At 41.4% G+C, this 1124771-nt stretch overlaps 4 protein-coding genes and 1 pseudogene across 27 annotated transcripts; 4 read left to right on the forward strand and 1 right to left on the reverse strand.

Moving 5' to 3' along the window:
- Positions 1 to 6845: 6845 nt before the first annotated feature.
- On the forward strand, positions 6846 to 141997 carry ARHGEF3 (Rho guanine nucleotide exchange factor 3). Of its 11 annotated transcripts, none has more exons than XM_048490308.1 (13): positions 6846 to 7401; positions 18907 to 19000; positions 32874 to 32940; positions 62621 to 62683; positions 118747 to 118854; positions 123231 to 123401; positions 129940 to 130002; positions 130153 to 130249; positions 132052 to 132182; positions 132779 to 133036; positions 134571 to 134741; positions 136053 to 136239; positions 138618 to 141997. In XM_048490308.1, the coding sequence occupies exons 2-13, from the start codon at positions 18912 to 18914 to the stop codon at positions 138965 to 138967; spliced, it is 1755 nt and encodes a 584-aa protein (XP_048346265.1). In that variant the 5' UTR covers positions 6846 to 7401; positions 18907 to 18911; the 3' UTR covers positions 138968 to 141997. The 11 variants fall into 11 exon arrangements, with proteins under 11 accessions (XP_048346265.1, XP_048346267.1, XP_048346269.1 ...); XM_048490310.1 differs by having other exon boundaries at positions 6846 to 7132; XM_048490311.1 differs by having other exon boundaries at positions 6923 to 7401; positions 132052 to 132128.
- Positions 141998 to 154263: 12266 nt separating this feature from the next.
- TASOR (transcription activation suppressor) lies at positions 154264 to 219428 on the forward strand. Of its 4 annotated transcripts, none has more exons than XM_048488167.1 (24): positions 154264 to 154786; positions 160917 to 161062; positions 161959 to 162051; positions 163125 to 163197; positions 163882 to 163973; positions 167788 to 167946; positions 168532 to 168653; positions 169424 to 169452; positions 175039 to 175144; positions 175381 to 175484; positions 175575 to 175678; positions 179037 to 179109; positions 179193 to 179267; positions 180615 to 181304; positions 183078 to 183469; positions 187589 to 187736; positions 189159 to 189215; positions 198965 to 199920; positions 201172 to 201294; positions 201535 to 201694; positions 203417 to 203525; positions 206502 to 206686; positions 206771 to 206929; positions 218770 to 219428. In XM_048488167.1, exons 1-24 carry the CDS (start codon positions 154405 to 154407, stop codon positions 218775 to 218777), a joined length of 4545 nt encoding a protein of 1514 aa, XP_048344124.1. In that variant the 5' UTR covers positions 154264 to 154404; the 3' UTR covers positions 218778 to 219428. The 4 variants fall into 4 exon arrangements, with proteins under 4 accessions (XP_048344124.1, XP_048344121.1, XP_048344123.1 ...); XM_048488164.1 differs by lacking the exon at positions 218770 to 219428 and adding an exon at positions 207516 to 208594; XM_048488166.1 differs by lacking the exon at positions 218770 to 219428 and adding an exon at positions 207240 to 207659.
- CCDC66 (coiled-coil domain containing 66) lies at positions 212763 to 255178 on the reverse strand. Of its 2 annotated transcripts, none has more exons than XM_048488168.1 (19): positions 255042 to 255178; positions 252145 to 252209; positions 251086 to 251111; positions 249691 to 250117; positions 246974 to 247133; positions 246311 to 246411; positions 244382 to 244509; positions 243634 to 243807; positions 242056 to 242187; positions 240927 to 241168; positions 240598 to 240682; positions 239380 to 239541; positions 238915 to 239062; positions 238030 to 238176; positions 236137 to 236630; positions 233705 to 233745; positions 231641 to 231915; positions 231157 to 231275; positions 212763 to 213121 (listed from the first exon to the last, which is right to left on the reverse strand). In XM_048488168.1, the coding sequence occupies exons 1-19, from the start codon at positions 255050 to 255052 to the stop codon at positions 213035 to 213037; spliced, it is 3024 nt and encodes a 1007-aa protein (XP_048344125.1). In that variant the 5' UTR covers positions 255053 to 255178; the 3' UTR covers positions 212763 to 213034. The 2 variants fall into 2 exon arrangements, with proteins under 2 accessions (XP_048344125.1, XP_048344126.1); XM_048488169.1 differs by having other exon boundaries at positions 231641 to 231834; positions 255042 to 255172.
- Positions 255179 to 314434: 59256 nt separating this feature from the next.
- ERC2 (ELKS/RAB6-interacting/CAST family member 2) lies at positions 314435 to 974655 on the forward strand. 10 transcript variants are annotated; one of them, XM_048488070.1, is made up of 25 exons: positions 314435 to 314636; positions 332449 to 333262; positions 402997 to 403020; positions 403547 to 403963; positions 455556 to 455630; positions 459893 to 459934; positions 462736 to 462891; positions 472499 to 472666; positions 537650 to 537817; positions 564364 to 564501; positions 567484 to 567624; positions 571200 to 571340; positions 576929 to 576964; positions 590297 to 590326; positions 591040 to 591233; positions 600697 to 600708; positions 621161 to 621296; positions 669947 to 670107; positions 761772 to 761919; positions 762006 to 762044; positions 763073 to 763192; positions 786639 to 786773; positions 794697 to 794763; positions 871400 to 871588; positions 971418 to 974655. In XM_048488070.1, exons 2-23 carry the CDS (start codon positions 332606 to 332608, stop codon positions 794721 to 794723), a joined length of 3165 nt encoding a protein of 1054 aa, XP_048344027.1. In that variant the 5' UTR covers positions 314435 to 314636; positions 332449 to 332605; the 3' UTR covers positions 794724 to 794763; positions 871400 to 871588; positions 971418 to 974655. The 10 variants fall into 10 exon arrangements, with proteins under 10 accessions (XP_048344027.1, XP_048344026.1, XP_048344028.1 ...); XM_048488069.1 differs by lacking the exons at positions 459893 to 459934; positions 794697 to 794763 and having other exon boundaries at positions 314436 to 314636; XM_048488071.1 differs by lacking the exons at positions 402997 to 403020; positions 459893 to 459934; positions 794697 to 794763 and having other exon boundaries at positions 314436 to 314636.
- Positions 640398 to 640515, forward strand: LOC125430370 (annotated as a pseudogene).
- Positions 974656 to 1124771: the final 150116 nt, after the last annotated feature.

Genomic DNA, 1124771 nt, shown 5'->3' on the forward strand with positions numbered 1-1124771 from the left:
TTGCCTGCCTTTGGGTGTAACCTTCTGATCACCAGGAAATTTAGCCTGTGTATACTAGCTACTTGAAAGTCATATAGCAATTGGATCATAATACTTCCATTTGTGATGCAATTTGGTCTATTTGGCAGCTGTTATTTCATTTAAAGGAATCCAATTTGCCAAGTATATGTTTAAAAAGTTAAAAGCAGTCGTGACAAACCTCTGATGTTAGCTGTGTTAACAAAATACATGAAGCCAGATCCAAAAGTGCTCCTCTGCTGCCATAAGGGTGTTAATACTGGTGGAATTACACTTTTAGTGGTGGCGGTAAGTAATGATTTTGACAATATTGTAAGTGCTTATGCCCATTTTTCAGGCATAAAAATTTGAATTCACCAGTAATACTGATCTTTCTACTAACTCACCTCCCACTTTAGCCTGCCTCGCAAAGCCAAGAGAGTGTGACTGATCACTCAGTGATCTGGTCAGAGTATGGGATTGAACCTGGGTATTCCCAGCTGTTCTCAGATACTCTTCAATGACTTCACTGCATTGGTTCTGCTCATTGAAAGAGAAACACAGTGTGTGGAAACTAGTAGAAACTATGTGTGATAGGAAACACATTGCACAGTGGAACTAGAAATACACAAAAAGAAAAAAATCCTCTCGCTGTAGGCTATCAAGTCAAATGATATCAAAGTGCCTTATTTCATGTAGTATGTTAAAGAGAGAGGATCTTAAATTTTTCTTTACCCATGTTTTTTCAGCTCCTCCCTAAGCACATTTTTTCTTGTTCAGATCTAATTCCACATTTATAAGGATAAAAATACAGTTGGAAACACACAGAGCCCACCTCCCCCAACCTTCTCTTAACTACCTCTTCCCCAAGGAATTTTTTCTGTAACAATGGGAACTGTTACAGAACTATTGGGCTTTGTTTTGAGCATTTGTGTGTAATATTTAATTCCTCCCTGAAGTCCAATATTGGTCCATTTTAACTAATGGTTCCTTATATGCAAACTACCATTGGGAGATGGCAAATCCATCCCCTTTTTGCACCCTGAATAAGAGCAGTGAATGCATGCTAAATTTGTACGTTGTCCACTGAGTCAGTCTAGCATGCATTTTAATGTGGGTAAATCTCAAGTATATGCAAGATGGAAAAACAACCAAGAATGACAAACTCTAGTTACCTTTTCATGTTGTGCTCAGCATTAATTGTAAAATGATGTTGCTCTGCAGGTCTAGTGTATGCAATGATCCTTAACTTATTTAAGTCAAATAATGACAAGAATTCAGGAATTGTTGGTAAACCAGAGTTTACTTGTATATGGGCAGTAAAGTGTTTTCTCAGTTTTCTTGAGTAAAAATACTTGAAACAAATAAAGTACAGTTCCTGCCTCATACACTAGTGATATGAAAAGGCTGCAGTTCAGAAGAATTAGATGGTATAGTAAAGCAGGCATCAGGCTGTCGAACTGCTTTGCTGGTTAACAGGAGGATTTCTGACCACAACTGATGCATACATGTGTGTGCTTAAGGCCACTGAAGTCAGTTTTACTGTGCTGGATAGTGGCCCCTGGTTGTCTACATGGAAATGGGTAACTATCCAAAACGTGGCAAATAACAGACTTACAAATCCAGAGCAACCATGTATGCCAAGTGGATGCTTTCTCACCTTATTTTTCTATGTATACTGGCTTTCACATGGGTGCTCTAGAAGATGGGAAATTATCCAAATAGTTGAATACCGTGGTAGAATGCTTCTATGTGTTGATCTTCCCTAGCAAATAGATTTTACATGGACTGTGTAGCTAACTTGCTCTCACATAAATTGTAAAAGGTCCTTTTGGTTTCAGCAAGCAAAAGATGCATCTTTCCTTGTTGATGACTTATTTTTTCAATGACAGATTGTGAAATTCTAGAAAGTAGTTTTTCATACTTTTGGATTACTCGTGTGTGTGTACATGCTCTGGTACAATCTTAACTTCTGGGAAGGAAATAACACTTTCCTTGACGTGGGTAAACTTTAGACATAGTATGTAATCTACCAGCACTTATCCTGTGCAAACTCTATTGGAAAGTATGCCCCTGGCTTACACTGGAGATACCTGTGGTAGATGTAGACTACTAAAAACAAAAAGGGGCATAGTACACTAAAATTATTATTCTTAAAGCCCTGCTAATTTCAATGAGAAAGATCACAAGCTTAACTTCCTCCCAGTGAAATTAGTGGGACTTGTGTAAATTGAGTTAAATTGGGGCAGATTTTAATATTTGGAGCTTAGTTACAAAATTGTGAAGAATTTGTGTTTCTCTGCCCCATCTTAAGGCCCACAGCAACCTACTGTAAGAGGGCAAAAAAATATATTACTATACATTTTAAAGGTTAGATTACTATTATTTCAGTGTTGTTATGGAACAAACATTAAACTGGTTGTGTCACTGTTAACATTGGACAAATTGCAAATTCAGTAATTTTAGCATGTTGAAAGCTCTTTGTTTTTGGATAAATGGCATTTTTCATGTTTATGTAAATTTATATAAACTTGTGTCAAAAGCTGATATTTGGAGAAATTTAGTTTTTACTGTTGTCATTATCTAGAAATTAACATCAGAATAAAAGATCATAACTTTTTATCATTTTGTTTTTGATTTTTATGCTTGAGAAGTTATATTTAAAATAGTACAGATTTCTTAGTAGCATAGCACAAGCCACTGATAAAATTGTATGCAAAATAAAATCTACATTCTAGATATGCTGTTTTACAGAAGGTCTTTTCATCTATCACTTCTATAACAGGGTGCCAAAATATAAGCTTGCCCCAATAAACAGATTAGGTCTGTCAATATTCAGTATCTTGAAGGCTGTCTGTGTCACGCTAACCATCACTGATAAGCTTGGTGCAATTTACTTCAATCTGTGAAGTAAGAGTCAAGTATACCTCAGCAATATCTGGAGATGGCATCTGAATTGCAATAGATGAAATGCTCTCCACATACAAGGTGTCCATTAGCCTGGGCTTTGTAGAACTGAACCTTCAGAGAGAAGGTTCCCATCAGCCTGTTCAAAGGTAGCTCTGGATTCAGAAACCTGGATTACTACTGAAGCGCTGCATAGTGTAGTGCAACTGAAATGCTTCTAATTGGCAACTGCTAAAATCTGTGCAATGAAAGGGGAAAACAGTTGTATGGAACTAAAATTAGCATTCTGACACATTGGGGAATTCACTTTTGTGAAGTGACACAAGGTTCATGTACTAAATACCTAAATTCATCTCCCAGAACCAGGATTTCACTTTTACCCAACTAAAGTTTTACATTTTACTAAATATATTTAGTAAAATACATTTTGCTAACATATTTACTAAACATACAATGTGAACTAATTAAAAATCATGGTGAACAGAAACTGTTTGGCCAGGCACCTACAATAAAGCAACATAGGTTCCTGGTGAGTGTTAGGTCTTGGACCAACGATTAATAAGCAGACTCCAGATATTGAATCAGAAGTCTTTATTGGGTTGGCAGCAAGTAGTCAGCCTCAGGAAGCCAGTTCTGGCAATCCTGGCTTTTACAGTAATATTTATCCACCTCTGACTCCTCTAAACTCCCTCCTCCCTTCTTCCCATGGAATACGAGAACAAGGAGGTGTGAAAGATTTTATTTTCAAAGAGAAGTACTCCAAGGCCAAAGTGACAGTTTCCTGGCGAGCTGCACCCACGGCCTCCATTTCTCCCTCATTCCTTCCGGAGTCCCAAGCAGGAGCAACCCAGTTATCTACATTACTAAGCGCATAGAAACAGAACAAAAGGCCCATTAACATATGACAGGTGTGGGTACATCGAAGGTACCCTTGCTTTAGCACAGTGATGGCGAACCTTTGGCACTCCAGATGTTATGGACTACAATTCCCATCAGCCCCTACAATTGGCCATGCTGGCAGGGGCTGATGGGAATTGTAGTCCATAACATCTGGAGTGCCAAAGGTTCGCCACCACGGTTTTAGCATAACCTCCTCTTCTGCTGTCAGGAAGGGGCAGGTGCCACTCCTGACATTGATCCTGAAAGGGAAGGACATTCCAGAAGGGAGGTGCCACTACTAAAAAAGCCCTGCCTCTGGTTGCTGCTCACCTCACCTCTGAAGATAAAGCACAGAGAGCAGGGCTTATCTGGAAGATCTTAACTGGTGAGCTGGACAAATTAGGAGGCACAAAAGGGTGGTAGTAAAGGTAGGGTTGCTAGATCCAGATTGGGAAACTCCTGGGGATCTGGGGATGGAGCTTGGAGAGGACAGGGATCTCAGTGGGGTACAATGCCATAGGGCCCACCCTCCAAACTTCCATTTTCTTTAGGGGAACTAATCTATAATCTGGAGATGAGATGTAATTCTGTGGGATCCCTGCGTCCCATCTGGAGGCTGGCAACCCTAAGCTTAGAGAATTGTGTATGGTGTTTCCTTCAATTATTTTATCTTGTTGTCAGGATTCAAAGAGGTAGAAGAAGTACTGAGAGATTATGACCGGCCAAGAGTCACCCACTGAGGTTCAATGCAGAAAGGAGATTTGAATTAGGGTCTATCCAGTATTGTAGACAATACACCACACTGCCTCTTATTTTCAACACTTCTGTTTTACTAAAACTGTGTTTATTTTATTCAGAGAAATTGTATTCCTGTCCAAAGCACCTAACAGGACAATCTTTTATTTATTTAGTTAGGATATTTTAATCCTGTTCAAGGACACTTACAGTTAAAATAGTGCAACATTTTTAAAAAGCCACTGGGCATAACTAGAGTTAACAACTCTCCATAAAATATAAGCAGACGGTTTAAAAAACTGATAAAAAGAATTTAGATGAAACCTCTAATAATAGCCTTGGTAAAGATGTGTATTTTGGCCTGGAATTTAAAAAAATTAAAGTAGGTGGCAAGTAAGCCTCAAGGCGAAGGGCATTTCAGAGATTAGAAAAACAATTAAAACTAAAACATATATATATATGTACACATACAAAACAGTAATTAAAACAATAGACAGGAAGGCAGGATTGTTCAAGGAATGCCAGATGAAACAGATGTTGGTATCCCTGGTCTGAGATTCCAGGAGATTGCACAGTGGCAAAACACAGGGAAGTTTACCCAGGTATGCATGGGCACTCGGAACAAGAGAAAGTTGGAGCCAGTTTGTAGCTTTAAACTGACATAAGGAGTCTTTATTAGAGCACTCCATTCTAGATAGGAAAGTGAAGAGACAGGTTCTCTGTTGTAATCTAAGAAGCTGGATGGACAGAGCAACTGCCTCTCCTTCCACATGGTGCAAGATGGAGAAGTGTGAGTGCAGGGAGAGAGATGTGGTGTGAGAAGAAGCAGAACAGAAGGAAGTTTCCCGGAGAGCAGCAATCTACACATCAAAGGGATAGTGCCAGAGCAGTAAAGAAAGGATGCCCAGTGTCTTGACCCCTCTATCTCTCCGACTCTCTAGTCAAGTCCCCTTGTGTCATTTGAGTCCCTCACTTCCAACAACAAAAAAAGTCTTCATCTTCTGGTGAACAGTGTAGACTGTAGAGTGATTGTGTGGTGGAGTATATGTTTTGCCCACTTCACGGGGTGAGGCATATATGCATGTGTCTGGGTGCAGTTAGTTTACATTGCTGTTGCAAAAGTAAGGTTAAAAACCATGAAATACAAAATCCACATTCTTTGACAGTGACTATTCTGCATTTGATAAAGATGAGCACTTTCTCTCAAACAGCCAGAAACAGTTGTTGAATCTCAGAAGCATTCACTGTAATGGGGTAGTCTCTTGGGATAATCAGAACTTCTGTTAGATTCTTTCCACTTCCACCCCTAATTAAGAGTAAAGATATAGCTGTTCTGCTGAGGACACATTGTGAAACTAAAAGTCAACTGGCATCCCTTTGCCTTCTGGTGTGTGATAACAGGGCTGAGGGAAAGTGGCTACCTACTTCATGCTACCTTATTTTTGAGTTACCTCAGTCCCTGAAGTGAAAGGGTGAGAAAAATAAGAGTGAGTGCCTTGGCTGAGTGGGTGTGTCAATCTCATCTAGTAAAAAGCACCAATTCAATTCATTGCGTTGAAACTGTACTTCAAAACCACCATAAAACAAAATGGATGGCATAATAACAAAACCACCATAAAACAAAACAGATGGCTCAGACAAAACAGAAACAATATACACTTGGATCAAATCAGACAATGGGGAAACTAATTAAAAGCTTGAGAAAATGATGATGTCTTTAAAGTTTGTGTGTTCACCATTAGGGAAGTCTCAAGACAGAGGGAACTACACCAGAACAGATTCTATTCTGGTGCTCACCCACCATACTTCAGATAATAGGAATACCCAGACAGGCAGCAGCAACAATTTCTCTAACCTCTCACCTGTACAAAAGACAAAAGGCTTGAGCTTTAAACCAAGCAACCTCTTGCTTAAATTCAATATTTTCCAAGTTTTGGCACCGCACATCAGTTGGAAGACTGAATGGTCAGACCCAAACACAGGTGACTACATGACACTGTCTCTATGTAATGTGCTGGCCTTAGTATGAGAAAACTATTAAAGAGGGATTCCTTGTTTTAATTTTGATTTGCCAATTTAACATCCTCTTTTCCTTCTCAAATTATACATGGTGGAATTTTATAACGTACCAGAGCTTTGTGCCAGTTGAACGCTAGCCAGAAAGCCATACATTGTCGTGCCCACTTCAAAGCGCATCTCAAGCAGCTGGTGCCAGTCCCTAAAACAAAATTGCCACTCCAAAATGCCACGTGACTGTTGTTTGCTTTTGTTGCTACCGTCTAATGGGGATACCCACGCTGGGGTATTTCGTAAGAGGCTGCATTCTGCTGAACTCTTTCGTGTTGAAGTCGATACTCTTTTCTTTTTTTTTAAATAAGGGGTGTGGATGTCAAAAAGGAACAACACAGGAGAAAAAGACTTCGTTAAGCAGCTTCGACGAAGAACACCATGGGCTTCCAACGGGCCGACTCCCGCGGAGTGCTTGTGCGAGGCGCGCCTGGAACTCTCCCCGGGGAAAATAACCGGCGGCCCCCGTCGCTGCTCTTTCAAAAATGGGGCGGCGCTGAGAGAGGAGCGAAGCCAACGGGCGGGGTTTGTTCCTGCGCTGGATGAGGTAGTAGCGCCCCCCCTTTATTCTCCTGGGGGGTGCCTGTTTGCTCCGCGTCGCCTCAGCAGGAGGGACTATTTTTTTTTCTTTTGCTGCTCCTCAGCTTCCCCCTCTTGCTGATTTCTCTTTTGCTTTGGTGCTGGTGCAGCAGCGGCTCTCCAGACCAGCTTGCTACGAGGTCGCTGCAAAGAGAGAAAGGGCTTTGCATTGCTTCTCTTTGTGTGCAACGACGGAACTTCCATGCAGGGCCCCCGGAAAGAGCCGGAGAGCTGCAGGTGAGGGGAGAGGTGGCTGACAGGGCCGTCCAGCTATCTGAACCGAGAGGGACGGCTTTGCTTGAGGCTGGGGTGGGGCCGCGGCTGCCTGCCTGTCAAGAGCAAACGGAGTGGGGCTCGCTTCATTCTGGTCTGAGTCGAGGGAAGTTTACAGCGATTGGAAAGCGGCCGCTTTTATTCCCCCCCCCCCCCCCCTAGTCATAGAAAGGAAAACGCTTCTTGAAACTGTCGCCCACAGAGGCGGCATTGTATTCTTCGGAAGGCCCCCAATCGTGGGTCGCTCGGAGGAAAGTTTGCAAAATTGACACCAGCTCTCTGCTCCGGCTGCGAGGGACGTGGGCAGGGCTCCCTCACCGCCTGTTGCAGTATTGGTAGAAAACGGCTCTTCTGAATGATCTCCGAGCCGGCTGGAAGTGAAGTTGCCAAGGCCCGGCGTGGCGGGGGTGGGGGAAAGCTTTGATTCCCTCCCGTAAGGCAGGTGCCCTTTCCCGACTCAGATTCAAAGCCCCCCCCCCCCCCCTCCGGGACTTGGCACCTTGTTTCCAAAAGGGCAGCCGTTAGGCGATTAAAAAGTTCGCTTTTTGTTTTGCTGGCAACGAAATACTGCCCCAATGAATTCGTTTTCTCTTTTAAGATGCACATTTAAGGGCACCTTTACAGCTTTTTCTATTTTGTCCCTGTCATCTGCTTTTTGTTGCGAGGAAAATAAAGCAAAAAATGACTGGAGTGTTTAAGGGCCCTGCTGTGTAGGGCGGCAGCTACAGGGGTAAGAATCACTGCATGAGCCTAAACTGTTGAACTTGGTGGAATTGTCTGCCAGTGATTTTGCCGTTTGTAAGGTGTCGAGTTCAGCATCCAGGATTGCCTTTCACAGTCTCTTTTTGACTATCTGGCTAAATGCATATTATTTTGCTGGTTCTGCTGGCCTTTTTTTGTAACTGACCAGGAACCTGTTGGAATAGCATATGTTTCAAAGCCTGTGGGGTCAGGGAATTATGGCTTAAAGAGTTGTTTTTCATAAAGGCCTTTCAGTTTGAGTTTGTTGTATGTGCTGATACAAAGCCAATGGCATTTTTCCTGTAAAGGTTTGCTTTTCTTTTATCCTTTATGATCTTCTGGTGTGAGTTTCTGCTTCAGAAGGCTTTGCGGGAGTGCTGCCAATTCCTCATGTTGGCATTGTTGTTAAATGTTTGTTCTATATGTTTCATTACTTTTTATGTGTTCTTTTAGTGATCTGAAATTTGTGTGTTTGTGTGTTTAATCTATTGTGATTTCAATGTTTGTTAGTTGCCTTGTAGGTCCCCAGGATGGAGAAGTGAAACAGAAGTATTTTAATTGGAGCCCAATTACATTATCAGAATGTAATATCATTAAAATCATCATCATGGTTCTTCAGTTACTTGTTTCATGCCAGCAGATGAGGTTGTGTGTCATCACTAGTTCTTCTTGTCTTGTGTAGAAGCAGTGTGATGTCATGGTTAGAATGTCAGACTAGGATCTTGAAGGCCAGGTTCAAATTCTCACTCTGGAAACTTGCTGAGTGACCTCAGGGTTTTGTGCACACTTAACCTAATCTGTTTTACAAGGTTGTTTTGGGGATAAAAGTGGAGAAGAAAATGATGTCAGCTGATTAAGGGGTCCCCATGGAATGGAAAACCAGGATATAAATGCATTTTTAAAAATATTCATGTCAGGAACTGTGGTTCCCATGACACATAGAAGGGACACATCTTTGTACATTACATATGTAAATGCTGTGAACATGAGCTACATGCATGAATGTTTGCAAAATTCATGGTGGCCTTGGGGCATCCTTAAAATAAAATAAAAGGAATCCTCAAAAGGTATATGAAGTAATTAAATATCACTGTTGGATGGGTTTTTTTTCCAAGGAAACTCATGTCTTTCTTGGCTTTAAAGTGTGTGGAGTGTGATTGTAAGTATCGTGAAAGCTTTGCTTTGTCTTATCTAAAGTAATTTACTTGCTGAGTTAGCTTATACTGGCACATGATTCCACTTGGAAACAGGTTTAAAGTTTACATACATGCCCACACTGATAGTTCTGTCATCTGTTTGTGATAACACAACTTGTTCTGACTGATAGTAGGTGTGGCAGGTATACTTTTTCAGTGATATTAGGTTGAGGAGCTTCTTGTAATCTGATTAATTAGGTCTGCAATGACATGTACAATATTTTCTAACTGAAATGACAAGTTAACAGACTCAGTTGCCAGCATTCTTATTTGCTGCTACAATTATATGCATATATCCAAGGGAGGGTCTTTAAGCTCTAAGCATGGGAATTCCCTAAGAATTGATAAGACAAATATTTTGCAGCATTTTCCCACAGCCTCTGTCCTGTGTACCAAACCATCAGTATAGTACTCTAGTCTCAGTGAACAACTTAGTAACATTCTTGACAGCACGATTTATGGCCTCACTATAAACTAATGACTAATATTTTTGTTTTGGCTGTGTTTGTTTAGTTCTTTCAAATTTAGTAGCAGAATCAAATGACAGTTACTTCCAGATTCACTTGTGATGGCTTGTTGTGTATCATGAATTCCTATGAACAGAACTGGAAGCTTATATCTATGATCTTGGAAGCTTAAGCATACTGCCTCTGGCCTTATCTGAATGCACAGTTTACCACAGATTTTCCTAGTGGTCAAACCTTTGTTTTGAAATTTTTCCACACACCTCCTTCCCCCTCCTGGTCATTTTGAGAGGGTTTTCCCCATTTTTCTTCAGTTGCATTTATTCTATATGCTATGCTGAAAACCTATTATCCCTGATGGTGATAGAATGTCATCTATGATGCAGGAGAACAACTTATCCCCTATTTTTCTTTTGCACAGGTGCTCTAGTATTTTAAGCAGCAATTCAAACATTTCTCAGCCTCTATTTCTGCTATTGAGAACTACCAACCCAAAATGGAAGCCAAAGCAACTCCTAGAGCAGGCGACATTACCTGAAGGAACAGAAAACGGAGCCCCCGCACCCAAAGATTCACATTTTCCAATCAAATTAAAGCTGCAGTAACCCATGATTGTTACTGAAGCAGTCCCTTGTCAGTTGCCTCCTATAAAAGCAACTTCCCTCGTCAATTTCACTCTCTCCTAACTACAGACACTGTGTATCTTCATCTCAACCATACATCACTAATTCTAGACGAAATTGACAAAGATGACACAATGAACCTTGCTTGTGTCTTTGCCCTAATGTTACAGCGTATCCCAGCTCTCTCCCCCAAAATTCTCCCTGCTTGTTTTATCTCTGTCAGCGCATTCCATTGCAAGTGCTATACAAAATTGACCATGTTGATCCATGATTGTGTGTGTCTCTACCTCAGCATTACATCAAGTCAGAGGCAAAGCTACCAGGGGGCGGTGGGCACGCGTTGCACCAAGTGCACACCTGGGGGTGGCAGAAAATCAACACCCCTGTGGCGTCCCCCCACACTTATCTTAGTGAAACAGTGCAGGCTGGAGAAGCGGCCTGTTCCCTTCAGGCTGAAAACAGCCTAGTGGGAACTAAACTTCCCAGGAGACCTTGCGAGCCCCAAGGTCTCATGGGAAGTGTAGTTCCCACCGGGCCGTTTTCAGCCTGAAGGGAACAGGCCAATTCTTCAGCCTGCACTGTTTCACTAAGGTAAGTGTTTGTGGGGCGGGGCGGGGCAGGGCAGGGCAGGGCAGGGCAGGGGGGGGGGGTCGGAAAACATGTAGTGCACACCTGGTGCAGTATGGCCCAGCTACACCTCTGCATCAAGTAGTTTGATATGACAAAGATAATTTTTTTAAAATTCCATTCAAAAAGAGGATGGGGGTAGGAGAAAATGGCTGATGGAGTGGTTGGGCGATTACCATGGGGGCATGGAAAATTGCCAGGAGATTGCTGGGGCAGAGAAATAAAGACTATTTCAATATACTCCCATGCTCAAGGGAAGCTGACTTGGAAACAGATTTTTAAAAAATCACAGTAAAGGTGCTTGGGAAAACAGTAGAGGAAAAATGAAGAGCAAGTGTTTTCGAAGGGGGGGGGTGTGGAATTAAAAGGGTGGAAATGCAGAATTAAAAGAAACAAAAGTAGCATTTGGTGGCAAGATACATAGTGAACAACTTGTGTGGAAAAGGCTCTGCGTAACAATGAGTTAGGGATCTGTGGGCTATAGCCAATAAGAAAAGAATTTCTTATACTCGAACTGATGTCTTGTAAGAATTTGGTGGAATTTGGTTTCATTGTAAGTCTCTCCTTGTCCCCAGAGCACCCTGTACAGTTTGCACTATTGAAAATGACAGGTAGGGAAAAGATTTGTAGTCATGTACCCATTCAGTTATCTATCCAATACTAAAAGGAAGCAAAATATAAATATATTGCTACTGTCACACTCCTCTGTTATACAAAGAGGGCCTTCTCTTTATACATATTTTTATAGCTTAGTATTTGATGTGAACAGCAGGGGCCTGACTTATGGCATCTTTCTCAAAATGGACTCAAAGTAGATTACAAAGATATGCAAAACCATAAAATAACAATAAAATATACATTAAAACAAGATAAAAAACAGTATGCTGGTTTACACAAAAGTTGTCCCTATGATGCTCTGTCCTACGAAGTGTATGGATAGATAGAAGTCTGGGAACATTCCTAACTTCCTCTTTGAAATGGTTTGACCAAGTAGGAGCTGGTTAGCCCAATGTGGGAGGGAATCTCCCCCTGGAGCCGGTGCACCCCCATGTTGCATTAGTGCCCATTTCGCTAGTGCATTGAGCAAACATGCCAATGGAGGGATAACTTACCTGGGCAGTTGGGCTCTGTGGAGCTCTGCGGTCCCCAACCGGGAAAGCTGCCTACATTGCCCAGGCCTTCTGGCACAAAATGCTGCACCAGCGAAACCGGGGGTGGGACTGAACTTAGTCGGTCTCCAGTGCCTGGTTGGCTTCCAAGCGCTGGCAGAGATGCTGGTGGAGATATGCCACAATTTTTGTGGTGTAACTCTATTCTCCTTTATGGGAAAGTTCTGGGGATTTTTTTTTGTTTTACCTTTTTTAGGCTTCTTGTGCTGTGGGAAAGCCCTTTGGAGGGAGCAGGGCAGCACTGACCTTGCCAACCAGCCCATTCAGTATTGGGCTGTTATAGCCTTCCATGGGCTAAAAGGCCCATGGAAGGCTATAACAGATCTCACATATGCGCTAGAGGATCCTCAAGGGCCCCTACTCAGATGAGTGGAGCTGGTGCAGAGAAGCATTAATGTGAGAGATGATTCTGCTGATATATGAAACCCAGGTGTAGTGGATACAATGCTGGACCAGGATCTTGGAGACTAAGGTTCGAATCCCTGCTCTGCCTTGGAAGCTTGATGGAGCACCTTGGGCCAGTCACAGTCTCTCGCAGTCTAATTTGCTTCACAGGGTTGTTGTGAGATTCAAATGGAGAAGAGGAGAATGATGCAAGTTGCTTTGGGCTACTGCTGGAAAGAAAGGCGCAATATAAATGAAATAATCAGTCTGTGGCATTTTTTATTAACTGAAGCTTCTGATTTGTCTTCCTGAGCAATCCAACGCAGAGCGTTTTAAAATAGTTTCAAGGTTAGTGTAGCAAGCATTGTATCAATGTAGCCAGATAGGTGGAGTCAGGTTGGCATGCAGGCTTTTTGCCAAATGAACATGGAGAAAGCTATCTTTATAGCTTCTTTATAGCTCAATCCACCTGTTTCTTCATTATCAGTTTGGATTTGTTTAAAACCCCAGACTCAGCAAGATATCCCATCAGATGTGTGAAGCAGAGTACCTTCTAGAAGGCCTCAGCTTTACCAATCAGCAGTGCTTCTATCTTTTCAGGGTTCAATTTCAACTCATTCACTTTTAGACACCTGACTATGCCAACCAAGCAACAATAGTCATGTCAGCATCAAGCGTTTTAAACAAGGGAATTTACAGCTGGGTGTCATTGGCACAACACAAAAATCATGAGTTTTCCATGGGCATTATGTACAGTTTAAATAGCACGGGTGACAAAACCCATTGGAACCCCACAGGACAAATCCCACATTTTTAAAGTCAATGGCTCTTAATGGGCGCCTAGCTATTTTAGGCTGCTGTTGCACACAATGCTACTTACTCATATAGAAATGGTCTTGAATACCATGCACCTTCTAGAATTCCTATCTGGATCCATTTTGTATTCTTAGTAGTGGAAATACCACAAAAATGTGGCTGCAAATGAATGGAGGAAATTGTAGACAATTTGGGGAGGCACTGGGGAATTGGAAGGCAATGTATTTTAACTAGATTGATACAAAATGAAATTCATTTAGAAGGGATTTTTTCTGTATTCATCTGTTATGTGTGTGTGATTTCAGGTGATTTTATAAGCAAAATGTTACAGTAGTCTTCATAACAGATTCTCTGAATTCCGAGGGTTGATTTAAAAAAAAAAACAAATAACACATTGATATGCCTTCCCCCGGAACAGAAGGGACTAGAGATTATTTTTTTAAATGAAATTTGGGAATTCAGATATCCTGATACACTAGTATATTGTATCAGTATGATAGTATTCAATGGTATGAAGAGGGGAATGGCTACTATATGGGCGGAAAAGTCTGTACTTCTTTCAGCCATCTGGGCTTTATTGCAAACTTTCCCAAAATTTTGCAGCAAAGCAGATTTAGGAAAGTCAGAGAAAAGCAGGAGAAACCACAGGAGGCACACAAATGTACTGTAATAATATGGGGAAGCTGGAAAATAACCACTTCCCAATAACATCGGACTTGGGAATAACCCCTTTAGAAATAGCCTGGATTCATGGTGTTTTGAGCCTGGAATGTCCTTTAAATTACCGATACTGTCAGCTCCAAAAGCAAACTGATTGTTAAAGGTTGCCCTGAACTCTCCATTGGTCAGGGTAGAAAAAGTACAATATGTATGTTTCGAACAATTAATTTCCAGATCAAAATGTCAGAGTAAGGAAAATGATAAAATGGTTCCAGTGGTACCATTCTACTTAAAATTAAATGTAGATATGCCCATATTCTTCTTCTCCTTGCTCCACTCCATGTACTTTCATACGTATGAATGATTCTGAGCAGCTAGGGGGTACATTGAGTCCATAACAGATAACTGAACTGCTTAGGCAAAAGTTTCAGAACAACATATTAACAAGAAAAGAAAGCGTATGTGTCGAGGCCAAGTGGGTCAGGAAACAGCTGGTCCAGTATAAATAGTGAAAACTGTTAGTATCAGGCTTATCAATGAAATAATTGTTTGAAAAATAGCTGCGTCTAACGGTTTTCTGGAAAATTTGGATAATGGCTTTCCTCGGGTACATAGTAGCCTCTCAGTAGCATTAAGACCCTGGTCTGTTGTGTTTAGGGTTGCTACTCTTTTTTTCTGGCTCCATGCCTATGTCAGATTTTCCTTTTATTTCAGTTAGTGATAATTCTTCACTCTGTTGGAGTGTTATAGGATTTTGTTCTTGGCTCTTTTTCATCTGCTGCCTTTAGCTCTTCTAGTAGGCACTGTTAAAGCCAGCTATTATTTCCATGCTGATCTTCCCTACTGGTATCTTTCACCTCTCCCTTGTTGTAGCTGTCTTCTCCTCTAGCTGCCTCTGTCTTACAGCTGTCAGATTTTGGATATTTTCTCATTTTTGAAACTGAATTTATCTAAAACTGATCTTTTAGGAAGGCCAGGTAAAAGACCATTACAACAATCGTATTAGATGAAGAAGTGATGTTTTGAGTTACGTAAGAGTTAGAAGTGACAAAATGTAGCTGTAGCAGAAATAAAAAGTTTAGAATATTCACCTGAGTGAAAGAACCCCCAAAATTATGAATCTGTTAGGCGGGAGGGATAAAAATAAATAGCTTAAAGGAACAGAAGAAAGTAGGATAACAAATTGATTACCTTCAGACCACTTTCCGCTATACATTCTGTTGCTGCTTTGGTTTTTGTTGCTTTTCCTTTTACTGTTTTTCTTCTATGTATTGCCTCATATTGCTTCTATATTCCTCGTAGAATTCAACTAAAACTTTTTGGGGTGTGTGTGTTAATTTAAGTATCTTCATGCTTTGGCTTCTTGTGAACTTTCTGTCCTCTTATCTATTTAGAGTCTCATTCTTATCATTCCAGTGGTATTGTACTTTTAGTTATACCTAGAATCTAATCTGCAGGCACTTTTTTCCCTCTTGTTTTTCATGTCTGGAATGTTCCATCTTCTGCTGTAAGAATATTTCTGTCAGTATTCTGTCGTGTTTGCACAGTTATTTTCTCTGACATGTAATTGTAAGATATACTTCCTCCATTTGTCTCCTTATTGCTACTGTATTTCTTCCCCCTTATTTGTTTGTTTGATTGTAAACCTGCAGACAGGATCTCTTTCTCCAACTGTGTTTATTACTTTATGTTTTGTTTTGACAGTGCTTCAGGTGCTGATTATAATAGTATTAGTATCAGGGAAAGTTTCCCTTTATTAATTTTTGCATTTCAGGGTGGTGTTTGCAGCACAAGAGAATACTGTATAAAGTACTGGCACCCCAACAATGCAGCCCTGAACACAGTTTCAGCTTTCTAAGCCCATCCACTTCAAGAGACTTGCAAGGATGCAAATTTGCTTAGGGTTGCACTGCTGTTTAATTTATTACTGTGTGTAGTTACATGCTGATTTTAAAAAGTATGTTAGAAAAAATGTCTTTCCAATGTTGTGTGTTATTGTATATTTAAGGCTGCAGAGGTTTTTGTGTCTTCAAAAAATACTGAGGCTGACAGTGTTGAGCCCAGTCTTTGAAAATAAGGAGACCAATCATTGCCTCCTTGAAGCATTGTTTCTGTCTTATCAGCATTATGGCTTGAAAGTAAGTTTAGCCATCATGGTGCCTTATAATTTATATGTTATTTAAAAACTTTGTATTACGGTAGTTTGCTTTTGCAACATTAAAACATTAAAATGATCAAGATTCCACTATTGCAGAATACTATGCTTGCCAATATCAATTCACTGTTAAAGCATTTTCTTTGAATGCTGCTTTTCAACTCTAGTGCTTGTAATCAGGATAGCTTTGACTGTCATACTGCTGCTGACACCAGCTCTCCTGCCAGGCATGAATTCAGAGATATAAACAAAAGGTAAATTGTGTTGGCTTTGTAGCAGGGGAAGGGAGTAACTGACAAAAGGAGGCTTAAAAAGTTGTTCAGTTTACATAGAGATTTACATTTCATAGAGATAACATTCTTGTTTCCCATTTCCTTTCTTTCAGTTCAGATATTCAATGGAAATACACTTTAGTGAAACTTTTCCAGTTGGGAGGAAAATCAGCATTAGTTGTAGGGTCAGTCTGGAAATTTGTTAAGAGTTGTCTTTCGTTAGGATCATTGTTTTATCTGTTTCACTTAGGTCTTTCCCACATGTAGCTGAGAAACTGAGTTGAAAACAAATTGTGAAGGCTAGAATAGTATCACTATACACTTGGCAACACTTAAAATGACACAGCCTCTGGGCTTTTTTATGACATGTTGAAACAAACAGCTAGTAAAATGTTGGGCAACCGAAATGGTAAGAGGTCTGGATTCCATGCTCTTTGAGGAGCGGCTTAGGGAGCTGGGTGTGTTTAGTCTGGAGAAGAGAAGGTTAAGGGGTGACATGATAACCATGTTTCAATATTTGAAGGGATGTCATATTGGTGAAGGAGCAAGCTTGTTTTCTGCTGCTCCAAAGGATAGGACAATGAATAATGGATTTAGGGTGCAGGAAAAGAGATTCCAGCTAAACATCAGGAAGAACTTGCTGGCAGTAAGGGCTGTTCGACAGTGGAATACACTGCCTGATAGTGTGGGGAGTCTCCTTTGGAGGTTTTGTAAACAGAGGCTCAATGGCCATCTGTCAGGAGCACTTTGATTGCAGAGGCGTACCTAGGCAAACTGGAGCCCTGGGCAAAACCTGAGTTTGATGCCCCCCCCCCCATGGGCAGCCACCCTCCCGCACCGTGACCAAACAATGATTTTTTTCCACCAGGTCATTTCAAAGTCACCATCACATTATAGAACATGCCCCAACTCACAAATCTGAACACAGCAATGGGCCATGCCACACAGCAGAAATAATTTTTGGAAAACATTTTCAAAATGCTTTCAAAATGTTTTATTACTGCTATGAGAACATTTTATGGTGTTGTATCCAGCCCCCCCCAACTGGGGGAAACAGCATCACTTTCAATGTTATTTAAAATGGGGACCCCAGATTCTCCCTTTAAGGTGGATTTAAAAGGAGAATCTGGGCTCCCTAGTTTAAACAAGTGATGCTGGAATCCACCCCCAAACAGCATCATTTTCAATGGTGTTTAAACTAGGGCGCCCAGATTCTCCTTTTAAATCCACCTTAAAGGGAGAATCTGGGGTCCCCAGTTTAAACAACATTGAAAGTGATGCTATTTTGGGTTGGATTCTCCCCCACCCTGAAACATCATCCCTTTCAATGTTAAACCTGGGAACCTCAGATTCTCCCTTTAAATCCATGCCAAAGGGGGTGGATTTAATGATGATGATGATGATGATGATGATGATGATGATGATGATGATGATAATAACAACCTTTATTAGGCATTGAGAGAGTAAAAGAAAGAAAGAAAACAAGCATTGGCAGGCAGGGAGTGGATTTAAAAAGAGAATCTGGGGAAGTTTAGGGGGTGCCTGTTGTCAGGGGTGCAATTATTAAGATAGTAGCACCAAAATTTCAGAGTATCTTTGTGAGACCCTACTGATGATACCACCCAGGTTTGGTGAAGTTTGGTTCAGGGGGTCCAAAGTTATGGACCCTCAAAGGTGTATCCCCCATCTCCTATTAGCTCCCATTGGAAACAATGGGGGATGGGGGAACTCCATTTGGGAGTCCATAAGTTTGGACTCCCTGAACCAAACCTCACCAAATCTGGGTCATATCCTCAGAAGAGTCTCCCAAAAAATCCCTGAAATTTTGGCGCTGCTAGCCTAAAATCTGCACCCCCTGTAGGCCAATAACGGAAAAAACACTGAAAATACAAAATCCCCCACAAACGAACCTGCAATTTTGTCGCCCACCACAAGGTGGTGCCCTGGGCAGCTGCCCACTTTGCCCAATGGGAGGAACGCCTCTGTTTGATTGTGTACTCCTGCATGGGGGGGGGGGTGTTGGACTTGATGGCCCTTGTGGTCTCTTCCATCTCTGAATCTGTGAAATCATTTTTTTCAGATTTGTCTGGAGCTAAGGTGTGCAGAAGCACATGCCAGTACTTAGGCAGGCTTTAGGGTCTTGCAGGAAATGTGTGCCAAACTGGCGGGGAATGAAGGAGGGTGGTGGTCAATATTTACAGGGCAAATAATTAAAGATTTCTTTCAATATTGAAACCATTTTTCTCACTTTAACGGAAGAGGCAAATGAATACGGAGTATTTGGCATTAACATTTATTAAAATAGAGACATGTTTATGTTTATTTTTTAAAAAATCTCACTGCAGGTTTGTATTTTCTTTAGGGGAAATGAACACTAGTAGCCCAGGAATCCTCATAAACAACTCTGCAGTGATAACCAATTGTGCTCAAAGAGAGATGGAGGAAAAAATAACTTGGTAAGGCAATTTCTGTATTATATGTTACAGCTTTCATGACAGACATCAGTGCAAATTAAATCAGTAGAAATTGTAGTTTTTGCATGAAAAAGAATATGAAAGCAGAAAGATAAAGGTGTTACTAAACTCAGTTCAAGGTTCTTGACCTTTAAGATCAATAAGCTTTCAAGAGTAAAGGCTCCTTTCATCAGATTCAAACTTCAGCCCATTTTACATGGAACGCTAACTTTGGAACTCTTCATTGCATAGGGGCTGTAGTGAGCTCTCCTTGTGCTTACATGTGAGGAGGCACTCACAGCTTGTCTGCTGAACTCTTCTGGGTCTGCTTTTCTTGTTCTCTTAACTCCGCCCATCAACTCACTCTTAAAGAAAAAGATCTCATCACACCTTGTAGTCTCAAGATTGCTTTGTAAAAGCCTTTACCATTATATCGATATTGCAGTTATAGCACTTATATTAGTACTAGCGGGGCCCGGCAACACGTTGCTGTGGCAATTGTCCTTCTCATCACAGTCCGCAACCCACACAGATGTCCATGCAGGTCCAATGATCCCCAGCATAACCTTTTGGGAGCAGCAGTGGCGTAGTGGCTAAGAGCAGGTGCACTCTGATCTGGAGGAACCGGGTTTGATTCCCAGCTCTGCAGCTTGAGGTGTGGAGGCTTATCTGGGGAATTCAGATTAGCCTGTGCACTCCCCCATACAACAGCTGTGTGACCTTGGGCTAATCACAGCTTTTTGGAGCACTCACCCGCCTCACAGGGTGTTTGTTGTAAAGGGTGAAGGGCAAGGAGGTTGTAAGCCCCTTTGAGTCTGCTACAGGAGAGAAAGGGGGGATATAAATCCAAACTACTACTGCTACTACTACTACTACTACTACTACTACTTCTTCTTCTTCTTCTTCTTCTTCTGCTGCTGCTGCTTCTGCTGCTGCTGCTGCTGCTGCTGGTGGTGGTGGGGTGGTCAAATGGAATCCCTCTTTCCCTTTTCAATTCATATTATTATATGGTTCTGTCTTGGCACAGTATAAAAGGCCAACCCTTTCCATCCCTAGCCAACGGAACTGTGCAGAGTGCATGAATCCCACTGTCCATGAGGCTGGTTGACACGCACAGTCCTGGCTTGGATATGGCAGGTCTAGGGCAAGGAGGCTATCCCAGTCTGGAATTAGAGGGCAGGAATAAGGCTCTTAGATCAAGGCCAGCTTACTGCAGGTTTCTAAGAGACCCACGATGCAAAAGAAGCGGAGCCAGTGGTATTAGTTAGCCCCCACCCCGTGGATTTTCTTAGAAAAAAAAGGCAAACTCCAGCTTGCTTTTAGTAAAAGAGAGCTGTGGCGAATATGGGTGAGGAAGTGGGTAAGTGGTGGTTGGATGTGAGGGAGGGCAGAGTGAGATGTGTGAGGATGAAGTGGATGTGTATGAGAGTATGTGTGTTGTGTGGTAGTATTGGGTGAGGCACAGAGAGTGAAAGTTACCTGCATGTGTGTGTGGGGGGGAACCCCACCTGACGTCTCACATGGCAAAGTGTGTATGTGTTTCACTTCCACTCGTATTACCTAACAGTATTACCTATTTTCTGTTTTCACTGCTCATCTCTGCCCATCTCTGCGAACATTCAAAGGGCATACCAAGGCCTCAGGCCACAGACATGCTGCACGAACATTCTAAGGGTGACAGTTAAACAGAGTCAGCTTCGTGGCCTGGTGCGCCAGGGAAAAGACGTTTTACCAGGCTCAGGTATGGACTTTTGGCGATTTGAAGGTCCGATTACCTGCCCACAACAGGGAAACGCTGTTTCGGCGTTAGGGCAAGACCAACAAACGAATGGTTAGCTTTTTATATATAAGATTCCACTTGCTGAAAGATGCCACCAAGATGAGTAGGAAGCAGGAACGAGCTGGCAACATGGAATGAGAATGACAATGGAATGAGAATGAGGGAGCAAGGAGGGTGACGTGGATGGCAGTATGGGGGAGTAGGAAGGGTGAAGCTGAGGGAGCAATATGAGGGAGTAGGTAGGCTGGCCATGGGTGAAGGGAAGATGTCCATAATCACTGGCAAATCTGCCCATTCTGGCAGTGAAGCAAGTAAAAGTCATGCTAGAAGTGGTGTCACTTGTCACAGAGAGAATGGAAAGTAAAAGTGAGGCTTGAAAAAATACATCCATACAAGAAATCTTGCCACAATGGACATTGGCTGCTTCAGTGGGGCAGACACCTTGTGCATAATCAGCCTTTGACTTTTGAAAGAAGAAGGAAGACATCAGTATTAATTCTGTAAGAAACCTAGCCAAATGGTAATGTTTTACTATTTATGGACTGCTGATTTATTTTATGGGTTTTATTTGCTTTGTTATATTTAATTATTTTAATTTATTATTCAATGTATTTACTGCCCTTCCCTGGAAGGCCCAAGGTGGTCTACAATAACAATAAAACAACACAGAAAACAACATAAATACTTTACAACCAAATGTTTTAACCATATGTTTGTAATATGTTTGTATTAATTGTTTGTAATATGCATTGTGTATTTTCATTTGTTTGATGATGTTATGGCCTATGGGTACAACAATAAATAAATGACTGACTGACTCTTGAAAGTGTATACCCATGGTGGCGAACCTTTGGCACTCCAGATGTTATGGACTACAATTCCCATCAGCCCCTACCAGCATGGCCAATTGGCCATGCTGGCAGGGGCTGATGGGAATTGTAGTCCATAACATCTGGAGTGCCAAAGGTTCGCCACCACTGGTGTATACCATGGGAATCTTATTGACCTTTAAGGATGGAGGAAATTTTTTTCCAGATCTCTTTAAAAGAGTGATTTTTTATAAAGAAATTTTAATTGGATAAAACGACTGATCAATCACAGGCCAATTTCTAATCTTTGTTTTACTGAACATGTGGTAGCAGTGCAACTCAGGGCTCTCTGGATGACTCATCTGTCCTTGATCCTTTTCAGTCTGGCTTTTGGCCTGGCTATGGCACAGGTGTCTAGATCCCATTTTTAAAGGAATGGTTATGTAAGCCAAATAGCCTAATCTGTTAAAATGTGCCACCCACCACTGAAGAGACGTAGGTCAAAATCCAGCAGCATCCCCAAGCAATGAACCTGATCCTTCCAGGGCTTTGCAGTTCCTTCCAGGACAGGTAAATTCCTGCATTTAAGATTTCCTGATAATCTTACTGTACTATAATGCAAAGCTGGAATGTTACCAACAGTCTCATAGCCAGTGGTGAAGCAACAATGGGGACATCTGGGGACAATTGTCCTGGGCGCCCCTTGTTAAGTCACATGGAAGGAATTGCCCCGAAACTCCTCCCCCTTCCCCCCTCGGCCTGCCCTGGCCCAGTCCCAACAGAATGCTTCAGCTGGCAGAGAAGGAGCAGTCTGTCAGGGTGGTGCTGGGCCTCCCCACACCTACCCAAGCCCCACCCCACCCTCAGTGCTTATAAAAGCAGCTCTCCGAGGCCAGGGACGGCAGACTCCCCCGCCCCCCACCCCGCTTCCCATTGGCTGGGCTCCCAGCTGGCAGCTGGCAGTCCTTTCTTCCCTCCCCTCCAGGCAGAGGCGTAGGTAAGGAAAATGGAGCCTGGTTCAAAATCTGAGTTTTGTGCCCCCCCCCCCCCCCCCCCGTGGGTGGCCACTGTGATGCTGGAATCCACCCCCAAACACCATCACTTTCAATGGTGTTTAAACTAGGGAGCCCAGATTCTCCTTTTAAATTCACCTTAAAGGGAGAATCTGGGGTCCCCAGTTATAATAACATTGAAAGTGATGCTATTTTGGGGTGGATTCTCCCCCACTCTGAAACAGCATCACTTTCAATTTTTAGACTGGGGACCTCAGATTCTCCCTTTACATCCATGCTGAAGGGGGTGGATTTAAAAGGAGAATCTGGGGACATTTGGGGGGTGCTGCTGTCAGGAGTGCAATTGTTAAGCTATCAGGGTATCTTTAGGAGACTCTCCTGATGATGCCACCCAGGTTCAGGTGGAGGTCATCAGCTAAAGCCATTTATCTCAGCATGTCTGTAAACAAATTTATTTCAGTTATTACAATAGCATCAGCTGCATGAGGTTTGACATTCTGAGAATTAGTCTCTTACAGGAAATAGGAAAAAAGTTCTGTGAAGTTGAGGTTACATATGGAGAAGATGAGTCACATAGCATAGCAGTTGTACTGCATGCCCAGAAATGAATACAAAACATTATACTCCCAGTGATTAATGGGATAGCAGTCAAGGAAGTAATCTCAGTCTCCTGTATATTCACTCAGAAAAATGAGTTGAATCAAAAGAACAGCTCCAGGAGACAAATAAACATGGAAAGAAACATATGAGCAACGTATTAATGTACACTGACTGCTCAGCCTTGCATGGAAAAAAATTGTTTCTGGAAAACAGATTTGTAGTAATAATTGCAGATTTGTAGTAATACTTCTTATGGGTGCTATCAGAATCTCATGGTTTGAATTGGTTTGCTACATTATTATCAGCACCAATGGGGGAAGGTCATGGTGTTTGGCTTCTCACAGGTATAAAACTGTCCAGGTACGGCTTTTGTGGATAAGATTGCAAGCTGGAAACTAAGGCCCATTCTGCATGGGCGAAATACAGCGGCCCAGGCAAAAACGCCATCCCTGGGCTGCTGTTTGCACAGAAGGCACTACTGCATCGCAGCAGCGCTGTCCTGGCCGCCCGGGAGCAGTGTGAAGGAGCCGCTTTTAACTTTGCTCAATGAGAGAGGTTTTTGCAAAGCAATGTCTTCCTATCAGCGCGGTGCGAGCCACACCGCTGGGAAGACACTGCTTTCCCCGTCGCCTCCACTGACCTTAATGTCCAGCATCGCTCTGGAGGGCTGCAGAGACCCACCCATGCAGACCTGCCCACGCAGAGACCAGCGTGGGCGGGTCCCTGCAGTCCTCCCGAGCGACGCTGGATATTAAGGTCAGTGGAGGGGGCCGACTGAGGTGGCTCCATGCGGAGCTGCCTCTCCGGCTGGGGTGGAAGTGGGGGCCGCTCGCACGCTAGCGTGCGAATGGTCCCCGAGCCTCCACTGGTATAAATTATGCCGGTGGAGGCTCATTTCCACGCATGTGCGGAAAGGGCCTAAGGCACAGAATGCCTGGGGTCCAAATAATCAGGCCTGGTGTTTAAAGGAGTTTTTAAAAAAATCAACACGTTCTAGTGGGCATATCCATACTATGCATAAAGTAGCTATTTGTTTCCTGGCCATACTTTGATCTTCCACAACCTCTTTTGTGCATAGCCATTATGAGAGAGTAAAGCAAAATCAGCAGGATGCTGCAAGTAATTTGAAAGTTGACACATACATTCAGATACTGTATATAACTTAGGTTAAGGAAAAATATACAGAAACCTAACTTGTTAGACTTGTATGTACTTCCCCTCTTGCCTTCCTGTACTAAGAATGATGGCTAAACCATGATACTAGTTATCCATGACTTATAAAAGTATGTGAGTTAACCACTCAAACCAAGATTTCATCCAAGATTTTATTTCCTCCCACTGGCTGTAGTTAAGGCAGTGGATAATAGGCAATCAGGGTCAGGAGGCTGGTAAGCCTAGGGGTGACTGTTCTTATTCAGTTTTGTATGGTGGTGTCTGATGCCCTCTAGTGCACTGAAACGTAATCATGAGGGTTTAACAATTCTGTACAGCAGAGGGCTGTATTTACTAAGATTTGCTATTGCTGTGTTGCTTTTCTTTCTAATTTGTAAGCCAAGACCCAAAAGGTATAATTGTACAAGTATTTTCACCTTTGCCTTTAAAAATATGCCGAAAATATTGTTGTTGGTATATTTTTGTTGGTATATAGTTGTTGGTATATTTTATCAGTTTTTTTATTATGTTGAAGTCTTTAAAGTTGGGATATAAAATGTTTCTGTAAAGTTTGAAATATTTGTTGAATTCTCAGCTTATAGAAAGTTATACCTTGTCTCAACATGTTCAAAGAATTAGGAAAGCACTAGAAACTAGAAAGCTACGTATCTTTGTCTTTTGTTTGATTGAATATTCCTGATGTCAGCATTGTGCTAGAACTTAATGCTAATGAATCCCTCAAGACATTTTTCTATAGAATCCCTTATTTTCCAATAATAAATACGCAGTTTTTTACATTTTGCATGAAACTACGTGAAGCTTCAATTTGTCATTGGTGTACGTTTGGATTGTGTTTCTGTCATCCCTGGTTGGCAGCTTCCAAAGGTGTGTGTATGTGGCAAAAGATGTTATATGAAGATTTATGTATAAAGCTTACTTTTTAAATGAAGAAATAATGTCATGGTCTTTGACGAATGCAGCTTCAAAGAGCTTATGGAAAGGAACTAAGGCTTTTACATGAAGGCACTGTATGCCCTATTTATTCCCAAGTGTACAGTGTATGGGGAATGCGTTGTTCTGTGTTGTGCTGGCTGAAAAAGACTATGAATCTTCCATCTTCCGAAAGTCTACTGAGGTGAAATTCTCCTTGCAGCTTTGCAGAATGATACAGAAATTCTATTCTGAAAATGAAACCAGCATGAAGAGTTACCTCTTACCTCTTGTGTTTAAGATAACATTCTTAGTGCACTTTTATTAAAGTTGTCTATCAGTGCTGATTTCATTTAACTGAATTATGGTGGGTAAATTATCCAAGAGGACTTTTATTAGCATGGTTGAAAAATTCCAGAAAGCTTTCTCTGTGTGCAGATTTAAAATAAAATACAAAAATTCCATTGCAGTCTGTGTTTTCAAGATAAGCAGAATCAAAACAGTTTCCTAATATGCATGCCAACATGTGTTTCTGTCACTCTGTTAGTTATTGATAATAGGAGCTAAGATGAAATGAATATGAAATGATATAGAGGGAGCTGTGCACATTATGCTTGGTTCTTTATTTTTTATCTAGCCTCTATCTCCAAATTCATATTCTTTGTTTATTTTTCTTTATGACTCAGTTTTTAGGAAGCCAAAACATTGTTCTTCCAGCTTCTCAATATATTTTTTCTGAAACTGGGAGAACTTTTAGATCTATAAAATAAAGCCACATAACTTTACTACCCTTTCTAAGCCGCAGTCCAATCCAGTCTTCTTAATCTCAAATTTACATATGTATTCTTGCATCAGCTTTACAGCAAAAATATATTTAGATAAGTGTTCTGTGCAAGAGTTCAGGATACAGCTAAATGAATGGACAAGCAAGAGTGTTATGGCTGATAAAATTGTCATTGTAACATTTTAAAATGTTGTGTGCGTGTTTCTTTAAAATGAGAGGTAAGTTGTGGAAGAAAGGGATGAAGGGGATGAGAGAGCCAGGTGATTGGTTGACAATGGAGAGTGACTGTGAAGCAGCTGTACTAGAACTGAGAGGGAGTCATGGTATGAAAAACTTGGGAGAGAGCCTGTACAGGAGACTGTCAGGGAGTCAGACTGAGCTAAACTGGGACAGAGAGTCAGGCTAAGCTGTACTGAGAAAAGAGAGGCTGTCTGTGCTAAACCTGTAGTGTAGGATTGTGAAAGAAATAGGAAGAAAATTGAAAGACTAGAAAAGGAGTTGATTTCTAATCTTGTCTCAGGCATGGGCCAAAAGCAGCGGTGTGAAAATGGTGTAAAATGGTTTAAAACGGTGTAAAAGGGTTTACACGGTTTTCACACTGTTTCCACACTGCTGTTTTTTGGCCCATACGGAATCCACCTCAGTGATGTAAAGGAGTGAAAGAGTGATTGATGTAAAGTGAACATTGTCTCTGTAGAAGTTGTTGCCTCCGTTTGTTTTATTCATTGTAAATTATTTCTTGAAACCTTTCAGCTAAGGAACATATATAAATAAAATTTTAATCTGTTAAAAGTAACCTGGGATTCCACACTATTTCCTCAGGACCATATAGCTCTTTAAAACTGCTTTAAATCTTGGACACACCATTTCAGGAGAAAGTATAAAGGGGTTTGGAATTTGATTCCTGGTGAAGCAAAATATAGAGAAAGGAATAAACGTTATGTTGGACTTGTTATATTTATTTGTAAAAAAATAAGAGTGGGCATCACAATCACTAATCCTATTTATTTATTTACTTATTTTGTTTCCCCCTTTTCCCTTCAGTGGAGACTCAAAGTGGCTGACATCGTTCTCCTCCCCAATATTTTCCCTCACAACACCCTGTGAGGTAGGCTCGAATGAGAGTGTGGGAGACTGGCCCAGCGTCACCCAGCAAATTTCCATGGCAGAGTAGGATTCAGACTTGGGTCACCTTTATCTTAGGCGGATGCTGTCACCACTGTGCCACACTGACTCTTACTCAATTTGGACGAGACATACAAAACAAAGCACCATGTAATTTCAAATGTGCTTCAGTAGCAATTGCAGTAATTAGCAGCGTCCCATATAAATAGTTTCCACATGTCAGTGTTATGGAGTTTTTGCAAGACCATAAGTTATTACTTCATACAAATACAAGTGTCATTGTGCCTTAAAAATGAGTCTCATGTTTGTTCAGGAAACAAACATTAGCCGACAGATATTTAATACTGGAGGAAAAAACCTGGAATACTTGTTAGGCGTATGAGGAAAACAACTGCTCTTCAGGATAACTTCATACATAACATTTTGGACTTTTGTGCAGATTTTAGAGTACACGTTGTACTTGTGTACAGATTTTAGAGTTCAGACATGGCTACATCAGACATGATTCTAGGGGTTCTATAAGATGATCGGAACTCAGTGCATGTCCCTTTAAATAAATAGCAGGCAGGCTCTCAATTCAGCTCTATACTGATGTGTGAAGGGTGGGGAAGGAGTTTAAGCCTTGCTTTGGCTAAACTCTATCATAACACACACATTGTAGCACATGGAATATCGCAGAGTAGGAAGGGAGACCAAAGGTTCAAGAGATGCAATCATTATAATTAAGGAATGGGGCTGGGGCTGGGATAGGAAAATGTCTGGTATAATCTACCAGTCATGAGAAGATAAGGCAAAGCATGTTTGTACTGCACAATATCATCTGTAGTCCTGAAGGAATCCAATAGTTTTGATGGAGAAAATTTTCAAGTAATCCTTTCTTAAAGGAATTCCTCTGCAATGGCTCGACAAACTATGCAGAATCTGCCAGTGGCAGATCCAGTATTAAACCCTAATCAAATTTGAGATGAGAGTCTTTGAGCTACTTTTGAATAATGGTCACTCAGACCTTTTTTTTCCTCAGCTCTCTTTCTCTCCAAGGGTGCCATCTCCAACTTGGGAAATTCTTGCAAATTTGGGGGGTGGAGTTTGGGGGAGCAATAAGAATAAACAGCAGACAAGAGATACCGTAGTTTCTATTCTTCAAAATTGCCATTTCCTCCAGGAGAATGGATCCCTGAAGTCTGGAAACCAGTTGTGATTCCTGAAGAACTCCAAGTCTTCCTGGAGTTTGGCAGCTCCATTCTCTCCATTCTCTCCTCTGTTTGCTCCTCCAGTGGTTATTTATATCTTATATCTGTTGGGAAATATGCTATTCCTCGCTTGGTTCCTTTTCCTGAAGGATTGCTCAAAGTGAGGGTAATAAGCATACCTCCCTGAGACGGCAGGATAGATAATTTTTGCTTCTTGAAATACCTTTACTGTATTACTACCTGGTTTGTAGGTGGTTTAATTACAATACTATTATCTTTTAATTTGTTTATACTTTTGAATACTTACATGCAATATTAATGAGTTGTGGTTGAAATTTCCTTCCTCAAAGTTTAAGGTAGCTTTTGACTAACCAACTGATTTTGCCCTGTGAGTGTAATATATGCATACTCTGGGATAATGGTTCTTAAGGCAAGAAGATTAGAATAGAAGATTAGTGTAATGTTAAATCAAGCCCCTCCCCCTGGGTTGCGCTGTCTTAAGAATATTTACCTAAGTAATAGTATATGGCCTTGGACTGTAAATCTGTATATCCTCCTTATGCTCTGTTATGGCTGTTTTTCTTCAGCTCTTCAGATCCTTTTGTGGGTGCCACCCATCAGCAAGATCAGCAACAGCCCATGCACATGCATTCTCTGTTGTAGCGCCCCCCCCCCCCCGCTTTGTGGAATGGCCTGCCTGAGGGCACTTTTATAAACAGAATAGGGTTATACTATAATGAAGTGGATCAGGAGAGAGCTTTGTAAAGGGAAAGGGATTGTGGACAATACCATTCCCTATAGGACATATTATCTGTTTTCTGGAGTGTTTGCTTTATTCCTGGAACTTCTGTTTTATCTCCCTTGTGCTGCTGAAGCAAAAATCTGTCTGCAGCTCCTGGTTTTTGTTAACAGCCTTATCATGAGCCTTGGTTGCTGGCTGCTTATCTAAGGATTGATTGCATGGTTGTTTATTCTGTGGATAAAGGGCATTGATGGACGAGCTGCAAGTGGTACCTGCTAGGAGGTGAGAATTTCAATGGCTATTCCTCTTTCTACTAACTTTTATTATGACAAACAAGAACCAATGCCTCACAAGCACAGGGTCGTCACCTCCAACTAAACAACTGAGGATTGATGAAATATATTCATCAAGAGCCCTTGATAGGGTCCCTTTAAGTAATAGATATTCTTTGCTTGTAATTGAAGAAGCAGAATAACTTTTCACACCCCCAGCCAGCTCTGTCTCTCAGGAAGAAACTGCCCAGCTGGAGCAGGAGCCTATACAGGCTAGCCTGGAAAAAATGATGGAAGCATGCTAGCTCTGATAATCAGCAACACACTATCTTGCTAAATAGTGCCTTCTGACGCTAAAACGGTAACTGACATTTACAAACAACTTTTGTTTCTGTTCTCCAAAGTGGACTGCCTTTGGGCTTCATTTGAATTCTGTATGGTAAAACACCAACAAAGATCTACTATTACAATTAGCTGTTTGAATTTGAACACCAAAGTGCCTTTTTCTGATGAAAAGTCTGGGTTTCTTAATAGGAAAAAACACTCTTCTGATCCTTTAAAACAGGCAGTTGGGTGCGGATCCTGATGAATACTCCTTCACAGTTGTAATGAAATACTGCAGCCAAATCAAATCACACTCTATGTTGACCAACATGCTGAACGCTGGGGTTTATGTAAAAGTGTTATCAATTCCCTAAGCAGTCTGCTACATATAAATTCTCAATCAGTTGGCTTAACTGCTATTAGCTGGCTGGCTCCCAAACCGACAACCGGCAGAGTACTTCTTTTTACTCATTCTAACCTTCACCTGATGCTCTTAAAAATGAAATCTTACTTATCAAATTATCCTTATTTGGGTGTTTTGCAAGCTGTGTATTAAATCTCTTATTGATAAAAGAAATGCAAACCTTTCCTTGGCAACTATTATGATTCTAGTTTCTAAGGATTCTAGTTTCCAACTCCAAACCCATACCTGTTGGGTGTAACCATCCCACTGTGGACGTACTCCTTGTAAAGATATTGATGGAATCACTTATAAATTGAATGACTTTGAGAACCTGCTATTTAGCCCTCAAGCAACAGTTAAATCATTCATCTACACTCTTCACTTGTTCCAACTAATCCTCAAGCAACAGTTAAATCATTCATCTACACTCTTCACTTGTTCCAACTAATCAAAAAAGGCACAAACTAATCCAGAGGATTCATGGTATCTCTCATAGTTTTCCTCAGACCAGAACAACAGCGGGGTTTGTCTTCTGATTGTAGTCTTCAGGTTTCGTTCCAGGATAATTCCAAAGGATTTTATACTTTTTAAAGTGTTAATGGTGCCAGTGTCATTAATTACATTTTGGTCTCTATGGCTCTTGCAGAGTGATCATCTATCTCAGATTGTATCTTTTTATCCTATTAGCCAATTTTTGTCTAAGTCTGATTATAATAATGATATGGGTTCAATTTTAGCTAAATGTCGCCATAAATGAAATATCAGTCTGAATAATGAAACTAAAACTTTATTCAATTCCCAGAAATTAACAGAATTAAGAAATTAAGTGCAATCACTCAATTTAGGTATTTTTGATACTTTTACAAATATCATTTCATTGTTGTAACCCTTACCTTACTATATCTTGGCAAGCTAACCTGGGCATTAGAACATGTCATTCACTAAAACTGGGCTCAGAAGGATGCTTGTTTGATTGGCTGATTACTGTGACAGGGAGAAACTGAGAATTAATTACAATAAGACAATAATTATAATTTTTGGAAACAAAAGATGCAAACACAGATGGACTGTCGAAGCCCATGAAATTGAACAATGCCCTTCTTTTAAATATTTTGGCATAGTCTTTCATGCGTCTTTGTCCTACAAGCCACATCTCAATACCAAATTATTGACAGCTTGCTGCTCAGTGGGAGTCATTTTAAAATTATTCTGTTCAAATGGTGGACAGCTCATTGTCCTAGCTATTAAAGCTTTTCAGGGCAAACATAGTTTTTGTGTCAGGCTGAAATGTAGGAATTCTTGCTAAACTTGAAATAATTAAAAACAGCTCCTTAAGGAAAACCTTGGGGCTTCCCCAGGGCACTCCATTGCATTTCTGAGGCTAGAAGTTGGTCTCCACAAGAGTCCATTTGAAATTATTAGAGTACTATAGAAAACTAGATAGCATCAACAATTATTACGGTAAAATATAGTTTCCAATACTTCGGAGAAAGGAACCAATGAGCTAAATTACTGTCCCCAGTTTTGCAGTTCTAGTTGCTGTCTTCCCTAGCTTTAGGACTAAAAAAAATTCCAAAAATGGCTTTTTGAAAACAATGCCCTTCAAGATATTAGTATGGCTTGTCAATCAAAATTTTATTTGTGGTAGTGTCAGTTTAAGACTAATACATTTTTTCTCCCGCTACTTAGCTGATCTCACCAATGCCTCATTAAGAAAAGCATTTTCTAGTGCATGTCTTCAAACCATGTCATCTGAGTTCTTACCAGGCAGATTTAAAAAAAATACCTGTGGAGCAACATCTTTGCCCCTGTGGTTTCAGTCTGGTTGAAGATATTGTCCACTATACTTTAAATTGCTTTTTCTATGTGCCCATCTGCCATAAATTGCTGAACCAATTACTGGCAAATTTTTGTGACTCTAATGAGGAATGCATTAGCTTTTTATTGGCTGATGCTATCCAACTGGCAACTTTTAAAGTGACTACTTTCTTCTTTTTAGCAATTAATATGAGGAAGAAATGAGTACCTATTAATTCTGTAAGAATCCTATCCAAATAATAATGTTTTAATTGATTGCTGAATATATGTTTGTAATATGTTCGTATGAATTATTTGTAATATGTATTGTGTAATATATTTGTTTAATGATATTATGGCATGTGGCTACAAAAGTAAATAAACAACTGAATGTTTTCTGTATGCATTACCCTGCATTGTTTTCTACTGATATAATCCCCTTTTTCTGCATTGTATCTGCATTCTGTATCATATCTTGTTTCAGCTTTCTGTATTCACATTCCTATTGCATTGCTTATTAAATGTCTAATCCTATTGATTGCATCAATTTAGACTGTATAATCCACCTTGAGTGTTAATTAGAAAGGTAAACTATAACTAAATAATGAAATACTTATAGTTTCTTGCCAGAAGATATTGTATTGGCACAAAGCTGAAGCTTAACTTGCTAATAATTTTTAAAGATGGTATTTATAATAACTGTAAGAGATTTCCTGAGGTTTCTGTGTGTCTTCAAGAGGCCTTTTTAAGCTAGCTTACTCCAGTTTAGCAACAGCCTCCAGAATCCATTTAGTTCAGTGCCCAGCAGCTCAGAAAACAGGCAGTGAAGCCTTTCTGTTTTGACTGTCAATTAAAATTAAGCTAAATTGTATCATAGTGAAAAGAGAACTTGTGCAGAAGTTTGCATAGTGAAAACAACGCTGTAAGAAATGTAAGCTCCTGTTTTATCTTGCAGGTCTCAGCAGCCTCAACAGACCAACTTTTCACTGTTTCCTTCTACTAAAGGCTGGAAATTCAGAGGGGTAAGGTTTTTTCCCCAGGCAATTGTTTTGTGATTATCGTTTTTCTTCTAACACACATAATCTAATTTCCACCTACTGCAATGTAATTTGCTGTGCTAATTAAGGTAATGTTCTAAGGTAAGACAGTGTGGTGTGGTGATTAAGAGCAGGTGGATTCTAATCTGGAGAACCAGGTTTGATTCCCCACTCCTCCACTTGAGTGGCAGGGGTTTATCTGGTGAACCAGACATGTTTTTACACTCCTACATTCCTGCTGGGTGACCTTGGGTTAGTCATAGTTAATTCAGAACTCTCTCAGCCCCACCTACCTCACAAGGTGTCTGTTGTGGGGAGAGGAAGAAAACGGAGTTTGTAAGCCACCTTGAGTCTCCTTACAGGAGAGAAAGGTGGGATATAAATCCAAACTCTTCTTTGTCTAATATCTTGCAAACTCAAATCTTTCCCCCTTTAAAGATGCAACTTTAGAAACAATTGCTCAACTTAACTATGTCAGGTCCCAAGTGATGATTGTAAGTAGACCTGCATGATGCTTATTGAACTTCAAAGGCCTGGCCCAATAACAGACTTCAGTGGTGAGAGGTATAGTAAATCAAGTACAGCATTTATTTGGCTGCAGCACCAGTTTCAAGAGGCAGAAGCAAAGGACTCAAAAGGTTTTAAGTTTTATAGCTGTTTGCAGAGTCATGAAGTCAGCAGCATCATTACATTATTATTAGTGCGGTCAAGAAGACCATAATCTCACATATGAAGCCCACTTCTTGCAATGCATGTTCAAAAAGATGCACTTTATTTCCTCCCCTGGGTAGAGATTTAATATTATAATGAAGCCTAGGTCAAGCCAAGGTGTCAACCTGACACCCTGTGACACGTTGTTGATTTCAGAATGTGGAGGATGTTTTGACAAAACAATATATGATCCTCATTCTTCAAATGCATTTCAAAGCTTCCTTGGCATTGTTACAACTGGGAGGAATGTGCTGGGCAACAGAATGTCTTTCAGTTACCCAAGGTAGCCTTGAGTGAGAATATTTGTACCAGCCTCTTCTTACATCCCAGACCTGGCTTTGCAACATTGTTTGTTATGCTAAATGAGCAGGCAATTGTTTGGTTTTATGACTGTGCTCAATGTAGCCATTTGATTTTAACCAGAGCACCTAGCTGATAGAAAAGGAAAGATTGAAGAGAGAATCTAGAGATATTTAACTTAAGTGCTGTTGCATTTATTTCATATGGCTATTTTCCAATGGAGCAAAAAGAAGCGTTTTATTCTATTAGCACCACAAGGAGGAAGCCTGACACTCTAGCCAAGGACAGCTTCCTCTGGGATGCAGTACAATAAAAACAACTAGCAATAGTTTACATTCTAAAAACTACAAACTCATGCATGACTAAGATTTCCACTAACAAAATAAGTTTTTACTCTACTACATTTGTACGTATATAAGAGAGAGGATGTTCATTTATACCAGAGCATCAGAGAAATAGTTTGTGCAAAGTTCCTCTCAATGGTGGCTCAGTGGATCAGGGTCCTCCTTTGCATCGATTCTTTGCCAACTAACTTCTAAATCAAGGGAGGATGAGTGGGAAAAAGTATGGAACAGATCACTCCCACTGTACACTGTTGAACAAAGGAGGGGCAGGCTATAGTAAACCACTCCAGCTTCCAGGCCCTCATGGAATCCCTACCCCTTGCTTACAAGGCCAGGCACTGAGTTGGCTACCGGGATTTGGGATAAAGTTAACAGTACATCCCCCTGTGGGTGACAGATCCGAAAAATGAATTCCGCCCCTTCTCTTGCTCCCTGGCAGTGACGTACCACTAATGGGGACATAGGGTATCCCATATCCCCGGGTGCATGGCGTTTCATCACGTGGGGGGGCACCAGCAACCGGTGGCTGCACTGGCTTGCCAGTCGAGCTGTTCGCTGCGGCCACAGGCTGGTTCCCACCCTGCCACAGGGAGGCTGGGGAGGGCAGGAGCTGGCCTACCACCACAGCGCCCGCCCGAGCTGCCCGCTGCTGAGCCTTGCCCTCCCCTGCCCTTCCTGCTGGCTTCCATAAGTGGGGCGCGGAGGCGGCGTGGGGAGTCGGGCAGGGGGGTTGCAGGGAACTGGTCATGCCCCTGGCACCATTTAGACCCAGTACACTGAGAACCCAGGAGATGGCCTGCTGCCACAGTTCCCGTCCAAGCCGCCCTGCCCTCCCTGCCCATGAGCCTCACCTGCCCTCCCTGCTAAGTCCCATAAGTGGAGCGTGGGGGCAGCGTGGGGAGCTGGGCATGGGGAGCCCGCCATTTTGGCCTGGTAAGTCACTACTCCCTGGCCCCACATCTGCAAAGGTGGCCCTGCTGTTATTGAACATTACTGATGTTCTCACTTTTAAGGTCGAATTTATAAAAGCTTTTCATTTTATGTTGGTGCAATTTCAGTGATGTTCCTTTTCCCATTTGTTACTTGTAAACACAGGGCAGATAATTTAGACTAGAATTAAGAAAGCATCAGGTGGGTTTTGCTTCCACAGTAAAGTAGAATTTATTAAAGTGCTTTGCAGATCTAGAAGATGATTGAGTGGCCACTTTATTTTAATTGAACTTTTATCTGATGTGGTGCCTTGAATATGACATTTCTTCCCCACACCCATTCATCTGATATCTGCATTGCTGAATTACAAATTCAAGGTAAAATGGTTTCATTTACCCAAGCTTTTAGTGGTATCTAAAGCATTTCTCCTTTCTGATTATTTTAGTAAAAGTTTGATGCTGCTGTTTGCACTTATTAGTACAATTCTTGTCACTGGCTGCCTTCTACTTTGTATGGGGTCCTAAATGCTTCTACTAACTGCTGACTTTGTTTAAATGAACAGACCACTGGGATTATTGTTAACCATAATCATCAGACTGATTTTTGCTGGAACAGGAGGGCTTATATTGGCAAGCAAAGATGCCATCAAACTCATTGTATGATGTTTATGCAATAGACGATAAGAGAGTTTTCACAAACACAAGTTAATCAGTGCACCTAAGCATTATATGTAAGAACAGTGTCTAGCTTCAGCGAAATTAAATTCATTATTGTGGATCTTACTATTTAAAAGTATTTTAGTACAAAGTATTGCACAAAACACAGTTTTCCAACATACAGTTTAATCCACAGGTGTCAAACTTGTGTCCCTCCAGATGTTAAGGACTACAATTCCCCTTATCCCCTGCCAGCATGATGCTGGTAGGGGATGATGGGAACTGCAGTCCATAACATCTGGAGTGCCGCGAGTTTGACACCTGTGGTTTAATCCTTCTAAGCCCATTGACTCCCATGGACTTTGAAGGACTTAATGGTGCTTAGGATGGCACAGTTCATTTATTTGCATTAACACCAGAGGTGGGATCCAACCAGTTCTCACCACTTCTCTAGAAGTGGTTACTAATTTTTAGTGAGTGCCGAGAAGGGGTTACTAAAGCAACCTCTCTGCCCAAAGGGGACTGGAGGTGCGTGTGTGTGGCGGTGCCATTGTTTGAATCCCATCACCATCAGAACCTGTTATTAAAAAATTTTGATCCCACCACTGATTAACACCGTTGTCTGGAGTATAATGTTCATTCAGGGCAGCTATTCTGAACAGTGACAATTGACAGGAGGTAAATGTTGGAATTATTGTTTGACCAGCATGTCAATCATAATGCATGTGTTGCAGCAGGTAGCATTTTAGAAGATGTCATCGTTATGAGAATGGAATGATGTCTGCAAGAGACTGGCTTCTGCCTGCAGTTAAATTTTTAAAATATTTTACATCCAGGTTAACCACAGGCAAGCTGTCTCTTATCACCTGTGGTTATTGCTATGGCTATGTAGTACTGATTTTGAACAGTATCTTCCCAGATGGTCATTTCCATCTGTGTACAGGTTTTTTCCTCCCAAGGACCTAATTACATGTTATACTTTCCCAGACTTCTCTTTAGGTCTGGTTGATAGTTAAGATCTGGGAGTCGCATGCTTGAAAGTTAGTTCAAGTTGTACATTGGTTGAAGTTGCATTGGGATTCCTACTGTGCTATTTTCCCTACAATTCTCAACCTGAAATAGTCCCAGAGAGTTGCTGTTGGCTCCATTTGAAAGATTTACCTGCAATACAAGTGCTCTTTATTAGTACATGTCAAGATATCTATTTATATATCTCCTAGGACTGTGTGTGTTTTCTGCTGTTTTGATTATGGCGTGCTTGTATTTTATTATTTTCTTTTAATAAAATCTGTTAATCTTTTACACAAGTTCTCCTGTGGATTTCTTGCAAAAGCACATTTTCATAAACATAGACTACCAAGATTCCAAGCTTGCTCACCTCTTGTTAAGTGGGGTCTGCCCTTCACTAATTCCCCCCCCCTCTGAAAGGAGATCCCATCATTTTTAGTAACATCTGGGCCTATGATAGTGTATTCCCTTTCAAATACTGCAGCAGGAAACCATCCAACTGTTATGGTGCTAGATGCAGCCTCCAAACCCTTGTATCACCCACAGGCAGACCTGTGCAATCAGCCACCTGTCCAAATGGCCCATGCCTTGGCAAGGAGCCCCTCCAATTGAACACAAGGTGATATGGGAATCCCCTGCAGATGTGCACAGAATGCGCACTCCCAAAAACCTTGAGGTAGACTCAGAGGGTGGATGCTCCCAGGCTGTTTCTCTCCTGCTAAATAAAGTAACTGTGAATGTGGCAACAATGTCTTGGTATTTCTGTGACAGCAGAGCGGCAGCTGGGAGGGTGAAAAGGGTGAGGACTTAAGATTGGCAGAGAACTGTGAACATTTAAGGATGTAAAGATAAGAGCCAGCACTTTGAATTGCGCTCAGAAACAAATGGGTAGCTGCTGCAGATCTTTCAGCACTGTCTTGATACGAATCCGTGACAATAACTTGGTTGCAGCATTTTGAACCATCATAGTAACTGTTATGAAAACCCTGCATCCCACTGGTTGGGAAGAACCACTGCTCTAAGCAAGCATGTTTTAAACCAAAAATCTTAGTCACGAGCACCTATTACAACTCGGCAAACATTGTACAGGTGAACTGTTAAGAAAAAAAGAAGCCTAGTAAAAATGTTACAAATGTTTGTGATGAATTTTTGTAAACTGAAAAAAGGAAATTGCAGACTTTTGGGGACTGTTTCAGGTTTCTTCAACCCCAGCCCAGTTTCACTTAACTGAATCTAATCATTTAACTGGAGTTGAAATGCAAACAAATACAAATACAAATACAAAACCTTTAATGGCATATAAAGAGTGGTAAAATACAAATTATGTTAAAACCAATTGACTAAAATTTACACAAAGGTTTCACTCTTGATCCAAGTGCCTTTGTTAAAAACCTGGCAACTGATTCTGTAGTGTGGGGATGTTGGTCACTAAGCAAGTATGAAACTATTTCCTTGTCTGATCTCACTGAAAATTTCTTCAAGATGGCCTCGAGAAAAAGCAACCGATAGATTGCCAAATCTTTACAATGAAGGAGCACGTGTTCAGTTGTGTCGGGTAGGCCCGCTGCACAGGAACAAGTCCTGTTCTCCTGTGGGATGCCATGATATCTGCCTCTTGTTTGGGCAGTCGGTAGCACATTAAGCCGAGCAAGCATAAAATATCTACGGAGATGTGGATTGATTAAATTACTCATATATTTAGCCATAAAACCCGGCAATGGTGGTGAAATGCCATAAAATGTGGGAGAACAAGTTCTGCAGGCTCCAGCTGTGAGAAGCTGCCCTTCAGTGTCAAGAGTACGTTGTTTCAAAACTCCGAAAGCCTGTCTTTCATCCTTCAATAGGAGTTGGTCAAAAGATACACCTATGTTGTTTATTTGATTGATAATTTTGGTGTGCCAGGTGGAGTGGAAGTGGTCGCTTAACAGGAGATATGTCAGACTGCCCGGGAGGGCTCTAAAATGAAGGCGAAGCCGGTATTTAAACAAAGAAAGCCAAACCCGGGAAAAAATCGTCTTGGCTCCGGTTTCTAAACAAATAACTTGATACGTGACTGAGTTTGGAAGACCCAATAAACGACGAAAAAACAAAGATTGAACACTCTCTAATTTCTCAGCAGTTTTTGCTCCCCAGATTGGAGCTCCGTAAAGTAATTGTGGCAGTAGTTTTAACTGAAAAACTTCCATTGCGGCAGGAAAAAATTGACCGCCTCTGGTGTGAAAAAATCTGGATATTGCCAACACTTTGGTTTTACTTGTATTGAGAGTCTGGTGGATATGAGAGGTCCAGGTTAAGGAATGGTGGAAGGTGATTCCTAAATATCTGTATGAATGGACCTGTTCAATCAATGTACCGTTTATTTTCCACGTTCTGAGTTTTTTTGAATTCGAAAAGATCAGCACTTTGGATTTGTTATAATTAATTGACAGGGCACTGTTTGTGCAGTATGTCGCAAAGGCTTGAAGTAGTCTTTGCAGGCCCACCTTGGACTGAGACAGTAACACAGTGTCGTCTGCATAGAGAAGTGCACATGTGGGTCTTTGTCCCAAAATGGGTGTGTGACTTTCAGTCTGAGATAAATGAGGAGCAAGGTCGTTTAAATAAAGATTGAACAGGAGAGGAGCAAGAATACAACCCTGCTTGACTCCCTTGTTAGAAACTATAGGTGAAGTCAGGCGGCCAGCACAATCACAACGAACTTGACAGGTAGTTGAGGAATACAACTGGCGAATAAGAAACAGTAATCTCTGGTCTATTCCCAACACTGTCAATTTTTCCCACAGCTGATTCCTGGGGATAGAGTCAAATGCGCATTTCAAATCTAGGAAAGCCGCAAGGAGTTTCCCACCCTTGGGGTGGCAGTATTTCTCCGCCAAATGATTTAAAACCAGACAATGGTCAAGGGTGGATTTACCTGTGTCATATCCTATCTGTTCCGGGCCTAGCACTGAAGAGGACCAGGCAGTGAGACGTATCATAAGGTACCTTGCGTAAAGCTTACTAGCCACTGAAAGCAAGCTTATCTGGCGATAGTTAGATGGATTTGATGGATCGCCTTTTTTATATAGAGGTACAATGATAGCTTCAGTCCAATACTTAGGGATACAGCCACTGTTATTAATTTTGGTAAACAGGGTAGCCAAAATAGGGGCCCAGAACTCTGGGAATCTTCTAAAGAGTTCAGGTGGCAGGCCATCAGGGCCTGGCGCTTTCCCTTGTTTTAGGTTAGATATAAGGGTGACCACCTCGTCGCAGCTGACAGGAGGCCATTCTGGTAAATGCTTTGCTGCTCCAGTTGCACATGGAATATCCAAAAGTTCTGGATTGCAGAAAATGGCTGTAAAATGTGTCCTCCATGCTTCCACTGAAATCTGAGAACTGATGGCTGTATAGGGCTCGCCGGCACTTGAATTAATTATGCGCCAAAAGCTTTTGCTGTCTCTGGGGTTAAAGGCTTGATGGAGATTGTTCCAAATCTTTGCAAAATGTAATTTCTTTTTGGTCTTTAAAAGATCATGATAGGACTTTCTAACTGCGAGGTACTCTTTTGATAGCGACACTTTTCCTCTAAGTTCACAATGATGAAATAACTTCCGGAGTTGGGACTTGCTGCTCATACATTCTCCGTCAAACTAGGTGGAAGGATTCACTGAATGTGAAAATTTATGATGTGACTGATTACTGGAACCCTGAATGGTTAGATAGGAAACCAGTTCATTATAGATTTGACAAACCTCCTCTGCTGTCCTTGCAGCAGTTAACTGTTGAAGAAAGTTAGCCATCCGATCATCAGAAATAGAATGAGCGACGTTTAGTTCAGTTTCTTGCGTCCAGCGAAGCCGGGCATAACAGGAAGACCCTTCTTCCTGAGCTGATTTGCTTCGAAGGGATTTGTTTATTAGTCTAAGAAGAAGGGGAGAGTGCTCGCTTTCCGTTCGAGCCATAATTGCAAAGTGATCAATGTGGTTTGTTAGTTCAGGCGATATTATTACATAATCAATCACACTCACCCCATGTGCAGATCTAAACGTGAACTTTCCAGGGTAATCAAAGGGAGGAAGACCATTTAAAATTACCCTATTTGCTGATAGGCAAAGGTCTATCAAATGGGGAGCTGCTTGATTTATGGTGTGATCGCTGGACAACCTGCATTGAGATATGGTGTCAGATTGAATTTCATCCAAATTTAAGCCACATCTTTGACTTAGGGCTGAATCATTTTCTCCGATCCTGGTGTTTAGATCACCAACAATGATGACAGGTGTCAGAGGATGTTCTTGCTCAAGCGAAAGTATGTATTGATGGAATCGTGACCAGTTCTCTACAAGAATGCTTGCCTCTTCTGCGGGTGGCAAATAAACATTTACTAGTAAAAATTTCAGATTGAGCTGCGAAATCAATAGGGCTTGGGCCAAAGGCGGGCACGAGTTTAGTGCTACTGCATTGATTTCTGCGTTGAGAGAGACTAGGATACAAGTACCTGCTCTCATCCTCCCTCTGGCTTTTAACCTGAATGCTGGAATTGAGAAGGAGGCATAACCTGCAAGATGAATATCGCTACTGGTCCAAGTCTCTTGTAATGAGATAATATTAAAACTGGCTAGAAATTTCATTAAATCAGAATCACCTATGTGGCGGCACCACCCTGATATGTTCCAGGAAAGTATCGATAGTGCAGGACATTTCTGGCATCAGGCTGTACCGTCCAGTGGTGTGATCTGTGACTGAGAGTACTGTACACATCCATTAGATGAAATTCTGTTAACAATAGAGTTCAAGTCTGGGTGTGTGACTGATATGGGTACTCTGGAAATTGTTCCGGTGTTTTGCGAAGTTGAGCCGTTATTCGGGATGATGTCATAGTGGTGGACTTGAGCTGTTGATTTAATGAAGTTCCTTTGACCAAGTGCAGGTGCAGAGGAGGCTGAAATATCAACTAGATCTTCTTGAAGGCCAATAGAAAGATCACGAAATCCCTCTGTGTTCTTTCCTTCGTTGATCGTGGATTCGTGTTCGATTGGGGGGCCTTGGAACTAATACATATTAGGGTCTCATCTGTTCCATTGTGAGTTATAGTGTCCGAGGTGGTACCAGGACTAGAATCGATAGAACATAGTTGCAATTCTTCCAGTTCAGCTGCCCAAGATTTTCCTCCTAAGCTACGGAAGTCTCTGTAATTGAGTACTCTTTCTGAACGCAGATCAATATCTATTTCTTGATTCAGTGGTTTTAAAGGGCTTTTGAGATTTTCTCTGTTAATGGTTTGGTTTTGTATCGGCTGTTGATGGATGGAGAGATCTAGAAGTTGTGAGTGAGGAGCTGGGTCTATCTGGAGTTGTTTAATAATTTCCGCCACCTGCTTAGTTGGAGGGATTTCATTGATGACTCGCCATCCCCTCAATAAGAGTCTTTAGACAATTCCATTCTGTCAGGATGGAGTTAATCTCATTCGTTCTTTCAGTATTTCTGTTGAGAGTCTCTGGTAGAATACAGGATGAGAAAGTCAAGGGTTCCTTAAGAGAGATTACTTTATTAAATGACTTCTTGTTGCTAGAGATGTCCACCAGTTTATTGATTTTGGTGTTGTAAAAAACCCTGTTTACCCAGATGTCATAGCTTTTAGCAAAGAAAGCTTTGTGCTTGAGTAGATAGGAAGGGGTGTCAGGGGACTCAAAGCTTAGTACCAATCTTGTATATTTATTTCGATATGGAAGTCTTTTAAAGGATTTCAGGTGGGTCTTCTTTGGTTGACAGTTGAGGAGTTTACTGAGGGATATACATATCCTGTGAAAGGTTGACCACCGACCATTGTTAAGAGCAGAGTCCCCTATATCAACCGACACTTGGTGGTGCTGCAGCACAACTGAATCTAATCATTTATCTAGTGTTGCCAGCTCTGAGCTAGGCAATTTCTGGAGATTGGAAGGGTTGGAGGCTGGGAAGGCTGAGGTTGAGGGAGCAAAGAGACTCCAGTGGGGTGTAATGGAATCCACCCTCCAAATCAGCTATTTTCTACAGGCCAGGGGGATAAATCTCTGTAGCCGGAGATCAGTTAAAATTCCAGGCGATCCCCAGGAGGTTGGGAACCCTGCCCTTTCCTCATGATGCTGTTGGCATATTGAAGAAAAAAGACAGTGAAAATGTGCAGGGATTAAAGGGTGAAGCACTATCTTGTCCTCCCCATGATTCCTGTATCTGAATCAGTGCCGTGTAAACTTGGAATATTAAAGTTAAATGAACTTTATCATACCTATTTTGGGTCTACAAACACCAAATCAACCAGCAAAATTTTTTGCATGAAGCATCACAGCAACTGGACCATAAATAATACAGCTGGCTGGAATAATCTGTTTTGCTCAGGCAGTTTTTAAAATGTCTAACACTTTGTTTGAAAATAGTTGTCCTCAAAGATTAAATCGGAAAGGCTGTGTTTTTAGTGACTGAATGTACACCCTTTTGTATTAAGTCCTGTAGTCCACAATGAGTCATGCTTTGTTGTTTTCCTTTTTACTGCACTGGAGTCTGCTCAGGGGATGCAATCTGCATGAGCATTGTTTCTAAAGGGGTTTCCTGTTAGTGTACAGCTGTGTCTGTTCTATCGTCTAATGAACTAGGAGCAACAAGCTTTGGCAAGTTGAAACGTGATCTCTGTAGTAGTTTACAGACCATAATCAAACACAGTAGCTCCCCAGTGATTCATTTTATGGACTTCAGTTATAAGTGTTGATTAAATAATTTTCAAATCCTGAGAAGTTTGCAGAGCATAAATATAGATTAAAATCTGAACACTATTTAGGAACAGAGAAGAGTTTCCAGTTACAACTGAATCTTAATATTCAAGTTTATATAATGCCCAACTTTTCTAAAATCTATAAAGTCATTGTGATTAAAGGGTATTTAATTCATTGTAAAACTACCTCTAACATTGTTTCATATAGAAAAGAGGCTATTTTTTTCCTGAATACATATATATTGTGTGTATTTAGATATGTATCTCAGGGTTCTCTTTTTCAAGGAGAGAACATAAGTGTTTTGAATATAAGTAAAATAAGTTAACATGAGCAGAGGGGGAGGGGAAGGCCAAGGAAGCTGAGGAGGGCCCAGGAACCCCACTGAAGAATCAGAGTTACACTATGCTTTTTTGTGTCATAAGTCTGCTTATTTCTTTCTTTCACATTTTTATCCTGCCCAATTCCCCACAGGGCTCAGGGAGGCATGCAATCAAAATTAATACAGCAAACAATAAAACATGAAACAAATTAAATATACCAGCTAAGTCCCAAATCACAGATCCCACAACTACAAAAACTAAAATACAATGAACTAACATGGAGTCTGCTCCACCTACAGCATAACCCTCCCCAAACGGGCTCACAATGGGCGGCGCCCTTCGGAACTCCTATTGTAGCTGCCACTCCCCACCCCCTGCAGGTGTTTCCAGTGGTGTGGGTGGGAAAGGACTCTCACTCCTTCCCATGGGCAGCAGACAGCAGCTCACTAAGTCGATTCTGCTTGACTGACTGGCTGGCAAACCAACAGGGAGGCTCTGTCCCAGGCAGGGCTGAACAAGCTGCTGCCAGAATGAGGTGTGTTTGTGTGTGTGTTTGTGTGTGTGCGCTCCTGGGCTGAAATCTGTTGAAAGGGACTACAGTTGGCTCTGCCTCCAGGAACGCCCCAGGACTCCCTCCCCACCCAGCATGTGATTTTGCACGTGGTGGATGCCATTGCAGGTCAGACCTCTGGATTTGGGTGTTACAGAATGGTGCAGTTCCCCATCGACCACGTATTCAACTACCCCACTGGCAAGGTGGGCATCCACGTCAGCATGACGCTGCACTGATTCCAATGGATCCGCCTCCTCCCAGATTGGGCTCTTAATATGGTTATTTACGGGTGGTACAGCGGCAGTATGAGTTGTGAGCAGAATCTCACTTCAACCTGTGTCTCTGCTTGACAAAATGGGCGCTCTAAGAAAGTCCACATAGAACTACTTCATGGAGTTCTGGTATGGATAACTTAGAATATGTATGTTAAACATTCTGATCACTAACACACTGTACAAATACTAATTAATATTTTCAGTCTGTATCTGTATAAAGAAACCTGCATTTTATGAAACAAGAGAAAGTCTGGATTGTATAAGGGTAATCATGGCGTTATTCTAAAAAAATAAAGGAAGTCCTTTGTGCAAGCACTGGGTTATTACTGATCCATGTGGTGATGTCACATCACAATGTTTAGTAGGCAGACCATATTTATGGGGTGGTTTGCCATTGCCTTCCTCAGTCTTCTACACTTTACCCCCAGCAAGCTGGGTACACATTTTACTGAACTCGGAAGGATAGAAGGCTGAGCCAACCTTGAGCTGGCTACCTGATTGAACTCAGATTAAACTTGGGTCATGAGCAGAGCTTTGACTGCAGTGCTTCAGGTTACTATTCCGACCTACGGGGAATTATTCTAGTGGTTTAAAATTAAACTTAAAAAAATACAGTCCATCGTTTAATATCAGACTTGAGCTTTCTTACACAAGGAAGGTGGAAAATGCAAGACAAGTAGTGTATTTCTAGCATGCTCCTGACCTACACTTCTGATGTTCATTGGATGCTGCTAAGACCTCTTTGGCTAGACAGCTGTGTCATCTTAGGTGTGGTTGTTGTTAAAAGAAAAATATTCCTGTTGTAAAACTGTCACTTCCTTGCTGTTCTGCATGCAAAAGATAATTAAAATTTACAATCAGCATACAAAAGATAAATTGAGTTGTTACCCACCCTGTGAAACAAAATGTCATGCTGTTACATTACAAATTTCCCATTGTTAATTATAGACTGGGACAGGGTGTTTCTGTTCGGTCCTGTTGCCAGTTCTTTGTTCAGCAACAGATGAACTTGACCTCTGTTCAGTTTCACTCACACTGTAAAATGGAATGACGTTTGGTTGATGCCTTCTTTCCTTGCTTACAGTTTGGGGGGTACTGGATGACCAGATCATTATGTGATTTAGGATTATGCCGCATACAAAGGTTAACTATATCTTGCCTCAATGGAAGATAGAAACTCAATGTTAAATTAAATCTGCATTCACTTTTTGGACCTCTGTGTAGTTGAATGCTCAACTGTGGTCCTAGTGCCTACCAAGTTCTGTCCCCACCCCCTGCTCTCTAGTCTCCGATAGCATTTTAAAATTTTAAGTGCCGCTTTTGTCAAAACCTTTATTCTGTGCACTATTAAGCTTGCTACTTTGACAAAATAGCATTTTTAGTGCATCCATAGACTATCTGCAGCACTTGCCCTTTTCTTATAATTGTGCCTCTGCTGAAAGGCAACTCAAATATAGGTGTAATTTATCACTGTCACATTTATTAAAATAGGCAGAATGTTAAAAGAACTGGAGAAATATTATGGTAATTTACTTCTTTTTTCATGAGGAATGGGTACATATTAGAATTTTTTTAAAAAAATCTAAAACACACCACATCAATGTTTCCTTGGGCATTAGCCTTCTCACAAGTAACTGTTTCTCATGGAAAATGTATTAATGGTGGTCGATTCCGCACAGCATAATTATAACAGGTTACATTCAGTATTTAAAAATTCGAGTCTGTTTTATCCTGGTTTCTCCCTTTGCATGGGTGCCCGTTTCCATGAAGAACTCGAGTTAAGACTGGGAGGAAATACTCCGATTTCTTACTCATGAGCCTGTTTTTTTTTGTTTTTACAATGCAGATGCAGCATGCATGCTCGAACATCCCCAGTGTGCTGAATGCTGATTGGCTCCCCCCCCCCCCGGGCAATGCTTCTGATTGGCAGATCAGCAGCAACTACAGGAAAACCAAGCAGCACTATGTCCCATCCACATTTAAAGGTGTGCAAGAAACCACAGCACGAGACACTCACCCCACCCATATACCAAATAACATTTGACTGGTCTTTGGGGCTGTCACGGGGTGAGAGCATCCTGCCAGGCAGGTGCTTCCCTGCCCTGTGATGCTGGGCTGTCCGAACTGTGGCTTAGCTAGTGGCGCTTGGCGAGAGTGAGCGGGAACAGGGAGAGCGCTTATGCTTTCCCACATGGGCTTGCTTGCCTGGCTTCTGGAAAAACTTCCCGGTCCTTCCCCAGGATCCCGTTGGGAATGTGAGTCCGGAGCTGGAGCGGGGATGGGCTCTCTGGGCTGTTGCTTGGCTAGCGAGCAGTACGTGGTGAGAGCAAGTGGGAATGGGGCGAGTGTTCATGTTTTCTCACATGGGCTCGCTTGCTTGGCTCATGTAAGAGATGTCAAAGGGCAGGGAACGTTTTGGAAAAGGCAGGCTACAACTCAGCAGAAATGAAACTGACATGATGTAAGGTGGGGAGATAAGGTGGAAAAATAAATCGGTTTTGCTCCTGGGCATTCACACAGAAACAGATTCAATGCGGGATTTTGGGAAAAGATCGACATTTCAGTGGTTTTTGAAAAACCCAAGATGAGGGAAATATCACGGCACAAAACTGCTTTGGGATCGGGAACCATGTGAACTTTTTGGCCAAACCAGGATATTTCCCTTGCTCAGCTCAAGATATTTGGACCGTGCAGAATCGGCCAGAGAATTACTCAAATATGTGTCTCAGCTCAGGTATGAATGCAATCCTGTAGAATATGCATTTGGAGCTAGTGTACACTTCCATACATCTGGCTTACTTATACAAATAACTGCTTATGTAAATTGTCTAATTAAGGCAGAGTAGTTATATAGCAGGCAAAGATTGCTCCAGGGCCAGCTGATGAAATTATTGCAAGGTGGACTACCTGCAGTTTCATTTGGGCCATCAGGCCTTGCATTTCTTTACTGCAGTGTTTGCATTTTGCATACATGCTTGCCTTACCTATAGGTAGAGGAACTGCATTAAAATATTCCCCAACTGGGTCTTTTTTACAGACCGCTGCCATTATGGTTTTTTCCTCTAGGGAGAGAATAACATAATAAACCTCAAATTATACACACAAAGATCCCGAGTCTTGTAGAGTATTCTGCTCAAAAGGTTTCACTTTTTACTTCTTGCCCCTCCCTCGACATGCTTAGCTCCTTGAGCAAATCTATTCCACTCCAAACAATCTTCTATTCATTGAATTTAGCACTTAAGAGGTAAGGGGTTGAATCCATATACATAGACTTGCAAAGAAACAATGAGATCAAGATCTTTTTCTCAACTCTGTATATATATTTTATAAAAAGTTTACTGTGAAGAAGAGGCATATTATCTCTGGACGCACAAATACATCGTTTTGAGAACTGTGATTGTATCTTCTAGATAGAAAAATTGCCCAAAATAATCTTACAGAAACCTCTGGAAGAGCATGACATTGTGAATGGATTAATGGAATTCATTTGTCAAAAAAAAAATGCAAACATCGCTTGAATGTACAGCCTCATGCTAATTAATTAAAAACGAACCCTTATTTCATGATGAATAATCTTTGGATTATAATTTATCTTAAGCAAAAAACCCTTTAGATAGATTGTTCCTCAAAAAGCATTTTGTTTTTTAAAAATTCAATTTAAATTATAAAAAATTGATTTAAATTATAAAAAATTGATTTAAATTTTTAAAAATCAGATTTTTTGAATTAAAAAATTATTAATAGCTATGATTCATACTGTAGGTTCATTATGGAATTATGTGATGGAGACATTTGATTTCTGATAATGTGAAGGAGGATTTCCTTCAGGGGTAGGCCATTCCTCAGCAAGCATGCCAAACATGGGATGCCAGTCCACTTGTAAAACAGCGCTCAGGGCCAGCCCCAGGTGCCTCATTCATTTCCCTCACCCCACAGCTACGGCCAAATTTTGCTGTGCCAAAATTTTAACAGGTGGACATTGCTCTTCTTTCTGGCACTCAGTCCTGAGCTACTTTGGCTACAATCCTAAGAACACTGTCATGGGAGTAAGCTCATTTAATAAAATGAGACTTAATTTAAACCAATCTGTTTATGATGGCTTTCTTTATTACTTCCTTAGGAAGTATTTTTTAAAAAATAGTTCCCCTTGTCTATGTGTTCAGTTTTTGTTGAAACATAGACCGACCCTTCCCACGCAGGAATCCTAAGTGTGGTAGGAATTAACTCTCCGTGTATATCAGTTCTTGTTTAAAATACACCCCCTACCCCCTGATTGAAGATTCTAAGAAATGTGGAAAAACTAACCCTCACTAAGGCCCCTTATGCATATGCAGAATGATACACTTTCAATCCACGTTCACAATTGTTTGCAAGTGGATTTTCCCACTCCACACAGTAAAATCCAGCTGCAAAGTGAATTGAAAGTCTATTATTCTGCATGTGCGGGAGGGGCTTAACACTGTCACACCTCTGTGCTTACTCATGAGAAAGTTAATTGCTCTTACAAAGTAGGGGTACTTTCTTTTATGTGTTTGAAATTTGGCAGGCAGGAGTTGGATTGAGGGAAAATTCCTGAGAATTCACTTCCAACTGAATGGGGAGGGGGCTTTTTGTAACCAGGAATACATTCCTCAGTGAAAGCATTGATAGGGTTGTTTTTAATGGTCTGTTTTTATGTATTTATTTACTGGCTTGTCTTGTTATACTGACTTCTTTTATTGACTTGATTCATTTTGGTTTAATTAGAGTCTCCTCTAGCTGATCTGGAGAGGTCGTATAGGCATACAACTTTCTTAAATAAATAGATAAATAATAGAATGAAGAACATTAACACATGTTTGATGATTCCCTGCTTCCATTTTCACTTAACCAAGTGGCACCTCCTCCTCCTCCTCCTCTGTTTCTGTATGCCCTCCTGCCCCAGATGTTAAAATGTGTATAGATGTATTCTGACCCAGCCTAGGGTGTTGAGGAACTGAAAATGCTCTTGTTGGTATATGTTTGAATATGGCACACAAGAGTCTTATATGAATTTATAACACATAAACTTTTATGTCATGGTGAAATGGTCAAGTCCGACTGCCAGGGTGGTTTCAGGTTAAACCTGGCAGGTGACAAGGCAACAGGAATTAGGGAAATTTTCTCACAAGCATGTAATTGTTTTGTTCTACCAACAGGTGTTTATAATTATTGAGAGAGATCAATTGGCAGTTACTTCTAAGATACAGGCATTAGCTTATTGGCACCATTTCGAAAACCTGTGGAGGTAGGAACATACACACAGATTCCAATTTTCCTTCTATAACACTTGATAGGGATCATCCCTTCCCCTTTCTAGGAGCTATTTACCTTCAGGGAAGGACTTCTAATTTGTGGCCCAAGTGGTGAAGGGGCGAAGGGATGGGTGTGCCCATGCATCACAGCAAAACAATGAAAGCAACACACAACCTTGTGGAATGAAAATGGCCACAACTTAATTGGTACAGCAGCTGACAGAGCCTTGGCACAGCATAGGTCAGTGGATCCTTGCAAAAATCGACTTACTTTTTGGTTGATATACTCCACCCTACCCCAGTCCACTTGCTGGGTAGGAGAAAATTCCATAGGATGGCAGATTGCAGGTTTCCTCTGCCACTTGAAGGGGCTTTCTCCACTGACAGAGTTGAACTGGTTTCTACCTAGGTTCTCCTCAGTGAATCCCCACTGCCACCGAGCTCAACATTGTTTTGTCTCAGTCCCCCCCCCCCTCAGAACTGCGACATCCTTGTCGCAGTTATGAACTACACTTTTCTGCCGGAACAAGGTCGATACCGCTTTGAAGCTTCGAAGTGGGGAAGCATCAAAACGACACCTCATCCGTTCAACCAACCACGAGCCACTTTTGTGGCATGCGCAGAACGGGAGAGTTGTGGCAGGCAGAAAGCGCATGTAACTGTAAACTGTAAAAAAAAAAAGAACGCTCCCGTTTCCCACCGTAACACAAGCGCCAATCATGATCGAGGAGCGAAACAGGCACCAAGATGATCCCGCCCACTTAGCTTGGTTCCAGGGGGCCAACTCAGTTGCTGTGGGGACAGGCTGGAATCGCCCTCCACTGAAGGGAACCAAGTCGACCTTAGTTCCCTTCTGTAGCGGGGAAAGCAACAAAATAAGGGTAACTTAACAGCTCCCAAGCTGGGCATATCCCCAGTAAGCCAATGTCCAAAATCCCTTAAGGGGACCCCCAAAAATGAGGGAAATTGGCACAGGCCAATTTCCCCCATGCTGTGACCACCCAAGGCAGTTGTGACAATTCCAGAGAAAAGCATACACATAACATGGTACAAAACCCACTTAACTCAGCACTGCAAGAAGGGGTGGGATGGGCAGGAGAACCATGAGGCTGTCTGAGGCCTGGGCGGCATGTCAGGAGCAATATCCTTACTGGCCAAGTCACAGGAGACAACCCCATCCAGTGAGGTCTGTCAGCCAGGACCCTGCCCTTGAGCCAGGCCAGGACAAGCCTGAGTGGCCCGATATGTGTTTGTGGGGGAATGGAGTAAGGTTACAGAGGGCCGGAGAGGCAGGCAACCCCTGTGCTTGCATCAACACCTCCCTAGCCATTACCCAGCTGTGCCACCTAGCCTCATCAGGGCCACCCCACGTTGCCTCTCTTATTGCCCTAATGGGCCAGCAAAATGGGCCCAAGGTAAGTCTGTGGCCCACCACTTCACTTCGCTCTTTCAGGATCTTCACTGTTCTCCTTCTCTATTCCCCCACTTTCCTTCTCAACTGCCACTTCCTCAGGTCAACAGTAGAACTCTTTTTGAACTCCATCAATCAGGTTTTGCAGGCTGGTATAAGGCATCTGCAGTTAGCTGTCCATCAAAATATGTAATAACTATAAAAAAGAAAAAGAATGCAAAAAACCTTAAAAACTATCATTTTTGTTGATATTTCTAATTACACTGTTGCCAGCTGTGACGGACCTCATACACAGAATTTGTTCTTTTCATTATAAACTTTTGCTTTCCCATTCTGTTATTCAAGGCAGGAAGGTTGAGTTTCTTTTTGGGGGAAAAAAATCAGAATTAGCATGAAAGAAACTTGGAGAAAACAATCTATGTTAAATCTGTGCAGTCTTTTGCAGGGAGATCAGAGGCATGTTGTTTCACTTCCGTCCTAGTTCTTTTCCTAATAGCAATGTTAACCAGCTTTTCTTAGGGCATAGAGGGAAGGGTTCAGAGTAATCTGTTGCTCTTTCTTGAAAAGAGGTGACATCAACTGGTAATGAACCACTCTGCCAGGAACTTTGTGTCTTGTTAGTCCTCTACAGTTTGTTCAGCTGGGTGATGAAGAGAAGACTTGGCAGTAGACTCAGAGTAATCTTGTTGAAAATATGAAAGGGTAATGGGCCTACGGATTCATTTCACACCACATGGGATGAAGTAGTCTGTGTTCTTTCCCATGTACGTAGCAGGCTAAAAAGGCAGAGAGAGCAATCAGTTGTTCACAGAACAACTTGTAAAGCTTCAGATGTTGATTTTTTGTGTTGTCTATTTTATACTAGGCATAGTACCCCTCCTCCTACGCCCATCAATAGGAGATATATCACAATATGATAATTACATCTATCCAGTTGAACTAACTGCCCCAACGCAATCAGGAGTTAGGGTTTAAATGGTCAGATAAACTAGATCAGTGGTTCTCAACTTGGGGGTCGGGACCCCTTTGGGGGTCAAATGACCCTTTCACAAGACTCTCTGCATCAGTGTTGTCCATCTGTAAAATGGATAAATGTTAGGGTTGGGAGTCACCACAAGGAACTGTATTAAAGGGTCACGGCATTAGGAAGGTTGAGAACCACTGAACTAGATGGAAGCGTTAGGGAGATTTTGACCACAGGAAAGCTGGAAGCTATTCAAAGAGCTTCTGAAATCTTACATCCACAGAACAGTCCCATAAACATATATGAAAATTTGATTCAAGATCTGAAGCCCTGTCTCTTTACTAAGGAAAAAAAGAGATTTCTGAAAAACAAACCACTTTCCGTGCCCTGGTTCAATCATTCCTGCACTCTTGCAAAAAAAATGCTTTAACAAATGTGTATAGGCAGGTTGCTGAAGCTGATGAAAGCTGATTAAAAAACAAGAAGCATATTCCACTCTACTTACTGACATTGGCGTACCGCTAATGGGGACATGGGGTATCCCTGGGCATATGCCGTTTCATTACATGAGGGGGCACTGGGCATCCCCCACGTGATGAAATGGCATATGCCTGAGCTGCGTGCTACTGTACTCCTGGGCCACAAACCGTGGTGCCCCACCCTCCATGCAGGCTGGCTCCTGCCCTCCCCAGGCCCTGGGGAGGGCAGAAGCCAGCCAGCGGGGGGCAGGGCTCGGCAGAGGGTGCCCATGGTGTCCACCTGGGCTGCCCATCACAGCACCTCGCCCTTCCAACCTGGGGAGGGCAGAAGCTGACCTGCAGGGAGGCCAGGGTGCTGCACAGGCTGGCCCAGGAGCCGGCCTGCCACCATGACTCCCATCCGAGCAGCCCCCCAAGCCCCTTCCTCCCTGCTGGTTCTCATAAGTGGGGTGCAGGGTGTGTGTGGGGAGCTAGGTGGGGGGGGGCACAATGAGGCAGTCATGCCCCTGGGTGCCATTTAGGCCTGGTACGCCACTGCTTGCTGTAAAAAAGGATTATAAGGCCTTAATTTCATACAGGAAGAAAAAATACATTTAATAATTTAAGAATAATTTAAGAACTTCCCTTTCCATACGAATTCTGGCAAATAGATGGGTCTCTTTTTTCAGACTTTGTATGACTAGCCAGATTATTCACAACTCTCTCCCAAAACTAGAAACTTACCAGAATGGCCTGGCAGGTGACTTCAATCCAGAAGGGCTCCTCCCGTTAATTTTTCAGGACAATTTTTGATCTAACTGGCACAGGGCAGTTTTGGATGTCCTGCAACGAATGGGATTCTCTACTCAAGCCCTCCTAACAGTAAGGTCTGAAAGGGTAAAAAAACTAGTCAAACAGAATTTTCGATCTAGGGAGATAAGCTGATGTCACAAGGTCTCCTGAATTCTTAGCACCGGACCATACTAGATACCAGGTAAATGCACCACCTTACCTTTACTTTCTAGACATCAGTAAACTAAGAAGAATGCTCACTTTAGCTAGATGCAATTCCCTACCCTCTTCTGTAACACAGGGCAGATTCAAGAAAATCCCATTTGAAAAGAAGCTATGCTCCTGTTTTTTTTTGAAGAAATCGATACTTTAGAGTGTATGTTCGTTAGATGCCCTTTTTACAAAAAGCCTCAAGAGGAACTTCTTGATCCAGTGTTGGCCGATTTAGCTGATATGAATGAAAAACGGCAAACTGGAATACATGCTAATGGGTAGGGATTGCACAGTTACAAGCATAATAGCATTGTTCTGTTTAATAATTTGCAAACTTAGAAGGAAACAGTAAGTGGACGGATATTAAGGGGTGTTGCGTCATCCAAACATATTATAATTTTACACAGTACCAAATATAGTTTTTTATCTAGAAAGAAGGAATTTTATATAGCACTTTTAGGAAGTATTCTTTTTGAAGTTATGGTTTTAATCTTTGTATATATTGTATTTTTGCTGATACAGATAAATGACTGTAACGTAGATTATTGTTTATTCGAACTGGTCATTGACTGTAATAAATTGATTGATTGATACTAGGCATAATCGTTATACATTCAGGTTCAGTTGGGAGCATCTCTTTGAAGAAATTGCAGTGCTAAGAAATATTATTTCAGGAACTGGCTAACCTGTTTGACTTCCTTGCATTGTAGCACCCCAGTTTTCCTTAAAGAAAATAATTCTGACCACTGACATTTTAAAAAATCTTTTATTGAAAACAAGCATAGATTCCATTGTTAAAGGGTAATTATACGAGTACATGATGTGTCTTTAGAATACTCCAGGCTACAGTAGTTCTGTACCTGTTAGTGAAACCTACAGGTAATGGATTAAATTTTGCATCTGGAAGATACAGGTTGCTTTTTCAACAGCCTTTTGTTAACTTCTCCTTTTCTATAATTTCTGTGAATGTTATACTAGATGAAAAAATCAAAAGCTTCAGATAGCGGTGCATCTCTCACTTCTGATAGATGGCTTTTTGCCACTTCCTGTCATGCACTATAGCAAAGCAGGGAGGAGCTGTTGCAGAAAGAAACTGAAGGGGAAATGTTGGGCCTCGCTACGATTTATAGATAGATATTTATAAAAGTTACACTTGAATTATGCTCTCTTGATATCTGAGTACAGTGCACACATGCAGCAGTATCTCATGAGGTGGTGCTGCTTTTTTGTACATCAGGTAAGCTGATTTTTTTTGGTGACTCTTTTGTGTAGTGGCTTTTGCTGTGCAGGATTTTTTAAACATTCTGCTTAGGACTGTGTGGTTAAATGCTTTGGTTTCTACAGTCCTCACAGAGATATTAATATACTTTTGAATGACTATTATTTCCTGCATCCTTCTCAAAACTATTCATTTCTGTTGTAGTCATGACAGGGCTGTATCGGGTAGTCCCCTATAGTATACTTGTAATTAGTAGTTCTTTGAATTCTGAATACTGCCTTTGTTTAGATAAGCTCGCTGCTGATGTTAATTTAAAAATTAATTGGATTTATACTTATCTTTTCTCTATATTTAAGGAGTCTCAAAGCGGCTTATGATCATCTTCCTTTCCCCTTCCACAACAGACACTTGTGAAGTAGGTGGGGCTGAGAGAGTTCTGAGAGATCTGTGATTGGCACAAGGTCTCCCAGCAGGCTTCATGTGTCGGAGCCGGGAAACATCCAGTTCACCAGATTTGAGTCCTTGTGGAAGAGTGGGGATTTAAACTCAGTTATCCAGATTAGAATCCACTTTTGGCTGTCTGCATTCTTGTCAAAGACCTGCTGTCTGTCTGTGTTGGCTCTCTTAAGTACCACATTCTCACAATGAGATCTGATATGTCTTCTTAGTCGTTGTCTTCAGACAATTTTTTAAAACGTTGTGGTTGTAGCTTTGGCTGACATCTGTGTGCCATTGGTGCCGTCAGTTCTGTATGCTAGCAGCTACGTTTTGAATATATCTTATTTTATTTGTGTTTCTCTGTTTTATTTTCATGCTATCATTGTAAGCTGTTTTGAGAACACAGGGCCGAAAGTGGGGCTAATATCTTGGTAAATAAAACTAAGGCATTAGGCTTAGGGAAAAGAAGTTTAATTTATTCTAGTCCCCTAGATTCAGGAATGCTATCTGATGGGTACACAGAGATTCTATTCAGATTCTTCATTTTTGAATAAACTTTATAGAAATAAGTTTCCTGGTAATTTATAATAATAGCTTCATTGTAGTAAAAGTATTCTAGGCTCTTGTGTGCATGTATGTGTGATTTATCTTGTTTTTCAGCTAAAATAGGTTTCTAAAGTAGTGTATTCTTGTAATAATATATTTAAATTACTTTATAATACTATAAGAGACTATTACCTAGGGTTGGATCCTAGAAGAATGGAAGAATTTTTATCTACCTCTTGCCTTACCCCCCCCCCCCCTTTTTCTTTTATTGGTCCACTGAGAGGCCGCTTCTCAGCTGGAGACCCATAGAGATACTTGCCTGATTTCTGTTATGCTGTTATGTTGTAAATATGTCAGAGGAATTGTATCTAGGTGATTGAGACGCATTCCTACCTCACTGTAACTGCTCAACACTACAAAACAAAATTGCTAAAAGATATTTATAGCTAGCCTGCTATGTGTTACCACTGCCATCTGGGGCATTATTTCCTTGATCTTTACTTTATGGCTTCACATGCTTTGTAGATAGCTAGGTTTTCCCCTGACACCCTGGTCCCATGGGAAATGGAGCCACATCCACTATCTTGTGGAAGCCAGGTGGTTTTCTCTTACTATCTGCCGCCGACTTTGGGGTGCCTCAGCTCTGGGGACCGTTTGTCACCATTTCTTGTGAATCCAGGAGGGGGGATCTGTTTGGGAATAAAGGGGATGGCAAAAGTCAGGTTTGTCAGAACAGACTTTGCTAAGCTTTGGTGCTCTGATGCTTATCAATAAACGCTAATGATCAACAATCCAGAGTCCGTTTATTGGCTTAAGGTTTGAGACCTAACAAAATAATAAACTTAGTTAAGAGGCTGTCGGGTACGTATGCCAGCTGTGAAGCACTAAACTGTAATTCTTATATAAATGGGAGGTATAGCAATAGATTATTTCACTAGAAGTAAAGACGTTTAGGTTCATTTTCATGGGTATTCTGTGCAGTCCCCATTGGAGGACTGCACTTGTGCAGGCCTGCCTTGGAGAGATTTTCCAGCTTTTTGTCTACTCTGCAGCTCTGAAGAGCACTAGCCCCCCCCTCCCCCTCCCTTTGAGAGGATCGTTGGAGCCACGCCTCTTGGCAGCAAGGCTTGTCAGAACTGAACTGTTCAGCACCAAGGCTCTTCTGATTTGATCCGCTTGGCACCAAGGCTCTTTGGAGCTGAACCATTCGGCAGCAAGGCTTTTTGGAGCCAACTCACTTGGACCTGTACTGCTCAGCGCCAACCACTCAGAACTGAACCACTCAGAACTGAACCACTCAGTGCCAAGTTTCTTCAGAGCCGAGCCACTTGGCACCAAGGCTCTTTGGAGCCAAACTGCTTGGCATCAAGGCTATTCGTAGATGAACTGCTCGATGCCAGGGCTCTTGAAAGTTGATCCATTCAGCACAAAGGTTCTTCGGAGCCAATTCATTTGGTGTCAAGGCTTTTTGAGCCAATCTGTTTGGCTCCAGAGCTCTTTGGAGCCAATCCACTTGGTATCAAGACTCTTCATAGGCTCTGTTTGGCGTCAAGGTTCTTCAGAACTCTAAGAACCTAGGATCAGTTTGAACCAATCTGTTTGACACCAAGGTTCATTGGAACTGATCACTCAACCCTTAGATGTCAGTCTGTTGGGTCAGCCTCTGACTAGCAGAGACTGATCTTTTCACCTTCCTGACCTGTCCTGAGGTCTCGATAAGGGACAATCCACATTTTCAATTTCAGGTGATTGGTGTCTCTTCTCAGAGCACCTGGTTTGGATGACCAAAGCTCTGATATCAGTCCACTCTGCCCCTTTGGGGAACTTCGTGCCTTCATGCCACTCAACAATACTCTTATTGTATTGCTTTTTGCCACATCTCTCTTGATCTTGTCGAGTTGTTCTTGGCCTAGACCTCCTAATGGGCTTTTCTCCACTCAAAAACTGGAGAGCCTGTATAGGAAGGTTGTGGGTTCCTTTCCCACAGCCAAGCTCTATGATTGTGTATACTGTTCCACTCCATAACAGGGTTGCAAACTGATCTCCATCTCAGGAAAGGAGGGGAGGGGAGGGAAATTGACTTAGCTGGTCATAGGTTTTTACTCAAGAGCTCTCTTGGAAACAAACGTGGCTGGTATGTGTCTGTAACATAAAACTTAATACTGAAGCATTATTCAGTAATGGGAAAAGGGAAAAGAATCCCCCCAATGAATTCTGTCTGAGGAATCTATTAGAAATCAGGAAACAGATTTTAACAGCTGTAGCCATCTGCTGTATTCCAGTACCTGCTCTTTTCCTTTCCTTCCAGAATAAGGGAAGGAAGAAGGTTAAATAAAGAATACCAGTTCTCAGACTAGCCTCTCTGAGCATTCCATACACCCATTTCCTGTTAATGTTAGATGGATTTAAGTCATGTGGTCTTCATTGTCCATTTTAATCCAGATAGTTTTTAAACTATCTAGCAGATAGTTTTTTAAGCTAGTTGTCCTTATAGACATATCTCATCATTAAAATACCAAACAAGTATGTTAAATAAGAATTTAAGTTAATGTCAAAAGTTTGAATAACAGAACAATATATTGTTTGTGGTTTATATTATTATGTTATCCAAACTTTTTGAAATTGAATTTTTAGTGTAGAGAAATATCTTTGTTTTGTATTTCCATGGTGAGGTGTATAAGAACCAGAGGCTTAGCTATGGAAAATAGAGCCTGGTGCAAAATCTGAGTTTTGCTGCCCCCCCCCCCCCATGTTCGTTGGTGTTTTTTGTATTTTTAGTGTTTTTTCAGTTTCTGGCCTGCAGGGGGCACAGTTTTTAGGCTAGCAGCAACAAACTTTCAGGGTATCTTTAGGAGACTCTCCTGATGATACCAGCTAGGTTTGGTGAAGTTTGGTTCAGGGGTTCAACGTTGTGGACTTTCAAAGGTGTAGCCCCCATCTCCTATTAGCTCCCATTGGAAACAATGGTGGATGGGGCACCCCCTTTGGGAGTCCATAACTTTGGACCCCCTGAACCAAACCTCACCTAACTTGGGTGGTATCATCAGGAGAGTTCCCTGAAAGTTCCCTGAAATTTTGGTGCTGCTAGCCTAAATACTGCACCCCCTGCAGCCCAAAAACTGAAAACACTAAAAAATACAAAAAACAAACCTGAAATTCTTGCTGCCCCCCCCAGGTCCGCGCCCGGTGCAACGTGCACCCCCGGATCCCCTTGTAGCTCTGCCTCTTATAAGAACAGTTAGCTTAAAACATCTTTTTGTTCCAATTTAAGTGGAGTCATTTGTCATCTTCAGTTGGAAACTAAAGTATGAATTAGACTAGTTAGGGGAGTATAACCTGTTATCAATCATGCACGAACAGAGCATTAAGCAGTGCTTTTTCCCTCATAAGGATGTTTGGCTTCCTCCAGTCTTTGCAGTGTGACTGATAGATGTATACCTCCAAATTAAACACTGATTCAGTTGAAAAGACATGCTGCTCCCCTGTGTTTTGACTGGTTAGCCTGACTTTTAAAAAAATGTTTATTTTTTATCTTTTGCTTGAATATAATTTTGCAAATTTTAGCTAATTGGTAGTTTTTGTTATGATCTTATTGTACTACTTTTGGGCCAATTATGCACAATATGCTTTCTGTGTGATGGGGCACGAATGTCTGTTGCAGCAAGATTTCTTTTATGAACCTATTTCCTGCAGCCCTAGTTTCACTTTCCATTGACTCCATGGCAAGTGACACTACTTTTAGTATGATTTTTAATTTGCTTCACTGCCAGAGTGGGGAGATTTGCCAGTAAGCACACCTTTGTCCCAGAAATCTTTTAACCCACAGCCAGCCTTCCCTCTCTCACCCACGGCCATCACCCCTTAACCTCCTCCTTCTCACCACCTCTTCACCTTCCATGTTGCCAGCTGCATTAAGTTAAGGGCCGTTTCCGCATGGCCATGCTGCGGGGGGGGGGGGTGTCGGCGTAAACGACGCCAACACACACCCCTGGGACCATTTGCACGGATGGTCCCGGTAAGAATTGGGAAGACGGCGCAGCCTGCGCAGAGGCTGCGCCCTCCCCCGAACGCCTTACTGTCCCTCTGGCCGTCCTGCGCGTCGCACAGGCCAGGGGACACGCCCCCTGCCCTGCGTGACAGCTCTGGAGTCGCAGGGCAGGGAGGCGTGTCCCCTGGCCTGTGCGACGCACCAGAAGGACGGAAGGACGGTAAGGCGTTTGGGAAAGGGGGGAAATGGTGCTTTCCAGTCGCTGCCATTCGCATGGCAGCGCTTGGAAGCTGCTGTTTCCGAAAAACCTCGCTCATGTGAACAGTCTCCCAGGGACGCTGTTTTTAGCGTCCCTGAGACGCTGTATTTGGCCCGTGCGGAAAGGGCCAAAGAAAAGAAGTTCACTCACATGGACTTAACTAAAACTCACAGAATGTTGCATTTCATGTTGATAGATCGATATCTCGATATAATAAGAACAGAGAGTGCTTGGAAATAATAAGCCTCTTTGTCCTCTGGTGGCAGTGGCAGCAGCAGGAAAAGTGGGGGGAGATACAATATTGGCTCTAGCAGGGTTCTAGATGTCCCCTTCTAGTGCAAGGAATTGCTTTGCTCTTTCATTGGATGGAGGCTGTTACACTTTGGCCACATAATGAAAAGACAGGAGTCACTTGAAAAAACTATAATGCTAGGAAAGGTGGAAAGCAGCAGAAAAAGAGGAAGACCCAACATGAGATGGATTGACTCTATAAAGAAAACCATGGTTTTCAGTTTGCAAGACCCGAGCAAGGCTGTTAATAATAGGACAATTTGGAGGCTACCAATTCATAGGATTGTCATGAGTTGGAAACAACTTGACACTTAACACACACATACATTTTGTATTTAATCCGGTATTAAATGTGTGAAGTAGCAGGTACACCATTCCAAAACTTTCCTTGTGCTTTGGGTTGTGTTATGGTTCTGTGATTGTTGTAGTGGTAGTAGCAAACTCCAACAAATTTGAGCTTGAGTCTAACACCTCTGATAACAGAATCTTCAATCACTCTCTGCTTGAGAGGGGAGGAGAGCACATGCTAGAAAGAGAACAAGCTACATTTGCACCTGTCATGGGAAAATAAATTTGTCACAATATCTGAATATGACTTTTGTCCTTTAGCTTCCACTTAGGGAGATGTCTATTGAATAGTCAACCAATTACAAATCCATCTAATAGTAGCATTGTCTAGTCCACATTTCACTAGCTTACTTGCAAGAATATTACAGGGCACCTTGTCAAAAGCTTTACTAAAATCAAGTTATGCTACGTCCACAGCATTCTCTTCATCTACCAACCATGTCACTCTACCAAAAAAAAGAGAGATAAGATTAGTCTGGCATGACTTGTTTTTCAGAAACCCATTCTGATTTTTTGTGATCACAGTGTTCCTTTCTAAGTGCTGGCAGACCAGCTGTCTAATGATCTGCTCCAGAATCTTCCCTAGTATTGCTGTCAGGCTGGCTGGTTGGTAATTATTAGGGTCCTCCTTTTTCCCCTTTTTGAAGATGGGGATAACATTAGCCCTCCTCCAGTCCACAGGGACTTCTCCTGTTCTCCAGGAGTTCTCAAAGATTATAGCAAGTGGTTGTGAGATTACGTCTGCCAGTTCTTTTAATATCCTGGGTTGTAGTTCATCAGGCCCTAGATATCTGAATTTATTTAAAGTAGCCAAGTGTTCCTGCACTAGCTCTTTATTTATTTTGTGCTGAATTTCTCCTACTGTATCTGCTGTTTCATTTTCTCCTGGATGAGCACTGTTTCCTTTTTGGGAAAAAACTGAGGCAAAGAAGGTGTTTAGTAGATTACAATCCACTGCTCTTAGCCACTACACTATGCTGGCTCTTCCATATGTACATGGTGTAGTAAAAATGCCATAAATGGTGGATTCTGCATTGTTAGAATTGAGGTGAGAATTCCTGGGTTTGTAAAAACAACCTTACTGACAATGTTACTGTACTGTAGCTGTGAAAAAGGCCCTTATCATGTTGCATTTTTTCTGTGATAAAAATAATTTTTAACTAAATTCTTGTCATCAATGGTAACCTTTCCATTTATGAAGGGTATTTATTCATTCTTCTACTATCAGTGAAGTATAATGGATTCTCCCTCACTGTAAACTAAAAGAATAAAATGTTTTGAAGATACATTGTTGTTTGTAATAAAATTCGTGTGCCAATTTAGAATACTGTGTGGTTCTAAAATTATAATTTGTTGCAAAGAAGGTTATGTTGTAATCACAACTTGTAGCTTGCATTTTCAATCTGTGAAAATGTAAATAGCTATATTTTAACTTGGTTTCCATTCCTTGGTTCTTTGAAAATGCTCCCTCTGTCATGAAATAAAACTAAAATTGCTGCCTTCATTGAGGACAGTGAATGGGTTACAGAGCACTTGGAGTTTCTTGTCCATATTGAAGATGATGAAGAAAATAAAGTGCAGAGTTTTTAATATTTTGTTTTACTCTCCTTTGCTAAAGTGTTTGTTTTCTGTTACAGAAAAAACGCAAGCAAAATGCCCAGGATGAAGATTCAATCAGTGTCTGCAGCTTTGACTCAAGTGTGAGTAATCATTCCATTGTTTAAACAGAATGCATAACCTGTTGTGTTTCTAAAATTAGAAATGCTAAGCGTTTCAGTGACAAACTGCTTATGCCTGGCATAAAATACCTTTTATTTTGCATTAAGAGATATTGCTGACATTGACTGAAAAGGTTCTACTTGTAAAGCATGTTCTATGTCAGGGGTAGGGAACCTGCGGCTCTCCAGATGTTCAGGAACTACAATTTCCATCAGCCCCTACCAGCATGGCCAATTGGCCATGCTGACAGAGGCTGATGGGAATTGTAGTTCCTGAACATCTGGAGAGCCGCAGGTTCCCTACCCCTGTTCTATGTAAAAGAAGGTAGTGTGAGCAGAATAGAACCATTATATGAGTTTCTGTTGACAGATATATTAAGCCTAAAACTCCGCAAGGTACCCAGATCATTCAACAAAGCATTAAACAACGCAGAAACCCTTTCCTGGGCCTCACTTGATTTTGCCCAGTGATAAGAGGGACTAATTCTGAGTGAGATCTTTATCAATTTTGGTACAGCTGTGATAGAGTTTCTGATCCAGTGGCTAGAAACCAGCCACTCAAAATTACTAATTCCAGAGGAAAAATGTATATACTTGTTATAGTGGATTGCTATTTGCTTGTTGTTAAAGCATTTTATTTTGAAGAGTTGATTGATTCCCATAGGTTTCAGCAGCGATAAAACTAGATCAGACCTGCATGAAATGAAAGCAGGGGAGGAGCTGTGGCTCAGTGGAAGACCCTCTGTTTGGCATGCAAAAGGTTCCAGATCCAATCCCTAGCATCTTTAGTTAAAAAGACCAGGCAGTAGGTGATGTGAGCCTCTGGAGAGCCTCTTCTATTTTTCCTGGTACTCACATGTAGACAAAGTGATTCTAACTTAATTACCAAGACAAGGGAGAGCTTAAGTGTATCTCCAAATCCCTGTTAAGAAAGGGGGGTTGTCTTTCAATAGCACGGGTGTTGGAAAGCACCATCCAGACAATTTATGGCCACCCCTAGGATTTTCCAGGCAAGAGATGTTCAGAGGTGATTTGACATTGCCTGCCTCTGTGTAGCAGTCCTGGAAGCCTTTGGTGGGCTTCAGTCCAAGTACTCACCAGGCTGACCCTGCTTAGCTTCTGTGATCTGATGACATTAGGCCAGACTGGGCCATCCAAGTCAGAATAAATAGCTAATTAGTATTATTGCACTAATTATATGTTTTTCACTTATATCAATGGTTGTTACCATACAGAGGTTATGAGTACTTTTGGCTAGTTCCTAAATATTTCTCAGGCCATTCAGTTTTGAGTTTACCCAGTGGCAGGTATGTGTGCAGGGTTGCGAACCTGTAGGGCCTAGAAATTTCCCATAATTACGTCTAATCTCCAGACTACAGTTCCCCTGGAGAAAATAGCTACTTTAGAGGGTAAACTCTATGGCACTGCACCTTGTTAAGACCCCTCCCTTCCCCACATCACATACTTCCCAGTCTGTATTCCAACTCTCCAGGAATTTCGCAGTGTGGTGTTTGCAACCTTTGATGCAAACTAGTAGGTACAGTTCAACCAGATCTTGAGTCTATTTTCATGTAAGCTCCTCAATAGTGATTAGGGTTTTTATTTTATTTCTGTTTATTTTTTTCTAAGATGGTTTGTGGATGCTGTTCTCCTGATACTGGAAAATGTAGATTTCAAAGTTTCATCCCACAGTTCTATGAACCTGAAATGATTAGGTATCATTTGTGTTAATGGGATAAAATTGTCTGAAATCTAAATAGTTAAGCCTACTCAATTGTGAATACAGGATTTAATTAGGACAACTAACTGATTTCTCTGGTGGTGGGGAACTGTTATATTATATGAAGTCCATTATTTTTGCAATACCTAGTGATTATATCTCTCTGTTTTGTACCATTTGGGAAAGCTCATGGGAGGGCAACAAGGGAGGGCTAAATTCTCACCACTGCTGTACACTGCAGTTCAGCCATAAACTGGGGATCTCACAATTGCTTTGAAAAATAAAGGAATTGGTAGATCCTGTCATGTCTGTCTCATCTAGGTGCATTCTGAAGTATTTATAAAACTTGCATTAGAACTATCCTAGACTACTAGAAAACATGTAGTGTATTGCTGAAACTTTGCAGTTGGTCATCTGTTTTTTGCATTTTGCTTTAAAGCTGTTATGTAGTAGTATTTCATAATAGTTAACAAGATCGTTTGCTTATCAACAACTGCCATTTGACATTGTATCTTTCTCTTACTATTAAACATTAGGATAGTTCAAAATTTGTTTCACTAGTTCAATTCAACAATTTCATGCATGTTTTAAGAGTTTTAATGTTCTCAGAAGTAAAAACTAGTGGACTGGTACCACAAATATAAGGTCCTTTGTTACATCAGTCTCAGAAAGAAAGTAAATCAGGATAATGAACAAGTTTAGTCAGGTAAACTATATTTACTTTTAATGATGAAAGATGAGGGATTATTAAACTCTTCAAAGCTTTTTTCATGCAATGAGTAATTCTGTGTTGCAGATGGGTGGGTCCATTTCCAGTTAGCATATGTATCTATCCACACTTCGTGTTTAAAAATAGAATTATAACATATAATGCATCATAGCTGTGCCAGCCAGTCTACTTTTCATAATAGTCTGTCATGAAGAGAGTTTCCTGTCAGTCTTTTGCAGGACGCCCTCAAGCGTGGCTCATGGCCCTTTTAGTTCTGAACAATAAAGATAGTACTAAGATATCAACATTTTTAGTTTAAACAATTGATCTTAGGGTGTGTTTTAGAAAGAACCAGAACTTTTAACTCATTGGGTGAACTTTATGAGGGCTCATGGAAATGGGATATGCATTTGCAAATGGTGGCCCCTAGTTTGAACATGCTGTATGTTTAATCTTGGAAGATGTACTGAATATATTATGGCAGTGATGGCGAACCTTTTTGAGACTGAGTGCCCAAATTGCAACCCAAAACCCACTTACTTATTGCAAAGTGCCAACTCAGCAATTTAACCTGAATACTGAGGTTTTAGTTTAGAAAAAAACGGTTGGCTCTGAGGCATGCGTTACTCGGGAGTAAGCTTGGTGGTAGTCAGTGGCTTTTCTTTGAAGCAACCGTGCAACACTTCAAATGGGTGAATCATGACCCTAGGAGGGTTTACTCAGAAGCAAGCCCCATTGCCAGCAACCGAGCTTACTCCCAGGTAAAGAATCACACTTTAGTTCTTTGGATGAAAATCAGTGGGGTTTAACAGCACTTAACAGGGTTACCTACACTGCTTTCCCAAAACTGGGTCTTAGGTTTAATGCTAATAATCGAGCCCAGCAGCCCAGGCCAGCCTAGATGTTTGTGTGGGGGCACTCTGTTTGCATGTGCCCACAGAGAAGGCTCTGAGTGCCATAGGTTCACCACCACTGTATTATGGTGTCTCTTTTTCTAATAGCGATGAGAATACAAAATATACCCTCTGACAAAAAAAATCCATACCCTCTGCTTTTGAGGCTCAACCAGAGACTTAGTAGGGGGATATGGTGCCCGTGGCAAAATAATGGCCCCCGTGGTAGCTATGCCCCCTATGCCCCACTTACCTGAGCTGGCGGTGGTCCTGGGCAGCCTGGCAGGGCCTGGTGCGGCTGAGGGGTACCCGGCTGCAGCCTCCTCCAGGTCTGGCAGGGTGGGGCTGAGGGGCGCCCTGCGGATTTATAATCTATGCTATTGACTGTGTCATAGTCCCCAACAGTTATGAAGAATACAAATACGAAGAGTATAAATTTTCTATTCCATAATGGTATCCTTAGTTCTTCCCTAGAGTCTCCAGGTCCTATGCTCCCAGAGATACAGGATATTCCATCTTGGATTCGACCAGTGAATTTGGGAAGATATTAAATGCAATAAAATGCCATTTCATTATGAGGCAGACAGGTGATTCTGATAAATGATTGCTGTCCTTAAGCCAGGCTTTGTCTTGTGGCTCATGGAATCATCCCATGATTACATTATATTACATTCCCATCAGTTGTGTCCCTAGCAATACAAACTTGTTCAATAACTTTACCATGCTAATTTAATCTTCTGTCTCATCAGAAAGTATGGAGTAACTCAAGTACCCTGAAACCTAGCTCCCTTCACTAGCAGACAAGGGTATTAATTTTGAGTATAAAAGGACCTCTTTTCAGCTTTAATGTCTGTTCTTCCTTCTTCCAGCTTGATGTGAGGTTCAGATAGCTCAGCTGTCCCTCTACTAAAGTCTGTTGTCGTCTGCACCTTTTGATCAAGATTCTTCTACCTACACACCAATTGTAGACTGTGCTTAAGCTTTGGATCAAACAACGTAGCCTTAATCCTCTTGCTTCTAAATGTTTACCCTAGCCCTCTTGCAGTCTTCTCCCTTCTGCCCTTTTGCGCAGGGCAGATATAACGGGTTTAGGGTGCAATACCAACCGTTGGGAGGAGGGGGAAATTCGCACAGGTCCCATCCCCAAAATTAGTCTACCTTGTTTTATTTCCCTCAACCTGGGATTTTTGAAAATAGCCAAACCAGCAATCCTTTTGCAAACTCCTGGGTTGGAGCCACTCCACCATCAGGGAGAAAGTCTCTCAATCATGTTTGTTCCCCTTGGCAGTGAGTGTGACCAATCTATAACAACACGTTCATTTTTGCCCTTCCATTAAAGGGAGGTCCCTTTTCTTAAAAAAAAATTTTTTTTTTTTGCATGTAGCACACACGCAGCTACACAGGTGCAGCCGTTCATATTGTGGGATGATCGGCATGGCTGCAGGGGTACAGTTCTGTATGCCTGTACATCTATTATGTGTTGCAGGAAATTTAAAAAAGAGACAGAAAACAGCGTCTCTGTGTGAAGGTATGAAAGCAACCCAGATTGTTTCTATGGGCTCCAATTGCTGCCTGAACAGCATGCATGTGAACAGGAAAAAGGAACGTGAGTTTCTTTAAAAAGACTGCAATCCATTATACATTTGCTGTTCAGAATCTACCTCTGTTTCCTTCAGTCATTCTCTCTCTTGACCTGGTTCTCCTATTTCCATTATTCTTCTCTGTTCACTCAATCCCTACTCCAGTGAGTCTCCCTATCACAAGAGTTTAAAAATCTGCATAGTCAATTAAATCTCCAGTGGTCAATCAGAAGCCTAACTAGGCAAAGCCAAGCCTGGCCCCTTCTACTTTTGAAAACCTCTTGGCAGACACCAGGTGTCAGCAGGCACTATGGCTTCCTTGGGCATTATGGCAGGATCTCATAGATCTTGCTTTTACCATCAGGATTTTTCTTCCCTGTCTCTTTGTTAAATCACATAACTAATAGAGATGCAGTATTATCAGTAGTAGTAGTGGCATCATTCTTCCTGTTCATATTTAAATTCTACCTTTCCTTCATCCAAAGTACTTAGTTTACAGTACATGGCTGTTTTTCCCTGCTACTTGGAGGGCAAGTATTCAGCTAAGCTTGTGTGTTTTTTGATGTTGAAAATAAAGCTCTCTGTTCAGACTACATTTCCCAACAATCTGAAATGTCACAGCTGGCATAGTGACTTTATATTTTTTCATGTGTTTCTTCTACGTATCTGGGAGTGGACAGACTTCAGTGTTTACTAGAGACCTTGGGAATTAGTATGGGATGTCATGTGTTCCATAATTTGGCACACGTGGCAGATTTGGGTATACTTTAGCAAATAAAAGTTTGCAAGAGAGAAATTTCTCAGAATAAGTAGCATTTTTTTTCTGCACTGGCCCCAGAAGAATATTCTGTATCTATCAGGTATGTCTTGGGAGAATAAGTGTCTGAGAGTATATGTGAAACAATAATAGGATGTCAAGACAGAATGTGCAGAAAGATTTAGCTGGGTGGAACAGTCCTTATAAGGCAATAGAAGACAATCAGATATCATGATAAGAGAGAGAGATGGAAATATTACCAGCAGGGATTGTAAATTATTTTGGCTGTACCAGTTAGAAGAGCTAGACTAGTGGTCCATCTAGTCCAACACCATCTCACACAGTGACCAACCAATTCCTCTCGAGCTCCAACAACAGGGCATAGTGACTGAGGCCTTCCCCTAACGTTGCCTTCTGACATTAATATTCAGACATTTACTGTCTGTGAACATGGTTCACCATGGCTAGTAGACTTCAATCATATCCCCCCTCAGGCATCTCCTCTCCAAACTAAAGAGTCCTAAACACTGCAGCCTCTCTTCATAAGGAAGGTTCTCCAATCTCTCAATCATCCTTGTTGCCCTTCTCTGCACTTAAGAACATAAGAACAAGCCAGCTGGATCAGACCAGAGTCCATCTAGTCCAGCTCTCTGCTACTCGCAGTGGCCCACCAGGTGCCATTGGGAGCTCACATGCAGGATGTGAAAGCAATGGCCTTCTGCGGCTGTTGCTCCCAAGCACCTGGACTGTTAAGGCATTTGCAATCTCAGATCAAAGAGGATCAAGATTGGTAGCCATAAATCGACTTCTCCTCCATAAATCTGTCCAAGCCCCTTTTAAAGCCCCTTGGACCCCTGTCCAAGCCACTTTTTCTATATCTTCAATATCCTTTTTGAGATGTGGCGACCAGAACTGAACACAGTACTCCAAGTGCAATCGCACCACTGCTTTATATAAGGGCAAGACAATCTTTGCAGTTTTATTATCAATTCCTTTCCTAATTATCCCCAGCATAGAGTTTGCCTTTTTCACAGCTGCCATGCACTGAGTTGACATTCCCATGGAACTATCCACTAAGATGCCCAAATCCCTTTCCTGGTCTGTGACTGATAGCACTGACCCCTGTAGCGTGTATGTGAAGTTTGGATTTTTTGCCCCTATGTACATCACTTTACATTTTGCTACATGGAACTGCATTTGCCATTTCTTAGCCCACTCATCTAATTTATCAAGGTCCGCTTGGAGCTCTTCGCAATCCTTTGTGGTTCTCACCACCCTACATAATTTGGTATCATCCGCAAACTTGGCCACCACGCTGCCCACCCCTACTTCCAGGTCATTTATGAATAGGTCAAAGAGCACTGGTTCCAAAACTGATCCTTGTGGGACACCACCCCCTACATCTCTCCATTGCGAGAACTTCCCATTTACACACACCCTTTGCTTCCTGTTCCTCAACCAGTTTTTAATCCATAGAAGGACTTCCCCTCTTATTCCTTCATTGCTGAGTTTTCTCAATAGTCTTTGGTGAGGAACTTTGTCAAAAGCCTTTTGGAAATCCAAGTAGACAATGTCCACTGGTTCCCCCTTATTCACATGCCTGTTTACACCCTCAAAGAACTCTAGTAAGTTTGTAAGACAGGACTTGCCTCTGCAAAAGCCATGCTGACTCTTCCTCAGCAGGTCTTGCTTTTCTACATGTTTAATAATTTTATCTTTAATGATAGATTCTAATAATTTACCAGGAACAGATGTCAAACTGACTGGCCTGTAATTTCCTGGGTCCCCCCTAGATCCTTTCTTAAAGATTGGTGTGACATTGGCCATCTTCCAGTCTTCAGGGATGGAGGCTGATTTCAGGGATAAGTTGCATATTAAAGTGAGAAGATCAGCAATTTCATGCTTGAGCTCTTTAAGAACTCTTGGGTGAATGCAATCTGGGCCAGGGGATTTGGTAACATTTAGTTTATCAATGGCTGCCAGAACTTCTTCCTTGTCTTCCACTATCTTCACTAGTTCCTTGGATTCACCTCCTAAGAAGCTTGGTTCAAGTGCAGGAATTTTCCTCACCTCCTCTTGGGTGAAGACAGATGCAAAGAATTCATTTAGCTTCTCTGCAATCTCTCTGTCATCTTTTAGCACACCCTTTGTTCCTTTGTCATCTGACGGGCCTACTGCTTCCCTAGCTGGCTTCCTACTTTTGATGTAATTGAAGAACTGTTTGTTGCTGGCCTTGATGTTTGCAGCCATGCGTTCCTCATAATTCTTTTTTGCCTCCCTTACAGCTAACTTGCTTCTCTTTTGCCACCATTTGTGTTCCCTCTGGTATTCCTTCCCAGTCAAGTTGGACTTCCATTTCTAAAAGACATCTTCTTTTTTCTGATAATTTCCTGAACCTCCCTTGTTAACCATGGTGGCTTTCTTTTGGACTGGGCGCTGCCTTTCCTAACCTGCGGAACACATTCCAGCTGAGCTTTTATGACTGTGTTTTTAAATAGCCTCCAAGCATCTTGGATAGTTTTGACTCTCTTGATTTTCCCTTTCAGCTTCCTGCGCACTATCCCCCTCATCTTTGAGAAATTTCCCTTTCTGAAGGCGAATGTAACTACATTAGTAATTGTCACTTTTTCGCATGAAGAGATACTGAATCTGACAGCATTGTGGTCCCTATCGGTTCAACAACACTGATTTCCCGCACCAGGTCCTGAATCCCACATAGAATTAGATCTAGGGTCACCTCTCCCCTGGTTGGTTCCACAACCATCTGCTCTAAGCCACAGTCATTTAGCATATCCAGGAATGCTCTCTCCTTACTATGACCTGAACATGCATTTTTCCAGTTTATGTGGGGATAGTTAAAATCGCTTATTACCACTATGTTTTTGCTTTTGTTGGTCTCTCTAATTTCTTTTTCCATCTCAGAATCCTCTTTTGCTCTTTGGTCAGGGGGACGATAATATATTCCTAATGTTAAACTATCCTTCACCCCTGGTATTGATATCCATAATGCTTCTGTAGGGGAATCAGCTCCCCTTGCATTGTCTATTTTATGTGACCCTATGCTCTCTTTGATGTAGAGGGCAACCCCACCCCAATACGCCCTGTCCTATCCTTCCTGTAGAGCCTGTAACCTGGGATAACAGCATCCCACTGGTTCTCCTCATTCCACCATGTCTCTGTGATGCCCACTATATCAATGTCCTCCTTCAAAACTCTGTACTCCAGCTCCCCCAGTTTAGTTCGAAGGCTTCTACTATTAGCATAGAGACACCTATATACTATGTCTCTGTCCCTAACCTGGGATTTATGTGCTTTGCCCTCTAGCCTTTTGTAGACACTATCACTTATCACATTGCTATGCTCCTTGCTTGTATGTGGTTGATTTAGAAAAATCTCCCTCTCTGTCCGCATCCCCATGTATACTGTATTCCGAACCGAAGTCACCTCAGCTCCTGTCGGCTTTCTCCCAGGAATCAGTTTAAAAGCTGTTCTGCCACCTTTTTAATGTTGAGCGCCAGCAGCCTGGTTCCTCTTTGGTTAAGATGAAGTCTCTTCCTTTTGTACAGGCCTGCCTTGTCCCAAAAGGTTTCCCAGTTCCTGACAAATCTGAAACCTTCTGCTTTACACCCCCATCTCAGCCACGCATTGAAACCCTGTATGTCCGCTTGCCTAGCTCGCCCTGCTCGTGGAACAGGTAGCATTTCTGAGAATGATACCTTGGGGTCCTGGACTTTAACCTGTTTCCTAGCAGCCTAAATTTAGCTTCCAGAACCTCCCGGCTACATTTCCCAATGTCATTAGTGCCAATGTGGACCACAACAGCTGACTCCACCCCAGCACTGTCTAACAGCCTATCTAGACCAGGGGTAGGGAACCTGCGGCTCTCCAGATAGCCTGGGACTGCCGTTATTTCATCAGTTTCCACCAGCATGGCCAATTGGCCATGCTGGTAGGGCTGATGGGAATTGTAGTTCCTGAACATCTGAGAGTCAAGAGAGCTCATTGCTTCATTTAAAAGCCCCTACCAGCATGGCCAATTGGCCATGCTGGTAGGGGCTGATGGGAATTGTAGTTCCTGAACATCTGGAGAGCCGCAGGTTCCCTACCCCTGATCTAGACGAAGCGTAACAGAGTCAATGAAGAAATATGGGAGAAGAGGCTACAGAGAATGAACTTACTGCTGTTTGTGTGATAAAACTATGAAGAAGAAGTAATGGGGGGAGGGAGAAAAGGGGGAAAAGTATTGTTTGAAAATGTATGAAGAAGGAAATTATTATAAACTGTAAAATTCAAATGATACAATAAAAATTAATTTAAAAAAATAGACGACGCGTAACATCCGCAACCTTCGCACTAGGCAGGCAAGTCACCATGCGGTCATCACGCCTCTCACAAACCCAACTCTCTACATTCCTAGTGATCGAATCACCCACTACAAGGAGCCCCCCACCTCCCTGAGGGGTATCCTCAGTGCGAGGATTCTGAAATTGCTGAAATTCTCTTGTCTTTGCTGAAATACCTTGTCAAAAGTTACTGCTATCTGGGTTACTGTTTATTTTTTCAAAGAACTTTAAAAGGTGGGTGAGGCCGGACTTCCCTTTATTCTTCTCAGAGTATTTTTCTGGGACATATGAATGTAGTGTAACCCTGAAAGCACTCTTAGGTCAGAAGCCATTTTTTGAGTCAGTTCCATGACTTCTTAGGCCATACATTGGCCATGCATTGAGATGGCCGTACATTGAATGGGGCTGGGACACTCCTGTTAGCTGTTAAGGAGAAATAGAGCTGGGAGGCATCTACACGATGGTGACACCTCAGTCCAAAACCCTGGATGATCTCTCCCAACAGTTTCATGTAGATGCTAATTACTATAGAGGCAAAATGGAGCCCTGTGTAGACCCCTTAGTATCAATGCTACAGGGACAAGCAGCAGTTCCCCAGCATCAACTTCTGTAATTGGTTGGTCAAGGTGACATGGAACCGTTGAAGCATGGTGCCTCCCACACCTAGCCCAACCAGCCTCTCTAGAGGGATACCATGGTTGATAGTATTGACTGCTGCTGAAAGGTCCAGGAGAATCAACAGGGATGCACTCCTACTGTCAGTCTCCTAGTGAAGGTGATCAGTCAGGGTGACCAGGACCTTTTCCATCCCAAAGCCAGGACTAAATCAAGATTGAAGTGGGTCTGGTTAATTGGACTCATCAAAGACTGCTTGAAGCTGTGTCTCCATCTCGGCCTTGATCAGGCTGTAGTTGTCAGGGATGCCTTTTTCAGGACAGGGTTTACAAGTTCTTTCTTTCAAATCAGTGGAAACTATGCCTTCCTGCAAGAGCCTGGACCCAGTCAACCAATCCAGCCCAGCATGCTATTTAACTATGAGGGGCAAGGGTTAAGAAAAGTTGCTAATGATGATATTAGAGGCAAGGGGGCTGACACACTATGTAAGACTGTTTTGGAAGTATAACAGCTGATCATTTTTGTGACTGGCAGTCTGAAGGTCACTAAACAAATAGTCCTTCACTGAGTACTTCTATGATATAAAGTGTATGTAGGGTTTTCAAGACAAGAGACTAACAGAGGTGGATTGGCATTGCCTTCCTTTGCATAGTGACCTTGGTATTCCTTGGTGGTCTCACACCCAAGTACTAACCAGGGCTGACCCTACTTAGGTTCTGAGATCTGACAAGATCAGACTAGCCTGGGCCATCCAAGTCAGGGCATGACAATTATAGGAGTGATTAATTCCTTGCACCAGCTTTATACATAGGAGCTTAGCTCATTCACTTTATTTGGCGCCAGAAACATTTGAGGTTTAGGGAGGGAACTGACGGCTTCATGGTGTTCATGCATGAGTGTGATGCAGTCATACTGCATTTGCTGTACTCCTCTTTCTCCTACAAACACTATGTTGAACACAGTTTAAAGCCAACATTGGAATGTGTTCAAAAAACAAGGAGATCCCTTTTGAGGTACAGTAATACTATATTTCAGCAATGAGAATTGTCAGGACCTTGTATACAGGCTTTGCAAAAGTCCAATTTTTCTCACATTGCTGCATAAATCCATTTTAGTTGAAAGAAACCTTGTACTGCAGAACTGGAGGATATGTTGAGGGATGCATGTGAAGTGAGAATGGTAAGAATTAAATTTTCAACTATGTACATAAAATCTGAAGTCATTTAAGTCAATTCTGAAGAGTGCCTTCTTTTAAAAATAAAACCTGTGAAATACTTTGTGTATGAGTATTGGCCTCTCCATATATATTGCTTATGGATGCCTTATTTTTTTAGTGGGCATTGAAACAAACTGAATTCCTTTACGATAATTTCTCATATTCATAGATGTGGGGAAAGGTCCTTACTGCTTAAGAAACAAGGAACTCTCTAATTATACATTAGTATACAAGTGTCATGTTTTATAAACCATACAAATAAACTTGAGGGAGCATCTAATTACTTCAGACACTTGGAATTAAGATAAGGTTGCCAGATCCTTCCTGGCAATGGGGGAGGGAGGTGGAGAGGCCTAAACTGGCAATAGGGTGGCGTCACTTCTAATGTGCTTTGGAAGAGATATCAGTGGGGTGTTGGAGATGTGGGACACTGTTTTTAAGGGGAAACTACGTGGTTCCTTCACATGCGGGAAGTAATGTTGCCTGATTAGTGACAGGGAGACAAGCCTTGCCCCTGATGGGTTGACTGGCCTACAAGAATGGTACCAATGTTCTTGTTCTGTGGTCATCACATTTTCACTTCCTCCTGAGGAAGTGAATAATATGCCTTCACAAAATAATTCACCCCCCCACCCCGCCCCCCGCCCCCACAGATTTATCGCTGGCTTCATCTTGAAGAACCCAGCATTTAAAAAAAATATTGCAAGACAAAATATCCTTAAAGTATATTATTAATAATAGGTTTGATTAAATTGATGTAATTACCATAAAATATAAAACACACACTGAAATATAAATATAAGATATAAAATATACATTTATCAGAGATACAAGTATTCTACTATATCTCTAAAAACTTTTGCTTGGTGAGGCTCAATTTGAAAATAGTTGAATACGAAACAACCACCAGAAATTGTCCTTTCAGTGTCTAAGTAGCCAAAATTGTTGCATGGATAGTATACAGGACATTGCCTTGATTTGATATTTGGTTTTGCAGTGTGTTGCAGAGAAAGGCAATGTAGTAGTACTGATTTTTTTCATTGCATGTGTAATGATTTGTGTGTGTGTGTGTGTGTGTGTGAGTGTGAGAGAGAGAGAGACTTTAAACAAAGTTGAGTTGGAAAGAGAAAGAGTGGTGAGAGGGGGATGAGAGAGCAATATGATTGGTTGATTCTAGAGTGTTCATGTGGGAGGGCTGTGTTGGACTGGCAGAAGGTGACAGGCAGGGACATAGGTATAGATTTTTTATGGGGGGAGTTTGGGGGTGGGGCCACACCCCCACCCGCCCCTAGGGCATGGCTACACCTCCCCAAGCCCTGCCCCTGGCCTAGCACTTATAAAAGCAGCTCTTCAAGGTCAGGGACGGCAGACTCCCCTGCCCTGCCCTGCCCTGCCCCCCGCCAGTTGGGCTCCCAGCCAGCAGTTCCTTCTGCCCTCCCCTCTGGGCAGAGGCATAGAGGGAAAATGGAGCCCGGTGCAAAATCTGAGTTTTGCGCTGCCGCCCCCGCCCCCCCCCCCCCGCCCGGCAGCCGCTGTGATGCTGGAATCCACCCCCAAACAGCATCACTTTTAATGGTGTTTAAACTAGAGAGCCCAAATTCTCCTTTAAAATCCACCTTAAAGGGAGAGTCTGGGTCCCTAGTTAAACAACATTGAAAGTGATGCTGTTTTGGAGTGGATTATCCCCCACCCTGAAACAGCATCACTTTCAATGTGGCATAGTGGTTAAGAGCAGGTGCATTCTAATCTGGAGAACCGGATTTGATTCCCTGCTCTGCCACTTGAGTTGTGGAGGCTTATCTGGGGAATTCAGATTAGCCTGTGCACTCCCACACATGCCAGCTGGGTGACCTTGGGCTAGTCCCAGCTTTTCAGAGCTCTCTCAGCCCCACCCACCACACAGGGTGTTTGTTGTGAGGGAGGAAGGGCAAGGAGATTGTAAGCCCCTTTGAGTCTCCTACAGGAGAGAAAGGGGGGATATAAATCCAAACTCTTCTTCTTCTTCTAAACTGAGGACCTCAGATTCTCCCTTTAAATCCATGCCGAAGGGAGTGGATTTAAAAGGAGAATCTGGGGAAATTTGGGGGTGCCTGCTGTCAGGGGTTCAATTGTTAAGCTAGAAGCACCAAACTTTCAGGGTACCTTTGGGAGACTCTCTTTAGGACCCCCTGGACCAAACTTCACAAAACCTGGGTGTTATCAGTAAGAGACTCTCCTGATGATACCTCCCAAGTTTGGTGAAGTTTGGTTCAGGGTGTCCAAAGTTATGGACCTCAAAGGTGTAGCCCCCATCTTCTATTAGCTCCCATTGGAAACAATGGAGGATGGGGGCACCCCCTTTGGGAGTCCATAACTTTTGACCCCCCCAAACCAAACCTCACCAAACCCAGGTAGTATCATCAGAAGAGTCCCCCAAACAATCACTGAAAGTTTGGTGCTGCTAACCCAAACAATGCGCCCCCTGCAGGCCAAAAACAAAAAAACACTTAAAATGTTTTAAAAACCCACAAACGGAGGGGCGGAGCTTCGGACTTGAATGGGGGGGTTGAACCTGAGGAACCCCCCCCCCCTTACCTATGTCCTTGGTGACAGGGTTTCAGAGTGAAAAGACTTAGTCAGAGAGAGTTAAAGCTTTGTCCGAGCATGGCAGAATGTGTTAGGGTTTTTAAGTGAGGAGTCATAGAGTGTCAAAGCTTTGTGAGAGAGTTAGTCAGAAAGTCAGAGGGTATACAAGACAGAGAGTCTGAGAGAACTAGGAGAGAGACAGAGAGAGAATTTATGTTGAGTGAAGTCCTCAAAGTATTTGTTGCCTCAGTTTGATTTTATTTTGTAAACATTTTGGTTGAAACCTTGAAGTCACCTATCTGTTATAAATAAAATCTTTGTTTGAAGAAACATTGGAATCCCAGTCTATTTTCCTTAGGACCATGTAAGCCATCCACTTTGCCTTATAAGCTTGTGTACAGTACCAAAACTGAATAAAAGGTTTTTCTTCATTTATATTCCTGTTGATAGCTAATATATGAGAAAGAATTAAGGGGAGAATACTAGTTGGTACTCATTTTATATTTATTAATATAGAAAAAAGAAAGAGTGGACATTGCTTTTGGTGGCCTTGGGTGTAAAGGTCGCTGCACTTGGTGGCAGCTGTGAGATTGAAAGTTCTGAAGAGACAAACCTACTTTGGTCATCGCAGCATACATAAATGCTGAATGTAAATAAAAATACTTCTAGATTAATTAATATGAATGCAAGAGTCTGATTGTGTGTTTTTGGCATATAAAGGTAAAAAATACATATAGGCCCATTATGCATGGAACATTTACCTCAGGACTTTTCTCTGAGCAGTGGGTTTACAGTGAGCTCTCCTCATGTTTTTCTGTTAACACATGAGGAGGCACACAGTTTTTCTGCAGAGAATTCTCTGGGCCTGGTTCTCTTAACTCTGCTCATCAACTTGTTCTTAGTCACAGATCTAATTACGCTCATTAGTCAAGATTGCTGGCTTAGTCTTTAAACTGAACTTTTATCAATATTACTGGTTCAAAAATGACCCTCCAAAATGAAATAACCCCTACAGAATGAAAAAGCAAAGCAGTTCCCTGGACCACATGCTGTCAAAGAAGGGGACCATCCCCTAGAGCCGATATTCTTTCTCCCCTCCCCTTTCTGCTGCTGCCGCTGCCGGAAGACAGACTTGTTATTTTCAAGCGCTCTCTGTTCTTATTATGTCAAGATATTGAGGTATCAATGCACAGGGTGAGTGAGCTTCTTTTCTTTCACTTGAAGGAGCCAGAAACATGAAAGGGGGGCAAGGGGAAGGAATGGATGGCAGTGGGAGTGAGTGAGAAGGCTGGACCTGGGCAAAGGTAAGATGTCCAGAGCAAAGCCATGTTCACTGGCAAATCTGCCTGGTCTAGCAGCAAAGCAAAATTAAAATCATGCTAGAAGTGGTTTCACTTGTCATGGAGAGAATGAAAAGTGAAAGCGGGGCTTGAAGAAATACATCTGTACAAGAAATCTTGCTGTGCCAGACATGCACCTCAACCATGCTGCAAACATGTTGTGCATAATCAGCCATGTAGAAGTATTTTAAATGGGGCTTTGTGGTGGGACATATCTAAAAAATTTATTTGTCATGTTTATCCTGCTAGAATGCAAATTTCAGTAATTATGGAAAAATTAATATAAAATATAAATATTATTTGTGATGCTTCCAGTATATATTCTTAGTTTCTTATTTGTTTACCTATTCATGTCCTCCTTCCATACTTCCTTGAAGACAGTTAAATGTCAGTTTAACAATGAGGAGTATTCTAGTATTTCTAAAAGTAAAAACAAACAGCTAAAGGTAATATCCATTCTTAGACTTCTAGTTTCTAATATGAAGAGGTCCAAACCCTTGTGGGCTGGATCTCAGAGAAAAGCTTCACATAAACTCGGGAGCCACACAGAGTTATTTTTAGTAAACACAAAATAAATCTTGGGTTGTTGATTTCTGAAATAGTTAGCAGGGCCATGCTCCCTTTCAAAACCCAGATAGGTCAGATCTCACTGGGAGGTTTTGCAGAGTCAGTAACCAAGCAAACATATAAAACTATCTTCATTACTGAAGCAACTTAAAGAAATATGAATGCAGCTGCTGACCTGTACTGTTCTTTGAGTGAATCTTGTTTCCTTAGTTATGGTGAGAAATATCAAAGTGAAAAAGATCTCAGAAAGGCTCCAAGACTGTTCTGTATGCAGAGGCGAGTGTTGAATGCATTATTCAAGTTATGCGGTGATGAGGGAACTGAAATAAATTAATAAAACCAGATTATGTTGATAATATCACAAATTATACAGCAATCTTCAAGTAGAAAGTTTAATCCAAGATTCCCATTAAAGTCAGTAAATTCAGAGGGCAATGCTAAATTTATTAAGGAGCAGCAGTGGCGTAGTGGCTAAGAGCAGGAGCACTCTGATCTGGAGGAACCGGGTTTGATTCCCAGCTCTGCCGCTTGAGTTGTGGAGGCTCATCTGGGGAATTCAGATTAGCCTGTACACTCTCACACACGCCAGCTGGGTGACCTTGGGCTAGTCACAGCTTTTCGGAGCTCTCTCAGCTCCACCTACCTCACAGGGTGTTTGTTGTGAGGGGTGAAGGGCAAGGAGATTGTAAGCCCCTTTGAGTCCTGCAGGAGAGAAAGGGGGGATATAAATCCAAACTCCTCCTCCTCCTCCTCCTCCTCCTCTTCTTCTTCTTCTTCTTCTTCTTCTTCTTCTTCTTCTTCTTCTTCTTCTTCTTTATTCCTATCAGTCAGTCATAAACATTACCTAATTTGTTGTTAAACAAACCTACCTAAATATTTGAAAATAAGTTTATGAGTCAGATGACCCTTGTTATGTGAACATATTTTTCAGTGAATTAGTGTTTCTACCTACTTCAAGCTTATAGTGATCCTTATGTAATTTCATATTACAGTCATCCCTTCCACATAATGGGAGTTAGGGATGCTGTACACACACATACACACACAATGTGCAAAACTGCATAAAACTGCTTCTGCCACCTAGCCATTGTTTTCTCCTGGAGCCTTGGAGCCACTCACATTTTATGATCCTCACTTTTGAGTTCTATTATTTTCACTGCGTGTTACAACAACACATTAATATAACATCATGAATTTGGTGGTCACAGAGTCTTAGAGTGACTCTACAACACAATTATAAAATTATAAACAAGAATTTGAATTCTGCATAATATATCGATATAATCAGTCCAAAAGGTAACAAGTCCTGAGAGCAGAGATTACAAAACTCAATGCATCAACAGCAATCTAGATTACAAAGAACTGCAGATGTGAGGTAGACTATGTGATATAGTCAGATAGGAATCCTGTAAGTGGTCCTGTTTCAGTGAACTTTTTCATCAGTTTCCCAGTCTACAGAAATCCACCATACAGTCAACTATCTGTATATATAATTGAGCTGCATGTTCCCAATGACAAATCATAAAAAGCAAAGGACTCTGGGAAATGTCATCCAGAGTGTTCCCTTTCCTGAGTCAAGATGGGCAGACTGGGCTACAAGTCCCACAATCCGTTGCTTTGCCAAAAGAGTCCTCACCTCCCAGAAGGCCATGGTTGAGGGTCTGAAGAGCAGTCAAGGAAGGCAGAAAGAAAAAGAGAGAACTATGGTGGGGTGACAGAAAAATAGATAAGAGAGAGCTGAGCTAGGGAGAGAAAAACAGAGCTGGAAGAAGTGGACAGAAAGAGAGAGCTAGGTAGAGGGGCAGAAAGAGACAGCTGGAGTAGCAGGGCAGAAAATTAACAAGAGAGCTGGAATGGGGGGCAAAAAACAGAGTTGGAGGAGCAGGGCAAAAAAAGAGAGAGCTGGGGTAGCAGGGCAGAAAAAGAAGATTAAGAGAAAAGGTGGCAGGATGGAGAGTCAGAGAAAAAGGGGGAAACAGAAGAAAAAAGTGCACAGGGGTACCGGCCATGGTGACATGTGGTGTCACATGTCGCTGGGTGCAGCCCATTCCATCATGTGTGGGGCACAAAATCGCCCCCCTTCCCCCCACTTCACCCACTCTCTCCCGGCAGGGGCAGGGCAGCAGGCATTTGCGCCCAGATGACCCAACGCCTCCCGGGCCCTCTTGGCTGCAGCAACCGCAGCCCTCCAGGTGATCAGCAAAGGGCTTGCAAAGGAAACTGTCCTGCGCTGTCCTGCGCTGGCGGGAGCCTTGCCAAGCCCTATCGTAGCCAGAGAACCACCGCCAGAGAACACATGAAATGTCAGGAGAAGCCATTTTCAGTCATAAAATTATAGGTGCATAAAAGCTGCACATTGGGCAGGGGTTGAGGGGAGATTCTTCACTTCAGTCATTCAATATAGCTGTGGTTCTTTACAGTCTTTTAATTCTATGTCTTCTTTCCACCCTACAGCAAAGTTCTCTGATGCTTAAAAGTATCAGTTCATCCTGTACATTAACCACGACATCTGTTGTTCTATGTTGGGGATATGCAGACATTAATACAATTTTTGTAAGTTCTGAATGAAGTAAATCTAGTATTTTTGACTCGTCCAGAAGTATAACTCATAAAATATGCACGTAATATAAACATAGCTTTGTACACCCACGCTCTTCTCTTATCACAAGAATTTGTAAATAAATCTGGACTGTTTCATCATTCAAAGCGCCAGATCACAACCCTGAGAGTTTGTGTGCAGTATTAATTGATTTCAGTGCCAAAGTGATTGTTTAATCTCTCAATGTGGAGATTTCAGACACACTATGTAAGCAAAATTCAGTCATAAAGAGTCTATGAAATAATAATCCAGAAATATGGAACACGGTCAAAATAAAGGAAAACAGATATGTCTGACTCTTCACTGGAGGTCCAGCATCAAGTTCAGAGTATCACTCTAAAGCAGTGGTGGTGAACCTATGGCACGCTTGCCAGAGGTGGCACTCAGAGCCCTCTTTGTGGCCACACGTGCCATTACCCCAGGGCATCAAGGGGACGAGGGGTGCGCAACACACTGGGCACTTGCCCCTGCGAGGGCATGGCAAGTGCGTTCCAGGGGTGTGACGGGGTGTTTTGGGGCATTCCTGGGCAGGGCGGGGGCAGACGGGGGAGCATGGCAGAGGCATAGGGCGTACACATGCCCTGGAGGTAGTTTCCCCTTGCTCCGCCCCTGGCACTCAGTCTCTGAAAGGTTCGCCATCACTGCTGTAAAGCTATCAAATATGCAGGGGCATTGTGGACATTTTTCTTTTAGAGTCTTGAAAGCCAGCTAAAATTCATGCATTGCCAAATATTAAGGGAATTATTTTCACCAGTTAGTACGTATCAGAAGAAAAGAGAATCACCTGCTTCCTGTCCAGCCACATCTTACTGCTTTCTGCCTTTGTATAATTGGCATTTCAGTGTCTAGTACAGTCTATACAAAAATTCTGTCTACTGTGTGCATGAAGGAGTTGTCCATACTGGAATTTAGCTCAGCCTTGGAATTTTTCTCTGTAATTTCTTCATTGTATAGTGCTTTGTCTTTAGCCATAATCCTATTCTACTATGAGGTACTAGAAGCAGGGGTCAACACATTATGTGTCTGGATGAAGTAGACCAATTATCCCCAAAGATTTTTGGGCCACTGCTTACTTGGCTCCATAAACTCATGGCCAGTGCCCCCTACACTATTCTGTAATAAGCATTATTCAGAATAATAGTAAAGTTCACAATAGCAATAATTATTCAAAATTTATTGAACAAAATTGATCAACTTTATCCAGTGATACCAGCTTTGCAAAGTCTGATAGTCATTCTGAAGTATCTTAGATACTATATCTAGTTACTACTTCAGTGTTCAGTAAATTCTTAATGTGATGGATGGGCTTGATGAATTGATACTAGTTTCCCAATATCTGGTTTAAAGTCATTCAGCAGGACTCTTAAATCACCATGTTCAGTAATCCTGAGTCAATTTCTTTGCTTATGCGGGGTGGGGTCTGAATGAGAGAAGTAAGTCATTCTTCAATATAGGTTGTACTAGGCCTTGTGTGACAGACTGATGTGGACTGTTTAATGCAGATCAGGGAGAAAAGCAGCAGCACTTGAGGCTTCTGTGATGAGTCACTGAGTATTGAATACAGCTTGACTGTATTCATGACCCTGACATTCCAGCTGAATTAGTGGCTGAAATGTTTATGCATAATGAAAAATCCCAACTAAGACTGTCTGCCATGGACATCAATCAGATATGTAAGACAGGCTACTGGAAATAAATGCAAAACCAAAAGACTCTGGTCCTGCGGAGGAGCTATCTCTTACCGGGTTTGGAAGACCCATAATGAATGAAGCTGAAGCCAGAAGACTGAAGTAATGACTAGCAGGTCCTGTGTGATCTGGGAGCATGGAATGTTGGGATGCCTGTTATTAATGACTTTCAGTTCTTTGGTCACTCAAACTCGCATCCTTTATGTGCTTATGGATTCCTTGTCTTTGAGTAACAGTAGCTAAAGCTCTGTTTACTGTTGAGAAGGCTGCAGAGTAGACAGAGTAGAATTCTGTTTCCAACTAGTTTATTTATTGAAAAGCAGCAATCATCAATAGGGGGAAGTTCAAGTGGGGCACTTCCCCCTTTCCTTATAGAAGAAAAACCAGTTTAGGGTACATTTTGAGAAAGGAGAATTGTTGAGTTGGGAAAAGACTGAGTACCTTCTTTGTGCACACCCCTCCTTTTCTTTTGATAGTACTCCTGTTAATGCAGTAATACTAAATTACCCATGTTTGAGAGAAGGTTAATCTCTTATACTTCCTTGCAGTTCCTAAGACCGACTGAGAACGTTGTCTGTGAATTAGGTGTGGATTCCAAGGTTGTATAATTAGATATTTGGGTAGCTCAGCCATATTTCTGGATGATTCCTAGAAAGTATTATACAAGTGTTGTAGATAAAACATTAATCATACTCTGCCCTGGAGGTTTTTCAGATAGTTAACATCTTTTCATAAGTTTGTCTGGTTGAGATAGCTATTGGAATAAAGGTTCAAATAGTACAGGTTTGCTTGTGGTCTGCTGGAATTTTGTTCTACTTCAATGAGTTGTATTGGCAAGTATATTACCTTGGTTGGAGGAGTTTCTAGCAGCTTAAGGGCCTCTTCTTTTGGAGGAGGACTCCTTGAGCTCCCACTTTAAGAGGAATTTTGCTAAGTGGAGTGGTGGGATACTTGCCACTAGTTTATTACTTGCCCTTTTCTTTCTTTCTTTCTTTCTTTCTTTCTTTCTTTCTTTCTTTCTTTCTTTCTTTCTTTCTTTCTTTCTTTCTTTCTTTCTTTCTTTCTTTCTTTCTTTCTTTCTTTCTTTCTTTCTTTCTTTCTTTCTTTCTTTCTTTCTTTCTTTCTTTCTTTCTTTCTTTCTTTCTTTCTTTCTTTCTTTCTTTCTTTCTTTCTCTCTCTCTCTCTCTCTCTCTCTCTCTCTCTCTCTCTCTCTCTCTCTCTCTCTCTCTCTCTCTCTCTCTCTCTCTCTCTCTCTCTCTCTGTTTGTTTGTTTGTTTTCTATACCGCCCTATCCCTGGAGGGCTCTGGGCGGTGTACAATAGAAGATTCAACAAGGAAATTATAAGAACATAAGCACTATCTATTCAGTAAACTACTAAAACCCTTTAAAAACAGTGGTTAATACAGTAGATTAAAGTAAAGGCACCCAGCGGAACCCAAATTTAAAAACCTCCCCAAAAGGGGAAACGACGGGTCCCATCAATAAAGAGGGACCCCGATATAAAAAGAGCAAGAGCAGATATGGGCTGAGCTAAACATTGGATTAAATAATTATATCTCAAATTGTCCTTTCTGAGTCCAACCCAGGAACTCTGTTTGGGAGGTTGACTCATGCGTCTGTCTTTCACTTTCTTTCCATTTTGTAGTTTCAGAAGTTAGTTATAATGGTCTATAGTAGAATAGCTAGATTTGGGTCTAGTAGCACCATAGACATCAACAAGAGTTTTGGGGTTTAAACTTTTTAGAGTCAAAACTTCCATCATCAGACTACTGGACTGGAATCCATCTCTTTCTTTTTCATGTAATCTAACATGTGATCACTGAAGACCTTGCACAACTACACATTGTTCTGTTTTTGCAGTGGCTGTATCATTTCGACCTAAATAAATAGGAGATGTGAGAAAGGGCTCAGTATGTTATTCCTGCTAGTTGTTTTATTCTCAAATTATACTTTATAGGTAACACTTTACTGCTGTGATCATATCTAACTGAACTAAAATTCACGAAGTAATATTTGGAAGGAAAAAGCAACACCTTTGGATCAAACTGAAGGTCATATTTTTCCTTATTCTTTTGGACTCTCTCGCTGTTTCCTACTGTCCATTCAGGACCATTTGTCAGATTAAGGAAGGCAAGAACTTGCCGGGGGGGGGGGGGGGTATTTGTGTTGGTTAAACTAATATATTCATCATAACAGATTTAATAAAAATACTCCACCAGAGCACAAAGATGTATTCTTGACCTTTTAAGGTGCTGAATATTTATCAAGTAACAGCAGTGTTAAATATACCAATATAGCCGGGTCTAATATAAATGTTTCATGAAACCCCACATATTATATTTAAAAATGAAATGGCGCATTAATTTAGGGTGAAATTTGGGGATAATAATCTCTCTGTAAAGCCTCATGGTTAATGCTTGAAATGTAATTTGCATTCCCATGTAATGTAATTTGCATTCCCATATAATTTATATCATCTTCAATAGTAAGTTCAATCGAAAGAATTTGTTAGACTCCTGTTCCATCCCTCTAGTCCAACAAAAATAGCCACTTAAAAAGAAACTTATTTTCTCCCTTTTCGAAAGCTTGCAGGGATGGTTGCAAACTCACCTCAAAGGGACGGTAGTACCACAGTCTTAGGGCAGCTGCTGAAACAGCCTCTTGTGGGTTCTTGTTAGCCTTACCTCTCTTGCTACCAATTCCTGCAGAGCAGCATAGTTTTGAGCACCTGTCAGACTGGTATGAGTGGAAGCAGTCTTTCAGGTACTCAAGGAATAGGATGTTTAGGGCACTGTGAATTGGGCGTAGAAATAAATTGGCAGCCAATGTCGTTAAAGAAGTACCAGCTTAATATGATTGTTGTGGAAAGTCCCTGAAAGGACTTCTGCCACAGTGTTTTGGACCAATTAAACTGTCTGAACCATTATCAAGGGTAGCCCATGTAAAGTGCATTACAGTAGTCTAAACAGGAGGTTCCTAAGGTTTTAAGTCAAATTAAAACAGTAGAAACAAGAAGACTGGACATTCAGGACTGTCACTGACAGAATTAGGTGTCATGGTGTTGAACACAAGATGTTCTCCATGGGGACTCAGTTATAACAGCTTGTTTATTGTCCTGATTCTTCTGGACACTTACTATGAAGCACATTACATGTCTCTAGCTGTTCCTACAAACAGGAACAGAGCAGAAATAATACAGCTGTGCATCCCCCATATTACCAGCTCAAAAGGGTGATGCAAGAAGTACATATTACATCTTTGCAATGCCCTATTCAAATTATCACCATGTGGTTTAAAACCAGATTATACCCTTTGAAAAGTTTTAACTTGGGCATCTAAGTAGGGCCTCTCGAAGCCATTAATCCTTTTTTTAAAAAACCCATTTACAAGCTTATATACATTTTACATTTAACTCAGAGTCATAAAAAAGCAACAACATAACCTAGCCACAATACCAAAAACCTCTATAAGACCAAATATTTTACCTTGAAAAACATAATCTGTAACATATTCATATATGCCACACAATTTCCTCGTTAGCGTTTTCCTCTGGCTTAATTGCATTTGAATATGTAACCTACTGTTGCCAAACTTAATGAAATTATCTTGTGCATTTCTTTTCCCTCCCATGTCTGTTTAATTGCTGTTACCTTATTCATCATCAAGATATCCCAAGCTTTGCACACTTGGACTGCAGGCCTGAGAAATAGGTTTTTCTTCCAATAATGCGCAGAAGTCCTGAAAGAGCCATTTTTGAATCATGTTGTAGTTTTTCTTCTAAAATATCCTCTAATATTTTAAATACATTCAGCCAATATCCCTTTGCTATGGGACTCCGCCACTACACATGAAAAGGGAACCTTTGTTCTATTGCATATCCAGCATCCAAGAGTGTAGCTACCCAAAGGGGCACCCAGTTGACCTGCCACTTGAGCAAGTCATGTGGGGGCACATTGAGTGGGCCTCCCCTCTTCTGTGCCCTGCCCCAAACTCCCACCCCATATGGAGTTTGGGAGCAGGGCAAACCTGTTCAATGCTGCGCTCGACTTGACTGGGTCCAGCTTTAAACTGCAGACTTCAGACCTGCAGTTTGAAGCTCGACCCAGCCACCCTGAGCCCAGCATTGAGCTGAGCAGTCAGACTGACTGTCTCCAGCTTTATACTGTTGGCTGTTTCTCCCAAACTTTACCTCCAATGTGCCCCTCACGACCTATCCCAGCGGCACCCGGAGCTCCAGTCCCCTTGTGCCGTCTCTAGTAATGCCACTGCTAGCATCCTTTAGCGGTATTATTCACTATTTTTGCAGTTCTGTCAGATATTAAATATAATTAGTCACTTCTAAAAGCTTAAAATTATTTAACATCACTTAGGAATAAATAACACTGAGAACTCTGTTCTCAAGCACATATATCGTTTGCAGAACGTTAAACATAGCAGAAGACTAACAATTAGGGATGTTAATATGATTTGCTATTAGCACATAAATTTCATCTATTTATTTCACTAGCAGCAGAAAAATATATTCATGATTTCTAGATGCATGACATCTGTGTAATTAAGAAGTAATATTAAAATTTTCCACAATGTATGCACATTGAAATCTGTTGTAATTCCTTCCCAGGGGAAAAAAAAGTGTTGTTGGTGACATTTGCATTTGCTGATATGAATTAGTATCTCAAAATCTTGTGCTTTGATTCACCGGGGAAGGAAAAATGAGTAATCATTTCTCACTTAAGCAGACAAAACAACTAGTTTTGTTGGTGTCACATATAGCTAGTATCCAGCTCTTTAAAACAGTATAGAGAACAGAGAAATTACTCCAGTGTATTATTTAGTAGTAATTTTGATTTTGTTGTGACTTAACAATGAGTTCTAGGAATGTACTGCTGGACACCAGAATAATGTTGAATGCATCTAAACTGAATACTCATGAGAAATGAAAGGTTTTTCTGAAGTTTTCCAGAGTGTTCAACCTGCTCACTGTTTTCTGGATTGGGGCCCTTTGGTTAAGGTATCCCATCAAAATTGGAATGAAAAAATAAAGACCTATCTTCTTTTTCAAAGCTGTTTGTTTTAAATACAAATGATGCCTAATTATTGATTGATAGGGTATAATTGAATCTTTCAGTCTTGCACCACATTTTTTTCAAGATAAAGCTCTAATGAAATACAGACTTAGCAAACTGATGGTCAAGTTCATGATTAAAATCAAATTGACACAATAATCTGTACTTGCCAATAAAGGGGAGAGTATTAGAAGCTACTGTTGTGTTAAAACTTCTACTGGATACCATTGTGGTCAGAAATATTAACATGTTAATAAAAGCAGAACTTTCAACTGGACCAGTTTAAAGGATTACATTTTGAACAATTTATTGTTGCAATGTATATATTTCCAAGTGTGCCTCAAAGATCTTCAACAGTGGCAGTGGTTTCTTCTACATATGTGTGACAACTGAAATATTTTTTAAAAAATAATATTTAAAAATATTTTTTTAAAATACCTTCTTAGGCCAGCTGTTTCTGGAATCTGCCCATTAAGATTCAGTTTGGTTTGTGTGTTTCTTCCTGCACTTCCTGCAGTGACCAGGCAATAATGAATGTGTTACTGTAGATCTATGAGTGAAATGGCAGGCATAATCGCTGCCATGGGGAGAAAACGTGCTTGGGTGACTATGTAAACTGGTGGGTAGTCAGAGAATCAGCCTACAACATGCTAGGCTGCACAAAATGACAGGCAGGTAGGCAGAATCATCTTGAAATGGCAGATGGCAGCAGAAATGAAAGAAAACAAATGGAACGGTGGAGGGGAGGGGGGAAATCGGCCAGCAGGTCGGAAAAATAAAGCCTGCCATGTTCCTGCCTGTTGTGTTTGCATGGGAGCTTCTTGAAGCTGGGTTTTTGGGAAAAAATCGTTAGTTTAGTGATTTTTGAAAAACCTAGGTTGAGAAGAATAGAGTGGGCTGAAGTCATTTTGGGGGAAAGAGCTGCGCGAAGTTCTTCCCCACAATGCTTTTTATAACATGCTCAGCCCATTTATATTTACACTGTGCAAAATCCACCATACATCCAGGTATTGCTATTATTATATGTGTCTTCTCTCTTAGGCTGTTTCTGCACGGGTGGCAAAATAAATCTGATAGGAAAGTAAATCTTGTTTTAAAATAATTTTTTATGTTTTAAAATAATTACATTCCCCCAAATCTCCATTTTTTAAAAAGGGGGAGATGATTTTTTCATAGTTTCAATTTCTGGGAATGTTACATCTGTCCCTTTAAAAAAACAGTGTGTCAATGTTGTCCTCATATAACTTCAATCAGCATAATCACAGGATCTGATGTCAGCTATACTATTGCAGACTCATTCATTTGCTCATCCTTCAAAGTAATATATGACATGCTCTCTGTGTTAGCCATACAAGTCAGCCTCTACTCGAAGAATACAAATCTGATACTAGAAATCACAATATTCAGAAACCAGTGGTTAATCATTTTAATCTTCCTTGGCATTCTGTTAATGATCTAAAATTGATGTTTTCTTCCAAAGGAACTCCTAAATGGGAATTCAGTGTGAAGCTGCTGAATTATATTCATCAATAAGTTCAACCCCCTCCCCGCAGTCTTAACTAAGATTTGAGATTTCTCACTGGCTATAAATTCTAATATCCTGTGTCTTAATGATGTCAATTAGTTTAGCATCCCATTAGCTCTGCTTATTATGTACTAGATTTTATGTCTATCAAAAGTTGGGAGCTGTTCTCACCTACTTTCAGTGAACAGACTAATCGTATGTTAAACTAGCCTTTCTTCATAAGTAACATCTCTCTGTCCTGCCACTTTCTATTCTGAATATAACATAACCATGCTAATGTATGTACATTTCTGTATATCTAACCAATGAACTCTGACTCTTAAAAGCTTATGTTGGAATAAATTTTGATAGAATTTAAGGTGCTACTGGACTGCTGATTTATTTTCAAGTCAGTGAAAACACTTATGGATTAACCAAAGCACATCTTCTAAAACATACCAGAGTCAGAGTGGTTATTGCTTTAATGACGATAAAATTACACTTGGAAGTGTAATTTTACTACAGATCATCCTATGCAGGTTTTGATTAGTAACATGTAGCATGCTTGTGCTTTTCCTTCTGTCTTGCTCCTCTTTTTATAGTTTACTATGGTGTCTAAAGCCTAGAATCTGTAGTTAGAATGAACCAGGAATTGGCTCCGAAACTTGCTTTGAAATCCTCTTCAAATCAGGTGTGAAATAATGACTGAACAGAAAATGACCAATTTCTTCATAGTCAACAAAAATGTCTCTCTCACTGAGTTTCTTTTTATACTTTCGTATCTGAAATGTTGTAAGTAAGAATAGTTGAAGTTCAGAAGTTACTGTTCATCCAAATATCTGTCTTAAATATCCTTACACCATTATTAATCCCCTGTAAGTACTCTGCCACGTTCAAAGCGATATTAAAGGGAGACTTTTCATGGTAAGAATGGTAGAAATCTTGAAAAGTCCACTTGAGGAATCTTGAGTGGTCATAGCTGAATAGGTGAGATATGAGTACAGCATTCTTTGAGGGAGCATTTCTGTTTCATGTCAAGAATAGGGACACCTGAAATCTCCTGACTCTTTGTTGATATTTCTTTCTCCTTTCCTTGTTGTTCACTTTCCTAACTAAAGCCCATTAGCTGCCATGGATCTCACTTACTGTGGGGCGCCAAAATCAGGTCTACTCTGAAATCATTATAGTTAAAACTTCATATATATGAAGTTCAGTATGTTAAATGTATCTTATTAAAAAGATGTGCCTGCTGATATTTTCAGCTCAAATGTTCTATTGCTTTCATGGAAGAGGAAATGGTTCAGGTATAAATACATAGTAATTTTTTTTGTAATTAAATACTATACGTATATCTGTCCATCTGCCACATTTTTATTCCACCCTTCCCTTTGGGAGCTTAAAGTGATGCATGTGGCTTTTTCCTCCTCCATTCTGTCCTCATAAGAACTTGTGAGGCAAGGTTGGAATGAGGTACAGTGACTTGCCCAGTGAGCTTCACTGCATGATGGGAGTTTGAAGCGGAGTTTCTCGTGTCCTATCCCAACCACTACACCACATTGGCTCTCCAGGTATGTTATTTATGAGTTGTGACATAGTTCACCTGTTTCTAGCCTTCAAATCTCTCTCCATCACAATCAAGAGCTCAGCTTGTTTCTTTCCAAATGTCCATTCTCATGTAGAATCTAGTGGAAAACATGGCAACCTGATAATTAATATTTTTAATGAATTCATACTTTTATAATAAAATGTTGTGTGTGTGTGTGTATACTACCTTCCCATTAAATCTGTGAAGTTTTCTAATTCACATCAATGCAGATGAAACCCTGAAAATATGTGGGAAATACCTGGTAGAATCTCAAAAACCAGAAGAAGAGGGTAGAACAATATTTGCTGTGATCATGGGGCTAGGCTTCATTATCTTTCAGTTTTATGAGCTTTAAACTAAAAAACAACAACAACCCTTCAGTTTCTTGGTCTTTTCCCCATAATTATTTTTTTTTTGCAAAATGCATATTTTCTTCCCTTTGGTGTTGACATAAAAATTCCAAACACTTCGAAAATGTGTTATTGGGGTCAATATGTTCCTAATGTTCTTTTGATAGAGAAGCCACAGGAATGCAAACACGTGGAGGAAATAACATCTGAGCTGGCTCGTGGACAGATAACAGCTGCCACTTCCTGGCAGCAATTAGTAATTTGTGGGGGATGAGGAGTAGGATCTGATGGGATTGTGCACTGAAACTGGGTATCTGGCTGCCAAGAGCATCAATGCAAGAGGGTTGAAGAAAGGGTACTAATCCAGCCTTTCTGCGTACAGAAGATAACCCTGGAAAGCAGCCATACTCCTGACTGCAGACAGCTGGTACTAGGCATTATAGGCATGATTACATATGGCTATGGTTAAAACTGAGCAGGAGGAGGGAAAGGATTTAGGTTCTTAGAGACTAGATTGATGAATAGATCTACATCTAGGGATTGCTCAACCAGGGCAGGAAGGTTTTCTCTTTGGCTGTTTCCGCACGGCCGTGGAGGCGCCTCCACGCCGGCAGAATTCTCGCCGACGTGGAGGCGGAGGCCGTTCACATGGAAGCATGCAGGCGGCCTCCAGACATGCCGGTAGACGGAGCTGACGAGGCGGCTCCAAGACGTGAGCCGCCTCTTCCCCCTTCCCCGATCCCACTTCACAGTTGGTCGCCGTCATCTGCCTGCTGGCGTTAGCCCAGCCCGCTTGCAGCTGCGCTCCGACCTCCAGAGGCCGGAGGGACAGCGCATGGTAACTTCCGGGACGCCAGCAGGCCGATAACTGAGGACACGGTGAGTGGAATGGGGAAGGGAACAGTATTCAATTCCGGCGGCGCGCTGTTAGCGCAGCACTTCGCGAAATTTCACGCTGTTGAAGCTGAAAACAACCCTCTTTAAAGGGTTGTATTTGCGGAAAGCGGCAGCCTTGACGCCGCCTCTGGGGTGAGGGAGTGGAGTCAGGTCGCTCCAGGTTGCAACGCAGCAGCGCCGCCTGTGCGAATGGCTCCCTGGGGATCAGCGCTTATCCCGGCCCCCAGGGTGCCATGATAATGGAGCACGTCGCGATGAAAGCTGACCTCTGCCGCGTCGTGAGCCAGTTTCATGAAACTCCTGTATCTTACAATACTATCTTGAATTACTTTTGCATATAGGAAATTCTATTTCTGGATGGGACCTATATTGCATTATACATTTTGTACCATGTCACTCATTTCTTTTGACAGTTCTGGCCAGATTTAATCAAGTGGCAGCTTTGTTAATCAAGTGGAACCAAGGTAGTTTGTTCTTCCTCTGCCTTCTGAGAAGTTTTTGGAGAAGTAGATATTATTATTCTTACTTTGAAAGTAGAACTTGCATTAAGAACATAAGAAGAACATAAGAATTCTGAACTAATGATTCTTGCTTATATTGTAATGGATATCAGACCCTTTGCACATAGTTGAATAGGATGTGGCCCTTCTTCAAGGACAAAGCGAATAAATTCATTACTCCAGCTTATGAATGGCTATGCTGGCAGGACAGTTCATAGGATCAGCTTTAAGGGTCCCAGTGTAGTTTGAATCCCATTACCACTGGATACAAAGCTTATGCATGGTTCTTTCCCACATTTTTCTTCCCACAACAATAATTTCCTAACCCAAAAAAGTGTGTTCCTGTTGTTGTGGACCCTGCATGTTCTAATAGCCATGCTGGTAAATAGGCTACACTGGAGGCTGGAAAGGGACAAAATTGTTCTTTCTGCTTCTTCTGTCATCACAGCTCCACTGACAGGAGAAAGGGGAGAATGTTTTTTTCCCTCATTCACTTTCCCCATTGTAGCTAATAGACTATGCTAATAGACTGAGAATAAACTTTTGAGGATTGGATAGGACTCGTTGGGAGAGGGAATGAAGTAAGGTCAATGGCTGTGGGTCACAGGATCCAACATGCTACCTAGATATTGTGATGCATAAACCATAGTTTTGTGAAGCAATATCTGACATATTTCCAGGAATTCTGGGATTCACCCTGGTTCCATTGCTTGTTCGTTGCAACATATACACACATGTTTTATAAGGGTGTTTACAGAGAACTGTCAGGGAGGTCAAGACAGCTGATATCAGTCCTACCTTTTGAATTCTGAGGCTTGGCTGAGTGGTCAAAAATGTGAGATTGTATTAGCGTTTTTCAAGGTTACTGGGATCTGATAGTAAACTGAGTGGTGCTAATGAACAATGGTAGCTGTGGCAGCTTGACAAGATTGGGATTTGATGTAAAAGACCTCTCAGTTGCAATTTTCATACACTAGCAATATTTGAATTAAAGCTGCTCCTTAAATACACTGCCCTAATTATCTTCCAGGAAACAGAAACTCAAACATAACCTATGTGCCTAGACATGTTGTAGCCTAGAGATCAAAGAAGAATGGATAAATGAAAGATGAAGACAGATTTCTGCAGAGGCTGGGGGGAGAGGTCATAGATCTGTGCAACTTATATACCCTTGCAAGCCATATTCATTTGAAAAATATTGCCATCTGCCTTAAGAAAGAAACAGTGCACAAAGAGTTGACATCAGTTGCTGACCTTTAAGGCACACAGTTCACACAAGCTTGGGTGACCTAGTATGCTTTCCTGTGGAAAATGTATTTCATTCTTCAGAAATTATGAATGCTATGAACATATGTAGGAGTCTGTATATATGACACATCAGTATCATCTCTACCATTCATTGAAGTATCACTTTTTAATGGAGTAAGTGGTTGATAAAGAACCAAGAATGACATGGGATGTCTTTGTGGCTTTCTAAGAGATTCCATAAACTGATTTCTCAGAAGCGATTTTAGCTATCTCTTGATGAGGAGGTGTGATCTTACCTGAAGAACTGGTCAAATGAGTACCCTTTGATCTTTCCTACTAGAAGCATGATGCTTAGTACATTTTTCCACCTTGAGATGTGCCTAAAGATATTGTTTGCTTCTCAGTGTAATTCTAAACAGGTTTCCTTGTAAATAAGTCACTCTGAATTGGTTGAGAGCATAGGCTCTGGGAGGAAGGATTTATATTTGTTAGACAGTGTGGAATGTTCTGGGACAAGCCAAAGCTATATAAAAGAGACAGGCTTCAAATGAACCTAAACCTTAGTTTTGATGCTTAATATACCTAATGTTCAACATGGTCAAATCTGGGTATACTGAAATCCAGAGATTGGAGCTGTGAATGAACAAGACTAGATAGGCCTATCGTCTAGATAGGCTTTTAGACAGTGCTGGGGTGGAGTCAGCAGTTGTGGTCCACATTGGCACCAACGACATTGGGAAATGTAGCCGGGAGGTTCTGGAAGCTAAATTTAGGCTGCTAGGAAACAGGTTGAAGTCCAGGACCTCCAAGGTGGCATTCTCAGAAATGCTACCAGTTCCGCTCCATCGCGAGGGCTGCAGCTAGGCAACTTGCGGAGATACAGGGTCTCCAATGTCGTGGATGAGAGAAAGGTGGTGTACAAGCAGAGGGCTCTAGATTTGGTCAGGAACTGGGGGGGCAACACTTTGGGACAAAGGTAGGCCCTGTGTACAAAGCGGGGATGAGCTTCATCTTAACCAAAGAGAGAACCAGAGCTGCTGGCTACCAACATTAAAAAAAAGGTGGCAGGAACAGCTTTTAAAACTGATGATAACTACAAGGAGAGCCGGACAGAACTGAGGTGACTTCGCGGTTCGAATACAGTATCCTATAAGGGGATGCAGACAGAGAGGGAGGTTTTCTAAATCAACCACATACAAGCGAGGAACATAGCAATGTGCATGTGACAAAGGGATAGTGTCTACAAAAAAGACTTGAGGGTGAAGCACATAAACTCCCAGGTTAAGGACAGGGGGAACCAGAGGTATACAGGTGTCTCTATGCTAATAGTAGAAGCATTCAACCTAAAATGGGGGGAGCTAGAGTACAGAGTTTTTGAAGGAGGGACTTTGATATAGTGGGCATTACAGAGACATGGTGGAATAGAGGAGAACCAGTGGGATGCTGTTATACCACAGGCTACAGGCTCTATAGGAAGCTGATAGGACAGGAGGCGACATTAGGGGGTGGAGTTGCCCTTTACATCAAAGAGAGCATAGGGTCACATAAAATAGACAATGCAATGGGAGCTGGTTCCCCTACAGAATCCACTATGGATATCAATACCAGGTGTGAAGGACAGTTTAATATTAGCCAATATATTATAGGTCCCCCTGACCAAAAGTGCACAAAGAGGATTCTGAGATGGAAAAAAAATTAGAGAGGCCAACAAAAAAAAAAAATGTAGCGGTAATGGGTGTTTTTAACTATCCCCATATAAACTGGAAAAATGCATGTTCAGGTCATAGTAAGGAGAGAGCATTCCTGGAGATATGCTAAATGACTGTGGCTTAGGAGCAGATGGTTGTGGAACCAACCAGGGGAGAGGTGATCCTAGATTCTAATTTCTATGTGGGACCCAAGGACCTGGTGCAGGAAGTCAGTGTTGTTGAGCCGAGAACAGCCACCACAATGCTGTCAGATTCAGTATCTCAGCATGCTTAACAAGTGGAAACTACTAATGTAGTTACATTCACCAGAAAGGAAGAAATTTCTCAAAGATGAGGGGAGGCGCGAGGAAGCTGAGAAAGGGAAAATCAAGAGAGTCAAAACTGTCCAGGATGCTTGGAGGTTATTTAAAAACACAGTAATAAAAGCTCAGCTGGAATGTGTTCCACAGGTTAGAAAAGGCAGCACCCAGTCCAAAAGAAAGCCACCATGGTTAACAGGAGAGGTTGAGGAATTATCAGAAAAGAAAATGTCTTTTTTAGAAAATGGAAGTCCAGTTTGGCTGATGAAGAATATGAGAGGAACACAAATGGTGGCAAAAGAGTACAAGTTAGCTGTAAGGAGGCAAAAAAAGGATTATGAGGAACGATGGCTATAACAACATCAAGACCAGCAACAAAACAGTTCTTCAAGTACATCAAAAGCAGGAAGCCAGCAAGGGAAGGTAGGCCCGTTAGATGACAAAGGAGCAAAGGGTGTGCTAAAGATGGCAGGAGATTGCAGAGAAGCTGAATGAATTCTTTGCATCTGTCTTCACCCAAGAGGAGGTGAGGAACATTCCTGCACCTGAACCAAGCTTCTTAGGAGGCGAATCCGAGGAACTAGCGAAGATAGTAGTAGACAAGGAAGAAATTCTGGCAGCCATTGATAAACTAAATGTTACCAAATCCCCTGGCCCAGATTGCATTCACCCAAGAGTTCTTAAAGAGCTCAAGTATGAAATTGCTGATCTTCTCACTTTAATATGCAACTTATCCCTGAAATCAGGCTCCATCCCTGAAGACTGGAAGATGGCCAATGTCACACCAATCTTTAAGAAAGGATCTAGGGGGGACCCGGGAAATTACAGGCCAGTCAGTTTGACATCTGTTCCTGGTAAATTAGTAGAATCTATCATTAAAGATAAAATTATAAGACATGTAGAAAAGCAAGACCTGCTGAGAAAGAGTCAGCATGGCTTTTGCAGAGGCAAATCCTGTCTTACAAACTTACTAGAGTTCTTTGAGGGTGTAAATAGGCATGTGGACAGGGGTGAACCGGTGGACATTGTCTACTTGGATTTCCAAAAGGCTTTTGACAAAGTTCCTCACCAGAGACTGTTGAGAAAACTCAGCAATGAAGGAATAAGAGGGGAAGTCCTCCTATGGATTAAAAACTGGTTGAGAAACAGGAAACAAAGAGTGGGTGTAAATGGGAAGTTCTCGCAATGGAGAGATGTCGGGAGTGGTGTCCCCCAAGGATCCGTTTTGGGACCAGTGCTCTTTAACCTATTCATAAATGACCTGGAAGTAGGTGGGTAGCGTGGTGGCCAAGTTTGCAGATGATACCAAATTATGTAGGGTGGTGAGAACCACAAAGGATTGCAAAGAGCTCCAAGCGGACCTTGATAAATTAGGGTGAGTGGGCTCAGAAATGGCAAATGCAGTTCAATGTAGCAAAATGTAAAGTGATGCAACATAGGGGCAAAAAAATCCAAACTTCACATACACGCTTACAGGGTCAGTGCTATCAGTCACAGACCAGGAAAGGGATTTAGGCGCCTTAGTTGATAGTTCCATGGGAATGTCAACTCAATGCATGGCAGCTGTGAAAAAGGCAAACTCTATGCTGGGGATCATTAGAAAGGAATTGATAATAAAACTGCAAAGATTGTCATGCCCTTTATATAAAGCAGTGGTATGACCGCGACTTGAGTACTGTGTCCAGTTCTGTCACAGATCTCAAAAAAGGATATTGAGGAGACAGAAAAAAGTGCAGAGAAGGGCAACAAGGATGATTGAGGGACTGGAGCACCTTCCCTATGAGGAGAGGCTGGGCTGCAGCATTTGGGACTCTTTAGTTTGGAGGAGGCGCTGAGGGGAAAATGATTGAAGTCTACAAAATTATGCATGGGGTAGAAAATGTTGACAGAGAGACATTTTTCTCTCTTTCTCACAATACTAGAACCAGGGGGCATTCATTGAAAATGCTGGGGGGAAGAATTAGGACTAATAAAAGGAAACACTTCTTCACGCAACGTGTGATTGGTGTTTGGAATATGCTGTCGTGAGAGGTGGTGATGGCCACTAACCTGGATAGCTTTAAAAGGGGCTTGGACAGATTTATGGAGGAGAAGTCGATTTATGGCTACCAATCTTGATCCTCTTTGATCTGAGATTGCAAATGCCTTAACAGACCAGGTGATCGGGAGCAACAGCCGCAGAAGGCCATTGCGTTCACATCCTACATGTGAGCTCCCAAAGGCACCTGGTGGGCCACTGCGAGTAGCAGAGAGCTGGACTAGATGGACTTTGGTCTGATCCAGCTGGCTTGTTCTTATGTTCTTATGTTCTTAAGACAGATCTTTCTCCATTGTAGAGAAAGATTCAATGTAGATGAAGTAAATATCTATGTAGCCAAAGATGTGGAGAAGATAAAAGATAGGTAAAGTACAGTGGGTTGCAGTCGGGGTAAAGCAACCTGTGTTGCCGTCGGGACGTTCAGATGCCTCCGTGCAGGCAGCGAATGGAGCCCGCAGAGGCAATGCAGATTGCCTTCACATGGAGGCGTGTTTCCCCCCTTCCTCCACTGCATAGCTACAGGGCCAGGCAGGCATGAACCTTCACAGCCCCTGCGTAGCTTCACAGCAGAGAGGTGAGGACTGGGGGGGAAGGGAAGCACGGCCAAGTAACGTGCTTCTCGGGGCAGCCATTCGCTCGCAAGTGGCTGCAACCCGCATTAACACCAAAGAATCACGGATAGCGTGATTCTCAAATAACCCATTTTGGGGGGGGACACAGGGGGGGACTTATGTTGGGTTTTTTTAAATCCCATTGTAACCCCGGGTTTATTGACCCATGCAGAAAGGGCCTCTGTGCTGCTATGTTTATTCACCATGTGTGTAATATTGTTCTGCTGGTACACACTGATCCAAATCTTACATAAAACAGATTATATATCCAAATGTGGTAATTTGTCACTCTTATTATTGTGAAAGCATACTCCTGTCCATAATTAGTGTGACTAGCCAATATGCATGTGCAAGTAGAACGTATATGGCTATTCTCTTATGATGAAAAGGTCACATTCTATAGAGTTTTTAGGAAGGTCTACAGAAAATGCCCCCAACTACCCACCCTCTTTAATGGATCAATCAAAATATCACAGAACTGCACAAATGTTTGAGTTCTCCAGAATACTTAATGAAGCTCTATGTTAAAAACAAGAGGGTGGGAAGGAAAATGTATTTCTAAATTGTGATGTTATGTATATTATACATAGTGAATACATAGTATGTTTACTATGTATTTATTCTAGTGATAAATGCCAGTATGCACCTTTCGTAGCTGCTGCATTATTATGTTATATAAGAGGCAGAGCTACCAGGGGGCAGGAGGGGTGCACATTTCACCAGGCGCACGCCTGAGGGGCGGAATATTGCCTTCCCACACTTACCTTAGTTCAGCCTGAAAGTGCAGGCTGGAAAAGCAGCCTGTTCTTTTGAGACTGAAAATGGTCTGGTGGGAACTACACTTCCCAGGAGACCTTGCAAGCCCCAAGGTCTCCTAGGAAGTGTAGTTCCCACCAGGCCATTTTCAGCCTCAAAAGAACAGGTAATTTTTTCCAGCCTGCACTTTCAGGCTGAAGCAAGCCCCCAGGTTTCCTGGGAAGTATAGTTCCCACCAGGCCATTTTCAGCCTCAAATGAACAGGCCGCTTTTCCAGCCTGCACATTCAGGCTAAACTAAGGTAAGTGTGTGTGTTGGGAGGGGTGTGTGTGGAAAACGCAGAGTGCTCACTGGGCTTAGTATGGCCCAGTACGCCTCTGTGAGATATGTATTTTTGAGAATCAAGAGTGCGCTGTGCATATCAACAATTGTCCTGCTATCAGCTGCAAAGAGTCCTGAATAAAAAAGAATGCCACCTGAACTGTTAAGAAACCCCAGGTTATATGATAAGGTTAAGTATATACTATAATTTTGATGACAAGGAGCCAGCAATCACATATCAGGTTTTTTTGTAAAGAAGAATTATGATTTTTTTAAAAGAAAGGATATTGCCCTTAGTATCAATTTTTGTAAAGGGGAAGACTCTTAAAAATATTACCTGTACTCAGGTGCTTTATTAGCTTCTAAATGAGTTTTCAGTGATTTTTCTGTGCTCAGTGCAAATCAGCACAAGTATCTTACCCATTCTCCTCCCCATTCTGTGTGAGTGGGCGGACTTCAGTAATGAGCAGTGTTTGGTTATACTTGTTCGACACACTCAAGAGGCTGTCTGCTTCCCTGTTCAGTGGAGCTGGAGAATTGCTTTTGATCATGCTGTCAGAAGTCTAGCGCAGTAGGAGAAGAACAGCTTGCTTCCCCAGCTGGTGAAGACTGGATAGGCTGCAGAGGAAAGACTTGGCTTTTCCTTCACATTTTGTGCACCAACAGAATCCACTGTGATCTCCAAGACTGCTACTCCTTCAGCCACAATGGTGGCAAAGGATTATCCATTTTATCTCACTGTCAAGAGAGCAAACTGTGGCTTGGAAGTACAGACTACGAGCATATCAACCAGAGAGACAGAGGTATGGTACTATTTCAGTACAATTTTTCTAAAGAATCTGCATTTGTTGGGGTTGATTGGTTTTCTCTGGGCATGGATAAATGTTCTGTAAACAGGGACTTGCTAATAAATATAACAAAAGCAAAATCTAACCTCAGCTAATCCAACTAATATCAAGAACTCTGAGCTGCATGATTCGATAGCTTAAAGACAAAGCAACCAGGTATCACTTAATTCATTGAAATTTAGTTTCATAGTGATTGTAAACCAAGTGTGCTGTCACTAAGGGAATGCTAATTATGGGAGTCAAGTGGGTTTGAGTGCTGCTTAAAGTAATAAATTAACATATTTCTCATTGCTTCACCACCCTGTTTTTTCCACAAGGATTGGCATGTAAGTAAACAAAGTAGTTGCAAAAGGCCTATTTATTTTTGACTGTAGTGGTAGCTTTACAATTTAATATTGAGGATTGAAGTACTAGCTGATCAAACATCAGCTAGCTAGATCATTGTTAAAGGGTACTGCTTTTCAGTTGCTACAGATTTTTGGGAGCTTTTTATCTATTTGCCAGATGGTTGCTTAACTACTGATGATATAGTATTAAATATTATAATTTGTTCAGCAGGAGTACTCTTCAGTGTGTTTGGATAAGCAGTCAATTTGCATCTCATAAGTTTGGAACTTGAGATATATGAATTGACTGCTTATCCAAACACACTGAAGAGTACTCCTGCATAGTAGGAAAACCTTCCTTGCGCTCCTCTGAGCTAAAAGCGTCATGTTGCAGGGCTTTCAAAAAGCCTTTCTGGCTTTTTTGAACAGCTCTATAGACATATACAGTAACCACCCAGCCCATGATAGTTCAGATTCCTGTGGCTCTTAGTGCCCCTGTTGTCACAAGGTCAATGTATTTGCTCCAGTTGCCATGCATTTCTCACTTTTCACAATCTTAGCGTGACCCGTAGTGCAAGGAAGACTGAAATTTTTTTTGATGGTGGCATTTGGAAGGACGTAGCAGGATGATGGTGGGAAAGTTTCTGAGCAGTGGCAGCAAATACTGAGGTGCTGTAAATCGTAGTTGTGAATGACCACAGACTTTTTGAAGTTAGGAGCATTTTCTTTTTGAGTAGAAGCTACATGTCTCCGGTTCTGTGGTAATGTTTTTAGCTTGCCAAATTGATTGGGATGACTTCAGAGAATCTCTGAGAATCAAAATTGACATGATATGGGTGGTTTGTCATCTGGCATCCTGATTATTTTGTTTGTATTTCAAACCAGCTACTGGGGAATGAAAAATGCACTAGAGCAGTGGCCCAAGTCAAGCAGATCTTTTTGGAATCATTTTCTGGATCTAAATTGCTTTACTCAAAACTTTCTGTGTCACTGGGAAAAACCTTTATAGCACTTGACTGTTCTCCCATAGAACAAATAACAGCTTTGCAGTGAGGCAGTAGGTCAAGGAAGATGCTGAACTGGCCTTCCTTCAGGGCTGCCCTGTCTGGCTGCGGTGCCCAATGATTGTTTTTAAGTGTAAAGTAGGACAACAGAAGATCTCATAATTGATGTCCTCAATAAGGATCCTTAGTCACCTGACATGCTGCTCTACAGAGGTTGGGTCTGACGTCACTTATTTTTAATTTTTTTCATGAAGTACTTAAAAGAAAAAAGATACAGGTAAAGATAAATAAAAACATAAAAATATTCTGACCAGTAAACCTTTTGCAAACAACAAAGACAATGTTTATCTTGTGCTTTGAGAAGCAAGTAAACGGGATAAAGTTTCCTTGCCAGAAATTTTCCTTGCCAGAAATTAATTTCACAAAAGAATCATTTAAAGTTCACCTTCTATTTTCAATATATTTAAGAAAGAAACAACTTTGTTGTTAAAGGCATTCAATTAATTAATGCATCATTAATTAAAAGTTAATATTTTAAAATTTCATTTGTTCAAAAGGAAAATCAACAGTAAGATGTAATATCTTTCACTATTATTAGTATTTGCAGCGCTCCCTTCCGCAGGGATCTTTGTCACATATTTCACGTTTTGCCTCTTTGTATGAGAAATGAACATCAGATATTCAGAGGAGTTCTGAGAAATGATTTTGTTAACAGTTCTGGAAATTTCATAGCGAGATGGTAGTAATGACCAGTGTTTTTAAAATGGGGGAGGATATCTTTGTACAGACTTAGAATCAGTATTGTGGAACTGGCTGTACATATTCCTTTTTGCATCTTGCTGTGGTTCCTGTCCAAATGGTTATGGCATTGTTTGCTGAACTTGTATTGTACGCTGAAACAGCTAGCATTTGCTTCTATTGCTATAATAGGCATTTATACATTTGGTGTGATTGCCATGAGTATATCTGTAGGGGAATGCACACACATCACCTGTCCCATCTCTGACTATGGAACAGTGTGGAGGGAATGGGATTTACAGGATTAAGAATGAATATCCTGGAACACTGGAAGAAACAAGAAAACAATGCAAAATTCCCTACATTAATTAAATTCACCACATGGGAACTACTTGTGGTCCTTCTTTGTTCACCATTTCACTATGTTTTATAGTACTGGGTGATAGGAAGTGCTGACAGAGTTAGGAAAACGGAATAGGCTTTTTGCCTCACAGTGAGGCAACTCTCCTCTCTTGTCCATTACTTATCAATTGGTCAATGAAGACTCAGGGCTACTGTGATAATTAGTTCTAAACCGGAATAGAAACTTTAGTTGTCATTCCCCCTCCTCCCAAATATAGCTGGGATATGAAATAGGAGTCTGAATACCCACTGTAGGTTCTTAATGGTCTCTCCTCTACAAAAATCGCTTGCATCATAAGACTCATAGCGTTACTGCTTCTTCTGAACAAATGTATTTACTATATTTATAACCCACCGTTCTTCCTGAGAGTAGATTACATTATATAAACAATGTTATCAGGCAGCATTAAACAACCAAGGAACAGTGTAATAGAAGTAGAATTACAGAATTAGAACAATGCAAACAACACTACAGAAAGCAGGTGATGCCTACACTAATAATTGTTGTGGACGGCAACCTATTCCATTTTAAAGGTGCCCTCATGGCATGTTCTATTCTACTGTGGCTCTAAACTCTTTTTAACAAATGTCCTTTTGAACATTACTCTTTTGCACATTATGCATAATAAGGGTGGACACTTTCCTGACCTTCTCAGACAAGCTGACTACAAGGTAGGAGCCACCACTGGGAATACCAATTCCAATGTGCATGCTACGATCAAAACTGTAAAACATGTATAGCTGACCCACTATGAAGAGCTGTATTTTGTGCTGCTGCAGTGAGTTTTACAACCTGCTTTGTCTTCAGGAGATTTTATAGCTGGAAAACTGAGACTAAAAAGTAGTAACTTGCTTAAAGTAATCTATTTGCTAAATTGGATTTTGACTCCTGTTTCCTAAGACATAAGAACATAAGAACAAGCCAGCTGGATCAGACCAAAGTCCATCTAGTCCAGCTCTCTGCTACTCGCAGTGGCCCACCAGGTGCCTTTGGGAGCTCACATGTAGGATGTGAACGCAATGGCCTTCTGCGGCTGTTGCTCCCGATCACCTGGTCTGTTAAGGCATTTGCAATCTCAGATCAAAGAGGATCAAGATTGGTAGCCATAAATCGACTTCTCCTCCATAAATCTGTCCAAGCCCCTTTTAAAGCTATCCAGGTTAGTGGCCATCACCACCTCCTGCGGCAGCATATTCCAAACACCAATCACACGTTGCGTGAAGAAGTGTTTCCTTTTATTAGTCCTAATTCTTCCCCCCAGCATTTTCAATGAATGCCCCCTGGTTCTAGTATTGTGAGAAAGAGAGAAAAATTTCTCTCTGTCAACATTTCCTACCCCATGCATAATTTTGTAGACTTCAATCATATCCCCTCAGCCTCCTCTCCAAACTAAAGAGTCCCAAATGCTGCAGCCTCTCCTCATAGGGAAGGTGCTCCAGTCCCTCAATCATCCTTGTTGCCCTTCTCTGCACTTTTTCTGTCTCCTCAATATCCTTTTTGAGATGCGGCGACCAGAACTGGACACAGTACTCCAAGTGCGGTCGCACCACTGTTTTATATAAGGGCATGACAATCTTTGCAGTTTTATTATCAATTCCTTTTCTAATGATCCCCAGCATAGAGTTTGCCTTTTCACAGCTGCCATGCATTGAGTTGACATTCCCACATGGAACTATCAACTAAGACTTAAATCCCTTTCCTGGTCTGTGACTGATAGCACTGACCCCTGTAGCGCAGTATGTGAAGTTTGGATTTTTTGCCCCTATGTGCATCACTTTACATTTTGCTACATTGAACTGCATTTGCCATTTCTGAGCCCACTCACCTAATTTATCAAGGTCCGCTTGGAGCTCTGTGTAATCCTTTGTGGTTCTCACCACCCTACATAATTTGGTATCATCTGCAAACTTGGCCACCACGCTACCCACCCCTACTTCCAGGTCATTTATGAATAGGTTAAAGAGCACTGGTCCCAATACGGATCCTTGGGGGACACCACTCGACATCTCTCCATTGTGAGAACTTCCCATTTACACCCACTCTTTGTTTCCTGTTTCTCAACCAGTTTTTAATCCATAGCAGGACTTCCCCTCTTATTCCTTCATTGCTGAGTTTTCTCAACAGTCTCTGGTGAGGAACTTTGTCAAAAGCCTTTTGGAAATCCAAGTAGACAATGTCCACCGGTCACCCCTGTCCACATGCCTGTTTACACCCTCAAAGAACTCTAGTAAGTTTGTAAGACAGGATTTGCCTCTGCAAAAGCCATGCTGACTCTTTCTCAGCAGGTCTTGCTTTTCTACATGTCTTATAATTTTATCTTTAATGATAGATTCTACTAATTTACAGATGTCAAACTGACTGGCCTGTAATTTCCTGGGTCCCCCCTAGATCCTTTCTTAAAGATTGGTGTGACATTGGCCATCTTCCAGTCTTCAGGGATGGAGCCTGATTTCAGGGATAAGTTGCATATTAAAGTGAGAAGATCAGCAATTTCATGCTTGAGCTCTTTAAGAACTCTTGGGTGAATGCAATCTGGGCCAGGGGATTTGGTAACATTTAGTTTATCAATGGCTGCCAGAACTTCTTCCTTGTCTACCACTATCTTCGCTAGTTCCTCGGATTCGCCTCCTAAGAAGCTTGGTTCAGGTGCAGGAATGTTCCTCACCTCCTCTTGGGTGAAGACAGATGCAAAGAATTCATTCAGCTTCTCTGCAATCTCCCTGCCATCTTTTAGCACACCCTTTGCTCCTTTGTCATCTAACGGGCCTACCGCTTCCCTTGCTGGCTTCCTGCTTTTGATGTACTTGAAGAACTGTTTGTTGCTGGTCTTGATGTTCATAGCCATGCGTTCCTCATAATCCTTTTTTGCCTCCCTTACAGCTAACTTGCTTCTCTTTTGCCACCATTTGTGTTCCCTCATATTCTTCATCAGCCAAACTGGACTTCCATTTTCTAAAAGACATTTTCTTTTTTCTGATAATTTCCTCAACCTCTCTTGTTAACCATGGTTAACACAATATTTCAGTGAGAGTGCCCATCAGCTATTTCTAAATTCTTCAAATAATACAGACTTAGGCCGTTTTTGCAAGGGCGGAAAATGACGGCCTGGAGACGGTAAAAACGCCGTCTCCAGGCTGCCATTCGCACGGGCGGCGCAGCTGCAGCGCAGCCGTGCCGCCCCCGCGCCGCCCGGCTGGCCCGCAGCCGGCGTATTCCGAGAACGCTAAGAAGCGTTCTTTTTGGAATACGCTGCCGTGAAGCCGCTGCCGAGCGAACGACAGCGGCTTCACGGCGCCTCCCCGACCTGGCACTCACCTTGTCCCTGGGCCTCCGCTGCATCGCTGAGGCCTGGGGACACGCCCCCCTGCCCTGCGCCGCTCGAGCAGGCGCGCAGGGCCAGGGGGGCATGTCCCCAGGCCTCGGCGACACGCCGGAGGCCCAGGGACAAGCCGGGTCGTGCGGGTGTAACCCCCATGCCCAGAATGGATTGGCCCAGAATGGGTTGACCCAGTAAGGGGGTGGAGACTCAGAGCAGCAGAAAGGCTGAAAGAGCTCTTTGCAGAAGACAAGGGTACCAGACTCGGACCTTGATTTCTATAAGCCCTTAACACCTTGTTAAGGGTTTCTTTTGTGGTTTTAATGGGTGAGAGTTCTCCTGGAAACCTTCATCATGTTGCAACCTGTTCATCAAGCCCTTGGAGTCTTCAGGAGCCAGCCAACTTGCAAAGAAGAGTTTGGACTTGGCAATATCAGTAGACTGTAAATAGAAGGACTTGAAATGCAACCTGAACAGGACCTTGAATTGTAACGTTAAATGTTGATGTTTTAAAAGTGTTAATTGTAAAGAAAAGTAAACCATTTTGTTGTTTAAAAATTGTTGTTGCAACTCATTCCAAGTACTGCCCCACAGAACCCACAGTTAGAGGTTACACGGGCGCCGGCGCTCCGCGGCGCCGGCTGCCCGCCTCTTCCCGGGACCGTCTGTGCGGACTGTCCCAGCGTCTTCGGGTCGGCGCGAGAAGCGCCGACCCAGCCGTTTCCGCTGCCATGCGGAAACGGCCTTAGCAAAGATAACTTTAAGCAGATATATCTGTCATTTTCACTGAGGACCTGTGAGGATGCTAAAACCCTGAACTGGGAATCTTTGTCTCATTGTCTTTGGCAGCTGTAAATAAGGAGAAAGCTGGAAGCAGTAACCAAGCAGTAAGCAGCAAGAGATTGCAGGAAGCACACAGTGGGAGGCTGGGCAGAGATAGAGCTAGTGAGAGCAAGCAGGCAGGATATATTGAGCTTTTGATTCTTGACCCTTCAGGATACTTTGATGAAAAATAATAGTTTGAACTACTTTGTTAAGCAGCCTGGGAAGCATTAGATCATCTCCAGATAAGGAAGGAAAACACATTTTTTTTCACACTGACTCCATTGCCTGAAAAAATGGAGAAGAGGAAGAAGCAATAATTGTGTGTGCATATTCTGCTGTTTTTACAAAACATGGCTATTAGCAATTAAGTTAATGTTCATATATTTTACTGAGTTCATACATTTGAACCGGTCCTGATTTTTTCTGACATCAGAGCAGTAGCCATCTTTTCATGTTACAAGGGTAGTATCGTACAAGTGGGGGGACCTGCAAGGATTCATAGGGATACCTCATTTTCCTCTGTTTTCCCCACTGTTTCCTCTGTATCTTCCCCATTTCCTCTCCCCACCTTTCCCTGTTCCTTTGTCTTCTTTTCACCAACCCACCCACCCACCCATTCATTTGTCTTCCCCCCATCTTCAGTTGTATTTGTATTTTGTGATGGACAGCAGCATTCTGAAGAGTTGTAGTGCTCATAGAACCCTTGACTGACAGGGTGTTCGAGTGGAATTCTAAGGAGAGCAATTAGAAAAACTGACAGTGGGGAACAGAAAGTGGCAGGAGGGTTGTTAATGCACAGAATTGGAGATAGCAGAGTGAGCTGCAAGCTGTCTGTAAAGGATTCTCCTTTGGAGTGAGAGAAGATACTTTGGTTTAGGATCCAGAAGGTTTCATAACCAGTTATGAAGGGAAAGAGCTTTAGTGTTGAGAAGCAGATGCCTACATGTTTAACAGGAAATAGCTTTAGTGAAGACTAATCCCAAACCAGTTTAAAGAAGAAAAATGGGAAATTGTGTGTATATTCCTGACTCCTCCAACTTAAAAACTACTGTTTGAAGAAACTTATGTTTGTGAAACAAAGCAGTGACTGCCAAGAGAAATCAATCTCAGTACTTAATGAAAGTATCAACACTTGTTGGAGAACCATTTCATATACATCTTGAATTAACAAATATTTCTTGTATATAACTATCACAGTTCCTAATCCCTGTTGTTCTGTTCCCCACTGTTCTCCACTAATCCCCACTTTCAAGTTATGATACTTTATTAACCTGACCTTTAGATTCCCCTGAAAAAGAGCCTTGTGTGCCAAATATTTCAGACTTTTATATAACTTCATTAAGGTTCATTGCATTAGGTACATTACATATTTTTAAAAAACCCTTATAAATGTAAACATTGTAGTGGCCACTGTTTTATTTTCTCCACAGAGGAGACACAAAACAGCCTCATTTTTTCCTTGTCCTCTATTTTATCCTTGCAACAAGCCTGTGAGGTCTGTTAGGCTAAGACAATGTGATTGGTGACCTTTGGTTATCCATCAAGCTTCTGTGGCAGTGTGGATTTGAATTCGTCTCCCACATCTTAATATGAAACTGTACCACACTAGCTTCTCTAGTATGGCTGCCATTGAACAGTAGTAAACAGCTAGGCCTAGATGAGTCATGAATGTTGTGTGATAGCAAGTCAGGTAGTAGTTGCTGCCAGGCCTGGTCCTGATGAGTCTTCCCTTAAAGGCCAAAACAGCCGTTGCAAAGGCCTTGCCTACTTCCCCGTCTTTTACTGACAGAAACCAAGGCTAGAAAGCAGGTAATACTGTTGTGGCTGCCTAGCAGCCTCCACAATGGCCACTGCAGAGGACATTCATGGTACTTGCACTACATCTATTCTTTTGGCGTGTTTTAATTCCTCAATGTATTATTTTAAGATTCACTATTTTCTCAGGATTGTGGAAAGGTCTTTCTTGCCCTTTCATGGCTCCAGCCTCCAGATTTAAGTAATCACAGATGATGATTCTTCCTTATGGCAGCCTGGAAAAAGTCTGGTCCTGTTGTACAGTGGGAACCTGCAAGGATTTGGGGGGAGTACCTTACTTTCCCCTGTATCCCGTTCCATACACTATTTCTGTTCTTGCAGACCCAACCTTTCCCTGCCTCCTTCTCTCTTTCACACCCAGCCACCAACATACTTTGCCCCACTTTAAGCTATTTTTATTGTCTATTTACTTCATTTATACTCCTCTTTTCTTCCCAGTGGAACCCCAAGAACTTATGCTATTCTCCCTTCCATTTTATCCTCACAATAAGTAACGCTGAGAGTGTGTGACTGGTTTGTGGTCACCAACAGAACTTCCAACAGAGTGGTGATTTGAACTTAGTGATTCAGTCCTAGTCTGAAACTCTAATCAGTACACCACACTGACTTTTGTGAGATGGTGACTCTTGAACAGTAACAAGTAGCCAGGACTGGATGAGTCATGCAAGTAGCCTGCTAGTGAGTCATCATCTGGTGGGTTCTGCCAGACCTGGCCCTGAGAAGTCTTCCTTCAAAGACCAAAAAGTCATGGCAGCGGGCTTACCCCCTTCCCTTTTAATGACTGAAATCAGTATTGCTCAAAAGCTAGCAATACTGTTGTAGTTAGCTACAATAGACACTGAGGGCATTTTTTAAAGCTACAGGCAATGCTGTATCTTCTATAGCCAATGCCAAGATATCCCCTGCCTCAAAAAAGCTTCCTTCAAACAATGGGGGTTGGTATCCTGGGACAGCAGTCCATGTTGTTTGAGAAGCTGTGTGAGTTCTTGATTTTTTAATGGGCATGTGAATTGTGACAAATAGACCATTGTGGGTTTGGAGTAACAGGTGAGAGGTTCAGGAGCTGTTCTTTCATCCAAAGTAGCCCAAACTAGGCATGTTGAAATCTTTGATATGGAGACAGTTGCCTGGCAAATTTATCTTGTTTGAACCTCCTTAGTTTACATACAAGTAGAACTCCTGACTGGATCACCTCAGTGTTTCTTGGCAAAATCTGTCTCAACCACACCACCTTGCTGAATAGCTTTATGCCTGCATTATACCTGCTTGGTTGTTGCAGTTTTGACTGCATGTGTCCAGCTCAGGAACTAAATAATATCCTATACATGAAAATAGATAGTTTTTCCTTGTCCATTGAGGCCATTAAACTGATGGACTTAATGAGGGCCACCAAATCACCTGTGCAGTTGAATGCACCCTTGAGATGAGATGCAGGCAGATTCCGTTAGAGCCACCATGATGTAATTGTTAAAAGTTGGACTATGATGGTGGAGCCTGGGTTAAAACCATCACTATCCAACCTTGGGCAGGTACTTTTTCTCTCTTAGCCTAACCTGTCCCATGGGGTTATTTAGAAGATAGAATTGTGCATTCTGTCCTGAACTCCCTGGAGGAAGGATAGGATTTAAAATAAACTCTTTGATCAGATCTCCCTATGGATTAGTTTAAAGGTTCTGGGTGTCAGTGGTGAGCAGACTGGTGTTATAGACTTGGCAAGCCCTGTTTCTTTAGGTTGCTGGTAGGTTGGGAAACCCTACAGCCACCCCAAGTCATCTCCACTCAGCAGTGCTGCCATTTTCCCTTACTCCTGGATGGTATCAAAACTGAACTGATATGAACTGCTGCTACCAGCAAATCAGAGTATTTTCTACTGGATGCATTTGCATATCCAGAATTTCATACTTAGGGTGACATTTAAAAGCTTCACGTAGTTGCCTAATTTCCTGTTTAGTTCATACAAGCTATCACAATTTCAAGCTATGGTCAAAGGATGGTGAACTTACCTGCTACCTCTCCCCATTACTATGTTTTAAGAGCAAGACAGAATAGGCACGCTGTGTTTCAGAGATCAGACTCCCTGTATTCAAAATATAAGGAAGTTTAATAAACAATAATAAAAACTGTATATGGTTTGTTCAAATATCAGATTGAACAAGAATACAAAGAAGGTGAAGACACATTCCTTTCACCCTAGACTCTGTACTTATTTTAGCAATGTTATTGGTATGACAGGCTAGTAAAACCTGAAGTTACAGCCCTTAAACATCCAGCATTCCCTTAGCTCTCAGAATAGGAACTTCTCTTCATTGTCCAGTGCTGCACTACCAAGATGGAGACCCTGGGTAAAGACTTAGTTCTGTGTGGCTTGTGCAAACTTGTACAGCTGCTCATGATGGAAGAAGAGCTTGTTTCCTATGTCCTAGAAATTTATAATCCCTGCTTTGAAAGGATGTTGTTCTAATTTCCCAGGATGTTGTTCTAATTTCCTGCTTCAAGAATAAGAGAAAATTATCTTACTATTTGTGCATTTTTTCAGGTAATAGAAACCTTGAGCCAATCAGCTACATATCTGTATTTCTCTGGCTGCAGGAAAATCATAGCAAAATTTATTTCAGTCAGTTTGATGCATATGGTATTAGTTTTTCCTCGCATTTTGTCAGTATGCTTTTAAAACTTTATGCTGCTTATGATGAATATGGTGGTTTGTGTTTTGAGGTGCTGTGGTCATTAGCTTGTGAATTAATAGGTCTTTGTTATCAAGTTTGCATAAAAAGCACTCCTAATATGACATAAAATGCTTGGGTTTTTTTTATAAGCCTACATCAAGAAGATTAGTTGCCTGACTCATCAGTCAAAAAAAATTTCAAGAGAGCAAGAATTAGTGACTTTGTAATAAAGAAAACAATTAGTGGTGTTCTTCCAAGCACTGAAATATTGTGTGTTGCATGTAAATACCTTTATTTCACTGTAATGATGAACAGGTTTCCATCAGTGAAACGACTGGCATTGAAAAGCTGTAATAAAAAGAAGAAAAGCTCTGGTTCATACTGGAATTAATATTTTCAGTAAAATCTCCTTAGAAGGCATCCATTTACACAGTATACATGACCTTTCATTTAAGACATTGGAAAGTCTGTGCTTTGAAGCATATGATCCATGAACTGATTACACACAATCCCATTATTTCGTATTTTTAAAGAGCAACACATTTTTAGGTCTTCCAATTGTGAAACATGCCGGAAATTTATTGGCTTTGTGTAGTGAATGTTTTTAATACTTTAGGGGGTGATACTTTCCTGATATTTTGAAGTTCTGAATTTTCAGATAGACCATTTTATGCTATTGGATAGGATTTTGAATGTATTGGAAATATTTCATAGAATGTGTAATGTTGTATTAATTTGTGGAGTAGTTCTGCTCTTACCTCTTCAGGTAAGTTCTTTTACCTCTATAGTTAAGACATCAGAAGCTTACACTGTACAAAATTACCATTTCTTAGTGTACCAGAATTTATGACAGTAATTCTTGAAGTTATTTAAATTAAGACAATGCATTTTAAACTGTATTTCAGGTATTGTCCAAACTTCCATGCTTAGAAATTTAAAAAGTTGACTTTATATAATTACAAGGTACTTTTAATAATGATATTTAGCTTTGGTTTTCTGGACCCCTAATATCTGTGATCTTTCCAGTGCATTGTTGCTTTTTAGATTAACCCAGTGTACTAAGTAAACAGCTTGAATTATCAGCACTGTCTGTCACGGTGTTTTAGCCATATCCTCTTGTTAATTATCTAAGGTTATCCTTAGGTCACTATGTGTTTGTCAGGAATCTGAACCCCACCCTTTTCTCTATAGTGAAGGTGCACACTGTCATGAACTGATTCTGGTTTGATCCTGCCATGTCTTTCAGATGGGATGTGGGATCCTCTTTCTCTACTCCCTCCTGTCTGCTTTTGCTTTAATTTAGTTTCCCAGGCAAAGCCTAATCTGCTTATTAGACACCTGCTTGCTGTTCATGTCCCCAGCACTGGGGAGTGTGTGTTGTTTTGACCTACCTAAGTGAAGGCCGTGCTGTCTCTGGACAGTGGGACTGTGGGTGGCCCAACCTTCCCTTGGGAACTGGTATTCAGGGGATGGTGTTGTGTGACGTGGAAGGGCATGATGTGGAGTATAATGGAAAGTGTTTTGGTGCTTAAACTTTAGTTCTGGCAATAGAAGTCTAAACACTTTACCTTGATGGTGTTTCATAATAAAGAAATCATCTGAATACAGATTCTCGTTGTTGAACAGTCCAGGGGTACGACGCACAAAAAGTTTCATTTATACTGAAATAAAGAGGAAAAAACTAAATGCTAACAATAGTGAAAATTGTCACTGCTGCTTTCAGCTTGCCTATGTGTAAGTTATCAGCCCTATGACTATGCACAGAGACTGGAGAAAGGGATGATGAAATGAGATCTAGTTAGCACCCTTCTAATCTGCTTGTTTTAAGATAATGACAGGATATCACATATCCCAGTCTCCCTGACTGGGCTAAAAGGCGAGATATAAATCTTCTAAATAAATAAATCTTAGAATTTTTTCATACTATGGCAAACTGTGATTCAGATAGTTATATAAGCAGCGCCCAATGCACAACAGGCAAAGGATTCACTTGGCAACATTTACAGCTGTACTTGATTTGTGGGAAGTAGCAGATTTTATAAGGTTCCTTTGGAAAAATGCTATTGTTCTGTTTTCATTTTTTCTGGAAAAATAGTTATTCTGTCCTCCAGCCTATCCCCTGCAGTGCTTTTGAAATACAAGCAATATTCAAGAGTTCCAAATAAGCTAAACCAATGAGCTAGTTTTTCAGATTTATGGATGATGGTTAAACTAAACATTTAAGCTCCTGTTACCTTAAATTACCTTTAATCCATATGAGCTTCAGGGTTGTTGTTTTTTTCATGACAGAAATTACTTTTGAGAATATAGAACAGGATTTGCAAATGGCTGAATATTTGTTCAAAAGAAGTCCCACTAAATCCCATTGTATTCACTCCAAAGCAAAAGTGCTTGGACTTAATTTTTTTAAGTCTAAATAACTTCCAGTCTATATAACAAGATTTTTAAGAAATAACCTTGACGACTGTTAAATATTGGTAACATCCTGTGAAAGAATGCAGATGTGTGGTTTGCCTGCAACTAGTTTTTATTAAAGCTGAGTGCTTGGGCAAAGGAGTAGCTAGGGAAAATGGAGCCTGGTGCAACATCTAAGAGCCCCTCCCCCCGCGTGGTCTGCCACTTGGGTTTATTTTGTGAGAACTGTGTTAGCCAGTGCCAGAGTCAGTAGCAAGCTAATGCAAATAATTTTTTTTAGGTTTTCTGCCACCACAAATGTTGACGTATCCTTATAGTACTAACCAAACTAGAAATTTTGGAAATGCATGCATACACTGGTTGAGGTGTTTGAAACAAACAGGTTTGAAACAAACATTTTATTTTAACTGTAAAACTAGTATACATGAAGACCATTTTAGAGTCTTCAGTTATACTATAAATTAATTTGTTTTCCCAGATCATAACCTTGCCAACTCACTCTCCTCAAAGCACAGAATGATGCAAGTTGTTGCTAAGATAAAACAAAGGATGGGAAATGATGTACATTGCCCTGAACTCAGTGGAGTAAGGGCAGAATAAACATGTACTGAACAGATAAAAAGAAATAAAATGCATTTTAATTTCTTTTTGTCTCTTCTGAAAGATTGGATTAAAAATTAATTTTACTATCTATATCGACAGTGATGTATCTACAGAAAATGGAGCCTGGGGCAAGAAGTGATCTGTGACACACCCCCCCCCCCTTCCTTGAGCATCCACGGAGGCAGCAGTGATTCTGGAAGATTCCTTTCACTCCCGGGGCAATCTAATATACTCAGAGAAATTACATTAAATTAGGTTTGCCAACCTCCAAGTGGAGCCCAAATTACAGAGATTTGTTACCCTGGAGAAAATGATTGCTTTGGAACTCTATGGCCAAATCCCCACTGAAAATTAAATTTATATAAAACCAAGTTTCAAAATAAACTGCACCTTTTCATCGAGATTACAACCTCTCCACCACAGCATGTTTCTAGAGAAGATATCTATTACAATCCCCACAACCACACGATTGGCTTTGCGGGTCTATTCTGATTGGCTGTCATGCCATTTTGGGATGGGAACTCCCTGCCGGTGAAAAAACGTGCTCACATTAGGATGTAAGCACGTATGCACAGTATCCCCGCCCATGCACCTTTCTTCTGATTGGCTACTATGCTCTCGCGAGATTTGTACTGCGGAGTCTTTTTACCACGTTGTTTTCGAATTTTAAAACTATTTCCTATTAAACCATTAAAACTATCAGCCACGTTGGCACATTGAACGCATTCTTGCACAGTCCCCATTCTCCCATGCCCCCGTTCTCCCAGGTCCTTGTGCACACCTTTCAACAAACAAACGAAAGCTAAGAAAAAGGCTGCGCATGCATTGCGCACAGCCCGTCACACTCTGATTGGCTGGAAGGCATTTGTGTCACTTTCTACAGTGGGAAATTTGAAACCACATTAGACCCCTGACCTTCCCCACTGATCTGGATTGGAGATTTTTTTAAAAAAAGGTTCACATACAAGCAGGTTTGGGGAAAACACATGATTGGGGGGAGTGCCAGAACTGGGATGAATCCGGTGGTTCAGCTGTGGGGAGTTTGGTGTGAAACCTGGATATTTTGGGTGAGTATCCCAGGATTAATCGGCAATGGGGATATCGCCCATATCAGTGTTTTCCTGCTCAGCTTCCTTCCATTCCCAACCCACACGTGCGCGTGCGCACACACACACACACACACACACACAACTTAATACCTGAATTTTCAGGAATTTCCTAACCCATCTTTCTCCCCAGGAGTAGCCGAAGTGACTTACATCATCAGGTGGGTTAGGCTCAGAGGGATGAGTCCAAGGTCACCCAGTGAACTTCCATGGCACAAGTGGGGTGGGGGGAGTGAGAGAAAGAGGGATGGAGAGAAAGGGTAGCAGAGTGAGAGGAATGGAGAGGATGAGGAAGGAAACCGAATGGGGGAAGGGAGAGAAAGGGGGATAGAGAGAAAAGGCAACAGAATGACGGGAATGGAGGGAATGAGGAGGGAAACAGAGTGGGCAATAATAGTTTAATTAGGTTCTCTGAATTTCCAGTTTTCATCTTTCAAAAGTAAGTCTCGTCCCTTGTGCAGAAGGGGATTAGAGACTGCTTAAACCATCATTAGAACACTATATCAACAATAAGCATGAAACTGAAAAGGGGAGAGAGCTGTGATACCACTGATCATGACAGCACCAGCCCCTGAAAATCCTCCTATCTAAGGCAAGTGCAGAAGAAAATAAACTGTTTCTGCAGGTTTTGGCTTGGCAGTTTTACAATAAAGACCTGTATGACCAACTGTTTTGGCTAGATCATTTCAACATTCTTTTAGCTGGTGGGACTTGCTGACAGATAAGCAACATCTAAAAGGCACCTGCACATGGAGAAGGTGAGCTGAGAATCAACTTCTCCAGGAATAATGGGGCTGTCTTTCATTTCCCTCTGTCATTCAGAGACAAGAGGAAGTTTATTGGGTGGTGGGTGAATTTCACTGTTAGAAAGAAACATTGACCTTCAAGCAACCTCTGAGCTTTAACTGTGCAACTAAGTCATGAGTTGGTAGTTTAAAGTAGCTTTATAAAGCTTGTTTCTAGAGGCACATCTGTCCAAGCAAGATTTATTAACTCAGTGTACCATAGCATATTTTTAAGCAGCACAGTGGGGCTTTAGTGCCTTCAGATTTGCCATGCAATATGATTGATGAGAAGCTGTCTGCCACAGACAGAACTGTGGTACAGCAGCACTGGCATGCTAAATAGGAAACAGCTGATGGCTGAGGCGCCATGAAGAGGAGAAATATAATGAATGCTCAAAGACTTTTCCAGTTTGTTCAGTATTCCAGTGGTGCTGCAGTGGCATACAAATAAACATACCTTTTAAAAAGCCAAGCCAAGTGACTGCTGCTGAAGGAGAAAGAAGCTGAATACACCTTTGGTGACAGATTACAGTGCAACTTTCTTTCTTTGTTTTATCTCCAGTATCCACAAGTAGATGTTGGGCTTTTTAGCATTTTGGTGCTGTGTTCATGGATTTCAGCTTTATTTACAGAAAAATAATACGTGACTGATTTTTTATTTTCCTGTTTGTAGCTGTGTTTGTGGCACAAAACAGCTGAAGTTACTACTCCTCTGACTTTTTTCCCAAGAGCAGTTGCTAACATGAATTTGCTAACATGAGAAGGATTGTAGTATATGGTTATTTTTCCCATTTTTTTTAAAAAGAAAACTGGAGTTATATGGTAGACAATAGAAATGGCTGAAAAAGAGAGGTGAACAAATATGAATTTTGATCAGTTTATTCTTATGACCCGGAAGGTTTGGCTTTTTCTGTCATCATCTTGCCTTTTACATGTGCTGTCTCCAATTCTTTCAGCGTCGGATGGAGATTAGAAGAGCAAGGGTAATAATAAATTCTAAAAAAATACTGCTAGTCTTTCCTATGTCTTGTATCAGTTTTGTTTATACTTTTCATATGTTATCACTCCAGCTGTTCCTGATACTTCAGAGATTAAATAGTATGCAAAATATTACTTGTAAATCTGAGATGAGTTACTCTTTAATGCAAGATACTTACTAAGCTTTAAAAAAAACAACTTCAGTTCATTTAAATACATATTATGTGATGCTGCGATAAATTGGGGATGTGTATGCATGATCAAACATAACTCTTACAAATGTAGCAATGTTTAGCTTGTTAATTTTGCCTTTGGAATTGAATTTATCGATTAAATGCAAAAATGTGTCTTGATTGCCAGAAGGGAAAATGTTTGGGGCTAAAGGTATAACAGATGTTCTCTGTGCCCTTCATTGGCAAGGTCATCATAACAAGTAGAGCTGCTGAACATTTTACATTATCAGAATGGGTAAGATGTATTAAATGTGAATGCAGGGATGTTTGTACAAGTCTGTTTAGAGAGAGAGGGAACTAGGATAAATGTATTGTGCCTAATTAGTTGCCCCCTTCCCCCTGCATTGTGTCATGTTTGTGAGATCTTTTTTGTATCAAGCAAAAGAATATGTCCTTGTTAGCACAGAATTTTTTGCATTGGTTTTCTGCTGTAGCCAAGCCTCTCAAAATGTATAACAGAATCATTGCATTATGAATCTAACATGGAATTATTTACCTCAAATTTAGGAACCCTGCAATAAACGAGTCAGACCTCTTTCTAGAGTTACTTCACTAGCAAGCTTAATTCCTCCAGTCCGAGCAACTCCTTTGAAGCGATTTGGCCAGACACTGCAGGTAAAACCTATTTCTTTTCCATCAATTCCACACAGCAAGACAAATGCAACCTTACTGTTCCTTTTTTCTTGTATTGTATGTAAAGTGTTTCTTTTTGGATGACATTGTAACCTTTAGTGACCCTCATACCAGTTGGATGCTGGTTTAACCATGGAGGTGCTAGTCTGCTCCATAAAGGGCTCTGGCAAAAAAAGGCTGGTAAGCATGGTCGCAGAGAGTGCAACTGCGCCAGCATCCTCAGCAACCACACCATTGCATCCCATACATGTGACAAGGTGCAATGGGGACCCAGTCAAGCACACATCACTGTCAAAGAGTGGGAAAGGAAAAGACCATGGACCATAGCACTGTGTCCACAGTGCACACTCCACTCCTTAAAGGAACAGAACTCTGTTTAACAGTAACTGGGCCCCAGCGGTTGACAGGGGCACCAGCAATATTCCACGGGCAGCAACCCTAAGCAGGTCCACAATTCACATGATTCAAAAGGTGCAGTCACCAGGAAAGGGGCATGGAAAGATGACAAGTCAGCATTCTCAGTCACATGTTCCACTGTTCACCATCTGGGGCATTCCTGACAATCTACCCACGCTGCCAAGGGTGCCCCTGGGCCACCCCCACTAGAGGTGGAGCAGGAAGGGGCTGCTGGGGTGGGCCATTGTGCAGGAGCAGGTAGCCTTACCAAGTGATAAGATCTGAAGGCACACCTGTCCATCCTTGACATCCCTCACAACAGGTGGTAGCTTCTCCAGATGCCAGCTTCTCCAGATGCCTGGTTGTTGCTGCCACAGATGCTGCCAGTCCTTCCATGCACTGGAGAAAGCATTCCTCCACTCTCAACTGGCCTCTAGCTGCTTCTGCTCAGTTGCCACCCATATGAAAGAAAGGGTGGGAGGGATCAGCTGTCCTGACTGTGGACCCCATGCCTAGGGCTCCAGCAAGACTCTGACATCTGTGGTGCCCAGGATCTGAGGCAGTTGCTTGCCTCCCCTACCAATGTTCCCCTTTCTCTGCTTACCCCACTCTCCTCTGAAGACTTCAAGTCTGCTCACTTCATTGGCTTGCTATTGGCTGCAGGGACTCTGTAATGCTGAACATCTGGAGGATGACTATCCAGTTGTTATGGCTTGTCTGTAAGGGATCAAACCCATTGCTGATCTCCATCTGCCTTGGCACAATGGGATGGATGGTTCCAGCACTGGCAGCTGGGGTCTCATCCAAGCATGCTGGGGTGGACAGGGTGCCCATGATTATGCAGACTCCATCCTTCCCTGGCCCCACAGTTGGTTCCTGGAAAACTAGGGCACCAGTCAGTTCAGCAACCTCCATGGGCTCACCGGTTGATGGCTTGATGATGCTGTCCTCCTGAGTGAGTCACTTGTAGAGAGGAATGGCAGGTGTGAGCAAATGATGAGGGGGGCCAGGAGAATACAACCAATGCAGGGGAAGTTTCCCCCACACACCCTGAGATGTATTGTTGCCACAGGGGAGGGAGGTGATTGGTTGTGCCCATAGTTAGCATCTGGTGCTCCTCTGGGCCTTTTGGGCACAGCTGTGCCAGTAGGAAAGTACTCAGGTGTTTGGCTTACATGGGTGCCTGTGGGCTGCACTGATTTTTTCACTCATCTAACTTTTTGCCACTGATAGGATGCATTCCTGAACTCAAAACAGTTAGGGTGCCAACTTCTTCCTGACACCCACCCACCCCAGCCTGCCAGCTTCCATGCTGGAGCAGAGACCTATGCCATCAGTGGTGTAGTTACAGAAAATCACACCAGGGTAAACACTGAAATTGCACCCCTCCCAAACAACCCCAGTGCCCCCCACCCCCCAGCCTGGGCCCCATGCCCCAGCATGACCTTCACAAACCTTCCTCAACAGCCAAGCTGACTACAGTAATTCCTTTTAGTTAAATAGGGTTGCTCACAAGTCATGGTGCCCTCCCTGGACTCTGCAGTGGTGATGCCAAAGTCCAGCGAGTCCAGCGTCCAGTTGGCAATTAGCAGCTTGTCTGATTTAATAGCACATTTGTGAGGCAATATAAAGGTCAAAAAATCCTGTATTGATGCCTGTGCAGTATTTATTTATTTATTTGTGTGTGTGTGTGTGTGTGTGTGTGTGTGTGTGTGTGTATGAATACCCTCCTGGAGCTGATACATATGCTAACTTGGGTGCCCATCCCACTGTCGAAAGGGGCAAATGTGCCAGTGGGAGGGTGACTTAACCTGGCTGGCAGGCACCGCTTGGCTTGGCAGCACCTGACCCAGAAGCCATATTTCCAGCCCAGGCCTGCTAGCGCTGTGCCAGCTTGGTTGGGGGCATTACGAGGGCGGGCCAGAGAGTGGAGCCAACTATAGTTGGCCTCCACTGCCCACCCAGTCTCCATGATATTATTATAGCAAACTGAAAAATATATGCTGAAGAAGTAGTTTGCTGTCTACGAAACAAGTATTGACCGGTGAGCTCATTCCACTTTGAACTCTCTGAGCTTCAGCAACAACATCATTTATAAGACTCACTGTTTCTGTTTGGATTCTTGCAGAGACTTGCTATTTCTGTTTGGATTCTTTAGGTTGTATGGAGTTGAATATAGATGTATATTACCACGTATTTGCATGTCATGCATTAAGATTCATGTTTCATACTTATGTGCTTGTTTTAAGGAGATAAGACTATTTAGTAGCCTGGGTATAGTGATTGTGGGCATTCCTGTTTAGCAGTGACATAACTCACAGCACACCCCTTTTAGGTATAGGCCCTTGTGCAGTCTACATGCCATTGACTAAATGGCCTCCTGGCCCAGCCTTCCAATTCTCTCTTGCTTGCCTACTTCCTTTCTTGTTTCTAGGAGACATTCTTTGAGATAGTGTCGTTATTCTAATTTCTGCTTGGTTTTTCCTCTTTTCAACTTCATGTCTCAACTACCTCCTGCACAAGATAACCTGTTTTTTTTAGCTACTTACTTTTCTTAGAATGTCTGACACCCTTTGCCTACTCCATCCCAGCAGCTTACAGTCCTTCTGGACTGTAAGCACTGATAAGGCTTTGTTTGGAGCCTTTTGCATCTGTGCCACCTTAGAACTTTGTTCTCGAAGCACTTAGAATGCTCTCATTAATGCAGACAATTTTGTGTCATACAGCCCCGTCGAGAGAGGGGCTCTGCCCTCTCCAAAGCCCAAAGAAGAAAAAAAAATAAAACTCAGAATTCCCCATAAGGGAGAACAGAGATACACCACAAAAAATGTGACATATCTCCATGTCTGCCAGCGCATTGGGGCTGGGTGGGCAGTGGAAACCGGCTACACTTTTCCAATGACCAGGGAAATGGTGTAATTTATTACTTAAGCACCCATTTTTGAGAAAGCTGTAATACAATTATCAGCATCTCTGAATAGGGAAAATATCAGAGTTTTCAGGCTGCATTAGCTTCTAGTGTTAGTATACAAAGGCTTTTGAAATTATTTGTTCCAATACCTCTTAGAATAGCTAGAATAATGCCCATCAGAAGACGTAGCGCCAACGGGATGGGGCTCAACACCCCGGGTGGAGCTGCGGCAGAGGCGTGGCCAGGCCGCAGAGGGTGCATGGCGGGGGTGTTCCGGGATGGGGGTGGGCGCTGCCGCAGCAGGGGCACAGCGCGCATGCGCTCCCCGGGCAGAGTTTCCCCTTGCTCCACCTCTGCCCATCTGGTGTTGAAGTTTGATTGCTGTTACACTTATTTGCTTCATTTATACTCTGCCTTTCTCCCGAGTAGGGACACAAACGGGCTTATACCAGTTCTTACCACTTCAGTCTTTGCTTTTATCTGTTAATCTGTATTTTAGTTATTTTTTTCTTTTTTCAGAGCAATGGCACAAGAACATTATCCAAATTGTATAAAATGTAAATTAATTAATTTGTTGGCTATTTTCCTTGTGCAAGCTGGTCAAAGTGAAAAATGTACATATTTTGTGTTTTGATAATATCAACGTGCCAATAGATTTTCTAAGTGATTTTTTAAAATTAATCTTCATTTGTAGTACATTTTTACCCATAAGTTTTTATTGAATAATATCCCAGTATATTATTTTCCTTCAGTCATGAACCGATAACTAAGTAATACTTACAGTTTAGTTCTATATCCACTCACAAGATACAAGTCCTTAAAGAAATAGAAAAGTGATTAAGGGGAATTTATGTTAATTTTCCCATTACTCCTCTTGTGCCAACTTGCTTGTTTGAGTTTAGAAAAGCAGTTTCTAAAAATGGAACTCCGCAAAAAAAACCCCAAACCAATTCCACTCTGTGTGTTTAAAATATATTTACACACTATCACTTAAAAAAAAAAAAGTAAACCAAGGAATAACTACCCAAACTTCTATTTTTCTGTTGTTTAGCGATCTATCAGTTTCCGCACTGACAGTCGGCCTGATCTGCTTGCCTCGCGACCCTGGTCTAGAAATGGTCCTCCTCCTAGCACCAAACGAAGAGACAGTAAACTCTGGAGTGAGACCTTTGATGTTTGTGTCAATCAGATGCTCACATCCAAAGAAATCAAGCGCCAAGAGGTTTGTATGTTGTCATATCCTTTTGGACAGTTTTGTTGGAAATGGAAAACTAGGGCCCCTTCCGCACACGCAAAATAATGCGTTTTCAAACCACTTTCACAACTGTTTGCAAGTGGATTTTGCTATTCCGCACAGCTTCAAAGAGCACTGAAAGCAGTTTGAAAGTGCATTATTCTGCATGTGCGGAAGGAGCCTAAGGAACGCATGCCAAGCAGACTTCTCTTTTTCTGTATAAATCCTAACATTCCTTAATTTATCGGCAATACAGTATAAGGACTAGTTGCCACCACCCTGCTAACCACACTGTGAATTAAATACTAAAATGCACACCTGCTCCAGACAGAGAAAAAGCAATTTCCCCGATGGCCTGAAAAGATGTCAAGTTGCATTTGTAGGTCAAGGAAAAAGGTAGACATTAATCAGCTTTTTTCTCAAGCCAAGTGAGATTAGGACATCTGGCTTGACATCTTCCCTGATTAAAAGCATTCATAATGAACAGCTATGAGACTGAGAAGGAAATTGCATACCTACCAAATTGCATACCATACACTGATTCTTAGCCTAGGGTGGTATCCTGAATCTTTCAATCTCTTGACAAAAAGCTAAAGGAGGACTTAAAGCTCATCTCTAAGTTTTGGTTTCTGATATTCTGCTGCTTGCTCGAGGAACTTCTCCTTCTAGAGTGGGGAAAGGTGATATTTCTCAATTTCACAGCACCTTGGAAGTGTTCCTGGGAGTCCATGTGCCAACAAGGGACAGTATTTGTTTCCTATCTTCAATCACTAACTTTTCCTACCTGTCAGATGCAAGCATTAAGATATAAGTGCCTTGACCTGGATAGCCTGATCTCATCAAATCTCATAAGCTACCATATATACTCGCATATAAGTCGAATTTTTCAGCACATTTTTGTGCTGAAAAGCCCCCCTCGACTTATACGCAAGTCAGGTGTACTTTAAAAAATATTTTAGGGTTTTTACTTTGTCAGCCACCAGGGGTGCAGTTTTTGGCTAGCCTAGTGGCACCAAAATTTCAGGGATTTTTCAAGAGACCCTCCTGACTATACCATCCAAGTTTGGTAAAGTTTGGTTCAGGGGGTCCAAAGTTATGGACCCCTAAAGGGAGTGCCCCCATTATTTCCAATGGGAGCTAATAGTAGAGGGAGCTACATTTTGAAGGTCCATAACTTTGGACCCCTTGAACCAAACTTCACCAAACCTGGGTGGTATCATCAGAATAATCTCTTGCTGATACTCCCAAGCTGACCTGGCCACTGTGATCCATGCAACGGTCACCTCCAGGTTAGACTATTGTAATTCGCTCTACGCTGGCCTACCCTTGCGCCTGATCCGGAAGCTGAAGCTGGTCCAGCATGCAGCAGCGCGCCTACTTACAGGAGGTGCCTACCGTGATCACATTCAGCCTGTATTGCGCCAGCTGCATTGGCTTCCAGTGGAGTTCCGGATCATCCACAAGGTATGGGTATTAACCTTTAAGGCTTTGCGCGGCCTGGGGCCCTCGTACCTTCGGGACCGCCTTACCCCATATGTCCCTACACGGCCTCTGCGCTCAGCAGAGGCCAATTTACTGGTGGTCCCCGGCCCCTCAACGGTACGGCTGGCCTCCACCCGGGCCAGGACCTTTACGGCCCTGGGCCCCAGCCTGGTGGAACACTCTCCCACCATCTGTCCGCCTCAAGGGATCTTGAGAGTTCCGAGAGGGCCTGTAAGACCTAACTGTTCCACTGGCCTTTGGGGAGGCCAGCCACTGATAGTGTCGCCTCCTGCTCCTCCCTATTACCACTCTGGGAGTTACAACATCTATACCGCCCCCTCTCCGGGAGGGGGTTCTATTGTTAGCTTAATGTTGGACGCCATATAGTTTATGGCTTATCACAATGGCTGTAATTTTATGTAATTTTATGCAATTTTATATTTAATAATGTTATTGCCCTATTGTCGAAATGTTTACAGCACCGCCCAGAGCCCTTAGGGGATGGGGCGGTTTTATAAATACAATTATAAATAAATAAATAAATAAATACCAGCCAGGTTTAGTGATGTTTGATTTAGGGGATCCAAAGTTATGGACCCCCCAAATGGGTGCCCCATCCTCCATTGTTTCCAATGGGAGCTAATAGTAGATGGGGCTACATTTTGAGGGTCCATACCTTTGGACCCCCTGAACCGAACTTCACAAAACCTGGGTGGTATCATCAGGAGGGTCTCCTAAAGATACTCTGAAATGTTGGTACTGATAACATAAACATTCCTCCCCTGACCAAAAATCCAGTTTTGAAGGATTTTAACTCTTGTGTTTTAGCTTGGTTGCTGGTTGAGCTAAGTTTTTTGTACTTTTAAAGTTATTGTTGAGACCATATTGTTTTTGTTGACCCTCTTTTCCACTTATAGAGCTAGTTTACTGTTTTTCTTTGAAATAAATATTCAAAAACGTATAACCTACTGATACCTCAACTAATATAATTTTATTGGTATCTATTTTGATTTTTGAATAGAATAGAATAGAATAGAATAGAATCTTTATTGGCCAAGTGTGATTGGACACACAAGGAATTTGTCTCCGGTGCATATGCTCTCAGTGTACATAAAATAAAATACATTTGTCAAGAATCATAAGGTACAGCACATAATGATTGTCATATAGGTCTAGTAAGCAATCAGGAAACAATCAATAGTAATAAAAACATAAAATGTAAAATCATAAAATAAAATGAAATGTCAGCACAGGCTATAGTCATACAGTCATAATTGGGAGGAGATGGGTAATAGGAATGATGAAAAAAGTAGTGCAGTAATTATATAATAAATATATAATAAATAGTTTGACATTATCGAGGGAATTATTTGTTTAACAGAGTGATGGCATTCGGGAAAAAACTGTTCTTATGTCTAGTTGTCTTGGTGTGCAGTGCTCTGTAGCGACGTTTAGAGGGTAAGAGTTGAAACAGTTTATGTCCAGGATGCGAGGGGTCAGTAAATATTTTCACAGCCCTTTTTTTGACCCGTGCAGTATACAGGTCCTCAGTATACAGGTCCTTTGAAATTTACCAGTAGCTGCTGAATTTTCCACCCTCGACTTATATGCGAGTCAATAAGTTTTCCCAGTTTTTTGTGGTAAAATTAAGTGCCTCAACTTATATGCAGGTCGACTTATACACGAGTATATTTGGCATGTAGGGTTGGCCCTGGTTAGCATTTACATGGGCAACCTCCAAGGAATACCATGGTCATGATGCAGACAGGCAATGGCAAGCCAGTTCCAAATGTCTCTTGCCTTGAAAACCCTATTAGAGGTCATTATAAGTCAGCTGTGACTTGACAGTAAAAAAAGAGGCATAGTATGCAGAAGCTTCCAACTATTTCTCATCAGAGGCGTACCTAGGCAAACTGGAGCCCTGGGCAAAACCTGAGTTTGATACCCTCCCCCACCGTGATCAAACAATGATTTTTTCCACCAGGTCGTTTCAAAGTCACCAACACATTATAGAACATCCCCCAACTCACAAATCTGGATTTAAAAAGAGAATCTGGGGAAATGTAGGGGGTGCCTGTTGTCAGGGGTGAAATTATTAAGATAGCAGCACCAGAATTTTAGAGTACCTTTGTGAGACCCTACTGATGATACCACCCAGGTTTGGTGAAGTTTGATTCAGGGGGTCCAAAGTTATGGACCCTCAAAGGTGTAGCCCCCATCTCCTATTAGCTCTCTCTAAACTAAACCTCACCAAACCCGGGTCATATCATCAGGAGAGTCTCCTAAAAAACCCCTGAAATTTTGGTGCTGCTAGCCTAAAATCTGCACCCCCTGCAGGCCAAAAACGGAAAAACACTAAAAATACAAAATCCCACACAAACGAACCCGCAATTTTGTCGCCCACCACAAGGTGGCGCCCTGGGCAGCTGCCTACTTTGCCCAATGGGAGGAACGCCTCTGTTTCTCATATAATGGATATAGTTCCAATTTTCTTACAGAAATTGAAGACGTACTGTAAAGTTCCATAAAATATGAAATAGTACAATTTTATATGCTAAGGAAGTTATATATTATGCATTTTATGCTGTTAAATCAGTAAAAGTAGTTAAGTTGTGTAGAAAAGTGAGTGTAGCATAATATTTCAAATTTCCTCGGGATCTTATTAGATGGCATGCTGGTCAGGACCAGACGCGTATGGGGCCCAGATTGTGCCCGGAGGCAAACCTTCTTCGGGTGCTACCCCATGCATGGCATGGTACCCTGCACCCATGCATTCACCCCCCATGTCCCACTTACCTGAATTGGCATGGGCAGGAGATTCTCTTGTGCCAGGGCTGCTGCATGGGCAGGGAAGAGAAGCCAGCTGCGCGGCAGCCAGAGAAGCTGCGGGACGGGAAGAGAAGCTTGTCCCTGCACCCGTGCCGCCAGAGAAGCCATGGGTGAGGGAAAGAGAAGCCTGCAGGCTTCCCTCCCCGTCTCTGCATGCCGGTGCACCCGCGGTTTCCCTGCTGCTGTGAGTGCAGGGACAGGAAGAGAAGCCCGTCCATGGACCTGCGGCGCCAGAGAAGCTACGGGTGAGGGGAAGAGAAGCTGGCTGGCTTCTCTTCCCATCCCTCGTGCGTGCCGCGGGTGCTGCTAGACAGGGAAGAGGGGCCTCCCTCAGCCCTTCAGAGCCACCCTGCCTGTCAGGGAGGCAGGGGCTCCCAGTCTTGTCCTCCGCAGCCAGGGAAGGCAGAACTGGGAGCCCTGGTGGCTGGCTCAGTTTTGCGCCTCAGGCTGGCTGTGGTCTGAAGCCACCTCCTAGGGACTGGGAGCCGGCTACAGGCCGCATGCCCGGCTTAACTCATTGCCTCCGGCCAAGGGCGCAAACCATTTGGTCACGTGGGGGGGGGGGCTTTTGGCACCCCCACATGACCAGAAGGCATGCGCCCGGGGACTTGGGTCATCCCACGTCCCTAGGGCCATATGCCACTGGTCAGGACAAGTTAGGCTGTAGAGAGGCTGAGATATGCCTCTCATTGGGTTTTGCTGCTGCAGCTAATTCAGAAGAGCTGACTTTGACTTCATGGTCGTTTAGGCTTCAAGCAGTATTTAGTAAGATTGGAGTGCCTCATCTTTCCATAAGACAGGCACTGGATGGGTCAGTTTGCTCCCTGGGAACATAATGCTCATCTCCAAGATCAGCTGCTGGAAGCAGAAAGACTCCTGGGTAGCTGGGCTGGCTGAAGCTCACTTCTTCTGGTGATCTTGACTTCTTTTTTCATTTTATTGAGACATTTTTAATATGGAAAAAAAAACCCTAAAAAAGACCTAAAATATATAAGCTAGGAAAAAAGAAAAAAAAGGAAAATAAAAATAATATATTAAAAAGCTTCTGATTTTTTTCTATGCAGAATACAGTTAAAATTACAAACACTTTATTATCACAAAAAGAAAAAACCCTCTTTTTCTGTTATCTAATTAATATTAATAACAATAATTTCACTCAGAATTAAAATGGAACAAAAAAGGCAGGGAGCCTGAGAAACTGGCAAAATAGTCAACATTTTCTACATTTAAAAATGTTGCTGACATTATACCACGCCTAATGGTTACCCTATTAATTTTCAGAGAGCAGCAGTGGTTAAGAGCAGGTGCACTCTAATCAAGAGAACCGGGTTTGATTCCCTGGTCTGCCACTTGAGATGTGGAGACTTATCTGGGGAACTACATTAGCCTGTGCGCTCCAACACACATCAGCTGGGTGCCCTTGGGCTAGTCACAGTTCTTCCGAGCTCTCTCCACCCCACTCACCTCACAGGGTGTTTATTGTTGGGGGGGGGGAGGGAAAGGAGATTGTAAGCCCCTTTGAGTCTCCTTACAGGAAAGGGGGGGATATAAATCCAAACTCTTCTTCTTAATGAAACTAACTTTGCTATAACATTTACAATCTCTGATAACATGTTTCATATCTGAGCATGTACACAAGGCTAAAGTATAGCATTTTGAAGAATTTCTGACTATGTGGCGGTTTCTATTCTAGACTGTTAGCCCTAGTAGTTGCCTATCTATGCTCACCTGTGATGCCAGTTTTGAACTGTAACTACAAATCTGACCGAGTTTCAATCACCTGGTGATTCTATAGAGATCTTGAAGCAGTGCTTTACTGCTGTGGTTAACTGGCTAAGGGAAAACAAGTTGAAATTAATCCTTATAAGAATGATGTAATTCAGGTTGGGAAGTCTGAAAGGATTCTGCACTTCCTACCTTTGATGGGATCCAGATATACTTTCTGATTCAGTCAAGAGTCTAGTGATTATAGTGGGCAAAGCATTATTACTTTGGAAAAGCAAGCCAATGCTGCTGCTTCACTTGGCTTGGCAGTTGGCTGATCTGGCCTCATGGATCTATGCCATCGTTACCTTGAGGCTAGACTACCTTGAGGCTAGACTACTATAATACTGTATTCTTTACATTAGGAAATCTATCCTGCTATGTATATCATTACCTCTAGTTCAGAAATAGTTATTTGAGAATTGTTGAAGGGGTGTGTTTTGCATTACAGGCAATCTTTGAACTTTCCCAAGGAGAAGAGGACTTGATAGAAGACTTGAAACTAGCAAAAAAGGTATTACTATCTTAAATATGGCTAATTTCATTTACAAGCAGTCTCTCCATATTTGACAAAAGGTCGAATAAATTCTTGAAGTTTAAAATTTGAAGGTTAAAAATGCTTTCCAGTCTGTAATTATATTATGGTTTTACTGTTATTGTGCAGGCTTACCATGACCCCATGCTTAAACTCTCCATAATGACAGAGCAAGAATTAAATCAGATTTTTGGAACCCTGGACTCTTTAATTCCTCTGCATGAAGGTATGATTCTTTTTGTTCTAGATATAATACCGGTAGCTAAAACAAATCAGAATAATTACTACATACAATATTATGCAACTTCCTTGAAAACCAAATATCATAGGGGAAGCAGGGCACATAACTAAATAAATGGGCTACAAAGGAATTGAAGGAAAATCTAGGAACTGAGATGACATGATACTAATCTAATGTTGAACTTTTCTTCAGTATCTATGGGGACTGCATATTTTCTTCATGAATTATATTGTGTCAGAAATATGAAGACTATCTAAACACTTCTAACATCTCCTCTCTGGAAGGCTTCTAGAAGAGGGCATGACAAAAGGGTTGCTCTTTGTAACCCTATATTTCAAAGGCTGCTTCAGAAGCTGGGAATTTTCTCTTGGAACAATCAGAAAGTGGGGTGTGAATATAGACTTCTCGCCAAAGGAGGATATGGCCAATAGCTTGTTTCTCCCAGATCAAGGGAGACACAGTGCTTATTATGTGGAGCTTAAAGGAAATACATGGAGTGCAGAAGGGATTAATGGGTGACAGACAACAGGAAATTCTTCATTGATTCCCTTTAGGTGTGGCATTTGACAGGTTGTTGTGACTGAAAGAAAAGTGTGGCATCTGCATACTGATTCCCAGTATCCGGGATGCATATGTGTTTTGTGTATCTTTGTGTATAATAGACTTTGTTATTCAACTGAAATCTTACTCAGGAGTTGCCTTGTGCTTTCTCCTTAGAACATAAAGAACATAGCCTTTTATTGTTTATTAGTTGTCAGTGTTGTGTCTGTTGCCAACATTTAGTATCAGTACCAACATGTGTCTCAGAACTGGTTTTGGTGCTGCCAAAAGTTATATTTACACTGTTCAAACCATTGTTTCACTTAAATCTTCCTGGCCCAGGCAGAGGCGTATGGGGGGGAAATGGCGCTCGGAGACAACTCCTTCTCTGGACGCATTCCCACCCCATGCATAAGGGCATGGCTTTGGGTGTGGCACCGCCCCTGAGTCCTGCCCCGCAGGCCGGCTTTCAACAGTTTTTAGAAGTTGGCTTTCAAAAGCCGGCCTGCACGGCTAGGGGACAGGGCCACGACCCAAACCATGCTCCCGGGTGTGGGGGGAGACGGGGCCACACCCTGGAGCCATGCATCCACCCGCCATGCAGGAAAGCCAGTTTTTGAAAGCTGGCTTTCCTGCAGGGACATGCCCCTGGGCATGGAGGAGGCGGGGCCAAGGCCCCGGCCTCAATGCAGGACAGCCAGCCTGCGCAGAGGTGGAGGGGGTCATGGTGGCATGCAGCTGGGGCGCATGTCTTTTGGTGACACATGGGGGTGTCCGGCGCCCCCCCCACGTGACCGAAAGGCATGTTCTCGGGGACATGGGTATCCCCTGTCCCTAGGGCAGTACGCCCCTGGGCCTAGGCAGCAAAAAATGTAGAAATTGACATATAGAAAATTTATTTTTCATATAAGAAGCATTTTTGGAGGCATATTTAAATAATTATGTAAAAAAATACCATTATCTGTGAAGGACTAACATGATCAAGGTATTATCAACAAAGCCAATGGAAAGCCTTTGGAGCATGAGGTGGCTCATTGCTTTGTAAAAATGAGGGCCATGTCATCTGGCATGTCAGTTTTTCCTAATGAGGTGATAAAGAATATGTGAATATGGTAGTAAGTTTTCCTAGTAGTCACCTTACAAAGTTGAATAACAGTGAATAAACTCCTAATAATCCTTTACAGTTTATCTTTTAATGATTTTGTATTTTTAAATAATGCTTTTCATGTTTCTTGGGTTTTCATCAGATCTTCTCAGGCGGCTGAAAGAAGTTAGAAAGCCAGATGGATCTACTGACTGTGTTGGTCATATCCTTGTGGGCTGGGTATGGATGTTCGCAATTATTATTATTTTTTCATTCCTGCTCTTTGTCTTTAAGGTGAGAATATTGGTTATCATGGCAACCAGGCAATATGATAACTAGTAAAATATGCAAAAATGGGTAGTGCAAACCCAGCCGTTTAAAATCATCTAGTCAGAGTGGTTTTATCGTACTGCTTGACTGAGGTAAAAGGTGGCATGTTTCACTGGGGCAAAGCATGTTCTGCTGGTGCAAGATTTGTCCTGCTAGTGTAGGAATTTCTTTCATTGATGAAATAGTAGAATAGTAGAGAGAAATGGTAGAATATAATTTTCTGTTTGTTTAAATGAAAATGCATCAGCTAAACTAGCAAATTATGAAAGCCAGGTTTGCATTTTAAAAGTTGTATTGAACAGTACTTCTGGCAGTGATGAAAAGTAATAATTTTTGAGCAAATGTTATTGGTCAGGAGTAGAAAATTTTGATTCATGTTAAGATTTTTTTGTATTGGCTTTGTATTATATTGGCTTTTATTATAAATAATAAAATGATAAATGATAAAATAATAAATAATAATAAATAATAATAAAAAGATTAATTTGTATGAGAAGGCTAGAAATACAGATGAAAATATCAGAATAACTAAATTACTGCAAATATTTTTTTCTCCTCAGTTGCCTTGCTTGAATTCCTACGATAGCTATTGCAGCAACCAAGTAGCAGCCAAAGCTCTGCTAGATAATAAAAAGCAGGATCATCGGGTACAAGACTTTCTCCAGCGTTGCCTAGAATCCCCTTTCAGCCGCAAACTGGACTTATGGAATTTCCTTGACATCCCAAGGAGCCGTCTGGTGAAGTATCCATTGCTTCTCAGAGAGATTTTGAGACATACACCAAACGATCACCTGGACCAGCAGCATCTGGAGGAAGCTGTATGTGTTTATTAAAGATATTATATATAGGACTTTAAAAATCAATGTTTAAAATATTGTCCTTGCCAGTTCAAGGCTCTCATATGTGCCTGAAGTGCTGGAATTTCTAATTTGCTTATGTAAATATGACTATAATTATGAAAACACCCCCACATACTCACACACGCATAATATTACACTTACACTTTAGATGCAGTATATAAACTAAAAATAAAATTCTAACACACGTGGAGATAAACAGAAATAGTTACACTGTCTGAAGTGAAATTTGATAGTTCCCAGAAAGCTATGACTACTGACAAATCTGATGTTACAAAATATGAGGAATATTACCAATTAATCCCTCTCACTGAAACTGACTTCAGCCTTTACATGAAATGGGTATTATATAGACCAGTGGTGGCGAACCTATGGCACTCCAGATGTTCATGGACTACAATTCCCATCAGCTCCTGCCAGCATGGCCAATTGGCCATGCTGGCAGGAGCTGAGGAGGAATCGTAGTCCATGAACATCTGGAGTGCCATAGGTTCGTCACCACTGATGTAGATAGTAACCAAAGTGATTTGAAATTATGATTAAAAGGTTAAAGGGTTCTACTGGGGTGAATTCTGTGGGACGGTGCATTGCATATGAAAGTTCAAATGTCCTCTCCTTATGCAAATGGTGTCTAGCTCATAGGCGTGTGGTTTACATGTAGTGCTAGACTGTAAGAAAAGTAAATCCAAAAAGTATTTCTGATCATGTAAGAACTTTCACAAGCAGAATCAAAAGAGCTGCTAGGGAAACTACTTATTATATACATGAACACAAACAAATAGCATTACTCTAAAATGGGACTATGGTCATCATCTTGGAATGACAAACTATGTGCAAAGTTGCCATTCCTCCATCCTTGCACCTTTGTCACTCTCTCTGTCTGGCTTTTTTCCCCTCAGTTGTGAAGTTAATTGAATGGTGTGAAATATATGGTCTATGTACCTAATATCCCCCTTTTTCTCCCATAAGAGACTCAAAGGGGCTTACAAACTCCTTTCCCTTCCCCCCGCCCCCACAACAAACACCCTGTGAGGTAGGTGGGGCTGAGAGAGCTCAGAAGGACTGTGACTAGCCCAAGGTCACCCAGCTGGCATGTGTTGGAGTGCACAGGCTAATCTGAATTCCCCAGATAAATTTCCACAGCTCAGGTGGCAGAGCGGGGAATCAATCCCTGTTACTCCATATTAGAGCACACCTGCTCTTAACCACTACAGCTAATAAAGTGATTAGCTTTAATGCACCAATATTTTTTTTGCACAGATTGTACTATTTTAATTGGAATTTCTTCTTAATTGGAACTTCTGCTTAGCCAATTTGTTTTCAGCTCTCCAAGTTTAAAATATTTTTAGCCCAGTAAGTATATTTTGGGATAGTAGTAATTGAAGAAAGTACTTGCAATGAAATATTTACACAGTGTTTACTTTTACAACTAAAGGAGGGCTGGACAAAATTTACTCAACGAATTATGACTTGTATTCAATCTTTTCTTTTGTAGATTAATATTGTCCAAGGCATAGTTTCTGAAATCAACAAAAAGACAGGTGAATCAGAATGTCAGTATTACAAAGAAAGACTAATATATCTTGATGAAGCCCAAAAGGATGCCTTGATAGATAATTCACGTGTTGTGTGTTGTCATGGTGAACTAAAGAACAATAGGGGAGCGGTAAGTAGTTAATTAATCTTTTTCAAGCACCAGGTCAAAACATTTTCTTTACCCATATACTTAATTAAGGGATTTTTCTTTCAAAATTGGTTTTACAGCTTGCTTATAGCTTAAGAAGTGTTTTATAAGAGTTATTTTAAGTTGCTAAACGTTTAATGTTTTTACATTCTATTAATGGTGAGTTTAGTTAACTTTTATGGTGTTGTGTTTTATTTTGTATGTTTGTGTTATGCTTTATTTTTTATATTGTTATTCTGTTCATTATGTTTACATTTGATTAATCACTTTCACCCACTGTTGCTTTCTATTAGCTTGAGATTTAAAAGATACTTTAGATTTCTATATTATTTCCATTTTGTGTTTTTGTATGATTTATAGAAAAGAACAGAATTTAATAGATCAATAAAATATGGACATTATACATTTAAACTGTAATGTTGTTTTGTATATATGTTTATAACATTAATAACTACACCATTATGGTGGTTTTGTATGTGTCATGGTGGTATTAGTATTGTTTAATACTAATCCATGGATATCCATGTGAATTTCAGTTTTTAATAGGTTAGTCTGCAATACGATGAGAAATTCAAAAGGCTGAAATGCATATATTATTGCAAAACAAGTGGCAACTAGCATTTTTACCATATCAATTGCAGCAGTGTTTTATGTAAAAGTGGAACAGTAAGCTTCAGCATGCTACAGATTGATGTATCCTGGAGAGCAACCATTTAATTCATGCTGAGGGGATTTTTGTGGCCCATGGGTGTCTTCCCACCAGATTTCGTGTTTTCCAAGTGGTTTGCCAAAAAGGCTTTTGTCTCTTATCAGATAGTAAATGAATAGATGTTTTAGGAAGATCATAGAATCATAGAGTTGGAGAAGACCACAAGGGCCATCAAGTCCAAACACCTACTATGCAGGAACACACAATCAAAGCACTCCTGGCATATGATCATCCAGCCTCTGTTTAAAAACCTCCAAAGGAGACCCCACCACTCATAAGCTTCTCCCAGATTACAGGAGAAAGTTTCTTATAAAGAGCAAAGGGCACTGCAGGCAGCAAGCTTTTATTTGCTTATCTGATCTGGGTTTTTACACCTATGAGCAAGATTTTCCTTTCAGAAAATTCAACTAATTACTTTTTAGCAGTATCTTGGCAATTTCCTCTGTATCTGATTTAATGATCCTTTTATACCCCTCTTTTGCTTCTTAACTTGTAATCTGTTAAAACTATTTTAGTTTTTTAACTATGGAATTTACAAATAAAGATTGTAAAAGCAACAGCTTACTTTTTCCCTTTACTATCAGAAACTACATGTCTTTCTCTTTGAAGAAGTCCTGGTAATCACTCGAACAGTTATACATAACGAGCAACTTTGCTACCAACTGTATCGGCAGCCTATCCCTGTGAAGGACCTTGTGTTGGAAGACCTGCAAGATGGAGAAGTACGGTTGGGTGGATCAATACGTGGGGCGTTTAGCAATAATGAAAGAAGTAAGAGCATGCTAAATTTATTTTGTCATAAACTGAGATTTCAGAATTGTCTCTTTGTGTTTAAACAGCGTTTTTGCTTACAATAGATAATATTCTATAGTAAAAATATGACCTTTCTTTCCAGCAACTCTTGTAGAATTAGCCTACCATAGCTTACAGGTCTCCTGTGAGGATAAAATAGAGAAGGGAGAATCATGTAAACCAACATTTAGGAAATTAAAGGGAGAAACTGACATCCCTGTAACTATTGATTTGTGCATGGACTTCCTAGAACAGGGGTAGGGAACCTGCGGCTCTCCAGATGTTCAGGAACTACAATTCCCATCAGCCTCTGTCAGCATGGCCAATTGGCCATGCTGGTAGGGGCTGATGGGAATTGTAGTTCCTGAACATCTGGAGAGCCGCAGGTTCCCTACCCCTGTCCTAGAAGCACACAGAATTCCTTTGGATCCAAAATTCTTGTGGACCCTTCAGCTGGTAATATTGCTCATATGAGTGCTCATCCCACACCATCCTTCATGCTGTATACTGCACTACCAAGGAGACACCCCCAGTATGTTGGCCTCTCTGAACCTCCGAGTCATTTACTTCAGCCTGAACACATGAAGCCAGTGTGGTGTAGTGGTTAAGAGCAGGTGTATTCTAATCTGGAGAACCGTGTTTGATTCCCACTCCTCCACCTGAGTGGCTGAGGCTTATCTGGTGAACCACATTTGTTTTCACACTCTTACATTCATGCTGGGTGACGAGTCAGAGTTCTTCAGAACACTCTTAGCCCCACCTACTTCACAAGGTGTCAGGCTTGCGCCATTCTCAGCCTGGCAGCTTGCACGTCCACACCAAGGCCACAGATGGCCCAGCCATTATAACTGCTCGAGGCAAAGGAGGCCTCCCCTTGCTCGCATGTAACTAGTCAATAGAGCTTAAACGTTCACTCTTATCTGCCTTCCTCCGGAGTGAACTGCCTATCCTAAACAATGCTTCTGTTCCCACCATCCTTTATAATGCTGATATTATGGGAATGCGAGGGTGGGGGGATTCTGGGTTGAACCATACTGTAACTTACAGGTATATGCCTTTAGTTTTGGCTATCTGATCCCTGGGCTGATGCAGTTCCAATAAAGCTCTTGAAACCTTCTTGAGTATTGTTTGATGACCAGAGTAACAGACCCTAGCACATGGTGTCTCTTGTGGGGAGAGTAAGGGAAAGCCATCTTGAGTCTCCTTACAGGAGAAAAAGGTGGGGTATAAATCCAAACTGCTCTTCTTATACTGTGTCAGACCACTGATCTATCAAGGTTAATATTATTTAGTAGCTCTCCAGGATATTTGGAATCACCTTCTTCTTGATTCATCTTTTTACTGGGGTCTAACTTGAGATCCTTTGCATGCAAAAGCAGATATCACTGCATCCCTCTTCAAATAGATGGCAAATCTTTTCATATGATATATTAGCTGCTGATAGACAGCTGTTCTGTTCTCTTCTGTCCAGCTAACTGGACTTTCTTTTATACTGAGCTGCTGCTTCCGACTTACCTCTTCTGCTTCTGGCCATTCTTTACCCTGAATATTCCTAGATTCAGCAGAGCAGGGGAAGACTTACAATTGTTAGGATAAGGCATTAGCGGCTTGCTGGGGGTCTGTTTAGTGGCTATTAAAAAGAGCAAAAGAGGACTCCAAATGTTCATATAAATATTCACACATTCCCACTGCCACTGACAGCCATTTGTCAATCTAACTTCCATCACTGGTAACAGGAAGTGGCCATCTTTGAGTGGTGACTCAGAGACTCTTGTAGTAGAGAGACATGAATTCAAATCTAAATACCATTATGAAGCTCACTGAAAGATCATGAGCCAGTCACATAAAATTAGGTTAACCTACCTGTTGTAAAGATAAAATGGAGAAGGGAGAATCATGTGTAATGCCCTGAATGTTTCGGAAGACAGAATAAAAATGTGACAAAAATAAATGGGAGGGAGGGATCTAAAAGGAGAACACACTGTATGCAGCAACTGCCAGTTGTCCTCTCTAAATGGGCCAATGGCATAATTTCTTCTGCTGCTGCTCAGAGCAGGGTATTCATTGTTGCATCGTTAAGAGACTCCTACTGACTGTGTTTTTAAAATTATGATAAAGAGGTTAAACACAAACCATGCCTGCTTTTGAAGGACATTATTTTCTCATATTGTGACCCATAATGATAGAAATATTAATTACCGGGGCTGTAATCGTTTTCCAAAAGCACTTTTTATAACATTCAAAAATATAGATCCCCCAATTCTTGTGTAGTACTATGTAAGCCAAGGACTTTAATTTTATAAGAGTGTTGGTTGATATTAAGAGAGTATGTTACTAACACAGCTAATTTCTTTCAGTTAAAAATTTCTTTAGAATCAGCTTCAAAAATGGATCTCAGAACCAGTCCCACTCTTTACAAGCAAATGACACCTTCAACAAACAACAGTGGCTCAACTGCATTCGTCAGGCCAAAGAATCAGTCTTGTGTGCATCAGGTGAAGGTAGAATACTTGATTTTGAAGGACAATTTCTAGCCTCATCAAACAGAAGCAGAGAATCCCTGCAAGAATCAAAGCTTGAGCAAATGGACCAATTGGACAGTGGGTCTGACTGCAGTATGGACACTAGTGAAATCAGCATTAACTGTGACCACATGGAGCAAACAGACTCTTGGGAGAATGACAAAGACTTAGAGAGCAATGTCTGATAAACTATATGCACGTCATCTGAGTCTTACCTGTACAGTATTTGCATTCCACAAGTGGAACAAAAAAGCACTTTTAATATTTTTGTGACAATGTCAGCTCAGTCTGTTACATTTGTACCCTTCAACCATAGTACTGTCATTGCCTTGTGTGTTATTTGGAATGTGTGCCAACTATAATCATGTGATATTCTATAAATGTCTCAGTGGTGGAGAGAGGTACTTGACCAATTATTTCTACATTCCTGCTGATATATACAATCCTTAAAATACTGTTTATAAAAAGACAGTTGTAATATGAATAAAAGTGGTCTATTTTGACCTCTCAGATGGCAGCTGAACAGCTGAAGTGTCTTAGTACAGTTATCAGAGCCAGAAATTTTTCACTCACAAGTTTCGCCAAGTTTAAAAGGCTTCAGATTAAGTAAATCTATAATTGTTTGATGTTGTGCAGCATCAGATGATAACATATATGGATCATAAATGGATCTTCCATGTCACCACAGTGCTTTTCTGCTGAAATAGTTCATGTATTCTATTGACTCAGGGAGAGATGTTCAAGCATTTGTTAACCAGTCCTTTTCCTCCAGGTAAACTAAAGTAGTTTACGGATATTGCATTAACAAAAAACTATATATTAAAAACATACACACCCAAAAAACTTGGATTGATGCTTATAACCTTACTTATCTTCTCTGTAAGATTCATAGGTTTAATAACTGAAGTCTGGCTAGTGACCAATGTATGATTACTATACTAGTGCAAGATAAACAATTGAAAGGATAAAATCAGTGCTGTAGCTTCACATGAAAGTCAAATGTTACAATTATACTTTCAAATAGGAAGGTGGTTATGCATATCCATGATATTCCATTTGTAATAAAGTATTAAAATAGCAAATAAATACCCTCAGAAAAAGACATCCCAGTAATTTCACAATACATTTATTTTTACTTCCTGAAGCCCTGTTTATACATGCATCTAGAAAGTGTGTAAAATGCTCTCCCCCATGATTTTTCATTTTAATTGTTTTGCTGCATCCTATTGTTTCTAGGACAGCTGTTGTGTAATGTCTATGGATATAAGTTTACCAGTCCCTCATTATCCCCAGCATCATAGTTTGTATTCATTATTTGTGATTTCATAGCTGTGGATTTGCTGATACCCATCTGCGGAGGACATAGACAATATCGTCTTGAGAGCTAAGATTGAAAATTAGGGCCATGGAGATTGGGATCCTCAACATGGCTGATTCTGCAGGTACTTCTCAAATGCTAGCACCACAAAATGGCAAGGGGTAGGATTGGGCAGGACTGGCTCTTTGCTTTCAGAAATAGAGGCTGTTTGATTTCTGTTTTCAAAGAAATAGGATGGTTCCTGTGTCTACAGGAGAAGTTGACAAACCAAGACACACAAGTCTGGCTATGATCAGGCTACAAGTACATAGATGTGTTATGCCTGCCTCCATTGAGCACAATTCTTTGCCTAATTGGTCAGCTAGCAAGAGTGAACCAAAGCTTTGGTTTTTTCTCCCCAGTCCCATTCAAGTACTGTGGGATTTTATCTCCCAAGAAATTTCAGCAAGTGGCATGTTGGGGATTTGGGGGATACATTCCTTTTGGGTCAGATTCTTGATGGTGCACACATTTCCCTCCCATCCCAAACTCACTGCACTACAGATCAGAGAAACCTGCAGCTTCTAAACCCTCTTCAAGTGTGACTGTTCCGTTGTCTTTGCTGAGAAAGTGAAAATCTTTTGTGTACGTTCAGCTCACTTGAGCTATGCTTGTCCCTCCGGCCTTCCCCTGCTCACCCAGCAGCAGTTTGTTGCATTCTTGGTTGGCAAAGCGTCTGGAATGTTTCCTTTTTTTTTTTCAGAGGAAAAAATGCAGCAGACAACAAGGAAGTGATGGGCAAGGAAAATTTTGGCTGGGGAAGCTTTGCAGTGGGTGAATCCCCTAGTTGGCACTCAAAACTGCAGGAAAACCCCACTGTGAAGGCGGCGGGCTGCAGGGCAAGCACTACATGCATAATAAGCCAAACTTTAGCATGAATAAAAAGGGACAATTTTTCAATGGCTACCTTAAAAAACATCTATATGAATCTTCATGTTCAATTAAGATTTTAATTGAATTTTCATTTTCAAACAAGAAGAATTACCCTCATATTCCATTTAAAACCCTACCAGAATTGGAAAAGGGGGGGGGGGGTACTGTAAATTCACTTCCCTAAAATTATCCTAGTTATTCAATAGTAAAGCAGTTCTGGCTTGTATATTTAAAATAGTTTTAGGGTTACAGTTAAATCATTAGTCTAAACACAAGCTGTTCGTTCACTCTTGTACTCATAAGACAGGAAGAACAATAACATTGGTAATTCTGGATCAAACCTTCATTTGAAATTAAAGTTTGAACAATAGTAAGTTATTTCATTTGCTATACCTCTCAAATGGGCTTACAATTTAGCATTTGATGCACTGAAATGATCTCATACCACTATTTCTTATTTTCTCTACAGTACAGACTCCAATCTCAGCACAAGCAGTAATATTATGCTGCCAAAATGTACACTCCATATGTTGTACGTGTTTGTGGAAAAACAGGAGAATATATATGTCAATTTTTATTTTGTTATATGTTAAAAGAATCATTGTGTTCAGATAATCAATATAAACAGGTTATTTTACTTCTATTTAAAAATGTTATGGGTTAATTTTACTCACTAGGACATATTTCTGTACGTATAGGTTTTAAACATGATGAATTTTATTTTAGGCTTGTAATTTATTTCAGCTGCTTCATTTTGGAAGCTCTATTCATGAATCATCAGACTGAACAAGAAAGAAACATTTATGTAGAAGCAGGTAGAAAGTTTATTAGGATGTGAACTACTGAAATGGCAAGTACTCACCAAATGTCTGAGAAACTGTGTAGACTCTTCAGTGATTAAGGATAATGTATGTACTGATGAGAGTTTTGTATAATAGCTTTACACAGTTCTCAAAGCATTTCAAATAAATTATGCTGAACTCTATTCTTCCATTTTTCCCCAAAACGTACAAAAAGGCTAGATTCTACCATTTCTATGACAAATGTGTGTCAGTAAAGTTTACATTTTATCCTAGTTAAGTTTAAGATACAGGAGCCAAATATAAAGCTCCTGAAGATCTTGCAATGCATGCCAACTTACTATCCCTAGCATAAAAAAAATCAAAGAACGTTTCTTGCAGATTTCATATATCTGATGCACTTCACGTTAAACTGTACACTGTAGAGTTAATGTACAACTGTAAGTAACAAAGTGAACATTTCTTCCAAGTAATGGTTTGGGACTTCTTAGGGTTTTCCACATGGCTTCTTCCACAAATGCAGAATAATGCACTTTCAATCTGCTTTCACAACTGTTTGCAAGTGGATTTTGCTGTTCTGCACAGTAAAATCCAGCTGCAAAGTGCATTGAAAAGGGATTGAAAGTGCATTATTCTGCATGTGTGGAAGGAGCCCTTGAGTCATTTTTAAAACTTTAACCATAATCTTGAACTACTTCAGAAATTTCAGGGGTGACCCTAAGGGCATGATATGCTGATCAACCAGGATCACTTGTTTCTTTGCAGCTCTCCATCATAAGAACATAAGAAAGAGCTTTGCTGGATCAGACCAGAGTTCATCTAGTCCAGCACTCTGCTACACACAATGGCCCACCAGGTGCCTTTGGGAGCTCACATGCAGGATGTGAAAACAATGGCCTTCTGCGGCTGTTGCTCCTGAGCACCTGGTTTGCTAAGGCATTTGCAATCTGAGATCAAGGAGGATCAAGATTGGTAGCCATAGATCAGGGGTAGGGAACCTGCGGCTCGAGAGCCGCATGCGGCTCTTCTGCCCTTGCACTGCGGCTCCACGAGTCGTGCTGCTGGCTTCATCCTTGCCTGCCCTGCAGGCAGCAGGGCGGGCGCACCAACTGCCCGCGGACAGCTGCGCCACGCCGCAGGCTTCTCCTCTCGCCCGCCCCGTTGGAACGGGGCAGGCGCTTTCCCGGCGGACAGGGAGGCCGAGCCGCCGGCTTCATCCTTGCCCGCCCTGCAGGCAGCAGGGCAGGCACACCAATTGCCCGTGGCCGGCTGGGCAGTGCCGCGGGCTTCCCCTCTCGCCCACCCCATTCGAGCGGGGCGGGTGCTTTCCTGGCGGCCGGCAAGGCCAAGCCGCTGGCCCCATCCTTGCCCGCCCTGCAGGCAGTAGGGCGGGCGCATCCATGCGCTTCTCAGAATGAGTGGAGTAAAAGGTAAAAAAACCCCAATATATACAGTGTTATCTTTATTTTAAATGTCAAAAATTATTTGCGGCTCCAAGTGTTTTCTTTTCCCGTGGAAAATGGGTCCAAATGGCTCTTTGAGTGTTAAAGGTTCCCTACCCCTGCCATAGATCGACTTCTCCTCCATAAATCTGTCCAAGCCCCTTTTAAAGCTATCCAGGTTAGTGGCCATCACCACCTCCTGTGGCAGCATATTCCAATCACACATTGCGTGAAAAAATGTTTCCTTTTATTAGCCCTAATTCTTCCCCCCAGCATTTTCAATGTATGCCCCCTGGTTCTAGTATTGTGAGAAAAATTTCTTTGTCAACATTTTCTACCCCATGCATAATTTGATAGACTTCAATCATATCCCCCCTCAGATGTCTCCTCTCCAAACTAGAGAGTTCCAAATGCTGCAGCCTCTCCTCATAAGGAAGGTGATCCAGTCCCTCAATCATCCTTGTTGCCCTTCTCTGCACTTTTTCTATCACTTCGATATCCTTTTTGAGCTGTGGCGACCAGAATTGAACACAGTACTCCAAGTGCGGTCACACCACTGCTTTATATAAGGGCATGACAATCTTTGCAGTTTTATTATCAACTCCTTTCCTAATTATCCTACTCCTCAATGCATCTACTGGCAAAATCTGGCATGAAAAACCTGTGACATTCATAGCTTCCTGGCCATGAAATGTGCACGCTTCCAGTGACAGGTTGTGGCTTTTCTATTATTTTCTCATTTCTAGTTTCTTCATATTACAGAAAATTGATTTAGCATACACACAAAGGATACTCAGAAGCATAATTTATAGAGACGTTAAAATCAACCTCATTTTATCATGTATGGAGTGTCAGCCTTCTAGTGAATAACCAAGGGCACAAGAATTTACTTTTTAAAAATCAGTTCACAATGCAGATTATAAAAAATGGCTGTGTGTGTGAATTAAACTGGAATAAAAAAAGAACTGTCTCAAATTTTGATGAGCTCCATTATAGGAGAAGTCATTATAGGAAGGATAAGAATTTGGCAATCATACAGGAAATATTTGAAAACCTTGCTGAAGCAGGCATTTGAACATTTCCATCCAGGAGCTGTATTGAAGTTATACCATATGGATGAAGAAGAGACCATATTCTCTTGCATTTTCAACATTTTTACTCGAGAATGGATGTTTCTTATGTCTACACCATTAGATGATAAAGCATGTTACAGTAAGTTAGGCTTGTCAATTAAGCAGACAATAATCCTATATTTTAACTATGCAAATGGATGATTACATTAGCAGTGACAGACTCATAGAATCATAGAGCTGGAAGAGGTTATATAGTCCAACCCACTGCTCAACGCAGAATCAACCTAAAATATCCCTGGAAAGTATTTATCCAGCCACTGGTTGAAGTCTGCCAGTGAGGGGAGGCTCACAATCTCTGTAGGGAACCGATTCATCTGCTGAACAACACTTTAACATTTTTTTCCTAATATTCAGCTGGTGCCTTTCCACCCATAATTTAAACCCATTATTGCGAGTCTATCCTCTGTTGCAGTGGTGGCGAACCTATGGCACGGGTGCCAGAGGTGGCACTCAGAGCCCTCTCTGTGGGCACTCACAGAGTGCCTCCCCCCCCCCCCCCCACACACATCTAGGCTGGCCTGGGCTGCTGAGCTCGATTATTTGCATTAAACCTAAGACCTAGTTTTTGGGGAAGCAGTGTGGGTAACTCTGTTAAGCACTGTTAAACCCCACTGATTTTCATGCAAAGAACTAAAGCACGATGCTTTACCTGGGAGTAAGGTCGGTTGCTGGCAATGGGCCTTGCTTCTGAGTAAACCCTCCTAGGGTCGTGATTCACCCATTGGAAGAGTTGGACGGTTGCTTCAAAGCAAAACCACCGACTACCACCAAGCTTACTCCTGAGTAATGCATGCCTCGGAGCCAACCGTTTTTTCTAAACTAAAACCTCCATATTCAGGTTAAATTGCCGTGTTGGCACTTTGCGATAAATAAGTGGGTTTTGGTTTGCAATTTGGGCACTCGGTCTCGAAAAGGTTCGCCATCACTGCTCTATTGCCAACAGGGACAGTTTCCTGATCTCCTCTGATAGCCTTCCAAATATTTAGAGAGCAAGCATGTCCTCCCTCAACCTCCTCTTCTCCAAACTAAACATTCCCACATCCCTCAGAGCACCTGCTCTATTCTGTCCACATCCTTTTTGAAGTGGGACACAGTACTGGACACAGTATTCCAGGTGCAGCCTGACCAATGCACATACGGAGGACCTATGAACACATATTTGCATGATTAATCCATGCACTCTTCTTACGGTGGCAAATAGGGAGAAAGATAGTGGGAGAAGGTTTCTGTTCTTTCTTTATGGGACCTGTTGGATGTAGATTTTTTAAAAAGCCACACCCAGATAATCCTCAAACATAAAACATACTCTTCAGGGGAAAATAAAGCAACACCCCAAATAGTAGATTATCTGGTCTCTAAGTTTTATTGTAACTATTGTTTTATTGTGTTGTTCACCACCCAGAGCCCTTCGGGGGAGGGGTGGTATATAAAACCTATTATAAATAAAAATAAGAGCCTTCTTCCCTTTCCTGGAAGATCTCTCCTGACACTGGTTATATCTGTAGTTCTAAGCCTGAGCTCCTCAATAACCTAACTACCAGATTTCTTAGTATGTGTGTACACACACAAACACTTCAATCACAGCATTTAAGGATGTCCCCACAGTAGGGCAAGACAGAATTTAATACTGATTGCCATGACTTTCCTCAGAGTGGTAACATTTTGTCACAGCAAAGGCAGATAGCTGGTCACATCAAGAATTCAAAATTCCAAAAGCCTTGGAGACTGTCCTCACAAGAAAGATATCTTCCTCATCCTCCTGCATCACACTGTTACTTGCTCAATCAAAAAGCAGGAGGCCACAGCCAATCAGCTGGCTCCTCCTGTTCCAAGGCCTTTTCTATCTCACTCTGAAGGTAAACAGTAAGTTTGTTTTAACAGAATTGCATTTTAAAATAACCTTTTCCTTGCAATCCATCACAACCCCTAAACATCATCTTGGCCACTTTGCTATCCTTGGAAGTTTTCCATCATGCCACAAGGAGTCAAAGTGCTTTTCTCCATTTTCTCCATTTATTTATTTATTATCGCATTTATATACTGCCCCATCCCCTTAGGGCTCTGGGCGGTGAACAACAAGTGTTACAAACCAGTATAACAATAAAATTAATATAATTAACATCATTAAAATATAAAATTACAGCATTCCGCATACTATCAGTAAAACTATCAGTAAAAACCCTTCCCGGAGAGGGGGACGGTATAGATGTCACAAACTCCCAGAATGTTAAAAGGAGGGACAGAAAGGGCTCACACCATCAGCGGCTGGCCTCCCCGAAGGCCCGGTGGAACAACTCATGTCCCCAGATGGGGGAGGAAGAGAGACTGGCAACAACCAAGGTGGGAGCAACCGCTAAAGACGTTTGTGAATTACCACGAGACGCAGTTGCTGCTCAGAGTAGGGAGAAGCGAAGTCAGCTGATGCTGCCCCAGTAACGGCGGAAGGGGAAGGGGAGCCACGCTTGGAAAGGGCTAGCATCACCGGAAGAAAGGAGGGGTGAATAGAGACTTTAAAGGGGCTCGCCCTCCTTTGTGCCGGGCCATGTGCTCGCCAGCTGACGATTTGACCACACGTCTGTCTTTTGGTTGTCCGCCGGAGGATTGAGTATCCCTCCCCTTCCTGTTCAGACTCCTGTTTAATAAACGTTTCCCTGGCGTTGTGGTCTCTTACCCCTTTGGGAATAAATACAGCTTGTTTTCTATAAAAAAGTAAGATATGCATCTGGAGATCCCTCCTACAAATGTTACTTATTCCTCCAATTAGTCTTTTTAGCTAAGCTCCAATATCTCAATTGAGCTCAGAAAATGACTAGAATAAGGGACTGCAGTTGGGAAGGGCTATGCCAGTGGTGGCGAACCTATGGCACGGGTGCCAGAGGTGGCACTCGGAGCCCTCTCTGTGGGCACACACAGAGTGCCCCCACACACATCTAGGCTGGCCTGGGCCGCTGGGCTCGATTATTAGCATTAAACCTAAGACCTAGTTTTGGGGAAGCAGTGTAGGTAATCCTGATAAACCCCACTGATTAAACCCCACTGATTTTCATGTGAATAACTAAAGCATGATCCTTTACCTGGGAGTAAGCTTGGTTGCTGGCAATGGGGCTTGCTTCTGAGTAAACCCTCCTAGGGTTGTGATTCACCCGTTGGAAGAGTTGCACAGTTGCTTCAAAGCAAAGCCACCTTCTACCAGCAAGCTTACTCCCGAATAACGCACGCTTCAGAGCCAACCATTTTTTCTAAACTAAAACCTCAGTATTCGGGTTAAATTGCCGTGTTGGCACTTTGCGATAAATAAGTGGGTTTTGGGTTGCAATTTGGGCTCTTGGTCTCGAAAAGGTTCGCCATCACTGGGCTATGCCCTCCTCATCCATAACTATGCTGGAAGGAGTCATGCTAAAGAGCACACACTTTCAGCATTATTAGATCTAGTTTGTCCTCAGATCAGCTTTTCAAGGGAAGTTGGAGTCAAATTCTCTTGGAGAAAAACCAATTAATTACAGATTTGAAATTGCTACCCCCCAGATAATTTAAATTTTTTATAATTAAGTAAATATGTTTAGTTGGTATGTTTTTGTTATTTGGCAGATTAGTGTTACAGTCTAATTATCCTATTTAAACATGGCTGAATCCTTACAGACTTCTAAATAGTATCTAGTAATTATTATTTGCTTTGCTCTCAGAAAACCCCAAAGGATCTTAGAAAATCAGATTTCTCTTTTCTGGATGGAAAATGCAAAACAAGAGCACAAGCAGATGCACTTTGTGTAATGACACTGATCATTTCAAATCACAATTCCAAGGCATTCCTTAGTTCATGATGCTTTTGATATTAATAGTGTCTCAGTGTGCTTATTGTGCTGACTACACAATCTTCATCTGCAACTATGCTGTTCCTTTATGCAATCATAAAGGCTCTTTGTGCCACTGCACCTTCGCATTACAACAGCTTACCTAAACAAAAATTTCACTAGAGACAAGATGTAAAGGTAGTTAGAATAATCATGGTAATTTGATTACCAAGTCTTTGTTTTTACTTATGTTGGAGTGAAGAAGTTATTTGGTCTTCCAGATTTGCCTTCCTAGTCCAGTCCCATTCCCATCACCCTCAGCATCCCTTTGTCCAACTGTGTAGCTTTTACCACCACTAGGCAGTCAAAAGTAGGGTATTTCCCTCCCACAGATTAACTATTAGGAACTCTGTTGCGCTGCTGTTGTAAGGTGGTGTCCCACAGTTATATCTATTTGGATGCTTGAAGGGGACAAAGTCAACTACTACCATCTCTGTTCTCTCTTTTCTTTTGGGGTGATAATGTTTAGCACAGTTCACAGAGATAGCATTCAAAATTGTTGTGGAGAAAATTAAAGTTTATACAACAGACTGAGCAAGGAGAAAATAAAAAGACAACAAAATTGCAGTCCTTTCTCCAATATTTGGGGCTCCTCCCCAAACAAATGTGCTCAAGATGGAATCCAGGTATCTAAACGGGAATGGTTAAACCCACATGGTGAATGGCTGCATAAGTCATCTGACAAAAGACAAGTTAGCTGCTTCCTCAAGATCAGGGATTGTATGATTTCCCCTTTGCCTTTCCCTCTTTCTTTTCATATCCCAGAGGAAGATTTGTTCTTTCACTTTGGCAGCCTAGACTCTGTAGTAACATGAGCTGTAGGGGTGTGCATTTGGATATGCCAAACTGAAAAAGCACCATTTCTGTGATGGGACCTACCAACCTCCAGGGGAGGGTTGAATATCAACCAAAGTTACCATTGATCTTCAGATGACAGATCTGTTCCCCTTGAGAAATTAGCTGCTTTGGAGGGTGGATTCTATGGCATTATACTGTGTCCACGTCACTTCCTTCCCCAAATCTCTAGGAATTTCCCAACCTGGAGCTAGCAACCCTAAGAAGAACTGATCTTTGTAGCTGGGGGATCAGTTGTAATTCCAAGAGATCACGAAGCCCCACCTGGAAATCGGCGACCCTAAAAGAAGAGGAGCAAGAAAAGGAGAGAGGCTATGGAGATTTTCAGTAATGGGAAACAGTGAAGGAAGAATAAATGAGATACCTTCCACAAGTCCTTGCTTTCATATTCTAATAGCCAAGTTGGCCAATTCTGAGGGTACTTAAATCTGGTGAATGGAGCAATGAATGGACAAGACATATCTTTTCAGAAATGCCTCAGGTTTGCAGAAAAATCTTTGCTTTTGTCAGTAAAGGGCAGGGAATGGGGATAGAGCCCTTTTCAGGGCTGCTCTGGCTTTTGAGGGAAAACTCATTTGACCAGGCCTGACAGCAACCACTAAGTTATCTGCCACCACTTGAGTTGCATTACTCACCTAGCATGGCTGCTTGCTTCTGTTCAAAAGCAGCCATCAAATGAAAGTCAGCATGGTGTAGCTGTTATAGTTTCATGCTAAGGTCTGGGAGATCCATGTAAAAATCGCTATGTCACAGAAACTCATTAGGACTGCTTTGGTCTTTTGGCAGAGTAATAAATGCAGCAAAGATACACAACCTGGTTAACATGTAGATGAAGCTTTATTCAGGAATTAATGTACTTAATAGTAAAGAGGAGACAGAGTTAGGGTCCTACCTACATCACTAGCTGAGAAAGTGAGCGAGCATAACTTCCAAGATGTTGCCCTAAGAGCAACATCTGAACACAAAGAATGACACAACAGGACTGAAGATACTGACCCCACTGCCTACCTAACTGCCCTATCGCTGTCCACTGTAGGGTCTTCTCTTCGGCTTTGTACCCCAGACATTGCCTATTACAATGTGGTCCCTACCATGGAGGAAGATGGTGTATAAATAAATAAATAAATAGCTGAAGATGGGAGGTATGGGATCAGACCATCTAGTCCAGCACTCTGCTACTTGCAGTGGCCCACCAGGTGCCTTTGGGAGATCACATGCAGGATGTGAAAGCAATGGCCTTCTGCTGCTGCTGCTCCTGAGCACCTGGTCTGCTAAGGTATTTACAATCTGAGATCAAGGAGGATCAAGATTGGTAGCCATAAATCGACTTCTCCTCCATAAATCTGTCCAAGCCCCTTTTAAAGCTATCCAGGTTAGTGGCCATCACCACCTCCTGTGGCAGCATATTCCAAACACCAATCATGCGTGGCGTGAAAAAATGTTTCCTTTTATTAGCCCTAATTCTTCCCCCCATCATTTTCAATGAATGCCCCCTGGTTCTAGTATTGTGAGAAAGAGAGAAAAATGTCTCTCTGTCAACATTTTCTATCCCATGCACAATTTTATAGACTTCAATCATATCCTCCCTCAGACGTCTCCTCTCCAAACTAAAGAGTCCCAAATGCTGCAGCCTCTCCTCATAAGGAAGGTAGGTTAGTGAATGGCTGAGAAGGAGAAAATGAATAGGGAAAAAGAAGAGGATATGGAGGCTGCCAGGATAAGGGAAGGAGAAATAAAGTAGAGAGGGAATACAGAAGAAAGTGATGTGCTCTCCAAATCCTTGAGGGTTCCTTGCCATGGAAGTGGCCTCCATCCAGTGGCTATCACCACAAAATTGTGGCAGTTTTCTAAGGTAGAGGTTGTTGGAGGGGAGGGAAAGATAAAGACAGAGGGATAGATTATTATTATTATTATTATTATATTGATACAAAACAGTTATACACAGCAAACAAGATCAATATGCTGGATTTTGTATTACATCACATGTCGGACACTTCCCAAGCATCTAGGACTGTGTGATGTATCAACGAATAATGCGTGCAGAGCCGAGTAGGGTGGCCTTTTGCAGCTGACATATGGTGATTTTAATTATGATGATGATGATGATGATGATGATGTTTATAGACCGCCCTTTCCCGGAGGGCTCAGGGCGGTGAACACATACATAGAGCATAGCAAGTCCAAATAAAATCCATTAAATTGATTAAGGAAAGCTCTAGAAATAAATATATATAACCTTCCCCATTAAAAGCAGCATTAAAACTAATACAGACTAATACAAACTAATACAAAAGATGGCGCCTACTATCGAATTCTCTCGACCCCAAGAGGGTGGTAGATTAATTTGGTATTATAAAGAGGGGGCTGAGGAGGGGGGCCCCCATCAACGGCTGGTCTCCCCAAAGGCCTGGCGGAACAGCTCAGTCTTGCAGGCCCTGTGGAACTCTGTAAGATCCCGCAGGGCCCGGATAGCTGGTGGGAGAGCGTTCCACCAGGCAGGGGCCAGAGCTGTGAAGGCTCTGGCCCGGGTAGAGGCCAGCCGTATCATTGCGGGGCCAGGGATCACCAGTAAATTGGCCTCCGCCGAGCGCAGAGACCAGTTCGGGACGTATGGGGTAAGACGGTCCCGCAGGTACGGAGGTCCCAGGCTGCGCAAGGCCTTAAAGATTAACACCAACACCTTGAAAGTGATTCGGTATTCAATTGGTAACCAGTGCAAGCGGCAGAGCACAGGTGTAATATGTTCTCGCATGGCACCTCCTGTGAGTATACGAGATAAATGTTGGTTGGCTGTTGGGTGGGAAGGACAGAAGGATGCAGGAAAAGGAGCCAATAGAGGCTTGAAGGGAAAGAATAGTGCGGGAGGGGAAATCAGATGCCCCCACATCCTTTTGAATTTTCACTAAACAGCTAAATCTGAGGATATTTAAATTTGGTAAATGCAGCTGTGAACAGACAAAACAGATCTTTCTACAAAACTGAAAAACATCTAAAATTTGCAAAAAAAATCTGAAATCTGTCATCATCTATATGAATAATAGTGAGATATGCCCCCTATCTGTGTATGTCTAAATCCATGGAATGGGGCCACACCAAGACTAACCAGATATTCCAGCAAGCTTCTGAGAACCCCCAGGTTTGCACAAAAATCTGAAATCACAAAAAACCAACAACGGGGGGAGGGGGGGCAGGAGTTAAATTCCCCAAATATAAAACAGAACTTACCTGTAGAGTTGTTGGAAGCCATTGGTGGGAGCCACTTCAGGCCTAGCTGTGGGAGTTTCAGATGCCAGAAGAGGCTCCAAGCCTCTGGGGGTAGAGGATACTGGGGAACTCTTTGGACCCAGTAATATCTGGGAGGCTCCCCAGCTGAAGCACTCTGGATAGCTTTCTAGACCTGGAGCATTTCCCAGACTCCAGTGGTGCTACAGCTGAGCTCAGAGGCCTGGAACCATGTCTAACTCAGCCACTCCAGGCCAGGAGGGGCTTCCTGACATTGAAGCTGCCATAGCTGATATGGTAAGGAAGGAGGAGAAAGAGATGGGAGGAAATATGGCCACAAAGGGAAGGGGGATAGAAAGATACTGTTTTGACCTTTGAGGGTCAAACCAAGACTGGTCGCTTGCTAGTGTTCAATAGAAGCCACTGTGGTGGTTAAGGAGCAGCAGTGGCGTAGGAGGTTAAGAGCTCGTGTATCTAATCTGGGTTTGATTCCCAACTCTGCCACCTGAGCTGTGGAGGCTTATCTGGGGAATTCAGATTAGCCTGTCCACTCCCACACACGCCAGCTGGGTGACCTTGGGCTAGTCACAGCTTCTCACAGCTCTCTCAGCCCCACCTACCTCACAGGGTGTTTGTTGTGAGGGGGAAAGGGCAAGGAGATTGTAAGCCCCTTTGAGTCTCCTAAAGGAGAGAAAGGGGGGATATAAATCCAAACTCCTCCTCTTCTTCTTCTTCTTCTTCCTCTTCTTCCTCTTCTTCCTCTTCTTCTTAATTCTTCAGAGTAGAGACTGGAGGACCCAGGTTTAAATCACCAGTCTGCCAGGTAAGCTCACTAGCTGATGTTGTGCCAGTCGCATAGTTTCCCTCTAACATATCTTACAGCAGCCAGCAGTACATTGCTGGGCCATAGTTTTCCCTGGTAGAGGCTGTCAAGAGAAGCGGCTAAAGATAAAAGGAACAAATAAATCAAACAAACTATATCAAACTACACAGGGCGGCCATTGAAATTCACAAACACCAAGACAACTTCAACAAGAAAGAAGAGACACCGAAAATTAGCAAAGCTTGGCTACCAGTACTTAAAAAAAGGGGACTGATAACCCCACCCGCAATACAATGCACTCAACCACACCTTTGCATAGCAAGTTCCACCCAAACACTTACTGATTGGTTCCCCACCCTGGGACATGGACAATACAGCCCACTAAACTTTCCCTTCTCACTAGACACAGTGTGCAACAGACTTCCCTCTGTGATACTCCTCTGAAAATGCCAGGCACAGAAGCAGGCAAAACGTTAGGAACAAGATCTACCAGACCACGGCCACACAGCCCGGAAAACCTACCACAACCAAATAACGGTAGGTTGGCTGTTGGGTGGGAAAGACAGAAAAAACAGGAAAAAGAGAGAGGCTAAGGGGGTCCAGGCGCCATTTGTTCCCCCTACGCCATTGCCTGGCTTACTCCATTGCTCCTTTTGGTTTTGTTCTGCTACAGATCTTAAAGTAAGAAAGCCACCACTGTAGAAAGGTAAAGTTTTATACCAGACGTCCAGCAGCTGATCTAATAAGATGACGAGAGCACGTGTACTTGAGCTGCTGCTGGTCCCTTTGCATGGTAGCGAAAACGACGGGTTCGTGTATAGATTCGTATTTAATAACAAAAACGTATCCCTTGACGGATTGAAAAGCAGACGACTACAGACTCTCTATTCACATTAAAATAATGGAAACGAAAAAAATACTTCACTTGCACAAACGCTTTAAACAGTAACTAAAGAGCCTTACGAAAGGCCAAAGCGCACCATTCTCATATTATGCCTTCGACCATTTCAGAAGCACGCGGCCGCCTTGCCTTCCCATATTTATAAGTAGCGCTGGACCCTGATTGGCCAATGGCAGAAGGGCCCAAGCTCCTCCTTTTTCTCGACGCCCCGCCGCCATGTTACAGTGAAAGCGGGGCGAGAAGGAATGGGGCGGAGTGGTTGCTTGTAATGTCGCGGGGGGTTGGAGTCGCTTTGTTGACGCCGTTCGTGGCTGTGAGAAAGGGGAGGTTTATGTGGGGGGCCGTTTGCATTGCGACTCGGTTCAATGGCGGACGCGGCGGCTGCGTGTGGGAATGAGAAGGAGCAGGAGGCGTCTCCTCGGGCGGAAAAAAGCAACCGTGGTATGAGCGGCCTCACGGGTGAGGAAAGCAGAGCCGCAGCGGCCGAACCGGAGGATTCGACACAAAATGGCGGCCGCTGTGGGAGAATCAGAAGCAGTGAGAAGCCGCTGCTTGGGGCTGCCGCTGCTTCTATAGAGGACAGGAACTCCCCTGGCCGTGGCTCCTGCAAGATGACCGTCTTTGCGGCTCACGAGCAGTCGCAGCAGCAGCCGAACGACGGGCTGGGGGTCTCGCTCCCCAAAGCCCCTGAAGACCTGCCGCTGAAGAGGAACTTTCAGATCCCCAGGAAAAGCAAAGAAAGGAAAGGTGGTTCCCTCGTATCATTTCCCTTCCGCCTCCCCCCTCTTCCCCTTCCTTTTCGGACTCCACAGAGCACCGCCTCGCACATCTGCATGCAAAAACGGGTCGGGTGCCGAGGAAACGGCGGCGTTGTTTTGGCCAGAGGATTCATAAGGAGCGATGTTGGTGGAAAATCATGACCGGCTTGGCTTTGACACGGCGGCGTTAGAAGTGGCATGGATGCAAATTGGGGGAAGCGGGAGTGGGTTGAACGCCCCTCCCTCTAATCTCGCCTTCGAGTTCCCCCGCACAGAAAATGGTTGTCTGTGGAGCGGGAGAATATGGTTTGGGTTCCCTTCCTTTATGCAATAAAGAGAAAGTGTCCTTCCACAGGATAGGCTAGCACAGTTTTGTGATGCTTTTGAAAGATGGCTGTTTCGTTGATGTTGAAAACCATTTGTGCCTCCTTCCTGTTTGAGGAGGGAAATGGATCCCTGTCACATGTGCCTTCATGTTCCAGTTCACTAGCTGAGATTGGTTATCTACTAACGTTTCTTCTGGTGATAAATTCACTCGCTTTCTGCGGGCCTTGTTAATGTTCTGTGAGAGGGTTTTTCTTTTTCAGAATTTGTTTAATTCTGAATACTGGTAAAAATAAAAGAATCTTCCACTGTTTTCATCCTTCAAGAAGACTCAGTCTTTCCACCCTATTAAAATTGCTTTGTTCTGTAAGGAAGATAGTGCAGTGTTGCTTTAACTAGTTTTCTCGGCCCTTTCTGAAGTTGCAGTATTATGATACATGAATCAAGTCTTCAGTAGGTGGAGTCCAACATCACCTAGTAAGGGGGGAAGGTCATACCGTAGTAGGATCTCTTGGCTCCATCCCAGTATCATTTGGTTTAGGAATGCTACGTAGACATAGGTCAATGCACCTCCTACTCTTACATGCCTGGCAGGCCTTGCTTCCATTGTAAGCTCAAGGCATAAAATTTGAAACTTGTCCAAGTGCTTACTTGGATGGTTGTTTCCCATAGGATGTACAATAATAGTTGGATGACTATAGAAGATAATTTAACAGTACTGCATTGGTTGTTGCTTGAAGTAGCAAAGTAACTTCCTTTACATCAGAACTTCTATAAATGCACGAGCCCAGATACAATTTTTTAATTACTGAGAAACTTTAGACTGTTTCCATTGTTACAGTGTAATTGAGATTATACAGTTCACTCTCATCTTTGTCAAATGTTCCTTTATCCTCTTCAGTGCCTGACAGCCGGACTTCTATTAAAAGTATTGGGGTCATTTATAGTAAATTTCAACTGTATATTCATACAACTACTGGCAACCTCCAGGATTCTTTGAGAGGTATACTTACTAAATAATGGAACCTCTATAGAATGGTGGAAGTTATATAGGTTCAGCTACTTTGGCTTTATGAAATCATTCAGAAGAAGGTTCCTAGATGAAGATGGTAAAACATTTCTTTTGATACTTCACATCTTGAAAAATAACAGTTCCATTGAAGAATGCTTCAGATGAGAATCCCTCCGTAGCTGTAACTCTGCATTCAGGAAATCAAATTTGTACATAAATACTTTTTTGGAATCCTTATTGCATTCATGTCATATATACAAAGCCTTTATTGGTATCATACAGTGAAACATTTTGAAACCAGAAACGTTTTACAACCAGAATAACATAGTTGCAGCTCAAATAACCATCATTTAATATAAAAATCTCCCTTAGCAGATGCACCACTATTTTGACAAGGAAAGGAAAGCATGGCTTCCAGGTAATCTGATGTCTAGAATGCTGTCCTCCACTAGATTCCAGAAGTGGAACTGTCAGCTGCTGCCTTAGACTGTCCTAAGGATGATCTTCCAATTTATTCCAGTTGTTCCTCTTATCTCTGTAAACAGGGATGCAATGAAACTTGCAACTATTTGCAGACAACCTTGTTTAAGAGATTTTTAAACTAATTTAATCCGGAAAATAGAAGCAATGGTATAGACAAGAGATGGCTGTTTTAGATTTTTGGAATGTACATTCTAATCAACAAAAGATGAAACACAATACTGTGAGCGCTGTACTATCCAGAGAACTGTAGAAAATCTTTGGCTTTAAAAGCGCAACGGTACTATTAGAGGGATTATATAATTGGTTTTTTCCCAGAGATTATTTGTGGTTAGTTGCAACTCCTTGGAGACATTTCTTTCATAATGGCAGTTTGATGGGGAAATGTGATCACTTTCAGATCCACAGACTAAAAAAATGTTCAGATCCTTTGAGGCTGAATGTCAGACTAAAAAAATGTTCAGATCTTTTGAGACTGTTAATACAGTGAATTCGACTTTCAAGATGGGTAGTACTACTTAGTTTTTTGTAAGATATTTATTTATTTATTTATTGTTTAGACTTCTATACCGCCCAATCCCCTAGGGGCTCTCAGTATTTACTCAGTATTCATGCTATTTTTAAACTCTTGTGACTGGTCAGTACTTTTTCTTCAACAAAGTCTTCAAATGAGCATACTTTCAACTGCAAGAATGAATAATATGTTCAAGTATTGTATTCTGTTACAATTTATTCTCCAATTAGTTTGATCAATTTGAGAATATTATTTTTGTGTGTAAAACAATATGCTTCAACAACTTAGTGATGGTGAAGAAAGCTGGAATTGTAAATTAGATATTTCAGGTAGAAAGCTGGATACTATGCCAAACAAGAAACTTAATATTTTTTCCTAATGGAATCCATAATGATTTTTTTGTGGTTACAGCTGACTTTTAGCCAGCAATCTCATAGAGTTTTAAAGGAAAGAGACCTTAAGAGATGATTTGCCATTGCCTGCCTTGTTATTTCTGGGTGGTCTCCCATTCAAATAGTGACCCAGGCCAACCCTACTTAGCTTCTGAGAGCTGACAGGATCAGGCCAGCATGGGCTACCCAAGTCTGGGCCCTATAATGATTGGTTTGTGTGATATTCCATTCTGTGTTTTAGGAGTGGTCTAATGTTCTCTTACATGTGTATATTTATTTATCAGATTTAATATTTGATCTGCACTTGTGCATTTACTGAACAAAGCCCTACACGTTTGCTTGCTAGTCATCTGTATAATGTATTACCTTCCTACTGTCAACGAACAGAGGCCCCTTCCACACACGCAAAATAATGTGTTTTCAAACCACTTTCATAACTGTTTGCAAGTGGATTTTGCTATTCCGCACAGCTTCAAAGAGCACTGAAAGCAGTCTGAAAGTGCATTATTCTGCATGTGCATAATGAACCAGAGTTAGTTTAACTGCAGATGAACGAACTGTATTTGGCCAAATTCTGCTGCAAAACCTGTCTTTCTGCCAGTTTTTTTAGCATGTTAATTTACCATGCTTAAAAAATCAAGGGCCACATTTAACACGCCTTTGTTAAGCCTTTGATCAAATGTGCAAAACAAACTGCAGTCTTAAAGGGCATGAATCAGCGCATATTGTGAAGAACAGCAGCTTATTTTAAAATTTTAGTATGTTTTGCATTACTTTTTTTCTGGCATGGGCTAAGAACTTGTGGCATTTAGCATAGTTTTCTTTATATCACCTGGATTCAAGGAAACAAAACATGTTCACCATATACTGTATCAGATTATCAAACTCGGAAGCATGGTCAGTATTCACACTTGATCACGTTCATAACAATCCTGGTTTGTGCTGTGCAAAAATGATGACATGTTTACTCAGACTGGCAGCAGTTCTGTATGGTCTCAGGCAGCGTTTTTTCAGGTTTTTTAACAGGTGATGGAAGGGTAATGAATGTTGGACTTCATGTAAAGCAGATATTGTGCCACTGAGCTACACCCTCATAAAAACAGAATTCCACAGACAGTGTCTAGGGGCTTTCCTCCATTTTTTGTGACTTGCAAAGAATCTAGAAGTTAGGTTCTTCCTTTGCGCTAGGTTTGTAGAAGGCTGAAGCTTCGTGAGAGTGGCATTTCTTCTGCAGAAGTCCAGCTGGAAATGAGCCAATACGCATTCCCTAGTAGTCTGAGTCCTGGCTTGTGTAGAAGGTTTGGTTGTACTTCAGCTCTTGTCTGGGAAAAAGCAAGAAATAGATTCTTCACACTTGGAAAGATGGGAGAGGCCCTTTCTTTGAAGATGTGCAGGAGTCTTTCTTTCAGGTCCAAAGGGTGGGAATGGGTCTTGTTTAATTTAAAGTTGGGCTTTTGTAGAAGAATTTTAGTGATGCTTCAGACTCATACAAAAATACTTTCTGATGTGATAGCTAATCAATCCCTTTAGTCTTCTAACATATGTATACGACTTGATGGAAGGTCATATGAGACTGCATGGCTGAGATATATTGCATCTGTGCATGCAGCTTAATGAGATGGTAAGAATAGGCAGTGTCACTTCAGACAACAGATGAAGGATTGTATTTTTGAATGGCCCCTCATAAAACGACCTTGCTGTAAGATAAAACTAGCATAATCAGAAGAGCTTGCACCCTCTTACAGTTTTACAGGGGTTAGCACTTTAAATATGGTGCTTCACCTGCATTTTGTAATGACACAGTTCGCTTGACTTGCTCATTTTATTGTGTGCAAAGCAGATGACAGGCAACTTTGACCCCTGAAAAGAGAACTTGTAACAGGTACATTGTTCCCAGGGAAATGTGCCCTGATGAGAACTTGAACACAGGAGAAACCAGATAAACCACAGCAGCTTTTCATTACATCCACTTGAAGTGATAAATAAGCTTCAGTAAAAACTAACATATTGTGATATTAGCTTTTGTTGTTCTCAGTTCATCTTTTTAGATGTGATCGGTAATATTTTGAACCAAGTTGGAGAAGATGCTGAGGGAAGGAGCCTGATTTGGTAGGGTCTCTGCTTTAGGTATAAATGCTGTAGATATTAGCCTTACTCTGTAAAGTAAGCCATAGCCCTCAGTTTAGCTGTTAATAATAAGACATTTGGGAGGACATGGATTCAGAACCAAACAAGAATCGCGACAGAGATGCAGAGTCATGCAGGGTCTCCTATGACTTAGTCAAATTTTCCAGTTGTTAAGCTGTTGGAGCACTCTGGACTGTTAAAGATAAGGCAGAGGCTATCAACAATCTTCTCATCAACCTTGCAAACCTCAGTTCTTGGTAGGACTTATCTTTTATTTTGCTCACTTGGCTGGTATGGGATGTCAGCCCTGAGGGTCTACAGCTAGAAGATTCTTGCCTGAATGTATTAATGGAACATCTGATTTTGAAGATTTTAAGTAGTGTGCGTGGTGTTTAAAGTTGGACATTTGGACGACTTTATTTTGTCTGAAACAGCGAATTTCATAGAGTGCTTCTGTTTGTACAGTTTTAGCATTCTACTTTTAATTCTCATTAAGGGAGCTCTACATGGCTGCAATTTTGGCAGCCATGTAGAGCTCCCTTAATGAGAGTTAAAAGTAGAATGCAATTGTGGCAGTGTCACTTTAGCATCTGCAAATATATAGTCGTATTGTTGCAACTTTATCCAGGAAAGTTGCATGTAATACTGACTTTTAACTTTAAATTTTTATTTATTTATATGTACAATTTACCTTTCTCACTGAGACTGAGGTGGATTACACAGTCAACATAATTGTAGGCAAAGCTTCATTAGACATGATATGTTAATTGTACCCTTTTCCTACAAGTACACTGAGCAACATTTATTTAGAGCAGGGCTGTGGTTCAGTGATAGAGTGTCTTCTTGGCTTTCAAAATGTTCCAGGCTCAATCCCCAGCATTTCCTGCTGAGAGGTGATGTGGAAGACCTCTGCCTAAGTGACTGGAGAGCGGCTGCCAGTCTGAGCTTGGTGAACCAGGGGTCTGAGTCAATTGAAGGCAACTTGATGTGTTCTGAATTTAAGCCTCACCTTTCCTTTTTGGCTCAGATTTGAATCCTTCCTCCAGTCTTCAGCTTGGATCCTTCCTCTTGTTTCTGCTTGCATAGCATTGTTCTCCGCTGGAGAATCCATGCTTCTGGTGCTAGATGCTTTGATTCACATCTTTTGATTAGCAGAAAGCACCTAATGCCAGAGGAATGAGTCCTGCAGCTGAGACTTTTGTTAGTATATTTTGTCTTTTAACGTTTTAAGCTTGAATGTCCAGATGATAGTATTTTTTTCTCTCTATAGCTCTTTTCCAGCCAGTAATTGAGGGATCTCGTGAATTTGACGATGTTGTGAACATTTTGCATTCAGCTTACTTGGACTGTCATTCAAAAGGCAATTTTACTTACAGAAAAGCCAGTTTAGTTCATAGTGAACTGTTGGAAAAGGAGGTAAGTAACCTTGATTCATTTGTAATAAAATAGTCTAAAATGTACATGCAAAATCTGTAGTAGTACTTGGCTTGCATTGATGGATTATTATATCCAGAAATACGTTTGTGCCCTTATTTGAAGAGAAATTTGTAAGATCTTATGTCATTTGGATAAACTGCTTACTCAAGCTGAAGATGCCAAGTCACCTTGATAAATAGGTGATATAGTTTAAAAATACACATTGGGATGTATCCAACTGTGTATTACTAAGATACTTAAACTTCCAAAGAAGAGGCAGTGATTTCTGCTGAATTTCCTCCTTGGACTACAAACACTCACTTTTGCTGGTTGATGTTCTTGAGTGTCTGCTGACCCCCAAGAACAAATCTCAAGGTTCCCAATTGACTGTATAGGAAGGGAAAGTTGAAAATCCCAATCTTCAGGTGGTACACCATACTGAGTACACCATACTGAGGAAGTATTTTACCACCTTGCTAGCAAAATTACAGTTTTCTTGTGATTTGGATTCTTTGCTACAAAATTCAGATTTCTTCTTGTTAAAACAAACCAACTAAGCACTGGATTGGATCTTAAACAGCACAAGCAGAGCCATGCTAGAGGAAGGCCTTGCCTCCTCTTCCTCGCTGCAGCCTTCTGTGCCTCCCCTTGAAATTGTTTTCCAGAAGGTCAGTGGACATGAAGGAACTGTAATGGGGAGCAACTGGGGATTCTGCAGCAGGGAAATGGGCAAAAGTCTCCCTCCCCTACAGATAGGAAATCATGTTGGGTTATGCTGCACCAGCGGAATGGCATGGAAGCCAAGTCTTAGGAGCCAAGGCATGGAATATATAAATGTCATGATTATAAAATGTGTTTGGTTTCATTACATATATTAATAACTTGTTATTTTAAAGTTCATAGAGAAACGGAGGGAATTAAAACGAGATGGCCGATCAGAAAAAGAACTTGCTGAAAGTTATGCATTTCTGAAGGTTGATCGTGCTCTGGTAAGAATGTCATGTTGATGGGTGGAAGAATTAAAGTGTGGTTGCATTGTGCTGACATTGCGCACAAAATTCCATTGTCATAATTCTGCTTGATGGAATTAACAGACTTAGATTTGTGTGAAGTGGAGGACCTGTCAGTCTTGGATTCGCTGCACTAGGGAACTCATGATACCACTCTTTCTCCTTCATTCTGAGCATTGGCTGACTTCTAGACTGCAAAACCTCATGAATATTTCATGAAGAAGCATAGACTTAAGGGTTTAACCAGCACAGGCTTTCATTTTGGAAATGGTGTGATATTAATAGTGCAGACTACAACTTTTTGACAAATATATTCAAGGGAAAATGTGACTTTTTTGGTAAATATTTTAGTATTATTGGACTAAAACAGGATTGTGATATTGTCTGGATACCCTGCTGGAGTCCGTCGAAAATTAGTTAACTTGTTCATCCTGATATCATTTTCACCTAGATATTCAGGCTGTAGTACTAAATACTATAATGTGCTTGATGTGTTCAGTTAATAAGTTCTTGTATTTTAACTGTCCAGTATCTACTTCTAGAAGTTGCTCAACTGAAAGCATAACACCATTCTTCAAGCTGCAGCCAAATAATTGATTTAAGCCAGTTTGTGGAATTCAGCCCTTTATCTCTGCTTTTGTGGGTGTTCCTGGTGGCAGAGATAGTTTTAGTCGGTTTACTCAGGCCTTCCAGCCTGGGAATGCCCTCTTTACTGGCTCAAAGTTATGCTGGTAAAAAGGCAAGCATAGCCCATGGGGCTGGATAGGGCCTTTTCAGTGGGCATATTAAGTTTAATAGTTGAAATTTTATGATTCTTTTACTTGAGTTTTGATCTGGAATCTGGTAGTCTTCCTGAATTGCTTACTTATGTTTTTATACTCTGGTTGTTTTAAATTCAAGAATTCTTAATACTCTGTTTTTATTGTGTTTTATTTTGTAAATTACTTTGGACAGATTACCCTGCGAGGTGGGAATAAATAAATAACTTTGAATACAGTTGTACTCTGGTTTTCATGTCTAGCACAAGGCATTGATACAACTTTTAATTTCAGGTGCAAAACATATGTGAAAATGGCTTGCAGGTGGGCCATTCCAAAATGACTGTTCTTGGCAGTCCTTCTATGGGTAATTATCTCTTTTTGTTTCTGAATTTGGGTTTATTGCTTATGGAATAGTAGAGAGCTGACACATTTCTAGTCAATAATGTCAGATACTGATTGAAAATGAGTCAGCTGTCATCTGAAATTCAGCCTCTTTCCCGCCAACATTGCATAGCTCTTCTTCCCTACACGTAATTATGTTTTTCTGTAGTGTAGCTAATCTTAAGCTCTTATTGCAGCTGCCCTAGTCACCATTATGCGTTTTGAATATCTAACTAAATTACAATAACTGACATAGATGTCTGCAGAAACAGTTGTGTATTTTTAAGTATAGTAAGATTTTAAAGCTCAAGTGGACATTTTGAAATTTAAAGTTGATATTTCTTGCACTGGTATTGCTTTGTTGGCATCTGGTATTTGTTGACATCTGGTTGCACTGGTATTGCTTTGTTGGCATCTGTTCCACAAATAGAAGCGTTTTACATTTTTGAATACTTTTGTAAAAGTAAAGGTTGATTTTTGACATCCGTTTTTGTATTTGTTATGTCTGGGAAGAAAGGTCACTAATTTTAATGGGGATGTATAAAAGGCTAAAATGCTTTTTATGGTATAGGACATCGTAAGATATTTGTTTTTTTGTTTTGCACTGAGTTCTGGTGTCTGAATGCTTCTGTTAAACTTACTGTTAACTTCTTTTCATATACTCCAGGTGTTTATCTTTCTAGGTTTGCTGATTTGTTGCAAGCTAATACTCTAGATCCTAGAGCAACTGGTGATGTAATGATTTTTAAAGTCATAAAGGTACGCTTGTACTTTTTGTTTTCACTCTTAGTGTTTTATTCCATTTTCTTATGTCAAAAATTGTTAATATGCCAGTTTACCCTGACAACAAGATCTATTTCTGTATTAATTTTTTTGAAATGACAGTGTATTAAAACCTAATTTTTTTAAAGAAATTCCTATACATAGCTCATGACAACGATTAGTTTCATAGGCATAGCCCATTGTTCCATTTTGTCTAATGACCAACCAGATGTTTTTGAGAAACCATCAAGCATTGTACAAAAGGCATAGCAGTACCCAAGTAAAGTGGCATTCTGAAGTAGCCAGCCTTTGACCATCCTCTTTTCCATTACTCCTATAATCCCCTTTAAGATTCTAAGAAACTTGCTCTTGGACACGTTTTACTTGATTCTTTATCAGTCAACCTACACACGCATTAAAGACAAAACTGCCATCTGCAGTATGTCATTGAAGATGCTGTTTCCTGGGTTAAGTCTTCGTTTCCAAAATACATGTCAAAGCCTTGCCTCAGGTTAAACACTGAAGTTGGTTCCTTTAGGAGCCACTTTCCATATTTCCTGCACAGATATTACTCTGCATGGGAAAATGTATATACTGTATATACTCGAGTATAAGTCAACTTTTTCAGCATATTTTTAATGCTGAAAAGCCCCCCTCAGCTTATACTCGAGTATATATGGTAATTCCAAGATGGCCGCTGGAGCTGTGGCACACCGAGAAAGGAATCACACCAGCTGTGGCAGAAGCATTTTGCCTGCAGCCAACTTTGAGTATTAAATTCACCATTCCCTTTTGTGTTTTTATGTAAAGCTAGGCTTGTAAATCCTCCAGCTTTGATAAAGCCACAGTGTTTGCAATTAGAGTTGCTTCATTGGCCCTGAATGCCATGTTAGGTATTACTCTGTGCCCTTGAAATCTGTGTTCTGACAGGCATGGCATCCTCTTGGAGAGAGATTCCATTGCACTTGTAGCATTTAAAGACTGCAAAATGCAAGTCAAGATTTGTTACTAGTAAATCATGTCAAGCTGAGTTTTTGTGCAAATTTCTCTCTGTAAAGCAGTACAAATTAAAGCCGAAAAGAGAGGGTCTTACAGTTCTAGGGACAGAAATACCCTCTGTTCTATTTAGCAAGTGTGGTAGGAGTCAAAGAGACACTGTAGATCTTCCTAATAGCTAAATCTTACCTTTGAATAAAATATGTCCCTGAACATGCAAGGATAAAAGCGTACACTGTTCACAAGGTGGTGCTAGCAAACAGTATCTGCTTCCTTTAAAAACTGCCTTGCTTAATGCCATTTAAAAAATTCTAGTGAGCCATTTTTGAGGGAGGCCTTGTGGGTACTCACAGTCTTTGGCATGAAGCAGCCAAGCAGCCTCCCTTCTTGCCTTCATCCTCTGATCATGAAGATTGCTTTTAGTCAACTTTTCTTACAACCAGTGAGATACCTTCATTAATTTTATTGGTATCTATTTTATTTTTGAAATTTACCAGTAGTTTATGCATTTCCCAACCTAGACTTATACTCAAGTCAATAAGTTTCCTAGTTTTTTGTGGTAAAATTAGGTGTATTGTTGAAGGCTTTCACGGCTGGAATCACTGGAGTGCTGTGTGGTTTCCGGGCTGTATGGCCGTGTTCTAGCATCATTCTCTCCTGATGTTTCGCCTGCATCTGTGGCTGGCATCTTCAGAGAATCTGATGTAGGAAAGGAAAGCAAGTGGAGTATATATACTGTGAGGTCAATAGGTGAGGCCATCTGAATAGAAGTAGCTTGGCATGTGAGTAACAATGAAGTCTGTAGCATGTGAGTCACAGTGAAGATAGCAAGGTCAATAGGTGAATGCATCTGAATAGAAGTAACCTGGCCTTTGTTCCCTTTGGTTGCTATTATCTATGGTTGTCCTGTGTTTGTGTGGAGCTGATTAGTCACTGTCTTGATGCTAGTGTTTTTCAACACTGGCAGCCAAATTCTATTCATTTTCATGGTTTCTTCCTTCCTGTTGAAATTGTCCATGTGCTTGTGGATTTCAATGGCTTCTCTGTATAGTCTGACATAGTGGTTGTCCGAGTGGTCCAGAATTTCTGTGTTTTCAAATAATATTCTGTGTCCAGGTTGGTTTATCATGTGTTCTGCTATTGTGGCTTGTTCTTGGTCATGAACAAAGATAAAGAGTCATCTAGAGGGAAAGTGTTCTTACCATACATCAAGGGAACCACTGACTGCATAGGAAAACTGATGAAGAAACATAACTTATAAACAATCTACAGACCCACTAAGAAAATTCAACAAATGCTATGTTCAGCAAAGGATAAGAGGGATCCTCTAGCTACTGCAGGAGTCTACCGCATACCAAGTAGCTGTGGACAAGTCTACATAGGAACCACCAAACGCAGTGCTCAGACAAGAATCAAAGAACATGAACGGCACTGCAGACTATTTCAGCCAGAAAAATCAGCAATAGCAGAACACATGATAAACCAACCTGGACACAGAATATTATTTGAAGATGCCAGCCACAGATGCAGGCGAAACGTCAAGAGAGAATGCTGCTAGAATGCTGCCATGCAGCCCGGAAACCACCCAGCACTCCAAAAGTAGGTGCCTCGACTTATATTCAGGTCGACTTATACTTGAGTATATACGGTAGCTATCATTTGTACTCAACTGTCATATTTTGCTTCATGAGATAGCAGAGCTGTTAAATTCAGGTCACAATGGTATATGTTCTTTTATCTGCAAATCTTAAATATCAGTTCAGATGAATCACATTAGAATGACCCAGTTTTCTATGTGAATACAGTGCAAGGGGCTTTGTGTGGAATTAGATGTAAAAGCACCCCTGGTTTCTATTTAAACATAGAAGTTTACCATTGGAGGAGAGGTGGGAACCACTGTGCATGGGATGATAGATGCTTACCTTTACTATGTAAAAGGGAGTTTTGTATCACCTTAATAATCTTCCTAGTGGCTGAAGTGGTTGCTGATTGGATGAGTAGAGAAATTAAGAGGTCTTCATTACAGCTTATCCTTAAATGTATCACTCATTGGACAGAAGGTGTTACAGCAAAGAGTGTTCTTTTCCAAGTGGAGTATTCAGAAGACTTCCCCTGAGGTCAAATATCTGAGAACAGGGACTTCTCTCTGTTGTCTCCTCTTGTTTTACCAGTGGAGCCAGAATGAAGCTTGAGGGAGGGCAGATTGCAGAGATGTGTGAAGATGACAGGAGGTGTTTGAAAGGTCTGGCAGCAGGGGCTTGATGTGGTACGTTTCCCAAAGCAGGTAGGGAGCAGTGAGGTGCTGTGGGATGCTGAGCAAGAAGTTGGGCTGCTGAAATAACATCACCAAGGCAAAGCCCATGTACACATTTGTTTCTTTCCCCTGTTTGCTCACTTTTTCATGCTTTGAACGTGCCAACTCTCCAGTTCCTGCCAACTCTTCAATCTGTTCCCCCTTCCTTCCAGCTGCTACTGGAAAGTTACTAGTTACCAGACAGATTTTTCTCCCTCATAGTGGCAAAGAGAAAAGGAATGTGAGAAGCTGACAAACATACTGAGGAGAAAAAGAATGATGCAAAGGGCAGGAGAAGCCTTTATGGAGGGCTGGCGTGCAACTCACTTTCAAGAGGCTCAATAACTGACTTTTGGGTCACAATCCACAGGTTGGGGAACACTGTTTTAGAGTGTCTGGATTTAGTCAAGTTTACCAGCATTGCAGCATGTTGGGATAAGATGGTATGTTAAGATGGCATGAGATTTTTTGTCTTGTGTGTTGTCCCTGCTGCTTTTCTGATGATTCTTCTCTGCTGTTTAGGGAAGAATGAAAAGCATATGTGATACTCTGGGAGTAAAACCAATGGATACAACTTCAAAAAGTGCATTAGATCCAACACCAAAGCATGAATGCCATGTTTTAAAGAATTCAAACAAAATTAATTCTCTGCTGTCTTATAGAGCATATGAGCGTTCACAGGTAAGAGTGTTACTTGAACATAGATGCACATAACTTGTCAAGCTATTGAGTCAGCTTTTTAGTTTTTATGTAGTATAAATTAAAAAGCTCTAATATGGCCTTGGAATTTGAATCATTGACTGTTCCTTAACGTGAATGGTGCAGTGAAAATGGAGCACGTTTCTACTTTTTTTGTAGATATTTTTCTTGCTTTTTGAGCATAATATTTAAGCTTTTATCATATGTAATTCTAATACTGCTTGGTGTAGTTCTACTGTCTTTATAGCTTAAAGTAAGGAATTTCTGAATATTAGTGTTAGAAGCAATTGCACTTTTACTGAACACCGGACATCATCGTCCCTTTAGTCTGAATTTTAACTTATGTATTGGTTTCTTTGTATTACCTTTGTGCTTTTTGTTGTATACTGCCCAGAGCCCTTCGGGGATGGGGCGGTATACTAAATGTAGTAGTAGTAGTAATCCAACTGGTGATGTAATACAAAATCCAGCATATTGATCTTGTTTGCTGTGTATAACTGTTTTTGTATCAATATTATAATAACAATAATAACAATAACAACAAGTACAATAATAATTTGTTTCTAGTATTACTTCTATGAATATGGCTTCGATGAGATCAGGCAGAGACCAAGGCATGTATGTCCATATGCTGTTGTTTCATTTTCTTACAAGGATGAGGCAGTTCAAAAGTATTTGCCCCAATTAAGGTAAGGTTAAGAGTATTAGATACATCTTAAAAAGTAGTATTAAGTGTGAAATGCTTCATTCTAAAATTGTCAGTTTACTATTATTTAGTCATGTTCCTGTGTACATCGTACTCTTGATACAGAATTGGAAATGGAAGTGTTCGTTAGCAGTTGTTTATTCATGCTGTTCTCACAACTAATGGTTTGTATTTTTGAATACCACTTTATATACTGCCCTAAGGACTAGTTTTCCTGGTGGGTTTTCCGGGCTGTGTGGCTGTGGTCTGGTGGATCTTGTTCCTAACATTTCGCCTGCATCTGTGGCTGGCATCTTCAGAGGTGTAGTCTGTTACACACTGTGTCCAGAGAGAAGGAAATGTTTGGGGTATATATTGTCCATGTCCCAGGGTGGGGAACCAATCAGTAAGTGTTTTGGTGGAACTTGTTATGCAAAGATGTGGTTGATAGCATTGTATTGCGGGTGGGGCTTATCAGTCCAGGGAGTGATTCACAGTGTGTAACAGACTTCTCTCTGTGATACACCTTTGAAGATGCCAGCCACAGATGCAGGCGAAACGTTAGGAACATGTTCTACCAGACCACGGCCACACAGCCCGGAAAACTCACCACAACCATTTGTGTTTATTGTTTTTTCATGTGTGGGTGTGCGTTCAGCCTTTGTGAAAAATGAGATAAATATTTTAACCAATTTATTAAGATCATAAAATATTAAGCAACATGAGAGAATTACTTCTGACTTTTGATTTTAACTGCATCTGTTTCCCTTGTAGATTGAAGATCTCTAGCATGGATAAGTCAGGTAAGAATACAACAAATAAAATTGTATAGTATGCAAGGACAGAGTCTGAAATTTGAGCTATTCAAGGACAGTGGCTTATTTGAAAATGTGGGGTGTACCTAGAAGCTCAGGATTGCTGAAATGAGAGCCTCCTGTATATGCCAAATTTTGTTGTTGTAGTGTCAAGGCATGTTTTCTTATATAACCACTGACCCATCAAAGAAGCATACCACTGTAAAATGCATAGTGGATCTCATTTAAAGGATAGCAAAATCTGTTCTCATTTGACCAAATAAAGGCTGAGATCCGAAGGATTACTTGTGTCAATGGAATGAGCTTACATTTTTGCTGGGATAGGTAGGCTGCCACCTTCAGAACACTGAAAATGCTGAGTGCTTTATCATTAAACATATAATCCCGTTGATTGCTCTTTAATATGTTTACATTTAAAGAAAATCTTGAATGTTGTATATTTCTACATTATACATAGGAAATAGCATTATATGATGCTGTAGACTTTGTTTCATATTGCATATTTGAACAGTGTCTTTCATTTCAAAGAAGAAACATAGGTTGATTCCGCATGGGCCAAAAACAGCAGTGTGAAAATGGTGTGAACATGGTGTAAAAGGGTTTAAAACGGTGTAAAAGGGTTTATACTGTTTTCACACCGTTTTCACACCGCTGTCTTTGGCCCATGCGGAATCAGCCATAGTTTTATTCTGGTTAAACCAGAGAGTTTTGCTAGAGTGCCAGAATGTCCTTGGTGATGTGCAGATGTCACTTCTGGGTGTTCTGCTGGCAGAAACATTATGTAGCAAACAAGGGGCCCACCCCATTGCCATTTAATCCCCCCACTGATTGCCATGCAGGACAATCTGTCTTTCTCAGAATTCCAAAGGTGTTTGCAGTCTCAGATGTTTGGGCCCCATCAGACTGGGGTGAGAACAAAACTGCCAAAAGACACTCCTCAATTTCCTTCAGTAGAACTGAAAAGAGCAAGCAGCTTGAGCTAATACTTGTATTTAAATTGCCATTATTTTATTCTAAACTTTAAATTTTATTCTAGTGTTACAATTTGCTTTAGATTACCAGAAAGTGGGATGGAAGGCTTTATGCGTGCATAAAGATTGGAAGTCTTCTACCTGTTGGGGCCACACAAATTATACACTCGCATGAATTATTGTTGAAAACTTGTTTTCTGTGGAGCACATAAGGCTCTGAATCTAATAAAGGTAGCCTCCAGGTGGCAGATCCTGCAGAGGGTTTTCTGACAAAGTCTATTGGGAAGTGAACTGCTTTTGAACAACCTGACTGTTCCTTTGATCAACACAGGAAACCTTAACAATAAAGTTACTTTCAGTTAAGTAAGAAGGGAGCATATTCATCATAAGAACATAAGAACAAGCCAGCTGGATCAGACCAGAGTCCATCTAATCCAGCTCTCTGCTACTCGCAGTGGCCCACCAGGTGCCTTTGGGAGCTCACATGCAGGATGTGAAAGCAATGGCCTTCTGCGGCTGTTGCTCCCGAGCACCTGAACTGTTAAAGCACCTTTTGTATCTGAAATGGCACTCTTCTGGATTAGATCAAAACTTGGGAGAAGTGTGTAGAATGCCTAGTTATCTGTTGATTGTACTGTCTGCAAAAGTTACACTTGTTATGCTGCCTCATGTGTGTATTACGTGCCGTCATGTTTCTTCAAACCTATGGCAACTATGAATTAATAATTTCCAAAGTGTCCTATTGTTAGTAGTCTTCATAAGTCTTGCGATCTGAGGGCACTGGCTTCCTTGGTTGAGTGAATTCATCTCATGTTGGGTCTGTCTTTTTTCCTGCTACCTTCACCTTTTTATTATTATTGCCTTTTCTAGTGACTTTTGTCTTCCTATGATGTGACAAAAACATGATAACCACAATTTGGTAATTTTAGTTTCTAGGGATAGTTTAAGTTTGATTTGATCTATAATCCACTTAATTGTCCTTTTGGCTGTCCATGGTATCCATACAACTTTCCTCCATCACTATATTTCAAATAAACCAACTTAGTTCATTGTCCGGCTTTCACATACACAGTATGAGGCATAGTGTAGTATGAAGCATTTTGATCTTCATCACCAGTGGCAGATCCTTACACTTAAGGATCTTTTGTAGCTTCTCCATGGCAGCCCTTCCCAGTATAATTCTTTTTCTCGTTTCTTGGTTATAGCCTCTCTTTTGGTTGATGATTGAGCCAAGGAATACTTTTTTTTTAACCATTTCAATTTCTTCATTGTCAGCCTTATAGTTAGTTAATTCCTCCGTAGTAATTACTTTTGTGTTCTTAATGTTCAGGTGTAATTCTGGTTCAGCACATTCTGCTGTATCCTTCATCAGTAGTTGCTGCAAGTCTTAATCTTATCCGCCATTAATGCAGTGTCATCTGCATACCTCCAACTGTTAATGTTTCTTCCACCAATTTTCACTCCACCTAAATCTAATCCAGCTTCCTTTATGACATGTAATGTATATTGATTGAAGAGGCTGGGGGATAAAATACATTCTTGTCTTTGGTAACTATTCTGTTTCTTCATATTTTGTCCTTACAATAGGCCCTTGTCCAGAGTGTAGGTTGTGCATCAAAACAATCAAATGCTGTGGCACACCCATTTCCTTTAAAACTAACCATAGCTTTTCATGATTCACACAGTCAAAAGTGTTGCTGTAATCTATGAAACACAAACTGAGTGTCTTCTTATACACTTCAGCACCCAATATAAATTTGCAATCTGACCTCTGGTGTTTCTTCCTGTTCTGAATGCAGCTTGAACATCTAGCATTTCTTGTTCCATATATGGTAACAGTCCTTGTTGTGAGATTTTAAACCTCACTTTACTTGTGTGAGATTAGTGTGATGGTTTGATAGTTGCTGCAGTCTTCATTTTTTAAAAGAATTGAAATATTAAGCATTTCCAATCTGCGGGCGATTGTTTTGTTTTCTGCATTTGTAGGCCTATTCTTGTTAAGATTTTGATGGACTTAATTTCTGTGACTTGAAGTAAGTCTGTAGTCTTGCCCACGAGGCCCCAAGGAAGAGACGAGACGTGGAGATTCCATCTGGTGGAGAGCGCCAGCGGCAGGAAGCGCGGGATTCCGTGATCCTGGCAACTCTCCCGTGTGCTAGGCTCTGCCTCCTTTTATTAGGGTTTACAAGAGGGGGGGCAATGTGGGCGGACCGGGAGGCAGGAGAGCGGGAGATCATCATGTGATGCATGATCTCATCGGGCTACTACGTGCAGGAGGAAGCATCCACGTCTGGGTCTAATCCACACCTGGAGGGCAAGAGCCCCCTTTGTCCCTTTGTCTGGGACATCTGGTGACCGTGAGTCAGGCATCTCATGACCTGTGACTCACGGGGGACTGGGGGGTGGGGGAGCTTGTGCGCCCAGAAGGCCGTAGCCGGCACTGGCATGCCAGGCGCTCTTTCTACGGTTCTGCTGGGTTCGCGGGGTCACCCCTACAAAGTCTGATATCCCAATTACTTCAAGTGCAGCTTTGACTTCACTTCCTAAAATTTCAGGGTCTTCTTCAAAAGATTTTTCTTGGAACATAAGAAGGAATCCTGTTGGATCCGACCAGTGGTCCATCTGGTTCAGCATCCTTCCTCACACAGAGGCCAATCAATTTCTCTTGAGATCTAATAATAGTGCATAAAGCAGTGGCTCTCAACCTTCCTAATGTTGCAACCCTTTAATACAGTTCCTCATGTTGTGGTGACCCCCAACCCTAACATTTATCCACTTTACAGATGGAGAACATTGATGCAGAGAATCTTAGGCGACCCCTGTGAAAGGGTCATTCGACCCCCAAAGGAGTCCCGACCCCCAGGTTGAGAACCACTGGCATAGAGGCTGGGCCTTCCCCCGATGTTTCCTTCTACAACTGGTATTCAGTGGTTGACTGCCTCTGATTGTGGAGGTTCCCTTTAGTTACCCTGGCTAGTATCCAGTTCCCCTGTAAATACTTGTGACCATCACAACATCCTCTGGCAGTGATTTCCACTTTTTAATCACTCACAGTATAAAGTATTTCCTTTTGTCCATCCTGAACCTGCTGCCCATCAGCTTCATTGGATGCCCTCAAGTTCTAGTACTTTAGGAGAGGGAGAAAAAGTTCTTTGTTAACTTTCTTTACCCCATGCATACTTTTATAAACTTTTGATATTAATAATTTAGAATCTGTACCACAATCAGCTCCTGATCTTACTTTAGCAGAAAGAATAAATCTTCTATACTTTTCACTAAAGCCCCTGATCCCTTGTGCTCCGTCTTACTCCATGATTACAACCAGTTCAGTTTCTTCATTGGGAGTGAGTGAACTACAGCGGACTGGGTTAGGACATTTTTAGTCAGAAAGTCACAGTGGTAAAGCATTCTATTTCTCATTTTATGATTTGGGGCTTACCTTGATTCATAATTCTCATGTTCTGTGTTCATATTATATGTGTTGAATGCCTTTGGACTTTCCTTTTGCATCTACAACTGAACATCCCTTCAGATTTAATCCTGTTGCATCATTAGGAATAGCACTGCTTATACGTATCATCAGCTCTTCCCCAGTAGCTGATTGAATACTATCTAACCCAGAGATCCTTCTTTTAAGCTTACACCTTTTTCATTTTGTATTGTCTCATCATGTGGTTTTCAAAGTATAAGATGCTCAGAAGTGATTTATCATTGCCACCTTCTTTTGCACAGTGCTAACCAGGGTTAGCTGAAGTGCCACTGCTGTCTATGACTATGCTGTCTATGACAAATCTTATCACCTTCCGCTATTGCTGCTGTGCAGTAGCTGCCTCCTACGCCCCAGTCACCATTGGTACTGTCTGTTCTGCTGGTGTGGCTATTGATTTCTGAAGGGAGTGAATGTATCTTAGTCTAATGTCACAGCTGTGATCATTCTTCCTTGAATGACTCGTGTTAGGAGTTTAGCCTCTTGATATAGACTAAACTCTTTATGGTATTGCTCTCACCTTCGCTTCGAACCCCCTCACCACGTTAAGGTGTGCATTGAGGGGTGGGTGGGTGTCTCTTTTCATTTTGCCATTTATCTGTTCATATTCTTTGCTGCAGACTGTTGCTCCCAGGACTTGTTTTTTGACTTTTCTTGGGTACATCTCTCTTGGTAAAGTCAAGCTGATAGATGTGAAATCTTACATTTGAATAATACATTCACATTTTATGGCTGACACATTCTTGTCTTGCGGTCAATAAGACTGCACTCAAACATTACATTTGGTGTTAGATCTTACATTAACAATCCACTAACTTTCAAAACCACTGATCAATTCATTTTTTTCTGTTTTATCCAAATAATATTTCAGGGGACTCCATCAGTTTTTAATGCTACCAGTTTTAATGCTACCTAGAATAAAGTTGAATTTTACCTGTTATGATAATTACAAAATGATTGATCTATAGTAATGTGTCTGTGTAATATTATAAAAAACCAAGACTTAGGGTATACATTCATCCAATCAGTCATTGTATCCCCCTGTCTATTTGAAAGTAAAGGAATTTTGGAAGAATTTCAAGTACTTTAGGGTAACCATTTTTGTTCTTGATACAGATAAAGCAAGTTACACCTTGTGGAAAGGACAGCTTTTAAACAGAGGGACACTTGTATGCCATGTTGCTTTGAAGTCAGAAACACGTCCTCTGCTTCCCTGCAAACTGTAAGTATTGTAATTTCAGAGCTAAAAACCAGAATGTCAGACCAGATTATGCAGATTACAGAAGATTTAAAAATCCCTATTTTAAATACTAAAGAAACAAATTCATATTTTACTGGCGGTAACTTTTTGTATAGCTTTTTTTCTCTATGCACTGTTGCAAAAACTGTTTTACAGCTTACAGATCTTAATATCTTGAACAAGAAACATCTTAACTGCCTTTGTTGTTTGATCTCTAGTCCTGAAAAACTTGATGTTGATATGGTTATGAGTATTGAACATTTGACAAAGGAGATTCCGCAAAAAGTGTTCTATAAAGAAAGCTATTCGGGAGAAAAGGGAGGTAAGATTTTTTTTATAGCCTGTGTACATGTTCACATATTGTGTCATATCATGGTAAACAGTTTAATGATTGGATTACTTTTCTCCTCAGAATTCAGAGGTAAACTGTACTGTAGTCTTTATGAAGTTGTGGAGAAGACTAGCTCGGGAAGTAATTTAGAAGGTTTGCTTCAAAAGCTTGAGAAAGACAAACTAGTAAGTAGCTGTTCTCCTGGAATATTTCTTATTAAGTTTTTAAATCGCCTTTTTGGAGCAGGTGAAATCCTTCAAATATCTAGGGTTAAACTTCCAATCTAATCTTAAATAGACTACCTGCCGGAAGAAAGCTACCACACAAGCAAAATGTGCTGGAATTCAAAAAAAATTCTTTCTAAAGGGGAACCAGTACATGCCTGCTGCCACCCAGTTTTTTCAGGCTAAAGCTGTTCCAGAATTACTCTATGGCATTCCAGTTTGGATAAATTCCTTTCACAAAGGCATCGAACAGGTCCAAGCCAGCTTTCTTAGACAAATTATTGGCATTCCCAAATGTGTCAGTTACACAACTCTTTGTGCTGAAACAGGCGAACAATTACTTGAGTCCAAAGGATGGCTACTTACAATCCGACATTGGTTGAAAATTCACTTCAGCCTTAATGAAGATAACCTTTCTGCTCAGGGACCCAAAATTCTTAAACTGGTCCAAACCTATTTACAACGAAATAGCCAAAACTGGAATTACGCTGGACACCCTGCAAATGTGTGATGAAAAATATATTTACCAGATAATCAAACAAAGACTAATAGATCATGATAGGCATCTACTGTACCCTCACAAACCCAGAACAGGCTCCCCAGGAATATTCAGAATAGCTTCCCCAGTAGATGCAAGTGCAAAATATCTGACCACACTAAACAACCCAATACATCGCAGAGCATTCTCCCTAGCAAGACTAAATGTCTTCCCTTCTGCAGTCACCCTAGGGAGATTTTTACAAACTCCATATTCTGCCCAATTGTGTTCTTGTGATGCTAATGAACCGGATACACTCGTCCATATTATTCTTCACTGCCCCTTACACACAGAAGTCCGAACATCTATCCTTGGACAACTGCTTGAAAATCAGAACGGTCTCTTGGACAAGGATCAGGTGAAGCTTCTATTGATGGACAGGAAGGAAACAATAACTTCTACGGTGGCTTATTTTCTATCTACCATAATGGCTGACAGATTCCACTACACCTATTCCACCATCAAGCCAAAGACATCAGCTGCTCCCTTGTTGTAAACAATCTTTTAATCTACACATGGATTTTTATATTCTCCTTATATTATTTGTAATATACCATTAAAGGTCTTTGATTTGAACTTTTAAAATCCATATGCAGAATAGAGAACAAACTTACTCAGTAAATATGCTGGAATAAACATGTGACAACGAACAAAATTCTTATATCATGGAGAAAAAAGGAATTAACATGATACTGCACATTCATAAATCAAATAAAAGCTTGCTATGAATGGCAAATTTTTAATCTCTTAAATATTTATTCAACAAGCATAATCAACTGTAACATTTTTGTTTCTGGCCTCTCAGAATTTTGGCAATTTTTACCAAATTCCACAGCATTTTGCAATGCATAGATTGGATTTTTCTTTCTAAGTAACTAAGCAAAACTTATCAGACTCATATTTGCTGAACAGCATGCACAGTATTTTTGCAAAAGACTTGAATCATTGTGTGTTTGTTTCCTTTAATTTTTATTTAAAAATGATAGGATTCCTAATGTAACTTTGAAAGAACTTCAGAGATACTACTGACTGTATTTTTAATGGAATTAGTGACTGTTCTATCAGTGTGTGATTCCATTAAATTTTTTAAAAAATGTATTTAGTACATTTTTTGTTCTGCCGCTCTTCCAGGTATCTCAGACCACACTAGTCCTCTTTCCCTTCTTCATTTTATCCTTTTGGTTGAGGCCAATTGCCTGTCCTATTTCATCTGCTGGATTCCCAACTACCAGCCACCAACATGCATATTTCATTCTGCGTGGCTCCCTTTCTGCTCACCTTTCCCCATGCTCGAACAGTCCTTTAAGTAAGGGTTCTGTGTTGAGGTGGTGTGGGTGGTCTTTCATGTTGTTGCTTCACCATCTTCTGGGTTTTAATGTTAAGATGTTAATTATCTAGTTTAATGGATTTATTACTTAGGTAATTTTTTAAATGTGCATATGCTGCCCTAAGCCCAGTCTTGGTCGGGAAGGACAGGATAATAAAAGAAAATAAATTTTCCTCAAAATTTCTTTGGAATAGGGGAGGCTCAGTTTAGGTGGCTGGTCCAAGACTTCTACAAGCTTCATGGATTTCAGTTCACTTACCACCAATGATGTTTACCCAAGAACATTTTCAACCGTTTCTATTGTTTAAATGTGTCTTGCTTAATCAATGGGGAGCTAGATTTCTAATCATATAAAGCATTATTAAAAAATTGTGATCCCATTCAATGCATGAATCTGCCTTGACTGAATCTATCAAGGTCTTTATTGTCTGCTAGGTCTGGTAGTGGCTCTCTAGGGTCTCAAGTGGAAGTTTGTGACATCACCTGATCTTTTTAACTGGAGATACTGAGAATTGAACCTGGGTCCTTCTGTATTACCAAAGCAGATGCTCTGTTATTGAGCCATTGCCCCTTCTCTGCATTTAATCTTTTAATCTAAATTATTTGCCAAGTAGAGTTGGAATGTAGGATCTTTCAGTGCTTTTCTCAACAGTTAGTCATCTTAGAAGGGTGTAATTGCTTAGGACTACACTGTTAACATCTTCTGTGTATTTTTAAAATGATTGCAGACATGTGCCTCAATTGAGCAGAGCAGTATTGATATGTTGGCAACAGGACACTTTAGTTAAAAATTCCAAATAACAATTTGGTTAGATTTTATTTGGACAACTACACTAGCAAAATGCAGTCTTATTGAGATGAGCCAAGTTGAAATCTCAGGCTTGTATACTCATGGAGCTGAAATTAAAGATTTCCTGGTTTGGAAGGTCTTCAGTGTAACAGTGCAATCCAAAGTAGGGGTGGTAGTGAAATCACTTAGGTGGTAGCGTCAACCCAGTGCCCGCTAAATGCCACTTACTCTGGCATAGGGGCAGTTACAATGGGGAGACATTTGGGTGCCAGTGCAGCCACAACAGCAGCACTCCTTCAGTACAGGAGTCCGTGCCAGTGCCGAAGGAGGTGTTGTTGGGGTTGATTTTTGTCAGCTTTCTGAGCCCTTTTGTCCTAAGAATGCCCCATTTGCTGGCACAAACTGACACCAGCAAAATCAGTGGCATAGCACCTTGTTCTACATAGTCGCTTTCATGGAGGAAAGGGGCAGCATCACTGTTGGCTTTCTGGCAACAATGCAGCAAGCCTCTTAGAAGCTGCTGCAGCTGTGCCATCCCGGCTGTAGTTCTACTACATGCCCCCCTCCTAGATTGCACTACCCATCCTGTGAGTCTAAACCCAAATTACAACTTGCCATCCAGAGCAGAAAACATGTTTTAATAGTCTCAATTCCCTTTTTGCAGGTTATTGTTAAACCACTGGTAGATGGAGGATATCTGTTGCTGCTTTCTCCTTGTCAAATGGCTTCACCATATGGTATGGATTTTTCATTTCTGTATTGGGTTGCTTAGATTGCTTAATGAGCAACCTTATTTTTCATACTGTGTTTTTTTCCCTAGACAATCAAGCAGCAAGACCTCGTACTCTGCAAGCATTATTTCTATTCCAGAATCATAGAGATGTAGCGATATCAAGTAAGGGTTTTCTTTTTTTAGCTGTCTAATGTGCTTAATACTGTACATTCTCCCTGTTGCTTCAGTCTTGGTTAGTTATGCAGTATTAGCAACGGACCAGACCCTATAAGTTCAAATAAAGTTTGCCTTTTAAAATACTTAATGTTCTATTGAATTTTGCAGTACCTGATCAGGTTTCATACACAGTGTCCTTAAAACTGTAGTCTTGATTTTGTAGGTATACCTAATGATGCAGTGTCCTTACAGGAAGCTAAGTGGAAGCGAAGCTGTACTATTGCAGAGTTGTAGAGAAGCCTGTCAGGAGAAAATGATCCACTAATGCTAACGAACAGGGGAAAGAGGCACTGCTTCTTGTAGATTTCTGTAGTGAGAAGGTGATTGTCTACAGGGAAGTATGAAAAGTTGGTGGGCAGCCAATCCAGAAAGGGGTGGATGGGGCCAATCAGCTCTTGGAACTGGTGAGGGCCCACCCTGCTGGTATAAGTGTCATTTATTCTGGTAGGAAGGACAAACAGGGAGGTGGGCAGGCTCTGGGGCCAGAGGTTTGCCAACCCAAGTCTGGCCACCAGTGCTGCTGGGGTGGGCTAGGGGTGTTCTTGTCCAGGAGTCTGAATTGTGCCACCCAAAAGGGTGGCATAAATCTGTTTTGAGCTATGGGGGTTTCTTTGGCAGCTGGGATCTTTCTTCTTCTCACTGCCTCCCTGTGCTGCTTGTATCCTTTTTAGAGATGGTGTTGCGGCACAGCAGCAGAGCTGGCCCTGGCCAGTGCAGCTCTCTGGGTTGGGCTGAGAAGCCAGCCTTCACCTTGTACTAGTAAAACATAACTTGTTTGACATGAATCAGTTTGAAATCTTGAGGCTCTTCATGCTCGTAGAGCTGAAATTTATGACTTCCTGTTTTAAGAGCTCTTCAGTATGTTGCTGTATTCAAGTCAAGGCACCATAACATATGGGCGTTGTTTCTTGAATGAGAAATTGACTTCTTTAGTCAAGCAAGCTGGACATGTGAGAAAAAAAGGAAGGCACTTCTGGAGTTCTGAGTAGGGTGGTAGTTTTGTGATTTGAATAGTATGCTAAACTTTATTCATAAGGGTGGATTGGTTAGTAACAATGAAGACTTGGGCAAATTTTGGATCTCATGTTTAAACTTAGTTGAGCAGCAGGGAATTCCTTCTCAGAACAAGATTTGCTGACTGTTTATTTTCTGTAAATACAGAGATGTTTCTGTGAAATTGCCTTTTAAACCCATGTAGTAGGAATGGATGAATCTTTCAGCGTGTATTTGAAAAATGTGTTGCTTGTTTAAGCAAGTGATCTTTTCTCTTCATTGTCTTTATCTTGAACACAGCTCAAAAAATTGACCTGAAAAATGCAAATACTTCAGTACGGCAGGAAACACATGTGGTTATGCCAGACCTTTCCAGATTTATACAGTCACTGCATTATGCTCTTTTCCACTCTCGTAAAGACCCTAAATCTCACTTAAATGTTGCAGTGGAAAAGTATATCCATGACTACCTGAAACGGTATAGCAAGTTTAAACAGTTCGTTTTGTATGAATATAAACCAACTTTGGATGAAAAAAGATTTTTGCATGCCGGACCAAAAAATAAATCTCATCTTGATAGCGCCTTAAATGCCTACATTTTTGGTTCTGAAGCCTACCAGATTCCTGTTTCCAAAGCCAAAAAAATAATGGATGGGAATCGAAAACCTCAGCAATTTAGCCCTGTTTCGGATTATGAAACCCCGGAAGAAGAATCTGACAGTTCAAAGAGAACAGCTGGAAAAAGAAATGGGTCTAAAGGTGAAATGATAGCTGCTAAAAAAAAGTGTCACTCTGGGGATGATGATGAAGAACGTTTCAAAGAATTGATTAATTTAATTCAGTGTAAGAAAAAAAATGTAGATAGAGAATCTGACACAGAAGATAACAGAAGCAAGAGCAGGTCAAAGCGGAAACTGGAAAGCAGTCTGGAAAGCTCACAGAAACGCTTAAAAAATAACAGTTCTTTTCAGAAAGATTGTGATTATGATGGTAAGTACATCAGTACTATTGTGTTTGATTTTTGGAAACTTCTTAATTTTCTTCCCGTCTGGTTGTCAGCTGTGACAGGAACCTGTTGCTCATGTCATGGCATAGCTTGTAGTTGTGGCACGAGCTTTCCTTTAAAATGTACTCCTTAAATTCATATGTTTATGTCTGAAAGACTTCTGAGTCTGTGCTAAGTGTCTTCTCACAACTGAACCATCAGAAGTATACTACTCTTCTGGGACTGTGACTTGCATGTTGGTTAGGGAGTTATAATTTCTTTTACTTTGTCTGTGTAACTGATTTTATTTGATTAGTCCTTTTTGAGCATAGTGTTTGATTTTTTAAACTGATGATCTTGTCATTTTTACTGCTTTTTCTAGGTATATTTTTCACCTATATCTTGACCCCCTATTTCTTTTGCCTTAAAAACTAAGAAATCAATTAATTACATCTTGAATCTATAACATTCCTGCAAGTTGTTATCCTACGCAGTGGCGTAGGAGGTTAAGAGCTCGTGTATCTAATCTGGAGGGACCGGGTTTGATTCTCAGCTCTGCCGCCTGAGCTGTGAAGGCTTATCTGGGGAATTCAGATTAACCTGTACACTCCCACACACGCCAGCTGGGTGACCTTGGGCTAGTCACAGCTTCTCGGAGCTCTCTCAGCCCCACCTACCTCACAGGGTGTTTGTTGTGAGGGGGGAAGGGCAAGGAGATTATAAGCCCCTTTGAGTCTCCTACAGGAGAGAAAGGGGGATATAAATCCAAACTCCTCCTCCTCCTCCTCCTCCTCTTCTTCTTCTTCTCTGCATCAGTTTTAGCACTTGTGCCACAAAACCGCTAACTTCTATACATTCATGTACGACTACAAATTTGAGTGGGCTGAAGCATAATAGATAGGCTGTAGAACTGGTACTAAAGCAACATGAATGAAAGCTGTCTTTGTAGAAAAGTAAAATTTCCAGAAGTTTTGAGGCTATGGAAAATGTATTTTTTTAATGGGGGGTGGTCAGAAAAAAGTTATAATATATGTAATATTTATTGTCCTGTCAAACCTAAACTAATTTTACTGTTTTATAGCTTACCATTCAAAATTGCAATCACTGGCAAATTTAAGGAATGTAGAAGTTGTAACTACATTAATTTGGTACAAGAAAAATTACAAATATATCCAGTATTTGAGAGAAAACTGCAAGCTGATACACCACATGATATTTTAGCTCATTTACCTTAATTTTTCTGGAGACCTCAGTTTTTAGTGAAACTTCCAGAATTTTCCTATGATGCTTTGTTGCAGCTTCTTCCTCACCTTCATCTGCTTTTTTTTATTCCAGAAAGTGAGGGCAATAAGCTAATTTTTACCTAGGCTGTGGGTATTTGTGTCACTGTGGTTTGAGGAATGGGAAAAAAGTCAACTATAAGTCCAATCAAAAGGACAACAGAAGTATACAGTTGAAAACAATGAGAACCCTGAATGTTCCCCGAATTAAAGATTAGGTATCCTTCTATGTGCAGAAATACATCTTGGATTTAAGAACAAAATACACTTACAACATTGCTACATTGTCTTTGAAAGGTTTTTACCCATTCTAAAAAAGAAAATATACAAGTGTTTGTTTTTTTAGTACTCCCCACCAGCCTTCACCTTGAGGTCTTTATGGTAGTACAGCTTTTATTCCTGGAAGGTATTTTGCCATCCTTTGTACATTTTCTCCAAGCCATAAATATGGATTACAGAAAACCTCTGGTATAATTTCCTTTCCTTTTCTGTTTCTAGGGGAGAGAGCATCTGAATCACTGTCTTCAATTATAGCTGATCTTGGTGGACGTGATACTGATCTGAGACAGCAGAATGTTTCTGATCTTCCTGTTGCTGAAAATATGGTGGCAAAGAATTTTTTATATGAGTTGTCTGATCCTGATTCTCCATTGGCAAGATTTTTAAAACAGGCTTTATCAGGAAATAATACAAGGCAACCTTCTGAGTATGACTCCATTTCAGTACAAGTCAAAGAAGAACCTGACCTCCCTGATTCTGTGTCTGTTGAAAATGTACAGTTTAAGGATACTCAAAGCTCCATCATGCTTGAAACTACTGCACCATGTTTACCTTATTCCGCTGATGTGTCTACTAACGAAGCAGGCATGGACCATATGCTACATTTAAAAGTAAGACCTTTAAAAATGATTGGAGTTTTTAAACTCCTTATTATGTACATTGTGAATGTATTTTAACGTTTACATCTTCTGAACTTAATCACATATGTGTGCTACAATTGTTGAAATGTCTCCAACTTGTCTGAAGGGTAAAGGACAGTGGTTAATATTGCATTTCTAGCTTGTAGCGTAGGTAGGGTCAAGGAGTAAGAATGATATAAGGACTTGGCAAACTTAGCATAAAGAAGTTTAACTTAGCATAAAGAAATAATTTAAACAGTTAAATTCTTTCCTGTCAGTAGCATAATTTTCAAACTTGGGTTGGTCAGATTGTCCATCTGATCTTGGCTAAGGAGCACATGATAATGGAGAACATCACAGCCAGCTTGCATGCAAATGTAGTGACACGGTCTTGAGACTTTACCAGCAATTCTTGATCAGGCACAGTGTCAACTCTTAACCTTTCGACCCGAATGTATGTATGGTACTAAACATATAGATTGATAAGCTCAGCCATCATGCTTGCAGGAGAATACTCTCTGGAGATACGCATCTTGTAGAACATGGGTGGGAGGTTCTCCCTCTGAGCCAGAGAACCTCTGCTGAGTGATTCCCACCATTCAATCAGGAAGGCAGGGTCAAATCTTCTGCTTTTTGTTTCCAGTGGGAGTCACCCTTTGGTCCTCATTTCTTTTCTTGCATCCAGGGGGAGCAGTAACCCAGTTGCCTGTGCAATTTCTAAATTTCTTTTTCCTTTTCTTTGCAATCTGCTTCCCTTCCCTTTCTTCCTTATCTTATTCTTTCCCTTTCTGTCCTCTCTGCTAAGGTGGGTAGGGAAGCAGTGAGTCTTAGAGTTCCTGTTGGAACACGAACTTTGACTGATTTGATAAGGCGCAAATTGCAAATGTGTCCAAGCCATGGACAGTCCTTTAGAGGGTTTTCTATCTGAAGAAGATCTGAAAGCTCCTGAAAGCATGGACCATCCAGGCATGACTCTTGAGCAGATTACATCAACCTTAAATCTCCCCCATTCAGCTCTGCCATTTTACAAGCCAAAAAACCAGGTGAAAAGGCAGAAGTTTGACAGATGGTGGCCACCATTTCTGGCATTCCCACCAAACTCTGGCTTTACGGGAAAACCTGGGAGAAACCTCTACAGGATGAGGAGCTCACCCTGCAACTCCATTTAACTCTGCTGAAGAGAATAATACTGCAACTTTGCAGACTGATCATGTTTATGTGCCCAGTTCCCTGTCAGTATCTCCAGAACTGCTCACTTTCATAAGATCTACTATGAGAGGAGAGTTAGCCACGCTCCTACAACTGTAGGGATCCTCAATGATGGTAACATCTCAGACTGCCCCTCTTACACCCCCTCCCCCTGGAGCCAGTCCTTGGGGAAGCCCATGGAGGTATCCATCCTGGCCCACAAACTCAGCTAGAAATAGGGAGAGGGTTAGGGGATGTGATAATTCCCTAAACAGCGAGGAGGACACCAGAGAAGAGGGTGTGTTCCTCTCAGAAGAGGAGGGGGAGGCAGAAATTCAAGAGCAATCAGTTTATTTCTTTAAAGCAATGGACTATCAGTATCAGTTATCCAAAGCCTTAACTTCTCTATATCTTAAGGATTCCCAAGGAGGGGACGGTAAACCCAGTCCAAATCCTTTTGGGACATGATACTAAAATAAATACATAAGATTTTGCAAATAACAATTGTGAAAAAACCTGAAGTGTTTTTATTGATGTATTGTCAAAGGCTTTCATGGCCGGATTCAACTGGTTCTGGTGGGTTTTCCGGGCTGTGTGGCCGTGGTCTAGTGAATCTTGTTCCTAATGTTTCGCCTTCATCTGTCGCTGGCATCTTCAGAGATGTATCACAGAGGGAAGTCTGTTACACACTGTGGCTAGTGAGAAGGGAAAGTTTAGAGGATGATTGAGGGATTGGAGCACCTTCCTTATGAGGAGAGGCTGCAGTGTTTGGGACTCGTTAATTTGCAGAGGAGACGTCTAAGAGGGGGATATGATTGAATATAAAATTATGCATGAGGTAGAAAATGTCGATAGAGAGAATTTTCTCTCTTTCTCACAATACTAGAAGCAGGGGGCATACATTGAAAATGCTGGGGGGAAGAATTAGAACAAATAAAAAAAAACATTTCTTCACATAACGTGTGATTGGTGTTTGGAATATGCTGCCACAGGAAGTGGTGATGGCCACTAACCTGGATAGCTTTAAAAGGGGCTTGGACAGATGTATGGAGAAGTCGATCTATGACTACCAATCTTGATCCTCCTTGATCTGAGATTGCAAATGCCTTAGCAGACCAGGTGCTTGGGAGCAGCAGCAGGCCATTGTTTCACATCCTGCATGTGAGCTCCCAAAGGCATCTGGTGGGCGAGTAGCAGAGTGCTGGACTAGATGGACCCTTATCTGATCCAGCAGGTTATTTCTAACGTTCTTATGTTAATCTGTAATCATTTTATAGTAATTTTCTTTCAGATTATAGCATACTGTGAACTTCAAATCATTCTTCCATAGTCTCTGCCGCTGCTCCATTTGTGTATTCCTGCCAACATTTCTGCTTCATTTAATCATTCCAGACTTTAAGAACATAAGGAAATATCCCATCTAAATGATGTACCACTTTCCTGTAAACATTAAGTCAGGGTTCTGTAATCCCTCTTCTTCTTCAGAAGTCTGGATGGGATCTCTTTTAATATTCTGATGTGTTTTCTTTCAGTTTCAGTTGTTTTGATGTGTTTTCTTTCAGTTTCACTTTGTATAATGGGCCTGCAAGACTTGATCTCTAATAGATCTGGATTTAAATTGGACAAGACAGTCTCTTGGAAGTTTCTTCTGTTTGGCATATGCAGAATTTATGCAGAAAGCTTATCAATCTCACTCTCCATTATTTCCTCTTTTACTCCCAACTGGTCGAGCTAGCTCTGTAATGAAAAGTTGCTTGATATTTTGACCCTCACACTCAGGTACTGATCTAAATAAAGTGTAGGGAACCTTTCCTCTGTCTATATTCCAGCAGAGCAAGCTGGTCTAGATATTTCTCATTGTCTTCCTCAAGATGTTGTACCTTTTGGTCAATACAGTCTAGCATATTTTCCATCTCCTTAAAGTCTTCAGTTAGCTTTTGATTGTAGTATCAATGGCATCAATCTTACAAGTTTTCTTGTCTACTTCTTTTAAAGTTGCTGAGTTTGCCTCTGTTTTCTTACTCACCTCCTCTAAAGTAGATTGAAGTTCACTTAGCATCTGTGCCAGGTGTGCTATGGTAGATTTTTCTAAAATTGGCGTCACCTCCTTTTCCTTCACTCTGTCACTCCCTCCCTTCTTGGAGCAGCTCCGATTTCACAAGGTAACCAAAGTTCTGAAGTCACTCCTCTTTCTTACATCCTCTATCTGCTCGGTTTATCTTCTCCAACTTTGCTTTTTGTAAATGTTTTGCCACAGTTGCCAATGAAATCGTTTGAATCTCACAAGTTCCAACACAATTTTATTTCTCTTTTATCGTCTCATGGAATAGATTCAGGAATAGATCTATAATAGAGTTTTTCCCCCCATTACTTCTTGCTGGTATCCTTTTACTTTATTTTTAGAGTACTAAAATTATTCATTCATAGTTAAAGCATGGATCTTCATACCATCCCGATTTCACCAAACAGCGAACTGCTTGAACTTCTTGACCACATCAAGTTCTGAGATAGCTCCTTTTAGATCTTCTTAAAGTTGAATAGTCATATAGTGTATGAAATTTGGCTTGGGGTAGCTTAAATTTCTTAAAGATTCCTCAGCAGGGTTTAGCAAAGATGGCAGTCTGTCTCCTGGGGCTTCAACTCTAGGGAAGGGAAAAGCACCCTCTGGCTCTTCTGCCTCCCAAGGAAACCCCTCCTGGAGAAATGTGGGTGATCTTGAATACTCTCCATAATCTGGAGGTGACAAGTTACATCTGGAATACCTCTTGCTGTGTTTCACTATTCTCACAGAGGAGATTCAGCTAGTCCAGAACATAGACCAGAAGTTGTGAGGCTTTATTTTACACCACAATGGCAAAAGAAAAGTAGCTTTGACTTGTGACTGAAGCATAATTGTAAACTGACTACTTTGTGTTTATTTAGGAAACGAGTGCTGCAAGTGTAAGTAGTTTTGATGGTTGCAGCAGCCCATGTCCCAGCACCCCCCTTGAACAGAAATATCACAGGCAACATTCCAACTCACATAACACTGGGGAGACGGCAATGAACTGGAAATTAATTCCTATCACAGGTAAGCAACATAATGTTATAAATAGATCTAGTATACACATTTTCCAGAAGACCTTGTTTTGGTGAAGATAGAGGATTTTGAGAGTGTTTTAATTGCATTTTCCACAATTTATTCTTATTCTGCAGTTATTAGTTTTTGCTGATGGAAGTTTGAACTTTATGTTCACCCAGGTCTGGTTTTATAGAAGCAGGTGCGCACTGATTGTTCAGATTTCATCTGCTAAATTGCTAATGTTGCTGTTATATTCATTGCATCTGACTGAATGTGGATGCACTGAAGTTATGAATAAAGTTGGTGCCATCTCGCAGCAGGGGCACTTCAGTCATAGAGTACGTGTACTGTAGACAAGTTGGGACATTGCATAAGAAATGCAGAGATGTAATAAAGTGTGTAAGAAATCTCTCATCATGGAAGGTGTCTCTTTATGAATCAAGTTTGGCAAAGGTTTTCAGACCATTAAAGGTCAGATGAAACTGCTTCTGAGATTTTATTTCATCCAAGACTTGCCAGTTGACATCCAGGATCCAAGGGATCCCATTCATACTCAGTCTTTACCATTTTAAGATCTCGAAGGAAGATAATATATACATTCTCTTGGCTAGCTCTTATGATTAAGCAGGTCAGTAATTTGAAAATACAATGCAGATATTACCAGTATACTGGGAGTACTTTAAGGATTTTATTTACCGAATCTAAAAAATTAAGAATGAAGCACCTCATTCTTTTATCAGTAGTCTTCTTGAATTTTTCAGTAGTGTTTTTTTTTTGTTAAAGCTCCAGATTTGTGTGTGAGCATTTTAAGAGGGATGTTTGACTGCGGGCTGGGGAAATTCTTTTGAAACTAGATCCTATCAGTTGATTTACTGTGGTTTTGCCAGCAGAAGGTCTCTCATTTATTTTTCTCATTAATTCATTTGATTCTTGCTGGCCTTCTAAAAGTTCTGTTAATGTGAAATATCATTAAAAAGCATTTATATTTAAACCATTTCTTGACTGACTTGATTTTGGTGGTGATTTGTATATTCAGTGTTTACGGATTCTGAGAAAGTTGGTGCTATCTGTGGTCTGCTGGATTTTCTCCTTGAGGAATGTGAAGTCTTTGACAGGACATTGGTGTGGAAGCAGCAGTGGCAGGGTTAGGTAGCTCCAATCTTAGAACATCAACAATGCTTAATGTGGGGCTTCCCAGTCTGCTCTCTTTTGTGATTTAAGTATACTTCGTGAACTTGGAATTCGTCTCTTGAATCAAAGAGACATTCATTAATATCCAAATATACCTGATAATAGTAGCAATTGTTATTTTAATACACTTCATAGAAGGCCATCAATTTTTAAATTGGTGTTAAAACACAAAGAAGTGAGAGGATTTTACATTATACATACTGAGAGAATCTAAACTTGCTAACTGCTGCTCTCCCTCAGGAGGGGCAGGAAGAGTTCCTGAGGAGCAACTGAGAGAACATGGAGATAACCAAACAGGTGAGAAGGAGGGCCTTTATTGCATATGCCACTGCTATCCAGGTAGCTGAGAAGAAATATTCTTCTGACAAGAGTTTGGGCCCTATATAGTAGTTTGCCATATAGTTTTGGGAATTAATCCACTGAAGCAAGTAATTTTAAGGCATGAAATATTTCAGAAATAAAACCCAATTTATATGATCCTGTTGGAGTTGGAGACTGTCTTTGGGCAAGAAAAGGTCTGCCTCCCATTGACTGTGAGAAGAGTATCATTTTCCAGCACCGGTCGCTGGTTGTTAATGATGTGTTCAGCCAGTTTGAGCTGAGAGCCACATTTTAATGTTCTAAGCTTCTTGTAACCCGCCCAGAGCCCTTCGGGGATTGGACGGGATATAAATCCGATAGATGGATAGATGGATAGATAGATAGATAGATAGATAGATAGATAGATAGATAGATAGATAGATAGATAGATAGATAGATAGATAGAAAGAAAGAATTGTGTGTCAGTCTTCAAAGTAAATTCCTTGTTCATAGACTAAATTAGGAAAAGCATTTGTAAACTAGGCAAAATTGCTATTCCAAATGCACCAAAAAAAACCATTACACCAGGCAAATGAAGTGGTTATGTACCTTTGTGGGCATCCACTGTAATTGAAAATGCTGCTGTTAAATACCCAGAACCATTTAATGAAGTATGTGTGTGTACATACACTCCAAATAATGCAGTTCATGTAGTACACGTGACTCATTTTGTGATGATTCATTTAATAGCTTAATTACGGCACAACAAAACTTATTCTGTTCAAACTATAGGTGATCAAGGCTCCTATTTCTAATATAAATTTTAATATTGAACTCCCAACATGTATCTGATGCTGTTTATATGGCATAACTTTCTGTAGTTAGATCCAGTTTGCTTTCAGAGTCTAAGTCATAGCATCTCTTGTAACTTCACAAGAAAATGTGTAGTGGAATGTGAATACAACCCCCCCCCCCCCAATTCTGTGGCCCAGGACAACTTGTAAAGAGTTGACACAATTCACATCTGGACCTGAGTGGTTGCCAAGGTTGTGGCTTTACCTGCAAATCTTAGTACTGATATAACTACATCATAGTCTTCTGTTCTTTTTATGTTTGATAAGGTAAACTGGGGCACTTAGTTGCAAGTAGATTAACTCCTAGAGTGCCAGACCTTTCCCTCTAAGAAATTATCTAGTAGTGGAGTACCCTGCCTTAATGTATCATAAGGATGAGTTACAGACAATAAGCTATGAGAAGTGCAGCAGTGTGGAGAGCCTAGTATTTTTAAGAAATTAATTGAGACTATATTAGTGGCTATAATTGTAAGTTATCATATGACTAATTTCTATGACTCTTTGCAAATGGCAAAATTAGGATTTTCATATTTGCTTTATTTGATATTGTAGGATAGGGTAAAAGCCAGAGTTCTACAATATAATTTGTATGTATAATTGGAAGAATGACAAATTTGCAGTTGCAAACTGTTTATGGGGTGCTTTATCACTGTAAAGGAGCCATGTGGAATAGTGGTTAAGTTCTTGCACTGCCACTCACACGGTCAGGAGTTCGAGCCCCTTATGGATTAGATATCCTGGCAGCTGGCTCATGGTCAACTCAGCCATTCATCCATTCTTTGGTCGGTAAATGAGTACCTAGCACATAGCTAGGGGGTAAAGAATAGCTGGGGAAAGCAATGGCAAAGTACCCCACAAAAACCGCTTGCCTATGAAATCACTGCTTGCAGTGGTACCCGAGGGTCGAACACGACTGAAGGGGAAACTTTACCTTTTATCACTGTAAAGGATGTTTTATCCTTGTAGTAACTTTCAAACCATATATTAACCAGAGCTTGGAAAGACCTTCACAAACCTTACCTGTTATATCCCCAATGGGTTCTTATTTCCATTATACAAATGGGTAGCTGAGCTGAAATCTAGCAGCTTGTCTGAGACTGACTAGTAAAGTGAGAAATCAGTTTCGGCATTAACTCAAATCTTATGTATTTTGTTAGTCTGTGGTTTTAATAAAATATTATCTTATGGAGAATTTTTTCCCCTAAGTATATGCTATTGTGCTTACAAATTGGTCTGTTAAGCTTCATAGTTTTTACTTTTTTAAAGTTTGGGGCTTTTTAAAGATTCGTAGTATAACAGCCGTATTATCCCGTATTTTCTCTACCTATTTCTTCTGACAATTCTACTGAGGTTAGTCTTGCATTGTGGACATTAGACAGTACCAGTAGAAAGTGGATTAAGATTTTTTCACCTTCCTTTAGCATCTGCCTTTTTGGGCATTGAAAAGATGATGCTGAGGGTGGTGGGAACCATGTAGACCAAAAGTCTTGCAAAATGGGTGCTATCTTGAGGACGAAAAAGCAGTCAAAAGTGTTCTTCAATCATTTGAGTTTCCATTGCCAGCAGAAAGATTCTTGTTCACACAAAAAGGAAGGAGACACAGGCCAACTTATCAACTTTAAGTTATAATGGATAATGGTTACTGGAAGTGCCAGCAGTTTAAATTTATTTCTGTTTTTGGTATATGCATTGCAACAAAGAATTTGTGTAGCTAGATGAGTGAATATGTATTCTGTAATCTGTACATCTTCATGTATACATCTTTTAGGATTCTGCAGCAGAAAAAAAGTGTTTTTATTTGGCACATGCATTAATTTGGCATGTCCCATGTATCAAACATAGTTTTATATCCACTAGAACTGAAGAGTGTAGAATGTTGTATGTTTCCACTATAAATTGCGATAGGTCATTTCTTAGTGTTAGAGAATGTTATTTGCATGCAGAAGATCCCAGATTCAATCCCTGTAATTGCCAATTAAAGGATCAATGAGTTGATCTTCGTCTGAGACCCTAGAACCACAACCAGTCAGAGTAGAGTGTGATTCATTATAGGGCAGTTTCATGTGTCAGATTTTGCTCTTACCATATATTGTGTTAGTTATTAAACCAGTGTTCTGGATGTGGCACATGCCAGTGTATGTTCTGGAGATTACCGGTACTTACTGTTTGAGCCTTGAAATAACAGCCAAAGAGTATTTAATGGATGGGCTGTGGGGGAAGGGAGGAGGGACAGGAAGGCTTGGTTTGATCCCTGCCAGCTGGCAGATAAACAAAATACTGAACTGAAACCAAGAAACATCTTTTTCCCAGAGCAAAAAGCCAATCATGGCTCTTCTCTCCTACTTTAGAAGACATCAGAAGGCACCACCATAAAATTAGCAAGGAATAACCTTTCAGAAGTTGCTGCCTCCATTTTAAGAAGATAAATGGCTTGAAACTTCCCAACATCTTCTGTTTGACCCTGCTTCTTTGGCAGCCATTTTGTGATTCTAGTTGGAATAATCTATACTAGTGCTTTATTTTATTATTTATTAACAATTAATTGTTCCCATTATTTCCTTACATTAGAGACACAAGAACTCTTAAGAAAAATATTTTGGATAATGAGACAGTGGCTTGAATCCAACAGAGTATTTCCACTGATGGAAAGATTTATTTAAGTGAAGTGAGAATTTCTAAGCTTCCACTGCAGCCCTAAATCTTCACACATACCCCGCCCAAGTAAACATGGTACTGTGGTTACAGAGTTTCAGACTAGGACCTGGAAGATCCAGGTTCAAATCCCCACTCACAATGGATGCTTGCTGGGTAACATCGCGCCAGTCACTTTCATAGAGTGGTTGTTAATTGTAAAATAGACGTGAGGAGCAGAATGTCAATTTTATTTATTTTATTACCGTATATACTCGCGTATAAGTCGACCCGCATATAAGTCGAGGCACCTAATTTTACCACAAAAAACTGGGAAAACTTATTGACTTGTGTATAAGTCGAGGGTGGGAAATGCAGCAGCTGCTGGTAAATTTCAAAAATAAAAATAGATGCCAATAAAATTACATCAATTGAGGAATCAGTAGGTTAAATGTTTTTGAATATTTATTTCAAAGAAAAACAGTAAACTGGCTCTGTAAGTGGAAAAGAGGGTCAACAAGAACAATATGTTATCAACAATAACTTTAAAAGTACAAAAACCTTAGCTCAACCAGCAACCAAGCTAAAACACAAGAGTTAAAATTCTCCAAAACTGGATTCCTCATCATCATCTGTATGTCCAAATGTAACCCAACTTAGATTTTAAGAGGGATATTATCAGAAATGGAAAATCTAATATTAGCTTCCATTGTAAACAACTAGCGTGGCCCGGCCACGCATTGCTGTGGCTTATTGTGGTGAAATGGAAAAGGAACAGTAGCAGCAAATCAACTGCAGAGGCCAGCTGTATGTGCTTATGCAAACATGCAGCCTGATACTGTGCAATGTCAGTGATGTGTGTGCCCGCATTACTTGGGGGGGGGGAATGGAAAGGCACCCCTCCCACACATCTAGGCTGGCTGGTCATGATCCTTTACCTGGGAGTAAGTTTGGTTGGTGGCAATAGGTGTCGCTTCTGAGGAAACCCTCTGAGGGGTGCGATGCAGCCATTCAAAGTATGTCACGGTTGCTGTACCAAGCTTACTCCTGAGTAATGCATGCCTGGTTTTCTTAACTGTAACCGCAGTATTCAGGGAATCTAGGGTGCCTGGCCCCTCCCTCCTATCCCTTGCATGTCGCTCCTCACTCTCTTCCCTCCCTCACTTCTCTTCCCTTGCATGCCACCCCTCCCCCTCCCTCCCTTCCCTTTCCCTCTGCTAGGGTGGGTGGGTCATATCAAGATGCTGGGCTCCCTGCCTCCCTTCCCTTGCATGCCACCCCTCACTGTCTCCCCTCCCTCCCTCCCTCTCTTCCCTTGCATGCCACCCCTCCCTCCCGCTCCCTCCCTCGTGTGTATGTGTGTGTATGTGTTTCACTTCCACTCAAGTGACTGCCTGTGTTCTGTTTTTACTTCTCATATTTGGCCATCTGAGTGAACATTCTAAGCAGCACGAACATTCTAAGGGTGACAGTTACACACAGGCAGCTTCATGTCCTTCACCAGGGAACGCCAGGAAAAAGGCATTTTACCTGGGCCAGGTGTGAAATTTCAGGTATGTGAACATCTAAAAACACTCTCGCCTGGCTGACTATAGTGGCTGGGAATTTTCAGAGGAATTGGCCCAGCAGTTACTGAGGTATACTGTCATCAACAAAAACACTGTTAGCTTTTTATATATATAGATGGGGCATCCCCTTTGGGGGTCAATAACTTTGGATCCCCTGACCCAAACTTCACCAAACCTGGCTGGTATCATAAAGAGACTCTTCCGATGAGACCAGCCAGGTTTGGTGAAGTTTGGTTTTGAGGGTCCAAAGTTATGGACCCTCAAAAGGGTAGCCCCATCTACTAATAGCTCCCATTGAAAACAATGGGGAATGGGGGCACCTCATTTGGGGGTCCATAACTTTGGACCCCCTGAACCAAACTTTACCAAACTTGGCTGGTATCATCAGGAGTGTCTTCTGAGGGTACCCTGAAATTTTGGTGTCGCTAGCATAAAAACTGCACCCCCTGCTGGCTGGCAAAGTAAAAACACAAAAAAAATTAATGACCCGCATATGAGTCGAGGGGAGCTTTTTCAGCATTAAAAATGTGCTAAAAAATTCGACTTATACATGAGTATATACGGTAAATTAAATACCCTGCCCTTCCTGGTTGTAAGCTGCTCTTGTTCCATGTAAATAACTAACAACATGATTAAAAACAATTTAAATAGAAAATCAGTCATTTTTGAAATCTACATTAGATAGGACAAGTTCTTGAATAGGTTTTGCCACACTTTTATTTCGGTCATTCATCTGAAATGCTCAGTGCTGTGCAGGCTTCACCTCTCCCACATCCTCTTAGCCATTTTGTGTGGAGGGTTCAGCTGTGGGGAACTGTCCCAGGGCCACCTTAGCAAGCTGTTTTGTTGAGGTGGGGATAGGAATCGGCTCTCCCCATTTATTGTAGTCATTTGAATACTATAACACACTGGTATGTCCTCTTTTTTGAGTGTATTATTCATTACTACCCAAGGAGAATGGGTGCTTCAAAACCACTATGGATCTTGAAAAGTTGTTCTGGTAAGTGTGAATTCAAGGTGTCATAATAACAAACTTGCTGATAGTAAATTTGTTGAAAAAGGCAAGTAAGAATGGCTTGCAGACAAGAGTGCAAGATTATTCTTTGTTAAGCCTTAGTCTAATGGGTTTCTAGCAGCGGTGAAGCTCCCAGGGAGTGGGGGAGGTGCGTGACGCACCGGGCGCACGAATTTGGAGTCGCAATGCGAGGCGCAAAATCCCCTCCCCCCTTTCCCCGGGCACTTGCTTGGCCCCGCACACACTTACTTTAGAAAACCGAGCAGGCTGGAGAACAGGCCTTGCTGTTCTGGTGGGAACTGCATTTCCCAGGTAACCCTGGGAAATGCAGTTCCCACCAGAACAGGAAGGCCAGTTCTCCAGCCTGTTCGGTTTCCTAAAGGGAGTGGGAGTGGGGAGGGGGGGCGCTGCTGCGGGGGGGGGGGCACCGAGCAGGCCCTCCACAGTGGCCCTCCTGTGGCACCCCCCCACACTTACTTTAGAAAACCGAGCAGGCTGGAGAACAAACCTTCCTGTTCTGGTGAGAACTACATTTCCCAGGAGATCCTGGGAAATGTAGTTCCCACCAGAACAGGAAGGTCTGTTCTCCAGCCTGCTCGGTTTTCTAAAGGGAGTGGGAGTGGGGGGGGGGGGTGCCGCTGCGGGGGGCGAAAAAGCCAGAGTGTGCACCGGGCGCACTCTGGCCCAGCTACGCCTCTGGCTTCTAATTCTCCCCCTGAAAGAACTTCTTTTACCATAAGGAGTCTTTTTCCAACTATGGAAGAGCCACATAAGTTGGAGGAAGGCCTCAAACATTTGTTGGATACCAGATAGTGTCCATCAGCCTTAAGACAGTCTTCTGCTCTGGGGACAGTGAGTAGAACAGGATTCCTTCCCTCCCACCCTTCCTATAAGTGTAAGAGAGAGAGAAGCTAAGCTCACCTTATCAGAACAATTTTGCATCATTTACAACAGAAGGAAGCTGTCTCCGTTATTCTAGGTTTGTGTGTGTAGGAATGGGATGGGGATGATCAAAAATGCCGTTGCCAGAATTGAGCTCTACCTTTAAAAAGGGTTCCATTCTAAACTCAGTATGCCTGCTGGACCTGCTTTCCTTTTTTTTTTTGGCCTTCCAAAATTACACCAGTGCTATGGAAATTGGAATGCTTCACTTGTCTTTCTGGCCCTCCTGCTCCTAATGTAGAGGATAGGGAGGATGTGACCAGGCCTGGCTACTTCTGTCACACAGATGAAATGGAACCCTATTCTCTATCTGTAGTCAAGCTGTGGATGCTGCCTACAGGTTGTCTGCTTTTCATTTTGTTTTGGTTTCTTTAATGATATGGGAGGGAGATGAGGAACAAGCACTTTTAGCTGTGCCCCAGACATACAGAAATTCACAACTCAGCATCAACCTCCTGACTTACTAAATCGTCTATGAGTTGGTGAAAAGAAAACCTGCATGAATTTTAATATAAATGAACCAATTATGAAAGGTCATATTTTCTTTTTGCTGTACATGTCACAGTAGGAATCATCTTAGTGGAATTTCTGCCCTGTAGTGTTTGAGGTTTTTGTAAGAACTTGTAACTTCAATCACTGCCCTGTGAATTTAGCAAAATTTTAAGTGTTCAAAAAGTAATTAGTGTTACCCTCGGACACTGCAGCTATAATCTGTGATTTTTAATTTTATAGTAAACTTCTTTGGGAAGTGCTGTTCCTATAATACAGTCTGTAAAATATACAGTGTGTGACAGTTGATTTAGAACAGTGGTGGCGAACCTATGGCACTCCAGATGTTCATGGACTACAATTCCCATCAGCCCCTGCCAGCATGGCCAATTGGCCTTGCTGGCAGGGGCTGATGGGAATTGTAGTCCATGAACATCTGGAGTGCCATAGGTTCGCCACCATGGATTTAGAGGCTTACATCTTTAGGTCCTCAAGCAGAATGTTAGTGGTCTACAGTAGTGTTAAGAACAGTTTTCTTGTTCTGTGGAAGACTGGAAATGAAAGAATCAGCTGGGTGAGCGCCTTACCATTTTCTGTGGGTGAACTGTTGTACTCGGGTAAAATGCGGAAAAAAACTAACCATCTCTTTTTTGTCTAGGCATTTCCGTTTATGTGACATGTGCTAATGGCTTAAAGTTTTTAAAGTTGATTTTCTATTGCAGTTTAAGTTCATATGTAAAGAAAGGTAAGGGATAGAAATTGACATAAGATGGTGAGATGATAAAATATAGCGAAGAATGATTGATTTACAAAGATTGTTCTGGTACTGACCTAACGTTTGTTACAGTCTCCTGATTGGAGTAATGCGCAGCATATCTGCATATGGAGTGTGGGTGATCAGGGAGCCAAAAGGGTGCGGGGAAGGGAGAGAGCTTGCAGGTCTGCATCTGCCTTCTCTATAATAATGAACATTAGTTGCTTCGTTTTTTTAAAAAACAACAAAATGTGTTAACATTTTTCTTGGTTGAAAACATTTGAAAAGTTATCTCTGCTGTGATTTTCTCTTAAATACTTAAGTACCACTCAGGATGAGCGCAAGTGGATTTTGAGTGCTTTCATTTGAGATTCAGGTGTTCAGATTGGAATTTTTCCATAGTACAAATATTGTGTACGCATGAAATAACCTGGGGTTTATAGAACCAAGTGACTTGTATGTTTTCTTTGCACTCCAGAATTAACTACTGTTGTCAATTGAGAAGGTTGTCTAGGCACTGCACACCTATTATTAAAACATGTAAAGGAGAAACCTCTTGATCAAGATTTTCTTTAACACAATTGTTAACAGTGTGAATAGGTATGAGTAATTTATAGTTGATATTAGTTCACTTCTCTTGTAATAATAAGGTAGAAATATTATACATAAACGGAAGATCTGTGATAGGACTTCTATGCAGATTAAAATAATGATAGATTTAGAAGTATAGTTTTATATTAAATTTACAGTTCTAAACACAATATGGTACTGAAAACATTTTTATGGACAGCACTTTGAGAATGTTGGGGCTTTCTTTTAGTTTATTTTTTTCCTGAAGTTTTCAGTTAAATCTCAAAGCATGATAATAACATTGTAACTCAGATGAAAAAGAAAATGGTATGAAGAAACTCACACACTACCACCCACAAAACCCCCAGTGGTTTGTGTCAAAGCAATTAAGGCAGCTGTCACAGCTTGGCAAAGCTATTCAGCTCTGCCTGCCATAATGAATACCTTGCTCTTAAGAGCAAATTGTCTTCTAGTTTTCAAGAAAATTCAAATAGACATTGCAGTTCTTTGCACATAAATGTATTTCTTCCTCCAATGTTACTGTTGCATCTTAAAAAAGAGAGAAGTTCTACGTGTTAGGTTGGGTTCAAGCACAAGGCTAATGATGTTAGCTGTACTTTTAAATCAGAACAGTAAACTGCTGTTCTGGCAGTGTAGTTCATTTGGCCTCAGAAAACCTTAAATAAGTTCAGTGTGCTTTTAAAGTTTTTGAAAGAAATTCAGTATTGTAATTCAATAATTTTTATGCCATCTTGTTATTAACTGATTTTTAATGTTTGTACTTCATATTGCTTTTATTGTTTTATACTTTTATATATGTGTAAGCCGCCTCAAGTCCCTTGGGAGATTGGTGGGATATAAATATAAAATACAAACAAACAAACAAACAAACAAACAAATAAATAAATATTCTTCCTGTACAGGTCTAAAGTCTCCTGAAGAGTTACTGGCTTATTCACCACCAAAAGATGCATCTCAAGATGATCCCCGAGTAATAAACAGGCAAAAAATGTCTGATTATCCATTTACTGAAAATTCAGTGTATGACATACAAAAGGAAATTGAAGATGGAGTGTATATAGATCAAGAGGAGAAACTTGAAGATCAACCTGAGTTTGCAACAAACCACTGTCTGACAAATAAGAATTATATAAGTGGAACAATAGAAAAAGCAATATTGGACGAATACAAACACTTCACCAACAAGATTCATGAAATTTTGGAACAGAAGAATATTATGTATGTAAGTGGAGTACCCAAACCTGTCTTCTCAGCCAAGAAAAGGTTTATGAGATTTTCACAATACATATGTTTACAGGCATCTGAAATCGCTGTCCAAGGATATATAGAAGGACTGAGTGAAAAGCTGAACAAGGTTGCTATGTCTTCTTGTGGCATTGTTAGTTCACCATACACTTGCAGTTCTGAACCAACAAATGATTTGATTATGGACACTGCGTTGAATCTGTCTACAGAAGAGTCTGTGGTATCTATACCTGCTGCAAGTGATTTTGATACGGACCTGCCACCAGACCCAGTGGCTAACAATACAATGGAATATTCCAGCATTAATGAACAGATACCTTTGGTGACCCTGGACACTGGAAAAGAGCAGAGTTCGGTGAGAATCACCACAGAGGCAAAAGTGGCAGCTGATGGAAATACATCTAGTTCTGATCCTTTGCAACAACTGGATAAACTTCAAAAGCCTACAGATGATGTAAAAATTACAAGTCAGCCAGCCCTGTCTGACTTGATAAGCAACATAAAACCTGAAGTGTTTGATAGCATTGTCAAAATTATTAAGGTTGTACAAAACAACACTGTGAAATTCTACATTCATGAAGAACAAGAGAGTAACCTTTGTAAAGAACTAAAGGTATGCTTTCCTTGTTTGAAATGTGAATATGTGTTAACTTGAATGATGTGTGCTTCCTTATTAAGATATTTCTGGAGATGTTTTATTTGGCTGAACAAAAATATAAGAAAAGTAGATGTAGCCACAGAATTATGTGAGGGCAATAAGCTTCATCATGGGGCAAGCTGTCTGGGGGCAGCCAAGTGGCCCCTCCCCAGACTTAACGCAACAGCGGCTCCCTCCTCGGGCCCCGTCCTGACTGTGAGCCCCGGTGGCAGCAACGCCCTTCTTGACCTCACCCGGCGACAGGTCGAGGCTGTGGGGTGTAGGCAGCGAGGAGGAAGCCCGAGGGGAGAAAGCAGTGTGACTGGCCGGCTGTGGCCCGGAATTGAGGCCACGGGATGGGGGTAGGAATGCCCCAGAAGGCTTTGGGGGGTATTTAAGGCGTGGTGGGCGGGCGAGGGTCTGGTTGGAGGGAAGGAGCTGGGGATCGTGGAGGTGGAAAGGGAGGCAGAGGAGGAGGATGAGACCCGAGCAAGGGAGAGTGACAAAAGGAGGCAGAAAGCTGGGAAAAGGAAGCAGGGAGGGAAAGAGGTGAGAAGGCGGTAGAAAGCAGGGAAAAGGCAACAGAGAAAAGCTGAAAATGTGGCAGAAAGCTGGGGAAAAGCAGCAGAGAGAGAGCAAGCTGAGAAGGAGGCAGCAGGCTGGGGAAAGGCAACAGTGAGAGGGGAAGAAGACACTGAGGAGAGGGAGAAGGCGGAGGGAGGGTTGACCCTGGGGGAAAACTGCCAACACCCTGTGGCTTAAGTCGCTGACGTTTACTTGGCCCCCTAAGACCGGGGCCGCAGATGGGGACACCAACACCCTGGAAAGTAAAGGTGGGACGGTTTGTCAGGTCCAGCCACAGGCAGAGGGGGAACGCCACAAACCCTAAACAGTTTATGGTGTGTTTGAAAGCAGCCAATAGATCAAACATTTCCCATCTGCACATTTAGTAAGGAATGACAATATGAAGGTTCTTAAAATGTTTAAAATACTGTAAGATTAGAAAAATGCTGGTCTTTAAAAGTCCATATAAACTCACATGCGGAATGCAGTAATTGAAACATTCTGTTGCACAGGTGTATTGTGTTGCTGTTGCACAGGTGTATTGTTTTGCTGTGTGATTCTTAGTCAAATCTTATTCTTGCATCGTTACCTGTTTTTAAATTTCTTGATATGTAAATGAATTCATATGGTTTATTTGGCTTAACCTTTTGGTATTATGTTTAGGAATATCTTATTAAACTAGGCAATACAGAGTGCCATCCTGAACAGTTTTTAAGAATAAGGGCTGACTTGGATAAATTGCTTATAATTATCCAAAATGAAGATATTGCCAGTCAGATTCATAAGGTATGTGAAATTCATAACTGTCATTTTTGTGCAGTTTTTTTTGGCATTGAGATTTACTCTGGTCACATCCAAGTTTGATTATCAGTAAAGATTCTTTACATTCAGATGCTTTTGTGATTTCATTATAGTGTATAAATGCCTGACAATTCAGTAACTGATATACAGTCTGATATACAATTATTATAACTGATATACAATTATTGCACTGTCTGATTTTAACAATGTATTATCTTCAAATAGATACCATGTTTAGTTACCCTGAAGAGGCTATCCTGTGTCAGTTTTGCTGGTGTTGATAGTCTGGATGATGTGAGAAATCATACTTACAATGAATTATTTGTTTCTGGTGGCTTCATTGTCTCTGATGAATCTGTCTTTAATCCAGAACTCATTACAGTTGGTAAGAGATATATATATATATTTACATAGGCAAGTTCAGTGGTGGGGAAATATTTGATTCCTAGTGTACAAGCATAAGTTCATGGTCCTCAGGTAGCCAAATACTGTGTTTTTTGTTTGTCAAAACAATATGTTCAGTGGGTATATATGTAACAATCTTAAGGTTGGATTGAAATGATTGTAGGTTTGTGTGGGTTTAAACTGAGTGCTGAATAGGAAAGAGAGACAGGGAGTGGCCATAAAAAGGCAGGGGAGCCATGATGAATCTGTGAGGATTATAGAAACTGTCAAAGTTAGAGTGTCAGAACTCTCTCTGAGGAAGAATTGGAGTAAGTCAGAAAAGGACAGAAGCTGCATGGATGTGACAAAGGGTGACATAGTTTCATTGTAAGAGTGAAAAGATAAAATTCCAGTCTGAGAGAGCCGTAGAATAGATAGAGAAGATATGAAAATGGTCAGAATGACTTTTTGCTGATTAGAAGTTATTAGAAGTATTTGGTGCCTCAGTTAGATTTTATTTTAATTTTTATAAATAATTTGTTTGGAACCTTGAAGCTACCTACCAGTTATAAATAAAATTTTATTTTGGTTCAATGCAATATTGGAACTCCCACCTGATTTTCTTTAGTACCACAAATGCCATCTGCTTGCCTTACATCTCATACACACTACCAAGGAAATAACAAAATAAAAGGGAAAATAAAATCGTTTTTGGATTCCTGGTGGCAGCCTACAAAATAAAGAAAGAGACAAAGACAGAGAAATGGAGGTGGGGCACCATTCGAGTATATTTTTATTTTGTCCCTGGAATTCTGCACATGGCAGGATTTTTTGTTACTAGAGTATAGTAGTAGTACCAGTATTACCAGACACATCAGTTACAAAGCACCTCAAATTCAAATGCTGCAATAAAAATAAAAAAGCAGTGCTGTTAGGTGTACCATCTGAATTACCCAGTTTAGCCATTATTGGTTTTTTATGATGAGCAGATTGGGCTAAAGTCACTGCGGTGGATCACTGCTGCTTTTATTGTTTGTTTCAACAAGCAAGAGAATAACATTTGTTTTAGTGCTAAGCATAGCTAATACCAATTAAAGTCATCTCACAGTTTGTCATTTGTGGCCTGCTTCAACTTTTGGTTAATGTTTGATCTCAATCAGCATCAATGCAAATGTACCACTATGCTGTTATGAAAGCAAATCATTGCAGGCAGATGGCATTCTGTATCAGAAAGGGGAAGAAGCAGCATATTCCCAGAAACTAGGAATATTACATCTCCATCTCACAATTGATGTAGGTTTTGATATATAGCTTCAAATAAGTGAAAGAAATTGGCATCTTATTATCCAATGCTGAATTTATAAAATAGGAATTTATGGTATAATCATTTAAGAGTTGTCTAGATCTAAATCATTCACTACTTTTCTGAAAAGCTTAGTTTCTTTAGAAATCTTAATACTTTAGAAGTATTAAGGTTCAAGAATAAAAAATTCCTTTTAATAAACCAGTAGTCATATAGAGATGCAAATGTGACCAAGTAATCAATAACGTCAATAATTTTAGATCAGTAAATAAAAAATTGCTCGTGAAAGATGTATGCTGATGAAAATTTTGTTTGTCTGAATCAGACGTATTGCTTAACTTAAGATATAGACAAATAGGCTTAAATTTTTCAAAAATCCTAAAACATGCACATCAACATACATTCTGTCTTGAAAACCAGAGCAACTTACCCATTTTCTAAAGTTTCTTGAAGAGATGAGTACTCCAGATGGAAAGTGGCAATGGAAAGTTCATTGTAAAATACAGAAAAAATTGAAGGAACTTGCAAGGTAGGTGATATTCCGTGCACATGTAAGAACCGGGCAAAAGGCAAGTTAGTAAATACTGTAAAATGTCTGAGTTATGTGTGACTTTTTTGAAGCTGCACCTATTTGTGTTTTTACTAGTTTTCTGAACATTGAAGATGTTTTGCCCTATGCTGCTTACGCCATCAGAGAAATAAGAAAAATAAACATTGAAAATACAAACCATAAATTATGTAATAAAAGTCCATTTGGACTAAACTATTGATAAGACTCTGAATGGTTGTTGTATCTATCTGTCTTTTATGGACAATTGTTTTATTGTATTTTGGAATGCCAATAAAGGCTTGTCTATCTGTCAATTATGTAGTAAATAAAAGGAGATATATTATTCAGACTGAGAAAACCAGTCTTCAGACACTTACAGTATTAAAACACTATTGTTAGATTTGCAGTTTAAATTAAACTTCACGTTGAACTCTTCAGTAGTATACTACTATTGTGTATCGAATATGTAGTTAATATTATTTAAACAGACATCTTGGAAAATTTAAAGTTAGGATTCATAATCTAAGCAGCATCTTTATCTTGGCTTTGTTCATTTTTGAAAAAAATATGATTTTATTATGTGATTGTTTTTACTCGGTCTTTGGCCATCTTCAGGTGCCAAAGAAGTAATAATGAAATAGATTATTTTATAGAAAATTGTCATGCTACAAATACTTGAAAGCATTTTGGGTCAGTAAAGTTTTCTCTGTGTGTGTGTGTCGGTGTTTTAAGCATTCTACCCTTTCCCAAAGATTTCAAGCTATTTTTAAGGTCCCCTAAATTTCCTGTTGTAAAAAAAACATTGTAATGTGGTCCTAGGGAAGAGGGAAATGTGTTCCCTCCCCTGTTGGAGGGATGGTGGTGGTGGAACTTCACATCTCTAGTTTAATTTCACATATGAAAACTTGCTTTGTCATCTTGGCCCCCCTTCTCCATTGTTTTGGCTGAAACTCATGACATCAGAATTCCTCCTTTGCGTTTAAAAAAAGCCTCCTAGGAATACAGGTGTTCTATAAAGTTCCCTTCATCAGTATATATTTGCTGACTTTTTCTGCCTATTATCTCTTTCTAATGAGAGAGTGGTGTTGGAGCAGCTTCAGGGCTTCCTGGATGACGCATCGGCCTTCGACCCCTTCCAGTCCGGCTTCCGTGCTGGGCACAGGACGGAGACTGCTCTTGTCGCCATCACAGATACACTCCGTATGCAGCTTGACCGAGGCCGGATCGGCGCTGCTGGTTTTGTTAGATCTTACCGCGGCGTTTGATATGGTCGATCACGCACCTTTTGACTCCACCGCCTGGCCGTGTCCGAGTGCGGGCACTGTCCTTCAGTGGATTGCCTCGTTTCTCCGGGCCCGGAGCCAGCAAGTGTGGTGCGGGGATGAAGCCTCTCGGAAGTGCCCGCTTTATTGCTGAGTACCCCAGGGGGCACTACTATCCCCATTATTATTTAACATCTATATGCAGCCCCTTGCTCAGCTGGTGCGGAATTTTCGGCTGATCTATCATCAATACGCTGATGACACTCAGCTCATTCAGTTGATGGGGGGAAGGTGGCTGCTGCCCCTGCAGCTCTGCAGCATTGTTTGGGGGCGGTTGCTGGTTAGTTGAAGCAGAACTAGTTAAGACTGAATCCATCAGAGATGGAGATCCTATGGGTGGGCGTGAGGGAAGAGGCTTCGGGATTTCCAACCGCCCGGTGTGGGAGGGGGGCCTCATTGGCGCCCGGCCTCCTCGCTTGCAGTCTGGGGGGTCCACCTGGATTGCGTCTCTTTCAATGGAGACCCAGGTGGCTCCTTACAACCAGGACTGCGTTTTCCATCTTCGTCAGGCCCGGCGGTTGGCCCCTTCCTCTCCCAAGCGGACCTAGCCACCGTGATCCATGCAATGGTCACCTCCAGGCTAGACTATTGTAACTTCGCTCGTGGGCCTTCCCTTGCGTTTGATTACGACTAAAGCTGGTCCAAAATGCAGCTGTGGCCTGCTCACAGGAGGCGCTTTAGAGAAGCATATGCAGCCTGTGTTGCGCCAGCTGCATTGGCTCCCGTTTGAATTCCGAATCATCTTCAAGGTGTGGATTCTGACCTTTAAGGCATTACGCAGTCTGGGACCCTCATTACCTTTCAGGACCGCATCACCCCATATGTCCCTACCGGCCTCTGCGATCCAGCAGAGCCAATTTACTGGTGGTCCCGGCCCCTCAATGATCGGCTGGCCTCCCACACGGGCCAGGACTTTCTGGCGCTTGGCCCGGCCTGGTGGAACACCCTCCCACCAACTGTCCAGCCCTGCGGGACAACAATTGAGTTCCTTGGGGCCTGTAAGACTGTGTTGTTCCACCCGGGCCTTTGGAGTGTCCAGCCGCTGATATGGTGCCCCCACTGCTCCTGCTTTGGCACTGGTACAACAGAGCTCCTCATATTGAGGGCCTGCCGTCCCCTTCTTGGGGTGGGTTTTTAAATTGAGCCTGGACGCCTCTTGTTTAATTTGCTAATTGTTAGCCGCTGTTAGCCGCTGTTTTATGTATTTTAAGATGTTTTATTGACGGAGCCTATGTTTGTATTTTACCGGATTTGCTCCTGCTTATTGTTTATATATTATGTTGTTCACCGCCCGGAGCCCTTTGGGGATCGGGCAGTATAGAAATTGTAATAATAATAATAATAATAATAATAATAATAATAATAATAATAATAATAATAATAATAATAATAATAATAATAATAATAATAATGCTGTGTTACAAGTTTCCAGCTGTACCATTCAAGATTTTTGCTTTCATTTAAAAGTGAGACCCAGGCTGTAATTTGTAGCCTTTCTTTCTGTCTAAGTAGTAGAAGCCTGTTAATGTTAGACAAGATGTTTGTACTACAGTGAGCTTTAGCTTTGATCTCATTTATAGATATTTCCTCCCATTTAAAAAAAAAGTGTAGACTCCTTGCTCTTTTTTTTCAGAATAAATGTAAATACAAATGCAAATGACTTGCTGACACTTCTGAATGCTTATCAAAAGAAGCACATGGTTGAAATTCTGTCATACCATAACTGTGATTCTCAAACTCGAAATGCTCCAGAACTAGACTGTCTCATAAATCTTCAGGCTCAGAATTTACAACAAAGGCACATTGTCTTCCTTACAGGTAAAAATCATTAGGGGTACCCTTTTAAAAACAAAACATATTTTTGTTGGTATATATCAAAGAATCTTTTGTTTCCTTACTCAGAAAAGAATATTCAAGCATTTGGAACTTATGCTGATAATGGAATAGTGGTTACAACAGTTGATAACTTCATGCATAACTTTAAAAGTCTTGTTGGCTACCATAAATCAGTAACTGAAGAAAACAGCTCTCCTCCACCTGTTGATCATGACAGACAATCAGGTACTACATGTTTCATTTAATTTGCTTACATGAAGATAGCTAGAATTAGAGAAAATATAGTGTGTCTGCTTTTTGAAATGAAAAGAATAGGTGATGAGAGAGATCACATTTTAAAACCTGAAAACAGGAAGAGTAGTATGTATGCAGTATCTTAGAATATAGAGGTATCCAAGACGTTTCTATTAGTTGTAGGGGGTTAGTTATAAAGAGATTGGAGATAAGATTTAGAAGTCTTTAGCAGTGAGTGAGGGTGTCAGTAATTGTGTTCAGTAATTTTCATATCAAATACTGACCTCCTGTATAACTTTAGATGCTGTTTTGACATTAACTCCTTTGGAGCTGGAAGTTGGGGTTTCCCAACAGTAAGCATGAACCCATTTCGCAGAAGCTTTTAGCATCGGACTATCTGGACGTTCACACAGAGGGTTAAATGTGTGTTGAGTAAGTGAACAAAAGTGGCAGAAGACCAACCCTTAAGTGATATGCGACTTTCAAACCTGAAGCCTAACACTGTGTGAGTAGTGCGTAGTATTTTTAAACAAGTTTTTTATTTCAATAGAGTAGGATTTCTCTCTTCTTAATGTAGTTCTTGTAGAAAACGATGAGAAGGATGAGGAGGACATGTCTTTGGATTCAGGGGACGAAGCCTCACAGATAGAAGTGTGCAGTGGTGTCTCAAAGCATGATTCCCATTTGGAAGCTTTGCGAACTGAGACCAAAGGATTACGTGGAGCAGACTGCAAGCGGAACTCTCAGCTTAATACACGACTGTCTGCTGAAGGACACATCCTTGTGACAGAAAAGACTTCTAAAATGGATGTACAAGACATACACCTAGCTACTCCAGTTTCTACAACCTGCTCTACTGAAGGAGAAAAAAACAATTCAGCTGAACAAGTTCCTTTCAGTAACTTTCAGATTTACAATAGACAGTTAAGTGTGCCCCATCAGTTCAGTCACTTTAATGTTCTCACTCATCAGACATTTCTAGGAGCAACCTATCCAATACCTGCAAGTCAAAACCAAGAAGGAGGAAATTACTTCCTGACTGCTTACAGCCAGAACATGGACATGAACCAATCTTCATCACCCAGGCCATATTCAAAACAGAATTAAGCAATGCTAAATTTTTTTATAAGTTGTTGTGAATTTTCTGTTACTTTTAAAAAAAGCAATTTAACAGTTTCTATTCCCTGATCAAAACATTTCCTGTCTCTTTTCTCAATTGGTTGTTCTGTCTTATTTAAATCATGATGGCCTGTACCAGTTGAAGCACCTGGAGTCTGAAATAAATATATATTTTTTAACATTTATTGTACTTGAATGAACTTGTTTGTTGATACTTCTGAATTTTTACATTTTGTATTTGACCTGTAATTGAGACTTCTATTTGAAGTCTGTTTTAATGTAAACAATATTGGCCTGAAGCATATGTGAAATGCCAAGACTTTTAATGGCAAAATGTAACAGGATAAGCAACCCATTTTTTTCTTTATCAAAGCTTTGATGTACTCATTTGACAGTTTTGTACCATGAGCTTTGCATAGCTATACAGGCAGTTTTAGTTTATTTAGAAAATATCCCGGATTTTTGGCAGTATACCTCAGTTAGAACAACCGGTGAATGGTACAGTTCCATTTTGAAAATAAAATTATCTAAACAGGGTACAGTAGCAAGTTGCATTTTGTCCTGCCTTCTGTTTCCAGAAAAGATATGCAGCTAAAGGGTTTTGCTTTACCATTGCCACTATACACTCAATGCAATCCTAGACAGTTCCTCCAGCCTAAATCTATCGAAATGAATGGGCTTAGACTGGAGGAACTCTCCTTAAGATTGTACTGTAAATTACCTTTCAGCTAGATCTGAAGTTGTAGAATGCACGACCCATGTAAGATTACTCAAAGCTCTAAATGTTTTTGTATTCATATTGCAGTGTTCAAATTAATCTTTTAAATCAGACAGAAGTAATGTGGTGACTACTTGTGCATTTGTTCTTTATAGTTTTTGTAGCCTCATTGAGATCAGTTTATATAGGTGCAGGTAATCACGTGTGCCTGTATTTGAAACAAGACAGGTTCAGTTGTATTGGAAACCATGTGGTCAGAGATAAGACTGATGGATATGTATTACAGGCTTCTCTGGAACGTTGATAGAATGTTTTTTAATATGAAATTGTGTGTATACCACAAATAGTGTATACAAACTTGGCATAGCAGTTGAAGTCTAGAGAATAGGTGTGCTCCTAATGGTGCTTATCTAAGCAACGGGGTGGGGGTGGGGGTGGGGGTGGGGTTGTGCAACCAAAGTCAATGGAACTTGATTTATTTGCACAAGAAACGGCTAGCATTGAAAAAGATATTCAACGGCTAGCATTCAAAAAGACATTCACAATTTTACTCAACAAATAATATTTACACAATGTACAAACTAGCAACTCAAACTTAATTCCACTTTCATAGATCAGTTGGTCTCACAGACATTTGATAATCAAGTGAATTTCAAACTCATTCACCTTTTTCCAGTACAATGAAATATACAAGAATCTCTTATGTGATATCAGAAACCCTATAAGCTGGTCAGTTTCTGGCATTATACTGGCTTCTAGCATGTTTTCAGAGGCTTGGATCTACGAGGGGTACATTCAGTATAATTCCTGGTTGCTAACATACCAGAACTGCATTCATAGGACTCCCATTCTACTTACTTTCAAAGTTCCTCAATTATCCTCACTTCTGGCTGCTTTCACAATTCTGTAAGTGTGGGACATAAATATCCACCACTGCCCACACTCTAACATAGAATTTCCTAATAAATATAACAGAAATCCAAACAATAAAGCATCTGACTCACAAAATTATTTTCCAGCTTGGACAGCACTTCTCCGTAGCAATCTGTTTTCTGCCATGCAGTGTCCTTGAAGCAGGAGTCAGCTCAAATTATTTCAAGGGGAATGTAGCACACACTACCTGACCCAGGTGTTAGCCATTAAAGTGGTACAGTTACAGATAAAAAGAGTGGTCCAGATGTAAGTTCAGTTGGATGTTGACTTGTGTGTCTCGTTCCTCTGTGGATGCCAAGACATAGAAACACAGAGATTCAGGCTTGTGCTGCTTCTAGACAAAGTATTCAACCAGGGGTGCTTCCATAACCCTGATCTGTGAAAGACCAGCATGCTGGTCTTCACCCTCCTTGATGTTTGCCTGATACTTTGAAACACACTTGATTATGAAATATCTGTGAGACCAACTGATCTTTGGAAAGTGGAACTAAGCTTGAGTTGCTAGCCTGTTTTGTATATTGTGTAAATACTGTTTGTTAAGTAATATTTGTTGAGTAATGTGAATGTATTTAGTCTTTTTGAGTGCTAGCCATTTCTTGTGCAAATAATTCTTGCTCTAGAACTGGCAGCGGAAAAAGCATATGAATCAAAAGTGGCATTGGATTCTTACAGTAAGACATGTTGAACAGGACATAAAAGACTTGCAGGAACTCATTTTTGCTTTTGGATGTACTTTGAAAACTTATGCAGGTAGGTGAATGATTTGTATATTCAGATTGTGGTGATACTAAAATTGCTTTTGTGGTGTATAAATATCAGTTCTCTGTGGCAGACTAAAATTTTGGTTGGCATGCATGCACAGTAAAAGTCTTTGCAAGGGAGCTGAAAGTTAGTGACTTGAACTTCAGAAGGAGAATAGGGCTGAAAAAAGGTCTTTGACTTGTTGACCCAATAAGAGGTGATCCACCTTCCCCAACATGTGTAAACGGTTGCTAGAAAGGTTGGCGTTAGGAGATTTCATTAACTTTCCCTGTATTTAGCCACTAATGTAATGTAATGCTAAGATCCGTTTTTCAAGCAAAAAAACTTTTAAAGAAATTGACAGATAAATGGCATGTTTCAAAAGTGGATGAAATGCTGGTATTGGCAGCACAGGATGGCACTGTAAACAGATGTAGTGGTACAAATACTTTTCTTCTGAACTTCATACCTTTTCTCTGTCTAGGTCAGTGGTGGCGAACCTTTGGCACTCCAGATGTTATGGACTACAATTCCCATCAGCCCCTGCCAGCATGGCCAATTGGAGTGGCTGATGGGAATTGTAGTCCATAACATCTGGAGTGCCAAAGGTTCGCCACCATGGGTCTAGGTAATCATGTGTGTTGTCAACCAGTTGGTTGAATTGGAGTATATACATTGAAGTCAGTGTTTTTTGTGAATCTGATCTTAGTCCCATATGAATTTGATCCAGGTAAACTGATTAAGAAGTTTGTGGTTTGGCATATAAACATGGCCTGGCTTAGATGCAATATTTTCATATGCATCCCTGATAGCTTTGCTTTAGGCATATATGCATTTCAGATGGACTGGTTTTGCATTTTGATTCCTGGTATTTCTAAGTTGGCAGGTCTTTGGGCTCCTTCTACGGTTTTCTTCAGGTTGAATACTCAGGGTATCCCTATTGTTACTCTTTGTGTGACACCCTGTATCAGTAACAAATGGAGATGTCATAGCCTTGAGACAGGGAAAACAGATGAATTTCCATTCAGCTTCTTTCAAAGGGGGATGGGGTGAGGAGTTGCTATATACGTTTGCCAATGAAAAATAAATGCTCAGCTTTCAATTTTTAAATTGAAATTGAAATAATTAAATTGAAATAATTTAAATTGAATAATTTTGGAGTTCCAGCTCATTACAAAATACATAGTAGATAACCAATAAAACCACATCTGCACAATTCTAGCAGGAATGAATCTTCTATCTGGTGGAAGAACTATATTGTACTAGTTACCGAGATACTGTGTTCAGGTGCTCAAAAGTAAATTATTTATAAAACATAAGCACCAATCTGATGCAGGGTGTTGTAATATTTAAAAATTCATAGACTGGAAGCCGATCCTGGGGAAATCAATTTGAAGTTTGAAATCAATCACTATTCTTCCAAGGAAGAAGTATGTTCAGAACAAACTGAAATGTAGTAAAAATTAATGCAGTGTGCCTGGTGGTTTTAGTAATTTTACCTCACAATTTTACTGCGGTTGCAATATAGAACTAGAATTTTTTCAGCAGAATCTGAACAGTGATTTTCACTTTCTAAATAGGTTTGAGCCCTCTTAGGCCCACTTGGTCCAATATCTTAAGCAACTGGCCTGCACCTCACACAAATGCCACCATCCCTATTATGCACCATTCCCTTTGCCACAACACTAAAATCATCTAATTCTCAAAAGAGCTCAAACCACAAGTTTAACTACACACTAATTAACCTTATTGGCTACATCAGGGGTAGGGAACCTGCGGCTCTCCAGATGTTCAGGAACTACAATTCCCATCAGCCCCTACCAGCATGGCCAATTGGCCATGCTGATAGAGGCTGATGGGAATTGTAGTTCCTGAACATCTGGAGAGCCGCGGGTTCCCTACCCCTGGGCTACATAATGCTTGCTTCAATAAAAATGTAGGAAGTGTGAAGTCCCTGTTCTTTAATTCTATTATTAATGTAATCTTTACAAGAATGATGGAATGTATAAAAATGTGAATTTTTCAAAAGTTAGTACTGACCATCACTAGCATAACTTTTAGCAAAGGCTTCCTTTGTGCCATCTAATAAATTAAGTATTTGATCCACAGTCGATTAGCAACTTGAAGTTATTTATACTTTGTGTGTTTTCTAACCTTCAGTTACTTTGGTAATGTTGGGATCTTAGTTTTGATTTTAAAAAATGATTTAAAATACAGCTCTTAGTTCCAGATGATCAAATGGCCTTGCTAGTATGCAGCTGCTGGGATAACTAAACTAATTATTTCATATAAGCAAAACAATAAAGTCAAGCATTAAAAGGCCCAATAATTTATTCCTCATGCCAAGAACACATAAATTAGTTGTACAAATATTCCATGTAAACAAAACCACCCGCTATAGTGCTGTTTTCTTCTACATGAATTCTTGGTTTTGGGAAATGTATCCTAAATATACAAAATGTAGTCAGTTATTCAAGCGTCTGAACAAAATTCTATAGTGTTACACTGATATGGGTTATAATTACAGCAGTAAGTACTATAAAGTGCCAACACAGCAAAACGTTCGTGTATCAATCCTGGAATTTTTAAAATGGTGAAATAAAATTCTCTTCCTGGCTTATAATGCTTGGAATAAGACACGTCTCCAATTCTTTCTGTTTCTGGAGGAGGCCCTGGAAAGAGAGATGTATGAATTTATTTTACAAAAGTGATAGTTTAGGCAGCCATCAGTCTTTATAGAACATACATATCATTGCTAAAGATAAATCTTCATAATAAGGAGCTTTTGTGTCTATGTATAAACATTTCCTACCTGTCAAGGTATTGCATAAAGTAGCTGAATAGGAGAAAAAAGGCAGTTGCACTACTAAAAACACAACAGTATCTCATGAAAATTAGTGATAGTATTCTTATAGTACAGCAAGAAGTCACTACACATGAATGAAAAGTTGCAGCTCAAGCCAATATTGGGTCTATTTGGAAACAGAACTTTGCTTGAATTGAAACATAGGGATGTTCAGCTCCAATATAAAATGGAATTTTTTCCTTCTTTATAATTAAAAGGCAATTCGTTTAAGCTTACCACCTCTTGTCAGTTTTGACTGTGCTGCGTTTGCTGTATTAGAAGTTGGATGCTGTTTCAAACTAAAGAAAAACCACTAACATTCAGATATCTGAAAATTGTGGCTGAATGTCAGTGATTGAGATGCATTCCTACCCCGATGCAACTTGTACAAGATATATATAACTACCTTGGTATAAGATATATGTAACCAGTCTGCTATATGTTATCACTGCTATTCTGGAACATTCTTTCCTTGATGTTTGCTTTTATGGCTTCACACACCATGTAAATAACTAGGCTTTCCCCTGACACTGTAGTCTCATGGGAAACGGGGTTGTTTCCCGTGGGGGGTAGGATGCCAGGTGGCTTTACCTCTGTCTATCGCCGACCTTAGGGCGCCTCTGCTCCAAACTAATTCTTTCTCACATTCCTTGGGAAAAGGGGAGTGGGGAGCAACATTGTAACAAAACGGTTCCCCAGAACAGACTTTGCCAAACTTCGTGCTTCGATGCCAGTCAATAAACGCTGCTGATCAACAACACAGGGTCCATTTATTGCTTCAAGGTTCGAGACTTAACATTTAGTCAGTTCTGGATCCCCCTGCCTACTTCCATTCTTGCAGCTATGGATGGAGCTATGGGCAGGACGATTTCTAACAGTGGTTCGAACAACATTAGTGGGGGCCGAGCTGCAGATAGCTGCCCTGCCAGGGATGTCCACAAGAACCTGGCCAAGCAGGCTCCTGACGATACCCCAAACAGCAAGAGGCTCCTGATGATGGAAGAAACCCAGGTGGAAGAAACCCCATGGAGCTTGTTCCTTTGGAAGTGAACTGGGTGAACCACAGTCCATCAGGCTTGGGGCTATACCGAAACGCCAAATGGCAGAAATCGAAGAGGGAGATTTGCTGGAGATTGCGCACCAGGACCCACTGCAGGTTAGACAGGGCCAAATGAGAGGAACAGCCTACCTACGGCACAGCCAAGAAGAAATCCAACGGGACCTGCATCTCCTCCAGCAGCAACTAGCAGATATGCAAATAGGTCCCCAGCAACCCATTCGGGGTGGATTCAGGCGGCCCACGCTGGGCAAAAAGCTGCAGCAGCTGGAACCAGTGTATAGAAATGCAGTGTCAGTGTACCAGTGCCACAAGTACCTCTGGGGCCAAGACAGAGGAAGAAGAAGGAGTTGAATGCCAACTTTAATGGGGACCCCGAAAACCTCCCCTATTTCTTAGTACAGGTGGGCTCCTACATGTGGATGATGAGGGATGAGTTTAAGACGGATGTTGAACGAGTGTACAAAGTGGGGGCGCTACTGGAAGGGGAGGCTGTAGGCTGGCTAGTGGGACTGTTAGAGGAGAACACCCTAGAATTACAGGACTTTGATTGCTTTATGCTCTCATTGTGGCACCGATATAAGGACCCCTTCCTGGAAGACAAAGCCCTGGCCCATCTCCGACTGTGGTCCTGCTCCATGGCCAACTATGTAGGTGAATTCCGACTGCTGGCTAGCTGCATACGTAATTGATTGCGTATCCACATGTTCAAAGATGGCCTAGATCCCGATGTCTTACAATGGGCGCTGGTGGTGGGCAACCCTGACACCCTAATGGGATGGATCTGCTTGGCTAGAGATGCTGAAGGACGCTTGAAAGAAGTGCAGCACTCTCACCAGCGAGTAACCGGGCCCAATAGAGTTCTGCTACCCAGGGCTGGGGCGAAGAAAGGTAATCCAGGGCGAGCTCCCAAAGAGCAGGAGGAAACTATCTACATGTGGTGACATCAGCTGGGGCTATGTCTCTGCTGCGGAGAAAGTGGGCATCTAATTGCCGCCTGCCCAAAGAAAGCACCGGGACAACCGAGTGCTCCACCAACCAGAGCACCGATCTGCAAGCCTTTGCCGGGGAAGAAGGGGCTGAAATGCAACCCATCCATCAGCAAGGGGATTATACTAATGGCCATAGAGTCCGAAGAGGACAACTCCACAGAATATACCTCAGAGAGCGAGACCGGAATTGAGCCAGCAGGAAACAGCGACCTGGCCTAACTAGCACCAACAGCCAGGTCCAGCAAATGGGTGCTAAAGATTGGGTGAGTGTGGTGTCCACCCTCTTAGTTCTGCCACTGACTTTGTTGAATTGAAGTGGAGGGAATAAAATGACGGTGAGGGGGCCAACTGACTCTGGCTGCTTGAAATGTCTCATGCACCCTACGGTGGCAGAGGATTTGGGGCTCAGGCTCCAAACCCCCCTCCAATTCAAACAGATGGATGGCCACATGATGGGGGGTCCCCCGTGGCTTATCAGACTGTACCAGTGCTGGTGGGGTGAGGGGCTCACTGGGAAAAGTTACAATTCATCATAGTCAGTGTGGGGAAATACCCTATAGTACTAGATATGATATGGCTGACGAAACACGATCCCAACATCAGGAGGCAGGACACACTGGTAAGGTTTTGGGATTCTCCCTGTGAGATCCATATGTAGCCTCATTAGGCGGCGCAGAACCATATATGACCCTAGTGAGCAAAGGGGAGATGCCCTTAGCTGCACTGGCTGAGGATTTGAAGAGTATCTTCCTTCAATACTGGGACTCAAAGCAAGTTTTTGAGGAGGGAGAATGTGACAGATTACCACCCTACCGAAAGACTGATTGTAAGATGGAACTGATCCTGAGGGCCAAGTTACCAAAAGGGCGACTGTATGCAATGAGCCCAAGAGATACAGGCCCTTAAGGAAATTTGGTCCCAGAGTTCATCAGACCCCTTTCCTCTCCTTTGGCGGCCCCGTGCTATTCTGGAAAAAGAAGGATGGATCACTACGACTATGCACTATCAGGGCCTCAATGCGATCTCAATGCGAAACAAATACCCACTGCCCCTATTTAAGGATTTATTAAGGTGTTTGGCCCGGGGAGGATCTTCACTGAACTGGACTTATGGGAAACCTATTACCATGTCCCAACTGTGGAGGGGCAAGGATGGATGACTACATTCAACACCCACTATGGGCAGTTCAAGAATCTGATCATGCCATTTGGACTGAGCGGGGCATCAGTGGTGTTGATGAACCTGATTATTGACAATTATGCATGACTTATTTGTTCCAGGTGATGGTTTACTTGGATGATGTGTTGCTATATACAGAAAATATGGATGAGCATATACAATTGATCTGGGAGGAACTCAAACGCCTTATAGCCAATCAGCTGTGTGTCAAACTGTCAAAATGTGAATTCAACCAGAACAAATTAGATTTCCTGGGGAACTGAGTGTCAGCTGAGGGGTTGGAGATGGATCCCCCAAAAATGAGAGACGTAGTGGCTTGGGAAGCTCCTAGAACTTATAGACCATTACAATCATTTCTGGGTTTTGCAAACTTCTACCGAAATTTTATAGCAGTGATTATGAAAATCACCTTTCCCCTGACGAATCTGCTAAAGACCAAGGGGAAGGGACCAGGGGGTGCAGATTGGGAGCCAAATTTGTTTGGGACAAAGTTTGCCAGAGAACATTCAATCAACTAAAAAAAGCTTTTACCTCCGAACCCATCCTAAGGCATGCAGATCCTGAAAAGCCATTTATAGTCTATGTAGACGACTTGGATGTAGCAATAGGAGCTGCCCTCCTCTTTGGGGGGGGGGAGGGAAAACTCCATGCCCGTGCCTACCTGCCAAAAAAGTTTGTGGTTTTGGAGGTAAATTGGATGGTGGGGAAGTGGGAGCGATCAAAAAAGCATTAGTGACATGGAGACACTGGTTGGAGGGAGCAAAATATCTGAGGTTTGGCTGGATCATAAAAACCTTGTAGCTCTTAAAATGTCAAATAAATTGAACGCCAAACAGTTAAGATGGGCTGATTTCTTGTCAAATTTTAACTTCACGCTCCATTTCTTCCCAGGGAAGAAAGATTTCCTAGCAGATGCCCTGTCCCACCTTCTACAGACTGTAGAACACACAGAACTGTCCCACTCCTCCGTATTTATCCTGACCCACTTGGGTCTGACTAACCACTCGTAGCTATTCATGAGCTGGAGGCCAACCACAACCCCTCCACCCAAGCACCCCTGTCCAAAGACATTAGAAGAGGAATTTAAAGTGATAGGAGATACTGACCTGGAAATCAAGGAACTAGGGGGAGAACTCAAAGAAGGGGGGGCGCTATGGGGCCGGGAGAGAAATTATATGTGCTATAAGGATTATGTAACAAGGTATTAAAAGGGTCTCACAATGTGAAATAGATAGGACACTTTGGGTTCGTGAAAACACTGCATTTGGTCAGGAGGCAAGTTTGGTGGCAAAGTCAGCGCAGGGATGTTGAAGCACATGTAAAGGCCAAAACAGCACCGGGCAGCCTTGGAGGGTAATTTCTATGGATTTCATTACCAATCTTCCCATAAGCAAAGAAAAAATGGTGATTTGGGTGGTGACGGACCTATTCTCGAAACAGACACTTCATACCTTGTGCGGGAGTACCTTCCACCTGACTAGCCCAGATGTTCATTGGACAGATCTACCGATTGTACCCCACCCCCAAAAAATAATTTCTGACCAGGGAAGTTAATTTGTCTCCCCATTTTGGAGGCAGTGCCTAACACTAATGGAGACACTGGTTAGAACAAGGGCTGTTGTCAGCTTATCATGCGGCCACTGACAGTCAGACGGAGAGAACAAATGCAGTATTGGAGCAACACCTTCCATGTTACATTAATTACCATCAAGACAATTGGGTTGAGTTGTTGCCGTTTGTGGAATTTGCATATACTAATGCAGTGAACAATAGCATGGGCAAAAGCCCCTTCCAAGTGGTATATGGTCAAGAAGGTAAACCGTTGCTGTTTGTGGAATTTGCACATACTAATGCAATGCACAGTAGCACATGCAAAAGCCTCTTCCAAGTGGTATATGGTCAAGAAGGTAAACCATTCCCATTGCTAGGGAAGAGGGTGGACAAGCCAGGAGATTTACAAATATGGGTGATGGAGCTTCAGGACTTACGGAAAGCAATCCAGAGTTTGCTGCAAAAAGCCAAAGGAGAATACTAACAGCACACAGATAGGAAACGGAGGAGGGTGGTGTATGAGAAGGAGGACTTTGCCTACCTTTCCACTAAGAACCTGAGGGGTTTACAGGGGAGCCGAAAATTAGGGCATAAATATATTGGGCCCTTGAAAGTGTTATGGGTAATTAACCCTGTAGCGGTTGAACTGGAATTACCCAAGAACTTATATGGTATACACCCTGTGTTCCATTGCAGCTTACTGAAAAAGGCGCCCCCGGCCGATCGTTGGTATCCAAGATTAGCTGTGCCTCCTCCCAAGCGGATTGGAGAAGATATGCATCATGAAGTGGATTCTATCATGGATTCGCAGGATTATAGGGGCCAGTTGCAATACCCGTTATCTTGGACTCACTTTCTACCAGGTTACAATGAGTGGGTCAACGCCAACCAAGTCATGTCCCCAAACTAATAAAGGCATTCCATAAATCGTACCCGAACCAATCAGATATGGGAAGGCCTTAAGGGAGGTGGAATGTCAGGGGGATTGAATCTAGTGATTGAGATGCATTCCTAACACAATGTAACGGCTACAAGATATATGTAACCAGTCTTCTATATATTATCACTGCTATTCTGGAACATTCTTTCCTTGATGTTTGCTTTGTGGCTTCACACACCGTGTAGATAACTAGGCTTTCCCCTGACACTGTAGTCTCATGGAGAACGGGATTGTTTTCGTTGTCCTTTTGGGATAGGATGCCAGGTGGCTTTACCTCTGTCTATTTCCAACATTGGGGCATCTCTGCTCCAAACTAACTCTCACATTCCATAGGGAAAAGGGAGGGGGGAATCAACGTGATAAAACGTAGCAAAAGCCAGGTTCCCCCAGAACTGGCTTTGTCAAGCTGGGTGCTTCAATTCCAATCAATAAACTCTGCTGATCAACAATACAGAGTCTGCTTATTGCTTCATGGTTCGAGAACTAACACTGAAGGTGAAACACCAAAATTAGTGGCTTCACCAAACTACCTCTTATGGCCTAATTCTACCCCAAATAAATGTAGATAAATAGCATTGTTCATTCATTTGCTTGTTTTGGTTCTGTTTGCTTAAAGTGAATATCTAAGAACAAAAGATACATTAGTTGATTAAAGATACAAAGCGTGGAAGAAAAATGGCCTCTATCCCAAGGAAAGTCAAAGTGGGAACTATTCCATTAGATACCTGTCTTTGCCAGTACAGTGTTTGGTCAAGTTAACAACTGTGCACTGATAGAGAGATTATTCAAAATGCACTATGTTTTCTATATGACAAAAGAGACTGCTGCCATCCAAGATTTATTTAACTACTATGGAGATATTAGCACAGACATTTCACAAATACTGGAAAAGAGGAGAAAAATAGCTGTTAATGCTGTTCTGGGAATGCATAACAGTCTATCAACAAAGCAGAATAATGTTTTACATTCAGGCTCAGTACAAACATAAATCGATGTATTAACTATGGTTGTGAAAGGGAGAAAAGCCAGTATGGTAAGCAGGGTTCATACTTGAATGAGGGGTTTTCCAAGGAACATTCTATAGAGGAAGGAAATGGCAAACCAGTTCTGCTTCTGGCTTGCCTTGAAAGCCCATTGCTGGGGTCACCATAAGTTGGTTGTCACTTGGTAGCACATACATCAAAACATTTAGTCCAGTTTAAAAACAATAAAAATATTAAGACGACATGCTCTCTTCTTGTAAATTAGTTATGTACATAATTTGTAAAACCAGGGTTCTGCTTGCATCGAATCACTCAAATCCTGATTTGCTTCCACAAGAGTAGCCAGGGAGTATGGGAGAATGTCACCAGGGACCAAGCCAGGTCAGTATTCATACACCACAAACAACCATAAGAGAATGACTGGCTACTAAACCAGTTTCCCACTCAGGTTTCAGATCTTGATTTGATGGACTCTACCTATATGTTACTTTGCCCTGTGGACAATTATCAACAATAGTTCTGAATTACATTTGTAATGAATCTTCACTTTTCTACTTTTCTTTCACAATACTTTGGCATGAAGTATAACCATGTCTTCAGCCAATGGAAAACTGCTGCTTGTGGAATGGTACATTTTGGATATAATGGACACTCAATGCCTCTTCATTTTTACCTCTTACCACATGAAAACTCACACAGAAGAAACAGCTCAACTGTGGATACAGTCTAAGCTGCTTGTATAGGTCATCACAAAATTCAGTCACAATTTCCTTGAACTATATCACAATATATTATATTAAATAATTTCAGTGAACTGTATAAATCAATCCTAAAGTAATTCAATATAAAACGCATATAAATATAAAACGTAATTAAAATAATTCAATATAAAACGCAATATAAAACATTCTATACAGCAAATAAGTTAATTTCTAAGAAGTAAGATCTGAAGAATTCTTATTACAGGTAGGGTTCATCTATTTTATTTACATTTGAAACCTCTTCATTGAAGAGACTACTTTTAATTATACATCACAATAACAACAATATATGCTTACTAATGATAGTTGTTAATGCAAAGGTACAACTACAAACAATTCTGTTTTACTAAGATGTAAATAGGTCTAAGTATAAGACTGAATAGTCAAACATAGATATTTAGTTGGGAGAACCATCCATAATGTTGGATGTGAAGTTATCATCAATGCTTTAGAATGATCAGGAAACACTTTTGGACAAGCACAGAAGAGAATCTGGAGTGTGGCAACCAAAAAATTTCCTTGTGCTTGCTCTTCAAAGAACAAAGTTTACCATGGCCTACAAGGTTACCTTTTACTCCTAATCAAGCTATGGATTAGTTACCCACCATTTTAGTAATGTACCATCATCTGACTAAGAACAGTGAGTATTCAGTATGCATAGTATACCATATTAAATTCAGATTCAATTTTGTTTCTCAACATTTTCTGAATTAAGTCAGTGATCTACATGGATCAGATGGCAAGCTGTTAATAAGTCTCAGTACAAATGTTCAATCAACTGTCATTTAGTGTACTGCCTTTTAATATAGGACCCTAGTTTAAAGTCCTGTTTCTAGTAGAGCTACACGTGATCTGATTCTTTGTTAAATAGAATATTTTATATGCTTCTATTACATCTAATGAAGTAGAACGTCCTTGGATTTCTAAAAAAAGCTACTGCTGGTTTTACGTGGAAAGAACTTCAACATTTTATTTTGCCTATCATGATACTTCAGGATTTGAGGTTACCAAAATTTTAGCAAACATAAAACAGATATTTTCTTCAGTTCAAGATATTCATTAACTTCTATATTGCTTAATATCACATTTTTATCTCACTCTTCCTTCAAAGATGGTCAGGAGGCAGCATATGTCACTCCATTGCACTTATACCAGCTAAAGAGGGGTAGCAATTTGACACCTTTTACATGAAAATACTTTAACTTCTGCCTATTTTCTGTAAATTTTATAAAGGAGTAGGATCCTTTAGAGTCTCCCTTTACTACTGATAATATGGCAATACACTAGAAAAAGAGAACTTTAAGATACTGAACTAATCTTCAAGATACAAGTGTCTCTGTTCTTCAAGTAGACTAATCCTCAGAGAAGCATATACGCTGTTTTGCTTTGGTTCAGGAGCACAGCCCAACTTCAACTGGCAAACCAACATAAGAGTGGCTATGATACAAAGATAAACCCGCTAACAAGTTGCAATGCAAGACCATGAAAGGACTACAAACCTTTTCGGCAGTTATTACAGCTTGGTTTGAAAGGACAGGAGCAGAAATTCTTTTGCAATGGGATCACTAATAATGGATTATAGGAGAATTTATTTCTAGGCCTACGTTAGTGGATGGGCATGGGACATAAATTCCCCACTTCAACCTAGGTTGATATGATATGTCATACAAAAATGGCAGTCATAATAGAGTTGGGCTTTTCTTAATACAAGTAGCATGCAAGATTTTGGTGCTCAAACTTTCAGTGAAAATAACTGAATTGATGAGTGGCCATCGTTCATTTCTATTCTCCGTCCTTGCTGTGGACAAGGTGCATGTACATTTGTGTCAACATCCATACAAGTTGGAAGACTAGTAATTCATGGGACATGAAGAGGTGGTTACAACAAACTGCAGCAGGGATTCTGCAGGGATTCCAGTATATGAATTAACAATATGAATTAACATATGGGAAGATCAATTTCGTTATTTGACAATGAACCATAAAAGCTCCCACCCCCAAAAGTGGAAATAAGCACAAATAAAAGGTGGCAATGAAACAAAAAGCAAGAGCAGAAAGATTGTTCCTAAAGGTTTCAATGAAGCAATATAATCAAACAACAGGGCAAAGTGGCTCTTAACTGATTTAGTTCAGGAACCCATAGATAAGTCTGCTGCTATTTTTCATGGATTAATATCTGAAGCAATTCATGATGGAGTTCTCCATATCAGGAAAATGATCCCATCACAAAACAAAGTATCCTCATAAATTCAGGCAAAATCCCTGAACCAAAGTCAACTGCAGATGTAATTTTGACTAAAATAGTTTTCCCACAACAAATAAAGATGGGGGAATTTCTATGTGGAACTTGAAAGAATCTTGGAAATGTGAATGTTCTAGCCTTCATAAAGAATAAGGAACAAAGCTTGAAATGGAAATGGTTTGGTACAGTAAACCAGAAACAATAAAAAGTGCATACGTGATGTGTTCAGAGTAACGGTACTTTGCTCACTTGATGTCAATACTGTGAGGGCCTGGAAATTTTCACTAATCAGAAGAGATCAGTCTCCTTCAGCAGAACACGAGGAGCAGGAATATTTTCAAGAAAGTTAATAATAATAATAATAATAATAATAATAATAATAATAATAATAATGATGATGATGATGATGATGATGATGATGATGATGATGATGATAACAACAACAACAACAACAACAATAATAATAAAATAATAATAATAATAATACCTCATGTTCTTCACTTTCCCTGTCAAGGTAGGATTCATGGCAGTTTACAACACAAAATAAAATACATTAATAATCTATAAAAGTACTAGAAATGCTTCAAACAGTGCTTTTTAAAATAAAAAGTAAGCATTCAAAAAGAACAGCAGGCACTACACAAAATTGTAGCAAAATCTTCATTTCCAAGAAAGCCCATTATTTTCTTGTACAGTAAGAGTGATTCCGCACTACTCTTTGCCTCACCAATCAAGGATGTAACCAGCCACTGTTTTTACCAGACCATCTGGCAAAACAGGCTTCTGTCAGGTACCAGTATTGAAATAGTAAACTCCATATTTTGCAAGATTCTCCTTGTGACCCATGACATTCTGTTTGACTTCCAGAATTTACCTTGGCTTCCCCCCGGAACTGTTCAATTAAAATGGGACATATTCAGCGCTGCCTGTTCACTGAATTGTACAGTTTGAAGCAATCTTCATTCAGAACAAAGATGATGCACAATTAATTATCAGTTAAAGAATGATAAATCATAATAAGTATGTGCACAACTACCAAATATCAGTGCTAATTTCTACCAGACTTTAGGCAAATTGTGAAACACTTGAATAACACGTTTCAAGCATGATCTCCCTTTCACAACATACACTAAAAAGTGTTCATTGTTGATCTTCTATGCAATACCTCATTGGGGACTGTGCATGTGCAGGAGATAGTGACGAGACTCTCCCCTTTGGAGTGCTTTGCCAACCACTTCCTGCCTAACTGGTTATGTGCTCTGGAGGGAGTCTCTCTCCTTTCCCTCAGATAGTTCTTCACCATCATTAGCGAAGATTATTGTTCTTTGTCTGGAATTATTATAATTATGACTTATTAGATTTTTAACCTGTTCTCCCCTGTAACAACAGGCTCAGAGCAGCTAACATCAGACATTATTTCCAATAAAAACAGTAAAACCTGACCCCTTAAAATAGTGGTTTGTGAATTTTTCTCTGCAGCGTGTTATTTTACAAGGATGGGTCAAAAGTATTTAAGAAATAGTTCTCCCGTGAGACCAAAATGATGCATACGGATGAGTACTCTTTTGCGTTATTTGCTTAGGTGAAAGGCACAACATGGAAGCTTGTAAGGGCTGTCAAAGCTTACAGTAACCAAGCCTCTCGTTGCTTCATGGGTAAAAGCCCTTACTAGTTCCAATATTCAAGCAGAAAAGCCATCTGCCACAGTGGAACTATTATCTGCAGTGCCCTCAGAACAGGCTCAGCAGTCAGAAAAAGCTTCCTGCCAGCCACTGACTATATTGGTTCCATCTGTTCTGAGGTCAGATTTGACGTGAAGGCATCTGAAATCACCAATTCAGAAGAGGTCTGATTCAGAACCTCCTCCAAAAAAGCAAAGGTCCAAGACCAAGCATAAAGAAATTGTTTGATATCCAAGGAACTGGTTAAACCATTGAAAACACCAGTCACACAGAGTTTGAAGACCTTCCTCTTCCACATACAACATCAATCCTTACATTGCCAATATACTCTATTTTTGAGGGTGAATGGGAGAACACGTAGATCTAAACCTCCAGAATGCTGCAACTATTGATTCCAACTCAATCACCTTGGCCGACTTCTTGCCATCAGTTCCATGGCAGTGCTGTCTCTTCTTTTATCCTTTGCCATATCCACAGGAGTGGGGAGAACCATCTACAATTGCACCCCCATTTGTAATCTACACACCACTGTCTAAGCACTGGAACAGACCACCAATACCAATGTGGTGGGTACCACCAATATAACTTCCAGTTGCAGTTTCCATCTTCGGATCAGAAGAGGAGGAGAAAACCCTTTGAGGTACTAGCTCCAGCTTTTCTTCAGATTCTTCCCCTGATGAGGCTGTTGGGGATCAAGAACTGATCTCTCTAAGTGAAGACAATTTCTATGTGGAACAAATGATAAGGATGGCTTAGCCACAGGAGATACAAATTACAACTATGGATCCAAAGCCAGTAGATAAGAAGCTGGATCTCTATACTCAGACGCACCAGGGACAGTAGCTTTTTCCTTATTGGAATCCAATCTGGCAAAAGGCTATCTGGGAAAAGCCTTCTTCCATTCCAGCCACCTCAAAAAAGGTAGATAACATGTATAAGGTGCAGCAAGATGGCTGCTCCTTCTTGTTTACACGCCCTATGCCTCCAATGCTTACAGCAGGAGAGATGCAGCCGAAATTGAGACAGGATCCACATTCTACACCAACAGACAAGGAGGGAAGGAAGCCTTATGCAGTTAGTAGAAAATTAAATCTTCAAATTGGCAGCTAGCCTTAAATCCTCAAGTAGCCAACTACAAAGCTATTAAAAGGGAGCTTACCAACTCTTCCTATGGGGGAAACCTATTTCCATATTTAGATATGCTGCCAGAAGAAAAGAAATGTCTAGCAAAACTGATGAGAAGACATGAATGGTTACATTCCACAGATCTATCTCCAGAAACCAGGTCTAGATTAAAGGGTCAATTTTACAGGTTGCATCTCTGTATTCTGCTACAACAAATGAATACTTAGCCCAACTAAAGAGGAATGAACAAACTACAAGAACTAGCCCAACTACTGTTCCTCCCTTTAAACCGGGATATCAGCACAAACACCAACACCCTTATCACGACTACCGACAACCATATCAATATGAGGCACAGCAGTATCCTCCACAAAGAAGTTTTTCACATCCCCTTCAATCCATGGGGCAGTGGGTAGTTTTGCGGTGGTGGGGGACAACATAGCCACACCACCTCCAAAGAGGAATGGGGAGATGTGGCAAGAGAGGGGAAAAGACAAAACTCCCCCACAGCCGGAACCTCCCAGTTGTATTTCTATGGGCTATGCCTGCATTTTTGCCTAGAACAACCCCGTCAGTGCAAACTCCTGCAGCAGTGGCAGAATTCATGACCAGGCACTGCTGGCATTGGTGCCCCTGCGGATGGCATAGGGGCCACTTACACCATCTGGACTGGCAATGATGCTGGCAGCAGAGTCACACTAGCTCCACAGCCCTTGGTCATTAACTGGAAAAAAGTCAAAGTTATACCCTGCCCTGCACAGGAAACTTTGTTTACCGAGGTTAGGCATTCAGCTTGGTGATCTTGGTATAGTAAATTTGACTACTGGGATCCCATTTGAGTCCCTCTCTCCTCAGGTTAGTCACAGCGGATGCACCATTGGAGGGATGGGGGCCCCACAGTGGTAGGCTCTCAGTGACATGATTTCCTCATGGAAAGAGATTACATGTTAATCTGTTGGAGATGAGAGCCACACATTACTCTCTTAAATCATTTTTAGTTGCCCTTCATGGTCATGTGTGACAGGTGCAGACAGACATTACAACAGCAATATTTTATATAAACAAGCAGAAGCAACTGCAGTTTGGGATTGGGCTGTTTGAAACCAGGTGTTTTTGCAGGCGGTTTGTTGAATGGGCTCATACAATACCAAAGCAGACTTGCTCAGAAGTCTGGGCAGTGAAATGCATGACTAGTCCCTCGATTAGGAACCCCCCCCCCCAATATTTGCACAGTGAGGCTACCCTAACGCAGAACTGTTTGACACATGCCTCAAAAATAAGGCCCTTTGTTTCTGCTCACAAGTGGAGGTGAATCCTTATCTCTAGGGGATCACTTGAGGGGAGCACACTGTTTGAGCAAGATCTTCCTTTCCTAGCATACACTAGAAACAACTGTTGTCACTAACAAAAAGAAAGAATTGTACTGTAAACAGCTATCAGCTTCATCTTGCCTTCGCAGCTGTACAACTGACATCAGAAATGTGTGATATGTCCACTACCTATAGTCTGATGATCTCTATCTCTTGACATTTACGCTGTATGTGATTCAATCTCGACATTATAATTAAATCTGAACTGTGCATAACTGAGTAAACACAAGATGCATTTACTCACTTAGAAGTGCAATACAGAATCTCATTTCTGTGAACTGTTTGACAATTATGTTTTTATTACCTGTTTCCTTCTCCACCTTCATTCACAGGTTAATTTGTTTTATTGTATGATTTTTGTAAAATTGGAAAGCTTTAAAATGGAACTGTCTCATATTAATTGTGATCTACTTTAGAAAGTCAATAGAAATCCAAACATGAATATTTGCAACAGAAATATGCCACAGTGTCACTATGAATAGAGTAAATACAGGTTTAACAAGGGAGGTTCAGTAGCTGAAGCTTGGAAAGAATTTGGAAAAAAAATTTGGAAAGAAATTAAATGTTTTCACGGGCCTTTTAAATGTAAACTTTTAACTTACAGCTAATATTGCTATAGTTATCTTGAGAGACCTGCCCAAATAAGCTCCATCTAGGTACTCCTAATCTGATTCAATATCCTGTCTCTTCCAGCAGGTTACTCAGTGAGGGAACATGGTGACGAGTTGGCTCCCAGATGTTAGTCGCCTAACCATTTACAGATGGAGCAATCCAACTATTGCCAATGTAAGTTGTATGCATATTTGTTCTTACACATTTCATTTGCTTTCTAGTTGACAAAACAGAAACTGTACTAAGCTGAGGTGCCATTGAAATACTACAGATTGGATCTCATAAAAAGACTATAGAAGGAATTAGTGGAGTAGACTTTTTCCCATCTTGGGGGGTCACCACGCCCCAGGCGCATACTAATGGGTAACGTGGGGGCAGAAAATCAGCCCCTTCCCCCTTCCCCGCAGACAGGGCCGAGAAGACCCCGCCGTGCTGCAGAGGCCCCAGCCACTGCTGTCATCACAGAGAGGCTCGGAGGAGCCAGGCAAGCCAGCAAGGGCTCTCTGTTCCTCCCTCCCTCCTTTTATCTTCGTGGCTGGCCTGGAACAGAACTTGCTGACTCCCCTGGCTGGCTCCTCTGTGTTGTCTGGGTGAAGGGGAGGGTTCCGTGTCTTCCTCGCTTTCATACTTCCTGTATCGTTCTTCCTCTGTAGAGTCAGAGGGACAGCGAGAGAGGAAGTGTGAAAGTGAGGAAGACAGGACCCCTCTCCCTTCCCCCCAGACAGGGCCAACTGAAAAGTCCCTGGCATGCTGCAGAAGCCCCAGCCATCGCTGTCTGAACAGAGAGGCTTGGAGGAGCCAGGCAAGCCAACAAGGTCTGTTCCAGGCCAGAGGGAGGAGGAGAAACGGAGAGGGGAGGTCAAGTAGTTTAGAGTGAGAGAGGAAGTGTGAAAGCGAGACACAGAGTAGGAGAGAGTAAGGGAAGGAGGATGGGCAGTGAAGGAGCTGGGAGGTGGTGCAGCCTGCACGCAGCCCCAGAGAGTTGACAGGGAAAGTATAGAGCCTCTAACTCAGGGAAAGCTGCTGCGAGCCGTCCATCCTGTCACATGAGGATTCTTGTGGTTCAAGAAGCTGTTAGAGCTGCAGGCCCCGCCAGCAGGATCTGCCCGTCTCCAGGGCAGGATTCTTTGCATAGATCCCCGCCCCCCCTAGTCTCACAGATCCCATTCCCAGGATGCAAGAAAGACCGGCCCTGAGGGGGCTATAAAGCAAGGTAGAGCAAAGTGCATCTCTCTTAGATTAATTATGGTAGTTCTCCACAGCTCTCGGCCACCGCAGGTCTTTTACTTTCTCTTTCAAAATTTATTTCCGACAGGTAATTGAAGGAGAAGATGGCACTGGTAGACCCCCAAACTAATTTCCTACCCCTTCCTTATTTCCAGAAGGGCCAAGGGTTTTTATTCTTTCTCCCCTTCAGGATAAAAAATAAGGAGCTGTTGCCTCATTCTGTTGCTTGGAGCGCCCAGCCTCCTAGCTCTTGACACATGGGATATTTATTTTGCCATTGCCAGTCCACTGCTACTCAGTAATTAGTTGAGGTTTCATGAGCTTGCAATGCTGTGACTGGCAGCATTTGCAGAGATCTCAGCAAACATTGGGTAGCCCTTCTTATCTCCTTACCATCTGCTATTTTTTCTACTCTGATCTGGTACTTTTGTCACATTAGGAGGAGCAGTTTACAGGGCAGTTGCTAGATGATGACAGGATGCAATACCTAGCCAACTACAATCAATTAGAAGTAGTAAGAAGCAACCACACAGTGAAGAAGCAAAGACACAGCAATTTTTTTCCCTTAGAATTAAAAATGAGTTCCACAGATGGTAATTTCTCCTATAGCCTGCAAAGAGTCTTATTTAGGGAATATAATCAGTCGTATATTTGCTTTAATAAGCATTTTCACCCTATTTTATTGAAAATTATGGTATGTTGTTGGTTCAGATTATGATAGCAATTTTTATATAATGCTATATATGAAAGAGCAAAACTGTTACACCCTGAGACATGGACAATATATACCCCAAACATTTCCTTCTCTCTGGACACAGTGTGTAACAGACTTCCCTCTGTGATACACCTCTGAAGATGCCAGTCACAGTTGCAGGCGAAACGTTAGGAACAAGATCCACCAGACCACAGCCACAGATCCCGGAAAACCCACCAGAACCAGTTGAATCCAGCCATGAAAGCCTTTGACAATACATAAAACTGTTACACTAGCGCCTTAGAAAAAACCCCAAAGACCTGATTAGGTGAGTGAGGGGTTTTTTTTTACAGTGGATAATACAGCATTTTGCCAGTCAAAGAAACTCAGACGCGGAGGTTAGGAAAGATCTTGGACAACCCCTGCCATTCTGAGTAGACAATACTGAGACAACTCAACCAATGGTCCAAATCATAGCTTACATTTACCCTAAATCAGTGATTTGAATCCTTATGTATCTTACATTCGAAAATCATTCTGCAAAAAACCTAGGTCCTGCCACGATAGAAACACTTGGCCTCCAGCTCTGTCCAGTTCTGCAATGTTGCTGTATCACCTGAGTGCCACGTGCTCAGGTCCAGGGTCTGGGTAGCTGCTTTCATGCTGGCATCAGCACTGGCTACTTTTTTGTGGAAAATTTCAGAAGGTGGCAAGGAGTGGCTGGCTGAACATGGTGGCTCTTTGGCTGGCATTTTTTTGGTCCAAGGAACTGCAGCAAAGCAGCAGCAGGCCGAAGCAGGTCCCAGCAGCAAAGACTCCACATCAGTCCTGGCAGATCTTCGGCAACAGCCAGTCTTCATCAGCAATAGAGGGTCCCTACAGTGGCAGGGTTCAGGGGCAGCTAGCTTGGGGCACAATTGTTTTGCCTGCTGCGCATGCTTGTTGGACTTTGAGATGATCTGGTGCAAAAAACAGGACTTTGGTCACAGTGGGGGAGGGTGGCCTTCAGTTGTGGTGGGGAGGGAGGTTGCCCATATTGGGGGGGCACTCAGATTTTGCCCCGGGCTCCATTTTCCCTAGCTATGCCTCTGGTATTCCATGATGGTCTCCCATCAAAATACTAGGCAATGCCAACCCTGCTTAGCTTTTGATGAAATTGTACTAGCCTGGGGCATCCAGGTCAGGGCATCTATTGTAATTTTATATTTATAAATATGTTTCCAAAATTAAAAATACATCATTGGCAAGAGAGATAGAATGTTGACTCCACACTTAGTCCATAAGATTTAACATTAAATACAGAACATAAAAAGAATAACTGGGTAAAAGGGAAATATGAGAAAACAGCACATGGAAATACTAAGTCAGGAGATGGAATATTCATGAAAGAATAACATAGGAAAACAAGATGCTAAAACAGTCACTATGAATTTAGTTCATGCAGTACCTGTCGAAGATCTGAGAGTCCTTTGAGTATGGCCTGCTGCCTGTCTCTCACCACATTGGGATTAAAAAGTGGATCTCTCACATGGTCGGAGCTAAAAATCTGCCGTGGAGTATAAGACTCTAAAGGTAAATATAGACAAGAGTAACATCAGAGTTAATCAGTTTACACTTTTCTGTATGTTGTACAAGACTGAATTTAATGATTATTCTAAAATTGTGCCGATGGAAAAAGACAATACAACAGTTTCAGAAGAATAGAAGATGTTTAATGCATCTGTAACAAATCAGTGTATTTTTAAATGCTTTATTTTAACCACATTATTACTTCATGAGTTTATCACTAGAATATATTATCAGATAAACAACAGAAGCATATGAAGATACTTCACTTTGTATATTATTGTACAAAATGCAATTTGTTACACTCTAGTGAGCTGGTAAACATTCATTAATCTAGACACTTATCTAAATCCATGTTTTAGTACCATTTGGCTGTTGATATTGCGGATCATGTGTTGAAGGTCTAGTCATGGGTGCATCTGGATCCAGGTAATACACTTCGTTTGTTCGCACGTAGGGAACGAAGTATGCTGACGGTGGCCTTTCAATTTCAGCACTTGGAGCAGGTCTTTCACTTTGATAATGATCTTTATAGATATTTTTCTCTTTCGTATCATTGCTATTATAAGATGAAAAATCAGAAGCCTTTATTGGTCTTTGTGATCTGCTTTTAACTGCTGGAACAGGTGGTGAGTTGGTTCTGTGGACACACCATTATGAGTAAGATTTTAGAAACAGTTTTCTGTATGACATTCTCCCCCCCGCCCCCACCCTTGTTCTTTTGTTTCAGTTTATCATTCTTCCTGTTAATCTTTTTTTCTATGCATTAAGTTTACAATTTTCTTAATGTTTTGATCACAGTTATGTAAAATCAGTTGAATGGGGGCATGGGGAAAGCAAGTACAGAAAATCAGGGGAGGAAAGGAAGCATGAATTTGAGAGGGCAAGACAGTAATGAATACAGTGCTGAAACTTTATTCAAAATATGCAATAAGATCACAACTTGAGCAACTATAAATAGAGAGATTGATTTTTCTTGATAGTTTAGATTTGTTTTTTGCTTGTGTACATTTTTCCTGACTTGTTGAATTGTATCCAGCAAAGTGTGGACACTATTAAATTGAAATGTTCAGGACTGCCATGTCTTTTTACATCTTGGTTTATTCCAGAGGTGTATCTATGGAAAATGTAGCCCGGTGCAAAATCTGAGCTTTCGGTGCCCCCTGTATGGGCAGCCGCCTTCCTTCACCATGGCCAAACTTTTTTTACACCAGGTCATCTCAAAGTCACCCAGGGGGGACGGAGGAGGGGTGCAGATAACGATTTTCCACCCCACGCACGTAACTAAATGGCCGCAGCCCAGGGACATTTGACCCCATATTCCTCCTGGGCAGTATCCCCCGGTTTATTCCGCTCAGTTTCTGAAAAAACTCAGCTTACTTGAGCATTCAGAACTGTGTTCTGCCACAGCCCACTGTATAACATGGTTAGGAACAAGCCACAGGATGGCTTCAGTTAAGCAAATGTTTCCTGAGGGAATGCATTTGGAGCATCATAGTACTTTCTCTTGGCCTAACCTTCCACAGAAGGTTCTTGTAAGGGTAAATGAGATAACATCTATGTATGTTACCTTGAGGGAAAGGAATAAATAAACTAGTAATAGTAAGAATATTCTGTCAGTTTTGATGGGGTGGGAGTGGAAAAATGGGGTTTCAGTCCCACTAAACCATCTCTCACCCACTTATATTTACCCACTTATTTACCATCTCTCACCCACTTATACCAAAATGTATGTGTTTGCTTTACAGAATTCAATGGGAACCACTGAGAACTGCACCTGTCCTTATCTACTTAGCCCTACCACATACCTATATGGATTGGCCCTGGGCCTTGTTTACTGGACACTTGGGTGTAACAGAATGGTGGGATAATGGGGAAGAGGTGGGATACAGCTGTTAACAGGAAATAATAATTAGATTGTCTTCATTTGCACAAAAGTAACTTTGGTTTTCTATGGGATGCTGTACATTGTTTGGTAATGGGGAATTTTCTCCTCTGCCATTGTCATGAACTATCGTTTACACCATCATTTTCAGGGGTGGCATATCTACTCTGGAATGCCCTCTTCCTTGAGGTTTCTTTTAGGTGACACATTTTTTTCACTCAAGCTTTTCACATTATGGGTTCTATCTGCTTCTGTTTCCTGGATAGTTTTTATGTTATGTCCAATGGCTTGTTGTTTATATTGTGATATTGTTTTAACTGTAAGTCGTCTCAAGCAGGACTCTGAAGAGACAGAAATATCCTCCATACATAACAAAGTTTGGCTTTTACATTTTGGGTTTTCAAAAGAATTTTTTCTACCTAAAGACAATCTTCTGTAGGAGTGAAATTTACTGTCATCTGTACATTAAAAACTGATTTTCACCTGTTACGAAGAATACAGATTTTCTGTATTCAGCTACTATCTTTAATAAGGAGATACCTACCTTGGTTCCATTAAATTATTTTCTGATGACGATGGTTCTTCCTAAAATAAGACCAAATAATGAAACTGTAATTTTTCACCTCTCTGTGTTTTATAGTTAACATATTTATTTACCTTGTGGACTTGACTTAAAAAACAACCCACCTACAACTCTGTCATCTGTATGATTCATATGACTGTCAGTGAGAACCAGCAGCAGGTTTCTTAGGCAGGCAGGAGGGGGGAAAGAGTTCTGTGCTATTTTCCCAAATCAAAATGGTCTGTGGAGCTACTAACTGTCGTGTTGGGCTAAACATACCAGTCAGGACAACTGCAGAAACAAGGGCTTAATCCCCTTCTCCTTGTTCTGGAGTTCCAATCTGAACTGGTCCCCACACATCTTCTACAGAAAGAAAAACAAAACACTGAAAGACTGTGTCACGTCTGGCATGCCCAGTCAGTGACTGACTGCTAGTTCAAGAACCTGTAATATTTTGCCTCAGTGGGACCATTTAGACCCAAGGGTGCATTAGAATATCTTCATTGAACAAATCTGTATCATTTTGTACAAAATGTGTGCTGGCACACAAAATCTAGTGCCATTTGGTAGGGTTTTACCCAAATCTGATACCCTGTTCTCACAACAAAGAATGTGTGGAAATGATTCATGTATACACATGCATTCAGAGTCTCTGCCATCTATTTTATGACAGTTAAAATGTATGTATTTGGCTTTTTAATTATAGCTGTTAATGGCTGTTTCCACAATATTTGTATTGATGAAAAACTGGGAGTGGCATCTGAAACTGTAAAAATAAGTAAGTGGCCAGTTAATGGTAAGTTCACATGAAATAAATAAATAGTGCCCAGTAGTTAATGGTAAGTTCACATGAAATAAATAAATAGTGCCCAGTAAGTACTCTTTGGATTGCAGATGGCACAATAAATGCCATGTTCTGTTTGTCATTTTTTGTATGCCATGTCCAGCTCTTCTCCACAAAGCTGATTTTTGTAGCTATGTTGCATTTTTTTCAAATGTGATTCTTTATCCAGACTGTGTTTTTGTTCTTAATTATAGCTCTGTGGGATACAAGGGTATGAATCATACAGGACTGTACTGGACACAAAGGGGATAGACATTTTTACTCCACCACCAAGTTTTGTGAATTAAATACTTTAAGTTGTACTTCTTTGGCATTTTTATTAGATGCTGTGCATTTCCTGGTTCTAAACTTCAGTGCAAGAATGGTTATCCAACCATTTTTTTCTAAAGATACCAATAGTAGCAATGACATCACATAGCCACATGTCACAAACTTCTGCTCCTTAAGATATGTGGCTTTATTAATCATCAGTTTCAGCTGAATCTTTTATATTTAAGAATATAAAGGATGTGCCTTTATTTACCTCTTTAAAAGCTGTGATTCTGTGCATGGATTTCAGCAAATATATACAGTCTATTGAAGTAAGATATTAATTTTCAAATTACTTCACAGAACCTGCTAATTGAGAGTTTCCCTGCTTTTACCCTTTAATAGATTGTTGATTATGGTATCTCTTGATTCTTACAGATTAAGCCAACTTTGCCTATCTAAATCCATCATGTTTGCAATCAAAAGTTACTTAACATTTCTAAACAGAGAGGTGGCATGCAAATATCCCAAACAAATATTGATATCAACCAAAAGATGGACAGCCCAATCCAAATGGGGGAGGGTAAGCGCCAAAGCAGCTGGGAACGGCATGGTGAAGGCAGTACAGTGCAGCCTCCACTCCAAAGGTAAAAGTAAAAACCTTTCTACCGCCCAAATCATCCCTTAGTCGAAACAGGCTTATGTCATATTTTTGTGTGGTTTAAGTCTGTGGCTGCTGAGGATGGCATTCCTGGGCTAGAAGTCCTGTGAAAGCTGACTGATGTTGGCTCCACCCTTGGAAACACCTCTGCCCCACCCTTCAATGGCTCCCTTGTGTTTTTGCTCTCTCCACTGGTGGTGGTGGTGGGGGGGGGGGGGGAACGTGCTGACACAGGCATCCGCCACTCCCACCAGTTGTTTAAAAAAAAACCCTCCCTATCTGGATTGGGCTGTTAGAAATGCAAATCAGTCTCACAAGTGCATTATGAGACTTTGTTACTCTAGGAACTCTGGTTAATTTATCATAGCAAATCTTTTATACAGTGACTGGAGATGTGATAGAAATTTTCAGGAGTACTGAGTTTTTACCTTAATGTGGCTAGGCACATTATATACACGAACTGTACCTAATATATTTTAATTTGTATTTTACTGCATCTGAGGCTTCCATCAGTTGTCACCATGTAACCTGAGTCTCAGAGGAGAAGACTATAAATTAAGCAAGATAAGATAAAATAGATAACTGTTGTGGATGTACTCATATTTGTTAAACGAATATAGACTGAGATGGGGAAATGGCTTTGAAATCTTAAATTATCACCTTTCTTACTGGATTCATCTTATTCTTAACATTGTCTTCATGATGAGGTGAGGGAGATGGATCTGGAGAAATGCTTTTCTTTTGACAAAGATTGCCAGGGCTGTTTCTTTCAACCAGCAGGAGCAGTTCCATTTGACGCCTTGCTTTCTTTTCTTCTCTTTGTTTTTGAAGACACCTTGGATATCTTTCTGATGCTGGAACAAATCTTTTGCAAGGTTTGTTTATGTTCCAGTCCGGCTTTTTCTCATTGCTTTCCAATGATTTGCTTTCCAATGGTTTAGTATGTTTTGGCTTTTGAATAGTTGGCTCATTTAAATTGCTATAGTTGACAATATTTTCTTTCTCTGAAATGTTCTTTTTATCTGTATACTGCAGCTCTTTCTTAGATTTTTTGGTGTTAGAGTCCACTTTATATTCTATAGAAATATCTGGAGACATACAGTTAACTCTTCCACTCTTAGTTTGCCCAATGTACATATTCGTGTTAACGTTATCTAAAAGGTAAATATAATATATGCATGGGTATTCAATGCGCTCCAATGATTTATATTTCAGCATTTTACATTTATACTTATTCAAATATTGACCCAAGTGCTTTTCTTTGGATGACTTTCAGCATAAAAGAGCATTTTTAAAGCTAAACAGATAAGTGAAGATTAATCAATGCTTTCTGTAAACTGAAAATTATGACTAATAAATTGTAGCCTTAATATGAAATATCATTGTACATTTCCATGAAAGTATTTTCCTTATTGTTTTACAAAATGAATGTTCATATTCCCTTCTGAATTTTTGTTTTCCTTTCAAGAAATAATTTTCAATAACAAGTGTTATGAGTATTACTTTTATTAATAGTAATAACATAAAACTGTTTCATATTACTGCTGATTTATCTATTGAGGAACATATTACTGATCTTTTAAAAAGTATTCCTGGTCACCACTAATTCCTTTAAGTCCAAGAATAACTTTTCAGTTCTCTCCCTTCTCTCAGAACTCTCTCACAAAGTCCCCACTCCGACACTCCTGCTGGGTGACCTTGAGCTAGTCACAGTTCTTCAGAGCTCTCTCAACCCTACCTACCTCACAAGGTGTCCGTTGTAGGGAGGGGAAGGGAAAGGAATTGGAAAGCCTCCTTGTCTCCTCACAGGAGAGAAAGGTGTGGTATAAATCCAGCTCTATTTTAGACACTGTCCTATTTCAAACACGCAGTCCTATTTCAGACCCTGTCATAGCTGCACTGAAAACTTCAACATTATCTCTCTTGTAGAATTCAAATGATCCGAAATGATAGCCCATATGCTTGCCATTCTGTTCTGCCTAAAGGATAGTATTGTTAAATTCACAATATATTGCGAAGAGTCAGCATGATTTGCTTTCTTCTCTCCACAAACATCTCACTGGCCAGCAATTTACCATATCCTGCCACCATTTGTTTCTCAACTCCCCGCTCCCGCCCCACCAGACAGCACATTATTCCCACTGCACATAAGGAATAACATAATCAAAGCTATAATAAACTCTAACATCCCACTGTATATTCTGTAGTTTAAAAACAAAAGTTTATGATGTATTCGGAATTTGCTTCGCGTAACTTCTCAAGTAGCACCGCAGACCTTAGGAATAGATGAAGCATAAGTGTGGATGCTTTAGCAAACTAAATATGAGAATCTTGTCCCAAGTTTAACATCCAAAATATTTTTCTAGCAGTAGGAATTATGTTATGATTTAATAGTAAAGCTATTTAATCGAAATATCTCTAGAATAAAGTACCTTTTTAATCTGCAAGAATATGGAAACTCTATCTAATCACTGACCACATTACTTCCTGTGCCATTAAAACCTTAATCAATAGATCAAGAAAATGAACATGGTACTTAATGAACTTGTGTACCTGTCTGCACAGCAGTGTCCTTCCGAGGAGAGAGGACAGTTTTGACCTCTTGATTTACCATTCTCGTGTTCTCTGCAGAACAATGATCATGTAGTTTGATGACATCTGAAAAGCCATTCAGGTCAATACTCTCATTCAATATATCACCTGAAAAAGACAAAAAGCAAATAACATGATCAAATAGTCAGGATACTAGAATTAACATTCTACCTAATTGACATCAGCTTAATTCATTTTTAATTTAAAATGTATGTTTCCATTTTAATGCCTTCTTATGTTGCTGACTATTTTTAATCATTGTATTGTTCTCCAGGGTCGGTATAGCATGAATTTTACACTAGAAGTGTGGGACAAAAACTTTTGTAATATTGTCTGAACCAAGCCATTACAAATTACAAATGCTATGCAAATTGTTAAAAATAAGGAACAGCAGTATAATACATTTTTACTAAAACCAACCAAGCTGTCAAAAGTTCTCCAGAACTCACCAAGGGGGACTGTTCAGTCCAAAGAAAAAAAAAGGATGGGAGAGAAAAAGATATTCCATGATACTAAAGAAAAAGTTATCAGCTGTGCTTTTCCAGCATGTCCTGAAACATTTATCTCCCTTTCCCTAATTGTTTTATTAAACACCCAGACTCAGTAAGCATTCTGGAATACCCAAAAACTTTCTGACAATCGGATTGGCCCTAATAAAAATGTATTACACTGCTCTTATTGTTTGGAACACCAGGTTATTGTGTTTGAAATGTTGGAGGCCAAAGGACGCTTTCTCATGGTGCAAAAAATCCCCTGCGGCCCCCCTCCCCCTGGACAAAAAGTGTCAATGATGCTACTTGAAAAACATTGCTTCATCAACCAACTCTACTCAACACTGGTACTTACTACTACCAAGATTCTTCTGAAGTTTGGAAATATCATGTCCTTTCTGAGCCAACTCTTTAATACGCTGTTCTTGTTTCAATCTCTGGGCTAACTCTTGTGCTCGTTGCATTGACTGATACAGCTCATTTGTTTTAAGGGTCATGATCTCCTATCAGAATGAATGGAAAATATATAAGGACATTAATAAGAGATCAAAGGAAGAAACATCTTTTAAAGATCTCTTAGAGATCTGAATACTTCTTTGACTTGCAGAATGTGGGATTTTTTAAATGCATGTGGCCAGTGACGTAGGTATAGATCTTTTATGGGGTGGGTTCAGTGACTGAGCTGACTTTCCAGCTGTTCCATTCTATGCATTGTTTCAAACAAGCCAGACATATAATGGGAGGGGTCTGAACCCGTGAAACCCCCCTCCCTTACCTACGTCCTTGCATGTGGCTCCATAGTGCATAGCTGCATGCCTACCTCTTTTTGCTTTTGTCTGAGCAGATCATCTTCAAACTGCTTTTTCATCAACTCTTGTTCTCTTGCAAGCCGGCATTCTTCTTCTTGCTCTTCCCTCTTCCTCTGCTCTTCTTCAAGTTGTTTCTTCATTCGTTTTTCTTCTACTTGAGCCATTATGGCTTTCTAGGAGAATGATAAAATGTTTTTAAAAGTAATGAGCAGGTAGAATATGGCCTCTGGAAATGGTTTAATGTGACTATAATCTCTTTTTTGGGGAGGTATGCTGGAGATATGATAACTGGCTTAATATGTTAGTTGTGTATTGTCTCAAAATAAACAGAAATAAAGTTCTAAAGCTAAAATACTCTTTGTGTATTATCTTCTATCAGACTCCTCCCCTCCCCCAACATGCTACCAATGGAGTCACCTGAACTAGATTATTATTACAAAATAAATAAAGTAGCCTCATCTTTTACAGCAGCTGCACTGTAACACTTCCTAATAATTTTTAAAACACATTAGCAAAATCCATTTTCAGACTACACTTGGATTCAGCAGGGATACCATTCAATAGAAAATAATTTATGGTTCCCTCGACCAAAGTGACTTCTAAGAATTTTTAAGCTACATTAGTGGCTGGGAACATCTGTTATCACAACAGGGACTTTTTGACAGAGTGTTTTTATAGGCACAATATATGCAACCTGGCACTCGTGCATTTCAGCTATGTCCCAATAATTTTGCACAAAAGTTCTTTTTCCTAGCTATGAGATTTCAACAAGCCACACAGAGCAGCTGAATACTTGCCCTACTGGCCATACTAGCACTACTTGAGCCACTTGACTCTCTCTTTTCCACCTCCTCCAAATGGCAAAGCAGACATAAATGTATACATGCAAAAGGAAGGGGGGAGCAGTTCTGCAGGAAGTAGGGGTGCATGTGAAAACAATAGCACTGTTTAGCTGAATTCGTACACTCGGAATAAAGGAAACCTCTCAAACTGCAAGATGAATGGTTCAACTTAAAAGGGTAACCTGAACCAGCTACAAGAAAGAAGCCATGATTCAGAAAAAAGAAGCCTTATGTCACAGAGAAAGCTTAACACCATTGCTACATCTCCTATCTTTCCCTGTGCTGTTTTTATCTTTACTGAATGATAGTGCCTTTTCTGGTTTTCCAGACATCAGGAAAAAAGTGAGATATAAAATACCAAGCCTGATCAGACGTTAATGATTATACCTGATGTTCTAACTGCTTCTGCCGCCGTCTTTCTCTTTCCTCAAGTTGAGCAGGATCCAAAAGTGCAGTCATTGAACGAAGGAAACTATGAAAAATAGTATTTAAAAACAGAAAGCATAATCTAAACAAAGACATACGTGTGTGTATTCAGAGCCTTATGTAGGAGTGTAGAGAATCTTTGACAGTTCTGTATATCAGCTTTTATTTCACAGTAATTTCACTTGTGCTCATAATAACTATGGAATGTCAGTGCAGTAAGGTTAAAGAAAATTATGCTGCTGCTATAAAGTGCTGGAAAATAAACAATGAAAACTAAGGGGAACTCTCACCTGCCTTTCTGACTAGATTCTGAAATATTGCTCCCAACTGATTTTCCTGAATTTTCCACCTCTGTAGGTGTGGGATGGCATAAAGCTGTAGGTGTAAAAGTAATTGAGTCTTGAGGCTCCGGTGAAAACTGTAATGTTTCAATCGACTTTTTATATGTTGCATTTAAAGGGTATTGTGAGGAAGCATAAGCATGATTTCTGAAAGAATCAAAATGCATCGTCCATCGGTCATGCTCTTCAGCCTAAGAAAAAGATGAAGCAACAAAATATTAAGAATGTTCATATTTAAAATATATATTCTGCTTTTATATAAATGTAAATATATTAAAGATTAAGATTTGCATATTAGATTTCCTGTATAACTGTTGAGAGCTCATAGAAAGTGCTAAAGAGATTCACAGTGCTAGGTATGCTGTCCCATAATGGGCTGTTGAAGTTTTGGGCTGTATGGCCATGGTCTGGTAGTTTTAGTTCCTAATATCTTGCCCGCATTTATGGCTGGCATCTTCAGAGACATGTCACAGTAAGAAACACATCTGTCCACACAGTGCCATGGAGCGAAATACATCTTACTGTGACATGCCTCTCAAGATGCAGCCATAGATGCGGGCAAAATGTTAGAAGCTAAAACTACCAGACCACGGCCACACAGCCCAGAAAACCTACAACAGCCAGTTGGTTCTGGCCATAAAAGCCTTCCACAATATATTGTCCCATAATTGTTTTTAAAACAGTCGCATGCAACCTTAGGCTAAGCATCTTTGTTCAGTTGCTTGGACTGTACAAAGCACAAGCAGAAAGTGCTTGTGGTCACAGATCTCACCCTCCTCCCCTTTCCTCCAGCAGCCTGGGTGGCTTCTCCAAAGCCACAGTGGGGTTTGGGGAGCTTTGTGAACTTCATATGCACAGGAGGCTGACATGAGAAAGACTGAGGCAATTTCAACTGATTCACTCTCCTCACTGCCACCCCACACATTGCATGGTATTTCGTCCGTGAGTAGTATGCAATACATAGCCAGATGCTTATTGGCCTGATTTAACTCTTCCTCTCCTGAATGAGTCTGGGGTGGCAGGAATGGAAAGCAGGTGATATATGCTTTCTTATCTGTAGACACCAAACCACAATTACCTTTGATAAATCACTTTTTTCTTCTTTTTTACGTAGTTTTGCAGCTTCCTTTTGTTTATCAAGCTCTTCAAGCCACTTTTTCTGTTGTTCACGTTTTACAGCACTGAAAGGATGCTCCACTGGAGCTGCTTCCTAAAAAAAGAAAAATTGTACTTCTGACACTTCAGTCGGATTGTTTTTAACCTGTTTCAACTTTTTAAATAAAAACACTTGAGCTGTCACTTAAAATGTTCTTTCCTGTTTTTCACATTTCCAACATACATTCAAAATATCTTTATGCATTCTAGCTAATTTCTCTGGTGACATATGCCAATACATCACTTTATAGAAATTCTCCTTGAAGCTAGAATTTAACGTGAATTTGAAACATGAAATCACAAATTTTCCCACTGTTCTATTTGTATATTATACCCTAAAACTCGAACCCATCTTCATAGGTTCTTTCACTTATTCTTCCTCAAATTTCAACAATTTATACATTTTAGCAATAACATGCTCATAATTTGTACACAATTCTACTTCAAATTCAGCTTGGCTTGCTCAAACTCATAAGATCTTTTGTCCATTTTAAACAGTTTTGATAACTGTATTTTGTAAACTACCTTGAATATGACTATAGAAAGTTGGTAAATACTTTAAATAAATAAATTTTTAATAGTAATTGTCCATTAAAAAACATTGGCAAGTAAAAGATTATTCTGTAAATTAGACATTGGAATGCACATCATATATGCATGCAATCCTTGAGAATCTGCTGAAATTCAAGCACGTTTTATAAATCACAAATTCCCAATTTCCTATAATCCAAATTTTAAGACAGTAACTTTGATCTGTTAATGTAGTCAAAAGCTCATAAAATATAGTACAGGCAACATAAGCATTGACTAGCCATATATCAAGTTTTTAATATAACATTCTTAGCTTATTTTTAAAAACAGGTTCTTATTATTTTATGCAGCTGTAATAAATTACAGGATTCTTTAATTTTGAGTCCACTACTAGGACATTGTCTTAATACCCACATTAAGTTCCAATTAATAGTCATTAGCATGTATCTGTCTAAATTATCACAAGTTAATTTGAATAGAATGGAGCTCAGATGGGATTCACCTCATCAGTTTCCTGTCAGCATGGCCAATTGGCCATGCTGGTAGGGGCTGATGGGAATTGCAGTTCCTGAACATCTGGAGAGCCGCAGGTTCCCTACCCCTGACCTATACAGTTCTTCAACGTTCTATAAGATATTTTTTGTTCTTTTAAAACAAAAACTACTTTTTTGAAAATATTACTTTTAATGCATGTATACATTTGAAGCTAAACTAGAATGCAAAACATGCTGGAAAGCCCGTTTTTCCAAATACGCTATGACACAAAGACAGTAGACAATCTTTAAATATCCCCAGAATTAACAGAATCAGAGATGGAAGTAGCCAATGTATCTAATCACACCTGTACCCTAAAAAGTGCCCACTGAATCTCTTGGAATATCTTTTAGGCAGACCATCCCAGAAACAGAGAAATGCTTCACCTGAAGTTGCAGGCTTAAATACAAAATATTGCATGCAAGTACTTTCTTACCCCTAACACAAAAGATGATCGAATAGCAGCTGGCAAGTCTGGAGAACTGAAATTAGAGAACTGTCCAGTTTGGCTGCTTGAAATACTGGGTGAAGGTTCACTAGCCTCAGTGGCTGAACTTCTACAAATGAGGATATCGTCTGTTGTAGAACTCAGATCCTCTGAAAATGGCATCTACAAAGGAAGTAATTTGGTAACTTCAAGCAACTTTTTATGGTATATCTGAATGCAGTGTTTTATGTCATGCAATTATTCTTGTTCACTACAAGAAACTAACCACTCTATATTACACATCATACAGTAATTCAAGGAATGTTTGGAGAAAGTGTCCTAAAGATGTCACCATTTATTTAGAATGGGCCTACAAAGTTGTTGCTTGAACAGGCAGTAGAATTTCCAAACTATCTGCCCATTCATTTGAACACCCAACACTCTCTAAAGATAAACAAAAAGAACTGAAAATGCAAACATCCAACTGCCAAACAAAAGTAATATTAGAATTTGAGTAACATAAATAAGCCATTGCCATGTAGTGGTCAGACAGTCAAACTAGGATCAAATTGCCATGCTGCCATGAACGTTTGCTGGGTGATTTGGGGCCAGTCACATACTTTCACAGGGTTGTTGTGAGGATAAAATGGAGGAGAGAAATCTAAGCAGCTCTGGATCCCTAACAGGAAGAAAGTGATGGGGCCCAAATGGGGCAAAATGAGGAAGCTAAAAATACTAAGTAATGTAGTTCTTTTACCTGAATTTGATTAGCCATCTGTCCTTTCTCTGAGCAATTTTTTACTGCATTTGCTTTCTGCCACAGGTGACATTTTGACTCGGAGTCTAAATTTTCTTGGAGTTTCTTCTTTAAAGCTACCTGCTCATCTTTAAGAACAGAAACAGATCAGAGCTATTCCATAAGTACAAATAAGCAGTCATTTGAAGTTTTTAAATTATAGTTATTAGATAAAAACCATTTTTTTGAATTTAAAGTTTAATGGGAGATCTCAAACATATAATAAAAATGACTGTACAGAGGTTTGAAGGAAGGAAGCAAAGAAGGGGAAGGGAGGGGAGAGGATTTTTCCAAAGACTACCATGAGCATATACAGTTATTTATTTTTTGTACATATTATTTTGTCTTTTCTCCTAAGGTGCTCAGAGTTCAATATTAATTAGAACGAATAAAAATTTATATCAATATTTCATTTTACATCACTTTTTAAAATATGCATGCTTTGAATATAATGATGAAAAGTTTAAAAATAGATGTTGGAGGGAGGATCCAATCTCATGTTTCTGCATGAGGACTTCCACATACAGAGCATATCTTATGCAACTCCCCCTCCCACAGCAGCCCCAAATGGCCATTCCAGCTGTCATAGGAAGGAGGAAATATAAACTTTTCAGTATATTTTATTCCCAATTTGTCCCTATCTGTGGATACTTAATTCCAGAGTAATAGAACTTCCACAAAATAACAGAAGCAAAACCTATACCTTTAAGAAACAAATGCTTTCAGTATCAATTCCTAGGCAGCCACAACAGTACTGCCAGCCTTCAAGCCTCAGTTTCTGTCATAAAATGCTGGGGGAGGGGCAGGGCTCTTTCCAGGGTTGTTTGGCTTTTGACCAGGCTTAGCAGCAACCACCAAACAACTTGCTCCCTTATGACTTCTGTGTCCCACCCATCTCTAGCCCACTTTTTAAAAAGGTTTGGAAGGAAATAGTTTTAATTCAAAATAAGCAATCTGACCTTTGTATATTCACATTTTGCATTCTTACACATAACACGAATTTTTTTTTTTACAGGACAGCTCTTGTAAGACTATAAATTAAATGCTGTGAAGATCAACTAATGGGAGGCCCTATTTTTTTCAATGACTGGACTGTCATCATTGTTAAACCACCACCTCTACCGCCACGATGACTGAGTTTGTTTTGTTTTTTAGTGACCCTAAAACATCAATATAATGCTGTAGTGTGTAATTATAATTTGTTTTAATGAAAACTGGGAATTAAACTAAGTTTCTAGTCCCTTCCTCTGTGGAGATATGCCTTTGCCTCTATATCACTATGAGGGAACAGATGGAAAAATTACTCTTTTTTAAAATGAAAACTGAAAATTCAGAGAACACTACAGCATTATATCAATATTTTAGAGGGCCCTTTTTTAAAAAAAGGGAGATATTATGACACCATCAATAATGATATCAGATAACAGCACCCTCCCTTGACAATCCTAATTATTTAAGCCTTCTGCAGAAGAAAACAGACCCCACAATTGTAAAAATTAACAGGAATGACTGATTCCACTAATTGCAGATTGATACCCAAGAAAATTGAGAGTAACTCGTGTAGAAAAGATCTCAATTCTATGTTCATGTGATTATAAAAGCTGACAAACACTGCAGGTATTTAAGAATCAGCTATACTGGATTAACATATATAATGAAGAGAATGACAGACTACTTGACATTTAAATGTCAAATACTTGCCTAGTTTAAATATTGACTGTTTAAGTGTATATTACTAAAAATGGAACTTCATTAGAAGCTTGGTTAACAATAGCTTAATCAAATATTAGTTCTATAAAAAGTTAACCACACTGACAAAATATTTACATAAAATAAAAAGGTTATTTAATAACCAGTTGCAGCATGTAAATGAAGCTAATTACACAGTACCTAGTTCCTTTTTCCATTGGGACTTCTTTGCATCCAACAAGGGTTTATCCCTTTCTCTTTCACCTAGAGTACTAAATATGTCAGCTGGTTTCCATGAGTTCCTGTTGAAGACAATTTGGAGAAAAGTTTTAAGGTTTAAATGGAATTAACTATTAGTATTCTAGCATGTTAAGAATATTAGAATTGGAGCAGATTTAAAGCAGGTTTACATGGTGGTATTCCCTGTAGTTCTGCCTGTCTTGGTGGCTCAGGAATCAGATAACAAGATTTTCCCATAACTTTGTACAGGTGTTCCTTGTCTGTTTCTCCTGAAGTCTACAGAACATCTCTACTGGCTAGCTCCTAAAGGAACAGATAAAACTTTTGACTGAAAAAAGAAATTGCCGCATCAAAGTTGTGTATGTGTTTGCCTGCATAATACCTACCTTGACTCTTTGACAGTGTCTGAGACAAAAAGCAATCAAATACCTGCTGTATAATGCTTGCAAATATCCTGTTCATGAGTTTTTAATGCAACTATCCTTGTATAATTCTTTAACAGTGTATTTTGTATCATATTTAAGGAGTCGTCCATTCATCCTGAAATTTATATTATCTTTCAAAAGCATTAATGTTATAGAAAGTCAAACAAATTTGAACTCTTAATAGAAAAGATTTACATACACGATAATTTTCTGTTCAGCATGTTTCAATAAATCTTTGTTTCTTAAACTGTTTTCACTTGGGACAGATAGAGTTTCACCAGCTTTCTGAAGTAATCCCATTATGTTCTCTTCTTCTGGTACTTGATCAACAGGAGGGTTAAGATCTGAACTGTTTTGAACTGGAAAATAAAAAAGTACTCTTTAAATTCAATGCTTTAGTAGGTTTTCTATTTATAGTCATTTAAAGGAAAAGTTAAGTCATACCAAGGGTCACAAAATTACTGCTTTTACTTTTTAAAAAGAGACTCATAAAACGCCCTTGTGATTTCTGCTTGGCTGAGAAGGATTTGAAGAATTCCCTAGTAGAGTATACTGATTTATTAGAGAAGAAATCAACACATACAAAATTATTGAGAAATTGATCTCTTATACACTGGAACAACAAATATCAAAGTGGAGTTCAACTTTATGCATATTTGAAAGCTTCAGTTCAGTTACTTACCATATATGATTTATACTGTGTGCCTTGCTGTTTGATCTTCACATAAGAAGTCGCCCCTGTGATTTTTGTTGTTTGGTTTTTTACATATTCAGAAAATTTACATCCTCCCTTGCACTTTTTTTTAAAGCACTTTATAAGATTTAGGAGGGCAAGGTATAGTCTGATTTTGTCAGACATCATAAGTTAGGCAGGGTTTGTACTCAGCTGGGAGACCCAAAGACATTGCAGAGAAAGGCAATGGCAAACCACCTCTGCCTCTCACTTACCTTGAAAGCTCCTTGCTGGGGTCCCCGTAAGTCGGCTGTTGCTCAATGGTACAAACACATATTAAGTTCATTCACTCCAACTTAAAAACAATAAAAATACTAATACTACTGTTTCTGGAGCTCTTCTTATAAATTTGATATTGACATGTCTAGGAAGGTCAACATGCCTATTTTGGTGGACCACTTCAAAGTTGCTTTTTAAATGTATTGGCTTAAATTTGGGCATCCAAATTTAAATTCAATGTAGCAGAATCCCATTCAACTGAACATAATAAGTACCCTGCTAGATCAGACCAGTGACCACATAGTCCAGCAGCCTATTTCATGCAGAGGCCAACTGGTTGCCCAGGAGGACCAAGTAAGAGGTATAAAGGCCAGGGACTCTGCCTGATAGTGCCTCGTGAGCACTGATACTCAAAGGCTTCCTGCCTCTGAACATGAAAGTTTCCCATAGTCTGCAACTCTTTAACCTCAGGACTTTTCCTTTTCTTGATTACTCTCACTTTCTTGAGCCATAGATTATCTTGAATTCACTAACAACAGCGTTGAAGCACTGGATCAACCTGCTGTGTTCAAAGTATATCTGATGTTGGTACTCACCTACCCAAATAATTATATATTTCCACAATCACCTAGTGATCATGTTTATATGGAAATATCTACTTTTCTGAGCATCAGTGTTTTATTTATTTATTTAATTTATATTTCAACATTTTAGACCACCCTCCCCTGAAGGGCTCAGGGCAGTGAAGAATGATCTTAAAAACAATAAAATCACAATAAATATACAATATAAAAACAGATATGCATTATAAAACAAACTAGCTCAGATGGCGACATTTATTCACCCCCTTACTGTACCCACAGGAGGCCTAGATGTTATAGGGAACTACCAATCAACCTGGCTGGCCGAACACCTGGCAGAACAGATCCATTTTACAGTCCCTGTGGAAACCTTGTAGGGAGCCTGTTCCACCATGTAGGGGCCAAGGCCGTAAAAGCCCTTGCCCTCATAGAGGCCATCCGGATATCTTTTGGACTAGGGACTTCCAGTAGGTTCTCCTCTGAGGAGCAGAGGGACCTGATGGGGCAGAACAGGGAGATGCAGTCCCTTAGATATGTAGGTCCAAGGCCACTAATGGTCTTGAAGGTCAGAACCAACACTTTGAACATGACCTGGAACTCAATGGGCAGCCAGTGAAGTTGGTACAGGACCGGTGTAATCCAGCCCCGACTAGATGTACCTGAAAGGAGTCGCATGCTGTGGTTGGCATCTTCAGAGGTGTATCACAGAGAAAGGTCTGTTTCACACTGTGTCTAGTGAGAAGGGAAAGTTTAGTGGGGTATGCTGTAGGTGTTTGGGTGGAACTTGCTATGCAAAGGTGCGGTTGAGTGCATTGTGCAGACTTTTTTCTGTGATACACCTCTGAAGATGCCAGCCACAGATGCAGGGAAAACATTAGGAACAAGATCTACCAGACCATGGCAACACAGCCTGGAAATCCCACCACAACCAGTTGAATCTGGCCATGAAAGCCTTCGACAATACAAGGGAGTATGAATTTTGCCCTTCCTTCTGCTGGAGAGGACACCTCTAGACTTAAAAATGAAATCATTTCAGAAAGGAGTACACAGGCTGTAAAAATATGCCAGGGATTGTGCAGTATTTCACATTAGAATATTTAAGGGCACAATATTCTTATGTTCTTATGTTCTTATGTTCTTATTAATTAAACAGGATTAGAACCTAAACTTAAGAGAAACAACTTTATTTTCTTCTAAGCCCAAACAATTGATAGAATACACTGACCAGCAAGCAACAATTCAAGAATAAAAGACTCCCTTTATTTTTCAGATTTAAGAATATCTTATCACTTAATGTTGATGCAAACATTTCATGAAGAGTTAGGCTTGCTTAACAGCTGGTATGAAAATAAGGTAATTCTTGGTGGAAAGTAACCATCTTACTTGTTTTTTCTGCCTTTTTATCCTGAAGCTGCGAGATTCCTTTGGTTCCTCCTTTTACAGCCGTCAAGATCTGTTCAAGTTGCTGTTGTGTTAAACATACCAAACTGTCCCTTAGATCTTCAACAGAAATGGGAGCCTTTTTGGACTTCTTATTGTAGACAGAAGGATTTTTAACAGACACTCTGGTGGTGCAGATATCAGGTGTACTGTCAGTGTGGATTACAAAAGCATGGTCCTTCTGTCTGGACTCTTTAGTTGGAATTATAATTTCATGGTTTCTCCCACCTTTCGTTGCTGAAAGCCTTGATCCAGTTCTGCGTTTTGTTAAACATTCATTCATCTCACAAGTAGTTTGCACTGACTTCAAAATATTCCCGTTCTGTTTTGTTCTCAACGTGTGCTTTAAGATTTTGTTTTTATTACACATCTGTTAAAACAATAACAAATGTACCAGTTGTAATAGTCTGCCAAAAACTGACACTTCTTTTCTAAGCCATGCTATTGAAATAGATTTTTAAGAAGCTGCCCTAATTAAAAAAAAACCTGGACATCTCCTCTTGCTCAAATAATGTTAAGACGGCAGTCTCTTGATACAATGGGGTTGTACAGGTGGACAGAAAGACAATACTATGCTAGAATAAGGCAATGTTTTAATGCTTCCCCCTGGGTACTAAAAGTACACACTTTTATTTGATTTTTGAAATATTAAAAACCATGGGGACATAGGCCCAAAGAATTGCATCACTTTTATTTTAAAGATTTGTGCTCTCCTTTCATCCAGTAATCTTCAAGGTAGCTAACAAGTGATTAAAATTAAAAACACAAATTTTGATAAAAGGACAATGGATACCACCACAGCATGTTTGCCACGGGACGAGGCTAATCACAAAACATTGGAAGGATCCAGGCAAACCTCCTTCTGCAGGAAGCTGCTTCTGTATAAACTAGTTCAGTATGTGTGTTTACCCTGCTGCACAGCAAACTGCTTTTGACATTGAAGGAGCTTTCAGACACAGATTGCGAACTGGTATGGCAGTCTGCTATTCAGAGGAAAAAAGAAACTCTCAGCCCTTAATGGATCTCTATCCATATTTGTAATTATCAGTAACAGCCCAAGTACAAAGCAGTCTTGTTTGGAAAATTACTCTGAGTAGAATTGGAATAAATAGAATCCTTCACTGAAGCATGCTGTTTGAAGTATAAAGTAAAATTCTATCTAAATTTGCAAATATCAACAGAATTGGCCATGAGTTCCATTTTTTTGAACGACAGTAGCATCCAACTAAAAACTGGAAGAAGTCTAGGTACAAATCTTCTACTAGTGACAAATTATATTCAAATTGCTGCTCACATTATGAGGCCCGCTTAATTATGCTGAGACATCAAAAAACTTACCTTTACACTTGATTTGGATTTACCCACTGTGAAAGGAAAAAACATACACCAATGAGAACTAGGATCATTACAACATTTAGCATTACAAATGTTATCAACTGTAATGACATCACTTAGTAGCACTACAAGGAGGCCCTTCAAGTTCACTCTTGCAAAATGATAACTTGTAAAGGTGACAGATACATGTAAATAAATATAATATATCCACCTGCCTGGCTACTGTGTCCAGTTGTGGCAGCCCACTTTTCAAAGTACTCAACAACCTTTTAGCAACATATGTAAGAGCAGCACCTGTAAGATGTGCATTTAAATGTTACTTACCTGCAGCCATGCAAACTGATTTATGTGAACTGCAACATTAGTTAGAAGAACATATTAATTTCAATATATGGTAAAAGCTTTGTTAACATGCATCCTTGAGGAAGGAGGACTGCCAGTATTCCTGTTAACAAAGCTTTTACTCGAGGGCAACAGCATCAAGTGGGTGGTGGTCAAGCCTGGGTCTAGGCTGGGACCCACACACTGCTTCACTGCTGCCTGCTTGGGTCTGGAGCATTCTTGCCACCACCAGGCTGAGAAGTGCCTGCAGGAGTGACTTGCTCACTTGAACTGTGTGGTACTTGTGCGAGAGACACGCTTGAGTTAATTGTACAGGCACTGCTCATCTGCCAATTCCCCTTTCACATCAAATATTTTTCAAGTCACTGTGTTTAGGACTCCAGTTATAGTAGAGATTCTTCGATAACAGTACATACGTGTGTGGCTGAATTATTTATCTTAAGTTTAATTGCTACTATGTATTAAAAACAAATTCAAGACAAAAAGAGCTGTGCAGTTCAGCCCTAATTGTTTACTGTAAACATTTATGCGCTGAACGCATACATGTCTTCAATGCATACATAAGTGTCTTCAACGCATACATAAGAAACTAAACTACAGTAACTCAATTAAGTCAGACATGTTCTAATATAATCAAATGTGTGTTTGTTGAAAATATGTCGATAGACAAGGACTGTAAAAGTTCATAATACCAGTGATCAAATACAAAGATAGTCATACCAGAAGGAGCCAATATCAGCCTAGTTTTTCCATCCAGTATTTCAGTTTCAAGCTTTAATCCATCCCTGTAAAATGATACAAAATGATATGTTGCTATAATCAAAGTAGCCTTGGGCAAAGAACGAAGCATACTTTTTAAATTATAATGAACTTTTACAAATGTAAAACTCCTCACATGTGTAAATATTTGACTTAATAGAGGTTACAGCTCAGCATCTGGTATATAATCCTATTCCCTCTCCCCTCTTAACCTGATATTTTCCATTACCACCACATAATCCTATTATGCATTATGCAGAACTGCTTTTGTGGCACCATCATTGCCGGGAATAGAAAAGATAAAAAAGACTGGGGGATGCAAAGATATTTAGATGTCTAACACACTCTATGTTTCATAAGACAGAAAATTAAAATAACCTCTGGTGAAATCTCATCATTAAATACTAGTTTTTTTAAAAAAATTCCTACTGGGCAATGCTTGGGTTTAGAGTTTAGTATATATAGACTACATTCTAAATAGTTTTTGGAGAGCAGTTGACATACTGAGAGTATTACATGGCCATGTGTAACAATTCATAGTGAATTTGATAGAACCTAAAATCTTCTTCCCAGGCAGCCAATATTTGTCTCACTGGGGAAACATACCTGTACTTGTATCAGTACAAAGCAAATATCAGCTGCCCAGTGCCAGTTTTTAAAAATCAGAAAACAGCACGAGAAAGAGGTTTATCTCCTTCCCCTGCACCATCCTGCCATACTGTCAGGCCCCGGATCTGTGACTCAAGCCAGAAGCTGTAACTTGAAGGTTTAGAAGTCTTTATTGGCAGGCACAGAGGCTAGAGGGAAAAAGCTAGTTCTGCTGGAACAGTCAAACAACCCCAATATACCAATCTTACATCCTCCTTCCCCTCCCTTTCCCTTAGAACTATCCCACACTACAGAGAGCACGAAATACAGGAATGCAGGGTTGACTCAAGGTCAGAGGACTGAGATAGTGCCATCTGGCCCTGGGTGCCTCTACTTGGTTACCTAGGGAAAACAAAAGTATTTTGCCATCAGTTTGTTCATCCCCATCCTCCCTGGAGCTCCCGTCTGACACATAGTTTCACATACTTCCAATCCAAACCACAGGCATCATGCCTAATGACTGAATTTTTTTTAAATGCTGGAAGTTGTAGAAATGCTCCACCTTGTCATGATGTTTTTCAGCAGTTACAGAGAAGTCAACAACTCATGTATAGCATACTGCTTCGGCAGTTAAGCAAACATGAGTGTCCACTGCCACAAAGAAACTGGAGAGGGGGAGGACAGGGAGGAGCTGTAAATTCTGTTAGTGGGATAAAGCTAGTGCCACACTAACCTGAAGATCCCTAGTACAGAGTGTACTCTAAGAACTGTAAGTCGTCATAATTTTGAAAGTTGTTTGTTCATTTCATGTAAGTGATCAAAAGCGGACACTAACATTCACCTTGGAGTTGGGAGATGAACATACTTATCAGGGTGGCAAAAAAAAAGATCATGTTTTAACTATAGCAAGTGTCCCTTCAAAGGAGTGGCTTCTGAACGTGATGAAGACCTATCAATCTCTTAAAACTGAATTTATGATCTATAGGCTGCTTTGTGGGGAAGCATATTCACTAGTCAGCAGTTCATGTGATTATGTTTGATACTGGGGCCAGAGATGGCAAGTCGCCAACCGTTTTCACCCAGTAATCCATCTGGGTGACCTTTGTGTCTAGCAATTACTTGGCCTAGACAATTAGCTTAGTACAATTCCAAATAACTACAACTACTTCTTGCTTCTGGTTGAGATTATTTATCTTTTTGTTGGTACAGGGAAGGGTAGGGCTCAGCCCACATCTAACCAGAGAGGAAGGATAGACTAAAACTGAAAAATACACTGGAAAAAAGCAACACCTCCTAGACTTGATTCAGACAGTATCCACAAAGAGCTGCGGGTTTTTAAAACCATGTTTTTGGTGGTCAAAAATAGCCAACGATATATCTTTTTTCAACTTAGATGCTAAGCTTAAGCATTTACAGAATTTACAGGCTGCACATTAATTTAAAAATAATTATGTTTTTATGGTTATAGCAACCAATTAAGCAAGTACTGTTATTCAGGAATTATCTAAATATATAGAAAAGTTGCCTTAAATCCATGTTTTCAAATAATGTTTTCTCTTCACAATTGAAATCCATATTTAAAACAATTCACTCTGATCTGTATTCTGTTGAATAAACTGGCATCATGCATACATTTTGAATCACAATGTATAAGGGTTACCAAGAGACAAATGGCAGGCAGCCTAACCTGCTCCTATGCCAGGAGGAAGAAGCATGATGGGTTGACCCCAGCTTGTGTAACTAACTTTCCTTAAAGGAAGACATATAATATCACTAACTCCTGCCATCCATCCAACACAGATGTATATATAAGATGTTTGATTTGGCTGCTCTTCACTGCGTTGAGCAGCAGCACGTGCAGTTGGAGAAAACTGGTGGCAAACCCCACAAAGTCAAGACTGCCAAATGAGTCCTTTGGCGTCCTCTTAAAGAATGCGTCGCCCTAATTCACCTGTGGCTTGAGGGCACTTCACAGAACAAACCGAGACCCAAAAGCAAGAGCGCCCAAAGATTGCAAACGCGTTGCCCAGGCAGAACAGTCTTCCACTTTCCCCCCATTAACAGAAGGGGTGGGATTCAAGCTCAGCAGGCTTCTTACGGCAGGAAGACCCTGCCGACTGGGGAGGCTCAGCTGAGGTTTGAGGTCAGGCGATGTCACCTCCTGGAAGAACATCTCAGGTGATAACAATGGGAGACCCCCTACAAAGCACAAAGCCCCGGAGCCAAGGAAAGGAGAAGCCAGCCAGCCAGCCAGCCAGCCAGCGCCTTACCCCAGATTCATGGCTCTTCCTCCGTTCTGCCCACAGAACAAAGAGAGCCCGGCAGGAGAAGAAGGACACCACGGCACAGACCGCGAGGATGCTCAGACTCGACCGAGCCCTGCTTAATGTGTGTACGTCGGTTGCTGCCACCGCACAATGAGAGGACAGCTGATAGGCCTGCCGGGACACCGGCCTTTTCGCCAGTGAGCGCTTCCCACACTGAGCGGGTCCCGCTGCCTGCCCGCGAGGCATTGTGGGAGTTGGAGTCCAGCCCGAAAGCGAGGTGGGAGCCGGAGGAGCAGCAGCCGTCTCGCGGCTGGAGGAACGTTCCAACTCCAACGGCGGCCCAAGTGGGGAGCTGCTGTCTGTCTGTCTTTCTTTTTTGTGCAGGATCAATGATCATGTTATTACACCAGAGGACTCCACCAGATCTCAACCCTGTCGCAAGATTATTGAACCACGGGGGTGCTCAGACTAAAAATCTGAATATATTACTAGCTGTGGCCAAACTTTAAGAAAATACGTCACTACCTGCGCTTAGTAATTTTCGAAATAAGGAAAGGAACTAAATTTAACAGTTATATGGTACTGGTGATATTGTATTAGATTTTTGTGTATGTTTGTTGGGCAATCTACTCAGAAGGCTGGTCCATGCAGCCCTTTAATTACTATACAGAATTAATGTATTGAGCAACTTTATGAAACGTTATTTGAAGGCAGAAAATGGAAGTTATTTTCTTATACTAGGTGTACTCCACATAAATCAAGAACTCCCCACATGCTGGAATAGGCCAAGTGGAATCTGGACAAAGCTTTGTGTGGGGATTGTGCCAGAAGCATAATAATTATCATTCATAAAATGAGAACAGACCCAAAACTTCACTACTAGCAAAACAGGAGACTTAAGACGCCTAGTTGGTGTCATTTAAAGAATAGCCAACAGTTGCAGCATGTTTTCTATTAAATAAGTACAGTACTCAGATATTTGCCACCATGCCACAAATCTAATGGGTCAGTGGTGGAGCTCACTCTGGGAATGTGTAAGGTTTCTTGGCTGACATCTCCAGGTAAAAGGTCTTTGGACAGTTGGTGTGGGAAAATATCAAGCATTGGAGTGAACAGTACTTGGTCCAGCTCTCAACTGGATGTTTATAGTGATTTGCTGAGTACCTTTTTATGGTGCTTTTACTAGAAGAACATTATAGTTGATTGTATGTATCCACCCAGTTCTTCAAAAAGAATGTTTGTTTGCAGAAGCGGGGTGGTGAGTTCTAACAATGTCCCCTCTCCAACTCCCCCCCCCCCTGCCCTGCTTTCCTCGCTATTCTGCTCTTGAATGTGTGTTCACCCCAGTACCAAAATACAGCTGCAACAGAAGAGGCCTGTGCAAAATCTGTGGATGTATGGCTGCACCCCAACATTCTTCTCACTGCAGAGGATTAGCACTAAGGAATATGTTGATCATGGTATCTGCTGAAGGCAGGAAAGGGGCCATGGCTCTATTTCTGAGCAACTGCTTTGTGTGTAGAGGGTCCTGAGTTCAGTCCCTGGCCTCTACAGTTTAAAGGATCAGGTTATAGGAAATGTGAAAGACCTTAAGAGCCAGCATGGTGTATTGGTTAAGAGCTGGTGGTTTCTAATATGGAGAACTGGATTTGATCCCCCACTCCTCCACCTGTGTGGCAGAGGCTTATCTGGTGAACCAGATGTGTTTTCGCACTCCTACATTCCTTCTGGGTGACCTTGGGCTAGTCACAGTTCTTCGGAACTCTCTGATCCCCACCTACCTGACAAGGTGTCTGTTGTGGGTGGAGGAAGGGGAAGGAGTTTGTAAGCCACCTTGAGTCTCCTTACAGGAGAGAAATGTGGGGTATAAATCCAAACTCCTCTTCTTTTGAGTTGACAGTTCAGACATTGATAATCCAATGGTATTTAAGGCAGTTTAAGGCAGCTTCATATGTTCCTGAGATTTATCCCATACCTTCAGTAGTAACTGGATGATGAAGGGTTGCAGTAGAATATGGAACAAGTCCTGTACCCTCTGAGACTACACCCACTACAGCATATTTCTTTATGATTCTCTGCTTAGATACCACAAAACAGACCATAAAAGGAACAAGTTTAATTTCTAAATCACCTGTACAGTACGGATCCACAAACCAGAGAAAATACTAGGAACCACTCAGATACACAGTTGCACGTTGCAGTGGATCTCTAGAGTGCTTATTCCAGAGAATAAACGATATAATGACTGCACTAAAAGCAATTAATGAGACTCTAAGGGGTATGTTCACAGGCTAGTAGCATCTTAAGAGAGTACTGTAGCAGAGTTTGCCACCCCCCCAGTGAGCTCTAATAAGTGTGTTCAAAGTTCACAACTGGATGTATCTTAAAGCTCATCTAGACCTAGTTTCAATAGAAGATTGGGGGAAAGTACCTAGACCTACAGAAAGAATGAAATGTGGCAAATGCAAAAGCCCTGAACAGTCATTACAGCTTCCCTTATATATTTTCTCTTTTTTTCTCTTTTTATTTACATTCTTAAAACATATACAAAATATGTAGCAGTATTACTGAATAAAATTATGTTTCCTCTCACTACATTTTTTTTGGCACAGGTCAATGTTAGACAAAATGTTTCAAACCTTACAATGTTTATGGTCTAGTAGCATTCCTCAGCAATGGGAGAAAGCCAAGATGTCTGAACTCTTGTTTGACCTTGTGGAAATTAACTCCTGTACATGAAACAGAAAGACTTTCCTGAGACTCAACTCTTCTTTTTTCCTCTTCTTAAAAAAGGGTGAAGGTAGATTTTGAATTTTGAGGACTTAACTGTTTAGCCATGCTAACCCATGCTTATATACAGTGGAACCTCGGTTTTCATTGCCTTCGGTTTTCATCAGTTTCGATTTTCATCGATTTTTTCAGTGAAAAATTTGTCTCAGTTTACATTGATTTGCCTCAGTTTTCATCGATTTGCAGTAAGGTGCAGGGGTTTGTGGAGAAAAATCACCTGAACAAAGTTGTTGCAGGCTGTCTGCAACTTGTTTAATGACAATGTCTTGCCCCATTTCAGACAAATCTTAAAGAGGCATCAGAAACAGACCTCTTTGGACAGCTTTCTGGTGTGACATTGGTCCACTGGCTCTGAAGCTGGTCCTAGTGTTATTATTTGTTACTGATTTCAGCATTAAACACTATGTTTATTCACCAAAAATGTGTTTTTGGTATCTTTTTTGGAGTGCCTAGAACGGATTAATTGGATTTACATTGATTCCTATGGAAAAGTTTGCCTCGGTTTTCATCAGTTTCGGTTTTCATCAATGCTTTTCAGACAGATTACCAACGAAAACCGAGGTTCCAATGTATTTTAATTCTGCCATTTTAAAACAATAAACATTAAATAGATACTGGCAAATAACACAATTATTTCTATCTGAGAATCTATTCCAACAGAATATCCTTATGGTGGGGGAAAAAGCCCTTTCAGTATGTTTAGGTAACCATGCTCTGATCCATACTGGCATCCTTAGTCTTGACTGGTAATTCTGTATGAAAAAGGCAAATCCATGACAAGTGGTTGTCTTCTCTGGAACTCCTTTATCCATAGAAAACTTAAACCTCCTCAGAAAAAAATATCTGTTCCTTCTTCTCATTCCACCTGATACTAGGCAGATCAAATGGGGGTGAGAGTGGGATTTATGCTGGGATTATATACAGTGTCCTACCCATAATAACCTTGATACCATGTGCAGCCTGGCCTCATGGAACAGAGCAAGGGTAAGATGGATGCGAGAATTAAGCAAGAGTTTGATATCAAGAGAGTCTGCCTGACACATGACATCTTTCTTCCACCTTCCTAATTAGGAATGTGGTGCTCCTGGGATCCCACATATGCAACGTAAGTGCTCTGACACATAAATTGAAAGCTAGGAAATACCCACTAATACATGCATCTTTTAAATGTTGAGCTTCCAATGCTATACAAATTATATGCTATCTTAAAAATAAATCATCTGGTATAAATGCCCAACATATTTTAATTCTGTTCCTTGTGCTGTTTAGGTGGCTTTTATCTTGGTCCAGTGAACAGTTGATCTCTTGTAATCTTCATTTCAGTCAGCAGGTGGCAGAAAACTCAAGCACTTAAGAAAGAACCATGTTCTGGAAATGTGTGAAGTTTAGCCCTGACAGACTCTGAAGAAACTTCTTTTTCAATTAAAATAATAGAATATTATCTAGATACTGCCATATAGATGTTCTGTGCCTTAAGTAATTCCATATTTTTGCCTGTTATGGATGACAATCAGCTTTGTGTTCAGTGTACATTCCCATTGGGGCAGCATTTCTTGTGCATACATATTTTTGCAAGATTGGAGTTGACCCTGTTCTCACTTGTCTTCTTCCTCGCATTTTGCAAGTGCTCTTTAACTGTGAAGGTCTCCCCCCCTCCCCGTGCCGGGAAAGCAGAGGAAATCCCTATCCACACAGAATCACCCTGGGGATTTTCCCTCTGGCCTCCTCGCCTTCTCTCTCCCACTCCATGGTATTTGGCAAAGCATTCCATCCACCTGTCACTCCACAGTAGCCTCCATAGTGACTGTCATTTTGCACATTTCCCCTGTTAAAATGATAATGATGGTGGTGATGATGATGGTGACGACAACGACAACAATTTTTAATTTTGGGGAACAGCATAAATCTAGCAATGAAACAATATGCATAATTGAAATTGTCAAGATTTTGCCTAATCGAGTGTGCTCCAATGTTCTGGGAGTCATTTGAAGCCCCATTGTCCTTCCATCTTTCTGTATCCTTACTAATCTGGCATGCATTCCTCCAGAGAAGAGTCTCACTTGGAGGAAAATGGCATGCAAATGAACCCCCCCCCCCTTTGGTGGAAGAGTGGTGAAGGTGCTTTCTGACAGTGGGTCTATTGTTTGGCTGCAGACCCATGTTCAGTGTGTGTGTGTGTGGAACAACATTTTAATCATGAGTAGGCTTCCCACTCTTTGGGTGAGGCCAGCATTTCTGGCCACCATGATGGTGATGCCCCCCCCCATGTCATGTATTCAATTTGACCAGTCACATGGGCAAGGTTTAAACAAGGGGCAGCTGGTAACTTATGGCTACTAGCAATGGGGGCATTGTCCAGCTGTGGAGCCACAGGAATAATGGAGAATTATTCCACACAGCGTGCCAAATACAATCCAGAATTTTCCCAAGGGCACAAACCAATCAGGGGACACCATCACAACAAAGAATCCCGAGCATAGGATGATCCTGTCCAGTGAGGATGCTTCAGGATTGCTCTGGCCAATGGAATGACATCCCTGTGAGGGAGTTCACTCTGAGGGCTGGCCATTGATGAAGGCAGGAAACAGACTACAATTTTTTTTTTTGCCTCAATGCAGTCACTTTACTTGCAAGAAATATCCTGTGTGGCATGCTGACTGCCAGTATGGCGACTGACCACAAAATGAGTGTGGTGCATGGAGTCTCATGGAGAGAGTGGGAGACCTTTGACATTCTCACAATTTTAGAGGAACACAAAGTACAGGAGTCTTTGGGGCAATCCCATTGGAATATTGACATTTTTGAGAAAATCTCAGCTGAGATAGCAGTCAGGGGCCACAATCGCCCAGCCATGGAGTTCCAGACTAAGTTGAAGGGTCCTTGCCAGGACCATAAGAAGATAGTGGAGCATTATAACATATCTGGAAACTCTCCAGCAGCATGACCCTACCATAACCAGTTGCACAGAATGTTCTGGGGGAAAGACATCATTGCCCTGATGCGAGTCGCAAACAACCTCAACTTGTGGGATGTTATGGATCTGGAGTTTGTGGTCAGGTCAGGGGAGCTCTTTTCTCAAGAATTCCCCACAAAAAACAAGACTGATGTACCTGTAGCTCACCCAGGTAAAAACTTATGTTGGTGTGCATCCCCCAGGCTGATTTCTTGTGTGCCTGCTCTTGTGGCTGTGATCCCATTAATGAATCTGTTTACTCTTGTGCAAGAGCACCCATTGGCATAGGGAACCCTCCCTCAGAGGTTGACCTTGATGAGATCCACATTCCAGGCAGCCAACTGCAAGGTGAGTCTGGCCCCACATTTGCATCTCGATATTTCAACAATTACAGCATGGAGAATGATTGCATGAGTTTTTAGTCAGCCTAATTCACCAGGCACGGGGGTTGGGGGGAGGCCTCTTGCTTGTCCTGTGTGACACCCTATCTTTTGGGGACTTCATCCTTCCATTCCCTGTCTGGAGAACAGGCCTGGCATACAGCCCAGCTCATTCAGGTGGGGAGGGGAGGTGGTGTTTCATTTAATCTCTTGCTCTCTATTTTACACAGATGAATCTGGTGGACTGGTTGGGACCGGCCATCACACAGGGGAACCGCCATCTGAGGGAACAGACAGGTACGATTCTCACCATTAATCCAGGTGCTGGAATGAAATGAGGGGACCATGCAGGAATGCCTAGCTCAGGTGACCTTCACTTGTCTTTTGGGGTGGGAAACCACGGTAAACCCAGTGGTTGGATTACTCTTGTTTCTTGGGATGCACTAATCTTGTTGATATGGGATGCTGGATGGGGGTCACCCCAGCCTTACATGGGCTTCGCAGGTGAATGGCTTCTTGTGGATGGGGGGAATACTGCTGCTTAGGATAACGTATTTTCAGGTGAAGCAAGCAGTGTTGCTGACAAGAAGTTGGTGGGTCAGCTGGACCCATCAGTGAGAATCACCTACGCAAGGACCAGAAAGAAGCATGTGGCTATAATTGGAGACTTGGCAAAGCACATGGAGCAGCAGACACAAGGAGCTTCTGGCAGCCAAGAAGAGGCATGTTGACATTTTGATTACCTACTGGAAGAGAACAGGAGGAAACATGAGGAGGCCATGTGGACATTTCAGGAGGCAGTGGACCAATAATTTAAGACACCATCAGCACGTCCAATATAATATCTGACTGACGCTGCTAACCCCCCCCGGCCTTGGGATCAGGCGCCACACACACTTTTATAATCTTACTGTTATTGTATATTGTATTGATTGCCGCTAGTTTTATAAATTTTTGTATATTGTTTTAACTTGTTTTAATTTATTTTATTTGGTGTATGTTGTTTTGGCCATTGTATGTTTGGCCCAGTGTACACCTCCCAGAGCCCTTCGGGGGTAGGCAGTTTATAAATTTGATAAATAAATAAATAAATAAATAAAATGCCACAACTATGTATGCCACCATCGATGCCATCAGGTTGCTTGGCTAGGGCCAGCAGTCCCAGCAGGTTGTCCATGAGTCCCCAGAGAATCATGCCTCTGGAAAAAGGCTAGCCCTCTCTGCCATTCATCCTAGCAGATTTCCCCCTATCCAAATGTGCCTGCATGGCTAAACAGAGGCAGTGCATGAACCTCTAATTGGCCAACTTGGTGGGGGGCTCTTTTGCCAATTTTGATCCATGGTGGATAACATGTGTTTGGGGGGGGGGGGGGGGGATGGCCGTCTATGCACAAGGGCATCTGTTTGCTGCAAAGGAAAGTTTGTTCCTTTAACCTCTGTTTTGGGATTCTGTTGTCATCTGTTTGCACCCAGGCTGCACAACAGAGTCATGTTTTGTGCTCAGTTGTATTCCTTTCATCTGCTGGGAGTGTGGGGTATAAAGATCCGCTACATGCAGTCTCTCCGAGTCCTCCATGACCTCCATGGAGCGCTCCATGAAGGCCATCCTCTCCAAGAGTGCTGGCTGCCATGTCTCAGACCCTCTTTGCTAGGAGAGAAGAGGAAGAAGTTAGTTGGCACTGGCAAGCGGGGGTGTGGGAATGCTGATATGAGTAGCAACACCACGGCACTGCCTGAGACAATGGCTGCGGCTCAGGTGTATTCTCTCGTAGAGTGGGCAGGCATGCAGTCTCTCCTCCATGGCCTCAATGGAGCATTCCACCATGGCTGTCCTCTGCAGGAGTGTTGGCTGAGGTGGCTCAGGCCCTGCTGCAAGAAGAGAGGGAGTACTGAGTCAATGCTTGGGTGGGGACTTGTTTCTAGAAAAGTATTTTTAGGATTGCACTGACAGAAATTTATTTTCATTTAGACTGGCAAGCACAGAATTCCAAATGAGCCTTTATTGTGAAGTCGGTACCATACTGAATGGGGGATGCTGTATATCTGCCACTATCTCTAATCATAAAGCTGTAATTAATTTTTGTTGCCAGGCTTTGAGCTTCAGAAACTTATTAGCCTTGAAAGAAATGTGTACATTATGGTGCCAACACTGACAAATAGGAGTACCACTGTGCAGTCTATATATGATTAATATTTAAAGCATGTTGTTATATTAAAGGCTGTATTTTGCACATTTGGTTCTTAAATGTTTTCCTTCAGCAACTCTGCCTGATAACACATTCAAGAATGGAAATATGATAATGAGAATGGAAGAAGTCAGAATTAAATTGTCCATATAATCTCTCCTGATACATCCTCTGCATAAACAGCTGATTAACTGCTGACACGGCTTCCTCCAACAAGCTTCCATTCCCAGAAGATATGACTCAGTATTAGCTCCAGTGGTGTTATGAGTCAAGAAGATACTGCTGACCATCAAATTAGAAAGAAAAAGACCTGTTTGTTAGTTTGAGGATCAGGGTGAATAGTATTGGAAAGATGGGCAATATTCTATTTTAAAAGGGCAAACTACAGGTATATTTTATTTATTTATCGCCCTTCCCAACCAGGGTCCATAAAATACACTTTTCTCACTGTATTTTGCTCTTTAAAGCATTTTTGTTCTTGTTCAGCTGTGATAGTAGAGTGAGATGGATTACAAGAAAACTATCACGCAAGAGTGTGCTGCAGTATGTAACTCCCTTCTTCTACACCTTCTGGTTTTTGTAAACCCCTTCCCCCCCCCCCCAAAAAAAAGAGATACATCTCAGTTTACGCATGAAAGGCCACATAAGTGGAGGGCTTTGCCATAGAGCATGCATTACCATTACAACCATGCTTTCTGTTTGGGGATGCCCTTGAAATGTGTTCAAAAACTTCAGTTAATGCAGAATGCTTCAGTCATGAATTAGCTGCAATGGGTCATAGGGGCCACTATATCACTCCAATCTTGGCCTATCTACATTGGCTCCCAATCTGATTCTGGGCACAATTCAAGGTGGTAATCTTAACCTTTAAGGACCTAAATGCCTTGGAACCAGTATGTTTGCAGGACCATCTTCTCTCTTACAAATCTACCAACCACTATGGTAATCTTCTGAGGCTCTGTTTTGGTTGCCCCAGGTAGGTGGCAACCTGAGAGAGGGCCTTCTCACTAATGGCACCAAAGCTCTAGAACTTTCTTCCCAGGGGGACTCACCTGGCCCATTCAGTTGCTGTCTCCTGCCAGTGGGCAAATACTTCTTTGCTTCATCCAGCATTCTCACAGTGATCCCTCCTTCCTGCCCTATATTTTAACTGTTTTTTTATTATTATGTATTTTACTGTACTGTGTAATTTTAATAGTTTGAATGATGTGTTTTTGGTTGGTTCTAGTGGCTTTTAACGTGTGTATTATTATTTTTAATCTTAGTGGCCTTGGAGAGAGCAGAAAGGGGAGTATAAATTCTCTAAATACATAAATATAGAATAATGAAAGGATTTTATTCACCATTTCATCCGAACCTCCTACTTAATAAAGAAAATCGCAAGCTGGAAATTTCCTGACTTATGGCTGTCCAAACTCTGTGTGAGGACCTTCATTGAGGTCCTCAAACCCACCCCTTGCAATAAATTCCTCTGTCAAATCACTCACCTTTTAGAAATTTCCCCTCATGTTCAACCAAAATCTAACCTCTTGTAACTTAAGCCCATTATAGCTACTGTTACCCTCTGAAACAGCAGAAAAAGCATACTTGCACTCCTCTGTGGACAGCCTTTCTGGTAACCAAATAGCACAATAATTTAAGTCACATAGGTATTCACAGCCCAACTCTTTATTGTTTGCAGTGATCATTATACCTCTGGGGTTATTCATAACAGACATTCCCACACAATGGGTTGTAAACTAACATGACCCAGATTTTATGCTACACTGTGAGTTTGTTTGTGAAAAGTGATGAATTATTTGTGAACATGACTGATGCATAAGAGCCAATACTGCAATATAAAAAAAAGGATTTATTTACTTGCTTAACAGAAAGGGGTTAACACTTGTGTTTATCAGTTTCTGGATGTTCTGATAATAACAAAGCTTCACCACTGTCTGGTGAAGGAAACCTTTTCTTTTTCAACATGTATCTTTGTATTTCTTTGATTCTGTCCCTCCTAGTCTCTTCCCTTCCTCTCTATTCTGCCCTATCTATCTGTCTGTCTGTCTGTTTCTATCTCCTTCTACCACCCACCCACCCACCCACCCACCCATCCACCCACCCACCCACCCATCCATCCATCCATCCATCCATCCATCCATCCATCCATCCATCCATCCATCCATCCATCCATCCATCCATCCATCCATCCATCCATCCATCCATCCATCCATCCATCCATCCATCCATCCATCCATCCATCCATCCATCCATCCATCCATCCATCCATCCATCCATCCATCCATCCATCCATCCATCCATCCATCCATCCATCCATCCATCCTTTATTAGTGATTTCCCCCAGAGGTGGGATCCAACCAGTTCTCACCTCTAGAAGTCGTTACTAATTTTTTCTGAGTGCCGAGAAGGGGTTACTGAAGCAACCTCCCTGGAGGTACGTGTGTGCGGCAACACCACTGTTTGAATCCCACCACCATTGGAACCTGCCATTAAAATGTTTGGATCCCACCACTGATTTCCCCAAAGTCACCCGCTCCCTTTACTATCTTCCCTTTAACTTCCCCCATCCCCACTTCTAAACTGAGCTAACAATTACAGTTAGTTACTTTTCCCTCTTTCCTTTTTTCTTAACTCCCTCCCAAGATTTACCTGTACGTATAGCCTTACCCCCACACCATCTATAACTCTATATTTGTAGTTAAAACTTAAGACTTCCCCTTGTTTATTGTCTTATCTGGCATTATTTTCACAATTAATTAAGGTTTACATTCCATTAAGAAAAACAATTTATTCTGTTGTTTTGTATAACTTCTAGAGTGATTTCATATTTTTCAATAATTTTGTTTTTACAATTCTTTTCTATATATCATAGATATTCTCCCCAAGTCTTAAGGTAATTCTTCCAAGGTAGATCCTTTACACGAGTTGATAGTTTATCCAGTGGCATATATTCTGCTACTTGCAACATCCAATCTTCTAGGATTGAGGGTCGATCCATCCTCCATGTTTTGGCAATTTTCATTCTGGCCGCAGTGGATAAATATAATAACAGATTTTGATTTAGATTTGTAATTCTTTTAATCCCTATGCCTAGTAGTAGGTATGTTTCTGGAGGAAACCTTTTCTTTTTCAGATAATTTCTATTATGGGGAGCTTATATATACTTTCAAGAGCTTATATATACTTTCAGCCCAACAGTCAACCACCATATGACAGATGCCATTTTAGTTCTTTTTTAAGAAAGTCCCATCCTTTGGATGGGAACAAAGACATTTTTCCCCGTTTCCTCCCTCCATGCATCATCAAAAAGTCATCTGGTCATGGGTGGGGGTGCCACAGCTGCGGTACCGCCCCCTGCCACCTGGGGCTCTGGATTGGGCTACCCCTGTTCTTTACAGGATTAGATCAAAGGCAGATGATACCCTTGTTCCTTCCTCCCTTTTTAGGCAAGAAATTTAACATAGCATATAGTGCACAGGTTACCAGCACAGAGTTTCTGTGTTACCTTCTGCTCACATCCAAACTTGTGTAATTTCTAATGGTATTTCCCTTTGCTTCTTCCTGACCTCCCTTCCTGCTTGAATGTTACCTGAACCTACTGACAGTGATTGTTTGGTGCTTGAGCTGAAGTGATTTGTTTGGATGAGTAAATAATAATAATATTGTGCTGTCAAGTTGTGACCAACTCAGGGTGATCCCAGGACCTCAGGATTTTCAAGGTTAGAGAGAAGCAGAAGTGATTGGCCACTGCTTTTCTCTGGTCTCCCACCAAGTACTAAACTTGGCCAACCATGTTTAGCTTCCAAGATTTTATGCAGTCAAGACTGGCTGGGGCTTTTCAGGTTACTTTTTGGAAGAATACAGCTAGAGAAACGTAAGAGAATGGAGTCTTGGGTCTTCACTTCATTTTCATGTTCCAGAGCTGATGCAGTTACTTAACTTGTGTTTGCCTCTTACCCTTTCTGGATGCTTCATTGCTGTGATACTTAGTTGCTGGGGGGCCCTGGTGGTTGCAGATGGGGGAAGGAGCCCATTCTATTTCATTCAGTGGGACTTCATCTTAACTAACTTTTACTGGATGGTGCCAGCTGATTCCTGTCCAGATGCAGTCTGTTGTGATTAAGTCTCATTTAAATAAATGGGACAAGTTAGTTGTGATTAACTTGAGCCCAATTAAATTCAACAGGACTTACACACAACTAACCTTCTCTGAAGCCACGTTGTTCTACTTTCTGGCAAAGCTCTTGCTAATCTCATTAGGGCAATGACTGCATTTTACTTTGTTCTTTGTATGGAACTGGGCTGAAAGTCCTGCTGCCATCCTGGGGTGATGACCTACAGAAGGAGTTGGAGGCCAGTGTTGCCACCCCAGCTTCTTTGTCCTGGCTTAGTACCAAACAAAAACTGAGGAAGTAATAACTTTTGAATGCAGACTCAGCCAGTGTTAGGATGGCTTTTCTCCAGTCAGTTTTGATATCAGAGTACCTAAGGAAATGGCAGTATGTGAACTGGTCTCTGCATCACAGTTATTCCTCCCAGATAGAAGGGCATGAAACTGGTCAAGTCTACACATTTCCAAGATCCGATTCTGCGTATGTAACAGATATTTGTATTTAAATAGCCTATTTTTGAAATACTACTGCCCTGTTTGGAATTTCAGTGGGAAAAATTACCACTTACATTGGATATCTCTTATATTGTGCATCACCTGTTATACCACATTGTCTTGTCTTTAGATTTCCTTCACACATTTCAAATAGGAATCTGTATTCACACCTATGGAACTCTAAGGAAAAAAAATCTGCAATACTTACCATGTATAATTCAAATTCAATGGAGAATTTGCAATCTGAGTTCAGTCCAAGCTCACATATATAAATCTTCATAGGAAGGATGCAAACATCGGTTTAACTAATACTAAATAATTACAATAGCTAAAATAAATATTTCTCCCTCCAAGTGTGGTGAGCAGTTCTTATTACAAGCACAGAGCAAGTACTCTCCTCTCCAAGAAAGAAAAGACAAGAAATTCTTGTTCCAAGTCCCCTTCCTGCTCTTAACTATAGATTTACTTAAAGATCAGATAACTACTCTTCATGTTGTACAATTAGGAAAGACCAAAGAACATAAACCTTTTTGTTTTGAGTATCAGAACTTCCACAGCTACTTGTGAAGACACTGGTGCACCAGCAAACAAAGATGGAGGGAAAGAGACAAGAGCTGTGCTTTTGTAAGAAACTTACCCCAGTCTCTTGACCCCATGTGCCAAGCAAAAGGGTTGTTTGGCACTCATGCCAGGGATTGTCTACTTATGGTGTAAATACTGGAATAAATCTGCTGAATATGTTGTCCTTTTCCTGCTCTTTACATGTTTGTCACAACCACTTGGAAATTTTATAGGTCTCTGAATGTTTTTAGACTTCTTTGTTAAAGATCTTTGAGCAACGTTGCCTTATTTAGGCCTAAGCACTAAATGAGATGCAAAATTTAGCACAACAATCCCATGGATTCCATTTTAAGACGGACTTTTCATTCATTTGCCAGGGCCTCTGAGCCTGCGAAAAAGCAAAACAAAAATTAAAATGTTTCGATTTGTAATGGGATTGTATTCTTTAATATCAAAAGTAAAGCTGGTCATATGGAAGATCTATCTGATGGTTGCACTGACTGATTTAAAAGGGAAACATACTTTCCAAATCTAACCTGCTCCTCAGCCACTTGTAATTTAATGTGCCCCATGATATCATTCCCTCCCTTACTTGAGGAACATAGAAGGAAACATCATTAGATGAGAAATTAAAATTCTCTCCTGAAGAATGGGCTTGTGGAAGCTGAACTGACATGTGATTATGTGAGCAGTGTTCCCAATTTAATAAAGTTTTTTATGATTAAACTTTTATTTCTCTTATATTTAGTTAGGTACATCCATGTTAGATAGATTTCCTTGTTCAAAATTTGTATAGTTTTTTTTATGAATGCTCTCAGGAACTTGCAGATTGGTTGCCTCCCTCCTTCAATGTTCCCTGAAGATAATTTCATCATGTTCACAATATCCCCAGATCTCCAAAGGCACGATGAACTCACAGAAAAGGGTGCTGGATTCTTTATTGTGCTCTAACTGTATCAGAACTCTGTCAGCCCCACTTACTTCACAGTATTTGTTCTGGAGAGAGGAGGGAAGGAATTTGTAAGCCACTTTAAAACTCCTTGCAGTTGAGAAAACTGGGGTATAAATGCAACCCCCCCAATCCCTCTTACCTCCACAGCCCCGCCTGCCTGTCATTTTGTAGAGGAGAATTAGTTCCGTCTGTCTGTCCCCATTGGAGTAGCTGGCATTGTTGACACACTGTATATGGAACAAACCATAGACCCTTTGCATCTGTTTCCTCAAAACATTTCCCTCTATCAGTAGAGTGGGGTAGCCTAGATATGTCCTCCCCAACTTTACAAGCCTGCCTGCCTACCAGTTTGCATTTCTGAAATGTCTTTTGCCCTTTCCTGATCAGGTTGGCACTCTCTGCTATTGTGGACTAACTGCAGCTCAGTTTCTGCCATCTGCCCTGCCTGACAGACCTCAAGCAAAGCCATAATTAATTTAATATATGTAGAATCCCAGATAAGAGAACAGGTGAGGCACCTGGGACCTGTGGTAATATCAATCTAAAAAAACTCATCCAAACTCAGTGATACTGGTAGTCTTAGCCTTGAAGCAACTGGGGTAGCTATCCTGGGCTCTACACTCGAGAGACCCCTGACAACTGTACAGCTTCGTTGGCTGCCACTGCCCACTCCGCTGTCACTATAGAAGCAACTTGAAAGGTGATGGTGAGGTACAGAGATTGGAGGCGATCCGACAGTGGGGTCAATGTGACAATATAGTCAGGGAATGCTGTACAGCTGCCTTCTCTGTCAGCTGGTCAGCACCAACCCCAGCATAAGATATCTACACCTTTTACTGGTTGTGGTGGAATCACATTCAGAAGTGTATCACAGAGGGAAGTCTGTTTCACACTGCGTCTAGTGAGAAGGGAAAGTTTAGTGGGGTATGTTGTCCATGTCCCAGGGTGGGGAACCAATCAGTAAGTGTTTGGGAAGAACTTGCTATGCAAAGGTGTGGTTGAGTGCATTGTATTGTGTGGGTGGGGTTATCAGTTCATTTTTTAAGTAGTGATAGCCAAGATTTGTTAATTTTCAGAGTCTCTTCTTTCTTGTTGAAGTTGTCTTGGTGTTTGTGAATTTCAGTGGCCTCCCTGTGCAGTCTGACATAGTAACCTGTCCAGAATTGTCCAGAATGTCAGTGTTTTCAAATAAAATGTTATGTTCAGTTTTGTTTAATACATGTTCTGCAACTGCAGATTTTTCAGGATGGTTTCAGGAAAAATATTTCTACCATACATCAAGGGAATCACTGATCAAATAGGGAAACTGATGAAAAACATAACCTACAAACCATCTTCAAACCTACCAGAAAAATACAGCAGATGCTATGCTCAGCAAAGGACAAGAGAGACCCCCTCACTTCTGCAGGAGTCTATCGCATACCCTGCAGCTGTGGAAAGGTCTACATAGGAACCACAAAACGCAACATTCAGACCCATATTAAGGAACACGAAAGACACTGTCAGCTTAACCATCCTGAAAAATCTGCAGTTGTAGAACATGTGTTAAACAAAACTGGACATAATATTTTATTTGAGAAAACTGAAATTCTGGACAATTCAGAAGCTTACTATGTCAGACTGCACAGGGAGGCCATTTGAATTCACAAACACCAGGACAACTTCAATAAGAAAGAAGAGACATTAGATTAGCAAAGCCTGGCTCCCAGTACTTAAAAAATGGACTGATAACCCCATCCACAATACAATGCACTCAACCACACCTTTGCATAGAAAGTTCCACCCAAACACTTAATGATTGGTTCTCCACCCTGGGACATGGACAATATACCACTCTAAACTTTCCCTTCTCACTAGTGTGAAACAGATTTTTCTCTGTGATACACCTCTGAAGATGCCAGCCACAGATGCAGGCGAAATGTTAGGAACAAAATCCACCAGACCACGGCCACACAGCCTGGAAAACCCACCAGAACCCGCTGAATCCGGCCTTGAAAGCCTTCGACAATACTACACCTTTTAGTTTGTTAATACATTTCCTTAGTTCGAACTCTGTCACCCAAAATTGGCCCCAATCAATCACATTTACCCAAAGAAAGAGAAAGACCCAAGGGGTGAGGGAAGCAGTTAACACTCCCACAGTCCTCTAGTAGACAAGTTAAAACATGGGATTGCTGCCAGGTGAAGAGAGTGGAAGTGCCCATGCAAAACCTCTAAAGGCAGAAGAAGAAAGGCCTGAGATTAGACCACTCAGGATCTCCACGGTCACAATTCCCATCACCTTTTCCAACTCTAAGTTGTTATTTTTTTTCCTGTTTACCCCCTCCTGATTTCTCCTTCAAAAATTTGGTACCCTTTCCCAAAGAACGGAGAACAATCATCTATCTGTTTTTCTTGGTTTCCAAAGCACATTCTATAATTTGCTCCATAATCTCATCCCCTCCTCCTCCTCCTCGGTTACCACATATGTTTAATCAATCTGTATAATCTGTGATCCCCCCCCCCCTCTGGTTTACTAAACTTTCTCTTTGCCTGCATTCTATCCTCCATTCTTTGAGTCCTCAATCTCCCTGGCACATCAGTTCTGTTTGTTTCCCTTTGTGCTTTCCTCCATCCCACACTGTGTCACCATCCTACCCTGTTTTCTCAGCATCTCACTTCTGTTTCTTTGGCACACGAACAAAAAGCCCTGAATAATGCCTCAGCATATTGTATTAGTTCTGTCATTCCTCCAATTGCTCTCCGATTCAGACTCATTCCCTGCAAAGCTTTTGTGTCAATGTTTCTCTATGATAGAATGATTCACATCTGACTGTATTTGAAGCACATTATGAGACAGCAAAGCTGAAAAGCTATGCACAGGTATTCAAGAGCCAGTTTTCATAAACTCATTGACACTTCCATTTGAACATGTACATTGTTGGAGTGCAGTTTTATAGTTTAACTTACTCTTTGTTTTGACACATTTTAATACTACTTATCTTTCCATGGTAAATTAAGTCCAAGACCTTTGTTCCACATTGAAAGGATGATCTTCGTCAGTGGAATGGCCTTAATTTTCAGTAAAAGGATACTGTGATTTGCTTCAGTTGGTTCAATCTTGCTCTATTTGAACTACTATAGGGTTTCAGCACAACTTCAGGAAGGGATAGTGTGGGCTTGGCTGAGGACGTTATGGAATGGCACCCTGGTGCATGTTTAAGGAGAGGTTGAATGCATCTTAGAGTGCTCTCCATAGGGCTTGAATTGCAAGGAGTTGACTAGTAGCCATATGCATGTAAATATCTCAAGTGTTTCTCCCTCTACTGTGTTCTCTATCTTATGCATTCCTTCTTGCTGTAGTGCTACATTTGTGCTCACCTTGTCTGCTTCCTGAGTAGCTTCCCTTTGAGGGTGGTTTGTTGATGCAGCTGCTGGAAAAGACATTGAGTTTATGCTCTTCTTCTTATTCTTTGTAGTGTTCTTGGGGATTGTATATTCCTGTGGTTTTGATGTCTTTGACTAATGCAAAGATGCAGCATATCCATGCCAAGTTAATATCCTCCAACCTACCCAGAGGCAATCCAGTCCATCACTGTTTGCCAGGACTTATTATATAGATGCAAAGTTCTTGATTACTGTTGTCTGTCCCCTAAACACTTTCCCCAAAGATGTGTGTGGGAACTAAGTTCATTTTTCTGGCCCATGTTCATGTATGTCTTCAGGGATGAAATGTTTCTTGAAGGGAAACACTTGAAAAAAGAACTGATTAAAATCCTGAGCTATTCTAAAACCCAGATGCCACCCAAAGGCAATATAATGTTGCTATTATTGAAGTGGATCCAGTACTAATCTAATTTTCAGTTCTTCCAAAACATGATATGAATTCAAAGAAGATTTATTCCCCCTGCTTGCATCAAAACTCAAGGAATAGGAAAACGTGTTTTATTTTTATTTTCTTAATAGGTTTCCGGGGGGGGGGGGGGGGGGTAATGGAAAAGAACAACCAGCTTTCTGTAATCAAATGCCAGTATGAGCTTTAATTGAATAACTAGCATTTTGATAATAAAGAATCCAGCAATAAACAATACTGCCCATCTGGAAATCTAGGTTATTTGCTGAAATCAACCCCCCCTCAAAATATTGATTGAAAAAGTTCAGATTCAGCATGTAGCCATGTCTGCCCTTTAAGAACCTATCCCTTGACAGTATGTCTTTTGTTGTTGTTGTTGTTGTTATCCTCTGGTGCCAGACCCAAAATTACTGTTTCTTCATGCCCAGAAATACACTTCCCCCTCCCTTTGGATGAGAGGGTCACCTTCTGTATGATGAAGCATCCATGGTTGTTAAATAACGTTAGCTTACTTCTCTGCTGGGACTTGGCTTCAGTCCTTCTGGGCCAAATTAATTTGCATTGATCAAATATAAAACTTTCTACAAAAGCAACCTTGTCGGTTACAATTTCCTCATCAGCAGTACCCCTCTAAGCAGCCAGTATAGTGAGGAGATGACCTCACCTCCTTTTTACATTCTTACAGGCTTGGAGTGCCTTCTTCTTCCAGTGCCCAGAAGACTGGTGCTTTTCCTTACGACTGGGGTTGCCGGCTATGTGTTTGGGAATTCCTGGAGGTTAGGCAGGGTGAAGCCTAAGGAGGGCAGGGTTTGGGGAGAATAGGGACATCAATGGGGCATAATTCCATACAGTCCATCTTCCAACGCAGCCATTTTCTCCAGACGAACTGATCTTTGTCACCTGGAGATCAGTTGTAATCCCAGGAGATCTACAGCCACCATCTGGAGGTTGTGAAAACAGATTCTGTACAAATTAGGCTGTCAGTGACATATATACAAAAATAAAGTCTAAATTTCCATGAGATCCTATCTCTTGATTCTTTTATACATTTCAAAAGCAAAATTAGAATGTACACATCTTCTTTAAATATCAATTTCACAAGATTCTAATTCAATACATACATACTCAATACATAAAAATTGCATATAGTGGTTGCTACAGAACATAATTTAATCATAAGGTTTAAATAGTAACCAACATAAAACCATGCTCCACTGAGTCTCAGTTTAAAGAAGCTCTCAGTTCTGGGCACTTTAAATGGGCTGTGTACTTCCAGATAAGGTATTACTTTATGAGTAAATTTCTATGTGGCCCAATAATCTGTATAAAAATGTACATATAAATCCATAAGTATTTGAAACATATTCCAAAGATGTAAGCCTATGGTTACTGACTAATCAATTAAAGTTACTTACATAATCCATTCAGATTGCAATCACAAACTGTTTTAACTAAAGTCAAAAGAATCCACATTTCAGCATGATTCTCACTTTCATAAAAAAACCAATGAAAATAATAAATAATAAATAAACAAATAAGCATACAGCCATAAAATAATTATCTTCTATTTTTTTTAACCAGGGACAGACTTCTTGCAGCTTGACTGTCTTTTGCGTCTCTATCCTCAATGGAAAGCACACACTTATGTTTCCAATCCCTATTTATCCCATGAAGTACCCATGAAGGTAATCTAAAGTGTTCCAGGTCTACAAAAGAGTCATAGAAAACCAGTGAAGTCTATATTTTGATTAAGTCCACTGGGAAAGACACTGTCTAACTTGAATATGAACCTGGATTCCATCCCAAGAAGCACTTGCTTGATATTTCCTGTTAAGTCTCGAGCATCCAGTGCAGCCAAAACAGTCCCTTGAATTGAATCCAGTTATTTCATGTTCACAAAATGTTCAACCTTAGGGGCTTCCAATACCACATTTTTGATTCTCGAGATGTGTTCTAACACGCCTATGCACAGCTTGCATGCCATTTGCCCCACGTATCATTTACCACATTCATACAGAAGAAGATAAACTACGTGAGGAGAATTAAAATTGGTGAAAGATTTCAATTGTACAATACCAACATAATCAATTCTCATCTCCTTATCTTCCAAGATAAGTTTACAGATGGAGCAATCCCACATTTGTAATGTCCAACAATGTTAACGGTTCTAATCAGAGGCCTCCTTATATCTGCTTTAAGGAGGAAGTTGATTAACAACCTAGTCTTCCTGAACCCAAGGAAAGGTGGTTGTTGGCAGCTGGGAAGGACCTCCTGAATGATGGGTCAATATTTGTGAATGATGAACTGGATTTTCTGACTGATCACAGAATGCTCAAAAAAGCCAACAATTCTGTCATTAGATGTTGATTGCTTACAAATAAGAAGCTGAGATCTGTCTATTTTCTCTGTCTTAAGTCTGACCTTTTTAAAAATCCCCCAGAGGTGAGCTTGGTTGAGGAGTTGGACCCATTCTCATAGCACATGTGTGCAAACAAATACACCTCCCCCATTTCCCCCAAAATAAGACCTACCCTGAAAATAAGCCCTAGTATGATTTTTCGGAATTTTTGGAGGATGCTTAAAATATAAGCCCTACTCCAAAAATAAGCACTAGTTACAGATTCCCCAGCGCAGCTGATCTGGTCATGTGGGGGTGCAAAATCATGGAAAAAAATAAGACATCCCCTGAAAATAAGCCCTAATGCATCTTTTGGAGCAAAAATTAATACAAGACGCTGTCTTATTTTCGGGGAAACACAATAACTGAAAATCCCAGTCAATAACCTCCAGACCTTGTGCTGCACAACACAGCACATACTTCTCAACCTAGTTGTTTTTCCATATGCAGACTGATAAATTATTTCCCAAATGTCAACCCATTTTGATAAGAAAATAAACTTGACAGACTGCTATATTAAAATGACCCTAACATGGGCTACAAGAGCACAACAAAACTGATAATGGACCTAGACAACAACAAAAAATTCTTATGCTTGTAGATGTAGACAAGACACTGGTAGCCAGGACATCTGTTGTGGCATGAGTTTCCATAGGCATCTACAGTTAAATGGAAAAATGCTGGCGGAGGAAACTAGGGCACAGGAGCACCAAGTTGCTCTGAGCCATGTCTGCCTGCTCTGTAGGGCTGCAGTGGCCACCCTCTGGCAGATTTGCTTCTCCATCAGGGTAAGTACAGCATAGGCCAGTGATAGCGAACCTTTTCGAGGCCAAGTGCCCAAATTGCAACCCAAAACCCACTTATTTTTTTAAAGTGCCAACACGGTAATTTAACCCGAATACTGAGGTTTTAGTCCTGTGTGCACCCGCCGCTCTGCCCTGTGCTGCTCCAGCACCTCCACCCCAGCCCTTTGCCTCCACCCCACCTGCTTGAGCAGAGGCCAGCCTGCTGTAGCCTCCAGCAAGTCCAGCATGCACCACTCTGTGCCTCTCTAGCATCTCTGCCTCCTCTGCCTCTGCCCCCCCTCAGGCAGCAGCCACCCGGAGCACAGGCACCAGGCCAGCCAGCCAAGTCCTCCCTGCTTGCCATGAGGCATTGTGCCCAGCAGCCCAGGCCAGCCTAGATGTGTGGGGGGGATGGGGGGATTTTCCACGCCCCCCACATGACAAACTCTGTGTGCGCGTGCCCACAGAGAGGGCTCTGAGTGCCACCTCTGGCACTCATGCCATAGGTTTGCCACTGCTGGCATAGGCGGATTCAGGGTAGGCAAATTCAACCTCCTCTCCTTGGGCTGTTAGTATAAATGTCTGTAGATCCTTGATTTATAGCAACAGTCCCTGGTGTGGTGCCCATGAGCACCATGGCACCCACCTATATCTCTCCTGGTACCCACCAAGTGTTTTTAGAAAATGGGAAGGAACAGCAGGTTTTTAAAATAGTTTTTATGTTGGTTGTTATAATGAAGAGTAAAGTACTTTAAAGTACTTAAAGTACTTTATCTGTACAACCAGGAAAGTAATATTCTGTAAACACAGCAGGGGATGATTGTGTTGCATGGCTTATATGCTTGCTTAATGAACCTAACTGGAACTTCTATCGAAGTCATCAGATTTTCTTAGCTCTAATGTATTTTTGTAATTCAGGTGGAAGTTGGCTTGCTACATCAAATTTGGGTCAGTTTTCAAAAAGCACTCACTGTTGTCTTTACAAGTAATTGTGCAGGTTTAAAATTGGTAGGGTCATGAAAGAAAGGTTCATGTAAAGGGGTAACCATGAGAAAAATAATGTTTTCCTTTTCCTTTTGAATAAGTATGTTATATGTCTGCAATATGAAGACAGGTGCTGCCAGATGAGGTTTTCTTAGTCAGCTCTGTATTTTGTGAGTATGCAAATTTTTTTAAAAAAACAATATGTTCATTTTAAAAGGGAATCCTGTTGATTCTGCATTAAGACCTGCTATAAGGGTTATGCATGACCTCACTCCCTGGCATCCTGTGGTTGCATCCTCCCTGGGCCAGAATTCCAAAGGTGCCTGCATGTTGAAAACGGTTGGGGACTCTTGCTCTCTATAGCATTTGGTGAAGGTACGCAATGCTGTCTGCTGCACTTTGACATATCACCAGCAGAGGGAGATAATCAAGGAGAAAATCTCCAAGAGAGGCAGCTGTTCCTATATTAAGTACCATTTAGAAATCTTCCCCTTTGCCATTAATGCAAATGTGTAGAAGTAATACAAGTTTTCCGATTATATTCTTTTCTTTTATTCATGAAAGCATTGCATAATGCAGAAAGAACACTCACATTCACGAGCTGAAAGAAAATGACTATGAACATGATGTGCTAGGGGAAAAAAGTAATGAAGCCATCAGATTTAACCAGCTGCATAAATATAATACCAAATGACAGCTTTATCGAATGAATGCTGGTAATTATATTTGCATCATTCTCCGATATATTGTGCTGCCGTTTCTTGGTATAAAACCAAACTTATTCAACATTGATATTACAGACTTCAAGAACTTTGGCTGAGGTGCAGCCAATCTATCCATCTATCCTTCCTTCTCCCAGACAAATGAGGGGAATGAGGCATCCACTGCTTCTCCTGGCTATCTGTCTCTAAGCCTGATTGCTTGCTATCTCTCTGCTAGTTGCTGGATTATTTATTTCAAACATATATGAACCAGCCTTCCAAACAGAGCTTGGATCAGCTAATAACACAAATTAGATTCAATTAAAGCTACAATAATTGAAATAAAATGAAGACCCACTCCATAATAGAAGAAATTAAACCCTAACTCCTGTATAATCCTCCCAAATGTACAAAATGTGTCATTAAAGAAAAAATTCTGTGTCCATTCACCACTAAATAACTGTCCTTAAAATAGCCAGATCTTACAGACTTTTATAAAGACCTAGGATTTGGTATGTTTCTTCAGGGAGACCATTCTGTAATTGGGACCAGCTACAGAAAAAGTCCAGTCTCTCACTGAAGCCTACCACGATGTTTGAGAAGAACATATGGGAAAGAAAGGAACAGGAATGAGGAAAGATTCTATGCCTGACCTAGCATGCACACAGGTTTATACCTGGAGTAGTGGCCCCTTAGATACAGGGTTCAGATTCATGCAAGGTTATAGAAATAATAACCTGCATCTTGAATTGAACCAGGAAACCAAGTGAAAGCAAATTCACTTGCCTCAAAATGAGTTATTATATTTTCTAATTAGTTAATATGTGTTCAAATCTACCAGCTCCAGTAAGCAGATGTGCAGCTGCATTTGGCAATGGCTGATGTTTCTGTGCTCATGGGCTGCCCCATGGAGAGCATTTTACAGTAATCCAGCCTTGAAGTATAGTCTTGAGTGGATCACTGTGGCCAGATGAACTCTGTCTAAAAAGGTGATAATTTCTTAGCTGATGGTAGTTGAGGTGTGTGCCCTGAAGCACGCAGGGAAGTAAGCAGAGAACAGGCTGATGACACGGTGATGATGAAAGGGATTGGTAGCTGCCTCAAGGAATTTAATGGGTGGCTCTTTGGATTCAGCCTGGCAGAATTCAGTCCTAGATGCCTTGATGTTTTTCTATGTACATGGATTTAAAAAAGAGACATCACAAGAGCTCTTGCCTGCATGTTGAAGTGACACAGCACACACAGAGAAGTAATATAGCACATACAGATTTTTTGTTTAATTGCTATTTGTAAGAAATAGGTCTTAGAAAAAATGCCAGAAACAATCAGGGGATTGAGAATAAGATAATGTTGATGATACTACTTTAAGAAGAATTACCTGTAACAAATAAGTGGCTTTGTGCTATGAACAAGTTACTAAATGACATCGAGACAGGTGCCATCCTGGGAATAGGTAAGACCAACAGCTTCCTGCACTCAAACAACCTTTGTTGGGGCATTCACCAGTTGGACGTTAGGAAAGCTCCCATGTTCCTATTGTTTCACAGAATGTGTAAAATTATTCAGGAAGATATTTTAAGGGAATTTTGTGCGGTTTTAATGTTTGTGGAATTTGAAAAGTATTTTGACTAATTTTATTGCTGGTTTTGTCATATGTTTTGTATTGTTCTTTTACAGTTTTGCAATCTGCCCCAAGTTCCTGTGAAGAAGGTGAAGTGTAAATGAAGAAAGTAAATAAATAACTGTGATGGAGTTCAATTGAACTACTCATTACCATGTTGACAAACATTCATTTTTAATTGTTAGGAATTGGGGTAAAACTTTCAGGCCCTTTCTGCACATGCAGAATAATGCACTTTCAATCCACTTTCACAACTGTTTGCAAGCAGATTTTGCTATTCTGCACAGTAAAATCCAGCTGCTAAGTGCAGTGAAAGTGGATTGAAAGTGTATTATTCTGCATGCGTAGAAGGGGCCTCAGAGAGGCAGAGTGATAGTAATGCCAGCTTTTGGTTGGGAAATATCTGGAGATTTTGGGGGTGCAGTCTGGAAAGGGCAGGGTTTGGATAGGGGAGGGACCTTAGTAGGATAGACTCTCAGCTATAGAAACCATCCTCCAAAATAGCCATTTCCCTGAAGAAACTGATCTCGGTAATCTGAAGATTAATTGTAACAGCAGGAGGTCTCCTGGTGCTACCTGGAGGTTGGCAGCCCTACAGAGTGAACACTTGCCTGAGTGTTGCAATTCCATTTCAAAAACTATAGGACTAGTGATCTGTGGATCTAAACCCCTTAATATTAGCAATTTGGTCAAGGGAAATCTGAAATCATGACAGACTGCTTTATCTATCAAGTGGGGTTTCAGAAACAGTTTATAAACTGGTATAGAAGCCAGCTATTTAGTGTCAGGGATGACACCTACTGGTAGTTGATTGAGGTATATTCCTAACCCCAGGTGAGGGCCATATAAACTGTAGAAGGTGATTATATCTGGTTGATTGAAATGTATCCCTGTCAATGAAAACTGCTTTTAGATATATGTACTCTGCCTGCTTAATATAACCGTTGTGTTAATGGAACATTCTTTCCTTGATCTATTTCACACACTTGATAGATAATTAGGCTTATCCCTGACACCACTGCCCTCCCAGGTAAAGCGGGATGTTTCTGTTGCTCCATGAGGGCGGGAGGCCAGGTAGTTATCTCTTTCTGTTGCTGACCTTGGGCCACATTTAGACTCTGACATAACTCTTTCTCACATTCTTTGGGAAAACTGGAGGGGGGACCGTCTTGGGATAAAGACGGGTACAAAAGCCAGGTCTGGCAGAGCTGGCTTCTTGCAAGCTGGGTGCTATGTTACTTTTCCAATAAATACTACTGACCAGTGATCTAGAGTCTGTTTATTGTTTTAAGGATTGAGACCTAACATTCAACAACAATAACAATAACAGAAGAGTAAAATATTACACTTGAGCAGTTGAGGCCTAACAGTGCAAGCCAAATATACTTTCCTGTAAGTAAGTTAAACAAATCTGGGTAGGATTTTGAGTAGACTTGCTTAGGATTGCTCTCTAAGTTACCAAAATGTGAAAAAAGGGAATAGTTAACATAAGAAAAATATAATACAAGTATAGGTACTGAGGAATACTAAAACATAAGCTTTTGGATAACAATATTTGGTACCAGGAAGGCTTTCAAAAGTTAGAACCTAAGAACAGAGTATGACAGGCAAATAATTGAAAAAAATCACGTTTCACCAAACAAAATACTAAGAACATAAGAACATAAGTACAAGCCAGCTGGATCAGACCAAAGTCCATCTAGTCCAACTCTCTGCTACTTGCAGTGGCCCACCAGGTGCCTTGGGGAGCTCACATGTAGGATGTGAAAGCAATGGCCTTCTGCGGCTGTTGCTCCCGATCACCTGGTCTGTTGAGGCATTTGCAATCTCAGATCAAGGAGGATCAAGATTGGTAGCCATAAATCGACTTCTCCTCCATAAATCTGTCCAAGCCCCTTTTAAAGCTATCCAGGTTAGTGGCCATCACCACCTCCTGTGGCAGCATATTCCAAACACCAATCACACGTTGCGTGAAGAAGTGTTTCCTTTTATTAGTTCTAATTCTTCCCCTCAGCATTTTCAATGTATGCCCCCTGGTTCTAGTATTGTGAGAAAGAGAGAAAATTTTCTCTCTGTCAACATTTTCTACCCCATGCATAATTTTGTAGACTTCAATCATATCCCCCCTCAGCCGCCTCCTCTCCAAACTAAAGAGTCCCAAACGCTGCAGCCTCTCATCATAGGGAAGGTGCTCCAGTCCCTCAATCATCCTTGTTGCCCTTCTCTGCACTTTTTCTATCTCCTCAATATCCTTTTTGAGATGCGGTGACCAGAACTGGACACAGTACTCCAAGTGCGGTCGCACCACTGCTTTATATAAGGGCATGACAATCTTTGCAGTTTTATTATCAATTCCTTTTCTAATGATCCCCAGCATAGAGTTTGCCTTTTTTACAGCTGCCATGCATTGAGTTGACATTCCCATGGAACTATCAACTAAGACGCCTAAATCCCTTTCCTGGTCTGTGACTGATAGCACTGACCCTGTAGCGTGTATGTGAAGTTTGGATTTTTTGCCCCTATGTGCATCACTTTACATTTTGCTACATTTGAACTGCATTTGCCATTTCTGAGCCCACTCACCTAATTTATCAAGGTCCGCTTGGAGCTCTTCGCAATCCTTTGTGGTTCTCACCACCCTACATAATTTGGTATCATCTGCAAACTTGGCCACCACCGCTACCCACCCCTACTGAGAGCTGTGTGGTTTCCGGGCTGTATGGCCGTGTTCTAGCAGCATTCTCTCCTGATGTTTCGCCTGCATCTGTGGCTGGCATCTTCAGAGGATCTGATGTTGGGAAAGCAAGTGGAGTATATATATCTGTTGGAGTGTCCAGGGTGGGTGGAGAAACACTGTCTGTGAGTAACAAAGAAGGCAACCAGGTCAATAGTTGAGGGCATCTGAATAGAAGTATGAGTAACAATGAAGACTATAGCATGGGAGTAACAATGGAGATAGCAAGGTCACTGGTGGGAGCATCTGAATAGAAGTATCCTGGCCTTTGTTTCTTTTGTCTTAATCCTTAGGTGACTCTCTGAAGGAGGCTGAGAGGACCCAAGCCACACGTTGCCACAGTACAAGGACCAAAGAGCTGCATGCGGCTCCGGAGCCGCAGGTTGCAGACCCCTGCTCTAGTGGAAACTCCTCTCAGTCTGAGATCTCCTTGAGAATACAGGCCCCCTGGCCATTCTTCCTTTGTGGCTCTCACTGCCTTTAGACGCGATCTCCCCTGGCTGAATCTGAGGACTGACACGTTTTGTGTGTCACACAAAGCTTTCAAGTTGCTTTCAAGATCTTTCTGATCTGTTCAGAATCTCCCAATCTGTCTATCTGACAGGCCTTTCCTGCTTTTATATCAGCCAACATACGCTATCTGTGGCTCCTGGCTCCTGCATTTCAGCCAGCCAATCAAGTGGCGCTCTGGTTAACATTTGGTGCTCCTGCTCTGGCTGAACTGCACCTTCTCAAATTAACCCTATAAAAGCCTAATCTGTCACAGCATGTTGGTTCCGTACTTGCAATGATAAAAGTGGATAGAGGCCACAAGTATAAATACACATTTGAAAACATGTGGGGAAATACACCTTTATTGCACTGGTTTATAATGGTTTGGTGGTCTTAAAGGGTAATTCATCTACATTAAGCAGTCTTCAGGAGATGCTGCAAGAATAAGCTGTTACATTTATAAACCAGCTCGACTATCTCCTTTCTTATTTCTCCTTTTCTATTTCCAAGCAGTTCTCCAAGCAAACATTTTGACTTGAGCAAATTGTTGCATTTCCCATCAAAGTGGTCAATTAAACAAACAAAAAATTCTCATGGGTTATGTGTGACACTTCCTCTGACCTGTCAAATAAATTTTATCTTCTGTTAAGTTTTTACTTCTGAATAAAAAGTATTTGACTACAATTTGCAATATAATCCATTTTGTACTGAGGCTTGAATTTATCACAGAAATAATCTTAACAGGAAGAGCTAAAACAATGCTATTTGCAATATGAAATTGCAGATTTCTTTATTTTTAATGCTGCTTCTTTTTAAAAAATCGCTGCTTCTGAATGTCTAAAGATTAAAAACCACTTAATCCTTTTCAGACTGTATGGAAGAGGAGGAATTATGTTGGGTGATAATTGTGTTATTTTTTCCTTTTCTTTTGAAAGTTAGGACAATAATCAGATGTGTAGCTTCCTTGCAGATCAAAAAGCTTTGTTTTTGTTTCCATGAGCGAAATTGTATTTTTCCCTTTTTTCTGTGAGCCTTAGAAGTTAAATTAGATAAGCTTGAATAAAAATATATGTTCATGCTAGCAGTTTAGGATATTCCTTTTCAATGGATAAAGGAGCTTTGCTAGAGGAAAAAGAGATAACTAAGTTGAGTTACTGCTTTCTGAAATGTCGTTGTTAGCCCGAAAGGGGAAATATGTTTGTCTGTCTGACTACTAGATGAGACTGAAATTGTGTTGACATGCATGGCTAGGCATTGTATTGCTAGTTGTGGCTCAAGCCAGACTGCAAGTACTTTCTCTTGCTATGCTTCCCTGACTAATGTACTGCATGAGGCTTTGTGTGTGTGTGTGTACGCTCCTCCTACACACATACATATACACATGCACTCAGAACAGAAGTAATCTGTAGTAATAGGCTTGCTTTGACTTCAAGGAATCTCCTATTTTCTCCCTCTATATGCAATCAGTGACATTTCTTAACTGAAACATTCAGAGCTCTGCAAGATGTGTAGAAACAAATGTGTAGAAACAAAATTGCACAGAGGTGTATATTCTCTACAGCAGGTTTTCTTCCAAGGCATTGTGTTTGGTAATCTTTCACATTCTCTAAATTTTCTCACGCAAACAGAAACATAGGAGTGAACTGGGCTGCATTTATTAAACACTACTTCCTCCCCTAAGTAGATTCCAAACATCTCTAAATGATCATAACTCCCCAATAATAATTCTTGGGGTACAATAATATCTATTTATCTACTTAAAAATCCACTGTGTAGTCAAAAGCTTTTGCAAGTGCTGAAATGTAATTATTTACCTACTGCTTCAGTGAAAAAAATAATAAAATTAGGAACACCTCATCAGTAACACAATTGTGAACGAGAAATATAAAGTCTATTGAGTCCTATGTAGAGCTTTGAGGGGTGGGGTTATTATAAACTGTATGAAGATGATTTATTAAGCTCAAACCAGTCCTTTTGAACATCGTCTAAAGAATTTTAAAGAATGGTTTATGCACAATGGTCCCTCTAAAACTGTAAAGCTGTATCTTTTGCAGACTGCAGTTGACAGATTTCCCACTGTTCTCCCTTTGGTGGCCTCTAACTTAACTCTGGTCCTCTCTTGCTGTTGTCAACACCAGGAACTTGGGAGATAACTCTTGTTTTCAGCTATACTGTGGGAAGGAAAAACAATTTCTACCAGGAAGCATTCCTTTAAAGGGTGAAGTGCTACTACTCTGTCTTTCTGTTCATGTAAAGGTGGAGTATCACTGTCATCTCATTCAGGTGGGGAGGGTATGGGGTAGAGGCAAAAGACAGATGCTCTGGAGCTGTATGTGCCAGCTGCTTGTGGCAGGGCAATTACCAGGTTTGAGACAAAAAAATGGTACACTCTTTGTTGGCAGCCTATCTCAGAGGAAACAAAAAGCACAAGGACTTGGCATCCTGCATTATCTGGAGTTGATTTCTAATAGCATATCTGCTCTGTGAATCCTGCTAGCGAGGGCTATCAAATTACACTCTAGGACAGACAAATATCATGTAATCTTTTGTGCTGCAGGATAGGCTGATTATTTTGTGCTGCAAAATAGGCTGACATCGGCCAGAATTCTGACTATGTTTTGGAAGAACTAAAGGGTTGGAGAGCAAGAACTGGAACAGGGTACTTGATTGGTAGGAACTAGTTCATGGGCCTTTTGAAGTCCAAGCAAACATCTCCAATCTTATTGGCTCTGCCCTTCCACAGCACCCATTTCGGGATTCCGGGGAAACTTATTCCCTGGATTGTGGGAACTGTGTAAAGTAATAGCTATGCAGGTCAGGAGGCTGAAGCAGGAAGGCATCTTCCATCAGTAGAAAGCTGTGCTCTCACAGTCTTTCAGCCTTTCCTCCTTCCCCATAAAACTTCCCTCCAACTTGCATAGCTTTTAGTCGACATGGTTCCCACCTATAATCCCAGAAATAAAATTTCCAGGGTTGAAAATGTCTGCTGGAAGAAGGGGAAAGTCCAGACTGACACCCGCTGGGGCTTTCTGCTGACAAATTATGGGATCCAACCACCTATCAGGTGCATGGTCCTCCAGCCAGTCCCCTTATGTCCCCCTGTTTTCATTGTGATGAGAACATTTGTTTGTGTTCAGTCCTCCATCACCTTTTAAAACCCCTGAGATGGACTGCAAATGCTCTGGCAACCTTCCTGGCAAACATAGCCACTGAATGATGCAGGCGACAGGTTGTTAGCTGAGAAAGAGACTTTTGCACCTACACAAAGGTCTTTTCTCCAATACTTCTGAATTGATGTTGGAGAACTTTCTTCCCCCATCACATGGATTGCCCAGCATCTTCTTAACATTAGGAATACACCTGTAGAAACAACGATAGTTTCTATCTGTACCCAAAGCCAGTGTGGTATAGTATTTAAGAGTATTGAACTAGAATCTGGGAGACACGGGTTTGAATCTCCATTCATGCCATGAAAGCTTGTTGGGTGACCCTGGGCCATCACACATTCTCAGCCTAACCTACGTGGTTGTTGTGAGGATAAAATGGAGGAGAGAACAACAATGTAAGCTGCTTTGGATCACTGACGGGGAGAAAGGCAGAGCAGGGGCGTATCTTCCTGGGGACATGGGGTCACCCATGTCCCCGGGCGCAACTAATCTGGCCATGTGGGAGGCGCAAAATCAGCCCCCCACATGACTGGATGCCTTCCCTCTCATCTGACTTTGGACTCCCTCAGCCCTGTCCACGTCATCATCTTCAATGTCATTGTTAGGGCTGAGGGAGGCTGAAGTCAGACGAAGCTCCCTGCAGGCAGGCAGACCTCCCTGGACTCTGCATGGGGGAGGAGCAGGGCTCTGCAGTGGGTGGTACTCTGCCCTCCCAGGCTCCCTGCAGGCAGGCTTCTGCCCTCCCCAGGCCGTGGGGAGAGCAGGAGCCGGCCGTAGGGATGCGGGGGCAGGGCTGCATGACCTGCAAGGGTGGGGCTATGTGGGGGCAGAAATTGGTGATGTGCAGGGGCGGGGCTCTGTGATGTGCGACCCACAGGGGTGGGAGTCCATGACCTGTGGGGGGGCGCCCGGAGGAGATTTTGTCTCCAGGTGCATTTCTCCCCCATATGCCTCTGAGGCAGAGTATAAATGAATCAAATACATAAATAAACACCTGTGGTTTGAAGCATGCATGGTCTTCTGACCTCCACATTGTCCATGATTTAGTGAGTGCCTGCTTGAGACCCAGCCCTCACGATAGTCATTGTTGGCATATTTAGACAAAGCTGTGATTGCTAAAAAGTAAGACAATGTTACAACTTTATTGGATTGGCCAGAAATCCAAAATATCAAGAAAACTGCTTTAAATGTAGGGATTGTTGAGAATGTCAGGAGGTTCCTTGTTTGATATAGACTGAATGAAGGATTCTTAACACATGTGAATAAAGGCCAAACCACTTTTGTTGTGCAATGCAGTGACATCAAAATAGTTAATTGCAGGTAACTTTGGAAACAGTTTAACGCAAACATACTCCCAAGAATTATTTCAAGCCTTCATTGTTTCCTGCCAGTAATTTGGACTCATTTGTATATTTCACATTGTTAATGTTCCTTCCAGCAATTTTCACTCCACCTTCATCTAAATCTAATCCACTTTTCCTTATGATATATTCTGCATAAAGATTGAAGAGATGTGGAGATAAAATACATCATTGTCCAACACCTTTCCCAATTGGAAACCATCCTGTTTCTCCATACTCTTGTCCAAAATAAAGATCGTACATCAAAACAATCATTGTTGCATATCCATTTCTTCTAAAACCAACTGTAACTTTTCCTGATCCGAACAGTCAAAAGCTTTGCTGTGATCTAAGCAATACAAGCTGATCTTCTTCTAAAACTCTCTTGTGTGCTTCAGTAACCAACATAAAATTTTGCAATATGTTCTCTAGTGCCACTTCTTTAGTACAGCTTGAAAATCTAGCATTTCTCATTCCATATATAGCTATATTATAATAGAGGAGCACAACTTTATTTGTGTGAGAAATTAGTGTGATGGTCTGATAGTTGCTACAGTTTTTAACCGCCCTGAGCCCTTTGGCACCGCCCTGAGCCCTTTGGGGGGTAGGGCGGTTTACCAAATCGAATAAATAAATAAATAATGTCTACTTTTTGGGGTATTGAAGCATAAATTGAGTGTTTCCAGTCTGTGGGCCATTGTTTTGTTTTCGATATTTGTTGGCATATTCTTGTTAAGATTTTGATGGTTTCTGTTTCCATGGCTTGGAATAGCTTAACTAATATTTCATCTACTCTTGATGAATTCTTTCTATTTGCCCTTTTTACTCTATCACAGGCTTCAGGCCAACACTGCAAGTTAGTGCATGGTAATGGTAAAAGCAGTAAACAGCCTGCCTGTGGGAAAGTATACCAAGGGCAGGTAGTGGTGTTTCTATGCAATTAGGTTGTGGCAACTTTTAAAAAGCTAGGCAAGTCTTGAGGTCTTTGGATCGCACTGGTTTATGTAAGGCCCTCAAGCTATGAGGTCCTAGTTCCTGCAGCTGCTTCTGTAGATTCTTATCATAGTTCTTACTGGAAGTTCTTACTATAAAGTTTCCAGCTGTTTCTAGAGCTACCCTTTGTCACTCCCAAGTAACTCTGAGGCAGATTATACATGGGCCAAAAACAGTGGTGTGAAAACGGTGTGAAAATGGTGTAAAATGGTTTAAAACAGTGTAAAAGGGTTTACACCATTTTCACACCATTTTCAAACTGCTGTTTTTGGCCCATGCGGAATCCACCTAGGAGTCACCAGGAGCTCTATGGTCAGAACATCTTGAAAATAGATGACGCCTTGTCTTTCTTTCAAATCTTTCTCCCAGAATGCTACCCCTCCACAGCCCTCCTCCTGGATTGCCAGGCAATGGCAGTCTTTCAGAAGGGATGTGATAAACCTATCTTTGCTTCATTTTGTTACATAACCACCACCCTGCATGCAGCACCCTCTTAAACCTTAATAAACCCCAAGGAATTTCTACACTTGTTCTCTATTCTGTGAGCTTAAAAGCAGAATCTGGTAGGTCCTGGGTCTTCCAAGAAAAATAGCCACTTTTATGACTGTACTTTTCCCCCCTTGTGGACAAACTTACCATCAAATGAGGGCAACAAGTTTCCTAAATGACAAGAAAGCCCAACACAAACATTTCATGGTAATATACTTTAAGACGGGTTGTGGAGAGAATTCCCCCCCAAATGTATATTTCCTTAAGAATGAATGGGTTTGTTTCAGCTTGGTGGCATAACAATAAAGTGTTTTGCAAAGAGTTTGTCTATCCCTTTAAAACAATCCTGCATATTTTATTTTTTGAAATGAGGCACCATGAAGCTTTTCATCTCATTTGAGCACTCACAGAACTATCAACTGAACTTCAGTTCACAACACTCATTATGAAGTACACTAGTTTGTATCATGACAAATCAAACCTTTCTGAGTTATGTTACTTCTTTAACATGTCAGCCAAGTGAACTGCATGTGAAATAATTTCCTATTATATGAACAATTTGCTCTTATTCCATCAATTTAATTTCACTGGAAAATATTGCAGGATTGTTTTCAACTTGTGTAATTAGATAATAAAACACACAACAGCTTTTTAAGAAGACATTTGCATTACATGGATTGCTTACCTAAAAATCAAAGAAAAAATAATTTTGTGAAAAAGGATTCTGCAAGAGTCAGAAAGTGAATTACTGAATAATCAGACTGTGCCCACCTAATTATAAACAGATCTCTAAAAATATTAAGTGTCAGCTAGAAACAGCACTCTAAGACAGCATTGTTAGGAATGATCTAGTTTGTGCTAATTAAAGACCAAATTGTATAGTTTGTCACATATTGTCCATGTATTTATCCCAAACTGTACTAGCAAGATCAGCGCTGGACATCATTGAAGAAGCAACTTACACATATTATTTACACTAGGCAGCAACAGTTTTTTCTAAGGAGAGAATTTGCACATCAAATCATGGTTGGAGATGTACAAATTTTTCTCCAGGCTTTACAAGAATAATTGCAAGCAAGAATAATTGCAAGCGGCTGTGCTCTTGGACTGTAGTATTTATTCAATAACATCTAAAGCTGCTCTTATTGTTTAGGATGAGTTACCACAATTGCCATGTCAGCACATTGTCACAACCTGCTATGTTGCATGACTATCATAAATTGACCTAATTTTTTTTTAACATCAGCACAATGGGATGAGTTGCTGCCACATACTGGCAACAGCCTCATGGTCTGATGCAGTTCAGCACAAAGCTGTCAGGTTGTGGAGAAATGTGAAGGGAGATTAGATAGGATTTGAATTCAGTGGGATGGAAGTAAGATTAGAAAATACAAACCAATCATCCAATGAACAGTATGAAGCCATCTGTGTTGGTTCAAAGTTGTGCACTTAATATTGGGTCATCCCATGGAATTTGATTTGACTCACAGCATAGTGACATCACTTTGCTCCACTTGCCTCATACTACATATCACATTAGAAACAACTCTCTAGGTTTGTTACTCTGAGTGTAAATATGGTTTTGCATTTATTTAGGACTGGAGACCAAAAATTTAAACCAGGCCATAGTAAGTCTGCATGTTGAATAAGAAGAAAATAATTTGTTCTTATTTGGTTCAAACAAGGTTGAACTTGTCAAAAGCTAGCCTCTGTGTTACAAGAAGTAATTTTGTGATAATCTTATATGGGCATGTGTCAATGACTTCTGTGGAACTTAAATCAGAATAAACAAGTGGACTATCTTGATTTTAGGCTACTATCTCCATTTCTACTATAGTTTTGTCAACTCCCCTTTTAAATCAGTTGCTGTAGCACTTAACCCTCTGGTTTTCAATTGATGTAATCATGCCTGGAACTAGTTATCTTCACTGAAGTCTTTATGATAATTCCAGTCCTATTCTAGTCTATGGGCGAAAAATCTATTTGCAATTTTAGCATGGCACCAGTTTAAGTAATCTGTTGGCTTAATGAATAGTCTTATTTCCACTTCATTTTGTATGTGGGATTGTATTGATAATATCTTACATAAAATATTGTAACGAGTATTGATAATATCTTACATAAAAATAAGCAAATAGAAGTTTTTGATGATCATCAAAATTTGTATATATGTCTGCATGTGTGATCTCCATTGTGATCACCAAGAAAAGGTCAGTCTCTTTACAGCATAATTGCTATGAAATGTGTCAGTGTGGGGGATGTTGTTGATAACATGGTGAACATGAACTTGCTGTACCTCAACGTTCAGCTTCATGCTGAGAATTCTGAAGCAGTCAGATTAGACTTCCCCAAAGCTGCTGTTAGACACACTTGGATGTTGATTGCAAGTATTATCTTAAGAGACTAATTTCTTAGATTTGTAGAAAATTGCTGCTCTTTAAAGGCCCTATTTTGTACTTTCATGCTTCTTCTGATGGCTTTGCAACACCTTCGACAGGAGGTGGTGAATAACAGCATTATCCCTTTCAAACAGTTGCTTCATTTTGAAGGGGGGGGGGATGAATGAAAAAACAAAAACACTCCAAACCCAAATGTGCAGAAAAGAGAATCTCATTCTATTACAGAACAAAAGGGTAGATTGTGTCGCAGTTTGCAGCCACTTTGGTTTACATGCACAAAAGATTGATGGTAAAATTACAGTAGGATTTAGCAGAGATTATTTGTTTCTTCCTTACTTTCGAGCTCAGTGCAGTAGAGTTTCTCTGCAAGGAAGTTACCAGTTCTGGTGAAATGAAGAGGGAAGCTCTGTCCTGTCGTGCTCTGTAATAATGTCACGTGTAGTGTGTACAGGGAAGAATATATGGTTGTACTCCCTTTTATGTTTAGTCAATTCTTTTTAGTTCTTATTGATTTAAGAGGAATCATTGGTTACCTGCCCTCTAACCAAAAGGTCTACAACCTTTGACTCTGGAGCCAAATGTAGCTTCATTCAGAACCAAAGATGGCTCTTCAAAAAAGAAATCAAACTTTAAGTTTTCAGTGGTGCAGTGCTTTACAGAAAGAGAAAGAATAGAGATAGACAGCTAGATTTGAGACTAGCAAGATTTTCAGAGTATAATCTTTTGAAAGTCAAAGCTCCATTTATCAGATGTGAATTGGAATGGTGATGTTTGAGTCCTTACATCCCGTCAGAAGGCGGGAGAGGTGTTGCAAAGAAGGAATTCAGCATGCAGAGGAGCAATGTGAATTGCAAATAGATTGATTAGATCAGAGGGGGAAAACTTGAGGGCAGAAAATTAGCACTTGTAGTGAGATAAGAATCTTATGTACTTATTAAAGCAGCAGGGGCAGGTGGGGGTCCATTGTTCTGAACTTGTGAATAAACTAAAGTTTAGCAATCTCATGTTGTAATCTCTTCTTGAAGCTTCTGTATTTAATGAATGCTACTCATAGGTCAGCAGTGGAATGACCTGGAAGATTAAAATGTTCTCCCACTGTTTTTTGCGTGTTGTGATTTGTGATGTCAGACTTATGTCCATTTGTTTTTTCCATTGGGGATGACTTGTTTGTCCAGTGTAGAGAGTGAAAAGGCATTGCTGACTTTTGATTGCATATGTAACATTAGAAGATGAACAAGTGAATGAATCTGATGTGCTGAGCTTTATGTAACCACCAGTGGTGTTCTGTTGTTGTTTTGCTTGGGCTTAACTTGTAACAGGTGACACCTGGTATTATTATGACTTCGTTGATCCGTTTCCTTACTGCATCAGGCAGGTATTGTAATTCCAAAAATGTCTGTTGTAGATCGTGCAGCTGAGAATCGTTTTGTTTGTTTAGAATGGTGACTAGAAGTGTGTGGATATGTTTGGCAATCATCAGGTTTCCAATGTAAGGTGGTTTATACAGTACCATTAAGCATTTGTACAGTGGTGTCTAGAAAATGACCTTGCTGCCAGAGGAGTGAAGTCACAGACAACCATTTCTTTCATAGAATAAAAATTGGCTGTTTATTGGTTATGCTGGCTAAGGAAGCATAGGAGCAGCATAGGAGATGGATTGATGACTGGGCTGTGTGCCTGCTGTCCCCCAGTTATATCCTTTCCCCAAGCCCAAGTATTGGGGGGACCAGAAGCAGCAAGTTAGAGAAGGCCATCTGAGCACTGGCCTCTGAATGGACTCCCTTCGCTTCCTGGGGATGCAAGGCCACAGCAGCTCCTGCCTGGGCATGCAGTTCCAGGATCACTCCACCCCAAGGCCTCCTATGGAGGCTCCCACAAATGGGGAAGCACAGCATGCAGGCTCCCCCCCCCAAGCAGATCAGTCCTCATGTGCAACCCACCAAAAAGCAAGGCACCAGACCCATTTCCACCAAAACTTCCTAAGTTGACAACCAATCACACAACGTGCACCATGGGCCTAATGCTGTGTCACCTCACTGCATCTCTGGTGATGCAGTGAGGTGACACAGCACACCCCCTTAGTCCGCCTGATGGTGTCTCCCTAAGGTTGCTGCCCTTTCCTGCCCTTTCCTGCCAATGATGCTTAATCACCAACCCGACACATGAACCAATTAACTAGCCAGAACATAAAAGAAACTGAAATACATGGGGAATGTTAGTGACCTGATGTCACTGATTTTAGCTGCTCAAGAGCAAGCCATTAGAATAAATATGATCAAAGTCAGAATCGAAAAATCCTCAGATGATGCGAAGTGCAGATTGTGCAAGGAAGATGACAAAACTGTAGATCATGTACTCAGCTGCTGCAAAAAGATCACTCAGACTGAGTACAAACAGAGGCACAACTCAGTGGCCAAGATGATTCACTGGAATTTATGCAGGAATTACAACATTAGGACAGCTAAAAACTAGTGGGAACTTTGTCCAGAGAAAAGTAAAGTAAAGTTTCCCCTTCAGTCGTGTCTGACCCTGGGGTATCACTGCAAGCAGTGGTTTTATAGGCAAGCCGCTTTTGTGGGGTAGTTTGCCATTGCTTTCCCTGGCTATTCTTTATGGCACAAACCAGCCAAGGTTGTCCTAGTGGCAATCAGCAACCTGGGCATTATTCCAAAACACTAGGGTGGCACTATGAGCTAGGTACTCATTTACCGACCAAGAAATGGATGGATGGCTGAGTTGACCATGAGCCAGCTGCCAGGATACCTGACGCACAGGGGGCTCGAACTCCTGACCGTGTGAGTGGCAGTGCAAGCACTTAACCACTACGCCACACGGCTCCTTTGTCCAGAGAAAGTCACAGCAAATGAGAAGGTCAAAGATCTTGTGGGACTTTCAAATCCAAGCAGACAAAGTATTGGCATATAATATACCAGACATCACAATGATCAAGTACAAGAAAGTGACCATCATTGACATAGCAGTACCCGGTGACGGTAGGATGATTGAAAAAGAACATGAGAAAGTCACTAAATACACGAAAATCGAACTTCAGTGACTATGGCACAAACCAGCCAAGGTTGTCCTAGTGGTAATCAGCAACCTGGGCATTATTCCAAAACACTAGGGTGGCACTTGAAACATCTTCAAATTGACAAAACCAACATCTGTCAGATTCAGAAGGCAGTCCTACTGGGATCCACGCGAATACTACACCAATACATTATCACTTCCTGGGTGAGGCTTTAATTGTAATGGAAAGCCAACAACCAGCGAAAGAACTGGCAGCTGTGATATTAAACAAAATTTAACAACAACTTTGAACACTGAAAGTGATACATGAATGTAAACTAGCATTATTCCCATTCCAGGCCAGGTTTCAAGATAATCAAATTGGATACAATCTATTGAACATATTGAACCAAGGGGCATTCACTGAAAATGCTGGGGGGAAGAATTAGGACTAATAAAAGGAAACACTTCTTCACGCAACGTGTGATTGGTGTTTGGAATATGCTGCCACAGGAGGTGGTGATGGCCACTAACCTGGATAGCTTTAAAAGGGGCTTGGACAGATTTATGGAGGAGAAGTCGATTTATGGCTACCAATCTTGATCCTCTTTGATCTGAGATTGCAAATGCCTTAACAGACCAGGTGCTCAGGAGCAACAGCCGCAGAAGACCATTACTTTCACATCCTGCATGTGAGCTCCCAAAGGCACCTGGTGGGCCACTGCGAGTAGCAGAGAGCTGGACTAGATGGATTCTGGTCTGATCCAGCTGGCTTGTTCTTATGTTCTTATTGTCAAAGGCTTTCACGGCCGGAATCACTTGGGTGCTGTGTGGTTTCTGGGCTGTACGGCCGTGTTCTAGCAGCATTCTCTCCTGACGTTTTGCCTGCATCTGTGGCTGGCATCTTCAGAGGATCCTCTGAAGCACCCAAATTGGATACAGTTTCTGAGTCCTGGTACTTGCTCTGCTCTTTTGAATGAAGGTGGATTTAGAGTAATACTGCTTTTGTTTCCTTCTAAAATACCCTCAGGCCTTGTTAGAGGAATTCAGTCAAGTTACTGAATTGTGTCATAATTACAAAAATGTGAAAATTCAGAAATCATATGACACTATTACTGGCTTCCTGACAGCTCAAACTGGTAGAGAACACCTATTCATGGCTTAGCACATATTGAATAATGTGTGGTGGAGGCAGGCACAAATACAGTTCAAGAAAAGTGGGGCAAACCATGATTTCCCAAAGGACTGGAAGGTCATTACTTGTCCATTACATGATGAATACTGTATTATGTCATTTCCTTATTTGTAGAGGATTTTGAAGGGGCATGGCATGAGAAGGAGGATAAAATTCACATTAATTACTTACACAGTGGCTGATTTTCAATTTGGCTGGAATGCTACTTTATAGAGCTTGTTGCTTGGCAGTTAATCTAGAATGTTCCTCCTAGCTTTTGAATTAAAATGAAAAGCATTTTTCTTAAAGGGTATGATTTGGGTCCCATTGGACTCTTGGGCTGTTTACAAATGGCTGAATTGTCAATAGCCAATCATTAGCAGTACAGTGGAGAATATCCAAATACTATACAGAGGTTTGTTGTGGGTTTTCCAGACGATGGCTACACAGCCTGGAAAACCCACAACAACCAGTTGAATCTGGCCATGAAAGCCTTCGACAATACACTATACAGAGGGCTTACAGGAAAAAACAGGGTATACCCTGTAAAGGAATGTTTATCACCCTTTCACTCTTCTGTTCAGTAATGGTAGGTCTTCTTCCAAACCTTGTTATTGTTGTGTTTTTTCCTATTCCTGAATATACTGTATTGTATTACTTTAAAAAAACAGATATAAGAATTTCAAATGGAACAAAATGCTGTTATCTGATTTTCTATGGAAAAGTGTTACTACTAGCCTCATTTTAATATGAATCTGGTTTTCCTATTTGCATAAAATATTATTATGAAAAGTGTTTATCATTGGTTCAATATATAAGGTAAAACTTGTTCTAAAAGCCAATGCATACTTCTCAATATTGAACCTGAGCTCATTTTAGCATCCAGACTTTTTAACTGAGATGTTTTTGAATGAATTAAGCATTTACTTTTTTCACAGTAACAGTTGATGCCTCTACATAGTCTTTGCTTTCTTGTTGGGCTGAATATTTGGAATAATTCAATTCAGAAAGTTAAGAATGACATAAAGGAAGGGAGAGAATTTCTGCTGAGACAACTTTTGCTCTCCCAGACCATTGGCCCCATCCAAAGTATGTGTGTGGGGGAATCCACCACTGGGACTGGCGTGGGGCCATACTGATGAGTTTGCCCTCCCCAGGGCACTTGCCCTGGTGGAGGGGTGAATCTGTCTGTGCATGGGCACTGTGGCTCACCCCAGTTTTTTAAATCGAACAAACAAACAAACAAACAAATAAATTCCACACCAGTGTCCCTGCAACCTGCCACCTTTTTGAGGCCATAAATTACATAAGATTATTACATACAGTGGGGGCTTTCTGATGGTGGGGAGGCTTGTTTGCATTTTTAGCCTCCCCTCACTGCCAGACAGCCACCTTGAAAGCAGTGGGCCAGTGTGGCCGTGGTGCTGCATTCAGGTGCCCTGCTGCTTGGATGGGGCTGCCCGCCTCTCCTTTTCTGAAGACTTCACTGTTACCAGCTGATACTTTGTCAATGTTGCTGACACATGATCTTATCAGTGCAGTTCTAAGAATAGCTACACATTTGATTTCAATGGGTTTAAAAGGGCATAATTCTCCTTAGGAACGCACTGCAATCCACCTGTATAAAAGGCCAAAGAAAACCCCAATGTTTTCATATTATTGTATTGTTTTACTACATGTTCATATGTAAGCCACCTCAAGTCCTCTTGTGAGATTGGCGGGGTAGAAATGTAAGGTATTAAATAAAAAGACCTTGGTAGAATCACTGCAGCAATCCATTTGTCTGTAGGTGCAGCACAATTCCACAGACACAATTTTATAGTTAAAAGTATATTATAAAGAAGAATTCAGAAATGTACAGTACATTTTTTAAAAAGGTAAAAAGCAGAAAATGTATAATAATACACAAGTGAGTGCAATGAATCCTAGCTTTGTGCTCTCAGTAAAGCAGGGTGGTATACAACAAGAACAAAGAGTAGTCAAGGAAGCAGATACAAGCAAATATGACAGGCATTAAGGAGCAACTAAGCAACTTCCTTAGTTCACCTGCTGTGCTGTTTTGAGGGAGGGATTGTCCTCAGTCTGGCAATAGTGCACAACGAGCTGGAAACTGCCGGAACCCAGTAAACAAGCACTGCACTCCATCGTTGCCTTCTTCAGGACCCTAGACAGCAGTCCATTTGCTAATTGCACAATAACCAACTTGCATAGAGATTAAAGTGTTTCTTGCTTTCCTGTAATAGTACTGAAGAGTTTTCATGGCATATAAAGAGAGCTCAGTTTAAAATTTTAGCAACAACTTTGTTTCCTTTCGTATGGGCTTTTTAACACCCTTTGGCTTCTGAAGGCAAACAGTTTTTTAAAGGTTTCACATGCTAACAATAAAACGCTGTTCCAGAGACTCTGGTCAGGTTTAATTTGTATATAGATATACACTTAAAAGGCCCTTGAATTTGCTTAGCTTTCCTATATCAAATCATTAATCTTTTGACAAGAGGTATACTTCAACAATGTTTTTGGCTTGTTCTGGTGATGGTATGCAAGTAAAACGATGACTAGAAAATCTTGCCTTCATTTTGTCAAGTTTATTAATCAATTGTCTTTTCCATTTATAGTTTCAACATAGATTAACTTCCAATACCATCTACTGATTTTAGGTAGATAATTAAACAATAGTGATAATTTGAACCCATTAAAATGAATTATCAAAAGTAAGCAGGTTACAGCCAAGTTCTGTTTTTCATATTTATAGGTTTTCAAAATCTGCTTATGTGCTGTCACCATATGAACTTATATATACTGGAATATTTTCTTAAAATATATAAAAACGAAGTTAGTTCATTCTTGCTATTTTACACCATTAACAGTAAAACAAAATAGGTATCACAAGTTTTCATACCTATATACACCCCATCTTTGAACTATTTCTTCATTTCTTCTTGTCAATGACATTTGTGGCAGCTAGAGCTTCATGAGCAAACTGCAGTCCCAGATGGTTGTTGAGTTCCTACCGCCATAAAAACTGTTGGAGTGGAAACCGTATGAACTTATGTGTACTTGAATATCTTCTTAAAATACATAAAAACAAAGTTAGTTCGTTCTTGCTATTTTGCACCATTAAAAGTTACAAAAATTAGGTATTACAAGTTTCCATATATGCACTCCATTTTTGAACCATTTCTTCACTTCTATATTCAGTTAGACATTCCTGTCATTTTCAGACGCCTATCACATCTAGGCAACATATCTGTTGATATTGTTTTTAATCGACAAAAGGCCACATTAGTCTGTTACTTCTTTGTTTCTTGTCCTACTCCAGATTTTCTGGACTCCTTATGTTTCAGTGCTTAGCTGAGAGACTAGCCCAGCTCCTATTCTGGCCTGAAGAAGTATTCTCCATCATGCTTTAGTCAAGATAATAATAAACTTGTCTTTTTATTTTAATATAAATGTTCCCTACTAACCATCGCTATCACTTCTGAGACTTATGACTCATCTCATGTTGTTTTGTTTTCTGTCCCACAGTTCTGAAGGGGAATCTGCCAAAGAAATTCTTTCTAAAAGTCACTAATTGTGAAATATGCCTTTTTATTTTCATTTGTATATAAAGGTCAAAAATGTTTGGCACATGAGAGGCTGTCTGAAGTGAAAACTTTAAAAGGTTTTGTCTCCTCTGAGGGGAAAATGGTTAGCTACCATATATACTCGCGTTAAAACAAAAGAACCTTGGGTGTGTTTGGTGTTCGCTGGCTCCCGTCCGCACAGCCATGAAGGCATACAGGGGCTTATCATGGCTCTGGGGGATCGGCTGTGCCTGCCTGTGGGGCTAAGCGAGGCTAAGCATCGGAGGCAGGTAAGAACACACCAAAAAAGACGCAAGTCAGTGTGGCGGCAGATATCCTGGCCAATGTGCTCGCTGTCCACAGGACAGCCAGCCATGCGAATGGGCTGGAGCGAGGATGGGTTCATATAACACCTTTCACCCGCCTGTCCGGAAAGGGCCTCTGTTACAAAATTTATTATTGTGGTAAGTTTAAATCTATAACCATGGATGAACAAAAGAAAATGAATATCCAGAAGTAAGCAGTTATTTTGAGCATACGTATATATTGAGAAGAAAGGGAGGGAGGGAGGGAAAAAAGAGAAAGAGAGACTTCAAAAGCCTTGCAGGAGAAGGTTAAATTGACATATCAAGTAAGAAACAAATACCAACTGGATCCAACCTCTTAGCTGATAAGGTACTATTCCTGGAATGTGGCTATACTAATGCACCCAGTTTCTTTTATGAACAGGAGGGTTAATCAGCAAAGAATATAGCAAATGAGATTTTAAAATCCAGTAGGATTGCTGTACTTGAATCTTTGCAGGTAATCATATACACAGAAATTCCAGCAACAATGTATGCAATAGAAAAGCAGAATGCATTGTTACACAACACACACACCCCATAGGAAAGTACTATCATTCTAATTCACATTGTTCTTTGGTATCATAATTAAGTGAATCAAAGCCTGTTGTACTGCTATAGTGTTCTTTCTCTTTCTGTCTAGATCTCTTACAAAAATAGCTTAGCGAGAAGAGTTGAAGAAATTTTATTGTTATGGGTACTATCCATAAGCTGTGTAGACACAATTCATTTTGTACAAGAACATGAGCTGAGCTCTGCTGGATCTGATAAATGAACCATCTAGCTCAGCATCATCTTTCTCATGGCAGTCAACCAGATGCCTGGAAGGCCGAGCCTCCTACAGCTGTTGCCCTCTCTACTGCTGATACTCAGAGATTTACAGTGAAATCCTGAAAATGCCTTTCTGAGAATCCTGTTATGGCTTCTAGCCATAGCTGGACCTGTCCTCCTTGGTTTTGTTCACTTCCTTCTGAAAGCTATGTTAGTTGGTGTCTATCATCGTATCCCATGGCAAAGTAAGTACTTTTGTCTTTCCTCAGTCTTCTAGAGATTAATTTCATTTGGTGTTCTCAAGTTCTAGTATTTTAGAAGAGGAAGGAAATATTCTTTCTATCAATTTTCTCTCACCATGCATAATTTCATAAACTTCTATTGTGTTCTCTTTTAGTTATCCTTTTTAAAAGCTCCAATTCCTTAACCTTTCCTCATATTGTTCTGTTTGATCCTTTGGTTATATTCTACAGTCCTAAGATCTCACATGGACTCACTAAATTGCCTTATGCTGAATCAGACCACGGGTCCATCCAGCTGGGTATTGTCTATACAGACTGGTAGTGGTTCTCCATGGTCTCCGATAGAGGTCTTTCACATCACTTACTGCTTGGTCCTCTTTAACTAGAGATGCCAGGGACCTTCTTCATGTAAAGCAGAGGTTCTTCCACAGAGCAACAGCCCCTGCCTTATCCTGGTCAGTCTCCATCAGTTCTGGTCCTATTTATTTGTGTATTTAAATATTTATATTCTGCTTTTCTCCCAACAAGGAACCAAAAACAGTTCGTGACCCATGTGCCACACAAAAAATTAAACAAAGAACCTACAACAACATCAACAACAACCAAAAATTCAGTACAGCTCCACATCATTCATGTCCACAGTCGGAGTTAAGATAGAGAATTCCTTCTGAAACCCTGAGATTTTCGAGCAATTTCTACACAATCTCAAAAAACTGGCTGACATGTAAAGGGATGTGACTGTTAAATCTTGGGAAGGAAATTTTTCATCAGTGGATGATCTCGTATTGCTGAGATGAACCATGATGTCAAGAAAATCAAATGTTCAAATGTTATATTAACAACTTGCTGGTTCAATCATGTATGGAAATTTGACAGTTGTTACTTTCCCATATTAAAAAAAATATCACCTATATATTGCCACCATTTAAATATGCTGTTCACAAAGAAATTGTTGTTAGAATATACATACTCCTGTTCAAAGTTTTCCATGTACAAACTGGCAATCTCAGGACCATGGGACACCCTATAGTGCTGCCTTTCATTTGCCCGAAAAAAATGTATAGATTAATGCAAAATAATTCCTCGTCTGCAAGTTCTACCCCCCCCCCCAAAAAAAATTCCCTGTCTGCAAGTTCTACCCTTGGTGGATGACATTGCTATCTATTATGCAGACTGTTTTCTAACACCTTTAAAAGCCTCACCTTGTGGGGTATTAGTGTATAAAGATATCACATCTAATGGTACTAAAAATACCTCCAGCTCAATTTTGTCTATGTTTTGCAGCTTATTTATGAAGCCTGTTGAATCTCTGATCTATGATTGTATTATCAGAATAAATGTTTTAAGAATGCCCCAAGTGTTTTGAGAGAGGTTCCAAAAACTGAAAGGCATCCTGAAATTATAGGTCTATCAGGGGTTGAGATGACACTGTTGTGGCTCTTAGGAAAGATGCAGGAGACTCGAGTTCATGCATTTAAATTGTCCAGACAGCGTTCCTCAAGAGGGGAAATATATCCCATAGATCAGGGGTAGGGAACCTGCGGCTCTCCAGATGTTCAGGAACTACAATTCCCATCAGCCCCTACCAGCATGGCCAATTGGCCATGCTGACAGAGGCTGATGGGAATTGTAGTTCCTGAACATCTGGAGAGCCGCAGGTTCCCTACCCCTGCCATAGATATAGCCTTGTGAAGCAAGGTCCTTATCTCTGATTATATTTGTTTTAAAGGGTGTTACATGGTGCATAATGCTCTTAGTTGCTAAGCTGTCTCATTACCTCGAAATCATAATCTTTTCTATTTTGTATAACTATCACACCTCTCTTATCTGATTCCATGATGATAATGTTTTGATCATTTGTATTCTGTGCCTCCCTTTTGCATTTGCTAAGGTTCTGCTATATAGGTATGTTACTTTCCCCCCAATGACTCCAGGTCTCTGAGGATTTTTTTTAAAAACATCGTGCATAGCAAATGGAATAGGACCTGGAGGCATCAATTGAGAGGAAGAGTAAAAAGGAGTTCTGGTAGAATGAGCAGGATTACCACAGTCCCCAAAGAAAGCTTTAAGTCTTACATCCCTAATCAGTTTGAAAACCTCTGCACATGCATCCAATGGGTTATAACGTGTAGTAGTGACAAAAGATAAGCCCCTATCTAATACCTTTTGCTCATGCTCAGAAAGAGTCCAATCCGACAAATTATAAATCAAAGTCTCTGCTGTCTTGACCTGAACTGGTAAGGTGTTTTCTCTTGAAATTGTTACTTCTCTTTTGTAGGTAGGATTCCTTTGATGTTCTGTACTCCTCTGCCCTTGTCTTAAAAGACATTGAGAGCTCTGAACTTACTTAACTTGAATCCACATCTATGCTGATTTAGTTGTCAGTGGAAAAAGAGCTCTGTTGTTGTTCCAGGGTGCTGGGAGAATTCACAAATGAAACAAAGCAGGCCAGAGTTAGACTTTTGTTGAAAAGCTAAGGATAAACCTATTGTTATCATAGTCTTGTTGGTCCTGTAGAAATGTTTTGTGCTTTAATTCCTTCAGTTCTTTAAACTGTAGTAACTCTTCATCCGGGTACTGTAATTTAAGCTCCGGTGTGTTATCCATGGGATTGAAAATGTAAAATAAACTGCTCTCCAGCGCACTTCGTTCTTCTTTCTCCTACCTACCAGTGCAGGCTCCCCTCCCCCTTTCTGATCTGTTAGTTTGCAATTGGTGGGCTATAAGTTCTAGAACTTTCTCTGTTGTCACCACAATTTGCTCATGCTCTACATCCTTCTATCCTGAAAACATCCATTCAGGAACAGGTATCTGGTTTATATCTTCAGCAGCAAAAACCATTGAGAATTCATTTATGTTTTCAATACTTACCTTAATTTCATTGTCATCCAATGGTGCAAACACTTCCAGCTGCTGATGTATTTAAAAATTCTTTACTGTTGGTCTTGATGCCTTTAGCGATATATTCATCAAAAATCCTTTTTTGCATCCCTAATTGTTTGCTTGCACTTTTTTTGTGCAAGTTTGTGTTGGTTTTTGTTTGCCTTGTTTGGGCAAGCCTTCCAGTTTCTGAAGGAAACTTTTCTCACTTTAATAACATTTTTCACCCTGCTTGCTAGCAGTGCTGGTGACCTCTTGGACTTTGTACTACCTTTTCTGACCTGTGATAAACATTTTGAGCCTCTTGTATCACGGTTTTGAGTAACTCCCAGGCGTTTTCTGGAGATTTAATCCTTTTGATTCTTCCTTTCAGCTTCACTTTACCATATTTCTCATTTTTAAGACACTTCCTCTTTTGAAGTAAAAAATGACTGTGGGGGAGTTTTCTAGCACTTCCCCACATAACATATAAATTGTGATGCCACTGTAATCACTATTTCCAGTCAGTTCAACCACATTCACACCTCACACTAGGTTCTGGGCAGCACCACTGAGGATTAAGTCTTCCCTCTGGTTGGTTCCATGACTAGCTGTTCTAGGGCACAGTCATTTAAAGTATCTAGAAAAGTTCCCTCTTTGGCATGACTGGAACACATATTTATCCAGTCAATATATGGTACAGTCTCATTACAACTTATTTGGATGCCTCCCTGAGTGCATTTTCCAACTGAAGATCACCCTGAGCATTTTTGTTAGAGGGCTGATAACATGTCCCCAGTACTAAATCACATTTGCCTGGAATATGGAGTCCAACTAATTGGGAAACAGAAGTCCTGAGCACAGGGTTAACATCCCTATTGCTAGTCAATATTATTACCACAACCACCTTATTAAAATAGATGCAACTTTTATTGATCTTTGACCTCTGCACAAAAACATTCCAAGTCAATATTCTCCTTGAAATCTATTGGATTTCCATGAGGGCTTCCTTGGTACAAACAGAAACAGGAAACATTTACAGAATGCTAGATTATGTTATATGTATTAAGGGAATATTCAGCAAAGTATCTGTTCTGGAACAAGATATTAAAAAGAGCATTAAAGAATAGTTATTTTCATTGTATTTATTTCCAATCTCATGCATGGTGGAACAGACTTATTTATAACAGGAGCAAAAAATATGCATAGTTTAACATAATCCCATTTTATTATACAGAGGCCAACAAAATACATAAAAGCATGCAAAAATGAACAAGATTTATCTTAAATAATTATAAAATACAATTTGCAATATTCCACTGTATTAGGGTGCATATATGCATATACTGTAGGTTTATTATCATTCTCTACTGAAATTTTATTCTTTGGCACTAAAGAAATGTATACCACAAAGTGGGGATAGGCAAGAGGTATATATAGCATATTCAGTGGAGTCCACATGCACACCACAATGTAGTAACTGTGGAAGTTCATCTGTATTGGTAATACACTACACAAGCTGCAAGGAAGACATTCAGAAGCCCATCTCTTTACAGAGATCTCCTTTGCATAATTGCCCCATCATTGTCATTACATTTAAGAGAGCAATAATGATTTATACATTTGAGATGCCATGTGTGTGCCCGCCAGTCATTTCTGACTTGCCGTACTAGGCTGAGAAAGTTCAAAGGAAGATATATGTTTTTTTTCGTAATCTATTTCACATATGCAGCATGGATAGACCTTGCTCTCCAGACAGTGAACAGACAATTGTCACCAGTGCATTATTGAAGCTGGCCTGCTTGATATACCCTTTGGAGCCATGGTCTTCAACTTATGGGATGGAACTTTCAAGTGTTTGTTTTGCCTTTTGGAGCATCACCTGTATGGAATGCAAAGGTGTCATTCCTTCTTTCTCTCTTTTTATGAATGCTGAAAAAAAGCAGCAGGAGAACAAGGAGAAGTCATTTAGTGGTGAACAGGACTCCACTGTGACTCTGACCTTCTCTTCACTATAGTATATGTCCTGATACTTGGCTTTTGATGTGATTCACTATCATGCAGTTCAATGGGTTCTAGATCTTGAGAATTAGCAGAAAAATGTTTTTGAATACTTCGTAATAGTTCCAATGAATATATTTACCTTAATAGCACAAAACAAAATGTAAATCTATAACATTACCATTACTTCTTCGGATTCATCTGTTTTTTTGTTTTTCGTCACAACAGTCAAATTATTATTAGCAATAATTTTGTATTGTCGAAGGCTTAATTTTACTGAGCAGAGGGTTACACACTGTTGAAATCATCCAGTACATTGAAATATTGAACACTTTATTGATGAAATTCAATTCAGCAATATTTTTATTTCCTGGGTAAATTGTCTATAGCTGTACAGAAACCTCGTTAAGAACACAGACCATTGACAGAGAATCTATTAATTAGTGATTCCTCTTAACAATAAATTATGGATCTACTATATGAAAAATTCTAGCCTTACATAGTGTTTCAGCAGGTAGAGTGGCCTCTATGATTTGTATAGACATCTGTAACATCTAGGTTATGTTCATGATTTCCATGCCCCTTATTCTGGAATTGTATTATTAAAATCAGTAGATCAGTTTTGGAATCATTAATTTGAGAACTGACACTACACCAATCCATCTTTTCTTCTTTTTCGTTACTCAGTTATTTGGAAGTAAACATTAAGAATTCTGTTCTTTCATAATTGTAATTAAATGTGAATTGCAACTCATAAGCTGTTTCCGCATGGGTGGAAAACAGCTCCCTAGGGATGGTAAAAACACCGTCCTTGGGGAGCTGAAAAAGCTGCTTTTGAACCTTGCTCGGGGAGTGAGGTTTTTCAAAAGCAGCATCTTCCACTTGCTGCTGTGTGAATGGCAGTGGGTGGAAGGTGCTGTTTTCCCTGTGCCGGCCCCAAACGCCTTCTCTTGGTTTTCGTCGCTCTGTGGAGGCCAGGGGACATGCCTCCTGGCCTCCATCCCTGCAGTCGTCGCTCTGGCCATGAGGGCATGTCCCCTGGCCTCCACAGAGTGACAAAAAGCAGCAGGAGGTAAGGAGGCCTTTGGAGGCTGCACGGCCAGGCGAAGCCTGCTCCGCCAGCTGTGCAGCTAGCAGGGCCATTCGTGTGAATGGCCCCGGAGCTTGCATTAGCATGAACCATGCCGGTGCAGCCCTGCTGCTCTGGCTGTGCAGGAAGGGCCTCAGATCTGTCACAGATGAAAATATTGCTGAGGAGCAGACCCACCTTTCTGTATTGTTGCAGCTTAGAGTCAACCATACCTGAGCTACCAAAACAGAATGTGGAGAAGATGAGATTTAAACCACAAAAGTGGGGATGGAAACAGATCTATATGACTAAGAAAATGAGCAAAGTTTCACACTTTGGATGTTGATAATAATGAGCTGTTATTTCAGCAATACTATTAAAAATGTTTGCCTTTCCATTTCTTGCATGGCCAGCTGTTATTATGGAGATAGGTGATAGAAACACAGAAGAATATTACACTGGGTTTTTATTGTAACTGCTTCTTTGGTTGTAGTCTTTCAGGATTTTTTAAAAGGCACTGACCACCCGTTCCCCTTGGAAGAGATGCTCTGTGCTCTTCCAGTCATCATCATGCCTTTTTTCCCTTAACAGTTCCTGTTCCAACTGCGCTCTCTTTGTGAAAAAGTAAACCAAAAACGTTAGTGATTCATGACTTTATATAATGTGTGCGTCACTTTCACAAAGCATTCAACATATAATTTCTACAAAGTGTGTAGCATGCACCACTGTTTAATGCCTTTTTTAAAGCTGTTGCAATGGAAAGAGGGAAACTGAAGGCAGCTTTGGCATTAAAAGGTATAGATAAAAGTGGCAGAACTAGATAATTAAGAATGATGCTTAAATTCATCATTTCCACTCCCTGGCTCCTTTTTCAATATGAAGCATGCATCTGTGGTTGCTACTTTCAGCTGTGCAATGACTGAGTGCTATTTATATTTGATTTTTTCTTCAGAAGGAAAAAAAAACCCTCCTGCTAAGCAGCTCTAATAGTCTCCCTTTTAACAGAATCTTAAAATGTGAAAGAGACCAGCTGTTTCTGAAAAGTAATTGGCACAGGTAAGAAAAGATGAGAAAAGCGTGTGTGAAACAGAAAACAGTCAACAATTTCATTTACATTTAACTCATTACCAACAAGCAAGTTTTTAACAAAGTTATCTCTTTATCTCAGATGACACTAATAAACTAAAATGGAAACAAAAGTAGATTTTCCTACCACAGAGTTATTGGTTCTAAACAAGAAAAGGCAGCATTCTGAACAAGGTTTCCAATAATAAGACTGAGCATGGCTTCGTCAAAGCTAAGCACCATAGATTTAAAAGTGCTTAATGTGGGTGTAATGTGGGTGATTGGATGGTGACAATGTTTTACAAACAATAATGAATCCTATGGTAATGACATGCAAACACCCATACAAATTATATTTGCCAAATTACAAAAATGAATCTTGGGGTAGAAAAATGTCCTGCAACAACAACAAAAATCTATATTTGTGTCCAAAGTTGTACAGGTCATCATTGTATGAAACAAGGAAGAGGTTGTTTCTCTTCAGAGAATTTAACAATGCTTCCCTGGATCAATATTTTCTTGAAAAACTCATCATAATAGCTTCAGAATATTACAACGTTACAATGTCTTTGGGAAAAAAAGCAACTTCTCCAAAACCAAATCAAAAACTCTGGGGTTTAAAAAACAAATCAAATCAAAATAAAAAACCCTACTCCAATTTTTAAAAAGCAGCAAGAGATTTTATTTTGTAGACATTGTTTACTAATGTGCAGGTCACATTGTGGACTCAGGGGCAAGGAGAGGAGAGAACTCAGGGGGGCAGGGGAAGAAAACGACACTACTATGTGCAGGAGAAAATTAGGCCACAGCTTTTATTTACAGCAGACAGAACACTGGTGCAGCATGGGGGCAGATCCTGCATTGGGCAACATACCTGGCGGCTGGTGTTACACCATCCCTCCACCTTGCCTGCCAGGGGGAAAACCACAGGGTGATAAACCTGGAATCTGTGCGTATGTGATCTGGCAAATTATTCCCTTATCACCTGGTGGTGAGAGGCAGCCTGTACCCCCTGATCTGTATATAGCTACATGGCCCTACGCCAAGAACCCCTAATGGGGGTTACCAAAAGGAGGAGATGTGGTTACAGCAATGACCTTCCCCCAAAGTGGATTCACCTGGATGCTTAAACCATCTCAAGAAGTTATGATGATTTAGGAACCAGCATCTGAAAATGAGCTGCAACCCATAACAACTGAAACCAAAGGAAGGAGGGTGGGAAAGTGGTTGCAAATGAAGGTGAGCCTGTGGCATTGGGCCAGCTAAGTAGCGAGGGGGTGGGCCCAGACAAAGCCCTGAGCTTCCTGACCACATAGCCCCTAGTACCTAGCCTCCTGTGAAATTAAACACTGGTGCCAGCCCAGGGCGACTGAGGACCAGCTGCCCCAAGCTATCCAACCTTGGTGATGTCACACCCATCCCAGCAGTTTTCCCCTTCGCTTGCCTCTACATGATGTCCTAAAACGGAAAGTTGTGAAGCCACTTCTCTATGCATTCTGCCAAAAAAGGCACAAGCAGGGAGGAATTTCAGCATAGGAGTAAACAGATAGTATTAAATATATATATTGAAGATTCTCTGTTTTTCTTTTCTGAAGCTTTACATTGCTATTACCCTCTGATTATTTTATTCTTTATTTTTCATTTGAATTTTTTTGTGTTAATTTTTTTTATAGTTACATAACTCTAATTTTTTCTATAGTCCTAAAACTGCCTTTAGAAGTACCACACCATACAATCTGAAAACAGTGAGATAGTAAAGACAATTGGAATGAAAAAACTGTGGGATGAGGAATAATATAGTATAGCCCAATCTTGTCAGTTCTCCGAAGCAAGTTGGGTTGGTTCTTGAATGGGAGATCACCATGGAAAACTCTGTAGAGAAAGACAATGGCAAACCACAACTGCTTAATCACTTGCTGTGAAAACTTTGTTTACTGTAATTTGACTTGATGACACTTTACACAAACATGAAAAAATCTTTCACTGAAAATCTGGCTTTAAATTTACAAGAATTCTAAATGTCTCCAAATGTTTTTACCAATGGGAAATTATATACCAGCTATAGAATCTAGTTGTAGGAATAAATGTTATTGGTCATTGTGGGTTTTCTGGGCTGTGTGGCTGTGGTCTGGTAATTTTTGCTTCTCATGATGCACTGCATTTTGCTGGCAGCTTCAGAGGTATCTCACAGTAAGATACGTTTCTCTCCATGACCATATCTTACAGTGATTTTCCTCTGAAGATGCCAGTCATAAATGTGGGTGAAATGTTAGGAGCAAAAATTACCTGACCATGGCCTCACAACCTAGAAATCCCACAACAGTCAATTGATTCCAGCCACGAAAGACTTTGACAATAAATGTAAATTCAAATTCATGAGGTGTGAAATCTTTTCCACTGTCATTTTGTCATTTTTCTTGTTCCTAAAGGTTCATCAGGGCTGGAGAGGCACAGTACAAGAACTGATATACACATAACCCAAAAAAAGTTCTGAGCGTAAAGAATTGGTATTAGAAATTATTAATTGAAATTAATTTGACTTTAATATTTCTAGCATTGTTGACCATGGTCAACACACTTAAATATTGTTTTTCTCCACAATGTGGGGGTGGGGAAAAGACTGTATATATAGGTTTGAAATATTGTCATGTCTGCCCTAGTGGAGCACATTTGTGCTCCTGCTCCCTGCAGTTGCTGTAAACTACCCCTTACTGTGGAAATATCTGTTGGAGGCAACACTATCAAAAATTCTTTCAGCCATAACAGTTCTCTGGGGATCACGCGTGTTGCTTTTATATTTTGGTGGGAATTCTCATGTGAATTGAGAATACGTTACAAACAGAAATAAATTATGTTGCATAACATAATTTTTTTTCCTTTTAAGAAGATTTTGAACTCTTAATGCTTGCAGTACAATTATACCTGGCAGGGTAAAACACTTTGTATTATAAATGCACAGCTTCTTTGCTTTGTGAACAAAATTGACTGAAGGGAGATGCTCGGCATTAAAGTTCTTTAAGTAAATATGGCACCATACCAAAATCACAGCATACAGAACTTGCTTTGCTGCTAATGTTATTATTATTGTTACAACTGCACAGAAGGGAGCAGTATTAGCACAACTGTATTGGATCTAGTGTCCTCATCCCAAATGAAGGATAGTTCTTGTGCAAGTGAAAATGTAAACAATTTTCCTGGCTGTTTAGTTGGGGTAAATGAAAACAACTGTATTATTTTATTATTCAAAGTAATCCTGAGCAGAATTATGCCATTTTTTAACATGTGAAAGATACAAGAAGATATTTCTTCTGATACATTTTTTAAAAATTAAATACAATCATGTGAACCAACTGTTGTGTTCTGGTTGAGAACACATACTGCTCTGGCATAGAGGGGTAGGGGTGGGAGGAAAGCGTACTTCACAGGTACCCCTGCCCACTTGCCAGTCGAAAAGGTGATACTGGAGTTGCAGAGATGGGGAGCCCATTCTCTGGCAACAGCCAGGTCTACCTACAAGAAGTTTCCAAGAATGGTTTTTCTGTTCTCACGCTTTCAGCTTGTTTGCCATATCAGCACATTTTCAGCTGTGCAGCAAAGGAAGAATGTGTTGTTAATATGATACAGTAGGCCTGCCGAATGAATATACTCATTTTCAGCCACAAGAAGACTCCTGATGTCCTAGTCTCCCCTGATTATCTCAACCAAGATACTCCAAATCCAAAACCTTTATTAGGCATAAAACCGGTGCCAAGAATTTCAAATACAATAAAAAGATCATTATTGCTCAACTTGCAGTACACAGAGGCCGTTTCCGCACGGCCAAAAGCAGCGACGCGATGACGTCGCAAATTGCGACGCATCCCAAAAAAAGCGTTCACACAGACAGGCGGAGCTGCGGGCGTCCGCAGCCCCGCAGAAATGTGACGGTTCGCACGGAAGCGCTGCGGAAGCGGCGTCTCGCGACGTTGCGCCTGCGCACTTGCGAAGCCGTGCAGGCCCGACGCCATTTGTGACGACAGCTCCGTGGCGGCTGTTCGCACGAGTGCGGCGTCGATGCGTCACATGGGGAAAAAGAGTGGTTTTAAGCGTTTTCTGCATACACCGTCTTCGCGCCGGTTTAGCGTTTTCGCGACGGCGCGACTGCGCACCTCCGCCGCTGCGCGTGCGAACGCTCTCGCTCTGACGCTTCTTTTTCCGTTGCGACGACGTCATTTTTTGCCCGTGCGGAAACGGCCAGAGTAAAAATATAGCAACAGCTTCAGAGATTTCAACATTAGAGTTATTTAGAAGCTTAGCCATTTTTATTTTATCAGAAAGGAGCATAAATCCTGTTGGTAATACAGTTCTCAAATCAGTTCTGATGTTGTTGTATTTTGAACAATGAAGCAGAATATGAGAAAGTGTATCAGTTGTATCAGGACAAAATCGACAGCAACGCTCATTTTGTGGAATACCAGAGAAGCGACCTTGAAGATGTACTGACGGAAAAGAGTTACACCTTGCTCTAGTCATGACCCATCTGCAATTGTAATTAATAAGTTGTTGCAGGTATATAGCAGGGCTAGATTTCTGAGGGATAATCCCAAAGAATATTGGAGAGCAAGAGCTTTGCGCTTTGCTCAGGAGAAATTGGTACTCTTGATCAAGTAATCTAGTCTTTAAGCGATGGTAAATCTCCGGAGCGGTGAGCATTTGTAGGGCCTCCCAAGAGAAGCCCAAGGAAAAGATCTTTTTTTCAATATGTAGCCACCATTTCGAAAGCTGAAGCTCTCTCATTTCTAACTTCTTCTGACCACTTTACAGTGCACTCCATTGTATCATAAACAATCCAGCTGGACACCTCCTAGACTGCCCAAGGGTTGTCCTGACAACCCCAGAGGTGATCATTCCCCCTATAAATATCCTACCCCCCAAAGACCATTTGTCCAGTGCCAGTGACACCTTTCTGTCTTTGTTACTGTGTCCAACGCGTTGCACAACCCCTGGAACCAGACGCTGGTCATTTGTCTCTGAACCCTGGATCTTCTTCACTTCATGATCAGGTTGTATTATCCATATACCCCATATCCTTTTTCTATTCCAAATATATTTTCCAACCTATCTATATCTTAGTAACACTATGTGCACATGTTTGATGAATTGAATCAAATGCTTGTGAACCCTTTATCCCTGCATTAAAGATTGTCAAATTTGCATTATATTCCTCTCTGTGGATTTTCTTCTGAAAGCTGACCTTCATATATATTGGTATTAAAGATTCCTTACCCAGCCTCTCGCAACATTAATAAGCAGTCTGCTGTAAGTTAATATTCCCCACTATACTGAGAGACTATGTCTCCACCTTGGGTAACAGATGTACACTAATTGTTCCATGTGTACATTATTTAGTGTGTCATGTGTGCTTAATGTTTCCTTCCTTGGGGACTCAGCATAAAAATATTTAAAATAAAGAAATACAATAATTTAATTACAATTATACTAAAATATAATGTGCTGCAACTGTTGCGGCCTTGTGAAATTGCTTCCACAAATGTAACTACACTAAGCGCTTTTCCTGATCCTGCACTGCTGGATCAAAACCAATAGTACATATTTTTACATAGGAACATTAAAGATATTTGATTAAAAGGAGATTTTCTAAAGTGACTGAAACAAGCCATATTCACTGTGATTAAGATATGAATAGTCTCTTAATGTTGAAAAAGCTCTTTAAAACAAGAACCTAAATTTAATTATATAGATTGCATGGATATACACAGGTTCAGCATGGGTTATACACAGCATGGATATACACAGCATGGATATACACAGGTTCAGCATGGGTTCACACCCAGTGATTCCTGGCAATGCCACATAATCCTTAGAAATATAATAAATAATAAATAATAATAATAATAATCAGAGGAAGGCAGTGTGGAAAGAAGTATCAATAGTGCCCCTGCCCCTGCCCCCCCCCCCCCATCTGTCATCTCTTCTCAGGATGCTGTATCTGCTGACTGTCTTACTCCAGGTATGACTGACAAGAGGAGGACTGCTACTCCCGACCAGCATGTGGGGCAGAGGTGGAGGGACTGGGGCCCCTTCACTGCTTCAGATATCAAATCAGCAGAGGGCAACTGCTTCGGAGGAACCAGGCACGGATCCACCAAGCGAGGGATAAGACAGGACTGCTCCACCTTCTTTCACCTTGCCCAGTGATGGGGACAGACTGTTTGGCACTTCAGTTCCCCTCTCTTTGGAATCAACCAGATTTTGGATTACTCTGGTTTTTTGTAAACCGGACATTCGGTTTATGTTTCTTTGTGTGAACTATTACACAGTAATAAGCCTATGTAGATATCGTTTATGTTACCCAGTATAAAAGCTTATGTATAATTGTTTAAGTGTTATGCATGTTGAATATTAGAGACATTGGTACATTAATATCATTAGTCAAAAGGTGGTTGTTTGGATTGTTAGCCTCCAGGTAGAGGCTGCATTTTGTGCAGAACGAGTCTTCAGACTACAAATGTGAGATATCACTTCCCGGGGGAAAAATGGCTATTTGGGAAGGTGGACTTTAACGCACCGTAGTTTGCCATTGCGAAGGCTTAGGCAAGAGAAGGGGAACACTTCCTCCGCTTTAAATTAGGGCTTTGCCCACAAATCTGAGTCAAATGTCGTACTAGTAGCACTCCCCGCTCCCCTCCAGGGTGAGGCTGAGAATTGCTGAGCTTGGAGAGAGAGGAGCCAGGGAGATAGCCGGGTGGGCAGGCTTCGCGCCGCCGCTTTGAGTTTTGCTGTGCAAACCGCTTACTCTTGCGAGGAAGCTCGCGGCTGCCCCTGGCGGCGGGTCGCTGAACCCCCATGGAGAGCCGCTTCCTCGGGAATGCTGGGAATGTTGAGTCAGGGATTGGCGAGGCGGCGGGTCTTCAGGCTCGCGGCTGACTGCGAGGCGCTTCAGTCAAGGGGCAGCCAAACGAGGGCTGGGAAGGCGGGCGCCTCTCCCGACTGCAGCAGGTCGCCTGTTCCCCTGTCACCTTGGACCTGTTCGCCTGCCCCTCCTCTTTCTTTACCCGCAATGGGCTGGCCGCGAGATGGGCTGTTGTAAAATCCATGTGGGGAGAGACGCGAGACGGAGGCAATGATTTGAAAGGTGAGGAGCTTAAAGCGCGAATATGGCTATCTGTATGTGACCACTGGAAAAATGATGCCTTGGGAATAGAACCGTTTGGCGATGGACAAGAGACAAGGGGATGGGGAATATGCAGGAGAGGGAAATCTGTCTGTGGAGGGAGCATTCCTTGTCTAAAATTCATTGCAATTACTGTGACCATCTCCTTCCTGATAGGACCAGTGAGTGCCTCTCCCATACGGAATCATTACCCAGATGCTTTCTTGCAATTGACAATAGCCCCGCTATTGCTAGGTGTAAGTGGTCTTAAAAAATCTTCTCGGTCCTTAAGAAATTGCAATGCCTGTGTTCGTAGCAGTTGACATATGTAAATCTTTATATTTTACACAAATGTGAAGCGGCCCCCCCCCCCCCCCCGCATTGGAAGATGGAGCATTTCTACTAGGAACCAAGGTATTATATTAGTATTTACATAATAAACAAATACATAAAGAGGTTATACATATAAGATGCACTGTGATTGATAGATTATTTTAGGCGGCATAAGATTATGGTGGAGTACATAGCTCTCTGAGTATGTATTTATAATGCAAATGGCTATTTTGTAAGTATATATATATTTATACAAAGATGTAAAAATAGTGTGACTGGGGTGGGGGGAGAGATACCTGTTTTTATTAGCATGTGATTGATTTCTAGGCGGCTACCTGCTAAACCTAGAATGGATGGAGGGGAATCTACTCCCTTAGCTGCGAACTGACATTTCTGTTTTGATGGACAAACCAATAGGCCACTTGTATAGACAGGAACAGACTCCTTACAATAAACTCGGCCAATCGGTGCAGCGAGGAGGAGGGCAGATCCTCTTATCAGGGATAGTTTCCTGGTTGGCTTTTTAAATCAGTGGTTTTACTTAACTATTTGTTCGCTATCTCATCCCTTTCCTTTTTGCCCATCTGCAGTAAAATAAAGCATCACTAAAATCAGAAGGGATTTCCCCCTCCTCACTGGCATTCTTTCTCCAGGGAGGATTATATATCTTTTCCAGGGTCCCCTTTGCTCAAGTGAAAGGGGAGGGAAGTCTCGTTTAAAAGAGCATCTTTAGGATCCTTTCCTGTTTCCTGAGTACAAAAAAGGCTCATCAGCCCTCTGAAGAAAGAGAATGGCAATGGCTCAGGAAGCAAAATTTGATGTCTTTTGCTGTTTTCTTTCACAAGGGAATATATAAAACAGGCTTCTCCCAGAACTTTCAGACTTTTCTTTCCAAAGAAGCTGCATGGGGGGAGTCATTAGGTAACCTAAACCCTGAGTCTACTAGCTTCTGGCTAACCTCTGCATGTTACTGAATGGTACAAGAGCACCCCTCCCCCCCAGTATCTTAAATGCTGTTTTACACAGAAAATGGCAGAGATTGTGACAGCCCGTTACACTGCTGCTGCTCTTTGTGCCATCCCAAATTATTAGTTCTGATGTCTTTGCCTTTGGAAAAAATAATGTTGTGAGTGCTCATTGCCCACAGGAACAGATGAATCGAGAACCTTTTAAAAGATATGACATGAGAGATCCATATCATAGTTTTATTTGCTTTGGAAGAGAAGTTGCATTTTCCTCCTGCCCCCCAAATGTTAGCCTTTGATATGTCCTGTTTCAAATATGGACAGAAGCTGACCTCAATAATTTCGGGCTATATTGCTTGTTCCAATCTTGTAAATGTTTGAGCCATTAACATGTTGGATGGATTTTGTGAGTGTGTGGGTAGAGCTCCATGATGTTTTTAAAAATGACTTTTGCACAGCACCTAAAAATCTAGGGTGCTTTTAAAATAGTATGATTGTTATATTGATGGTGGTTTTTGGATCTTCCGGAATCTGGCAAAAATATTGTAATACCCTTAACACCCTTATAAAAAAATTTCACTGCTAAAGAGGCTTGTGTGAATTTTGCCTTCAGGCTAATTGCCATTTATATTATACTAAATGTTGGTGTTTGCAGCAACATTGAGATAGATGGTTCATTTTTTTGTTGAAGAAAAGGCATAATGTGAGCATGAACCCTAATCTCTAACTGAACATTATAAACACAGTTCTTAGGCTTTCTACTACCTTGTTGTTCCTGTTAAAGCCATCCTGACTTGGTTTCATAGTTGACTCTTCTCTCTGCTTCTCTTGCCCTGTCCTGCAGTGACCAGACCACATTTTGTTGTTGTTGCATCTTTCTTTATTTTCATATCCACCCTATCATCTACACCTACAGAGAGCCAGTGTGGTATGGTATAGTCATAGTGCTTAAGAGCAGGTGGACTCTCATCTGGAGAACCATGTTTGATTACCCACTCTTCCATCTGAGTGGCTGACTCTTATCTGGTGAACTGGATTTGTTTCCCGACTCCTACACATGAACCTTGCTGAGCGACATTGGGCTAGTCACAGTTCTCTCAGAACTCTCTCAGTCACACCTACCTCACAAGGTATCTGCTGTGGGGAGAGGAAGGGAAAGGAATTTGTAAGTCCCCTTGAGTCTCTTTGCAGGAGAGAAAAGGAGGTCTAAATCCAAACTCTCCTTTTTCTGAACACATTGTACGTGCTCTGGTACCCTTGCATCTATCCTGCTGTAGGTTCTTTCTTGTTACTTTCCCCCTCTACTGTTTCTTTTCTCTGCAAACTGTAAAGAAGGCATCATTGAACATGATTTTCTTTTACTTTACTAGGGCGCTATACTTCAATACTGCTCTGTTTAGATCTCTGTACTAGTTTCCTGTCATGATATATAGGAATATTAAGCATCTGATCTTTACTTTTAAAACTCTCAGGATACTTCTCCCTCATCTTCCCTGCTTCTTCTGTTCCACTTAAGCTCATCTCTTGTTAACTCTGGAACTACCCATAGCAATCTTATCATGCCCCTCTATTGTCACTGGATTCTTTCATCTTTCCTGAGCTTAGCCCTTACCTAACATCCTTCCTTTAGTTATACAAATCTACTTGTGTCTGATGAAGGGAACTGTGGGTCTTGAAAGCTTATATCCTGAAACTCTTGGTGCTCTGCTAAGTGCTACTGGCCTTGAATCTAACTGTTTCTCAAATGTTGATTGACATGAAGAATACTGTTCAGTCCTAATCACATTTGTTCAGCATCCTGGTCCAGTTTCTTTGCAATAGAATGAAATAGTAAATTTCCAAGCTGAACAGAATATCTGAGAGAGGGATACTTAGTGTGTGAGCAAGATGTCAGACTTGGGCACCTTTACAGTATGTTCTTATGACGTGAGTTAAAAGAAGCAAAGGGTCCAAAAGATCTAAAAGAGTTGTGAATATTTGTGAAACATGCAGAACTGGGTATGAAAAGGTAGTTACAGAACTTGTATTTAAATAATTTTGAATGTGAATGACTATGAACCACAAATATACATTCAATAAAATTTTATCCTAGATTTTATCCTAGGACCTAGAACTTATGATTTTAACAACTGATTACCTGGGATGCCAGATTTGAGTGAAACCTTTTAAAGGTGCTGCCCTTCTAATGGGTATGAACACCAACTACCTCCACATGTGCATTTTCTGTTATGGCTCCCATCTTGTGAAATGGACTGCCCGAAGAAGGCAGGAAGGCTCCCATGCTGCGAAGTAAGTTGTGCTTTGGGATTGTCAAAATTTCCTTTGAGATCTTTTCGGCATTATTACTATTTGATGTATGGTAGAGAGGGTGCTGTCTCTAACATAATGATGTACTCAGCGTTCACTGGTATTAAAACATTTGCTTTAATTATTCCTATTTACCGGGTTCTGTTTTCTGTTTTCGGTCAATCACAACTTATTTTCCGCAATTATGTCTTTGGGACCTGCCTTATTAAAATGTTTAGTATTCCATTTTTAGGGTTCTTTTGTATTCCAGTTGTGCCTGGGTGTTAATTGTTTGGTGAGAGGAAAGTGGGTCCATCTTGTTTTTAGTGTACATGAATTCAGCATGCAATACATAGTCAACACAATGGCTACTGAGATTTATTTTGTGTGCAGTTAACCCAAAACCCAAACACACATTAAAAATTGAAGACAAGATATTATAGTGTCAATGTATATTGTACAAAGAAGGCAGAACTCAGCCCTTGGCGCTGAGTAATAATATGGGGGTTTAGGCTTTTACTGGGTTTATAAGATTGTTTCAGTTTTTCTTTGTGAAATGTTGGAGGGTATGCTGAGATATAGTGGTTAAAAGGTGGAATAGAAAGTTCTATACAGTAAAAAAAAAATCCAAGATATATTTGTGCTTTAGAACCTGTGAGGAGTTCTTACATTTCACAAATGGCACACATGCTTCAATATAGAACACTGAAGTGGATGACATTTACTTTTCTACTTTCCATATTGTCATATCTCTGAAAAAATTGATTGTTTCTTATTTATCCAAAAGTTCTTTTCCCTTTCTAGTTTTATTTATTTCATAGCCTACCTTTCTCATAAAGTAGATTATCAGACCCATTCATCAGGGGGTAGTTGTGGTGGTAGAATCCATGGGAGTGGTGTGGAATGGTCCTGTTGGATTTGCCTCCTTGGGGTGCTTACCCTGGTGGAGGGGTAGATCCCTCGGTAGGTGGTCACAATGGCCCTCCTTGGCAGTGGTAGATGGTGTGGATGTGGTGTCAGTGTTCCTATGCTTCAATTACCAATGTAGCGGAGGTGGTCCTCGGGCATAGTTGGGACAAGAGCCAATGGTAGTTGACTTACTCCTAGTCATTGCTCCCGCAGCTGGAGGTTCAGACTTCCGCCTCTGAAAAGTTGGAATAAGTCCATTAAGCCCAGCGGGGGCTTCCTGGTAGCAGGGAGGCTTTTTTTTGCATTTTAAGCCCCCTCCCCACCGGGAAGCCTCCATGGGAGCACTGGGCTGGTGCGGCCATGGCATCACAGCTGGGGGGCTGGCACATTGGCTGGGACTGCCCATTATGCAAAACAATGCAATAGGACTTAGTTACAGAAATTGAACACAATGTAAAAAAAGTATTGTACAAGATATATAATAAATGATGCAGTAAGATCAAGGTCAAGTTAAATAAATAAACAGTGGAATATACTACAACTCTGTTCCCTTTATATAAGCATTCTCCGGAACCATTCCATTACTGCAGCCCAATTCCGTTTTTAAAAATGCCATTCTATCAGTTCTCTGTTACATTCTGCAGAATGACAAAAGTGTGAGAACTTTCCTGAGCTTCTCAGACACGCCATTCTACGAGGTGGCATGCCACAACAGAGAATGCATGACTATGGTCAGCCATTGTTCTCACCCATTTTCATGGTGATATCTTCAGCTGTTAGGGCCCAGCCTGGTCTGAATGAGAACTCCTGGGAGGAAGACTCAGATAGAGAAGAGGGACCGTGTCGGTTCCAGAATCTCAGGCACTATCTGTAGATGCAGAGACTGAGCAGCCAGAAGTCCCTGCAGAATCAGGTCTTCAGGCTCAGGAAGAGCATTCAGGCTGGGATCCGCAGCTAGGTCCAAGCTCTGAGATTACCCAGCAAGAGCTTAGCTCTGAGACTCTTCAGCCCCTTGATACAGAGCCAGAGGGTACTCTGACAGCTCCCTCACCCCCCTTGTCTCCAGAGCCCCAGAAGTAATGCAGGAGGAGACTGCGTGCTAGTTTACAGCAGAGGAAACACAGCAGCAGGTTGGCAATTATGTGGCAAGCTAGAGTAGATGCAGAGACATTTCAGGAGCCAGACTAGAGTAACCCAGCTGCAAGAGGTTATTGCACAAGGGAATGGGAGGCTGGCTATGAAAGAGAGGTTGCAGCTGAGCTAGCTTGTGGTAGCAACGTTGTGGTTTCTTGTCTGGATTCCTTGCTCTGTGCACATTAAACATCTGAACCTGCTAAGACCTGTGTGTGGACTATCCTTGGTTCCTGAGGGCCTGTCTAGATGACCAAAGCTGTCACAGCGGAGTACAGCAGGAGGGGTCGTCCTGCATATATGTAGATTAATGGCAGTGAAGGGCTTAGTACAGTGATGGCGAACCTGTGGCACGGGTGCCAGAGGTGGCACTCGAAGCCCTCTCTATGGGTACGTACACACAGAGTTCGTAATGTGGAAGGCAGAAAATCACCCCCCCCCCCCCACACACACTCAGACGCATCTAGGCTGGCCTGGGCCACTAAGCACGACATGTGCACACCAAGGTGAGCAGGGAGGACTCGGCTGGTGGGCCTGGTGCCTGTGCTCCAGTTGGCTGCTGCCCGAGGGGGGGTGTAGAGGAGGCAGAGATGCTAGAGAGGTAAAGAGCAGTGCATGCAGGACTTGCTGAAGGCTACAGCAGGCTGGCCCCTGCTCGAGTAGGTGGGGTGGAGGAAGAGGGAGCCAACCCTTTTTTCTAAACTAAAACCTCACCATTCAGGTTAAATTGCCGGGTTGGCACTTTGTGATGAATAAGTGGGGTTTGGGTTGCAATTTGGGCACTCGGTCTTAAAAAGGTTCGCCATCACTGGCTTAGTATGTGGCAGCCAGTACCTTGGCCTGAACCTGGTAACTTATAGGCAATCAATGATTACATCCCCTGGTACTTCTGCTTCCAAGCTTCTCAATGGAATGGCACAGTCTACACCAGTGGTGGTGAACCTATGGCACTCCAGATGTTCATGGACTACAATTCCCAGCAGCCCCTGCCAGCATGGCCAATTGCTGGGAATCGTAGTCCATGAACATCTGGAGTGCCATAGGTTCGCCACCACTGGTGTACACTATCAAAGCTGTTGGTAAATCCAGTAAGAGCAACAAAAAAGGCATGCCCCTCATTACCTTGTCCAGAAAAGGCAGATAGACCACTGCACAACACTGGCTCTCGTTCATTCATCATGCTGAGTCTATATTCTTGTAAATCAAGAAAGAAAAAAATGTCAGTGGAATGAATGAAGAAGGTGTGACTAGTATTTTTAATGCTCAGAAATACCATAGTGAGAAGAAATAGCTTATTCTTCCAAAGGAAAAGTAGATTTGATCTACCATCTATTTCTTCATGAAATGTATTATACTGTTATATACTGTGATTTGCTATGCACTTGGCTGCATTGCTCTTTTAAAGGTGTGTCTTAAAATGCTTGAGCATGGGACAGCATCTTATTACTTCTATCTATAAAAGTCGTGCATAGATTTATATGCTGTCAAGTCACAGATGACTTATGGTGACAACCAGTAGGGTTTTCAAGGCAAGATATGTTCAGAGAGGTAGTTTGCTATTGTCTGCCTCTGTGTTGCAACCCTGGTATTCCTTGGTGGTTTCCTATCCAAACTTGCCTGTTTAGCTTCTGAGTTCTGATAAGATCAGCTAACCTGGGTATGGAAACTATTCAGGTATACTATTCTATATATTTTCCCCAGTTTCTTTCAATCTTGTTTTGTGTATGTTAACACTGTTTTCTTAAACTTGTCTGCTCTTAACCTTATCATAGTTTGATGTCTTTGCAATTTTAGGTTGTTTTAAAGCTTGAAATCACAAGTCTGTATAGTGAGAATCACACGTTTTGTGTTAAAGAATAAATTTCAGGCTCTTGGTTGCTTACAAAATCTGGAATACTGTTGTGTATCTACTTAAATCTAGTAGAATCTACTAGATTTAAAGTTGCCAATAGGCCTGGAGAAAAAAAATGTCCTTCAATGGAGGCTTAATGTGTAGAAATGGACATCTGAAGCTTTTCATGGCATGGAGGTAGATGACATCACATGGTAAATAACATCCTGTGAAGCCTGTATGTGGTGGATGGGAGTCTGTCCTGCCCTTGGAAGGAAAAACAGCCACTCGGCATTTCATCCCTGAGCCTGTGGGAGCGCTCCAGCATTCAGTCACCTTTCAGAGGGAGGGAGGGATGGAAAGTTGGAGGGAAGCCTTACTTCAGGTCTACCTCAGTGAGTGTGCCTCAGTGACAGTTTTGGCTCTGCCTCAGCAAAAGGGAAGAGAATTTGAAGGGTAGCTCTGCCTGGTAGCATGGGAGGGAGGTTTAACTCTTCATGTGGGAGGTGATAGAGTACCCAGTTCTGGGGCCTGTTTCTTGTGATGACCAGGCCTAGTACTTTTTTGTCTGACTCTTGGGATTGGGGAAGCTAGTATGGATGGAATCCTGTGTGTATGAAAGGATCCAACCAGAGGCATAGCTAGGGAAAATGGAGTCCGGTGCAAAATCTGAGTTTTGCGGGGGGGCATGGACTGCTGCTGTGATGCTGGAATCCACCCCCAAACAGCATCACTTTCAATGGCATTTAAACTAGGGAGCCTAGATTCTCCTTTTAAATCTACCTTAAAGGGAAAATCTGGGGTCCCCAGTTAAAACAACATTGAAAGTTGTTCCGCACCCTGAAACAGCATCACTTTCAATGTTTAAACACTAAAAAATACAAAACCCCCACAAATGAACCGAAATTTTTTTGCACCCCCCCAGGCATGTGCCCAGTGCAACGTGCATCCCCTGGCCCCCTGGTAGCTACGCCTCTGGATCCAACCCAGTGGTTAGTTAATGAATGCCTCTGTACTTACAAGCATTAAAGTGGATTCAAACTACACTCTGAAACCACATCTAGCTTAAATTATTGTACCTTAACCAGGTTTCTCCTTTGACTGCTTGGAGTTCTGCGCTGTTGATCTATTCATCAAAACCAAGCTGTAAATACATAAATCTTTTTTGTTATTGCATACAATTTCTACCTCAGTGATCTCTGTGATTTTTTTTGTTCACCTCAGAACTTACTTCATTACTAAATTACTAAATTTCATAATGAAGTAGGTTCTGAGGTGAACAAAAAAATACTCATCCTAGCTGGAAGTCATTTTAATCTATACTATTTTATTACAGTATTTTCCTCTTTTCCTTTTTCTCTCTCTTCTTCTCTCTCCTTTCCTTCTCTTTTCTTTCTTCCTTTCTTTTCTTCACCATTCTCATTATTCTTTTTTCCTATTATACTTAAATTTGTAATATTAAAATTTTAATTTACTTTATTGCAATGAAATATTTTTTAAAAAAATTACTTCATGGCAGCAAACCCAAAGTCTCTACCCTTGTTACAGCGGTGAGAATCAGCCGGTTCACACCATTTCAGGCGAACCAGTTGCTAAAAGAGGCTGGCTGCTCGGAGGCATTGAAAGCCCCATCCTTCCCTCTCCCAGGGGAGGGGGAGCAAGGGGGCTTGCAGAGCCCCAGAGCATCCAGCTGCTCTGAGGCACAGGCACCAGGCCTGCCAGCCGAGTCCTCCCTGTTCACCGTGATGCATGCACATTGTGCTCAGTGACCCAGGCCAGCCTAGGTGTATGTGTGTGTGGGGCGTGTGTGATTTTCCGCACCCCACATGATGAACTCTGTGTGTGCGTGCCCACAGAGAGGGCTCCGAGTGCCACCTCTGGCACCCGTGCCATAGGTTCGCCATCACTGGTTTAGGCTGAACCTGTATTGAGCAGGTGGTTTGACTAGATGGCCTATATGCCCCCTTCTAACTCTATGATTCTAATACACTTACTAGACTTTGAAAATAGGAAACCTGCATGTTTTGGTGCTAAGGTAGATTTGCCTTTGGAGTTACCAAAAAAAATGCAGTGATTATCAAAAAAGCATTCTAGATGTTGGTCTATCTCTCACTTGCATATGGCAGGGAGAATGATTAAGAACATAAGAACAAGCCAGCTGGATCAGACCAGAGTCCATCTAGTCCAGCTCTCTGCTACTCGCAGTGGCCCACCAGGTGCCTTTGGGAGCTCCCATGCAGGATGTGAAAGCAATGGCCTTCTGCGGCTGTTGCTCCCGAGCACCTGTTCTTTCCTGGGTGACGCTTAAAAGGAGAAAATGAGAATGTAAGTTTGTGTGGGGGGATTAATGTGCAGCAGGATTTTCTTCATGTTTATTTGGAAGTGTTCAGGTCTCTCTGCTGCAAATACTGGCTTTTATCAGCTCTAGCTGGTTCACCAGTTATGATTATTCCTTGAAAAATGTGATCAGGCCACACTGATCCATGCTGTTATTGCATCCAGTTAGAATACTGTATCATGCTGTGTGTGGAGCTGCTTCTGAAAATAGTTTGGAAACTTCCACTGGTTCAAAATACAGCAGCCAGCTGCTATCTAGTTGGTTACAGGGATCATATGCTATATGTTCTGAAAGATCTACACTGGCTACCTGTCTGTTTCTGAGCACAATTCAAAAGGCTGGTTCTTGCCTTTAAGGCCCTGAAGCTCCTCTTACAATATCCAGCATGCTAGTTACGATTTTCCTCTCAAGCAAGCCCTACTGTCTGTATCCCTGTCTTCAGAAATGAGGCAGGAGGAGACAGCCTCCCCCACCATTTAGGCTTGCCTGATGCCTACTTTAATTCTGTGGTGGTGCCTTTCCTTTGAGGCTTGCCTGGAGCCAACTATACTTCCTTTTAGACCCCTGAAGAAAACAGATCTTTTTACTTTGATCTTTAACTAGGGGTTTCTCTTATCAACTTTTTAACAGTTTGCTCTGTTTTATGGGTAGTTTTTAATGGCTTGTATTTTTAATTAGTTGGTGATTTATACCGTGGTTTTTTATTGTAAGCTTTCTTGAGCAGGACTCCAAAAGGAGGGGTAGAAATGTTCTAAATTCATGCATAAAAGAAAGTTAATGAGTTTCACTCTGTTCTATTAACCTCATTTACTGCTTTTTTTCTTCAAAGGTGGATGTAAGGTATAGAACAAGAATTTTATTTATTTACTTAAAATATTTATTAGCTGCCTTCCTTCCATCAGAGATCAAGGCGGATTACAAAATAGATAAAATAGATAGAACACACAGAATAGATAAAACACACATAAAAAATATTAAAACCTAGATTTAAAATCACAGCTGAGGGCTGCTATACCTTCATATAGAAAGATAGAACTTCAATATTGAATTAATCCACAGTCACATTTTGGATTGAAAGGAGGTAATAGCCATTTTAGGGAACCAGGAAAAAATGACAAATTTAGAAGGTTTGAGTTTTGAAAAACTGATGGGTGGAGAAGAATCCCTAGGTGATCCCAAGCAGAATGCAGTTAAAACTGCTGTAATACCCCAAAGGATTCCAGAGATACAGGTGGGTCTATCCATGGCAGCCATTTCAATAGTGAGACTTTTTGTCTACAGTGGAGGCACACTGCTTTCACTTTCTCGAAACAACGCAGAACCATATTTTTATCTTTTGGTGAGACAGAGTATAGTAAATTTAACAAATGGTGGTCCTAAAAACTTTCTTCAACTGCCTTTTAAAGGTTGAAAGTGAGGGGCCAGATGAACCTCCTTGGGGAGGTTGTTCCGCAGTTGTGACGTGCTGCTGAAAAGACCCTCTTCTGTGCATCCACCAAACAAGCATCTTTGATTGATGGAACAGTCAGGAGGGTCTCTTCCTGTGATCTTAACTCCTGGAGCATGCAGAGAAGATGGTTCTTCAGTTACCCCAGTCCCAAGCCATGTAGGGTTTTATTCTACAAAAGGCCGTTGATAATTAGAAGTTTAGAGGGTTAATTCTTCTAGATTTTGTCATAAGTATAATACAAATGGGGGACCTACAATTATTAAAATGTAAGCACTGCATCTACAAGGAATTGGATTCTGAGTTTGCACCAAGTGCTGTGTTGGTGTTTACTATATAAACAGTTTGCAAAATCTGAATCAAGTGTACTTTCTGTACTGGAACTTTAGTACAGGCACTTTGGAGTTCAGTGGTGTCCCAGTTGCCAGATATACTTTGAAATGTGAGTTTCACAACCTCTTTCTTTGGCACCATCAAATCTCATGGTGGGACTAATGCATTTGTAACTTAATTCTGAAGTGGCATGATTCTCTACAAGTTCTGTTCAGCTCTGTTAATAATAGCTGTTGTAAAAAATCAGATCCCTCCTTCAGCTAAAGGGTACCATGAAGGCATGGGGACCCAAGACTGGCATAAGAGCAAGACACTGCTCTCCACAGAATGGATACCTCTCAGGGTTTTAGGATCCATCTTGCGTGTCTGGGCAAGAATGTGGTTGACTGCTGAACTTTCCCCCTGGCTCTAATGTGTGCCTGACTGGATGATGGGGCTAGCTAATTCCCATTATGTCACACTGAAGTGATTTAATCAGCTCTCTGAGCAGACCATTACTTACCCAATGCGCACCCATCCCAGCCAGTGGTGGGATCCAAAAATTTTAGTAACAGGTTCCCATGGTGGTGGGATTCAAACTGTGGCGTAGCGCCAGTGGGGCTGGGTGGGGCACGATGGGGGCGTGGCCGGGCATTCCGCGAGCGGGGCATTCCAGTGCAGGGCTGTGGCAACGATGCAGCCGCTGCGCCAGTCCTTGGGCGGGAAACGAATGCACGCAGGCGCAGGCTGCCACGCACGCCGGTGCACCTCCTGCTACACTGCTTCAAGTTCTGCGCTACTGCTAACAGGAGGGGCGTAACTAAGGCAAAAATCACGTGGCAAAATTACCAATTAGTAACCCTCTCTCGGCACACACAAATAATTAGTAACCTACTCTCGGGAACCTGTGAGAACCTGCTGGAAGGGGTTGACCCAATTTATAAGCGAATAAGCATTACTGATATATATAGATGTTTGCATGTTTGTTTTAGTATATAATATATTTAACCACACAGCAACATTCGTGCGTCACATGTTTTTTCCGGTCTTTCTATTGCTAACCTGCTGGATCCCACCTCTGATCCCAACAGTCAATCAGTATTCAGGAGAATAGCCTAGGTATTTTCTTGGGCCCTGACAACTGGTCAAGCCTCTCCAATCTTTGTTGGAATTATGGAAAATCAATCAATTCTTTGTTTTCAGCTTTCTTGCCAGCTTACTTCATACTACCATAGGACCCGCTCTGGGGTATAAATATTGGTCCTTTGGCCATTCATAGTGTTCATGTGTGTCTTGGATCTATGCATGCATCCCCACTTGTGTGTGAGCTCCTTGCTGCTGGAAATTCTGGTCATTTTCCTCTAAAGCACCGCTTTTTCTGAATGCCCCTTCAAGACTGGTGACATCACCCATCCCCCGTGACGAAGGGAGGGGAAACTGCGCCCAGGACATGAACTGACTGCATACCCCCTCCTGCCCTTGCCCCGCCCCATCCGCTCCCGACACAACCCAACATGCCCCTTACATGCCTCCGACCCCGACATGTGACTGCAGTGGCAGCTCGCCCCAGAGGTCCCCATTGCTGCTCCGCCTCTGCCCATCCCTAAAACCTTATCCAATTTTCTCTTAGTCAGCTCTTGTATGCTTTGTGTGTTTATATTAATTGCTTAAAATATATTTCTTGTTTTAATATTTTTATACTTTAATAAAATCCTATTTTAATTATACAGCTGCCTTCTCATTTGAGATTTGTCATCATAGATGATCCTGGTATACATAGGTAGTTACCTCCTCTTGCTTTCTATCTCCTACTAATTCCCTCAATGAAAGTGGAGATTGCCTATCTAGGGTAACACTGCGACCTGACAATTTTCTCCACTCTCCTTTCAGAATCTAGCTTGATGAAGAGTTCTGCAGAAATAATAAAATATTGTCATACTTTTATTTAAATAATAACAAAATTGAATAGCATCCATTTGTTGGATTTTTCTTAAGATCAGCACAGCCGACTGAAACCCTTTTCTTTCTGTGTTGTGATTGAAGTAGCCTTAAGCTGCTAGAGCGGTAATATATGCACTGCAAGTTAAAGTGGATAGCATGTAAAAAGTGTCCACTGACAGCACTTTGAAAAGTGGATGGAGTTCTGAGTCAGAGGGAATTTACTGGATTGTCAGCAGTGCTTCACACAGCCACTGTTCCTTGAAGGGCTCCCAATCCAAAGCCAGACATCCATTCATTTTCTTAATTTTGATGAGAAAACAGTTTGAGATGTTATGGCTGTGAATCATACTACAAATTACACACATCTTCATGTGAAATATATGTTAGCTAAAAATAAATTTTGCTTTAAATTTATCTATAAAATTAAGTATACATTTTGCTTTTCATGCTTTGTATTTTTGCAGTATTAAATATTCCACGACAAATCTTTTAACGAAAACTATTGTTCTTGAGGTCTGTTCTCTTCTATTGTTCTCTGGGAGTTTGTTCGCTTCTGTTAATGCCATCCATGAGCTCTGCTATTGGAGAAGACAGTTCCCCAAAGCAGCACCACTGTACTTGAAGTAGTGCTACGCTTAGCAAGGGAAAAAAGATACTCCATTAAATAAAATTCTATCATCTCTCATTTACTAGTACTTTAACATTTAGTGATTTTTGTGCTGTATTTGTTCTAAATGATCAATAAAGATACAAATATTAAAGAATAACATCACTTACTATAAACACTTACACAATAATTAAAGATGGGTATTAAATAATAGTTGACATCTCCTCTACTAATTATTGAAGAAAACCATATTTGACAGTTAATTGCAGACTGAGGAATTGCAAGTCAGAAGAGGTAGAATAGCATTAGGAGGTAAGGAAAAGCAAGAAGTGGGAGGAAATTGGGGCTGGAGATGTTGAAGTTGTAAGCCTCCTGGAGCTGGTCTCTGGAGAGGTAACATATACATTTTGAGATAAACTATGGATAATATTTGAAGGCCTACCTAATGTTTTCAAAAGGGAACTATTAGCAGCTTTGTGGAACATTGATTCAGAGTAGTGCTGCAATATAGTTTCACTGATTGACAGTCATTAATAGTCCTGGAAAAGAGAAAAGACAGACATGCTAACTCTGGATGTTGGCTTGATGGGAGATGGGGAGAGCTGAAATGATTCATGCTGGTCCTGCCATAATTGCCTGTTTACGAAAGAATCGTTCCCCAGACCGCTGCCAAAAGAAGATGGGTCCTTGACAAGCACCAGGGGAGGCCAAATGGAGCAGTTGGTCTCCTTGCCCAATGTTGTGAAAAGAAGAACAGCCATCAAATGGTGAAAGCCTACATACAGCCAGGTGGCACAGGGGAGGCACCCCCGTCCCTGGGTACTACAGAAGGCAGCTTCTGGATCACAAAGGGGGCCAGCCTCCCCCACTGCAGCCTTAACTCCCCCACCTGTCAAACCAATGACCCCCTGGGAAGAAAAGTGAACAGCCAATCAGAATGCAGGACACCGGGGATGTTTGCATGTGTACAGGTTCACTTGTGGTGTAAATACAAAAAACCTGGGCTCATGTGAAACAAATTGGAGTATTTCCTCCTGATCTTAACTCGATTCCTTTTTGGAAACGGGCACCCATGTGAAGGGAGAAACCGGGATAAAATAGACCTGGTTTTTAAAATACCAAATGTAACCTGGTATAATTATGCTATGCAGAATCGACTTATGTGTCCCGTTTCTGATGCAGTTGAAATGTCAAAACCAACAATTTTGTTCATGAAGAAAAGCTAACACGGGAATATTATTGCAAAAACATTGCATATTAAAAACCTTCAATGCTTTGACACCCTTGAAAAATCAGGGTTCCAGGTTACGAGAAGAAAGCAGTATATCCATACCCTTGTAATCATGTACATGTTTTTTGCAATAAACTTGTGTAGGTTAAGGACAAAGCTTGCTGCCACACAGTAAATTTCTGCCCTCTGTTTATTCTCCCCGGAATGTTGGGGAAAGGGGGCTAATGTCAAGGTTGAACTAGCATTTTATGCAAAGTTTAAACAATACAGTAAAGCCCAATCTATATTAATATTTAGTATTTAAATACTGTAGATAATATAATAAAGGTTTTCCCTGAAAAGTTCAAGTTATGAGGTAAGGTAGAAATTGAAAATAAATGAATCTTAATTTAGCACCAGGAAGTGCTTTTTCCTAAAATAGACTCTACTCTGTTAAGATATTTAGGGCAGATGTTACACTCTGTCTTTATTTACTACCCTGCCTGTAAGAGTATCAAGTTTGTATATACGTACATTTGTTCAAATGAAACTGGAATGTTTCATTTACAGTTCATAGTAAAAATCTGTATGAGATAAATGGAAAAATAATGAAATAAATACTGCATAGCAATCTGTTACTTCTAATGGAAATTAGCTGAAGGGATGGCAATAAAAAGTTAAGCAGAAAATAATAATTTTGCCCTGTAGAAAATACAACCTTAGGCTTCATTCACATCTCACAACACACTGTAATTAAACTGAAATTGGACACAAACACAGCTTGTTGCCATGCTTCCTTACTCCCTTTGATCCTCCCTCCTTTTTTTATGAAGCATTCTGAGACTTCCTGATTTGGTTAAATTCCAATTTGTTATAATGTCCAAATGAGGTGTCTTGGCAAATTGGTGATTATTTCCCCACACAAATCAGGACTCTAATCTTAGTTAAATCCTTCTTAAATCCCACATTTGTGGTGAGTAAAGTGAGGTGTCTGTATTCAGACTTCTTGGCACACTGAAGCCTGGTCAAAGCAGGAAGTTCTCAGTGAAGCTCTACGCATGGAAGGAAGAAGTAGGTGGGAGGATAAGAGAAGTGTAGGAATATGGCATCAATTGGTGTTTATGCCTGATCACAGTTTGAGAGCCAGCATGGTATTTGACCTAGTAGACTCTAATCTGGATAATCAGGTTTGATTCCCCACTCCTCCATATGAGTGGCAGACTCTTATTTGGTAAACTGGAGTTGTTTCCCCATTCCTACATTCCAGCTGGGTAACCTTGGGCTAGTCACAGTTTGTTCAGAACTCTCTCAGGCCCACCTACCTCACAAGGTTTCTGTTGTGGGAAGAGGAAAGGAGTTTTTAAGTCCCTTTGAGTGTCCTTTATCTGGATTCTCTTTTCTGTACATCTTAACTTTATGCTATCTCTATACACCTTGGACGTAACAGATATTGCAGCCTTCCTGCTCCCTAGGCACCTTAGACTGATTGAGCTAAACAGGGGGATTACTGGGTAATAACAGGAGACTGCCTCTAGGGAAATTTCTTAAGGGGACAGACTAAAATTATCTCCCTTAGAAGACTATACAAGGAACTAAACCCATTGTAACTATAGGGACACTGATGCTTAATAAGAAAATAATAATAGCTTCTGTGGGGGCATGACAGTAAGAATAAATAAAATGACGGAAAGCACAAGCAGAAGAAGAATCATTCAAGCAGTGGTATTCTAAGTAAAAATGGAAGCACTAACAAAATCATGCATTAGAAACCTTGAAGAATATTTGAGTCTGGCATTTGAAAAGTATATACCGGTGCCTCTCAAATCTTTCTGTGGAGGGCCATAATTTAATGTGGCATAATTTAATGTGGGATGGGCAGTAGGGCAACCACTATTGAAAATGCCCCTCTGGCTTCTGATTGCTCAATTTCTGAATGTAGAGAGAAGGCCCTGTGAGACAGATAAAGCACTGGGCATGTTCTTAGTGGATTGTCAGTTCAAATGATTACTGCAGTTAACACATGAATAATGTAACTGTATGGACCCTGTATGGACCCTTATTTCTACATTTTTTTTTTCTGCAGCAGTTAAAAAGGGCAAAGCAGAGCTATAAATAATTAAATGATGCTTTCTCCATGGCACTTATGAACTTGCCGACTTGTTCTTTCTAGGCAAAATACTTTCTATATTTAGGCATTCTTTATCTGCTTCTTCTTTTTAAGAAGAGAATTAACTTTTTTTCCAAAGCATGTACCAGAAATGTATTGATCACTCTGCCTTAACACTGTTATATATCAAGCTGTCATTTTTACACATTTTATCTTTACTTTAAATTGAGCACTCAGAGACAATAGAAGTAAGTATGGCATACAGAATCATTTGTATTGCTAAATTAAGATAAAATGCTAAATAAGAAGAAACTGTTTTCACATTTTGGCTCTGCAAAATAATTTTTACTAATGTATAATTATATTTTCATTTTCAGATCTTCCATCTGGCGAAGTCATTTTAAGAAGTTTGTTAGTCTTCTGGCAAAATGCTGTGAAACTGCTTGCCAGCGGTAGCAAGTGGAACTAGAGGTTAAATATCCCACTTAAGTGTGATTAATTTCTTATTAAGTAGTACCTCACATTAAAATAAAAATGTATGGAAGTGCAAGAACAATCACTAACTTGGATGGCAGTCCTGCCAGATCTCCTCGTTTGCCAAGATCTCCTCGTTTGGGCCACAGGCGAACAAGTAGTGGAGGAGGTGGGGGAACAGGTAAGACCTTATCGATGGAGAACATCCAGTCACTTAATGCTGCCTATGCAACATCTGGACCAATGTACCTGAGTGATCATGAAGGCGTGGCAGCAACTACTTTTCCAAAGGGCACAATGACTCTCGGAAGGGCTACAAATCGCGCTGTGTATGGTGGTCGTGTTACAGCCATGGGGAGCAGTCCTAATATTGCTTCTGCTGGTCTTTCCCATTCGGATCTCCTTTCTTACACTGATCAGCATGGGGGGTTGACAACATCTTCACATCATCACCATCATCAACTCCCTTCTATGCTGAGACAAGTAAGGGATAGCACCATGCTTGATCTACAAGCTCAGCTTAAGGACATGCACAGAGAGAATGATCTTCTAAGGAAGGAACTGGACATCAAGGACAGCAAGCTTGGCTCTTCGATGAACAGCATCAAGACCTTCTGGAGTCCTGAGCTCAAAAAAGAAAGAGTCTTGAGGAAAGAAGAAGCAGCCAGAATGTCTGTTTTGAAAGAGCAGATGAGGGTTTCTCATGAGGAGAACCAGGTAAACAATTGCAATTAAAAATGTTAACTAAGAAGCAGGTTCTTGCTTTTCTTACCAACTGGTAATATGCTTTTGACTTTGTAACAGAATAGTTCCTTGTCAATATTGGTGGTACTTGTCTGCTAAATAGAAAAGAAGAGTTTTAATAAGTTGCAAATAAATGTTTGCATACAGCAGTCTTCTGCATTACTGTTGCAGATAATAATTGCTAGGCAATTCCCATTTACTTTTTAGAAGACTTTGCAACAGTAAGTTTAAATATATTCAGCAAATGCCACTAGGTAAACATGCCGTATCTTTGCTGGATTGAGAACATATCAATATTCAGTAGCAAGGTGCAATGTGGGCGAAGGCTTAGTTGCTCAAACTACTGTCAATGTAAGGAGTCAGCTATTATATTTCTGTGTCTAACATGATTCCTGTGACATTTTTAAATACTGTGGCCACCTGTGGAAAGAATTCTTCAAGAAGTTTATGGTAGTTTCTGTCTTCCTTAAAGATGCCCATATATAATTTCGGTTCTGCTTCACTCATCACTTCTTCAGTGTGTACTGATGTGTTTATTTTCACTGTTTTAAACCTCCCTTAACAATATTACAATTTTCATTAACAATGACTGATCATCAGAGCAGCCTAAATGAATGATATCAGGAGAGATGTCCTATAAGTTTGTGCTCCAATGTGGTAGGTAATAATATTATATTATATATAATGAATAGGTATGTGGTAGGTAATAATACTCTATCATGTATAACAAGAACTTGTTGAGTTGAATCTAGAACCAGCTGGCAGCCAGTTAAGTGCTTGTTGCACCATCGTCATATATTGTATTAGAGTCCCAACAAAAGACTTTTCCCATGAGTCCTTTACAGTGTTTCCCGCCACCCAATGCTATGTTTTAATGTTATAATTCCTCACACTTTTTAAAAACCTATTTGGGTATGGAAATGTTTCCATAGGTTGTTTTTGTCAATCCCTTTTCCACTGTTTTTCCCTGAACTATTTCTGAGCCAACTTCCCTTGAGCATGCAATCATATTGAATTGGTGTTCATTTCCTTGTCCCTCCAAACACCCAGTCCTTATCTATTCCCCTGTGGAGTTGCCCAACCTCCACTTCAGTCTCTGGTTGGCCATTTCCTCCCATCCCCTCCCTACCTTCAATTCCCCCATTCCTTTAATTTTTTTCCCCTAAGGATAGTTTAGTAATAGAGTGTATGTAAAAATATATGGGTCAGTGCTATGCTAACCTTCCACTAGGACCCTGAAGAGCTCCTTGTCTTTCCTATGGGTGCTGGAATCCAACTTATTTCATATCAGCTTTAATCTCACATCGCATGTCGCTCTTTTGCCATTTTTGTCTTCTCTCCATTTTCAAAAGGAATTTTAAAATATTTTCCCCTCTGTCACATTGAACTAGTGATGTAATATTTAGGCAGAGATAAGAAACAGGGGCAATGAAATCAGTTTTTGTCAATTTCACATAGAGCTTGTGATGTTAACAGTTCATGCACACATTGAAAGAAATGGGTGATTGAATCAGCTTTGTCAACTTCATCTACTGCTTGCTATGTTAACGTTCAGGCACAGATAGAAGGAAGCCGGGGTGATTGGATCAGCGTTGTCAATTTCATCAAAAGCGTGTAATGTTAACAGTTCAGGCACAGATAGAAAGAAGTTGAGGTGATCATCTTTTGTCAGTTGCACATAGAGCTTGCAAAGTTAACAGTTCAGACACAGATACAAAAAAGCTTGGGTGATTGGATCAGCTTTGTCAGTTTCATATTGAACTAGCAGTGTAATGTTCAGGCAAAAATACACTGTGTTGGCAGTTAGGAGTGAATGAAGTTGACAAGGAACTGCCGCAGTAATAATTGTGCATCACCACAGTGCTAATTAAGTCCCAAAATGTGTTGTTTTGGGTGGGCAAGTTATATGTTTCTGTTCCTTCAAGTAATGATGCCTGTGCCCACAGATTTTTTTTGGCTTCCATTTTGTGTTAATGATTCCAATGGCAGAAATGGAGTCTGAGACATTTTTTGAATTGCCCCTTCAATGTAACTGTTCAGTAATGCTAGAGTGCCTGTGCAAAAGAAAGTAAAAAAAGGGGAGGGTTGTTCTTCTGCATCATGGATGAAATCCCACCACGATTAGGGTAGTAGCATGTGGAATAAATGCAACTGAAGAGACAAGGGGGAAGATGGTGGGGGGAATAGAGGTGTGCAGAATGATTTCACAGAAAATGTTTCCAAGACACAAGGTTTGACCACTGGGAAAATCTGTGATAAGCATGTGGAAAAGACCAATCAGCTGTTGAGTTCTAGTCCACATAATGCTAATGAGAAGACAAGCAAGAAAGAATCCAAGGAAATTCATATGTAGGTAATTGAATCTCACCACTGTATCTATGAACTGGCCCAAAGCTTTCAAAATGCAGTTCCATTCTACTCTGTATTGTCAGGTCTCTGCTAATGGAGAACAGAAGGGTACTATTACTCTGACACCTTGCATAGTGTCCACTTCTGAGTGTCATGCTGTAAGAAAGAATGTAGACAAATTGCAGTAAGTGTAGAGGAGGACAATAAAGATTGTTAGAGATGGGGAAAACAAATCCTATCAGGACAGTATGAAAGAACCGAATATGTTGAGCTTGGTGAAGGGAAGACTGTTCAGTGACATGATGTTTCTTTCCAAATAACAGAAGGGCTTGCACATGGAAGAGGGCAAATATTTATTCTTTGTTATTCCAGAAGGATAAGATTTGAGCTAATGGACTTAAATTACAATAAAGTAGATTTTGGTTGAGGGTTGTAGAAGCAGTTTGATAATGAAACTGATTACCAAGGGCCCCTCCATTATTGAAGGTCTTCAGGCTGAATAACCATCTACCAAGAATGTTTTTGCTTTTTGTTTTCTGCATTGAGGAGGATGTGGACAAGATGGTCTATAAGAGCCTTTCCAACTGTAGGACTATGATTAGCAGCACAAAAAGTCTTCCATAGGGAAAAATGGAGTTGCGCCAGTCTGTCCTCCCCACCAACACTGTGCCTGGGGTGAAAGTCTGGTGGAAGCTGACTTAATGTTACTTCTGCTCTGCAAAAAACCCTCCGGGATGCCCCCAGTTGCTCTGGCCTACAAGTTAGGCTGATGCAATTCTGGAAGGGGGCAGCTGGAAGTGAGCCAGGCACCATGGAGCTTCTTGGCAGCTGCCTGCCTCCCTGTTTGCCCTCCTGCAAGTTCTACCAACACTGGCTGGAGGGCAAATGCATCATCGTGAGCCCATGCTGCCTCCTGTATCCATTCTGCCCACCCCCACAATCTGGATAGAGCTGTAAGTGGTACAAGTTGCTTTTGATTAGGAGACTTTAAGTTAAAGGTGCAAGAGTTAAGCTGGAACAAGAAATTTAACATGGAATATTTTCTCCTTGTGATATATACTTTTGGTAAAGAAATATTATTTTAATTTGCTATGACTTAATTGCATATTAATATTGGATAAATTATGTGCGTGTATATTTCCTCTTTATGTGGAAGAGAGTGGAGAGAATGGAATTCTCTGAAACAATCTGTCTGTGGGAACTTATATTATGGGAGTGCATACTGATATGCTTTAGATAACAAGTTGTTTGCATACAAATAGCTTTTTAAAATTACCTGTTTTCCAGGGTTTGCAGTAGGGATGCTTCTGAATTTCTTCTCAGATTTCAGCATTTTAAGTTGTTTGATTTTCCTAACTTTCAGGAATCCTTTTTGTAAATTTTGTAAATTTCTGACATCATTCATGCACAATTTCCTCAGCAGGTTAGGAGATACACTGTTCTCCCTCAAGAATCCCTGCAGCGCATAGATAATGATGGCCATTTAGCTAGTTTTATTTTTGTTTTGTTTTTAATATTCAAAGATGTGTGTGTTCTAACATGGAGATTTTTTAGTTACAACCTGACTAGTTTGAGGTTAGAGGTATATAGATTTGTTGTAAATGCCGCTACTTTAATTTCTAGGCGTTACCTGTAAGACAAAAATCATGAATACCAAGGGCCTTATATCATACTAAATCAAATGTGTCAGAAAAGGTATCTTCTACATAGGCATATTCCACATTGCCAGGGTTTTCAGAGAAGACTTGAAGCAGTCAGCTTGGTTTGAATTCCAGACCTAATGTTTTAATTTCAACTTCTTCTTCATTTTGTCATGTGGGCCCTTTGTCTGAGACAGCTGGTATGTCATATCTTTGGAGCAACTATGCTTTGTCTTTACTCAGAGCAGCATGCATATGTATTATTACTATATTATTAGTAATATTGTAATATATATTACTGGTATTATAGATTGTAATTATTTTTCATAAGATCGCTGAATATTAAACTGTTAATGTTTATAAGTTCCCCATTCTAAGATCTTATTAATAGTATATATACATATTTTCAACTACTACCACTCAAATTTGATGATTGTGATTTGGTAGGTTTAAATGAGTTTTCCTTTGGGAATACAGAATGTATTAAGAGGTTTCTACTGTACAAGACAGAATATTCTAGCAAATCATCAAGGAGATTCTTCATGGATATATGGCTCATTCCGCACATGCAGAATAATGCACTTTAAAACTGCTTTCAGTTCTCTTTGAAGCTGTGCGGAATAGCAAAATCCACTTGCAAACAGTTGTGAAAGTGGTTTGAAAACGCATTATTTTGCGTGTGTGGAAGGGGCCTATGACGACAATGTTTCCTTCTTTTGTTCTCTTTCGGCTGTCTGGACCTACTAAGCTTCGCCCATGGTTTGTCTTACCCTTGACTGCCAGGAACCTTGCAGTTGCTGCACTGTTTAGGATGAAATGGTTGATAGTCATCTGACATGGGTAGGATAAACTCAGAGTGTCCTATTATGTTGGTTCTCTGACAACTGGAAACCAACAGATACGTGTCCATTCTCAATTAATATACCCTGAAAGAATGGCAGCAGCTATTTTTACAGGCCTCTGGCTGAGATCCGTTTTCCCACATGGTAGCATAGTGCGTCAGCCTTGGAAGTCACAACACACAGCATTCATTCTAATGATTACGAAAAAGCAAGACTGGATTTTTTCCTGGATTTCACATCTCCCAGTTCTGGCAACCAGATTTTAAGGTTGGCTTCTGACCAGATGGCAGTCTTATTCCAAATAGAATTCCAGCTATCACTAAACTACTACTTCAACCTGGTTTAAGCTAAGTACAAAGCTGTTCTTGGGAGTTGGGGACGAAGACTATAACATCTGTTAAATCTAGTCAGTGACAGTGTCTATGTAGAAAAACAGTTATTGTTAATTATGTAACTGGTGGTGAATTGCTTCCGGTAATTTTTTTTTCTTACTAGCTGACTTAGTTTTTGGCCTAATTGTCTATTTTTGATTTCTTCATATAATCTCATTTTTGTGATTCATAAAAGGTGTGAGGAAAAAGTCACAAAATACTAATAGATGTAAATGTATTTGTTTTAATTTGATTCCCCACTTATGAGAGAATAACTCTATGATTGCACTGCCAACCATTTAGAAGTATGTTGATATTTTGCTGTGTCTTGTGATTCTAAATTTGTTATAGCCATTGTATGTTCTCCATTTTGCTTTGTTAAATTTTCATATGGGCTTCTGGTCCAGTCAGTTTCATGGAAGCACTCTGTGTAATTCTATTTCTGTTTTGTCCATATTCATATACAATATCATGGTTGAAATTTGTTATAGAAAGTTACACTCAGAAATACATCTAGGTGATTCCTAAATTGTTCCTCATGTTAACTAGCTTGCCCTTGATTAAAATAATGTATTTAAAATATTTCAGCTCAACTTCTGATATAAAATGTTTTGTTCTCTGTGATCATTGTGGAATTATTTTAATTTTATCTTTTTATGAATTTTGTGTTTAATTGTTGATTTTAACCTTATTTTGGGTTGTATTTTATTTCTTTTATTTCCTTCATCACTTTCATTAATTGAAACTGAGGATATTTAGGTAAGTAACATTATCTTTCCATTTCATGTTTTTGTGTTTCTGTTTAGAGTGTGAGAAATTGATGACAAATGTTTGAGATGGCATAAAGTGGCAAAATGTGGTTGGACATGTCTGTTTCTAACTGTGGATTTTATGAATGTGTATTTAGATATGAAATTATTCAGCTGAAATATGTGCTCATGGATCACTTAGATGTGTAGAACATTAAATATTATAGTATAGTATAAAATTTAAAAAGCAATATAAGAAAAATTGGTTCTGTAAGTTGTGTGTATGTGTGTGAGAGAGGGAGATAGACCTCTGTTCTGAATTTATACCCTCAGAATATACATCCTGTAGCCTAGGGAGCCCTCCAGATTTTACCTTATGAAACCATCCTTTACAAAGTCCTTTTATTCTTTTCCCTATCAATAAGTACTGAGTGTGACACAGGGAGTGTCCCATAAGCATTTGCTGTCATTTAGTTTTGATATTTTAGTACCCTGCTTTTGATGTTCTGAATATTGTTTTTATTTTTTTTGGTCAGGTAGTTGACAGTGCCTGATTGAATCAGTTTACAATACACGATGCCACTCAGTAGGCTGATTTACAGAGCTGTTTAAGATCCCCTGCAAAGCACTAATAAACCATACATACACATGTACATGTGTCATGCACAATTTTGAAAAGATACACCATGTTGTATTTATTTTGTTGTCTGATCTTTTGGCGTGATTTCTTCCACATTAACAATTAATCTTGAGTTCTTGACTGTAGAGTTTCTGGAAAAATAATAATAACTGTAACCTAATAGAGAATGATCATCAGAGTAGGCACATGTCTTACAATTTGTAAAGTCATTGATGAACAGGTCTTGTTTGTCAGCATCTATGTTTTAAGGTATGTTTCATGCCAAAGGGGCAGTCATGATTCCTGTCAGTCCACTGAAGATGCCAGCCACAGATGCAGCCGAAACATTAGGAACAAGATCTACCAGACCATGGCCACACAGCCTGGAAAACCCACAACAACCAGAATGCATACTTAGAGGCTAATAAAATTTATTTGTTGATTTGTTATATTTTTATTCTACCTTTTCCCAGCCAGATGCAGAATTAAGTGTACTATGAACCTCTTGAAATCCATAGAGAAGTATGCAAAATGGTTTGAAATAGGAGCAGGAACTAGGGTTGCCAGTTCCAGCTGGAGAAATACTTGGAGATTTTGGGGGTGGAGCCTGAAGAGGGTGGGGTTTAAGGAGGGGATAGGGTTCAGCGGGGTTTCATAATGTCATAACATCCCACCATCTGAAGTGGCCAGTTTTTCCAGGTGAACTGATCTCTGTCAACTGGAGACCAGTTGTAATCCCAGGATATTTCCAGCCACCACCTAGAGGTTGACAACCCTAGCAGGAACAGATGTGCTCGTAGACGTTTCCAGATAATGAGTTGAACCTGGTTACCTGGACAAATATTTCCATAGGGCCTGATATTTTTCAAAAATTACAATTGATCTCCTGACTAAATAGGTCACTTCATGTGGAAGAAATTGCAGCTTTGGAGGATAAACTCTTATGGCATCACATCCCTACTAAGCTTCCCCCCAAATTCACCTCCCCTATGCTCCATCCCAAGGACTTTCCTGACCCAGGACTGGCAACCCCCATGGGAGCAAGGATTTCTGTTCACTGGTTCCTGCTGAACATGCCTGAATTTAACACCCTTGTTTTTTCCAAGTTCGCCTGACTGACAGATTAACTCTGTGCTTATCATTCTTGTGATAGCTCCCAACTTTCTTTCTGCTTGCTTTCCTGTGCCAGGTTCCTTTATTTCTAGTTCTTCTGGCAATGTCAAGCATAAGATATCCCTTCTTATCTGGGAGACAGGTCTTCTTAAAAATTTGCAAATTTGAAAAATTTACCCCAAAATTGCACAATCTTCTGCATATCTAGGGAATTCCTTACCTATGTGGAAACTCCTACTTTTGCCTTTGGTCATTGTTGCTGCCCAAATTAGAGGCCAGACAATTGAATTTGCTATTAGGAATGTGGTTATTGGGAAATGTGAGGGATCAATAATGGCTTGGGCACCTTAAAGACTAGCACTTTTCCCCTTAACATAAGTTTTCAAGTACCACGTCCAGCACCATCATGCAACAAACTAACATAGCTATGGCTCTGGAATTGTCATAATTGGTTATTACTCCCACAGTTTTATAATACTTCTGTGTTTTTAAAAAGTTGTTCAGAATAATAGTATTATATTTTTGAAAACAAATAGCTTTGCCAAGCTTCAATGCTAATGTTCAGTATTTGCATTACTTGCTGGTAATCATCAATTATGCTACTGCAGGGGTATTCTTCTTCTTTTGCCCTGACATGAATAGTCCAGGCAGCCTGATCTCAGTACCTAAACAAGGTCACTCCTGCTTTGTATTTGATTGAAAGGAGTACCAAGGAATAAGAACATAAGAACAAGCCAGCTGGATCAGACCAGAGTCCATCTAGTCCAGCTCTCTGCTACTCGCAGTGGCCCACCAGGTGCTTTTGGGAGCTCACATGCAGGATGTGAAAGCAATGGCCTTCTGTGTGCTCCCGAGCACCTGGACTGTTAAGGCATTTGCAATCTCAAATCAAAGAGGATCAAGATTGGTAGCCATAAATCGACTTCTCCTCCATAAATCTGTCCAAGCCCCTTTTAAAGCTATCCAGGTTAGTGGCCATCACCACCTCCTGTGGCAGCATATTCCAAACACCAATCACACGTTGTGTGAAGAAGTGTTTCCTTTTATTAGTCCTAATTCTTCCCCCCAGCATTTTCAATGAATGCCCCCTGGTTCTAGTATTGTGAGAAAGAGAGAAAAATTTCTCTCTGTCAACATTTTCTACCCCATGCATAATTTTATAGACTTCAATCATATCCCCCCTCAGCCGTCTCCTCTCCAAACTAAAGAGTCCCAAATGCTGCAGCCTCTCCTCATAGGGAAGGTGCTCCAGTCCCTCAATCATCCTTGTTGCCCTTCTCTGCACTTTTTCTATCTCCTCAATATCCTTTTTGAGATGCGGCGACCAGAACTGGACACAGTACTCCCAAGTGCGGTTGCACCACTGCTTTATATAAGGGCATGACAATCTTTGCAGTTTTATTATCAATTCCTTTCCTAATGATCCCCAGCATAGAGTTTGCCTTTTTTACAGCTGCCATGCATTGAGTTGACATTCCCATGGAACTATCAACTAAGACGCCCAAATCCCTTTCCTGGTCTGTGACTGATAGCATTGACCCCTGTAGCTTGTATGTGAAGTTTGGATTTTTTGCCCCTGTGTGCATCACTTTGCATTTTGCTACATTGAACTGCATTTGCCATTTCTTAGCCCACTCACCTAATTGATCAAGGTCCGCTTGGAGCCCTTCGCAATCCTTTGTGGTTCTCACCACCCTACATAATTTGGTATCCTCTGCAAACTTGGCCACCACGCTACCCACCCCTACTTCCAGGTCATTTATGAATAGGTTAAAGAGCACTGGTCCCAAAACGGATCCTTGGGGGACACCACTCCCGACATCTCTCCATTGTGAGAACTTCCCATTTACACCCACTCTTTGTTTCCTGTTTCTTAACCAGTTTTTAATCCATAGGAGGACTTCCCCTCTTATTCCTTGATTGCTGAGTTTTCTCAATAGTCTCTGGTGAGGAACTTTGTCAAAAGCCTTTTGGAAATCCAAGTAGACAATGTCCACTGGTTCCCCCTTATCCACCTGCCTGTTTACACCCTCAAAGAACTCTAGTAAGTTTGTAAGACAGGATTTGCCTCTGCAAAAGCCATGCTGACTCTTTCTCAGCAGGTCTTGCTTTTCTACATGTTTAATAATTTTATCTTTAATGATAGATTCTACTAATTTACCAGGAACAGATGTCAAACTGACTGGGCTGTAATTTCCCGGGTCCCCCCTAGATCCTTTCTTAAAAATTGGTGTGACATTGGCCATCTTCCAGTCTGTAGGGATGGAGCCTGATTTCAGGGATAAGTTGCATATTAAAGTGAGAAGATCAGCAATTTCATGCTTGAGCTCTTTAAGAACTCTTGGGTGAATGCGATCTGGGCCAGGGGACATCAAGGTCACTACTACACAGAGGCAGGCAATACCAAACTCTCACTGAATATATCTTGCCTTGAAAACTGTAAGGGCCACTCACTATAAATTGGCTGCAATTTGAGAACAAAAAAGGAAAAAAAGGAATAAAAGAAAGGAGAAATAAGAAAGAGATCATTATGCCTATGTTAGGTTGTCTCTAATATTATAATCTGATTATATCATTATTTAAAAAGTAAACATATGCAAAAATAATAAACCAAAGAATACATTTTAAAAGTGTCCCCCTAGATAAAAGTGGATCAGAGTTCTCTTTTCAATGTGCTTATCCATCCATAATGAATGCTAAACAGGCCAGGTGCAAGAAAACTGCCTTTGTTAAGAAAATTGAAGGTGGGGCCAGCAAACAACCCCAGGCAAACAGACCTCCCTCCTTCAGTAACAAACTGGCCAACAGCTCTGTCTCCCAGCCCAGTTGACTGAATTCTGCTATGGAAGCTCACAGGATGACGTTGGGCCAATGATTCTCAGTCAACCTGCCTCATAGGGTTGTTGCTGTGAGGATAAAGTGGAAGAGAAGAGAATGGTGTAAGTCATTTTTGGTCCTGATATGGGTAGTTCCACTAATCAGCTAGCAGGTACCCTCATAGTTCTTGTAAGGGGACAGATTTGAATGTTCCTCTCTGACTGTTGATAGAAAAAGATGGATGAGAGTTCATTTTGAACATATAAAAGATCTTTGGCTTCAGAGTGGCCTCACCACATTTCCTTGTGTACCCTTGTGAGTGGCGGTAGGCAGTCAAATCTCATCCCTGTTAAAACCTTGGGAACTGACTGGATCCCAGTAATTTGCGGTGATTTTCTGTCATCAGTTGTGAGAAGCAGACTGTTTTGGAATGCGATTACATACATAGCATGATAGGATCATATAGTTCATATGTGGTTACATGAGTAAAAGGAAAAAGGCGACTGACAGGTAGTCTGCTATTATATTATTATTATCCACATACATTGGCTTATTTATAAAGATATATGCACAAGCCACTTTTTAACTATGAAACTGAATAAGTGGAATAGAACAATAGAAACAATAGCAGAATAGATGAATATACATAATACAGAAAGCCTAATATGATAATTTCACAAAAAGCAAGACAAATGCAAATAAAAGTACTTGTCCATTGACACTAACAATGTCAATAGTAAGGTAAAAACAGAAAAATAGGATAGCCTTTCAATGAGAAATTTGTTATTTCTTTATTATGGGAAATGCGTTCTAATTTCCTTTTCTCAATTGTTTTTAGCTTCGAAATAACTTTGTACTGATGACAGGATAATATAATATGAATGCCAGCATTCAAGGAGCTTTACTGAAATCTACTTCTTTTCTATTCCAAAGTTGTTAAAATTTAGGTGTTTTTTAAAGTTTTGGTCTTTTTCTTCATGTAAGTGATAGCAGTATCATTCAGTATAGTTCTTGTGTTTCTAAACAGTGAGATGAAACATAAGTTGGCTAGGCAATGAAGAATGGCAGAGGTGCAATCTCACTTTCTATAACAAGAAAATAGGTGTTGCAGTACTAAGGAGTGAAAATAATTTAGATATAGAAGATATTGTAAGACTTGTCAGAAATGTACTTGCTAAATTAGTTAGCAGAAAGGATTGAATGAGTATTGTACCAAAAATAAATAAGGCCCTTACATCTGTTACATGGCTTTCTCTCTGTGGTTGTTTTTCATTTATCTGTTGGCCAGATCCAAAAATCTTGGTGCGCTCAAGATATATCACTTGCGTGTACAGACTGCCTAATTAATTTCAAAGGGAGAAAAATTTGTGTATGCAAAAAAAATTAGTTCCTTTGATCAGTTTCTTCCATAGCTATTGCATTGTAGAATTTGCCTGCAAGCTTAGTGTTGTAAAACTATTAAAGGGAACTTCCTTTACCTTAATTGGCACCAAACAATTGAATGGTGGCCTCCTCCTTTTCCCTGCATAGCAAGAAAAATGCATCATCTGGAAACTGACTGGAATGGATTAGCCAGTCTTATATCATTCTTCTGTCTTCTGTTTTGTCATAGCCACCATGTGAGAAAGATTAGGCTGAGAGATCACCTAGGACCGTGGTGGCGAACCTTTGGCACTCCAGATGTTATGGACTACAATTCCCATCAGCCCCTGCTAGCATGGCCAATTGGCCGTGCTGGCTGGGGTTGGTGGGAATTGTAGTCCATAACATCTGGAGTGCCAAAGGTTCGCCAGCACTGACCTAGGAAGTTTTCATGGCAGAGCAGGGATTCAAACATGGGGATCTTAGATCCTAGTCTAACCATTGTATCACGCTTGCTCTCATATAAAACCATTCAGCTAATTAAAATAAGTGAAGCTGAATGACTGTTAAAACTCTGCCTTTTTTATGACAGCCCCCAAAAGTTAACTGAAGTAAAATGGTTATATATGTCTTGCCTGTCTTTCTCCCAAAGGGACTCAAAGATTGTACAATTGTTAAAAACTGTAATAATATAGAAACTGAACACATAAATACTGCTAAAACCATATGCCTGCTATCAAAAACAGTAATGTTGAAAGCTAAGATATTCATGACAAGGTTCTTTCCTTGTTCTGTGATGTCACATTGGAGATGCTATGGAGTGAACTAGTGAGCCCAGGGGTTAGGTTCTATTGGGGAGGAAGAACCACACATATACCATGTTGGGGAAGATTAGTCCACAGCTTTTTATTCACTTCAACAGAAGGAGCACTGCTGCAATTGGGGTGGATCTAGTATTGGGTGATATGCCTGCTGCTAGATATTACCCTGTCTTTACAGCCCACTTGCTGGGGGAATAATGTGGAGTGGCAAACCCAAGATCCACATGGGGCATCAGTTGTTGTGTGTTCCCATGCCACTAGGTGGTGAGAGTCAGCCAACCGCAGCTGAGTTGGGAATGTGGCTGAATCGCCCCAACCCCAAAATCCCTTGTGGGAGTCCCCAAAATGGGGGCAGATAGGTGCACAGGGACTTTTTAGAGAAAACAGTGTGTTGGTATTTGGTTCTTCATAGATTAATGTGCTTAAATAACAAACCATTATTAAATGTAGTATTGTTATACATGTATATAAATTATACGAGATGTCCATTAACCAATTATAGTGCTCATTTTCAGTCATTCATATCATTTTGGTAAACACTTAATTGTGGCAAAAAGAGTTTTGAAAAGAGATGAATAAGTATCATTAATAGTTCTGTTCTAAGCTGCCTTTTAGGCTGCCAGCTTCATGTTAAATCGGTAGTTCTAAGCAAATATTAAAAAGATAGGACGTTGAACAAAAAGTTTCATTGTAGCTGACAGCTTGTTTTTAAAATCTGTTTTAATTTTCTGTTTTATTTTCTAAATGTCTATTCAAGCAGTCTATTTAAACAGGAAGAAAGCTAAAATGACTAAACTGAGGCTGTCATACTTTGGTCTCATTATAAGAGTCACTGTATTTTATAAAGTACCTTCCTGAACTATTTTAATATAGAATAGATATGAGCTACTAAATAAAAAACTGCTGTATAGCAAAACTACATATGCATTTATTACAAATGAAAATCTTCACAACATAGTAGAAGGCCCATGATAGCCTGCATTATGCGCATAAAATCACAATGACATAACACAAAGAAATCCTAGGTCACCTTTTATGACCCGAAATCAAAGCGTTGCAAGGTTGCTTCAAAGCAAAGCCTCCAACTACCACCAAGCTTACTCCTGAGTAACGCGCGCCTCGGAACCAACTGTTTTTTTTAAACAAAAATCTCAGTATTCAGGTTAAATTGCCATGTTGGCACTTTGTGATAAATAAGTGAGTTTGGGGTTGCAATTTGGGCACTCGGTCTCGAAAAGGTTCACCATCACTGATATAGACTAAAGTCACAGGAGGAGATAAACGTATTGGAGAAATTGTGACTGGTGCTTATGTAGACAGCTCAAGAATTGTTTTGATAAAGATAAGAAATCTTTTACAATTGCAACAGACATACATGTATTAGAGAATCGATTATTGAACATGGATTTACATCCGATTAAAAAAATGTACCGTATATACTCGTGTATAAGCTGACTCGTGTATAAGCCAAGGCACCTAATTTTACTACCAAAACCTGGGAAAATGTTTTGCGTCGCGTATAAGCCGAAGGTGGGAAGCTGGGAGGCAGAGGTTGGTAGGAGTTTAGTGACTCCCCTGATGTCATTGCTCGGGGCAGGAGCCCTCCACCTCCCGGCTGCCTGGGCTTTCTCAAACCCAGCCGGGAGGTGGAGGAAGCTCCTTATTTGGGCAATGACATCAGGGGGAGTCACTGCCCAAATAAGGAGCTCCCTCTGCCTCCCGGGGTTTGAGGAAGCCCAGCCAGCCAGGGTTCCCCTTCACCCTCCGAGGAGGGCATTAACAAGCGACTTGTGCAGCCGCAGGGAGGTCCTCCCGGCCACGCCCCCAGCCTCGGCAGAAGCCTGAAGAGCCAGCTGGTAAGCAGTGACTCGTGTATAAGCCGAGGGGGCTTATACAGCTTTAAAACAGGGCTGAAAAACTCGGCTTATATGCGACTATATATGGTATGAAGTTTGCCGAGCTTTAGATTTGGAGGAGAATGTAAAGGATTACATTATTAGTTGGGCTAGAAATGTGGGATATTATATTATTATATGAAAAAAATTATGGACCAAAGATTTAAATTTCACTAAGATTTACATTTCACTAATATTAAAGAGAATTATTATAAGATATTTTATCACTGGTACATAACACCTCACTAGCTGGCTAAGATGAAAAAAGGTTTTGACAGATGCTGGAAATGTGGAGAAGAAGTAGGTACTCTATTTTATCAGTGGTGACCACGCAGGAAGGCTAGAGTTTTTTGGCAACAGATCCATAAAGAAATAGCAAAGGTTTTAAATGATAAGATGAAGATGAAACCTGAAATAGGTTTGCTAGCTATTTTAGATGCAAAAAAAGATAAGAGATATGCATTGCTGACCTGTCTAAACACTTTAAACACATTAAAGAATAATTTGGGCCAAGAATTGGAAAATGTCAAAGATTCCAATTGTTCAAGAATGGCAACAAAGTCATGGAATTTGTAAGATTGGCTAAACTGACAGGTAATATTTGATGCAAGTCTGATATGTAATTCAAATTAGAGTGGAAAGAATAGATTATATTGTACAAGATTATAAGAATGATAATATTGTAGTTGGCTGTGTAATGTTAAGAACATAAGAACATAAGAACTAGCCGGCTGGATCAGACCAGAGTCCATCTAGTCCAGCACTCTGCTACTCGCAGTGGCCCACCAGGTGTCTTTGGGAGCTCACATGCAGGATGTGAAAGCAATGGCCTTCTGCTGCTGCTGCTCCTGAGCACCTGGTCTGCTAAGGCATTTGCAATCTCAGATCAAGGAGGATCAAGATTGGTAGCCATAGATCAACTTCTCCATAAATCTGTCCAAGCCCCTTTTAAAGCTATCCAGGTTAATGGCCATCACCACCTCCTGTGGCAGCATATTCCAAACACCAATCACACGTTGCGTGAAGAAGTGTTTCCTTTTATTAGTCCTTATTCTCCCCCCCCCCCACCCCAGCATTTTCAATGTATTCCCCCTGGTTATAAATAATTATAAATATAATGTTTATAAATACATAATTATATATAAGATTGAAGATAGTTGATGAAGGTAGCTGGAAGCAGAGTTTACTGTTTATTCAAGTTTTTCTTATTAGTAATGTTGAACATCAGCATCGTCATGTAATATATGTTACATAATTTATATTGCAATTGTATGAAAAACATGTTAATAAAGGATTGATTTTCGAGGAAAAGAAAGAGATGAAGTCAAATCCCCACTCTGTCACGAAAAAAAAGTTTGAGAATCTAATGATGAAACTCTGAGTTTAAAGACCATTGATTGCTCTAAGGCATATTTGGAGCCCTGCTGAGATGGTTACCTCAGTAGCACACTTGGGTTGGTGATACTGGCAATGTCTGCCTACACTGGCATAATGCCCATTGGGCAAGATAGGCAGCTGCCCAGGGCATCACCTTGTGGGGGGCATCAAAATGCTGGGTTCGTTTTTGGGTATTTTAGTGGTTTTCCATTTTTGGCCTGCAGGGGGCGCAGTTTTTAGGCTAGCGGCACCACAATTTCAGCGTATCATCAGGAGACTGTCCTTATGCTACCCCCCAAGTTTGGTGAGGTTTGGTTCAGGGAGTCCAAAGTTATGGACTCCCAAAGGGGGTGCCCCTATCCCCCATTGTTTCCAATGGGAGCTAATAGGAGATGGGGGCTACAGATGGGGGCTACAGTTTTGAGGGTCCATAACTTTGGCCCCCCTGAACCAAATTGCACCAAATTTGGGGGGGTATCATTAGGGCAGTCTCCTGATGAGACCCTGAAAGTTTTGAGACTGTGCCTTCGGAAATGTGCCCCCCACAGCCTGCAACCCCTCATTGACAGCAATGCAGAAAACTCAATGCAGAACAAAGATTCTTGGGCAAATTTCTAGGATGTTCCTACATTTTTGGATGTATCGGCACCAAAATTTCAGGGTATCATCTGGAGATGATGGCACCCCCCAAGTTTGGTGCAGTTTGGTTCAGGGGGGCCAAAGTTATGGACCCTCAAAACTGTAGCCCCCATCTCCTATTAGCTCCCATTGGAAACAATGGGGGATGGGGCACCCCCTTTGGGAGTCCATAACTTTGGACTCCTTGAACCAAGCCTCGCCAAACTTGGGGAGTAGCATAAGGACAGTCTCCTGATGATATGCTGAAATTTTGGTGCTAATATGTCTAGAAATGCACCCCCTGCAGGCACCAATGTCCTGGTGCAAAAAGAAATTTGGTCGTGGTGGAGTGGCCGCCCATGGGGGGGGGGGGCATCCAACTCAGGTTTTGCCCAGGGCTACAGTTTGCCCAGGGCTGCCTCGTTACACCCCTGTCTGCCTATCTTAGGTTTGCCAACTGAATTCTCAAGTGAAGAAGGAACCTCATGATAGCTCAGGAAGTCCTCTGTGGAATATGTGACTTGCTATGTTGCCTTTAAAGAGGTATGGAGAAAAACTTCAGGGAAGATTAGCAGCCGCTCAGTTTCTTAGGGGATGACAGGGGTAATATATGGTGAATGACTTTAGGCAACAAAATGTTTTGAGTCAGCACAGTTTGGAGACAATGGTTTCAAGTTTTTATAATTGTCATTTTAAACTCTGGCATGTTCACCTTTACCTGAGGGAAAGAGGATGTTTCTGAGATGGGAGCAAATGTGTAGCTAATTGGCAGCGTCGGCTATGTCTGTGAAAATGCTGTCAGTTCCTGCAGGATTGCAATTAGGCTTTACACTGGATTGCACTCCATGTGAGCTGCATGTGATAGGGTTTCCAATTTCCAGGTGTGGCCTGCAGATCTCCCAGAATTACACTGATCTGTACGTCGCAAAGATCAGTTCCCATGGAGAAAAAGAAAATGACTGCTTTTGAGGCCTCGTGTATTTGCTGGGGTCACTCCCTAAACACTGCCCTCTTCAGAGTGCACAGGCACTTTTTATTCTAAATTCTTTTTAATGTCTCAAATGATTTAATGTTTTATTTGAATGTTTGATAACTTTGCAACCTTGAGTTGGGTGGAAGGGTTGAACAGAAATGTTTTAAATAAATAAACTGTGCCAGTAACATGAATCTTCAAGATTGAGGGCAATATGAAATAAAATACCCAATATGAAAACATTGTATAACTTCTTGCTAATTGTTATCTTTGTAATTTATGTGACATGTCAGAATAGTTAGTGTATGCATTTGCTGCAATAATTATTTTCTTCACTTTCAAAAGAACTATGATCTGGCTTTACTAATTAAACAAGCATTAACTGATCTCATTATTATTCTAATTATACAGTTTTCTTTTGCTAATAGATGGTAGGGAGACAGAAACCTTGCTTTTGATCAATTCCTGCACATTTTAAATTAAGATAATGCTGAGATCTGCAGTGACGTACAATGACTTCAGCAACTTGTTTACATACAGTTAACTTTTTTATAACTAAGTTGTGACAGACACTTACAAAATCCCAACAGGTCCAACATCATCATTTAACAGCTGTAACAAAGTCCATATACCAGATTTAAAATAAACCCACATTCTTTGAATGAAACAGTTGCTAAGGATGTAGACTTCTATCTTGAAGCATTGGTAGAACATATATATTATTGAACTGCTGATACATTAATAGTTCCTAAGTGCAGAAAAACCTTCCTGTGATTCTTAATACAGGAAAAATGAAATCACTACTAATAGAAGAATGTTTGCTATTATCACAGAGGTCTAATTGTGCATATCTAATGCTAGAGTCTTGGTGAAAAAGATTTGATATAACTAGAAATGGGCATTGCCCATTATGGTACCGCACAGAAACCATACAATCTGTAACATAAGTAAGCAGTATTAGCAGCAGCAGTAGTAGTATTCTTTCAAATCTTTTTAAGTATCCTATTATAGCAGACGGGTTTGTATTTTGGACAGGTGGTTAAATTCATTTTGGATTTTTTTAAAGCTTAGCCACCCACTCACCAGCTTGCCTTGAGTCTATTGAACACACATGTTATGGAACTGTTTCCAAGGACTTCGTGTTACACCTACCTGAAGTGGGTTTCACAGTGTATGAAAGCATAAGCAATACCGGAATGCAGGTTTAATTTTAATTCTTGTAAGTCTTCCTCAGGTTTAACTATTACAGATGTGGGTCCTCATTGAGTTCCTTCTTTAATTTTTTTGACTCAGCTAAAAAGATGCTTCTGAAGGTCAAGGACCTTTCTGAATTTGGTAGGGCACAAATTAATGGCAGAATGAAAGGAAATCTGGTCCCCTTTCTCTGAAAATTGAAGCATGTTCTGCTTGTATAACAAGACTGTTTTGGATCCTGGAGAGAGCTGACTGTGTTTTTGTTCAGCATGTTACAACATTTATCAAATAACTAATATGGACTACTAGTATAATCCTGCAGGGCTTTCTTCTGTTTTTCACTAACTTCTTTTTAAATAAAAAGTCAGCTGAAATATTTTGTAAATTACCTGAAAATAGACTTACTGTCACTTTCTCTTCCATGAGGGATCCATACTATCTTCCACCACACCTATACTACTGTTCCTAACTGGCAATTCAAGAATGCGTGTGCACACATAGAAAAAAGCCAGTTTAGAATTCATGATAAAATGCAATTATTTTAAAATGTTCTCAGAGGCTGCTCATCATAACTGATGATCAAATTACAAATTGAATCTCGGGAAGTTTATTGTGGGGAGTTTAAGCATTCCAACGCATCACTCTCTACAATCCCAGTTGCAGAGAAATTATGAACAGCTATGTGTTCATGTCCCCTGCTCTTTCTTCTAGACTCCAAAATGCTTTCAAAATGTTTACCAACTGTTGTAACACTTTAAAGTATTTTAAGTGTCATATGACTTAAAATGCTTTCAAAATGTTTTATTACTGCTGTTGTTTTATTAGAGGCCGTGCCTGCCTCGCTCCAGGTGTGCCCGGGCTGGCTTGCCAAGTTGCCGCAATCCAGCATACCTGCCAGAGGGACATGTTCAGGCTCCCGGCTTGATCACATGGGGGGGGGGGGATTTTGTGCTCCTGATGTGATCTACTGGGGTCAATTGACCCCCCATGTTCCTCTTGTAGATACGCTTCTGCCAACTGACATAATTGTGTAGAGATGAAATAACTGCCTCAGGCATGCCATTCTACAAGGTGGCAGCCACAACAGAGAATATGGACATTCTTCCTCTTGTTCATTTGTGGATTGGCACCTGCAGAAGTCCCTGCTGAGATGAGCAAAACTGCCATGCTTGAGCATAGCAGGAGAGACATCCTGTAGACATTAGGATCCAAGGCTATGAAGTGTATATTAGTGACAGTCAATAACTAAATACAGTAACTGATGGGAAAGCCAGTGGAGTAATTGCTGAAAAGGTGAATTACACTTGTTCAGTCTAGCTCTTGATAATAGCAGAGTAGTGGCATTCAGATGCATATACAATGCATCATAGTAGTCTGATCTCAATGTTACCAGCGCATGGATCCAGGAGGCCCATGCAATACTGACTACACAGTATAATAATTACTTTCTAATACCTTCACTGGGTAAGTATAGATAATTTTTCCAAAAGAGATTTAGCTTGACATCTCACCTAACATTATAGCTAGAGCATTGGTGTCCAGGAAATATAAGCCAAGCCTTAGGAGGTAATGGTTTAGTCTTGCAGGAATCTTCTCTATCACCGACATCTCACTGTTCCGCTTCTTCTCTCAGAGCCAATGGAAATGGAGGAAGGCTGAAGGAAGGCCTTGGTGTCTACACAGCAAGTCAGATCCTTCCAAAAGACTCTGTGGGTGTTCATAATCCTCTAGGAGAGGATTCACAACCCACCTATTCCAAACCATGGGCTTGAAGATCTTGGAACTGGAACTCACTATGGCCGCTTTCCCGCGATGGCATGAGTTCGGCTGGAGTCGGCGCTTCTCGCTGGCCGACCAAAGACACTGGGACCGGCCCGCATCGACGGTCCCAGGAAGAGGTAGGCAGCCGGCGCCGCTGGAGCCAGCGCCAAGATGGCGCTTCAGCACTTTGCTCATGCGGTCGCTGAAAGCCTAGACACGCTTCCCCTGGTCTCCGCGCGCCGCTTCTGCTCGAGCCGGGCGCAGGGGCGCGGTCCCCAGGCCTCGCGACGCCGGAGGCCCAGGGACAAGGTGAGTGCCGGTTGGAGGGCGTTTCGCGGAAGCCGCCGCCGCTTATTCTCGGCAGCGGCTTCACGGCAAGGCGTGATTCCAAAAGAACACTTCTTAAGCTGCCTCGGAATACGCCAGCTGCGGGTCAGCCGGGCGGCGCGGGGGCGGCGCGGCTGCGCTGCAGCTGCGCCGCCCATGTGAATGGCAGCCTGGAGACGGCGTTTTACCGTCATTTTCCACCCGTGCGGAAACGGCCTTAGATCATATAAAACAGTTGATGAAGGAAGCAGTGTGTGAACTGAGAGCTGTGTCATGACATTCTTTGTGACATCACAAGGCTGCAGTGGGAGAGGTGTCTCATTTTTTTGTGTTCCACTGTGTTGGGTTTTCAAGCCAAGGGATGTCTGGAGGTAGTTTGCTATTGCCTGTCCATGTAATGATTCTGGTGTCCTTGGAGGTTGCCCATTCAAATACTAACCAGAGCCAACCTTGCTTAGCTTCTGTGATCCGATGAGATCAGGCTTTTTGTCCACAGGCTCAACAAGATTGGGGAACCCTGGTTTAGGCTTTTGTGAGGAGCTTTCACTAACCCCATCAATTGAAAACATTTAAAATTACTTATAAGCCTGGATATTAAAAATTGTTGTTGGAAACTCCCTGCAGTGTCTAAAAACTGTTACACAACATAGGGCAGCTACCCTCTGAGAAATTTCCGAAATCCTTTAGGAGCTAGTTATGCATTACCTGAAGAAAAGGTGAAAACATAAAACATTGCCAAAAAGTCTCGAGTGTGCTTGTCTGCATTTCTAAATAAGTTTAGAATAAATAAAATTGACAATAGTGAAGAGAAATGATATGCAGGAAGAACAGTGACAGCAGGGAAGTTTGGACAAAGATTAGAACTCTGGGGAAAATGACAGTTGGTTTGGCAGGCTGATACGTTTAACAACTGTAGCTAACTACTCAAAGTCACAGCAGACTTGGTGAGAATATGGCTATGGACTGATGCACAATGCAGCAGAAAGCTTTCTGGTGGTCTGCCATGTTAAGCAGTCACTCAGTATTCATGAATGATATTATTTCTAGGAGCTAATGGAACAATATTGTAAGATGACACATTTAGTGTGGTACAGTAGCAGGAGTATTGGACTATGACTGGCAAAACTTGGGTTCAAAAAGTGGGCTCCCCAATTTCAAAAACTCTTCTGCCACACAAGCCCATCCCTTGCTGATTGAGATAGCCAGGAATGGTGTTTGGGGGGGGGGGTGCAGGGCGGAAGGGGCTACAGTAGGAAAGAGGAGGTGGGAAAATTCAGTTGCATTTTTACATTTTTTAAATTAAAAAACAGCAAAGATTAGGAGTATGCATACACTCAGAGAAAAAGGAGTAGAAGTGTTTGGTAAGGATATTTAGAGAGCCAGAGTGATGTAGTTGTTAAGAGCAGTGGAGTCCAAACTGGAGAACCGGGTTTAATTCCTCATGAGCGTTTGGAGATCCAGGAGAACTGGGTTTGACTCCACCTGAGCGGCAGACTCTTATCTGGTGAACTGGATTTTCCGCCTGTTCCTACACATGATGCTTCCTAGGTGACCTTGGGCTAGTCACGGTTCTCTCAGAACTCTCTCAGCCTCACCACCCTCACGAGGTATCTGTTATGGGGAAAGGAAGGGAAGGAGTTTGTAAGTCACATTGAGACTCCTTATGGTTGAGAAAAGTGGGTGAAAATCAATTCAATTCTATTCCCGTAGCCTTTCCACCTTTTGGTGGCTCTACCTAGGTCCCTGATTTTCCCTTTTCATGCATAGTCTGTTCTGCCTTCTAAAACCCTGATTACAGTTTAAGCAGCTAAAAGAATACCAACTGGAATTTCTTCAGCCTGCTGTGCCCCGTTGTAACAGCTTAAACAAACACTGCCAGCTACTTTTACTGTCCCAACAAAATTCCTTTGAATTATTCCAATTTAGATATGTATTTTATATTTACGTGCTCATGCAGTTGTTAAAGTAAAATGGACATTTAGCTAAACAATAATGTTGTATATTTCATTAGGTTTGAAGAACAGCAAGATCCCCTTACTTCATGAAAATGTTATGCTCTCATGCCATTTCAAAAGAATACACATCTAATAGGCGATTATGTGTTTAATTAAACTTCTCTCAGTTTAGCTGTTTGGAGCCCTGAGGGATGACAGTTTGTTTCTGAGAAAGATTTGAGGCACAAGGACCTGATTCATCTCTCTCATTAGCATGGCTCAGCTCCACTGACTTCAGTATCTATTCCATGACTGAATATTTGTGGAGGTGAGAGAGGAATTTTGTTGCAGTACCATTTTTTTAACGTTTGTTTCTGCAGATGTCCAATTTTAGCATTTTCACTGGGACTGTAGGTGTAAATCAATCCTGTTAGATATTCAAATATCTGTTAAAATTATTTTGGATTACTGAACAAGAGAGATCACCCACAGTTTTCAAGCGCAGACAGAAATAATTTTCTTTCAAATTTGTTCTTTATTTGGATAGCAGATTCAAATATCATTTGAACACTCATGTAGATGTTCATATAGCTTCCTGAAAATAATTTGTTGGTGAGGGTATGGGAGGCACAGCATGACCCTTTGTCACCAAAGTTATCCTGAGGAGAGGAGAGCAAAATTTATCTTTATGGAATGCGTGCCATGGGGAATACATCATTGTAAGAGTGAAAAGGTTAAATTCTAGTCCGAGAGAACAGTATAAGGGATAGAGAGAAAAGATGTATGAGGGATAGAGAGAGAAGAGTCAGATTGACTTTATGCTGATTAGAAGTTTTTAAAAGTATTTGGTGCCTCAGATTTTCTTTTAATTTTTGTTAGAAATTTGTTTGGAACTTTGAAGTTACCTACCAATTATATATAAAATCTTATTTTGGTTCAATGAAATATTGGAACTTCCACCTGATTTTACTTAGTACCGCAAATGCCATCTGTTTGCCTTATATCTCGAACACACTACCAAGAAAATAATAAAATAAAAGGGGAAATAAAAGAGATTTTTGGAATTTTCTTCCTGGTGGCAGCCTATAAAATAAAGATGGAGAAATAAACAAAAAAAAGTAAAAGAGAAAAAGATACAGAAAGAGAAAGAGAAAGAGAAAGAGAGGAGGGGGCATTACACAGTTCTTGTGTAGCAGAAGGAATTTTGGCAGGTGACTTACACTGGCAGCACTGTATGTCATGATAATGTGCATGTGTTGGAATTCTACAAAGATGTTAGACGTACAGGAGCCGTGTCTTCTATTGTATCTAGTCAACCTAACTACCTAATGGTGGTTATGCTGTCCTGTCTGCTTGTCAACAGTACTGTTGTTTTTGTTTTGGCTCTACAGAATTGTTTTAGAACAGCTTTATGTTTTATCACACATTCTTTATAGTTTTGGGGTAGTGGAGGCCCAAGTTGGATGCATCTATACGGACTGAAATTTTCTGTTTAAAGTTGAAAGGAATATTCACACCCACAACATCCAAATTATAATATGTGTTTGTCTAAATGCTAAATTTTTATGGAAAGCTGTAAAACTTTCTCAACAGAAATTTGCAAATTAAAACCAAAGGAATGTCCCCACCCCCTCCCAACGTCCATGGCTCAGAATCAGAGAACCTGCTTTGCATGCAGTAAGTTCCAGGTTCAGCCCCTGGAATCTCCTGTTAAACAGTTCAGGCAGCAGGTGACTTTGTCCTGGAACTCTGGAGAGCTACTGCCTGTCAGAGGAGACAGTAATGACTTTGATAGACCAAATGTCTGACTCATTATAAAGCAATTACAGGTCTTCAAGCTCCAACTCTCCGCCCCCAGGCCAAAAGCTGAATTGCCTAGTAACCCACACATCAGCAGCATGCTAATAACCACCGCTACACTAGCAGAACTGATGGAAATACTCATTTCTTTATTGATATTACGCTTGTAAGAGAGAGTCTAATGGATAGGGGGTGTGCATGGACAACCATGTGGTCCCTCAGGAAAGCGGGTTGAATATCTCTGTGGCAACATTGCTCAAAAGTCAATTACTTGTGAGAATACTTCATGCAGCATGTGTGAGAGGGAGAAACATTTTGCAAGGGACAGGCATAAAGAACGGTTGAAGCTGTTCATGGCTGGCAGTGCCAGAAGCTGCCTGGTAACTCAGCAGGAAAGAGCAACCACAGTATAAAACTAGATGTGGTGATTTGAATCCTGCCCTGGAAAGTGATCACTACAAGCCAAACCTTTTGTATCCTCTACTAACAATCATAATTTGAAATGCAAAAACGTATAAGAGAGACTGACTGAGACAGGTTTTATAATCTGCTCAGACCATGACTTGTATTATTTCCCTTTTACCGTCTCTACGTGGAGTCACATAGATAGACTAGGACTAAGCGAGCATACCCAGTGGGAAAAAAACAGACAAATTGCACAAGCAGGTTCTCAGGCTGAACCTCTAATTGCAGTCTTTCACTAGAAAAGGCCCAGAAAACCTCACATACAGTGTACTGCCATAGTCAAGCTTGAAGGTTTGCTACATGGATCAATAGTCTAATTAAAACAACTGCCTCTCATTTTCTGAGCTGCCTTCATCCCATCTGCCCAGGGCTGGTTAGTTCCTACTAGTTATGGTTGCAGTCACCTCCCCCCTTGCCTCCCCCTCCACTGATTGATTATCATACTAGCTGTCAACTTTTCTCGCCTTGTCTACTGTTGTCAGGTCATACTGTTAGCCTGGCTGGTGGATCTTGTGGTAGGGTTGCCAATGGGACTGGATATGAATGTCTCATCCTTTTAATGTGTAGAAATGGACAACTGAAGCTTTTCATGCCATCGAGAGACATAATATCACCTGGTAAATTATACCTCATTGAACCTGTAGTAAAGGGACACAACATTTTTCTCTGGGCTGGTTGGTAATCTCCAAGAAAATTCACAGATCTTTTCCCTGGCAGGATGTAGTAGAGGATTATAGCTTTCCTCAGTATGCATGGTCATGGATAACAGTTTGTCTCATCCTGAGGATAACACAGGGTGGGTGGAATATCTACTAACACATATGAGGACAAAGATAAAACTGTGACAACTCCTTTTTTTTTTGCAAACAAGACTTTTATTCACAGTATGAAAAATGCAGGAGGCAATGCTAAATTCTTATTCCCAGATTAGTTTTCAGTCTTTTTCAAAACAACAACACTTTAAAAATCTTTATTTCTTAACTACTCCACCTGTTAGCTTAAAGGACTCTGAAGGTTGCTTCCAGTAGTTTTAAAAAGTATAATAGAACAAACAGCAGCATGACCCCAGTGCTGGCATAAATGCCACTTGTGCCAGCATAAAGGACTGACAATGGTGCTGTGTATATATGTGTATATATGCCAGTGCTGGGGAAAGGCATGGAAATGTGACCCAGGGGTATTGGTGCATCCACTGCAGCAGTGCACCTCTGGTGCAGGGGGTCACACTAGTACCAAAGGGAGATGGGGCAGGGTTGATGTCAGTTAATTCTCAGTCCTTTTGGGCCAGAAACAGCCACTTTTTTCAGTTCAAAGTTACATCAGCAAAAACTGTGGGACAGCCCGTAGAACTGCATTTCTTTTAAATGACTGTTTCAGGTACAAGATATAGCTTCATTTAAATATGGTTGTTCTCCCTGGTGGTAGCAGGCCATCTGGTTGGGTTGTTCGCTGCCCTGCGGCAAGTAGGCAGGAAAAGGCTCTTTGGTGACTTCCTGTCAGGTGTCCGTGGTGGTGCCGCCCCAGTATCTTCCTGCCTCGGTCAGAGTAGGCAGCACTATCCCCAGGCTCCTAGGCTGGATTTCACAAAGCTACCTTTTCTTCCTTGTGTGGTTGTTTTTTGTGATTCCCTTGTGTGCAGTGTACGTTTGATCGTTTTTCCACTCCTTCTGTCTGCGTGCTGACTGAGTTCTCTCCTTCCCTTGTGTTCCCGCCTTTTTCTTGGCTTGAGGAAGGAAGAGCTATGGCGTCGGGCGCCATTTTCTCCACCAAGGGAGTCCTTCTACCGATCGTGGTAGAAACCACTTCAGGGTCCAGGTCATTCGGGATCTCGACAGTCTCTACACACAGCCGCTGGGCTGATAGTGAGGAGACTCTTCAGGAGCTGCGCACAGCCGGGGCTAAGGGCGGCAGCCCAGCCAAGGCTTCCAGGGTTCGCTGCTGGAAGACGCTACAAGACTGGTGGGCCCTTCTACAAGGACGGGAAGCTGGCCGGATCGCATCGCTGAACGCTGACAGGAGATGGATCGCCGCGCGACTGCTCAGGCGGGCGCCCAGGGCATCGCCTTCTGCCTCCGCCGCCTTTGATGTCTGCTGCTTCACGAGCCTTTTTCCCCACCCCGCTCTTGTTAGAGCTGCCTGAGGGAACTTCGCTGCAGGTCAGTCATGCGGGTGCCATGACGGGGAGGCGGCCTTGGGAGTATCTCTGCCTTCAGACTGGAGCGCCTTCTCCCCGCAGAGCAACTGGTCTCCTTACTACAGGGCCCCATAGACCAGTCGGGCTAGTAGACATTTAAATGCTCGCGGGCTCTCCCCTCAGACAAGCAGACGCAGATCCCCTTCCAGGTCCCACACAGGAGAATCAGATTTCTTGATTATGATGCAAGTACTTGAGTGAAGGGAGGTAGGCCTGGACTCAGACGCCTCTTTCTGAGGGGAGAGTCTTCACCACCAGTTCAGGCAGACCAGAGCCACAGATTATTTAAGGTGGAACAATTATCCACTATTTTAGCCAAAACAATGTCGGCTTTGGAACTGAGGGTCTCTTGAGGAGGCGGGCGCATCCCAATGTTCTGCCAAGTCCAAGCCCACTAAGGCTGCCCTAAAAGGGATCTCCTACATTTTTTCCTTAGAGGATCAGGGCTACTCATTTTCCCTCGGCTCCCAGAGTCTTTTGCCCACAGTTCAGAAAGAATGGGTCACTCCCCGGGCTTCAAACAGAGGGTTTCCTCCAGTCTACAAGCAGTTTCTTTACCTAGCTCCTGACTAATTTTTTTGAGAATGATTAGAACCCCTCTAGTTGGACGGTCCCATCTCCTCACTGCATTCAGGGGTCTGGCTCTCGGGACGGAGAGGGTGATGTTAAAGACCCTATGGATTGTGGGCATGAACGGGTCTCTGCAGAGTTCATGATGGTGCCACTCATGGCAGCAAAAATCCTGGTTCCCGCAGCCACCGTCCCCACAGCTCCCATTCTTTGGCTCCAACGCCTTCTGAGCATCATTCCACCCGAGTGCCAAGGCACTAGAGAGGGGGTGGAGAGGGTAGTCATGGCCACCTCCTTCCCAGCTGATGCCACCCTAGATGCACTCCTAATCTCCTCTAGACCCATGTCTTCTCGCATCAGTCTCATCAGATTGCTCTGGCTTAAGCTCCTGGCAGGCTGACACCCTATCTAAGACAGCGGTGGCTAGTTTTGATTTTGAGGGAGGGACCCTATTTGGGTCAGAGTTAAAAGACCTTGGTGGAGACCAAGGACCATAAATAAGCTATGCCATGGTCCAATAGGAGACAGGCCCAGGTTTTTCTGCAAAACCTGCCCTCAAATCATTTTTTGCAGGCCCCTTCCACCAATCACGGAATATAAGCAGACTAGCTGGCAGCTCCCAGTCGCCCTTCTGTAAGACACACACATTTTCGAAGCTCCAACTAGGAGCTGCAACCCATTTCGGACCGACTCACACTACGGTTCCAGTCAGTGCTCGCTCCTTTCCTTCCAGCCCGGGATTAAGTAAGGAAGACGAAGCCAACAGGACTAAAGCTGGCTGTCAAACATCTACTTACCATCAGAGCCATAGTACCTACCAAAATATCAACAAGGGATGGGAGAGTGTGCTCCCACTTTTTCACTGTTCCCAAAAAGAATGGGGGACGCTAGAGGCGCATCCTCAGCTAAGACATGTCAATCGTCATTCATGCGAAATTCAGGTTTCGTGATGGAAACCATCAGATCCACGGTTGCGGCCATCAGGAGAGGGGACATGATCACCTCCTTGGTTCTGACGGAGGCATACCTCCATGTACCCATACACATGGCTCATCATCGCTACCTCGGTCTGTGATAGCAGACCTCCATTTTCAGTACATAGCTACCGGTCAATTGGCAACATCTCCCTGAGTTTTCACGAAAGTCTTGATTGCACCCATTTCCCTGCTCCGCAGTCAAGGGATGCATATCTATTCGTATCTCACTCCACCTTCTCATCAGATCTTGATCGGAAATACAGGCTGTCAGAGACATGGAAAGGGTCCAACTGGTCTTATTGGATTTGTCATCACGTGAGCAAGAGTTCCTTGGCCCCTTCCCAACAGATGGAACACTTAGGGGAATTGATAGACACGTCCATTTGTACTCCCTTTGTACCTTGGGTAAAAGTCCAGAAAATCCAAGAGACCAGTCTTCGCACCTTGCGGGCAAAATCTTCCAACTTACTACAACTTGCCAGCTTGCTGGAGCCCTTTGCTGTCCACAATGGACTCCTCATACAGTGAGTTTAGAACCACTGGCCTCTACAAGCCTTTCTCACCTTATGCAAAGCAAATCATTCTGAAGACAGATTGATCATTGAGCCTCCCCCCCAGCAGTCCGTCTCAGCCTAAATTGGTGGACCATCCACCACAACCTCCTACAAGGTAAGTTTTTCACCCCTTCGCAACAGGTCCATTTCCTTGTGGATGCCAGTCTGTCCGCTGGGGTGCCAAACTGAGCCACCACCTGGCTCTGGGCTCCTGATCCGAGCGCAGGCTAGCTTCCGGATCAACATTCTAGTAGGTCAGAGCTATATGATGGGCCCTGTAATCATTCAAGCAACTTATTCTGCAGAAGCATCGAGGGGCTTCACGACAACAAATATCTCAAGCGGCGCTATGTCAATCATCAGGGAGGCTCCAGGTCGCCTGACCTACACAGAGAAGCAGCATTGCGCTGCGGATCTCATGGGCGGAACAGAATCTGGCATCCTATGCGAAAGCCTAACACATCTCGAGGCTCACTAAACACGGAAGCCGACTGGCTCAGCTAGACCACGCCTTCCAGCTCCAAGTGGAAGCTGAACCCAGCAGTTTTCCAGACCATCCAGGGAACGACCTGGGATGGCGACGCATCGACTCTTTGCATCACTCCTCAATGCTCAGATCAACGTATTCTTCACCAGATACCACTCATTCACAGGCTGCACAGCGCACCGATGCTCTCTCAGCTCCTGGCCGCAGGGGTTCCTCTATGTTTTCCCTCCATCCAAGTTTTCATAGACTACTTCCAATCACTGTGCAGTCGGAACGGAGGGAAATCATACTGGGGTCTCAACTGGCCCAGGAGGTCCTGGTACTCAGTACTCAAATAGCTATCTGTCACACCACCGTTGGTTCTACCAACAACTGCCAGACCTGCTCTCCCAGGGCCCCTACTACATCCCGGCCCAGGCTGGCTCAGACTAGCCACCTGGCGCTTGAGCGGAGACCATTAAGAAAATGGGGTTATCCTAAAAGGGTCATAAAGGCTATTTTAGCTGCTAGAAGAAAGTCCAATCAGAATTTATGACTCCTCCTGGAAGGCTTATGCGGTGGTGCCGAGAAAAGAAGGCCCTGAGTTAGCTTCCCTGCCGTGCATATTGGAATTCCTGCAGAACGGGTTTGAGTCAGGGTTGAGAAGTTCCACCCTAGGGCGTCAGGTAGCTGCCATTGCAACGGGTTCTACCTGGGGCCGAAGGGATGTCATCACCAGGCACTCCAGACACCTTAAAATTCTCAAAGGGGTTTCTCGAGTCCCAACCGGCCAGTACAGCATCGCTTCCCTACCTGGAGCGCCTCCATGGGGTACTAGACGACCTACCAAACCTTCCTTTGAACCTGTTCGGACACATACATTTAAAATGGCTTAGGATGAAGCTTTTGTTCCTGGTAGCCATAACCTCCGCTAGACGGGTATTAGAAATTAGAGCCATGTCAACTAATCCAAATTTATGCTTTTTCCCAGACAAACTAGTGTTAAAGCTTGATACCTGCTTTAGACCTAAAGTGGCATCTAAATTCCATTTGCAGCAGGAGGTGGTTCTGCTAAATAAAAAAATTGTCCTAATTCCAGAGAACGCCGCTGGCATCACCTGGATGTGAGTATGCCTTCAAGACCTTTCTGGCATGTACTAAACAACCCCTGCAAATCGGAGGCTCTGTTTGCTAACATCAGGCCCACGCAGATTGCGGGAACCTATGGCGACTGCGTCTATCAGCTCTACTATTAAGGCCTGCATCCTTGAGGCCCATAAGGCCAGGGGATTCCCCATGCCGGCCGGAGTTACAGCCCACTCCACCAGGAGCACGGCCGCCAATGCGTTCTCCTTAAACGATTCCTTGAACAGATTTGTAGGGCAGCCACTTGGGTTCTCCCCTCTTCATTCGTTAAACATTATAGACGGGCATCCATTGATGCCGTGCAGGCTTCCTTTGGGAGGCCCATTCTAGAGCACATTATCGAGAGCAACCGAACCCCCCTTTTCTGGGGCACTGCTTGGGTGTTCCCAACCAGATGGCCTGCTACCACCAGGAGAATGACCCATTGGATACTCACCGTGAGGGGTCTTCTCCTTGGTGGTCACAGGCCATCTTCGCCCACCCGGTCTTTTACTGACCCATAATGTGTTCTCTAAATATCCTGCTTTACCGTTTTTTATTGTCTTTACAGTTCAGCATGTTCTTTGTTGGGCTCTTTGGTCCCCTTTGAATAGGACACCAGTTTCCTTCGCGTGGTATGTTGGCCGTGGTGTTGTATATTGTACTTTTGTTATGGTTGCCGTGTACTGTTACTCTCGGCTAGTCAGATACTGGGGCGGCACCACCACGGACACCTGATTCGACAGGAAGTCATCTTTTCGCCTACCGCAGGGCAGCGAACAACCCAACCAGATGGCCTGCGACCACCAAGGAGAAGACCCCTTCACAGTGAGTATCCAATGGGTCGTTTTCGGTTCCAGATAACTTCACATATAGTTTCACACACTCACAAGTGCCTCTGTTTAGGGTAAACCTTTTCAGCACGGTCCTAAACACTCTCCTAAAACTTCCACTCTTAACTCCAAAGGGAACTCACATTGGCTTGGGACAGATTAAGCTCTGGGGTTTCACTAAACCTACTCTTAACGCTACCAGTTAAACTAAATAAACCCTCATGGGCTCTATGACATCAGTATCTAGGTGGGGCCTTCTCATGACAATAGCCATGCCCTCTGTGTGGTCTTAGGAAGTGTCCCTGTGAGATAAGCTTTCCTCTTGTTTTCCACCCTCACCAGACCTCTGATCTGGAGGAACCAGGTTTGATTCCCTGCTCTGCCACTTAAGCTGTGGAGGCTTATCTGGGGAATTCAGATTAGCCTGTTCACTCCCACACATGCCAGCTGGGTGACCTTGGGCTAGTCACAGCTTTTCGGAGCCCTCTCAGCCTCACCCACCTCACAGGGTGTTTGTTGTGAGGGGGGAAGGGAAAGGAGATTGTAAGCCCCGTTGAGTCTCCTACAGGAGAGAAAGGGGAGATATAAATCCAACTCTTCTTCTTCTTCTTCTTCTTCTTCTTCTTCTTCTTCTTCTTCTTCTTCTTCACGTTGCCGTTGCCGTTGCCGCCGCTGCCGCCGTCAGCTGCCGCCGCTGCCGCCGCTGTTGCCGCTGCCGGTAGCCGTCGTCGCCGCCAGCCAGCCGCCGTCGTCGTCGTCGTCGTCGTCGTCGTCCTCCTCCTCCTCCTCCTCCTCCTCCTCCTCCTCCTCCTCCTCCTCTAGCCTGTGGTGAAAACAAGGCTCCTTCCTCTCAGTCTGAGATCTCTTTGAGAAAACTGGCCCCCTAGCTGTTCTCCCTTTGTGGCTCTCTCTGACTTTAGACACAATCTCCCCTGACTGAATCTGAGGATTGATACGATTTGTGTTTCTCACAAGCTGCTTTCAAAATCTTTATGATCTGTTCAAAACCTCCCATCTCTCTCGACTGTCTTTCTGACAGGCTTTCCCTGCTTTGATATCAGTGAGACACCCTATCTGTGGCTCCTGGCTACTGCATCTGAGCCAGCCATTCAGGTGGTGCTCTGGTTCACACTTGGTGCTCCTGCTCTGGCTGAACGGCACCTTTTAAAATTAACCATATAAAATCCTAATCCTTTATACTATCCAACAACTTCCAACTGTGCAGACTTAGCATGAACATGGGGTATCCTTGGTGGAGGGGCAAGCACTCAGGGCTAGCACTTTGCACCATCAATCTGACCCTTTGCACATTGGGCTCATTTCTAAATCAAAGGGTTCACTTCTAATACTCCTGACACTTTGTGTTGCAAAGGATTGACCCAGCACACAACAATCCTCCCAAGAGAGCAAAGTCCACTCTCTTTGTGTGGCCAGGTCCTCCCTTCAAATTGACTTTGCAGTCTGGGTGACAAAACAGCCAGGAACTAGTGGCCAGATAGCTAAAAGAAAGGGAGACCCACCCTTTCTGCCCTCACCTGGCTTGACCTTGATTAGTCACAAAGATGCAAGCGCAGCAGGAGGGTTGAATGGTTGCCCTTCCATGCATAGACAAGGATGAGGGAGGCTCAGAAGGGTGGGTGGGGGAAGGGTGATGGGGCTGGGTTTCAGGGTGGGGGGGAGACCAAGGCCAGGAACACAGCCACAGTTGGGCTACCTCTAACTGCTATGTCATCTAGATGTAAGGGAGGGCATCTCTGACTGAGTGGCTGGAAAGGAGAACGAAGTAATGGCTGCACAAATGGAGCAGAACAGCTTTAAAATGGCCAAGATCAGGATCAAGCTGGATTGGGCCAGTGGCACCAGTACCATTGACCCAACCCCTGAGGCAGCTATTCCAGACTACAGGATTCACTGTCACCTGATACAACTGTTCAGCAGGCAGCCCTTGGACTGCCACCGACACCTTGCATGCCATTGCCACTTTCACCAACAGATGCTGTGTGCCCATTGCCTTATGCAAAACTGAGCCACTGGGCCCATTGTGGATGCATCCAGCACATGAGAGAGCTGCTGTGGCTGGTGCCAGATGAGCCTGCAGCTTCGGCACAACAGGCAGCATGCTGCACATTCATGGAGCGGAACAAGGCTGGTTGGTGGCCAAGTCAATGCAGAGGTGATAAGAACCAGCTTAAAACAGCAAAGTCAGTCAAGCAGCAGAAAACAAAAGGCTTGGGCAGCTACACCCAGGTGGATTTTGGGTGAATTGGGATGGGGAAGAAATTGAATAAACAAAATGCTACCATGGAGAATGGCCTCTCTGGTACCCACCCAGCTATCTTCTAAAGAACAGAGAGTGGGGCTTTTGAAGAACATCTTGACAGTTATATGTGATGGCTGTCCTGCCCTTCTTCAAGCAATCCATAGCAACATCCAGTGAGGAGGGAGAGAATGTTAGAATGATGAGGGGGAGTGGCAAAATGGATCGTTAACTCCTGGGAAAAAAGGGGCTGACTGCTGAGGGGAATCAATGTGTTTTTAAATCAGAATATTTGATTAAGGTTGCTGAGGCAAAATGATCTTAATCAAGAGTTAAGCATGGCTTTTGAGAAGATTTTGATACTTGTGATTCTTCATACGGGAGTGGGTTTATTCTCAATTAATCTGGTTTCAGGCTGAGTTTAAAGCTAAAGAGTCACTGTTTGAATTATTCCCAGAAACAAATTGGTAACCACTGAAGCTGTTTAAGTAATATGGCAGCTAAATTCTGAACTAACTGAAGTTTCCAAGCAAAAGTCTTTAGCCCTTATAGCAACCTTTTTATTGAACAACATCACAAGAGAGTAGCATTACCAGCCTTTCTGTTAATGCTGGATCCCTGAAATACAGGCATGAGAGTAGGTGCAACTTTTCCTGTCACTGCGCCTCCATGCTGCTGTGCTATTTGCATTGCTGGCTGTCATGCCTTCCTTGGGAGGCATAGGCACCCTGGAGGACAGAAGCACTGTAAGACTAGTCTTCAAGTCATAAGTCTGGAATGGCATCCTGTTGGCTCGGGACAAAATGGATCCACATGAAAACAGCTGTCTTTCCACTGGCCATTGCTGCTGGTAGTTTAGCTAATAGGCCTAATTTGTGGTCTGCCTTGCACTGGAGATGAGGAATATCCTTGGCATTGAACCTTTTGGAGAGCTGTCACGTACTGATTTGCATTCAGATGTTTCTGTTTTGGATATATTTACAAAAAAAACTTGTCTCAGGACTGTTTTTCTTAATTTTTTACACTGTGTTACTGTGATTGTCAGATTTTGGCATCGGTTTTCAAGGTTGGTTTGGCTTGGATTCCCTGGTTTGACATTGGTTCCCCTGGGATTCTGAGGTTTGATACTCTTCCTCTATGGGCTTGCTGGTTCCTTTTGCATCTGGAGACACTGGGCCAATGTTGATCTTGCGTATTTGGCAATTAGTTTCTATGGTCTGGAGTAAGCATGGCATTTTTACTCTTCAGAAAACTATGGATGATGGCTGGGAGCACCTTGCTCAGGGTCCTGCAGAATTGAATCTCCTGATCCAATCCACTTGAAAATGCGGATATTTATTGAGCAGGTGCTCTGACTGGGATGGCCCCAGCTAGCCTCATCTCATTAGCTCTCAGAAGCTAAGCAGAATCAGCCCTGTTTAGTAACTGAATGGGAGACCACCAAAGAGTGCCAGGATTGTTGTGCAGAGGAAGGTAATGGCAGCCTGCCTCTGTTTGTCTCTTGGTTTGAAAACTCTATGGGGTTGCCATAAGTTGGCAGTGACCTGATGATACTTTATACACACAGTGGTCAGACAGGATTGTCTGCATTTTGGAATTATTTGCTTGAAAAACACCTACTCCAGTGGGCTGTTGTGAGTTTTGCACAAGTTTTGTGTGGTCATGGTCTGGTAGGTGTTGCTCCTAATATTTTGCCCACATCTATGGCTGGCATAAAACCCCAGACTATGACCACACAGTTCAGAAAACCCACAACACTCAGTTCATTGCAGCTGTGAAAGCCTTTGACAATTAAGCTACTCCAGCACTCTCCATGGTTTCTGAGGTAAGTGCTGTTCCAGTCAGTGATCCCATTGGACCACTGGGAGGGGGGCTGTTAGGTCCAAGAGGGAGGGGAAGCCAGGGGTAAGCTGGGGCATGTGACAAGTTGTGTGGCAGGCCAGGTGGCTGGGCAGGGATTGTTGTGGCTGGTGGGGGAGAGTCCTGGGTGGTGGGCAAGGTGCTTGCTGCAGGTTCAGGACAAAATGTGAACAATATCTATTTTTTTTTCAGCTGCACACCCCTACTTTCAGGTTGCCTAAGGAATTATAGGGATAGTAATGGGTAGGTGGGTGCTCAGTTTGGGTTTGTGAGCAAATGGTTTAAAGAGAAAGACCAGAATCCTGATCACCAAAGTTCCCTGCACACATGCTTTATGGTCTGTAGACATACACACAATGCCATGTAACCCAGTAGCTTACACTTTGACTAGGGCATATATGCTGCTGTCAGTGTTCTATGATTGGCTGCAATTAATAGCAGTCCTGTCTTCCCTTGCGTACATATAGGGGCAAGGACGGTGACAGTTAAGAGCTGTAATTTTAAGAAATTGAAGATGAATTTTTACACGGTGTTTTTGTTTTGTATAAGTAACATCATAGTGGAGTTATGGTATACGGGCGGGGGAAAGCAGGATCAACATCAATCATAGGATTTTGATGAAGCCCACTATTCCCACGAATATGCCACATGATGTCCTGTTTGGCTTCTTGCACCACTGTGTACTGTTACATTCATGTAACGTAATACAGGCGTAACAGCAGTGTTAAACTGATATTTCTGCTATACCTGCTACTTCTGTATGGGGGGATTTAATAGCAGCCCTATTCTTATCCAGCTGGAATCATTTGAAGATAGAACTGTATAAGTCTCTGAAACAACCCATACAAAAAAATCAAATCTATGTTATGATTTTCAAGGCTGAAAAGTCACACTTCTGCTCTGCCGTTTCTTTCAAATTCTTCTAGAGATTTTCTCTTGCTATGAAGCATGTATTCATTTGGTATCCTGTTACTGATATGCCTTAATAACTATGTCTTACATAGTTGACTTGCTCCCTTCCTTCTGCTTTATGTATATGAATAAGAAGGTTCTGCATACTTTTCCAACTCTATATTGTGAAATTTCATCAATATTATTCATTATTATTCAATAACTAATCAGTCAGCATTTGGAAGTATTAATACTTTTTAAAAAATAGATCAGATTATTTTTCTTCATTCCCCTTAACAAAATTGTAACGCAATTTTCCCCACTATGCTATGCCTAAAATATGCTACGCAAATATCTGCGAACAATTAAACATTATTCTGACCAGGGCTTCTATACTGCAATGCCGGTTGAATGGAAATTTAAGAGGCAAAGGAATTCAAGAGGCAAGTTCCTTTGTCATTTTCATTTGGCCATATGATCAAGCTTTCATTTCAGTGATAAGTTTTCAATATTAATTTCCTGTAGGTGCTGAAAATATTATTCCTATTCTTGCACTATATTTTTGAAGATTTCATTAGATGCTAACTTTTCTCATGATGTGCTCATCACATGTGAGCAAAAGATGAGGAAATTTCATGGATGAATTTGTTAGCATATGAATGAGTTATTTACTGACTATGTGTCAATCAGCCCCAAGGTGTAGGGAGCCACAAACTATAAACTGTAGAAAGGCGATCAGATAATATCCAGAAGGTTGGATAATATGCTGAAGTTACTTCATGTGCCTCTGGATGGCAGTCCTTGTTTCAGAGTGAGGATTAAGACTTTCTCCCTTTTCTTTTGATGCAGCGAAACCCTTATTTTAACAACACAATAATGCTTGTTATGTTCTGTGAGGTTGCTTCCGACCTATGGAGATCCAATGAATTAGCTTTCCATCATTCACAGCCTTTCTCATGTGTTGCAAATGAAGGCCATGGCTTCCTTCTACCTCTTTTCCCACTGCCTTCAATTTTTCTTAGCAATATTTTCTTTTGCAGTGAGTGTTGCCTTTTCATGGTGTGATCAAAGTACAGTAACCTCAGTTTAGTCACCTGCCCCCACACCGCCCCGCCTCGGTTTTTGAGAACCTGTTAGAGGTCCCTGGCCCAAAACATATCCGGCTGGCCTCTACCAGGGCCAGGGCTAGGGCTTTTATGGCCCTGGCCCCTCTCTGGTGGAACAGGCTCCCTGCAGAGCTTCCACAGGGCCTGTAAAATGGGCCTGTTCCGTCAGGCATTTTGCCAGCCGGGCAGAGTGTGATCTTACCATCTAGGCCTCCGGTGGGCTCAGTTAAGGGGAGGGTTATTGCCATCTGTCTGATATGGTTCCTATTATTGTTTTACTGGGTATTGTTCTTGGGTTTTAATGTTGTTTTAAATTATTATAGTATATTAGTATATTTTCATGTTGTTCGCCGCCCTTCACGGGAGGGCGGCCTATAAGTTTAAGGTATAAATAAAATAAATGCATAAATAAATATCACTCCATTTTGGAACTGGCCTTATCATTAAAAAATCCTTGGTGGCCCTTTAGGAAATCAGTTTGTGAAGGGCAGCCACCCCAAGAGCTGATTGAGCTGGGAAAAAATTGTCTTTAAGCCAATATAAAGGAATGGTATGCTTCAGTTTAGAAAGGATCAAGCAAGAGGCAATTACATGGCATAGGCAAAGAGGCTATGAGAAGTTGAAAGAAGGAATTATGATAATATAGGGAGGAGGCTAAATAAACAAGGTCAGAGACAGCAATATAATGATAAAGGAGGTAGAGGATTGAGACAAACAACAGCAGAATAAAGGATGAGACAGTGAGCTTAGGCAAAAACTTCTTTATGTCTCGGGGAAGTGAGGAGGGCTGTGTGTAAGGATAGACAAGGGAGACTGTGGTCCAAGGAGCTCAGCAAAGTAGTTGCAGAGAAGAGGCACACATTGAGTCTAGTTTGTAGATATGGACTAATTATCCACATTATTGACTTTCTGTCTGTAGTTGCTAATTAATTTCATGTAGCTCTGTTACTGTGGAGAGAACTTGCAGTATTTGTTGATTTGTTTGCCCTCTAAGATAGGTTGTTACTTCAGGGCTACAAATAGGTAACTGATGCTGAGAGAGGAATTTGCTCAACGTTGCAGTTTTTAGCGAATGACTGAAAATATGTTCGTTCTTGTACCACAAAGTGAACTTCAAAGAAGCCATTTCACAGAGCTGCAGACTGGCAATGATTTTGGCTATTACCTTACTTTATCCTGAGCATCCCAGGACTGAGCTGTGATAACTCATGATGGGGTGAGGGAATATCCCAGCCTCCTGACCTGTGCACCACTGAAGAAGAAGGGGAAGCCAAGCATCCTTACTGGCTGGAAAGGAGAGACAGCAGCATAGCTGCTGGGTGAAGGTTGCAGCAGATATGCTGCTACTGAGTGGATTGTAGAACCTGGTGCCAGTAGCTAACATGACATCCCTATACTTGTGCTGAGTTCCACTGGCCACTAAGAACCTGAAGAGTTGCATAAAGTTGTGGTCCTCTCAGCTCCATCACTGCTTCTTGGCTCTTAAGGTGCCTTCAGTAGGACACAGTGGTAGACTGTGGTAGACACAGGGCTACTTCCCATTCACTTTTGTTGAAACCAGGAATATTTAACCTGAATACTTAACAGAAAAAAAACATATAAAATGTAGTATTTTTCAGTACTAACCAATGGAAAATCACCAGTGAAAATGACAATATGCATCAGTGCATTGTGAACAGATGTGCTGAATGCTAATGAATATAGAGTAAAGCTGAATATATATAGTAAAGCTGAAAATACACACAGGACTTCCGATCCAGTATGCTTTCCCAAGGCGGAATCTACCCATAAGTGATAGATGATTTTCCCCAACCTGTTCAATCTGCTTTAACACAATTAAATGCTGGCCCTTTACTTCTAAAATGTCAGTAATGCAATCTATGATGATAACTAAATTGTACTGTACACAAGTGGAAAGTAGATGGGATCAAGGTGTATTAATGCTAGTGTTTCCTTTTCTTGTAAGGAGCAAAGTAATTGGGTCTAACAGCAAAACAAAAATGTGCTTTGCGCTCCCTGTAGGGGGGAAAGTAAGGCTATCTGGCAGACTTTGGTGTATAGCACTGAAGTACACCTGGCATTTCACCTAATGGATGATCACTGGACATACAGAAAAAATAATTCTTCATTAATTTGCTTCCTTGTACGTGCTCCTGTGTTTTGGTTGTGAGGGGTAAGATGCACATCAGGCATTTTACTCTAGCTGGGCAAAATTTACAGATATCTATATTTTAATCCAAGCCAAGGAGTTAATAGCTGAGGGGGTTAAAAAGACCCCTCAATACCTATGTGGGCACTGGGATGTCAATACATATGTAGGCCCTGTGAAAAAAGATAATATTCCTTGTTATTCTTTCTATGGGGCAGATATTAATCTCCACACCAGAAGATAAAGCAAGCATGTGAATTGTTTCCAGTATATATTAGGATATTTATTGATGCCAGTAATATATGAATGCTGAAAGTAAATGCTTCTGAGGCTGTGTTGACAGGCTCCAATAGGTCAGCCAGGAAAAATGCCTTTATTGCCAAGGAACCAGCATGGCGCTAAGCCAGCACCTTCCCAGAAAGCAATCTTTGGCTGTCTTTTTGTAATGCTAAAGAGCTAAGATACTTTGGAGAAGGTGTTGGAATAAAGAGAACCTTTTGCAGACATGCATTTAAAGGCATAATGCCACTGATTTCAGTTTCAAAAGCACGCATTTAGTGTACTACAAGATTAAATAGGGACCATTACTTGATCGTTCACATTTTTTGTAACACATACAAAAACAAACAATATGGAATGATAACTATAAAAATATATTCCTTGTTTTCACAAAATATTTTTGTAGTGCTCTATACGTAAGGATTTTCCCCATATGTAGCATTCCACAAAATAAATTACACACACAAACATATATGCTTGAATGTTATGCTGAAATTTCATAATTCTTCAGAGGTGGTGGGTCATCTGAGGCTGTTTGTATGGATGGAGTCACTCGATCCTAGCAAGCAGCTCTCCCAGATGATTGTGTTTTGGGTTTGGCTTAATGCCCCCCCCCCAAAAAAAACAAAAAAACAAAAAACAAAACCCCAACAACTGAAGAAGCTGAAATTGCTGACAGAGGTATTTGGCTGTTTTCAGCAATGAAATAATTTTCCATGTGTTTGCACTTTCAACAATGATTTCTTCTTATCTCTATTGGCACATGTCAAAAGGCAGTCATTACTAATGGTATCATGTCACGTGAAACATATGCAGTTATATATCGAGTCAGATCACTAGTTTATTAAGGCAAATCTTGATCTGGCTGAATTCCGCAGGCCCTGTAAGATGGAGATGTTCCACCAGGCCTATGGATGAGAGCAGTGATGGTTCCATCTGAACTGGCCTTCCTACGCTACCCATCTAGCCCATCTCACTATCTTTCCTTGCTCAAGATATCCCTGTTGTTTTTCCTTTCCTTTTCTTTTCCTCCTTTGACCAGTTTACCAGAGAATACCAGATTAAGGGCACAATTTAGAATCTGGAATCTTTAATATCGTGGAGGGTTTAGCATAATTTTAAGTATATTATAATAGTTTTTAAAAACTGAATTTGCTGTTAACTTTCCTGAGCCTGACCTCAGTCAGGAAAGGGAAGGATACAATTCAAATATATTAATGAACAACTGTTATGAACTCTGACTGGCAATAGCTCTCAAGGGATTCCTGTAGAGGTCTTTCATCTCACCTTCTACTTGATAACAATGGAATACAGTGGTTTAGAATTAGTCAGTTTTGAAACTGACAGATTTCTGTTTTTTCTGAGGAGTGGAGTGGAAGCATTTTTCGTATTCAGAGGAATTGTTCTATCTGTGAAGTTCAGTTTGTGTTTTAATACCATTTTTGCCATACAACAATTTTTGCCATGCTTGACTCTGCTGTAAACTTTCACAGTGGTTTAGTGATGCAAACTTAACCAGAAATCTTGTACCAAGAAAAATGTAAGAATCATCTTACAAGCTATCTTCTCAAATGAGAATAACTCTCATACAGCTCTTCGTTATGAAGTAGCACTTGCAATACTTGAAAAATGTTCTTCATGCTTCCATGCAGCATAGTGAAGCGATAGTTTAGTAATGGTTTGTTCAGCCTTTTTTTTAATGTTGGGATAGAGTGAACAATAAATCAAAGCAGTGAACAAATGTATAAAAATAAATGTGGTTTAATGTTGAATGTCTTTCTTTTATTTCAGTGCCTTATAATGGACTTCCTGTGGTTTGTGGTATTGGCACACATTTAAAATAATTTGTAAGCATGCTTTGGAAATTGTAGTTAGAAAGAAAGTGATTCAGGGGCTCCAGAAAAGGGATGTCATGCATTGTCTTCCTTTTGGGTAAGAAAGAATATTCTTGCTATACTATTTTTAGTTGTTGTGTGTCAAACTGTGTTGCAGGAGCAAGAAATTCTTCATGGTTTCTAGCTGGAATTTGCTGACAGGGTTTCAACTGCTGACACATGTTTTCGACTGTCTGAGTGTCCAGGGAACTATTTTTTTAATCGAAATACTTCTCTATCTCTTTCTAATCATTTGGAAGATGGATTTAGTTAGAATGGAGGGTCCCAGGCAGTGATGGGATTCAAATAATTTAACAACCGGTTTTGGTGGTTCAAACTGGCTGAATCCCACCACAGCCTACCCCCACCATCTATCCACCTATCTATTTACCTATTTTCCTCCACCCACCCACCCACCCACCCACCCACCATCCATCCATCCATCCATCCATCCATCCATCCATCTATCTATCTATCTATCTATCTATCTATCTATCTATCTATCTATCTATCTATCTATCTATCTATCTATCTATCTATCTATCTATCTATCTATCTATCTATCTATCTATCTATCTATCTATCTATCTATCTATCTATCTATCTATCTATCTATCTATCTATCTATCTATCTATCTATCTATCTATCTATCTATCTATCTATCTATCTATCTATCTATCTATCTATCTATCTATCTATCTATCTATCTATCTATCTATCTATCTACCTCCATCCACCCTCCAATTACCTGCCTACCTTCACGCACCATCCATACACCCACCCACCCACCCACCCACCCATCCTCTAACTACCTCCACCCACAAGGCCGAAGATTAGGGCAGCAGAGGTAGTGAGAAGAGCTGTCCCCGAGGTCAGCTGGCCCAGTGGGGGAGCAAGCGGGCCAGTGGGGAAAGGCGTGGTTGACGAGGGCCGAGGGACTCATCCCAAAATCACCAGCACATCAAAATTCCAGCCATTAGCCACCTGTCTGAACACAACAATCACATATCCCGTGCTTCGTGGTGACACAGTGGTGCAAAAACTTTCTTGAAAAACATGGATCCTTGTGGATCCTCATGATTTTTCCATCTGGTCACCCCCAAATCACCTGCACATTACAGCTCTAGACACATGTCTGAACACAATAATCCTGCATCCCATGCTCCGTGGCATCACAGTGGCACAAAAATGTGGTTAAAACACACGGATCCTCTTGGATCCTCCTGTTTTTTGTACTAAGTCACCCCAAAATCACCAGCAGAACACTCTTTTGAGAAGAGTAGAGAGGGATGATGGGAGGGACAAATTACAAAATAGTGATTTGCATAGATGCCCTGAGGATGTTGGGAAATTGTGTAGAATAAAGTTGAGACTTGCCATAACTTGAAAGGTTCGCTGATTGTGGAGACATAAATAACAAGTTGAATTCCATTTATGTTAACAAAGTCCTGAAAATGCTGAGTCTGTCAGTGAAATCACCTTAATAGGCAGTGCTCTCCCACCCCAGTCACCAGACAGATGCCCTGCAGGATCTGCTGGCCAGGTAGACTCAGGGCCTGATGCCTCTGCATGGCTGAGATGGGGAGGAGCAAGCCAGCCACCCCTGTGGCCAGAGCCCGGTGAGTTTGGCTGAGGGAAAGCCAAGGGCCAGTGAACCCCCGAAGAGGGGAAAGGAAGGCTGAGATTGCAGTGGTTGGATTCAAATTGACAACCGGTTTGCCAAACTGAAAAAAAATTAGCTAGTGGTTCTGCCGAACCAGTGTGAGCTGGCTGAATCCCACACTGGTCCCAAGGACCAACTGTGCCCCTACGTGACCTTTTGTGCAGACCCGCTGTGGAGGAAATTAGTCAGCTTCTTTAAGAATTTTCTAGAATTCTCCTTAGTGATCCCTCCCGTGGCTGAAAGGCAAGAGAAATCCCCTCAAATGGTCATAGAGTATAGCAGTGGTGGTGAACCTATGGCATGGGTGCCAGAGGTGGTACTCAGAGCCCTCTCTATGGGCACGCGCAAACAGAGTGCCCCCCCACACATCTAGGTTGGCCTGGGTTGCTGGGCTTGATTATTAGCATTAAACCTAAGACCTAGTTTGGGGGAAGCAGTGTAGGTAACCCTGTTAAGCGCTGTTAAACCCCACTGATTTTCATGCGAAGAACTAAAGCGCGATCCTTTACCTGGGAGTAAGCTCGGTTGCTGACAATGGGGGTTGCTTCTGAATAAACCCTCCTAGGGTCATGATTCACCCGTTGGAAGAGTTACACGGTTGCTTCAAAGCAAAGCCACCGACTACCACCAAGTTTACTCCTGAGTAACATGCGCCTCGGAGTCATCCGTTTTTTCTAAACTAAAACCTCAGTATTAGATTAAATTGCCCTGTTGGCACTTTGCAATAAATAAGTGGGTTTTGGGTTGCAGTTGGGCAAAAGGTTCACCATCACTGGAGTATAGGATGACTCCGTTTTCTTTTTGCCATCACATTAAGAGGACACTTCTTCAGCTTCTACTGTTCTTTTTTCTGAGACGAGTCCTTTCATCATGGAATCTAAGAGTGCACTTTTAAAAAAGTGCTTGACTTTAGGGGCCAAGATAGCCAAAATGATGACCACTTGGAATGCCTCCTCTATTTAAGAGAGGGATATATCCCCGTCTTGTTGGACATGTTCTTTGTTGATGCCCAAGGCTCAAACTGTGAGGGCTTCTCATCTCAGCCTCAGTGTTTTAGAAATCTCTGGCCCTGGATGTTTCAGCTATGGTAAGTGAATCATCTAAGACTACCTTGGTGACCCCGATGCCTGTGGGAACACTGTCAGGAGATCCTGTACTGCAGCCAGGGCAGGCCTCCTCCCTTCCATTGAGCAATAGAAGGTCTGCGAAGAGATCTTGTCTTGCAGAGAAGCACCTTTTAGATCAGCCCGCTTATCATAAATTGGCAGAGTCCCATTCACCAGAGCAGAAGAAGTGGACTACTTTGAGGTCCTCAGCTTCCTCTAGATGGTGAAGTCCAAGGTGTGTGGACTCAAGTGGAGCTGAATTCCATTGCCCCTGAACATTGGGACATTTAGGGGAGTTCAGGATTTGTCTGGCAACTTGTCAGATTCCTGTTGGCACTAGAGCTTACAACTGATAATGCCGGATCAATTGGAGATCCTTGTTGAGAGTAATTATTTAGCATCCTTCTCTCAGACTCAAGAGCAACAGAGTTGGTCACCCAGAAAATCTTCCCAGGGGTCTAGTTGTCATAGACGACTTTCTCAACATTGTGATTTTAAGTCATCATCTTGGAGCCGAGACTGTCAGAGTCGTTTGGTATTTGGCATGGGTATTATCAGTACTTTGCCCTCTATTATTGAGGGAGATATCAGTTGCAAAACAAGCCTCCTTTTTCACATCTGGGGGAGGGGGCGGGGAAAAGAGTTTTTGCCATTGGGGCAAGAGGCCAGCTCACTCTCTGCCAGCCTCCCAGTTGAAACAGAAGAAGTCTGCATGACTAGCTGGCAAGGAGTTTGGTGACAGGTTGTCTGCTTTCTCTGACAAATAGTAATGTATCACCATTCATGTTTGGGTTCTGTCAATAATAAAATATGGTTATGTTTTGGAAATGAGTTATGCAGAACACAAATTTATTTCTGCTAAGCTTCCTATTTTTCTTGCAGAGGTGGGGTCCTTATTGACCAAGGGAGCAGTTGTTAAAATTCCCCACAGTGAGTCACATATGTCCCAAGAATTGTACTCCCTGTATTCTTTCCAAACCCTTCTCCGAATCTGGAGAGGGCACTGCATTCTCTGGATCTTTTCAGGGCCCAGTTGTTTTATTCGGAATGAATGAGACCACTCCGTCAAGAGAAAAATCTATTTATTGCACATAAAATTTATTTATACACATAAGGAGAAAGGAATTTCTACCCAGACACTTTCCTACTGGGTGTTGAAAACCATTTTGAAATCTGATGCTCTAGCAGGACTAGATTATCCCATTAAGGTTTGGGCACATTCCACCAGAGCTGAGGCTTCATCTGCTGCCTTCCTCGCCAGTGTGGATACTTCAGACATCTGCAAGACAGCGACATGGTCTTCCTCCTCAACCTTTGCCCAACACTATGTTGTTAATGTGGACTCTAGGAGAGAATCTGTGGTGGGAAAGCAATGTTACAAATGCTGTTTAAATACGTGCATTAATAAACATTTTTTACCTGGCCAATTTCTAGTCAGAGTGATCTTTGTTTAACAGTTACGCCCCGTCTTCTGCTGTTAGGGTAGTTTGCTCCTATGTGGGTCTGTGCAGAAGGCCATGAGTAGGAAGAACAATATTGCACTTACCTGTAACTTATGTTTGTCGACTGATCTTCTGTGCAAGCAAACATCCCTCCCTCCTTCCCCTCTGTGGACTGTTCTGCAATCCTCCTCTGCTTTTTGGTGAACTTGGTCCTTGGAGGACTGAAAAACTGAGGGGAGTGCTCCCTCTTCCCTCCTTTACTGCATGGATGGGAATTTCTCTCACCTTTTGGCTGGGGAAGGGAGAGTGAGCACTTGGGAGAGTTCTAGTCAGTTCTTAAAGAAGTCTCCTCAGCAACAGACCTGTGCGTGCACAGGCCCATGTGTGCCTGCACAGAAAACCACTCGATAAGCAACAGTTATAGATAAGTGCAACATTGTTCATCTTGGGCTGGGGATAGTATTCTCTTCAGACCACAGATTCAAGGAGTGTCCTATGAGCATAGTCTGGGAGGGAAGCAAAGCCAAAGAGATTGTTCTTTTTGCTCGGTGCTCTTGAAGGTGTGAGTGGCAATACAGACAGTAGAGGCAGTGTAGGTTTACACCTCGGCTCACATTTCTATGTCCAAAGAATAGAAGAATAATTCACATATGATGAAGGAAGGCCCTGTGTACAGTAGTTCAACAGATTCGTTTACAAATAAGTCTTCAGGAACAGATATAGGCAAAATCCTGTTCAAGTTGCTGTCTATCAGTATCATGTAACATAATCAAAAGGTGTATTTATAGACTGATGATGTGACTGAGAACACACTGGCCAGGAGTTGCTGTTCTGTCCTTTGGGCATTTATGCCATTTTTAAATCACAATGGCAGCAATGTTTCCTGCTGTTCTTTTTTGTCCTAGTATTAAAGCCACGGGATTCTGCATGACTGTTTCTTCAACACTTCTGATAATCTGTTCAGCAGTACAGCAAAAGTTCATTCTTATATCTTTAAATTATGAGTTATTTTGGCTGCAGGTGTTTATGTTTAGGTCTAGATCAGGGGTAGGGAACCTGCGGCTCTCCAGATGTTCAGGAACTACAATTCCCATCAGCCCCTACCAGCATGGCCAATTGGCCATGCTGACAGAGGCTGATGGGAATTATAGTTCCTGAACATCTGGAGAGCCGCAGGTTGCCTACCCCTGGTCTAGATGTTTATTTGGGAGCAGGGATGAGAAACTACAGCACCGAAATTGAAATTCAGTCAGCGCACCACAACTAGATGCCATGCACACCCATCTCTTGTTCATGCAACCAGTCAGTGAATAAGTGCCCCTTCTTCACAGATCTGTGGACTACTCAAAGGGACCAGTACACATAGTACTAGTAAAAACAGTGGTGATAAGTTGCATTCACACATTCAGTTAAGTATTTACTGTACTATATTAGAAGAGATGAAAATTATGTAGTGGTAGCTTTGAAATTTCTACAACAGTAGCCATACTAACATCCAGTACAATTTACTTTGATACGCCTATTTAAGATTAAATTGGCCTACAAAAATAGCAAATGGGACAATTTTAAAACTGAGTGACATTGTTTTTACACATTTTGCAGTTTTATAAAACAAATTAGAGATGTGTGTATAACATAGCACTTAGTGGATTGGTGCAATGAGCACTCTCAGATTTTTAGCAGCAAGTATTTTAAAATGAAATGGTCAGCTAGAGTTGCTGAAAGTGGAATGTATGACCCCCTTAATGGATGTCATTAATATTAAGACTGAAAATATTCCATTCTCCATTGCATTCAGTTCAAATCCTCATATAGGGCAAAATATACACTTAAAATTTACAGTAATGACTGATACTGCAGCAGCAGATGAACAGAAGTAATTACATATCTGATTCAGTCTCATTCACTAGTCAGGCAGCTGTTTCCTCTCTTTTTTTTAAAAAAAATATCTCCAACCATAATCAGAAGGAGCCAGCCAATTAAATGCCAAGAGCTCCAGCCTGGCAGGTAAACTGTGTAGTTCTTTATTTCAAGGAGATCAGGATATTAGAATTCCAGGAAAGAATCCTCTCTAGATGTAGCTTTTATTTGATGAAACTTCTTATAATTTATATTAGGAAGAAGTGGAACAGTAAGCAGATTTATGGGGAAGTACAGAATTTATAGGAATTCAGCATTTCCCCTCAGCACTTGTAAAATAGAAATGACACTCAGTATAATGACTGTGTGTAAAATGGGGCTGCTACCTTTACTTCCCGGTTTTAGTTTGCCAGAGATTAAAAAAAATTATTATAGTTTTCCTGGAATTAATGCATTTTCAGACCAGTATCAGTTGAGAAAGATGGAGAAGAGTCAGAATAGAAGTTAAGCCATCCTCTACATAGGTATGCATGATGCCATTTTGAAAATAAGGAGGAACAAACATAATTTCATTCTTCTCCATGACAACAGTTCACCACTTGATTGGAGATGAGCCCCCACTGTGGCTGGCCAGCCCCCCACAAGGGCCTCTGACAGCTGCAGCCCTGCTAGAGCTTGCCCAGGCCTCCTGGCTCCTGCCCTAGCCTGGAAAGGCCACCACTGCGTGGCCTGCCAGCAGTGGCCTTCCCAGGCTAGGGCAGCAGCAGGGAGGCCTGGGTGACCTCTAAGAGGGCCTCCGGCAGCCGCAGCCCTGCTGCACTCCACTGGCTTCTGTGGCTAGGGCACTGCTGATGGAGCTTGAGGGAGGAGGCGGAAGCAGCTGGTGGCAAGCCACGGCTTTGCCCACTGCTGTGGCCCCACCTCCTCCCTCGAGCTCCACCAGCCAGGGGCACCACCAATGGAGCTCGAGGGAGGAGGCAGAAGCAGCCGCTGGCAAGGTGTGACCCCGCCAGCTGCTACAGCCCTGCCTCCTCCCTCGATGGAGGTTGAGCAGGGAGCAGCCAGTTCTGATTAAGTGTGTGTGTGTGTGTGTGTGTGTGTGTGTGTGTGTGTGTGTGTGTACCCCTGCTCAATCAGAATCTGTTGTTAAATGTTTTGAATCCCACCACTGTCGGGGTTCACTGATTATTTAAATAGCTGCAGACAGGCCCTTTGCTCAATAAGAGCTGGCCTGGGCAGTGGTCAGATCTGACACCAAACCAATCACCTTCAGACAGTTGTGGGGTGGCAAAATGTAACCAATCAGGAATTTGCAAAGTTAAATTGCATGCTTGCAAAGTTAAATTGCATGCTTGAAAAACTGTATTAAAAAGTGTCTTTGAAATGTGTTCTTTGGACGTGTTTTTTGGCTGACTACAGCACATTGTCTTGCTATTATTGCAATAAAAGCTTATCTGCTTCTTTTAACCAATCAACATGTCTCTGTGTAAGTGGGAGACTGTTGGAATTTTCCAACACAAACATCTCAAAACTTGTGGAACATTCTGCTCAAAAGGTTTCACTTTCATTTTTACTTTTTGCCCCTTACTGCACAGTTGGCTCCATGTGCAGATCTATTAAGTGCCAAACAATCTTCTATTCATTGAACTTCTTGAAACTTAAGAGGTAAGGGATTGATTCTGTGTATATAGATTTACATGCAGCAATGGGATTAAGTTTTTTCGCCACAACTTTCTATGTTTGTTTTATACCAGTTTTACTTTGAAGAAGAGACATGTTATCTCTGTACACAAAATCACAGTTTTGAGAACTGGAAAACCTAGCATCTGTGATAATATCTTATAGATAGAAAAAATATCCAAAATAATTTTATTGAAACCTCTGGGAGTGGTTAGATAGGAAAATTATACAAAAAGAATCTTATAGAAACCTCTGGAAGAGCATGACATTGTAAATGAATTAATGTAATTTATTTACCAAAAACGTAACCATTGCATGAATATATATTCTCATGATACATAATTTAAACAGATCCTTAATACATGACTGTAATATCTTAAATAGAAAACTATCTTTAGATTTTTCCTCAAAAAGCAATTTATTTTTAAAAATCCCAATTAAATAAAGAATTTGATTGAAATTTAAAAATCCATTTTAATTTTTTTTAAAAAAATCATTGATTTTAATCCACCTTGCACTGGAGAAATAAAAATTTCCATAAAACACGTTTAATCAGAAAGGCCGGCTTCGTTTATTTCCACTGCTTTTCTTTTCCCCCCTTTTTGCTACACTTGACAGCATTATTTCTCAGTTTCTATAGAGAAACAGCAGGCAGTTATAAAAGAGTTTTTGGTTGCCTAGTTTCTCCTTGCTGCCTGCTCAGCTGGCCTCAAAGGAAACATTTATACACAGAGATCCAAATCCATAGAAGGGTTGTAATGTTAACGGCAATTAGACAATGTCACAACTAACTTAAATCCCATTAATTTCAATGGGAGTTAATACAACTAACTTAACTTTGGCTTGGGGCTGTATGGCAAACCTACACTGCAGAGATATTTGGCATACTTTTGTCTGTCTTAAGAGCATGTCTGACAGGCATATGCTTACTTGGAACTAATTGCCAGCCAAGTGTTCATAGCATTACAGTTGTAGGCTACCTCATCAATGCTTATGTAAAAGTGATCTTCATAGAACTAAGTGGGATTTGCTTGTCTAGCCTGTTGGATTTAAAACACATTTGATAGTTCTTGCTGTATGTTTTGTAGGGCAGTTTTGCAGCCACATTTCTCCTCTTTGCGAGCATTGATTTCACTTGGGTACTCGTAGGTTTTAGCCATGGGGCCAATAGCAGCTGGGAGCAGATGCAGTTGAATAGGGGGAAATAGGTGGTGGTGGTGAGGGGGGGAGGGGGGGAGGTTCAATCCTTCTCTCACATTTCTATGGTCTTGCATCAATCTTCCTCCTACTGCTGTTTATCTTTTTTTTTAATTTCTGGAGATCCTGATGTGGATCTCCTTCCATGAGTATTTCATTCCCATCTAACCTTTTTTTTTTTTACATAAAAATTTGTAGAACTTTTGAGAAGGTAAGACATATGGGCTAGTTCAGTTCAGTTCAGTTCAGTTCATTTCAGGAAAACTCAGTTCAGGAAAACTCAGTCCAAAGGGATGATAGCATAAACACTCAAGGTCATATTGGTAGGAGCACAACTAAACGTGGGGATGCACAGGAGCTGAGGGAGGAGATGATTAATGGAGAGGGAATCATGTGCCAGTACTAGACGCTTCCAAGCCAAGATGAGGGAGCTGGAGTGCTTTGCAGAAGCATATCGAGGAGAAATGGCGCACAGGGGCAACACCTCCTCCAGGTGCCCCTGAGCCCCCTGCAACCCCCATGGGAGGGCTGGAGGCCATACCTCTCTGCTGGCTGGCTCCTGCCACCCCCATTGCTTGGGAAGGGCAGAAGCTGGCCTGCATGGAGGCTGGGGTGTGGGGCTCCGTGGCAGCTGCCTGCCGCCGAGCCTTGCCTGTGCCCCCCTGCAGGGGGGATGGGGCTCCGTGGCATGCGGCTGGGGTGCATGTTGTTTCATTATGACGTGATGGAAAGGCATGTGCCTGGGGACATGGGTCACCCCATGTCCTCATAGGACGTACATTTCTGGTGATTTGTGATAAATGACAATTTAGATATGTTGGGTATCTCAGAAACATGGTGGAATAGGGAAAATCAACGGGATATGATTATCTATTAGTGTAAGCTCTATAGACAGGACACAGAAGGATGTGTTGGCGGAGGTGCTTCACTGTAAATCAAAGAAGGCATAGAATCAAGTTAGAAAAATCAGGGGAATTAACTGTCCAACAGAAGTGATACGTGTGGAAATCCTGGGCCCTAAGGGTTAGCTAAAAATGACTGTTGCCCATCTGACCAAATTCTTCAGCTGATTTCAAGTTGAAGAAGGAAATAAGGGAGAAGACTGAAGCAGATAATATGACGCTGGGAGACTTCAGCTACCCTCACATTGTCTGAGTAAACATGTGCTCAAGTTATGCTATAGAAATGAGGTTTTTAGATATCATAAATGGCTGCCCTGAAATAGGGGCAGCTGAATCCAGAGGGGATGGGAAGCTGCCTTTGTTTGACTCTTGACAGCTTCCATCCTGAAAATCTTGTTGGATTCTAAGGTGCTACTGGACTCGAACTGTTTTATTGCAGACCTACACAACTACCCTCTGAAGCTATCCTGTATATGTCACTAAATGCCACTAAAAAGCCACTGTACCAGAAGACTGGGAAGTAGAAAATGTTACACCATTTTTTCAAAAAAGGGTCCTAGAGTGGAACCTAGAAACTACAGGCTAGTGAGCCTAATATCTGCCCCAGGCAAATTAGTTGAACTTGTAACCAAATGTAGCATTATTAGGCACACAGAAGAGCAAAACCCTTTGAGGGCAAATCCGCTCAGCTTCTGAAAAGTCTTGCCTCACCCAAAGTCCTGTTTTTTGGAGATTTTTTGAGAAAGTGAAAAAAAACATGTGGATAATAGTGGCCTGGATCATATTATATACTTGAGCTTTCAAAAGGTTTTCCTGAAATACTAGAAATCAATGACATCCAGTGAAACTGATAGGTAATACATTCAAGACAGACACAAGGAAATATTTATTTTCTCAATGAGTGACTAAAATGTAGAATTCACTGCCAGAGATGTAGTGATGGCCACTGAAATAGGGGATTAGTTTCATGGACAGTAGGCCTATCAGTGGTAACTACAGAGAACCTCCACATTTAGAGGCAGTAAACCTCAGAATATCAGTGTCAGGAGGCAACGGCCTGAGACTCTATGCCCTCTTATTTGAACTTCAGATTAACTGATTGGCTACTGTGTGAGATAGGATGGTGAACTAGATGAATCACTGGATTGAGCAACGTGTTTCCAACAACGAACCAAAAAAAGTGAAGGACTCTGAGAGATGTAGTATGAAAAGCGCCATTTGTCATGTACAGAAGGATTGGTGGGACTACAGTAGGTCCCATGATGCTGATTCTGTGGGAGGGGCTGTGGTAATTAGTCCTGTCATGTGAGCCTTTAAAGTCTGCTCTATGGCCTCCTATGATGCTTCTGTAAAATTTAAATAGCACCTGATACCCTCATTGATTTGTTACTCTTTTATCCACCTTCAGTGTATCAGAAACCTAGCCTTCCATTTTGCATTTACATTTCTGATTCCTTTTCCCCCTTTAACTTTTATCACTAAAATTTAGCACCAGTCTTGTGTGAGAGCCCCAGTTTAGTTATTTCAGCTTCTAGGGAGAGTTCTGGCTTGATTTGATCTAGAATCCACATATGTATCTTTTTGACAGTTCATGTATCCAATCAAAGGTCTGCTTGCATAAGTACTGAATGGAGTTTGCATAATGATGGGCAAGGCAGAGACTGCAGGGTGTCTGTGGTCTATGAAAGTCCTTTCCGTACAAGTCCTTTTCCTCTCAGAATGAATGTTCTGAAGTTGTAGAGTATACTGAACAAGCAAAATTACTACTACTATCATGCCAATATATATCTGCTAGATTAGTAGATGACAATAAGATAGGAGTACTGATCACATTCTCTTGATCCTGCCTTTCATCCAGGTGGCATATGTGAATCTCCTCTGTCTTGTACAATTCTCACAACTTGTCTGTAAGGCAGGTTAGGCGACTAAAGGGAAAGGGAGTGACATGTTCAAATGAGTGGAAATTTGAGCTTTGGTCTCCATTACTGTTAATCTACCAGTCTAACTCTTATGTGAACTGACCTTAAAATAGCCATACTTCTCCTGGTTGAACAGGCACATGTTGTCCTCATAACACTTTTGGGGACTTTGCCTTCCAAATGTTATTTTTTTAATAGCTGCTGAAACATTTGGGGGTTTAAAACTGTGCACAGCAATTACTGCAACAGAATTTTGCTTTGTTTCTACCAAGAACAAATTGTCCAATTGAACAAATGTTCATTACAGTGAAAGAGACTGAAATTCATGCCATCAACTTGGTCAATGTGTTATATCAACAACACTTGTTCAAATCTAATTTTCACTCCAAATATTAAGGAGATTAGCAGAAGTGCATTTGGCAATTCTGTTGACAGTTGGTGATGAGATTGGTGCTTTTCTGTCATTTTTGCATTAGAAAAATCTCTTTCATAGGAAAATATGAAAAGCATACTTGCATTAGTTATTAATCCTCAGATGTTTTTCTTTTGGGGCCTGTCTTATAGTAAGGTCTGGTGTTGCAAATCTATTTCTTCAGGTCACTGTGTGTATATTGTAATTCCAAGAATACCTATTGAAATTTTTTTACATACTATGTTTGTGTCCAGAGAATTAGAGGAAATACAGTTCTATCTCAGTGTTTGGATGTAAACAATGGATTATGTGATTTTCTCAGGGGGAAAGCTGTAAAAATTTAGATATCTGTAGCAGCTGTGTAGTGGTGGATTCAAAGCATATGGTATTTGCTTGCGTGTCCTTCATGTACAAAACATCATCAGTTGCCACCTTTAGTGCTTAGGTCAAACCAGTGCAACACATCATCAGTATGCCCATCCTGGATAACTGTATTTCTTTGCTTGTAAGTACCCCTTTTCCAGTTAAAAAAAATTCCTAAACCCAACAGTGTGTCCTCTAACAGAGCTGGATACCAAGCTCTGGTGCCATCTTTGTCACTCCATACACTCAAACAATAAGACCTAATATATCTATTTACCATCTTGATGTCATCTTCTTGCTCTTCCTTCAGAACTGCGATATTTGCCATCATATTCCAATATGTTTCAGAATTAATGGATTTGATGTTACAAATGACAATTCACAAACCAGTGGGATACCATTTCAGACTTTCAGGACATTGAGTTGTAGATTTAAAAGGCACAGTTCTTCAACAAAAGACATCAGCTCGAGACTCCGTCTCCAACACAACACTTCTTAAGTAGTATCAGACTTGTTGATTAATTATTACACCCCCCCCCCCAGCTCCCTAACATTAAATAATAACTTGGGATTCTAGCATGCTACGATTGCTAAATATCTGAGCTAGATCTTGGGCTTCTCCCCCTCAAGACTTGGATTTTCAAAGTCACTATGGCTATTGAATATCTTGACTAAATCAATGACTCTCCATCCTTTTTCAGGTCTCAGGTAGTTTCAATAAACCAGTGCATGGTGTCTGTCTTTTTTTCTTAATTAGATTTATATTTTACATGAAGCTTTTCACCTTGTATTGACATTGAATGTATTTGATCGTATCTGGATCTTGTTTTATCTTTACCCTACACGAGACTTTGATTTTTGACCTTTCCCCACATCTGCTATGTGTAATAACCCCATCCATTGAAATCACTTTAACCTAAACTCCTACCTGAATTATTTACAAGAACTCTCTCTCTCTCTCTCTCTCTCTCTCTCTGTGCTGCAACTGTATTCCCAACTTATCTGTAACTTTGGTTGTGTACATGCCTGCAAAATAATTAGATGCTTCATTTATCAGATCTGAATCATGGGTCTGACTTAAGGCTCATGTTTTGTTTGAGAGAGTTATTCTTCTCTAGGATTTTTGTAAAAGGAGAGAATAAATGTGATACTAGCATTATGAATGATAGAGGAATTAAATGTTGTCCTTGCTTTGCTTGTGTTTTCCTTCAGTTCTTTCCTGCACAAATTCTTTTGAAAATATAGTTCCTATCCCTGTACTCATGCCAAAATGTAGGTCTCTTGGGATAAAAATTATGTTTTGAATCACACGAGTCACTACTTGTTTCCATTGCTAGCTCCTGCTGTCAGTGAATCAACAGGTCAAATGTTTTAGACACTTTAGCAGTGCAAAATTACTCTAACTTGGCTCAAGCTTCTCAGCCTCAAAATCCCCATGTTTGGATGTCATCCCTTCTTGGGCTGAGCTTGCCAGATGGCAGACCTGCCCATCTTTTCTTTAATTACATAAATCAGTGCCATTGGCAAGCTTGACTATGCTGATTTTTCTGCCAGTAAAAATGATTTTATATCAATTGCAAAGATAGCTTTGGAATAAGGTTTGAGGAGCAGATGAACAAGTGAGGAGTGGTCTTAGTAGTATTTATTGGGGGGGAGCAAACTCCTTGGGGAGACATTTGCTATGAGATATAATTCCTACATTTGGAAATTACAAGAACATGTGGCTGGCTACTTTAGGGACACCTTTCATGGCAAAATAAGTAATAGCCTTTTAAGGAAAGGAATTGTCTTTATCCCTTATTTATTGTTTATTTATTGGACAACAATTGAAAAGAACTGAGCTGATAGCTGTTTGAAGATTGGTATTCTGCAATTAAAGGAAATGTTAAATTTAAGTTGCTGTAATACATAAATGGAATGAATTTCAGTCTGTGAAATTAGAATAAAGACAAGTATCAATTGCAAGAAAATTATTGAATGGAACCTATATTATTTATTTTTAATTAGTAACTTATTATGTGCTCCATCTGTTGTCGTATTATGTTGTCCACTGCCCAGAGCCCTTTGGGGGAGGGGCGGTTTATAAAATCAATAATAAATAAATTAATAAGTTAATAACTTCTTTTGGTAACTGCATCAGTCTTGTTTGGTAGGATTTTGTTTAATTTTACAGTGTTATATGTACATAATTGTACATTGCCCAGCTAGATTAGTGCATGGATGCTGCTGCCATTTTACAACAATTTAAATGTCCTGCGGGAACCTGATCCTATTTGAGCATGCAGCACAACAGGCTGAAGCACTCTTGTTTCTGCTCTGCTCCCATGCCTATCAAGTGCCTAGACAGCCATGGGTGTGTTCATGTGGTCTCTTTGGCTCTTGAAAAGGCATGCGGGGGTGGGGGGATTAGAGAGCCTCAGCCAACTGTGGCCCTTGCCACATTTTTTAGTTGCTTTAAAATGGCATTGTCATCCACAAGTCAGACCCGAGAATGCTGTCATGTCTAATTTGGCTCTAAGAAGAGTTGAGATATGATGTTTAAACAGGACCACACTCTTCTCTAACCCATTTGAAAGGAAAATATTAAACCAACTGTGACAGAGCCATGCATGCCCCCTTTTGATATATGTCAATCCCCTTTGTACCCTGATGGTCTGAGAGAAAGCTAGCAGCAGCCTGTCAGGCCCCTTGAATCTTCAGATTGAGAAAGAAGGTGGAGGGAGAGGTGGAGGAGTATTCGAAAAAAGCCACATAGGGGCTGAAGTTTGTGTCAGAGTTTAGATGAAGCTTCCTTCCTGACATGGCTGGCCCTGCTGTAGCAACCAAGCTCACCTGGGTCTGAGGCCACTAACTGCTTCAGTAACACACACCGTAAAGCAAAATAAAACTTTATTGAAGTAAGTTAAGGCCTACAGTTCAATGGCAGTATAATGCACAAATAATATAGTTGACTATCTATGCTCACAGTTGGTTCCTAAGTCAAAGAGTTTCCAGTGCATAATATAAGTATCTTCCTGGCAGCAAGGAGAGGTAAGGGGAAAATGTAAAAGGCAAAGGGAGTTATGTTTTTAGGTACCCTTATATATAAAAAAAGCTGACTATAACCTCCTGATCTCTTCACCAAACATGGGGCTGTATCTGTGGAACTTTACAAGGTATGAGTGAGTTCTCCACTCCCATACCAGATTCACAGCTGAATTGCATGAACTGATTTACCAGGCCTGAGAACCTGTCCTTGGAAAGAAACTCTTGCGAGGGAAAGTACCTAGTGCTTGTAAAGAGTCAGGAAAAAGCTGAAGCTGGAAAATTCCTTCAAGATGTATTGTCTATTGACAGTAGGTTAGGGATCTTGCTCTATCTCCAGTGACTTCAGGTGGAATCACTAGTGTGCTTGCTTAATGTGGCCCACACTGTTTTGAGATGTCATATGTCGTCTTTCAGAGTTATCGGGAAGCTGTGGGGCAGACAGAGGCCTATGATTTAAAAAGTTTCTCCTGTAATTAAAACATAAGGAAACCTGTGGAAAAAGTCACAGCTTTTAACTAGCCTGGCAGTTTGTTGTGCTCTCTCCACTCTGACATAATATATTTGTTCTATAAAGAAATTATATCTCCATATCTCAATAGATGACATTTATATAAAGTTGGTCCTGAACATCCACAGTCTACTTTCCTCTCACTATAAAATAAACCATTTAATAGTTCTAGAAATCTCTGTTTCCTTTGTGATAAATTGAGGATGGACAAGGGCAGCGAAGAAGGCCACAGTGTGTCCCTTAGAACCTCTACCACAAATGACTTTGGGGTGGTGCAATAGTGCCAAGCACTAGCAAGCCACTAAACAAACATTTCTTTGGCTTCTTTCTCAGGTGTACTTAGTGGTGTGACAGGAGAGTGCGGTGTGCATAGAAATCCTCAGTTAATCCCAAAATAAATGTATGTTAAGTACCACCAAGTTGCTTCTGACTCATAGCGACGCTGTGAATTAGTGACCTCCAGAATGTCTTATCGTTAACAGCCCTGCTCAGGTGTTGCAAATGGCTGTGGCTTCCTTGACTGAGTCAGTCCAACTAATGTTGGGTATTTCTTTTTTCTTTTTGCTGACTTCATCTTTTTCTAATGTTAATGTCTTTTCTAGTGAGCCTTATCTTCTCATGGGTCGTTTCCCCACTTTTAAAATTAAGTCGATACCGGTTTTGTTTGCTCCAGGACCTTTTTAGCACAGGCTCATGTTCCCCACCGCAGCTTCTGCCCCTTTGTCCAATGAGCGTGGCAGCCGCACAGCAGCCAAGCAGGACTTCCCACGATCCACTCAGGGTGTGTCCTGATTGGCTGCTGTGTTGTGCTACGGCGGGAATTTTTTTAACTTTTTCAACTGGACGAATCAACATCCCGACGAATCCTCGACTATTTGTGGACACATCTACGCTTATGTGCACTAAAAATGTTGTGCAGACGTGGATCCCTTATGTTAAAAATAAAAAAAATAAAAAATAAAAATAAAAAAAATTAAACCAGCTGTGCGCGCATCTCGCACGCCCCGCCATGCTCTGATTGGACGAAAGGGTCCACATCACCAAGCGGTGGGAAAATGAAAACCTGGGGTAACCACCTGGGCTTCCCCACTGCCGGGGTCATCCAAAAGGCACTGTTCCGAACAGCGCCAGAAATGACACGCACTGAGCGGACGCGAGAGTGGCAGAGTCGGGGCTGCTGCGTTGTCGCTGCCCCTGTAGTGGGGAGTGCCGCTGGACCCCACTACAAGCAAGAGTAGCGTGCAACAAACGGTGAGTGGGGAAACGGCTATGATGTGACCAAAGTGCAAGAGCCTCAGTTTAGTTATTTCAGATTCTAGGGAGAGTTCTGGCTTGATTTGATCTAGAATCCACTTATTTCTCTTTTTGGCAGTTCATAAATCCATAGAATTCTCCTCCAGTGCCATTTTTCAAATGATTCAACTTTCTTCTTATCAGCATTTTTCATGGTCTGACTTTCACACCCATACTTAGTGATGGGGAATACTATGGTATGAATTATTTTGATCTCTATTGCCAATGACACATCATTACTCCTAAGGATCTTTTCTCGCTCCTTCATGGCTGCCTTTCTTAGGCTTAATCTCCTTATGATTTCTTGGTTTCTGTCTCCCTTTTGGTTGATAATGGAGCCAGGGAATAAAAATCTGTAACCATTTAAATGTCGCCACATGTCTACCACTTGTTCTTTTGATCTGTGCCCATTATCAACCTTAAAGTTGTGAACTTCCACAGTAACCAAGATGTTCAGCTGTAATCCTGTTTTGCTTTAATTTTAATCAGAAGTTATTTCAAATCTTGGCGTTCCAGTTCTTGTCTTCACTAATGGGAATGTCTTTCCCGATAGGAGAGACATCCCCTCTGTTTATTTTACCTGGAATGTATCTGTTTGTAGGCTGGTTTAATAAAATGCATCATGATCACCATTTTGTCTGAATGAATGGAACTGAAAAGGTCTCTTCAAATTGGTTATTTAAAAGAGATAATGGGAAAATAGCCCGGAGGAGAAGTTTCATTATAACTCATTTTGAAAGGGAAAGTTTACCTTCGTGATTTGTGAATTTTTTTGGAAGGAGAGGGGAAGAAGGGAGGAGTTTGCACAGAGCTTGGACTGATTAAAATTTAGTGACTCAAAAAGGACATTTAATTAGTTGAGAGGGGCATCTACTGGCGAAAGTGAAGATGGCAGAAAAAAAGGATGCGTGCTGTATCACAGGACCCAATGCAAAAAATTGAGCTGTTGTTATCTTCTGTGCAAATAGATGTTGGATATGATGATGGGGGAAGATAACAGATATTAAAAAGGATGTTAAAGGACTAATTAATTATTTTAAAAGGATTTCAGAAGAATTTAAATTGCTGGGAACAAAGGTAGAAGTAAATCAGAAAGAGATTAATCATCAAGCTGAGAAATTACTCTAGCTAGATTTAAAGCAAAAGGAGTGTGCAGTGAGAATTTGTGGAATGCCAGAAAAAGAGCGAGAAAATCTTAAAAAAGACTTTATTCCAGAGCTGACAAAGTTCATGTCTCTTCTAGTAAGATCTCTAGCAGTCAAAAATAAGAATCTCCCACAGAACTGTGTCAGGTACATGACAAAAAGGTAATTTAAAGAAGAGATCCTTCAGTTGCATGATTAGAAAAAGATGCAGTTTTAAGGTTGTGAACTAATTCTCATAAAGGAATTGCTATGTGAGATTTTGCTGAGAAGCTGTGCCGCTGCATGCTGGACCAGTTTGAGTTTCCGAGCAGCCACAAGGTATTAAGCCTCAATGCTAATTCAACACATCTGACATGCAGATACTGCGCTTCTCCGAAAATAAGACAGTGTCTTATATTAATTTTTGCTCCCAAAGATGCGCTATGTCTTATTTTCAGGGGATGTCTTATTTTTCTGTGTTCTGTTAATTGGGCATGCTTCCAAACAAAAACTTTGCTATGTCTTACTTTCGGGGGATACCTTATATTTCGCACTTCAGCAAAACCTCTACTACGTCTTATTTTCTTATATTCTGTCTTATATTCGGGGAAACAGGGTAGATAACTCTGCTACTGTACTGTTCACTTCCTGAGCCATGTTTTGTGGCAAACATAGGTAATGGCAGACATTCCCACATCTACAGTGGTACTGTTCTCCTTCAAACAGAGAGGACCAGGGGCTTAATATAGAAAATAAGAAAAATGAATACCCCCCCCCCGCCCCCCGCGTGAAACCTTTTTAGGCTATTGGTTATATTGTGGCCTAAGGTATCTTGTGTCCCTTTGAAAAAGGAGGAACATAGATAATGTAAATAAATAAATAAGCTTTTATGGGCTTGACTCATCTTTGGTTAGAGCATCTGATAAAGTAGCTTCTGTCTTACACAAAAGCTTATTACTGAGAATTTTCTGTTCTTTTTCCCCATTACAATCTACTAATGCATCTGCAAATAATTATTTTTATTCATAAAAACACACTGGCTCTTTTTTTTTTTGCCGTAGTCACGCAAACCCTTAACCTTGAAATTGTGCTATTGAGTCAGAACAGGTAGAATACAAACGCTTTCTCTGATTATGTGCTGTAATGAGCTACCTGCACTCATATTCATGCATCTTGAACCAAGAAGAATTCCAGGCTATAATGACTTGAATTAAAGCATTTGTGTCCTGGTTTTCCAGAAGCTCTATTCTCTCATATTCAGGCAGGGAAGCTCAGACTGAAAAGCACCTGTAGTCAGGCCATAACATTTCTTCATTAGTGCCAAGAGGAATTCAGAGCACACTGACTCTTCTTGCCTTTTAAGAAAACGTTCCATATTGCTCCAGGAAATTTTGGCGGTGTCACAAATAATTTATAAGCCTAGTTTCTACATAGAGGTTCCTCTACTGAAAATGACTTGTGCTTGCTTTCAATGAAGGCAGAAGATTTTTAATTTTTTACAGTATGCAGTCACTAGTTTTGCTACTGTTAAATGCTGTTATTAACATTAAAACCTGTGTGATGCCATGCACTGCAGGAAGATATTAATAAAAATGTTTTTTTTCTTTGAAGATAGTGTAGAATTGAATAATCCTTAAGAATTCTTACAATTCTTACTTTTGTGGTAGGAATGTAGTCTGCTTTTGTGCTACATTCAAATAATATTAAACTTTTTAACTGACATATGTTTACAGTTAAAACAGTAATATCTCCAGAGCTTCCGACTGGCTTGCACACTCACTACTGACGTCCTAGAGCCAGCCCTTGGACTTATACATAGCCCTTCTGCTGGTAAGATGGCAGACATTGGTTGGTAGTGTTCTGATATGCTCCTGCCCAGTGCAGTGCAAGGGCGATCATTGTATGCCACTAGAATTGGAGATTGGTATGGAAAGGCCTGGGCCCTCTCTGGTCCTTTGTTTGACATTCCTTGCAGGCCCTGTAGGAGCTGCAGAATGGGTTCAAAGCTGAACTTCCCCAAGGGCAGGTGGAATTGTATGGCATGGGTAGGATGCCTATACTGGCATCATGGCATGAATATGTATAGACGCTCAGATTCAGTTCTGTGTACTGCTATAGCTGCCAACTCCAGGTTGTGGAATTCCTGGAGGTTTGGAGTGGAGCCTGGGGAGGGCAGGTTTGGAGGGGAAGGACATCCGCAAGGTATAAAACCATAGATTCCACCCTCTGAAGCCATTTTCTCCTGGGGAATTGATCTCTGTAGTCTGGAGATGGGTTGTAATTCTGGGGGATCTTCCGGTGCCGCTTGGAGGTTGGCACCCCCTAAGCTGCCACTAATCAACAGGGTCAGAGCGCTTGATAGGGGAAAATAAGGATCTACATCCCTTACTCAAATGGTTTCTGAAGACCACTGAAAACTGTGGGCATAACCCAGCCAAAATTAAGCACATTTTAAGCCACTTTTAAAATGTGGGTTCTAGATAAATTGAATCCTAAACTATCCCTAGAAGCTCAAATGGCTAGTGTACTTGGGAGTAGACAAGACTCATTTTAAAGACAATAATGCTGCGAAAAGTTGAAGGCAGCTGAAAAAGAGGAAAACCCAGCATGAGAGGGATAGATTCTATAAAGGAAGCCATGGCCCTCAGTTTGCAGTACCTGAGCAAGGCTGTTAATAATGGGATGTTAGGGAAGACATTGAGTCTTAGGTTCACCATGAGTCAGAAGCGGCATAGAACACGCACACAAGCTTGTGCATTCTTACTCCCTATGCTACAACCAGTGGGACTTAGAGGAACTTAATTGTGACTTGACTGTGTGCTAGCATCTAAATATTATAGATTAAAATTTTAAACTATTATAATTGCATATACAAACACACACCCAGTGACCAGGTAACACTTTTCCTAACAGCTTAAAGTTCTTCACATAACCTGTCTCAAAAATATATACACCAAACTTGTGTTTTATGGCAGTATTATTCTCCTCATATTGCTGGTGAAGGAGCTGTGGCTGAGATAGGACTTCCCTTAAGATTACCTCGTTTTCTTATCACGATTATGTAATTTGAATTAGAAACCCTTCATCCTTGGTCAGTCCTGGACCTAGCCCAGCATGTAGTATATTGTGCTGATTGTTTTTTAACACTAAAATTTCAGCAAGAATTGCAAAGCCCTTGCAATAACCTTATGAGTAGATTGTTTTAGTTCTTAGTCCATGAAAAGGAATAAGACAAATTTCCCTGAGCTTGTTTATTATACTTCATGGCAGCAGACATCTTCAGCATAGAATTCCTAGAACTAAATTTATCATCTACTAACCATGCATGTATGGAATGTATCAGAAATTATAGAAAAGGCTTTGCTATTTCAATGCTATAGTGTAATAGGAGGATTACACGATTGTACAAAGCTAGGAATGTACAATCCGTTGAGTTGAATTAGGATGGTGGCCATAATATTGCTGAAAATAATCATCCCAGACCTTTTCTTTGGTCATTTTGCTCACTATCCTCATCTGTAAGACATGCATTTACTGCCACCTTGTGGAGGACATTAGGCTTAGTTGTCTCTTTTAATTCCATATGTCATTTACTGGAGCCTTTAAGAATTAGAAATGGACAGTGATTCAGCAGAAGGAAACCAGGATTAATTAGCCGCATGGAATCTAAGCCTCCTCTTTTTAGATGTTGTCCTTCACGAGTTTTTAAACATCTGAAATTCTGCCTTTGCACTGATCACCCTCGATCTCATTTTTTTGGGTTTGTTATCTCAGGATGCAACATGGTCATATTCTCTGTTGGTGTATCCTGAAGGTTGTTGTGATTACAGCAGCTGTAGCCTCTGCATTCATCACCTCATACCTTACCATCTCTAACAGAGCATAGTGACTGGCATGCTTTTCAGTGTATTTGAATAGAAACTGATTAGATACTGCAATTACTTTGTTCTCATAGCATCTGCCAGTATGTGCGGGAAAGCATGAATAGGCATTGCTGCTTTGAGAGTGCTGTGTTTCTTTCAAGTACCAAAATGTTCTGCAATGGAGACTGATGTACTTCTTGCTCAGTTTCTGGATTGCCAGCCATGGACTTTATAAACAATACAGTGTTCCTCCCCCTCTAGTCTGCCCAGTCTCTATGGGATCCAGTCTTTACTTGTAAGTGAGTTCATCTGTTCTTTTTTTTACATTACGAATTCCTAAATTCTAGACTGCATTACTAAGCATGATAATAGGAAGTAGTCTCCATTTAAAATGGACTTTTGTTTGTGTGTAGGATCACATGCACCAGCTATCATGCACAATGGTCCAGATGGGGAATGGGGGGTGGGGGAAGGAATTGAGCATAGGGCTGTGCATTCAGCAAAGCTGAACTAGAAAAAGATGGCAATGAATTAAGGGAGCCAAAAAGTGGTTCTTGAAAAATATATAATTTCTTTGGCATTGTTCAGATCGCTTTGGCCTCTGCTGCCATTTTTTTAAAAAGATGAGGAACTCCTCTTCCTCCCTCCCTCCCTCCATCACTTACCGTGTTTCTCCAAAAATAAGACAGTGTCTTATATTAATTTTTTCTTCCTAAAGATGCGCTATGTCTTATTTTCAGGGGATGTCTTATTTTTCCACTCCACAGCTGCATGCTCTGGTGTTCTGTTTGACGGGCATGCTTCCAAACAAAAACTTTGCTATGTCTTACTTTCAGGGGATGTTTTATATTTAGCACTTCAGCAAAACCTCTACTATGTCTTATTCTCAGGGGATGTCTTATTTTAGGAGAAACAGGGTACCTGCTGGGCCCAACAATCAGCTCTGTGCTGCTTTTGCTGCCTCTGAAGTCCATGTAGAATTGGAATCCATGGAGATAGTTGGAATTTTTTGCACTTAATAGACCTGAAAATTTTTAAATTTTTAAATTCCTAAAAAAGCCAGTATGGGGATTTGGCTTTTTTCAGGTTTTGAAAGTTTGCAGGACTATTAAACTGGAACTCAAAAAATACCACAAAAATGAGGCAGACATAGTTGAGCACCTTCTTTCCTTTCTTCTGAGCTGGGAGCCTGAACTAGTCTGTCCTAGCTGACCTCCTCCCTTGAACCTTTTTTAAAGTCTGGAAGAGAGCCATTAAGTACTGGATTAAAGTTCATCTACATCCCCAGGGCCTATTATCATCATTATTGTCAACATCACCATATCCAACCTGGTCAGAGAAGATTATTATGAAGCTTAAACAGATCGAGCTAGACTCTATGTTGTTGCTTGAATGCTCAGCAACTAAGATGGTCTAATGAGGATTGGATGACATTGATTCCCAATATGATAATGCCTCATTTCCTGCTCTATATAGACCGCTGAAATCTTGGATTGGTACGGTAATGGCTCCTTACATTCAACACATTACCATAGCTAAATACCAATGGGCCTTTTCTAGAGCACGGTTTGATGTGTTTCCGTCATCCATGCTTATGGACAGATTTAGGAAAACCCCATGGTATTTGAGGAAATGGGTATGTAATTCTGGGGACGTGAATTCTATGACAGATATTTTGCTGCACTGCATACTGCATAAGGCTGAAAGAGAGCTTTTCATTTTACCCTTACTTATTCAGCATGGCTTGATAATTGTAAAGGATTTTGATCGAGACGTTAGGAAAATTTTGTTAGAAGACAAGGATGTAACCATCTCTCACCAGGTAGCAAAGTTTTGTGCATTAGATTAAAATAAACGTAAGGTCCTACTTAGGGTATGAGCTGAAAATCAACTATGTATTCAACTGGTTAATTGCTTAATAATTGCTGTACTCTGCTGTTATGGATGTGTGTTGTTGTTTTTGTTTTCTTTTCTTTTTACTGGCCTTTAGCCGTATTAAACTATATTCATCCAAATCTCCTGGTGATGCAGTAGATGTCCTGAATCACTCCCTGGTTAAAAGTGGACAAATTGAAACTAAACCCTGAAAAGACAGAGGTAATGCTGGTTGGGAAGGTGGAGATACTGAATAATAGTTCTCCCCACTTTTCATGCAGCAGTCTCTTAAAATAAGAACAGCCCTGCTGGATCAGACCAGTGAGAGCCAGTGTGGTGTAGTGGTTAAGAGCAGTGGACTCTAATCTGGAGAATCAGATTTGTTTTGCCACTCTTCCACATGACTGGCAGACTGTCATCTAGTGAAGTAGATTTGTTTCCTTGTTTCCAAACATGAAATTTGTTGGGTGAGTTTGGCTAGTCACAGTTCTTCAGAACTCTCTCAGCCACACCTACTTCATTGGGTACCTGTTGTAGGGAGAAGAAAGTAAGGAGTCTGAAAGCTGCTTTGAGACTCCATACATGAGAGAAAAGTGGGGTATAATTCCAAACTCTGGCCCCTTTCACAAATGCAAAATAATGCATTTTCAAACCACCTTCACAACTGTTTGCATGTGGATTTTGCGATTCCGCACAGCTTCAAAGAGCACTGAAAGCAGTTTGAAAGTGCATTATTCTGCATGTGAATGAGCCTCTTATTCATTTTAGGTACTATAGATATTTGCCTTGCTGTTTCAAAAGGGCTTAAAGTGAATCTGACATCCCTTAACATTAGTCCAAACAAAGGTGGATTCCACACAGGACAAATATAACGGATGTCGGGCACAATACAAACTGCTTTGGGGTGGGGGGTGGAGACTTTGCACAGGTCCCATCCTGAAAACAAGTCTGCCCTGTTTTATTTCCCTCAGCCCGGTATTTTCCAAAAATCACTAAACCAGTGATTTTTTTTCCCGGGTTGAAGCTGCTCCCACATAAACAGCCAGGCAGGAGGCGCTTTATTTCTCTCCCTTCCATCACACTGTCCATACTCAGGGAGAATCTGCCTGCTATAGTCCTGCCATTTCAGGGAGGCCCCTTTTTCTTTTTTGTTATTTTGCGTGTTGAACATGTGCAGCTGGTCGTATTTTGGGACAGTTGGCATGACTGCGGGGGTTCATTTCTGCGTGTCTGTATAGCTATACATGTGTGGCAGGAAATTTTTTAAAAGTGAAGCTTCTCCTTGACCAGAAGCAAAAGCAACCAGGATTGTTTCCATGAGCTCCAGTTGCTGCGTGCACGGCACGCATGTCAACAGGGAAAAGGACAATGGATTCCTTTATAACGACACCGACTGGGTTATACATTTGCTGTGTAGAACTGATATGGTGCCAGCATTCCAGTGTTCCTGCCATCACCAGTAAAGCAGGTCAGGGGCATGATCTAGGAGGAGCGGACTTTTGTTGGCTCTCTCCTGGCCATTTGCTGCATTATGCCTGCATCCAGGAACTCAGGGCAGCACAAGTCTATTGAGCTCCATAGAGGTTTCTTGGCAGTGGGGAGGCTTTTTCACTTTTTGAGTTTCCTCATGCCACCGTGAAGCCTCTTTGGGGGCAGTAGCTGGGCATGGCTGTGACGTGTTGACCAAGCACCCGGTTCTTGGATGAGGCTTCCCATTTTTATTGATTGGCAGTCCTACTTGGAGATTTTAAATTGTGGTCTTTTGTGTGTATTACTAGTGGTAAAACCTGCTGTGATATACAGTGGACTCTACTGTGGTAAAACCTGCTGTGATATACAGTGGGCTCTACATGGTGGGGGGTGAGGGAGGGGATGACAACTGTGTTTTACTTACCGGTACCTGAATTGGTAAAGAGATCAGTAAGGAGAGCAGTGGGCATGCAAGTATTGAGTTGGGGGGAGGCTTTGTCTTTTGGGAGATGGGAGGGTGCGTGGGGGAATGGGGAGGGAGGTGCTGGGGCTGCCAGCCCAGCTTCCAACCAATTGACATGCAGGACTCACTTCCATGACTGTGAGTCCTGTACACCAATGGGTGGGAAATGAGTTGTTTCTACATATCATCCCTTAGGGAATTATATGTTAGGATAAGTGTTGTTTTATGTACATTGTAAGCTGCCTTGTGTTCCGTGAAGTAGAAAGGTGGCTAACAATTGTTATGAATACATAAAATCTATATAAACATTAACTTAATCAAAGTTAATATTTAGCTGAATTTTCACTATAATGGGATTGATAACTTGCTTCGAAGAACAGTGCCTTATTTTAGAAAAAAATAAAAACTGATTTGAGCAATAGTACAGATATAATACAAAACAGGGTGCATAATATCTTTGAAAGTTATCTAGACATAATAGAAAAGCTAAGCTGAAACTATTTTCTTTGACTCACTAACTTCATATGTGATTTTGTTTATATTAGTGTGTTTGTGGGAATTGTAATTCAACCTTATTTTCATCCGTTTACCATTCCCCTACTTGCATTCCCCTGGAGGGCTGTTATCACTTTGTTCTGTTCTGTTCTGAGATCTGAAAATGTATGACTGGTGGTCATTATACACAATACATGAACTCTGGGTTGGATCCAAAGTTGTGCTTGTGCTTCTGAATGCAGAAGAGCTTTCGTGTGTTGTTCTATAGTGTTGCATAGAAGTCAAACCAAATCCAAAGATATTCTGATGTGTGCACTGGTTATTTAGTGCATTTTTATCCTGCCTTCCCCAAAGAGCTCAGTGTGGTGTATATGGTTCTCCCTTTTATTTTCACAACTGTGTGAGGCTGACAGTTGATTCACACAGGTTTCTCCAGCAGCCTTCATGACAATCTGAGGATCAGAACCCAGGGCTCCCAGATATTAGTCAGACACTATAGCCACTACACCACATCAGTGCTCTTCAATAAACTTGATAACTGCTATAAACCTGTTTCAGTCCTGTGTGACTTTTCTTATAAGCATGTGCCTAAACGTTTGAAGTATAGTGTGTAATAGCTGTCTTCAGTCTGCTCTGCTTGTGGTTCTCTGGATTCAACTCAAGAGCTTCTGTTGTAGATTATAATTGTGACAGCATGAATTGTGTGCATGTATGTGAGATACCTTTGAATTGCCAGGTTATGTTTTATAAAAATAATAAAATGTTTTCTTTTATGTTAATGGTACTTTTAAGTTAAATTTGTTTTTTTATGTTGAATTTTCTTTGCTTGCACCTAAACTTTATGTTGATTTGCTTCATTTTTTCATTTCCCATGCTGTTCAGTTATTGGATGCCAGGAGAACAAAGGTTTGTTCACTCTTTGCAGTACATTTATTTGCAAAATGCAATGTGTGGGTTTTTATTTGCTTGTTATCAATGCCATAATCCTGCTTACTAAACACTCATAGTTTTCATTAGCAGTATCATTTAACAATATCCTTTACTTCCATTCAGAATGCTTAGAACAAATAACCACCATGGTTTGATGGAACAGAGAAGCAAACATCTAGTCTGGGAGAATCAGCAACAGGGCACATGGGATTCCATTTGGCTATAGTAGAAGTGCCACTGTTTTTAAATATATATATTTAAATGCAATTTTTTTTTAGTTTCCTTGTCTTCCTTCCCAGTTAATAATACTTGTAATTCGCATTTTGTGTTGTTGCGCGTACATTCATCTTTTCATGGTTTCCAGAAGTAAATGAGAAACTTCATTACAAATAATGTCACATGCACATTTAGATTTTCACCACTGGTTATATTATATCATGGCATTGTATTTTTGCGGTTCAGTAGAGTACAATTTCATTCAAATTTTCCTTTTGCATTGCAGCATCTTCAGTTAACTATTCAGGCACTCCAAGATGAGCTTCGAACCCAGAGAGACCTTAATCATCTCCTCCAACAAGAAAGTGGAAATCGAGGTGCTGAACATTTTACTATTGAGCTTACAGAGGAGAATTTTCGACGACTTCAGGCTGAACATGACAGGCAGGCAAAAGAGTTGTTTCTTTTGAGAAAAACTCTGGAAGAAATGGAGCTGAGAATTGAAACCCAGAAACAGACACTAAATGCCAGAGATGAATCCATCAAAAAGCTGTTAGAAATGTTGCAGAGTAAAGGTTTGCCATCCAAAGGAATGGATGATGACAATGAAAGAACTCGAAGGATGGCAGAAGCTGAATCTCAGGTTAATCATTTAGAAGTGATTTTAGACCAGAAAGAGAAGGAAAACATACATCTTAGAGAGGTAAGAAAAGCACATTCATTTAAAATTGACTCATTTGAAAGGACATTGCTAAGATTTTTGTCACATTGTGAGGGTGAAGTGGAAACAGAAAGCTGCTTTTTTTCCTTATCATTTTGTCAGGCTTCCAAATTTAACAATCCCCTTGTAAAGGTACATGAGAAAACTGGAACATGTATTTAAAAATAGGCTATTCTTTGGCAGTGTCTCTTGAACATCTCACTTGCATTTCCTTGGAGGCTAAGTTACATCCTTGTATTTGTGGTGATTAATAAAAAAAACTAATGTTCCTACCTTTTAAAAAAAGCATCATTTTACATAGTAATTTTTTGTAGCTATATTCAAGAATGAATATTTTGTCACTCTGTTGCAACAGTTGGTCAAATGTAATTAATTTCCCACATTTATTGGCAGCTACTAGGCATGTGCATTCAAACTGCATTCAAACTGGAAAAAAATGTGAAAAATACCTTATTGGTATTTGGGGGGAGGGGTACTCGAAAAAAGGTAGCAATTAAAAGGGAGCCCAAAAGCTGATCTCAAATCATGGCAGTTTTTTCCCCCAGCATGATTTAGGCTGCTTTGGCCCCACTACCATTTTTTAAAAAGAATCCCCTCAGCAGTGGATGCAGAACTTCAAGCCTGGGTTATCCTAATTGAGCTACACGTGCAGTTCTCTACCACTGCAATGTCTGAGTTTTATGTGCAACTTGGAGGGAGCCACCCCCACTGCTGGAGTTTGGGTAAGTAAGGGATGTAGGAGAAAAATTACAATAATTAAGTAAATGCCTGACTTGACAGTTGGTTCATGTAAAGGGACCAAAACAAAGTCAGCTTTTAAATATTGGCTACTTTTTAGGGATTGAACCACTGTTATTTCTTTCCCTCTCAGCACTTCACCAATTTCTCCCATTTTCACCAATATTTCTTGTTAATTCATTTTAATTACACCTTAACTTTCTCCACAGTGGAGACCATAGCAGCCTACATCATTCTCATCTCCTGTTTTTTATCTTCACAAAAGCTCTGGGAGATAGGTTAGGCTGAAAATGTAAAGCTCTAACTGCTACACCACACTATCTGCTTTCTGAACAGTAGAAACAGCCAGGTCATGTAAATTATATGAAACTTTTCAGGGAAGAATACCATCTCTTTTTAGAACTGAGAAGGTCAGTGGAATGAAGAAAATGGCATCACTATAATTTTGCTAATGTTAAAGAAATGCATATACATTTCCATTTCCATATATCCAGATAGTGTCACAAAGAAGAAAACTGAGAGCTTCTTAGCACTTAAATTTGTCTAATACATTTTTGTCCTGCCCTTCATCCAGCAATCTCAGGATGGTTTGTATGGTCCCTCTTCCCCATTTTATCCTCACAATTACCCTGTGGCCTTTATTACAGAACTGAAAGTGGGTGGGTAACTGATCTGTAAAAGTGTGGAGCCTGCTTGCAAATCTGCCATTTTTTAATATCAGTGCTAATAAATTGGCCATGATGTATCTGTCAGGGAGAATGCAAATTCATGGCAGATTCAGAAGTTCCTTCTTTTTCCTGTTTGTTGCTTGTTCTTGCATCGGCATCCTCATGAAAAATGTGTGAGAACCGAAAGGAGGTTTTCTGGTAGCGAAATAAATGCCATATCATTCTAAATTTTAATTTTTTTGCTAGCAGATAGAGGGAAGGAAAAAAACCTCTCTGCATTTTACCAAACCATAAAAATAATGCCTAGGAATGAACTTTTTTTACACCAATTCAAGACCTGTCTTAGAGACAGCAATGATATAAAAGGCAGGTGGTGCTTCTGTTATCAAAATAGGCATTCTTGAAATACTTTCTGTGTTTTCTGCCTTTTGTGCCCACTGTGGAAGTACATGCAGGACTCTTAGTTTTGCCAACTTCTTTGAAATATAAAAAGGAAAATGAAGGGGAGAATCTTTTCCCTCTGGCAAAGTGATCTCTAAGGCATAGTGATCTTTCCCTATGGCATAACACCATGATTCATATAAGAAAATAAGTATTCACTGTGTTAACTGCTTGTACCATTTTTTTTGAATGCGTGTTCCTCTACATGTGAGACCATCTTTTTTCTTATTTTATGATGTTTTTTTGAAACCTAACAATGCAACAGGAGGGAAATAAGTATTTTTGCACAAATAATCTTATCGTTATGTAAACAGGTTGTATTACCTCATTCATCTATCCAGATGCCTTAGCTAATAGTATTGATATTGTCTAATCATTTTGTCCAGTATTTCTTACTAACTCAGAGCTGAAAATCCTAACAAACATTTTAGTCATGACTGAATGTGTGTAGAAAATGTTGTCCACTGTCCACAGCCAACTTATGGCAACCCAGTAGCGCTTTAAAGAGAAGAGACTATGGCGGATTCTGCATGGGCTAAAAGCAGCAGTGTGAAAATGGTGTAAAATGGTTTAAAACGGTGTAAAAGGGTTTACACTGTTTTCACACTGCTGTTTTTGGCCCATGCGGAATCCGCCAAACATTGCTGCCTCTGTATAGCTATCCTAATATTCTTTGGTAGTTTCCTATCCAACTACTAAACTAGGGCTGATCCTGTTTAATCTCTGAGACTGGATGAGATGAAGCTAGCCTGGACCATCTATGACTAATTAGTTCATTGATAATTTTAGCTGAAAAGAATATCATGGTTTGCTTAAAGAAGAAGAGTTGGCTTTTATACATTTTTCTCTACCTTAAGGAGTCTTAAAGTGACTTGCAATCATCTTCCCTTCCTTTCCCTACAAAGGACACCTTATGAGGTAGGTGGGGCTGAGAGAGTTCTGAGAGAACTGTGACTAGCCCAAAGTCACCCAGCATGCTTAATGTGTAAGAGTGGGGAAACAAACCCAGTTCACCAGATTAGAGACTGCAACACATGTGGAGGAGTGGGGGATCAAACCCAGTTCTTCAGATTAGAGTATGATCTTAATGGTCAATCCTGTCAATATGCTTTTTACATTAAAAGTATTCAGTACTGTTGTTGTTGTGGTGGTGGTGGTTGATGATGATGATACATTGGCTCCAATTTAGCTAAAGCTAGTTATGCTTCTAAATGACATGTTTCATTGGGTTCAGTCTGAAGTTGGGGAAATTAAAAATCAGTAAATATCCAGGTCTTTATGGTGTAACACCCAAGAGTTCATAGGAAACTCAAATATTAAATTTCTTATTCAATTTGAAATAATTGACCCAAGTTTGTAACTAATTGAAATTGTTGACTCAAGTGTGTGATTAATTCACACACTTTACCTGAAGACTTGCACCGATTTTTAAAAAGGGGTCCAGAGGTGAACCAGGAAATTGTAAGCCAGTTAGTCCTGTTTATCTCACATAAATTAAGTAGAAAGTCTATTCAGATATAAAATTATTAGGAACATAGAGAAGCAGAGCCTGCTGAGGGAAAATATCTATGGCTTCTGCAAAGGGAAGTTCTGCCTCACCCATCTTTTGGGGTTCCTTGAGAAGACGAACACTGGTTCTCTTATGGATTAAAATTAGTTAAATGACAGGAAGAAAAGAGTCAATATAAATGGGCAGTTCTTGCCATTGAGGGAAGTACACAGTGGAATTCCAGAGGGATCAATATTGGGTCTGGTGTTATTTAATTTGTTCATAAATTATCTGCAACTGGAGATGAACTGTGTAATGGCCATGATTCCTGATGGTGAAAATGAAGGCCAACAGTGAAGAGTTCCAGGAGGACCTTCAAAAATTGGGTGAGAAGGCAAATGAAGTTGAATATTGGTAAGATAATGCACACTGAAACAGAAAATCATAGCTTTGAGTATATGCTGATAGGAGCTGAATTTGCTGAGACTGACAAGAAAATAGACCTTAGGGTTGTAGTACATAGCTCAGTGAAAGGGTTAACCCAATGTACCGCATCAGTGAAAAATGCTAATTTTATGCTGGGGTTTGTTAGGAAAGGAACAGAAAATAAAATGGATAATATTAAAATGCCCTTGTATATATTTATGGTGTGGCTTCATTGTAATACTGTGTTCAGTTTTGGTCACTGCATCTCAAAAAGGACATTGCAGACCTGGAAAAAGTACAAAAGAGGCAGAATCTGGGACTTTTTAGTTTAGAGAAGACATGAATTCGGGGGTGGGGGGTGACACAATATGTACAGAGAGTAGTTGTGTTGGTCTGCAGTAGAAGAATTAGATTCAAGACCTGTAGCAACTTCATGATGAACAAGATTTTGGGGTATGAGCTTTCAATTTGAATACCAAAGGTCCCTTTGTCAAATGTGGTAGAGTTTTATAACATCATCCATGAGGCCAGAGAGTTCACAGAGATAACCCACCTCCCCAGGGTCTGGGGAGGGCAGGAGCCAGCCTGCAGTGGGGAGTGGTGGGCGGCTGCGGCGCACGCCATTTCGTCATGTGATGAAATGGCATGTGCCCGGGGACATGGGATACTCCCTGTCCCCATTACTGGTATGCCGCTGGTGTTGGAGTCCTGTGGGGCAGAGTGGTGAGCTGAAGTACTGCAGTCAAAGCTCTGCTCATGACCTGAATTTGTTTTTGACAGAAATCGGTTTCAGATTTTCTGTGCCTCCCATCCTTCTGAGGTATGAGTACCCAGTATAGACAACTGGGAAAGATGATGGGAAACGACCTGGTAAACATTGTCCAGTAGTATATTTTTTAAATTTCATTTTCCCCTTCAAACTCAAGACTTTTCTCAGATTTGTTCAAGACTCCCTTACCTGCCTCTGTTCGATATTTTGAGCCATACTCTATGATCTCTTTTAGAATTAGATATAGTGATTCTGTTACATTTATAACCTGTTCTTCGTTCAATGAGCAAAGAATAGATGTTTAATCTTACAACAACTCTTTGAGGTAGATTAGGTCAGACACTTGTCTAAGGCTGGCCAAACCTTCTCATGCTGAGTTGAGCCTCCGTTAAAAATCATGCAAACCACAGTATTTATTTGTTTATTTTGTGAAGATTTCTCTGTGCCTCTCCTGACAGCTTGCTTGAGGAAAGTTACAAAGTAACACATTAAAAAACCCTAGAGTTGCCAGGTTTTAGTAAAAATACTGGAAACACAGCGATCGCATGTGCTCTTTGGGTCGGTGTTTCTTCTTCCAAGCCTGAACAGTGTTCTTTGTGCTGTTTTGGCTAAGGAGCGCTGAGCTCAAGTGCAGTGAAGAAGGAGCTAAAAACTGCAGGAAAGTGATCTGGATCAGGGCCAGTGGACTGAGGAGAGGCATTTTTTAATTCCCTTTTGATTTCCATTTTTTCACTCTCAGTCCCTCACCAACAGAGCCACTGCTTTTTTCTGTGACTATGTAGAATAAGATGAAAAGGATAGGGGTTAACCTCCTCCAATATCATGGCCCTAATTGAAATTCCCTCCACATTCACAGCTTTTAAAAACCATGGGAGATAATTAGGTTGGACCTAAAACTATGACGTGTTATTATTTAGTGGTGAGAAAATGTACTCTGCACATGCCCAGTGGCACTTAAAATGTTCCTGGCAGTTTAGAACGACAATGAAGCTTTGTTCTCCTGCCTACTTTTTCTGCTGTGCAAGAAATTTAGAGGTAATTCTAAAGAGCCGCCAATACCTTCTGGAGAGTTATATTTTCAGGCTGTTTCTCCCAGGATCCTTGAAGTATATCTGTGGACAATTCAGAAGCAACTGGAAATGTCTATTGCTTGACAAAACAGAAGCTGAGATTTCAAATCCCCACTCTGCCATAGATGCTCACGGGGTGACCTTGAACCAGGCACATACATACTAACATACCTCATTCAGGAATCAGTCCTACTTTGGTTTACTCCGAAGGAAGTCCCAGAAGTAAGTACACATTGGGGAGGAGGGTCAATAAATTTTTATCATGTGTCCAGTATTTTTGTTGAAACTATCTGGCAACCCTAGGAAGGAAGGGGTCTCTCGATCACTCTGCCCCCAAGCCATTTAGGGCCGTCAAGGTAAGAACTGGCATTTTGAATTCTGCCCAGAAAATAGATGGAGAACAGTGCGGTTCTTTTAGCACAGGTGTGATATTTTGCCCCTGATTGGTAGCATGGCTGCTGTATTTTGCACCAACTGAAGTTTCTGCATAGTTTACAAAGATAGCCCCACATCCTGAGCATTGAAATAATTTAATCTAGATGATTACAGCGAAGATCACCATGGCCAGATCATACATTATTACTGCAAGACATGGAGTGCTTGGTTTTATTTCTTACATTTGTTATCATGTCTGGCTTTTAGGTTTTTAAAAACTCTTTTGTCTGTAGTTGCAGAGAACTTTAATGCATGTGGGGGTTTTATCATGTGGAAATCTGACACAGATGTTTGGTATTACTTTTTCTTAAATATGGTGACCACACATGCTTTACCCTAAGTACCATTAAGTATTTTTTTTATTATTGCTGTTAAATTCTTGCCTTCAGCAAAGTCCCACTAAATCTGTAGTAAAGACTAATGTTAAAATTCCAGCAGGTTCTTTATATATACATATATTTTTACACATGCTCTCTGCATATACTCTTATATATTTATTATATTTTCACTGCATTCAGAATCTGTTGTCATAATGATATGTCATTTTTTAAAAAGCCCATGCATTAGATGAGACTCATAGGGTAAAATTTGAGGTATCAGGTTGGTTGCATTTTTTTCTTTTTAAAGAATATTATTGGAAAATTTTAAATGTGAAAAAAAATTAAATCTGCTTCTTACTTGGAAAAGATGAACTTTGGTGCCAGAACTTGAGCTTCTGGTGTGAATTATTTATTGTATGTTTTTTGCAATTCTTAATGGAGCAAAGTTCCTTCTTCTGTAGACCAAATGTTTTGCAGACTTTTTGTGTTTACTGTAAATGCCTTTCACTGGTGCCAGTAGTAATTTACTAAAGAAATTTTTTATCGATACCAGGCATTTGTTCCCCTAACCCTCTTGAAGAGTTAGCAGCACAGATTAACAACTACTTCAGCTCCAGCCTTTTTATTAGATTCATTAGTATCTTTCTCTTTCTCTCTTTTAACTTCTTTTGGCCGAGCTCAGAATATTAAACTAATCATTAGTAGAATTACACCCTTTATTTAAGTATATAAGAACATAATTACCTTCCCCTCTAAGCAGTGAGGTTTAAAACACACTGTGTTTGCTATCAATATTTTCTTATACAAAATACTCCCTTTAAGAAATTATTTTTCTTTTAAAATTAAGAGGGTACACCAAAATGCAATATTTTAAAGTGGCTGAGGACAATTGTGTATTATTGGCAAGCTTCTCAGATGGGACAAGAATAGGCTCACTCAGTGGTAATCTAGAGAACAGTAATTACTTATAATGTAGGGTTTTAAAGCTGTACTTGCATTCTGGCTAGTATTTTCTTGAACGTCATTTTTTTAAAAGTCTAGCATATTAACAGTCATTCTAGACATGGTGGGTAGGAAAGGGCCTATCACAACAGTAATGGGAGACTTTTTCACTCTCTTTTTATTCATGCCTAGTCATGTTTGGGTTCACAGGCACCTGGGACCTCCACAAGGCTGGAGAGGCCAGTTGGGATAGTCTACACAAAAAAGGCTGGTAGATCCCGAGTCTTATGTCATTTCTCTCGGGAATTTTCTGGACAGCGCAGTTGGTGATTTTGTCACAACACTAGTTGATTAATGACATGCAGAGATGACATAGATAATGGGATGCTGCCTCTCTTGAATGCTGCCCCTCCTTTCACAGAGCCCTATGTGCTTCTTAGTTGACAGAACAGCTTGGTGTGATGAAATAGTTGACCAAAACTTAGACAAGTGGAGGGAAAGACAAAGCAAATCCATCTGAACAAGTATTATTGTACCTTCTCTGTGATAGTAGTGAAGTGAACTTTACTTCTCCAAAATGCCATCTGATGGAGCTTTTCTATCTAGATTCTGAAGGGACTCCCAGACATCTAATAGTGTTGACCCCCCCCCTCCAATATATAGGCCCACCTTGACTCCTGTGCAGTCTATTTTGTGGATAGTGTTGATCACATTTGCCATGATTTAGATGCCATGATTGGATTGGTTCAGTCTCATGACGCTGTAAGAGAACACTCTGGACATAGTTATACAGAGGACTTTCCATTAGGGAGGCCTGTTGAAGTGGGCAAGTTGCTTAGAAGTGCTGAGGTCCACTATGTCTCCGTTTGCTCCTTGTGACTAATATGAGAACATAAGAACAAGCCTGCTGGATCATCTAAGAGTCCATCTAATCCAGCACTCTGCTACTCGCAATGGCCCACCAGGTGCCTTTGAGAGCTCACATGCAGGATGTGAAAGCAATGGCCTTCTGCTGCTGCTGCTCCTGAGTACTTGGTGTGCTAAGGCATTTGCAATCTCAAATCAAGGAGGATCAAGATTGGTAGCCATAGATCAACTTCCATGCCCTTTTAAAAGCTATCCAGGTTAGTGGACATCACCACCTCCTGTCTCAGCATATTCCAATCACACATTGCGTGAAAAAATGTTTTTATTTTATTAGTCCTGAACACAGTGCTCCAAGTGCGGTCGCACCACTGCTTTATATAAAGGCATGACAATCTTTGCAGTTTTATTATCAATTCCTTTCCTAATGATCCCCAGCATAGAGCTTGCCTTTTTCACAGCTGCCATACATTGAGTTGACATTCCCATGAAACTATCAATAGCAGTGGCGTAGCCACCAGGAGGAGGGGGAGGTGCGCGATGCACCGGGCGCACGCCTGCAGGGGGTGCCAAAATAAAAAAATGCATTCTAAAACATATTTTTGTGTTTTTACTTTGTTGGCTGGCAGGGGGTGCATTTTTAGACTAGTGGCACCAAAATTTCAGGCTATCATCAGGTGACACTCCTGATGATATCATCCAGGTTTGGTGAAGTTTGGTTTAGGGGTCCAAAGTTATGGACCCCCAAAGGGGGTGCCCCCATCCCCATTGTTTCCAATGGGAGGTAATAGTAGATGGGGCTTCCCTTTGAGAGTCCATAACTTTGGACCCCTTGAGCCAAACTTCAATAAACCTGGGTGGTACCATCAGGATAGTCTCTTTCTGATACCAGCCAGGTTTGGTGAAGTTTGGTTTAGGGGGTCCAAAGGTATTGACCCCCAAAGTGGGTTCTTCCATCCCCCATTGTTTCCAATGGGAGCTAATAGTAGTTGGGGCTTCCCTTTGAGGGTCCATAACTTTGGACTCCCTGAACCAAACTTCACTAAACCTAGGTGGTATCATCAGGATAGTCTCCTGAAAGTAGCCTGAAATTTTGGTACTGCTAACCTAAACATTGCTCCCCTGAGAGGAACCCTCAAATTTCCCCCAGATTCTGGTCCCTTCTGGTCCCTTCTGAGTGGATTTAAAGGGAGAATATGGGCTCCCTAGATTTAAAAACATTGAAAGTATTGTAGAAGGCTTTCACAGATGGATTCAACTGGTTGTTGTGGGTTTTCTGGCCGTGTGTCTGTGGTCTGGTATATCTTGTTCCTAATGTTTTGCCTGCATCTGTGGCTGGCATCTTCAGAGGCGTATCACAGAGAAAAGTTTGTAATAAGAGAAGTCTGGACACAATGTATAACAGACTTCTTTCTGTGATATGCCTCTGAAGATGCCAGCCACAGATGCAGGCGAAACATTAGGAACAAGATCTACCAGACCACGGACATGCAGCCTGGAAAACACACAACAACCAACTTTGAAAGTGATGCTGTTTGGGGTGGGTGGGGGAATCCACCCTGAAACAGCATCATTTTCAATGTTTTTTAAACTAGGGAGCCCAGATGCTCCTTTTAAGATGGATTTAAAAGGAGAATCTGGGCTCCCTTGTCTAAACAATATTGAAAGTGATGCTGTTTGGGAGGTGGGGGTGGGGGAATCCTGCCTGAAACAGCATCACTTTCAAAGTTGTTTAAACTAGAGAGCCCAGATTCTCCCTTTAAGGTGGATTTAAAAGAAGAATCTGGGCTCTCTAGTCTAAACAACATTAAAAGTGATGCTGTTTCAGGGCGGATTCCCCAACCCCCCCAAACAGCATCACTTTCAATGTTGTTTCAACTAGGGAGCCCAGATTTGTGAGTTGGAGCATGTGTTCAGATTTGTGAGTTGGGACATGTTCTATAATATGATTGTGACTTTGAGATGACATGGTGCAATTGCTCTTTGGTCGTGGTGGGGGAGGGCGGCCACACCGGGGGGGGGGGGGACTCAGATTTTGCACTGGGCTCCATTTTTCCTAGCTACACCTAATAGTATTATGCCAGCCTGGATTGGTTGAATCAGGCTAGGAGATGTGCCTTTGTGGTGAGAAATGCCTCTATGGTGGTAGTTCCAACCTCTTTGGAAAAGGTGATTGCAATGTTCAAAGATCCAAGACGAATTTGGTTAAAACACAGCAGTTTTGTTCCAAGAATCACTCCATAATAACCAAACCAATACTCACAGCTGCACTCACTGAATACCAAACGCTGACTGTTAATTAGAGCTTCAACTACGGCAACTGCTTTGGGTCAATACACTACACCCCTTCCCCCTAATTTATATAATAATCTGGCAGAACTCTCTTCTCCTGAGACTGTGTCAACTCCTGCTTTAGATTCTGATCTTGTACTACTTTCAAATCCTTCATCGCTATTGGGCTCTGTGATGTCTTATCACTCTGAATCGCATCCCACATTGGTACTCCTACCAGGCCCTCCTGTACCCTGGAATCCTGATTTTCATCTTGTTCAGCAGGTTGGGTCTCACCCCTTGGCTGCTCACTTCCCTGACCTAACCCTACTGCTATTATTGGGCCTGAGACCCTTTTTCTAACTTGGTCCACATGTCTTCAGTCCACCTGCCCATCTTCCATTTCCACCTGATATGACAGAGACCTTGCATCACTACTGCTGGAACCCAATAAGGGCCTGTTCCATAATTCCTAGCATACACAGCGTCATCCCTTTCAAAAGTCCGGGGAATCTTCAGCGCCTGATCCTCTTTTTCTGGTCATTTGTCCACTAGATCGGGATGCATCCAATCCAACAATGTAGTCAGCCTACAATTCATTAACAGCTCCACCAGACTTCTTCCGGTAGCTGTACAAAGTGTTATGTGCTATGTCAATAGAAAATTTGCTAACAGACAATGCCACTCCCCCTCCACTATCCACTTCAAAGCATCCTTTGTTGTATGCACCATCCACTCTGCCTGCCCGTTTGTAGCTGGATGGAACGGGACTGAAATAACCTGGTGAATAAGACCGTTTGCCAAAAATGCCTTAAACTCACCAGACACAAATGATGTTCCATTATCTGATACCACAGTGTCTGGGAGACCATGTGTTGCGAACAATTTACACAATGCCTTAATCACTGTACTCGATCTCATTGACATTATAAGCACACCACCTCTAACCATTTAGAATACAAGTCCACCACAGTAAGGAAACTGATTCTGAAACGGTTTCTCAAAGTCAATATGCAACCACGACCATGGCTTTTTTGTTGATTCCCACTGACGAATGGGAGCCTGTGGTAGTGCCAACTGAGTAATCTGACACTCCCTACATCTAGTCACCCATTCTTTTACTGCACTGTCAGTTTTGTGTGATTTTTCTGTTTTTGAATGACTGCTGAGTAGAAATAGTTTTTCACCACAGTGAAATTAGACAACTCATTTTTTCGGTATGGTATACTTCATTTTGTAAAATGCAGTGGGAGATGTCAGAACATTGGATAAGGTGAGTGCAATTTGCTGAGGAGTTATAGTGACATTTGACGGTTACTTTCAGGGTAATGCATATTTTTAGAATTGCCAATTTTGGGTCTGGGAAATCCTGGAGATTTGGGGGTGCAACCTGGGGAGGACAGGTTTGGGCAGGGGTGTGACATCAGTGGGGTATAATGCCATAGAGTCCACCTCCCAAATAGCTGTTTTCTACAGGGGAACTGATCTCTGTAGTCTGGAGGCCAGTTGTAATTGCGGTTGATCTCCAGCCCCTACCTGGAGGTTGGCAATGTAACAATTGCTGTATCTTTGCTCCCAAGAAACAGGAGAAATGTGATGCAGATATAAAAATGAATCTCATCTATTTTTAAAATGTTTTGCTATGTAACTACTCTTTTTAAAATGCAGGTAGACTGTCTTCCAACAGAAATATTGCAGGCTATATTGATCTAAACTATAAAATATTAATCCTTAGAACTTGGTCCTTAGAACTTTCATATATTTGATTATTGGAAGTGCAAATGTTACCTAAAGATCCTTCAGTTAAGCTTCGTAGTGTATATTTCTTCACTAAGGAATAGAACATTCACGCACACACACACACACACACACGCACACACACATTTCAGTTCAATATATTTTTTTCTCAAGCATGAGATACTTTCTCCTGCAATATGTTGGGTGAACCTTCAACCTCCACCATTAGAAAATATCTCCTTACTAGTTTCATGGCTTCACCAAGTACAACCATTTTGTTTCTAAAAAGAACTCTAAAACCATTAAAGTTAATCTCTGTGGTCACATTCCAACTGGATACTTGGCATTCATCATGTACAGATTGTGACTTTATTATTTATGGGCAAAGGTTAAATTGAATAAATTGTAAAAGTAGCATAGATTATCATTAATAGCATAATTACTCAGAACCATACATTTTCACTAGATGGCACTCTTGAGTGAGGATTGTGACTGAACAAGAAACTAGGAACAAGCCCTTCCCATGCATCGTTTTCAAAAATGACCACTGCTAAATTGTTCAAATGATTACTGGAATATTTCAGAGGAATTTGCAGATCGGTTGTTTCCCTGGATGCAGAAAAGAACAATGAATATTTTGGTTACATCATACAAAAGAAATGTAGATTTTTCTATGTAATAAATATAATTTATTCTGAGCATATTAAGAAGAGATTTTTGGCAGACTCAAGATTATTGATCTGAAATTGCTAAATAGAATGATTTATATGATGCTTAATACATATTTTTAAACATGTAGCACAATTTTAAAATGTTTATTCAGAATTCAGAGGGTTTACTGTAATGTGGATATGCAGAAGTATTTATTTATTTTCAAGATTTCTATCTCACCTTTCAGACTATTTAGGGTCACCTAAATAAATTAAAGCATTGTGAGTATTCACATATGAGCATTCATGTTTTGAGAAGAAAGCATAATGTTCAAAAGCTATTTTTCTGCATGCAGACAACCTTTTAATGCAATCCTATGCAGACTTAGTCAAATTTGTTGAAATCAAAAGACTCAACTGTAATAACAGCTCAGCCTTTCTTCCCATGAGACCTGGGAGCAGTTTGCAAAATAATATGTGCCATGCTGGTCTCAGGAAGTTGGCAACCCAATTCATCAGACCACTTCATGGTCACTTTTCAACAACAAATTTGTTGTTTTTATTTTCAACAAATCTGTCCGTGAGGAGTTGTGACTAGCTGCTTGCTGCCCCACCTCGTCACCACATTGGTTACTTCCTCTTAGGGTGGCCCCTTCACCTGTCTGAAGGGTAAGCTCTGATTCAGGAATGGCCGTGCTGGGTTAGCTGTTGTAGGTCTTTCTGCTGCCAATTAATTTCTGTTTTATTTATTTATTTATTTATTTATTTATTTATTTATTTATTTATTTATTTATTTATTTATTTATTTATTTAGGCTTTTATACCGCCCCATCCCCGAAGGGCTCTGGGCGGTGTACAGCATATAAAAGCAACAATGTAAAACAATCAAACATTAAAGCAGCAATAAAAGCTAAAATTACAGTTGTGCAGTGCATTGGCATCCAATTTTCCAGATTAAAATTCCCCCCTCCCCCGAAAAAGGGAGGCATGGTGAGTCCCAACAGATGGTGAGTGGCCTAGATGACAGGCCACAAAAAGGGGGGGGGCACCATTAGCGGTCGGCTCCTCCAAAGGCCCGGTGGAACAGCTCAGTCTTGCAGGCCCTGCGGAACTCACCGAAGTCCCGCAGGGCCCGGACAGTTGGAGGAAGAGCGTTCCACCAGGCCGGGGCCAGGGCTGTAAAGGCCCTGGCCCGTGTGGAGGCCAACCGCATCGCTTGTTCAGCTGCAAATCCTAGAAGAGGTCCAGTGGCACCTTGGAGGCTGATTCCACATATTGGTCCACACCCCTTTTGACACACATCTGCTGGCTACTGTGTGTAGCTTGCCTGGGGTGGTGAACCTGTAAGCCCCGTTCATGCTATCTCAGTTCTTTTCTGCTGTGCCATGTCTGGTTTCTGCCTTGCCCCATGTAGCTGGTGGTGGTGTCACGGCTGCAGCAGAAAGCCTAATTCCTGCTGGCATGCCTCCTTTAAACCTACCCTCTTGTGCCAGTGGTTAGGATGCTGGTCTTGGGTATAGGAGCTGTACCTGGACTTTGCTTTTTCTTGTCTACTTTTACTTTTTCAGTGGACGGCAGTGATTGGCTTGGAGCAAGGATGGCTGTATGTGGGCTGCATTTCTGCCATTCATCAGATCATGGCTAGGGAAGGGGCGATATCCAGTCTGTCAGATGGCTACCCTTCCCCTGTGGGTGTTATTCCTTTGTTGGGGTTGTGCTGTTGTTGGGTCTGGGAGGTGGGTAGGGTTGGGTCTGGATGTGGAGTCAAGAGCCAGTGGGCAGATCCACCAGCTTCTATAACTGACAGGTGCATCATCAGCTGCTGTTGTCAGGTGGATGTTGCCAGGATTGTTGTAGACTCTGGCATGCTTGCTAGGCCATCTGTGCCTTGCAGAGGGGCACATATTATTCTTTCCCGCAGTGTAACCTCCACAGGGAATAAACAAATGGCTTTGCTTTTGAACCTTGGGCCTACTGCCACAGAGACTTGCTGCCAGATGGCAACAGAGAGTTTATCAAGAATACTATTCTGAAGCACTGTAGGGCTCCAAATTAGTTGCTTGTTTTAATGTAAATATCCTGGTTTTTAGTGGTTTGCTTTAATGGCTTTTTTTTTGGTATTTTAATGGTTTTATTTTGTGGTCTTTATGTAAGCTGTCTCAAGCAAGTCCCTGGGAAGGAAGCATCTAAACTTTCTAAACAAATCAATACATTCTAAACAAACTAATAAATGTTCTAAACCAGAGGTAGGGAACCTTTAACACTCAAAGAGCCATTTGGACCCGTTTTCCACGGAAAAAGAAAACACTTGGAGCCGCAAATAATTTTTGACATTTAAAATAAAGATAACACTGTATATATTGGGGTTTTTAACCTTTTACTCTGCTCATTCTGAGAAGCGCATGGATGCGTCCGCCCTGCTGCCTGCAGGGTGGGCAAGGATGCGGCCAGCGACTCAGCCTCGCCTCTCCAACGGGGCGGGCGAGAGGGGAAGCTGGGCAATTGGTGCGCCCACCCTGCTGCCTGCAGGGCAGGCAAGGATGAAGCCGGCGGCTTGGCCTTGCTGGCCACCGGGAAAGCGCCCGCCCTGCTTGAACGGGGTGGGCGAGAGGGGAAGCCCGCGGAGCGGCCCAGCTGGCTGCGGACAATTGGTGTGCTTGCCCTGCTGCCTGCAAGGCGGGCAAGGATGTAGCCGGTGGCTCGGCCTCACTGGCCGCCGGGAAAGCACCTGCCCCGCTCAAACAGGGCGGGCGAGAGGGGAAGCCCGCGGAGCGGCCCAGCCGGCCGCAGGCAATTGGTGCACTTGCCCTGCTGCCTGCAGGGCAGGCAAGGATGGGGCTGGCGGTTCCGCTGGTGGAGCCGCAGTGCAAGGGCAGAAGAGCCGCATGCGGCTCTCGAGCCGCAGGTTCCCTACCCCTGTTCTAAACAAACTAATAAATATATTTGTTTAGAATAAAGTTTCTATTTAGAAACTAATGGGCAGTAATCCACTAAAGCCTATACTTCAATAAATCTTAGGGTTTACTGCTCAAAGTGACAAAGTGGCAGTAGGAGAATTTTTTTTTTAAAAATGACCTTTTGGCTGGCATCATGATGTCACTTCCAAGGAATACCAGGTGGTGACCTTCCTGGAAATGATGTCATGTAATCACCAACGCTTCTCCCACCCCCTTTGCCTGCCCCCCCCCCCCACCTCTCTCACTGATTGCCAGGTTGTGCCTGGCAGCCCTGATAAATCTATTAGTCTTTAGTGTGCTGCATAGACCCCCCACCTTTTGATTTTGCTGCAACAGATGAACACAGCTACTTAACTGAATAACAGACAGTTGATCGGAGAAAGCAAAGAAAGTGTTCATTGTTTTGAGAAGAAAGTCTATATAAATAGGAGTACTACATTTATTTTTTCAGTTTCTTTAAACTTTTAAAACGTAGGTTTTAATGGATTTATGAAATTTTAAAAAAAATCTGTTCCAGTGAGTTATCAGCGTAAGACCATTTCCCATCTGAGCATAGTAGTGTTTTTCAAATCCTCAGTGAATTTAGGAAGCGGGGTGTTATATGTCTAAAAGTTTGCTAGCTTCAGAAATATCATCTAAAATGACTAACACTTCCTCAGTGATCTGTAATCATTTACACAGTAAAATGCTTTTAGAAAGCTGAGTTTTTACGACAGAATTGGATTTTTTTTAAAAAAACAAACAAAAATAAAGCGAAGTTGTTGCATTCGCAGTAGGGCTTTATAACACCCCTAGTTCGGCATTTGTAGAATTTAAACCGAAGGACTAAGTAATCTTTTTAGAAAACAAATGATTTCTACATGCCATGACACTAATGGGATAGAATATATGTAAACCGTGTATAGAATTTAGGCTTCAGATATCGTGATGTAAAGCTAGACCAGGTCATGTTGTTACAAGGTAGCAAAGACCTGCAAACAAATGAACTAGATGAGAAATCAAGCTGCCAGTTTTGCTCTTAGCTTCCAACATAAAGATTTCTTGGCCTGATTGCTACATATTCAAATATGTTTGGCATATATAAAAAGCACTGCTTTAGTATACTTAACATTTACAGTACTGGACTTTGTCTTTAATACAGGAAGCCCCTCCGGGATTCTGTAATGTGCTAAAAAAGATCTTGTCTGAAACTCATGAAAATAAATAACATCTAAATCTGGTTTGAATAAATGAGTAAAATGAACAAAAACCTTTTTGTGTGTTCATAGTTTACATGTTATGTGCAGTTTATGTGCATGTTTGTGTATGTGTGTGTGTACACATGCTGACATCCTGATAGCTACAGGGTCACATACTTTATGAAACTCAAATTCAGGCATCAAAGGGCTTTTTTATTCTTGTATCTCCCTCTTTCTGTGAGGTAGATGGGTTGATCGCCTTAACAATGTGATCCAATTTTCTTCTCCATTTCACTAAAAGTAGAAGGGGGCCAATATTCTTGTTACTTTTCACCAAACCTTGCTTTGGTATCTTTTCTCTACTCATTGTATGATTTTGTTTTAGGGGGTACATTGTGTGATTTTGTATGATTTTTTTCTAAATGGTTTATTCTGGAAATAGGAGATTATGGATTGATTTTGAGGTAGCCTTCATGGAAGTGGTAATGCCTTCTGGTTGTGCAAATAGAACTTAATAATTTCCATAGATTTGCCCTTCAAGCTGCAGTTCCCAGGGCCGTGCCCCATGCTGTTCATGAGAATCTCCTGAAGTGTACCATTTTCTGTTTGAACTTGAAGCCAAGGGGGAATATTTGAGTTATGCTGGCTACATTGTAAGGTTTAAACAGCATCCTTCCTTAAAACTCCAGATAGCTTACAACCGAACAAATTAAAACCACGTTTTACATTTCAAAATCTCTGGTTCTAATGTCCCATTGAAAGTGCTATTTCTTACCTATAAGTCTCTGAATGTAGGTTTGCCAGCCCTTAGCTGAAGCCTGGAGATCTTCCAGAATCACAGCTGATCTCCAGATGCCAGATATCACTTTTCCTAGAGAAAACGGCTGCTGTGGAGGATGGACTGTATAGCATTTTACCCAACTGAGGTTCCTCCCTCCACAAACCTATCCCTCCACAATTTCCATTGCTAAATCTCCAGGAATTTCCCAACCTGGAGTTGGCAACCCTATGGCTAAACAGCTTGGGGATGGAACACTTGAAGGACCATCTCCTTCCATATTGCCCAAACAGCCAGCTGTTCTTAAGCCTTGCTCTTTGTTTCCCCAGTTGCAGAGCTAAGTCATGTGCCAATCAGATACAGGCGTTTTCAGTGATGATGGCACTTGATCTACTTTAGATGACATTTTACCCAGAGATTCCATCTTTTTAAGCTCTTTTATGATCTTCTGCTTGTGCACAGGGCTGTTTTGTCAATATCATTTTAGACTGTTCTGCAGACTTTTATACCCTGACTAGCTCTTATTGGTTAATTTTGTATTGGTGTATTTTTTATTTTTTAAATTGTTTGTACTCTTATATGTGGTTCTTTTTTAATGTTACAGTTGTGAGCTGCTGTGAGCAGATCTGGAGAAGCAGCATTCAGATTTTCTAAATTAATGTATGTGGCTCAAACAACAAATATGAAATCTACACAATTTAATAGATTTACCTGAAAAAGATATTAAAAAGACATCAAAAAGATACCAGTAATGCAACTTTCAGCCTGCATTAAAACAGATTGCATTGCTAACCCCTAGCAAATGACTCCGTCAAAAACAAACAACAAGCAACAACAAACAAAGCATGCTGAAAGGCCACAAAAATGGAGCATTCTAGACTAAAGTCTGGAATCTCATTCCATGTGTTTAGAGTAGCACTGGGAACTGTTCCCGAGAGAATCACAACAAATACATTCCACTTGCTGTGAGAGAATTGTAAGGAAGAATTTCTTTGCCAAATGAAACTGGTGTAAAGTTTCATATCATAAAAGCTGATTCTTCAGATGTATGGGTCTTGGACTGGGAAGGTGAATGCCGGCATCATTAGTTGAACTTGGAAACAAATAGTTATAGTACTGCAAAGGCTCAGTAGAAGTCCACAGTGCACCTATGTCTTCCATAAGTGGCCAGTAATTTTATCTTGCACAGGAATAATAAGTGAATAGTAGTAGGTTGCTGTATTTGTATCAAGTGCAGTTCCTACTTTAAAAAATATAGACGACAAAAATACAGATATGGGTATTTCTGAGGCATAATCATATAAGGATCCAAGTACAGAATGGTAACTGCTCCCATGCTCTTGGATATTTCTTATGAGTAATTTAATAATAGATCTGAAGAGGTTTCTCTCTGGTTGTAATATTGAACAGTTGGTTGGACTCCGATGATGTGTTTCTGTGGTTGGAAGGATTTCTACCTGTGCAGTGTGACTTTCTGTGCAGTGTGACTACCTGTGCAGTGTGACTTGGGGAGGAGCAGTTTGGACAGAGAGCGCTGGTCCAATATGAAATCTCACCTAGCTTGATCAGATAATGTGGAGAGCTGTAATAAAGCATATACCGGTAGATGCATGTCCATTTATCTCAAATAGATCCTTTAAGTTACAAAGGAAGTCCCTTTGTAGTTTAAGAAACGGTTGAGCATATTGGCATCAGAAGAGGCGAGCCCCATAAATGTGCATTTTAAAGTCCCAGTTCTTTCCCTGAAGAATATGCTAAGAGAATGGATGTACATCTCAAGCTTAAAAACAGGAAAGAACTATGTTTGAACAATTAACTTCCTTTAAGAGACATTTATCTTCCCCTTTCTTCCATTAAATTTTCACAACTAGCCACTTACATAATTTTAATAATGTTGGGGAATGAGGAACAATATACGACAGGCAGATCACCAGATATTTGTAAACATTTTATTTGTTCTATGTAATCCTGACACATAATAGTTACTTTTACATGTTTTATTATTATTCAATTCACTAACCTTTTCCTCATGTTGAAGATTAGCTTTCGTGCAAGCCTTTTTGGCTCATTTAGTGGATTTCTTTCATAAATACAGAATCTTGATTGAAACTTAAAAAATGTCACGCTCTCTGCTGCAGTAGGAAGCCTTGCAGCCTGGATAGCAACAGCTAGTGTATTCATTGCCTTTTAAGTTCTTGACTACGTTGATGTATTGGATATGGATGCAGGTGTGTGGATGTTTCAGGTTTACATCTCTAAGTTCAGAAGTGCTGGTTGGAATTAGGACAGGTATTCTTTTATTTTGCCACTCTTTGAATCCTGTTTGAACCCTAAAGCTTATTTGTCATGGTCTGAAGGTATTAGGCTTAATCAAAGGCTGCGATCCTGAAACCTGAGGCAGCAGAATGAGCCCCATTCACCGTGCTCGCTGAAGATCAGGCTCCAGTCAAAACAAGGCTATGTATTCTTATGCACCAATTAACAGACATGAGGGCAAACAGAACAACTGCTAATCTGTTACTGCGTGTAACATCACATTTTACCAGCTGTATTCCTTGGTTCAGCGGTGGGCAGATTTTAATAGCACACTGTCTATATTCTAATAGCGAAGTTGCCCAAATCTGAGGATATTTAAATCTGGTGACTGGAGTTGTGAAGGGGTAAGACAGATTTTTCTACAAATCTGAAAAGGGTCCCAGATTTGTAGAAAAAAAGTGAAATCTAAAAAAAATTATAAAATGCTTAAAAAGTGAAAAAGTGAATGCTTCAACTGCATGTTAGGGAATTCCTAGAGATGGGGTGGGTGGGTGGGGTGGAGCCTGAAGGTCTGAGAGGAGAAAGGACCTCAAACATACATTTTGTCTTCTAAAGCAGCCATTTCCTCCAGGGAACTAAGGTTGCCAACCTCCAGGTGGGGACTGGAGATTACCCAGAATTACAACTGTTGTCCAATTGACAGAGATAAGTTCTCCTGAAGAAAATGGCTGCTTTAGAGGCAGTAGCAGATCTAGGGGATCAGAGGGATCAGACGACCCAGGTGCCGTGGGCTCCCCAGCAGCCAGCCAGGATTCCTCAGATGAGCAATACTGGCATGATGACCTGGCTTCATCAGAGTCACAGCTGGCTGAATCCTCAGAGCCATGGTTGGTAGAGTCCTGTGAGCAGCCAGCAGTCACACAGGTGGAGGACAGTGTTGGCCCAAGCCAAGAGCAAGAGGACAAGGAAGACAGTCCTCTTGGCTCACCTGGTTCTGTGAGGCAGCTCAGACAGCAGTGCTGTCAGGCACTCCTAAGGTTAAAAGATGCAGTGCCTGTTTGGAGGCCGAAGATGCTAAAAGGGACTGTTGTAAGTCAGCTCAGGATTCAGACTGAGCAGGGATGCAGTCTTATAAGAGGCAACTGCAAACAGCAAGCATGGCAGGAACAACTTTGTGAAACAGCCTGATAGTTTCTGCAGTGCCTGCTCTCTGACTGAACGTTTGGTTTTGTAGACCCGGACTGGATTGACCAACTTGTCTTGGCTCAGTGTGTACGATTTGCTCTGGACTGTTTCCCCCCAGAACTAAAAGTAAGCTTTTGCTACTCACCGTCTGTTCTTTTTAACCATCTGTAACCTGAACTCCAGCCAAGCGTGACACCAGGTGCCACCTTAAGGTGTCACATGGGGGGTGCCATTGGGGCAGTCCCCCCACTACCCCTGTCAAAAAATCCTACCCTTTTTGGGATGTGGTATCTTTAAAATTGGGGAGTTGCGGCGGCAGCTTGCTGCCTCACAGGAGAGGCGGCAAGCAAGCAACAAGTGAGAGAGGCAAGTTCGGGCACTGCACTGTCAGCCTTGGACTTCCACATGTTGCTTCTTTGCCTGGCTTACTTGCTGTTCTTCCCTTTCCTGTACTTCTTCCTTCTGCTCCATTCCGAGGAAAGGGAAGAAGAACGCTCAAGCCAGGTGAAGAAGCGGCTGCGCAAAAGTCCAATGCTGGCAGAGCAGCACAGGCACCCAAACTCTCCTCACTCACTTGTCGCCCCTCCTGCAGGATGGAGCAGGTGGAAAAGCAGCCAGCTGCCACCGCTGTGACTCCACGAAGGATAACTTTAAAGACAGTGTACCCCAAAAGGGGAGCTTGCAGGGGGAATTTAGCTGGGGGCCATCTGGGGGGCACCTTTTGAGAGTTTGCTCTGGGAGCCATTTTCATTAGATATGCCCCTGTTAAGAGGGTGGACACTATGACACTATACCCTGCTGAGGTAGCTTCCTCCCCAAACTTTGCCCTCCCAAGGCTCCATCTGCCCTGAGTCCTCCAGGCGATTTGGCGGGGTACAAATGCAACAAACAAACAAACAAATAAATAAATACCCAAATCTCCAGGAACTTTCCAATTCAGACTTGGTGACCCTAAGGGGGAACTGATCTGTGCAGTTTGGAGATCCATTGTAATTCCAAGAAATCTTCATGCCGCACCTGGAGATTGGCAACCTTAGAAAGGGAGAGGGAAGTAAGAAAAGGGAAAGAGGAATTTGTGGGAGGGAGAAATTGCCGGTTCCCATTCGTCAGTCATACTTTACATCTATGGAAATCATTCCAAACAGTACAAAAAGCTGACAGTTTCAGAAAGTAATTACACCTTACATACTTTTCAGGGACATACCTGGTAATGGTAGGTCACGAGTAGTGACCTCACAGGGTGTTTGTTGTGAGGGGGGAAGGGCAAGGAGATTGTGAGCCCCTTTGAGTCTCCTGCAGGAGAGAAAGGGGGGATATAAATCCAAACTCCTCCTCCTCCTCCTCTTCCTCCTCCTCCTCCTCCTCTTCTTCTTCTTCTTCTTCTTCTTCTTCTACTACTACTACTACTACTACTAACCATCCCTTTTATCAGGCAGTGGTAAACACTGTGCTAATTGAACACATGTATATTCTCAGTTAAAGTTGAAGTTAAAACAGTATTAGAAATGAGGTGTGTGTGTATTTCTTTTTGAACAATGTGTGTTTAACATGGAAAACAACTTATTAAGTAGTTAATATTGACTCTCTTGGAGGGAGTTCTGTTAAATGTTCTGTTTGTTCTAAAAATGATTACTGGGGTCATGAAATGCATAGTACAAATTATAAAGACATTTTCTCCCTTCCCCACCAGAGAAACTAAAGGGTGCCATCCATTTCATGTCTATCTTGATATAGATTTCTAGTCCATTACATTGCAGAGGTTTAGGATATGTTGGGCAGTTAGAGAATTCCCTTTCCCTAACATACCTTAAGTATTTTATGTACAGAAATGTTCTGAGACTGAAAATGACCATGACCATGGTTGCTGTGTTGTGCTCACTTGCTTGTGGTGGGGATGGCAGGTAAAGGGATGAAGAGGCTAGGTGAGTTTGGATAGATGACAGATACCTCACAGTATTTATTTGTAATACTGCTTTGAATGCCTTGGGGAGAAAGGAGGGGTGTAAAGAATACAAATAAAACATTATGAACTGCTATGACTTGATGGAAGCAGCTACTCTATTGTGAATGCATCCAGTCATATTATATCACTGCTGGAAATATTTACACACAGGAAACTGACAAATGAAATAAATAAATGCTTTCCATGTATAGTACATGTTTTCATTAATGGGTTGACAAAAGAGGTTATTAAAAATGAATTCTGCTTCCAATATATTTAGAAATGTAGGAGTGTAAATTTCTTTAAAGTTGTGTTGCGAATCAATCCCCTACTCCAATGTTGTTGAAAAACTGAAATTTCCCAGGAAAGATTACTATCATATGACAAAGCAGCATTCTGAAATGAGTTTTACATATTTTTATATTGGAACATTTTGCAGATGTGGATGATATTTAAAAGGATTTTTAAAAATTCCATTGATTTTTCCAACAAATGATCTGTCAAAAGCCTGCCTGGAAAAGGAAATGCATTTTTCAAAAACACTCAGTTTATTGGCAGGCAGGTCTAATGAATGGTATTCTAAGGGTAGATTTATACACAGCAATACCCGGAAAAATCAAATGACCAATGTTATTACTGCGAAGATTAAACTGAAAGCGAATGATTGTCACTGCTAAGTTGAATTAGAGAGTCAAGAGTTATTTCAGCTTTTTGTTGTAATAGGTATTGACTTTTTGTAATGCAAGAGACTGAACTCCACGTTGTCCTGAAAAAAGAGATGTGAACTAGAAAAAAGAGTAAATGTTTTGTGTTTGTAAGATAGCAGAAAATAATGCTGCTATTCACTGTGAAGCTGGATAGTGAATGACAGGGCAGTGCATAGTGTCTTGATTACTGTTTTCACCTGATAAGTAGGAAATGGGTTGTTTTTCTTCTGGGTTCACACATGGTAAAATTCTTCATTTTGCTTAATTCATCATGTAGGAAAATAGTATGATTTGCAGATATGAACACAATAAAGCTGATTGCTATTTGTTTAAATCCATTTTTTTGCTTTGTTTTATGCACAGGAAATAATGGTTGCAGCTTGGGAAAAGGAGTGGCTAAAGAATTCTTGAGTTTGTTGTATATCTATACAATTGGCAGTCTTAGCAGCTCTAGCATAGTATATAGAATTTCTTTCAGGTTAACTGTTTTGTTGTACCTTTCCATTGTGTTTTTTTTAGCTGAACAAACTTCTTTTCCTGCTTTATGGGTTATCCAAAAGATAAAGCATACTTTCAAAAGTATACAAACTTCTCTTGGTATTTATGAAGTAATCTAATATTTCTTATCAGGACCATATATACTATAGGTGAACATAGTTTCCATGTACTCTGAAACTTTTATCATATCTTACCATCTTGTTGGTTTTGAGATACCGGTATATAGGGTAGGGGTGACCTTGGAACCTAATAGCTCTATGCATCATGTACATAGTTATTGAGTTGAAGGCAATTTTTAAGATTACATATATTTAGATACATGGTTTTAAAAGATAAAATAATTTATACATACAGCTTCATAGATGAATCCATTTCTGTTGAGCTTCGTTTATATCTCATCAGAAATATTTTAATGAGAAAACCTGCAATGCTTATTGCAAAATAAAAGCAGATCTGTGTAGCTGAGTTTACAACAGCCCTTCCGTTTGTAAGAGTCAGTGGTGTCATGGCTGGCCTTTCCAGAGGCCCAGACCCAATGGAGCATTCCAAGTAGCTCTGACATTTCTTTCCAGGCAGAGCCATTCTTCCTGCTCCAGAATAGCTAGCCTTAGCAATCCTTAGCAGTCCTCTGCAGTAGACAGTTTGGAATAAAGCAAAGCTAAAGGATATTGAGGACTATTGATGCCATGGCACACATGTAGAGATATAATCAAAGTATTGTTAATAATTTTAATATTGAGTTGAGAAACAGCTCACCAGCTTAATTGTCCCAAATATTCCTAGAGCACCTCTCAACCAAAGTTTCTTGTAATTCGCAATATGACAAATGGCATGCATTTTTCAGTCTCACTCCAATAACAATTGACTAAAAACTAGCAGCAACAAATAGGCTAAAATAGTAAAATTGGCACTGAGCTTTCAAAACTAGCAAAATTCTAGTTAGTGCTAGCCAAGCAATCCTATAATCATTACCAAATTCTGGGAGGACAGAGAAGGAGGGACAAGGGTCCCTACTCAGGTGAGGATGCTGTTGTGAGGATTGGTTGGCTGTGAGACTGACAGGTTAAGATGGGGAAAGGGAGAGGCAGATAGATGGGGTGGGATAGCAAGATATGGAGGGTCAGTTCTGCAAAGGAAGGAGAATGGAGAGGAGAAAAAGCATACCCCGCCTGTCTTGATGAGGAGGTCCAGTGTTATTGGTGCCCGTAGTGACGGAACAAGGCTTGGGTGCAGAACTAACTATGAAATTAGAGGGCTTGGGATACTTTGTTACACCTGGTGGCAATAAGAAAACAGTTTCAATGGTAAAACACTGGTGAAATAGGGGTGGCACTGTGAGTGATCTCTTTGGGATCTGACACTCAGTTGGTGATAAGTTCAGAATCCAGGCTGTCACAGGAATAAAAGAGTATCACACAAAAGTACCTAGGCAATGTAATTGGGAAAGAAAATGTGTTTGGTGGTAGGTGACTGAATTAACTTGAGTGGCAGGCATGACTCAAATTGTTTGACAATGGCCAGGAGACAGACCACAGTGCTCTTGTAGGGCTCTTATTTGAGTTACCAGGGAAGTCTGCATTGTGATATGTTATTATCCTGCAAACCTCGGGCATTACTAATGGTGATGAGTGTGATGAGCTTTGAAGAACTACATGGAAGATCCTTGATTAATGTGAGTTCTTAGGCAGCCAGATTACAAACTCTTGAAAGCATCAGGAAAAAATGAATGCCTTAATTGAGAGATCCTGTCTGTATGTAAAAATGAATAGAAGCCTTCATTCTTCTGATGGCAAGGCATAGATGGTGCAAAAAGACATGTGTTTCAGTATGGGTATGGAAAAGAGTTGAGGGACAAGTCATAGGTGATGTTGTAGGTGAGGTACTAATGGAGAAAAAGCCACGTATCTCTATTTAAAGCTCTCTGATACTGATCTTCAGATCTGGACAGGTTTATATGCGAGAAAGTAGACACTGTGGCCTCAAGGGCATTTTGGTCTTTTCAAGGTAAGTGTCATCAGTTTGAATGGAACACAGAAGCAAAGTGACTGTTAGTGGCATTCTTTTAAAACAGTGTGATATGTTCTCATTATAGGTGGATTCTGCACAGGCCTCAAGAGCGGCGGTGCACCGGTGTACCCCCAGGGCCATTCACACACTTCAGTGTGCGCAGCCCTGGAATTTCCGTGGCCCATGGAGGCGCCTTCAGATGGGGCCTGCCGCTTTTTTCTTTTACATACTTCTTCTTCCCTGCGTCGCTCTGCAGAGATGAGGAGACACGCCCCCATGACCACGGTGACGCCTTGGGGGGGGGGGGTCAGAGGCCAGGAGGCGTCTCCCCTTGGCTCTGCAGAGTGACGCAGGCAACAGGAGGTAAGAGAGGAAAAAAAAGCAGTGCAGGGGAAAACGGTGCTTTACACCCAGTGCTGTTTGCTTGGCACCAGGTAGACATCATCATTTTTTAAAAGACTCACTAACTTAGCAAGTCAGAAAAACACTGTTGTGGGGGGAATGGGCTGCTGCAGCTGTTCTCCATCAGTGGCAGTGGTGCGAAGTCCTCCCCCACAATGGCATTTTACCAGTGGCACAGCTGTCTTTATGGCCTGTGTGGAGTATATAAACTAGTCTTAGGACAAAGCTAGGTGTGGCAGCCTCCCTGGATCTGATCCATGGGCACCATCACCATCACCATTTTAAAGGCTAATTAGATGATTTCAAAATGTCATCTGTGTCTTATTGAAGTGGGATGAAGCATTCATGCCCCCATGCACTTTTTGAAGACATGCACTTTTTGAAGACATAGGGTATCTCATCCTCATAGAGCATCTCATCCTGCCATGCTGAAGACCAAATCAGGATCAGATCTTTGCAACATTTTCAAATCACCTCATTAGGCTACCATGGCAACATCATCTATATGTTGGATCTGGGACCTTGTTCTGCACTAACTGGAGTTGCCAAAGTGGAGATAAGTGCATTGTAGTGGTATAAGTTAGATATTTTATAGTCATTTAAGCCTTTATGCTACAAAGAAATATCATTTTTCAGAGTAGGTATTATAGACACTGCTTCGTATAAAAATACTCCTTCATACTAACTGTTTTGTATAAACTAATTTACTAACTTCCCTCTCTTTTAGAGAAAGAATACTTGTTACTTCCTTCAGGATTTCTTTTCTGAAACATATATTTTTTGAAACTGATGTCCTAACTTTCTGCTATTTGTCCAAATACAGAATTATGTTTTCACAAAATGTGTAGATGCACTTTTTAACAAGCTCACTGCTCGATGTTGGAGACATGGCTGTCAAATTATGAACACTCAAACTACTGAGAAGCAAAATAATAATACTAAAAAATTAAGAATGGGAAAAATCCCAACATTTCTCTCACTTATGGACACATGTTGTCTTTGAATCATCAGCCATAGACTTCAAAGTATTTTGTAAAGGCTGGTAGGTTTTATTTCTTTCTGTTGAAATTAAAGTGGGCACAAGAAGATTAAATGACTTGGCCAAGCAAGCTCAGTAAATTTTAAAAGGTGGCTCTGAGATGGAGTCAAGAAATACATTTTCAAGTATATTGAGCCATAACTGATGTTCTAAAATATTTTATTTAAATACAGCCATAGTATTCTTTTTCAGCAGCTTTTATTCAGCCCAGTTCAATTGTATTCCAACTCCAACTCCAGCTCATGCTGATGCTTTTGGCAATGCATTAAGAAGCATATTTATATTGTCAATGTCATATCCAAACTCTATGAATTTACTTTGTTATTTCTCTTCATATATGGACCAACCTGACACTTTTAATTTTAAAAATGATTTATTTTCCTTTGGAATACAGAAAGACGTACTTGAGCACTTGTTCCCACATCACTTACAGGCGCACTATTATTACCAGTTGAAAACATTTTTAGCAGTATGGCAGTTTTGTGAGAACAACGATTAAAATTTCAAACATCAAAGCACGGTTGTCAAGAACTAAGGAAATTATGCAAGAGGACTGAAAGAATTGTACAAAGCAAGGCTGACAAGTAATAAGAAGGTGTGGGTGGCTGTATGTATGCAGGGGGAAAAAACTGCCTCTTGGAGTTTACAGTCACTGTGAGAAATGAATCCATTTCTGTCTACAGGTTGGTAACAAACTTGTCTGTTAACAAACTTGTCTGAATTTTTCAATAGTAGCCATATTAGACTGGTTACAGATGGGACCCTAATCTGGATGGTCCATAGACTGATCTTGTCTGATCTCAGAAGCTAAGCTGGGGGTCAGCTCTGCTTAATTGGATGGGAAACCAGCAAGGATTACTGTGCAGAGGAAGGCAACGGCAAACCATCTCTGTTTATTACTTGCCTTGGAAGTCCTGTGGGGTCACCGTAAACTGGCTGTAAGTTCACTCCACTTTCCACCACTAGCAATTGGAATGTTGGAAACTCTTTATTTTAGTGTTATCATTTGCAGGCAATATTCTAATCCTTCAGGACAAGCAATATAAAATTACTTAGATAACTTTAGAACTCACTTGTCTATTTCAGAAAAAATTCTATTGTTTCATTAATATAAACTAAACATACCAACCGTATGTAAACTCTTACATACATACCGTATTGGTGCAGAGGTGAAACAGGTGATGGCCAGAGACAAGGGTTTTTTTTCCAGTGGTGATACCTCATCTTTAGCATACATTCCCTCTTGAGATTAGCTTGGTTCTCTTTTAGGCATCTATACTTTTACCATGTAGTCTCCAGCGACTACAAGGGAGGCATGACATAACTTCCAGGTTTTTCTAGGAAGTGATATCACACTGCAGATGATCCCCCCCCCATGTCCCTTCGTCCCTGATCTCTTGTAATAAATGTTTGTTTACAAGCAAGAGAATATGTAAATTCTGTCATAAGTATCCATTGTCCAGCCAGGGTGTTTTGAATAATCACTACCAAACACCACCCAGACCAAGGAAAGAAAGACAGATTCAAAGGCTAACAAGAGAGACTGGTTCGGAGGTAGCAGAACTAACGACATACCGTAATTGGGAAGAGATAAGGGCAAGTATATTTTTGCAGATAAATAGTACAGAATAATTACAATGCTGTGAATAACCGTTAAAGGGAAGATACCAGAGTCATTTATTTGGGGACTCCAACTTCACGTACTGGACAAATGGGCTAAATGTGATCTTTTAGATATGTATGGTCACCATTTTGTATGAACAAGGCAATGTCATGTATTTCTGGCTTTGGTACATGTGACTGCATACCCATCACAAACCAGAAGGTAGAAAATGGCACATTGATATATAATTATGAAAAGATGTACATCCTGTCCTTCCCCATGGCTCAAGATGGCTTATAATCAATAATTAATACATCAAATTACCTTAAAAACCAGATCCTCCAACTAATAAACAGCTTGCAATTTACAATTTTATAACAGCAATAGTGACTATAATAGCCTTATAGTGCCTCGTAGTCTAAATTACTACTATTAGAAAAAGTTGACTTTTCATTCATCACGGCACTAGATTCAACTAGGCCCATAATTGCGACAGGGGGTAGAACACGTGATATGTGCTCCGGTATAGTGGGCATGCATTAAATCTCTTATTGGCTAAGCAGCCATGCTTTACCAATCCGGTAATAAGCGCGGTTACATTACGAGCAAATAACAGGGTGGAGCACTATATAAGGCAGCACGTGGTGGCTTCAGCGCCTTTTCAACGCCTTACTTTATATACATAGTTTATGGAGGAGATTAAGATTTATTAATAATATTTATTAATAAGGAGATGTCTTATTTCCAGATTATGTGTTCGTGCATGTTTTTAAACTAGTGTTCGACCTCCCTTCACAGATCATGTTAGGTAAAATTATGGAAGGATATCACAGAGATCTTACTGGCTTTCCACCTACAGTCTAAACAGTTAAAATCTCTGTCATCAAAAAGCCACCCTAAGAGAGGGAAGACTTTGGGAGCAAAGGGTGGATAACATATATGCTTCGGGTGTAAGAAAATCCAGGTTCAATCTGGACTTTTTGTTTGTACTCTTGTCTCTCTCTTCCTGAATTCCAGTTTTATCAGAAGGATTTCTAAAGTTTGCACCCATATTTAATTGAAATCATTTTCTTCAGTTCAACATGTGGTTGAATTGGGAGAGCAATATATGAGATAAAGAGCATTAATGTAAGAAAATTCATTTGTTAAATGGAACTCCAGGCTGGAGCTATAGGAATACAAAGAGCAGTTCATCCTTTTAAGCCATGACTGGCATTTTTTTAACAACTCAGTGGCATACTGTTTCTGCATTTGTCATTGCTTTATATTAATTTAGAAATTAGTACTGACAGGCGTCTTTGGGAGGTATTACTTTAATCAAACTATACTTCATGAAGGTACCTGTAAAAGAAAGGAATTGGTAGCCTCTTCTAAAAATTCTATATATCCCATACACAATACCCAAAATATGTTTTAAGATTGGATACTGAATGTAATTTGGTGGTTGTATGGAGCAGCAGTTGCTAGACACATGAATTTAAAGCTTTCAAGAAATATAATAAAACATAGAGCTGTTTGCTTGACATTTTTAGTGGTTGAAATACTAGACTCAGTAAGTTAAATACTTGGCTTGGCTCTGGTAGGTGTTGGAAGTAATTGACTAGTGAAAAATATTGGGCGTTACTTCATGCTATTCTTCAAATTGACAAGTGATCATTATCATCAATAAAAATACTTGGCATACCATATTCAGTAGCTGCATTGTGAGTGGCAGTGGATGATGTAGAAGAACAACAAAAGTGGGGCAAGTACAGATATACTCCACCCAGTGATTGCTTATAGCAAGAGCCACAGAAGGTGATAAGAGACTTCTTGAGGTAAGTTTTGTCTGTTCAGTTAATTACTTTTTAGTTGTTTTAATTGTTTTGCATCAAAGAAACACTAGTGGCATATACTCATAAAACAAAAACATATTTGTTTCCTCATTTGACCTTCCCCCTTTCTAGTAGAGTTGCTTTATAAAATTTTCTCCAGTTTCTCAGCATTCTTAGAAGAGGTGGTAGGAGGATGGAGAAAAGAACATGGCAACTGAACATCAGTTTAGTCTTTGTTTCTCTTGCAGAAATAGTTGTATAGCATTTACTAGGAATTATGTTGCCAGAAATAAAATGCATGAAAAGGAAACAAATGATCCGCAGGCTGAAGGATTCTGAGGAAGGCGTCATTGCAGTACTTTAGTGAGTGTGTGTTTGTGTGTGTGAATGTTTGTTTGTTTGGTGGAAATATTGTGCTGAGACTTTATCCTTGGAAAGTTGCATGGGTATGCATGAATGAGGGGGTTATTGATGATGAAAGCATGAATAAGAAGATGTATGTGTGCTTCATTTTCAAATGCAGAAGTAGTATAATGGTAAACTATTTTTTCTCCCTCTCTCACAGATTTTAAGGAGGATTGTACCAAGAAGGGCAATAATATTTCTAACAAATTTTCTCTCAGGAGTCTCAAGGAAAGAAAGATATGAAAAATCTGAAAAAAAATTAAAGTGCATTTTTTCTGTCTGTAAATACATTGTTTTGTGGAATGTTTTTTTTTAAAAAAAATAAAAATTCAAATTGCATAATTTTTGGAACAAACCTGTCTATCTTTTATTGTCATTTGATTATGTGTACATTTTTAAACTATAAAATTAGCCTTTTATTTGTTTGATATAAATTTTAAGTGTGCTGTAAGGTTGATAAATTCAGAGATGCATATTCCTGTACAGCTATGCAATTATTCATGTTCAGCTTCCAATACTAATTTTAATGACAGCAGTAAGGGAAAATTTCAGACCAACAACTTCGTATTCTATTTGTTCCATGGTTGACAATGCAATCCCAAGCATAGTCATACCCTTGTAAGTCCTTTGAAGTCATAGGATTGGCCATGAGAAACCTTTGTATTTTTAATACATATATACATACACAAGCCTTTATTGGCATAGTCAGAAGCGAATACATAAACCAGAAGCAAATACATAAATACATGATGGATAAAAACAGCAAAAGGCCCCCACAGGGACCATAACAAGTACGTTCTACTGAGAACTCTCAACTATCTCCACAATGAAATTGGCGACCTCTTCACAAAGACCAGGGTCTGAATTATTTAACAATAGAGATAACCTAGTCAGATCAGACAGCCCAGATTGGAAGAAAAAATGAAAGTTGGTATATTTAGATCTGATGTTATCAAATCTGGTGCAGTGCAAGAGTTGGTGGGTCAGGGTTTCAACCACATTAAGTTTGCAACTGCATAGCCTTGTAGATTTTTCTAAATTACTGAACCTTCTCTTTAATAGGGCAGAGGGCATAACATTAAATCGCGCAATGGTAAGGGTTCGTTGCGCGTGGGTTCGTTAAAGTATGGAGGTAGTAGGTGTATTTTTAATATAACTTTCACTTATAACATATTAAAAGAAATTATAGTATTTGGAATTCAGTTTGTTTTATAGATGTGTACATGATATCAATTCTGGGACTGTGTCTTCATTGTGACTTTGAAAGTCAGAATTAATCCTTAGTTTACAGTAGTTCCTGTACTATTACGCAAAGCCCACTATATGAAATCTGGCTTTTGGGCATGGGAGATTTAATCATTAGGAATATAGCAAGCAGGGTCTGTGGCAGGCCTTTTGACAGCATGGTGACTTCCCTGCCAGGTATGAAGGTTGTGGACAACACCTGTTGTCTAGTTAGCTAATAGCTAGTATAGTCATGGTGCACATTGGCACCAAGGACATTGGGAAACACAGTTGTGTGGTTTTGGAGAATAAATTAAATAAAGTAGGCTAAAGGCCAGGACCTTCATGGTAGCCTTCTCAGAACGGTTGCCTCTTCTGCCTGCGAGGCCTGTCAGACAGGCACAGGCTAGAGATCTCAGTGCATGGATGAGAAAATAGTGCTAGGAGGGAGGGTTTTGAGTTGTTAGGCTAGGAAGTCTTCTGAACCTGTGCAAAAGGGATGAGACTCACTTGAATCAAAAGGGAACCATGCTTAAAATCACTTAATATCAAAAAGGTTGAAGAACAACTTTTAAACTAACTTCTGGGAGAAAGATGGAGCTGGAGAGTTTCTGGTTCACAGTGACTCATCTCAAAGCAGTGGTGTGGTAAATTGTCAGTAAAATATTGATGAGGACTAGAACTTGAGAATGAGAGTAGGGCAGCAAAGGAGGGCCATGTGATGAAAACCAATGGCTGAGGAAGGCAGGGATTCTTAGAGAAATGAGGTAACTGACTTTTTGACAATGATAAAAGTCTTTGAGCCAACATCTGGGAGACAGAATCATTTGTCCTAAATGAAAGTGTAGATATAGTGGGTATTTTGGAAACCTGGTGGAATGGGAAAAATCAATGGGACACTGTTATCCTTGGATATAAACAGAATAAGGAGAGGATGTGTTAGGGATGTTGTTTTGTGTATCAATGACAGCATAGAGTCAAGTAAGGTAGAAAACATTAAGGGGAAAATCTTCCCCCTAGAATCACTGTAGGTAGAGATATTGAGAGCAAGGGGTAAATCAAAAGTAGGTGTCTATATTATCCCCTTGACCAAAACTGGGAAGCAGACTTTTTGCTGGAGAGGGAAATAAGAATGGTAAAAGGGAAGAATGTTGTCATACTGGATAATTTCAACTCCCCTCACATTGATTGCTCAGGTCATGCCACAAAAATAAGATTTCTAGACATGAATGACTGTGCACCAGTGTAGTGAGTCAGAGAGTCAATTAGAGGAGTAGCCTAAGCAGAACTGGAGACCTGGTGTGAGACATAAATACTGTGCAATGGTTACCACAGAGCTATTAAAATCAGCATTCATGTCAACTTAAAGATGACAATCAGCATGTTTAATTAAGAGATTCCAGAATTTAATTAAGAGATCCCAGAAAACATATAAAACTACACTGATTGAGACCCATGCATAGCTCAAATCAGAAAAGGTACCAACTGGTTTCTAAAACCATCCCATGTGCCTTCCCTCTGGTCCCCTCGAGGATGAAGAATCCCAGAGCTGCTTTTGAATTGCCTCCTTGCTGCTGCTGCTCTCTGCTGCTGCTGAGCCCACCGCAATCCTCCACTCCAGAGCCAGATGGGTCGCTCCATGAGTGAGAAGAATCAAGTTGCGCCATTCCCATTCATGGACAGTGAGTAGGGTGTGGACACACTGTTGCTGCTGCCAAGAGATTAAAGGGGGTGGCCAAACTGATGAGTGAAGTTGTAATCCACAGGTCTGAAGAGGTGCTGCAGCAAACAGGTCAGAGGTTGCAGAGGGCTCACCTTTTAAACTCTGCCTGGTCCTAAGCCCTGCCCATTCTGGCCTGCTGCAGAAAACCCACAGAGCCGGCCAGCTGCCTCCAATGGCCCTGTCCTGCAGGAAGCATGCAACTGGTGTGTCCAATGCCCCTTCTCCCCACTCCCTTCCAAATGGCAAGAACAGCTCGTGGGATAAGGTGGAGCCACGTTCATAAGCTACTTTAAGACTCCTTATGGTAGAGAAATGCTGGGTGTGAAAACCAACTGTTCTTCCAACTGTTCTTCATGTGGATAAAGGTGATCTGGTAAGTATTGTGTAGTTGGACTTCCAAAATACTTTTGACAAAGTACCCTACCAAAATCTCATCAGCAAATTTAGCAATCATGGGATAAGAGGACATGTCCTCTTATGGATTAAAAGTTTGTTAAGTGGCAAGAAGCAGAGAATAAATGGACTGTTCTTGCATTGGAAGAAGGTGAGTAGTGGACTTCCAAAAGAATTGGTATTGGGACCAGTACTATTAAATTTGTTCATAAATGATTTGGAGTTACGTCTGAGCAGGGTTGTAGCCAAGTTTGCAGATGATGCAAAATTATTCAGGACTTGGCCATCATGTCAGCCCTGCTCCTACAAACACTCCTTTTTTGCTGCTGAGACTGGGGTAGCGCAGGACTGCCAGGCATGTGTTATGCTTCCTGCCCTGCAGGTTGCTATGCAGCCTTCTTCTGCACTGCTCACAGGCCTCAAAGATGTTGGGGGAGAGCAAGCTGGGCTTCCTGCAGTTGACCTAGCACTGGGAGGCTGAGGAGTTTCTGTGCTGGTCCCTGGTTATGGTCTGGATCTGATACCACAGTTTCTGTTCTGGTTCCTAGCTGTGGCAGTGGATTTGACTCTAAAGGGGCCACCTCCTCCTGCAACTCCACTGGTGCCAGTTGAAGGTGGAGCCCAATTGCACCATCTGGCTCTTCATTGGAGGAGTCCTCAGTATTTCTGGGCTCAGCTGAGTCTGGCTGGACAAGTAGATTCTCTCTAAACTGGTTGTGTGGACAATCATGTGTCAAATTCAGTGTAAGGTGATGCATATTGAATTAAAAATCTTGATTTTAAATATATGCTGATTGGCTCTGAACTGGCTGAGTGACACTGAAATTGATCTTGGGGCTGTTGTGGAAAACTCAACGAAAATGTCAACCCAGTGTGTGGAATCAGTGAAAAAGGCAAATTTAATGCTAGGAATTATTAGGAAAGGGTTTGAAAATATAATAGCCAATATATATGTAATTGCCTTGCTTAAAGCTGCGATACGGCTTCATTTGGAATACTGTGTGGAGTTCTATCCCTGCATTTCAAAAAAAGACATTGCAGAACTGGAAGAAGTACAAAAGAGGGCAACAATGATGATTAGTGGGTAAGAGAACCTTTCCTGTGAGGAAAGTCGAGTCTGGGGTTTTTCAGTATAGAAGAGGGTGGATAAAAGGGGATACGACAGAGATTTTTAATGTTATGAATGGGATGGAGAAAGTAGGCAGAGGGAGCTTTTTCTCCCTTTCTCTTAATATTTGAACACCCAATGGAATTGTTGGGAAATAGATTCAGAACAGAAAAGGGAAATACTTGTTTACTAAGTAAGAGTAATTAAACTGTGGAATTCACTGTCAGAAGAGGTCATGATGGCCATGAGTATAGGAAGGGGGCTTTAAAAGGGGCTTGACAGATTAATTGAGGTAAGGTCCATCAATGGCCACTAACTGTGGTGACTGTAGGGAACCTTCATATCCAGAAGCAGTGAACCCCTGAGTACCAGTGCTGGGAGTCAGCAGCACGTGAGAGCTTCGTTCTTTGGGCCCTATTTGTCCTCCTTGGTAACTGGTAACAGAATGCTGCACTAGATGGACCACTGGTCTGATCCAGCAGGCTCTTCTTGTCTTCTTAGCCGTTAAAGATTAATTTGGAAAAGTTTTCACATATTAGCATTTTGAATTACGGATGGTGGGAAGGTGGTATCATTGTAGTCTATCGGTATTCTATCCTCCGGCTCAATGTCCACAACTCTGCTGAGTTTGAGAGCATGTATCTGGTGCTGGGAGTGCAAGACAAGATTGGGATTCTGTGGGTGTACAACCCACCCTGCTGTTCAAGTATCTTCCTGCCTGAGCTTGTAGACATGGCCTCGGATTTGGTTTTAAGGACTCCTAAGCTGGTTGTCTTGTAGGACTTCACCATTTATGCCAAGGTGGCCTTATCAAGAGTGACTCAAGAGTGACTCAAGAGTGACTCAAGATTTCATGGTCTCCATGACGATGATGGGCTTGTCTCAGGCTATAACAGTTTGGGAATGGGGCATTCAGCTACACCTGTGCCCCAAATTCCATGGGGAGTTTGGAAATGGGGCACAGTTGTGAAGGGCCAAGGTGCAGCTGGGTGGGGGGTGGCACCCAGAGTGAGCCCCAGGTGCTGTTTTACACAGTTATGCAGTCTACACTCCATTAAAAGTCCTAGCAAGCAGAGCACCCTTGCAGTTCCTTCTAAATACCTCTAGAGATGACAGCAACCTCATCTCCTCAGGGAACCTGTTCCATAGCGTGAGAGCTAATGACAGAAAAGGCATGGGGTCTAGCTAATGTCTGTGAGAGTGAGAACTACAACTGGTCATGAATATATGAGAAGAGACAGTCCTTTAGCTATGTAGACGCTAGGCTATGAAGGACTTTGAAGGCCGTAACCAGCACTTTGAATTGAACTTGGAAACAAATTGGCAGCCAGAGTAGCTTTTTTAAAAACAGGTGAGATGTATTCCTGTTGGCTAGCCCCTGACAATAATGCTGACATTAGCTTGACATTTCTGAGCATGTACAGATTTGAAGTTGCAGGTTTGCAATCTTAAAGTCTTAAATGACCAGAACCCTACTTTATTGATCTCTTTTGTATCCACACAATTTGTATGGCCTCGCGAAGCCTTCTGGTAGACCGAAGGTAGCTCAGAGAAAACTGATGACAAAGTCCTCCTGCTTGGTAGTTGGTTGTTACGTTGCGAGTAATTGTAAAAAGGTATATCCTAATCTTACTTTTTGGGGAGATGGCCAGCTGTTGATGCCAGAACATTTTATTTCCCGCTTCAGAAGAGGCAGAGACATAGGTTTGACCTTTGCTCAGAGTTTGAGATGACTGACATGTCCCAGTTGCTACTTGCGGCAAAGTCTAAACCAGGAAATCTTCCCTTCCTGAATGCCCTGAAAAAATGCCACAATGAAACTTGCAATTTATGGCACATAGTTGAGCACAGGAATGTAGGTGCCTGTCCTAGCATGCTTGTAGAATGAAAGTACACTACCAGGTCTCTACATGCCCCCCTCCCCCGGTGCAGTAATCAAGTGAAACTGCCATAAATGGTATTCCTTTGAAGCCTAGAAATTCCATGAAATGCAGTAATATTTACCATGATTATTTGGAGCCCATTGGTGTAACTCAAGAAAACTCTTAAAGTTGTCAACGTTTTATGACATGGTAGCTTAGCTATCTTCAGGCAGGACCTCAAAGTAACTGGCTAGAAATTTTATACTACGACGATTTACGTTTTGGAAAAATAAATGAGCGCTCATCCTTTTTTGGATTTATGGGTATTCCTCTTTATATCTTATTCTAGAGCTTGGTAAGAACATCAAAGGTTTTTCCCCCTCCTTTGGCCTCTACAGCAGTGTCTAAAACAATCATTTTGGTACAGCAAAGAGATATGGTTGCTCAAGAGTATCTCTTCCCTCTTTCAAATGTTATATTACTATGTTTCCTTAGCTCTTTGTGCTTTATTGTCCATTTGTTCCATCTTTCTGAGTCTCCTTCCTCCCAGTCCTTTTCTTCCTTGCTGTCTTTCTTTCTGTGTGTGAGGGAAAGGGAGAAAATAAATGCATTTCAAATGGTTAATTTTGAATGGTTAAGATGATGTTCTTCATAACAAGTTGAACCCGGAGAACTCTGAGTAAAATGAACATAACTGCTACAGGTGTTGTGCAAGTGACCAAAAACTTTAACAGAGATTCAGAGGGTAAAATTTTAACCCACTTTTGTTTTTGTTTTTTTGCAAGGTAGAAAAGTGTCTAATAAATGTTTTAAATGAATGAAGGAATGGACAAAGTGGTAATTTATTTATTAATTATGTGCATTATTTATAGTCCACCTTTCTCATTGACACCCAAGGTGGATTACGCAGTGAAAGTCAATGCAATTGATAGAAATGTAACAGAATTAGGATTACAGAAATCTGAAAAAAATATATAAATTAAACATGATGAGTTGAACAATGCAGAAAGTTATGTGACGTGAGTGGAAGATAATGTGGTGGAAACAGGATAATGCTTATTGAAAAGAGCTAGTACTCAGTATGGTCCTTTCTTCCTGAATCAAATACATTTTCAGTTGCTTTATAAAAATGCCCTCTTGAACAATTCTGTTTTATGTAGCCTAATCAAGTCAGCAATGTGAGCTGTACAATGTTTTCAAGGCCTCAGCCTTCCCAGCCAGCATTACCTCTGTCTTGTCATGATTCAGTTTCTATTTGTTTGCTCTTGGCCATTAAAATAGTCTATCAACAGACCAGAGAGTGCATCAGGAATGTCTTCTGTCTGAGCCAACTTCCAAATGAGAATGTATAAAAGAGATTTTTATCAGCATTTTCTTTTGCAAAAGCATCTCGACTGATTTCATCTTCCTGAGACAAGAACAGCTCAGATTTAGGAGTCAGCAGATGTTGAGATATGTTAAACAGTAGGGATGCTCATGGTCTGGTAGATTCCAAGGTTGTAGCAGAGAAGTAGCTTTTTTTGCTGCTGTCACCACTGCTTCATAGGTCTTCCAATGAGCTCTACTACATGTTCTGTCAGATTTAGTACGAGTTTTCCACCATGGTTCTCTAGCTGTCTCCCAGGTTCTGCCTTGAGATGAGATCAGTGAAGGGCCATCTTATCAATATTTTCTAGATTTTCATATTCCAAACTCCCACTATAGCACCAACTGAGCACTTGTCTCTAACTGCTCCTTATTACCAGCAAGGTTTCAAGGGTATCTGGAAATCTTATTGGTATTCCATGTATTGCTGAACTCAAATCTTCCTGTTCTATTACAAACCAACAAAGCTAGCCTCTTTAGAACATATGTTTGGAATCCTAACCCCCCACCCCTCCAGTGCATACTGGAATCTGGTAGGATCTGTGAATCTCCATGGGTGGACCACTTTAACCAATCCCCTAGCTTGCAGATTGCTCGAACCATATGTTTGATATCAGCACAGTGGCATAGCTATAATGGGGACATCTGGGAACAAATGTCCCAGGCGCCCCTGGTCATGTGGGGGCAGAAAATCACCTTCTACACACCTCTCCTTTCCTCCTTCTCCCCGCCCTACCAGCCCCATCAGAAGCTTTTTAGCTGGCTGCTCTTTGCAGCCGGCTGAACTAAGGTAAAGGGGTGGGAGGGTGGAGGGTGGGGGTGGGCAGGGGGGCCCTGGGGGCCATTTTGATGCAGGCGCCATTTCCCCCCCGCCTACACTTCTGTATCAGCACTCTTATTTCAAGTTGCATAAGCTCATAAGAAAAACCATGCCAAATCAGACCAAACTCATTTGGATGTAGTTTCATGTATTTTTCCATGCCATAGTACAACATGTAAAACAGCCTTTCCATTCATATAGGGCTCCTTTGGAATCAGACAGTTTAATATTATGTTTGTCCATATGGTTAAAATAAATCTTGGCAGAGGTATGACTATGACATCTGGGTATTGGATCATTATTGGTAGTGTCAGTGTTGGATCTCATGAATCCCACTTGAAAAATCAGAGGGTTGTGGTATCTAACCCTATGGAGATCAATATCCTGAAAAACCTCACAATCCTTGGGCCCTAAGAAATCCAGGACTCCAATAGACCAGTTGCTGAAAGCATAGAATCAGAAAACCAAAGGGCTCATGAACAGGAGCCAGACATGAATGGTGCAGAAAATCCTATCAATGAAATCCACCCTTTTCTGAAGATCCCATGGGCACCCACTGAGCCCCTGGAGTAGAGGAGATGGAGAGACTTGGCAGAGGCTCAACATTGGCAGCAGGGGTTGGCTACTTTGGCTCTCTGCTTTACCTATGAGGTTTATGATAATCTCTGCTTTACCTATGATCTCTGCTTTACCTATGAGGTTTATGATAATCAAGATCCATCATGAGGTTTTGCAGGATGCTAGACTAAAGTTCAGCTGTAAGTACCTGCAGGATTGTGGCCCTAGTAACAGCTGTATATACTTACCTTCATAAATAGCCTCAACCCTTCCTGAGTGATCAGAGGATCAATGGCCCTTCTACAGTTTGTTCCTGCCTTGATCTCTGGTGCACCCACCCAGTTGATCTTTGGTTTGCCTTATCTTTGGTCTGTCTGTGCTTAAAGAACTGTGACCTGTTCAAAGAGCAAACTGAAGTCGTGTTTTCCATCTCCTGAATTAAAAACCCGAAGGCTGTGTAACACTGTAGAAGGGTGGAGTCTTGCATGCATTTACCTTTTCAGTCCCTAGCATGTCTAAAGGATACTAGATAGCGGCGCTGGGAAAGATTTCTGCTTGAGACTTTTACAGTCATAGCAGATAATACTGGACTAGATGGACTAATGTTCATATAACTGCCTTAAACGTAAACCAGAAGGTAGTTTTAATCTGAAACAAAGAGTCAGATTTTGCTCACGGTATGCTCTGACTACGTATTTTAAAAGCTACATAAAATATGTCATACTGTCAGATGCTAGTTTAAGATTAGTGATAAAATTTTTAGTGGTAGTTGCAGTCATCCTGACATCTTTATGATTTGAACTGCAATAGCCACAAGAGTGACTGTTGGCCCCTGTTTTAAACCATTATGTAATGGTAAGGGAATGACTGGACAATCTGCTTGTAGGAACATCCATTTCTTCCAATATTGTCTTGCTCTGATAGTTAATCACACATATAGCATTACCACAAATGTTTATATACATTGCCAAATGTTTTGAATAGTGGGAAATTAGAAGACTTCTAGGCATTTTATGATACAGGAGAAACAGTGAAACTCATTTGTTCAAATACTCGATTCGGCATATATCTAATGTACAAGAATCTAAAAATTTTAAGAGTGGGCTTGTCAAACTTCATTTGAATGTATTTAATTTATTCAGATTATTGCAGTAAGTGATATTTCAGTGCCTTATTTTTTGGGTGGAAGAGCATAAACAGGCTAAAGTTTATATTCATTTTTTTTAGGAAATTCCATTTCAGTTTGGGATTATGCCTTGTGCTGTGTGTTGCTAGTAGCCTGAGTGACCAACCCTAAAAGGTCTGCTTGGAAGTAAACTCTATTTCATTCAATAGGCCAGGAAAGCATTCTTAGAATTGCTACCTTAACATATAAAAATTGCAAGCAAATTGCAAATCTTCTATGAGCCATCTTTCAATGTAACCAATGACTGATTTGACAGTAAGAGCCTATCCTAGGCATGTTACAGTGACTATTTAAATTATGTGATTGATTTATCAAGTGGCTCATCTTTTTTTGTACATTATTCAAAGCTTTATTCAAAACACGTTCTACATCTATATATATAAAAAGCTAACAGTGACTTTGTTAGTCACACCCTAACGCCGAAACTGCTGGATGGATCGCCCCCAAATTTTCACATGACGTTCCTCCCTGTTCTGGGCAGGTAATCGGACCTTCAAATCGCCAAAAGTCCATACCTGAGCCAGGTAAAACATCTTTTTCCTGGTGCCCCAGGCCATGAAGTGGGCTGTGTTTAACTGTCACCCTTAGAATGTTAGTGCAGCCTGTCTGTGGCCTGAGGGGTAGGTATGAGGGCTTAGAATGTTCGTGCAGATGGGCAGAGATGAGCAGTGAAAACAGTAAATAGGTAATACTGTTAGGTAATACAAGTGGAAGTGAAACACATACACACTTTGCCGTGTGAGACGTCAGGTGGGGTTCCCCCCCTCACACGCAGGTAACTTTCACTCTCTGTGCCTCACCCACTGCTACCACACAATACACATCCAGCTCATCCTCACACACCTCACTCTGCCCTCCCTCACATCCAACCACCACTTTACCCACTTACTCACCCATATTCGCCACAGCTCTCTTTTACTAAAAGCAAGCTGGAGTTTGCCTTTTTCCTCTAAGAAAATCCACGGGATGGGGGCGAACGAACACTACTGGCTCCGCTTCTTTTGCACATGGCCCTTTAAGAACCCAGGGAGCTGGCCTCCATCTGAATGCCTCACCACCCTGCCTCTGCTGCCTGACTGGGATAGCTTCCTTGCCCCATTTCTGCCTTACCCAAGCCAGGACTGTGCGTGTCAACCAGCCTCATGGACAGTGGGATTCACACTCTGGACAGTTCCGTTGTGGAATGGAAAGGGTTACCTTACACTAAAAAAACAAGACACCACCATATAACACTGTGAATTGAAAAGGGAAAGAGGGATTCCATTTGACCACCCCAAAAGGCTATGCTGGTTATTATTGGACCTGCATGGACATCTGTGTGGGTTGCGGACTGTGATGAGAAGGACAATTGCCACAGCAACACGTGGCTGGGTCCTGCTATTTATTTCATATGAGAGCAGCCTTAGATTGGTCTATGTTGCTGTGTAGTGGCCATCTTTGCTAAGCTTAGGTGCAGTACTCTCTGAAAATATTCTCTGAAGTAAAATCAACTGCCTTCTAAAAGCATGTGAAGAGAAAATTGAACCTCCCTGACCAGAAAATTTTGCATGTGAAGTGCCACCATAGAGTAGCTGGTAAATCTTGTAGCAACCTATTGCACTACATATGAAGATACGAAACAAATTCCTGAGAAACTCTCAGTGCTTGAAGAGGAAAGCATTCCTTAAAATGTGGAGCTAATGGACTTCAGGAAGCCTATAAATATTTATGCTAAAATGTTTCAAGCAGTACTTCATCCGCACTTCTTTTCTATTGCATGTAGCTGTATCAGTTATTCCTATGTAGACCAGACGATCTAGGAGGTGAATTATTGCTATTGTGCAATAATATCTGAGCAAAACAATATCCAATAATGTGTTTACATCCAAAAACTTATAAAAAGTCTTTTAAACAATATAATCCACTGCTTGGTTTTTGTTCTGTTATCCTATTAGAATCTGTGTCTTGTTTCAGATATAATGGACAGTTACATTTTAAATAAACCAAGTACTTTGTGGGATCATCTGAATGCAAGAGAATCCGTTAACTATAGTCAGGCAAGGTGCCACTGCCCCAGCAGACCCAGCTTGGTGTTTGGAGTGAGGGGAAGGAAGCCCAGGACTGAGTTCCACACATGGCTGAGTCCTGTGCGGCGATTGGCTAGAAGCCTGTCGTCATGACATTAGGCAATTATATGTTTAGATTGTTAGAATTATAAAAGCAGATCCTGAAAGTTTTTCACCATTTTGTGGAAATTGAATACATTTTACCGATAGCTGTACTGAAAATTACAGCTTTTTATAAAAAGAAAAATTCTCAGCTTGTTCCGTAATCGTTGATCAGAGTATAGCCAGGCTTTTCATACTGATGTACAGTTTATTGTCTGAATCATACTGTATTGTGGACATAGTGATCTCCCTAAATATGAATGCACCTGCTACACAATGGGGACTTACTTATTTAGTCATTTTTACTAGTGGGAGTGGATGGAAAAGGTTGGCAACATGAAATAAAGAGAACTGAAACTCTTTTAAAGAAGTCCCCAACTGTGATGGAGCAGCATGTATCCACTGCTTATGTTTTTATGCATTTCTGATTGCCTTAGTCCCTTTGAAAAATGGATCATCAATGGAAATCTAGGGAAGTGCAGGCATGGTCAAAATTGGATCAACTGGGATTAAAACTATAAAAACCTTCATTTTTCATATTTAGCTTAAGTGTCAACAGCATTTCATTGGTAAACGGTATTGTATCAGAAATCTCGACAAAAAGAGTAAATGTTTGGTATAACTTTAAACAGGACTAGGCAGAAGAAAGATAAAGTTGTAGGCTAGAATAAAATGAAATGTCTGCAAATATGCAGGTCCTAACTGCCATGTCTACAGCTTCAGACAGAGTATTCTTATGCTTGGGGCCTTGCCCTAAAACAATGATAGACAGCTTTTTTGGACCTTAGTACTGAAAAGTTGAGCCAGCATGGTATAGTGATTAAGAGCAGTAGACTCTAATCTGGAGCAGGGGTTTGCTTTGGGCCATAGGGTGGTGAGCCAGCCCTATGTTCTGAGCAAAACAGTCTGGTGCTCTTTTGTTTAGCATGTATTTCAAGTATTGCCAGCTAATGCAGATTTGAAGACTGAAATCTGTTTGTTTGAACATTTTTGCTCCACCCTTCCTGTGCCCATTAAGCTTTACTTTACTTTCAGTCACAAAAGACATTAAAGCCAGATGCTTTAATGCAAAACTAAATACCACATAAAACCAAAACCTGTCAGTTAATCATTAAAAGACCTGCAGATTCATGCCCTGTAAATAAGGTTAATAATCAAGGATCTTTCCATACATGTTCAATAAATAATTCCACAAAATGGATATCACAACTGACAATGCATTAGTCATAGTAATTGCATTTTTTACCAATCAACCAGATGGCACTCTGGGTGGTCTCAGTGTTTCTCAATTCTTGGGCAAAAATCCAGGATGGAGCTCCATAATCACTACTACCCTCCCCATCCACTGGCACCACCTCAAGATAAACTGGGGGGGGGGGGGCAACCCTGTACTATGCAAGGTGTGAATGTGCCTGATGACTGGCTGCCACCTGAACTTCAGATGGGGTAGGTAGGTTTTAGATCAAATTATGCCTGAATTCCCCATAGAAGCTAAAATGACCACACCGAAGCTGTTGTACTTTGCTTACATTATGCGAAGACAACATTCACTGGAAAAGACAATAATGCTAGGAAAAGTTGAAGGCAGCAGAAAAAGAGGAAGATCCAAGATGAGATAGATTGTCTCAATCAAGGCAGCCATGGCTCTTACAGACCAGTCTGAATGAAAAGGACATCCTTGGGAAGTGGCAGAGGGACATGCTGATGCTTTTGGGGCACCCCCACTGATGTGAGGAACAATCACGTTGGGTGCCCAGCTGCCCCCAGCTCAATGGCAGCAAAATCCGAATGTTTCCCTGCCTGGAGAAGTTATGGAAGGTGTGGGAATCCGCCTCAGATGCCCTTCCCAGTTTAATCTCTTTCTGATATCCTGGTTACAGTCTCCCTTTTGCTTTATGATTGAGCCAAGGAATAGAAATTATTGAACAATGTCAGTTTTTTCATTGTCAGCCTTAAATTTGTGTAATTCCACAGTAGTTATTATTTGTTGATGTTCAACTGGATTCCTACTTTGGTACTTTCTGCTTTAACCTTCTTCAGTTGTTTCAAGTTTTCAATGTTTCCTGCCAGTAATGTGTCGTCTGTTCCAGTTTGTTCTTAATAGAATAGTCCATAAAGCACTGCAACTTGTTTGACTTACTCAGGGTAGGCCTAATAGAGACATTCAGTAAGATACAATACAGTTCAAATTAAAGCATTTACATCATACAAAGATAAATCTAATACATTTTAAAAGTAAAATGTTAATAAGACCATGATCAAAATTGGATCAGTCCTTTGTACCCATTTGGTCAGGTGAGTTCCAAGACTTTGTGACTGTGTTCTAGTGCCTTTAAGATGACTTTTGCCACAGTTTCTGTAGTCCTCTGGCTAGATCCCAAAAGGAGGTATAACAGATGATAATCCACAGAATGAACTGGATAGGTAGCTATGAATGAAGCTAACATAATTGCTCTGCTTTGTACACATGTTGCAGAAATGTGTAATGGATTCAACAACCTGAGTTCCACGGGGACATAACCAGAGGTGGGATCCAACCAGTTCTCACCACTTCTCTAGAAGTGGTTACTAATTTTTTCTGAGTGCTGAGAAGGAGTTACTAAAGCAACCTCCCTGCCCAATAGGGGCTGGAGGTGCATGTGTGCGGCGGCACCACTGTTTGAATCCCACCACCATCGGAACCTGTTATTAAAATTTTTGGATCCCACCATTGCACATAACCTCTGCTCACATGGGGTGCCTGTACATTTATCAATTAGCTTTGCATGTTAAAATGGGCTAAGGAAACAAACTACAATGAGAAGTAACTGTAAGATAAGGTAGAGTTTTATTGTAGGAAAGGGGAATTGAAAGCACAAAACCCAGATAAAAAGGAGAGCAGAATCACTTCACATCAACTATGAACATTCACCAATCCTACTCTTCAGGGCTTTCTGCAGTGGTGGGATTCAGCACGTTCGTACCACTTTGGCAGAACCGGTTGTTAAAATGGTGCTTGTAAACAACCAGTTGTTAAATTGTTCGAATCCCATCACTGGAACTGGTTGTTAAATTATTTGAATCTCATCACTGGAGCCTTTCTGTTACTTCTGCACAGGGTTTGTTTAATCCCAGCTCCAGTTAATAGGACATAGATAAACCCAGCTCAGCAAGTTTGTTGTTTATACATCAGTTCCAAAGGGTGGAATGGGAGTCAGATTGAAACCTGGTCACCATATTTATTATTATTTATTAGACTTCTACTCTGCCTTCTCAATCAAGATAAGACTCAAGGCAGCTAACGATCAATAACATATAGTTTAAATGAATTTTAAAATAATTTCCAGTGGTGCATTAAAAAAATTCTACTGCCCCTGCTAGTAATGGAAGAAGGATAAGAAGGGAGAGAGGAGGGAGAGAAAAGAAATGAGAAAGGGAGAGGATACTGGGAAAGAGAATGGGAAAAAAGTGAAGGACAGAGCAGGGCGGCCAGGTAGAACAAAACTGTCCCTGTTGTCCTCAAGCATAGGCCTAGTGTAACATCTCATTCTTGCAGATCCTGTGGGCCTGGGAGTCAGTCAAATACAGAGGTCCTCAAACTATGGCCCTCCAGATGTTCAGGAACTACAATTCCCATCAGCCTCTGCCAGCATGGCCAAGTAGCAGGGCTGATGGGAATTGTAGTTCCTGAACATCTGGAGGGCCATAGTTTGAAGACCCCTGGTCAAATAGATGGGAATCAGGCAGAATGAGGAACAGCTGGAAGTTGATTGCTGAAGACCAAGCTATAGTTGAAATTTGCTTCATACTCACCTGTAGTAGCACAGTTGTTAAGGCTATGCACCTAGGCGCTCCAAAAAGAACATGCAAGAAGTCAGTCAGGATGCATTCAATAGAAGATTTTAGAGCTTGAATCCACATTGGGGCTCCATATAATACTTGAGCCATGATTTTCACGTTAAGTACTTGTAAGGTCAAGAAAATGCAATCTACATGTCTCAAATAGGGTTGGTTTTTTTGTTTCTATGTGCAAGTTACTGTAACACTGGATTTAGACTTCTGTTTGCTGTTTCTTTCACTTTTTACTTTGGCTTCTGATCTATCTAAGGCCGTTTCCGCACGGCCCTTTTATGGCGCCCTGGGGACGGCAAAAACGCCGTTCCCAGGGAGCCATTCGCACAGGCAGCAGCGCCGACCTGGCTTCGCTCCCCCTCCCCCAGGGCGGCGTCAGGCCACCCTTTAAAGGGTTGTTTTTGCCCCAACAGCGTGTTCCCGGCGGCGTGGTGCGAACGGCACCACCGGGAATACTCTGTTTCCCTTCCCTTTCCCACTCACCTTGTCCCTGTCGTCGGCCTGCCGGCCTCCGAAGCCCCTCCCTCACTGTCCTCCGACCCCTGGAGGTCGGAGGGCAGCGTGGGCGGGGCTTCGGAGGCCAGCAGGCTGACGACGGGGACAAGGTGAGTGGGACAGGGAAGGGGGCAGAGGCGGCTCCATGCGGAGCAGCCTGTCGTCCGCCGGCCTCTCCTGCGGCTGCTCGCACGCTTGCGTGCGAACGGCCTCCGCCCCCACGCCGGCAGAATTCTTGCCGGCGTGGGGGCGCCTGGGGGGCCGTGCGGAAACGGCCTAACAATTGAAAGAGTTTCATCTGTCATGCTTTGAGGCTTTTCAGTTCTTTTGGCTTCAAGAATTGTCTTCATGTATTCTCTCTTGATAATATCTCTGGTTTCAACTTCCACCAGTATTCTTCATGAAATAGCATTAGATTAGTCCTTTGTGGCAGATGGTGTGGAATGGATAAAGACCTCTGCTGGATTGGCTTCAGTGGTGGGGCTGTATTTCCATAGATTTCACTCCAGCAGGCCTTCGGCTTGCATGTGGCTCCCGTGAGTCCCACTGCTAGAGAACTCTGCGCAGTGCAACTTTTTATTCTGAAGAGGATCAAAAATTTAATTTAATGGAGCCCCTGTTAGTGTAAACTCAGTGACACAAACTATGGGAGGTTTCGCTACCATCGTCTTGTCAAATGGCTGATTGGTAAATCAGCCATGATCATTACGTTGTCCAATACTATTAAGTCATCAAATTATTTGAAATCAGGGGCATAATGCCCATTGGGCAAAGTGGGCAGTTGCCCAGGGCACCCCCTTGTGGTGGGCACCAAAAATGCAGGGTTCGTTTGTGGGGTTTTTTGGTATTTTAGTGGGTTTTCCGTTTTTGGCCTGCAGGGGGTGCAGTTTTTAGGCTAGCAGCACCAAAATTTTGGGAGACTCTCCTGATGCTATCACCCAGGTTTTGTGAGGTTTGGTTCAGGGAGTCCAACGTTATGGACTCCCAAAGGGAGTTTCCAATGGGAGCTAATAGGCGATGGGGTTACAACTTTGAGGGTCGATAACTTTGGACCCCCTGAACCAAACTTCACCAAAACTGGGAGGTATCATCAGGAGAGTCTCTTACTGATACCACCCAGATTTTGTGAAGTTTGGTCCAGGAGGTCCAAAGCTATGGACTCCCAAAGGGGGTGTCCCCACCCCCATTGTTTCCAATGGGAGCTAATAGAAGATCGGGGCTACAACTTTGAGGGTCCATAACTTTGGATCCCCTGAACCAAACTTCACCAAACTTGGGTGGTATCATTAGGAAAGTCTCCTAAAGATACCCTGAAAGTTTGGTGCTGCTAGTTTAACAATTGTACCCCTGACAGCAGGCACCGCCCAAATTTCCCCAGATTTTCCTTTTAAATCCACCCCCTTTGGCATGGATTTAAAGGGAGAATCTGAGGTCCCCAGTTTAAACATTGAAAGTGATGCTATTTCAGGGTGGGGGATAATACACCCCAAAATAGCATCACTTTCAATGTTGTTTAAACTGGGAACCCCAGACTCTCCCTTTAAGGTGAATTTAAAAGGAGAATCTGGGCTCCCTAGTTTAAACACCATTGAAAGTGATGCTGTTTGGGGGTGGATTCCAGCATCACTTGTTTAAACTAGGGAGCCCAGATTCTCCTTTTAAATCCACCTTAAAGGGAGAATCTGGGGTTCCCAGTTTAAATAACATTGAAAGTGATGCTGTTTCCCCCAATTGGGGGGACTGGCTACAACACCATAAAATGTTTTCATAGCAGTAATAAAACATTTTGAAAGCATTTTGAAAATGTTTTCAAAAATTATTTCTTATGTGTGGCATGGCTTATTGCTGAGTTCAGATTTGTGAGTTGGGGCATGTTCTATAATGTGATGGTGACTTTGAAACGACCTGGTGTAAAAAATCATTGCTTGGTCACGGTGAGGGAGGGCGGCTGCCCATGGGGGGGCGCTAAACTCCAGTTTGCCTAGATACGCCACTGGGTGCAGCTACAAGGGGGCTGAAGGGTGCGTGTTGCACCGGGCACGCGCCTGGGGGTGGTATCAAACTCAGGTTTTGCCCAGGGCTCCAGTTTGCCTAGTTACGCCACTGTTTGAAATAAAGATATATTATGTATTTAATGGTTAAAATAATACATTAAAAAAGCTCAGTACATCAAACCCAATACATATTTTGAGTGAGTCAAACGATGACAGAATGGAGTAAATAAATGAATGGGTGGAGAAATTTACAATTATTTTGGTCATTATTGATACTGAAGAGGCAATGGATGTAGGAGCTGAAGTGCAATTAGCATGAATCAAAAAGGGGAAAAATTAAAAATGAATTTAAAAAAGTAGTCTAATCTGAAAGCATCTAAATTATCCTTTAACTGAGTGAGCTAATTATTATATGTGCAGTTCACTGAAAAGGTCTCCTGCAAAAACAGATTGTGTTAATGGGTACTGATCTTGGGTAATTGATTTCCTTTTAAATGTAGCTTGCACATGAGGCTGTTCCCAAATCCTCATAGATTTTTCCCAAAAAACATTTTCCTAAATATTTATCCTTGTTCATTAACATCATCTTATATAATGTTATTATCTATAGATACTCTAATACTCACAAATGTTAATTTGGATTGGACTGAAATTTTTGGGACTAATATTCAAATAAACTTGTTTAGAGATTATGGTGTACATTCCAAAACTATCATATCAGAAAGAAAATAAAATAAGTCAATATAAAAAGGTACTTTAAATGGAACTTCATAAACTCACAATATAATTACTATTCTGTAAATGTCATATTTGAAGTAATGTCTATAAATTGCATGTTCCAAATATCAGTGGAAAAACTATGAAGTGAAGTTCAGCCGTAGATTTTAAATGACATTTATTTTTCCCCCATCGTTTCGAATTGGCAATATAATGTACTGTAATTGAATGACTTATTATCCGATGCCTGGGCAGAGGCAGCAGTGTTGTAATCTCTCTGAGTCCAAATACAACACGCTGTCTTTGTCACAGTTGACATTAATTATTGATAAAGGTTTCAGAAATAGCGCATGTTCTGGCGGCATTGGCTGTAATGTAAGCTAACAGTCTGCAGTGATGCTAGAGGGATTTATAGGCAGAGATGCACCTGTAGCTTTTGGGCTTGTGAATGTCTGAACACTGAACTTTGAATTCTGCTGTGAGCTGTAATATGTCTGTACAACTGACAGAGTAATGGGAAAATGAGTCGTCAAGCTTACTTCTATCGTGTTCCTCCACAGGAATTGCACAGAAGAACCCAACTTCAGCCTGAACCAGCTAAAACGAAAGCTCTTCAGACTGTCATAGAAATGAAGGTATGGTTTGGAATGCTTGCTGATACACTTCGTTTTAGCACGATCACTATCAATGCCTCTTGGTTTAGTGAAAGTTGCAGCTTTTAATGATAAAAAATAAACTGCGCAATTTGAACATATCTCTTCACCTACCCACTGTTTGTTTTTAAATGAATGTAAATTGGTTAAATGTCCCATTCTTAGTGCATTGCTTAGTTTGAGTCTAAGCAAAGTCCATATATTAAAATTTAATAATGACTGTTTACCAGTATGAGATATTTGTAGCATTGATTATGGCAAACTGATTTTGCAGATTTTAGGAGCAGAAAGGAAATATGCGTTAATAATTCTTTTAAATAAGCATACGTAGCTGTTTCACATTGTATCAAAGCAAGTGGCTTATTCTCCGTTCTGCATCATCTGTTGCAATCATTCTCTGCACCTGTTGCTAGCTTGCCTCGTCAGGAAAAAGATTCCTGTAGACATTTACTCAAATGGCACTAGGGAGTATTTCTCTCTTTTTCAGATCATTTCTACCAAATAGTATACCTAGGGAGTGATCCTAAGCAAATCTGATTGGAAATAAGTTCCATTTTTTTCAATGAGATTACTTCCTGGAAAGGATGACCTTAAGTGTAGGAAAAAAACATAATCATAATTAGATGAGAAAAGGATTAAAAGTGCTTGAAAGTCTAGAAACTTTCAGATCCTATCACATGAATGTAATTATGCATACATTTGGCCTGTAGTATTTGGAATCTACCTGTTTACATGATAGATGTTATATTAACGAGTTTACTAATATTTCCAAATACTAATACTAATTTCTAAATAATATTCAATGTATTTAGTCCAGAGGTGGGATCCAACCAGTTCTCACCACTTCTCTAGAAGTGGTTACTCATTTTTTCTGAGCGCCGAGAAGGGGGTACTAAAGCAACCTCCCTGCCCAATAGGGACGGGAGGTGCATGTGTGCGGCGGTGCCACTGTTTGAATCCCACCACCATCGGAACCTGTTATTAAAATTTTTGGATCCCACCACTGATTTAGTCTCTTAAAATTCCTCTGAGGTAGTCCACAGTATTCCTATTAATTAATTAATGCATGCATGCATGCATTTATTTACTGTCTTTCTACCTTCCAGAATTCAAGGCAGATTACAATATAAAGAGAACAAAACATCAAATGTTTACACTACATGAATAACCATGAATCAGAATCACAGATTTTGCAGGCAAGAAATGATATTGAGAGAAATGTGCACTTTTAAACTCTATCCATTTGACCATGCTGTCTCTCATTACTTATGCTGATGCTGAGGGTCCAACACAGTGATGTAAATTGCTGGTATGCTTGTATTTACTTGGCTGAATATTTTCCTCACTAAGGCCCTTTCCGCACGGGCCAAAAACGATGGCCTGGGGGCGGTAAAAACGCCGCCCCCAGGCCGCCGTTCGCACAGCAGCGCCAACCTGACTGCGCTCCCCCTCCCCCAGGGCGGCGTCAGGCCGCCCTAAACAACAACCCTGTAAAGGGTTGTTGTTGAGGGGAAAGCGTCTTCCCGGCGGCGCGGTGCGAACCGCGCCGCCGGGAACACGCTGTTTCCCCTTCCCTTTCCCATGTACCTCTCGTGTCGCCGTCCTGCTGGCCTCCTAAGTCCCTCCCTCGCTGTCCTCCGACCCCTGGAGGTCGGAGGGCAGCGTGGGCGGGGCTGAGGAGGCCAGCAGGACGGCGACACGAGAGGTACATGGGAAAGGGAAGGGGGGAAGAGGCGGCTCCATGTGGAGTCACCTGCCGTCTGCCGGCCTCTCCAGAGGCCGTCCGCATGCCTGCATGCGAACGGCCTCCGCCTCCACGCCGGCGGAATTCCTGCCGGCGTGGAGGCGCCCTTACGGCCGTGCAGAAACAGCCTAAGAGTGACTTTGTGATCATTGTGCAGTGAGCTCCATTGTTTGACAAAGACCATCAAGTTATGACCCACCAACATTTCACTTTGTGGAAAGTGGATGGCAATGGAATTATCATACAATCCCTTCAAAACTATTCAGCTGCCTGTGAATAAGAACATAAGAATCTCCATGCTATGACTGTAAAATAATTGAGATTTTGAAATCAGATGAGGGAAGGGTTAACTGACAACAAAACCACTTAATCCATTCAAATGCAAGATGGCTGCAAGATTCTAAATACATCTAAAATGATGTGGCTTCCTGAGATGCAAATATTTCCATAAAAGGCTGTCTGTTATATGAAAAATGGATAATCTATGAATTCTGGTGCCCTTAAAAACTGTAAATAACAGCCATAAGAACTCCTGTTTTGTATCAGACCTGCAATATAGTGAGAAGGGAGAGGATTATTTGGATTTTTTTCAACTGTGGTTTCAGGTCTGGTTATGAGACTGAAATAGCCTTGATTACCCTGGCAGTTGACCTGCACTGGCAGATGGACAGACGGAGTGCAACTCTGTTGATTTTCCTGGACATTTCAGCAGCATTCGATAGCATGGATCATGATATTCCTCTGGACTGCCTTTCTGGGCTGTAACTGAGAAGCACTGGTTTTGGGTGGGCCTAGTCCTACCTGGAGGGGAGGACTCATCAGGTGATGCTGAGGGACTTCTGCTCATTCTACTGGCCTTTGCCCTGTGGGGTTCTGCAAGGCTCTATATTGTCCCCTATGTTTTGCAACATCTACATGAAACTGCTGGGTGAGGCCACCTGGAAACATGGATGGGTTTTCACCAGTAGGTGGATGATATGCAGCTCTGTCTTGAACTTCTGCCTGATCCCAGAAAGGATGTAGAAACTCTGAATCGGTGCCTGGATACAGTTTTCTTTAGTGAATGTGGGCTAATAAAGTGAAGATTGATCCTGACAAGATAAAAAGTTTTGCTGGTGAATTAATGGTCATGGCTAGCACTTAAGGTGTCACCTGCTATGGATGGGGTTGCACTCCCCTTGAAGGAACTGGTCCATAGTTTGGAATGGTTTTGGACCCAGGTAGTAGTTCAATCAGGAGTGTCTGAGGATGCAAAAGAAGAAGAAGAAGAAGACATCCTGGGAATGTACTCCACACAGCCTTTCCCCCAAGATGTCCTTAAGACACCTTATTTCTGCTCAAGATGTTCTTGTTAAAATGCTTCAAAATGCACCTTTCTCCCCTAAGCCACCTTGCTTAAGGTAGCCCAGTGGGTTTGGTCTGTGGCTCTGAACCTGGGTGCCTTTTTCAGCCCCAAAAGTACATAGTTACATTCAGCTGGTCCTGCTGATTCCAGCAATATACAGTTTCCCTTAAAAAAAACAAACTAAGGAGATATCTTCGTAACTATGCAGCACACATAAATGAATCTTAGCTGCTTGGAAGATGGGTCTGCCACCCTTTGAACAGCATTGGGTTGACCTGCCCTCCACTGTTCACCTTCTCTCTCTCCTTTATTATGAAAACACAAGCCCAGAACAATGGGTCAAACTAGTTCTGCCGGACATGTCTTTTGGTTACACATTTATCCCCCTGGAATCTCCCCCTCTCCCCTGAACATCTGCTAATTGTTGAATCCACTTGTACCCAGGACCAAGGTTAAACTGTCAGAAGCAGATAACAATATGAAGCCACCTGGCTACTAGGCCAGGGGTTAGATAATAACTCTTTCCTATGGCACCAGCATATTAGGGGAGGTCCAGTTGTCTAAAAGTTACAAACAGCCATAAATTCAGGTCAAGCCAGCAATGGTTACATATATCAGAAGTGCAACGCGTATAGATTTGAACCCATACCAGGCATGACCCTGACAACACCCCCCTTCACAATTGTGCCTCTGTCTAGAATTCCCCTTGGAGTTCAGGGCATGGATACAACGGAACACTGATGATCAGGGCTTGCCCTGCCCCCAATCTCGACATGGAATTCGTGAGTGGGGCCAGCTGGGCTCCGCATGCCCCTCATCTCCAAGTATAAAGCTACAGCTGGCCAGCTCCCCCCCTGCCCCCGTGCGCTGTCTGATCCTGGCCTCAATGAAGCTTCGGTCAAGTTCTAAACTGCAGGCTACAAAATAAGCAGAAGATTTGCAAAGAAGATGCTTCAATTCATATAATTCAGTGCGTAAATGGTACAGCATAGGTACCAAAGAATTTCTGTGATTGAATTCTGCAGAATTTATTATTTTTTAAAAAATAGCAACATATTTCCTGCAAGCTGTGACTGAAGTAGAAAAGAAGAAAATGTGAACATAGAAAGTTCTTAAATGAATGAAAATAGTTGTGGTTTACCTTGCTTCTTGCAGAAAGAACCATCTGTATGTATAGATCCAGCTATAATATTTCAGGTATGTTTACAGCATTGTTGCTGAAAAGCTGAGTGTGTTGTTCATAGTATTTACTGCACGAGGTGACTCTTGTCTTGTTTTACTATACAGTGTGCATGAAAATATTTTTTTTATCCTTTAAGAGAACTTCTCCTTGCATTTTTATTGTGCTGTAATGGGACAGTACTTTTGGAAGTGCTTTTGGAAGTGAGAATTTCCTGTCTCTAAGTCTACTCTGTGTGCTGTGAAAAATTTACCTACCTTTGGAACTGTTAGGAGTTTGGGTTGAGACAATGACTTACCAAGCAGCAAGATTCTATAGTGGGAGGAAAGGCAGCATGACATAGCCTGATCTCATCTGCTCTCAGAAGCTGAACAGGATCAGTTCCTGGAAGGGAGACCTCCAAGGAAGGAATGACAAATCACCCCTGCTTCTCACTTACAAATTCCCTTGACAGGGTCACCATCATTTGGCTGTTAGTCGATGGCACTTTAGAATCATAGAGTTGGAAGAGACACAAGGGCCATCAAGTCCAACCCGCTCCATGCAGCAACACACAATCAAAGCACTCCTGACATATGATCATCCAGCCTCTGTTTAAAAACCTCCAAAGAAGGAGACTTCACCACTCTCCTAGGCAGTGAATTTCACTGTCAAACAGCCCTGACAGTTAGAAAGTTCTTCTTAATGGTTAGGTGGAATCTCTTTTCCTGCACTTTGAATCCATTACTCCATGTCCTAGTCTCTGAGGCAGCAGAAAACAAGCTTGCTCCCTCTTTGACATGACATCCCTTCAAATATTTAAATATAGCTATCATATCCCCCCTTAACCTTTATTTCTCCAGACTAAACACCTTGGCTCCCTAAATCTCTCTTCGAAGGGCATGGATTTCAGACCTTTTACCATTTTGGTTGCCTTTCTCTGGAGACATCAATATCCTTCTTAAATTGTGGTGCCCAGAACTGAGCACAGGTGAGGTCTGACCAAGGCAGAGTAGAGTGGTACAATTACTTCCCCCAATCTAGACACTGTATTCTTATTAATGCATCCCAGAATTGCATTGGCTTTCTTGGCTGCCATATCACACTGCTGACTCATGTTCAGTTTGTGGTCTACTAAGACTCCCAGATTCTATTCACATGGTATCAAGCCAGGTGTCACCCATCCTATATCTGTGCATTTCATTTTTCTGCCTAATTCTGTAGAATCTTACATTTATCTCTGTTGAAATCTCTCTGCAAATTTGATTAACATGCCCTCTTTTTCATTATCAAAGTCATTGATTAAAATATTGAATAGCTCTGGGCCCTGTGGCACTCTACTACTCACTTCTCTCCAGCATGAAAATGAACAATGGATGAGCAGTCTTTGTGTTTGGCCACTCAACCAATTACAAATCCATCTAACAGTTGCATTGTCCAGTCCACAACTTTCCAGCTTACTTGCAAGAATGTCATGGGGCACCTTGTCAAAGACCTTACTAAAATCAAGGTATGCTACATCCACAGCATTCCCTTCATCTACCAAGTTTTCCTAGCGATCAGTGTTTTAGCTAATCAGGTGGTTTGTAAGGGCTGTGGATACTAAATTATAGCAAGTAAAAGACATTTATTTATGAATGCTTATATGCCACCTCAGCCGTCAAGACTGCTAATTATATAAATGATAACATTATCAATGCAATAAAAAGCTATTTGCTGTTGCACTGATGTGCAATGTCAATTCCAAGACAAAATTTTGAGTGCTATCATAGCATTGGGATAATGCTCTAAGATTCACTCAAAACTCTATGGTTAAACTAGAGCTTATTATAGTGTCGTCCTGATGTGATGACAATGCTTCTGTTTTTGTGCTGTTATTAAAGAACCATATTGGACAATGCCAAATTGCTCCCCACTGTCTCTCACTGCCTCATCAAGCGTCAATGGGGAGCAGACACTGCCCAGCTCCCCCTACCCTAAACACATACAAAACAGGGCCCAGTTTGATTTTCTCCAATCATGGGCAAGTTGGTCTGTAAAAAATTGCTCTGGTCAATAAGAGCAATAATAGTCAATATGAGCAATTTTAATTGTGTCTGGAAACAAATTGGCATCCAGTGCTTCTGACAAAGATTGGGGCAATGCAAGATACCAGGCAGGCCCCTTGTTATCACATCTAACAACTGAATTGTTGAAGCAACTTCTCACAGAGCAGGTTATGGTAATCTAGTCTAGACTTTACAATGGCATGAGTGACTGGCCAGGTCAGCTTATCCCATGAATGGGCATAGTTGGTGAATCCGCCTGGAATGTAGGTATGGCAGAAACAGGGACAAGATCAGGAATGCTGTCAGACTGTGAAGTCGGTCCTTCACGAGTAGCACAATCAGTCCAGGAGACAGCTGTGCAGTATGAACTTTATCTCAGCATTGTAGTACCTGCAGCAACATCTCTTCCATCTTGTCTAGATTCAGATTCAGATTATTAGCTCTCACGTTTACTTATGGCCAGCCTTGCTGGTAATTATCTCTGTGTGTGGTTTTAATAGCAAGGCAAGCTTTTACTACAATGTGCTTCAGATCAGACCATCTTTATGAGTGATGCAATACAATGAAGCCTCGCCCTCTTGTTTAGAAAATAAAGGTCAGTACTTCTTTTGTAATACAATTATTTGAAGGTCTATTGCAGTGAAATAGACTTGAATCACATCCAGATTCTTGCGCTGACTTTGTTCTTTTGCTTTGATTCTGTGTGAGGATCTTGTGTTGCAGTTTATATATGTTCCTTCCCTATAAACAGTTATTATAATAATTGCATACCAACACTTTCTTTTAATTAGGACACAAAAATAGCTTCACTGGAACGTAATATAAGAGACCTCGAAGATGAAATACAGATGCTGAAGACAAATGGAATCCTGAACACAGAAGACCGAGAAGAAGAAATCAAACAAATAGAAGTTTACAAGAGTCACTCGAAGTTCATGAAAAATAAGGTACTTTCAAATTATGAGGGAAATTTACGGTGCACTATGCAGAGTTACTGCACCATTGAGTTTAGTGGGTTTAGACCTATGTCTATTTAAGATTGCACTGTTAGGTTCTAGTAGAGGCTGTGGGCATGTGATTGTCTCAATTCTCCATCTGCAGAAACAGGTACTGAAACAATTAGTGAAAAATCTTCTTGAAAAGAAAGTTAATTTTTGCAACTTCCATTGATAGCTTACTGTGGTTGGAGGAATTCCCATGCTAGAGTCTGTGTTCACAGGCAACCTTTTTTATATTTATGTCAAACCAGTATGAAAAATGGGGCAGAATTTGAAATCATTACCTGGAGGAAAAGTATGTTGCCACAGAATTAGGAGGTTCCTTTGCTCCCCTGAATAAAAACTGTGACAACACCATTCCTGTTACCAGTCCTCTATCAAATCCTCCTTGCTGAGTAATTATAACAAATGCATCTGTCTGTCTGGAGACCATTGAGAGCTTCTTCATGTGGAAGGGTTTCCTTGCAACTGATATTCATGTCCTTGCATCCTGATATCAGTATTAAGAAAACATTAAATGTTAGCTGTTTCTACAGATTTTAGATACTGTACACATTTAGAATTTGCTGCAATAAAAATACCCAGTGTAACTTTTAAACATAGACCCCAGGAGTCGCCTCTTGAATATTAGCTAGCAACTCTGTTACTTCAAGTATAATAAAAGAACTAAACACAAATATAAGTAAATGCAAATATATTGTCGAAGGCTTTCACGAATAAATATACTTTATTCTGCATTATTATAATCGAAATAGTTTTTCAGGAGTGACCTTTATGAGTTTGGGTTCATATATGGCTAGGCTGGAATATTATAAGTGCAAAGAGGAAGTTATAATTAGAGGAAAGAGATTCTTTGCTTCTTAAAAAACAGATGAATGAGAGGAAGATGGTTTTGGCATACCTGTCGGATCAGCCCTTTGATTATCATGCTATGTTCTGATGAAAGTCTGTACAGCCTCTTTCAGCAGTGCTGCCCTTCTGTTTGGTGTCCTTGCACAAAAAGATCTACTTCTGCCATTCATCATAGGACCTTTCAAGGTGGAAAAAATATTTATATGGTTGTCAGCAAAGAGATCTTATTATGCCCTGTCTGTCGAACCAGAGATCACTGATAAGGACCTCTGATAAATAAAAGTCCTGATTGATGGCAGACAGAAGAACAAGGCTCTTTTCATAGCCAACAACTCTAGGTGTTATAATGCTCCTTAAAATAAGTTAGATTTAAGGACTAAATATATAAAGACCTTTCTAATTTGAATGAAAAAATGTCTGCATGTCTGCTAAAGGCAGACCACTGTGGAACACTACTTATTTTCCTAGAAGGCTATGCTTTATCAAGGACTTGTACTTTTTCCAGTGTAGAATTCTGAGCCATTAATAATAAACACTTGCTTCCCAGATTCACAAGCATACAGCCTTTCATAGTTGAGTGAACACATAGAGGGAAAATTGGAGAATGAAGTGGTGAGAGTGGAAAAAATGGCTAGAAAGAATTCACTTGGCATTACATTTTTGGGGACATATTTGTGCTACACTGAGAAGAGTTCTCTCTTGCATGATTTATTTTCTATAAAATGAACGTAACCTAGAAATTGTTTAGAACTTTGTACATGTGCAAAAATGGAAACAAAAAGTGAATCAAGATTATAAACATACAAGCATAAAAAATGCTGTACTCTGCCCTATATATATATGTGTGTGTGTGTGTGTGTATGTGTGTGTGTGTATATATATATATATATGTATATATATATATATGTGTGTGTGTGTGTGTATAGATGTGTGTGTGTGTGTGTGTGTATGTATGTATGTATGTATGTATGTATGTATGCATGTATAATTTATTTATTCAGTGTATTTTAAATGATTATTACACCCCTTGAGCCCTGCTGTGCTAGAGGGTGGACAGCAAATGTAAGTATAAATCAATAAAATAATATCAATTGATTGTTTTCCAACAAAGTCAACTTAATTGCTATCAGTGAGTTATGCTAATATTGCCAAAATAGGATTCTCATCCTGGCAGAGCCATTTGCTAGAAAGCCATCAGTTTTCTCCTTTGTTGTTAATTTTGACTGGTTCTGAATTCAGTAATCCATAGCAGTCTTTCAAAGGAAGAAATGACTATTACACAGGAAGCTACTGGGCCAGTCCTGGTGCTTGGTCTGCACATAGCTTTGTAGGCTGAAAGCACCTTTTTTCTCACTGCATCATAGGAATACAGCTTATTCAGTGCTTATTCTTGTACTCACACTAATTTGTCAGAGGATAAATATAAATGACCATTTAACACCATGTACATGTATTTGATACTGCAGCCTCTGGTAATGCCTAGCTAATGTTGAAGAGAATTTTACTATTTGCTTATTCCCCCAAATTTATGAACTAGTATGGACATTGACATGAATTTACAAACAACCTGCTTATCAGTTTTAAGTTAACCTTCAGTTGAATCATGCAGACTACCATTGTAGAATGTTGTTATTGTGAGTGATCAGATCATATGTGCCTTAGACACATGTCAGTGTGAATGAATCTGTTTTCCACGGTACTAGGGTAGACTGCGTATAAAGAAGAAAACTTGACTTACAGGAATGCAACCAGTCTAGCTAAAGATTCGCACAAGAGGCAAGAATCTTTACACAAATTAGGAAGAATACTGAGACCTTGAGTGTGATGAACTCAGAGAGATATATTGAGCAGAATAATTAGCACATTCAAGTTATCACAGTGTCAAGTGTAGAACAGCGGCGTGGAATACTAGAATCCTCACATTAAGCTGCAAATATTCCAAATACCCTTAGGCATGCTGTGTGATGTGTAACATTCAAGAGAGGAAAGGCAGGAAGTCAGAAGAAATGGTGTGAAACAGGGTCTTATAGCTATCTGTTCAGGTTTCAGGCAGATTCAAATCTTTAGGTAAGCACCCAAATGACTGGGCAGCCAATAATAAAAAGGTAAGTTCAAGAGAATGAGAAGTGAATATGTTAGACACTTATTGTGTGCCAAGAATAGAATTTATTTATTTATTGCTTACAAGACAGTAGTTGGCTTCAGCAGGCAAAAACCTCTCCTTGTAGGAAACAGAATGGCCAGATAGAGCAGGTAGAGAACGGTTTGGGGACCAATTCTGGTTTCAGTGATATGATCAGAAACTTGAAATGAAAACAAAAGATCCCCTTTCCTGGGCTTGGAGAAAGGGTGATAAAAGAGTTCCCAGCTCTTGGGAATATATTCAAATAAAAGGAGAGGAATTCTCAGAGCAGGAAGAAAACGTGTTGTAGGCAATCTTCCTTATCTCATCAAGCTTGGATTTTCCAAGGATATTTCAGTTAGCCCATACTGGAGTAGCGGGACTACAGAACCTTTTAATCATGAGTCTAGGTTTTTGTCAGTAAGAATGTTTTGCCTCAGGTTCCTTTAACATCATTAATCACTGAGAAATTCTGATTAGCGGTTTGGAACTTGGCAAAGGACTTATTTCTGAGGCTGCATTTGTGTAAGGGTCTGTTACTCCAGTCAATAATTGGGACTCAGGAAAGGTTCAAGAACTTTATTGAACCGTGTCAAGACCTTAGCTGTAGAAAGCCGGAGATGAGGGCTCCAGCTTTCTGGCTCACATATATCTCCAAACATTTCCCTCTTCCAGACTCCCCACTCCCACCTGTTCCCACAACAAGCAGCATAAGAAAAGAACAGTGTAAGACCTATTTCACTAGTTACAAGCACAGCAACTGAAACAGAATGGGCCATTAACAGACAGATAACAGCAATGCAGGTGTGACCATGGCATTGCCCCGGAGATGCCAGGCCCGGGTGGGAGCTGGGCCTAATATTTTGTTTCTAGTGATCATGGTGAGATAAAAGACAGATAATACTGAATCCTGCCCTATTATTGCTTGGCTTTCAACTTTTGTACTTTAGATGACCTGAAACTCGTTTTCTGGGTCTCATCTGGGTGGCAGAGAAAAGCTGGCCAAAATGGAGAAGGATCTACCAAAATGGAGGCTTGATGGCAACCAGGAGGTCATCACTATTTTAATACTTTCCATATGCATCATGGCTACATTCTTCCCATTTTTGTTATAATGTGAACATTTTATTTACAAAATCAAAATAATGTAAAATTCCAAGGATGTAGCTTTGATAATATGACAAACTAAGTGTCTTATGGTATTTTATACAATGACATATTTGAGCAAGAGCCCATTTTGTCTGATGCATGAAGTGTTAAATTCAATTGTTCGATTTCTACTCATAGCTATAACTGGGAGAAAGGGAATTCCTTTTGGTGCGACAGTTCTATCCATCATTATACTATTCTGAGTTGTGTATACCATAAAATATTGCTATTTACCGGTTAGAGAGCGCAACTGAAACTGGAGGTACATTTCATGAATATCTCAAGAAATTCACTATTTCTGGCCGTTTCCGCACGGCAGCCGAAACGGCTGGGTCGGCGCTTCTCGCGCCGACCCGAAGACGCTGGGACTGTCCGCACGGACGGTCCCGGGAAGAGGCGGGCAGCCGGCGCCGCGGAGCGCCAGTGCTCGCACGACCCGGCTTGTCCCTGGGCCTCTGGCGCGTCACGAAGGCCTGGGGACACGCCCCCTGGCCCTGCACGCCTGCTCGAGTGGCACAGGGCAGGGGGGCGTGTCCCCAGGCCTCGGCGACGCTGGAGGCCCAGGGACAAGGTGAGTGCCGGGTGGAGTCGAGTGAAGCCGCTGCGTTCGCCGGCAGCGGCTTCACTCTTGGCGCTTCCCTACCAAAAAGAGCGCTAGGAAGCGCACTGGGGAAACGCCGGCTCCAGGCCGGGCGGGCGGCGCGAGGGCGGCGCGGCTGCGCTGCAGCTGCGCCCCTCGTGCGAACGGCGGCCTGGAGACGGTGTTTTTACCGTCTCCAGGCCGTCATTTTCTGCCCGTGCGGAAACGGCCTCTGTGATTGTTTTGGTTGGAAGCTAGAAAAAGGAACAGAAAAGTCACCTTATTTAAAGAAAAGACCAGAAGTATTTCCCTTTCATGGTTGTTTTAATTTCTTAACATCATCACATAGTGAAATCAGAATGGTTTATATAACATTTCTAGGAAGGCAAACATAATGGGCTCTGTGATGGGACATTGTCTCTATGACTGCCTCTGAAAGAAACCCATTTTTTAAAAGTTGCAGATTGATGAAAGGAGCAGCTGCAAACAGATGATGAATAGCCAGCTGTAAAGGTGGCCAGAGAAGGTTGTCATGAAACTTTTCATCCCCAGACCCTGCCCTTTGCCTCTCAAAAGTTCATAAACTAAAATCTGATATTCCCCTAAAAACCGTGAGATGATCTTTACACATAAAAATAGTCCAGGATTTTTATCTTCTTTTTAGCATTAAATAATGCCCCAAACGAGTTATTTTAATGTCTCATATCTTTTTTTTAACTTTGTGAGTGGCAATTTTTACTAGACTGCAAATCATCTAGCTGGAATTTGCTTTCCATGAGGAGCAACGTGGAGTGTATCTGCAATGAAATTGTCACCATGTTTTTGACTGCCCGTCTATCAAGGCATTTGCTTTATTATAGATTAAATTAGGAAGATATTTGGGAAATGATCAGGCAGTGTGATGGCCACATGCTATTTATACAAACCACATGCTATTGTACACAGTGACTTCAAGTTTCCACCCATTTGTATTACTCTCACCTTATTTTTATAGGTTTTGGCCCCTTTTCTCTGTTTTGCTTATAATGAGTTAGTGGTTCTTTGCCATATACATGGAAGACTGCCATTTGTGTACCAAAAAAAAATCTTTAAAAAGAAATATTCTTCAAAGTAAGTTTTCTGCTTCAGTTTTACCCTTGAAGGCCTCTTCTTAGTTATTGTGCAAAATTGGGGGTTCCTTCCTCATTCACTCTTGTTTTATCTTCAGATTTTAAGCCTGTTCACAGATCCTTGTTGTTGTTTTTTTGTTATCTGTAAACAGTTCCTAGCCAATTCTTAAGTGTGTTTAATAAAATCAATGAGTCTCCCTCCTGGATGCACCCTTTAACACGATGAGGGGATTTGTGTGTGTGTCAGAGAAGTTGTGATCAAAACCATAAGCAATGTTCAGGAAGAAACTGATCACACATAGGAGACTTAAATGCAAAAGTGGGAAACAAAGTAGAATGAAATGTTGTTGGAAAATTTGGGCTAGGAGCACAAAATAATGCAGTGACACATAGAATTCTGTGAAAACAAGTTGTTCATTGCGAACACGTTTCAGACAGTCAAGCAGATGACTGTATATGTGGACATTACCAGATGGCCAATACAGAAATCCAATAGCTTATGTAACTGGAAGCAGAAGATGGAGAAGCTCTATTCTCTCAGCTAAAACAAGACTTGCAGCTGATTGTGGGGCAGCTTATAAATTGTTAATATCAATTTTTTTAATGAAGTTGAATAAAAATACCCAAACATTCCTAGTGCCAAAATACTATCTGGGCAACAGTCTTGAGGAGTTTAAAAACCATGTAAAGAAGGCTTATCTTGAGGAAGTACAGCAACCTGTTTTATTTAGAATAAACTGGTACAGATTATATATTACTAGCAAAAGGGATTGAAGACTTGAAACTACTGATGAAGATTAAAGCAGAAAGTTTCAAAACAGGATTACATCTGAACATCAAGATGACAATAGTAATGATTACTGGTGAATTAACCAACTTTAAGGCTGATGATGAAGAAATTGAAATTTCTGGAGATTTTCTATTGCTTGGCTCCATCATCAACCAAAAAAAGGACTGCAACAAAGAAACCAGAATAAGATTGAGACTGAAAAAGGCAGGCATAAAGGAGCTAGAAAAGATCCTTAAGTATTTCATTTACATTTCATTTATTGAACTTATACCCCGCTCTCCCCCATAGGGCTCAGAGCGGCTAACAACCAACAAAACAGAATACCAGAATCAAATATGAACAATAAATAAATATGAACAGCAACAAGTACACCAAGTATAAAGATGTGTCACTGGTGACCAAGATCAAGATAATTCATACCACAGTATCCCCATTACAATGTATTTGTATGTACATCAGGCAATGAAAAAAGCATACAGCAAGAAAGTAGACTCATTTGAAATATGGTGTTGGAGGAAAGTTTTTGAAAATATAGTGGATTGCCAAAAAGACAAATCAGTGGGTTCTAGATCAAATCAAGCCTGAACTCTCCCCAGAAGCTAAAATGCAGCTGTCATGTTTTGGTTACACTATGAGAAGACAAATGTCATGGAAAAGATAATCTTCCTGGGAAAAGTTGAAGGCAGCTGGGCAGAGGTGTAGCTGGGCCAAACTGCGCCCGGTGAGCATTCTATATTTTCCACCTTACAAAGCCCCCGCGGCACCCTCCGCCCCCATAACACCACCGCTTTCCCCCTTCCCCCTTCCCACACTTACCTTAGTTCCTTTCCTTTTTCAGAACTTTTTCAGGCTGCAAAAGGCCTGTTCTCAGTAAAAATGGCCTGATGGGAACTATACTTCCCAAGAGACCTTGTGAGCCCCAAGATCTCCTGGGAACTGTAGTTCCTCAGGCCAATTTTTTCTGCGAACAGGCCTTTTGCAGCCTGAAAAAGTTCTGAAAAAGGAAAGGAACTAAGGTAAGTGTGGGAAGGGGGGTGGGGTGGGGTGCCGCAGGGGGGCACTGCAGGGGGAGAAGGGGGAGGGGCCAGGGGCTATTTTTCATGACCCCCAGGCGTGCGCCGGGTGCATGGTGTACCCCCCATCCCCTTGCAGCTCTGCCACTGCAGCCGGGAAAGAGCAAGACTCAATATGGGATAGATTGATTCAATCTCAATGCAGCTGTGGCCCTCAGTTTACAAGATCTGAGCAAGGCTGTTATCCATAGGATGTTTTGGAAGTTATCAATACATAGGGTAGTCATAAGTCGGAAGAGACCTGACAGCATTTAACATACACACAATGAGTCTGATCCTAAGAACTTCAAGTAGACCTTTATTGTCTCCATTTGGTTACTACTGATCTTCCTTCCCTCCCCCCCCCCCAAAAAAAACCCCAGTCAAGGTAATAAATTCTATGGAGGAAAGCAAAAATTTTTGTGTAAATATCCCACATGTGCAAGTATATATAGTTCTGTAATTAAGATTGCTTTCTGGGTTTAATTTCAGAAGAATTTATTTCATATGTTGAACTGAAAAAAAAATCAGTGTAAGAAATATTTCCCTGAAATATACTACTCTGTAGTATTAACAGCTGATAAATATTGTACTTTATTGATCTTGAGCATATGGCTTGAGCACTGTAAATTTATGTTCAGAATCTAGATTTTGTTGGCTATTCCTCCAGTTTAAAATATTTTATTCTGTTCTCTGAAACTGTAGCTGTGGGTATACTGAATGCAGCATTCGGAAAAGGTATGCTCAGTATTCCTTGAAGTACAGATAAAACCATTTCACTAACTCCTAATTAAATAGTAGTTTTATCCCTTACAGTCACTTGAAAAAATACTGAACCAGTTGCATAGTAACAGTGGTAATGCAAATCCATGAGCATTTCACAGGTGTGCTTTTCTCCCCTTAAATACTTGTTTTAAGTGGCAGTTCCTTTCTTGTCATTCTATCCATTGCAAACTAAATTCACCTGCACCTTTTTGTATCTTACATCAAAACCCAACTGAGCATTGTAGCTATACTAGAAAGAATATATACAATATTACTTGTCAAATATGTATAAATAAATGTGAACCACCAGGATGCAGTCTAATTTACAAAAACTGGTGAGACTTCAGATATTTATTCCATGATAACAGCCCACATACAGTGTTCACTACTTTGCTGGGAAGCTGACTTAGGCTGATACACACAGTTTTCATATTCTTTCCCTCTTTTCATGTTTTGGAAGGGGGAAGGATAGTTGAATATGGATAAGGCATGCATGCCATGCTCAGGTAAAAACTTACTCACTTGTACACTCAATTCCAAGGTTCTTCCATCCACCTCATAACTTTAGGCCATTACCAGGAGGGTTAATTTTTGAACCAGATCTGAATATTAAGACTTTGTGTCAGTTACAAATATCCTCTAAATGCTGTGTTAGTGCTGTGAGAGCTGCTTCTCTATAGATTTATCACCTCCTTAAACTGCTACAACTACATGATTTGTTTGATTCCTAGCCAGGAGTGTGGCTCAATGTGCTGTGGCAAAAACCTATGTGGCTAGCCCTATTCACATAGTAGCAGGCACAGGATATACACAGTACAGTGGTTCTGTGCAATGCACTCATAGAAATGTTTGTCCAATAGCACAGTAATGTTTAAAGGGCACCTTACTCATGTCTCCAGATTAGTGTTCTGGAACCTTTGTCCTTGAATACATCAGAAGCAAGATACAGCTATGCAATCCTGATAAATAGCAATAAAAGAAATCAAATTGAATGCAAGTTACATATTCTAAAATAAGTCAGTTTGGAATAGCGTTCTATGAGATTTTCATTTGTCTGGAATATAAGGTTAATTGTCAGTTCTCTGAACTATAAAATGGTATGGCATGGAAATTACGGGGCTATTTTTCTTATTGCAGATTGACCAGCTGAAGCAGGAGCTTTCAAAGAAAGAGTCAGAACTTCTTGCCTTACAAACTAAGCTTGAAACCCTTAGCAATCAGAATTCAGATTGCAAGCAACACATTGAAGTGCTTAAAGAGTCGCTTACTGCCAAAGAACAGAGAGCTGCCATACTTCAGACAGAGGTAAGAGGTTTTATTATCATCTTCGGCAGCAGAAATGTTTAGTTAATGGAGTGTGTCAGAATTAAAATGATGTATTGGTTACTGTACTGAAGACATAGTGTGACCCTTTTTTTCAACTGGTTTCCAAATTGTATGATAACTTGAGGTATTAATTGATGCCAAGATCAGCTCTGTAATAGTTCAAAATATGAGCTGGCTTTGATAGCAGGTGAGCATACGCTGGAACAGGAAGATTTCTAGCAAGAAACTCAAAATGTGTATGCACATATAATTTAATTTCCCCTTTGCTGCTAGTATTCTGTATAGTTGCTTTCATTTATCTCTTTTATAAGGCTCTTTGAGTTGTACATTTGGAATTGGCTTACAGTTCAGAAGAATACACACATTTGTACAAAGCAAATAATCGCTTAACTGTCAAGAAAAAAATGTGCTAAATGAACATTATAGATCTCTCTGTGTTACTGCCAAAATGTACGTTATGCAAGAGATATGTGAATATTTCCCAGTACTTTTGAACTTGAATGGAAGCACTGGCTCTTTGACTTTCATTGGATGCACAGTGGGGGTGGGGTGCTTGATCCTTTCCCTGCAGATTTTTTAGAGTTAAAACCATCATTTCTCACATAGGAAAAAAAATTAAGACAACTGGGTAACTTTTTCCCCTGGTGGGAAAGCAGTTTGATCAGAAAAACAAAATGTGGAGCAAGAGTTAGCTACTCCTGGCTCTCCTGCCACTGCTTCAGTCAAATTCAGGTCCCTCTGGGGCTGAAGCTATTAAATGCTTTTTTCATAATCTGTCACGTCGAGTGTAACAAAACACACACAACAACAACTCTAAAATAAATTCAGGCTTACTTAAGACATTATGATAATAAAAAAGATTTAGCTGTAGTTTAATCTTTAATCTTACAGTAATTACATTGACATGTTTCAAATACTCTCATGACTGAATGTCTTCTTTCATTTGATGAAATGAAGGTTATGATGGATTCCTCTTAGCCACTCTTAAAATAGTTTTCTAGTTAGCAGGTGGGTTCAATCACTTCAGCTATGATATCTCCTGTATCCTAAGGCTGAATGAAGCAGGAGGAGTAAATATTCATTTTTAAGAGGATGAATTAAATGGAAGAGTCCTGAACATCATCTTAAAAATTAAGATTTAAGCCTTGCCTTGTGACCAACTCCTGGCATTGAACCAACATGATAAGATGTTAACGGATCCCTTTGTTTCCTTATTATTCCATTCTTTCGCATTTGGTAGATTACAAACAGTTCAAGCTTGAGCAGGAAGCATTTTGTTGTAATTTGTCATGTAATTATGTGTTAGTGTCTCTTCTTACATTAAACAGAAAGTCTGTCAGAAACATGAAAATTAATAATAAAAATTAATAATAAAATAAATTTATTTATTTATTTATAATTAGTTTTATATACCGCCCCTCCCCCGAAGGGCTCTGGGCGGTGAACAACACAATAAAACAATAGTTACAATAAAAACCCCATTAAAACAACAATCAATAATATTATATTGGCATCCAGTCATAAAAACAGAACTTCATAGATCCACCCTGGAAAATAAAACAGAGAAGCGGAGAACCCAGAATGTAAAGAAAAGGAGGGGGAAAGGGGAGGGGGCATCAGCGGCCGGCCCCTCCAAACGCCCGGTGGAACAATTCGGTCTTACAGACCCTGCGGAACTCTCCAAGATCCCGCAGGGCCCGGATAGTTGGTGGTAACGTGTTCCACCAGGCAGGGGCCAGGGCTGTAAAAGCCCTGGCCCGGGTAGAGGCCAGCCGCATCATCGAGGGGCCAGGGACCACCAGTAAATTGGCCTCTAACGAACGTAGAGGCCGTGTAGGGACATATGGGGTAAGACGGTCCCGAAGGTACGAAGGTCCCAGGCCGCGTAAGGCCTTAAAGGTAAGCACCCATACCTTATGAATGATTCGGAACTCAACTGGAAGCCAGTGCAGGCGGCGCAGCACAGGTTGGATATGTTCTCTAAAGGCACCACCTGTGAGAACACGCGCCGCCTCATGCTGGATCATGCTGGATGTGAGAATATATGGTGAACTGATCTGTAATCTATAATTGGTTTAATCAATCATTAATCAATTAAAGCTTTAGTTGATTAATAGGTAGATTTTCAAACTGCTGGCCAATTTTAATTGATGGGACTGTGAGTTAAAGGACACATATTTCTTTTTAGTTTATTTTGGTTCTGATGTATTTTTTTGCAACAGGAAAATTAAAGGACAATATCAGAGGTAGTCTTTGCTTTTAATAATGATAGTTGTATCCACAAAATAATGCTATGTACGTGTCTTTTACTGACGGGTGAAAAAGCAGATGATAACGCAAGGCTACTTCCACACAGGGATGATTTCCTTTTTTTCTGCCGTTGCTGCTATGGATGCCCTGGCAATTTGTAATGGTGATGACTTCTGTATGGAGGTTTTCTCTGTACTGTTCTTTTGTACTTTCTATACTCCCCCATGCCTCTGGTGGAATCTTGCCCCTTTAAAAAAAGTTAGTACAAATATTGCTGTAGTCTTAGGACCATGGGCGCTTCATACTTGGAAAGGCGCTACGGCTCAGTTGCAGAACATCTGCTTGGCATGCAGGAAATCCCAGTTTCAATCTCTAGCATCACCAGATTTTTTTTTAAACCAGGTAGTAGGTGATGTGAATGATCTCTACCTGGAGAGCTGTGGCCTGTCAGCAGAAATACTGACCTTAATTGTCCAGTGTAAGGCAGCTTCGTGTGTTCAGCAATTTAACTAATACTGATTAAAAAAAAACACTGTAAAAAGTCCCACTGATAGTGGTTGTCAGAACGTCCTTAAACCAAACAATCGAAACAGTTGTTGATGAACAATGATTTCTTTATTGCAGGTAAGATTAGTCCAGTACAGTACGAAGACGTCTCTGGCTGCCCCAGCCAGGACGTATCTATTTTAAAGTAACCAGTATGCCCATTCCCCCTGCCCACCATACAATCATCCTACAGCTGCATTACAGATCAAAGTATGTGGCCTTCACTAGCTGAGCAGAGGAGAGATAAGCAGTCAGGAAGCAGCAGAAGAATAGGTTCACACAGCAGATTCACACAGACCAGAGTTCTCATCCCCCAGTACTCAAGCCACCCTGACAGTGGTGGGGAATGGTGGATACAAGTCAAAGAGGTATGGCACTGAAAACTTGGAAGGGGGATGACTGTGCAGTGTTGTTGGTCATAAGTCACCAAATGAACTGCTTAAGTTTAGGAAGTAAATCTGAGAAAGAGCTCCATGTGGAAGCACCTGAAGTAAAACAGGCATTTGTCTAAATGGTTAAAATGTTGTGGATGCCCTAGGTTTTTTTGACCTTTAAAGTTCTAAAATTACTTAGGTCCAGAATGTCTGAATTAGTTCCTACTACCATGTCAACTATAACGGACTTGCCCCACCCTGAAGGGCTGGTGAGTGTGAAAGGACTAATGAAAAGGCCTTAGTAACAACCAGAGTTAAGGCAGCAGGCTCCAGTATACAAAAGACCCCATTTGATTGGTCAAGAAAGGCACAGTTGCCTATGGCCAGGGTTAGGGGAGCTAAAGTGCGAGCAGTATATATAGACAGAGCAGAGCCCGACATTGGATTCACTCTCTCTGAAGAGACTCTGATACAGAGATCAGAGTTGAGTCAAGATTGGGAGAGAGATTCAGGAAGAGCCAGAGTTTGACAGAGAGCGGTCTGTCAGATCTGAGCTGAAGGATTCTGTCTCAGCAGTGTTAGCTGACAGAAGTCCAGTCACTCTACAAGCTGGGGAGGCATGTCCAAAGAAAGGAGGCCCTGAGTTTGGTGCAATGTGACGCGCCAGTCAGTGGCTTGACAGTGAATATTGTCCAAACCTAGAGTCTGCCCTACCCCTGTGTAACACCAGTCTGGGAAAAGCCCGATCCAGGGGCAGTGAGGCCAGTTTGGGATTAGTGTGAGAGGGGGAGGTCTTATATGCCAGAATCTCACAGGGCATAGACTGTGTGTGTGTGTATTCAGTGGGTTGTGGATCAGAAAGGACTAGTGTCTGTCTGTGAAAAAATTTAGTAGATCTAAAGCAAAATAATTCCTGAACTGTGTCTGTGTCTCTGTGTGAAACCTAAGTAATATCTGAAGCTCTGTAACTTTTAAGTGAAAAGAACCTCTCTGAAACCATCAAGCGTTAGTACCTCTCTGAGCCAGTTTAAGAAGCCTTTCTTTTGTTTTTAATATAAATGTCATTCGTTGTGTTCAAGTTACCCTCGTGCCAGCCTGCGTTTGTGTGTGAGAGGTTGAAGAGTGCCTGTCTGAGAGACTAGAATCCCAGCCAATTTTGAGTTCCCTCCATTTTTGTATATGAGACTCTGAAGGACATTCCCCTCACACCAAGAGCGAATGTGAGGTGGGATCCTTTATTATATTTGGCAGCCAGCAGCAGTTTTGGGATTCCCAGTTCCTTCTCTTTAATGGCAGCAGAGTAAAAAGAAGATCCCTGAACACTAGCCTGGGATATTTTGGGTGGCCAAGGAAACCCCACTGGTCAGTTTAGTGGGAACCTTGATTGTAGGCCACACATGTCCCGTTACAGTTGGTGGCTAGAGGTGGGATAATATCTCTCCCTCGCCCTTGAATATAAGGACCCTGTTACATCAACCAACCAAATACTGGAGATCTTCCAAGGAGCCTTCCTCTGGGAACCAGTTTTAACAGGGGTTTGGCTTGCAAGAACATGGGCTAGTCTTTTTGGGCTGCTGAACCATGAGTTTTCCTTCACTTTGGAACAAGAAAGGAAGTGGAAACCAGTGTCTGAAACCATAAATTGATACTTTGTGGCAGTGCTATTTGTTATTGATTTTATTGTAAGAATTATGCAACAAACTACCTTGAGAAAATGTTGGGAAATGCAGTCTCTAAGTAAAAACCAGCATAAACAGTGATATACGTTGACCCCTGGGGGGAAAAGGTAGGGACTCAAGTCTCATGTATTTAAGAGAGGATCTACTAGGGAGGACATTTGTACACCAATCTGAATTAATGTTGCTAACAACAAGGGTTAAATTTTAAAAGTTTTGGATGTGGTAGGTCAAATTTTATTTCAAGGATCTGGACTATGTCGATGCCCCTGCCAACTCCATAGTTATATTAAATGAAATTGTTTCAAGTCTATTTTTTAAAACACAATAACCATGTACCTTGAATGATACTATTAACATCAACTGCTATACTACTATACAAATGGTTTTCACCCTCATTTACAAGAGGTAACCTGCAGGGGTCTGTGGGAGGCATCTCATTTCATTCTCCCCAATTGTTTCCAATGGGAGCTAACAGGAGATGGGGGCTACCACTTTGAGGGTCCATAACTTTGAACCCCCTAAACCAAAAATCACCAAACTTGGGTGGTATCATCAGGAGAGTCTATGGAAGATACCCCACCTCACAGACCCCATCAAAAAATCCCCATTGGCTGCAATGGAGCCACTTCAGAGCACAGAATCTCCCAGCTTTTCAGTAAGTTCTATGGGAAAAATTAATTGTTTTCCCCACCATTTACTTCAATGGGGCTTGCTTTTATGCCCAGCTGGCTCTGTGCTGGAGATTTTATTGGGGGCTCTGGGGGGAGGGGTCTTGCTCTGGGTAGGGGCATCTATTTCCCTAAGGGCTGCTGATGTGTCTCCTGAAAGGAACCAGCCAACTTTGCTGAATTTTGGATGGCTGGGCATTCGTTCTGTAGGCATTAGGTTCACCTTCAATTGGCTGCCCACAGCATTTGCCTCTCTCCCATGCAAACTTCAGCAAAGTTGGCTGCTGGTTCCTTTTGGGAGACTCACCAGCAACCCTGTGGGAAATTTGGTGCCCCTACCCAGAGCAATACCTCCAGCAGAACCCCCCCCCCCAATTGAAATCTCTACCACAGAGACAACTGGGCATAACAGCAAGCCTCACCCCATCCCACACCGCCTACTGCTTTTTTGTGCCACTGCAGCGCCATGGAGCATGGGATGCGTGATTGTTCTGTTCAGACATGTGGCTAAGGGCTCAGGCTTTAACGTGATGGTGTTTTTGGGGTGATTTAGTGCAAAAATCATGAGGATCCATGAGGATCCATGTTTTAAAGCAGGGTTTTGTGCCACTGTGGTGCCACGGAGCATGGAATGCATGATTGCTGTGATCAGAGATGCAACCAGGGGCATGAGCTGTGATGTGATGGTAATTTTGGGGTGACTTAGTGCAAAAATCATGAGGACCCATGAGGATCAATGTTTTTAAGCAGGTTTTAGTGCCACTGCAGTGCCACAGAGCATGGGATGTGTGATTGTTGTGTTCAGACTTGTAACCAGGGGCATGAGCTGTGATGAAATGGTGATTTGGGGGTGGCCAAGTGGAAAAATCAGGTGCAAGGGTGCCAAGCAGGGGCAGGGATTCAAACCTGTGATCCCAGACCCTACTCTGAAGCTCTAATCTCTATACCTTATGGCTTTCATATAGTGGCAAAATTACATCTGCAGATGACATAGATCTGTCCCTCTGGAGAAAATGACTAACCTGGAAGGTGAACTGTATGGCATTATATTCAGCGGAGGCCTCTCCTTTCCCAAACCCTGTCCTCCTCAGAATCTATTACAGAATCTCTAGGAATTTCCCATCCTGGAGTTAGCAACTTTACCCAGACAGGGCCCCAATAAGTAGGGTTATGCATTAGGCAAAACCAAATTACCCCCCCCCCCCGCCCCCAAACGCTCTTAGTTTTTTTTTTTGGGGGGGGGGGGTTCTCCTGACAGTGTAAGGGAGCCCAAAAAGTAGATTCTGAAAAATGCCATTTTTTTGGCATTTTTAAGTCCCTTTGGCCCCATTGCCATTGAAAAGATGCGGAAACCCCTCTACTCCTCACTTACATGCTGACTTGCGGCAGTGCATATGGTCCCACAGGCAGCTGAAGCTCAGCATTAAGCTCTGCACTGCCTGTGACCTTTCAGACCCACATGATCTTTGCAGGATTGGAGTTTTTTGGGGTTGGGTTTAATAGATTTGAATCTTTTTTTGAAAAAGTTAAAAAAAGCTAGGGAAGCACCAGTTTAGGGAATATGCTTTCCCACATTTTTTGGATTTTTTTTCAGGCTTGAAAATATGAACCAGAAAAATACACCCCCTCTCCCATGATGTACAGCCCTACCAATAAGTCCTTCCTGAAAGGCTGAAATAGGCCTGGGAGGAGCCCTGCCTCTTCCCCCTGCCTTTTATTGACAGAACCAAGCCTGGAATCTGTGGTAGCCTAGCAAAAGGCCACTAAGGGAATCTGTTGCTTAAAGCTACAGGTATTCAATTTGTCATTTAGGGCTTTTTTAAAGCTTCCAAAATACTTTTATTTTTAGATTTCTATTTTTCTGCAAATCTGGGGTATTGTTCAGGTTTGTAGAACAATCTGTATTGCCCCTTCACAGCTCCAATCACTGTATTGCCCCTTCACAACTCCAATTTTCTCAGATTTGGCTTACTTAGCTATTAGTACATAGAATGATATAATCATTTTTTATATTTTTTCCCAAAAAACTTCTGGCATTTTGATAATTGAATCTTGTACAAAAGTCTGGGTAGCAGGTTACATGACATTTTGAACAATTTATGTCACACTTAAATAATTAAATAGCCTAATAAACAGATGCGGCTTTAAAGCACAGCAAGCTACTTTATATGTCCCATTGAGGGCTAGGTGATTTCCATTCTAGGCTTTGAAGTAAGTAGTGTGACCATAATGATTTTATTGGACAGCATCACAAAGAGCTTTCTTTATTTTCTGTCTTTAAGAGTTCTTTGTAAAAGGAAATGGAGAAAGTTTCTTAATGATGTCCACCCCTTGCAGGAAGCAATTTGGTTAAAATTAGCTGTAATTGTTCATGTGCAAGAGGTATTTGGCAGCAGACCTGAATACATTAAAGGCACCTTTTTTTCTGAGAGGATCAGATGGAAATGAGAGCCTCCATATTTGTAATAGGTTAATAGGACACTTAGACTTAATGCAGTGGTACTCATTTCGTAACAGAGTAGAAATGCTAGGAATTGCAATCTGAGGAAAAGACATGTTGTCTGTGTCAAATGACCTTGCAGATTAATTTCTTAGGTTTTTGTAAGTTTATTAATTAGCAGTAATAAATACCAGGGGAGTAGTATTCTCTGTTGCCTGACCTATAGTAAAGGGTTTCTTCAGAAGAAAATTCATCCTGATTCAGGATGTTTTCATCATATTTGAGATGGATTTTATTAATTGATAATTTGAATTCAAATAATCCTCATAGTGTAAATTTATATAAATTTATTTGCAGATCGGATTATTCATTCACGTACTTTCTAAATACCAAAACTTACATATGGTCATGTTACAATTTAAAGACTGTTTTGTTGGAAAACAAGCTTTTATGGACTAGACTTCTTCATCAAATGCCGGAAATATTATATACAAAATAAAATTGTAGACATTGGCATTTGGACTCTGCACTGAACGGTTACAAGCTTATTGTTGTCCCTATTCATACATCTTGCACTAGTTTTTATATATGTTTTTCTCCATCTGTTAAACTGCATATATATTCTACCTCCAAAAGTTACCACTTAATGAATCTAAAATAGCCTTTAGTTCACATATAGCTGATGACAAACCATTTTTTTGTTTTTGTCACAAGACTCGTTCCTTTTTAATTTTTTTTTACTATACCATACTAACTTCTGGAATTTGTTAGTACTAATTGCTTTTGGAGGCTGTCTTATATATTTGGAAGGATTTAAAAAATATTTGTTATAACCTTTCATCACTGTAAAAAGTTTAATGCCTCCTGTGGCTGAGGGAGGAAGGAAAAGTCTCAGGGAACATGGCTGCCATGTGGGTGGGAAAAATCCAGGTTTTTTCACTCACAGCAGCCTGCTTGGTTTTACCCTGAGCTTTCCAAAAACTCCAGGTCAAAGCAGGTTTGAAAAAGATGGGAGAAAAGCCAGTATTGATAGGTACACAAATGATGTACAACGCTATGGGGAAACAGATGAAAAAAAACTTTCTTCCCAACAACATTGAAGCCAAGGCAGATAACCCATGTGGAAGTCATCAGAGGCTGCATACTTTACTAAAGTGAGACTGAGGCAAACACTTTCCAATTCTGAGATGGTGCTGAGGCCATCAATCAAGCCAGTACTAGAACAAAACAAGACTCACAAGTTTTGGCCTCATTCCTCCTCATCCTTACTCTGATTATGAACTTGAAACTGACTTGATAGGACAACAGCAAACCTTTTATAATATTCTGAAGAGAAAAATATTATGAACATCAAAGTTAATATTTTCCAGTCATTTATCAGCATGGTGAAAGCATGAGTTTTTACATTCCTCTATACTTTATATGTATGGTGAATTGTATAAATCGATATCAGTGGTTATGAATATGAACTAATGAATGCCATTTTGGCTTAAACAACCCAAACAATACTGCATTTTAAGCATATGATTATAATTTAGCCTTGTGGTTTTTAATAGGTCTTGTTTTAGATTCCATATAAGCATACATAAAGTCTGCAGATAGTAGTTAGAATGCTTGTTTATGTGTAAAGTGCCATCGAGTTGACGAATGGTGTCAAGGCAAGTGAGCAGAAGAGATGGTTTGCCATTCTCTTTCTCTTCCCTTAGTGGTCTGTCTATTCCAAGTACTGACCATGCTTAGCTTCTAAGATTTGAGGAGATCAGGCTATACCATGCTGCTTTCCACCTTCCCCCATCACAATATTATGAAGTGATATAGTTATATATTTAACACTGTTCAAGCAATCAGTTTTTATTATTATTGTATTGGTGGGACATCTGATACTTGGCCTTCTGTAAATGCAGCTTTGCTACGGTAGGCATTGTTTCATGTTTTATGACAAGTAACTTACAGCCTTATCCAAGAGCCAGGCACCGCAGCTGCTGCCCCCAAAGAGACTTTCCAGTGGTGTGGGGAGGCTAGAAAAGTCACATAGCCTCCCTGCCTCAATAGACTTATGCCGCCCAAAAGGTTGGCTTAAGTCTGAACTATGGGGTGCTGGTGTAATGCTGGCAAAGGCTGGGAGGGAGCTAGCTAAAGTCAGCTCTTTCTCTGGCTATGCCTCACCCCGCCTCTCCTACGCCAGCGGCAGGGTTCCTGGGATGCTGGTGCAGCATCCAACGCTGCATTCCAGCACCAGGGGAGGGGCCGTATGTTGGCAATATCATCCCTCTGCTGGGGTAAGTGCCCCAGGAAGGGTGGATCTGTCAGCAGAGCAGTGTGCCGCTCCCACCTTTGGATGGGGTTCTTAATCTTGTAAAAAGATATGCCAGTAATATCAACCCCAGTTATTCCCGATTCAGCATGACTGTATAAGCAGCAGACTATTTTGCCCCTGGTTTTGTGCTTCATGGAAGTTTAAGGGTAAACCTAAATAATTTTTTTGCTGATCTACTTATTCATGATTATTGTGACATGAAGTTTTTGTTCACTCCAGTCCATTTCTTCAGATGTAAGAAGTGTATGCTGTGTTGGTAGACATATATGTATGAGTAAATATAAATAACAAAATTAGTCACATGGCTATGGAGAAAAATATTGAGAGATGATATAATGAGAATTATCAATGAAAATGGAGGAGTTTCCAAAATCTTTAATTAGATAGAAGAATCGAGCAGTTATTTATTTATTTTTATATTTATACCCCCCTCCCCCAAATGGCTCAGGGCATAAAGGGCATACAGTGGCATAAAGCCTAAAATCATATAGCTGATTTGGCAGTATCAATCAGCTTGGCTGCAAAGATGTGAGGGAAGCTGCCCCTAAGTCTTACACACAATTATGAAGATTTACTTAAATAGATGCACTTTATTAATATAGAGGCAAATAAACAAATGAATTAAAGAAAATTAAAAGTGACATTTTTATCTGTCTCTCTGCTACAGTGAATGAGTTTGATTGACAGTAAATTCAGGACAGCCAAAATTAAATTTTACATCACATGCTGCTTAACTAATGTATTAAGCAGACTACTGTATGAGGGGATTTAGAACAATTTAAAAGTGCATTAGATAGATTCGTGTAGTCCATCAGTGGCCATTAACTATGATAGTGAAATAAAATCTTTATGTTCAAAAGCAGCATACCATATATACTTGAATACAAGTCAACTTTTTCAGCACATTTTTTGCCCTTAGGAAACAAAGTAAGTTTTTTCACACAAAGTAAGTTTTATCATGCATTTTTTGCCTTTAGGAAACAAAGTAAGTTTTATCATACAGATGTGGAAGGACTTGATATGGGGGGATGTTTTCTTTGTGCAGCAATCCTGTGCTTCTTGTAATACATAGTTCTAACCTTAAGTTCTGTACATACTGTCATAAAATAAGAGGAAGCATTCTACATCTGTTCTGTGATCTGCAACACATCTCAAAAGAACCTGTCTCTTGAATAATTCTATATCAGAAGAGAAAAAAATCTTAGTTGAAATTGAACCCTCTAATTACGATATAATATTAAGCATAGGAAAGACTTCAAAGGAATACGGCAGTACTTTTGGCAAATTGTCAGAAGCAACAGGCCTCTAACATTTGCAAGAGCTAGCAAAGTCTTGCTAAGTTCTTTCTTGTGTTTTAGCTTAGTTGCTGATTGAACTAAGGTTTTTGTACTTTTAAAGTTATTGTTGATACCATATTGTTTTTGTTGACCCTCTTTTCCACTTACAGAGCTAGTTTACTGTTTTTCTTTGAAATAAATATTCAAAAACATTTAACCTACTGATGCCTCAATTAATTTTATTTTATTGGTATCTATTTTTATTTTTGAAATTTACCAGTAGCTGCTGCATTTCCCACCCTCGACTTATACGCGAGTCAATAAGTTTTCCCAGTTTTTTTTGTGGTAAAATTAGGTGCCTCGACTTATATTCGGGTCGACTTATACTCGAGTATGTACGGTACATCTGAATGCCAGTTGTTGAGGGCAGCTGTGAGGCAGTGGCTGTTCCGTTTATTCTCTGCTGGTTGAATTCACACAAGTACCTGGCTGGCCAGTGCGGGAAATAGGATATTGTACTGGACAAACATTTGGCCTCTTATTTTATTCTTATGAAAGCAGAAGTGTATGTAGTCACTTTATCTTTTTTTTTTCCATAGAGGAATTAAAATATAATTCAATTATTCCACTGCTTCCTCTGCATCTTCAAGTATGTTAATGAATTACTAAAGTGTGTGGGGAAAAAGCAGTTTTTCAGTCCTGAGCGGAAGGCATTCTGTGCATTCTCAGAAATGTTTTTTTCTTCCAGGACTCAGATGTACTAAAACAAACTCTAGGCCTAAGGCCAAGGAAATCTTGGCACAGACTGAGCAAGTAGTTGTGAAGGTAAGCAGTAATAAAGAAGGATTGTAGAGGAGTAGTCACATTAGCCTATTGTTGACAATAACCAGTCCTGGGCCACCAAAAAACACACAATACCTTCCATCTGGGGACTTTGTTAACGCGAGTCCTCTCAATGAAGGATATGACCAACGTTTCACATTTCCCCAGTTTCCCTTTCCCATGAAGTATCTTTGTGTTGTTGTGAGCTTACTTTTTGTTGTGGCATGTAGAAATATTTTAAAGTATTTTTCAGCTGAGTACTTGGACTTGCTTCATTTGATGGGGCTGGTTTGTGTCTCATCTGTATTTAATTTATATCGTACTTCACTATTCTTGCTAAGTCCCTTGGCTCGGAAGTCTTTATGATTTTGCCTGCTCATTTTTTTCCCACCATAGCCTTTTGTAATCTGCAGAGTGTAAATCATGTTAAGTAAAATCTATTATTTAATAATCTGTCCCTTTTCCTTTACCATTCCCCCCATTGAATAATTATTATTTTATTCATGGTTTTAGGGACCCAAGATATGTATTTTGTTGTTACATTTGGTTTGAATCAGGATCATAATGGCAGGGGGCAGATGAAATCAGTCTAGGGACCAATGGTGGCTCTGGGAAGCCATTCTCCTTCTCTGGCTAAAATTTAGATTGTAAGCCAGTCTTTTTTAGAGAAAAGGAAACTATTTTTGTTTATATTTATTCCCTATGTATTAATCTCCTGCTGAATTGCTATGGCAAGAGGCTCAATAAAGAGAGCAAAGAGGAGAGGTTAGCACTCTGGTTCATACTTCCTGTGGTTTTAACAGGTTTCTATTAATTAAAATCCTAGCGGATGAGTATGAACAGAGTAAGGTGATCCAATCCAGAATATTTTACCCCTAAAACATTTTAAAATGTGGAATAGATATTGCCATTAGGCATGATTAAAAAAAAAACTAGATTTGATTTCAACTTATTTATTGATATGAATAGTGTCTGTAAGCCTTTCAACATTAGCTGACGTTTTCCTATTCTTGAGTAAACCAGATGGATCTTGGTCAATATGCCTCAGGAGAATATTTTCAACCTGTTAACTATGATTGATGGATAGATTTTGCAGTATTGATTAAGTAAAGAGATCAGACAGTATCATTCAGGATCCTTACTTGGTTTTGGTATTACAATATTTTTTGCCTCTCTTTAAATCTTTAATGCAGTATCTTCATAACTTCCATTAACGATCCATACAGCCCAATCCACTGGGGGAGGGTGGGGGAGGGTGGCAGTTTCGCAGCAGCCCGGGATAGTGTAGCTCAAGGGTAGGGAACCTGCGGCTCTCCAGATGTTCAGGAACTACAATTCCCATCAGCCCCTACCAGCATGGCCAATTGGCCATGCTGACAGAAAACTGATGGGAATTCTGTGAATGGTATCTGGAAGCTTAACTACTACCCTCTCCAAAAATGAATGGGGAGGCAGGAAATTAGGAAAAAACAAGAAAAAACCCTCACCCACAGCCAGAAACTTACCTGGCCGTGTCACTGAGAGCAATCAGTTGGGATTTCTGATGTGTATAAAGTGTGATAATACTGCTTCCACCAATGTAATTTTTGGTTATGCGTTATTAACAAGGACATTGTCTTTTTGTTCTTTGGCTGTAATACTTTTGAGGGCCTGTTAGCTCAATGTATTTGCTCAATGAAATCTAATATTTGCTCAATTTTATGTACTCTTTTCATTTAGTTCATTACATAAGGCAATACTAAGAAAAAAACTTATTCAATACGAGTTATTTAGTGGAGAGAAGAATGTATAATCTCTCCCCATGGTCCAGTGTTCACAAGGCAATTAATTGCAATCTTTCAGATCTTCTAAAAATGTTTTAAGTAAATGCTTAACTTTACCATCTTCTTAGATATGTCTAGCAAGTGGAGTACTCCACTGAAATAACCTCCAATAAGGACATGCCCTGTTTTGCCTTTAAACAGAGCTTTAGTACACCATAGATATAAATTAGTGTATGCTTTTGGCCAAAACGTTCAGTGTTTCAGAATCTGAATCAACATTTTGATACACAGTTAAATAAAATGAACAAGATACCTACATCTAAAATAGATTGTCTCTGATATCTGTTGTCTATATTAGGGTTAGTCAGTGACATAAGAACGTAAGAAAAGCCTTTGTTCGTTAGGGCCCATCAAGTCCAGCAGTCTGTTCACATAGTGGCCAACCAAACACTTCAAGAAAGCCCACAAGCAAGACAACTGCAGCAGCTTTGAATTTCAAAACTTTTTATTAACTAAAAAATTCAGTGTCTCAATTTTGGTGACAGGAATTAGTTATAATATATATTTTCCTGTATATAATGGCTAACATGCTTGCTGGGCATGGTATCCTAAAAAATGGGTTTATCATCGGTTGATGCAAAATTTATTGCTTAAGCTGGCCTCCCCACACTCCTAAAATTCTGTTTTATGGGTGCCCATTGATGGCAGTGCTGAACTGTATAAATGTCTCTTATACAAATATATATAGGTAAAGGAAACAAAATAAACATTTTTTTCATATATATATTTTGTTTCCTTTACTGTTCATGATGGGAAAATCATAAGGTCATTCAGAAATGAGCTAAGGTCATTCTACTCCAGCTTCAGTACATTTAAAATATCATTATACTCTATGGACCATTGGTAAAGGAAATATACTATAGTTATGGGAGACCTTTGTTTTTAGAAGATTTTGGCCTAGATGAATAATCATTTTAAACCTACCTGCATGCTCTTCCAGAAAGATAATGGTATTAAATGTATAACATTTTTTATTTTGTCTATTATTTGTGATGTGGATGTGTAGGCATGTATTAGTTCTACATTAAAGCTAATTGCAAGCATCATAGGGTAGGGCTGCAAACCATATTTCCTGTATTTCTTTGTGCACCGTGTACAGACTTTAATGCAGGCACATATTTTAAAGTATTATCTTATACAAGGTAATAAAGCAATTTTAATGGGGAGTTATTGAAGCATAAGTTCAATTTGTAAGCTACTTCTGACATACGTTGATTTAAAGCAAACTCTGCAAACAATGCAAACCCAGTGTGTTTGATATGCTTAAATATTAATCAAATACAGAATAGGTAGCCATCTGAAAGCAAAATGTACAAACTCAGAATGCATTCTTGCCAACAAATGAAGCTGATAAGAAAGATGTGGTTGGACTGAAACTGAATACTGTTAAATGTTTATATATTAACTTTGATGTAAACGAAGTCAAAAGGAAATGTTGGTAGTTTGTTTTGAACATAGATTCTGGATTGGTTACTCCTGATTCTTTGTTTTTACTGGTATCAATAATGTTGGAATGAGATCACAAGGGTATTTTCACCGTGTAATGGATGCAACATCTTTGATCGAGTGTATGTATACAAAATGCACACAAACATATCCCCTGGGACAGTAGACAACCCAGCTGCAACACAGAGCAGACCAACATCTGAAGAAAGAAAGACTACAGTCAGGAACTGCATTCTGCTACAGCTGTGTTCCTAGGAATACCTCCCTCCCAGAACTCATGCTCTTTCTTGAGAGTTGGTGGGACAAAGGGGATATATATTAGACTGCCAGCAAGGAATGAGTGGAGGTTATAATGTCTGCCAGCCCAACAGTCAGGTCAATATAAATGTGTGTCCAGCTGCCAGCCCCATGAGAGAGTGAAAAGTGAAAGTGGGGCTAGAAATCTTGTACAAGATTTTTTGCCATAGTGGACATTTGCTTCCACCATTCAGCAAACACCTTGTGTGTAAATGGCCACAGAGGGCAGAAAAGGTACTTGAAGTTCTGTTGCTGGGTAGAAACACTTTAGTTTAGTTTAGTCAGTCATTTCAATTAAGGCATCCTTTATGTTTATAGTGGAGAACTGTTTGCTGAAATCATTTGTGGTGCTAATTGAATTTTCATAGAAGATGAACTTTTTTTTGAAAATTTATTGATGCAGAATTTGCAAATATCTTGCCGTTTGAAACATGGTTGATTCTTTTAGGATAATTTTAGTTGGTCACTGGTATATTTTTCTTAAGTTGCCAAAGTAGGTTGTTTGTATTGATAACATTCTTCAAGAGTATAGATTTAAATTAACTGAAGATTTCTAATGCACTTGCTCCCAAAGTCCTCAACTATATGCCTAGATTGATTTTGATTAAATTGGTATGGTGTCTGCCTGTTGAATATCAAGGTTACTGCATATATCATTCATGATGTTGTTATAACTCGGTTTTTTTCTTGTTGTTTTGATCTTGCTGCCCCCACTAAAGCATGGGTGGTATCTGCCATGTTTATTTTTTTAAAATATAATTATGAAAGAAGTGCAGGACAGTAAGTTCATGGGGAAGAGAGGCAGAAGAGATCAAAACTACAGTGAATTATTATATGGGGAGATGTGGCTTCATGAACAGCATATCCTGAATTAACTGTACTGTAACCTGTGACAATAACTTGTCTTTCAGTATTACTCTACTATAAATATGTTTTATTATGAATCATCTGAGTAAGTTTTCTTCTCTACATATGTCTTCAACCCAGCTGTCATTTTATAAAGCTTCCACACCTGTCTCTTTCAGTTCTTGGAATCATAGTTTTTTTTAAAAGTTATGAATATGTTTTTCTTTAGTATATCCACCAGTTCTGGTCCGTGTACTTTTAAATTATGTGATTTTGTTCCAATTCAACTATGAGCAGTTAAAAGAGGTACCTTTGGTTCTTTTGTGGAATTCCTCATAGGATATTTTAAAAAGTATTTAAGAAGAATTATATAAAGGCATGACATCATTTCACTTTGGAGTGTGTCAGACAAATACTATGCTTCCTTTGCTCCATTTGGAAAAGTTGGCACTTTATCTGTATTGCAGTCTACTAGGCATTGTGCTATAGTTCCATTTCCATGAGAATGGTTATGTCAATCATAGTAAATGACTTGCTTTTATGATGTCTTGATTTAATACCCAAAGTTTTCAGTAAATGAAATACAATGACTTCTTGAAAATGGCTGCCAATGGTATAAGAAGTCTAAGGCCCTGGTATGTACTGATATACAATTGCTTGTATTACAGAAAATCATAAACAATTAATTTATGTATTTAGAAAATTTTGTCACATCTCTAGAATAACTACAGGAAGTGGTTCATCAAGTAAAATATAAAATCATAAATCTGCATGAAATTGTTGAAATAATAAAATCAAAACCAGATACATTTAAAATGAATATAAATATAGAAATCCTGTGACTCTAGAAATATGTTCATACAAATATACAGTTCAAAACAACTGTAACCAATGTGCAGTCTACTCCATTTTTTGGGAATAAGTTTCTGAGTCTAGCTCCAGAAGTGTATCTAGGGAAAATGTAGCCCAGTGCAAAATCTGAGTTTTCCGCAACCCCGCCCCCCATATGGGCGACTGCCCGCCCCCACGAGCAAACAACTTTTTTTGGACCAGACCTTGAAGTCAGTGTATGGACCTGGCAGGAAGGAGGAGGGGCATGGGGAGCGATTTTACATGGTCTCTCCGCTCAGTTATTTTTGTCCTTGTAAATAGGCACTGACACTTCCTATACAGGATAATAATTCCACTGGGCTGCAGCTTTTCTGTGCCCCCAAAACACAGCTACACCTTCCTAGGTCTACTGAGAATATTTTCAGGGTGGCTTCCCGCAAAACCTTGCTGGATATTTAAGTGAAATTGTCCCTGGAATACACTAAAGCAATCTTGAGTTGCTGACTCCAGGTTCAGAAATACCTGGAGATATGGGGGTTGAGCATGAGGATGTTGGAGTTGGGGATGCAACGCAGTGGGTTGTAATGCTACAGAGCCCACCTTTTAAAGCAGCCTTTTTCTCCTGGGAAACTGATCTCGGTAGCCTCGGAATGAGCTGTAATTCCAGGGAATCTCCAGGTCCCCCCTGGAGGCTGGCATCCCAAGGAACAGGGGACCCCATGCTCCCATTGTCTCCAGGGAAACTAATCTCTGTAGCTTGGAGTTTGGTTGTAATCCAGGGAATCACCATGCTGACATTCATAGCCCCCCCCCAATGCCCATGCAAAGGAGGGTAACCCACCTGCCTGACACCCCCTTACCTCACCATTTGGCCAGCTCCTGCAGGGCTCGACTCGCCAACTGTTGCCAAGAAGCCATGCTGATGTTGCCTAGGCCGGCCCTACAGGGAAGTGGAGGCAGAGATCAGTGAGGAGTGCCCCCTGGCACTCTGCAGCCACCCTGCACCCTTAGGTTCTGGGGTGCGTTGGCCCCAGCTCCAGGAGGCAAGGTGCAGCATAACCCCTGCACACACCCCTGTCTTTTGAAGGGGTGGGAGGGGGAGGTTTCAAAAAAAGCCACCAGGAGGCAGGGCTTCTCCTGAAGCTCGGGGGTGGGGGGTGGGGTTTGAGATTAATTACATGCCAGGCACTGTGAGTCTCATCTAGTGTAAGGACCCTGGGAAAAGGAAGAGGGGTGTGCCCCCCCATGTGACTAAATGGCCTCCCAGGGACATTTGACCCCATAATGTCTCCTGGGCGGTACGCTCCTGTCTAGCTCCAATGGGAAACCTGTGCAGTAATCCATTTTGATATTTAAATTGATAATAGAATAACTCCTGTAGTGAAAATGCTTATCTTTTATAGGGGATTGGGAAGTCTCATGAACAATCCTGTGGCTTCTAAGGATTGCAGTGAAGAGGTGAAACTGAAAAAAATTGACCCACCAGCCTCTTCCACCAGCAGAATTTTTGGCTGTCTCAAAAGGATGGTGGAAAAGATCCATGCCCTATACTTATGGTTCATAAGAGGCAACCCAATTAGTATGCAGACATTTTAAGGGAAGGGGCCAATATTCTTCTTAAAACAAACCACAACATGCTATTACAATGTCCATGAATGAATGAGCGTTCACTTCAAACATAATTTTAAAATGGGCCCTGTCTTTGAACAAATGATGAACTCCTTAAATCAAAAGAAAAAAATTATTTAAAATAATCTATCCAATTTTTCCTTCTGAAGGGATTGTTTTTCCTCTTTTCTTTACAAAATTTGATAAGGTTTGAAGTAGGATTGCCAGACCCTCTCCCCATCAGCGTGATGTGACAGATCAACAATATTGGGGGAGACGCTCTGGCATCCGGGCAAAACTCTATGGTAAAAACAGCCTCTACCATAAAAAAGAAGAGCTTAGATTTATACTCCCATTTCTGTTCTGTAAGGAGACTCAAAGCGGTTTAGAAACTCCTTTCTCTTCCTATCCCCACAACAAGACATCTTGTGAGGTAGGTGGGGTTAAGAAAGTTCCAAAGAACTGTGACTATACCAAGGTCACTCAGTAGGAATGTAGGAGTACTTAAACAAATCTGGTTTATCAGATAAGACTCTGCTGTTCATGTGGAGGAGGGGGGAATCAAACCCGGTTTTCCAGATTAGAATCCACCTGCTCTTAACCACTACACCATGCTGACATTCATAGAGTTTTTGGCAAAATACAAGAACATCTCCTTCAGTGTTGCTGATGTGATTATGTCTCTTTTAGAAGTGACATTGTCATGTTTGTACTCGCCTTCCTCCCCCAATGGTAAATCCCCCCACTCTATCCCCTGCTGGTTGCCAGGGGAGATCTGGCAACCCTAGTTTGAGGAAAGAGGCTTTACAGATAAAATATTAAGACTCCAGTGTGCTCAATGAGATCTTTCCGTGCAGACATTGAGGAGTTAGCATTTTCTTTTTAAATTGTCATTGCCTAGGAAACATCATCAGCTACCTATAATTATGCTGCTTTATGTATTTTGCTTTTGTGGCGAAGAAACTGCTTCCAAAATGGCTAAATTAAGTCATATGCCACTAATGGTGACAGAGAGTACAATTTTCAGTTAGATTGCAGTGAAACAGCGCAAGCAAAATGAGAAGCAAATTACATATATAGAGAAACTCAATGGGCTTGTTTGGACCAGTTATGAATTTGGACCAAATTTTAAACACAGTGACCTTGAATTCACATCATAGAATAATTTGTGGTTTTTCTATTCAAATACATTCCAGGGAGTGGCCACTTTTTGTGTTCTTCGTCCATCATTTAGAGGACCCGTCTATTATTCTTGCCAAATAGCAGATGCTGGCAATTATAACATCCAGCCAGGTCATTTTCCTGTTCATGGGGAATATATATGTAATGCTTAGGATATTTAGGAACTTTGTGTTGCTTCCAAGTTTCTGCAACTGAAATAAGTTTGCAGAAAGATTTTTTATTTCCTTCTTCCATATCCCATAAAGCTTTGCAGCAAGAAAGGGGAAGTTGCTAAAATTACTCTTTATTTTTTTCGAGTAAGCTCAGAGTTCTTCTCACACCTAATTGGGTGGTTGTTTCAAATTATTTCCTCCTGTTGTTAAGCCCTCAACACTATGTGGCCTCTTGTTAGAGAGGGTTCCCTGACCATAAGCATTGGCTTTAAGGGGTACAGGGAGCCTGATCAGAAGACCTGATCAGCCCTCAGCTGGCGACCTCTGGGAAGGCTGGGGGACTGGATGCCTCTGGGACATCACACCCTGTTCTGAAACAGGAAATGATTATTTTCATTTGTCTTACAAAATTTATATCTCATCCTTTTGCCTTCATCAGGGTGATGAAGGCTGCTGACAAATTAAAATGCACACATTAAATTAATATTTTAAAAACAATAATTAAAACAATAATAAAATTATTATAATTAAATAATGATATAATATATAAAATAATACAATATTATACTTAAATATTATTAAATAATAATAAATTTATTAATCAAATAATTTAACTATTGATCAAATACTAATTTGATTATTAAAGAATTAATAATTTAGACAAAACCAGAACTAGAATACAAAAAAGAAAAAGCTGGGCAAGCAGAAGGGATGACGGAGGGAATGCCAAATGAAACAAAGAAGTCTTTGCCTGCTAATGGGAGATGGCAATGTGAGGGAGCAGATGAGTCTGTTTGGGGAAAGAGTTTCAGAATGTTGATTCCTCAATCAAGGAGATTCTCTCTTGGGTTGCCATCTGCTTAATTTCAAAAGGCAGAAGCATCCATAGCTGGTATCCAAAGATGATTGCAGTGGTTAGGCAGGTTCATAAGGGAATAGGTATCTGGATCCAGGTATCTGGATCCCAAATCATCTAGGGCTTTAAATGTCAACACCAGCATCTTCAATTGTTCCCAGAAACAGACTGGGAGCCAGTGTAGATTAGCCAAGACTGGAGTGATACAAGCTTTATGACCCGCTCCAGTCAACATCCTGGCTCAAGGCCAACCCCACATAGAATGCGTTGCATTAATTTAATCTAGATGTAACCAGGGCGTGCACCATAGTGGCTAGATCTCTTCTGTCCAGGAAAGGCTGCACCTGGCTAATCTGTCAAAACTGATAAAAGGCACTTGCTTATTAGCAATAGGCCTGGGTTTGTTTGTTTGTTTGTTTGTTTATTATACCTGTATACCGCCCTCCCCCAGAGGGCTCAGGGCAGTGAACAACAGAACATAAAAATAGAGCACAATTTAAAATTGATAAATATCAGAATTAATTAAAAGATGGCTCTATACATATTAAAACCAGGCCCCATTAAAATGCAGCGTATCAATACCAAGCACAACAGATGGCGTCCTACTAATAAATCCCCTAAAGGAGGGGGGGACATGGCAGGATCCTCAGATGTTATAAAAGGGAGGGGGGGCCATCAGGGACCGGCCTCTCCAAAGGCCCGGTGGAACAGCTCAGTCTTGCAGGCCCTGTGGCACTCATTAAGATCCCGCAGGGCCCACATAGCTGGAGGAAGAGCGTTCCACCAGACGGGGGCCAGAGCTGTAAAGGCTCTGGCCCGGGTGGATGCCAGCCGCATCATTAAGGGGCCAGGGATCACCAGCAGATTGGCCTCTGCTGAACGCAGGGGCCAATTGGGACATATGGGGCAAAACGGTCCCGCAGGTACGGAGGTCCCAGGCCACGCAAGGCCTTAAATGCTTGAAAACACCTTGAAAATGATTCGGAATTCAGCTGGTAACCAATGCAGACGGCGCAACACAGGTAAGATGTGGTCTCTAGTGGCACCCCCTGTGAGCAAATGAGCCGCCACATTCTGGACCAGTTTTAATTTCCGAATCAAACGCAAGGGAAGGCCCGCGTAGAGCGAGTTGCAATAGTCTAGCCTGGAGGTGACCATTGCATGGATCACAGTAACCAGGTCCGCTTGGGAGAGGAAAGGGGCCAGCCGCCGGGCTTGACAAAGGTGGAAAAACGCAACCCGGGTTACATGGGCCACCTGGGTCTCCATTGAAAGAGACGAATCCAGGTGGATCCCCAGGCTGTGAACGGAGGAGACCGGTGCCAATGTAGCCCCCTCCCACACCGGCGGGTGGAAATCCCCAACCTCCCCCTCACACCCCAGCCATAGGATCTCCGTACTTGATGGATTCAGCTTTAACCTGCTCTGTTGCAACCAACCAGCAACTGCCTCCAAACAATGCTGGAGAGCCGCAGGGGCGATGACTGCTCCCCCCTCCTGGGTTCAGGAAAAGCCCAAACTATGGACCCATTCCTTCAATGGAAATGCAAACCCACCTAGAAAGGTGACATCTTAAATTTCAGGTTAGACCATTCACACAGTAATAGAATTTCCATCTTGTCAGAATAAGATTCTGTTTATTAGTCCACATCCACTGCAAAACTTTCTCCAGGTACCTTTCCAGGACTTCTATAGCCTCCCTAAGTGTCATCCATATTTTGTGAATTATTCAATCCAAACCTTTGAAGGACCTCACCTGGTGTTTCCATGTAGATTTAAAGAAAATTGGGGAACAAGATGAAATGTTATGGGACCACAAAGGGCAAGGGCATTGAGCAGTAGTTACCAACACCATCTTCTGAAACATACTCTCTAAGTCGGATCAGAATCACTACAAAAGGTGTTTCCTGATCCCAGCCCAGAAAAGTGGTCCAGAAGAATATCATGATCAATGATATGAGAAGTCACTGGGTGGTCCAAGAGAATTAGCAAAGTCTTCTTCTGTTTGTCTCCTAGCTCATCCACCAAGGCAGCCAATCTCTTGGTTTTGTTAATAGCTCATAGAATTACAGGGAACCTGCTGTTATTATGGCAGACAAAAGTTGTAAATTAGAAAAAAGAGGATATCCCAGTATGTCGTCCTCACCATGACCAAATGGGGTGGCAGAAAATTAAACAACTAAAAGATACTGCTAGCCTAGTCTGCTCACATTCAAGAATAGTCTAGGATCCTGTAAAAACTTTGCTGAAGATTGATTTTATTCCAACAAAACTTTGCACTGAAATTTAATAAAGAAAAACATTTAGTTCTATCATGGGGTTATGGTGTTTATCCCAAACAATAAATACTACTTGACTACTTGGTGTTTATCCTTCCTGTGGTTTGAGGGATATGGAATATTTCTGTGTATCTGTTTCTAGATGGATATTAAGCTCAGAGGAACTGACTACATAAAATAATGCATACAAAGAAATGCAAGTCTAATATTTCAGGCCAGGTAGATAGTATGGAATTTAAAAATCTGGAAGGATTATTATTTTAGCAGCATATTTATATTAATTTTGACTGTAATATGAAAAGCTCAAAATCTGTGTTTGTCTGCTTTTTATATAGTTGATTAACTCATGTAAGTGGCCACAATCAATATATGAGATTTATAAATAACAAACTGCAGGGGGGGCAGTGAAAGCTGTGGAGGGAATCCTATTCTTCCCCTTAGCCCAGAGAGCCCAGCTACAGCATCCTTTCAACCCCCAACCCCCATTGCCAAGCCCAGCATGGCTCCAGTCCTCCACATAATGGAGACTGTGTCTGGCATCCACTTCAGTCCCAGAGTGGCTCTTGGACTCTGATGCCAACAGCTCTAAAGCAGCTCCTGGACTCTGCCACTGCTGTACCAGGCTTAGAGTGGTTCTTGGACACCACCACTGCCAGACCCAGAATAATTCCTGGGTCCCCCACCGCTTTAGGACACCAGTAATTTGGCACAGACAACACTCTTTGTTGGGGGAGCATTTAAACCCTCCCATGTAATATTTTTAGGTTTTCATATTTTCCTGCAAACCTGCTGGGTCACCCAAATATACTGAAATATCTATTTTACGTCAGTGTGGCCCTGATTTCCAATATTAGGCCATGGTTGACTATTACAAGATTTGTTTGTATGTGATTATCATCTGAGACTATAGTAAATGAGACATGAATCTCAGTCACTTAAATGACTAAAAAGCACTGAAATAAAAGGCACAGTGTTCTTTTAGCACAGAACTTTATAGTTTTAGCCCCAAGTATTATGGAGAACTTTGAGGTAATACTATGTTTTAGATATACCTGGCTTAGATATAACAAATCATGCCAGTTTGCTGAGATTAAGTTCATTTTCCTTTCTGCCTGATTGCCACAATGGAGTGTCTGTTAACACTATGGCAAAGTTCTGCGATGGTCAGTATGAGAACAAGCCTGCTGTTGGGTGCATGTTTGCAATGAGCTCCAGGCATGGATTTTCTATGGTACAGAACTCCTAAGCCTCATAATAGTTGCAAATAAAGCAATTTTTCTGCAGGTGCAGTTGGTCTCATCACAATTCTCAAGCTGTACACAAGTGCACACAAACATCCACAAAACATATGGCCCCCAAATAATCTTGATGCAATTGTGTGAGTAATCACATTCTGTGCGGGTTTTTTTTTTACAGTGTGTTATTTGGAATTGCACAGAAGGGGGAGACCATGCATAAACTGAAATCTGTAGAAAATCAGGTGGTTTGTGTAAAATCTAAAAAAAATTAAGGAAAAATGAAATAGTGAGGAAATCTATTTTTTTTTAATTCTGGGAGAAATTTGGATGATATGTGCCTATTTTTTTAAAAAACATTCTTCTCTGAAGTTCAGGTTTACAACAGGCAGTTGTCTGTTGGGTAGCTCAGAGTGACTTGTATGACTATGGATCCCAATAATGGTGTTTTCAAAGTAGGCAAGGCGGAATGACTTTCTTGATGCCCCTCTTGGCACGGCTCTATGGGTTTTCTAAACCTAAGGTGTAAGATAGGGGATTAGCTCAGAATCAGTTCTGTGTTTGGGTTTGGGAGCTAGGGCTGCCAAGCCCCTGGTAGGCAGGGCATCATCTGCCCCCAAGTCCTGTTGCCTACCACTGTTCTGAGCAGTAGTAGGAGATTTTTTTTAAAGCAGCCTTGTATACATACTGGAAGTTCACACAGGAAGTGACAAAACGTTAGCTCTAGGAATTGCTGGAAACTCTGTGGTAAAACCTACTGTCACTTTCTTCTAGTAAAGATGGGACTTCTAGTAAGCACATCAGGCTGCATTTATTTTTAATTTTTCTCTTGCAATGCTTGCCCCCCCCCCCCCCCCGCTTCTCCTGCTGGTTCCCAGGCATTGCCAGGCCCTTCAGAATTTGTTAAGAGTTGTCAGTGGTTGTGTTTATGTTCAATTTGAGTTAACATGGCCCCACACCTTTTAGAGTGAACCAAGCAGAACTATATGACTATATCAAGAAAGGAAAACAGGAGTGTGGGGGGAAAAGACTGCCTTTTTGATGAAGATGTTTAGCTTCACAACTTTGCCAGGATATGCCATGGCTGTTGTTCAGTTGTGCTGCCTGAAGGCTCTAGCAAATAAAACGTCTGCTGAGTAGCTGGCAAGAACATGAGGGAATAATTTCCTTAGTTTTTTGGTTGCTGCTGTGAGGAATTACAGTGGTTGAACACAGTGAGCCATGAAAACTGTGGTTGTATATTTAAGAATGATTTGAAGTAAACTGCTACTGGGCACAATACCATCTTAAAAAAATATTGGCTTTGTTAAAACAGTAGTTTTAAAAGGTGATGCACATTAATGGATGTCCCCCTTATTTAAAAAGTTTTCAGTAAAAATAAAACATAGAAAATCTTCAAAGGAAAAGTGACATGCTGTATTTGTTCCATAAGAAATTGTCAATCCTTTTTGAAAAGTAGGTTAATTTGGCTTCTTTGGGAAGAATTAATTTCAGGCAGCTGGAGATGGTGCCACTGCCATGCTGCCCTGCCACCTCCAGAGGCCTTTCCAGCAGCATGGGGAGGAAGAAAAGTAAACCCCACTACCAGAAAGACCTCCATTGGGCCAAATGGACTTATGCCACCTGAAATGGTAGTGTAAGTCCAAGTCCCAGGCCGCGGTGTAACTGCCTGTGAACCTGGGACAGAAGCAGAGTAACATCGACTCCACCCCTGGGAACGCCCCAGTCTGCCCCCCACCCCATGCAAGTGTATGATCTGATGTGAGCACGTCTCTGCAGCAGCCCAGACTTCTGGGTATGTGATGGGCGGCTGGCGGGGCAAATGTGTCAGCACAGCCCTGTGCTAGCTCCATGATACAATTCTGTCTACTCATAGGATTGGGCCATGAGTCAGAAATGATGTTGAGCCCCTTTGATATTTTCTTTTGTGCTGTATAATTTTGCTCTGCTGTATGAGATCCATGATCAAATTCATTTCCCCTGTTTATGCACTCCCTTCATAAATTGGGTTTATTCAGGAAAAAGTTGGGCCTGCATAGATTTCTTTGATATAAAAATCTTGCTTGCTTGCTTGCTTGCTGATGTGCTTTTCTCGCTGGAACTCATGGCAGCTTACACAGAGTGAGTCAATACAATCAGTAGGCTGGGGCATTCAATAGAAAAAGTGCAATAGGAACAACCAGAAATCTACGAATCATAACTGAAAACATTAAATGATAAGTATAACATGATAAGTATAACAAATATAACATGATACATTAAATGATGCAGGATCCTACTTAAAGCAAACTGTGCATGGTAGTCCAGGCCACAGTCCCTAATAATTTATCCAAGTAACTTTGAGGGGAAAAATGTGTTATTACCTTAGTAGAAAAGCTCTTTTGAGCAATTCAGTTTTGCATAGTTTAACGGTATTCTGTCAGAGTACTTTTAAAATAATACTTATAACTGTCTAAGAGAGGTCACTTAAGATATGTCTCCTTTTTATTTAACACTGCAGTTTATATAATGTTGTATCATCATATCCTAAATAATTCGGTGAACAACCCCATTTTTTACATTAGCTTCTAGAATAAGTTTGTTTTTAGTACTAGTACTCTAGATCTAGTACTCTATTGTTGTGCCCATGTTGTCAGTAGCCTGTAAATCTCATGCTGTCCCCAAACATATATTATTTGTATGCATCTATTAGCCCAAATCTGTATTTTCTTTGCAGCTTGTTTCTCTTATTATAAGGCTGGAATTAGCAAGGTGCAGTTTTGTATATCGTTACTGTCCTTGGTTTGGGTTATGCTGTAACCCATGTACCAGTGATTTACTGAGATTATAATTTTTTTCCTCATACCTCTGTACGGTTCAGTCTCCAACTCTTACTTCACTGTCTTTATGAGCACAACAGCTGCTCTGTATCCATAAAAGCAACTCTTGTATTTTTTCCCTCTTGCCCTACATTGCAAGATAAGCTAGATCAGTAGCAGGGTGGAAAAGACCAAGTAATTCATAAGTAAAACAATCATGGATCACGTTCACTGGATGAGTAAACTTGGTAATTTGTTTTTAAAGGAACTGTGAATTGCTCTTTCTCTAAGGAAGTGCTCATGTGCACTTTTCTGTTATAGTGGTTTGGCATTCTATCACACCCCTTGACTGGAAACATTACCATAAGGTATGTTTTTCTTAAATTAAAATAATGCTATGCTTTACAAGTATTATTCTAATGGAAAGAATTTCCACATAAAACTTCAGTTTGTTCGACTAGGGCCGAATCCCCACCGGGAAATTCAATCTAGATCAAACCAAGTTTGAAAATAAACTGCACCTTTTCATCGAGGTTTTAACCTCCCCACCACAGTATGTTTCCAGTGAAGACATCTAGGTGTATCTCGGATTCAAGAAATGTAACAGTTCTCACTACCACGCTTTTGGCTTGGTGGGTCTCTTCTGATTCGCTATGCTGTGTTGGGATGGGACCTTTTTTTGTTCTCACGCAAAAATGTGCTGACATTATGATGTCAGAATGTCATCACGTCATCACATCTCCCCTGTCTAAGTTTCTGGTTGGTTCTCGTTTTCTTGTGCTCTTGCGAGAACAGCACCGCGCACACTGATTGGTTGTAAGGCATTTGCGTCATGCTCCACAGTGGGAAATTTGAACCAAGATTAGATCCCCGAACCTCCTCTCCAAACTGGATTGAAGATGTGTTTCAGCAAAGACGCGGTTCAGCAAAGACGCGGGATAAGGGGGAGAATGAGTTCCAGAACCGGGATGAATCCTTGTTCGTCGATCAGGCAGTTGGGAGTTCTTCCTGAATCCTTGATATTTCGTGTGAGTATCACGCGATTAATTGACCTTGGGGAATCAGCCTAACATTTAAATTACACTTGCTTTTTCGTTAAGTCTCTGCTATCTTAAGTACGTACCTGATTTCTGTCAATGGATAGTGTAGCTCTGTGCATACAAGCTGATGTGTGTGTGGAATGGCTATCTCCCCTACAGTGAACATTGTTGTGCATTTTTTATGCAAGAGCTCCTGTATGCATCAGAGCTTATGGAAAGAGCTGGGCTATGATGTTGTCAGTTCTAGAGATGCAGCTTCCTAAAGCACTCTTCTTTTTCCACTTATGTGGCGGAAAGCTCATCCTTGTAAACCTGTAAACTGAAAGTGGCTCAGCCTTTCTCATTACGTACACAGGCATGGTTTATCTATAATGAATGAATAGTTCAAAAATTACGAGTATAAAGGCAAAGGAATGAAATACTATTAGAAATCTGCTCTGAGAGCTGTCTTTGTGTGTTTTGTAGTGAAATTGTGGCTAGTGCAGTAGCAATTTAGTTAAGATTGGAGGTGTGCATTCAGATATGCCCAACTGAAAAAATCTGGATGATGTTGAAAAACTGAAAGTTTTTCAGCTTTTTCACAGCCCATGTAAGGAAACAGGGGACTTTTTTTAACAGATACTTCCTTTGGTTTTGTTTATATATGCGTGTTTTCTCATGCCTGTTCTAGGATTTTTTTCTTTTGGTTTCTTTCTCTGGGTTTCAGGGTCTGTAGGGGGGAAGGGACTATTTAATCTTTTTGTGTAGATTCTCCCCTCCCCCCCGCCTTCATTTTCTTTCCCTTCATTTTCTAATGCTTGTAGTGTTGAGGTGTTGTGGTGGGCTGAAGCCTTGTGCAAAATGTTGTGTTGTGTTGGAGCTATTAGATTGATATACTTCGGACAGGTTTAATTTGAGCCATTTTGATATAATAGTTGAGATTTTAATAAGGATGTGTTAGGAATTGGTTAAATACCATCAAATTTTAACTTAGTTGTAGGCAGCGGTGGGATTCTAATTTTTTAACAACAGGTTCTGTCCTCCTGCCGCGTGCGCCCTGCCGCACCCTCCTGCCACCACGCACTTACCTGGCTGCTAAGCCCCCCTTTCCATGTTGGGCTGGGGGGGCATGGCAAGGTGGTGGCTGCGGTTGGCCCAAAGGGGCTGGAGACTGGAGCACAGAGGCCTCCCAGCTGCAGGATAGAGTCTGTTCTCCTCCTAAGGGTCCGTAGATCACCTCCCCATAGAGGTCGTCAACATGACTTGTCATAACTGGTCCTCTTCTCTGGCGATGGAGTGACCCCAGAATATGACCAAGGGGCGCTCATCCCGGGGGGGGGGGGTTTGCCTTATACTGGCCTGAATGGCATCATGCCCTCTTGGCCTACAGCTGAAATGCTCTCTCATCAAATGCAGCAAGAGCAGAGGGAAACTATGGTGGGCAGATGGTTAGAAAGCCTGACAGGCCCCGCTGCAGTCCACCTTCATCTCAATTTGCGCCATCAGCTATCTTGTACATTTCTGACTCAAAGAGGCATTCAGAGAGAGATTCTGTCTCCCTGGAGGGGTGCACACTGGCAGATTTCTTCACCAGTGGTCCACAAGCAGGACGTGAACCAACTGATTCACAGGGCAAAGTCTTTAAGCATCTCCTATGTCCATTCTATGTCTAGGTTGGCTGATCCAGTGATGGTCATTTTTGACAAGGAGAGCACTTCACAGGTGATGTTGCTGCTCATCATAAGGATCCTTTGCTTTATGATGGCTGCTGGGGAGAGACCTGCCTGGGATCAGCCTCCACTAGGAGAATCAAAGTTTTTTTTTACAAACTTGATGAGTCTGCTGTTAGTTGCTTTTCTCACAACTTAATTCATTAGTGGGAAGGCAGCACCCTCAAATACTAGGTCCAGAATGGTGTTGCCACTGATGGACAAGGAAGGGAGGAAGCTGAACACCCTGAGGTATAGGATTTATTTGGCAGGTGCTACAGGCTTTGCATGGCCAATTATTCTGTCATGATAGGGTGGCTATAAATGCTATTTCTGGGAATGCCTGGACTCCATCTTGGGTTCCATTCCTGATGATAAGAAAAAAATTCCTCCAGATTTTACAAGGCGAAGGGCTTCAGGTGGGCTGAACCACAAGGAATGCTGCCAAGTATACAGCTGACCATTCAGACAGGGAAGTAACTGCAACATTGTTATGCGTCACCACTCATGGCCTTGCTTGTCCACCCTCTCCCAAGACATTAAGCCCTAAGTTGAGGGTCTTCCTTTGTTACGAAGAAGCACTTTATCACAGGCAGTTAATGATGTCCTGCATGGATTGGTAAGGTTAGGCTGATGTCTGAGCCCCTGGGGAATAAGCCAGCCTTCTTCATCTGGGCCACTTTGTCCTGTCTCAGGTACAATTCTGGCCAGGGAAGCCATTTAAGCATGGTTTCTTCCCTCAGTATGCCCAACTGTTGGGGAACTGATTTAGTCCTGGGCCATCTCAGTATACCAAGAGCAAGTACCAGTCTAGGGGCAGGGACAAGAGGGGAAACTGGTCTTCAGAGAAACATTCATCAGCCGGTAAAAAGCTACCTGCTTGACTAACTACTCAGTGTTGGTGAGTCCCTTCAATTTGATATCAGGTTGTTTTACTTCTTACATAACTATACTTCAATTTGGGTGCTGTGTGGTTTCCGGGCTGTATGGCCGTGTTCTATTTGACTTATCCTCTCCCCCAAGGCTTTACTGCTAGAACACGGCCATACAGCCCGGAAACCACACAGCACCCAAGTGATTCCGGCCGTGAAAGCCTTCGACAATACATTATACTTCAATTCTCGGCCTTCTTTGTACTCCAGAGTTCACCCAATCTCCCCTGGATCGAGTGCCTTGGCATTGGGCGTTTTGGCCCTTTTTAACAAAGGTGCTGGCTCCTCAATGGAGTTTTTTTCCTTTTCACGCTGTTCCTGGTGCAGAAGAAAGATGGAGCCTTAATGAATTTATCAAACACAAATGGTTCAGAATGCTAACCATGCTTGACATTATAACCTTGCTGAACAAGGGTGACTGGGTTCTCATGGTGGACCTAAAGGTCTTCTGTTTTATATAGCAACTACGAAGGTTGCTGCAAATACCTGCTGGTTGTGGTAAGGTGGCCAGACTTATGAGTTCCATGTCCTGCTATTTGACTTATCCTCTCCCCCAAGGCTTTATCACTAAGGTGATGTTAGTGGTGGTGGAATAGCTGCCCTCGCAGGGCTGCATTGTCTTTCCCTACTTGGACAATGGGATTTTGGTCTCCCATTCTGCAGATGGTCTCCAGTCAGTTGGCAATGACCTTACACATCCTCTAAGCCCTGGGCTTGTGGTCAATCCTGCCAAATCCTACCAAATCAAAGCTGCAGCCTACTTACAGAATTGAGTTTATAGCCACCATTCTTGATTCCTGCACTAGTCGGGTTATTCTCCCTATCAGGAGTGTCAGCGCCATACAGAGCCTGGTGGCCTGGTTTCATCAAGAAGGTTTCAAAGAGCTGTTACTATTCAGCAGCTGCTGGGCTTGAGGGTGTCTGCCATTTCCACTGTGCTCTTTGCCCACCTCAGGATGGGCCCTTACAGACATGGTTTGTTAGGGTATTTAGGGTTATTGTTGACCCACAATGGTACAATGATATATGCTTACATCCCCTAAGTGGTGGCAAGTGGACAATAGCCTCTTGCAGGGCATGCCCTTGGGAGCTTCAGCCTCCTTGATGTGGTGACCACACATGCCTCCCTGTCAGACTGGGGGGCACATTACCAAGGCTATGTTGTACAAGGGATCTAGTCTTATAGGAAACATCCTTTCACATTAACTTGCTTGAGCTCAGTGCTATTTTACATGTTCTAGTTTCATTTTCAGTTCTAATTCAGGGCAGATGTGCTGATTGCCACGGGCAACATGGTGGCACAATTCTATGTCACTTAGCAAGGTGGCATGGGCTCCCTGTCTTTGTGCAAGGGCATGTGTAAGATTGGGAATGGGCCATCTTGCACAGTTCCTGCGCTCAGCACTACATATGGCTGGATCATCCAACACTTGGGCAGATGGGCTGAACGGATCTTACAAGGCCCAGCATGAGTGGGCAGTGGCAGGGAACTGTCTGTGGTTGGTTTTCAATACTTGGCCCTACTCCTCCCTTTTTTCTTTGTTGAGGAGGGTTTTTAAAAAATTGGTTATTTGCAGCTCGCTTTTTTATACTGTTTATTGTACTGCACTGAACGCTGCTTTTAATGGGGTTTTTAGCACTTATGTTATTGGAGTTTATATTGTTTTATGAACTGTATTAGTTTGATACTCCAAATGTTTGTGTGTGTGTTATGTTGTGCACCTCCCAGAGCCCTTCCGGGGAAGGGCGGTATATAAGTCTGGTTATAAACAAACAAACAAACAAATAAATAAAATCATTCTGATTGCCTGGGCTGTAGATCTGTTTGTTTCAGTGATGATTGCCTTTGCCCACTGTACTGCACCAGAGGAGGGCGCAGGGGGGCAGCAAAACCCCAGGAGGGATGTTTTTCAGATTAGTTGGTCAGAGCCACTGCTGTATCCCTTTCCACCTCTGTCAAAATTGGTACAAGGAAATTTCCAAGGCCAAGCTGGACAAGGCTTCTCTATACTGATTGCCTTCTGACCAGGAGACTCTGCTTCTGACCAGGAGGCTCTCCCTGTGAACCTTGTGGACCTTGTCCAGGGGAGGCAGATGCGTCTTCTCCCAAATCCTGACCGCCTGAGTGTTGAGCTGATTCACCACCATGACTTTTCCTCTCTTCACCTCATGGTCTGGCTCATCACACCGTGTCCGGCTGGATGAACGAGCTTGTGGCAATTTGGGTGGCCTCAAGGAAGCCCTCTATCTGAAAATCATATTTAGCTCAATGAACTAGGTTTGCTGCTTAGGCAGAATCTGAAGGGCTGGAGGCTTACTCCTGTCCCATTGCCAGATTTTTTCTTATCTCCTTTCTTTGTACAGCTCTGACCTGATGAACTCTTTTATTATGGTTCACTTGGCAGCAGTCTTTACATTTCATGACAGGGTGGTTTCCCATTCGCGGTTTTCTTCTCCCCATTCTAAAAGGTTTTGGAAGGTCTTAACACCAGGTTTCCTCCTGTCAGTGGAGCCTCATGTTGGTTTCAACTTGGCTCACCTGTGCTCCCTTGGAATCCATGACTTCATGACCTACAAGGTTTAACTCACTTTATGCTGACCACATATGCTACAAGTGGTTTTCTTGGAGGCTCAGTGACTCAAGAGCCCTATGTGTGACCATTTGTTTATTTTTTATTTTCCAGACAAGGTGGTCCTGTGACCCAATCTTGAGCACTTGCTTAAAGTGGTGTCCCAGTTTCCCCTGTTCCAGGACATGGTCCTCCCAGTGTTCAAGGGCCCTCACTCACTTACAGACAGAGCTGTGCACATCTTCAGTGTGTGTAGGGCTTTCTATCTTTATATTGGTGGAAATATCTATTTCAGTAAGGACTCTGCCTTATTTGTTTGCTTCAGAATACCCCAAAAAGGTTCTAGTGTTCTACCCTGATGTTATCTCGCTGGGTGACTTCTTCTCTTGAATTGGCTTATTGCAAGGCTAAGGTTCCTTCCCTGGTTGCAATCAGTACCATTGATCATGTTGTCCTTCTAGATCACTTTTTAGGATTGGAATAGGGAGGCACTGTTTGATGGTGGCTCTGGTTCTACCTCAATGGTAGGTTTTAGTGTCTGATGCTGGGGGACTGCTGGGGACTTTGTCCTATGCTTTTCAACATCTAAAGCAGCTGGGAGAGGTCATCCAGAGGTTTGGTCTAAGTTGCCACCAATATACAGAAAATATTCAGCCTTTTCTCATATGAACCTACCAGTTCACTTCAGTCATCTTTGGAGCCCCTCCTTTGGTTGCCCCTACCATCTGATGCTAGATGGCAAGCAACCTGTGAAAAGGCTTTTTCACTCTATATGCGATCCCTGGCACAACTGGTCTGCATCTTTGGGATGGATTGCCATTAATATGCTGATGACACCCAGCTTGTTCTTTTGATGGAGGACTGGCTGGCTGCTACTCCAGATGCTCAGATGCAGTGTCTAGAAGCCATGGCGTGATGGTTGAGGAACAGTACGTTGAGGCTAAATCCACTGAAGACAGCAGCCCTGGGCTGTGCAGGGAAGAGAGGCCAGAGGATTTTCAACTGTCTGATTTTGATGGTGTGGCTTTACAAACTGCTTCCACCATTAAAAACCTGGGTGTGTCCTTGGAATCCTCATTGTCAATGAAAGCTCAGGTCACAAACATGACAAGAGCGGCATTTTTCCATCTTCGCCAGGCTACCTACCTCTCCCGTACTGATCTGACCACAGTGATCCATACCATGGTCACCTCCACGTTGGACTATTTTAACTCACTTTATGCTGGCCTACCCTTGAGATTTATCTGGAAGTTAAAGCTGGTGCAACACATAGCAGCCAGGGTCCTTATTGGAGCCTCCAGGAGATAACATATCACTCTCATTTTACATCAGCTACACTGGTTACCAGCTGAATTCCAGGTTATATTCAATATGTTAGTTCTGACATTTATGGCCTTGAGCTGTCTAGGAGCCTCATATCTTTCCCAATACAATTTCCCAATACTTCCCATGAAGGTTACTCCACTCTTCTGATGGAAATCTTCTGGGGGTTCCCTGCCCTAAGGACATCAGGTTGGCCTCAACCAGAGCCAGGGCTTTTTTGGCCCTGACTCCAGCCTGGTGGAACTCTCTGTCCCCTGACACTAGGACCCTGGGGGATCTTTCTCAATTCCGCAGAGCCTGTAAGACTAAGCTTTTCCATCGGGTCTTGGGTTGAGGTAATCCAATTACTTATCCTGTAAAATCTTTTTGCTAGCCTCCCAATCACTTCCACCAACAATAACTAGATCACATATCATTGGACACCCTTTGGTTTTTTAAATGGTGCGCCTCTTTTTGTCTATACTTCCCCCACCCTGCCTAGATTATCTTTTAGATTGGATTTTACAGGCTGATTTAATGAGACATTTTGACATGATGAGTTGTAATTTATATGTTGTAATTAGTTTACATATTTATTTCTGATTTGGTTTTACATAACACTATTGTTTGGGTGCTGTGTGGTTTCCGGGCTGTATGGCCGTGTTCTAGCAGCATTCTCTCCTGACGTTTCGCCTGCATCTGTGGCTGGCATCTTCAGAGGATCAACAACAAACACTATTGTTGTTGTAAGCTGTCCCAAGCCTGCCTACGGCCAGGGATGGGTGATGTAGAAATATAATTTTCATGCATAAAAAGCACTCAGTAGACTGGAATAGAAGTACTAAAATACTTATTGCAGCTTCATTTAGCTATATCTTTGTCATTATTTAAAGTGGAGAACCCCCAGTCCCCATAAACACATAAGTAAGTATTCTGTAAGACAGAATTCACCACCATAAAGCTGTTTGACTTAGTCATGTGCAAGTTTTGGATCAAGTAACACAATTCAAAATGTCAGCATGGCTGCAGCAATAAATGTCCATAGAAATCACAGAAGTATTATTCTGAAAGGCAGGATTTAGTTGAACAAAACTTTCTAAAATCTAACCTTGAAAAAAAGGTCACATCGGTGTTTTCCCGATGGACATAATATCCCGGGGAAAAACTGGGACCATACATACTGGGAAGTTTGTATCTCAATTTCTTCCTTTGAGCGGCTGCCAGTCTGTGGAGGAGCCAAGCTGAAAACTGAATGAAATATTTCACTTTTGTTTTGCACGAGTATTCACATTTCAAGAGTACTGCTGTCCAATTGGCTGTTGTTTTTGAGTGGCAGCTGCAAGCACCTATCAGCATGTTTGATCTCCTTCGCTCTGATTGGCTGTTGTTTTTGAGTGGCAGCAAGGAGATCAGGAGGCTGGGTGGGAAAAATAAACTGGCTGTGCTCCTGGTTGGTTTTTGCACAGTAGCAGGCTCATCCCGGGATTCTTAAAAAAACCCTACAATTTGAAGAAGAAGGGAAGAAGAAGAGTTTGGATTTATATCCCCCCTTTCTCTCCTTCAGGAGACTCAAAGGGGCTTACAATCTCCTTGCCCTTCCCCCCTCACAACAAACACCCTGTGAGGTAGGTGGGGCTGAGAGAGCTCCGAGAAGCTGTGACTAGCCCAAGGTCACCCAGCTGGCATGTGTGGGAGTGCACAGGCTAATCTGAATTCCCCAGATAAGCCTCCACAGCTCAGGTGGCAGAGCGGGGAATCAAACCCGGTTCCTCCAGATTAGATACACGAGCTCTTAACCTCCTACGCCACTGCTCTTAACCTCCTACGCCATCAATTTGGTGATTTTTTTTGAAAATCCTGGAAGAAGGGAAATATTGTGGGGAAGCCCCGATTTAGGACTGGAAGCCATGCGAAAATCATCCACAAACTGGTATGTTTCACCTCCACATCCCGGGATATTTGGACCATGGGGAAAACGCCCCCATTTGACCCAAAATGTGTTGGGGAGGTTATGGATAATATGATTAGATTTCTAAAAGATTTCCAAAGTGAGATGTCTGAAGTAATGTAGATACACAGTGGATGGATTTTTGCACCATTAAAAGAATCCCCTATATAAATAAAGATCTGCTGCCACCTTGATTCCTTAGCATGTGAATGTTGCATTTTTTCAGACGTGCATAATCCTTTCCATATTTTAAGGTGATCAACATGGCATACATATCTGCCACATTAAGTGTAAATTGCCATTGAGATTGATTTACTTAATTGGTAGAACACGAGAAAAAAAACCCCTTTGTTCAATATATACAATTTGGTATGAATCATCAGTATTTGCAACCAATCAACTGTTTCCTTACTATGTATGGTTAAAGATTTTAAAAGTGAATCTAAGACTAAGAGTGTTTTTAAACAAGAGTCAAGAACCTCCTGGACTTGATTGACTTGAATTAGCTTGATTGCCTTTTATCAATTGCAGCTGTTCTGTTTAGCATAAAAATGCAAAACATCTAAAAATCATTTGCCTTGCAGCATAGTAGAAAGATGTTTTTGCTTAGTTTTAAGATGTTTCAAATGTTTATTCTGTACAGATTCTCTGAGAATATATCCAAAATGTATCTAGTTACAGAGAATTCGTACAGTTTTTGTAAACTTTCAGAAAATTAATTGAAGAAAATATGCTGCTACATGAATGGCATATTTAGGTATTTTTAAGCTTTTAACTGTTGTAAATTAAACAATTCAGAGATGTTTGTTATAGTATTTTATAATCAAACATCTGTTGCTAAAGATTCAAAGAAAAGTTTCCAGAACTTTTCACATAATGTACAATTAGTCTCACTCGGCTGAACACTGTCATGGTTCAAAGAAAAATCCAGAAGTCATGTAAAACTAATTTTCTGTCAAAATCAGAGGAGAGACTTTTAGCCTGTTATGGTATATTGCAACCTGATTTGGAATTCATATTTTGATTCAAACGAAGTAGAACATGCTGGAATGTACTGGGCTGAGGCTTTCAGCAACATTTTATAGGCAGAGCCACCTTGGCCTCCGTGGCTAAGAGCTGCTGCTTCCACTTAATGTTTCCTGATATGTGTAGGATGCACTGTGCACGTTTTATCTTAATTGTCATACATAAGTACACATAAGAGAAACAGACAACCAAAATAGCACCCTTGGTGTTCATGTGTATTTAATAGAGTATGCATAAATCCTTCACATCTAGTCTGACCACTGATCTTGTAAATATGAAAGATTCAGTCATGGCTAGTTTTTCAACAGAACTTAAAGCTACAAGCTTGACTGCTATTCCTTTAGCATTCCTCAGCGTCTGTAGTAAAGTGGATCTGGGTCTACACCAGACCAATATATGGATTATAAGGGCTAATGAAAGGCTTGGTGTAGCTGGACACCGTGGTGCTCATTGTACAGATTCTGTACTGAATATTTCACGTGCTCCTCACTGCATTCACCATCTGCTGTTCACATATCTTGGCCCTTGGTGGAAAAGGACAGTGCTGTAGAATGTAGGATTGGTTATTCCCTGGCTCCAAGAACTTCTAGTATTTGCTAAATAGCAAGTAAAATATCTATATGCATGAGTAGATTGTGCATAATAAACAGAGGTCGATGCCAAAGTCAACAAAGGCTTAGGTTATAGGTAATTAACTATAGGTATAGGTAATAGGTATAGGTTATAGGTAACGAACCTTTACAGAATGAATTCATGTGTGTGTATCCTTTAACAATGCAATAATAATAAGAAGGGTAGATTCAGTTTTGTGTAAGAGATTTCTTCATCTTAGAAATCATGCATCGTACAGATCACACATGTAATTTATTTATTGGACTATTCTTCCTTCTTTACATTTTATTTATATTTATTTATTTACTGCCTTTATACCCCACATTTCTCCCCAGTGGGGACCCAAGATGGCATTCATCATTCTCCTCTCATCATGTCCTTGTTTTTGTGATTTAGGGTTGTGTGTACATTCATGTAAAAGAAGAAGATTTGGATTTATATCCCCCCTTTCTCTCCTGTAAGGAGACTCAAAGGGGCTTACAAACTTTTAGCCTCCCAGGGAAAACTCCCAATTTAAGGAAGAGATTGATGGGCACAGATCCAGAGGACAGGTGGTAAGCTTCAAAGCTGTTAGTATCTTGTCCACATCAGCCTGGGAGGAACTGAAGACAGCCAAAAGGCCCCTTATCATATCAGTAGTTGCCAGGAGGCAGTGGTGGAGCGACAAGACTTTATTCACAAAAAAACTCACAAAAGCCTCATAGCCAATAGCCGAATCACTAACACTTTTAGAGCCAGGGTGGGTCCAGAGCACAGGTGCCCCTCACACCCCTAAATACCCTGGCAGCATCCATAGGCAGGATCAATCTGAAACTATCCATAGCAAAAGGACACTTATGACACCTGAGATACTGCATCTGCTCTCAACTTGGCCTCCAAATCAGAATGGATGAGAGATTTTGTCAGTAAAGAACCCTACCAAAAATCTCAGTTGGGGGCCAAATTTTCATCACTGGCAGGGTCAGACTTAGGTGGTGTCTAGTTGTAAATTATTTTAAATGATTGAACTGGGCAAGATTCTGCTGACAACATGACGACCAAAAAGAAAGTCTTCTCTTCCATTACCACCACCTCATACCCTGTTTCCCCGAATATAAGACATCCCCGGAAAATAAGACATAGTAGAGGTTTTGCTAAAGTGTGAAATATAAGGCATCCCCCAAAAGTAAGACATAGCAAAGTTTTTGTTTGGAAGCATGTCTGACGAACAGAACACAGAAAAATAAGACATCCCCTGAAAATAAGACATAGCGCATCTTTGGAAGCAAAAATTAATATAAGCACTGTCTTATTTTCAGGGAAACACGGTAGGCCTGAAATGACATGGTCTGATTCGTCCCATGTCTTTGGCCAGTGTTGCTCTTAGCCATTCGGCCAATATGATTATTCCATATTGTAGATGCAATACATAATTGACGCTAAGGGGACAGTGGCTTCCCTAAGTCTTAGGCCGTTTCCGCATGAAGGTGGAAGCGGCCGGGTCGGCGTTTACGATGCCGACCCGACAACGCTGGGACCGTCCGCACGGACGGTCCTGGAAACAGCCGGGCAGCCAGCGCCGCAGAGCGACGGCGCCCGGCCAACCCGGCATGTCCCCGGGCCTCCGGCGCGTCGCTGAGGCCTGGGAACACGCCCCCCTGGCCCTGGGCGCCTGCTCCAGCGGCGCAGGGCAGGGGGGCGTGTCCCCAGGCCTCAGCAACGCGCAGGAGGCCCGGGGACAAGGTAAGTGCCGGGTGGGGGAGGCGTTGCGAAGCCGCTGCCGTTCACTTGGCAGCGGCTTCGAGGCGGCATTTCCCCAAAAAGAGCGCTTCCAAGCGCTCTGGGGAAACGCCGGCTTCGCGACTTGAGGGCGGCACGGCTGCGATGCAGCTGCGCCCCCTGTGCGAATGGCGGCCTGGAGATGGCGTTTTTACCATCTCCAGGGCACCATTAATTGCCCGTGCGGAAACGGCCTTAGTAAGTTCATGGCAAGGCTGAACTGGGCCTCTGCTGGTTCGCCTCTCAGTTTTGCTCTAGATATTACAAGATATCTTTGTAATGGCTAATGTTTATCTTTACATATCACTGTCATTAGTTGTATTTCCTTCTGCAAGTATTTTTTTTCTTTATCACATTCTTGTACCATGTAAATTACAGTTCTCTGTAATTTAAGTTAGCAAGGTGATATTTGCCATATTTGGGAATCTGGATCCATCTCTTCTTAGTGAGAAAAACCACTGAAGTGTCTACTGTAGGCAGAAATGTTAGCAGCTTCTCAGGATATCACCTTTAATTTTATCAAGTCCAGAAAACAGCTCTTCTGTTTTTTGTTTCAGTCTGTGATTATATTATGATACTCTTAAGTATGTGCCGATAAATGTAATTAAATTTGCATAGTACAGAACTCCAGGCAGATAATCTCTGGAAGACTTAATATTAAGACTCTTTCTGTATGCAGGCATTGTCCTCGTCTGTGAAACGAACCTTTAGTTTTGCAGTCTTTTGAAAAGATTAGAGCAAGGAGCTGAATTTCAGCTCTTCAGAATAATCTAAGTCTGGAAAAAAGATTACTTTTTGAATGCTTTCCAGGAAAAGGGAAACCAATCAGGAATGGTATTTCTTTTGTTTTTATGTATTAAACAGTTTTTTAAAGGCAGATTTATAAGACTCCTACATTAAAGTAAATTGTCAGTGATTGGGGAATAAAGTTTTCGTATTCAGGGATGTTCCCTCTCACCATTGTAGTAAATTTATCTTCTTATTGCATTCAGTTCTGCACTGATTAAGTTGTCTGCTAATTATTTCTTCAGTACTGTACAGAGATAGATTCCAACCTATAAGATGCATATCTGCCCAAATAAAATAATTTATATCAGTGGAATAATGTCATGGGTCTCCTCCAGTAGCATCAAATGCAAAATTCTTCCAGTATGGTAACAATAACTCAGTGAAATATGCAAAGTTTTATATATGAAGAGGTTCATCATATCTGTTTCATTCTGCCAAAAGAGGAAGGGTTTGGTTGGTTGTTTGTTTTTGCAGTTTTTGACTTTGGATGTTTTCTTGTTATTTTATAAACTCACAATTCAGCAGTAGTGGCCAAATGGTCAATTTTTATTGTGCAAAATTTTAAAATGGGCTACAGCTGCCCAATGATACTATTTCTACATGTAATCAGGAGTGCTAATGCAAGGAGTGAGAAGGCTCAGGTACCACAGAACATTTAGCAATTTCTGTTTAATGGTACTTTTTCTGTATTTTCAGTGATACAATCTCAGGGACTGATTCTAAAAATACCAGTACACCTGAGCTCATTAAAGATAAAAGGAAATGTTCACTAGAACCCAGTCTTAATATAAACTAATATTATTCCATTTTTTGTATAAAATTTCTCAGCTACTTTTACCCATTTTACTTACAGTAAAGTATGACACTTCTGCCATATCTAATTTCTGAGATTTAGAATTGGGAACAGGAGAGACATGGAAAGGAAGAAAAGAAACACCTGAGGTGACACAAATTTTGATGGTGGAGAATTCCATAAATATTTAGGATTCTCATTAATGCCTTTAAATTCTTGGACTATAAAGTTTAAAAGAGTGACATTATGAGTTCCTAAATCACCATTGACATGGCATGCTGTGATCTCACATTTTTCAGTTGATACAGTAGTCAAACTGTCTTCAATATTTATGTGTATACATGTTCAGTCCACAGTTCTGATAGAGCATGTGTGTATATAAGGATTTTTAAAGTGTTTGTGTAGAGAGATTCAGGCCTCTCACTTTTATCCCAAACTAATAATATCTTCTAGTAGCAACTCTTAGAATATAACCAACCTGACCATGAGAATCATGTATTCTGATATTTACAAAGTCCCAGGCTGTGCACATCTGTATACGGGTGGATAATACGCAGGAGTGCTTCAAATCATCCTGACCTTGATGGAGATTTGAATTTTCTTATTCATTATGAATTCAAGTATCTCACCAGATACTGCTTTTTTGAGATAGATTTAGGTGTTGGTCTGAAGCAACAGGAAACAAACGGAGTCCAGTGTCACCTTTAATACCAATAAAGTTTTATTCTTGGTATAAACTTTCATATTCATGCATTGTTAGTCTTAATTGTGCCACTGGACTCACTTTTTTCTGCCACTTTTAAATATGTTATTTTTTTATGCTTTAGACTGCTTTCTCCCTAGTTGTTGTTTGTCCTTCTTTGTACTTTGCCTGAATTCTATGTGAGGCTGGAACCTCTGATCAACATCCATTATGCATAACGACCAAAACTGTTCCAGTCCCTTACATGGGAAATATACGTGAAAGGGTTATGACCCGATTCACACTGAGCCTCCCTCTGTTCTAAGTACTTCCCTCCTCTTTCTATGACACTCCTTCTAAAACTTCTGAAAGAATTTGTTTTCAGTGAGCATCTGAAGAGGTCATAAAAATTAATGCTAGAATAAATGTTGGTAGCCTTTACAATGCCATTGTTTTATTTGGCAATGCTGCACCCAGTTGTAAGACTAGTTAACTGGTAGAATGTATTAACATGGGATGGTAAACCGGAACCTCAAAAGCAGTAACTTTTTGAATATCAAATGCTGAGGGGCTGTGAAGGGGCTACAGCAAGGGATAGCTCCCTGCTTTGCTTTAGGGTTTTGTAGGGCATCAAATCAGCTTCTTATGTAAAACAGATTGCTGGACTACTTGGATCATTAGTCTGATCCATTCTCTGGTTTCAGACGTTCACCTCCTAATCTGTGAACGTTTCACATATTTAGACAGACTGAAGTCTGTGAGTGTAACCTTTTTTGGATTCTTTCAATGCTCAAAAAAGTTCTTTCTATGTTTTTAAAAAAAGGTACATCTGTTCTTCATATTTTGATTTACTCAATAGATTTCAGTTATACTTTCTACTGTTTAATTGTGCTGTACACTATATCAACATGCCTTTTAAATGCAAAAATCTGTGGGAAACTGTACATATTAGATTAATGTCTATGATCAGACTTAGCACAAAGAAGTTGAATTTCCTGCCAACAAGCTGAAAAGAAGGACAATGCAGTAGTTGGAAAGTTGAAACATTGCAACTTAATTGCATAAGGCTAAATTCAGTAGCTGACTGCAGGTTGAAGTCCAATACCTTAACCACTACTCCACTCTAAACAAACCTTTAAAGGCAGGCAACTGCATTAATAGGCAATGCATTAATAATTCCATATTATGGTCCATCAGGAAAGCATAGTTTTGACCATTCTACCATTCAACCATTTTTTTGACCATTCAACCATTTTTTTCAACTGACACCAATTAGATCTCTGTTTTTTGCCCCTTATACTTGGATATTGAGTAGCTGTTCTATGGATGCAGTAATTCCTCCAATGCAGTGGTTTTTCCATCTGTGGAAGAAGGGAGGAAGGTTTTTTGTCTGTGCCCTTCCCACAGGCTCCCTTTTGCACACTGTTCCTAAAGTCCCCTAACCCACAGAAACAACATTTAAGGTGGTGGTGGTGGGGGTTTATACAAAATGAAATCAGTAATGGGGAGGCAGAGATATTGTCTTCATTAGCACAACTCTTCTCACACTGCCAAGTGTTTTAATCTCAAACATGCATAATCTGTTGTCAGTAAAAGGATGCATATGACAATAAGGTCCATCACAAAATGAAAGGGTTTTTTCCTCATCAAACATGCTTTTCTACCATTAGTTTATGAATTAGTTTAGTGAGCATTTGTGCTCAAAATCATTTTAAAGTTCAGTGCCCATTTTAATGAACAATTTGATAATACAGCCATTATTTGGAGATACCTCACTTAGGGAGAAAGGTAGTTAATTACCTGTACTTCAGAAGATTTATTTCACCATGGGACTTTTTGTCTTACAATGAGCTATCAGAATTAATACCTCAGGAGAACTCTTTCTTTGTTATGTTCAGTTCAGACACAATATATGGGCCTTATTAAAGAAATATGGTGAGCTAGCTAGCCAAAAAAAGGAGTGTGAACAAATTATAAGCAATAAAATGTCACTCTATTGTACTCAATACTGCTAGAATTAGATCACTCAATTTTTCTGTTTAAGAAAAATGGGGAAAGGATTTAGGTCAAAATATTTTAGATTCTGGCTGGGAGTGGATATAGAGTAATATTGTCCAAGACTAATCTCTGAAGGATTAAAGGAGAACTGTCTTAAAACCCAATATCATTCATATTAGATACTTCATGTAGTACCATTGATGTATAACACAAATAATGATGAATGCTGGAGGTGTTATGGCACTTTAAAAAGGCTTTAATCATACCTTTTAGACATGTCTTAAAACCCAGATACTTTCTCTAACATTTTAGACCAGATGTTTGAAACTACAAGTTATAGATTGCTGATGGGTCCTAGGGATATATTGCTATGTTATATGAGAGGTACAGTGATGGAAAAAGATTTAGAACTGATTGAAAATGTGTTGATAGATCATGTAGCAAACTGGAAGGATGAAAATGTACCACCCAGGGTGGCCCAAAGGTTTTTGGCACCCTATATAAATAATTCCCTCTCCTCTGTGCTGAAGTTGTTCTCACCATCAATCCCAGACCCAGGAACAAGGGAAGGCTGTGCCTACCACCTAGATACACCAGTGTGGCACCATGCCTTCTGATCCTACCCTGGACCCAGCAATGAAAGAAGCCCCATCCACCCTTTGGGTGCATTGGTACAGTGTTACTCACCACAGCCACACATGTGACACCATGGGAGGGCTGGCTTTATTCTACCCTGGCTCTATGACAGACAGATTCCCTATGTGAATGCCTCATATGCCTACTGAACAGACTTACTCAGGTACCAACTAGAATGGTTTTTATAGAATGTGGAAATTGTGTGTAATGATTAAACTGACATATCTTATACAAGCGGGGTGAATAAACTTTACAAATCTTGGATTTATATTTGCAGTGTATTGAAACCCACCTATATATAGTGCATTTGAAATGGATAGGTAAATTTTATTTTTAACGCTTCCTACTGTTTATGTAGTAAGCTTTGAAAATAAACGTCGACTTTTGCATGCTCTCACTTCCTATCTGTACTTGTTCTAGAATCTAGATACTAGATACTAGATACCTGTAGTTTCTATGGAACTTTGTTTGAACCCTTTTGGGCTGTTCTTTTTCCAAGAGGTCTCCAAAGCATCTTTAAAAAATAAAATACATAAATTGATAAATTGATAAATTAATTAATTCGTTCTAGCTGGTCCAAGCCTGGTAAGCCAATTTTCGCATGTCCTAGGGCCGTGGTGGCGAACCTTTGGCACTCCAGATGTTATGGACTACAGTTCCCATCAGCCCCTGCCAGCAAGGCCAATTGGCCATTCTGGCAGGGGCTGATGGGAATTGTAGTCCTTAACATCTGGAGTGCCAAAGGTTCACCACCATGGTCCTAGGGTCTCACCCTTTCATTAAGATCCAACAACATATGTAGAAGCACAATCCAGTCAAGAACTGAATAATTCTAAGATCCTAGTGACAGAGGATTAAGTAATTGCTTAACTGTTCCATTGAAATTATCTTACTTTGAGTCAAATCATTGGTCTGTCAAGGTCAGATAGATTCTTAAGGGAGTAAGCTGTCCTTCAGGTTTGATGGTCCCAAACATGATAGGGCTTAAAATGACAAAACCTGCTGATGTAGAGTCCAATCGATTTTATCCAGAAAATAATCACATCAAGCTACCTCCTCCTGCAGGCCATATCTCTACTATGTTGCTGACCACTGATTTCCCCACACCAGCAGAACCTGTAATGGGAGCCTCCAGGTTGGAGCTGGAGATGTCCCAGAATTACAGTTGATCTCCAGACTACATAGATTGCTCGTTTATTATTTATTTCTCTAAAATATTTATTCCACTTCTCCCAGAGTAAATGGTTGTTTTGGAAAGTAGATTGTCTGGCATTCTACTCTACTGAGTTCGCTCTCCTTCCTAAACTCCACCCTCCCAGCTTCTACCCTCAAATCTTCAGGTATTTCCCAATCCATAGTTGGCAATTTTACCATTATTGTTCCTTTGTCAAATGGAAAAACAGCTTGTCACATCTGATTTTGAGCTGGAAAAAAATGATTGGGAGGTTTTAGAGGCTTCTTTTTGTGTGCCCTTTCTCCATTCAAACTTGTTGACTCAAAAAGTTAAAAAGTTCACTGGCATAAAGAATCATGTAGCTCTGCATAATAGACTTTTACCAAGTCTAAGTTTTCCCAGTTGAATTTATTTTAATTCAAGCTCTTTCTACATAGAGATGTGGCTTGATTTTATAAATTAGAATGGAGTTTAATTTTTTAATTTTTTAACTTTTTAATGTCCTAATTGGGGGAGCACTTTCCTTTTCTAGTTACACTAAGAGCTTTAATTTTACATGGAAGACTTCAGTTGCTAAGGAAATATATTTTTCAATAATTTTATTGCAGCAGAATTTCACAGCATATAAACACATTACAAACATAACAATTGATTTAGTCCAGTATAGAAAGATTTTTTTTAAAAAAGAAAAACATATTATGGACTCTTGTGATTCCTTGTATGGGTATGTGTTACGTAGATGAGAATGTAAAGAAATTTAGAATATATTTACACAGAAGTCACATAGATTTGCAATTCATGCCTCATTCCACAGTTAGACTCCAGTCCTATGTGTGCTTTGTTTGGAAGTAAGCCATATTGAAACCAGCAGGAGTTACGTTTTCAGTAGAAATTTTTCTACCCCACATCACTGGTTCTGAGTAAACATAAGATCAGGCTGCAGGAGTCACTGCTGTAGTGCCAAGTTTTCATACCTGCCGACGTACTTAGATTATATCCTTGCAACTGGCAGCTGTCATCCCTCACATCTAGTCTGGAAACTGGAAGGTCAAGCAAGATAACTCCTGGAATTTATTTTAATTCCAGTAATGGGGAAGATGTAAACAATAGATGGGGGGGGGATCTTATTGTATATGGATGGGGGGTCATTATAAATAGATTTGGCTTCACATTTTTTGCATGTCACTGGAGGTTTCCTTAGGAATGGGAAGAATATTGCGGAACAGCAAAATGCCCTACCCTGTGCTTTCTTATTTTCCAAGTATACGTACAGTCCCAGTTGTGTGTGTGTGTGTGTGTGTGTGTGTGTGTGTATGTATATGTGTATACACACACACACATACACATATAAACTTCACACACACACACACACACACACACACACACTCTTCATTTATACGTTGCCTTTTGCCCCAATAGGGACTCAGTGGCTTAAATCTTTCTTTTCTATTTTATCCTCATAACTACACTGTGAGATAAGATTAAGATTGTGGGGCTGGACCAAGATTAACTAGGTTCCATGGCATTGTGGGGCTTGAACCTGATTTCCCTGATCCTAGCATGATACTCTACAACCATGTCTCTCAAGTGCATTTCTAAGCAAAATTAGATATTTTCAGAACAAGCAGATTAGTCAGAATCTGATGCTGTAATTGCAGTAACTAGCATTGTTTTAGATTATTCCATCATTTAATTTTGCAACATGGAAAGATTTTTGTGTGTTTTGTGTTTTTAATTGTTTAAGTTGTCAATTGAGTAGATCAATACCTGCTAATCTTTTCCACTTCTGAGAGTGGGTTAATTATGCAATTTTACTCAAACTGGAACTGTTGAATAAAACACAATATTGTAATGAATTAATATGCAATATGGAATTCAGATCAGGATCAGTCCCTTTATTGACTTGGAATCTCAGATACTTTGTGAGATTCTGGGACAGACAAAACACTGCACCAATTCAGGGAATTCATTTGAAGGCATTTAACAACTGAAGCCGCTTTTAGATGGAGTCATTTGATTGCTAGCTGCATGTTGCTCCCTTTTGTATTCACTGCTGAGTAAAAACATTACAGATAATTACAGATAGAAAACATTGCTATGATTTTTTTCTCTCAACATTATGGTTAACAATGTCCCTCGGCTCCTGACCATTATAACCATCCATTTTCTTCTTTTTATCAGGCTTGATTAATCTGGCCTGATTCTCTGTGGAAAGAGGAACCCAAAGCACTTTTACTTGTGCAAAAGCCATCTAAGCTAGTATCTGAGACATTCCAGTTCCCATCCTCAAGGACTTTTAGTAAAATCTGCTGCCTTTTAACTGACTAAAGCAACTGCTTATCATGGAATGGTGCAATAGAAAGGTCTCTCACTGGACAAAGAACTAATCCCCCTGAAAATCATGTCAGTCAGACTAGTACCTTAACAGAACCATGGCTAGTCTGACTGACATGACTTATATGGGGATTAGTTAATAATGGAGTCTCTCACAGATCAACATTTTTATCCTTTGTAATAACAAAGGCATGTGAGGGGTTTTTTGGCGCATCTTTTAAAGCACAGAAAGAAGCAACGAGGTTTTAGGATTGCTTCACATGCTACACTTTACAATGCAAGAAACCCAGGTTATACATAGTGTATATCTTCAAGGAGAAACTGAAACCATTTCCTGCTTTCCTGTGTGAAAATGTGTATTATAAACACTTCACATGTTTAACAATGCAGTCCTAAGCAGAGTTATACCCTTAAATTCAAGTTGGTGGATTTACAAGAGTATAACCCTGTTTTCGATTGCACTGTTCATGTGCTTTTAGAAATATTCAGTGTACTATAACAAACGTAATATGTGAAGATCTTTTTCTGAGTTCTATTTTGTTGTAATTTATCTCTATTAACAACGAGATGAAGCAGAACATCCATACTTAAAGTCACATCCAGAGATTCTAGCAGCTCTGATGGAAGTTTTTTTTTAATCCTATGGGATTACAGTTACCCAACAGGAATCTTTTTTATTTTTTCATTCTATATGTGATCAGTGACAAAAGGGAGAAAAGTTTGTAATACCGGTAGTTTATCTGCAGTTTTTACAGGAAATATTGGTAACTAACTTTCAAGAACACTTGAATAATGTTTGCCATTTATAAACATAGAACTGACATGGGAGCTCTGTCTAAAAATGTAGTCTAATTTCTTTATACTCTCTGACAGATTTGGATCTGGAAGTGTAGCCTACAGCACTAGATTTCCATGTATGTGATAAATAGGCAGGGGCTTCTGTATACGTTTTGTAGTTATAGTCAAAATAAGTCATGACGATTTTCTCCCCCTCAAAGTTTATGTGCCATTTTCTTTGGCAGTTTTCCATTCTCCTTTCATTTTCAACTTTGATGATTTCATCTGTCAGTTTCCATGCCTCCAGGGCTGCTAGATCTTTAATTTTATCACTTGTGAAACTGATGATCCAGCTGGCATATCACATTTTGGTGATTCACTTCTTTGGCTGCAAACATTTCTGATCTTTTGATTACGCTTGCTGATGTCTTCAGTACTTTTTTTTTTTCTTCTGGGAACTTACTTGGGCTGCTTTTATAGCTGGTTGTCACCAGACCCTGACTTTTCTAATCTTCCTAACTTGGAACCTACTGTTTAATTAATAGACAAGACTACTAGTAATGGAGTTAATTCTTGGAATTATGTCCCAAGTAAATAACCATTATTATAAAGTCAGCTTTGGATGTAAGTCTAGAATATCTAAAAATGAAGCAGAAATTACAATCTGCAATATTGTTGTTTACTGTGGTGCCTTTGAGGAGGGTGGAAGGGGGAGGCTTAGGCCTGCCCAGGGTGAGGGTGGGGAGAGGGTGGGGGATGAGGAGGCTCAGGCTGGGGCAGGGGACAGCAGGGAGAAAGGTGCCACTGCCTGCCTTGCTGTTTGGGGGTTGGGAGTTGGTGTGTGGGGGAATGGGAAGTTCTGCCGGGCCATGTGAGAATCAGCACTTATGACTGGCGCTCTGCAGGACCTGGTGTGGTAGTTGGGGGGGTTGGAAGTGGGCATGCGGGAATGGTGGTGCCTGCAGAGCAGTGGGCACCAAGGTTCCATTGCCCCACCAGGTGAGGGTAGCTTTTGAGGGTGGTGGGAGAGTGGGGAACCCGGAGGTCATTGGCAGCTTACCAGCTTGGTTTTCTGGAGTGGGAGGAGCATGTGTGTGTGGGGAACTGAGAGACTGGTGGTAGGCCCTGCAAGGCGCCACTGCCCCCAGTGGCGCAATGGTGTTTAGAGGGTGGGAGAGGGCATTGGGGCACATGGGTAGGTTTGGGAAGCATTGGGCAGTGAGGAGAATGTTACAGTGGTGATAGAAAGTTGGCCAATCGCCACGCAGGACACAAAGGGCATGGCTGCAAATGAGTCCTGCACAGCGATTCACTGAGGGTTCATTGTCAGACATTCCAAACCCTTAAACAATTATAGGTTAAGATATCTAGTCAGTTTCTGGTTTTATTTATATTTTGGACTTTGATTTTGAAGTCCAAATTAAAAATTGCATTAAAAAACAAGTGAAAGCCTTCATATAATCTGGAGATGCTGGGATTGAATTTGGGACCTCCATGCAAAGCAAAAGCTCCATTAGCTGAGCCAAGCCTTCAACCCCTCCCCCCCCCCGGTTATAACCTGTTCCAACAACTGCTAGCTTATTGAATCTTGAAGACTGTTCTTCCTTGGGTAGCTCAAGCAAACATGTATACGTGGTTTCCAGTATTTCCCATCCTAGTGTCAATTAGATCCACAGCCACATAGCTTCACCAGTGGTACAGTATCAGGCACCTCTGACCCATTCACCTTGTGTAGCTCTTGGGAAGGTTCTGACTTTCTGAGCAGATAAAGAGGTCAGTGCCCCTTTAAAAGTTAAAATAAAAAGGAGTCTTATGGCACTATAAGGACTAACCAAATTTTTATTCAAGAATAAACTCTTGTGGACTGTAGCCCACTTCTTCCAGTGCTGTAATTGGGGGGAAAAACTACTGATCCAACAGTCAGAACAGCTGTTAATCCCAGGACAAATTCTCTTAAGGACAGAATGTTCCTGGAGGTGGCGGAGCAAAGCTGTTTCAATATATGCAGCATTAAAGCTTTCAAAGCAAGGCAGTCGTGTGCTGTCACATAGTAAAACCTTTTGGATTTAGACCTCCAGTTACTATATAGGCTCAAAACAATTGAAAGATAGTGTAATAATACATCAACCAATTTCCTTATTCATTTCGCCAACATGTGAGAAGAGTCAGGAATAGGAATATTCCATCATTAGTTAGCAGCCAGTGCCCTTCTGCTGTGTGCATACTGCAAATAGTTAAGACCATATTTCAGAAGAATATATAGATGTAAATTTGACATAGAAATTGATGTATTCATGAAACAGTGGGAGGATGTTTCAGTCCCCTTGGACATTCTGTTGCTAATTTAACACTGGAATCTAGGTGGGGGTGGGGGTCCACAGAGGTAACTGGGCCTCCACTGGGGCTTTGGGTGGTAAGGAAAGGAGAAAAAGCTGACTGAATCATCCAGTGGAACAAACTGGCTTACATTGCACTTCCATGTGGTGTAAATCTGCAGGGCTGGATGTTGGTGTTCCTGGGATGTAATGCTAGTGGTAGGCAACTAAAGCTGGTTCCACCTATAGGAATGCCTGGCCCGCCAACCTCCCCTCCCACTGGTGTCCATTTGGATGCTGGAGAGCCAGCATGGTATAGTGGTTAAGAGCAGGTGGATTCTAATCTGGAGAACCAGCTTTGCTCTTCCACCCTGAGTGGCAGAGGCTTATCGGTGAACCAGATGTGTTTCCACACTCCTGCATTTCTGCTGGGAGACCTTGGGCTAGTCACAGTTCTTTAGAATTCTCTCACCCCCACCTCTGTTGTGGGGAAAGGAAGGGAAAGGAGCTTATAAATCCAATCTCCTCCTCCTCCTCCTCCTCTTCTTCTTTGATTCTGGTGTAGCTCTGGTGGCTAGGATTTCTGGGTTTGCCCACTGTGGAGCTGTGGGGCACTGGTGTTTTTACTTCCTTCGCTAATGTGGGTGCATTATTGGGTGCCGTGCCCACGCCCCATCCACACCCCCATCTAGGAGGGGGTCTGGGGGTGATTTTCCGCCCCCGCGTGACACCAATGACGCACTCCCAGGGTGCAGCATCCCCTCTGCCTTATTGCAGCTTTGCCACTGCTATGTCACAATTTTTCCAAAAAGGGAACTTTACAGTATAAAAATGCTGCATTTAAATTTGTATTTAATACGAGACTAGATTTCTCAAGACTTGAATAAAGACCACGGCTTCCTCACCCACTTCTCAGATGTCATTTTAGAAGAATAGAAAGATTGTATTATCACCTATTATAGTTATTGTAAATTATCACTATACCTATCCTGAACACAGCTAGATTTTACCTTAAAAAACTACAGTACTATTTGCATTTCAAGGATTTTTTACTCCCTACTTGGTATTGTCTTGAATATATATGTCTGCAAAGTGTGAGTCTACGTCATGCATGCAATAAAGTAGACTCTTGTCCAGAAGAAACAATGCAATCCCATGAATTGTTACTTCAGTAAAATCTGAAAGCAATGGGATTTGATTAGAATAACTCTGCATAGAATTGCTCTGTGAGCTTTTATATTCTGATAAGACTCCAGTTTATTTTTGCTGAAATAGACTTACAGGGCAGCCCTTAAGAATTATGCAGCACAATAAAATGGTGTAATAGTTAATATTATCCTTTGCCTATACAAAGATTTGGGGTATATTGGATAACATAATTTACACATGCTTCAAACTTTAACCATTTTTTGTCCCTTTTCATTTTTAGTGGCCTGTTGTGCGTTTTGAGCCAACACATTTTCTCTAACCTGCCCTGAAATCTAATCCTTTTACGTCTGTGTTTGGACCCTGCAAGCCCTAGACTGAATTCTAGTATCAGGTAGCCTTCATGCAAAATTCAAGGCTTCAGCTCAGACAGTTTTGCTGACCTCAAACCAGCACTCTTCACATGGGGCTGGAGTCAATCCCAGTTTCTAAGGATCCAGTATTGTATTCTCCGTGTGAAACTTGTATGCTTAGATAACCTGCAGCATTAGGATCAGCCGTACTTAATTGATCACTGGCAATGCAGTAATACCAAAAATGCTGAAGAGGATAGCTTCTTAAAGCCAAAATTATTGTATTCTGTTCTAGTTGCTATTAAGAAATCGGCTGTTTTTCTCATGGGTTTCACAGCATTACCAATTCTTTTGACTATAAGTAAAGTTGAGGCAGGTTTGAACCATATACCATTGCACATATAGCAAGGATACTGAAGCAGAGCATAGTGTGCTGCCCTGTCATAAGGTCACATGAATCAGTAACCTAAGAACAACATTATTCAACAACTCCAAAAGTGTTCTGTATAACACCTTTCCCCAAGTTACACCACTTTCCCCATCTCTCCACACAAGGTGCAGCTGAGTCTTCCAACAGCCTCTTTCAAGATGATAAACTATAAAAAACACAGGCTCCAGTCAATAGGATATGCCTGAGGAGAAACTATATAAACTTGTCTATTAACTCTTGCACTATTCTTGCTTTTAGTTGATTATTAAATATTGAGCCCACACATACTTCTCCTGGGCAAGTACCACTGAAGATAATGGAATATGCAACAGTGAAGCCATTGGTAAAACTTCAAGCTTAGTTCCCAACCCTGGACCACTAGATAGCCCAAGAAGATTTCAGTGTTGAAATTGGATCCAGCTGTGGTCCAACATTGCCGCCAGAGGGAGGGACTGGCTATCCTAGTGATGAATGTACAACTGATTGAAAATAACACACAACACTTTATTTGTGGTAAATAAAAATTGGCCATAGCCATTTGCATTTTTTGACAAGAAAGAACAGATGAGCGTGAGGCGCAGCATGGGGGCCTGATCTGAAAACAGGGCAGCCAAGCAGGCTGTCCCAAAAGCAGCTTTCCTCAAACCCGCTGTTTGAGGAAAATAAACTCACCCTTGAGTTAAACGGGGCAGCAATGAAAGGGGGAATTCCAGACGGGCGGTGGGCCACATTCTGAAGAATCCCCCATTTGCTGAGGGGGGCGCAAGTGGTCTCAACCCAAGCAGGGCTGCCAGACCCCAGGCTTTCTCCACCCCTACCTCATAAGGAGGTTCCCAAAAAGGGGTAAGCAAGTGGCTTACCCCAGGCAAGATCAGTCCCCCATGCACAAACCCAACCCTGGACCACTAGATAGCCCAAGAAGATTTCAGTGTTGAAATTGGATCCAGCTGTGGTCCAACATTATTTAGATTAGCTCTGGTTGGGAAAACTATGACAGGGATCTGAAGCCTGGAGAACATGCACCTGTGCCAAAGGGAAGTGTCATTTTGCAGTCTATAAACTGGAAATGAAAAGGAAGCAATAAACCTTGTAAGAAGTTTGGGAGAGGTGCATAAACAAAGCACTTGTTTATTCAGTTCCTGCATCTGGGAAATGACAAAGTGGTGGGAGAGAGTTGATAGCTCAGACTTAAACTGTATTTGGAATTGCTGGTGATGGATTTAGATGTGAGAAGGAGAGAGAAGTCTATCTACAGGTTGGAGAGATAAATAGGTTGGCAGTTTTAGAATTGGTGGCACACTTGGCACTACACCAGACAATAACACATATGGGCGTTTTCCCACTTACCTTCTGCCCCGCGCTACTGTAGACAAGTAGCGCGGGGTCCCCTGGCATTCCCCACTACAGGGGCGGCAACAACGCAGTATAATGTAAGGCGTTTCCCTACTTGCCACGCCCCCCATATGCCCCATGCTGCTCTCAGCACGCGTCATTCCTGGCGCTCTTCCAAACGGCGCCTTTTGATGACCCCGCGCAGAGCCCGGGCGCACGCCAGAAATGACGCACGCTGAGAGCAGCGTGGGGCATACGGGGGGGCGTGGCAAGTAGGGAAACACCCTATGTTATACTGTGAGAGCTAAATTAGCTAATATTTGCAATATTTTTCTGTTTTTAATCTTAGAAATTATGAGTACTTATGGTTGCAAAGGAAAGAACAAATACCACAAACAAAAAGAAAGCTATCAGAAAACTAATAATTTCACTAGCAGAGCTCCTGCATCTTTAAGCGTTGCTTGAAATACATGGATACAAGAGTTGCACGACATACAGAGATTTAGCAGATGAAGCTTTCCCTTCGTAGCCCTTCTTGGCTTATACCTTCCTGGCCACAAGCTGAAAGATGAGAAGGGTTGTTTTTTTGTGTGTCCTAAGATTTTTTGATCTCCTCTTTGAGAGAATTTTGGTTTTCCCAGGTTCTGTCCCTTTAGGTGTGGCAATGTACATAGATATCAGAGGATAACCTTTTTTCTTACTCAGGCCAGAGCCATCTGCATCTGTAAGCAGTGAAGTGTGCTTTGGGCTCGATGACTCTGGCATCTTTCCTTTTTGGTCAGCTACAGTGTAGTTCCAATGGTTGAATTATTGGAGTGAATTCTAGCACGAAGAACATTTCTATGGCACATATAAGCCTAGTACATTACTTGGAAAGCATTTTGCATTCCTAGGACAATTGAAAATGGGGCTCTCACTATTATTTCCCATTCACTGTTATATTAATGATTCTTGCTGAGCCATTCAAAATATGTTCAGCTATTCAGCATCTTAGTTGCAAATTTATGCTATGCTCTAAACATTTAGATGAGTGATGAAAACTGCCGTGGTATCTAGGCAGCCACTGGGAGAAGTCATCCCGAGACTTAGCCTGAATTGGCCTCAGTATGTGGATAGCATTCAGCTCTATCTCACTGTTCCAGCAGATCCCATGAACCGGTGCTTGCTACAGATTGGATGAGAGTTAATGAACTGAAGCTTCATCCAGACAAAATGGAGGAGCCATGTGTGGGGGAATGTTTGACCTAGGTATTTCAATGTTTCCAGATCTGGGTGGGGCTGCATTCCTTTTAAAAGAGCTTGGGGGTGCTGCTGCACCTGGATCTTTTGTTGCATACCCAGGTGCAGTGGTGTAGCTGGCCCATTCAGAGCCCGGGGCAGACTCCAAATTTTCTGCCCCCCATGGCCCGCTTCCTGTGCCCCCCATGCATTACCCCCCCCGTGCACCAGGCCCCCGTGCACCAGCACTTCCATGCTCCCAACATACTCCAGTTACCTAGAAGTTGGCCAACGGGTACAAATCTCCCTCATCCCAGGCTTTGCCTCGGCACAACGTGCACACATTGTACTGGTTGAGGTCCAGCCATGCCCCTCCTCCTTCCTGGAAGTGGTTGGGTCTCGGCCAGCACGATGTGTGCACACCACCCCTCCTCCTGTTGGTTGACCTCCAGAGCACACCCATGGCTGGTGGGTGGCTGATGGGTGCAGGCCAAGGCCCAGCCACTTCCGGGAAGCAGGAGGGCATGGCTGGGTTTCAGTGCGATGAGTATGCCATCCCTGCGCCCATCGGCTGGCTCTCCAGAGCATGCCCACGGATGGAGGCCGGCCAACGGATGCAGGCTGAGGCCCAGCCACTTCTGGGAAGGAGGAGAGGTGTGGCTGGGCCTCAGCACAATGTGCAATTTTTGTGCCCCTGATGTGACTCCCAGGTCATTTGTCCCTGAATGTTCCCGTGGCAGCTACGCAGAGGTGGCAAGAGGTGTCTGTTTACCAGTTTTGGTGAGGCCTTCCTGGGAAAAATATCTTGTCAATGTGGTTCATGCTCTTTTAACATTTAGATTAGATTACCACAATGGGCATTAGGTGGGGTGCTGCTTAAGAGTGTCTAGAACAGGGGTCTGCAACCTGCGGCTCTCCAATTGGCCATGCTGGCAGGGGCGGATGGGATTTATAGTCCATGAACATCTGGAGAACCACAGGTTGCAGACCCCTGGTCTAGAAGCTATAAGTGGTACAAAATGCTGTGATCAGATTTCATCATCTCAATTAATTTTTGTTTCAGCTTAACATTTCAAAAGTAGCTAAACATAAATCAGCTTGTGAAGGATGCAAATGCTTTATATTGTATTGATGCTTCTGGATTGTATTATATATAGTTTTGGTTTGGTAAAATTCATGCTTCTTAACATAGCTTTATGCAGTCCTGTTAGTGGTTTTTTTTCTTTTCATTTCTCTAAAAAGAATGTCAAACAATACAGGCAGAATATTCAAAATATGAAAGCCTTTCCAGTTTTCAGAATTGTTTTTGAGTATTGTGAATTTACAACTATCATTATATGGTGAAATAACATTGACTCATGAATGACCCACTTCCTTTTGAGGTAAGTCAAAAATATTATAGCAGCTATAGTCTTATAGAAAACATAAAAACTGTGAGGTAAGTTCAGTGAGATAAAGCTGGTGTTAGAAGCTTTAAGGGGAAAAATCAAGTCAAGTACTAACACATGTTACTCTTCCAAAACGTGTGTTTGTGTGTTTATGTTTTTTGCTATAAGTGATGCTTAAATTCTGACTCAGAATGTAGCTTAACTTCCTCCCACTCCTCCTGTGTTAGCATTACAATTTGTCAAAGTGTTACCTGAACAAACAAAATTTTAAACAGTTGGCAGCTCCTTATTAACTTAGATATGACTAGGATAAAAAAGTAGATAAAATGGCAGACTTGCTATGAGTGGAGGGAGAGGAAGAACCATTCCATCAGATGCTGTTTTCTTTCTCTTCAGTGGGGTTAAAAAGAACTGTGAGGTGGCATGTGGTGATTTTCTGTGGGGAAAAGTGCTGTGTGGGAGGAAGTGAACTGAACGCCTGATAAGCACTGTGTAAGTCATTTGGGCTTACCTGCAATTCAGGATCACTGTGAACAATGTCTTGACATTCAGCAACACTGGGCAATTGTAAATAAGCCATAAATAGTTCATAATTCTGCTGTTTATCTGACCTACCCCTATTCTATAGGTTTCTTCCCCATGTCTTTCTGGTCTTGTCTGAATCCCACTACTGAGTCTGCCCCTTTTAGAGTTACCTAGGCCACCTAGAACTAGCAAAGGGAAGACCATAGTGAGAAACTAGGAAAGCGATCTTGAGATCTTTGTTGCCAAAGATTATGGAGATGGGTTTCCACAAGAAATCTGCAGGAGAATGGAGTAAAAGTTTAACAAGTGTATTGAAAAAGGTGATAATAATAAACATACCAGGACACAAATCAAAGCAGCAGAGAATTCACACAGGCCTAGGATTTAGACAGTGGCGAGAGTAGAAGTCTGGAAGAGGTAGAATTTGGGGGAATAAAAGGCTAAAATTACCTGATCTAGAAGCAGGATGGTCCGATGAGCATAGTTTGCTATGTGTTTTTCTATGTGTTCACCGCAGAGCTTTGGAAGAAATGAGCACAGTCTTCTGACTGAGACCTGGGAAGGCCTGTTTCAAAATCATAGGCGCATAGTCCTCATCTTCCCCCTTAAGAAGAGATGGCAAATTTCTGGCCATCTGTCCAGCTGTCTGGCAAATTTCTGGCCATCTTCCAGTTGGGACAGTTCCTTACCAGTAGGATTGCTATCTTCCCCTGTGCCTTAGTGCCCATACTTTGAATTACCTAAGAGTTCAATATCTCCTGTACACCTCTCTGTTGATATTGCCCCCAACGTGTTGCTTCTTAGTGTGGGTCGTTAGGCTCTGTTCATCAGACCAATTTCTTAATTATAGTTATAGGGAAGGTTTCACTTTACACATTATTGCTTCACATGCAGCTGTAAAAGGCACTGTAGTCCCTTCAGGAGTAAGTTGTCTACCTCAGAGCCTAACTAAATTTTACGTTTCCCTTAAGTTCCCCAGCTTAGATTGCAGGAGCTCTGTTACATGGTGGCCCAACTCTGTGTGGAACTATGTAAAGCAAGCTTGCCTGCGGGAGGGGGGGGGTGTTGCTGGTCGGGAAGAAAGGGATGAAGTTTCGGCCCATGCTGTTTTCCTAACCTGAAATGGCTCTGGGAAGCTGCTTCTCCATTGGAGAATGGAGATGTATGGATGTGTGCCATGATCCTGACTGAAAGCAGACCCCCTGAACATCTGGGAAGCTCAAAGCTTCCAGAACACGTCTGTGACATGACCCTGGGTTTTCCCCAGGAAAAGTTTAATGTGTGGTTAGATGCTTTCTTAGCAGTACAGTCTATTATTTCTTCTTTTCTTAAGTGGTTAAACTTGCCCCCCGCCCTTTAAAAGTTTGGAATAGTTTGGTTACAGGTTTTTTGTACAAAGTCCATTGAAATAAGTCCTTTTCTGGTTCTGGGCTACAGGTGATACATGGCCATGTGTCTATTTCTGAATGTGGATCAAAAAAATTCGTACAACATGAGACATACTGAGAAATTGAGTTTTCTGACAAACATGGATCACAGAAAGATTTAAAGAATTGGTATGGGGAAGTTAATAGCCCAATGGAGAATACTGCCCAAATTGCATGAAACCTTGCAAGATTATGTGTGGGGTGGTTGACTGAAAACTCAACAAAGAGAAGGAAAGTAGGCACCACTGAAGGCGCAAGTGGCAGGGGAATAGAAAAAACTAAGTGGCAGGGACTGAAAAATGGGAGTGTAATTTATCAGCATAATTTATGCTCTGTCTTTCTCCTCAGTGGTGTCACAAAGCAATTTACACCGTTCTTTCTTACTACATTTATTCTCATAATAACTTTGTGATATTTGTTATGAAGAGAATATGAGACTGAGCACCAGGTCCTGGTCTGTACCTCTAAGCACTACACCACACAGCCTTTTGTGAGATGGCTGCTGTTGAACTGTAGCAAGCAGTCAGGCCTGGGTGAGTCACATATGTTGGGTGGTACTAATTAGCCCAGTGTTTGGTGGCTGGCCTGGCCCCAATGAATCCTTCCTCAAAGGCCAAAACATCCCTGGAAAAGATCTATGCCCTCCTCTGCCTTTTACTGACTGAAACTAAGCCTTGAAGGCTGACAGCACTGTTGTGCCTGAATGAAAATTTGAACCTGGGTCTCCCACATCTTAGGACCTTTTTTGCATGGGCCAATAAAAGCAGGGGGAAGGCGGGTTACATGAACCCGCCCTCGCCTCGGCCCCTTCACACCTGGCTGCCCCGTGGACAGCCAGCGTGTTGGCCAGGGCACGCCCCTCACATGAGGGCCCTTTTTTCTTCCCTGCCTGGCTTTTTTGTTTCTCTGCCTGCCTGCGAAGCTATATGCATGAGACCTCCCAGGCCATGAGACAGCCCATTTCCCCTACATGGCTCCGCAGATGGGAGCCGGGGAAGGGGTTGATGAGAATCACATTATGTGCAATTCTCTTGTTTCAACGCAGCTCACAACCGTGGCCGTTCGCTTTGCCGTGGTTGCAAGTGGAGTTAAAACAAGAGAATTGCGCATAATATGATTGGCAAAAAAAATGGGTTGAGGGGAAAATGCAGAGCAGATCCACGTTAGAATCGGGATCTGTGTAAAATTCTCCCCCAATCTGGTTTAATTGGCTGTGTGGAAAGGGCCCTAGTCTAATGACTACACTATGCTGGGTCTCTAAAGTGTCAGGGCTAGGAAAAAGGGAAGAAGAGGGCCATTTTGGAGTACTAAAATGGAGGGGGAAAGTGACAGGAGAGGTCCAAACAAGGAAAATAAAGGACTGGGGACCGAGAAATTAGGCTCTAGCAGGGGCCCAGTGGTATTTCCCCTACAAGTCTTGTGGATTCCCACTTGTCAGTCTTCTGAAGCCATTTCTTTTTGGGTCCTAGTCTGCTCTAAAAAATGCAGAAATAATTTCTGTTCACATTCTGTGATGATGTTATACTTATCCAGAATCCATAATAAAAAGAAAATCCCTAAATTACATTACTCAGTATATGTTTTTTCGCCAGTGTATGGAAATGAACTGAGCCATTTCAAGAACAGGAAGAGACATGCATCTTCAGATCTAATACATCATCCAAATTGGTCCCCAAATGACTTACAAAAATAGATTTGCAAAGATTTTATGTTCAGAACAAGTTTAGCATTTCAAAACTTAGAACAGAATACCAGTTAAATAACATTTATTCACACAAGTTCCCCCCATATACTGCTTCCAAACCAATGAAGGATAATTAATATAAATTAACTTACCCAACTATTCTTTTTAAAATGCTCTTTAAATGTTGGTTGCATTCATTTACTGTCAGTCAGTCAGTCAGTCAGTCAGTCAGTCAGTGTTTAGTGTATATAGCCTTAGGTCATAATACACACACACACACACATACATAGAAAGGGTGTGTGTGCGTGTAAAACAAACATTTCCATATATATAGCCTCTAAAATCTTAGGCTCATTCCGCACATGCAGAATTATGCACTTTCAAACTGCTTTCAGTGCTCTTTGAAGCTGTGCGGAATGGCAAAATCCACTTGCAAACAGTTGTGAAAGTGGTTTGAAAACGCATTATTTTGCGTGTGCGGAAGGGGCCTTAGAGAAAGAAAAGCAATATTTTAATACCAACTTAAAGCATCATAGCAAACAACGTATAGATAAAATTGCCTTCTAAAACTGTTAAAAGGAAGTAGTTGCTTCTTTATTCGCAAATCTAGCCCTAAGGGTGGCCAGTATCAGATAGAAGCAGTCCTCTTTTCTCTGAGTTGCGTTTGTATTCTATGATTTGGATTGTTCATTCTACATGTTGTGCATTTGCCTTTTCACATCTGCCTCCCATCCTGTGCTGTTGAATTGTGGGCGTGGGGTTTAGGCTGTATGAAGGAACCTGTCTGTTTCTTGATGATGAGGATAGGTTTTGTTTGTTTTTTTATGTTGCCTTGAATAGAATCTTTGAAAGGTCTCTTGTGGGAGTTGCACAATTTGTCCAGTCACAGCAGCCTTTATAAGATAGCATTGGCATCCTGGTAGCAGAGCTGGGTGTATGTTCAATTATCCAGCGGGCCACAAAAAACAAAGAAACCCACACTCCTTTGCCAACTCTATTTGAATGAATGCTTCTTCTTTTGAACCAGAAAGGGTGTGGGCAACAGTGGAAAGAACAAAGATAGAAGGACATGAAAGGAATGAGAGAAGAAACGGTACTGGCAACTCCTGTGAAACTGCACTGGCAAAGTGTTTGGGTACAATTAGCCGATGTTTTGTTACTATAAAGTAAAGAGGTGTTAATATGCTTTTCCAGTCTGTTTTTCACCTTGCTAACTTAGGAACTGTACTGATTTCCAACTGAACCTCCTGCAGTTGCTTAGGATGAGATGCTCATTAAATGCACACAAGGTTGAGATTTTTAAGCAGCGGGTTCTGGTGGAAAAAAACCCCTTCATTTCATGTTTCATTTTACTTAATTTCCATCAATGCTGGCTGCTTTATGTGACTACCGTGTAACAGAAACTAGTTGATAATGTAACAAATTGTGTTAGAGCCTACTGAATTTGGAAAAATACCTGCGTTTGCAAGCCTGTGCTGTGACAAACGCCAGTTCTGCTACATCCAACAGATATTTTAACTCACAAAAAATGCTTTGAAGTCAAAAATGCAGGAGAAGAAAGCAATATGGGAATGAGAGTCACAGTGCAATCTAGGCAGAGTTTCTTCATTGACATAATAGGCCAGTGTGCCATAATGGCTAGGCTGCTGGATGTGGTCTTGGGAGACTCGAATGTGATTTCTTTCAAAGCAAGAAGAAGAAGAAGAAGAAGAGTTTGGATTTATATCCCCCCTTTCTCTTCTGCAGGAGACTCAAAGGGGCTTACAATCTCCTTGCCCTTCCCCCCTCACAACAAACACCCTGTGAGGTAGGTGGGGCTGAGAGAGCTTCGAGAAGCTGTGACTAGCCCAAGGTCACCCAGCTGGCGTGTGTGGGAGTGTACAGGCTAATCTGAATTCCCCAGATAAGCCTCCACAGCTCAGGTGGCAGAGCGGGGAATCAAACCCGGTTCCTCCAGATTAGATACACGAGCTCTTAACCTCCTACGCCACTGCTGCTCCTGCATGACATTCTGGGCTTTACTCTCTGCTAGCCAGACCTACTTTACAGGGTTACAATTTGGATAAAGTGAAATAATCTATATAAGCTACCACAAGGTCCTTGGAAGAAGAGCAGGATGTAGATATGATGCCCCTCCCTCTCTCTCTCTCTCTCTGTGTGTTTAACACTGAGGGTTTTGAAGGAATGTTTTGGTGTCACCATGTACTAAAAAGGCAAGAAAATATAGTGTGGTAAATCAAACCTCCTCCAACGGAAAGAACGGGTGTGTGTGTGTGTAAGGTACTGCTGACAAACTGCTACACGGCCCCATGATATTTATGGTGTGGGGTTCTGCAAGGTTTCATCTTGACCCTATACTATTAGACATCTACATGAAATTGCTGGGCAAGATCATCAGATTTGGAGTAAGGTGGCAGCAATATGTGGATGACATCCAACTTTTCTTCTACTTCTAATAGCTGGATCAGATGGGTCTATAGAAATCCTGCACAAGTGCATGGAGATGGTAATGAAACAGATGAGGGCCAACAAACTGATGGTTAATCCAGACAAGACCTGAGGTATTGTTGGCCAGTGACAACACTACTCAAAAACAGAGTTGTCAGTCTGTCCTGAAAGGGGTTGCATGCCCCTGAATAAGCAGGTTTGGTCCTCGGGGATACTGTTGGATTTTGGCCTGCAGTGGGAGATCCACATGTTCTTTGGGACACAAAGTACCTTTTATCATTGGCCATTTCCCCACTGAGAAATTAAGGCCAGATACAACCAGGTTTCAAAAGAAACGGCACCTTTGCATCGCGGTTTCACCCTTCCCACTGCACCCTCCCCTTTGAATTGCAGTTATATCAATATTGTAGGCCCTTTCCAAAAATACCCCCCCCCCAAAGAAAGAGGCAAATCAATTCCCTGAACCAAAATCTGCTGAAAAAAGGAGGCAAGTTCTAGAACTGATGTCTCCCCCCTCCCCCCGACACTCAAAGTTCCTGGTTTTCAAATGTAGCAAGAGGCAGTGATTTTGCAGTGCTTCTCTGTTTATAACAATATATCAATATAATAAATAACAAAAAATTGAAGGAATAACACATCTGAAAAGGTGGAAGTGGCGAGGTGGGCATGGAAGTGGAGAGAGTAGGAGGGGCTAGTGGTGGGAGGAGGAACGATCTCTGGGGCAAAGCCCTGCTCACTGGCAAATTTCCCCTACTCTGGAGCGGAGAAAATTAAAGTTATGTTGCTTGGTGCAGGGAGAATGGAAATTGAAAGCAGGGCTCGGGGAAATACATCCATACAAGAAATCTTGCTGTGATGGACATTTACCAAGCCATTCATTAACTTTTCTACATATGCATATTTTATTATAGGTTGATGCCTTGAGATTACGTTTAGAAGAGAAAGAAAGTTTCCTTAATAAAAAAACCAAACAACTGCAAGACCTCACAGAAGAAAAGGGAACTTTGGCTGGAGAAATTCGCGATATGAAAGACATGTTAGAAGTCAAAGAAAGAAAAATTAATGTTCTTCAAAAAAAGGTAAGAGGCATGAAATGACCCCTTGGGCAAGTTTACCAATGGCACTAAGTTTACCAATGGCACTAATGTTTTGGGAATGAGAATAAAGAAAAACCTAGTCAGTATTTGTTTTTTGCAATTTTTGCCATTCCTGGGTCATTTCCTCAATTACTATCAGAAGAGAAAAGGGATTGCACTGCCATTTGCTGATGTTGCAGAGCTTCTGAAACTCACTGCCTGAGATAGCTTTTTTTTCAGTCATTGTATTTTCTAAGGGGAAGGATTTTCCCCCCCCTCTGAAAGGTTGCTAGCTTTTTTCCTACCTTTCCCTTCTTATCAGATTTCTGATAACAGATTTAGAACAATTCAGGGGAAAAAATGTAGAACGACAGACTTATTATTTGTTACATTGTAGCTAGATGCATCTATTGCCAAATTTGACAACTGAACTAACTTGGATGTCTTTTAGTTATTGAAAACTAAATATTGCATTTTGTGAAGCTTATGTGTATTGAAGGAAAACTTTGATACTCCTTATGTTACAAGATTATTGCAGGCATTTTTGTTCATATTAGGTTCATATCAATTTCATATCATTATACTATTATACATGCTGTGTGCCATGTTTACTCTTCTAATATCAGTTGGGATTAGAAAAGCTTTGTATGTACATACAACAAGCATTAGGCCTAACCTTACATTTCTAGTAAACAAATATACAGTACCACCTTCATGTTGAAATTTGTCCCAGAAATAATTTCAGTGCTTTATAATGAATGTTTCCTGTGATATTTGTCTCAAAAATATACTCAGTAAATAGTTGGAGAAATATATAAACCAAGTAAACTGTAGTGATCTGCAGTGAAGATGGTTGAGAACTTGCTTAGTTTTCCAGACTGAATTTTATTGTAGAAATCTCAGGTTAATTCATGTTTTCACTCACATGCTCTAACACAATTTTTCTGCAAATGTAATGGTTTTAAATTTTATAGCAAGGATAAAAGATCAGAAAACTATTTTTTTTAAAAAACTCTCAGGTTATGACTGCAGTTTCCTATGTGGCCTTCAGGAGTGCATGATTTATTTCCAACAGATGGTGTGATAAATTCATTCACAGATGATTTATCTGAAGAAAGTTTTAACTGAAACATTATCCACTTTTCCCTCCAATTGTTTAAGTAAATTCATATCATTATACTATAAAGAAAATGTTCATTGTTTATTTTCCTTAGGTCTGGTGTGCAGTCCCCAAGTTATACATTTAGTAGGTTTCCATTTGAACTGCAGACTTTTCTAAGTAACATGGGAAAAAAATTAGTCTCCTTACTAAGTCTATCAGCCCTTAGAGTGATTATAGAGCATGTCTTCCTTTCTGAAAGCTGTTTCCTCTTAGCTTTATCCAGAGGGCTGTCTCACCCTTTCCACAGCACCCAGTAAATAATGCTGTCCTTTAGACATGTGGTACAGAGGCTTCCCTGTCTATTTAGTTTTATTACAGACATTTTGGAAAATGTCTATACTATATCCCAGTCATAATCATACAAGGACCTTCTACTTTTCTTATAGTACTATTAAAGATACTGAGGACAGTTTCTTAGAGGAACTAATTTTGGCAATGATAACTGTTGATTGTGTTGATAATTGTGATTCAAAATAATATTAATTTCTTAAGAAAAGTTAGAGATGCTTTGCTCTTATATTCGGTTTTCTGACTAGTTCTTCCCAACCTTGTAAACTTACTGTCTTCACATACTCCCTTCATATAAAAACCTTAATAATCATCTCTCTTTTCTTAACTCCCTCCCCCATGACACATGCCTTACTAAGCACATGAGCGCTTGCTTCATCTGGGCTTTTCTTTCTGACTCACTGGTGTTTATTTGCTTTCGACTGAGTTAAAAAACAAGGAGACTAGCAATTCTCCATTTGGGAAACTATTGTAATTGAGCTGCTGCTCCAATGTGTATCTGTTCAGTGAGCTGATAACAGGAAAAAAAGTGTGCAAAATACAGCTGCCTTACTCCAGGTGGGGCCTGGAGGTTTCCCAGAATTACAGTTGATCTCTAGGTCACAGGTGTCAAACTCACGGCCCTCCAGATGTTATGGACTACAGTTCCTACCATCCCCTGCCAGCATCATGCAGGCAGGGGATGATGGGAACTGTGGTCCATAACATCTTGAGGGCCGCGAGTTTGACACCTATCTAGGTGATGAAAAAGAAGAGGTTTTTTAATGCCTCACTTTATCTATCAAAAGGAGTATCAAAGCAGATTACAATTACCTTCCCTTCCTCCTCACCACAATAGGTACCTTGTGAGATAGGCGAAGCTGAGATTCTGAGAAAAGTTTGACAATCCCAAGGACACCTGGCAGGCTTCATGTGGAGGAGCAAGGGAAACAAACTGATTTACCATGATAGAGTCTGTCACTCATGTGGAGGAGTAGGGAATTAAACCCGGTTCTCCAGTTTCCTGGAAAAATGATTACTTGGCAGTGAACTCTGTGGGATTATACACTGCTGAGTTCCTTCCCACGTCTCACCTCCCCTAGGTTACATCCCCAAATCTCCAACAATTTCTCAGTGTAAAGTTGGATACCCCCAACCCAAATAAAATTAAAATTTGGGCAGAGACCGTTGCTTTTCATGCATCTTTATCCAGATCGAAAAACCCGGACATTATTTTACTAGTCTTTTGGTATTCCATTAATGCAACTTAACTACTAGAAAGTACTTGAAACCCAGTGTTGAATAGTGGTTTGAGTGTCATCTAGGGGCTGAGAGATCCAAGTTCTGATCTCTGCTCTGCCTCCCAATGAATTTTTCCCAGAAGTCATTCTTTCTCAGCCTCATCTACCTCACAGGATTGTTGGGAGAATAAAAAGGAGGAAAGGAGAACTAGGGGAGAAAGGCAAGGTATAAATTAAGTGAATAAATAATTGGAGATCTTTCATTTTGGGTTACCATTTGGGATTTCTTACACTTTCGGATACCTGTTAATCTCTTCAAATTCAAATGGGTATATTGTTGGACACAGATGAAAAAATGACCCAAATGTTCCTTTTTTGCAGTGTGTTTAGTATTTGTAACAAACAAAAGAACCTGGTTATTATCACTACTGGAGCTTAGGGTGGAAGCATACTCTGCTTGAATGGTTTATTTCCATTTATGAGTTGAAGCTGTTCTCTCTTCTGCTGTGGGGAGTCTTCTTTCATTTGGGTGAAGTCTTTTTCGGTTGGAAGAAGATTCCTGACTTTGTGAAGTGCATTAATTGGATCCAACTAGGCTTGCTAACCTTCAGGTGGGGCCTGAAGGTCTTCCAGAATTAAAACTAATCTCCAGAGCACAGACGTAAATTCTCCTGAAGAAGATGGCTGTTTTAGAGCATGGACTCTGTGACATTATACCCTGCAGAGGTCCCTGCCCCCCACCCCCTGGTGCCCATCCTTCCCAGGCTCCTCCCAAATCTCCAGGAATTTTCCCATCCAGAGACGGGAAACCTGGATACTATGTTATGCTGCCATGGAATAATAACTGTGAGAGGTCTGTGTCCATGTCAGAAGTCAGATTTCATATGTCAAAACTCTTATTGAATATTGATATCAGAATTACATTCTAGTGTCATGAATAATATGGTTTATGCTTTTGTATAATCTGGCCATTGTTAAACATATTTGCCTATTTATCATGAAAAAGTACAGATCTTCCAGAAGGTTTGTGTACTTTCAGTGAGGAAAACGTGGCAGAAATGTTTTAATAAAATAGTATCCTTACTACTACTATTGTATTCTGTTCTTCAACATTGTGTAATTCATCTTTTTAATGAAAAGAAAATCCTCGTTTATTATTTCCATGGTTTAGAGGTGAAATCTTCTTGAGGCATTGTTAACCCTGCGTAGCACTTACAGCTTGGTGCCTCCTGACCTACTCAAAATGCTGCCTGCTTTAGTATGACAGAGACTCCCAAGAACATTGGTTTTCAAAGGAAGCTTTTCTGAAACTGATAACATTTTTATGTTTGATGATTTATTGGACTTTTATGTATTTAGGTATTTATAGAACTATTATATATCCTTAGTTTTTCCATTCAATATTAAAAAGGGTATGTAGGAAATTCCTTTATAGGAAATTTCTGAAAGAAGATTATATACTGTTGGACCTTTCTGAGCATAAGAAACTTGTGGAAATAGCTGTAGGCAAATTTTTGTTTTCTAGAGGATAGGAATGTGATAATAAAAAAGGATTAAAAAATTACTCACTTCAACCTACAAAGATTTCCACGTAAAATTATTATAGTTCCAATATTTAGTGGCTGGAGGCTTATAACTAATGGTGTGATATGACATGCTGTTCTAACAAGCTAATTAGAGTTAGCAGTGAGTGTCATTAAAACTGTAGCTATAATGAAATGTTGGAGTATATTATTGAAGCCTTGCACATTTGGTGGTATTGTTATCCTTAGGTTAAAAAGTAAAATATATGCTTTTTCGCTGAGATTATTGGCGTTTTGACGTCTGCAAAATTTTCTGATAAAACATCTGTAGGTTAAACTTGGGTTAAACCACTGTTCAATGTATAGCAAGGCTAATATAGGATATGTCAGTATAGAGGCTTCTTTCCATCTTGACTTCCTGACTGCAACAGCATCCTCATGAAGTCATTCCCCAGGATGTCCATTTACCAGAATGTACCTCTCTTCAATACATTTTTAGTCAAACCTGGTTTGGTAGTCTTTATAGAAAGAACATTGTCTGGGCAGGTTTGCAAGATGTCTAGACAGGAAAGAGTATATTTTCTAAGGACACATATTTTTCTTCTAGCACCATTTTCCTTTTGTTACCTCTGTACAGCTGTCATTTTCTGTGCCCAACTTGTGGAACTTTTTGGAAAGATAGTTTCATCTCCTTAATATCCTTCATGAGCTTTGACATATAGGTACTGACAGCCTTTCAGAGGGAATTTCTGCCCTGAGACTTAGGTCAATTTCCCACCGAAAAAATGAATGTAGATTCAAACCAGTTTGAGAAAAACCGGGACCTTTTCAGCATGGTTTCAATGTCCCCGCTGCAGCTTCTGCCCCACAAATGATCCTTGTTCCCAGAAACTCAGCATCAATGAAGGATTCCCCACTGAGGCGGATTGAACACGCGATCCGCTCAGGGGCTATCCTGATTGGCTGTTGTGTTGTGTTGGGGTGGGAATTTTTTAAAATTTTCAAACTTCTGGATCGACGTCTCTGCAAGCATGCGCAGAACGACCCTATGCAGAAACGAAGAAACGAGCGATTAAAGCGAAGCCCTGTTTCCGCGCGTCTCCATGTAGTCAGATCCACATGGATGCGACATGTAGCACTACTTTGTATTGCCTTCTACTCAGTCAATCAGTCAAAACTTGTCCCATGTTGCTTCGTATCCACGTGGATCTCTGGTCTGTGGGGGGGAAAAGGCTGTGCACGCATCGCGCACAGACCACTGAGTTCTCATTGGATGGGAGGCTCCATGTCATAACCAGCGGCAGGAAAAATGAATCCGGATTCACCCCCCCCCCAACTTCCCCAATGCTCCAGATTGCCCATGCATTTTTTGAAAAGGTCAACTTTCTTGCAGGTTCTAAAATAACACATGCTGGGGGGGGGGGGGGGAGCGCCAGAAACGGGATGAAAGCGTGTTTGGTGCTGATGAAGTGGGGAGTTCTGCTGGAAACCTGGATATTTTGTGTGACAAGCACGCATCTAATCCTCAGTGGGGGATCGACCTTAGCATACTGGCAGATATCCTCATAAGATTTGTGGCCATTTCAGTTATTTCAAGGAACAACGACCCCTTTCTTGTAGACTCCTTGATGTCCACTAGATGTCACTGTTTCCACAGGTTTCCATAGTTTGCCATCATTTTATAAAGGGCTCAATTTTCTCCTCTCTGCTGATGTGTCAGTGAAGTTGCTTGTTTTCCAGTTTTACTTTGACAACTCGCCAACTGAGGGGGTAATAAGATCTGGAATGTTTTTGTCTTAAAACAGCTATCTCACTCTGGTGCCTTCTCATCTGGGAATATCTTCTAATATGGCTTCAGTTAAACTCTTTTTCTTGTTTGTCATTCTGTACGTCTTAGGAAAATCTCCTGGTTTTTGTCAGGCTTATCAGCAGAAGGATGTGGACTTCTCTTTCAGTCTCCTTGTATCTTTATTCCATCTGTAAGGGATACACAACTTGGGTGTTTCTTCCCAAAAGAGGTTGGTAGCTCAAGCTGGAAAACATGGTGATTACTGCTGACTCCCAACTTCTCAACCTCTCTGAAAGAGCTGCAAAAGACCCTTCGAATGAAGGAAATAACTTCTGGCTCTTGATGATGTGCAACTGACACCTTTGCTTACAGAAGCCTGGATGTGGTGTTGAATGCCTCCCTTACCAGGGAGGCACAGGGCACACATGCAGCTAGACCAGTGATGGTGAACCTTTTTGAGACCGAGTGCCCAAACTGCAACCCAAACCCCACTTATTTATCACAAAGTGCCAACGCGGCAATTTAACCTGAATGCTGAGGTTTTAGTTTAGGAAAAACCGGTTGGCTCCCTCTTCCTCCACCCCACCTGCTTGAGCAGGGGCCAGCAAGTCCTGCGCATACTGCTCTGTGCCTCTCTAGCATCTCTGCCTCCTCTGTGCCCTCCCCCTTGGTCAGCAGCTACCCAGAGCACAGGCACCAGGCCTGCCAGGCGAGTCTTCCCTGCTCACCGTGGTGTTCTCCCTGCTCACTGTGTCGTGCTCAGTGGCCAAGGCCAGCCTAGATGTGTGTGTGTGTGTGTGTGTGGGAGGGGTGATTTTCTGTGCCCAACTTGTGGAACTTTTTGGAAAGATAGTGGCTCCGAGTGCCACCTCTGGCACCCATGCCATAGGTTCGCCATCACTGAGCTAGACTGATGTTTTCCCATCTGGCACTCCCTTCCTGACCTAGCCATGGTGATCCACATAAGATTGTCTCCCAATTAGACTTCTGTAACTTGCTCTATTTAGGGCTGCTCTTGAGAATGATCTGGAAGCTTCAGCTGGTTCAAAATACAGCTGCATGGGTCCTCACAGGGACACCATGGAAAGCTCACATCCAGTCAGATTTCTGTCAGCTGCACAAGTTCCAGGCGAAGTACCGAATCAGGTTTAAGGTTCTGGTATTAACCTTCAAAGCTCTAAAAGGTCTGGGACCATTGCACCTGTAAGACTGCCTCTCCAATGTATTCTCCAGAGAGCACTGTGCTCAGCAAGTCACAACTTACTTGTACACTGTGGCTACAATAAATGCAATTGCATGCAATGTGAAACAGTGTATACATTTTAATTCAACAAGGTGTAAATAATTAAAAAATCACTAGTATATAACAAATAAAAGAATCCATACCCCAATAGAATAAATCAATTCAAAGAACAAAGGTATGTGCCAATGTAAGCATCATGAACATGTAGACATCAGTCCATGCAAAAACAGAGAAAGGTTTCCAAGTCACATTTCCACTTCATCGGTGTCATTATTCATGGTTTCCAATAATAGGTACACAAATTCCAGACATTTAGCCTCATGTAGAAGTAGATTCTCTGGTTTGACATGCTGCAATGATATCTTCTGTCTACATAGGCTGATCTGCAATGGTTTCTTCTGAAAATTTGATAGGAAGAATTAAATAGGGTGCTGATAAATGAAATACATAGTTTCTAATGTGGAGAACAGATAGGCAGCCCAATCCAGAGAGGAATGTGAATCCCCCTCTGGAGGCCTCTTCAGCCTATGCTGCTGGATTTGCCCTCCCCAGGGCACTTACCACAGCATAAGGGCAAATCTGGCCCTGGGCTGCGTGGTCATGGTGCCCAGCTTTGCATTGGCACTCCTGAGCTGCAGGGAAGTGGTGTCCCGGGAATGGAGCTGACATTATTTGTTCAGCCTCCTTGTGCAAGTACAGCCTGCCTCAGAGATATGCCATGTTTTTCTTGTATCTCTGCTTTCCTTTGTGGGCATTCTGGTGGGGTTTTGTTGCTGTTGTTGCTATTTAAGCCTCTTGTGCCATGGGAAAGCCCTTTTGAGGGGGCAGGGCGACACCAGAGCGGCGCCATCCGTGCCTGCCAGCCCAGTCTGGATTGGACTGTAAGTTGGGACTTGTGTAGATTATATCGGTTTTGAAATTTTGTGGGTTTCTTAAAGTACACAATATAAGAGGATTGCAAGCTGAGGTGGAATGCTTAACAATACAATGAAAGCCCCATAGTGATGAAACTAGAGCTAAGCAGAATTGAGACTAGTCATTTAGGTTTTTGAAACTTATTTCAAATATATCTGCATTGTTTTCAGTTCTGTCCAGCTTTTTTGTTCTTTGATTTGCTGTTCTGTGTCTCTGTTCCATTCCCTCCTCATTATCCCTCACTGTCCTGTTATCTGATTAGCTGACATGACACCTGCTATTTTGCCAATGATGACATAATTCTGACTTTATTTGTTTGAGGATACATATGTCTCTGAAGATTTTTTTTTAATGGGCTTTCTGTGGATACAGGGGTTGTAGCTGTTCCCTGCTGACTGCTGTCTTTTCCTGGAGTTGCAGAGCCTGCTTGGACTAAAAAGCTTTGCAGGACATTGCAGTGGAAAGCAGGAAGGAGCTAAAAGCTCTTTTTCCTTTCTCTTCCATTAGTGAAATGGTGCTGACAGAAGAGGCGGAGAGGCTGATGTCATCTCCTTTCCCCAGAGCAGATCCCTGGGCCGTGCAGGTCCTGTGACACCAGAAACATTTTCCTGGGGTCAGAAAGAACTGCTGGGAGAACAGAGCCAGAAAAAGGATCCATGACCATCAGTGCCCCTCTCCTTTCTCTTCCATTAACATCGACAAATCTTCTCCATTGACAGATCAGATCTCCAGAGCAAATGGGGGGAAAGCAAAAATAAAATCAATATTCTGTCGTGATATAATATTAGGAAAGGAGAGGAAAAGTAGTTATTGATTATGAGAAAAACAAAACAGCCCCTCTTCGATAATCTTATAACAAACAACAAATCAATAAAAAGCCTGAAATGATAAATGTGTTTTCACTGGTGTTAGAAACTCAACAATCTAGTGCTGGGCAGGTGGTTGGAAGTGAGGTGGGGAGGGCTTATTACACATCTTGGTAGTTGTGACTTAGACCTACTTCTTGGACAAGCCTTCTGATACTGAATAATTGATGAGATGTGAAGCAGAAATTGTATTCAATTCACAGGCTCCCATTATTTAGTCATTTATTTTAAACATTTGCATCTTGTCTTTTCTCATGGTTCAAGGCAGCTTACAATAATAGTTACAATATTTTCAGTTAAAAACCAAAAATAAAATAGTAAGCCCCAAATCTCTCCCCCTTAAAAGATGGGTACAATTCAAATCCCATCAAAAGCCCTGGCAGACAGGCAGCGTCTTCTGAAGATCTCCAAGGAGGGCCCCCTCAGCTCTTCAGGGAGCCCATTCCACAGAGCCAAAGTCACAATGGACAAAGGTCAGAGGGTCAGCTGATAGATGGCTGCCTGGTGACCACAGTTGGCACACAGAGACATTATGGAATTTCAAATGCAATCACAAGTGGTGTTCCAGGGAAGCCAATTAAGTGACATTGGTGGCAAAAGAGAAGATAAATGGGCCAGAGAGACAAACACAACCAGAGAACCAGAAGGAGTAGAACAGCACCCAAAAATGATGATGTGAATCTATTTCCAGTAGTTCATTATTTTGAAGGAAAACATTGAAGTTATTTTGAAGGGAACATTGAATATTCAGCGCAACCAAAATAGTACTGTACCCTGATTCACCTTCTCGGTGGGTTAAATCTGGTGAATTACTGGAATACCTTTCTTCACTTTTCCTGTGCAGCTCTTGGCTTGGGGTATTAGAGGAAGGAACAAATTACTTGCAAACCCAGCAAACTATTTCTGGTACAGTTTTCCAACCTGTTAAAGTGCAAAGCTTTACTCAAACCTGGGATTTTGCACCACCATCACTTTCCATGCTTTTTACAATAGCAAGATGTATTTTAAATCTAATTTTAGAAACGTACCTTGTCATAGACTGATGAAGTGTGGCCTTGATATGTCACTCCCCCATTGCAGGGGGGTTGAACCAATTAAAATGGTCTGCTCTGGGAGGAAGGTGGAATCCCAAAGGTTCCTGAGACCTCTGGGGAATTGTCCTGGCAACATAGCTAATGCTCCTGCTGAGGCCCTGGCCTCCCTTGGAATGGTGAGATCAAGATGGCTACTGACATGAATGCATGAGTTGGGGGAGTCATGCTCACAATCCTGAGAGTTCAAGATCTACATGAAACCACTGGGTGAGGTCATCAGATGATTTGGAGTCAAGTGTCATCAATATGCAAATGACACCCAGCTCTATCTTTCCATTTGATCAGAATCAGGAATGGTGCTTCTACTCCTACTGGACTACTGACTAGAAGCAGTTATAGGCTGGGTGAGGACTAGCAGACTGAAGCTGAATTTAGACAAGATGGAGGTTCTCTGTGTTGCAGGCTCCCAAGTCCATGAAAACAAGGGATACCTGGATCTGGATGGGGTTGTATTGCTGCAGAAGAATTGGGTGTGAGATCTGGGGGTACTTCTGGATTCATTGCTGTCCTTTGAGGTTCAGGTGACAGCAGTGGCTACAAGGACCTTCCAGCAGATCCATCTGGTTCGCTAGCTCCCTCTGTTTTTGGACAAAAGGACCTGGCCCCAGTGTTTGACTACTGTAATAAACTGTCCTTGGGGCATGGGGCTGTCCCCATGTGTTGCTGTAGATTGGTCATACTCACTACCATGGGGGAGAAAACATCCTTGGGGGACTTTGTACCCTGTGGGGCTCTCCCTGACAGTGGTCTGGAGTTGGAGAGGATACAGCAGCTAGACTGTTAGGTGGCCCATTTGGCCAGACACATATCATGCCGGTCCCTAAGGAATTCCACTCAATTCAAGGTGTTGACATTGACATACAAAGCCCTAAATAGCCTGGGCCCTGCTTACCTGAAGGAGTGCTTGCACCCCTGTGTACCCGAACTTGCACTGAGGTCACAAGGAGAGGCACTCCTGGTGGTATTTCCCCCTGCTGAGGTGTGGGCAGGGGCACATGAGATAGCTTTCTCTGTGATTGCCTTCAGGCTTTGGAATAGGCACACTTTTATGGGTTTAGGTGCATGACGAAGACCTTCCTTTTCATCCAAGAATTTGGTTAGCCTCCCTGGAAATCCTTTCTACAACTGACAGTCTGGAGGGTGGGGAGTTAGGATTGGGATTATTTTAATCTTATTTTAATGGTTGTTTTAATTGTTATATTTCATTTAAGATATTTTACTTATGAAGTTTTATTGTGGTTTTTAAAATTGTTTTTAAGTTGTTTAAGCCACCACTGGTATGAGGCAGGATATCAATGTTTATAATTAAATAAATATATCTACTTAAAATTACTATTTTAATCTGTGTTGTTTAATTGATGAATAGTATAATTTGGTCAATGCTTTCATAAACAGCTGATATAAAACCATAAATTATTTAATTTTTAATAATAAAAACATGTATGACCTTTGCATTAGGAACTCCTGCTCAAAGTGATTCATTCTGTAAAAACCCCATATGTCAATATGAATTCAGTTGCCTTTAAATGCATTGTTGAGCTGGTTCATGCTGATAAAGTTTTATTTAATCTGCTTCATAGTGAGTTACAAAATGAGCCACCTAATTAATTACTTCAACGACTGCAGTGTCTCAGAGTGAACAATTGTAGCCTGCAGAACAGAGATCCTTCTGAAGACTGACAACCTATGGCCAGTAGGGATATTGTTAATAATAACAATATTGTTGTTGATAAATAATGCAGTCAGTAATAATTCACAGAATCTATCCATGCTGGAAATGCAGGAAATTCATAACTACCTCCCCCCTCCTCATTCCCTGCCCAAAGGAACAGTGTGGTAAGGGAGCAGCAGTGGCGTAGGAGGTTAAGAGCAGGTGTACTCTAACCTGGAGGAACCAGGTTTGATTCCCTGCTCTGCCACCTGAGCTGTGGAGGCTTATCTGGGGAATTCAGATTAGCCTGTACACTCCAACACATGCCAGCTGGGTGACCTTGGGCTAGTCACAGTTCTTCTGAGCTCTCTCAGCCCCACTACCTCACAGGGTGTTTGTTGTGAGGGGGGAAAGGAGAGGAGTTTGTAAGCCTGTTTGAGTCTCCTTGTAGGAGAGAAAGGGGGGGGCGGGATATAAATCCAACTCTTCTTCTTCTAAGCAAACTGGGAGGTTGAAGTACAAGCATAAAAATCTCTCTCCCCTTCTCCACAAATGGAAAAGATGTTCCATTGGAGGAGCTACTATTGTGCTGACAGAACAATACCTTAGGAACAAAGTAATTAAAAACATGTCTCCTCGTGATTATTTGTCCCACACTTTTGGTAATAACCCTCCATATTTAAGCACTGATTGGGACACTTATATTAACATTTGAGCCTAGCATTTGCCAAAAACAATGCTTTAGCTGTTCCCCACTCATCCTGAAAGCTGTGGAAGACATCTCCTCCTGTACCTTCATTGTAGTGATAGTCATGCCCTTATCTTTATTTGGCATAACACTTGCACTGTAGTCCTTGGGAGTGCCTGTCTGTGCTTCATTTTGAACATTGCAATAACCATAAAAATGCCAACATTTTAGGCAGAGCTGCAAGGTTTTTCCTGTTTGGCTACAGTCCTAAGCACATTTACTTGGATGTAAGCTCCACATATCAATGAGACTTACTTTCAGATAAAGGTAGTTAAAAGTGGGGCGTGAAGACAGCATGAGTATTCCCAGATACACAATGATGTTATTAGTGTGGGCCTCTTTTGGCCAGTTTCCTCACAGCAGTTCACTTTTTCTCTGTTTTGCTCATGCTCTCCCTGGTCTGAAGTCTGGCAACAGAAGCCAGGTCCCCTGAACAAGAACTTTTCTTCCTTTGACTCCCTTCTTCTCTCTTGACACATTCTGCCCTAGAGCAGCTTTTACAACCTTGTAAAATGTCAGCTGGCTTGAGGGCAGCTGCCTCCTTGAGACTTTGCATCCCTCTTGCATTTTTTTCTGTGTATGTCTTAGTTGCTTTGAACACAATTAGTACTTTTCCCATAGTAGGTATACACTTGCCTCTCATTCCTTGCGTAATGGGAGAAAAGGCAGTATCCGTTAGACTTAGTAGTAAATCATAAATGAAAATTATTGCACGCACAGACAAATAAATGGATGAAATAAATTAGATGAAATCATATATTATTTGATAGGTTGTGCAGAGGAATCACATATGCAGATATATCTGGGGTATAGCCCTTTCTAGACTTAGTTTAGGTGTGGAGTTATACGGTTGAATGGTCCCCCATATAAATTTGCCTCCCTACCTGTGGAAAGCTGTCACGTCCATGTGAGAGGTTCTAGACATGCTAGTCTTCCATGCACATGAAGTTTTTACATAGAACCTTAAACTCTATACCTCTAATTGCTTCTTCTTGGGCTGTATTCCCCTTGAGGGGGTTAGCACTAACATTTTCTTTGCCAAATAGCTCAATTTTGAACATTTTCATGGGTAAGGTTGACAGCACGCATGTCTTCAGCAATGCTGTCCATCCACTGTTTCTTTGGTCTTCCGTGTAGGTGGTAGCCTCCAGGGTCAACATTTAGGGCCACCAAAATTTTGCAACATAAGTCTTCTCCAGGTGCATAATGTTACTGAGAAATGATATAGTCAAGGATTATGGTATGTGTTATTTCAATTTTTTTAAACTGCATGAATGTTAAAAGAACTTCAAGGAAAATGATAGTTATAATCCTTTGTGCATTTGCTTGAAAAAAGCCATTTAACCAACCTAAGTAGACAGGCATGGAAGTGGCCTGCAATTCATGTATATTATTTTTCTCACTGCATTAATTTAAGTTAGTTTTATGGTTGTTCATATATTTTAAACTGTGAGTTGTTCTGAACTTATGGAAAGTGCAGGATATAATTTTTAAAATGAACAGTTTTAAAATGTATTTTATTTTCAAGTAATTAATTCCATTTATCCCTGAAGGGCTTAATGGCATGACTAATAAAATAATTTCAAAATATCATCCCCATACTACTCACAATATATAAATAAGAATATAAATAAAACAAAAACTCCCCTCAAATTCTGTCCCCTCTTAGGAGCAACAATGGTGGATTCTGTACACATAAAACAGGTCGCAGTCATTACAAAGGAATCCACTTGTCTTTTTCCTGTTTACATGTGTGCCAATGTGTGCCATGCAGGCAGCAATTGGAGCCCATGGAAACAATCTGGGTGGTTTTTGCACCTTAGAATGGAGATGCTTCTCTCTCTTTCTTTAATTTCCTGCAACCTATGAGTAGCTGCGCATGCATACAGAAATGAACCACCACAGCCATGCTGATCATCCCACAATCCAATTGGCTTCACCTGTGTAGCTGCGCATGTGCAACATGCAACATTTTAAAAAATAAAATAAAAAGGGTCTCCTGCAATGGCAGGGCAATATTGAATGTGTTGCTGTAGATTGGTCATACTCACTACCATGGGGGAGAAAACATCCTTGGGGGACTTTGTACCCTGTGGGGCTCTCCCTGACAGTGGACGACACAGAACTTACAGTGAACGGAGGGAAATAAAGTGTCTCCTGCCTGGCCATTCATGTGGGAGTGACTCATTTTTCGAAAATCCCAGGTCAAGGGAACCAAAGCGGGCCAAAGAGTTTGCATTGCACCTTATGTTTTTATATTTGGCCTGTGTAAAATCCACTGATGGAAATCCTTCATCACAAAGTTAACAAAGAAAGGCCTTTGAAAAAGAAATATCTTACAACCCTCTTAAGCAAATAGGAGATTTTCTTCATGACCTGAGGTGTACTGTTCCAGAAGATTATGACAAAAGAAGGAAAGGTCTGATTTCTGGTGGAGACTTAATAAGTAAAATGGGGAGAAGGAGAAGGCAGTAAATATTTCTGGGCAGATCTTAATGATACTGTATGTTTTCAGCACCTTCACCTAAGGACTTCCTGCATTATGTTCCTTCTTCTTCTCCTTATTTAGAACCTAGAGTCAAATTTCTGGCAAGTTTATTAATGGACTTAAAGCATTTCTCAAACTGCTCTTTCTCCTGGCTGACACTGGCCGTTTCCGCACAGCCACACTGCAGGGGTGTGTCGCCATAAACGACACCAATGCACCCCCCTGGGACCGTTCGCACAGATGGTCCTGGTAGGGGTGGGGAAGATAGCGCAGCCTTCACAGAGGCTGCGCCGTCCCCCGAATGCCTTACTGTCCCCTCCGGCCTTCCGGTGCATTGAATAGGTCAGGGGACACGCCCCCCTGTGCTGTCCAACAGCTCTGGAGTTGCAGGCAGGGGGGCATGTCCCTGGCCTGTGCGACATGCTGGAAGGCCGGAGGGGACGGTAAAGCATTCGGGAAAAGGGGGGGAAATGGCGCCTTCCAGCTGCTGCCATTCGCACGAATTAGATTATAATGGCCTATGGCCATAAACAGTAAATTTCATTATTTCATTTCATTATTGCTCCTACTAGCACACAAGCAATGTGCTCATGGCTGTTTCAGTTAATAGTTAATAGTTGTTACATTTTGTATCAGTTGATGCTTTGGAATGTCTTTCAAGGGCAACTCTATATTTTTGTATTGGACACCTTATTTTTTAAAGATTTTGTATTTTCAAGCCTACTAGTAACATATTTCTTAAACTAATAGTTTGCAGATTTCATATTTTGTTTTCCAACTTTCCTCAGCCAAACATTCTTTCAGCATTCCTTAGCCAAGAAGAAAATGAATCTCTCAGTTGTTGTTGTCTGAATAGTCATCAACATTGCACTTCTGCTTTTAATATTAGAATAATGTCAGTCTATTACCTGACTCCTATATCTGAACCTTGTTTATCTCAGGAAAAGGAAATCACTTCATTATTAGTAAAATCTCTCATACATGTTCTAAGTTGGATTCTGGTTGTAACATAGACTTAAGCTAAGGTTGTAACATAATCCCCCTTAACTTCTGTGTGAAGTCCTTATGAGAAATCATAGCATTGGAACTGGGTGACATCCATATATTGATGACACCTTGCTCTATCTCACTATTCAAATTTCCCTGTGCTGTCATAGAGGTCTTGAGTCACTTGCCGACTAATTTGGTTAAATGGCTAAAAGAGAATCAATTGAAACTGCATTCTGTTAAGATGGAAGAACTCTTTGTTGGGAATGATGAAACCTTAAAGGACATCCTATTTCTTACCTTTGATGGAGTTCAGCTGACCTGTGCTGATTTGGTTAAAAGTCTAAGAGTTATAATGTATCCAGCATTACTGCTGGAGAAGGAAATTACTACAACTGCAAAAATTGCTTTCTTCCAACTTTGTCAGGCCTGGAAGATATTCCCTTACCTTGATATTCCCTTACCTTGGACCCATGCTATATTAACTATTGTAAAGCACCCTGTATAGGACTGTGGTCGAAGTCAACCAGGAGAGAAGTCATGAATGCTACAGCTCAATTATTAGGAGCTAGATACTATTTCTGCATTCATGACATTAGCTGCCATCAGCTTCTTGGTTCAATTCAAATATCATATTCAGAGATCTAGAGAAGGGTTCCCTAGTCTTTTTTCGCCTGCAGGCACATTCTGACACAGCAGGGTGGGCACAAAAAAATGGTTGCCAGAAAATGGCTGCCACAAACTCACATCAGTAACACTTGTGCTGTGGTGGCAGCTGGTGCCAATTTTTTTTTAATTGTACAGTTAATCAAATCTTCACCAGTCAGTCAGAAGCCTTGTTAGGCAACAGAACTACCTGGCCTGATACACTTTCTAAAAACACTTGGCAGGCTCCAAAAAAGGTTTTGGCAGCAGTATAGGCACTCATTTTGGGGACCTTGATCTAGAAACTAAAATTTTGTTTAACATGGGGCTTGTTTGATTGATGGATTTGTTTTATTGGTTTTCTTGTAATTTATTTTTAGCTCAAAAAAACCTAGGCCATTCAGCAGAGCCAAATAACTTGGTGCCAGATAGGTTTCAGCTTTTTTTGGCCGCTTCATATAAACAAAGGTATTATCCAAGGCACTCATATCACTTTCAGTGACTTTATATGTACTGGCCTACCCAACAGCAGCTTCAACAATACTATTTGCCCTATGTCACACATAGTACCAGTTGAGAAAACAACACAATAAGCAGAAGCAAACAAAGGGAGGACTGAGGGAGAAGCACTCCCATCGTGTGCCCTTTTGGGTGGGAAAATTCTGGCATGAGACAGAGGGGATGGGGAGTGCTCTTGGTGCTTTGAATCTTCCAGAAAGCTGTAGAGTCTTCATCTCCACAGCTACCGTGCACTTGTGCAGTTCCATGTTAACCTGCACAAAAGACCACTCCATAAACAACAGCTACAGGTAAGTGCAACTCTGTTTTCCTGTCTATACAATATGCAGTAGTTGCTTTGCAGTAAAGTATGTTTATTAGTCTCACTGTAGGTAATGACTGTTTTTACTATAGTTTTTTTCCCCACTGGAAAATGTACAGCTACAGTTTAGTCAATGAAATACATGCAGAAACAAGAATCACATCAGCATTCAATTATACCATATCTAAGTATAAAACGCTATTTAGATTTTTATTAGTTCCTTGTTCAATTTACACATTAGAACTGTGAATATCTTGGTTGAGGCTTAAATAAATATACATTTGTAACTTCAACAGAGCAGACTTAGTGTGGTATGTGTGACAGACGGTAGGTTGTCCTTCCCCTGAAGGGAAAATCAGCCACTCAGATGAGCCCACAGTTCTGCTCCAGGATCCAATCACTTTTGGGAAGGGGGATGCGATGTTGGAGAAGGGAGAGTTCTGCCTCAGAGAGACAGCACTGGCAGCTTAGGTCTGACTCAGGAAAAAGATTAGACAGAGTGAAGGGTAGCTCTGCCTGGCAGTGTGGCCGAGGGGTTCAACAGTATCTCTGGGAGAAAAGAGAGTGCTCATTTGTTAGGCCTGTCTTTGGGGATGAGCAAACCTTGTTCCATTTAATCTGACTCTGGGGAAAGCGCAGGCTGGTGTGGGTGGAATCCAGTGTGTGAAAGAGGATTCAGCCAAGTAACTGGTCAATAAAAAAACTATTTGTGTCTGAAAGCATTGTAGACAAATCTAAGTACTCTTCTGAAGTCATAACTAGTTTAATTTTTTGTGCCTCTGCCAGTTTCTGTTATATCTGCCTGGAGATATGTGCTACTGGTTTGTTCCTTTAAAATCAACCTGTAAATAATTAAATCTTCTTAGTTTATATATTAATCCAGGCTTAGTGACCTCAATAATCTTCTTGGGGACCACAAAAGTTACCCCACAGCAGCAAACCCGAAGTCTGTACTCTTGTTTTCTGTAGAACCCATGGAAACTGAGGGAAAGGTTTATAGTTCGAGACGAACTTAGATCCCCAAAATCTTAGGAGGCTGCTTGGATCCCCTCACTAGGAAAAACAAAGAAGCTTGTCAGTATGTCTTATTAATTTCCTGCTTCATGCATTCCCTTTGGAACATTGACTTAAAATAACTAAAAATATGTATGCCTCATTGCATCCAGACTCCTTTTGATAAAGGTTTGCCTGCCTTGGCTTTGTTCAGATTTATTATCTGGGATGTCTTAACTATGTTTTGTGGTGTTTGGTTGATTTATAAAAGGGAGGAACAACTGAACAAGTCCCTTGTTCCTAAGAATGGAATGTCCAAAAATGGAACATTCTATTTGAGTCACATGTCGCATGCCAATATTGATACTCCCTTTGGCTGCTACTTTTTACAATAATTGCTATGATGTAGTTGGTTTGTTCTTATGCAAGGGCTGAAGCTTCAGGAATGAATTCCTTGTTTGGCTCGGCTGTTTGGCTTCCAATGAGACAAAGGAAGTAAGTTGATACCTTTTATTGGATTAGCATGTGTTAGTAAAAATGTGCAATTTTTTAGACGCTGGAAATCTTGCACATTCATGCCAGAAAAATATGGTCATATAAATCACCTTATCTACTTTTATGTTCATTCTTTAAAACCAACATGGCAATTACATAGCAAACATTTCATTTTCAGTGGGTAAAACCCACATGCATTGGATACTAGATGTATTAGGGCTTCCCTGGAGTATTCTGATTACCTAGATCTCCTAGGTTGTGACCTTAAGAGCCTTATCCAAAAGGGGGGGGGGGGTAAATCCATTCATGGGAGCAGTGGGATGGCCACACTGATAGATTTGCCCCCTCTGGGACACTTACCCTGGCAGAATGGTGGAACCACCACTGCACAGAAACTGCTTCCCTCCCCCAGTGCTGGGATGCAGTGAGGGATGTGGCACAAGTGTCCCAGTGCTCCTGCCGCTGCAAACTGGTGCAGCAGGGGAAGTCTAAGGGCTGGCCAGGGAAGGAACCAACATTAGTTGGCTTGGTCCTGGCAGTTTCCTGGTTTATACTGGTGGGGTAGAAAAATGTGTTCATTGTGTACATCACTTCCCCTAATAACATTATAGTCAGCTTATTGACAACCCCAAAGATGTTCACCTAATGCCTGCTGTCTGTAGTTTCACACTTAGCCCTCCAAGAGTGCAATATATTCCCATATCTGGATGATTGGCTATTGGTAGAACACTTCCCTCAGGAACTAGAACAGCAGGTTACTACTACAATCAAAACCTTGACTGAACTGGGGTTGATGATTAATCTCAGCCAATGGCTACTTGCAAGTTCTTGGATTGGCCATACAAGACAACCTTTCTGGTTGTGATCACCTCAGTTAGGAGGGTGGGGGACATGAAAGCCCTAGGGTCCGACCTTCCACTTACCAAATTTCACACAGATAAGGTAGCCTTAAGGCCTGGCCTAGATAATCTTTCCAAAGTGGTTTCCACCTTCCATTTGACCCAAGATACAGTATTATCAGTTTTCTTTCCACACTTTACATCAGATGCAGAAAGAACATTGCATTCATTAGATGTGAAAAGTACTCTCTAATTCTATGTAAAGAAGGGAAGAAAAATATCCATGCAGAAGCTTTACAGATGGGTCTCTAAGGTCCGGAAAGCCTACAACTTGGCAAATATCTAATGCGATTTCGAGCTCACTCTACTAGAGTGCAAACAGCTACTGTGGCCTTTCTTTGCATTGTCACCATTGCAGATATTTGCAGTGCAGCCATGTGGTTTTTCCTGAATGCATTCATCCGATATTATTCTGTCGATATGAACTCCAGAAGAGAAACCGTTGTAGGGAGAGCAGTATCACAGTCATGCGAGTAGAACAGCCACACACCCAACTCCGTTATATGATTAGACTTGCTACTGTTCCATGTGGGACTGCATAATAAGACCACAAAGATGAAAGACAGTGTTGCACTTACCTGTAACTGTCTTCCATTGAGTGGTCTTTGCTGCAGGCACACATCCCTCCTTCCTTCCCCTCTGTAGGCAAATTGAATGTACAGTCTGGACTTCATCTTATTCTTGTGGTGGTGAGGGGAAAACTAAGGGAATAGTGCTCCCCACTTTTTTCTCACGTGATTGAGGAGGGAGCGGGAGGGAGCACTCTGCAAAGCAGAACATTCAAGAAAGCTTGCTATTGTTCTCTGTGGGTGGCCTGCACAGAACTCATTCGATGAACAGCAGTTACAGGTAAGTGCAACGCTGTTTTTCTTCTGGTTTACATTTACTTGAACTTAGTAACACAAATCTGTTATTTGCATGGACTTTAAACTCTTTAGGAATGTTGCTTAGATTGTATTTTGGCAGTACGAATGTTCTGGTGTTTTTCTTTAGCTTTAGTCAGATTTTTATATTAACAATTCATGGTCTGTACCACGGTCAGCTCCTGGTCTTGTTTTAGAAGAGAGAATAGTGCTTTTCCATCTTTTGCTTCCAATTATGTAATCAATCTGATTTATATACTGACTGACAGGTGATGTCCATGTATACAATCATCTTTTGGGTTTCCTGAAGTATGTGTTTGCAGTGAACAAATTGCTGTCCTCATAAAATTCTATATGTCACTCTCCTTCTCCATTTCATGCTCCTTGCCCAAACCTATCAACAGCATTTGATTCTGCTTTGTTTTCTACTTTTGTGTTCCAGTTATCTATCATTATCAACACATCCTGTTTATGTGGGTATTCAGTTTTTTCCTGGACATGCGCACAAAACCTTTCCATTTTTTTCCTTATCAGCATCTGTATTTGGGGCATCAGCTTGAATGGTAGTTATGCTGATAGGCTTTCCCTGAAGTCTGATAGATATTATTTGGTCAGACTTTGCCTTATAGCTCCTGACTGCCTGTGCTACATCTCACTTCACTGTTAAAGCAACTCAGTTTCTTCTGGTTTTACCTTTCCCAGAGTGAAACTCTTTGTAATTTTCTGACTGAAAATGTCCTCATCTAGTCCACTTCAGTTTGCTCATGCCCAGGATTGACATGTTTAAATGTTCCATTTGCTGACCCACCGGTCTGTTTTTGATTGGCACTGCCAGACATGAACCTTGGAGTTGCTCACCCAAATGTCCAAAAGTGCAATAGCCCAGCACCTTTAGTCATTCCGGGAGCCCAAAGTTGACTCCGCATAGTGAAAGGCCCCAAAGAGTGTCAAGGAAGAGGCTGCCTTAAAGAGGCTGACTTCAAATCCAGAGCAACATATCACCTTTTAGCTTTAGTCCAATTGTGTCATTGAATGCTGTCATTCATACTTGTCCTCCATTCTTCCCCTGTAACTGATTGAGTGCCATCTGACATGGGTGTACAATTTTTCAGCACTTTCAGGATGCAGTTACTTTACAAAAAGAAACAAACCTTCATTCATGGCGATAATAAGATGATATAAGGATTGTTATGTACAGAATCACCTGTAGAGGGTTCCTTATCAAGTGCATTAACACTTCCCTTGAAGAAGGCAGATGAAAACACGGCAATCAGCGCGAAGCGTTTGGGACGTACAACGGAGCGGATTGAAATATATACAACTGAAAATGATGAGAAATTTGACTGCCCTTGAATTGGGACGGTATCTATAAGTAATTCAAGCCACCGATCCAGGATTTTCATTAATTGTTATGAACTTGTATTGCAGTCACAGCGGGTGACATTGACACAATAATATTTACAAGATTATGGACATTGTTGGTTTAACAATTGCATGATTATGAACTTGAGAGAAGGTTGTCTTGTAATAAATTGTTGCATGAATTGGATTTAAAGTGGAGATATATGTGTTATGGAGGTATAATAGTTTGATAAGTCTAATAGCCAACAATTTGGCATACTTTACAAGTAACTAATAGGTAATATAAATTGCTTGAGCCAGCGCCTATGTGCCATGTGTATTTGTGTATCTTATATTGTCTATAAAAGATCCTCATCCACTGTCACCTTCCACTGCTGCTGCTGTCCACTAGCCATCCTTAAATGATTCCTCAGACCCCCATCTCCATTGGAACAGCCTGTTCTCTTCTGCTGATGTGACCATTTTTCCCTGAAGGATGTGATACATCTTACAGTGCAATCCAGTTCCACGGTGACCAGGGCATAGACATGACACCACAGGGGCACAGCCACATCTCCTCCTAAGGGGTTTCAGGTAGTACAGGGAGCATAAAAACAAAAAAAAAACCCCCTTCCTGGTTGACCTGAAAACCCATATTGCTGCTCAGTGGGCTATTTGTTTTATTTATTTATTTATCATTTGATTTAGAAACCGCCCACCCCCGGCCACACTAAAATATGGTGTGCATCATTGGGCAGCATAGGGGACCTTCCCGAGTAAACAACCACCCCCAGGAATGCCCCCAGACCTCCCCCCCTAACACTGGCAGGCACTTCTGCGGCACAGGGACAGTTTCCACATTTGGGTTCTGTGGAGTTGCCTGACACCCATTGCCATTGTGAATGACCCCCCCTCCCCCCGCTTATCTGCCCTTTGTCATGGCATAAGCTGTACCTGCTTTGACATGGGAGTGCATGGTTTCCACAGTTGTTTCAGCCCCCTTGTGGGCTGTACTGTTAGCCTTGTGACTGAGCTTAGAGCATTCTAGCCATGAATGACTCTGCTAGGAGTTTAGCCTCTTTGCTATTGGAATTTTGAATATATTAACTTCCCTTTTTTGAACTTGTATGTCAGTTGCTTTTGGCTCAGGCTTGTGCTCTTTCATTTGGAGCAAGTTTCATTCAAGGCAGTGAGGATTATTCCCAGGGAAATTTGCCAAGGATAGCAGTCTTTAAAGAAAAACCAGTAGATACATGTGAAATGATGATAGTAGATAGTAGATACAAGTGAAATGATGATAGCATATATTCAGTATCAGTAACATTATCTGGCAGCTGCAAATGGAGCAGTGATCATTTTAAACGTTACCCCAAATCTTAAGTGGTAATTGCAATCTAGGAAAACTTGAGGACTTGGGTGTGGGGAATTTCCTCTGTCCCTATCTCAATGCTACCTCTGCTTGTTCTCCCTTTCTTTAGTGGTGCCTGTGACCTCTTCCCTTTCCCTATTTCCTTCCTCTCTCCCCCTTTGCATTTTTGGTTCTTCCATTTGGCTGCCACTTTGCCTCCAGTTGCTTATTGTCTTCTGCTCGTGGTTTCTCCACCCCTCCCAGTGCAGCCTTCATGTCTTCTTTGAGTCTTTTCTTTCTGTTTTAATTGTCAATGTGTAAGTATGTATGGAAATAATTTTTTTTGCTCTTCCAATGATTTATCCCCCCTTTTCCCAGTTTTTGTATCTTTTTGAAAAATTGGGGATTCTCCCATGTTTGTAGAAGAATCGCACCTTCCATATGTGTCTCCGTTGTGCAGATGTTTTTTGATCCACATGCTGGAAGGATTTGAATTAGATACAAGATATGTCTAAAAGCATCTGCGTAAGCCGCAAGATAGTTTGAGTATGTCAATGGAAAGGCAAGAATACATTTAATAAATAATATCAATTAAGAGAGTATGATGAATTTAAACCCTGTCATTATTGTTGCCCTTCCAATAGCCAAATCTGCTTCTGAGAAGCTATTTGACCAATAGTATTCATTAATGTTTTGCGATCATCTGCTGGGACTGATGAATTATAAAAAATGCATATTTGCTGCCTACCCTGTACCTCTGAGGAGAGCATTTGCTAAATGTGGCATTTTGAGACTGGCTTTTTTCGATAAAGCTTGGGTTATTAAAATTGGCTTTTAAACGGAAAGAAATCATGTAAATACATTGGTGTGTAGATAAGAACCAAACAGAGATAATAAATGGATTTAATTTAGGAGTGCATAGTCTCGTCTGATAATAATAAAACAGCATGTCCCTGCTCTGAATACTAACTGCATGTTTCACTTTCAGGCTTTTACATCCTGTTCTATGTAAGACTATAGTCTGTTGAAATGAAATGTGCAGTGGCTTCAGTATTCCACAGGGTGTCATAAGGTGGTTGTGAGAACCTTTATTAATGCTGTAGAAGGATAGGCGCATGCTGTCCTTTCCTTTAAGCCACCAGCCAATACCAAATTTGGAAGTAACCAAGACATACAATAGAACATAACAAGTTCTCAATTTCCAAGTGTGTATATTTTTTCAGGATTTCCATAAAATATAAACTCATTAGCAGAAACATTACAGATACTTTTTCAGAGGGGAAGGATTCCACAGAACCTATTCTTTATACTATTTGCATGCAAAAAATTTGCTTTCTTTCTAAAACAGAAGCAGTGATTGTATAATATCAAATCTGGGGCGGGGTGTGTGTCTAATGATTCTTCTCAATAGTAGACTCATAATGGCTTGCTGTCACAGTGCATGGCCAGACTTCTTCAGATGATCTCACTGCTAAATTATATAAATAAAGAAGTGATATGGCGACAGAAAAAGTAACTGAAATTAAAAAAAAGTATTTGGTTTTGTCTTCCATGCCCTACTCAGGTTTGATGCAGAACAGAGTAGTATTTTTCTCCCAATTGCTGGTTCTTTGGTCACAAAACTTTTTGTACTGTACCACCATGTTTGCAAGTGATGCATAACCTGATCACCAATGCATAGGGTTTCCTGTGTAAGTAGGTTCAGTGTGTTCTTTTTTGCTAGCTTTTAAAGATGATTTATGCATGCCATGACTTTTAGTGATTTTAGATTGTTGTAGAGCACTTCTAATTTCTCTGTTAAATGTTTTATTGTGCTTTTCTTGCTTTCTTTGATTTTTAATGCTGGAGTTAGTTTGACAGGTGAATGTGTCAGTTTGTTATTAATGCTAGGTTTTCTGTGATATTGTTTTAATTTTGCTTAAATATTATAAGCAATCCACTTGCTTGGGCCTAAATATTGTCCAAATAAAAATGTGCTGTGATAAAGAGTATTCATTTCCTGTTATATACTTTCGTGTATAATGTAACCTACATCGGCCATAAGGGCTTTGAAAAAGTAAATACTGTAAAGAGTGGTCTATTTTTTATCTCATATGAGTAATTTCAAGTTTTGCCTTTATTAAACAGCAATAACTAATGTTCATTTTCTCATCCTAGCTTTTAGATTTAAAATGGGAAGTAAACCATCATTATACCTTTCCCAAGTCTTGTAAGCAAAGTAAGCCAGTGAAAGCTTAACTTTGACTCTTGTAGAATATAAAATCTGGTGCAATGATTCCAGCAGAAGTGCAAAAAAGATATCATGTTCCTAAGCTTTACATTATGAACAGGCTTTTTGCCTGAACTGAACCAGGCTCTCCTGAGTGGCAGAGCTGTGCCATGTGAATGACATTTTCACCTATTTGTAAGTCTTGTTTGTCAATCCCTCACCACCAAATACAGCATTGCTCCTGGAAAAAAGTGTTTGTGGACAAAGGGATTTTCACATTACAGCACACTTTTGGCTTTGAATTACTGTGTGCAAGACTACCATGAGGGTTAGGGTTACCAGCTCTGGGTTGGGAAATACATAGAGATTGGGAGGGGGGGGGGTAAAGCCTGAGGAGGGTGGGGTTTGGGAAAGGGAAGGACTTCAATGGGGTATACTGCCATAAGGTATACTTTCCAAAGCAGCCCTTTTCTTCAGGTGAACTGATTTCTGATGCCTGGAGATCAATTGTAATCCCAGGGGATCCCAAACCACCAACTGGAGGTTGGCAATCCTGTGGTTCAATTCTAATGTTATATAATAGTACTGTTGTGCAGCCTCTAGTGAGTTGTATTCTGTCCTGCGCCAGCAGTTCTCTTCATCCGTTACACTGGCTAAACTGGGCAGTTCAGGAGAATAAATGAACATAAATCAAAGATTGTAGTTAACACCAGTGTATTTAGTGTGGTATCCTTAATAATAAGTTTATTATATTTTCTACTATTTTATAATTGTCAAAGCAGGATAGAATTCTGATTTCAAGAAAGATTCTGATGCCAGAAAGATATGGAAGAAAACTTCAATGACAAGAAACAAGCAGCCAGCAAACAAATGCATATGCCTTGTTTTATTTTTATCGGGATGATTTGGGAGTCTGTTTCATCAGAAATCAATGATGCATAATCTTTGCAATTTTTTTAAAGATTGAAAATCTTCAGGAACAACTTAGGGATAAAGACAAGCAGCTGACCAACCTGAAAGATAGAGTAAAATCATTGCAGACCGATTCCAGTAATACTGACACTGCTCTAGCAACGTTGGAGGAAGCTCTGTCAGAAAAGGTAGGACCTGGCATTTTAAAATTTCTCTTGAAGGATACTTCAACTGGTTGAAGTTTTGGCTGTTGTGTACAAACAAGTTCTGATAAGTCATCTGTTCATGTGTGCAACGTTAACATTGGATAAAATACTCAGTAAATCCCAGCTCCAGCTTCTCTGAGTAGGAAAGTTTTTATACAGCTAACCGATCCCACTTGCCAAAAATATCCAGATACTTTCTAAGTGTCTTGACACTGGAAATGATAACATGAGTATGAGGAGTTTAGCTATACTATGCCTTCATTCACAGCATCTACGGCTTTGTTGGTAAAAAGTTGGAGTCACTGTAGTCTTACTAAAAATAAGGAGTTTAATATGCGTGATGTAGAGCTTTCTGTCACTTAAGTTTAGTTCCTGCTTGGTAGGTTAGGGCTGTAGGGGGATAGATAAATGCACTAGTTCTTGCCAATGCAAATAAGATTAGAAAGGACACATTGTTGGGATTTCATCATGTTGGTGGTTCATCAATGAAATCAGGGTATATTAAGTATGCTAATATGTGTTTTCATTGTCTAACTCCTGGTGATTACACTTCAATTCATCTTCGTTTTGCACTTGAAAATGTTAGCCTTTAATAAATACAAAATTAAAAGTGTGATTAACACCTATAATGTTAATGGGATCAGATTTATATCATTAGGGTAATGGTAATAGTTTTGACAGAAACTTCCAGCTAAGCAAAATACATTTTTATAAACTGCAATTTTATAAATAATTCGTAGAACAAATTATAACACACAAATCTGGGGGCTCCTGTCCTTCCAGTCCAGTCAAACAATGTATCATTTTCTGACAGATAGGCTTCCATTTAAAAAAATTAAACCAATTATTTTAACAATGTAAGATGTTATCTAACTGGACACATGCCTTTCTCAAATAAATGACATGTTGGGCTTCCTTTCCTACATGAAGTTTCAAACAAAATGAATATGCTTGATTGTGGATTTCACTGCCCTCAGCTAATCCTTGTAAACCCAGAGTGTCTGTGGTAAAAACTGTAATGGGCAGATTGGCGCTTCATCAGCTTCAAGTCTATAGCATGAGAGGCAACAGACTGAATAATATGGGTGGTTTGAAGGTGAAAGTTTGGAAACTGGAGCTTGGGAGCTGCTTATGAAACTTTCTATTGTGCATTCAGAAAGCATCATTACCTTATTCCTTTTCCCAACCCATTTTTTTCAAGTAGTACTTTAAAGGATTTTTAATAAAGTATTTATTGATTGTGGTTGCCAGTTTGGGATTGAATGTAAAAATTTAAACTTTCCAAGAACACAGGAATCAGGTGTGTCAAACATATTAAATATTTCATCATAATATGCTCATAGGAAGGGGTAGTAATTAATGTTATAATAATATATTTCTTCTTTTTCGTACTGAATACTGTCAACTTCTGTTTGGCTTACATCCAGTGCCTAAATGCATCTAAATTTGTTAATTTTAAGAGATGAATCTAAGTCTATAGTAGCTCAGTTTATGTTATCAATTCAATTTTCTCTTAAACCTGTTTACAGATAAAAGTGATCACCACTGGAATGCAAAAAGCAGGGAGAGATCTTATTTAAAATAAGATCAGGCTTCTATCACTTCCAAAATTTGCTGTTAGAAAAGCAGTAGCTAATAATACCTGTTCTATAACAACATTCTTACTTCAAGATCATTGGTCTTAGAGCTGATTATTTTTCTATGTCAAAAAGGTCCAAATGTATATGCTTGGAAGGTCCCTCGACTGAGACCTTATTACTTGGTTAAATAAATGTCTTCACTTGAATGTTAAAAATTTCATAATAATATTAAACTTTAGTTATATGTTTGCACATCTAACACAATGCAGCTTTTACCGTAGAACTGATCAACCAGGAGGTACTTTCGTGTTGTGTACTATATTGCATTACAGGAGAAAAGAGCAAAGCTTAGTAGAGAAACACAAATATTTGCAGTCTGATAAGTCAGTCCACTGCTACCAGTCAAAATGAAGCACTCATATTTACTCCTGAGTACACCTCACATTTGATTTCTGCAAGAGAGACCCTGACTGGTCCTTCCAACCCACAGAAAAGATTGATGGCTTAGCTTGGACATCAGCATAATAATGATAACTACCTATCCAATAGGAAATGGAGAAGTATAGCAGTGAAAGTTGGCATGGAAGCCTAGCTGTAGAATCCTAAATACATTTTTTCTGGGAGCAACCCCCACCCATTGAATAACATGGGAGTTACTTCTGAGTAAACCTATTTACACATTGGGATTTCCTCTTTGATCTGAGACTGCAAATGCCTTAACAGACCAGGTGATCGGGAGAAACAGCCACAGAAGACCATTGCTTTCACATCCTGCATGTGAGCTCCCAAAGGCACCTGGTGGGCCACTGCGAGTAGCAGAGAGCTGGACTAGATGGACTCTGGTCTGATCCAACTGGCTTGTTCCTATGTTCTTATGATGTAGTCAAAATTCAAGTGGAATCAGCCTTGGGGACCCTATTTGGGCAAAGGAATGGCAAAGAAATATTTTCAATCATTAAAAATAAAAATTCAGCTTTAAAACTAAAACTTTAAAAATGGTTTCTTGTATAATGCAGAACAGCATTGGGAAAGAGGCAGAAGCACATGTGATGTAGGTATGTAGCCAAATAGCTTTGCATGTCAGCTTACTAAGGGCTCACTGACTCACTTGTTTTTGCCACCTGCTTGGGTCTACAAAAGCAGGCAGTGAGGCGATGGGTATCAAATGCCTGACAAATCAAGTATATTGTCTGATGGGCTACGTTGAGCTTGGTGGATCTGAAATACATTTCCTGAGCTGCCATCCCCGTTTTTTTGGATTGTGGTCTCATTATTAACATCTTACCGTTGAGAGAAAACTCAGTTCCCTCTGAAATGATAATATACACATTTTTGCAGCTGCTGGTTCAAGTTATAAAGATTAGTTTATATTTTCACTTTTTAGGAGAGAATTATAGAGCGATTAAAGGAGCAGAGGGAGAGAGATGACCGTGAAAGGCTTGAAGAAATTGAATCCTTTAAAAAAGAAAACAAAGATCTGAAGGAAAAAGTTAATGCTTTACAAGCAGAGTTGACAGAAAAAGAGGTCAGTATTTGCAATTAGGTAAATGTTTGTATTGCTGCGAGTCAAGGTATGGGATAGGGTTATACAGTAATTGAAAAATGGTTAAAATCCAATGGACTTGAAACATATGTCCCAAACAGTGTGGTATACTGTTCAGTTGGACTAGAATCTGGAGTTGGACTAGAATCTGAGAGATCCAGATTCAAATTCCTACTCTGCCATGGAAGCTTGAGCTAGTCACTCTCTCCCAGCACAACTTATCTCACAGCATTGCTGTGAGGATAAAATGGTGGACAGGAGAATACTATGAGCCATCTTGGATTCCTATTTAGATGAAGAAGTTTGAATTCATACCCTGCCTTTCTCTCTTGTAAAGAGACTCAGAGGGGTTTACAAACTCCTTTCCCTTCCTCTCCCCACAACAGAACCTTGTAATGTTGATGGGGCTGAGAGAGTTCCAAAAACCTGTGATTAGCCCAAGCAGGAATATAGGAGTGAAGAAACAAATCTGGTTCACCAGATAAGACTTTGCTGCTCATGTGGAGGAGTAAGGAATCAAACCCAGTTCTCCAGATTAGAGTCCACCTGCTTTTAACCACTTTGCTACACTGGCTGGGGAAAGGGGGATATCAATTAAGTTTACAAATAAATAAGTAAATAAGCAATTTCTTTAAATCACTGTACACATTTTAAAATGATGTTTGATGGGGTCACCCTAAGCTGCTTGTGACTGAATATCACATTCTCCTCCACTTTCTCCTTCTCCTTCCTATTTCAAATCTATCAGAGTTTATTTTCCAGTCTATCTGTACGTTTTTTGAGATAATACTTGTATTTTCTTTTCTTTTTCTTTTTGCAAAAGCAAACATGTTGTCTTCCTGCTTTTTTATCCAGTTTGAATGACTGTATAGCTGTGGGTCAAGAAGTCTATCATTTAGATGTCACTTCATTAGATGGCCTTTCTGAAAATGATATTCCCTCAGTCACACATATAAAAATGGCCTTTTAAATACTGAGATAATATTTTTGAAGGTCTTTGAAGACTCTAAAGTGCTGTATGAATGGTGATAATGATGATACCACAAGATTTTCCCCAATGAGCTGTTCTGCCATAGGTTTTCAGTAGCTTTCTGACAACTGTTAAAACCTGTAATAACTATTGTGAAATTGCATAAAAACATCAATAAATAATAATATAAACTTGTCCAACTAGGAGAGATACCACCAACTGGGTGGTATCAGTAGGAGAGTCTTCTGATGATACCACCCAGGTTTTGTGAAGTTTGGTTCATGGGGGCCAAAGTTATGGACCTTCAAATGTGCAGCCCTCATCTCCTATTAGTGTTTTTTCAAAAAGGTGCATATACAAGGAGGTCCAGGAAAATCCCTTGATAAGGGTTGGGGCGGGGGGGAGCGCCAGAAACAGGACTGATCTGTGTTCCGCAGTTCCGCAGTTCGGCTGTGGGGAGATCGCGAGGAAACCTGGATATTTCAGGTGACTATCCCAGGATTAATCGCCAGTGGGAAATCGCCCAAGAACTTTATTGAGATAAATTAATTTTGTTGTCTAGTAAAACTTTTTGTTGTAAAAAGAGCAGAGAAAGGGGATATTTTGTAATTTGTCCACCATTCTATGGTTGTTTTGAACTATTTGTTATGTTATAAAATAAAGTGTGGCATGGGACTTACTCCACACCACCATTGCCTTTCAAATGGAAAGGAAGGTGAAGGCAGCCTCTGTCCCAACCACATGGTGTCTAGGGGCAAAGCCATTAGGGGATGGGCCATTGCAGAGCTATTCAGCTGCATTGGGGCTGCAGGGCGAGGCCGTGGCAGGCATGGCCATAAAAGGCCAGTGGGGGCAGGCCTTGCCTTTCTTTGGTCCCTCTTCTGGGACCCTGTCCCACTCCTCCTTTTCTGTATGGTTAACATTGTGCCATGTTTAATGTTTGCAGGCTACTTGTTCCCATTTGTCACAGCTTAGTGGGTTCTTCATGGGGACTGATCCTTTTGGGGGAGGTGGAGCCTGCACTCCTGCCTCCTCATTGTTGGGGCCTCTGCTAAGAAGCCTTGGAGGTGTGGTAGGCCTTGTGCCCATGCCCAGGTGGGGATGCCAGTCAGCCTACATCCCCAAGCAGTAAGTTGCGTTCCATTCAGCTGCCAGCACCCAGATGGCTCCCATGGACTTGTTGCTCCGGGTTTCCCCCAGCATCTGGGCTGGGGGAGAGGCATTGTGTTGGGTTCAGCAAGCATGCTGCCTGATGACCGGATATGTCCCCTATGCTGCATGCTTTGTTCCTTATTTCTGTAACCAATGAAACAAGCTGTGGTCAGTTATTGTACCACATTATAGAGTGTTGTGAGTCATTATTCCTGCAGGCCTTCCCTACCTCAAGACCAGCAAAATATATAGGCTGGGATGTTACTGAGAGTCATGGAAGTGGTTTGCTCTCACCTTTGATACCATTGACATCTTTTTTTAAAAGTTATTTTCTGACTGCTATAAATATAACCTAATGTGGCATAGGGATGTATTCTATGGGGGCAAGTCCCCTTAGACTAAAGAACTAGGGCAGAACCAGTCATCACAAGAAACATGGAACTGCTTCAGTTCAATGTTTCTGTTCCCTATAATCTTAGTTAACAGGGTAATATAATGTTCAACCAGACATCATTGTGCTGTGTTTCATGCTCCTGGCAACTAGTTATACGAAGCAATGGCAGGACAGCACACAAAGCAATGACTCTTTGTCACTGGCATTCAATGCATTGTGAAAAAGCTTTCCATGATGACTCACCCTAAGACTGTAGAATGAATTTGGGAGGAGCTTTCTATTGCGGGCCTGAGATGATGTGTTCAGAGTATTCTGTGGTCTGCTCTTTCAATATATATGAGCACTGCAAACAAATGAAAGAGTTCCAATGAATTTTCAAATCTCTAGAATTTTATGTATTTATTTATCACATTTATTAGCCACATGGAAATTCACAGCATAGAAGATTGCTTTTGGTAGTGTCTGGGCCTGACCACATGTGATAAACTTGATGGGCATCATTGACAATTGGAATCATCGATGTCTCGGTGTTGTGTGGAAATTGTGCAGCTGGAACACTGTTACTTCCAGGTTTTACTTTGCCTGTGATGGAAGCAGCAAACCCACTATGTATGAGCACTATTCAATTTTGCAGAACCACCCCAGGGTTTCTCAGCATGGTGCAATGTGAAGTATGAATGTATTTATGTGGCCAATTGTGCTCCTTCGGTTAGACCAACAGCAAGACAGTGGGCAGTGGAGATGCAGAGGTTCTCTGTGCCTGTGATTTCCATTCTCTGGCACTGACAGTCCAGACCTGAAGGGAATGAGCACAAGGTTCAAAGCAGTCTTTGATTTATGACTGCTTGCTATTCATAGACTCAGATATATCAGCACAGGTATTTTTCAATGGAGGTAATACAATACAATACAATACAAAAAAACCTTTATTGGGCATAAAAACCATGCACCATCATCTGAAGTGCTGTGAAAGATTTCCTAAAGATTAAATTGGTTAACTGCTAACCTTCTCTTTCACTTGTCCTTCTCATATATTTTTAGTCCAGCTTAATTGATCTGAAAGAGCATGCATCATCACTGGCTTCAGCAGGGCTGAAAAGAGATTCCAAATTAAAGTCTTTAGAAATAGCCATAGAGCAAAAGAAGGAGGAATGCAGTAAGCTGGAAGCACAACTGAAAAAGGTAACTGCCATCTAATAACAACAGCTCTTACTTTAAATATATATTTTTATTTTAAGAGGGGGGAGGAGGAATTATCTGATAGAAGTCCAAACAATCATAAATTCTTGGAAATGCTTGCAATATTATGCAGCAGACCTTTACTATAAAGCAGGGATCTCCAACCTATGGCCCTCCAGTGTTCATGGACTACCATTCCCATCAGCTCTGCCAATTGGCCATGCTAGCAGGGGCTGATGGGAATTGTAGTTCATGAACATCTGGAAAGCCATAGGCTGGAGACTTCTGCTATAAAGGCTTCTAGTGTTAACAAAAACTGTAGCTTAATATGTTGCAATCTGAGATCTTCTTTGTGCATCAACTTAAAGTATCCATATGTTTTTCTAAAACAAAACTATGTATTATTAGCAATTTCTTCTTCTTTGTGTCCATCAGCAATTATATTCAGAAAATATATAGAAACAATTTTGGATGTGCAGCATCTTTAACCACATTTATCGTGCTACCTAAAGCAGTCGTGCTACCTAAAGCAGACCACTGGGAGCTGAAGTGAATCGGGGCAAGATCTCTTGTCCCAATGTCCTTTGCTTCCTGCCACGTTATGAGAGAGGAAGTATATTGGGGCAAGATTTCTTGCCCCGACATACTTCCTCTTGTCTTGCCTGTGCTTCTTGCGGGAGCCCTTTTTGTGCTAGAGCGTGGCAAGAGCTGGCTGTGAGTAATCAGCCAATATCTAGTCACTAGTGTTAAAATTTTCTAATACATTCCTACCATACATTGTTCCTCTTTCCTGTGTCAAGTTAGTACTGTATGTGCTCATTGTTAAACACACAATATCATAACATATTTATTGGTTTTCAGCATCATGTTGCTTTCCACACCTTGTAAATATTCCTATTACCATTTAAACCAAGGGCACATTCCAGGCCAAACTAAGAACTTTTAACTGTCACTGAAGTCTCTAGAACGCCTGTTTTGTGTCCCACATATTATTTTGAACAGGTGTTTATAGATTAGTTTTCTAGATGTGATTAACTACTGCACTTTACTTTTGAATGATAACATTAGTTTCAACAAAATCACAGTGCAAGATGCCTCACAAGTTATGCAGGCAGAAGTAGACACTGATTGTACAACATGTGCCAAACTGGCAATAAGGTCCTCATGTATGTTTCTAAAGACCTTGATTATATAAAGTTCAAGGTGGGTTGTACAGTATTTAAAGAAATAATATTTGTAAAATAAAGAACTTCAGAATGCAACTCCAGATATTCCTGATGTAATGGAATATTAGATAAAATAGCCGATCAATATCACCATAAAATAATATTTTGAAAATTTTTAGGTCTGCGAGTGTGCGTGGTTGTGGGGCGGAAATGAGCTAACAATTTAGAATTCCTCTCATTAAAAATCTTCTCTTCCAGAATGATCTAAATCATTCATAAGCTTGAGTTCTCTTCCACTTAACTGACAATCAGCTCCTCTCAGTATTCCATTTTTCCTGCAGCATTTTCAATCCTGGTCAGGAGATTTTGAAAAGGGCATTTTTTCATTTTAGCGGGGTTCATTTCTGAAGTCCTTTTGTTCTGCATAATAAGTCCCCTAAGTTAAGTATGCAAGGGACCTCATCTGTGGGTGGGTTTGCAGCTTTGTCGTCCACCTAGGGCCATTCCATTTATTACTATCTATATCAATTATGCAAATACAAGCTTTAGTGGGCTAGGAATTCATGGTGGGTGTGTGCTGCAGTTAAACTCTGTACCTCCTTCCATACAAATTTGCATACCATTGGTGTCTATATTAAAAGCATCTCGTAAGGTTTAGATTATGATTGTCTCTCTTTATCTCTCAGTGAAAACCACATTCAGGACCTTGTGTGGAAATGTAACTTAAAAATGCAATAAAAAACTGGGAGGGAGGGGGGAGGGCTGAGGAGAAGCGTGACCCTGGTGCCGGGGTAAATGCCACCTGCACTAGCATAATTGGTAATGCAGCTTATTATGTTTCATAGACCGCTTTCATGGAGGAAGGGGGAGCATCGTTGTCAGCTGCTGGCTGCGCCACAAGTCTCCTTGCAGGTGGCGTTGCTGTGCCATACCCAGTTTGATACAGCCTTCCCCGCACCACGGGATTGCACTACCCATAAATAAATAGCACCCACACACAGATTCAGTGTTAGATGCTTGAGAGTCCTGGATTTCCCAAATGTAATGAAGACAAAATATTGTTAGAAAAATTTTTGTTATAAAAAGTGTTGCCTCAGTTCCAGGTGTTGCTTTTGGGACCATGCTGTTAATATTATAAACTCAACTATATAAAATGCACGTATATACATTGTAAAAATTCTGGGCAATCATTTATATCTTCTACTGCACTGTCACTTAAAACTGAGAACTGTACTACTAGAGTTAGTTGAAATCCTAAGCCGGTGTTTTATGACTATAGGTATAAACACATCATTTACTCATGGAAAAATAAACAGGTTTAAAAGCCTCAACCTCTTTTTTATATGCTAAAAGGAACATGCTGCTTATGAATAAAATGCAAAGGCTTACTAAAGGAAAGCATAAAAACATAATAGTTTTATTATATCATAAATGCAATGTATATTCCCTGGTTTGCAAGGAGACCAGGTGCTTCCTCACAGCAAGAACTACAACTTAGTGGGGAGATTTAGTTGAACAAAAACATATATTGTTAATAATAATTAACTCCAAACATTAATTTTTAATTCCCATTTTTTTAGTAAGATTATTACATTATAGCCAAAACTCAAAAACTGTGCGAGAAAATGACCACGGTTTGGATATGCAAATTTAAAGTTTGGCCACTCTTTATGTTCAGGCATTTGGCTGATAAAGGCAGACATTTTTATATATAGCATTTAAAAAAATTGCATTCCACAGTAGTAATACATCAAGAAATTAAGACAAATAGAATTGCAATATATGTTAAAATGGAGAAATAGGTAAAGCTTCAAAAGCATATTTTAAAAGGCGTAATTTTAAAATCTTGCTTTTGAAAGTTGCATATAATGGATCATTCCAAAACGCCTATGAAAATTGAAGAATTTTGATCATACGACTTAAAATAAAAAATGAAGAGCCTGATCAAGGCATATTGATGGTTTTAAAAGTAACCTGATATATTATCTGTGTTTACCCCATGATACAGAGTGGTAAGCTGCAGTTCAAGCTCTTCTCACAACCTGATTCAATTTTGATAGAAGTCAGTTTTAGGTTGACTTATAACCCCATGAAAAATTCAAGATGGCCATGGATGACACAGCTGCTTTGCTGCCCCGCCTCCTCCAGAGGGCTTTCAGGTGGCTCAGGGAGGCAGAAAAAAAAGAAAAAAAATCCCCAGCTGCCCAGAAGACTTCCATGGGGGTTCAGGTGCACATGACATGAAAGTCTGGGGGGGATTTCCCTGGATATCCCCCCTCCCTTCACGCTGGCATCTAACTGGATGCCAGCATAGCTTTGTAATGGTGACCATTTCCATATATATATATCCAGGATTTCCCTGGATATCCCCCCTCCCTTCACGCTGGCATCTAACTGGATGCCAGCATAGCTTTGTAATGGTGACCATTTCCATATATATATTATATATATATAATTATAATTATATATAATTATATATAATTATATATATATAATTTCTGAATTTCAACACGGATATATATATCTGTGTTGAAATTCAGAAATTCAAATCTAATATGACCCTTTATTTTCTATGTACATTTTGGAATTTCAGCATCATTTTAAATAAGTGGTATTTTAAATAAGCATTAGAACCTCATTTTCTTTCTTAGCCTTGTAATTATAGCTGGTTCTAGTTGCTTTTTGGACAACAGTTATAGTCTAGTTGGCTTTTATGGTTGTGGGGCAGAATAGAGCTAACTTTTTATGAAGGCTTTCACGGCCAGAATCAATGGCTGTTGTGGGTCTGGCAGTTTTTGCTCCTAATGTTTTGCCTGCATCTATCACTGACATTTTCAGAAGTATGTGTTTGCTGTGATATACCTCTGAAGATGCCAGCCACAAATGCAGGTGAAACATTAGAACCAAAACTACCAGATCATGGCCACATAGCCTGGAAAACCCACAACAGCACCTAACTATTTATGATATTTTATTAACACCTTTAATTTTTTCCTGTTTGTTTTTGTCTGTTTTATGTGTTTGAGATAGAGAAAATTGATATGGTATATACTGGTCACCCAAATTACAACTCTTTTCAAGTTTCATCATGCTTTATTGCATTTCAGTATGATACCTATACTTCAGTTACTTTTCCATAATGGGAAATACAGAAACTACTTTCAAAAGCCCTGAAAAATAAAGCACACGACTTATTTGATCACAGTATACTATGCTGCTACTTGAAATATTAGGGAAAAAAACTGAAGAAAGCTGATTTTTTAAATTCTCCTTTACTATGACTCTGAATCGTGACCAGTGGGTATGGATATGAGTCTTGAAGGTGAGTCTCAAGGTGTCACGGTAGTGTTTCACTGTGCCTTCTGAGGCCTCCCCTTCCCATTACAATTGGGAAAAACTACTCTGGCAAGTCAAAGGGATCTTTTGAAGCACCTCCAATTCAGTGTGAGGAGCTGCTGTCAAGAAGGAAATGCACCCTTGGAAGCACTGAGTAAATCCATGGAGCTGTTTGTATCCTGGCCTAACAAAACAGAGATTATGATTTGAAATACATGAGAATTCTAAGAGAAAATGTCTTCTAGTATTGTTGTGCCAAAACACTTATGAATGTTCATTATATATTTTCCATTACTAATTAAGAAGAAGCAACTGGAATTTCCTTGTTTATGACTATAATTTGTAATCCACTTGTTCTGGAGTGGTCTTAATAAATCTTCTTTATAAGTTGTGGTTTTGCAATCACAGACATACTGTTTAACTCACTAATGCTGGAGTTGTCCTAGAGGAGTTCCACAGGGACTCCAGGCACGTTGCTCTGGAACAAGTGGTTTATAGCTTGTGGCGTATGTGTATTGTTTCCATTATATTCTATTGCACTTTAGAATTGCTGTCTTTTGTTCGCTGCTGCTTAGATTCCCTCACTACTGGTTGCCAAGCTGTACTGTTCAGAACTCAAATAAAACTGAAATGCAGTTTTGTGTTAATATGAAAGGAAGGCTATAAATTTAATGATAAAGTTTAATTAATCTTTTATTATTACCATCTTTGAAGCTTTGGAGATAAATTGCAGTCTTGGCCAAAAGCACTTCTAGTGATTCATTGCTAGAGAGCAGCACTTAATGTATCATCAAAAGTGGACAGCTTTCTGTATTTCATGGGTTGTTTCACTTGAGAAAGGGAAAGTAACACAAACCTTGGATTTCTTACTCCAACTATTCTTTTTTAGGGGCCAAAGTAAACATTTATTTTTCCCCAGTGCCTCTCACTTTCACTAAGGAATGTTTAGAAACTTAAATTTCTCTTTCAAAAAAAATAATCCAAGATCTTCTGTGCAAATGCGCTGGATTTGCTGAGCTAATACTGTTTTCCTGGATCTTTCCTTCTTTTCCTGTCTGTGTTTCACTTCTTCCCAACTTTGCAATGTAGCAAGCTGAACAGTTGTTCAATCAGATGTACAATCCAGTAAGTCTGTTCAGAAAGTGCACACTATAACATATTAAAGCATGAGGATCCATTGGCTCACAACATGTTGTGCTCTCGCTTTGTGGGGCTTTGCAGCACTATGATGACCTAATTTGTGTTATGTCGAAATAAGTGAGCATTGTGGACTTGAAGCCCATTTTATTTAAAAAGATACAGAATGGTTTTCATTAGCATTTGGGTTAATAATATGCTTATGGTCAAATCTGAAGTGCCTTCAGGTCCCCAACAGCTTAATTATATTTTAAAAGCATGCAAGTATCAGGCTTTGTTGTTATTTTAATGCTTTTCTCATGGAGTACTTTACTGGATCCTTCAAATTAAAATTAATCTCTGGAATGTTATTTCAGTTCTAACTAAAACTGAGAAAGGATTGTTAGTGTTTGAATTTTTCTAAGTATGCCGTATGCTGATTTTAATGCAGCTGTTAGATAAATTGTGTTTAGTGTACAATATTCATAATATAGCAGCCTTTAAAGTGTTGCTGAAATAAAATTAACAATCATGGTTTAGCATCAATTTATGATTTAAATGAAAACTTTCAATTTTAAAACAGGTTATTAAAACAATCTTCCACATTTTTATTCCACCCTTCTTCGACGGTGGAGCATCCGTGGTATCCCTCTTTTCTAATTTATACTTGCAACGGCCCTGTGAGATGGGTTAGACCAAAACACTGTGCCTGGTTCAAGATCATCTGATGAACATCATGAACAAGAATTTGAATCTTGGACTCCCACAATCCATAGTCTTACATACTAGCTACTTTAGCACACTGGTTGATAAATCAGATGTCAATTTAAAGATTAACCAATTAAATTAAGGTATAACCTTTCATTGGCCAGAGCCAATGATACAAAAATTAATGCTTCAGTCAGCACAGGTAAAATCACAGGTATTGTAATATTTCCCCCCGAATGATTATATTTAATTTCAGCAATATCAACACACACACACACACAAATGAAATCTGTTTTCAGGTTTTTAATGAAACATATAAACTAATACTGATAGTTCTTCTGCCCTTTTATAATGGTAATACTCTATTTTAATAGCCTGTATTTTCAAATTACATATTTTTAATATTTTAATTGCCATATGAAGACATGGCTTGTCTCCAAGCAAGAATTCCTTTTTCTGTGTGTTTGAGTAATTTCAGTGTTGTAATGAAAATTTAATATCTAGTGAGGAGAGACCATGTCTAATAAAATGTACATTTTTATTTAAAAATTAGTTGTAATTACATTTGCTGTCAGAGAGCTTTTAAGTCCTCACATAAACCTGATGTTATCTCCATTTTGCCATATGTTTTACATGGATGTTGTTTTCATTTGGTTATGAGTGTGTCCAGTTTGCAGTTTTAGGCAGATTACCAATATCTTGTGTTCTGACCAAAGCAAATAAAATCTATAGGAAATTATGTTTGGCTAAACAGCAAATGTAAGTGATTGCTGGTGTTAGATGCAGAATGAGCTCATTCAGTACTTCATTGTCAGCTTGTAGGTTTGTTGCAGCCATTGAATACGCATGACATAAATCAGGTTCTGGGCAAGGACATGCTGACCTATTCAATCCATGTGTAATAATTTCTACCTTATTGTATCCAAGGTTTTCCCCCATTGTTAAAAAAATATACAGCAATATTTATAGCTATAACACCAAATCTAACAACATGCTCTTTAAGGGTGTCCTCCTGTATAGTACCTCTAATGTGAATCTTTATCAATGTGAACACAAGAAATTTTGCCTTTCTTGTTACTGAAAGGCTGCCTGACTTGGGCCTACTCACATTATAGTTTACACTGGAGGTTTTGTCATGTGCCTTAAGAAAATGTGTGACCAAATGCTTGCTCCAGCACTTTGATGGAGGTATGACCTGTAGACCCTTTGTGAGCTGATCCTAACTATTCCTATCCCCACCCCCACCCCAATCTTTTTTGGTCCTAGCTTTTTTCTGGCTTTCATTTCTCATCCAATAATTCCTGAGTTTTAACCAGATGAATATAAACTCACCCTATTAATTTAAATCCAAGTATTTTGGCTTACTATGGCTATAGACTGGAACCAGTCTCGGATAGTTCCATAGAAAAGTGAATGTTACATTTACAGTTACAGCTATTATTTACATTTACAGTTACAGCTATTATTACAGCATCTCTCCTTGGTGTGTTTCCAATTGCCACATGCAAAAATCAATCTGTGACAAACAAGAGAACAAACATGATTCTTCCACCCTTTTTAAAGTCAGGTTTGTGGTCAGCAAGATTCACACAACTCTAAGGGAGTGCTGTAAATATTTCCTTTTATTTTGCATTTCCTATTATATAATGATATTCCTTCATGTGGGCATATATGCATATATAAAAACTTAGAATTCATCATAAACTGAGTAAATGTCACCTATTTTATGGAAATTGCATGATAATAAGCAATAAATCTTGAAGCAATCTCTCAAAGTAGTTTAAAACTTCAAAAATAGTAAGGAGGCTTATTCTGAAGTGTTGCCTCCAGTCAATCCCAGTTTTAAACTAACAGCTACAGATTTTATATTATTGATCAATACAATTTGAAGGATCTATCTAAAGTATTTTCTTGCATGTGTCTTTCTGCTTTCTCATTTTATTTTTTAGTCATATTGATATTTGGCTTCTTGTTAGTCATGGTGTACTCTTTTTCTTACCGATCTGCGCTAAGGGTAAAAGAACAAATGTTTCCTGTAGCATGCTTAAAAGTAAAACATGTATATTTAGCACAACTGGGTCCATAACATTGATGTATACACGTTTGGTATGATATGAACAAAAATAACTTGTGGTAAGCAAACTAGGGTAAACCAGCTCTTCATTGAAACAGGCAAATTGTTTTATCATTTGAAACTCTGCTGAAAAAAATGTAGAGGCATATTAATTAAAGCTCAATAAAACTTTTAAAAACAGGTGTTTAAATAGCACAAAGATTTATGAGATGAATTCATATATGTCAGCTGTCCAATTGGTTTTCTCCATGTGATCCCTCCTGTGTATAGGAGCATGTAGAGAGAGACGTCATTGGGAATGTAGACAGTCCAGACTTGTTTTTTATGATTGTGACAACTGCAGAACAGTGTCATCACAATTGTGCATGCATTTCCATCCCATATGGCTCAGGAATCCACTCTTCAACAACTGACTAATAAGTCTATGAAATTTATTCTGTCAGTAATATATAGTTGTTAAAAGTGTCATCCCATGAAGATATTTCTTTAAACTCTGAAAATATAGGATTTCAGAATTCAGTAGCTGTAAGCTAGCCAAGGTCTGGTGCATTTACAGAGCTTAAAATTCTGTTTTTGATTATTTCCATTGAATAGAAAATAGTATTAATTGTGGCAATTCATATATGATGATTATAAGACATAGGCATATTAGATGATACATGATCTTTTACAGTCATCCTTAACTCTCCCTTAATAGTTGCATAGTTTCACTTTTGTTTCTACAAATAATTATGTAGTCAATCATATATGAACTTTTGTAGCAATGTTTTAAAATAATGCAGGAGTCTTCGATCAGCTTTTCCTACCTACCCTTAGGACATACTTTTATATAGCAGTGCTGGTGCAGGTAACTTAGCTCTTCACAAACCTCATGCACCACTTATAGATGGTAGAAAAATGAAATAACTGAGCTAGAGTAACCAGTGGCATACCGGGGCTAAATGGTGCCTGGGGGCATGACCGGATGCCTGTGCCCCCTCATGCCCCACTTACGGGAGCAAGCAGGGAGGCCGGGGAAGGGTGGGGTTCGGGGACAGCTTGGATGGGCACTGTGGTGGCACTCTGGCTCCTGGGCCAACCTGCCACCACGGTGCCCACCTGGGCTGCCCACACCAAGCCCCACCTCCCCCGGCCTCTCTGCAGGCTGGGTCCTGCTCCCCCAGCCTCCCTCCCCAGGGGAGGTGGGAGCCAGCCTGCAGCCTCAGCAAACAGCTTAGCCAACAGGTGGGCTGCTGCGCTGTGGGAGAGGCTGGGTGCAGGGACCTGGTCGATGCCTGATGCTCCCCCATGTGACAAAATGGCGTGTGCCTGGACGCACGGGATACCCCATGTCCCCATGGGCAGTACTACTCTGAGAGTAACGAACACCATGTTGGGAAATTCTTGGACATATTCTTGGACAGATGGAGCCTAAGGAGGGAAGGGTTTGAGAGGAGAGGGACCTCAGCATGATATAATGCCTTATAGCCACTTTTCAAAACAGCCATTTTCTCCAGGATAACATATCTCTAGGAGTTCTCCAGGATCCACCTGGAATTGGCAACTCTGGGCTAGGCTACTTTGATATGTACTGCAAACCTATCAATGAAGATCTCCAGGCTTTGCAGTATCTAAGGGTAGTGGTGTCTGTGATAATAAGTAAATAATATGCATTGAAATTGGAACAGAAAGGCTACTATTGAGTGCATCACAGTCATTTGTGAACCTCACCTGCAGATGTCATTACAGTTTGGATATGGCATGATAAAGTCAACAGGATATTTCATTCACTCTTAACTATGCTCACTGAATAATTTGTGGGATGATAAAAAAAACTTGATTGACATATTTGAAGTGGTGTTGTGCCTTTGGTGGCAAAGATATGATCCATCTGACATAATTTTTTCCTAGATTCCATTAAAATATATGAAGGGACTAATTCACTTGGTTGGAGAAGTTCTGATATGACTTGAGGATTGAAAGGGAGTGACCACATAGGGAGTTAGAACATTGATATTTGTGCCTTATGCTGTAACTTCCAAAAACTTGAACAACAAGCTACTTGCTATTAAGAATAACCTTGTGTTTAATAAAACTGCTCCTGCTTTGGCACTGGTACAACAGAGCTCCTCATATTGAGGGGCCTGCCGTCCCCCCCTTCTTGGGGTGAGTTTTTAAATTGATCCTGGACGCCTCTTGTTTAATTTGCTAATTGTTAGCCGCTGTTTTTATGTATTTTAAGATGTTTTATTGACGGAGCCTATGTTTGTATTTTACTGGATTTGCTCCTTTTTATTGTTTATATATTATGTTGTTCACCTCCCGGAGCCCTTTGGGGATCGGGCGGTATAGAAATTGAATTAATAATAATAATAATAATAATAATAATAATAATAATAATAATAATAATAATAATAATAATAATAATAATAATAATAATAATAATAAATTGATCCCAGAAGGAAAGCAGAGTTTCAATCCAGTCTCATAAGAATTATGAGTGAATTGGTGGCCATAGGGTCAAACCTACTTTCTTCAGAGTTTTCACTGAAAAGATAGTTCTTCACTCTAGTTTAGAATTTCTGTCCAAAGTAGTTTCTAAATTCCACCTGGCTTAGGAAGTTGTTTTAGCAGTGTTTTCCATTCCCTTCGATTAAAGCCAAAAAAGCCCTTGACTCATAAGGTGTCAGAAGGGTAGTGTTAAATTACCTTGATAGAGCCAAACAGTTTAAAGTTGACAACTCTCTTGTTATTTGGGCTTTAGTGAGGGGAAGGCTGCCTCTCCCTGAACCCTCTCTAGATGGGTGGTAACTGTGATCCACTCTTATTACCTGGCTAAGGGTAAGTTTTGCCTGCCTTGAAATCAAGGCCCACTCCTCCAGGGCACAAGATTCCTTGGCTGTGTTCCATTGTTGGGTGTCACTTGTAGACATCTGGAAGGCAGCAACTTGGTCAGCTGAGGACAAGTTTGTGAAACATTATGTGTTGGACATGCAATTGAGGAGAGATGCACATGTTGGGAAAGATGTACTTCAGTCCTTGTTCCTGTGAGAGTGCCACCCCACCTCCTTTTGGTGAGTAGGTCCAGTGTGAATCTGCACTGAAGACAAAAGATGAAAACAGAATTTCAGTTACCTGCAGTTGTTGTTCATTTACATCTTCTGTGTGGACACATTCCATCCTTCCTGCCCCACTGTGAGCCTTATCATCTGGTAGTAGGTGCCCTTTGGGCATTGAGAAGCTTGCGGCAGACACAGAAGAACTGAGGGTAGAGGGATTCTGCTTCTCCTGAGCATATGGCAATGTTGAGTGGGAGAAAGGTGTTGTGTTAGTTCTGGAGGGGTGGAGTGCCTGCCTTGAGTCCTAGGAAGCTTTAAAAACTGCTATCCGGGAACAGGCCTGTTCGCACGGTCCCAGTGTGCGGCTACACTGAAGATGGAAGATGAACAGTGGTTACAGGTAAGTGTAACTCTGTTCTCTTTCTTGTTCACCCATCCTCCGCCCTCCTCAATTATTACTGAGGGGATGCAGCCAAGTCAGTACTAGCGATCTTATTATGATCCCTGGAGACAATGAGAGAAGGAATTTGAATTCTATTGTGAAGAAGTTGTATTCCTCCTCTGGTTTAGATCCCAGATTTTCAATTTGACAGGTAATAAAGGGTAGATACCACCTTTTTTAAAGGAGAAGCTGACACCTTATCTTGAGATACTCCCAAAAGCCAAAAAATCCCTTTCCACGTTAATTCCGACAGAAAGCACATGCCTCTCAAGGCAGCAAATTAATTTAGGGAGACATGTGACTGATTCATCTGCAAAACCTATGCTTGGTCCATTGTTATCCACTGACATGTATGGCTATGAATGATAGCGCTGCCAAATGACATTCAATACAAGATTGAAGACACATTGTAATTCTCTGTTGAGACTGATGATATGTTGACACAGGTTAAAAAGAACAGACAGATGGATAAATCTTTGGGAATTACATCTGCTGTAACATAATATAAGCGCAGATACTTCTTGAGACCTCAGTAGTATCAGCAGTGCCACAGTCAGAAGTATTATTTCCACTTTCAACTGCCTTACCAATCACAGTGGTCTTTCTCTGAAATACAGTCAAAGTAGGGCCCAGACCCAAGCCTAGTCAGCATTCTCAAACTTCTAAGGACTTATAACAGCCACAGAGAGCCTCTTCTTGACTTGAAGGTGTGAGGGAGTCAAATGTTTTGAAAAACTGGCAAGGTTCACATCACACCAGCACACAATTATTAATCATCCTTCGGTTCTTTCTATTACTGAAAGTGGCTTTCAACTTGAATCCCTGTTACCACACATTTTGCCTAATAGGGCACTAGATTCCTTTTAAACAAAGGGACAGTTCAACAGGCTTGCCTCCCTAATGACCAGTTCCAATTTTTTCCCATGTTTTTTCCTTGTTGATAAAGAGGATGGAGAGGAAACATCACATCTTAGATTTATATAGTTTGAATCAGTTATTTTTGCATGGTTATGCTTTCAGCTGTTTTACAATTGTTATGAATAAATACCTGGTTTGTTTTATGTCTCCAGGATGCTTACTTTCATGTTGCTGTCCACATAGATTATAGAAAGTACTGTCCCTTTGCTTAAAAGGAATTTGTTTTAAATTTAATGGGGAAGTTTTACAGTACTCTGGCCTTTTTCTCTTATTGGCAAGGTCCTTTCCAAGTTTCACTTGGAAGCCATCTTTCTAGAAATCCTGAGGTGATTTCTGTCTTCCATCTGTAGCAAGACATTACTCTCCCATGTTGTTTCCCACATCCTTTTTCTGATGCAGAATGGGCATTGCATAGTTTAGATGTTAAGAGGGCTATCTTGTTCTGTTTACAAAGAAACTATTAATTTAGGAAAGATCTGCATGTCCTCACTTATTTTGCTGGGCCCTGAAAAATAAAGTAGCATCATCTCTAACGGTCCAGATGGATTGATTCTGCAATTAGTACTAAGATCAAGTTGGATTATTGTGTCTACTTGGAAATCCAGGGAGGTGTAGTAGCTAAGAGCAGGTGGACTCCAATCTGGAGAATTGGGTTTGATTCCCCCCTCCTCCACATGATCAGTGGATTCTTATCTGATAGATTGGACTTGTTTCCCCACTCCTACAGATGAAGCCGGATGGGGTGACCTTGGGCTAGTCACAGTTCTCTTAGAACTCTCACAGCTCCACCTACCTTACAAGGTGTCTGTTGTAGGGAGAGGAAGGGAAGGAGTTTGTCAGCCTCTTTGAGACACCATATAGTTGAGAAAAGTGGGATATACATTCAAATTCTTCTTTGACCATGTTCCACAAGCGCTTAAGCATCTTCCACAGACTGTCTCTGTAGAGATCTGATCTGGTAATCTTCTGATACCTTCATCAGATATTCTTCTGGGAATATAAATACAAGTCCAGATCTGTGTGGGACTGCACAGCAGATCAAAGAGGAAAACAGGATTGTACTTAGTTGTGGCTGATGTTCAAGTTGTCTTCTGTGCAGACATACATTCCCTCCCTCCTGCCCCTCTGCGAGCTCTTTGTATTCTTCAATGGGTGGAGAGGCACTGCTCCTTGGAGCATAACTGTTTTCGCGGGAAACAACATTCCACAGGCTCTAAGAGGGAAAATGTCCCCTCCTCTACTATTGTTGCCAGGATATTCTCTGTGTGGCTGGCCTATGCATTACCTGTACAGAAAACAACTTGTTGAACAATAGTTTAAGTACAACACGGTTAAACCAATCTCCAGTACACATTTTCCCATAAAATATTAGTCTCCCTCTAGTTCACAACACTGCCAACAATACATATTTTTAAAGCCTGCTCTTTATCTTAGTGGGCTTGAAGATAGACACCATGACACTTGGGCTTAACTGCTTCAGATAAATTACTTTAATATTATAGGGAAGCTCAGTTGATATGAATAATTGCTAATTCTTTTGGAAGTTTGGATGCTAGTGGTGAATGTATCTTGAATTAAGAATCAAAAGCTTATTGTTCATCCGAGTTATTTCATTTTGTGAAATGAACCTCATCCCACTTAACATTTTAAATACATCATATAGAACTTTTAAAAGTTGCATGCGTTTGTTAAGTGCCATCAAGTCGCTTCTGATTCATGGCAACCCTATGAATCAATGTCCTCCAAAATGTTCTATTGTTAACAGTCTTGCTCCAGTCTTTGCCAACTGGGGACTGTGGCTTCCTTTATAGAGTCAGTTCATCTATAAGAATATGTTGAGTTCTAGTTCTAGGCTTTGCGCAGAATCCTAAGAGTTACATACAATGTTGGAATTCAAGAATCTAGAGTCAGTTAGCTTCTAGATCTAGTAATGTAGCAAAGAGCACAAGACTTTAGTGTGCACAGCTTCTGTTTGTTCCAGGAGCAAAATTACCTAGCTCTACCCTCTCCCACTCCCTTGCACTGCTGTCTATGCCTTTCCGCTTGTTTCCCCTTCCATGTTGCCAGCTCCTTCCTACTTATCTTACCATCATCTTTGGGGAGCCAGCAAGTGGAAGTAAAAGAAAAGAAGCTCAACCACTTGGGCTTATCCAAAACACACTGACCTCTAAATTCTTATATTAATATATCTCAATATAATAATAACAGGGAGTTCTTGGTCCCACCGTGCACCCAATGTTCCCATGCACTCAGTCCCCTTTTTCTAGGGGTGGTGTGAATCTCCCCCCATGCACTACAGGAGCAGAGAGCAGATGAGGTGGTTGTACTGCTTTTTAAAGCTTTACTTCAACTTCAGGCATTTGTACCATATTAGATCTATTGAAATAATAATAGATCTAATACAGGAATATTGAAATAACAAGCCTTTCTTTCCTCCTGTGGCAGCAGCAGAACGTGTGGGGGGAGGGAGGGGAGGGGGAGAGAATATCAGCTGCATGACATGTTCCCCTTCTTCAGCAGTGTTTGATTCAGGAAATTACTTTGCCTCTTTCAGTTGGAAGTGGGATTGGTTTTTGGAAGCGGCTAAAATATCGATACAACTTCTATAATAGCAATATCGATGTAACAGTAGTTTAAAGACTTTTACAAAGCCAGAAATCTTGAGACTACCTGGTGTGATGAGTTCTGTGCTTTTAAGAGTGAATTGATGGGTGGAATTAAGAGACCAAGAAAAAACAGACCCAGAAGAGTTCAGCGGACAAGTTGCGCAGTGAGTGCCTCCTCGCATGTAAACAGAAAAATGCAAGGAGATACACTATAGCCTCACTGCACAGTGAAAAGCCCCAAGGTAAGCATTCCATTTATAATGGGGCATCGTTTCCTAATCTAGGTTGGAGGGAGATACAGGACCTGCACTCTGTTCTCATAGTTGCAAGATGGAGAAATGTGTATGCAAGTGGAGGTGTGAAAAGAAGCAGGAAGGAAGTGTCCCTACGATTATTGTTCTATATATCAAAGGATAGTGTCAGAGCAGTACAGAAAGGATGCCCAGAGTCTTGACACTTCTATCTCTCTGAATCTCTAGACAAGTGCTCTTCTGAAGTCTGAGGTTAAGAGGCAGCACAAAATTCTTTACTTCCAACACAGAGAACTTTCAGAACTCAAGGAGTTTTCCAAAGAATGTCCATATTCTTACCCCTGATGACACTCCTCTCCCTCCCCAATTATCACGGAATCTTGGGCTGTTTCCACACAGGTGGATAACAGCGCCCCAGAGACAGTAAAAAAACCATCTTTGGGGAGGTGTTCGCACAGCTGGCGCTGCTGCATTGCAGCAGTGCCGGCCTCGCCACCCCAAGCGGCGCGAAGATGCCGCTTTTGAACCTTGCTCCCTGAGCAAGTGTAGCCTCAGCTTGTGGGTTCTGTGGGGCAGTACTTGGAAGGAGTTGCAACAACAATTTTTAAACAACAAAATGGTTTACTTTTCTTTACAATTAACACTTTTAAAACATCAACATTTAATGTTACAATTCAAGGTCCTGTTCAGGTTGCATTTCAAGTCCTTCTATTTACAGTCTACTGATATTGCCAAGTCCAAATTCTTCTTTGCAAGTTGGCTGGCTCCTGAAGACTCCAAGGGCTTGATGAATAGGTTTGCAACATGATGAAGGTCTCCCAGGAGAACTCTCAAATCTAATACAAACCACAAAAGAAAACCACTGAAACACAACTCCCAACATTTACAACATAGCAAAAAGCAACAACCACTCCCAGTAGTTCGCAACAATATTGCGCTTACCTTAACAAGGTGTTAAGGGCTTATAAGAAATCAAAGGGTCTGAGGTCTGGTAGCCTTGTCTTCTGCAAAGAGCCTTTGCAGCCCTTTCTGCTGCTCTGAGTCTCTCCACCTCTTACTGGGTCAACCCATTCTGGGCCAACCCATTCTGGGCATGGGGGTTAAGCATTCTCCCCACTAAAATTCTGGTCAGTCCTCGACAGTAATTAATAATGCAACTCTTGGAAATCATTGCACAAATGATTTCCCCAGAGATTCCTTGTACTTGGAGGGAACCACATTTTGTGAATCACAATCTGAAAAGCACAACAGTAGTTCTTTCCCTCTTTAAGCTTAGCTGTGCACTGGCAGTTTGCAAATGTTGCAATTCAGCCAATTAGCTTGTATAAGAGATGGGGGGGGTTGCAACCTGGAATCCCCTCCTTCATGCAACTGCCAAACAGAATCATGTTGTTTCAAAATTAACACAGCAACATCTCTTGAACTTTCTTACATAACAAAACAACAGTTTTATGGGGATCGTTCCCAACTTGCTGCATCACTTCCATTGCAAGCAATTTATATTTTGGTAATCTCACTTCCCCCAAGCCCCACGCTTGGTTAGCCATTAATGTAACCTCCTCAGCTTGTGGGTTCTGTGGGGCAGTACTTGGAAGGAGTTGCAACAACAATTTTTAAACAACAAAGATGGTTTACTTTTCTTTACAATTAACACTTTTTTAAAACATCAACATTTAACGCTTACAATTCAAGGTCATTCTGTCTCAGTTGCATTTCAAGTCCTTTCTATTTACAGTCTACTGATATTGCCAAGTCCAAATTCTTCTTACTGCAAGTTATTGGCTTATTCCTGAAGACTCCAAGGGCTTGATGAACAGGTTGCAACATGATGAAGGTCTCCAGCAGAACTCTCACCCATTACAACCACAAAAGAAAACCCTGAAACAATAAACTCCAACATTTACAACACAGCAAAAACAACAACTACCTTCCCAGTAGTTCCCAACAATATTGCAATTACCTTAACAAGGTGTTAAGGGCTTATAGAAATCAAGGTCTGAGTCTGGTAGCCTTGTCTTCTGCAAAGAGCTCCACCCCCTTACTGGGTCAACCCATTCTGGGCCAACACATTCTGGGCATGGGGGGGGGTAAATACTAAGGTTTCAAAGCTGTGTCTTCCACACTGAACAGGGCAGGGTGGAAGATGCCATTTACCTTAATGAAAGCCTCCTTGTTTTCTGAGTCCTGTCTTCCGGCACTCTGTGGAGGCGAGGGGACATGCCTCCTGGCCTCCATTGCTGCAGCCGTTTCCTGGCCTCCACAGAGCTCTGGAAGACAAGAGAAGGTAAGGAGTTGTTTGGGGACGGTGCAGCCTGTGTGAAGGCTGCACTGTTGGCGCCGCACCCAGTGGAACCGTCCATGCGAATGGTCCCGGGGGTGCCCCCACTCAGCTGGCCATGCGGAAACGGCCTTGGAGACTTTTTGAAGCTGTTTCTGTTGCAACTATATCAGGCCAACCTCAGGGAATGACACTTCTGAATAAAGCATTGAGGTTCAATGTGAGTTTGAAATTTTAGGCTTTGAATAGTCAGTTTGTGTACTGATGAAGTGAAATGCAGCTTCAATTTTAATTTATTTTAATGGTTGAATTCAACATTATTTATTCATGATTTATTCAACATCAGAGGTAAATGTATCAGTCTCTTCAACATGAATTGAGGTGGCACACTTGATGAATCATACCCTTTGATGTATGGTGTGTTTTATTTATGTTGAAAAAAACCCTTCCAATTATATGCTTAAACTCAAGGCTGCTTCAAACATGATGACCACAGGACATGTAGAACCATCTCCTTCCACTGAAAATAAGAAATCTCCTGATTTTGAACATTCAGCTATGTTTTTCAGTATCTATCCGCTATTCTCATGCTTAAATATGTTAAATGCAGCAGAAGTATATCTTAGTTCTTTTTCTAGCAGTTTGATTTCTGCACATTTTCTTCATAATTAAAATGTTTCCTAAATTCAATATTTAACGTTTTAAAAAATGATTAAATAACTGGAAAGATTGTCAACCAAACTTTAGCAGTACCCTTTTACTAAACGTGCATGCTTCATTGTAAGTAATAGATGTTTCATTATTTATTTCCCAAAAGTAAAAAGCTTTGTTAAAACAAAAACAAATCTAGCTTTTGTTCTTCATTTGTTAGATAAAGGAAGGAAGGACATGGAATTCTTCTGAATGTCCTTAATCTTTTAAAAAGTATTTGTGTTCATTTTTTTAAAAAAAGCATTCTCTGAATTATGTGTGTTTAATGTGCACTGCGGTTAAACTACTTGTTTTCTCCCTGCCTGCTCTTTGAAGATGCCAATTAGGAATAATGGGAAACAAGGGGTAGGCTAAGCTTTGCAGTGCATTCTTGTTTACATCTGTGTGTGATTATTCAGTCTAATGTTTTAAACACTTTGGCCCATTCATGCTCTCATTGACATTAATGGGGTTCTGCTATTAGCTTTAATGGGAGCAGGATTGGGCTTTGCACTGTTGTTTTCTGTTGTGTTCATTGCATTCTTCCTTGTTTGTGAAATGACCACCCACCCATGCATGTGTTTGCCAGGTATATTTATTTTTGCTGTTCCAGCAAGGGGCTTGTTTCTTCTTATGTTTCAGGCTAAGTTTTGGCAGAATGAAATATAAAAGCAAAAAACAAAAACAAAAAAGGATTTTGGGTAAAACGGTCCATTAAAACATTCTCATCTTACCCTAAAACAAATACTTTGCACTAAATTGTTTAATACCATTATTAAATTAAACCATGCTAGTTTGTATTAAGTTGTTCAGCATTGTTTTTCTGGACAATAGTAAGACTGTTAGAATAAATTGGCATTTTTGTTTTATAATGTGGGAAATAGCTGTTTTGCTCCCAAAAGTTCATGGGTTCCCCTCCCCCCCCCCATGGCATGTCACAGGACTCGGTATGAAAAAAAAACTGGTTAATGAATGGGATACCCATAAATCCTTTAATTATATGGCAGTTGGTATTGGAAAATAGTAGAGACAAACTGTCTGAAATGTTGGTGATTTTTTTCCTTAAAAAAATTAAATAGGCTCATGAAGCTGAGGAGGAAGCACGGATGAACCCTGAATTTGCTGACAGAATGAAGCAGCTTGACAAAGAAGCAGCCTATTACAGGGATGAATGTGGCAAAGCTCAAGCTGAAGTTGACAGACTTCTAGAAATCCTTAAGGAAGTAGAGAATGAAAAAAATGACAAAGATAAGAAAATTGCTGAACTAGAAAGGTAAATGGTTCATAGTTGTTGTTTTCTCATAAACGCATTTTACATCAACCTCCAGTGAGAGCGGTGGCAAAATGTAGAAGAACATAGGACTAAACCACACAGAGAAAGGATTTTGTAAGTTTTTATTTATTGATTGTGTTACCCAAAAATAGGCCTTTTAGGGTGGGGGAATTAGCGAGGGCAGACCTTGCATATCTTTTCCACCAGAGTTTATGCAGGTGGGGTTCCACAAGAAATCCAGAGGAATCAGGAGTAAAAATGTAACTATTTTATTGGAAAAGTAAAAATAATAAATGTTCAAGAACACAAATAAAGCAAGCACACAGAGTATTCACACAGTTCTTGGATTTAGAAAGAGATGAGGGTACCGATTTGGAATAGGTCAGGGGTTTTTGGGAGGGGGGGAGATGATGATTACCTTATCCTGAAGAAAGGGTCCAGAAAAGCAGAGTTCAGTACCTGCTAGAGAGCTCCAAAGAGACTGGGTGAAAGCAGATGCCATGTGTTGCAACTGAATGATGGGTTAGTCCAGAAAATGCTAGACACTGACTGCAGGGTGGGCAGCTAATTAACAGGGAAAATTGGGTCTTCTAGACATGCTAAGAGAACTGACCTTCTCAGGACAAAAGTGACTCTTGTCCTCCGAAAGAGGGGAGGTGGGCACTTGCTTAATGGTCTAAGCCCGTGATGGCGAACCTTTGGCACTCCAGATATTATGGACTACAATCCCCATCAGCCCCTGCCAGCATGGCCAATTGGCAGTGCTGGCAGGGGCTGATGGGAATTGTAGTCCATAACATCTGGAGTGCCAAAGGTTCGCCACCACTGGTCTAAGCTCAGGGAGTGCCTGGAAATTATTACATTTTGTGGTGGAACCGATGTCCTTACAGCTCCAGGATAATGCCAATGCAGATGAAGGTGGTCGTTTGGAGAGGTTAGTCAGGAACCTAGAAGATGGATTTACTTTGTTGTATAATGACTGAAAGGAAGTTTTGATAATGTTAAATTGTTATCTATCTGCATACACTTTGTCTCATAGAGGCAGGTGTTCTGGAATCAAGGTGTGAACTGGTTTTCCCAGGCTGGAGGCTTGTCTCTTCCTAATTGCTTTAAGAAGATGGTTCAGGCTATTTGAAAGTTAATGCTTGCTGGAGATTTTTGCCCAGGCAGGTTTCTGCCTTAGTGATAACACTGAGCCAATGTGGGAATGGCATCTATCTTAGCACTGAATTGCTAGGCCATCTCTAAGGTTGGCAGGATAGGTAGAGGCACTGCTGACCTAAGAAAACAGCCCCTAACTGCCCACTATGGATCTTTCTGGTGACAATCAATACATATATTGCTGAAGGCCGGTATCAAATTGGGTGTAATACCTAACCCTCAGTTTTATTTAAAAACAAGATTCCTTTATGTGGTAAAAGAGGTTGTGCAATGCATAGTAAGAAATAGAAATTGGTAGCTTCATGATAGAACTTACTGAACATGGAAAAGTATAAGCAAAAAAATCGAGGTGCTCAGTGAAATAATAGGGATAAAATGATTTTTAACCTAAAGTTTTATTCTCAGAACAATATAGACAAATGTGCAATTGCATTTCTCAGTAATGAAGCCATCTTTAACCAGTCATCATAGACTGAATTAACAGAAGAACCAGTTAACAGGAGATGCTCAAAACTATGAAGACTTCCTTTGAATTACTTATTTTGGGATTAGGCAAAATTGCTGAAGATGAGCAAGGACGTTTATGTATTTGGCCTTATTAGATATATCCCATGATTCATCACTGGTAATAGTTGTTTTTATAAAAATGGCAAATTCTGTTCCTCAATTTACGATTGAGATAATGTACATAATTAACATGAGAACCATATGCAAACTATATGCTAGGCACCTTCCTTGGCACCACAAACTTAGCGCCAATCAGAGAAGCCCAGATAAACATATTTATTGCCACAAATAAAGTACAACTGTCCGCAGTTGCTTTTACCTGAACGCTATCTCATGCTTTCTGGGCTCCTGTGATCAGTGCCATGTTTCTTTGTGGTCTGCTTCACTCTCTTTTTTTTCTAGTTTCTGCTCCTGCTTCTCCCTTTTACTGCTGGCCCATTCCTTCTTTCCACTCCTCCACTACCCTCCTTTATCCACTTCTTCCCTTTTGACTCCCACCTCTTCTTCCTCTTCTTGGCTCTGTCCCGCTCTCCTTTTCTGCTGCTCCAACTCCTAGTTGTCTCTTCTCTCCTGGCCTTTATACATGGTCATGTGGTAGTGAAAACCCAGCTCTTCCCAAGCAGCTTTGTCACAGCTCACTAAGGCCCACCAGCACCCTTGTTGCCATCTCGCTCCAAATTGACCTGAAGTCACAACCCAAGCAAGGGTGGCTCCTGTGTGTGAAATCCATCTTGCTTCCTGGCCACTGCTCCCAGAGCCAATTACCTCCTGCCTATGCCCATGGGTCAGCTGGTTGGTGGATGAGGACCAGGCACTGCATTGGCTGGCAGCTTTCCTGGCTTCTCTGGTGTCTTCAGAAAGCTCGCCAACAATGATCAAGATGCCATAAACCTTCCCATCTCTCTTCCTTGCTTGTTTACTCTGATCCCAAGTGAGATCTTCTTTGTGAGATTTTTCAAGGTCCTACCTGAATTTTTTTTAAAAAAAAAAGGTGGAAAAGGAAAATCAAGAACTCTCAAACAGCTCTCTGTCATATTCTAAGGATCCATGATGGTCCACCAGCCAGTTTGTGTGGAAGCATGTAAAGTCGCAACTTCGCCATGGGAAAAGGAACCAATCGGGGCAGAGGGGTGGATGACGCACAGAGTCGACCCCGCCCACTGAGCTCGGGTGAGGAGAGACGAACTCGGCAATGTGCGGATTAATGGTGAATCGAGCTCAGGTGCCAACTTTACGTGGCAGCCAATAGAATGCGAAGCAGGAAGAGGCGTGCACAGCTCATCCCGCCCTCTGAGCTCGACTAAGGAAGAATGAGCTCAGCCGCTGTGTGGAACGACAGCGCGTCGACTTCATGAAGAAAAATTATGTTGGACGCAAGTCAAGCCCTACAGAATGTACTGTGCGGAATCACTCTTAGATACACTGAGTAGAACAACAATACACTCACAGGGATAATACACACTTAAAAAAACCTTCCATTACCCCAAGTCAGCCTGTTTGATACATGCCTGCACATCAGCCATTTTTTAGTTGTTTGTGCTTTCATGAGAAGCTGTGTAATTGCATGAGGACCAGAGAATGTTCCTAGCATTAGTACTGATGACATATCTGACCTTTATTTATACTGGTGTCCTGGAACTTTCCTTCCTCCAGCTACAAAAAGAACTAACTTCCAAACAGCCTAATTTTCAAAATATGCTACAGGGTAGACCAGAGGATAGTTAGATTAGTAACTGGAGCTAGAACTTCATTCACGAAACAAGTCATGTGAAAGAAGAATAAACTATGCTTTTGACATAGTTTATTTTAGCTTACAGAAAGGATGACATTTTGGCAGTTAAGATATTTTAAAACATAGAAGAAAAACGGAAAAATATTTCCTCTTTCCTCGAGATAGTCATTGGGAGACTTGGTATATTTAAAATGACAAAATTCAATTAAAAACACATAAATGCACAGCACTTGAAGGAGGACAAGTACCATGGTTGGAGGGTATGACAGACTAAAGGAAAAAGGTCTTCATGTGCTGGTAAAAGAAATCAGTAGAGGGAGTCAGATAAACTTAGGGAGGAAGTTTCAAAGTTTTGGTGCTGTGACCAAGAAGGCCCTTTCTTGGGTTGTCACCAATCTAACTTCAGATGGTAGGCAACACCTCCAAGGATGGCTGGAGTGTGTGGGTAAGTTTGTATGGGAGAAGATGGTCCTAAAGGTATGTTGGTCCCAGCTGTTCAGGGCCTTAGAGCTCAATATTAGCACCTTGAATTGAACCTGGAAGCAAATTAGAAACTGGGGTACTCTGAATGGATTTGGTCACTTTAGCTCCAGCAATCTGTACCAACTGTAGCTTCTGGACAGTCTTCCGTGGCATACCTATGTAGAGTTCATTTCAGTAATCTAATCTAGTTGTTACCAGGCCATGCACCACAGTGACAAGATTTTTTTCTGCCCAGATAGGGTGGCAACTAGCTTATGTTTAGCATTAGCATTCTTGGAAAAGGCCTATAGTGAAATCAGTAGAATTTAGCATGTACGCAGCCCTTTGTAGAATTGAGCCCTGGTCTTCTTCTGCTTTGGGTGAAATTTGGGAAAAAAATAATTTCTGTTTCCTTTGCTGAAAAAATTGTTGAAGTAGTTCACATACAGCATAGTTAGTGCAAAGAATATAATCAAACACAGAAAAGACAGTTTATGAAAGGATCTTGTGCTTTTCTTCATGCATATGAATGTGATTTCCTGCATGAGATTTGTTTTGTGTCTGTGATTTATGTGAACTTTCTGAACCTTTCAGGATGTAGAGCCATTTCAACAATTTACTATCTATAGACTACAGACTAAAGGTGGAATTTGAAGGAGTGTATCTTTTAGATGAATCTCAGATGTATACAGAACAGAACAAAATGGGTGGTATGGCATACTTACAATATAAGGTGGTAAACTGTATCTTAGTAGCTTGATATGACTGATGAATGATAACAAACTGTTATGATTTTCAATCTAGACCCTGCACTAATATCTAGCAATGTGATGCCTTACACTAATCTGTGACCAGTTTCTCAAAATTTCAACAGGATTCTTCTCCTGGAATCTGTCCTTTGAGGAAAGAAAAGAGAATCCATAATCCTGAACTTCTTACAAAGGACTATAGAGGATACTGTGTTTAATCAATCAATACCTTAGTTGAGGCAATTACCATAATTAATTCTAGTATAAATTAATTCATTTGAAATGTGATATTGGAGGAGAGTTTCACAGATTCCATAGTCTGTCAAAAACACAGATAAGTACGTTCCAAACCAAATCAAACCCGAATTCTCCCTAGAATTTATAATAACACAACTGAGGCTATCATAATTTTTTTAAAGGTAAAGTTTCCCCTTCAGTCGTGTTCAACCCTGGGGTACCACTGTGAGCAGTGATTTTATAGGCAAGCCTCTTTTGTGGGGTAGTTTGCCATTGCTTTCCCCGCCTATTCTTTACCCCCTAGCTATGAACTAGGTACTCATTTACTGACCAAGAAATGGATGGATGGCTGAGTTGGCCATGAGCCAGCTGCCAGAATATCTGACCCACAGGGGGCTCGAACTCCTGACCATGTGAGTGGCAGTGCAAGCACTTAACAACTACGCCACGGCGCTCCTTATCATAATTAGTCCCCCTGAATTAATTCTCCCTGAAATAACAAAACTCACTGGAAAAGACAATAATGATAGGAAGAGCAGTTGGCAGTCAGAAAAGTCACACCCACACACCCACACACCCACCCACACACCCACCCACACACCCACACACCCACACACACACACACACACACACACACACACACACACACACACACACCAATTAATATCTAAATCCAAGAGCAAACATGTTCACTAGATTCCTGGCTGATTTTTCCCCTGCACTCATCCTCCTACTTTAAATTCATCATTACATATCAGACAGATAACATCCAACAAAGCTACCCATTTACCGTATATACTCGTGTATAAGTCAACCCGCAGATAAGTCGAGGCACATAATTTTACCACAAAAAACTGGGAAAACTTATTGATTTGCGTATAAATTGAAGGTGGGAAATGCAGCAGCTACTGATAAATTTCAAAAATAAAAATAGATACCAATAAAATTACATTAATTGAGGCATCAGTAGGTTAAATGTTTTTGAATATTTATTTCAAAGAAAAACAGTAAACTATCTCTGTAAGTGGGAAAGGGAGTAAAAAAAACCAATATGGTCTCAACAATAACTTTAAAAGTACAAAAACCTTAGCTCAACCAGCAACCAAGCTAAAACACAAGAGTTAAAATCCTTCAAAACTTGATTTCTGGTCATGGGAGAAATGTTTATGTTAGCAGTACCAATATTTCAGAGTATCTTTAGGAGACCCTCCTGATGATACCATCCAGGTTTAGTGAAGTTTGTTTCAGGGGGTCCAAAGTTATGGACCCTCAAAATGTAGCCTCATCTACTATTAGTTCCCATTGGAAACAATGGGGGATGGAGCACCCACTTTGGGGATCCATAACTTTGGACCCCTAAACCAAACATCACCAAACCTGGCTGGTATCAGCAAAAGATTATCCTGATGATACCACCCAGGTTTGGTGAATTTTGGTTCCAGGGGTCCAAAGTTATCGACCCTCAAAATGTAGCCCCATCTACTATTAGCTCCCATTGGAAACAATGGGGGATGGGGGCACCCTCTTTGGGGGTCCATAACTTTGGACCCCTTGAACCAAACGTTACCAAACTTGGCTGGTATCATCAGGTGTGTTACCTAATGATATCCTGACATTTTGGTGCCACTAGCCTAAAATCTGCACCCCCTGGTGGCCGACAAAGTAAAAACCCTAAAATATCTTTTAAAATACAGCTGACTCGCATATAAGTCGAGGGGGGCTTTTTCAGCACAAAAAATGCGCTGAAAAACTCGACATACATGAGTATATACAGTATATCTTTTCTTCACTATTATTAAATTTTCTGGCTTTCTTACTGTTCGTCCTGAAGACTTTGCTTTGATTCTGTCTGGAATTGCTCCTCTACTAAGTTGTGTGACTTCCTTCCCCACAGATATAATTAAAATATGTCTCATGTTTTACATCCTCTTCTGGACTAAAAGCAGCATACTTAAAACTAACTAAATCTTAAACACATGTAAATCAAGAATTAGTTGAACTTTCCTTGTTATTGTGTATTTAACAACAGTAGAGGAGTTTAATGGTCATTTAATGGTAACCACTGGTTTTACTGAATATAGACAGGTCTGCCTTAACACGCAAAAAAAAAATTAGTATGCCTCCTTTTGATCATTTTTTGTCTAATGAATTCTATCCTAGAGTTCTTGAAATATTGCTATCATTGAGAATAGCCATTGAGAATGTGTGATGTAGTGTTTGAATCCTCACTCTGTCATGAAAGCTCACAGGATGTCCTTGGGTCACTCTCTCTCTCATCCTAACTTACACGATTGTTTTGAGAGAAAAATGCAGTGAAAAGAATGATGCTGAAAGCCACTTAGGGCCCCATTTTGGAGAAAAGTAGGATATAAATATCTAAACAAATAAAGTTATTTACACACAGCTGTAAATTTCTGTAATGAGATGTGCATCAGAAATTCACATTTGTTGCAGAAGGAAGAAACCACACCTCCAAGGTTGAGCCCAGTTGCCCTCATAAAAATGTAAGAAGAGCCCTGGATCATACCAGTGGTCTGTCTAGTCTAGCATCTTGTTTCACACAGTGGCCAACCAGTTGCTATGCAAGGCTGGCAAACTGGGCATAGATACCAACACCTTATCCTGCTGTTGCCTCCCTAGTATTGATGTTTAGATGTCTACTGCTTCTGGATAAGGAGGGCTGTAGACTTTGATGGTCCTGGATTCAGTGAATCCCTTGTAAAGCAATGCATGCTAATGGTTATCCACTGGAAGTAGATCCCACAGTTTAATTTCTCATTGAGTAAAGAAGCACTTCCCTTTGTCCATACTAAACCTTGAATGCTGCAGAGTTCTCATTGATAACCTTTTCCTCTTTGCTAACCATTCCTATTAGGTAAGGTGCTGCAAATCCTGAAGCGTCTTCGTATTCTGCATACTTTCCACTCTGCAATATGTTTCTTGAGATATGGTGACCATTTTCCAGCTGTACATTTTCCAGCTTTGAAATATGTTTGTTGCAGTATGGTGACCAGTCTGCATTAAACCATACAAATAAGCTTGTTTAACCTTAGCTAGCCTGGAAAATATTTTTTGGACAGTGTGGATTAAGTGTTTTGAATGAACAAATTTGCTGGTAGTTTGGGAAGGGAGGAAAGACTTATAGAAGCTATTTGGAACTTACTCTGAAATCCTTAGCAGGCCTACACAGAATCCTATTCAAGTCTATTCAGTGAGGCATATCCCCATGAAAGTGTTTTTAGGATGGCACTATTCGTTTTACCACTTTGTAATCTTGTCTTTTTCTGGCATGAAGCATCCCAGAAGGAAAATGCTCTCTTCCTGTTCACTTTCATATGGCAACACTTACTGTTTCGTGCAGTGGATACATTCTGTATATCTTTGATTGCTTTTAGTACATTTTTTAAAAGTTTACAAAATTAGGGAATTTGTGCAATAAACATAAGTCACTTGTTTCAAACAGAGGTAGAAAATAGAAAACTGTTTTTTTAACCAATTGGTTGGAAAAGATGGCCTTTTCTTCCTGTTTTACAAGATGTGTGGAAAACGCATTTCAAAGAAGCTGAATTGTTTCCATCTAAAGCACTATGACCTTAGCTACCACCTCCCCAGTGTGGATTTTAGCCCCCAGTTTATTATATGGGCTTATTTTTATTTTGAAATAGATTCAGCATTGCCCTTCATAACATCATTTTGGTCAGTATGGCAATGAAAGGGGCTTCAGCTAAAACATCTGCAAGCAATTCAGTTAAAGAGATAAAGCAATTAATGTAAAAGAAATCAATGTATCTCATACCTGTGAAACTATTTTTTGGATGCTGAAAACAAACTATCTTTTGAAAAAAGGTGCAGGAATGTGCACCTCTGATGGCTCTAGGACAATTTTAGCATGGCATCGGATAAGATATGTTTATGTATTTGTGTGCATATATGTGTGCGCATGTATTTTGGCTCACAGAAAATATATGTTAAATATTTTTATACAAAATAAGTTATTAGACATCTGGATATTCTCAGCAATGAAGTATTAATCTTATTCTTAGGACTGAAAAAGATTGTTCTCAGCTTTGGGAAGGGCTATATTTCCATGGGAAAAAGTGGAGTCTTTGATCAGTGTAAGTGATCAGTACTTGAGAATCTACAAGATGAAACTCTTTGAACATGTAGCCAAACCATTTAACTTCCTTTATTTTTCATGAGTGAAGATGACTTGCTATTTATGAGTCATCCACAGATCCATGTTGGTCCAGACAATGGCTTTCAAAACATGGATTCCTCCTGCCAACCATATGCCTTACACCTGTCACCAATTTCCTTGTGTTCCACTCATATATGTGTATGATAAGGTTTTATATCTATTTAAAGGTGGCTTTTCCATGGTCCATAAGCAACAAGGTTACTTCTGCTTAATCTGTTACTTTGCTTATCACTCAGCAAAGAAACACTGTACACCACTAATTTTGTTTGCTGATACCCCCTTTAAAAATACTGCTGATATAACCTCTGCACACTTTTATGTTGAAAAACTAATGTTTTTCCTCCCTTTATTTCTTTGCTATCTCCCTTCTTTTGTGTTTACTCTCCAAACTGCTGCTTTCATCCTTGCTCCAACCAGCTTGACTTCCAGGTCAGTACCTTTGGTATCTTATTCTCTCACACCACTCACTTATCAGGTCCACTTCATCTTTTCAGTGGTGAACATAAAAGATTTTAGTTATTTGCATTTAGCTGTTTGCATCCTGCATCCCTAATTTGCTTTCATTTTTAACATATTTTTCTAACAGCTTATTAGTCAATCTTTTTTCCAGATGAAACAATAGTCTAGCTACAGCATTTTATATTTTCCATAGAAACTGGCAGTTTAAAATCTACTCCACCCACAAATTATAGGTACAATAGCACTCTTCTGCATAATACTTCAGTAAACTGTAGTGTAGTGTGGTGTACTGAAATGTTTTATGATTAATAACACACTGAGTATTCATGTCCTCTTGTCTTTTAAACTAAGGATATTTTCATCCAATCAGATTGCCATGTTGATCCCAAGCAGTTCATATGCAATTAAAGAATTAGCACCATGACATCATAATAAGGCTACTTTTGATACCTATAAAAGTTGGGCAATTATGTCAACATCATGTCAAAACAGCAGGGTATTTCCTTAGTTGAAATAATAGAAATTGGATGAAATTCAAAAATGTTAAGCTTAGAACCAAGAATGTGGGTAATGCGAATAACGTTTTACACTGGGGATTAATTAGCAGCAAGCACAGGTGATTTAGGAGTTGATACACTATGACCATCAAAAGCCAATGACTCAGCTGTGAATGATCAAAGCCCTTTCCCACAAGGTTGAGAAAATATCTATCAGAAAGCCAGGTTGATCACACTGAAGGAAACTATAAGAATTGGGTACAGTTCCGTAATTTATAATATATCAGACAACTGAAGAGTTGAAGGAAAACTTTGAGTATAAGCCAAATGGTTGTCAACTGTGCATGAATTAATTTAGAATGGTAAACATGAGATTTCTAAATATTGGATATGTGGAATTCTAAAATAATATCTTCAGAATAATTTTTTAAATTCTGTAGATGTTTTGCAAAATGGAGATAGGCCTTGCTCTAGTTATTTGTATGTACTTTGTAGATTTCTGGAATCAAAGGAAGAGATACGTTATTCATAATATCTTGGTTTAATTTTGACTACCAGAAAATATTTTTCCTTTCAAATTATAATCCTTGTTCCAGTTTAACTGGATCTTATCGTAGTATATGCGGGGGGGGGGGGGGGCTCACAAGGACTTGCAGGGGCATCTCTTTTTCCTTTTCCCACTGTTTCCTTTTCTATTCCCTGAAAGCCTGCATGGGTTTTTCTCTTTCCCTGTTTCTTTCTCTCCTTCCTATTCACCAGCCAATGTACATTTATTTATTGTTCTCAGCTTTCCCTCTGTCTCTGCCCCAGGCAACATCTCCCTCAGGAAAGTCTGACTAAATTGCAAGGTCTTGGCTAAGTCAGGCTTGTTGTTGTCTTCAAAACCTGCAAGAGGGGTCTGACTTTCTCCTGCATCTCCTTCCTGTCATTTCCCCTTTCCATCCTCATGGCAGCCTCTATATGCTCCTCTTTCCAGGCTTCCCAGTCACCCCAAACCCTACCCTTTATCTACCCCCCATCTTTAGTTATGGTTATTTATTTACTTCATTTTATAACCCACTTTTACTTTGTTTATATCCAATGCAAAGATCAAAAGCATCTTACATCATTCTTCTGTCCTCCATTGTGTCCTTACAACAATGCTGTTAGGTAAGATAGGCTGAGAATGTATCCCTGGGTGGCACAGAGGCAGCAAGAATGGCCAGAGGAGGCAGCACCTGCTGGGCAAAAGACAGCAGCTGCTTCAAGATAGGTGGGACACCTCCCAAGTGAGGTGGGGAACCTCCCAAAAGATAGTAGCAGCCTAATGGGCCCAGCAGGAATGGGTGCCATCATGTGCAAGACAGTTTCTCTACCACTAGGTAGCAACTGAGCTCAACAGCAAGGGCAGCAGGTTTGCCAGTCCAGAGTATTAGCTGGGAGTGTGGGGAACAGCCAGGGTTTCTGGCTAGCCCTGTGCCACTCCAGCTGGGGTGGACAAGGCAAGGAAGAGATTAACAAGGCTCAATGAGGGGAAAAGCAGTGCTGGACTTGGTCAGCATGCTTAGAGCCCCAGGGATGAAAAGCAAGATGCTAAGAGAGACAAGGAAAGGCAGGCTGAGAGGGTGCAGAGACAGGATGGAGAGGCACCTAAAGCAGAAGCTGGGGGTGGCATTTTGCACCTGCCACATGAGTAATTGGCAGGTGCAGGGCACATGTCCCCACATGTCCTCATGGCAGCTACGCCACTGTTCTGGAGCCTTCCAGATGTCTTTGGCCCCCTGAATTTTGTCTCCCACCCACCCCACCTCAGCATTCAGGAGTCATGAAAGTCACCTGGTAGTTGCTACTAGGCCTGGGTCCTCCTTGAAAGGCCAAAACAGTCCCAGAATGGGCCCTGCCTCTTCCCTCTGGTTTTTACAGATGGAAAACAAGGCTTGAAGGCAGTGGTGGGATTCAAATAATTTAACAACCAATTCCGGCTGTGGGATTCAAATAATTTAACAACTGGTTGTTTACAAGCACCATTTTAACAACCGATTCTGCCTGCTGAATCCCACCACTGCTTGAAGGCTATCAGTACTTGTGATTTTATATCAACCACCACAGTGGTATCTGGGATCTTCTTCTTGAAGGTATAGGGGCTGCTTCTATTAAGTTGGGGTGGGGTTTAAACATTTATGTATAAAGTTGCAAGTTTTTTTTATCTAGCATATATCCTCATCTTCTCTTGATTTAAGTTACTAGGACTATTTCTTAGTAATTACAGGAAACAAGTAAGGAATTACACTGTTAGACCTGGGTTAGATTCAATAAAAAGACAGACTAGAATATAACTGATGTGTGGATGGGGCCAGCTTTCATATCCGTATGGACTTGCCCAACTGCTTCAACAGCATGAATGAGCTAAAGAGATAAACTGGAACTTAAAGATAGCCATCGGGAAATATTCCATGGAAGTACCAATTATTTTCTTTTCTGATAGTGCTGTTTCTGGTGCTGTTACAGTTAGCTGATAAGTATAAATACCTGCTTGTATGATAGGTATGAGCAGTGTAACTTCGGAAAGATATTTATGAAAACTGCAGGGATTACTTCTTTGACAAGGGATTTCAATTTTCTAGTGTGCTTGTTTCCAGAAGAAACTATTGCTACCTTCCCTGGGTACTATTTCTAATGATACTGTTCATATGAATAGGCCCTTTATCAGCCAGTTCTAACCATGTCCAAACTGGCTTTTAGAGTGTCTTGTTGAAAATGAATTCTCCAAATCCTCTTCAAATCCTCTACCAAAATGTAAAGATTAATGATAGAAAGATATAGTAGGCTTAATAGGATATATACATAATCTGCATAATGTGAGCTAATCTGTAGGTTGCAAATGAAGATAAAGTAATCCTTATGCATGATAAGGGAGGTTTTGCAAATCTCTTTCTCGAGCAGTTTCTCCAGCAGACTTCTTTTACCTGTCTTCCATGCACTTTCAGGCAGAACTGGAAAAAACAGACCTGTCCACAAATCATCCATTTCTTTGTAACGGTTGAAGTGTGATAAAAGAAGAGAATATATATTTTTGTGCATATGTTTCCCAGGTGGATAGTTTTGGTTATCTAATATTTTTATTTGCAGGCAGGGTTCCAGGTATGAGATGAGCCTAGGGGCACATTTATTTGACTTAGAGCTGTAACTGAATCTCTAGCATGCATTTGTGTGATTACAAAAAACTGAGATCAGCAATGCAATTCAAAATGAAACTGAGTTATATATTTAGTCAGTGATGCTCATATACTAAGCCTATTTCAGATGATCATTTAGGGTTAAAAACTCTTGTATATATTGTCTTCCATCTGCTTTTTTCCCCAGGACAATTGGCTATTGGTGTCTAGTCACCATTTAGATGCATTCTGTAAAAAGAGGAAAAGAGAATAGCTAGCTGATTCATAAAATGAGGTGATACATTTTCTTGAAGTGATGGATTTGATGGGAGGGCACAACCTCCTTCAATTTCTTATTTCCTCCATCTTTACACCTGCCTTGTCACTGTCCCTATCCAAGAGCAAAAAAGTAATGTATCTCATTCCTATGCTTCTCCAAACCTCTCTAAATACACTTAGACAAATAACACATAGGAAACCCATTTCTTCCTGCAACTTGTTTTCCACTGTAATGTGATGACCTTTGTGAAGACTGTATCCTTCATGCATAGGATCATCCCAGTCAGATTTGAAAGAAATGGGAGAGTCCAAGGTTTATAGGCAATTAAAACAAAAAAAATCATGAATGTAGACACTATAACATCTAGAAAACTACCTCTTTTACAATTTCCATGACTTGTAAGGAAACTTCTGTAGCTCTAAGGATGTTTTCACATAGCAGGACCAGGCAGTCATTTGGATTTCCCAAATCCAGCAGTTAGTCAGACAGTTTGTGTTACAGAATAGGTACTAGGACTGCATTTAGAACCTGTGGGGAACACGGGGCGTGGGGGGGGGGAGGTATTTGCTTGTGTCTCCAGAAGGATAGCCAGTAAAGCAGAGAATGAGGATGTCCTAAATTAGTACTAGTAACACAACATACTATATGTGTATGCTGGCATCACAGACAGATAAAAAGACCTGCCAGTAAACAGAAGGGAATGCAAAAAACCTCACACTTACTTTAAAAGATCCCCCCACCAAAAAAACCCAAAGTTACTGAAAGAACCTGAAAGCGCTCCACCTAAACAAAAATAGAACTAGTTTTGGTGAAGACGAAACCTAGGGAAGCCAACTGTTACTCATATTGGCCAAGGAAGCAATCCTCAAGTTTCTGAGCCAGCAATGTTTGGTGGAAATGTTGTGAAAATAAAGACTTGTCAATAAAATTCTCCTACAATACCTATTTGTCTTTTATGACTGGAAAACTTCAGTGTACATTTCATGCTTCCTGGCACTCCTACCTCTAACTAGGTTTGCCAACCTCGGGGTAAATCTTGGAGGTTTCCCAGAATTAAAACTGAGGTCCAGACTCCAAAGATAGGTTCCTGTGGAGAAGGTAGCTGCTTTGGAGGATGGACTGTATGGTATTATAGTTTGTTGATGTCCTCTCTGTATTCTGTTTCCCTAGACACCACCCCCAAATCTCTAAGAATTGCCCAACTCAAGAGTTAGCAACTCTAAACTGCACTGTACTCACATTCACCAGGTTCATTCATTTTGTGGGTTTTTGACTAACAATTAGGGGATTTTAGTGCTGGGGTGGGCATTCATTTTTAAACTAATGAAAGGGCAGTCTGAAAGAGCCCTCTGCCATGACTAATGCTGATGTGTCAAGGGAAATTTGGTAGAACAACTTCTCTGCAGATGCAAAAGGAAAGGGTTGATTTTGCCTACTTTCCTCTTATCACTGAAGCCCTTGTACCACATGGCATTATGCTCATATTTTCTGCTGGGTGGGGGAAAATACAAATTAGAGACCATCTGCCTCCATAAGTTCCTTTGCACTGACGGGTCATAAGGTCTATCTGTCTACCTACTAGTTTAAAACTGGTTTACTAAAGAATTCCAGTAACATGCTGCTTGCGTAATAGTCATTGCCAGTGTTTTTGTAAAAGACAAAGGGGAAGAGGGGGAAGTTCATTGTATTCCTTTTTAATTTCTTCCTTTATTTTTCACTTTTATGTATCATTTTGAATTATACAGTTTTTTTCATGTCTTCAATCAGTTTTTGTGGCAAGGGGATGAATGCTAAAGAACATTTTATGCTATAAAAATCTAATACTCTCTTAGAGATGGGTTAAAGAACGAAATAGACTGTCAAGCCATGCGAAATGTTTTCACACCAGCCTGTCCTGATGGTCTGCCTAATCATTTCTGTGGGAGAGTAAAATTCAATGAGATGTGCAAAGCAAGGTCTCAGAGAGTTTACAATATAATGAAGCAATTTCATAGTAACAAAGGCAACTAGAACTGATTGTCAAAGAATTCCCATGCATAACATCAGATATTAATAGTTGCAAGTGCTTAGAGAATACAGGATGAGGTAACTATCATAAAGATAGCTTAATCTCAGAGGGAAAGATGTTCTTAAGTTATCAAACCATGGCTAGCTTCATATATCATATAAAACTATACTTTTAAGAAACAGTAAATGCACTATTATTATTTGGCACTGTCATTGTCTCTTGTAAGGATGTGTGTTCAATTTACCTGAGCTAAATATCTATCTAAAATTCCTTATTGTGATTTTAAAAAAATATATTTGTATCTCCAGATGGTATCTGGGGTACTGGCAAATGGGTCCCATAACATCCCAGACATATTTGGGATTAACCAGGAGTTTTGGAAGCCAGTGTTGGAAGGCTCCTAGGATTGTTATCTGTGTCTTCTTGGGCTTGGTATAAGCTAACCAGGTTGATTTCTCTTAGATTATGTTCTTTTAAATGGTTTTCGTTGACTGCCTTGTGTCAGGGTTTTTTTTTACAGTGGATTCTTGGGTTTGACATTGCTAGACAGTTATGTTTACATTGTTGGATTCTCTTATTTTACATTTTCTAGGCTTTGAACAGTGTTTCTGTTTTGTTTAGCTTGGGTGATTCTTGTACTGTGATGTAGATTCTCAGATTTTAGATATTTAAACTTTTTTTTCCCTATAGGAATCAGTGGAGGATGGCTGGGGGCCTTTGTTCAGGGGACCATAGAATTAGACTCTGGGTCTAATACACATGGCATTTGGTAGTTATTTAAAGGACCATAAGGTCTGCTGCCATTTTGGTTCCAGCAGCTTTTAAAACAGCTCCTCTAGACTTTCAGAAATGTTCCCAAAGAAAATAATGGAGCTAAAAAAAATTGGAATTCCCGGGGAGGGAGTAACAGTGGCAAATACAGAATCAGTGCTTGGAACCCATCATGTCCACACCCCACCCTGAGGCACTGGAGGGGAACTGGAGGGACACATGGCATGAGAGCCCCCACGTGGGCATCAGTGGTAGATCACAGGTGACCTCACCAAGCTTCAGGATAGCTGTGTTGCCAGGTGTGTCCATGCAGCAATGCCTTCATCATGTCAGCCTGCAGCAGAGCTGGGGGGATCCACATCGGGCTGCTGATGGGGTGACAACATGCAATGACTCCAAGATATCTCTCAGCAGCACCTCCTAAAGTTCTGGCCACTTTCCCAGATCCCCATACTGTGCACCCATTCCTTCTGCAAGGTTCTAGCTCTGCTGCCATCTGATGATGTTGAGTCCATCATCTCCAAGCCCTTACCGTGCAGCCCTTGACTGCACTCCACTTCATTGGGGTCAGGGTTTTCAAGAGCTTGATGAGGTCCTCTGCAGTCCTAGGGGAACATAAGGATGGATGTCAAAATCGCATAAACACACTCCAGGCACCTGCAGTCTCACCTGCTGCCCAGGATCACAGCTGGATCCCTCACCTCTCCTAGTAACAATTGTTTATTTGTACTTCAAAATCAAAATCCAAAACATACACAAAGACAAAAAAATCACCAAATTATAGCATACTTATTTAATGGAGAATTCCTGTTTCTTCCATACAGAGTATTATATCCTAAACCTTCAACTTTCAGCACTTGGTCATTAAGGATCGAAATGAAATTAAATCTTTTGTGTCATCATTTAAAAAGTCTCACTTTTCTCTATCAAATCTTATTTTAAAAGTCCTTAACCTTCAAAACCAGTAGTTCTCAACCCCCCCCCCCCCACCTCGCCCCAACTAGGCTTGGTCTAAATACCTGGAGATATTCTGCTCAGTAACTTGACTTTGCATCTGCTCATCGCTATAGGTGGCATCACAGTCCTCATCACAGCCTTGGGACTGGACAGGGTGCACTCCCATTTAGCCAAAGGAATCATTCCTCATCTTCATGAAGGACATATCCATCTGAATGGCATGACCAGGGCAGAGGTCTCTCTACCACCATTTGCCAGAAGCCTCACAAGCACCTATAACAGGGGCACTGGTCCATGCCCATGATGATGCTTGTCCATTACCGACCCATACAGGTGGACCTTTTCCACATCAGTCCAGGTTGGCTGGCAGTGAAGGTTGATTCTGTCAGATATTCCTCCAGTCATGATACCCACACAGAAGGGAATGCAGAAGCAGGACAGAACCCCATGAGAAAGCCTAGCTCCCCTGGCTACAACCCATTCTCATTTTTCACAGTGATGGCCACTTGTCCATAAGACACCACTAGTTGTGCAGGAGACCCTGATGCAGCAGACAGGTGTAGGTGGGGGCTGGGGCCTTGGACTGGTTTCAGCCAATTCCTGAGTCAACTTGTGGTCACTGCCTGCATCGTCCAGGGCAGATGTTCCTTCTGCCTGTAGGTCTGCAGCAGATGTACCTCACATAGTGCCCACTGCTGCCCCTGGCATATCAGTGACAGGCAGCACATGCATTTGCTTTTGACCCCTTACATGTTGGTGGCATCCAACAAACTTGAAAACTTGTAGTGTGAGCAAATCAGCCCCCAGCACCTGCCTGGACTATCTACCCCTCTACAAGACAGCCATCCGAGACCTATGCAAGGAGCTCTTCCCAGCTTTCCAAGACCAGGTCCCTGTCTCATGTGCCATTCCTATCCTGCTGAAGATCCTTCTTTCACTGGTTTGTGGCCCTTGATTCTTTCCAGGTTATGGCAGCAGGAATACTAGAGGTCTCACAGTCCTCCATGAGCAGTTGCCTCCACAGTTTCCTGGATTTTTGCTAGCTAACCTAACTTCCCCACTGATAAGACAATGTGCAGTGCCAGAGAGGGGCATTCACCAGGGTGAAATCAAAACAGTGATGCCATCTGAAAGTTGTTGATATGATCAAAAGGGATGAAGTCGACTGCAGAGCTTCAGCTGCTGAATTGGCCACTGTAAACATTTGTGAGACAAAAACACTTTGGAACTCTGCACCAGAAACCATAGGCTTCCCAGTGGGCACCTCAGAGATTGGTATTTTACCAAAATCGGTGACTAGCCCTTGGAGGTGGGTCTAGTGGCACTGTGCCACTGACCCAACCCCCTCTGGCACTATAGTCTCATTGTGGAGTTCACCATCAGCTCCATGGTGCTGCAACTATCACCATGGCTATCAATCCCCCTGGGCAGCCTCCCAGTCGTCTATGCCAGCAACAGACAATCATGACTACAGGGGCAACATCTTATCCACTAATCCTCTTGTTCCAAGACCATTAGGGGACCAGGTTGGCTGCCATTTGCCCATGGGGCTAGTTTCCCCACGTCCTGAGATATCACACCTCTTAGTGAGTGGGCATTGGGATGGGGGAGGCTGAAGTTCACATGAGCATCTGTTTCCTGTTTCTTGTGATGGAGACCTCATGGCCTCCAGGTCCACGAGAGTAGCTGACCCCAGTATAGGGAAGGTATATGGCAGGGGTAGGCAACCTGCGGCTCTCCAGATGTTCAGGAACTACAATTCCCATCAGCCCCTACCAGCATGGCCAATTGGCCATGCTGACAGAGGCTGATGGGGATTGTAGTTCCTGAACATCTGGAGAGCCGCAGGTTCCCTACCCCTGGTATATGGGCATATGAGGATTTCAAGTAGTGTTCCCAGCTTACCTTATGTTGCACTTATGCCCTATTAGGTCCTGGCTGTTCCAGCTGCTGAAATTTTAAAGCTGCTTAAGTGATAGGGCTCAACTACAGACTGCATGAATTTTACCTTTCTAGGTGGGTATTTGCACCTTCTAGGTGCAAAGTGATAGCCCCATAGTGCCAACTCAGAGCCCTTCGGGAATGGGGCGGTATGTATAAACAAACAAACAAACAAACAAACAAACAAACAAACAAACAAACAAACAAACAAACAAACAAACAAACAAACAAACAAACAAACAAACAAACAAACAAACCAAACAAACAAAACAAACAAATAAAGTACTTTCTGTGTGTTCCTCTGTGCTCTACATCACTATGGCCCTTTTCTGTGGGTTAAGCTAAACAGTAGCCTAGGGACGGGCAAAACGCTGGTCCCTAGGGGAGCTGTTCCCCGCTGATGCTGTTCTCGGCCCCCCCCCAGCTGACACGTAAGATGCCATTTTCCAACCATGCTCCACGAATGCAGGTTGTTGAAAAGGGCTGCTTTCCTACATTGGCAGTGCTGTGCCAACCGCGACCGCAGGGAGAAGGAGCCACCCTTTCTTGCCCTCACGCCTCCCACTCACTCTGCCACTCCAGTGTTGTTCTGAGAGGAGTGCAGAAAGGGGAGGGTTGGAGGGCAGCAGAGAGGGTGGGTCCCTGCAGCCCCTCCAGGAGCAGCACGCTGGAGAGACAGGTGAGGGTGGGGAGGGCAACCGAGAGGCGGCTCCACCCTCCGGCTAGGGAGCGAGCAGTCCCCACACCAATACCGCATAAATTATGCCGGTGGAGAAGCGCCGCCGCCGCCATGCTGAAAGGGCCTAAGAGTGCTGTATTGCTTGCTCTAATTCTCCATGGCAGTTAGCTGTCATACTGCACCCCATGCTGCACATCCTACCTTGCGACACCTGGCCTTGGGGTTTAAATGACCTGGGGGCCATCATAAGTTGCTAGGGATGGGGCATGACTGGAAGAGGCCAGCCACTTAGTCAGCATCCTAAGGTGGTTTGGGGTATATGAGTCAGCTTGCGCTGACGGAGGTCCTGGATAAACTCTCTGGGCCACACCATCAATTATGCCAGTGCAAATTTGTGCCAGTGAAAGGGGGCATTCCGGTGGCCAAACCCCTTAGAGAATGGAGTACCTTTGCCCCAACCCCCTCCCCAGCGAATGCCCCTTTTACAGCGATGCAGGGCCGAGCACTGGAGATATGCCACACATGACTGCACCACAGCAGCACTGGCATGCAGAAGTGGCACAGCTGCACTGTGGCTCTGCTGGCATAAGTGCACCTTGTGCTAGCACGATGTCTCTTTGCACTGGCATAGGGATAACTTCACTCCCTTTCAGAGGGAGGCTTTCAGGATTGTGCTGTAAACCATTCCTGAAAGGAATACTTTTTGCCACTGTCCTCAATCAGTGCAGATATTGGGGGAAATATATAAAAAGAGGGGAGGAAGGAAGGAGGGAAGAGGTAGATAATCCCCCCATGTTCTCCCGGGGTTCTGCTCCATCAACATTTGTATATTTGTATGGAAGGTCTTATTATTCAATTCAGAGAACTGGGGAGGGACTGAACCTTAAATCAGATTTACCTGGGAAATCTGCTCATCCCTAATTTATGAAATGAGACTCATTCTAAGTTAAACATTGTAAATTTTGTTCTTCATGTTTTGTGCGTACCATGGCTTGCCATTCGCCTGCTGAGGGTGGGAGATCTCATGCTCATAATGGGCCTGACAGAGTGCCAGCACTCCCAACCCACTGGAGGGAGGAAGAATTTAAAAAAGACTTGGAAGTGCTGTCAGGTCCTTCCTGAAACTGTCACACCTCTCTAGAAACTGCTGGACACCCCAGGATAAAACCTCTTGAGTTTCTGCCAGTTCCTACAGAGGCATGACATCACTTCTGGGTTTTCTTGGAAGTGACTCCCCCAAATCTCTGCCACACCCAGTCTTGGCCTGCCAACCCTAGCATGTATAGACAGTTAATGTTTATGTTGATTCTGTGATGAATGCCAGACTTAATAAAACACTTGGAAAGTCTAGGCAAGTCCAGTAATGCTCAAGATCCTCGGGGATCCTCTGCAATATTTGGGGTGGTTCTGTTAGAGAATTGACTGCTTTTCAGCCATGGATATAGTAATGTATGCATAAATAGACATAGATATTTATTGAACAGGAGTTTGGGTTAGGTCTATTGAAAATAGGTGAGCATTTTTATGTGTTAAGGTTCAGTATTCCTTTGAAAATGCAGGCTGGTTGTAAAATCTTATCAAGAGCAACTGGCAAACTGTTCATGACTCTTCTACCTTTACAAAGTATGTTATGGAAGGCAGATAATCTCCTTGGTTTTTTGGCCATTGGGGCCAAGTTGACTCTTTATTAATTTAATAATATTTGTATAATACAAGAGGAAACCAGCCAACTCAGAGTGTAAAGTTGTTCTCATTTTTGGTATGAGTGTATATTTTGTGTTTTTAATGTAAATGCTGAAAAAAGACTTAGCAGGGTCAAAAAAAGGCTATTAAAAAGTTGTCTACCTTTGAAATAAAAATGTTCATTTGGCCTAAAACAGGAGTCTACTTAACCTCTTGTGGGACCTCTCAGATGGAAGCCTCATGGACTACAATTCCCATCAGCCCCTGCCAGCATAGCCAATTGGCCATGCTGGCAGGGTCTGATGGGATTTGTAGTTCATGAACATCTGGAGAGCCGCAGGTTGCAGACCCCCGGGCCAAAAGAATAGCATGCAGTGTATTGTTTCTGATGCATCCATTTGAGTCACTTCCTCTTAAAAGCCGGCAATAATGTGTATTTTGCGTGCTTCGGTCTGAGACACAATTTATAGACCTATAAAAGGGAATAAGGAAGGTGGTGCAGATGGCTGATTACAGGTTTTTGCCTTGTTGCTTGATGAGTAACAAGTAGTTTTAATAGTTTTGCTGTCATAGATTGCATAAAATTAGATCTGATAAGGAGACAGAAGAATACAAACTCAAGAGTAAAAATAAAAGGCTTTGTAGGAGGAAAGGATGTAAAAAATGATAAGATTCTTAATTATAACTCTGGACTCCTCCAGGCTTTGCTCTGCATGTTATTACAGTGGTCATATAAGCTGCGACAAAGACAACGTAGGATAACAATCAGCCATATTACACCACAGATCAGTTTCAAGAACTTATTTGTCACAGCCTTCAGAAACAAAAACTACGTATTGGTCTATTGCACATAAGAATCAATTTCTATTGCTTCCAGTTTTAAAATAGTCCCTCGCCTGGAATTTTGACTAAACTCAAAACATTTGATTGGGAAGGCACAATGTTCCCTCTTGTTCCCCCCCCCCCCCAAAAGTGGAAGATAGTGATGTTAAACTGATGATTTTGTACAGAATTAGCTTTTTATCTTTGTCTCTGTTTATTACAATGGCATATTTGTACGGAAGCTCATGTAAACTCAGCCATAGTGTATTCTATAGAGATGCTTACAGAATTTTCTCCTTCTAACTTTATCCCAATTTTGAACATCCTAGTGGCTTGGCCTGCCAAGCTGGGGATCCTCTATGCTGGGGATCATTAGAAAAGGAATTGATAATAAAACTGCAAAGATTGTCATGCCCTTATATAAAGCAGTGGTGCGACTGCACTTGGAGTACTGTGTCCAGTTCTGGTCGCCGCATCTCAAAAAGGATATTGAGGAGATAGAAAAAGTGCAGAGAAGGGCAACAAGGATGATTGAGGGACTGGAGCACCTTCCCTATGAGGAGAGGCTGGGCTGCAGCGCTTTGGGACTCTTTAGTTTGGAGAGGAGGCTGGCTGAGGGGATATGGATTGAAGTCTACAAAATTATGCATGGGGGGTAGAAGAGGTAATGTTGACAGAGAGAAATCGTTTCTCTCTTTCTCCTGGCAATACTAGGAACCAGGGGAGGCATTCTATTGAAAATGCTGGGGGGGAAGAATAAACTAGGGACTAATAAAAGGGAAACACTTCTTCACGCAACGTGTGATTGGTGTTTGGAATATGCTGCCACAGGAGGTGGTGATGGCCACTAACCTGGATAGCTTTAAAAGGGGCTTGGACAGATTTATGGAGGAGAAGTTGATTTATGGCTACCAATCTTGATCCTCCTTGATCTGAGATTGCAAATGCCTTAACAGACCAGGTGCTCGGGGAGCAACAGCCTCAGAAGGCCATTGCGTTCTCACATCCTGGCTAATGTGAGGCTCTGTCCCAAAGGCACCTGGTGGGCCACTGCGAGTAGCAGAGAGCTGGACTAGATGGACTTTGGTCTGATCCAGCTGGCTTGTTCTTATGTTCTTAGTGATATGATCTCATTTGCAGTTAACAGTGCTTTTATGATTCTTCATTCTTCTACTTTTGATTTCTTGGCTTTTTTTTAGACAACTAATCTTTTTTAGACTCCAATCTTACAACAATTATACTGGCTTCCAATCTGCTCCTGAGCTCAATTCAAGGGGTTGGTTTTGACCTTTAAAGCCCTATGTGGCTTGGAACCAGAGCATCTCAAACATTGTCCTCTCACATACATCCTTGCCCAGGAACTGAGATCACAGGGAGAGGTCCCCTTGACTGTTAAAGATGCTCATCTGGTCAGTCCATGAGAGAGGCTCTTTTCAGTGGCAGCCCCAAGATTATGGAACAATTTCCCCAGGGTTAGTCTTGATCTTTAGGAGGCAGCTGAAGACAGTTTTATTATTGATGGTGTAGTTAGTTCTTCTGCCTACTGGCAGCTTTCAAATTAAACTTGTGCTTTTATGTATTATTTTATTATTATCTACACTGTAAACCACCTTAGTTCCTGTAGGAAGATAGAAAAGTGACTAACAAATGTTTTAAATAAGTAACAGATTTCTTTTTTATTTTCTCCATCATAGTTATAATTGGTAGAGCTATAGTATGTTCTTTTTTGCTTTTTTAAATATAAATTTGCAAGCCAGAAACTATCCATTGCTTCAACACTGGAAATATACTTCAACCATTTCTTTGAATATGGCTTTAATTGGAAAATGTTAATTTCAGTTTAGGCCTTTGTTTTACATCCTAAATATAATATAGTGTTGTATAGTTCTCTTATGATTTTGGAAGTTAAATGTACAGGTTTCTAACGTGCTTTAGATTTTTGTAACTAAGATTTTTGTAACTAACTCTCAGTTCCATCATAATAATGTTTAATATGTTGAAAAGAACTGGAAGCAAACTATTCTTTAGGGGGCCATTACAGATTGTTTCTTCCTTGTGTAGGAGTCTTTTGTATATCTGCACCTTGGAAGGATTGTCTAACCAAGTGATTTTTAAATTTTCAAGATGGATAAATGCTGCCTTCTCCATGAAATACTGCTTATTTTTGGCTAAGTTCCTTAGAATTTGGCAAGAGCATTGAGGTGCCTAATTAAAGTTGAAAATTTAACATAGAGGTTCAGATTTCTGTAAATATCAGATGCAAGACATAGAAGCAGCTAGAAATCCAGAGAAAACTAATGTTGTCCAAGTATGTATAAGTTCTATTCTTGTTGCACCTCATAGTATAACAGCTAGATTTTCCTCTACACTGTTCCATGTGGACAAGATCTATACACCGGAGAGGAGTGGATGGTTCCTGCAAAACATTTCTACTTGATTCCAGGTGGCATTCATCCATAGCTTAAAGTCCTTGAACTCTAGAAGGTGAATCAGTGTAGAACATAAGGCCTTCAAATATGCATACAGTATAAAATGTATTCATTGAGAAGAATGCGAAGTATTTCTGTTTAGTTTTAAATCACAGAAAGAAAAAAAACTAAGACATGTTCTTGGTCCTGGTGCCATCCTACTCCACAGTAATGTGATGAATAGTGCTGAGACCCTTTCTTTCCAGGATCTGGAAAGAAAGGGAAATTTCTGTATGTATGCCTTTTCCTTCAGTTCTCATGTTATTTGAAAATGGTGACTGTTTGGACTTAGAACATACCACAGTGCAATGGTGGTCACCTGGGAGTGGTATATTAAACACTTGCCTGGGGAATAGGAATTTAAGCCTGTAGTGCAAAATCTAACTGTGCTTATTTCCACCCCTTGTATTCCTATTTTATGGTAAGGGCTAAAGCCCCCCCCCCCACTTCAGATGTTCAGTTTCTATATATATGGGGGAGCTCTGGAAGATCTAATGAACTTATACATTTAAGTATCTGCCCAAATCAGCATGTTGGCAGGCATAGGTCTTGGGGAGGGGGTATTCTCTAGTAAGTGGTACTTACACTGAAATTATCAGCCCAATCCAGAGGGCTCCTGCACCACCATGCTGCCTCCAGAGGGTGTCCAGGTGGTACAGGGAGACAACAAAAACCAGGAAATCCCCAGCTACTTGAAAGCCCTCTACAGGCCAAAACACTCGAAAGCTGGAAACCAACTGAAGTCAGTTCCACTCCCAGGAAGGTTGCTAGCTCGCCACCAGCTGTGCCAGTGGCCAGGTTTAGGCTGGCACAACTTTGCAGGGTGCAGGCTGTTCTGTTTTTCCTAGCCTGCCCACCTTCCTGTTTGCCATCCCCACTGGTATAAGTGACACTTATGCCAGCAAGAGGGGCTAATGTACTGGTGTGGCCCTGCACTGGCTCAAACAGCTGATTTGCTCCCCTCCCCCCACCAGGATTGGGCTATATACCAACTAAGTGATCTTGGAATCCAATAGTTTCAGGAATTTGTTCAAGTGTTAGCCAAGTAACCATAACAATGTAATGTGGCAAATTTGAAAATGCACAGCATCTATTTTATCTGAACTATTGATTTATTTGGCTGTATCTTTTTTGTGTTTATATTCATCTGTCTCTTTAAACTTTTACAGCTCTTATCCTCATTTATTTAGTTTTGGCTTTTGAATACCTGTCCTCTCTCTTGATTCAGTTTCCATCTTTCATAAATCTGTGATTCAATTTCTGTCTTTAAATGTATAGCAGATTTGTTAAATTCATAGCTTTTATAGGACATTGAAGCTCAGAAATATGACCTTTTGTTACGATAGTGTGTGCATAGTATGCAAATTGAAATACATTGAAATGTTACTGTTTCCTCAGATATCACTGCTTTTTGAGACTGAGGGTTTCAGAAAAGGAAATTGATGTGGAAATTATATGGAAAACTTTTAATTTTTTGTTCATAGAGCTGCCTCTCCAAACTATGCTTTATTGTGTTTCATAGTTATAGTCCTCTTTTCGTAAATATTTCTGTTTTATTTTTTGAAGCATGTAACTGTTAAGCTCTCATCTTACACTTTGAAATTCTCCAGTGAAAACCAAACATTCCTAACACTATTACCTCATCCATACCCAATTCTCTGATTGTTTAACAAATGGCTACACAGGGTATCCTATAAAAGGTGAAGCTATTGTACTTTCAGGTGGTCTGCCTGAACAGCATTTGCATCATGACAGTTTTCATTTCTATTAAAACAACATATTGCTTTTCAAATTGAGAAGCAACATAGGGGAGCACTCTAAATTATAACTAATCAGGCTGGATAGGCAAACAACATGCTCAGCATAAATATTAAGCCTTAACTGTAAAATGGCATCATGTTAATGAGAACAGTTCCTCACAATGAAATCAAACTTGGAGCCAGTTCCCCCAAGGATCATGACTTTATTTTGTTTTGTTTACTTCATTCATAGTTCACCTTTCTTACTGGTAGTTTCAAAAAATAACCATATTGATTTGCAATGGAGCAGCTGGGTTTGAGTCCAGTAGCACCTGTCAAAAGGAGCATTTATCTGAACTATTTGAAAGCTTATACCCAAAAATTCTTGTTGGTCTCTATGGTGCTACTGGATTCAAATCTAGCCTTCTTGCTGATATTCAAGGAGTATTACACAGTTAATACAATAAAACAGTATGATATATACAAACAATGCAAACCCCCATCTTCAATTACAAAAATATAGACTAAGCTGGAAAAGTATATTATGTATACAGTAAAGTGGTAGCAGTAGTGGAAAATGTCATCAAGTTGCAGCAGACACAATATGTGGGGTTTTCAAGGCAACAGATATTCAGAGGTGGTTTGCCATTGCCTGTCTGCATAGTAACACAGGAGCTCCTGTGTGGCTCCCCATCCAAATACTACCCAGCACAAAACTTGCTTAGCTTTCTGACAAGACTGGTCCATCCAGATCATGCAATAAAATCATGCAATAAAATAGGATAACAAAATACATTTGGAGAACAATTAAGCAAAACGTTATACAGTGCATGACTATTTAGAATTTCACAGGCAGTAAGTACAACCCTATTTATAAAATGCCCCCCAGAGCAACTCTATTCTATGCATTCTGTGGAATGATAGAATGATGGGAGCCTTCTGGACTTCATCAGGCTGGCCATTCCACCAGATAGCGCCCATAGACCGGACATTTATTTTCTGTCTTGGCTATTGTAGCCATCAGCCTGAATCCTCTTCTTCTCATGTTGAAGTAGTTGCTCCATCATATCATACGCAGCTGCTAGTAGTGTGGAAGAAATAACTGATATGGCTTGCACTTGGTTGCTGCCTCTTAAGTGCCACATTGGTAGCTGAGAGGGACAAGTTCTCAGAGGTGTGGCCATCATTGTTCTGGCAGTTGGTGCAATATTTGTATCCAATTCCAGTTGTCACCTCGTGGACCTATTGTGACTGATCAAGTCTAAGCAACCCCAGTGGCAACATATAGTACTTGCTTGGGCTGCAAAAAATACCTTGAACTGTCTCTGCACACATAATATTTGTAATATATCATGTCTTCTTACATAACCCACTGAACCACAATATTGCATTGCTCTGAACTTACTTTAGTTACAGTCAATGATAGTATAAAACTATATTTCACGTGCTTGCTAAATTCAATTATATGACTATGGGTCATGATCAGCATGTCTCAATGTATGTATTTGTCAGAGATATTGCAGCACAAGAAGAAAAGGGAAGATTTTATTTTTCTAACCTCTTTTCTACCCTTTGTTATTCTTGTCATTGTATCAAAATAATTTTGAACCACATCTGAGTTGGAAAACTCAGTTGATGGGAGATCTTGAGGTACTGGCTAGCTTCCTTAAAATCATTGCATAGATTAGATCCAAATTAACCTTTGTGCAAGTTGAAGACAATGTGCAGTTTCCTCTGAGCTGCATTCTGCAAAATTTCCAAGTATACCCTGATCCTCAGGAACAGTTTTCATGTGGTATACAGTACACAGAAGACACAGGAAAGACACAGTAGGGCACAGGAAAGATTTGTTCAGCAAATAAAGTACCAACCCATTGGGTTGTGTCCTGCAGTTTCTAATTGCAAGAATCGGGGATCTTTCCTGTATTCTCTTCCCTCGGCAATTGATTCCTGGGGTTATCAGGCCCATGTGGTCTAGTAGTACTGGGCTGGGTTGCATATGGGAAGGGAACAAAATCACTGCCTCCTCCATTTTATATCAGTGCAGCTCTGAAATCAACATTTCCAAGATTAAAAGGAGCTAGTAGGAGGTGAGTATTGGGAAAAGACGGTGACCATCAGCATGCCCTGTAGGAATTAGGACTTTTACTCTGATGTTACCATAGACTGAGACTTCTCACGTAATTGCCATCTATTTTTATCTGATAATGGTACATGGCTGACTGTTCTACAAAGCTATGCTATATATGATAAATTTCTCTGCAAGTACTTGTATACTGAAGATTCACAAAAAAAGGCCTTCCTATACAAACAGTAAATATATAAAGGTACAGAGGGAATATAGGAATATTCACCAATTTCGAGAGCATATTGATGATCAACTGATGCGTTTGTAACTAAATATTTTCTTACTGTAGTAAAGAACATAAAGAACTAGAAGAAACTGAAACATTTCCAGTGATCATATAGGCATTAACAAATATCCTTTTCCTTTGCCAAAAAAGGATTAGTGTGTAGATCTCATCTGGAATTTGCACATGACTATTATTATATAGATAAAAAGAAGGGCATTCCTCAAAATCATGAGAAAGTCAAATAAATTATTATCTAAGAGGCAAAGCATGTAGAAATACTTTCCTGTGATTACTTGCTCAAATTTTATGGCAGTAGTTTACCAAATAAAGACAAATAATTGATTGAATAATGAACATGTCTCTGCGGTACATATGCCTTTTTTATTTTCATGTTGTGATACATTAATAATATGTTAATTCTTTGTTAGTGGTTAGCTTTTTATCAATATTCAGCATGAATTTGTTTTTAAAAATGCATTAGGTGAAAGTTTACCAACATAATATTTCTTCAACTCAGTGAAAATATTAGCTCTGAATTACATTCTTTCATTTAATTAATATTTGAAAGAACCAGTGAATTTTATTAATATGTTCATCAGTTAGAAATTAAAGCTAGAAGCCTTAACCCGAGGCAGATGGGCAAATAGAAAAGTTGGAGTAACAGTATAACCCTAACTGTGAGAAGATTTCATACACTTCAATAACAAAATGGGAAAAAATGCCCTAAGATTAGTAATACTTTGGAATCTAGCAGTTGTCTGAAACCATACAAACCAAACAGCCTCATGACAAATCTGGGTAAAGTTAAAAAGTATATATTTTTTCTCAAAAAATTACAATATGTATTCCATTTATATTGTAGGAAGGTGCTGCCATAGTCTTACAATGGCTGGAAATTGTAGTTTGAACAGTTTAAAGAACTGAGATAACCAAGGAACTTTTCATTGTTCAGTTTGCTGATTTTTGATTGCAAACAGGATCTCTTCAGTATTAGTAATTATTCATAAGTTAATTATTGAGACTATATTTATAGATATGCATGGCAATTTCTTCCACTAGTATTAACTGGAATGTGCATACAATTCTTAGACATATGAAAGATCAAAACAAGAAGGTGGCCAACCTGAAGCACAATCAACAAATAGAAAAGAAGAAGAATGCTCAGTTGCTAGAAGAAGTTCGTAGGCGTGAAGACAATATGACAGATAATTCTCAGCATTTACAGGTTAGTTGCTTTACTGTTTCTCTTTTAAAATTAGCATGAAAATATTTCTTTCTTCATTCTGTTGTATATCCAAATAAAGAAATTCAGTGAAGTCCTAAGTCACTGATAGTAAACCATTGATGCACAGAATACCTTTTTTTGTAACTGTAACAAATGTATACATTAAAGAGAAGTACAGGTAAACAGAATACTAGCTGACACACTAATAAGCAAAGAGTGGTTTGGGAAACCCTTTTTCATTGTGACCACTGTTAAGATACAATAAAATTTGTTTTGCACAAAATTCATGAATGTAAGCAAGTCAGCAGTAGCATGAGATATTAATGTCTAGGGGTTTTTCTACCGGGGGGGGGGGGGCGGGCAGTGGTCCAGAGAAACTCTAAAAGAGTTTTTTTTAATGAAACAACCCCCCCAACCCAATGCTATGGGTTAGCAGGGGGAGGAGAACCAAAAATCTCCTTTGTAAATCCTCCACAGACCTTCCACATGCTTCTAATCTGTCTACTTCATCCACCACTGCACTGCTCCCACCGTTGCCACCATGGCAGCCGCTGCTACTTCCACCACCACAACCTCAGTCAAATTGAGAGGGGAATGGGGGGGGGTGTCATATGGTTGGGCAACCAGAACAGTGGAAAGGGGGAGGTCCAGGGAGGCACAGTAGCAGAGGGGGTGAGTGAGTAAGTTAAATCCCTCCCCACATCTATTGTGGACGCAATACTGCGTGTGTGTGGGGGGGGGGGAGGGAAGAACTTGGATCCTTTGCTACCAACTGCTGTACATCCCCAATCCTCTGCACATATCTATACCACTGCTTTGGGAAGTGGGTGATGAGGAATGGGAATCTTCTGAGTCCCCCAACATCCTTTCTCCACCACCAAGCTGCTGCCAAACAACTGATACCCACCACCACTACTTGGGTGACCTGAAAAGTCGAGAAGGAGATGGCTGGATGGAGAGGAACCAGGCAATTGAGCCAACCATCTCTTGTGAGTGTCACAGGGACGCGGATAGAGAGAGAGAAAGACTGACAAAGGGAGAGGGAGAAAGAGAGAGAGACAGGAGAGTTGGAGGAGAACGATCAAAGAAGAATGACAGAAAATGGATGGGAGAGAAAGATACAGAGAGAAACAAATATGTTCCCTACATTCAAATTCCTTGTGAGTCCCCAATTGTTGTATTTCAATAAAATATTGGCTGTTTTGTGTGTGTAGTAAAATTTTACTATAGTATAGTAAAGTTTTAGGTTGTAAATTAATGCTGGTATTCTGTATTGTATTTTATTCATATTTCCATATGGGTTTTTTTCCCCAATAAGACCTGGCATTATTATTATATATAAATGCAGAAGAAATTAAGGAATGCAAAGCTGAATGAGGGGAGGGGTCTGAAACATCCTAGCAGGCAGCATATTGGCAGAAAACAGGGGACATACCCTTTTCTCCTCAGGCTGATCACTTTCAGTAGGTAGTGATACAATCGAGCAATACTTGTATAATGTGAGGCTGTTTGTCTTCTGTATCATCGTTTTCCTATCTTTATTTTCTCAGTAAGAGGATCTGTGTTAAATGAATGAATCCTTTATTTTCACCTGTTGTATTAATTTCATTTACTCTACTTCATAATGGAAACATGGTACAATAGGATGACCAGGTGCAACAGAAATGCAGGACTTCTATACAGGTGTTTCATGAAAGAATTTTGCTTGGGCAGCTTATTGTAGAAGAGTAAGAAAATCTGCCAAATGTTATATTTAAAGGATTTTATTGAGTAGCACTGTTTTTGAGCTTAATCCGCTCTTAACAAAGTTACGTGGTTGAAAAGTTATTCTAAGAGTCTCAGTTCTGTATTTTGTTGTAAATTAATATTGTTTCTTTTTCTTGTTTCCTGGTATACGTTAACAGTTCTTTCTCTTCATTCTGTCATCTTTTTAAAGTATGTGAATACAAAGGGCAGAAAGGAAAGATACTGTAGAACAGAATAGAATAGGTAGTCTAAATCAAATAGTGTAAGCATTTGCTACGTCTAAGAGCACTATGTTCTTCTGATAGCAACTCTGGTAATCTATAGCCCTAAATCAACCCAGTGACCCTAATCCTGACCTGGTAGAACTTTCTGTGTAGTGAGACTCATATCCTGCAGGGACTTGGCTTAGTTCCACAGGGCCTGTAAGACAGAGGCCTACAGTTGAGGACAGTGACAGTACTCCATAATAGCTGCCCCCCTCTCTCCTCCCTTTCTCACTCTTTTTCCTTTTTCTTTCCTTTCTGGCCCGTAACTCCTTCCTCTTGGAGCTGTTGAGACTGTGTGCTGGGTGGCTTACCATCATCATCATACCTTGATCATCATCATATATATGAATTATTATTATTGTAAGCCACCCTGAGCATTGCTTCCTGGGAAAGGGTGAGGTATAAATCAGATTTATAAAAATGGGGTTGGAAGTGATTTATGCTGGATATCATGAGTTCATTAATGTGGGTTTTTACATAATTTTAACAGCAAGGATGGACAGAAATTCAGTGCACAAGTGGTGCCCTTTGTAGATCCCATGATCTTGTCAACATCCATCATGGCAACTGGGTCAAAATGGTCCACATACAACCCGGCTCAAGAATTAGGCATTTCTTCTTCTAACCTTTATTATGGGATGCATAGTTCTCCCCCTGCCAACCCCCACATCATCGAATGACCTAATACAATCACTCATGACCTCAGGAAGAATCAATCTCACCTAGTGTGCAGATGCAGAAGTTCATGCAAGACAAAGAAATGAAACTACCTTCACAGCTACTGGGTAGGTACAAAGCTTTTTGAGAACCATTCAAAGTGCTTAATGGACAGGTGAACAGATGGGACATTCAGCCCGTGGATCATCAAAGACCTGTCAAACCACTCTGTTTGAGTATTTAATGTATTTGCTGCAAAATTCACAGCCTGCAAAATTCACAGATCCCATGCACATTTTTATTACTAAAACACTGCTACAGAAGTCCCAGATTCAGTTCTGGGCCAATTGCATGAGGGAAGAGATTGTTAACTTTTCTTGTGCTATTTTCCTCACCTCAGATATCCTCCTGAAACAGCTGTTTGCACTATTGACTGAAAAGATTTGAACCCTCTGTTTGTGTTCCACCCCCAACAATGTAAATGCCCTGACCTGGATAGGCTAGGCCAGGGGTAGGGAACCTGCGGCTCTCCAGATGTTCAGGAACTACAATTGGCCATGCTGAAAGGGGCTGATGGGAATTGTAGTTCCTGAACATCTGGAGAGCCGCAGGTTCCCTACCCCTGGGCTAGGCTAACCCAATCTCGTCAGATCTCAGAAGCTAAGCAGGGTTGGCCCTGGTCAGTATTTTGATGGGAAACCACTAAAGAAAACTAGGGTCACAAGGCAGAGGCAGGCAATGGCAAACCACAATTGAATATCACTTGTGTTGAACGTTGACTGCAGCTTGATAACAAAACAAAAACAAAGTAAAAACAAAGTTCTGCATTTGAATTCAGGAAAACAGCATGAAGAAAAGGGCTTACCCCCTCCCTTTGCCTATGCCACAGCTTCAGTTCAACTTGGGGGCCTTGGCAGCTGCTATCTAACTATCAACAAGCATGCTGGGGATCAGGTCAACAATCTTTCAACTTCATCTTCTTTGACCCTCTGTCTGTAAAGGTGCAGCAGGTGCAAACTTTCATCTGGAGACTGCTTCAATATCCTCCTTTGAGTTGTGGAATGAATTGTGGAATGGATAAGTTTATATATATCATTGTTATACCCTTGATTTAGGATTTCAGCCTGAATTGTAATATTAAAAATATGTGGCAGTTTCAGATGAATTTTTCATTACTTTGTAGTCTTTCACAAATACTTCTTGGGAAAACAATCTGAGTTTGAAAACAAATGGGCAAAAGTAGTAATTTTTGGCTAGGTTTTGTGATCGCTTTCTCCCCTTCTCTCTCAAATCTGTTAAATTAATGAGCTAACATATGAAGAAATATAAGAGACAATATTTTATGCCAGTTTTCTATATTCTCTCTAACTCATTGCCTGAAAAGTAAAGCATATTCTTGTGTGCTTCCGTTTTCAAATTATAGGCTCCTTGGGAATAGTAAAATTTCTTTTTCTCAATCTCAGCGGTTAGAAAGAATAAGGTTCCTGTGCATATTAAATACTTGCATTTTGACATAACAAAAGGCTTGAAATTAAAAAGCAAAAAGACAGACCTGTGGAGAATATTATACAAAAAGTATGTGTTGGTGATTTGTTTATGGACGATTCCCTTGCCATTTTTCTGCTTCTGTGCCAAGATAGGAAGTTTAACTAATAACTTCAACCTCAAAAATGTCTGCCTTTCAGAAAATGTACAGTGTATTATTAATTTCATATACTTCAGTAAGGTTTTTCTTTCTCTTGCTTTCTTTGTCTCCGTAAATGCTTTTAAAATATTTATGCCTCTTCATATGGTTAAACCTTTAGTGTTTTTATATCCATTTTTTGAATTCGCTATAGCATATTAATTCAATGTTGGTTCAGTTAATAGACAAATGTTCTTTTTTCTCTTCTTAATATTGTAATTCATAATGCCAATAAAGGCTTCTGTCTGTCAAAAAAAATCAATGTTTACATTTTCTTGTACAGTTTTATGATGGGAGAGAAACAAACTGTGCCACTTAGGATGTATTTCAACAGCTTTAGAAGTGGTTAGCATAATTACAAAATCTGGATAATCAAATCTATCTTATTTTTTTGGATGTTAAGTAAAAAAGAATATTTTTTTTCCTTTTAGAAATTCCTTTTCAAATATTCTGTTATTTTTCTGATATTTTTGTTCCAATTCCAGTCTAATAAGGATAATTTCTAAAAGGATACTGGTGGTCCCTTCTCAGGACCTTTTCCATAATTGCTCCACTGCTCTCGGCTACTGATAGAGATGCAAACTGTTTCCTGCCCCCCCTCTACAGACTGTGCAGAATGGGGTTGTTAGTTTTATGCTATCAGTTTATGGATTGCTGAATATTCTCATATGAATTGTGGTTTTATGCAGTCATTAATGACCTTTCTGAATATGTAGGATAGTTTATTACTTATGTTGTCTATGTAAACCATGTTGTAAGCCAACTTGAGTCCATTTTTAGTGGGGGAAAGGCAGTCTAGCAATATTTTAATAAATGACTGTAATTAGTTCTGGAACGTAATCCTGCACAGTTTGCTGCAGCTTTCATTTCCTTTGCATTACTCCCTTCTCCATTCGATGCTGTTTGTCACACTTTTTATCAGTGAAGATGTGTACATGACTTGCATAGGGAGGGAAAGATGCACATGAACTGAATATCATTAAAACTGTGGCAAACTGTGCAGGCTATGAGAACTTTAGAAGCATCCTCAATGATAACATATGTATATGTTAAAGTCTAACATGTTTTTATTCCAGTATAAACTTTTGTGGACTAGAGTCCAACTGAGCTTTTAGTGCTTCAAAATCGTGCTAGAATTAAAACCTGTTTGTTTTTAAAGTCCCATGAAAAAGTGAATACAGCTTTGGACTGCTAATATCTCATTTGAATATAAATTTCTGAATGTTACTGAACCATCTCTGTATTTTCCATTAGACATTCTGTTAAGCTGTAGATTTATCTCTTATGTCCTGAATGTAAGCCAGCACTTGTAGAACGTTGCTTGTTTCATATAAAAAGAAAGTGTCTGCAAATATATTGAGGACAGATAGGTGGTTCAGTAAGTCTGGGAATCAGTGGCAGATTTGATATATTTTAGAATTGCACACAGCAAGCTTCATAAGCATTTTGAAGGAGAAGAGTGATTCAACTCTTGCATTTGTTCCCGATTCAAAATCAGTTGCTTTTATTCCTTTTTAGACATTTTCCCCTCAATGGGATGAAAGTAGGATGTGGTGATGATTTTTAAAAGAAAAAATCAGCCTGGTATAGTGGTTAAAGTATTGGATCACAACAGGGTTCCCAATCTTTTTGAGTCACACTTGAAATTCTAATACAACATGGTGATTGCAGTAACAAAATGGATGTCACAAAATGGCTCAATCAGAAGGCTTGCTAAGCCCCACCCACTTCCTAAGAACACTTGGTATGGTGGACAACATGGCATCTATGGACCGTGGCAAATCTTGAAGGGGGCAGACGGGTCAAATGACCCATGCACCATTCTATATTACTTCTCTCTGTGGTACACCTCTGAAGATGCCAGCCACAGATGCAGGCAAAACGTTAGGAACAAGATCTACCAGACCATGGCCACATAGCCTGGAAAGCCCACAACAACCAGTTGAGGCCTGCCGTGAAAGCCTTCAACCCTATTAAAACATTCAAGTGGCAGTATCAACACAGATTTAATTTTGACCAAAGTTTTCCATCTAATCAAGATTAGATCAAGAGTCCATCTAATAGACATTATTTCAAAAATGGTTGTATCCTACAGAAACTTGGCAAATTTTTTTGTGGTTTGTCAGGTAAAAAGGCCAGGGTCCGAAATTATGCAGAAAGAGAGGCAGTCTGATGCTTGACCAGTGTGCTTTTTGTCTGCAATCCTCTAGCTGACAGACATATCCCAAGTGGCTTCTGAATGTAATAAATCCAACACCCAAGAGAAGGAAACAAGAAAAGTGACGTTTACTTTCCCCCCTGGCATAGGGGAACAAGGTGGTTCAAAAGGGTAGGGACAATTTGCAAATGAAACATAGTCTTGTTGTGTTTAATATTTAGGAATGCTGAGATCAGTTAACAGTCAAGCTTCCCCCCAGAAATTAGACTGTAAAACACCAGTCTCCTGGCTAATATTTTCTTTCAGCTCACTACTCTGGAGGCAAAATCTTGTCTCTAACCCTGTATTATTTTTGCCTGCTCTTGCTCAAAAGCAGACTCTGGGTTGAAGTCTCCTGAGACAGAATCCCTCCAGCCTATCTCTTTGGAGGGACAAGCTGTAATAAATTAAAAAATAGAGACAGTTTTCTTTCATTACTCCTCTCCTACCTGGCTCCTCTAGCCCGTCCAGGGATCCTACTTGACTGCTAACTGGTCTGCTCACACAGCAGGACAAAAGGGATTTTTTTCTATGAATGAACAAAAACTTTGCCCATTTGTAAGATTAGGATGTATGTAGGTGACTACAGTTTGTACTGGATGGTAGTTGGTAGTCTACAGTGAAGTCAAATAGCAGGATACATGAAGGGACAATGATAGAGCTCTTGCCAGAAACAGGACTTCTAAGACCATGGACAGCTCCTAGGGCAGTAATCTCTTTCATTCTTGGGCTGTGGAGCTCAAATAATTTCCTGTATCTGGGTTTGTTAAGCCCTGGTGTCTGTTCTGAGCCCAGGTTCCCTCACTGGACTCCAAAAAATTCCCCTTGGCTTTAGTGAATATCAAGGAGTACTAGAACTGGGCAATAACCATCAGCAATAGGTCTGTGTATCTTTACTATTCTAACATTTCACATTAATGGGTTGTTTAAAAGTGTCCTCTCATCTGGACTGCTGAGTGTAGGGAAATTCAAATGTATATATTGAATGTAAATATTGTCTTCAAATGGAAATATTAAAATATCTAGTGTGTTTTTTTACCCACTGAACACAGTAATTTCCCACTTCTTTTTTTAGCAATATATGACTTTCAGTTTCAGGTAGTGGTTGTGCAGCTATATCGTTCATGCAGTTAAACATTTTAAAAAACATATCTGTGAATAGACACTATAAGAGTTGCTATTCCCCAGTAATACTCTGTAACAAAAACTCAGGAATTTTTTCATGAGAATACACCCTTCTTTGCTCCTTCCTAACTGCTCAAGTAGTAAGTCACATGTGTGGGACTTTTGTAATCTCTTGGGGGCAATCACATTCAACATACATCAAAAGAAATAGTTCAGGAACCAACTCTATCTAGCAATAATTAGCACAGGCTTACACTGAGATGCAGTTGCAAAAGATTAGTCAGTAGGACATCTGCAAATCAAGTCACATGTCAACTCTACATCAATAACCTCATTATAATAAGATGTTAGCATTTCAGCACATCACAGCCTAACATAGAAAGCTACATGAAATTCATTTCTTTGCTGTTAGTTTTGACTTATAGCTTATGTGATATCATAGTTAAGTTATACATTTAAACACCCAAGATCATATAAATTACAATCAATGTCAGAGGCAATAATTTAGACAGAAATTCAGCAGGCCGAAAATAGCAATTCATCATCTAAATTTAATGCAAGTGTAGACCTCAGTCATTTCAGTATAAATATAGTTCAATGTAAATGAGAAAGTGCAGACCAGATTGGAGTCTGAGGCACACCCAGTTATAAATGGCTAGTCTCTAATGGTTTGATCTGACTGTTCAAAAGGTCAGCTTTTTCTAGGACACCTTTCAGGACTGTCTTATAGCCCTTGGGGGTCTCATGTATGTTATGCCTGGGCTGTCGCATAGTATTGTGACTTTCAGTACAGCCTTTTCTGCTCTGGTGTATGTGACTCGTTTTGATACCAGGACCAATCCATGGCCTGTGGAGCACAAATAATTTCCTGTATCTGGGTTCGTTAATCCCAGGACCAATGTGGGGGGGGGGGGGCAAGGTTCCATGATATTTTTTTTCCTGTATGTTTTTAGTGTAATGCTGTGTGAGCCTGTGAGTTTTAGTCATTCCTAAACCTTATATTCTGCCTTTTATTCTGTCTCTTAATTGCTTGTTGCTAGCCAAAAGTAATGACTGGTGGGGAATTACTAAACTTTTAAAGGAATTAAACTTGTTTAATATTTTCTGTTCCATGCCATTAACTGAAAGGGAGCCTGTAACCAAGAAATTAGGAAACTGAGACTGGGGAAGGCAGCCAAGAAGAAGCTAGAAAAAGATCCTTAGGAGTAAGGACATGTCACTGGGAACCAAGATCAAGTTAATTCATGCCAAGCATTCCCCATTACTATGTATGGATGTGAAAATCGAACAATGAAAAATGCTAATAGTAGTTTCCTTTGAAAAGTGACGTTGGAGGAGAGTTTTATGGATATCATGACCAAACAGCATAAATAGGAAGCCTGGTTCCAGAAGACCCTATTTCAGATACAGATTTGAGAGAGTTCAGTGCAAAGCTTGGCTTTAGCTGTTACTGCTCCCTTTCTGGTCCTTTGACTGTGCTGTAATTTGGATTACTACCTGCCTGCCTTGATTTTTTGCCTGCCTGCCTGCCACCATGAAGAAAAGACATCAAACGGTTTGAAATATTTGGTTTATTTTATTTCATTTCATAGAATTATAGAATTTGTGTGAATTTATTTGAGTGAAGTGCTCCTGTTGCACATTTATTTTTTTGGTCTGTTGGCTGGGAGAGGGGAGACTCAAGGCCTTGTAAGGCTAATTGCCTTCATTTTTCTTATTTGGTTTCTCTGTTTGATCCCTGTTAAGTAATTTAAGGTGAGTGGGGTTTTTTTGGCCCTTGTAAGTGTGAGTGGCTCTGCTGGGGGGGGGGGGGATTCTGAGCTGTTTTTCTTGGGTTTTATTTAGGGTGGTGTTCTTTCATCCCCCCCCTTTTTTTCTTGGAAACTCTTGTTTTCTTGTGTGGGATGGGGAAAAGATAGGCCAAAAATCTTTGTGAGGTCTAAGGGACTGGGTGTATTCTACTGTTTGGTTTGGTTGTGTAGTTCTTCTTGTGCCTTTACAGTTCAGTTGGTTGGTTGCAGAGGTTTTCTTGAATTTTCTTGTCCTTGTTTGGAGTCTCTGGTTTTTGTGCAGGTTTTTCATTTGATTTTGTATTTTTGTGTTTTGTGTATGTGTTTCTCACCATTGTTTCAGGGAATTTTCTTTGAGTTTCTTTCACTGGTTTTCAGGATTTGCGGGAAAGGTGGGATTTTTCATTTTTTTTTTGAGTTGATTCTTTCTTACTGGTGCTTGCTTCTCTGTAGTGTTGAGGTGTTATGGTGGATTGGATTTGTTTTTCCTTCATTTGTTTAGAGGGTTGCGGTGGTCTGCTGGTTGTAGCTCAGTTGAGTTTGTAGAGTTATTGTATTGTGCTGTTCCTCGCAGATCCTAGCCAAATAACTAAGTATTTCTCAGACTGTGGAGGTCCTTAGACCCATTAAGGACTTTTGCAGTTGCTCTCATCTGACACAGCATGCTGGCTCTGGTTATTCCCATGTTCCAAATGGCTCTTGAGAACTTGGCCAAGATTCTGGAGCCAACTGAAGGACATGCATACTTGCTTCCAGTGTGTGTACTGATCCAAAAGCTGCAAGATAGTGTGGTATTCTGCCTTGATCCTCTCACGCAGCAGAAGGTCTACATATTAATGACCATTTGTGACCAACACATCAAGAGCAGGATCACTGAGGGCCAGGGAGGCAGGCCACATCTGAAAATCTCTTGCTTTGAAAACCCCACTGTGGTTGCCATAAGTGAAATGAGACTTGACAGCAAAAAAAAGTCATGTATTTTCATTTATTTTACATTTATTTTATGTATGTCAGTGATGTCCATGGTTCTCTCATAGTCTTTTATCTAACAATCTCACATATTATTACATTGTTTTTAAATATTTTTTTCACAAAGTGATTATTGGCTGGGAAATCCATGGTTTTTATGTTGAACCTGGAACAAATAAATATACTTCTGATTTATGACTCCAGAGGTGACAGGGTGGCCAGGTGCCAGGCAGAAACCAGAAACCAGAAACAACATATTATGTGGGTATTAGAAGCCACAACTTTATTGATTACAGCTGTACAGGTTTGGCTTGGCATAGGGTCATAGATCCAAAACACTGACCAACCTATCTGTCACCTGATGAAATCCTGTCTCTCAGCCCTCCTGCTGAGGGGAAAGAACACTTGGGTGCAGGCCACTGTGTGACCCCTCTGCCAACTGGGGGTGAGGAGAGCTTGGCAGCCTCTATCTGCACATACATCCTTAAACTTTGTTCCCCAAGGCCCCTTAATGGGACTCTCATAAGGGATGATGACACGCAGGCCCATTTTTCCCCAAATGGATCCAGTGCAATGCCAAAGCTACCTACCATGTTGTAATAACAGAAAAAAGCAAAGAAAAAAACCACACGCCAAGGGAGAATGTGTCCCCAAGCATGCCAGGAATCGTTTATATGACAGGCAAGCAGTCCACATTGAAGACTGGTTCCTTCAAATCCACCTGCCCTATGCAACTCCAGGAGCAAACCTGGCCAGTCCTGCAATAGGCTATCTGGGGAGGAGAGCCAAAGGGAGCCTTTGCAAGCTGTGATGCAACCTAGGAGCATGCCAGTGCACTGTAGAAGATGGTGCCTGGCTTGGCAAATCACCCCACTGTGGGGCACAAATGGGATTTCCCCATTCCCCCAGTAAAGTCAGGGGCTCTGGTCTGAATAGCCTTAAGCTTGCCTGATCTTGTCAGATCTCAGAAGGGTTGACCCTGGTTAAAATGGATGGATGGATCCAAGAAATACCAGGGATATAATAAGGAGTTAGACAATGGCAAACCGCCTCTGAAAAGCCCACCAGGAATTGCGATAGTCATCTGTGACTTGACACCACACACACACACACACACAAAGAGAGAGAGAGAGAGAGAGAGAGAGAGAGAGAGAGAGAGAGAGAGAGATCAGGGACTGGTTCCTTCCCTTAAAATCAGAAAACTGGGTCCTGTGAAAAGTGCATGTTAGGGGGAACAATTGCTTACTATGCAGGACTGTGGTTATTATTAGTGGGTGGTGTTTGATTATAGTTCAGTTAAAGAGACTTTTAGTTTTCATGTGGTTGTTTTAGGGTAATACTTACAAGTAAATCTATTAGACTGCCTGAAGATGAACCAAACAGGATACTTTGTGCTTCAAAAGAGGTGTTTTGGGAGACGATTAATTCAGTTCTACTTTGCTTGAGGTAAATAAGCATCATTGGTCATCATCACTAACTTTGTGTGAGAGAGTGCATGATTCTTATTTAAATTACATACTTCGTAAATTTTAAAATATTACTACAGAACTACAGATGATATTTGCTGAGCCCTTGAGCCACTGCCATCTATATTTTGCCATAATTGATGAGGGTGCATTCACTTCTCTTTTAGCAAGAAATTTGTGTTGGAGATGGATGGTTTGAGCTTGGTTTCAAATGTTGCACTCCAAAGATGGTGGCGTAATGTTTAGAAACAAATAGATCAAGAAACAAATCCATTTTAAACCAAAAAATTGGGGAAATTTAGATTGAGAATCAAACATGTTCAATGGTTGGTGAGAAAATAACAATTGCATGAAAAACTGCTGGTGACCTTCTACCGCCGTGCTATAGAGAGTGTCCTGACATACTGCATCTGTGCATGGTTTGCCAGTTGCACAGTGGCAGATAGGAAGGCGCTCCATAGGGTGATTACTACTGCCCAGAGAATTATTGGATGCCCTCTCCCCTCTTTAGAAGAACTTTGTAACTCCCGCTGCTTTAAAAAAGTTCGGTATATCCTGAAGGAGCCGTCTCACCCTGCTTTTTCTTTTTTTGAACTATTATCATCTGGCAGAAGATACAGGATCATGAAGACCAGGACAACTAGACTCAGAGACAGCTTTTATCCTAGAGCTGTGGCTATGATTAACTCCATGGCGATGTGTTGACGTGGTGGGGGCTGTGTAGAGATGGTTGTGTAGGGATGGCTCAGGAGCTGGGACACATCTTAGAAGATGTGTGTGTGAGAAAGAGCTGTAGAATGCCTAGTGCGGATTGTAGAGATGTTCATCGGGGGATGTTTTGTATTTTTGTATTTTCGCTGTTTTGTATTTTCGTTGTGTGGACACAAGGCACAATGTGTGCGAACAATGACATTAAAGTTATTCTATTCTATTCTATGCCCCAGAAGAACCCATTTGAAATAGCATGGATTGAATTCAGCCAACAGAAGTAAGAATTATTTTTATATCCGTAGATTACAAAATGTGTCTAAATAATTGCCAGTTCTTGTTCTATACAAAATTTAAAATAATAGAAGAAAACCAGGCAGATTTCAATTTTTTCACTGGAGCTTAAACTAATCAAATGTGTGCCCTGAAATCATAGTTGTGTATATAATGGGATTTTTTTTAAAAAAACAACAACGATATTAGTTTTATAATAGCCACTTTTATTATTCCAGACAATAAAGTATCTCACTAATGAGCAGATGCTGACAGATTCCTTCTGTATCACTAGCTGAGACTCTCTTTATTTTGTCTCTGGAGAAAGATCCACAGTAGGAGCCTTGAGCAGTAGATAAGTTTACTAGGCATTGCCTAGGATGCCAGAAGTCAGGAATGTTGGAAACATTGAAATCAACCATAACAGTGAATGGAATTTTGTTCTCCTTGTACAGCACAATGTTTTTTTTTAATAATTTCAGAATGCAATGCATAAACTTATGTTTGAGAACAACTTATATTTCAGTTTTATTCTATGTTTATTAAAAGCAGAAATATGTTGCAAGATGAGGATAACTCTTCACTCCAGCTTTAGGTAGTAAAGTCAAGGAATCATCACTAATAAAAACAACTGGAAATTCAAGGGTCAGAAATAAAATGTTTCAATTGTATGGACAGTAATTAAATCAAGCATGGCATGGTCATTTTCACATTTCCATGTTTTACAGCTTTTTGAAAAGCTGCTCTGCATAATTGTTGTAAACACTCAGATTTTTTTTATTATCTCATTTTGCAGCACAATTAAGGCTCCCATGTGATTGTGACACAGAGCCAATTCACCTACTAAGCCACCAAAGGAACCCACCTATTAATAGTGGGGGCAAATACTTGCTTGTGGCGATAAGATCAATGTTTTGGAACCATCTTAAACTACATTGTTCCTTGTTTACTTAAAAATAATAATCAAATGTTAAAATTTGCTGAATATTTCAATTCTGTTCTTGCTAAATTATCTAGTAGATTAAATTTTGATCCAGGAGATTCTCTACTTTAAAATTTCCAGAATATATGCCAAAAAAGCTGCTGCTCTTCTGAAAAGAAACTTGTTCTGCACTTCATATGCAGAATTGTTTGAGGAAGACACTAAAGTAATTTCCTTTCCTTTTTAATTAGGCCACTTAAAAGTTTCTCAAAATGCTCTCATTGTCAAAATCCAGATATAGGTGCGGGTTTGTCCTTTATATAACCAGACGGTTGAAGTATGCAGTGTTGATTTTAGTGCACTAAATTACTGGTATGTTGTCAAAACCAATTATACTTGCTGAAAATGAAGCACACGGCTTCCCTGTGTCATTATACTAGATTTGTTTTTGTTTTGGTAGCACTTCCTTGTTGTGAAAGAAGCCTTATGCAAAACTCAAAAACCACAGTTTCTAAAATGTTCATAGGTGAACAATATCTTTGAATGTTTGTCTGCTAAATTCCTGTGCAACTGGAGGGCCTTGATTTTTAAGTGAAATGTTCCTCTCTTAACCTGACTAAATGATTGGTTTAGATAATTAGTCATTTTCTGGGCATTATTTAAAAAATCCTTTCTCAACTTTGGCAACTATATTTGCAACTACACTGTGACTTAGTGTAGGAATATAAATTTGCCCTTTATATATTATGGCAGAAGAACTATGGAAGCATCTGACTTTAAAAAAAACTGTACTTTTTTAGTGAGATTATGACGGCTTCAGTTCATTGAGGCATTTTTAGGCTAAAACCAAAGTTGTTTGTGCTGTGACATATCTATATATCTAATTCCCAATTGTGCTACCTATCTCTAGTTGTTGATATGTGCAGGTAGGGGACATGCTCCAAACAGATATTGATGAAATTTCTGATAACTAAATAAAAAATGGGGAGTTTAAATCCCCCCCCCCAATAAAAAAAATCCCTTGCAAAGACAATCATGATAGGAAAAGTTGGAGACTTAGTGTCGGCATGACTTGGAAGTGACTTACAATGCAATCCAGAACGGAGTTGAAGTCAATGGGCTTAAACTGGAGTAACTCTGTTCTGGATTGCACTGTTAATGGCACAACACACACACACATTATAGCTATAGTTAATAATTATACTGCAAACATTCATCCTAAGCAGCATCTCTTTGGTTTTTTTATTGTTTCTATACTTCCTCAAAACACTCTCAGATATTTATCTAAAACCTACCTTCAAAAATTGACTATTTTGATGAGGAAATTATATTTATGATGTCATGAAGTTAGCTAGAAAGGATTTTTGACTTCTGCAAATCCTAAGAAAGCCACACTGAGTAAAGGGAACTGTGGAAGGTTTCCTTTGAGAATCATCAAAAGCATCCTTAGAATTGAAAAAGTTTTAAAACCCTTTAATTTTTTTCATTTCCCAACAGACCTGTGAACTTGCATTCATATTTCACTGATGGGAAACAAAGGCTGAGAGTTAGTGGTTTATAGTCAACGTACAGCAAAACCAAGTCCAAAATAATCTTATAAAAAAAGTTTTTCAGCTTCAAATTCAACTCTCCTTCTGCTGGTGAACAGCAGTTCCAAAGGCATATGTAAAGGATGAAATAATAAGGTCAAAAATGAAAGCAATACATTGTAATCCATAGAATAAATCCCTTGTATTATTTCCCCTTTGTTGTAGAGAAGGGGGATGGGTGGTGAGCTAAGAAGCCTAGTAAGCTAATGGCACAAACAGGATTCAAGGCAGTTTGAATATTCAGGGTGCATTGGACTGAATCCAATTTCATTGTCTGCTTGAGAAAGGGGCTGTTTTTTGGCCATTTCATCTAATGCAGTTTGCCACTTCATCCCCCATTGTATGCAGAGGTCCACTGACAACCAAGGACCAAATGGGGAAGGCGCTGCAGATTGCTACAGAAGGGGGGTAAGTTCCTCTTCAAGTAACTCAGCCTTGCATTTAGGATCTATCACACAGAAACAAGGCAATCACAACATCTTGAGGGGCTATTCAGTAGGTGGAGTGCTATAGCCTATGTTTCCATAGATGGTTAAAACTGTAACTTTTACCAAAAAACCCCATTAAAATGTATCCTACTGAGTGAAGTTTCCTATCATTTTCCTAAGTAACATATAAACTAGAAGACAAAACAACACCTAAAATTATCTGTCCTACTGTACCAGCCTAGGCCAGTGATGGCGAACCTTTTTGAGACCAAGTGCCCAATCTGCAACCCAAAACTCAGTTATTTATTGCAAAGTGCCAACACAGCAATTTAACCTGAATACTGAGGTTTTAGTTTAGAAAAAACGGTTGGTTCCAAAGTGCGTGTTACTTGGGAGTAAGCTTAGTGGTAGTCGGTGCCTTTGCTTTGAAGCAACCGTGCAACACTTCGAATGGGTGAATCACGACCCTAGGAGGGTTTACTCAGAAGCAAGCCCCATTGCCAGCAACTGAGCTTACTCCCAGGTAAAGGATTGCGCTTTAATTCTTCCCATGAAAACCAGTGGGGTTTAATAGCGCTTAACAGGGTTACCTACCTACACTGCTTCCCCAAAACTAGGTCTGAAGTTTAATGCTAATAATCTCCCCGAAATAATTACACTATTATCACACTGGGGGCCTGGCGGGGGAAGGGGGAGGGGTGCGGGGGGAGAGGGAAGTAAAACTTTCACTTTCTGAAACCCAATAACCCCACTACCACAAAATAAAAGTAAAAAGGCAGTCAAGGAAGGCAATCCTAAGCTAGAATGCTGTTTGAGGGGTGGGATAACTTCAGGAAAGCTAAATTTGTGGAGCAGCCATCTGATCGTTTTTGTTCACATGTCATCACAGCACTTGACTTCCCGCAAAAATGCAACAGGAACAAAAAAATAAAAGCATGGAGAATATTTTGAAATGGACCTCTGTGTCCCACATTTGCCTCTGTCAGAATGGCCCTAATTCTGACAAGGGGGTGGGGAAGGGATGCTCCCGGTGGTAAGGAATGCTCCTCTCCCTTTCTTTCCAGTTGGTCGGGGCCTGGTTTAGCTCAATTCTTTATTGGTGTGAAATGCCTTTTGTCTTTTGTACTTTTGCTTTGATCATGTGGGAACAGGATTGGCATCGCAAGCTTAAGGACTTTGCAAGATCTCTCCTCCCTGTTCTGGACTCCCAGGCACTAAAAGCCCCATCACTCTCTCTCCCAGGGGAGGGGGGGCCTTAACAAACAGTTCACTCCAATTGGAGCGAGCACCTGAATCCCACCACTGTGCCTGCCCTGCTCTTGGCAGACACACTCCTCCCGATGGAAGCCCCTCACCCAGACTGCTGCTTTTTAATCCTACCCCCAAAGTTTTAGTTTGGTCCCAAAAGTTACATGCCAAGAAAAGCGTGCCAGCCTCCAGTCTCCCAAGCTTTGTGGGGGAGGGGGGTACTTGTGGGGTGGTAGATGGTACTTACAGCAGATCAGGTTGACTCAAGAGCACCTCCCTGCACAGCCAGCCTGTGCAGCGTGACTCCCAACGCATTTGCTGGCAGCCAGTTCTGGCTGGGTGAGGAGGGGAGGGGGAGATGACAGCATGTGTGCCCACAGAGAAGGCACCCATGCCTTAGGTTCGCCATCTGGGCCTAGACTATGGTTGCAGTTAATATGTCTCTAGAACTCAGACCTGCTTGATCAATCTTCCATAAAACTTTTATTTTTTTCAAAAAAACCTGTTTGACAGATTGAGGATGCCCAGGGTACCTTTTCTTGGTCAACTCCGCCTCTTTAACGTTATGCAACATGTTCACATTGGCGCAGCCCACTCCTTCTACTTGCAAAGATCCAGTAGCAAGTTAGTGACAAAAGGGGAGTTATGCCCAATGCTTTAAAGGGCAGTTATGCCAAATGGTATTCAACAGTGAGACACAACCACAAGAGTACCACAAGCATGAGGAGCATAATTTTGGCCTTACCAATGAATGCTGTACCAACCATATGTAAAAATATGCCCCAGTTCTCTATGCATAAAAAGTGCCTCCAGAATTAATTCTTCGGGGATTGTTTTCTACTACATCAGATTCAATTCTGTGATGCACCATTTGCTGAAAGGTATGTGTACATGTGTAAACACTACAGAGAAAAAATGAAAAGAACATAGGAAACTATCATCATAATTACAGCTGATTAAAAAACGTATACATTCTTATTTGCATCTCCCCCCATATGTTTTGTGTGTGTAGCTTTCATTCCAGCTCGAAGAAAATCAACGTTCCAATTGGAAATTAGCCAAAACCAAAACATTTCTTTCTGGATTTAGGGTCAAACTATACAAAATGCAAGAGCTCCTCTTGCAACCATAAATCATCCCAGCATTGTCTAAAGTCTCATAAACTGCCTGGTATATCTGGCCTGAACTTCATTTAGCACAGTTTGCTGAAGTTCTGCGCATATTCACTTTCCAGTTCAAATTGCTTCCCTTTCCCCCAGAGGAGTTACCCAAGCTAGCAAGGTATTAAACTCTCCCTTCTTATGCTGATTTCCATGTAAATCACTGAGATACTGATTACCACTGCTGTTAGAATCTGATTACATTTCAATATTGTCATGTTAAACAAATTATTAGGGATTTAAAAATGGGAAAATTCTCTAACTGGGAGGGAAAAAAATTCTTTTGGTTTTGTGTTTCATCACGATGCCCAAGTGCATGTATGAATCAGTAAGTTCTAATCCAGAGAACCGGGTTTGATACCTCATTTCTGTACATGAGTAGCAGACTCTAATGTGGAGATGTAAGTTTGATTCCCCACTACTCCACATGAAGCCTGCTGGTTGACCACGGGCTAGTCACAGTTCTCTTAGAACTATGAGGAAGGGAGGAAGGGAATGTAATTATAGGCAGTGTTGAGACTCAAAAAAGAAAGGTGGGATATAAAAAACAGCTCTTTTACTTTAGCTTCTTGCTTATTTTTAACAATTTTTAAAGATTAATTGGTCATCCATTGAGTCATTTCATTTCATTTGAGCTGTCTTTGTATACTCTTCCTTGATATTAGCTATTAGTGAAGCCCAGTAAAATATCCACACTATTTATTGTTATCCATACCTTGCTCTTTCATTATTTTAATTCTGTATACCATGTAAATAAAATGAATATATAACAACTTGAAAACAAAATAGAACAAATACATTTCTGATCAAACAAGTAGTGTGATTAATATTTTGCTTTACAAGCAGAAATCAGACTGAGGAATAGATCTCACAATTTCCTCTCAGCCTTTTGGTGAAGATCATATGCAGGATCTGTTCTTATCAGTTTAATATGTGATGCATCCTCTGATTGAGGTCTATATTAAATAGATTTTTGGAACTGGGAATTTAGAGACATGGTATAATGGAATTAGAAACATGGAACTGAGAATTTTGAGACATGGTATAATGATTAAGAGTAGTGGACTTTAATCTGGAGAACTGGATTTGACCCCCCACTCCTCCACCTGAGTGGCAGAATTGTAAGCCGCTTGTAAGCCAGCCACAGCTTTGTAAGCCAGCCACAGCTTCTAAATAGTACTGGAGAGCATCAGGGGCAGAGTCCAGCTGACCCTCCATTGTAAAGATGAGTCGGGCGTCATCAGCGTACTGATAGCACTATAAACCGTAGTTCCATAGCTTAATGAATGAACTATGATTCAAAGCAGTGTCTTATATTCAAGCCTAAATTTCAAAATTAGCTCTTGCCTGTTCAGAGTAGCTAGCTGTTCTGTGAGCTTTTCTTCTCTTGTTCCTTTAAACAGGCAGCCACTCTCTATCCCTATATATATTTTGATAGACTCCCAGTTCAAAAAGAACTGTCAAAATGCAGCTTCAGTGACATTAGATTGGATCAATAACTTCCTTCACAGAGGACTTCCTCTGAGCAAGGAAGCGGCTTCTTCTGTTTGAGGAATGTTTCTCGTTTTACAGAATGATCCAATCTAGTATAATTAAGTTTATTCTAAATCTTATTTATTGGGTGGTGTTTGACAAAATTGCAACTATGGTCTTTATGTATGTAAGCACTGTCAAGTCGCAACTGAATTAGGGTGACCCAACGAAGGACTTTCAAGACAAGTGACTGATGGAGGTGTTTGCCATTGCCTTCTTTGGCAAAGTTTTCCTTGATGGTCTCCATTCCAAGTACTGAGCCTACTTACTTTCCAAGATTTTACAAGATAGGGCTGTACCAGGCAACCTTCCCTCCCAGTATGGTCTGTATATATAAAGTATAAAGTCACAATCACTGTTTAACTTTTCCTATGAACATACAAATAATCCTTTAATGTGCACAAAAAGCCCTAAAGTGGTGAATATAATATCATCTTGGTTGCAAAGTTGGTTTCAATTTTTAACTACAGTTGTTCCTATTAGTAAACTGACATTACAAACCTCAAGACAGTGATACAGCAGCTAAGAACTGAAGCAAAGATGAAATCAGGGTCAGGAGAGCAGCGCTAGAAACATCTGGCAACATTAGCAGACCATATATTGCTTTGGTAGCTGAAAGTCTTGCTTCACAAAATCTCACTCCATACCAACAAAAAACTATCCCCTAATCCTAATTACCATCTGTCACCTGAACGTTTATTTGGAAAATGTTGTCAACTTTATATTTACACATCTCCCTGGTCTGAGTTTGAGAATCTTTTGCATTGAATAGCCATACATTCTTTCACAACTCTCTTTTTCCTACCCCATCCCTTTGCTTGCTTTGAGGCACTGAAATATTTTATGGCCGACAGTGGAAGAATTTAGATTCAGGACAACTCTCAAGGGCAGTTTGTCTAGCAAACAAATGAAGAAAGCATGTAACATAGATTTACAGCTCAGAGGAAGTCTATAAAGACTGACTATAAGTTGAGTATAGGAAAACAGATGCAAGTCTACATGCAAAAAGGAAATGTGTTTTCATTGAAAAGTAATTTCAGAAGTGAATCCATGAATCCCATTGAAGCCAGTGGGTGACAGAAGTGCTCAGCAACGTTGAATATCAGCCTACTTCATCTTTATTAAGTGCCAGGACTTAAATACATCTGACCTCAATCTGAACAATATTGTATTATTCCCATCTATAGCTGAAAAAATGGTATAGGATGCACTCCTCTGTAGCACAAAGGAACCTAGTTTCTAGTTAAGTTCCTTGGCTATTGCTTAACATTTATTGCACTTACAATTCTGTGTGAAGATTTATACCTGTGTGTTAACTTAGCAAACTTCCTTTGTTCTTGTTCAGTTCACTTGATTTTTCAGTTCTTCACAGGATGACTGTTCACCATTTTGTTACTCACACTTCAGTAACAGGGCCATGTCGCTCCAGAAATTGGTCCCTTTATCTTTTTAGTAAAAGAGCAATAACATATAAATAGAAAAGCTTCCACATTCTTTACTTTCTCATGCCCTTGGATATGTGCAAGTGATTATCTGCATAGACTCTCTTAAGGGTTCTAGAATAAGGGTTCTAGAACATTAAGGGTTTAATGTTAATCATGGACATTAAAATTCAGAAGGAAGCACATGCTTTATTGTTATGTTTATACTTTGCTACCATATTTGATCAAAGTATTCAGTTGAACATCAAAAGAACCGAGGATATTGAACTTGATATGCTTAGCAAAATACTTCTCTCTCTGATTTTGCAGTTAGGTCAGGTTTTCTCTATGATTCTGATGTTTTCATAAGCAACTTTCACATGCTCTAGGAACACAATATTCATTTTGCTTAATTTGTTCCCTCGTGATTTTGTGTTAATATTTCTTGAGTTGCCTTTCTTTCAGATTGGCAAAATCTCTGTCATAATGGTGCACTCTCTTTTCTGTTGCTATGTAGGAGGAGGGTGTTTGCATTATCCATCTCTGTGTACGCTGAACAAAAAAACTTGTTGAATATACATGGCTCCCTGTTGTTGAGGCAAAGCATCACAGATGTGTTTTGCCCTCATTGTTTTATTGGTTGGGTCCCAAAGAGACCCTTGTGTAACCCAAAAGAAATACCACACTCAAATTTTCTACTGATTTGTCAGTCTCACTCATTTCTGTAGGTTTTGTTTGTTTTCAGCTGTATTGCAATCTGTTTACTCTGCCCTAGGGACACAATGGAGACCTTTGGAAAAGGAGCCTGTTCTTTAGAGCCATGCTCCTTTGCTTGGATAGCCAGCCCCATAATGAGTTCCAATTCTTGCTGTGATAGTAGAATGTGATGGAACCAGAACTACCTTTTACTGTATAATGAGATGATTTTCATATTTGTCTAGAAATTTTGTGAGCATTCAGAGTTCTTTTATGAGTGATTTCCCCTCCCTCTTCTATTTTGAACTCAACAGGAAAGTTGTTTTAGACTTTGGGAACCTGGTAAGACCATTGAATTGGGAGAATTGAATTGTAAGCTTATACAGCTTTCTTCAAAATGCTGTTTTCTTACTTCTTGTTATTTCTCTTGCATAAAGAAACCCCTTTGCGTTTGGGACTCAGACTGCTAGATTTCAGACTAACTCTTCTCCTTTTGCTTTCACCAGCCGTTTGCATTTTCAAGATTCATATTTTTATTAACATGAAGTTTCATGATCTCCTAACCTGCAGTATTTTAATCATTGCCATTTTATTTATTTTTTACATTTCTAAAGGACGCACTAAAATTTACCAATTACAATATATTTTATTGCTGCACACTCGTGGAATTTCAGACAGTACTGAACATTTTTGTCTTGAATTATTTCCTCTGCTTTTCTTTCCAGAATCTTTTATTTATTTTCTTCTTTCAGTGGTGATTTTCATAAAGTGCTGGTGATATGTGTGGCATTGTGATGGCAGCAGAGCATGCAAGTAATTTCACAAAACACTCCCAGCAGAATGTTTTATTTCCCTGTCACCTGTTCTTTGCTTCTTGGAGTTGCATTTCCTTGTGGTGTATTCCTTTCACATTTCTCAAACAGAATAAGGTCAGCTTGGGTCAATGTTTCATTGGTAAACCTGTCCACAGTTATCCAGGGATACCATGGAGAAGCAGTGATGATGTTTTGGACAGTGGGCTTTGAATTACAGGAGGTGCTATCTTTCAAAGGTGATATAAAGACCACATGTGGTCACTTAAAATCCCGTGGTCATTTCCTTGGCAGTAAGAATGTTAATCCCAGTACTCTGGACTAATTCCAATTCCTGTAATTGCTGTACATTCTACCTTCTAAAATTCCCACCTCAGTATAAATTTGATACAGTTTAATTCTTCTCTTCCTGGCTTAAACATTTGTGGTACATCGGTATGTATGGCTAAACAGCTGGTGATTTTGCCCCAGAATTAGCTGTATTTCGATAGCACGGTGAGTAATATTTATCAGGTACTAATCATGTGGTGTTCAAGCCAAAGGCTATTTTGTGGTGTATATATGCTAAAGAAAATCTCACAGATTATTCTTTGTATTGGTTGCAGGGGGTGGGTGGAGAACAAAACCCAATACTTAAAATCAGTTTTATATATGAGGTTGCTGAAAATCGATATTTCTGTGTTACGTTCATTTATTGTCTGTTGCAGAATGAAGATGAATACGACATCTCCTTTCCTCATCTGTTCTAAATTGTTGAGGATATGAGTGAAGGGTGATAAGGCCCTTCTTCTTGGGCTCTTACCCTGATGAATAAGGGCTGACTTAGACCCAGGGAACAGGCTTCCATTCCATGAATATTCATCTCAAATGATATCTCGGTAGCAAAGCTGGCAGTGAGAATTTTATCAATAGTTAACATAAAATTTCCCTCATTTCCATTGTACAATTATCTGTAAAGTTTCTCCTTTCTCATTCCAAAACATAAGGTGCACATTTTTATTTAATTTTATTAGGTTTATATACTACCCCTTCCAATATAGGCACAGGGTGGTTTCCAACATTTTTATAAAACCATATAACAATTCAAATATAAATAAATGCAAATATAAATTAATTTAAGCTGACAAAAATTTAAAAATTAATTATCTCAGATGGTATTTGAAATGGATCACTGTGGACAGATTGGACCAGGACAGGTAGGGAGCCAGTTGCTTCATCTGACGGAGGTGAAAGAATGCCACATGAGTTGTGAGCATCACTTGAGCCACCAAGGAGCAGACTGAGGCTCTTGACTGATAATGCAACCTTCAGCTGCACACTATTTAGAGACATCTAGACCAATGGTTCTCAACCTGTGGGTCAGGATCCCTTTGGGGGTCTAACGACCCTTTCACAGGGATCACCTAAGACTCTAATGCATCAGTGTTCTCCATCTGTAAAATGGATAAATGTTAGGGGTTGGGGGTCACCACAAACACGAGGAACTGTATTAAAGGGTCACAGCATTAGGAAGGTTGAGAACCAATGATCTAGACTGTGGCCGGTCAGCACTGCTGCTATTATTAGATCTGACAGCATTTGACTTGATTGATTATAATATCATGACCATGGCCTTGTCGACATTGGAGCTCACAGAACAGCCTTATAGCGGCTGTGCTCATTCTTCCAGGGTTGAGGACTGAGGTTATCTATTGGCGAGAAATCCTCCACATACCATGCACTTATGTGCAGGATCCAACAAGCAGCGATTCTCTCACCAATATTGTTAAACATCTATAAGCTCTGTCTTGTTGGGTTGATTCAGAAGTTTGGACTGGAATATCATAAATATGCTGATGACACTCAGTTATATCTGTGGATGGAGACAACAACACATTGGCACGGCCCTCTGCCACTCCCAAATTACATCCCATCCCCATTTGGATTGGACCATTAATGTCTTTCTGAAGACCACCTGAGTAAACAAATGAGGATGACCACAGGAATGCAGTATCTGGCAGATACTGTGAGCCCTGGGAGAAGGCCCAATACTAATCCTTGACCAATTGTTGTGAAGCAGGTGTAATTGATGACTCACTCTTTTTCTCTGAGCAGTGTCACCACAGGTGGCTGGATTATGCTACCTGAAAGAAGTGGGTCTTTCTCATCCTTCTGTTGGTGAGCACAGCTGCCTGTGATCATGGCAAGGGCCTAACTTCTCCATTAGAATGAAGGTTGCTACCTCTGGTACTTGCTGCTCTTCACTTGCTGCCTGAATGATCTGCTACCATCAAGGGATTGTGTAGTAAGGAAGTGATCTGGAGCCATTCCGAATGACAGAATTGAGTAAATCTCTTTTGAAGCATACCTGGTAAGATCCATTAGCACAGGATCTGAGGCAGCTGTTTCTCTGACTCCAGCTTGGGGATACATAGCTGTAATTTGTTGAGCTACTGCACTTGTGTAACATTTCATAAGCTTAGAATGTAAAAGTGTTTAATTTGTTCCTTGTCCTAATATACTCTCCAACATTATACATGTCCTAAAATTTGAATGAATTACTTTGAAGAATGCATACATATATGTTGCTACCCACATTTTCTTTGGCATTCGCCATTTAGTGTGCCCTCTGGTTTTAATTTTTTTATTAGAACATAAAATAAGTTTTTCAACTGCATGTGATCATTCTACATCCTGCGTTGTACAAGAGTTTGTTTATGGAAAGTGTCAAGATGTTATTTAGTGTATTGTGGAATGGTCTTCATCATCATGATAGTTAAAGGCCCATTGGAATTTGATACCTACCAGTCTCCAGTAACATTAGAGCAGACAGGTGGTAGTGGGTTGAGAAAAATACAGATGTAGCCTGAAGCAGATGCCAGGGTCATGCAGCTGTTTCATGTGTTCTGGCAAGATGACTTACTGAAAATCAAATAATGATTTTATGCCAATATTTCTTTACCTGCACATAAAACCAGTTGTCCTTTTTTTTTAATAAAAACATGATAATTCAAAAGGCATTAAAATGTTCAGTTTCTCATGCAGAATTTATAAACTAGCTGTGGGGTAATCCATGTGAAATGGATTTGGGTTTCACTTTACCAGCCAATCAAAACTTCAAATGTTTTTACAGCACATCTTACAATTTTTGAAGCTGGATTTAAGTCTAAATTTAAAAAGATGTATATGGAACTGCTTGTTATTGGAATATTTACAGACTCACATCAAGTGGCATTCACGATGGATGCGTGTGTAAAACAGTAGCTGAAGCTGCTATGGGAGCCATAAGATAGGACTGTTGATCTGTTACGGTGATGCATTGTCATGATTAATTTTTTAAAAAAATCTTTCTTCATAATATTCCCTAAGATGCCTTGTCTATGGTGAGAAAGAGAAAAATCACTGATGAATATTCTCCCATGATCAGTCAGTCTATTGTAGAGCACAATGAATTTGTCCCAAGTTAATTTTTGCATAATGAATGTTGAGTAGGAAAAATAGATTCCCTGTATTTAAATGCAGCCAAGGAAAGGAAACTGTCACAATTGGTCTATAGGGATCCCAGAGACATAGCAAAGATCATGAATATCTGTAAAAGGCAAATTAGCGCATGCACTAACAGCCTGGTTCATTTTGGAGCCCTGCATGGAGGAGGGATTATATTTGTTTAGATGTCTGTGCCCTGTTTTGGAGAAGCCAAAGAGGTATTTTTTTTCTCTTTATGATAGATGTTAGTTTTATTGTCTCTATTTCTATGTCATTTACTGATCACATTAGGTCAGGTGGTCTCTTGTTATCTTCTACAAAGTTAACAAGAGAATCAGTGTCCTTACCTGATCTTTTAGCAGTAAGAAAATAGTAAAAACCCAAGTTGGGACTCCTATAGGGACAACAAGTTGGGGAGAGGGGATTGTATTCATTTTCAGATCTGCACAGAAGGCGTATCTCCACATTACATTATTCCATATGGTTATAAAGAGCAGTTGATATCATCCAGTTCAAAACCAATGATTGTCATTATCAGATTTGCCAAATGATATCATATTCCAGGGCTATACCAGGCTGAAATTTCTTTTTTTGGTTGCAGTGGACTTCCCAAATTGAAACACCCAGATTCATGCGACGGTAGCGATGGAACAGCTGCTCAATAATTTACTTATATTCTGGGGTAGAATCTTAACTTGCTGTGAGATTGGCCGTGCACACTGCTTTCCTTTTTAACATATGGAAAAATTAATGAGTGAACTGCATACATTGCATATATTATCTCTCTTGCCACCCGTTTGGAGAGTTCCATTTGCAGTGGCAGATCAGGGAGACAGAGGAACACCATATTCAAATAAATGTAAACAGCCCAATTTTATGTTAACTTTCTCTGTGCAACATGAGGAGGAAGGAACAAATCAGAGTCTAATCAAGTTTAGATTTTTTTTAATAAATGAAAGATACTATTGTTTGAAGCATTCCCAGTGATTGCTAGTTTTAAGGGTGACATTGGTTCATTTCTACACACATTAAGCATTCTCAAATATTGTTTGCTTTTATAATATGCTAATTGTGATATTATCACCCATACTTTCTTAGTGATTCATATGCTGATTTTAAAAGATTCTTCACTACCTGTGACATTTAAACATGTACAGAGTATTTATAATCCTTTCCCAATTCACCTTCAGAGTAATCCTTTGTAATAAACCACAATTATATCTATTTTACAAATGTGGAACTGAGTCTGATTTGGTTTGTAACGTATTTGCTGAGCTTACCTGAGGGCCAGTAATTAACACCATTTATGATTTCTGTTTGTCTTTCGTCAAGGTACAAATTATGACACATCTTCCCAATAATTCATCTTCCCCCAGGCTACCATGCTCTCTGCATTTGGTTGGGAGTAAATCTCATTAACCTCAGTTTGGCTTAACCTTAAGCATGTATTTGGAGGGTTTTAGCATTTTTCCCTGAAATGTTATTACAAGCGATAACATTTTATTCAAAAAAAGCACTGAGAATTTAAAATTACTTAAAACAGGATTTTCTGCTTACTTTATTATTTTTCAGATTGTCACTAGTTTTAAAATTACCAGTCTTCTGTGTTGTGAAAAGTGTTCTCCATTGTTTGGACATGCTTGTCATAATTGTCTCACCATATGATTATCCCATAAAGTCTCCTACCGGCACTGTCTGGAGGAGGAAAATTGGTGTACAGTGTTTAAAAGTGACTTTATGCTCATGTTCATCCTGGAGTCAGCAGTGCTTCTTTTGTGTTACGGTTTCATTCCATGGATACATTATAAACCCTGTAGATGTAGAATTCTGCATTCAGTCCAGTATGCTAGACTTCAGAGTTCATTGACTTGGGACTCAGGGAAAACATTTAGTTCTCAGTTTCACCCCAATTTGTTCTTCTCTTTAAAATTATAGACATGAACCCACCCTTTCAAACTGTCCTTATAATCCAGTACAGCAGCAAGGTGCTAATTGTTTTTTTTTTTTTGCATGTGTCAGTTCAGATACAACTAGTTTAGTTCCTAGCTGTTAACCAGGGTTTTGGGGTGGTTTTGTTGTTGTTGTTGTCTGTTCAGACAAAGCCACTTGTGCCCCATTGGCATCGCATTGGCATCTGATTAACTTGGTTTCTCCTCACTCCACCCCTGCTCAAACTGGCCAGAGTGGACAGTGAATCAGTCAGAGGAATTCCAGAACAAGCAGCACAACAGTTCATTTCTGCTGCAGGGTACTGTGCTGCTTCATAGATGTGGAGGTGGGCTGGAGCAGCGGAAATTGTGATGCCTTTGTATTTTAGCAGTCAGCATCATGTAGAGCAGCATATGTATGTGCCAATAAATCTTACCTTGACTGTCAATGTCATAGCAATTCCCCCACTTATTGTTGGATGGGGCTAATTGTGGATGGGGCTTATCCAATGCCTGATGATCCTTTTCAGACAACCTGAGCAGAGGATACAGAAGCAGTTCAACAAGTCCCTTTCCAGAGTCAGAAATGCAGTGGAGTGCACATTCAGAAAGCTAAAAGCCCACTAGACACAACTATTCTGAAAAATTCCCCTGGCAGAGTACAACTTGATGCCACTAATCACTGCATGGGTAGAGTTGCAATCTGATTAACTTGGTAGAACCCACTCCTTTTTGTGTACCACTGAAAGGTGTGGGGAAATCTTGGATGACAGGCATAAGGCTCAGGCAGAAACTGTGCATGATGTGCTGATACACTATGTTTGGTTTAAACCTAACACCTAACTTCTCTTCACTGATTTCCACTGCTACCCCTAGTTTGATTAAACAAGGGATTTCCAAAGGGGCACTGGAAACATCAAGGGGCGGAGGTGAGGAATTTGGGGGAAGGGGGTGGGGGGTGGCAGCTCAGGGATTCCTGGGCCAGCTGGCAGGAAAATGATCTTGTCCTTTCATCCTGGTAACTGGTGAGTTTTAAAGGAAAAGTAGCAGCACTCTTCTAGCTGTGTGGCCCTGGTAGGGAGGAGCCAGGGCAAAGAGCCCCATCACTGCTGCTTTGCAAGCCAAAAGGGTTTTTTTTTTGCAACAGCATTCTCCTTGCTGTATAGCCCTGGGTGGGGGGTGACCCAAGGCAAAGAGTCCCATAATTGCTGCTTTCCAAAGCAATGTCGTTAGTTTTTTTAAATGCAACTACACTCTCCTCGCTGTGTAAGAGTGAAGCTAAGGCAAAGAGTTAAGTCACTGCTGCTTTGCAGGTCAATTTTTTTAAAGAAAAAGCAGCAGCTCTCTTCTCACTATGTAGTCGGGGATGGGGGGAGAACCAAGGCAAAGATCCAGCAAAGGCCTCTTTGTTATTCCATTTCTGAGGCCCATTTACATGGTTTTCTCAGAAAGACCTTCCTGGTGGCTACCCTGCACTGTGGAACAAGGTCAAAATTTACTTTATTGCCTTCCAAGCATCATATTTAGTAGAGCGGGGTTTCAGTGCAGTCACCCAGCTTCTTTCCAAGCACAGAAACAGACTAAAAATGACTGAATGTAGGGATCTACAAGGCAGTCTTAGCACCTTGTAGTCAATGTTGAGAAGCTGATATCCCTGCATCAAGCACATCCATCCCATTAAAACTGAGAAGACATAATGAGTGAGATACAAACATACCCTTTCATGTTGCTAAAACAATTCAATAAATTGGTTTACTTTTACTGCATCCTGTTTTAGTTATGAAGTACATATGTATGTTTACAGTGTTGGGGTTGTTTTGAATTTGTAGTAGACCTAATATTTATTTATTTTATTTATTTATTGTTGCATTTTTATACCGCCCTCCCCCGGCAGATGGCTGCTCCACAAACAGACAATAAAACAAGATAAAAAATAAATTAAGACTTAAAATGCAGCGTTCCATATCAAACCTAGCTTAGGTTGCTAGGTCCAGGTTGGGTTTTAAAATAGATGGCATCCGACTATTAAAACCTTCTCTTAAGAGAGGGACAGTGGGTCTAGAGTGTTTCTCAGCATGTTTGTTTCGGGCACCCACATCAGCGGCTGGTCTCCCCAAAGGCCTGGTGGAAAAGCTCAGTCTTACAGGCCCTGCGGAACTCATTGAGGTCCCGCAGTGCCCGGACAGCTGGAGGGAGAGCATTACACCAGGCAGGGGCCAGGGCCGTGAAAGCCCTGGCCCTGGTGAAGGCCAGCCGCATCATAGAGGGGGCGGGGATCACCAGCAGATTGGCCTCCGCAGAACACAGAGACCGACGTGGGACATATGGGGCCAGACGGTCTCGTAGGTACAAGGGTCCCAAGCCGCGCAAGGCCTTAAAGGTTAAAACCAATACCTTGAAGACGATCCGGAATTCAACTGGGAGCCAGTGCAGGCGACGCAACACGGGCATGATGTGGTCTCTAAAGGCACCGCCCGTGAGCAGACGTGCTGCCGCATGCTGGACCAATTTTAATTTCCGGATCAGCCGCAAGGGGAGGCCCGCGTAGAGTGAGTTGCAATAGTCTAATCTGGAGGTGACCGTTGCATGGACCACTGTGGCCAGGTCCGCTTGGGAGAGGAAGAAGGTGTGTGTTCATATATGTGTGTGGGGGGGGGGGGCCCTAGAAATGTCGCCAGGGGGCCGAGCGGGTGGCAGCCCAAAAAAGTTTCGGAACCACTGGATTAAACCTTCTTCACTACTAACTGTTATTATAGTTCATAGAGTTGCATTTGGTTGGTTTTTGTGAGTGTGTGTGTGTGTTAGGGAAGTTATCATTGCCTTTTCTGTACAAAAATAAAAATGTCTTTTATATTTCACTGTAGTGTTTTCAGAATGTACTCCTTTTACACCCATATAGCAAACTCATTGGTAGCCCAAGCTGAGAGGAGTGGTGCCATGTCTGTGGTTGTTTTCGCATGATCAAAATATCCTGGGTTGAGCAAGAAAAATATCCATGTGCAGCCAAGAATTCCACATGGTTCCCGGTCCTAAAATGGGTTTGCCCTGTGATATTTCCCTCATCCCAGGGTATTCAAAAACTGCCAAATTGGAGGTTCTTTTTTTAAAAAACCAGGGTGAGCCTGCTAGAGCCTTCTACCATGAGAACACCAATCGGGAGCAGAACTGGTGTATTTTTCCTGCTCAGCTGCCTGATCTCCCTGTTCAGTCAAGCAGCTGCTCAAAAACCACAGGCAATCAGAATGCAGGACACCGGGCATGCTCAAATATGCTTCCAAAGTAAATACAGAAATCCCGGGCTCCAGCAAAACCAGTTGGAGTATTTCCTCCTGGTCTTCAATGGTGCCTGCTAGGTGGGCACATCCTATGGAGGAGGAGGAACAACCACCAGAACAGGAGCCACAGCCACCGCAGGAGAAGATGCAGGAGGGCCCCTCCTGCAGAACAGAAGGTATGTGTATGAGTCATTCATTTGGTATATGGGGCTGCTAAGGAAAACATCAGTGGCCATTTGCCAGCCTCCAATGTTTGATCTTATTGTTCTTGCTTGCAGGTGAGCAACCAGGAGCATAACATGTGGTAAGCATCCAGCTGTAGAAAGTTTGTGTTCGGGAGGTTTCTGGCTCAAACCATGCTGAACCCTGGTGGAAGAATGAGATGGTAAGTGATGTGAAAGAGCCCTCCCTATTAACTTGAAGAGCCACCACCACCCAAGGCATCCTCATGAGTGCATGACAGATTCCAGTGCATTTGTTTCACTTTTGGGGGGCAGGAGGCGGGGGGTTGAAGTGCCTCCATGTGGATGGAGAACTCTGAGTCCTTCAGGAAGGTTCTGGACTTCCTCCAGTCAATGAGGGACCACATGATGTCCACCTGTAAGTCAAGCATGCATTTCTGTTGACAGAGGACACTAAAAGTGCAGGCTCATACTGTCCAGCACCAAACAATTACCTATTATATCTTTCCTCTACAGTTGTTGCCCTCAATGCCAGGGTATCAGTCGTGGGAAGGCATCTGTAAGTAATCCCTCACAGAGAGGAAGAAGATGGGGAGCGGGTAACATTGAGCATTGTGTAAATAGCTATTGCAGTCATCTTTCAAAGTGTGTGTGTGTGTATATATATATATATATCTCCTGGTAATATTGTTGTTGTTTATTAAATCATTTTGTACTTAACAGTATTCGTATGTCATTTATATTAGACAATGGAGGGTGTATTCCAACTCTGCAAACAGCTCCCTTACCTTTGCAGTGAATTCCTATGAAGACTTCCGGCAGTCAAAGTGTCCTTATATCAATAGACTGAGTGTTGCATCCCTGTAAAACTGCACAGCGCCACACGTCATCACCACTATATGCTATTGCCAGTGAAACTTATTCCAATGTAAAAAAACCCCTACCTCCTTTGCTCTAACATGTAGGATTTGTAAAACCTTTGAGAAAACATAACCTTTGCATTGTGAAATATATTTTGTAGTAAAAGTACACTGATAAAATGAAGTAGGAATAGAACAGTCAGTGGAGCTCAAACATTTTGAAAACATGCAGGTAGATTAAACAGCAATTAGAAACAATGATTAAATTAAGGTGATCATCTCTCCCTGGGTCACCCTGCCTTTTTAAACCACTGTTTCCCAGTTCCAACGTTACCTGGTGGTGAAGGAGGATTATTGTCCTGCTGATTAGCATGAGCACCTGTTCAGCAACTGGATGCTGGGGAGAGTTCAATATCTCCCTCTCTAAGAGTTCAGTGGGCAGTCACATTTTTCCATGACTTCATTGTGGTGGCTTAGAGCTTGTTGCAGCATCTCCCCATCCTCCTGTCCACACTGCAAATTTTGCCTGTCTACCTCCATATGATCGGCATGGAGCCTTTCAGCCTGAGTCATTATGTTTTCTGCCACATCCTTAAACCCCCCCATAAAGGCCATGCATCCTTTTACACCAGGCTTGTGTGAGCAGCCCAAGGTCTTCCATGTAGCAGACGGTACTTCATAAGAGATGTTGCTGTGATTGGAAGGTCCAGGTTCTTCTTCAGGAATGTTTGACACTCATTAGAAATAAGAAATAACATCACAGTGAAGAATCCTGTGTGTAAAGTCTCCCTGGGAAACATTTCACTGACATGACACAGTTTTAAAGGTACCAAGAATGCTGCAAGGCCTCACATACCCTTCCAAGGGAAGGAAATTGAGAATAGGAAGTTTGCATTGTTCTTTTTAAAAAGTTTGTAGTTGAACTAAGATGTAAGATTTTAAATTGTTTTGTGTGTGATGCTGATGCAGAGCAACCCTGTCACTTTTGTCTTTGTGTGTGTGTGTTTGTGTGCATGTCCCTATATGTAGATTGATTAACGTACTACACTAGAAATTAAATTTGTGTGATGAAATCAAGACAATACATATATTGTCAAAGGCTTTCACGGCCGGAATCACCGGGGTGTTGTGTGGTTTCCGGGCTATATGGCCGTGTTCTAGTAGCATTCTCTCCTGATGTTTCGCCTGCATCTGTGGCTGGCATCTTCTGAGGATCTGATGGTAGTGAAGCAAGTGGAGTATGGCCAGGATGGGAGAAAGAACCATTTGTCTGTTAACAAGTGTAAAGGGTGCAATTAGCAAGCTTGATTTGCATGTGTGGGGTGGGATCCACCCAGGTAGCATGTGAGTAACCATGAAGATAGCATAATCAATTAGTGAGGGCATCTACATAATAGTAGCCTGGCCTTTTGATCCCTTTGATTGCTTGCTGCCTAGAGTGGTGGGTGGTGTTCTGGGTGGTGTTCACTAGCCCTTTGACTGCTTACTGCCTGGAGGTATCCTTTTTCTGGGTAGTGTTCATTAGTCACTGTCTTGATTCTAGTGTTTTCCAGTACTGGTAGCCAAATGTTGTTTATTTTCATGGTTTCTTCCTTCTGTTGAAATTGTCCATGTGCTGGTGGATTACAATGGCTTCTCTGTGTAGTCTGACACAGTGGTTGTCAGAGTGGTCCAGAATTTCTGTGTTTTCAAATAATATTATGTGCCCAGCTTTGTTTATCACGTTTTCTGCTATTGCTGATTTTTCCTGCTGAATTAGTCTGCAGAGCCTTTCATGTTCTTTGATTTGTGTCTGAGCGCTGTGTTTGGTGGACCCTATATAGACTTGTCCACAGCTTCACAGTATGCAGTAGACTCCTGCAGAAGTTAGAAGATTGCAGCACCTGCAGGATTCTCCCCTTCTCCCAAATTGCAAGAGTATCAAGAGTCCCACACTCCTTCCAAGCTACCCCTATACCACTCATCTTGGTAGATGACTCTTGGCAGATACCACTTATCTTGGTAGTTGACACACCACGCAAATCAAGGTATCCACACAGCACACTTGCTGAAACCTTCCACCCACAAAGAGAAAAAAATTCCTCTCTGGAGTATATACCTGAGATTCTTTTGGCAACAAGTCACTCCATTGATCATTCATGCGGGTCTTGGATGGGTGAACACTATGGTATCTCAATACAGAAACCTTTGTCTAGCAATCAGTGTGTGACCAATCACTGCCGTGCCAATTCTCCACCACCCCAATGAGTTGCTTTTCTTCTCCTGTTTTCATCTGAAAACAGTGGCGGAGGTGCTGCTATAATGCTATAGTGCTGTAGTAATTGAAACATTTTAAAATGTTGTATGTGTTTCTTTAAATTGAGAGGTATTTTGTAGAAGGAAGGGGGTGAAAGGAGAGCAAGATGATTGGTTGATAATGGAGTGTGACTGAGATTCGGTGCTGAACTGAGAGAGATTCAGATAGTATGTATAAAACTTGAACAGCAGTCTGTGCTGGAGACTGAAAGGAGGTCTGAACTAAAGTGAATCAGAGTATGTACAGAACTTGAGAGAAAGAAAATATAATTTGCTGAACAGAGAGAGATAGAGTATTCTGTACTGGAGACAGAAAGAGAGAGTCAGACTGTGCTGTACTGGAACAGAGCCTGTCTGTGCTAAATCTGTAGTGTTGAATGAAGTGTAGAATTGCCAAAGAAACCAGGAGAAACCTTGAGAGACTAGAAAAGAAGTCATTTCCTAATATTGTCTCAGTGATGTAAAGGAGTGAGAGAGTAGATTGATGTAAAGTAAAAGTCACCTCAGCAGAAGTTGTTGCCACAATTTGTTTTATTTATTGTAAATTATTGCTTGAAATGTTTAAACCAAAGGACCTGTATAAATAAGATTTTATTAAAAGTAGCCTGGAATCCCACACTGGTAATCCCAAACATAGCCCTTTGAAACCATTTTAAAGCTTGGACACACTACTTCAGAAGAAAGTATAAAGGGGTTTGGAATTAAATTCCTGGTGGCAGCAGAATATATATATGGAGAGAAAGATAGACATTATGTTGAACCTATTGTATTTATTTGAAAATAAATACAAATGGGCATCACAGTGATCACCTTTGTAAAAGCTGTAAAAAAAAGGCAAGAAGAAATAGTGGTGCTGTTTGAACTGAGAAGAGGACTTTAGAGACTTCTCATAGAGGGATTGAAATTAGCTGCTTGAACACCCACTTCTGTATTGCTTTACTCGGAAATAAGCGAACAATGGATGACATCTGGTTTAGAATGGAAATCTGAAATTTTATTTATTTATTTATTGTTTAGATTTGTATACCGCCCTATCCCCAAGGGGCTCTGGGCAGTGCACAACAAAGTCAATGCATATACAGTTTATAGCAAGAGATCACAATAAATGACCACATAAACAATTATTACTTGACTTACCATGTGAGGAGAAGGAACTGGCACAATTGAGTATAGGAAACAGGAGGAAGTGGAAGAAAAAGAGCTTGCAAGTAATGCAAATAGAAATAAGAAGAGAAAGCCCATATGGTAACTAAATGAAAACACATTTAAAAAATAGGGCATTGAAGAAAAGCTTATATGAAGCAAGACAAATGTTGGAAAGATGAATTTCCAGTACATGTAGCATCAAGAGAGTCATGTTGGAAATAAGAGACAGATGAAGGTGTCGTTTAGGAGCTTGCAGAGTGGTTGGGTTCCAGAAACTTTTGCCCTCATCATGTTCACAGTGATATCAAAACTTGCAGTTAGGAATGAGGCGAGCTTTAACATATACCTATTGCTGCCCAATTCAAAGTTATCTCAACCCATATTGTTTGAGGAGAAAGCATTCTGAATCTAAGCAATGGAATCTGATTCATTGCTAGCTATAGCTGGATAAACAGTTCAAGGATTCCAGTTTCAAAAATGGGAATTAGGAGCCCAACAATGAGACAGTGGAAAAAGACTGGGGAGCTCAAGACTGGGGAGCTCAAGAAGAGAATAAAACCACTCGCTGAACAACAGTTACAGGTAAGTGCTACACTGTTTTTTCTAAGCTGTAGGGTCATATACATTGTTACTCAGACCAAGTTCCGGCTTGCTTTGGAAGCTTTTGCCGCAGAAAAAAACAGTTGTCTGAGTTAAAAATACTGTGAGGTAAAACAGATCTAGACTGTTAAGAACACAATTATTGCTAATAAAGGCTGTATGTCCTGGGGGCTCAAACTGGAAAGCAATCTAGGAGACATTGCTTGCAAAAGGAGCAAAGAAGTTCCCCAAGAGAAACTAGTAAGGAAGAGACAGAGTTCAGAAATGAGATAAGAGATTCTTGATGAGAGACTAATAGACTGGTGAAGAAGAAATTACAGTAATCAAGTCAGGAAAAGATGAGAGCTGGAATTAGACTCAGGGTAAAATCAATAAAGAAAATGGTCTATTTCCTGTCTATTTGTGTGAGTTGTTTTGAGAGTCAGTTTTCTGAAAAGCAACATATAATTATAATAAACAACAATCATAAATATTTGACTTGATGAGAATGGGAATAAACTAAGTGTTCTGCTATAGTAACTCATAAAATGGGGTTGTATATGGAGTAAAAACACTGCAATTTGAGAAAATAGTGACTTCTACCTGTAACAAAATACTAACAGAATTTTTTATGTTATTAATGTTCCATGTTTCCTTTAACGTGACCTGACTAGCCCAAGCTCATCAAATCTCAGAGGTTAAGCAGGGCTGGCCCTGATCAGTATTTGGATGGGAGACCACCAAGAAACACCAGGGTCTCTATGCAGAGGCAGGCAATGGTAAACCACCTCTGAACATCTCAGGCCTTGAAAATCCTACGAGGCTGTTGTTAAGTTGGCTGCTATTTGATGTCAAAAAAATAAAGATCCTTTAAAGTTATATGTCCACATATGCTATAAGCAATGGGAATTTTCATGTGCATGAATGTCAGTGTGATGATCACAGAAATACGTATGAAAGTGTTATTTCCTTTGACATTACCTCAGCTCCAATCACCCTAAGTTTAGTGTTTCAGCTCAACAGCTTTGGTGATGAAAGAAAAAAGGGAAGAAAATTGATAAGAGAAATGCGAAGAAACGGTATTATGAAAGGAAGAAGCAGACACATTGTTAATCCTTGTAGATAATTGTTTTCTCTCTACTATGATAGAAATTTAACTTATGATGAGTTTAGATTCAGTAACTCTTGGTATACCGTGGGTTAGACTCTCCATTTCATAAAATAGTTCAGTTGGATCATAGTGACTCTAACAGCTTGTGCAGAACTTTATTTGTCTATATATGGTGAGTTTGTATAGCTGAGAGTCATTTTCAGGCAGGAAGGCACACTAACGTCATTAGATACAGTTCATTTGGTGCAGAAGGAAAGTGTGGATAACCAGAACCATGCTGTGCATTTTGAACTTTTGCCTACTGGCTATCTTAATTAAGGTAAAGAAAGCATGTATTTATGCTGTGTTCATGTATATTGAACTTCAGTAATGTATTAAAATCTGAATTTAGGCATTAAGGCTTATAATTCCTTAATGATTTTGATTAAAATTACCTTATTATTCCTTAATGATTTTAATGAAAAAGTGGTGACTTCACTATTTACAAGATGGCGATTACTTGTTGATACAATGTTTCTTTCTAACAAGACTCCCACACATCAAGGATTGGGAAGAATAGCTTCCAGATAAGCTAGTGGTTTTTCCAAATCTGCTGGCATCCCCCTTTCTACATATTAAAGTCTGTTTTTTGAGAGGTTCGGCTGATAAAAGTGGCATAATATTTTGGCATGATTTTTTTCCCTTGGGAACTATATGAATGGTTAGCCCTTTTTAATACATTCATCTTTCACAGACTTATCTTTCTGATGACGTTTTGTATATTCTTTTTAGACCTAGTTTGCTTTCTGCAGTGTAATCAGAGGCTGATGAGACAGGAATGAGGCATTGTTTTTTAAAGTTGCTGACTCTGGTGTATATTTCTCCATTGATGACTTGTGTGTAACTCTATGCAATACCAATGCAATATAGTATGTAGACCAACTCTATGCAATACCAATGCAATATAGTATGCAGACTAAATCTATGCAATACCAATGCACTGCAAAGCACTCAACACATTCTATGCTTCACACCACAGATCCTGTAACGTGCTGGAGATACTTTTGCTGCTTTGGTTCAGTTGCCTCATGTGAACTGACTGTGCAGCCTAATAACACACCTTTGCATCTGCACATTACAGAAGAAGGTTGATAATAGTGGCCTTCCAGTAAAGCTTGTGTGCATTTACTGACCATATTAAGGAGCTCCTGATAAGCTTCTATTGAATGTCATAGTTTGTTACCACATCAGTAAAGAGTTCTATTCCCTCTGTAAAGCAAACCTTATTTGTATTGTCGGCTACTTTCACGGAAGAAGGGTGTTGTAGTATGTTGCCATGTTGTGGCTGGCATCTTCAGATCCTCTGAAGATGCCAGCCACAGACGCAGGCAAAACGTCAGGAGAGAATGCTGCTAGAACACGGCCATACAGCCCGGAAACCACACAGCACCCAAACCTTATTTACCTCTTAGTCTCACATCCATGGCATAATATTTATCTTAGTAACTATCTTAAATTGCTAAAGGAAGACAGTTCTCTTGGATCAAATATCACTGTTTATATTGAAAACATTGTGGCACAGTAAAGCAAAAAAAAAAAGAAGAAGTGGTGCGCTGCGGGGCAAGTTTCTTGTTCATGTATGCTCCAGGATGTCATTTGGAAAAGGGAATCAGTTCTTTGTCTTGGCATGCTAAGTGATGTCATGAAAGTTTGTTCAATAACCTGGTCTAATCTTGATCAAATTGTTCCTGGACCAGTCAAGTGTAAGCCAAAATCCTAAATATCCATCCAGACGTGTTTGATTTTTTCCCCCTGTCATTCATATTTATGAAAGAAACATTGTGAATTATTGGAGACTCTCCGTAAGATTTACTTTGAAGGTGATTCCAAAGGAATTCACATCAGTAATAGAAAAGAATGCCAATCCCCTTCATTTGTGAATGTGCAGGTATGATCCTGAAGGTCTTATGCATATAACAAGAAATTGGAGAAATTGGATATTTGAGAATGGAAATTGGTGGTCTTCCAAGCAATATGAGATCTGAAAGTGCTAAATCCTTTAATAAATAAACCTGATTCAGACTGGAATGTCTTGGCTTGATCTTAGAGGTGATACTATGTGGGCCTTCTAACCGTTAACTGGCCTTAAAGATAATTATCTGTGCATTCCAGTCCTGATTCTGCCATCAGTAGTGCCTGATGTCTAAATGAAATAAATGTTATTTCCAGTGAAAGTGTATTATATTTAGATTAGCCTCACTCCCAAGGATTTTATATAAACTTTGCTCCTTACTGAAACTGCATGATAGGAAAAAAAACCCTTTCGATTTACTGTGAAGCCTGCTGGTCTCAGCTGTTTATGTAAGTATTGTTGTTATACGCTGTCATATTAAGGTGATCCTTTGCATCACAAAACGAATTCAGGCTCAGTTTGCACAATCTGCTTTAAAAAACCCTAGTTATCATTGTTGTTCAGTAGAAAAGAAGTTTGTTTAACTCTCTCAAATTTTGATTGCAGTCCAAATACAGACAAAATATTTTTGTTTGTACCAGAATAGAACACTTTTTGAACTAACTAGGCAAACTGAAAAGGCCCTGTGATTGAATATCTGTAACCTATTCACTGGGCGAAGGCAGATCTAACTATTTCATTTGAAGTTTATTAGCAGCAGAATGCCCTTATCCCATCCCATTAGCAATGTCAGGTTGACAATATAACCATGCTCTCTCTTTGCCATCGACCTTACATCACCCCATATGTCCCTGCACGGCCTCTCCGGTCGGGGAGGCCAATTTATTGGTGGTCCCTGGCCCTTCAGTGGTGCGGCTGGCCTCCACACGGGCCAGGGCCTTTACAGCCCTGGCCCCGGCCTGGTGGAACGCTCTTCCTCCAGCTGTCCGGGCCCTGCGGGACCTTGGGGAGTTCCGCAGGGCCTGTAAGACGGAGCTGTTCCGCCGGGCCTTTGGAGAAACCAGCCGCTAATAGTGCCCCCCCTCCTTCCTGTGGCCCTGACATCTAGGCCACATACCATCTAACGAGACTCGCCATGCCTCCCTTCCCAGGGGAGAGGGAATTTTAAATCTGGAATATTGGGCGGCCCCGGAGAAACGAGACTATCCATTGAAGGACAATGCCCCGCACTCCGGAGGCGGCCAGGCGGTGGGTCAAAAGGTCATGGTCGACCACGTCAAATGCTGCGGTGAGGTCTAACAACACCAGCAGCGCCGATCCGCCTCGGTCAAGCTGAATACGGAGTGTATCTGTGAAGGCGACGAGAACAGTCTCTGTCCCATGCCCAGCACGGAAGCCGGACTGGAAGGGGTCAAAAGCCGATGTGTCATCCAGAAAACCTTGAAGCTGCTCCAACACCACTCTCTCAATTACCTTCCCCAGAAACGAAAGATTCGAGACGGGGCGGTAATTGGCCAGATCCCTCGGATCTAATGATGGTCTTTTTAAGAGTGGGCGGACCACTGCCTCCTTCAACCCATCCGGGAAGACTCCTTGCTCAAGGGAGCCATTGATTATACTCAACAGATGGGGTCTTAGCTCCGCCTGGCAGGTTTTCACAAGCCAGGACGGGCACGGATCCAGAGGACAGGTAGTAGGTCTAACAGCAGCTAAGGTTCTGTCAATAGCGGCTTCAGAGAGCAGGTAAAACTGGGCCAGACAAGGGCCTGAAGATGGCAAGGGAGTCTCCAGTTCACTAATTGTAGCCAACGTGGATGGAAGGTCATGGCGGAGCGACGCGATCTTATCTGCAAAAAAGCTCATAAAAGCCTCACAGCTGATGCTCAATTGGGGATTTGAAGATCTCTCCGGTCAATGACTGAATTATGCGAAATAATTGTGCTGGGCGAGAGCTAGCGGACGCGAGAGAGGAGGAGAAGAAGACCCTCTTCGCCTCCGTCGCCATCTCATAGGCTTTCATAAGCGTCCTATAAGATGTTCACACAGCTTCGTCACGAGATTTCCTCCATACTCGCTCTAGACGTCTAAGCCTCCGTTTCATATGACGCAGTTCCTCGGTATACCAAGGGGCACGTCGGGAATGGGGGCGTAGAGGACCCCGGGGAGCAACAACTTCGATGGCATCGGAGAGACGGGAGTTCCAATCCTCCACCTGCTCATTGAGTGTGCCGGCAGGTTCAGGATTCCAAAGAGCATTCAGGAAACCAAGTGGATCCATGAGTCTCCGCGGGCGGGCATAAATAAGCCCATCGCCTAGACGGGGGTGGTGTGGCAGGTCCACCCGGACCTTCAGGGCATAGTGGTCGGACCATGGCACTCTATCTGTAGAGGATACGACCAGGTGTATCCCCGACCCGAAGACCAAATCCAGCATGTGCCCGGCCTCATGAGTGGGGCCAGAATTTATTAAGGAGAGGCCCAGCGTCGCCATGGATGACACTTGGTCCGCGGCCGCCGTGCATGAGGCGACGTCGGCATGGACGTTGAAGTCACCCAAGACAATAAGTCTGGGGAACCGCAACGCCCAGTCCGACACCACCTCCAGCAGCCGCGGCAGGCTGTCTCCCGGTGCGCTAGGCGACCGGTACACCAGGAGGACAGCCAACCCCTCCGGGGCTAACCACTCTAGGCCGACACATTCTATGCCGGTGACCTCCAGGACAGGGACAGCCCTAAAGGGAATAGAATCACCCTAAAGGGAATATAATATAATATATAGATGTATGTATATAATATGTTTCCTACTACAGATCTTGTTGGTCTTGCTGCTTTATAATATCATTTTGGAATTAAGAAGTTCTGATTGGCACTCTTTGCAGACATTTAAGGACATTGAAGATTATTTATTTAGCAACTGGGTGGCCAGAAATTTCTAGATATAATGGTTAGTAGGTGCAAAGCAGAACAATATTTTGTCATAGCATCGACAGGAAATGTTCATGTTGTTTAAGTAATTAATGTGAACAATAATTATGCAATCATTTATAAAATATTTTAATCTACTCTGAAATTCAACTGGTAGCCTGCCCTATGGTCAGCAACAATTTTTAATGCAATTTGGAGCGCAATTAGTGTTGCTCTTAGGTGAGTGATGCATTCCACAAACACCTCTTTCCAGAACAGTGTTCTCTCCTTAGCATTTTTTAAAATGTCCATCAGAAAAGAATGGAAAATAATTTGCAAAAAGTTTATTTCTTTTCTTCATTTATACCAATGGGGACCTAAAGTGGCTAACAACGTGCTTTCTTTCTCTGTTTTGTCCTCACAACAACCCTGTGAGATAGGTTAGGCAGAAAGTCATCTGTTAAGCTTCCATGGCAGAGTGGGGATTTGAATCTGGGTCGCCCAGATCATGATCTGACACTAACCACTACTCCATACAGACTCCCAGTGATTGTTAGTGGGGGAAGAGGGAACAAATCTCCATTGCTGGACCAACTAGGTTGATGCTTCTTTGCCTTGAACTAGTCATGTATCATTGACTAGTTGTAGCAGAATGTAGCTAGGGATGTATGCTCAGGTGTACACCTTGAAGGCACATTTTTCTGAAAGTAATAAAGTGTCGATGGACATCAGGGTCCAGCTGCATATTCACATCCACATTCTGATCCAAGTAATCATAGATGTGTTGAGAGCTGCGTTGGGGCAAAGGTCTTGCTATGCAAAACTGTCAGAGAATGAAACCATCACCACATACATTGCTGTGTCAGTAATTCCCTCTGTAGCAGAGGCATTGCATCTTCCAGCAAAAAGAGTAAGATTGATGGCAGGGCTTCATTTGCTTCTCAGATTGACAGACATATTTGTGTTTCATGCTGAGCCTCTCTCAAATTTCCAAATTTATTAGCCTCTCTCAAATTTCCAAGGTTCCTACGATTTCCCCAAGCCCAAGTTGCATTACTTTCCAAATTAAAGATGGCAAACAATTTCAGATATATTTTGTTGTTACTTTTCCCTCAGAAACAGAGCTATAAATGTTGGAAGTTTGCATAGGCATGTAAAAGCATGTCATCCTTATTCCTGGCACGTTTAAAAACTTATCCTGAATTGTGGTATGAATAATGCTGGTCTTGTTGCTGCAAAATCATAAAGTTTTTTTTTCTCAATGTGAGGTTCCTCCCTCATTGGGGTTGCTTCCCTTCCTTCCCTTGTAGCATCCCACCTTTTTTGAGCTCGCCAGGTCTTAGAATGGGGCTAAAGATTTTGGGCAAGGGATATAGCACCCAAGCCCTTCCCCTCTCCTCCTGAGGCCATGGTTCTTGACTCTTTACAAATCAGTCCCACCCTCACTTCCTGGACCACTGTGTATTCCTGGGTCTGGAGCACAACCTCTTTTAAATGCTCCTTCCTGCCTGCCCTGCCCTCTTCCCTGCCTTCACAGTCCTGTCCCTGTGGGTGCTCCTGCTAATCTGCCACCAGTCCATTGATGATATGGAGGGCTGTCATATGGCCAACGCCTGACCTGAACTCTCTCAACCAGGATGTTCAAGGATGCTATGTGGGCCTGGAGCCTGCTGCAGCACCAGGGATGACCTCATAACCAATTATGGAATGGCTGCCTGGGCTGGAGCATTCTAGTGTTCCCCTGCCATACTGCCTTCCCCCCATGCCTGAACTTACTCCAGGTAAGTGGGGGGGGCACACTGGAATTGGCTGTAATGAGGCTGGTGGTATGAAGAAGGGCAGAGGAGTTGCAGCTGGGTCTGAACACTTAAAAATACATCTTAGCTACAGATGAGATTTTGACAGCAGTTGAGTGGCAAATGATCATTAAGTAATTATGATCCATGTTAAATCATAGGAGGATGAAGTAGCAATTTTCTTAACACCTTAAGGAGCAGCAGTGGCGTAGGAGGTTAAGAGCTCGTGTATCTAATCTGGAGGAACCAGGTTTAATTCCCAGCTCTTCCACCTGAGCTGTTGAGGTTTATCTGGGGAATTCAGATTAGCCTGTACACTCCCACACAAGCCAGCTGGTGACCTTGGGCTAGTCACAGCTTCTCGGAGCTCTCTCAGCCCCACCTACCTCACAGGGTGTTTGTTGTGAGGGGGGAAGGGCAAGGAGATTGTAAGCCCCTTTGAGTCTCCTGCAGGAGAGAAAGGGGGATATAAATCCAAACTCCTCCTCCTCCTCCTCCTCCTCCTCTTCTTCTTCTTCAAATTGTAAAGAACTTATATTTCAGAATGATAGCTTGATCAACATGTGTGTTAAGTGCCATCATGTCACAACTGACTTATAGCAACCCAGCAAGGGGTTTTCAGGGCAAGTGATTAAGTAAAGGTGATTTGCCATTACTTTCCTCTTCAAAGTTTTCCTTGATGGTTTCCTTGATGAGCCAAGTACTGACCTTGCTTGGCTTCTAAGATCTGACAACATAGGGCTGTACTATACCATACCACATCCCACTGCTTTGATTAATACATGCCTAAAAATATTATTTCAGTGAACATTGTTGTTGGAGAGTTTGAATATTTCCCAGAGGCATCTCAATTTTGACTGTCATTGCGTTAACAGGTTTAAGGAATATTGTGGACTGGTAGAATGTTAATGCAGGAGGCAAATTTAAATTTACTTCATATGTATCGACACTTTTGCTCCTCAAGGTTTTAAGACCTGTTTCAAATATTTATCCTCATATGTTTTCAGAGCAAAGGCAAAGTATCCCAAACCATCCTCCACTTCCCTAACTTTTTGTATGCAGTTTGTCAACTGCTTCTTTCCTCCTTCATCATCTTAACCTGAATTAACTAAAAACAACACAAAAAAACTCTGCTTCCCAAGGTGATCCCAGCAAATAAAGAATTAGATGCACACATCAATTACTCCTTTTTTTAATTTATTGGCCTGGATTATCTGTGTCTGAGGTAATACTCTTTTTATTTAGTGATAGAAATGCTAAAGTTACTCAGCCAGTTGTAAAACGTATTTCAGTCTGTATGTCCCCTAAGCAACAGGCTTAAACGGTTTCACTGCTTATGATCTATGTATCAAGAACCTTCTAAGGGAGAAAGGAAAGAATACACACAGTGTTATAAACCTAACCAGATTTGGCTATGAAATTATGATATTAAGCAAAATCAGAGAGTGAGCAAGAACACTGATCTTACTGTGAAACGGACCATACCATTTTTGGAGTCAGTATTGGGCTAGGAACTGGGAAACCCCAGTTCAAATACCCACTCCGCCATGGAAGCTCACGCTCAGGCTAACCTACATCACAGATTTCTTGTGAGGTAAAAATGGGGAAAGGCAGCATGTTGTAAACCATCTTAGGTTCTCATTGGGCAGAAAAGTCGCGTGTAAATTAAGTAAGTTGATTAATAATTTCCTTTACATGCTAGAACCACAGCTGCCAACAATGACCAAAATAGTTCCAGAATTAATGGAACCACTACTTTCAAGCAAGTTCTATTCTAAACTAAGGGGAGATGTTTCTGCTTTTCCATTCCATTCCTGAACTGCCTTGCAATCTATAGGTCTATGATCCACTTAGGACTTCAGTAGATTTATCGTCTGGGATGGATGGAACAAATCCCCTTGATCCAGTATCTGGAAGAACAGATTCTTTCTGGACTGGAATCTTTCACATGCCTTGGCCAGAAATAGTGAAAATGTACCCGCAGTTGTGGTTCATACTTCAACAACTGAGAAAGGAAGCTATAAGAAGGGAAAGGAAGACTAGAAAACAGAGAAGGCAGAAGAAGCTATTGCAGCTAAGTGCATATTGGGGGTGGTATAGGGTATATATTTAAAGTCTGTAGGCACCAATATCATATTACTTTACATGTAATATTTCTAAATAAAAAAACACTTTTGCCAAAGTCATAATCTTAAAATTGTTTTATTTTGCTTGCAGCTATAATTTTATTTTAACTGACACCAGTTTGGTGCTCTATGTGCAGGAAATTCGGAACCCAGATCCATGTTGTTAGAAATTGTATCATAATTTTTTTCTAGCAGGGCAGAGTTAGTCAAGGTGGTGTTAGTCTGATTGTATGGATGCCTCGATAGAGAAGGCCAGACTCTTCTGCATCCTATCAAGTTGATATCCATGTTAAATTAGACGTTAGTCTTGAATACTTGTTCTGGCTGTTGCAGATCCTTTCTATGATACAAAGTGATAACTCTTTAGTCCTCTGCATATTTGTGTATGCTCTTTTCTTTATGAGTCTGTTGGCATTCTATTGTTTAGCAACAAGCTAGACAGCTTTGTATCAAAACTGCTCTAAGAAAAAAAATGGAGAAATTGAATTAATTTCAAACTGAATCTCCTGCACCAATATCATATTACTTTACATGTAATATTTCTAAATAAAAAAACACTTTTGCCAAAGTCATAATCTTAAAATGGTTTTATTTTGCTTGCAGCTATAATTTTATTTTAACTGACACCAAAGTATCACATATTTAATGGAAATATCACTTCAGCTGAATCTTTGGTTTTTATCAATCAGTACATTTTAATGTATAGCAGCCATATCAAGCAAAACACTGTCAATTTCCTGAACTTTAAATAGCCTTGTGACAAGCATCATGTCTCCTTTCTTCCTTACAAAGTCTAATAGGGTAAGCACTCTTTACTTTTATACTTCACTGTAATGGATTAAAGAAAATGGAGAAGTTTCTTTGTGCTAAGAGTACTTCCAGTTTGCCCTCTTTCCTTGCAGTTGACCTGGTAGATGAAATAGTAGATGTGTGTATGATTCTAGGCATGTCTTTTCCAAAGATCAACATTTGTACACACTTTAGTCATCTTTTATATGTAGTGCTATTGACATTAATTGGAGAGGCCAATCTGACAACGCTGTGCTTTAACATCAGCTAAAGAGTTGCTTTGCTCTACTTGCATGGCTTATCTAAAGGGATTCAGCTGACATTTTGAAAGTAAAACCCTAAAGACTACTTCTCCATTCCCCCTCCTCTGCTTTCAAAGTATCTCCTCTCTGGCGTACAAATGTGTTGGATAGGAAAGGTGAGCAAATGTCTGACCAGCAGGGTTTCTGCAATCTGGGTGAGGAGACCCAGAGATATACAGGAAAATTGTGTGTTTTTTTCATCATACAATCTTAAAACCACCCCAAAACTTATGGAAACTGAGAGGTTTACACATAAATTCCCTTCATGCTGTTAACAAATAATGGCAGCAGGGAACAGTGTACAGACATGAGCTATAGTGGTTACTTTCTTCCTTTTAGTATGGGTTCCAGGACATGTAGGTGTGTATCTTCAGGTATGTATCCTTTTAATTGATTTCTCCCCACATCTTACATAGGAGTGTTTGTGTTCCAAAAAGGACTGAGAGGAGGTATAAAACTGCTGCTTCCAGACAGATCCATTCAACCTGAGAAACTCATCCACAGTGTGAACATTCTGCTAATTACAGATTATGGTTCTTGTCTCCTGCCTGTTTGACTGTTTTCCTTGCCACTGCCCTGGGTTGCCTTGCTTTGCTGATTTCTGACTTCTGGCCCTAACTTCATTTACATTACACCCACAGACTCATTGCTTATCTCTGACTACCTGATCTGTCTGGTGATTTTGGAATCTCTTACATAGCCTTATCTACCACCAACTGCTGTTCCTGACCATACCATAGACAACAGCGGTGATCGCACTGAGGCCACGTTTATCAGTCCCTGATAAATTTTCCATTCTTTGAGGTTACATTCTATCAGGGTTCAGTCTAGGAATCTGTTTGCAGTTTTTAAAATAGGACAGGATTTGCTTTGTAGGAATTGTAACTTCCTGGGGGCGTATTACTGACAGTTCACTGTGTTCCAGGAAGGGTGCAGCTTTGCTAAAATGGGAAAGTTTTTAAAACTGGAACACCACATTCAGGTGCACATATAAATGTATCTTCCCTGCCTAGTAAATCAGCCAGGGGGCTACTGGTCTTTGTTGCTTTCTTCCCTGATGTATCACTGTCAGTGGTGACACTTCACTGCAGCAACCATATGTATTTGTAAATATAAGATTGTATACGTAGCATGTGGTCTACAGTTATTAAGAAACAAAAGCATTTTTCTCTTGATTAAAATTACCACAGAAATATGCACTGAGCTGTTTTACCAGCTGACATATCTTTTAACACAGTTAGAATACTGTTCTAGTTGACTTTTCTTTTGTAAATGACCATTGTAACCATTTAATTGATCTCTACTTTTTAGTTAGAAGAACTAAGGAATGCACTGGATAAGACCAGACAAGAACTGGATGCCACCAAAGCACGCCTTGGCTCAACTCAGCAGTCTCTGGCTGAGAAAGAAGCACATCTGGCCAATTTAAGAATAGAACGAAGGAAACAGCTAGAAGAGATACTGGAAATGAAGTAAGTACATTTTGATAGGATTCAAGGATGCTTGTGTTCCGTTTATTTCCTTTAAGTCAAACCTCGGTCTTCGTTGACCTCAGAGATCAACGGTTTCGGTCTTCGCTGGTTGCCCCCGGCCGTTTGGTCGCCTCGGCTTCCGTCAGCTTCTGAGGCGACTTTTGAATATCTCCGGTGCGCTGTTTGCATTGCGCATGCACAAACGGCGCTGTGCATGTGCAAATGGTGTACCTCGGAGTATGCCTTTTTTGGTTTTCGCTGCCCGTCACCGGACGGATTAGCAGCGAAAACCGAGATTCCAGTGTATTTCTGCTTTTTAATGCTTTAACTATTTGTATATTCTGTTTCAAGTACCACATTTTCATCCTTTTGCAGGCAAGCTTGAAAAACCTGTCAGTTTTGCTCAAGCATTGCTTGTGAGCTGTGGGATGCTCAGATGCACAGAATAACCACTTTATCTATTTAACATAGGTATTTCTATCCTGCCTTCCTGATTAAAAATAACAGTTTACAATTTAAAACAACTGCATCAAATTTAAAATAATTAATCAAGGCACCTCCCTAGCAGAAAAGCAATGATGAAAATGAGACAGCAAACCTAGCAATAAAATAAGGTCGAACAGTTTTTTTTAAAAAAGACTAAACAGTTTTTTTTTAAAGAGTAAACAAAATTAGGTAAAAGCACAGAACACAAAATAGACTTACCTGGCACCAAAAACATAAATAAATCCTAATCTAGGCAGCAGGAAAATGTGAACAGGGAGGGTATTCCATATGGCTACCAACTCCAGGGGGGCCCTGGAGAACTCCTGAAATTATATCTGATCTCCAGACTACAGAAATCAATTCCTCCGGAGAGAGTGGCTGCTTCAGAGGGTAGATAATGTGACATTATACCCTGCTGAGGTCCCACCCTCCCTGGATCCACCACCATATCTTGAATTTCCCAACTCAGAGTTGGCAATCCACCCCTGGAAAGTGCTTTTCCTGACAGCTACCTACCCAACTTCTAATAGTGGGGAGTATACACTGAAACTCCTGTGATGTAGATCTTAACTGATGTTTAAAAATCTCATTCAAAAATCTCATTATCCACAGTCTCCCTAAGTAAACAATCACGTTTATTTATACTTTGTTTTTACTGTAATGGTGCATTTTGCATAAGAAAGGGTCAGTTGCAAAAATCATGAAGTGCTGCTTCTGAAAAATTAAAAGCATCCCATACTATCACCCTGGCTGGTCTTAAGTAACTGAAAAAGAACAGAAGGATGAAATTCATTCAATTTATCTCCCACTAATAAGTAAGCATATAGTTGTAGTACCTTATATTTGTGATACAATCTTTGGTAAGAATAACTTGTAAATGACTAAAAAAAGGAATAACATCAGAAAATTAAGAAAAAATATTCAGTTGATTTGGACTTCTTCACTGATTCCTTGGCTGATCAGACTGATTAACCAATACTTAATTGCCTTGTGTACAATGTGTATGTATAATGAGTGAATTTTAAATGTATTTTAAATGTTATCTATTTAGAAATTATAAAAATGTGAATGCCAGCTACATAGGTGAAAGCATAAAGGTTGGAATTCATAACAGTAAAGAACACCATAAAAAAAGCATATTTATGTTTTCTTATCTGCTTTTCCTCTAGTTAGTATGGACTCAGGTAAATGAAATTCTAAGGTTAAACGCAATGAACTTTGGCATCCATTTTTTTCCCTAGCATCCAGAGAGCTCCATTATTTGGTACACAAAGCTAATAATCACTCAGTAAGCATTTGTCTTGAGCAGTTTGAGCCATGGTCCTTTCCCTGATCCATATCGCAAACTGTTTTTCTACTCCTCTTAGTTGCAAAACTAGCTTGCCTGCTGCCATTAGGAAGATGTTGTCTAAGAAACATGTTTCCAAAGCCAGCTTCAGAAGGTTGAGCTAGTTCCATATTTACTTATTTTTTAGTTTGCACTAAATAGCTTGGACCTAGTTGGGCATTTTTGCAGGCTTGCGTTGTACACATGCCTTTTGAAAATAAAAATACTGACTCTGGCTCAAGAACTATTATTGACATCAGCAGAGGAGGGACAGTGGGTGTCACTGTAGCTGATAGTGCTCCCCCTCCCTTGCATGCCATCCTCTCCCGCCTTCCTCACCTCCTCGCTTTTACTTCCTTTAATTTTAATATCATTTGCATAGGAGCTTGATAATGCTTGATTAGCTCTGCTAAAAGCTTACATGGCACTTGTTGAAACAAGCAGGTGTTAATTATTTCCTGTATTCCCCTCCCCATAATGTTTCTTCTTTCCTCCCGGCAGCTCCTGTAATCTCTCCCCTTTTCCTGCTTCCCCCTCACCGGGCAACTTTTCTTTTATCTGTTTAACTCGTCTTCAGCTTTATTATATATTTATTTCATTTACACCCCACCTTTCTCCCCAGTGGGGACACAAAGCGCCTTGCAACATTCCCTTCTCCTTTTCCCCATTTTCACAGCAACAGTGATGTAAATTAGGCTGAGAGAGTAGCCTGCCCAAGATCTTTCAGCAAGCTACTGTGGTAGAATGGGGATTTGAACCTGGGTCTCTCAGATCCTAGGGGCTTGCTCACACTTTACTTCATTGGTTGTGTGCTCACTTTGCATCTTTCCCTCCTCTTTCCGGCATGTTTTTACTGTCTCTAGTTGTCACTTCAATCTTGCTCTGTTTTTTTAAAAAATAAGTAATTTTATAGTACTCAGAGGAAATCTGGGGAAAAATGCAGAAAAATCAAAGCAGGGAGAAAAACAACTGTTGGGGGGAAAAACCTAACACAGTACAGACTCGCAACTGACAAAAAAAGCACATGCAGAAAAGCCCCAAGTATATCAATCTAACCCCTGTACCATGCTGGTTCTCAAATTATATCACATAGTAAATGGTGGCAGATATAAATGTGAGAGGTTTTTTCCTTCTCTAATGTTTATAATTTTGTGTTGGGGATTTATTCAATTTATTTATTTTTATTAGTTTTCCAATCCACAAGTACCCAGTTTTAACTACTAGTGTATCTTGTCTGAGGTCAGAGAAAGGATATTGCTATTTATGAATTAATGTAGAGCAATTCTGATTATTAGGATAATAATTTTGATATGTACATTACATATAAACAGACTGCAACAAAAGAAAAATGTTGTTATGGCTGCAATTTCATTTGTCATCAAATTGTATACATTTGGTATTTTATTATTGTGACTGTTGGCTTATATCAGATATACATGAATTGTGTACTTAAGAGCTTTCATTATGATTTCCTATGCTTATATTATGTCAGAGCCTTGAACCTAGTTCTCTTTTCTAACTTTCTGTGGCTTACATTGTTAAGATCCATCATAATTTACTGTGTATAATCAGTTGTCAGGTTTGAGACAACTGCTTCAATGGTTATAACAAATCCTTTTTTTAACAAAAACACACACCATGGAATTAGTTTAAGGCAGTGACTTCCAAGCTTCCAAACTGCTTTCCCACTCCCCATGCTTCAAAAGGAACCTGACATTAATTAACACTGAACAACTCAGTATTTTTTAATATTTAACAATGATAAGTATGTATAGCATTACCAAACAATAAATGTACAAAATAGCCATGCAAATCAATCCTAACTTGTGATCCAGATTCCACGAGTCTCCCCAGACAATTCACCTTTTCATGCCCCCTGTCCTTGTTACCAGACTGTGAGAGAATTGCAAAAAAAATTTTCCAATGAAGAGAAGAAGCAACTTAATTTAGTGATTTCTAGCTGACTGTTCTCACATAGGCCCCTTCCGCACACGCAAAATAATTCATTTTCAAACCACTTTCACAACTGTTTGCAAGTGGATTTTGCTATTCTGCACAGCTTCAAAGAGCACTGAAAGCAGTTTGAAAGTGCATTATGTGCATTATGTGCGGAATGAGCCATACATATTTGACAAGAAGACAACATCTTTTAGAGGATAGTAATAGGTAAAGAGGTACCCATCTTCTTGTATACTAATTGCTACTGTAATGTGATTGCTACTGTAATGTGAACAGGGAAAAGCAGGACACACACCGCAACATTTTCAAGTATGGCACAAGGAAGTATGTGTATTAGATTTCCCCCCTGTTTTTCCTATGTGCTTTCTTTTCTTTCTAGACTTTATTATTTGATATTATTAAGTAATTTCAGTGGGGAGATTTTTGATATGACATTCTTTTATTCACCATGTTATACCTTTTCATTATCTTATGGGCAGATATCATGCCGCAAAAAGGCAAGGAAACAGTTCCATGGAGGGGGATGGAGCACCCTCAGGCATTGTTCAGCTTCAAAAACCTCTGTGGTAGGCCTGCATGTACACAGTACTCACACGTGACTTCACAGGTGACCGTTCTCAGAAAAATCGTCACAAGTGTAACCCTGGTTTTTCTCAATTCACTGATGTTAATGGCAGTTTTGCTCGCTTGTCAATGAACAATTTGCCATATGTTCTGGTCTGTCATTTTAACTTAATTGCTTTAAGAATGTTGTATGTTTTTCTTTTCTTAATTAAGTAAAACAAAATCCTGAAGGTGACATTTGCATGAAAGCAGTTAGATATTCTAAAAAGTTACAGGAACTTTCTTGTGATTTTGTTTTGGTTTTTTTTTTTAAAAAAAATCAGCAGAACCATAACTTCTGGGGAGAAATTTTAGAGAATCTCCCTTGTAGGGAGCTGTTTTTAGCTTCTGTATATTTTTAGTTTAAGTTATTTATTTAGATTCATGTTTTGTTTTTAGTAGAGGGAATAATGTGGCTAGGCAGGGTAGGGGAGAAGGTATTGGCACAGGGGACTATTACTGTGGTGATGGGCAGCGGGAGATATGGCATTGGGAGGCAGAGGAGATTGATTAAAGGAGTTTTGTAGATGCATTAAACCTATCAACCCTTCTGATCTACCTTCCACCCAGCAGTATTTAGGGGTGCCTGCCAGCCAGCCTATTGCTCCATTCGTGTTACTACTGAACACCAGGTCAGTCTAGAATAAAACATCTCTCATTCATGTCTTGAACCTGGATGAGGGGGCATCCCTGGTGTGTATTACTGAAATTTGGATAGGGGACTTGGGAGGACCTGATCTTGCCCAGTTTTGCTTCCAAGGTTACTTGGTACAGCACTGTTCCAGACTGCTAGGAGGGATAGTCACTGTAATCCATTAAACCTCTGTCGCTCTTGTCAGGCAGCCAATGTGTGTGGTGGCATGATTTGAGAGTTTGTTTCTGCTGTTGGGTCATAGAGACAGAACAAGTTTGCTTCTGGTGTAACATCCACCTTGTTGTTCAGCAGCTTCCCTGCCTGAGCTGACTCATGTGGTCTCAGATATGGTGTTGGGAACCAACACCACATATGAGGACCAATAAATTGAGGCTGAATCTAGATAGGATAAAGGTGCTGTATCAGTGGGGAGGTATCCTGTTCTTGATGGGCCTGTATTGCCCTGGAAGGAACAGGTGCAAAATCCGGGGGTGCTCCTGGACTCTGCTATGAGACTTGAAGCTTAGGCAGAGGTGGTGGCCAGGAGTACCTATTGCCAACTTTGGCTAGTTTATCAGCTACAGACCTTGCTGGATTTAGATGATCTGGCTACTTGTCCAGGGGTCTGTAAACCACACTCCCGGTTTCACTATTATAATGTGCTTTACGTGGGGCTGCCCTTGAAAACAGTTCAGAAGCTGCAGCTAGTTCAGAACATGGCAACAAGACTACTAAAGGGCACTGCTGGCTGGATGCACATTGCACTGGTCTTAGAAGAACTGCAGTGGTTGCCAATTTGCAACCGAGCCCAATTCAAGTTGTTATCTCTGACTTATAAAGCCCTAAATGGCTTGGGCCCCGAATATTTAAAGCAATGCCTTCTCCCATATCAACCTTCCTGTGATCTAAGATCAGCAGATTAAATCCTTCTAGTGGTGCCACCTCTTTCAGTGGAAAAAAAAGGATGGAGACAGAAAATAGGGCTTTTTCAGTGGTGGCCCCAAGATTGTGGAATGATCTCTCCCCTAAGACATGTCAAGCATCTTCTCTGTATGCATTTAGAACATTGGTAAAGATGCACCTACCCTGTTTTCCCGAATATAAGACATCCCCTGAAAATAAGACGTAGTAGAGGTTTTGCTGAAGTGCGAAATATAAGGCATCCCTCGAAAGTAAGACGTAGCAAAGTTTTTGTTTGGAAACATGCCCGACGAACAGAACACAAAAAATAAGACATCCCCTGAAAATAAGACATAGCGCATCTTTGGAAGCTAAAATTAATATAAGACACTGTCTTATTTTCGGGGAAACACGGTATTTACCCTGGCCTTTGGCTGAAGAGATGTTTCCCCCCCCCCCGTTTGGAAATGTCATGTTTTTTAATAGGTTTTTTTAATGAATTTTAATACGTTCTTAGGAATTTTAACAGGCTTTTAGGAATTTTAACCAGGTTTTATTGTGTACAGTTTATAGTTTTATTGTGTACAGTTTATGTCTTATTTGTAACCTGTCCTGAGACTTTTGGTTAAAGGGCGAAATAGAAATGTGTGTGTATATATAAAAAACATTTCAGGGAGCCCATCGGGCTGCAATGAGTATGGAGAGTCAGAAAAGTTCTGCTCTGCTTATAGAGGCCTTTTGTTAAGATAAACCAATTTTTAGATCCAAGTCATTATATCACCTGTGTAGAAGATTCTTTTCAGTGGATTCATTTAATGAGTCTGGTATAATATCTAAAGACTCATGACCACACAGGTAAGGCCAACCACATTAGTCTTTCTCTGATAATAGGATAGTATGACCATATCTGGCTTGTAAAATTCCTAGAGATTTGGGAGCAGTGCTTAGTGGGGATGTAGTTTGGGAAGGGGAGGAGCTCAGCAGGGATATTATATCACCAAGTTTACCCTCCAAAATTGCATTATCTCTTAAAAAACCCCTAAATTCTGTAGTCTGGAGGTTTGTGTAATTCTGAGAGATCTCCAGGCCTCTCCTGGAAACTGGCAACACTAAAATAGGTCCCTTTCTTGGTCCTGAAAAATACCTATGGTAAGGGGCTAGGTCTGATCATGTGACGGTTGGCCTTTAAATACTACACATGCACTAGTATGAATCACAGGAACATACATTCACAGCGCTAGTGTAACGTTTGATCCACTCTGGCTCAGTATCTCTTAAGTTAGCTTACAGGTACAAGAAAAAAAAACCTTCAACAAGTATGGTTCTATTTTTGTTCTCTCACCACTGCTTTAACGTATGCTGCTTCATTTATTCACCTCAAACCACCACCACCCCATTTTTTTCAGCACTGAAAATGCTTATTGACTGCTGTGTGGTGTACATGTGATACAAGACTATTGATTATGTACCTTGGCTGCTACTGATGCATGGATTTTCTGATATGCCCTCTCTTTGTGATTGCAATGAAATGGATCCTTGTATGGAAGGAATCCTATTTCACCCTATGAAATGGCAGCTCTAGAATGTATTAGTACTTATTCTTTTCAGAAAACAAGGATATATATTCTATAAATGATTTCCTTTGTTCCATCACAAAACTCTATATACACCGTCCAGTGCACTGGAAATTATAATAATATTTTGTTCTGTAGAAATTATCATTTGTAGAGCCAAGTATACATTTGAAAACACATGGTGAAGAAAATTGTTATGAATTATTTCAGCTGCAAGTAGTGTTTTTGCTACAAGATATTTTTTCTTCAGTCCATATGTACTTTAGCGTATTTAACAGTCTTTCAATAAACAGGTATACTGATTGTCTCAACAAAACCTACTCTTTGAAAAGCAGAACACTTGGTTGGTTTTTTACAACCTGTTGTGTGCTTTCATTTAATTGTAGGATCCATGCTGAGAGCATAGAGAGTCATGTCTCAAATTAAATACAAACAAAACAGCAGGATGTTGATACAACTGTGACTTCCACAGGAAGTAGTTAGGATGGTAATGTGGCCTCTTTGGAACTTTGGTGGAAAGTCTCCATGACTCCTTTTTCTGCCCTATAGATCTGTACTGCAGTGTGCCTTGAGTAATGTTTTTCACACCAACTTGCTAGTGTCATAAAGATTTGAAGAATCCAAATGAAAGCTTTGTACTTAAAAAAAAGAGTTAAAAATTAGAGTCGAAGGCAATACATTGCTGTTCTTTAAGAATAGCTTGACTGAAATACTTATTTTGAAATCTGTTGCAGTCATTTTAAAGGTATGTGAACAGAAACCAGGTATCTAGCCATTTGTAAGCATCTGATTATCGGAATAATAAAAGGTTACCCATTACTTCTTAGCTTTCCATCCTAAAATAATGTTTACATTCTCATTACTAAAATGAATCCAGAAAGTATGTCAAGATTTTCTTAGTCCTATATTTTTAGATTAGTGTTTGATTACAGGAGCAGCCATTGCAGCCAAGATGTCCTCTGCAATCAATGACTACTTTGTGCTTTATACACTGAGGCCTCTACCCTCACTTGGGTTCACATCCACACATGGCTGCTACTGCCCTGAGCCCCAGATGAAGACATTAGAGAGCCATATTTGGGTTAGTTTATTTAACTAGTTAACATACATCATAAACTATCCCTAGGTAGCCCATGGCTATTGCTATTTGGGTAAATCCAAACTGACTGTGAATTCAACTAGTAATTTTGCTAGCTTTCATTTTCATTGCCTAACTATTAACTGTGCTGAGAGGTGCCAAGCCTCATCAGCATTCCCCGATATATCACAAAAAGGCTGGGATCCCCCCCCCCCACCTTAAAGTATGGAACAACCAGTAAACCCATTGTACAGTCATAGGACAAAGTCAGTGAAGTACACTGAATACTTGACCACATATGCAAATGAGAACATCTGAATTCTAAATGTATTGATTTGAACCAATGCATATACCATTACTATTATCTGTGAAAGAAAGTGGAATGATAATAGGTGTGACTAAATGAGACAGGAATGGTATATGCATTGGTTCAATTAAGTAAATATATATTGTCGAAGGTTTTCACAGCCGGAATTACTGGAGTGTTGTGAGGTTTCCGCCTGCAGATCCTCTGAAGATGCCAGCCACAGATGCAGGTGAAATGTCAGGAGAAAATGCTTCTAGAACATGGCCATACAGCCCAGAAACCCCACAACACTTAAGTAAATATGCTTACATAGGACAAATAAGGTACAAAATGATTAATAGCTTTATATACCTCAGAAAATTATCTTAGGCCATTAACTAATAAACTGTCTGCCCTGGCTTGAATGCTGTGGGGAGGGTTTTTCCCCCTCCTGGTTCCCCAAAACATTATGTTATATTTGTGCACTTCCTGGAGTTTCCCTGGGTGGCTGCTGTGTAGATGGAAAAACTTTAGATTTTCTTTCCTGCATGGCAGCCATTTCCCCTCATCCTGTTCCATTATGGGCTTGAGTTGATCCTGGTAACTGATCAGTAACCCTGACCTGAATAGCCCCAGGCTAGCCTGATCTCATCAGGTCATAGAAGCTAAACAGGGTAGATCTTAGCAAGCATTTGGATGGAAAACTTCCAAGAAATACCAGGGTCATAATGCAAAGGCAGGCAATGGAAAACTGCCTCTGAATGTCTCCTGCCTTGAAAACCTTGTCAGTGATTGCCATAAATCAAATGTGACTTGATGGCTTGACTTGAAGTGATACACAGATTCCACTTATCACCCTATAGCAGTGATTCCCAATCAGGGCTCCGTGGTACCCTGGGGTGCTGTGAGCATGTCCCAGGGGTACCGCGGCAATGCTACCAAGCCCCCCTCACTTTTGCGGTGTCTTCCGCTGGTGCCAGCAAGGACGTGTAGCTGGCCCAGGGGGCAGGACCTGCCACAAGGTCAGCAGCCACTTCCTGCCCCACAGTGCTTCCCTTCACCCTAGGAGGAGAAGGTGGGGGGTGGGGGTGGCAAGCAGGGGCACTGGGAGGGGAAGGGGGGGATGGCAGGGGTACCGTGAGATATGAAGAGTGAGGTCAAGGGTACCGGTGACGACGAAAATGTTGGGAAACACTGCCCTATAGTGACCCTCATGTCCTTCAAGACTTTGGCCTTCCCAGTCAACTTTACCACCGTCTCAGTTCTCTAGCCATCTCCCAAAACCTTTCAGATCTCCCAGCTCTCTACTAAAGCAGAAAGTATGTTCTCCACTTTTATGGAGTTCAGCTGACCCTTCCTGACTCAACCTTGGGATTATAATGGATGCAACATTACCCCAGGAGAAACCTAGTATCATACAGTTGGGAGGGGCCATACAGGCCATCTAGTGCAACCTCCTGCTCAATGTAGTATCAGCCTAAAGCATCTCTGACAAGTGTTGAGTCGCTGCTTGAGGACTGCCAGTGAGGGAGAGTTCCTCACCTCCCTAGGCAACCAATTCCTCTGATGAACAACTCTTATTGTAATTTTTTAAAATATCCAGCCAGCACCTTTCTGCCTGTAATTTGAACCCATTATTGCAAGTCCTGTCCTCTGATGCCAACAGGAACAACTCCCTGCCCTCCATTAAGTGACTGCCTTTTATATACTTAAAGAGAGCAATTGGGTGCACCCTCACCTCCTCTTCTCCAGACTGAAATTTCCCAGGTCTCTCAGCCTTTCTTTATAGGGCTTGGTCTCCAGTCCTCTGGAGGGTTAATGCAAGTTAATGCAGATACAAAAAACTCTCCCTTCCGATACTGTCTAGCCTGGAAGATAGCCCCTTACCTTGATCTGGCCAGTCTGGCCACCTGGATCTATGACATTGTAAGATTGAGACTAGATTGCTGAAGTGCACATTACATTCTGTCAAAATCAACTTGAAGGCTTGGCAGGTCATCCATTGTCGAGAGCTCGATGGAGCATGCATATTACTCCCATTTTGCAGTCACTCAGCTGATTTTCCATGAGTTACCAGGTTCAATTTAAAGTATTAGTTGTCACAACTTTAGGTTGTGATATCCCTTTATAGCCTTGGACTCTCATATTTGCAGAACTACCTCTCCCACTGTGCCTCAACAGTTTTGCTTATCTGAGCAGAGCCTTCTGTGGGTGCCAACTGCAAAAGATGAAATCAGCCAATGTCTGTTTATGTGCATTTTCCATTGAGGCCTCCACCTCATGTAATTGCCTGCCTGAATTATTCCAGAGGGCTTTTATGTGCAGGTGCTAGGGTTGTATAAACAGGTAGAATCCTTCAGATAGCTTAGGGAATCTGTTCTATCAGTTTCCCTACCAGCATGGCCAATTGGCCAAGCTGATAGAGGCTGATGGGAATTGTAGTTCCTGAACATCTGGAGAGCTGCAGGTTCCCTACCCCTGTACTATAACAACATGGTTCAGAAGGGTTAAGGACTGTCATCTATACTGCTGAATATAGCTGTGAATAGTTTGTACTGTTGATGTAAGTAGGAAACTGCTGTGTAATGTTTGCCTTGTTGAATATGTGTGTTAAGCACCTTGAAAGGCTACATGACAAATTCAAAATGAGAAACTCTTCTCAACATGAAGAGGCAGAGATACAATTTTGACCTGATGGATTTCTGCCAACTGTGCATTACACAGCAGTGCAGGAGCTCTGGCAGAAAAAAATGATGGCAACTGAACATACCAAATTGCGTAAGAGATGGCTTGGAAAGTTGCTGAGTAAAGAATCCAGGTGGTTTAGATAACTGAGCAGTTGGCAGACCTGAGGGCAGTTGGAATATGTAAAGGAATCCTCAACACATATAACCATTTCGAGAGACAGAAATCAGATTATACTGAAAGGAAAAGGAAAAGTTAGAGGAGCAAAATGAAAATTAAACATGTATTGAAAAAGATGAAGGGAATTCTCTCTGTATAAGATCACTGCCAGTATAACTAATTATCTTGGTAATGAGGAACAGTTAACCCTATCCTGCATTAACCTGTAGGACAAGAGGCTCTATCATATCAACTTAGAGGTAGACTGCTAGGAAAGCAAATTTAGGAAGGCCCAAGAGCCATCCTACCATATGGCACTACTGGACATGAGGCAGGTTGTAAAAGCTCCTAACTACGTGGCAGCAGCTTGGAAGGGTATAGGCCTCACTAGGCTTGCCAGTCTCCTGGAATTACAACTGATCTCCAGACTCCAGAGATTAGTTCCTCTTGAGAAAACGGCAGATAAGGAGGGTGGACTCCATGCCATCACATCCCGAGCTCATTCCCTTCTCCAAACTCCACTTTCCCCAAGCTTCAACCCTAAATCTCTAGGAATTTCCCAACCAGAGGTGGCAACCCTTGTTCTCACATGCCATCTTGTGAGGTAAGCTGCAGAAAGTGCACATCTTCTCCCATGACTTCTCACTCCATCTAATGCCTTAAGTCTCCATATGCTTCACTTAGTTGTTAAACCAGCTCTGCCTGGCAGTGCTTGGAGGAACTGAAACAAAGTGGACCAATTAGTTTATCAACCAGGATGGTGAGCCCCTGCTCATAAAACATTTAGTACATTCTGCTTGGGGCCTGAGTTCTGGCTATTAGCAAAGACAAATGGCTTGATAACTTTGTCATGAACCTCTGCCTCCAGGGAAGGGGTGTGAATAATAGTGAGCAAAGCTCTTTTATGAGTGGATTGTTGTCCCCTTTACCCTCCTGCGTACCTCTTTCATTCATAAATGTTCAACATGAATTTTAAAGGCCCTTTGGTGCTTAGAAGTGTATATAAACAAAAGCCTTTTTATTTTAATATAAAATAAAGAGTTATGATATGCAACACTGACATTCAACTTATGCAACAAAGATGATTTTAAAAAACACACTTTAGAACTGTGGTTTTCGATGCATGCCTGTGTTAAAAAATGTAGCACTAGAATTACTTGCAACAAAGGGGAGGGGGTTAATCTGAGGAAATAAAACGTACTCTGCCAAGGCTGATCTCAGCCAAAGTCTTCCTTTATTTAATATCATTGGAAACATGCTTTCCCAAAGTTTTATTAGCTGAGGAAATAGTAATGATCAAAATGATGAAATAGGATCATATTTATATTGAAATGAAGCCAGCAAGGGAATGTGTGGGCTTCCATCTCTGATATGAGAGTCAGAAGTACATATGGTTCAAAAGACAGCCGCGATGGTGAGGGAGTAGATGACTGGAAAGAAAAGCTCAGCTTCTGTTTTCAGGAATATCTCCCCTCCCTCCCCCCTCCCCCCTCTCTCTCTGAGGCTGACTGAATTACACCCTTGTCTACTGAAACCCTCTTAGTTTAATTCCCACAGGCCTCAGTGACACCTAGGGCAGCTCTGATCAACTGCAGGCCCCCACGTTGCTAATCTGGCCAACAAACTGATTATGATTTTAGCAGATGTTACAAAATAGAATGGGCCTGTTTTTCCCTTCTTCAAATAGTAAGTGCTGCATGTTTCAGATGTACAACATTACAGTTTTATAACAGAGATGACGATCTCTCCAATGGAACATTATTGGATACACTGCATCCTTGGATTTATAAGACAGGATAGCCAAACAAATGAAAGGGGTACAGTTCATGTAAGCAAAGCAATGTTGTTGCCCTGTGTCTTGATTTTGTGCAAGACATTTGCTTGTGAAAGTTTTAAAGTCTGAGTATGCAGAAATTGTGAAGGTCAAGGGTCTGCAACCCGCGGCTCCCGAGCCGCATGTGGCTCTTTCAGCCTTATACTGTGGCTCCGCATGACCTGGAGGTCGGAGGGTAGTGTGGGTGTGTCCCTCCAGCCCTCCAGAGCAGCGCTGGAAGGAAAGGTGAGTGGAGGGGCCAAACCGGAGGCGGCTCTGTGCGTGAGGGCACCGCTTTTCGCATCCCCTCCACTCACCTCTCCTTCCAGCACTGCTCTGGACGGCTGGAGGGACATGCCCATGCTGCCCTCCAACCCCTGGAGATCAGATGGTAGCATGGGTGTGTCCCTCCAGAGGAGCCGCAATCCCCCCTCTGCCCCATGAAGCAGGCGACTGCCTGCTCTGTTGGGCAGAGGGGGTTTCCCTGCTCAGCACCTCCCAACACTGAAAGGAAAGGTGAGTGGAGGGACCGAACCGGAGGTGGCTCTGTGCGGAGCCACCTCTCTGGCTCAGTAGATCTTCAGGGCCGTGGAAAACAGGTCCAAGTGGCTCTTTGGGTGGTAAAGGTTGCTGACCCCTGGTGTAGGTATTTAGTATGCCTCGGAAATGAGGCATTAGTTTAAAATGCCCAACCTAGACATTGGGCTGGATTTAAGTGACCATGGGTGGAATCAAGCTAGTATGATGGGATTTTCTGCTTTTCTACCCTTCTGCCCACTGAACCTTTGAAATTCTGCTCTTAGGTGGTCAGAAGACCATTGTGAACGGGGGGGGGGGGGGAGGTGGGGAATGAGCTTTTGCAGCAAAAGACAGAATAATTAAAAATCACATTATTTCTCTAGCAAAGAAAGTATTATCCTGCTAGTAGAATAGCAGCTTTGCATCTAATTCATCCCTTTTGTCTAATCAATCTTATTTTCAGTATTTTCAATAAGATTTTATAGTGCATTGATAGAATGTATTACAAATAAATAGTTGTTTGTGATTAATCAGGATTGTAAACCATGGTACTTAATCTACCAGGATATTCCTTGTGCAAGTTCCTGTGGCAATCTCATGTTACATATAATATCTATTTCATTTGTTTCCTTGACACTTAGGCCATTTCTGCACAGCCAATAACAGTGGTGTAATTGGCAGTGCTGCAGAAACAGAGTGTTTGCATGGGCGGGCGCTCCTTAGACAGGTAGCACATCGGCTGAACCCTGGCGCTTCGCACGGCTGTGCTTTGCAAATGCTGTTCGTTTTTTCCCAGGGTAGACCTCATGGGCATTCATCGCCAGGATTGGCCAGTGTAGGCTGCCATTGTGGGGGGCAGGCTCTGCAGCACCGATTCTGGCAGGCGCTTTGCACGATGCCGATTGCTTAGTGCTGTTGTTGAAAAGACATGCTTGGTGAGCGATTTTCGAATAAACCTTTGTGGGCCCGCTGGAGTGTTGCTGCATTGCTGCAGTGTCGTTTCTGCAGAGACGCCGTGCGGTCTCCACCTATAATGCTGCTTTTACCATTCTTTTACCGACTTTTTTGGCCCATGCGGAAATGGACTGAGTCACAATTCACTTGAATTGATTGTTATTAGTATTTATCATTTTTTTTCTTTTGACTTATTTAATCCAAGTCATGATCTGAAACAGGACATGTGTATTCCCAGATTAACAGACTAGGGTAGATTCCGTTCATGTACAGTGCAGTGCTGGTTGAGTATGTAACCATAAGAACTACTGAGTCAGGTTTAGCTGGCCTAATCCCAAGTATGAACCTGACAGTACTTTTCCCTGTTCTAAATCAGCACTACAAACATGTGAAGAATATATTTAATCCAAACCCACATAGATACTTAAAACACACAAACTTACTTGCAAGTTAATATGAATGTTTTCAAAAGGAATTATTCTAGTGATGCTCAGGATCACAGTTTAATTATGGGAGACAGATTCATTCAAATAGTGGTTTTTGCGTCTTATATTACTTCTCTCTTCTTTGACTATTAAAGCATGGATTGCACACTTTTAATTAGAATAGATTATTAGTTTCACCAGTCAAACTAAAACACTGATTTGTTTTGTTTAAAGTTTGTTTTATTTCTGTTCTTTAGTTTTATAACCACAGCATCCTGTGACATAGGCAAGCAAAGTTGTGGCAATTAAGCAAGTACACTAGCAGTTCTAACATGGAAAGAAACGCATCTTACCAAGGCACGCTGCTGAAGTTGGCAGCCACAGATGCTGGTGAAACATTGGGAGCAAAAACTACTGGACCATGGCAACCCAGTCCGGAAAATCCATACCAGCCATTTGATTCCAGCCATGGGAGCCTTCAGCAGTATGATGGAGACTCCTTTTTACTGCACCACAAAGCTTATTTCTTTGAAGCTTATTTAAGATTCTGTATAACCTTAGGCCCTTCCGCACATGCAAAATAATGCATTTTCAAACCACTTTCACAACTGTTTGCAAGTGGATTTTGCTATTCCGCACAGCTTCACTGAAAGCAGTTTGAAAGTGCATTATTTTGCATGTGCGGAATGAGCCCTTGAAAGAGTACATGTCTGTCGGTATAGTGCTTCTGATACCTTCCTAAGCAGAAGAATTCCAGTATATTTCAACAAACTTGGATTGGTAATGTGAGATGCCATCCTTGGTTCCTTTAGTAGTTTCACTTATTTTTTTTATTTGAACTCCAGCTGGAGTACATCCTAGGCTCATTCCGCAGATGCAAAATGATGCACTTTCAAACTGTTTTCAGTGCTCTTTGAAGCTGTGCGGAATGGCTAAATCCACTTGCAAACAGTTGTGAAAGTGGTTTGAAAACGCATTATTTTGCGTGTGCGGAAGGGACCCTAGTTTTATGCCTTGTCCTACTAGAAATGATATTTTTTTCATGACTCCTAGCCATTCTTGATGTTTCTGCACATGTTCAAAAAGCAAATAGGGCCTAATGGAAGCACTGCCACAATTCCTTGATGTCTTCAAGGTGGGAAAGATTCATAGCTGAGAGAGAGAATTTGGAGCCAGTACAAATTATGAATAGCTCTGGTTGGTTTGAACTTAGTACATCTATTTTTGAGGCACTCCCCTCCACATTCAAGCTTTCTCTTCCTCCCACGCATAATTAAAAACTGTTAGCCATAGTAGCATTTACTTTTGATTCTAAAGGAAGTTGCAGAATTGCATTGATTATTATGGTTTATATTGTATCTGTTGTCCCTCTTTTCCTTGCCCTGATCCTAAACAAATACACTTGACAGTTAATCGTACTTATTTCAACAGAATTGAAGTAAATAGGTTTAGGATCTCAACCACTGGAAATGTCCCTATTCATGCAGTAATACTTCGTTTAGTCTAAACAATGCAAGACTCTGTCAGTATATAAGCTAGAAATGAATTTAATTAAAGACGTATTTCGGAAATTCCTACTGTAACGCAGTCATTAAATGAACGGTGACTATCTGTGTTTGACAAGCCACTTGCATTTAGGGGTAATGTAACCATTACTTCATTAGAGGTGCAACTTTACGCTCAGAACATAAAAGTCTGTATTGAATGTAAACAAGAAGTTTGACAGAGGACCGCCTGGATTTAAAAGTGGCTTTGTGAAATTCTGTCCATATTGCTGCCGACTCGCTTTAAAATGTTTACTGTTTCATTTATTGTGATTCAACCCCTGCAGACGCTGTGTGTCTTCTGGTAAACTTAGCTATTCTTTAAGAATTGAGAGAGGGGGGGAGGGCAGAGGAAGGATACAAAAAACAGTCCAGCTCTAGAGAGGCCCCTTACAGGCCATATGAATCCACTTACATGTAAATTACTTGTCTATATGAATTAAGGTGAAGGTTATGAAAGAACTGCTTTCCTATGTTTACTGTAGGATTTTTGACAGTCTCTTTCCTCTTTCAAGTAAATTTGGCTTAAGTCCATAGTCAGTACAGTTTTAAGTAAACTCCTCTTTTGTTACGTTAACAAGGTTATAACATCACTGAGGCAGATTTCCAGCTGCATGAATTGAGGCCTAAGAGTGCTGACTGAGAGGGATAATTAAAACCTTAGGGTGGGGAGAGTTTAAACTATCAAGTAGAATTGGATAAAAGGCTAATTGTCCATAGCAACATAATACATATTTCTAAATAGCTGTGAAATGATGATAAATAATAGCAGCATTTTGAATGCCACTTTAAATGGGTGGACTGAAATTTTTAAATGTTAGGCCATGAAAAGATCAAGTATGCTTTAAAACTGTGGCTACATTTTAGTACTGTGAAGTTTTTTAAAAATATTTATGTTCAGACACTTATTTATGAACAGCTTAGATATTTTGTGTCCAAGGAACACGAGTCTAAGATTTGGAAAAGAATATAACAGAGAGGTTGTTCCATGCTTTGTCAAAGTCTGCTATACTTGAAAACTTCTTTGAGAGTTACATGCCTTTATTGACCTTCCAGAAGATGACATACAGTCAGGCAAAATGATGCATTACCAGAAAGATTTTTTTTTTAAAAAAAGAAAGCAAAATGAGTTGTAAAGGCAGCTTATATGAACTAAATAAATCGTGAAATCCCATTTGTTATTCATTAGGAGCAGTAGAGCAAGATTACTATTCTCCTTTCATATAGTACTTTGATTGTAAGGTTGTTTTCCACTATTGGGCAGCCCAATCTAGATGGGGTGGGCCAAACTCTCACAGGAAGCAGCAGAGGGCTGTGCCAAAGTATTTGCCCCCTTGCAAGGGCACCCCAGCAACGCTGCAGAGGCAAAACCAGGAAGTCCGGGCCACCATGGAGCAACACCAGTGTCCAGTGGCCCATTAGGACTTATGCCACGCTAAAGTATGGAGTAAGCTGTTGGCAGCAATGGGGTGACTTGGGCAGCAGGAGGGATTCCCTCATTTTTACACTACTCAAAGCCTTTTTGGAACTCCGGCCACCGCAGTGCTCCCTCTTCAACTGGATTGTACTGTAAATGTCATAGATAACGCTTAATTCACATTTAATAGCTTTTACTTTCCACTTATTTCAGTATCACTGGAGGAATCTGTTATGTATTGAGAGTATTCAGAAATAGTTGGGGAAAAGTAAATATGGGGGGAGGACAAAAAATGAACAGATGAGGGGCTTTAAATGTATGCACATGAAGTAATACCAAATAACTATGAAGAACAATAGCTATTTAACAGCTGTAAAGGAAACAAACTGGGAGAATTTGAGGCATCATGCCAATATGTCACCTCACTTCTGGTTAAATCCAGCTGTTTAGGGTGAACCCCAATGTGAGGATGCCACTTCTGGTTTTGTCTGAGAAGTGATGTGGGCATTGGTACATTGCTAAAGAGTTCCCTGTTCCTCCCTCCCCCCAGCCTGCCAAATGGCAGCAGGGAATGGAGGACCCAGGCCAACTTTTATAGTGTTCCCCAGTTTTAACTCTGTGGCCCTTTCCCCACTTACCTTAAGCCCCGCACTAGTCTCCCCACTTCAGGGGCGTCGAGAACGCAGCCGCCCGGACGCTGCCTCTCTCACACCCCCTCAGTGCGCATAATTCCTGGCGCCTTTTCAAAAGGCGCCTTTTGATGCGCGGGGTCGTGGGGAAGCCAGGGCGCTCACCAGGAATTGCGCGCGCTGGGAATTGCGCACAGCAACCCTCCGACAAGGGTAAGTGGGGAAAGGGCCTGTGAAAGGTTACCACCAAGGAGGCTGTAATGGCATAGTTGTGCCAAGTCCACACTTCAGGAGAGACAACAGTTGAAAGCCAGGACATTTGTCTCGCAACAGTCATCAGCTACTAGTTAGACTGTTCCTCCAAACAAGGGTCCTTGCATAAGGGCAATTGGGAATTTAGTCATGCATCCTGGGGAGAAACTCTGCTCATCTTTTTCTCCTAGACTCTCTCAGAATACCTTATTTCTGCTCAAGGTGTCATTTTTCTGAAAACACTTTAAAATGCACCTTTTTTTCTCTAAGCCACCTGCAAGACATCTCCTGCCTGGCTGTGTGGAGTCTGAACTCAGGAGGCATCTTATTTTTCCCACCCAACTGCTTAGCTCTCTAATCAGTTTCACCCTCCATTTTGTGTGCTGCTGAAGGGATTCTTAACTCTTCCTGCAAGTTCAGGCAATATATAGTGTTCCTTTTTTAATTTCAGAGGAGCTGTATTTTTTAATTTCAGAGGAGACACATATATGAGAATCTTAGCCACTCAGAGGACTGCTATACCACCCGTTGAGAATCATTGGGTAGACCCGCCCACCATGGACTGTCTTAGTTTTTCTGTGCAGTAAGAAAAAACCAAGACTGTCTGCAGAAGGCAGGTCTACTCGATGCTTCTCAATGGGTGGTAGAGCAATCCACCAAGGGACTAAGATTCCTGTGTGTGTGTCTGTGAGAGCAGCAGTGGTGTAGTGGTTAAGAGCAGGTGCACTCTAATCTGGAGGTACCGGGTTTGATTCCCTGCTCTGCCACTTGAGCTGTGGAGGCTTATCTGGGGAATTCAGATTAGCCTGTGCACTCCCACACACGCCAGCTGGGTGACCTTATCTAGTCACCTTATCTAATCACTCTTTTAAATAATTCACTGTACCCCTTTACCGAAGTAAATAAACATGCTGTTCCTCCAAAACATTTCAAGTGGGAACCAGCCTGTATTATTTCACAATGTTCTGTATCTCCTTATTCTTGAAAAAAGAAAACTTCAGAAACCTTGCAAATTCTGAAGTTCAGCAAGATGCAAAGTTGTGTAGACAACACATTCTGTTATTTAGGCTAAAGACTGTTTCCTGAGGCTTTATGTTGCTTTGGACGCCAGTGGTCCTTACTAGGGATAAACCACAAGATTGAACCACTGGAAACTGTTGGTCATCCATATGATGTTTCTTTGATTTTTTTAAAATTAAATTTTATTATTCCCCTCCCCCCCCCCAAAAAAAATAATGCAGTAAAAGAAAGAAAAAAGAAGAACTTACTGGTTATAACTAGTTATACTAAAGAAACACCAATTACAATTCAAAGTATGAGAGTAAGAGGCCCTTTCTGCACGGACCAACAACAGCCCCTCAGGGACGGTAAAAACACCGTCCCTGCGGCACTGTTCACAATGGCTGCCACTGCTGCAGCATAGGAGCACCATCACTGGCGGACTTGCCTAGGGACAAGGGGTACCCCTTGTCCCCGGGCGCATCCATTGCAGTCACGTGGGGGGCGCCAAAACATCCCCTCACGCAGACTGATTTTGGAAGCCCAAGCAAGCCCGGCATTCAGGAAGCGGCTGCTGAAAAAATTAAGGAAGCCTGACATAGCCCCGCCCACTCGCTACGGTGGCCCTGAGTGTCCAGAGGGCGGGGGAAAAATACCATTGTGCCTCCAGGAGGAGGACTGGAGAGCTCCGCCTCCCCTCCCTCTCGCCCAGAGTGCAGTGCCTTATTCTCCAGTAAGTCCTTGATGTTGCTCTCAAGCCTTCTCCCCAGCAGACGGGCGCCAGCCAGCACAGGAGAAGTCCATAGGCTGGCTAGGGAGGCAATCTCTGCCCCACAAGGTGTTTGTTGTGGGGAGAGGAAGGAAGGGCGCGTTTGTGAACTGTTTGGAGACTCCTTAAAGGTAATGTGCAAATCCAAACTGCACTTCTATCCATAAAATCTTGTTTGCTATTGCGAATGGCCTTGATTGGGGGGGGGGGGGAGCGCCTGGCTTCTTAACTTTTGCTGTGGGGCTGGGATGTAATCTGCAGAGCTGAGTTTGATGCCCCACTTTCTCTGCCCCACAAGGTGTTTGCTGTGGGGAGAGGAAAGGGGGGTGTTTGTTAGCTGTTTGGAGACTCCTTATAGGCAATGTATGAATCCAAACTGTTCTTCTATTCCTAAAATTTTGTTTGCAATTGTGAATAGCCTTAATATTGGGGTGGGGGGGTGGGGGGGTGGAGCGCCTGGCTTCTTAACTTTTGCTGTGGGGGTGGGCTGTAATCTGCAGAGTGAGTTTGATGCCCCACTTTCTCTGCCCCACAAGGTGCTTGCTGTGGGGAGAGGAAAGGGAGGGGGTGTTTGTTAGCTGTTTGGAGACTCCTTATAGGCAATGTATGAATCCAAATTGTTCTTCTATTCCTAAAATTTTGTTTGCTATTGTGAATAGCCTTTCTTAACTTTTGCTGTGGGGCTGGGCTGTAATCTGCAGAGTGAGTTTGATGCCCCACTTTCTCTGCCCCACCTGCTACCCTACAAGGGCAGGAAAGAGGGAGAGGAAGAAAGTAGGGAGAGGAAAGGAAGGCATTTGTTAGCTTGCAAACTCCTTTCCCTTCCTTTCTCCACAACAGGCACCTTGTAAAGTAGGTGTGGCTGAGAGAGTTCAAAGAGAACTAGTTCAAGATCACCAATCAGGCTTCATGTGTAGGAGGGGGAAAACAAATCCAGTTCATCAGATAAAGGTCCACCACTCATGTGGAGGAGTAAGGAATCAAACCCAGTTTTCCATATTAGATGCCACCAGGCTGAAAAGGGCACATTCATTCATCTTTGCCATACACTTAGCACTAAATTACCTATAACATCAATTATGAGGGTCTCTTATGATTCTTTTGAATGTTTGTTTTAGACAGATTGTTGCCACGGGTGTTGGGAGCAGGTCCTCTCCAGAGCAGTGGCTGGTTGCTTAATTTGGAGGGGACAGGTTGGTCAATAAAGCAAAATAGAAGCTCTGATAGAAAGTCAATTTGTAGTGCAAAAAATATTTAGGGGAATTGGTCAAACATCCATTTGTTTTCCCCCTTCCTCAGCTGCTTTGGCTTTTGACAAAAGCATGAGGTTCTGATCTTCTGCATCATGTGGTGGTGGAGCCCACTCTTTCTGGCCTTCAAGAGGGGACCTATCTCCATCTAGTCCAGCAATTAGTTTCCAGTATTAGCCAGCCAAATACATCAGACCAACTCCTGAGCAGACCTTGTGAGTTACAGCAGTCCCTATTCTCAGCATACTGTCAAGTGAAAAACTCAGAGGCACACTGGCAGAAAATGATGCCCAGGGCAAGACAAGAGTTTTCCACCCCTGCCCCACCCCTGCCCCATGCCCAGCCAGCACTGGGGGCAAGACCTGGTTTTTCCACCCCCCATCAAGCCCCACTTATGGTTTCCCTGTCAGCTGCGGGGGTCATCCATGTGCCTCAGAAGCCATGGCTCCCCACTCCAGACTCTGGGGGCTTTGTGGGGGGGGGGGGGCAGGCCGCCCAGTCCCCATGCTTAACTCAGAAGGCACTGCATCTTTGCCAGGCCGTCTCTACCTGGGCATGTCGTGGGGAGTTTGCAGGAATGATAAACACTGTTTCTAAAAAATACCCACCCACCCCTTCTACTACAGGTTTGTCTGGTAACAAGAACACTGGAATCTTGACACTTGTTTTAAAATGAGTAGAGTATAGGTAGAGGCACTACTGCAAGGTGGCAGATTTACCCCACATCAGATCCACAAAGATAAATGGGGAAAGCCTGCTATCCAAGGTAGGAGCAGCAGTGGCGTAGGAGGTTAAGAGCTCGTGTATCTAATCTGGAGGAACCGGGTTTGATTCCCAGCTCTGCCGCCTGAGCTGTGGAGGCTTATCTGGGGAATTCAGATTAGCCTGTACACTCCCACACACGCCAGCTGGGTGACCTTGGGCTAGTCACAGTTCTTCAGAGCTCTCTCAGCCCCACCTACCTCACAGGGTGTTTGTTGTGAGGGGGGAAGGGCAAGGAGATTGTAAGCCCCTTTGAGTCTCCTACAGGAGAGAAAGGGGGGATATAAATCCAAACTCTTCTTCTTCTTCTTCTACTTCAGCCAACTCACAGTTGTCTCTCTGATTTTCTTTCTTTGTTCAAACTGCCTTTGGGGGGAAGGACTCTCTTATTCCAACTTCTGATGGGGGCGGTGATTTGTGAGAGATTTACATGCTTAAAAGTTAATTCCCACTTGCACTGGCTTGGAGCTGTTTCTGAGGCTAACAACCTACCTCATAGGGTTGGTGTGAGGACAAAATTAGGAAAGAGAGTTGGTGGGGAGAGCCATGTGTATGTTTTGCTGGTGGTGGGAGGTGTTTTGTGAGCTGGTACAAAAAATCATTGTTTGGATTCGCTGTGGGGGGAGGGGTGAGTGCAGCCCATACCTGGGGTGGGGGGGGGGGCACCAAACTCAGATTTTGTCCCCGGGCTCCAGTTTGCCTAGATTCGCCCCTGAGCACCATGCTTTCTCCCCCAAAATGGCAGGAAAATGCTGCTTTCAGCTCTCGCTCAATGAGCAAGTATTTTTGGAAAGCGGCATCTTCCTGCTGGCGCCGTGCAAAGCTCATCGGCTTGAGGGCGCTGCTTTTAGGCACTGCCAGTTTGTTTTGTTTACCTTTTCTGCCTGCAGATCTCTGGGGGGCTGGAGTGACACACCCATGCTGCCTTCCGACCCCTGGGGGTCAGAGGGCAACATGGACGTGTCCCTTCCTCTGTCTAGAGCTTTGTGGGAAGAAAAGGTAGATAAACAAAACAAACTGGAGGCAGCTCCATGTGGAGCCGCCCCTGCGGCCTGCAGCAGTTTTGGGACCGCCTGCATGGTCCCAAGGCTCCACCGGCACAAATTATGCCGGTGGCCAGCCGCTTCTTCCGCCCGTGTGGAAATGGCCAGAGAACAGAAAAAGATGTTCTTTTGTCTTGACCAAACTGTTCTTCCTCTTTTTTGGGGGGGGGGGGCATCAGAACCCCTGTGCTTCTCTCCTGGCCTTCTAAAAGTGTAAAGCTATCCATGCATCCTAATAGATTTGATTACTGTTGGGGGAGTTGATGTTGTAGTTCTAATTGTTTTATTTTATTGATGATTTTTATTGTGGTTTTTAATTGATTTTTATTTATGTAAGCCACCTAGATATGCTAGTATGAAGTGGGGTATAAATACTTCTAAATAAATAAAATTAAAAATTAACAAGTATTAGTTTAATTTGATCATCAACTAAATTAATCATACAAGTTAGGTTCAAGTCACCATTGGTTTAGGAAATGGTAGGCACATTGCTGGTCTCCCTAATATGAATCAACTAAGAAGGTAAGTGGGAGAGCGAGGCAAGGTGACAGGTAGGAGAGCCAGGCATGAAAGCAAAGTGGCAGGCAGGAGAGCCAGGCAAGGCTGGAGGCAGGAAAGTCAGGTGAGAGTGGGAGATCCAGGCAGCAAGAGAGGCAGCAGGTGGGAGAGCAAGGCAACAAGAGAATGAGGCTGCAGGTGGTAAAGTAACATGGCAAGCAAGCAAGGTGGCAAGCAGGAGAGCAAGGCGGCAGAGGAGGAAGGACCAAATGTGCCCCCCTTGAAGTGAGTTGCACCTGGGTTACTAAACCCCCCTGCACCTTTATTGCTTTCTAATACACTTCAACAACCGCTACTAGCCTACACTTATGATGATGTTACCAAGAGTTTAATAAGAAAGTAAAACTCTTTTTGGCACCATTCATCAAGGAATCCCATAGAATGATAGCATTTAAATCAAACTGTAAAAATGAATTTAAGACTTAAAAGTCTGAAACATAGGGTCCCCATAAGTCAGAAGTGATCTGATGATACATAACGCACATGCACAGTCTGAAATATAAACTGACAATAAGTTATCCAGTCATCGCAGTAGTTTAAGTATTTTACCTTGAAAAATAATGATAGTATCAGTTTTCCATAATATTTGTTTGATGAATGAATCTTTAAAAACATTTTAAGATAATTTCCCCTAGCAAATAACTCAAATTGCTTGTATACAATTTTCCATTGCAAACAACCCAAACTGCTCAAGTTTTCTTTCAATTATCATGGAACTGAAATTCCAAACTGACTTCAGCCTTATTCATATGGCAGATACATATTATGAATCTGTGGAAAAGATGACTCGTATGAAGTCACTCAATGAGATTTCAATAGCTTTGATCTCAATTTCCTAGGAGTCAGGACAACTGCCACAAAAATATCCTACAGCCCATTTCTTTGGGTTAAAGTGGTCTTTTGGGCTGACTGTTCTTCCAACATTCTTTAGATAAATATTTGAGTCCTTGTATCTCCCTTTGATTAATTAATGTCTCTTTTAACCAGAAGTAGACTGTGACTTTAAAAGGGTTTTCTGAAAACAAAAAAGAACTCTGAAAGATTCACAGGGAGTATCTCAGTTAACCTATACTTTCTGATCATACAGTGGCAGAGTCAATATTTACCCAACAATCATATTAGTATTTTAACAGTGCCATCCTAAATAGAGTTACACCCTTCTAAGCCCATTGACTTCTTCCTTCTAAACCCATTGTGCTAAGAATGACTCTGGAAGTTGAGTTCCATCTCAGTTTAACACTGTAGTTTATTCAATTTATTGTTATAGTATAACTGCCATGATGGTACCTTCTAGAAGTTCTGCCTCAGGTACAAAAAAACCCTGGGGATATCTTTGTCTCCTCATATGGTTGCCGTCATTTAGGAGCATAATACCAAGGTTGGAAAAAGAGAGTGAAAGTAATTAACGTAATTAATATAATACTCCTTTTGCACTAAATGAACAGCATACATTCAAGGCCAAACTAGACATGGGATGGACCTGTGAACATAATGCCATTTTAGAGCTGAACTACACCATTTAAAAATGCTGCAAGGGCCCAGCTATAATCAGGCATGTGAAACAGTGGGATGATCTCCCCTTGCCCCTTTTTAAGAGCCAAAGACTGTTTCAGCACTTGAAAAGGCATGGGAGAAGGGGGGGGGAGGGATTGTCTGAATGCATCACCCTCAAGACATTTTTTAAATGGCTGTATTTAACTCTAAAACAATGTTTATGTAATGTAGTTTTCCTCTCCAAGTAACAGTTTTATTGCCAGGGTAACATGAGTACAAGCATAACCCACTCAATGATGGTTCCATGTTCTAAGAGTGTTAAATGGCTCTCTAATCTAATGAATGTGGAATGATATGGTATAGCCTGATCATATCAGATCTCAGAAGCTAAGTACTTGGATCAGTCCTTGGATGGGAGATCACCACAGAAGACTCTGCGATGGTAGGCAATGGCAAAATATCTTGGCTTCTTGCTTGCCTTGGTTTCTCACTTGCCTTGCCAGGGCCACCATAAGTTGATTGTGACTTGATGGCACTTGTATACACAATCTTCTTATAGAAACAAATATTTGAAACACAGCTTTTAGTAAAGTATTCAGTTTTTGGCTGAGAATGATAATAATTTTGTCTACCATAGGTATTTTCAAGCTAAAATTATGAAGTTTAAACCAAACTACTAGTAGGATGATCAAAAGAGAGCACCTGGGGGAGAGTAATCTTGCAGGCTTGTAGAGCTGGCCAGAGAAATAAACTGCCAATCACAGCCTGCATCTTCTTTCTCTTCCATAATTTTTCCAGGTCATGGTAAGAAATTGTGCAGCAGACAGGTAATATGAGTGAAGTGGCGTAGCTGCCACAGGAACATGTGGGGATGTGTGCCCTGGGTGCATGCCAATTAGTCACATGGGGGTGCAAAATGCTCCCCCACGTGACTACAGGAAGCCTCCAGCTTTGGTGCTTTTTTAAGCTGAAAGAGACCTCAGCTTTAAAAAAGAAAAGCGCCAAGGCTGCAAGCTGGCAGCTGGAGCGCCACTGCCTCTCTAAGAGGGAGGGAGCTCCAGTTTTCAGCCTTAGCACTTTTTTTAAAGCTGAGAGAGACCTTGGCTAAAAAAAAGCCCGGGAGTCTGGCTGAGCTGAAGCCCCACCCCCAAGCAGCTCCCCAGCCAGCCAGTCCCTGGGCTGAGGAGGGATGCAAAGAGGGGCTTTCCCCTGGCCCAGGAGTCTGGCTGGGCTGCTGCTGGACCCAGGAGGAGGGAAGGCAGTACCCCGGGCCCAGGAGATAAGTGGGGCAGGGGCATGGCACAGGGGCCCCTGGGGGGCAGAAAACTCAGTCTGCCCTGGGCTCCATTTTTGCCAGCTACACCTCTGCATGAGTGCCTGTTGCTGGAAAATTATTTAAATGGGAATCATCTTGAATTCCTCATCATGAGCCAATCAGAGATAGAGATATGGATAATCAGGAGCTGGGCAGCAAAATTATCCTTAAATTTGAATGGTTGTTGTGGGGGTAGAAAAGGCAGTGTTTAGTACATTTCATCTGGTTTCTTATCCTACTGGTAATAGATAAGGTGAGATCAAGGGGAAAGTTCCAGTGGAGTTAATGGTGCATTTGTGAAGGTTGGAGGATATGAAATTGGGCAAAGGTTTGGATTTATGAAGCATGTGTATTTAAGAGAGAGAAGAAGGAAGTAGGTTATATGATTTGTTTGGACATTTACAATCTGGGAGTGGTGTATACAGCAGGGTTACTAGTTCAAAATTAGCCTGGGAGCTATACTGCTCTATTGGAACTGTAATCCAAGATGAATTCCAACGTTCTATAACACACTTGCAAAAATCAGGTATAATGCTACTCTTTACCTCTTCCTACCCATTTTTTAGGTACAGTAGCACCTTAACTATTAAAGAACGGTCATTTTTTATAGCACCATCAATCTACCTGGCGATTTACAAAGCATTTCTGGAAGCAGTGGAGAGGAGTAGCAGTGGAGAGGAAGAGTGAGACAGAAAGCACTAGGCATCTGAGAGGTGGGGCTTGATATTAGCTCTATTGCTCACTCTCTGGAAGTAGTGGCACACACAGTTCTTTTACTCAATAAGGACATATATTTTGAGGGAGAGTAGAAGGTACATTGGAGTTTTGGCAAGGGGCCAGGATTTCAGCCATTAGGTCTTGTCCTTGGAATGCAGTAAACAGGCTTGTCTGAACAGGCAAAAGGGAGCACTTTTTTGGTTGAGAAATTCTTACATGACTTTTTGAAAGGAGACCCTACACTATTTAACTGCTAAATATGGCTGGCGCGAGAGTTGCTGCAGTTACTTGCAACAACTGTGGGATGTTTGTTTTTTTGTCACAGAATGTATATAGCTACACCTGCAGCAAGTGTAAGTTGGTTGCTCTCTTAGAAGAGAACGCCAGCAGCTTGAGGTCCAAGTATCTACCCTTCAAGACATTAGGAAAAAGGACGATTTCCTTGACAGAGTGGAACGGATAATACTGGGTGAGGAACACACTGGGGATCTCTCCAAGGAAACTCTGGAGGTGGGCAATTGGAGGAATATGACACAAAGAAGTAGAGGGACTAGGGAGCATTCTGTGAACTTAAAGCTGCAAAATCAATTTGAGATTCTCTCCCTTCTCAGTGAGGATAAGGAACAGGCACAGGAGCAACAGAGTCAGACCTTAAAGAATGTGCAAGTGATAGAAGGTTCAGCCCATAGAATGGCCCCTGCAAAACCTCAGAGGAGACGTGTAGTTGTGGTTGTGGACTCCTTGCTCAGGGAAACAGAAGCAGCAATTTGCAGGCCTGACAAGATGTCCCGAGAGGTATGCTGTCTCCCTGGGGCAAAAATTCGTGATGTCACTGAGAGGCCGACAAGACTTGTTAAGCCCACTGACTGTTACACCTTCCTTTTGATCCACTTGGGAACAACCAACACAGCAAGACATAGCTTTCGGGACAACAGATGAGATTTTGAGGCTCTGGGAATGAAGCTGAAGGATTTGGATGTACAAGCTGTCATTTCATCTCTACTCCTAGTTGAAAGACATGGCCCAGGGAGAGAAAGAAAAATAGTGGAGGTGAACAACTGGCTTTGCAAGTGGTGTCACCTGGAACGATTTGGCCAAGGTCTGTGGTTGCATGAAGAGGGACTGCTGACAAGGGATGGGTTGCACCTTACACCTATAGGTAGAAACATCTTTGTCAAGAGGCTCACAAACCTGATCAGAAGGGCTTTAAACTGAGTTATGTGAGGGAGGGAGACAGTATTCAAGCAGACAGGAGTTCATCATGTGACAGTCCAAAGGTTATAGCGAGAACTGAGAGCAAAAGTCAAGAAGCCCGTGGGAGGGAAAAACTTTAAAGAAGCAGCCAGAGGAAATGCACCATGGCCTTCGATGTCTCTACACCAATGCACAGAGCATGTGAAATAAGCAAGACGAACTCAAACTCTTAACATAGCAAAACAAATATGATATAATAAGTATCTTTGAAACCTGATGAGATGAGTCTCATGATTGGAACATAAGAGTTGAAGGGTATAACCTATTTCAGAGAAACAGATCAAATAGGAAAGGAGGAGAAGTAGCATTATACGTAAAAGGTTATTACAGCTGTGAGCAGGTCCATGATGAACTGTGTGTTGATCAACTCCCTGTGCTATTAAGGAAATTCTTCACTGTCTGGAAGTTTCAAATAAGAACTAACTTTATATTTGTAACCATTTTAGTGTTATCAAATAGTCATGAATATAACATTTTGTCCTAGTTACTATACCTGTGGATTGTAAGAAAAATGAAAATTAAATGAGGGCTATTAAAATGTGTTGATAGAGGCTGATAGGAACTGCATATTACACATAATATTTTTGTCTGAAGACTTCCAGTAAAGGAATAGTCTGAGATGACTATTCATTTCAGCTTGTGTGCCTCTGCCATATTGGCATTGGCCAGCTGATCAAGCAAGGCAACAATGAGAAAAGTTACAAATTTTCTAACTGAACAATAAAATGCTAAATATTTAAAAAGAACAAGAAATTTGTATTAATGTAATTCACAGATTTTAACTGTCTTGACCTGTTTCCTAATGCCGCAATAATATTAGGGGAAAACCCTCACTATTTTTAAAAACAGTGTATCTGGAAGGTGGTAAATAGGGGTGGCCAGGGGGTCAAGAGCTATCAAACCCAGATAGCTACATGACAGAGTTCTCCCTTTATCCAAGCTGTTGGAAATGTGAGATCTGACTTTGAACTAGATTGTAATTCTAGATGCAGATCTGTTAAGAGGTCAAACAAGCTGACAGATTTCATTGGAGACAAGCTTCTGATTAAATGGAGTTAGCGGTAAGGAGCCGTATTCATGTCACAGTTGGGCAAAGACAGATGTGCAGATGAATAGTCAAAATTAACAGCAGACCCCCTTAAAGGGCTAACTAATCTGCCAGAAGAGTGTCTGTCTCTTTTCTTCCCACAAATGTATCAGCTCATAAAAATGCAATTGAACATAATAGCAGCAAGATCCTAGCAAGGCCCCTCCTCATTAGTAAAACTTCAGAGACACATTTCCTGTGGTACTATATCCTTTTCTGGCCAGTATTTTAGGAAGTGCTAGTCAACAAAAGTTCATCGGAAATAATTGGCATCCTGCTTTATTCTTTGCTCAGTTTAACGAGCTTGAGAAATAATCGATCAGGCCTGTCTTTCCACATATCTTTTCATAAGGAGAAATGTGTGACAGCAGGGTTCCCCAAAGGAATAATTTCATTATTCTTACTCTTCCTTCCTTTATTTCAGTGCTTCCTGCTATGGCTTCCCCTTGGGTTAATCAGGTTTTTCCAATAAAGTTTTCCCAAACCTCTGCTGCTGTAGTTCTAACCAAATTTCAGTGATCTACTGTAGCAGGCTGAAGTCGTTCTCTGCATTTAAACCATGAAAGTAGTATGAACACGTTAGTCTGAACTAGTGTTGTAAGGTAGTTAGAGTGACAGCCTAGGATGGAAGAAGCTTTACTTCAGAACTCTATTCTGCCATTCACCTCATGGATAGATTCCGCACAGGGTAAATATAACAGGTGTAGGAAGTAATACGAACTGGGTTTGTTTGGGTGGGGGGGGGGACTTCACACAGGTCCCAGGCCCCAAAACAAGTCTGCCCTGTTTTATTTCCCTCGACCCAGGCTTTTCAAAAATCACTAAACCAGCGATCCTCTTGCAAAATCCCGAGTTAGAACCGCTCCTGCGTGAATGGCCCGGCAGGAGGTACTTTATTTCCCTCCACCTCACTATCCACAGTCTGTGAGAATCCACCTGCCACAACAGTATGTTCATTATTGCTATGCCATTGCAGGGAGGCCACTTTTTGTTTTGCATGTTGCACATGCGCAGCTAGGCAGGTGCAACCAATCGTATTGTGGGACGATCCGCATGGCTACAGGGTTCCTTTCTGTAGGCCTGCACAAGGTGCACTTGAGTTGCATGATTTTTTTTTAAAAAGAGAAGCGTCTATGTGCGAAGGTGCAAAAGTAACCCAGCAAAAGTAACCCAGATTGTTTCCATAGACTTTAGTTGCTGCCTGCATGGCATGAATATGAATGGGGAAAAGGAAAATAGATCCTTTTATAATGACTGCAACCCATTATACATTTGCAACCCATTATACATTTGGAATTGACCAGTTCACATTGGGTCAGATACTCTACCTCAGCCTACCTCAAAGGGTTGGGCAGGTGATCTCCTGGCATGATAAAAAATTATAGATACATTTAAATCCCTTTTTCCCCCTGCTATGTAAGAATAATATAATTCTGCAAAACACCTCCGAACATAAAACAGCTCTGCAGTGTCAGACCAAAGTTTTGTCTAGTCCAGTGATAAACCAGATGTACACAGAAATACAAATAGCAAGGAGTGTCTCTGCATATATTTTGACATAATCAAAACCTCCAATTCTTTAATACATTGCTTGTTTGGGAACAGAGTGATTAATATTGTGTGAAAACATTACATAGAAAATGATCCTTGATTCACAAAATCATTGGAGTCAGAAGTCACAAAATCCATGCAATACCCAGAAGATTAAGTAACTCTGAATCATGGAAATCATGGCTGAACCTTGACACTTCTCATACCACAAGACTTGAAATCCAGTGTTTTATAGATTTGAGAGAGTTACAGCAAGGGTAGTAATAGTTTACTGGTTAGATTTTATCTGCAGCCTGACTGGTGAATGTAGATGACCTTTAGACTGATCATTGATACCCATGATTTTACTTTCATAACTCAGTAGAAGGGCAATTCTTTTAGCTTTTTTTCCCAATACAACCCTAACACTAGTGGCCCAGACTCAGGCTGATTCCGCATGGGCCAAAAACAGCGGTGTGAAAATGATGTGAAAACAGTATAAACCCTTTTACACTGTTGTAAACCCTTTTACTCCATTTTCACACCATTTTCACACTGCTGTTTTTGGCCCATGCGGAATCAGCCTCAGTAAGTTTATGTTAGGCTGTTTCCGCACGGCCGTCGAGGCGCCTCCACGCCGGCAAGAATTCTGCCGGCGTGGAGGCGGAGGCCGTTCGCATGCAAGCATGCAGACAGCCTCTGGAGAGGCTGGCAGATGGCAGGTGGCTCCGCATGGAGCCGCCTCTTCCCCCCTCCCCGTCCCCCTCCCCGTGTCCCCGTCGTCGGCCTGCTGGCAGTCGAAGCCCCGCCCACGCTGCCCTCCGACCTCCAGGGGTCGGAGGACAGCGTGGGCGGGGCTTCGACGGCCAGCAGGCCGACGACGGGGACAAGGTGAGTGGGACGGGGAGGGGAAACAGCGTGTTCCCAGCGGTGCTGTTCGCACTGCGCCGCCGGGAACACGCTGTCTGGGGAAAAACAACCCTTTAAAGGGTTGTTTTTCAGGGCGGCCTGACGCCGCCCTGGGGGAGGGGGAGCGCCGCCTGTGCGAATGGCTCCCTGGGGACGGCATTTATCCTGTCCCCAGGGCGCCATTTAAGGGCCGTGCGGAAACGGCCTAACTAAAGACTGTAAACAAGACCTCTACCTCTTCTGGAAAGTCATGTTACTTCTATCAAACCCTTTGTCCTGCTCTTTTTTAACCTTAAAATATACTTTACATGTTGTGACTTTTAAATATTAATTGTGTTGTAATAATGTAGCTCCATTTTACTGACTTCAGGCAGAACAGCATCTTTTAAAATTTAATTTTTAATTTAACTTAATTTTTGTTGTTCACAAGGGTTACTGGGCTAACATGATAGGTAGAAACTCAATTGATGAGGTTTTTATTACATGGAGATACAGTCCTTTAAAGTTTCAACTGACGAATTTTTCCCTCAAAGAGTTGTTAAAGACAGAACAGTGCTGCCAAAAAAGGCAATTCTCTGAATTTAAGGAAGATTTATATAGATCTCTGTACTTTGCCAAGAAAGATTCCTTGACCTTATGATAATAGAAAATGCTCCTTGAATACCTATTTAGGAAAAGGAATCCTTATCTTATGCTCATGCCAGCAGACATCCAAATTCTCAAGATCAAAGTTTCTGATGCCTCAGATATTACCAATAATTATTATGGCAGTTGCAAGTTCAGATTCTAGAGTGCTGTAAATGTAAATTGACATGTTCTAATTTTATTTAAAATGAATAGATTTCAACAGAGTTTAAGTTTACAGCAGGTATTTATGACAGTGGCAGATAATTAATTCCCCCAAAATACTGACTTTTATCTAAAGCTGCTTGCATTAAGTCATAATATAGTCTCTTGAGGTATATGAAAGTGTCCCATTACCTGTCTTCCCAGCAAAACAAATTAGCTACCTGTCAGTTTTGTACAGAGTTTATTTATGTTTGACACAATGGGGGTGGCCTGCACTTTATCATCCATCTTCTCTATTTGCATAACCTTTCAGAGTTAATGGCTGCCATCTTGACAAATTAAGCCGGTTTCCTATGTCTTTCATGGATTAAGCCCTCTTGGACAATTTGTACTTTAGTTTAATTCTTATTTGGTGTTTGCTAAGTGTTGTAAACAATATGGTCATTCATTTTACTCTATTGATAGGTGACATACATATTTAATACAGACAGATGACGGGCAGAGCAGGACTGCATTGGGCACTTTCACTTCCCCATGCTAGGGATTTTAAAATATATTTTAAAATATATTTGGCATCAAAACTCATCAGAACATTTCAAATTGTTTCAAAAATATATCTGTTTTAGATCTTCTGTATATAAATGAACATTTTGTAATATCTAGAATAAGAAACCTAAAATGTTAAAATCCAGGGGTTTTTTAAAAGGGCTTTCTCCATATTCATTCCATTTCTTTTCCTCTTTAAAGCATTTTCATTATTACATTAAACTGGGCTTTACAGCAAATGAGAATCTGAGTGGAATTAAAGACCTCAATTAAACAGAGGTTAATTTAGTAGCAGTTTTATGGAAACGTTTTAGTTAGAAAGTTGTTTAACTATTTAAAATATTGGAAATTCTGAGGATTGTATTAAAAAAAATTCCCCCCAACACTGGAAGAAATTCTCCCCAACACTGGAAAGGTGTTACTTTAAATTAGAGTAACATATATATGAATGCTGCTAGTTCCTAGTCCCATCATTCTAATGTGTACACACATAGCAAAATGGATACATTAGAAATTGTCTGGGAAGTGGTGGGTTGGATGGATCCTGCAGATCTGTTACAGTAGCATCTTTCTCTGGTGCACTGTGTCAGGTAGGGACATTGTGCTGGAAGAAGATGGCGTCATTAGCAGAATATTATTAAAACACAGCTTTTGTAAAACTGTATAAGATCAGAGGTGAGTGGATTGAGCATACTGCTACCTGGCTTAGAGTTGGGCTCTTCAGGAATAAGTTCTTTCTAACTAAATGAAAATTAAAGTCACTTTCACGTCACTTGGTACAATTCATAGTGTGTATAGTTTCAGGATTTCAGCTTCAATAAACCCTGTTGGAATTTGTAACAGGCTATTTTTTGTACTTTCCACATTATTTAAAAAATCTTTGAGTGCTGACTGTGTTTGCTGGATTCTGGTGAAAGGTGTAATGTTTAGCAGAATTCCAGGGGAACATGCGGGTCACTGGTGATCCACAAAATGCATCTGGTCTTTTCATCGCTGGTTCTTGTTGTGAGCTGCTTTTTGTCTCCAGGGCCAATCCTGTCCTTGAGAGTTGTCTCTGCTTTTCCCTTGAGTGAGCTGCCAGCAAGTAAGTCCTTCCTTGGCCTTCCCTTGGCAGCCTTCTTTTCCATGCAGTCCTTCCTCCCTTCTCTCAGCTGGACTTGCCTTTCTATCAGGTTCCAGCATGGGGAAGTGAAAGTGCCCAATGCAGTCCTGCTCTGCCCGTCATCTGTCTGTATTAAAACTTAGCTAGACCAGCAACGGTGCAGGACTCATATGTGACTCTTGTCACAATGATAAAATTATGGGGATTTTTATTTCCAAACGAAATTGTTTGGACCAGTGGATGTCAAACTTCAGGGAAATGTTTTTGTGTTGATGCCTATCAAGGAACCGTGGTATGTCTGTTGTACCCCTGTGCATTTTAGAAGATTCTGGGGAACATGGTGGAGTCCACAATGCAAATAGAACAATGACAACTAATCTTTGTCACTTTCTTACATACATAGTATTTGCCTGTACCATCACTATTTGTGACAGTAAATACAAATGTAGAAAGAAGGTGCCAAAAATGCCAAAAGTCAAATGCCAAAAGTCAAGCTATCTCTTTTTCATTCCACTTTTTCTTCTGTTATTCATTCCTAAACTATGCATATTTTGTTCAGTTTTTGCCATTTTTTATGGCGCCCAGTAGTAGACTAGGGCAAAGGGGACATGCGTGGGAGGGGAGGGAGATACTATCAACAGGGTGACATCACTTACAGGGAAACCCCAGAAGTGATGCCATGCTGCTCTAGGAATCACTGGTTTTACTATAGAGTTTCTTGTGATTCTTAGAGCAGATGACATCATTTCTGGGATTTCCCGCAAGTGCCGATGGTGAATTTTAAATTAAAAATTCTCCCTCAAACTGACAGAGAAGTGGTGGGAAGTGAGGGTTGCTTGTGGGAGGTTTTCTGCCACCTTACAACTTTATTTACCTCGGCTCTCAGGCAGACGAGGAGCTTGGGAATTCTCAAGCATGGAAGAACGTGTATCTGTGAAATTTGGCACGAAGTGTCTGTTCTTCATATTCTATTGAATTGCTCCTTTGTAACAGGTCTAGGAGTAAATATCTAGAGCTCTTATGGATGGGTCTTGAAGAGGTTGCAGACTATCTAATAATTAAATGTCTCTTGAATGGTGATTGCAAGGAGATTTTGGAGCCGGTATCAAAATTTTTATGTCTTGTTACTGACAAACGTGTATAAATGGTTTTTTTTAAAGTATTTAACTTGCGTTATGATGTCAATAAAAATTAATAAGAATCAAAAACTTTATTTACATGCAAGTTTCTCATTTCAGTAGTTAGCAAAGCAAAAAATTGAAGTAAATCATGTGCAGCGGCTGCCAAGCAACCGTTCCCTGAGATGTCAGGTTAGGGGTTAGTGAGCAGGTGTCATTATGGTTTCTTATTGGTTAGGTGAACAGCTGGTAAACTTTCAGCCAGATTTGACCATGTTGGTGAGACTCAAACTGCAAATTAATCTTATAAAATCTAATATGCTAATAATACATATATTTTATGCTTGTAAATGACATCCCCAGCCTATTATTTGTAAGAACATCCCCTCCCAATCTCTGAAATTAACTATAGGTACATCATACACAACAACAAAAATAGTAATTAGAATTCTTTCTGTAGTTCCCTAGTTTATGTCGAAGAACAAATCTGGGCTTCCTACTGAGAAATGTGAAGTTCCTTTAATAAACTGACAGCGGTCACAGAAAATAGCTCTATTCAATGAACAGAGGCAAAAATACATCCTGTATTATCACAACAAACACCATCATCTGGTGTGCTGCTCCAACCACTGGATTTACACATCTGGTGGTAGGATATTCTTAGAAGAAGATGCATGATTAGAGAAATGCCTTCCCACAGGGATCTAACAAGGGTGACCTATCTTTATCCTTAGGGCACAGGACAAAAACTATTGCCATTCTCAGAGATAATGTTTTCCTTGGGGATCTCAACCAATTTAACACTGTTTGGTATTGTCCCAGCCACTGACAGTGTTGGCCTTATAGGTCATATAAACGGAGGAGCAAGAGGTGAATTAGTTTTTATGCCGACATTTAATTGTGAATATATTTCTTAGTGGTTTCAGATTCTTACCTAATATGGCTGGGACATTAATGGAGTCATATTCTCTTGCCTCCCAGTAGCAATGAAATAAGGTCTGCATAACTATAATTATTGGATTCTTCCTAGTGAGTTCTTCTGGTTCATCTTAATGACCAATGTTTGATTCTATTGCTCTTACAAAATAGACCTCTCTGAATTATTCATTGTTTCTCATACTATTAAAGTATATCCGTTCTTGTTTCCTTTTAGTCATTGTCAACTATCAGGCAAATAATTATTGTTTTCAATCATTTCCCCCCAAGATAAGTCATGTTAATCAAAATCTGAATGTTTTATTAACCAATTAGGAAGTGTTTTATTCCCTTAGCTCAGTGATGGCGAACCTTTTCGACACCGAGTGCCCAAATTGCAATTCAAACCCAATTTATTTATTGCAAAGTGCCAACCCGGCAATTTAACCTGAATGCTGAGGTTATAGTTTAGAAAAAAACGGTTGGCTCCCTCTTCCTCCGCCCCACTCGCTCGAGCAGGGGCCAGCCTGCTCTAGCCTTCAGCAAGTCCTGCACGCACCACTCTGTGCCTCTCTAGCATCTCTGCCTTCTCTGTGCCCCCCCCTCAGGCAGCAGCCACCTGGAGCACAGGCATCAGGCCTGCCAGCCGAGTCCTCCCTGCTCACCACGGTGTGCACATGTCATGCTCAGTGGCCCAGACCAGCTTAGATGTGTGTGTGTGTGTGTGGGGGGGGTGATTTCCCCCCCCACATGACAAACTCTGTGTGCATGTGCCCACAGAGAGGGCTCCGAGTGCCACCTCTGGCACCCGTGCCATAGGTTCGCCATCACTGTCTTAGCTATTTCAAAGCACCCTGAGAAAAGTTGTGGACAAGTTCTGCTATTTTCTCTCTCTGGTTTGGGCATATGGGCTTTAAGCTTTTGATTGGTTTTGATTTCTGTGAACTCTTAATTTTTGTAAGTGCTTGTACAGCCAAATGGTAGAGAGAGATAACCAGTATTATTACTATTTTATTGTTGTTAATATTCATTGTTTGTGTTCATGGAGTTGTTAGGTGCACTGATGCTAATGGTGCCATATTGTGTTAGTATGGAGCTAATGTAGTTGCAGGATGGATAGCTGGGTAGATCACAGGGTTGCCAGTTTATGACCCAAACTAAATGTCTATGTTTTTGACAGTTGTGTAATTCTGCAAGTGAAGCTTCCTACAGTGCAAATAGGAGAAGACGTAAGATGCCTCTGCACCTCATCTCCCTGCCTTGCAGCTTGCAAGGGACGGGCAAATCATTCAAGTTAGCATGTAACATAGCATATCTTCCATACATGTACAGTGAGTGCCCTTTAGCCTCACAGGGCATTTAATTATCATTTCAAGAAAAAGCAAACCAACCAACCAAACGGAATGACCCTAAACAATGTCTGTGATTTGTTTCTGGTTTAATTAATTTACATTCCCCCAAAGGAATGTACAAATCAGATCTAAAGGAGATATTCATTGAATGTTGGCAGTTGCATTTTGTCTTTGACTTTTCATCTCTTTACTTATGAAGCCTCTGATGTTGTTTCATTTTCCATCAGCCCAGTCCTCAGGCTGGTCTGCCTGCAACTGCCTCTTTCACCTAATCATAGCTCTCACTTCCCAGACATTATGGGAGACTGGTTGTGTTTGTTATTGTCTACAGTGCAGCTGCAGTTTGCATTTTCAAGACTGACCCAAACATACATAACCTGAGCATGGAAAACGCCATACTCAAAGTGTAATTCTTTTTTTTTGCTAAGTAAACAATCAAAAAAACTATTTTTCCTTTGACGCAATTCAACTTTAAAGGAACTACCCTACTGCCTTTACTTCCTACACCTGTTTTCTTTGTGGAGAAGTCTGTATTCCTATAGATTCTTTTTTTGCCTGAAATACTGTCCAATCCACTCATTCAAAACGACTCAATTGCATAAGTATTATTAAAACAATGGAAAACTTAGTGTTTCATATCCACACAATACTGTCAAATTGGAGGGTGAAAATATTTCTGCTTGCCTTGATTTTTTGTCTTAGTTTTCTTAACTTTTTTTTATACACACAGTATAGAAATTCATCAACATGCTTGGGACAAGAAAAGTACCTTAAAATTTGAAAGGATAAAATTAGCCCTAAACATTTGAAAGCATAAAATTAGCCATCTGTCATTTTCATGCTAGTCTCAGGATTTTACTGAAAGAAGTAACAGAGTAGTGTTGCTGTCTGCATATGGTGCCCCTACAGAATTAGTTAGAATAGCATGTATTGGGCATGAGTCAGTCAAGGTTCAACTTTTTAAAAGTTCCATTTTCTTTTAATGATAGCATTGGGTACTTGCTTTCCCACTGAAATCAGTAGAAATTAACTTTAGCTGGATGATGCTCTTTTTATTAAATATGGAGAAATGCCAAAGACTTTCTTACTTCATAGTTCCAGGCTGGTTTGCTATGATGATTATTGATTTTGAATGAAAAAAAATCAGTGTGTATTCCATGAGAAAACTAGTGATTTGTAGAAATGCGTCATCATTCTTTGAACATCTGTTCTTGTTGTTCAAAAGATAAATATGAACAGCATATAGCATTGTCTCATATAACACATAGCCACATCTAGGGGATTCTATGTCCAATCTTTTTTTTTTCAGATCACCTTTACAGAAGAGGGCCCCATGGAATCCTGATTCCTTTTTATCCCCCTCATTCCCCCTGTATTTCTTCTTGAACCAATATTGATTTATGCCTCTTTGACGTTCTGGCTTAATGTTTACCATAGGGTTTTGTGTGTGTGTGTGTGTGTGTGTGTGTGTGTGTGTGTGTGATTCCCATAATAGTTAAGATACCATCCTTCTCCTTGGTTACTTTTCATTCCATATTTAGCACACCATGAAAAATGGACACAGACTATCTAAAGTGAAGCTTTTTCACTACCATCAAGATAGACCTAAACATTGCTTAATTTTGTCTGGATGATATTCCATGCTGCAAAGAATATGGGGTTGGTTTCAAAGAGCTGCAAATATGCTCCTCCCATTAATAAACATTGTAGGGCACAGTGAGGGCTGCAGTGAGGATGGGAAATCTGCAGAAATTGCTACCCTGCCAGCAGAAGCGGAAGTTTCCTTCTGCGTGTGCAGTAGAGGCTTAGATCCAACCTGTGGATGGTGACCTATTTCTGTAAAATGCATCCTTTTTAAATAGGATATGGAAAATGTACACACACACATTTTTTCCACATCCCATTTTTAAAAGATGCATTTTATGGAAATAGGTTATATATTACTACATATGGTACTGCTGATTCTTTCTTATATGCAACAAATAGTAACTTTCATTAAATCCCCTCAGGGACAGATGAGACTTTCTGGAACAGCATTCCAAAATGGCACATGTCTCTGCCATTTTAATATTATCATTGTTGAATAGAAGCTTCCCACAAGTGGGACATCAAGAATGCATTTGGAGCCCTCTCTGTTCTCTGTTTGTGCAGCAGAAAATTTCTATGCACCACATGTCTCCCTACAATGTCTATTCAGGGTCTGCCAAAATAAATATTTTATTACATTTATTTTTATTTGGTGTTGCATATGTCCTCTTAAGATTAAACAGTCAAAGGTCAGCAAAGTTGATGTGAACTACAGTTTTTAATTAATTGTTTGGTGCGTTGCGTGTGCATGTAAATATAGGTATGTATATTTTTTTATTAGAAGTCAAGTTCTTTCTCTACTAAGGAGGAGTAAAGCCATCATTATCTGTCGTACATGGAAGCCAGTGGCAGCTAATCAAAGCTGTGCTGCATCTGGTTAAAATATACTTGGCAGAGACTTGTTTCAATTGAAGATTTTGCCATGTCAAGGGAATCTTTCACTCAAAGCAGCGACCCATATTGTGCTGAACAAACACATGAGTTTTTCATTGAGAACAATAGCCTCACAAACCACTTCCCGGGAACACTGAAAGCAAAATATGTGCCTTTGGCAGTTCCTGCCCTGAACAGTGTTTATTTGAAAACACTTCAAATGTGTCTGTATTAAATACCTAGAATAAAAATATTGTAAATAAATATACCCCACAATTAACTGTTTGGATTAAAGTAAATCAAAATGCAGTGCTGAGCTAAGATAAAAGTTTCATATAATTGCAATAGTCCATCATATAACCATACATTCTCCTAATTACAGTGATGTATATGAAGGCCAATATTGTACAAGGCACCCAAACTTCATAGGGCAAAGTTTTATGCACAGGTTGGGTATCCAGTAATAATTTCCCTTTTATTGACTAATATAAAATGGATGGGTGCTGTGTGGTTTCCGGGCTGTATGTCCGTGTTCTAGTAGCATTCTCTTCTGATGTTTCGCCTGCATCTGTGGCTGGCATCTTCAGAGGATCATGCTAGCCACAGATGCAGGCGAAACGTCAGGAGAGAATGCTGCTAGAACACGGCCATACAGCCCAGAAACCACACAGCACCCAAGTGATTCGGGCCATGAAAGCCTTCGACAATACATAAAATGGATGTTTTATGTGCTGGGCACTAGGAGCACACACAGGAAAAGACTGGTGGCAGGGCTGCCAACAAGAATGGGGAAACAATACTTCTAAGTCAGCTGGAGGGCCTCTGAAGTCAGTGTCATACTGTATCCATCTGAATGTCTTTGCAATGATTTTCAGCTAGACTCACCTTTCTGCAAGATTGAAGCAGAGTAGCCAAACACATCATGTTTATCTCAGCAACCAACCCAGCACTGGATCACACAAGACAGCACACTGATGGCTTATATAGTAAATAATGGCACTAGAATCAACTAGGCTATAATTGCGACAGAGGGCAGGGCACATGGTGAGCTCCAGAGCAGTGAGCATGCATGCCCTGGGCCGGCTGGGCGACCGAGTCACACCCGGCCTGATTGCGTGATGCAAGTGAGTTGAAGGTGTGGAGCACATTCCCTATATATTAGGCAGCACGTGGTTACTCCGGCCTTCTTCGATTCCTGGAGCAAATTGAACTGGTGTTAGTTGCTAATTTAGGGAGCTAGGCTGTGGAGAGCGCGAGGTTCAGGCTTGCTTTGAGTGGTGGTAGCAGTTCGTTTTTTCTGAGGAATGGGAGTACATCCGCTTTCCTCTTGGGATGGGCATAGCAAACTGGCATTCGGTCCGGTGGGGTATCCAGGCTCTGCACTAGGCGGTATGTTTCAGGGTGTGGGGTACGGCCAGCGCCAGACCCCTCCTCCACCATCCAGAGGGACGCAGCTCAGGATTTGGGGAGACAACAGCAGGAAGGGGGGGACCTCCTCTGTGTCTTCGTTATCTCCCTTGCCGGTTTCTGGGAGATAACAACGTCCCAACAACCTTTATTGGCATAATAGCCAAAGTCATGGACTCTCAAAGGGGTAGCCCCACCTCCTGTTAGCTCCCATTGGAAACAATGGGGGATGGGGTACCTCCTTTGGGGGGGTACATAACTTTGTCTCCCCTGAACCAAATTTCACCAATCTTAGGTGGTATCAACTGGACAGTCTCTGGATGATACCCTGAAATTTTGGTGCCACTAGCTTAAAAATGTGCCCCCTGCAGGCTGAAACGTGAAAAAACACTAAAAATACCCAAAAAGCCTGAATACCTTGCATTCGGATTTGTTCATGTTCGGGCAGGACATATTCAGTCTATTTTCCCCCAAATATGCCCAAATTTGCCCATATTCGGGCCGAATCCAGTATTTGTTGCACCAAATCTCCAAGCCTAGTCTATACTTCAAGTGGGGATTTTTTTGTTCCAGAGTGCACCACCTAACACTTACCAATATACTCTATTATGTTCCTATTAAAATTGCTTTGAGTGTTGATACAATCATGCCTTTGGACTAACTTGTCTTGAACCAAATGCTTCCCAGCCCCTGCCGACTTTCTTTCTGGGATTAGTTTAAAAGCAGCTGTGCCACCTTTTTGATATTGATCACCAGCAGCCTGGTTCCGTTTTTGTTCAAGTGAACCTGTCTCTTTTCTTCAGGTTCATCTTGCCCCAGAAAGTTCCCCAGTGCCTAACAAATCTAAATCCTTCCTCCTTGCACCACTTTCCCATCCATTTATTGAGGTCCCCAATCTGTGCCTGTGCAGCTGTTCCTGTGTGTGGAACTGGTAGCACTTCTGAAAATGCTACCTTTGAGGCATCGGCCTTTAACTATCTGCTTAGACATCTGATTTTTTTCTCCATGCCCATACAACTACATTTCCTCATATCATTGGTTCATATGTGCACTATGATTGGTGATTCCTCCCGAGCACTAGCTAGATAGCAGGTGTCTGCTTCACACCAGGCAGGCAAGTTACCATGCAGTCAAAATTTACTACTGTTTGAGTCTTGCCACAATTCCATGGTCAACTCTCTTATTATAAGCCCTGTTCAAAACACCATTCTCAAGCCTCATGAGCAAGCCCCCTGGAGATCCTGTGTGCCTTTTATAGGGTCGGCCCTTGGTCTTGGCACATATTTTAAATTCACCCAGGCAGACGAGTCTTAAGGTCTCCACTGGCATGCCCAAGACCAGCTTGGTACTTATCTCTGAAAAGTCGATAAGCTGGACATAAATGTATCTACCTGCTATTGCCTTTCAGCAACTGATTTGCAGAGATATATTGTCTGTGTACATGGATATTTTACAGTCAAGATTAATAACTTTAGAAAGATGCATTTTCCATGTTTTTCCCCCTTGTAATGAAGTTTTTCATTAAGCTTATTTTCTCTGCCTGTATGAAGACACACCTCTGATTCTGTTGGCTCCAAGATGGTTATTTCTGAAATTTTTAAAGTGTGCAATTGAAAGTGGGTGTCTTGGAAAATGTGCTGCTTTTGTAAACACCATTTTTGGATGTACTGATCATAATAGGTGAGAAGAAATCATGTTCTGCAAAGGCAGTATTTGTGTTCATTATTCACATTTTCACACTATTTGAGGAAAGATAAGCTTTGGTCCAGTGGGGATTTTGTTGATTTCACCCCTCTCACAGCAGATCTTTAACTTTCCTCTTATGCTGTCTCAGATGATCTCTTGCCCCAAGCATTAGCATGTAGGGGTCATTTTGTACTGTTGGGAGCGGGAGTTGGTGAAGTAATGCTCCATGGATGGAAATCCCTTCCATCTGTAGAAACCTGTTGGTGGATTCAAGTCAAGAAAGTGTGCATTTTAACAGGGACTTTGCAGATAGTGTTTCTCTTCAGCTGTCACTATGTCAATGCAGAAATGAAAAGTTTAATGTAATATTCTACATTCATCAAGATACAAATAAGAGAAAATGGGAAGAAGTAGAAAATAGTTCAGAGTCCAATAATGTCATTCCTCATTGTGAATTTTAGGCAAAGTTTGTTACTTGAAGTTTCTAATGGTTTTAAGAGCAATCTTCCGGGAAGCAAGCATTTCAAGCAGTTGCTAATAGTGACACAACTGAATTAGGGATATATTATAAACTTCATATTTAATGGCCCAGATTAACCTGATCTTTTCAGATGTCAGAAGCTAAGCAGGGTTGGTCCTGGTTACTAACTGGATGGGAGTCCACCAAGGAATGCCAGGACTGGTGTGCAGAGGAAGGCAGTGGCAAACAACCTCTGTTAGTCTCTTGCCTTGAAAACCCTACGGGGTTGTCACAAGTTGGCTGTGATACATACCTATTTAAACAAAAGGGAAATAATTAAACTATTCTTAGCCCAATCAAGAACTTCAAGAAAAACTCTGATTCTGATCCTCCGAATGAGAAGGTTGATAGATACCATACCACCACTTATTTTAGTTCGTCATCCTAGAATTTACTTTCTTGAAAAGTGAGCAGTTTGACTTTCATCTGTTCCATATTCAAACCACAATTAAAATACATTTTCAAGGTGAACACAACAGTTTATTTACTAAGCTACCAATGAAATGGCCTATAACCATATGTGCTGTTATTTTTGTTGGTTTGTTGTTGTACTAATCCATTCATTATTTTGTCAAAAAATTATTTCCCACCTTTCCAAAGTTTAAAGCTGCGTGCAATTAATTATTTAGGACAACATAGCCTTTTCAGTGTTCAATACATAAAAGCTAGACACAATAACCCACAATTTCACAGATCACTAAGCAACTACAAAGCCACAGTACCAGACTTTTTTTCATTTGAAGAAGCAGAGCACAACAGCAGCAAAGTTATACATTATATTAAAATGCCATAGCCTTCTTTTGAGTAAGTAAGTGATGCAAAAGTTTTTTGGAACATTCTAGCTACTGTGTTATCAGAAAGAATGTCATTGTGCTATTGCCTATGACTAAAGCTTTAGAGTATTCTCTTATGCATGCTCCCAATGAAGAAAAAGAGTATTAGCTTTAAAGAGGAAAAGTGAAAATCTTGGTAACCTTTAGGAAATGGTATACTTCATTAGCAAAATGTCATGGAAATGAACACACAAGCATGACAGAAAAACACTTCATAATCAAGTACACTTTAAATATGAAATATATATTTGGATCTGCTTCACATTGTAATGAAATTGCAAAACTGGAAGCATGGATAACTTGAGAGATTACTTTCTCTGGTTCAATTGTAACACAGGAGTATTGTGGATCTTTCCTGCAAGGAGATTTGTGAGTCCTGACACCCAAGTGGTTTTTGGAATTCAAGGACTGCTCAGGAAAAGGGATTAAGTTCCATTCCCTATGTTTCAGTGGAAGGAGATAAAGAATAAGCTCGAGTTAATCAAACTTCTTCTTTGGTAACTTCTGTGATACACGCAGCATGGATCTGAATACCACTTCATATATTAGAACTGTAATGTGAAGGCTGTCAAAACCACTTACATAAGGCAATACTTCACTCTGAGGCTGGAATATTATATTTTTATTAATAATAAAAGGAATATTTGTCCAACTTAAAATCAAAGGCTTAAAGGTTCTTCGTTACCCAGAATAGAAGGTAACAAGGAAAGGGGTTACAGTGCTAAATAGGGGTCTGAATTTTATTAGTATGGAAAACAACCTTCATATACGTTTCCTTTTCTAATACTTTATTGTGTTCAATGTCTGCCTTTTTATTTTAACGACTGGGTCACCAAACTTCAGATAATCCTTGGAGAGCTCTGAAGTTGACAAGAGAAGCCCCTTTTTGCTTAGTGTGCCAAATCCAGCTGCCTGCTGGGTGCATAGCTTTCTCTGATCCATTATTTTCATATTCCAGATAACAATTCTAATTGTGCTATAATGGGATTTCTGAAATCAATGAACTTCTCTGATTGGATTGAATTTAAATCATCCCATCCTTATGCTAAGCTAAACAGTTTTTAAAACAGAAGAAATTTGTTGGGAGGTCTGTGGCTTGTCTAGGTGCTTGTGATGTGTCTCCAATAAGAAAGGAGATTATCAAATGCAATCTGCCTGGATCTTGGGGCTTTTTAGCATTTTCCCCAAAACTGGGGAGAGGTTAAAAGGTTTTCATGCTGCTGCAATATGTTCCACATTAATCAATGAGGGAGCTGGTACTGCAAGAAAGACTAGCACCAAGGAGCCACATTGTTTGTAAAATGGGGTTATCACAAGCAAAATGCACTTCTTGCATCAGACAAGATAGCTCTTTTAAGACATTATCATGTATACCAGAAGCCTATTATCCACGCATTTCAGGAACATCTTCTACCCAATTCCTTTGATACACATGGTTGTCATGCTGTGTAAACAGAGGGAATAACACTTAGTCTAGAGGTGGGATCCAACCAGTTCTCACCACTTCTCTAGAAGTGGTTACTAATTTTTTCTGAGTGCCAAGAAGGGGTTACTAAAGCAACCTCCCTGCCCAATTGGGACTGGAGGTGCGTGTGTGTGGCGGCGCCACTGTTTGAATCCCACCACCATCGGAACCTGTTATTAAAATTTTTGGATCCCACCACTGACTTAGTCACCATTTCTGTACTGCTGTGTTACACATAAACATGAATCCTGCAAACTTTAGTAGTCTGTTTGCATGTCCTGCATTTTAAGTACCTATGTTGCACTGTTCCTACAACATAATCACCACACATTGTGAGGATCTATGTGCAGTTGGTAGGCTCTTGTTGTATGTGTTGGTAACATGCAAAAAAGACTTATGTCCTTTATAGTAGCAGTTCACTCGGGTCTGTAGTGGTAGTGTTATTGGGGCTAATATGCAATGAGACAAAAAGTATTTAAGTTTTTTGCGCAGTTATTTTCCTTTTGTAAACCAATCAAACATGGCCAATCAAAAAAGTCTTCTTTTTTAGTGGTGAAGTTCTGTGAAGAACAGATCATTTGGTAACAATATCGAACATTAATAAACTTGACAGTCATAGAAAAAAAAATGAAGGAAAATGATGTAAACTCAATTCATTTGAATTATGCACTGTGTATTTAGTCTATGGTAGAAATAGTATGTTTATCTGTTGACTTCCACTAAAATTTATTGTCTATTCCTACTTAATAACTTACTTTTTGTATGTTTGACATGTATTTTATGTCTTCCATATGCATGGATGTGTAAGATACACATTCGTGGGCGAGAATCTTGAGAAAAAGTGCAGCACTATACTGTGCTCTAAGGGGGATGAAGTGCAGAACTTTTTTGTCCTATTAATTTATTGATTGCCTCATCTTTTCTTGTAGAGGCAGCATTGAAACTGAACATGGGCTGTTGCTTCCATTAGTTTAAGAATGTTATGTTTTGACTATTGGACAATCTAAGATTGGATAGATCAGAATATCTATTGTTATATGTGTGAGAGCACAAAGTAGAAATGTGCCTTAAACTTCATTCTAAAACTTTCAACTTGTTTGTACTTAAAGCCCTTGGCTTTCAACATAAACATATTTATATTTATTGCAGTTACTGCCTTTCTTTATGTAACCCTTTACTGTCATACATGCCAGTTTAGCTATCTGACCACCTAAGTTATACATAGCTTCCAGGTGTATTCTTCAGTTCCATTTATGTTTCCTGAGTAAAGTTTTTCCATGTGGTTTCCAAGAATGATTATGCTTGAGCTTTGGCAGATCTCCAGTAAAAACAAGCCCCAAGATTATAGACTTGTGGCTACTAAGAATGCCTTTCTGTGTTCCCTTGTTACAACTTGATGATCTTTATAGATGGTGACTGTTCGCAATCTTGCAGTCTCAACCAGCATCAGTATCTCCAGTGATAGCCCTATAGACAGAAGATTCTAGAAATCTGATCTTGAATAATCAGTGAATTGATAGGCACCACCAAATTTGAAATCTCCTGAAGCGTCACAATCAGCACAAAACAAGTGAAAGATCCAGGTGTAAAAGCAACTTCAAGCTGTATACTTGTTCATTCAGAAAAAATATAACACCAATAAGGATAGGGTGACACCTCAGTCCTGGATTACCATCCTTATTGATCAGCACCATCTCTGTTTTATTTGGAATGAGCATCAATTTAATGGTCTTCAGCAAACTCATAAGTGCTTTTTGACCAATTATATAATAATTTTCTGTCAATCTTTACGACCTCAGAATGGGGGTCTCAGAGGCTAGCTCTCTTTCAGTCTGGCATTGATGCCATAAAATCTTTTGAAGCTATAACTAGCTACCTTAAACCTAGGTTTATTAACAACAGACACATAAAATCCATGTATTATACAAATAATGGATGATATGACCATGAGTGTAATGTGCTTAAAAGAAAAAAAAAGCCACAAACATGAGACAGATGAGACACAGTAATGATTGAGCACTGATGATTGAGCTCTTTTTAAAACCAGTGTGGCGTAATGGATATGAACAGGTGGATTCTAATCTGGGGAACCAGGGTTGATTCCCCAGGCAGAGACTTGTCTGGTGAACCAGATGTGTTTCCGCACTCCTACATTCCTGCTGGGTGACCTGGGGCTAGTCACAGTTCTTCAGAACTCTCTCAGCCCCACCTACCTCACAAGGTGTCTGTTGTGGGGAGAGGAAGGGAAAGGAGCTTGTAAGCCACCTTGAGTCTCCTTACAGGAGAGAAAGGTGGGGTATAAATCCAAACTCCTCCTCCTCCTCCTCCTCCAAACCTTAACAAACAGGAAATAATTGATTATGCAAAATCTTTATGGAAAGAAGTAAAACTAGCAGTCTCTGAAAAACAAATGAAGTGCACTTCTGGCAACTTGTCTCATGTGACATAAACTGTTCATCTCGATGGCTTGAAGCACACATTTCAGGTAAAGCATCGTTTTTTTGTATTTCAGCAAGGTCTTTGGATTGTATTTAACTTCTTCTTCAGTGGCAACATCACAACTACAGAATACTTTCTCAGGCATATCAGATCTTCTGGTTTGGATGCCAATCTCAGAATCTGAAATTAGAGGCTTAATTGCTCTGCTGGCACCTGGAAAATCACCTGGGGAAAATATGATCCTCCTTGAATTATACAAAGCTTTTCTAAACTGGTGGTCTCCTGTGTTAGCTAAAATCTTTACACAGATTAATGAAACAGGTTTAATTCCCTCTGGTTGGAAGCTAAGTATTGTTGTTCCCATCCATAAGGGGACAAAACAAATCCACAGAATTACAGGCCAATAAACCTGCTGGATATTGCTGCAAAGCTATATATTAAATATTTGTTGCAGATGGTAGAAGACTGGGTGATTGAGAATAATATTCTATATCTTCATCAAGCAGACTTCAGAAAGGGACTTTGTACAGTTGATCACTGCCAACTGCTTCACTGTCTAGCTTTTTAAGGCATAAGTGACCCTACAAAAGCATCATATGTTGCATTTGCAGACTCAGCCATTGAATTTGACTCTATTAATAGGGGCTGCCTTTGGCCATCACTAGCAGGAAAAAAACATTGATGAACGGCTACTCTTTCTGCTGAGTAAACTCAAATTTGGGTGGGAATGTCTGGCTCCTTAACCAGTGAAATTCCAATTTGCAAGGGAGTGAGGCAGGGATGCATATTGGCTGCCTTGCTATTTAATTTGTTGATAAACGACAAGTGGATTTCAGGTCCGCGATTTTGTTCCACCATTATTTGAACACCGAAAAAATTCAATTCTATTATATGCGGACAACATGGTCATAATCTCTCTTACTAAAACTGGTTTGAGAAAGCTGTTGTAGGAACTGGGTTTATACTGCAATGAAGAAGCCCTCAACATCAATTACGAGAATGCAAAAGTGATATTCTTCAGAAAAAGGGCAAAAGCATAATCTTGGAGTATACTCAGAAACCCAATTAAGCAGTGCAGCTCTTTTGAATACCTTGGAAGTACATGTAAGATGACCTTGAATTGGAATGTACATCTGGCAACAGGTCTTCTGTGCTACAGATGGCGCGTTATAGATAGTGCATTCTGCATTTTTTCAATAAAAGGGAGGCTTCCTTGTAGACTTGTCTTAAAATTATATAAAAATAAGGTTGTCCCTTACTTCCTATATGTAGTAAAGTGTGGGGATGGAAAGAAGACACTTTAGCTAGTACATAAATTATTCAAAACCAATGTTAAGGTGCAGTCTAGTCCTCCCCAAGGGGACTCCAACTGCTCTGATGAGAGCAAAAACTGACCTCCCCTCTCTTAGAGTGTGTGCACATCTAGAAATTCTAAAATTATGGAAAAACAGAACAGCTAGAGTAAAGCCGTTTAGCAGTAAGTCATTTAATCATATGCTAGCCCAGGGATCTGCAACCTGCGGCTCTCCAAATGTTCATGGACTACAATTCCCATCAGCCCCTGCCTGCATGGCCAATTGGTTAGGGTTATCCTTCATGGGTCTAGATACTTTGCCTCATCCCAGAATGCTTGGAAGTATTCCACTCTGTTTGCCACAAGGTTATGTTTGCCACAAGGTGATAGTTATTGAATTCTTTTGGGTTTACATATGGCTTTTTTAGAAGGGCTTTCAAAACACAATACTTTAAAGATGCATTTATAACCTCAACCCACAATTTTAAATCCCCCCTGAGCTAGCTTTAATTATCCAGGAAGGGCAGAGGTCAAGCACTGAAAATATCAGCAGGATTCTTCCAAGCAGTTTGTCTGCATCTGTGCTACACTAACTGAAAGTCATCCAAACCACTGCAATAAGATGGTGCTCTGATAACATTCTGAGACTGAACCAAAGAACGGATGGAGACTAGTCATGATCAGAACAACTGCTTTTTTTCCTTACAAAATGACTTGAACATTTTGTACAGTGCGTAACTGATCCGCCCAGTTCAGCTTCATCAGGGTTTAAATTTAAGACACACAGACCCATCAATTATTTGGAACATCTGAACTGGATGCACTATGCTGCTATCATCAGCATAAAGAAGGATCAATAACAAACTCTTAACTAGTGGTTGATATTGTGTATTTCCTCTATCTGTGCTCTATAGGTCTTCCTCTCCATTTAATTGTCCCCGACTGCTCAGTAAATTAAGGAGCTGAGCAGACTCTATGAAACTGAAGAGAGGAATGATCATATCAACCACGCCAACCATTCTCTGGTGTCAGAGATACTCTAGGCAGAAATACTAGCCATGTCAGCAGGGATCCATCATTATCCACCTTAAAGAGAACCACCTTAACAGATTCCCCACCCCATGCAGAGATTGCAAGTGGTCATCAATTTGCACCTCAACTGGAAATGGTCATTCCATCACAAGGATAATGTGGAAATATTTCCTACTAATCTATTTGACTCTATCCTAATACAAAAAAACCAGACTGAGGTCAAGTAGCCAGGAATGGAAAAAGAAATCAGAAGTCAATAAGGCATGTCGGGGATAAGACCAGTCCCAGTCAGGATCTTTGGGGGCAGCATTGTTAGGAGAAACCATTAGTACTAGATGAAAACAATGCATCAGGTCAGATTCACCTGGGGAGAGGAAACAGGATCTAGCAGAGTCCTCACACTATCAACAAGTTGCTCAGTTGAACCCTCTAACCCAGAGATATTGGCTTTATAGTTTCACAACAGATCACATTGTCAGTCAGTACATAATTATCATATTGGCCACCTTGAAAGCACTATAGAGTAAAAGAGATAGAGCCAGCCATCTCCCTGCATTCTGGCACTTTTTAATATCCTGCTGAACATTGACCTGAAGCCCCAACCTAGGCTCTGTGCTCAGGCACCATAGCATTTGACAACCAGTTTGTTTGTGAACCTTTGTATACTGTCATGGCAATGGCCTAAAGTATTGAATGAGCATTCTATAGCACAAAGTGGTAAGGTGTAATATTGCAGTCAAATCTCTGGCCATTCTGAATTCACTCTGGATGGAAGTCAGTTTCAGGTATCCTGCTCAAGGTTGTTGTTGTTGTTGTTGTTGTTGTTATTATTAATTAAATTGGATAAACCGCCCACCCCTGAAGGGCTCTGGGCGGTGTACAGCAAAACCGCAACTAAAACAATGTGCACAATAAATAAGTGATAAATAGTTAAAATACATAACTCAAAATAAGCAGCATTCTAAAACCCAGTAAAACAATATTAATAATACTAATGATGGCTCCCAGTCCCAAGGCCAGGAGGGGACAGACAATACCGAAAGATGTCACACCGGTAGTGCCAATGATGGTACTGCACGCAACACAGGGACATCCAATTTGCGGCTGGCCTCCCCAAAAGAGGTTAACTCAGCCTTTCATCCTTCTGTGGTTGGTAAAATGAGTACCCAAATTGCTGGTGGTTGAATGTAGATGACTGGGGAAACCAACCTGTTGCAAACCAACCTGTAAAACATGGTGTGCTTACATTGTGATGTGATGTCACCCCATGGGTCAGTAATGACCTGGTGATTGCACAGAGAACCACCTTTAATAGTAGTCCGAATATAATAGTAGACCGAATATACCAAGTCATAGTAGTCTGAATATACCAAGTCATATAAATAATAAATGTTCTGCCCTCCAAGTGAATCTGTTTTTGGTGCCCTGTACTTGGCTAGGACAGAGTGGAGGAGACACAAGCCAGGTTCAACAGTTCAACAATAGGTTTATTACTTGAGAGAATCAAGACCCTAACTCCTCCCTTGGGTCTATCTAAATCAGAGTACTTGCTTGTCTTGAGCAGATTTGAAGCTCTAGACTGTCTCTTCTCTTGGCTGCTTTCAAGAAAGTCCACTGTGTTTTGCTTCCTTTTAGTTCTTTCAGTCCTTGTCTGGTTCTAATTACTGTTAACCTTAACTTGTGCTCTATGGACCACCATATATGTCACGAATATTCCAGTCTACAGCTACCCTTGGCACCTCGCTCTGACTGACTGGCAAGAGCTAAAACAGGGGATTGCTGGGTAAAGAGGGAAACTGCCTATTGGGAAATGTCTTAAAGGGACAGGGGCTAACTGAAATTCCCTCCCTTAGAAGACTTTAGTTTACAATGAACTAAAACCATGCTAACTATTAGGAAACTAAAGCTTAATGGGAAAATAACAAAAGCCTCTGTGGGGGCATGACAATAAATATATAATTATGCAAAATTAATTTTATTTCTGCTGTTAGTAATTTCAGAATGCTGTTAGCAAGAAAAAGGAATAAAGAGATCAAATGTTAATGTTTGTAAAACTGTAGAAATGGCAATAATTTGTCTTTCCATGAAGTAGTTTCACAATCAAGTTCAGGCTCTTATGTAACGAGATTGTTCTTTGTTTTTTCTGCTTGCAAATCTATCTTGGTAAATAATTATATATTGATGAATGAAAAAGGAAAGTCTGACAAACCAGAGTTAAAATAATCTCTCCCTGGAGAAGATTTGTTCAGTGAAATTATGACCTTATGAAAAATAAATTGTAATACTATATCTTGATCAGAGAAAAAATGAACAAAAAAGCAAGGTATTGCCTGTTTATATATGCTGAGGAATTTGTCCAACTATGTGTCATCATTCATTTTTAACATACTGAATGAACTTTGAGTTTTCCTTTTCATACTTTAAAATTTCCAAGTAGGCATCTTATTTCATAAATTTAATCTTAAAGGACCACTGTGCATTTCATTCCCACAACAATTTCATTCCCCCAAGAGTTAACTTTTTATCATTTTGGAACTATTGATTGTTTTGTAACCATATTTCTGTGTTTATGTTTAAATCATGCTTTGCAAAATAATATTGTATGCTTCTTCACTTTGACTGGAGTGTACACTGACCATTCTGACAGTGTAAATTCCAAATATCTATCCTAGCAAGAAGTTGGGTCTTTCGATAAAAAACTGAATAGTTTTTCTTGTCAGTGAAACTGGAATCCCATTAGTACACTTCAAATGACTGGAGGATTGTGCATTCTTATTCACTCACCAAAAGAAAGGGTTTACTATAATATGCACTGATGTTTGTGTTAGCAGTAAAATCCTTTCAAGAATTCATGAGTGACAAAGATACCTTGTCTATATATGTAGATTTACATATGTAGAAGTCAGATTTGCATGCTGTTCAATATTTTTATCCACACTGATTCCCTATTCATTTTCTTGCATATATTCTCACTGATATTGTTCATACATTTCATTCTTATGCACGTACTGATAACTGATATGAAGTCTAATAGGTGATCAACTCTGTGGTAATGTTGATTGTTCCACTAATCTGTTTCCTACCAACAATTCATAGCTGTTTCCTACCAACAATTCAGTCCTGGGGTGTGCTGGCAATCTTTTAAAAAATAAACCTCAGGGCAATCACCCCATAACAGCTCAGCGCCTCTGCAAATGAGTAGACGGGTTTAATTAAAATATACTGCAACTGTGGCAGTTATAACCAATAGAAAGCCAGCGTGGTGTAGTGGTTAAGAGCAGGTGGACTCTAATCTGGAGAACTGGGTTTGATTTCCTGCTCCTCCACATTAGTGGCGGACTGGTGAATTGGAGAACTGGATTTGTTTCCCCACTCCTACATTTTTGCTGGGTGACCTTGGGCTAGTCACAGTTCTTTGAGACTCTCTCAGCCTCACCTACCTCAGAAGGTGTCTATTGTGGAGAGGAAAGTAGATTAGAGGCCCCTTTGAATATCCTTACAAGAGAGAAAGGGGAGGGATATAAATCTAATATAAATATAAATCTAATATAAATCCAAACTCTTCTTCTAGCTGCAGAAGTTTAAGCATCTGCAAAATAAAACACAAGTCCAATGGCATCTTAAAGGTTAGCAATATTTATTTCAATATGAGCTTTTGTGAATCAAAACTCACTTCTTCAGATATGTGTAAAGGCAATTCTTTTGGGAGTACTTACAGGAAAAATTACAGAATTTGGTAAGAAAGTGGTAATCATGGCAGAAGAAATTACAGAGAATTACACTTGAAAGATTTATGATGGGATTCACACCAAAAACTCTCTTTTCCTCAACTTTTCCTTTCCCCTCAGTATATAATTTGGCCAATAAGTTTTCCCCAATTAATTTGCTTTTCACAAAATGAAGAAGTGAACTCTGATTCACAAAAACTCATGTTGAAATGAATGCTGTTGTTCTTTAAAGTGCCTTTTCCAATCTGTTATTTGAAACCAACCTGTCAATAAATAAATAAATCTTCTTTGTTATTTATATACAACTCTTGCTTTCAGTGATTTCCATGTTCTGCTTCCTTACTATTCTATCTTGTGGCAGCAAACTCAAAACCTTTACACTCGCTACCTTAAGAAATCTGGTAACTGAGGGGAAGGTTTACAGTTTAAAACAAACTTGGTTCCCCCAAAATCATAGGAGGCTATGTGGGTCTCCTGAATTGGCAAAAAAGACCTGTCATGGTGCCATAGAACGTTTCTTGCTAATGTGACTATCTCTCCTCAGTTTAAAAAAAACCCCTGTTGATTGAATTTACCCCAAGTATTTTTTCTTTTGTCAAGTTTATCTCATCATTTAAAGTGAAATGCTTGCTATTTTCCTCCAAACGTATGTTTCTGTGCTTAAGATGATACCTCATTCATCTCTCTACAACAGCAGAAAGTGCCTTAAAAGGTTATCCAAAGCTGGCTTTGGTTTCAGCAGATAGCTACATAGGCGGCTGTTCCACTGGCACTCCTGATAATCGCACTTATTACACACTTCAGATCATAAAATTTATTATGATCTGAGGTTCATTACCCTCATTTTTAACAAAAAGTTAAGCAAAGTTGCCTTTTGTTTTTAAGGGTGAAAACATGAGTTCTTGAACCGGAAAATGCTTAATTTTAACTGTTTTCATGATTTCAGCCAGGCTGGAATAGAGCCTTTGTTGTGAGAACAGACTTGGCTGTTCTATGCCAAGAAGAGGATTACTTTCATTATTTCCTGCTGCAGAAACCACACCCAAATCCTGGCTTCTTTATGACAAAAAAATATATTGTTGTATTTCTGTCTTTCCTTTTTTTTTTGCTACCACCATTAGTGAATGGGTGTACACAGAACTGGTAAACTATAGGCTTCTGTGTTCCCTTTTATTTTGGTATTTTATTCATAGTAGTAGCAGCTACCAATAAAGAGCTGTAATGCTGGGAACTGGAGAAGGGCTAGGTAGGCCATTGCTTTTCCTGTGTTCCCTTTGTAGTGTAACAGCCACTCCTACACCGATTCCTCCAATGCTGCTTGGGTTTCACTACAAACCATAGCCTACATCTAAGGAACCCATGCCAGGATTTCTCTCCATGTTAGCATTGTCACTTCCAGCTCAAACTGCCTGGGATTTCTCATATTATCTGAACAGCATGGACGCTGCCACAAAAGTAAGATAAGAAAGGGCCTGTTAAAACCCACTGCTACCTTACTATGATGCAAGGATAGGGCAACCAGCCTTTGGATGGCTCCCCACTCTCCAGAACACCAGCAGTAAGTTTCTACTATGGAGATTTTGGAAATTTGTAGAACATTATGCAATGCTAGTCTTTCCTGCCCCACATCCCAACATTTTTGCTTCAGCATCAAGCAGCAGTGGGAGCCTAAGGGCAGAAAATTACCTACCACAGGGGGCAACCTGGTCCCCCTTTCAAGGAATTCAGCCAGTCCTTTTCTATTTGTTAACATTACAATAGCTCCTGAAAACTTTACACCTAGTGGCTTATTACCTATTTTAAGTATTAATGCCTAGGAGGATTTTCATGTTTTTTCTTAAAAGCCCTTTCTAGCCAGCTCACTTAGACCATTTTTCCACTGTGAAATTGCACCCTTGTTAGCATGGGGAAACACCCGGTGCTATCAAGAGTTCCCCACAGCTCCCAGTGCTGCAGTGTGTCTGTCACACTGTTGCCTCAGCCCCCCGGAGCATTGGCTTTGCTCTGCGAATTTCAAAAACTGCCAAAGTGGAGGTTCTTTTCTAATGTGTTGCTCCCGTGTCTTCCGTTGCCATGAAAAACTCCACAGCAGCAGAACCGGGGTCATTTTTCCCACCTTGCCGCTCTGGCCTGCCCCACCAATCAAGAGACGTTTGGTTTTCTGACAGAAAAGCAGGGTGTGCAGGCGCTGTTGGGAGGCGATTCTCTCACATGTGCGAGGATTGAGGGGGGAAGGCGGCAATTCTCAGTGTCTGTTGTCTGCACAAATTTAAAAATAAACAAGTGAAAGTGAATGGGGGGAATGGGCCGAGATTCAGCCAATCAGAATGCAGGAAACGGATTCTGTCCACACCTTCATGTAAGCAATTGTGGAAGAGCTCACAGTGCTGTTGGAAAAGCCCAAGGCTTGTGGGGGAACAGCTGGGCATAACGCACCAACCCTGACTCGAGTTCAGGAATGAACTGGGCTAAAAGTGTAGCGAAAAGTACCAAGGCAGGTACGCTCCCAGAACTACCAAAGGCCATTTTGACCATGGAAAAAAGACCTTATTGTTCAACACTTGCACCTTAGCATGGGTAGACTTTCTGAAAGAGAGCAATGATGAGTAACCCCCTTAGCCTTCAAAATTCAGATCTTATTTCTTGGAGAATGATGACTTGAACAGTAGGAAAGTGCACCTGAAACAAGACAATGTTTAAGAAAATAAAAACCTAGGATAAAGGAATGTTTCTGATTGTATTATCTATTGCTTTTTTTGTTGGTGATTGGGCTCCTTCCAGAGGCTCATTAGTGGAATTCTTTTAGCACGGATATGCCTTAGCTTTGGAGAGAAACAGGGGTCTTCCAGGCCTAGGTTTGACCATCTGAAAGATGTAATATTTCTTTAATCTTCCAAACACCTAGAAAGCGTTTCTCTTTCAAATGCGCTCAAGATATGTGTTAATTAGTGGTGTTTTCTACTTCCTGGGGAGAGTGGTGAGATTTCTCAATCCAGAGATATTGTGTTCAGTTAGCAAAAGAAAAAAAAAGGATCTCATATCTCGCAGCTGTTACAAAAACATATTTCAAACTCAATCTTTTTTGAACAAAGATATGAACTGAAGATATTGAAGAATTTTTCTGTGATACCTTAGACTTCTTATATAATCTTACAAGCTCCAGAACTTTTCAACCTGCCTAATCGCAGCACTCTTTAAAGCACAAAAAGTACATTGTGATGAGCAGCAACATGTGTTCTTCTGCAGCCATTTACATGGGTACATAACTGTCACTCCCCTGCGTTGCACATTTTATCTACACATGATGCTTGTCAATACCTGTGTGCTCTTTCTCCTCATTTCTTCCGTATCTTACAACTCTGGAAAACATAAGATAATTGTCTTGTTCTGCCCTAAGAACAAGTAAAATACTTGGAGAATCCTCCAACCTATGTGTGTGCCCTTTTTTTCTTGAAAGTTCTCCAAGTTTTGAAACTATAAAAGAGAGTAGACAAAGATAACTTTTTCTACCTCTCCTAAAATACTAGAATTTCAGAGCATCCAATGAAGTTGATGGGCATTCCAAATGGACAAAAGGAAATTCTTTATGAAACCAGTACTTCACATGTGGCATTCACTGTTATAGGATGTAGCAATGGCTGCAGGCATAGACAGCTTTAAAAGGGGATTAGATAGGTTCATGGAGGATAGGTTTATCAGTGGCCTCTAGCCACGGTGACTAAAAGGAACTTCTACATTCAGAGGCAGTAAAATTCAATACCAGTGCTAGGAGGCAGCATCGGGGAAGGCTTCTTTGCCCTGTTGTTGGCCTTCCAGAGGAACTCATTGTCTACTGTGTAAAACAGGATGTTGGACTAGATGGCTGGGTCTCATAACTAGCAGTCCACCACTTATGCTGAGCACTGCCGTGATGGTGTTCTGGGGCTATACACCTCCCCAAAGAATTTTGGGCTCTTTATGGCTTCCCCACTGCCCTTCAACAGGAACAAATGCTCAAAGAGATAGAATGTAGTTTGGGGTCTAAACTCACCCAAGTCTAGATCAATAACTACAGGAAGAGGTGGTTAAAAATCTGCACAAGAACAAAGTTTATTTTAAAAAGAAACAGAAGTAAATATTAAACAGAGACCACAGAGAAGTGGGATGGCAGTTTTTAAACAATACATGTCAGGATAAAAACTTTTCCAGACAGGCTTCTTTTTTTTTTTTTTACCACGTTGTACTCTTGTTAAACATTACAATTAATCAACAGCACCCAGCTATAATTCTGTAAATCTTTCAGGCTTAATCTAAATGATCCAGGAATCATGGGATATTTCTTTTTTCATATGACATGCTAGTTCTCTTAGGAGACAACCAGCAGGGTACAGTGAATTAGAGCACTGGATTGAAGTTCAAATCCCTGCTCTGCTATGGAAACTTGCTGCCTGACCTTGGGCCAGTCATGCACTCTTAGTCCATCCTACCTTAAAGAATTGTTGTGAGCCTAAAATAGACAGAACAATTTCATCTGCTTTGAAAAGAAAGAAGGGGATGTGAATAAAAAAATTATGCTTACCATGTCTATTTGCCATTTCAGAAATTTGTCTCAGCAGTTCTATGACAGTTTTTCCTCTGATCTTTTTAGCCTACAGCAAGTAGAACACTAGCAATTTATTCTTATGAAAGAAAGCTTTCAGGATCAAATTATCACAAAGTTCTGATTCCAAGCCATTTGAAAGAATGGAACTCTCTAGCTATCTGGGTCTATGGTTCTCTTTTCCAAATCTTGATTTGTGCAACTTCCTTTAGAAAACTTTCAGTGTCTAAGTTTTCCAGTGCTCAAGGGAGATAGATAGATATAGATATATAGATGTATAGATGTGTATGCAATGTATATGTTTTTGTGTATGTGTGTGTATTACTTCACACAATTCCAGGGGTGTACTGCCCAGAGGTATATGTGAGATCACATGTCCCTGGGTGCCACCCATTTAATCATATGGGACACGCAAAATCACCCCCACCATGCCTCCTAGCTGGGCTTGTTGTCCACCCTGCGCCACGGTGGTCTGGGCTGCTCTTTGACAGTCTCCTGGGGCTCTGCGTGGAGCTGGACTCCTCTTCTCCTCCTCACTTCTGCAGTCGGCTTGCCCACTTGAACCATCTGGGGTGGGGCCTGGATGTGGACTTGCTGCCGCTGCAACAGATTGCCCCATGGCATTCTGCTGGCCTCTTGGCTGGGCCTGTTGTTGGCCCTGTGCTGTGGTGGTCTGTGCTGCCCTCGCGGATCTCCATCCGCTCTCTGCCAGCCTCCTCGGGCTCTGTGCAGAGCTAGCCTCCTCTTCCCTACCACACCAGCCCCTGAAGCTGGATCACCCACTCAAGGTGAGTTGGCGCCAGGTGTGGGTGGGCCGGGCGGCAAGTTTGGGCGGGCAGAGGAGTTGGTAAAGGTAAAGTTTCCCCTTCAGTCTTGTCCGATCCTGGGGTACCACTGCAAGCAGTGATTTCATAGGCAAGCGGTTTTTGTGGGGTATTTTGCCATTGCTTTCCCCAGCTATTCTTTAACCCCTAGCTATGTGCTAGGTACTCATTTACTGATCAAGGAATGGATGTATGGCTGAGTTGACCATGAGCCAGCTGCCAGGATATCGACCCACAGGGGGCTCGAACTCCTGGCCGTGTGAGTGGCAGTGCAAGCACTTAACCACTACGACATGCGGCTCCTATCAGAGGAGTTGGAGGGGGCACAATTTCGGCTCTAGCCGCAGGCGCCATTTCCTGTAGGTACTCCCCTGCACAACTGAATTAACATTTGCAATGATCGACACTCATAGTAAGTTCTCTAGCCAGACAGTGTATAACCATCCAGGAATGTGGCAAACTTATTGTCTATTCTTAGGCCATTTATATACTTGTGGTCTCCTCCGCATTGAACATTCATTTCCTTCAGGTGGGATTCTTGGATATGAACTTTCCCCCTCTCCTGAACATACTGTGCCTGAGATGCTCCGTGGTTTCTGAACCCCCTGAAAGCATGACTTTTTCTTTCTCTATGCAGGGTGTGGGAAGGGAATCACAGATGTTTTGCTTTCTTTGAATTTTCTCAGTCCTCCTGGCTTTCCCTTCCCCTCCCATTCTTTCAGATTAAAAGTGCTTAAAAATTATATTGAGGGTCTATTGTTTGAGCGAAACCCCCATGAAATTGACCTAAAATTCCATGGTCTAGCAAATGAATGGTAGACCAAAAACAGCACCCCAAAAGAGGCAGCAGGCAATCTTCTCAGCGGGAAGTTCCGTGGGTAGAACAAGAAAGTGAGGGTGGGCAAAATGGAGGATTGGATTGGCTGGGTATACTTCACAGCAGAAAAAAAAAACTGTGGGGAAAAACCAATGTGAATCAAACAGCCATGAGGCAAGAACTACATGCATAAATGGCCTTAGTTTCACTTTTAGAATAACTGTAGCTGTTGGACCCCCTTCCTTATTAATCTCCTGATATATTAACCCTTTTCACTCTTTCCCTAAAAACTCCTAATTGTCAAAAACCAACTGTCAAAATCTTAATTGGCTCACATCTCTTATTGGCTGGTTCAGAACATGATTCTCATTGGCTCTTGAACTGCTGCAGTAATTTTCAGATTTGTACTTTGGATCTACTATCCCACCTTTTTGCTAGCACAGAATTTCAGTAGAAGGTAAAATCTATCATGTTTGAAAATGTTATACAATCAGGCTGAGACTGGGTTTTCTGATGAAGACTCCGTTATTCAAAAAGTAATACTAAAAAACAACAATTTGTAGAGCATTATTCCTGAAGAAAAGAGGGTTGTGACAAGATGAACAGGAAGATTGTTTTATGACACTGTATGTATTTCTTTTTTCATCAAAGCCATTCCCAAATCACCCAAAGTCAGGCCCTTTCCGCACGGGCACTGAGCAGGGGTGCATCGGCGTAAATTATGCTGATGCACCCCACAGGGACTGTTCGCACAGACTGTCCCAGTAGGGGCGCAGGCGAAGGCGCACCCTTCGCACAGTCTGTGCCTTCCCCAACCAGCCTACCTGCTCCTGCTGGCTCCCATCGCATTGTGGAGGCCAGGGGACATGCCCCCCTGGCCAGAGCGATGGTGCTGGAGACGGAGGCCAGGGGGGGTGTCCCCTGGTTTTCACAATGTGACGGGAGCCAGCAGGAGCAGATAAGCTGGCTGGGTAAGGTGGGAGGGCAGCAGCTGGAAGGTGCCCATTCGCACGGCAGTGGCTGGAAGGTGCCCCTTTTGAAAAACTTCACTCATGGAGCGAGGTTCAAAAGGGGCATTTCCGTGCCAGTTGGGCGGCGCAAGCATGGCGCTGCTACGCTGCAGCAGCGCCTGCTATGTAAATGCCTCCCCAGGGGTGGCGTTTTTGCCATCCCAGGGGCACTCTATTCAGCCCGTGCGAAAAGAGCCTTAGTCTTATGTGAACCTCACTTTCCCCTCCATTCTCAGGCATATATATTGTTCCATAATCTCTGCCTCTTGCTATTTTGTACATTTTGCATGTATAAACATCTTTTGACCAGCACCTAGTATAGTGTTTGAGCAAGAACTGGTGCAGATGATCTGGGTTCAAATTCCTACAGAGACAAGTAGCTCCTTTGGTAATCTGGGGCCAGTCACCCATTGACAGCCTAACACACTGGGTTCAAAAGCTAAAATACTACAAGGCCGTTCATCCCACTATGAATTAGAAGCTGTTACAAGGAAGTAGTAAAGAACTGTTATACAGTTATAGTGAAGCCCTATTATCTTCCACATATATCCAGAAAACACTTTTTTGTAATGATACTAGTAGGCCTCTTTTAGAGGAAGAAACAAAGCAAAGTGTGCCTGTCTTCAGTCTACAATGTCATGAAGATAAATCGTAGACAGAATGTCTGAAAACAAGATGAGAGCAGACATCTACAAGACTATTTGCCCTTGAATGAGCTTTGTGAATCGTGAGTACTTTGCCAGCTGGCCGGTTCTCTTTTTTTTTGTGTTGGCTTTCCCTCCCATCCTTTGGATTAGTTTTGTTTTTATGCCATTTTATCTTTACATAGTGTTCTCTAGATACCATGACAATGAATAGCTTGTAAGTACACACAAGACTGGAGATTAAGGATAATTTAAGGGTGCTAATATTTTACTATCCTAACAGGAAAAGTTTACATGTATGTAGTACTAGTTGCTAGCTCATACTTCAAGGGAGAAAAGAGGGCTAGATTAAAATCAGAATAAGCAATTTTGCTAGTTCAGATAATGTTTTCTGAAGTTCAACAGGCCAATCTAACTTGAAAAACAGTGAAATTCCTTTGGGGACACTTTGGGAATTAGCAACATACTGTAGAAGAAAATGTAAATAATGAAAGAGCAAAGAGTAAGGTCACAGAGAACCCAGTATGTTAACAGAAGGCTCTTAATATGGAATGACTGCATCTCTATAAATTCTGTCAGCAGAAAAGTCATAATCTTTAAATTGTAGACCTGTGTTAGGCAATCTGGTTGAGTGTTTTGTATACATCGTTGATTGTGGCTACATTCCTGATAAATCTTACTTGGCGGTAAGTTGTATTAAAAGCAATGAGGCTTACTTCCAAGTAGTGTGCTTAGGATCAGAGTAGCTGGGAAATAAAATTACAAGGATATATATGAAAGTGATGAATTGGATTCATTCAATTAAAATCCAGTTGTAAGGTCTGTACAGAAACTTGTTTTTGTGTAGAAAAGTAGCAACCAATAGTAGAACAGCTGCATTTCTAAGGCATGAGCAGTATAGTTTTGCAATCTTCTGAAGCGAAGATGAAATCTGCATGCAGGCAGTTGAGTAAGATAGTGGCCTAGTTCTGGGCTCTTTCAACCGTAATCAACCAGGACAATGCAATCAAAGGTTGCTGAGGGGAGGGTGGAATGGTAACTTGAGATCCAGGTCGTAGTTAGATAATGAAGAAGATAATGTATTATTTAGCCCTGAGACTGAATCAGAAACTGAAGAACAATTTGGTCCTTGAACAGTGTACATGGAAGGCATGGTGCAAGGGTCTGCACAGGTGCAAACATACCAGGACCTAGGTAGAAACTAATATGGTTGTTTTCCCTGATCTAGATTCTCATCGTCACTATTCCACATGACAGGACTAACATGGCAATTGCCCCACACATCCAGTGGAAAGTAATTATATCAACACATTTTATACATGATTCCTGTGACCAACACAAGAAGGAGAATGTATCTCCTGGTGCTGAAGAGACAGAAGGCAAGAAAAACAATAGCTTTAAGCAGGATGGGCACTGGACTTATTATCACAAAGCACTGTTCTGAGCAAAGCTTTGTAAGAATCAGCACCACTCTCCAATACTGATTGTTTTCTCTACTGCCCCACAAGTGATATTTCCTTTCTGCCTCATCCCAGCAAATTTCTTATTTAAAATCAAAATGACAAAATAATTGGATGTATACTTTTTGGGGAAAGTATTGGATTTTCTGAGAAACTGGGAACAACTCAGTCCTAACAATATTTCAGTACCATTATATTTCCCTATTCTTCTTGCATTATGTTTTTCAGTACAGGAGCACAACATACCTTACAAATATAATGGGAGAGTGTGATACAGTACAGTGTCTTCCATACTGTGAGTCCTGACTCAAATATGGGTTGCAAAGCATGTGCAAGAGGGTTACAGGATTTTGTGGTTGTATTGATTTGGGCATGCTCTATTTTTTTTAAGTGTGTCACCTTGCCAAGTAAATTTTGATCGTTGGATCATCATACCAAAAAGTTTTGGAACCACTGATATAATAGACAGAATTAATTTTTCCCCCGAAGGAAGTCCTTCCCAATTAATTAAAGTCTTCAGTATTTCCAATTCAGCTTAATAGCTTGCTTGTGGGAGAAGGGAAATGCAGAAATACTTTCAAAGATTGTACAGGATTTACCAAAGGAAAACCCTAAACAGCATTCCAGGTTCTGGCAGCTGCGCTCAAAAACTCTCTAGGTCACTGCAGTGAAAAATGACCACCAATAAAATCTAGCCAGCTGGCTTGTCTCTCTACCCTTGCAACACTCTCTCAGCAGGTTCAGATGGAAAAATATGTGCTGGTAAATTCAAATATCTTAGAGGATAGTAATATTAGGAATCCCTACGTCTTATATTTTTACTTTAGAGATTAGGCGTTGTTCTTTCTATAGATTTCTTAGAAACTGGTGCAAAGAAACATACATTGTTTTTAATGTTAGTATCTCCTTTGCCCTATATATAAGGCTGCCCATTCTTTACAGTAACATCTCTTCACTATAAATCTGCTTTGCACCAATCAGATGATGGCTAAACAATATATAATTGGGCTAAAATCATGTTAGTCCCAGGCTTTGAATTAAACTGTCCATGAAAACAATCTGACAATTTGAACTTAGCATCATTAGAATGAATGAATATGGGTTCATTCTCTGAAGACCCATAGTGTTACGTACTAGCGATCCAAGGTTAGCACAGTGGCATCTTTATGGCATACTACCCATACTGGGTTCACACAACTGGAAAATGAAGTGGATGGAAAAAAGTGAAGGCAATCTTCTATCTCGAGGGATTTCAAAAGCTACATTGCTGGAATACAAAACTGCCTAATTTTTAGACTGTTGTGCATTGCAGACAGACATCAACCATTGCTATTATGATCTTATGTTTATTATTGTAAACTATACTCTGTTTCACATAAAGATGTTAGTTCAGTCAACAAATATGAGAATTATAATTCAACTTTACGCACTGCCTTTGTTAAAACCACTATTTTGGCCATTATTTAACCTAGTACTTTGATACAAGAGCAAAATATATTTTTAGTGACACAGTGTGTAACAGACTTCTCTCTATGGTACACCTCTGAAGATGCCAGCCACAGATGCAGGTGAAACGTTAGGAACAAGATCTATCAGACCATGGCCACACAGCCCGGAAAACCCACAACAACCAGAGTATATATCCTTGATGGTGATCCGGAAAATGACACATAAAAACAGTACAGTTGTGGAAAGATCCAGGAAGGATCGATGAGAGCCATTATGCCAGGAACCTTCTTTTACTGATTTCAGTGCAAAACTGTAAACTATGTAGCCATTGGAGGGCATTAGTGAAGGTGCATTAGATTTTCAAAATTGTACAATTACAATACTTAAGTAGTTTAATCATCATAAAATAAGACAATTTGTTCCATCAGCTTGAAACTTGGCAGGAAGAATCTACCTATAGAGCAGTTTAATCCAGCCAAATGTCATGAAAAGCCTACATAAAATGTCTGAGTTATAGCTGCTTTAAAAAGTGCCTTGATCTTGAAGCTGTTGAGAGTTTGTAGCTGAATGGAGTCCAAATTGTAAGCAAACACAAAGTGCCAATCTGTACAACATCTATACTTCTCATACAGCATAGAAGTTAAGATGGCAGGCTTAATTTACAATTTCCTTGTTTTCTAGACCATGAACAAAATTATGCATTCCTTTATTTTTTTTCTCTGAAAACAAAATGTTCTTGATTTTAGAAAACTGCTATGAATTATTATTGTATTGTCACCACAGTTTTATGGCACTTTACAGTGCAATGTGAACAAAAGGAGAGATACTGTTCCAAAGAATTTACAATCTAAATTTCAACAGCAGAGGATACAACAAAGGGAAAGAGGAAATTGACAGTTTAATGTGAACAAATGCAGTTTATCAATGCTTAGTGTTTCAAATGGGAATAAAAACTGTTTCACCTCATTCTGGCAAGATTTAACCTTTGTGCATGTATGTATGGTTCCTAGCTAAAGATTTCTCCATTTCAATCTATTCACTTCTTTACAAATCAAAGATTGAAATGATATCAATGTACTTCCTTTTTTTTTCCTGAGGAAGAAACAAGCTTTGTGTGATTTTTTGTGAGTTAATCTATTATCTCCACTTGTCTGATAACCATCAAGCTGTTTCTACTTTAGGTAGCTGATTGGGAATACATTTTGTTGCTCTTGAAACAAAGTATTTCAGTCTAAAGAATGTAATGGGTGTGATTTACTACATTTTAAACATATAGACAAGAGACTCTGAGGCATTTCACTTAGAAATTTTAGACAAAGAAGAATGCACTGAACCTGAGCTGAATTGTTTTCTTTTTGTTACTGAAGGAAAACATACTTTATCTTTCTTTAAGTGCATTTCTGTTTCATAATGTACAATAAAACCTAAAACTGTCTGTCATTCAGGTAAAGGAAAAAAAGGAATGGGCCTGAATGAACAAATGCTAAATTAACTACAGAATACAGTGCCAGTTCTAGGTTGTCAGGGGCCATGGGCAGCCTTTTCCCAGGGTCCCTTTCCCAGGGACTCATGCCTCCTTCTGTCCCAGCCACCTACTCCCACATGCTTGTGTATCTGTCCTTGGTTGCTCACAAATTTTACTATTGCCTACAGGCACTGGGCATTGTCAACAGGGACTGTGGGTGATTTAGTGCTAGCAAGTGAGTAGGTAGGTGGTGCTGGCAGCAGTGGTCTCCGCCAGAAACCCTAGGCCTCTGACAGCCCCTACCTGTGTCTAAGCTGACTTTTGCCCTGACTGAATACACTGTAAAGGACAATATTTTCTGTGAGAAATGATCTTTTTTATCCCATGTGTTCTGCAAGTGTAGCCCTTACATTGAATTAAGATATTGTATTTACAGCTTCATTTTTGAAATATTCAAATAGAAACTATCATGTTTACCAATTTGACCTTAATTTTAGATATCAGACAATCCCTCTGGCACACCTTCTCCTGTTGTAGAGAATTAAAAAAAATGTTGAATGCGGCTTTCTTCATTACATAATAGTAGGGAAAATGCATAGCATGATTGAATGGAAACAATCATTTTCAATCTAATCTGCTACTGCTGTCAAGAATCAAGCATGTTACAGTATGAACAAATGCTGAACAAATTTATTGTAGCATTAGGTTTTTTTGAACCAGAGTAGTGAGGGGCAGGGGGCCCAGCATCTGGTCATGACCCACCCACCCTGGGGGGAAGGGTGTGGATAAAAAAGTGTTTTATTTTAATGAGTTTCTCAGGACAGCTGTACCACTTGAAGATGCTACCACAATTTAATAGATATAGGAGCAAAAAAATTGGGGAATTCAGGAAGACTGTCCTACTCAGTGCTAAAAAAGGAAGGAAAGGGTAGAAATCTGTAAGATATACGTTCATATTTCTTAGTGAACGACAGGCTTGAATGACAGGCTGGTTTTGCAGCCAGGAAGGCTGTAAACACTAAACCAAATACTGATATTTTTCAGTTTCCTGATAACTGGAGTCAAAAAATAATTTTTAAAAGCTGAACAGCCTTTATGGCAACAGCAGAGATGGAGAGGTGGCAGGTGATGAGGCAAACTCCTGACCAAATTTGGCAGTACCAGAAAGGTGGGGCTTCTTGGCTGCATTAGCAACTGGACTGAGAGGGCAAAAGGGAGTTGCCACTCCCACTAAATTGACAGATTTTATAAACTCATCTGTCCCTTCTAGTCTCCTTGATAAAATAGGTCAGGTTCACCAGCCCCCTCCCATTCTGCATGTAAAACATATGGGTAACTGTTAAGCTACAACCTTTTCTCAGAACAAACAAGGCTACATGAATACGAACAATGAATTCTATTTTGGGGCAAGCTTAATATATTTTGAACATGTGTCCTTAAATTGTGGGAACTGACAGGAAGAATGTTAAAGTGGATCATGATTTTATATCCCAAGTTGAGAAAGAAATTAAGAACCAGAAAAGAATCTTTCTTTCTTTCTTTCTTTCTTTCTTTCTTTCTTTCTTTCTTTCTTTCTTTCTTTCTTTCTTTCTTTCTTTCTTTCTTTCTTTCTTTCTTTCTGTCTGTCTGTCTGTCTGTCTGTCTGTCTGTCTGTCTGTCTGTCTGTCTCTCTGTCTCTCTCTCTCTCTCTCTCCCTCTCCCTCTCCAGGAATAGGTGATGCCAGGGTTACCAACCTCCAGCTGTGGCCTGAAGTTTTCCTGGAATTACAGCTATTCTTCAGACTATAGATATCAGTTCCTCTTTAGAAAATGGCAGCTTTGGATGGTGGACTGTATGGCATCACATTGCTGCTGAGCTTCCTTCCCTCCCCCCCTCCCTAAAGTTTGCCTTGCTGAAGCACTCCCTCCCCCAAATCTCCAAGAATGTGTCAAACTGGAGTCGGCAATCCTCAAAAATACTTATTCCACCTGTAGCACACTAGCGTTCCAGATTTACACAAAGCCCTTTACACAAAGCTCCAGGTTAGCAAGTTCCTGGGGATTTTGTAACTGAAACCTATGGAAAGCAGAGTTTGGGGAAGGGGGACCTCAGCAGGGTATAATGCCAAAGCAGCTATTTTCTCCAGGGAAATTAATCTTGATTGTCTGAAGAACAGCTGTAATTCCAGGAAATGTCCAGGCTCCACCTGAGGTTGGCAGTTTTCACAACTAGGTTGCCTGTGTTGCCTATGATGATCCAGTTCCTACAAGGTAGCTTTAACTGCAATACAATCTCAGCCTGCACCTTTTCTGCAACCCCCCCCCCCCCCGCAAGCATGGTGAGCGTAGCCAGGACTGCATGGGAGTGAGGGACAGAAAATCTCCTGTGCCAGCATGAGGAGTGTGTTTCTATTCAAAGCTTTCAAAGGCCTGCATTTAGGACTGTGTGAAAGCAATTACCCGACAAAAACTAACAACATTTTTAAAAAGCCTCTCAGAGCAACATCAACCGGTCTTAGTATGTGATGTTTACTGTAGCACGTATAGACATAAGTGATTTGTATCCTCTGCTTGGCTAATGCTTAAAACTGAGATGACGATGGTGAAAGTATGCCATTGTGTCTTTTCAACAGAGAGATAGTGTTTCAATTCGTAAACATTATATGTTTAACTCTTCGCAAACTGTAGACTTTTAAAGGCATTAAGTCTGCCAAATTATAGCCACTTATTTTGGCTTGATCTGTTTTCAGCTAAGAGCCATGTAGAGAGGCTGCCAAACTTGTTTCTTTTCATTACCTGTTCTGTGTCTGGCTTAAAGTTTAGATTTTAGAAAATGGAAAAAAGCTGTTTGTGAAATCACAAGGCTCTCAAGCTCTTAGTTTCCTCTTAGTATCAACGTTTATTTATTTAGTTTTGGGCCGGGTTTCAAACAGTCAAAATTGGAAACAGAGAAGGTGACTCTGAATACCATTTATCTGTATGTAAGCGAACATTCAATGTACATTTAATTTAAAAAATTGCTATTTCCTACGAGAGGGAGATATTTTTCACATTGTTAAAACATTTTTAGAGGTCACTAGGTGGTCATGTCACCAGCGGGGAGTTTTTGTTTGGCAGGCTGCATTAGCAGTTAGTTACAAATGCCTCCCAAGATTCTGTGTTCAAAAGGAGTTCCTTTGCAAGTAACAAATGCTTACAACCTGAAAACTGAAGTATAAAAGTAGCAACAAGGGGGAAATGCTTGAACATGTTTAGTGGCCAAATTGAACCGTTTGGGGACTTGAAGGTTACATGTCTGCTTTATACTTCATTTGGAGTTTACAGAAGCAATAATATCTTAACTACTGCTCTTGGAAATCACTTTATTACTAGTTATTGGGTCAGTGACAATTTATGCCTTGCTGTATATGCCTAGGTTTGGAATGTAATTTTTCTTACTGTAATTATTAGAAAGTTATATAATGCCTTTAACAAATTCTCCCCATTGCGTTTCTTTGTATATATACTCTGTGCAAGGTGTTTCTGCCTCTACCTTTTTACCGAAATGCCAGGACAAAGATTATGGAAACCTGTGTGTTTCTTCTGTATAATGTCTACTATGGAGTGTCATAAATAAAAAGTGTCATAAATATGCTGAGATTTCTATATACATGATTTGTATTGAACACATGTGGAATATTTCTGCAGGCCATTGATTTATAGGAAAGAATCCCAAGTATGCTGTTGAATTTTCTTTTAATGCAATTGTTGTAACATGTATTGGATCAATTTCATTGACTACCATGGGAATAATTGATTTGAGAGTCATAACTTGAAGAAAGTGAGCAGACGGTTTCTTGTTTCTACAAGAAATCAGATGGGACATGTAAATTTCATTAAGTACATCAGTTTTTTTCCTTCAAAATGTTTAAAGTTTTATTAATGCAAAAAAGAGGTGAAATCAAACATCAGTATATATGACTCAGGAAGGGTTTTAAAAATGTATTTCATTTCAGTAGAAGCATGTGTTGTTACTGAGTGTGCCAGTTCATTTTCTAATTGGGGTGTGTGTGGCTGTTTTAGAATGTGTAGTTTATTCTTCTTAGTAGTGCAGATTTTCAATGGAAAATTGAACTTACAGCAATTGTTGACATATAAAGTATATAAATAAATGCTTTAAGGAAGGCCCAAGGAGGTATATATTATTTTGCATATTCTCTGAGCTTGATGTTTCCGTGAACTGTTTTTATATTTTGATACATAGATGCACACACAGGGAGAATGAAATTTTCTTCAGTACATTATTGAGCAGAATATTGGAGATCAAGATTAATATATCTGATTCTTAACATCCCAAGATTGTGATCATGAACAGAGAAGACAGATTGTCAAAGGCTTCATGGCCGGATTCAACTGGTTATTGTGGGTTTTCTGGGTTGTGTAGACGTGGTGGAACCTACCAGACCATGGTCACACAGCCCGGAAAACCCACAACAACCAGACAAGACAGATGTTTCTTCAAACCTAAAAAAGCCCCTGTTTTGTAGAAAATTCTGAAATCTTTTTAAAAAATGCATTTCCAGCACAGACTGTAGGTTTAAGAAATGAATGCCCTTTCATTGGCCAATAGTTGGAGCTTGTTAGTCAATCACAACCGTATTGCCAATCTTCAAGCCTTGGTTTCTAACAGTAAAGTGATTTGGGGGCGGGGGGGGGAGAGGCAGAGCTCTTTCCAGGTCTGTTTTGGCCTTTAAGAGAGAACCAACAACAACCATTGTGCTGCCATCCAAATTTCATGACTAATCCATGCCCTGGATTATTGCTATTGTTATTGATCAACAGCGGCCACTCTAATAAAAGCTAGTGTGGTGTAGTAGTTAGAGTTTCCAACTAGGATCTGGAAGACCCAATCTTCCCACTTTGCCATAGAAGCTCACAGTCATGCACTATCAGACTGACCTATCACACACAGTTGTTGTAAGGATAAAATGGAGGAGTGGATAATGTTGTGAGGTACTTATTGTAGGAAAAGGCATGACATAAATGAAGTAAATACAGAATAATTCACAGGTTGTGGGAGCCTGAATAAAGGGTTAGTTTTAAGAAAGATTCTTCTTCCTGACGTTGACTAGGTTGGCACTTCAGAGGATCATGATCCCTCTTGGAAGATGCCAGCCACAGACGAGGCGCTGTGGTTTCGGGCTGTATGTACGCGTGTTCTAGCATTCTCCTGGCGTTTAGCCTCGTCTGTGGCACAGCATCTTCAAGGATCATGATCTCCTGAAGATGCGCCAACCACAAACGTTCCAGGCAGATCAGAGAATGCTGCTAGAACACGGCCATACAGCCCGGAAACCACACAGCACCCAAGTGATTCCGGCCGTGAAAGCCTTCGACAATACAATTCCAATAGGTTTTAAAGAATTTTATTTTAATGAATTTTAATAGGTGTTAAATTAATTTTAATAGGCTTTTATGCATTTTAAACAGGTTTTGTTATAGCTTATAATTGTAGGTGACTTCCAGTACAAAAATGGCTCTGGGTGGTCTTGTCTGGACTTACTTCAGACAATGAAGCTCAAGTATGCAGTCCTAAGGGCTGCATAAGCCTTTACAGATGAAGGAGAGAGCAAGAGAAGCTGCATGTGCTTCTGAGACAAACTCCTCTGGGTGAGATTGCACAGAAAACACTCGTTATAGTGATTCTCCAGAGTCAAGAGCCAGAGTTTAGCAGCATCACCATATTTTCCAGCTTGAGCCACCAACCCTCCCATGGGAGGAAACATCTGAGCTGTGTACTTCAGAGGAATGGAATGATGATGTAAAGAGATCGATGAGAGGAGTCCGGGCTCTGCTGCTGATAAGCCTGACAAAAAGCAGATCTTCCTGAAAGGTATGCAATGATGCAATGATGAAAAAACAGAAAGTATAGAAAAGAATTAAAATGAAACTAAATTTTAAAAATTCCCACAGAAGAAGAAGGTAACTTGTTTTTAAAATTAAAAAGGCTCCAGAGCCTATCCCTCTTTTAGCTGGTGAGTTGCCAAAACAAAAACTGAAAAATAAATGACTTTTTAGAATTCAGCAACCAGAGAGGGGAGGGAATGATTTCTGCATTAAAACTTTGTAAATCCTGGGCAATCTGTGGAAGTACTGACATCTAGTGGGCAAACAATCACAACTCACAGAAAGATTTGTTGATAGGTGAAGTCACTGAAGTTGTCAACAGTGTTAAAATTCTAACCACCAATCTGCAGACTCTTAGGTCAGAAATAGACTCTATTAAAGTCATTGTTAACCAGAATATTCCCACAATGATGTCTGAACTTATGAAAGATATTAAAGAAATAAAACTGGATTTAAAAACATTGTACAGTTGGAAAAAAATATGGAGAAGACCAAGGAGAAAATCAAAACTATAAAAAAACTCTGTACAAACAGAAATTAAAGCGCATGTTCAAGCCATTCTTTGTTTTGAATACCAGATTATAGAGAAGGCTTTAAGACTGAGAAAGGTTCCACATAATAAGGATCTAATAAAAGAAGATTTGAAGATCTCTTTAGCTTTAGCCAACTATTTAGAGATTAAGGAAGAATAATTGGCATAAATAATTGAAAAATTACAGTGTCTCAGCAAAAAAATAAAAATGAAAGGGCTGTCTAGGTACATTGTCATATATTTTGGTTCCAAAGAAGTGACAGAACAAATCCTGGAAATACACTGGAAGGCAACACTCAAGATAGAAGACACAGACATCATTGAGATGAGAGAGATTACTTTGAGAGTTCTACAGAAAAGGAAAGAATATACATTTTTGGTGGACATTTTTAAAGAAAAACCAGATCAGATTTCTCTACTTAAATGGGAAGGACTTTTTTTGCCTCCAGAGGAAGGCAAATAATGTCTTCTATAGCAAGTGCCAAAGAGATCTTCCAGATGAAATAACTTCAGTTAAAGATGTAAAAAGGGGCTTTGGTTTCATTTGATTTTATCCCATTTATTCTATAAGGGTTTGACGTAATTTATACTAAAAGCATCACTGTAAAATAGTAACATTAAAATTTGTGAAAAGTTGGCATCACACAAGCAATGTGTAATGCCAATTTAAAATTGTTTTTTAATTCTGTAATCCTTGTCTTATTGCATTGTTTATTGCATGTTTTATGCTGTGTAATTGAATTAGAGTTCTGTAGCTGGAAGTGAGAATTGATATAAATTCCACACTCCTTCCATTGGCAGAAAATTTTATTCTAGCTCCAGTCCAATGAGTTTAGAACGATATTAGCTCTGTTTAGGATTGCACTGTAAGTTACTAAATGAGCCTGACCGCTGGCATTTCTGCTTGAAGCTGTCTACCCAAGTCAACCAACATGGCCTCAGTGTTAATTTGAGGCATGCAACTTTCCGTGCGATCTGCCTTCCTTGAACCTTCGGCCTTGTTTTCTAAATCTGAAAAATTCCAAAGCTGACACCTTCATTCAGTATAAGTGGGGGAAGGGGATAAGCCCTTTGTTTATCTTCTCTGAGCAATTCAAAAGAAGGTGATGAAATAACTTCAGTTAAAGATGTAAAAAGGGACTTTGGTTTCATTTAATTTTATCCCATTTATTCTAAAAGGGTTTGACATAATTTATACTAAAAGAATCACTGTAAAATAGTAACATTAAAATTTGTGAAAAGTTGGCATCACACAAGCAATGTGTAATGCCAATTTAAAATTGTTTTTAATTCTGTAATCCTAGTCTTATTTCATTGTTTATTGCATGTTTTATGCTGTGTAATTGAATTGTTTTTCATATTTTGCAATATGGCTTGAGGTTCAGTGAGAAAGGTGGTGATAAATGAGGTAAATAAACAAGCAAAGATTAGTGGAACCATAACAATAATTTTAAAAGTAACATGCTTATTGTATCATAAGATTTTGTGACTTATAGCTCCATCAAAAGGTGGAGGCAGCGGGACACAGTGCCAATGTGGCCTCCTTGCCACTTCCAGTGTGGCACTGCCCTGCTGCCTCCAAGAAGACTTTCCGGAGGCTCAGGGAGCAACAACAATGTCCAAACTCCACCCATCACTGGAAAGCACCAAAGGGCTTATAAGACTGAGGCCAGGGGCACAACACTCCCAGCCTGAAGCCTTGGGAGGGAGCCAACTAATGTCAGCTCCACCCCAGGAGCACCACCCCACATGCACACAAACACACACTGGCATCCATTTGGGATGCCAGTGCAGCCCTGCCCCATCCTGGTCTTTTGAGTTTAACTGCAACTTGGTTGAAGGGTGAGCAGCCGCCACCATGTCTGCCTCCTCCACCAGGGCAAGTGTCCCAGGGAGGGCAGGCACGCCACTGAAAAGCCACTCCACTCCCTGAAGTCCTTTCACCTGTCTTTGAATGGGGGCTCTTAGAGTTTACTTCATCAGATGCGTGAAGTGTAACATGATGAACTGAATGGTGTTCTTTTTGCCATGCCAGACTAAAATGACAACCTATTTGGAGCTATATCTATTCTCCTGCTAAAAAAGCAAGAACCACCCAATCCTAATAATAAATACAGTGTCCCAGTACAATCTATAGACAAAGGCTAATTGGATATTGTTCGTGAAATAGCATTCACAACAAATATACTAAAATGTTGCAGATTTTATATTATCTATATCTATAAATGCGAAATACCACTGATTGACTCATGCAAAGAACTCAAAAACCACCGAACCTACAAAGTTGAAATTTGTGGTTTAGGTGCTCGCTAAGAAAGAATTTTTCAAAATATTCAGTTTTACTCGAGTTATTACACATTTACTGTTGAACTCTGGCCATCTGCATTACTGTTGAACTCTGGCCATCCATTCTAAAGGTGACAGTTAAAAGCCTGCTTGCCAAGTTTGAGGATGCAGTACGGGGAGTAAAAATAATTTGTTTCACAGGAGATTTTAATGAAGGGCACTTTGATGCTCTACTTCCATGTGTCAAATCGACAAGTTCTGATAATGCCCACCAAACAACAAGCACAATTGAGCCAATGGTGGCCCAACTGGATTCTACCACCGACCTCCTCAACGCATACAAACCTGCTCCTTCTATTGAAACCTCTAAAGGGAGGAGAGGGATTAAATGCAGAAAACGATTTACAGATTTGATTTTAAAAAGACAAGCAAGGGAAGCTGCTGCAAAACATGTGAAAACCAACCCCTGATGTTCATAGAGAGGCTGTGAAAAAGTATGCTGTAAGTCACCCCGAAGTTCATTGACAGGCTGTGAAAAAGTATTCCTCTAACAACCCTCACGTTAACCAGACCACTATACCAAATACAATTTAAAAAGATTACAAACCAAATTATCACCTTGGACTAAAAAAATTTGCCGGATTTTGAATATGGCTCTCGCATTGATTATTGTGGAGACAAGGTTATTGCTCTCAGACTTCAATCACCCTGTGCTTGGTGTCATGTTCTGAAGTGGCGGGATGAGTCCCCAGGAATGTGCTGCAGTGGCAGTAAAGTTCAGCTCCCTGCCATTCAACCCTACCCTGAACTTCTTCACAGCCTTCTCACTCATCAGCATCCAGTGGCAGAACACTTTCTTTCTACTTCCCGGAAATACAATGGATGTTTCCAAATGACGTCTTTTGGAGCCCGAGAGGTGAAAGAGAGCAATTTCATGCCAACATTCAAAGTGCAGGGACAGATGCCAGGCCCCCTCCCCTCCCCTCCCTTGCATGCAACCCCTCACTCTCTCCCTCTCCCTTGTATGCCACCCCTCCCTTCCCCCTCCCTCCGCTAGGGTGGGTGGGCCATGTCCAGATGCTGGGCCCCTCTCCCTCCTCTCCCTTGTATGCCACCCCTCCCTCCCCTCCCTCTGCTAGGATGGATGGTCCATGTCCAGATGGAAGCCTCATGACGGGACCCCAGCAGCAGCCGTCATTTCTTCAGATATACTTTGTTGGGGATGATAACAATGAGAGGGACATTCAGAGTGCTCCAGAGTTAGTTCCCCTGACAGCTTGGTCATCCTTCAACCAGAGAGAAAAACCAAGAATATTGTTTACAGTGAAATTTTGAGCACTTAATCTGAGGGAGAAATGAAAACTGTATGCTGAACAAGTTATTCGTATGGCTACGTAGACCACAAAGCTAGGTGTGGTTATTATTTGCCTTTTAAAGGGGAGGGGAGGGAGTGAGGGGTGGCATGCAAGGGAGGGGAGGGATGGTGAAGGGGCCCGGCATCTGGACATGGCCCACTCACCCTAGTGGAGGTAGGGGGAGGGGAAGGAGTGAGGGGTGTCATGCAAGGGAAGGGGAGGGAGTGAGGGGTGTCATGCAAGGGAAGGGGAGGGAGTGAGGGGTGGCATGCAAGGGAGGGGATGGAAGAAGAGGGGGCATTTTTTATAATCTCCGTTGCGAAGCATTGGTATCCTACTAGTATATTTATTATATATTCTTGGGACTATGATCACATAGACTAGTTCTGTCCCATATTCGTTTGATGGAACATAAATAGGGTTTCCTCTTTCCTGAAATGTATTACTATTTATTTATTTGATTAATATAATTTTCTATTCCATGGATTCAGAGCAAAATACAGCAGTCTTCCCAAATGTAGAATTGTATATATGTGAAGGGGTGGGGGGAAATCATATGGAAATTAGAGAGAAGAGTTGTTCCCTAGACTAGAATTATTTCATTAAATAACTATTTCCAGTTGACCTAATGAAACTCCTTTTCAGCATTAAAGCAAAACAATACCATGGGGAACTTTGGGTATTGAAGGAGCATTGCAGTTGAATAAATTTTTAATATTTTGCAAAATTATCCAAATTCTTAAATTGACAGAGTTTTAACCACATATTTTAATTTAAAACCACCTGTGAAAACCCTTTCTATTCAGTGAAAGTGGCCTATATTTCTCAGTCAGTTTAAGTATGATATATTTATAAAACAGGGCAGTTTGATTTTACTAAACTATATTAAACTACAGACTTAGGGGCAGCTGAGGCTTAAAAATGGGGTTGCTTTTGGCCAAATCTTTTGGATACCAAAACTGAATATGTACATTTAGTTATTTTAGCAGTCTGTTTTGTTGATACAAGTTATATAGTTATTGCTTTGGTATTACAGGCAATTGTTCTAAGGTTGGCACACCTAGAAAAAGTTGATTTTGCGTATATTGTGTTTGAATGAAGAATATGTGGGTTTTGGTTACATAGCATTTGATAGAACAAGCTTCCACAAATAGCTTATCACATAACAATGAAAACAGCCCATCAATCTATAAGCACTGTTCCTGTCAACACTATTTTCTTTGGATTATTGCATTGATACTAAAAACAGAGCATACTGTGTCTGATCACCTGTTCTTAACCTTTCTTCATTTGCGCCAAATAAACATATGTCTACATTCTCTCTAGGATTTCCTTTCTTATGGAAACAACATTATACTGTTTGTTCTCAACAATATTGTTCCTCCTAGTGATTGCACATTTCAGAATGGAAAGAGCAAGTAGGCCACCTACATTTGAGAATATTGTCTATTAAAACTAGTTTTCTTGACCCAAACTTGACCCAAACTTTTAGTAGTGGTATTATTTTTGTTACTGCAACCAGGCTGAATTTATGACATCAATCACAGAAGATCTTATCTTGATATTCTAATACACAATAAACCCCCCCAACACACACACACCCCCACACTCCAAGCACCTTAATATTTCAAATTCAACCTGTCCAAAATGGGGGATTTTCCACTAACGGGAGGGGTTATTTCTACCAATTTCCTGTTCCTGCTATAGACGCCCCAGTTTGTGCCTCACATTGTTCAGGAGGGTCCTCACTCTATCTGGTGCAGCATTTCTATATCTTTAGTTTGCAAAAGGAGCAGGGAACAGGAGATTTTTGTTCTGGTGAGACAAGTTCCTTGTGTGATTGGAAAATTAGTCTGGATCCAACAAAGTAGTTTTAGCTATCAAAAGCGCAATTTTTAAAATGTGGTGTTCTTTTATTGCATTACTAGCGGGGCCCGGCCACGCGTTCCTGTGGCAATTGTCCTTCTCATCACAGTCCGCAACCCACACAGATGTCCATGCAGGTCCAATGATCCCCAGCATAGCCTTTTGGGGTGGTCAAATAGAATCCCTCTTTCCCTTTTCAATTCACATTGTTATATGGTGGTGTCTTGTTTTTTTAGTATAAGGTAATCCTTTCCATTCCACAACGGAACTGTCCAGAGTGCGAATCCCACTGTCCATGAGGCTGGTTAACACGCACAGTCCTGGCTTGGGTAAGGCAGAACTGCGGCAAGGAGGTATCCCAGTCAGGCAGCAGAGGCAGGGTGGTCAGGCGCTCAGATCGAGGCCAGCTCCCTGGGTTCTTAAAGGGCCATGTGCAAAAGAAGCGGAGGCAGTAGTGTTGGTTCGCCCCCACCCCGTGGATTTTCTTAGAAGAAAAAAAGTAGGCAAACTCCAGCCTGCAGCTTTTAGGTAAAGAGAGCTGTGGCCGAGATATGGGTGGAGGGAAGTGGGTGAAGTGGTGGTTGGATGTGAGGGAGGAGCAGAGGAGGAGGTGTGTGGAGGGATGAGCTGGATGTGTATGGGAGGATGTGTGTTGTGTGGTAGCAATGGGTGAGGCACAGAGAGTGAAAGTTACCTGCTTGCGAGGGGAGGGGAACCCCACCTGACGTCTCACACGGCAAAGTGTGTATGTGTTTCACTTCCACTCGTATTACCTAACAGTATTACCTATTTACTGTTTTCACTGCTCATCTCTGCCCATCTGCATGAACATTCTAAGCCCTCATACCAACCTCTCAGGCCACAGGCATGCTGCATGAGCATTCTAAGGGTGACAGTTAAACACAGCCAGCTTCATGGCCTGGTGCCCCAGGAAAAAGACGTTTTACCTGGCTCAGGTATGGACTTTCGGTCTGATTACCTGCCCGCAACAAAGAGGGACATCATGTGAAAATTTGGGGGCGATCCGTCCAGCCGTTTCCGTGATAGGGCATGAGTAACAAAGTCACTGTTAGCTTTTTATATATATAGATGAATCTGAACTTTTGTGATCCTTTTCATCACTCACATGCAAAGTAAAAGCAAAATTGCAATTATAGGATAAGGAGTTGGCGTTTGCAAGCTCAGGTGTTTCTCAACACTGGTGTTCTGTTTGCTGCTCTTTATTTCTGGCATTAGAAGAATTTTTGCCTTCTCTAGACCTTTTTAGTGGCATGCATAACAAAATTGGGTATACAGATATTTTAAATGAAGTTTCATTCTATATTGTTAGCCTTACACAATATCCAAAAGAATACCAGTTGCAATTTTAAAAAAATATCTGTTGTTTTGTTCTAGCACATATAACAAAAGATGTTAATTGGTGGGAGTAGTGTGCCATGCTGATGTTGTCTTTTTGTGATGGGTGAAGTTCAGGGGGATCTGTTTTCTTGTTTTATATTATTGACTTCATTTATATGTTTCCTTTCTTCCGTCATGGAACTCAAGATGGCTTATATGAAAATCCTAGGAGGTCTTCCATCCAGCCTCTAACCAGACCCAGACCTGCTTTGCTTCAGCGTGTGCACTGTATCATGGGACCCTTCAGCTATCCCTTCTTTTGTCTGTTTCAGAGCACCAGTCTAATCACTCTCCTATTTTGTGATCAGTGCACCCATTTTTCCAAAGTCTTTACATCTGCCTTTTGTAAATGCTGGTTTCTTAGTCTGTAACAAATTTGGAAACCATTTACCCACCAAAGAAGATCAATGAATGAGTTGCCTGACTCAAATTTGAATCATATGACAAGCATGCTCCTGGAAATGCCTGCAGCCATTCCTTTAACAAGGAAGTCGTAATTAGTCAACATGAATCTGGTATCTGACTTCTTTTCATGCCCATCTTTAAAGTACTAATTAAGGAAATATTTGTGTGCTGTTGTCTGAAATCCTCCTCTCCTTGATTCTTGAAATAACCTGGATCTGTTCCATATTTTCCTCACCTCTTAGCAATGCTATCTCTTCAGTGTTGTTTCATTTTGACACTTTCGGCTCTTTCAGGCAGTTACCCTGGGATTAGGATTTTATTATTTTATTATTCTATACAAAGATCTTGCTTTCATGAAATTTAATGATGCTTATCACAGCTTCACTATGAGGGGGGAAAAGTGGATTAAAATGCATGTATTTATGTTATGTGCTTCAAAATAGCATTGTGGGTGGTCATTGTGCTTACCCTATACCAGTGGTGGCGAACCTTTGGCACTCCAGATGTTATGGACTACAATTCCCATCAGCCCCTGTCAGCATGGCCAATTGGCAGGGGCTGATGGGAATTGCAGTCCATAACATCTGGAGTGCCAAAGGTTCGCCACGACGGCCCTATACTTTGGAAGTTTGCACAAAAATGTCACTCGCAACTATATCTGTTGTATTTCATGGTTCACAATTTTTTACCCAGGTGTGTTGGTGTATTCCATTGCACTCAGTTCTCATTCCCTGAAGCATATCCTCCTGCCCCCGCTGCCCCAAAGAGCCAGTTCTAGCTTTACCCCACTTAGAATAGGAGATTTTTTCAGAAGAGCTTAGTAGGCATCACATTGGGGTCTGCACAGGGCACACATTTGAAAACAGCTGCTTCCATAAATCACAGCTTGTCTTAGAGTCTCCAAATGTTTTGTTGTGATGTTTCCCAAATCCTTGCAACAAGATCAGAGAAAAGCTTGGGGAACACTGCAAGGTGCAAAAATGTTCTGTGATGCTGTGGGGAAGCAGGGAAAAAACATTAAACCTAGAGCGGATAATTCATGTGGAAATTACCACAGGCAGCCACTTGGGGCAGAACAGTAAGACGAGTGCCACTCAGAGTGACCTCTCCATTGATACTTCTGAGTTCTTTCTTCTTCACATTGGAAGCTGCCTGTTCAGCCAGGTCTGCAATACTCTTCTATGATAATCTTTTGGCTTTCATTAAAAGGCCTTGCTGCTCATGGTCCCACACCATCTTTGTGCTGCATCTGACAGTCAGCCCCATCCGGTGGTGCCTGTCAGTGCTGGTGCCTGGCCGTGGCCCCCAAAGAGGCTTCCTGGTGATATGGGGAGACTCAAAAAGTAGACCAGCTTCTCTACTGCCAAGAAGTCTCTATAGACTTCATAGACCTACACCACCCAAAAGGAATGACTCACCAGCATAATGCTGGCAAAGGCTGGAAGGGAGCTGACTGATGTCGGCTCCTCCCGTGGCCATGTCCTCAGCCTGTCCCCACTATGCTGGCAGCAGGGGCCCTGGGACACTGGCATGGCATTCAGCACCATATTCCAGTGCTTGGAGAACAGCGGCTGCATGCCATCAGGATCATTCCCTCACCCCCGGAACTGAGTGCCTTGGGGAGGCCGAATCTGCCAGCCTGGCAGTACATAGCTCCTAAGAGCAGATTTAGCTCTTTGGATGGCACTCTTGATTTAAATTTAAGAGCTTCTCAAAAAGTTATCTTTCCTATTTGGTTAACCTGAAGCCTTACAGACCAAATCCCATTCTTTTATAACTTTTCCTCATGCAAACAAACCGGCATAAATTAATTATTTAAATAAATGTGCTATCTTCCCCACTCCAGAATTCTGGAAGCTTCAGTTTACTCTTGGCTATCTCTGGGGCACCTGCCATGTAGAAGCACTGTATAAGCAGCTCTAACTGTAATGGGAAGATCTCACAAACTTGTTCCCATGTGAAGACCACTGGTGTTATTTATGTAGACTCAGCCTTACCTATGGGATTCTAAAGATATTTTAAAAAGAAGTTTCTTTGGTCTGTTCCAGGTGGGGCCAAACTTGCTTAATGTAAGAGCCACATAGTTTAAACTCCAGATGTTTGAGAGCCACAGGACATGAATAAATATTACAGACATATTTATTGTTAACATTTTGTTATGTATATTAATATTTTAAAATATGCAAACATAATGAGTTATTCGTGTATGTATTTTTAAATTTTTTTATTAAAATTAAATGAGTGCCAAAAATAAAAAGAGATGTTGCTGATGATATTTTTTTTGCCTAAGACTCTAAATATCTGTTCAAAATGTGGAGAAAAATATGTAAATTAGAAATAGTTACTGGCTATTTCTGCTCGTAGAAATATTGTGAGTCTCCATCTTTGCTGTGAATCATTTAAAATCTGGCTGATACGTTGTCAAGACTGTACAAATTACAGGGGCTATGGGACCTTGACCACTTTCAACCCCCACACCCAGGCTGTTGCAGTCCCTTCTGGCCTCCCTGCCCTATAGAAAAGCTCAGCAACGCAGCCAGGGTTAAGGACACACTGATACCTCCCAGGTTTGGTGAAGTATGGTTCAGGGGGTCCAAAGCTATGGACCCCCAAAGTGGATGCCCCATCCCCCCTTGTTTCCAATGGGAGCTAATAGGAGATGGCCCCCCTGAACCAAACTTCACCAAAACCTGGGTGGTATCAGAAGGAGAGTCTCCTGAAGATACTCTGAAAGTATGGTGCTACTATCTTAACAATTGCACCCCTGACAGCAGGCACCCCCCACATTTCCCCAGATTCTTCTTTTAAATCCATCCTCTTCGGCATGGATTTAAAGGGAGAATCTGAGGTCCCCAGTTTAAACATTGAAAGTGATGCTGTTTCAGGGTGGGGGATAATCCACCCCCAAACAGCATCACTCTCAATGTTGTTTTAACTGGGGACCCCAGATTCTCCCTTTAAGGTGGATTTAAAAGGAGAATCTGGGCTCCCTAGTTTAAACACCATTGAAAGTGATGCTGCTTGGGGGTGGATTCCAGCATCACAGAGGCTGCCCATGGGAGGGGGCAGATTTTGCACCGGGCTCTATTTTCCGTAGCTACGCCTCTGCCCGGAGGGGAGAGCAGAAGGGACTGCCACATGCCGGCTGGGAGCCCAGCTGAAGGGGGGCAAGTGGGGCAGGCCTCGAAGAGCTGCTTTTATAAGAACTGAGGCCGGGGGTGGGGCTTGGGGAGGTGTGGCCACATCTGCAGGGCTGAGTGGGGGTGTGGCCCCACCCCCAATCCCCCCATAAAAATCTATACCCACATCACTGCTTTTGCATCTGAGGATCCTTAACTCTGGAGCATTTACCCCATTATGTATTTGATGTCCCATTGTGCATGGAGCCCAAGGCTTTTCTTGTTAGGATAGTCTCTGATGCTGACACTGATCTACTGTGATGCTGAAAAACTAATATTTTTTGTTATCAGATTCCAATTAGTACATTTCTTCTAGAATATCTTTATATGCTCTGGCAAGCAAAGAAAATAAGGTCTAATGTGGTTGCTAATAGAGTAGTTTTTAGAGTTTATTTTATTGGTTATTATGTTTTATTGTTTTATTGCTATATATTTTATTTACTATTATATATTTTATTTTACTATGTGTGTTTTCAATGTTTTGATATAATTGTTGTTGTTTTGCAATGGCCTATGGCTACATACAAATTCATTCATTCATTTATAAAATCAGTTGTACAATTTGGTGATCATCCCTGGCATTAAGCTGCCACATTCTGAGATGTGAAGATTCTGAGGTATTTGTGATTCTGAGGTATTTGTAAACATTTTAGTTAGAAAAATAGCAGTAACTGTCCTCACAAGGCATCAGGGATGGAGCGAAGGGCAACTGTGCCTGGAGCACACGTGTACCCTGCACTCCTGCTGCGGCGCTGCCCACCCCCGCTCCACCTCAGAATGCCCCCACCATGGCCTGGCCATGCCCCTGTTGCAGCGCAGCCCGGGGTATCATGCCCCCATTGGCACTACGCCACTGCAAGACATGCAATTTTGTACAGCTTAAGAATATTGATAGAAACGTATGCTCAAGGGATCGAACCATTCTTTTTACTAACTGCTTTTATCTTTGTCCTTTATAAACACAAAGAGTAATGTTGAAAGACAATTAGCCTGACAGTGACAGATTACCTATAGTTTTGTTCATTCTGTTTGGCTTAGCTGGACTTTGGACAAAGCTTTATTCCATACAAACAAAACCTTCATATGTGTTTGTCATTGGATTCATCCAGAAATATTTCTAATACTGTCTGCTGTTGCATTTTTTTCCATAGCAGGTTGTAGGCAAAGTCAGTTGGTGTTTGGGTGTTAGGCTATAATGGCTATGTACATGGGGAAAATCAATTTTAAACAGACACAAACAGACAGTTTTAAACAGATGTTAAAAATTCTGTTTAGAAAATGGTTGTAATTAAATTTTGCATTTACCACTTACACAGTGAGGCTGCCATGTTATTGCTACAGTCTTCTTTTTAACCAGTGACACTCATCTGAATTGATGACTGTCTAAAGCAGGTTTATTTGTTTATTTAAAACTAGCACAAAAGGCCATTTTAAATTCAAATAAAATGGGCTCTAGATGGGGGGAAGAGAGCAGGTGGGGGACCCCTTCCCCTCCCTCTTCCCCCAGGAGAGTGGCGCTAGACCAGTCTCCACCCCAGCGAGACTTACCTGAGGCCAGCACTCATATAAACACAGGTAATCAAAAACACAGCTAAACACATGAATTAAAATACATCAAGTTAAAACTGCAACATTGTCACCAGTAGCTGCCAGAGAAATTGATTAATTATTTCCTATAAATGTGTGTCAAAATGATTCTACCTTGCACTTTTTACAGAAGGAAGAGAATGTAGAAGCTTTCTGTTTCAGCCATTCTGAGTTTTCATTATAGTGTGTCTGTGGACAGCTTTCTCATTTCAGTGATTTAATGGGCACAAACAATTTCTGACAGCTGAAAATGTACAACGTTCTGGCTCATGTTTTGTTGTGGTTTAGGGTTACAAGAAAAATTACATCAGTGTTCCAGTGATTTTAGGGCAGTTTCTAAGCATATTTTAGACTGAGGAATGTAACAGGTAAAAGACTCAGTAGCCTGCGTGCAGATTTGTTCTATGACTGCTGGCGGAAAATACCCTTCAATATTTGTCCAAGTTCAAGTCTCAGCACTATAACCATTTCCTGTTTGAGTCTGAGTACTATTATCATTTCCTATTTGGTTTTTCTATTTTATAATTCATACTGGCAAAAGTGTTTTAATATCTGCAGATCTGGAACAACCCCACTGTTGTCAATTATGTTACTCTGCATTTTGCTTTTTTCACAAATTATAAATCCTGGATACTGGTGCATGTCCAAAGGCAGATAATGGTCCCATGTTTATTTTCTTGATGGTATACATGCATCCAAGTGGTATGCTTTAACGTCGAATTTTTTTTTCTGCTGGGATGAAACAAAGCTGTTTCAAACAAGATCTGTCATCACTACCTCTCTGAAATCACCCCTACTGAACCTTAAGTTGAATGCTCAGGGTCACAAGGGAAAGAAAACAAAAATTAAGGGGAAAATTCATTGAGTTGTTTCTTTTCCTTTAGTTTAACCAGAACATTAAAAGTGGGATATGCATTGTTACTTCAAATGTTTTCAATTACAGTATTTTAATAGGGTTTTAAAACACACACACACACACACACACACACACACACACACACACACACACACACACACACACACAAAATGCTTTCTTTACACAGTCACAGTGATAACAGTTACAGTCAAGGGGGAAATAGGTTCTGTAAATGCTAATATTCATTATCTTTGTTTTATATCACCACTATCTTTCATTTACTGGTCTTGAAACAATAACGTTTACTAAGTTAATAACACTTTAGAAAAATAATTTTCTAAGTAACATATTTGAGGAATAAAACATTATTTATTTCTGAATAGATTATGACAAGAAGTACCCCTCAAGGGCTTGTGGGGAGCATCTTATTTCCCCTTCCCCACTATTTCCTCTTTCTGTTTCCTGAAAGGCCCCATAGCTTCTCCTCCTTTCTTGCTTCCTTCTCTCCTTTTAGAGTTGCCAACTTCCAGGTAGTACCTGGAGATTTCCTGGAATCACAACACATCTCCCAGCTGCACAGATCTGTTTTCCCTTAGAATTTCTGTCTCCTCGTTGGGAAATTCTTGGAGCTATGGGGGGTAGAGCCTTCAGAATATGACGTTTGAGGAGGAAACCAACCCCAGCAGGACATAAGGCCATAGAACCCACCCTCCAAAACAGCCATTTTCTCCAGGGGAACTGATCTCTGTCACCTGGAAAGCAGTTGCAATTCTCGATGATCTTCAGGTCCCATCTGGAGATTGGCAACCCTGCTTCCCATGGAGAAAATGGCTGCTTTAAAGGTGGATTCTATGAAATTATACTCCTCTGAGGTCCCTAACCTCCATAAACCCCACCCTTCCCAAGTTCTACACCTAAATTTTCAAGTAATTGCTAACCTGGAGTTGGCAACCATATGTCCTTCCCACTAAACAGCAAGCCTATGTTTATCTGCCTCCTTGTCTTCAGCTTTCTCTCCCCTGTCAGCAGCATCTACCTAGGTATACTGTGGCTCAGTTCTGTGGGCCAGGGCTACTTGCATGATAGGGAACCCTCAAGGACTTGTGGCAGGGCGCCTCATTTTCCCCTACTTATTTCCCCCACCTTCCCTCTGAATGGCGCACTGAGGCATCTACCACTTTCCCTCCTCTGGGTGCGTGGGGGGCTTTGTGAGGGCTTCCTCCATGACCTCCCTCTTGGCAACACAGCCTCTGAATGGTGTGCCAAGGCTTCCCCCACCTTCCCTTATCTGGGTGGGTGGGGGCACTGTTAGGCCTTCCTCTATGACAGGGGTCTTCAAACTATGGCCCTCCAGATGTTCATGGACTACAATTCCCATCAGCCCCTGAAAGCATGGCCAAGTGGTAGGGCTCATGGGAATTTTAGTCTCTGAACATCTGGAGGGCCATAGTTTGAAGACCCCTGCTCTATGACCTCCCTCTTGGCAACACAGCTGGACTGTTCTGGATGTGTTAACCAGGGCCCTTGTCAGGAGCTACTACTGCTGCCAGGTCCAGCACAGCTCCTAGCTGTGCCATTGCTACCAGTCTGTGGTAAGCCCATTTTCTGTGATTGCACAGAAAACCATTTTTATTGGGGGGATTTAAGTCTCCATTTTTTTAAAGTCAGATTTTTCTTCAGAAGTAGGGGTTCCCCTAGTGTGTAGAAAAATCTGTTGGGGGTAAGTGTGCCCCAAATCTACGGATGTAACTATCCACAGATTGGGGGCACACATGGTAATTATATATATGATATCGCTATGAAGCCACTGGAAGAGTTATCTGTAGATTTTTAGTGTTTTTCTGACACTTGGATATATCCACATAATATGACATCACAGAAATGCTGAATATTAAGTGATAACCAGTAGTGATAGTTGACTGGGTGTGGAGAAACAAACTGTCATTGATGCCGTTAGCTTATTTAAATATTAAGGAAGAAGTCAATAGTTTGGTGAGATGCTGGCAGGCGTACTTCTTCAACCAGACTTTCATCAGTTGAGGGGGTGGGTATAGCACAATACACATCTTTTGCATGCGGAGGCCCTCAGTTTCATCTCAAGTCCTTAGGTAGAAGGTGCTAAGAAAATTCTTTCTCTGTCACTACAGTCGACAATAAGGAGTTATATGTAACAATGGCCTGACACATTATGAAGCAGATTCATATTTTCACACATACATACAATGCATGCACACACTCACAATCTAGCATATTCTGACTATACATTCAGCCAGTGTGAGGTTCTGTAACACTAAAATGCTTTACTTACATTAAAATTGTATTCATGTTAAAATTATACATTCCTAACCTTTGGATAAATACAATTGCATAAACAACTATAGCATAAATATTGAGCATTTGAATATTAGATCTTTAAAATAGGATAAAGATAGCTGAACACATGAGAGTTTTCAACTTGCTTCCAAATATTTAAGAAATGTCACAATGTCAGCTACTGTTAGAGAATCTGGCTTATCCTCTATGATCACTATCAATACCAGGAAGCATGGAGATATGTAAGAATTAAAAGTAACGTGATAAAGTGGGAAATTTGATCTTTTTTTAATCTTACCAGTTGAATTTTCAAGTGCCTAAACTACTCCATCCATTGCTAATTGCACCTCTGTGCTCAGTTACACACGAAATACTTTTTCATGTATTGTGTCTTTGTATAGCCCACTATAGTATCAGTTTAACATCTGATGTGAATCCCTGAATTTGAATAACACTGTATCTTTATAAAGCCATAAAAAGAAGCTGTACTAAATAGACCCTTCTGTTCTGGTAGGCTTAAGGATAGAAGCTTTTATATGCTTTTTGATCAGAAAAGTATTGAGACATTGGAGGTGGCATTTAAAATGTACCTTTGGGGGAAGGGTACTTCTGTTGCCTACTGGTTAATAAAAGCAAAATATTCTTATGTACTATGGTTCTATTCAAGCTATTGCTATTGCTGGCATAGGGCATGAAGAAATAAAAGAAGACAATTAGAAGTACATCTCATTCTAATGCGGATTAATGCATAGCACAGACCCACAAAAACATGTTTTATAATGTACTTCTTATTCTTTAAGACATAGAAGGACTCTCAGATATCATTAATCAGAATGTCAACATAACTATTCTTTTGGAATTAGAAAAAATCAGTGGTCATAAAGCCTTCTGCAAATTATTACATGTTTTCATCTGTGAATCTTTTATTTTACCATTCTTGTATTGGCTACCTTGAAGACCTGTATATAGTAATTTTTCCCATCACACTATATTCTGAGCCCTATTGAGACTACTAATGCAAAATCATATCATTATGCACATTTATTGTCACTAAATGACAATTTGTCACTAAATGACAAAATGGCTTGAGCCATTTTGGATCATCTCCAGCTTTTCTGAGATACGGGTGCAGAGGTGATAATTGGACTATGTAGCTTCAGTAGCTGAGTTCCTGAGGCTTAAACTGTCTTGGGGCCCAAGAGAGCTTCATTAGGGTATGCTGGATCTCCATGTTGACCATTCTTTCTCATAGTACAATGGGGAGCTTTTCCCAAGTCCTTTTTTTAAACCAGTAATTATAACGTTACATCGATAATGCCGAAATGCTTCAAAGATCCCCCTGGTGGCTTGCAGGGGATGGCTGCTGTGTGGATGGGACCAGGAAAATCCAGACTTTCTCTACCGTATATCAGACAGCCTTGTTTTGCTGTGATCTTTCCCGAAACAGCACAGCACAGCAGATCTGGGAAAGGCTGCAGAAGAGTAAAACAACAAAACCTAAATGATGCATAGAGACCCATCGTCTCAGCAACACTGAACCCAGAGCAAATCACCTGTGTAGAAACTGCCTGTATTGATTTGCTTCACGAAACTCACCGACAGGTGTTTTAGCCCTCAGTGCCACAGTTTTTTTTATCTAAATCAAGATTTAATCTTTTAAAAAACCTGTAAAAATCCTGATAATGTATGTTCTGGGTTGTGTCTACTTTTTTGCCCTTAGGTGTGTGATGAGCACAGTGCAAGTGAGACTGTTGCCTGGGTCAGAGGAGTTTATAAGTTGATCATGAGATATTAATGTTGACTTAGCTGGCATTTTGCCTTTCAGGCAGGCATCCATCCAAGAGACTGTATCTTACACATGAGTGAATTCTCATGGTCTTACTTTAGAAATCCAATGCTATCTAATTCTTGTCTTTACATTTCTGTGTTGAATGGTTGATGCCATTATTTTCAAAAAGTTAGCAATATATGGCAACAGTCTAGTAACTGGGCCTTGAAAAATATTTTGGGTACTGTATGCCCAGACTAAGGTATGTCAAATTTCCATGATGCCTGATTAAATGTACCCATTTTGCTTCTGAATTATTCAAATGTTAAATCAAAAAGTGGAAAAATGTTCTTCATGAGTTCTGATTAATTTTATTTTTGTTTTATCAGGCAGGAAGCATTACTTGCTGCCATCAGCGAAAAAGATGCAAATATTGCCTTGCTTGAACTGTCGGCTTCAAAGAAAAAGAAAACTCAAGAAGAAGTGATGGCTTTGAAAAGAGAAAAAGACAGATTAGTCCACCAGTTAAAACAGCAGGTTAGAAAACTCTTCTTTTTTCTTTATTTTGTTTAAATCAGTTTTTTTTTCTGGGAATATGACATTATTTCCCCTCATGTTGAAAGTCCTTAAGCCAAGCCTGCCTTGTGACTACTGAAGGAAAGGTAGGAAAAAGATCCATGTTAACTTACTACTATTTTATTGGTGTTTACTATTTAGTTGCATGTTGGTTTGGCTTGCCTATCCTGCAATGTACTACCTGTCTTTCCCCTTCCATATTTAGCACTTTAGCAGTTACTCAACTGCACAAAGGAACATACCGAGATACTTCCCACTTGTAGAATCTTACTAACCCTTTCTACCAATCACTGTCTGTATATTGTTGTATTATAGTTGCTTGTTCAGAAGGTTCCTTTCTAGCTTTCTGCAAGGTTATCTGGAAGTTATACGTTTTATATCGTACAGAATCTGGCCTATAATTCGCTGCTAATTTTCAGATAGCGTAAATGTTTGCTAATAGATATGTGCTTTAGATGCAAATAGCTGTTCAGTTGCATTCCTGTTCTCCATTACAAGAAAAATAATCACAGAACACAACCAATGATATACACACACATACTTTTAACACCCCACTACCTATATGCATTTCATTTTAATTGAGACTGTAAACATATTTTGGCAACTACCAGCTTTATAATGTTTGCCGTGCTTGCATTAAGGAAATAAAAAGAATCCTCAGATAACCTCAACATCACAGCTATGTCGTGTGGCATAGGAATGTATCATGACCCTCTTTTCTAGAAATCTTAGAAAAAGAGAGAAGGATGCTTCAGAATGAGTCAGTAACATTTATTGAATGTTTTCCTTTGTGTGGTAATAGCATTTTGGGTTTTGTTACTGTTATATGTGAAGCAGGAAAACATTCTAGGGGAAGTCATAGTGATCTTTCTCTAAACTCTGCAAGTTACCAGTCTGTGCTTCCAGAACTCAGCCATTCCCAGATAAGCATGCCTGCATCAGGTTCCCCAAATCTGTCAATGTCATGATTTTCTTCCTTGAATCATACATTGTGTGTTGTAGCTTTCTGTTCTTTAAGCAACAGAAATAAAAGCTGCTGCTTTAACTCCTAAACTCCCAGGTCCTCGCATAATTCTGACCTCACGCACCTAATCATGGCAGCTTTTTCCCACAGGTCTATAGAAATAGGAAACAGCCCCAGAGCATGAACATGTCATCCATTTGTGATGCTGACTTCATGACAGACACTGGTGCCAAGTACCTGGGTTCCCGACATGATGCACACATGATTCAGGTCAGTCAGCTGTGCAGGAGACATTTCAACCAAATGCTGATCACCCGCTAAATGCACCTACACATTTTAAAAACTGATGCCTGGAGTCTCTGGAGGTACAGCTGAATGGCAAAGATTAAAACACTGTTACTATTATTTTCTGCCTCTCAGAGGCTTACAGCAGGTCAAACCCATATCGTTTTCTATTATTAGGTAGTATCCTTCCCTTTTCATTCTGCATCATTCCTTGGAAACAGATATACAGCCCAATCCAAAGGGGGAGGAGTAAAGCGGCGGCTGGGGACAGCACTGTGGCGGTGCACCCACGTCGCCTCTAATGGGGTTTCAGGAAGCGTGGGAAGGAGGAGAAATATTTGGAAGATGGAATATTTGAATATTTAATTGAATTTGTAGAATCATCTGGAATTGTTTAAATGCTGCTTTTTGGAAGTTCTACTACAAAGGAATCATGGCTTCTTCCTGTGACTTTTCACTGAGTTCTGTTATGCCTTCTGATTTTTTGCCAGGCCTAAAGGAAAAAAGGAATGGAATAGAATGTTTGCAACTAGAGCTAGTGGATAATTTCGAGCCATTTCTAAATATAGATGAATCAGATAGATAGGAATGTTTCCCACCCATCTCTTTTTGGAGCTTATAACAGCTAACTTGTGTGCATGGTAAAAAAAGAAAAGAAAAAAAGTTTAATCTATATGTATGCCCTTTGCAAAGGGTTTTTGTCAATATATGCACAGTCTGGAAAATATCTCATTGCATGGAATCATCGTTCTTGTAGCAGCTGCGTATTTGGGAATATTATTGAATTCACATAATTCGTGTAATTCCATAACTGGTTTATTGACAATACTGTGGAACAATATTTTTTTCATTTAGAAGCATTTACAGACTTCGTCAGAACTGATATGATGAAGACATATACTGGTCCAGAGAATAGGAGGAGGATTACGTGTTCAATCTTTCTATTTTTTCTGGATTATGTTTTCAATTATTCCATCTTTTTCTAATACCCCATCAATCCCTTATTTCTGTCAGTTTTTAGATAACATTTCCAAAGATCTAATAGAAGCACTTGACTAACATTGCAATTCAAATTGGGAGGGGGGGCACTGAGGAGGCGGTGTGCCCCCAGTGCTGGTGTAAATGTCTCTTATGCAGGTGTAAGGGCATTTTTGCCAGTGCAGGGGTACTTACAATGGTGCTGGGGAGTTGTGCAGCAGCACAATGCCCTGATGCCATTGCAACCACAGTGGCAGCAGTCCTTTGGTGCAGGAACCCATGTTACCTCTGAAGGGGGTGTTCCTTAGGGTGCAGCCAGCTTTAGTCAGTTTCCTGAGACCTTGTGGACCAGGAGTGCCTTCATTTGCCAGTGTGGACTTATGCTAGAAAAGTCAGTGGCACAGTCAATTTTGCCACATAGTCCACTTGCATGGGCAAAGAAGCTGCATTGCTTTTCGCTTGCTGACTGTGGCACAGCAAGTCTTTTAGGGGGCAGCATGACTATATTGTCCCTGACCATATTGCAACTACCCTCCCCTAAAGTTGCACTGAAAAGGAAATGAGACGCCATACACTGAACTATTATCCTTTTGACCATTGTGAGTCATCTGACATCATACTTATTATAGCAGTGTACACCAGCTTGAAATCATGACTTCCAAGGGTTTTTAATGATAGAAACAATGTGCATAATAAAAACAAAAATCAAAATGTATCTTAAAAGCTAATAAAATTAATCAAACACAGAAAAACAAGAGGATTAATCTGCTGAAACAAAATAAATGTGTATATCTCAAAGACCTGCTTGAATACACATGTCTCAGTCTGTTTCCAACTGAAATGATGGATCACCTCCTAGAGGAGTGTAGTCCATATATTGGAAGTTGCGCAAGTGATGATGGTTTAATAACCCCTCAGAAAAAGATTGGCAAACCTTAAACTGGTACCTAAAGAAAAATGTATTAGTCTAAATAAATTGTCCAACTACGTGTCATCAAAAATGTCTACTTCAGAGTTATGATACAAAACAGTATAATAATAAAAAAATAAAACTAATACTTCTTTATGTAAAAATGACCCTGTCTTTCAGTTTTACTCTCATTCCATGGGTGAAAGGGTGATCAGAAATTCCCTTCATATTCAGTTTGTAGTGAATTTTGTTTTATGGGCTAGCATTCCAGAGTGGTATTTCCCATTTCATCACCTCATTTAGCTATTGACTCAGACTCATAGAGACCCAATACATATCCACGACCTTGATATTATCATAATGGACAAATTATGTGTGTTTTAAAAATAGAACTGTTACTTTTATCTAGAACCTGTAGAAATTATGACATTATGTTAATTTCTAAAGAAGTTGTCCACTTTCATAAAATGTAGGTTGTATGCTATGGAAAACAGCCCTCTGGGGAACTATACTTAGGATGTGAGTGGCTGGTCTAACATTATTCAGGGAACCTCTTGGCTTAACCCACTACTCTTTTTTTCCAAAGTCCCAATTGAACTCAGCATAAATGCAACTCAGCATAAAATGGGGGATGGGAAACCCATGTATGCCATCCTGTGTTCCTTGAAGTAAGGACAGTATGAAAAAATTATTGATGGAATAGAAAATTGTTGCTCAGAGCAACTTCTCCAGCCTGTCTGAGTGCTCTGCCATTCACTGATAGGAAACTCATGACGATATGGGGGATGCAGACAAACCTTTCAGATAACGAAGGCCAGTGGTTATGTGTATATCTTTGTGTCTTATAGGATTACATTGTTTTATAAGGTGTACTGTGATTTATACATTTACAGGATGTGGTATAGAATAGATACTTTTAAAATTGCTCTAAGGTTCAAGCAATCAATACTATTAAACTTTGTGGATTAACCCAATATAACAAATTGTCTCAGAGAGCTCTGTTGTGACTGGATAAATGCCAAATGTACTGATTGTATCAGAATGCTGTAATACATCGCAGACTTATGCTGAGATTGAATTGCCAGAACTCAACTATACCCAGGTTTTCCTCAGACATAGATAGAGATAAAGCATTCTAAACATTGTGATAGACTCCTCAAGCTTCCTACCATGGATAGAACCTAATTGGTTATTCATAACTTTTCCACACATCCGTTTCTAAAGAATGTGGACTGTTAAAGTGCACTTGAAATGGCTTAGAACAAGGACCAATATTATGTAAGGGAGAGAATTGCCATGACTGGGTCTCAACAATGATATTTACAAGCAGAACAAAACACTATCCACAAATGATGTTTTACAGGCAGAATTTTTGATCTCAAACAGATAAGATACTCAGCAGTTTAAAATATGGTTTGTTTAGAGGTAGAAACTGCTTTTGTGATTCTCATAGTTTTGTCACCTCTTTTCTTTGGTTCACGAACTGTCTTTCAGCAACTCCACATAATTCAGGGTCACGTTAAGAACACTTTATTAGCTGCTATGTCTGATTTTTGCAACTATTATTTAACATTGTTCTGCAGTCTCTTGAACCAGGTGTTGGAAAGTATAAATGATACTGTCTTTTACAGATCTTTTTGAAACAGTGTAGTACAGAAATGACCACTCTGTTTAAACAACTGTAACACATTGTATATCATTTAAGATATTGTATCAGAATATATTGTGTACACTCTCCTTATCTATGCTTTTGTTTCTTTCAAGAGATGCCCTAATCTCTTGCAAGTGATGCCATCTCTTGCAAGAGATGCCCTCTTACCTATGCTTTTGTTTCTTGCAAGAGAACACATGGACAATTTCAACAAAAAGGAAGAAACCATGAAAATGAACAAAACTTGGCTACCAGTGTTAAAAAACACTAGAGTCAAGACTGTGACTAATCAGCTCCACACAAACACAGGATGACTACGGACAGCAAACAATCAAAGGGAACAAAGGCCAGGCTACTTCTATTCAGATGACCTCACCTATTGACCTTACTATCTTCATTGTTACTCACATGCTAATGGGTGGATCCCACTCAACACATGTAAATCTAGCTTGCTAATTGCACCCTTTATTTGTTAACAGACAATGGTTCTTTCCCCCACCCTGGATACCCCAACAGGTATATATACTCCACTTGCTTCCCTACTATCAGATCCTCTGAAGATGTCAGCCACAGATGCAGGTGAAACTTCAGGAGAGAATGCTGCTAGAACACGGCCATGCAGCCCGGAAACCACACAGCACCCCGATGCCCTAACTCTTTCACAGGGAGCACAATCTTTGAAGTTCCTCATACTGTTTAGTTGGATATTTCTATTTCACTGGATTGGGGGGGAGGTTGGACCCAACAGAAACAACTCTTTTGTATTTGAAGGACTATCTCCTTCCCATGTGTATCTCTGTGCACCAACTTCGGTCATCAAGCAGCCATCTGTTTGCTACCCTGCCACTTAGGATGGCAATTCTGGCACTGACTAGCACTCGGGCCTTTTTCCATTGTGGCTCTGGCTCTGTGGAATGGATTCCCTGAAGAGGTTGGGGAGGCCTCCTTGGAAATCTTCAGGAGGCACTGCTAGGTCTATTTATCAGGGTTTTGAGGAAGGAACTGGTAGGCATCTTTTAAGAGGGGAGGGGGATATTTGAGGTTTGTGGTGTTATTTTTGGTTCTAAACTGGAAATGTTTTAACTGTTATTGCAGGCCACCTTGAACCATGGGGAAAAATGGGATAGACATGTTTTCATAATTAAATAAAATATAGTTTGACTCTCAGTGGTAAGAGCATCTGCTTGGCATACAGGTTCAATCTGCATCATCCCCAGTTAATGATCAGGTAGTAGGAAATCCTGGAGAATTGCTGCCAGTTTGAGTAAAGGCCAAGGCGTTCAATTCTTGGCGGCTTCATGAGTTCATGTGTATGTATGTGGTTTTTTAAAAAAAGAAATAAGGGAAAAGAACTGACCCGTTAATTAAAATGAGAAATGTTCTTTGTTTGGACATCTATGCTACATTTTAGTAAACATCTAAAAGTCTTTTTTTAACTTGAGCATTGTATAATACTCCCAGCAGTATTGTATTAAGAGAAAAATTAATCTTTGCCTGCAGTTGACTAAGTAAATTCTCTGGTTTTTCCCAGTTAGAATTCCTTTTGAGAATTCAAAGATAAATGCTGTTAGTGAAATCTGTACAATGATGTAATTCTCTTTGAAATAGCTTGCCTAAAAGCCATAATTAAAAATCCTCAAAGGATTGTTAAGAGCAACAGATGTATTTCCCAATTGTCTTTTTTCACTATTGAAACTGTCAGCCAAAAATGTAAATGGAATTGGCCAAATATTGCTAGAGATGAGCATTACTGTAGAAATTTTCCAGCTACTTCAAGACAACAGGTGTCCATTGTACATCAGCCAGAAACAAAGCTAGTACTTGGCAACCTCTAATATCTTGGCTCACAGTACTTCATGAAAGTATTTGGAAACAAAAAGGTGACTCTGAAATCTTGAAACAGTTAGGCTGCACCCAAATGAACAGCAATATGTTCTGATTCAAATATTTGTCTATGGATTTGTCTACAAATATTTTACCAGAGTGAAGTAACTGGTATAAAAGTAGCATATACTCTGCAACAAAAGGTAGAAAACTAGTTATTAAAATAATAGCCTGAGAATATCAGTTCTGTGAACAGCAGGAAATTTTACCCATAAAGTGTTGTGACAGACAGGCAAGTCCATCCCCCTTTTCATGTCTACCGATCCCCAAATGAGAAGAAATGAGAAGAAATGAAAAAAGAGAAGAAATGAAAAAAACTAACAATAGAATTAAGAGGATTGGAAGGAGAGTTAAAGAAAAAACCGGGCAAAAAACAAATATTAAAGAAAATAATAGTAGTGAATGCACAATTGGACAAAGATTTAACTCAAAATTTAGAATGCAGATTAAAATATTTGAAACATTTTTTTTGAGTGGGCTAATAAGCCAGGGAGATGGATGACAGCAAGGCTGAAAAAAGAAAAAAAAGCTCAAAAATAATAACAAAGATTAAAGGAAAGGGGGTAATAAGGGAAAAGAAAGAAATAGAACAAAGAACATAAGAAAGAGCCTGCTAGATCAGACCAGAGTCCATCTAGTCCAGCACTCTGCTACTCACAGTGGCCTACCAGATGCCTTTGGGAGCTCACATGCAGGATGTAAACGAAATGGCCTTCTGCTGCTCCTGAGCACCTGGTCTGCTAAGGCATTTGCAATCTCAGATCAAGGAGGATTAAGATTGGTAGCCATAGATCGACTTCTCCTCCATAAATCTGTCCAAGCCCCTTTTAAAGCTATCCAGGTTAGTGGCCATCACCACCTCCTGTGGCAGCATATTCCAAACACCAATCACGTGTTGCGTGAAGAAATGTTTCTTTTATTAGTCCTAATTCTTACCCCCAGGATTTTCAATGTATGCCCCCTGGTTTTAGTATTGTGAGAAAGAAAGAAAAATCCTTTTTTTCCCTATGGTACAAAGATTCATTCAATTTTTGTCCACAGTATATAAGAATAATAAGATCAACCAAGCCCCTAACATTGAAAAACTCCTGAGGAAACAACAACTAGAAAGATCAAAGAACAGTTGACAGATCTAAATGGTCTAGTTATGGAAGAAGAAATCTATTCAGAAATTAAAAGGTAATAAAGCCCCAAGTCCAGATGGCTTGACAGACATATACTATAAAAAATGATTAAAACAATGAAACCTAGATTACATGAAGTGTTTAACAACATACTGTTAGGACAATTGCCCAAATCAAGGCTAGAAGCTTCCATGGTTTTGATACATAAGGAAAATCAGGAAGAGCCAGAAGTGAGAAATTACAGACCAATCTCACTACTAAATGTAGATTACATTTTTTTTGCCAACACATCGGCAGAAAGAATTAAGAAATACTTGATAACCTTCATAAATGAAGACCAAGCTGGCTTTATCCCTGGAAGACACATTAAAGATAATACAAGAACAGTAATAAATGTCCTAGAATGGTTAGATAAAAGAACAGATTAAAAATGATGATGATCTTCTTGCACTCCGAGAAGGCCTTCAACTATGTCAGTTGGGAGTTTATTATTAAGACCATAGATTCAATTGGAATAAAGGGCAACTTTAGTAATGCCATCAAAGCAATATACTCAGAACAGAGAGCTTCGATAATAATCAATAACTCACAAAGTAAGACATTTAAAATAAAGAAAGGTACGAGGCAAGGATGTCCTCTCTCCCCACTTCTATTGATACTACAACTAGAAATCTTACTAAATGATCTAAAAAAGACAATAACTGGAATGGCGTTAAAGTAAAAGACCAACAAATTAAGTGTGAGGCTTATGTGTTCGACTTGGTTCTATTCATAGACAACCCCATAGAAAATTTTAAGGTAATAGAAAAGCAACTGAGAGAGTTCAGAGAGGTAGCTGGATTTAAAATAAATGATAGGAAAACTACAGTGATAACTAAAAACTTGTTTTGTGCCATTAAAGGTTTTTGGAATCTGGAACTAAAAACTTAAATAAAAAAGAGATAGAAAAGTTTCAAGAAATTCCAGGATATGAAGTGACAAAGAAGATTAAATATTTAGGAGTAATCTTAGGGAAAAAATAAGCTGTTTGGAAACAATTATACCAAAACATGGAACGAAATAAAGACCTGAAAAATTGGAGATCCTTACAGTATGTACATATTTTAACCAATTGTAAGTGGTTTGCCAATTGCAGTCTTTCCTTGAAATGGCCAGCTTTCCACATTCTGATTAAGCCCCTTTTTGTTTCACACATACCCACAGAGGAGATGTACTCCGTCTGTAGCCCTAGATATAAAATTGCACACTTTATTCAGACAACCTGATTTAGTCCGTTACATACATATGTGCCATCAAATCACAACTGATTTATGGGGATCCCAGCAAAAGGCTTTCAAAGCAAGTGAGAAGCAGAGGTGGTCCTGGGAAATGCCTGGGGGAAGATAGAGTGCTTCTACAAGGCACAAGGCACAGTCCCATGTGTGCTTGCACAGAAGACCACTCGATGAACAAGTTATTGGTAAGTGCAATGCTGTTTTTTCTGCTTAGCCTCAAATGGCAATGGGCTAGTTCCACTGAAAGTTGGATGGTTGAGCAGTACATGGCAAATGTGCCTCAAAAAAAGACCTCAATAAGCATTCCATTAAGTCTTCCTATAGTCTGGATTAGCGATTCCCAACTAGGGTTCCGTGGTACCCTGGGGTGCTGTGAGCATGTCCCAGGGGTACCGGCAACATTACCGCCCCCTCACTTTTGTGGTGTCTCCCGCTGGCGCTAGCAAGGACAGGCAGCTGGCCTAGGAGGTAGGGCCTGCTGCAAGGTCAGCAGCCAATTCCCACCCACCCCCAAGTGCTTCCCTTCACCCTGGGAGAGGAAGGTGGGGGGGTTCGCAAGCAGGGGCACTGGGAGGGAAAGGTGTGGGGGGGTGGCAGGGGTACCGTGAGATATGCAGAGTGAGGCCAAGGGTACCGTGATGTTGAAAAAGTTGGGAAACACTGGTCTGGATACTTTACATGACTGCCAGTTGTATTTCATGTCTCATTCGAATAGGAGGTGTTAGTACAAGAATGCTTGGCAGTGATTGAATGTATGGATTATATTTGCTTATTTATAAGCCACTGCATTAAAAGTTGGAATAGACAAAGGTTATTTTAGGAGTAGGAAGATACAAGAGTCTACCAGAAACATACTTTTCAAATGTTTGTATATCTTAGAATTATAATGTTTGAGCCTGTTGTAGATTTTCTAGGCTGCGTGGCTGTGGTCAGGTAGTTTTTTCTCCTACGGTTTCTCCTGCATCTGTGGCTGGCATCTTCAGAGGCTTGTCACAGTGAGATGTGTTTCTCTCCATGGCACAGTGTGGAGTGATCATGTGCTATTTTGTTTTGTCCACCTCACAGGGACATGAGTCAAATTTGCATGAATGAATAGGAACTACAAAATGCAACATTATGATAAGAATTAAATGAAAGTCACTGCTGACTAATACAGTCTGAGAAATGAGCAATAGCTGAACATGCTCCCCTCCCCCTCTGCCTCCTCCCTTGCATGCCACCCATCACTCCCTCCCCTCCCTTCCCTTGCATGCCATCCCTCCTTCTCCTCCCCCTCTGTCTGCTAGGGTGGGTGGGCCATGTCCAGTAGGATTTTAATTGAAGACACAGAAATTCTTGATAACTTGATAATAAGACATAGGGTCTTATTTGAAGACACAGAACTTCTTGATAACTTTATCAGCTACTGTGTCAGACTGCACAGGGAAGTGATTGAAATTCACAAATTACAGAACAACAAAATGAAGAGAATTTGAAAATCAACAAAATCTGGCTACCAGTACTAAAAAAACATCAAAAACAGAAACCAGAGACATTCAATAGCAACTGCAAATGAACTCCACCCAGACACAGGCTAATGTATTTGCAAATGTGCTTCTAAATGCAATTGCAAATGCAGTTGTGAATGTGATTGCAAATACAACAACAAATGCAGCTGTTAATGAATTCCACCCAGACACATGCAAACATGCCTCAGGCCCCCCCCCCAATGAGGCAGACAAAACATATACTTCACCCCAAATCACTCCACACTGTGCCACAGAGAGAAACACATCTCATCGTGACATGCCTCATGCCAGCGGTAGATGTGGGCAAAACGTTAGGAGCAAAAACTACCACATCATGGCCATAAAGTCCAGAAAACCTACAAAAACCAGTCAACTCTGACCATGAAAGCCTTCGACAATATGTAATATTTGAGTCTTACATGTCCATGTACAATCCAGGCAAAGCTAAATAATTTTAATCTGTATTTACTTTGGTGGGAGTAATATAAGCATGTGCTTAATATTTTCTGATTGAAATCCATGGAGCATAAAAAGTACATAATTTGATTGGTTAAGTACTCTAGTGCTCAGAAGTTCACAACATTTTTATTACAAAAGCATTTCATTTTCAGAATAATCCATATATGGTGCATCATAGTTTTGCTTGGAATTGTTTGAAATTCAAATGATGTACTCAGGACACATCTAGCTGGATTTAACTTTAATATCATGCATAGTAGTGATTACTGATCCTGTTAAAAGTGGTGTAAAATCTGATCCCATGTTGGCTTCTCATCTATGATTTAGTGTTAATGGACAAGACTGGCACGTTTACAACTAAAACTTGTTGAAAGCATGTTTCTCCACTGAAACAAGTTCCACATAAGGGTGTACTGTTCATGTGCACCATTTTCCATCTTTTAAAACAAACATATGGACTGCATAAAAATGAATAGGCCTCTCCATTTCTGCTGTGTTTGGTAAAGATGAATTCAAAGAACTTTATTATGAAACTTCTTTTATCTCGTGTGGCCAGTACTGACCATAATCACGTTGGCCTGGAAGCCAGTCCCATTGATTTCAGTGTGATTTAGTTCCAAGTTATGCCTGGCAGCCCTGTAGAAGTAGGCACAAGGAAAAATTACCAGTCAAGTACATACTGCTCAACTTGCCATGCTTGCAAAAATAGTAATAATGATGGTTAGACATTTTGTTCATATCATACTATCTTATTGGCTGCAGTGATTCCCTAAATATGCCTGTTCTTAAATAATTATTATAGAGAATTATCTGTTTAATGAGCTATTTCCTGTCATAAAAAGAAAGGGCCATCCACCTCCTTATATTGCCTGAATGCATTTAAGACTTAGCCAAAAATATCTCCAGCCAACTCTGTTTTAACAGTGATAATTATATACTACTGTCCTACTTCTTTGTGTTTTTTAGTTTTCTATCCTTCTGCATAATTACCATGTTCAGTATTTGGGACCAAGACAAATACTTCTAGCATGAGTGTAGCTTATGTATTACTGTCTACACTGTAATACATGATATTCCATGTGCTCTATACTGTGCTTTCAGCTTCCAGAGCTTGTAAAGATTTTGGAAAGACAAATTCAAAATGTGAAGACCTCTACAGAAACGTCAGATGGATTCTGTTCAATCAACATGATGTTTATTCACTCACAAATGTCACAAAAGTTGAAATTTAGCCATAGTACTTGACATAAGTGTCTGCTTGGCAGTTGGAACTGTATTCTTTCTTGATCTGCCAGGTGTCTAATACTCAGCTGGTGTTTGTGAAAGGACTATTTCCCTGTCAGTGATTGAAAGAAGGAAATATATTGTGTTCTGTAAATTTGCCTTTTAGTAAGCCAGGTTTACTTGGTAATTCAGCTTAGTGACAAGTGTTAAAATTGTTAATATTTATTAAATTACAGCTTAATTTTTCAAACAAATCAATGAATAGCCTTTCTGCTACTGGCGAAACGTGTAGACTGAGATTTTTGACAGGGCAATTGCAATAGTGTCCTTCCAAAAATAATTTCTAGCACATATGGAAGGATGTGATCATGATGCCTTTGCACCCATGAAACCAGTCAGATGTAAGAGATTCATAAAACAGAACCATTCAGGTTTCTTTGGACTATTTTCTGCATCACATGGATTCTATTCTATTCTCTCCTTATGAACTTTTCAGTCTGATAATGGAAAACCACTTCTGGTGTCCTTTTGAAAGCTACCTGCTGTAGGCTATTTGTACTATTTTATGTCAAAATTTGGAAAGGCTTAGACTATTTGCCCAAATAATTTCCCACTAATGCATGTATTTAGGATGCTGTGCTTCCGCCCAATCCAGTTATCTCCTCTCACTCTCTGTCTCTAGCCAGTTCCCAGTACTTAAACTGCCTACTTAGGGTAACAGTGTGGTTCACTTGCCTTGAAAGCTTCTTGCTGGGATTGCTGCGACTTTGCAGCCATCCACACACACTGTGGTCTTTGAAGATGGGCTTATCAGGGCCTGACCTGACAGTAAATACTGGATGACTTGCTACCATGTGACTTGCATGACCAAAATTGGCTGTTTGCCACTTGTCTACACTTGCAAACCTACAAAAGGCAGTATAGTGTTACACTTAGAGTTTCAGGCAGGGATCTGGGAGACTGAGGTTCAAATCCCATTCTGCCATTGTGCTCAGTGGGTGACCTTGGGCCAATTATACAGTCTCAGCCTATCTTAGCCTCACAGGGTTGTTGTGAGGGTAAAATGGAGAAAAGAAGAGTGGTTTAAGCTACTTTGGCTCCCCACTGCAGAAAAATGTGGGGAATAAATGAAGCAAATAAATAATAAATATATTTGAAGATGAGGGAGAGGCTGATAAAAGGTTGATTGAGAGGTAGAAAGGAGAAAGGTTGAGGATATGGGGGCTGCCAGGTTGAGGGAAATATGAAATAATGTGGGAAAAGGAAGTCAGGGGGAAATGAGGTGCAATCAGCAAGTATGCACATATTGCCCATCAGGCAACTGGGCCTAGTCCAGCAGATGGCAATGCATGTGAGCTTTGTGTTTAGGCTTGGTTAATACTCCAGAAATTCGGTAAAAAAATGGATTCAGATTTATTTGAGCATAAAATTATCTGTATGTCCGAATAAGACGAATAACATATTCAGATATACCCAAATATTTGGGTAGACCTGAAAAATTTGGGTCCATCTGATTTTTTTTGTAATTGGTATTTTTTGCATTTGTGCCTGCAGGGGGCACATTTTTAAAGCTAGCAGCACCTAAATGCAGTGGCTCCATTTGGACCCCCTAAACCAAAATTCACCAAACTCGGGTGGTATAATCAGGAGAGTCTCTGGATGAGACCCTGAAATTTTAGTGCTGCTAGCTTTAAAAATGCGCCCCTGACAGGCACCCCAAGAAATAGGCCAAGATTCTCTGCTTTAAAGTTTGCTAAAGTATGTTTATTGTTTATATTGTTTACATTTTTATACCGCCCCATCCCCTAGGGGCTCTGGATGGCTGGGCACTCGTTCTGTGGTCATCAGGTTCACCTACAACTGGGTGCCCCCAGCATTTGCCCCTCCCAAGCAAACTTTAGCAAACCAGTTGGCTGGTTCCTTTCAGGAGGCTCACATCAGCACCCCTTCAGGAAATTAGATGCCCCTACCCAGAACAACCTCCCCCAAAGCCTCTCCCTCCCAAATCTCCAGTACAGAGCCAGCTGGCCATAATAGCAAGCCCCACTGAAGTCTTTGGTGGGAAAAGTTAAGTAATTTTTCTCATCATAGAACTTGCTGAAGAGCCTGGCACATTCTGTGCTCTGCAGTGGCTCCATTGTACCCAATGGGGAATTTCTGTACAGGCTGCACATTTTTGAAGATAGAGGCACCAGACTTTCAAGATGGCTCCAGGAGGCCCTCCTGGTAATGGCATCCAGTCTTGGAGAACTTTGCTTCTGGGGGAGGTGGGAGGGGCAGATTGAAAGCATTCTGAGAGAATGTATTGTCGAAGGCTTTCACGGCCGGAATCACTTGGGTGCTGTGTGGTTTCCGGGCTGTATGGCCGTGTTCTAGCAGCATTCTCTCCTGATGTTTCGCCTGCATCTGTGGCTGGCATTCAGATCCTCTGAAGATGCCAGCCACAGATGCAGGCGAAACGTCAGGAGAGAATGCTGCTAGAACACGGCCATACAGCCCGGAAACCACACAACACCCATTCTGAGAGAACTTAGCCAGCAGGCTTCATGTGTAAGAGCACCAAAACAAAATAAACCTTTTGGGGGTTCAAAAAATTGGACCCCAAGAAGCAAAGCCTATTACCAGGAGGGGCCCCTGGAGCCACCTTGAAAGTCTAGCGCCTCTATTTTCAAAAATGTGCAGCCTGCTTACACATTCAGAAATTTCCAATTGGCCACAATGGAGCCAAGGCACTGCAGAGCAGAGAATCTGGGCAAATTCTGTGGGGTGCCTGTCTGGGACACATTTATAAAGCTACTGGCACCAAAATTTCAGGGTCTTATCCAGAGACTGTCCTGATGATACCACCTGAGTTTGGTGAAGTTTGGTTTAGGGGGGCAAAGTTATAGACCCTCAAAAGGGTAGCCCCATCTCCTGTTAGCTCCCCTTGAAAACAATGGGGGATGGGGCACCCACATTGGGGGTCCATAACTTTGGACCCCCTGAACCAAACTTCACCAAACCTGGATGACATCATCAGGATAGTCTCCAGATGAGTCCCTGGCATTTAGGTGACACTAGCTTTAAAAATGCGTCCCCTGCAGGCCAAAATGCAAAAATACCAAAAAATACCAAAAAATACAGTGCACCCAAATCTCCAAGCCTACTTGGGTTTCCTGTGTAAGGCTGCCAGAAAAAGAGGAGGGAAAGCTATAAGCTGACTGGTAGTGAGAAGGAGAGATGGTATTTTACAAAGTCCTTTTTGTAACTTGGCTTGACAAGAACTCTTTCCTAATGGAAATTTATATTCACTTTGTGGTGATAGCGAGCTATTTGGATTCCTCAGCATAATGAAGAAATTCTGTTTACATTGACTCTATGCATAGTGTTACAGTCCTTTAAGAGAATGTCAGTGACAACTGAGATGGATTTATACAGTGGACTTAAAAGTCTCTGAAGCAGAATATAATGTATGTGGTTGAGTACTTAATTAGGTATGTAAAACTACAGTCAACCAAAGTAAAGCTTCCAACATGCAATTAAAGTTTTTGTTGTGTCCATATATCTGATTACACATGCAAGACATGTAAAAACATGCAGGTTAAAACAAGGCCATTGCTTTGTTACCATGCTAGCTGTATGGACATGTCTAATTTTTCTACACTATTGGTTTTGTTGTTGTTATCCCTATATCTAAAAATGCCCCTATGTAAGTAAGAAAAGCAACAATATAGGGCGCCCCACAGGCGAAGGAATGTTCTTTGTACTCAGTGACACCTATGCAGAAAACAGTAAACTTTGCGGTAAATTGTGTAGCATATTTCTGTGCGATAAATTAAGCAAAATAGAAAGAAAGCCCTACCAAAAAACCAGTGAGATTGTGGCTAAATGTACTTCTGAAGGGAAGAAATGTTGAGAGCAGCTTATTAGTAAAGGAAAAACGTAGAGGGGAACATGACCTGTTTTCAGAATGCTGAATGGGTAGATTTATGTGTATATTAGGGGGGCGGGGAGAATTCCCAACTTTAATATTCACCATGGCAACTTTGTGTGGTTTCTTAGTGACAAGGCCAGTTGGTGCCCCTCTACCACTGTCTAATCTACTTAGGACTGCCTGTTGGTTGGGCTGGCCCTGATAGTATTTCCTAGTTCTTCTACCTGGACTCTTTTAGCTTATGATTCTAGGAGCAGAAGCTAAGATCTTTTACATACCAAAAATATGAACTCTTGAAACACCCAAATTCTGGAACTCCCTCCAGGGAGATTGATCTCTGTCCCTTCATTGCTATCTCCCATCAGTGGATGAAGATTCTTTCGTTTTGATGCTTTTCCAGTTTGATGTGGGCTCTATCCAAGGGGAAGAGCTTTAGAACTTCTAAAGAATGATGAAATATGACAGTTTTTTTTAATAAAAGAAGTCTCACATAAAGCTACTATGTCCAGCTGGGTCAAGAACCATTTTCATATCCTAGTGCTCCTTCGTCTTTCTTTTTACTAACAAAAATCACATGATAAAATGTGTTCCTCCCACCAAACTAATATGGCATCCTGATTGCACTTATGTTTTCCAATATAACACAGTTGGGTTACCTGCATAAGTCCCCCAATTCAGTCATGTATATTGCGGGGTATAATTTCCTAGACTTGCCAGACAGTGACAAAGCTGCAAAACAGCCAGTGTGATGTAGTGGTTAGACTGTCAGTCTGAATTCTGGGAGACTCAGGCTCAAATCCCCACTCTGTCAAAGAAGTATGCTGGGTCACCTTGGGCCAGTCACACACTGACAGGGTGTGTATGAGGATAAAATGGACAAAGGTTGTTGTAAGTAGCTTCAGTTCTCCCTTGAGCGGAAGTTGGGGTGTGGGGTGTGGAGGTAAAGATAGTCCCCTGTGCAAACACGGGGTCATTACTGCCCCATGCAGTATTTACTAGGCAGACTTTTTAACAGGGTGGTTTGCCATTGCCTTCCTCAGTCATCTGCACTTTCATTTCATTTCATTATTCAATTTATAACCCACCCTTCCCTGTAGGGCTCAGGGCGGCGAACAGCAATAATATAAACAGCAAAAATCACGGGTCATAGTTAATTAACCAAACATCAATAGGCATAACATTACAAAATAGTAAGAACATCAATAAACATAAGCAATATAAGCAGCAAATAACAATAATCATAACATTTCACATGATAAAAATATCAAAAGCATAAATCACCAGTAAAAACATCAATAAACATAGCATAATAGCATGAAATTTGACAGTTTAAACAAGATAACAGTACACCTGGCAAAGAATATCACTAAATATCACATAACAGCACAATAATACCATCATTTACAAAAAGCATCCAATAACCATAACCTAATAGCCCCCAGACAGGCTAGATACTCGTTTTATGACATAGAAAGGATGGAAGGCTAAGTCAACCTTGAGCTGGCTGTCTGAAACCGACTTCTGGCAAGCTTGAATCCAGGTTGTAAATAGAGCTTTGATTGCAGTACTGCAGCTTACCACTCTGCCCCATAGGGCTCTTTTGGGGGAAGGGGAAGTGGGGTATAAATGAAGAAACTATTCCAATGTGTAACTTGGCCCCTAGTTCTTTTCCTCCCCCAGGAGCTCAACACTTTCTGCTTTGTTTGGAGGAGTACTAATTGCCATACTAATGGCCTTGTTTGAAATTGCTGTAATTTATTAATATGGTTATTACAAAGAATCCAGATGGGATTGCTGCCGAACCACTGCATACCATATCTTCTGTGATGTCCTCCCACTTTTTCTGCGTTGGTTTGTGGCATCTGGGGGAAAGGGGGGGGGCTTTGAATAGAATTGTAGCAACAGCACATTGCTGTTAATACACCTGGTAGGAAGAGTGACCATGATAAGGTTGATAATGTCCCACCATTTCCTGGTTATAGTACCTTTTAAAATGTCCTGCAGTGTAATCCCTTCACCCATCTTTAAACAATTTGAGATTACAGAAAAGAAACAAGACCAGGGAATGTTTAATTTGTGTTGGAAGTGTTTATGTGCTCCTAATTAAGGTTAAAAAAAACTGCTTGCAAGTGTGGAAATTTTGTCAAAATTGTTTAATTCTCTTTGTGTGAATAATGGAGTCGTGCTATCAGATCAACTGAAAATAAAGAGCAAATGGCCAGACTGCAGAGAGAGAAGTTCATAAATGACTGATAAAAGGGCTGATTACAAAAGTGGTGTAAGAGATCTTAAATTTGGAATTTTGCTTCAAATTATGGAATAAAATGTAAATGATTTTGGTAAGCTAGTTTACCAAACTAGCAGGCCAGAAGGCTCAATAGGCTGCCTGAAGCTGCAACACCATCATAAAATGAAACTGTTTTGGGGTTCAGCTGCCTGAAACCACCCCAATTCTGTTTTCACATTCAAAGAGGAAGACAAAAATAAGGATTTTGGCAGCTTTCCTCAAAGATTTACATATTTGCAAAATACCTAGGGAAAGCCTTTCTGTGTTTAACATACTTGGGAGCAAGGGGGACAGGAGGTAAGCAGTCCTCAGGTCTTCCTCAGCTGGTTTCCTGAAGGCAAACCTGGTAGTGTTGAGTACTGTATTGCCCATTTGGACTTTGCCTTGATTCTGAGCATTGGACGATTGTAATGGAAACATTATACTACCCTCACCTGTGCCATGTGGAAGCACAGTTATTGTTCTGCTTCCACCTAAGAGCACCATACACAAGTAGGGATAAGAGATCCTAGTGCAGAAAGGACTCACCTGGACCAACTGCTGGGCTTTGAGTCAAGTCTGGGAAGGTGTGCCTCTTGTATTGCAGCCGCCATCCAAGTAAAAACTCAAAGTACAGCACATTCCTGAGAAAAGAGCCTACTAAGAAATGTCAGTTTACTTGTCTTCAAGTAAAACCAATCTGCTAATAAACACTCTAAAAGCATCACTTCTTTTAGTGCACTTTAGAGTAATTCCTTAATATTTTCTATAATACTAGAACTGAAATTGGCACCGGTAGCAATTCCAAATGCCTCCCAGTCATGGTACATTATTTTCTGGCCTTGGTTTTTGGAATAGGATTGTTGTCTTTATTCTTTGGTAGCTTTAGCAGTTGTGAAACTGGACAAGGAGTTGGGGACTGAGCATGCCTTCATTTTTGCATCTGCTAAATAAACAAAGACACTTTCCTCTGTTTTGTCCTGGACTTTGACCTGATTAAACTGGCCATAAGGCAACTCAATTTAACAGGGATGTGTAATCTCAGTCCAATTTACTGAGTGACAGCTGTTTTGCCCAAACATAGTTCCTGCCAGATCTTACATTAATGCAAATACATCATTTATTGTACCTTATGGTTATCATGGGTACATTTTCAATGATCTTGCAAGGATATCTACACCCGTATTGATAACGGAAGCTGAAAGATTATCAGTAAAGTGTCTGAGGCTCTTTGAACGTTTAATGCTACAGTGTGCTGAAATTGTTGGAACTTTGGATTAGGCATATGTAGACCTGGGTTTAAATCCCCACTTAGCAATAAAACACACTTGGTGACCTTGAACCAGTCTCTCTGTGGTTCTTCTGTTGCAAGTAGAGTCATTTGAGTTGAAAGAGCAACATTTGAATCCAGTATTAACTTAAATAACAACTTTTTCAAGGTACCCGTTTTCACACGCTCATGATTGAAATGAGCTACCTACTGAAATGAGCTTGTCTCATGAAAATGTATACCCTGGAGAATTTTGTTGGTCTTTAAGGCACTACTGAACTTGAATTTTGTACTGCGATTACTGACTAACATGGTTACCAACCTGAAATTAAATTGAAGGCAGGTTCCTTAAACTGGAAAAAAACTGCTTTCTATTTTCCTCAGTGAAGTAGTAGAATCGATACCATTGTATTTTTAATTTGTACATTGTGTGCTGGCTGTCTTACTAGGCAATACAATGTTTGATTGGATTCCATTTTAACATTTTGAGGATTCTAGGAAGTTCTTTGTTTGTATAAATGGATAGAGTGATGATTTCTGTGGACCAATTTGCACAATGTATTTGGGTTACCTAAAATGAATAATCCATAACAGGATTCTTTGTAATTATGCTGTAGAAATGAGGTTAGAATTCTCTAAAACTGTCATTTTCATTGAAATCATGGCCTGTGGCTGCATTAAATCCACATTCCTAATTTTTATGCACAAATAATTCCTACTATAAGTCTGTATGAGAGTGTGGCCAAATACAGTATTGAAGAGATACTGTGTTCAAACTGTTTCATGCTGTTTTCTGGAAAGTAGGTCTAACTGATGTTCCCTCTCTTAGCAGCTGAAGTGAAGTTGAAATGAATTGATTCGAGTGAAATGTTTTGTACAGGGAAACGTAACTTCACAAAGTTGTGAACTATAGTGTTTACTCTGAGCAATAATAGCTACATTTAGCAAGCTAAGGTTTTATTATATTGTTTCTGCATTTTCTGAAATGTATGTTGTAAGATACACATAATCTAAAGCACACAGACATGCACATTAAATTTAAATAGAATAGAGAGTTTTATTCTGCTTTTCTGCCCCATGGTAAGAAAGAACAAGTAATGGTCAGTAATGGGTTTGATATAATTTAAAGAGCCTGCAGGAAGTGGTAGCACTCTGAAGTCAGTAGGTGGCACTCTTCCCTCCAGATCAACATGGTTCAGTATATTTTCATGTGACATTGTTCTGTTGGAAGTGCCGGGGTTTTTTTTTTCAGATAAACTAAGCTTTTAAGCACATGTGGTCAATAAAAATCCCATCACATTTTTTTTTGCAAGTGTAGAGGTATAAAGCCCTTGGGGTGCTGGACAAATTCCAATCTAGCTAATCAATTTCTTCCTGGAATAAAATGGTACCTGGCATTTCAAAGTCTACTGAACCTTAAAAGAATTAGTAAGTAAAACAGGCAGCAGTAATTCACAGTATTTTGTTTAAAAGCTTGATCAAGATAATTGTAATCATCACATATTTCTCAGTTCCTTTTTACTTGTCTTCCGTCAATACAAAACATCTAATAGTGGCATAAATAAAGACGGTTGAAGTCCGTATTCTAAAGCAGCAGGAACATTCTATTGAAAGAGTATTATTATTTTTCTTATACCATTCTGGTGTCTTTTTGGAATTCTGGTACTTTTTAAAAACAGATCAGGTATAATAAAGAGACATAAAAAGTTTAGGATGTCCTGTGAAACTGTGAAGTCCCCTACACCATTAGCCTTGTGGATACTTTACTTGTGTTTTGGATTCATAGGGAAAAAACATTAAATGTGGTTTATTTATATTTCAGCGCCAAATTAAGAAGATGGCATCATTCATTCACAGTTCTTATTCCATGACAAGCCTAATCCCCAACACCTCATTACAGGAAACATTTTCAGGATTCCATATATCATCTTGTTTAACTTGTGCGTTTTTATAGGGTACAGTTGAAAGGTAGGAAATTTAAGGCCATTCCTTGATAAGAAAATAAACAAGTAAAAGGAGAAAGATGTTGTAAGACTTGCAGTAACTGAGCTACTATTTGCTACAAGCATCTTCTCCCTCTTTGGTTGGATAATTTTTTTCTTGCTGGGTACATCTATATTGGAGTGGAGGCAGTCCTTGAAATACATTAGAATACTTGGCACTGTGTAGATGGGAAAAGTGTTTTCACCATGTGATTTGTGTTACTATGTTTAAGACTCAATAAAGAACATTCAAGTACAGGTCAGTAACAAGCTTTCTTTATTCTGCAAGCCGGTCCAAATTAGGATGCCAGCCGCCAATTCATATTAAATTATGACTTCAGTCATTCAGTGAAAAATAAACCCACATTACTCTCTAGATAACATTTTTGGCCTTCGAGAAGAATGTTGCATTAGCCTCACTCTTAGGGTCAATTCACACATTATGTTTTTCAAGATGGGATTGCTCTTGCAAGTGATTTCTGAACCTGTATCCTGATTTAAAAAGTATTTCTTTAATATTTTCCTTTTCAATCTGTGCTTTCCAAATCTTGACTTGAGACATTTCTGAGCAGAAAAGCTGCATATATTACATTGTTCCAGGAATTTAGGTTTATGATGCTTAAGAATAATTCTGCACCAAGTTGCTAGACAATAAGGGCATGCCTTGCCACATTAAAATATGCTTGCATGCAATATTTCTTGCTCATGTATGACACATTTCATAGATTGAGATGGCCATTGTTGTTTAAATGACATTTAAATCATGTGACATTGAAGATACAGTGCTTTTATTCTTATATACCAATTGTAGGTTCAACTAGAATGGACTGCACCTGTATTTCACAGGTTTTCATTCTACAAATGACTTGTACAAAAACTTCACAAGATCTGCATTGAAAAATAAAATAATTACAGTGCCATCCGGGGGGTGGGAGGAATCCCTCTTTGAAGGCGGTGCAGGCTTACAACAGAGCATTTGCCCTCCCCAGGGCACTTATCCTAGCAGAGGGGCACATCCGCCAGTGCCTGGTCACTGTGGGGCCCTGGGATACCTGGCCCTCACATCCAGCTTTCCATCGGCATTCCTGTACTATCTCAAGATGCACCGGCATGATCGGTGTGTTCCTCGGGGTGGAGCCAACCAATGCCTGTTTAGCCCCCTTATGCTGGCAGGCCCAGACTCTGAGATATGCCACATTTTTCCTGGCGTATCTCCTCTTTCCCCCATGGGGATTTTCAGGTAGGTTTTAAAAAACTTTTGGGGCTTCCTGCAATGTGGGAAAGCCCTTTGGAGGGGGCAGGGCAACACTGGAGCAGCACAATCCCTGCCTGCCAGCCCAGTCAGTGATCTGGAGAAAATTTTCATCCAGTTGCATTTCTGGGGTTGAATACACAAACTTTTTCTTTATAGGTCTTTGTCACTAGCACATTGCTCCTGAAAATATTTTCACTTTACACTTACAGTTTTATTTCAGTGAACAAACATGAACCAAGGACATAAAATAATAACACATATTAATTTTGCCATTGGACTGGTATTTCTTTTCTTTTTTTACACTCATCCATGAAATTAACTGTGGTAAAAGAAATGTATTGAGGTAAAACTCTTGTCCTGGAAACTTTTGTAATTAAAAACTGATCCTTGGGAATGTTTAAATGCTAAAGATGGCAGTAAGCGGGTACAAACAATATGCTTTCACTGAAGAACACATCATACCACAGACTGATATGTTCTTGGTTTAGAAAAATAACCTCAAACACTCAACAACTTTAGCGATCGATAATGTTTATGACAGTTTATGTTGGCTTTCTAATATCTTGGATTAAAATACAGTTTTTGTTGCTTCGGATAACAATAATACTGTTATAAAGAAACAGAACAAGTGCAAGGTAGAAACTGTGTTATGGGGAGGGAGGGAATTGACACCTATCTCATGTAAAACAAGACTGAACATTATGAAACATTCACTTTTGCCAGCACAAACATGAATTGCTTTGTTATAACTTACTATCCCAAGATATATTGAAACTTGGCTTTTGATTTTGAATGTGCATCCCTACCACCACCATCACAACCACCACCGCAAAAAACGTACATACGTTTCTTGAACTGTTGGCCCAATTATGATGTTTTTTAAAGCTTAGTCCTGTTTTAGAAAAGGTGTGTAAGAATATTAATGTGGAACACCAGTATGGTTCAATGAATCTGCTACAATCTGAATAGGTTTCCAGAAATGATGTCACCACAACACCATTTCTGGCTGAAAAGTGGAAGTGATGTCACCATGTTGCATTGATGCTCTGGAAATCCTGGTGATCAGTATGGTTGGGCCACAGAAGTCTGGGAGATTCCTTGAGCATGGTAGCTGCATGGTGGCATTGTGATTGGTTTTCTGATCAGAAATAACATGGAGGCAATTTGTGAGCTCATTTTTTCCTCCCTGCTAATTTGAGCAGTGGCTGGGACCAGGGTGAATTGGCAAGAACCTTCCCATTGGAAGTGGGTAAGTGGCATCCCTGAATATAAATGAAGGAAATGTTATCAGTTGTAGGCCTGAGGAAGCAGTGGATTTTGCAGTGTTGCAGAACTTAAAGACATAAAGTTGGTCAGCTGCTTGGACAGGAAAGAGCCGGGAAGCCCCATGTGGGAAGCAAGTTGAATAAATATATATTTTAAAAACATTTTTCCTTCCTATGTGTAAAATAGTGCACCAGACACATACTGGGGCCTAACAAGCCTCATAACAGCCCTGCTTTTTCCATAGGCCTGACAAATTAGCTAAAAGAGGAGCCACTTATAGCTTGTAAGCTATGTTTGACTAGTGCACCACAAGAAATGAAGGCCTGTTTCTCAGAGGCTGAAACAGAATGTGAGTCAGATTTGGGAAAGGGGAAAATATTTTTGGGGTCATGATGCAGACCTTTCTACATTCTGTTTGACATACATTCTAGTATTTAAAGGCATTGTCTTTGCTTTTATTCCAAAAGACACAAAATAGGATGAAACTGATGGCAGACAACTATGATGATGATCATCACCACTACCACCACCACCACCACCATCACCACCACAGATCTCCTGGGAGGACACAGCACCCCAATCACAGACCTTCTCCAGAACAGGTTAGTCATTCACCTCCTTTCCTCACCTTCACAATTCCCTTACACCAGGCACATTTCCAAGAAAAATTAAATGCTTACAAAAATACTAAAATGATAAATTATATGTCCTTTGAACTGAAATTAATAGCTTTGTTAAATAACATAAATAACATAAATTTCCATAATTCAGAACATCTAAATGTTCTCTTTCCTCTTTCTACTTGGCCTTTTGTTCCTCTTCTTATGGTTTTCTTTCATAGCATTTCTGAAGATTCCTCATTCAGCTATTAAAAGTAATGTTTCTGATGAACTGCTTTTGAAAATGGACTTGAGAGCTGTTCAAGTGTAATTTATTTATTTATTTTATTATTAACTCATTCTTTTCGTAAGAATTTGTCTTGGCTGAATCTACTCACCACTGTTAACATAATACTGGCATTATAAAAATAAATTTGCAGACAGAATTTGTCTTAAAGTATCACATTTTCAAAACAACTCAGCAATTGTACTGCTTTTAGAAAGCAAACTGGAAATAAACATTCTATGATTTTTTTTCTGTCCAAATGACCACATGAGTTCCAAGAAAATAAACCTAACATTCCTTGACTTTGCCATACTTTTCAAGAGGCATCAGGAAAGGGAAGAGGAACTTGGTTATTTTACAATCATGCTAGATGTCATCAGAGATAAGAGGGGATAGAGAAGGAGAAGGGGATAGATATGTGGGTTGGTTTGTTTTTTTGCTGCTAAGTCATAGTTGACTTATGGCAAACTCATAGGGTTTTCAAGGCAAGAGATGTTCAAGGCAAGAGAACCCATCCAAATACTAACCAGGGACAACCCTATTTAGCTTCTCAGATCTGACCACATCAGGGGTGTCCAGGTTAAGGCATGAAAAAAGAGAATTAAGGCATAGATGATTCAGTCAGCAGGAATGACATTTTTCCACCTTGGTCAGAATGAGAGAAAAAAATTTTCGAGCCAAAAGTTCTGAAAGAAGAACCCGGATTTTGTTAAGAAAACCCACAGGGATGGAGGATGGGATATGAAATCCGTGGGCAGGATTAGATGAGCCAAATGACAGATTGCGAATGATGTAGTTGTGGTTAATATAAGATTCAGATACGTAAAGTGAACCGAAGGAGATAAATGGTATATTTCGTGGCATTGGGCATAGATTGCTAAAAATGAATGGAATTCATCTGATACATGTAGGGAGTATTTGAAAAGATATGTAAATAGAGCAGTTACCTGAAACTGCGAATTATCTACAGTGGCCATCTGGCCAGGTATAACCAAGGTGATTTTTGTTTCATATTTTTAGCTCAAACGACTCTTATAAAACAGCTTGTTTTGTGATGGATTAAGCTATTACATACATACAGTTCCCTAATATAACTGAGAAGTAGCAATGCAGAAGGTCAGAAGTCTTTACAAGTGACATTCATATAGTAAAAATAGTAGAAAAAGAACTGACGAGCAAGAATGATTTGTATTTCTGTTATTTTTTCTTCCTCTCCAGAAAATCTGCCTTTCCATCTAATTAGGATCCCAAAAGGGCAAATGTCAAAATATTAAAACAGCATTTAAAATAAGGTGTAAATAAAATAATTCAATAAGAACATACAAACATAAAAAAGGCTTCCCATTGCCTCCCTGCCTCAGAAAAGCCTCAGTGGTCCACAGTGGACTTACACCTGCCAAAAGGGTGGCTGAAGTCCAAACTACGACCCACCAGCATAACGCCGGCAAAGGCTGGGAGGAAGCCAACTAATGTTGGCTCTTCACTCAGCCCCACCCTCAGCCTGCCAAGGTTTCAGCACCCTTGCAGTGGCAGCAGGGGTGCTGAAACCATGGAGCCATGCTTGGCACCACATTCCAGATCTGGGGGGGGGGGGGAGAGGCGGCTGCTGCCGCATGCCAGCAGGATCGCCCCTCTGCCAGGGTAAGTGCCCCAGGGAGGGCAAATCGGCTGGTGCAGCCCACACCATTCCCAGAAGCAGATTTGCTCCCCCCCTTTGGATGGGACTTTAGGCTACTGTAAAGAGAGTCATTAGCTGACTTTTGTCCAGTAAATCAAGCTTTGCCAATTTTATCATATGAATCCTCTTTTTGCTTTGTATGTGTTTTCTTATTCGTCGACCCATGCATTTTCAGGTACTTTCATTACTCCAGTTTTACTCTGCAGCTCATTCTCAATGACTGGCAACCAAAAGAGCCACATGATTACTGTATGCCCTGTGCACTGCCCCACCAGGCACACACATAAAATTGATGTTGTATGTAGCCATAACTTTTTAAATGGCTGGAGTTATCACTGTTCAGGTAGGGCTGTCTCTCCTCACCACTATTGAACCATAACCAGCCCTTGGGTGTCTGGATTGAAGGGAAGTGTTTTCTTACCTACTTTCCTCTCTTTCATCATCATGAGGCTCAGCAGGTCAAGTGAGAAAGTGAGATTGTCTCAATGTCTGGAGGACCAGCTGACTGTGGAGAAGGCAATAAAACCACCACCACAACTTCACGGTGGCCAGTTTTCTCTTTTCTTGGGTGGCTACTATGATGGTTTTAGTTACTCTCTTCTTTTCAGTTGGCTTGCCCCCCACTTAGTGTTAGGATGAGGTCACAGGGGCAGGGAGTGAGCAAACCTTTTACTTTCATCCCTAGAATGCAGCTCACAGTTCAGGGAAGTTCGTAGCTTACTCATCCCCAGTCCTTTCAATTGTGGCTATTTGAAAGTGGGAACCACTTGCCAGCCATATGTTTTACTGGGCAAATGACCTTGCCCACTTTTCTGGAATATGAGAAGGGTGCCACATAGGGGAACTGTCACACAAAGTATTGTCAAAGACTTTCACGGCTGGATTCAACTGGTTGTGGTGGGTTTTCCAGGCTGTGTGGCCGTGGTCTGGTGGATCTTGTTCCTAATGTTTTGCCTGCATCTGTGGCTGGCATTTTCAGAGGTGTATCACAGAGGGAAGTCTGTTACTTCCTGTGTTTCTGTTCCGCTTTATGAGCAATTTGAAGTCACAGCTAAATGCATTCCTAAGCAAAGTTATACTCTTCTGAGCCCATTAGCTTCAATGGACTTAGAAGGCTATAATTCTGCTCAGGATTGCACTGTCAGTTGTGGATTTAAAGGAAAAGAAAATAGATTTAGCAGGCTCGAACTGGGAAGTGCTCAAGAGCCCACTAATCCAATTACCATAGTAAGAATAGTCTTGAAAGACACCTACCCCTTAAGATTCCCTTAAGATTATGAATGGACCAAATCTGGACTGATTGCTCATTTGGGGAGCAATCCTAAGCAGGTCTACTCAAAAGTAGGTCCCATTGTATTAATACATTCCCAAGAATTAGTTATTCAGACAGCAGTCTGATATTTGCCAACAGAACGTTGTCTGCCAGACAGTAAAGCTTTACAGTGATCTCCATCCATTCTTCTAAATCTATTCATGTTGCATATAAGTTCAGATCTGGGCATCAACAAATTGTTTTTGAATTTACATGTTTCCTGTAAAATGACTGTGGAAGATTAGCACAGTGACAGATTTTTTTTAAATAAATGACCTTATGCACTTTAAGAACATGAAGTCTTTTCAGGCCACAGCAAGTAAATACCCAATGTGCAAGAAATGAAATACCTTATGTGGCAAGCAGAATATAAAAATGGTATTGTTTGCGCCACGCAGAAAGCTTTCATAGTCTCAGGAGCCAGTAGTTACATGTTTGACAGCTCAAAAGCGTCAGTCACAGACAGCAGACAATAAGTCAAGAAGATGATTCCTTTTTTAAAAAAAGAGACTATTTCATGAGATGAGCACATTATCACTAGATTTACTTAAATGAAGTTGAGTTATTAAGTCTTTGCATTCAGGGATATGAAAGGTATTTTGTGACAAGTCTTGTCAGGCACAGTTTTCCACTGAGAGAAGAAGTCAGAGTAGTGTAATTCAGAAGATCTATACTTATCATGTTGTGAAAACATTTTTTAACTCAGACTTGATACCACCATGCATTTTAGAATAATTTCATTGTATACAAATGTAGCAATTACATTCAGTGATGTGGTTGTGACTCTTCTTTAAATCACATTTGTATGATCTGAATTTTGATAAGCTGCAAAACTAATAATTCACTGAAACAAAATAATTGAGGGTTCTGAAATACAGAACAGTTCATTTAAGAATATAATCAGGGATATCTTTTCCACTTACCCAGTTCCCTCCATTCCATTTTACCTTGTTTCACCCATGGTCATTTACTTGATTGTTGTTATATTGTTTTTGTATTAAATTAATTAGGTATCTACTAGTATTTTCTCACTAGATTTTGTAATCTCTCTCCTCATTTTGTCCTGCCACATGTAGCCCACATGTTGGTTTTGTCATATCACCAGTAATTTGGAGGCAGTCAGGAGAACAGTGAATTGCCCTTGACCCTAGCTGGTGCCCTGAAATAATATCCAATTGTATTTCATTCCTCTCTCTCTGTGTGTGTGTGTGTGTGTGTGTGTGTGTGTGTGTGTGTGTATGCGTGTGTGTGTGTGTGTGTGTCTGTCTGTCTGTCTGTCTGTCTGTCTACCACATTTTTATCCTGCCCTATGCTTGTCTCTTATCCTGCAAGAATGATGGTGGGGCATTACCTGCATTTTGCAGCTTTTGGCAAAAAGCATCCTTCTCTACTAATAAATCCATAAACCTAGAAATCCTGATTGTTTTACTCTTAATCTAACAGGCAAGCATAGTAAGAGACCTTGCTATGAATTTTAATCACTCAAAGGATTAAACAAAACAATTTGGGCTTCTACTGAGGTTTCTAATTTTTGTTGAAGGCCTGAATGCTAACCTGATGGCTCAGACCAATATATATTGTGCTGGCTTGTTTTCTCAAGAGGCAGGTAGACTGTATGATTTCTTAGGCCTCCAGAGCAATTCCCAATCCTTCCCCCTTTATGGCAGCCCTGAAAAAAGGTGGAACTAGTTGTTTTCAGCTGTTTATTGGTCAACAGTTATCTTAACTTCACAGTGACAGTGGAGATCTACCTTAGCTCTGGTGAAGGTTAGGCTCTGGATTGTTGACCAGTTCTTGAATATGATGACCAACCCCCCTCCTATTTCTTCTTTGTTGTACTATCATAGTTATGACCGCACAACAGTTATAAGGATTTAAAAATTATGACAGTGTAATGATACTTCTGTGTCCACCATAACCAAGGTTTAAACTGGCATAAGATAACTATTAAAATTTGTTATCATACTGTCACCATTCAGCTACTGTATGTTGATAAGACTGCCCTTAAAATAGAAAAGTAACATGGAAGTGTGAGTGATATAACAATCTAGGGGCCTAAGATTTTAGTACAACCCAGTATTATTTATATTCACTATGATAATGAACTTCCTAGATTCTAAAGCATGAATGAAAAAGGGCCATTTGAAAAATGGGATCCTGTGGTGTAAAAACAAACTTTCAAACCATAGCTATTTATTTACCTACACACACACACACACACACACACACACACACACACACACAGTTGCTTCTTTGCACTGTGTCTCATCCAGTGCCCAGATGTCAGTCCTTTGGTGTCATTTCAGATTTGCCTGATGCTACTGTTTGTAATTCCCTGTTCCCAACATCTATTGTTTTGTATCACATATATATAAATAAAACCATTATTCAGATAATATTCAGGTAAATGTCTCTTTGTATTCAAAGATATTTCAATCCAAAAAATGTTGAACATTGTTTAATAAGTGTGTTGGAAACATTTGTGCATGTAGTTCATAATATGTTGTCAAAAACAACAGCATCAAGTAAAAGCAATTTAAGGGAAGTATGTTGAGGCTTGCCTTGTGCTGCTTATTAATATGTCATAAAAATAAAATTCCATCTAAGTTTTAACCTTATTTGATTGCCATACTAGATAGTAGCATTGGCAAGCAAACATGTCATAGAAAATGAATCACCTGCATCCCAATCCTTCCATGATGCGCTTTTACAAGACCAGCTGGAGTACTAGAATATTTTGAGAAATAGATCATCTACAAGAAGTTCAAGCACGAAACGGTGACGTGAAATTTTTGTGTTTAGGAAAAGAATTTTTAAAATGGAGAAATTACTTTTTTACAAATAACAAGGATCACTTGTAATGCTTATTTTCATTCCCTAAAAATCACCTTAACCAAATCATTTGGTAAAAGGACTAAAAACCAGTAGATAAAGGAATATATAACTAGAAGCACACATTGAAACTGATAAATTAATTTGTGGTAAGACTACCACAAAATTTGTGGTAAAAATACCACAAAATATTCACCTGTACCCACCCCACTGAAATTACCATTAAAAATGAATTACTCCAATTAATTCTGTGTTAAAGTATATTTATATTTGATAGCTTTTTGTGCTTAATTTAGGAGTATACATGTCATGTGCCCTAATATCTATTTAAATGACAAATTCAGTTGCTCATTATATACCTCGGTAGAAATAACATTCAGTAGCAATATTTGTACATGCCCATATGACCCAGCCCATGCGCTGAGGTCAAGTAGGGAGACCCTCCTAGTGATCCCTTCTACTGCCGAGGTGCAGCGGGAGGGGGCATGCGGGAGGGCTTTTTCTGTGGCAGACCGCAAGCTGTGGAACACCCTCCCTGCAGAAATTCACTAGGCACTGACACTTTATAGATTTTGGTGCCTTTCTCTTTATCCAGGCCTTCAATGTGTGATCCCCAGAATCCCTCATATCAATGCCACCTGAAGGGCAGGGGGTGGGAGGGGTGGGGATTTTTAATGGATGTTTTTATTGACTGTTTTAAAGGATTTTTATGGTGGTTTTTAATGTTCTATGTTTTAACCCCATTATGTAAACTGCCCTGGGACTTTGGTGTAGGGCGGCGTATAAATGGAGCAAACAAATAAATAATGAAGTACATGGCATAAGAAAATGAAACACTATTACAGGGAATTCTGTTGGTTTCAATAACAACAATCTGAATGACACCCTAAGAATTTTCAAGGTTAGAATATTTCATCTCTTGGGCCATATGGCACAAACATGATGGCATTTATTAAAAATAAGTATATGTTTTAGAGGCCACAAGTCAGCAAATAGAGTTGCTGTGTAGCCAAAAGTAACTTCAAAACCATTTATTTAAAACAGTGGAGAGGAGAGGACTTGAGACAAAGTTGCTTACAGTGTTCAATTTCCCATTGTAACATTGTTCCTAAAAGGCAAAGGTAGTTACTGACCCTTGGATTGACCTCACATCATGATGTTTACTAGACTTTGTTTACGGGGTAGTTTTCTGTTGCCTTCCCCAGTCATCTACACTTTACCCCCAGCAAGCTGAGTACTCATTTTAACGACCTTGGAGGGATGGAAGGCTGAGTCAGTCTTGAGCCAGCTATCTGAAACCAACATCCACTGGGATCAAACTCAGGTTGTGAGCAGAATTTGGACTGCAGTACTGCAGTTCATCACTCTGCCCCACAGGGATCAATGCATCTCCTAATGCATGAATTAATGGATAGTATTGGTAATGTAGAAAACTGTGTTTGGGTAGGTTTTTGATTCTGTATCAGGCTTTATATCTTTTTTCTTTACACAAAATGAAACTAGTTGGTTCTCACCATTACTGATATCTTACTGAAGTCAGTACATTTCTACAATAGTTCTGAATGCACCTTTGGCAAAACTTAATGGCTACTCAATCTGATTATCCACAACATTTTAACTGGGTGGAAGGAATGTTGACACTATTCTTTCTTTAGTTGCTGTGTATAATCAGTGTTTGATTTTTGTAACTTTTTTTTGCTAAGTTCTGCTTTCATCAGTGAAGATCAGTGTATCTTCAATTGCACCAATGTAACTAATCCTTTCTTCTTTCATCCCAATGCTAACACCTCTCTGCATCTTCTAATGTCTGGCTCGCAGGATGATGAGGAGGGTATATGGGCATAGCCAGTTCATATAAACCAAAGTTCCAGTTTTGTTTTGAGGGGTGAGATACAATTTTTTTTATTCTTTACTTAGATGCACTTTGATATTCTTTAAATTTTAAATTACATTGGTAGGCATATGTCATAAAAATGAAATTTAATGTTTTCATCTAAAGTGATAGAATGAACATCCGTCTGGATAGTAATTGTTGAAAATAGTTCTGGATGAGAATGTGTGCAGATAAAGTTGGTAGCTCCCCATTACTAAAACTAAAATGGAAGAACTCAGTCTTTTCTCTCATAATGTGTCACTTTTATTACAGCACTACTGATGGGAATGGATTGCACATGGCTGTGTTTATCTTGGTGTTATTTATTCATTTTAAGCTCTGGTTTTAAATTGGTTTAATGCTGTATCTATGTGTTGTTTTTAATGACATTTAATGTGAGGTTTTACTTTGTTTTTTAATTGGTTAGCCACCTTGGTGGCCCTATGGGGGGGGGGTAAAGTCTTATAAAAGTAAAATAAATAAATGCATTTATGGTATTTTATTGGTAGACCGAATCTGTAAATAAAAGTAATGCTAAAAGCAAAGAAAGAACTGTTGTAGCAGTGCTATAATGCCCTGAAATATAATTCCAAACCTAAAATATTCCCAAACCTGAACCCTATTATATATTTAATATAATTGCCATTATATGCAATCTATAATATCTTATGTGTCACAATTTGAATTGGCATTTCTCTGGAGAAGTGCTACATAAATTCCTTAAATTAATAACTAAATAAAACAAATAATACATAGATTACAGCTCCATGGATTGGAGAGGAGCCTTATTTACTCAAAGGCAAATGTATACTGTTGCAGAATTTTAAATGGATTCTATGTGTGTTTCAAGACAATGTTACATGAATTATAATGCAACCTGAAATAATCATTTGAGTCAATGTTCGTGAACTGCTATCATAGGTAAGTTCGATATCCACTAAGAGAAATTTGTTTCTATCTTGAAAATGAATTTCCATGGAATGTCCTTCGATGCTCATTTCCTGAAATGTTTTTCCATATACATATTTAATTCAACATCATGCTGAAATGCAGCATTTTATACTTTTACTGTTTCCTAACCGGCTGTTCTACTCTACATTTGTTCTACTCAGTTGTATGGCATAGTGGATAAAGTATCACAATGATAAATGTGGCTTAGTTTGAAAGGATTGAATATGTCAAGAAAACTTGATGTTTTGGTGTGCAAGGAATAGCATGGATTGTTGTGAAAAATGACGTGTTAAGAGGAAAATATACACTGCTTATTCATACAGGCATGGGTCAATGTTTCATATAAAAGCATGACTGTTTCTGGAACAGCCACCAGAATTTCTATGTGAGGATTTGGAACACACAGAAGAAAGCATAATATTTGGGTCAAATTGTCAATTTTTACAGATTGCACAAGACGTTGAATGCTTGATCTGTTCATTCACAGGTTGGCATGTTGCTGACAACTTGCTTTTTGTATCAGTCAGAAAAAGATATAAAACACTACATTTCTGTTTGATATATAATGTCTCTCTCTAACAGTATATTCTTTCTTTCTGATTCCAGTTTTCCCCCACCCTTTACCTTCTTCTACATCAGTTGAGACATAGGCAAAGGACATATTAATTACTTTTTCTGTGAATCTTAACAGATGCATTGGTTCATTTCACACAGGCCCAGTAAAATGTCTGCAGGACAGTGACAGGCAGACAGTGACAGGGAGAAAGGAGTTCAGAAGCTCTTTAGTAATGAAGAGTGATTCCACTGCATTATCTCATCTCAAAGCTGTGTTTGGAAAAATAACCAGGTTTCCCATTTTGCTGCCTCTCTCTCTTTCCTTCTTCTCCTCGTCTCCTTCCCATTCCTTCCCCCACTTGTTGCTGATGGTAATGGCGGCAGGTGGAAATAAATTCTGCCCTTGTCTTCTTGTATCCCAATGCCCTCGCTTTCTTTCACTTTGGACACCTGGAAAATAGAGTCCACTGACATCCTGCTTTGTTCTAGCACCCTGTTAAATATGAACAAGCGATGGGGAGAATTGCAAAATTCAAAGCAGCAGATTTCACTTTTCCAGTTTCTTTTGAAATGTAGACATAGATCTATTTCCCCTAGAATTATAGAGTCATAGAGCTGAAAGAGACCACCAGAGCCATCAAGTCCAACCCTCTGCCATGCAGAAATAAACAATCAAAGTGCTATCCTTCTTACAATGAATAGGAGGTCTTGGTAATTTTGATTGGAATACTTGTCAGTTTCTGAAGCATAGGCTATTGCATATATAGTCTAAGAAGCCTCTATCATTTGTTTATAAAGTCACTCTATCAACATGCAAGAATGTTATTATTTTCATATACATACTGCAGTGCATAATTCTGGTGTCTGCTACACATTAGGTGTTATTATACAATATGATTTAAAATAGCTTTTGTGGCTATTTTTTTGAACTGAAATGTTTCTTTGCTATTTTCCAATGGGTAGGTATTTCACTGTAAATGTGTTCTACGTCAGCGTAAGTTATGAGAGAGGCTTGCTAAAAGTGTTTTAAATTGAATAAAATTAAGAGCAGTAACTGAATAATGTGACAGAGATCTAAATTATGATCCTAAGCTTATTTGAAAGTAGGTTTTGGTGGATTTTATCTTGTGAGGATTCAATTCAGACGTATGCCACCATGTGTTTGTTAGTGGCATAATGGTTAGACTGCCAGACCAAATTTGGGGGTGGGGAACTTGGGTGTCAATTCCCACTATGCAAGGGTTCTTTAGCCTACAGTCCAAAGGTTGTATCCAGCTAAATTTTTTTCCAGTGGCATTTTTAAAAACTGCCCCCACAGAACTCTAAAATGACTATTTAAATGTGGGGTTCAAGTCGCAACTTCTGATTTGAAACAAATTCTTTTAAAGGGGAAATTGGGGGGAAAGGGTGTGTACTCACTAGTGATATTTGCCTCATAAATCTCTCAACTCAAGAGTTTAAAGAGCAGTTTGAGGCACTGTGGAATGTCTAAAAATGTAAGCCTAAGAACAGATAGATAATGGGTGTGTGTGTGTTTCCCTCTGAAACATAACCTGTGCCTAATATTAAAGTGAACAGATGGTTTCAAGTTCTAAAATGTAAATGCTGAATATATCAGGCATGATCTCCAACAGACTTGTCAAATCCAGTGAAAAGGAGAAGACTACAAGACATCAAAATGTGACTTGTATAATTAAATATAATTCATATTATCTGAATGAACAGATTTTTTTACAATTAATGTACAGACAAATTTACATATAACTGAGCAATAAAAATTGAAGAGAAAGAAACAGGAGCTGCTCAAAATATTTTGTATATACCCTGTTTCCCCGAATATAAGACATCCCCGGAAAATAAGATGCAGTAGAGGTTTTGCTGAAGTGCGAAATATAAGGCATCCCCCAAAAGTAAGACGTAGCAAAGTTTTTGTTTGGAAGCATGCCTGACGAACAGAATACAGAAATATAAGACATCCCCTGAAAATAAAACATAGCACATCTTTGGGAGCAAAAATTAATATAAGACACTGTCTTATATTCGGGGAAAGACGGTAGTTAAATTAAAGAATGGAAAATGTAAATCCAAGATACAATGGCTTAACCTGACTGTGAGGAGGTTGTTCTTTTACAATATCGGGCACATTCACACTAGCCTGAGAAGAACCTTTGATCTCCAGATAGAGCAAGCCTAAATGCTTTGAATAAATTACACAAAGGAAGCAAGTGGCCAAATGATTGGAGATCAGAGAGGTTGATCTACAGGGTGGGATGGGGGCAGGAAACGGAGTTTAGCTGGGAACCAAGGGGAGAGAACAAAGGAGATTCTGATCCAGGTTGGGCAGGGAAAAGCAGCTCCTGGCCCAGGTCTACAACAAAACATGTTTGGCATGATGCTGAAGCTGAGGAATCTATGTATTAGAATATTTTCTGTTTTTCAATAAAATCTTTGAAAAACATACCTTATATACAAACTTACTAGAGTTCTTTGAGGGTGTAAACAGGCATGTGGATAAGGGGGAACCAGTGGACATTGTCTACTTGGATTTCCAAAAGGCTTTTGACAAAGTTCCTCACCAGAGACTGTTGAGAAAACTTAGCAATGAAGGAATAAGAGGGGAAGTCCTCCTATGGATTAAAAACTGGTTGAGGAACAGGAAACAAAGGGTGGGTATAAATGGGAAGTTCTCACAATGGAGAGATGTAGGGAGTGGTGTCCCCCAAGGATCCATTTTGGGACCAGTGCTTTGGGACCTATTCATAAATGACCTGGAAGTAGGGGTGGGTAGCATGGTGGCCAAGTTTGCAGATGATACCAAATTATGTAGGGTGGTGAGAACCACAAAGGATTGCAAAGAGCTCCAAGTGGACCTTGATAAATTAGGTGATTGGGATAAAAAATCACTGCCCAGAGCCCTTTGGGGGTTGGGTGGTATATAAGCCTAAAAAATAAATAAAATAAAATAAAATGGCAAATGCAGTTCAATGTAGCAAAATGCAAAGTGATGCACATAGGGGCAAAAAATCCAAACTTCTCATACATGCTACAAGGGTCAGTGCTATCAGTCACAGACCAGGAAAGGGATTTGGGCGTCTTAGTTGATAGTTCCATGGGAATGTCAACTCAATACATGGCAGCTGTGAAAAAGGCAAACTCTATGCTGGGGATAATTAGGAAAGGAGTTGATAATAAAATTGCAAGGATTGTCATGCCCTTATATAAAGCAGTGGTGCGACCGCACTTCGAGTACTGTGTTCAGTTCTGGTCCTCACATCTCAAAAAGGATATTGAAGAGATAGAAAAAGCGCAGAGAAGGGCAAAAAGGATGATTGAAGGATTAAAGCATCTCCTTATGAGGAGAGGCTGCAGCGTTTGGGACTCTTTAGTTTGGAGAGGAGACGGCTGAGGGGGGATATGATTGAAGTCTATAAAATTATGCATGGGGTAGAAAATGTTGACAGAGAGAAATTTTTCTCTCTTTCTCACAATACTAGAACCAGGGGGCATTCATTGAAAATGCTGGGGGAAAGAATTAGGACTAATAAAAGGAAACACTTCTTCACGCAACTCGTGATTGGTGTTTGGAATATGCTGCCACAGGAGGTGGTGATGGCCACTAACCTGGATAGCTTTAAAAAGGACTTGGACAGATTTATGGAGAAGTCGATCTATGGCTACCAATCTTGATCCTCCTTCATCTGAGATTGCAAATGCCTTAACAGACCAGGTGCTCGGGAGCAGCAGCAGCAGAAGGCCATTGCTTTCACATCCTGCATGTGAGCTCCCAAAGGCACCTGGTGGGCCACTGTGAGTAGCAGAGTGCTGGACTAGATGGACACTGGTCTGATCCAGCAGGCTAGTTCTTATGTTCTTATGTTCTTATATACTCGCATATAAGTCTACTTTTTCAGCACATTTTTGTGCTGAAAAAGCCCCTCTCGACTTATACACGAGTGCGGGTCCCACTTAATTCTTGTGTGGAGTTCCCCCTCTCCCGTCTTCGCTCTCTCCTGCCTTCTTCTCTGCCTTCCCCCTTTCAGTCGCTTTCTCTGCTTCTGCTCCACTCTCCTCTCCCTTCATCTCTGCCTCCCCCTTTCAGCCGCTTTCTCAGACTCCATCTCTTTTTCGCTCTCCTCTGCCTTATTCTCTGCTTTCTCCCTTTCAGCCGCTTTCTCTGCTGCTGCCTTCTTCTCGGCAGCAGCCAGCCCCTGGCTCTCAGCGGGTGACAGCCAGTCAACCTGGGTATGCTGGACAAGCTGTGGGATGGAGAGGTCGGTGACAGAGACCTTGGAATTGGTGAGATGGGGGGCAGTGGCAGAGACCCCCAAATAGCACCCGGCCATATCTATTTTTATTTTTGAAATTCACCAGTAGTTGCTGCATTTCCCACCCTAGACTTATACACAAGTCAATAAGTTTTCCCAGTTTTTTTGGGTAAAATTAGGTGCCTTGACTTATATTCGGGTTGACTTATATACGAGTATATATGGTATATCATCTGGTCAGGCCACTTGATTCATTCTTCATTCTGCAGCACTGAGAAGCAGAAACTGGTAGTTTTCCAGCAAATTGCCAATTGAATTACCACTGGATGTGGGTCACTGCTGATGTCATACAGACAAGGAGCTCTGTTATACGCTATTATCAATGTATGTATGTATGTATGTATGTATGTATGTATGTAAAGGTCCAAAATTGCAGAAAATGTTAATCATCTCACACACATCTAGTGAATATCCATCAATGAATGTAAACAATTTTTATAATGTTTAATTATTTTTTGTCTAGCTAGTTAAATTTCAGAGCAGTTAGTGTGTTTTTGCAGCAACAGAATTAAAAAGTCTTATGGCACCTTGCAGGGTGATACCAGGGTGAGCCCTTTGGGGGTAGAGCGGTTAAAAAATCGAATTAATAATAATAATAATAATAATAATAATAATAATAATAATAATAATAATATATTATTAATAATAATAATACATTTTTATGTTTGCTATTTTAACCCAATACTTTGATATTTAGGGAGAGGATGCCAACACTTGTAACATTTGGGAAAAGTGCTTAATACTGCAGTTTATTTGAGAAGTAATTGTGGCTGATTCTGCATGGGCCAAAAACAGCAGTGTGAAAACGGTGTGAAAATGGTGTAAAAGGGTTTAAAACAGTGTACAAGGGTTTATACTGTTTTCACACCGTTTTCACACTGCTGTTTTTAGCCCATGCGGAATCAGCCTGTGTTTTTAAAAACATGAAATTTGCTTCTGTTAGCTACTTTTTGTACTATAAGAGATATTTTGTGGCTGTTTTCAGGTTCGGGAAAGAAATTTGCATGTATAAATGCTAAGCTCAGTGATATATATTCTTCTGGTATTTTACTTCCTTGTTCTGGTATGCAGTTAGGTGCAACAGCACCACTGGTACCTTCCAGTAATGACTTGAAACTCAGGATATAGTGGAATTAACTGTTGCTGTCTTTTTCATTCACCCTGAACTCTTATGGGATTGCATGAGTGAGAAAAAATGCTCCATATAAATCCCTGCTATGAAAATCTTTGTGTTTACAAAGGGTGTTTCCTATTTACCATATATTGTTTGCTGCTGGCACAAGGCAGTGTTAAGGAAGGTTCTAGAGAAGTGGGCAAAGGCAGTTTTAGAGATTACTGGTTTTGCTGTTGAAGCAGATTAACATGTTAAAATAGTTTCTAGATTAAACATTTTAGAAGAAGTGCAAAAGAGAGTGAGAGAGAAAGGGGGAGAGAAAGAGAGAGGTCTCTTGGAAATATTTGGTTTTGGTTTGTAATGGAGTCTTAAACCTTATTTAAGGATGTGATCAAGTTCAGTAGTGGTTCACACCTCTTAGTTTACATTTTAATGTGGCTTCCTTTGTAAGTCTAGGTAAGAAACTAAATCAGGGTAGGTTTTTAATTGGATTGATAAAACTGTTTTGAATAGGGTTGCCAACTCAAGGGAGAGGCTTAACAGGAGGAGGGGAACTCTGCTTTGATGTGGTAAACAAGGAGAAGTTTGTCATGATGTATGCATGCTAATATTGTGTTGCTTCAAGGCTAATAAAAAGAATTTTTACACTGAAATTCTGTACAAATCGTTGCTCAAATTCCAGGACCTGAACACTTTTTAAAAATTGGAATAAATTAATTGATCTTTGAATATCCTTATTATGGAATGTTCTGGAATCCAGTAATTATTTTATATGAAGAAAAATGCAAGTAATATTGACATTTGTCTTTTGTTTCATAGTAGGCTTTAACAGGAACTAATTATGAAAGATAAACGTCTAAATCTTTCTCATGAGAATATGAGTCAGGTTATTGATTAAGGAATGGTATAAAGGTTGTGCAACAAGATTTGGCAGCATAGACAACTCTACTGGTTTGAGCTTGTTAAAGGAAAACACTTAATTTGTTCTTTTAAATAATAAAGTTGAATAATTCTAGAGTGGAGAGGGCGCAGCTAACTGTTAGGGATGAAGAAAACGACCTGGCCTTCAAACATTAGAAAAAGACACACCTAAAGTGGGTAGGCCTGAAATAACAAGACCCTTTTCCTTCCTCATTAACAGATTCATCAGAGAAAGTTGCACAGCTAAGAAACAAGAAAATAAAATTTGCAATAGCAAATCTTGTAGTCAGTCAGTTAGTATAAGTATACTCAGTTGGAACTAGATTGAGGATCTGGGAATCTCTGCTGACACAGTCAAACCATGGCAAGACTGTGCAATTTCTGGAGTCCAGTGAGTCCACTAGCACAAAATAATCTTTGGGAAGCTGTGGAAGATCCTGGCTTTGATAATAGTGGTACACTGAATAGGATTTACAGTGTGTAATAATTCTGACCTCGCTCCCTGACCTGACAGTATTGTTGTTGCAAATTAGGTTTGGGTCCCACTATCATGAAGGATGTGGTGGTTTTAGGTTTGCTAATTCCGAGCTGGGAAATTCCTGGAGATTCCACAAGAAGGAGGGAAGGGAGCTCAGCAAGGATGTGATTCCAAAGAACCACTGTCCACAGCAGCCATTTTTTCCAGACACAACTGATCTCTGTAGTCTTGAGATCAGCTGTAACTCTGGGAGACCTCCATGTCCCACCTGGAAGTTGGCAACTCTATCAGGTTTGAATAAAAAATAAACAAAATAATTACCAGTATTCAACAACATGTTGTCACATTTTTGATGTTGTTCTTGGATTAATGTAAGCCACAAAATGTAGACTTTGGGTTTCTGCTCACCGTGTCATCAGAGTATGGCTTTGGTTATTCAGTAGTAAGGAGAAAAAAAATCACTTTGCTTATATGCTTGGAGGCATTTTTCTGCCTGAACAGTTCTGGACTCATTTGTTGATCAAGTGAATCAAGGGTAGACTATGATCATTCACTGGGACTATGAAGAGAAGTACGTCCAAAAACATGTATAAAGACATTGTTGTGCTATAGAGCTGTTCACTACACATGTAAATGTGGAGCACATGCTTAATAGGCATGCATGATGCACCCCACCAACTCCAGAATTCACCAGCCGTCCCTTGCAGTTCTAAGTTTCCTTATGAATGCTTTGGAGCTTTTATAGCACTCGAGGAGCTGTGTTGAAAATTCCTCCTTCTTGAAAGAGGCACTTCACAACCTGACTTTGGAGTCTACCATAGATAAAAAATATTACATTCCTAAACGGATGCATGCAACAAGATCCTAAGCATATTTACTTGTAAGTAAATGCTTCTAATTTCAATAAGCCTTGCTACCAAGTAAACAAGCCTAGGATTTCAGGCTTACAAACTTTTAATTTAAACATACAGGTTTTCAGCCCTAAATGCCTTAAATTGTTACATCATCTTATGAAATAAAATGAATGATTGCTGTTGTTGCTTTTTATTATTTAAAATCAAGATCTTCATAATTTTTTTTTCAGATTTGGAACTTTTATTTAGGTTGCGGCCTATAAAAATGTGGCTACATTAAAACTGGGATTTGTAGCATGCAAAGGATAAAATCAGAAAGTTTCAAAATGAGAACTGTTCAATTAAATTTTCTCATAAAGTAAATGAATACCAGTTCTATGCTTAATTATGCAGTGGGGTGTTCTTCCATTGTCTGGAGCCCAGAGGCTTTTTGGAATGTGCAGCTTTTCATGTATTATTCTTGTTTGAGTGTTAAATTGAAATTGGCTCCCAAAAGACAAAAGAAATTTCCTACTAGAAACAATATTTTTTTTTAAAAAATCATTACTATTATAATGAATGTCTGTACATTTTAATTCCCATGGAATACCTTCGGCAAAAAAGTTATTTATCATCTTTTTAAATACAAGAAATTATAGGCATCAACTCTCCCAGAGTTGTTTTTGTTTGTTTGTTTGTTTGTTTGTTTAAAGAATAGCCCTGCCTAGTATTATTCAACCCTAACTGAATTGTTGTTCCCTGATACTTTCAAAGTAACTGTCTTTCAAGGCCTGCAAGTGTTTCTCTTCTTTGTGTTTCTTACTGCAGTTGAAGCCACTGAATTGTCCTGCTCTGCTGCTGCTTTAGTGCCATTACATTCTCCCTAGCCAATTGTAAACCTCTGAGTGAGTCATTTTACTTAACCAGTAGTGTAGCACTGGAAGTGACAGTATTCAAGCATTGATTTCAGTCAGGAAAAGGCAAAGGGATGGAAAGGGGCCCTTTCCTGGGCTGTTTTGGCCTTTGAGGGAAGACTCATAAAGTCAAGTCTGGCAGTAATGGCTTCCGGTGCGACTTCCGGTGGAGAGAGGAGCTTCGAGAATGGTCGGAGCGTGAGAGGCACATTAAACAGTCCTTTACAGTTGGCAAAGGCTGCAATTTATTTCAGAGCTCAGGTATAAAGAGCTCTGCGAAGGGTTTCATGCGGGTAGAAGTCTGAAGAGACGACGGGCACACCCAGCGCGGCGCGGACGACGGAGGCGGCGAGTTCCCGGGGCTCCGGAACGCCGCAGCCCGAGCGCCTAGAGACCAGCAGCCCCGCGAAGTGAGGCACCAAGGTGGGGTGTCGAAGAGCGGTGAGCACTTTGGCGAACGGAGGGCGAATTCCGGGGGTGCGGGAGCCCTGTTCGTCACTCACAAGCGCCACGGGGTGCAGGGGCGTTGCCTCAAAAACTTTCTCCCTAGCAACATCTCCCGAATGTGTCTAAAGCCAATAGGCGTAACTCTGCCAAACGCACCGCCGAATAAGAAGAGTCTAGCCAACTGATTTTGTTTAAGTTCGGAATCTGTGCATACTTATTGACTTTTAGAGAGCTGAATAAAGCTCAAAAGTTGAACTGCTTTATAACAGACTTGTTAGTCAGAGACTTGTGCCATACCCCTGTGCCTTTAAGTGCCTTAAATCTACTTCTATCGCGGAGGGCATAAGAAACCAAAGATGACGCCTAGAAAACAGAACCAGAGAACTCAGCCCACAGCCCAAACAAACACCCCTGATAAGCTTGTTATCAGCGAGGTTCTGGCCAAACTGGATCGAATCACTGACACAATTATAGAAACCAATGACAAAGTTAAAAAGATAGAAGAAGACCTAATTGGAATAAAAACTGAAGTCAAAAAAATAGGAACTTTAGAACGTGGTATGAACCAGATGATTGATGAAATGAAACATATGGACCAGAGACTAGAAGGTGTCGAAAATAGAATTGAAAAATTGGAAACAGACAGAGACTCTTCTTTGGATGACAACCTCTGGCTGGAGATGAAACACAAAGAAAAGTTTCTGAGATTCAGGTAGCTTCCAGAACAGGAAAATGAAGATTTAACAACTAGAATGGTGAATGCCTTAGCAGAATTTCTGGGAAAAACAAACAAAGAAGTGGAACAAGAAATAGATGAGATCTACAGGATCAACTCTAAAGTAGCAAGGGAGAGAAATCTCCCAAGAGACATCATTGTCTCTTTCCTAAAGAAATCTTTCAGAAATGAAATCCTCCACAAACATTATGATGGGAGACTTAAAGTGGGAGGGATAGAAATTATTATTCTTAAGGAAATACCTGCTAAAATATTAAACTCCAGAAGAGAATATATAGACTTAACAGCTACTCTTCAGAAGAAGAACATCTACTATAAATGGGAATTTCCTGATGGTTTATCTTTTCAGTTCAAGGGAAGCAGGAAATTCATATCGAACAAACCTGAGGCACTGGAGTTCTTGAAAAAAGTTTAAGAAAGAACTGAAATAAGTGGTACTTAATATCTGAACTAACTAACCTTTCTGGTTGGTTTTAACCTTTTTTGTTTTTGTACATAACTTCTTGGTTTTCAAAAACTAACTTCTGATTAATAAATAATGAACATTATTACATGGAATGTTAATGGATGTAACAATCCAGTTAAGAGGAAAAATATTTTTAATTATTTATATAAGAAAGAAGCTCATATAGTTTGTTTGCAAGAGACCCATGTCTTGGCTAAAGATACTGGCTTACTTAAAAATTTGAAACTTGGAAAAGAATTTGTAGCAGCCAGAGAGAAAGGCAAGAAAGCTGGAGTGGTGATTTATGTTAAAGATATTTTTGAACCTTACCTAGTTGGTAAAGACCCAGAAGGTCGATTTCTTTTGGTAACTGTAATTATAAATGGGTTGAAAATTTTGTTAGTTGGTGTTTACGCTCCTAACTCAAACAAAAATGAATTTTATGGAAAATTATTTGATTTGGTTATGGAATTTTGGACTGAATGCGAAGGTCTCTTATTTATAGGTGATATGAATGGAGTTGTTAATGTTGATTTAGACAAATACTATGGAGGGAAACCAGCATCCTCAATGGATCAAGGAAAGTTACCTAAAAATTTTTTTTGAAGGTTTAGAAATGTTTAATTTGGTAGATATTTGGCGTTTCAAACATCCCAAAGAAAAAGACTTTACGTTTTTTTCTTCTCAATTTCATACAGGTACTCGGATAGATATGATGCTAATATCTCAATCGCTTACTAAGTGGGTTAAGGAGGCGGAAATTTTGGGTTGTACCATGACTGATCATAAGCCTATGCTTCTAAAAATCAATCGGAAAGAGCTTAGATGGTTTTTGGACAATAGATTATTACTAGATGAAGACATCTTAGACGATTGCAAAGAAAAAATTAAGGAGTTCTTTATGATTAATACTGAAGATAGATTTCCCAAAAAATTAATCTGGGATGCGTTTAAAGCATTTGTTAGGGGAATCCTAACCAGTCATAAAATTAGGAAGAAAAAAGAAGTGAATATGGCTATATCAAACATAGAAACACAAATAAAAGACAAAGAACAACAAATGATTAAAGGTGGAGATAGGAATAAAATAGAACAAGCTATTGCAATTCTAAAACAACAATTGCAAATACAGCTCACAAAAGACACCTATAGACAAGAATATAAATTTAAGAGACAAACCTTCCTGCAGGCTGATAAACCAAACAGATGGTTTGCATGGAAACTGAAAGAAAAGAAGGCAGAAAAAACGATACCTAAAATTAAAGTAAATGAACAACTTATTACTGACAATGAGCAAATTAAGGAGGAATTCCACAAATTCTATTCTAAACTGTATCAGAAAAAAGTCTATCTGAGTGGAGAAGACGATATACACAAATTAGCTCAACGGTTTAGAATAGAACCTATACAAACTAAATTCCAGGATTTTTTGAACGAAAATATTACAAAGGAAGAAATTTTTGGGGCAATTCGAAACCTAAAATTGAACAAAACCCCTGGGCCTGACGGCTTGACAAGCCTATTCTATAAGAAATTTAACGAAGAAATAATTGAATTTCTAGAGAAATTGTTTAATGATATACCAGAAACAAGGTATACCTGATTCATGGAAACATGGTAACGTTTCTCTTATACCAAAAGAAGGTAAAGATAAAACTGACATCGCAAATTATAGACCTATTTCATTGATTAACGTCGATTATAAAATTTTTGCTAAAATTTTGGCTGATAGAATCAAAAAAGTCATGGTCGAAATTATACCCCACGATCAAGCAGGTTTTTTGCCAAAGCGGCACATGAAAGACAACACAAGAATAATTATTAACATTATAGACTATTTTGCAAACCATCCGGAGAAACAGCTGGCCCTTCTTTTTCTGGACATGCAAAAAGCCTTCGATAGTCTAAATTGGGACTTAATTATAGAGGTATTACAGAAGAAACAATTTGGCTATAAATTTACTAAATGGATAGAAAGAATCTATACAGACCAATTCGCAAGGATAATAATTAATGGAGAAAGAACCCGAGAATGCCAAATACACCGTGGCACCTGTCAAGGATGCCCCCTATCTCCCTTATTATTTATTCTGGTTTTTGAATTGCTTATTGACAAAATTAGAGGGGATAAGCAAATTCAAGGAGTCAGGATTAAAAAAGAGAACTATAAAATTCGAGCATTCGCAGATGACCTTGTTATAATTTTAGAAGATCCATTACAAAGTCTAAAATACATAAAAGAACACCTAGATCTTTATAGTAAAATTTCAGGTTTAGAAGTTAATAAAGAAAAAACGCAGATCTTGGTGAAAAATATGAAAAAGCAAGAAAGAGATAATTTTGAAGCTCAATGGGGGGGAAAAATTTCCCAGAAAGTCAAATATCTAGGAGTTTACTTAACCCCAACCAATTTAAATCTTTATGAAAATAACTATGAAGTGCTATGGAAAAAGATTAAGCAAGATTTTACTAGATGGACGAAACTCCAACTGTCTATTATAGGTAAAATAACAGCTTTAAAGATGAATGTCATCCCAAAATTACTGTTTCTTTTCCAGCATCTGCCCATTATCAAAACTAACAAACCATTTAAAATATGGCAAAAAGACTTATTAAAATTTTTGTGGGGAGGAAAAAAGCCGAGGGTTCGCTACAAAACACTTAGTGACTCTGTAGACAGAGGAGGAATGGCTGCCCCTAACATAAGGATATATTATGAAGCTACTAGTTTAACATGGTTAAAAGAATGGTTCATATTGAAAAATAATAATTTACTTACCCTAGAAGAAGCCGACCTAAGATTTGGTATTCATGCCTACTTGTGGTATGGCAAAGAAAAGATTAATAAACAATTCCTACACCACCCTTTCAGATTTGCCATTTTTAGGATTTGGCAGAAATACAGAAAGTTATTATATAGAAATACTCCAATGTGGCTTTCCCCACATGAAGCCCTACTAAACAGAAACAATTTAGAAAAAGGATGACTTAAATATGCCGACTTATTAGAAAGAAATCCCCACGAGGGGAATACAAAATGGAAGCTTAAATCAATCGCAAACCTTCACAAAGAAGGATGGAAAGTTAGCTGGTGGTTATATCACCAAATTCATAATATATTCACTAAAGAAATCAAGTCCCCTTGGAATCAAGGGGAAAAAGATATATTAGAACAAGAATTGATAAAGAAAGATGATTATTTAATCAAGAGAATGTATAAGATTTGTTTACAGCTAGAACAGGAAGATGAACCTGTCAAAGACTATATGGTCAATTGGGCAAAAGACCTGGGCCATCCAATAATGTTTGATGATTGGGAAAACACATGGAAGCTAGGGTTGAAATTCACAAACAGTAGTTATATTAAAGAAAATGTGTTTAAAATTAGATTTAGATGGTATCTTACGCCAACCCAAATATCAAAAATTACAAAGAAACCAGCGGTATGTTGGAAATGCGGTTCTTCAAATGGTACATTTTTTCACCAGTGGTGGGCTTGCCCAAGAATAAAAATGTTTTGGACTCAAATCCATAAACAAGTTGAAAAAATGCTTAGAATACCACTAAAATGTAAACCTGAGTTGTATCTATTGGGAATGTGTAGTAAAATAACTGATAAAGAAAAAAATGTGATATTCCAATATCTGGCAACAGCAGCCAGACTGGTACTTGCGAAGAACTGGAAAAATTCAAATATTCCAACCTTGTTTGATTGGCATTTGAAAATGTTAGAGCTTATAAAGATTGCTCAACTTCAAGGGAACGAAATACTAGAAAAAACCTATAATTTAAAAAATCAGTGGGATCAATGGAATAATTACTTAGAACAAAAATACGCTGTCCAAAACAAATAGGTGGATACGTAATTGTATATAACAACATTAATGTATGTACAGATAGAAGCCAAAGAAGCCAAAGAAGACGAATATAAATTTGCTGAACGATTATCTTTTATTGTTTGAAGAAATGTAAATACAGATTGGAAATGTAAACCTTCTTTCTTTTCTCTCCCTTATTCTCTTCTTTATTTCTTTTTCTCTTTCTCCTGTTCCCTATTTTCTTCCCTTCCACTTATTATTTCTCACTTATTTCTCTTCTTTTTCTTCAATATTACACCATCTTCGCTCTTTTTCTTTTCTTTTAATTGGGGGATTTAAATGTAAAGATTACTATAATATCTTGATTATTTGTATTTGTAAAAAAACCCAATAAAAATCTGAAAATGCAAAAAAAAAAAAGTCTGGCAGTAACCACTGGGTGACTTGCTAGTACTTGACTTGCTTGGATCATCCAGGCTTGGCTGCTTTCTACAGTTTAGAAGAAGCCACCACACAAAAGCCAAAGTGGTTGGAGTTTTAGACTAGTATATGGGACACCCTGGTTTGAACTCAACATGGCTTTGCTTCAAGCCTTCTGGATCAGACCAGAGTCCATCACCACCACCTGTGGCAGCATATTCCAAACACCAATCACTCGTTGCGTGAAGAAATGTTTCCTTTTATTAGTCCTAATTCTTCCCCCCAGCATTTTCAATGAATGCCCCCTGGTTCTAGTATTGTGAGAAAGAGACTACCTTTAAGTAGCAAATACTGTAAATTGTGCCCTTCCTAGTAAAATCTCTTCCCCCAAACCTGAGATTTGAAGTAGTTCCCCTGAATACTGAATATGATATTGAAGAGCTCCTTCATAAATGAGAGGATAATGGTATCTCCTGTTTATGCTGATAAAAGGCACTGACTGACTGACTGACTGACTGACTGACTGACTGGTATCTCCTACTAATACTCCCCTGAACTTTCTTAATTATAAGAACTGACTTGTCTTAACACAAGTTGGAATTAACTCATTCTGTTACATGCAGATCTTTAAAACCAGGAACATATTTGGAAGCTGACAAATCCCAATGGAATTGAATTAAAGAATTATTCTTTCTCACAGATCTTAAATTTTTTACTTTACAAGGATTTACAAGGTTTATGAGTTGCTGTAGTTCCCTAAAGCTTCACAATTCTACCACTTCAGTTGATGAGGCTGCCAAGTGAGAACAGCTGGTAAATTCACAACCTTAAATATTTTGTGTAGATTTTAAGGAAAGGGAATTCCGCTCCCTAGATTCTCCATTTGGGTCATCAGCAAGTTATAAATAAATGAGATGCTTTTGGCTCTTTTTAGTAATATTTATCATTATTTAGAAAACAGTTCAACTATTGTACTGTCAATAGGCTGATCAAACAGAATGGACATGTATGCTATGAATCTCAGTTCTTTTAACAGCCTTCTGATTGTAAGTGTATTTTGTTATTTTTAAATAATAAGTTTAGGTAGTAATAATAGTACCTCATTGAGTGGCATTCTTCTTAGTCACCAGCAGCACTAGCCAGGTACTACACTGAGCTCCCTCTTCCAATGTACTGCACTACGTGGGATCAGTAGTAACAAATTCTAAGGTCATTAAATTGACATGTATCAAGAGCTTCTGCTGCTCCCTGAAAATACTACATGTGCTTTAGCACTGCTGCTATTGCCACTAAATGACCAGAAAAAGCTCTCACCCCCAAACTGGCCTAGTAATTAAGACGGAACTGGCAGCAGCTGAACACAATGCAGGAATGCATTGTCTGCCCCTCTTGAGCACCCTGGTTCTTCCAGCATGAATGATCTCCTGCCCGACACACCACTAGAAGTGCTATATGACCTCATGGAACATCTCACTGCTCGAGACCCTTTTGTACCGCTAAGGTCATCAGGGAAGGCCCTTCTGGGTGAAAGATTTCTGTGAAGTAACATCAAGAGGGCCCAAATGCAGGGATGTTACAGTTTTAAGAAAAAAAGTTTTAATACAAGAATGTTTAAGGAAGGCTAGAGATGGGTGGAGGGAGAGAACGTTTCTATCTTTGTGATTGATGGGAGACATAATAGCATAGACCTGTCAACAAGTGAAAAGCTAAAAAAGTTCAATCAAGTTTCACTACTGGAAAGCCAGGTAGTTGCTGTTCGGAATTATTTTACCTATATAATCATTTTAGTTAGAGATTCATGGAGGTTTTTGGGGGGTTTTTTTAATGAAACAAAAACCAAAACATTCAGATTTTTTTAAACTGATACCTTCAGTTTGTTGGTCAAACTTTGATCTGACATTGAAGTTTTCAAAAGCTGCCCATGTTTCAAGATTTTGGAAAATCTGATCTTACAGGTTTAACTTTAATATTGTTTCCATTTTGAAGCCTGTCATGTGAGTGCACCACAAAGAGCATTCGGTTTTAGCCTTGATGCCTTGGGTGGTAGTATGCAATAAGTAACAAAATACTGAGAATAAAATAAAAGTCCTGAAATGTATCCCTCCAGCAATCACTCAGTTGAATGAGCGAGCGAGAGAGAGAGAGAGAGAGGGAGAGGGAGTGGGAGAAGGAGAAGATGTAAAATAAAACCAGTATTTCTCCCTCTGATCAAAGGAGAGATTCTCCCACTACTCAGCAGGTGATTAACACATAAGTAAATTCTCTTGTAAAAGCCATTGACTGGAGAAAAGCAACTATCTACTTAGCACCTAGAAAGTAAGTGTTACTTTTCCCAAAGGCAGCTTTAGAAAATGAAAAAAAAAACCCAGGGTTATAACTGAGACTTCATCATCTCCAACAATTGCCAGCAAGGTGCATATTCTCTGTAAAGAATCTCTGGGATCCTCTGCGATGTTTGTAAAAGAGGAGACAGAAAATTTGTTTCTATTGTTTAAAAATAAAGCAAGTGTTGAGATTCAGATGGCATGATCTGTTTGATTATCTTTGCTGTTGTCAGTAATAAGAAAACTCCCCCCCCCCAACCATCCAGTGGGTAGTGTGTTGCAGAGAATCAGCTGAATAATCAGTCCCATTGTGATACTACTTGCATCCCCTTTTTATTATGCAGCTTTCTGAAGCACTACCAAATGTCTTGACACTTGCCCTTAACATGTTGTCACAAAAACTGTCAGTCACTTGCGGCCTGAACTGGCCAGGCAGTGTCCTGAATGTCCTCTGGGCAACTTCTTGTTGACATTTCCAATACAAAGAGCCTATCATTGTTGTTACACCTGCCAGCTTTGCGTGTCACTGACCTCTCATTTACAGAATCATCGAGTGTATATTTTTAAAGAGTTAAACTGGCACCAAGCCCATTTAAATTGGAGATTTTGTCCTGCTACTGTCTGCTGCTGAGCAAAAAAAGGAAGAGAAGAATATAAATGCTAATTGAATGAAAACTATACTTGAAACTCCATTATATTGTTCACTCATGCTTTTTCTAACTGACCTCAACTTGAAGTGAATGATGACATTTTTACCAAGAGCCAGTTTGGATTATGTTGTTGTTCGTACATACATACAACTAAGATTACAGTCCTGTGAACACAAATTGGGTACTGTCCAATTGAATGCAATGATATATACTTCTGAGAAGACATGCCTAGGATTGAGCTGTACATTTTCTGGTAAAGTTCGGTGAGCTGTAGATAAGTCTCTGTAAACAAGGTAGTATATTGTGGCTAATGGAATGGAATGTGAAAGATCACATAAAATTGTGAAACTAGTAAGAAACAGTTATGCAAGGAAGGTAGTTGATAGATGCTTGAGGTTCTTCACTTTGATAGCAAGTAAAAAGGATGTGTTTGTATGTATGTATGCATTTAAATATTCATATCCTGCCTTTCCCCATGGTTCATGGTAGCTTACAATAGATATACCAGTAATTAAAACAATAAAAGAACTTAACTCCCAACCTAATAACACTTACTAGTCCAATAATTCCAGCTTTATGCTGGATTTGGATCAATTTACATAAAATTTAAGTGTGCCATTTGCCTACTTGGGGCAGGAGATCCTTTGGTTCCAGCTCCCAGGAAAAAAATTGCAGTTGGCATGGTAGTGGCTTTTTCTGCATGTACAGTTTACCACAGATTTTCCCAGTAGTGAGACCTTCTGCCTTGGAAATGTCTGTGAAATCATTCCATACATTTCCTTTCCCCCATCATTTTGCCCCTCCCCCATCTTTGGTTGTATTTATTCCACATGCTACTGATAAAATATATATTATTCCTGACAGTTGTAGAATGTCATCAATGACACAGAAGGACAACCTTTCCACTTTTTTGCATAGGTGCTGCAGTATTGCTACACAGTTGCATTTTGAAATGGCAGTTCAAAACTGTCTTGGACTCCATTTCTACTATGTGCCATGGAGAGAAACACATTGCACCATGACATGCCTCTGAAGATGCCAACCACTGATGCAGATAAAATGTTAGGAGCAAAAACTAGCAGACCATATCCTGGAAAATATCCTTCGACCCCTTCCAGTCCGGCTTCCGTGCTGGGCATGAGACGGAGACTGTTCTTGTCGCCGTCACAGATACGCTCCGTATGCAGCTTGACCGAGGCGGATCGGCGCTGTTGGTACTGTTAGATCTGACCGCAGCGTTTGATGTGGTCGACCACGACCTTTTGACCCACTACCTGGCCATCTCCGGGGTGCGGGGCACTGTCCTTCAATGGATTGCCTCGTTCCTCCGGGACCGATGTCAGCAAGTGTGGTGCGGGGACCAAGCCTCCTGGAAGTGCCCACTTCATTGTGGGGTGCCACAGGGGGCGTTATTGTCCCCGCTGTTATTTAACATCTATATGCGACCCCTTGCTCAGTTGGTACGGAGCTTTGGGCTGATCTGTCATCAGTACGCTGATGACACTCAGCTCATTCTGTTGATGGAGGGGGCAGCGGTCGCCGCCCCTGCAGCTCTACAGCATTGTTTGGAGGTGGTTGCTGCTTGGTTGCAGCAGAGCAGGTTAAAACTTAATCCTTCGAAGACGGAGATCCTCTGGCTTGGCCCCGGGGGTGGGGTCGGGAATTTCCAGCCGCCGGTGTGGGAGGGGGTCTCATTGGCGCCGACCTCCTCCGTTCGCAGCCTGGGGGTTCACCTGGATTCGTCTCTTTCAATGGAGACCCAGGTGGCCCATACAACCCAGGCTGCGTTTTTCCATCTTCGTCAGGCCTGGCGGTTGGCTCCCTTCCTCTCCCATGCAGACCTGGCCACAGTGATACATGCAACGGTCACCTCCAGGCTGGACTATTGTAACTCGCTCTACGCGGGCCTACCCTTGCATTTGATCTGGAAATTGCAACTGGTCCAACATGCGGCGGCTCGCGTGCTCACGGGGGGAGCCTTCCGTGACCATATTCAACCGGTATTGCGCCGCCTGCATTGGCTCCCGGTTGAGTTCTGCATCATCTTCAAGGTTTGGATGCTCACCTTTAAGGCCTTACGCGGCCTGGGACCCTTGTATCATCGGGACCGCATTACCCCATATGTCCCTACTAGGCCTCTGCGCTCAGCAGAGGCCAATCTGCTGGTGGTCCCTGGCCCCTCAATGATGCGACTGGCCTCCACGCGGGCCAGGGCCTTTACAGCCCTGGCCCCTGCCTGGTGGAACACTCTTCCTCCAACTGTCCGGGCCCTGCGGGACCTTGGTGAGTTCCGCAGGGCTTGTAAAACGGAGTTGTTCCGCTGGGCTTTTGGAGTGTTCAGTCGTTGATGGTGCCCCCCTCCTCCTTTTCTTTTCCACCTTTGGGTCTCTTGTTATTTATGAGACCCGCTCTCCCCCCCTCTGGGAGGGTCTTAATAAGTGTTAATGCGGACATTGTTTTGTTACTGATCGCTGCTTTTAAATTGTTTTAATGTATTTAAGGGTTATTGTATATATGTGTTTATGTTGTTCACCGCCCAGAGCCCTCCGGGGATAGGGCGGTATACAAGACCCAATAATAAAATAAATAAATAAATAAATAAATAAATAAATAAATAAATGAATAAACAAACAAACAAACAAACAAACAAACAAACAAACAAACAAACCCCTCAACAGCCAGTTGATTTCGGCTGTGAAAGTCTTCAACAATACAAAAAAATGTATCCTTTGATAGCAAGAAACGTTGTAAACAACTTGTGCAGAAAGCTAGAAGTGACATCATTCACAGTAGGAATTTCCATAAACTGTACGGTTTTCCCATAGGACATCACTTCCAGGTTTTTTCCAAAGTAACATAATTTCATCACACTAGTGATGTCCCTCCATGTCTATCCCCCCTCACATTCCTGCTGGTTGCCAGTCACTGACCAAGTGTGGTTTACATTGGTTCAGGCCCTGTATTGCTTCATTATTTTTTGTTGTCATGTGCATGTTTTTGGGTACCTCCAGCACTCCCTTCAGTGTTCCTCGACTCCCTCCTCCCCTGGTTTTTGGGGGACCAATTGTGTTGTAGAAAATGCTTTTATGCTGAATAATTAATATTCACTGTATTACATTAATCTGTACAATTACTGATTCTGAAAATATGCACCATTTTGTCGAAGGCTTTCACTGCTGGATTCAACTGGTTGTGGTGGGTTTTCCAGGCTGTGTGGCCGTGGTCTGGTGGATCTTGTTCTTAACATTTTGCCTGCATCTGTGGCTGGCATCTTCAGAGGTGTATCACAGAGGGAAGTCTCCCGAGGCAATACAAAGGGCCCTCTTTTCTGATCCAGACCAGGACCAGGGGTGTATCTAGAGAAAAAGGTGCCTAGGGCAAGCTCTCAAACGGCACCCCCAACCTCTTCCAATCTGGATATTATACCTCAATTGATAACCTCAAGTTGGCATTAGCTCTTTTTGTTGCTGCATCACACTGACAGCTCATATTTAACTTATTGTACATCCATTCCGTACCCCAAGATCTTGTTTTCATACTACTCAATAGTGTATCCTCCATTCCAAGAGAAAGGGAAAAGAGAGAAATGGGTGAGGGGAAAGAAAGGGGAGGGAGAGAAAGGGGGAAGAGTGAGAAAGGGGAAAGGGAGAGAAAGGGGGGAATGAGAAAAGAGAAGAGAGAGAAACAGGAAGGAAGAGAAATGGGGAAAGGGACAGAAAGGAGGAAAGAAATGGGGGAAGAGAGAAAAAGGGAGAGAAAGGGGAAAGAGAGAACTGATGCGGGTGGAACATCGCCCACATCCCCCCTGCTGCCATCCTCACTGCTGCTGCCAAAAGAAGCCTGTGGTTGCTTTAAAATGAATATTAAATTCTAGGTGGGCGGCAGCCAGGAGGAGTCTGGAGGCCAGGACTCCAGGAGTGATGCAGCTGTTGGGAGAACAGTGTTACAGTCATTATCTCGTTGAAAAGCCCACACCTGCTTCCATAAATGGTCTTACAACTCTCCCATGTAGGTCTGCACTTAAGACACGACAATAAAAACAAAGTTGCACTGTTGTGCATTGAATGTCTTCTGTACAGGCACACATTCCTCCCTCCTTTTACCTGCTGTGGGCTACCTTCCTCTCTCCACCCCCCCACAATTATGCCTGCATAGAAGACACTTGATGAACAAGAGTTATAGGTAAGTGCAACTTGTTTTTTTAATGCAGGTGATGTTTCAACAATTAGGAATCAGCCAGATGATAAGGCCCACAATCCCATTGCCTGAACAGCAAGGTAATGTACATCAATTCCTTTACATCCAGCTGTCAGGCTGCACCTTAAGGTTTCCATGATTCTTCAAGCCTACAATATTAGCATAACTTCTTACACCCAGGTGTGATCCTAATATGAGCATCATCATTTTATTCCTTCTTTTCCTTCAGTTCCCATTTGCCTAAGAAGTTCTGTCACAAAACCCTTTCTTCCATGTGTTCCATTCCTGTAGTGCTCTGCCTGGTGCATTGCTACCATGCTAAGTAATTTTCAACAGTTGTTAGGCAGCATTTCATTGATTTCACTGTGGGGGTTCGTCCATAGGTGGTTAGATGCTCATACTGTCTGCAATGCAATGCTGATATCAGTGGTACTTGTAGGTGTCCATGCAGTGCTCCTGGAAGGGCTGGACAGACTCCATTACTGAGTCCATTTCAGCTTGAGCCTATGGGCCTCACTCCTCCCTTGGCCATTTTGATGGAGGTGTAGTATGGAGGGTGGGAGGCTCAGCCTCTGCAGAAGCCCCAGATGGTCCTGCAGCAGAAACACACATACGTTTGTTTAATGACGCATACATTTCTTTAATGAAGCATATAACGCAAAAGTTGATGTTAATGTCAATTCACAAATATTTGTATGTACAAAAATGAAGTGGTAACTTACCTGCCACTGGGGAAGTTGGTGGACTTACTTCCTCTATTCACTTCTCATGTAGTAGCGATGTATCTTAAATCAGTTCCTTCTCATGTTCCTTCTCATGTAGTAGCCATGTTCCTTCTCATGTAGTAGCCATGTTCCTTCTCATGTAGTAGCCATGTATCTTAAATCAGTAAAAGCCAAAAAGTGGAAGGAGGCACAAATGCACACAATTGGATGGCCTTCGGGGGTGGGGGGAGGGTACTGAATATACATCCAATTTCCAGCTATGCATTCCAATTCCATTTGTGGATGTATATGAATGGGAAGGGTTTCAAAATGCTGCAGTAAAGATTTCCCCTCCCCAGAGGGCCAGCCTCTCAATGTTGTTTGTTATAGAGCAGATGACAGGCCGGTGTTGTGGCCTTCAGTTGGATCCATTTGAATTCTCTTAGGGCAGTGGTGGCGAACCTATGGCACGGGTGCCAGAGGTGGCACTCAGAGCCCTCTCTGTGGGCACTCGCGCACAGAGTTCATCATGTGGGAGGGGGTTGGAAAATCACCCCCCCCACACACACACACACATCTAGGCTGGCCTGGGCACGATCCTTTACCTGGGAGTAAGCTCAGTTGCTGGCAATGTGGCTTGCTTCTGAGTAAACCCTCCTAGGATCGTGATTCACCCATTTGAAGCGTTGCACAGTTGCTTCACTGAGCTTACTCCTGAGTAACGCGTGCCTTGGAGCCAACTGTTTTTTCTAAACTAAAACCTCAGTATTCAGGTTAAATTGCCGTGTTGGCACTTTGTGATAAATAAGTGGGTTTTGAGTGGCAATTTGGGCACTTGGTCTCGAAAAGGTTCGCCATCACTGTCTTAGGGGGTCTCACTCAAACATAAAAATCAGAATAGCTAGCTGTACTCTCTCCTCCCCCCATCAATTGCAACAATAACGCTTTGGGGTGGGGGGTTTACAGTTTGGAGTACTAAAAAGTTTTACTATTCTCCACCCAAGAACAGATTCCGGGGGGGGGGGAGAGGGTGGAATCCAAACTACAGCACTGTACCTGCATGTTCCTGGATGTCCCAGAGTGGTGTTTCAGCCACCTTCCATATCCACATAGTTGTGACATGGAACGGGGTCTGGCTGATTTCCCAGGGCAGCCACAAATTCCTCCCGTACACTCTTAGATCCTTAACATCACATTCAAGGACTAGTACCATATGAGACCTATCTCGGCCACCCAGACTCAATATGCTTAAGTGTGAATAGGGTCGTGCATTGTAAATGAACAATTAGAATTAACTAGCTGATTTAGTTTATAAGAAAATGCATGGTGGGCAGGGGGAGGAAGAGGAACAGTAATTATCTGTTTGTTGCAACTTGACTGTTGAGTAATGGAAAATTTAATTCATCTAGTGATTTATTTTAGAAAATCCATATAAAACATTTTCTTTTTGTTCTTTCACCAGCTGTAGTTGCATCATAGTCATGTACCCTGGAGAATGGTTCTAGAATGTAAATCATTGCACAAGATTTTGGCTTTTCCATTGGTAATAAGCAGAGGAGAAAAAGTGTAGGAAACATAGTGCCACTCAGAGCTCTTTTTAGAGGTGCCTCCTTTGATATGAGTTGAAAAAAGGTCTGTCAACTTTCCTTCAGTGATAAAAATTTATGGGTCGGACATTACAAATACATATGCCTGAACATTGAATTATGATTCACTGTTTAATTGTTTCCTTCAATGTTTTTTCAAGTCCAATACTGAATGCTATTACAAGCAATTTTTCAATTCATACTTTTAAATGTGACCTTGATGGTTACAGCTGTTAGGGGCAATTCTGAAATATTTAAATTGGATTTTGACAGAGTGAGAAATACAGGGACTGATTTTCAGTTAAAGACCATGCTCATAAACTCAAAAACTCATAGTATTTTTGAATTATCTTCCCATAATCTTTCAGTATAATTGATTATTTCAGCTATCAACATGTCATATTGGATGCAAATTTTAAAGGAAATTTGTAAGTGAAGGTCAACCCAGGAATTCAAATTTCACAGATAATTGATTACAGTGTAGTTCCTATTGTTATTTTTTGTAACTGGGTGCAGAATATGAAAAAAATGTCTTCATGTTTAAATAGATTTTATTAATCATATTACTGTTGTTACAAAACATCACAAGAATTTGATGGTAATACATGGATAAAAACCAAAGCCCACACTCTACAGAAATCTGTACAAATAAAATTACAATTATGCTGAGCAGGAGAGGTCTTAATAGTTCTGGGGGCCTATGCAAAAGTCCAGGATGGGACCTCAGAATCAATGCTACCCCCAGTATTCCCTTACCAAGCAACGGTTAGCCCTTGCTCCATCCGAAATGGCCAGAAGCTGCTGAGCCCCAGATGAAACAAGTATAAGCGACAGCAGAGTCTGCTGTTCTTCTTTGGCCCCCTCCTTTTAGGTAGGTTGGGTCCCCATTGTCCATTGGCTTGATGGTGGGTCATGGTTGATAACCTACACAGTGTCAGACCTTTGGGTCTGGAAATAACAAAGACTGTTGGATCGTTCCAAAGCTGTTTATTCCCATGATGCGTAAGGTACACAAGAAAAGAGAGATCTGAGCCTCAGCTCAGATCTGCCCCCTATATCTCTTGGTCCCCCTTCCACCCCATGCCAGATGGCTCTCCCCATTTTACACTTCAAAGCGAAACCAGTCCTGGGAACAGATCACACTTCCCTGTCGACAAGATCTTGTGTCCGGGGAGCCCTGTGAAGAAAGGAAGAAGGGAGCAACCGGGCATCTACAAGTTGCTGCTGTAAAGTCCACCCCCCCCATGTCAGCCCCTCTTGGCCGGATCCATCCTGACACACAGAATATCCCTAATTGTAGTAGCCAGAAGTCCATTTAATGTTTTATTATTGTTTCATGGTACCAGAATTTGGAGTTGTTTCAACCCAGGTTTTACTTATGGTCCTGGGTAAGCTGGCTAACATAGCTGCTATGAAGGTCTCTGGTAGCCCTTATGTTTCTTCCTGAATAAAGTTTACTTAGAGGAAAGACCCTTCAGCATAGTTTTGAGTGAATGTGGCATCTTGTACTAATGAGTTCAGACATTTATAGCTTTGGATAAAAAAAGCTTCCACCAATAAGCAGAAGAGATTAAGAATTGAGGATATTCATGGAACTCTGGAGAAATTAGTTCAGAATTCTGTGCACAGGTCAGAGGGGGTGTTGCTAAATGAGTTAAGGGAATAGTAGAGTGGGAGCTAGCTTATTAGTTGAAGGTTGGGCCTGGATGATGAATGGCAAAATTCCTGCCACACTAAAATGTATCTCTGCTCCAGAATTAAACTCCCCACCTTTCATCGCAGTGTTCCAGTTTTTCACCTGGGAAACATAATCACTCTGTAAGGGAAAATGAGAAGATTGTTACCTGCAGTCATACCACTTATTTTCATCACCAGCTGCCACTACCAAAAGAAATATCCTCCATTTATACCGAACAGCAGGTGGTATTATAGAGTTACCTATCCAAACCAGCTGTATTGTTATTTTTGAAAATCACTGCAAAAGAACTTTGACACAAGTACATGTTTTTACTGCATTTCAACAATGCTATTTTGTTTAAGACGAAGAAAGTCACAAAGAATAAAAACACTAGAATGCCTAAAATGCGGATAAAGTTTATGCGGCTGTGTTGATGTATTTCATCAATGTTAGTACTTATTCAGTGGTAAATTAAAAAATTGTAAATTCACATAACATATTAAAAGACATAGGACAAGCTGCAAAAATGGTTATACATTTATCTCATAAGAAGTTTCTACTTAAAAAGTATGGGAATTGGTATAACTACTGGCAGTTCAGGAACTCTATGCTACAATATGTTGCATTAACAAGAAAACTTTAAAGGTAGACAGAAAGAACCAATGTTCCCAGTAATTAGTCTTGAGCTCAATTAAATTCCATTTAGTGATCTTGGTGATGCACCAGAGGCGTTTCCAATGGGAGCTAATAGGAGATGGGGGCTACACCTTTGAGGGTCCATAACTTTGGACCCCCTGAACCAAACTTCACCAAACCTGGGTGGTATCAGGACAGTCTCCTAAAGAGACCCTGAAACTTTGGTGCTGCTAGCTTAACAATTGCACCCCTGACAGCAGGCAGCCTCCAGATTTCCCCAGATTCTCCTTTTAAATCCACCCTCTTCAGCATGGACTTAAAGGGAGAATCTGAGGTCCCCAGTTTAAACATTGAAAGTGATGCTGTTTCAGGGTGGGGGAAAATCCACCCCCAAACAGCATCACTTTCAATGTTGTTTTAACTGGGGACCCCAGATTCTCCCTTTAAGGTGGATTTAAAAGAAGAATCTGGTGTTTCTTTCATGCTAGCTTAAAGCACACACCAATTGAAAGTGATGCTGTTTGGGGGTGGATTCCACTGGATGTGTTTTGTGAGAGATGATGCTGATATTTGTTTGGTAAATGTTTTGCTGGGGGTGATTTGTGAGAGATTTACATGCTTAATACCCACTTGCACTGGCTTGGAGCTGTTTCTCAGGCTACCAACCTACCTCATAAGGTTAGTGTGAGGACAAAATTAGGAAAGAGAGTTGGTGGGGAGAGAGCCATGTATGTTTTGCTGGGGGTGGGAGGTGTTTTGTGAGCTAGTGCAAAAAATCATTGTTTGGTCATGGTGGGGGAGGGTGGCCGCCCATATGGGGAGGGCACCAAACTCAGGTTTTGTCACCGAGCTCTAGTTTGCCTACATACACCTCTGTGATGCACACATACAGATCCTGTGACTAGCAAAAACATTGCTTTGCAAGTACAGAGAAACATGTATTGGGGGGAAAATATGATCAAGATCTTCAATCTTATGTATATCAAAATCAAGTTTCAGACCAACACTTGAAAGAATGAGGGAGAAATTAGGAGGGGTAATTAGGAGGACCCAGAGGACAGGGTCAGAATTCAAAATGAACTAGACAGATTAGATGGCTGGGCCAAAACTGACAAAATGAATTTCAACACAATTGCACACAAAGGCACAGCCAATCATCATCAGTAGATAAAGCCACTCCCCCTTTACAGACTGCTGGAGCACTGAGAGAAAAGGTCAGCAACAACCAAACAGGCACATGGCCTCAGTGTTCTCTCATAGACTATAGTGAAAGGGTGCCCACACAACAGGACATCCACATCCCCTGGCAAGGATTTGAGGCAACAAAAATGCTGTCGACCTGCCGCCATCCCTGCTCCAGGCCACACACACCCTTCCCCAGAAAAAGAAAGGAAAAAATTGAAAAAGACTGGCCAGGCTCAGACCCTCAGACCAACAAGCTAACCACTGAACCAAGAAGCCAGATGCAAAGCAGGTATGCCATCAAACATTATATACTCCACTGCAATTCTAGCATCACCACTGTCCATATGTCTCCAAACGGACAATGGCCTCTTTGGCACAAGTCATCATTAATGTTTGCAAAATGCTTTCGATACCGTCTGTTTGTCGATGCTCCCCCCCCCCCCCGAAATGATTCCTGGCTGCCATTTTGTAATTTTTCCATTTTTTAAAAATTCTTCGTGGATTCAATGCTTCAATTCTTCATGTTGCAATTCACCATAGCTCATGTAAGCAGTGGTTCATAGATTTTACCACCAAAATAATTTTTTAAACCCCAAAATGACAAAAATAAAAAAAGTGATATGGGAAGGAGCAAGCTCAGAAAATGGTACCAAGGAAGAAGTCTGGCAAATAAAGAGAGGCATGGGAAACATCTTAACGAGATTGCACAGCATCTCAAAACATTTTGAAAACATTTCAGCAAAATAATCACTATTGTTGAGGTTGCATTTAAAACATTTTCAGGCTGGATATAAAACATTTTGGGGTAAAAACTGTGCAGAACCTCTTGGAAGAAACGTTTTATTTCCTGCCTCAACACGTTTAAAATGAATTGTGCGGAAAGCGTCCTTGTGACAAAGGCAGGCATGGCTCAGTTGAAAGGCACTGGAACAGTGTGACCAAGGCTCCTGCTTTGATCCCTGCATAGGAATAGACTGGAGACAGGCAAAATCTGTAGAGGTGACATTTTGTCCCACTAAACTGCAGAAGAGGCAGAAAGGACAGTCCAACTGATGAGCTGCCCTGGACATTCATCATTTCTGCTGTGATACCCCTTCACCATCCATCCATGCCAAACCCTTGCACCCTGTCTTCCCACACTGCCAACCTGCACGGCTTACCCAATGCCAGCAATTCCATAGGGATACGCGAGACCCAAAAAAACTGCTCCTCCTTGATAGAACAGGCACTTCTCCCTTCAGCCCACTCTCAGCCCACTCACCGTTGTTGCTGCACAAACCCTGGTTGATCTGGTCTAGATGAACTGGGTTCTCTGAAGAGGTATGCAGTTTAATATAACTGAACTTCTAGTTAGCCATCAGATGTTGATATGTCCCCAGATGCTTGAAAGGTTGCTCATTGTTCAGATGCATGTCCTGATATCACAAAATAATGCTATCAGTAAAAAGGACCTTTTTCTTTGGTTGCACTTTCTTTTTCCTACGTGAAATCTAACTTCAGATGAATTATTCTCACAGTAATAAAGGTCCTGTACTAATGGGGGGGGGGGGGTTAAACTTTTTTTGTGAAAAAAAGGCTTCTTCTGTTTGTGCTGTCAATGACTAATTTCTCTGTAAAAGATGGCAGCTGTTCAGTGATTGAAACATGAAGAAAGATGTGTCAGAGTCAGATAAGCATCACTTCCAAAGCAGCTTTACCTTCCTTATTTGCTTGCCTTTGTAATGTTAATAGCAGTTAAGGAATGTTGAAATTGAGCTTTATGCTTGATTTGAATCATAATCTCATAAGATATATTTAAATCTACCTTTAGGATGTTTTTGGTTATCTTTTTATACTCCTCTTGCAACAAAATGCTTGTACAGCGTAAAAGACTAAAATCATTATCAAGAGAGATATTCTGTGACCTTTGATAGCAGTACTAGGAGGGGTTATTCTTGTCATTCCTTCTGATTATGATTTGCCTTTTTGATGGCTTATGTGACTTTCCTCCCTGTTCTCTTTCCCCACTTTTCTGAAGTGATTTGTAGCTGAACAGCCTTACTTGCTTTTATCTTTGTTTCCAAAGCTGCACTTGTAAGACTACATTCAGCAGCAGATTAATCCCCAAATAGCTTGGTTCAGCTTTCACAGCTGCTGCCAAATAGGCCTTCCTTCACAGCCTTTTTCATAGTTTATGGTACTTATAATTAACAATTATTCATGGCAAGGTTGTTCCTGCATTTTACAGGGGAAAAAATAGGCTCTTATTAATGTAAATTAAAAGCAGGAGTTACTATTGAGAAAAGATATAAGGTAAGCTATTGTTTCAGTGTTCTGAAATAATCTTATTTTGGTAATTTATCCAAAATCTTAAGAAAGTTAAGCTAAATTGGGGAGAGAGAAAATTCTCAAATTTAGGATGCCATTTGCAGATGGCAATATCCTTGAATCATTAAGAAATCTACCAATTTCTTTAGTTATAGCAGTCTTCTCAATTCCTTCATCATAGGTTTTGGTATTCTCTCCTTTGTGTCAGAGACTGCTATCCAGATATTTAGGCTACTACTATGATGACCATATTATTGCCTAGTTCATTATGGAAGTTTCCTTTGCTTGACTTTATTAGAACTGGAATTATTGGACCTCAAAGACTATTTTAAAAAGAATCAAGGGATATATTTCGCTTCCAAGGAATATTTCGCTAGCCAAGGGATATATTTCGCTTCCAGTGATATTAGTAGATGGCATATTTGTACCTTGAATAAAATGACTTATAGTCCCATCCAAAAGGGGGGCAAATCCCCTTCTGAGAGCAGCACAGGGTCACACTGGCATATTTGCCCTTCCTGGGGCACTTGGCCTGATGGAGGGGTAGATTCACGGGGTCAAACACAGCACAGAGCACTATGCCAGCGTCCCTGTACCCACACCCCTGCAGCCAGCATAGCGGATGTTGTGTGGAGGCATGGCTGGTAGAGGGGGTAGTGATGTGGCTGATGCTAGCCAGCTTCCATTCCATCCAGCCATTGCCTCTGTGAGAGTGGTGTCCAGGGCTTTGAACTTATTCCTTTTCAGTCATGTAAGTCTATTAAGTCTAGTGGGGGCTTTCCATCAGCAAGGAGGCTTTTTTTAGTTTTTTCCCTCCCCACACCACCAGGAAACCCCCTTGAGAATGATAGGGCAGAGTGACTGTGGCATTGCGTCCAGGCACCCAGCCCTTTGGACTGGCCTGGAGCAATATCTTTTTTCAGTTCTAAGAATGGATATCATTTCTGCATTTCTGATACAAGTCAAAACTCTATCAGTGCAATCTTCAGCAGAATTGCAGGCAGAGGACTTCGAAGTATGTAACTCTGCTTAGGATTGCATTATACATAGTCTACAGACAGGAATCTTCGAAAACTAGCTACTGGGCAGCAATAATAGTGGAAGTTCACACTGGTGGAGCATGTTTTGTAGATAATGGCTGTGCCACTTCATCAAACCCTGGTTAGAATCCACAGAAAAGGGCAATGGTAAACTACTTCTGATAATCTCTTACCTCAAAAACCCTATGATGAGATAATCCAAATGAAAAAACATAGTGCTGGAAGGTGTAACCTTCAGGTTGGATGGCACTCAATGTCTTCACCTGAGAGCATTCCTTTGATGGATGGAGAAAACACATCCTGACACTCAGTCAGCTACTGGGTAAGAACTGGACACATCTACAAGTTGTTCTATTCTTAATGATGCAACTGGACTAAAGCCCAAAAGACATTCAATTAATGTGAATAGATGCAAAAGGAAAGTACAGAGCTGTTTGACACATATTATAGGAACATGGAATGTGAGAACTATACATCAAGCTGAACAAAAAAATATATAAAATCAGAAATGGAGCATTTAAACATTGCCATCCTAAGATTGATTGAATTAAAATGACTGGATTATGACATTTTACTTTGGAAATGAGAAACAGAAGAAATGGCAGTGAGATGCAATCTCTAAATAAATAATATCCAACAACATGAGCTGATAATTATAAGAGACTGGAACTCAAAAGTACTACCGGTTTATAAAGCAGAATCCCATATTGTTTGAAGATTTGTCCTTGGAGCACAAAATGAAGCAGAAGAGTGACTCAGAATTCTATAAAGGCAACAATTTGTTCATTGCAAACATGTTTCAGACAATCAAACAGATGATTGTGTACATGGACATCACTAGATGGACACTATAGAAATTAAATAGATTACACAATTGGAAGCAGAAGATGGAGGAGCTCTATTCTCTCTGCTAAAACAAGATCAGGATATGATTGTGGTACACGCCATGAATTGTTAATATTCAAAATTAGAATAGAACTGAAGAAAAATACCAAAACATTCACAGTGCCAAAATACAGTCCAAACTACATTCCTGAAGAGTTTAAAGACCATGTAAAGAACAATATTTCCATTCCTAAATTCAAGTAACTCTGAATTAGAATAACTATGGGTTGAAACCAGGTATATTGCAAGAAAGAGTGCACAAAGACTATTCCTATTGCCAAAAAAATGGGAAGCTTGATGAAACTTTGAAAATTGGTAAAGATAGACAAAAATTGCTAAAGATAGACAAAAAGGTGACAGAAATAGAATCAGAAGTTTGAGCCCAGTGGCTAACACATAGAGATAAAGAGGATTGTTATAATAACTAGTAAAAAGAAATAGAACAACCATAAAAAGAACAAGAAATCTATTCCACATGATCCAAGAAATCAAATGAAAATTTAAAACACAGTTTATTTATTTATTTATATATCGCATTTATAAACCGCCCATCCCCAAAGGGCTCTGAGTGGTGTACACAGGGCCAGACACAATATCATATATGATTGGCCAAACAACAATACACAGAGTAAATAAGTTAAAACAAGTTGAAACAATTTACAAAATTCATAAAATAAGCAGCATCAATACAATATATATACCAGTAAGATTATAAAAATATGAAAGTATGAAAGTATGGCGCCCGAACCCAGGCCAGGCGGGGGGTAGCAGTGTAGGTTAGATGTTATATTGGGCGAGCCAATGATGGGATGGCATGCAACACGGGGCATCCCGGAGGGGGAGTCCACGTCCGGCCTCACCAAAGGCCCGGTGGAACAAAACCATTTTACAGGCCCTGCGGAATTCTCCAAGGTCCCGCAGGGCCCGCACATCTAATGGAAGGATGTTCCACCAGGTGGGGGCCAGGGCCGTAAAAGCCCTGGCCCGGGTAGAGGCCAGTCGCATCATGGAGGGGCCAGGGACCACCAGTAGATTGGCCTCTGCCGATCTCAAAGGCCTACTTGGGACATATGGGGTGAGACGGTCACGAAGGTATGAGGGTCCCAAGCCGTGAAGGGCCTTAAAGGTTAACACCAACACCTTGAAAGTGACCTGGAACTCCACTGGGAGCCAGTATAGGTGGCGCAACACGGGGGTGATATGCTCACGAAAAGAACCACCCACCAAGAGTCGCGCCGCCACATTTTGGACCAGTTTCAGATTCCGGATCAGTCGCAAGGGGAGGCCCGCATAGAGCGAGTTACAATAGTCTAGCCTGGAGGTTACCGTTGCATGGATCACAGTGGCTAGGTCAGTCTGGGAGAGATAGGGGGCCAGTCGTCAGGCCTGGCGAAGATGAAAAAAGGCAACCTGGGTAACATGGGCCACCTGGCTCTCCATAGTTGAGCATCATGAAAGATTAACACAGAAATACATTAACTGAACAAGACAAAATAAAGAAACATGGGAACAATACACTGAAGAACTGCACAGAACAGATGAAAATATGACAGATTTCTTCCAAAAAGAATCTTTTGAAGAAGAACCTTCAGTTTTAGAATATGAAGTGAAAGATGAACTCAAAACAATTGGGCGAAACAAATCATCAGTAGATGGGATATCAGAGCTATTTCAAACCACAGAAAAAGAGTCCATCAAACACTTAACAAGAAAATATGAACAAATATGAAAATCAAAAGAATGGCCTACAAAATAAAGATAATTAATACTATAGAATTCCCCATTACTGTGAATGGGTGTGAAAATTGGATAATTAAGAAAGTTGTCAGGAAGAAAGTAGATTCATAGATTCATTTGAAATGTGGTATTGGAGGAAAGTGTTATGAATACTGTGGACCACCAGAAAGACAAATAAGTGGGTTCTAGATCAAATCAAGCTGAGCTTTCCCTAGAATGACTAAAATGTCTAAAATGAGGCTATTATACTTTGGTCACATTATAAGAAGGCAAGAGTAACTGGAAAAGACAATAATGCTAGGAAAAGTTGAAGGCAGCAAAAAAAAGGAAGACCCATCAATCAATCAAGGAGGCCATGGTTCTTGGATTTCAAGACCTATGCAAGGTTGTTAACAACAGGATGTTTGGAAGGTTATTAATTCATAGGGTCACTATAGGTCAAAAGCGACTTGACATGACTTTCACGCACAAACTAATCTTGAATACACAGAGCCGTATTACTCTGATCATTTGGTTATTATTGGTTATCCTTTCACAAACATGGAGTTTTCCAAAGAAGGAGGTTACCAATTGGTTTTAAGCCAAGTTTAAATGGTAGAACATAAGTTAAGTTACCACCTGCCACAAAACTGAATAAGTAATTGATAACATAGTTGACTTATCACATGTGTTGTGGGCTTAGTATATTTCTCAACCAGCAAGTTGCAGAATTACACTGTCGCATGAAGAAAAAAATGTTTGAAGTCTTTCAGAATATTTTGATATTTTGGGTTTGGAAGCTGGAATAAGAGGACATATTTCAGAATGGTAGAAAACCTGCCAGTGAATAATAATTTGCATCCTACACAATGTTCACAAGGATTCTGAAGGAAAGGCATGGTTCAAAATGAAAAGTAAAATGGTAAATTATTTCCTACTGAAAAGTATTTGGAATTTTTGAAACCACATTTTAGTCCGAGAGAAGTGGCCATCTTTTATATTTTCTTTGTGAAAGATGAAGTCTATTAAATGTTCCCTGCTACTGACACCAAAAAAAGGCTTTGAAAATAAAGACATATAATTAAAGCTCCACAGTATGACTTGAAACCATTAAGTTTAGAATATCTTACTGCTAGGTAACATTCTTTGAGTTGATTAATCATGCTAGTTAACTTACATACCTGCAGTTGAAATGTATTGTTGAAGGCTTTCACGGCCGGATTCAACTGGTTGTTGTAGGTTTTCCGGGTTGTGTGGCTGTGGTCTGGTAAATCTTGTTCCTAATGTTTTGCCTGCATCTGTGGCTGGCATCTTCAGAGGTGTATCACAGAGGGAAGTCTGTTATACAGTGTGTCCAGTGAGAAGGGAATGTTTAGTGAGGTATATATTGTCCATGTTCCAGGGTGGGGAACCAACCAGTAAGTGTTTGGGTGGAACTTGCTATGCAAAGATGTGGTTGACTGCATTGTAATGCATGTGGGGGTTTTCAGTCCATGGAGTGATTCACATTTGCATTCCCTGCAGCAGCAACAGTCTTAGTGAATGCAAACCCTTTGTCTGGGTGGAGTCCATTGTCCATGAACCCAGCACACCCTTGGCCTTTGATTCTGTTTTTAAGTACTGGTAGCCAAGTTCTGTTAATTCTCAGAGTCTCTTCCTTCTTGTTGAAGTTTTCTTGGTGTTTGTGGATTTCAATGGCCTCCCTGTGTAGTCTGACATAGTAACTTTCCAAATTGTCCAGAATTTCAGTGTTTTCATATAAAATGTAGAGCATGTTCTGCTACTGCAGATTTTTCAGGATGGTTAAGCTGACAGTGTCTTTTGTGCTCCTTAATACGAGTAAGAATGCAGCGTTTTGTAGTTCCAATGTAGACCTTTCCACAGCTTCAGGGTAATGGCTACAACAGAAATCAGGAGAGCTTTAAGTCCAAGCGAAACCCAGAGGACTAAGGAGAAACAGCTCCCCACAGGAAAAATATTTTTACCATACATCAAGGAAATCACAGATCAAATAGGGAAACTGATGAAAAAACATAACCTACAAACAATCTTCAAACCTACCAGAAAAACACAGCAGATGCTACACTCAGCAAAGGACAAGAGAGACCCCTCACTTCTGCGGGAGTCTGTCACATACCCTGGGATCCTAAAATGCTGGTTCCTGAATATTTCTGGAAAGAGTGAGGAATCAAACCTGTTTCTCCAGATTAGAGTCCACCACTCTAGACCACTGCACTATGCTGTTCCTGAGAATCCTAAATACTGCTCTGATACTGAATATACTCAAACTGTTGAGACATTGTTGAGGTATACATTTAGAACAGAGATATCCAAATGCACCAGGACCGAAGACTAAAACCATGGGTCCATGTTTCCGTTTATTCTTCCAGATACAATCAGAAATTGCATATTATTGTAAAATTGTTTTTGCTGTAATGTTTACATTTAAGATCCTTAGAACTAGGAGTAAGGAAATTATATAGACTGATACCTAGCATTGGGTTGAGAGTTAGAAGCATCATAGTATATGCTTCTACACATATTTCCCCATCGCCCAACATTACGTTTAGCTTTTACAAGGGATTTATAAACACAAGCATAAAATATATAGAAAAGAGATGGGAGTCGTAAGTTTTTGTGCAGTTAATATTTTTGAAAATAGTGTTTTATTGCTAATTCATAAACGCCTTGTAAATGGCATTTACAGTGGAAACAGTGACTCTGCCTTAATTGTAGTCATGGAAATGGCAAGGAGTTTATAAGGATCTGATTACATGCCATCTGTTGGCTGCACCATTCGTTTTTGTACACCCAAGGAGTGAAGGAGGGGAAGTTCTTATTCTGTATATGATTTAAGATATGTCACAAAGACAAAAACCAAATATCTCCCACATTGTTGGCACACTGATATGAAAACTGGATAGAGTTATTGCTACAACAGCAATCTAGACATTATTTTAGCCTTCAGAATTTCCAACATGGGTGGCAAGAAGTGGAATGGAGAAGATTAAAGAGGCCACCACTGATGAATGGCAGCCTTAGACCTACCAAAGGGAAATTCAGGATGTCACCTAAAGGAAGGGACAGATCTCTCAGCACTGTGTAAGTGCACAGATTGAAACTGGCTAACTGCTATATGTTGTTGGTGAATCACTGTCCTGCAACATAGTCATGGGAGGCCTGTATAACTCAGCGACAAGGCACACACTTTTCATTCAGATAATCTCAGTTTCAGTTCTCAGCATCTCAATTTAAACAACTCCAGTTCATAAGAGAAAAACTTTGCCTTCCTGATGCCTTTGAGAGGCATCGCTGGTCAGAGTAGATGGTACTGAGCCAGATGAATCATAGCTTCTTATGTTCAATCCAACCATAATTCACAACATGATACATGAAAGTATTCTTTGGCAAGTGTGCCAGTTTTTCCCAGGCATATGTTAATTAAGCTAGTACAGTCGCATACTATACACCTTTACTTGGATAAGAGTTTGGTGCAGCCTATTCTAAAGGAATGCGTAGGAATAGTGCCACAAATATAGAAACCCAATGCAAAAACGAGAAAGAAAAATGAACAGTATGCTGTATTGCCCAAAATTATTCCATGTACTGTTATCCAAATGCATTCCAGAGTTTATGGTTGTTGTATATACAGTATCCCGATTGCTTCAATAATTCTCCCAGAAAAAAGGATGGAAGTGAGACATTTAACCAACCATGCAAATTTCCTCCCCTTCCAATCTGTACACATATGTGCCATCTCTAATTAAGTTGGTTATATTTTGCATCGTATCTCTTCATCTTGACTCCAGCTGATTCTCCTTGGTAACACACTGCCCACCTTCTACCTGGACATAAGGGCTAATGAATCTTAATTCCTATTTGTATACAATGAAGTGACTGTTCTGGCGGCAACAGACCAAAAAAACATACACGTGACTGTGAGATGGACAAAATATTCCACTTAAAATATCAGAGATTCAACATGTGCTGCAATTGCTTCCATGTTTCCACTTCTTTATGGAAAACTTATCCTGAGCTGTCCTCAGGGTAATGGAATAGAAGTAGTGTTTATCCCTTTCTTAGCAGACATTTGTCTGTTCACATTACCTTTCAAGCTAGCTTTCTACAGAGTGAGAAAGATTCAGCGTCCTCACATTTTTCCTTCCTCGGAAATAAGTTATGTAGTTATTTTTTATATGAGCATTTATAACCTTCTTGACTCCAATAAATGCATTTGAACAAAGAAACAAATGGCCCTTCCTCACCATTTCCTGCTTTCCAGTCATCCTGAAGCACCCAGAACTCATCTTGTTGAACAGATACACAACTGTCAGTGTAGATTGTACAAAATGATTTCCCAGTGAGTATCACATCCATCTCACCATGTTTAACTGCATGTGATGACTTTTCAGGAGCTGAATTCACTTGAATTACAAAACAAGCAGCTGATTTGGTGATATGTGAATCAGGTGTATATACTTAAATTACAGAATTTTAACTGGCCAATGTTAATAACAATAATCTAACTACAACAACAACAACAACAACCTTTATTTGGCGTTGCCAGACATTTTTGAAATACAAATCAAGAGTACATTCAAAATGCAGACAGGAAGACTGTATGTAGCAGTAGGATAATCTAACTATTTCATAGCATAAAAAGTAACCACAATAGTAATTTAACAGCTGTTTCTGTTTTCCCAATATGTTGTAACAAAAAAAGCTTCTGCTGGGCTTCTTACGCTGACCTTCTGAAATGTATTTATTTACTTCATTGATAGTCCACATTTTTCACTGAGGCCGCTTCTGCATAGGCAAAAAAAGCCAATAAAAGGTCAGTAAAAACAGCTTTATGGGCGGAGACTTTGCATGGCCACCGCTGCAGAAACAACACTGCAACGATTCAGCAATGCTGCTGCAGGCCCACAACAGTGTATTCAACAGTGGCACTCCGTGGCCGGCGTCATACAAAACACCCACCAGGAATCAGTGCCGCAGAGTCCATCCCACAATGGTGGGCCAACTGGGGAAAAAAAGAACGCCATTTGCGAAGCGCAGTTGTGTGAAGCACTGTGGTTCCACCGATGCACTACGTGTCCATGGAGCGGCCGGCCATGCGAACGCTCCATTGCTGCAGCGTTGCCAATAACACTGATGGCACAACACTGTAATTGGCTGTGCAGAAACGGCCAGAGACTCAAAGCAAGTTACATGATGCCCTATGTCTTGTACTTGCGGGTGCCCTCCAACTACACATGGTTCCACCCCTCAAAAGAGGGTCTGTTCACTGCTTGTGCCTGTCCTGTCTGGGGCTCAAGCAGTTAACTCCTGGTTCCTCTCACAATGCTTGGAGTCAGGGCTACCCCTTCTTTGCCCCCAGCAGTCATTGGGAACAATACTTCTGGGGCCCCATCCTGGGCTTTTGCCCAGGGTCTTAGAATCACTAAGATTCTGCTCCTAAAAATATTAGACATGATTTATCAAATGATACAGGAAATAAAATTGCAAAAGTAGAACAACTATAGTGGGAGCTATAGTGTAATAATAATCATATACTAATACAACAAATACCTAATATATTGCACACATTGTGCTCTCTTTCTTTCTCACCAGTCTGGCCTGGTACTTAGTTTTTTTAAATTTAAAACTGTCTAGTGCTAAATTGTTTCAATTATGAATCCACACTGTAAGAATGGGAAGAATTGCATATTCACAAACTTTGTCAAAACTGAAGGAACTGATTATTGGAACTTTTCTGTACTTCAAATGAATGTGATTCTGTCTGGAAAGTTTCCTGTTCTGCTCCAATTAATTGTTGTTAGAACAAAACAGTCCACAAAGTAAAAAATTATTACTGCTGCGTTTGACACAAGATGGTTGCCCCAGTCTATATACAGTTGTACTTAAACCCGAAAGAAATCAGTGGGGTTTAAATTAGTTGTATTTTGCTTAAGCTCCGTTGATTTCAGCAGGTTTAAAAGTAACTCTTCCTTGAAATGGGATTGATGAGTATAAGAAAGATTTTTTAATAGCTGCTATTTAAGAGTTTTTGTATTAAACAAATAGTTTTAATCTTTGGTTCAACAATATTAACATTTTTATATAAACTGTAGGATGCCCAAATAAACCAGCATCACAGATCTTTTTCAAACATTGAAGGTAGGAAACTCTGAATTAGATTTGAGATATTAAAATTTAGGGTAATCTTGGGCTTAATTACATATAGATTCTTTCAGTGCTCAGCATGAGCTTTATCATTCAAAACCACCATGGCCCTACCTTTAACCTGCTTCTTTTTATATTCTGCTGCAATAATTTGAAACCATGTTTAATACTTGACCAATGCATACTGGCAATCAGTAGACCATTTTGAATTGGCCTTTGTATATTGTGTTATAGAACAGATCTTTTCAGAGTATTCTGAGTGGAATTTCCATAGCTAGCAGTCTGTCTCCAGCAGGCAAGGTTTCAATAAATTTTAATTTCTAGCGTTCATCATGTCATTCATACATATTTCTGTAATAATACTGTTTCTTAGAATTCTGTTGTGGCAGATCTCACAAATTGCGTCTACCTGGTGATGAGCAAATGACAGCGGATGGCCGCTGCCATTTTTCCTGCGCCGCTTTAGTTCCCCTCTTACCTCCTCTCGGCTGCCATCACTCTGCAGAGGTCAGGGGACATGGCTCCTGGCCTCCAACCTCGGAGACATCGCCATGACCACAGGGGCATATTCCCTGGCCTCTGCAGAGTGATGGCAGCCGAGAGGAGGTAAGAGGGGAACTACAGTGGGCCCCATGCAAAGGCAGCCTCATGGGCCGCAGGGGCACTGGGGCAGCCCTGGGGGAGGGGGTTCACCCGTATCAAGTATGCCAGTACACCGCCGCTTCTGAGGCCCATGCGGAACAGGTTTCTCTCAGCCTAAGCTACCTCACAGAATGGTTGTTATTGGAGTGCCTGTCAACTCCCTTCCAATAATCAGATTCAGGGTTACTGAAATTCATTTATTGCATCAGAGTAAATGATCAGGTACACCCCAGAAGGTTTTTGATGGATTTAACTTTTCCACACTGAGCAGAAGCCTATATCCTTTCCTATGCACCCCTCCCCCACAAAACGAAAATGATCATAGACTGTACAGTTTCCCCAAGGTCAGAATCCTGATAAGGGCTAGGTGCTGTTTGGCTAAGGAAAGACAACTGTTGCCACAAGCCTCTAAACAAGCTAATCTTCACCACAAGCAGGAATTCTTGGGTACTAAAGTCTCCTGAATTCCCCTGGGTGAGCATTGCAAGACCCTAGGAATGGTTTCTTCAAAGGTATAAATAAGTAAACTAATTCAGTGATATATCTACAGGAGCTGAACAAAACTGAATAACTTTTATGTTAAACAGAATTCATCCAACTTGAGAAATGACTGGTATAAAGTAAGAGGAGACATGAATGGATGTGACTGTTGACATCACATCAGACTATGTTTACAGGGTAGTTTGCCATTGCCTTCCCCAGTCATCTGCTATACTTTTAATCCAACTTTTTAGGATACTATTTATGAAATTTTAAGTTCTTACTGTCTAGATAGACTCCTCCAGCTGCTTCTTGTGCTACAGAAGTTGAGAGGTTGTAAGGACTGACAAACAAACAAACATGCTAGTTGCTGCTGTACAGGTACCGGTAACCAATGAGAATTTAATTTTAATGATTTGCTCCTCCTCTCAACAACAGTATTTGATAGTTAAATATGCTTTACAGTACATCAGGTTGCAGGCCACAGAAACAATGAAGAGGTCCCACTCTCAAGGGCAGACTGACCATTAAAGTAATTAAAAAATTCCCAGTGGGCTACTTCCTGGAAGGCTACCTTTTGCTAAGTCTCGTACCTCTACCGAAGATACCCACCCAATACCCCCATCCTCTGTAGGGTTCTTGGCAGCAGTTAATCTGTTGTTGGTGCCACTTCCACTTCAATCTGCTTTGCCTGTTGGATTGGGTCAGCTGCTGGGCTTAGCAGGCCTTCCTGGCTGGCTTAGCACAGTGCAGTGGCTTATGCTTCAGCTGGCTGCACTGCTTGCCTTTGGCAGCCACAGTGAATCATTGCCCCATACCGGCAAGCCTAGGCAGCTTTGGCCAAAGCTGCCTAGGCTTGCTGGAATGGGGCAGTGATACCAGCTGGAGATGATTTGGGGCAGCTGCCAGAGATTCCAGCAGACAGAGACTGTGACCATCCAAACCAGGAGCCACTGCACTTTCTCATTGTGGCAGTGCCTGCCAAGCTGTAATGGGGCCAAGGTCGAGGGGTGCATTTGGGGGCTTCTAGTCCTGGCCTGCATCATGCAGCATAGAGCCAAGGCAGGAAGAACTACCAAACAGACCAGGGAAGGGAACAAAGTTCTTTCAAGATGAACTGGGGAGGAAGCATTTTGGTTCTGGAAATTGCAAGAGTGTGCCTGCCTGTTCTTCAACCAAGTGTATGCTAGGGTTGAGGAGGGTATGTGGGTGGGTATCACTAGTGTTGTATGATTGTTTTATACGTTGATGTTTTTAGAATTGTATTTAAAGTTGTTTTTAATTTTATAAGCTGCCCTGAGACTTTCATATAGGGTGGGGTATAAATTCCATCTGGTTAACAGCTGAGAAGTACTGGGCTCCCTTTTCTCCAGGTGGCACTTTGGCTGTTTTGAGGGGGGGGGCTTTCCCCTCCAGTAATCAGTTGTGAGCTCTTTGTGCCTTGGTTTCATCCAGCCCTCCATCGAGTGAGGGAGGACAAAGAGAAGGCAAAGACCATTATGATGCATTTTTCTGGAGAAGATTTGACTTCTTGGTCTATGTCTGCCCATTCTTCCTGGTCTGCTATCTTTAATAAGCCACTCACCAAGCTGATATTTGCCTTTTCATGAATCAGGGGGAAAGGGTTTAGTTGTTTCAAATGCAATGGAAATATTTCACAGGTTTTTTTTTAAAAAAAATAACTGTAGTAACATTGGTTTAATAATTATATATCTATTATGTATCTTTTAAAGCCATATAGCATCTCTGACCAGGATTCACATTAGATAGATATTCATCTTGTGTCCACCTTTATAGTAACAGGTTACAGAATTCTTGCATGCCTTTTCTGTAATTTAAAAGAAGTTCATTGCAAAAATATTGCAGTAAAGGAGTAAAGAATGGATAATAGTGCCTTGATAGTTGTAGTACAATTCTTATTAACATACAAACCACGTAACCCACTGGCAGCCAATTTAAGTGTGGTATTTCTTATTTGTATAATAAGGAACAATGCTCATAACATACAATAATATAATTCACTGTTGTATCATCACATGAATTATTTTTCTCTTTTTTCATTCAATAATCTAAACTAAACCTTTTCTCTTTTTTCATTCAATAGTCCTTTCAAAGGTGTATCCACATTCATATAAATCCAAATTCATATAAATCCAAGTTCTTGCAATTGATAACAAAGTTCAGTCATAAATATTGCAGTCTTCAATTCATTGCTGGCAGGAACGCATCGCGACAAAAATTAAATATTGGTGCCTTCATCGAGTGTAATTTGCCAGTTACTTGTACATGAGGTGTTCTATAGGTAATCTGTCAATGGATATTACATCATATCAATTCATAGCTCATTTCAATGTCTTATTGGATCCATCACTGATTAAACACATATATATACAATTACTAACATGCATATATACTGAAATGAGCAATTATTAAGCTCACTAATGTTATTAGTTCGCACTTACAAGCGCTTTCCAAGAAGCTGTTAGGTCCTACCACACCTTCCTCTGGTAGCTGACTCTCTGGATTTGAAGCTTCGTGCACAGCCCTGATAAGTAACACCTGTTCAATTTTCTTAAAAGAACACAGTATTAAAGATGACCGAAAAATCAAATGACCTGTTTAGTCCAATGGAATCTGTTCTAAAACTTATATAATGAGATGGTTTTCTGCTTGGAGGATAAATTCTGTCTAGAGATTCATGTGAGGAGAATCTCCCTATGAAATTAAGCTGTAACGCACAAAAACGCGAGGTCAGTGTCCGTATGGTTATACATCGTCCAAAAAAAATGTTCCACCAGTGGTGCTTCCATTTTTCTTAGCCCTGATACAACTTCTGTGTTCTGACGCTCTTTAATTCCTTTAAAGGAAGCTTTCAATGCGTTTTCCCACATACATTTTAGGACATGGGCAATACATAATCGCATACACACATTTTATCTGAGTCAAGCGGTTAGTAAAATTGGCCGTAATGTCCATACAATCTCAGTATTAGTAGAACCTTCAGAGAGCGCAACAGACATAGAAAAAATTACATTGCATACATTGTGGTAGGATGTACCAGCTTCGTGGAAAGCGTTTGTAGAAGTGGAACTAATAGCGACTAGTGAGGCTTCTAATAATTGCTCATTTCAGTATATATGTATGTTATAATTATATATATAATGTTCATCAAAATCGATGATTCAATAATGGCATTCAAATGAGCTATGAATTCGATATGATGTAACAATATCCGACCGACAGAATTACCTATAGAATTACCTCATCTTCCACAATCAGTAAATGGCAATGTGGCACTGATGAAGGCAACCAAGAGCCTAATTTTGTACATTCTCTACCAGCAATGAATTGAAGACAGCAATAATTATGTCCTCAACTTTGTTATCACCAAGAACTAGTTCTCTATGAACCTCATATGAATGTGGATACACCTTGAAAGGACTATTGAGCTCGAAAAAAGAAAAAAAGGTTTAGTTTAGATTATTGAATGAAAAAGAGAAAAATAATTCATGTGATGATCTAATGATGAATATATTATTGTATGTAATGAGCATTGTTCACTATTATACAACTAAGAAATACCACACTTAAATTGGCTGCCAATAAATTACGCGGAATTGTATGTTAATGCTTATTTAGACGTTACCTACATCTTTGTTACCTGTAGTACAATTCTTGCCAATTTGTGTTTCTCTCAGTGTGTACTACTCCCCAAATTCACTTATTAATATAATGATATTTAGACATCTGACTCTGAGGCAGAAGAGTGGTTTAGAGAGTGTCAGCCAAGTTAGTAACATCTGGCGACATTTTGTAGCATCCATTGATGAAGAGTTCTGGGTGGCTGTATTGTGGTTGCCACAACAATGTTTAGAAAATTAAATACTGTCCTTATGGCAATCAAGCATGTTGGGTGGGCAGAATGCTTATTTAATTTTGTGGCTTTTTTCCATGATAAAGAATGAGCTGTTAGCATAACCCTTGTCTGAAAACATTGAATTCCTCTTTTCAAATTAGTATGTTGCAGTCTGTTAAAACTTGTGACTGAAGCAAGTAATATTAGGTGTACAAGGAGAGTAACACGTGTGCTTAATCGTATGAGCTTTATTTATATTATTATATTTCTACACCATCCCTCTCCTCTTGGGCTCGGGGTGGTTTCCAACATATGCATAAATACATAACTATTATAAATATCTTCTATACAATAAAACACTTTAAAAATTGTAGTCCTTGTACTATATTGAGCCCCCCGTACATCTTAAAGAGGAGGCAAACAAAACAACCTTGTTGCTTTAAAACAGAGTGTGTTCAGGGGGGCCAAAAGGCGGAGACCAGAGATGGTAACCATTGTTGCCTCAACCATGTGCCTGGTGGGAAATCTCTGTCTTGCAGGCCCTGTGGAACTGCATTGTTAAATCCCTTGCGAGAACCCAGGGCGCTTTCTGCACCTGACCTTCACTTTCCCTCTATGTCCGCGACTTTTGCACTGCTCTCAGTAGCGCCAAGAAAGCATGCCAGGCACCTTTCGCCTCGGCAGTTCCCTGACGCACTTCAAGGCTCTGCGGGGCCATCCAAAAAAGGCTTTCATTGAGGGAAGAGCACTCCTGGGATGCTGCGGCGCTGCTGCTGAGGGCTACAGCAGCAGCGCTCGGCTTCGCGGCTGCTTTGCTGTCGCCACCCCTCTCAGTGGGGAGTGCCGAGGGACCCCGCACTACTCTCCTCGAGTAGCGCGGGGCTTAAGGGAAGTGGGGAAAGGCCCCAGGTATCATTAGACGGAGGTTTCCACCAGACTAGTGCCAGGGCTGAAAAGGCCATGGCCTTGGTTGAGGCCAGCTGGACTTCCCTTTGGCCAGGGATCACAAACAGTTTTCACTAGATGACCAAAGTGCCCATCAAGGGATGTAATGGGAGAGATGATCCCACAGGTACATTGTTCCCAGATTTTTTAGGTCTTTGAACATCAGTACTAAAACCTTAAATTTGATCCGGTACTCCACCTTGAGCCAGTGCAGCTGCCGGAGCACAGGATGTATATGCGACCACCCGAGGCTCCTGTAAGAAGTCCTGTTGCCGCCTTCTGGACCAACTGGAGTTTCCAAAGCAAGCCCAAGGGTAGCTCTACATAGAACAAGTTGCAATAATCCAATCTACAGGTGACTGTTATATAGTTCATAGGTCGGCGTGGGACAGATATGGAACCAGCTGTCTTGCCTGGCTTGTGACATTATTCACTTAGACCTCCATTGACAGGGAGGTATCCAGGTGTACAGCGAGGCTCTTGACTGATGATGCAGCAACTAGCTGCACCATGTCAAGAGAGGGCAGCTGACAACTCCCTACCTGCCCTTTTCAGCTCAGCCACAGGACCTCCGTCTTTGTTAGATTTAGTTTCAGACAGCTCTCTTTCATCAATTCTATCACAGACTCCAGGCATTTGACCAGTACAGCTAGGGCAGCATCTGGATGATCATCCATCATCAGACATAACTGAGTGTCATCAGCATAATGATGATACCCAGTCCAAATCTCCTGATCAACCTGGCAAGATGATTCCTCCAGGTAATTCTGGAGCTGTTCAGTGACCACACTCTCAATCACCTTATGCAAGAAAGGTAGATTGGACACTGGGTGGTAATTGGTCATATCCATAGGATCTAAAGATGATTTTTTAAAGAATGGTCTCACTATGGCCTCCTTTAAAGTACTAGGAAATGCTCCAGTGCTGAGGAAAAGATTGACAATTTCCCTCAGAGGATCCAATACCTCATCTGTACTGGCTTTTACCAGGAGGCACATAGTGGGCTTTCCAGCTTGCAGAATTCTGTCCACATTGTCCCAGGAGAGGTGGACAAGAAGACAGGCAGCAGGCCTCTAATTCATCTATTGCATTAAACCTGACTGGAAGGTCATGGTGGAGTGAAAATACTTTGTCTGCAAAATGGCTGGCATATTCATCGGAGCTAAATGCCAATTTCCTATCCTTTTGGGGCCCTTCATTTAAGACCATTAACTGTCGAACTACTCTAAGTAATTGTGCTGGTCACGCGCTCACAGACATGAAAAGTAATCTTTTTTCACAACCTTCACTGCCATCTCATGGGCTTTCATAAGTGCCTTGTAAGATGTTCTTGCTTCTTCATCATGAGATTTCCTCCTGACTTACTCTAGCTGTATAAGCTCCTGCTTTTTCTTCCTATTTCCAAGGTATACCATGGAGTTGATTTGGCATGGGGGCATAGAGGGCATCAGGGGGCGACTACATTGATGGCAATAGAAGGTTGGTTATTCCAGTCTTCCACTAATCTGTCTAATGAGTTGCTGGAAGGCATCGGGTCCCGCAGATCATTCCGAAAACCTATTGGATTCTTTAGTCTCCACAAGCAAGCAAAAATTAGCTCATCGTCTACACAGTAGGGGTGTGGTATGTTTAGACAGGCCTTCAGGGTATGGTGGTCCAAGCACGGCATTGGAATTGTAACAATCAGATCCACTCTTATTCCCTCCCTGAAAATCAAATCCAGGGTATGGCTTGGTCTCTGTGTGAAACCTGAAACAAACTGGGAGAGTCCCAGTGCTGCCATGGAAGACACCAGGTCCGAGGGCTGTTTGGCACCAACGTCATCTGCATGAATCTTGAAATCTGCCAAAATCAATCCTAGGGAACGCCAAGTCCTACCCAGCCACTTCCTACAACAGTCTAGACAGGGCTTCTGGTGGCACACTGCACACAGGCAGTGTGGTGGTACACTGCACACAGGTACACTGCACTAACAGTGTGGTGGTACACTTCACACAGGTACTACACACACTTTATGGTGTGTGTGATTATTTGGTATCTCATTGTTTAGTGCTGCAACATGTAGTTGATGAATTGATTAGATTTAAAAGCTTGCACTCCCTTTCAAAGTGACTTTGCTTTAATCAGGCAGCAACTTTTTGAAGAGAAAAAGATGAGTTTGGATTTATACCCCACTTTCCCCAACCATAAGGAGTCTCAAAGCGGCTTGCAAACTCCTTCCCTACCTTTCCCCACAACAGACAACTTGTGAAGGAGGTGGGATTGAGATAATTCTGAAGAACTGTGATTTGCCCAAGGTCACCCAGTGGGCTTCATGTGTAGGAGTGGGAAAACAAATTCAGTTCATCAAATAAGAATCTGCCGCTTGTGTGGAGGAGTGGGGAATCAAACCTGGTTCTGCAGATTAGTGTCTCTCTTAGCCACTACACCACTGGCTCTCAATATTTTACAAATATTGTTAATTATTTTTAATACAGGTGCTTATAAAAATTGTGGGCAGTTAGCACCACCTTTAAAGAAGCTATCTTCTTTCTCTTTCAAACTGGAGAAATTAATTTTTCTAAGTTGTATCTACATAATGTTTTGAAGGAAGATATGTATTCAGAACTATTGTTTTATATCTTTGTAGGGATACTGTGATATCTGAGTCTCAGGAACAAAAGATTAATTGATTGATTTAAAGTATTTATGTTCCACTTTATGCCCTCAGCTAACAAAGCAACAAGTTGCAAACATATAAGAATATGTGTTCATCAGCAAGATAAAATTGACAGACAAGGTTGGTGACTTGGGGGAAAGGAGGAAGTCTGTTTTCCTTATTTTGTCAGATAGTATGTTTAATGAAGTTGCAGTTAGTTTGTTACCCTGTTTCTCCGAAAATAAGACATCCCCTGAGAATAAGATGTAGTAGAGGTTTTGCTGAAGTGCTAAATATAAAACATCCCCCGAAAGTAAGGCGTGAACAAAGTTTTTTGTTTGGAAGCATGCCAGATCCGAACAGAAATCACTCAGAGCATGCAGCTGTGGAAGTAGGAAAAATAAGACATCCCCTGAAAATAAGACATAGTGCATCTTTGGGAGCAAAAATTAATATAAGACACTGTCTTATTTTCGGAGAAACACGGTAGTTGCACATTACGGTTCAGCAGCTCTGATTTTTGAGCATTAAAAATGACTGCCATCCCAAAAAGAGCTACATTCTTCTAAGGATATTTTCAAGGATGCAACTCAGCTTAGGATAATTGAACTGTTAGTGGTGATCTATCAGTAGCAGAAAATGTGGTCTGAACTTAAAAAAAAATGTCTATAGCTCTCCTAAAAATTTGTTGCCACATACCTAGCACCTTAACAGATTGGACATATGTTTTCAAGCTGCTAAATATCAAGGGCTGTTTTTTGAAGGGACAAGAATGCAAGCTGAAGATGGAAGGCTGGAATTAATACCTAGAAGGAATTTGATTCTGGCTCATATTTAATTGCCTTTCATTTTCCATCTCTTTACAGGCCTAAATAGAATATTGTGCATTTCTGCATCTGTTTATATTGAACAAGAAAACCTGCTACAAATGAGATTATTTTAAACATTCTTTTAATAAATAAAGTGAAATCAGATGTATCTAGTTACATATGCTCCTCTGTGGTATAAGGCTGTTTCTTTGCAAATATATGTAGGATTGAACTTCTATAGCTAGGCCACAGGAATGTTCTCTAAAAGCAACTGAGAGGCATCCATGCAACCCTTAAATTTAATTCAGTAGTTTAACAAAATAATGTATCCTGGATTTAATGCACATTGATACCTTATGTTGCTGACCAAACAGTCCCCAGAATAAAATGCTACATATTTTCTGTTTTTTAACATAAACTACCTTTCATTATTCCAGTTAACTGTTTCATCTCAACCTTTTAGTTGAAAAGTGATCAACTGAATCAAACTGATTCCTATTGTGGAGTAAGCAGACAAAGAAAAAAAAAATAAAAGGAGCCATTAAATCTTCTTTGTTTATAGCAACATTCCTGGGAGCTATCCATTTTTACACAGTGTATAGTAATTTAAATAGGTTCTTAGAACCAGAGCACATGTTCATAAACATTGCACAGAGACTGTTGGAAATAAGGTCCAGATGATGTCTCTCTACTGTTCACTCCCCTGTCTCTGAGCATATCTTTCTGGCACCTAGTGGAGAGAATTCCCACACTAGTGCAGCTATTCTAGAAGGCACTTGATAAAGACATGAAACTTGGGAATTGGTGAAATAAATATTTCTTGAAAAGTCTCTAAATTGTACACTTTGTCTGATGCTGTTGGTTACCATTGTTTCTGCTTTCACCAATTACTTAGATGCTATTTTTTTCTTAAAATTATTGGGCAGATCAAGCAATTGCTCTGTTATAAACAGAATCATCCCATGAAACTACTGAATCACTAAGATGGTGTTACTGAGAAAAACAAAACAAAGCCAATTCAAAATGAGGCAATGCTTCTTGAACTAGCAGATACTTGAAATCCTTCACAACAATTACTGAATATTTCTGAAAAGTTCAGGTTGATTTTGATGCTGTTAAAAATGTTTACAAGAAATTCTCCCTTTCATCTCATCCTTAGATACAAGATATTAAAGTGCTTGGGGGGGGGCTAATGAAATCTTTCTGGCGTTTCAAGCTTGCGACGGGCGTTTAATGGCTGACCTGGGGAGACTGTGCTTGCCCGTCCCCAGGCCGCTTATTCGCATTGTAAGCACAGGGCACTGTGACCCAGCAACAGTCTTAGCCTTTCAGCGCCCGCTACCGCCTTCGTCCTCCGCAGCTGGCGTTTCCCAGTCGCGCTTCGGAAGCACACTTGTTGAAGCGGCCTGCCGCTACGTCTTGACGACAGCGGCTTCCCAACATTTCCCCCCCCTTGCTCCTCTGTACTTACCTTGTCCCGGGCCTCTGGCGTTGCCGAGCCTGGACATTGTCGCTTCCTGCCACAGCCACTGGAGCGAAGCGGCGCGGGGCAGCCAGGGGCATGTCCCCAGGCCTCGACAGCGGCGAATGCTCCAGGGACACGCCTTGAGGTCGGCGAGCTTCAGTGCCTTCAGCCGGGCGCCCGGCTGCCCAGCTCTTTCTAGGACCGTCCGTGCGGACCGTCCTAAGCGTCGGTCGAGGTCGGCGTGAAGTGCATCAACCGGCGCTCGCGATTCAAGTCTTGGAAACGGCCTCTGTGTAATGTTACCATATATTTATTTTGTTTATGCTCTCCTTTGTCTCCATTGTGGACTTTAATCACATCATTCTCCTCACCTCCATTTTATCCTCACACCAATCCTTAGGTAGGCTTCCATGACAGAGTGGGGAATTCGAACCTGAACCTTCAAGATCCTGGTCTGATATTGTAAGCACTACACAACTCTGGTGTAACAAACTTTTTGGAGTAACAATACCTTTATACAAAAGAACCATTTTCATGAGACTAGAGAAGACGGAAGGTGTTTTCATTTCTATAGATATAATTATTTATTAAATCTTATTTTTTTTCTAGCTCAGGACACAAAATGAGGGAAGATAGTTGAAACAATGCTTACAGACAGAAAAGAGCAAACTGAAGAGGACCCCCCTTCCCCTGGCAAGCTGCTGCAAGCAATGTTTTACTGGGATGGTCCTGAATGCAGCCGCTTGCCGGAGGAGGGGGGGGGGAATCTTCAGTTTGCTCTTTTCTGTCTGTAAGAATTTTTTCAAGGTATTTCACTCCCTTGAAACAATGCTTACAGACAGAAAACAACAAACTGAAGAGCCCACCTCCCCTTCCCCCGGGAAGTGGCTGCATGCGGGGATTGTTTAAATAATAATAATAATAATAATAATAATAATAATAATAATAATAATAATAATAATAATAATTATTATTATTATTATTATTATTATTATTATTATTATTATTAATTCAATTTCTATACCGCCCGATCCCCAAAGGGCTCCAGGCGGTGAACAACATAATATATAAACAATAAGCAGGAGCAAATCCGGTACAATACAAACATAGGCTCCATCAATAAAACATCTTAAAATACATAAAAACAGCGGCTAACAATTAGCAAATTAAACAAGAGGCGTCCAGGCTCAATTTAAAAACCCACCCCAAGAAGGGGGGGACGGCAGGCCCCTCAATATGAGGAGCTCTGTTGTACCAGTGCCAAAGCAGGAGCAGTAGGGGGGCACCATATCAGCGGCTGGACACTCCAAAGGCCCGGTGGAACAATCCTCAAATGCCACCGAATCCCGAATGTCCATACAAGCCAATCCGAATACTTTGCATTTGGATCGGCTCGTATTTGGGCATATTGTATTTGGGCCGAATGTTGCCCGAATGTTGCCCGAATATGCCCAAACCCGAATTACCAAACCTAGTTTTAATATCTATTGCAATGAATTAAACAAAGATATCTGTGGTGACCCGGACCTTCATGAAGTGAAGCTTAATATCTGAATAGTTTCAAATATTGTGTAGATAATACAATATGATTATCATCATTTTTTTAAAATATAGGCATTTGCTGTCAGGAAATCCTCACTGAAGTGATGCAAACCTGATCACTGAATATATTGCAAATTGTGTTGGTAAAAAGGTATAGTAAGAAGAGTTGGGGAGTGTTGGACAATGTTTAGATGGTCCAAGTATTTGCTCTGAAACCAAGACGCCTTCCACACATGCAAAGTAATGCGTTTTCAAACCACTTTCACAACTGTTTGCAAGTGGATTTTGCCATTCCGCACAGCTTCAAAGAGCATTGAAAGCAGTTTGAAAGTGCATTATTCTGCATGTGCGCAATGAGCCCAAATGTTCTGAATGCAATTGAATTGTTATTTGTTGAAATTTAGTAACTCACATCAGTGAGATATCTTGACAATCCTGGAAAACTGAGATCTAAAAAAAATATAATTCTACCCTACATTTGCAGCTTTTTCTCTCTCTGGGATTATATTTATCACATAATTGCAAAGATTTGTTTTTATCAATTTGTTTACACTTTTTAACACCAACTTTTTTTAGTATAGGTTCGCCACGCCTTTAATTGCTTGTTAATATGAGCTAGTAAAGATATTTTTGTTCTTTTTTCTTTCATCACCTTTTAATAGGGAAAATGGCTGATTCTGAGAGGTTGCATGGTATGTGGCTTTTTATGTAAATTTTGATAATCAGGAAAAATTAAAAGATAGACCTGTACTGAAGCAGAATGTAAAGAGGGGGAAAGGCAGCTGTCCTTCATTGTAAGTTCGGCTAAGTTTAGGGAATAGGAATGGAAATCTATCCCCCCGCTATCATTTTAAATGATAAAGATACAATAATCTTTAATATAAAATTTTAAAAAATGGTTGGTAAAAAGTTAAGTAAAAAGGCAAGGCATCAAAAGAGGTAAAACTGCCACCTCCCTTATATACAAAGGCCTAATTCTTCTGAGAACTCTTTTTCACTCTGGGTCAACTTCTCTCTGTCTTCCCCCTCCCCTCTCTCTGTGTGTGTGTGTGTGTTTAGATGGTCCAAGTATTTGCTCTGAAACCAAATGTTCTGAATGCTATTGAATTGTTATTTGAATATTGAATGCTATTTGAATTGTTATTGAATATATATATATATATGTGTGTGTGTGTGTGTGTGTGTGTGTGTGTGTGTATGTGTGTGTATATGTGTGTGTGTGTGTGTGAGAGAGAGAGAGAGAGAGAGAGAGTACACATACACTTTTTCGGGGATTCTCTACAGTTATCTCACCCAATATCTCTTTAAAATAAATGTTTAACTGAACCAGCTTAGATGAACTGAGGTGACTTCTTCAGAAGATTGTTTTTAATGGAATATTTGCTGGTAACCCAAAACTTTTATATGATCACCTATCAAAACAAGTGATTCAGATTTGTAACGGCCTAGATAGCTGGAACTTCAACTTAGTTTTATTTTAATTTTATCCTACTATATCTTTATCCACATTAACTTTTTATCACTCCAGGTGTGAGACAGTGTGCCCTCAATATGGAAAAATTCTAAACCTGGAAGAAATTATGCAATTATGGGGTAGGCATTTGAGTGCACAAGTACTTAAACATATAAGCTCTGCTGCACATGAAATCTTTTGTGCAGGACTTCTTGCTTTTTGTTTGACCTTCTGCTGTTAAATATTGCTGTAATGTGATATGGCCTTTGCTATTTTTCTTTTTAAGAGCTCTTGATGCTTCCAGTACTTTCCCCCTAGACATTTCCAAATGTACTCTCTCTAGGACACAATTAGAAAAACTAAAGATATTTTAATTTAGAAGAAGTTTATTGCTAGTGACTGAGTACTGTTATGTTTGTTTTTTGATTTAAATTAGTGTGCTTTCATAATGCCTCCTAAATCATTCCCAGCATTTTTTGTCAGGGGGTGGTGGTGGAATATCTGATAGATAAAGCATTGCCTATGGGGATAAATAGAGCAATTGCAGAAGTAGAAGGCATTTCTGCTTTCATAAGCATGGCCCCTAATTCTTGCAGATACTGTTCTTTCTTGGCAGCCCCTCACACTACAACTTATGTCATTATGCTTCAATCAATTTTCGTGGGCACCAAAGTCTGCAGGAGAAAGGGTAGAGAAGAATTCCCAGTTTCATAAGCAGAACTTTACTTGTAGTGGTTAGAATTCAAGCATATGCAAGGTGAACCTAATTAGTTGTCACCAATTGTGCCAAATAAGAAGTGACTTCACTCCCAGTTTAGTGCTAGCAAAGTATGTCTTTTCAATCTGGAGTTTTGTAGCTATGGACAATATTAGAAATCATTCTAACCAATTCAGGATAGAGAGGTACAAGATTGAGGGGGGAGGGGAGGGAGGGGTTGCATGCAAGGGAGGGGAGGAAAGGGGAGGGGATCCAGCATTTGGACATGGCCCACCAACCCTAGCGAAGGGGAGGGGGAGGGGAGGGGTGGCATACAAGGGAGGGGGTGGGCCAGGTCCAGATGAATGTTATCTTTTCTGTTCATAAATATACTCAGATGTAGAACAGTTAAGTGGTAGTCAAACAAGTTTGTTAAATTAGATGGAGTACATTTTTCCTGTGTGATTTTAGCATCCAAATGGAGATAAAAGGCAGTTAGCCCCTAAGCTTTTTTGTAGCCAAATTATTGGCATAACCACTGAATAGTGAGAACCATATTAAACATTCCAGAGGGGTCCTTTGAGATAAACGTAAGGGTACTTCAGGAAACTATTGGTAAAATATTGTGATGGTGGCAAAGAAAGGTTACTTCTCTACTATCATAGCATTGGCTAATTTCACATTCATCCCTGTTGTTCAAAGTAACTTAGCTGCTGATGCCTAAATTTGATCCTATAGTGTACCAGAAAGTGGCACCTGCTTTGATACTTTGATGCTTTTGCTACGTATTTTGCTGATAAAATATTAAGAATACGCTGATCTAGATATCAGTTGTAATAGCCACCAGAAGGAAGCTGTTGCTTAAATTGTTGTTTATTTTGTTCTCACACACATCAACCCTCACTATGTCTGTTGAGGTTTATAATTTATGACATGGTTGCCACTAATTACAACAGATCCCTTATTTTCTATGAAATTTGTGAAGGCTCATCCTAGCTGCTAAAATCATATAAAGACCATATCAATAAGCCATATATCATAAATCAGGACACCTTCCCTTGCCCACTTAAAGATGCAATTATCCATCCACTTCCTAAAAAACAGAAAGTAGGTGTGGCCAGTTATTACCTGGTTTCTACCATTCTGGGCACAAAGGCTGTTTCCACACAGACAGAATACAGCATCCCAGGGATGCTAAAAACAGCATCCCTGGGGAGGGGTTCGCGCGGCCTCACAACCCCCAAGCGGCGCAAAGCCGCTGTTTCTGAACCTTGCTCCCTGGGAGAGGTTTTTTGGAAACAGCAGCTTCCAAACGCTGCCGTGCGACTGGAAGGCGCCATTCCCCCCCTTTCCCAAATGTCTTACCATCCCTCCGACCTTCCGGTGCATCGCCCAGGCCAGGGGACATACACACCCTGCCCTGCGACTGCAGAGCTGTCGCCCAGGGCAGGGGGGGTGTTCCCTGGCCTGGGCGACACGCTGGAAGGTCGGAGAGACGGTAAGGCATTCGTGCGACAGCGCAGCCTCCGCGCAGGCTGCACTGTCTTCCCCGCCCCTACCGGGACCTGTTAAAACAGTACCGAAGGGGCTTGAATATTCTATCTAGAATAGATTTATTTTCTAAGTTAAAACCATTAATCCACTATCCAGGCACATCAGCTTTAATTTCAGAATATGTATTTGCAATTATTTGACAATTTATGTATGCCATATACTGAAGGGTTTTAAACTAGAAATTAGGTAGGAAATGGGAAGACACAATAGTTCAGCTACCTAATGACAGGAAACACATGCCTGCAGAATTTTCTTGATGGACACTTTTTTTTTGCCTAGTTTGAGGGAATAAACTATTTATTTATAGATTTTTGAAATATATTTATTTATTTTATTTATTTATTTATTAAACTTTTATACCGCCCCATCCTCTAGGGGCTCTGGGCGGTGTTATATGGACCATATAATATGGACCATATAATAGACTGCTTACTTAATAATTAAGCTGCTGATGCTTGTGGCCGTCATTCAGTTATCAGAAGGAGGAATTGGGTGCTGCACTGGCACCACTTGCTCTGCATGACAGAATATGGGAGCATATGTTTCTGAATCAGCTCAAAATAAAGAGGGAATTATTCTTTTAACTTTGTTCTCCCAGTCCATAAATGTTGAAGCTGCTAAAGAAATCTAACCTGAGGAGCCGACGAGTGCAGAGATATTGTTATGTGCCCTAGGACCCCCCCCCCAGTTGACCTCATCATCTGGTGCCAGCCAGACTTCAACAGCCTTGCCCCCTGTGACCATGCGGTCCGTGCAGAGGCAAACCCTCAGCTTTTCTGCTCCTAGGCAGCAATGACTTACCCTGTGCCACACGTTCTTTTAACACTGTTCTGGCGGTCTATAATTGTTGGACCTGCTAAAGGAATGTAACCTGATTTTCTGTGAGAATTCATTCTATGGTTGTTGCTTTTTCTTGTTGTTTATCTGAACAGCCTACTGAATGTCAAAGATGCTGTTGGACTCATCTTGATGTATTGTTGATTGAGTAGGATTTCTGAGCTCAGATCATGATTGTAGCATAGGGATGCAATAAATTTCACCATGAATGAATTTGACAGTTGAACTTACTGTGCTAAATATGTCAATCAGATGCCAGTCGTCACTTGAGATCCACTTGATGCCAGATACAAATACTTGCCAAACTGATTTGTATAATGTTTTTGCAATACTGTGCATTTACAAGGATGCTGCTGATTCAAACTGATTGATGGCCATTAGTATCACTAAGGTCTATCTAATGAGCACTGAGAGATAGGATATTATGGAAACAGCATTCACTTGTGATGGATATATATATTATTTGTAAGTGGTTGAACTGTCAGTTTAAACAGTTCCCTGCTGAATGGAGCAGTTGTACAGCAAGGATGACAGTAGGCTAAATGATTAGGCTGGGTGAGAATGGGCATGTGTAGTCGTGCCGCGAGGTCAGCGTAAGAACGAGACGAGATGCGGTGATTTCATCTGGTGGAGAGCGCCAGCAACGGGAGCGTGGGTGTCCGTGTTCCAAGTGACTCTCCCGTATGCTGGTTCCTGGCACCTTTTATTATGATTCTAGCGGGGGCGTGTAGAAGGGCGGAACGGGGGAAATTCCGGGAGAGCGGGAGAGCGGGGGACTGAGAGATCATCATGTGATGCATGATCTCACCTGGCTGCTACGTGCGGAGAGGAGCATCGGCGTCTGGGCCTAATCCTCACCTGGGGGCAAGGCCATTGTCCCTTTGTCCGGGACACCCGGTGGTTGTGAGCCAGGTAGTTCATGACCTGTGACTCATCGGGGGATGAGGGGTGGGGGAGCGGTGCGACCAGAAGGCCGCAGGAGCGCCGGTGTGCCGGCGCTCTACTTACGGTGCTGCTGGGTCAGCAGTGCATCCCTACATCTCCTCCTTTTTTACATTTAGAAGGGAGGCCGAAATGTCAGGGGGCGATTTAGGGGGACGCTCGTCTCCTCCGCCGTTTGGCCAAGTTGGCCGAGCTGCTTGTGCAGCATTAGGACTTGGTTGCGATGTAAGGGAAAGCCAAGGGGTTTCTTACACATGTTACAGGCAATATTAGATATACATTGAATGAAACAAGATCCGACAATGAGGCACACAATCAAGCCAATGCAGAGCTGTACAATAGCACTCAACCATCCCCCCGGTAGCCAGCTCCAGAGGGCTGACTACCAGTGGGGATTAGAAACGTCACGCTTCCGATTAGATAAAACATCTTGCCGTTCACGCACTTTCATATGAACTCAAATGGGAATTATTCAGAAAGATTAAAACAACACATTATTATATGTACATTCTCACAACCTTGGTGATGCAATAACAACAAATAATCCAATAGCGAGCACGATTATCCCTGAAGGATTAAGCTTGGCGAAGTTCACCTGCTGCTTTCGGAGGCGCAGAGCATCCAGGAGCAATGGAGAGTAGAGAGCTTGATGGATCTCTACGCATAGCTGGGCACAGGCCAGCCGGCCAATGGTCTTTAAGCGTTGTAAGAAGATGAGTCCGGGGACTCCCACCTCAGGGGAAGTCAGCGAGGGAGGCAGAACTCCCGGCTTGGGCAGAGGGCAACCGCATCGCTCCGGCAAGGAGGGAGTCCCGAGGGGGAGGCTGAGTGGAGCCGCGGCTTGTGCGGCGCCAGGCTCCTAGGGTGGAGCCACCACTGAAGGGCAGGGAACTTGATGGTGTTGAGGGCTGACTAACAAGAGCAACAGAGAGGAGTCCCGGCTGAGAGCCGAAAGAACAGGGATGTAGTTGAAAGGTTCTCTCCCCGCAAGTCCAGAAACCAACCGCCAGGGAGCAAAGATGTTCCCTATTACAGGGGGAATGGTCCTCCGATGCGTGTGCAGTAGTTCCAGTTGGCCCGAGGAGGAGCCGGTGAATGGAGCCCGGGTCGGTTCCACTCAGCCTCGGCCAAGCGCCGGAGGAATCAAGCGGGCACAGGTGTTGGACTTGTGGATTAGCGACAGTCTTGGTGACAAAGAGGAGCCGCTGGCCGGGAGAGGTTTGGACGACGGGTCCCCAGTCCAAGCGCTCATAGAGTACTTGATGGATGAAGCTTATTCATAAAGGGGCTCCAGGCCAGACTCCGCTAGGAAGTCTCCAGGGGCTTTGCAAGCGGAGTCAGGCAGGAGCTTAGGTACCCCTCCGACTCTAGGTACTCGGGCTCCAGCGGCAGAAGGGCCAGACTAAGCGTTGGCAGCGGCAGCAAACTGCTCTCCCAGATGTTGGTCTGGTGCAAATCTCGTCAGGGGTGGCCGACTGCCACCGGCAGGAGGGAGGGCAGCAGAGCAGGCACAAGGATTGAGTGGCCGCCCTTCCCGAGTTGGCAGTGATATTGATTGCAAAGAGGAAGCGGCACAGAAGAGGTTCTCCGGGCTGTCTCAGGGTGGCCCTTGCTGGCGCCTTGAGCAGCTCTGCCGAAGCTTGGCTGGCGGTTGCTTTGAGCGTTCCCCAGGTCATCCGGGTCTTTGGGACCCGTCTAGGCGTCGGGGGTGGCGGCGTTCCACGTTAGAGGCAGCTGGGTGGGATCCTCCAGAGAGATTAGATTCCATCTCCCGGGATAGGGGTGCGCATTTCCTCCTGGCGCCATTCCATGGGCTGGCCTGTCATGGCGAGTCGGGATCCACCGGAGATCTGTAGGAAGAGGGACTGAAACACACCCCCTTCCCCAGGTTATAGGAGGGGGCCGGGTCCTGCCGGGCTTGGAGAGCCGATGGCGGGAGGTCAAAATCAAGTTTGTTGTGTTTAGTGTTTGATATATTTTGCAGCCTGCGTAAGGGTTGCTTTTAATATTCAGTGACTCTAGTTTAGTTCCAATATTGTTAAAATTGTCCAAAAGAAGTTCCAAGGTTTTGGAAATAAGCATGACTTGGCAAGAAGTAAAATCAGTCAATGGGGCGTTTTGCTTAATTACGTTGTGACCAGCTCGAGGAGAACGGGGAGTGCATGATTCATTCAAGGCAGCATCTTCGCTATGTTGTTGAAGTTCCTCTAAAATAGCAAACCTATTTTCCAGGTCAACATCTGTTAGCAGTTCCTCAACTGTGGATCTATCTTGAAAGTAGTTAGCTATTTTACTTTGTTTTTGTTTTTTCTGCCCAGATAAATTGGGGGAGGACCGCCGACGTTTCCTGTTTCCCATATTTCTCAAACAGAACCAATAATATTTACACAGGGAGAAGTAAAAATCACATGAAACAAGCAAAAACTCCTCGTACTTTAACTACAGCTGGAGTAATTCTACTAACGCTAAAAACTGCTCAGCAGATTGTCGAGGGAATGCAAGCTCATTCCAACTTGGGAGGAATTCAAAGCATTTAAGAGCAACTTATTCAAAGCTTGATGGAATTATTATACAAAGGACTGACAGAAGGTTAAAAATATGATAAAAGTTAATAAATATTTGGTAAAAGTTAAATAAATATTTGGTAAAAGTTAATAAATATTTGATAAAAGAAGACTTGGCCCGAGGAGAAAGGGTAAAAGCGTGCTTCCCTCACGCCTGCCGGAACCGGACGTCGGAACCGGTTGCTTTTAATGCAGTCTATTGGGGGCTGCCCACGCCCACTCCTCTTTCTTTAAATTGTTTGACCCAGGAAGGGCAGAGGGTGGCGATCCCTGATGGAGGCGCTGGCTTCAGAGGCGTCATCAGGGTAAGCGTCAAAGCGAAAAGGGTCCGAGCCTCTCGAGGGAGGAGGGGCAAAAGCGGACCCTGGGGGGGAATTGTGGGTATGTATGCTTAATTTGGCAAACACTGCAAAAGAGGGCTTGGATGCGCTTTTTTTTTGGGTGATGGATGCATCCGGAGACAAAGTAATTCCAGGCGATTAGGGGGTAAGAATTTCACACACAAAGGGGAGGGTTCTTTCTTTCGCGGGGAAAATGTACTTACCGCGTGACCTTTGGTGGATTAACGGCTAGAGAGAGCTGGAATGGTGCCGAATTTGTAATGTCCGAATTATCTTGGGGAATTGCACGCCCTTGAAACCGCTCCTTAAGGGGCGGCTGCCGCCATAGCCGCTGGCCTTGGGCGTGGTATTGATAAAGTTGCCAGGCGCTTTGCAACCACAACCCACACAGGTTTGTGTGTGAGATTCCCTGGAGATGCGGCAGCATCCCTTTTGACTAGAGAGCCTGCCCACTGGCCGCCAGAAACCATTCGCTTTAAGGGGCGGCTTCGGCCAAGCGCCCTGGCGATGGTAGCCACAAGCCAAACAGGGTTTGTGTCAGGGGCACGCCAGTGGCGGCAGCCTCCCTTTTAAACTGGGGCCTGTCCTGGCAGTGCTGTGAGGGTACCAGGGACCCAGGGCCCAGATTTTAATCCAGGGAGGGCCAGTCAGCCAATTGGCCCTCCCGCCTCTGCTGGTTGAAAGATAGAGGGAAAAGAAAAGAGAGAAGAAAAAGGGGGGTAGTTTCCCTGCGGAAGTTCGAGAATGAGTTCGGAGGCACAATTAGGACCTATGATCTGTGTGATGGGTTTATCCATCCCAGACTAGGGTCGTTTTGACCTGCAACTCATGAGGTCCCTTCCCCAGAGATTGACATGGATGTCCAGAATCGCATGGGGCGGACTGTGAGCTGCCGCTCGAAAGCCCTGGGCTGTGGACCGTGAGCCGGGTGGACGCTCCGTCTCAAGCATGGTTTGTCTTCCCCTGGCACCCCCCACCTGTGATGTGCGGACAGGTCTCGGTTGGCCACTCGGTCAGGCCACAATTTCGGCTGCTCTTACTTGATGGTCACATCAGCTTGCTGGTGTCCACCAGGCCCTTTGAACAGACACCCCTCCACGGTGGAAGTCTTCCAGATATGTAGCGCAGGAGCTTCCGATGGGTGTTTCCACCGCTGGGCGATAGTAGTATTGGCTCGCCCTGATGGCTGCCGGGCGCTCGTGGCCTTTATTGGCCTGTCGGCAGCAGGGCAGCGCATGGGGCAGGATAGGGGATCAGGTGCGCGCAGCTGGTCCCGGGCTGGAAGCAGCTCCTGCGGGATGTTTGTCCGCAGGACTTCTGGAGATGGATGAGTCTCCTGGTGCGCGGAGTCAATGACCTCGGGATGATGAACAATCCCTCGCTCAGCGGCGGGGAGACCTTTGGCAGCACCAGCCCAATGGTCCCGGTAGGGATGGGGTCGCCATATTGGGTTGGGGCGACGAGGACCCTCATGGGGGGAACTTAAAGGAGATTGGCTGGGTGCACATGATGCGAGATGCCACTTCCAGAGGGGGGTGGTTTAAAAGTGCGGGTCTTTAAGTGTTTGGGCCTGCTCTCAGTACTCTTCCCCTTGGTCCTGGCTGGGGAGATGCCCGGGTGCGAAGCTCGCGACGGGCAGTCAAGCTTCTCCAGTGGAAGCCTTTCTGGGCACAGGGGCATCGGGTTTTGGGCAGCCTCGGGGGCCTTCGGGCCTTCTTGGGGGGAGGGACCTCCATCGGGGTTGTAGGCCCCCCCGCCGGGCTGCCTACACTCCCTTCGGAAGTGTCCTGACCTGCCGCAATTAAAGCAATCACCTGGGGGCTGTCCCCTGACGGTGGAGAGTGCTGCGGCAAGGAGGCTAGCTTGGTGGGCGGAGGATCCGATGTCCTGGCAAGCCTTAAGCATGTCGGCCAGTTCAGGATCTTTGCCTAGGCCCATGATTGCCCTACGGCACTCAGTGGAGGCGTTTTCTTTGGCGAGGCGCATGAGGAGCTCGTTTTGGGCCTCCTTGCTATCTACCTGCCTCTTAAGCGCCTCCTGGAGCCTGTTCACAAAATCGGCGTAGGGCTCTTGGGGTTTCTGTCGGATGGTGGAGAATGAAGCTGATGGCCAACAGATTCAGAATAGAAAAAAGAAAATACTTTACATAATGAGTGATTAAAATGTGGAATTCATTGCCAGAGGATCATAGAATCATAGAGTTGGAAGAGACCCCAAGGACCATCAAGTCCAACCCCCTGCAATTCAGGAACACATAATCAAAGCACCCCTGACAGATGGCCATCCAGCCTCTGTTTAAAAACCTCCAAAGAAGAAGACTCCACCACACTTCGAAGTAGTGCATTCCACTGTAGAAAAGCCCTTACAGTCAGGAAGTTTTTCCTGATGTTTAGGTGGAATCCCTTTTCTTTCACTTTGAACCCATTATTCCTGGTCCTAGTCTCTGGAGCAGCAGAAAACAAGCTTGCTCCCTCACCAACATGACATCCCTTCAAATATCCAAAGATGGCTGTCATATCACCTCTTAATCTTTTCTTCACCAAACTAAACATACCCAGCTCCTTAAGTCTCTCCTCATAGGGCATGGATTCCAGACCTTTTACCATTTTGGTTGCACTCCTCTGAACCTGTCCCAGTTTGCCAATATCCTTCTTGAATTGCAGTGCCCAGAACTGTACACAATATACCAGGTGAGATCGATGTAGAATAGAGGTACAATTACATCCCTCCATCTAGACAGTATACTCCTATTGATACAGCCCAGAATCGCATTGGCTTTTTTGGCAGCCGCATCACACTGCTGACTCAAGTTCAGTTTGTGGTCTACTAAGACTCCCAGATCCCTTTCCCATGCAGTGTTGTCAAGGATGGGCAGATAGACATCTTTAAAAGAGTATGACACATTCATGGAGGATAGCTGTATCAGTGGCTACTAGCCATGGGGACTGAGGGGATCCTCCATACATAGAGACAGAAAACCTTTGAATCCCAGTATCACGGGAAGGCTTCAGCCTCTATATCCTATTATTAGTCTGCCAGTGTAAAACAGGATGAGACAGAGTGAGACAGGATGGTGGACTAGATTGACCACTGTTATGGTCCAACAGAGCTCTTATTATGGTCCAACAGAGCTCATTCTTATTATCATCTGTAGACTTTAAAACATGGTCTCGTAAACTTGTCGGATAGCACTGGTTGTGTTTTCATGATGTTATTCCATTTTTGCATTCGAATAAATCTATTTTGGTTTTTATCTCAATTATGTTAGTAGAATAATGTTCTGCTGGACACACAAATTGGGGTCTTCTGATTGAGTCAGAAGAGTTAGCATAAAGATTGGTAACTCTTTGAATCCCATTATAGGTTCTGGAATATGGGTTAAGCAGCAACACACAGCTCATTCTTGGCTACATATATGCAAACTTATTTTTCAATTTTTATTTCCAAGTTGACCTTCCATGTTCTGAAACTAATTTGCGATACTGCTTTGGAAAGTCTGCCCAAGGACTTCCTCTGCAAAATAATGTGCTTCTTATTAAGAACATCCTATAAAACTCAAGAGAATTGCACACAAAAGAAATAAGACTGAGAGACATGAATTTCCATCCTCCTGTCAGATATATGATATTGATGACCAGGATGTATATCAAGGTTATTGTTAAGAAGACAAAGGAAGATAACTATGGTAAATGTCTAACAATTTGGCTGTGTCTATAGGCAACCATGACATGTGAAGTATAACTTGCCAAAAAGATAAATACAGGCACTAAGCCAAATGTTATATAGGGTGCAATCAGCCAAAGTTTATTACTTATTTAATTAACAGATTTATATTCTATTTCATGTAACTTTGACATGGCTTGCAGTAAAACTTGCAATGAAAACTGATGATGTAAATAGCACATATAAAATGCAGTTCCCAAGGTTCTGTTACACTCCAGTATCACATTAAGAAACTGAAGTCTGGGTGGCTCTGGGCAGGTAAAAGAGGGGAGTTATGCAAATAAAGGACTGCCTCAGTGATTAATAGCGCCTGCTGAATTTTATGGGATGAAGTAAATGGGCTGTAATCTTGTACACAGTTAAGGGACTAAAACCTGTCTGTTTCTGATATGTTAAAATACTGTAATCACCAGGAGACCACTTTCACTTCTGTGGTGTTACAGGAACATGAAAAGCATTCTGGATCGGACTAGTAGTCCATATACACTGAAATTTGGTTTCTCAAATTTAGTGGCCAGACAGAAGCTCCAAGACTTTGCCTGTTTATTACTACCCCTCAGCTGTTTTCTTTCAAAAGTACACTATCTCTGCACATGGATTTCTTAGCTAATGACGATTAATGGACCTATTCTTCATGAATTTGTCTAAACTCCCCTTAAAGCCTTCTAAGCTATAGACCATCACTGTATCTGTGACAATGAGATGCATAAGTTAATTATGCCTTGCGTGAAGAAGTAATTGAGTGATTTGTCCTCTGCCCATCACCATCATTATATGGTACTGAATTCTAGTATTCTAGCAATGACAAACCACTTCTGTTTGACTCTGGTCTTTTAAACCCTATGGGATCACGATAAGTTATCTGGGACTTGATGGTACTTACCACCATTCTAGAATCATTGCCTTGCACTAGTACCTTATAGTGTACTACTACATTATTTTCTTCCACATTAAAGAAGGGCTGCCATTTGTTCCAAATGGAATCAGTCTTATGAATATTTTCACTTTGTTACAGTAGGTCAAACCTTGTCCATCATCCCTGATACTTTATTAGTGCTTATCTGTGCCAGCCAGTGTCTGGAGTTTCAGTGAGTCAGAAAAGATATAGCCTCTTCCTTAGTACTGGTAAATTGGCAGAACACGAAGAGCAGGAGGAAAGAAGGTATGTAAGCACACCAATTGGCAGCATCTCTACTAGTTATAGCACTGAATCCTAATATTGTGAGCCACTGAACTCACTCAGCATCATCTCAGGCAGTTAATCTTTACAATTACAGCAGATGTTTGAAAATCTGATATTTTATGTTATTTTATTTCACTATGACCAATCAATCAAATTAGTTACCTCACCAACACTCAGAGGCTCAATTTATAATGTACACTTAATGCATGAAAGATTCTGCCCAATCATGCTCCTAGTATCTTCTTACTAAAGTCTAAACAAATAATGTATAGTCATTAAGTAATTTCATGATTGGTAAGGAATACACCAGCCAATATTTCCACCAAATAGGGCATTTAAGCCTTTTAGAAGAAAATAATTCATTATATCAGAGTAGGTAGAATGGTTGCAATCATAAAGTTTATCTAAAATAATTGGATAACTTGCTTACAGATTTAAAACATGTGTCGGCTGTATCCCTTTATGTTTTAGGCCTTAGAATTAATTGCTGTCAGCACAGAGCAGACCAAACAAAAATAATTTGTATCAATTCATAGTAAGGAAAAAAGTCTAATAAAAATGAGTATAACTTTGTGTTCATGTTTTCAGCAGAGAATCATACAGCATCCAAAGATTATAGTACAATACTACATAGGAAAGGAAAAACTATGAATTTGGTGAAATTATAAATAATACATTTGAAAGGCAAAGAGTAAGAAAAGCTCCCATTTAGTGAGACTCTCCCCAATTTTCCTCCCTTTGGCCTGTCTGAGAAAAATCCAGAATGCAAATATTAGAAAAGTATCTACTTTTCATTAACCATAACAATTTCAAAAGATCCTCTGAAGATGCCAGCCACAGATGCAGGCAAAACGTCAGGAGAGAATGCTGCTAGAACACGGCCATACAGCCCGGAAACCACACAGCACCCCAATTTCAAAATGTTTTTAGCGCATACTGAAGTCATCCTTTTGCAGTAGTTAATATAAAACTGTGATTTACTCATTTGATTACCCAGCACTGCATTTCAGTTTTCCTTTTCACCAGCCTTGATCTGCTGAACTCCAAAATCCTGAGCATTGTGATAAACTTTGATTATATTTCAGAAGTAAGAGGGCTGTGACAGATAGCTGCGTTCTAAACATTTGCCCCAGTCATGGAACCTCTGTGATTGACAGGGAGTTTGAAGAGAATTCTGGAAATGGCAGTTAGAACTTTGACAATTAAGAACTGACAGTTGACTGAGAGAAGTGTATGAATAGAACTTGGAAACAGCTGTGCAAGCTGTATGCTGTCTGGTGGAGATGTTTTCCTCAGGAGTCAAAAGGAACAAATTTTGGATCAGGACAGTTATATAAATAGCTTTAAGAGTTTAATAGAAGATAGCTCTTGTGAAATGAATGATCCCAGGCCACTTTGAGAGAAATTGGGCAAGTACATTAATGTCCCTAACTCCCACAAGAAAAGAACTACTGTGTAAAAGAAAGCAACAAACCAGATACTGCCGAGAGGAAGCCCTCTCAGTAAGTAAAGGTCACACTTGTATGAGAATTACCTTGATACATTTGGAATGACAACATATCACTGAACTTACCGGTAACCATCAGGCAACCCAATTCGCAGGGGTGGGGGGAAGTACTGGAGAATTGGTTCAGGCTCTCACTGCCCACTTCGCTGGTGCAAGTGACAAGTTCACCGGCAGAAGAGGCAAAGCGGGTAATGGTACCACACAGCTCAGTATGGCCAACCCAAAAGGGTGGTGTAAGTCCATTAGGGGATATGGAGACTTTTGAGGTTGCTGGGGTTTTCAAGATCTTCAGTGCTTTGTCAAACCCCCTGGAAGCCCTCAGGATATGATGCAGCAGTGGTACCATTCCCAGCCACCTGAGCCCTCTGGAATGGGCTGTCAATCTTTTCATTTATGTTATTCTGTTACATCTACATTTCCTGGTATTGAATATTTGCTAACCTGACTTTTTTAATTCCATAAAAAGAGACAAAGTGCTATTTTTAAGTTGTGTTTCAAAAAGCCTCTCAAGTGCCAAATATTTCTGACCACCATTTTATTATTCAAAATAACCTTCTTTGTCATAAAGGCAACGAAAACAGAGACAGATCTCAAAGGTAGTCAGGTAGCTATGTAACAAGGACTGTTTTTCAAGGACCTTTAGGTAGTGTGTAGCCATCCTTGCTTCCTTATGTTTTCACATTCCACTGTGCAGTTTGGTTAAATAAGATCTTTCTGCTTAGAGATTCCATAATCAGCCTCTGAACTAATGAATTTATTATGTCAGAAATAGGTCTGTGCTGTTTGCAACCCTGCAGAAAGGTTGCCTAATGGCATTAGAGTTTTACGGTTTAGTTTACAAATTTACTTTATTTTACATATGGCTACCGATGACCAGGTTTGGTATTTTCAAACATAGCAGCAGATGAACATCTCTCCTGTGCTGATCATTTTGCATTAAATACCTTCATTACTTGGCGTTTTAAAAATATCTAAGCTTGACAAACACATTGGACATGTAGATCAGACAGTTACAGGTCAGAGGTAGCCCAGGTTTTAAACATGTGAGAGCTCTCCCACATCTCTCCTAACTTTCAGTTTATAAAGGACCTGATTTGGAAATTTTGGGAATTCTTTGGGTGACTTCTAAGGGTTCGCATTTGGAAAGTTATTTATGTAAATAGATTGAATAAGGAATTATCTTAAAGAATTTAGAAAGAATAAGAATCAGAATGTTAGCAGCACAAAGATCATAGCGCTAGAAGTGTGATATCAGAGTTGCTGTCTCTATCTTGGGCCCTTGCACGGGTGATATACAGTGGACTAGGGATGGCAAAAACGCCATCCCTGGGCGCTGTCCTGGCCGCCTGGGAGTGGCGTGAAGCCACCGCTTTTAACCTTGCACAACGGGGGAGGGTTTGGCAAAGCTCTGTCTTCCCATCGGCGCAGTGTGAACCACACCACTGGGAAGATGCCGCTTTCCCTGTCGCCTCCGCTGACCATCATGTCCAGTGTCACTCTGAAGGGCTGCAGAGACCCGCCCACGCTGCCCTCCGACCCCTGGAGGTCGGAGGGCAGCATGGGCAGGTTTCTGCAGCCCTCCAGAGTGACACTGGACATGATGGTCAGTGAAGGGGGCTGACGAGAGGTGGCTCAGTGCGGAGCTGCCTCTCCGGCTGGGGGGTAAGTGGGGGCCACTCTCACGCTAGTGTGCGAACAGTCTCAGAGCCTCCACCAGCATAAATTATGCCGGTGGAGGCTAGGGTTGGAGATTCGGCCAGTCCAAATCCGAATTTTTACCGAATCTGCACTGATTCGGACGGATTCGGACGAGGAGGGGCCGAATCTGAACTGTCCGAATCCTAACAGATCCGAATCCATGGGATTCGGATCACCAGCCGAATTGCGTTTTTATTTTTGGGGTTTTTTTCACGTTTCGGCCTGCAGGGGGCGCATTTTTAAACATATCAGCACCAAAATTTCAGGGTATCATCAGGAGACTGTCCTTATGATACCCCCCAAGTTTGGTGAGGTTTGGTTTAGGGGGGCCAAAGTTATAAACCCCCAAAAGGGGTGTCCCTATCTCCCATTCTTTCCAATGGGAACTAAGGAGATGAGGGCTACCCTTTGAGGGTCCATAACTTTGGCCCCCCTGAACCAAACTGCACCAAACTTGGAGGGTATCATAAGGACAGTCTCCTGATGATACACTGAAATATTGGTACCGATACATCTACAAATGCACCCCCTGCAGGCACCCCCAGAAATTTGCACAAGATTCTTTGTTCTGCAGTGACTTAGCTGCATTGCTGTCAATAGGGAATTTCTGATAGAGGGCTGTGGAGTGCACATTTTTCATGGTAAACCCACAAAACTTTCAGGGTATCTTCAGGAGAGTCTCTGGATGACACCATCCAGGTTTGAGGAACTTTACTTCAGGGGGCAGTGGGAGATGGACCCTACCCTTTTTGGGTCCCATAGAATTAAACCCCCTGAAGCAAAATTCCCCAAACCTGGATGGTGTCATCTAGAGACTCTCCTGAAGATACCCTGAAAGTTTTGTGACCATACCTTCAGAAAGGTGCACCTCACAGCCCTCTACCAAAAATTCCCCATTGACAGTAATACAGCTAAGTCACTGCAGAACAAAGAATCTTGGGCAAATTTCTGGGGGTGCCTGCAGGGGACGCATTTTGAGATGTATCAGCACCAAATTATCAGGGTATCATCAGGTGACTGTCCCGATGTTGCCCACCAAGTTTGGTGCAGTTTGGTTCAGGTATGGACCCTCAAAAGGGGTGCAACTATCCCCCATTGTTTCCAGTGGTAGCTGATAGGGGATGGGGGCTACACCTTTGAGAGTCCATAACTTTGGCTCCCCTGAACCAAACTGCACCAAACTTTGGGGGTATCATCAGGACAGTCTCCTGAAGATACCCTGAAAGTTTGGTGTCACTAGCTTTAAAAATGCTGGTTTGCGTGTTTCACCCCTCACTCACTCCAGCAGGCTTCATGTGCAGGAGCGGTGAAACATGAAAACCGGATTTTTTAAAGTTAGTGGCACAAAATTTCAGGGTATCATCAGGAGACTGTCCTGATGACACCCCCCAAGTTTGGTGCAGTTTGGTTCAGGGGGGCAAAGTTATGGACCCTCAAAGGGGGGCCTCTATCCCCCATTGTTTCCAATGAGAGCTAAGGAGATGGTGGCTACCATTTTGAGGGTCCATAACTTTGCCCCCCAAACCAAACTGCACCAAGCTTGGGGGTGTCATCAGGACAGTCTCCTGATGATACCCTGATATTTTGGTGCTGATATGTCTAAAAATGCGCCCCTGCAGGCACTCCCAAAAATTTGCCCAAGATTCTTTTTTCTGCAGTGACTTCTGCATTGCTGTCAATGGGGAATTTCTGGTGGAGGGCTGTGGGTGCACATTTATCAAGGTACAGTCACAAAATGTTCAGGGTATCTTCAGGAGAGTCTTTGGATGACACCATCCAGGTTTGAGGAACTTTGCTTATGGGGCAGTGGGAGATGGACCCTACCCATAACATTGAACCCCTTGAAGCAACGTTCACCAAACCTGGATGGTGTCATGAAGAGACTCTCCTGAAGACACCCTGAAAGTTTTGTGGGTTTACCATGAGAAATGTGCACTCCACAGCCCTCCCACAGAAATTTCCCATTGGCTGCAATGGAGCCAGCCAGCCACTACAGAGCACAGAATCTGGGGAAATTTTTTGGGTGACTATGAGGGGTGCATTTTTAGAGCCACTGTCACCAGAATTTCAGGGTATCATACAAGTACTGTCCCTATGATACTCCCCAAGTTTGGTGAAGTTTGGTTCAGGGGGTCCAAAGTTATGGACCTTCAAAAGTGTAGCCCCCATTTCCTGTTAGCTTCCATTGGAAACAATGGGGGATGGGGCACCCCTTTTGAGGGTCAATAACTTTGCCCCCCCTGAACCAAACTGCACCAATCTTGGGGAGAATCATCAGGACAGTCTCCAGATGATATCCTGAAAGTTTAGTGCTGCTAGCTTTAAAATTGCACCCCCTGCAGGCCAAAACGTGTAAAAACAGCAAAAATTCAAAAAAATAATAGAACGGACCCGAATTTTTCGGATTTACCCGAATTTTCGGGCATATCCGAATTGGCTATGATTCGGATTCGGGCATACAAATCATTTTATGCCCCAAAATACCCAAATCCGAATTTTACCGAATTTTTTTAGTATTGACCAACCCTAGTGGAGGCTCATTTCCGCGCATGTGTGGAAAGGGCCCAGGTTTTAAACATGTGAGAGCTCTCCCACATCTCTCCTAATTTTTTTTTAAAAAAAATGCCCATGAAGGAAGGGATCCTGAAGTTATGGGTTCTGTTGTCTCAAATGGCAGCTAGAGGCTAGAAAGAACTTAATGTATCTAGAGCTGTGAATGATATATACTAGGAGATGATGTGAGATCATTTTGATGAAGCCTTTGTACTGGACTTGGGAACACTGGCTATCAGTTGGGGGGTGGGGAGTTTGCGTCAAGTCAAAGCTGATTTATGGTGACCTTGTAGGGTTTTCAAGGCATGAGATGTTCAGAGTTCAGAGCCTCTGCATCACAGCCCTGGTATTCCTTGGAAGTCTTCCATGTCAGTAATTGCCAAGAATGTATGTGACTGGCCCAAGGTTTCCATGACAAAGTGGGGATTAGAACCTTGGTTTCCCAGATCCAAGTCTTTAACCACTATACCATGCTGGTTCTTGGCTATCAGGAGGTGCTCTAAATACACAGCTTGTCAGTGTGTGATTTTTCTGCAATTTTCTGTGATGTGATTAAATCTCATTGCCTTGACTTTCTTTTGTGCATTCATTTTTGTTCATTCATGAAAACTGTCCTTTGTGCTTCTGAACTGAAATTCTTAAGGTTAGTTTGGAATGTTCTGTTGGTCAGTTGTTGAAAGTCAATATCTGAGAAATTTAGGAACTTAAGATTTGCCTTGCTAGAGGAAACTAAACTCCAGTTTATCAGGCATTCTGTTTCCAACAGCAGCCAGCTAGATGCCTTTGGAAGCTCACAAACCTGCATGCTTCAATGATGTATTGGTGGAGAAAACTAGTACCCAAATTAATGTTGCTGTGCTTACACAGCTGCTTATAGAATTGGGTTGGCTCCCAGTCTTAAATATCTTAACCGTGTATAGATTACCAAACTAGACATTGTGAGAACTTTGTGGTGAATATGTTTGGCAGGTGAACATACCATTTTTGACAGCAATGATCCATTGTGAATCAAGCTTCAGATCAGCTTATCTCACCTCCTGACTTGAACACTGCCAAGTACCTTTGTGGCTATACAGTGGCTTTGGTGGTGGCGTTTAATTTCCTTCTGCCTTGTAGCTGCTTTTACACATGTGCAGTAAGTGAAATCAGTTTTTTCCCAATGATTGGTTCAGGTAATTAAATGCAGGGGTATGTGGAAAACTATGGCTCCCATGAGGCTGTGTGGTCATGTGCATATGCAAACTGCTGAAGATCTATACAAATAACAAGGAGGATTTTATCACCCATTTGCCCTGGAGAAATGAGTGAAAAGTTAATTTTAGTTTCTAGTCTCCATTTTGCAGTAGTAGAAATTCAAAAAGAGGAAGTATGTCATTTGATTTTGTGGCTCCTTTATCTTTCTCTGATGACTTCACAGAAAGAATGTATGAAGGCTACTGGGAATATTTAATAGCCGTCTCAACACCTATAATGGGGAAAAAGTTCATTCAGTCAAGGCTTAGAATAAAATATGATAACGTTGCATAGAAAGAAAAAAACTAATTAGCCACGGGACTCATAATCTTTTAAAATTTAGAAACAAATCCCATGCAAGGTAGGAGCCCATCCCATCTGTAAGAAGTCAGCACATAAAATATCCATACTGGTGAAATTTAGCAGCTGGCATTTTTTTTGCTGGGAGAAAAGAAAGAATTAAAATTCTGTAATTTGAGGTAATATTTTTACTAGTCCATATAGGATTTTCTTCTATATGTAAAAGGAAGGTCATGTTTCCCTTTTATATTAACTTACAATGCCTTCTGATTGAGATGCCATGTGATGTGTCATATGACTTTAACAGATGCAGACATTTTTTCCCTCTTAAAACAATCAAAATTAGATATATAGCGGTGTAATTCAATATGATGGTTTCCAAATGCATATTGTCTGGCACGCTGCTTAAAGTTTGGCACCTTAGACCAAGCTTTGTTTCCTAAAAACTGTACAGTTTTTATATATTTTTGCTAGTTACCCCAATTACTTTTGCTTTGCTGAGCCACTGAAGTAATAAGATGTCCCTTATGCAGCTGAGGTGAACTGGTGTCTTTGAAATGCTAATTGAGAAGTATGAGGAGGAGGAGGAGGAGGAGAGGAGGAGGAGGAGGAGGAGGGTGGAATAACAGAAAGAAAATGGAAGCAGGGGAGAATAGGACAGCAGACACTGTGATTTATTTAAACGTGGGAAAATGTTCTCACATGAATAAGTGGAGAAAAAAACGTGAGAATGAAGTAAAAATATGGGAATGGCCATTCTGAGTCAGATGCCGTGTCCAACTTTTAAGGGTGTGTTTTTGTTTTATATTTTGTACAGCAATCTGAATATTTAATTGCAAAACGCACATCCATCATGACACTTTAATATGTGAAAAATGTCATCTTCGTTTTGTTTCTGGTGAAAAAAATAGACGAAAAGACAGAGAAAATGGGGCATTGCAGATTATTGGCTGCTGAAGCATAGCACTGATTTTTTTTAAAGTGTCAGGAACCTCTTACAATAAAAGTACTCTACTGCAGCTTAAAGTAGGGGAAAGAGCCTCTAAAATAAAGGACATTGTACAATATTAAAGAATTAATTTCCCCCAGTTCCTGGAGTTGTGGCTCCATTGCACTTTGTGTTACACCATACCTGCTTTTTGCAGCAGGGAATCTACTCATGGATCTGCTATGTTATGTGTAGTCTGGTCCTAATTCAGTTGGTCAAATATTAGCAGGCACTAATATTCCAATAAGGTATCGTTTGGTTCAATTGTAGTGTATAAATGGACTGCAAAAGGTTCATTCCTGGCTTGCTAGGGAGATCATCATCTCTGGATTTATTTTACATTAAATTACTTGTAAGTGGCCCCTTGGCAGTATTAATTTGATTAATTTGCAGCTCTCCTGTTCCTTATTTTTAAACCACATTGTTTTATTTCATACTATGAATTATTCCAACATGACTGAACAAAATAATTGATCTGTATTCTGGAGGATAAAAATCTGTAGGTTAAATTACATAACTAGTTTTAATTGCATAATTATAGTCTTTAAGGTGTGGGGGTGAAAGGTTACTGTTAGATGTTGAAGTCATGACAAGGAATGCAAAAATAAGCCATGTGTTTAAATCTGCATTTCTCTGGATTTTTATACAAGATGCTCAGTGAGATCTATCCTTGACCTTGGGCACTGGGTGATTATAGCAAATAATATTGTGCTGTTATGGTTTTTAGAATAAGAGACACCTTTGTAAATCACTAAGTGCACTTTAGAAAAGACTTCATTTAGATTTAGCACACTATGTAGGTAATCAGTGGTGGGAATCTAACTGACAGCAATTTAACATGATTAGGTAAGGTAATTACATAATTACCAGTAGTGTTTATAAATGCATAAGGATATTTTTATTGGAGGAAAAAAACCTAATTGCTTTCTTACTAAGAAGAAAACTAAATAAACAAAGTTGTTGTCACAGGTTAAGAGGACGTTCTTTGCTCTTTTATGAAATATGTGCTTGTGTAGTAAAGTGTTTGTTTTTCTGTGTAGTTTTTTTCCATTTTGTGTAAAAGTTGTGCAGTATAGTCTTGTTTTAATTTGGAACATATCTGGAATATCAGGTGACTATTTTATGCACTGAAGGCTACAGAGATCTCATTTACTTTGGTCTTTTTGAGTATCCAGGGGAAATTGTTGTTAAATTTTGAGTTATGGTCTGAATGTTTTTAAACAAGTTATTAGCATTTCACTGTGACTTTTGTTTCCTTCTGAACAAAGCATACCTTTTGTGATGACAAGGTCCATTGCTTGTGCAAGTTAATGGAAATAGTTCCATGAATTTCAGTGGGGTTTGTATCAGATTCTTTTGCACATTTAATGTTGTAGAACATAACAACAAGTCTAAGTGATGCAAGCAGAAAAAGATCATAACTACCCAAAACAGATACATCTTACTTTTTAAAGCGATTTTGAAGAGCTGAATCTCAAATGCAATGAAGTTTTAAGAAATAATGCTCAGAGAGAACTTTAGTAAGAATGAAAGAAAACCCTGTCAAATAAATTGTTATAACAGTTTTTTTTCACTAGTCTCAGGGTCTATTTTCAGGTAAAATATTACATGTCTCAGGGTTTATTTTCAGGTAAAATATTACATGGTTGCTTTATTTCTTTTGACTAGATGATCCAGTCACTGTTGGAGGCACATTGCCACGGGAAAATCTCATACTGTACATTGATCACCTGTCCAACCTTTGCCTAGAGTGCGATCCCCAGTTCCTTCAAGAGATCCAACTTTACCTGTCTACAAAGAAGAAGAGGAGGGAGACATCTGGGATAACCAAGCATCAGAGCATTAACACCACAGCAGGTTACTTTACAATTTATAATAATGTTATACCGAATTTCCTGTCCCATTTCTCTTAATGATGCTTTGTCCAAAGGTGACGTATATTTTCCTAACATTAAAACATTAAAACGTTAAAAGAAGGCTCTAACATTGACATCAAATTGGGAAAAGTAGTGAATGTTTCGGAAGATAGAGATAGAATAGACAGACTGGGAAGTGAGTGGATTTGAAAAAAGGTGCATTTGAAAAAGGTGCAGTTCAACAAGAATAAATGCAGAATTCTACGTCCAAGCAGCAAAAATGAGAACACATACTAGATGAGGGATACACTTCTGGGCAGCAGTGTGTGTGAACAAGATCTTGGGGAATGGATAGACTGTAAGCTAATTATGAACAGTCAGCATGTTGCAGCAGCAAAAAAAGATTAATGTGGTCTTGGAGTATACCTACAGAGGCATAACATCCAAATCACAGGATTCGATAGTCCCACTGTACACTACATTGATCTGGCTGCACCTGAAGTACTGTGTGCAGTTCTGAAGGCCTGACTTCAGAAAGAATGCGGACATAGAAGAAAGCATGTTCAGAAGAGAGTGATGAGGATAACCAGGGGCCTGGAGAACAATCCCTGTAAGGAAAGGCTGAGGGACTTGGGAATAGTCAGCCTGGAGGAGGCTAAGGGAAGATATAATTGTTCTCTGTAAGTATTTGAAAGACTGTCACTTAGAAGACATCAGGGAGCTGTTCCTATTGGTAGCAAAGAATAGGACTTGCCATAATGAGTTTAACTTAGTAGTGGAAAGTTACCAGCTGGATATTAGGATTTTTTTTTCAGTAAAAATTGTTATTTGCCAAGGTAGGTTGTGAGCTCTTCCTTGCTGGTAATTGGATGAGCATTTGTCCTGAGCATTTGTCAGGAATGATGGATCCTGCATTGAGCAGGGATTTGGACTAGATGGCCTTTATGTACTCTTCCAACTCTGTGATTCTATGGTGATGATGAATGATCCTCAAGAACCTTAGTTACATTTTTTTCTCACTTGCTGTAATTATGGATCATGAACCTTTCTCGCCCATTTCTTTCTCTACCATTAAATGAAGGCTTTGAGATCTGCAAAGCATACATGGTTTTACTTACTGTCTTAAGGATTGCCTGCTAGGAGTCTAGCATGGCCCACACACAATCCTGAAATGTGTCCAGCATTTCGTCTAAGCAAAATGTGAACCAGTGACCTCGTGCGCCTCAGGCGAGAGAGCTGCCTACTGAGCCACTGACACCCATGCCATCAATAAGTTCTAAATGACAGCTGCAGACTTCAGAGAGATAATGATTTCAGTGTGGAACATTGTTTGTTGTGGACTCCACAGTTCACAGATGGCGTGACAGAATAAATGTGCTGATATTATGGATAACTTTGACTTGATATAATATTTCCATACCTGCAAAATTGTTAATATGCTTGAAGGGATACTTTCAGATACTTTAAAATTTCAGAGAGTTCATACTAAAAAGAATGAGCAAACCCAAAATTGTCCACTGAAATAATTTTTTAAAAAACACTCTTTTGTTTGGACTTAAATTTGCAAAGGAAGTCACTATTTTGTATTAAGTTGAATAGGAAATGAAAACTGAAAATGGAAGTAAGGGAGAATGTAAAGTTAACCTAACAGAAAACAATGTCAAAAATGGCATTGTTTTTATTCTAATCTCTACAATGTTGTGTCAAGCTTTTGAAAAAGTGAATTAGATGATCTTATTAAAAAGGCACACCACATATTAGCAATATTATACTTGATAACAGTTGCTTTTCCTAGGGCATTTTAATCAAATATTGTTAAGCTTTCTCTTGCATTTTTCATGTATAAATAATAATTTCAGTTTTCAGTACTTCTACTTATTTCTAACAAAATAATCTGTTACAAATTTAAGTAATCACCTTTATTTATTTTACAAAATTTATATCCCATCATTCTTCCCTCATAAGAGCCACCATTCAGTGCATCTCTTGGTGCTCCATCCATAAGCTCATAGTCCTGCACACAGGCTGCATCCCATTGATTTCAATGGAATTTGCATGATATGTGGAAAATGCCAGTTCCACATCACAGTCCTGAAAAAAGTTATGTGTAATGCTTTCCCAATGGTCCAGGTTAGCTGAAGCTAATAAGCCCCACCATTTTCAATAGGGCTTAGTAACAATTTCCTGCAATAGAGTTAGGTACTTACACAGGAAATGAATTATCAGCTACACATTAGCAAGCTTTGTTTAAACCATATAAAAATTTTCCATTTGTAAAGTGGATGAAAGGGTTAGTGAAACAAATGAACATCCTTTTGTATGCCCTAATCAAACAAGGTTCATGTAAACTTTAAGTTGATTTTTTGAACAGTGTTTAATGAGAAAAGTTAGATTCAACACAATCATAACTTCTTCATATGAATTAAGGGAAATTCAGGTAGACCACTGAATTAGTTTTTTTCTATTGAAATTACTGATCAGTTGATATAATTTCAGACTTTATCATATAATTGATCATTTGCACATATAATAAGCAGAACCACTTCAGATTGTTATGTGGTGTTCAACCCGATATACAGCTGGTGAGAAGTTGTGACCAGCTTTAGTGTTCTGGCACATGGGTTTGTGTGATCCACATAGGCAAGATCTATAGCTTCTGTCATGAAGTTGCACTTGGGGAAAAGGAGACTGTGGCTCAATGAATCCTTTTTGAAGCATGTTTGACGTTAGTCAGATTAGTGAAACTGCTAGCCTGAAGTACTAGTTTAAATGTTAAAATAAAAGTGAAGGTATGGACATACAGCATTAAAATAAAAGTATGAATATTTCTACCATCCTGACTTGTTAAATAAGACTGCAGCTTTGATGTTTTTAACAGAACATTTTATGTAACCTTAGGTAGTCACAATTGGTGCTACTTATATATCTCCCTTATGTGCAATATACTAGTATTCGTTTTAATAACAGTTGCTGGAGGACTGTGTATAGACTTTGTCTATACACAGTATGCAAATATGAGGGTACCTACTCAGATGTTTTGTTTTCCCACAAGCTGTTAGGAATTATACCTGGCATGTGGCTTGAAAGAATCATTTCTTCTTGGGATACGCAATTTAGCCCCTGAGACCAAATCCAGAATTTTGCAGTTTTTAAACTGCATTGAACACTGTTTTAGATATTAGTTAATTATTCCTAGGGAATTTTCATATTTTTTTCCTCTTTCTGATCAGAAAATTATAATTCAGTGTGTCCTATTTACCACATGGTGGCCATGAACAGTTTATTCTGATGTCAAGAATTGAGAGATTTGTATGGGCTATGTAGAGGCTGATTTTAGAAAGCCTTACAGTGCATTGTACATTTTCTTACCTTAGTCCTTTCTATAGATGTTATGAGCTGATATGCATACTGAAAGCAGGGAAAGGTTTTTAAGCAAATGCACAACTGGAGGTACAAACTATTGATATAATTATATAACCCAATTGTGTCAGTAACCACATTTCTAAATATAAAGTTGTTCACAGAGTCAATAATAAATCTAGCAGCTAAGCTCAGGCTTAGTCCTTACCATTTCTGGGCCCTAGATGGGAAATGGTGGGATATAAGTCTAATAAGTAGATAAATTTCTGTAGGTTTCCTCTCAGAGTAGATAAATTTCTGTAGGTTTCCTCTCAGATGATCTACAAAGATACTGTTTGCAACTTAATTGTGACATGTTCATTTTTCCACTAGAAAACAGCTGGAATCCATTATGAATTTTGAATGGACTTGCAAATAGTAACAGATGTTGCCTTCAAGGTGGGAGGGGGATATTTCTTCAGTATACTTACCTGCATGAGAAATCAAAAGAAGGATTCTACAATTTATGGCCTATTGATTGCACAATAAAGTAGGGAGTAAGACATGTTCCAGTTTTAAACATGAAACCAGTTGGGGTTGTGTACAAACCTATCGAGGCCTCTGCCTTATGTTGAGGAGCAAAAATGTTTTGGTTGTCATTGGGCAGAGGTTTTTGAACTACGCTTTTAGTTCCAGCATGACTCCATGAACAGAGTGATTAGTTTGGATCTGGGAGACCGTGGGTTTAATTCCAACTCAGCTGTGAGAATTAATTGCCTTAAACATATCCTTTTCAACATAAGCAACCCACAGGATTGTTGAGAAGATAAAAACATGGCTCTGAGATTCTTGGAGGAAGTATAGGGTATAACTATAACAAATAAAATTACCTTTACCACCGCTGTACATTTTCTAATCTACAAATATTGATCCCACAATGGCTGCTTCATAGATACCTTTCTCTAGAATGTAGCACCCCTTGCTGATACATTGACCTTGAGCTTTGGATCAGCTGTCCTGCTCAAAAAATTGAGATGTCATTCTGAATTTAGCAACTTGTCAATGACTGATGGCTGAGGATTTGAACAAGCACTCCAGCGCTGGCCTAATAACTTTAACCAGCCTGTCAAAGAACTTTAATCCAGTCATATGGGAACACAGACTTGTGTAGCAGCCACTTGTGAAACATGAAACTACAAGAGCAGCTGAATAAATTTCTAAGACTGTTGTCTAAACAAAAATCTGATAATGGGGAACAAAAACTATTATCAATTTATCTTGTTCGCGTTCTTCATTTCAGTAGCTGTGAAGACTTACATTTTCTTATGGTTGGTGGCTTAACAAAGTATTAGCCGAGGGTCTTTTTTTTCACACTATGGTATATATTTAGTCCCGTATGTAGTCTATTCCTTCTCACTCATTAAGGAATGAATCTGGTTTCTGTTTTGTTCAATACTGTATATACATTGCACCCATAAATATTTGAACTAAGTAAATATAGTATCTCAAACATGGAAAAGCTTTCATTATAAATTGGGGGTTGGGAGGGTCTCTTAAAACATTCTGTTCATTGGCCAAATGTCGCCCTTTAGCAAAGAAAAGTCCATAAGCCAAAAAACATGATGTATTTCTGTCTGCTATATTGCTGTAGACTCTTTCTCAGATTATGTCTTCATTTTCACATTTTATATGTCTCTTGATCTAGTGATGAGGGAGCGCAAGGAGAGGCTTGTAGATTCCCATTTCAGAAACATATGGCCAGCATTCAGCTATATCTGGGGCTAATTTCCTTCTTTTGCTTCATTTAAGGTGCCTCATTCGGGTTTACAAGCATGCAGTGGAATTGCAAGTAATTTTCTTACTTGGGAGAATGCTGAGTGTGTGTTTAAGTGGGAGTAGAAGGAGTCAAAATATATTTTTCAAAGTGCTAAGCAAAACCAGGATAACCTAAAATATTTTTCCACCGTTAATTAGTATATGGCAGAGAGGCTGGCTGTTGCAAGAATTTTCTACAAATAGTTATCTTGGAAAGCTACCTAAGAGGAATGAGCAACAAAAGGTTTTATTTCTAGGCTGATAGCGATTTCATAAATTGACTGCATATGTGTACCCTTAAGCACATTGGTCATTATGCTGACTGAAGGCAAAACATTATTGCATCACTTTTTAAAAAATCTAGATATACACATGAATAAAATTAAATTTGAACATGTTTGGTACCTGGGTCTTAAACAGTTTTATTCTTTAGCTATAAAGAATTTAGCTGTGTAATTAGAATTGTGTACTCTTATAAAAATGAATTATACAAGCACTTAAATAATGGGTGGTCTGGTGGCATCCACCTAAGCCAATGGAGCTGATGTAATTAAGGCAGAACAGTTTCTGTAGACAAAGGGATCAAGCCAGCATTGTCTTTCATACTGGGTCATACATGCATGTACATTTCTTGAACTCTCATCTCTTCACCAGCAATTGCTGACTCAGCTAGATGGGTGTATTATCTCCATTGGAAAGTACTGCCTTTGATTTGACCTTGGGTGAGAGGAATGTTCTATCTGTAGTGATTAATGTGGGGTGGTCTACAGCTGATGATGCACAGACTTATATGAACAGGCTCCGGATCTTTGGCAATTCAACTAGGTGTACTGAAGGTTGCTCCACAAAGTAAGATGAAGTATGAGAACTCACACCTTTGGTATAATGTTCTTTGGTATAATTTTCCACAATGCTGTGGGAAATAAGATATTGGAAATATGAAAACCACTGTATCTAACAGTTAACATGGTGCTTTCTGTTTGGATTCCTTTTATGTGAAACAAAAATTGGTTGTTGCCTCTGCCAGTATTTACTTTATATATCAATTTATTTAACAAAATTAAAACAAATGTAGCACAGTTAATGGTACAGACACATAGTGCTTTGTCTAATGGAGTTCATTTATCCTCCCTGTAAGTTGCTTTCCTTCAATAGCCCAAGTTTTACTATCCACAAGCTATAATCAAACTAAATTTCCAGATGTGGTTGCCATGCAGATACTAAGTTATCAGGATCTCACCACCAGTTTTATATTTTGTATTTTAATTAAGTGGTATACTGGTAAATTTCTGTTCAGATCTGCTTTTTCTCACAGAGGCAGAATTCCACAATAATGAATGATTAGAGAAAGGGAAGTCAATTATGCATTCATGAATTCATGATGTAGGCACAAACATTTAAATGCTCTTAATGACAACAAGCTACACTTCTGGAAATAATGTTTTGCAAACGGGATTTTTGAGATCTGCCTTCTTGTATATAACGATTTGTACATTAGATTAACATTTTCAATGAAAGCCAGCGCTAGGGAACAAAATACATGAGGAAGAGCAGGAATTCCACTAAATGAATTAACATATATTTCTATACCTCTTTTCTGAAGCAGTTTTTCCATCTGTTTCAAGTAAGAATCATGCTGTTGTAGTCCTATAGAATTTACAAAATGTACTGCCTGCTTGATTAGACCTGATTCTTATATTGTAATATCCTTGTTTTTTGAGGATCGATCCTGAATTCTTAGAGATCCTGAAAGCAGGCTGAACGTCTTCAGGCTGTTCTTTTCTTTGAAGGACTTTGTACCTTGTTTGCATTGCCTCATCTAGTTTTTCACAAAGGTCTCGATATATGCCTTTTCCTGTGTTCTGATTCTGGCTCTTTCTGAACTCTCTTCACACTACCAAGGTCAGCTTTACCTAGGAATAGCGATAGAAATTGTTTAATAATATTGGCCTGATTATTAGACCAATACATTCCCTTTAAAAAAAATTGAACAATTCATTATTAAATGTAAGGTAATTACATGGTCATTTATTTTACAGTCCTGAACATGAAATCATCTAGCTAGAAAAATAGTGCCCCCCACCCCCTGTTGGAATTTTCTCAAAAGTAATTCTAAGGAAAGCAGTTAGAGATAGTCAATACTGTTTTGCCATTCTTGTGGATTTTGCCTTTCTTGTGGAAGTTTAAACTGAAGGTACAACTGCAGCCCAGATATGTGTTGGTTAGCTATGCTAGTTTTAGATGAGGCATAGTAAGGTTTTGGCAATTCCCCCCCCGCCCCAAAACCCCCAGTGCTGGACTGGACAGAGGAACGTGCTACAGTTTATTTTCATATATCTAACTGACTCTAACCCATCTATACTACTGATTATTACCTTGTAATTATCTCTTTCTCAATACTGTCAGATCCTTTTGGTATAGAAGTAGTATCTACAAGGGGCAATCCTGTTGTGGCCGTGCCCTCTGATACCAACCTTCCAACCCATTTTGTGTCCATGAGAGCGGAGACCGAGCTTCCAAAAAGGGCTGTTGGGTACCAACAGTTACTAATCAGATACCTTCACGCAAGCGGATTCCGCACGGGCTGAAAACAGCAGAGTGCAGTCAGCATAAATGGCAACATGGCTACTCTGCAGTGTTTGCATGGCTGGGTGTCCCATGGACAGCATGCAAAGTGGCCAGGCCGTGGGGCCTTCGCATGGAGGCGCGGCAGGGTTTTTTTGTTGGCCATCCATTCCTGTGTAGCTAAGCAGGAATGCACATTTGAACCCCCACCCCCAACCACACTGACGTCCCGCGAGACCCGTATACGACCCTGTGCGCCAGTGTGGCTATGCTGAAGTGAGCCAGAAATTTTTTAAAAAATACATGCAAGCACGGCTGAAGCAGAAGCGCCTCCTGCCCAGCCATTCGCTTGGTGCCAGTTGCAGAATGGCATTTTTGAAAGGGCTCACTTATTTACTGAGCCATATATACGCTGGTTTAGGGAAAATAGGCTGTTGTGGCTTCATTTCATCAGCAGTGGCTGTGCGAAGTCTTCCCCCAAAATGATGTTTTTACCATCCTCTCACCGCTGATTTGGACCTGTGTGGAATCCACCACAGTAAGTTCCAATGGGCCCTCTTCTTTCAGGATGTGTTCTGCCTGAAGGCCTCATTTTAGTCAATGGTGGGAGTTTCTCTTGCTAAGGAGAGTGTCCTCAGGACATTGCTAAGCCATAACCCTTCAGCCAATTCTAAAAAGTACATTCCACCAGATGCCTTTTGGAACACATTTTACCCATCCTTGGCCCAGTGAGCCTTGCCTTCCCCTTGGGCTTCAGCAAACCAAATATGTCAACATAATAGCCATTGAACATCTTCTCCTGCAATTTACACAGCAGGTGCATATCGGGGGTGGGGGCTTCATTTACATCCCTGATAAAGGAAGCCTCAGCAGCAGACTCAGCATTCCAAATTCTGCCCCTCCCTACAGAATTCTGCTCTCTGTCCCTCACAGCCATTGAGGGTGATCCAAGATGTTCCCTCAAGCTTCCAGTAGTTCCTGCTGGCATGGAATATGTCCTTGTCACAGGAAGACTCACCAGAGGATGAACTTGTTTCCTAAACTCACCCTTGTTGTGATGATCAACACATCTTACACCGTTTTGCCTGATGCTTCCTGGGCTGTTCAACCACTGCAGCAGGGTCACTGTCTGCTTTGGTCAAGGCTCATTCCCTTGAGGGAGAGCAAGGCCTCCTGCACCTTCTTGGCTCCCATGATTCTGGGTGGCCTGCTGGCACTCCATGTGGTTTGTGCTGGTCCATCTTCTGTGATAGCTGTACCATGGTTGTAGAAATGCCTTGCAAAATGTGTTAACAGTAGATCCTGAGGAGCCTCCAATCCCCCAGACCCTGATGATATAGCCTTAGAGGCATCCCCCTGTTGTAGATTTTCCTGTCTGCTGTGAAGTGCAGCGAAGTAAAGCCAAGGAAGTCCAATTTCTGGAGGCACCACACCAAACACACCAAAGGTCAGGGTGGGCTTTCCCTTTAAGTCCTGTCTGATGTAAGGGACTGCTTTCTGAAGTTGCTCTTTCCTCCCAGGTAACTGATATTTGTGTTTGAAGATCATCTGTAATTCCAGGAAAACTTCAGGCCCTACTAGGAGATTGATAACCCTAATTCTGCTTGACTAGGCTTGCTGGGCAGTGCTCTCAGAAGTCTCTCAGAAAACTCTGTGGTAACCCAAAAAGATACCCATCTCACCCAATTTTTGAACGTGTTTTTCATAATGCCAAGAAGGTTTGCAATTTCATTTTTGGTTCCTTTAGACAGAATGGCACAAAAGTCATTTGGGGATTTATTTTTGCTTGCGAATTTCAGTATGCACATCCCTAAAGGGAAGATACAAGCCATATGTAGTTGTGGACAAACGTATGCACATACATGGTGAATGGCTGACTCTGCCACCTCTTTGGTTTGGACAAGAGCCTATGTGTGATCTTATGTTCCATGTTTGCAACATTCAACATCTGCTTGGGGATCTGTTCAGATGCAAACAAGACCTTGTGCATGTAAAACTGGGTTGAACATGTTCCCAATGCCCCCATGGGTTAATTTATATTATAAATGGCCATATGCTAATGAGAAATGTATGATAAAAAAAGAATGTTGCAATGACATTGGACCTATTGGTGGGAGTGTCAAAAATGATGGTATTAAGGACTGATGAAGTTGAGAAGAAAAAGAAATACAGGAAACACAAAACTACAATATAGAGGGGACTGCTTGTTACCCTTTTTTTTCATTTAATTTCCCAGTGTGGAAAATCATTATGTCGGTATTTTAGCAAAAAGATGCAAATTAATTAAAAACAGGTCCTCCTTCTCATGAAGGCGTAGTAAAGAAGGACTGGTTTGCTTTTTGTAACTTTCCTTGTTACCTAGAACAGGGTGATGATAAACATTAAATGGTTCCAGTAAAACTGTTAGGTCTCTAACTACATACAATGCTGACGTTTTCATTATATCCAAGGGCTGAAGAACATCCGGCTTTTGTCGTAACTTTTCTTTTTGGTTATGTGTAAAGACTAAATATGCTGCCCTTGGGAGATATCTGACTATCACCTGCTCCTAAATTGAAAATTACTTGGTCAGCAGAAATTTTATTGGAAAGGATAATGGTCTTTTTTTTTCCAGTGAGAGCGCTTTGAAGTGGAGTTGGACATGAACTTACAATAGCCTAAACTTTTCTATGATTTGCACTAAACAAGTAAACTTTAAGCAGTCCACCATAAGTAGCCTACATTTGTTTTTCATCTCATTCTCCTCATCTTCAGAGACTTTCAATAAACAAGACCTTTTGATTACTGCATAAAAATACAGACTAAATAATTAGTTCTTTCGACATACATTGAAGTGGTAATACTTTTAATTGTGTACTTTGTTTCCAGAATCAGGAAGCTCATTGTATGATGATAAAACATAGATGTCCATGTATACAGGCACCTTCCCCAGATAGGCCTCTTCAGCAAGAATGAGATGTAGCTAGACAGGCTGCTTGCCCCAACCATGTTCAACACAAATGTGGCTGTTCCTCTAAAATAAAACCTGAGATGGTCTTTCGAAGTTACTGAATTTACAAGGGACAGCCCACTCACTACAACTGCCTATTGCCCTGAATTCTAATGTGATGCTGGTGATGTAAAAACCTCACCCATGCAAATGTGCAATGGCACAGTGTCACAGTTACATTGGACTGGTACCTAGGCAAAGCCTCTATACAGGCTTATTAACATAGCAGTGTAACACCCACCTGAACTCTGGGAATTCTGACATGCTGGTTAATAATATGTAGCTAGTTTGTATATGTAGCTGCACCATTTATCTATTAAGGGAATTTATACCCAACTCTCCAGAGATTTGCGCAAAGCAGCTCACAAGCAAAAGCAATATGATAAAATCATAAAAACAACATAAATTATAAGTATAGAAAAGAAGCCATTAAAAAACAATCCATTGGCATAATAACAACATTAAAAAAATTGGGCAGCCTAAAAAATTTCCATAGAATATCCGTAAAAAAGTTTTATGGTTAGAAGCAAAACGTAAAACCGCTAAAAATATAGAACATCAATTTAAAAGCCTGGTAAACAGATATATTTTGTCTTGCCACCCACAAGGCGATATGGATAGGTGAACCTCAAGGGGCAAGAGATTTCAAAGCAAGATGCCACCACTGAAAAAGCCCTGTTCATAGTTGCCATCCCCTTGTCTTTGCTTTCTGGCATGCAGAGAGCAGGGTATGGGAGACTGAACTTTACTGGTGGGGCTGGATTCTTCAAATACCCCAGCCTTAAGCTATTTAGTTCTCTTGTCTTGGGAGCATCATGTTTCAGTCAGGCCTATTGTTCTCATCTCTGCATTTTTTATTTTACAAAATACAACCTATTAAACCTTAAAGTGTTTGCAAGTTCTGGGTGGTCATTTTGTATGAATCAGGTTGCTTTAAAAACAAACTGTTTTTGATATTCAATAATGGTTCCATATAACACTGGCAAGAAATAATTATTACCTAAATTGATAGTTGACATTTAGAGGCATTATTTTCTAGTACTCTTTGTTTTCAGTTGCTCAACAGCCTGTTAAGGATTTTTTTTTTAGAATACGGATATTTAGCAGTGTCAGATACTACAGATCATCAGCATAAAGCATCAGTAACTCTTAACTTCTTTGATAAAGCCACAAGGTACACATTGAAATAGTTTACTTTAACCATGTACTTCAGCAATGATGTTTACTCACTGTCCTGGATCAAGGGAAAAATTGCTTCAAACCAAAACAGTGGAAAGGCAAAATTAAGCAGTTTTTATACCATTGTGCTGACATGATTTTCACATGAACAAAAAATCATAAGAATGCCACTCTACGGATGACTGATCAAATTACTGCCTCTGTCTTGTAGCAACCAACAGTGCATACTAACCCTACTAAGAGGGGGAAACTGAAAAATGATTTGAAAAGAAAAACAGCTGCTTTGTCCTTATTTTCAAAAGTGTATTAAGTTAATATTTCTGTTTCTTCTCATTGTGCTTGATTATTTCCCTCAGTGGACAGAAAAGAGATGAAAAGCAAGTATTAGTGGTAAAGTGTCAAATGTAGTAAATGATATCAAAATTAATTCACAGATTCTAAGGCTGGCAGAAAGGGGGAAAACCTTCCTGCAAATAATTTGCCCCCAGTGGCATGCCATTATCTAGAATAATGGTCTGTTTGCCACAATATGCTGCCGTTTACTGGTGTAAACGGTAGGTGACACTGCATTCAAGGAGAGGATTAGTAGTGATAAAGAGTGAAACCACCCGATTTTCACAAATACAGCAATTACAATCATTTGTAACACATCAAAAACTTGAAATGAAAGAAATGTCTGTCTTCTAGTTCATAAAATGTAGTATTCTGGTCAGATTTGGATAACCAAACCTCGACGATTCAACTGAAAATAAAACCATGCCCCCTCATTGAAATATTTTAGTAAGTGACCCTACGGTGATATACTTTACAAGAAAACTGAACATTTCTGTAGTCTGCTGCATTTTCCACAACACATAGATTTCCTACAGTCTTTGCCTCCTTCCCAGAAGTGTATCTAGGTTAAGGCAAGCAGAGCACATGAGAAGAGCACCAGCCCAAGGACCAGAAGACCTGGAAGCAGAGCCTGTTGTGCCTGTGTGGCCTCCTATATATGCCTCTGTTGCTGCAACACCGGCAGGTGATGAAGACAGATGACCCTTTCCTCTGGGGTATTAGCTACTCCTCGTAATTTAGTGTCATCTACAAATTCAGTTAGCATGTCCGCTTTTTTATTGTTCAAGTTATTGATAAAAATATTGAATAGCACTGGGTCCAGGACATAACCCTGTGGTACCCCACTAGTCACTTCTCTCTAGGATGAAGATGAGCCATTGGTGAGCACCCTTTGGGTTACATCAGTCAACCAATTACAAAATCCATCTAGCAGTAGCATTGTCTAGTCCACATTTTACTAGCTTTTTTGCAGGAATATCACGAGAGACCTTGTCAAAGCCCTTACTGAAATCAACATATGCTACATCCACAGCATTCCCTTCACCCACCAAGCTTGTCACTATCAGAAAAAGAAATAAGATTATTTGCTTGGTTGACCTGTTGATGACTTCCTACTTCTCCCATGGCCTTGCTGAGTGTAGATTCAGTCAACTCAGGTCCTCTCAAAAGAAAACAGTGAGGTTTAAAATGGGGTGTGTGTCAGTCTGAATCCCTGCATTTCCTTGGAAGTAAATCCCCTTGTGTGAGATGTTTGGACAAAGGTACAATTTCAGTGCTTACCCTAGGCACCATTTTCTGTAGAGATGCCCCTATCCCTTCCCTATTATGTAGGAGCTCTGCTATGGGTATGTGTCTCCCAGTGGCTCTTGGTCTTCGACAAATTAATTTGTCATGCTAGTGCTTTCCCCTGGAGTACTAGACATACCTTACTTTTGTATTTTATTATACTGCAAATGCTTCACATAGTTAGGGAATGCATTGTAATGATGTTTTCTTCAATTAATCGGGGGACAACTTCCATATATTCTGATTGGAGGCCTGAGCTATTTGGTCTTACCCTACAAAAGGGTCCTCATAATTGGGGAATGCCCTTTTAATCTGTCAGCAGGGTAATCCAACACCCAACTCATCCTTACAATGGAGAGTCAGCCAGGCTCCACCCCTGATGCTCTCCAGCACTACTTAGAAGCTGTGACTGGTTGGTTGAAAACAAGGAGACTGGGAGAAAACAAGGAGAAAACAAGAAACTTAATCCAGCGAATACGGAGATCCTGTGGCTGAGTCGGGGGAAGAGGCTGGGGAACTTCCAACTGCCAGCCTTAGATGGTGAGGCCCTTCATCTGGTCTCATCAGTTAAGAGTCTTGGCATTACCTTGGACTCTACCCTATCGTTGGAGGACCAGGTCACGAGAACAGGCTAGACTGCATTTTTCTACCTTCGCCAGGCTAGGCAGTTGACCCCCTTCCTCTCCCAGTCCAACCTCACCACAGTCATCCATGTGACAGTCCCCTCCAGGCTAGATTACTGCTACTCGCTTTATGCTGGTCTATCTTTCTTGCTTATCTGGAAAATAAAACTTGTAGAAAATACAGCCACAAGGCTGCTTAAAGGAGCAGCCAGTAGAGACCATGTAACACTGGTCCTGAAATATCTACACTTGCTGCCCATCGAGTACCAGATCATCTTCAAAGCTCTGGTGTTAACCTATAAGGCCATAAGTGGCCTTGGACCCACATACTTGCAGGACTGAATCTCTCAATATCTCCCTCAAAGACCTCTCCTCTCGGGGGAGGGGAATCTACTGCTGGTCCCAGGCTCAGGGAATATCCGGTTGACTGTAACAAGGGCCCAGCCTGGAAGATGCTGCTGAGTAATATCAGTACCCTACGAAGCCTGACCCAATTCCACTGGGCCTATAAAATGGAGCTGTTCCGCCCGGCCTTTCCATCAAGCCAGCCGGATGTTTCCCAGTTACATATTCTGTGTATTCTCACTCACTTCAGTGGTTCTGATCCTCACCTTTCCTGCATTGCAGCAGTAGCCTCAGATTTTCAAAATTTACTATCAGATTTACCATCAGATTTTGTACTTCTGTGTGGATAAAATAGGCTTTACTGCAGCATCTTCTTTTTGACCACTGGTTGAGACTCAAGTCTTTTAAAACTTTCCACTTGCTTATTGGTTTTCTGAGGATATTGCAGAGGCGTAACCCCGCCCTCTGGTAGGTAACCTTAGTCAGGGTATCAGACAAGGTATCATTCTTTAAGGATGAGGATATATTCATGACGTTTCACAGATTAGAGTGTCTAAGATTACCTACCAGGGATTGTCTCTAAATCCTCATGTCATAAAATGCTATTCTTATTCTTGTTTCTGATACTAAACATCTGTGCACTCTTTACATTCCTAGAATGGGATGTCTTAGGTTTGATCTTTTAGGGACAACACGATGTTGTAATGATCACTCAGGCTCCAAGAAGGACTGTTCAGCACCGTCACACAACCCATTCTTGTGGGTTGATATTGGATACCACACTGTGTCTTGAGCAGATGGCTGTACATTGCCACTTTTAGTGTCATGGCTCTCTCCCACAGAGTGCTGTTTTTCTTTGCCATGCTCCTAAATGTACTTTGGTTGGGAGATTTGTAGAGAGCCTCCTGTTCTTTTTTGAGACAGTTCTGAATATCAGTATGGAATGCTAAACAACTGTTAGGAAGGTTTCTTCCTTTGAGAACTTTACACCTATCTCCTCAACTCAATGAACTGACTAATCTCCCAATCTGAGGCTGTTTTCACACAGCTAGAGGCAGCGGCTTCCCACTGGCTTTGATGAAGCCAGTGGAGCATTGGGACTGTTCGCATGGTCCCTCGCAGGCAGTCCCAACACTGCCACTGCCCGCAGAGAGCCACCCAGGGTATCTGCGAGGGACTTACCTTGCGTTCCTCTGCAGCTCCAGGTGGCTGGGAAGACACGCCCATGCTACCCTCCAACCCTCAGGGGTCACAGGGCAGTGTGGGTGTGTCATTCCAGCTGCCCAGAGCAACAGAGGAATGCAAGGTAGGTCCCTCACAGATACTGGAGGGGCCAAAAGCAGTGCCCTCACGCCAGTGCAGTTCGCCCCTTCAGTGTCTGCGACGGACCTACCTTGTGTTCCTCTGCAGCTCCAGGCGGCTGGAACGACATGCCCATGCTGCCCTGTGACCCTCGAGGGTCAGAGGGCAGCATGGGCGTGTCTTCCCACCTGCCCATGCTGCCCTCCGACCCTCGGAGGTCACAGGGCTGCATGGGCGTGTCGGTCCAGCCGCCTGGAGTTGCAGAGGAACACAAGGTAGGTCTCTCAGAGGCACTGGAGGGGCCAAAAGTGGTGTCCTAACACTGGTGCAGTTTGCACCACGCTGGCAGGAAGACGCCACTTTTCAAAAACCTTGCTCAACGTCTTCGCATCGCTTGGGGGGGGGGGCGAGGACGGCGCTGCTGCAATGCAGCACTACCTCCTGTGTGAACAGCACCCTAGGGATGGTGTTTTTTCTGTCCCTAGGATGCTATTTGGCCATGCAGAAACAGAAGCCATGGTAATGAAAACAGGGTTACACTTGCCTGTAACTGTTTTTCATCGAGTGATCTTCTGTGCAGGCACACATTTCTCCCTCTATCCCTGCTGTGAACTCTCTGGAACCTTAGTTTCGTGGGGTCTCAGGTGGTGGTGTGAAGTGAACTGAGGAGTTAACTGCCAGAGGAAGGAGAAGCACTCCTAGAAAGCTTTGGAAATTTTTTACTCTTTTGGCTGCACACGTGCAGTTCCAGTGCATGCCTGCACAGAAAACCACTCGATGAAAAACTGTTACAGGTGAGTGCAGCCCTGTTTTCTACAGAAATTACTGGCAAAGCAATGATGTAAATAGCAATAACTGGAGCTTTTACTGGAGAGAATTGACACTGCTTCCGTTGAATCATACTTACAATCAAGCTGTTAAAATATACTCTTTTTCATTTGATATAGTAATTTTTTTTGCAATTTTACATTTATTCTATGGTTTATATTAATTTACATTAATTTTATATACATATGGTTTGTTTAATTTTTTTCCACGTTTGCTACAGAAATGTGCCAAATCTGATTCTAATTGCAAAGAAAACTAAAGGAATTTGGAAAGCGCTCCCGGAAATTCAGTGCTATTTAAATAAAACACATGTGTATTTTAAATGTTTTCACATTCTGCGTTAGCACCAAGTCCCGTTTCCTGATGCTTCACTTGAATTAGGTTTATGAAATGAGTGTGTATTTGTGAGGCACTCTTACAGTTCATGGTTTTCAAGTCATAGATATTTAATATAATGAGCATTAGGGCCCATTCTACATGAGCCAATTAAAATGGGTTGGCCCCCTTTTTAATAGCATTTTGGGGAGAGTTCATACAGAACTTGCCCCCAAAACGCTGCTAACCTGTTTTAATATCCAGAACCTGGCTTAATGAAGCTCACTAATTCTGCAAGTTTTTCATTAAACCCTGTTCAAACTATGGCAAGCAGGAGTGTCCAATCCCCCCTCCCTCCACCATTATGGTGGATTCCACAGGCAGCTGCCATTAAAGGGGATACTCTAATAGGAAGCTGCCACGCTATGCAGGTAAGTGGAGGGATTCCTGGGTTGGGGTCGGCTGATTCCACATGGGCCAAAAAAAGCAGTGTGAAAATGGTGTGAAAATGGTGTAAAAGGATTTAAAACGGTGTAAAAGGGTTTATACTGTTTTCACACCGTTTTCACACTGCTGTTTTTGGCCCATGTGGAATCAGCTGTAGTCTCGGGTGGAGGGATTCTTGGAAGGGTGGATTCTTGGAGGGGATTCTCGAGGGGTAGATTCTTGGGGGGGAATCTCAGCTTCATGGTTCACATAGAAACACAGCAGTTCTGTGCAAACCATTCTGCCTCCATGGAAGGGACCTAAGGGTATCCTGTTTACATGTTTAAGCATGTAATAACTATAGCATGTAATAACTATAGAGAAGACAACAGTATCATTAATGTATCTGGGCCTATTCCTATAGTCATGGATAATTTTATTGATCAGATTTGGTTTAATCTTGATTTGGAAATAAGGATATAGAAAAATATTTGTCGTAACAAAATTAGTTCAATTTATTAAAGAGAGACAGTTTAATAAAATAACTGGATCACATGTTTTAGAGTCACAAATAATTCTTCAGTGGATGGAAAGAAAAAGGAGATCAGGTACTAAGGCTAATCTGGGTTCTTCGTTCTTATGTCTCAAGGTGGTCTTATAAATTAAAAACAGAACATTAAGTCTCAAGAAAAAATATAGTTACCGTATATACTCATGTATAAGTCGAATTTTTCAGCACATTTTTAATGCTGAAAAAGCTCCCCTCGACTTATATGCGGGTCATTAAATTTTTGTGTGTGTTTTTACTTTGCCGACCAGCAGGGGGCGCAGTTTTTATGCTAGCGGCACCAAAATTTCAGGGTACCCTCAGAAGACTCTCCTGATGATACCAGCCAAGTTTGTTAAAGTTTGGTTCAGGGGGTCCAAAGTTATGGACCCCCAAAGGAGCTGTCCCCATTGTTTTCAATGGGAGCTATTAGTAGATGGGGCTACCCTTTTGAGGGTCCATAACTTTGGACCCTCTGAGCCAAACTTCACCAAACCTGGCTGGTCTCATCAGGAGAGCCTCTCTATGATACCAGCCAGGTTTGGTGAAGTTTGGGTCAGGGTATCCAAAGTTATTGACCCCCAAAGGGGATGCCCCATCAACCATTGTTTACAATGGAAGCTAATAGTAGATTTTCCATTTCTGATAATATCCCTCTTAAAATCTAAGTTGGGTTACATTTGGACATACAGATGATGATGAGGAATCCAGTTTTGAAGGATTTTAACTCTTGTGTTTTAGCTTGGTTGCTGGTTGAGCTAAGGTTTTTGTACTTTTAAAGTTATTGTTGATACCATATTGTTCTTGTGGACCCTCTTTTCCACTTACAGAGCCAGTTTACTGTTTTTCTTTGAAATAAATATTCAAAAACATTTAACCTACTGATGCCTCAATTGATGTAATTTTATTGGCATCTATTTTTATTTTTGAAATTTACCAGCAGCTGCTGCATTTCCCACCCTCGACTTATACGCGAGTCAATAAGTTTTCCCAGTTTTTTGTGGTTAAATTAGGTGCCTCGACTTATATGCGTGTCGACTTATACACGAGTATATACGGTAATTGCAAAGCAGTATATTCTGGATTTGGTTCAGGATGCCAATGCATTTGTGTGTCTTTGGCCATTTTCACACAGGTTATTTGTCACAAGTTCAATGCTGTTGGGAAGCAGGATTTTTTTTTTATTCTTATAACTTTGTAGTGCATCTGTGCACCTCTCAGGCTTCCCCTGGCTTTCATCTAAGCTTCCTCAAACCCATTTTGTTGTAAAATTTTGGGAAAGATCACTGTAAAGCTTGGATGGCTGCCATTTCAGAAGTTTGGATTTTTCTGACCACATGGCAGTCATTTACCCTGTCCCAGTTCCTTGGCCATTTCCTCGTCTCATCACTCAATCAACTATTGAATACTGTTATATCTGTATAATGTTATAACAATTTATTCATCAGGTTCACTGAATTCTCAGATTCCATTTAAGAGGAAAATAAGGCATATATGCTCAACAAAAGGAGCTTAAACTTGCTTTGAAAATGAATCTGGGAATTCAGTGAACCTGAATCACAGATTGATCTGATGATATTCAATTACAGATAAGAACATAAAAACTAGCCTGCTGGATCAGACCAGAGTCCATCTAGTCTGCTACTCGCAGTGGCCCACCAGGTGCCTTTGGGAGCTCACAGGAAGGATGTGAAAGCAAATGGCCCTCTGCTGCTGCTGCTCCTGAGCACCTGGTCTGCTAAGGCATTTGCAATCTCAGATCAAGGAGGATCAAGATTGGTAGCCATAGATCAACTTCTTCTCCATAAATCTGTCCAAGCCCCTTTTAAAGCTATCCAGGTTAGTGGCCATCACCACCTCCTGTGGCAGCATATTCCAAACACCAATCACATGTTGCGTGAAGAAGTGTTTCCTTTTATTAGTCCTAATTCTTCCCCCCAGCATTTTCAATGAATGCCCCCTGGTTCTAGTATTGTGAGAAAGAGAGAAAAATTTCTCTCTGTCAACATTTTCTACCCCATGAATAATTTTATAGACTTCAATCATATCCCCCCTCAGCCGCCTCCTCTCCAACTAAAGAGTCCCAAACACTTCAGCCTCTCCTCATAGTGAAGGTGCTCCAATCCCTCAATCATCCTTGTTGCCCTTCTCTGCACTTTTTCTATCTCCTCAATATCCTTTTTGAGATGTGGCCTGCACTCAGAACTGTAGAACACAGTACTCCTAAGTGCTGGGGTTGCACCCACTGCTTTTATATAAGGGCATGACAATCCTTGCAGTTTTATTTATTATCAACTCCTTTCCTAATGAGATCCCTTTCAGCATAGAGTTTTGCCTTTTTTCACAGCTGCCATGCATTGGAGTTGGACATTCCCATGGAACTATCACAACTAAGACGCTTAAATCCATTTCCCTCCGGTCTCCTGTAACTGGATAGCACTGGACCCTTTGCAGTAGCGTGTTTGTGAAGTTTGGATTTTTTGCCCCTATGTGCATCACTTTGCATTTTGCTACATTGAACTGCATTTGCCATTTCTTAGCCCACTCACCTGATTTAGAAAGGTCTGCTTGGAGCTCTTCGCAATCCTTTGTGGTTCTCACCACCCTACATAATTTGGTATCATCTGCAAACTTGGCCACCATGCTACCCAATTCGCTACTTCCAGGTCATTTATGAATAGGTTAGTAAGAGGCACTGGTCCCAAAAAATGGATCCTCTTGGGGACACCTACCATTGCTGTGAGAGAACTCTCCCATTTATACTCCACCCTTTGTTTCCCTTAGTTCCTCAACCAGCTTTTAATCCAGAGGAGTGATCTTCCCTTCTTATTCCCTTCCATTGTAAGCTGAGTTTTCTCAACAGTCTCTGGTGAGGAACTTTGTCAAAAAGCCTTTTGGAAATCCAAGTAGACAATGTCCACTGGTTCCCCCCTTATCCATACATGCCTGGTTTATACCCCTTCAAAAAGAAATCCCCAGTAAGCTTTGTAAGACAGGACTTGCTCTCTGCAAAGCCATGCCGTGACTCCTTTCCTTTCAGCAGGCGTCTTCTGCTTTTCTACATGTTTAATACAATAATTTATCTTTAATGATAGGATTCTACTTAATTTTACTCAGGACTAGATGTCAAACTAACTGGCCTGTAATTTCCCTTCTGGGTTCCCCCCTAGACCCTTTCTTCTTTAAAGATTGGTGTGTGACATTGGCCATCTTCCCATCTCCTTTTCAGGGATGGAGCCTGATTTCTGTGGGATAAGTTGCATATTAAAGTGAGAAGATCAGCAATTTCATGCTTGAGCTCTTTAAGAACTCTTTGGATGAATGCACCAATCTGGGCCAGGGATTTGGTAGCATTTAGTTTTCTATCACCCATGGCTGCCAGAACTACTTCCTCTTTGTCTACCACTATCTTCTCGGGCTAGTTCCTCGGATTCACCTCTCTAAGAAGCTTGGTTCAGGTGCAGGAATTCTTCCTCACCTCCTCTTTGGGTGAAGACAGATGCCGCAAAGAATTCATTCCGCTTCTCTGCAATCCTCCCTGTCATCTTTTAGCACACCTTTTATTCCTTTCGTTATCTAATGGGCTCTACCGCTTTCCTAGCTGGCTTCCTGCTTGCTTTAGATGTAACTTTGAAGAACTGTTTGTTGCTGGTCTTGATGTTCGCAGAGCCACAATGCTGCTCCTCATAACTCCTTTTTTTGCCTCCCCTTTACAGCTTTCATAAGCAATCTCTGTTTCTCTTTTGGGCCACCATTTGTGTTCCTCTGTGGTATTCTTTCATCAGTTGTTGGACTTCCATTTTCTAAAGACATATTTTTTTTTTCCTAATAATTTCCTCAACCTTCCTTGTTAACCATCCATGGTGGCTTTCTTTTTGGACTGGGAGCTGCCTTTCCTAACTCATGGGCGGAACATACATTCCAGCTGAGCTTTTTATAACTGTGTTTCTTAAATAACCTCCAAGCATCTTGTACAAAAGCCTTTTGACTCTCTTGATTTTCTCCCTTTCAGCTTCCTCCCAAGCTAAGCATCTTCATCCCTCCCTTCTTCTTTCTACTCCTTTGGAGAAATTTCCCTTCTTGAAGGCTAATGTAACTACATTAGTAGTTGTCACTTCTGTTCGCATGCAGAGATACTTGAATCGGCTCAACAACACCTGACTTCCCGCACCAGGTCCTGGGTCCCACATAGAATTAGGATCTTAGGATCACTCCTCTCCCCTTGGTTGGTTTTACAACCATCTGCTCTAAGCCATTACAGTCATTTTAAAGCATATCCAGGAATGTTCCTCTCCTTACTCGCGATGACCTTCGAACATGCACTTTTCCAATTCTTATGTGGGATAGTTAAAATCTGCCCATTACCACTGCTACATTTCTTGCTTTTCTTTGTTGGTCTTCAATTCCCTGTAATTTTTTTTTTCCATCCTCAGAACTCCTCCCTCCTTGTAGTGCTTTGGCTAGGGGGATGATAATATATTCCTAATGTTAAACTATGCTTCACCCCTGGTATTGATATCCACGGTGCTTCTGTAGAGGAATCAGCTCCCCCTGCATTGTCTATTTTATGACACTATGCTCTCTTTGATGTAGAGATTAAATTAAAAACCTGCTAAAATGGCCTGGAATAAGAGGAATAGTTACAGCCAGGGGACTGTGTCAGGGAAAATGGACACTGCACCTGCCATTTTCATTTGCATGACATGACACATGTACTCTACAGCCAGTTTGAATCCTACCAGGGCAATAGAAGAGGTGCATGATTTCTTTCTTGTCACTGCTGCAAGGTGAGCTGCAGAAAGAGGCAATTTGTCAGCTGTGCATGGATCCCTTGATGGGGAGCAGCATGGGAGATAGTACATGGGGGATTCAATAGGCTGAGCAGTCCTGTTCAGGTGGTACAAGTTCCAACACATGGATGTGTAAATGATTCTGTTGTGATAACCCATTTTTTCCTGCTCACTTTGACTGGAGCAGTGTTAAGTTTGACTGATTTAGCAACATATTTAGGAGTTTTATGAGATCCCACTTTGTTACTTTAGGATTAGGAAAATACAGTTTCTATCACATGCATCTTTAATGGAAGCTATTTCCTGTCTTGCTTCCACTTTTCCAACTGCAACGATCCACCCTTTTGCATCTTAAAATCCAGATGATAACAGCAAGCTCTACATCATACCCTTCCTTGAAGACTATCTCGAAGCTGCAGTTAGTATATCATCTATTATATGAAAATGTAATCATGGTATTACACTTTTCAACTGTTTCCATTGATTTACAGATCAAAGTCAAAGTTCTGGTTGTCATCTTGAAAACAATACACAGCCTAGGACCCACATATTTGAAGGACCATCTCTCCTGGTATGAATTAGGCCACCAACTCAAATCCTCACAGAACTCACATCCATTCCGGTCCCTCTCTTAAGTCTGTTATGTCTCCTGTTGCTTGAGCATGATCTATTTCAGCTGTGGCTCCTTTCCTCTGGAATAGCCTTTCTGATGAAGTCACCTATGTTGACCTGTTTCCAGATTTTATGCGAGACTATCCTATTTTGCAAGACTATCCTACTTATGCAAGACTGTCCTGTTTGAGAACAGGTAGTGTGTAACATCATGAATAGTTATGTGTTTTGTAATTATTATAATGCAGGCATATATTGGTTTTTGTAAGCTACTTTGCTGTCCAAATGATGACAAGGAAGCATTTTTCAAAGGGGTATAACCATATATATATATAACCATATTTATTTATTTATTTATATTTTTATTTATATATATAATAAATGCAGATGCTGTATTTCATCTTTTACTTCTGAGATTACAGTAGAAGGATAAAAACACAAAATATGATGTACTCATTTCAGCTCGTTCAGTATTGTTGTTGGACCTAAAAGTGCCCCCAGAACCAGTTAAGACATTCAGAAAGCAATTTCCTTGCATCTGAATCTGAATTACAGATTATCACAGTAGGTAGTTAAGACTCATAAACATACATGCCATGACCATTTAAAATGATAAATGTGCCTCTACATTAGTTGTGGGATAAATGCCATGGCTACAGGCAATTAAAATTCACTTGTAAAAAATGTACCTTGTGAGGACATTTGAAGTGAATTTTTGCTAATTTCTAAACAGCCATTTAGTAAGGAAAGAAGCTAACTTTATTTCTATCCTGCCCTTTTATTCTTTCTATCAATAAAATGTGGGTAGCTATTTATATCATGAAATAAATAAATAAAACTAAAACCTTTAGACATTTAGTGATTCACAGTGGTTGACCTGTTATTAAAAAACTGAATAATCAGTTGATCAGCTACATTGGGAAAACTTGTAGCATGAGATTTTTTGAGGCTATACATTCACATAGTGAGTGGATTATTTCCTAGCATTTGTGGTAAATAGGTTCTTACTATTTTGGTTTTCTCTCCTCTTCTTGAATAATAATTCTTCAAATGGATTATATCACCTTCTGAATTCTATTTCTGTGTTCCTCAGGCTATATAGACTGTTGTTTTAAAAACTGTACAACTGCCATATCAATATTAAATTAAGTGTTGTAGCTGAACATGGAATGTGTGGATTCTTGAAACAGGATTTCAAAGACATTTTGATTTCCTAGCAATGTAATATATATCCTACTAGACTTCAGAGTAATGTTACAGTTAATCTTTTAACTCATTATCTACTTTTTTAAGCAATGAAAGGCACTGGAAGTACTTAAATCAAAATGAGAAACTAATTTTGTACAAATATTATCTAATGTATCATCATCATGTAGGTTCATAAATGTATGTGTAGATGTTTTCTTGATCTTTGTCCAAGGAATTCAGAGCAGAATGTTAGGCATAGGACACTCTACGGAGGTACATTCAGTTGAAACATGGCTACTTGCTTAAGACTACTTAATGAGCTTCACAACATTTGAACCTGACTTTTCCACATTCAGGTCCCGCACTTCCTTTGAACCACATTAATTGAGCACATGTAGTAAAGAATTCCCCAGCAATTCCATTTCCTAACTCCTGTCTCCAGGGAGGACCTCAAACTTGAATAGTTCTATTTTTAAAGATGTGGTGGGTATGTTTTCTCCATTAAATCCAGTTGAAGCCATGGGCACTGGCCTCACACAGAGTATGTCCAACAAGCTGCAAGTAAACCTTTGAAATTTTTATAGTGATGCTAAAATCTATCCTTGGTGATCATTTAAATATAACATCTCATTGAGGCTCAATAAAAAGCAGCAAAAAAGTATTCTTTTAAATTTAAGTACTGGCTTAGATGCCAGAATCTGTCAATGGAAAGCATTTGTGGATATAATTTTTTACCAAGAGAGAGACTTTCTGAGCTAAATGCAGTTTGGAAAAAAACTATTCTGCGCCCAAGTTGATCTGATGTTTTAATAGGACGTAACTAATAAAACTCTCAGCCTCTTCACAGAATCCATAAAAATATGTACCACTCCCTCTATAGTAAAAACTTCCAAAACATAAGCATTTACAACCAGCAACATATCTCCATTGTGTCCTTCACAATTGAGCTGTCTTTTATCCACTTTACGTCTTTATATAGGCACCAGCAGAAAAAAGTGGTGACTTATTCAAAGAAATATAGAGCTAGATGTTATTGAGATATTGATAGTATTGAGTGCCAAAGCTCAGACAATCTCACTTCAAGGGATGATATAGACTTCCGATAGGAGTGAATCCTTATATCTCCGAGGCATAAAGTTAGTGGAATACAATTTTATCAGCCCCCTGCCAGCATAGCCAATTGACCATGCTGGCAGGGGCTGATGGGAATTGTAGTCCATAACATCTGGAGTGCCAAAGGTTCGCCACCACTGATATAGACACTGAAAAGTGTTGAAGACAAGACACTGAAACACTGCAGGACAATCCCATTGCTTCCCATTTATTTTCCAAAACCATCAGTCTATCATGCCTCTCAAACTCGTGTACCACACCAGTCACATCCCTATCTCTATCCCAACTGCCAACTTAAAAGCCGGCAACTGTGCCAACTAGGTCCCAAAATCATGATCTCTGCTACCAAAACGTTCCTTTCATATAATACACAACCTGCATCCATAAAAATCCCACAGAGCTAATACAAAAGGCACATTGAAAGGGTAGCTGGAGTTCCATGCCAGACGGACAAGCCAGAGGAATAATAACAAGATCTCAACCCAAATTATTCAGAGGTAAGTCCCATAGATTTTTTGAGTATGGATTAAGCTCAAGGCTTCATTCAGATGTAGCAAACAAACAATTATTTGTTCTGTTTGTGGTGGATTTTTTGGGCTTTTTGTTCATTTAAAAAAGTGAACCACTGAAGTCTTCAGGCTCCCAAACTCCCTCATTCCTCCATCTTGGATATTAAAGTCTTACTGTTTCAGAGAAATCACATTCTGTTGTGATTTCCAATTTGGGCAAAATGACAACCTGATTTGTTCTTTCACCCATAAACCAGTTGAATACTGGTTTGGAATCCCAGGCCCTTTCTGCACGGGCCTAATACGATGGCCTGGGGACGGCAAAAACGCCCGAGTGGCGCGAAGCCGCCGTTTTCCCCGAGCAAGGTTTACGGAAAACGGCGGCTTCGAGCCGCTGCCGTGCGAATGGCAGTGGCTTGAAGGTGCCTTCCCTCCCCCCATGTCCGGTCAACCTACCTGCTCTGCGGCCCTCCGGCGTGTCGCTGAGGCCTGGGGACATGCCCCCTCTGCCCTGCAACTCCGGAGCGGTCTCACAGGGCGGGGGGGTGTGTCCCCTGGCCTCGGAGACGTGCTGGAGGGCCGCAGAGCAGGTAGGTCGACCAGACGACAGCGCAGCACAGCGCCGTTGTCCCGGTAGGTTCTGGGACTGTTCATGCGAACGGTCCCAGAAGGGTTGGGTCGGCGTCATGTACGCCAACCCAACCCCTACCGTGGCCATGCGGAAACAACCCCAGTTTGTAGCCAAGAGAAGAATCCAGTTTTGTCTTTTTACCTGGATCAGATGTCATTAAAAATCTGCAGTTTTTCAGGAGCGAACTGTCTTCAATATTCACGCCATACACAAGGAAATAGGCAGGAGCATGTGAACCTGTGGACATATGAGACTCATTGTCATCAAGAACAAATCACAAGTTGGAGTGTTGTGAGATTTCTGGTTGGTTAGGGAAATGTCAGACTTCCAGTAAGTATTTTTTCCTGATCGTTATCTCTGACATCTGTATTGGCATCTTCAGAGGGTCCTCTGAAGATGCCAGCCACAAATGCAGATGAAACATCAGGAGAAAATGCTACTGGAACACAGCCATGCATTCCAGAAACCCCACAACACTCCAGTGATTCTTGCTGTGAAAGCCTTTGACAATACAAATCACAAGTTGTTTATTACATTTGCATTTATTACATTTGTTTCTATCCTGATAGCAGCTACACAAAGACTGGCTCTAAGGCTCCTGAAGTTGCTGCTCTGTGTCCGTGCTAGTGGAGTAGCTGAGAACATTTCAAGTAAAACCAAAACAGGCAGCTTCTGGTTATCTGATGATAACCTTTGATTTGTTTTTTAAATGAGAAAAATATAGCAAATTCTCAAAAACCTGATTTTTACTTTTTCAAGGCTCTTCTTTCCACCCAGTGTTAGTGGGGGAGTCAAAGGCCAGATGGATTATAAAGGATGATAAAATGTAGACCCCACATGACAAGCGGGTGTCTACAGGGCTGCATTATAAACATCCTACATTTTACCACCTCCTCTTGCTTTTTGCCTTTGAAACTCTATTCTTTTAAAATGAAAGGAATCCATGCCTAAAAGCTTGTTAATCTTGTTAAATACAATATACTTTGGGTGAGGGGGAATTGTCTCTGATGAGTTAGAACACTATGACTGCATTCTGTTTGGTGTGTGTGCATGTAATGGTTTAGAAAGTACACTTTTCTGCTTGTCTCATAACATAAAAATACTTAAATGATATTTTAAATTGAATAGTGTCTTAGTTAATCCAGATTAATTGATACATTGTACAAGGAATTAATTTATTCCATGGCTACATATATTCTGTAATAGGATCAGGATTCCTCACATATAAATAAATATATATTTAAACTCAATATATTTTTTAAAAATTAAGTCCTTTAAATCTTTGAGTGAAATATTTTCTTTGTTTATCCAATACATTTTCTGCATTGTTTATCATGCTTCATATGTTTAGGCATATATATGCTACTTTTCCTCCACTACGGGCTCAAAACAGCTTGCATTAAGCAGAAAAACCTTAGTTAAATATAAACAAAGAGGGAAAAGTGGGGAGAATCCAACAGAAATTTTTGGGCTGGTTCTGAATCCACTGGGTAGCTGACTCATGGCCACAAGCTAAGAATCCACAGCCAAGAGGAATACATCTCTGACCATGGCCAGGCCTTAAATACCAGCACACAGGAAGAGTAATTGATGCATCCTTGATATTATAGAAGTGTCAGAGATGTTAAGTTCCTTTTCCTCCTTGTGAAATCAATGTTTTCCTGTGGTTTAAAACATACTTTAGAGTTTGAGAGCATGAGAATTTTTTCTCATTGAACCCAATTGTTACTATTTGTAAATAAGTCAGTAATATTTCTCTCATTATACATGTAAGATCTCGCTATGCAATCATCAGTTCAGTAGAACTGTTCATCAGAACATTAAGCATTCTGCACAGCGTAAAAGTGCATACCCATCGGAGCTGATCTACAGATACGTAACTTATTTTGCAGTCTATAGACAGCTGTAGTCAACAACACTGCAAAATTGATATATGTAATGAACTGGAATGTTAAATGGTCAGGAATATAGTGTACAGTCTTCCCAGATTATTTAGCTGATGACAATTTTCAATCTACCATATCAAATGGTGAAACGAATTAAAAGAGTACTGCTAAGCAGAGTTACAAAACTATTAGTAATTGCTTTAGAAACATGCAACTCTGCTTAAGATTAATATATCTGGATTTTCCTATTTCTTATGCCTTCTGTGTGTATGCTTCATGAGCACCTGAGCACCCTGAACCCCAGTCATCTTCAGAGGAGGTTTTCATGTTTCCGTTGTCTTAGTCAACAATCCAGAATTTTTGGATAAATTGTTTCTTTCATCTTTCTGATTCATCTTTCTTACTTTGATAGCAGATATATTTATTTATTATGTTATATATAGTTCACCTTTCTTTCTGGGATTCAAGGTGGGCTACACAATCAACAAGATGGAACATTCAGTAAACAGTGAAATAGGATTTGAGTCGTAGATCCAGCCAGAAGTCTACAAAACAGAATTGAAGCAAGCTTAACTGTTAACGTGACACATTAAATGATGCAAAATTACATAATGGGAACAGTCCACAGCAAACTATTCACAATAGTGTAGACCACAGTCTCCAATAATGTATCCAAGTAACTTTGTGAAGACTTTTGTAAGAGTACTACCTAACTGTCTGAGTAGAAGAGCCTCTTGAATAATTTATTTGCATAGTTTGAGGAAAGCCAGGAGAGTATGACCCTTCCTGACATCCTCAAGCAGGCCATTCCTCAAGATGGGGGCCACAAGAGAAAATGCACATGTACAGGCAGTTGCTGACTTTGCTGATTTTCAGGTTGACAGTTGCAGAAAGTCTTGCTCAGATGAGCGAAGTGGTTGTGGTGGAGCATAAAGGGAAAGATAGCCTTGCAAATTAGAAGGTCCATGTCCATGAAGGTTTTTATATCTGATAAATGGAGCAAGGTAACTGATGGGCAGCCAGTGGAGTGACTGTAGAATAGGATGGATATTCACTATTCAGTGAGCTTCCAGTAATAGCCAAGCTATGGCATTCAGCATCAGCTGGAGATTCCAAATGGATTTTGATAAACATGTAGTATAATTTAATGCATTACAGTAGTCTAGTCTTATGTCATCATGGCATGGATCCAAGCGACCAGAACAGCCTTCTCAAAGCAAAGGACCATTTTCCAAGATAGACTGCATTGGAAGAAACCCATTTCTGCAGCTGCATGAACTTGCTTCTCCAGTTATAATGTTGCACCCAGTGTAACCTTGAGGTTCTTAACCTTTCTGGACAGCCAAAATAAAATGTGTTGAGGAAGGAAATAAACTGTTTCCTCACAGGAGTTCCACACTGGCCCGTTCTGCACAGGCCACTGCAGCTACGGCACACCAGCATATAGGATGCCAGTGTGGTCCCAGGACTGTTTGCACGCTCCCGTGTGAGCGGCCCCAGAGCAGCCATGGCCTGCAGAGGCACCTCCGCATGGAGGGACCTCCATTTTGTTTTCCCAAACTTCCCTTCTTTCCCTGTGGAACTCCGCAGAGACAAGGAGACCCCTGGGGGTCGACAGGCAGAGTGGGCATGTCTCCTCATCCCTGAGATGCTCCACAGGGAGAGAAGGTAAGTTTGGGGAAAACAGGAGGCACCTAAAAGTGGCACCTCCAACCCAGTGCCATTTGCATGGTGCTGGCAGGGAAACGCTGTTTCCTAAAAGCATCACTTGTTGAGCAAGGCAAGAAAACAGCGTTTTTACGCCAGTTGCAGGGAGAAAGCACAGTGCTGCCTCATTGCAGAGGTGGCAGCTGTGCGAACAGCGCCCCTGGAATGGTGTTTTTACCATTCCAGGGGCGCTGTTTTTGCCCCATGTGGAGTGGGCCAGTGTTGAAATGTTTTGAAAACATTTTATTTCCAAATGTTTTATATGGATCTTCTAAACTAGTGATCTTTTCTCCTGAAATGTTTTCAAAACATTTTCTTCTGCCTGTGTGGAGAAACAGGAAAAGGTTTTGTCGAAGGCTTTCACGGCCGGAATCACTTGGGTGCTGTGTGGTTTCCGGGCTGTATGGCCGTGTTCTAGTAGCATTCTCTCCTGACGTTTCGCCTGCGTCTGTGGCTGGCATCTTCAGAGGATCATAGCCACAGACGCAGGCGAAACGTCAGGAGAGAATGCTGCTAGAACACGGCCATACAGCCCGGAAACCACACAGCACCCAAGGAAAAGGTTTATTTCTCCCACCCAAATTTGAAGCTCCATACTCCCCTTCCATTCTGTTACTTTTGTTTCTCTGTCCATCTACCATTTTTTGCTGCTTCAGAGATTCTCTGGCTGTCCACCATTTTCTGAATGTTCCTTCAGATGTTTTCTCATCTGGCATTGTGGCTGCTCACCATTTCCATCATTGCTATACATTAATAAATTCATTATTACCTGCTGATTACGCAAACATGCCATTTTCTTTTTTTTAATTGTGTCTTGTGGATTTAATCCTGTGTAGATTGGATGTCAGAATCAGCAATGCTTTGGATATCAAGTTTCCATAGTATCAAAGCCATCCATGCGGGTTTTTTTAAAGAACCATTTTAACCTGAAATGTTTTATTTTTACAGGTTATGCAGATAGAACCCACAAAAGCAATTATTTTCAAAACGTTTGCAAAACATTTGACAAACATTTAAAATGCTTTGTGCAGAAAGGGCCTGAGTCAGCAAGGGTCAGTTGAACACCATCAAAAGTGGGAAACATCATATTTTGCAAGACCTCCACCTTCCCAATCAGCAATATTTCTGTCTTTCCAGTGTTTTTTTTCCACTCTCAGCCATTTCACCACAGCAGCCAAGCAGTGGTTTAGGACCTTATTGCAAGTCCAGGAGATTTGAATAAGGATTTATATAGCTGCATAACATCTGCATTTTGATGACAACGAACCCCAAAACTTTGAATAATTTGGCATAAGGGCTTTACATAAAAATGCATGGATTGTATCCTTGTGAAAGCCCACATGATAGGTTCCACACTGATGATAACTGGTCTCCAATGACAGTTCTTAGGGGCTGGTACATGAGAAATTATTTGAATCAGTCCGAAGTGCAACCCATCATGCCTAATTCTGTCTCTATTAGTATTTTATCTTCTGTACACTGCCCAGAGCCCTTCAGGGTTGGGCAGTATATATCAAATTTAATAATAAATAAATAGATTCCAACACTGCATCCAACAAATCTTTGAGTATGTATCTTTGAGTTCATGTATATACTGATATCACTTTTGACAACCATACTATATTCAAAACTGTTATAATTGCAAAGAAAATGATATATTGCTCATTCATGGGTATGTAAGAGAGTGAAAAGATCTATGTGTTGAATAAACTAAATCAATTAAGAAACATTTAGATACCAGCTTTTGTTGTTGCCATTTGGTTATAAGCAGTATCCATGGCTTTAATTTGAGAATATTTTACTTCTTGGGTATTGCCAGAACTTGAAGGGTTTTGCTTATGAACTTATGGTAAATGGACTAATCAAAGCCATTGTTACTAAGAAATGGACTAAAATAAAAATACAAATTTGGCAAATGCTACAGTAATACACAGAATTGCTGGTGATTTTTATTCCTTCCATGTCAAAAAGGTTTCAAAAACAAGAAACAACAATCATAGCCATTAATAATTTGTCATGACTTAGAAAAAAGATTAATAGGCTGAAATGTTTTTAAATTCTTGACTTAATTGAAGTCAGTGTTTATATAATGCACCAAAGTGAGAAATGTGTGTGACAGCCTAAAAGTGTCAGAAAAGGGTTGTTAAGCACATCAGATGCAAAAGTTCTGGAAAAACCACTCATCTACTTTAATTATCATCTTATGCCAAAAACGTTAATGTGATAGCTTTGAAGAGTAATTGGTATAAAAAAGATCCTCAAGAAGAAATGTTTCCACAAGTCTGGGCTATATCTCACCCCTCATTAAAGTATTTTTTTCCAGGCTGAAGGTTCTCCAGCATAGAGGCCCCCCTTTTAGCCTAAGAATATCTAAAGTGCTTACCTTTATCACATTATTAGGCTCTTCTAAGATTCTTTCTGCAGATCTTGCACAGATAATGATTTCTATGGAGGGCTTTTAAATCTGTTCATATTGAAAGCCCACATATCTGTACTTCTTCTTTATTTGTTTAATCAGAATGGTTAGGAAACTTATTGTGGTCAGTTTGTTCACCAGACATAGGACACCTTCTTGAGCACTAATGGCTTCCTCAGACACATCTGTTTTTCTTTAAAAAGATAGACGCACAAGTCAAATCTCTTTTAGTAAACCAAAGGAAGAAATTAATCATGGGCTAAAAGTGTAAGAATGTAAAAAGAAATAGATGTTTCAACTAAGATAGTTCTTCTTTCAGGTCCTACCTATTACTTTTTGTTTCTTCTACTATATTTTACAATTTTTAACTTTTATAAGATTGTTTATGCCTGTATTAAATTATTGCTTCCTCTACGTACCTTTTTGAAGCTGCACATACATGAACCTTGGTTGGAACCATTTTGAAAAATAACTTACTATGGTTAAGTTTTGCCACAGCTTTAGCTTCAATCTGATATGTGAAGTAGCATCTTGTAGAAATCTTTCTGACAATTGTGATATAATTTCCTCTGACTTTCACAGCTGTAGTTCCCTCCTTCCCAAATAACAGGTGAATAAAATCACATATCCTGGCTTTTTATGTGTTTGTGAAAACTTTTATTTCTGCTATTTTGTTTAATCTCAACATGCATTTTACCCCCTCCCCTGCAATTAAACCACTGACAGGTCACTAGAACTGCTCAGGATTATTATTTTTTTAACATAGAAGCTGGAAACATGTAGGTTTTCCTTGTTAATACCTACAGACCTGTTCTTGGTTTGCTTATGTGAACAATAAGTTGGTTAAATCTTTGAAACCTGTCAGCAGCTTTTACAGGAATATATAGAAAGAGTGGGGGGATTTTTGAAGGAAAAACTAGGTCAAAAAGTCTATGTTTTGAGTTATTAGACAGATCAGCATTGGCCCTTGCCCACTGGACCAGATCTAAGGGATTAACTGCACTGGCTCACAGACACTAAGCAGAACAACCTCTGTACTCATTGTGGTGAAACTGTAGCTCTTTCCACAGTTGAGGAATGCATACACCCTCTAGGATCTGCTTGAAGCTCCTTGATTAGGAGGAAGCAAAGAAAATTAATGTAAAAATAGCAGGACAGATAAAGTACAAGCAATACGTAGACGAAGACTCCAAAACTTCTAATCCCTATTTATTTATTTGTTTGTTTGTTCAGACCTTTAATGGCAAAACTCTGGAGGCATGTCTATTATAACTAACAACACACAAGCCGTGAGAAATAAATGTATCTAAGAGAAAATGAACAAACAAGTCTGTTGCTTATTAGTATGAAAAACAACCAGCACATAATGAGTTCTGCTTGTGCTTTTGCCTCATTTAAAATATGTCGGAAGACTAGCAGCAGAACGATGAAATTCAAAGCTTGTAACAAGATTTACAGTTTTGTAACTGTGCAAAGATGTTTGTCACTTCATACAAATCTTCTCAATGGCCCGCATTTCCTAACATTTCTCAATCTGAGTGGAAACAATATGCACTATATTCTTTGCTTTTCAGGACCGTGCTTTGGCACAGCATCTTTCTCATGATCGCAGGTTTTGTACATCTCGGAGGCTGTTGCTAGGCTTTCTATTGACATTTGTTTCTTGCAGCTTAGTCAGACTGTAAAGTAAATGTCAGACCCTGAGCCATGGGTGAGAATGTGTTGCACAGAGAAATCTCATGCAACAATTAATGTGCTTTTAATGTGCTCTTATGTAATTAGGTTCTCCAACCCTTCAAGTTGCAGTGATGTGTGAAATAGACCTGATGAAAAGCCTGCTTAACGAAAAAGTTTAGAAATTGACAAAAATTGGACTATTAAGAGATTAAAATGTTCCTTCTGAAGCAGTAATGAACTGGTGCTTACATGCTGTTTTCCTTTTTTTTTTTTTGCCTCTGCAAGCTTATTATGAAATATATGTGATCACAGAACATAGAGATAACTAACTGAAAAGAAAGGATTCATCCCAAAGGATTATCACACAACACTGTTTATACTGGACACCAAAATTCCTTATCAAACTAATATGATGTAGCTGTCATAAATGTGAATTGGGCAGCCCAATCTGAGGTCAAAGGGACTTGGGCAATTGGCACAGGTTCATGCTGATGTGGGTGCCCACCTTGCTAGCACAAGTGGCAAATGCTCCAATGAAGAAGGTAAAGAGGCTTGCCACCATCTTGGAAGTGAGCTGAGGCCTGACAGTTGCACCAGCATAAACCTGCCCCATCCATGCAGCTGTGGGGAGTCTAGTGGTGTTCCTGTGGGTGGAGCCAACCAAAGTTAGCAGCGTAGCTCTTGGACTTACACCACCCAAAAGGGTGGCATAAGTCTGTCTTGGGCTAAGAAGTGCTTTCAGGTGATCAGAGTTTTTCTTTTTTCTGCTGCTTCCCTGCACCACCTGGAAGCCCTCTGGAGGCAGCACAGTGGCATGGCAGCAATGTTGTCCCTGGCTTCCAGAGCCCTGTGGATTGGGCTGCTAGTATCTTAATAATTCACTACTGTAATAGATGAATAGATGACTAAAGAATAGTGTATCTGTGCAGAGTCAACATTTGTGGGAAATTGGATGAGGTAACCTTCAATCTGGAACCCCCTCCCCCAAAAAAAGTCCTCTACTAATACCTTAGGTTCACAGATGGCTACAAACATATATCCAGAAGCATATCCTTTAAAAATTGTGCTCAGCCAGATATTCTTTAAAATTCCTCTCTTAAATTCCTTCTTTCATAATTCCTCAAAAATTCGGTCCCAAGCACTGTAATTCAGCTGTCACTGAACAACACTTAAGATGAAAACCTTTTGTCATCTCCCTTTCACATTTCTACCAACAGTTTGATCTGGTTAAAGTTATCCAGCCATGTCCAGTGGTCTGAGAAACATTTGTTCATCAATTTCAGGGGAGGCTGGTCTGGATTCTAATTTCTTCTGCACATATAGATGAGCTCTTTCCTTGAAATGAGCATGGATCACAGTAGGTAAAGCACAAATAGGGATAAGCCCTTTCTATTTTGATGGTATTCTCTATATTGGCTCTGACTTGAGTTATGTGTCTAGAATTTGCTTGCAGGATTTCCAAAATTCTGGAATTGGCACATGGCACAGATCACTGCAGTTTCCAGATGGGGGTTTCTTTCTTGTACAAGTTACTTGAGCAGATATTGGGTTCATTAAATCACAAAATTCGTTTTGTGTGATATTTTAGGACAAACCGCATGAGATGATAGGATCCTTTGTGTCTTTGAATTTCTATAAATAGCAGCTGTGAAGGGATCCAAATTGGATTGAGACTGCAGTGTTGGAGTAGGGGAATTTCCCCCTGGACTGTTTCCCCAAAGTAAATCTTCCCTTGCTCAGCTGGTTTTTGTCCAAATAGTGAAAACATATGAGTATACAGATATATATCAATGAACATCTGCCTTTATCCTTCTCTATTGAGCAAAAAATGTGTACTGCAAAATGCAACTAGAAAACTACATATTCTCTCAGATCTGAACAGAGTCCAGAAACTGAAAGCTAGCTGTGATGGTCTGCAAACAAGATGCGGTAGTTTAGAACGTCAAAATCTAGAAGAAAATCCAGAGAAACCCAAACCTTTCCCAGAAACTATTGATTTATGACTGTTATCTTTTGAAAAACATTGCCTATTTTTCTTTCATATGTTTATGAGTAAGAAGGCATATTCTTCTTAAGAATGGACTGTTGATCATGGGTTCATAAAGAAAAGCAAACTTTATAGCTATCAACTTTTGGCTAGCATAATATTTTCCTATCTTTTTGATAAGGCATGATTGTCTGGGATGCCTGATGGTTTCGACTCCCCTTTATAATGAAATTGTTCATTTTTCCATTGTAATAAACAAGAAAATTAGTAGCTTGTTCTTTTCTCAGTTTCTGCAGAACGATACACATTGTGCTAGGTTGTGCCAGGGTTCACAGCATAACAAGCACAACTTGAACAAACTACGAGAACAAGGAAACTGTCCATGTTTTAAGCCAGAGGAAACAAACCAAGTTTAATTAAGACAAAAACTGAAATATGAACATAATTTCAGTTTTATAAAGCATACTCCCCTACCACTTCTCGGTTCAAATTAACACAGAAATGTAATGTTTCACAATTCCGTTATCCTTCACCCAGTAATTTATAAATAGTTACGTTCAGTGTTTTAACATGTTCATCTTTGTATTTGTTCCATTTTGAGAAAGAAATTATTGTCACTGCTTCCAATATGATGGTAAATGTTTGAATGGCAGTAAACAAGTCCATTTCAGATGGTTCTGGTTAGCCTTTCAAACAATTCAGAATTAGAATACATTCTCCTGCATTGATGTAGAAATGATTTCTTTTGAATTCTATCTGAATAGGAATTTTCTTGAGAATGTGGTATTCCACAACCATGTCATGGAACAGTACTGTATTATTTTCATCCATACTCTGTTGACATGTGCTGGAATTGCGGTGGGGGGAAGGGTGACATTTGGATAGATGCTATTAACATTGATGAATTAAATAGCAATGAATATGAAACACATACTGTGTGAACATCCACACAAACAAAGTTCATATAAAATCTCATTGGGTCATTAGAAGGATGCAGAATGGAATGCTTGGCTCAACAAAGCTGTGGGACGAGAACAGAATGGAAAAAGTAGCATATACACAACTCTACCAACCTCTCAGTTGTTTGTAAAAAAAAAGTCATGATTTTCACATATTATGGAATTATGAAAGTTAGACCTCTAATTTTATTCAGATCACTCTGTATGTACAGACTATAGTTGGACTTTGATACCAATTTAAATCACAATTTAGTCAATAGCACTGGTTCCTGTGGCTTCACAGAAATTACACAATGTAGAATTACAGCAGAAATTACGATGTAGACAAATTTATATTTTATGTCCAGCAGTCATCCCATGTTTGCCACCTGTTCTTCATATATTATTTATTGATCACATGGCTAAACCAGCATCCCTCCCTAGTCTCCATTTTGTGCTCATCCCTTTCTCTGCTTCTCTGCGAAAGATGCTAGAAGAGCCTACTTACCTGGGCAATTTGACTTCTCTGGTGTCTCCAACTGAGATCCAACTGAGGCATTATCAGAGTGACATGGCTGCTGCTTCACTGGATCCCACACCAGCAAAGGCTGGAATCACTTGGGTAGCATGCATGCCTGCAGTTCAGACTAGGAGAATGGTTAGTCATGGCATGATTCACCCATCCCACATGACCCACTCTTGAAAGGGTATATGAGGCAATATTTAGGAGCTTTGAAAATCACAAGTTGAACAAATATTATTTAACAAACATGCAATCTATCCACATTGCTCCCACATTTTCCTAAATTGTCTACTGGTTATCCTTAGTTCTTACTGTCCTAAGCTTATATGTAAACAAGATTGATTTTGCCCTGACTGAAGTCTAACCTATGTGTGTTACTCTCATACGGTATTTATCTTACTCCCTTTCTCCTGCTAAAATATATCTTCTTTTTCAAATGCTTTGTACTCCACAAGAAACAATTTGGAAGGAAAAACAGAGCAGGGAAGACAATTTTTAGCAGAAAAACAGGAAAAGGGGAAAGGGTTAAGAGCACAGACAAACACTAATGCCAGTTTTCCGCTTCAGTTCGTAATCTTTCTAGCTCTGTTTGTTAAAAAAGAAACACACTGAGCATCATTTGTTGTCTGATTCTAAATTCACTTCTATTTGTATTAACTAACCTTGCTGCTTGACTAGAGGTGTTCAATCCCTTAAAAAAAGTTGTCCATGGCCAATTGACTAGATTCTACTTATTTATCAAGGTATGTGCTTTGCTTCTGACTTCCTCATGTTCATTATCTAATGCAGGCCCCCCACAATTGTTTTAGTGGACATCCTTTTCCATCCTTTACAGGGCCCCCTTCTGCACTGCCCAAATACAGCACTGCGCAAACAGTGTAAATAACACCGGTGTCATCCTGATCCATTCCCACAGCCAGCCCTCCCGTCGACAGCAAGTGCATTGACGGGGCCACGAGACTTCACATGGCGGTGCGGCAATTTTTTTTGATGGCCACTCACTTCTGCGTAGCTACACAGGAAAGCTCACATGTACCCCCCAGAGCAACACTGACATTCCGTGAGACTCTGATACGACCTTATGTGCCTGCATAGCGACGCAGACGTGACCCAGAAATTTAAAAAACGCAAGCGCAGCCAGAGCAGAAGCACCTCCTGCCCAGCTGTTCGCTCAGTGCTGGTTGCAGAGCACCATTTTTGAAAATAATCACTAGTTTAGCAATTCACCAATATACCATTTTGGGGAAAATAGAGCGTTGCAGCTTTGTTGCAGCAATGGTGACTGTGCAAAGTTCTCTCCCAAAACCGTGTTTTTACTGTCCTTAAACTGCTGTTTTTGGCCCATGCGGAAGGGCCCAGGGTCTTTGCATTAATAACTTCTTGGAGGGGGGAGGGTGAGATCTGCTTTTTGCAGTGCTTAACACAGTAAGGCCCATGTAAAAGTGTTCCCTGTGTACTATTGTAATGAAGAATGAAAGTGCTAGACTGTAATCCTCCCTTTTGGACTAAACAATCCTCCCCAACTATATTCCATAAAGAGTGGAAATATACTTTGAAAGAATTCAAATTAGCACTCTAGGATATATTATGTTGGCTCAGAGACACATAGAAGTTAAGCAAACATATCTTTGGCTGACTACTGTGTCTTTGGACACCCCTCATTCCACTCTTCCTTCATCAACCAAGATTAATTATTTAGAAGGGAGGACTTCCATCTAAGAATGTGAAAATTCTTTCTACTTCTTTCAGATTCTTGGAGACTTGACTTCAACTTTTTTCTCTGTGTGCATTTCATAGCTTTGTTTGTGTAGGATATAAACACAACACTCTTGTACTTACTTTACTTTTTTTTTTACTCATAGCCACTGTCTGTTTCTAGTTTATTTTAAATTTTAGCACCATAAAATATTGTTTTGATAATATGTCTGGGATTTGGTCAAATATTGATTCATCTTTATAGCTTCCTTTTCTCCCAATTTTGTTCTTCAGTGTCTGCACTTTAATTAAAGCATCACTGTCAATCATTTTGAAGCCCTGGCCTTCTGTGGATAGAGAAAACCCACGACAGTGCCAGGTTTTCTCTATTCACAGAAGGCCAAGAAGGAGCCAAAAGGTTCTGCATTTGGGGGCAATTCCCCACATACGAAGAAGAAAAAGAAAGTTTTTTTGCCCCACTTTTTTCTACTAAAGGAATCTCAAAGTGGCTTTCAACCACCTTCCCTTCCCCGTCCCCTACAACAGGCAGGGGGACTAAGATAAGACTGAGAGAACTCTGACTAGCCCAAGGTCACTCAGCAGACTGCATGAGGAGGGAAAGGGAATCTCATTGGCTTCTCCAGATTAGTGTCCATTGCTTATGTGGAAGAGTGGGGAATCAAACCCCAGTGCTCTTAACAACTACACCTTGCTGGCAGAATAAAATAATATTTGAAATTATGTCCCAGATGTGTTAGAATATGCCAAGGCAACCAAAATGTCACTGTGTTAGGTCTCGAACCGTAAGCCAATAAACAGACCCTGTGTTGTTAATCAGTATCGTTTATTGATAAGGTCAGAGCACCAAAGCTTGGCAAAACCAATTCTGGTGAATTTGGCCTTTGCCTTTCCCTGTATCCCCATTGTCAGTCCCCCTTCCTCCCATTTTTCCAAGAAGTTTGAAAGAAAAAGTTTGCGGAACCAAGGCACCCCAAGGTTGGTGACAGATAGTGATTAGAGAGCCACCTGCCATCCTGCCCCCAAGCAACAGAAACAACACCGTATCTCATGAGACCAGGGTGTCGGGGAAGCCTCGTTATCTACAAAGCACGTGAAGCCATAAAGTAAAGATCAAGGAAAGAATGCCCAAAATGGCAGTGATAACATAAATCAGGCTGGTTTCATATATCTTGTAGCAGCATTGATAAATAGTTGCAAGCAGTTACATTTAGTTAGGAATATATCTCAATCACCTAGATAGAATCCCCCTGACTCACTGAGAATCTTGTGAAGCCATCCTGTTAATGGCTAAGTATACCGTAGCCAATACTTGTGGTTCCCCAGGCCTCTGCCTTGGCCTCTAATTTGGGAAATACTCTCACTAATTTAGTACCCTCACCTCCATTTCCCCCTTTCCTCTCCAGATGACAGTAGTAACAAGGGGGTAAGCCAGAGAAGAAGCAGGAGCAAAAGGTCTTGGGGGAAGCAGAAACTAAAAGGGGGTGGGGAAAGCAGGAGCCAAATGGAATGGGAGGTGAAAACTGGAATGGGGTCAGTGGATGGGAAAGCAGAACAAAATGTTGGGGAAACATGAACAAAAACCAAAGTGGAGGGGGAAGCAGGAGCTAACGCTGGAAAACAGAAGGAAGCATAAACAGAAGCTTGCAGACGAGAAAGCGGACCCAGTAATGGGCGGGGGAAGCTGAAGTAGAGCGGGAAAAACAGGGACTGGGGAGAAGGTCAACAAAGGAGCGGTGAGGACAAGTGCATCAGTCAAAGAGGGAGAGGGAAGCAGATTCCTCTCATGTTCCCCACTTGTACATACTATTTTACTTAAAAATATCCTGACTGACATATTATTCTGCTTAAAATTCATACAGAAATATGTAGTACTTTGTTCATAATTATATAGTAACTATAAATTGAAATTGTAACAGGACAAGACTCTGAGTGATGATAGAATTTATATTACAGTTTCAACAATGCAAACAGATTTCTGGCAGGACTTTAATTAACTAAGAATTGCTATTTTTCTCTTCTCATGAACATTTATATTGGTTGTTAAAACATTTGAAGAGTCTTTAAAAGAATCAAAGAATCCATGTTATGTGAATTTATGTGATTATTTTTCCAAAAAAAATTGTTGTGCTTTGCAAATGGTAGGAGGTTTGGTGACATTTTAATCTATTTTTGTTCAAGTCCTGTACACAATTACACTTCTGACAGAGCTGTACTAAGGTTTCCAAGGTTCCAGAGAACTACACAGCTGCTCTGTTGACCCTGAGGAAACTTGCCTCACTTCGGGAACCAGGGAACTGCCTAAGCTCTAAGCCTGTCTGTCTAAGACTGTCCCTTACTAAGCTAGACTATAGGCTGAGTTTCTTATATGTGCATAAAATTACTTAATCATTAAAAATTACCTCCATTCGTTTAAAAAGAGACTGAAGAATAAAACATAGCTAAAATAAGTGAACTTATCTAAAAATGAAGGAGCTTAACTGTGAGGGTCTGCTGTACTCGGCAACTGGAACTGGAACCTATATATGCATAAGCTCACTCACAGCCAATAGGTTCAGCCATTTTATGACTGAAGGTGTGGCTGGAGTAGAACAGCTGATTTAAGCTTGAAGAAGTCTCTGAGTCAGCTCAACTGGACTGATTTTTCTCTGAAATTTAATCAAATAAGAGATTACATGGTTTACTTGCTTGCGCAGCTGACTTCTTCCCTCTTGGCCTACCCAGTTCCTTGGAACCTTTTAAAGACTAAATGCAGTTTGGTCTTTGTTAGAGAATCGCAAAAGCACTTTTTAATTTTTGTGCAATGTATGTTGCAATTTACAGTTCTTACTCATACAATTTGAAAATATTGACACAAATCAAAATTCAAACAAAAATGATGTTTATATCTAATGTCAGTTGGAAAGATTTCAATTGCATATTATGCATAAAATTCTTGCCTTGGGGCTCTTCAGTGGACTTGCAGAAGGGTCTCCTCACATTTTTCTGTTCACATGCGAGGAGGCATTCTCTCCTGAGCAAGGTGCTTTTCTGAAGAGAACTCTCCAGGGCTGGTTCTCTTGACTCTTCCCATCAAGTCATTTTTTGTGGCACAAATCTCAATGGCACTTATTCTTAAAGGCACACAAAGGTAGTCAAAATTGCTGGGTTAGCTTTTAAACTGTACTTTTATACAATTTACTGTTACAAAAATAATCCCCACAATGAAAGAGCAAAGTAAAAGAGCAAAAATTATGCATAGGACTTGGGCCACATGCTGCCAAAGAAGGAGACATATAGAGTCCTGCTAGAGCTGATATTCTCTCCCCCCTTCCTGTTGCTCCTGCTGCTGCCAGAGGATAGAAAGGCTTGTTTTTTCCAAACACTCTCTGTTCTTATGTCGAGATATCAATCTATCAACATGAAATGCAGAGGTCGGTGTGTTTTGGCTAAGCCTGTGTGAGCGAATTTATTTTCTTTAACTTGAAGCAGCCGGCAGTATGGAGGGGGGTTCAAGGGGAAAGGTATGGATGGCAGTTGGTGGGAGAGGGGGGGCTGGCTGTGGGCAGAGGGAAGATCTCCGTGGCAAAGTTGTGCTCACTGGCAAATTTCCCTGCTCTGGTGGCAAAGCAAATTAAAAGTCATGCTAAAAGTGGTCTCACTTGTTACAAAGGGAACAGAAAGTGACAGCGGGTCTCCAGGAAATAGGACTGTACAAGAAATCTTGCTGCAAGGGACATTTGCCCCCATCACGCAGCAAGTACACTGTATGTAATTGACCAATATTTGCTTGACCCTTTTAGTTAAACTGAAAGGATATTAAAATTTTGGCTGAGTAATGTCCCTTGTTTTAAAATGCTTAGAGGTTCTTAAGTGGTGTGAAATAAAAGGTGTATCTTAAATGCAATATAAATAAAAATATAAAATTTACTTGATTTTGCATGCTACTAAATATTTGTGAGCCTGTTTACTCTGCATCATGTCCCGCTAAATTTAATAAAACTAACAAAGCAATCCAGGCAGCCCAAGGGGGGAAGGGGGAAGCAAATTGCCCTAGAAAGTGGGAGAGACCTGTGCCAATTCACTTGCTCCATCTGCTGGCAAAAGGGGCAGCCCCACCAGCGGAGGGAACAAATGCATCAGTGTTTGCTCATTCCCTAGCTCCATGGCAGGCAAACCTGGAAATGAGAACTGCTGTGGAGCTATGCTGGCCCCCAAGTGAATGCCAGCATTAGGGTTGGGGAAGACTTCCTGGGGACATTAGTTGGCTTGCACCATCATTCCAGCCTGGGAATGCCACCCTTCAAGCCAACAGACTTATGCCACACTTTTATGTGGTCTAAGGCTGCTTCACGTATGGGGCACTTTGGGTGTCGGGAGGTTTGTTTTTCCTACCTTCTGTGCTACTTAAAGCCCCTTTAGAGGTGGTGCAGCGGCCCCTTCACAACATTGCCTCCAGTCACCACACCACGCCCCCCCCCCGCCCAATCTGGATTGTACTGTAAGCAGGTTCATTCAGTAAAGGTTTCTTCCAGGAAAGTGTCCTTTGGATTGCATGTGACTCCTGACAAAGCTGTCATCCTATGCACATTTGAGAGCGATTCCACATTCACAGAGGCTCATTTCCGAATATACATGAATGACTGGGCTGCATATCTATTTCAGATGATAGTACACTTGTGCCTTTTCAGTTCTGCTTCTACACATTCTCAAAACATAAGGAAATGGTGAAAGGATTAGAAACTAGTAAAAAAAGGCGGCCAGTTGCAGTGCAGAAACCCCATTTGGTCGAGTGGGAGAGCGGGAGACTAGAATACTTTCCATAAATGGAAACTCTATAAAATACAGCAACCCCAGGGTCAGATATTTATGTGTAAAATTGCCAGAGATTTACGCAGCTATTCATTAAGCTCATGTAAATGCCTTCGTAATTAAGCTCTCATCTTACATTTCTCTTAGGCAAAATGTTTTCAGCCATGGAGGAAAAGCTACTGAAGAAACTGGGTTTGAATGGGCAATTATAATTTAATTTAAATTCACCTGCTTTCATGAGAAATAATGACAACTCCACCAACATAATTTGTGAAGCATTCTTGTATGATATGACTCTGTTGAGAATGGTATTTGTATGAATCACCATGCATACCCAGTGCCAATGCACCTCCCAACAAGGGCTGAGTGATTGTCGGCTCCATGGTCACACTACATTCCTCAACACAGGCACCTAACATGTAGGAATCCCCAAGGTGGAGTGGGAACTGTGGACCCAACCACAGCATGATGTGCAGAACTACATAGCCCTCTTTCTCTGTGCTGTTACTGCGGAATGTCACTTGTTACTTCCCTTGGATCTCTCTAGACTCCTTGCTGGCATCCATCAAACAGGATAGCCCCCTGGAAGGACCAAATTCCCAATGTGGTGTGACACTCTGCTGCACCTATAGCATGATTAACTGATGCAGTGGCTAGTGGATATCTTACTGCTTTGCTGTGGGAATTGCTTGTTCTAGACTAGTGCCTGCACCATTGACTGTCGTGGACACACAATGATTGGGACAGCAGCTGTCTCTGTGGTCTGTCAGTGCAGCTTGCAAAGTCACAGAATTTTGACAGTAATGAAAGGAACAGCATCTCTGTTCATCTGGCGGTTCTAGTCAACATATTGTTTCTGCTGCTGCTGAATAAATATGTTGACTGCTTTACAGCTATATCTTTGTTTGACTTGGGGTTGACAGCTTGGTCATGGTCCCCACCCCATATTCAGCTGTCTCTGACATGCAGCTCACAGGACAAAGGCGGATGTGTCCAAGATATAGGTATGCTCTTGCAAGGGGAAAGACAAGGGCTTCCAAGTCATACATGCTCCTATATTAATGTTGGTATATAGTAAGCCATACAGCTTGCATAAGGGGATGCGGGAAGGCAAAGATCACTGGGGCAAAGAGGACCAGAACTGGAGATAAGTCTCTTGAATGCAGGAGGTCGATGGTGTTAGGGGCTCCCTGGCCAGAATTATAGGTGTGTGAAGTGGCTAATAAGCATGAGTTGGCCATCACCGTGATGATGTTTGATGGGGCAAAATTTCAGCTGTGATTGGTCCAGCTAAGTGTTCCGCATGTGGTAACTGAAACTGGTGTCTAGGCTCTTATGCCTTTCCATCATCCTTTGCCTGTCTCTGCATCCTTCCCTGTTGAAATTAGGGCTGCTGGAAGATGCCTAGTGGCCTATACTGTGTTTAGTTTCTCTGTTCCCACTTGGATGAGTGGTCAGTGATGCTCCTGAGTATGTGAGGCATGGATTCTAGCCCAGCATCTGCATCCTTTTTAGCTACTGCTTGACCTGTTCCTGAGCAAAATGTTAACTTTGCATTCTGGGCAGCATCTCCTTACTGGGATTCAGACCCATATCTGCTGCTGGCCACATCATTGCCTTTCTTCAGTTAGCCATATGGTTGCCTCTTTTGATACTGCAGTTGTGCTTGCCCATGCTGCTGCCCCAGCATTTGTATTTCCCTCAACTAGATACTCTCCAGCCTCATTCTGGCTGGGCTCTGGACCCAAAGCAGGAGGAATCTCCAGTGGTCTATTATGGTTGGCTATGCTGAGTGAGCTATGGGAGTTGTGAATTATGTGGCTGCAGTGGCCATGTATCCTCTCTGAGTGACCACATGGCAATAAGGAGTTTGACTGCAGGCAAGGATGCAAAGCCCTGTCTGTGGAGCCCCCTGAGGTATGCGAACGTCAATGCTTCTGCCACTTGCACTTCTAGGCTTTTTGGTGGTAAAGAGGGTGACCACTCTATTCCGCCTGCATTCTGGCATTCTGCATATCACTATGGGCCACACTGATGGGTGGTGGTTTTCTGTATCTGTTTGTGCTATATACAGGGTCATGATTTCCATTCTGATCCATGATTGGTAGATATCAACAGGGTCACTGTCATGTTCAGTGCAATCACTATGTGACCCATGGTTTGCCTTGGGGTGCTTATTTCTTTGCACAACAGCTATAGGACCTGAGTAGTGCCATTGACACCATTCTAGTGTGGTTACTCTGTGGATGGTACAGGGGCTTAGATTCCCATGATCCAGCCATGTAGACACTGCCCTCTTCCCTCCAAAATAAATATCACAGAGGGTTGGTGATTCAGACCCCATGTAAGTGAATCCCAGAAAAGTAGCTCTCATATGGCTTGAGTAATATTTAAAGGGCCATTGACTTCCTTTTTCTTTCTTTACTATCTTGTGAAAACTTCTGGTTGAGTACTCATTATGTCACCTTTCTCTTTCCTGTACATAAAATCTGAGTTCTAAAGACGGTTTCACAGAATATCTCAAATTAAGATGAAGAGAAGACTCTCCATAGTTTGGTAATGCAATGCAATTTCCTGTCACATATGTTATTATAATACATATGAGTATTATAACAGACATTCTTCTTCTATAAAACCCAATTCTTTTCTTTGTTTTCCAGTTTTTATCTTATTCTTTCTTGGTGTTTTGCCACATTGTCATTAGCTTTGTATTTCTAGCCTTGTCTTTCTTATTTTCCCACATTCTCACAGAACTCTCTCAGCCCTACCTACCGTACAAGGTGTCTGTTGTGGGGAAAGGAAAGGAAAAGGAGTTTGTAAACCGTCTTGAGACTCCTTACAAGAGAGAAAGGTTGGGTATAAATCCATACTCTTCTTCTTTTAGTTAAATGCTTCTTCTTTCAACAGATATGTTACAGAGTTTGGGTGCTGTGTGGTTTCCGGGCTGTATGGCCATGTTCTAGCAGCATTCTCTCCTGACGTTTCGCCTGCATCTGTGGCTGGCATCTTCAGAGGATCTGATGTTGGGAAAGCAAGTGGAGTATATATATCTGTTGGAGTGTCCAGGGTGGGTGGAGAAACATTGTCTGTGAGTAACAAAGAAGGCAATCAGGTCAATAGTTGAGGGCATCTGAATAGAAGTATGAGTAACAATGAAGACTATAGCATGGGAGTGCCAATGGAGATAGCAAGGTCACTGGTGGGAGCATCTGAATAGAAGTATCCTGGCCTTTGTTTCTTTTGTCTATGGTCATCCTGTGTTTGTGTGGAGCTGGTTAGACACTGTCTTAACTCTAGTATTTTTCAACACTGGCAGCCAAGTTCTGTTCATTTTCATAGTTTCTTCCTTTCTGTTAAAATAGTCCATGTGCTTATGGATTTCAATTGCTTCTCTGTGTAGTCTGACGTAGTGGCTTTCAGAGTGGTCCAGAATTTCTGTTTTTTCAAATAATATTCTATGTCCAGGTTGGTTTATCATGTGTTCTGCTATTGCTGATTTTTCTGGCTGAAATAGTCTGCAGTGCCTTTCTGGTTCTTTTGATACGCGGTTCGCGCTGCTGGCCATGGTGGTGGTTCCTATGTAGACTTGTCCACAGCTGCATGGTATGCGATAGACTCCTGCAGTAGCTAAAGGATCCCTCTTATCCTTTGCTGAATGTAGCATCTGTTGAATACTAGAGTCAAGACAGTGTCTAACCAGCTCCACACAAACACAGGATGACCATAGACAAAAGAAACAAAGGCCAGGATACTTCTATTCAGATGCTCCCACCAGTGACCTTGCTATCTCCATTGACACTCCCATGCTATAGTCTTCATTGTTACTCATACTTCTATTCAGATGCCCTCAGCTATTGACCTGGTTGCCTTCTTTGTTACTCACAGACAATGTTTCTCCACCCACCCTGGACACTCCAACAGATATATATACTCCACTTGCTTTCCCAACATCAGATCCTCTGAAGATGCCAGCCACAGATGCAGGCGAAACGTCAGGAGAGAATGCTGCTAGAACACGGCCATACAGCCCGGAAACCACACAGCACCCAAGTGATTCCGGCCGTGAAAGCCTTTGACAATATGTTACAGAGGCATGATATTTTACAGAGGCTGCTGGGTTAGGAATATAACCATCCTGTTCCTATTGCATCTTATTATTTTCATGATTGTGAGTGTGGCTGACAGAATGAATTTACAGAAATTTACAGATGTCACAGACTAAATTTAAATTAAATCTATGTACTAGAATTCCTTTGAATTCTTGCTTGTTATGTTCCACTTTGCCTTTTGCTTCTGCCCTTTGGAGTGGACTTTTAAGAGTGTCGCAATTGTATGCTGGGTGGGATTCAGCAATCATAATTGCTTTTGAGTGAGCTTTTAAAGATTAATGATGATCTATTTTGTAATAGGAAAAACTTTAAAGTGTTTCTCTTTATATCCTATTGGAATGAACTTGAATTAAGATGCCGATGGGGAAGTAGTGACATTATTTCAAAGCAACCCTGCAGCAACATTTAACAGTCAAAACAAACATGGAACAATGGAACTAGCCTTCCAGATTTCATATGTATTAATGAAGCCATGCCTCCCACTGCTTGTACTGTACTGAATGCTTGGCACTTCTCAGCTGAGACCCGGGAGTCTGCTTCTAATGCTTTGTAATTGTTTTAGAAAAGAGTATTGTGGCCCTCTCCACACAAGTCACCGAAAACATTGGTAAAATGTTTACAAAACATTTTGTTCCCTCCCATTTGTCCACATTCACCCCCTCGAAACGATTTCTGGTTGTCATTTTGTGATTTTTCTGCTTTTTAAAAATTCTTCATGAATTCAATGCTTCAGTGTTTCATACTATGATTCACTGCAGTTTGTGTATTCAATGCTTCATAGATTCACCCTAATTTTTTTTAAAGAACTGATGAAAATAAACAGGTCAGACAGAACAGAGCGATCTCTGAAAATAGCACCGAGGAGGACCTTTGAGGACTGTAGAGAGGTGTGGGAAACTTCTAAAAGAGACCACACAGCAAGTCAAAATGTTTTTAAAACATTTCAGCAAAAGAATCCTTAGGAAAAAAAAATAATTTTTTTCCAGCTGGAAATAAAATGTTGTGGGGTAACAACTATGCAGAACTGCTTGGAGGAAACATTTTATTTTCTGCCTCAAAACATTTTAAAGTGTCTGTGTGGGAAAGGCCACTAGGTTATCTCACTGTGTTATCTCACATATCTTAATGTCATTATCTGCAACGTATCTTAACATCATTATCTGCAAACTTTAGAATATGGAAATAGCTATCATTATTTTTGAAAGAGCACTAATACACACACACACATATAGGGCTGGACTTTCTTGCCTGTTTCCTGCTGTTCCCCCTGGAAGCTATTTCCAAGCTTGGGAAAGTTGATTTCTGGGTCGTGAGAGTAAAAAGGTTGATAGAGGAAGGGAATGAAATCACTCTTCTTGCCTCTTATTCCAGCAAAGTTCCACTGATAGAGGAGGGAGCATATATATTCCTGCCTGCTTAAGGGGGCTGAATGAACCCTGTGGTGCAGAGTGGTAAACTGTGGTCCTGCAGGCAAAGCTCTTCTCATGATGTGAAGTTAATCCTGAGGGAAGTCAGTTTCAGGTAGCTGGCTCATGACTGACTCAGTCTTCCAAGGTCAGCAAAATGAATACCCAGCTTGCTGGCAGTAGATGACTGGGGTAGGCAATGGAAAACCACCCTGTAAACATAGTCTGCCTAGTAAATGTTGTGATGTGACATCATGCCATGGGTCAGTTTTCCTCCATGCTATGCACAAGGGGAAGGTACACACCAAAGTGAAAATGAAGAAAACTTGTACCCACCAGGCTACAATAATGACTTCAAAAAATTAGTTCTCCCACTGGAGTAGCAATTTACTTATAAGTAACCAAAACAATTTTATAATTTTACAAACAGTAACAAAATGTGGAAACAGTAATGTGGAATCAGCGATTTATCATCTCCCTGAGGAAGAAGCGGAGGAAGTAAGAGGGGAAACAGCAAGGATTCTGAGAAAGGCAAAACTTCCCTCTCCAGTAACATAACAAGGAAAGAAAGAAAAGCCATCAAAGATCTCAATTCTGATTCAGAAATCATCATTCTACCAGCAGATAAAGGTAATGCCACAGTTATCATGGAAACAGACCAATACAAAGAAAAAATCATACAACTTTTGGACCCCACAACATACAAAAAGTTAAAACAGGACCCAACCAACAAAATCACCAGGAAAACCAACACCTTGATTAAAAAAACTCCTCAATTGATCCAATCATTCGCGAACATCTCTCTGCAAATCTGAAGCTCACCCTCCTAGACTCTATGGACTCCTCTTAAAATCCACAAGGACTCCACTCCACTCCAGACCTATTGTGAGTGCAATTGATCTCCTACATATGATTTAAGCAAAAGTTTCTGGCCACACAACTGCAAATTCATATTGGACTTACTACACATTACATTAAGGACTCAACTCACTTCATTGAAAAAAATCAGCAAACTCAAACTCAACCCCAATGACAAACTGATCAGTTTTGATGTGGTGTCCCTATTCACCAAGGTCCCCGTGAGCAGACACCATGACACTCATTAACCAGAAATTCCCAAAAAGACATCACAGCCCTGTTTCAACATTGTCTCACTACCAGCTACTTCCAGTGGGATAATGAATACTACTTAACAGAAAGATGGGTAGCCATGGGTAGCCCTCCTCTTAGCCCTGTAATAGCAAATTTTTATATGGAACATTTTTGAGAAACAAGCCCTGAAAAACAGCACCAAAAAAAGCCCACCATATGGTTCCTTTATGTGGATGACACATTCACCATTTGGAGCTACGGAGAAGAACAACTAAACAAGTTCCTGGGCCATATCAACAAGATCCACCCAAACATACAATTTACTATGGAGAAAGAAAAATGAAGGAAAACTGCCATTTTAGATGTTTTAGTCATCCGCAAAACCAAACCAGCAATTGGGACAATACGGTATACAGAAAACCTACTCACACAGACAGATATCTACACAAAAACTCCAATCACCATCCAGGGCAAAAAAAGGAGCACCATAAAAACTTTGGTATATCAAGAAACAGAATCTGTGAACCTCACCTCTTACAAGATGAATTGAATCACCTAAACAGGGCTCTACAGGCTAATGGTTACTCTAATACAGAAATCAGAAGGGCTGCAAGACCAAGAACAAGCCACATGAACAAAGATAAAGAGCCATCTAGAGGGAAGGTGTTCTTACCATACATCAAGGGAACCACTGATCGCGTAGGGAAAACTGATGAAGAAGCACAACCTACAAAACAATCTACAGACCCACTAAGAAAATTCAACAGATGCTACGTTCAGCAAAGGATAAGAGGGATCCTTTAGCTACTGCAGGAGTCTATCGCATACCATGCAGCTGTGGACAAGTCTACATAGGAACCAATTAAACGAGCTTAGACACGTGATCAAAAGAACACTCTAAAGGCACTGCAGACTATTTCAGCCAGAAAAAATCAGCAATAGCAGAACACATGATAAACCAACCTGGACATAGAATATTATTTGAAAAAACAGAAATTCTGGACCACTCTGAAAGCCACTACGTCAGACTACACAGAGAAGCAATTGAAATCCATAAGCACATGGACAATTTTAACAGGAAGGAAGAAACTATGAAAATGAACAGAACTTGGCTGCCAGTGTTGAAAAATACTAGAGTCAAGACTGTGTCAAACCAGCTCCACACAAACACAGGATGACCATAGACAAAAGAAACAAAGGCCAGGATACTTCTATTCAGATGCTCCCACCAGTGACCTTGCTATCTACAGGGTTACTCCCATGCTATAGTCTTCATTGTTACTCATACTTCTATTCAGATGCCCTCAACTATTGACCTGGTTGCCGCCTTTGTTACTCACAGACAAGGTTTCCCCACCCACCCTGGACACTCCAACAGATATATACTCCACTTGCTTTCCCAACATCAGATCCTCTGAAGATGCCAGCCACAGACGCAGGCGAAACGTCAGGAGAGAATGCTGCTAGAACACGGCCATACAGCCCGGAAACCACACAGCACCCAAGTGATTCCGGCCGTGAAAGCCTTCGACAATACAAGTAACAAAATGTTTTGGAATATATATATATATTATACTGCTGTGCCATTCTAACCCTAACCCTAACCCTATATATATAGGTTAATCTAAATACAAACATAACAGCTAGCCAGATTCTAGATAATTAATTGGCCTCGTTAAACTTCACGGCTGCTAAAGGCAGGTCAAGGTTTTTCAATGTACAATAATGGTTATAATCAGGGAGGACAGCGCCCTGCAATTAGTTTATTCTTATGCCTCTCGAAATGTCCTTCAGTATTGGTCCAGTGCTTGCACAGAGAACTGCCTTTACCTTCTACCTTTTTAAGGGGGCTGAATTAATGCTCACTGCAGCCCACCAACCCACATAGCTCTTACTCACAGGTGGAGGAGTCTCTTAAGTTTGACTCACCCACAATGAATCTGTGCTGAGCAGCTGGCTATGCAATTCTATTTTTTTTAAGCAACAGAATAAGAAAGAACAAACACTTGATTACCAGTGGCACACAGTTATTTAAATTTTTCTTTTAGATACAAACTTTCTTTTGTCACTGACAGGATGTTTAGGTTTTTTTAAAAAAAAACCTGTTTCATACTCAGGAGCTAGGGCAACACATGCTTATGGTGTTACCGCAAAAAAAGAGAGATGACCAAAGCAGAATTGAAAACCACTGTTTGTTGAGTATAAAGGTTTTCTTTGCTTTTGCTTCATTGCCTGGATGTTGGACTAAAATCAAACTCTGGCCATGTTTCCAGACTGACCTATCCAAAAACAACAGAAGCATTTTATATAGTCTTATGTGTTGCCCTAGCTACTGAAATCCCTTCAGCAGATTGTGAATGCTGTCTAGAATAGTTTCTGTTGAATTCACAGAATAATTTGACTTATTCCCTTGTCAGGTTCTGCTGCCATCAGGTCCAAGTCCAGAGTTTTCTCATGCTCCATCTCTACAGTTGCGTTTAGTTGGCCAAGTGCCCCAGGATAAAGACTCCAAATAGAGGAAGAGAAGGGGATTCCTTTTCACCTAATTTCCCCAGTCTGCTCTGCTATTTGCCTATACCTAGCTGCCTCCAAATGGGTCTGGCTGCTCTTTAAATCCTTTGTCAAACGAAGGTAACCCTAGGCTTAGCCAATCCTCTCTCCCAAATCCAGCCCTGGGGGTTATCATGCCCCTAGGCCAATGGTTACTTACCTTTCAGTGAGAAGTTCAAAGCCCTTACCCTGAATTTCCTTAAATAGCTGGCTTCCCCACCCAATTTCCTCTGAGAAGGTCAATGCTACACATTTTCTCTGCCTCTTTCTGGGAGGAACTCAGGTGGGTTGGCTTCTGCTGCTGAGCATACTACTGAGAGGTTCCTTCAAGGTAGCTGACTCCCGAGTAGACTCTACCGAGGCCACACACTACTGCGACCTGACAGGCAACTTCCCCAGCTGCGAGGCTTGCTGGCATAGGGCGCCTTTAGTGGGGCTTGTAATCCCTTGGAGGTGTCACCTGGACCGTCCCATTCAAGCAGCCCTTATAATCCATTGTAGCAGCTGGTTGCGAACAGATTTTTTGTGTGTCTTTTCAGCACAACTATTTTGGTTTCCAGCTGTCAACAGAGTTTTTTAACCTTTTCGGACAAAACTGCTTCTGCCTCGGCAACTACTTTCTCCCATTTTCAGCTCTTCTTTGTGCTTCTGAATCGCCACTGAATCGCTGTTTAAAATGTGTGGAGCTCTTCCAAAAGTGCTGTGCTTTTTCCCTGCCCTTTTTTGTGGCATGACCTTTTTTGGCCTTTTTTAAAGCATGGAAAGTATAGTACTATAGCACTAAACCACCATAGGAATTCAGTGCCATATCACCAGCATTCAGATGCATTGGGTTGTTATAGTGTCAAGCATTATAGCACTAATCCTACAATGTTGTTTTTAAAAGCTGAAAAAGAATGTGCTGTAAAAAAAGGGAGGGGATGGAGGGCAGGGAGCACTCCACTATTTGAAATGGCCAGAGTGCTTCAGAGTACTTTGAATATGGATTATAAACAGACTGAAATCAGCTTTGTGAAACGCCTATATCCATATTGCTCTCCTGGGAATTGGACCAACAATGGATAACATCTGGTTTAGAATGGTAATCTGAAAGGGGCTATTAGTTTTCCTGGGTGTTGAGCACTGGTATTCTTACCCTGCAATCTAAGCAATGATGCATCCTTCCAACTTCTTTGAAGTCAGTGGGCTTGGAAATGTGTTACTCTGCTTAGGTTGCACTGCAAATCACCTACAGCCTTAAGTTTCTTTAATCTTTTATTAGGCACATCCCCTTGAAAAGATCTCTGCCCTGAATTTAGATCATTGCAAAAGTCCCAAAAATACAGTTACGTTCGTTGATTTTCCAGTATTCCAAAGTTCTACAGTGATCTCTGTTTCACACAATTGGTTTATTTCTTCAGCCTTATAGTGTATTACAATTCCATAAATGTCTGTCGAGGATTTACAGTTGTGAGGAAGATAAAAATGCATAATGGTTGCAAAGCAAAATTGTTTACATTTCCCCTTCAGTTCTATGTAGAGTTGCCAGCTATTTATTAACCCCTCCAACTGTGATTTTAACAGCACATTGATCTATAGGTGGTTGAAGAAAGTAGATGATTTTACTTTACTTTCCTGTTACAGAGCTGATTGGTTGTCAGTATTGCAGGGTGATTTTTGTTTTCTGTAATACATTCTTACGTGGGATAAAGACTGGGATCTTTATCAACATTTCCCATGATTGGTCAGTAATGGTAAATGTGGAATATGTGTTGTCGAAGGCTTTCACTGCCGGAATATTAGTGCTAGAGCTTTTAGTTATGGTCGTAGCTTTCTAGCAGCATTCTCTCCTGACGTTTCGCCTGCATCTGTGGCTGGCATCTTCAGAGGATCCAGCCACAGATGCAGGCGAAACGTCAGGAGAGAATGCTGCTAGAACACGGCCATACAGCCCGGAAACCACACAGCACCCAAATGTGGAATATGTTTCTAAAAGCTGGAGAGTCTGGTTATTTTAATCTTTTAAAACTTCCTAAAAGAGAAATGTATATTTTTGTTTTTCTCTATAGTTTTACAGTACCCAGAAATGATGACACTTGATGCTCTACTATTTGCTCAAATCTCTATTGTTAAACCATAGAATTTTGAGCAAATGCTAGATTGTTACCCTTATGTGATGATCTCACTTCTGGTTCATGGTGAAAGTGACATCCCTGCATCACTTCAGAGTGCACCCCGCTCCACACCTCCTGCTGATTGGCTGGCAACCCTGATTTTGAAACAATGAAGCAATAGGGGTGCTGTGTGGTTTCCAGGCTGTATGGCTGTGTTCTAGTAGCATTCTGCTGGAATGAATGCTGCTAGAACACGGCCATACACTAGAACACTAGAATGCTGCTAGAACACGGCCATACAGCCTGGAAACCACACAGCACCCTGGCCGTGAAAGCCTTCGACAATACAATGAAGCAATAATTAAGAATATAAATAGAGCCTCCAGGATCAGATCAGTGGTCCACCTAATCCAGCAAACTTTCACACTGCAGGCAACTAGTTACCCTGGAGTACCAAACAGGTGGGCATAGAAGCCAAAGCCTTTGCCTGATACCTCCTAGCATTGGTAGTTAGGGCAGTTTCTCCAACTACACAAGCCAGCAGTAATCCAGATATTCCTAGTGCTAAGTGGATCATAAAAATCTCCTGTAAAACAGAGCAGAAGCAAAGAAAAAAAATGGCACAGTGGTTAGCCTTAACTAGTAATTCTGGAAATTAATTTTAGGTGGAACATTAAATGTAGAGTCATGTGATTTCTTGTCTTGTGGTGCTTGGTTTGGATTTGGGTGGGACAGATTGCATCTTTGTCTGGGGGCCCATGATGGTTCTCAGAAACCCTGACTGTTTCTAAATTTCCCTCCAAAGCCATCTCTCTTCTCAGCATCAATGTTTCCTGACTGCCCAGACTTCCTGTCTCTCTCTGCTCTCAACAGCACACTGTTTTTATCATCTTTAAACATTGTGTAAGTCTTTCCTCCCATCCAAACTGACCCTTCACTTATGTCACAGAAACTACACTGCTTGATTTTTCTTGGGATGTTTCAGAACATTCTGTAACATCAAACAGATCAACCAATGTTGATAGGCTGTTTGCAAGTAACAGGCAAATATATATGTGATTTTTTTTAAAAAAAATAGGGAGCATAGAAATCTTATGTCACTGGTGTTTTTCTTCTGCTATTGTTACAACAACAAGGGATTTTAATTCCTGGAAGTGCCATAATGATATTTGTTTGGCCAAAATTCTACTTTATAGTAGTCAGTTTGTCATCTTACTTTTTAAAAAAGATGATGGAATCCAAATTTCTAGCCAAAAACATTTTTCATTGCATCAAGAATGAGATTATGTAACAGATGGTGGGCTGGGAAATTTTGCTTCCAACTCAAATGATTGAATAACTCGGTGATATTCAATAGCTAAATGATTTTCCTCCATCTATATAAAAATATTTCCCCAAATTAATCTCTGATGTCTGGCAAAATGTAACTTGTTTTTAAAGTGTCTTCATGTAGCTCTACTTCTTACTTTTCTTCCAGTGAAGGACTACACATGCCAAAACACTATTGTTACAGGAATTTCTAAGTTGACCAATCACAAGAAACAGGTGAAAACACACGTCTTAGAATTGCTGACATTTTGAAAATGCTGCCAGAATCTTTGTAAAGAATATTCTAATATGAAATTGAACAGAACAGAAAAAGTATTCTAACACCAACAGATGTCCATGTTCATTGGCACAGAAGGCATTGAAAATTTAACAAGTAGCTAATTCATGTACAACGTTGGAGCTATAAATGCCAATCTCTGGTAAATCAATGGATCGAGGATCTTAGAACTTAACCAGTATTTGAACACATAGCATATAAACAACAATTGTGTATGAAGTCTTTTATAGAAATGTATATGTAGATCTGGCACCATGGTTGCTATATTTCTATCTCTACATATGCTTTTTTTTTCATTTTAAAAATTTTATTCAGTTGCTGGAGTGTGAGTTTCCCCCCGCTTATTCTTTTATCCTATTTTTAAAGGAATTTTTAAAAGAAATTTTATAAAATAATTAAACATTACTAATTTACAGTATGAAACAGCTGGCAAAACTGTCAGATGTCAACTGCTAAGTTTGGAAGGTATCTATATAACTTTCTCAAGTGTGGGCAGATCTACGGATATCTAAATCCATGGATTGGGCTCACACTGGGAGAGAAGATTTTTCTCCAAACTTGGGGGAACACACACTTCTGGGTTTGCTGAAAGACCCTAACATTGCCAGAACTATATTGGGGGGTGGGGTAATTCCCCTCTCCCAACAGTGTGCGGATTATTTGTCTGATCCACCACCACAGCCACTCCAGAGGGCCCTGCTGGTTGCTGGGGACCCTGCTGCCACTGCTGCTGTGGGGGAATGGGGCAGGGGAGAAAGTGAGCAGGTGGCCAGGAAAGGTGCCATCATTTCTGATATGGGAGGGAGGAAGAAGAGGGTGGGCATCTTGAAGAGCTGCCACTGCTGCTTTGGAAGGGCAGTCGGTGGGTGGCCAGGGGAGAAAAAGAGTGATGGGTTGGGGTAGAAAGAGGATAAAAGAGTGACAAGGATGGGATATAGAAAGAAAGAGTGATGGGGTGGGTTGGGGCAGCAAGAAAGAAAATGTGATAGGCATGGGGAAGAGAAAAAGTAAAAAAGGATAGTGGGAGGGAGAAAGAGTGAGAGACTAACAGAGTAATCCATGGAGGGGTGTGTGTGTGTGAAAAGGCTCAGTAGGTAACATGACCCAATACTGGCATAAATGTTACTTTGCTGGCATAAAGGGCATTTAAGCTGGTGCCAGGGTGCTTAAACTCGTGCTGGTGAGCCATCTGGAAGCGCAATGACCATGTGCCAATGCAGCCATGGTGGCAGTGCTTTCCTGGCTCAGGAGTTTGTACCAGCGCCAGAGGGGTGTTCCCAGGGGTGGGACTGGCATTAATCAGCTTCCTATGCTCCCCAAATTTCCCCATTTGCCAGCATGAACTTACACTGCCAAAAATGGAAACACAGTCCATTGTGCTGCATAGGGGGCTTTCACAGGGGTAGGGAAAGTGTCACTGTGAGGTTGCTGGATGCAGTGCAGCAAGCCTCCTAGGAGGTGGCATGACTGTGCTGTGGCTATACCATCCCTGGTGCACCTATCCTCCTGAATTACAGTGTGAGAGGAGTAGAGGAAGTAAGGAGGAAGCAAAGTTGGGAGGAATGGGATAGCCACTCCCACAAGTTTCTTGCAGGTCCCCACTTGTGTAAAGACTGTGCAGTCCTAAGAAGAGTTACAACCCTCTTTCAAACTCACTAACTGCAATGTATTTCATAGTGGGATCTCTTAAGTGAGATCATTTTGAATTTATATATATGCCAGGCTGAGCCATGCAATTATCTTTCTTCAGTGACTAATTTGTTATTTCAATACTCATTACAAATTTAAAGTGACATTCTACCAGGTGTGTTTTGATGTTGCATAATTCACTTATGGATCTTACTACTTGCTTACATGGATCCATATAGATACTGCAGCATATGAACTTAGTTATATGTTGCAAAACGCATACTGTTTAACTTATATCAAAGCAGGTTCAGTGTGTATTCTGCAACAGAGGAAGCCTGCGTGAATATGTGTTGTTATTGAAGTTGTCATTAAAGATTAGAACTACTAACATCTCTGAAGAGATGCATGTTGTGTATCTTCTACAGTCTAACTAAGATGATAAACTTAAAACTCTGTGCAATCCTAAACAGTTGGGTGTAACTGCTGAAGATTGCACAATACAATTTCTGGCCTTCTTAGTACAGAGTTTCTCAAAAGAGTTGCTATTTATATTGTATTTGCTATTTTCTAAGGTATTTACAATTTCTGTTAAGAAGAGAGGAAAATTTGATACAAAGGACAGTGCTTGCATTTTCCCATTGTCATGGCCAGAGTAACAATGAAAGTCAGAGATGGTGGCTTTCACTAGGATGGTAATTCATCCTTTATATAAGTTTATTGCAGATATTCAAAAATGGATATGGATGGAATCTTTTCTGATCCATAAAGGAAGGAAAGCATGGAATGCTATCATTGGCCAGGATGCACAGGGAAGGTATTGTTTACCTTTTTCAGTTTTGGCCTTCTCTGTAGAAGAGCTTAGCCAATCGATAGCTTGAGTGACTAACCTGGAAAGACAATGATTAGGAGGAAGAAATGTGGGATATTAGTTTGACCCAGGGGCTGGAGAGAAGTAGGGCCACTTCACACCTTGGCAATCCATTCATGCTGCCTCATTGCCTGCAGAATCCATTGGAGGGGGGGGGCGGGTTCAAGGAAAGGTGAGGCTTCACTGTTCTATCCTTTCTTTGGAGAATCATAGTTTAGTATTAGAGCACCTGCTTGGCAGCAAGCAGTCCCAGTTTCAATTCCATGCATCCCAAATTGGAAAGGGCCAGGCAGTGGGGGAGGTGATGCACCTCATTCGGGGACCATGTTGTTAAATCAGCAGGATCCCAGGCATTGATTGTTTTGGCCTGGCATGAAGTAAGTTTGGCTATCTGGCTTGCATACTGCTTACCTAACAAACCAGCTGATACCCTGTTGGGGCTGCTGGAAGCAGTTTCAAGCTAGGACTTGAAGTCATCCAAATTCATGGTTCTGGGGGACTTCAATTGTATGTCTGGGGGACTTCAATTGCATCAGGCTCATCACGCCCTGGATTTGATCTTCAGTGCTGGGATAGAAATGGGTCTGATTTCAATAAACAGAGTGCCATGGTTAGACCATTATGCCCTGAATGCCCAAATCAGCATGTCTAAACCTCCTTGTATTGGTGATGAGCTGATTTATGCTCACCTCACCTGTGAAGACTCATGGATCCAGTTGGCTTCCAGAATTCTCTGCAGGAATTGATGCCTCCCAGTGACTCATTGGATGAGCTTGTGGAAAATTGGCATAGCCATCTTTCAGAAGTCATCAATGAGATTGCTCCCTGATGTCATCTTTGCCTCCTCTCCAAGTTAACTCCTTGGTATCCTTTGGAATTGAGAAGGAAGAAGTGGGATCTTACAGCCCCATCCAAAGGGGGGACTGAAAGGGCTTCTGGAAATGGCCCAACACCAGTGCATTCACCTTCCTTGGGGCACTTACCTAGCATGAGGGGCAGGTGGCATTCCTTAAGGGATTTGGGGATAAGCATTTACAGGGGACATGCCCAGCTCAGGGGCTGTCAAGGCATCCTTATTTTCATGTGGAATCCTGCAACCTGCCATCCCATGGTATCTCACCTACTCAGCAGGCAGGCTGGTACAGGGTGGGGTACATTGGCCAGCAGGCAGGTTGGTCAATGCAGGGATTCATTATTCCATGCTATGTCAAGTCTTAATCAGCTGCTGTAAAGTTGTGACCATTTTCAATTTTTGCTCAATCTTTACATGTGTTTTGCTTTGTTGAGAGGGATGTGTGTCTTCACCCCTTCACTGCTGGGGCCACAAAGGAAGAGTAGAGCAGATTAGGAAAAGAGATTTCAGGATTGAGAGAGAAGGTTGCATGTGTGTGAGAAATGGAGGAAGGGCACATGGCTGGGTCAAAGAAAAGGTAGGGAAGAATGTCGTGTGTGTACATGAAAGGGATGGGGTCAGAAGTGACTCATTTAAATGGGAAACTGGACTTGGTACAGAATTAAGGTGATGTTAAAGCAAGATCAAGTTAATTCATGCCATAGTATTATTATGTATGGGGTGTGAAAGATGGACAGTTAAGAAAGCTGACTGGAAGAAAGTTGATTCATTTGAAATATGGTGAAGGAGAATTTTATGATTCTGATTTTTTGAATACTGTGATCCACCAAGAAGACAAAGCAGTTAATTTTATATCATATCAAGCCTGAACTCTCCCTGGAAGCTAAACTGACTAAACTGAGACTATTGTACTTTGGTCACATTATGAGAAAACAGGAATCAGTAGAAAAGACAATCATGCTAGGAAAAACTGAAGGCAGCAGGAAGAGAGGAAGACCCAACATGACACAGATTGACTGTATAAAGGAAGCCACAGCTCTCAGTTTGCAAGACTTGAATAAGGCTGTTGATAATGGGATGCCCCATACCAGGCCCAAACATTCAATACTTATCATTTTTTCTTTGAAGTCTCCCCCGCCCCCATTCATACAAGTACAAAGCCTGGTAACATACAAGGTCCTTTATTTTCATGACTAACAGTTTGATATTATCGTCTGAGCGGTTCTTCCTGATTTTACAAATGCTGGTATCTGTGTTCGGTCTCTCATCTATATTTTCTCAGACGCTGAACGTTATGTAATGAGTTGAGAGGTCTCAGACCATCATTGCAGAGATGTTTCCCATTTACATTAAAGGCCTGTTCTTCTACCCAATAAGTAATTGTCTAGATCACCCCAAACCCCTTTCAGCTTGCTTTAATTGTTAAACATTAATGTAGCAGCGGGGAGAGCTTCAAAGAAGAGGAAAAAATGAAGTGCTGGAGGGACAAAATATTAATAGGTGCTTAAAAGAAAAACAGTAATTCTTCCCTTTATGTGCCTACAGCCCTTCAGGCCTAGTAGAAAAGAAACAATTGACTATATTATAGGATTATGTAGTTTTCAATGACTTAAAATGAACTAAAAGCAGCTGTTGGGTAATTTACCTCAAGTCTTTATTATTAGCCATATGAGGTAGAAAAAAAGTTTCATTTGAATGCAAAAGTACAATTTTTAATGGTGGTTTTGAAAAGGTTAGATAAAGACGGTATTGCTTTTCAACAGGAAAACAAAGAAGAAAAGGTGAACAGAAATATTCTATTTTCATAGTATTATAACCAACAGAAAGGCTTAATTCTTCAGTAAAAGAAAAATTACAGTGTCTTGAAACTCTCTCTTTGGTTTAGTTTTATTTCTTATGGTTAATCTTTGAATGTTACCACATGAAACCATCTGTTCTAACATGGATCTGAGTATAAAATAGCAAAACTAAACATCCTAAATTCTTTTTGCTGTGCCAAAGGAGGCAAAGATCAAAAGTACAAGCCTTCCCGAGTTGTTCTGTATTAAAAAGTGCTCAGCTTCTGAGAGAAACTTCCCTGGGGAAGAATTTACATATTTAACTTTTTGCCTCGGTTTGGACTTGAAGGCAAAATGCATTGTTTTCCACCAGCACTTATGTCAGGAAGCGTTATCTCCTTGTATCAAACAGAACAATCTGCCAGACATGCAAGTGATTCTGCGTAAGATGTTAGGACAATTGACTAGATTCAATTTCCCTCCATTTTTCTTCTGACTTTCTTAGTGACGTGATCTTGCATTGGTGCCATAGCAGTCATCATCCTTCCAGTTGTGACATTCCTGAAGATTTGGGGATAGAGCCTGAGGAAGATGAAGTTTGGGGAAGGGAGGGGCTCCTATGGAGTGTATAATGCCACAGAATCCACCTTCCTGTAGTTCAGTTGTGATTCTGGGGGATCTCCAGAATCCACCTGGATGTTGGGAGCCCTACCACCTCGCCAGCTTTATGACTTGCGCAGTGGATTATTGTTATCAGCCTGCTACTTTTGTGAAACTCACAGTGTCATTCTAAGTGGAGTTGCATCCTTCTAAGCCTGTGGACTTCAGTGGACTTAAAATGGTATAACTCTGCTTAGGGAGGCACTGTTAAATACTTGCTTTCTTGGCCAGTGACAGCTCTTTCAGATTGAAAAGAAGTCTTGTGCTGTCCCTGTCCTTTGCCATCATTTCCCCCTTTTTTATTTTATGGGAACTCTCCACTTTGCTGACAATCTTTTTAAGCAGTGAATTTCCATTGTAATATCCAGGCTACAATATTAGACTTCATTAATTTCAGCTGCTGAGGTACACTCAAGGTACACTTTCTCTTCCCTCCACCCAATTTTCAAAGCTAAATAAAAATTATTGCTGCTCACCTGGTCACTAATTTACAACAAATTACAACAAACCTAACAATTACAGAATAAATAAGTAGAAGAAGAAGAAGAAGAAGAAGAGTTTGGATTTATATCCCCCCCCCCCTTTCTCTCCTGTAGGAGGCTCAAAGGGGCTTACAATCTCCTTGCCCTTCACCCCTCACAACAAACACCCTGTGAGGTGGGTGGGGCTGAGAGAGCTCAGAAGAACTGTGACTAGCCCAAGGTCACCCAGCTGGCGTGTGTGGGAGTGCACGGGCTAATCTGAATTCCCCAGATAAGCCTCCACAACTCAAGCAGCAGAGCTGGGAATCAAACCCGGTTCCTCCAGATCAGAGTGCACCTGCTCTTTGCCCTGCTCTTAGCCACTACGCCACAAAGTAAACTGAAATTTGACAAGTTAGCATGTTTCTTTAAATACCCCTATACTATCATAATTGGGATACTGCATTAATAAGGGCATGTGTTATTACTTGAAGCCGCTGTAAAATTAAAGAAAATATCTTAACAAATTATCTTGGTCCCAATGATATTGAAAAGAGTTATGGAGGAAGAGGTGTTGCTTGTGTTTATGAATATAACTGAAAGAGCTTTAAACCAGAAATATGCTCATCTGAAAGAACTTTAAACCAGAAATATGCTCATGAGTTTTTAAACAGGGAATCAATTAGAATGTTTGTGTTCCTTTTAAAAAGAAGATTGATATTTCATAAAAGGGAGGTTGAGGCCAATTTTCATTGTTTCATAATCTGCTCATTCAACCCTATTACATATGGGATTAATGACTGAAATGTCAGCCATATTTTTTAAAATAGGAAGGGGGTGGGTCAACTTCATTGTTTCTCTACTCAAAAAATATTAACTAATGGATCAGAGATCAAAAGCAAATGTTTCTACAGTACATCAGTGTCGCCCTATTAGAAGGAAGAAGAACATTGCTTTGTGGGCCATTGTGGAAAGAAAGGATATTTGTCTGCAAACTTTGAAACAAGCAAAAAAGGGTGGGGGGACAATCATAACTCTCTAAGAACCTTGACATATTTTGGGAGCTTCATCAGAGGACACAAAATTAAAATTAAAAGTTATGATCTACAGCTGTAATCCCCACTATTCTTGTGGTTTACCAGTGTCGTGTAAGAAACCTTTGGACAATTTCAAGTAGACGCTATTCATTGGGGCCCATTGTCTAGGAATTTAAGATCAAGGGCAAAATCCAGCCAAATTAAACCTTTCTAAATCTTCTTGATTTTAGTGTGAATGTTAAGTATTTGTTTAATGGGTTGCCAATGTTCAGCTGGCCTCCCTAGTGGCATTTTTAACAAAAACTTAATATATAGAAAATAGTAGGTGAAACCTTTCATGGCCAGAAAATAAATACCATGAATTTTACCTCGTGAAACTGCTATTAAAGGTATAGTTGCACAGGCCAGTTGAAAAAACGGCAAGCTGGTGCAGTTGACACTTTCCCACTGAAATGCATGAGGTTATTTACTGGGGTTTCGCTGTGTCCCAAACATTGTTAAAATATGAATTTTCTGTTTTGTAAACAAATTATTAGTAATAAAAAATACATGTGAGATACCATTCTAAATGATAATATGTTCTCAACGGCACATGATCTTCTTTTACTCAGTCCTTCCACTACAATTTGCATATTGATTCCAAATGTTTTTGTTGAGGTGAATCTACCTTAGCTTGGCACTGACCCATGACTGTAAACTACTAGTCCCGGCACAGCCAGCATTCCATTCATCCTAAATGGGGAGTTTTTAAATAGCTGCATGTAAGTGAACACATGAGGCATATCACAAATGACAGTTTAATATAATGATCATTCAGAAGAAGGACAATTCTTGAGAGGGGAATAAACCTTGGCAGTACATCCCAACTATTATTTTATCAGCTGTATGAAATATTTGCCTGGCTTTTGCAGCAGTTTTCTTTTCACGACTAGTGTGAGGTCTGTGCTCCTTCAAAGAGTTGTTAGTGATCAGTAAGAGCTCTGAATTGTTGAAAATTGCCTAACCTTAAAGGTATTTCAACTCAGCAGCACATATAACAAAGAGAGGTGCATTTCTGTAAGTAAATCTGTTTCAGTAAGTAGGTTACCGTTATTCACTTAACCAGTATTAAATGTAATCCTTTTCAATTCTCTGTAGCCTCTCTTCTTCTCCTTTTTTCTGTCACTCTTCATCTCCTGTATAGGGAGAAATTATGTCTTCAAAAGCCTGTGGAGAATAGAAACTTTGACCAACCCACCGAATATGTTAGTTTGGGAAATTTGATATGAGGGACTCTCTAGATTCAGTGCAAACAAAAAGTTAAGTATGGTTGCCTCTGATGCATTACCTCACAATCCAAGTATTCCCATTCTGTGCCGTCTGAATCATGTCTGCGTCTTGAACTAGGAAGTCATGCTGTTTAGTTTTGTATCCCTCCCGACTCTTTCAGTGTTCTCATTTCAATTTGAATTGTATTTCAACAGGCAAGTTCTGTTTGCTAGACTTTACATTTTTCATTTCTTCTGACATTTTTACCAGTTTCTACTAATACTTTATAATATGATAAAGGAAGGCATACCTTGAATTAAAGTGGGTGGTCAGTTACATGGGGCTTCAATCTCAAATCCTGAGCAAGTAAACTGAACATGGTTCATCATTGTGCTGATGTTCCTCATTGGGTCTTGCTGCTTTTCTACTCTTGCCACTTTCTGATTTGAAAAAAAAAAAGCATCAGGTGGTCCAGAATCCCATTGCGTCACTCTTTTGCTCTCATAACCCTCAGTTTGCAGTGTAAAAATCCATCACTTCTTATGACTCAGATCAGTGAGGCTGCTCCAGTGTCATGCTCTTTACATGTTTGCCGGTTTAGTTTCAGTCTGATTCCATCCCTTTTGTTTCAGAATGGAGAGATTCTTTGTTTACTGTGGTGCCTTTAGCTAGGGGTTTCTGTGCAGGGTTGTACAATACTATATGTTAGTCAAGTTTTTTCCCCCTTAATAGTGATGCTCATAACTGTCACTTCAAAATGTACATGACTCTACTGCAGTAGGGATCATTGCAGCTGATTCCTAATAACACTGGTTTTATGGCACAGGCTGTAGTGACTTAAACACTGAATGCCCTTTCTATCCGATGCAGAGATGGCTCTCCAATACTCCATTCAAATGTTAGGAGCTACATTATCTGTTAAATGCCTCTCTTCTGTTGCAACTGCTGATAGGGGGAATCAGTTTGATGGAGTGGGTAGAGTGCTAGGACCGAAGAGAACTGGGTTGTTCACTGGCTGACCTTGGCACAATTCCAGCATGCTGTAGTAGTTAAGAGCAGTGGACTCTAATCTGGAGAACCAGGTTTGATTCCCACTCATCCACATGTACAGTGGACTCTTATCTGCTGAATTGGATTTGTTCTGCACTCCTACACATGAAGCCTGCTGGGTGACCTTGGGCTAGCCACAGTTCTCTCAGAACTTAGCTCTACCTATGTCAGAAGGTGTGGGGAGAGGAAGAGAATGCAGTTTGTAAGCCACTTTGTGACTCCTTACAGGAGAGAAAGGTGGGGTATAAATGCAAAACTGCCTTCTTTCTCTCTTAACCTAACTTACTTCATAGTATCGTTGTGAATATAGAACAAACACAGGAAGAACTATGTGCACTGATTTGTATTCTTTGGAGTAATGAAATAAATTGTAATATACCTCAAGAAATTGCTTCAAATGAGTTTGGGACAGAAACACCATTGGAATACAACCAGAATAAACCAGTGGCAATGAGCATGACCCATAGTAGGGTGGAGAACTTGGAAGTGACTGGACAGCAATGTGCTGTCATTTCTCAGCCTCCCTTCCCAGTAATTTTATATGCTCTCCTCAGTTTACATGAACACATGAAACACAGTTTACTGATTCAGGCCATCGGTCCATCAAGGCCAGTATTGTGCTTCATTCCATCTTTAATCATTGTTTATACTAATTTACCTGGAACAAATGTTAGGTTAATTGGCCTTAAATTCCTTGATCCCCTCTCAACCATTTAAAAAAAAAGGGATGCTTTTTGCTACTTTCAGTCCTCCAGTACAGAGGTCAATGTTATCAGCAAGCTATATATTCTTATTGGTAGGCCAACAATTTCATATATGGGTTCTTTAGCAACCTTCGGGGTGTATACCATCTTGCTCCTTCCTTGTTCCATTCTGCTTCTGAGGAGAAGCTAAACACTGAAGGAAGTAGGGGGAGCAAACTAGCAGGCTGGGGGTAAAAGAGAAAAGCTTGGAAAATAACTTTGTGTCATTTACAAACTTCTGTCCAAACCATAGCCTTAAAGCAATTGTTTATGTGTTGCCTCAAGTATATTCGATGGCACTTATGTACATAATGTGGATCATAGGGCGGAGTCTTATCTACAGCCTTGGGCTAAAAGTTCAAAAGAAAACTTACTTTATTTTTAGGCAATGTATTATCCTGCTTTTGTCCCCAGTGGACAAAAAGCAGCTTGGAAACATTACCTAGAATTTAAATAAATGATTTGCATAAACTAAAATTCAATTCAAATACACAAACAAAAAATTAATAGGTATAAAATGACATCCTAAGCAGATTCTGAATTCAGTGGGCCTTGGATCATTCAAAGGCCATGAGCTAAGGGCCACGAGCCCTTGCTCTTGCCCTTCCACTTGTGCCAGGAGGCTCATGCCTCTGGCTTCTCCAAGCTCTATGCGAGCAGACAGGAAGGGACAGAGAAGTTCAACCTTGATGTTATACAACTAGCAGTCTTATTCCCAGATTCCTTACTTGGCATGCTTTATTGTATCAAACTGTTGGCGTGAGTGAAATCTCGCAAAACAAAAAAGTAAATGGTACTCCAGTATTGCTTATGATCGCACTGCCTCAGATGATTCCTAGAGGTACCGTATCAGTTCAATCCTAAGGAATGTTATTCCAGTCTAAGCCCATTGAAATGAATGGGTTTAGACTGGAGTAAGTCTCCTTAGAATTGCACCGTTTAATTATTTTTTGATCGAAAGTGATGTGACAGTGCACAAGAAGCTGTTTTTTTAAAAAAAAAATCCTGCCACTGCTCAGAACAAGCAAGGTTAGGGGGATCCCCTGTCCACACTGGAAGAAAGAGTTCCCTCTGCCCTTCATACTGATCCAGGATAAGAGGGATTATTCAGATTCTGGAGAAAGACAAACATATGTATTTGTGACATGGGGGACAGGAAGTCAAGCTTTTCATGATTTGTAGTTCATTAGGGAGGACCTTGAGAGCCACTAGCATCCTCTAACTGAGAGTCAGTGTGGTGAAGGGGTGGTCTCTAATCTGATGAACTGGGTTTGTTTCCCCACTCCTACACAAGAAACCTGCTGGGTGACCTTTGGCTAGTCATAGATTTTTTTCAGAATTCTCTCAGCTTCACCAACCTCACAAGGTGTCTGTTGTGGGGAGAGGAAGGGAAAGGCGTTTGTAACTTGCTTTGATACTCTTTATGGTTGGGAAAAGTAGGATATAAATCTAAAAGTAGGATATAAATCTAAACTCCTCCTCCTACCATTACTACTACTGCAGCGTCAAAGATCAAAGCAGAATCAAAGAATCAGATCAAAGCAGAATCCATTCCATGGGAGGCAGGTACAAGATGTTCAGACTCAGAGGCAAATTGAGCTGGTAGGAGCAGTTTTTGGCTTCTGTGACTGTACTGTCTTATACTCCAATTTTCCCTTCATATGGTCCTAGTGAAGAGCATTTTTCAAGTGCCTTATATGCCTATTTGAATTAAATTAGAAGCAGCTAAAAATGTAACATTTAGCAGCCCAATCCTCCAAGCACTTCTACTGGCACAAAACCCACTGAAAACTGACCTTGGAAATTCCGCATTGGCCTATGTTACCTCTAGTCATTTTGTGTGATTCATTTTTCTGAAAAAAAGAAAAGAAATCATAACATCTTTACTCTGTATTTAGCCAAAACAAGTTGTTCAAGAATGTAAAATATACCATTTTATTGGCATAGGCTTGCAAGTGACTCAGTAGACCTTAAAAAAAAGCCCCTGCAACAAAAATTGGATTCCAGTCTTCAAAAATTTATGACAATTGCTCCTTCTTGTGGCTTGAATGTTGACATATAATTAATTTGGGATTTTGTCTTAAGGTTTCCTGTCTAGGTTTGTACCTGTCACAAAAATATCCTTGAAAGTTTATCTAACAGCTGGAGCACGAACAAAGTCTATCGAAATGTAGCAAAGCAGAATTATGTTGGAGGCAGAAGGAAGTGTTCCTAGCAGGGTGGAATATACTACAGAAAGAATATAACTCGCCATTTGTTTTTAGTATCTCAGGCTGATAGCTTCATAAAATCAATATGTACTGTCTGTGTGAAACCACCAGTAGCTCCTGATAGCCATTTTTAAAACACTGTGTTAATAAACAGCAGTGTTATGATTGTCTGGCAGTAATGCTTATACCAACATGCAGTTCAGCCATTGTTAGTAAATATCATAGCTACTGGAGTGCATAGAAGAGCATTTTGTCCCAAGGCCATTACATGCCACTAGTAGAAAAAGAGTTGCTGTTATAGGAAACAGCTGCCCAACCTAAAGAGTTTAATTAGCATGTTTTATTTTATCAGTGGTGACATGTATTTTATTTTCTGAATGGCAATTTCCACACAACTTACTACTGCCTTCCACACTTTTGATCATTTTATCTGGCTTAACTCACTTCTCCTTTAAATATTTTCAGACAGTGTCCTCTCAGGTCTACTTCATGTGTTACCAAACCATCTGTTCTAGACTCAAGGACAGAAAATGACTATTTTACCAAGAGCAACTTAAGAACATTGTAAGATGGAGACAAAGGTGGAGCTGCGCATGGGGCACGTATGCACCCTGCGCCCCAGCTGTGGTGCCGCCCACCCCGGAATGCCCCCACCACACCCCAGACATGCCTCTGCCACTGGATGGGGATTTCTGTACCATTCCTAGTAATATGTTCAATGAGCCTACCCTCTCCTGTGTTCAGAAATCTATCTTTCTGTGCTGGTAATCATATCAGCTAGTATGATAATCATTTCTGTGGAACTGCATCACCCCTCATTGCCCCCAGAGGGCACTTTACTCTGCCAGTAGTAACTTTCTGGTAGTCCCTGGCCCCAAGAATGTCTGGGCTAGCCTCAACCATGGCAAGGGGGTTTTTTTTGGCCCTGGCTTTGGCCTGGTAGAACTCCCTATCACCTGAGATCAGAGCCCTGCAAGATCTGATTCAATTCCTCAGGTCCTTTGGTTGAGACAGCTACACTTTCTAACTTACTGGCCTCCCAATCTGTTCCTCCTCCTGTACCACCCATTTGTTGTAAATTAAGTTATAATGGGGTGGGGGATGTTAATTTAGTTATATTAGGTTGTTGGTACCTATTAGTAGCCTACATTTGTTATCCGCTGTGATGGATTAGGCTTTTATATAGTTAATCTGAAAAGGTGCAATTCAGCCAGAGCAGTAACACCAAGTGTTAACCAGAGCACCACCAGATTGGCTGGCTGAAATGCAGTAGCCAGAAGCCTGTGGTGTGCTGGCTGATATAAAAGCAGGCTGTGCTGGCTAATATAAAAGCAAGAAAAGTTTGTCAGAAAGACAGAAGGGAGATTTTTAACAGATCAGAAAGCAGCTTGAGAGCTTGTGTAACACACAAAGTCCACTTTGGCTGTGTGTACAATCTGGGCCTCCATTGAAAGAGAGGAATCCAGGAGCACACCTAGGCTTTTCTGTCTAATTTTGGCAGCTGAAAATTCCTCTCCAGCCTACCCCCTCTCAGCCACAGGACCTTCAATGTTTCAGTCTTCTCTTTTTCAATCATCCTACCACAGTGGTGGCGAACCTTTTCGAGACCGAGTGCCCAAATTGCAACCCAAAACCCACTTATTTATCGCAAAGTGCCACCACGGCAATTTAACCTGAATAACCTGAGAAAAAAGGTTGACTCCGAGGTGTGTGTTACTCAGGAGTAAGCTTGGTGGCAGTCAGTGGCTTTGCTTTGAAGCAACCATGCAACTCTTCCAACAGGTAAATCACAACCCTAGGAGGGTTTACTCCAAAGCAAGCCCCATTGCCAGCAACCGAGCTTACTCCCAGGTAAAGGATAACGCTTTAGTTCTTCACATGAAAATCAGAGGGTGTTGCTTTGATGGCCAGCAGATGGCGCTGTAGCAGAACAGAACTGTGGTTCCAACTGTCACAGGTGTGGCATGTACACAATAACTGGCACAGTTGTGATGTACACAACAGGAGGTGTAGAAACAGTATGGAAACTTGGCCGCACGCAAATGCGACGTTGTGTGAAAATTTCAAAGCAATCGGTCCAGTAGTTTGGGAGATTACCTGTCAGCAGAAAAATGCACTGATAGATTTTTATATATACTACCGGGGCCTGGACACATGTTGCTGTGGCTTATTGTGGTGAAATGGGAAAGGAACAGTAGCAGCAAATCAATAGCAGAGGCTAGCAGTACGTGCTCATGAAAACACGCAGCCTGATACTGTGCGATGTCATTGATGTGTGGGCCTGCATTCCTTGGGGGAGGGGAATGGAAAGGCACCCCTCCCACACATCTAGGCTGGCTGGTCATGATCCTTTACCTGGGAGTAAGTTTGGTTGGTGGCAATGGGTGTCACTTCTGAGGAAACCCTCTGAGGGGCGCAACGCAGCCATGCAAAGTATGTCACGGTTGCTTTACCGAACTTACTCCTGAGTAATGCATGCCTGGTTTTCTTAACTATAACCGCAGTATTCAGGGAATCTAGGGTGCCTGGCCCTCCCTCCCATCCCTTGCATGTCACCCCTCACTCTCTTCCCTCCCTCACTTCTCTTCCCTTGCATGCCACCCTCCCCCTCCCTCCCTTCACTTTCCCTCCACTAGGGTGGGTGGGTAATATCAAGATGCTGGGCTCCCTGCCTCCCCTCCCTTGCATGCCACCCCTCACTCTCTCCCCTCTCTCACTTCTCTTCCCTTGCATGCCTCCCACTCCATCCCTTCCCTCCCCCTCTTCCCTTGCATGCCACCCCTCCCCTCCCTCTCCCTCCCTTCCCTCTCCCTCGTGTGTATGTGTGTGTATGTGTTTCACTTCCACTCGAGTTACTGCCTATGCACTGTTTTCACTGCTCATATCTGGCCATCTGAGTGAACATTCTAAGCTGTATGAACATTCCAAGGCAACTGCATGTCCTTCACCATGGAGTGCCAGGAAAAAGGTGTTTTACCTGGGCCAGGTGTGAAATTTCAGGTATGTGAGCATCTAAAAACACTCTCACCTGGCTGACTACAGTGGCTGTGAATTTTTAGAGGAATTGGCCCACAGTTACTGAGTTATACTACCACTAACAAATACACTGTTAGCTTTTTATATATAGAGATAGATTAATCCATCCCAGTTTTTCATAACAGTTAATTTTGTCCCATCTTTCCCAACAGTTGAAGGAATGGACTCACAAGTCCCCTTTCCCACCCCACATGTTGGGTTGGTCCCTGAGAGTATGAAATCCCACAGCCATCCACTTCTCCTCTCAGTGACGCTGCCCCTTTTGCTTGATTTCCAAGTATGCCAAAAACAAGCAGGGCAGTTCCTGCTGCCACCAGTGACTCTGACATCATCTCCTCCTAAATGGAGTTGCACACCTAGTTTAGTACTCAATACCTGCAATGCCATTTAGAGGTTCTGACTAATTGCTGCACCTCCCACTTCACTCCTGCAAGCTAGTTGAAGGGGGTCCATTGCATCTTTGCCATTTTAAGCTATTATGCTCCGGGGAGGGCAGCCTTACCCACTGTGTCTTCCCATTACCATGGTTCAGATAGTGAGATTGAACAGGTGTGGTGTGTTTCTAGGGATCAGGCTTAGACATTCAAAATATCAGAAATGTTAATAATGAATTAAAAGAATATACATGACCTGTTCAAGCATTCAGACAGCAAAAGTAAAAAAGAAAAGGTAAAACACACAGCCCCCTTTTCCAGAACTTTGTAGTTATCCTAAATGATGTTTAAATAGTATTACAGGCTCCTGTTACTTGAAGTTGCAGCAGTTCAAAGTTCAACATCACCTTAGTTCTCATGGGTGGGTCTCCTCCCCTTTCTTCCTTGCCATGTAGACAAGATGGAATCTCTAGGTAAAAGTTGCATTCATGGTGTGTGCCTCCTATCATCGGATATGAGAGCTGTTTCTCTGTCTCTTGAGATGTCTCTTGAGATGTTATAATCTTCTCTTGCGAGTATCTCCCACCCCCAAATTTCAAGAAGAATCAAATGTGTAGAGAAAAAAAATTGAACAAGAAGGAAGTGACCCCATATAATATGTAGGAGGACCCAGCCGCTGAATGGTGCCCCCCAGTCGGCCCCTAATCGGCTTATACCTGGGCCTACCATCTGACACGACTCTCCACCCCCCCCCTCTCTTTTTCCCCGGGGAGAATTTTTAAAATTGGGGTTGGCGGACGCCTCTTTTATTGTTATCGCTGTTTTAAGGGTTTTAATAATGTGTTTATTTGTATTTATATTTTGTGTGTACACCGCCCAGAGCCCTTCGGGGATGGGGGCGGTATAAAAGTTTAAGTAATAAATAAATAAATAAATAAATAAATAAATAAATAAATAAATAAATAAATAAATAAATAAATAAAAGAAACCCTCCGTCTGCCCCTTGTGGCCTTTGCATAATTGAATTAGCCAGTGGTTCTTCTAGGTGACTGGTTTTTCAAGAACTTACATTAACTGGACAAAATGCTAGTTCTTTTTTAAAATGCACAGAACCCTCCCTGTTTTTAGGAACTTGTGGTTGTCCTAATTAGCAGGTAAGAGAAACCTCACACCACTCCCCAGTAGTATGATCTCCAAGGAGGCTGGAAATAAGCATTTTCAAGGAAGTCTCTGAAGCCCAGTGCCTGCCATAACTGACCTGCTTTTGAAAGGCAAGAAGTTCTCACTCTTAATCAACCTTCCTTGAGCAGATGACCTCCTTTGTGAATCCCACTTGACTTCCTGCTGCTCTTTTCATCACTTCTGCCAGTGTTCCTGTGTGAAAGAGTTGCATTTTGCAATCATCCTTCCAAAAAATTGCTCCATTTGAATGTGTGTGGATTTTGTTACTGCCTGTATCAATAAGAGGGACTGATTCTGATGACTGTCTTCGTTTATTTCTGAAGATCTGTGGTCATTTTATGCGAAAGCTGTTTTGTCATGAAAAAACCTCCTCCGTGGCCACCATTTTCATTTTCTTTTTAATAGAAACCCAGCTTATAGTGCAATAAAACAATGCTGCAAAAAAAGTATTGATCTTGCCTTCCCCCCACCCCATCTGCCAAAATGATCTGAAAATTAACTGTGCCTCCCTGACAATAACAACTGTGTTTATGATGTATTTCGGCTGCCTTGTGCCATTCTGCTCTTAACCAGTATTTAGAAATAAACCAGAAACACATTGAATTTGCTCAGCATGCTGTTGCCACACTGCTTCTCTAATGGGCTTACTGACCACAGCCTACAGGGGCCAGAATGTGTCAACAGCAAAAGGGCCAACCTCAGTCACTGCCTGTGCTTTTACTGAGTTGTTACGCGTCTAATTCTTTACAGCTTAGTTCTCCTGCTGTTCTGGCAGCTCCTACCCAAGGCTCATATATTGCAACAGCCTTTTCTACCTCCTGTTACACCGCAGAGGTCCCAGCAGGAAATCTTTCAGTGGAGCAGACAAGCCATGGCTGGGGCAAGTGGGGCATCACAACTTCCTAACAAGATGACTTCCAAGATTGGGCGTTCAGCATAGCTTTTATTTTTAACTGCTTCATTCCTCAGGCCCTTGATACTTTAACACCTGCCTTGATCGGTTACCAAGCCCAGACAAAAATAGCATTTTTCAGTTTCAAACACTATCACCTCCTAAATGACCACTGTCCTAAAACTTGTCTAGTGCTTTATTCATCATTGTCTGCCACATGACTGTTTTCCTTCCCTCCACCCCTCCCAGGCTCCTAGAAGTCAAGAGTTGGCCACCTCTCTGGGCTGCAGCTCTTGCCTGTTCACTCTGGAAATACAATGCCAGTGCTGAAGTGGTTAATTGAATTGAACGCGCAGGCTTGGTTTCCTGCCTGCACTTGCACTAGCCTCAGGCGGTGCCTGCTGTTCAGGAGTGAAAGAGAGCGCCTTGCCTTGTCCCAGGTGGCAGACAGGCAAACCATGTTATTAAGAAGCAGAGATCGCAAAACCTTGATCTTCAAAAAAAAGGCCCCATAATTAGTCCCTAGCATGAGAGTAAATAGCATTCCACATCAGCAAGGAGGGAAAAAAGCCTTCCTTCAGATTTCATTAAGTCATTGGGAATATTGACAGTTTTTAGGATCTTGTGGGGATCTCTTTGTTATTTAAGCCATGTCAGCCCAATGCTTTCTCTTGATTTGGTTTTTCAGAGCTTCAGACAACGTACCAGGATTTTGTTATGCTTATTCTTGGTGCCTTGATAAACAGCCACAAATGGCCAAATGGAGCTGAGGAAATGCTTATTGACACAGTTTGTTTATCATCACTCTTTTCTCTGAGCCTGCTCCAAAGCCCAGCAAGCTGCAGCAAACAAGGGACATTGCCCTGACATCCATGGGAGTTGACTCCAGCCCTTGCAGGGCAATATATTGATTCAGTAATGTAAACCTCTGTTTTTAATTGTGTGGAAATCACATGTTGAAATTATGCATTCTGCCAACTTATATTTCCATGACCCCCATTTGGACTCCCAATATACATATAGAAATATGTAAGGGAGAGAAAGAGAAACAGAGTCATATTTGAGAGGGAAAATATCCGACAGATCCTGTCCATTTGCTTTCGTGATTTACAGTTGTTCCCAATGGAGACAGCATCCTGTCTACATAGTCAAGGTTACCATTTTCATTTAGCCTGTCACAGAGTACAAGCTACGTTCAAGGACAGTAATTACCTCAAGGGTTCGATCCATTTCCTTTTATGTATCCTCTGGGCATCTGCTGTTGTTCCTGATTCAGATTGCTGATTCTAGCGTCTTCTTTTTTTCATAACCTGGGAAGTCCATCACATCCACACAGTAATTTAGACACCAGATACTATTTCAGTTTTACATCCTTGGGACTGATGAACTTTATTGCATTCAAAATGAAAAATAACAAAATGTGATAGAGCATGTTCATATTGCCGTTTCAGGTGAAATGCATTTCCCACTTGCCCCTACATTTTACATGTATTTTAAAATATTACATAGTTATATTATACACTGCTTCTTGTTTAATCTGTAGAAGTTGAACTTCTCTAGAAGTTAATGTGCTATAGCAGTTAGAATTTTGAAGTGGGGCTGAGGAGATTCAGGTTCAAAATATTCACCTGCCATGAAACGCCCTGAATGACCTCTAAATTAGTCTTTCTCAAGTGAATGTCCCTCATTGTTGCTATTCTCATTTGACTTATCCAGAATTGTTAAGTGGACCTAACTCTGTCCATTGGACCAAATTAGTTCTATCAAGTTGAATATAACCATAATAACAGAGTTTTACATTGACTATTCATAGTAATGCTTAAAATGCCATTTTGATAAGTTATCGTTAGAAGGTTTTCAGCTGAGAAATGACCAGTAAATTAATAAAGAATAATGGCCTAAAAGTAGTTGTAAAAGAGTGACTTCTCTGTAAATACATTTGATATGATGCATGCTGCTTTTATAACAATTCGTCATCCTTTGTTCCCTTAATGTGTTCTACAGATAGTCACTTTTGAATGCAGACTAATACAGATGAACAATTCAGACTCAGAAATATTTTTACATAATCTCATTTTATTCTGAATATTGCCAAATCTGAATTTTCTAATTCCCTCAGTTCTTTTTTCACTGCGAGAGTTCTCTTTTCACTTCTTCACTGTGAGAGGACATTTCTCCTCCTAGCTCCTTTCAAGAGTTGTTTCTTTCTTCATAGTCTTCATTTTCTTCATCTCATCAGAATTGTGCTCTTCTGTTTTTCAAGGCTTGTGGAAAAAAGAAAGAAAAGGAGGAAGATAGGGGGAAGCTGAGAAGTTAAATCTTCATTTTAATTGCTTTACCTGTGAAATGTCTCAGAAGGCACTCTATACCAAAATGCTACAGGCTGAGCATCTTCTCAGCTTGATATACCTCAGGGTGGGGGAGGGGGGATGTTAGCTCTTGTAAATTATGCCAACAGGTATGTAAGCAAGGAGTGATAGAGCAACTTATGGCTTATGGGAAGGTACCCTATCTAGCTCTGACAAGCTAGCATCCAAACAATCTGTCACTTGTGAACTTGGTTCTAGATGAAACTGACAGCCTTGACCTGATTGGTTTCAGATAGGGATCCATATATGAGGTTAAAGTCTTCCAAGGCTGCTCCATATAGAAGTTTTGGAACTGCCGCCAAAGAAGATCAAGGCTAAATCCAGATACGTTGATAAGACCTCCACATCCTGACAAGTGGCCCTCAGTCCCAAGCATCCAGCCTTCAGAACAGAGAGAGGACTTGACAAGGACTGTTCATGCCTCTTTGAACCCCATCACCACACCTTTCAGAGGAGCTAATACCATTGTCCATCATTCCACCCACTTCTCCTAGAAAAAAAAATGGTATTTGGCTCTCTGTAATGCAGCTTAGCTGCTTCTGTCACAGCCCTCTTGTGCTGCTCCAAGATATCCACTGAATTCATGGGGTCCGTATCAATATAACTCTTCTGTATCTCTGCAGTCGGATCCATTGTTGGTTCCTCTGCAAGGTGCTCCACTGCCACCTTCACCTCCACCACTCTACTAGGCTCGCACTTTGGTTCCATTGATGTCACAATCTGACTCTGAGGGTGAGAGAGCCTTCCCTCTAGAAGCTGGATCTGAGCTATCCTTGGATCCATCCTCAAATGATACTATGAACAAAGGGGTACTCATTTCCCCTAATGAGGATCTGAGACTCTACTTGGATCAGATGTTCCACATGGCAAAATTCCTGCAGATGAATGTGTTTTCTTCTAATCTGAAGACTAAGTATAAGATATTGGACACTTTCTATTCTGATGCACCTGTAACCATGGCATTTTTGGACATTGCCTCAAGTTTATAGGAAAAATCTTCCTTACCTGATACTTCTAAAAATATCAAGTCTATATCAAACAGGATGATGCGTTCTTTTTTACCTATCCTCATCCTTCCTCTTTGGTTGTGGACAAAGTTAAAATTCACCACAAAGGGGGTACTCATTCTGCTCTTACCAGGAAGGGTAGTGAACATATTGATTATCTTGCTTGTGAAGTTTATTCTGCAGGAGCACCCTATTTCTGAATGGAAAATTACCTTCTGAATTGAAAATTACCAAGCCATAATGGCTGCTTATCAGCTTCATCATTGGCAGTGTATGACCACCTGTCTTGACCTGCTCCCTGAGGATCAACATGCTTCTGCCCTTGTGTTCCAGACAGGGTCAACAAGGCTCGCTAAGCAACAGATGAGTGCTGGGAAGCATGCTGCTGATACCTCAACATGTTAAGTGGATGTCTCAATAATCTTATGATGCTTTGAGTGGTGGAGGGGCATAGCTCCACTTCCCAAAATGAGGGTTAAGGTTGAGGATCTGCCCTTCGAGGGCATCTCCTTTTTTCCCCCTGTACTATGGATGGCAGTCTTGCTCTGATCAAGTGCAGTGATCAAATTGTCAAATCCTTGGGAGTGACTGCTGCAACTCCTTTTTCCTTTGGCAGCACTTCCAACAGGGGCAATCAAGATATTCCAGAAGTTTTTATTCCGGCTACCCATTAACTTGCCAGTACCACCAACAGCCTCAGGGCTAGTGCCATCCTTCTATGCCACAAAGTCAACCTCAGTCCCCAAAAGATCAGCAACAAGTGTCAATGTCTTTCTTCTGAGTTGAACCTGGGGACAGCCCTTCCATAACCTTTGGCAGCAGGCTTGCCCTGTTTGCCTCAGCAGCGCACTTGATTACCAATTACTCTTGGGTTCTGTATATTGTTAGTAATGACTACAGGATTGAATTCACAAAGAGACCACCTTAGCAGTTTCTCCTCAGTTGCCTAAGTCACCTGCTCCATCTCAGCTTTCTCAAGCTGTGGAGGAACTTTTATCAAAAGGTGCTATTGAACCTGTTCCAGTGTCTGATATTAACAATGGTTTCTACTCACAATACCTCCTGGTTTCTTTAAAAAATGGAGGTTTTAGGCCAAACCTGGACTTTTGTTTGATAAGTTTTTTAGGAAGTTATGGTTAAGTTACCATAGATTTTACAGATTATAGTTCCCTATGGTTATGATTAAAACTTTGGTTTGCAGCCCTTGATTTAAAGGATGTCTATTTTCATATTTCTGTTCGCCCCTATTACAGGAGGTGTGACATTTTCAATGCGATGGAAGAAATTTCCAATATTTCATTTTTCCATGTGGTCTTGCCATGGCCCCTAGGGTTTTTTCCTAAATGTATAGCCATGATCATTGCTTTTCTTAGTTCCAAGGTATATACCATCTTTCCCTGTTTGAATGATTGGTTTATAGTAGCTAATTCATCAGACACCTTTCACGATCATGTGTTTCTCATTTCAACTATGTCTAAATTGGGGCTGGCCATCAATTGGGGAAAATCCAGACTGATCCCTTCCAAGAAGATAGAATTCCTTGGAGCTACTCTAGACTCTAGGGCAGGGGTAGGGAACCTGCGGCTCTCCAGATGTTCAGGAACTACAATTCCCATCAGCCCCTCCACCCCCCCCCCCCCCCACCCCCCCCCCCCCCCACCCCCCCCCCCCCCCACCCCCCCCCCCCCCCACCCCCCCCCCCCCCCACCCCCCCCCCCCCCCACCCCCCCCCCCCCCCACCCCCCCCCCCCCCCACCCCCCCCCCCCCCCACCCCCCCCCCCCCCCACCCCCCCCCCCCCCCACCCCCCCCCCCCCCCACCCCCCCCCCCCCCCACCCCCCCCCCCCCCCACCCCCCCCCCCCCCCACCCCCCCCCCCCCCCACCCCCCCCCCCCCCCACCCCCCCCCCCCCCCACCCCCCCCCCCCCCCACCCCCCCCCCCCCCCACCCCCCCCCCCCCCCACCCCCCCCCCCCCCCACCCCCCCCCCCCCCCACCCCCCCCCCCCCCCACCCCCCCCCCCCCCCACCCCCCCCCCCCCCCACCCCCCCCCCCCCCCACCCCCCCCCCCCCCCACCCCCCCCCCCCCCCACCCCCCCCCCCCCCCACCCCCCCCCCCCCCCACCCCCCCCCCCCCCCACCCCCCCCCCCCCCCACCCCCCCCCCCCCCCACCCCCCCCCCCCCCCACCCCCCCCCCCCCCCACCCCCCCCCCCCCCCACCCCCCCCCCCCCCCACCCCCCCCCCCCCCCACCCCCCCCCCCCCCCACCCCCCCCCCCCCCCACCCCCCCCCCCCCCCACCCCCCCCCCCCCCCACCCCCCCCCCCCCCCACCCCCCCCCCCCCCCACCCCCCCCCCCCCCCACCCCCCCCCCCCCCCACCCCCCCCCCCCCCCACCCCCCCCCCCCCCCACCCCCCCCCCCCCCCACCCCCCCCCCCCCCCACCCCCCCCCCCCCCCACCCCCCCCCCCCCCCACCCCCCCCCCCCCCCACCCCCCCCCCCCCCCACCCCCCCCCCCCCCCACCCCCCCCCCCCCCCACCCCCCCCCCCCCCCACCCCCCCCCCCCCCCACCCCCCCCCCCCCCCACCCCCCCCCCCCCCCACCCCCCCCCCCCCCCACCCCCCCCCCCCCCCACCCCCCCCCCCCCCCACCCCCCCCCCCCCCCACCCCCCCCCCCCCCCACCCCCCCCCCCCCCCACCCCCCCCCCCCCCCACCCCCCCCCCCCCCCACCCCCCCCCCCCCCCACCCCCCCCCCCCCCCACCCCCCCCCCCCCCCACCCCCCCCCCCCCCCACCCCCCCCCCCCCCCACCCCCCCCCCCCCCCACCCCCCCCCCCCCCCACCCCCCCCCCCCCCCACCCCCCCCCCCCCCCACCCCCCCCCCCCCCCACCCCCCCCCCCCCCCACCCCCCCCCCCCCCCACCCCCCCCCCCCCCCACCCCCCCCCCCCCCCACCCCCCCCCCCCCCCACCCCCCCCCCCCCCCACCCCCCCCCCCCCCCACCCCCCCCCCCCCCCACCCCCCCCCCCCCCCACCCCCCCCCCCCCCCACCCCCCCCCCCCCCCACCCCCCCCCCCCCCCACCCCCCCCCCCCCCCACCCCCCCCCCCCCCCACCCCCCCCCCCCCCCACCCCCCCCCCCCCCCACCCCCCCCCCCCCCCACCCCCCCCCCCCCCCACCCCCCCCCCCCCCCACCCCCCCCCCCCCCCACCCCCCCCCCCCCCCACCCCCCCCCCCCCCCACCCCCCCCCCCCCCCACCCCCCCCCCCCCCCACCCCCCCCCCCCCCCACCCCCCCCCCCCCCCACCCCCCCCCCCCCCCACCCCCCCCCCCCCCCACCCCCCCCCCCCCCCACCCCCCCCCCCCCCCACCCCCCCCCCCCCCCACCCCCCCCCCCCCCCACCCCCCCCCCCCCCCACCCCCCCCCCCCCCCACCCCCCCCCCCCCCCACCCCCCCCCCCCCCCACCCCCCCCCCCCCCCACCCCCCCCCCCCCCCACCCCCCCCCCCCCCCACCCCCCCCCCCCCCCACCCCCCCCCCCCCCCACCCCCCCCCCCCCCCACCCCCCCCCCCCCCCACCCCCCCCCCCCCCCACCCCCCCCCCCCCCCACCCCCCCCCCCCCCCACCCCCCCCCCCCCCCACCCCCCCCCCCCCCCACCCCCCCCCCCCCCCACCCCCCCCCCCCCCCACCCCCCCCCCCCCCCACCCCCCCCCCCCCCCACCCCCCCCCCCCCCCACCCCCCCCCCCCCCCACCCCCCCCCCCCCCCACCCCCCCCCCCCCCCACCCCCCCCCCCCCCCACCCCCCCCCCCCCCCACCCCCCCCCCCCCCCACCCCCCCCCCCCCCCACCCCCCCCCCCCCCCACCCCCCCCCCCCCCCACCCCCCCCCCCCCCCACCCCCCCCCCCCCCCACCCCCCCCCCCCCCCACCCCCCCCCCCCCCCACCCCCCCCCCCCCCCACCCCCCCCCCCCCCCACCCCCCCCCCCCCCCACCCCCCCCCCCCCCCACCCCCCCCCCCCCCCACCCCCCCCCCCCCCCACCCCCCCCCCCCCCCACCCCCCCCCCCCCCCACCCCCCCCCCCCCCCACCCCCCCCCCCCCCCACCCCCCCCCCCCCCCACCCCCCCCCCCCCCCACCCCCCCCCCCCCCCACCCCCCCCCCCCCCCACCCCCCCCCCCCCCCACCCCCCCCCCCCCCCACCCCCCCCCCCCCCCACCCCCCCCCCCCCCCACCCCCCCCCCCCCCCACCCCCCCCCCCCCCCACCCCCCCCCCCCCCCACCCCCCCCCCCCCCCACCCCCCCCCCCCCCCACCCCCCCCCCCCCCCACCCCCCCCCCCCCCCACCCCCCCCCCCCCCCACCCCCCCCCCCCCCCACCCCCCCCCCCCCCCACCCCCCCCCCCCCCCACCCCCCCCCCCCCCCACCCCCCCCCCCCCCCACCCCCCCCCCCCCCCACCCCCCCCCCCCCCCACCCCCCCCCCCCCCCACCCCCCCCCCCCCCCACCCCCCCCCCCCCCCACCCCCCCCCCCCCCCACCCCCCCCCCCCCCCACCCCCCCCCCCCCCCACCCCCCCCCCCCCCCACCCCCCCCCCCCCCCACCCCCCCCCCCCCCCACCCCCCCCCCCCCCCACCCCCCCCCCCCCCCACCCCCCCCCCCCCCCACCCCCCCCCCCCCCCACCCCCCCCCCCCCCCACCCCCCCCCCCCCCCACCCCCCCCCCCCCCCACCCCCCCCCCCCCCCACCCCCCCCCCCCCCCACCCCCCCCCCCCCCCACCCCCCCCCCCCCCCACCCCCCCCCCCCCCCACCCCCCCCCCCCCCCACCCCCCCCCCCCCCCACCCCCCCCCCCCCCCACCCCCCCCCCCCCCCACCCCCCCCCCCCCCCACCCCCCCCCCCCCCCACCCCCCCCCCCCCCCACCCCCCCCCCCCCCCACCCCCCCCCCCCCCCACCCCCCCCCCCCCCCACCCCCCCCCCCCCCCACCCCCCCCCCCCCCCACCCCCCCCCCCCCCCACCCCCCCCCCCCCCCACCCCCCCCCCCCCCCACCCCCCCCCCCCCCCACCCCCCCCCCCCCCCACCCCCCCCCCCCCCCACCCCCCCCCCCCCCCACCCCCCCCCCCCCCCACCCCCCCCCCCCCCCACCCCCCCCCCCCCCCACCCCCCCCCCCCCCCACCCCCCCCCCCCCCCACCCCCCCCCCCCCCCACCCCCCCCCCCCCCCACCCCCCCCCCCCCCCACCCCCCCCCCCCCCCACCCCCCCCCCCCCCCACCCCCCCCCCCCCCCACCCCCCCCCCCCCCCACCCCCCCCCCCCCCCACCCCCCCCCCCCCCCACCCCCCCCCCCCCCCACCCCCCCCCCCCCCCACCCCCCCCCCCCCCCACCCCCCCCCCCCCCCACCCCCCCCCCCCCCCACCCCCCCCCCCCCCCACCCCCCCCCCCCCCCACCCCCCCCCCCCCCCACCCCCCCCCCCCCCCACCCCCCCCCCCCCCCACCCCCCCCCCCCCCCACCCCCCCCCCCCCCCACCCCCCCCCCCCCCCACCCCCCCCCCCCCCCACCCCCCCCCCCCCCCACCCCCCCCCCCCCCCACCCCCCCCCCCCCCCACCCCCCCCCCCCCCCACCCCCCCCCCCCCCCACCCCCCCCCCCCCCCACCCCCCCCCCCCCCCACCCCCCCCCCCCCCCACCCCCCCCCCCCCCCACCCCCCCCCCCCCCCACCCCCCCCCCCCCCCACCCCCCCCCCCCCCCACCCCCCCCCCCCCCCACCCCCCCCCCCCCCCACCCCCCCCCCCCCCCACCCCCCCCCCCCCCCACCCCCCCCCCCCCCCACCCCCCCCCCCCCCCACCCCCCCCCCCCCCCACCCCCCCCCCCCCCCACCCCCCCCCCCCCCCACCCCCCCCCCCCCCCACCCCCCCCCCCCCCCACCCCCCCCCCCCCCCACCCCCCCCCCCCCCCACCCCCCCCCCCCCCCACCCCCCCCCCCCCCCACCCCCCCCCCCCCCCACCCCCCCCCCCCCCCACCCCCCCCCCCCCCCACCCCCCCCCCCCCCCACCCCCCCCCCCCCCCACCCCCCCCCCCCCCCACCCCCCCCCCCCCCCACCCCCCCCCCCCCCCACCCCCCCCCCCCCCCACCCCCCCCCCCCCCCACCCCCCCCCCCCCCCACCCCCCCCCCCCCCCACCCCCCCCCCCCCCCACCCCCCCCCCCCCCCACCCCCCCCCCCCCCCACCCCCCCCCCCCCCCACCCCCCCCCCCCCCCACCCCCCCCCCCCCCCACCCCCCCCCCCCCCCACCCCCCCCCCCCCCCACCCCCCCCCCCCCCCACCCCCCCCCCCCCCCACCCCCCCCCCCCCCCACCCCCCCCCCCCCCCACCCCCCCCCCCCCCCACCCCCCCCCCCCCCCACCCCCCCCCCCCCCCACCCCCCCCCCCCCCCACCCCCCCCCCCCCCCACCCCCCCCCCCCCCCACCCCCCCCCCCCCCCACCCCCCCCCCCCCCCACCCCCCGCACCCCCCCCCACGACCCCCGACCGGCGCCACCCCACCCCCCCCACCCAACCACCCACCCCCCCCCGCCCCCCCCCCCCCCCCCCCCCTCCCTGCCCCCCCCCCACCCCCCCCCCCCCCCACAAGGGGGCATTCATTGAAAATGCTGGGGGGGAAGAATTAGGACTAATAAAAGGAAACACTTCTTCACGCAACGTGTGATTGGTGTTTGGAATATGCTGCCACAGGAGGTGGTGATGGCCACTAACCTGGATAGCTTTAAAAGGGGCTTGGACAGATTTATGGAGGAGAAGTCGATTTATGGCTACCAATCTTGATCCTCTTTGATCTGAGATTGCAAATGCCTTAACAGACCAGGTGCTCGGGAGCAACAGCCTCAGAAGGCCATTGCGTTCACATCCTACATGTGAGCTCCCAAAGGCACCTGGTGGGCCACTGCGAGTAGCAGAGCGCTGGACTAGATGGACTTTGGTCTGATCCAGCTGGCTTGTTCTTATGTTCTTATGTTCTTATGAATTCCAACAGACGGTGGAGGCAGCCAATAAAACCTGCTCCCCTGTGTTTTTGGGAATCCCCTTTGATAGATTAACGGCTGCCAGATATCGTCACCTATTGATTGAGGTTCGGTGGCATAGGGCACTTACTCTTGCTAGATGCAATGTTCTACTTTCCTCCCTCCAACAAGGATGCCATCTTGGGATTCCAAATAAAGATAGGAAATGCCCATGTGACCAGGACTGTGTGGAATCTGTATCTCACATATTGTTATATTGTCCCTTGTATGTTCAAGATAGGGAAAAGTATATAACCCCCTTCTTGATGAAAGGGAAGGGACAACTGATAAACTGAAGGTTATATTTCTTTTAAGCAGTCATTGCTACTGGGTGGCCACATTTTTGAATGGTGTAATCTTAAGTCTTTCTAACTTGCGTTTATTGGAATGCTGTGATGTTATATGCTATTAAAGGTATTTGACTTGAAAATTAAAAAAAAAAATTAAGTCCAGGATGTGACCTACTCTATGTTGGGACTTGATACAAATTGGAAGAGTCCCACTGCTGCCATGGATGACACTTCTGCTTGGGCATTGAATGCCACCAGGACTAATAGTCTAGGGAATTCCAAGGCCCAGCCAGTCACTGCCTCAAGCAGCCTCAACAGGGTATCTGTTAGCGAGTTAGAAGGATGGTACCCCAACCAGATAGCCAGACTTTTCTCAATGTCCCATGCCAGGTCAACACATTCTATACCTGAAATTTCTGGGGCAGGGAGTGCCCTGAAGGAGAAAGCCACCTGTATCGACATAACCACTCCCTCAACTTTGCAGCCCTTTTGTCTGTGATTGATGAAGGACTGAGAAACCTGAACAGAAGGGATAGTTCTTTTAAGGCAACAGTTTTGCCATTCCTCGCCTAGGTCTTGGTCATACAAGCCAAGACCATCTTATGCTCCAACTTGTTTTGTAGGCCTTGGTCTTGTCTTGTCATTCAAAGACAAGGCATTGCACAGCATCAATGTCAGAGAAGGGCTATTCTTCCTAGCCTCACCGCCATTGTGCCTTGGGATGGGAGGGAGATTGGAAGAGGACCAAGCTTGCCTGTTTCTCCAAACTTTTCTCTGTCTACATCTCCTCTATTTCCTCAAACTGCCATATCTCTGCTGCCCCCACTCACAATGATTGGGATCTCCGGTTCATTGGTCTTCCCCATAGGGAACTTATCCTCTAGCATCAAACAGCTCAAGCTTCTGTAGCATTACAATTAACCACTATTCTAAACTTCTTGTCCTCCCACATTTTTTATCAGGATTCTCCTATTTTGCTGGGTATCACAAGAAATCACAGGTATCTGGTTTACAGTTCTCCCAAAACTTAGGGATTGGCAATAATTCCTCATAGGTATCCTTTTACCATTCCTGTTCTCATGTTCCTTATCAGAGGTCTCAAAGAGGCTCTAGAAATGTCCCAGGAGGCCCTCCAACATATTAGATTAGTTTTGCTTATTGTTGTTTCCCTGCAGTCTGATTAAAGATTTTGTTTCTTCTTACTTGGTAGCTTAAGCAACTCTAATGGCCCTCAGAGGTCCTCAGAATCCTCCAGTGAGCTTAGCTACCAAGCTAGGAACAGGAGGAAGCACAGCGGCTGGAGTGGGAATCAATGGTCTTGGAGCCCTCTCATGGTGATCTTCAGTTCAGCACTGCAGAGTTATAAGAATGCCAGCAAGTCTCCAGGATTCGAGGGTCGCAAACCTCATCATTTGGCCCATCTCATTCAAAACTGTTGTCTCTCTCCCTTTCCTGTTGGGGTAAGTGCTCACTCTTTTTCTGACATTAGCTCCAGGACATCCTCGTTTCTACACTGTTTCCTGCCTAAGCAATTTAGGCTCTAAGAAACCCACGTAATGCATGTTCAAATAACTCCAATATCCCAATAGCATGAACTGATCTAAATCTATGAGTTGAAACCAAATCTACGGTGTACGCCTCAGCATTTGTCTCCAGAGCCATCACTACATAAGCAAAAGTATGAGAAGCTATACCAAAGAAAAAAAGAGGAATAACGTTACGGTCATAGGTCCACCCACATGTTCCATCCAGTTCTGCCCACACAAGCTTCTTGTTGGCAGATTTTTCAAGATTAAAATCGCCCTTCTGTTTTAAGTGGATCTGACAGTCCCTCTTTAGCTACTGTGACTGTGAGCAAGGCAGGGTGCTTAAAGGGGGTAAAAGGTAACATAAGGAAGTTATTATTAAAAAAAAGGAGTTTGTTATTAGTGAGTACAAGTTTCTAAACTTACTGTTGTTGCTCATCTGGCAAAGTTATGACATTAACAATTCATAAACAATAAAATGTACATTTATACTTGGGCGTGGTGACAGTATTCTAGAAGTCAGTATTAATTATGAGGAAATCATTGATTTATCATTGTTTTTGGAAGCCCCACTTAGAAATATGGGAACCTCTCCTAGCAACGAAGTATGTTACAATAAGCTATAATCCTGAATGACACAGCTCAGAATAGCACATGGACACTTGCATAGGCTGAGATTCTGGAATTGTGGGTGGCTGTACATAGGCAATATGAGAGTCTTGGGCACACTTGAAGAGTCAGCAAAGTCCTTTTTTTTATAGGAACACAATGAAAGCCCAGCTCTGAAACTCATCATGACTTTAGTGAAAACTATGGGCTTTCATTACTACCAGAACTGCTGAACAAATACTGCATGAAGGTATAGAAGGGTTCTATAGTTTATAACTTCAGAGTATTTTTCTTTTGAATAAATACACCTGCTGATTAACACTTTGTACTTCCAGCCCTTTTTCTTTCCAGAGTGATTTGCAGAAAGACTCCAAGAGACAGGGTAAACACAAAGGGGTTAAAGGGGAAACTGTTTAATAACAGTAGTAAAAGGCAGGCTATTTTTTACATGTGGGTTAATGTCCATTATGTTCCAGATGCTTTCCAAATGTTTGCAGCAAGCAGCCGGACACAAAAACAGATATTCGTTCACCAAATCTTAAAGTGTACTCTTCTAACTTGTTTCACATGGTATCCACATAAAATGCAAACAACTGATATAGCAGGGGGGCAAGGAAGGGACAGAACAGTTGTTTTATTACTAGAAAATTAGTATATAACCAAATTTTGAGACTATAAACCTACCATTAGCAGTACTCCACCTGGGTCATTTCACCATCACTATGTCTTAATATCTTTAAACATGTTTCCTGCATTTGCTCCCAGCTTTCTTTAATAGTTACTTTATTCATTATTGTGCTCATAGTATAAAATAGACATAATTATACAATACATTTCCTCTGGTATAAGCAGTTTAAGACAAAGGAACATATTAATCCAAGTGGAAGTGAAGGATTGGAACCATGCATAACTTTCTAAAGAGCTCTGCTAATATTCAGTTACATTACAAATCCATCAATGAGAAGTTGCAAGATGCCTAACCAACAATGGTGGAAATGTGTATGAAAATATGGTCATAAAGATAAGATATAACTGAGCAGGTGGGTGAATGCCTGCTTTCTAATATACACTCACAAGCAGAGAATTAACAGTCTGAAATCCCTACTAATTTGCATCCTTCTACATATTTTACACTATAATATTTAATAAGATTAATGTACTGAATTGTTACATGGCATGAACCATCTGGATGTATGTTACTAATGGCCCTGCCTCTTGAGGAGGCAGTGCAGGGCTGTGTCAACACGTTTGCCCCCTTCACCAATGCAAGGGGCACCCACGCCCGCAAAGGGGGAAAAGGAATGGTAGCTGGCTGCCAATCAGCTGTCCGACGGCAAAAACCAGAAGTCCTGTTTTATAAAGCAGGAGGAATTAAACAATGATAGCTGGCATTTTGATACTTCTGGAGAAAAACTAAAATGCACCTCCACATACTGCTGGGGATACTTGAACACTGCCAGTTCACCACATGTCCTATTTGCCAGTCACAAACAGAAGCCTATTTTTCATTGAACTATTAATCAACCTATTTGTGGCTATTCAGCAGATTGCTTCAACATACTCCCTGCTAACAGTACAGTACTGTATAGCACAACTGGCTGTTTTCACACATGTGTTCTCACACAGTCTGATGGAATTCTGTTTCCCCTGTTCTGCTCTGTTTGGCAGGTAATTGTTTAAAGAGATCAGTCACGTATTTTATTAATCTGTCATAAATAAATGTTGGGTTTTTAAAAATCCAGTTGTTTGTGTTCATCTAAGTTAATTATGTTCGTGGAATTCTTCATACATTTTGCAAAAACTGGGATAGCATTACAATGGAATAGTTTTGTCAAGTCTAAGTTAGGAAATCCCTGCAGATTTGTTGGCTTTGCCTGTGGAGGGAAATCAGTAACAATATGATGTCATAGAGTCCACCTCCAAATATACTATTTCTTCTAGGGGAACTGATCTTTGAAGCCTGGAAAACAGTTGCAATTCTGTGAGGACTCCAGACCTTATCTGGAGAATAGACATCATTTGACGCCAAATAGACCCAGACACCATTACAGTCTAATACACTGAGTTTGACTGCTGAATGTGTGCAATGTGAAATTTGTGGCATATCTAGTCACTACATCAGATCTTTCTCATATCAGCCCTTGGAATAATAGGCCACTTTTTACTGTTCCTATGTAGTTATGTGATTTGGGGAGCCCTACTTAACCCCTCCCGCAATTTCCCCATCAGTTGTACCACAGTCAGTTCCCACCTCTGCCTTTTTTTGGAAGATCATTGGGTCTCAGTGCCACAGCAAATTACTACAGATCATGTACGGCATGCCTGATACAGCTCTGTTCCCATTCTATTAAAAACGTTCAAAATGTTATGCAGTGATCAAATGATTACCACCTCGCATAACAGCAAATCTGATTCCTATAGACATCTTATCACACGGTCCCATTGATGTGATTGGGCTCTGGCATTCCACCAGTTCAGCCAAAAATACTATCATAATTCTGTCCCAAGTCTGTTACAACGGCATTTATCATCAAATACCAGCAACTTGCAGCCTAGCTGTGAACACAAAAGCCACAAAGAGAGATAGATTTGGGGGAGGGCAACTGGCATAAAATAGAGGCTGGGAAATGTAGTCTTTCTAAAGGCAATTAATGGTTTGAAATTACCTATTTTACATTATCAAAGTACCTCTGCCACTGCAACCTAAACTTTTCTATTGACCTAGCAGTTTTCTGGCAACCATCAGCTTTGGAAATGTACAAATCAGAACCAAAAATTCAAACAAAATGTATGATTTAATAATCAGTTATCTTCTTTTCAAATAACCCTTTTGTCTAAAATATCAAACTGGCAGAACCTATCATGAGAAAGAATTCTTAAAAGTATAAAATTTGAACTAACCTGAAATGGAAAAAGTGAAAATACCAAGATGCCAAAGACACCTAAGACACTTGCTGAGTTAAGTGAAAAGGTAAAATCCAGTTTAAATTTATAGCATTCCTTCAGTGTCCCTCTAGGAGTTTGGCTTCTTGCCAGTGTTCCTTGTTAAAAATTTGTTAAACGTGTTTGGCATTAATGCAAACACAAAGTACTCATTTGTTACAAATTCTAATGGAATGCATTCATTTAAGGCAATGAAGTAGTTACCAGAAGAGAAAAAAAATGTTCATTAAGTACATTTTAAAAATACAATGATGTATGCGGCGAATAACTATGGCGCCCCAGTGGCTATATAAATATCTGACAGAATAACCACAAGTTATGTTTGGTTTGAAACTGAAATCTTTTAAACATAACTGATAGAACAGAAAGTGGTTTTGTTTGTTGTCCAAACTGATGTTAGTCTTTATTGTTTAGAGTAAAAATAACCAAAGGTTTGGTGTCTTATTCCTTACATCTCAAATCAGTAAATTGAACTCATTTAAGCAGCTATGTAGAAAATCTGTTCCTTTGACTGGCAAGCATGTCCTATCTAGAAGTATAAAAAAATTGAGGAAACAAGGATTTTAGAATTCATCAAGGGAAAATAAAATAGAAGAGAATAATTTGTTAATATTTGCTATTATACTAAAATAATATTAGCCTGTGAAGATGTGCCCCAGCACCAAAATTCAGATTCAGAATTCAAATTCAGAATTGGAATTGTGACTCTTTGCATTTGGAATTCATATTTGGAATATTCATTTTCTGAATATTCAAAACACTATGAAAATCACTAGGAAACATAATCTTTCCACTAAAAACAAAGCAAGCCAATTTTTTAAAGAACTCCCTCACTCCTGAGTTTTTTTCATAATGTTTGTGCCAACTGTAAAGAGCTGAACAGATGTGGTGACTGTCCAGCAGCAGCCACAATTGCTAAAAAGCACTGTCTGAGTATTGGGCATTGACTGCAATTAGGATATTCAGAACCCTTGAACTACACAACTGGGCATCATGTGGTGGAGCAGAGAGCAGAACCAATGTGAAAGTGGTTTTTTTCTTCCAATTTATCCTGCTTTGTGTTGCCACATGTGGAAATAGACAACTGTCACTGACTTGGGCCTTGTCCACCCCTCCCCACCATTGACAAAACTATGGTGATAAGAGACTACCAATTCTAAGAACATAAGAACAAGCCAGCTGGATCAGACCAAAGTCCATCTAGTCCAGCTCTCTGCTACTCGCAGTGGCCACCAGGTGCCTTTGGGAGCTCACATGTAGGATGTGAACGCAATGGCCTTCTGCGGCTGTTGCTCCCGATCACCTGGTTTGTTAAGGCATTTGCAATCTCAGATCAAGGAGGATCAAGATTGGTAGCCATAAATTGACTTCTCCTCCATAAATCTGTCCAAGCCCCTTTTAAAGCTATCCAGGTTAGTGGCCATCACCACCTCCTGTGGCAGGATATTCCAAACACCAATCACACGTTGCGTGAAGAAGTGTTTCCTTTTATTAGTCCTAATTCTATTAGTCCTAATTTTCAATGAATGCCCCCTGGTTCTAGTATTGTGAGAAAGAGAGAAAAATTTCTCTCTGTCAACATTTTCTACCCCATGCATAATTTTGTAGACTTCAATCATATCCCTCCTCAGCCGCCTCCTCTCCAAACTAAAGAGTCCCAAACGCTGCAGCCTCTCCTCATAGGGAAGGTGCTCCAGTCCCTCAATCATCCTTGTTGCCCTTCTCTGCACTTTTTCTATCTCCTCAATATCCTTTTTGAGATGCGGCGACCAGAACTGGACACAGTACTCCAAGTGCTGTCGCACCACTGCTTTATATAAGGGCATGACAATCTTTGCAGTTTTATTCTCAATTCCTTTTCTAATGATCCCCAGCATAGAGTTTGCCTTTTTTACAGCTGCCATGCATTGAGTTGACATTCCCATGGAACTATCAACTAAGACGCCTAAATCCCTTTCCTGGTCTGTGACTGATAGCACTGACCCCTGTAGCGTGTATGTGAAGTTTAAATTTTTTGCCCCTATGTGCATCACTTTACATTTTGCTACATTGAACTGCATTTGCCATTTCTGAGCCCACTCACCTAATTTATCAAGGTCCGCTTGGAGCTCTTCGCAATCCTTTGTGGTTCTCACCACCCTACATAATTTGGTATCATCTGCAAACTTGGCCACCACGCTACCCACCCCTACTTCCAGGTCATTTATGAATAGGTTAAAGAGCACTGGTCCCAAAACGGATCCTTGGGGGACACCACTCCCGACAACTCTCCATTGTGAGAACTTCCCATTTACACCCACTCTTTGTTTCCTGTCTCTCAACCAGTTTTTAATCCATAGGAGGACTTCCCCTCTTATTCCTTCATTGCTGAGTTTTCTCAACAATAAAGTAAATTCTCTGTTGAAAATTCTTTTCTTAATAACACTGAAGACCTCTTGCTCCAGTAACATTAACAATTCATCTATAGAAATCCCCAGGTCATTGAGTTTAGTTTCAATTCTGGACCACCACTTGGTAGAGTGGAGAATAGAAAGAGCCTGGAATGTAAGGTCAGATTCATCTCAATTGAAGCATATTCTGGCCATAAATTTAAATGTATGACTCCAGGCCAATGTTTCTAACCAGATTTAATTTTGGGGGTGGGGTTGCAGGTGGATCCAATCATTACAATCCAGAAGTCAGACCACTGTCCCCTGAAGGGGAAAACCTCTTCACATAGGTAGTGAGCTGATTTTTGCTCACCCACAGAGACTTATGGATCCTGTTGAATTCCAGAATGCTCTGCAGGATCTGATGCCTCCCAGCAACTCATTAGGTGCTAATAAAGTACTGGCATGACCAGCTCTCAAGAGGTCTTCTATGAGATTATGCCCAAACGCCCTCTCTACTCCTGCGCCAACCTAGCCCCATGGTACAACCAGGAGTTAAAGAGCAACAAATGGGAGCTAAGATAGGTAAAGTGAGTTTGGTAGAGAACTTGTGAGGGACTTGCAAGACATCTTATAAGATGCTTATGAGAACCTATGAGATGGCGGTGAAGGCTGCAAAAAGAGATTATTGTACAGTGAATTGCATCTACAAGCTCTCACATAGCTCAGTTATTTAGGGTAATTCAGCAATTGATGACCTTGTCTGAGAGGTCCCAAAACAGTAGTAATCTGGCCTTTAACTGAAAGGCTTTTGTGAGCTTTTTTTTTTTTTTTTTGCAAATAAGATCCTATTATTCTGCAAGGACTGTCCTGCCAATTTGGAGGCAGCAAGTCCAATAATAAATAAATAAATAAAATTCAAAGATGACTGTTAGTATCTTGTTTAGAGATGTACCATGGGAATGTGACCTCAAGTCATTTACTAGGAAATAATTTCCATTAACATCAATGTAATCTTCTTACAGGTAGTTTTTGGTAACTAGAATTGTGTATTTTAGCATGCAGTTCAGCATAGTGAACTAAAAAGGAATAAGAACGTAACTGGCAGGCAACTGTAGCAGATGATGGAAAGCAGTTGTTCTTTTGGTTTTTAATAGTGAGAGAACCATTTGATCTTTTATTGCCAAAGAGTCCATGATTTCATAGAATCATTTCTTGATGAATTGATTAATTAGGTGAATTGGGAGAGGAAATTTTATACAAAACATTTGTTACTGCTATACAAACCATAAAGATACAGCAAAGGAATGTTCCTCATCCTTGCTGTTCTTTAATCTGAGGAAAATTCTTGTTTAACAACACAGATGATTGAGAAGTGCTAAAATAATTCAGTTTGTATGGTTGGAAGGACAATGGGATAATGGGAGATTGTAGACTAGTTTTGTTCAGTCTGGTAAAGGGACAGAGGCTGTTCTACCCACCTTTGACTGTATTATTGTGCTTCTTAATAATTTAGATGGATTCTTTCTGAGTCATCTCTTCGAGTTAACCTCCATGCATTAAAGAATGGAAGTTACGTGCAGTTCACAAAATGCAACATTGACTTACAGTTGCTATTAAAAGTTTGCAAAGATTTTATGTCCCAGAACAAGTAACATGATCTCCTTCAGGAAATCTTTAAGTTTCCAACTCTGTCAAAACCATTTCTTCCTGTGCCAGAGTTTGATACAAAATTAAATGAAATCAGTAGGAATCTCTCCATTAGTTTGAAAGAGGGTTGGATTCAGACCCAACTGCTTTAAGCTATGGCTTTATCTCACTGCTATGCCTAATTGTTGTGCTAATTTATTCAGTGTAAATAGAAGTGTAATGAGAATAAATAATTCTAATTAAAATAATTGTACTTATTTACTTTAAAGAAATTGTGTACTATAAGCCAAATATAAATTAGTCATCATAGCAGCAGCAATAATAGTATGATATTATTAGTGTGATGGTTTTTGAAGAATTAGACATTTTTGGTCAGGATTACATTGATATCATAACAACCAAATTCAAGATTGGAAGTATGACTTTTGGAGCATATCTCTATATATAATTGAGCAAGCCTAGAAGGTGGAGATGACACAACCTCCATGCATGCCTAGCTTCCAGCCAATTGCCATGCACACACAACTTGGGGGCAGGACTTACACAGAACTACAAAAACCAACACAAACAAAACAGTGGAATGTGGCAATTACTCACTCTATAGACACCAGATTGCTTAGCTTCTGAGATCTGACGAGAGTGGGCTAACTTGGTAAAATAAATAGGCTAATGAAATACATGTTCATTGCCAGAGTGTAGTTCAGGGGAGAGAAAGAGTGCCTGTGAACATTCATGAAAGAGTTTTCTTGATAGTCTCCCACTGCTGAAGAATCATAGCCAGCTTCTACATAGCTGAGGCTCCAGAACACCGGGTTCGACTTCCATGAAGCCATGAACCCTGGAGTCTCTCCATTCAGGAACTAAACACAGCAACTGAAAGAAAGCAAGATAGAGGAGGCTTACCTGCCAGGACCTCTTGGCTCTTTTCCCCCCAGCCAAGTTCCCCCAGCAGTAGGAAAAGAGAATGGCAGCCCCAGCAGCCTCTTTCCCTTTTACCACATTGACCACCCTTCCCCATCCCCACCCTCTTCACCCCTTCCACAGGAGGCAGCAGTTGAAAGAGCAGCCTGCAGGCTTCTTCCATTGCTGGGAAAATAGGGTGGCCTGAAAGGCCTAGCCAGGGTAAGGTTTAGTGGGGAGAGCCCAAAGGAGGCCTGGCCAAAATGGAGGGCAAAAGGTGTGACTGGGGAAAGGATTGTAGTTGACAACAATAACAAGCTGAGAAGGCTGAAATTGGTTTCCAGTTTGTGCAATTGCCCAGTTTGTGCAAGTATTTCCAGATGGATTCACAAATAAGAAACTAGGAAATGTGAATAAGGAATGGGGGACCAACTTCAAGCTCCTAACAAGCTGTAGCCTAGCACTGAGCTCCAGAGAGAATGGGATTTGGTTTCCACAGAGCCTCCCTCTGAGGAACCTTCCTCCTAATTACTTTTTTTTTTCCAATAGAAAGTCGTTCAGTCATTTATAGGGTTGGCTATTCGGGTAGCCCAAATCACAAAATATGCACAAATCAGGGCCGATTCAGGCATATCCGGGCCACATGTGGCCCAAATACAATAACCCTGAATATGAGCAGGTCCAAATTTGGGTTGGCTTGTATTGACATTCAGGATTCGGCAGCATTTGTGGATCTTTTAAATTATCCCCTCATGCAGCCAATTCCCAGGGGAAGGGGGGATGGACTCTTTAGTTTGTTGTGTTCTGTCTTTAAACATTGTTTCAAGGAAATGAACTACTTTGAAACAATGTTTAAAGACAGGAGACACAAACTAAATATTCTGTCCTTCCCCTGGGAATCGACTGCATTTGGGAGTCCCTTTAAACAATCCCCACATGCAGCCGATTCCCAGGTGAAAGGGGGGGTGGACTCTTTAGTTTGTTGTCTTTACTCCCTTGAAACAATGTTTAAAGACAGACTACAACAAACTAAAGAGTCCAACCCCCAGGATTTTTAAGAAAGAAAAAGGAATCCACCATCCCCCATTGGCTACTTACCTTGGGGTGCCTGTCAGGGGCACATTTTTAAAGGCCCTTTCCCCACTTATCCTTGTCAGAGGGTTGCTGCGCGCAATTCCCAGCGTGCGCAATTCCTGGTGTGCCCGGCTTCCCCACGAAAGGCGCCATTTGAAAAGGTGCCAGGAATTACGTGCGCTGAGGGGGCGTGAGAGAGGCAGCGTCGGGGCGGCAGCATTCTCGCCGCCCCTGAAGTTGGGTGTGCAGCTGGACCCTCCGCTACTTTAGGAGAGTAGCGCAGGGCTTAAGGTAAGTGGGGAAAGGGCCAAAGTTAGCAGCACCAAAATTGCAGCATATCTTCAGGAGAAGTTTGGTTCAGGAGGTCCAAATTTTATGGACCCTCAAAAGCCGATCTCCTCTTAGATCCCATTGAAAGCTATGGGGGATGGAGCACTCCCTTTGGAGGTTCATAAAATTGGATTCCCTGAACTAAACTTCACCACACATGGGTGGTATCATCAGGAGAGTCTCCTGAAGATACTCTGCAATTTTGGTGCCCCCTACAGGCCAAAACCCACTCCCCCTAAAAAAACAATTCAGACGGACCTGAATTATTTGGGATTCCCAAATATATTCAGGTATATCAAATATGGTATTCAACTTATTAAGGTATACCAAGAACTTTACACCCAAATAAAGCCAAATCCAAATTTTACCAAATATTTTCGGAACTTCTCAATCCTAGTCATTTATGCAGACCCTTCTCCAGTGGAATCTATTTAGCTCTAGGTATGTGTTAAGGGCAGTCAAGACAAGGCATTTCCTATTTATGGTGACCCTATGAATTAGTAATCTCCAGGACATCCTATTGTTAACAGTCTTACTCAGTGCCTGCAAACCGAGGGTTCTGGCTTCCTTGACTGAGTCAATTTATCTCATAGTGGGCCTTTTTCTTTTCCTGCTGCTCTCACCTTTTCCTAGCATTAGCATTAGTATTAGTTTGTTAGAGCTATTAACAATAGGATGTTTGGGAGGACATTAATTCATAAGGTCGCCATAAGCTAGAAGCGACTTGATGGAACTTAAGACACAACATAATAACAACATAGGGATGCCTGCTCTAGCTACACTTTAGGAAAAATCTGTCTAGCCTGAGGCAAATCAAAGTAGCTTTCTAACATTTTAATGATTAATCAGTGCTGAGGTCCATGAAGAGAACAAGAATGAAAAAGGAGGTGGTAATGTGGGGCCAAGAGGGAAGAAAAGGAAGAGGGGTTGGCCTCTTCAGTGGGCACCATTAACCCACCAGCAGTTTTCCTGAGCCCATTGTACTTGTTCATACAATGGCAAACTATGGCTTGTTGTGTAAGACAAGGCAACTAATTTGTTTGTGGGACATGAGGAAAACAGGGAGGGTGAAAGAGGGATTTTAGGAGTGAACGTGAAACTCCAGTGTTCTTCACATAATACCAAACCATGACTGGGTGCTGCATCTTGGAAATACATTTTGGGCCATGTGAGAATTCTATTAGGTAATTCCATGTATAATATTTGAGCCATAGATTGTGCAAATTTAATGTGCCTTTAAACTGCAAAGGCTTTGTTTTATATTTTGTTCCAATATGATGTAAAGTAAAAAGCATTCCAAATAAGATTATTTCCAAAAATAGTACTGAAGGAATACACATTATGTATACAATGAACAAAAAATGTTACAACTTGATCCTATATTTTGGCACAGCTACTTAGGAGGACCCAAATTGTTTTCCCATACAGTACAAGGCCCTAAGAGAAAGAGAGAGAGAGAGAGAACTGTCTGGTTGATCTTCAATATTATATATATATTAGTAATATATATATATAATTTATATTTATATTTGTATATATATTTATATTATTTATATTAAAATATATATTTTAATGCAAATTTCTTGAAAATTTAACTGAATTGCCATCACATTATGAGCATGTGATATCAACATACAATGAGTTGGATCTTTTAGATGGTGAGCAAAAGTTCATGTAATGGATCTCTCCCCCTTCTTTCCAATACAAGCCGCAAAGTTTGTAATTATCTATTCTGGTATTGTTCTGGGCAAGTGTGTGTATAAGTGCATAGCAAAACCCGCTATTTGTAACTCATTCAGCCAGGTTGGTTATCTTGTTCAGGTTTAACACAGAACCCAAAAACAGCAAGAAAAAAACCTGCTTGTAATTTTTACAAGTCTCATGAGTAATGCTACAAATCAAATCAAATTTAGACATAGTAATATTAATCAAATGGCGAAAGATTAATCTATGAACTACAAAGCGTTATATGATTGACATTAAGTTCCACTACAATGCCGCAGCAACCAACATAGTAAAATATTTACATTTATTTATAGAAGTTACCCAGTGCTGTTATAGAAGAATGCTCAGGGAACCATAAAACTACATATCAATATGGTATGTTTAAAATAATTTTTGAAATGAAAAAGGGTGTGAATAAACCACGTAGAACACCATGAAAAGCCTGGGCAGACTAGGAGGCAACAGCCAAATAGCACTGAACATTCCGGAAATGAGCCACCTTGGCAGGCTCCCCTTGAAAGTCTGTTTCTCAGTTCAGATGCCACAATGGACAGTGCCCTTCCATGGGCACTACTTCTTGTTGGCACACACAAGACAAGAGTGTTGTATCTGGTTTTGAGAGTTCACAGTGTAATTCATGAGATCTGCTGCATCTTTACTTTTTTTGATTATCCATGAGCTTTCATCATTCTAACAATCTGATGTTTTTTACCTATTGCAGTTATCAGAGGAGCTAGCAAAAGAAGCAGGGGAAATGCAGCACTGTAAGATGATGGAGAAGAGGAAGATGAGGATATTCACTCCAATGGAACTCTGATTGCAGTTACCATGCTTCGAACACAGTCCCAGAAAGATCACAGAAATGAATGGGACGTGTGAATTTTGCCATCACATAATATGCTGCATGAATGGATGTCTTCTCCATTATTTCTCGTCATCTATTACAAAGTCAGATACTTTGGAAAATAAAGAAGGGGACTCAACTGGAAATTATAAGACCTTCATTTCCTTTAATGGGTCATATTAACTGTTCCTTTTATTTTAACATTTTCCATTTGTTCTTAAAATTCCTAATGAAGTTCATAGGATCTTTAATTTGATAGATTCATATTAATTTTTTGTATGTAATTCAGGTTCTGTTAGCTGCAATATCATCATCTGCTGATTCTAGCTAGTTACTTCTGAAGGGTTAATTCTTCAAGCAGAAGATTATTACAGGTACTAGCAAGCTTAATGGTGTCAGCATTAACTGTACCCCCGTAATGTGGGTTTTTCAGGGTAATAAAAACTTAGCCTTTGCCCTCCTCTGTTTCTTATCTTTACTGTTCATCAAACCAATCACATTTTGAAAGCATAACCAATATTAAGCTCTGGGCCAGGTTGGAAATGAAATCAATTTTGGTACTAATAATTGTTGGCATATGAAAATTTGGTGTGTGTCTCTGACAATGCATGGGGCATCTAGATTGATTATACATTATTTATATGCAGTGGTCGATATCTGTCTGGATGATAAAAGCTTGAAAAAGCATGTGTACGTGTGCACATATACATATACCTAAGCATCTGTAAGGATGTGTCAAGCTTTTATCATCTAAATGCACACTGGTATTTAATAAGCTGGGACTCTTACTTTTTAAAAATAAAATAAGAATGTTGTGATCTTTCAATATATGCATTGGGTCTCCTTTAATGGAAGGGACCACTCGTCGTTTTCTGAACAGGGAAACAAAACCTACCGTGGTTTGTAATGTATTTTAGATGTTAGACAAAAATAAAAATCAGTGAATGATGAGATAATTTTTTTAATTATCTGTATCAACATGAACTTTTGAACAAGATAAATATGTTAAAGCACATGCCAGGGTGAAATGTCAGAAAAAAATAACTGCAGGTGTATTTGTGGTGACAGAATATTATTGATAATGAAACTTCTGCTACTTCCCCAAAGTAAAGGTCTTTACTCCTCAGTGAGCATTTCCATTAGATCTGGTATATTTATGCATACAAGAGTTCAGTTTTTTTACCGGCACTTGTCTTTGTCAATAGGAAAAACACTTCCAGACTAACAAAAGTGGACATTGTCTACCTGCAGTTCTAAGAGACAAATGATATGTGTGCCACAGGAAGCACTCCTGTTGTGAAACGTCATTAGAATGAGGTGTGTGTAGACCTTTGTTAAAATGTATGGAGGTTTCATTGCAGCCACTGCTGGTGAATTGACTTCCCTGCAAAATTAAACATGTGTGGCCTTAATTCTTAGTAATGTTTTGTTTCCTCGCTGCTGTAGAAAAGAAAAAGGATTCTAAGCAGGACGTTCCTAAAATCTTGCACTGAATTTAGAAAAAATGTTGTCATTATTTTTTGGTGCAATTAACCCTGACCATCTTTATGAGCCATACATATTGCTCCCTGGAAATTATTATTTGTCTGGAATGCGCCATAATTCTTGATAAAATTGAAGAGCCACATAATGCAAGCAGAATGCTGGACGTTAATTAGATTCAGTAAATAGAATAAATCTGTATAAAATATGTATAGCATATATAACCCATATTCATACATGTTTCAGAAGTTTGTCTTTTAACTATCAGTGGTATCTTAAATTTCTTTGATTTTTTAAAATTTTGTTTTTCCTTTTTTTTCAAAAAAAAAAAAAAGCAAAGCTCCTGGGAGTTTCTTTAGCACATATGACAAATGTTGCACTTGTGAACTTGGATGATAAACTGTTTCTTGTGACAATTTTGTTGTCCTAGTAAGGAGCAAATGGCTGGACATAATCAGTCAGGATTTTTCTCCTCCACAAGCACCATTCAAATGAATGGGAAGGGTGCCAGGACACAGGTAGAGATCTTCTGCAGTTCTCATACATCTTACAGGGCTTTTGCACAGGAGAATTTCCTGATGGGTTGTGCCCTCTGTGTCTCTTACAGTCAGGTCTTTACCTTAATTCTGCAACTGAATACTTGAAGTAGGAAATAAACTAGGAAAACATAGGGTCCTTATAAGCAAAACTGTATAGCTAGATATTTATATATATATGTGCCAATTTTGTCACAGATATTATTTTGGGAGCATTTTTTTTGCTCCACTCATGTTGGTAAGAGTATTGATCCTAACTTTTATGAAGGCTAAAGACTTCGCCTCTGTAGAAGAAAATTTTGTCTAACATTGCTCTTTCTTGTCTTTATTTATTAATTTATTTTGTCATTTCCCATGGTATTCTATGAAGCTTGGGGGAAAAAATCTTTTCATACACTAAAATAGAATCTCTGGGTTTACAATAAACACTGTGATATTGGGGAAAACACACATTTTATTCGAGCAATGTTTGGTCGTTTTCTTCCCCCCTCACAATGTTAAAAAAAATCCAACAAACCTTTGGTTAACATTTAAGATGAATATGATTTTACTGTGGGATCAAGCTTGTACTGCACATTCTTTCATTTAAATGTACAGGATGAATTTTGTATTTAAATGAATTTTGTGTATCCAGTATGCACGTAATTGCACATTGACTTTCATTTGAAAGTGGGTTTTGATTTCCTTTTTAAACAGTGTTTATGAGAAGACTTCAGATGTGTCACAAACTTAGACTTGCATTTTTCTTTGGTGTAGAGTGATTGTTTGAATGTGATGTTCTGCAACAAGGGGTCCGTATTCCTATTTATCTTTGACCCTCATTTGATAGTGCTTCTTGTAATAATTTTCTTCAAGTGAGTGGCATGTTCTGGATTGTGATCTTGACATGTGATTAAGGACATTGATATGAAACTACGGAATCCTTAGAAATTCCCAGTGGGCATGTTTTAGAACAGTCATTGTAATTTTTAATGTCTTGTAGAAGTGTAACGTATTGAGGTATTTAGAATTCATAACATTGTTATCATTGTATGAGAAGTGCTTGGTGTTGAACAGCTTGTTTGTATTCATCAAATAAATCTGATTTCTTTCTGAAATAAGAGTTGTATTGTTAATAGGAAAAGTTGATTCTGTAAGACTGCCAACCTCCAAGTGGTCCCTGGAAATCTCCTATTACAACTGATCTCCAGGCGACAGAGTTCAGTTCACCTGAAGAAAATGGCTACTTTAGAAGGTGGACTCGATGACTTTATACCCCATTGAAGCCCCTGCCCTGTGCAAATCCCACCCTTCTCAGGCTTCACTCTGAAAATCTCCAGGTGTTTTCCAAGCTGGAGCTGGCAACTCTAGCAGTGGCCCATGAGTGGAATTAACAGACATAGTAAATTGTAAATTGGAGCAGGAATCTACACATGTACACAGATCTTCTTGTGCACAGACTCAAAAAAATAATAATAAAAGGCATGAAGGAGTGCAACTGTTCTCTGTAACACAGCTCCCAGCCATATCAAAATTATTTGCTTAAAAAGAAGTTCCTGTTGGGCTGTGTTTTTTGTTTGTGCTTTAGGACCAGACATGAGAGAGAGAGTTAAGAGAAATGCAGTCATCTCTGTAAAGTGGATTTGTGCCGCAAAAACACCAAACAGGAAGTTAGGACTGAGAGTGCAGATGGAAATTAACTATGAGGACCAAGTGCATTTTTGGTTTGTTTGCATTTTTCACATTGTTGCTCCAGTCCTGCTGTGTACCGAAATTGTGTATAGACCCATAACGTGTTTATTCTTCATATTTCTCCTTCATTTATAACCCACCTTTCTCCCAAAGAGAAACCAAAAGTGTTTGCACTCTTCTCCTGTCTTCCATTTTGTACCCCTTTGTATGCTCCAGAGGCCCAGAAATAAGAAGCAACACAACTGTAAAATGTATCCTATCATTACTAGGTAAGGTAATCTTACAAAGAGCAAGGTTATTAAATGGGCTGCCAGCCCCACTCTCATCTTCTTTAAATACAAACTTCCATCACAATGCTCACCGCAATGAATGCCATATATTGTTACATCACAAAGACTTCATGTTTCTTACATACACTGGAGTGCATAATCAGGACCTGTGTGGCTTTTGCACATTAATTTTAAATATTCTCACAAATTATTTTGCTTTCAAATAGATTAACTTCACATAAACTAGGAGTTCACTGGTAGAGGAAATCAAATTCTCATCTGTTGCCAGAACATCCTGAATGGTTTAATTGAGCAAGAGAAAATTACCATAAATTCACTTATTGTTCAGACTTCTAGCAACTTCTGATTCTTCTACTGCAGGATACCCCCTGATCAGCCAACCATGGCCAATGGTGTGGAAACTGTTTTGAGGCATCTGTTTGTTGAGGAATGACACAATCTCTCCTCCCAATGTAACCCTTCTTTCTACAAACTTATTCCTAGGAGCTCTGTATTTAGAGGCAATATAATTCTCAATAGCAAGTGCTGCAGAAGAAGAAATGAGGAAGGTCTGCTGTCCTCATTCCTGGCCGTGCACTTCCCAGTAGCATTTAGTGGTCGTCGTTAGAATCAGGACTTTGAACTAGATGTGATCTTTGAATTGATGTTGTGCTCTGCATGTGCAACGCATTCAATTTCTTTTCCCATAATTCCTTGCAGAGAGGAAAAATGTCTAGTTCCATAACTAGATAAATTATGTGACTAGATTTGAGAGCATAACATATTGTTTAATTCCATACAACTGTTTAGAATAAAAATGACCAAAGCAATATTTTTAAAAGTGTGGGTAAAGGAGTAAATTTTACTGGTAGATAAGTTATACCCAAGAGACATCAAGATACATGACAGAAATTAGTTCAACAATAAGACAATTGTCATGCGGCAGTATTTTTAGCATAAAATTTCAGTACTTCCAATTATTCGTTTGGAGATGTAATTATGATACACATAAAATGTTGTAACATTAATGTCTGCTATACATCATTTGGGAGTACCAAAGTACTTACTCTACTTTCAGCCATATCAAAGGATCTTGGACTGAAATATAACAATTTGGAATATGCGTGGTTTTTAGCGGAGGAAATAATATGTCCAGCTGCTGAAAAGCTGCTCTAGGATCCCACTTAAAGTAGTAAGCTGCTTCCAGATGTTCTGGCAGTTAAAGAATTTAGCAGGTCTTTGACTGCATGACACACTGCTGAACAGTTGGCCAATTCCAACTGACTCGGCCAATTAGGGAAGATGAGAATGGGAAGATCATGAAGATAGAGGCTTTGGAATGCATCAATCTTAACTCCAGATGGCTCCAGATTGTCTCACTTGCTAAAGTTTATCCAGCTTTGTAACACCCTGTTAATTTATACTTATCCAGGAGTGATTCAGATTTTGGATGCTGGGAATATAGTTTTTATCACTATATAATTTAAATGAATGCATTATGTACAGGTGACTTGTTTAGATCTTGCCAGATACCTACTACTGTTTGTTTTGTGCAGTCAGAATTTGAAGGATTTTAGCATTTTTCTGTTTTTGCTTTCCTTGTCTGATCTCTAGTGTATGAAATGAAATGCTTATTCATTTCCAAGTCAACACATCATGATGGTCTTACTCAGGTATAAATGTGTGTTTATTTTCAGTGCATACACATAAGTAGATTCAGGGCACTTTTAATAAAAAGATTAAGTGCAACATAATGAAATACTATAAAAGGGTGTTTTGCAATGTGTCTTCCTGTTATATTTTCATCAAAGGAGTCAGAAGTAAGATCACCTACTGTACACAAAAAGAATACTTTCTGTTCCTCTCCAGTACTCAAACTATTTTTAATTGATGGGACATTATATTACATCTCAGTTTTTAGCTTAGAAAAGATGTATATCAGAGTATGACTGGACGAAGGTTCCATCTCTTCTTCAAGTATAACTCTGTTTGTGTGTCCCTGACTTAGATAACTCAGGGTAGCTTGATCTTGTTGTAGCTCAGAAGCTAAGCGGGATCAGCTCTGGCAAGTATTTGGATGGGAGACCTCAGAGGAATACCAGAGACCTAACAGGGAGGCAGGCAATGGCAGACCACCTCTGATTGTCTTTTACCTTAAGAAGCACACTCGGGGTAACCATACGTCAGATGTGACTTGATGGGCCACCTACAAACACACCTTTCAATTATATAACTTCATGTAAATATGCCACAAAATTTCTGGGGATTAAAACTGATGATCCTTTGCACACACACCCCCCAAGTTACAAATTCAGAGCTCTAGCAAAGGCAAGATCACTACTTGAAAAACAATAATCTACACTTGCTTAACTAGTCAACTCTTTGGTCCAACACCCACCTGTTCAATCATGTTCTTGACACAGTGGACATATACGGAAACTGGCTGGCTAAAAAAATCACTCAGAATCAATGGGAAAGATCCAGTCTATTTCATGTAGCTATTTTAAGGTGTGTATTACTACCATAGTGGTAACCTATATACATCTGTACTGTTACTGTTGTTGCTCTATAGTCAAGAACATGCTCCATGCAGACATAGCACAGGCAAAAAGGTTTACCTTTCTCAATGCACAGGATATCATTAGTTGTTTATGTACAGCAGTGTTTGTCTTTTTCCAGATGTCTGATCAATCACTGTGAGCACAAAGAACCTCAAATGGGGCATGAAGTCAGGAGCTTTGTGGGTGGATATCAGGGCTGCTAATCTCTTTCGATCACTCTAAACCTGGGAACTGAGCAGGTAAGCCTGTAGGCTTTCAATTGTATCTACTCGCACCTTGTATGCTAAGACTGCCAAAGTGCACACAGAGCTCCCAAGCACATGAGAGTTTTCCCATTTATATAAATGTTAAGGACAGCTTGATATGGAAACTAGATGTCTTTCAGTGGAGTGTATAGATATGTAAGGATAAGACTATAATAATTACAGAGGCAAATCCTGCTGATGCCATCAATCCAAACTGTCATCCCACAATGATGTGTGGTGCAAAGTTAAATACACAACTTGTCTATATGTTTTATTTGAGCTGTAGCATGGATGCTGCATTCTATTGGGAGTTGTTCTTTCATTGTAAACACCACCCTGTATGAATAGCATCAAGAACCAAATGATGAGTGCAATAGGAGATTTGGGGTAGGGGGAAGTGCTAAGAGTGGTGCCTAGAGGGGGCATCTGGATTCAGGGACATAGCAAGCAGGAGATTATTTCATTCATTCCTCCCCCATTGTCATTATACTTTCCCCACACACTAGTGTAAAAAACCAGCTCTCTATGTGTGCTTTAAATCTCGAAATTGACATAGAAGAAATGGCTAAACCCACCCACCCCTAATCTGTGAGGACCCATCAACTGCTATTTGTATTTATTTTTGAATGTGGTGAAGGTGAATGTAGGTCATGTTAAGAATGGCTTGAACCTTAGAGCTCTGGAACAAAAGCCCCTGTGAAAAATAGGCCTCAACTAGGGATGACCTTCTAAAATCCTGTAGGTGTTGTCAATAATACAACCCTTAGTCTAGACTGCCACCCCCCCCCACCCAACATACTCAAAAGTGCTCTACCCAAAAGTCAAAAGTGCTTCTGACCCCAGCTGTAAAGTAGACGTGGATAAAGCTGCAACTTGGAGCATTCCAAGGTGAAGAAAGGCAGAACAAATGCTGATAGTTGGATTTCCCATTGGATTAGATCTAATTTGCCCCAGAAAATAACCAATAGACTCTCCAATAGACAAAGAATATTAAGCAGATAACAAAGCATGATCTGGAATATGATTCATAATCTATCATCCATCAGGCTACTGTAATGTGCTCTGTGCTCTTTGAAAAAATGTCCGAAGAGCAAAGGTCTGATGTTAACTTCCTCTGAAGTTTTAGTCACATTCTGAAAGAACTACTCTTATAATTTTTTATAGTAGCTTTTTTGTCTGCTTAGCCTTCATTGCTTAGGATTTGTCTGCTTTACTTTCATTGCTCTATTGGTTATTTTCTGGGGCAAATGAAATCTAATCCAACTGGAAATCCAACTACCAGCAGAAGTTCTGCCTTTCTTCAAACTGGAGTGCTCCAGGTTTATGTATTTTAATTGCCGAGAACATACATATTTTAATAAAGCTCCAGTAAGAGCTCTTTTATAGATTATTTAGAACTGGGCATTCAAGAAAAAAAATTGGAGATAGATAAAAATAAAGATAGGCATGAAATTCTTATCTCCAAAATGTTTTAGTTTTAAAATAGAAAGTTCTTGCAGATGTGTAGCCCGGTCTTATACATACTATCAGTAAATCTACTGAACTATCCCAAGAAAATGTATTTAGATTTCAACATTTATAGTAAAGCTTTTCAAAACACTGTCAGATTTCAAAGAACTGAGCTATGTTGAAAAAACAATGGAAGCGCTCCCATTGAAAGAGTAAAAAGCTTGCAAGGGCCGTAATCAGTTCCTTGTAAAGCAGGGAATAGAATTAATGAAAACATAGTTGTCCTTATCCAAGGGGAGCATTTTAAAGAATTTGGTACCCAGAACATATCGTTCAGCCTAAAACTCCCATTATGGATAATGATCTTCATATTCTCCAGATTACAATTAGGGAGGGTTGCCAGATTACAGTATCATGATTTTCTTTGTATTATTAAATCAGCCACTGAATCAAGAGACAAAGTAGCACTGCTGCTTTTTTTTTTGCTGCTCATTTCAATAGCCTACTTCCTCTTCACCTGCTACAAGGAGCAAGCCAAGAACTGTGTGTGTGCAGACACACACACACACACATGCATGTCTTTTGTGTGTGTGGAAAATAATAACAGAAACCACAGACATTGCTAATTTCTGAGGTGGATTTAAAAGATTCAGATGGAATCATTGCATCCCATCTTGTTAACTCTTAAAACAGATAATGTTCAAAATGGGCCAACCAATGTGAGCATTTTTCACATTGAAAATTGCAGATTTTAAGGAGGACTTAGAGTGCATGTACAGCTCTCCAAATTAACCCAAAGTAAGCAAGAGTTATCCCATTCTCTTCCTTATTTGTTTAGACATTTATGTCATCTCTTCAAAGACCTTCTTGAAGTTGCTCATGGCTAAAATAACACAATAAAACTTTATACCCATAAAAAACAAACCCATTTAAAACAGGCTAGAGCATAAAAAGCAAACCATTAAAAACTGGCCAAAACATTAAAAAGCCCAGCCCAGTCTCATCAGATCTTGAAAGCTAAGCAGAGTAACCTCTGGTTACTGTTTGGACAGGAGACCACCAAGGATGCAGAAGCAGCCAATGGCAAACTACCTCTGAACATTGTTTACCTGGAAAACCCCACAGGGGTTGCCATAAATCACTTGTGATTTGATGACAAAACAAAAAAGAGCATAATAAAACAAGCCCAAACAACTTTGCAGTTGTTACATCTATAAAAATGATATTATATAGTTCCTTAGTGGCCAAATCGAAGAATTTAAAGGAATGATTATTTCTTTGTTGAATAGATTCCAGGTTTGGTCCTTGTGTTTTTTTGTCCACCTACCTGTGACCTGGAAGTTTTCAAACAACACAGGAAGCAAGTGTTTCACCTCTTGAAGACTGTGCCTGAAAAAAGGAACATTGGTCTTAGCAAGCCAAACAATGCATACTTTGTTCCTTAGGACTAGTGCCAATACTGATGCCACGTTGCCCTCCCCATCAATTCCAGGGCAAAAGTCAATGAGCCTTGCTCAGACTGCTTTAAAATCAGTTTGTCACAAGCTAATTGTAAGTGGAAAATACAAAGGAGCAAGCATGATTGTTAAATCACAGTCCTTTCCAGATGACTGGCTTTCAGAGGATCTGTTTAAATTCTGACAGCGTTTCCCATGTCAGAATTATTCCAAGCTAAGTTAAACAACCGTTTTCTATATCTGAAAGGTGAAGGATGTAAATCTTCCTAGCAGATGTTGCCAAGAAAGAGAAAGAAAGATTTCCACAGCTACCACTTGTAGTGAATATGAGCTCAAGTCGAAAGCAAAAAGGCCATTTGATAAAACACTGGGCTCTAAAAAAAATGCAGGAAAAGGCTTGGCCAGCTGATGTGATAAGGAATATGTTCCTTGTCAGCAGACAACAATGTGATGCATAGGCCTCCATTGGAAACCCCACTGCAACTAGCAAATTGAAGAGAAATTGCTGCTGTTTCTTTAAAGACTGGGAAAGGTCAAAGTAATTTGTACTAACATGACTTGAGATTCTGTGCTGTCTTTCCTATGTCTGTTTTATGGAATGCGTTATGTACACTTTATTATGTACATTATGTACTCAGTGTGAACACAACAGGCCAAATGCCATGCATCATATGTGTAGAGTGCATGTGAATTTGACATCTGGTGCAGGATCAGTACAATGCATGAACATTCATTTTATTAAGAGCTGGTGAAATGAGAGTTAGATGCTGACCCATCTTCTCCCACTCATAAGCAACACCTTGACATGCCCATGCTCAGTGGTTGCTGAATCAGACACTTCTCAGGATCACAATTAAAATAAATGAATATCAAGGGTTTTTTGGAAGAAGTGGTATGATTCCTTTCTCGATGTACCATTTTAGCACATTCCACTGCAGCGCTTCATCTTGATTATTTCAAATGGAGACCTAAGGCACCAAGTAGGTTATCTGCGACAAAGGCTAATTATCTAATGGTGCGATCCTAAACAGAGGTTAACATGTCTAGAAAGGAGGAAATCTGCTTAGGTTTGTATTGTAAGTGCAGTTACTAAGACTATCAATGTGGCAGGAATTATACCCAGTCATAGCATTCCATAGGCTGATAGGTTAAATGGCAGGCAAGGCAGAAATTAATATTTCAATATCAATAAAGAAATGATTACTTAAAGATTGACAAGAGGCACTTGTAAGACAGTTCTGCCCTCCCTTAGTTTTCTGAGATTGTTTACTATTGTAATTCAATACCAGTGTTTGTGTTTGGATAGGATAAAACTATGGCAACATCCTCAAAACATGACCAGGCTGGTACATGAGATATGGTATTCAAAAAATACAACGATATACAAAATTGTTCTAGTATGATGTAATCAAGATGCAGAGTCGCCACATATACTTGAGATTCCACCTCCAACATATTCCTAATGTGGATTAAACATATTAATTACAGATAGAGTCTCTGCCTTACCCAGCTGGAGAATGTTTTCCATTGTAAGCCCCAGCTGCTGTAATCTAGTATCAACAGGCTTCACGCACACTGAATAATAAGCATCTTGTTTAAGAGAAAACTGCAATCCATCAGCTTCTATGGCAAAGATAGTCTTTATCCTTCGGTTCAAAGTATTAAGCTACCGTGCTTTAGCTCCTGACATCTTTTGTGGAGTTCAACTCTGAGAGACACATGTGAAACACATTGAGTGATGCCCACTATTTTAAGCAAAAACTGGCAAAGTGAATGACCAATAGGTCCTTAGATTGTTATTGTTAAGTGATGTAATAAGATATAAAAACATAATTCTTTTTACCCTGAATTTGTTTTATATATATATATATAAAAAACAAATAAATATATATATTTAGATCAGGTAATTTCTCAGAATGTGTAAGGTATTATCTCTTTTAAATTCACCATACAATTGCTGGATCCTTCTTGTCATAATTTTGTATTCAAAATCATAAGAACATAACAGTCTGTTGGATCAGACCAGAGTCCATCTAGTCCAGCACTCTGCTACTGGCAGTGGCCCACCAGATGCATTTGGGAGCTCACATGCAGGATGTGAAAGCAAAGGCCTTCTGATACTGCTGCTTCTGAGCACCTGGTCTGCTAAGGCATTTGCAACCTCAGATCAAGGAGGATCAAGATTGGTAGCCATAGATCAACTTCTCCTCCATAAATCTGCCCAAGTACCTTTTAAAGCTATCCAGGTTAGTGGCCATCACCGCCTCCTGTGGCAGCATATTCCAAACACCAATCAAGTGTTGCATGAAGAAATTTCCTTTTATTAGTCCTAATTCTTCCCCCCAGCATTTTCAATGTATGCCCCCTGGTTCTAGTATTGTGTGAAAGAAAAATTTCTCTCTGTCAACATTTTCTACTCCATGCATAATTTTATAGACTTCAATCATATCCCCCCTCAGACATCTCTTCTCCAAACTAAAGAGTCCCAAACACTGCAGCCTCTCCTCATAGGGAAGGAGTCCAGTGATGGGATTCAGCAGGTTCACGCCACTTCAACAGAACTGGTTGTTAAAATGGTTCTTGTAAACAGCCAGTTGTTAAATTATTTGAATCCCACCACTGAAGGTTGTAGTCGACCCACGCGGTCAGCGTAAGAACGAGACGAGACGCGGAGATAACATCTGGTGGAGATCGCCAGCAGCGGGAGACCGGAGGTCCGTGTTCCTAGCGAGTCTCCCGTCTGCCGGTTCCTGGCACCTTTTATTGTTATCCTATTGGGGGCGTGTAGGAGGGAGGACCGGGGGGAGCTCCGGGAGAGCGGGAGGTCGGGAGATCATCATGTGATGCATGATCTCATCTGGCTACGTGCGGAGAGGAGCGTAAGCGTCTGAGCCTAATCCTCACCTGGGGGCAAGACCATTGTCCCTGCGCCCGGTGATTGAGCCAGGCAGTTCATGACCCGTGACTCATGGGGGGGATGAGGAGTGGGGGTGCGGTGCGACCAGCAAGGCCGTAGGTCCGTTGGCGTCCCAACGTTCTACCACGGTGCTGCTGGATCAGCAGTGCATTACTACATCTCCTCCTTTTTTACATTTTAGAAAAGGGGCGAAACGCTAAGGGGCGATTTAAAGGGCGCTTGTCTCCTCCGCCGCCTGGTCGAGCTGACCAAGCTGCTTGTGCAACATTAGAACTTGGCTGCGGGGTAAGGGAAATTCGAGGGGCTGCTTACACACGTTACAGGCAATATTACACCCCCATTCACCGAAACAAGATCCGATAATGAGGCATACAATTAAACCAATGCAGAGCTGTACAATAGCACTCAACCATCCTCCCGGCAGCCAGCTCCAGAGGGCTGACCACCACTGGGGCAAAACATCATACTTCAGATTAGATACAACTTCTTGCAGCTCACGCACTTTCATGTGAATCAGCTGGGAATTATCAGAAAGATTAAAACAACACATATTATGTACATTCTCACAACCTTGGTGGTGTAACAACAACAAGTAATCAATAAGCGGCACGATTGTCTAGGGTCGCTTGACGAAGTTCCTGCTGCTTTCGGAGGCCAGAGGCGTCCAGGCGGTGGAGGTGGAGTTGATGGACCGCATGAGGCACAGAGCCAGCCCGGCCAATAGTCTTAGCATTGTAAGAAGCGAGTCCGGGGACTCCCACTAGGGAAGTTGCGGGGAGACGAACTCCGCTTCGGAGAGGGCGACCGCGTCGCTCCGACAGGAGGGGTCGAAAGGCAGAGCGGAGCGGCGGCGGCGTCTGGGCTCCCGGGGTGGAGCCTGGGGTAGGACGATGGTGAGGAGACTGAGGCAACAAAGAGTTCCGGCAGAGAGTCGGGCGGGAATATAATTAAACGTTCTCTCCCCACAGGTCCAGAACCAGCCCCTGGGGAGCAGGATGTTTCCGAACATGGGGGAATGTCCTCCGTGTGTGTGCAGTTCCAATTGGCCGAGCGATGAATGGGCCCGGGTCGGTTCCCAGCAGCCGCGCCGGTGATGCGGGCGCAGGTGTTAGATTAAGTGGTTAGCGACAGTCTTGGTGACAAAGGAGAGGCGCCGGCCGGGAGGGTTTGGGCGACAGGTCCCCAGTCGGCGCTCATAGAGTACCTGATGGATGAGGCATTCATGAAGGGGCTTAGCCCAGACTCCCGCTAGGAAGTCTCCGGGCGCTTTGCAGGCGGGGAGCAGGCAGGAGCTTAGCAGGCTCCCGACTCCTAGGTACTGGCCAGGCAGAAGGATGAGGCGTTGGCAGCGGCAGCAAACTGCTCCCAGATGTTGGTCTGGTGGCTTCGTCAGGGGTGGCGATCGCCATCGGCAGGAGGCAGTAGGAAACAGGCAAAGGATGGTGGTAAATTGGCTGAGTTGGCGGTAATGATTGCAAGGAAGGCGGCACAGAGGTTCTCGGGTGTCTCGGGGTGAGTCTTGCTGGCGCAGCGACTCTAGGAGGAGCTTGGTTGGTGGTCGCCTTGACGTCTCCCCAGGTCATTCGGGTCTTTGGGCTGCTGGCGGCGGCGTTCCTGTTGAGATCGCTGGGCGGGATCCTCTAGAGAGATCGCGTTCCATCTCCGGGATAGGGTTGGTTTCCTCCTGGCGCCATTCCATGGGTTGGCCTGTCATGGTGAATCGGAGTCCACAGGGACCTGTAGGAAGAGGGACTGAAACACACCCCCTTTTCCCAGGTTACCCAGGGGGGGGGCGGGTCCCGCCAGGAGCTCAGTTTTTAGAAGGCCGGATGTCGGGAGATTGGGATCCGAGTTTAGTGTTTAGAATTTAGTATAAGAAGGAAGAAGGCTTGTTTTGCAGCATGTGAAGGTTGCTTTTAATGCAATCCTCCTGGGGGGCGCCTACTCCTCTTTCTTTAGTTGTTTGACAGGGAGGGCAGGAGGTAGGCGACCCTGGTGGGAATTGGCTTCAGAGCGTCATCAGGGTGCGTCAAGGCGAGGGTCCGAGCCTCGGGGGGAGGGAGCAGGCGGGTCCTGGGGGATTGTGGGTATCCATGCTTAACCAGCAACCCAAAGGGGGCTTTGGAAGCCTTTTGGGGGGATGGGCGCATCCGGGGAATGAAGCAATCAGGCAATTAGAGGCAAATTCCTCGCACACACAAAGGAAGAGGAGGGGGGGGTTCTTTGCAAGGGAGTTGCACTTACCATGGCCTTGGTGGCTAATGCAGGAAGCTGGATGGTGCTAAAATTTTTGATCGAATTATCTTGGGGAATTGCCGTCCGCCGAGACCGCTCCTTAAGGGGCGGCTTGAGCCCGGCCCTGGCCTTGCACAGCCGCCAGGCGCTGGGCAAACACCACCCACCCAAATCATGAGTGGATCTGTGTTTGCAGCAACCCCTTAAGCTGGGGCCCGTCCTGACAGTGCTGCGGTATCAGGACGGGCCCAGATTTTAATCCAGGGAGGGCCAGTCAGCCAATTGGCCCTCCCGCCTCTACTGGTTGAAAAACAGAAAGAGAAAAGGAGGGGAGAGGGAAACAGTTTCCTTACGGAGATAGAGAGTGAACTTCTGAAGTCACAGTTGGGATCAATGATCTGTGATGGCCTTACCCATCCCAGACCAAAGTCGTTTTGACCTGACTCATGAGGTCCCTTCCCCAGAAGATTGGCGTGGATGTCTAAGGCGATGGGGCGGACTGTGAGCTGCCGCTCGAGCCCTGGGCTGTTGACGTGGCGGGCGGATGCTCCGTCTACGCGGTTTGCCTCCCCCCCACCCCCCAGATGTGCGGGCAAGCCTCGGTGCGGCCACTGGTCGGGCCACTTTCGGCTGCTCTGATGGCGGTAACATCAGCGCCCGGTGTCCACCAGGCCCTGGAACCCATCCTTCTATGGCGAGCTCCAGGTATGGGCGGGAGCTCCCGATAGGCGTCTCCACCGCTGCGGCGGTGGTGTAAGGCTGCGCCATGCTGGCTGCTGGGGCTCGTAGCGCTTTGTGTGGAGTGCGACAGCGGGCAGCGCATGGGAGCAGAGAGAATCAACTGGCGCAGCTGGCTCCGGCAGGCAACTCCTGTGGGATGTTTGTCCAGACCTGGAGATGGATGGGTCCTTGGTGCGTGGAGTCGATCACTCCGGGGACGATGAACAGTCCCTGTTCAGCGGCAGAGGCCTTTGGCAGCACCAGCCCAATAGTCCCGGTAGGGATGGGCTCGTCATACTGGGTTGGGGCGACAAGAACCTGCGTGGGGGAACTTAAAGGAGATGGGCTGGGTGCATGCGAGCGAGATGCCACGAGAAGGGGGTGGTTTTGGCAGGGGCCTTGGCGTTTGGGTCTGCTCTAGTACTCTCCTCCTTGGTCCTGGGCTGGGGAGGCGCCAGGCGGGGAGTTTCCCGACGGGCAGTCGTTTCTCCAGTGGAAACCTTTCTGGCAACGTGGGCACCGGGTCTTAGGTGGCCTTCTCCTCCTGGGGGAGGACCCTCCTCCATCGGGGTTGTAGGCCCCCCCACCGGGCTGCCTACACTCCCTTCGGAAGTGTCCGGGTCTGCCGCAGTTAAAGCAGTTATCCTGAGGCTGCCTTCCGCCGGTGGAGAGTGCTGCGGCGAGGGAGGCTAGCTTGGTGGGCGGAGGACCCGATGTCCTGGCAAGCCTTAAGCATGTCGGCCAGTTCAGGATTTTTTTGCCCAGGCCCGTGATCGCCCTGCGACACTCCGTGGAGGCGTTCTCTTTTGCGAGGCGCATGAGGAGCTCGTTTTGGGCCTCCTCGCTATCTACCTGCCTCTTGAGCGCCTCCTGGAGCCTGTTCACAAACTCCGCATAGGGCTCTTGGGGCTTTTTGCGGATGGAGGGGAAACTCTGGGTTGGCTGGAAGGCGTTGGGGACCTTTTAACAAATGCCTTATAGAAGCATTCAGAGGCGACCGTAAGGGTGGCCTCAGGCAGGACAATCTGATCGTTGGGGTTGGCAAAAGCATCGAAGCCGTAAAAGCTCTTGCCGCGTGCTTAGGCGCCGCCGGAGGTGGCTGCTCTGTTGAAGCACTGCTGGCGGAACTCACTTTCCCAGACCACAAATTGTGCAGGGCTCAGGAGCATACGAAAGGTGGTCTTCCAGTCGTCTGGAACCATTAGGTGGTTCCTTGCAATGGCCTCCAGCATGCCTCTCACGTAGGGGCTAGTGACTCCTACGTCCCGCATTGCTTTGCGGAGCTCAGTGAGGATGTTATAGCTTAAAGGGCGGTACTCGACAACCCGCCGAATGACGCCACCTACCCCCTCAGTATATGTGAAGTGGACGGGGCACAAGGAAAGGACCTCGGCATTGCCTTCCGTCAGGGTTTCTTTCTTCTGAAGATCGTGGCTAATACGTTCTGCGATAGTTTTGAAACCCGCCGCCATTACGTATTTAGACGGAGGTGCAGTGGCTTCGGAAAAGGAAGGCGGAGCAAGGGGAGGGGCGGCTGAGCAGCGGGAGAGTTTGAATTGGGTGAAGGAGCGAGGGGGGCAGAAGGAGGACAGGCGTCCAATTTAGTGGATAGAGAAAATTCTGGGGTTGAAATTGAAGGTGAAAGATCAAAAGGAGGGCGGCCTACAGCAAGGGAGCCATAGGTCTGCAGGCTGATGGCGACAAAACATTGTCTCCACGTCAGTAGCAGCGACATCGGCGCGCGAGGCTCTGTGCGAAGAGTGCTCATGTTTTCCCAGTCCTTAAGATTCAATGTCCCCCCCTCTGGGTACCATGGACACTGAGCTTCAATCTCCTCAACCAATTTGCGCAGCTCCCTTCTCTTTACGGGGACCCTGCCGCATTTCGTTAATCTTTCAGTTCATCAACGTGCTTGTCATAAGCCCTGCTTTTGCAAGCTCCCATACTCCACCGTGTGTTCCGTCGGACGAGAGAGTGTCCTAGGGCCATCGCTGTTGTCTTCTGGACAGCCGATCCAGAGGGGATTGCAGGCGATACTGAAACGGTGGTCCCCCCTGGATGCGCCCGATCCAGCGGACTTCGGTACTGCTGACCCTTCCCCAGGCGACGGCCGTGGAGCAGGGTGGTAAGGTTCGAGGATTCCCTGGTTTCGCACCAGCTTGTGGGGCCGCACTCCCGCACGCTGGGTCGAAGCGTGTAAGAACGGAGACGACGCTGGAGATAACATCTGGTGGAGATCGCCAGCCTTGCTGAGGAGATCGGAGGAGTCCGTGTTCCTAAGCGAAGTCTCCCGTCTGCCGGGTTCCTGGCACCTTTTATTGTTAATCCTATTGGGGGGGCGTGTAGGGAGGGAGGACCGGGGGGGAGCTCCGGGAGAGCTGGGAGGAGTCGGGAGATCATCATGCGTGATGCATGATCTCACATCACTGGCTACGCATCGGCGGAGAGGAGCGTAAGCGTCTGAGCCTAATCCTCACCTGGGGGCAAGACCATTGTCCCTGCGCCCGGTGATTGAGCCAGGCAGTTCATGACCCGTGACTCATGGGGGGATGAGGAGTGGGGGTGCGGTGCGACCAGCAAGGCCGTAGGTCCGTTGGCGTCCCAACGTTCTACCACGGTGCTGCTGGATCAGCAGTGCATTACTACAGAAGGAGTCCCTCAGTCATCCTTGTTGCCCTTCTCTGCAATCAAACCAATTATTTCTATTGCATAGATCAAACATATCACTGTACTTATATGGGCATTAGTAAAAAGGCTCAAGTAAAGTAAAAAGATATAATAACTCAATGGAACACAGTGATATCCTTAAAAAGGGGGGGTAGTTGTGGTGAAGTTGGGGACAGTGCAGGCCAAAAGTGGTGCTTCCCCAACCTCTGTGAAATCCCCTTATTACTAGATGTACTGGACTGGTGCCTCCTCCGCCCATCCGCCCATTTCTTTCTCCCCCTGCGACTGCACCCAGCTGAAGGAACTTTTTTACTCTGCTCTCCCTTCTTCACCTTGGGTTTATTTTTGGTTCTTATCTTTTCAGCATGTGAATAGCCATGTGGTAAAACAGTCCTCTGAATACTCTTCTATATGCCAGTTCCCAGTTTACTGCCCCATCATATACCACCTTTCCCAAACACTGATGATCACACAGTCAGTTCTAAGAGAGAGGAACATGAACTCAGATGACCACTTTTGTAATGCCCTACTTTGAACTGGGCTGACAAAAGAAAACTAGTAGAGTATGTCAGAGAATTCAAAGAATATTCTGACCGAGCTGTCCTACAAAGGATTCCTTTGACTAATTGTATAGAAATCCAACAAGTGATCGACTTGGGCAAAACAGATGAAACCAATCAAGCATGATGCCTTGATGCCATGATAGAAGCCTCACGCTTCACACTATTTCATTGTGTTAACATGGATAACAACAAGAAAATATATTCTGTGATTTGAATATATTTATTGTGCTTACCACAGCAGTAGTCTGGAAATCTTAGCTAATCAAGCAGCCTATATGACAATTTAAACATGAAACAATCGCACAAATGTTTGTCATACACAGAAACCAGCACAAACTATTTCTGCCTTTCTCTGGCCGAACCTGTTCTGTCCGCACTGTCTGTCATAGTACTGAACAGGATTCAGCCCTTCCCAAGGCTGGTCTCTAAGTACCATCCCCTTTTGATGTGCTGGACAAAAGGATTATGCTGTATTTGTTAAGGTGTCTGAGATGATTGAAGCGCATCAGAGAATTCAAAGAAGATTATTCTGAATGAGCCATTCTTCAAAGGATTCCATTTTCTAATCAGTTGGTTCTTAGGATTACAACCCCCCTCCCTCCCAGCTCTTACTTCTTCTAAATGCTCCCAGTGACACACATGACCTTGCCTGTTTGTTAAACTACACATTCTTAAAAAGGAATTATGAACAACTGGCTGTTCTGAAAGGGCATCCCCCCCCCTCCCCCAATAGTGACTTGCCAGATTTAAGATTGCATCCAAATTATGGTAAGAGTGCAATTTCTTTCAAAGCCAAAGACACCGAAAAAGAGACAGAGCATAAGATAAATAACTGCTTGTTCAACTTGGGCAAAACAGATGAAACCAATCAAGCATGATGCCTTGATGCCATGATAGAAGCCTCACGCTTTTAGGCAGTTTAGCCAGGTGTAGAGTTAAGAAGTTTTTCAAGTTTAGAAGGGGGAAAAAAATCCCTCACAGGTCTATATGTTTTGCTAACTTTCATCCCATCTTCATATTCAAGGCATTTGGAAGCAGCTTAGTTAACCCATATGTTATAGGAGCGTCCGTGGTCGACCAGATAGTTTTGATGTTATGCATATTTTTATTTGCACCACAGGAGTTGAGATGCAAGGGACACTTGCCTTTTTTTTTTCACTGCAGATTCCTAGTACAATTTTGCAATTATACTACAAAGGCAAGCTTAACAGTTATGATTAAATACAGGGGACCAAGCTCAAATGAATACCACATTGGTGGGAAGAGGCTTTGACCAAGACTTCAAGCAATCTGATTTCACTTTGGGCTAGCTTTCAGATTCCAGTCTCTCCCCCCACCCCCCAGCAACAAAAGCCTTTAGATTGTATGTCATTTGGGGAGGGGGGAGTCGCCATGTGATAGGAGAAACAGCTATATTATTGCTTGAATGCAACTCAAAACGCTTTCATGTTTTACCTGATTTTTACAAGAGACATATTTCTCCCAGGTAGTTGCCAACTGCCTGGAGGAAAAAAATGTCCCATCTCTTTACTAAAGGGATGTTGTTTATCAGATGATGTTTACCTCCATGCCATGAAAAGCCATTTCCCCATATTAAGGCTCTACTGAAGGACAGGACCCTAGCAAAAGCTGTTGTCATTTAGGCTTGATCTTGTTCTACTGTGAAGGTAACAGTTTGCTCTCACATGACTATGTATAAAAGTTTTACATACTGAGGGAGGCAATCCTGACACTGGTTTAAAGAGTAGTAGTAATACAGAACCACTGAAATCTATTGAAGTCCAAGAGTAGTCCAGAGTGAGTACTTTGCACCTTGATGCAGCAGTCTATTCTGGCTAGTGTCTCTGCCCCAGCCCTTTGGCTGCCTTGTTCATTCCGAGGGACAGAGCAGAGGTACAGGAGCATGTGTCTGCTCCTCTGTTGGATGAATGTGGCAGTAATGTGGTGCGTGTGCACATCTGATTCATTCCTGAATTGAATACTATCTATCATTAATATAGCATTATTTTCAGGATGGAGAGTCAGAACTTATAATAATAATAATAATAATAATAATAATAATAATAATAATAATAATAATAATAATAATAATAATAATAATAATAATGGTGGGAAAGCAACTGGAAAAACTTACACGATACGAGGATTTAAGGATTGAACTACAAAGACTCTGGCACAAACCAGTAAAGGTGGTCCCAGTGGTGATTGGCACACTGGGTGCAGTGCCTAAAGATCTTGAACAGCACTTAAAAACAATTGGCGCTGACAAAATCACCATATGTCAGCTGCAAAAGGCCACCCTTGTACTTCGGCCCTGCACGCGATTGATAGGTGTCACGTCGATACATCACACAGTCCTAGATGCTTGGGAAGTGTCCGACGTGTGATGTAATACAAAATCCAGCATATTGATCTTGTTTGCTGTGTATAACTGTTTTGTATAATAATAATAATAATAATAATAATAATAATTGTAATGAAGGCCAGCAACCAGCTAAAGATCTGGCAGCTGTGAAATCTACTACTACTACAATAATAATAATAATAATAATAATAGTAATAGTAATGAAGGCCAACAACCAGCTAAAGATCTGGCAGCTGTGGAATCTACAACAACAACAGCAACAGCAACAGCAACAGCAACGATGACGACGACGACGATGATGATGGCAGGATGTGACATATGAAGCTGACTTATATTGGAACAGACAGTTGTTCCACCAGCCTTATGGTTGAGGCACCAACATTTTTTTTACCACCCACGGTCCCTGTCCCCTTCCTTCTCCTACTTTTCTGTGTATGCTGTTGGGATTTTTAATATGTCTGATTTTTTGAGTTTTTTGCTATTTGGACATACTGTTAGTGGAGATCAGATTAGTTTATTGGATGTTGTGCATTGTTTTCTTGTATTTGCTTTTATGATGGAAGCTGTCCTGAAATAAAAATTGTCCTGAAAATAAAAATTGCCCTCCTTGCCCACTCATTCTGATGGACTGTCAGCATTTTATGCATCTTGGAGCATGCTCCATCATCATTGGGATGCTTTTTGTGGATTTTTTTTTCATTTTGGTAAATGTACAAACTGATAATTTCCTTTATACCCAGGTGGTGCCCTTAACATGCAGGAAAGCCCCCCGTGGATGTTTTGTGACTGCTTTCATGACTGACGTGTGCCACCCGCTTTAGCTGCAGTAATAATGAACTGATGATTAATCCCATGATGCTTTTTCAGAAGTTCTTCAGTGACCTGAGTTTTCTGGACTACTTCTCATGTCTGTGCACATAATAGGATTGTTCTTATGCACTATGCTCCACAGTTTTTATAACTAGCCTTTTATATGTGGTTTTATGTGATATCTTCCAGTTCTTGGCTGTAATTATTTCTGCAGGAGGAATCATATTTCTCACTAAGGCACTGATTCCTTTAACAAATTCAGCTGACCAAAAGAAAAAAAGAAAAGAAATTAAAAAAAAAAACAATTCACAAAGGCAACCTAGCAGTAATAATATCTAAAACAATATCTAAAACAACCTTAAATAAAATGTCATTTTAATTATAGGATTGCCAATATATCCATGAGTGCCTGCCTACAAAAACTACAGCAGCTCTTAGACTGTTGTATATCATCTTTGTTCTGATACAAGTGAAGTACTACCACCATAAGATATTCACACAGATCGATTACTTTGGTCTTTCCTTGCAAACACTTTTCCTTAGGTCATCCTTAGTAATGACTGTTAGTTTTGGGGTGCTTGGCAGCATTAAATGTCTTGGTGTTACACTGATTTCAAAGTAAAAATTAAACTTTTTAATTAGAATCACTGGGACTTGAATCCACTTGTGCCTTTTATATTAGACCTATTCTCACACTGATATGCATTGACCCTAATCTACAAAAATATAGTTGTCCTAAAGTCACAATTTACAGAAACTCCTTGGATCTCAATTGGACAAAAACACATTTTTTGTAGACAGATCGGGTCAATGAAAGTGGATATGGCTGAAGTAAAAGTCCTAGTATGTGTCAGAATATATTACAGAAATTCAAAGTTATCACTTGCAGAAAATAAAAATGCCCATTTATTACTGGCTTGTAGATTTTGGGTTGGATCCAAAGGACAAAATGAAAATAGCTACTAGCACTGTTCTGTAAACAGTAGCTTAAGCACTAGAGGAAAAGTTTTCATAGTGTGCCAATAGTACTTATTCTATAAATGAACAAATCTTTGGACTGAGTTACACTTTTCTTGCTCAACACCCTAGCACAAAGGGTAAAACAGACCTTCCAGGAGAGTGAGACACCTTCTGCAGTGTGGCGTAGAGGTTAAGAGCAGCAGACTGTAATCTGGAGAACTGGGTTAAGTTCTCTGCTCCTTGACATGAAGCCTGCTGGATGATCTTGGGCCAGTCACAGTGGTGGGGGATGGGGGGATGGGTTTGCCAGACCCAGGGTGGGAAAGTCCTGGAGATTTGGGGATGGAGCCTGGGGAGGACAGGGACCCCAGTGGGGTACAATGACACAGACCCCACTCTCCAAAGCATCCATTGTCTCCAGGGAAACTGTAGTTTGGAGATGAGCTGTAATTCCAGGGGACCCCAGGTCCCACCTGGAGGCTGGTTTCCTTGTTCCCAGCCAGCATTATTTCTGTCTCCCCAAGTTAACTTTCATTTTTTTTATTCTTGGCTATTTAACCTCTTTGCAAATTATGCAAAACTGACTTACTCAAGAGGGCTTTTCTATGCAAGTAATACGGTTGCACTATACAAAACTGTTTCACACACTTACTTGGATACGTTATAAGGGACTGTGGTATGTACTGCTGTGTTTAATGTATTGTAAGTAGATCCCATTTGTGTAATTTCTGTACCACTTAATGTGTCATGGGAATACTTATGCTATGTTTCAGTTCTTTCTGGTGGCTCCAGATTTCTAAAATCTTAAGCCATTGGTTACTGAATGTTCTATATTGTTGATTATACTGACTCATGATGTGAAAAAGAAGAATTTTAAGCAATGTAAATAAACAAATCATTACATGAGCATCTACACATGACTTGGTTCAGAATTCTTATTTTTCATCAATATTCCAATATAGATATTTCAAGTCGACTATGAACCACTATTTATCCCACCTCTTTTTCTCTAAGAGAAATTACAAATCTGTGAAATGCCATTTAATGTTCAGGGGTTGGGGGAGAACACTTCAAAACAGTGATGTCCCCCATTAAGTCCTGAGATTCCATTTTGATTTAATTAATGTTATAACTAGAAATTGCCATATATGTTTCTGGTTTCTTTCTAATTGGTTACTTAAATGTATAACATTACTGCTATTAAGTGTGGATACACAGTTTTATCTTCAACTGCCATGCCTTGAATATTGTGATGTTGCTTTGTAGTCCTAATGTTCTGTAGTCATATCAAATTGTATAGGTGATTACTTCCGGTTGGGATATGGCCGCCCTCGACAGCCTTTGAGCTTCGGCAACAGAGGCAGCTGTGCATAGGGAGTGAAACCCTTGGAATAAAGGGAAAATTCCCCACCAACAAGAAGGAGGGGAAACAAAGGAAAAAAAGAATAGACGCAGTTTGCGGGAGCGACCGCCCGAGACTGCTCTATTTGAAAAAACCACTCAAAGGGCACAGCGGCGATCCGGTAAGAAGGGGCCATACCCGACAGCTTGAAAAACAAAGCACTCTACGTTATATAAATTAAGAAGAATCAAAGTACAGACGTGTTTAGCAAAAAATTACTTACTTACCAAATACTAACAAATGGAGGGACGAGTAGTGAAAAAGGAAAAAGAATAGCCGCTTGAGGTGATAAGAGCACAAGCGACCCGGGGAAGGAGGCGCTAGTTCGCCCCAGCTTGGACTCGACGGCGGCAGGGACTTTAATTTTTTGGAAGTAAACATGGTCAGGTTCGAGGCGAAATCTGTAGAACTCCCTTTGGCTGGGATTTAACTTGGAGGGTTTACAAACGAGAAAGTAATTAAATGTATCGAGGAGAATCAAAGAAATGCGTGCCCTTTAAGCGCTGAGGAAAGGAAAGGGGAAACCCGGGCGTGACGGGATGACGTCACGCCGTTGAAGCTCCTCCCAGCAGCGCTTCTGAAGCGGTGCCGAAATAACCGGACGAGTTTAGAATAAGGAAAATAAGCAACCTGGGAAAGGCGGAGATAAATCCTTTAAAAGGAGCTTGCAGGCGGCTTGAAAGCTGCGCTGACGGGGCGAACAGGAGCTTGTAAAACCTGATTAAAAGGAAAAACGGCTGGAAACATTACGGTCAAATCTATCCATAAGAAATAAGGTAATGACTGCAAAAAGCAGAGACAGACCCAGCTTAATGAATTAAAAGGCCACGAGAAGCGGTTTGGGGGACCCAAAAACACCAGAAAAAATGTGACCCTGAATGCAAAGATAGAAAAAAAAAAACTATTGGAAGTAGCGATGGGCACACAAAAAGAGACAATCATCTTCCAGCTTGGGAAGCGAAAGACAGACTCACTAGGATGGAAGATGAAATAAGAGAAACTTTAAAACAAGAATTAGGGACTATTAAAAAGTTAGAAGAAACAATCTTAACATTTTAAGGAAGACCCAGCAAAATAAGGAAACTAGAGTAACAGCGTTGGAAGTTGCAACAGACAATATAAGAGACCACAATGCAAGACAAGACGACACTCTTGCTCTTTTGGAGTATGCCCAAAAAGAAAAAATGTTAAGAATCCGTGGCGTGCCTGAGGTGGAAGGTGAAGTGACCCTAAGCAGAATTATGCCACTGCTTTTGGAAGTATGGGGCATACCAAGGGAGGAAATTGCTAAAGAAATTGACCACATCTATCGAGTCACCACACGCTCCTCAAGAGCTAGAAACTATCCACGTGATATAGTTATTAGCTGCGTCAGGAGAGACTTAAAAGACGAACTTCTCCGGGCCAATTCCAGGAAGAACTTTAAATTAGATGACGCAAAAATAATCATCATGAAGGAATTACCTGTCTCGATTCAACAACGTAGGAAAGACTACAAGAAGCTTATAAACTTTCTTAAGGAATCCTCTATAAATTACCGCTGGATTATACCAGAAGGACTATCATTTATCTGGAGCAGCAAAAGATTAAACTTAACTACTATCTCGCAGGCACAAGAGTTCCTGCAACGACACGCAACTCCACAGCAGACAAAGGAAAAGTAAGGAGGGAGTAGGAAGGGGTGGGGGGGAACCTTAATCATGGTATTGAGAATATTAAGCTGTAATGTAAATGGTATGAACCACCCTGCCAAAAGAAGAAAAGTCTTTGCCCACCTCAGCAAAGACAAGCCACAAATTCTTTGCCTACAAGAGACCCATATCAAAAAGGGGGAAGAAATGAGAATTAATAATGCAAAATTGGGGGTATTGTTCCATGCTGGTTACAAAAAGAAAAAGAGAGGGGTGGCCCTATTCGTGCAAGAAAATTTGCACCCGAAGGAAATACTGAAAGATAAAGAAGGTCGATATTTGGTAGTAGAAATATTACTAGATAACTCCCCGGTGATGGTGGTGGGGATTTATGCCCCCAACCAAGCAAAAGCAGAATTCTACACCAATTTAAAACAAAGATTAACAGAAATCCACTCTCAACTATGGATTTTAGTTGGAGACTTTAATGGGGTGGTGGATGTAGATATAGATAAAAAATCAAATCAGAAAACCAAAGAGGGGGGGAGAAGCAAGAGGAGGAGGTTAGGAGATAAAGTGAGTAGAGAGGGGAAACTTCCTAGAACTTTCTTCGAATTAATGAAGGATTTGAATTTAAGTGATATTTGGCGTACAAAAGTGGGGAGTTCTAGAGAGTTCACCTTCTATTCGAATAGATACCATTCACATTCACGTATCGATATGATATGGGCATCAAAAAAATTAGGCGTAAACACTACTAGTATCCAAATAAAACCTAGGATAATTTCAGACCATAATCCTATCCTGTGGGAGTCTTCTGGGAGGCGGGTAAGATCCCCGTGGAAAATGAAGGATTGGACATTGAGGAATGCCACATGCGTAAAGGAAGTGAAACAACAGATTAAAACATATTGGGAAATAAATGTAGGCTCTGTGAAAGGAGAGAATACCTTATGGGACGCACACAAAGCGGTCATACGTGGCGTTATAAATGGACAAGAGATTAAATTAAAAAAGATTAGAAAGTTAGAAACCCAAAAGCTCGAAATAGAATTAAGAAATTTAGAACTAAAATTACAAAAAAAGAAAGAGAATAAAAAAATAATGAAACGTATCAAAATAATAAAAACCCAACTAGAACTATTACTAACTAACCAAGTTACCAGTGAGCTAATATATTTGAAAAGGAAATATTACGCCTTGGATAATAAAATTGGAAGGTGGTTAGCAAACAAGATCAGGAAACATAAGGCCAAACAATATATTACTCAATTGAGGGTAAATTCGAAGATAATTACAGAGAAAGAAGAAATTAAAAAAGAAATTTTAACTTTCTATCAATATCTGTACGCTAAAGAAACAATTAAAGGGGAACAAATTACTGAATACTTGAGGTCGCAAAAAATCCCAAAACTGAATATGGATCAACTAGAGAACTTAAATAGCCCAATAACGCAAGAAGAAATTGAAGTAGCGGTGAGAAGTCTTAAAAATAAAACTCCAGGAGAAGACGGCATAATAGCAAAATATTATAAAATATTCCTCCCAGATTTAATAGTACATCTACATAGACTATTTAATAATATTTTAGAAGGGGGGCAAATACCAATGTCGTGGCAACGTGCTTTAATTTCACTGATTCCAAAGAAAGAACAAGCACTGTTAGAGCCGAAAGATTTCCGCCCTATTTCTCTTTTAAATCTAGACTATAAAATTTTTATAGGGATACTGGCTAAACGTTTTAAAAAGATACTCCAGAACTATATTACAGAAGAACAAGCAGGATTTCTTCCAAAGAGACATTTATCACAAAATGTACGAAAAATCTTAAATATAATTGAGTATCTAAACGACAAGCCGGGACTACCGACAGCCATCGTATTTCTCGATGCAGAGAAAGCGTTCGACCAAGTTAATTGGGACTATATGCTTGAGGTATTAAAAAATATGGGTATAAATAAAGAATTTTTTCAGGCAATTAAAACAATATATACGAATCAAGAAGCCATAATTAAAGTTAACGGCGAACCTACAAATAAATTTAAAATAGAAAGAGGCACCAGGCAAGGATGCCCTATATCACCCCTACTCTTTATTTCAACCTTAGACATATTATTAAGAAAACTAATAAACTGTGAGACCCTAAAGGGGATACAGTTTAAAAAATACAAGATAAAAGTGCTGGCCTATGCAGACGACCTAGCTTTAGTAATAGATGACCCCATGGAAAAAGCCTCTGAGATATTGGAAATTATAAATGAATATGGCAGGGTGGCAGGGTTAAAAATTAATTACCAAAAAACTAAAATGCTTACTTTTAATTTGACTCCTAAGGATAAACAACAATTAGAGGACAAACTAAACATTAAAATAGAAAATAAAATAAAATACCTAGGTATTACTATTGAAGCAAGTAATAAAAATCTCATTCAGAACAATTATGCCCCAACATGGCTGAAAATTAAAGAAGATCTGAAAAGATGGTCAAATAACCAAACCTCCATTTTAGGCAGGATCAGTATTATTAAAATGAACATCCTGCCCAAATTTCTATTCCTATTTACAAATTTACCCTTTATAACGTCAAAAGTCAACTTTCAGGAATGGAGAAGGGAATTAACAAAATTTATCTGGGAGGGGAAAAAACCGCGGGTCAGATATAAATGTGCAATACAAAGCAAAAATCAAGGGGGGTTAGCACAACCAGATCTCCAATTATATCACGATGCGGTGGCCCTAACGTGGGTAAAAGAGTGGATAACCCTCCAAAATCACAAATTGTTATACCTAGAGGGATATAATTTACCCTATGGTTGGCATTTATACTTATGGCCTCAAAAAAGAAAAGACCAGCCACCGGATAAGTTTTTTAAACAACACTTTATTAGACCAAAACTATTAAAAATCTGGACGAAATATAGAAACATCTTCTACAACAAACTGCCGCCCTGGGTGTCCCGTTTGGAAGCACAGGGTGGCGGAGAAAGAAGTAGTGAGATTCACTGGATAAGGTACCAGGATGTCATCCAATGGGACCAAGGACTACCTAAATTGAGAAATAGAGAACACATCATTATAGATGGGAGAGTATGTCAGTGGTACACATACCTCCAATTACAAAGTAGCTTTAATGCAGATAAGCAACTATGGAATCTGGAAAAGAAAATGACAGAATTAGATTGGGCTTTAACCAGAACTGATATAAAAAGTATAAGTACAATTTACAAAACCCTATTATCACAAAATACAGAACAGGAAGTAATAAAAACAAACATGGTGAAATGGGCCCAAAATGCAAACGAGATAATAACCATTGAACAATGGAATAATTATTATAAAGATATTTACAGACTGACCCCTAATTCATCCCTTTGGGAAAACAACATAAAGATGTTTTATAGGGCCTATATAACTCCAACGATACTTAACAAAATGAACCCTAAAATACCACCTTACTGCTGGAAATGTGGGAAAAAGCAAGGAACTTTTTTTCATCAATGGTGGTCTTGTAAAATAGTGGGAAAATTTTGGTCAGAAGTCCACATTCAAATAACGAAAATACTGAAAGTTAATTTTAAAAAACACAGTATTACCTATCTTTTGGGTCCAGTAATGGCAAGAGAAAAGTTTACAGCAGAGGTTAAACATTTGTTGTTTCACATGTTTTCGGCAGCAAGGACAATACTTGCACAGCATTGGAAGTCCGGGTCAACGCCGAATCTAGATGACTGGAGGAATAAAGTACAAAAACTTTTTATTCTAGATAAAATTTCTTTTGAATTGAAAGACCAACCAACAGAAGACTACTACCGAACCTGGCAACCTTGGATGAATTACATGTCTTTGTTATATAAAATTCCGGCTTTTAAAGTTAATTTTTAAGTTTGAATAAGTAGCTCAGGAAAAACTTCTGTTTGCATTAGGTTGGAAATTAATGATTAGGTATTAATGAACTGTTACTTTAAAATGATGTTTTAGTAAAAGTAAATATTTTTTCGGGTACTTATCTGTACTTTAGTATAAACAATACGTTATGATGTTAAATGTAGAGAGGAAGCAGGGGAACGGGCAAGGGTGGGGGAGGGGAATGACAAGCAACAAAGGAATATTAAGATAATTGGGTGGGGTAGCCGGGAAGGTTGCCTTTTTATTTTATTTGACATGACTTTATTTAGCAACTACACTACTCAGTTATTGCTGTTTAGAACAGATAATTTCAAGCTTATTTCTGTATTATATAATGTTTAATTCTGATCGCTTTGTATTCTTCTTGCTTGTCATGGGGAAGGGGGGGGAAAAGCAATAAAAATTATATTAAAAAAAAAATTGTATAGGTAAACATGTGTTGCCCTATTTTGCACTTCCGTAGAGCCCAAAATTGCCTGAGACATCCAATGGGTGTAAACTTCATCACCCACCAGACAATAAACCAATCTGATCAAAATGACCACCTTTAGGCATCTTATCAAAGCAAGAGATTAAATTCAGATTCTTGGCCATCTGGATCAGTCTTAACCGAAGTAGAAGAGGAGGAGGAGGAGGAAGAGGAAGAGTTTGGATTTACATCCTGCCTTTCTCACCTGTAAGGAGACTCAAGGCAGCTTACAAATTCCTTTCCCTTTCTCTCCTCACAACGGATACCTTGTAAGGTAGGTGTATTGGGGGAAATGGTGCCCCAAGACTGTCTCTGGGTGCTCCCCACACACACCTGGGGGTGGGGCTCCACCCCCAGCTGCCCCCCGCTGTCCCCCCTTGCTCCTGGCTCCCAGCTGGCAGCAGCCAGCAGTCCCTCGACTTCTGAGACCTGCTTTTATAAGCACTAAGTCCGGGGATGGTGTTCGGGGGGGGGGGGGGGCAGGGCCCCAACCCTAACCCCCAGCCTCAATGCTTATAAAAGCAGGTATCAGAGGCTGAGGGACAGCAGTCGCTTCTGGCCTTCCCAGAGGGCAGGGCAGAAGGGACTTCTGGCTGCCTGCTGGCAGCCAGGAGCAAGGGGGCAGCAGCAGGGGGCAGAGAGGAAGCAGCAGTCAGGTGCCCTCACCCCTGTCCATGTCAATGGGCAGGGTCAAGGGTGCCCGAAGAAGATGAGGCTGCTGTCTTGCTGCCTTGCCATCTTCCTGGTCATGTGGGCTCCCCCTACTTTGTGCCCCCACATGATCAGATTAGTGGTGTCTGGGGACAGAGGGTACCCCTCGTATGCCACTGGGACTAAGAGAGTTCTGAATGAACTGTAACTAGCCCAAGGTCACCCAGCTGGCTTCAAGTGTAGGAGTAGGGAAACAAATCCAGTTCACCAGTCCATCACTCATCTGGAGGAGTGGGGAATCAAATCTGGTTCACCTGCTCTTAACCACTACACCATGCTGGTTCCAGAGGTGTTGTACTATTTGTACACCAAAAAGAGTGACATCAATCACCATGGTATCCTAAATTCTTTTGAGCCCTATGCTGGCCTGAAATGGGAGGTGTGGGTGAGACTGGACACCATTTCCCCTTTCTTCCTGCACTATACAGATAGGAACTCGATTACTTCAGCAGCTCAAGTGAGAAGCCTGCTCCCAAACATGGGAAAGGCAGTGTGGTGTAGTGATCAAACGTGGCAGACTGAAAGACCCAGATTAAATTCCCACTTGTGACCTTGGGGCAGCCACACACTCTCATTCTAATTTACCTCAAAAGGTTGTTGTAAGGCTAAAATGGAAAATGGTTGAAGCTGCTTTGGATCCCCATTAGGCAGAAAGGCAAGGTTAAAATGAATTAAATAAATAAATCAGGACTGTGGTACACTGTGCTTTATCAAGAACCTCTTGGAAATGAACTGGGGGCATTTCCATGTGTGGGTTGATTCTGCCTAGATCAATATCCACATATTATAATATATGCAGATTTTGACTTCTAATTGAATATGACAACATGTTCAAGTTTTTTTTTTCCTTTACAAACATTTCATGTATGAGTAATTTGAGATTGGGGTACGTTTGCAATAAAGCCGCTCTTCCTGCTTGACTAAAAAACCTCCCTCCCACCCTCCCTCCCACCCTCCCTCCCCTCTCCTCCCCTGCAAGAAAAGCAATCTGTTAGTAAATGGAATTTAGGGAGAGAGGAACCTTGGTAGGGTATAATGTCATGTCCAAAACAGCTATTTTCTCCAAAAGTCAAATAAATGTTTTAAATACATAAATAAACAAGTTATTTATGTAGTCTAGATATCAATTGTAATTCTGGAAGATCTCCAGAACCATCTGGAGTTTGCAACCCTATAACCAATGACTCAATGGGAAGTGATACAATGTCATTGTGCAATTCTATTTTCCCTTGTCTCTCTCTCTTCCTACACCCCAAATTGTTCCAGGGGTTGTCAGTGGAGGACTGGTAACACTCAGAATGCCACACCTCATTGGGGTACTTAAAGAGAAGATTCAGGCTTGGAAGATTCAGGAATGGAATGCTGATGTGCCATTCCATTGATGCAGCAGCAACCCCTTCAATGAAACAGCTTTTCTGTCTGCAAACAAGATGAGGGAAATTTTTGCTGATCCGCGTCTCCTATGGCAGACTCCCAATTTGTTCCTCATATTGTTCTTTCAGTCTATGAACCTGCAAAAATACAATTGCGTGGTGGTGGTGGAGGGGCAAAGAGGTTACAAGTCTCCTCTTGTACGCTTTAGGAACTAGGCCTTATTCAGCAGTGGGCAACTATTTATGTAGTTTGTAGATGCGGCCTAATACCACTATACAGATCTCATCAATGGTCATTATAACCAATACCACTACTAATACAAAATATACCAAAGCCCTGGGAAAATACCGATAATACATTTATTATGAGATACATCACCCTAAAGCCATGCTGGTTTAGTAGACGTTTGTATCCAGACCACTCATGATGTTTGTACAAATTTTAATTCTGAATGTAGAATAAAAATATGACCTCCTTTCTACAATAATGGCTTCTCCACAAATATTGTCCAGGCCCCATGGAGTATGTTTACCTTTTGTGCAATTATTTGTAGGAAAAGGTATGGAGGAGATCATGAAAAATATATAGACCTTTACAACACTATTTCCCTGCCCCTGCTGCTCTTTAAAATACTGTCAATTTGGAGACATCTCTGTATTTCTAAGGTATGAGATCACGTTGTTTCTTCATACCTTTTTTGGCTTTGTTAGGTGCTCTCTCAGTGCCCCTCTCCCACTTCTCATTCACTTTTCTTGAAAGGGCACAGAGAGCTTTGCTATATTTATAGCTGTTTGAATTGCAGTGAATGATCTGTATAACATTTTCAGATTTGGTATGTCTCTGGAAAAGTTTTCATAGAATATATGTGCTTTTCTTTCACACTAATTGTCCACAGTTTTCAACAGGACCCCAGGTTTTTCCTCCATCCTCCCCCCTCATCTCTTCCTGCCTTTCTTTTCACACCCAGGGATAGGTTTAAATGCTCATTGTCAATGTTTTAGATAAAACATTCATGATTAGGAGATCTTCGAGAAAGGATACCAGCATCCCCCCCCTTTGAACTACTGTCAAGTGTTAATATCTTGTACTTACAAGTGGTTACTAAAGACCACCCATATATGTGCTGTGTGGGAATAGCAAACAGGGATTCTGACCTTCCAGCAGGGTTGTCTTCTGCAAAGCATCTACTGGCTCCAAGGTGTGCGTAACTCGGGAGTAAGCTTGGTGGTAGTCGGTGGCTTTGCTTTGAAGCAACCATGCAACTCTTCCAACGGGTGAATCACGACCCTAGGAGGGTTTACTCAGAAGCAAGGCCCATTGCCAGCAACCGAGCTTACTCCCAGGTAAAGGATCATGCTTTAGTTCTTCACATGAAAATCAGTGGGGTTTACAGCGCTTAACAGGGTTACCTACACTGCTTTCCCAAAACTAGGTCTTAGGTTTAATGCTAATAATTGAGCCTAGTGGACCAGGCCAGCCTAGATGAGGGGGGGCGCACTCTGCTTGCACATGCCCACAGAGAGGGCTCTGAGTGCCACCTCTGGCACCCGTGCCATAGGTTCACCACCACTGTTCTAAGGAGAGTCACCTGCAGCTGGCAGTAAATTTGGTGCCTCATAAAAACAGCATCCCTGAAAGCTCTAGAAAAATTCCTCATACACTTTAATGAAGTCAAAAACTTTCAGATCGTCAGGAAAAAAGTAAAAAAAATGAATTTATCAGTATGGGTATTTAACTTTTTTTTGGCTTTTCTGAAAATTTTCAGGTCCAATAAACAAGACTCCAAGAACTACTGGAAAAAATGGTACACATCCCTACTATCCTAATACAAATGACTCATTCAAAGCATCAGGGTCTTTTGGCTGATTATACACTACTGCTCTACCCTGCGGTAAAGGAAAGTTCCCTTCAGGGCAGAGATTTCTGTACTGTTGCCCTCTATGTTATGGCACTGCAGATCTTGAAAGCTTCGGCAGCACATATACTAAAATACTAAAATTGGAAAGCCCCACAGTTAGTGAAAGTGGGGAAACCTCAATGTTTCCCCTCGTTTGGGGGTTTCTGCACCTTCCAGTCTTCTTTAATCTATGGCCAGCTTTTGCAAAAAGCAGAAAAATATCAGTATAACACAGGAATATTGATATAACACAGAAATAGCAATATAAAAATTTAAAGGACTTCAAAAATAAAGCCGGAAATCTTGTGACAACTGGGAGTGACCCAAAAGTTGGGGCAGGCAAGTCATGCTGCAGGCAGCGGAGCACTTCCTTGCATTTAAACACAGAAACATGAGGAGACCCCACTATTACTCCCTGTGGAATAAAATGCCCCTGGGAAAACACCCAATACATAATGGGTTGCAGTCTCCATGACTGTTCTTTTGAGCCCACAACATCAACAGGAAAGGCTCTGGTGAAGGGTTCATATAGATTTCTACATGTTACATATTTCTTTTGTGTTTTAAAAATATGTAGATAGCATGTAGAGCTCTTCAATCAAAAGAGTTTGAGACCATGTTTTCACTCTCAACTGCAGAAACCTGCGTCGGTGCTGTAAAGGTGTGGCAATGATGTGAGTTCCTTTTCTACAAAATTATTGGCACGCTGTAAATAAATTGTTTTAATTGTTTTACTTCTGGGATTGTAAAGGTCCATATGATAAAACTCTTCATGAAAACAAGTTTGCAAGTCACAACAGCCTCCGATGGTGCCATGATGGTATTTTTCAGAAGACCTGCAGTGAAATTACTTATACAGAGGGTGGATTTGTATTATGTTCCGAAAACGATGGCCTTTACATAATTTCCAGTTAGAGCAAAATGTTGCTGCTTTTTTATGAAGAGGAGATGACAGGAATGCATTTAATGTACTTGCAAAGCAGGACCCCCACCCCAGTACTGGCTGCTTGTCAAATACCATAAATGTTTTGAAATTGCTCTCCTTCTTTGTAATTTATTACAGGGGTCTGGCCTGTCTCACTGACTGCCTTTGTCATTTTCTTGGTCATTTTTTTTTTAGATTTACTCCAATGCATTGGGTTCAATCCCACCAAACAATTCTGCTGATGGAAAGAGCCAGTTCTCCCTCCTGTAGTAGCCCTCCTCATACTGTTATGGGGGTTCCCTTTCCCCTATCTTCCAGGAGCAGTACTTTAGGGAAGGGTTTTTGGGCAGCACTGGGGGTGCTACTCTGGTATCATTGACAGGACCCAATGCCAGGCCTGGCTTTTGCTGGGCCTGGCATCTGCTGCCCAGAGTCAAGGCCACTCCTGGCCCTGTTATCATTGTGCCTGGGGCTGGCTGGTTTTCTGTAGCTTGCTTGCAACTTAGTGAATTAGGCAAGCCCTACACCTTATCACCAGCTTCCCAGAGGAGGAGGGAGCCTGTCGTGCTGAAGTTCCATAACAATGCTTCTTCTCACTGTCCTTTTCTTATGTGGATTGTTTTGGGAATGTATGGGGGCGAAATGTCTGGATGAGCAAGTGTTCCAAGATAAATACTGTGGGCAAAAGACAGAGCCTTCAGCTCTGGCTTTTTGAACCCTGGGTTCTGACATGGTTTAATAAAGCTCTTGAAATCTTCCTGAGTTTCAATTATTGACTAGAGTAGCAGGCCATTACACCCAAGTAGCTTTAGAACTTATCTAGCGAAACACTGACATTCCTATATTATGCTTTCTTCTTGAATCATCAGAAATCTAAATTCAACAAAGTGGGCACAATAGCAATAAAGTCCTGTTATTGCTACCAAAGGCCATGTTAGCATGAAAGAGGAGAGATTGTTTATGTGGCTGTTGCTTTAAAAAAATTCATATCAAATGTTCATCTGCATGGAGAGTGCTGTTTAGACTGTGGTCTTGTAGGGTACTGACCTTACTGAACAGCTAGGGCTGTGTTAACTGGATTGACACCTCAGGTAGTACAAAATATAGCTCTTTCATGTAGGACCTTTTAAACGATCAACTTTACAATATCCTACTACAAATACTAATTTTCTGTCCCTCAGCATTTCTTCCCTAATTTAATCAAGCTAATTACATTTCACATTGCAGATCTACACCCTGCCTCCTTTCTTTGCAACACCCCTAACACCTTCAGGTATATCAGGGCCAGTCCTTCTCTTTAAACATTCCGGTCAAGTTTGATTTTCAGTTACACACACCTGTCCTTCTCTCCAGTACTTGACCCTGCTGTCAGTTGTGAGAATCCCCATAATTTCTGAAAACACTTTAAATGCCTCATTTTCTCTCCCTTTGAAGGAAAAGCAAAGGAGATCATTGTGCATTTAGTTTTCCTCTGGTTTTCTTGCTCTTCCCAGTCTTCCTCCACCCAGACCACAATAGTTTCTCCCACTCTTTGGGCTGCCATTTCAATATAATCAGAGAGACTTATTTTATGTGAATGGTGAAGCTGGAGCAAGGAACCCAGTGAAATTGACAAGGTCTAGTGAAATAATGTTAGACCAAAAATGGCAACAAAGAAATGACACCAAATAGAAATTGCATGGAAACAACATGCAAGAGGGTAGGCAAAATGGTGGGCAAAATGGCAGATTAACTCAGATAGAGATACTTTAGGAAATGTAAACCAAAAGACATGAGGAAGTCCTACTTCAAAGCAAAGGTTGCTTCTCAGCCACTCGATAAGCATTACATGCATAAAGGGCCAAGGACTCATGGATCTCCATTCCTACTTGTATCTGATTGAGGGAGCTTTGGCTATTGTAAGCTCATACCACTCTAAAAACTTGTTCATCTGTTCATATTGAATATGTTTCAATCCCCACCCCCAAACTTCCATCCCCCCCATAACATATCTCTAGGTAGAGTGCAGTCAGGGATAACTGTGCTGTCTCCTGCTGGATTCCTCCCAAAGTGTACACAGATTCTCTAGCATGAGGATCTCTCTTGCTTCCCTCCCTGCTTGGGTTTTTTTTTTAAATCTTAGCTATAGAGTTAAAGGGTTCCCATTCAAGTCAAGTGACTCCCAAAAGCTGGGGACAACTCTGTTTCTGCTCCAACTAAAACAGCAGCTGTTACATGAGACATCTTCTTTCCCCCATTCTAGAAGTGGAACCTACATACCCTACCCTGAAATCAATGTTTTAGTCATGATTGTAAACCCTGAAAGCATCATCCGCCTACTGTGAACATTTGGCATACCTCAGATGGTGTAGGAAGATTGTTTTCACAAATGGTTATGTATGCTAGCTACAATGTGGCCTTTTCAAACACCTTTTCTTCTTTGAGAAAAGCCTTTACCTATGTCAGCCCGAAGGTCAGTGGGTGGAACTGAAAACTGGTTTATTTTTACTACTAGTTTATATTTATTTTGTCCAAGTCATTGAGGTTGTTGACTTAGTCCTTATTCCCACAAGGATATCATCTTTCTCCTTGCTGCTTAATGTTTTACAGCTTAATTAAGCTCATTCTATCATTTAAAAACCACAAATAGTTAGTTTTTCATACTAAAATAAGGTGGTTGCCTAGGATCAAATAAAACATGGCCATTGCCACCCACTGCTTCACAGTACAGAGTAACCTATAAGGGAATTACTACCCACACACCTGCAGTCCAAGATCTGAGGAATGATGCCTGTATCAACAATGCCTTTCCAAACCACAACTAAAAGTACAGTAGCAAAATAAATCCTATTTTGGAACAGTGGGATTGAAATGATATTTAGAAAGAGGGAAATAGATGCTGGCCACGTATTCAGCACCACCAAACTTTTTTTTTCTTTAAAGAACATATTCCCGATTTCCGAAGCATAAAAAGTATTTCAACAGCATAAAGTTTTTAAAAAAGAAAGAATTTTTTTCAGTCCTTTTCTAGCTCAGGTCCGAATGTTAAGTAGCCCAAGGGATTCCAAACATTTTTGAATCTTTGCTGCTTTTGGAATTTTAAGAAAGAATAGGGCATGCCACCACAATTTTGTTCTATTTTTTAATTCAGTTGGTTTATTTATGTTTTTACACTTGTTTTCAATTTCCATTGCTTTCCAAGGAAAGCACATTTCTGTTTGTTTTCTATCCAGTTAGGATTACACTGTGCCCCTCACACAAGAATATTCACTCCTATATTTTATGCAGGCAGGAAAAAGTCCTCATTTTATAGCCAAGTAAAATTCTTATTCACAAGATAGGAACAGAGAAGCATGAAAAATTATTCTCTCAGAGTCAGTATGATGGTTAAGAGCAGGAGGAGTCTATCTGGTGAACTGGGCTTGATTCTTCACTCCTATACATGAAGCTTGCTAGGTGACCTTGGACAAGGCATAGTTCTCTCAGAGGCCCCTTCCGCACATGCAAAATAATGTGTTTTCAAACCACTTTCACAACTGTTTGCAAGTGGATTTTGCCATTCCGCACAGCTTCAAAGAGCACTGAAAGCAGTTTGAAAGTGCATTATTTTGCATGTGCGGAATGAGCCAGAGTTTTCTCAGCTCCACTTACATCACAGGGTGACAGTTGTGGGGAGAGGAAGTGAAAGAGTTTGTAAACTGCTTTGAGACTCCTTTCAGTAGAGAATTGGGGGTATCTGTTTTTCCCTTCCTTCCTTCCTTCCTTCCTTCCTTCCTTCCTTCCTTCCTTCCTTCCTTCCTTCCTTCCTTCCTTCCTTCCTTCCTTCCTTCCTTCCTTCCTTCCTTCCTTCCTTCCTTCCTTCCTTCCTTCCTTCCTTCCTTCCTTCCTTCCTTCCTTCCTTCCTTCCTCGAATTATCAGATATACATGTATACATGTGTCTGTGTATATATATTTTGAAGAAATACATAGCTAAGTATGAACAGAGCAGCAACTTGCGTCCTCCTTTGCCTTAGCTCACTGTACTCTGATGCCTGAAGTATGTTTCTCTCAGCCAAACTTTAACATTGGGACACAGTCAGGCTATAAGGAAAATGCTGAAAGAAATGAGAGGCAGCAATGTTCAGTATCACTCACTTGCTTATCCCATCCTTATTTAAAAATAGATCAACTCCCCTGTAAATTGAATTAAGAACTGGGAGACCTATGTTCAGATCCCTGCTCTGTTGTGAAGTTTTCTGGATGTTCTTCATGAAGCATAACTTACATTGTTATGAGGATAAAATGGATGAAAGAAGAAACATGTACACTAACACAAGTTTTTTGGAGGAAGGGAGGGATAAAAATATGCTTAGATAAGTACTGTTCGAAGAGCAATCACTTCAGGCAGCATTCAGAAAGCTTGCACACTGCAGAAATGATTTTTGTAAGAAATGTTAACTTCCCTTTTATGGTCAATAGCCACTTCTATCTCTTCTGCCCTCTCAAGTGTCTGGCTAAGATAAGGGTAGCTCGTTACCACTTCCCTTTTAAGTAATTCAATCCCCCCCTGGAATTTCCCTCATCATGAAAAAAGAATGATGATGATACATGATAACTACTGGCCTCCTTTTCATTCAGTCACCAATCATGCAGCATAAGACATCCCAGAAGCCCTTTTCATTTTCAGAGTTAATGTGCAAATCAGGTCAAAGTCTTTGGCTACCTTTCCTACCAAGGTTTGGTGGGCAGAAGAAACTTGTGTTTACCAGAGAAATCTCTCCAGGAGACAATGTGAAAAAAGTGAAAGTGGTAAATTGTGGGAAAGGCGAGTTTTTGAGATCATGCTTGATTTTCTCCAAGGTTACTATCCCTTTCCTTCCTTCACTTAGGAAAGTAATTCACTTTACATTAAAATCCTTTACAGTTGTATATTTGTGTGTGGGAAGAACTGCCAAAAACAGAACAATCATGAACTAGAATGAAAAATTAGTCAATCATCTTGTGGTATGTTCTCTTTTAACACTCCACAGCCACAAATGGTAGGAACATGAAAGCAAACTGAGTAGCTGCATTGCTGTCTCCAACTGTGAGTGAAAGAGGATGTTCAAGCCAGAGGCAGGTTACATTACCAGCAGCAGAACACCTTGCGCAGAACTCTGAATCAATTGATTTCAAACTTCTATAATCACATAATCCTTCTGTGGAAAGAACAACTTATCTTGACAGGCTTTGGCAAGAATCAGCTCTCCTGTAGCTTAGTACTGAGGCAAGTAGGACTTGATACCAAAAGACAATGGAGTGTAGGAAATGCTGAGCATTTTGCTTCCCACAAAAGGTCTGTACAACTTGAGATCTACCAAGCTGACAACAGCTCACCAGTCATTTCTGGTTGCCCACAACAGCAACCAACAGTTGCATATAGAGGCCAGTAATGGTCTCAGCAAACCTGCTTGTTTTTGATGTCTGCCTAGGCATAGAAAGCTCAAGGGATTGTCACATGCTTTTAAAAACAAAACAAAGGCATACCCTGCCCTTCTGCCTTCATCAGGGCCATCAAGGTGGCTAACAAATTACAATCACATCTAATAAAAATCCATGTTAAAAACTATTAAAAATAAAATAAAACATTATTATAGAACAGTGGTTCTCAACCTGTGGGTCGGGACCCCTTTGGGTCTGCACGGTCTGCACGGAGGATGGGGATTGGGCTCGGTGGTGGCGGGTGGCCAAGGTGAGTGCCATGGTCTCCTGCCTCTGAGCCCAGCCCTCTCCCCACCTCCCCGCAAAAGGACTATTTATTTAAAATATTTCCCACATGATAGGGGGAGGGCATCTGGCTATCAGTGTGTTACCAGTGGAAAGCACAAGCCCAAAAGAATGGTGATGGAAGAGCTTTATTATGGCAAATGATTCAAGCAAGTGTCTGGGTTCTAATTTTCATTAAAATGAAAGACAAATGATTTCTGGTGTTGGACTTAATGGGAATGATAAAATTTAGAACAAGCAAAGGAATATTTTGAATCTGTGGTATTTCAAATACCAGTTGCTGATAGGGTGCAGTCTTTTAATGGTTTGTAAACCCACAAAGGTGTATGTATTAGCAAAGTTGGGAACATATACTAAAACCAGTGGTGGGATCCAAAAATTTTAATAACAGGTTCTGATGGTGGTGGGATTCAAACAGTGGCGCCGCCGCACACACGCATCTCCAGTCCCTATTGGGCAGGGAGGTTGCTTTAGTAACCCCTTCTTGGCACTCAGAAAAAATTAGTAACCACTTCTAGAGAAGTGGTGAGAACAGAGGCTGGATCCCACCTCTGACTAAAACCCCACATGAATGCATTCTGTTGTACTGTTTAATAGAGGGTCCCACTAAACAGCTCATGGACAACTAAACTGTTTCACACATTTTCACCAATGGATGTCTGAGCATCCCTGCTCTCAATTATGTTACAGTTTTATATGATGCTACTGAGTTCCATTTGTGAAGACCAACAGTCCATTACTTTGTAAGGGAGATCTTGCCAGGTTCATGTGCAGTGGCATCATAACCATTTTGACTTATTCTGAATAGATATTTGCAGGGACAAAATTTCATAGACTTTTAATATACTATTAAGGGTTGAGTAGCTCCCCTCTCTCTTCTCACCTATATATCTGCTTTCCCCCCTTCAACATAATATTGTTGTTATTCTACTTCATTTGCTTTGATGAGGCTTCTCTTGATCTCTAAACTAATAATTGCTTAAGCTTCATTCACTGATGTTTGACAACAGATTATGTAAATCTAAATAACAAAAAAGTTCTGTAAGATCTTCTTTGTCATTTAAGGTTGCCAGATGGCTCCCTTACTTTAAATAATAATAAGCACCTCTACCCCATAATGCAAGAATGTCCTTTTATATTAGGAGCTATATCTCTAGAATGTCTTTTATGTTTGAGAATGGGCCTTGCCAAGCCTTTAAGAACTTTTTACTATTATTTTTTATTACTCCATTCATCAAAGAAGCTCAGGCAAGCATATAAGGTTCCCTGTACTGTTTCTTCAGAACAATCTTGTAGGTTAGGCTAAGAAAGAGAGAGTGTGATTGACCCAGGTCCACCCAGATAGCTTTGTGGCCAATCTGAAATTTTAACCTGGTTTTACTGATCTAACTCTAGTCATTATCCATGTATCCCATATTCATCCAAGAGCTTATGGCAGTTTGCACAGTTCTCTCTCTCTCAGGCCCCTTTCCGACGTGCAGGCCCGGAAGGGTTGGAGTCAACGCGTGAATGAGCGCCCGACCCGACAAGTCGCTGGGACTGTCCGCATGGATCGGGTCCCAGGAACGGCTGGGACGACGGCGGCCTTGGAAGGCGCCCGTCGCGCCCGGCCGTTTCCCGCCTCTTCCCGTCCCTCTCCGCATTCCCCTGCGTCGCCGTGTGTCGCTCTGCTGGCCTCTCCAGTAGAGCCATGCGCTGCCCTCCCGACCTCCAGGGGTGGGAGGACAGCGCAGGGAGGGCTTTCCAGAGGCCAGCAGGGGGTGATGACTGCCGGGCTGAAGTGCGAATGGGAGAGAAACGAGACAACAGCGCATTCTTACTATTCCAGCGGGGTGCTGTTCGCCCGGCCGACCCGCCTCTTCCCCATCCCTGTCCCACTCCACCCTCGTCACCCGTGGAGTAAGCCCTGCTGGCTCCTCCTCGGTAGAGGCTATTCGCTGCCCTCCGACCTCCAGGGGTCGGAGGACAGTGAATAGGGCCTTTGGAGGCCAGCAGGGCGATGACGGCGATGAGGTGAGTGGGAGAGGGACGGGGACAACAGCGCATTCCCGGCGGTGCCGTTCGCCTGAGGCCGCCCTGGGGGAGGGGGAAGGGAGCCAGGTCGGCACTGCTGCATTTTGGCAGCGCCACCTGTGCGAACGGCTCCCTGGGGATGGCGTTTTTGCCGTCCCCAGGGTGTCGTTATTGGCCAGTGCGGAAAGGGCCTCAGTTTATTCTTACAACAACCTCATAAGGTAGGTTAGGCTAGAAGACAAACACAGAAGAAAAAGTGTTGCTCTAATAGTGAAGTGTGAGGAAGCACAAGCAGTTGGGGCTATAATGTAAAATCTGATCCAATAATATCAATTAGATTTCATGGAAATGCTATGATTCTACAAAATCTATCAACAGAAACATCATTCAAGTTTATGCCCCAACTACAGATACTTATGAGAAAGAAATCAAAATCATTTATGCAAGTGTCCAGGAAGAAACTGTTCACACATCTAAAGAAGATGTGCTGCTCATGATAGGTAATTGGAATGCAAAGTCGGGAAACAAATATAATATTGTCAGAAAATTTGAACTAGGAGCACAGAATGAAGGAAAAGAGAAAGTCACGGAATTCTATGAAGCCAAGTTGTTTTGCAACCATGTTTCAGACAACTGGACAGACAATTGAATACATAGACATAACGAAATGGTCAATAGAGAAATCAAATAGATTATATAATTGAAAGCAGAAATTGAGAAGCTCTATTCTCTCCACTAAAACAATACCAGGAGCTGATTGTGGTACAGACCATTACTGGCAGAAAATAGTGAAACAAATATGAAGGAATGTTGAAACACTTCTCTATTCAGGTCAGTCATTGCACACTACAGCTTTGGCTCATCTTCCTTGAGCAGAGCAATATCATCAGCAAAATCCAAGTTGCCAAGGCAGTCTTGGTTAGGCCAGTGTATGCCATTGCCAGACCGTGTTCCACTTCTCCACAAGATGTAGTCAAGGGCAACAAGGAAGAGAAGTGGAGACAGAATGCAGCCTTGTCTGACCCCAGTGGTGATTTCAAGGAAGTTTGGGCAGCCATTATCTGTCTTGATGCAACAGCTGGGTCGTAGGTATAAGTCTTTGAAGTTGGTGAAGAAGCCTGCTGGCACTCGGTACAAATGCAGGATCTGCCAGAGGTTGTCAAAAGCTTTCTTAAAATCAATGAATTTTTGGCCAGTGGGTGTCAATATTCAATGCACTCCTCTATGATGTTTTGGAGGGTGAATATTTGTTTTGCTCTGACTAGAGAATAGTCTGATCCAACATCTGGTTTGCCCATCTAGTGACTGCCAAGTCTTCTCGTGGATCCTCCAATGTTGGAAATATGAGTTCCCAACACACAACCCATTGTGTTCACAAAATGACAGCAATCGCCCACCGTTGTCACTTAGCTGAGCAGATGTGTGGGCTCCAATCACATTCTCGAATCCTTGTCAGCTGCCACCTAATTGGATATTGAAATCACCAATCAGGAGTTTTAGGTTATGATTTGAGATGTTAGCAAAGATGTCTTGGAGCTGTTCATGTCTGTTGGTGCATAGGCCTGTGCAACAGCTGCTTTGACATGTCCATGAGAAAAATGTGCTGTGATGATCTGGTCATTGATGGGTTGCCAACTGATGAATGCTTTTTCAGCTTGTTTGCTCAGGGTAAGGCCAACCCCACGTTCATTCCAATCTTCATGACCCGCATACAAGATGGTCTTGCCATTGCTGTTGATCCAGCCGTTTGTTGTCAACCTGAACTCACTGACACCTAGAATGTCCAGCTGGTAGTCATCAAATATCCATAGGTGGGCAAGTCATCTACTTTGATATAGGGTTTGTTCATTCCATGTTCCAACTCCTGTAATGTTTTTGACAGAGAAAATCATTTCTGACACCAGGTTCCGGATACCAGTGCTGGTTTGCTCCGTCACCATCATATTATGTGAAGCCAAACTCCCGCCTGGTTTATCAGAAATGCTTGAAGTTCTTTTTTGTTGTTTCCATAGCAATTAGTGCTATGGGTTGCTAGCACGACGCTCAACCTTCCTTCTTTCACATCCAGGCTTGGGACCGTAAATGGCAGTTTAAGGTTGAGCATGAAGAAATTGTTCAACATTTTCTGTTCCTTGGCTCCAGCATCAACCAAAAGGAGATAGTAACCAAGAAATCAGAAGGAGATGGGCAGCCCAATCCAGAGGGAGGGGAAAACTGAATCCCCCTCTGGAAGTGGTACAGATTATGCTGGTGGATTTGCTCTTCCTGGGGCACTTACCAGCAAAGGGACAAATCTACTAGTGCCTGGTTCCTGTGGGACTCTAGAATGCCTGGCTGCAGTATCCAGATTTGTGCCTACGCTCCCACGCTGCACCCAGCTACATCAGTATGGTGGGGGCATTCCAGGGGGCAGGGCCAACCTTAGCCATGATTTTCATGACATATCTCTATTTTCCCCTATGGGGGATTCAAATATGAGTTAAAAAAAACTTTTTTGAGTTCCCTGTTCCATGGAAAAGACCTTACAAATGGGCAGAGCAACACCAAAGTGATACGATCCTCACCAATTTGACAGCTCTGGATTGAGCTGTAAGATTTGGAAGGACAGCCATGAAGGAACTATAAAAGTTCCTAACTTTTAAGGATGTGTTGCTGGCTTTGGAGATCAAGATAATTCACACTGCACTACTCCACATTAGTATGTATGGATGTAAAAGTTGCACAATGAAGAAAGCTAAGACTAAAAATGTTGATTCCTTAGAAATGTGGTGTTGGAGGAAAGTGTTACAGATACTGTGGACTGCCAAAAAGACAAATAAATGGATTCTAGTTCAAATCAAGCTAAAACTCTTCCTAGAAGTTAAAATGGCTAAACTGAGGCTATAATACTTTGGTCACATTGCGAGTAGACAAAACTCGCTGGAAAAGACAATCCTAGGAAAAGCTGAGGGCAGCAGAGAAGAGGAAGGGCCAACATGAACGGGATTGACTCAATCAAGGAAGCCAGGGCCATCAGTTTGCAAGACCTGACCAAGATGTGAGTTAACAATAAGATGTTTTAAGGTCATTGATTTACAAGATCACCACAATAATTTGACAACACTTAACACAGAGAGACTGAAAGAACTTGGCTAATCCAGTCAAAGAATGCGTTCATGGAAGGATGTGAACTTGAAGTTGGAACTTTTAAGTCCTGGTCTAGCATTCGGACAATTATACTGTAACACATGGGCACCTTGGAAGCAAAGCTAAGCGTCTGCAAATTGTATTCATCTCAATGAGATAATAAAGTAAGCAAATGCTTAAAATGCTCTGTTGGAATAAGTAACAATTGGCAGTGCATACTATACAATGACATTTTTCTCTAAGTCCCTTCCATTTAATTGTTTAAAATGTTTTAAGGGTAGCTTTGCATGTGTATTCAGAACATGTGGGGTGGAGGGGATACCACTCGAGCAAGCTCTTTGCAGTTGCACATCTGGATGATCCATCTCAATATGCTTGCCACCAGGACAAAAGAACCAATGTGCTTCTGTCACTTTTAAATAATGATTTATTATATGAACATCTGGGTTGAATCACACAATCCATCAGCAAAGAGCAATCCTGTCCCCTTTCCCTTCCCCACTTCAGCACTTTGACCCATGTAGCTGGTCCAAGCAAGTCTATTGACCCCAGGGATAAACTTTTTCCAGGATTGGAAAGGTCTTCTGCAGAGAAGACAACACAGGAAACATCTGCATTCCTTATTGCAGGATCCAGCCCATTATAATCTGCCTCTCCACATGTCTGCTGCAGGGGGTAAGAGTAAAGAAAGGTATTATCAATTAAAGTTATCCATTATATGGGATACTAGTATAATTTTGAAAAGAAGCGAAGATGTGTTAACTAAACCTCAACTTGAGTCAAGTTTCTGTATATTTAACATTTCTGATTGTAAACTAAAAGATATCTACAATGCCATGTATCTTAAGTGGGTTCTTTTCAGTGGTGGCAGCCTCCATGTTGAATAAAGCTCCCCCCTGTGACTCTTGCTTGACTACATCTATTTTGGCTAATTTACCAGGTCATATTGTTTTTTATACTTGGATAGTTCTTCAAGAAGTTGGAATCCCCAACCTTGTCAATGTGGGGTTCCATTGCTACCATCTAGATCGGGCCAGTCAGTTTATTATTAGTTATAGTCATGATGTAATTTTAAAAAATGTTTGCTTTAATAAGCAATATACAAATCTATGTGGTTTTCCTTCCTTGGTATTCTCTTACTCCTGTTTTAGATTTCCTTCAGAGTTTCAGAAAACACAAGGTCCCCTCTGTATGAGAGACCAAGAGTATTTGCCCTTCTTTGCTACTGCTAAAAGATAGTCCTGCATGTTGCCAAGGATCTGGTTAAAAAAAATGTGTCTCATCATTCGGCCAGCTGTCAACAATCTAATGATTTGTCAGTTCTGCCCTGCAGCTTGTACTGTTTCATTTGGTGACTTTTTATTTGTTTTAGTCCTCATTCTTTCCTTCTCACTTCTCACATCCTTTCTTGGGTTGGTTTCATATTTTTTGTTTGTTGGATATAGGATTAGCTTGTGCAAACTACATCCAGTTTAATGATGTCACAGAGTGCAGCCTTACAAGATTTACATGAAGGATTTCCGGCTATCAGAAATCCATTGAACAAAGTGGATGCAAAGGGCATCACTTATCTTTGAGAGAAAGAACGCCACATGATTTGCCTGTATTTCAGCTTTGTAAAAGGCAGTGTTTTAAAAAGAGAGCCATAAAAGAGAAGTGGAATCATCTAACATTGTCTCCCAAGAGCTAAATCACCGTTTCTATGGACAACCTTTCAATGTTACCTTAGCAGACACTCATGCATGTTTGTGTATCTGTGTCTTTCAGGCATTGCTGGCTACTCCTCCAGTTTCCACTGTTCATGTGATATAGGAAGGCACACATGCAGCAGTGGCTCTCATGTTGTGTTAACCTTATTCATGGCTATAACAGCTGAACAAGTGAAATCCTGTGGAATTCTGTCTTGCACTTTTTACCACATAAAAGTCAGTTCCAACAAGTCAAATAAATTAAATAAATAAACAAGTATGTAGCTTAGCTTATACCAAATAGGACTGCCGACTACTCGGGAGGTGGAGGACAGGAACGCCCTGCCTCTGCTTTGAAGATGGAAAGCCGCTGCATTCCTGTGTACTGCATGTCCAGACATTGAACAAGAGCTTTGGCAGGAAAAAAATGGAGGCCCTTGTAGGTTTCAAACTGCATTAACAATAGCACTGCTTTTAAAAATGGTGTTAGCTGAGCAACATCTTTCAAAGCCATCAGGAAAGGAAGAGAACCAAGGACAGAAGAGAGCGAGGCCAGATGGAGGAAATGCTGCTGTGCTGAAGAGAAGTGGAAAAGACAGAAAATGAAGGAGGACGAGTGAGTATTCAAAGAGCATGGACATTAGGGCTGTCGGTTTTAGAACCAGCCCCTGCAGCTCTGACATCAACTACCTAGTCTATGACTCCATGAAACTAGCAGCTTGCCCTGACCTGGATGGCCCAGGCTAGCCCAGTCTCATCAGATAGAAACTGAGCAGGGTCAGCCCTGGTTAGTATTTGGATGGTAAACCACACAGAAATACTAAGGTTGCGAAGACTCAGGCAATGGCAAACCACCTTTGTTGTTGCTTGCCTTGAAAACTCCAGAAGCTGGATGTGACTTGATGGCACTCTACACACACAATCAGCAGCTTCACTGACTGATGCCCATACTTCAAAAAACACTGGAACAGTCCAGATTATTTGGTTATTTGTTGTTACTTTTTAAGTGGCTAGTTGAAAGTCCTAATAGAAAGAATGAGGAAAATCCATCCATTATTGTATCCTGTTACTCTGCATTTGATACAAATTATTAATTGTCCTGCCTGAGAGAGACATTTAGCACATAACTTCAAAGAATGAGGACAACATTCCAAATGTTTTCTCAAAACATTTATAACAGGGGTGGACTGGCCTCTAAGGCCACAGGAAAAGTTCCTGAAGGCCCGTGGTGGCAAACCTTTGGCACTCCAGATGTTATGGACTACAATTCCCATCAGCCCCTGCCAGCATGATCAATTGGCCCAATTGGCCATGCTGGCAGGGGCTGATGGGAATTGTAGTCTATAACATCTGGAGTGCCAAAGGTTCACCACCACTGCATGTAGACTGATGGCTGCCACCCCCCACCCTACAGGGACTGTTCACTGGGACTAACCTGTCCCCTAGTGAGAAGAGACCCCATCTTAGGCAAAGTGGGTGCAAATCACCAAGATGAGCTAGTGACCTGCATCAGGCATACCCAAGCCAGAGTGGGTAGGGCAGCAGCCCTAATCTCCCCATGGGCAACCCACTTCCTTGACCTGGTGGTCCAAGCATGAACAAGCAAGCTGCCATCATGAGCCAGCAGCAACCCAAGGAAGGAGTGGTTGAGTCACTGTCACAAGGTACATATGGCCTGAAGAAAAGTGGGCAACCCACTTTTGCAAGCCAGCAGTGACCTGAGGAAGGGATGGGCAAACCGCTGCAGTGTAATTGTGGGCAAACAATTGCAAACAATTGCTGCTAGCCACTGCTGGACCAAACTCCATTTGATGAGATGGAAATACAAGCTTGCTCACCCCCTCTTCACTGAGGGGTGGGCTAAGGGTGGACTGGAGGGCAGGGACCCTTCCAGGCTCATTTCTTCCTCTCACTCAGCTCCTGATGTGTAGCAATTCTGTACCACATGAAGCATGTTACCAGGTAGGTCATAGATTGCAATTTTAAGCACAGTTATAAATTATGGCAAAGTTCATTCTTGTTTGCATTTACTTCAGCTGTACAAATTTGACTTTGCAATCAATTCTAAAGGCACATAAGCATACAATTTTCTTCGCTTCTCTGTTTATCTAGAGTATGTTTTCCTTGTATTGGTTCTCTGCTGACTGCAATCACTGGAACAAAGGGATAAAATGACCACTTTTCTTGGGTAACAGTAAAGATAGACATTGCATTTTAATTAACATTTTCTAATGTTTTGTGCTTTTTAGTTTAATTTTCTAAACCTTCTGGGGCAGGTACCCTTCATCAGTGGCCAAACAGTGGCATAAAAATGTTCTAAATAAATAAAAAAATAACCAATTTTAAAAAATATCTGTTAAAGCTTACTACTTTTTTGAAGTAAAGTGGGTAGTATATCACATCTCCAGAAAGTAAATGTATTATTGAAAAAGAATGCTTTCAAAATTCATTGTAAATATTGGGTATAAACAAGTTTTGGCTTTGCCAAACATAAAAATGGTTTCTTTTCAGAAAAAATTAGAGAAAAAGAAAAAAAGTAGAACAATCATTTAGTATAAGACATCCCATAACTTATTATACACGCCATTCCCACCAAAATGTACTTAATTTATTTTTGCTGTGCCCTCTTGTTTTTTTTGGTGTTTTATGCCAAGCTTCTGTCCTGTGGTAGAATAATTCCAGTACTGTAAAAAAAGTTTTAATTAAAAATATTAGGCAGAAAAGTATTAGTGAACCCTTGCTTTATTAATAACAGATTGCTGGCCTTTGAAAAAGCAGAATTATATATTCTGAACCCACACATGTTATTTTATTGAAATAATTCTCAGAGTAACACACAGGCATTTATAAGTGGTTGCATTGGCAGATGTTTTCTTTCTCAATCGGCTGCTGTTTTGCAAAGGCTTAGGGGTAGCCCATCAACTAATGGAAATCAACACAGAGTTCAGGCAGCAATCCTATGCTTACTTAAATAGACATAAGCTTCCTTAGTGGGGCTTGCTTCAGAGCAAACATGCATAGACAGATGGCACATCTTCAAACAAATTGCAGTTAGTGCTTTCAAAGCTGATTTCAGGCCTGATGTAAAACACCCACATCAGAAACCACATCTGATTAGGTACTGGGACACCAAACCAAATTGTGCCCAGATAAGGAGTCTCTTCACTTTCCCTTCTACCTGTTCAGCTTTTGAATACATTATTTTTATATGTGCATATTGTTTTACAATTTTGATGCATAGCTTATGTGCATTTGTCCTTTTCATGCAACATTTGCACACTGTAGGATCTGTACATATTTATCCATGCCATATTTAAACATATAAGTACAGACTGCATTGATCTAAATCTCAGGATGTTTCATTATGTCATTAGTACAATAAATGTAGTCACCTGCACACTGATTTGTTGGATGGGCACTGATGTTACAAATGTGCCAATAGCCAAAAAATGAAGCAATGCTGATTATGTAGGCTGGTGTTACCTGATTTACAAGTGAAAACGAGCTCAGTGCACTGTTTGTTTCGGATGTTGAGTGAATAAGCACAATCAATAGTTTTTGCAACCAATATGCCTTCCTCCTCACAGTGTATGGTTGGCTGGCCCAAAATTCAGCCCTACAATTCCAACACCAGGCCCCAACTTCAGAACCTGATTCCAGGGACACCATTTCAACTTTTGCTATAGAATGATTAAAAAAATTACAGTGAACAGCAAAAATTGTATCAAGATTTTTAAAAAGCTTGCTTTCCAGATTAAGAACATAAGAACATAAGAACATAAGAACAAGCCAGCTGGATCAGACCAAAGTCCATCTAGTCCAGCGCTCTGCTACTCGCAGTGGCCCACCAGGTGCCTTTGGGAGCTCACATGTAGGATGTGAACGCAATGGCCTTCTGCGGCTGTTGCTCCCGATCACCTGGTCTGTTAAGGCATTTGCAATCTCAGATCAAAGAGGATCAAGATTGGTAGCCATAAATCGGCTTCTCCTCCATAAATCTGTCCAAGCCCCTTTTAAAGCTATCCAGGTTAGTGGCCATCACCACCTCCTGTGGCAGCATATTCCAAACACCAATCACACGTTGTGTGAAGAAGTGTTTCCTTTTATTAGTCCTAATTCTTCCCCCCAGCATTTTCAATGAATGCCCCCTGGTTCTAGTATTGTGAGAAAAAGAGAAAAATTTCTCTCTGTCAACATTTTCTACCCCATGCATAATTTTGTAGACTTCAATCATATCCCCCCTCAGCCGCCTCCTCTCCAAACTAAAGAGTCCCAAACGCTGCAGCCTCTCCTCATAAGGAAGGTGCTCCAGTCCCTCAATCATCCTTGTTGCCCTTCTCTGCACTTTTTCTATCTCCTCAATATCCTTTTTGAAATGCGGCGACCAGAACTGGACACAGTACTCCAAGTGTGGTCACACCACTGCTTTATATAAGGGCATGACAATCTTTGCAGTTTTATTATCAATTCCTTTTCTAATGATCCCCAGCATAGAGTTTGCCTTTTTCACAGCTGCCATGCATTGAGTTGACATTCCCATGGAACTATCAACTAAGACGCCTAAATCCCTTTCCTGGTCTGTGACTGATAGCACTGACCCCTGTAGTGTGTATGTGAAGTTTGGATTTTTTGCCCCTATGTGCTTCACTTTACATTTTGCTACATTGAACTGCATTTGCCATTTCTGAGCCCACTCACCTAATTTATCAAGGTCCGCTTGGAGCTCTTTGCAATCCTTTGTGGTTCTCACCCACCCCTACATAATTTGGTATCATCTGCAAACTTGGCCACCACGCTACCCACCCCTACTTCCAGGTCATTTATGAATAAGTTAAAGAGCACTGGTCCCAAAACGGATCCTTGGGGGACACCACTCCCGACATCTCTCCATTGTGAGAACTTCCCATTTACACCCACCCTTTGTTTCCTGTTTCTCAACCAGTTTTTAATCCATAGGAGGACTTCCCCTCTTATTCCTTCATTGCTGAGTTTTCTCAACAGTCTCTGGTGAGGAACTTTGTCAAAAGCCTTTTGGAAATCCAAGTAGACAATGTCCACCGGTTCACCCCTGTCCACATGCCTGTTTACACCCTCAAAGAACTCTAGTAAGTTTGTAAGACAGGATCTGCCTCTGCAAAAGCCATGCTGACTCTTTCTCAGCAGGTCTTGCTTTTCTACATGTTTTATAATTTTATCTTTAATGATAGATTCTACTAATTTATTTGAATTGAATTGAAGAAAGAGGCATATTTTATAAGAATTTCTTGAGGTCCCTTTATATTCTTCATAATTGTTTGCGACAGAAAAGCTCCATATGGTCTGAATCCCAGGGGAGTACAATAGAGAGAAGTAATGTAGATATCATAGTAAGCAAGAAGGCAAATGGAATAAGTCTGGACAGAAATAGAAGTACTAAGATGTGGAATATGATGACCAAAGAGTAGATCGTTAGAATAATCATGATGAGAAAAGATTATAGACTTTTTAAAAAGTTTGAAGTGGAAACAAAAAGAACAATTATTAAAAGAAAAGATGACAAGACCTGGCAAGTGAATCTGTCTTTGTGGGGAAAGTACAACATAAGAAATAATACCAAGGCCATGTACACGATCAAAGGAGTGTTGCATAAAATCAACAACAGGAAGAATAAGAGCCAATTTACACATTATTCTGCCTACCGGAAAGCCACTGAAAAAAGGCATCCTTCCTGACTCCAAAAGAATGTTTAGGGACCCTTAACACATGACATAGCAACACAGAATGAGTTTCTCACATGTATCAGCCACAATGGCTCATTCTGCACATGCAGAATAATGCACTTTCAAACTGCTTTCAGTGCTCTTCGAAGCTGTGCGGAATGGCAAAATCCATTTGCAAACAGTTGTGAAAGTGGATTGAAAACGCATTATTTTGCGTGTGCGGAAGGGACCAATGATTCACATCTTGATAATGGTTTTATTTGACTAAAGCTGAACAAAGGGTATTATTATTATTATTATTATTATTATTATTATTATTATTATTATTATTATTATTATTATTATTATTATTATTATTCAGCTTTTATACCGCCCTCCCCCAGATTTATATCCCATTTTTCTTAACAGTAAGGATTCTCAAAGTAGCTTATATTTCCCTTCGTCTCCCTACAACAGACAACTTGTGAGGTAGGTGGAGCTGAGAGAGTTCTGTGAGAGCTGTGGGTAGTCCAGGGTCACCCACAGACTTCATGTGGGGGAGCAGGGAAAACCCAGTTGTCCAGATCAGAATCCACCACTATTAACTACTATATTGCTCTTAACCACTAAACCGCGTTGACTCTAAGCGGATTTATACACAGCAGAAACCTCAATTTGCAGCCAACAACTTTTCAATGATAATTGTACTCATACTTAAAGTAACCTCCCTCACACAGTTAAAATCCCCTTTAAAAGTTTATAAAGGTTTTTTAAGAGTAGTATTTTGTATGTGACTTTTTCATTGGTCTTTTGTGTTAACCAGGCAAGAAAAGTAATGGGATGGGATGAAAACATATCACAGAATATTATAATAAAAGATCTGTTACTGAAACAGCATGTGCCATTTTTATGCTTCTCTTCCCTTATTTTTCATTTTTATCAGTGCAGATTATGTAAACCTGACACGTTTGTGTATGTAAAGCAGATGCAAAATGAAGCTGTTTCTTCTGTTGTGAACATATTTTTTCAATCATAGATAAGATTAATGGAAATGTTCTCTTCTGAAAAAAAGGTTTTGTTAAATGAAAAAACACACATCAGTTATATATCTAACACAAAGTTTTCCTGGGAACTTCTGGAAGCTAGGAAATGTATAAATTTTATGTGAAAAAAAAATTGTTTCTTTACTGAAGCAAAGTTTATTTGTATCATGCATTATTATCCAAAGACATGCAAAGAATCACGTGGGAGGTTTAAAAATCTGATTTCCTTATTTAAAAATAATGATGCAAAAGATTTCTAGCACAGTCAGGGTCTCTTCAGTTTGTATAAATGCTGATTCATCCCAGCACAAACCGTGACCAATATCTTTTACATTACAATTATACATTGTTTTTTAACTCATACCTTCATGTATTATTTTTTAAGCTTTTACCATGCAAGCAGCCCCTTCATAGTATACCTAAATCCTTCCTGCTGCCCAAGCCACTGCTCTTTTTATTTCATGAACAGATCTTTGGATATTTGAAAATCCAAACAAGGAAGGCTCTAGGGGGGGAAACCCTAAGAACACTTTCCTAGAAGTATTCCTCATTGAATAAAATGGAGATTTCTTCTGTTGCAGGGCCCCTTTTGTGATCTTGGAAGCATCTGCTGTTTCTTAACTTTCTTTTTTGTGTACTAACTATATGTAGGGAGAGTTTGATGTTGAGGATCACATTTTAAAAAGTGACCCCTGTCATACACTATCTTGAATTTTGCCTAATTGCCACATGGACAAATAGATGAGATTTTCACCACATGCCTCCTAAGGTGTTGCTGGGGAGCTCTGTGCCCAGAAGCAGCATTTGAGGGCAGTGGCATAACTAGGCAAACTGGAGCCCTGGGCAAAACCTGAGTTTGATGCCCCCCCAGGCGCATGCCCAATGCAACGCGCACCCCTCTTGTAGCTACGCCCAGTGGTGTATCTAGGCAAACTGGAGTTTGGTGCCCCACATTGGCAGCCATCCTCCCCCACTGTGACCAAGCAATGATTTTTTACACCAGGTCATTTCAAAGTCACCATCACATTATAGAACATGCCCCAACTCACAAATCTGAACACAGCAATAAGCCATGCCAAACAGCAGAAATAATTTTTTGAAAACATTTTCCAAATGCTTTCAAAATGTTTTATTACTGATATGAAAACATTTTATGGTGTTGTATCCAGTCCCTCCAATTGGGGGAAACAGCATCACTTTCAATGATATTTAAACTGGGAACCCCAGATTCTCCCTTTAAGGTGGATTTAAAAGGAGACTCTGGGCTCCCTAGTTTAAACAAGTGATGCTGGAATCCACCCCCAAACAGCATCATTTTCAATGGTGTTTTAACTAGGGAGCCCAATTAAACAAATTAACACTATTGGAAGTCAGATATGTATGAATGTATGGCTAGGCACCTGTCATGACTGAGGAAGTGCCAGGAATCTTCTTATCTGACCACTGAGACATGGAGGAAGTTGCTGGAACTGGCCCATTGCTTACTATTGGCCATGCTGGCAGGGGCTGATGGGAATTGTAGTCCATAACATCTGGAGTGCCAAAGGTTCGCCACCACAGCCTTAGGCCCTTTAGGGACTTTACACAGTTGTTCATGTCTGACATGGCAACAGTGGTTCTGGTCATTCCTGCGATCCAAATGGCTCATGTAAACTTGGCCGCTGAAGGAGGAGCAGATTTGCTTTCAGCAGTGCATATACTGGGCCAGAGGCTGCAAGATGGTATGGCCTCTCACCCAGCAGAAGCTCTACATGATGGCAACCATGTATGCATCAAGAGCAGAATCACTGAGCAGGCTGGGAAGCTTGTGCAATTTTGTGGGCCTTCAAAAGTGGTGCTCCCATCTTCCACTGACATTTTCCATTGTTTCCAATGAAAGATGGGGGCATGGAACACCCCCCCCCGGGGGGGGCCATAACATTGGAGCCCCTGAACCAAACTTCACCAAATGTGAGGTTCTTATAAAAAGAGTCACCAGCATCTATGCTGCAGTTTTGGTGCTTTTATCTTAAAAAACAGTGTCCCCCTCCTAGTCTCAAAAAAATTCCCCATAGACTTCAAAAGAGCCTACAATTTTCAGATTTTTAAAAAAGCTGAAAAAACCCCATTTGCCAGTATCAGTATTCGGCTTTTTTTGGTTTTACCAAAAAAATTTTGGGTTTGATAAACCTGAATAAAATATATATATTTTGGTGCACATCCCTAGTCGTGCACATCCCTAGTCGTAATCCTCCTTAACCATGCACTATTAAGCAAATGTTTACTTTTCAGCTTCTGCTTCCCATATGAATAATGGTCTGGCTGATAAACTGAAAAGCTCTCATCCCTTCGGAAAAGTGATTATGACTATTTTGGGCCATTAGCCTTTCTTGCATCCATGTTGGACCTTCCTCCACTATTTCTATTCTTTTGCTGCTCCTCAGTTGTTGAAGAAGAGGTCCTGAGGTGCTGCTGGGGTGGCTTGGTGTTGAAGTCTTTTCCCACTGCACCAAAAATGCTCCCCACCTCCCAAATCCAGGATAGAAGAAATCCAGTGCAAATATAGAAATATAACTTTATTTTGCCTAAATCATTTTTTTTTTAAAAAAAAGAGCTTTCAACAGAGATGTAATTTTTGAAACTGGCAGTCAAAATCATGAGAGCATTGTCCTCTACCAAAGATTGGGGTGGTGGGTGGTGGGGTGGGGTGGAGATAGAATCTGCTCTTTGGAAATATAGACCAGCACCCATTGCTTAATAACTACTGACCTGTAGTCCTAGCAGACCTCATTCCCTAAGGCGCTTTGAGATAGTTTTAGCCCACCAAACAGGGCAAACGTCTGCCTCGTTTAGCTTCAAGAGTTGCCTAATCCACCTTCAAAGAATTAATCCCTCCTGACAGCAGTTCTCAGACTGTGCTCTGTGCAGTGCTGGTGGTCTGCTGAGGCTTGGTACAACCCTCCCCTACAGCCCTCACCTCCCCCTGCCAAATCTCCTAACATAAAAGTTGAAGTGCAGGACACATCTCCTCAATAGTAGTTCCTTTTGTCAGTAATTGCTACAGAATAGTCATTTGGCAATAAGAATAATAAAAATTATGTGGCCCGCACAAGAAATTGTAATGCAAACTGACGCCACGTGAGACTATTTCCATGTCACCTACAATATGTGAATTAATCTAAACAAACTCTATCTCACTAAAATCTGCAGTTTAAATAGTGAGGTAATATGTTTTTCTTCCACCTCATGGACTATTTTAAACAAAATAGGGTTAATAAATTGAAATTTATCAGAGGGAATATGTGGGTTGCTGGCATTGAGAGGACTGCAGAATAAGGCAAAGAAAATAATATGTGCAGCAGGATTATAACGTTTTAATTTATAAAGTCTGCAGGTTGAATATGTCCCCGGTCCAAAGTGTTAATAAAAGAAAAATATGAGGACATTTTCCGAATATGGGAGCTTGCATAACTGGTGAAGGCTACTCCCAAAATTATTTTTAAAAGACATGGGAGTTTTCTTTTATAAACTCTCTCTTATTGTTAAAAAGGACTTTAGAAATGTCATTTGTCACCTTTGAAGCAGGTGGAAAATAACATAATACCATTCACTACAACATTTTTGTGACAAGACTGAGCTGTCAACATCATAAAATCTATGACAGGATGTGATGCTGGGAAGCAAGGTTAGCTGGGTTATCCTGCCAGGAGGACACCTGCTTGTTATTCAGGGAACTGGCTGAGGAAGTATATCTGTATAGAATGTAAGAAGAATGCTTCTAGATCAAACCGCTCATCCATCTAATCCAGCATTCTGTTTCACACAGTGGCTAATCAGTTGCCCCGGAGGACTAGCAAGCAACTTTTCTCCTTTCATTGGTATTTGGAGATTTGTTACCCCTGTATATAAAGTTTTCTTTTTCTTACCATGACCATTAGCCACTGGTGGAACTGTTCCCCAGGAATCTAATGCCCTTTTAATGCCATCCATGATAACGGCCATCGGTGCACCCTCTGACTGTAAATTCTATAATTTAATTACTTGTTAAGTAAAGACATATTTTCTACATCTATCCTACATTGTCCTACATCTATCATTGATTGGCTACTCACAGGTTCTTGTATTTTAGGAGAGGGAGAAAAAGTTCTCTCCTTCCATGTTTACTACCCCATGCATTATTTATCATGTCCCTCCTCAGTTCTCTTCCCCCCCCCCCTAAACTGGAAAATCCCAGACTGTTTAGCTGTTCCTCATAGGAAAAGTGCTCCATTCTCTTAATCAAATGGTCTGCTTTCTTCTGCACTTTTTCTAGCTCTACAATAACCTTTATGAGATCTGGCAACTAGAACTGTATATATATAGAATTCTAAATAAGGCTGAACCATAGATCTATAAAGGGGCATTTTAATATCAGCCATTTCAGTTTCAGTTTCTTTTCCTTATAATCGCCAGCATGGAGTTTGCCCTGTTCATCACCACTATGCACCAAGTTGACATTTTCATTGAGCTATCCACTTCAATCCACTGGGAAAACTGTCAATTTATTCCTACTGTCTCCTTGCTGTTGTTTTCCAGTTTTTCAGCCTACAGGAAGACCAGTTCTTTTACCTTTGATACCTTTGGTGAGGTATCTTGTCAAACTCTTTTAGAAGTCCAAATATATAATGTCTACTGGATTCCATCTTACCAATAATGAAGTGCTGAGGGATGGAATGTCTGACGACAAACCCTCTACCAATAAGGGAGCAGGACTTAAGAAGTGAGCCCTGGGCCTCCAATGGCAGAGGGCATTCCATCCCTGCCTGGAGCAGCAGTGCCTTGGTGCCATTGCTCCAGGGCTGTGCAAGCCCTTCCGGCCTCCCCCCTACTCCAGGAAGCTCTCCCTGCCCTCCCACGCCCAGCAAGCTTCCTTCCCATGGACCAGAGGATCCACCAGCGGAGCAAGCCCTCCTTGCCTCCGCCCCACCCCAGCAAGCCCTTTTGGCCTCCCCACATCCCCAGCAAGCCCACCAGCCCACTGATCGGTCCCCTGCCTGCCCTCTTTCCTATCTAGGCCCACTGTATTGCTTACCCTACAGCGGGCTTTACTGCTAGTAATCCATAAGCTGTTAAACTGATCAAGGAACTGTGTTTTGGAGTATAAAGTGTTACTGTGTGTGGATAGATGTGTGTACCTTATATGTAAGTATGAATAGGGCCTACTGTCTGCAGCAAAATTATCCTTCTTTCAAGCATTACATACTGACTGGATGACAGCTGTTGTCTCTGAATCAATATGTGCAGAATTATTAACAAAGATTAAAGCACATTTGGAGCATGTATCTGCATAACCCTAGACTCTCCTATAGTGGCTTGTACACTAAACTCTTTACATTTTGGCCTGGGAGGATTTTTTGTTGCTGTAATTAAATTGTAACCTGTGGCTTAGAACATATTAATTTAATAATAATTTATAGTCATATAAATGGCAATTAAACATCTCAATCTTTCAATCCAAAGGAAGGATTTATTATCTGATCAACGTTACTTGGTTGGACTATGCAGAAAAGGTAGGTATTTTGGCAATACTAGCGCATGGGGAATTCCAAAGGAACTGGAGTGGGTGGCTTTTAGCATCTAAAAAGTTTTGCTGAGATGTTATGAGTAGATGAACATGTTTTATGTGCCACCTTCCCCCCAATAAAATTCATATGCTGTCATACAAAGTGGCTTCTAGCAAAACAGCTTTAATGAGATTCTGAATGAAATATTAGAGACAAGACTACACTGTGATTTCGCACATCCATTGATGATCTCTTGCACTTCATTACTCTATGTCTGGTGGGTGACCCAGAATAACTGGTCCTAGGTAACCCAAAGATGGTCTCACTAGCGTACGTACAAGGCCCATTATGTCTTGCTTACATATCACTCAAGCAACGTTTGCTACATCTCTCCTGTCAATGGAGGTCAACACTGGTGCCCTATCATTGACAAATGCTTCTGCATTGCCTGCATTGAGCTGGCACAAACAGTCCTTGTGCTTGATGTTTATTTGCTAAATGCAGTATTTTATTGGGCAGGACTGCTGGCATTTGCTACTGTCTTTAGAACTTTACTAATTACTTTCAAGAAAAGAATAATTTATATTTGAATATGATAAAGATAAGACCACAACTTTAATAAGCAAGGAAGGCCATTAAATATTGTAATTTTGCTACCCATAAATTACTAACTGTAGGGAAAACAGCATTGTTTTTGGGAGCGGAATTTCTTTTTCTAAAAATTTTAGATACAGCCATTGATTCCTCTAATTTTATTTTCTTCTTTGGTCAAGAGCAGAATTGGTTTGGGACTGACTCCAAATTCCACAAAAGAGAAACAGAAATGAATTGTTTAGGTATTCAACTGAAAATAAAAACTGGAGAAGTCACTAGCAGAAAATCCTGAAGAACAGTTCTGAATGAGATGAGGCAAGAATTAATGGGAGGAATAGATAGAAAGGAAATATAGGGCGATTTCCCATTTTCGATTAATCCTGGGATAGTTACCAGAAATATCCAGGTTTCCTCATGATCTGCCCACTGCCAAACCGTGGAACACAGATCAGTCCCGTTTCTGGTGCCCCCCCACTTATCATGAGAGTTTCCAGGACCTGCACCTTTTTGAAAAAACAGTCAAATGGGAGCTAATAGGAGATGGGGGCTACACATTTGAGGGTCCATAACTTTGGCCTCCATGAACCAAACTTCACCAAACCTGGGTGGTATCATCAGGAGGGTCTCCTAAAGATACTCTGAAATTTTGGTGCTGCTAGCTTAACAATTGCACCCCTAACAGCAGGCACACACCCCCCCCCCCAGGGGCAGGCCTAGACGTCTTCACTAGAAACATGCTGCAGTGAGGATGTTGGAACCTGGATGAAAAGGTGCCGATTCTTTTGAAACTTGGTTGTATCTAGATTAAATTTTCAGTGGGAATTTGGCCACAGAGAACAGGTTGAGAAATGTATGCTGTTGAGAGTGAATTGTTTACACTGGGGTGGAGGCAGGAAAAAAGAAATTGTATAATTAATGCAGAAAGAAAGGCCCTTTCCGCATGGGCCAAAAACGACGGCCTGGGGGCGGTAAAAACGCCGCCCCCAGGCCGCCGTTCGCACAGGCGGCGCTGCTGCAATGCAGCAGCGCCGACCTGACTGCGCTCCCCTCCCCCCAGGGTGGCGTCAGGCCTTTAAAGGGTTGTTGTTGGGGGGAAAGCGTCTTCCCGGCGGCGCGGTTCGAACCGCACCGCCGAGAACACGCTGTCTCCCCTCCCCGTCCCACTCACCATGTCCCCGTCGTCGCCTGCTGGCCGTCGAAGCCCCGCCCACGCTGTCCTCCGACCCCTGGAGGTCGGAGGGCAGCGTGGCTCGATAACCAACAGCCAACGAGGACAAGGTGAGTGACAGGCAGAGGAAGAGGCGGCTCCGTCGCGGAGCCGCCTGCCGACCGGCCTGCTGAGGCCGCCCGCATCTTGATGAATCGCGAGCGACCTTAGCCTCCACGCGTGTGTGAATTCCACTGCGGCGTGGAGGCGGGAGGTCCGTCTTGAAGCTTGACCAAAGGCTTAAAGGCATCATGGGAGAAAGAAAAATCAGATATTGAGGTAATATAGCTAAGAACCAGGGCCGGATTCACATTTTTTTAAAGGGGAAAAAAATACAAAATGCAAGACCAAAGAAAGTTTCCTGGGGGTTTATGTCTCCTGCTACAGTGAACTTGACATCTTTGAACATCTTAGTTTCCCCTTCCCTTTACTTGGCAGTCTCACCCAACCAACAGCCACAGCTTCTGCCTTATCAAGGGCTACGACTTCACTCAGAGGCCCACCTCTTAGCAGAAGCCTAAGCATGCATGCTGCAGGAAAAGCCAGACCATTTAATTTTGCCCACCTCCTGCTGCCACCCCCTTTCTGCCCACTACCAGAGGCAACTGCTTCCCTTGCTCCCCTAGATCTAGCCCTACCAAAAACACAAAATACAAAACTTAGGAGTACTGAATACTTCATGAGGCCTTCAGTGACATATGATTAGTACAGCTGGGCCAGGATCTTTTAAGGGTTCCTTTAAGAACGAAGAAAACCACCTGCAAACGGGTTTCTTCTATTTTATAAAAGGAAGAACATTCAAGTTAATTACACCCTTGGCCAGTTAATATTTTTTCCTTGAATTCTTTGTTTCCATACAGTCCACAAACCTTAAACTGTCAGTGTTTGTTCTTTATTATTTACATGCCAAATCATTGTTTGCATATAGGGTGGTGTAGTCGACCCACGCGGTCAGCGTAAGAACGAGACGAGACGCGGAGATAACATCTGGTGGAGATCGCCAGCAGCGGGAGACCGGAGGTCCGTGTTCCTAGCGAGTCTCCCGTCTGCCGGTTCCTGGCACCTTTTATTGTTACTCTATTGGGGGCGTGTAGGAGGGAGGACTGGGGGGAGTTCCGGGAGAGCGGGAGGTCGGGAGATCATCATGTGATGCATGATCTCATCTGGCTACGTGCGGAGAGGAGCGTACGCGTCTGAGCCTAATCCTCACCTGGGGGCAAGACCATTGTCCCTGCGCCCGGTGATTGAGCCAGACAGTTCATGACCCGTGACTCATGGGGGGGATGAGGAGTGGGGGTGCGATGCGACCGGCAAGGCCGCAGGTCCGTTGGCGTCCCAACGTTCTACTACGGCACTGCTGGAGTGAAGCAGTGCACTACTACATCTCCTCCTTTACATTTTAGAAAGCGGGGGGCCGAAGCGCTAAGGGGCGATTTAAAGGGCTTGTCTCCTCCGCCCGTTTGGTCAAGTTGACCAAGCTGCTTGTGCAACATTAGAACTTGGTTCTTAGCGGGGTAAAGGAAATGCGAGGGGTTTCTTACACACGTTACAGGCAATATTAGACACGCATTGAACGAAACAAGATCCGATAACAAGGCACACAATTAAACCAATGCAGAGCTGTACAATAGCACTCAACCACCCTCCCGGCAGCCAGCTCCAGAGGGCTGACCACCAATGGGGCAAAACATCATACTTCAGATTAGATACAACTTCTTGCAGCTCACGCACTTTCATGTGGATCAACTGGGAATTATCAGAAAGATTAAAACAACACATATTATGTACATGCTCACAACCTTGGTGATGTAACAACAACAAATAATCAATAGCGGCACGATTGTCTAGGGTCGCTTGACGGAGCTCCTGCTGCTCGGAGGCCAGGGCATCCAGAGCGGTGGAGGTAGAGTTGATGGACTTCGCAAGGGCACAGGCCAGCCGGCCAATAGTGTTAGCATTGTAGGAAGCGAGTCCTGAGACTCCCTACTAGGGAAGTTGCGAGGGAGAGGCGAACTCCCGCTTCGGAGAGAGGCGACCGCGTCGCTCCGACAGGAGGGGTCGAAAGGCAGAGGCGGAGCGGCGGCGGCGGGCGTCCGGGCTCCCAGGGTGGAGCCTGGGGTAGGACAATGGTGAGAGCGTCTGAGGCAGCAAAGAGTTCCGGCAGGGAGTCGGGCGGGGATGTAGTTAAACGTCCTCTCCCTGCAGGTCCAGAACCAGCCCCTGGGGAGCAGGATGTTTCGAACACGGGGAATGTCCTCCATGTGTGTGCAGTTCCAACTGGCCGAGCCGACGAATGGGCCGGAGTCGGTTCCTCGTTTAGCTCGCCCGGTGATCGCGAGGCGCAGGTGTTGAGACTCGTGGTTAAGCGACAGTCTTGGTGACAAGGGAGAGCGCCAGCCGGGAGGGTTTGGACGGCGGGTCCCCAGTCGGCGCTCATAGAGTATCTGATGGATGAGGCATTCATGAAGGGGCTCAGCCCAGACTCCGCTAGGAAGTCTCCGGGTGCTTTGCAGACGGGGAGCAGGCAGGAAGCTCAGCAGGCTCCCGACTCCCTAGGTACTGGCCCAGGCAGAAAGATGAGGCGTTCGCAGCCGCAGCAAACTGCTCCCAGATGTTGGTCTGGTGAAAGCTTCGTCAGGGGTGGCCGATGCGCCATCGGCAGGAGGCAGCAGAGCAGGCAAAGGATGGTGGTCGCTGAGTTGGTGGTGATGATCGCAAAGAGAGCTGGCACAGAGGTTCTCGGGTGTCTCGGGGTGGTCTTGCTGGCGCAACAGCGCTAGGGCCTGGCTGGTAGTCGCCTTGACGTCTCCCCAGGTCATTCGGGTCTTTGGGCGTTGGCGGCGGCGTTCCTGCTGGGATCGCTGGGCGGGATCCTCTAGAGAGATGCGTTCCATCTCCGGGATGGGGTTGGTTTCCTCCTGGCGCCATTCCATGGGTTGGCCTGTCATGGCGAATCGGAGTCCACGGGAACCTGTAGGAAGAGGGACTGAAACACACACCCCTTTCCCAGGTTACGGGGGGGGCGGGTCCCGCCAGGCTCAGTTCTAGAGCGGATGGCGGGGGATTGGGATCGAGGTAGTGTTTAGATTTAATATGGGAAGGAAGAAGGCTTGTTTTGCAGCCTGTGAAGGTTGCTTTTAATGCAACCCCTCCTGGGGCGCCTACACTCCTCTTTCTTTAGTTGTTTTGACAGGGAGGGCAGGAGGTGGCGACCCTGGTGGGAATTAGCTTCAGGCGTCATCAGAGGTGCGTCAAAGGCGAGGGTCCGAGCCTCGAGAGAGAAGGGAACAGGCGAGTCCTGGGGATTGTGGGTATGCATGCTTAATCAGCAACACAAAGGGGCTTTGGAAGCACCTTTTGGGGGGATGGGTGCATCCGGGGAATGAAGCAATCAGGCGATTAGAGGCAAATTCCTCGCACACACAAAGGAGAAAGGAAGGGGGGTTTCTTTACAAAGGGAGTTGCACTTACCGTGACCTTGGTGGCTAATGCAGGAAGCTGGATGGTGCTAAATTTTGCGATCGAATTATCTTGGGGAATTGCCGCCCGCCGAGACCGCTCCTTAAGGGGCGGTTTCGGCTGGCGCCTGGCCTTTAATGTGGTACTGATAAAGTTGCCAGGCGCTGGGCAGCCATAACCCAAACGGGTTTGGGTATTAGCGGCATAATGGCGGCAGCCCCTTTTTAAACTGGGGCCTGTCCTGACAGTGCTACGGTATCAGGACGGGCCCAGATTTTAATCCAGGGAGGGCCAGTCAGCCAATTGGCCCTCCCGCCTTTACTGGTAAAAAGACAGAAGGAAAAGAGGAGGGGAGAGGGAAACAGTTTTCCTGCGGAAATCAGAAAATAATTTCGGAGGGCAAGATTGGGATCAACGACCGGTGACGGCTTTACCCGTCCCAGACCAGAGTCGTTTTGACCTGACTCATGAGGTCCCTTCCCCAGAGATTGACATGGATGTCCAAAATGATGGGGCGGACTGTGAGCTGCCGCTCGAGTCCTGGGCTGTTGACCGTGAGCGGGCGGATGCTCCGTCTCGCGGTTTGTCTCCCCCCCAGATGTCGCGGGCAAGCCTCGGTGCGGCCACTGGTCCGGCCACTTTCGGCTGCTCTGATAGCCCGGTAACATCAGCGCCGGTGTCCACCAAGCCCTTGAACTTACATCCTTCTATGGCGAGCTCCAGATATGGGCGGGAGCTCCCGATAGAGTGTCTCCACCGCTGCGGCGGTGGTGTAGAGCTGCGCCATGTTGGCTGCTGGGGCTCGTAGTCTTTATTGGAGTCGGCAGCGGGCAGCGCATGGGGCAAGAGAATCAGCTGGCGCAGCTGGCTCAGGCGGGCAGCTCCTGTGGGATGTTTGTCCAGACCTGGAGGTGGATGGGTCCTTGGTGCGTGGAGGCGATCACTCCGGGGGCGATGAACAGTCCCTGTTCAGCGGCAGAAGGCCTTTGGCAGCACTAGCCCAATTGTCCCGGTAGGGATGGGCTCGTCATACTGGGTTGGGGCGACAAGAACCTGCGTCCAGGGGAACTTAAAGGAGATGGGCTGGGTGCATCGCGGCGAGATGCCACGAGAGGGGGTGGTTTTGGCAGGGGCCTTGGCGTTTTGGGTCTGCTCTAGTACTCTCCTCCTTGGTCCCTGGGCTGGGAGGCGCCCGGGCGGGAGTTTCCCGACGGGCAGTCGTTTCTCCAATGGAAGCCCTTCTGGCAACGTGGGCACCGGGTTTTAGGTGGCCTTCTCCTCCTGGGGAGGACCCTCCTCCACATCGGGGTTGTAGGCCCCCCCACCGGGCTACCTACACTCCCGCCGGGAAGTGCCCGGGTCTGCCGCAGTTAAAGCAGTCATCCTGAGACTGTCTCCCGCCCGGTGGAGAGTGCTGCGGCGAGGAGGCTAGCTTGGCGGGCGGAGGACCCAGTGTCCTGGCAAGCCTTAAGCATTTCGGCCAGTTCAGGATTTTTTGCCTAGGCCCGTGATTGCCCTGCGGCACTCCATGGAAGCGTTCTCCTTTGCGAGGCGCATGAGGAGCTTCGTTTTGGGCCTCCTCCTAAGCTATCTACCTGCCTCTTGGCTTCCTGGAGCCTGTTCACAAATTCAGCATAGGGCTCTTGGGGTTTTGCCGGATGGAGGAGAAACTCTGGGTTGGCTGGCGGCATTAGGGGACTTTGATAAATGCCTTATAGAGCACTCAGAGAGCTGACCGTAAGGGGTGGCCTCAGGCAGGAACTAATCTGATCGTTGGGATTGGCAAAAGCATCGAAACCGTAAAGCTGAGCGGCGGTGTAGGCGCCGCCAGAGGTGGCTGCTCTGTTGAAGCATTGCTGGCGGAACTCACTTTCCCAGACCACAAGTGCGCGGAGGCTCAGGAGCATCACGAAGGTGGTTTTCCAGTCATCTGGAACCATTAGGTGGTTCCCTTTGCGATAACTTCCAGCATGCCTCTCACGCGTAGGGGCTAGTGACTCCTACGTCCCGCATTGCTTCTTGCGGAGCTCGGTAAGGATATTATAGCTCAGGCGATTTTCGACAACCCGCCGAACTATGCCATCCTCCTCAGTATCTGTGAAGTGGATGGGGCACAATGCAAAGAATATCGGCATCGTCTTCCGTCAGGGTTTCTTTCTTCTGCAGATGTCGTGGCTAATACGTTCTCGCGAGTTTTGAAACCAGCGCCATTACGATGGCGTGGCGGAGGTGCAGTGGCTGAGGAAAAGTGAAGAGCAAAGGGGCGGCTGAGCGGCAGGAGAGTTGAAATGGGTGAAGGAGCGAGGGGGCAGAAGGAGGACGAGGCGTCCAATTTAGTGGATAGAGAAAATTCCGGGGTTGAAATTGAAGGTGAAAGATCGAAAGGAGGCCTACAGCAAGGGAGCAGTGGGTCTGCAGGCTGATGGTGACAAAACATTGTCTCCACGTCAGTAGCAGCGACATCGTGAGGCTCTGTCGCGAAGAGTCGCCCGATGTTTTCCCAGTCGCTTAAGATTCAATGTCCCCCCTCTGGGTACCATGGACACTGAGCTTCAATCTCCTCAACCAATTTGCGCAGCTCCCTTCTCTTCTGGGGACCCTGCCGCATTTTCGTTAGCGCTTTCAGTTCGTCAGCGTGCTTGTCATAAGCCCTGCTTTGCAAGCTCCCATACTCACCGGTGTTCCGTCCGGACGAGAGAGTGTCCTAGGGCCAGCGATGTCTCTGGATGCGCCGATCAGAGGACAGGCGATACAAGCGGTGTGGTCCCTGGATCGCCCGATCCAGCGGACCGGTATGTGACCCTTCCCCAGGCGGCGGTGAGCAGGGTGGAGGTTCGAGGATTCCCGGGTTTCGGCACCAGCTTGTAGTCGACCGACGCGGTCAGCGTAAGAACGAGACGAGACGCGGAGATAACATCTGGTGGAGATCGCCAGCAGCGGGAGCACGGAGGTCCGTGTTCCTAGCGAGTCTCCGTCTGCGGTTCCTGGCACCTTTATTGTTACTCCTATTAGAGCGTGTAGGAGGGAGGGAGGGGGGGGGAGTTCGGAGGCGGGAGGTCGGGAGATCATCATGTGATGCATGATCTCATCTGGCTACGTGCGGAGAGGAGCGTACGCGTCTGAGCCTAATCCTCACCTGGGGGCAAGACCATTGTCCCTGCGCCCGGTGATTGAGCCAGACAGTTCATGACCCGTGACTCATGGGGGGATGAGGAGTGGGGGTGCGATGCGACCGGCAAGGCCGCAGGTCCGTTGGCGTCCCAACGTTCTACTACGGCACTGCTGGGTCGGCAGTGCACTACTACAGGGTGGCATGTTTCACATGTTGCTCACTTAAAGATCTCACAGAAGCAATGCTTAACTTACAGGGAAGTGCTCAAAATGATCTTACATGAGAAAACAAAGCCTCAAGATTAGCTTTGAACTTGAAATGTTCCCATACTGCAAATAACATGCTGCATCTGAAAAACATCAGGTGGATACCACATGTACAGGTTACAATGCTGGTCCTGAGTGGCATGAAGACATTTGTGCATTTAATATATAATATCCATGTGCATTTTTGAGGCTTCTAAATTCATAAGCTTCTGTTCTGTACTGTATAGAGGTGGGAGTAATTCCAGAGGAAACCATTTTCTTTCCTATCTTAGTTCCTTTTCAGAGAACTAATAATCATATACAGAAAACTAATAATCATATACCTTCCCCGATCCAATGATTAGCTACAGATTTGGAACTTGCATGACATGAATTTTTATATTTCATTTGGCTGAGCAGCAATTGATAAATCCTTCAAACAATTTGTAAGAGACTGCAAAGCCTTTCCAAGCTGAGGAAATCTTCTAGTCCCTGAAAGAAAGAGATGCAAGTCTGATATTGAAGCACTTCTGGATCTAGGCAAACTTTTGTGACTAATCATGCTGAATTTTCATAGGCTTATTTCACAAGTATCCTCTGTTTCATAGCAAAGTGAAATGGACACATACATACATACTTTGACAAAAGTTTTTGTTAAAATATAAAGTAAATCAGTTACCCTTTACTTTTTACATTGGGGGATCCTTTTTCAATCCACAGAGAATGCAAAGATAGAAGACTTGTTCTTTCAGTAAGGTATATTCTTACTACACATTCCATTTCTGAGCCTCAGCTTGGTTTACTAACATAAAAGTCCCAGGGAAATGATAGTGCAGAACTGAAATTTGTGTGTGTGTGTGGGGAAGGTTCTTATTCTCGTCATCCTGGGGCTTAAATAATGATTCTAGCCCCCCCCCCCCCTTATTGGACTGCATATTATGCCATTAATGCTCCATATCAATAAAAGTCATGCTATGTTCGCATTACCTAGTTTTCACCTTATTTAATAATGTTTATTTTCCACAGTACCTCAGATTACAAGGGATTTGCACTTGGATATTAATGAAGCAAGGTACAAACTGAAACCATCGGAGAAAGGCAATGGCAAATAAAAATACAAACATTTGGCACGATATTATTCTATTTTTATATATTTCCAACAAGCCACATCTCTCATAGACAGCCACATATCCAGCTCTCATTTTTCATCTTATCTAATAAAAAAGGGGGAAGGAACAGAGAGGGAAAAAAGAGATAGAAGCATGTATAGAACAAGTAAAAAGGAGAGGGAAAAGGAAAGAGAGAAGGAAGGGAAAAGATGAGGGAAAGGAGAGGAGTGAGTGAGGACATAAGTTGTTACTGTGGAGTAGTGGTTGACTGTAATCTGGAGAACCATCTAGTGAACAAATGGAATGGATTCCCCGCTCCTCCAACATAAGCAGAGGATTCTAATTAGGAGCACCAGATATTATTCCCTACTTCTTTACATCAAGCCTGCTGGGTGACCTTGGGCTAGTCACAGTTCTCTCAAAACTCTCAAAACTGTCTCAGCCCCATCTGCCTCATAAGGTGCTTGCTGTAATGGTAGAAAGGAATGTGATTGCAAGCCAGTTTGAGACTCCTTATGGCCGAGAAAAGCATCGTGTAAAAACCAGCTCTTTATTTTTGTCAGTGTCCTGACAAGTGTTTTGATAGATCCTGACCTATTCTTTGGAGTTGCACAGGACTCACGCTATACCCTATGTCTTTCAATCTCTATGTGACCTGGTGCTACTGCATGCTTCTCAGTAACCAGTCAAGTAAACAAACAGTGAGGAAATCAGACAGACAGCCATTATAAGTAGTTGGTCTTAACAGTATAGGCTTCAAAAGCTTTTGACTAGAAAGCATCCATCTTAAGAGAATCTTCTGGGTTCAACTAGCTACAAGTTCAGCCAGGTGCAGGGTGTTACTTGGTAACTACTTATCTCTCAAGGACATTTTCCAATTCTAATTAAGAACATTTGGTGCAGTGAAGAAGCTTCTAGCTGGGAAGGGTGAACTACTCATTCCAGTTGGGAGGCGGCAACATGCTCCAAGCCTGGAAAGAGAGCAGTCCCACCCAGTATTGGTTGAAAGAGATCATCAGACTGTGACCAAAGGTTTCAATTAAGAGTCATCCTGCAACAGTTAGGTATTCCCTTTTTACCCCATCCCCCATTGTTGCTGCCAAAGAGAATTTTGCTTATGCTTTGCAACCAAAGGCTTCAAGACCAAATATGCCAGGTAGGATTTCAGTGACTATGTAGCGAGTTAGCTTTGTTCTTTGCTGTGTACCTGTTATTACCAAGTTGTAATTTTATTTGGCTGCTGGGTTCCATTGGCTTTATGAGTCATCAGTTGGACAGAAAAAAATTTCAGGGCTAAGGTGGGCACTGATTTTGATAACAGGTTTTTTAAATTAAATGTCAAATAACTTAAATAATTTTCAGTGTTTGTTTCTAAGTATTAGTGTGAAGCTAAAGCCATCGGTTGGTTGAAAAATGATGCGCTAGTAGCCCATACTTGTGAAGCAGATAAATGACTGTACTTTATATGCATGTAAACCACATGGAACTGACTTATATAGAATCAGATCAAGGTTAATACAGTCTGTTCAGAATGACAGTGGCTTTTTATGGCCTCAGGCAGAGGTGTTTCATTGCCCGGTGTAGTCGTTAAGAGGTGGACTCTAATCTGGAAAAATGGGTTTGATTCCCCATTCCTACACATGAAACCTGCTTGGACCAGTTACAGTTCTCTCAGGACTCTGTCAGCATCATCTATCTCACAAGATGTCTGTTATAGGGAGGTGAAGGGAAGGTGGTTGCAAGACACTTTGAGATTCCAAAGGCCGTTTCCGCACGGCCCTTAAATGGCGCCCTGGGGATGGGATAAACGCCGTCCCCAGGGAGCCATTCGCACAGGCGGCGCTGCTGCTAAACAGCAGCGCCGCCCTGGCGTCGCTCCCCCTCCCCCAGGGCGGCTTCAGGCCGCCCTGAAAAACAACCCTTTAAAGGGTTGTTTTTCCCCAGACAGCGTGTTCTCGGTGGCGCGGTGCGAACATCACCGCCGGGAACACGCTGTTTCCCCTCCCCGTCCCACTCACCTTGTCCCCGTCGTCGGCCTGCTGGCTGTCGAAGCCCCGCCCACGCTGTCCTCCGACCCCTGGAGGCCGGAGGGCAGTGTGGGCGGGGTTCGACGGCCAGCAGGCCGATGACGGGGACACGGTGAGTGGGACGGGGAGGGGGGAAGAGGCAGCTCCATGCGGAGCCACCTGCCGCCTGCCGGCCTCTCCAGAGGCCGTCCGCATGCTTGCATGCGAACGGCCTCCGCCTCCACGCCGGCAGAATTCTTGCCAGCGTGGAGGCGCCTCGACGGCCGTGCGGAAACAGCCTTAGAGAATGAGAAAATTGGGGTATAAAAACCAACTTCTTTTTAACTGGAGGCTCCAGGGATTGAAACGGGGACCTTCTGCATGCCAAGCAGAAACTCTTCCACTGACACACACCACTCCTCATTTTTACACTGCTCATTTTATGTGGGTTTTTTTTAAAAGACAGCTTAGACAAAAGTACACTCGAAGTATCATCAGATCATAAACGCCAAAAGGAAAACATGAGCTAGAGATATGCTAACTTTAGTAAGATGGTGGGCAAATTTACATAGTTTAGGTATGACCCACAGCATGACATCTAGTGGTCACAATGCTAGAGGAGGAGGAGAAAAATATTTCCAACATCCTGAATCAGTTAAGTTCTTCATGCTACCTGACAACATGACAGCATCAATCAACTCAAGTGAGCAACCTCTGGCATCACACACACTTATTCAGAACATGTGGTGGTGAGTCAAAACCAAGTAACAAAAGCATTTATTATCCCACAAGGGCTGATGGCTTCATAAAACGTTACTCACATATTTGTGGCATCCCTGCATGTTATTCTCACATGCTGCTGAGGGCTTCACATCTTTCATAACAGTGGAGTCAAATTGGGATCCTTGCAGAGTATAAGAAATATGCTTATTCATTGCTATACAGATAATATATACATAGTTCAACATGACAGATGTTATCTCCAGTGGTTGGACGTGGGAGGAAGCAGCTTGTTTTTATTAATTGGGTGCGATGGCCTATTTGTACTCACTTGTGGTCTCATTTCACTCAACTGATCATGAATATTGTGGTCATCCTGAGCTCATGAAAATAAATACATTTTGGGATGCTTTACTGAAACAAAGTGAGTCTTGACTGGTGCTTCTCTTGTAACACACACAAGAAAATCCCGCATAAATCATATTGTCCTTAGCTGTGTCTTCCACTGAACCATATGAAATTTAAGAGAGGATTGCATTTACTACATAAACGTAAACATGAAGTCGTTTTAGAAGAAAGGCAGCATCACATGCATGAAAGTTTGTGGCTCATTATCAAAGATGCTTTGCATTTTTAATCCAACATTTTTCATGTATGTACAAGACAACTGCAGGTTGCGAGGAACAGAGATAAATGGTGGAAAGGAGGGAGGGCTGAAATGTGAGATGTGTGGGCAGTGTGCTAAAAGCATTTAGATAATTTTTGAATCTAAGCCTTTCATCAGCATTTATGCCCACCTGCTACCAGTGCCCACGTTTCTTCTTATGAAACATTCCAGCTCTTATCATTTCATCTGGCTTCTCTGGAAAGGGCCAGACTCTCCAGCTGCTTCAAATGCCAGATTTTGAAACAAGTCAATTATCTGGATTTTTTAAAAAAGAAAATAAAGAGATACAGAGCCTGTCGTCCACCTGTTTAAAAATGTTTGGTCTCAAGGTTCTTCATGTAAGATTCCTACCCCTATTTTTCCACTGCTTTTCAAGGCCTTTGACCACAGTAAATATGATTTCTCTACACCACGAACTACAGCTGCAAAATGCATATAACCATAACAAAACATCCTCCATGCTTTTCATGTCTGTTCATTGTTACTACATGCAAAGATTATTTCCGTATAAGAATAATATTCAATGTGAAATGTATAGAACAAAGGCTATCACCATTATTGTAATGTTACCAATTTCACCCCCTTTGTCTCTAGTTTTTGGAAAGCTATGAAAAATGCAAAATGTACCTTAGAAAGTCAGTGTGGTATTAACAGTTAGTGTATCAGACTAGTCTAAAAATGGATGGTGGTGGGGGGAGACCTGGGTTCAGATTGCCACTCAGTTACATGGCCTGGACCTATTAATATCTCTTAACCTTATAGAGGCATTGTAAGGAAAAATGGAGGAAAGCAGAATCATGTATACTGCTCTGACTCTCACAGTAGAAGGAAGAGATAAAATACAGTAATTATAGCAATCAGCATGGCAGGCAGGCTGAGCTTTCCTCCTTATCCTAAAAAGGTGGGCAGTTTTTCACACTGTCTGCAGTGCTTATACATATGTCCCACTTCCCTTGCACAGAGCTGAAATTGATTCCCATATGATTTCCAGGCAAGTCTCCCATCTCAACAGCATTCTGAGTCAGATTTCCTTTGCTTCAGCAATACAACTGTGCCCTGTGCCTTGAGGCCGTTCTCAGAAACTCTTGTGATTGACCACACAGCAACAGAACTGAGGTCAAAGAATGCTAACGTAGGGACTTGCTCAGGATTTAGAATGGTGTTTGGTTACAAAAGTTGCCATTGGTGGGCACTAAATGGACTGGGTCCCACCATGTGATAGCAGTTCTGTTTTGCAGAGCTGTAGTGGCTAAGGAGTCAGATGGGGATTTGGGAGACCTTGGTGCAAATTCGCAACTGTGCCATCAAAGCTTGCTGGGTAACCGTGAGCCAATTACTCTCTCACAGCTTAATCTATTCCACAGAGTTGGTTTTAAATGATTAAATAGAGGGGATAATTATGTTGTAAGCTGTGTTGAGTCCCCATGTGGGGGGGGGGGAAGTAGGATATAAACATCTAAGTAAATAATATAGGATCTAATGCTAGTTTATTCATTTATTCTGTGTACAGAAATAACAGGCTAAGACAGGACATTTCAAGCTGTCATTACAGTCAAAATTTGGAAGTACAATATGATTTGATTTTTAAAAAACTGAAACACACTTTGCACTATGTCTTCCACAACAGGAAACACAAGACAGGGTACTGTCAAGTTGACTTAGTGTAAGGGCTACATACATGTGATGACACCCTTGTGTTTCTGCATGTGAAAGAACTCTTGTGTACTCACCCAAAATGTTCTGGGGGATCATACCCATCCTCTGTACCTTCTACTTCTTGTGTACTCTTTCCCTCAGCATCAAACAAACCTCCTCAGTGGGACGGACACTTGTAAAACATGGCACAGGAGACCAACAGGAGAAGTAGAAAAATCTCCTTCTCTTTATCCCCAACAGAATTATTTCAGTATTGTCCTTCTATCCCCTTCTATCCTCCACTAATTATCACAGGCCCAAGTGTACAAAGCTGAGTCAGGCTGCAATACGATAAGCCAGCAAATAGGAAGATGCCATCTCATCCTTCATATCTTAGTGAAGGAGATGCTTTTAATCCCAAAGAAGTCTACTGGGCTTCAGGATGTCCATCAGATGAGCCAGAGTATATGTTTAATAGTTGCTTTTCACTAGCTGTGGAATGACGTGTGTGCAGACTTGATCTCTATTTTAGACCAAACATGATTTAACAAGCAATGTTTCTCATCATAGCTTATGGCTGTGGAATTTCCTTACCACCTAAGTTGAGGGGGAGCTCTCGCCTTGCCACCTTCAGGGCACCGTGCATAATGCAGTAAATCCCCTCCCTGTTGAGTTGTGAAATGGCCTGGGCTGTTGCATATATTTGGAAATCAACCAACTAGAGAGGAGGATTGCTCCACATAAGTGGCTTCAATCAGGGCGATGGAAATCGTTATTCTTCCTTGAGGGAGCTGATGTACTTTTTAATTCATGTCCCAATGGGTGAAAAAAACAAGGATATAGCTCCTTCACTTTTCTACAAAGAAGAAGGTTCACACAGAAGAACTTCTGGTAGGCTGAAAAGCAGACATACAAGTTTCCACTTCTCCCCAAATATTTTAGCTTGTGGCACTTTCTCTCAATGAGTTGAGTGCATGGTTGTATCCCCCACCTAAATTTCACCCAGACATGCTGCCCTTCCTCAGATTTTTCTATCGTGGCCCCTCGGGGTGTTTAGTAGGCGAGATGGTGCCTTTGCGTGCAATCTATGCTCATTTAATGAATAAATGGAGCCTGTAAAAAAAGTTGAGCAAATTAAGATGAACAGATACAACTTCAAGGGAAACTGTTTGCTTATCTTTTCCCCCCTGTTTCTTATCCTGTGGGTTTATCACCCTCTTTTTAAAGATCTGCCAACAAATTTGTTTCATTTTATTAAAAAGTTTAGAAACTACACTAAGAATTGCCCTGGGGTTATCACTTGCAATGTGGGATGGACTTTGATGATTTTCAGCCTGAATGCCACAAAATTGGCATTCTAGTGCAATGCAAGTGAATTTGTGCTCACTGGTGAAGCACCCTGCGTTGTGACTACAGTCCTCCAATCTGTGTGGGGATTACCCAAATACATCCATTGTCATGCTAGGAGAAACCTAAATGAATACAGCGTCCTCTGGATTTCTTCCCTTAACTCAAAACATTTATTCAAAATTCAGTTATATTTCAACTTTCCATATTTCTTTGGTGAGTCCCTGCCATCAACTATAACATGGTAACAACATTAAGTGACCTTAGCAAATCATGAAAGCCCAGCAGTGCCGCAAAGAAAGTAACCAGATGATCATAAGCAGGTAGGTAAAATTTCTCAAAAATTAAATAAAATGGAACCAATTCCCACATCAAATATGTAATTACCTACAAGAAATGGAGGAAAGATCCTAGCATGCAGTGTATTCTGGGAGGCTTATTTCACACATGAAATGCTTTCTCAGTCTACTGTCTGACGTGCCAATGCAGGCAGCCATGTAGAATCAGAGCATCCTATAGGACACTTCACTACTCTGCTTTTCATGCCATTCGGAATTGTAACCTTCCCTCATCAGTAGGAAGATGGCCACTTCTCCTTGTCATATGGTAACATGACATGATAATTAACTACTATATCTTCAGCTATGGGAACATGTCATACCAAAGTACTTCACAGTTGCTTGCCCCCTTTCCACTGTGGAGCCCATGGCTTTTGGCCTTTAATACTTAGATCTGATGTTATCCAGTTGCAGCCCTCAGCTGTAGGTGGCTTTGAAAGTAGGGATCAAGGCTCATGGGTCTCAGCACAGGTAAGAGAAGTCTTTAGTTCCTACTTCTTAGTCCTTGCAGAGGAAACAACAAGCAATCCAAGCAAAATCTCCCAGGAAAGCTCCCTTTCTTGAGGAAATAAGCACAAAGGACAGGCTCAGCTGCAACTAAAGCCAAAGCACCCTCTGAAAGAACCATGTTTTCAGTAAGTATTTGAAACCATGTAGTGAGGGAGCCAAACAGCCTGCTTATAGGCTCATTCCGCACACGCAGAATAATGCACTTTCAAACTGCTTTCGGTGCTCTTTGAAGCTGTGCAGAATAGCAAAATCCACTTGCAAACAGTTGTGAAAGTGGTTTGAAAATGCATTATTTTGTGTGTGCGGAAGGGGCCATAGAAAGGCAATTCTGGACTTGTGCCATTACAACAAAAAGCCTTTTCTAAGGTAGATTCCCCACAAGTCAACGGGTTTAGGATGTTATATAAACTTTTTGGTGGGGATGACTTCACACAGATCCCATTTCCAAAACAAGTTTGGCTCATTTTATTCCCCTCATCCCAGGAGTTTCGAGAATCAGTAAACCAGAGAACCTTTTGCACAGTCCCAGATTGGAGGTGTTCCTGCATTAATACAATAGGCAGGGGACACTTTATTTCCCTCCCTCCCACCTGTTCACTTCAGGTTCTGCACTGTCCACTGTCAGGGAGAATCCACCTGCCTGCCACTCTGTGCATGTCTACCAGCACAATGTGGGCAGATTCTCTGAGTTCCTGACATTCCCCCAAGCACTTTTCTCCCTGTTGGGGCAGGGAGCATGACCACCATGGTGGGATGCAACAACCCTTTTTGGTTGTGGAAATTAGCTACAGAGCACAAGGTCACTTAGCATCGCTGAGGAGCATTGGGTAACTTGATCACTATATATATATATAGAGAGAGAGAGAGAGAGAGATTGCCTATGTATACAGGCTTCAACTCACTTTGAGAAACCAGCAGAGAAAATAATTTTTTTAAAGGATTTTATTAAGTAAATAACAAATGGAATAAAACAATCTCACTCACAGTCACTCAATTACTGGGGTAAAAACACACACATACAAGTGTTTCCTAGGATGTAATTTAGAGATGAAAGACAGGTTTTGGATATAGACAGAGAAGGGATGGGATATCAAAGATTATATTACCAGTCTTTTAGTGGATGTCCAGGAAACAGAGCCCTAATGGCCAGCACTAGGCTCTGGATGATCAGTGCTGATGGAACAACCCTACTGACCACCATGGTGGTGTGATAATATTGAACAACTGACTGGGGTCTGAGACATGCTTTATAGTGAGAATCATGTCATGGGCAAAGGAAATCCTTTTAAGAAAGGATTTTTCCTGCTGTTTCAAGGTCAGGTCATGGTCTTGAGTATCCAGACCACTGACCTGATGGCTGTCCCATTATCTTAATGGGTTTTGCTGGCTGTTGGACAAAACAGGTAACGACCCTTAATGGGTGTTGCAACATATATGGTCACAAGGATGATGCATCACAGGGAGACTCTTGAGTAGATTAAGAGGCAAAATACAGAAGAACTGGTTTTGCCCAGGTTGTGCTATTATCCATATTCAGATGTTGTTTCCTGAGTATGGGCCAGGCATTAAGGTGTGTGTGGGGGGGGGGGGAGTCCTTGAGGCATTCTTGCCCACAAGTTCAGACCATCCCAAGGTGGAGTTTCTGAAAACAGACTCCTTTCAGGGCACTGTAAAAAGTGAGTCATTGTCAATATGCCTTGCTTTTTATGTAGGTAGATATTTCGAATTCAGACTAAAAAAAATTCACCAGCAAATTTACAGTTCAAATAACATTCAGACATTTGAATCCAACACAACAACCCAAGAACAACAATTATGTAAGATATCATAGGATGCCATTATTTCTAGAGATATTTTGGACTGAGAATATTCAGAAGTGAGAAACAACACCTTGCATTGTGCATTCAATGTTATCTTGACATGCAATTATTGTAACACCAGTTTAATGTAATTTCCTGGTCATTCCTCACATAAGTTAAATGGCAACATTGGACTAATGGTACTTTACAGATAGTGCTGCAATAGTCTAATCTGGAATTCATCAAATCATGAATGGGGGTGGTTGTTCTGTTCCCCAAGTAAAATATTCTAGGTGCCCTGTACTCGGCCAGAACAGAGTGGGATACTCAAGCGAAGGTGCAACAGTTAAAAAAAAAGAGAGGGTTATTGCTTGGAAGAATTAATACCCTAACTCCTCCCAGGGACTAAAATAAAGTACTTGCTTGACTGGAACAGCTTGAAGCTTAAGACTTTGATCCTTTCTTGACTTCTTCCAAGAAAGTCCACTTTGTCAGTGCTTCCTCTTGGTTCCTTCTGTGTCCTCTATCTGGACCTCACTTTCTGTAACACCTTATACTTGATGCTGTATACCTTATACACCTTATACTATACACCTTAGAAGTAACAGATAATTCAGCCTTCCAGCTCCACTAGTACCTTAGACTAAATTAACTAAACAGGAGCACTACTGGGTAATGAAAGGAAGACTGCTTCTAGTGGGCTTCTTAACGGGACAGGGTCTAACTAAGGTTCCCTCTCATAGAACTCTATACAAAAAGAACAAAACCCATACTAACTATAGGGACAACTGATGCTTAATAAGAAATAGTAAGAGCTTCCCTGGGGGTATGACAGTGATATTATCATTCAGTTATCAATAAGTGAATGCAAATATTATGAAGAAACAAAGAAGCACATGAATATAATACCATTGTTTTTCTTAGCATGCAACAGTTATTTCACACTGTTTTGCTGCAAATAATGGGCTAGATAGTCTATATATCTGGGCAGTCCTATCTACAGTTTCTGCCCATGTCAAGAATCCAGCTTCAGAAGAGTAACCAATGTACCTCAGTGTTCCTGTTCTAGGCTCACAGTTCACAGACTGATTCCAATTTATTGATGAGGAATTTAAGCCAAGAACTATCAAAAAGGAGTTTGTGTGACATTTATGTAGGATCCATGTTTCTTCTCTCTTATGTTACCAGAGTTTCATGGAAAGAAGTAATAGAGAAGGGTTGCTTGTGTGAAATCAGATCACATGGATTGTCCCTCAGTAATACAATCAATTTTATATCTCCAGTGGCAGATGGGGATCTATTAATAGGATATTTTTAGACCAGCACCTATTACTTTGTCTGAACTGAAATGGGTCTTGGGTCCATGAAGTAGGGAGACATCCTATACTTAATATAGCTGTATTGCCTTGGAAGGGAAAGGTGCAAAATCCAGGGGTGCACCTGGACTCTGTCATGACACTTGAAGTCCAGGTAAAGACAGTGGCCAGAAGTACCTATTCCCAGCTCCAGTTGGTTCACCAGCAACAGCCCCTTCTGGACAAAGACAATCTGGCTACAGTAGTACATACTCTGGAAACTTCCAGATTTGACTATTGTGATGTACTTTATGCACTTAAAGATGGTTTGGAAGCTGCAGTTCATATAGAATGTGGCAGCAAAACTGCTAATGGGTACTGCTGGCCAGATGCATATCACATCAGTCTTAGAAGAACTGTACTTGCTAGCAATTCATTACTGAGCCAAATTCACAGTGTTATATCTGACTTATAAAGCCCTAAATGGCTTGGGTCCCAGGTTTCTAAAAGAATGCCTCCCGTAATGCCCATGCCCTAAGGTCAGCAGATGAAGCCCTTTTGGAGGTACCCGCACCTTCAGTCGTTAAAAAAAGGTGGAGACGTGAGACAGGGGTTTTCAGTAGTGGCTATCAACAATTGAAAATAATCCAATACATGGATAACATATAAAAGACAGAAAAGGGATCCTAGAATATACATAAAAGATAATGAGTCTCTGTATGATAATATCCCTTCAGTGAAAACCCTTGCAAATCAGTAGTAAATATCAAGCAGACCTCTAGTAATTAAGTCAACTGAGGTGGGAAGTCACCAGTTGAATCCAGTTGTGAAAGCCTTCAACAATACTTTGTATGGTAGATTCTGCATTGCACTCCACTGAAGTCTGTCCTCTCTCTGGACCCCGGTTCCTCAGGTTTCACCTTGAAAATCTTCAGATATTTCCCAGTCTGGAGCAGGCAATCCTAGTTCTGCACAATGTAGGACATTTTAATAATAGCTATATCTTCAATGTTTGTGATGTCTAAATTGTAAACAAAGGAGCCTAGAAGAAAGTACATAATGTGATGGTGGCTTTGAGATGACCTGGTGCAAAAAATGGTTCTTTCGTTGTAGTGGAGGAGGGTGGCCTTTGGTCATGGTGGGGGAAAGTGGCTGCCCATACGGGGGGGGGGGGCTCCATTTTCCCTAGTTACATCTCTGGATGGCACTCCCTAAAAATGGCACTCAACTGGAAGTCCAGATGAGTGAATCTAATGAAACAAGGAAGCAGCTTTTCAAAAGGAGAATCACAGCTGCCAGAGCAGATTGAACTGAGACAACATAACTGCATTAGTGCTCATGCACTAATACACAAGAGTATTCTTCCTCCACTGATTGATCACATTGTCACTAGAGCCCATTCAGGGAAAAGGGATGAAGGAGTGGTGGTGGTGGCATATCTAGCGTGATCATCCCTCACATTGTGAATGACGGAGCACATCCCACAGAATGAATTGCTGAACAAGATGAAACTGATTAAAGTAAACAGAAACAATGTTGTAAAGGAAGGTGTGGGGAGAAAAATCTTGGAACATGGTTCCAAAGCCTCTGAGATCTACAGCTGCAGGCAGAAAAGGCCATAGTCCATCACTCTAAGGCCCCTTCCGCACATGTAAAATAATGCATTTTCAAACCACTTTCATAACTGTTTTCAAGTGGATTTTGCTCTTCCACACAGTTTTAAAGAGCACTGAAAGCAGTTTGAAAGTGCATTATTCTGCATGTGCGGAATGAGCCTAACCTTGACATTTCATTAGCTCTCACATGAAAACTTCTGTGACTATTGGACAGAATGCATCCAACAGCTAAAACTGTGCATCTAGTCAGGTAGTAAGTATGTCTGAGGTCCAGCTCCAGTAGTGGGATTCAGCAGGTTGCACCACTTCGGCAGAACCGGGTGTTAAAATGGTGCTTGTAAACAACCAGTTAAATTATTTGAATCCCACCACCAGAACCGGTTGTTAAATTATTTGAATCCCACCACTGTCCAGCTCTGCAATGCAGAGTCTCTTCTCAAAGCATTGGGAGTGCCGTGTGCTAATAGCAAAGCAACTGCTGAGAACAGGAAGGAGCTTGCTGTGCTTTTGCCCAAAGGTTAACGCTTTCATCAGCCAGACTATACAGTGGAGATTGCAAAACACACCACTCCTTTTCTCCAGGTAAATCAACAGAGATGAAAACTGAGCGTGTTGTTATTCAAAGCACCCCTGGAAAAAAAGAGAGAGAAAGACTGGTGTTAAAACATTTATGTCTCACTGCTGTAAAATTACTCATCTTTAATAAAATGCCCACAGACTGTACAATTCACTTCTGCACAACAGGACTCTGTGTTTTTTCTCTCCTCCCTTTCCTGAAAATATACAAAAACAGGTGGCTGGATTTCCTGAGAAAATCTTTTTTAAATGTTTACTTGTTTTCAGGTGCACTTTGGAATGTTGAACAGCGCTTTCAAAATCCATACAGTAGTATAAGCTACCACAAAGCAGCTTTCTTACAGACAAAAAAATTACAGGTTTTTAGCACATTTCCATCACCTCTCCCTCATTCAACTTTTCAGATAATAAAAGTGATGTTTAAGTTGAACTCAGTAGATTTTCAGTGGAAATTCCCTCCCGTCTGCAATTAAAACTGGGTGCTTAGAACAAGAAGCTAATTCTTTTCCCCAAATGGTGCCAGAGTTCATGAAATTGAAATAATAATGATCATGATGATGATGATGATGATCATCGTATGCATTGATTTAATGAGATAATACAAATTCCATCATTCCAATGCAAAGTCCTGGGTGGGCTGCAGTGCCAGAGAAGGCTGTCGCCTTCTGTTCAACAGAGGAAGCAGCTCCATGTGGACAAAGGAATGCCGGCACAGATCTGCTTTCTCCATTGCAGGGAATGGGGATGTCTTTGTGGTTAGTATTGCTCCTTGTATGCATTTGAAGTCCCCGGCACAGAACAGATGGACAAAGCAGGGCTGGTCTTTTAAGCTAGAGAAAGTCAAGAGATGGTTTCAATTTTCACATTCAGTCAACTTCAGTTCTCAAACCCATGTTTTAATTTCACTTCCCCATTATGGGACTCAGAAGAACTTGTGATTCTTTATTTTTGCACCATTTTCTGTTTCGTTTTAGTGACTTTTTCCTGCAAAACTCATTTTATTGGGCAACAATAAATCAGCACTAGACATTATTTTAAAGCTAGACTATTGAAGTGTAAAAGTTCTGGTGACCTTGGGCAGTCATTCTTTCTCAGCTTAATCTTTGTCACAGGGTTGTTGTGAGTATAAAATGCAGGAGGAAGAACGATGTACTCTATTCTAAATACTTTAGAGGAAGGCTGGGATAAAAATATAATCTTATGAATGTATGCATGCATACCCAGTTTATTGGAAGTAAAAGTGCAAACAACTGGTGAAGGCAATGGCAAACCACCCTATAAACATAGTCTGCCTAGTAAATGTCACGATGTGATGTCACTCCATGGGTCAGCAATGACTCGGTGCTTGCTTAGGTCATTGAGCAAGCACCTTTACTTTTTATATATGATATATAACATATACTGTGAGTATAAATTGCTTATCAAACATACCACATGCATACACAGTATAAATAAATCCACAAAACAGAAAGCAGAGAACTAAAACCATTTACCAGAATATAAATGAATAGAAAAACAAATAGAATAGGGAACATTTGCTCATCCCCACATTCTGGTGGACTGATAATTTTTCAGAACTTGTTAAAGATTACGTTAATACACTGTTCAAACCATATTTTTAAAATTTTGCCTTTAAAAGTGATATACTTATAAAAGTGATGTACTTATTTTTTAAAAGTATAACTTATATACTCATGGAATATTTTGCATCTGAAAAACTTGGTATACTCTGTTTCCATACCACACATTTATCCCCCCCCCCCTCCTATTCCTCCTAATTAAATTTAGTATGTGGTTCTGCTAGCATTTTTGGCAGAAGACACTTCTACAAGGTTTTTGGCCAGGATTTTTCAAGGCACTTGAATAATTTCGCTGCCATAATTGACATCATTGCATATGGCACTGTGATGACATTAAACATGAGCAAAACAATTTCTTCTCTCATTTAAATCACATAAGTATGCTTAAAGGCTGCAGTGGCAAGGCTGCAATGGAGATGGAAAGGAAGGATATTGAGCAGTATGCTGATCATATATTCCAAGTTGCTGAACGCTCAAAACTTCCACCAATTTGTGATTTGAAGAAATTTAATACTTTACATGATAGTACTCACAAGACCTGTCTCTTAGGATGAGTCTCAGCAAGGGTTGGGATTGTGTATTCATCCACATTAATGTACTTCTGCCTGTGGAACCCCTCCAAGAATGAATTGGTTGGCCAATAGTGTGGAGTCTGTTGAGGATGCCAGCCTCCAGGTGGGTCAAATAATTGCCACTCAGCACCCAAATTCTTTAGGTCCAAAGAACCAAACTGTCTTTAAAGCATTTTTTCACAGTCTTTTCAATCACAATTCTAACAATGTATTCCTTTCCCCCTCCCCCGATATTGAATAGTTCTATAATAAGTACAAAGCACGTATCTCTTTCAAAACATCAAATAAATATTAATTTCAACAAAGATCTATTTCTCATTATTTATAATATAAATAGCTTGATTTTATTTTTATGGGTGGTTCCGTGACTCAGCAGGTGGGACCTGCAGATCCCCCAAATTTATAGCTCATCTCCAGATCACAGAGGTCAGTTTCCCTGGAGAAAATGGATGCTTTGGGCAGGTGTGTGTGTGGACTCTATGGGATAGTGCCCCAGTGACATCCCCGTCCTCCTCAGGCTCCACCTCCAAATCTTCAGGAGTTTCCCAACCTGGAACTGGCAACCCTTCCCTCCCCCCTTCCCCGTCCCAGCCCCCAGTGGTCAGGGGTACCTGGCAATCCTAAATCTGTGAATAGAGGCCAACAACACAGGGACAGTCTGTTTCCTGGGGAAGTGTATGCATTTTTAAACTCTTGTCACCTTGTAAAACATGATATATGAAATGGAATTGGAAAGGATGTGCATGGCAGGGGAAATTTAGTATGACTAGTATAACCATGGGAATCATATTGTAATTGTAGGGCTTTATATTTCAAGAGGAATCCTGAGGTCTGGTTGTTCTGGTGAGCAAGAGGGTTGTATTAGAAGCCTCTGGGATTTGGTAGGCCAGAAAGGTTGGACTGCTGACCACATAGTGGAATCAAGCAATAATAACCAGTTACTTAACTGATTTCAAAAGCAAGTTTCTGTTCTGTATTATACCTCAGTGTTCAGTTGTACAAATCTAGTTGTATTGTTCATTATGGCAGAGGGTTTTGACTCAAAGCTGTTTATTAACTTACACAGTTTTGCAAGTTTTTTTGAATTAAGTCCCATAAAATGTACACTGGCAGAGGTTATACCTTCATGCTTAAATGCACAGTTAACAAATGGCTGATTCCAGAGGACTGCAATCTATTGTTTTTCCTCCTGTGTGATACACTGTCTAGCTCATCTTTCCTAGCAATGCAAATCTTTGAAATCCCACAGATCCTCTGCTAATTTTTTCCAATACTACATATTTCCATACTTCATTAGGATTATTATACTGTAGAGCAAGAGGGTTGGATCCAGCAAACCAAGAATCATGGATCTTTCTAAGGTTCTCCTCTGGCCAGCTGTCATTTCTGACCAAGTTAACAAGGACAAGGTGAGCAACTAAAAGTCCTGGCTGTGGTTAACAACTGGAAGTCTGAAAAAGGAAACTGAATCCCTGATTTTAGCTGCTCAAGAGCAAGCCATTAGAACACATTCGATCAAGGTCAGAATTGAAAAATCCTCGATGCAAAATGCAGATTGTGCAAAGAAGCTGACGAAACTATAGATCATGTTATCAACTGCTGCAAAAAGATTGCCCAGACTGAGTACAAACAGAGACACAACTTAGTAGCCAAGATGATCCACTGGAATTTATGCAAGAATTACAACATAAGAACAGCTAAGAACTGGTGGGAACATTGTTCAGAGAAAGTAATGGAAAATGAGAAGGTCAAGATCCTGTGGGACTTTCAAATCCAAATGGACAAAGTGTTGAGGCACAATACACCAGACATCACTGTGATCGAGGACAAGAATGTGCCCATCATCGACATAGCAGTCCCCGGTGACAGCAGGGTCATTGAAAAAGAACACGAGAATGTCACTAGATACCATGATTTGAAAATCGAGCTTCAGCGTCTATGGCACAAACCAGCTGAGGTTGTCCCAGTGGTAATTGGCACCCTGGATGCCATCCTGAAAACACCAGGGCAGAACTTGAAACATCTTCGAATTGACAAAATTAACATCTTGTCAAATTCAGAAGGTAGTCCTGCTGGGATCTGCATGAATACTACGCCGATACATTACAACTTCCTAGGCTGGGTGAGACTCGAATTGTAATGAAAGGCCAACAACCAGCTAAAGAGCTGGCATCTGTGAAATCTACAATAATAATATATTCAAAGCTTGCCTCAGTGATCTCAAGAATATCCTTGTGCACAAGTGTACCTAATGGAAGTGAACCCAAAGTCTATACATTCATTGCCTTTAGAACACATGGTAACTGAGGGGAAGGTTTATAGTTCAAAACAAATCTAGATCCCAAAAATTTTAGGAGGCCATGTGCATCCCCTCAATAAGAAAAGTCTTGCCTTGACACAACATGGCTAGACAGTGGTGATATCACACTGCTTTCTTCTGCAGACTCAGAGCCATTGAACATTGATCTGGATCCTGTCAAATTACTTTTTAGACTCTTCCTTCTCATTGCAGCCCCAAAACCCCACACATGATGCTCCTAACGATGGGCTCCCCCAGAAATAGCATGCTTTGGGAATCAGTGGTCTGTAACACTAGGGAGGAATCAACAAAAAATCACCTCCACTTTCTGACTACAGAAATGTTAGGTGGGATCCAATCCATGGCTTCCAGGTATCTATTGCAAAATGGCTGTGGACACAAACAAGACTAATAATCTTCTTGCCCACATAAGACTACCTTGGTCACCTCAATGCATATATATAATCTCTCTCTTTCTCTTTCACTATAACCAATCTTTTCCAGGGATGTAGGGCTTGCAGGCAGTGTCTCTCAGAAATTGCTTAAGTTTCGCCATTGACAAATGATCAATATAATAATATATCTGAAGGGAGCTAGATTCAGAAAACTATGCATGCACACAGTTTTTTCCCTCCAAGTTCCAATGGGTAATGATAGGAAAGTCTGGCTCCGCATGTGGACCAGCTCATACTTCATCCCCCAATCATTCCATCAATGCAAGATACATTACTGTGATGCAGAAGTCATAGACTGTAGAAAAGCTCATGTTCAAAGCCGTAATTGAAATGTCTGGTGTTTATTAAGCACCCAGATGTTTGTAATAGGAGGTACAATTGTAGTGGATGAGCAGGGGAAAGCTGTAATTTGCTGCGTACCAGCATTCATTTGAATAGCTTTATTCCTCCTCTTTCTCATAAAGAACCTTCATGCTGTAAATTTATTGAATGGCTAATGTCCTGAAAATATGGAATTCATTGGGGAATGAAATATTTATTGCAGTGTTAATTAAATAAAAGCATTGTAATCTTTCCAAATTGAACAATTCTGTTCATTTGAACATTTTAAAACAGAGAATCTTTCATGCACTAATTGCACTTCATAATGAAAAGCATGTGTAATGGAAATTTTAATCAAAACAAATAGTGGAATTATTGGAACTTTTTTTTTTAACAATATAAAATGCCTACCTTACTTTTTTATTAGAGACACTGCAACAACCAGCTTAGTTCCAAGACTTGTGACCTTTGAGTGTGGTGTATTATTTCTGAACTGATAGGCCACCCTTGCATACCAGTTGGCTAACCCTTTAAACATCAAAGTTACTGCTTGGCTACCAGCCTCAGACCATGACAACCTGGCTGCATTCCCAAATCCTGACAGCCTGGCCCTAGGCCCCGGAGCTCAAGCTGAAAGGTTTTTCTGCAAAAGTCTGATGAATGGTTTCTGGCAGCTTGTACTGTATTCTGACTGACTGCGCGAATACTGTTCAGTCACAAATATGCACACGGAACCTCCACAGGTCTTTGGTGCATGGCTCACTGCCGAATACCCAGATGAGCTGTGCGTTCACACCCAAGTTTATTTTATATGGTTTCATCTGACATGATTTCAATGACTGCTGTTTTGTGCTGTAGCGATAGTGGCCTTCATTCGCCAGAGGTCTGGAATTAACATTTGTGCATATACAAGAATACTTGAGATTGCTGTTTAAAAGTATGAACGTTATTATCTTCTCAGCTTATGTGGCTAGATTCATACATAAATTGTTGAGCCAAGTCTAACTGTCGTGTGCACTACACAAGATGATTGTGAATCCAGAGAGATGCTTCCAATTATTATGCCGCCCCTCCCCCTTTGGCATCCTGTTTTGAAACTGTGTAGGTACATCCACCCATAAAATATTTTCACTCAGTGTCTTGCATTCAGCATTTATAAAATGAGACAGCTTAGCAAAACATTTTGGCAGCATTCCTGTCAGTGTTCTAAGGAAGGCATGCAGGCCAAACACTTTACTGCAAAGCTTTGCAGAAGCAATTGTTAAGACCATTACAAAAGGAGATGGAATCATCTGTTTTAAGATCTATTGCCTTGACAAGGGGATACAATTGTGCTGGAAAGGGAGCAGCCTATTATTTGACATCTGAAATTTTGCAGGGATTACTGAGAGATTTGATGATGAAGCTCCACGAATGGTAGCCTTTTATACCTGTATGAGCTATAATTAACAGGTATCAATGCTTTATTGTCAGTGCACTTATGAATGTGCTCTGGAAGCAAATTCCGGCTAGCATTATCTTTAAAATGAACAATTATTTATAGGAATATTTTCCAGTAATCCCACATAATGGCTAAGCATTCACAGATCTGTTAAGAGAAAGATGTACATGAATACAAATGAAAAGCAGGCCATGCTGTTAGGCAGGGCAAACAGACAGGTTTTACAGTTGAAGTGCAGTTTTAAAAACACTAGTCGGGTTAGACAGAGAATAATCTTAATGGATGTAGAAATCGAGGCAGTTAAATGCCTAAAGTAAGGTGAAAGAAACATTTCAACATTTGACAGGTTATTTTGACTCATTTTACTCTGTGTTCTCTTTTATTCTACTCAGAGACACTTTCCCTTCAATAGAACTCACCTGTCTATAGGTCCATGGAACAATTTCTCACTACCCAAGTTGACTTTTCACTTTCTGCACAGTACCAGAGCTAATCTGTCAGGATTCTATGGCTATGAGCCCCACCCAAAGGGAGGGTAAACCAGCTTATGGGAGCAGTGCATGGCCACACTGGCAGATTTGCCCTCCTGGGGGTACTTGCTCCAGCAGAGGGGAGATTCCACCAGTGTGCGGCTGCTGCGCTCCCCTCCCAGATGCGACACAACTGTCCCAAGGTCCCTGCCACCCAGGGACGTAGGTATAGATTTTTATGGGGGGCCAGGGGGTGGGGCCAGGCCCCCACCCACCCCTGGGCATGGCCACGCCTTCCCAAGCCCTGCCCCCAGCCTCAGTGCTAATAAAGGCAGCTCTCCGAGGCAAGGGATGGCAGACTCCCCTGCCCCACCCTCTCCCATCCCCCACCAGCTGGGCTCCCAGCCGGCAGCCCCTTCTGCTCTCCCCTCTGAGCAGAGGCATAGCTAGGGAAAATGGAGCCTGGTGCAAAATATGAGTTTTGTGGGGGCCCCCGCCATGGGTGGCCACTGTGATGCTGGAATCTACCCCAAACATCATCACTTTCAATGGTGTTTAAACTAGAGAGCCCAAATTCTCCTTTTAAATCCACGTTAAAGGGAGAATCTGGGGTCCTCAGTTAAAACAACATTGAAAGTGATGCTGTTTTGGGGTGGATTCTCCCCCACCCTGAATCAGCATCACTTTCAATGTTTAAACTGGGGACCTCAGATTCTCCCTTTAAATCCATGCCGAAGGGGTTGGATTTAAAAGAAGAATCTGGGGAAATTTGGAGGGTGCCTGCTGTCAGGGGTGCAATTGTTAAACTAGCAGCACCAAACTTTCAGAATATCTTTAGGAGACTCTCCTAATGATACCATCCAGGTTTGGTGAAGTTTGGTTCATGGGGTCCAAAGGTATGGACCCTCAAATGTGTAGCCCCCATCTTCTATTAGCTCCCATTGGAAATAATGGGGGATGGGGCACCCCCTTTGGGAGTCCATAGCTTTGGATCCCCTGGACCAAACTTCACAAAACCTGGGTGGTATCAGTAAGAGACTCTCCTGATGATACCTCCCAGGTTTGGTGAAGTTTGGTTCAGGGGGCCAAAGTTATGGACCCTCAAATGTGTAGCCCCATCTTCTATTAGCTCCCATTGGAAACAATCGGAGATGGGTCACCCACTTTGGGAGTCCATAACTTTGGACTCCCTAAACCAAACCTCACCAAACCTGGTAGGTATCATCAGGAGAGACTCCCAACAAATCACTGAAGTTTTGGTGTCGCTAGCCTAACAAATGCATTCCCTGCAGGCCAAAAAACGAAAAAACACTAAAAAATACACAAAAAAACACAAATGGGGGGCAGAGCTTTGGACATGCAATGGGGGGGGGTTGAACCTGAGAACCCCCCTTGCCTACATCCTTGCTGCCACCGCTGCTGGCATAGTAAAGGTGAGCTAAGATCATGGCCAGGGGAAGGGCCGATGTTAGTTGGCCCCCTCCTGGTCTTTATCGGCATTACGCCAGTGACCCACACTTCAGACTTAAGCCACAACACTATTGCAGCCCACAGAGGCTTCTTGGTGGTGGGGTGAATTTTTTGCTTTGCCGCAGTGCCACAGCCTGCTGCCTCCAGTTTTTAATAAATGCGAGGTATAAATAAACTTTATGCCATGTTTTATATGGGTAATGAGCAACAAAAATCTAATAGGAATTAAATGTATGTCATATCCCTCAACGTTTTCACAGACAAAGATGGAAACATCCTTGTAACACCTGAGTGGTCACCCTAAAGAACACTGTCCAAAGATATCGTCAATATGGCATGTTTGGTTAAGGATATACATAGTTGTCCTCCATATTGTGTTTCCATCTGTACAGAATACATCACAGAAGTGCAGTGTGTGAAATAATAATAAGCTACAAGTACCTTAGAGTTCATGAATGTGCATGAACCTAAGGGCTTATGGAAGGTATGTATTATCCTTAAACTTTTTTTAATATCACAGCTGCCTATTCTTTAACTGGTTGTTTTTGGCCTTTCATTATAACTCACTCAGAGGCCTAGGACACTGTAATGTATCAGGTTAGTATTCGTGCGGATTCCAGTAGGGCTGTCTTCTGAATCTGACAGATGTTGATTTTGTCCATTTGAAGATATTTTAAGTGCTGCCCTAGCAGCGGCGAAGCTTCCAGGGGACGGGGGGTGCTCGATGCACCAGGCGCATGGAGTTGGATCACGTGGAGGGCGCAAAATCCCCCAGGTCCTCCCCCTTTCCCCCGCCCCCCAGCGGCATCCCCCTGGCGCCCCCACCACACACTTACTTTAGAAAACCAAGCAGGCTGGAGAAAAGGTCTTCCTATTCTGGTGGGAACTACATTTCCCAGGGTCTCCTGGGAAATGTACTTCCCACCAGAACAGGAAGGCCTATTCTGCAGCCTACTCAGTTTCCTAAAGTAAGTGTGTGTGTGTGGGGGGGGTGCCGGGGGGCACTGCGGGGAGGCTGGCGTGATTCCCCCCACAGCGGCCCCCCCACGGCAACCCCCACACTGACTTTAGGAAACTGATCAGTCTGCAGAACAGGCCTTCCTGTTCTGGTAGGAACTACATTTCCCAGGAGACCCCGGGAAATATAGTTCCCACCAGAACAGGAAGGTCTGTTCTCCAGCCTGCTTGGTTTTTTAAAGGGAGTGGGAGTGGGAGGGGAGCGCCGCCGCGGGGGAGGCACCGCGGGGTGTGTGTGTGAAAAAGCCAGAGTGCGCACTGGGCGTACTTTGGCCCAGCTACGCCTCTGTGCCCTAGTGTTTTTGGAATGGCACCCAGGATTACTACTGAGACAACCTTGGAGCTCAAATTTGTGCCATAGTCACTGAATCTCAATTTCAAATCATGGTACTTAATGACCTTCTCATGTTCTTTTTCAACGATCTTGCTATCACCAGATATTGCTATGTCAAAGTTGGTCACTTTCTTGTCCTCAATCAGTGTGATGTCTGGTTTATTATGTGCCACAGTTTGTCCATTTGGATTGAAAAGTCTGTCAGGATCTGTCAACCAGATCAGCAAAATCTAATTGACAGCTAGAAGGGATGGTGCAATCTCCTTCTTGAGGAAGTCAGCAGGTTTAGGCATGACGCATGGGCTCATGGTGCACATCTGTAGAGATAATATGCGACACTCATGATGGGCTGTACATATGTATATATGTTGGCAAAGTGCTATCAGTTATGTGTGCTTCAGTTCACCTGTTGTTGCACTGCACTCTGTCGGACAGTTTCGTGATTTGTAAGCAAGAGGAATAAAGCCCTTCTGTGAAGTGAACAAGCTTTTGTTCCTGTGTCTTCACTGTCCTGAATGCAGTTTCTGACACTACCACGAACTGCCTGCTGGATTCTTACCAACGTCCCACAAGATCTTGACCTTCTCAGTTTCTGTGACTTTATCCGGATAATGTTTGGTAATTCTTGCATAAATTTCAGTGTCTCATTTTGGCCACTGAGTTGTGTCTCTGTTTGTACTGAGTCTAGGTGATCTTTTTACAGCAGCTGAGTACATGATCTACAGTTTTGTCAGCTCCTTGAGCAGTCTTTGCATCATCTGAAGATGTTTTGATTCTGACCTTCGTTGTATTTATCCTAAATGCCTACTCTTGAATGGCTAAAATCAGGGATTCAGTTCCCTTTTTCACAGTTCTAGTTGTTACCCACAGCCAGGTCTTTTCATTGTTCACCTTGTCCTTGATCTTCTCCAGAAATTGTCCATGCTATTCTTTGTTGTGCAAGCTTTCAGTCCTTGTTATAGTCACATTGTTTCTGTACACCTGTTTGGTTCTCTGGACTTTCAGTAAGTATCTGTTTGTCACTTCAATCTATGCCTGTTCTTGACTTTCATTTACATAATCGGCCAGCGCATGTTTCTTTTCTTCCACTGTTTGCTTTACTTGCAGTAACCCTCTGGCACCAGATCTCCAGAGAAGGTATAATCTATCAGTATAACTATGTGGGTGTAAGGCATAGTGTATTGTCATAAGCTTCCAAGTTTTTCTATCCATTGCATCCAAATCAGCCTGAGTCCAGTTTATGATTTTAGCGGTGTACCTGATGATGTGTGTGGCCCAAGTGTTGATGGCCTTGATGGTATTCCCACAATTTAATTTGGATTTCAAAAAATTTCTGACCCTCTGGATGTCTTCTCTGCTGACCAAGTCTTCACTTGCCCGTGCTGGATGTTATCCAGCTGCCAAATGCCCAGGTATCTGTAGGCTTCCTTTTGGTTGCACTTGATTAGTTGGTATTTCTATGCCATCACTCTTAGTGATCTGGCCCTCTTTATCACCACAGTGGCACACTTTTCCAGGCCAAACCCAATCAAAATGTCTGTGCTCACTGGTGACTGGATTTCTGTGTCTGATTTACCATACAGCAAATGTGAGATTTTTTCTGAGTCATTGGCCATTTGATATCCCAACTTTGTTTTCTTTAAAATCAACATTAGTGGGATCATGGCAATGATAAACAGTAAGGGCAATAGTGAATCACCTTGGAAAATTTCTCACTTGATGTTGACTGTTTCATAGTTTTCATTTCCAGCTGACAATTCAGTTCTCCACTGTCTCATCACTTTTTCAGTGAATTCTTGTATGTTTTTGCTGACACCAATTATTTCCAAGCATTCCATGATCCAATTATCTGGCAGTGAGTTGAATGCCTTCTTGTAATTGATCCAGACCATATTTGGTTTTTGATTCTTGCAGTTCTCCATTATCATTTTGTCTGTCAGGAGTTGATCGTTTGTAACCCTGCTCCTCCTTCTGTTCCCTTTTTTGCTCCACTGGCAGGATGTTATTTTCTTCCAAGTAGTCCATGATGCTAACTGGTATTATGCTGGTGAGCAGTTTGAACATTGTGGGCAAACATGTTATTGGCTTGTAGTTTCTAGGTGTTGTCCCTTTGGTCGGGTCTTTCTGAATCAAGTATGTCTTCCCACTCATCTATTTCACCTTTTTGCATGGTTTCACTGACTTGGTCATTGGCAGGTGTAAACTGGTCACGTATTAGAGCCAGAAGCCATGAAGCTGAACATGTCCAGGTGACTCACTGCCACAAAGTTGGATCTTGAAATGCTTGGCAATAACTGGTGTCTGCAAAAACATTTCAGTAGTCACTGAAAAAGCAACGAGACAGTGAAAAACTTAACTGACAGTTGGAAATGAAAATTATGGAACAGTCAACATCAAGCGAGGAATTTTCCAAGGTGATTCACTATCACCCTTACTGTTTATCATCGCCATGATCCCACTAACAGTGATTTTAAAGAAAACAAAGTTGGAATATCAATAGCATTAGGCACAGCACAGCTAAATGAGTGAGCCAGGGATGTAGGTATAGATTTTTTTATGGGGGGGTTCTGGGGTGAGGCCACACCCCCACCTGCGCCTGGGGCATGGCCATGCCTCCCCAAGCCCCACCCCCAGCCTCAGTGCTTATAAAAGCAGCTCTCCGAGGCTGGAGACAGCAGACTCCCCTGCCCTCCCCCACCCCCCCACCACCTGGGCTCCCAGCCGGCAGCTGACAGCCCCTTTTGCCCTTCCCTCTGGGCAGAGGCGTAGCTAGGGAAAATGCAGCCCAGTGCAAAATCTGAGTTTTGTGCCCCCCCATGTGTGGCCACTGTGATGCTGGAATCCCCCCAAACAGCATCACTTTCAATGTTGTTTAGACTAGGGAGCACAGATTCTCCTTTTAAATCCACTTTAGAGGGAGAATCAATGGCCCCCAGTTAAAACAACATTAAAAGTGATGCTGTTTGGGGTTGGATTATCCCCTACCTTGAAACAGTATCACTTTCAATGTTTCAACTGGGGACCTCAGATTCTTCCTTTAAATCCATGCTGAAGGGGATGGACATAAAAGGAGAATCTGTGCAAATTTGGGCGGTGCCTGCTGTCAGGGGTGCAATTGTTATGCTAGCAGCACCAAACTTTCAGGGTATCTTTAGGAGACTCTCCTAATGATACCATCCAGGTTTGGTGAAGTTTGGTTCAGGGGGTCTAAAGGTATGGACCCTCACAGGTGTAGTCCCCATCTTCTATTAGCTCCCATTGGAAACAATGGGGGATGGGGGCACCCCCTTTGAGAGTCCATAACTTTGGATCCCCTGAACCAAATCTTACCAAACCTGGGTAGTATCATTAGGAAAGTCTCCTAAAACATTCCTGCAATGTTGGTGCTGTTAGTCTACAAACTGCACCCCCTGCTGGCCAAAAACCAAAAAACACTAAAAAATACAAAAAACCCACAAATGGGGGGCGGAGCTTCGGACATATAATGTGGGGGTTGTACCCAAGAACCACCCCCTTACCTACATGCTTGGAGTGAGTGCTGCCATGGAGTTGCAGTTGAAAGAAGGGAAGGGATAGCAAACATTGGCAACTGACTGAAGCATGGCAAGCCCTGTACTGTGGGCTAAGGTGACCATTCTCTCTTACTCAAAGAGACTCAGAGAAGCCTAGTAATGTTCCTTACACCTTTCCCATGCACCAATTTCCTCTACCATACCAATGTTTCATACTGCTGACAGACTCTCCACCCAAAAACCAGCAGTATCTCACTTTGTTATAACCGAACACAGACCTTTTCCCTCCAAAAAAAAAAAGCATGGAAGAAAAGAAAAATTAAAAAACCAGTGTGCATACATACACAGACAAAATCAAAGTCTAATTTAAATATGCCAGTATTTTTCTCAGTGTGGCCAAAAACTGTCATCCAGAGACTGGAGCTGTGACCAAACAAGATAGATTTTTATACAAGTCTGAAAGAAGTCCCAGGTTTTCAGGAAAAAAAAATCTGTTATTTGGTGGCCAAATTCTATACCCCCCCCCGCCCCCCCCCCCCCAAGAATAGAAACAGCCCATGTAGCTTTAAGAAATGAATGCCCTCTATGGCTATTGATAGGTAACCACAACAGTATTGCCAGCCTTCAAAGTTGTTGATTTTTCAGCAAAAGACACTGATAGGGGGAAGAACCTTTTCTTGTGCCACATGAAAGCCAGTGTGGTTTACTGGATAAGCTGTTGAACTAGGATCTGAGAGACCCAGGTTCAAATTCCCACTCTGCATGCTATGGAAGCTCAAAGGGTGTCACAGGACCAGTCACCCACTCTCATCCTAGCCTACCTCACAAGGAACATTTGTTTTGAGGAAACAGTGGAGGAGAATAATATAAAAGGGTCACCAATTTGGCAAAAGGCAGGGTATGAATGAAGTTTTTAAAAGTATAGCTAAAGAATCAGGACAGATAACAGATAGTGGGTGGAATGGAAGGAAGAAAACAGAAAAAGGTAAGAATATAAGGGGTTGCAAGGAGGAAAGAAAGAGGCAATTGTATGGGAAGGGGAACAAGAGAAAATGAGATGCCCCCTACAAAATTTTGCAGGTTCCTTTTTTAATTTTATATTTAATTTAATTTATTACATGAATATAATTGAACATACAGTAAACGACAATAGAAAATTATACACTTATCTCATTACAATACGAATTGATAGTTCAGAAAATAATTCTGAAAACATACTTTTGTGTCTAATAACCTTCTACTACTCTATCATTATTTTCTTTATAAGATCCATTACTATCCTTAAACAAGAAAAAAAGAGAGAAACGGTTATGATTAATGATGATGATAATAATATTATCAAGGTTTTGCAGGTTCCTAATCCCACAAGTGGACTTGGTTTGGTGACCAGCATTGCACAATTGCGTCATTGCTTTGTGTTCCAGGTGGCAGGAGGGAATGCTAAAGGTAAAGATAATTTTGCTGGTGGGAAGGAAAGACAGAAGGAAGCTAGAAAAGGGAAATGACTATGGAAGCTTTCAGGGAAGGAAAGAGGAAATAGTTGAGGAGGGGAAAACAGAATGCCACTTGAAAGCTCCTGTAGGTTCCCTGATTATATCTACAGGTGTATCTATCAAACAAAACTTATTGCTGATTAATTACACTAAAGAATGGAAAATGAATCAAATGTGGAAAGGGATACACAGAAGACTGTTTCAGCATCCAGAGAAAATAGTCAGGGATCTGCAAGGGAAGTATGCAAGCAGCTATGCCTGTATTTCAATTAGAAATGCAGTTGGAAATCAGTTGGACTAATGTGAAAGTGCCTTCTGATTTTGTGTTTGCTTCATGATTTTGTAAGTCCTCAAATATTTTCTGTTCATCTAAATCATTGTGAAAGCACAAAACAATTTTTCAGAATTTTTCAGTATATGTGCTGAGTATCTCTGTTCCCATTATAGAATCATGGAGCCATGAATAAAATGTGTTTCTGTAAAGAATCCAGTGAAGTAGGCTTTGCAGGTTTTTAAAGGCCACTGCAGATATTTACAATTCCCTTGTCCAAGTGTCCCCCAGGAGCCAGCCACGTGGAGGAAATAACATCTGACCTGGCATGTCCTCAGATACAACTGCTGCTTCCAAGTGGGAATTTGACTGTACACATTTTTCAGCTGTTGCATTGATGTGAATTGCTATGGGAAAGTAATAGCTTTATCTGCAAGCACATTGGGACAGTCGGTACATTTTCCTTGCCATTTGGTCCCCAGAAATTGTGGGGAAATGTTTAAATATCCAGATCAACTACTGATGTAGCCAACTTCATCACTCCCCAAAAGGCTACATTTATGCAAATCCCCAAAGGTGATTTATCTATCTCATGTTAGGCTGAGGGACAGAGCCCAACTTAATTCAGTTATTTTACCTGTCACACAAGTACATAAAACTACATTTCTCTGGTGAAAACTGAAAATTTTTCTACTACAAAGTGGCTCTGTATGGAGGCAAGACAAATGAACAAAAATGACACAGACCTAACATGCCCTGATTCTACTATAGTAATCATCTATCAATTATAGTCAAAATCTACTTCCCTTGCCTCTATGAATTACCATTGATCACCCAGAATATATCCAGTGAGCTGAAATGCACCCATTCCCACATATGTGTGCAAGAAAGCATATCTTAAAGTTGGGAAGAAGAAGAAGAGACAAACAGGATTCTGAAGGAACGAGTTTCATCTCATGTATGTAGGCTTACACTCCCTCCATAGGAGTTAGAAATCCCATGCCCCAACAGTACTGAATAAACCATTACATCACTTCTGGTGAAAGCCTGAATGTGACTGCAGGTAGCTTTAGGAATCACTAGTAACTGATTTTTACTATATGATTTTACTATAAAGTTTCCTGTGATTTCTAGAGCTACCTGCTGTCACTTCTGGCAGTTAAATGTCTACTCAGAAGTGTGTGTACAAGTTTCAGTCAGATTTAAATACAAGTAAGTTAATTAAATTTCTGATGGAAGATTAACACTGCACGTGATGAGAAACTTGGCTAGTGTTCTGAGCAAGAGGATACCTTTCCATATAAAGGAAACTGTTGCTACTTTGTATAGGCATTGCTATTTTGTATGGTATCTGTTGCAATGTGCACAATCTAGTTGCAGTTCATTATATTTCTACCTAATGTAATACTGTTTACTGCCTGCTTAACATGTGATGTGTTAATACTTATGTTTTGTTCAGATTTCTACAGTACTAGTCCTATTACATTCACAGTGTGGTATAGTGATTAAGATTGTCAGACTAGTACCTGGAAGATCCAGGTTCGAATCCCCACTCATACCACGGAAGCTTGGGCCAGTCACACTGTCTAAACCTAACCTACCTCATTGAGCTGTTGTGAGGATAAACTAGAGGATAGTAGGACAATATGAGTTGGCTTGGGTCCCTAATGAGGAGAAAAGTGGGGTACAAACGAATAAAAAAAATAGATTACTGGTTGTCCCATCCTGTTGATTGTATTGAATTGCACTGGGTAATCTGTCCTGTCTCAGTGAGAAAAGTGGACTGTAAGCCAACACATAAATACTGGCTGAAACTGTGACAGATTCATTTGTTATCAAAGGGAACAACCCGCTTGCCTGTTTAGTATACCCTGCCCGGGCCTTGAGTTCTAATGAAAAGGAAAGGAAAGAAACATGACTAAAAATGACACACTGTCCCAGTAGTTTGATGGGGTGGGGGAGGGGAGTACACAGTGTTGGGATGGCAGTTTTCTAAGTAGGGTCTTTTTCCACCTTTTGTTTCTACCTGTGTTGACAAAGTGAGCAGTAAAGTCCATTTTTTAGGTTTTGAGGTGGCACAAGACCAGTGTTTTTTCCTGGCCTCATTCATATTTTATTGTGTTCTGGGTCAGATCAGGTCGAGTGCATTTCAAATCATCCTTACATGTGCATTAGGAACACACCAGATGCCATGCAGCAGATGGGGATTTACATCTTGCCCTGTCTCAGTGCAAATGTCACAGAATTTTCAGAAACCAGAAAATAAAATGCCACACCTAAGACTGCAAAGCAGCCCAGTGGCAAAATATAGCCAAGATTTTTTGAATCCATGACCCAAACCATAACCTTTAGATCTTGTTGCCTAAATTCGACAGCTGTTTTTGTTCCATGAATGGATGTTCAGCTCTCATGTACAATTCTAAGCAATTTTCAATACTCCAGGGCCACAACCATTTACAGTATATGGAATTACAGTGGTGTTTATATTTCCATGTGAAAACCATTGATATGACGACTTAGTCATTTATGTAACTTTAGAGGATAGATGAAGATGGGGATCCTGGCTTGCTTCCATCCCCAGCCAGGCCTGTTTGTAACATTACACTGAGTTTTTTCTGCATTGATGAATTTGTGATTAATGAGGTTTTATCATACAATTCTGTACACAACTATAAATCATATGCAATTATGTGTGCAGAGACAAACTAAAAGATATTTGCTTTGGAGCACAGGACCTTGATTTGGCCACAGCTGCTGGTTACACACAGCTGAGTTTGGAAGACTTTGCAAGAAAAACAAAGTAATTAAATAATAGTAAGGCTACTTCTGCATCCAAACTGAAAGACACTGCAGTTACTTATTATTCAGTTCTGTAAAACATAATGGAAATAAATTCATTCCTTCCGTCATTCCATCATTAACTATATGAAACCTTCATAGCCTTGAGAAAAATGTTTTAAAGGTATTAAATACACTGGCTTCTTTCTATATGTGTCTAATCTTACTCATTACTGTGGAAATTCACAGAAATATTCGAAGGACGGGAAGAAATTTGACTCCACTGTTTGAGCTTCAATGAATGTGCTGTCTTGTTTCAGCTGAATGGAGTGAGGTGAGGGATGTCTCAGATCTACTAAGACTTAAAATTGTGAACCATTGTAACAAATATTAAAAATGTCAGTTGCTTATTTAATACACTTAAATAAATTAGAATTTAAGTTGCCATTTAACCAGGAAGGCAGAAAACTGGAAGGGTAGCGTCCTGTCTACGAAGAAATAGACTTGGTGTAAATACTCCAAGAATGTGTCCCTATCTGGTGCACATCCAGTTGTATCTTGGGGCTTCGCAGTAGACAACAGATCATATAATATGCTCTGGACTGTGGCTAGAAGCAAGTTGCAAGTGAAGCAATCAGTGTCAGTGGACTGCTTTATGAAATACACTAAACTTCAATTCACCTTATTGGCTGCGCAATACTCAAAACTTCTAATCAGTATATTAGAGGACTGTTTCTATGAAGTTACATTGGAACTGGATCACACAAAGGATGCATATTAAATTCAGATAATGTGAATAATTGGTGTTAGATTTTAGCTGGATGATTGCATAGGATCAACAGAGAAATAAGTTAATCCCATCATCTACCTGCTTCTAAACAAAGTGAATGTTAAGGAACTTGATTCTTCAGTAGTCTGGCAAGGGCCATATTTGGCAAAAAACAATGACCACAATTCTGAAGCACAAAAGAAAAAAAACCCCACCAGACAGAGTTGAAGTTTTGTCTGTACTTGGCAGACAGGCATACAACTTCTCTCTCTCTTTTTTTTTTGAGCAGTGAGAATGAGCCAGCTGGGAGCTGCTACTAGGCAAGCCATTGTCAAAGCATGACTGTGGCGCACAAGGTTCATGTGCAGTCTTCAAGCTCACAGCCAAAGAGAACAAGAAATAACATAACTTCTCTAAGATGTGCTGTTTTCCATGCTATTTTTTTTTCAAAAATTGGGAAACATTAAAAATGTGACCTTTCACTTACAGCCGAAAGTGGTAGTATACTGGCAAGATTCTTCCATGGGGTGTTGTGGGGTTAAGAGCAGTGGACTTGAATCTGGAGCACCAGATTTGATTTCCCACTCCTCCACATGCAGCCTGTTGGGTGACCTTGGGCTAGTCACTGTTTTCTCAGAACTCTCTAAGCCCTGCCTACCTCACAAGTGGCCTGTTGTGTGTGTGGGGTGGTGGTGGAAGGAACAGTGATTGTAAGCGGCTTTGAGACTCCTTTAGCTAGGGAAAAAGTGAGGTTTAAAAACCAACTTTCCTTCTTCTTCATGCATGTAATTCAACTGCAGACATTTTGTTTGCAGATCAGATAAACCCATGCACTGCAAAAGTCCCCACTATGAGGTGCTCAGCTTTGCACAGTTCATTTAAGCCCCCTTCAGCACAGCAAATGTATAATGGGTTGCAGTCGGGATAAAGGAACCCATTTTCCTGTTTTTGTATCCACATGTATCTGTGCAGGCAGCAATTGGAGCCAACAGAAACAATTTGGGTTCCTGTTGGGCCTTCGCACGGAGACGCTTCTATTTTTTTAAATTACTTCCCACCCATGCCAATGTTCCACGATATGACCATCTGCACCTGTGTAGCTACACAGATGCAAGTAGTGGTGTGATTCAGCAAGTTCGCACCACTTCAGCACAGCTGGTTGTTAAAATGGTGCTTGTAAACAACCAGTTGTTAAATTATTTGAATCCCACCACTGGATGCAAGCCACAAAATTTTTAAAAAGGAAAAGGGAGGCAAATAAAGCGCCTCCTGCCTGGCAGTTCCCTTGCAAGAAGCTGAACCTGGGACTCGCTAGTTTAAAGGTTTTCAAAAAACCTGGGTTGAGGGAAATAGCATGGGACAGGCTTGTTTTGGGGGCGGGATCTGTGTGAAGTTCCCCCAATGGGTTTTTAGCGTCATACACCCATGTTTATTGGCCCATGAGGAAGGGGCCTAATTGATAAGGATGGCTGTGAAATTGAATTAAGTTGTGCAGCTTGTGTTTTCTTCCCCCCTGTAATTGCCTGTAAGAGAAGCCTTCTATTTTTAAAAAATCTTCCTGTATTTGCCTCTCAGATTGGGAGAAGCCCTCTTCAGTCAGATAGAAGAAGCTCCCATGGATAAAGGGAGATCACATGTAACATCATCCTGTCACTGTGTGTGATCACAAAGATTACCAATCTCAGGGGGTGGAAAGACTAGGGTTCTTCCTGAATTATAAATCATCTGTAGATTATAGAGATTTGTTCTGGAGGAAGAGGCAGCTTCAGGAACTGGACTATACAGCATCACATTCCCACTAAACTCCTTGCCATTCTTAAACGCCACCCTTTCTAGGCACTCTCCCTAAATCGCCAGGGATTTATGTAGCTGGAGTTGGCAACCCTAGACTGGTCACCATTTGTGAGAACAGGGCAACATCCATATTTTCCAGCTTCAGTAGATGCAAATGAATACCCTCAAAATATGGGTTTTCTGATCAGGCATACCAAAGCTGCTCTGTTCACATAGCATGAAAACCACATGTATTGACAAGATTTATGTGTGGTTCATTGTAATGTCTGAAAAGGGCTACTGAGTGGTCAGAGGTGGCCTTGGCAATTCTGGGGCCCAGGGCAAAAGTCAAAGATGTGGCTAACACATATTCTTTAGTCCTACGCAAGTCACTCTGAAGCAGAATAAAGCATCCTATTTTCACAATGAATGTATTCTGATTTTGATGTATTTAGTATTTTGACTTTCACTAAACGTCTGAATGGTGCAGTGGTTAAGAGCAACAGACTCTAGAAAACAGGGTTTGATTTCCCATTCCTCCACACACAGCCTGCTGGGTGATGTTGGGTCAGTCACTGTTCTCTCAGAACTCTCTGAGCCTGCATCGAAGCAGGTTCTGGCAAACTACTTCCAAACAACTCTTGCTTTGAAAATTTTATGGGGTCTCTATAAGTCTGCTGTGGCTTACAGACGTCTGAATATCAGGAGGCAACATGCTCTTGGCCTTCTGGATTAACTAGCATTGTATGAGACAGGATATTGGATTAGATGGACCACTGGTCTGATCCAGTACAGCTCTTCTTATGTTCTTATGACTTCACTCTGATTTCCACCACCTTTTCCATTACCCCCCACCAGCCATTGCCCACCCCCAAGTGTAAGGCCTTGGGCAATTATGCAGGCTGTCCCAAAGTTAAGATTGTATAGTTTCTAAGGCAACACCCATATGTAGCATGGAAGCATCTGCAATACAGTGAGTCTTATTATTCCACAAGGATATTACAAAAAGAAAAAAAAAGTGAGAATTTAGGTCACTAGAAGCAGTTTTTTTGAAGCACAGTTTCTGTTTCATTCATTTAGACATTTAAAATAAATGTTTTTTACTGATCAATCATAAAGAGCTGCCCAGAGATCTGGAAAATAAACTTAATAATACCCCAATGTAATATTAGAATATAATACTCGGCACTCTCATTTGTGTGAAGAATAGCATGTTATTTTTGGACAGCCAATTTTATTTCAGTTCTTAGCCATGTTATACTTCCTTCTGGCATTCAATCTTTAGAAGCAAACATTTATCTAATCAAATCATTAACACCTTACAAACCCAATTTGTAAAGGTTTATCCTCTCCACATATCCCATCTGCTGAAGAAACTTACCCAAAATTTTGGGAACTACTTAATAATTTTTCTATATACTGTCTTTAAATCTTATTATAGTTTTAGCCAATGTTATTATTTCATTTCATGTTTTCCATAACAATTCACTTTGGGAGAATACTAGGGTGCTTACATCTACAGCAGTTTTCTACATACCAAATATGTTTCTGCTTTGTACTGAATAATTTCTAATTATTCAGAATGGCAATGATTTCCATGCATTTTTCATGCACAGATGCACAAACCACATGTGCTTTGATTTCTAGCTATTATTTTAATTTTAATTAAAAGGAAAGTTTGTACTCACCAACTCAATTTCTTCAGAGTAGAATCCAAACAGAGTGTAAAAGAACATTATTTCATACACTTCTTTTCTTCCGAGGCGTATACCCCAAGTTCCTATTCACCAGGGACAGTTCACATTTTCTGGTCCCTGTCATTTGAAAATTACTGTTCCTATTTTTGTGTTTTAGGGTAGAAGATCACATTTTGGAAGTATGAACTGCTGAAGTATCTTCAGAGTTTGGTTCCCTGTTCTGAGATTCCAGAAATTAGGTTTTAGGTGGTGGTGGTGGATTGCAACGGCATACCACTGGTTTTTACTGTTTTCATCTAGTACTTGATGTATGGTACATATTAGGTGTCCTTTTAGCAAACTGATCACTCTATTACCTCCCAAGTTGGACTGATAGAGATGGTCTTGGGTAATGTAAACACCATGCTTGACACAGGGAATGGGAGGATGATGAAGAATTGGTTTTTATACCATACTTTTCTCCACCTTTAAGGAATCTCAAAGCAGCTTACGATCTCCTTCCCTTTCCCCCCTCCCTGCAACAAACACCTTCTGAGGTAGGTGGGGCTGAGAGAGTTCTGAGAGAACTATGATTAGTCCAAGTTCACCCTGCAGGCTTCATGTGTAGTCAAACTTGGTTCTCCAGATTAGCATCTACCACACTTGGGGAATCAAACTTGGTTCTCCAGATTAGCATCTACCACACTTAAACACTACGCCACACTGGCTCTTAGGGCAGTGTGACAAATTGTCATTATCCATCTTTCCATTGTCTGTTAGGGGAGATGATTCAGTAAAACTGAATCACCTTAAAAACCGAAAAAAGTCATATCAGCTTTTTTTGCAGTTTAAATGTACAGATAACAAACCCAAGAATTCAGTTCAAGCTTTGCTCTCCCTGCCACAGTTTACTAGGTCCAAATAGACTTGGGAAACTGCAGTGGGGACAGCAGTGTTTCTCTTTTCCCCACCCCCACTGCCATTTCCCAGACCCATATGGACTTGAAAACTGATCTTTTTTATTTAAGAATATTCAGATTCAAGTTTTAGAAAGCCAAACATTTTTTGTTAAAAGCCAAATAAATCTGATGGTGATTGGCTTTATTAGACTTTACTGAAATTTTTGAGTTTTGTAAAACCCAAACCCAAAATTTACCAAATAAAAAAGATGGTGCTCACCCTTAATGCCTGCCTGTCAGTGCAGACAAATAACATATTTGCTCTCTTGGTTGCAAATGCACTATCATGTGTGTTTGTGTGGAGGAAGGAGAAGATAGCATGAATAACTACTGCTTCCGTTTCCTCACAGTCTGCATTGCAGACAAGTTGCCTATGGAAAGTGGGGCTAACCCTCAACAGCTGCCTGTAGCTGTTCCCCTGCCCCTGTCATGCAGCTCTCTTTGCCTAATTAGCAGGTAGTAGGAAAGCTTTCATCTTGGCTATCTCACATAGAGGTGTAGCCCCAGAGAAGAAAATAATCAGTATAATCAAGAAATCCTTTCTGGAACCTGCGACTGCAATCAGCTTGGCAAAAAGCTGAGAAATGCTGTGCAAAGAAATGCCTACTGGAATGGCCCTGTTTAGTTGGAATACAACAAACACTTTTATTTGGACCATGCTTCTGCCACACACATATTCCTTTCCTGTCACTGGCCCTACCACCTTTTACCCAGGCAACTGTATCCAGTGAGCCAGGATAAATGTCGGGTTGGAAGGTTTCCAAACACAAATGTTTAAAATGCTTCGGTCTGGATTCATAGTATGAAAATAATGAGAATGATTTGGGTATACACTTGACAACCCCCAGTGAATCCTGGAGTTCTCCCAGAATTACAACTGATCTCCAGACTACAGCAATCATTTTTCCTTGAGAAAATGGCAGCTTCAGAGGGCAGACTCCATGACATAACATACCCACTGAGCTTCCATCCTCAAACTTCACCATCCTGAGGTGTGTATGTGTGTACAGTGCCATCTGGCAATCCCAGCAAGGGATTTTCTAGGCAAGTGAGAAGCTTCCCACTATCTTCCTCTGCAGAGTCTTTCTTGGGCCCTTTCCCCACTTACCTTAAGCCCCGCGCTACTCTCCTCAAGTAGCGCGGGGTCCAGCTGCACTCCCCACTTCAGGGCAGCGAGAACGCAGCCGCCCCGACGCTGCCTCTCTCGCGCCCCCTCAGCACGCATAATTCCTAGCACATTTTGAAATGGCGCCTTTTGATGACCCCACACTCTGCGCGTGGGGAAGCCAGGGCGCGCGCCGGGAATTGCGCGCGCTGGGAATTGCGCGCAGCAACCCTCGGACAAAGGTAAGTGGGGAAAGGGCCTTGGTATTTTCCTTTCCAAGTACTGACCCTACTTAGCTTTCAAGATCTGTGGACTGAGCCACCACCCTTCCCCCATCCCCAGGTATCGCCCTGAAATCTTCAGGTATTTCCAAAGCTAGAATTGAAAACCATATTTTTTGTCAGATCTTGATCAGTAAAATTCTGCCTCCACATCTTTTCAAAGAACCATCTAGAAAAAAATTATGCAGATTTGTCAAGTATTGTTCTGCTCTGGTGTGCTAGGGCTTTGTTTTTTAATTGCAAGAACACTGGTTTTAGGAAGCATTCAAAATGACTTCTCTCACCTGCAGCCTAAAGTGCAAGTCTCACAAAACCATCTCATTCTGCTGCCTATGTAGACCACACCCTGGGCTGAGACCTAATTCTAAGACTGCTTCTGTATAATTTCCATTGTAATCTGTGGAGCTTCTGCCCAGATGATTGCATTCAGGATAGTGATATAAGACAAGCTAAGTATTTGCCTATGTGCTGGAACCATATTCATGGGGATTCAGTATCTCTGTAGCTCAAGCCCACTTACCTTTAATATCTGATTAGTTGAGCCAAAAGGCATCCAAGTGGCTTTTAGAGGTTGTGGTTATATGGAATAGAGAATGTGCTTTCTATTCCAAAGTACTCTTTAGCTTTGCTTTACTGAAATACTGTCTCATTGGCAATTATCTGTCTGTTGAAGTCTTGTTTTTAAGCATGGTGCCTTCTTTTTTCCAGTGAGAAAATGTATCCATTTTATCTAACCAAAACTAGTCATAATAACTACTCCTTTCTTACATATACATTTGCTATCATTCTTTCACATACTTGAATGTTCTCCCACCTGTCCTCAATTTAATCCACAAATGTAAACCTATAAATCTTCATGACATTTCTGGCAAAAATCACCTATTTTCAGACTACTCCTTTAGGAAACACTGAATCCAGGTGTTTGGTTTTTGCATAAGCTGTTGCAAAATAAGAATTTCAACATAACTCTGTACACATAAAGGTAGAAGGAATCCCATTTGAATGATTGGAAAAGCAGGAAATAGTTTGTACTCAGACTTTATATTCACCATCCACACCTTAAGTTAAACTCAAACAGCAAACTTATAATTACAGCACCATATGTAAAGAGGAAAGTATAGTTTAAAGCTTTTTTTTAAAAAAAAGATACCAGCATTTGAGCATGTGCTCTTTATTTATAACAAGTACACTTTATATTTTAAATTCTCCAACAAAAAGGAATGAAAAATGAGACACTGATCTCAAAACAGGTTTGAAGGAAGAAAAGAAAAGAAAAGATGAAACGGCTTTTTAAAAAATCCACCAGATGGTTTCCAAATTGCATGAAAGCTCAATCACACATGGCTTTGAAACAAAATGGGCATCCTGTCCCACCCTTAGCAAGTGCCAAGGGCAGGGTACAGAGGTCTCCATAACCCTTTTCCCCATCTATACACAGCTTTCAAGGTCTGCACATGTACCAAAAAAAAAGAGCCATGATGTGCCAATTATGTTACTGTGCACGAGGTGATAGCAAACTATCTGTGGGCTCCCAGAACACTTGAAACTGGCTCATGCTAAGTCAGACCACTGGTTTATCTGACTCATTCTGAACTGTTCCAGCTTCAGTGGCTTTCCAGGGTCTCAGGCTGGCCTCTCAATTCCCTTCACTGAAGATGATGAGGCCTGACACAGGGATGTTCTGTGTGCAAAACAGGTTGTCAGATCATGTACATGGTATAATGGTGGATTCCAGATGCACAAACACTGATGGGTAGTGTAGACATGGGCTGTTTCTGCACAGTGACAGAAACGGCTCTCCACTGGCATGATTAATGCCAGTGGAGGCTTGGGACTGCTTGCATGGTCTTGTGCGGGTGGCCCCAAAGCTGCAGCAAACTGCAGAGGTGGCGTCGCATTGAGCTGCCTCGGGTTTGTCCTGTTCACCTTACCTCTCCTCCCTGTGCAGCTCTGGATGGCTGGAGGGACATGCCCACCCTGCCCTCTAACCTCCGGGCGTTGGATGGCAGTGTGGGCATGTCCCTCCAGCTGTCCAGAGCTGTGCAGGGAGGAGAGGTGAGTAAACGGAACACCGGAGGGGCCAAAAGCAGCGCGCCGGTGCGCTTCGTACCATGGCGGTGCAAAGACATCATTTTGGAAAAAATTCACTCAGGGAGCGAGTTTTAAAAGCAACATTTTCCTACTGTTTTGGGAGGGTTGGTGCAGCACTGCTGCAATGCAGCAGTGCCATCTTTGCAAACAACACCCCAGGGACTGTGTTTTTACCGTCCCTAGGGTGCTGTTTTCTGCCGGTGCATAAACAGCCTAACATTTGAGAGGCTGCATTATATGTATACTATTCTGCCAATTTGGTGTAAGTGTGGTTCACACTTGACCGAGAGAGCAATGTTAAGCAGATCTACTCAGAATCTTGATCAGGTCCATTTAGTGGGGTTTACTCCCAGGAAAGCGTTCTAAGGACTGCATTGCAAATCTTACAGCCATCTCCTCAGTGAATTCTGTTCTGCATATTTGCATCTCTAACCTCAGGCTCTCAATTCTTTCTTTCTTTCTTTCTTTCTTTCTTTCTTTCTTTCTTTCTTTCTTTCTTTCTTTCTTTCTTTCTTTCTTTCTTTCTCAGATACGGACCACTGTGGTTAGGTTCTTCAGTGGTCCCACAGAGGTCTGTGTTGTGGTTAATTCTTTAGCATCATCCAAAGCATTTTAAAGTCTTAATTTCCCACAAGCAAACCTATTCAAATAGAATTTCTGGTGGCAAGAATGCCTGCTGATTGTCCTAATCTCCTGACTATGTGAAAAAAAACTCCTTTTGCTCCTTCCTTACAGCATAAGAGACTTCATTGTGTGTTTCACACAGAGTGAACAAATGAACCAACCCCCTGCTTGCAAACAGGAGGAATGATTTTATTCTTAACTATTCAGTTCATGTTGGCATCTTCCTTTTAAACAAGCAGGCTTCCCCAGGGCTGAGAGTGATAGGGATGTTGAGTTGCCAAAAATAGACTCATATTCTATGGAAAGGGAAAAATAGTTTTACTGTTTAGCAGTGACACATGTACAGTTCACTGCAACAGCTCAGAATGGTACAGAGATTAACAGCTTTTTATTGATAAAACATTTATGAAGGCTTGCTCTTTTCTATGAGCTCATACCAACAGCATATTTAAAGGATGAAGACCAGTTAACAAAGACTCTTAAAGCACAGTTTTTGTCACTGGGAAACGTGAAGCACATTGCTCACCCACAAAATAAAACGTCTGTATCTCCCCTCCAACACTGTATCTCCCTGAAATCTTCCAACAGAGGGTTTCTGGTGTCAGAAGAGATTTCTGTCTGTGGAGCTTGACTTTCTTGCTTCCTTCTCCTACTGCAGCCCCAAATGCTGCCCCCCATTTTGTTCCTTGGGACTCCCAGATTCAGCATGAGGGAAGAGTCAGAGGTTTGCTGTGCAAAATGGAAACCAAAAATCACCCTTGCACAGTTAGCTGAAATCGTTTACTGATTTCAGTACTTCTAATGAGGCAGCTTGTTCATTTTCTGTGAAGAGAAGTGCAAAAATCCTTTGGGCATGACAGAGAATCTCAACGGCAGGATTAACCAAGTCCTTGGGTGTACTGTTTCCCTTAAACTTTTGGCACTGCTGGAGGCTGTAGCCATTGCCACACGTCACTTTATAGACAATTTAGCATAGAGTCAGTGTTGTGTGGTGGTTGGACTTGGCTCTGGGAGTCTTAAATCTGAATAATCCATTCTGCCATGGAAACTTGATGGGTGACCAGTCACACACTCTCAGTCTAACCTACCTCACAGAGTTGTTGTGAGGATAAAATAGAGAAGGGGACTATGATGCACACCCTGTTGGAGGGAAAGGTAGGCTATAAAGTATATAAATGAACAAATAGTCAATGTGTGTCTCATTTAATATGCAATGTCACTACAGGACCAGGCTTGGACAACAGGTGGACACTACAGTTGCCAACCTCAATGTGAGGTCTAAAATTTCAAGTGGTTTCTAAAGATCAGTTGCCCTGGAGGAAATGCAGCTTTGGAAGGTGGACTCTATTCCTTATATACCTTATCCAAGCCCTTCCCCTCCCCAAGCTAAACCCTCCTCAGGATTCACACCCCCCCCCCCTTTCCAAGTATTTCCCAACCTGGAGTTGGTAGCGCTAGTAGTAGTATCCAACTCTAACTCTGAAAGGTATGTTTTCCAGCTCAGATGGTCCAGATTGAGGAGATGGAGAACCTTGAACCTGAAGTGGAGGCTCATGGACATACAAAAGCAAGGGCAGGAGTCTAGGCTCCCACTTTTTATACCAGACCTGGCCAGTCCTAAGGCCTCATAATAGGAACTGAGGTTGTATAATGCTATTCCCTCTGCACACTAAGAAGATTCTAAAGCCTAATCAAACACAGTCTGTGGCGGATCACTTAGGATCGGTTCTATAAATTGAAGCTTGCAGCTATGAGCTTTTGGTTTTCTTTTTAAAGCAAAGTCTTCTCTAAGTTGCTATCTTCCTAGAAGTACCACCTTAGCCAAACACCTGTAATTGTTGGGTCTATTGCTATTGTAATTGCTTTGTTGACAGAAGCGCACTTAGCTTGGGGAACTATTTCTTATGCCCATATTAAATCTATTTTCATATGAAGCATTTTTTTAATAAAAAGCCTATTATCTTATTAAGAAAAGGAAAAAAACCCACATTGATTTTTATAATGGGATAAATGCCCTGCAGAGCAACAACAACAAGAAACTCAAAAGACAGTCATAATTCATAACCAGTTTTGAGTGTCGGATTGACTCATTGTTTTGAAGCATGTGGGTTAGTCACCCTGACTTGTCAACATTCTTCACATGATACTCACTTTGTTTACACTGTTTCAAAAATATACATAGAATTTGTTTCTATCCTGAAGTCATTTTAAAACTCTAATTAATATCAATATTGGTAAAAAACGGATGCATATAATGAAGAATTACATGAATGTAACTTGCTGTTCCTGTTCCAAAAGAATATTAGTAATGCAATAAACTTTATGCCTTTATGTAGTCTAATAAAATGGATGTAAAAACTAATTCTCCTCTAAAGTGCATCTGCTACATTAGTGCCAAAGAAAACGCAATTCATGTCTGTTTTATTGGTGTCCCTGGGCCTGTGGAGTCATTTATGCCTAAGTAAAGTAGTGAATGTCTGCCAACATTGTAAATAAGTGGAAAATTCTCACTCAGTAGCATTTAACCACTGCCATTTCACACTCTCTCCCAACGCGCTGGGAAGATCAGACCCTTGTGGCAGCAGAGGAAGAAAGGAGAGTTTAGAAGATCCTAAAAAAGTTGAAATAGACTTCCGAGTAGAATGGCGTTTCACTCTGGTTGAGCCTACGAGTGTTCCCAGACTGTACATTGCTGATAGGGGCTATTTTGCCAGCTGCAGAGCAAGTTTTTCTTAGCTCTCGCCTCCCCAGATACTGGGGGCCTTAAAATTTGACAGGCGGACTGCAGACGTCTGGATTCAGACCCATCAGTTCTGAAAAAATCTAGAATCAGCAATGTGAGTGCACTGTTGAGCTCTTGGAAACAGCCTCCCTTCCTCCTACTTTCCTTTGTTTATTTTGCTCATTAGTCTTTCTCTCCTTTTCTCATCTTTTCCCTTTTTTATCATTCATTATGCTAATTAGTCTGCAACATCCCAATTCCCTATAAAATCAATAAAATAAATCTTGTTTAGAAAGAAAATTATTCTTACCTTTAGTGCAGTATTCTGAACAGACTTCCAACATGGATGACTTGTTCTTATATGATGATGGTAAGGATAGTAAATGAATATAATCTCTTCATTATGTTCAAAGTGCACGACATATATTTGTACATTCTAGTCTCATAAAAACCCTGCAAGGTAGGTCAATAGCATTGTCTGCATTGCTAATGGAGAAGAAGCTGGGACTAAGGGAAATCAGCTTGCCTCAAGCCACCCACTGAGTTCATAATGAGCTGGAGATATCAACCATGAGTTTCCAGTCCTTCCTTCCTTCCTTCCTTCCTTCCTTCCTTCCTTCCTTCCTTCCTTCCTTCCTTCCTCCCTCCCTCCCTCCCTCCCTCCCTCCCTCCCTTCCTTTCTGCCAAAACACTCAAGGGAGGTTTTCTATTTAAAATAATGGTTGAGGTTTGATGAAATAATGAATGTGAGGGAAGAATTATTATAAACAAATTCAAGGAATCACCCCCTTCATGATACATGGCACAACTGGACTATAAGACAGTTCAGGGAAATATTTATTTACTACATTTTTAATTGTACCCTTCTACCTAAGAGCTTTGATTGGCCACCCTTCTTCCATTTTACCCTCATGAAAATCTCATGAGATAAGTTAGGCTGACAAAGGATTCTAACAATCATGCTCAAATGTCCTGTCTTCCTCCGGGTCTCTGAACCAATCCTTGTGATTGTGTGAGTGAGTAAAGTGTCATCCTTATGATTTTGACCTCATGCAAATCCAAGTGTGTGTCAGCCAGTCTGGGCCTATAGAATTATACTAGATGGGAGTGTAAAAGCAAGCCTCATTTTTAAAAGGCAGGGAAAAAAACCCCACTCACCTCAGACAGGAAATCTGAGGCTCTGGATAAGAACATCAGCTTAACCATGGTTTTACTTGGCTTTCAGTTAGTGTTTGAGGTCAGCTTAGTGAAGAAAGCTTGTTTTACTGAGACAAATAAGCATCCTGATAAGGGCTTGAAATAGCATATTTAGGTGTGCGGGTTCTGGGGCAGGAGACTGTGTCTTGAAAGAGAAACCTCTTTATTTTATATTTTGATTTATAACCCACCCATCCCTGCAGGGCTCAGGGCGATGAACAACAATAGTAACAAATAAAAACAGAATAATCATAAAGCATTTCAGCATAAAACCAACTTAAAAAACATTAACAGTAGATTTACAGTAGATGGCACCATCCCATACCCTTATACATACCTGGGAGGCCATAACAACAATTTGATTTAAGTTCAGATCTGGCTGGTCCTATGAAAAAGCCTGGCAGAACAGCTCCATTTTACAGGTCCTGCGGAAACCATTCAAGTCCCACAGGGCCCTGAACTCACTAGGTAGGGGCCAAGGTCATAAAGGTCCTGGCCCTTGTGGTGGCCATCTGGATATCTTTCAGGCCAGGGACAACCAGCAAATTTTCCTCTGAAGAATGGAGGGATCTTAAGATACAATCCGGGGAGAGGCGATCCTGCAGGTATGCAGGTCCAAGACCACTCACAGCCTTAAATGTTATAACCAGAACTTTGAACATGATCTGGTACTCGATTGGCAGCCATTGAAGATGATATAGGACTGGAGTAATCCGGTGTCTATAGGATGCGCCAGTAAAGAGCCTGGCTTCTGCATGCTGCTCAAGCTTCAACTTCCATGTCACAGACAAAGGTAGTGTACAGTGAGTTACAACAATCCAACCTGGAGGTGACCGTTGCATGGATTACTGTAGCCAGGTCAGAACGGGAGAGATACGGAGCCAACTGCTGTGCCTGACACAGATGGTAAAAAGCTACCTGGGCAGTCCTGGTAACATGAGACTCAAATGAAAGAGTAGAGTCTAAAGTGACCCCCAGCCTTTTGACAGACGAGGCCAGATGTAATGCCTTGTCATCTAGCATAGGCAAACTGAAGGCCAGCAGTCGTTCCCACAGAACCACCCCCAGAACCTCCATCTTTGCTGGATTCAGCTTCAATCTGCTTGCTCTCAGCCATCCTGCCATGGCCTCTAAACAATGCTGGAGAGCCTCTGGGGTCATGTGGCCAGCCATCATAAAGACGAGCTGGGTGTCATCCGCATATTGGTGACACCGCAGCCCTACATTCCAGACCAGCTTGCATGTAGATATTAAAAAGAATCAGGGAGAGGATCGCCCACTGTGGCACCTCACAAGCCATGGGATGGTGCCTAGAGTTCTTACTCCCTGATGTCACCTGCAATCCCCTATCTTGAAGGAATGAAGTCAGCCAACTCAAGGCTGTTACCTGAATCCTGATCTCAGTAAGGCGGCGGACCAAAAGGTCATGATCTACCATATTGAACACTGGGGTGAGATCTAACAAAACCAGCAGCACTGAACCGTCTCAATCCAGCTGGAGCTGGAGTTCATCCACAACAGTGACCAATGCTGTCACGGTCCCATGACCAGTGTGGAAATGGGACTGGAAGGGATCCAACACATTAGCATCATCCAGGAACCTCTGGAGCTGCTCCACCACTGCTCATTCAATTCCCTTGCCCAGAAACGAAAGATTCAAGACTGGGTGGTAATTGGCCAGATCCAACTAAGGTCTTTTTAGGAGTGGGTGGACCACTGCCTCTTTAAGTCACCCCAGAAAAGCTCCTTGCTCAAGGGAGCTATTGATAATATTCAACAGGGGCCCCCGAAGCTCCTCCCTGCAGGCTTTCACCAATCAGGAAGGGCACTGATCAAAAGCACAAGTGGTAGATCTTACCGCTGCCAGCATCCTGTCCACATCAGTCGGGCTGAGCACGCTGAAGTGGTCCAAACAAGGACCAGAAGATGGCCAAGGGGCACCCAGTTCCCTTATCGTATCAATTGTGGAGGGAAGGGTTTGACAGAGGGACAAGACTTTTTCTGCAAAATGACTTGTGAAAGTCTCACAGCTAAAAGCCAATTCCTTAAATTTTGGACCTACAGAAGTGACCGAATCATCCTAAACAATTGTGCCAGGCACGAGTTTGCAGAAGCAAAGTACACTTCCTTTGCATCCTTCACTGCTCTCTCGTATGACCTCATAAATGTTCTATATGAGCACCTTGTCCATTCATCAGGGGCCCACTGCCACACATGCTCAAGCTGTTCCAGCTCCCATCTCAACCTTCTCAGCTCCTCTGAATACCAGGGAGCCAGTCTGGTGCAGGGCAGTCTGGTGTGGGGCTGTTGGAGCAACAGTCTCGATGGCTTCAGAGAGCCTGGAATCCCAGCTCTCTACCAGCACATCCAGAGTGTCGCCAGTGGGTAGAGTTTCCCACAGGATGTCCTGAAGCCATTCTGGGTCCATTAGTCTCTGTGGGTGGGCCCAAATATGCCCATCGGCAGCATCAATTTGGACCTTAAGGACATAGTGGCAGTGATGGGATTCAGCAGATTCGCACCACTTCGGCAGAACCAATTGTCAAAATGGTGCTTGTAAATAACCAGTTGTTAAATTATTTGAATCCCACCACCAGAACCAGTTAATAAATTATTTGAATTTCACCACTGCATAGTGGTCAGACTGCGGCACTCAATGGCCCCTTCCGCACACGCAAAATAATGCATTTTCAAACCACTTTCACAACTGTTTGCAAGTGGATTTTGCCATTCCGCACAGCTTCAAAGAGCACTGAAAGCAGTTTGAAAGTGCATTATTCTGCATGTGCGGAATGAGCCTATCAGTAGAAGATAAGGCCACATTCACATTCATTGTAAAGATCAGGTCCAGAGTGTGGCCACTCTGGTGGGTAGGATCCCTAGTGTTTACAAGAGAGAGGCCTAGTATTGTCATGGATGATGCTAGATTCGCAGCCACTGAAGAGGAGGCCAAATCAGCATGGACGTTGAAGTCCCCCAACACAATTAGATTTGGGTACTGCAATGCTCTGAAAGGATTCTGTTGTGGTAACTGCAATGCTCTGAAAGGATTCTGTTGTGGTAACAGGTTCCAGTGAAACCCAGAGGTGTAGCTCCAAGGGGGTGGGGGTGGGATTCACCGGGCGCGTGCCCCTGCAGGGGTGTGATGAGGGCATTCCGGGGTGTGGTGGTGGCATTCTGGGGCAGAACAAGGGCATTCTGGGGCATGGTGGGGCAGACATTGGCATGGCAGGGGCAGAGGAGGCACCAGTGCACTGGGTGCTTTCCCCCCTCACTCTGCCCCTGGTGAAACCTCATAAGCTTGAAGTTAATTGTCTTGGAAAAGGGGAATGGAATATCCAATCAGTGTTTAGTTGTATTATCTATGGTTTAGTTATAAAGTATTAACTGTCATTGGGAAAGTGTGTAAACTCTGAGTGTGAGGTTGAGAGCCAGTTTCAATTTCTCCTACTTAGCACAAGAAAACTGGTTACTTGGGCTGATCTCTTTATGTAGGTCCAGTCTAGAAGAGGAGAAAATCCACACAATACGGAGATGAAATACGAAGAGTTTCTGCCGAATAAAAAAGACAAGACAGAGATGGACCTGATAACAGCCCATTGCAACACACCCTAAGGACTTTTGGAACTGACACCATGTTATCTCTGCAAATCATTTTACCAAGATCTTTTCAGCGATGTTGGATGCAGATGAACTCTATGGGCCTGATTAATTTGCTTTACAACAGGCGCAGGTTTCTGCTTGCTTTACAGAACTTAACATCAATAGCTACCCATCATGTTTTCCCCCTGATGCACATGCTACACTTCTATAAAATGTTCAAAGGATAAATGGTTTACTTTTGGTGTTGCTTTGGTGTAACTGGCCTTGTAAAAATCTCTCTCTGTCTCTCTCTGCACGCACACACACACACCATGAAAGCTAAAAATGAATGTATTTATTTTAAAATATTAATAATCACCTTTTCCACAATGTCCAAGGTGGCTTGCAAAATATAAACATCCTCAGTTAAAATATAGTTTAAACACTTAAATGCAAGTTTACACTGCAACACCTTCAATGTGTATCACTACCAGGTACCAATTGCTATTTCTGCCATTCTAGAAAAGTGGGTTTGAGCTGTGGTCACATGGAGAGTTTCTAAGATCAGTTCATCTTATCAAGAACTCTAGCAGCACTCCCAACACTGTGACTTTACCCACCATCATTAAAACCTGGCATGGTTCAAAAAAAGTCTTATGTGAAAAGGACCTTTGTCTTAGCTCCAAGTCTTCAATGTGATTTAAAAAGAAAAATCTGAAATCCCCACTTGATGGGAGTGTTGTCAGAAGAAATAAATGTGTTTATCTGAAAGGCTCTGATACTCCGGTGCTGTAGCGGCGGGATGGCATGTAAGAGCCTGGATTTGTTGACAGAATAAGGCCGACACCCTTGGCTTTGAGAAACCTCATTCTCCCTGGATGATTTTTTTGGTCTGTGTAATGCATTAGTATTACCTATTCCCTTGACTCCCTTCTAACTTTAACTTGTTCAGAGTCGTATAGATTATTGAAACAAAGGTTGTTGGTGAGAGAATGGAACTGTTTAACTCTGGCAGCGAGGAAGACTTGTTCACCTTTGCATCTATCGATCCCCTTGCAACATAACAGAATGGCCTCCTATCTGTATCATCTGACCAATCCGGATCAGAGAAGAGTTTTTTCACTCGCTCGCTTCAATGTTTTCCCTTCTGCCATACTACGAGGTAGATATAACAACCTAGAAATGTGCAAAAGGGTGTGTTCATGTGGTGCAAATCAATTAGAAACATTAACTCACCAATTATTCCGTTGTCCTAAATCGGCAAGTATTAGAGTCAAATACTCCAGGTTGCTTTCTATGATACCTAGCGAGCTGGATGAACTAAGCAGACTATTGTTCTTATTAAATAATTCTGATGCTACATTCTGTGAAATGGCTGCGAACTTTCTGCTGGAAATATCCCACAAGCAACAGTATATATGAATCAACTTAATTTGTTATATGTTGCAAGTTTGTATTTTGATGCGATTTAGATGTGATTTTATACTTTTTATACTGTTTATGCCAAATAAAGGCTAAAATGACAGTATTACCTATCCTGAATTGCTTTCCCTGCTTAGCTTGGTTAGGTTAATACATACACTTGAACATGAAAAGTTCTTTAATAGGTGAATTCTAACTGCACCCTCTCCTGGTAGACAAGGATCTTGTTAGTACCAAGTCCAATGTCTCAATAATTTCATAGATTAATCACCACATTGCAGCCTACATAGTACTACTACTGGTTAGATAATATAGAACCCAAAAAGAGATCCAAGGAGTTGGCGCAAAGTCTCCAGTTTGGGGAAAAGATTTTTGATGTTGGGATTGCTCCTACATTGCTTATATCAGGATAAAATGTATTTTACTTTAGTTTAATAATACCGCTCATTTAACGTACAGGCCTTGAGCAATGTCACATTAGATACAAAAAAATGTAATTTAAATATCCAACTAGTTACTGTGCCTGAGGACCTTTAAATTTAATCACATAAGCAACCGTTACAGCCAATGCAGCTCCTAAATCCATGCCTGCCAAAACTTTCTTAACCTTATCTGATGTTAACAACTACTTATTATCACAGAAAAGAGGAGTGATCCACAATCCGGAATGCAGCAAAAAGTACTGCACTCCAATAAGCAATGCTCTGAAGTTTCTATCTGTCCAGAAGCAGCAACAGAGTCTGTCAGAGTGTAGAGTGCATTTGACCTTGCTTTACTTGAAAAAGGATAAGGTTTAATCGTGCAAGGATAAATGATCTCCTGTATTGGGGAGCAGTTAAGAAATTTAAACATGGCAGGGGTTTCTTTGAGTATGACAATCATGGATCTACCGGGAAGCATATTCTATGGCATTGGTGGAGAACCTATGGCACTCCAGATGTTCATGGACTACAATTCCCATCAGCCCCTGCCAACAATTGGCCATGCTGGCAGGGGCTGATGGGAATTGTAGTCCATGAACATCTGGAGTGCCATAGGTTCGCCACCACGGTTCTATGGGCTCTCTTCAAGTGCTCATAAAGTCCAAGATACACAGATATTTATTCACCTTGGAGCACGCTGCTGATCCTCCCAATATCTCCAACTCAGTACTCCAAAAATTCAGAAGTTGTAGTCTATTCTCCATTATTGTCCTTTGTGGGGAGGCAAAGGAGTCAGATTTTAATAAATAGAAACACCCAGATTTTGAGCCAAATAACATTTTCTGGCAACATTTTTTTAAATTGGATTTTTATACTGCCCTCCCCCGTTTAAAAGTCCTTACTGATACTCTTGCTTCCAAACCCTAATTCCACTCTCAGGCACTTTAGCCATGCAACTTGACATCTCAGATGGCACTGAGGAATATTGAGAACCCTTATCACAATTACAGTGATCTTCTGCAAAAGGAAATCTAAAGGCCTCAATCCATACCACAGCTCTGTGGAGAAGCTGACCACCTACTTTTGTATTAAAAACTGAAATAACTGGCTGACATGTTTAACAGTCCTGTCAATATATATCAGCTTTCCATATTCATGAAACATAAGAAAATAATCCATTTCTTTTGAATTCAGCATTTAGGAACTCGAATACAATTCAGTGCTATTTTTGAAGCACCACAATACAGGTATGCTACAGAAATGCCATGGGCACATCTGTTAGGAGACAGTGCAGGAGTTACCCTTTGTCACTTCCTCAGTGAACTTCTAGAAAGTACATGAAGCTGATTTTTTTCTTATTGTTTCTTCCAGCACTGCTCTGAATAGCAATGGCAATGGGACCTGGAAGATGGGGATCCCCTGTCCCCAGTGGGAACTTGGCAGCCCTATTGGAACAGTTTGTTTCATTTTTATTCATCAGGCATTAGTGACTGTAAGGATAAATCTGTAAAAAGTGAAGGGATGCCAGCCTCCAGGTGAAACCTGGAGATCCCAGAATTACAGCTCATCTCCAGATGGCAGAGATCAGTTTTCCTGGAGAAAATGGATGCTTTGGAGGGAGGACTCTATGATATTGTGCCCCATTGAGGTCACTGTCCTCCCCAGACTCTGTCCCTAAATTCCCAGTAGTTTCTTAACCTGGATCTGGCAACCCTACCTCCTCAACACTCCCTGCCAGTGGTGGGGGGCGGTGGTGGTGGTGGACCTGGCTACCCTACTGAAGTGACATATGAAGCATGTGGGTTGCATGAGTCCATGCAGAGTTTGACTCATGGTGAGTTCTGGTTTCTAACTTAACCCATATTTACCAAGCCACTACTTGACACACATTGCTGTGGCACAGTAAATATTCATAGATTTGTAACATGAGCGCGGGTAAAGGAATCACATGATCATTTCAGCACATGTTAACCTCTGCCAAGATGCTTTAAATATGCCAAATTTGTCACCTGAACTGAGAGGTGTGCCTAAGAGCTTGTTAAGACTCTGAGGCCCGATGGCAAGAACAATATCTTCTACATGTTTGTCCATCAGTACAATGAGATTAAGTCGGCCTTTACAGTATTACACTGCCACTGAATCTCTCTTACTAGAATCTTTAGTTCCTTTCATCACTAAGATCTGTTCTTTACAACTGGAAAATCTGCATGCCAAGCTCAACAACTTTGTCCTGAATGCCCTTAACACTCAAAATTCTAGCTTCTCTCAAGCCACAACCTAAATTCTTCAGCACTGATGTCTTCTTCTGACCAAAGGAAGAACCGAGGGGAGGGGGGGGGGAGCAAGCCAAAAGCCATTTGTGCCCATTTTCCTCCATTTTTATTACAAACTAATACAGCCCAACTACATTCAAATTCAGCATCCTGGTGTAAATCTAACATTACCTTGCTGAAATCCATTACATGAATGCAAATTAAGCATAAAACATATTTTACCCATTTACTCTTATTTATGCTACCAGAGACTCTGTTCTTTCTTTGCTTGACAACCCTTGCAGAGTCAGAGCACACTGAAAAAAAGAAAACTTGAATAGCTATCTGGTCCAATGCAGTTTGAGAATTAGAGCCCCCATCAGTATTTCATGGAATGTTTTCCTCATTCAGACTGTATAAATAAATATCACAAAATGCTTTTGGGGCTCTGCCTTTTCTGTTATTGAGACCAAAAGCATTCATGCTTCCAAACAGACCCACTGAAGCTTGCGTTACATTCACAGAGCTTTTCAAATTGGCAGGCAGCCACTGTACAACTTATTGAAAATCATCTCAAAATATTCTGTACCCCATGGAAATCCAATTTATGGGGAGTAAAAGGGAGAGCATGACCAATGGAAATGTGACAACAGGGATAACTGTCATGTGAAAAACATCAACAAAGAAAAACATTTCCAACAAAAAGGAGATATACTTCCCTAAAAGTTCCAATGATAATTTACTAACATTTTATAAATCACAACTTAATTTTCCTCACAGAGTCATTCCAGATGAGATACACTGCCTGTTTTAAAAGCTAAGAAATATCTACCGGTTATAGGCAAAGGACTAGCAATGAGATAATATACTGTAGTTAAGATTTGCCAAACTGATTCAATCTGGTTGAGGAGACCTAGTTGAAACTCTGAGAGTCCTGGAGCTAGAAGTGAACAGAGGAGAGCAAAGTGGAAGTTAATAATTAGGTATTTAAAAAAGATAAATTTAGCAGTAGTTTGCTAAAAACATATACATAAACAATGTACATTTGTTTAACTATATTCAGAGCAGGAAAACAGTGGCCTATGGTTGACCAAGGAATATAGGAATTGCTAAAAGAACATGGGGAGATGCAAGGACCCACTGAAAATCATTGATCCTGGACAAATGGAAGTTTTAGTGTAAGAGGAAATGTACTCTGCAATAGAGACTATCCAGTACACATGAAACTCATTCACATGATTTAAGCCTATATGTATACAAAATTCAAAGACAAAAATTGCCATTTTTATGTACCATATATACACGCATATAAGTCGAATTTTTCAGCACATTTTTGTGCTGTAAAAGCCCCCCTCAACTTATATGTGAGTGAGGTGTATTAAAAAATATTTTATGGTTTTTACTTTGTCAGCCTCCAGGGGGCACAGTTTTAAGGTTAGCAGCACCAAAATTTCAGGCTATCATCCGGTGACACTCCTGATGATAGCAGGCAAGTTTGGTGAAGTTTGGTTCAGGGGGTCCAAAGTTATGGACCCCCAAAGGGGGTGCCCCATCCCCCATTGTTTTCAATGGGGGCTACATTTTGCGGGTCCATAACTTTAGACCCCTTGAGCCAAACTTCACTAAACATGGGAGGTATCATCAGGATAATCTCTTGCTGATACCAGCCAGGTTTGGTGATGTTTGGTTCAGGGGGTCCAAAGTTATGGATCCCCATAGTGGGTGTTCCCATCCCCCATGGTTTCCAATGGAAGCTTTTGAGGGTCCATAACTTTGGAACCCTGAACCAAACTTCACCAAACCTGGTTGGTATCATCAGGAGGGTCTCCTAAAGATACACTGAAATGCTGGTACTGCTAACTTAAACATTCCTCCCCTGACAGGCACCCTCAAATTTTCCCCAGATTCTCCCTTTAAATCACCCCCCCTTCTGAGTGGATTTAAAGGGAGAATCACGACTTACAGAGCTAGTTTACTGTTTTTCTTTGAAATAAATATTCAAAATCATTTAACCTACTGATGCCTCAATTAATGTAATTTTATTGGTATCTATTTTTATTTTTGAGATTTACCAGTAGCTGCTGCATTTCCCACCTTCAACTTATATGCAAGTTAATAAGTTTTCCCAGTTTTTGTGGTAAAATTAGCTGCCTCGACTTATATGTGGGTCGACTTATACACGAGTATATACGGTACTTGGAAAATGCAGCATTCTTTCATTTTGATGGTTTCCATACCTCAAGTTAGTTGGTTTCTGAGCTATGCAAGGATTTCTTGCTGCCATTGGCTGGGATGATAGCTCTTATTTCCCAATTTCCAGTCAAGCTACTGGTCTGTCTGTGAGTGTTGGAGAGAGAATGAGGAAATAGGCTATATATAGTTCTTAAAGTTGCAAACAACACACCCATGCAGAGCAGATCAATGCAGGGATGTGTGTGTGTGTGTGTGTGTGTGTGTGTGTGTGTGTGTGTGTGTGTGTGTGTGTGTATATATATATATATATATATATATATATATATATTTAGGGGGTGGGTTTGAGGGGCAGGGCCACACCCCCACCCAGCCCTGGGGGTGCGGCCACACCTCCCCAAGCCCCGTCCCCAGCCTTGGTGCTTATAAAAGCAGCTGTCCGAGGCCAGGGACGACAGACTTTCCTGCCCCCCACCACGCCCCCCATCAGCTGGGCTCCCAGCTGGCAGCTAGCAGTTCCTTCTGCTTTCCTTTCTGTGCAGAGGCGTAGCTAGGGGAAATGGAGCCCAGTGCAAAATCTGAGTTTTGTGCCCCCCCCCCAAGTGCAGCCACTGTGATGCTGGAATCCACCCCCAAACAGCATCATTTTCAATGGTGTTTAAACTAGGGAGTCCAGATTCTCCTTAAAGGAAGAATCTGGGGTCCCCAGTTAAAACAAAATTGAAAGTGATGCTGTTTGGGGCTGGATTATCCCCCATCCTGAAACAGCATCACTTTCAATGTTTAAACTGGGAACCTTAGATTCTCCCTTTAAATCCATGCTGAGGGGGGTGGATTTAAAAGGAGAATCTGGGGAAATTTGCGGGGTGCTTGCTGTCAGGGGTGCAATTGTTAGGCTTGCAGCACCAAACTTTCAGGGTATCTTTAGGAGACTCTCCTGATGATACCACCCAGGTTTGGTGACGTTTGGTTCAGGGGGTCCAAAATTATGGACCCTCAAATGTGTAGCCCCCATCTTCTATTAGCTCCAATTGGAAACAATGGGGGATGGGGCACCCCCTTTGGGAGTCCATAACTTTGGACTCCCTAAACCAAACCTCACCAAACCTGGGTGGTATCATCAGGAGAGTCTCCAAAAAATATCACTGAAATTTTGGTGCTGCTAGCCTAAAAGCTGTGCCCTCTGCAGGCCAAAAACTGAAAAAACACTTAAAATACAAAAAAAACTACAAACAGAGGGCAGAGCTTCAAACATATAAAGGGGGGTTAAACCTGGGAAACCCCCCCCCCTTACCTACGTCCTTGGATCAATCCATGGACATATGATGCAGGACAAACCCGAAGTACTGAAATTACTCATGGTCTTTTGATTATTTCAAATACTGAAACATAATACAGCTTGCCAGTGTTGTTGAGATATCCTCCATATGTGAGCCTGGGCACAACTGCACCCAGTTCTATTCCTTGAAAAACAAAAAAAGATCTAGCCCATATTTAACAGGCCAACCATCTATCCTTCCTCTTTTTCTCAATGTATCCTTTCTTTTAGAGCACCATATAGAATACACTATTTATCCCTTAACTGAAATGCTACCTACCAAAGGTTACACACTAAGGCCCCTTCCGCACATGCAGAATAATGTACTTTCAATCCACTTTCACAATTGTTTACAAGTGGATTTTGCTATTCTGCACAGTAAAATCCAGCTGCAAAGTGCATTGAAAGTGGATTGAAAGTACATTATTCTGCATGTGCAGAAGGGGCCTAAATTCTACTTTTAGTATAGTATTTTAAAATATTTTTTGCATTCGTTCCACAACCCTTTCTGATCCAGGTGCCAAGGTGAAAAATAATAATTCTGGTGATGGGTGCTGTAGCTGTTATTGGCTCAGTTACTTAGGTTTCATCACCTGAATAGCTCTGATATCACTGATGATCTACCCAGATTGCTGAGCACTTCTATGAAAACCATAGAATCCAAATTTTAAGATTCATGAGCATTCAGTGTGTCACTTCATATATGGCAGTTTGCCAGGAGCATTTGAATGACAACATGCAGATGTGGATTGACTAAACAGTCTGGGAGCCTTTCATTCTATACCACTCCAACTGCTTATAAAGGAGGATTTTCATTATTTTTTTACCCCCAAATATAGAAGAAAAATGTCAGTGCAAATCAGTGCATGAATGAGACTAGGTTTTTGTTCCACCATTTGTTCAGGGTTAGACAGTTGATTCCCTTCCAAGAGTAACTCAGGCTCGGTCTGACATCAGAGCAAACAACATTAAAAGAAAATGAGAATAGAGATCAAAGATCTAGGAATACATGTTCTTTTAAGCAACAGCATTTAAGATTGGAAAATGAATTGGCTGATATTCAGGAAGATGGTAGGAGCATCAAGAAAATTATTGCTCTCAGCAATAATAAACAAACTAGGCAAACTAAATACTGTGGATAATTAATTATTGCACCAATGATCTACTAATATACATGTGTGTGTGGAGATCTGGGAGGTTGGTGTATGCCTTGCACTCTATCCCCACCACTGTGGTTCCTGCTGAGACTCCAGGGCTTGCAAAAGATTCCAACGTATTCCTCCTCCTTTCTTCCTCCACAGCCTGGAGAAAACCTGAAGGCTCCTTCCTTGCCTGTTTTTTTCACCATCCATGTTTAATTGCATGTAAGCTCAACAGCCCACCTTGACTCTGGCACCTATCCATGCTTTGCTTGATAGCCTGGCTGGTCTGGCCTGGCCAAAGTGGCTTAAAGGGACCACAAAGTGAAGTGATGGTGCTGTACTTCATCCAGTTGGTTGGTGGGGGCATTCAGGGAGCCAGGATAGTTGATGGAGTGGTTACCAACCTAAAGGTTGGAGTTGGTCCCATGTTTGCCCAGTGCAGCCAGGATGAGCCAAACAGGGGTTGGAAAAAGGTCCAGTCTGGGACAGTATGCTTAAGACAGTAACATGGCCAAACGGAGCACAAGCCCAGCCAAGGTCAAGTTCATGTGGTTCATCACTCGCCATATGGTCAGAGATTGTTCTGTATGTCTATGCTCCCAATGAACATACCCTCTGAGGAGGCACTGCAATACTGCAGATATCCAAGGTTTGCATAGTGTCATGTTGAAAACCAATCTGTGCTTATGATAAAAAAATTCCCACAATTCATAGTTCTGTTTGAGCTATACCTCATTGTTGGAAGGCAGTAATCTAAGACCCTGGGTACAGTTGGATTTGGAAGGCTACTCAGGTCAGGTAAGGCCAGTAGTGTCCAACAGTGCATCAGTGAGATCAAGATGCAGAATCTGTGAGCCCAAGGATATAGTTAGGTGTCAAGGAAAAGAGAAAAGGGATCAAAGGAAGAGCCTGCAGAAAATGCTAATTAATTGCAGTGTTCTATTCAGGGGTAGGCCAGCCATTTAAGTTACAGGGAAATTTTTCCAGTGTGTTGCTGCCCTAGATAGCCACTGGTGGCAAGGAGCAAGCAGAACCAAGTCCCATCAACTCTACAGTGCCTCAGGGGCTGCTTGGGTCAGACCATTCAGTGGCAATGATGACTGGCATCAGTTCACCAATTGCCTCTTCCTGGACTGCTGCCAATTTGTGGGAAGAAGCTATGGGTGAGCCAATGCCCATTGTTGGAGCTGCTATGTTGGAGCAGCTGGTAGCACAACAAAGACCACTCAACTATCTTTGCTTAAGGGTCATTTTAACTTTGTAGTAGCCTATTTCTGTTTCTGGGTCTCTACACTATCTCTTTCTTTCTTTCTGACTGAAAAGGCATTCATTATTGCTAATTTGAGGAAAGTTAATAAATTTACAGAACAGTTGTGTGATGGCCCCTCTATCTTTGAGGAAAAGATATCAGAAGGAGCTCTAATCCAACATTTATAGATGTCTTTAACCCTACTAAGAGTTTCTCTCAGCCTATGATGGAAAGCCTAAGTAACAGCTACCAGAACTATTCAAGCAAAGCTTGCTGCAGACGTCCTGAAAAAGAATAGTAGATTTGGAGAATCTTGCCAAATACAAAAGAACTCATTGGAATAATGCAAAATAATGCAAATAAAACCTATGGAATATGCCTCTTGGCCACTGGATGTCACTGATGACCCCAGAAACTCAACAGGGATGGATTCTACTTATAAGCTGTGTGCAGGTGAAAACAAGCAGTTGGGAATTATTTACCAAGTTATCATTTAGTTATCTCTGGGAGAGTGGTCTCAAGAAGTGAAATGGTCACTCTCACCACCAGTTCTTCTCAATGCAAATGAAATGGCAATTACTCATGTTACCTTGTGGAAGTGATCTGGGTATTCCGCATCAGTTTGAGGGAGAGGTGGTTAGCCGTGATAAAACCCTGCTGGAATTTCATCAGGACTAGTAGCTGTTAAAATGCTTATTACTATTACAATATTCTTATTATTGTGATGATAATGGTTAACATAGTACCAACAGTGTGTGTGGCTCTTGTTTACAAAATACAGACAAGAAGATAGGTGCCTTACCTGAGAACCATGTGATTCAACACATAGGAAGACAACACAGGGAAAGAAGAAAACTGGGAGATGAGGCTAATGGGAAAAATATTTATTTAGTTCTAGTAGTCTAAATAGACATTATAAACTGCATGAGTTCATCATGGGGACTTTCAGCTATAACGTAGCAGATAGCTCCCAGTGGCAACTCATGAACAAATAAGCAGCAAGCCTTGATTTGGCTTTGGACAGCTACATGGGAACAGGATAGTTACAAAAGGTAGCTATGTTGATCCTCAGTAGAATATCTACATTCTGAATCCATTAGCACATTAGGCTTTTTCACACAGCAGAAATACAACGTCCTGCAGATGTTTTAAGAAGATCCATTTTGGCTTTTTGTGTTCACTCTGGCCCTTTCCGCAAAGCAGAAAGGGTGCCTCTCCACCAGCATAAATTATGCCAGTGGAGGGGTGGGGGCCATTCGCAAGGGAGTGTGTGAGCAGCCCCGCAGAAGCCGGCTCAGAAGAGGTGTCTTCGCACAGAGCCGCCTCTTCTGCATCCCCCCCACTCACCTCGTCCTCCAGCACTGCTCTGGAGGCCGTCAGGGACCTGCCCATGCTGCCCTCCGACCCCTGGGGGTTGGAGGGCAGTGTGGCCGGGTCCCTGATGGCCTCCAGAGCATGCTGGAGGACGAGGTGAGTGGAGGGGATGGGGAAAGTGCCATCTTCCCAGCAGTGCAGTTTGCACCATGCCGATAGGAAGACGGCATTTTAGAATTTAGAACGAGCGAGGTTATTAGGAGTGGCTTCACGCTGCTCCTGGGTGGCGCCTCCTGTGCGAACAGCTGCCCAGGGACGGCGTTTTTGCCGTCCCTGGGCCACTGTAAATGGCCTGTGCAGAAAGGGCCTCTGCATGGACAAAAAAGCATTGCCAGCCAAAACAGTTATTTTTCCCCACTTGCTGCCCGATGAAGCTGTTGTCAGTTTCATAGTTGCACCTGCCATTTTCTCCTATTTCTGATTCTCCGTCCTGCCAGCCATTTGATGCAGCTTTGAGACTGAAGTTTCCTCTACTTGCAGCTCACCTGGGCTATTTTACTGTAGAAAGTACATGAAGTTTGTTTCGCCTGTTGATTCTGCACACATGTCATTTTTCCTTCTTTTTTTGAGGATGATGTCTGCGAAACCATGGTGTCTCAAACCATGGGCATTTTGCAGATCCTCATGTTGTGTTGTCTTCCTCAAAACAAAAAAAAAGGAAAAATGACATTGTGCTGAATCACCACGCAAAATCTTTCTTCTGGTACTTTTTTCCAGTGAACTCACAAGCAGATAAGTGACAAGCAGAGGAAATCTCTGTGGGAAACTTTCACCACACGGCAGAGGCAGGAGGCTCCCAAAGTGGGCAGAAAATGGCTGGTGAAACTGCAGTGAAAATGAAAGTAAAATCTGGGAGGTGGGATAAATTAAGGGCCTTTCCCCACTTATCTTAAGCCCCGTGCTACTTGAGGAGAGTAGCGTGGGGTCCCCCGGCACTCCCCACGACAGGGGCGGTGACAGCACAGCCGCCTCGACGCTGCCGCTGTTGCGCCCTCTCAGTGCGTGGCATCCCAGGCGCTCTTCTTAACAGCGCCTTTTGATGACCCCGTGCTCTGCGTCCCGTGGGGACGCCCGGGCGCGCTCCTGGGATGCCACGTGCTGAGAGCAGCGCGTGGCATGGGGGGGGGGGGTCGAATAGAGTGGGGAAAGGCTCAAAGTGTCCCCAGCCTGTTTTTGTTTGCACAGGCAAGCAGGAGATTTTTGAAAACCCTGAGTTGAAAGAAATAAAAAAATGAAGATGTTTTGGGGGAGAAGGGATGTGTGAACTTCTTCCCCAAAATGCTTTTTTATAATATCTTCAAGATATTATATTTCGGTTGTGCAGAAAAGACTTTAGAAACTTACAAGATTTTCAGGTATAAGCTTTTGAGAGTCAAAGTTATATTGTCAGTTACCCTGCCTTCTCCCCATGCTGGATTTGGCAGCAGAAACAACCCTGGGACCATGGGAAAGGATATCATTTTCTCTTTGGGTAGTCAGCATGTGCAAGTGTTCAGTACAAGCACTGGTTTCTAATGAATCAAATAACAGCCCCTTCCCCAGAGCCGTATTGGTGGGAAATGGCACCTGGGGACAACACCTGCTCCAGGCACCCCCTGACCCCACACCCCACTGTGCTTGGGGGTGGGCTTGGGGGTGGGGGCTGCTCAGATGGCCACCACAGCACCAGGCCAGTTCTTGCATATGGGCATCCACTTGCACCAGGAAGTGAGGCAGGTGGTCAGGGGTGTCATTGTATTGCACTTTCAGTTGTCTACGAGGCATCGGTGCCAGTGCTGGCAGTACCGGGGAGGGTGGCGCTGGCTGTCCTGGTTGGAATAGGGGGTGCTGTCCCAAGGGTGGAGGGGGCACAGTCTCTCCGGTCTGGGTACCTGCCAGAACGCCTGTCTGGGCACTGGTCTGGGTGCCGAGCTGAGCGGTAGTGGGTCCAGTCTGGTTACCATCTGCATTTGGGGCATGAGCTGCTTCTGCCAACTGAGCTTGAATCTGGAGCAGCTCCATTTCATAGTGCAGTTTGCGAATCTCGGTCTGGTATTCACTTCTCTCTTGGGCCCACTGCCTAGTGTGTCTTGGGGTGTCACTTAAGGGTTCAGAATCTGAACCAGAGTTACAAACAGTTCCCACCCGTCGGGTAAGCCATGCTGCACTTTTCTGGCACTCAGAGCATGTCTCCACAAACTGTTGGAGTTGTGTTCTCCCACCAGGATCAGTCTACTTCATGGTGGTATAATCCAATACTTCCCGATCAGGAGTGCGAGATTCATCCAGACATGAGGTCAGAGTCATCCCCCTTCCAAAGCCGAGTGTCCTCTGTTGCACATCGAGTAATCGTTGTTCAGTGGGGGCTTCTGCAGCAATTTCAGACTTCAAGACCTGTAAGTCCAGGTCTTCCTGTACAAATTTTGCAACACAGTCCTCAAGAGTAGGGCTCTCAGTCCTTGGCCGAGGAATGCCTGAGATTCCCTGGAAAAAAGACATAATCACCGATAAAACGTGCGCAACTTCAGCTGGCGATGGAAGCTTGAAGTTGGCAACATTAGCAATGTTGAACTATCTTAATGTCAATCCCCGCTCAGGCAATAAAACACTTGTGAGGTTCAAAGGATTTTATTGAAGGCTGTTCAGGAACAGTAGAAAGACAGTTCTGGCGAAAGCATGCCAGAACAGTTGATAATATGGATAGCACGATCTCCCCGCTCACATGGGAACAACAGAATTAGTAGTGTCCAGCCTGGAGGCTCTTCCCAGCTGCGAACCTCAAGGACAGAACCAGGAAATAATCAGGCACCTGCAAATGCGAAAGCACTCCTAGAGAATTCCCCCTCCCAAACATGACAACTTGACACATAGAAGCATTCAAATATCCATCTTGTGGTTTCCCTCAATTTTATTGTCACAACAACCCACTAATCATATTAAGCTAATATGAAAAGACTATCCCAAGATCATCCACTGAGTTTTGTAACTGAGTGACAATTTGAACCCTGGTCACTCCAGTCCTAATCCAAGTATTATACCATATTATGCAATACCGTCTTCTAGAATGGTATTATGCAATCTGCAGAAAGCCTTTCCCCATGATTCCATTGCATGTGTAGTACTGTGTTGTGACAACAGCACACCAATTAACACATTTGTGCTTATTTTTTAAAAATTAAAGATCTAGGTCAAGAATGAATAGAAACATTTGTCTGTGCCTAGCCAGCACACTCATCAGGACTGTGAGGGAATGAAGCAGAGGGGCTGGAGTCAAGGGTGATTGCAGCCCACCAACCATGCACTGAAATCGGGTTGCTTTCAGACTTCTCAACCCCCCCTTCTTTTAGCTCAAAAGCTCCCCTTTGGATTTTGATTCTCCTCTAAGCAAACGCCAGTTCTTTATTATGACACCATTTGCCTTTCCTTCACACTGAATCTTCTCTATAACATGCACTCCTTGTGTATCAATGCACAAATCCTATACACAATATGTATATTTTACATATTTGTGATGTACACATTGCATAGAAATAAAATATAGGTAAATGTACAAACCAGCAATGAAAACAGCTGACAAAACCGAAACAGGGAAAGTTCCCTCATTCCTAAATGAGGCCAGGTGCCTGACAATCCACTTCTTATGCTCTGTCAGGCAGACCATAAAATCAGGAGGGCTACATAATTTTTGGATGTCTGCCACACATGGCTGGTTTGGAGTATCTCAAGTTGTACTGGCCTCTCCTGACGTAAGTATTGAAATGTTGCTGCACCAAGTCTTAGGGTGGTTTAAATCAAGGTACTTCACTACAGTTAGGTTCAAGAAAGATCTCCATGTTGGATTTCCTATTTTCTTCATGAGCACATCAGCCTCCTGCTTTCTCCCCTGAGTCCTAATTTTGCTACACAACAGTGCAATATTCTGATAAATTTGCCAACAGCATGTGGCAGACTCTTCCTACCAGTTGTCTAGTGGGCAACTGGAAATTGTAGCTGGATTCCTCCTTACCTTGTTAGGTGTTTATGGAAGCTGAGTGAGAATACTCTGTAGAAGGAATGATTTAAAATGTGGCCCTCCCCCCAAACCCCCTCCCCCCCGAATGAGTTTTGCAAGCAAGATCAGCGTTAGAGGCAGCAGCATGTGTAACCAGAGAAGCAGATAACAAAATTGCTGGGCTGTGCAATCATTTTCTTTCACTGTTCTGTTCCCTTTTCTTTCTTTTAATTCACTGCATGCAAGTGCTGAAATGTCAGCTGGTTCTGCATGTGTGAAAAGATCTTGCACAGAGGTCCTGTGTCTAAAAACATGCATCTGGTGTTTTTACAGCAAAAAATAATGTTGGTTTGTAATGCCCACATATAGACTATTTTTTACTAGAGTTGTGAGAGCTTAGAAAAACTTAGCAGGCAAGGTAACTGGTCAGTTGTGTGCCTTTTATATTGAAAGGCCACCTAAATGTGTTGGTGAAATGTAAGGCTCATAGAAGGGGAAAAGCAACACAAAAATACAAGGAGAACGAAGGGAAGGAAACCTGGATGCCATAATGAATGTCAAATTCTTATTTCATGAATGTGGATGACTTGTGTGTGGGTTTGTTGTAATTTCTTGTATGTACAAGGTATGTACTTGAAACGTTCAACAACAAATCTTTGGTAACTTAAAAGATAAACTGATAAAGTGGAATCTCATCTAAGGACACTCATACATGTCTCATCTTTCTTTGAGTCCCAGAATCCTTTATTATTATTGATGTAACAGACTATCATGACTACTTTCCCAGAATGCTCGTAGGAGATAATCAGGTGGCTAGGCACAATTAAAACCTTCTCTGGATGTGGCTGAAATAATAGTGCTTGGACAGTGAGGCTTAAGAAAAGGCTCAACCAACTGCTTGGATCCCACAGTAAATTTCCATTAACAGAAAAAGGGATTTTCAGCAGTTCTCCTTCTCACTCTTCTGATTCATTCCTTATGGTGTTCCCAGGGATCATGCTGTTTTAGGCTGCTGTGGAAGGAGGGAGGTGAGAAAGTCTCATGGCTTCTGTTAATGGTGATTTACTACAGCACCCGAGCCAATCTTCAACAGCAAGGTTACTAAATGGTAAACTGTCATGGGAACACAGCATTCCTGTTTTAAAATAAGTACACCAGCTATTAACTAGTATTGGAGCACAAATCAAAGCTAACTTTTAAAGCCCAAAATGCTGGAACAAGAGTACTTCAAGGACTACTTTCTTCCACTGAGCTTGCCCAGATGTTCTGTTCTGTTGCACCTCCATCTTCTGAGGTAAAACGAGAGATGAGGCCTTTTCTGTCGTGATTCTTCCCCTATGGAATCCCTATCCTGTAGAAATTTTCCTGTTGCCTGATTTTTGAGTTTTATGACAGTTAAAGATGTTTTTGTTTTACCAGGCATTTGGCTTTATATCTTAGTACTGAGTGGCATTTTTCACTCTTCTTACAGCAGTGGTATTTATCTTTTATTATTGCCTTTTCATTCAGATTGGTTTTTACTAAATTGTTACTGGGTTTTTTCCCTTGTTGGTATTTGTATTACTAAACATGCTGTGAACCACTACAGGAACTTTATTTGAGAAATAGTAAATATTTAAATTAATAAACCAATGTATAAATACATAATGGTCAAGGATGTGGTCAATAGTTTCATTTTGTACTACACAATTATAGATTATCCAGACATACATCAGAGAAAGACGTTAACTGATACTTGTTGGAAGAACAGCTCTGCCTGGGTGCTTTGGAAAGCTGAAGATATATTGTACTTAGTTGGACAAAATATGTAAAGCCTTGATTCATACCAGCAGGTAAAGAAGAATTGCTGTGAATACCTGACTGATGGAAGTTTCTACTGAAAGAAATGTTCTTGTGAGGAAAGGACCACTGAACTCCCGTTTTATTCTGTGGGTGTTGTGTACTTGTTGCACTGGCAAACTGAAATCGTTAAGGGAGTGTACAAACTCTGAAAACTAGTAGTAAGAAAATGGCAGTGGGGTGGAGGGAGATATGGAGTCTAAAACACAGTGCAGCTCTTAAAATCTTTGCTTCTAGCTTCTTCTCCATTAGCAAAAATTCATAAAGGGTTTCTGGTTTGGATTATGCTTTGTAGGCAATGGGAACAACTTAGCTGAAGTTTCCTGAGTTTTGTAGTTCAATTCCCATGTGTTCTCAGGCATTATATCAAGTGCTTAAAAAGTCAAGTGTTCCCATGGCAAGTATCCACCAATGATCCTTTCATCTAATGCAATGGCAAAAAGCCCATTCTTTTGCTCCCATCATTCTACCCCATTAGATTCTTGTGATGGGTGAGGTCCTCCTGCCCTGCACAGAATTAGCTTGCTTTTTCAAAGCTTTCTCACTTTATGTTGGGAAGCCCTCTCAGAGTTTGTAATGCTGTAGCACCTGCGAGAGCTCTTTGCCAGCTTTCTCTAATATTTCCACCCATTGCCAAAATGTACCCTGTCAAGGGGAAGTCAGGTTTATAGCAGCCTCACAGGCCCCAGAAGTAAAGGCCCCTGCTTTACAGGTGGACTCATATAAAATGTGCCTATGGACACCAGGCAACCTATAAAGGTGAGTTTCTAATGCCAAGCAGTCTAGCAGAAAGGCCCTGAAAGCTCCATTTTTCAGGCTCCCAGGATGTGCCACAAGATCATCCAGGTCTTGAAGATGGGACTTTGATGATCCTGCAGCTGCAATCTCTCCCTACAACTAGGCTCTTCTTCTCTATAAGGATCAGTCTTAGAAAGGGGGAAGGATTAATCATGGGAAGGGCTGGAACTGGGGTAAACCCATTAGTAACATGTCTGAACATCAGAGAGGATTTGGCTGAGGATGTGAGCTCAACTCATAATGGCTTCATGTTTTCTAGTGGGCTTAGGGTTAGGGTTTTGTTCTGAATGCTCTAGTTCTGCATTTTGATTCCATCACTAGTGCATTCAGAACTCTGATAAAGCTCACTACAGTACTTTGGGTAGATTAGGGATCTCACAGATTTTGCAACAAACCTCTTCTGCAGGTGAGCATATTGTGCCCAACACAATAATGATCAGATTGTGAGCTGAACATAGATTTGTTCAGCTCAGGCTGAACATTGTGAATAGCTCCTGAACATAAATATTTACAAGGCAAATCAGCTTCCCCTGAAAATGTTTGCTGGAACTCAGACAGAATTTTTGTCAAGGACAGAATCAGAAGCCAACTACCATCTCCTGATCTTCAGGGCTTCTGTTCTCCTAGCTCTGGAAAACTGGCTGTCTTCCCGACATGTTGGGGCACAACAAAGCTGTTTGATGGTGGAATCAGAAGCAAACACTTAGCTGATCCGATGAACAAGTGGGAGTGGGCTTCCGATCCATCCTCTTGAAAAAAAAATCACTGTTTGCCAGAAGATAAACAATGGAGTTAACGATCAGATTCTTTAGAACTGAAACTTTGCTGCATCCAAGCCTTGGTCAAGCACAGCCATTTTTTATGGGTGCGGGGGGCATAAGTAGGCTCCTGACACTGATCAGCTTTATGTCAGCTTCTGGTTTCCCCCATAAAGTCAGCAGCAAACAGCAAAAATTCCAGGGCAAGGTCATCAGAAGACCATCTTTCAGGTGATCTTGGCAATCAGCTGAGACAACTTCTGATCTTCCTTCCCAATTTTTCTGGGTTGCAGCATCATTGAGACCCAGTGAAGCTTTCCCAGCAGAGAGTCAGAAGCTGATTTCCAGTTGACAGGAGTTCAGCTGGGAGATGGTTTCAGATACCATGCTACAACTAGTCTGCTGATGCCCAACAGCACAAACAGTTAGTGAATGCCCAAACCAGCTGTCAGTTAATCAGCAACTTGAGTGGCAGACAAGCTGTGAGGTGAACTAGCAGGAGTTTGAGTATCCTCAGACTAGATATTGAGTACAATTATGAATATTAATTGTAAGTGGTATTTTACTGTGTTTAAGATTCTTACTAAATGTCTCCCTGTACATTTTAATGTGTTTATATTATTTGTTTTAAATGTTTTATAAGTGTGTGGTCACTCATGTACGTTTGCATGCATTTTAAGTACTTACGAATAATTTAATGTTCACAATGTTTTAATGACTATCACCTTGGGGAACTTCAATCGGGAAGAAAAGTAGCATAGAATTTTTCGTAAACAAAACAATCAGTTCCGCTGCAAGCTAAAAGCTCATCCAAACCGGGGGGGGGGGGGGGGGCTCTAGGGAGTGGCATGGCCTTGCACTGGCACATTTGCCCTCTCTGGGGGAACTTACCATGGAAGAGGGGGCAGACAAACTGGTGGCTACCTGTCTTGCCGCCCCACTGCTGTAGAACCCAGAGGTTCAGATTGCAGTGGGGCTGTGCTGGCATCCTGCTCAGATGCTAGCTTGGGAGGGTGGGGTAGGAGGATTCCAGGGGTGGAGCTGACATTAGTCAGCTCCCTCCTGGGATTGAGGACTGGGAGCACGGTCCTCCAGCCCTCAGAGTTAAGCCACCCTTTTGGTGGCGTAAGTCCTGTTAGCCCTATGGGCTTCCTGGCAGGTGTGGGGAAGCTTTTCCAAGCTCCCTGCACCTCCAGAAAGCCCTCTTGAAGGTGGCAAGGCAGTGCCACACTGGCACAATGTCCTGCCACCTCCAGGTTTGGATGGAACTGCCCTTTTGTTTCAAATTCAGCAATTTGTGACATTTTTGAAGAACTTTACTGAAATCTATATATTTTATTCTGCTGAATCTGAGTCTTTATTCATCTAGTAAGTGCTGTAGTGAATTATACGCAGAAGGAAGGAGCATTCTTTACCTGTGAGTTATCTTCAAGAGTGTAGTATTTTATCACTTTTGGTGATGAGCCTTCTCCTATCCAATGACAGATAACCTTTCCACCCAGACAGATTTTCTACATACACAGAGCTGAACTATATAACAGATTTTCTCTTTTGCACAACCGTGTTTTTTTCTGAGTACTAAAAATTCTTGGCATTAGTAGAAGAATTTGAAAACAAGATGAAAGGAAGTTAACATTATAACTGACCAATATTACAGTTGTGTTAAATTTTGACAAAAAGAACAAAAGACCTTGGATGCAATTATTGACCTGAGGCCATTTGATATATAGTCGATACTGTAAGATGGTAATAGGGTCTGAGTGTGAGGTCTCAAAGAGTTCACCCTGTTACATTTAGCTGAAGGGGAAGGGGAAAAAACACTGTACAGAAAGAGAACTGATCAACTCTTCTATAGGAACTGATTCTTTCCCCTGCAGTTTAGTGGCACACATAAACATAAACAGGAAATTAAATTTTACATGCGATAAAACTGTTACAGCATTTTTCTGGTTAAGAATTTGAATTTGATAAACATTTTATCTCTCTTTATCATTGAAACAATCCTACTTATACCTCCCCCTCCCCCACGAGATGCAGAGGAGCTTACATCGTAACATTCAATAATAATTAATAAAACACAGAGGACCCAGCACAACAAAACTGTTCTAAAAATAACCAAGAAACTGACTCCAGTGTCCATGAGATGGTGGACTAACAAGTCATTGTCGACCAGGTCAAATGCTGCTGAAATTGTTAGCAACTGTAGCAGCACTGGCCTGCCTCAATCCAGCTGTCAATAGAGATGGTCTGGGAGGGTGACTAGTGCAATCTCCATCCCTTGGAATGAAACATTTAAAGGTACAATCACTTGGGTGCTCTCAAAAAGAATGTGACATTCCATCTCCTTTAAACCTGATATTTTTTGTTGTCAAAATATAACACAACTGTAATATTGATCAATGTTTTTTTTCCAGGTTGACTGAAAATGGGAGAGGTTTGGGGAACATATTCTAGAAATCCTGATCACTGATCATGGACCTGGGCAGGTGATGTGATTTGTTTACCTAAGATGTATAGTCTAGGTGTCTGGTATGAGAAGGTAGCCCAGAGGGTGCCTGATGGCTCTTTGAGGACTGGTTATTTCTCTAATAAATGGCACATGCTTATAAGGTCAGAGCTTCAACTTTTGTTGGTCTACTCAGTTGCTACATACCAGTGTGGAACTCTGTCTGCCTAGCAAGTCTTCCCATGAGAAGAACAAGACATCTATTGATATATGCTCTCTTACTCCAGTGTACTTATTCACACTGAAGGAGTGAGGTGATGAAGCATACTGTTACTCACAGTGAGGAGCAGATTTCCTGACAGACAATTCCAGCTGATACAATATATCAAAGTCACAGTCCAACTGCCTGTGTGTTAATTTCTTCTCTTTCTAAAAATCACTCCCCTCCATTGAGCAAGTAAATAGAACTTCAGAATGCATTAGTTGCCTCTTTTCACCACTTCTAGTGTTCTCCCACACTTTAATTTTTTCGTTCTCTACAATAGAACAATTTGATGGGATTTAATACCACAGGGGGGCATTTTAACACAAAAATGCAACTAGGTTCATATGGATTTCCAGTAACTATCCAGACATTCCTTTGCTAATAAACTTCTTTACCACAACTGCTAATGTGCAGGTGTGCATTTTTTTAACAATGAAATGTCAATTTAAAAGTTGGTTGAACCAAACCCTGCAAAAAGCAAGATTAGACTTACTTACCATAGTCTTTTATTTTGCTTCTCTGTATTGTTGGATGTAAAAAGAGTCCTCAGCCTTCTATGCCTATTTTTAATACAAATAAATGCAAATAAAACATTAATAAAATGAGGAATCGGTCTTTATTCTGGCAAGAGGAGAAATGACACATGCTGATTATTATTAACCATGCAAAACAATAAGAGTTTTTTTTAATAACCTTCCGGAAATTTTCTTTTTTAAAATCTTTGTATATTATTGCAATATATAGGCAACATTTTTGAAAATTTGGAGCTGCCTCAGAAAATTTGCCACAGTTACATCATTAGCTGCCACATCTTGCTGCACAGCTATGAATAACATGGCCACACATTCTGGGAATGCAATAAATGCTGAAGTGAACTGATAAGAGTCTATAACTTTTAGCTCAATCAAGTAATCCATCTAAGGGGCATATATGTATGGAAGGAGATTTCTACTCATATCAAGGAACAAATAAAGCTTTCTTATAGTGAGTCAGACTATTGATCTATCTACATTAACTGTTATCAACTTTACTGATTCCCAACATTTCTTCCCTGAGATCCTTTAACTGGAATTACAATGGATTCCTGCATATAATTATATATAATGCTTATATGGGCCAGCTCCATGCTGTAACCTGATATCTCTGCCTGGCAGCTCAAGCCGGGACAATCAGCTTCTCACCAGTTTCATTGGGTGATCCAAATTGTTGTATTTTAGGATAGGGAGAAAATGTTCTATATCCCCTGACTAACACACCGTGCATAATTTTAATACATTTCTGTTACATCTCTCCTAAATTTTCTATGCTCCAAACAATTTAGTCATGATCATTTTACTAGCCCTATTCTGTGTCTTTTCTAGTTCTATAATATTCTTTTTGTTATGGCGTTACTGGAACAAAACACTGAATTCCAAATGTAGCAGCACAACAGATCTCTAGAAGGGCATAGCAATACTGTTTATTTTAAATCTTTTTATCCTGGTAGAGTTTCTACGGACATTGGTCTTTTAGGCATGAGTTGTTTACAGAGGATCTTGCCACCAAATACTACATTTTTTTCTTTGAATTCCTCACTTTTCCCTTCCATTTGGTTCTGGAACTATTTTACCTTCATTTTTCCTTCGTTGCTTTCCTGAGCTCTTTAATAGTTGTTTTTTAAAATTCCAATTCCAAGCCAGCTTTCCTTGAGCATGCAGTCATGTTGAAATGGTCATTATCTCTCCACCAAATTCAACACTTGGCCATTATTCATTCCCTGTGTAGTTGCCCATCCTTCCCTTCAGCCATTTTCTCCTCCCACTCCTCCTTTTTCAAAAGGATTTTAAAAAAATTCTTCTTTGTCACATCAAATCAGCAATTTCGCATTGAGGCACAAATACAAAGAAGCAGGGTGTATTGGATTAGCTTCATCAGTTTCACATAGAACTTGCCATGTTAATGTTCACATAGAGATACAAAGAAGCATGATCAATTGGGTCAGCTTTGTCAATTTCATATTGAACGATCAATGTAATGTTACAACAAAGAGTGATTTTGAAACTGGGGGTATTTGCATCAGCAATATGCATCAGAAAAGAGTTCTAGGAGTAATGGCTGCATGTAATCAGGGACTGCTGTAGTAACAATCATGCATTACAGCAGATAAAATTTGACCAGAAAATGTGTTTCTGTTTGTGTGTGTTGGAGGGGGGGCAGAACTGAGGACGTTTCCGCACGAAGGCGGAAACGGCCCGGTCGGCGTTTATGACGCTGACCCGACGATGCTTGGACTGTCCGCATGGACAGTCCTGGGAACAGCCGGGCAGCCGGCGCCACGGAGGCCTGGGGACACGCCCCCCTGGCCCTGCGCGCCTGCTCCAGCGGCGCAGGGCAGGGGGACGTGTCCCCAGGCCTCGGCGACGTGCCGGAGGCCCAGGGACAAGGTAAGTGCCGGGTGGGGGAGGCGGCTTCATGGCGGCATTTCCCCAAAAAGAGCGCTGGGAAGCGCTCTGGGGAAACGCCGGCTTCAGGCCAGGAGGGCAGCGCAAGGGCGGCGTGGCTGTGTTGCAGCTGCGCCCCCGTGTGAATGGCGGCCTGGAAACGGCGTTTTTACCGTCTCTAGGTCACCATTCATTGCCCGTGCGGAAACGGCCTGAGTGTTTCTGTTTCTTCAGATAATGGCCCTAGTTACATAAGTTGTTTTGGCTTCCATTTTGGGTTGGTAGTTCTCTGTAGAAAGGAGACTGAGACATTTTTGAATTGTCACTTCAAAATATAACTGCAGTAATGCTAGAATGCCTGTGCAAAAGAAAAGAAAGGGATGGTGAAGCCGCACACGCAAAATAATGCGTTTTCAAACCACTTTCACAACTGTTTGCAAGTGGATTTTGTCATTCCGCACAGCTTCAAAGAACACTGAAAGGAGTTTGAAAGTGCATTATTCTGCATGGGCGGAATGAGCCTCTGTTTCATGGATGATATCCTAGCATCATCAAGATTAATATGTTTTCAGCAGCAGAATGTTGAAAAATGCAACTGAAGAGACAAGGGGAAACCAACCCACAATAAAAGTGGGAAAAGAGGTGTGCAGAATGATTTCACAGAAGGCATTTCCAAGACACAATGTTTGACCGCTGAGAAAATATGTGTTAAGCTATTCATTTGGAAATAGCTTAAGTTGGCATTTAATGGTATTTATCCATGTCCCCAGAATCTTTTTCCTAGCCTGTTGTTGACTATACAGACCTATTTGAACAGCTAGCAGCTGCTGAGAGACAAAAAGTTAGCAGCTACTCAGTATGTATAACAACCACATATGAAGTATGAAGGAGGAGGGGATATTTGCAGCAGTCTTACATATAAGTGAAAGACTATATGATAAAATGGGCCAGTAACTTTGGTTATAATAAACAAATGGATTAATGGGAGAATATGTGGTTAAAGGATCCTAAAGTTAGATAAATTCCAATCTCAAAGAGAATTTCTATAAAATGATGTATCAATGGTATTTGTCGCTGGGGAAATTAGCAAAAATGTATAAAAATGTTCTGGATGTGTTTTGGAAATATGAACATCATAAAGGGTGTTTTTTTACCATTTATGATGCACTTGTAATAAAGCAAAACAATTTTAGATACTCATACATTCAATAATCTAGAAGATTTTAAAGACCAATGTACAAATGAAACCAGAAAATTACCTTTAGATCTTATAGACTTCAAAAAAAGACATGGAATTTTGTTTTAATATATAATATTGGCAGTGAGGATACTATGCACAAAAATGGAAAACATCTATAATCACAATAGAGGAATGGCTTGTGAAGATATTGGAACTGGTGGAGATGGCTACACTGGCTTCTCTGATTAGAGAAAATAACTTACCTAAGTTTGTCGATAACTGGAACCCTGTTGGACTTTTTGCTCAAAACAGAAGAATTGTAAATTTGGGGACTAGGAAAATATGGAAATGGATATAACAGAGAAAAGTGTGAATCCTATTTAATTAGTAATAATAATTAATTGAATTATAATTTCATAATTGTAACTAGGGAGCAAATGGTGATTCTTTAACTGCGTTAATATTTAGCATGGAGGAAATCAGGAGCCCTCCCTTTCCCTTTTCTTGTATAGTTGTTGTGCATATTCTGAGCTGTTGTTTTTGCTTATATTTTTAAAAGTTGTTGTTTTTGCTTATATTTTTAAAAGTGTGCTTATATATATATATAAGTTTGCTCATATATATATAAGTTTGCTTACACACACACACACACACACACACACACACACACACACACACACTCAGAAGAATGAGCCATCCTGCTCGGCAATTGAGCCTACTGCTTAATGGGGGGGGGGGGGGACACATGTTGCAGAACAAACCATTTCTTCCATGCAACTGAACTTCTGTCATCTCCAATCGGCAACCTAATTGGGGGAAAGGGGTATACATTGCAGAAAGAGCCATCTCTTTGGTACAATTTAGCCTGTCCCACCTCCTAACAGCAGCCAAATTGAGGGAAAGAGGAGTCCACTGGAGAATAAGCTAAATTGTTCCATACAGTTGAGCCTCCCTCACCTTCTAGCAGAAGCCTCATCGGGGGAAGGGGGCCCATGTGCTGCAGAATGAACAAACTCTGCTGGGCAACTGAATCTCCCCCATCTTCTACCAGCAGCCTAATCATGGGGACAAGTGTGCACACTGCAGAATGAGGCATCTCTTTTGGACAATTTAGCCTTCCCCACCTTTTGCCACTACCCGCTCTCTGCCTGTCCCCCAATCCTCCTACATCTGGCCCTGCTTCCAATATAGCCTCCCAGATGTTTGTGGAGCAAATGCAAATCCTGACCCCTCCCTTCACACTCTCCATATAGGAGATTCAAATTGGAATTGGAACATTACAAGATATTTCCAGCCTTTCAACCCTTTCTTACTCTGCTGGTTGGAAGCCTTAGGGAACTTGCTCTTACATAGAAAGATGAACCAATCTCTCAATCAACTGAGGGCACATATCCCATACATGAATACTCAGATCATATTTTATAATAGCTATCCATCCTGCCCTTCCAGACAGGTAGAGCAAAATTTGCACAAACACATCTGTATGTTCACTGCCGTCTTGGTGCATTATATGGCTCTCTTCCTTGAGAAAGCAAGCTGCTGTCAAGGTATTCAGGAACCATCAAACGAGCTTCAAAGCACCATCATCTCCAAATCATGGCAGTATCAAACTTTGTTTTTTTTTCTTTTTTACCAAGTGCCTTTTCACTAGAGTTCCCATGGAATATGTTCTGAGTTTTCATGATATTAGGTAAGTGTGATATAAAACCATGCAGCATGTCCTTTCAACTCTAGGTTGGAAAACTCCCGGAGGTTTAGAGATGGATCTTGGGGAGGGACATCAATGCCATAGTGTCCATTTCCCAGTGGAAGTGATCACTGTAGTCTGGAAATCAGCTGCAATTCTGGGAGATCTCCGGGTCCTACCTAGATATTGGCAACAGTAAATGTGGGTGAGTTCACAAGGGTTATATGCTCCTGTAGGTGAGCTGTGACTGGCTGCAAAGTTTCTTGGAATCCCATGTCTAGAAAAGCTTCATATTTCACTATGAATTCACTGTACTGCACAGTTAGGATTGAATATAGTTAAACAAGATGAACAGTCACTAACAAGCTGACAAAAGCTGAAAAATCAGGCCTTTGTTTCTGAAAACAGAATGTGAGATAACTGAGAGGTCTGCAAATATCCCTATCCCTATTTTGTTTTGGCTGCATAGGTAACGTGGAAGGCTGGGGGAGGGGCAGGGTTTTATTTTGTCTCATTGAATTCAATGAGAATACTTTAATTGGTGTTAGTATTTGCATTATATCATATTGGCTGGGCTTAGGGTCTCAAACTGTTACTGTGTTTTCCCAAAAAATAAGACAGTGTCTTATATTAATTTTTGCTCCCAAAGATGCACTATGTCTTATTTTCAGGGGATGTCTTATTTTTCTGTGTTCTGTTCGTCGGACATGCTTCCAAACAAAAACTTTACTACGTCTTACTTTTGGGGGATGCCTTATATTTCACACTTCAGCAAAACCTCTACTACGTCTTATTTTCTGGGGATGTCTTATATTCGGGGAAACAGGGTAGCTGCTCTGAAGTTTTTTTAAAAAGGAATGTGGCAGGATATAAATTCATAAATTTACTGGCGGGGCCCGGCCACGCATTGCTGTGGCAATTGTCCTTCTCATCACAGTCCGCAACCCACACAGATGTCCATGCAGGTCCAATGATCCCCAGCATAGCCTTTGGGGAGCAGCAGTGGCGTAGTGGCTAAGAGCAGGTGCATTCTAATCTGCAGGAACCGGGTTTGATTCCCAGCTCTGCAGCTTGAGTTGGGGAGGCTTATCTGGGGAATTCAGATTAGCTTGCACACTCCCACACACACCAGCTGTGTGACCTTGGGCTAGTCACAGCTTTTCAGAGCTCTCTCAGCCCCACCCACCTCACAGGGTGTTTGTTGTGAGGGGTGAAGGGCAAGAAAGTTGTAAGCCCCTTTGAGTCTCCTACAGGAGAGAAAGCGGGGATATAAATCCAAACTACTACTACTACTACTACTACTACTACTACTACTACTACTACTACTACTACTACTTCTTCTTCTTCTTCTTCTTCTTCTTCTTCTTCTTCTTCTTCTTCTTCTTCTTCTTCTGGGGTGGGTCTTCTTCTTTTGGGGTGGTCAAATGGAATCCCTCTTTCCCTTTTCAATTCACATTATTATATGGTGCTGTCTTGGTTTTTAGTATAAGGTAACCCTTTCCATTCCACAACGGAACTGTCCAGAGTGTGAATCCCACTGTCCATGAGGCTGGTTGACACGCACAGTCCTGGCTTGGGGCAAGGAGGCTATCCCAGTCAGGCAGCAGAGGCAGGGTGGTGAGGCGCTCAGATCGAGGTCAGCTCCCTGGGTTTTTAAAGGGCCACGTGCAAAAGAAGCGGAGCCAGTAGTGTTGGTTCACCCCCACCCGTGGATTTTCTTAGAAGAAAAAGGCAAACTCCAGCTCGCTTTTAGTAAAAGAGAGCTGTGGCAAATATGGGTTAGGAAGTGGGTAAGTGGTGGTTGAATGTGAGGGAGGGCAGAGTGAAGTGTGTGAGGATGAAGTGGATGTGTATGAGAGTATGTGTGTTGTGTGGTAGTTGTGGGTGAGGCACAGAGAGTAAAAGTTACCTGCATGTGTGTGAAGGGGGGAACCCCACCTGACGTCTCACACAGCAAAGTGTGTATGTGTTTCACTTCCACTCATATTACCTACCAGTATTACCTATTTACTGTTTTCACTGCTCATCTCTGCCCATTTGCGTGAACATTCTAAGCCCTCATCCCAAGCCCTCAGGCCACAGACAGGCTGCACGAACATTCTAAGGGTGACAGTTAAACACAGCCAGCTTCATGGCCTGGTGCGCCAGGAAAAAAAACATTTTACCTGGCTCAGGTATGGACTTTTTGGCAATTTGAAGGTCCGATTACCTGCCTGCAACAGGGAGGAACGTCATGTGAAAATTTGGGGGCGATCCGTCCAGCTGTTTTGGTGTTAGGGCAAGACCAACAAACGAATGGTTAGCTTTTTATATATATAGATAAACAGATAAATAAATGAATACCACCACAATATTTTTGAAAATCCTTACTAAATAGCACTCTATGCTACACATTGCATTAGGATTTGGAAAAACCCTTTAAATAGAGGTTTTATGACTTTTTAATACCACAGTTATTTTGTGTTAATAATGGGCATACATTAGGCTTCAGATAATTGCTTTATGCAAGCTAAAGTTTGGTTTTCAGTTAAACAAACATGCTATGTGTTCACAGGTGTATTGTCCTCAAGGGCATTCTGTTTTTAGGGGTGGCAGCTGTTGCCAAGGTGTTGCTGATGCAGCTCTGTGTATAATTTATTGGAAACAGGTGCTGGCTTATGATGAAGATAGACAGGAAACTAAGGCAGACAGCAATGTTTAACCACTATTTTCAATGTTCGCATTAAAGAAGGAAAGTTGCTGTCTGGCCTGCAAGGATGCCTAGATACAGCCATCATTAGTGCTTGCATTTGTAAGTTCCCATAGATCATTGGGTGAAACAAATTGGCCAGTCAGCCCACACATTATATAGTTCTGCAGTAGAGATTGTGTTCACTCTCTGTGACTTACAGTATGACCCTAAAGATAGTTATTCCACTTTAGGCCATTGAAATGGGTTCAGACTGGAATAACTTTCCTTAGAATTGCACTGAAATAATATTTTTTACCATATCACCAAACAATAGAAATATACTGCGAAGAGTGTGCTACTGAACGTATTTCCAGTTTATCAGTCAACAGTAGCTGCCATTCTCCCAGTTCAACAGAAGGAAGAATTCAGCATTTACAATTGCCTTAGCAGATTTTTACTTAGTATGGTTTCAACATTGTACCCAACCTGAAGTAATTAGCAAACAGCACTGGTCATGCCACAATCTAATGGTGAAGAACAGGCCTCAACAAACAACCTCAAACAACCAAACAACCTCATAATAAAAAAGGGTGACAAAGGAAGAGCTCTAGTCATTCATGAGCAACCATATACAAGAGGATAAGAGAGACCTCTTACAGGCCATTATCCTTAAACTCCAGTAAGGAATACCTGAAAGAATTACATAAACTAATTAAGTAGCTACTTCCCTATATACAAGAACAATCAATGTGGACGCACTTCAGAAACCACAGCCAGGATGCTACTGCTCTGTATATCAAAGATAACATAAAATCAATTAAGTTGGATAACATTAGGGGAGGAAACTCCCTAAGAAAACTTTCTGGGTAAAGATACCAGACCCCAAGAGTCTTTCTAAAGTAGAGACATACTGATCTTGAGATGGAAAGGGAAATAATGAAGACAAAAATGGAAAATGTTGTAATATTTGATTACTTCAACTACCCTCACATAGAGTGGGCAAGTGTGTGCCCAAATCATGGTAAAGAAGCAAGGTTCCTAAAAAGAACAAACGCTTGTGCATTGGAGCAGTTGGTCATGTGTAGTAACTCTAGACTTGGTTCTGAGTAGGGTGCGACACCTGATGAAAGTGGCACATGTTGTTGCATCAGTTGGGAATGTGACTACAATGCTATTAAATTTAAGCATTCATGTCAATACAAAGTTGTTCCCAAAGTTCACAACAGTAACTTCTTATTTCAAAAGAAGGAAATTTACAAAAACAAGGGAACTAGTTAAGAAGAAAGTTAGAAGAAAGAATTAAGGAAAGTCAAATCCCTCTAGAATATCTGGGAGCTGTTTAAAACTATACAAATTGAGGCCAGGATAGTATGAATAGCTCAAGAAACAAAAGATGCCACCAATTCTATAAGGAGTCTGTGCGGTTAATGACCCAAATCAGGAAAGCTATAAAAGGCAAAAAAAGGTTCTTTTAAAAAAGCGTGAGGTTTTCCTGAATGAGAAGAACAGAAATGATCTTTTAGGAGTATACATTTGGATATTACTGAGCTGAAAAACTACTGTTTTGGAGTCAGCTTGGTGACACCTGATATGACTCAAAATACTCCAGAAGTTCCAGAAGTAATGAAATTTTTTCTCTTGTAATTTTGGGAGTGTTTGAGGTTTCAGGGAGATCAGGAATGGAAAAGGAGAGAGAGGAAATGAGGCTGATACCCATGCAAACCACAGTCAGACAAGGGTGGCCATTCTGAGTACCTTACCCATTACAATCCTAATATTATATACAGACCAGACTCCTGGAGGATAAGATGGATGCCAAGTTAAATTCAAGGGCTTTGATATCAAGGTCTGTCTGACACAGGACATCAGTCTTTCCCCTCCCTAATTAAGAATGCATAGTTCAGACAGTGCTTCTCCTGAGGGCACAGCCACTCGAGTTTGGTTCACAATAGCCCAGCCTTGAGTTCATGAGATTGTGCACAAAGAACTTGCAAATGCCCATATCTTGATTTCACCAAAAAGCAGGGAAGACTGCCCTGCATCAATTTCTCCTAAACATTAATTTAATCTTAAACCTCCTGTCCCACTATGAAGAGTCATTAATCTTCCAGAGTTTCTTTGTTTCAACAGCCCAAGCTCATCAAGACTTGTAATGCCCCTGTTTTGATTTAATCATCACTGCCCCAAACGCATCAAGTTGTGGGCTCTCCCAGGTTTTAATCCCATCAAACCATTTCCCCACAGCCTGGGAGTGAAACTTTGTTTTGATAGAAGAAGATTATCCCTCTTATCATTGCCAGAGAGTCAATTTTCCTGTAACTAGACCTCCAAAAGCCATGGCAAATCATCCTTGCACTGAAATTCTGGATAACTCAGAAGGTTACTATGTCAGACTACACAGGGAGACCACTGAAATCCACAAACACCAAGAAAACTTCAACAAGAAGGAACAGAAAAACTTGGCTACCAGTAATTAAAAACACCATAATCAAAGGCCAAGGGCATGCTAGGTTCATGGACAATGGACTCCACCTAGACACAGGGTTTGCATTCACTAAGACTGTTGCTGCTGCAGGGAATGCAAATGTGAATCACTCTCTGGACTGAAAAACCCCACCTGCAATATGATACTATCAACCACACATTTGCATAGCAAGTTCCACCCAAACACTTACAGATTGGTTCCCCATCCTGGGACATGGACAATATATACCCCACTGAAACACTCCCTTCTCACTGGACACAGTGTAACAGACTTTCCTCTGTGATACACCTCTGAAGATGCCAGCCAAATGCAGGTGAAACGTTAGGAATAAGATCCATCAGACCATGACCACACAGCCCAGAAAATCCACAACAACCACCCTTGCACTTCCTTTCTGTTCCCACAAGAAGTGCTGGCTGCTTCTCTCACTCACTCCTTAGTCCTCTTTACTTCTGGAATGATAAATATCACCGTTCCAATACCCTGATCTATTCCTGGTATTACTAATCTCTGTATTTTCCTAGGCTTCTCAAAACTCTGTAAATGTGTGTTTGCAACATGCAGGAGTATTTTTATTATTTTTAATCCTTCAATAAAATTATAACCCTTCTCCCTTTAATTCTGGTTTTGAATGAATTTCTTTAGGGCAGAGGTCTCTGTATACATTGGTGGAGATTCCTTACCTGCCTCTTGTATAGCAGGTCTGTTCCTAGCTAATTCTCCCAACCATAAAAGAGAAGTGACCAGACCAATCCAATACTAGGTCTACTAGTATAGAAAAAGGCAGTAAAAAAAGAAAAAGACCGAACATGAGATGGAGTGAATCAATCAAAAAAGTCACAGCCTTTAGTTAGCAAGATTTGAGCAGGGCTGTTGATGATACGACCTTTTGGAGGTCATTAATTTTGACAATAAGTCAGAAACAACTTGACAGCTCATAACACAGAGACATCAATGACTACTAGCCATGGTGAATAAAGGTGACTTCAGTGGCGATGCCACCAGGGGACAGGGGGTGCACAACGCACTGGGTGCGCCGATTCTTGTCACATGGGGCAGAAAAATCCCCCATGGCCCCCCTGCGGTGCCCCCCACCCCCTTCCGTGGTGCCCCCTGCCCCCCCATGGCGCACCCAGTGTGCGCCAGGCGCACTCTGGCCTAGCTATGCCTCTGGGTGACTTTCACATGCTAAAGCACTGAATTCCAAATGTTAGGAGAAAGCTTTGGTCTCTGAGTCCTGTTTGCCAGTGCACCAGGGCAACTGGTTGGTGGTTGTGTGAAATAGGACTCTATATTAGATGGAACAGCAGGTATCTTTTTATGTTTATATGGAAGTACATCATTATCTCTGTGACAGAAACCCTAAAACTCCTGAGGCATTAAGCTTCTTGTTGGGGTTCCATTTGGGGCTCCATCCCTGTGAGAGAAAAACTCCAAAGGCATTAAGCTTCCAGTTGGGGCTCCATCACAGTCCTGGGCTTCTCACTCATTTAATGGAATTCTTTATAAGAAACCAAACATTTATATGTGGTCATATAGTCTTATTCAAAGTATTGTTATGGGTGTTGGTCTATATGGGGTTCCATGGCTCCAGTTTATTTTTGCTGTAACAAACTCGCATGGCTATCCCTATGGCTGAGAAATCACATTGTAATGTCTCTGTTTTACTCAGCTGCTTATAACTGATTACATGAACAATGCAATTTGCCTGATGATAACTATATAGTGCTTGCCAAAATAAATGGTTATAATGACTTTTGGAAAGGTTGCAATGGTCTGCTCAAATTGTACTAGACTTTTTAAAATGTGCAATGTTTTCCCTTAAACATTGAACTCGGATGAGCCGTGTCTTAGGCTATTTAACTGATGAAGCACAGATAACAAGAGCAAAATGACACACAGTTATGAAGAATGTGGGGATGCAGTTTAAAATAACACTTCTCTGTTGAATTCTCTATCCCCCTCAATAACATCTAGTATAGCTGACCTTGTATCCTGACATCATTATGGTGTTTGTTCCCATGCCTTCACTCTACATCACTAGGTTCTTCTGACAAGGTTAGGAAAATAGATATCAGAATAGTGTTCAGGACAGGGAGTTTGGATAGAGGACCATTGCTTTCTTTTTAATATTTAGTTCTATTTTAACAAGAAATTCTAATCTGTTCTATACCAATAAATGTATTCTGAATAAGACTTAAGGTCAACTAATGAAGCTTTAAAAGTTGTACTAGTGCTTGCTTCTGACTGAAAATCACACTCTTGAAGCATGGAGTTCTGCCTTCAAATATTTGGTTATGTGAGAGAAGCACACGAAGCATATGCTCAAAATTACCCTTTTTAATATTGTGAATAGTTGACAATTGTTAAGAGAGAGCTTCCTGATCAGAGAAATTGTCTGCATTGTCCAGGGCTGCATCTAGATTAATTGATGACCATTTATGCACGCAATACTTACTTTGTGTTGTTTGCTTCACAGTGGAGTTTTCCCATGGTTTTCTGTTTACACAGGGATTCTCCTGCTGCAAAATGTCCCTAGTTGATCCGATCTGCTATTTTGTCCACCCACAGCTTCCTCATTGTTTTCATGCAACCTCCATTTGGGAAGGTGGCCTACCACCTCCCCTCCCCCCGGATCCTTTTGAAATAGTGGCCTGAGGAGTAGGAGGAACCACTATGATGTGGGCAAGGGACAGCAGGGAGGAGCAAGAAAACCAAAGAAAGCTAAATGCATGCTGACCTCCTTCATTTCTTAACAACTGCAGTGTCCCAGTGTCATAAGTCAGCCCAGGATATCATTTAGGATGTGGTGACACGATTAAAGATCAAATAGCAACTCAATGCATTGATATGTTTTCCATGTATATATATTGCAGAGCAAGAAGAGGGTGGAAGAAAAGAGAAAAGTGGTTAGCAACATACGGCTCTAAAGGTATCCCAGAAACCACAAAATCTTTTTTTATTTTTGTTCAAGGTTACACATCTGCTGTACCACAGTAATCCAAAAAGTATCAGTACTGGCAAAGTAAGATGGATCCTCCCTACCTGCCACTGTATTAGCCTAACCTATTAGCCTAACCACTGTATTAGCCTAACCTGCCACTCTATTAGCCTAACACGCAAAATAATGCATTTTCAAACCATTTTCACAACTGTTTACAAGTGGATTTTGCCATTCCGCACAGCTTCAAAGAGCACTGAAAGCAGTTTGAAAGTGCATTATTCTGCATGTGCGGAATGAACCTATGTTAGGTTGTTCTGAGGATAAAAAGGAAGAGAGAGAAATGTTGTAAACCACTTCTGGTTCCAAATGGAAAGAAAGGTGAGGAATAAATGAAGTAAAAAAATAAGTAATTTTAAAAAAGGCTTCTGGTGGGAAAAAAATACAAAACTACAAACTCAACAGATTTCTGCGAGTTCCAGCAAACTTTGGATCAATTCCTGCAGACATAATAAAATTTTTGTTGCACAAAGCAAAGAAGTTAGACAATTCATAGTGTTTCTGTGACTAGACTTATGTCTTGCTTTCTTATACTGTACTTTAAAAAAACGGTTTCATTCAGAAGAAGTGCATGATACTGTTTATTCTCGGACAAGAGTTTGCATGTTTTTGAAGCCAATCACTTGTCCAATCTCTAATGCATGAGACTCATGGATAGTGAATATGCACACTAAATGTTTTCAAAAGAAGTGAGACTCCAGGAACAGCACTTAAACCTCAAACCTTAAAAATTATAGAGAATTACATTTTAAGAATACGCCTAAAGGCATCTAAGATCGCATTAGGGCCTAGTAGACTGCCAATTTCTCTCCCAAATATTTGAGAGTAAGGGAAAAAGCATCTGAAACAACAAAATTAGATAAAGAAAATACAGACCCCAGGCAGGGCCAGAGTGTGCCAAAAATATTGAGAAAACTTTATACTACCTCTAGCAGCTATGTTCTGTTTAACATATGCTGCACAAGTAAATACAGCTTGTCTTTTGCAAGTATAGATATGTTCCTCATTGCCACTGAAACCCCCTTCTGCAGTCAGAGGGTTTATTAATGCATATGAATGGGAAACTATGATAGTCTTCTATTTAGCTGCTTTTGTGGCTTGCTTTGCTTTTAGAAATACATTCCTAGGTTCAAACAGATGAAGAGAGGTCCCACAAGCAGCAGGTCCCCTCCGCTCTGGATTGCAGAAATCAGAATATATTAGTTCACTCTGGCATATGCTGAGGCATGACCGTGCCTAAAGGTCTCTAGTCCCGCAAGGGAGCTATGTTCTGACTTTTCAGTGTCAACTCTTGTGGA

Source organism: Sphaerodactylus townsendi, linkage group LG03 (genome assembly GCF_021028975.2).
Source record: "Sphaerodactylus townsendi isolate TG3544 linkage group LG03, MPM_Stown_v2.3, whole genome shotgun sequence".
Lineage (NCBI taxonomy): Eukaryota > Metazoa > Chordata > Lepidosauria > Squamata > Sphaerodactylidae > Sphaerodactylus > Sphaerodactylus townsendi.

Bases quoted from the DNA above. Each gene is read 5' to 3' on its own strand.
- TASOR (XM_048488164.1), top strand. From the start codon at position 154,405: ATGGCGGACGCGGCGGCTGCGTGTGGGAATGAGAAGGAGCAGGAGGCG. The intron at 169,453-175,038 runs GTAAGAATACAA...TTCTTGATACAG, and splicing joins CTCTAGCATGGATAAGTCAG to ATAAAGCAAGTTACACCTTG. The intron at 206,687-206,770 runs GTAAAAATCATT...TTCCTTACTCAG, and splicing joins GCACATTGTCTTCCTTACAG to AAAAGAATATTCAAGCATTT.
- CCDC66 (XM_048488168.1), bottom strand. The intron at 244,510-246,310 runs GTACTGTGTAAT...CTGTTCTTAAAG, and splicing joins CCAATGGAAAAAGGAACTAG to ATGAGCAGGTAGCTTTAAAG. The intron at 243,808-244,381 runs GTAAAAGAACTA...CTTCCTTTGTAG, and splicing joins AGATGGCTAATCAAATTCAG to ATGCCATTTTCAGAGGATCT.
- ARHGEF3 (XM_048490308.1), top strand. From the start codon at position 18,912: ATGAACACTAGTAGCCCAGGAATCCTCATAAACAACTCTGCAGTGATA. The intron at 130,250-132,051 runs GTATGATTCTTT...GGTTTTCATCAG, and splicing joins TTTAATTCCTCTGCATGAAG to ATCTTCTCAGGCGGCTGAAA. The intron at 134,742-136,052 runs GTAAGTAGTTAA...CTTTACTATCAG, and splicing joins TAAAGAACAATAGGGGAGCG to AAACTACATGTCTTTCTCTT.
- ERC2 (XM_048488069.1), top strand. From the start codon at position 332,606: ATGTATGGAAGTGCAAGAACAATCACTAACTTGGATGGCAGTCCTGCC. The intron at 403,964-455,555 runs GTAAGAAAAGCA...GTTCCTCCACAG, and splicing joins AAAACATACATCTTAGAGAG to GAATTGCACAGAAGAACCCA. The intron at 621,297-669,946 runs GTTAGTTGCTTT...TCTACTTTTTAG, and splicing joins ATAATTCTCAGCATTTACAG to TTAGAAGAACTAAGGAATGC.